This window comes from Pseudopodoces humilis, chromosome 6 (genome assembly GCF_049639895.1).
Source record: "Pseudopodoces humilis isolate 2021_Gansu_Grassland_sample_001 chromosome 6, ASM4963989v1, whole genome shotgun sequence".
In the NCBI taxonomy this organism is placed as follows: Eukaryota; Metazoa; Chordata; class Aves; order Passeriformes; family Paridae; genus Pseudopodoces; species Pseudopodoces humilis.
Window position 1 is genome coordinate 3,125,817 of NC_142205.1, and position 1,153,433 is coordinate 4,279,249.

At 40.3% G+C, this 1,153,433-nt stretch overlaps 3 protein-coding genes and 5 long non-coding RNA genes across 12 annotated transcripts; 3 read left to right on the forward strand and 5 right to left on the reverse strand.

Moving 5' to 3' along the window:
• Nucleotides 1-565: 565 nt before the first annotated feature.
• On the reverse strand, nucleotides 566-39,750 carry ADRA1D (adrenoceptor alpha 1D). Its single transcript, XM_005517935.3, has 2 exons — nucleotides 38,565-39,750; nucleotides 566-4,788 (listed from the first exon to the last, which is right to left on the reverse strand). The coding sequence occupies exons 1-2, from the start codon at nucleotides 39,529-39,531 to the stop codon at nucleotides 4,220-4,222; spliced, it is 1,536 nt and encodes a 511-aa protein (XP_005517992.1). The 5' UTR covers nucleotides 39,532-39,750; the 3' UTR covers nucleotides 566-4,219.
• A 77,169-nt stretch (nucleotides 39,751-116,919) lies between these two features.
• Nucleotides 116,920-122,229, forward strand: LOC148184078 (uncharacterized). The gene is made up of 5 exons (XR_015772697.1): nucleotides 116,920-116,966; nucleotides 117,958-118,004; nucleotides 118,179-118,286; nucleotides 119,566-119,705; nucleotides 121,073-122,229. It is a non-coding gene; the product is annotated as an uncharacterized LOC148184078 (long non-coding RNA).
• A 151,444-nt stretch (nucleotides 122,230-273,673) lies between these two features.
• LOC148184079 (uncharacterized) lies at nucleotides 273,674-285,272 on the reverse strand. The gene is made up of 2 exons (XR_015772728.1): nucleotides 285,142-285,272; nucleotides 273,674-274,773 (listed from the first exon to the last, which is right to left on the reverse strand). It is a non-coding gene; the product is annotated as an uncharacterized LOC148184079 (long non-coding RNA).
• Nucleotides 285,273-439,861: 154,589 nt separating this feature from the next.
• Nucleotides 439,862-442,547, reverse strand: LOC148184080 (uncharacterized). Its single transcript, XR_015772810.1, has 3 exons — nucleotides 442,415-442,547; nucleotides 441,948-442,016; nucleotides 439,862-440,530 (listed from the first exon to the last, which is right to left on the reverse strand). It is a non-coding gene; the product is annotated as an uncharacterized LOC148184080 (long non-coding RNA).
• A 38,051-nt stretch (nucleotides 442,548-480,598) lies between these two features.
• LOC148184081 (uncharacterized) lies at nucleotides 480,599-481,710 on the forward strand. Its single transcript, XR_015772809.1, has 4 exons — nucleotides 480,599-480,697; nucleotides 480,838-480,901; nucleotides 481,077-481,187; nucleotides 481,285-481,710. It is a non-coding gene; the product is annotated as an uncharacterized LOC148184081 (long non-coding RNA).
• An 18,132-nt stretch (nucleotides 481,711-499,842) lies between these two features.
• LOC148184082 (uncharacterized) lies at nucleotides 499,843-508,456 on the reverse strand. Of its 2 annotated transcripts, XR_015772715.1 has the most exons (3): nucleotides 508,350-508,456; nucleotides 506,304-506,385; nucleotides 499,843-501,416 (listed from the first exon to the last, which is right to left on the reverse strand). It is a non-coding gene; the product is annotated as an uncharacterized LOC148184082 (long non-coding RNA). The 2 variants fall into 2 exon arrangements; XR_015772716.1 differs by lacking the exon at nucleotides 506,304-506,385 and having other exon boundaries at nucleotides 508,350-508,438.
• A 129-nt stretch (nucleotides 508,457-508,585) lies between these two features.
• Nucleotides 508,586-969,124, forward strand: CTNNA2 (catenin alpha 2). Of its 4 annotated transcripts, XM_014258992.2 has the most exons (19): nucleotides 508,586-508,716; nucleotides 563,213-563,319; nucleotides 601,615-601,810; nucleotides 618,146-618,312; nucleotides 622,123-622,242; nucleotides 624,331-624,597; nucleotides 638,462-638,665; nucleotides 853,528-853,608; nucleotides 871,020-871,172; nucleotides 907,355-907,447; nucleotides 907,721-907,877; nucleotides 910,791-910,991; nucleotides 923,937-924,088; nucleotides 931,907-932,020; nucleotides 935,220-935,401; nucleotides 937,709-937,814; nucleotides 940,324-940,458; nucleotides 953,019-953,162; nucleotides 968,050-969,124. In XM_014258992.2, the coding sequence occupies exons 2-19, from the start codon at nucleotides 563,218-563,220 to the stop codon at nucleotides 968,335-968,337; spliced, it is 2,862 nt and encodes a 953-aa protein (XP_014114467.1). In that variant the 5' UTR covers nucleotides 508,586-508,716; nucleotides 563,213-563,217; the 3' UTR covers nucleotides 968,338-969,124. The 4 variants fall into 4 exon arrangements, with proteins under 4 accessions (XP_014114467.1, XP_014114462.1, XP_087912645.1 ...); XM_014258987.2 differs by lacking the exon at nucleotides 953,019-953,162; XM_088056519.1 differs by lacking the exons at nucleotides 508,586-508,716; nucleotides 563,213-563,319; nucleotides 601,615-601,810; nucleotides 953,019-953,162 and adding an exon at nucleotides 603,582-603,711.
• LRRTM1 (leucine rich repeat transmembrane neuronal 1) lies at nucleotides 809,314-813,906 on the reverse strand. Its single transcript, XM_005517932.3, has one exon. The coding sequence runs from the start codon at nucleotides 813,059-813,061 to the stop codon at nucleotides 811,496-811,498; it is 1,566 nt and encodes a 521-aa protein (XP_005517989.1). The 5' UTR covers nucleotides 813,062-813,906; the 3' UTR covers nucleotides 809,314-811,495.
• Nucleotides 969,125-1,153,433: the final 184,309 nt, after the last annotated feature.

Genomic DNA, 1,153,433 nt, shown 5'->3' on the forward strand with positions numbered 1-1,153,433 from the left:
GTTTTAATGTTAGATTTAATTTTGATTTTCCCTTTTGCCTTTCACTTTCCAGTCTCAGATATGCACCATATAGATAAGAATCCCAGAATGGTTTGGGTGGGAAGGGACCTAAAGTTCATCTCATTTCCACCCCCTCCCATGGGCAGGGACACCTTCCACTGTCCCAGGCTGCTCCAAGCCCCATCCAGCCTGGCCTTGGACACTTCCAGGGATCCAGGGGCAGCCACAGCTTCTCTGGGCACCCTGTGCCAGGGCCTCCCCACCCTCACATTTATTCCTAATATCTAATCTAAACTTGTTCTCTAGATGTGGCTGGTGCAATCCCTCTATGCCAGTGTGTCAAGAAACTGAGAGTGTCCTCTCCTGACTTGCTTTAATCATTAATTCTTCCAAGTAGGAAAAGGTTATCCTTGTGAAACTGCAAAAAAATGTGTTAGAGAAATAAGCAAGAGTGGATCCTTTTCCTGATTTTCTTCCTCCTTCATCCCCTATAACCATTGTTTTAAAAACCACACAAAGCCACAATTCACAGCAGCATTTTAGACAGGTTTGTGCATGTATTTGGTACAAACAAACAAAAATATGTGCATTCTGTTTCATAGAGCTTACATCAATCTGGCAGAACCTGAAACACAAAACAGAAATACTCCGGCTAATAAATACATCTGGGGATGAAAAATAAAAATCTATACATAAAAAATTCCAACGTTCTGCTAAAGAAAATGTACACTTATATACACACTGTAAACAATAGTAATGCAACCCAGCTGCAGCCCAGCTCAGGCTGACAGGGACCTTCCTTCCCTCGTGGACTTGGGAGAGTTCAGTGACACAAAAATTCATTTTCCACCCTCAACTCTTGGTTCCTTGAAGCAGCAAGGTCTGAAAATGCAATTGTGACATGGAGCCAGTGCACTGAGGTGGGGTCTGATGGATAACTGAGGTGCAGGTGCTTTGGGAAATGGCCTGCCTGGAAAATCTGCTGGAGCAGGGCCATTCCCACAGCTGGTGACACCCTTGAGGATCCAGGGAAATCTGTGGGATCAGACTGAATTTACCTCCCGAAAGTCTGAGCCTGTTTTTCCAAACTTGGAAATATTTCAAGGAGAAATGCTCAATTCCAGACACTCAGGTCATATTCCATACAAGATTTTCCTTCCTCCCTGCCCAGCAAAGCCAGCCCTGTCTCCTCTAAATGAAGCTCTGCACGAGCAGCCTCAGAGTCCAGTCCTGGCTCTGCTTCTGGTGCAAGATGCCAAATGAAAACAGGGTGAAAACCAAATATTTCGCCTGAGTGCAGCACAGCAGAGCTCAAGGCTTTCCTCCAGCACCTTCCAGGGCATCTCTTGAGGCCAGATCAAACACAGTGAGCCAGAATTCGGGCATTTATGTGTGTGTGTCATGTGTGTGCTTAAACAGACTTTATTTTCTCCCTTGTAGGTCTGTAAAGACTTGGGGTGGAGAGGCAGCAGACCTCCAGACTAATCCTTTTTTCCTTCTTGAAAAGCTTTCAAGGGGCTGGAGGCTGTAAATATAAATATTTCAATACTGGAGAAAAAATAATATATATATATTGAAAAGATCAGGGAGCAGCATAAGCAGCAATACCAGCTCATTTATAGGAATGCACTGCTTGCCAGCATTTGCTAAATCTTCATTTATAGAGGGATGCTTGCCCTTTTGCAGGAGAATGCCTGTTATTTTGGGAGTGACACATTTATATAAACACAGATCTGATGTCTGTCTGTCTGTCTGTCTGTCTGGTCACAGATGCACTCATGGACTGTCCTCTCCCTGCTCCTTTCCCTGCCACACGGCCAGTGCCTTCCATTGGGATCCCAAAACCACCCAGGAAACCCGTGGCAGCTGCACTTCTCACACTTCAAAATGACTTTCTGTGTCACCCCATCATCACTGTAAGGTCTCATTTCCCTCCAAAGCCAAACAAACAGGGGATAAAAGCCATATTTCCCCACAGAAGTTCCCTGCTTTGGTAGCTGGCAACCTCAGCCTGGTTTAGCAGATGCTGGAGAAAACGCAGGTGGTTGTGAGTCTGAGTTCAGTGCAAGTGCTGGGATTTGCTGCTGGGAGGAAAATATCTGGACAAAATCTGCTGGTATTTGTGCAATAATTGATCCAGTTTGTCCTGCATCAAGTAAAGGGTATTGAGACAGGGCCAGCTCCAGATCTCTTGTCTCAATACGCACTGCACAAAAGAGTAAAACAATAAAAAAGTCCAACTTCCCTCCTGCTTTGTTTTCCTTTAAAGCAAATCAGAACATCAGAAAGAAAGGTGACATTCTCCTCGCTGCGCCTGGGAGCCTTTCATCTTCCTTCGGCAGCCACCCTTAGTGGGATGAGCTGGATGTGCTGCAGGCACTTCCATGAAAGGCTCCTCATGGGTTTGAGGGGCAGTGCTGATGTGGAGCAGTTTCCACCCAGGACACGTTTCCACCCCTCAGGACTTCACATTCCTGTTCTTTAGTTCCCTGGCTTGGGGCACTTCACCTCAGATCCGTCCTCTGCCTCCGTCACCTACATCCTGCTCATGGCCTAACCTGATGGTCGCTCCTTGGGGCTCCTTTTCTAAAATTTGATTAAACCACTCTGAATTTTCAAACCAGTGCCTGCAGTCCAAGGCCAAGTAGAGTTTGGGTGACCATTTCCTGAGCTGCCTTGTCAAGGGGGGCTTGCCATGGCTTCAGCTCCTTGAGTTTCCTGGAGGAGGCCGTGGTGCCCTCCTGAGGGGTGCTCACACTCTGGGGCTGTGAGCAGGGAAAAACCCACTTTAGTTGTCACTGCTTTTGACACAACCAAGGCTATTGTTGGCAGCCACCAAAAGTTTGGTGTGTCAAGCATGTGGGAGGTTCCCTGGGAGAAGGATCATGAGTGTGACCCTGACTGGGGAGAAGATCTCTCTTCCTGAGAAGCTCAGCTCCACTTCAGCTTGGACTCTATGGGCAGCAGAAATGCAAACTTCCGAACTCAGCCATCCCACCTTTCCTGAGCCACAGCAGGCTGGCTGAGGACCTGCATTATGGAATCACAGGATCATTAAGCTTGGAAAAGACTTCTTGGATCATGGAATCCAACCATTAACCCAGCACCACCCCACTCACCATTAAACATCTCCTCAAGTGCCACATTCACATATCTTTTGAACACTTGCAGGGATGGTGACTCCTCCACTGCCCTGGGAAGCCTGGTCCAGTGCCTGACCACCCTCTGAGTGAAGAAATTCTTCCTCATATCCAGCCTAGATCTTCCCTGACACAACCTGAGGCCATTTCCTTCTGTCCTGAGAGAAGCCCCTGGGATGCATTTTTTATCCTGCATTTTCTGAGAAAAAACATCAAGAGCAAAGAAGGGGACAGGAAAGTTTGGGGATGACTGACACCAGAAGGAGCTGATTTCTCTGTGTGTCACAGATGGATGTTCACTAAAGCAAGGTGGGTTGCAAGTGTTTCACTGGAAAGTGAAATGCGAAATGCTTCACGGGATGGAATTAGAGGAGAGAGACCTGCACACCCCTTGTCAACAGTGCACACATCTGGAATACTCCTCTGGCCTGAAACCAGGTGATGTGGAAGGGCCAAAGCTGTGGCCACTGCAGAGATGATGGCTGAGAGCCGGGATCCCTCCACCTTGCTTGGGAATACCCCAGCCTGCTCTCCCTCCAAAGCCAAGGCCTCGTCTGGATGTCCTGCTCAGGACCTACAAGCTCCCAACCCACCCACATGAAGGACCAGCTGCCAGCTACTGCTTGGCAGAGTCCTCCTGGGTGCTGCCTCGGGATGGAAACATGGCCACGTGTACTAAGGCAGGGTTGGCAACTTTCGGGATTCAATCTTTCCGTTAGATTTCAGTGTGGTGTTTTTAAGGCAAAGGAGACATCCTGGTTTCCCTTAATTGCACAGTTTCTTCCAAAGCCAAAGACAACCACCCACCAGAGGAGACAGCTCCAGCCCTAAGGTCATATCCACACCTTCTCCTCCTGCTGTGGCTGTAGAATGGGATATGCCATTGGCTCTAACTTGAGGAACCCATAATCCCACAGAAGGGGCTGAGCTCCATGTGGGGGATGCTTGGATAACCTTTGGGCAACTGCATTTAATACCTGATTGCTGCTTCCAGCCTGCCTGACAGACCCACAGCTGGTATCCCTCCATGCTTCTGCTGGATGCCTCTAAAGAAACCATCGACAGCTGCCCCAGAGGCTTCAAATATCTGTTTCTCTCAGCCCACAGCAGTCTGTTAAGTCATGGGTTTGGTAGTCGATGGTTTCTGTGAAATCATGAGGGATCCCGATCGAGACAGACTCCACCTCTGTTTTGTAGGTGGCTGTCACCCCCCCTTTGCTGGAGCCACCCCGGATTTTGTTAGAAAGGCTGTTCATCTTCTCCTTCAGCTGGGTGGATGCTGGTTTCTGGAAAGGGGTGAGCATTTTCCAGCCCTTGAAGCTGAGCGTTCGCCTCTTACTGGCTCTCTCCTGGAAGGAGGAGTTAAATATGAAGGAGCTGTTCAGGGTGTTAATCCTGGGCCTTAGGTCTGTCTCTGAGTCCTGCACTGAGCTGTTGATGGAGGCCCCTCTCCAGTGGTGGTCGTAGACCCTCCAGATGGGCCGTCGCCGCCGCTGGCACTGGCACTTGAGCAGCCGGATGAACGCGCGTTTGAACTCCTTGCTGGAGCACGGGTAGATGATGGGGTTCACGCAGCTGTTGAAGTACCCCAGCCAGAAGATGATCTTGAAGACGATTTCGGAGGGCTTCAGGGATGGGAAGAAAGAACCTTGGGAGAGATTGAAAGGAACGTGGTTAGAGGAAGTGGAAGGGTGTGGCAGAGTGAGGTGATACGGGTGGTGGTCAGTCCACTCTGGAGGAGGTGAGATGTGTAGAAAAGGCTGATGGTGTGGTGGTGGTGAGACCCTGGAACATGTTTTCCCAGAGAAACTGTGTCTCCTTACCCCTGTAAGTGTCCAAGGCCAGGTTGGATGGGGCTTGGAGCAACCCAGCCTAGTGGAATGTGACTTTCAGGTAATTTACTGCCTCCAGACTTAGAGACTTCAGCATGAAAGTATGGCCACAGCCCTGCCACCTTCACTGAGAGAAGAACAACACCCCTTCACCTCCTCCCCTTGTGTACTTTGGGTCACCAGTGTCACACAACCTCTGTTCAGATTCTGTGGTCATGCTAAGGGGAGCTGTTAAAGTGGGCTCAGATAGCATCCACTGCCCCAAAGCTTCTCCTTGATACTTTAAAACACTTTTGTACACCCAGTCCCTCCTCAGGTTTTTGCAGTTTCCCAGTGGTTTTCTTGGTGAAAAACAGGAGATATATATAATTTTTTTTGAGCCAGAAGATGTCAGTGTTGCTCCCACATGACCTCAGAACAGCATTCCCCACTTGGATCTGAAATAACTTTCTGACTCAGCCTTAATTTCTTTTAATTTTAGCTCCAGATGACAAATCACGCCACCATGTGACTGAGCGTTAATTTGTATTTAAGTAAATAACATTAACTCCAGATATCATTATTATTTTCCCCTGCGCTCTTAAGCTTGGTGTCAAAACAGTAAAACAGGTGCCAGGAGCCAGAAATTCGTGACTGACAATACAGAAAAGCTCCCTGGGCTGTTTGCTGGAGGAAAACCATCCACCAGGAAACTCAGAGAACAGGTTCCAGCAAAACTTTCATACACCCATCCCTAAAAAGCGGAGAAATTTCAGCCAGACTCAACATTAGGTACGTGGGCAGCTCCATCACAGATATGTGGGAGAAGATGGAGAGATCCCAGCATTTTGTGGTGGCTGGGCAGGCAAAGCAGCTGAAATATCTGCTGGAGGCCCACCCAAGGCAGGCAGGAGCTCAGGCTGGCTCTCAGTGCATGGGATGAGGACAGTGAGCAGGAATGACATCGCTGTGCTGGGAAGACTCAGGGCCTTCCTGGAAAGGAAGGCATTTGCAGCTTCATGAGCAGCTCCTGGTGGTGCAGCCAGTGGCTTTGAATGGAGCAATCGATGATCATGGAATCATGGAAAGGTTTGGGTCGGGAGGGACCTGAAAGATCATCTCATCCTGAACCCCCTGCCATGGGCAGGGACACCTTCCACTATTCCAGGTTGCTCCAAGCCAAATCCAGCCTGGCCTTGGACACTTCCAGGGATCCAGGGGCAGCCACAGCTTCTCTGGGCACCCTGTGCCAGGGCTTCAGACCCTCACAGGGAACAATTCCTGCCCAATATCCCATCTATCCCTGCCCTCTGGCAGTCTGAAGCCATTCCCCCTTGTCCTGTCTCTCCATGCCCTCATAAATTCTCTCTCTCCATCTTCCCTGTCAGCTCCCTTAACACAGGGCTCAGTTTGGTGAGGCAATGACCTCACCTTGGTTCTTTTAGGTTAAAGGACTTTATTCTCTTGGGGGTGGTGCTGAGATTTACAGGTTGGCTCTGGGCTGCTGGAATCACCAGTTTTGATTTTAACCCCATCAGAAACACCTCCCTGAGTGACAGCCAGAAGCTTTGAGCCACCCCAGTGGTGCTGGGGCCATCCCCCTTTGCCTTCCATAACATCTCCAGTCTTCATCCCACCATGGCTTTGACCATCCCCCTTTTTCACAGTGTCCCCAGCCCACCCCCCTGGACCTGCAGAAACCATGGGTGTGTCAGGAAATGGGACCTAGGAAGATGATGGACTTCATCAAACACGTAATCCTGCTTCTTCCCTTGTCAGGGAGAGGTTTCCTGCCTCAGTTTCCCCACAGAGAAAGGGTTAATGACCATGACCTCTTCACAGTGTTGCTGTGAACCCTGCTTGCAGCGTGCTCTGGGTTCTCAGAGGAGCTGCAGCTCTATGGAGCATTTTTTAGCTTCAAGAGAGAGGAAAAGAAAACAAAAAGCTATGGTAACAAAGCAAATAAAAGAAGGGTCTCTTTTTAAATTCAACTGGTAATTACTGCTTGAGCCAGGCTACTTAGGGGATTGGTGCTTGCCTAAACAGCCTGATGGCTGCTAAAATAATAACTTCTATCTGGTGTTTAGCAGTTCAGGGCACAATGCAGTTTCTGTACTACGTGCTTTGTCTTTTGCATCCAGATAGAAAACACAAATTGAAAAGGAAAAGAAGCTCTGAATTCTCTGAATTTCAACTCTGGCTGGTTTTTACCCAGTGAGAACCTTGTGTACATATGAAGACAAGGGGCCCATTACCATCCTCATTGCCATGCAAATAAGCGTGCCCCTTGGAAGGGACGTGTCCTGAGTGCATCCAGAGTTTCCTCATTTCCTGGCCCTGGGATGAACAGAGCTGGGCAGGGAGTCCCCAGAACAGCTCCTCTGCACATGCTGGAGCATCAGAATCCTCTGATGGGCACTGGGAGGCTGCACATTAGAGGATTTGAGTGGTCTTTTTTAGGGAATGCGTAAAAAATCGAATAAATCAGCTCTTGTTTTCACATACTCGAATATGCAACAGCACTTTGAGGGTTTTTGGGCTGGGCTTTGTAACATTTTCTATATAAATAAGTGAAAGTCAGTACTGAGTGGTGGACACTTGAAGAGCTCAGGAAACACAGAAGGATGTGTCCAAAGCCCAGAAATAGAGAATGTGAGTAAAATATCAGGAATAGCAAGACAAGAGTGGTGCACCAGCACTTCAGTCTGTTATCTTGGTGTAAGAGCAATTTTTGGTCATCCGGCCCCAAAAGCATTAAGATGAGTACAGGGCAACATCAAAGAACAGGAAATTATTTCTGTAGGATCTGTGCCACCATCCAACAGAAACCTGGTCTTGTTTAAACTCAAAATCAGCCCTGTTGAGCCCAGCTCAACACCTCATGGGGTGAGGGAGGAGGAGATGGTGACACCCACCTTAGGGACATCCATCAGAATTTATAATAATAATAATAATGCTGGGGTCTCAACAGTCCGTATGGGGACTCTATTCCTTCCATCATTTTATTAAAGATCATCCCACATCTTGCAAAATCTGAATCTGACAGAGCTAGCTCAGGGCAAGGGCTGTATGTCCTGTTGTAAACCTAAATAATTATCTTCAGAAATTAAGAAAGGTGCAGGTGAGCTCAGGAAAAGCCTGTTTGCACCTTGCAAAGTGACTGAAGCTACAGACTAAACATGGTTTGAAGACTGAACTTCAATTTTTTTGATGATGCAAAAGTCGAGCCAATAAAGTATGTGCTCATAGCATTTTTTTTTAAGAAAAAATTAACTACTTGTTAATTAACTTGTTAATTAACCTAATTAATTACCCTACTAATTAATCACCCTGTTCATATTTGGGGAAAACCAGGCAGGTAAAAATCTCCAGAGCCATGGCATGCTTCCCAAAACTCAGTGATGGGTGGCAGCAGATGCAATCTGCCCTCCATGTATCCAAACACATATCTCTTTTTTTTTAGGCTGTTTGAGCTAACACAATCCCATGATCTTTCCTTGCCTGCCCTTCTCCACCCTGCCCTCCCCATGACTCACTGGAAGGTGATATCACTTGGATTGTTCAGAGCGTTGCTGGTCCCAGTGTTCAGCGCTCAAAAAAACAGAGCAAAACAAGAAGGAAAAAAAAGACAAATGCACCAATGCAAATGGAGCCAGTCCAATCAAAATTCTGGCCCTGGCTCCCAGTGTACAGCCAGAATTCATGAGCAGGCTTGGTTGGCAAGGGCATCTTTGTTCTAACAGGTCCCTGCTTTGCAGCATGTCCTGAATATTCCATGGTGCAGGAATGCTGCAGACATGGCAGAAGGTGGGCAAAACAAAGGGACAAAGTCAAGTCCCAGTGCTGCCACAGCTTGGAAATGCAAGGACCAGCAGGACTGTTCAACACTGATAAAGGAGTTGCTGTGGCTTGGTGTGGGCTTTGTATCAGGAAAGGGCTGGCAAAAATAAAAAGAGTTTTTGGAGAGCTGGATCTTACAGGTGTCATCACAGGAGAGGGAAGGTGAAACCTCCCACAGGAGGTGGCAGGTGAACAGATAAGAAGGGGACATGGCTCATCTCACAGCAGGTTGCTCAGCTGTGGATGTCCCTGCAAGCAGGAGGGAAAAATTGATTGGCCAAACTCATGGAAAGTTAAAAAAAATATTTTTATATATATATATATATATATATATATATGTATATATATATAAAAAAATTACCAATGTGTGAACCACTCTGTTTCTGAGTTAGGAAACTCCAGAAATCCATTTGTAGGATTAAGATGGTGGTAGGGACAGGTGTGCCATCACCTGAACTTCTCCTGGATGTGGCCTCAAAGGTTCAGGAGGGCACTGAAGACTGCTTTGGGAGGTATCAGAGCAGCAAGTCAAAAGAATTGCAGCTGGTAGAGAAAAATCCCTGGCATAGGAGGTACCACAGCTGCTCACTGTGGGTCCTCCTGGCCAAAGGAAGTCAGAGAATCGTGGAATGGTTTGGGTTGGGAGGGATCATAAAGCCCATTTCATTCCACACCTTCCACTGTCCCAGGTGGCTCCAAGCCTCAATGTCCAACCTGGCCTTGGACACTTCCAGGGATCCAGGGGCAGCCACAGCTTCTCTGGGCACCCTGTGCCAGGGCCTGCCCACCCTGATGTTCAAAAACCTTGTATCCTTGTATCCAACCTAGATTTCCCCTCACTCTCTTCCTTCTTTTTTTTCTGACTCTCAAAAAGTAAATTAATTAAATCTGCTCCAAAATAATCCTGAGCTGCCCCTTTCAGCTCAATACCCAGCTTGCACCTCTCCTTGCCAGCTCCTTCCCAGGCCCCCATGATGGACAACCTCGCTGGTGCAAGCTGCCAAGCTGGGGGAGAACGGGCTGGATTTCAGCAAGGACTTCTCCCAGTGTGTGGGACTCAGATTCTGTCTGGTCTTTCCTGACCTTCTCCTCCGTTCTCTGTTAACCACCTCCACTGGGTATTTGTAGGCACATCAGGGTCCCTAGAGGGTTAACACCTCCTTGGCACGTCTTGGCGTGATCAGGGAGTTCACTGCCCTCCGAGGATGGATCCAAGAGCTGCTTGGCCTGGGGGGGAGGACAGCATGTTCACAGCCACTCAGGAATTTTCCCTGGAGGACGATGGCATTGGGATATCGGGTGGAATTCCTCAGGCCTGTCAGCCCTCCAGCCAACCCCATAAACAATGTCACAGATTAGCAGCAGCTTCCCAATGAAAGCCCCAAAGAGCTGCCTGCGTGTCTCTCTGCTGCCTGTGTGTCCGACTTCTGCCTCCTGGTCTGGCCCAACGAGAAGCAGGCAGAAGCCACCACTCCCCTGACCATTGCTGACCTTCTGGGCAGTGTTTTGTCTCAGATCATGGTTGGGAAGATGCTTCTGGAGAGCTCTTGGCCATGCCAAAGTGGTGGGGTGTGCAAATCTGGAGTGTGGGCCCTGGTTGGGAGGGAGGGAAGCTTTAGGTGTGATGGACATCAGAGAAACTTTTGTTTGGCAGTGGTGGGGAGATTGCAAAGGGAGGAGAAACCAGTCAAGGGCTCTGAAAAACACCAGTGCTCTCAAGCAGGATCTCAAATCCGAGGTCTGAGTGTGGTCTGTGTGTCAGCAAGAGGAGGATAATGAATCAGAGCCTTGTTCTGGTCATTCACTGTCAAATTCATGGCCTCCAAACCTGTCTCCCAACAGTTAGGATTATGTTCCTAGCGATGTCCTCAAAACTTTTGTCTAAGGTGCTGCACATCAGTAGGACTTGGACCAAAATTGCCCTTTATTCCCCTCAAATTTTGGAGATCTTCTCTGAGTAATCCTGAGAATTTGGACCACTGGTGGGAGTAATTGATGTGAAGACATTTATGAGGCATCTAATTTCCTGAAAAGCATGGCTCTTGTGTGAATCACCTGTGAATCTTGTGTGAATTCTTGTGTGAATCACCTGACTGAGAGCAGGCACCTGAGCAGGTGCTGGGGCTCCTCTGTCAGTCAGTGAGGGCAGGTTTTGTGGTGAGAGTGGAGTGATCCATCTCATCCTGAGTGCGAGTCACCGGGCAGATGGATCACACCAGCTTTCAGATTACTGGACTCAGACTCCTAGCTCATGGACAACCACATCATGGGCATCCAAGGTTATTCCTGATGGATTTCACCCTGAATGTCATAATCATCTGCTGGTCTGATGCTCTCTGAGAAGGTGCCAAAGCTTCCCATGCACCAGTTTCTCCCCTGTGCAGGACAGGACTTTGATCATGGTAAGAATTCACCAGTGGAAGGTGAAGTGGGAAGCCACACAGGTTCATCTACACCGTTCCCTGACAGAGGCTTCACAAGTAGTTTCAAGGATTGTGAAAAGTGCTAATTTGCTTAGCGTGGTCCAGCCAGACCCCTCCAGATGAATTTGGTCCAGGGAACAATTTACTCCAAAGCCCATCCTCAAAAGAACATAAGGAATTGACTTTGCAGCCCCCCAGCATTGCCCCAGCAGACTCTGCTCCTTTAACCACCTCCAGATGCCCTGGTGCCACATCACAGGGCACGGAATGCAAAGTTTCTGCTCCACACTGCAGATCCAGGCTGGTGGGCTGCCACACTGCACCCCCTGCTCTGCCAGACATCCTGAACTTCACAAGGCAGGAATTACATGCTAGGACCATGGGGACACTGCATGGGGCACAAGACAGGCTTTGGGCAAGACCCTGTGAAGTATTTACTCTGTTCTCCTCTGCTCTACAACTCTTGCTTCAGGGGCTTGAAATCATCTTTTTTACCCTTCTTTTTTTTTTGTCTTTTTTTTTTTTTTTTACAGTATAGCTGCTCTTAGTTAATTTGATTCCTGATCAAGTTGTAGCTAAACTTATAATTTGCTGGATATTATTGGGAATGTGCTTTTGTGATATGATTAGGTGAGGGGGACCAAAGAAGGTTCAATCATACAATCAGGGAATGGTTTGGGTTGGAAGGGATCTGAAAGATCATCTCATCCCAAACCCTCTGCCATGGGCAGGGACACACACCTTCCATCAGCCCAGGTTGTTCCAAGCCAAATCCAGCCTGGCCTTGGGCACTTCCAGGGATCCAAGGGCAGCCACAGCTTCTCTGGGCACCCTGTGCCAGGGCTTCCCCACCCTCACAGGGAATAATTTTTTAAAATACTTAATTTAAACTTATGCTCTTTCAATGTGAATCCATCTCCCTTTTCCTGTCATTACATGTTTTTGTGAATAGTCTCTCTCCATCTTTCTCATACGCTCCCTTCAGCTGCTGGAAGGCCACAATTAGTTCCCTCCAAAGCCTTCTCTTTTCCAGGCTAAATAATCTGAATCTTTTAATGTACTATCTTTCTTGGGAGGGCACTGACCCTTCATTCAGGGACTCACAGCTGAAATCATCATCAGGAAATCCCCAGAAGGTGATTTCATCCATAGCATCCTCCTTCCAAAGACCTGCATGTCCCATGCACAAAACCTTCTTGTCCTGCAAGGAATACACCACATTCCATCTTTCATGAGGGATCTCTAAAGAAGAAAGTCCTGTTTTAAACAAAGGAATAACTCAGAAATCGTGGCCTGCAGAGGGGTTGATACCAAGGTCTGTAAGGAGAAACTACCAGCAGCACACGGTGGGTACCGCCAAAAGAAGCCCTGAGTGGTGCGTCTCATCTGACTGGATTTCTCCTAGGTTTTCCATACGGTTTTCCACATGGTTTTCCACAGTCTCCTGGAGAAACTGACACACTTTGGTCTGGAAAAGTGGACTGACAGGGCTGGTACCCAGGGAGAGGTGGTAAAAAGCTTCTTCCCAAAGAGGCAACCTGTCACCCGTGGGATCGGTGTCGCTCCCAACGCTGTTTAATATCTCCATAAGTGATCTGGTGTGTCCTGATGAATTTTCCTGATGATACCAAACAGAATGAGGACATTCCTGGACACTTCAGGAGTGGGGGCCACCCTGCAGGAAGACCTGCATCAACATGAGCATCACCAGCAGAGATGAAGAAGGAATTGTGCCACTCCACGCATTGTGCTCAGTTTTGGTCCCCACCAGGCTGGAGAAGGTCCAGAGAGTGGTCAGGAAGATGATCCAAGCACTGGGAAGCTGCCATGTGAGGAAAAGCTGAGAGAACTGAGCTTGCAAAGTTCTTGAGGAAAAAAGCTGAGGGGGAGGTTTTATCGCTGTGTAGCTACAAAGAAATTGTGACTCCCTTTTCACAAGGAGCCACCTGGAAAAGATGAGGAGTCATGGGTGCAAGTTATTCCTGGGGATATTCCTATCGCACTCAATTGTTCAACATGACAGCAATCAGCCATCAGGATAATTTACGCAGGGAAGTGGTGGATTCCACTTTTAAGATTCAGGTGGACATGATGCTGGACCATCTTGTGCAGATTGTGCTTTTGCCAAGAAAAGTTGGACCGGATGGTCCTTCAGGTCCCTTCTAACCTGGTATTCTGTGACTCCATGAGTTTTTCCTCCTCCTTGGTTTTTAACAGGAACTCTGTGGACTCTACTCAGACAGGACTAGACAGAGGAAAGGGAGAAAAATTCTGAAATCACACTGGGGCCTGGATTCTGCAAACCAAACTCTGTAATAAATTTTTTAAATTGTTAAGGCAATGCTTTCATGACAGAATCAGAGAATGGTTTGGGTTGGAAGGGACCTTGAAGAGCTCTAATTCCAACCCATACCCTCAAATCATGCTCCCCATTAACTCACTTCAACTCTGCCCTGGAATAGCCTTTTTAGCTGCTTGGTTCATCCTCCAAGAAGAAGGCCTGGGCAGCAGATTCAGGACACAGACGGTGCTGAATAAAGCATGGTCAGCAGGAAGATGGACTTTGAAATTAATCACAAAATTAAAAGGAAGACAAAGATGTAGGCGTTTGACATCTGACTTTTAGTACAGACTCCCTTAAAGGTAATATTTTTGCAGTGTTCCTTGTGCTTGGGAAAGACGTGTGTGTGTCCAACTGCCTGTTCTTTGATTCACAAGTAATAGCCTGACTCCAGCCCCAGAGGGGATCTTAAAACAAATCTGAGAATCATGAGACTCAGCAAAAGGACATAAATAAAATTAGGAAAAAAAAAAATTAACAAAAAAAAAAAAAAAAAAAAAGACTGACCAGTCTGGCAAACCCAAAGGGAGATATCAGGAAGGTTCTAATTTACCAGATGCAAACGAAGAAAAAAAGAGTCTCCTGAGAGAAGGAAAAAGTCAGGGCAACCGAGCTGCATGCAGTCAAGAGCTCTTGTCCTGCTGGCTGAGCAGGAAGGAGACTGGAATCCATGTGCTGATGCATGGCTGAGATCCGTGCCGGGATGGTTCACCACAGGAAACACGCTCGGGGCAGCCTTTAAAAAGAAAATTTCCATCTGGCTCGGGATCTGAACGAACACAATGGCCTTGTGGGGTTGCTAAGCTCCCTCCAGGGCAGTGCAGAGCTTGCTCAGAGAGGAGCATTCCCGGGGCTCTCCGCTCTCCAAACCGGAGCATCCTGAGCTCGTGCTGTGCCCGAGCCTGGGAATCTCTTCCCTGAGCACACCTCGGGGAAACACAGCCAGGATAACCAGCCTGGGGAAAGGAAACATTTACAGACAAACCGACTTGCTCCCGTCTCAGCAGGAATAAACCATAGGTAGAATGTCTCATGGGCAAAAATCCAACCATAGGCACTGATTTTACAGGGGCAGTGATGAGGGGAAATGTTCTTGAACTGAAAGAGGAGGGATTTAGATGAGTTCCCAGGAAGAAATTCTTTGCTCAGAAGGTGGGGAGGCTCTGGAACCACTTGCTCAGAGAAGCTGTGGATCTACTCCTGGATCTCTGCAAGTGTCCAAGGCCAGGCTGGACAGGGCTTGGAGCAACCTGGGATAATGGGAGGTGCCTCTGCTAATGGCCAGGACTTGAATGAGACCTTTAAGATCCTTTCCAATCCAACCCATTCCATGATATGACAAACTATTAATCCTCAATTATTCTTTTTTTTCTGGCTGGCTCCCTTATACTCTAGTTTTCCATGAACCATTTGCCAGGCCTTCATGGACTGTCAAGATCTGGAGAACACTGTTTGGGAATTACTGTTCCAGACTACTCCTTGCATTGGTTGACAGCAGTTCTTCGTGGTGAGACCTCCAGTTGCCTTCTGCTGTTCAACTCCTTTTAACACCTCCCTTAAACTTCCCTTTTCAAGGAGCTGCTGTTCTTTGGTGGCTTCTGCAAACACAAGTTCGGCTTCCACTCACCTCCAAGATAAAATGTGCCTTTTCTATCAAAGTTTCTATCAAACTGCCACCTCCACTCTGCTCAGGAACATTGGGAATGTGTATTTTTTCCCAAATTAAAAGGTAAGCTTGGGGAAATCCTGTGGAAAAGGAATGGAGGGGAATGATTTTCAAGCAAGACATCCAAGTCTTGGAAAAACCACTGTGTTTGCTGGGTTGGGCCCATGACTACTCTTTGTTTTTTCCAACTCAGAAGTTCTTTTCTCTGCACTTGGTTTTCTAAGAATGTGAACTCACCCGCCCTGTCCTGTTTACAAGCTCGTAAATATGTAGATCAGATTTGGCTGCAGGGTAGGCCTTGGAAGGGCTGAATCCTGCTGGGAACACATGGCATTTTATGTACAGTGAGGCCAGATCTGCCCTGCACAGAGGAAAAAGGCAATTTTTCATTGGGACCAACCCAACTCGGGGAAAAAAAATTTGTACCCCGAGCAAAACGCACAAATCCCACCCTCAATTTGAAGCTCAGGGTGAGCAGAACTCACCTGGGGCAGGTGAGTATTGCCAGGACCCCAACACAGGTGACACCACTGGTCTGGAAGGATCCTAGAGTGAGCCACTGTGGTGGCTGATGGCTGGGAACTCACGGGAAATTGGGAAAACATGATATCGAGAGGAAGTGTGGGAGCTTCCTCGGCGCAATTCCACCGTGCCAGCCCCGAGGGCTTTTCTGTTTGTATCAGAACTGGGCAGACAGGACGTCACTGGCCGTGGAGCCTGGCACTGCCAGCTCTGATGGATGCTGGACAGCATCCTCCAGAGAGCCGCACTGCCGCGCCCGGTGCCGCGGCGTCACGGAGGAAAGGGTGGGAGGAAAAAAAAGGATGGGGGAGCTGGATATTTTCAGCTCTGATGAAAAATTGTGGCTGGTTTCGCAGGCTCAGGAGGGGTTATTCAAGACCAGCCAGCCAGCTTCTTATTTCTTTTCAGGCTTGGAGGGGAAAATCCTCCAACGCCTGCCCTGTTTCCGCACTCTGCTCCAAGGCACAGCCCTTTTGGCTTTAGCTTGCATGGAAAAATCCACGGTTTCTCATCTCCCACTTTCTCTTTCTTTATGTTTTTTTCCTGTGATAAGAAGGGAAACTTAAAACTCCAAACCATATTTCCGTCTTTTCCCCCAACCTGGAAACATTCAGGGGAGATAGCAGAGTTGGTCTGTCTCTCCCCATCCCCGAAAGACATTTTTCAGCTGATATGAAGCTCTAAACACATTGCACTTCAAAAAGAGACATTTTTCCCCCCTCTCTCAGAAAACAATGGGTCTGTGGAACTGAGCTCCAAAAATACATCAGGAGTGGTGAGATAACAACATCCTCATCAATCCCAACAGTTCCTGAAGCCCTTAACTTGAAGGGATAAATTCTGCTGTTAAATGCTGCACTGATTGCCTGTGAAGAACCCCTCTTACTTGTTCCTTTCCCTCACCTCCACAGGGAAGGTCACGTCCGTCTGATGTGACCAAAGAATCGTGGAATGGATTGGGTTTGAAGGACCTTAAAGATCATCTCATTCCAACCCCTTGCCATGGGCAGGGATGCCACCACTAGGACTGGTTTCCCTTATCTGGTTATTCAGCAGTGATGCACTTAAGCCGTATATTTTGACAGAAGAGGCAAAAACTGCCTGCCTTGTTGTCTCAGCCGTAGAGCTGAGCCTGGGACAAGCACAGAGACCATGTTGGGAAGGACCAAGAAACGTGGGAGCAGACCAACCATCACATCACAGTGGTTCTGTATCAGCTCTACAGCCACAGGGAGTTTTAAGGAGGTATTTCAGGAGAGGGAATGCAAAAGCCATCCTGCATTTGCCTGGATTAAATGCCTGCACAGGGCAATGGGATCTCTGCTGAGGAGAGAAAATGTCTCAAAGTGTCTCATTGCGGTAACGAGGCTCTCTCCCCACTCCCCACTGACATGCTTCCTGCTCCATCTCAGCCCTATCCCTATTCATTTTTTTAAATTTCTGAACCTGAAGGGAAAGGATGAAGGTTTGCATTCCATTTTTGTGGCACTTTGAGTACTGTCCATGAGAGTCTGTCTGCCTCTCTTCCACCTTTTCATTGGATAAACAAGTGTCTTTACTCCCATGCTCTTCACTCATTGCTCAGAAATATCAGACGTGGCACATGGGGTACTCTCCCTGCCTTGATTCCTAATTAGCTCTTGGATATGCAAATTTTGCATGTTTACTTCTCATTCCAGGGAAGTGACTCTAGGTAGGCTTTCAAACTCTTCTTGAGAAGGTGCTGCTTTTGTGGACGGCCCTTATCAAGAAAAGAATAATCCCAGGAAATTATTATCCTCTCTTTTTTCCTTCATCACCAACTAGTTTCTGACTTGCTGCCTCCCTCTTTGGTCACTTTGATGTGTTTTTATTCCAAGAGAACAAAATCCTGTGCCATATGTGACTGGCTCTGCTTGTGCACTTCCACCAGCAGTGCTGTGTAAAATCTGGGGGGATTTTGGGGGATTCTGTGGGGGTCCCAGTGGGTCCCCAGCATGTCTTGATCAGAAGATCTTGGAGCAGAGTTGTTCAGTCCTGTCTTTGTGCGATGAATTTAAGGCTGGGTAAGGAGACTCTTCTCTAGCTGCGAGGCAGGACTGAGCTTGCCTTCAATGCAGAGCCCCTACAAATTTCCTCCAGATATCCAAAACACTGAAAAGAGCAAATTCCCTGGCAACTGAAGCCATCTGTCACAGACAACACCACTGACCTGCTTCTTCGATATTATCAACCTGCTCATAATTAAATATCCTGTACTACTCTGTGAAGCTGAGCCGTGTGATGATCTCTAACATAAAGGTTGTGGCACAGATTTTAAAGGTTGTTACACACTGAACTCTCATTAAACTCATGGACATTGAGCACGAAAATATCTTCAGAACATGAGAGTTCCCAGCATCAACCTCAGCACTGCATATATCAGCAACAATGCCAGTTCTGGATCAGTATTTGTGCTCACCCTGAAAAATAGCATGTGCGAATACTTTGGTTAAATGATTCATTGGAGGAATGTTTTACCTTCCAGGAACAATTTGATGACTTGCTTTTACAGTCATCTCCTTCACAGAATGGCTGTCAGGGCTGCTGGCAAAAAGACAGGTGTGATTCACCTAGGAGCGACATGTCACAGAGAATTTACAATAATAACTCATGCTCAGATCATAAAATGCCAAGAATGGGAGCAGGCAAACCAGACCAAGAGAGACTGAAAAATGGAGGTACTCATATGGAAAACCACGTCCCTTTTCTGTACCCACAGTGCAGAAAAGAAGACAAAGGAGGCAGAAAATTCTCTGAGGAGCTCTACAAGGTCTGGAAAACTTGACTTAGACCATGATTAAAGGGTGTATGTATTTGTATTATCCAGAAGAAACTGAAGTGATCTGCTCACACTTCATGGTGAAATACAGGAGAAGCTGTTTCTGACAGCAAAGGTATCTTTAATCTAGCCAAGAATGGTAGAAAAATGTAATGGCTTGAAGTTCTAGCTAGATAAATTTACTCTGGGAAGAAAGCAGTCGTTTGTAATAGCAAGGATATAACACAATTGGGAAAAGCATAACTGGAGGCAGGGATTCTCCATTATTTGCAGTCCTGAGTTAATGCTGAGTGTCTCTTGAGGGAGAAAACTTTTCTTTGAATTACAGGGTAGTTGAAAAAATTATTGAATGAGGTGCTTAGGGATGCATGTGTCTGTGAATCACTGCAGACAGTCAGAGCAGTCCTTTCAAACCTTGAAACTCCATCCCAAAACGTGGTGGGTCTTGAATATAAAAGAGTTGTAAAAATTATCCTGACACACAGAACTTCAGATGTGATAAGGGCAACAACTATTTAAGAAACTGCTTGTGTGCTCCAGAAACTGCTTTAATTAGGAATAGCAGTGACCTTTATTCCCTGCTGTAAATCTTTCCGTGTGTTCCACATGTGTGCTGTGATGTCTGCATTTCTGTGCATTTGATTGCACTTGGAGGCACTGACAGTGAGTCAAGCACCCATGTCAGGGGGTTTAATTTGAGCATAATGAAGGTTTTGCTTGCTGGGGATCATGTCAGGATTTAATTAATTACAATGAACTACACTGTTGATGTTTGAGAGCGCTGCTGTCACATCCAGAGTTAATATCCTTCGGTGCACCAATAATTACCCAGAGCAAACAAAGCTGGGAAGAAACAAGCACTGCAGAGGCCTTTCTGGGCCCTTCCTCACAAAGAAAGCTGCTGCCACAGGTGTCAAGGTCTGCAAGGAGCTTGTGAATGCCACGAGCAGAGCCCTGAGCCAGCTGTGAGCAGTTGTTCAGGTCCCAGCAACATTGAAGCTCCATTTTTTTTTTGTGCTGTTGAAGAAATCAATGTGTGACATTCAGGGTACTGGATATCTGGAAGAAAATCCTCTCTTTGTTGGTGGTGAGGCCCTGGCACAGGGTGCCCAGAGATCCCTGGAAGTGTCCAAGGCCAGGTTGGTCGGGTCTTGGAGCCACCTGGGACAGTGGGAGCTGTCCCTGCCCATGGCAGGGGACGGCACTGGATGATGTTTGGGGTCTTTTTCAACCCAAGCCATTCTGTGGTGATTCCATGAGGTGCTAAAACTGTCCTGCAGCTCTGGGGACAGCTGTGGGGAGCAGCCTGGGCTGTCCTTGTGGTGCTGGATATCTGACTGCTCTTACAGCCTCATATCTGTGGGACACACAACTCCACCTGGGACTGGTTCTAAAGACTCCCCAAGGAGCTGGAAAAGCAGATGTATTAATAGAAAACAACATGAAAAAGAGCTTTGCTCTTAACATGACTTTCTCCTGATGTCAGCTTTCCCCTCTCAATCCAGCAGAATATGGATAACCAGGAGCAAGAGAAGTAAAAACCCTCAAACAACCAAAAGGCTTATTATAAATAAACATCTCCCTTCTCCTCCTCACAGCTAATGCTTTCTTTGGGGACACTGTTTGAAGATCCCCATCTAAATATTCTCTGTTCCCTGTGGGGGCAAGGAAACAGCACCTGCCAGTGTCTCTCTGCTGTGCTTTCCTCCCTGTGGTGATGTCTCAGTCTCAGGGACAGGTGCCATGCCCCAGACTGACATGGCCTTATCCATCCACAGGGAAAAACATGGATAAATGAAAGACTGGCAAGTCAGCCCTGACCTGGAAAAGAAATGGGAATGTCAGCTCAGAGTTCTTCCCTGATAACAGCACATCCATTTAGAACAGGGATAGGCTCCAGGGATCCCAGTTCCATTCTCAGACAGTTGGAAGGGTGAGGATGTTGGAAAGGTGTGGGCTGTGTGTATGGGAGTCTGGGATAAAGAAAGTAGTTTATGGGAGTGGGGAAAGGGGCTGTTGGGAAAGAGGAGGCAGAAAAGGCTGAAGTGTTAATCAGGAACTGGTTTTTGGGTGAATTTATGTCACACACCCTATACTTGCACTGCTGTAGGATGGAAAAGCTTTTCCCTCAGTGATAACCCATTCAGAACTGACTTGAAGTGATGCAGTTTCTGCCTGGATTACATGAAGCAGCAAGAGCAGATTTGCATGCTGCAATCAGTTTCATAACATCAGGACAGCCAGAAATTCCCATGTAACAGAAATACTCCACCACATGCTCATTTTGTAGATCTATTTCCTCTGACCTGAGGTCAAGGGAGGGACAAGAACGTCTTTTAGGACAGTTCCCATCCCCAATCATCTACAATTCCAAAAAGTCAGTGGCCCAAATCCCCATGATTTTAATGTGATGAAATGGAATTGTTAAGATGTGGTTCTTTTGCAGGACATGTCAATCCATGCTCAGGAGCAGAGCTACCTGGAAATCCAGATGCGTGGTTTGGGGGGAATTTCAGTGTTTGATATTTGTTTTCTTTCAAAACAAACAAACAAACAAACAAACAAATCCAGCAACAATTAAAAAAAAAAAAAAAGAAGAAAATTTCTGAAGAACAGTGAATTTAAATAAAAATGAATTAATAGAACCTCCAGTGCACACTGTTGTCTAAAAGGGATTCCTGGGAACCTGACAACTACCAGCTGACATGGAAACACTTGTTAATCCATGGAGAAAACCATGGCAACAGTCAACCACCACTAGATGGATCTGCAAGGTAGGACAGCCTGCTCTCTCCTTTTTCCCAAGCTTCCACAGCCCCAGAGTACAGAAAATGCAAAGTCCTTGGCTAAGTACATTCCCTGGGCTTTCCCTGGACTGAGCCACACAGGAGTTCAGGCAATGGAAATCCTGCAGTCCTTGGAATTTATGAATCTGGCTATCTGGAGTGTCCTAAAATCCTCCAAATTAACATACTTGTAGCAGGAAGCCTGGGAGTATGAGAAAATCCTTTCTGGAGCCAGGATGCTCAGGGCTTCCAGGTTACTGGAGCTGGATCCAGGAGTCAATCCCGGGTTAGCCCGGAGCTGCCAAGGTTTCACTCTGATGGCTGCATGGTAAGAAAGCCCTGGAAATTTGGCATGGAAGGGCTGCCCTGGAGCTACGAGGAGTGATTGAAGTGGAGGCTGTTAAACCTGGGACGTTTCAGCTTGGTTTTCCAACTGGCATTTCCCAACAAAACCCTCCTTCTCTGGCCAGCATCCAGACTACTCGGGAATCTCATAAATTCTGCATAAATGCTTCACTCCCTTTGGGCCACTGCACCCAGGAGAGTGGCAAGTGCTTTGCAGATGTGCAGGAGGCTGAGTTCATGCCCCAAATATTACAACAAGAAGACCAAATGTGACCAGTTTGCATTTATTGCTGACTCTGGATTGACACTGGGGAGCACTGGACCTTCTGGAATAACTCATCAATGGAGGAGAAAGAGAGAGTTTGCACAGATGGATCTGTTCTCCATTCCCACTTTAACCTCTGCTTAATGGTCTCCTTTTTTCTAGCTCCTTCCTCACACATATAATGCATCATTTCCCAGCAATTTAATGCAAGAGATGCAATCAATCACCTGCAGACAGCTAAACCGACGATTTTGGTGATTGAATAGCCATTTTCAGGGTTTGAAAATGCAAATAGAGGCAGGTTTGTGCTCTGCAGCAGTGTGGGTGCCATCAGACATTTCAGCCCTGCACTCCTGGCTTCTGGAAAAGCCAACTCTTCCCTCCCCAGCTGGGCTGGATGGGGCACCAAGTTGGCCACTGATTTGGAAGAACAGAAACGCTGCAAGCAATGGCAAATTGAGTCTCTTATTCTTTTGGTTTCTGATGAGAATGCAGGACAAAATGCTTCTACTCAGACAATTTCACCTTCTGTTGGAAAGAAGTTCTTCCAGTCATTGGAGATGGTCAAATCATGCCTTGAAAAGGGGACACTTCCAGGGATGGGGCAGACACAGCTTCTCTGAGCTAACTGTGCCAGGGCCTCAACACCCTCACTGTAAAAAATTTTGCCCTTAAATCCAATCTCAGTCTACTCTCTTTTAGTTTAAAACAGTAGCCCCTTGTCCTGTCATTACAGGCCCTGGAGAGCCTCTCTCCATATTTCTTAATAGAAGCATAATTCCCCTTTAGGCACTGGAAGGGTCTCTGAGGTCTCCCTGGAGCCTTCTCTTCTCCAGATGAACACCCCCAGCTCTCCCAGCCTGGCTCCAGCCCTTGGAGCATCTCCATGGCCTCCTCTGGACTCTCTCCAGCAGCTCCACATCCTCCTGCTGTTGGCCCCAGGGCTGGGGCAGCTCTGCAGGTGGGGTCTGACCTGGGCAGGGCTCAGGGACAGAATCCCCCTCCCCTGCTGGGGGATCAGCCCAGGGTGCTGTTGGCTTTCCAGGCTGTGGACACACATTGGTCATGTCCAGCTGTTCATCCACCAGAGCCCAGTGCTGCTCTCCCTTCACCCCCTGCCTGTACTGACATCCCGCCCTGCCCTTGCACCGGGCTACGGAAACAAGACGGAGAAGTTGGGTGACATAAAATATTCCCCTGGGTAACAAATCAATCCAGAGTCCACTGCTGCACTCTGCCCTCAGGGGAGGAAGAGGGGTTGGGCCAGCTGGGGGATTGCTCCCTGGAGGAGACCCTGGGGAGGAGGTGGGATCTGCCCTCCTCACGGCCTGAACATCCACGATCCTTTGTCCGTTCTTCTTGACTTCTCTTGCTTCCCTCAGAGACCTCCTTGTGGAGTAAAGAGGCCTGCTATCAATTAGGCCTGTGAGACAGCTGGTTATAATCCCCTCTTTGATGTCCTGGCACTCAGAAATCCCTGGGTGCTCCCACTGAGAGAGAGGAAACAGCCCAAGCTACAGGCTGGCCCTGCAGACTCTCCTCAGCATGGGAATCTCCCAGGTCATGAACCTGCCCCTGTTCCTGCTCTCCTGGGGCACTGCTGTCCCAGCTCTGGCCAGCTTGATGAGGTTTGGGTGATACCCAGAGCACCAGAGAGGGATTTGGAAGTAACACTGGGAGGGATTTGTTCTAATTTTCCCTGTGACTGATCCTGGCCATAAATTTATTGGTTGCCTCTTTCATTCACATATCGGAGGAGACAAAAACAAATTTTCATGTGGAGAAAACTCATCAAATTATTTTTGCCAAAGCAGATGAGAGAGAAAGAAAAAAATTTGGAAAACAAAGGCGAAGTTTCAATATTGAAACTTTTCTAAGCAAAACTTTTCTGTTAGGGTAGGGAGGAACACACATATCAAAGTACTTTATATTAAAATTTGCTGACATTTAAGTTTACAAACCAAACCAAACTAAACCAAATCAAAACTCAAGAGGAAACAGGACATTGTGGGTCATTTTGAAAAAGACAGTTTAATTTTCTTTTGGCCCAACTCCTTCCTCACTAGATTCTAAATCTGTTGATAAAGGACCATTATCAGCCTTCTGGATCTCCCCTGGGTGCTTCCACATCCTCATTATCCAACTTTTCATTGAAAACATACACATTTTGATGCTTGATATTCATCTGTGCATCTGCTGTGGAGCACTTGTGGTAGCCCCACAACCTAATGGTGCCCAGAGGTCAACGATTTGCACAGTTAAACTCACAAAAACAAGACAGTGAATACTTTGGAGTAAGGAATCACCATTTTACAATAGGAATTCCAGCTCCTACACCCATGTTCCTGGACTCAACTGCAGTCCAAATAGATTTCATTAGCAGGAATAACAAGTAACGAATTGTTCCCAAATGATCACATTCTTTGTTTTGCTGTTTGTTTGGGTTGTTTATTTTTTTTTTCCTGTTTGTTAATGGTAATAAACAGCTCAATTTGCTTTTCATTTGTAGGCCTTTTCTGAGTGGTTTTGCGGACATTCCCAAATTTAATGGAAACATCTGTCTAGTGGGATGGTTTTTACTCTGTGCCAGTATTTGGGGGAATGGATGGCTCAGCACTGATGTCAGACTTGGTGGTTTCTGCCGAAATCTGCAGGGCCCAAACTCCACTTTACCTGTCAAAACCTGCCATAGTGTTTGTGTTTCCTGCAGGGAATGAAATGGAGCAACAAGCAAATCAGGACAACCAAGGAGAGGATGAAAACAAGAGAAAACTTGCCAGTGCTGAAACTTTACTGAGTGACCAGCCTAGCGCCAGCAGAATGGGGACAAAAAAATACATTCACAGTGGGGTGGAGACCAACAGCCACTCCAGGAGGAAGGATTTAACCTTGAGAAGGAAGACAACAAACTCTGGGTACAAAGATCTCTACAGGGTGACAACAGTGGTGACCCCAATGCAGACACCTAAATTCAGTGTATTGCTTTGCAGAGCACTTAAAAGTGCCCACAGCACTGCCTGGGTGCCTGCCAGACCCTGGAGAGGGCTTCCTCACCTACAGCTGGCTCAGTCCCTCTGTCTCTTCACAAGCAAAGTGATTTCTCGCTGACTCTGACACCTTTTCCAAAGGTGTGTGGTAGAGCTGCCTCCTTGATGATGCAGTTTGGAATAAAATAAAGGTTCCTTAGTCCCCTCTGAACTTGAAATGCAGTCACTCCTGAGCTGGAGAAGAGTGAGAGGAAGGCGTTTAAAAATGTCAAGAACTAAATAGGGAGACAGAAAAATGGACTTTCCCAGACCATTTTTCTGAGGTGGTTGACCCACGGTGACCATCAGGCAGTGTTGGACAGGGAGGATGACTCACATCTGCCAGGGGAGCAGCATTTCTTCATCTACATTTCAGCACTGCCAGATGGGGACCTCAGGGCTTCCAGGAGTGACTCCTCCAGTGACCTGGGGAGATGTTTCCAGCTGAGTTTGGAAGAAAGATCCCATGGAAAATCCCTTATGGAACAAAACAGCAGTGAAAAAGATGGGTTTATGAAATTAACCCTGTTGTGAGCCTGATCTTGGGCATGGCAGGGAGCAAACACTTATCTTTCAGATGCTTTTCCTTGGAGGTCTCTGTGTCATGACCCAGAATTGTCCAAACCCAGTGCCAGCTGCACAGGCAGAGCACCAAGCTGCACAGCCTGGGCAGAGACAACCATGGGGGACATCCCCCAAGACAATCCAGGTGGTTCTCCCCTCCAGGTGGGAAGTGTGACCTGTCAGGACCATTGCTAACAGGGACATCAGGGTTATTTCCACACAGAACTGCTTGCCCAGACTCCTGCTTTTCTGCTGTGTCCTCCAGAGTTTGAGTGCAAAGTACAAGGCTGGTCTCCCCAAGCACCCAAACCATCAGTGACCTAAAGGGGAGTAAATCCACATGGACCAGCGGGGGAACGTGGATGGTAAAGGCAGGAACAATTCATTAGGTGGGATGGATTCAACAAAAAGAGGCTGCAGGGGCAGAAAACCTTTAAGAAGTTGTTTGCCAGAAGGGTGAAATCCAAGGAAAGAATTGAACTACTTAAGGAAGATGACACGGACATGAAACGAATGAATTTGCAAGGAAGAACAGATATGTTTCCACTGCAAACAATAAAATTTCCAAGAACTGGATGCAGTAAATGGCATCTCCCAAGGCACAGCAGCAGAGGTTCAGGGACTGGGACACACATGAAGCCCAAGTGATTTTGAATGGGATCATGGCTGATCCATGGAGACCTGCAGTGGCAGGCAATCCTTTCTCCAAATGTGACAAATGCCCGTGGTATTTACCTCCAGAGCCACAGAGGGGTACAGACAGGAGGAGAATCAGGAAAAGGGAGAAGAAGATGAAGAGCTGCAAAGGAAGAAGGCGCCTGAGGGATTGCCAATGCATTTGGTGGGGTGGCAGACATGATCCTATTTCTGCAGTGTTGCTCTCCAATGGCTGATCTGAATTCTGCTGTGAGTCACCCAGCTCTGCTTTGAGCAGTAAATGCTTGGTTTAGGAGCAAATTATTTTTTGTTCCATACATTAGGCTGTTAATTTAACCACCTGTGGTTTCTCTGAGTGCATGCTGAGGGGTGTAGAGCAAGAGTACACAGGGAAGGAACAGACCTTTTCCAGCTGAATGCTGGAATTCATCCTGACAGGCTGATGGCCCCATTTAATGTAAACACTCTCCACTCAGCCCCCTTCCCTCCCTGCCTTTGACTTGAGCAGCCACAGACACTGGGAAAGTTCTGTTTTGAATGTAAATACTTTCCCTTGCCCTGTCCTTGCAGCAGGAAAACGAAACCGCCCACGTCCTCATTCCCCTGACCTTTGGGGGAAGTTCATGGATCCTTCCTGTAGGAGAGCAGCAGCCATGCTGCCCACTGGGGTCGTTAAGGGATGCTAATTAATCCCAAGAAAAGTCTGAGCATCACATGTGTTATGAAATAATGGAATTGCAGAGTGGTTTGGGTTGGAGGGACCTCAGGATGATCCAGCTCCAACCCCCTGCCATGGACAGGGACACTTCCCAGGTTTCTCTGAGCCCCATCCAACCTGGCCTTGTGTGTTTCTGCTTCTCACATCTCAGCATCAGCAGGTGGGCAAAGACCTAAAGCTGTGATGGGACAAGCTTTGTGTGCACCACCACCCTGTCCAACACCTTACTGTCACTACCTGTCCTAAATGGAAAGGTCAAACTGGCAGATAAATCCATGTTTTCCATGAGAAAGTCAGTGGGGTCCTGCTTTCCTGGAGTACTGGCCAAGTGATGGAGACTACAGAAGAAAGGGTCAGGTCAGACCAGTAAAATCACACAAATGACTTCTCTATCTCTGCCTGTCAGCAAAAATTAAGCCCTTCCTTCAGAGACTTTTATACATATTTCCCACTATTCCTGCACGGAAGGAAATGTGTTCAGTGCTTGGCAGCACTGTGAAGGAAGCAGGGCTGGCTCCTCTCAGGCCATCTGGGCAGGCAGAAGTGACCCCTTTATTTTAATTTTCAGGACACAGCTTCAGAATCCACCTGTGGAAATGTGCATCTGAGGGAAAGGTGTTGACATGCCAAGGTACCAAGCTTCAGAGCCCATCCTAAACTCCAGTTTTTGGGGTAGAGAATGAAATGTGAGAGTGGGGAGATTACTGGATGTATTTCACATGAGGATGTCTGGTTTTAATTTCTCGGGAAAGCAATCCAGGGTGCAACCCAGCCATATGAAAACAGACACTGAGGTTGCCTCTGCATCTTGTACCACTGGAGATAAATGCCTTGGGATGCCCCTCCTGGACCCTGGATGTCCTTCCAGAAGAGCATGGAGCTTCTCTCCATCCTGTTTTCCTCGTCTACCTTAGGGATGGCACTGGGCATATTTCAGGGAAGGAAATTGCAATCCAAGCCTGGTGAGCAATCAGGGCTCTGTAGGCATGGACAGCAACAGGAGGTGAGACATCCACCTGCTCACAGACAACACAGAAATCTTCACCTGCTGGTCTGGTCCCAATTTCTTTGTCTACCTCCACACCAGAAGTTATTACATTCCTTGTCTGCCAGAGCCATGGATGAGAAGGGAAGCACTGATTATGAAGCTGTTCAGGAAAGGGGACTCAGGGAGGGATGAAATGCAATGGGAATTGTTCCCTTCTCCTGGGTGGCCTTCCCAGGAGAGCAGAAGCTCTCTGCCAGTATCTGCACCACTCCTTTGCCTAAATGCTGGCAAAACTGCAGTCTGCCTGCATGCAGATACTACAGGGTGCTCTCCTGCCTCCCACATCCATCTGGATCCACTAGTTTGAGCTACTTCAGTCTGGGAATAATGCTGCTGTCTGAACAGCCCCTGAGACAGAAGAGGCTGAAGCACTAAAGTGATTAAAGGGGTTGTGCATCATGAAGGGTGGATCAGTCTGCAAAGAGCCCAGGGGTGCTGCAACTGTGTGGTGTCACTGGAAGTGGAGCACAGCATGATTTAATCCCAAATAATCCAGTTTTTGCAAGGCAGGAGAAAGGGAGAGATGCAATATCTGGAAAATCCTGCTCTTTGCTCCTTCGTTCTCATTACAGAGAAGGTGGGGAGGCCCTGGCACAAGGTGCCCAGAGAAGCTGTGGCTGCCCCTGGATCCCTGGAAGTGCCCAAGGACAGGTTGGATGGAGCTTGGAGCCACCTGGGATAGTGGAAGGTGTCCCTGCCCATGGCAGGGGGTGGAATTAGATGGTATTTGTGATCCAACCCAAACCATTCTGTGATTCTATGATAAACCCTGAGTGAGGAATACGAAGAAAACAAACCCTGTGATGTAAAGTCACTCTGCTTTGTTTCCCCAAACCCCCACAAGCCCGTGGCTGGCTGCCAGCTGGACTTCATACTGCATCCTCACAGCTTTCCAGAGAATTCCTATGGAAGGAACCCTGGGAACAGAAGTAGCCCATGGCTGAAAAGCTTTTCTGGTGCAGTTTGACAAGAGTCTCTGAGAGAACCTGGCTGCAAAGGCTGAGGTTCAAAAGTTGGAAGCTGCTCTGAACCCAAGTCCTCTGCTCTCAAACCAGGACAAGAGGCAGCTGATGGTGCCATCACTGCTGTGTTTTCTGTGTGCCCCATGCCCTTCCAAATTGTGTTTCTGAGAACACAGCTGGGGAGGGAATACAGGTGTCAGGTTCTCTGCTGGGAACTCAGGGGAGAGGGCAAGAAATAATATAATTTCATCTTCATCTGGTGACCTAGAGGCTCAAAACGGAGTCCCTGGGTTTTGGGGTCAGTGCCCTCCGTGATCCCTGTCATTACTCATGAGCTGTTTCTCAGTGATTTCTGGATCTGCTCTGAGGAAACTTGAGCTGGAGAACAGCCAGGTTTGAGATGTGACACAAGCCCGCTGTGCTGGTGACATCTCCCCTCAGCAATGCCTGGCTCCACATCATCCTCCTGCTGCAGGGGAGATTCCTGTCCCTTTCCTGGTCCTGCTGCCCTAACCCCCTCTTGCCTCACTGCCACAAAGATACCCCCACTCCTCACTGTGCTACAAACTATCAGTTTTAGGCTTAGGATATTATTTTTCCCTAATTCCAAACAAGTTTATTTTTTATCCTTTCCCTACATAAATGCTTTCACCAAGGTTTTGCCCCTGACTGAGCTCTGGCCCTTCCAGCAAAGCCTAGGGCCAGATTCTTGTGCAGTGGGGGCTGTTCCCTGCCCAGCGTTTGTATAATTGATCCTTTAATTGGAGATCTCTTGCAGGGCTGCCTTATGGCTAATTTCTTTTTCATGTCATGGGCATTTTTTGTAAGGTTTGAAGCTTTGTTCTTGGGTGTCTCAGCACTTGCAGTCTTGCATTGCAAGAGCCTTGCAGGGGAGCACAAACAGGATTTCTTTAATTCAGGAGATCAGACAGGGAAACCCCCGTGATTTCCTCCAGGTTCTGACTCACTGGGGGAAACACAGATCCCATTAACCATGACAAATAAACTCCTGGACACAAGAGGAACAAGTTTGATTCCAGGTCCTGCAACCAAGTGTCACCAACAATCCCATGTTACTACAGCTCCAGGGACACTTCTTGGGCAGATCTGTGTTGGAAAGAGCTGTCTGGGGCCAGTCCTGTATTCTCCTATCTCCTGCTGACCTTCCTTAACTGAATGCCATCAATGTACTCACTGTGAACAAAGGGGAAGGCGGCTTGGACTTGGCCAGTGCAGGGATTTCTCCAGCAGGAATCCCTTGTAAATGTTTATTTTAATTTATTTTTTTTTTTCCAGCTACTGGAGGGGGTAAAAATAAAAGTTGCATTTCATGGGCCTTAATGACTGAGCTGTGAATTGCCTCGGGTTGGAAACTGCCCAGGAGGAGGAAATGCCCTCCCTTGATCAAGCTGGCAGTTGGTTTTGTGCCACCAAATCTGGTGGTTCTTGGGCTTGGCTCCAAAGGCATCAGCTACAAGCCCTCTTGGAGAAGGGCTATTCATTAGGAGCAGCTAAAAACCATCTCCTGTTCCAGCCACTGCAGTTAATCCATCCCTGGGCTGATCTCTCCCATAAATTAAAGTGCAGGGAGAAGTGCAGTCCTCTGCTACCACGTGACAGTTCCATAGAGCACCAAATCAGAGAACACAGGGCAGGCAGAAGTAGAATCAGGGAATCACAGAGCCATTAAGGTTGGAAAATCCCCCTAAGATCACAAAGTCCAACCATTCCAAGTGCCATATCCACATGGCTTTTAAATCCCTTCAGGGTGGGAAATCCACCACTGCCTGGGCAGCCTTTGCTGGTGTTTGACAACCCTCTCCATGAAGGAATTCTTCCTACACATCATCCTAATGAGTCAACAAAGCTGATTCAATAGAATCATAGAATCAATACAGCAAGTTATCCCATAAGGAATGATGCAAATAAATCTCCTGCTCTGTACCTGCAAGGATAGAGATCCCAAGAACCAAACTTTGTGTTTTGCCTATCACCTTTCACAGGTTTGTCCATCTCATGTTGTCTCACATTTGGCAGAACAAACTCAGCTTGTTACAGAGACACAGAATAGAAAATTTCACCTGATAGACAACGAGAAAACTGGGACTTTATCCCAGAAGGATCCCATAATATTAAAAGGTGCTATCAGCCCTACCTAGAATACAGCACAGTAATCACAGCAGGTAAAACTCCTATTGATCCATCAGAAGATAATTCAGGTTGCTTTTCCAAGGAAATACACTTGTTTTGTTAAATATAGTAAAGCCATCAAACCCAGCTTAATATAGATGAATTTACTGTTATGTGGTGTATTCTGGTATGGGTTCCAAAACTCCTGTTGAGAGATTTTGTAACATTTTGCTCACTGAATCCCAGTAGTTTCAAGTTTTTCAGGGTCTATTTTTTCCCCTGTTTGTGGTACACTCCTTATAGCAACTCCTTTGAGATGTACCAGGACTCTGCCATATAAAAACGGACATTTGGCTTTAAATAGTTTTATTTGGTGGTGTAGAGGGTGGACTGGAAACAGAATAATTCCTTACACAGGCCATGGAATATCTGGGTCCTACTCCAAATCACTGCATTGCTTCACCCAGGTGATGGGTAGGAAACACTTGGGCTTCAAATAACTGTTTTTGGCTGATTGTTTCCAAACAAACAGGGAGTGTTTCCCTGTTTTTCTGCCACCCTGGTGTCTTCTGCACTCGGGCAGATGGTGGGAATCAACACTGTCTAATGCTTTATACAGCTGCATAATTCACTCACAGGCTCGTTATCCATGTGCCTACTTGTAATTCTCTCCTGTGCCCTCCTGCAGGATGGAATTGTGTTTTCCCTGGAGGGAAACCCAGCTCCCAGGTTGTTTTTCTGACGAGTTTCTCTAGGCAGACACAATCCCTGCAGGTGAATCCGCTGTTCCCCCAGTGGGCTGCACACCCCCACATGTCCCCGTGCCGTTCCCACTGCACACATCCCTGCTGTCATGCCCCAGGAAAGACACTCTGGCAGGCTGCTGCAGAGCCCTGGTGCTACTGCAGACACTCTGAGTGGGAAAAAGAGAAGCACAAATCACACCTGAGGGCTGCTGAAGCAGAAGCAAAATTTGTCAGGGAAAGCAATTTCCCCTCACTTTAATGATTTAAAAATAGTCTTGGAATAGTTCAGGAATGGTTTGGGGCCAAGTGCTGTCTTTGTGAGAAAGGGATATGGGCTGGAAGATCTGTCCGTCCATCCATCCATCCATCCATCCATCCATCCATCCATCCATCCATCCATCCATCCTCCATCCTCCATCCATCATCCATCCATCCATCATCCATCCATCATCCGTCCATCCATCCATCCATCCATCCTCCATCCATCCATCCATCCTCCATCCATCATCCATCATCCATCATCCATCATCCATCATCCATCCATCATCCATCCATCAATCCTCCATCCATCCATCATCCATCCATCCCTTATCCATCATCCATCCATCCATCCATCCTCCATCCTCCATCCATCATCCATCCATCCATCCATCCATCCATCATCCATCCATCATCCGTCCATCCATCCATCCATCCATCCATCCATCCTCCATCCATCCATCCATCCATCCATCCATCATCCATCCATCCATCATCCATCCATCCATCATCCATCCCTTATCCATCCATCCATCATCCATCCATCATCCATCCATCCCTTATCCATCCATCCATCATCCATCCATCATCCATCCATCCATCCATCCCCTATAATTTAATGAATTTATGGTAATTTTGCATTAATCCATTTGATGGGATCATCCTGTGGTGACTCTTTCCTGGATGATGTTCAATAAATGCAACCAGAGCATTTATTATATATAATATATTATTATTTATTATCTATTATCTATTATTATTATTATTATTATTTTTACTAGCAGCTTTTGACCCCACCAGTGTCTTTGCTGGTGTTTTTAATCAGTGTATGGTTCCTGTGAACCAGGACCAACAGGAGACTTGTGGCAGATGTGCTCTGGGCCATAAATAATTATTCCACAGAATTTGCATTCCTTTTTCCATGTCAGTTCTGCCACGCCCACCACAACTCAGAAAATTTCAGGAGATACAAGGAACTGCCCTGACAATCAAAGTAATTAAATGTACTTTAATCCTTCACCTTTTTTTATCAAGTCCTGTGCAGAACAACACTAAAGAAGTGTGGGTTTTTCCTGGGATTGTGTCTTGTGGTAGATTTTCAGTATTTTCTGATGTCTAACCAGATGCTGGGCTTGCTCTGAACCTTCCTTCTGTGAGTGAGAGTACAGAATTTTCAGGCCTTTACCCGTCTGCCCATTTTTATAAGAACTTGGGATATTAGAGCACATTTAGCACATTTTCAGATGCCACTGGGGTTGATTATGGGCTCCACCCAGAGCAGTGTGACCAGGTCAGGAGAGGGGACAGGGCTTGGAGCCACCTGCTTTAGTGGGAGGTGTCCCTGCCTGTGGCAGGGGGTGAAATAAGATGAACTTTCAGGTCCCTCCCAGCCCAAACCATTCTGTGATTCTATCATGAAAGAGTTCATCAGGTGGTGAGTTCATCACAGGCAGAGTGATAACACAAGCCCTTTATCTATTAGGAAACCATGCCAAATGCTCTTTTATCAGAGTGGAATTAGATTCTTCATTTCTACCAGAACAGATTTAATCTCACATGAAATGTACTTTCACAGTGTTTTCCCCATCATTTATTTTACAAGTGGCACTTCCTGAAGCTGAGCACGGCAAAGTTGAGCTCTGTAAAACGCTTTGTGAAAGGGCTCCTGCCCTATGTCAACCAGTCAGCAACTAAAAAGATATTTATATTTTGGTTTGGAGGAGACCTTTCAGAGCCTGGCTGGTGTAGCAGCTGCCTGTCCTTCAGGTGGAAAAGCCAGTTCGCTGTTCTGAATCACACCTGGAAATGAGCAGCAGCTTCCCCTGCAAACACAGCAAGTCACCAACCCAAGGCAAACATCAGACTGTCGGTCTGGAGGGTTTTCTCTGCGCTCAGGGATCTCCTCAGGCATTCCTTGGCTGGATAACCTGCTGCTTGTGGATGGACAGGGTGGAGGGAGCCTCAGGTTGTGGTCTTCACCCCTGTGTGGTATTTCCTCATTTCTCACTATGTGTCTTTCTCACACCAGTCTTGATTTCATAACAAACATGGGAGCCCACTATGGGAGACTAGACCATGCTTAAAAAACACAGGCACTGAAGTACATAACTCACCATCCTGGGTACTGGCTAGTCTGTCCTTGATCCCAAAGGATGGCCATTTCCTCCTAGGTCCTTCTGAGGTGCTGATGGAGAAGGTCTTGACCTCCTGGGATGGTCCTGTCTGAGGACTCACATTGACTTCAGGTGTTCCCCAGGTGAAGAGTGATGGGAATCAGGCTTCCACCCCCCTTCTATTCTTATTTACTTCCATTTGGATGAGGTTTGAGAGAGCAGGTGACAATCTGCAGGGGGTTCTGGCTCCCTGACCACCTGGCATAGGTGTCCTACTGCAAGGACAAACCCAGCACCTAACTTTTAACGGGATTTTCCATTAAGAAAAGAGCCAGTGAAGCCTCTACAGAGTCACAGAATTGTTAAAGCTGAAGAAGCCCTCAGAGATCATTGAGTAAAAAATCCAGACTAGGATATATCCCACTTTTCTGCAAATACCTGCAGTGCAGGCACCGTCAGCTCATTATTTGTGCCTGGATATTTTTGTAGTCACAGAACCATGCTATGGTTCGGGTAGGAAGGGACCTTCAACACCACCCATGCCATGGCCAGGAACACCTCCCCCTATCGCAGATTGCTCCAACCTGGCCCTGGACACTTCCAGAGATCCAGGGACAGCCACAGCTTCTCTGGGCACCCTGCGCCAGGGCCTCCCCACCCTCACAGGGAACAATTCCTTCCCAATATTCCATCTATCTCTGCCCTCTGGCACTTTAAAAACACTGTCCCTTGTCCTATCACTTTCTGACCACTTAGTAAGTCATTCTTCCTCCTTCTATAAACCTCCTTTAGGCTCTGAGGACTCCCTGGATCCTTTTCCTCTCCAGGTGAGCACCCCCAGCTTTCCCAGCCTGGCTCCAGAGCAGAGGGGCTCCAGCCCTTGGAGCATCTCCGTGGCCTGAGACAACCAAAGGGAGATGAACCCTATGCTACAAACCAGCCTTAAACTCCTGGCCCTACATCTCTGAAAAGTCTCCAGGTAAATTCTCTTGACAGGTGTTTGCTCAGGGAAGAGAGACCCTGCCACAAAGCCCAGAACCACCTCCCAGCATCCCCACACAACAGCCCAGGACAGCTCCACTGCTCCCCACACTCGGCAAAGACACGACCTAAACATGAGCTACAATTTCATCTTTGATTTCATCTTGGGTTGAACAACCTGCTGCTACAGATCCTCATTAGCCACAGAAGCTGTTAATTGTATTTAAACTCCTGGTGATTGCCTCCAGTGCTCAGGGACTGTGACTACACATGCAAGAGGGAGTTAAAATACTCAGCTGATAAACGGACTGTGGCGGCATCGGGGCGTTTGAGCTGATTTAAAGAAAGAATCATTGCAGATTATTCGAGCGTGGAGAAACGGCTGACAGCATTTCAAACCCTTGTTATTTGAAATTTGGGGTTATTTCAGCTTTTCAGCACCTATGTGATGAATATTACTCCTGTGTAACAAATGTGGGAACTACTCTGCAGAGAGTGGCAGGGATTTGTGCAGACTCAGAGACACTGAGGAAGGCGTGAGTACGGAAGTTTCCGAGTGCTGAAGGACTTTTACGTGGAGCTGAGAGTCTTTTGTCACTTGAAAAATTTAATTTTACTAAAAATTTTAATCAGACATCAGTGAACGGTGTGACTCAGTGATGACTTCTTGCAAATTCATGTCAAAGAGGGAAAAAAAGAAGTCAAAACATTTGGATATTTTTCAGAAGAAAGTAGATCACTTATTCGTTTCACTTGGATGCCTTTTGAAGGCTCAATATGAAATGTCTCTGAATTTTAGTAAATTCCCATTTACTCTTAAGTTGAAACAATACATTGCTCTTCAATTGAAAGTTACTTTGTTTTTCATAAGAATTTCACTTCTATTTAAATGTGTATCAATATAATTTTCAGTTGGTCCTGAATTATTTCACCTAATTTTGTCTAATGAAATAAATAAAACCCATTCTACTTTACCACTTACAACCTTCTTTTTTAGCAGAGTTGGCCCCAGCATGTTTCAGCTTGTGGATTTGCAGTAAAATGTACTGATTTCTGCAAGTTTCAGAAACTTTTCACAACTTGCTCTCTCCTGAGCTATAAAATCCAAGATTAGAAGTTTCTGTTCCATTCTTGACAGCATTGAACGATTCTCAGATTTGAATAGGAAATTGCAATTAATAAAGGGGGTGGGGGAATCAGAGGCAGAATAATTTGTAGTCATAAAATAAATGAACTTTTGCTGTGTTTGTATTATACATATAATATGGCAGGAAGTAAAGATCAAAGCTGTGTTTATAAAGGACTTGGCCAGTTCTGTGCTCGGAAGAAGCAAATGGGTTCATGGGAGGTACCTAAAGAATGAAGTTTGGATTTTTAGCTGGTGGAAATCATTGTGCCTCCTTTGACTTCTCTGATTAGCATCAGCAGAGAAGCTGGCTCAAGGGTTTCAAGGCAGAACAGATATGGTAAAACAAAATAAAATCATTTTTTTTCTACTGAAAAGTATTTGCCTGAGGTTCCTTCTCTATTTCAAAGTACTGGGAGTAACTCAGAGGAACAGGATCCTGATTTCCAGCTTCATTAGCTGGAAGGTTGTCAGGTGGCTGGAACTAGACAATCTTTAAAGTCTCTTCCATCCCCAATAATTCTGTGATTTCATGATTTTAAGGTGTAAAGGTGCAAATGAGGTTTGGAGCTGGTCCCTGCCCTGGTTGGCCAAGGAAGGGAATATCAGAGTGGGGCTGCCCAGAGAACTCAGCCTTCAAGTACTGGCATCTCCCTGAGCCCCACAATTCCCAAACTCTTTATTTGCAGCTTACACCACCTCCCCTCCATTCCCCCCAATACCTGATCACTGAAAGGGAAACTGAGGCATGGTCAAATGGGATAACTCATCCCAGGTCTTGCAGGGAGAGGAGCTCAGTGCAGCCTTACTGTGCCCTGCCTGAGTAATACCACCAACTGCAACACTCCCACAGGATGAAAATTCCTCACAGGAATGATTTCACCCCCGTGGAGAGCTGAGCCAAACCCCCAAAACCCCCCTGACCCACAGGGAGACACTGGAGCAGAGGCACCAGGCAGCAGCACGGTGAGAGCAGACCGATTCCAGCCCTGATCCACCACTCCAGGGACACCTCAGCTCTCGATCCCAGTGGATTATCCCACTGGAGGCTGTCCCACAGCTCCAGCTGTCCCTGGGGAGACAGGCCAGGGAATCAGCCCCAGTGCTGGAGGGAGCTCAAAACCTCAGCAGGTCAAAATCTGCCCGGCAGCCACGATGCTGTTCCCACTGACTTGAGAAGCAGCCCCGAGCCAGAGGATGTGAGAAACCCTGGGAAAAAGGGAATCCCCAGTGTGATGAACGTTCCCCTGGCCATGGGGTTTGTGGGGACACAAGTGCCCCATGGGCTGTGGCACACGTGGGTCCCAGCTGGCAGATGGAATGCCAGACCTCTCTGCTGCGCTGAGCTCTGTGCAAAGGCTGCTGCTGCTACTCAGGAATTATTTTAATCTCTTTCTTCCCAGCTCCAGGTTCAGCTGCAGCATTCCAGAGGGTTAATCAGGTCCCCTGAGCTGGGTGCCTGCTGTCAGGATGGGGAGCACTGGCTTCCCTGCACATCTGGGCCACCGGTGCTAGAAGGGGACGCTGCTTTGGACATCACACGACCCTGGTGGGCTCTGTGCCTGCTCAGCCTCCCCTGCACGCAGGGGGGAGCATCCTTTTCACAAACAACTTGCCAGAACTTTAGAGCAAAACTCGTGAGACATCCCTAAATGAGCACACAGGCACTACAGCAGGGCCGCAGCTCCTGGGGGTGGTGGATCAGTGCTGGAAAACCAGATGGGATCTTCACCCATCACCCTTATGGATAATACCCTGTCCTCCCTGTCCTGCTCCAGGTCTCTGCACAACAACAGCAACCCGGGAAGTCAAGATCTCTGCCTCAGGCTCTGACACACTCCTTGGAGGGATAAAAACTCACTTATGTCCAGCAGAGGTGGGAGTCCTGGACCCACAAGGGCATATCCAGGTGCAGTTCCCAAACTGGGAGAACGAGAAGATAGAAAAACAGTTTGGAGACCACTGTGCCATAAAATCAGCCTGTTTGAAACACAGCTGCTTCCTCCTTAGCCTGAACTTCGTTAGTTAAAACGCTGAACGCAGAATGAATTAATTAAAGCAATTATTATGCTGTTATTTTATTCATTTGCTATCAACTTTGATTGATTATATGACTTTGCTTAATAAATATTGAATAAGTGTTAATTAATTGAATTAATTCATCGCTAGTTTATTCACCTATCAGTCACCTATCCCTCATTTCCATGCACAAGTTGTCTCTTGTAAAGTTTGTCCCGAGGAGCAGGCCCCCGGGGGTCCAGCCCCAGGCAGTGGAGCTGGGATGGGGTCACTTACCGAAAGGCAGGATGAAGAAGAAGGGGAACCAGCAGAGGATGAAAACACCCACGACGATGGCCAGAGTCTTGGCTGCTTTTTTCTCCCGGGAGAACTTGAGGAGCCGCACGGAGAGGGAGCTCCTGAAGTTGTGGCCCTTGCTCCGGGTGCTGGAGAGAGGCTCCTCCAGCACGCTGCGGCAGTGGATGCGCAGCACCACCTCCATGGACTTGTTCCTCTCCTTCTTGACCCCTGCCTCCAGGCTCCGGGTGGTCCGCCTGGCCACCACGTAAATCCTGAAGTACATCACCAGGATGACCATGAGGGGCAGGTAGAAGGAGAAGAGGGAGGAGAACAGGGCATAGCCCGGCTCCTCCGTGATGCTGCAGATGCTCTCATCCGGCGGCGGTGGCTCCTTCCAGCCCAGCAGTGGCCCGATGGAGATGACCATGGAGGAGAGCCAGACCACCACGAGGATGACCCCCGCCTTCCTCTCGGTCATGATGGTGGGGTACTTGAGGGAGTACTTGACTCCGATGTACCTGTCCACGGAGATGATGCACAGGCTCATGATGGAGGCAGAGCAGCACAGCACGTCCACCGCTGCCCAGATGTTGCAGAAGATGCGCCCGAACACCCAGAAACCCAAAACCTCCAGGGTGGCCGAGAAGGGCAGCACGGTGGTGCTGAGCAGCAGGTCGGCGATGGCCAGGTTGACGATGAAGTAGTTGGTGACCGTCTGCAGGTGCCGGTTGCAAGCCACCGAGAGGATGACCAGGATGTTCCCCACGATGGCCGAGAGGATGAAGACGGCCAGGAAGACCCCGACGCCCACCGCCTGCACATCCACGGCGAAAGTCAGAGTGGTGCCGTTGCCCTCGGGGCTCTCCTCCCCTTGCAGCCCCCAGGACCGGTTGGCAGCGCTCTGGCTGCCTTGTCCCGTCCGGTTCCCACTCAAGCTGCCATTGCTCAGCTCGGGGAAAGTCATTGTAGAAAAAGTCCGGGCTCCATTGAGGGCGAGGAGAAAGCGGTGCCGAGGCGCAGCTCCCCCGGCATGATCCCCGGCTGGCAGCCCCCGCCAAGACGCGCTCCGCACCTCGCTCCCCCGGCCGGGGCGGGGGGATGGAGGGGAGAGAAGGATGGAGAGAGAGACGGAGGGAGGGCAGGACGAGCTGCCCGTGGCCCCCCGCCCGCTTCACGCCGTCCGTCCGCGCTGCCCCCCGTCCCCGCTGTCCCCGCAGCTCAGCCCCGCCGCCGGCCCGCCCGGGGGGGCAGCGCGGTCAGAGCCGCGGTCAGAGCCGCGGTCAGAGCCGCGGTCAGAGCCGCGGCCAGACCCGCCCCGCCGCCCTCGCATGCCCCGGGGGCTGCGCTGGGCACGGCCGGCAGCGCCCGGCGGCTCCGCGGCTCCGCGCTCCGAGCGGCGGCGGCGGGAGGGGCCGGACAGGCCGGGGGCGGGAGGGGGGCCCGCGCGTCAGGTGCCGCCGGGGAGGAGGAGGAGGAGGAGGAGGAGGAGGCGGCAGCAGCGGCAGCGCTGCCTTGCAGGACGAGGCGAGCCCGGGGAAGAGTGAAAAAGGCAGAGGAGCCGGCGGGGAGAGGAGAAATGATGGAGGGGAGTCGAGGCGGGATGATGGAGAGAGTCAAGGCGAGATGATGGAGGGGGTTCAGGCACACTGGGAGGAGGCAGCCCCCGAGAGGGTCTCAGCACTGGGGTACAGCCCCAGGAGGGTCACTCAGAACTAGGGTACAGCCCCAGGAGGTCACTCAGAATTAGGGTACAGCCCCAGGAGGTCACTCAGAACTAGGGTACAGCCCCAGGAGGGTCACTCAGAACTGGGGTACAGCTCCAGGAGGTCACTCAGAACTGGGGTACAGCTCCAGGAGGGTCACTCAGCTCTGGGGTACAGCTCCAGGAGGTCACTCAGAACTAGGGTACAGCCCCAGGAGGTCACTCAGCTCTGGGGTACAGCCCCAGGAGGTCACTCAGCTCTGGGGTACAGCTCCAGGAGGGTCACTCAGAACTAGGGTACAGCCCCAGGAGGGTCACTCAGCTCTGGGGTACAGCTCCAGGAGGGTCACTCAGCTCTGGGGTACAGCTCCAGGAGGTCACTCAGCTCTGGGGTACAGCTCCAGGAGGTCACTCAGAACTAGGGTACAGCTCCAGGAGGGTCACTCAGCTCTGGGGTACAGCTCCAGGAGGGTCACTCAGCTCTGGGGTACAGCTCCAGGAGGTCACTCAGCTCTGGGGTACAGCCCCAGGAGGTCACTCAGAACTGGGGTACAGCTCCAGGAGGGTCACTCAGCTCTGGGGTACAGCTCCAGGAGGTCACTCAGAACTGGGGTACAGCTCCAGGAGGTCTCTCAGCCCCGGGGGTGCGGCGCTCCCGCCCGTCACCGCCGGAGGGCAGCAGAGCGCAGGGTTTGTCCCGGGTGCGGGGACAGCTCGGGATGCTCCATCCCCCTGGAGACCCCGCAGCGCGACCCCCGGCACAGCGCCCCAGCGGGAGGATGTCCTGCCAGGCTGCCATGGCCTCCCTCAGCCCCAGAACCCCACCAGAAGGCTGCCCTTCACAACCATCCTGTCCCCCCAAGTCGCAGCATCCCACCAGGAGGATGCCCTTCACAGCCATCCTGTCCCCCCAAGCCGCAGCATCCCATCAGAAGGATGCCCTCCCAGGTTTCCTTTTTTGTCCCACATCCAGGGTTTCCATCAAGCATCCCTCCCGTGCCAGACCCTCTTCTCCCAGTCCCACCACCCCAGCCTGGCCCTCCTGGTGCAGGCAATCCCCCCATGAGCTGCTTCCCAAAGCAGAAGGGCCAGTCGGGGTCTCCTGTGCAGGGACAGCTCCTGTCCATGACTGAGCCGAGCAGCGAGGCTTGGACACAGCAGCTTGTGACTAAAACATACAGGCACATATTTCTGGCTGATTTAAACAGGCCCGGGTTTTTTTTTTTCCCACTGATAAAAGCAGATCCTGTTTACACTGGTTTCCCCCCGGTGACCTGCCTCCATACATTGTGATGGGGACTGACCTTGCTGGTGAGCAGGGGCTCTCCCTCAGCCTCTTTCTACTGTACACAGGAAATATTTCCTTAGAGTGTGTTTATCCATGATTTTAAAACTTTTTTTCCTTAAAAAAATAGTTGTTATAAAGGGCAGGCCAGTTGGACAGTGGGATGATTTAACTGGTGCTGTCAGAGCATGGGAGATCCGTGGATTCACTGGGCATGAGAGTGGACAAAAAATATTATAGTTTATTTTTTCCTTTGTTTCCCTTGATAATCATTGCAGGAAATGACACATTTTTTTTTATTTTCCTCATTGGTTTCATGCACCTTTTTTTTCCCTTAAGATTTCACCCAACTTCCATGAGCTGGGCTTTTGGCCCTGCTGAAAACAAGAAAACTGGAAAATACAAGAAAATAAAAAAAAAATACTGAACAAGGAAAATGTTGATAAGAAGGGTTTTGCTTAAAATAACCCATCCAACAAACACTTAACAGCTTTTTTAATGTGAATTTAAAAAAAAATGCCCAAACATCAAACACTTGAGGTCAAATTCAGTTTCCTTATGTTTTGATGAAAACATGTCAGCCACCAAAATGAAGGATTGTTTCTTACTGGGATGCTAAACTCAGCATGAGAAGATCTCATCCCATGGAATTTTGTAGCCCTATCTTTGCAGCAACACAGATTGCTGTGGAGATATATTTATCTCATCTAATCTATCCAGTGACACCCAGAGATAAAGAAAACATGTGCCTCTCTCCAAAGTGGAGGCTTGGCTGAAGCTTCTCATGTACAGCGGGATTTTAACCACGTAGGAAGGAAAGAGAGGTTCATTGGGATGAAGATTTTGCATCTGCCCTGATCCTGCCCTGATCCTGAGCTCTTCTCCTCTCCTGACGTCTCCAAACACAACTTGTCCCTGCTGCTGAGAGGTTTGAGCTGGCGTGGACTGCAGGGTTTGAATGGGGTGCAAGGATGGGATGGGAGAGCTGAAGGGGCAATTTTTGGTGGGGATAAGAGCCTGGGGGCTGCCACATGTGCCCCAACCACACAGAAAACCCTTGAGGTTGCACTGATGCCTTTGCCCTCCCCACCAGGGCAGGGAGAGATCACATCCTGTGCTGTCACTGCAGCTCAGCTAAAGCCCATCAGAGCTCGCTGCCGTCCTGCCACCTCCTTGCTTTTCATCTATCCCCTCCTTTCTCTCCAAATCAGGGCCATTATGGTTAATTTAAACTAATGAGGAACAGTTTTGTACTGATGCACTTAAGCCAAAAAAAAAAGGTGATGGGGTAGGTCTGCATGGAGGAATTTGAAATAAACACATACAGAGATGTGTGAGCACCTGGGATCTTGTCAGTCAGGAGGAACAGTTCTCCCTCTTGATGCCTTTCATCCCTTTCCTCCCTCTTTTTTTACCCTTTTTGGAGCAGAGGTTATCCTGGGACTTAGGCAGTGCCATTTGGTGATGTGGGAACTTTAGACAGATAAAAAGAGACACGCACACCTGGTGAACAGTGTTTGCCGTGCTGTAATTACATGTTTTGCCAAAATCTTGGAGAGGAAAGGCAATTTTGTGGTTCAAAGCAGCAGAGATTAAAGGACTTTGAACAACATTTGCAAAAACTGGGGTTTATACCAAGGAGAGTGGTACTCTGGGTGGAAGGAGTCCCTGCCCATGGCAGGGGGGTGGAAATAAATGATCTTTAAGGTCCTTTCCAACCCAAACGATGATTCTGCAAAGAAAGATTATCCATGGTGCATCTGCCAGATCCAGGGCTGGGAGAAATGGATCCTGCCCACAGCCAATGCAGAACAGTGGCAAATTCATAATATTTAAGTGTTTGTAAAGATGGGTTTGCCTTGCCTTGGGCAGGCCATCCAAAAATCCTCTGGAAAGCCAGGATCAGTCTTTACTGCTTGTCTGTCTGAGGTCATGTCCAGCTCTGCTGGCTCCTGTGCTTCTCCCAGGTCTTCAAGCATATTAAAAATGAGCTAAAAGTGATTGCAAGGCATGGTTCAAACCTGTTCTGCTGCACCTTTTGTTTCCAAACATGGGGGCTCTGGAGAAACTGGAAATCAGGACAATAACTGGGAGATGTAATAGGCAAAACATGGACTGGGCAATTGCTGCAGAGCATTGGAAATGTGGGGAATTTTGATTTGAATGGTGAGTGAGGGGTGGGGTGTGTGTAATTTGTCCACCTTTGTTGGTGTTGCCATGTTATTCTTTTTCAACCTAAATGATTCTAAAAAGTTATTTTGACTTTCTTGGGGTGAATTCTTTTTGTTGATGTAAGTAAAGTTTTTGTGATGAATGCATGTTTTGTTGGTATTTTTGTATTCTTGCAATTTTATTTAAGTCTAGGAAAATCAGGCTATGCTGTGAATGTTTATGGCTTAATAAATGAGGCAGGAAGGAGAAGGAAATAGCTTTTGTTAACTGAATGATAAAGGTGGGAGAAAAGAAACTTTGAGCATCCTCTAATATTATCTGCTCAGACATGGATTAAAATTCGCTTTCCCTTTGCCTTCCTGCTCCCACAAACCATCCCAGTCCCTATCACATCTTACTGCATTTACTGTTTTTCACTCAGTTTTCTCCTTTTCATGAGAATGTGGCTGCTCTGGGTATGGTTTGGTTTTTAACTCTCTGGTCTGGTTTTTAACTTTTAACTCAAGTGCTCTGATCCTGGAGCACACATGGGAAGGACAACAGAGATCTGGTCCAAGCCCCTTTCCTGAGGATGGATTTGTCTTTTCCAAAACCTCCCTTCATGGGGAGTTTTTTCTTCCTTCCTGCTTTTTCCTCCTTCAGTGGACTCCCTGTCCTCTTGGTTGGAAGGTTTCTGGTCTAGTCTAAGCTTTCTTTACTCCTTGCCAGCTGATGCAGAGAGCAATTTATTACCTTCCTCTTACAAGTTTTTAATTTAATTTTGGAGCTACTGAATAGAAAAAAAAAAATGGAAAAATAATAACAGAATGGTTTGGGTTGGAAGGGATATCAAAGACCATCTCTTTCCAACCCCCTGCCATGGCAGGGACACCTTCCACTATCCCAGGTTGCTCCAAGCCCCATCCAGCCTGGCCTTGGACACTTGCAGGGATCCAGGGGCAGCCACAGCTTCTCTGGGCACCCTGTGCCAGGCTCTCCCCACCTTAATTTCTTCCCAATATCCCATCTATCCCTGTCCTTTCACAGTTTGAAGCCATTCCCTGTGTCCTGTCCCTCCATCCCTTGTCCCAAGTCCCTCTCCAGCTCCCTTGGAGCCACTTGAGGTACTGGAAGGGGCTCTGAGCCTCTCCAGGTTGAACAATCCCAAATCTCTCAGGCTGTTTCCACAGCAGGGGTGGTCCAGCCCTTGGAGAATCTCTGTGGCCTCCTTTGGACCCCCTACAGCAAGTGCACATCTTTCCTATGCGGAGGAACCCAGGGCTGGGTGCAGTAGTGCTGGTGGGGTCTCAGTGCCCTCCCTTGGGAAAAGAATTATCAAACATGTGAACTCCTTTCTGACCATGCTCTTGGTGCAGGGAAGGTGCTTTGGCAGACCCCTGCTGTGATTTACAGTTAACTCTCTGAGAACCAGAAATTATTTTGGCTTCCTGGACACAAGAGCTGACACGGCAAGCGGAGGAGTGAGGCTGAGGCAAATTGGAGTCCCTCCAAACTCTAAAAACAAGGGGGGATAAAACGAAGTGGCAAAGCACCTTTCAGGGCATAAAATGAGGTGGTAAACCATCTTCCAGACCATCAGCCATGAGTGCCTATGGACACAGAAGGAATGTGGGAGTTCAGGAGGTGCAGGCCTCCACTCCATGTCTCAGTCCCAGCCTGACCCAGTGGGCAGGAGCCAAGGAGAGAGGCTGGAGTTGTGGTGTGGAAGAGCTCTGAGAGCCATGCTGCTCTCTGAGAGGCTGGAGTTGTGGTGTGGAAGAGCTCTGAGAGCCATGCTGCTCTCTGAGAGGCTGGAGTTGTGGTGTGGAAGAGCTCTGAGAGCCATGCTGCTCTCTGAGAGGCTGGAGCTGTGGTGTGGAAGAGCTCTGAGAGCCATGCTGCTCTCTGGGAGGCTGAGGCAGGTGGGACGGGGAGATAGAACAAGCAGATAAGTGTGGATTATAGGGCTGGTGGGACACGTTTGTTATTTCAGTGGGAATGTTGATGTGTTCAAAATAGAGCATTCCTCAGGAATGTTTGGGTTTTTTTTGCCTTTTGCCCCTGTTAAAAGCCATATAATAAAACACTCCAATGCCAGGCAGAGCACTTTAGATCCACATTGCAAAACGTTTTTTTTTTTCAGGGAGGTATGAGCAAAACATAAAGCAAATTACTTCAGAATTACTAGAAGAATTAGCAATTAGCAGAAAAATTGCTAATGATGATGTAAAAAGAGCAGTCGCTGATGTATAGGATGAAATAACAGCATAAAAGATAAATCACAGCAGAACCAAATATATAAATAAAAATGCTACAAAAGGTCAAAATTGCAACAAAGAATTGCTCTGTTATCACACAAAAATATTTCTGTTGGCAGTTTTATTTCTTTGCGAAATTTCACTTCACCGAAATGTCAGTGTTTATTTGCAATTACTGTATATTTTCCAACCAGTTAGAAATCCAGACCATCAACTGCTTCAAATGGCAGGTATGGAATGAGCCCTGAAGCGAAGCCCCTCTGATTTGTCACGGTCTGCCTCTCATGGTTGATTCTTTCGCTCATAAATAAAGGCCTGAGAAATGGTTTTTGGAAAAGGACACCAAATGAGGACTTCACAGAATCACAGATTATCCTGAGCTGGAAAGGACTCACCAGGATCATCCAGTCCAACCCCTGGCCCTGCACAGACACCCCAACAATCCCACCCTGGGCATCCCTGGCAGCGCTGTCCAAACTCTCCTGGAGCTCTGGCAGCCTTGGTGCCCATTCCCTGGGGAGCCTGGGCAGTGCCAGCACCCTCTGGGGGGAGAACCTTTCCCTGAGATCCAAACTAAACCTTCCCTGGGACAGCTCCAGCTGTTCCCTTGGGTTCTGTCACTGTCACAGGGAGCAGAGATCAGAGCTGGCCCTCAGGAGGAGCTGCAGACCCCGATGAGTCTCCCCTCAATCTCCTCTTCTCCAGGCGAAACCAACCAAGGGGCCTCAGCCACTCCTCATATGGACCCCCCCAGACCTTCCACCATCTTCACAGCCCTCTTTTACACACTGTCAATAGCTTTATGTCCTTCTTGTATGACCCACAGAAAACTCGTCATGACATCGTTCCATCCTGTCAGTCATAACATAACCAGGAAACTCAAAAACGTCATTGTCCCAACAGCTGATCTTTTGATGGACAGGGAGCTGGGCAGAGAAGTGGAGATGTTGGGAGGAGAGGAGGATTTGCAAAGAGGACCCTGAGTGTTTGGCTTGAGGACTTGCCTTTAGGAATCAGGAGCACAGGACACTTGCGGGGCATCGGGGTGATGCTGGGTGGCCAAGGGGTTGCTCTGTTGTCAGAGGTGGGGCAAAAAGTTGAGTTGACCACGTGTTTTAGTCTAGGCCAGGTGGGTGCTTTAGAAACAATCTTGATTCTGATAAAGCCCAACAGGCTTAAGCCTTTTTGTAATTCTCTTTTTATGATGCATAGATAAAGACAAATAAATATGTACTATTTCCATAAGTTCAAGTTACACTGTAATTTTTCCCCGGAGTTTCTTTGCTCTCTTAAGGGAACACAGGGAGCTTCCACACTTCAATTTAACACAAGTAAGTACAAGCAAATATTAAAACATGATACAAAAATGGGTGGCACAGGCTCAGACTAAAATTAAACTGCAAACTGGGTGGTGTTCCTCAACTTTGCCTTCAGTTGGAATTATCCAGAGTTTCTTTAGGAGCTACCTCATGACAGACTAAAAGGATCTGGGTTCAATGTGTGTGAGGCTTTGGGTTGTTTCTGATAAACCACCTAAAACATGAAAGGATGAGGAATAAATTTCAGACTCATTTATTTCTTGGTATTAAGGAGGTTCTCCCCCTGACTGGGCTCCTCACCTCATGTCCACCTTGGGTTAGGAGTCAATAAAATGAAGCTGATGACCTGAGGGCAAGGAACTTCCACTACATGGTGGAAGTACAGCCATGTACCTGTCACCTGGAGGGCAACTTCTCTTGAACTGATGTCTTCAGTCACCAGATTTCTGTGTCTCCTACTCCCTGGTGGTGGTTTCTTTGTTTTCTTTTCAAAGCAAAGTTTGGACTGATCTCAGCCATCTCTCTGCATCAGAATCTTCAGGGCCTCTTTGGCTCTGTAACATGGGCAGTTAGGGGTTGAGAGAGTTACATCTCCTCTCTAATGCCTGCCTTTTTTCTTCTGGTCAAATGGAATCCATTGCAAAGTGGAATTCTATGGCAGCGCTGACAGCAGGAGGAGAACATGTCCTTACCCCTGTTTCAGCACCTTGTTGATCAGCTCAGCTTCCCCTGACATTCCCATGGAAGTCAGAAATGCATTTGTGTTTTTTTAACTTGAACACTCACGTTCTGCAAATCTCCCTAATTAATCCAACAAGAAATGTCCCCTTGAGTGATGTTAATGTTGCTTAGTCTGGGAATATTATTTCCAATGAAGAGATTACACCTGAGTAAATATCCAGATTTGAGATGTATTTGAATAATGTCTCTGGCTGCTGGTCCGAATATTGAATCTGCTGCAACCCACAGAGCTAAGACAATAATGAATTTAGCAACAGGCATAGCAATGGCCGTGTGAAGGCATTAGCCAGATGTTTGCTTTTAGCAGGGCACATGTGGGATTGCCTTGTTCTCTTTCCCCTGCCTTTGAGTAACTGCAGAGCTGCATTTCAGCTTTAGAGGCCAGAAGGCAGGACAGATTTGTCCTGGCCAGCAAAAGTAAAACCACATTACGGAGAGCTCTCGAGTCTGGAGGTGAACAGGTCAGAGAAGGCCCATTATGAGATGTTTTGCTAAAGGAATGACCTTATTCCAATGGCTCTGGTATTTGGATGGCAGCATCAGTCTCTTATTAGCTGTTCCCAAGTGATCCTGGGCTGCTCTGTCATTGCAGCTGGTGAACTTGGCCTTCCAGGACAGGGCTTTCTGCTGACAAGAGGATAACAGGCAGTGGATAGAGAAAAACCTGCCTGGGGCTCCAGAGTTTGAAGAGCAGCTGCTTTGGGAGCCAGGGGCCATATGCAGATGAATTTTCCAGGTGAATGCCCATCCAAGGATGTAGCAAGGATGCCCTTGCAGAGAAAGCTTAAACGAGATGCCTTGAGTCAGGCTTCCCAGTGTAAGGATCTTCAGGTGGGAAGGGTTACGGAGCTGCAGCGTCCAAATTTCTTGCCTGGTGGTTTTGCATTTTGGTACAAGTCCTGTTTCTGCCAATGAACTTTGATGGGATTTGGAAGTAGTCCATGTAGTTTCCAAATCCCATGGAAGTTCAGCAGCTGTTGCAATGGCTGCTGAGAAGGAGAGAGGGTCAACTCCTCCTGTTTTCTGCTGCTCCAAGGGGCCTTGGGCAGCATTGTTGGGTGAAATTTTAAACACAAAGCTGAAACTTTTCAAGCAACCACATGGTGATTGTAGCATACACCTTATTTTCTGACTTACCAACTAGATCCAAACTCCAAAAGTGGGATCAGATCTCCCACTGGTGAGGAGGCAACCTCATTTACCAAGTGTGCCCTTTAAATCATACATTCCACGTGGAAGGAGGGGGCTGGAAAGAAATTTTGGAAATATTTTGCATGTTTTCCCACAGTTAAAGACAAAGAAACTAAGATATTAACCAAGATCCTTCAGATGAAGGAGCCAAATTTTCTGTCTCTACATTTAGATTTCCTGGGCCACTGTGGTCCCTGTTGAGCCAGGCTCAGTTGCCACTCACGTTGTGAAGTCTGAGAAAGCTGAACTTTGGTCTGAGGATATTTTGACAACACCAGTGTGCAAAGAGCCACCATTTAACAGTGACCACCTTTTCCTGGGGGTATCCCATGTACCTCCCTCTTTTTCCTTTTCAAGCATTTCCTTGGAAGTCATTGAGGTTTGGATTGGAAAGGATGTTAAAAATCACCTCAGGGCATTTGGTAGGATCATGATTTCTTCTGGTGATTAATCCACAGCGTTTCTCAAGAGAAATCCAGGTCTGACATGTAGATCAAGAGCAAAGTCCCAGAGGAGCTATCCAAATGAATCCTTCTGATCTTGGTGATTAGGGATCTTGAGATCTAATGAGTCAATCAGAAAAAAAGATACAACTCCCTAAGATTCATGGAAAATGCTTAGGAGAAGACAATGAATAATCTTCTTGCATCAGCTACCTAAAGAGCTAATCAGGTCAGTCATCATTAAAAATACCATAATTATTTTTAGTAGGGACTAGAGTGAAAATATACAGAGAGGAAAAGAATTAAAATACGTTTCTGGAAAAGTGTGCGTTATCAGTGGCTTGACAGCCAGTGGAAGAAAATGGTACAGATTAGAGGCAGAAATCTGGGAATTGAGGCAGAGAGAAATTAGTAAGAAATAGTAAGAATACACTGAAAAACAGTAGGAACACAACATTTTTTTTTCCAGCTTCTGGGTTGTGGCAGCAGCTGATTGCAGGCCACGATGCAGGAGCGAAGAGGAAAGTGCAGTAATCTGATACAGATGTCCCAGCAGCGAGTGAATCCTTGGTTTTGACAGCAGTTCTCTGGAATTCAGGAAATTACTGTGGTTAGAAGCTAATGCTTTCTCCTGCTTTACTTTGCTTCCAGGATGAGGGAAAATAAAACATGAAAAATGAACACAGATGTTATGGAAAGCTGAGAGGCTGGTCATGGAGTTTGTTTTTCCCTCCTGGTGTTTGAAGCCATGTTTGCTGGAGAAAGTGTGAGGAGCAAATGTTTGCCTTAAGTTCTATTTGTTCATGGAGAATATAACAGCCAATTCCTAGACCCAACACAGATCAGAATTCAGGTCCTTGCCATCCAGGAATGCTTCCTCATTCCAGATAATTCCATGTATTGAGGTTACATTAGCAGAGTGCTGAGGGGTCAGGAGAGATGGTGAATGTGAGCAAAATTGGAATGAATTATTAGCTCCTGAATCCTAGGAAAATCATTTGTTTAGGAGAGCTCTAACACCCAGTTTTGTATTTTCAGCACAACAATATATGAAAATCTCTTTGTAGAACAGTGGCCCACCTCTGATAACTTCTTATTTTATGAAACAGCTGGGTACAGTACAATACTGGTGAGGAATTCTGGATTTTCCTGCACAGTGGACACATCTTGACAGTGATGGCTGTGGCACAGCTGCCAAATTATGATTATCTAAGGCTGGATATTCTTTTTGGCTGCAGATTAGCTGTTCAAGCAAAATTCAGCCAAAATTGCAAAGAAATTAATGAAAAGAGAGCAAAAGGGCTGGTGAGGATACCAAAGACAGAGACAAATAACAGGAGAAGCTGTGGATGATCCATCCTTAGATGGATCCATCCTTGGGCTTTGGAGCAACCTGGTCTAGTGGAAGGTTTCCCTGCCCATGGAAGGAATGTGGAATGAGGTGGTCTTTAATGATCCTTCCAACCCAAACTTTTCTATGATTCTATGATTCTGTGATATCAACTCTGCCTCCAGCTGTGGGAGGAGAATGCACCTGGATACTCTGGTGAGAGTTTAGGTGGTAAATATTCAGCAGAGGGTACAGGTGTGTGACCACCTACCTGCTCTGCTCTTAGGTTCTTTCCTAGGCTGTTGCCACTGCCAGAGAAAATTCCCCAGAGTTTTTTGTCATCCCAGCCAGGCCACCCTTCATGCTCATGCTGGGGAAAGAGGAGGAGTGAGGCTGTTGCATGAGATGATTCATAATCTCATCGCCCCAGAATTTCCCATGAAAGTGGAATAATGAAGTTGTTGGAGGAAAACCAGAGATACAATAGCTTGCTACAGACCAAGCAGCAGGACTTTGATAACACATAGAGCAGACTTCTCCTGAGTTTCCACCAGGCTTCAGAGAATCCTGAGGGTTGGAAAAAATCTCCATAATTGAGTCCAACCTTTGAGCAAACACCACCTTGCCAACCAATCCAGAGCACAGGGTGCTACTGCTCATTTCTCAAGCACTTCCATGGATGCTGAAAGCAGCCACCACCTCCCTGGGCAGCCTGTTCTACCCTTTCTGGGAAGAAATTCTTCCTGAATTTATCTGCTTTTCATGGTATTCATGCAATGAGTCTTAACAGCATATGGAACTGACAAAGGGTTTTTTACATTAGAATTTGCCATCAGGTCTCAAAGAAGAGACCTGATGGAAAATTTAGTGTAAAAAAACCCTTCATGTTCATAGTCCAGGTAACTGTTTTTGAACAGTTCCATGGGCACTGGCTGATTCTTTAAAAGTAATGAGCTGGATTCATGAAGGAAAAACTAATTTTGATTTTTTTTTTTGCAGCAGCTTGAAGAGCTGAAGCTGAATGTGGTGAGAACAGTGTGATACATCCAGCTGGAGAAATGCCTTCAGGTGTGTCAGTTCATGGACTGAAGGAATTATCTCCTTTTAGACACCTAAAAATGCCATGACCTCTTTGCTCTATGATAGGTAATTCCATAAATACCTTGGATTTCTATGAACCAGCCCAGAGCTCCATTGGGTAAAACAACAAGTACCATGAAAGCTAGCAGTGGAAAAGAAAACACAGACCATTGTGGCACTCCATAAATCAGGAAATTCTGAGCTGAAAGCAATGGCAGACTGAGGGAATGGGCTGGAGGATGTTTTCGTGCCATGTTCTGGCTCTCCCTGGCTCTGTTCGAGGCAGACAATTTTAAAGTCAGCTCCAGGAGCACCACCAATGGCCAGACCTCCACAGAATGCACCTCTTTGATGCCTCCCTGCCATGTGTGTGAAGGACACTGTCACCTCAGCAGTGCCCTGTTAGGGCTGATGTGTGTCACTGACACACTGATGTGTGCTGCCCCTTCCATCCCCTGATCTGCTCCAAGCCCAGGACCAGAATGATGGGCTCAGTGGGAGCCAGGACTGGCAGGAAGGGAGGTGGCCCTGCCATGGTACTGGTGGCACTCCTGACCCCATGGCAGGCTCAGGGGGTGCTCAGCTCTACAAGCCAGGGGAGGGGAATCTGGGACAGCCTTCTGGGGAGCAGACTGACAGATCTGTCCCAAGACTAAGATAAAGGGTCTAAAGCTCTTATCTGAAATCTGCCTTGGTCCTCTTTGCTTTTCTGGCCTTAAGCGTTGTATTTTCCCATCATGACTGGTTCAGGATCACCAGACTCGTTAATGACCTGGAATAATTTCATAAGAGATGAACCCGGACTGGAATTCAGCCAAGACACATAAACGGTTCAATTACCTGATTAGGGGATGAGCTTAAGCCAATTTGCAAGCAAAAACAAGGTCTGTGGGATTTAAGTCAGCTCTTATCATGGTCATCATCTCAGGACAAGAAATGTAAGAGAGATGAATCTCCCTGTGGTTGGCAAAGATTAGAAAATGTGTTGTTTCCTCCTCATATGACATGCTTAATTCTTAAGTATCTGCTGGACAGCTTGGGTGGATTCTTGCACTGCTGACTTTCCCAAAGCAAGGTTATAATCCTTCCAAAAAATGTGCTCAAAGCAGCATGCTCCTATTAGTAAAAACCACACAGCTGAGGGATTTGCTTGATTGTAGCTTCTCTCCAGAAACTGGGTTGGCTCCTCAGTGGCAGATCCCGGTGATGGTGATGGAATTGAGAGGTGTAGCCAAAGGAAGACATGCCAGGGTGTGATACAAACTCAGATTACTGGGATGTTCATCCAAATGCTCTTACACAAGCTGACCAGTGCTGGCTTATTAATTTTGTACATTTGTATTGTATTCTTGCCTCTAATTCTTGGCAATCACTGTGAATCATTATGGACACCTCACTTAAAGAACGTAATTTTAGCTAGATACATTCAAATCAAGGAGAAGAAAGGAGCATGCTTCAACTGAAAGACCCAAAAAACTGCAGGATTTTATCAAAATTCACAGGCAGTGGTTCTTTGCTTAACAAAAACTGGTGGTGAGGCCACAGCTTGCCCAGAGAAGCTGTGGCTGTCACTGGATCCCTGGAAGTGTCCAAGGCCAGGTTGGACAGGGCTTGGAGCAGCCTGGGACAGTGGAAGGTGTCACTGCCCATGGCAGGCGGTGGCACTGGATGGTCTTTAAAGCCTCCTCCAACCCAAACCTTTCTGTGTTTCTATGACATCTTCATCAAGTGCCAAAACCACCTTCCAGCTCTCAGTGTGAAACACAGCTTTGAATCCATGTCTGGAAAATTAACTGAATTAATGACTGTGATACCTATTGGCAATGAAAGGAATTCTTTCACATGTCTGGAAAGGAAAGTACAGCAGGGTGTGTAAAGAACCTGGAAAACCCTGGATGTTAATAAACTCTAATTTTTGATGGGCAGCTAAAAAAATAAACCCAGTTAACCAACAAATCAAAGCAAGGAAAAAAGATGCTACGACTTTTAATAGAATAGGTGAAAACAGACAGAGGACATGAAGAAAGAGGAGAGTCTGGATGCAACTAAATCAACATGGATGAGCCTTAGGAAAAAAGGGCAAGATCTTGATGATGGTCTTCAGAAAAATGCATTTGCTCAAGTGGAAGGTGTTAAGACCCAGAAGGGAATTTTTTAAGCTGAAAAAATTGTGGACAGCTGGCAATGCCTTAGAAAACTTCTGCTGAAGGAAGATGTACAGACTATTGCAACATGGAAAATGGCTCAAGGAAGTTGTAAGGAACTTGTCAGAATTAATATCACTGAAAACAAACTAAAGTGGGAGAAAAAAATATTTGCATCAAGAAGGTGTTTCAAAGCATCTGGACATGAAAACATTCACCTGTGTGTGTTATTGGAGGTAACTGGAATAACTCACAGAGCTATGAAAATGACCTTTGGGAACATGAGGTGGGAAAAGAGTTACAGGGTGTGAGTCTTTGGAAAGATGAATACAGTGAATCAGCATCATTCCAGTTTTCAGAATAATCTTGAAATAAATCCTCACTTTGTAAGTGTGAAGAAGATAACAGAGGGATGAATAACAGCCAAAACTTTTAAATGTTTTTAAGGACAACCTATGCTGAGGAATTTTAATTTCTTTTTTTTTTTTTTTTTTTTTTTTACAAAATAATAGCCCTGGAGAATTGGAAAATATCTAAAAAACCCCATAGATATTAGATATGACTTAAGTCTGCACAGTATTTACTAAATAGTGTCCTAAGCAACTTTAAGAATTAAAGATTAGATAATGCTGCTATTTATTGTGCTGGAATTTGACTGAAAAATAGCAAAACATTCATAATTATTCTCTGAGAAGTATCAGATCACAATGATGTATTAAGAAACAAAAGCATAAATCTCCATAGGGCAGGTACCAGTCAGCGATTTTTATTTATGAGTTAGAAATTCTACAGACTGATCACATTTGCACAGGCAGAAGGACAAGACAGAAATCCAAAATTGTCTGGATCGGGAAAATCATCTGGAAAAAAATAAAGTCAAGTTCAGTAATGCCAAATGTAAAATTCTAGCCCCAGAAGGAATAATCAGCTGGGTGATGCAGGAGAATGGATGAACATTTGTCAGGGATTCTCACTGCTGTGAAAGAGGAAAGTGCCCTGCAGAGATGGGAATGCACCAGGCTGTAAATAAAAGTCAATCAAGTTCATAACAACTATTTTTCTCTCTTAAACCATTTTAATATGATGTAACACTCTTAAAATGTGTGTAATTACTCTTAAAATGTGTGTAATCATATTGCTGTGAATCTACTGGAGATTATTTTATTATTTCCACATTCTGTGATTTTTTCAGTGTTTGGTATATTATTATTACCTCTTATTACACTTTTAATTTGGATAGTAATAAAAAAAGGAGCAAAGAGAGACAATGGAAAGGCTTTCTCATGATGTGGTTGATTTTGGCACAGAACTCCTGGTGACTTTGGTCTACAGAAAATTTTTGGTTTCTGATGAGCTCTTCTGTTAATTCAGAAAGGAGATGACAGAGGGCTGTTGATGGTAATGGGTAACACACGAGCAATTTTTGGCTGGTCAGCTGCTCTCCCAAATTCTGGGGGGTGCCACCTTTCTACAAAAGGGATCACAAACAGCTGAGGGTGAGCAAGGATTTAAAATTCAGGCACTGTGGCACATTGACTTGACCACATTTCTTAGGTCACTCTGCTGAGAATGAGGATGGCTGGCCAACACTCTTGGTATTGGCTGTGAGGGTTCAACTCAACACAGCATCAAATTTTAGGTTGGAAGGAGCCTCCAGAGACCACCCAATCCAATGCTCTGCTCAAACCAGGTTCTACTAGACCAGGCTGCTCAGGGCCCAGATGGCTCTGGAACACCTCCATGGAAAGATTATTGCTTTTTTCAACTCTGTTTTTCCATAGTTTTTTAGAGGGGTCGAAGGGGTGAATATCGAGATTGTTTCAATTGTACGATAATCCTCAAAGCAAAAAATTCAAATGGTACAGGCTAAAGATGCTGAAAAGAATGAATTGCGAGTGCAGGATAATTAAAGAAAATTTAAAAATGAAAAAGGATGGGAAGCAAGAGGGAAAGAGTTAATTCCCCTTTTGTCCAGATTCCAATATGTACAGACAAAGAGATAACAGGGTGCTAATGTCCCAAGTCCTTGACTGTTTTGATTGGCACCAACAGCAGAACTAAGTCAGCTAAAGTTAGATCTTGTTCCTACATGTCCAGACAGCTCCGTAAAAACGCAGGAATTTAAGGAGGGATGAATCCTGCCAGCGCTTACCCAGACATGTGAAACTGCTGAGTCCAGCACCGCTACCTCGGCGAGGAAAAGTCTTCAAGACACTGTGCCAGGCATGTCCCCTCAACAGATTTGTCTGTGATCCCTGCTCAGCAGCCTTTCCAAAGTCTTTCCAATTCCCAGGCCCTCTGGAAACCTCACCTGGCATTAATTCCATTTGTATTTACAAATTCTGTAAATTATAGGTGTCACGTGGACTGAGAGCTGCTAAAAGGGCTGTTATTTTTCATACTCTATGGTCAGAAATAACGAGTCTGCTCATGGGCCAGAAAGCATGATTTCCCATTTGGAAGAATTTAAAGAATTAATTGTTTGGCAGAACAAATGTCCTTGTAAAATTAAGCGTCAGAACACATTTTGCCCTTTGATTCCCTCTAAAATTCTCAGATAAACCAACTTAACCCAGATACACAAATCACACACGTCAGCTGTCTAAAGGGGAAAAGGAATGCTATGCTTAATGGAATAAATACTTTAAGGATTTTAAGGGAGATGAAGCAACCTGAAAGTTGTCTGAAATAGTTTTTGATCCACAGTTTAAAAATATTTTAAATAATCTTTTTCTTAGTTTTTTTACAGGTTTCTCCATGGTTATTGAAAATTTTATGCCTGGGATTCAGAGGAAGTTGGTCAAGAATCACAATCCATTTCTAATCCAGAAATCCAGAAAATATCATGAAACCTTGGCAGAACCTGAATTTGGTAAGAATCGTTCCTGCTCTCAACCACTGTGCTGAAAATCCTAGCAAAGCATATAAGGAGGATTTATGTACATATATATTTATGTATTCATTGAAAAGAAATAAAAAATTAATTTGGGTTGATTGATTTACAATAGATTGCTTCAAGCAAAATATTTTTTTGAGAAACTCTGAACCAAAAAGGCAGAAGAGGAACTGGATCTCACTGAGATCAAGGACTTTGGCAGCCACATCACATTTTGGGGACATGAAATATTCCCAAGATGAAGAGCAGCTCGTTTCTGGGATGTGTCAGCCAGTTTACAGTTGCAGCAGATATGTCTATATGTATATGGAGAGGGACTTTTTACAAGAGCATGGAGTGACAGGACAAGGAAGAATGGGTTCAAACTGAAAGAGGGTAGGTTTAGATGGGATATTGGGAAGGAATTGTTCCCTGTGAGGGTGGGCAGGCCCTGGCACAGGGTGCCCAGAGAAGCTGTGGCTGCCCCTGGATCCCTGGAAGTGTCCAAGGCCAGGTTGGACAGAGCTTGGAGCAGCCTGGGCTAGGGGAAGGTGTCTCTGCCCATGGCAGGGGATTGGATGACCTTTAAGGTCCTTTCCAACAAAAACCATTCCATAATTCTTTGATTCTATGGTATCTAAGGGTAGAGAAAGTTTCCAGACGTGTCAGTGATAATAGAAGCTCTCCCAGGCTGTTTATTTGCTGTTGTCTCTCTAATGCTGCAGGAGGTGACACATGGAATTATTGCTTGATCCGTGTGGCTCCAATATGGAACCACCAGGATGATGGCTGAATTTAGACACAGATCAGAGTTTCTCACAGCTCACACTAATCAGAGCGGTTAATAAGGCGGTGACTGATGAATCAGGTGCTAATAGCACTTGCACCGTGATTGCAATTTGGTAATTCAGGATTTTATTTGCATAATCACCCAGTGCCAGCCCTGCTGCATTGATGCTGATAGAACTTGCAGCAGCACCAGGAGAAGGCTGATGGAGCTACTGCAGCAAAACATTTGTTTTGGGTAAAACAGCTTCCTGATAATGGGGCATGCTGAAAACTTCAGAGCACTGAGTCAGGACACACAAAAAAGTGAAGCACGTTCCTTTGAGGGCTCTCTGCTTTACCCCAGAGTTGGTCATGGGGGGCATTTTTAGTGCTGATGGAGATGCTGAGTTTCTAACCTGCTGAAAGCAGAGTGGGGGGTGGTGGAGAAAGTGAAGTCAAAGAAAAATAGAAGTTGATGGTCTGGGTTTCTGTAGTGGTAATGAGGCTTTTAGGAACATGAGGAATTAAAAAAAAAACACTCTGTAAGCATCCAGAAATAACAGCAGCTCTTAGAACCTAGAGCTGGATAGAGGGAGACAGGGAAAGGCAGAGGAAAACAGACACCAAATATGATGGAAAACAAACACCAAACATGATTCTGGTGTAGCATTGGTGTAGCTGAAGACATGGGAGGAGGGAGGAGATGAGACCAACTTCTTCTTTGGCAGGTGAAGAACAAGGTGAGAACAGTCAGAGTGTCTCTCTTACACTTGACCTCCCATTTTTGCACAATTTAGGATGTTTTCTGTGAGGGGAAGGAAAAAAACTGTCTTTGTACATGTAAAAGGAGTTATAGTGGAGTATTTTACAAAGAAGTTACAAGGCTCACTCAGAAAATACAATTGTGGGCAGTTAACGGTCTGGAAAATTCAAAAGAGCTGCAAAAACATGTTTGATTGTTCAGCAAACAAAAGGATGGAGAACAAAAAGTGAGAACAAGCTGCTTCTTTTAGTGCAGTCTGCCTTGCATTGTTGGGTCCCTTATAAGCTATAAATAAACGGCACATCTTTGCAGAGATCATTATGTGTAACTGAAAACGAGGAGAGATGGTAAAAATACACATAATTGGAATTACAGCAACAGGAATGGGACCTGTGGTGGTCAGGGCACAGATGGTCTGGAGCACTGGGGCTCCAGTTATGAACATGACTGGCAGAAACTCCAAGGATGTGCGTGGCAGAAGTGCCTGGGAAGTGCCAGCACGCTGGATTATGTTCACAAATTCCTCTCAGTTCCTAAACTGGGGTCCACCACAAACTGAGGCACAGGTTGCTTCAAAAGCTTTTTCTCGGAATCAAATAATAGAATCACAGACTCATAAAATCATTAAGGCTGTAAAAACCTGGAGATCATCAAGTCCAGCCTTTAACCCAACACCACCACCTTTTTCACCACTAAGCCATATCCTCCAGTGGCATATCCACACATTTTCTGCAGTTCCAGGGATGGTGACTCCATCAAGTCTGTGACTATTTCTTATATTACCACCACACTTTGTTGCCAATTCCTTTGGCAAATAGAATAGATCAGGAATATTATTAATAAAACCCAAATGCTAAAAATTAAATGTTAAATTTATTTAGCTTGGGTGTTTTGGGGTTTTTTAGAAGAATAGCACTGCAGACAACTTCAGGATCTACCAGAGCTGAAGTTTCACTCAGCCTCTGGCACCCTGAGTGCACTTGTGGCATCCTAAAACTTCCAGAGAGCGATTAATTCCTGTGCTGATTGGTGGCTTTGGCAGGGACCAACAGGAGAGATGTCAACACCACCTCACTGTTAAACCGTACAAAAATTATATGGAGGCTGCAGCAGGTCTTGGAAGTCACCAAAATTTCATACATCACTCCTGCTTGCAAAGAACTTCTGTGGATCTGTTTTTTTTACTCCACAGGCACATTGTTTAATCTGGCAAATTGTAATCACACCAGAATTAATTAGACATAAAGATTCAGTCAGGCAAAGTGAAACCTGGCCACAAGGGAAATATTAGAGGTGATATACTTATTTTTGATGTGCATATTAATCTGCTAACTTTAAATCTAAGGAACATTGTTTGACTGGAAAAACACTCATTACTAAAATTAGGCTGAAAGTTATAAGGCAGAAGAGATGCTGAACGATCTCATGTGGCAGCAGTGATTTACAAACATTCATTATTACAAACAGAAAGAGGTTGTGTTTCAATACTTTGATTATTCTGCAGACAGTATCTGATTCAGTTTTATTAATCTTCTGTTTGCTTGTTTTCTTGACCTGTGTGAATGGCCCGGGAATTTATTAGCATTTGTCATTTACACCCATTTATCAACTATGTCAAGGTGATGGAGCAAGTGAGGTAACAATGCTGGGAGGGGAAGAGAGAATAATCAGTGTTTACTTTAGCAGAGTGTACTTGAGCTAAACGACAGAACCAAAGCATTCCAAAGTTTTTCAATTGTGTTAAACTTGTCCAAAACCTCAGCGTTTCTCAGACTTCAGTGTGACATCAAGCCAAGGACTCTCCTAGTACCGAAAACAGGTTTATGTTAATGAGAAATTAAGCAAAATAAACCATATATTTGCTGACTTCATGCTATGAAAAGTTCCTCCAAAGACAAATAAGATAAGGGTGAAATCCTAAATATTTTAGGAATCCTGTGGCAGCGTGCTTGGCTTAGTCCAAAGGGATATAACCATGCTCCTTATCTGAGCATCCTTTCCTGGGCAGATTTGAGATAACCCTCGTGGCTCTGCTCTCCAAGGAGAGAGCTGTGCCTAATCCACTGCAAAATCTGTGTCTTTTGCTAATAATCTAACAGGCTGAGCCAGCTCTGAAACTTGGAGTGCCATTAATATTCAAGCATGGATTTATGGCTGTTAACTGAATATGAAAGAGTGAAATGTCACAGGGGCCGTGGAGTCAGAGGGCAGAGAGTGTCACAGTCCAGCAGAGAACAACTGAGGTCTTATCTGAGCACTTCAGTGTCACCCAATCACTTTAAAACAGCCAAATCCATGGGAACAATTTGCAGAAAAAACCCTGCCTTGTGTATAATGATAGCCTGGAGATGGAGCTGAGGATGCAGAAGGTGTTTGGTCACAGATCACTTGGAGAACCCAAGGTCAACACCGAGGTGCCTTCAAAAAAAGCATAATTTATTTATCAGATTGGCAGAGAAAAACAGAAAGGAAAAAGGGCACGTGGGCAATGCAGAGCAACAAAAAGATGCCAGCCAGCATAATAGTTAGAGCATTTTAATAAGATTTTTGCTCAAAAACTTGAAAGACTGTTAAAAAGATCTAAAGGGCTGCTGGCACAAGCCACATGCCTGGAAGGTGGGGGCCTGACTTTTAACTCCCTCTGTGTCAGCCAATTCTTCAAGCAGCTCTTTAAAGGGCACAGCAGAAGGAATTCAGTGGAGTGTGCAATGACCTGTTAATGGAATCAGACAATGACAGAATATTTTGGGTTGGATGGGAGCATAAATATAATCTCATTCCAACCCCCTGCCATGGCCAGGGACACCTTCCACTAGCCCAGGTGGCTCCAAGCCCCATCCAACCTGGCCTTGGACACTTGCAGGGATCCAGGGGCAGCCACAGCTTCTCTGGCACCCTGTGCCAGGGCCTGCCCACTCTTACAGGGAATAAATTCTTCCTGTTATCTAATCTAAACCCACTCTCAGTGTGAAGCCACTTAAAACACAGGTTGGAGATGCAGAACCTCTCATGAGTTCTTTTAGTAAATCCAGACTTAATTTAAAAATGAGAATTTTTCTACCCTTTGTGGAGTGGAAGGGGGAGTCAGGGCTCTCTCTGGGCTTCCAGCTGGGAAGACACAAAGAAGTCTCGTATTCCCCATAAGGTGGGACTCATGGAAGAAATACCATCACTCAGGCTTGCTGTGCTCTGTTTTCAAGTTATCCTCTTGATGCTGATGAGCCTGGCAACAATTTTCATTAGCAGCCATGCAGATGAGCTTTGAATAAATCAGGTTCACTTCCCTGAGGAGCTCCAGAGTAAATATTGGAACCAATATCATGGAGCAGCCGAGCACCAGGGCGTGTTATTCACACTGGAATCCGTTTTGGAGATGTTCACCCCTGTTGCACTTCCAGAAGAGTCCAACGTGGTGAGATTTGATTGAACAAATGTTGTTTTGCAACAGCCCTGAGAAGACACCTTGGGGTCAGAGACTGGTTGCATTAAAAAAGCTGGGAGAATGGCAGCCACAAAGCCCTGAGCTGTACTTAGCAGCTCTTCTACTCAGGAAAAATGAAGCTGATTATTCAGATATTCTGATAATCAATACCCTTGGATACTCCTGAAATAGTTTCAATCAACCAGTCCTGTGAAAGCTTTGACAGGGATCCAAAGCTTTTGTCCCCTCCATCAGGCATCCCAGTTTGTCATCACAACTGTCCCTCCAGCAGTTTAAACTTTCACAACAAAATAAGGAAATGGCCAGGCAACAAAAATGCCCCCAAAACAGAGTTACATATAAACTTGGAAAGTCATTAAGTTAAATTTCTTCTAAGCAAAGTCATAACAGTATTTTAATATGCATTTGGGTAAATTCTGAAAGAGGGAAATGAAGGGCAGAACCTGCAGGAAACCAATTTGAAATCTGTGTTTCATCAAGCCAGAGAAGGCAGAGGTAGTGGCTAATGCAAGTCCACGCTGGGATTCTTACATGGGATTATGGAATTATGATGGGATTGACACTTCCAGGGGGCAGTGCTTGCACCCCTGCTCAGTTTCAGCCTTTCCTGCCAGGCAAGAGCCTACTCACTCCTAAAGGAGAAAAATAAGGAGGAAAAAGCCTCAAACAGGTCAAAGGGTTTAATTTTTTCAGGTTTTCAATATCTACCCTTTGCAGGGAGCTGGCACATAGAGATGGGCGTTATCTCACCTGGCCCAAGGGGGCTGAGGAGGACGCTGAGCTGGCTGTGTTGACAGGGTCTGGAAGATGCAGTGGGATTTCAGACTCCATGACCCCAGAGGTCCCTTCCCTCCTGGAGTTCCTGAGAGACCATCCTGACCTCCTTCCCCCTTTTCTCCCCCATCACCTTCCTCCTCCATCACTCTGCACAGCCACAGCTGCCCAGAATTCAGCCCATCCCAGGCCTGCTGTCACCTGAACATGCAGAGATGGGATCCACCGGGGTTCTTGAGAGGCTGTGCTTCACCTTCTGCCTCCAGCACCTCTCTACTTCAGTACAAAAGTGGAGAGATCGTTTTTCACTTATTTTTTTTTGTTTGATTCTCTGCAAAAACCTTGTGTTTGCTTTTCCAAAAGTCAGACTCATTCCCAACCCTAGTTTCAAATGATTATGTCTGATCGTGGGCGAAGTCACACCTTGGGAATTTTCTTTGTGAAAAGCAGAAGATTGGGGAAGGACTGAGTAGGGAAAGCAGGACAAAAGATAGAAATGGCATTTATGTGATTTTTAAAGTCACCACTGACCCTTCTGATCTTTCTTGCTGTCTCTGAGTAACAACCACCTGCAGAATGCCTTAAAGAAGTTTGTTTTAGTCATGCTGGTTTCTACTTTTTTATGTTGATGTATCGTGGTTCTCAAAACATTTTTTAAGTAAGTAAGGCAAGATTCCTTGCCTCATTTAACAGCTGGTGAAGTCAATTGCCCCACTCATGTATTTTATGCCATTGTCAGAGCTGGAAACAGAACTGAGTCTCTTGTGCACTGCTCTGCCCACTCTGCTCCACTGTCTGAGAAAGGAAAAAACATACTTTAATCCCCCAGAATGCTTTATAAATAAATTCTCCATAATGCATCAGCATAAAAATGATTATTTTCCATGCTGGAAAGCCTTTCTGGCACTTGGTGATTAACGATGCCACAGTCCCATGTAAAAAAACCTTTACCCCATGCAGTGATGTCCACATCCTGCCATGGCAGGGACTTATCCAGCAGAGCTGCAGCCCTGGAAGTGGCAGCAGAATTTGGGCAGGGCAGCTTGAAAATGAGCTGATTTTTGTACAGATTTTGCAGATTATTTTTGTACATCTGCACAGAGCCCGATGGAGATGGCTGCTCTCCCCAAATGGTGGCAGGGAATGTTTCACAGGCCATAAAACTTGTGAGGGATCACTGCACATCTCCCTCACGAGCTCCTCCGCAGCACAGGCTGAGGAGCAGCTTTTGGTGTTGGGATGTTCGCTGCTCCTGAGCAGTGTGGCACGGCAGTCCAGTGGCCCAGTTAATTGTATTTTTAGCCTGCTGCTGACAGATATCTGAGGGGGGCTTTCCTGATGATTTCACACTTGGTAATGCCTGACCAACCCAAATGGCCGTGCAGGAAGCAGCGAAGAAAATCAGCCTGAAATTTTGGTTCTCTTCAGAGGAGGGCTCAGGGGCAGTTCGAGCATGGGGCACAGCCCATCCCCATCCTAAACACATTTGGATTTGCCTTAAAACTCTTTTTTATCTAATTTAATCTGCCTCCAGCTACAGCACTGTCAATGGTTATAAATATCTCGAACAAAACGACGCTGTCAAAGCTTCCAGTTTTCTGTCAACAGCCTCTTCCAAATTCAACAGGATTGTCTCCCAGCAGAGCCATTGGGTTTATTGGTGTTTGCATTATTCCTCCTCTCTTGGACATGATGAGAAAATAAAGACAATATGTGGTTTTGCTTTGATTTTTTTGCCTCTCTTGCTTCAGTGGTCTCCAGAGGTAGAAATGAGATGTGTAAACTCCCCAGGACGAGTTCTACCCTGCCAGCACCTCATCAATCCTAAATGGCAAATGCCTTTGTCATTTGGGGCTGACTGTGTTTTTGGAACAGAGGTTTTGGGGACAAAGCTGGTGTTAATTAATAAAAAACTCCTCGTTTTGGGGACAAAGCCGGAGTTAATTAATAAAAAACTCCTGGTTGAAGGGCCCATTGCCATCACAGGCTGCAGGTTTCACCCTGTGCTGGTGCTTTCCTAGACAGCACAGTTTCAGGGGATGCCATCTGCCAAGGATTATTCCCAAAAGGCAGGACAACAGAAAAGGCAATCCTCTTTGGGGAGAAAAAAAGGTGTGAACGCAATGTGTGCCTTGCAGTTAGAAAACAAGCTCCAGGTCTTTTTATCCTTCACTGTGTATGTCAAAAAGTAAAGAATTAATGTGTAAAATCTCTGTTTGTTCCTTGTTTACTACTGAGGCAGCAATTGGCACCTGTGGGCAAGTGGGTGCTCAGCAGTGGCTAATGAAATTTTGGCTGGAAATTTATTGGACTTCATGTCTCTCAGCTCATCCCTTGGCATCTCCAAGCTGGGATGTGCAGGACAGAGCACAGAGAAGGTAAAAAGCCTCACAACTCATTTCTGGAAAAGGGCAGACCATCCACTGGGGCAGTTACAGCTACACTTACTATTTTAAGAGTATTGGCTTTTTCTGCACTAAATTCACAGGCTGCTTCTGCACCTCAGCTCACCCAGAAGCAAAACAAAGGGTGCAAGGACCAGAATTGTTCTGCTTTGGGAATTCTCCAGAATGGTACTATTGATTTTCTGCATCATGTGGCAGATGTTTAGCACAGCTCTTGAGTGTTTGAAGTCCTTTCATGCTTAGGATGGAAGTAGGACTGCAGGAGTCCCATCCAGAGCAGAACAGAAAGGGCTTGAAAACCATTCACAGAAAGAGAAAAAAAAAACCAAACCAAAAAAAAAAAAAAAAACCAAACAAAAAGTGCCAGTTTTGGAACTGAAACCTTTTATTTTATCTCCTTGTGTTTTTAATTTGCCAGACAAGTGGGAGAGGAGTGCTGAGAAAGACAGCAGCATGAATAACAAGGCAAAGATAAAAGTCTCGCTCTTTGCCCACTTATGCTTTAATTTTTCTTAGCCTTTAGCTCACATTATGCTGCAGCATTTTGCTGTTCTGGGCTGAAAAGGATCAGCAGAAAATAAAAGCTCTTTTTTTTTCCTTTAGGAGCCCTACTGGTCATGATGTTGGAGATCAACTTGCTCAGAGGGATGAGGGACACAAAGAGGGAGCCCAGATATTGTCCATGCCTTTTGAGTGGAGAACATCTGAAGTGAAACAAGCTTCAGACTCCCCCATTCTCATCACAGAGGCGCTGGGGATCATTCCCAACCACTATTTTAATATAAATTTTGTCTTTAATGTGCCATAATGTCTTTCAGGCTTTACCCTGCTTGTCAAATTTGGTTAATGCTTTAAAAAAGGGCTAAAATTTCTGTAGGGCTGACACAGGAAGGCAGATAACACCCACAGCACGAATGTATAGCCTGATTTCCTGAGGAAAAGAGGCTTAAAAGGAAGAGACCTGCTCAGAGTGCTTTATTCCTCAGTTTCCCTACTCCACAGGGCTGCTGTAAATTTTCTATTTTCTAGAGCACTGAACAGAAACTCCCATGTCACTCACTGCAAACCAATACCATTAAAACTGACTGGATTTTATTTGTTCATTTGGCAGATGAGTGGTATCCTCACTGGAGCTATTCTGCTTCATATGTCTGTGAGATGTTTTTATAATTACTGAACATCTGGCCTGCCACAGGTCTGGGGACTTCACAGAGCCCTGAAAAAGTTCTGCCACAGTGTTTGAGGCTCCAAAAAAACCACTTCAAACATCAAATTCTTCTAACTTTCTGTTAGTGAGAATTTGTTTTAAGGCTCTGGTCCTTATAACTTCTGGAGCCACCACAGCAAGTGGATGGATCACTGGTGTAATGAGCTCAGTTTTAGCTGAGATCTGCTTGTGTCCTTTCCTCTGCAGAAAGTCCCTTACTCCACGCATGCTGCCAGACACTTCAATTCCCTCCAAATATGAATGATTAATCATTAATAGGCACAATTAATAAACACAATTAATCATAATCAGTGGTGTTTTCAGAATGGCGAGAAACAGACGCAAGACAAGACAAGGGGGAATGGCTCCACACTGACAGAGATTTTGGAATAGATTTTGGTACAAAAGTCTTCCCTGTGAGGCTGGTGATGCCCTGGCACAGGTTGCCAAGATGAGTTGTGGCTGCTGATGCATTGAAAGCACATCAAAAATTGTGTTTCCATGCAGTTAAAATGCAATGAGGTGAAGCTGCTCGCGCCCTCAAAGCGGTTTCCAAAACCAGAGCCTCGTGCAAAGGTGGACAACAATCCTGCTGGAGGCTGTAATGATGGGATGTAGAACTCTTAGAAAAGCAAACTGGTTTTGTGATTCTAAAACTTACCTGGATGGGGGGAGAAATCCTCTCAGGACCAGGAAGCAGGAACGGGAGTGGGAGGAACCTGGCCTTTAGAGGAGAGAGAAAGAGAAATTGAAGATGGTGGTTTTTTTCCAAGCTATCTTGGGAGAGATTGATAGAAAAGCTGAGGTGTCACTGTCACTGGTGATCCTGTGAATGCAGCTGGGAGGGCAGGAATGATGGGGTCAGGCAGGCTGGGAAGTGGAAATCTGTCCATCTGTCCAGCGGGGGTGACTGACCCAGTCCTGGGGATTCCACACGCCCCAGCCCATGGGCTGGAGGCTTTACAGTTCAAAAGACTGGCTTTATTTCTAACCAAAATCTGCTTTCCTGCACAGGAAATTAATTAATTTCTGCCCTGCCCCAAAAGGTATTTCCTAGACACATAGAAATTGTCTTTTTATATCCAATTTTGTTTTGGGTTTGTTGGTTTTTTATCTGGGAAGACCATTATATCCTCCCTTCAATCTTCTTATTTTTACACTAAAAAAAGCTTTCTTTTCTTTCTCAGCAATTCATTAAAGTAACTTTTTAACACACCTGCTGCTCTTGCTGAACCCCGGTGTTCCTCCAATTCATTTCTGACTTGAAGAGAATTCTCCTGGCTGGATGTGAGATTTCAGATAAAACTTCACCCATTTCTAAGAAATAAGAATTAATTTCTTTTCATATCTAACTCAAATAATTTTTTAAAGGCCCAAGAAGGGTTGTTTCTTTTCTTTTTTCATTTTTTTTTGCAGAAGAAATTTTGTAAAGAAATGGAAAGGAGACACAGAAAAGAAGAATTATTTTCACAAGTCATCCTGTCACCTGACTGCAAGATGCTGTGGATGTCCAATATTTACACAGCTTCAGAAAGAAAGGGAACAGAATTATGGAAGACAAAATTACCTGGAGAAATGTTCACTCATGGTTATCCAAGTATGACACTTGTCCTGCCTGAGGAAGGTGCATCCTCACACTCGACCCATTCTCAGTCAGGTCCCTTCCTCCACTGACTCAGAAATTTTGATTCCATGTTTTGGAGGTAAATTTAATGGTCCATCAGGGATGGTCCCCTTTTTGAGGGATGTCATCATGATGCAGAAGAACTCCAGGTATTCCTGTGGTTTATTTGGACTATTTTCAGGGTAATGAGGCAGAGCTGGGAAGAGGGGGTAGGATGAAAAGCAGGATGTATGTCCTGTACCACAGAGTGTCTGCTGCTCTCTGCCCTGTGCCTGCAGCCCAGCCTCTTTTCAATTTAGGAATTCTCTTGCACAGAGGTGAGCAGTGACTATTAGTCCTCAAAAATCCACCCACCACAGGAATTCAGGTGGTGATGAGTGGTGTCTCATTCCAGCTGCTCACAGAGGAGCTGTAAGGTGAGGCAGCATCCTCCACTGCTTGCCAGGAGGGCTCAGCTGTTTGTATTGGTCAGTCCAGCATGTGCAGTGTTGTTCTTCTCACAATTTCTCACTTTTCTGTCCCCAGGTACTTAAAGGAGCTCAAAGGGGGCTGGAAAGGGAGTTTTGAAAAACTCATGGAGTGATAGGACAAGGGGAAATAGCTTCAAGCTGGGAGAGGGAAGATTTAGATTAAAGAAAGAAATTGTTCCCTGTGAGAGTGGGGAGAGCCTGGCACAGGGTGCCCAGAGAAGCTGTGGCTGCCCCTGGATCCCTGGAAGTGCCCAAGGCCAGGCTGGATGGGGCTTGGAGCAACCTGGGCTGGTGGAAGGTGTCCCTGCTCATGGCAGGGGTGGGACTGGATGATCTTTCAGGTCCCTTCCAACCCAATCCATTCCATGATCCTGTAACCTTTAAGGTGGTTCCTCATATGGGGTCTCTGTTTCTCTTGGGGTGCTGTGGCACAGGCACAGGAAAACAAGCAGCAGCATTTTCCCCATCCTGAGTTTGCAGTGTGCATGTTTTTCCCATACAGCCTCACACCCCAGCTCTGCTGGGCTGGGACCTCTCCTTTGCAGCTCAAATAAAAGTGTTTCCTGTTTGCCTTTTAGGGCTGGGGGTTATTTTAATACCTTTAGTCACTCCAACTTTACGTTGAGTGGACGTAACTTATGGCAGGTGGCACTGGAGGGAAATTCGCTGCTCCAGCAGCAAAAATATCTGATGCAGAGGGAGCAAGAAAAGCACTTTGTGAAAGGAGATGACACTTTGGTTACAAGGTAAAGATGAAATAGTAATGGGGAGAGCAAGAAGCAAGCACACATCTGGTAGCAGGTAGCCTGTGAAAATCAGCACAGGCTGTAAATGACAGTGAAAATCTCTCAACAGAAATTGGAACCTGAGTCCCAGACCTGCCATTTCTTCTGGGGATTTTTCACACCACCAAGGGAAAAACAAAGTGCTTGGTGTTTCTCACAAAAGGTCACAGTGGGTAAAAGCCAGAGCTTGTCCACTGATGGCAAGAGATGCAGGAGCGCAGCTGCTCCACGGGGGTTGTGGTGCCGCAGGAGGAAGAAAGGCACCATCCCCTGCAATATTCTGGTTAAGTGAAGGTGTTGGAATTAGCAGTTCAACTGAGGGTTATGCTGATTTAGGTAATTCTCTTTTGTAAGTTCTAATTTTTGTAAGTTCCACTTTCTGTAAGTTCTCAACATTTTTCTTGGTTTGTAGACCAAGATTTCTGCTGAGTAGCAGGTCCTCAAACAGCAAACTTCAGCTCGCTGACAATAGTTTTGATTTCTTAATTACTTTTCAGGGGCTGTGAGGCTGTGCAAGGACCATGTTTCCCTCTGGGATTTGTTGACAACAGCCTGAAGGCAGCTGATAAGTTTATTAAAGATTCTGCTGTTACTTTGAAGCCCTGGAGCCTCTATTAATATCCCAGCGACACCGTGTATGTGCTCAGGGGGGAGGAAATTGTCCCCCTCCCATCACCTACTCCTGAACAAATCCAGTGGGACTCTGCTGCTGCTCGTGTCCCCGTGGAGGATGGGGCATTGCAGCAGGAGCATCAGTTCATGCTGGTGCAGCTGGGCAGTTTTGGGATTTCACTCCTCAGCCTCATCAGCTTGGCTGGTGACAGAGCAAGCGTGTGATTGTTTACCCCAAACACACAGCAAATTTTGCAGTGTTTAATCCCAACAGGCAACATCACATCTACCTTAGCCTCCAGTTAACAGCAGAGAAAGAACTTCCTCTGTTGATTCTTGAACCAAATCCAGTCATTTGTTTTCTTAAATGAGCACTTTCAGCCACGTCACTCCGGTGGGATCACAAGACTTCAGGGATGAAGAGGATATTTGCCACAAAACACCTTTAAAAAAGAAGCCAAACCTTAGTTCTCACTCAAAAGCTCTGGTTCTAACTCCAGACCCTAATTATGCACCTTCAGAGAGTTAATGGGTAGGGTTGGTGTCTTCTCTCTGCTAATGTAAGAACACATTCAGCGCTCTCATTTTGATCTCCATTTAGATTAAGGAGCACTTTCATATCCAGGGGGTGAATTGTTCACTCCCTGCAATGAAGTGAATAATTTGCTCTATTGCAAGGGAACTCTCTTCTCTCAGGAGCACATGATCCTGCCTTTTTATCTTCAACATTTCGTGGCTTATTTCATGAACCAGCACAGGCCATGGAGGGTCAAAGTTCCAAGGAGCACAGATGGAGGAAGAAAGGGAAAGAATGTCCCTGGCTCTGCTCCTTGTGTCACATTCTCCAGTGCTTTGCACCTGGAGCAAATCCCAATCCTATCTGCACCACTGCAAACCAGGTGCATTTGTGGGGCTGATGTTACTCTGTCCTTTTAGGAAGGAGAAGCTGGTCCAGGAAGGGATGCAGCAGCATCCCTGCCTCTCTGGCACAAGCATAACCAGGAGGGAGGTAAAAAAACAAGCGTGGTGAGCCTGGCTGTTTAGGATTTCAGGACCAACATCTCTTTGGGGAAGATATTCCTAGTAATGGAAAAAAAAAATAAATAAAATATGTGTACTTGTGGATTTCTACCCCAATAAGTTTGATAACAGAATTTAATAAATGAAGGGAACAGGGGCTATGGTTGAAAGGAGGTCAGATTAGCAAGCCCTAAACAAAGAATCTTATTTCCGTAGGCTGCGTCTCCGAGACAGATAACATCTTTCCTCAGCCTCAGCTTTTACTGGATGGCTTAATGAGAAAGAAACTTTCAGGACCTGGAGAAAGGACTATTGGCCATAAAAGTGAGGGGTTTGTATGTTTCTTTTTCAGCTGACCTAAAACAACAAGCACAAACCTCATCTTTTCTATGCCCTGTGGCCATTGCCTGCCTCTCAATTTTCCCAGCTGTACCACCACCCCACCATCCTACGGTGGACCCCCAAGCAGTGCCCAGCAGTGTGAATCTCCCAGTCTGGACTGTGTAAGCAGGTTTTTTTGGAGAAGGAAAACAACTTCCCATCCTTGTGCTAGTTCAGGCTGTGCTCATTAAGAAGCCTTTTGCCCAAGAAGCAGGATGCTGTCTCTTTCTCTCATCCATTCCCCCCTGTGCAGGTTGAAAGCACAAGCCTTTGTCTAACATGGAAATGGATTCAGGAAAATGTGTCTCTGAGAGTAATTTTGCAGTGCTGGGGGGAATGTCAGTAAGAGATCAGCTCTTTTCTGTCCATATACTCTATTATTCAGCATCACAGGTTTGATTCTTCTAAAGCTCTCAGCCAAACGCTCACCTGCTCGTCACCGACCATCAAAGCAAGGCTTTCTGAAAAAAACCTTTTGCTATTTAGAGGCTGAAACAAATTTTAGAAAAAAACAAACCTCTTTGCCTCCCTACTTCTAAGGCAAATCCTTTGTAAGCCAGCATTAGTGCTGAGTGGGAGGCAAGGTGAGCTGCAGAGTTTTTTGGAAGCCAAGGTGGGAATATTTTGGGGTGCATACCAAGAAAAGTGCAGGGATGGTTTTCCACCAGGGGCATCAGCCACTCCCTTGCAGGTGGAGTGGCAGAATTTCTATTCCATCACCTCTCTTCTTTTTCCTCCTGGAATTATCACATCCCTGAGTGTTTGGGGGGGACAGATGTGGGGAGAGGTGGGTTTCACTCAGGGTGAGATAATCGCAGGTAGAGTAGGAGTTCTGAGGACTCCATGACCCAAAACCTCCCTGTGTCACCTCAGAATAAATTCCCACTTATAAATTTTCCAGCTGAAAAGGAAAGTCAATCTCACAAAGCAGGAGCAGAAGTGCTTGCTTTTCAAGGGAGTTGAAACAGTGGAAAGCACTGCTGGGGCACTGATAAGCCCACATCTGTTTATACTTAACAGGTCCCAGAACATATAGCAGCATCATTAATGGGTAAAAAATAGAAACCAAAACCCCACCAAGCGCCAAATCTCACTGCAATTACAGGCAAAACAGTGAACCACTTCAAAACTGCTTTGTCCACACGGTGTCCTCCCACGGGCTGAGGGGGAAATGCACAATTTCTTGTGTGTTTTCCAAGAAATATGCAGCAATTCCCAGGATCAGGACAGGGTTAGGTTTTTCTGGGGTCTTTTTATTTTTTTTTTTTTAACTGCACCTGGGATGAAATATCACCAGAGGTAACCTTCCCCCTTACATCTGCTGGTCTTTAATACACACAGGAATGTCAACAGATTGGTCAAAGAAATCCTTAATCATTCTTGGCGATCTGAATTTGGCCTGAATTCTTTGAACTCTGAGCATTAAATGTCAAGGAAATTTTATTATTCAAAGGGAAGTTCTTGGGCTGAAATTGCTGTGGTTTTCCTTGCTCTGTCACCACTGTGTTTTCTCTCATACAAAATAAAAATGAGGAGTTGAGCATCATCCTGAGGTTGTTTTGGGGATGATACAGACTCTGAACTGTTCTGTATCAGAGCACTTTGGTGAATAATTTTTGTGTGGTGGCTTCAATACCATTCTGTGTCCACAGAAACTGTTCCAGGTCCTCCCAGGAGCCATTATTCTGGTTCATTTCGTTGCAATTCTTTGGCTTTCTGGCTTCAGAATCAAACTACATCTCCTGTGATACCCTTTGAAGTCACAGGGCAAAAATTCTTTTGGAAGGGTTGGAGGGAGAAACAGAGGGAAAAGTTTTTGTTTTGGAAAGCAAAGGACCACTAGAGATCATTGACTATGAAGAAAAATATTCCTATGAGGTATTCAAACGCAAGGGTGCATTTGCCAAATGCTCAAAAAGAAAATAAGAAGTTATTTCCTTTTAAAACTTGTCAGGCTTTTCTACATGGGATATTCTGTGTGTGATTACTGGGAGCTGGTTCAGTCTGGAGCTGAAATCAAGCTGGCATTTGCCTAACAGAATTAGATTTGCATCTAATCACAAGCCCATGGCACTCCTGTCTGCTGAAAGGCATTTTCCATTTGCTGCTTCCCTTTCCCTGAGCCAGAGGGGCTCCTGTTGCAATCCTTGCCTAAAATGAGGGCTGCAGTGATCCCTGCTCATCTGAGTGTATTCCTGATAAAGTCAGCTGACATTCTTTGTGCAAAAAAACCCTTCCCCACCTCTTGCTTTAGTTTTCATTGTAAATGCTTTCCTGGTCACCTCTTCCATTTGTGCTGCTGGTTATGCCCCAGAAGTTCATAAATTAAATGTTTTATGCATTCCTCATAAGACTGGGGCCGGTTTGGTTTTCAAGAGAGAAAAGAAAAAGGACAAAAAAACTTCCTAATTAAATCCTGAAGCCATCTGGATTTAAAGGCAAGGGCCAGACTAACTTTAATACCTGCAGTGCTGTCCCGTGGGGACAAGGAATAGCTCTGATTTCCCCTCCACCCTTCCGAGGCCAGACTGAAACCTCACCCTGAAACCTGGGAACGTGGAAAATGAGGGAGGACGTGAGGAGCAGCCTTCCCACAAAGCCAATCCAGCTCACTCTGCCATCCAGGACAGCTCCTGTGAGCTGTGATCCATCCCACGCGAGGTGGGAGGTAATTAGCAGAGGTAATTAGCAGAGGTAATCTTCTGGCCAGGGTGGCCAGGCTGCATAAACTGTGATCCCCAGGCAGGGAGTGGGAAGAATGGGTCCAGAGCCTCATCAATCATTGCAAATTCCCAGAAACAACACTCAAGGCTGAAGGGATGATGTGAAGTTTTAATCTATGCTGTACAAGATGGTCAGGTTTTGGGGTTTTTTTTGGTGGTTTCATGGAGAGAAATGGGGATTATTCCACCCAAACCATTGTGTGATGAACTATCCACAACATCATTTGCTTGTGACAAAAATGACTTAAAAAAAACAAGCCCATAAAGTAGGATTTTCTGCCTTGGTTTATGGATTACCTGCAGCAGCGTTAAAAATACCTTTTCCTTTGATTTTAAACATCAATTTAATTTTCACTACCATTTTGTATCCATGCCAGCATAGCATATGTATTCTCCCTAGCACAGTTTTATTGCATTGTTATTTTATTTACTTCCTGCATTGTGGGGTGTGTTGATAGGTAAACCTCTTATTTCTTAGTGCAAAGGCCTGATCTCTTTGACGGATGTTTCTTGAACTTCCTTTGTTTGCAAAACAACAAAACAACACAAACAACAGTGCCTGGGGTTCAAAAAATATGACCATTAAACATATGGAAATATGTTTAATCAAACACAATTTTGTGCTAATTTTCAAATTTATACAAGCCATTAGTTACTGGGGAACTGGGATCTTGTCTGTGCTGGTTTCCTGTTCCTCTCTTTGACCTCTGTTAATTCTTCTCTGTGTGGTCTGTGCTAAATTCTTTTGGTCATTTTACAGATTGAGCTTTTTATTGAAGTTTTGCTGTTTCTTTTGTTTCCATGTCATCAGTGAATTCCAGAGTGTTTGATCTTCACCAGAAAACAAAAGCCATGGAAACGCAGAGCTGAAAACCTGTTGGAGTTTGGGGTGTGCTTGGTCAGGAAGCACCCCAGATCCTGTGGGTGGGACTTCTGCTTCTCTAATTACTGTAATTACTGGTTTAGTAATCCCTAATTACTGGTTCTGTCCTGGGCTGAGCTCTGGGTTGGAGAGCTACTGTTTTAACACCAATGGATCAATTTCTGCTGTAATAAGAGCAGTCCTGCTACAACAAAAAAAGGACTTTGAGGGCCACGGAATGTCCCCGGAACAACTATGAGCAAGAAATGGTCTCTTTCTTCCATCCAGCCTTGAGGACTGGGGTTTGTGGAGATCCTTCAGCCTCTGGCATGCAGAAATGAGCTGGCAGAAGAGCACTTTGGCAACCATTTCTGGCTGCCAGAGAACCACCTGTTCTCTGGACAGGTACAGGACAGGTATTCCTGCATGGAGTTTGATTTCTCCACGTGTGATAGACCCCGAGGGAGCATGCCCTCGACTTTTTCAGCCCTGATTGCATGGAGGAGGCTGCTTAAGGAGCAATTTCCTATTCAAAGTGGGAAGCAGGATGGAATGTGGCCATTTAGCCTTTTCTTCTGTGAGGGGGAAAAAGGTGCAATTTTGAGCACATTAAGCATTAAGTCACTGAATTACAGAGCAGGGAGTTATAAAAAGATGTGGAAAAGTTCTCCCTGCCTGTTTAGGTGGGCATCTCTGGCTCTTCACAGCCTCATGGAGCAGTAAAAGGCTAACACTTCCTTTATTTTTGCGCCATGGGCATGCAAGGCAAGGTTTTCTGGTTTTCCGGTCCTTTCCTGTGGACATCTGGAGTTCCAGAAGATGTCACAGGATCCCAGGATGAGCAGCAGGGGAAGCAGATCCTGCAGAGGATGAGGAACAAGCAGCAAAGGCCTCTTTGCCTCCATGTGTCAAAAGGGAAAGAGTGAGGACATGGAGCAGTTGGAAAGCCAGGAGAGGTAAAAAAGTGATCACACAGAAGTTGCCCACACTTTGAGAATGATGATGGCTAAAAGTCCATCAGTAAAGGCCAGTATGAACGTGGGAAGGGAACAGGATGATGAAACGGAATGAGAAACTCCAAAGAGAGGCAAAGCTCAGAGGTTTTATTGATCACCAAGGAAGAAAAGTCAATTATATCCATCCCATTAATAGGACTCCCACAGGGAACTGAAAATGGAAAAGTGCCATGAACCCAAACCGGACTTGTGTAGGGTGATTTGGCAGGACATGGGACCTTCATGTGGTGCTGTTTGTATTGCCCTGCTGTGCTCTGCGGTATCAAAACCCTGAGATCTACAGAAACAAAGGAAAAGAGATAAGTGCCAGTGCCTTACCTTTGCTGGTGTGGGCTGGGAAAGCAGAGGCTTAGGGATACCGTCTGTGCTCAGCTGATGACTGAGTTTGTAACTCAAACTTCAATTTAGAAGCCAGTTTATTGACAAAAAGAGCTGATTTTTTTAAAAGGTTTTTTAGAAAAACTCAGAAAGTCTTGCATGAACCTACTGCTGCATCTTCACTAATAAACCAGAGCCAGAAAACATGATATTATTGATCAAGCAGTCTAATTTTTAATGTTTCTCCACACATCTTCAGTCTATGGAAGACTGAGTCTTCCATGTAATACCAGGGAAAGCATAAACCTAAACTGTTTTGGGGCAGGAGGCTCTCAGACTAGTCTGGCTCTGTTTTTTTATTATAAATGATGAAATATCAAGGTCTTTGCAAATGTCTCATGGTTACTTAGCTACTCTGGTGTGATGCTGCTGGAAGCTGCTGTGTGAAATCTAAAACACACAGTCAGAAAAGACTGATTATCCCTTCCCTTCCCTTCCCTTCCCTTCCCTTCCCTTCCCTTCCCTTCCCTTCCCTTCCCTTCCCTTCCCTTCCCTTCCCTTCCCTTCCCTTCCCTTCCCTTCCCTTCCCTTCCCTTCCCTTCCCTTCCCTTCCCTTCCCTTCCCTTCCCTTCCCTTCCCTTCCCTTCCCTTCCCTTCCCTTCCCTTCCCTTCCCTTCCCTTCCCTTCCCTTCCCTTCCCTTCCCTTCCCTTCCCTTCCCTTCCCTTCCCTTCCTTCCCTTCCCTTCCCTTCCCTTCCCTTCCCTTCCCGCACCTTCCCTTCCCTTCCCTTCCCTTCCCTTCCCTTCCCTTCCCTTCCCTTCCCTCACCTCGTTTAAAACCCTGTAAGGAAGTTCTAAAAAGAGGTACAAAAATAAAACCAAAAAGCTCCATCCCAACCTATCAAGGATGTGAGACGCTGTTTTCCCAAGCTAAAAAACGCCCAAGGATGATGTGGTTGAGAGTCTTCCCAGAGCTGTCCTCAGGACATTCCTCACGCCCTGCCCTGCAGATTTCTGGTTGTATTTAGACGGCACACAAAATCAAAATATAAAATTGTCACTTTAATGGTGTCTGACCATTTCATGTTCCCTCTTAAAAGGAGGAAATTCCTTCAAGTGGAATGTTCAGCAAGAGCACCCAAAATAGGACCTTTTAATTCCCTGTCCAGCCTTGGCTTTGAGCTTCAGACTCCTCCCAAGCATATTTCATGTGAGGCTCCAGACAGTCTCACTCCAGTAACTGGACACTTGATGGCTTGGCTGGGTTGCCTATCCCAGGCTTGTTTGGAAAGACAACAGGTAGGGAGCCAGGCCGAGGGCTGCAGTCCAGGGTCCCTTCCAGAATTCCCAGGGAGCTGATCCCTCAGCCAGCGAGCAGCCCGGTGACGTCAATGAGTTGTGTTCTATGAAACGAAATGAAAGCTGGTGTTGTTTAGGTAGTGGCTTGGAGGGATGAGATCATGGGGTGACTGAACACACCAAGGGTGACCCAGCAGGGTCTCACACAGCAATGACCACACACAGCTGAGCTCCCAGCTCACATCTGCTGGAATAAATCCATCCCCATGCTAGGGCCAGCTCGCTGGGCACAGCTGTTCCCTGACCTTGCTTATGAAGCCATCTTTGTTGGATGCAATTTTTGCCAGTCCCCTCAGAGGCTGGGGGAATGATTCTTGCAATTTCTTCTGTCTGGAGCCATGAGAAAAATTCTGCTGGAGGGATGGGAGCACCAGGCACAGGAAAGAACTGCACAGGAGTTGAAGAACTATGAAACCTGAGGAAAGGACAGACGTGAAGAACTTCTGCAGAAGAAAGGTCACGGAATTATGGAATATCCTGAACTGGAAGGGATCCACAAGGATCATCAAATCCAGCTCCTGGCCCTTCACAGACCCCCCAACAACCCCACCCTATCCCTGGCCGTGCTGTCCAAACGCTCCTGGAGCTCTGGCAGCCTCGGGGCTGTGCCCATCCCTGGGGAGCCTGGGCAGTGCCAGCACCCTCTGGGGGAAGAACCTTTCCCTGATATCCAATCTAAACCTTCCCTGACACAGTATTGTTGCAGTTTTGCATGCTACAATATAGGAAAGATTATGTACTCATGCACAAACCTGAATAATTTCCCAGGAGAAGGGGAGGATTGAACACGGCACTGAGGGAAATCCATATCTGCCTGCAGCTGATCTGTCTAATAGGAGCTACAGAAGTCATCCCACTTCTGTGGGTGAGGGGAGAGGAGAGCTGTGCCTTTGCAAGGATCTTACAGACCTTTAGAAGAAGCCCTTAGCCACTTATTCCAGCCTTGGTTTCCTGGATGTCAGGAAATGCCTGTTGGATTACAGAGATGACAGATGACATTGACAGATGATTCTTTGCATGGGAGGTTACAAGGGAGAGATGGCTCAGTATAAATGTATTGAAATGTGTCCTAGGACTCCCTTTGAGCAGAGAAAAGCAAGCTGTTGATTGAACAGGGATGTGGGAGTAAAATGGGAAATTCAGGAGGGACTCAACAGGCTGTAGCCACTTTGGATGGCAGAAGTGAGTTGTCTGACACAAATCAAGTGCAGGAGTGCAGCCAGGCCCTTTTTTTTCTCTGGTGGACAATATTTTATCTATTCTATCAGATTAGGAGCAGGCTTTCCTTGCCTCCATAGATACCAAGGCCCCAGTCTCCAGTGGGATTTCAGAGCACTGAGGACATCACCACCCTGTAGACAAACCCCATCTCTCATCACGACTGAAGGGACCATTTGGAAATTTCCACCTCTTATTGTCTCTGCTGCTCCTTTCTGTATTTTTTGTCTCTCGTGAGTGATCAGAGCATCCCGACAGCACTTGAGATGTGAGCTGCGAGAAAAAAAGTGCCTTGGGATTTCAATCTTCCTTGGGACATTTGCTTGCAAACATCTGCCTGTTTGTGCAATCTGACTTCTTGCAGCAGCAAACTCCTTCAGAAGCATTTTGATGAACCCTGGGACAAGCTTGACTCTGGCAGTGGTGCTGTGCCTGTCCCCAGAGCAGGGGGAGGGATGGGAAAGGGGGGTGGCTCTGGCAGATGCAGGAATGGGGCTCTGACCTTCCCGTCATTTCAGGGGAGGATATTAGCAAAGGGTTCCCTTGGGCTTCATCCACACCATTCCTGCTCTCTGTACTGACAACAGCATAAACAACAAACACTGTAAACCAGAAAACTCACAGCTGCATCTTCCAAGGGAACAAGGCAGTGAAATCACATTGCAGGTTGTTGTGGGCAGAAAATCAGAGATTCATTGAGTGTTTTGGGCTGGAATGGACCTCAAAGCTCATCTCATTCTACCCCCTGCCATGGCAGGGACACCTTCCCTAGCCCAGGGTGCTCCAAGCCCCATCCAACCTGGCCTTGGGCACTTCCAGGGATTCAGGGGCAGCCACAGCTTCTCTGGGCACCCTGTGCCAGGGCCTCCCCACCCTCACAGGGAAGAATTCCTACCCAATATCCCATTTAAATCTATTCTTTTCCAATTTGAGGGCAGCTGAAGCATGGCATGACTGGCCAAGAGCAGGGCTGCCTCCTTTTCCCACTCCAGCTCAACTCAGGCTTCCTTAGTGCCTTCAACCACTCACTGCTGAAGCTTCCCTGAGCTGCAGAGTCATTATTCTCATTTTCCATTATTCTCATTTTCTGTTATTCTTGTTCCACAGACACGGCACCAAGGAGAGGTTACAGGGGTTACTCCTCTCCCTTAACTTTTAGAAATCTAAAATGAGTTGCCTCACCCTAAGCTCGTTTCTGTGACCTTCCATTAGAGGGAAAAGGGAGAAGCTGGTGCCTCCAGGGGAGAATTCTCCTGATACACTGATGAAAACCCAGTTTAGGAGGTGATGCATCACCCTCTATTGTGTCTGGACAGCTTTCCATGGATGCTAAAGCAATCAAGGGTGAGTAACTCACATATTCTCACCAGACTCACCTGCTGGGTCTGGAACAGACCTAAGTACCCCCAATCCCACATCCTTATTTTCCAGGATTACTCAGCTTTGTCTCAGCACTCAGCAGCATGTTGAGGATTCGAGACAGGCATTTCTGCTCTGCTCCCAGCTGACTCAAGCCCAGGGCTGTCTTTTATCTCATTAAAAGAAACTCAATTGAACGCAGTGCTGGGAATATGGAGAACAAAGATTTGTGTTGTCTCGAGTGTTGTGTCAAACTGCTACAAACAACCTATTCCAACAGCAATTCCTGCTGGCACAGGCTGGGCAGCTCTGCTTTCTGTCAGTGCAGCACTGCTTTGGTGCTGGTCTCTCTGCCAGGGTTATCCTGCTTTCCTTTGTCATCTGACACAGCCTCCCATGGCAAATTAAAACCTAGGAACTGGTGGCTTTGACAAAATACTCACTTGGCTCACTGAAGGGAAACATGGATTTACTGACTGTGGAAGGAGAGACAGGGAATGCTTCTCTTTTAATGTTTTCTGTCTTCTTCTTGGTGAGAAGCTCTTCTTCCTCCCCTCAGGACAGAGCTGTACCTGTTCCTGATGGCTACATCACCCTGTAACCTCAGGGGTGCCTTCTGACAAGAGCATGAAAGGGCCCCTGAAAAAAGAGCCAGGCAGATGCAGCAAAATGAGAGACAGATTTTCTCTCCTTTGGTCATAAAACCACAGCCAGCTCCTAATTTAGCCTCACATTTACAACCTGCCTCCAGCTTCTGGTCTGTCTTCCTGAAGTTACTATTGATTCTCTCCAGATCTTTCTCCACTAACTTGGGCTTCACTCCAGAAAACTTTGCTTTCCTCTGTGTCCAAACACAGGGGTGGGAGGTGTCTGTACTGCTGAGCCTGTTTGCCCTGGGCCATTTGAAAAAAGAAAAAAGATGTAATTTAATCTTTGACATGAGCTCCTTCCACTTAGAACAGCTCAAGAGGGTGAATGAAGACTCAGAGACCACACAGCTGAATGGGCAAGAGTTGCACGAGCCAAAAATGACAAATCATGTGAAAATTTAAATAACTAGGAGCTGTTTCTCCTCAAGAGTTCTCCCTCACTTCATCTTCATGTGACTGAGATCTACAGGCAGTCACTGCCCAGAGGAACTTGAGGATAGTTTAACAGCATGGGGCAATGCCCTTGGAGGATGGGTCAGCTCTGGGACACCAGGAGGCCCACAGGAACATTTTTATTTGCTGGGAAAGGCTCAGTGACAAAGGGTGGAAGTGAAAGAAGTACAGAAGTCCAAGCATGGGTGACTGATGCCCTGGCTGAGTGGCTGAGCAGTGTGTCTGGAAAAGTGAATTGTTATGCAAATTTTCCCACTTTTTTCCCAGCTGGAGGAGTGTTTATACCCCTGCCCTACTTCTATACCCCCAGTTTATGCCCTACGTTCTCATTTTCTGAATGACAATGCTGAAAACATCAAAATACAGATTAACCTGGAGACCCTTGAAGTAAAACTTTTGATTGTTACAAGACCCCTTCTGAGGTTAAATTTCACTTTTATCCAGATCTCCCTTTTTATGCTGATTAGTTTTACTACTAATCACTCAACATTATATTTTTTTCTTTTAGTTTGTTACATATTTGGGAAAAAAAGGAATGTTTGTTATTTTCCTATCTGAGCTGTCACAAACCAAGTTCAAGAGGGCTCATTAATGATCCTGATCATTAATCTTTTTAACAGGTGTGGACAAAACACGCACTTCCAGTAGATGGAGAAGTATTTTACTCTTTGCTTTCTTTAATGCATGGCAGAAAACATCTGGCTGACATCAGGGCTTGCAAACCCTGCTTTTACATAAGCATCTGGCAAGGTGGACTTATTAGACAGTGTCTCACTTGATTAGCAGTAATTAAATCTGAGTGTAGATCTCAGTGTTTATATGGTGGCACCAGCTTGGAATGAAAATCAAAACCAGAGGCTACTCCTGTTGTATCTGGTTGGTGCCACTGTTCCCATCTGCTGGGGATGGGTTGTCCACCCTGAGAAGAGAAACTGAGGTTGATGGATTGAGGTCCCCATGGCATGGGGCATCAATCAGGGAGGAAATCATCAAATCATCCTGGTTGTTCTGCTGACTTGCTGCATGTCCAATCTTCCTTGCTTTCTGAAAGGTAGACTGAAAGTTATTTACAGCACAGTCCTTCCTGATGGATTGTTCTGGAGGCTTGTAGGATGAGAGCTTGACACAGTTTGAGTCATTGTCTGGTCGTGTTGTGCCATTGGTATGGATTCAGAAGCTGAGGCTGTGTGTGAGTGAGAACCTCCCCAGAACCGGAATAAAGCCAATTTCCCACTCCTACCTTTTCTTTTAACATTTCCCTAAAGACAGCAAGACTCAGAGTGACAGTTCTGTGTTGGGTGACTCAGTGAGGTTGTGCCAAGAAGGGGGAAACACAAAGCTTTCCTTTTCCTGCTCAATGTATCTCAGTATCCCCTCTCAGAAACCCCTTTGCTCCTTGGCACAGAGAGGTTTACCCTGCCTTCCTTTCCTACTGGCTCTTCTTGCTCTGTGCTGCTTTATATCCTTTTTTAAGCCAAAACCAAAACAAAGTTAACTTTTCCCACCCACAAATTGTAGTTTTTGTTTAGCATGCACCAAAGCTTTGCTTGTAAAAGGAATTGCTGTCTGGAACTTGGTGGTTTGTTGTTTTGTTTTTTTTTTTTTGGTTTTGTTTTTTGTTTGTTTGTTTATTTGGTTGTTGTTGGTTTTGGTTGGTTTTTTTCTGACAGCATGGCATTTTCTGCTCAGTCTGGACACAAATGTGTCAGTTCCCTTTCAGAGGATCCAGCACCAAGTGATGGATCCAGATTTTATGGTGTGGATGCTTTCTCTGACACACAAATGTTGTGCTGAAAATGGAAAGCTTCAAAACTGAGGAGGTTTCTGAGAGGCCTCCATGGGCCTTTGCAGAGCATCAGAGACTCACTCAGGTTGGAAAATCCCTCTAAAAGCATTGAGTCCAACCATTAACTCAGCACTGCCAAAGCCACCACTGAGCCACGTCCCCAAGTGCCACATGTACAAAGCCTTTAAACCCTTCCAGTGGGGACTCCACCACGGCCCTGGACATCTGTGCCAGGGCTGGAAAACCCTTTTGGTTCAATTAGGTGCCAAAGCTTCAGTTACCCTGTGTCATTCCCACATCTCCTTGGGGCAGTAGCCAGTTTGGAAGGGTTTCTGGTGTGTCTGCTTGGAAGATGGGGTGCACTTGGGCTACAACTTTGTCTCTCTTCAAAAGGTTGTGCTTGGATGCTTTATTTTATTTTTTATTGCTTTGTATTTTATAGGATGGCACCAGAGATGCACAGAGCTGGAGATCATGTTTTATTTTGTGCCATCTCAATACCTGCTGGTTGCTTCATGCTTGGCTCGTAATTAGGAGACCAGCTTCCTTTGGCCAAGGGAGGGGGAGTAAAGGGCTGCAGATGTTGATTCAGAGCACACCAATCCTTCCAAATTCCCCATTTTGAGGAGTAATTATCTTCCACAAGCAACATAGACACCACTACCTGTGTTTGTTAACTGCCTACAGCAGTAAACAAAATATTCTATAGCAGGCTCTGTAGAACATCCCCAAGAAGGGATTTTCTTTACCTGAAAGAAATTTCCTGGAAATCTAAAGCTTTCCCAAAGCATTATTTCACTAAAATCCACTTTTCCACTGTGGAAAACCCCGTGGCAGAAGCAATGGCACAATGTGTTGGAGGCACTGTAATCTGGCTGCTTCAGAACCGGGTTGTTCATTTGTTCACTTTGTGTTCCAGGGCAGCCTAAGGCAGAAATTCTCAAACATCCTCCACATTCCCTCTCTCACAGAAATTTTGACTGAAAAAAGGCAGAGCCTCTGGCTTTGTGCCACCTTTTTCCAACCCTTTGGATATGTGACCACTGAGATGTGCACAAAGGTATGGAATGCACTGGTACTGTGAGAATCAGGACTGGGAACTCCATCACCTGATTGATTGACCCTTGCTGTGGTTGCACTGACCTCAGATGCTCCTTGGCTGTGCAGCAGAGTCTCGTCTGCTTGGCACAGGTGGCCCCTGGACCAAACAGGTTGTACTGGATGGAGTACAAAGGACTTCACGAAGGCAAACGATGAGATCTGCCCTGCTCCAGCCAAGGAGACACAGCCAAGCCTGCTGACGTCGGGGTGGAGCGTGATCAGCCTGCACCAGCTGAGCCTCTGGGCCTTGTGATTTCCAACCCTCTCTTCAGCTTGGCAGCTGTAAAATTGCATTAGTGGAGTTAGAGGCATCTGTGTTATGAATTTCAGCTGACTAACAATGGGCAAGGATCTTTCCCACACCCACCAGAGGCCCAGGGAGTGCAGCTGGAAACCGCTGGTGAGTCGAGTGGTTCTCTGCTTCCACTGACACTTACACCAACCCAAACACATGGAAGGCTTCCAATTTCTCCTGGAGTAAACAAAGGGAAAGACAAACCCCCATTATTTCCTATAGCTCTTTGTTCATGGAGTATTTTTAGTCCAACTGACGATCTTTTTGCGTACCCAAAGTCTTTAATTAGATACATTCATCAAAATGAAGACCCCAAGGAAATTTTTGTAAGCGTTACTCCATCCAGCAGGTCACTCCCTTGCAATGCCAATTTCACATGTCACTCTGGGAATCCAGGCATGGGTTTATTATCTTATTTCACTTTCAGGTTCAATAATTTACAACAAAAATCATCACGGCCATCTGTCAGTTCTGGAAAAAGGCTCTTCCTATCCATGGTCACTGCTCTTTAATACCAGGGAAGTGTGAAGCAGTAGAGAGAGGAGACAAAATATCTATTTAGAAGAAAAGTCCTGTACTTTTAGGATTTATTTATGATACACGAGGTGCTTGTTAGGTCACTTCCAGATTATTTCAACCCCAAATCCAGTTTGTTTCTTCTGCAGGCTCCTATCAGGTTGCTGAAGCAAAACAGAGCAGGAGTATCTGGAGGAACATCAGGAGAAGCAGCTGGACAGTGGGCTAAAATAAGCTTAATTTCCACAGTAAATCCACACCTGTAGGTTTATAAAGAGGTAAAAGGCAGACACCCTGTGCTGACCACAGCCACAGATGATGTCTGTGCTACAGCTTGTAAAGCCCCCCATCCCTAACTGGTGTTTCTCCATCCACACAATTAATTTATCACATTCCTTCTTGAAAATTTGTTGGATGACACATGGCAAGTGCTATGTCAGACCCACAGGGAGTTTTCCCTGTGGCTTGACTTCATCAAATTCCAGGATGAGGGGCAAGAAAAGCTCTGTTAGGCAGTAGAGCTGCCCAAATGTCAGTGCCAGTGCTGCAGGTTCAAGGTTGGACATGAACACTGGATAGAACAAGAGGTCTGTGTCTGAAGGGCTTAAATTCCACCTCTAGACTTTCTCCTTTCTGGGCTCTTCACCAAACAGTCTTGGGCCTTCAAAATCCAAAAAACAGCCCATGACATCACTGGAGTTTTAAAAGTCTTCTTGTTTCCTCTTGGAATCACTTGAAATTTCACTTTTAAAGCTCTCCTTCATGGAGACCCATCTCATTCCTTGGGGCTGTGCTGTTTCTGAAGCAGTGGTGTATGAACAGTGGCAGAGGAGGAAAGGAAAGGCTTCAGCCCCACTGTAACTGTGGAGCAACCCAGACTAAAGCAACCTGGCTTTTGTATTCCTTTCTTTTCCCTGTGGAAGCCAAAAAGCCAAGCAACATCTCTCATGCTCATTAATTTAAGTGGAAGCACAAGATTTACTCTCTCCCAAGATTAGCCTCCAGGCTGCTTGGGGTTCTGAAATTGCAGCCTGGCACAGGGCCAGCTTTAAATAACAGCTCATCCCTTCAGCTTGTTTCCAAAAAAAACCCAACAAAACATAAACAAACCAAACAAGAAAGCTCCACCCATCCTCTCTGTAATTCCAGGCATTGAAATGTTCAGGGCTGGTTGCTCCAGAATTTCCAGGAGATACAAGAATGCAGCAGATACAAGCAGGGGGGACACTGATACTCTTTGATCTTCCCTGTTTCCCAGTAAATTTATATTGAATATTAGAAGGTGTAATGGTCTCTGTCCTTTTTGCCTCATGTGGAGTTCAGTAGAAGGATGATGAAAACACAGCATAAAGCCCAGCTTGAGGAAAATGTTCATTTTCAGCTCAGAAAATGAAGGTATCTAGAAGTTATCTGGAAAGAATCGAGACCACTTATCCTACATGTTGGAGCACCTCATCAGAAGATTAAAATTCCCTCAAGCTCCCCATCCTGGATCTGTCAGAACTCCAGACCACCACCTGGGATCAGGAGTCTGGGCTACCTTGAAGGACCCCAAAGTATTTTGTAAGCTGCAAACAGTGCAGAAATGCAGCTGCCCCAGGGTTAGGAACTCCAGACAATAAAACAAAAAAGCCCCTCAATCCAGTTAAATCCTAAAATCTAGATAGAAGAACAAAAAAAATCACAGCGTCCTGTGAGTTTTATTTTCATTTTGGAGAAAAGTTGTTAGCAGAGGTGGGTGTTCACTGGGTGTGTTGGGGATTTACTGGTGCTGCTCTGCTTAGAGTTCAAAGCTGTAAATTGACTTTACAAATCACAGATCAGGTGCAAAAGAGGAGGAAAGGTGGCTCTGTTTATACTTGTTTCAACCTTTAAAAGTAGATACTTGTGTGAAGCAGCAGCAGTTTCATCGTGAAAGTTTGTTTCATACTAGAAAACATCAATTTTTCTGGTGGAAGTGTCAAAGATAGAATGTGTAATATCACGGTTTTCCTCATGTTTTCTCACAGATTTTCTGTTTTAGAAACAGGCAATTCACTGAAATCAGGTGCTTCCTGTAAACAGTTCTGATTGCACAAAATTGGTTTACTCCTGAATAGAAATCCAAAATAGACTTACTTTTATCCTGTGGCAAAATTTGATCAACTGAAACAGAGAATAAAGGCATAATAAAAAAGGCATTCAGTTTTGTGTAGAACAAAGCCCTGTTTCATCAGTAAAGATCCATCTGAATAATTACATTCAGTGTTTTATTTCAGGTTTATGCCCACCAAATTCGTTGAGGTCATCAAGGAGGTGTCACATACTTTGAAGTTCTCCCCCTGCATGTTCCATGGAAAGGACCAAAAAAATCACCTGGAATAAAAAGCTGATCAGATTTACAGAAGCTATACTTTTTTGGTCCTTGTTTTCATGGATTTTGAGCACCATCCACCTGTATTTTCTTGTACGGGTTTGTGGTGTAATTTTGGTATTTGGCCTTTGTGGAGGCCTCTTAAGAGGTTGTGTTTGGGGAGAACTGGGATATTGTCAGGGAGTTGTTCGTGGGATGAAGGCTGGAAGAGGAATTGCCCATGTAAGGACAGGGGTGGGAGAAGATGAACCATGGCCAGTCTGAGGAAGTGCCCAGTGAACCATCTCTGGAAGGGTTCCAAAATCATGTGGATGTGGCGCTGGAGGACAATCTTCTTTGGGAAGCATGGTGGCTGACACCTGGACTTGATGACCTTAGAGGTCTTTTCCCACCTCAGTGATTCCGTGCTTCCATGATTCTGAGCGGGTCAGGTTTAGCAGGATCCACAGGATGAGATTCCAGAGGGGAACAAGGCAGCAGAGCGGGTGTATGAACAAGGAGAGACACGTCTGGGAGCAGAGCAAAGGTGGAACAACAGGATGTGGCAGAAGTAGGATAACACTCTTGGGATAGTGAGGCCACTGCTCCTCGGAGCTGAGCGTCTGCATTAATGAACTCTGGAAGTGCTCTCAGAAAATTGGGAAGGGAATATCAGAGGAACTCTGTGTCGAGCAGGATATATGTGTTTGCATTTCTGTAGAAGTTCAAACAGTTCCAGACAGACGTTGGTGTGGGCCAAATGGGAAAACAACTTTCTTCTTTTGTACAGAAAAATAATTGCTGCTTGCTAAAGCTGCTGCTTCCAAACCCACTCCAGCCCTCAGGGATGATGCCTCTCTCTCTTCTGCTTGCTTTGCTGCAAATCATGGTAGCTCTTCTTGGTTTTCCAAGATCCCATCAGGGGACCCAGATGCTTCCTCTGGCGGCTACAGAAATATGAATGTAAGGAATTTACAGGCCTTGGCTCTGTCCTTGGAGCATCTCGCTGTGCTCACCATGTCTACAAGCACAGAGAGGCATCACCAGCTTGTGTTTCTCCCTTTGCAATATGGAGGGGGTGAAGGAAAATCAGTTGTTCTGTTCTGCCACCTCACTGAACACTCCTGCAGCTGAAGAGGACCAGCCTCGTGCACCCCAGGCATCAGTTTGTGCTGGGGCCATTCAACTGGGAAGAAGTGTGTCAGGAAAGGATCTGGGAATCTTCATGAGAACCAAATCTGCCCCCTTCAACTCGCACCTACCTGGTACTAAAAAGATGCAGTTACCTTTTTCTTGCGAAATCTGAATACTATTTTATTTTAATTTTCTTCTCCTTCCTCCCCCATCACCACCTGAATTTCTGGAGCAGATCTAAGAGAGTTCTGAGAGACAGCTGTGTGCTGTGGGTGGGAGTGTGGGTGTGATATACGCACACCACGCAGGCGAGCAGGTAGTTAAAAAAATATTATAAATAAAACACTGACAGCCTCCTTTTGTCGCCTCCTTCATCACTGCATTTTACAACTCTGGGAGATTATTTTGCAGAATGTTTGGCATCAGTTTGATGCACGTTGTTACCATGGCAACAGGTCTTTCTCACACTTTTTGTTTTGCTTTGGTTATTTCTTGGAATATCTTATTCTTCATTATTTTGGTATTTTCGTCAGGCCAACCCTGCCAGAGTTGAAAGAGCATTGGGACAACACTGTCAGGCACAGGGTGGGATTTTTAGGGTAGTCCTGTGAAGGGCCAGGATTTGGACTGGATGATCATTGTGAATATTCTGTGGTTCTGTGATTGTGCTGCCCTTCATGTGTCGTGGATGGAAGGCAGAAGAAATGACTCATTTCCACCAGGAATCTGGAGTTCTGCTCCCCAGTCAGGGCAGAGGCACCGCTGCTCTGCTTTTTCATGTTCATTTTCTTCTTAAATGATACCCCACAATCCCACCCTTTCACACTTCATCCCCATGTCATTATTGAAAATAAATCCTCCTCTGGAGCCTCAGTGCAGACTGCATGGAGCTGTGGGGTGGGGATGAAGAAGTTTATTTCATGACCCCTTATATTTTTAATAGCCTATAGGGTCTCTCTGCCTCTCTTTTCTGCCTCTGATGGTATTCCACCAGAGGGGAAAATACAGCCACAAGACCCTGTTTTTGTGAGGAGACAAATACACAGCTCAGCAACACCGAATTTGCTGCTTGGACACGTGATTGCATCCACCAGCAGGAACCTTCATCACAACACCAGAACTAAGGAAAAGCTTAATGATCTAAATATGAATTTGTGAGCCATCCTTCCAAATCTGCCAAGGCCCAGGCATGTCACCAAATGGCCAGGGATAGGTCTGAAGGAGGTCGATACCAGGGGGACAGGAAATGGTGAAGTGGTTCCCCAGGGAATAAACACAGAGTGGATCAGGAAATGTTTCATAGCAGTGAAAGCTGCTCGGCTGCACAGCCAGCTCCCAGAGGAAGTCCTCTTGGAGGGTCTCCAAACTCTTTCATGGGGGTGCACAAGCTGCATGAGAATGCACGTTGGATAATGTTGTTATTGATGATTGCTTTCATGATGGTGCAGGAAAGATCATTAATAAAAACTTCTGCATGAGCACAGGGGCTACGAAGAGCCATAACTGGGCTGGACAGGGATCAGCAATAAAAAACTCATTCCTTCATGCTTTACCAGCTTTATGAATGCTCTTCCGGGACATTCACCCCAAAAAAGATCGACAGTCACATCCTTGCCTCCCAAAAAAACAGGTTAAAGAGGTCTGGTGGGGTTTGGAGAGCTGACTCCTGGCCTTTGTGGAATGTCCTGCAGAGGCAGCCCTGGGAACCTGCCAGCAGTATCCAGGTTTGCAGGGTGGGATGACTGAATGCCTCTGGCAGGGATCTGTTTTGGCTAACAAGCCAAAAATGCTTGTAGGGTCTGGGTGAAATACTTACAAAGAAAAAAGAAAAGCACAAGAGTGGGAGCAGCAGGCTTGCTGCAGGAATTCCATCTTGGGCAGCTGGAAACCTTTTTAGAAACACCCTCTTCTATGATGTTATAGAATCATGGAATTGTTTAGGTTGGAAAAACCCTCTAAGATCATCCAGTCCAACCATTCCCCCAGCTCTGCCAAGGCCACCACTGCCCCATGTCCCCAAGAGCCTCATCCACATGGCTTTTAAATCCCTCCAGGGATGGGGACTCCAGCACTGCCCTGGGCACCCTGTTCTGATCTTTGACAACCCTTTCTGTGAAGAAATTGTCCCTAATATCCAACCTAATCCTTCTGTGGCACAGCTTGAGGTTGCTTCCTCTTGTTTTATCGCTTGTTATCTGGAGGAAAAGACTGACCCCCACCTGGGGACTTATCCTTTATCCCCAAACTCCAGTGCCTCAAATCTGTCTAGAAGATCCCCAGCAGCTGCAGCATGGGAAGGAAAAGGTTCATTAGCAGAAGACACTAAAGAAATAAAAGCAGAACTCCTGTGCATAGTAAGTTGCGCACTTTTTCAAGCTCATTGCTCTCCTTATATTCTCCTTACTATTTGTTGGAAGTGACAAAATCAGCTGCTATTTTTCAAACTGAGAATGAGGATTTCTGTGTAATTTTTGAAAGCTCACAGGGCAGTCATTAGACAAGAAAAAAGAAAAAAAAAGATCTTTCACTAATCTCAAGCAAAAACACCTTTCCTGACAGTCTGAGCTCACTTAGTGGGTCTTCCTGGCCCTGTCCCATCAAGAATTTTCCACTTGAAAAGGTGGAAATTCCTTTTTTTTGTGGAATAACTTTGCATGGCAAGGGATACAGAAGCAGTTAAACAAGGATGTGATGGGACAGGAGCTCCATATTGAGCAATTAGACTTTTTTTTTCTTATTTCCCTCCAGTTTCAGGTGTTTTCATTATGTGTGGCAAACAATGGCTCAGAACTTGGTATATTGTCTGACAGTTTTTCTTTTTTTTTCCCCAGAAGAATGGGAAAGATGAACTTTGGGAGCTCCAACTAGCTCAATTTGAACCTTTCAGTGTCCAAATGTTTAATGGCTTTTCTTAGCGCAAGAAATTTAATTGGCGTCCTTAGACCTTCCCAACATGAAGAATTTGTCAAAAGGGAAACTTGGCACAAGACCTGCTCTGTGCAAGCTGTTCTTTCATGTCCCCAGGGCTTCCTGCAAATTCATCCATCCCTGGCACTGACAGGGTCCTGCTAACGATGGGCATGACCAGCCCTCAAATGTCATTTATTCTTGCATTTACCCAGTCCTGTGGGGTTGAGCAAGGACTGCATCAAAGGTGTCACTGATTGTCACAACTGAGCGCTGCAGACACCAAAGACAAAGCCCCTGGCTCCCAAAACTACATGGATAAACTTTGCCTTTGTTGAGGCAATGAAGAGGCTGCAGAGGCCTTTTCTTACCTCAGAAAACCTTCAACAATTTAGATTCTGCTTCTCAGCATAGCTGGAGATGTGATGGAGGAACTCCACAAAACCACATCAAGATTGAATAATCCTGGGATTCAGAGCAGCTCTTGCTGCCTGTGCTGTCCCAAGGGTGTGATCACATCACGTTTAGAGGGTGGCAGTGCTGACTGGAGCCAAGAGCATGAGCCACATTCCCTCTCCTTCAAACATATCCAAGAGCAAGGCACTCGACCCTTTATGCAAGCAGTGTTTTGGGTTTTGGAGCTCTCACCTCCCTGGGAATGTCTTCCTTAATCTTGAATTTTTAATTTCTATCTCCAAAACTCCAAAACCAGTGTCCAGGACAACGGATAAAAATAAACTGGGACACTTTTGTGATCTTCTCCATCCATTGGAGTGGGACATCAGCCACTGAAAAGAACAGAAAGAGAAGTGTGCCCTGAGAATCCTTGACAGAGCTAACAACAACAAAAAAATCAATTTATTTTTCAATCCCTTCATTGGGAACTGCACTCTCTCTCTGATGAACAGCTAGTTCTGGTGAAAGTGGAAGAATGAGGACACTTTAGGAGAAAAACAGCCAGGAGGAAAAAAAAAAGAATAAATCAAAAAGCAACTTGTTAATGTGTCCAGATTTATGGATAGAGAATGCTGAGCAGGAGTTCCTTTCAGTCTCTTCCTACCTGTGATTTATTAGTCTTGCTCTCAGCAACTTTCCCTCATAACCCAGCATGATTTAACTGGGAAACCTCCTCCAAGTGTACATTTACTGGAAGAGAGGCGTTTTGCAGCCCCCTCCAGATTGCACCTGGATGGTTCATGGGATCAAGGAATGCCTGGAGTGGGAAGAGACCCTGCAGAAACATTTTCTGTTCAATTAAACAGAAAGAGCTCTGGTACAAGTGGACATAATCGATTTATCTGTGCAGTGTGAATGTCACCAGTGAGCTCATCTTAGAGCCAGTGATGCATCCTAATCCTAATCCAGGGATGCCCTCCCCTAATTCCTGTTCTCAGATACATCATAAAATTTACTGAAGTCATCCTGTGATCCTTTCGTTTCCAGTGAGAAAGTAATTTGTTTTTCTCAGGTCTTGATCTTCATTTTGGGGGGGCTGGCCCAGAGGGATTAGAGGTGACACACTATGTCAAGATAGTAGAAAAGAAAATGGATATAGCTTCCCTCTAAGAAAGCATTGGCCTTTCATCAGGGCAAAGAATATTAGCAGCTCATTAAGACAGATGCAACCCAGGCTTTTGCCAACCCATCGTATGGGTTTGAAAATAACTTCAGCCCATGATGCAGGATATTGCAAGTAGGTGTGACTTTTTATAGGTTTTTATCTTCCTTTGAAGATAGCACTGATCAGAGGATGAAAAACAGTGGTGGGAGTCTGGAGAGGAGGAAAGAGAGGGGTTTCTGGGGGCCTCCACAGACTAATTACACCCAGATCAGATTGTGCCTGTGATCTTGCACGCAGAAGATGTGCTGTGTGACTTTAAATCCCCTCCTACTCGTGTCCCATCTGTCCTTGCTTGGAAATCCCTCATTTGCAGGAGCTTTGGTAGGTACACAGTGAGATGGTTCAGGTTTAAAGATCAGAGATGGCAAGGTCTGTGCCATTTCTGGCTTGGCTTCTACCAAAATGAACTTATTTGTCTGAATTAGGGGTACAGCCAAGTATAAATAGATCCTGTCTAGACAGACAATGCAATAGAGAAGTGAAATAGAAGGTTTTGACCATACCAGGCTCCTGATTTTAGCAAACCATTTCATAGACATTTCCAGACTGAACTGGGCTGTCAAGAATGGAAAGTGGAAACAGTTCATTATGGATGTATCTGATGGGTTTCTGTTCCTTGAATTAAAACAATCTAGGAGATTAGACCCAAAATGAAGAGGGACTACAAAACTAATGCAATAGCCAAGGTGAAAACCCCTCTGGGTGACTGATTCTGTGTCCAAATCCCTGTGTCAGGTCATCTTGTAGTACCACAACACGATGAGCAAGGTGAAGAAATAACATTGTAATGTCTCTGCTGGTTTAAATCACAGAGTTTTAGATTTTAGGCAGCTGAAGTGGAGTTCAAACATGGGCAGGTTTCCTTTGTCCAGCCTGGATCACCTTTCCAGGCTGTTCCAGGGCAGACACTTTCCCATAAGTAAGTCAGGACAGAAAAGTGCAGTAACATCAACAACCCTGGTGTCACTGAACCCTTAAATACAACAAGAATTCAGTCAGTGGGATCAGGCTTGCACCATCTCCCAATTTACCTTCCTCCCTTTCCCCAGGAGAAATTATACCTCTGAGTGACTTTATTCCACTCCTGTGGTGCATTTTTTGAATAAAAAGGGGCGTAAACATCAGCATTTCCCTCTGTTTGCCTGGTTGAGTGAAAAATTTCCTCCAGGGATTTGAAAGTGCAGCGCTAAAGGGGTCAATATCACCCACACCAGGATTAGGGTGGAGAAACCCTTGAGTGGCACAAAGCTGTTGCATCTATGACCAGTGTAGTGCTCTGACATCCTATTAGAGGATTTTCAGATGAGTTGGAGCACAGAATCATAAGATCACAGAATATCCTGAGCTGAAAGACACCCACAAGGATCACTGAGCCCAGCTCCTGGCCCTGCAAAGGACAACCCCAAAAATCACACCACTTGCCTGAGAACGCTGTCCAGGTGCTTCTTGAACTTCTTACATTGAATGCAACCTTAACTGGAGAAACTGATAGGTTTTTACTCAAGTCCAATATTTGTATTTCAGTGAAAATACTGGAAAAAGTGTAAAAGGCTTTTTAAAAAGCCTTTTAGATTACAACTTTTATCAAGACCTGTAAAAGCTGTCCCTCCAGCTTCACTCTTAAGGAGGTTAAGAGTTGACTTGGTCACATTTCTGTATCTCTACAGAAATGTCCTTCCTGGGAGGATACAGCCTTTCCATGTAGGAGAAAAATACATTATAATAGGTGAAGGTCAGTCTAGAGTGAACTTCTGGAGAAATTCTGACCAGAAATAAAGAAGAGATGTTTTAATAGTGAGAGAAATTAATGACTGGAACAACTTCCCCAGAGTTTTCTCGATTCTTTGTCACCTGCTTTTTTTTAAAATCCCAAGGGAGAGGGTTTTTTCTAAAAGGTGTGGATTCACTTAAAGGAAAACTGCAGGCATTTTATCACCCAGCTCTGCTGTCTGGTAAAGATCAGGCTGTTTGACTTGGATAAAGATGCAGATTTTAAACCAGAGGGGATTGACAAGCCAGAAATTGCACTGGGTACCCCAGGAATCAGCACATACGAAGTGGTGGAGATGTTTGCACGGCTCTTGTCTGATGTCAGAGCTGTTTTGCTCGCTTGGACACAGAATCTTGAGCTCATGCAGACCTGGACTTGAGTTTTCTTGTGCAGATAAGAACGTGAAACCAACTCTGTGTTGCCTTTCAAATGCTTAAAGGCAGATTTCTCTTTTGGAGGGAAGTAACACCAATTAACACAAATAAATGAGGCGCAGTTCAAAGGCAAGAGAGAGCAAAGGAGCCAACAGAGCAAGGAAGGTTTATTTCCTGTTAGCTTTATCTGCAAATCAGAATCAGAAATTTCATAAAGTATGTTGGATTTTCACAAGACACAGAAAGTAAAAAAAAAAAAAAATCTCAATTTTCTGCTTCAGCTTTTAGCCTGGGCAGCCAGGAGTAGTAAAATCCCCTTCTGCTGTGGCCCCAGTGTGCAGATTGCAGGGTGTTGTGCAGATAAGGTGTCAGGCAGGATGACTCACTCATCAGCCAGTGCGTAGGATCCTGAATGCACAAACAACTGAGAGTCCCACAAGGCCTCCTCGAGACGGAGATTTAAAAGTCAGTTTATTTCCATGTAAAGTATTCTCAGACTGTAAAAATAGTCCTATACCTGGTCTCTGTGGAGCTTTTCAGAAATCCAGCTGGGCTAACTAACGTCATCTAAAAGTGATTTACTCAAAGTTTTCACACTGATGGTCAAATTTCTTTGAACTTGTAAAGTAACTAGGAGATGTGGGGTGGGAACTCCACCACCACAACCAGCATTGCTCCATTTGGCTGTGGAAATTATTGTTACTTTTTAAAAAGAGCAAATATTTTACCTATATGTATGGTTGTCATAACACTGTAGGAGACCAGAAAGTGGTTAGTGCGGGGGACAAGCTGAATCTGGGTATTCAAGAAGAAATCTCCCATCAAGAAAAATGAAACATGCTTTTAAATTATTCTGGAATCTTAGTTATGGCAACAAACCTGAACAAAACCAAGAGTGGCTATTATTTCGTTCAGCAAGATGACAGCTTAACAGTGAAATCATTTAAGTTTCCAAAAATCAGCTGGAATGGTGTCTCCAAGGAACATGTAAGAATTTTACAACTGATTTCACACAGCAAAAGATGTGGGATTTTGAAACTGATACAGGGAATTGTTTGACAGAAATGGCTGAGGATAACCCACGTCCTGCAAGGCTCAGTTTCCCAAAAGTCATGGAAATTTGCAGCATCATCTGGAATGAGCAAGGTGCTTGATACTGGAGGTGTTTTAGTTGTCTTCCCAAGCCCATAAATCTTTTTTTACCCAAATGGCAACTGCAGTGGCCCCACTGCCTGAACTTGGGTGGTGTTTGCAGTTAGCATTGAGCCCCAAAGACATCAGAGAAAGGCTGAAAGCCTCAGCCAAGTCAAGGATAACGAAAATTTTACAGCACTGGAAGAATGACATGGATTTAACCCATTTGAGCACTTCAAAATAAAAAGGTCTTCTTGGTAGTTCCTGTTTTTGAGGGAGCTGAAAGTTTTGTGTTATTGCACAGCTCCTTATATTTAAGTGTTGAACAAGAAACAGAAAAGACAAGATGATGGATGGAATTCCGAAGGTTTGGAAATCTTTCAGAAATTCTGACTCCCATGGAGATGGGATTTTACCTCTGGTAGCCCAAACAAAAACCTGATTTTATCATGAAAATCTCTAGCAAGCACTTTACAAATGTCTGATTTTGAGGCATTGTTTTACTCAAAAAAGATGTGTCTTCCACTGAATTCTCAAGTGCAGAGGTCTTCAGGGTCTTTTCTACTTTCCCCACAAACTTGATGATTCACCAGGCAGGGCCTTTTAGGGATGGCAGGATTGAGATGTGAGATTTGTTCACTTCAAGAAAAGGCTCCTCTCCCTCTGCTTAGAGGGAGAAACATTTTCCTTCTGTTTGGTGGTAGAGAACTAAAATATATTTTGTATTCATGTTGCATCAATGGGAACTATTGAAGCGTGGCAGGTTGTTTTTAGGAAGGCTGAGTGGGTAATTTTAGAATTGTCTGTCTAAAAATACACCAGTATATTTGAGACACCAAAAAATCTTGGCAGGATTCACAAATCGAGCATTTAACCCTTGAGACCCTCTTCCTAAAATGAAAAGGCTCTGAAGAAAGGCCACCCTGGCTGTGAGATATCTGTGGCTGAAGCCCCCACTCCCCATCCCCTTGCTGCTAAGGGAGAGGAGGGAGAGAATTTGGAAATGAAGACGTCAGTTCATTTGCTGCACCTGAAGATGAAGCCTTGCAGTGAATTCAGACCATGCTTGCTCCACCACAAGGTTCTGAAGGGTTTCTGCAAAGCCCTGCAGTGGTTTCTGTGTTATATAAAAGCCACATCCTACATGTGCCTTCCTATTTCCATAGGCTGGCAGGGCTTTACAGACTTTCTTCCCATTCTGTGGCACCCAGACGTGTTTCTGCTCACCCTTCCATCCCTGCCTGCCCCTGCTGTTGCAGGTGAAGGGTCTTCCTTTGGGTCTTTTCTGGTCTCTTTGCTTCTCCTTCTCCCAGGCTCTCCTGTCCTGCAGGTCTCAGTCTCACGTTCTGAAGGGCTATGCTGCTGGAAAAGCCATTTTTACAACCCCACGACATTACTGCATTCATCTTCTTTGGGATAATCATGAGCTGTGGACTCATTTGCAGCCCTGGATGCAGTCCAGGCCGTTGCTTGATGAACTCCCACCCCTTTGATGCTGAATGGTTCCCTCAGGAGTTGATGTTCCCACTTAGCCACAGCGCCTGCATTTTTGTGCCGTCACAGGATGCTCCAGCAAAGCTCCAGCTTTGCTTTGGCTCAGCACCGTGTTTGCAGCAAGTCAGAGGGATCTCGGGGCAGAGGCAATCTGCTTCTTCTTTCCTCAGCCCTTCTGAGGTTTCTTTCCCCTCCTGAGAGGATGAGGCCTCCTTATCTGAATTTTTTAATCAGGTAAAGTTTCCAACAGGTCGCTGGACAGTGACAGAGAAATGGTTCACTGGTGGCTTTGCATATAATAAAACTCAAATCAGTTTTTGGTTCTTGAACTCAGGGTTGCAGACCAAATATTTAAAGCTAGAGAGGAAGAGGATTTATCCCAGTTTACCATTCCTACACCTTGGAAATCTGATGATCTTACCAGCTTTCTGGAAGTAGTTAGGAAATAGCATGAGAAGGGAATTTAGTTGACATTTGTGGGGGGATTTTAATGCAGCTGGAAACAACCTGCCAAAAGACAACTGAGTGTGAGAGAGCTGGGGGATGTGATACTCCACACAGAGCAGTGATTATCATATCTCTGACAGAAAGTATTAAACAGTCGTTCAGAATATCCATGGGTGAGGGATTCCCAGTTATTTTTCAGAAGTGCAGTAATTGATCATCAATCTTGTAATTATTTTAATTGGAGAAAATTACATGCCTGGCACCTCTCAGCATTACACCTGCCACAACCTGTTAGGAGTTCTGGGGTCTGACTCCAAGGCTGCTTCATCTAAATCAAGAGTATTCAAAAACATCACTGCATCATGTCAGACCTCCATATTTTATGTGTATGACTCCAACTTTAGTGTACTCTGCTCCCAAGAGAGACTCAGTCTCATATTTTCCCTTCTAGCCTGCTGATGAAATTTGAAGTTTAGAAGAAAATAATTTAAAAACACAGAGTAGAGGCTCTGTGTGAAGCAGACGACAATTCCAAGACTGGAGAGAGAGCTCCTGCTAGCACAAGACCTGTATCTCTAAGACAATAGTGAGATGCACATGGGGGGCTTGTGAGAATTGGAGTGGGTTCTTTCTTCAGAGAGGACATAAAGCAGAATCTCCCTCTTAAATGTAGTCACATAATTAAAAAGTAGAAGAGGTCATAATATATATGAGATGGCTCTCCTTCCATAAAATCTTATTAAACTTGGCTTATAGGGCTGAGAGTTGTAGGAGGAGTTTCTGTCAGTGTTATTTTCATCCAGAACTGAACTTCCACAAGTTTTTCCTAGTGTCTAATCCAGGCTTGAAGAACTGGTAACCCAGAGGCATTAATTCCAGAGACATGCAGGATCAGTGGATACATTCATTTTCCCTAACACATCTTCAGGTTGTTTTTTTTTTTTCCTGCAGTTGGATATTCCACTTGTGTATATATTAAAAAAACCCCACCAAAACCAAAGCACAAAATTCTCTGTATTATCTCTTAATTTTCACAAGTTACATGCCACTATTACAACTCAGAGTTAGAAAACAGCCAAGAAAATTTTTGTCCCCAGGAAGCTTGAGGTCACAGAATCATAGAATCACTAAGGCAGGAAAAGACCTCTAAGATCATCAAGTCCAACTGTCAGCCCAGCACCATGACCATGTTCATCATTAAATAATGTCCTCAATTGCCACACACACACAGGTTTTGAACACTTTCAGGGATGGTGACTCAACCACTTCCTTGTGCAGTCTGTTTCAAGCTTTAACTACTTTCTCTAAGGAAAAAACGTTGCCAAATATCCAATCTGAACCTCCCCTGGCCCAGCCTGAGCTGTTCCCTCTCCTCCTGTCCCTGTTCCCTGGGAGCAGAGCCCGACCCCCCTGGCTGTCCCCTCCTGTCAGGGAGTTGTGCAGAGCCAGAAGGGCCCCCTGAGCCTCCTTTTCTCCAGGCTGAGCCCCTTTCCCAGCTCCCTCAGCCTCTCCTGGGGCTCCAGACCCTTCCCCAGCTCCGTTCCCTTCTCTGGACTCTCCCCAGCCCCTCAAGATCTTTTGTGAGGGGCCCAGAAGTGCCCCCAGCACTGGAGGTGCCCCAGCTGTGCCAGCACAGGGGTGGGCACTGCCCTGGCCCTGCTGCCACCCCAGAGCTGGGACAACCCAGGTGCCAGTGGTCTTCCTGCTCATCTGGGCACACCTGGGCTCATGTTCAACCACATAAAATGTTTTAAGGATATTCCCAGGACCTTTGCATGGTTTGCTGTGCGTGGTTGTCATTACTAGGACTGTCTTGAGAAGATTGTGGGAAACTCACTGGGGTGCAAAATCATCAGGATGCAGAAGCACCTCTAGAAATGGGCAGGGTGAGAACATCATTATTCCTGTGTTAACACCAGAGCTGTAAAAATGTGCCATCAATCTGCTGAAGAAACAGAGAAGATTAAAACAAAAACAATAAAATAGTGTTTGCTATGAAGCACAGCAGGAGAAAGGGAGGCTGAAAGTCTTACCGTGTAATTATAGACTCAGAGATAATTTTAAGCCAGGAAGGGGGTGTGCACACAGATCTGTTAATGTGCAAATAAAGCCTTGTACAGAAGCATTTTTGACCATAAATGAAGAGCCATTAGTAGACCTGCAGATACAAATTTTCCTCATCTCTTCTGGGATAAAGGAGCAAGTAGGACTTGTAGATAATGATGTGCTGAAAAGGAGTGTGAGGAAAGCAAAGGTTCAGGAAGAAGGAGATGCAGGGGGAAACTCGGATGTCTTCTCTGGACCTTTCACCTTTGTCTTTTCTGCTTCCCTCTCTCTTGCCATCACACTCTGCTCAGTTTTTATATCTCTGTAAGGTCTGGGTGGAACAGATTGGAAAGAGAGTAGGATTAGACTGGATATTAGGAAGAATTTGTTTACTGTGAGGCTTGTGAGGCACAGGTTGCCCAGAGAAGTTTTGGATTGCCCATCCCTGGAAGTGTCCAAGGCCAGGTTGGACAGGCCTCAGAGCAACCTGGGACAGTGGAAGATGTCCCTGCCCATGGCAGAGGGTTGGAAGTTGATGGTCTTAAAGGTCCTTTCCAACCCAAACCTTTCCATAATTCTGTGATTTGGTCTCTACAGGAAGGACAGGACATTCTGGAAAACAACCCATCAGCCCCTGCTCTGAGGTAAAGCAAGACTTGATTTTTTGGTTGGCTTGACCATGGAGATTAAAGGATGTGTTAATGTGGACATCAGACTCATTATCTCAGTTCTTGTGTTCTTTAATCATCTGAACAAGGAGACTCTTGATGTTTTGTAGAAATATCATCTTTTCCTGTTAGAACACAGCGATATTGAAAATCATCCCTGTGGGCAACACTGCTACAGTGAACCGTAAAAACCCAGACATTGTTTTCAGATGGAAAGGGCAAGGATTTTTATTACTGTCTACACATCATGTCTCCCTAGATTTTTTAAAAATAAAATAACCATTACATGCAATACATTTCTCTATAAACCAGGCAGAAAGATCACTTCATCTGGGAATGGGATGTGCAGGGAAGCAGTCATCCAAGTGGATGACTACGGAACCCGTACTCTCAGCAAATGTGTGTCCTTTAAATGTCGTGCTTCTCTCCCTTTTGCACTCAGTCCCTTCACACTCAAAGATTTTTGTGATTAAGGTCAGGAGTCACCTGGAGCCACCTGTTGCAGAACAAAGGCAGGAGGAGGAATTTCACCCTTTTAAGGAGCTAAATTGTTGAGCTACATCGGGTTGTTCTAGAAAACCAACTTGCCTTGATATAAAGACTTAAGTGACCTTGTTAATATCCTGTGGTAAACTGGCATCATGTTTTGCAACTTTGGAAGGCAAAAATGAGAGTTTTGATCTTCCATCTGAATTTGCTCAGCTTTTCTGGCACATATCCAACCCTGCTGTGAATTTTCTGATAAATGGAAGTGTGCAGTCAGATCAGAAATCTGTACTCAGCTTGGCCAAAGACCTGGCATCAGGAAGGCTTCCAGTTTTTTTCTGGATAAATTAAATTGAACTTGTATACTCTCTCATATCCATGAACTCAAATGACATTTGAACAGCTAGAGAAATGTGTGTTAAATTACACAATAGCTATTGCAGCACATTCAATCTTACCTAGAACGTGTCTTTCACCATCATGCTTTTCCTCAAATTGGGGAAATTCTAATTTCTCAGCCAGCATCCTGGCAATCCAAAGGTGATCTGTCACTGTATCCTCACTGCTATTCCCAATTTTATGTACAGCACAGGAATAAAGGAATTGTATCTCCAAGTTTGGCATTAATACCTCTTGAAATGAGACACACACAGAGCCCTTATGAGTTTGCACAGAATCTTATCAATTCTGCTGCTCAGTGTTGCATAAAATATTAGCAGTTCTGCTGTGCAGTTTTGCTATAAAACATGCTGTATATTGCTATAGAAAATCAAGAGGAAACTAATAGTTTTTTTTTCTGGTCCTTGCTCTGAGATATGATTGCCTTCTGTTTTTGTTTTTAGAAAGTTAAAATTTAGTCTGAAAGTTAAAACCACAGATCAGTAACATGTGAGATGACTCCTGCCTTGTCTTCCACCACTGGAAGGCTTGTGCTTTGAAATATTCCCCAATTCCCTGATCTCACCTGCTTTGGAGAGAAGTCATTTTTCACCAATAACTCCAGCACCAAGTGACCCCAGGGCAGTAAACAGCACATGCAGGATTCTTGGTACCATGCAGAACTGTTGGTAAAACCTTGGCTGTGCTTAGGGCAAGGAGCAATCTGGCAATTCACAGTGAAAATGGGGTCCTAAACCCAGATATTAATGTTACTGCTTCATAAATGCTTAATGTCTAAATTCCCCCTCCACCCTCTCCAGACCCTTCAATACAGGGGAATAACAGGAGCTCAGGGACATCTTTTTTGGTTGACATAATGGGAAGATAACTCTGACCTCACCTGGCTGCTTTCAGAGCAAAGCCTTTTCACTGCTGTGTGTGATCTTGTGATTTCTGGAATGAAAAATGCAGAAAAAGTTTTCAGGAGTTAGACTTTGAGGGACTTGTTTCACTTAAAACCAAATGACATCTCACTTCTTACAACTAAATGCAAAAGAAACCTCATAATGATATGGAAAAGTTAAATAAACACCCAAAGCTGACTATTCTGGGTTTCTATTTGTCTCCATTCCTGCACAGAGTGGAAGTAAAATAAAGACTTTTGCTTTTTAACAAAACTATTTCCATGACATCATCTGAAAGTCTATGAGTTAGTCACAGATCAGATTTCTGATTCCAAGACTTTTAAATATGCTCAAGAAGTTTTCAGTCACTCCAGCATTGGGCCCACTTTCTGGAGCAAGGAAATCAGGTGCCAAACCATCTGTTAAAGCTTCTGTGAGTAAAGAAAGAAAACTAATTGGAAACTCTTCATTCCTATGACACTTAAATTGATTATTTTTCCACAGAATACTTGACTTCAATGCACAAGCTGGCAAGTTTTCCACCTTGCCCTCCCAGAGATCAGGACAGCACACCACCAGGTGAGAACAAAAGGTTGAGCTCTCAGAAAAGTGAATTGCCATGATTTTTTCCATGGTTATTTCCTGATAAGGTGGATATTTTTGTTCCAGAGCCCTGACTAAAGTAAAATTATTTTCAAACTCTGCTATTTCTCAAAGACCTTTATGAAGAAGACCCTTTTCAACCCAAACTATTCTATGATTCCATGATTCTATGATTCTATGATTCTGGGACAAGGGGTCATTTTTAGTTAATTTTCTATACACAAATGCATTTTACTAAGGCACATAAATAAAATTTTAACCCATTACTTTCCTCAGCTGCAGAATAAATACTATTAAAGAAGTTGGGCTGATTGCAAATAAAAAGCAAACCTCAAGCAATATTCAGTGATTCTTCAATTCTGCCTAAATTATTTTTTTTTCCCCAGGAAAACACAGATTGCCAGTTCAGAGATTCCTGCATGAAGGAGAATGTAATTGCTTTCGGTGTGTGCTTGTGCTAGTGATTCAATCTGCTCAGACAAAAAACAAATATATATTATCACATTGGACTTTTCCTAGCTTCGGCTTCCCATTCATTACTACTTTGTGGAATAGCAGATGCTCAGAAAACCAAAGCTTGATTCACATCTGTGTGTGAGGGAATCCAGAGCCAGCAAATCCTAGCACCCACATGATAAAGGAGAATTAAAGTTTCTTTTCCAGCCTTAGTCACCTGACCTTGGTCAGATTTACAAAGGTTAATTTACTCTGTCACATGCATCTCTTGACAATGTTGTTGTTCTTCCCCTTCTGAAAGCTTGGAAAGGGAATTCCATCTTCTTAATGTTTTTATTAAGATAAAACACTGCAAATGGATAATCTTTATCTGTCAGTGAACTGCATATTTATTTGGACAGGTCTCACTTTTTTGATAGGTTTGTGAGAAGTTTCCAAGGAAAATGCCCTGCTTTTAGTGCTAACAGTAATTCATGTTTTCATCTCCTTGTCCTCTTTGAAATGCACTGCAGAAATCTCTGTCAAGGATCAAGACTTCAACAAACTGAATGTGGAACCTGAAATCACTCAAACCAACACAAAGGCCATGTGTACATTTAATTTTTATAGCAGGGGCCAATGGAAGATCCAAGAGGGGCTGAAAATCTAGGAAATTACTGGATGTATCTTATCCTAAGATGACTTCACACCTCTTTTTATGCAACTGCTCCATGGGGAGCAAGGCATCCTTCAAAATGATCTTCAAGGAAAACCCTGGATCCTGAATGTTGCCTTCTCCCCTCCCCCTGAAACCAGTAAAGATATTTAACCCAAAGTCATTCTTTTAGATTTTTTTTCCTAATCATTGCAGCTCCAGCAGCCCCAAGAGCATTGAGCAATGTGGAAATGGCACTCGGGGAATCGTGTTGGGCCAAGACACTCCATGGTTTCCCCATAAGGTCTTCCCATTATCTGGGGATTGTTCTCACGCCGTACAAGCGGCAAACTTGAAGCCACATCTGCTTTGCTGACCTTGCCCGAGGAGTGGACATTGTTTGCATGTTCTCTGAGTTGGAACACTCTGTGTAGCTCCTGCACTGAACTGGGGAGGAAACATTTTTCCCTGTTTCCTGTGTCCTCTGTGAACTTTTCCATTGTGAAATATGTGCTGTATTGTAGGTTTTGTTGTTTTTATTTTGGTTTTTTTTTTTTTTTTCCCCTCAAGGAATTGACTGGAAATCGATATTTTCCATCTGATACGCTCATTTAAAATTCACCCACAGGAACTCTGTGGTTTTTCAGCTGGTATGGGGACTTTAATAAAAAAAAAATAACCCAATTCAACACATGATGGAAAGGGGGGAGATTTGGGATCAGCCACAATCACTGTTCATTGGATAACATATCATTTTTGCCATTAAAATGCCTCCTGCAAAAGGCTGTGGATGCCTCACTTCGAAACAAACTGACGGCTGTAGAAAGCTTAAAAGCAAAATATATTTTTTTTTAAAGCAGAGCAGGTTCTAAGTGACAAATGCACACCTCCAGCCTGTCACATTTCTAACACTCAGATGCTGTTGTGCCAGCAAGTTAGACACGCACTTGCTAAAAGGCAAGCCTACCATGGGAAAATTGTCATCTAAACAGAGGAAGCAGGCAAAAATTGGGTGAACTCAGCCATTTCTTCCAGTTTTACAAAAGCCTCACTCCAGAAGTTAAAATCACCAAAAGTTAGAGGCGCTCAGTAGGATTTATCTCATCTAAATGAAATGTCTTTATGTAAGACACTGGATCTGATAGAGTCTTTGAGAGGCCAAATGAGGATGGAGAGAGAGGGAAACCTCCAGCCAGCAGCAGTGCTTCACCTAGCTTGGGATACTACCAGTCATACCTTGGAGAGCATTTTTCTGCTCAAACCTTAGGTTAGGTGACAGTCTTTGACAGAAGGTCACTTTAAAAGGGGATTAATGGATGGCATGAACAGCAAAGAGCCACTATAGCTAACCCTGACTCCTCAGCTGGTCCCTTCAGCCTCAAGAAAAACATATTTTCAAAGGAGATACTCAAGGTCTGACAGACTGGGAGTGGAAGACATCAGTATACCCCATCCCTGAAAATGTTCCAAGCCAGGCTGGATGGGGCTTGGGGCAACCTGGTCCAGTGGAAGGTGTTGCTGCTCATGGCAGGGGGTGGAATGAGATGATTCATAAGGTCCCTTTCAATCCAGGCCATTCTGTGATTCTGTGATTCTGTGATTCTCTCTCTGATTCTCTATGTCTTAAACTTTTGCCTTTCCACAGATTTGGTGTGTGGCTCTTGCACACCAGGATCTACTATCTAGGCCACCTCAGAAGAGGTGCATTAAGCACATTTTTGCCTTTGAAAGAATGAAACAGGCTCTGACTGCTGTCTTGGGGTGCAGCAGAGAGAGGAGATAATTGCTGCTGCCTTTCAAGAGTATCCTGGGAAGCCAAAAGCCTTCCACATCCTCTCTGTGGAAGTTCAAACTCCCCTACAAGGCTCCACTAATGGCTTTGGCAGCAGGCAGCCTACGTGTTGGGGAGGCAGGGGAGAGCATTCTTTGTCCATTGTGCTGAAACTGAGTCTTTATGCAGCAAATCTGGGATTAAATCTTCTCTGGGTCAAAGCGGGGTGGCAGGAAGGCCATCTGCAAGCCAAAGGAATTGGGCTGTCTCCTGAAATGTGGAGGTTGGTTTCCAGTTCCTGTTCCAAGAGCTATTTATACCTTTTTATCTGGTAACTTTTACAGAATTGATTATGTGATTACACAGTGTCCTTCCTCTGCTCCACAAATAGGTAGGAAACCAGGAGCTAAGATATCGGCCCGTCCATGTTGGAGAAGCAAAAGTTGGAGCCAGCTTGGAGCTGAGACTCCAATTCTGTCTCCAAAAAATCTATTGGATTTTCCATCTAGCAACATTTGCTGGAATAAACCCAAGCTGCACTTAGAAGCTGGAAGAGGTCACGTGGACATGAGCTGAAGGAACAAGTTTCTTTCCAAAGTAAACCCCTATGGAATGAAACTTGAGTTCCAAGATGTCATGGGAACGTCTTATCCAGCAAACTCTTGTAGAGTGGGTGACATGGAGATGTTGGGAGGACATCTCCCATGCTTTGTGACATGGAACTGCAGTCTCAAGGCTGTTGGATACACCACTTCTCCCTTTTGTTCCAGAACATTCCATTTCTCCTTCACTTATCACATCAATGGAAGTTAAACACCCATCAAACAACAGTATCAGAGCAACACTCAACAGATCATCTGTTGATTAAATCAAGCCTTCAGTGATTTTCATGAGTTAATCTCAATACCTAAAGCTTTTAAACAAAGTTAAACTGAAAAAAAATAAAATAGTGAAATAAAATTTATGGACATCGTGATTCTGCTTGCTGGGAAAAACCAAACCAAACCAAACCAAACAGTTTTGGGAAAGTTTTATTAACAGTTTCATAGGTCTAAAATGTTTGCTAAGGTTTTGTGTGAAGCATGCTCAAAGCCAAGCTTTAAAATGTATTAATTATTGATTTTATTCTGATTTTAGAGTCTTGTCTGAGATCCAAGGAAAGTTTCACACCAGATCAGCAGTGTGTATATATGGAAGGCACCTCTACCTTTGGGAGACTCGGAAAGGGTCCCAAAACCACAAGGAAGAACTGGACAATTATTTCCCTTTGAGCTTGAAAGGGAATGGCTGAGGTGCTGTGGAGGAAAATTGAGGTGGAAGAAACCATCTCATCTCAGTGTGATGCTTGAAGAGCAAGAACCTGCTCAGGCTGTGTTAAAGTTTAACAAATGGGACCTGGGCATGCTCCTAAAGACCCTTTCCATAGGAAAATAAAAATGTTGGAGTTAGGTAGTAGGCTCAGGAGAATAGGAGCTGTCATCCAGCATAAATTTAAGGGCAAAAAAATCTGAATTTCTTACTAAGAATTGAATTTCTTTCTTACTTTTATACCGAGGAGCGTAGAGCAGCAAGGCTGGAGAGTAAACATAAATTTTATTTCCAGAACAATTTTAGGCAGTATCAGGATTGTATTTAGAATTATTTATTCTTTTGAGCACATAAAGATGATTTTTATCTCAGATGTATTATGAGAATATTACTGGCTGTATGAAACACGGTGTCTAGGGGACTGTTAGCTTACTTATATGGAGATTACGGTTTATCTTCAAATCCTAGTTCTTTGTGTTCTTAAAATTGTAAAGTGGATCATGTCCATCCCTATCATAAATGAAACAGGCTTGCATAAACAGCTTTAGATTAAAGGAGCCTGTTTAATAGCACTTGTCAGAGTTTAGTCACAAATCAGAATTATTTGTTCCCATAAAAATTTTGTCAATTAACCACAGGAAAAAAAAGAGATGTATTTGAAAGTGTGAGAACTACGAAGTACCACTTCCAACTGTGAATTTATGCTGAACTCAATGTGAAAGCAGGAAAAAAGCATCTTATCAGAAAAATGTCCTTGATTTTCACATATATGTGTGCAGAGTTACTTTTCTCTCACCCCAGAAAGACGACGACTCCACGCTGAGGATGCGAATGCTTGCTCAGATGGAAAAGGCAAAAATCACTGGGGAAACAAACAAACAAACAAACTGGCAGGAAGCCACAGGGATTATTTACTATGTCCACTTTTGGGAGGTGTGACAGGCCTGTCCCCTTTCCAAAGGATTCCTCCACTGCTGGTGCTCCGGCTCCCTGCAGACACAGCTTCACCCAGCAGGGTTTTGTTGAGCCCCGGGGCAAACGGATTCTTGAGCTTAAGATTTTTGTTCATGTTTGACTTTATGACGTCCTCCCCAGTGACAGGAGCATAGTTTTACCAATTAAAGTAAGCTCTGGAAGCCAGGAAGTGGGAAGGACTTGTTGTCCCCATGGTTCTCCCAGTCCCTGCTGAGGTATAACGATGTCAAACATAGCTGTGGTGCTGTGGCTCCCAAGGGGTGACTATTTAAACAGCTGCAGGCTCCTGGGAAAGGCCATCCATAAAACTCATCTGCCACCATCTGACCAGAAATGCTCAGAGCTGGCTGCCCACAGCCAGCCTGGGGTCTGGATGGGGCTCTGGGCAGCCAGGTCACGTGGAAAGTTCCCAGCCCATGGCAGGGGGTTTGATTGAGATGGTCCTTAAGGTCCCTTCCCACCCAAACCATTCTGTGATTCTACCTTGGAGAGAATATCTCAATATAACATCAATAAAGATAACATCAATTAAGATAAATGCTGACGAGGTAAAACACACCCTCAAAAATTGCTGTTTTCTGCATGTCAGGTCTGTTTAGTCCCCATGAAGATCAGACTACAAACATCATCCATACTACACCTGCCCCTAAATGTCCACTTTACAGACCAGGCCTGAGCTGGAGAAATAAATTTAATTTATATTTTCCCTCTATAGTTATATATATATATTTTTTTCCCCAGACCTTTTGTCATAAAATGTGACCATTCCCTGGTCAAGACCTGCTTAGTGCTGTGCTGCATGTCATGGGTACAAACCATGCAGGATGCTCTAAGTCTCCCTGAGCATAGGAGCTGTCAGGAAAGGGCTTGTTATCCTAATTGCTGGATTGAGGAAATCCCTACTCTTTTCTCATCCCATTTAAAGTGGATTCACACCATGGTGGTAATCTGTGGATCACTGCCTGGTTCACAAATCCAAATAGTAGTAATAAAAATTGTCACTTTCTAAATTCAGCCACCAAGCTTTTATTATCTGTCCTCAGCTTGTCTAATGACAATAGACACCCCTTATAAATAAATATTCTGGTTGGGTTTTGCAGCAGAGATGTATTTTTGAGAAAAAAAAATGGATCCTCTGAAGGCCGAAGCTGCCCTGCCACTTATTTGAGGCAGCAGCTCAGACATGATGGAACACCTTTATAAATGTCCTTTCTGACAGGTTAGTACAACTTACTGGCAAATGAATTTTTCTCTGTCATTAGCATTGGCCCATCCATGTGCTAGTAAAGTTAAAACTGAACATGTGTAGAAGAATATTTTCTTTTAAAAGAAATGGAGGTATATGAGCTATTTGCACAGCCCTATTCCCCAGAGCACCATACTCAGATATGGTAAAGTTTAGGTCATGGCAGTATCTAAATACACCTTGTAGACAGATCAAGCACTGCTTCATAAATTTCAGAAAGTCTGTGTCTATTGAGTGTCCTCACTTATTTCTAATATTTCCAAAAAACAAGATCCCATCCTGCTGGGCAAGGTAATAACAGCAAATAACCTGGACCTCCAGAATAACAAATAGATATCCTTCATGTGGGAGATTTTAGAAAGAAAGGGAAGAGTTTTTTCCAAGTCTAGGAAGGGAAAAAACCCTCAAGGAAAGTTTGGAGGATAAGTTGCAATATTACCAAAGTATCTGTCGGATCCCTTCCACATTTCAATTAGTTCATGCTGAGCCAGAGTCCAGTGCTCTTTCCTGAATACATAGTTTAGCACACCAAGAGCTAAAAATTTGTCTCAGCAGATAACTGAGGGCTAATACCAACACAAAATAACTCTTTGGCATTTCAAAAAAAGCAGCCTGAAGCAAAATGCCATTCCCTCTTTCCCCTCTCTTTTAGTCAGTGAAAATGCAAGTCATTCTGTTCATCAGGAACCACAAAGAACCAACTTATCCCCTGGGCCAGAGGTTTTCCACCACTTCCAGCCTACAATGGATAATTCAAGTGAAAACTTCTTGGCAGGAAATTATTCAGAACACCTACATTTTCAGATCCCTCCCACTACCTTCTGCTCTTTGAGGGTCACCACAAAAATCTCAACTCAGCCTTGTTTCACAGTCAAAAAACATCCCCAGAGACACAAGAATCAGGATGAGCACAGGAATTAAAAATGCAGGTGCTTCTGCCTCCAGATCATGGGTTTGATCTTTGCAGCTCCTTTCACATCACCATCTTTTGCATAGATACCAGGATTTCCTGGGTTTTACTCATGAAATTCCCATCATTTTGCACCTGTCTCAGCAATCCCTGCATCACACTTTCCTGGTCACAAGAGCCAAAGGCTCCACTTTGATTTGTGACTCATGGACCAGCTGTGGCTGCTGCTTGTGATGGAGTGGGAAAACCCTTTCCATCTTTGCTTGCATTTTAAGGGAAAAAAACCACTTAAAAGAACGTGGGACCCCGGAGACCTGCTCCACCTGTATGTTCATGCCCTGTCTCCTCCTCTGTTGTGTGACCCCCTGCCAAATGTACCCCAAATCACCACTGAACTCAAATTTGTCTCTGGCATAGGGAGATGCAAAGCTTGAGTGGCCTTGCTGGGTCACACCATTAAATAAATCAAAGCAGGAGCGATGTTTGAAGCTGTATTTACTGAAGGGATTTAAACCAACCCACAGATCCTGTATAATTTGCCTTTTTCACCAATAGGTGGTGCCAATAATTTATGCATTCCCACATGCTGGGCAAAGGACTTGGAGCAGATTATTTATCTGTGCTGGCTGCGAGCAGAACATCTGGAGGGAAGAGTTTTCACCCAGGAAACTGCTGGGAAAGGGAATTTTGTTGAAGTAACTATGTCACAGAGGTGGCAAATGGTGAGGAGATAACCTCATGGTTTAAGGCAAGAGTCATACAACTAAAGTAGAATATTCTTCCTTTGCATAATTCAGAACAAAAATTAAGCTCTTCTTGGCAATTCAGACATCAATATGTACATTACAGCACAAGTCTTCAGATATGAATCAGCCCTAGCCCTTCCTTTTACACTCAGTCAACAGTGGTGTGTCAGGGAAGGCAGGAAGAGACACCAAGACGGAATTTATTGATTCATTGAAAGAAAAAAACTATCAAAAAATATCCCTTTGACAAAGCCTTTTACATTAAAACCCACAGCTGGCATTTCTGTTGGCACACAGATCAATTTTAGCAGAACAACAAAATGCCAAGGCCTACTTCTTCAGATTTGATATCAAATTCCACATTTAAAATAATTGATATTATTGTATTTTGGTTATTTGTTATTTGGGGATTTTTAGTTTTGCATTTTGCTGGGTTAAATTCTTCTTGACCCCTTCCCATTATCATTTTGTGATCTTGGATTAATGTTATAGCGGAATGAAATGTCACTAATTCCATAAAAGGTAGGATAACCTTTGGAAAACATTTAAGCAACTTATCTATATATATATTTTTAAATTACCAGATTTAAAGCCAACATATTAGATGTTTTTTTGGGAGAAGGAAAGACTGGATGATGCCAGCAGAAGTTTGAGTGCCAGAAAGCAGATTCTAGAAGCCAAATCCTTAACTTTAACTTTAAGTCTAGTTGGTTTTGAAAGACTATCATTATAGCTCACCATGAATAAATTGAAAAAAGTATTTTTAAAATTATATTGTTCCCTGGCAGGAATCAATAGTTTCTTTACCAATACTTGTGTGCATCACAAACAACAACAACAACAACAAAAAATAAAATTCAACGACTTTTTCCCTCCCAGTGGAAACCATCTCCTCCATAAACCTCTGACTTTTTAAATTTTGAAGTCCTGGGGGTTTTTGCTGTCATCTCACAGAAGAATTCTCCTTGTGTCTTTACTGCTGTTAATCAAAAATCAGTGTCCTTGTTCTTGTGCTGAGTGTGGAAGGGCATGGAAAACTGTAATCTATGTCCTGACCAAATTGTATTTACTGTCTCAGTGCCTCGAATGTCAAACCTTCAAAACACACCAGCTTCTTTTGCTGTTGTTAATTTACTACTAAAATAAGTTTTCCTACTCCCAGTGGTTGAGCCACAGTGTTCCAGACAGCTTTTGCCAGGTATTTTCATGTCAAATTCACAGAAGATCTAATTTTTGAAGTGAATTTGTCCATTCCCAGTGAGAGAAGGAGTGGCTGAAGGGAAAGAGCCACCAGTGCAAGAGTGTTTATCCACTGAGGCAAAGGCTCTAAATTCTTGGACAATTCAAAACCAGGATGGGATACAAGTGGAAGCACCGATGAGTAAATGATGATTAAATGATTGCAATGATGATTAAATCAGTATATCCCTTGTTTCTGACAGTAATAAATAGAAATCTGTAGGTGCCTGATCCATGTTATAAATATTCATTACCAGTTTTGAGATGTATCAGAGGAGAGGTTCTTCAGGGGATGTGGTCACATCTCAGGATCATTGTTTGGCTTCTCCAGTCCTTGTCCTAAAGTCCCTGAAGTTAATCCATGCCCAAAAATCATCAGTTCAGCATCAACCTCCTCATGCTCCTGTGGCCCTACAGCCACATCAAATTTCCAAAATGAAGGCTGTAGCAGCAGCCTCACCGTGCTTTAAATTGAAGGTGAATTAATTGAAATGGAGCCTTTGAACTGAGAACAGAGTTTTCCTTGCACACAGCCACAAGTCTGGCCCAGAGGTCAATGTTTTAATTAATTTTGGCTTCAGTGCATGGCACTAACGTGGTGCCCTTTCACGTGTTTACCTTTATTTTTAACTTATATAGGAAAATACTGATAGTTCTATTAAATGTCCATTTGATTCAACCACAAGAGAAAATCATCTGAGTTAATATTGAATTATTTCTTTTGGTAGATTTAGTGAGGTTACAGCTGCCTCACCATTTCTTCAAGTATTGATCTCTCTGCAGCTCCCAGAGGAGCTGTCCAGAGAAAATCAATGAGCTTCAAGTGAGGAAAGGAAGAAGAGGCTGAAGAGGCAGTTTTCACATATGTAAATTGACCCAAATTTTTTTTTGCCAGAATGAAGAAAATCAGAGTAAAATTAAAGTCCATAGGAATATATATTACAAAAATCAAATTAATCTCTCTAGCTCCTGCAGCAAACAATCTGTAAGAGGCTCATGGAAGAAGGAGGGAAGTCCTTATAAACATGATTTAATTTCTTTCACAGAAAGACATGGATCATGCATCATAAAAGTAATAAAATATATGCACAAGGAATAACTTCTGCATCTCTAAATTTAATAACTCAGTACCAGCTCTGTGATCCTTATCTGGAGCAACCAGAAGATGGAGAGTATCAGTCCTTCATATTTTACCATCTCAGGGACTTTACACGGAGCAATAATGAGCTGTTGACATGAGACAACACTAGAATGCAGTTTTCAAAGTCACCCTGAAGTTGTATTTGTCCAGAGCTGAGCTCTTCATTTGTCTGGGTTCTGTTTTCTCTTCCAACTAATGAGATGTGCCAGCTGCCTTCAGAAAGCCTCGGGCATCCCAATCCCTGCCCTGAGCAGCCCAACAAATCCTGCCTTCAGTGGCTGCCTTGTGACTTCCAGCTGTCCTTGACGTTCTGCCTGAGACATCCACTAAAAGTTTTCTGGTTTGCTCTTAAAAATATGTCATTTATATAATAAAAGTCTCTCCCAAACCTAGGAACTCACACTCTAGTGCTTGTTGCTATCATGTACCTCCTCCTTTGACCTGACAGGCTGAATCCACACCTTTTACCAATGGTAAAGACTGGGAGGAATTGCAGGAGTAAGTTTTTTGCTGTCTCACCCTGGAATACCCGAGGCCATCATCCTGTTGTACCAAGCTATTTATTTTCTTCTGTGGGTGAATGTGTTTTGATCAGTTAAAGTTGTTGCTGAGATCTACAGACCAAAACACCATTTAAGAAATGGTCCTGTAAACAAGGATTATGTCTGTGTGAGCACATCTACGAAATATTATCACTTCCATTTTTCAAACCCTTACAAGTGCCCAGCTCTGCTTTATCACCATTATCAGGAGTGTGAACACTTCGCTCTCCATCACTTATCTGAGGAGCAGGTGCATGAATCCCTGTCTCCCATCAAGCAGTTATTTTCTATCTCTTGTCTTTTCAATCTAAGCTGCAAGAAAGTGCTGGAAAATATCTACATGTTGGCTCAGAGCTTTTCAATTAAACATCCAGCAGGATAAAGATGGAATTTTCACCTGCAGGACAGCAGTGCAGAGCAGTGTGCTGTGATTCTCTGGTAGATAACAGAGTCATTTGGGTGGGAAAAGAATTTTAAGATCATCAAGCCTGACTGTTTCCCCAGCACTGCTAAGGCCACCACTAACCCACATCCCAAAGTGTCTTTTAAACCCCTCCAGGGATGGGGATTCCACCACTGCCCTGTGCAGCTGTGCCAGGGCTGGACAGCCCTTTCCATGGAGAAATTTTCCCTGACAGACAATCTAAACATGCCCTGGCACAACATGAGGCCGTTTCATCTTGTTCTGTGTTAGATTGGAGGGTGATGTACTTAAAATTGGATCTTCTTCAGCAAACACAACCATGCTGGGGAGCCATGCAATATAAATCTAACTGGGCATCACACATCTAATTGGACATTCTAATGCTGGTTTATCCTTAGAGTAAGACCAGGATTAGGCTTTGTATTGGAAAAAAAAATCCCACAGAATGTGATATCGTTAGAAGTGAGATAAAAAAGCTTTCCTCATCCTTATTTCAGGAATGCAACCAATGCTCACACTCCCTTTATCTGTCTGGGAAAAAAATCCAACCAAACAGCTAAAACCATTCTAAGTGGAAGAGTTGTTTTAAATTATGAAAGAAATTACAATGAAAAAGGGACTGCTTCAGGACCTCTGAGAACAGAGGTGGTTTTAAAGGTAAGTATTCTCATTGCTCAAAGAACAGCATCTCTCACTGTAGGGCAAAGAAAACCATCCTAGGACTTGTTTCCCTAGAAAGTGGAAATGTGCAGGAGAATAAACCAGATGTGAAATCCTAGAAAGACAATGCACATTTTGTGCTGGTCTCATACACTCTGTTCTCAGCTTATGGAAGCAAAATGAGACCTCATTAAAAGGTCAGCCTGGAAAGAGAGGAAACAAGCCAGTTCTCAGGAGATATTTTTGTCAAATTTCCAAGAATCCAGACTCAGTCTGGTCTGAGAAAGGGCTCTATTCAATATAATAAACTCCTAGAAAAGAACTGGTGGGTGAGAACTATGTCACTAAAGGTTTTTGTTGCTCTGCACATCACAGTTGCTCTACCACCCTGCCAGACTTCACTCCTTCAGCACTCGCAGGTACTTACCCCAGTATTTCTGTTTGTCAGCCAAACTGCCACATTCTCCTGATTGGATTATTCTTCTTTCTTCCATTAAAATATTATCATTTATTTAGGAAAGCTGCCACTCAAACACAAACAGTCTTTGCACTGAAAAGTTTATGCTTTTGTGGGCACTGTCTAAGCAGGAGACAGGAGAGAGCCAAGTCCATGTCTGTTCCTCTCCACTGGCTCTGGATTTGCTGAGGAGCAGAAGTTTTATCCCTTTGGAAGGAACATTTAGCAATTAAGCATCATCTCCTGTGAGAGACTGAATGGTTGATGTTTCCATGGCTTCAACAATGCTGACATTGAAAACTGCAAGGAAAGAGCGGCTCATCTGTGGCAGCTGAAGCCACCCCTCCCCAAATACACCTCCTAACTGGAATTAGGGCTGTGACAGGAACTGGGGACAAGATAAAGGGGTTATTGTTGTCCCATCCCAGGGCTAGGGAGAAGAATGTATCCAGAAGTGATACTGGAAGAGAGAGTGGGATGCTGATGGCTCAAACCATGAGAGGAATCTGCAGAGTACAGGAGAGTGAGCACAGCCCAGCTCAGCCACACTGGTGATGGATGAGATAAGGAAAGAGGGGGACCCTGTGAGGCAGGAACTGTCTCCTTGTCCTTGTCAGTGAACCCTGCTGTGGTAACTGCCCTGTCTGGGAGGTCCTGGGACATTCACAGGTGGCCTGAAGGTGTTCACGCTGCTGATGGGCCACCATGGCCATGACTGAAGGTGTTCACTCTGCTGATGGGTCACCCTGGCCATGACTGAAGGTGTTCACGCTGCTGATGGGCCACCCTGGCCATGACTGACCCAGCTGCACTCATGTAAAGGGCAGCTGTATAGAATTAGAAGGCATCAAATTCTCCCAAACTGTCCCCTGACCCACAGCATTCCACATCCAGGTGTTCCTGACCCACAGCATTCCACATCCAGGTGTTCCTGACCCACAGCGTTCCATCATCCAGGTGTTCCTGACCCACAGCATTCCACATCCAGGTGTCCTTGATCAACAACACAACTTTACCCAGCTGAAGCTCCCTGCCCCAGGGGTGGTACCTGGGTGTTCCTGCCTGAACCTGAGTGAATATAAACCAAATTCAGCCTCTGCTGGGTTTGGTCTATGACCAGTAGACAGTGGAATTGCACTAAGTCTCATTATAGAGCCTATGGGTGGTAAGATCTTTTTCTCTTTTTTATACATGTTTTCAAGTGATGTTTTTATGCTTTTATGTTGCCTTTAACTATAGATAATAACAACCAAAATGGCTCCATAGCAGTTTTCCTATGCAACCGAATTGTTCTACAATGAACCCTGAATGTGTTAATTTACAAATACTGGTCATTCAGTGTCATTTCTCTAATCCATTCTAAGGGATTTATTAACAAGAACCTGGGTTAATAATTCTAGGGTAGGTTGTAATACCTCTCACAAGGTAAGATTTCTGCAACCAAGTTAAAGCACAGTATCTTAGTATGTGATGTACATAAGCAAAGATCAGGTTTTCTGAAGTTGGTAGACAGCCGGAAATGCAAATAGAACAAATTTCCAAAAGCCTCTGAGCTCCTTAATTGTGTGATACTGGTCACATGCTGTAAGAATGAGTTAAATATCACAAAATCATACGGAGCTAAACAACATAAGTGTTCTTCTGAGGGAGATAGTCATCTCTCATCCTAACTGCTTCACACTAAGCTGGGAGAGCAGAGTGGAAAATGAGAGCAGGATATCTCGGTCTGAGATCAGTGCAGAGCTCATGGACTTGAAGGATTTTTTTCTGTTGGAGTAAAAGAGAGAGATAATATATACATGCTTGGCTGAGAAAAATACTGCAATGTGGAATGAGACAGATCAATGTGAGAACCAAAAAAGGAACAATCCACCTAAACCTCAGGAAATAACACCAGCTGAGGCAGGGAGAAGGCTTGGTGACACAGGTCCCTTCAAGCATCAGCATCTCAGATCAGAAATCTCTATCAGTTTTAAAATGCCAGGTTCCTCTTAGCAAGTTCAAATTACAGAGCAGAAACAGAGTTCATGGGAAGACAAAACTCCCTTTAAAGGTTTAAAGGAAGGAAGCGACACAGATTACTGTTTGTACGCCCTGGTAAAATCTATGCTGCTGCAGTTGAGAAGCAGGAGTGAAACTCCTCACTTTTCTTCCAGGGAGGAGGCATGGAACAGGAATCTGAAAGGTCAAGGCCTGGCAAAAGGTATCTATGGAATAGGGGAGTGCCTTGTGCTTCCCCATTGCTTTTCACCCCAGAATTCCCAGGAGGTGCAAGTGGCTTCTTGCAGCTCTCTGGAGAGCTCTGCTGGGCACGGGGAGAGCTGGATCTTCTTGGCCTGTCTTAACCTGTGACTGCATTGGGCCAATTTGCCATTAGATACCAGAGCTAATGCTGTGTTCAGCAAGGAAAAGATGAGGACCTTCTGGAATGAGTGCAGAGGAGGCCATGAAGGTGCTGTGAGTGCTGTTGAGACAGGCTGAGAAGGTTTGTGGTGTTCATCTTGGAGCAGGGAAGGGTCTGGTGAGACCTCATGAGTCTTTTCCAATACCTAAAGGGGATGAGGAAAGATGAGGATGGAATTTTAGCAGGGTCTACTGCAGTAGGACAAGGGTTTTAAACTAAAAGGGGTTAACTCTTGTCTGTTATCAGATATGATATAAGGAAGAAATTTTTAAACAATGAGGTGATGAAACACTGTCACAGGCTACCCAGAGAGGTGGTGGCTGCCCCATACTTGGAAATATTCAAGGTCAGCTTGGGCAGGGCTTTGAGCAACCTGATCTAGTTGAAGTTGTCCCTGCCCATGACAGAAAACTTGGACTAGACCACCTTGAATGGACCCTTTCAACCCAAAGCATTTGTAATCCTATATTAAAAAAACAAAACACCCAAGAACGCTGAAGCTTTGTCACGCAGTTGCTTGCAAACCATTCCTGAAGCTGATTTTGAGGTGATGGAAGTGGGTAAGGCACAATCTCACAGGGCAAAATGAGCAGAGCTCTCTGTAGAGCAGCGGGTTGGAATCTGGTTTAGACCCTTTTAAGAAACCTCCCTGCCTTGATGTGGCTTGAAGCTTTTTCTAGCAAGAGAAGCAGGGTAACACCCCAAGTGCTCCTTTACTGCAGAGACCACCCTGGAGAGCCAACGTGCTGGCATTCAGAGCACAATCCTTGCTACAGACAAAGAGAACTCTGCTCAGCAAGTTACTGCCTCGAGTTTTTGGAGTACAAATTTAATTGGAAAATTAAAGCCCTCCTGGTGTAATTTTGGGGGCTGCTACCCACACTGAGAAGCAAGCATGGCTAAGCAGGTATCTGAGCGGAGTTGTGATGCTCACATTGATTTTCTGTGGGGTATCTTTCAGCTTTTCTGCTCTGCTGAAGTAGATTGGTCTCACTGCCCCACTGCACCTTTCCTTCCAAGCATCTTATACCACCCTGCACTGATGAAGAGATCCTTAAACTGTCACAGAATGGTTTGTGGTGGAAGAAATCTAAGAGACCATCCAGTTCCAACCATCCCTGCCAAGGGCAGGGACACCTTCCACTATCCCAGGCTGCTCTAAACCCAGTCCAACCTGGTCTTGGACCCTTCCAGGGATACCCACAGTTTTTCTGGGCAGTCTGTGCCAGAGCCTCCCCCACCCTCACAGGGAAGACTTTTCTCTGAGCATTTAATCTAAATCCCTTTTTGTTTGAAATAATTCCCCCTCCTTCTATTTCTGTTTGCCAGTATAAAAAGTCTCTCTCCCTGTTTTTTATAGGTCCTCTTCAAGTACTGAGATGCCACAATAAGATCTCCCTGGCACCTTTCTCTTCTTCAGGCTGAGCATCCCCAGCTCTCAGCCTGTCTCTTGCACAACAGAGCCGGGCTGCATGGTCAGGGTACATTTAACAGCCTGAGGTGGGCTGAGGGCACAAACCCATGGGAAGGTGTAGACAAAGGACATGGCTGTCCTGATGGGATGCTTGTGGCTGGGTTCTTTTTCTCTCTTGGACTGAGATTGATGAGAAGCATCAATCTGGACCTGGTTGTTTATTCTTCTCTTATCTACATTTCATGTATACAGCGTACAAGGAGCTACGTGCACTAAGATAGAAAGGTGCAAAATGGCTAACAAAGAACTTCAAGGTTTTTTATATGTCTATTTATCCAATTAACAAATGCCAAGTAAATGATTTTTCTTAGTGACTCAATGACCTAACACCTCTGTGCTGCACTGTGGCACTTTTTATTCAGTCACTTATTACTACTCAAAAACTTCTAGAAGAAGATGAAGAAGAGACAACACCCTAAATCCTCCATCTTGTCTTTTGTTTTCTAAACTAGCTTAAACTCTAAACTTTAATTTTTTCACCCAGTGACTTAAGAAAACTCTCTAATTTACACACTCACAGTTTTTCTATTTAGCAGTTGTTTCTATGGTGTTATATGAAATTCAGTGCTTTCTTGGATGTCAGAGCCAGGTATCAAAGATAAGGGCACACACTCTGTGCCTCTGACTCCAACATTTGGCTAGTCCAAAGCTGTTAATGCAAAGTTCTAGCAGAACCTGGTAATTGAGAGACCTCATATCCCCACGATGTCCATCTGGGTTTGTCTGGCTCAAGCTGTCTCAGATCCCCAACATCTGGGAAGCTTGTAAAAAACTGGGAAAAAACTAAAGAGTGCCGTGTATTCTGCAGAACTGGAAGAGCATCTGCCTCAGGCAAAACCAGATTATGCTGAAAAACGTCTTGGTTTTGAGTGTCATTGCCCTGGATCCCAGTTTTGTCCCTGTGGGTCATCAGCTCCACCAGTGAATACCAAGCTTCAAACATTGGATATTTTCCTGGTCCTTTGCATTCTGGTACATGAGGACAGGGACAGCAAAGTGAGGAATACCAATGAAATACAATGGCTGAGTGTGACTTTAGTATGGATATACTAATATATCAGTCCCAGGATGTTTTTTTGACAAAATATATTTTAGCCAGGAAGCCAAAATCATAAACCCTCCCTAAAAACCATGAAAATCTACATGCTGTTTTCTTAACTAGCATCACTCAGTGTTTATTTAGTAACAAAAGGTTTGAGAATCTGGACCTCAATCAGGGGCTTTTGTTATTCTAAAAAAGGAAACAGGAAATGAGACACCATGAATTAAAAATATATGCAAATAATGCAATTAGTTATTTCTGTCAACAGCTGAAAATTGGCCCAGTGTTACTTGCAGAAAGCCTCAAACCTATTACTCCAAAAGTTTTTCCAAAACAAGATTGTTTTCACAGATACTACTGGAAATCCATGAGCCTGCACCAAGAAAAGCAGTTGCCTGATAAAGGGACGAGTGCTGCTGGCACAGCCCTGCCTGCACAGAGCACATCTATTATTGCTGTGCAACGTCACAGAGTTGAGATATGGTGACCTGCTGACACCTGGAGGAGATGAACCTCATGTTCTGAAGCATCCAATTTTGTTCCTTGTCCTCAGATCTGCAGCTCCCATCTGCAAGATCCCAATCTGCGTCATTCTTCATTTGCATGGGTGTGTGGGTTCCTGCAGCGCTCGCTGGAGCCAAGAGGATTTTCACTGAGGAAATGGAAAGTGCTGCTTGCTGGACACACAGAGGGTGAATATTCCAGCTGGCACCGTTTTCTAGGAGTACTAAAAATTTCCATCAGAACAACGAGCCCATCTCTCAGCAGCAGGGACCATATAAGTACTGAAAGTAGAACTTGGTCTGCGTTAAATCGGAGATGAGGAGGGGTTGTGGGGAGGGGAACATCAGCCCAGAGGGTGGGATGGAGCTGTTCCCTCTCACCACAGATTCTCGAGGTGGCTGTGGGAGTGACTCCTCCCTCAGCTTGCCCTCAGGACTCTCGGGGTTGTCTCCTAAATTGCAAGGGGTGTTGTTAAATTCAGCCCAAAACATGAAAGAGCTGGCACTCATTTTTCCACTAAGACAGAGGTTGTGCCAACTTGCTGTAAATCCATCTCCTCAAGCCAGGCAGTGTGAAAGCTGAGGAGCTGCACCCTCTAACCCAGGGAAAGGCAGACAGGAGCCAAGCCAATTTACTCTAAAGCAAAGACAAGGAGTCTGACTGATAAGAGCTCTCCCACACCTCTCAGGAGGAAATAGGTCACTTCAGAGCAAATCAATCACTTTTCCTGGAAGGTGAATCAACCAAACTATGTAAGCAAAAGGTATAAAAGGCTGGTGATGAATGGGTTTGGGCTTGTAATGAATGCCCAGTGCCAGGAAGGGATTTCCAGTGATTGGATTCCTTGTTCCATCTCCTGAAAGCTACTTTATTTATGTCTGCAATAAATAGAAAATAAGTATATCCTATGGCCTAGCAGGCTATGGGAAGTAATTCTGTGATTCACAATCAAAATAGTCCAGTATGTGAGTAATCATTCCTTTCCCTTCCTCTCTTTGAAGAAATGATGACATTTGAAAGTTGTTCATGAGCCCTCAAATCACTTGTCTGGTAAATACAATGCTGTGCAGATGTTGGTGAGGTCCCAAACATCTGTAAGCTCGTGGCTATTTGGTTTATTGCAAGGATTACTGGGTGGAATTCCTGCAAAAGTCAGGCCTAGGAATCTGGAGTGACTAAGTTTTTGTAGGCTGTGTTTATTTCCATCAACTAAGGATTGTGTTTGTTCCATTTAATAACTGCAGCCTCAACCGGTGATAAGGAGGAAATCTCAACAATGAATTTCAGAGAAATATCAGGGAGAGGTGCTTGAAAAAATAAGTCTGTCAGGAACAACTAAATTGGGAATGCACCATTTCCATTGTCCCCCTTCTCCACACTCACGTCTGGCCTGGAAGCACTAGAAATGCTATAAAAATTGTGTGACTGCAGGAATCAATGAACCTCTACCCCTCCATGCACGACCTTTGTGTATATCTGATTAATTTCTATGACTCACTGCAGGTTTTATTCAGGATTGTATGGGACAAGGCTGACAGGAGTAGCACTGCTGGATGGTGGGAGCAAGAAGTGTCTCTTACAACAGCCCTTAACATTTAACAGTGGGACTCGATGATCTTAGATGTCTTTTCCAATCTTAGAGTTCTGTGATTTTATCCTGTAATTAATGTAAAATGTACATTCTGTCTACAGAAACATTTATTTCAGGGCTTCTACAAAAATTTCATCAGTTATGTATAAAATGCAGTGTTATTGTTTTCTTGATTAAAACTGGGATAATCTCCCTGGCCTTGGCCACTCACGCTGACTGCACCTACATTTTGCATGATACAACTTGAATGGGGGGAACATGGGCTTCTCTCAGACACCTCTGGAGGAGTAAACTCACCCTGTCTGTTAATATTAAAAGGTCAACTTCACCCAACTATTTAAATCTACCTCTTGTTGCTCCTGGTAGTACTTTGCAGCAGGATCACAGAAATATTCTGTGTATCTGATCCAACGGAGGATTCTCTGTAATAAGGAGGAAAATCAAAAATGGAAGAGTTACAATTGGAATGCAGTAAACCTCAAAACATGTTAATTTACACCTTCTTTAGGTTCATTTTGTCCTTCTCCCCAAGTGTGAGAGCTGGTAGCCTGGAAGACTGAACATAGGGTGACCATGCCCCCATCATCTCCTCATCCTCAGCACCACTGGGCAAGTGTGGGGGCTCAGAAACCTGGTTGTTGTCAAAAAGCACCCAGACAAGCTCAGAAATAATTTGTCTGTCAAGTGGAGAGACCAGAGGGGGGGGGGGTGGGGTGGAAGTGAGAAAATAGGAGGAGAACAGATGTTTGTTGAAAAAATAAAAATAATTTCATTCTTGCCAGGACTGAGAGGCTGTTCCCATCTGCAGAATGAGTTGGCATTAATTTTCTGCTGAAGGGGGATGCGTGCTGTTCCCTGATGTGCAACACTGCTGATAAACTGGAGCCCTGCCCTTACCCACAGTAAAATGGGGAAAGGGCTATCCATGGGATCCATCAGCTTATGCTGATGTTGAGTTTCTGATTCTTTTCTTCTTTCTTAAAGGAACACAAAAATAAAAGGATTTATTTCATCTGCCCTGTCTTTTTAAATGTGATGTGATGTCAGAGCTGGAACTTCATTTTTAGGCAGCAAACGATTTTCTGAAAAGGGATTTTTTTTTTTCCCCTAGTGTTTCTTAAAGGCTGTCAGAACCCCTCCCTCTGTTCCCCACATCTTTCTTCTCCATTCCACCTGCTGTCTGTTGGATTAAATCCCACAAGAAAGGAAAAAGAAAAAGGTCCAAGATGAATAGATGTTGATAATATTGAAAGATTTTTTTTTTTTTAAAAATCATGCTTTTTAAAGGAAATGAGCCAAACCTTACCTCTCAGTGAACCTAAGAAGCTCTGCTTGCACTTTCCTACTTCAGAAACCCCTGTGCCAGGCTACATTTATCTCTGTTGCTTCCCAAGGCTTCAAATGCTTCCCACTCAAGCTTTGCTTCTATTTTTGCTCCCAGTGCCACAGCCAGAGTGCTCTGGTTGTCCAGAGGGAAGGTTCAAGAGGGGCAGCCTGAGCAGATCCCATTATGGATAAGACAGGATCACTTAAAACACTTTTCATGCTCCCTGGAGAGTTGTTCAAGAGGAGGAAACTCCTGGGACTCCACTGAGGGCATGAAAAGGGCTGCTCCTTGTTGGTTGACCGTGGGGAGATGTCAAATCCTCGTGTCACAGTTTCCATATTTTTTGTGCTGTCACCCATCCCTGTCCTTCATTTTGTTGTTCATTTTCTTTGTAGGTTTTGGCAGCTTTGCTACAAATTTTGTTTTACATGTGTTTCTTTCTTCGTATCTTTCACTGACTCTCATTCAGATACTTCTTGGACTCTCCTGTCGTCAGTTTGTCCTTCAAGAAGGTTTTTTTTCTCCTCTTTTCAGTGCCTCCAGATGCTCAGATAAAAGTTCCTGTGTCCTGTAGAATACACACACAGGTAAAGCCCAAGCTCTGTGCTTTTAGACTCTTTTGTTTCTCAATAATTCATGAAAAAAATCCATCCCAACAAGCACAAATGATTGTGGAGGTTGTCAGGAGAATGTCCTGCTAGACCAATACAAATGGTATCAATATTAATGAATTTTATAATTTAATTAATTATAAATTTTATAATTAATTATATTTATTAATTAATAATATTAATTATAATTAATTATAATTAATATTAATAATACAAATATAAAAATCTCTAACACATCATTAATTTGGTTACTTAGTCATGCATTATTTGCATCCCCCAAATCAAACATTCCCACCCTTCTCCAATACTCACAAAAGCAAGTAGAGAGGGGAGAAGAACCTAGGAAATGTTCATTTAGTATTACTGCATACATATGCCTTAAAAAATCATGAATCATAATTTAATAGAGAATTCCTGTGGAGATGGATATCAGTTTCTTCATTCATAATGATTCTAATTACTGCACTTGATATTTTTACTTTTGTAGTCACAGGGTCCAACAGTTTCTTCTTCCCTTCACACTGTAAAATTATAAAGTTATGTTTATCTTGCAATGCAGAGAAATACTGCCATGTAAAAACCAGACAGTAAAAAGCAAAATAACCTTGGAAGTACAGGCAAGCTGCTTAAATGAATGAAAAGAAAAAAATATTCAATGCAGTTTTCAGTCTCTGATAGAGTGAAAGAACATTCTAGGAGAAAAGTGAAGACTGTCATAAAGTGACAAAAAATCTAGGAGCCACTATCAAAATTAACTGGAGGTCCAAGCCTTAATTAAAAACAAACAAACAAACAACCCAAACCAAAACAACTCCACAAACAAAAATCCCACAAAATAAAAACCCAAAAATCCTGAACCACAAACCAAAAACTCCACTCTTTCCAAACATTAATAAAAGCCAAACTAAACTAACTTTGTGAAATACTTTGCCTTGCACTTGCCTTAGGCTAAAAGTGGTCACACTGCTGTATACCACGGACCAGCTGATAGCAATAAATTCAGTTAGCTAAGCCCTCTGTCACTAAAGCTAATTTGCTTTTCCCAGACTTATTTTCCCTAATGTCCAGGAGCGAAAAACAGAGGTGAAACCTGCAGAACAGCTTCTGTGTGAGGAACAACTAAGCTGGATAAGTTTGTCTTTCAAGTTGCAAAAAATATGTTGAATATTAAATCTAGAATTTTAAATCAGGGGTGAAAGATTAGGCTGAATGCTAGAGTGGCCACCAAGGTGGAGATAACCTGAAAACTGACTGCTGGCTGTGAGAAGTCCATGGATTCCAAAATCTGTGGAAGGCAAAGGCTTTGAAGATTGTTGAGTACAAAGATTTTGTTTGAAATTCATGAGTCACCAGATGCTAGGGTAGGATTCCTGGAAGAAGAACCAAATTTGCCTCAGTTCTGTACATTTCTCTAAAGGTCTGCTAAACCCCACTGTTGGACAGGGAAATAATTAATTATTAGTAAATAATTTTGTAGAATTTTTTTTCTCCTTACTCTGCTCAGGCTTCCAGAAGGAACTGGAGGCTGTGTGGGAGCTGCCCCCACTCACAACTGAATACATCAGCTTAAATTTACAGAAATCAGCATCAAATAAAAAGTTTGTCTTTCGTACAGAGTCAACCATCAACAGAGAGATGGAGCCAGTTAAGGGATGCCAGAGAACATCTCAAAACAGTGCAGTCAGGACCAGAGAGGGCTGCAGCCAAAGCTGGAGATTGTGAGATGAGGAGAGCCTCCCCTCCATGAGATGATTCACTGCCATGAGATGGCAGCAGCTTGGCTGATCCAAGTGACCTAAGGAATTTCTCACTCTGGAACAAAGGTTGAAACAAAATTGCTTCATCTGGGACCTGCTCCAGCAGCAGCACATGGCACAAGAAAATGCCTTCCTTTGCTGATCTTCTCACAAGATCTTTGCTGTTTTTTGTGGTCCAGTCTGGTGACTTCTATACTGAGCCACAAAAAGAAGGATGAAGGGAGGTAAATCCTCTAGCTGAGCCACTCAGTCCTTATCTTTGTGGAAGTAGTTCCCTGAGCAAATTTAATAATTCATGATAGATGTGTCCTCTCAAGTCTTAAATTCCATCATTTGCCAAGGTGTACCTCATACTGTAGGAAAACTGTCTTTTCCAGCTGAGCACCTGCTAGATCAGGCCTTGAATTTGATGAGAAAATAAGGAATTCCTTACACCTCTTTGTCCATGGTTCTGTAGACCTCTGTCCAATCCCTGAATTCAGCTGTTTGGTTTTTTTCCAGGACAGAGACCCAGCCAATGCAGCTGCATTTTGTATGGAAGTCTCTCCATGTCTTTAATTGTACTTGTCAGTCTCAGTGACTTTTCTATTTATAACAATCCCTTGAGCACACTGAGTGGCCAAATGCCTCATGGTGCTCAGAGTATGGGAGAACCATGAATTTATGCAGTGTCATAATGATCTATTTTCCTTTCCATTTCTTTCCTAATGACTCTTAGCATTCAATTTAGCATTTTTTGATTGCTGTTGAGCTCTGCAGTGATGCTTTCGTGGAACTGTTGCCACCCTATCAAGCTCTCACTCGAGTCATAAAGGTTTGATGAAAGCCCATCAGATTTGTTTTCAGGCATCCACCTTTACATTCAACTCCCCCTTCACATTTATCCACAGTGAATTCATTCTGTGCTTTTACATCTCACTCAATCTCAAGTGTTTTTCCTGTTCTTCACAAGTGGTTTTTGTACTTATTGCTCTGAAATAGATTAATATCTGCAGAAAACTTCGTCAGCCTCACCATTAATACACTTTTCTTGGGTCACTAATGCATGTATTCAGCAGTGCGGTTTCCTACAGAATCCTTTTGTTGCTTCCCTTCCCTATGAAAGCTGCTCACTCCTACTATTCACTTCCAATTTTTTAACCATAGCAGGACTATCACATCTGGGACTTGCAAATTCCCTCTTTCCAGGTGTAAGAGCAAGACTATCCTGGAAAAAATCTGAAGTGGCTCCCAGTGCCCTTTAGAGGATCTCATTAGGTTGTGTTTTCTGGTAGATAGAAAGAAAGGTTCTTATCCTTGCAAAACCTGCTAAAATAATGAGGAAGTGTTTAACTAATCAATCCTCTCGTGGATTTTGGAAGGAGTATGGGGTTTGGAGGTGGATTTTGCAAAGTTCTTCTCCCTCACTCTATGCCTTGAAAGATTTTTACTCTAACAGCATTATGAATCCAGGGGAATTTTCAGCAATATAGCAGTGACCATCCAGCTACACCGTCAAAGCATGTTCAGGCCCAGATTCACCTTGGGTCAAACAAGTCTAGATTTTTAATATTTCTAAGCTCTAGCCTGTGGTCTGCAGTAAGAGGAGGTTTATTTCCACTCTACCTATTTTGGGATAGAAGGGGTATCTTAGAAGTTATTTCTCTATTGATTTCAGGGATAGTCTTGACAAAGTTAGCCCTCCATAGATGTGATGGTGGTGATCAGGGGTGTTGATCTGTTCACCTCTGAGGGCATCTAGTGCTCCATCAGAGGTAACATGGATCATCCTTGTTCCTGCTCCATCCAAGTCATGCCTTTGTAGTCACTTTTTCTTTTTCTCTGCTGGGTATTTCTGATTGTACTGAGCAGATTGAACCCTTCACAAGAAACCTGCCCAGCCCTTGTGCAGTGTGGCTTTTAACAAGCAGATAAACAGCACATCTGATCCATAAACTCCTCCTGTTGGTTATTCCCTGGCAGTTATCTGCAATAGGAAAGCCACAATAAGCCCCTGGAGGGCTGGCAGTGCCCCCATTGACCGGTTCTGTGCCTGATGCTGCAGCTGGTTGTCATCGTGGGCAGCTGGAGTCGCCACAGAGACACTGGATGAGAGGGAGCACTCTCATCCCAAAAGTGCTTCCTGGCACAGTAATTGGCTGTGGGGGACACTGGAAGCTCTGGGTGTTGCCATGGAGTTCCTGGAGGGCAGTAATCACCAAGGAAGGGAGGGATTGCCATAAGCAGCACAATTTTCTGAGATTAAAAGCATTTCATGAAAGCGGGCGGACAGATGGGACTGGATAAAACGCTGGGCCTAGAGTGAGCAGTGAACATTTCACAAGTATTGCATCCTCATGAAACAGAGCTGAGCTTGGCAATAAAGGTATTTTACCCTCCTTTGTGAGTCAGCCAGTGCTCAGGAGAGCACAGCAGCAATGAGGGATCACAAAGAAGAATTATATGGTGGTTTTGTTGAGAAACCTGTAAATAATATCAACTAAAGTATTATGGAGGATATTTGTTGAATAAACAACAGAGTATTTTTACCTATTTGATTAAGACTTGACACATTAATTACCAAATAACACTCAGAAGTTAGTGTTAGCCTTGACTCGTCCTGCTGGCAGAAGTGAAATGATCAGATGTGGCTGAGGGCTTTTCTACACACACAGTCATTCCACACCTTCCATATTGACATCATTCCATGGCAATTGTAGAAATGCTAATTGAATGGGAACTCTAAAGGTCTTGAATTACTCCTGAACAACACAGCCAGGCATAACACAGGTATTCCAATGTCCTGCCCATAAATTATGTGCCCATTTCCTATCTCCACAGGAAATGCAGGTTAGTATTCATAAGACCAGCTTTCATTTTTTATAGAAATAAAAGATTGCACTAAGGAAAATCAACCTGGACTGATATAAAAATCCTCATCAATAATGCATGTCCCCACGCTCCCAACTTCAAGGAAAGAACACCACGTACTTTTGACTCAAACCAAAACTTGTTTTACATCACAGGAGTGTCAAACCCTTGGCCATCATTACAAGAGCTAATTAGGACATGGTCATTGGAGGAGATACAGACTCCTCCTCAGAAAGTGACAGTGTGAACTTCTTTTTCAGGGTTTGCTGTGTGGGTTCAGGAGCTCATGGGGGTCATTAAACACAGGCAGGAAATTAGCACACCCCGTGGAAATCAAGACATCAGATGAACTTACACATGAGCAATGAAGAGCTCTGGAAATATGAAAAATTAAGCTCCCTCTTGCTGGCATTAAACCACAGTCAATGGAATTGTTCCAATAAATCCTGGCTGGACCATATAGAGCATAGGCAGTGCATAGCCAGAGGTACTGTAATTTTTCAATATTCCATCCTTGTCAATATTCCTGAGATGGGAGATGGTAATGGAAAGGGAGAACTACCAAAACATCCTTTCATAATCACCATTTCATGGCAGGAACTCTCTTTTCACTGTGAAACCTGGAAAGATGTCTAAAGTCACAGCTCTGGAGCTACCACCTTGCAGGTTTTATAGGCACAGGATCAAGGATGAAGCTAAAGAACAAAACATCAGCAGGGTGGGATCGTGTTATCAAAGAGTTCTACATTAAGACCAAAAAAATTACAGAGAATTGTGTTCAGAAAAGACAGTCCTACCATTCACTGTGTATTATTTGGACTCTAAATCTCTCTTGTTTCTTTGATCTCCAGCACAAGGGACACAAAGAACAGGACTAGAAAATTGAGGAAGTAAAATCCTCAGAAGCAACAAGTGAAGAAAATATCTTTCTGTTGTTTTTCTTTTCTGTGTAATTCCAAAACCTCAAAAGGTTTGCAATGGGGCACTATAAATTGAAGGGAAATTAAATATATATATAAAGATAGATAGATAGATAGATAGATAGATAGATAGATAGATAGATAGAAAGAAAGACAGACATCACCACCCCTTAAGGATGTATTAGGCAACAATAATCTTCTCCAAGATCATTTCCTTAGCTAAATACCAAAGCTCTGAATAACAATATTCTTCTTCTTCTTCTTCTTATTATTATTATTAACAACAACAACTATTATTATTATTTTTATTATTATCATCATTATTATTATTACTATTATTATTATTAAAAAATAACCCTATTCAATAGGCAATGCAGCCAGGAGACTGAATGCCAGAGGTAAAAAAAAAAAGTGACATCAGTAACTACAGAAATTCTTGGGCACTTCACCAAAACCTGGAGGTGTTAAATGAAGAGAATAAAATCACTACATATAATGATTATTACTTCACTGTATGTCTCATGGAGGTTAAGCTGTTTCCACTTGACTTTAGCAGTTACCATCACTTGCACTCAAATCATCCTCCTGGTTCACTAAAAATCATTTATATTTCCCACCTGCTTGCTCAAATCCGTCTCTAGAGTAATGTTTTTTTTCCAAAGAGCAGGATATAGAAGAAATCCTGGTAGCTGCTCCTTTTATTGCTCCATTTGTCTTCAATGTCCTTGTCTTCCAGCTGCTGACTTGTGTAAAATATCTTTTCCACATCCTCGGCTCGCTCGTTCTACAATTTATTGTCATCCTTAATTCTATTGTCCCTTCTAGCAAATTTTTTTTTAGTTTAATAGAGTTTCTTGAGCAATTTTGCATCATGAATTGCATTCTAGATGCTGTATTTACTCATGTGGAGAGCTCCATTATTACTCCTGGAGTAAATATTGGTTTTCATACATTACAAGCTTTCACGTTCTTTGGATTATTGCTCCTTGGTATCACTTAAATTAATTCTTATACACAGAGGCCATCTCTTCATTATTTTTCATCCATCTTTTCCTCCTCATATCTTAGCCCATAATATTTAACACGCTGAACTCACAGAGTTTGCTCTAAATTCAGATTTCAGGGTCAGTAAATGAGCCTCATGCTCACGTTCCTCAGCTAAAGGTTTTTAAACAGGGAAGGCTGGTGTGGGCTCGAATGACTGGTGAGCTCCTTTGGGGACAGATTTAATGACAATTAAACTCCCTTTGCTGCGTGGGATTGTCTACAGGAATTGAAAACAGGGTATGAGGAGAGATGCTGCTGTTCTCTCCCTCTTATACTCTGAAGCTTTGAAAGGGATAAAGTGGCATTAATAGCCGCTGGGACTGAAATTGAGATGTACCCTTGGCTGTACCTAAATGCCAAAAAAACTTGGAGGAGGCTTCAATATGATGAGTGTCATGAAAAAAGTACTTTCCACAGAATTTTAAGGGCTGACCCATGGCTTCAAAGTTTCTTTAGGGTACTCCAGGAGCCCTGACTGGTACAATACTGAATTTACCTATATCCAGATCCCATAAATCTAATTCCAAACCCCTGCCATGGGCAGGGACACCTTCCACTAGACCAGGTTGCTCCAAGCCCCATCCAAATTGGCCTTGAACACTCCCAGGGATCCAGGGACATCCACAACAGAAGAGGAGGATCTCTCAGTTCAGGGATGCAAACTTGCACCTTTCCCTGGAAACTTTATGGAAGGCAGTGGGAACCATTATGAGCAGTAAGAGCTGGTCATTTCCAGCATCAGTGGAGTACAGGGGTTTAGAGAAATGCACTTTGCCCCACCTTCTTTGCCCAGAGTGAGTTATCTGGGAAAAGGGCAGGAATCTGAGTGAGCACTCAAAAGAGCTGATTCATTTTAGAAACATGGGCAATTACATGGGACACTAATGATGCGTCACCTGTGATGGGACCAGCCAAAATGCATACAAAATAGTGAAACTTCAAGGGTCCCTGGTATCCTGTTCAGCAATAAGGAACAGTTGTTTCATTCCATGTGTCCCTGTAGAGCTTTTATTTCTGTGGCAAAACCAGTGCTGACCACCAGTCCCACAAATCCAATTTCTCTCCTTTCTCTCCTCAACGGTTCTGTCGGTGTAGAATAAAGAGCAGAAGGTCAAATAGCTGTAAGTGTACAAATAAGTTGCCCAAATTTTTCTCTTATTGCATCATTAAATGGATTGGCCATTAGTGTTTATGAAAAAAGAGTGGATCTGCACCTGTTGCTGGGAAAAGTTATGCTCTTGTTCCAAAGATAAAACAACAAAAAATAAAAATAAAAATTAAAAAAAAAACAAACAAAAGAAACAAAAAAGAGCCAAAGCTATCAAGGCTATTACTGAATTAGAATATTCATTCAGCCTTGCAGTGCAGCCTTTCAGCAGTTCTCCAGCAGAGGAAATTCTCTTTATCAGGCACCTGGAATATATAGTCCCCAGAGACTCAGAGATAAGAAAGCACATTCTCCAAAAGCTTCACATTCCGCTGTGGTGTGATCTGAAGGGTGATAACATTTCTCCAGCTGGCTCTGAGAGTCATTAATTCATTATTCAGCTGTGTCTTCGAGCCCCCTTGATCAAGGGTCCTTTTTCTCTCTGTCAGGCAACTGTTCTGTTCTATGTTCCTGATTTCTTTACATCTCTGCCTTCAGTGCTGTTATCTCTAACTTAGACTATCCCAGTGTTCAAATGTTGGCTCCTATTTTTACCTTTGTAAGAAGAGACAGAGTGAAAACAATTATGTGATGAGTGTTTAATGTGTTTCTGGGAGCTATGTGCTGCTCATTTAAAGTCTGGACTTTCCCTTTACAAAGAATGCTAAAAAAGAAGAAAAGCAAGTGTGAAGTTGCCATTTTTCTTTTTTTTACAATTTCTTTTTACATTTGCTGCAAAACCCTCTGCTTCACTCTTTCCCCTGCCTTTACATTACATTAGTTAATGAGGTTTCAAATTTTAATTGCTCTCATCCTTTTCTCATCCTCCCAAACCTGACTCAGTGTGATTGGAGCAGAGTGACGCAGTTTGTTAGAGCTGAGGTGACCGTGGCTTGAGTCATGGGCTTGTCACTTCAAAACCTTTTGTGGCATTTTAAACACATTCACAAACAGAAGACATTTCACTGGATTTCCAGCACGTTATAATAGAAAAATGGACTCATCTTGTCTGCAAGTTTCATTCTTGCTAGCAAGAGGAGGAATTCAAAATTTTTTTCTGGAAGTTTCGTTCTGGGGTCGCCCCTTGACACCTTCAAGGGTATCAAACACTTCAGAACCCCCAAAGAAACACTCAGCTACAGGAAAGGAGTGGGACAGCTTGCAGGAGCTGCAGATTGAGGTAATTACCCACTTGACTGCCCAGCCTTGGCAGTTGATGTTGTGTTAGACAGATTGAAGTCCACAGTTATGTGCGTTTGGAGCTGGTGAGGCAAATACCCACACTGACCTTTCAAACAAAATACTTTTTGTTCCCTGCAATTCTTAAAGACATTCCTGTGTGGTGTTGCTGAGCTTTAATTTGAGGAGGAAGAACATTGAGGGTTGATAATTTTCCCACGTTCAAGGAGAATTCACAGAGTCAGGGAGCAGTTGAGTTTGGAAGGGATCTCTGGAGATCTCTGCTCCAACCTTCTGCTCCAGCAGGGTCACCCAAAGCTGGTTGCAGAGAACTGAGTGTATTTGTTTTTATTTTGTATTTCTAAGGAAGGAAACTCCACAGACTCACTGGGAGACCTGCATCTGTTCTCGATCATCCTTAGACCAAAAAAATGTTTCCATTTTTTTTTACATGTAACATTCTGCATTTCAGTTTGTGCCCATGGCCAGTGGTGATAGACAAATTTACCAACAAAATTTGTGGATGTAAAATCAGGTCACAAAACACGACCTTGAATACAGAATTGTATTTTTCAGTGTGTACCATTTACCATTAAACTTTGCTGCAGCTTGTGAACTCTGGACAGCGAATATAATAATTTAGGCTTACAGAAAAAAAGCAAAAATTAATCTCTTAAGACATTTGTGTTTACAACTATTTTCTTTAGCAGAAATTAGCTTTTGTGTAGAAACTGATGCTTCATTTACCATGATCTCTGTGTAAGGTAAAAAGAACAATTTATGTATTTATATATTTTAATTAGTGCTTATTAGAAAATGGTATGTATTTATTTATAATGCTGGATTTTTTTACCTTTCTGTACTTTTCAGTGTATACCTGTCTTTACCCATGTGGAGGATCTTGGAGTCAAACAGGGCCCTCAGACACCAATTGTTTAAGATGGTGATCAGAATGATTGAAAAACCCAGTCCAGAGGATAATGAAGTATTGCTGAATATATATCCTGACATATGGATTACTCTCCTTCCAAGGTGTGTCTGCCACATAACCCAAACATGCCTTGTTTATATTGAATTATATAGATTTTTATATCTATTATTTGTATTTATAGCAGCTGATGCAGAGCATGCAATGAAGCAGCATGGAGAGGACTCTAAGGAGTGATTTTTACCCCAGACTGCAGCAAACCAAATCATTTCTGCACTCCCAATTCCTCCCCTCCACCACACATTTTTCACATCACCACTTTAACCCTTTTCTCTACAATCCTGCACTCAGAATATCAACTGTTTCCAGAAGCATTCAGGCCTTCTCTAAGCCATTGTTTTCAAATGAGAACAACCATTTTGGAGCCATGGTCCACATTTTGCCCTCTGAGAAACCTCTGGCACACTCAGAGACTGCCTGAGAGAACAACGACCCAGTGAAGAATGTGACAGAATATGCAATTCCCAAATGGCAGTGCACAAATGTTAATGACATGGATTTCCTGCCCACATTCAAACCTAATTCCATCACAAGATGGTCTGTTCCATTTAAAACAGCCCAAAAAGGCTCCCAAACCTCCTTCTTCTGATTAGGCTGAGAAACATGAGCAGGAGCCACGTTTCCTGTTTGCTGCTATCAGTGTATTGAACTACTCCGTTTCCCTCTGGATTTGGATCACAGGCCACCAGCTAAGAGATGTCAGATTGCACAAATGTTTTTGGTCACAGTTTGCAAGCCAGCCCTACTGGAGAGATCCCAAATGCCCTCAGAGAAACCTACATCCAGTTCCCTACAATTTTATTTAAAGCATCCTGCCTGTGAATGTGTGGTTAGCTTAAAAAAAAACACCTCATGAAATGACCCAAAGTCATGAGCACCCCGTGGCTGCTAATTGGCCTCAAATCAGCTTGTTTTCACTTTGGTCATTTGTCAGTGGCTCAATTAGCTGCAGATCCCACTCTTACTAGGCAAAAAGAAGCAAAACTGAGTGAGAATATTGAATTGTTCTGAGACCTCAGACTACTCATCTCAGTGAAATTATTTTGAATTGCCAAGTGCTGTGATGTGTTAGTTTACCTACAGAGAGAATGTTGGCTCCTCTTGGTGCTGTCTGTATTCCCTCTCCTCCCCAAATCCTTGCCTCACTCCCTCCCTTGTCACAATGAACATGATTTTGGGTGTCAGTCGTGGCACTCTTCAGGGTTACTACCCAGGAGCTGCTGTCATGAGACAGAGTGCAGGAGCATTTTTCTTCCTACTCACGCCATTATAAGATGTAAATGGCAAAAGAAGTTAGAAAAAAAGCCAACCTGCTCTTAATGTTTAGTCTCCAAGCACTGGCAAGCAAGAAACTGATTATGGGTTTTTATATGACTTTAATGTGTGGAACTAGGTAAGTATTAGTTGGAAGAAGCTTCTGGAGCCGGTCCCCTCTGGCTTTGCAGTGATTTTGGAGGTTCAAACATGAGTTTTCTGTTTTGATCTCATTGCAGGGAATGTGCTGTGACATCTCTTCCAGAGCTTGGCCCTGCAGGTGTGTGAAGGCAGGGGTGTGACCCAGGGCTGAAACATGTTATAATTGAGATGGGTCAGGAGCTCCAGAGAGCATCCATGCCCCATCACACAGCAGGAAGGGCACGGGCACTGTGTGAAGTCTTTTCTGCCCCAGGATTGACTGTGCTCAATTTCAGATCATCCCAAGTGACCCAAAACAAACTCATTGGAGACCTGAGTTCCTTCAGCATGAACCACCCCAAGGTACCACTCGAGTCCCATCCTTCCTCACAGGCAGATCACAACGCTCCCAAGATAGCAACAGGTTTCTGAGGATCTCTGTTTTGTGGTGGTTGGAAGGAGCTTGAGAATGAGCAAAAGAATTGTGACTTTCAGAACTAACCTTGGCACAAATGACCCAGTACCCTTTCAGCAGCCTCAAGCCAAAACCAAAGCTGCCTAATTTCACCTTTCCAAGTCACCAGTCTGTCACACCTCCAAATGCCATTCAGAGACTGGTTTTTCTGGGTTGTAATTTAATTAGGGACCTGTCTGGGAAAGTTGTAAAGGATTCTACCTCAAAGCTGGGTGTGATCCAGCTGGTGGATGGCAAATGAGCAACTCTGCAGCTCCTCTTTGATTCTGTAATTCTCCCACATTAAACTAAAATTCTACAATCCATCTGCTGATTCCAGGCTCCAAGGAGATAGTAGAAAGGCTGAAAAATTTTTACAGTCAGAAGGGGGTCTGGAGTGTTGCAGTTCCTGGTTTTCAGTGTGAGAATTGGGAATGTAGAGTGCAGTGCTTCCAAGAAAACAGATCTTTGCTTATAAACTCAAACATACCAAAAATCAATTCCATTTTCTTGTCTTGCCCATAAAAGAATTGTACTGAGTTCTAAAAATTCTGGGTTTTTTTATTCTTTTAGACACAAAAGAGATAATGCATTTCATCTCTCCCACTGTCCTACACGATATACTATCATTGCATTTTCAGACATTAATAAGTGTTTTTGTGAAATAGTTTTATTCTCTTATTCTCTTTCTTCCTTTTTTTCACACCAAAGTCTCTGTGTGCATTTACAGACCCTTTTTTGTAATCTTAAAGTAAGAAAGGACCTTGAAAACTAAAATTCTCTCCACATTATCTACATTCACAGCTTATTCAGCAGCAAGGACATAGAAGTGTGACATTCCTCTGATTCATCTGAATTTTTGGTGTCATACCCTTGAAAACAGAAGTTAAACTGCACTGTGTATGATGCAATGGATTATCAGAAAGAACTAATTTGTTACGTAGGAAACCTTTACTAATTAAAAGCATCATAGTCTTCCTGAAGCTGAATAGAATTAATCCAAGTTCCCTCTACAAATTTTCAGGTCTTCACTTCAAATGTACTCTTGGGATTACATCCTGGCCAAATGTTCTCAGACCCTGCCTCTTCAAATTTTTCTCTGTTTCCTTATAGCCCTTCTGAGAAGTTTTCTGCAAGTTCATCTCTATCCTTTCTGGGCACAAATTAATTGTTGATAAAAATAAAAGCTGTTTGGACAGCTACATCTTTCACTGCAGTGCCATAGGCACCAGTAAGATCCACAGCACATTAATTATTTCCTGTTATGCATCTGCTCTTGGGATAAGTCACATCACTGGGTGACTATTTCTCCAATCATGTCTCTACTAGGCTTAAAAAAGCACTGAGGGGCAGGTTGCAATAGCAATTAAGATGGATTACTGTTTTTCAGACAAATTTACAAAATTAATCTCAGCTTTAGCTCTCTTTTTAAACACAGCCCTAAAATAAACACTGTGCTTATTTTTGGCTCATGACCCTTAAATATAATAATTGTGGTAGATACCTTGAAAAGATTCCACACTGCATCTGAGTGCCTGAACTCATTTAAGTGATGCAAACAGCCTTGAGTGAGAAAAACTAAAGTCACAGAAATGTAGAATCACAGAATGGTTTGGATTGAAAGGGACCTTCAAGATTATTCAGTATTCAGACACCTTCCACTAGAGCAGGTGGCTCAGAGTCCCAAACAATCTGGCCTTGAGCACTTGCAGGGATGGGGAATCCACAGCTTCTCTGGGCATCACACAGAGTGGCACCAGTGAAGCTGAACATGGAGAGAACTCTGTTCCTGCTGCAGATCAGTGAGACACTGCAGTCACGTTAAGCTGCCAGTGCTAAAGAGTGTCCTCCAGCCCAGGTGGCAGTGGGGTAGGTTTGTCCTCTGGCCTTACCAAATGAGTACAAAAATCCCTACAGGAGAAGCAAGTCAGCCTGTTTCCAAGGAAATAAATTTCCAAGAATTTGCTTGTCCTGTTGCTTAAGGGATTTTGGCCAGGGAGGAGCCTCAGCTGTGATAACTCACCTTGAAAAAGGTGTTGAAAGGAATGTGAGAAATGTGAGGAAGTTCACACTTGAGCACCCAGAGCACAGAGGTCTGGAAGGCATCAATGGCAGGGGCTAGTAGAGCATCATTTTAGGGAATGGACACTCAATTCCAACCAAATAGGCTTCCAATTCCACACAAGTCCCTTTTCCTGTTGGGTAACCCCATGCCTTCATAAACACCTGGCTAATAAAAACCATCAGACTTGGAGATTTTAAGCCCTCTCAAAATTGATGTGTGTGCTCAGGCAGCAGTTTTCTCCTTAACACCATCCCTGTCCTGAGCAGCTCAGCTGCTTTCACTGGCCAAGGAAGCAGAAGAGATAAAGGGAGGAGAAGTGGGGAAGATAAGAACAGGGCTGAGCATGAATTTGAGGATCTGGTGATGAGTTTACAGCTGCACGCGTAGGCACAACAGGGTCACTTTCAGTGCTCCAACAGCAGGTATTAGAAAGGGGCAGGGATTTTTGGTGAGGGTAAAAACCTGGTTGTTGGTTGGAAATAAGCAGGAATTATTTCCTTATTTCTGAGTAATTCTATGAGACTGACATGGGAGATGGGTCAGCTTATAGAGAGCAGAAGGATAAATGCATGACTTGATGCACCAGGCAGCCTCCACATCCTCACCCTGAGTTTCCTACACCACCTCTGAGCCCTGGCTCCTGCCCAGCTCCAGCTTTCATTGCAAAGGGTTCCCCCATAAACTGTGGCTCATGTACACACAAGCTGTCCTCTGTTTTCTTATCCCGTGCCATGTTTAGTTTGTGGCTTTTGGTGTTTCATGAGGACTTTCCAGTCAGTTACACAGCACTGGGGGGTGTTTCTGTAGCTGTTTATGAGCCACAGTCTGGCTGTAGCCTCGCCACCAGCAGCCAAGTCTCTCAAACACTGCTTTGTTGCGAGTTTTCTTTCCACCTCCTCCTGTCTCTACTTAACTTTCTCCATTGAAAACCCAGAGAAGCTATTTGGGTTTACTGCAAGCCATTATTCAATCCATAGTTCACCAGAATTTCTTTTGAGATCTCTATAAGAGAAATCTTAAAGGCTCTGGTATCATCCATGCCTTTAGCTATAGAAAGTATCTCTACTGAGCTGCTTCTGTCCTACAGAAGGAAAATTCCTCTTTATAGTGGTATTTGGCCTCCTCCTCCACAGACCCATGTTAGAGTCCCCCTTGTGAATCACATACTCTTGGCTGGGCATGCAAAAGCTGGCAGGAAATTAAATTCCTATGGAAAACTGGTTTATTCTCATTAATGACAACTGGTGGTATTAAAGACAATGCTGAATTTGGATGCCTTCTGTCCTTGAAATGTGAGCAGAGGTTCCCTTTGGGGTTAATTCCTATTCATTTTTTGCCACTGCTGTAAAATCTGCTTCTCCCACCCCAGAGGGTGGGACATATCCTCTCCTGTCAGATTATTAAAATCAGACTGACTCATGACCCAAAATTCTGCCATACCCCTTCTCATCAAAAAACTGCTTTGTTTTCTAAAAGGCTCTTTTTATAATCCCCTCTGGTGCTATTCACGGTTAACACATCTTCCTGTTGTGGCCTTCCAAATTTTCAGTGTTGGTTGAGCAAGGGAAAGGGAACTCTAAATATTGGAACAATCCCTGTAGCAGCTACCAGTGAGAATGCAATCCCAGAGGGTCAAGAAGAGCTTGGATGCCTTTTGGTAAACCAGAATTCCTGCACATTCCAGCTCTCAAGGCAGCCACTGGCCTCTTGAACCAGCTCTCCACTGAACATTTTTAATCATTCCCCTGAGCCCTCTTCAACAGCAGCAAACTTGTCCCAGGAAAGCTCAGTTACACCCTTAGCAAAGGAAATTATCAGCAGGCTTGTTAGTTTGTTGTTGAGCGTGTGGGAAGAGTTTACAGAGATAGCGTGAGGTGCTTTTCCTTTGGGAATAGAAAGGTTAAAAAATTAATTTGCAAAAATGAGTGTTTTGGATTCCTGAACAGCAGATATTTGTTTTTGCTGCAGGGTGTGTTTGTTAGCTCAGATAACAGAATAAAGACTCTGCTCACACCTCTTATCCATCTGCTCAGAGATGAGTGCAATGTGAGTATTGCTGTTTCCTTCCAGGGTAACCTTCCCAAATCCTGACTCAGCAGCACAGGTCTGAAAGACAAGTCCTGCATTCACCAGGCCAGCATAGGGAGGCTCAAGAAATCAAGTTTTCTCAAAGCCTGGGGTGTTTTCTGCCCCCAGCCACACAGAGCTGTGCTGTCCCAATGCAGCCAAGCCTGCAGGTTACCCCAGCATCCAGCAGCGTGAGGATTCTCCAAGAGATGTCCCAGGATTAGGAATCTTTGGCTGTATCTCACTCCATGGTGGTGCTTGTGTGTTGTACCAGGTGCCAAGTCATGGGCACGACAGGTTACGTTCCTTGAAGTTGTTACAAGAAGAGAGAGCCCAAAATTTCCTTCTGGAACCACATACAATTAAGAGCTGTTTGACCAAACCCTTCTGATCCATGTATAATTTGAAACAGGAGCAGCCTCAGGGCTGCTCTGCCCCAAAAATCAGGGGGCTTCTTTCTGTATGATGACTTACACGCTCCAAAATCCAAGTATTTGCTGGCATGGGAGCTGGGAAAGGGGCTCAGCCTGGAGAAAAGGAGGCTCAGGGGGCCCTTCTGGCTCTGCACAACTCCCTGACAGGAGGGGACAGCCAAGGGGTCAGGAGGAGAGGGAACAGCTCAGGCTGGGCCAGGGGAGGTTCAGATTGGATATTTGGGAAAAATTCTTCATGGAAAAGGTTGTCCAGGCCTGGCACAGCTGCCCAGGGCAGTGGTGGAGTCCCCATCCCAGGAGGGATTTAAAAGCCGTGTGGATGTGGCACTTGGGGACACTGGGCAGGGGTGGCCTTGGCAGTGCTGGGGGAAAGGTTGGGATTGATGATCTTAGAGGACTTGTCCAACCTAAACAATTCTGGGAATTCCATGATCCCACATCTCTCTGAAGGGAACATCTCTCTGAAGGGACAGTAAGCCAATGAAGACCAATCAGTTTTCAAAAAAATCACCCTCTGAATCTGACTTACCTTTGCCCACACTAAACATGTTCTTGAGGTCTCTTCCAGCACTTTATTTCTATGATTTTGAGCAACAGAAAAGGAATAATGAGCCAGTAGGTCCTTGAGAAAGTTTTTTCCCCCCACTGAAGTAGGCAGCAGTTATAAATATTCTGCAGGCAGACTCCAGTGCTGCAGCAGTGACCACTCTGTGACGACAGCAGACAGTATCTCAATAGCAGGAGACAAGCGGGGTTGCTTCTGTGAAAACAAATTTACCTATAAGCTCAATTTCAACAGCCACAGGGGGAAATCCAACTTCTTTCCTACTGAAAAAAAAAATTACTTTTCTGTTGCCAGTGCTAGAGCATCACCACTTGAAAACTATCCCCATTATTCTACCAACTGACTGATTTCTTCCTAACCGTGCCACTGGTGACTGAATTCATTTTGGGAGCCAATTACAGAAAAAAGAATATAGCAAGTGTTGCAAGAGAACCCCAAATTACTGTTTTAAAACTCGTTTTTCTCTTTTCTTCTTCCTTCTATTTAATCCAAAGGAAACATATCCACAGTAGGAGTAAAGACCAGTGTAAACAAACCAAAAGAATTGAATAATATGTATTTACTTGTATATTTTTTTTTTCTGTTGAGCAGACTGCATGACCTTTATTTAAGTTTTATGAATACTGACAAAATGACTTTCACTGCAGCTCACAGTCTTGAAAAAAAATATGTCTGTGGACATATTCATAACCCACCCCCCAGTTTTCTAATACTTGATATTCTATATATATTTTGTTCCACGTACCACAATGAACAGAATGAAATGTGAAAGCCCCCAGAAAAAAAACGAACAACCCACCACTTTCCTAAAACAACACCCAAGAACAGGAAAAATGTGCTGGTTTTTTTGCTTACTGTAATATTAGATATTTTATTCTGGATTGTTATTATTTCTGTGTGTCACACGCAGAGGAACTTTTATTAATGGAAATCAAAACCCACAGCAAGGAAGAGGCATTTTCCATCCCATTTCTGACTGTTCCCAGCTGAAGAACATGTCAGACACAATATAACTGCCGTCACACAAGACTCTAAAAGATGCTGGCAGATATTTCAAGAGTTTGGCATTCTGTATCAATAAAAAAACAAGTCCATGACAGTTTCCCATCGAGTCAGAACAATACAAGCACAGGACAGAATATTTTTAGCATGCTTATATTCCATACCACGCATCTGAGGCTGATTTTTTTCCCCTCTTTTTCTTTGCTGTGTTTTCCAGCAGTATATTGACCAATTTGTAATCAGATGCACTTAGAATTCATCGGCATCCTTCTCTTATGGAATTACATAAAAGTCTCAAGCCTCAAATGATAGCAACTTTTTGTCTGCATTGACAAGGAGTATGAAATAAAAATCATGAGTCTTTTAGGGCTCTGCCCTCCAGGGCATAGGGAAAATTCAGGGCCACCCAGAGAAACATCTCCACAGCTCCTGTAAAGCCAAGGTCTCCTGAAGCTACTCCTACCATCATCAATTCTTGTCAAGAAAATTTCAGAAACAGTCAGCACCCTGTCTAGAAAATGGGTGAAGAGAGGAAAAGCTCACTCTCCAGTGATGAATTCATACATGAAATTGGCTCATTCCCCACTAAGATCATTGTTTGAGCAATTGTGGGTTGAGAGGATTCACCCATGTGCAGTTTTCCTCAGTATAATTTCGTACTTTTATAGTCACATACTGAGATCCATCAAGGCTTCCTCTGCTTTCTTGGAGATGTATTTCAAATCATCCTTTGCATTTTCCCCTTATCTTGAAGGGTTTCAGTTTTCCAAAGACAGTTTCTGATATTGCTGAAATGAACTTTTTCTGTTATTTGTGAAGAGTTTGGAGGTGGCAGAAACAAAATCTGGACCTATAAATTTATCATATGCTAATAGCATTTTGAGGTCCATGATACATCTCCAGTGATAAATACAAATAGTTTTGACACATTGGTTACTACTCATTGTTTTCTGAGGGCAGAATATTGCCAGATTTTAGTTAAGGGAATTTTTGATGAATTCAGACAGTCAATATTAAGCTGAAAAACATATAAGGGTTATATAAGGAATATATAAGGAATTGCTGATCTCACTAAGATGGAAGAGAAGGTGGTAACAGGCTGCCTTGAATAAAAGTATGGATAATTCATGGAATCATTCAGGTTGGAAAGGATCTTTAAGATTTTTGAGTCCAACCATTCCCCCAGCACTGCCAAGGCCACCCCTGCCCCATGTCCCCAAGTGCCACATCCACACGGCTTTTAAATCCCTTCAGGGATGGGGACTCCAGCACTGCCCTGGGCAGCTGTGCCAGGGCTGGACACCCTTTTTGTGAAGAAATTTTCCCAAATATCCAATCTAAACCTCCCCTGGCCCAGCCTGAGGCCATTCCCTCTCCTCCTGTCCCTGTTCCCTGGGAGCAGAGCCCGACCCCCCCGGCTGTCCCCTCCTGGCAGGGAGTTGTGAAGAGCCAGAAGGGCCCCCTGAACCTCCTTTTCTCCAGGCTGAGCCCCTTTCCCAGCTCCCTCAGCCCCTCCTGGGGCTCCAGACCCTTCCCCAACTCTGTTCCATTCTTCAGACATGCTCCAGCCCCTCAAAGTCTTAATTAACAAAAAAAACCTGTCTTCCTCAGCAGCCTGCCTGTAGCTCCCTACAACATGGCAATGCAGTGGAAGATCTGAATAGAAAAAAAAAAAACAAAACAAAACTGGATTTATGGTGGGTTTATTAGAGAATATTTATTATTTGCTTTATTTTTTTGATATATTTATTATATAATTTATAGAACCAGCATACTGGTTCTGATATCACAGTCACCTGGGCAAACACCTGGTGTTTAGAACACTCTGGAAAAATCAAAGACTCTGGGTCATCCTTAAGGGGATTTTACCACTGTAATTATGATGAAATAAATTATTTCTCTAATCCTCTTACAAAATTTCACATGGTTTTGCGGACAAAAAAATAATTCTGATCATATTCCATGATCATATATGGAAGAATAGCCTGGATATTGTGCGTTCTTTTAAATTTTTGGGTGAAACATGTGTATGTTGAAAGCTAAGGAAGTTCTCTACTTCTAAGTTTTGAATCTGCATTTCTCCCTGTGTTTTTGACCTTAACACATTCAGCCTCCACTGCATAACACACCCTTAACATGATCAGCTGCTATTTTTCACAGTATTTTTTCACATTTCCTAAGGTTATTCCCCACCTTTCTCATCTCTGCTGTGTGAGCTGGCCAGTGCCCACCCACTGAGGGTGATTCTCTTGGGGCATCACATCCCTGGCCTGAACCCTGGAAGGATTCAACAAACGAATTCCTAAAAGGAAAAGTGATGCCCAAACTACCACAGTGCACAAGAGAGGAAAATAAAAGCAGTCAAGTCTCCTCTCAAAAGCAACTCATCATTTTCCTGCTGACACATTTTGTGTCAGAAGAAGAACTGGCCTGTTTTGCTCAACACCAATATCTCTTTCTGTTCGCTGCTGTGCTCAATTGCATCAAGAATTCAATATTCCTGAAGGTGGAACCAGCTTATTGAGCATAAATACCTGTGCAGTGACACCAAAAAATGAAGGATTTTGCACCAGCAGGAGCTTTTGTAGAAGCAGTTGTCTGCTTGAGCAGATCTACCTGTTCCTATCACTTGAAGGTTCAGTCCAATGTTCATTATTTGAACACTGTTGCTGATCAACACAAAAGCATCACCCAAACACTTTGGTATTAATGCACTTTATTTCTGTGTGTTTGTATTGGCTTTTAAATTTTTCTCACCTCCCTCATGAAGAGAGGTTAATTAGCAGGAGAGCTTCTAGTTTACATTGACTTTTCCCTTTGAGTAATGCTGGAAGAAAGAACAACCACCTTCCTCTAAGTAAAATAAAATTATTATTTCCTAATAGAAGTCCTGTTCTAATGCAGCTAAGGAACCTGTATGAAAACAGCCTGTGATTGTGAGTGTCCCCACCCTGCCCTGTAACACCTGATACAGAACTTAACATCATCTTAAGTCTTCCTCTTTCCTGCAGTTATCCCATGTTTTCTCTTGTGAGACACAATTAGTTTTTTTACCTTACATCCTGCTTCTAAACAAGCTGTTCCTTTGCATACTGCAAGGTGGTGCAGTGAAAGGTGTCCCTGCCCATGGCAGGGGGTTGGAATTTGATGTTCTTTAAAGTCCCTTAAAACCAAAACCTTTCCATGATTCTATGACAATGCACGAGGAACACTTTTAAGCTAAAATTGCCTTTTGTGCATCTCCAAACTGCAATGGCTGTGTGCACACTGGGGCTCAGCATGGATTTCTGCAGTTTATAAATAAATGTTTAGATGCTCAGAAGCCCCTACAGGCAGAGAAGAAAGGAGACACTGAGTATGATTTAACTCTGAACCTGCATCACTGGGAGATGTTGTTTAGATTGACCTTACAGCCTGCCTGACTCCAGGAGAGCTGGCAGTGAGCTCCCTCCTCATCAAAAAACACTCAAGTGTCTTTCTGTGCTGGAGAGGGCACAGAAAGGCACATAAAGCCTTGAAAGGTGCTTCTGAAAGTGCAGGCCAAGGGATGAGGAGTTGGTGCTTATTCCTAGCAAGACACACTGCAGGAAAAGTAAGAATTTGTAGAAATAGCCTCAGAGAAATGCAGGTTTGCAGCTCCATGAGGAGACCTGGTCTGAAGGACTGAAGACTGCTTGATGTATTCTGCATTCAGGGAAGAGCAAATTACCTGACACGAGCAGCCAGAGGAGCTGATTTGTTGATGACAAGGGTCTTTCAGTTGCCTTTATTTATTTCCATCCAGGTTGAATTTATTTGAACAAACCTAAGATTCTTCTGGCACTGGTAAGACCAGGAAAATATGGAGATACTCACAGGGCTATACATCCCACCAAGCTTAAAAAACCCCACTGTCTTCATTAGATTTGAGGCTGTAGAACTTACTAAGAGAGAACCAAAAAGTTCTACTTTTAAGTACATGCAACATGTCAGAGTGAAAAATGTCAGGAATAAAGAGATGAAGTTAAGGGGAAAGTACAGGAGAGAATAAAATAATTTCTGGGCCACTTCATCCAGAACAAGTTTGAAAGCTTTTGTGGCAGCTTTATGAGTAAGACTCCAAACAATTTGTTGAAAGAACAGCTGGGACAGAAACCTTACCTGTTTTTGCAAATCAGGAGGGAGTTTTCTCTGTCTGTGGCCTTGGTTATATGCCATGGTTTCATCACAGGAATGGATGGCAGGGCTGAAAACCCTGGGATGTTTTTTCCAGCTTTATCTCAAACCATTGTGTTTCCTGCCCTCTGTGAAAAGCAGGTTGGAGAAGGTGACCTTGCACTGCTGATGAGAGCGACTCAAAGCCTAAAGAAATGACAGAGATAAAAACTGCTGTGCAAGATCCTGTAAACATATGCAAAAAAAAAGCCACAAACACAATAAAAACCCCAAACCCCTTTGGAGATATGGAATAATCTCCTCAGTTCATGCAAAAAGAATTAATGTAGGGTGGTAATTAGGTTTTTTAAAAATTATACTGTAACTGTACTTAATGATTCTTTTGCCATCTAATCAAGGATCTCATGCTGACATTTTCCAATATTGCTAAAGCTTCTCATGCCAGCTCATTTGTCTAATGAGGTTTCTATTTATAAACCTCATTGGAAGCAAAACTAAATTAATGAACAAGTCCATCTCATTTTTCCAAAATACAAGAATATATTCACAGAATAGTTGGGGTTGGAAGGGACTGTGAAGATCACTTAATGTAACCCCCCTGCCAAGGCAGGGTCACCTACAGCACAGATATTCTTGTACTGAATTGGTATTGAATATTTATTCACCAGTTCAGGCATCACCTATCATGATTTACTGAGAAAATATTTACCTTTGATTTGAGCACTTCCAAACAGAAATGTTAGCAGAAGAGAAATTAATGTATTAACACTCTGCTGAGCAAAACCAACAAAAAACTTTTTTCAGGAATTTTAACGGATTTTAACTTAATTTAATTTTTATTTTCAGGGATTTTAATCCCATTTAAATATTTGATAAATTAAACCTTTAAGAAGTAAAATAACAACCATTTACACTTCTCATTATCATTGATTTAGTGGTTTAAAAGTTGATGGCGGTGAAACATGCATTTGTATGACCATGGGGCCTTTTTAATCTGATAATACAGACTAGTAACATCCGTTTAATGGCACTTGAAATCATGAATTACTGAAAAAGAAGCTATTTTTTAAAAAATATTGCATGGTCTCCATCCTTGAAGGCTTTCAAGACCACACAAAGCCCTGAAGAGCCTGGTTTAAATTCAGTGTTGGCTCTGCTTTGTGCAGGAGGTCGGATCAGTGATTCCCAGCCTCGGTTATCCCATGGTCTCTGCTCTGACATCAAGGCCAGCCAACTAAATTTCACTGAAGAGGGTAAAACTGCTCTCTGTGGGCTGATGTTTCCTCAATCAGCTGGAAATTAAAGAAACCAGAAGCCCTGCTCCAAGGGAGGCTGTCCTGAGTGAAGCACATTTATCCTGAAAGGTCAAGTGCCCCATTTATCACGACTGGGAACAAAAGTTTGGCTCTGCCAGCGAGGGGATGCTCCAGCTCCACTTGCTCAGCTGCATAAACAGTGAAAAATAAATAATTTTCACCACTGAAGGTTTAGGTGTGTTTCTGCCTATCAGGAGGTCTCACAAATGACTATTTGTGTAAAGGACCTTACAGGTGAAGTCTAAATCACTTTTCTGCTTAGAACTGTTAAATACATGAGCACTGCTGAGAGCTGGGGAACTTATTGCCTCCCTGGGTACGCATTTACAGGAGGACAAGGGAAAACAACTATAACAATTTGAGCAAAACCAGAGGAAACAAGTCCAAAAATAGGAGAATCTGGAAGGTGTTCTGGCTGGTCTAATGGAACACAGTGGTTTGTCAAATATTTACAGTTTTATTCATTCTGTGATTTGTTAATAAATGTGCATATTTTTTGGCCACTGGGAAAAAAAAAACAACTTGTCAGGTTTTGCTGGTGGGATTTTTTTTGTTGTTTTCCTTTTTTTCCTGACAAACAGACGGTGAGAAAACCCTGCTGGCTCAGTGATAAAGTCATGCATGCAACAAGAATGTTTTGGGTTTTTTTTTTTGTTTTTTTTTTTCTTCCTTAAAAATAAACTATATTGCCGAAACTAATGAAAAATTAGTGTTGAATTACAAGCTAATTCTGTTAGGATTCCGGCATATATATCTGATTATTCAGCTTTTAAAAATAAAACCTTTGAATATCTCTCAGTCAATAGGCTTTCAGGTTCCTCCCTGCTCCGAGAAATACCAGCCCTCCCCTCCCTGAGAGATAACTGAAGCTTTTGAAATAAGGAAAGATTGCTGGCATTTATGAAAAAGGTAAAAAATCATACCAAGGAGCTCTGCATGACCTGCTAATGTGTTTGAGCAGAAAGAGAAAATTTTCATGTACAATGGGGGCTATAGAAAAAAAAAAAAAATCAATAATAAGCAACACTAAGATTTGCCCAGGAAATCTTTATTCCACCCACCTCTGAATGTGCATTAGGAAATTGTTTTTGACAATTGTGTTTACAACTTGCACAAGGAACAAGTGCAGTGTTTAATGAATAGCTATTTGCTCATAGACTGTTCTGTGCACGGAGCAGAGGTGACTCAAACTAAAAGGCCCTGCAAGGATGGGGGAAGGATGCAAGGTGGAGGCTCCCACTGAGCTGGGGAAGAGCAGATTTTAGTGACTGGGATAAGGAGAGGGATTAGACCACTGACCTTGTGAAATCCAGCACAGCCAGTCAGCCAAAAAAGCCCTTTCTCCACTGTGCTGTAGAAGATAGCAGGTGTTATTGGGCATGGAACATATTAGGGGATGCAGGGACAAAGAGGCTTTGGGGTTTGATTGGAAAATGCAAAATGATGAAAGTTGTTGTGGGGTGTTTAGAGGAAAGGACAACAACCTCTTTTCTCATCAGCCCTGCCCAGGGGAATCTCTGTGTCCCACCACTCACCAGATTTATTTCACCAGTGTCTCCCTCCTTCCCTGGACAGCGAGCCCATTAATAGATCAGAGATATCTTTTGCTCCATGAGAGTTTTTGTGGAATTCACACTTAGAGGGTGATGCAAAAATCCTCACCAGGAACATCATGGAATGGTTTAGGTTGGGAGGAACTTTAAAGATCTTCCAGTCTCACCCCCTGCCATGGGCAGGGACACCTTCCACTGTCCCAGGTTGCTCCAAGCCCCATCCAGCCTGGCGTTGGACATTTCCAGGGATCCAGGGGCAGCCACAGCTTCTTTGGGTACCCTGTGCCAGGGCCTCACCACCCTCACAGGGAACAATTCCTGCCCAATATCCCATCTCTCCCTGCCCTCTGGCAGTGGGAAGCTCTATCCCCTTCTCCTGTCACTCCAGACCCTTGTAAAATGACCTGCTCCATCTTTCTTGCAGGATCCCTTCAGGCACTGGAAGGCCACAATTAAGTCACAATTAAGTCACCTCAGAACCTTCTCCAGGCTGAACAATCCCAGCTCTCTCAGCCTTTCCTCACAGGAGAGGTGCTCCAACCCTCTGATCAACTTCGTGGCCTCCTCACCAGGTTTCCCCTTCTGACAATGCCCCTCTCTTCTTAGGGAAGGAAAATTCTGAACGTTTTATTGTAGCAAAATGAAGCTGAGAACTGAACAGTAGAAATACCCCCATATACGTGAAAAGAATTTCACAGCTCACTGCACTTTTATTGCAGTAACACAGAAGTTCCATATTTTTTTAAGTCTCAACTTTGCCTGTTCCCTTAATGTGGGCAATAAACTTATTTATTCCTGAGATATTCATACCCGAGCAAATGAAGAATTTGTCTGCTGGGAGTGAAATAAACATTGACATCTGCTCTGCCTGGTAGAAATTCTACCAGGAACCCAGGAATAGACCAAAAGTGGGAACAATAAAGGCAGGTGTGTAACCTTTCTTTGCAAGGGAAGCCAGAGATTTTAACATGTTCGGTTTTGGGCCTCTCACAACAAGAAGAGGAGGAGATTGAGGAGCTGGAGTGTGTCCAGAGAAGGAACTGGGGCTGGGGAAGGGTGTGGAGCACCAGGAGCAGCTGAGGGAGCTGGAAAAGGGCTCAGCCTGGAGAATTTAATTTCAGGAGGTTCCTTTCTGCCCCTCTGACCTACTGAGGTCCCTCTGAAGGGCCCCACAACCCCCTGAGGTCTTGGCCACTCCCCAGTTTTGTACCAACAAAACTGAGAGCTGTGAGGAGAGCCCAGAGTGATGCTGCTCTGGTGTGGGCATGGATGGAGATCTGCAGAGTCCCTGGCAGCCATCAGCAACCCTGGCAGCGTCTGCTGAGAACAGAACCAGCTCAGACACCCACCTTGACTGCAGCAGGGCCCAGCCTGGGCCACAGAATCCCTCTGGATAGCAAATTAAGTTAAGCCCTGATGAACTCTGTCTTGCAAAGGCAAAGCTGACTTTTAACCCTCACAGTTTTTCCCTAGCTCTAGCACAATATTCAAATGCTTGAAGCTGATCACAGAGAAAGTTTAAGTGCTGCCTGACGTACAGAGTCATTCCAGATTGTCACTTCCATGAAGTAAAAATATTTCACCTAAACATTAGACAGAAAGCGTAAATTTATTTGTTTTTTAAAGTTTTGGCACAATTAACAGCTGAGATTCACACCCAACAAATTCCACTTAGTGTGTACCTGCAGTGTTTAAAATGGCAAATCAATTGTATTCTTCTCTAAAAGCAAAACAAAAAAATATTTCTCACTGGAAAAATGCCCTGAGTGAAGGCTGTACAACCAAACTCTGAAGCTGATGAAACTTCCATTCTCAGTTTTCATAAAACTGGAGAAAGAAAGTACACCTTGATTATATTTTAGGTCCTTTATTGTGATTTACAGGCTTCCTAAATATATTTCTAAAGGAGATAGAGTCTATGGAATTTAGTCTAATATGGAATTTAGTCCTGTGGATGCAGTCTTGAATCTCTTTCTCCATTTGACCCTAACTCTGATCCCTGGAGTGTTTATGGCCACAGGAAGGACAGCAGTGACCCAGCAACACCAGCTTTTGTCAGCCTGGTGCTCTCCACTGGCCAGAGGGGAACCTGCAGCCACCAGAAGGTGCAAGGAAAATAATCACTCATAAACAATAATTAATCATTTATTAATCAATTAAACAATTAATCAATAATTGTGGTTTGGAAAAAAAAAAAGAATCTCAAAATTCATGTGAATGAAGATTTGGGACACAGGGGATGATGTTGTTGCCAGCTTTTTTATTAAAAACAAGCAATATTTTTAAAAGTCTCAGTTTTAGTGGCAGAATATTAAGGGATAAAAATGTGGAATTCTTTTAATTAATATTCTGACCCTAGGACCCTCACATTATCTTTACTTATTTGTCAGTAATTTAACTGCAGACTCATAATTGTGAGTTCTGGAATCCTGGAACAGCCCAACATTAGGACTGAAGTTCCAGGAGTCAAAACTTGTGCTGGATCATCCTGAGCCTCCTGAGAGTGCTTCATCCTCTCTTAGAAGCACTGCAAAAAGGGTGCAAAACCGCATCAATATTGAAGCACTGAGAGATCTCCTGCCGTTTTATGGTGTAAATCCAGATTGTGACATTCTTAAAAAGGTTGTAGTAGAACACTGCTGCATCTTGGGAGGAAATTGTTCCCTGTGAGGGTGGGCAGGCCCTGGCACAGGGTGCCCAGAGAAGCTGTGGCTGTCCCTGGATCCCTGGAAGTGTCCAAGGCCAGGCTGGATGGGGCTTGGAGAAACCTGGGGCAGAGGGAGGTGTCCCTGCCCATGGCAGGGGGTTGGAACAAAAGAGTCTTTAAGGTCCCTTCCAATCCAAAACATTCTGTGCTTCTATGACCTTCACAGACAAGGGAAAAGTGATGGAAAAGAGATCTCTTGTGATGATATAGAAGGTGGTCTGTGGTAAAAAAAATACTGAGAATTTTAAGAGCATCCTCAACAGTTTTCTCGCACTGGTGAGCACTGGAAACCCTCCCTGTGCATTATTCACCCATAACTGTGTCGGGGGGGAGAAATTCTAGAAGGCCTTTCAGACAGTGCAGACAAGTTTGTTTTGCCTGAAAACATCTCTTGGTGTTAGAGCAGACAGCTGTTGTGTCAGCAGCTGCTCAGTGAACACCCCTTCTGTAAAACTGTGGAGGACTTCCCAGAAGCCTCAGCAGTAACCTCACATTTCCCCCTCTTGAAGAAATTGTGGCCATGACCTGCAGTGTGATAAATTTCACCAGGATCTGCGAGGCTGAGGAGGATTTAAATAAACACGTGCACCATGGGCATGTGCGTTCAGCACACTGCCCACGATGTTTTGGTCAGGGCAAAGAGGGTCAGAGCATTATTCTCCACACAAAGCACATGGTGTTCTCCAGGAGCGCAGCAAAAAGGCAGACGAGGACTTCTCAGGGGCTTCTGGGGTAATCTTTGCTCAAAGCTGCACAACAAAGACCTGCCAGGTACGTGAGATATTTTAAAAGTTCTTTGAGTAGGAACCCAGACAGAACGTGAAGAGATGGAGGATCCAAAAATCCCCTTTGCCCCCGACAGTGCTCGTGTCGCAGCAGCCTGTACGGGGCAGCAAGGTCAGGCAGATGTTTGGGGCAGCCCACAGCTGGATGGGCAGTGCTGAGGGATTGGTGCTTGAGTTAGAAGTCACCAGATGCAAAAGGAGAGGGAGGCATCAAAACGAGCACAGAAAGAGAAATACACACACCCCCTCAGCTCAAGATTTGCAGGAATTTGTCAAGTTTTTTAGGGCAAGTATTTTATCCATAAAGAAAAGATTGCTTGTATAAATCCAGCCTGTTTCTCCTGTGGCTGAGCAGCAGAGGAAGAGAAATTGGATGTGATCTATTAATGAATCTCAGGTCTAGGGAAATTGTCTAGCGAATGGATTGCTGTGTAATCCCAAATGGTGACAGACTCTTTCTCCAAACCATCTGTTTGCCCACACTCTGTCCCAATTCTTCTAAGAACAAGTGGCCAGCTGAATTTTCTTTTGGGAGATGTGCTGGCAGGCAAACAAAGAAGGGCTCTCCCCACCATGGAGAGGCAACGATTAGGAAGATCCCAGAGCAAAGGTGGCCAGTTTTGCTTGCAATCCCATCAATAATGGGATTATTGATTGATCCCAGATTCGCCTGAAGGATTCAAAGTGCTTTGGAAACGAAAAAGGTGCTTCTTGCAGTTCAACAAGGCAGTAATCCAAGGGGAACACACCACTCTGTGTGCTCAGATGAATTAGTGACCACTTAAAGCCTTGCTAAGCGATAACCTTACTCCAACCTCTGTATTCAATTCCTAAAAATGTTTCAAGCCAATATGAACAACAGGAAGACGAGCAAATAACACAGCCTGGAATATAAATGTTTGTTTAAGCAGAAGATGAGTCAGCTCCTCCCAGCTCTTGGAAGAATGAACACACACTCCTGAAGGGCTTGGGAACAGGGGCTGAACTCCATACAAAACAGGATTTTGCAGTCCCATTACTGACCCACTTGTCTTTAACTCTGGGGACTTTAGCTCAGCAGTGCCCAGGAGCCTGAAGCTGAATTGCCCTCTACACACCCGAGCACCAAATCAGCAAATTGGTATTTTTTCCTCCAATACCCACATAAATTTGATAAAAGAATATTTTCAGATCCTGTGTTTTGCGTTGTACAGGCTCAGGCTCCTCCAACACACATCAATATTTGATCTCATTTAAGGGTCAGTACAATCCCAAGTTCATCACCTGGAGCCAGTAAGAAGGAAACCTGCTTTTCCTTTTCCCTAACTCTCACTTGTGTTGAGGAAAACCAAGATTTCATCTCACACAGGTTACCAACAAAATTACTTACAGATCTTCTGATATGTTTATCTTTTTCAGTCAGGGTGGAATGTGAATTTTTCAGCTAAATTTTAGGATGATGAACACTTTAATTATAACCACCAGTGTGTTTAGTGCTGCTCGAGTGAGCCTTGAAGGAAAAAAAATGAAAATTAAAAATCTACATTTCTCCAAATTCTGCTCACTTTTTTTCCCCAGTCTGATGCTTAAGGGGATTTTCTCAGAATTTAGACTTTGCAATGCATATGCAAATTCACATCAGAATCTAAAAACAATGGGAGGTGTTTCTTGAAGAGAAGTTTAGCTGTGTAGTCCAGGGCCATTTGTGTTTCCAAGAAGCAAACCAGGACTACCTGAACAGCTTTCCTTAGCCCTGGAGAAGGAAATGCTCCAAAGCATTTTTAAAATTCAGGTTAGCAAAATGCATCTGTCTAATTTCCCTTTGCTGCCACCTGAGAGGTGCTCAAGGAAGGAACACACGTACCAAAGGGCTTGATGGAGGGACCTGCAGTGGGTCAGGTGGATGAAAAAAACAACTTTTTGATTTAAAACTACTTGAAATTCAGTATTTTCACTTATGCCCATAAGGGAAAGTTATTTTGCACCTTTTCTTTCACCTTACCAAGAAGAGATAAGGTGCAGCAGGTTTTGCCTTCACAGCTTAGAGACATCATTTCTAAATTAGGATGTGGTGATTTCTCTACTACAGCAGCTACACAAGAACATTATAACCAACAGAAAAGGGAAAAAATATTATTAAATTATTATTAAAAATAGTCAGGAAAGAGCTAAGGTTTCAAAAGTCAGGACACCTATTTTCTTCTGTTTTATCTCTCAAAATCTTTATGTAAAAAACTAAAGTTATGCAAAAACCTGGGAGTCCCTAAAGAATTTAACACCAGCTGGAAATACCCTACACAAGCTTTGTCCCCTCTCACACTCTGCACGTAATCAGAGGTGTTGGTTTTGTCATAAATATATTTCTCATTATAATTAAACAAAAATTAGGAACAAATACCTAGTTCTGAAAAAACCTGAAAAGCCAGAATTGCTTAACATTAAAAAGATTGATTTTTTTTTTTTCTAGGAATGATATTTCAGTTCTATAAAAGCCTTAAACAAAGCTACTGCTTTTCTACTTCCCCCAGACACTCCTTTTCACAGGCAGCTGAAAGGTCCTCCACAAGAAAACCCAAATATCTGCAGGTATTCTCTCTCTACCCGGATAATGACCTGACTTAATTGCCAATTAGTGGAGCTCCTCCAGTGAGACTTTATTTTATAAACGAGTCCTCCTGAGTCAATAGCCCTTCTGTCATGTATTTAAACTTTTTGCATGTATTTAGGAGAGGCTGTATTGAAGTGAAAGTAAGGAAGAAAAGAGCAGTTGAGGGTTGGTTTGTTCTTTATTTTCATATTTTAATATTGGCCAGTGTTAAGTAATTTTCATTCAAGAGAATTTTTTATTTAATAAAGGAACAGATACTTTTAGGTAGAGTTTTAATAATACAGCTGGGCTCTTTTAGTGTTTCTAAACTTGGGTGCAAGGGAGAAGGAAATTAACTTATGTTAAATAAAAAAAATAAATAATTTCTTGGCTGATAAATTTCTTCTGAGGTCATCAAGGTGAGGCCCAATAATTGGTGCAGTGCAAAAGTCAACTCATAATTTTCAGTCCTTTCCAAGGCATTTAGAGAACAATTCTTGCTCAAGCACAGTGAGGAGAAATAAAAGCAGCAAAGTTGTTGAAATATTTTAAGTTCTAGGCTGCCACGAGGATTTCCAACTCATTGAGGCACAATTTCCTTTAAAAGAGAAATTTCTTTCACTTTTCTATTGCCTGCAATCAAACACATTTCATTTGCATGGTATTATTTTCCAGCCTATTACAAATAATGTTTAAAGTATTATTAAATATCAACATAATAAGGTATTTTCTGTTCATGGTTTGGGCCTGAAATTCCTTATCAAATAATGGTAGAGAAAGTTGTTTGATTATTAATAGTTTTTCTCATGTGGTCACTTAAGAAAAATAATTTTTGAGAATTGTTGAATTGTTTATTCCATCTTACTGTGCACTTTTTTCAGACCTGGAGTTCAGGTGTTGTGAGAAATTAGATTACATGCCCATGATGTAACTTGTTGGCTACAAGTCCCTGAAATAATTTCAAACCAGAATTATTTAATTTGACCAGACAACTGGGGAAAACCAGATGTTTCTGATTTGGTAATTTAGTTCTAATACAGAGCCCCTGGGCTGCAGCTTCCTCTGCAAAATTTTCACATCCCAGGTACAGAAGAACAAGGAGAGGGGGAAAAAAAATCCTTTCCAAGTTTTCACAGACTTTAAAAATTATGTTTAAGGTATTCAATTCCAGGACACATATATTCAATGCAGTTCAAACCATGGTTCCACATTTGCTGGGTGTTTTTTCATCAAGCTGGGACTGGAGATAATTGAGGAATTCGACATCACTAAAAAGAAAAACCAAATCCCAGTAGGTTTGCTCATTCCTAGAAATCAGTCGCTTGAAACTACAAGCAAATGCTTGCTACATTGTTGGAAAAATGTTTTGCTATTTACTGTTGTATTCCCCTAGTTTATACTTGCATATATATATATATAATTAGTATAATAAGGCATACTGTACATTGCAAAGCTGTTTTCTTTTTCTCTCACACTCCAACTCCTTCCTTTTTATTTGTTTTTAACTATTAAATGACTTCTATTCTAAAGGTGCTGATGTGCAAGGCTTTGTGGAATTTTCAGTCCTTGTTTCCAAAACATAAATAATCTCTAAAGTTTGATGCTCTGCTGTAGTGAGCATGCTGTGCATGTGAAAGGCGACCTCAGAAAACAAAATACAGGGGTGGAGGTCTGACCAAAGGAAATCCACGGAGCAGGATGGAGTCAGGTCCCACCTTTCAGGTCCCAGCTGGAGTTTAGCTACAAACTTGTAGTAAAAGATGTAATGAGGATCTGGCTAACCTCAGGCTATATTAAAAAAACCCCACCAAACCTTTATATAAAGGAATCAGTAAGGTCTCTGTAATATTTTTATCCAGGTTACTTTTACTGACCCACTGAGTTCCATTTGGCACAATGCAGAATGTCCAGCTCTGGTGTTCAGATGTCCACAGTTTATAATTAAAAAAAATTCACCAAGTTTCATCCTAAATATCTTTGTAATTTCACATTTCTCCTCCCTGTCAGAACCCCTTTTTCATGTAATATTACTGCAAGGGCTGAGGTTCAAAGCAAAATATCAAACCATGGCCCATGCAGTAAAATTGTGTATGGTGACAATGATGGCTTGAGGTTTGATAATGAAAATTGTCCTTCAGGAGAATTTCAGCACAGCCATAAAACTCCAGGAACAACATCTTTTCTGCTGTGGCATTTGGTGCTGTTTGCTCACTGTTCAGCTCTTCCAATTCTGTATTTATGTTCTAGGAGTTCACAAAGAACAATCTTCCCTAATGCTTCATCTCACATGCATTTGAAGAACTCAAGATTTGCTGTGATGGAACTTCACGAAGAGAAATGGCAACTGGACTTCTGAGGTGTTTCTTGCTCTGAAGTGGTTCTTCTTTCCTGGAGATTTACCCAAACCCTTCAGTTGCAGAGGTTAAAAATATTAAATGGAAGTGAAAACCCCTGCCAATCCCAGCAATTTGGTTCTTAAGGGAAACACTATTTCCAAATTGGGTTCAGGCTGTTATAAGTTCAGTTTGTGCTTTAATGCAGCTCTGATCACTTTGTAACTGAATCTTTTACCAAAACTATTTGGGATACTCAAGTGCTGTAATTTTTAAATAGTTTCTGTATAATGACCATCTTGTTTGTCATTAATTACCTGAATTGCTGTTTCTGGCCATTCACCTTCAAGCCTTTCCAAGCATTAAACTCCTCCATCTATTGATTAATGTTATTAATTATCCCATAACCTTGTAGATGGGTGTAATTTCATCAGTGTAATGTGAATCACCAGAGAGAGCTGCAGGGCTGGATTCCACATCACCAGAGTGTAATTACATCTCTTATTGCTCCTTCCTGGTGCGTGGCTTGCTCAAACAGAGGTGCCAAGGCCCGACCTGGCACCCAGGGTCTCATTTGGGTGCCAGAATGGTTGGCTGAGTGAAATCTGCACAGCAAAATAAATTTATCTGAGGCCAGAAATGATGATTGGAATACCCAAAGTTTGAGCATCAGGGCGTCAGGAAGCAAATCTGGATTCCACCATTACATTTGCTATCATGATAGTGCACACTTAAAAAATTAAAAGTGTGTACATCTGTTAATCTGTTAATCTGATCAGTTAATCTGATTTTAATTTAAATTACTTAACTGGACAATAGAAATATGGCACAAGTAGAGAAGACAAAGCACTGGGACCCTTGGGTAGCTAATGAGAGAAACAGGAGCTTGGAAAGGACTTTCACCCCATGAAAGGTGATTTTTCTGAAATAAAAAGGAGCCGTATGCACCTGAGTTTTTAAATTCATTTTCATTTTGAATACCTGAAAAAAGCTTTTGCTGGTGATTATTCTATGAGTATGATCAGAGGAAGAATATAAATAGATGAAATTATTATAATTTTCTTCCCCTATGAGAATCCTGGAGTAATGAAATGTGTTGCAAAAGAAGATACTGCATCAAGAGGCAGACAGGGGAGTGTGTCACAGCAAACTGATGCTGAACTTGGCCAGGATAGTTTCACACAGTGGTAATAGCACAAGGAAAAAGCAAAAATTAAATTACATTTTAATTTGTCCATTATGCTCATCTGCTCACAGGGAACCATCACGAATTTTGTGCAAGGATACCCCTGAAATCCACTGTAATGGGATAATTGTGAGCTGCACTTTAATTATTATACAGAGATGCAAATTTAGGCTTATTTCTTTGAAATAACAATAATTTTCTGAGGTAAAAGAGCAATTATTGCTGTAATTATCATTATAGCTCACCAATATTTAATATTTATTTTCATGTATCCTCAATACTACATTTCAGCAGTAATAGGTAAACCATAACTGGTTTACCTATTTCAAGAAGCAGCACTTCCATTAATGGCATTTATAAACTGCAGAACTTTATGGACATTTCTTTTTGAGATTTTAGATACAGCAAAATGAAGAGTAAGCAGCTTTTTCCTTTAGCTTCTCAAAATTGAATGTATTTTCATCATAACTCCTTGTATTCATCCCTTCTGTAAACAATCCTACAATCTTTCAATCTCTTTTTATGAAATTTTCATTCCAGCACCCCCGTCATTTTCATAACCAATTTCTGAACCCTGTGTGATTCTGTAATATACTTCAGGAAGTCCTTTTGTATTTTTTATGAGAGGTAGAATAACAGCTCCTTTCTCTGTTCTAATCTGCCTTACAGCCTCAAACTATTTTCAGTCTCCTCCACCTGCTCCTGACGTTTTATTCCCGTTTTGTCCTGCACATCCTCTCCCGTATTTCTGAGCAGGAGATAGGATTTGCGTCAGCTATTGCTGATATCCCAGACTTTGACATCTCCATCTGAGCTGCTGTTAGAGCCAGGGCAGGGTGTATAGATTTGTCTTTTGGAATTTCATTCTTAAAATGAAAAATACCTTGTGTGTGTGTGTGTTATCAGGGAAGGGGGATGAGGAATAGGAGCTGCTGGTGTTTAACTAGTGGCAGGCAGCAGAAAACCATTTGATATATCCAATAAAGCCTGATTGAATACTAACATTTGGGAGATTTCTTATATTTTGTTTCAAGTATTGCCCCCCAGAGCTGAAGTTAAAAACCCTTAAGGGACCATCTCTCCCCTCCTCCAGGACGTGGTTACCTCTATTTGCACCACAGATGAGTTTCTAGATGTTTGTTGTTAAAATCTTCTGATGATAAACACACAACTTTTCCCTTTCAGCCGCTTAAATATCTTCACTCTGAAGTTTTTACCTGTTGTTTGACCAAATCTTCCATTCTCCATTTTTGTTTTATATTACTCAAGAGCTACAAAAAGATTCTATCTTCACAGTAATCTTCCAAAATAATTAAAGATAAATTTGTGTTGCTTCTTGTGTCATCTCTACATTAACATATTGCAGAGAGAAAAGAGCCTTGACATCCTCCTTATAAAATATAATTCAGTGGCTTATTTTTCTCCCAGATATGGTAATGTGGGAAGCAACTGTGAAAAACCCAGGACCCAAATTCTTTCAGGGTTTTGGATCTACCTGTATTAAAAAAATACCCAGACTCTGTCTCTGTCTTGGAGGAGATTGGTCCTGAATTGTCAGAAGGGTTAAATCCACTTTGGCTCAATGGAATCAAATGAAAAGAAAAATAAGTCTGTTCATGTATTCAAGGCAGGGAGTAAGAAAAGCACTACAATTACAGTACCAGAAAATAACTTTGAAGAGAAAGGGGCACTCCTTCACCAATGTATTAAAGTATTTAGATATGTCTATACATATCCTTCATAAAAGCCATTTGCCTTTAAAATAGACATTCACCAATTATCCTTAAACACATTTTTCTGATATTATTCTGCATCCCTTCAAGTACTTTTATTTGTTACAATGAGGTGCTGCAGCACTTAAACATAATGGGAACTCAGGTGAAGACTCCAGGTGCTGCAGTAAATAAATGTAAAGGCAGCCAGCAATGGCTGAGTCTAAAGAATAAGCTTCCCATGGAAACAGGGTTAATTTAATCCAAGGTCATAAGGAATGGTTGCATCCTGTAAAGATTAACTTTTCTCCTGAAAGTCTTTTTAAGGTTGGAATAATGGTTGTTATTTCACTGGTCATGTATCAGCTCAGGTTCTTCAAGCTGTGTTCTCCTGTGATTCTATTCACAGCAATTTAAAAAAGATCCAAAAGTGTGTCAGTCAGAACTTCCAAGCAGCTTACCCCGGGATTTCAGCATGGGGCAGCTGCAGAAAACAAAGTAGTTTAGAATGGTGCTAGTGTTGTGAATCAAGACATTTTAATGTAACAGAGAGGGGAAAAAGTGAAGAAGTGGAAAGTTTTACGATCCAGCAAATGATGTGAGTTTTTCAGCTTCTTAATTGGTGCTGGAAAACAAAATGGACCAGTTCTGCTGGTGTCAGCTTGAGTCTGAATTCAGTGGGAGACATTGATTTTATGTCAGCTTTGGGCTTTGGTCACTTGATGCTTTGTATCTTAGTGAAAAAGCCTGACCCAGAATGACTCTTCCAACAGGAAAATGTTAAAAGCAGCGAGTAGCTGATAAATTAATTATCTGTGATAATCTCACAGACTTTGGCTAACTGCTTGCTCAGAAGGGATGAAACTACCCAGGGAAGCAGTACAGAACCTTTACTGAATGATCTGACAACAAAAAACAGATGCAGGGGATCATTTCATTGAGACACTTTTTAGAATTATTTTTGTGACTCAAGGAAGAACTAATTGCTGATGAATTTTTATCCCGAGTTGTCTTCTGCTTTGTCAGGGCATCGACAGCGCAGGAGTTTGTTCTGACAGCTGTTCTGGCTGTGCTTTGCATCTTAATCAGGCAGTTTACAAAGAGTTATAACAGCATTTGCCACATCGCCTCCTTTGCAAACATTAATTAATTAAACAATTTGGAAACAACAGAATTTGCAAAGTCTACAGAGCAAACATGGTGGGGGGTGAAGAGATGAACAGCAACACCAAACAGAAAAACTCTCCAGGAGTGCCTGGAGCTGTTCTTGACCTGCCCAAATCTCAGTTCAGCTGTCCTCATGTCCTCATTTTGAGGTGTTTTATAGGGATGTGAGGAGTTACCTTCCTGCTTGTGGTGTGTGTGTGACATAGATTATCCAGACCGAACTTTTCAACAATAACACTGTTAGCTTGGCCTTGTTAGACAGACAATTGCCTGATAAATCAAGGGTCTGTGCTGACAAACTGCAGATTTTGTCAAATCAAATCTGTTGGGACCCACCTTTTATGCATCTGTAGTTAAGTTAATGAGCTTTAACTCACTGTTTTGGTATATTGTGCAATAAATTGTCAAAGTAATGCCTACATGATACCTGTTCTTGTAAAGAAGCTCAAATGGTGCTTCTAAATCTCAGTAGGCAAACACATTGTAAAGCAGGTTTTTGATGTGGAGATTTATTTATTCTTTTCTTTATTATTTATTGATTTATTTTCTATTTGTAGCTGCTTCTGTTTGGAGATTGAGTTATAATGGATCTCCAATTTCATCTTTAGGAGGCCTGTTCTAAGTTCTTTTTGTTGTTTTAATGAGTAAAATACGGTCACTGAACAACCGTTGTCGAGAGGAATTTTTGGTGTCAAAAGAAGCTGTGGCTGCCCCTGGATCCCTGGAAGTGTCCAAGGCCAGGTTGGATGGAGCTTGGAGAAATCTGGGATAGTGGAAGGTGTCCCTGCCTGTGGCAGAGGGGTAGAATGATGTCTCTTTAAGGTCCCTTCAACCCCAAGTCTTTTTAGGATTCTGTGATTTTATTTTGGATCTGTGCTTTTATTTTGTGTAAGAGCTGAAATTGTGGACTGCAGTTTGGGAATAGGCTTGAAAAGGGAGTTTGGCTTTATGAAACATTTTGTCTTCATGATTAAATGCCTAAAAGATACCAGGGGAGGAAAAGAAGAGTTTGAGATCCCTCCATACCAGGTGATATCTGAAGATAGCCCATAACTCCTTGCCAGGGTCAGTGGTGTTAAGAGCATTGATTTAGAAGGGGTGTCACTTTTGTGTCTGACCCAGTCAAATTTATAAACCATATTTTAGCTCTTTTAAAACTCCACCACCTTTCCTCAGTGATGGCTTCCCACCCATTTTTCCACTTGGATTGTAAGGTGGGACTTTTTAAGATCATTTCTGTGCTCCCCCTTTCCCAGGTAGACATTGTTATCCTGTCGACGAGTGGGAAAAATTACTCAAATATATTTTACTCTTTTTTTTTATCTGAATGCTCCAAAAAGTGGCATGGCTAATTCATCTTCACACTTCCCAAAATCACCTAAACTTCTCTCTGTGGTCACAATCACACTTCAACATTCACATTTCATAATTTTGTGAGTTTGATAAGACAGAGCCGACATCCAACAAACAAATTTCTTCCTTCCTCCACATCCAGGTTCTTGGAAATAAGAAAGAAATTCAGTCCTAGGAACAAAGCTTTCTTCTTGTTTGTCATTCCAGTGTCAGAGAGGTGTAGTTCTGATGAACACTCATTATCATTTCCTTGCTTTTAGAAGCTCATCATCTTCCGTGAATTCCAGGTAGTGCTCAGTGCAATCAACAGCTGAGCAGGGGAGGGGTGAAGTGTTCCTCACATATTGAAAAAGATTTTTAAAATAAGAGTTTTCAGCATTAATCCTACTATTTTTTTTCCTTGTTCTTGGTATATTTCCTGACTTGTGTCTGAGTTTCATAATTTTCCTCCATTCACTTAAAGCTGTGCTGCTGTCCAGAGGGTTTGAGCTTGGCATGGATCCACTTGGATTTGGGAGAATATTGATCATCTTACTAGTTCTCTTAATTTAATGCATTCAGGCTGGTTTGTCTACTTTGTGATCTTCCCTAAAGACAACCCATCATTTCTTACTGCTGACCCTTTGAATTTTTATCAGGGAACCTTTTCACATCCCTTTTTAAACTTTACTCTCATGGAATTCGCTTGTTCCTTCCTAAAATATTAGTTACTAATGACCTTTTGATCCACATCTTTCTTTTCTCCTCCCCCGTTCCAGTAATATTTCAAAGTTAAATATGCCATGCAAGATGATGTGGCAGCAAAGAAATGACTCATCTCTTAGAACAGGGAATGATTTTCTTCTAGTCTGTAGCGGGAATTTCCTTGAATTAAAAGAAAAGGTCAGAATTCAGCGAACAACAGGCAATGACAATGGAGTGAATAATCAATCTTGGGCACAGCAGAAGTGCGTGTGACTGGGATTTAAAGAGGGGGAAGAAGTTTGAAGAGGTATTATTTTTTTTGACAAATAATGCAGTAGAAATAAGTGACTAAGAACTAACACCCTGGGCATGCTGTTAGTTTTACATTTCGCTCTTTTGTTCACACACACATTCTGTCCTGGCTTTCAAAAGCTTTTTAGTCTCACTAACTTCATCCTCCTTTAATCTAATCTTTGTTTTTCTTGTCTCTCCATGGTAGAGACTTTGCTCTACAGGTATTTTCCTGCTGAGGATCTTTGACTTTTGTGAATAACAGAAATAAATACTCGGAGTAAATGATATGTACAACATATGTATATGTGATTTTGAGGAGGAGCCTGGCTGGAGATTACTGAAAACATTAAATGGATGCAAAAATATCTGTATCAAAACCACATCATCCCTCTCTGTACTCAGTTCCAGAAAAAACCCCAGCTCTGAATCAAACCAAGCACAGTGGAGCAGACGAGAACAGGAGAAAAAGAAAATCCTTTGGATGAAATCCTGGTGTTGCTGCTGCAGAAAAAAAAAAAAAAAAACCCAACCCAAATGATGGAGGCTCCTGAAGCTTTTCATTCTCACCCTAAAAGGCAACAAAATTATCCAGAGATTTAGTGTCAGGCTCTTCTCTGTACAGACTTGTTTGCAAACACTGGGAATTAGCAAGAAGAGATTACTGAGGACCATCAAGGACCCAACCAAAGTCCTAATTTGCTTTGGCACAAGTGCAGAGTGACATAAAGACACAGATCAGCCTGTTCTGCCCAGCCAGAAAAGCTCTGGCTGGGATGGATCAGCTGGAGGAGTGGGTGCCAACAGTGGGAAGTCTGTGGCGACGTAGGAGATGAAAATTTCCTTCTTAGGCTCTCTGGTGATCCATTAAAAAATGTATCTAGGAAAAGTGTAAAAGTCCAAAGCATCCTGTTGAAAAGATCACGAAGGGAATCCTGAAAATAAATAAGAAAATACACATTTGGGCTTCTGGAAAAGCAGCAGAGCAAGGAGCCATTCTTTGGTTGGATTTAAACGCCTCCATCCCTATTTGACTCACATAGCTTCAAATGATGCTGTAGACTTTTGGCTTTGGCTCCCTTGCAGAGATCAAAATTGCTGAAACCTTGAGGTTTTTATAGAGCTCACAGCTGATGTTACTGTGAAACTGGGAGCACTGGCACAGCTCTCCAGGGCAGTGCTGGAGTCCCCATCCCTGGAGGGGATATGTGGATGTGGCACTTGGGGACATGGGGCAGTGCTGGCCTTGGCAGAGCTGGGGGAATGGTTTGGACTGATGATCTTAAATGGCTTTTCTACTGATTCTGTGACTTCAGACAGTGATTTTGCAACACTGGGACATCAGGAGTGAGATAGGTAAAATAAAATCCTACAGGAACTTTCCTTGTGCTTTCACTTTGGTATTCAGGTGGCAAGGTCCGAGTGGTGGAAATAAAGGCTCCCTTGTACACTATCAACCACTTAAGAAAATTATGCCCCCTTGCCAAAAGCCCTTTGGGTCATTTTTGGCAAAGATGTTGCAATCATTTAGATTGTGACTGTACCTTTTTTATTTGTTATACTTTAGTGCCTTCACAGGAGGGCAAAGTCAGGCCTCTTTTGAATGGCATTTCCAGTAATATTCACATTTCTGCAAGAGATGTTGCTCCCAAGAGCCCCTCAATGGACATAACATGCAGATTAGAGATATTAAATGAAAAGTGTGGAAACAGAATACTCAGCTTGTCCATTCTCCCAAGTACAAGTGAGAAACCTTGGCCTTTGACCATGTCAGGCTTCATGTGTATTCAGTGAGATGAAGTTTTGATTCTCTTGAGTTGACAGAAATGGTCTAGCAAAGCTTTCAAGGCTGGGTAAAGAACATTTGCATTTTGCAGTGCCCATCTCAATGTGTGCCTTCAATAAATTTTTTTTTAAGTAATTTATACTGAATCCCTTCTGAGTCCAAGTTTTCTCCAGAGATACATGAGCTCTATGAAAGTGGGCAAATCTTGTCCCTTTCTGTTAGTAGGAGAACTCCATCAAATCAAGAGAATTTCCAAAAATGATATTCAAGCTTTAGGCAGAAAGACTCAACATCCTTTTGGAATTAGAAGGAATCTGTGTCAATTAAAATATGTCAATATAAGGGTATTGAGTTGAATCCAGTTGTTAGGCTCCAAAGAGCCACACAACACTCTAAGACAGGTTTATCTCCTCAGAAAGTGCTTCAGTGACACAAAAGAAATGGGGAAAGACTTGCTGTGGTAACAGACTTTTAAAAGGTCTCGTGTAAGATTAGAATTGTACAAGAATTTTCAGCATTCCAGTGGATAAACAAATGTAGGGAGGCCTGGTAAGCAATGAGGAAGAGGAGCAGACAAAACAATTTCAAATAAATGGCCAGGGGTTTATTAACAGCATCCTAAGAGGCCTTGACATCATGGGTGCAGTTTGGCAAGGGGGAAATAGATCCCCATTTGTAAAAGACTTCTCTGCATATGAGGTCATGAAATCTGTAAAAAGAAGGAAAAAGAAAAGGAAAATTACTTTCCTTGTTCCTCATGTCATTCAAGAACTTGTGACAACTTCAGATGACAGGCACTCAGTGCCTGTCAGTCCTGTGCCTGTCAGGATTTTGTAGGGTGTAACAGATCATTTTATCTCTTTAAGGATCTAGCCAGAGGGTTGGAGAACCTATAATGTGTCTTGCTTCCAAAGCAATAAAATAAATGAGTGAAGGGCTTTTTAAATGCACCTCTAAAATAATGGAGTGAACCTTTTAAATCAGGTCTGGCCCAAGCACAAACTAATTTGGCATATGGATAATCTCCAGCAAACTCTTACTGGGGCAGAGAATTCCCCTTCCCATCTGCAGTGCTTTTAAAACACCTTCAGAGCCAACACAGAAATGGCAACTTGCAACCTGAGGGTTTCACTAATAAATCAAAATAGCAAGACTCAAAGAGGAAGAATTTGAATACCTAATTTCAGGTAAAATGACAAGGTTAAATGCCTTGCTGGCATTTAAATACTCTGCTGAGTGCATTTGAAATGCAGATATATTGCTGGGAGTTTGAGAAGGCAGAGATCCTAGGACAAAATTTATAGCCTGTCATGGTAGAAATTATTTAAAGAAAAATGGAGCATCTCTGGAAATCTCAAGAAAATATAAGAAAAAAAAATCAAGAGCTAACAAAACAGTAAAAAAATTGAAGATGTGTGATGAGAGAGGTTTTAAAGTAAAATTTCAGATTTCATTTAAATACAAATGAAGGATTTCTGAAGACAGTTTGGGTGGCTTGTAAAACATAAAGAAATTACAAACACAGAGACAGTCCAGGAAGTGTGTTATTCCCTGAGAAGGCAAAAAAAATGGCATTATGGTGTGCAGAGTAAGAAAGACACCAGAGCAGTAGAAATATGAGCATTTTTCAGAACACCACTGGTCAATTACAGAAAAAAAGTGGGTAAAAGAACATATTAAAAGTTCTGGATAAGTGGAAAAAGATCCACCCTGGACCTGTCCTTTTGACAAGGTCACACTTACAGGACTTATATTCAATTTCTTGCCCATCTGGACCTTCAGGCCCTATTTTGGAGAGCAACTCTCAGTATATAACAGAGATATTTCTCTTTTTACATACAATCAGTAAAAAGTTTATGTTCAACTGCAGAGCCCACACTGGAAAAGTGGAATGAACCCCCAGAGCTCCCAAGATCTTCTGAAGAAATCTGGTTATGCCATAAAACATTTCTGAAAGGCAAAAGAATAATGGCAAAATGCATTCTAATAATTGCATTTATGCAGTTTGATCTGCATAAATAAATATGCTGTGGCTCCCCGTTCCCTTCTCCAGAGCCTCTGGCAAAATTTAACAACAAAACTCTTCTCTGGCAAGAGGAACTCGTGTTTCTTCATAACAGACTCCTCTGTGCCTCTTGAATTTCAAAATCAGAGAAAGTGTTATTGAAAAAGGAACTCCAAGCAACTCAAAACTCAAGGTCATTGTGACTGACAGGCTTCTGGAGAGCCACTGGCACTAAAGGATTTGACAGCCTTGCAAATGCTTGCATTGACTATAGTTTTCTTTCTAAATTAGAAAATTGCTGGTAGGAATCCAACAGGGTCAGGAGATATTGCATTTCAAAGTTTAGATGCTTCTCACTTCTCATCAGGTTATCTTTGACATCGTGATTTGGTGCAGAATGTCTTCTTTGCTCCAGCTGAATCTCAGTCAGGTGTCTCAGCTCCTGCTCCTCAACATCCACCCCAGCTCCTCCAGCAGCCGTGGCTCTCTTCTGACCCCATAAATCAGACAACAGGATGGGAACATTCTCCACGAGCCATTTCCAAATCCAGAAGCCCTCATTTGCAGCCAGCAGCTGAGCATTCTTTCGTAGGAAAAAAAAAATATCAAAATAGAAAAATAAGGACTTGCAAAGTCACTCCTGAAATGGTGGTGATTTTGTGCTTAGTGCAGGGGCTGAGCTGGCTAGAGCAAATGTGAGGAGTTCCCTCCTGAGCATTCAGGGGCAGCACTGGACCACAAAATGCTGCAAATGGCTGGAAAAGTGCAGGGGTCAGGAACAGCTCCAGCAGCAGGTTCAGAGGCAAGTTCCATGTGGGAAACTATCAATGTTCTTCGGTAGTTTTGAATAATGAGGAGAAAACAGATTGTTGTGGAGATTTTTCCCATGTCATCCCAAACATGGTTTAGCTTATGAGTTTCCTGTCCATTTTCTGTTTTCTGAATTACTTTCTCTTTCTTTACAAACCTCACCTTCAACAGAGATTTTGCCACTAGGAGTTTGCAGAGATATGAAGTAAAAGTGTGCTGGTTCTGCCCTGAGTACACTTCAAATGATTCCCGGATTTTGACATGCCTTGTCAAAATTCCTGCTCTTTCAGTCAAGCAGAAAAATTTGCCTGTACAGAACATGGATATCTGAGCAAAGGTTTCATTACAGAAGAATCTTCCCCAAAAAAACCCCATTGAATGCTTGTCTTTCATTCCTGTCACTTTTCTTTCTTAAATTTAAGATTTCTTATGTAAATAGAAAACATTATGTAAAAGCTGCACTAAACAGAGTAAGGTCAAGCATTTACAAGTATTTTTTTGGTTTTTGAAGCACCAATGAGTTGTGTGTTGATGATACACTTAAACTGATCACGTGTGGGATGTCCTAAGAAATCCACTTAGTGAAATAAAAAGCATGGGCTCATGTTGGACCTGGAGCAAGGAAGGAGGATGTTTCAAGAACTGAAAGTGCTGAATGAATAGTTTGACTCACATTGAATATTTCACTCCATTTCAAGCAGGTCAGTCTCAGGGAAAATAAAAGAAACAAAACCAACATTGTTTGCTGAGGTGTTAATGTGCCTGACATTTTAAGAGCAGAAATAGCTATGGACCCTTTTCATCTCAGACATCTGAGCTCTTCCCACATCAAGTACTAAAAGGAAAGTACCCAGGTTTTCGAAAGCCACAAGGTCTGTGCTGATCATAGTGACATTTTGCCTTCCAGGACATGTGCTCCTCTCAAAGGGAATGCTAAATGGAGAGCTGGGATGAGTGCTAAAAATCCAAAACTGCATTCCTGGAAAAGCTGGCTCTAGAATAACAGAGACCTTGGACGTTTTCAGCTCGACGGATTCGTGCTTGTGCTCAGCTGTGACAGCATCACACCACCAGGTACAGGCAGGACAGGGACATCCAGTGTCTGTGATCCACTGTTCCCTTGTCTCTGTTTTCCCAGGCACACAGAAGGTTTCAAGGAACATCCAGTGGTCTCCTAGGCCTGCTGTCACCTCTGAGACAGGAAGAAGGGATAAATCCACTTCCAATGTGCTGGACAATGCCTCGTCTATCAACCCCCTGAAACTCTTCTCAATCCCCTCTTTTCTAGACTAAAAAAAATCAGTTTTTCTAAACTTTCCTCTCCAAGTTATGCTTTTAAACCTCTTCTTATTTTCAGTAACGCCCTCTGAAAACTCACTCAAGTATGACCAGAATTGTAATTGCAGTGCCCAAACCTGAAGGCAGAATTCCAGCTGAGGACACTGCTGTACAAATAGAGAAAAACAGTGACCTTATACTAATATATCCAGACTGGAATTCAGCTTTTTCCACGAGGATCCATGCTGGTTCTACTTTGTCTGTGTTCAGCCCCAAAGAGTGGGGAGAGGACCCTTCTAAATGTCCTTTTTATTTGCAGAATTGCCCTTGATTAATTCTTAAACCACTTGGTATTTTCTTCAATTGAATAGTTGCACAAGGATTCCAGAACTTCTGTCAAAGTTACCAAGCTAAAATTCCAATACTGTTTTCCAAAGTATTTCGAGGTTTTACTCCTAGCCCATCAGGTAGAAATGCATTCAGATCACTTTCTATCTCCATAGTCAAATCACCAATGAAGATATTAGAGCAGAACAGATTCCATAGGACTTCCACCTGAAACATCCTCCCAATTACAGATAACCAAAAGCATGTCCTTTTCTTCTACTCTAAGTATTTAGGGAACAATTTTCTGAATTATGAGTAAAATATAAGTAATTTTCCCTAATTCTTGTGGAGAACGTCATACCAGAGCATTATGAAACTTTTAAGAACTGTTTCCCCTTTTTCCTCTCCATTTATATTGTCTAAATTATCAGTCAGAGAGGGATATTAGGCTGCTTTAACAGAATTTCTTCTTGACAGCTCCCCAGTGACCATATTTTTATCACCTCTCTATGACGTGCTTGTGAAATGTTTAATAATTTAATTCCACCATTTCCAGAAACGGAAGCTTAGGGAGTTTGAGAGAGGTATTTCTGATTCTCTTTTTAAAGCCCAGCCATTCTCTTGAATCCCTTCCCCTCTCACCAACCAGGAGTTTTTAAGAATGGTTTTTATTGATTCTTTAAGAATCTGTACAAAATGGTGTCTTAAAGGCAGGATGAGAAAAGACTCTGAAATCCCAGTGTGTCCAAACCCAGAGATGAGATAAGCTTTTGGAGATTGGTTTCTATGTAAGTCTCATTTCTCATGGAGGCAAAATTAGGCTGTTAGTGTCAGGAAAGGTATAAATCTCAGAAGCAGCTGCAGAAATGACTCAGGTTTCTGAAGATACGTGTGAGATGTTTCAGATGAAATTAAAGAGCGTAAGGAAGGTATAAACAATAATACAGCAGCGTGATTCTATCTTAGTTATCTCAGAGCACTTCTGGAAGAATTGAAAGGCAGCTGGTGAGAAATGTTATTCTTTTCTCAAAGGAAAAATGTCCTAAAAATGATTAATCACCTCACATGACCTTTTGAAAGTAAGTTTTGTGAACTGGGAAGCTAGAATTTTTTCTGCACTGAATGTCTGATGGGTTTTCTTTGACATTATTAATACAGTGGCTGGTTTAACATACACTGTTATAAACAGACAAGTACCCTGCACTCCCCATAGACACCTTCTGGAGCATGTTACACACCAGAGTTGCACCTCCTTTTTAGAATTCATCCTTTAGATTGGAATAAATGAAGCTTCAATTAAATGAAGCCACAAAATTTCATCTTTATCTTATTTCTTCATCCATTTGCCTGCCCAAGGTCAGTGACAGTCTGTGGGTGGTGGCTGTTGCTCTGCTTTGGAGTCATGTTTCACTGAAATGAATATTTTCTGTATGATTTCCTTTTTTCTTGGACAAGCTCTACAACACACCATTAAAACCCATGGAGGAATAAAGCCTGAAAAAGTGAAATTTTTACCAGAAAGACGGTTCACGTATTGCTGATGTCCTCTACATCCATATCTGGTGATGGGAGTGCTCAGGGATGGATTATAAAAGATTTTTATAATTATAAATTTTCCAACTATGAATAACAAGGCTAAATAATGCTATATAGCAAACATATTTTGGAACCTTTTCTATTTAACTTCTGCTTGATTTAAAACCCCCTGTTAGATCTGAAAGGTGGTTCATTTAGTCAGTAACCCTCCTCACCACCACTAGAGTCTTCAACCTAAAATCTCAAGCACTTGAATTGAAATTAAAGCTTTTTCCAAAACTGAGGGATTACTTGTTTTCCAGCCCATGTATTTATTTTATATAGAAGTGTGCTGTTAAATTTAATGGTGCAATAAAACCCCCATTAAAGGATTTAATGCACAAATGCAGTTAGCACAGTATTCTTTTTAGGAGAGTTATGAATCAACATGTCGAGAAACACAGATAAATCTAGGAATTCTTTTCTTATAGCCTGCAGCCATGTGCTTTCTTCCTCTTAATTATAAATAACACCAAAGTGTGTGTTTGAGACCCACCAAAGATGTTTGAAAGGCCTCTATAGCCCTGAGCAAGGAAAAGATCACATAGTCAAGAACTGAATATTCTAGGAATGATACACTTGGAATATTTTTTGTGCTCTATGATCTATCCCTTCTTGAAAATCCCAGAAAAACCAAAAAAGGGGAAAAGCCCCAAAATACACAAACCAGAAAGAGAAGGAAAGAAAAAACTCGGTGCTTAGATCCTAAACATTCTTTTTTTGGTTTTTTTCCCACAAGTGAGAGATGAAGTGTACAAAAAGCATTTCCTGAAGTGAGTTGTCATTTCTCTTCATTTTCCACAAAACCATACAGGATTTGTTGAGAAGGGAATACTTGCAAGTATTGTTTCTCCTCCTATGACGGGAGAAAAGTTTGTCAAGAACCAATACTGGAATATTCATCCTAGTCCATTTTTAAGTCAGAAAGTTAAGATTTGGCAAAGAATTTTCCTTTGGATTAGGGTCCACCCCCTCAATGTCAGATAGTGAAAAATGTGCTTTTGCTAAAAATTTCCATTTCTCTAACCAAAATTTCCAAGCTCTAAAATTAATACTAAACCCATTTATTTCAGGTCCATAAGACTGACACTGATATATTTCAGTTTGAAATGACCAGCTGATTTTTGTTGCAAGGTAGCTGAAGATTCGTCAACAATCTTATGGAGATTGTTGCCTCTCAGGAGCTGTTTTCCAGGATAACTTTATTATTCTCCTTTAAAATGAGCTTTAAAATGTATTTTCTCCTGCAATGAGGAAGATATCATTTTTTCTGCCTGCTGCAAATCCAGCTCCAGTAATTTGAACAGAAAGTGTTGAGCAATGATTGGAGAAAACCTTGATGGGTTGTGACAGATTGCACATGTAAGGACTTCAAGAGGATTTCAAGAGGATTTCAAGAATAAACTCCCTTGCTGAAAATATTCAAACACAGAGAACTGGGCTTATTGTGCAAAAGTGAGTGTTGGTTGTGTTTTTTAGCTCTTGCAAAGCCACCCAAAAATGACTCCTGGCCTTAACTTGTCCCTCCTGACTGGTTCATGTTCCCCACAGCAGACACCAAACCTCTGCCCTGAACTGAACTGTGCCCTTGCCAGACTCAAAAGCAAACTGGGATGGACTCTCCTCATTCACCTTCTTAAAGCTTTGAGTGCATTTGTGGACATTAGCAAAGATGCTTTTCAAGAAGTGTTAGAAACAGATAAGGAAAAAATAGGGAAACGAACAATCCTGAGGACTTTAGGTTTTTTTTTTTTTTCCTTTGAAAATCTTGACCTAAATCCCAAAAGTTTTGCCAAAAAAACACACAAAAAAGATCTCTACTAGTACAAGAGTTGTGGCCCCCCAGTGAAAGAGATGTTGCCCTTTACATGTGGGTGGAATATAAAGTTTTAATAAACTCTACCATTCTGAGTCATTCTAATCCTATTATCTCTCAATCCTCTCGCTGTTCTCTGTGCATATACATCTGCAGAGCTTGGGCTGGATTTTTCCTCTGCTTGAGTCACCTCTGCTCCTTTCCCACTGGGCAGAGCAACAAACTCAAATCAGGAGCTCTGTCCTCCCTGATGCCAGCTGGAAAGGTGACCTGGAGGCCACCACATCTCCTCCCAGTTCTGCCTTTATTTTGGGTAAAGAGTGGTGCCTGGAGAAGGTAAAAGAAGAAATTCTCCCCTGTAAGGGTGGGGAGAGCCTGGCACAGGGTGCCCAGAGAAGCTGTGGCTGCCCCTGGATCCCTGGAAGTGTCCAAGGCCAGGTTGGACAGGGCTTGGAGCCACCTGGGATGGTGGAAGGTGTTTCTGCCATGGCAGGGGTGGCACTGGCTGGGCTTTAATGTCCCCTCCAACCCAAACTATTCTGTGGAGATACAACATCATCTGCAAATGAGGTGATCTCATTCTGTTTTATTCTTGCTGGGTTTTTTTGCTGTTGTTGGTTTGGGTTTTTGCAGCGATCTGATTCCTTGGCAAAAAGCCAGAAACAGCAGAAATAGGAGGATTCACATACTCACAGTTGCATGCTGAAAAATAGCACTGCTTGCTGTTACATTTCTATCTTCAAATTTGCTCATATTATCAGAGATTAATTAACTTCCAGGCTTTCACATAGTCATATGTTAGAAACAGGTTTTTTTGGTTGTTTTTTTTTTATTTTAGTCAGGCTATTTCAGTGCCCAATTCCCTTCCTAACTCTCTCATATCCCTTCAAATAAGTTGATGTCCTCATACACTTGAGCAGCACGATAATGAGCAACGCTGAAATGTCCATATGGAAAAGCTGAGTGAGACTTTACACCAGAAATCAATATTTAGAACACCCTCAAGTGGCAGGTTTGCAATTAGCACAGCAGCTTAAAAGATCAATGGCACATGTTTTCCCTTGTGATAATTAGTCACCATGGAAATTCTTAAGTGCATGACATGATATTATTAATTAGAAATGACAGAAAAATCTAGATAACTGCTTTTGACTGTGTAGAATTATCTGTAAAAGATCCAAGGCTGCTTCTATTTGTAGACCAGCCTGGGAAAAAGGGAAATATTTTATTTTTGTTTTGTTGCATAATCAATACCAACACATAATTTCATTAATGATGACTTTTTAGCTTCTGGGAATCTATTAAATGTTGCTTATATTATATTTTTTGACATGTATAAAGTTTGATATATTACTCCTGATTTGACTCTCTTGGTGTGTCTTCTATGAAATATGTCCATCAGATTTATAACTTGCTTAAGAAACATTGCAACTTTGTTTTGAGTATTTCTAAAATATTTCCTTGGCACAAAACCGAAAAAAATTAAATCAGGCAGAATGCATGAGAAGAATAAGAGGGAAAAGAATCCCCTTTTTTCCCTTTAAACCTTCATTAACTTCATTTATTTGAAGCAATGCAGTTTTCCCTGAAATCAAACTGCACTGGGTCCCTGTGGATATTCATTTAGAAGCACTCCTCTTCCAAAATTCTCATCATTCTTACTGCCTTTTTTTAGGCTTTGAACTGCCCATGTATTTCTGTAGCTCGAGTTTTGGGAGAGGTGGCTGGGATATTTCCAGTGCTTGAGAAAAGCAGGACGTGTTTCTTCTCATACCCTTCACTAACAGCACTGGTGGAAGCACCTTGCAAAGAAGTATTTAAGCTTGGCAAGAAGGGCTTAAAGAAGAATTAAAAACTTCAATAAAGTGAAAGAGGAGACAACCTCAGAGCAAGACTCCACCAGCTCAAAACTACTTTTCCTTTTGTGGATATTGACCTAAACAAGTTCCTGCTGCATTGTCTGTGGTCAAAATAGCAAAGAATAAATACAAACAAATTCAAAGCTCCTCTGAGCAGCCATCCAGTCTCAGTGCTGGGATTTATTGACCTTTCCTTGGTGGTTCAGGTAAAGCCACATCAGGGCTTTCAGGTGAGAGCCAGAGACAGAAGGGAGCTGGCTGATGGATCTCCTGTGGAGATGTACGACTTTATTTCCATCTCTGCTTTCTTCTCTTGTGTCATAGGAAGTATTAACAGGAATTTGAAGGATTCCCTTTACCCCTCGGCTCTTCTGACTTCTCTTTTCCTTCTTGCTGCAAATGAGTGAAAATCAAGCAGTTTAGAGGAATTAAAGCTGTAAAATCCATTCCCAAAATGTGCCTGTTTTAGATTGATATTAAGGAAATTTTTGAAAGAATTTTAAAAGCTCTGAGCCCTAGTTTGATGGAGAAAAGAGCCACTTCACACACAGGAAATTTGCAAAAAAGCTGGAAAGGTGAAATAGATCGATGTAAAGCCCTCTTGAGTAAAAGGGAAACATCAGCTACAAAAGTGAATTTGCAGTCAATGTGCTTTCTTGTTTGGCCCTGTACTTTTGATTTTTAAAAGATAAAGAATCTCATTTCTACCAAAAATGAGTCACCAATATCTTGACCCATCTTGACCTTGCCTTCAGCTGTGACAACATTTCTGGGACTGTTTCCCCCTAGTTGTGTTGTAGCTGTGTTGGGCATCAATAATGCTGTCTAATGATCTAATCTTTTTTGATTGAAGCCTAAAACAAGATTAACTCACCAAATGTCATTAATTCCCAGACAAAAAAAATAATTGTGACAGCACAAAGTCTGAAAATATAACAATTACAAAAGCAGTAAAAAGTTAATAAGGATGTGTAATTCCAAAATTAAGCAAAATAAAGCCACAAAAGTGAACCTAGAAATACAAAATATTAAGATAAAAAACCCCAGATTTTAAAAAAGTCTTAAGTGCAACTCACAGTGGAATCAGGTAATAATTATGTAACTAAAGTATTAAAATTGGTGGTTTAAGGGGAAATAAACTTTAGCTTATTTTAATGTATATAGTATGACGTATTTCCTATCTATAATGAGCATCCCAAACTTCAGTAGATTTCCTCTCAAAGCAGACAGCAAAGTCCAACCCTAGATCAGTTTTTCCTTTGCAAATAATCAAGCCAAGTTTTGAGTTCTTTGAGTTCATCCTTGATCTGAAGGTTTTGATAGTCTGCCCACACAGATTTTTTGGTATCTTGATGAAGAGTTGCTTTGATAAAGGCACCCTTCACAACTTGGCAGGTGCCTAAAATATGCCAGGTGTGAAATTTGCTGTCTATGGATTGCTCTAGAAATGCTCCAATTCCACAAATCCCTGGTGGGACATATGTTACCTAATGTTAAAGGACTATTCATCAATTGCCTCTCAAGTGGCACAATTAGTAATCAAATGAATGCTAATTGGGCAAATTTTCAAAATGTCCCACTTTTCAGCCTTGCCTTCATAGTTTAGTTTATTTTTTGAACTATTTATTTGTTTACAGGCCTTGGGAAAACCTGTTTAAGTCAAAAGAACTGTCAGCACACGCTGGTGGTTTTGAGGTTTCTAGTAGTGCTTGTGAAAATAGAAATAACACATTTCTGTATCTTGATGTCTGCAGCAATTGTAAGCAGCTTCTCCATATTTTTTGTGGAATGTCCCCTCTCCCCTAAGAAGTCTGGTGGATCACAGTGTCACCAGAGTGGGCTGGCACACTCACATGAAGAGTAAATTTAGGAGATTTCACCACTCACATCTCTCCATCTCTAGGACTGGCACACGGAAATGGGTTTGCGTTCAGGCAAGGCAGTGCTGTGTTCACCGCGTTTTAATTACTGGGGGTGAGGCTGGAGAGAAGTGTCCTTTGGTGTGAACGATCAGCTGGGTCATTCTTGGGCTTGTGACCTTATGAGCCAGCAAGAACTGCCCCAGAAATTTCATGCATCTCTCAAGGGATTTTTGTCAAGCACGTCTCATTTTTTTTTTCCCCAAGTCTTGTTTCATCTCAGGGTCAGCTGGAGTTTCAGGTGTTTTCCAGACTTTCCTGGAGCTCCTATGCCCAAACTTTCATTCAGTGCCTGCATTCTGGAAGCTGCAGTTATTTGTTTTAAGTGAGTTCATGTAAAATCTGCAGCTCTTTGAACACTTAAGGGTCTTAAGGCCAATCAAGCAGCAAAAAAGAAACAACAATTACCATGATGAAATTCAAACCTTCAGATGTCAAGCTCAATAAATCCAAAGAACCTGAGATTTCCACAGCAGTGCTCTTCCTTACTGACAGCCACTGCCACCGTTTTCCTGTCAAAAATTGCAGATACTGCCAGATTAAAAAATGCTGGTTCTGGGTCATCCTTTGAGATGGGGCCACTTCACTCCATCTCCTCTCCTTTCACCATTCTAGATCAATTCTGCCATTTTGATGGGCATTTTTAATGGCACTGATTATCTGTTGGTCAAAACCTTTCCCTTCCAACAGCCAGGAGACACTTTCATGTATTAATAAGTCAAAACCCACACAAGTCAAAGCTCTAGGTATTCTCTTGGCATGTTGCAGAGTGAGCTGTAAGATATTTTCAGAGCAGCTGGAGAGCACCAGAATCCCTCTTTGTCAGAAGTTAATGGGGCTCATCTTTGCCAACCTCATAGAAAGGAGGCTTCTCCTGTCTGAGCACTGTTTGTTTAGTGGTGATTGGCCTCTAGTGATGAATGTATTTTATTTATTCAGCACCATTTTTCCCAGGGTATTAGTACCCTTTAAAGCTGTCAAGAGTCATGACTGTGGTCAAAATATATTGAATAAACATGCTTAGAGTACTGTAAGAGTCCTCTTAAAACAAGTTTTTTTGAGATGTCTCCGTCCTGAATTTTTACTAATTCCTCCCATAATTGGCTGCAATTAGAGATTTGATTCCTGAGATCTCAATTACATTGCTGCTTAAAAAAAAAACCTTCAAAAAATGTTATTGCTTTCTCTGAATTTTAATTCTAGCTCATAACTTTCTTAATCTGATAATGAAGAAACTCTTTTCAGAGGCAATGGCATTGATTTTAAACTGTTGATTTATGTTTGATTCTCAAAATGTAAAATTTTTATTTTTTATTCTTTTAACTCTCTTCAGAATAACATTTTGGAGAAGGATATATGGCCATATGATTTTGGTATGAATAAGCTATTTTCTCTAGCAACAGAGGCCATCATTTTTGTGCAAACATTTTCACTTCTTAAAAACACTTGTTGAACTAGATGTGGGTTTATGTCCATGTAATTTACCTGATCCTTCATTTGAAAGGATCTCCACCCCTACAAAAGGTCCCTGTTTAAGAAGGTACTGGCAAAGAATCTCAATTTTAAATTTAGCTTGAAATTTAGGGAGAAACAGCCTTATTTGAAGACACTGTGAAAAGGCTTATTGGCCTCAGTGGCTCAGCTGTCTCTGGCCCAATCTCCCAACCTGCCTGGCCATGGCTGACAACATTGGCAAATCCTTTCCCCAAGTGTGTGCAGATGGTTCTGGAACCAATTACGCCCTTTTGAGCCACTGCTTGAGTTCAGAGTCCTTTGATCAGTTCCATGCAGCTGCTAAGGCCATTATCAGAGGAAGAAGAGTTATTCTTCATTTAGTGCAAGGTTTGATACAGCCCCTGTACATAATCCAGATTTAATTACGGCCTATAAGCCTCACATATGCTCACAATTTAATGTGATGCCTTGCCTGGTGCTATTCATGCCTAAAATGAGCTTTAGGTGCCGTTTTGCTGGGCAATATATAAAATGCCAGTGTATGTGACAGTCCTTGTCTTAGAAAACTTCCTTAAAACAAAGCAGAACATGTTGGAAAATAATCAACAGGAACAACACAAGAAAATTCATATTGATAAAATTTTGATAAAATTCATATTGATAAAATTCATATTGATAAAATTTTCATCTGCAATGGACTCTCCCTGCTGAGTTTGTTTCCTTCTTCTCTGGGCATTTTGAGAGTTTGATTTAAAGGACAACAAGGTGATTGTGTGGATATTTACAGAATTCTTCCTGCTCTTGAGGGCAGCGTGGGAGAAAGCATGACAGCTCCTGGGAATTTTGAAGGGCAGGTCTGCGAGGGGGCAACCAACCCCTTAGGAGTCAATCCCACCTATGAGTAACCAGCTGTGACTCATCAGAGGCTTTGGCTTCTTTTATTAAGGCTTTTCAAAGTCCTCACATCCTAAAAAAACCACGTGGGCAACACACCAGTGTGATTAAGTCAGAGCAACACTCAGGCCCACAGGTTATTACAGGAAATAACACCATTAATTCTCCTAAGTGCTTGTACACAGAAATAGCAAAGGAAGATGAACAACTTCAAGAGCTCCACAACCCCAGGATAACAACATCAAAAAACCCCTGGTATCCTAGCACCAAACACCCTTTCTCTGTTTTCTGTGACTCGCAGAGTGCACAACGCTCCTTGTTGGCATCACTATTCATAAACCAGATCCAAAAGCCACGACTAAAGGAATCACACAGACTTGAGCAGTGGCTGCATTTATTCTGTCTCCTTTCCACAAAATCACTTTAGGGAGTCCCTGTATTAATTTTTGGTTTTGTCTGATTCCCAAAGCTTTAGGCTATCTCATGCTGTAATTCCAGGCTTCTGTATCTTTGACATATAGAATTTGTTTGATCAGACAGTAACAGCTTCTCATCCCCTTACACTCACATCTCTCCTCAGACAAATTCACCGATTCCTTCACATTTCAGCCCGGCATTGGTTCAAAATAAATGTTCAAAATGCAAAAAGTACTCTGACAGGCACTCTGTGCTTTTTACCAGTTGTGTGACACCTGCCAACTTTTACAGCTTCCTCCTATCTGCCATCCCCAGCACCCGTTCCTGGTTGCAGCTCTCTCTGTGCCCTCTACAAAAGACCTTCAGCACTGTCAGATAATTTTTAATTACATAATAATAGAATCACAAAATGGTTAGGGTTATTCTTTTGACAAATTAATTTCTGCCTAGAGATTAATAGGGATGTTTTAGGGACCAGACTCAATCTTCAAGACCAGGTTGGATGGAGCTCTGAGCAACCTGGGATAGTGGAAGGTGTCCCTATCCATGGCAGGGGATGGAATGAGATGAGCTTTAAGGTCCATTCCAACCCAAACCATTCTGTGGTTCTGTGATGGGATATCATATGATTTTGGAAAACCTAGGTGTTTTTAGAACTGAGGCTAAGAGATGGCATGATTATATGATGTTTTTTAAGTGTGGAGAAGCTGGAACTGAGAAGCCCAGCAGTAAATGTGTGAATATGCTGCTATCACACCAAATCTGTGGTCATGGGTGCCAAGGACTTGGAACAAAATCTCAGATTTATTCTGGCATCTGGGACATCAGTATGTCTAATTGGTATTTTGATAGAAATGCCTGTCTTCCTGTCATTTGTTAAAGAAGCTTCTGGAAAACGGGAAGTGCCGCCATCTTACGTGGCTGCAGAGCAGAAAAACTCTACAATGTCAGGCCAGATGATTGAAGAGATGACACTGGTTAAAAGATTTTGTTAAAGCTGCGTTCATGATACCATTTCATTAACTGAGTTAAAGGAAAATGAAGTTAAAGCACTTCTGAAACGCTCTTGCCCATTTTTTCCCTGCCCCTGTTATCTGAACTGTCCATCTAACATGAGAACCATCTCCCTTTTTTCCTAATGTGTTCTAGTTTTTCCTTTGTGAAGGTGGAATTCAATCCACCAGTAAAGCTGAGAAAATGCCTAAGTGCACTGAAACACCCACAACTTCAGTTTCATGCCTTCTAAGCTAACACCTCAATCTCAGAACTGAGGATCTGCTGGAAATATTTGGATCAAATTTGATTTAATTTGCTGATAATGCTGTGGAAACCTTGTTTTATTTTTCAGAAAATGTGTGTTGTGCAGAGTAGAGAGAACCTGCAGAGTGTCCTGGACCTCCTGTTTCATGTTTGATCTAAGAAACAGCAAAATATTCCTTATCCTTTCTCTATATCTACTTAGTCTCCAAAACAGACTCTGTTCACTTTGCTATTGGTTTCCTATAATCAGATTTGAATGGATAATATGGGAGAAGCTCAGTATAAATTCCCAACAGAGCTAGTTGATCATTTTGGAGTAAATTTAATTGGTGGAGAGCAGTTGCTGCTGGTCTTTTCTAGTGTTTAAAGCTAGTGCAGCACAGACTGAAGATTCTGATAACAACCTATTTCTTCCTTTCTGAATTTTGTCTACCCAAGTTGAACACCAAGAACAACAGTTCAATTATTTGCCATTAAAAATATTTTCTATGAACTGGTTTTGCTCCACAGGAGGGAGAGGAATGTTTTTATGGAAGAACTTCTGCTTAATTTCTGGAGGAAAGAGGTTTTATTTACAATGACCAGAAGAGTCATATATATATAAATAGACAATATAAAAATATTAAAAATTAAATAATATTTTCCCATCTTAGTCTCTCAACTCTCTTCTTCTCAGCCTTTTTCACAAAACATGAAAATGAGATGTGGGAATCTCAGCTTTGCAATCAGTCTCCTGCTGAAGGAAGGACACAGACTGTGTGTGAACATGAGCAGTGCAAACATCTACACCAGAGCTAATCACTCCAGGATTCCTGGCCATCTGGTGGGAATCAAGTGAGTCTGGAAGATGAGTCAGCTCCTGATGCAGGTGTGTAAAGGAGGTCTGATGAGTCACGGTTTAAAATTGCCCAGCTCTCTTCCAATATTTAGGAGAGCCTTGTGTGTCTAGCTCACACTTGAAGGAAAAAAAAATAAGGGTTAGACTAAATTAATTCCATCTGGAGACTATTTTTTTTTCTTTTTTTTTTTTTTTCCTCATTTTTTAAGCAGAACTTTGTGGTGCTGAGCTGTATTTTTGCCTTCAGTAACTTTCCAGTGATCCATGCGTGATGAGAACAGGTTACACAAGCTCATTGTTTCCTTACGTGTTTAAAGTACTATTCAGCCAGCTGAGACAAAAATAAATGTTGAAAAGGAAGAACAAATATAAGTTCATAAATTAAAACCACGGTAATTTAGGACACTTATAGTAGACTATAATCATTAATCTTATGGAAGAATCTTTTTAAATTCTTTTAATCCATTTATGTTGCTGGACAGGAAGAGGGGTCAACTGTCTCACTGCAGACATTCTAGACTTGAACAAAACCTATTTTTTCATGATACCATCCCATGTATCTTCCATTGAAGAGGAAACCCGCTACTGTAATCTGCAAATGTTCATTATGACATTGAAAAAATAGTCTTTTCTATTAATATAATTATAGGATGATGGCACTGGGCAAATCAGGGAGATGTTTGGGATTCTCAGATCTTGAAAACCAGCAATTACGAGCACAGGGATCTCTGTTAGGAAGAGTTAGAAACTGGTAATTGCCTGTGAGCACAGAGGAGCCTGTGAAAGCTCTTCTGAAATGTTTGCCATGCTTTAAACTACTCTGTTACACAGCATTTACTGGAGTTTATTGCAAATTCCAGCATTGCAGACCAATTTTTCCCAGAGATGGCCTGTTGGGCATGCTGGGTGATGGCAGGTTGTCAGAAATCCTAGGAACACAGTCTTTTTTCCTGCTGAGTATTTTTTGCAAGAAGTAGAAGCCTTAAGCTTGTAATTTGTGTGTCTGCCTATATCTGTGAGTGAGTGATCCCCAAACCATCCTCAACAAAGGACTCAGTTCCAAACACAGACTTTGAATTCGGTCTTGAAGAAATGTGCAGAATTCTGCAGAAGCCTCCTGGCATTTTCACAGCAGCTGAGGTCCTGCCATTTCCAGGATGTGGCACTGCCTCCTCAAAGCCCTGCTCTCCCAGGTAACACTCATTTCACAAGATTTCACTGCTGCACTCCAGAGCAACCAGGCTGGGGTTCAAACTGAAGGGATCAATTATCCGTGACTGCCACCACAGTGAGTTTTGGCATTGAAGAGGGGAACATAATGGGAAGGGATGATTGGAACTGACGTTAAACCAATCGGATGTAAAGTCTCTGAGCTAAAACCCTACCTTGGAAGTGTAAATTGCTCTGAGGGCTGACAAAGCAGCTCTGATCTTGCAGCTCAGAGCAGGGTGAGCACAGCTCTGGACAGCTGCTGCCATCTCAAGTCAGATACACCCCTGGCTTCTGACAAGGCCCTGATTGTCTCGGTGTGAGATATCCTTCAGCTCTGAAAAGGAAACATTTGATTGGAAAATTGATGCAGGCAGTGGTGTGATTACAGAGCTGTGCTCTCTCTGAGCACATCCTTGCTCTCAGTGTTCTCTCACCTCCTAAATGGGCTGATGTGACACCTACTGCCATTGCACTGCTTGTTCTATTTACAATGTTGATCCTTTCTTTCCTCTGTGGGTCATCTTTATTTAGATGTCACCTCTTTGCATTAAGGATTGTGTGTCCCACAGCATAACTTTAAATCTATTTAACCCTTAATGACATACTGAACATGTTAGTACACCCCTGACCTCCAGGAAATCCATAACCCTCTCCTTGATGAGATGGTTTCCTCCCTATGCTTGTGGAAGGAACCCTGAGGCTACAGGGTGAAAAAAAATTCATCAATCTTATTCACTGTCGAGAAGGACTCATTTTTTTTTCTCAGGACCTCTGAATATTGTACTTGGAATGTATCAAGAAATCAAAACCTAGGCTAGTGAGGCCCTGGCACAGGGTGCTCAGAGAAGCTGTGGCTGCCCCTGGATCCCTGGAAGTGTCCAAGGCCAGGCTGGACAGGGCTTGGAGCATCCTGGGACAGTGGAAGTTGTCCCTGCCCATGGCAGGGGGTGGAACTGGATGGTCTTTAAGGTCCTTTCCAACCCAACCCATTCTGTGATTCCATGAGAAGAAGCAGCAGGATTTTGATCAGCAGTTCCCGCTACATCACTTTGAGGTGACACAACCCACACCGGCCTGCTGCATGCAACACAGATCCTGACAAAGGCTGGGAATGTCAACTCTATCCATGAGAGCCAAGACAGACAGGACAGCATCAGCTCAGGCAGCATCCACCTTCCTAAAAACCCCTCCTGTAGCTGCTGGCAGGGAAGTTCCATTGGAGGAAGAGCCCAGAGTGCTCCTGTTTTTACCCAAGGAGCTCCTGCTCCAATGTCCCTCAGAAGTGAGAGGCTCAGCTGACAGAGCAGTTGCTTCACTAATTCAGGAACAACTGAAATAAAGAAGCCTTAATTCTTTTCTGCAATTCACAAGGCAAATTGTCCTGCAAGGATTCCTCCTCCACTTGCTCATTAGCAGCAGTTGTGAAAAGCTTCACATTTTAATTAGCAGTGCTCATGAGTGCCTGGAAAAGAGACAGCCAAACCCAAAAGGAAATATTTATCTCCCTGAGCTTGCTTTGAGGTGCAAATGAGAAGAAAAATCATGTTTGACATTTTGAACAATTGAAATACCACCAGCTTCAGGCATCATAATATTCCATACTTCAAGAAGGTATTTTCATAACTACTTATGGCTTGATATTACATGGGTGAGATAAAATCCATTAAACATTTCATTTTGGTACTTCAGGCCACGCTCTTTCTCTACAGACAAAAAAAAAATTAAAAAAATCAACTGTCTTGATTAATAGCTAAAAGATTTTATCATCTTTCAGTGGTTGTAGTATGAGTATTGCAATCATCATGTGCAAGACTGAGAACTGCTGAAAATCAGGACACTCATGAAATTAGTGGGCAGCATATTCTGAGCTCCAAATTGCATTTACTAGTTAATGCTTAGAATAATGAATAAATAAAACTGGAGGAAAGCTTGGCATTCCACCTGAAAACAGCAGGGCAAGGACTGGAGATGTGGTTCCTGGACTAAGGATTATCTTAAATACATGAAGTGAAATTAAATTAATTTTATTTCTCTTAAAGTGTTTGAGACTACATAAAGATAATTTTGCAGTTTCTAGATTATTTAAGGTATGAAGAAAGAATGATCATAGAGAAAGAGGTTTTGTAATTTGCCAGCTTAGAGAACAACAGCTGCCATCTGCAGGGAATCAGTAAGTTTCATTGAACCTATGATGAAATAGAAGTATTTGGTGTTCTAACACTTGGTCTGTGACTAGACGTATTTTACACTTATCATGTTTTACAAAAGTTGTTTCACAACTATTCTCCCTTTTTCCAAACATCAGGTTCACTAAACGCATTACTAATAAAAATGGGGTTTTTTTTGCAGCTGGTTGGAAGTGAGGACTTTCAAATTAGGGTTGGAGAACAGAATTACAGGTGCTTGGAAAAGTGTCTGCCTCGCAAAGTGTACTTGTCACCAGAAAATGACAGTGAGCTGTAATGTGTAGATAAGGAATCCAGATGGAATTGCTGCCTTTGTTCACATTATCCCCAGCACAGACTGAAAATGGGAAAATCAAGCTAGAAGTCCTCCTGTAGCATTTGCAAAGCTGTGTTCTGCTCTCTTACACAGTGACTTCAATGGGTGAAGGAATTAAGCTATCACATGGGGTGTCCAAACATTTGGAGATCTCAAGAATAACAAAGCATTTAAAGTGTGTTACATTCTGTACTTCAGATCCTCAGAACAACACAATTATATTTAATGCTGTGCCCTGCAAGCTATCAAGCCGAAGCCTCTCTTTCTGACGTATTGTTTGCACATTGTAATTTATTTTAGTGTTCTGTGGAGGTAAGAAATGAGGGAAGAAATCGAAAATATTCCTGCTGTCCTTCTCTTCCTCCTCTGAGAATCTCAGAGTAACTTGTCAAAGAGTGAAGGCTGGGAGGTTTTCTTAATTTAAATAGGTTGGTTTTAAAATGTTCTTAATTAGGGGATGTGCAGATTTTGTTGGCTGTGGCTGGTACAGCCTGGATAATAGTGGGCAGTTTTGACACAGTGTGTACAGTCTTTGCTATAATTAGGCAGATGTGCAGAACATCCTTCAGAGTAGAAAATGACTGGTAAAATGCAGAACTCTTGCAGATTTTGGAGATCTCGTGCTGTTACCTGCAGACATCTCCTCTGTCTGTCAGGTAAGCTCACAGCAAAGTCTACAAGAGCAACTCGGCCCCAGAAGTGACCCCCTGACACATCCCCTTGTGAGAGCAGAGACCAGGGGTAATTCCTCCGCCTTTGGTGGGGATGGAAACTCTCAGAGCAAAACCTGGAGCTCCTGGAGTGGGTCCAGCAGAGGCTGAAAAGGTGATGAAGGGACTGAAGCACCTCCGTGCCCAGGAAAGGCTGAGGGAGCTGGGGCTGCTCAGCCTGGAGAGGGGCCCCAGCTGAGAGGGGCCCTCAGCGCTGGCTGTCCCTGGCTGTCCCTGTGTGTCCCTGACTGTCCCTGGATGCCCCTGGCTGTCCCTATGTGTCCCTGGCTGTCCCTGGGTATCCCTGGCTGTCCCTGTGTGTCCCTGGCTGTCCCTGGGTATCCCTGGCTGTCCCTGTGTGTCCCTGACTGTCCCTGGCTGTCCCTGGCTGTCCCTGTGTGTCCCTGGCTGTCCCTGGCTGTCCCTGGCTGTCCCTGGGGTGTCCCTGGCTGTCCCTGGCTGTCCCTGTGTGTCCCTGGCTGTCCCTGGCTGTCCCTGTGTGTCCCTGGCTGTCCTTGGCTGTCCCTGGCTGTCCCTGGGGTGTCCCTGGCTGTCCCTGGCTGTCCCTGTGTGTCCCTGTGTGTCCCTGGCTGTCCCTGTGTGTCCCTGGCTGTCCCTGGCTGCAGGAGGGGCAGAGCAGGGCCCAGGTTCTGCTCCAGGCCCAGCAATGGCACCAGAGCCACGGGCAGGGGCTGAGCCCAGGGAGTTCCACCTGCACATGAGGCAGAACTTCTTCACTGTGCAGTGCCCAAGCACTGGACAGATTGTCCAGAGAGGCTGTGGAGTCTCCTCCCTGGGGATATTCCAGAGCTGGCTGGACACAACCCTGAGCCCTGTGCTCTGGATGGCCCTGCCTGAGCAGGGAGGTGGCACCAGTGACCCACTGTGCTCCCTTCCAGCCTGACCCATCTGGGATTCTGTTAAATTTAGGCAGTCATGGATCTACTTGGACAAGATCTTGTTTCTCATTTGGGATTGACATCAAGTGGGATTGAGGGATAACTGGAATTTATGATACCTTGAGCAGATTTGAAGGCTTGCAGCAAATGTATGAGTTTAATTGCTCTGGTATTGAATTATGGCTCCAGCCTGGAATTCCTGTGTGTGGTAGCAAAAATGTGCATATTCTCTCTGATTGCTGGGCCAGGAGTTATTACCTGAACATCCACTAGAAAAATCATCAGGACAAAAGGAAATTTCCCATCAGCAGCTTCAAGTTGCTACAACTGGGACACAGGTTTATAAAAAAAAAAAAAAAAAAATTTAGCTCTTGAGTTTATCTTCCACTATGAATAAACTCTCTCTAGATCTCCATCTTTAAGAACATCACACACTGCAGCACTCACCTGTTGCCTTAATTGTCTCTCCAATCAGGGAAGCTTTGGGATGAGCATGAGGGCACATGGTAGCAGTGGAAATCTGCTCATTAAGCAGGGGATGGCAGAAATAAACACAGCTCCTCTTTGGCATTTTGTGTTTGGGATCACTCACTCTGTTTCCATCTTCGCTGGAGTGTATCTTGCTTTTGTTCAAGGTTTTGTTCAAGACCATGAAGACACAAGACTAAAGTCACACTGATTGTGCACACAAGGAACTTAGGAATCTACCCTCATCTGTTCCATATGCTTCTTGCAAATGTGAATTATGTTTGGGTTTTTTTCCTTGAGAGTAAAGAGTTTCACTGTTATGCAAAGATCTGTTCTTGTCTTTTATAGTCTGTGCAGTCTTTTCTGCATGAGTCTCTCACATAGTTAGAAAAATCCACAACTTGTAAAATAAACTGAGATAACAAAATATGGTTTAAGAAAATGAGTGAACCAGAGCATAAAGCTACCACAGGCTGCACTCCTACTCCAAAAGTAAGCCAAAGTTTAAAAACGAGTCTAAGATTGTTTTAAGTTGCTCTTGCTGCTGCTGCAGGCTAAGTCAGCAATACTGGGTGAAGTCAGAGGTCTCCTTAGCATGGCACAGCAGACTTTTGGTATTGTCACATCATTAATTCTGTTCCTAACTCAAACACAGCCCTCAGGAATGGACATATGAAGCAGGGTATTGACATTGCTTGAAAACTCACGGGATTCTTCCAGCACACAAACCCTGAACTGTTAAAAAGTGACTGCACTTCCTACTTCTCATGTGCTGTGGATTGTATCCATGTTGAAAAGGCTTGTTGTTGGTCTGAAAGCTCCCCTTTTAAAATTGAGTTTTCTGAGCAGGAATGTGAAGCATTAACATATTCATTGCAATAACTCTGGGCATGGATTGGCAGGAGGAAAATGAAGTGTTAGTGATGGCTAAACCAAGGGTTCTGAGTGTGCCTGTGTAGGCAACACTGGTTCTCTTGAAGTCTGTCCAGAAATACTAAAATAAATATGTTCTACATACCTACTCACAAATCTGTGAGACCTGGAGCTGGCCACTGGAGTCAGGGAGGAATTTAACTCAGAGATGAATACAGAGGGCTTTTAATAAATACTGTTCAATCCAATTACACTGACAGACTTACCTTCATGCAAGCGCTGTTTTATTCCTTACCCACTGTTCCTGTTTTCTTTCTTACCCCATTATCCAGGGGTTTAACTTCAAGCTTGCTGTTAGGCTTCATCTGACCACTGTGCTCTGACTTGGTGTGCTGGAAAACAACTGCTGGAGCAGGAGGTCACATACCTCATCTACACTTTGTCTTTAAAAACTTTCTTTGACTCCTTCTGTTCACATTTGAGGGAAAATCAGAGAAAATCAGGCCAGCTAGAAGGTTGGTGTGAATTAAGGACATACTTATTACTTTCTTGAGTTGTACTTGTCAGTTTAAAGGCAGTTAAGACCTGAATATCTTCATTCATGCTCTGCTTTCAGTATTTTGTTCCCTTTTCTTCCCAGTGTCCAGACTTTTCATCTTCATCCAGCTGCCCTCAGCTTTAACTACCTGAACGCTCTGCAGGGAGCCATGAAATTCATTGCAGAGTGATAAGTTACTCTGAGAAACCAACAAAGAAAATGATCTGGTTTTCACCTTCCAGGTCCAAAATTAGGTGCTTAAAATTGGAAGCTTTTTTTTAAAATTTTTTATTTATTTTAATCCCTACAGAAAACCCCTCTGGCAGGTGATATATTTGTATATTTGGCCCTTCTAAGAAAAAAGTCTCTGCAGGTGCCTGACTTCCTCCAGTGATTTTACAGGGAAGACTAATTAAAATAAATTCAAGGACCTCTCAGTTCAGTCTATAAATCTGGGCTACCTAAAGTTGTAGACCTTGACCCTTCACTCCTTTTGTTAAAAACTTCTTCAATAAAGAAACTCTGCCTTGACAAAATGACCTAACATTGGAGCATATAACGAAAAAAAAAAGGACATTCCAGAGTTCATTTAATTCCACTTTGTCAAGCCAAAGTAAGTTTGTGCTTCATAGAAAAACTCTAAAATTTTTGCTTTTATTCCAGCCTAACTTCATGGATTTATGGCCGTAAATATTCCAATTACTTACATTTAATGGTTCATTTGTCCTCATCTGGGCCACAGCAGATCCTTGTGCCCATGTCCTTCACCCCTTGCAGTTGGCTAAAACTGCCCTCAGGCTCTGAAATTAGGAAATCTCAGGTTGTGTGAGCAACTGCTGTGCAGTCCAGGGCAATGCATGAAAATGCTGCTCACACCAGTGAATTATGCAGCGTGACTGAAGTAATCAATACCACTGTGTGGTCAATCAAAATCACTCTGTGATTTATGCCCATTCAGAAGCTCTGACTCACGGCAGGGGCAGCAGTCTGACACTTTTCCACTGTGGAGAAATGCTGCTAATTTGGGATTTTTTCATTGTGAAGATCCCCTGTTTTTTGGAAAGGACAATTACACTAATCTCCCCCCCCCCCTTTTTTTTTTATTTTTTTCTGTCACAGATCTTTTAGCGATTACAAAACCAGGCTCAGAAATAATTTTCCCACTGTAATCAAATAAAACATATAAATAAACACTTTTAAGCAGGCTGAGAAGTGGGCAGCTGTGGAAGAGCTGATGAAGTTGTAGCTGATGATGTTTCATTCCTTGAGTGCAAAGAGCACACGTACAAAAGAGAGGCTAATTGGTCTCTTTTCAGTTGGAAAAAGAACACAGCAGAAAATCAAGCAAAACCACACAGTAACAAGAGGTGCTGTTGCCATTCTGGGGTCTTTTGTGAATTCCATGCCCAGGAGTCTTGTGGAGTCAAGAAACACCTTTGGAAATCAAGTCCAGAGGAGCCACATCAGGATCACCAAAATAATGCTCAGTATTCAGCAAGTTATGTGCAAAGATGACAAATTTCAGACCTCTAGAGCTGTGAAGGTTAAATAGGGAGATCATACACTGTGATCTAAGATGTGGAAAACCTTCATAAAAACCTCTGCTGACCAGACCTCTTTCCTCCTCCAGTCACTTCCAGATGAGTTCCCTTCACTTTCCAAGCTTAATTTAATGCCTTCTCAGTGGTTTCAGGGAATAGAGCTAAACTTGGTCTCATGTGGCCACATTATTAGCCAGAAAATTTTCTTTCTTCTTGTGGCTTTCTGGGTTTTTCAGTCCGTAGAAATCATAAATGATTTTTTCTTCAGATGGATGTCTGGCTTAGGAAGGTCTCTGGTGAGCCACTAATTAGTTAGAACAGTTTCTAAAAGGAAGTCAGCATTAAGAGGTTGTGCTCTGTGGTGCTATTTAGGTGCCTGCAGGGAAAACAACACATTCAGAAGCCCTTATCTTGGAGAAAATTACTTTTTTAAGATACAGAGTAGTTCCTAAAAAAACATACCCAATGAGGAAAGCCTGAAAGAACTGAAGCATTTTATTCCAAGCAAGATGAATATTGAAATAGAATGTCTGTAGTAGTCAGATACAGAAGTGTGTGTTCAAGGGGGAGACAGGAGGATGGGGAGATGTTTGGAGTCTGAGATTAAAAGATGGGGAAGAGGAATGCTGGAAAAGGTCAGGAAGAAGCTTTGCAATTTTCCCAGGATCCTGTCCTGCCATGGAGACTGTCTGCATGAATTAGGTGGATCTGGCTCAAAGCAGCAATCTTTCTTTTTCTTATTTTTTTTCTTTTTTAGAGGAATAATTAAAAATAATAGCTCAATTCTGTCCACTGAATATATTTCCCATCATCCTAGGTGCAGACACAAAGCTGGTGTCCCCATGGTGGTGAGCAGGGTGTCCACGCTCTTCTTTTAGTTGCAGCAGGTCCAAAGGAGTGTCACAGAAATTATTAGAGGGATGGAACATGTGTCCTATTAGAAAAGACCTGGTTGTGTTCACCAGAAAAAAAGAAAAGAGAAGGCTCCAGGAAGATCTTAGAGCTGCTGCCAGTGCCTGAAGGAGCTTCAGGTGAGGGACTGGGGACAAGGGATGGAGGGACAGGACACAGGGAATGGCTTAGCACTGAAAAGGACTAGGTTTGGAATGGATATTGGGCAGGAATTGTTCCCTCTGAGGGTGGTGAGGCCCTGGCACAGGGTGCCCAGAGAAGCTGTGGCTGCCCCTGGATCCCTGGAAGTGTCCAAGGCCAGGCTGGACAGGGCTTGGAGCAACCTGGGACAGTGGAAGATGTCCCTGAACATGGCAGGGGGTGGAATGAGATGATCTTTGATGTTCCTTCCAACCCAAACCATTCTGTGGTTTTATAATTCCAAAGCAGTGCAGCCTTTCGTGGCTGTGTGTCTGAATCGGGAGCTGAAGGCAGAGCTTCCAGTCTGTCCATAACTTTTGCTTTTAAAAATTGGGACAGGACAAAGCCTAGGAATCCTTTAAAGTCTCCAGGGAATTTTCTTGAAAGCAATGAAGTCCCTTCTCTGTGGCTGGTTCACTTCACTCTGTTGTCCAGTGTCCTTCCTTCCATCCCCACCCCATCTCCGAAACCCTGACACCAGTGTGAGATCTCATGGAGTTGTTACTGCTTCCTCCAGTGACTTTTAACCTCACTAGGAGAAGGTTCCTTTCCTTCAGGCACATCTTTCCTCAGTGGCACATCTTGCCAGATGATTTTGAAAGGGGAAGGTTCCCGTTTCTGTGAATTCAATCTGGCATGCTGGATTTGGAGATTTAAGTACTCTAAATACGCAGTTTCCAGGCCTAAAGTCCAATTTCAAATTCCTTCAAATGTAAAGCTCTTGAAATACAAAAAGAGAGAAAAAAACAGAAGTTAAAAATGAGTCTTTAATTATGCTTGTTTGAAAAAACATTTGTTTGAAACTGGGAGGTTTCAAGTTTGATATTCCAGAATCAACAAATTTGAGTGGTTTGCATATATATATATATATGTATATATATATGTATGTATGTATATATATATATACATTAATCTGAAAATCTGTCAGGCTTCTTCTGGCCCATAAGAATGATTCCTACTGACCATGCCAAGCTCTGTGCTGAGTGGGAGTTGTTTTTTTTTTGTCAGGGATATTGCAAACGATGTTCCAGCTGATATGAGGCTTTCCAAATCTGCTGGATTAACTTGATCTGCTCCAAGGGGTGGCACTCTGGAAATCCATGTCCCAGGGCTGCCAAATTAAGGATCTCCTTCAAGTGCAGAAAAAATCCATGTGCTCCTCGTTTACCCCAGGCTGGGTCATCATCAATCCCTCCCTTGGGTAATACAATTGATAAAATGCAAAGCTGAAGGGGGTTGGAGCTTTTTAATATTATTTCCACAAGGCAAAGCTAAAAGGAGATAAAACTGATGAAATTTTTATGCTGTTTGCTACAGAAGAGAAGAGAAAGAGAAGAGAAAAATAAGTGGATTTGCGTGCTTTGACCTTGGCCAGAAGGGGTTTGGATATTTTCAAGACAAGCAAAGTTCAAAAAGTTGCTGTGAGCTGTGCCCATGAGGACAACTCCTCTTCCAGGAACCTCTTCCCATCCTCCAGGACACCAGTGGATTAAAAGGAATATTTTGTGATTGAAGATTAATTCTTACTGCTTATTGTCATAAGCAATTTTATGAACTTTTAAAAATTGTATTTTAGCTCTTCTCCCCATGAGAGCTCTGAACACTTGGAAGGTATTGGAGACTGAGGATAATCATAATAAAATAGCTTTGACCTTGGATTAAAAATTTGCCAAGGTGACAGAGAAGCACATGAATCAATTACAACTCATACACGAGATACAAAGGCTGAAGTTGGTTAATATTTTAAGGATCCAGGACCAAAGCAGCTTGTCAGTAATCACAGCCAGATCCACAGCTCTGTGTCAGCTGCTCTCTCCAGCAAACTTTCATTTTTAAAAAAACAACCAAAAGGTGTGCAAGCTCAGGATCACTGAACACTCCTCCTGCAGGGATCCAGAATTTTCAGGCATCTGAGGATGCTTGAGAAGCCTCCACTTGCAGGATTCAAAGCAAGGCACCAGGGATGAGAGGGAATTGGGGGCAGGGTAAGGTTCTGCTTTTTCAGAAGAATACTTCTGGGGTGTTTTTTGAGAGCTTCTAATTTCTTTAGAGCAATTGTCATTCCTGTTTGGCAGAGCTGCACCCCACTCAGTGCCTCTGGGAGGAGAAGGAATAAAATATGTGGGATCTTAGTTTCTCATCTAGAGAGAACAAAGCGCAGAGACAGACAAGTTGGTGCCATCATTGTGGTGACAATGACAAAACAATGCCTTTTTCTGAGCTGATTTTACAAGATAATATAAAGCTTTTAAAACAAAGCTCTGCAAGTGCTCCTGAAATACAAACAAAAGTGGTTTATAACCTCTCCAGACCTGCAAAGTAATTCTTGCTACTTAAAATATGGCTGTGCTTAATGTGGCATATTTTCAGACCACAAATTATGATTTCCTTTAAGTGGCTGCTGCATTTGCTCCCCTTTTGCTCCACAGAGGACAATTTATTAACTTTTCATTCAGGGTCTGATAGGAATATTTGCACAGCATTCCAAAGGGTGCTTGGTTAGCTCTGAAGAGACCTAACCCAGGCCCTGCAGGGGTCCATTTTTAATGGGATTTTAGAGGTGACATTAACAACAGGCTTGGGGAAATGAAGCACAAAGATGACAAGGTGCTGGGATAAAATGTGATTTCTTCAGGTTTGATTAATGTGTTTTGGCTCCACAGATCCCTCCACAGCAGAAACTCTTCCCGGCACAGTCCTGTGCCTGAAGGGAAACTGTGACAGTGAGGAAAACCATCCTGCCCCACAGAATTTGGGGAAAGTTTTCCTGGGCTGTGCATGTCCAGCACTCTCTGCTTTCTGCTCTGCTGCCACCACAAGGAGCCCCTCACCAGCACCTCAGGAGATCTGGGGTCCTTCTCAAAGGGCACTTGGCACAAGGCTGGTCTTGAAGGCCAGGCCTGCTCAAATTCCTACTGAATTACTGCTGGATTTGGGGTGGGAAGGAAGTCTGGAGCTCTCTAATCCAGCCTGCTCAAAGAAGGAAGAATTAGAAATTTGCACACTTGTAGCTCATGGCCAGAACCAGTTAAATTTTGAGCATTTTCAAGGTTCTCCCAGTATGTGTTGTAGTGTTTAGTCACTGCCATGGTGATGTCAAAATCGCCTCGTGCAACATTTACTCAAAATTTAATCAAAATTTAAGTCCCCTGAATAGGAAATGGGACTTGCTTGAGCATTTTCCTTCATTTTGTGCAACCTGTAGAAATAATCAATATCAATAACAACATCAATAAAATCATCAATAAGGCTGAAAAGTAAAGCAAAGAAAACATCGACCACTTTTATTATTAAGGCTCTTCTGAACATAATAAAAGAAAGAAATTAGGTAAAACATGCTACAACAAAGGGATTTAAATGCAAATCTTGCCTTGCTACTCTTTCCTTCCAGAAGAGCAAGGAATCGATTCCTGGTTAGGATTCAGCCAATTCACCCATCACAGTGATGCTCATTTTTTGAGGTCACTGAAGAAATCCCAAGAGACCTTGCCTCAGAAATCAACAGTCAGAAAAACTTCCTCATCAATAAAAGTATTTGAAGAGCATTTGAGAGAATGTATTAATTTTATAAGAAAACTGAGAACGTGGTGTTGAAAAAAAATCTATGTTTCTTAATTTTTAATGTTCTCACTCTGCTTGCATCGGAGCATCATTGAAAGCAAAATGCTGAGAATAAATTCTGCTACCTCTGAGCATTTAGTTCTTATTTAGGAAGAAAGCTCCTTTTTGTACTTACATATTTTGTCTGCCTGTAGAACTATGTGAATGTTTTCCATCTGGATAAATTTCAGGGATGGGTTTTATGATGACTTCTGGGTTAATAGCAGAATTTTAAAAGATATTTCTGGATGAGCAGGTGTATTTATTATGAATGGGTCTCCTGCAGTTGCTCATCTACCCTCATCTTTAGCAGATTTGTCTGACGTCACTGTAGGGAATATCTATTACAAAACTGCCTGTAACTTTAAAAACATTTATCATGGCAACAACTTTTGAAGACAGAAGGGAGTTTTTTTTTCTCTGTTGGTTTCAAGAGACTGATGAAGGTGCTTAGTAACCTACCAGGTGCTTTACTGGGATTGAGAAGTGAATTAAAAGCAGGACTCCCCTGTCCTGGGTTAAGATCCTGAAGGCAAGAACATTTTCCTCCTTGTATCAGAGAGAAGTCTCTGCCCCCTGGTGTGTCCATGTGTGCTGAGGATCAGAAAGGATTAAAGATTTCTGCTTTAGTGCTATCAGTCATATACAGCAGGATATCATCGATCAAATCAAAGCATCCTTCTTGTGCTTATTGAAGAACTGGTGGCATCATTTGGTTGTTTTTTTACAGGGGAATTCTTCCCTTCAATCTGCAAATTCACATTTGGGTGTCTGTGCATTAAGCAGCACCTACTTATTCATCCTCACATCCTGTCTGCATCTTCTGCTGTGGTATGTGTGTTTAACTTACATGGCAGCTATGCATCACCTTTTTTTTTCAGTTAAATAAGTGAAATTCTCATTAGTGCAGAGGTTATAAGGTTTTAAAATGTAAAAAAAAGAGCAAGATGGAGCTGGTAATTGATTAACCTGAGGTGCTGCAAAGCTTCACCCTCAAACACTCAATGTTTAGTGGATTTAAAGATGTATTGAGTTGTCTAGTGACTAAGGAATAAAATCTGAAATTTCCTTTGGAGTTTTTCTTTCCTTAGAAGTTTTTCCTTGAGAGAAGAATACAATTTCAAAATTAACTGCAAATACACTAAATATGGTGACTGTATAACTATTGCAGCTAATCTGACATAAATGTTTTAAAAAAGCAAAAAATCCCATTTTTTTTTGCTCATCAGTTCACCTACCTAGGCAATAAATACCAAATCTATAGCCTAGAAAGAGGTATTTTATGTAAAAACCAACTACATTGTAGATATGCATAAATGAAAGGAACAGTAAAACATGTTTTTAGCAACCCACTCAGAGTTTAGTAACATATGTTAGGCAGGGAATATGGACATATGTTATGTCAGGCAAGGGGAGAGTTTTGGAGGGAAACCAAAATCCTTGCAGATAATGGTTCTACTCCCTGTTCTGTGCTGAATTCCCAAAGGGAAGGATGGGAAGAGCACCAGAACCACTGCCTGTCGCCTCCTGTGGTGTCTCAGAGCTGAAAACACCAGGTTTCAGGCTGAAATGTTTAGATCTGCTCAAAGGTTTTTTCCATTATTGGGGAATTGCCAAAATGAACAGATATTTATCATAAATAACATGAGGCCTGTTGGGTAATCTTTTACACAGGTGCAAAATGTATTATAACAACACTGCTGGTGTTGATCTAATTAAAAGCTGGTGTTTCTCTGATGGTCTTTAATAAATTCTGTTACATGTATTTCATGCAGATAAAATTTTGTTCTCTGATTTTGTAATTTATGACCAGGAACACTTGACCAAGGCACTTCTGGACATGTACAGGAAAGAGATGCAGGTGAAGACCTGAAAATCACAACAGGTGTGAAAATTGTTCTAGAAATACCAGTAATGTTCACACATTTATGTGTTACCACATTTGTATTTGGAGGTCTAGAGGCACCACAGGCAGAGCAACCAGCAGCTTTCTCAAAGCTACAGAAGTTCAACCTAAACCCAAATAAACACCTTGAGAGCTCAGCCAAGGACAGCAAAACCTCTAGAGCTGGAATGACAGTGGTGTCCAGGCATGGACACAGGATTGATTGCAGGATGAGAAATGCTCCTGAGGTAACCTTAAACCCACTGAGAGGTGAGATGGGAATTCTGTATGGCCTCCAAGAGAGGGATGATAAAGATTGAGCAGCAAAGTGCCTTTCTCAAATGGTCTTGCCAACTTGTAACAGAGCTCAGAGGTCTGAAGGACACCCTGGAGCCCAGGTTCCTCCTTTATGAGGGGGCACGCTGCTTCTAAGTCTGGATCATGTTCTTCTACCAGCAAAACAAACAGACAATTTATTTGTACAAACCTTGTATGGTAATCCAAGTTTCCCCATTTAATAGCAGAGTTTACTGGGAAAAAGCTATTTCTTAGTTTTAGAAACCTTAATTCAGGGTCAGTAAGGAAACTCTTACCTAAACACAGAGTTTTAAGAGCACATCTGCCATGTTATATTTGTGTCTCTGTTCCTATCATTAAAAAAAAAAGTATAATGAGTCACTAAACAAATTATTCTTGATGTTGACTGAAACAATCAACAATTATTATTTATAACATAAATAATCTAACATGAATTATGTTTAGTTTTCTCTTCAGCTTTGTCCCCAACTTTTGCATTTCACTGCTCTGCTGGTATGTTTTGGCGCCTACTTTATTTTTGTCAGCAAAATCAGTTATTCCTGACATTATTTCAGTGCCTTCAGGGCAGAATGCTGGAACTGAACAACTGGTTCCTTCCATGACATTTTCCAAGCCCATATCAAGTTTCTTTGCTGCTATCCAGAGATGTTATGGAAGCAAGGCCAGAGGAAGGAACACACTGGTAGGGTTCACTTTGAGCTGAAAGCTATTTCATGCTATGTATCCACAATTACCTCCATATTTATAGATTTCTGCTTGTCCAAAAATGGAGATCTGAATGTGCACTCTTTCTTCTTTCAAGAGTGAACAGTTTTTATATTAACCAGAGATGCCATGGCCAAGTTTCTTTCCAGCAGTCCCCAAACAAAGGAAAATTATCTCTTTGATCTCTTCGGCCAGGTGTCCTGGGTCTGCACCACAGACCTTTCTCCACTGTCTGTAGGGCCTTCAAGGTTTTTTTCTGGTAGAGAAAATCAATTAATCTCTGTAGTCTTTCACAGCATGGTGAAGGGGATGGCACATTAAGCAAAGTTCTGACAGAGCTGCAGCTTGAGGCATGAATTGTTCATCTTACATCTCCAGTGCATGGCCTTGATTCCTGTCAACGTCTCTGTTAATTGAAACCTTCCTCAGAAAATGCTCTGCAGCCTGAGATTTCCAAGACTGTTCAAGGTTTCATTTCAGCTTGACACTCCCATCTTTGCTTTTCCTCTGCAGAAGTAATCCAAATTTGTTCATTCCTTTTGGATACAGAAAAGGAACAAGCCCTATTAGTATTGTTTTCCAGGATAAGGCTTGGGAATACCAAGTATCAGCAACCTCGTTACACCTTGGAAGCATCAGGTTGAACTGCAGGTTTTTTTTATATAGCTCTGTTTGTTTACTCTTGCCCATCCTTGAGATGAGTCATTCTTAGTGGTAAATATAAATACAATGATAATCTTGAAGCTGCTTTTCCTTTGTCTGCAGTTCCCTGATTGGTGCCCTTAACTGCAGCAATAACTTGAGCAAATCAAGAAAATGGGGCTGAAAATAGGCACAGCATCAGTGCTGGCTGGAAAGAGAGGTCTTTATCCCTCATTTGAAGGTGTCGATTCCAAGAGATATTGAACTTTCTCAACTTTCCTTAACCCCAGAGAGAATTGATGGAGCTTTGCTCCCACCCGGGCAGGCAGCATTGATCCCTGCTCATTCACACTCGGATGCTCGTGGGAGGACTGTGAAGAGTCAGGGTGGGGGGTTGATCTCTCTCTCCTCTGAGCTCCAGAGCACTTTTAACTCCAAATGAATTTTCCAATTATGACTTGGATCTCTTGTAATGTTTCCTCTCCTCTCAGGGCAATCAGTGGACAGAACAGGGAGAGTGACTCTGAGCAGAGAATTTATCTTGATAACACTCAGTGTGCCAGCATTCAATTTAGGAAAAAAGTCTTTCCAATTACTTTAATCTGTTCTAACTTGTTTTAACAGAGCAAGGAGAGTTAATGCTTATAATATTGCAGATGGCTGTGTACAACACACACATTTCTGATTCTTGAGTATTTTGTATATATTCAGGGAATCTTGAACACTGGAATTGAGGATGTTTGACAATTATGGGACCTTTTAGATCAGTATAAAACATTTTATCTGGACAAGTTTCCCTCATATTCTGATGACAGTCAAGCTATTTTATTAATTTATTTTAGATTAAAAACCTTATCCTGGTTGATATTCACTTAACAGAGCTCTTCATCTCACATCAGTAGTGTGTATTTTCCAACACACATGTATTTCTCTGAGCAATGCCAGATGAAATAGTTTGTTCTTTTCCCTTTATCTCTGTGAAGTTTATGCATCCTGGCTTTCCTGTTTGGAATGATGGATCCCAGCACTGTTGAACATGCTGCAATCTTGATTTCATTATCCCTCAATCCCATGTGCTGGGCCTTCTACCAAAGTTGTGCCTCTTGCTGATATTGGGTAATTAATCTGTGATCTCAGAATATTATAAAATAATAGTAATAAATTCCCCTGGAACATGACATTTTGGGAATTAAGAAACTTTTAAGACCTGAGGTCTGTTCACACATAAATATTTTTTATTATTTAAGTAGTAAATATTTATTAAGTTAATAAATAGTGATTAGCATTACAAAATACAGCAAAAATATAAATGTCACTAATAATACACTACTTTTAATTATAAAATAATATTAATATATTGACATTAAAAGATAGTATATTATTGGTAATTGGATCAGTAAATAACTATTGATTTATAAATACAGAGATAAATTTGGTGAGGGTTGCTGTAGTAACTCATCTTTCTGATCTGTGGGCTGTGATTCATCTCATCAAACTCTTCATGTCTGTGATGTGTTAGGATGTGTCTGAGCTTGGATGGTCATTGCACAGTGGAGAGAAATGCACACTTCCAGGACATGATTCATTTCTGTCCAAGGAAGGATTTATGAGTGTAAAATTAAGTCTTTCCCAGTGGTCAGAATGTCCAGATCTAAGGCTCAAATCCTGTCATTTTCAGCTAGGATTAATCAAGCCTAAGATTGTGTCTCCTGGAAGACACAAACCAAATAAATTTCCTATTGTCTGCCTGTACAATAACTGCAAAATGCTTTCCATGTGGAAGCTTTTCCAAGCATTTCAATAGCTGATCTTTTCCCTGTGATTGATGTTAGTTGTAAACTACATGAACATGCTCAGAATTGCTTAATGCAAATCAACTCCTAAACTGTTTTCACAGGATCATTTTGTCTATTCCTTGCTGTGCATTAAGCTTGGGAAGTGCAGGGTTTAACTCCCTGTTGTCAAGCAATAACTCTCCAAAATGCTGCAAAACTCTTGAAATCTGTCTCATTCATCACCAGGTTGTCAAAGCACGTGGGATAGTGGGGCTTTGATTCTGTGTCCATGTTCATGTTTGGAGCAGGGAAGCAATTGATTATCCATTAATGATAACATTAATCCCTGTTGGCAAGTTCTTATCAGCCAAATGCTGCCTCAGCTCATCTGGAAAGACAAACCACGCCATACCGAGGTCTTGCAAGTCCATTTGTATTAAACCCATGGTTTCCTGGAAATTCCAGAAAATTAATCCAATGGGAAATGCAGCTAAACCACCCCTGCATAGTTCCTGAATTGCCCTATATGCCAGTGCTAGTCCTAAGGAGCTGAACAGGCACATTGAGAAGAATTTGGCCTCCAAGGGTGTTAAGAGGGAGGTATAGAACTGTCTCTCCATAAATCTGCCCTTACCGCCGTGGTTTGCCATAACAACCTCACTTTCCTGGAATATGAAGTTTAAAATGTTCCAAGAAGTACAAAAATTCCCCAAAGCATGAGGTCATGTATCTTCATTTCCCACAGGACTCGGCACAGGGGATATGGAAATGCAATGGCTTCAGCTTGGAACTAAATGTGTGTCCTGCAAGCGACAAACCAAAATGCATCAGGAGCCTCTGCACATCACCTGTGAAGCCGAAACTGCATCCAAATTTCTCCATTTCTCAAACACACAATTCTGTCATGAGATAAGGAAAATCTTCCTTTATTTCTAGTCAAATCTGTTTTGTTGGCTTGGAGGAAAAGTTGTTTATTGTGTAGATCCTCTGCTGTCAAACATCAAAGTTCCTGTGGGAGTAAAATATTAACTCCACAACAGTGACTGTGTCAGCCTTGAATATACTTTTTTTGTTGGTGTTATACCTTTATCAGAAGGACATTTTAAGCTTTTGTCTTGCTTGTTTTTTTGTGGTCTGCTGGAAATAAAAAGAAGAAAATATCACATTCTTCCCTGTGAGGGTGGTGAGTCACTTGCACAGAGTTGCCCAGAGAAATTGTGGATGCCATATCCTTTGGAAGTGTCCAAGGCCAGGTTGGATGAGATTTGGAGCAACCTGGGGTAGTGGAAGGTGTCTGTGCATGGTTTTAGTAGAGCTGCATGGTTTTTCAGAACCCTTCCAATCCAAATTATTCTGTGACTCTATGAAAAAAAAGAAAACTAAATCACAATTACAGCTCTTGAGGTTCATCTCCAGAAACTCGTGAAAAACTCCCCACCCAAACCCTATGCTAAATTAGTTTCTCTGGCACAGCAAAGGAGAAGTCTGACTGTTGTAGCAAAGGGAAAGGAGCTTAAATCTATAAGGTTTGGAGAAAATGTTTGCATAATGAAAATATCTACCAGAGGCCAAAGGTTTAAGACAAGACCATATAATAATTCAGCATTGACCTGGTGCTCTGAGCACTGTAGGAGGAAAGGTTGCCAAAGGCAATGAGACCTGACAATTCAAGTATTCTGATTTTTTTATCCCTCCTATAAACCTACAGCAGATCCACACTGTTAAATACTGCTGCAGATGCGGCTTTACAAACATTTAGGAATTCATTTTCAAGGTTCTTAAAACACCATAATTCTCTGATAGCCCATCAAACCAAATGTGTTGGGTTTTTTCCCTTGAATAGAATGTAAGTGGGATGACCTTTTCTCACTCCTTAAAAGAAAAAACAATAAAAATGAATGAGGCATTTTGAATAAGCAATTTCAAATTGTTCTCTGAATTATTTTCTCCGGATGTGCATTACTTGATAACCTGCTACATCCTAAATGGTGATTGCATTTGGACTGAGGAGGAAAAAACTCTGGGCTGCTGCTCCCATTCCTCTGGATGCCGTGCTAGGGATGGTGGTGAGTCCACATTATCAAGCTGAGTGATTTTTGGGACAAAAATCAACATCTTTAGCACCCTCTGTGCTGGGTGCAGCCCCTCCCTGGGATCTCAGACCTGTGAGGGCCGGAGGCTTTGAAGCATTTTCTCCACACATCCTTCTTGGTCTTCAGCTGGATCCACAAATATTTCTGTGCACCACAGAGCTGGGGCTTCTCTCCCCATTTATTTGATGGATACTTTGAATCCTCACATTGGGAAAGGTCACTGAGTCCAACCATTGCCTCACCAGCACCACGTTCACCACAAAACCGCGTTCCCAAGTGCCACAGCCGCATGCCTTGAACCTTCCAGGGATGGGGATTCTTCCATTTCCCCAAACAGCCTGTTCCTACCTTCCAGTGAAGAATTCTTTCCTAAATTTCATCTAAGCCTCTCCAACTTGAGACCAATTCCTCTGGTTCCTGTCTGCTCCTGTGTTTTTTCCTGTATATACTTAAGTCTGGTTTTGAAACTTCTCATTTTGGCTCCTGACTTTGTAAAAACAAGTTCTGTTTTTGTATTGTCCCTTGTGAAGGGCGACTGATAGCAGAAGGGTCATATTTATTACTTCATTGCTACTTTCCATAAATCTTACAGGTGATATTAATGTAATAATGCATAAACAGGCAATGAATTGACTTTGACTGGAAACAGAATAATTCTGAGCTCATAACCAAAAATAGCTAAGTTTTTAGAGCAAGTTCATAACAACCATGTTTCCCTTTTAGCATGATGCATAATCCCATTATATTAAACAAATTACAAAAAAAAAATCATAGAAATAGAAAGTAGAAGACATAATTATTGACTCGGTTTGGCCTGAAGAAATAAATCTCTGTTTCAGCCAAACAAGATAGCATCAAATTTTTATTCCTTGCATTTCATTACTTATGACTCATCTCTGGCCAATCCAATTATCATTCTAAATACTGCAACTGTTCTCAAAACTTATTTCACATCACTTTAGACAACTTCCCCTGTACTATTTACCAAAATCAAACAAATAGTAAATTAAAACAAGATGTGCTAACAATGCACTTGAAAGTTAGGATTGACAAGTGTCCAGAAAAAAAATAAAAAATAAAAAAATGGAAAAGCTAAAATAAAGAAGAAAGTCCTGGAGTCTGAGTTAAAAAACAGGTGACAGCAACAGAATGTACTCTTCCTGCACAGAAGGCTTTGTTCCTTTTTAGCAAGAGGGAAATGAAAACATAATAGATTGAAAATGAGTTCAGTGGGAAGTCATAAGATTTGAAGTTTTGGACAATTGTTGAAAACTGACTATTTTAGCTTGGTTTGAGGTATCTGGTAGCAGCTGTAAAGCTACAGCTCTAAAGCTTTCTTTGTAATTTTGGGAATCCTTCCCTAGGGAAGTGAAGGTGGAGGTGGTGGCACGTGGAAGCAGGAGCTTTGGCAGCAGCACTCCTGAGGTTTTCATCACAGGCAGTGTCCTAATCCTCCACCTCCTGCAGATCCTTAGGACTCATGCAACCCTTTCCCAGCTGTCTGGGTAGGAAGAGAAGGACATCTGGGCTGCCACGAACCAAATCTCAGCTTCTCCAAATTCTCTGTACCAGAATTCTGAGAGAGAAACCTGCAACTCATGTCAGGGCTACTCTGCTTTCTGCTGCTCAAAGCTCTTTTCTAAAGAATCCTGTCAGCAACCCCTTTGAAGATAAATATACCAACTATATTATTATAATTGAGTTATTTCTATCTTATCTATTTGGGTTTTCTTTGCTTTCCCCCCTCCTATTTGTTTTTTTACTGAACTCAGAGTTCAATGTATAAAATATTTTCTTTTTTTTTGTATGAAGAATTAGTGGGTTTTGTTTCAGCTTTTGCCCCAAGGTAGAAAATTCTCAGCTGCTGTTTCCCACAGTAAAAGCACAGAGCAGCTAGAAACAATTAATATATGTAAAAAAGGTCTGAATTTGTTGACTGCCCAGGAAACAAGGTTCTGGTTCAATGATGTGCATCCTACAAATCCAGTAAAGAGCTGAAGCACTCAGAAGGAGCAGTATCTTCATGCAACAACAGCACAAAGCCTCTGGTGATAACATAATTCAAGATGATTTAGTCCCCAAATCTCCTAGGAGCCCATGCAAATTATAAATAGAAAGTTTTTATTTGGATGCAGTTTTTGAAGCCTTTTGAGGGGGATGCAGGGGTGCTTGAGCCAGGTCCAGGCAACACAGGCAGGATTACACCTGGGCTTGTTTTATTTGGACTTGTCTTCTTTTATCCATCAGATCTTTTTCTTTCCACAAAATAAACTCTGGAGGACGTGGATTTACAGCTCCTTAGATCTTTTTGCACGTTTTTGGATCCCTTTCAAGCTGGTGTACTCCTGAGGAAAACTCAAACCAAATTTGTCTGAGTCTGGCAGAGCCTGGTAACCAAATTATGGCCCACCTTTGTTTCATTAAAAACTGTGCACAAGAACAGATATTGCAAGTAACTAACTGGTGAAAAATTCATACTTAATTGCTTCATATAAACTCATTTCTCTGGCTCGACCCCATCTCATTATACCTGTTTGAAACAGTGTTTTGTGTTGTGAGAATTGGAAACACTTCATGACATTTGCACCCTTGCTGGGAAATGAAAAATGTTTTAGATGCTTTGTAAACAAGAGAGAAACCCTTAGAGGGTCCTACTCCAACACAGTGTGAGTTTTATAATAATTAATTAACTGGATGAGCTCATAAATGTAACAAATAATTGTGCCAAATGGGACGATGGCTCCAATTTCCCCTCAGTGTATTACCTGATTAACATTGATTTATTGTCCTGAGCTCTGTTGGATTAGATAAAGTTCTCACAAACACATCATATTTTAAGTAACTGCATTAATCCCCTGTTAAAAAAAAAAATAGAAGAAGAAGAAGAAGAAGAAGAAAGAAGAAGAAGAAGAAGAAGAAAAGAAGAAGAAGAAGAAGAAGAAGAAGAAGAAGAGGAAGAAGAAGAAGAAAAGAAGAAGAAGAAGAAGAAGAAAAGAAGAAGAAGAAGAAGAAGAAGAACAAGAACAAGAAGAAGAAGAAGAAGAAGGAAAAAATAGTCATGAGTCATGTCTTTTATTCATTACCCTGAATAGTTACAATCTAAGATTCTCATAAAGCTAAATGACATTTTGAGAGAAAATGTAAAATCTCATCAAAATCTTTTTCAGGGAGCTCTTTTGATAGCTCTGAATGCTACCCCACACTGACTTTGTGTTCCACTTGGCACATAAAAAAATTAAATATATTATTTACCAGACTTGTACAAGACAGTACTACTGCAGAAAGAGCTACAAAGGGATAAACAGCAATTTTAGCAGCACAAAACTGGTAAAAAGTGAAATCTGATTCCTTATGCAAATAAATGTCCCTCTCTAAGGCACAAATCACTGTGGAAGGAACATTTCTGAGTTGAAAGAAAACAAGATTTAAAGTTCTTGTTCTCTTAAAATTATTATTTTCCCTACATTTCAAATGCTGTAGAAGCCAGAAGCTTCTTGGGAAGGTCCCTAACCATTAATAAATATATTTTCAGTAAGAACAGCTCTAAGTGCTTTCGTTTGGCAGTGATCACAGATACCTGATTCTCTCTGAGAACGAAGTTTAGGTAAAATCCAAGAGGAAAACTGCTGGGGAGGGGTGTGACACAGCAAGGCTGGTGTTAACCCTCAGCTCCTGGTGCTCCTTTTGCCTGGCAATTCTTGGAGTGTTGGGACTGGCAAGGGGGTGGTTGTTAGGAGCAAACCTGGTGTAAATCTCCTCCACACTTGCACTCCCCTGCTCAGAGTCTGTGTTCAGAGTAAATCCCTCACCCCCCTGCAGTGCCCATCTCTCCTGAAATGCTCAGATTTTCTCTTGAAAGCTCCTGGCTTGGGCTTCCTCTGGTTTTCTAAAATATCCTTTTTGTGCTGTGAACTCTCAGAACCTCTCCAAAGAGCAGATCCTCAGTGAGAAACAAACAAGCTGTTGTTCTGCTAATTAATATCTCAAAACTTTAAAGTTTGGTCTTCCTGACCAGGGCACTAACAGGTTATCGAATGCTCTTGACTCTGAAATGAGAAAGAAATATTTCCACTTCCCATATTTTGGTGGGTGTTAATTTAAACCAAATTATTCACAAAGGCTTTATGATGTGGTGGATAGCAGGGAGGTTGTGGTCTACTGGTTTATTATTTTTGAATTTTAATAAGGAAAGATTTAATCCTGTAGGTCAGAAAAGAGTGAGTAATATCCTTCCCTCTATGGCACTTTGCATTATCTGAATGCATTTTCTTCCTGGGAACATGCTAATCTACTTTTAATTAATTTTTTTTCCCCCAGAAACATGGATATTTTGAAAGAAATGTGTGCCCAAAGTCTTAAGTTTGGGTGACTCATGTTAGCTACGAAAGTATCTGTACTTTATGGTGGCTTTATGAACCAATAATCTCTGCTTAGCATTCAAATTTAACTCGTATATTTACTAGGCTGAGGACCTTTTTGACTGACACTAAGTTAAAAAGCAAATCTCCATAATGCTTAAACACCTATATTAAGAAGCTTAGCTGAAGTTTATATAACCTTTAGATTGCTGCATTGCCTTAAAAATCTGTTTAAAGGAAGCCTTTTGGATTATCTCTTGATTATAATGTATTTAGGGATTTTCTTTTTTTTTTGGCTGCTTTTTTTTCTCTCTCTACATTTTAAAGCTGCAGATAAAAGCAGAGTATTACTTTTTTATATCCTGCTTTAAAACAAGCAGAGGGCAGCTGGTGAATTCTCTAAAACTGCGTTGCAGATAAGCAGAGTGCAAAATGTTATGGTCATTTTCCTTAAGTACTGAGCAGGATTCAACACTACCTTCACATTTTCCATGGATGTTTGTGGCAACAAGTGGAAGAGCACTTAAATTTTCAGTGCTTTGGCCTTCAGTGATGACCAGCCAACTGAATAATTAGGGAAGGGGTGATGGGAAGTTGATTGTCTTGATCAGTGCATGTAGAAAAGAGACTTGCAAAAAACTCTTCCTGCAATTGCAGAAATGGCCATGTGAAAAAATTCTTTCTACTTTTTTTATATCTATAATATATATATATATTTATATATACTTTTATATATACAGTTATATATACAGTATTTACTGTATTTAGGGAGTGATTTGGGCACATTTTAAGATACTAACAAGGAATGATGCATGAGTGGGGCTGGACACCTTGTTAGTGAGACCTGAGCAAAGACCCCAATAAAATGCAAGTGGCTTTTTAAGCGGATTTTAATTTTGAAGTGAATTTCATCCCAGCAAAATCCAGGTGGGTTTTTAGCAGACAGAGAATGTGAGTGCTTGTGTAACAAACAGAATTACAGAATCATTTAGATTGGAAAAGGCCTCCAGACTCATTGTGTCCAACCTTGAATCAAACTTCACCCTGTCAACTAAACCAGAGCATTTGAGAAGAATAATACTATTAACCTAATGATAATTCATTTGTTTAATCTGTTCTTAGGTTTCTTAAATAATAGCCTAAAATATAAGTTTCTGCACTTTTCTTTTTCAGTTTTACATTACTGTAAATAAATTAGCAACTCCATAAAAGTTTCCTTCTGGGAAGAAAGGGGAACAAAGCTTAAAGGCAATCTTTTTTTTTTTTTTAGGATGAGCTTGGGATAGGCAGTCCAAAGGCAGAGAAAGATTTTCCTGTGTGAAATAATGCTTACAATAATCAAAGCATCTGAAATTAAGGCAGGTATCAAGCTTCAGTCAAACCAAGCCTTATGCTCTGTTAACCCCACATGGCATATATTAATTTTATATTTTTTTGCAAAGACTTTATGCTTCAAGAAACTTTATTTTGTTTTTCTTCTTTTAAAATTAATTTTATTTTTGGCACCTCCCTTTGATCATACCTTTTTTCTTTTTTTTCCCTCATTTTTAAAAAAAAAAAAAAATTAAAAAATCTTATGTTAGCAGTAATGTCAGACTGGCCCACTCTATCACATAGGTTTGACAGCATGGTCTAAACCACACCAAAACCTACCCTTGGATAAAAATATCCATCAACATCACTTTGCTTTTTGCGATGTTGTAACTTACCTGACAACTGAACTTTTTGTCCAGGTGTGTTTTTAAAGGAAAGAGAATTATTTCTCTCCCCAGGATATTTTAATTCAGTGTAAATTGAGTCTGATGTTATTATTTGGGGATCAGGTGAGAAGAAATCCAATTGTAAAGGCATGAACAATTTTTCATTAGCAGGTTTGTGTGAGTCATCACCCTGCAAGTGCTTCATGCATTCCCTTCACTGTAGGATTTTAATTGGCAAGATACTCCTGTGCCTAATGGCTGCAAATACTGGGTGTTATTGCTGTTTCCTCAGCCTCCTGAGCTAAACATATCATCAAGTTCTTAATTATTTCCCATCCAAGCAATGGCTGCTGTTTACCAGCACGATTTAAAGCTTTTCTCCTTGGGCCCACCTGAGAATTTTTGCTGTTAAATAAAGCCCTGACAAGCAGGACTATGCCAGCTTTTGGTAAGGAAAGGGAGATGTTGGGGGATTTTTGACTGCTGTACTAAAAATTCACTGGGATAAATGAAAGCCAGCCGCTGGCAGCAGCATCTCAGTGTCTCCTGAGAGTTGGGGTTTTCAGGGATTGCCGTCTCCTGTAATTGAGATTACAGTCTCAGGTCTCTGACTGGGTCCTTCTCAGTTTCTTTTTGTGTATTTTGCACACCCAGGTTGGTGAATCCCTCTCCAGACTCCAACCTGCAGGTCACAGATTTTTCAGGGCTGAAGGGGGGTTTCCAATTTCCAAAGGGCTCTAAATTCTGGCATAGTGCCTGAAAAGTGATCCCAGCCCATCCTGAAAAAGCATGACCACCTAAGCTTGAGTGGATCATTGACCCAGAGGAATTCTGCACAAGGAATTCCACTGAAGAGTTGGGATTTAACCACTGCTAGGACTGGATAAAATTGCTTTAACTTTTATCCCTGTTTTTTTTTTGGACATGGGATCAGTCATCTAAGAAGCTGAACCTAATATTCCTCTTTAGGAATTATAATCAAATTTTTATTAACAATCCCAAGGAAGCCCCTTTGTAAGACGGGATTTCCATCGTACCTGATTAAAACAAGAGCAAAGAGACCCTGCCACCAGCAACACCAAGACTATCCACACCATCTTCTGCCATAAGAAAAAATCAAAAAAAACCAATCCCCAACAACCCTTGAGGAGTAGAGAACTATTTTGCTTTTACACATCAACTTCCAAAATAGTTCCATAAGCAAATTGAAGGTTCTTCCAAACTATGAAAAAAGCAGTGATCTCATATTGTAGTAATATCTGACTGCTTCTCTTTCAAGCTGTGACATAATAAAGAAATTAATTAAACCAAATGTCACTGTAGTTGTATCTATAATGAATTTCAGTGCCCTAAAACACTCCAAAAATTGACACAAGTGCACAAGAAATTCTTTTAAAAGGCTATGGCATTTAATAGGCACTTGATAAAGGGTAATGATATAAATCACACCAACAGCTTTAGGTACTTGAAATAACCATTTATTTGTATATTGGTTTATTGTCTGGACAGCCTGACCAGCACTGTGTCCTGCTGGATGTACTGTGCAGACAATCCCCTTCCCTTCCCTTCCCTTCCCTTCCCTTCCCTTCCCTTCCCTTCCCTTCCCTTCCCTTCCCTTCCCTTCCCTTCCCTTCCCTTCCCTTCCCTTCCCTTCCCTTCCCTTCCCTTCCCTTCCCTTCCCTTCCCTTCCCTTCCCTTCCTCCTTCCCTTCCCTTCCCTTCCCTTCCCTTCCTTCCCTTCCCTTCCCTTCCCTTCCCTTCCCTTCCCTTCCCTTCCCTTCCCTTCCCTTCCCTTCCCTTCCCTTCCCTTCCCTTCCCTTCCCTTCCCTTCCCTTCCTTCCCTTCCCTTCCCTTCCCTTCCCTTCCCTTCCCTTCCCTTCCCTTCCCTTCCCTTCCCTTCCCTTCCCTTCCCTTCCCGCACCTTCCCTTCCCTTCCCTTCCCTTCCCGCACCTTCCCTTCCCTTCCCTTCCCTTCCCGCACCTTCCCTTCCCTTCCCTTCCCGCACCTTCCCTTCCCGCACCTTCCCTTCCCTTCCCTTCCCTTCCCTTCCCTTCCCTTCCCTTCCCTTCCCTTCCCTTCCCTTCCCTTCCCTTCCCTTCCCTTCCCTTCCCTTCCCTTCCCTTCCCTTCCCTTCCCTTCCCTTCCCTTCCCTTCCCTTCCCTTCCCTTCCCTTCCCTTCCCTTCCCTTCCCTTCCCTTCCCTTCCCTTCCCTTCCCTTCCCTTCCCTTCCCGCACCTTCCCGCACCTTCCCTTCCCTTCCCGCACCTTCCCTTCCCTTCCCGCACCTTCCCTTCCCTTCCCTTCCCTTCCCTTCCCTTCCCTTCCCTTCCCTTCCCTTCCCTTCCCTTCCCTTCCCTTCCCTTCCCTTCCCTTCCCTTCCCTTCCCTTCCCTTCCCTTCCCTTCCCTTCCCTTCCCTTCCCTTCCCTTCCCTTCCCTTCCCTTCCCTTCCCTTCCCTTCCCTTCCCTTCCCTTCCCTTCCCTTCCCTTCCCTTCCCGCACCTTCCCTTCCCGCACCTTCCCTTCCCTTCCCGCACCTTCCCTTCCCTTCCCTTCCCGCACCTTCCCTTCCCTTCCCTTCCCTTCCCTTCCCTTCCCTTCCCTTCCCTTCCCTTCCCTTCCCTTCCCTTCCCTTCCCTTCCCTTCCCTTCCCTTCCCGCACCTTCCCGCACCTTCCCGCACCTTCCCGCACCTTCCCGCACCTTCCCGCACCTTCCCTTCCCGCACCTTCCCTTTTCTCCTCTTTCTCACACAATTCCAAGATCCAATATTAATTAATAACCTTATCCTATCATAATTGGAGGACTAATAATGAAAGAAATCAAGCAACAGTTGTGATGTAACATTGATTTCCCTTGCAGCTGCAGATTTGGGTTTTTCCCGTGTTTTACTTCTTTTTCTGGGGGGAGTTTTGGTGCCTGGTTAATTACCCCTATATAACACATTAAATCTGGGTAATAAACATCACCCAGTCATTATCTCCCTTTCTCTTTTCTCTCTGCCAGCTCCTCCCTGATGGGTGATGGTGGAGAGAAACCAAGGCACAGCCCGAGGCTGTGGTGAGGAGTCTCAGTGTCCTCTGCCCATTTCTGATCTGAGAAAGGTCTTTTTGGACAACCTTTATTTTCAGCATCCCCAGCTGACATCTACTTTTTGCTCTCCTGATGGAACAAAGAAAAGTAAATTGGTCCCATTAAATATCTTCCCACTGAGCACATTGAAAATGTTAACAGAATCTGTTTGTTTGGCTAATCCAGCAAGTTTTTTGGAGGCTCCTTGCTTTCCTTGCCCATTCCTGACTAATTTTTCATTCACTCCTTTGTGTTTATCCCCTCTGCGTGGCAGCTTTTGGAGAGCAGGCTCTCCTCCTGTGTCTGGGAGGGTTCTCTGGTGCAGTGAACCTCAGTAGCTTGGTTGTGTTCCTCCTTGCACAACTCAGCAATTCCTGATGCCAGTATAATTTTGAGGGATTTTTGATGTTTTCTTGCTATTAAACAAATAACATGGAACAACCTTAGCACAGCCTTTCACACCCCTCCTGGTTTATACCCACTTGTTTACAGCTCTACAAACTTCAGCTGAACTCCATCTGCCTGTTTTAAAAGGCATAAAAATGATGTATAAAAATACCTAAGCTCCCTACACAAATTATCATAACTGAAGCCCATATGGCAATTGTAAAAACAGAAATGTAAAAAGTTCAAGGCAGACAACTCATGAAAAAAACTACAAAAATATTTAGAGTCTTTTTGGAAAAAGTTCTTAAAAAATGTAGCTCATCTCCTTGACACAAAGTGTAATAAAAATAAAGGTAAAGTCCCTTAACCTTATTACCCATCCTGATTAAAAGAGCCTTTGATTATATCTCATTGGTTAGTACAGAACAACACACACTACCTAGAATTGGCAGAAATTCTCTTTTCCAGCCTAAACTTAGCCAGGTTGGTTTATGTTGAATTGATTCATTGTCCTTAAATTATCAAGTACGAGGCTTTCAGAGCTGGGACATTGCAGTTGCACTCAGGACTGTGAAAGTCATCTCAAGCCAACACGAGAAGAGTGGAAGTCAGAGAACGAGCTGGAATGGAAATGCCAAGTGAGAAAAAGTGGATCTTATTTCCCTTTCAAATTGCTCAGTTCTCAGAGTGACAGGAAAAGTTTCATGCTTGAAACCCTTTTGTTTTCTGGAAGTTTTCAGCATCTAACAGTCCTGGGTTACAGTGGAAATTCTTTTAGCTGTGCTGTAATTTCCATGAGCGGCAGACAGCTTAGCAATAATACTTACCATGTCATGCAGTGCTTCAAAGCCTTGCACAAATACTGAGGAACCCTCTGGAAGATTAGGAAACAAAAATCATAGTTAAACACAGCTGCATCTTAGTTAATATTTTTAAACTACATTTATTTACAAGAGACATGTAATTAAAACTGGGAGGAGAGGATTCTGCTCTCACTGCAGGGTACAGTTGTCAGTCAAACCATTTTTAGACCTTGGTCTGAGGCTGTGTCTACAAACACTTCAGATTGACAGGCAAGTTCCATCTCTGAGGATGTAACAACCTATTTTTGAATAATAACGTGGGTTTTGATTGGCAACTCAACAATGGCAGAATGCAGCCATCCATGTACCCTTTTTATAGCTGATTATCTGCTGCTGTACTGTCGCGCTGTATTAGGAACGGCGATAGTGGCAACACAGACTCTCAAGCTTAGTTGAAAAAAAGAACCAGTTTTATTCTTTGAGATCCCTTTTTACAGACAGTTCCAAAAGGGTCTGAAGGGGTGAAGCTTTCATTGGCCATCAAACCAACACATCACCATCACTGGACACTTGGGGACAGCACCCCTCGACCGATCCTTGCGAGTAAACAACAAGGATCCAAACAACACCTGCAAAGGTTGCTTTCCTTCTCCAAGGACTGTTTGAGCTCCTCCTCACAATTTATCAGGCCACACTTTCTCAGGCCAGTGTGAGAAAGTTCTGTGACTTGGTTTCCCTGTGCTGCCTGCCTGATTCCTCACATCCACCATCCACATTGCACCACTCCCCTGTTGTGCACATCCCTGCTGGCAATAAAAATGGGTCTGGCTCTCAGCATTGCACAGCCAGCACAGTCCACAGGATCAGAACACCAAAATAAGAACATTAAAACCCCATAAAAACTAAAACACTTTAAAATGGAATAGTCTGACTGAATCCTGAGCAGTGTGACTGATGTTTCCAGGCCCTTTACAAATATGTCTTTGGCAATTTAACCCTGGCTTTGAGTATAACTCCAAGGATGGCACAAAAACCCATAGAGAGATGGGAGGGAGGGAGTTTGAAATGTTCAGTAGTGGCCCAGTTCAATGTGTCTTGCTGGTCACATCACTTTGATACATTTTGGATGACTCCAAACCTGAACAGCCCTGAGTTCCACACTGTGACCTTGAAATCTTTATTTCCTCACAACAAAACGTTGCTTTGATTTACCTGGCAGCTTCTTCTCAGGTTTTGTAAAGTTTAGAGAAGTCAAAGCTTGTGGAATGTGTCTGTTCTACCATGGACAGAACATCTCCTTTCTTCCTTTAGCAGGTCTTTGTTTATATTGTGGTAATAGAGGTGTTTCCATGCATTTTGAAAAGCACTTTGTCAAATATTAGGCTTTATATCTTAGTCAGGTATCAGTGCTACAATTTTCTTACTCCTGGATTTTGATGGTAGCTGACTGGAGTTCTCCTGGCTTGGAATTTGGTTCTCTGGTACAAGTTATCCTTATAAACTTCCCTCAGTTTCAACAGAGAGAGAGGCAGAATTGGAAACTAATTCATTCCATCCATCTCAGCCAGTTTCCTTGGAGGGATGAATTGCCCCTGTGTCTCTGGAAATTGGGCAACAGCATCCTGCATGTGCACTCTGGGCATTTTTCTTCTTCAGTGTCATCAGCTGACGATGACAAGAGGAAATTTTTAAACCAAACACTTCTTCATCTCAACCCTGCTTTAAAATGTTGCTGTGTGGGCTCGTAGGAGCAATTAAATAGAAACAAAAATGTCTGTCATGACATTTGGAGGCAGATGTATTTTAGATGATTCAGACCCCCATCAAAATAATAATTTCTCAGATAAACAAAAATAATAAATTCTCAAAAATAATAAATTTTCAGATAAACAAAACCAATACATTCTTAACAACAGTAAGTTCTCAGATAAACCGTTCCCTTACAGCTGCCAGTGAAAGAACTTTCAGGAGATTTCTCAGGTGCTACCTCCTGACCTTTCCATTCTCTTTTAGCCTCAAAGCAGTTTGATTTTTCTACACAGTAACTATCTTTGTGGCAGCATTTGCCTCTAAGGACACTGAAAAGCCATTCCAGCTTCAGGTTACTTGAGAACTTGGACAATTCATTTATCCAAGACCAACCCTGACATCATTCACAGTCAATCCCAGTCTCCCCAGTCCCAGCTTTGGCTCAGACTTTTGGCTACAGACACCCCCTGAGTTTCTGGTGGTGAAAAGAGGCTGACAGGATGTCAGGAACAGCAGTAAATAATGGGATGGGCAGCTGCTTCATCCCTGCTGTTTCTGGGAGTGCCTTAGGAAGCCAAAAGAAGAAATGCACAGACAGCAAATCCCAGAATTAACATTTTTCAGGGCAGGTGTATGAAGAGAAGGGATAAAGCCAATGTCTGTGTTTCTGAATTAACTGCCTTGTTTTCAGTCAGTGCACAGAACTTGAACTTCTGAGCTGCAAATTCTCAGATTTGTACCTTTTCAGACAATGCCTATTAAAATTGTCTTGTTTTGAATTTCAGTTTTACTTGCAGACAAGATCATTTGGTGGCCAAGGAGGATAAATATTTTTCTTACGTGTTTTTCAAAAACATCCCAGACAGAATATTTCTGTCCTATCCCATTCCTATTAAATCACAGGTTATCTTAGAAACCTGAGTTCCACAGGTGATGGAAAACATCCACTTTCTTTCTACAGTGTTCAGCTTGTTGACTTTTATTTTCTGGGAGAGCTGTAAAATTCTGTTAAAAATGCAGAAAAAAATATGATTAATGAACACTAACTATAGCTGTGAAAAAAATTTTAAAAAAATTGTCTCATTAGAATAAAGGGTTTGTATGTTTATCTTCAAAATTTCAATCAGTTCAAGAAAAGAGGTTTTCTTTTATTCTTTTTAATTAATATATTCAGTATAAATGACTGATTTTTATCTCAGTAATAAAATTTTAAGCTGAAAAAAGATAATTCAGGCAAAATAATTAAATTTGATAAGCCTCAAGCAACTTGAAACTTCACTGGAGTGCATTTATATTTGGTAACTTTCCCTAGGGAAATTCAGAATTTAGCATGGAAAGTGGTGTTTTTCTAAATTCTTCAAGAGTTTAAGTAGAAGAAATAGCATTTCTGCAAATTGATCTAAGAAAATTCTGTGACTGTTTTATATGCTTACATAAATCTGCTTTGTCTTTTCATTTCCCGGCAATTCTCAGATTAGGAAGTGAAAACAAAACAATTTAATCACATCCACTTTGATTTCTGGGGGACACACAGGTTTATAGTACAAGAGTGCTTGTACCTGTCTACTAAAATGAACCAACTATGGCTTAAAGGGGATGGAGGGATCAAGAACTTTCACAAAAACTGATAAAGCTGACTGTGTTTACATGACAAATATTGCAGAAAAAATAATGTGAACATGGTCTGGCACTTGTTATACATGCAGATTAAGAATTTAACATTTCTGACATTAAAAACTGAATATTTTTTTTTAGCTCAGATAGTAGAAATCTCTGTTTTAATTTCAAAGTCTTATCCTTTTGTATAATCCATGAAGCAGAAAGGCTTTTTATCCACAAAGTGCTGCTTGAATTGAATTGTTTACCTAAAAAATCTGAAAGAGTGAATGCTTCCTTCCAAAGGTGTTCTGGTTCCTGTCAATGTGATGAGGTTTCATGCATAAATTATTTGGTGAAAACTTTATTCTGGAGGCATCAGCATAGATGATTTTGAAACTTCCTTGGCCTGTGCAGTTTCTTATTGTTTTTATTGCTTTTATTTCTTTCTTCTCCTTATTAACCCAAGGACTTTTAATCATAAGACAACTTCCACTATGATTTACATGCTGGGGTTTTATTTATAACCATCGAGCCCAACCATTCCAAGGCCACCACTAATCCATATCCCCAGGTGCCACATCCACAGGCCTTTCAAATAAAAACCTAATGGGAATCAAATAATGTCTACTCAAATATCTGTGAGTCCAAAGTCATCGAGAAGGAAACAAATGACGCTCGGTTTTCATGGAAGCTTGTGTTAACCAATGGGTCAATGGCACAAGCATTTCTGATCAAAGGTGTTTGGCAAAAAGAATCAGCTGAGATCACTCTTCTGGAGTCTGCTGTTTGACTTTACAGGTCACAAATAATTCCAGAAAAGCCTCTGTGCTGGGGTGGAGAGCTTTCAAATGAGCACTGATGAAACTCCGCGTTTTTGTTCTGGCTGGGAGATCCGTTGGTTTCCAGAGACACATCCTGGTGAAGCTGTGAAGTAACCAGCAGGCAGATACTAACCCTATTACTGTTCTGTTCTTCTGGTTATTCACTTTATCCCACATCTGTCCTTATTTGTTCTTCTGCTGGAAAAACAAGGTTCCTCTGGACTGTGTCGGAACCTGCTGTGCTCAGATGAGGAAGGCAAGCGGGAAGGGTCAGTAGGTGGTTTGTCCCCTCAGGCTGCCACTTTGATATTTTTCTTTTTTTTTTTTTTCTTTTTTTGGTGGAAGAAGCTAGGGAAGTTTTTGTGTGGATCCCCTGCCATCCTGCCACAGGGCTTGTTTCTGTTTCAAGCAAGGAAAAGGATAATAAGGAGTGAAGTAAGCACCTAATGCTGCAGAATAACTTGCCTAGGTTGGAAGGGTCATCCCCATTCTGCCTTCAGAACTTCATGAGCTGTAATTCATTGCAAGAGCAGGGTCCAGCAGCTAGGTCACGGCAATCCCAAGCACAAAAAGGTTTTGGGGAGAATGGACTTCTCCTGGGGAGAAGGATTTAGGGCTGTTGGTTGTTGAGAAGCTCCCCATGACCCAGCAATGTGCACTCACAGCCCAGGAAACTCCCCAGGTCCTGGGATCCATCCTCAGCAGCACAGGGAAGGAAGGGGGAAGCAGGACTAAGACAGGAAAGGCAGGGACATTAAACATGGGACAAAAATTTCAGAACCAGTAAAAAGGGAATGGGGTGAAACCCCTATGGGAATATGCAAGGCTTTGTAAAGTACCATGAATATAGAAAGTTTCTTGAGAGGAAAGCAAAATATTTTATTTACTTATCTTGTTTACCTGACAATGAGGTCAAGGATAAAAAATCTTTCTGTACACTTTCCAGGAAAACAGCAGAGAATATAAAAGAAGCAGGTTGGCACTAGTACAAAAGGTTTTGGCATTTTCCATGACCCTAGGTAAAGCTGAAAAGAAATTAGAAGGCTCATAGCTCCCAAACTTCTGGGATTCTGAAACAACTTCTCTAAAACAGGGGCATTAAAAAATCTGTGTTTTAGTACAGGTTCATATAGGGGAAAGGGTTAGAATTTATAGAGGAACCAAGATAAAGAGGGAAAAAATATTTTCAGGAATTTTATGGACAGCTCAGGATGACACAGGAATCCCACAGACTGTGCACAGCTGCCTGATTCACACAGATGTCCACTATTCTCTAAAACAGCTTGAGTGGTAGCAAACCCCCCTTAGACAGCTGAATCCCTCTTCTCCAAGGCAGACACCTCCATGGGAGCAAACACCTTGTGGCTCTGTGCATCTTCAACAGAGAATTAAAGATCTGTGTGTCTGTCCAAGAGCTCCAGAAATGTCTGTCTGTCTGAGAGCTCCAGAGCTGTGTCTGTCTGAGAGCTCCAGAAATGTCTGTCTGAGAGCTCCAGAAATGTCTGTCTGAGAGCTCCAGAAATGTCTGTCTGAGAGCTCCAGAAATGTCTGTCTGAGAGCTCCAGAAATGTCAGAGCTCCAGAAATGTCTGTCTGTCTGAGAGCTCCAGAAATGTCTGTCTGAGAGCTCCAGAGATGTCTGTCTGAGAACTACAGAGCTGTGTCTGTCCAAGAGCTCCAGAAATTTCTGTCTGAGAGCTACAGAAATGTCTGTCTGAGAGCTCCAGAAATGTCTGACAGCTCCAGAAATGTCTGTGTGTTTGAGAGCTCCAGAGCTGTGTCTGTCTGTCTGAGAACTACAGAGCTGTGTCTGTCCAAGAGCTCCAGAAATTTCTGTCTGAGAGCTCCAGAAATGTGTCTGAGAGCTCCAGAAATATTTGTCTGACAGCTCCAGAAATGTCTGTGTGTCTGAGAGTTCCAGAGCTGTGTCTGTCTCCCTTGACTACCAACAGGGATGAGTGTAATGAGCTGAAATGCAGATGTTATTGTGAATGAGATGAGCTACGTTTGGGCTGTACATGCTGTCTCAAGCATTTTAAAAATCAGTGCAAGCACCTACAAAGTCACCCTAAAGCTCTGGTTATTGAAGGAGATGGAGAGAAGTGTGTCCCACTGAGTCAAAGGTAGCAGAGATAGAAACACAACCTTTGTGTTCACTACATGTGGGGAAAGAGAAATGGTTTAAATTACAGCAAGAGGGATTTGTTCTATCTACCCAGGAGGCTTTTCTTACAGGGAGAGTTGGGCCCTAGAAAAGGCTGTGTGGTGCACAATTGCTCTGTTGCCCACCAAAAGCAAACTGTGAGAGTGCTTCTCTCAGGTTTGTCTAAAAACCAGCTTGGCAGTTTTAAGGAAGTGGTTGGGATGATCTCTGGAGCCTCTGCCAGCACTGTATTCTACTGTTTATCTGATTGAAATGGTAGCAGACTTTAAAATCATTGTTTAACATATTTCTGCATGTTTTTCCTCTATTTTTTGAAAAGGTATGTAGCTTATTCCTTCAGAATCTTGTGTATTTTCATGCCCCTGAACACATAAAATGAGGTCAAAACCAGCTGAACAATGAAGGCAGCATATATTATTCCTACTTTGCATTTGTATCCAAAGTTTTCCATCCCTTTCCCTTCCCTAACACCTTTGATTTTGTTTACACAACAAAACCTTTCCTTTTTATTAATCCAGAAATTCCCACTTTTCCAATTTAATATCCCTTCCTCTCTTTCCATAGCTAAATCACCTGTTGTGACTAAACTCAGCTGCCTTCAGCATTGCTGACTATGAAAACAGCCTTTGTTTCACTCAGATGTTCAGCATTTTTAACAAGAAACCACAAATGCTGGGGAGATTTCTGCTCAGAGGGCAGATTTTCATGTGTTTGCAAGCAGAATTATGGTTACAGAGGAGCCTGTGGTTTTTACTTCCTGTGTTTAATGAAAACTCTTCACCACGTCATCCTCACCTTGTTTGGAATTTGCATCAAGTTGTTGAACACAGGCTTAGGAATTTGAGTAAGGATTGGTTTATTTTCTATAGTAAAGATGAAATATGGGGGGATAAAATGCTCGTATTTGCTTTCTTTAAAGCTCTTCTCTTGCTCTTTGTGTTGATAAAGGCAACAGTGATTCCAAAAGAGTTTTCTGCTCAAGGTTGGGTCCTCCATCAGCCAAAGGGGTGAGAAAATGTTCATTCAACCTTTTAACCAGAATTGTAGCCCCATAGAACTGTTCTGGCAGTTCAGATGCCAGAATGATTCAAGCTCTGGTAGCCTGCTCCTTCTGGGTAAAACACCAAAATCAGAGTCCAAAGAGGGGCAGCAAATTGTCCTTTGCACTGGTTTGTTCAGATCTGGACCTGGAGGATTGTTCATCCTCCCCTGTGATCTACAAAGCTCTGGCCAATCCTTTTATTGTATCCCTCTACATCACTCATCTGGGAGGTTCTTAGAGTGGCTTCAGGGGTAGGGATGGGAACTACTGGCCATAGATTTACAATAAATGAGGAACTGTTGTTTGTAAGCTGCACTTGTAGCCTTTTCCTGAGTGCCACCACGTGCTGTGGGTCTGTAGGAATTTCTAATCCTTCTTGGAATTCTGCAAAAATGTGGGAGCTCAAGTTGTTCTGAGGGACTATTTCCACTTATCTGTTGTCTTCTAAATGCTTTGCTTTCCTTTCTTCTCCTTGGTGTATGGAAGGGGGCACACAGGAGTGGTTTGACTCCATTTGATAAATAATTTATTGGTTTGTGCACCTCTCTTTTATGCTCCACTTCAAAACCAAATACTGTCCACATTAACAAGTATAATGACAGCATTTAAGGATTGGAAAGTTCCTCTCATGTTACTTGCCCTTCAATATTAGCCTAATCACCTTCTAATCCATCCCCTTTTGGCTCTCTATGACTCAGTTGTCCAAATCCAATTGCATTTATTTCCACTTAATCAGTTATTTTATGGTCCTATCCAAGACTGTCATTTCTGATAGCTGGTTTTCCAAAGTGTTTTAAATCATTTTAATTAATTTCCATCTAATCTCTCCAGGAACTTTTGGGATGCTGCTTTCTACACCAATTAGCCTCTCAAATTACTGGCATGTGCTTGTTAAGAAGTTTCTTCATCTCTTTGCTGTAGCTGTGTGGCCCCTGTGGTACCAGAGGGAGGCTGAAATTCCCTTCTCTCCCTTTCTGCTAGTGGAATTCTGAATGTTGTTTGCAGAACAAAGAGGACCTCAAAGACCCATTTGGCCTAATATCTTGGAGATAAATATCAGCTTCAGCCTCAATTTTAGTTATAAATAGGGTTAATGCAAGTAACATACCTTGAAACACATCCTCAGTCTCAACAGGTTTATTTTGCTTTGAATCCTATTTGGATACTTAGCAGGTTAATGTATAATATATAAAAAAATCAGAAATATATGTACATAAAATATATCTAAATATATTTTCAACTTTCCTTAATATTTGCAAAACTATTACTTGCCGACTGTAACTATAAAGCTAAAGTTTTCCATCTGTTTATGATGTCGTGATTTGGAGATTTATTTTGGATTATCAGCTAACCTGATGAATTCGGTAGAACTTGAACTTCTTGTTACATTTATTTGAGGGGGAAAGAGGAGTCCAGCAGAGCACAGAGGAGTGAGGATGGAGCAGGTTTCAGTCCTACCTGGGGATGGAAAACAGGGAAGGAGAGAAGCCTCCCTTGGCTGGGGGAGCAGCCAGCAGAGCAGAGGTCACGGTGCTAAGTCAGTGTGGTGACTCAGTGCTGTGTTTATGCACCTCCAGTGATCCTGTGTGATTAAATATGAACTGCATTTAACTCATTGCTCGCAGGAAATTATTTCACTTTAGTCTTCTGAGAAGTCTTTGGAAGGAAAAGGACAGACACTCCCTCTAGTGTCCTATTTAAAGCAAACTAAAGTTCAGTTTCTTTATTTTTTGGCCATTGCCTGTCACCTTCCTTGATTTCTCACACACATGCTGATTCCAACCTGGCTTTTAAAATTCCTTCCACCACAATTGCTCCCAACTGATTGCACTGAGATGAAAGAAGAACTTCTCTGTGAAAGTCCCTTTGAATCAGGAATGGGAGTAGTGGGAACAATCACCTGCAGTGCTGTAGGATTTGAGCAGCCTACTCAGAAACCAGGGGTGCCCAGCACTGTGAAAACCAGGATCAAAAATACCAACCCTGCTGGAAGAAACTTGTATTTTCTACATGAAGATGAAGGGAAGTTTCCCAGAGTTCAAGAGAAGTAATGTTTGACTACACATTCATATCAGGCTCTGAAATAAAAACACATTTACAGGATTCAGTGGGCTTAAGAGGTCCCTTATTGTTGGTGCCAGTGGGAAGCAAATGCCTGGTGCTTTACCCTGCACAATGCCCTGGCTCAGGAAAAAGTTATTTTGTCCTGGGTCTTGGAGCTCCAGAGTTGATTTTGGATTGCTTTTTACACTGCCTGCTTCTGTGGAAAAGCTAAGCAAATTCTTGGGCCATAGATCCAACCCCTGTGTCACTGGAAATGTCTTTGAAGCTCCCAGTAAAGCCTGCTTGTGTTTCTCTTTGACACAAAATCTGGGACAAATAAGAGTGTTTTGCATGCCTTGATTGCAAATATCCAAAGGAACATTTTCTCCTAACAGGTGTTCAGGTCAAACTTGCTTGTTTTTGGTAATCTGCTGTTTCACTTCTTTGTGCAGATGATTGTTTTGTTAAGACAGGGGGTTAAGGAACAATTGTTCTTCATACAAACACTCCTGTTCAGATGTGGATGGACTGATTTAGCTGGAAACAAGGAAAGTCTTTGTCCATTACTATTCACTGTGTTTCCATGTAGAAGTCCAGGGAATTGAAACATTACTTTAGGTGACTAATCCAGGACAGGTGTGTGAAATGCTGCAGCTGAACAATTTATGGAATTGGACACTTCTGCCTTAGTTTGTCTCTGAGTGGGTGACAACATAGGTAGAGGTTGGAAAGCAGAAAATCCCTGAACAAATGGATTGTTGACACAAATCAGACAAATCTACAACTTCAAAAACTATAGCATAACTCTCAGAGGAATAAAAGAGAAGTAAAGACACTGTCATGTTAGTGACAACAAACCAGCCCTTTTCTGTAAGATGTGCTCAGAACTCAACTGAAAAATGATAATAAACATAAAATGGTGAAAGTTTAACTGTCTCCAAAGTGTTGCAAAAATCAGCAAGTTTTAACTTTCTGATCATCTTTGTGTCAGAGTCTTTTTCCTTGCTTTCCTGAGGACATTGACACGTTCCTTCTTCCAGTAATACTTTACTTGTGTGACCTGTACCTGTGTGCAGTCACATTGGGATGGGGGGGTGTGTTAAATGACCCTTAAGGTCCCTTCCAACCCAAATTCCATGATTCTAAATTCATTCCCTCTCCTGTCTCTTCTGGAATTTGGATGAGCTTTTCCATTCGCATCCTTTGCTCATCTGATTGGCCCAGTAGGGGAGAGGGAGAGTGGTGATTTCCAGAGCAGCCTTTAACATCACTGGGCACCAGCAGAGATGGGGTTGACACTCTTCAGAAGAGGATCTCAAATAGCAGCAGCTCTCCAGCCCTTTTCAAAAACCTGCTCCTCTCTCCACTGGCACAGGACCAGGAGCTGGCCCACCTGCAGCTCCTCTGGTGGTGTTGGGCGCACCCAATTCGTGGAGGCAGGAAATGGTTTGGGTTGGAAAGGACTGAAAAAATAATCCAGTTCCACCTTCCACTATCCCAGGTTGTTCCAAGCCCCGTCCAACCTGGCCTTGGACAGAGATCCAAGGACAGCCACAGCTCCTCTGGACAGACTCATCCCAACACATGAGATGTGGTCTTGTGGCCCTTTTACAGCACTGAGCCACGCAGAGATCAAATAAGTCCCCAAACTGGAAACCAGGGTAGGTGCTCAATACCTAGAGCAGATGAGGGGCTTTGTTTCTCAAGAGTTTCTGTACTTCAAGTCAGTGTGTGATGGAAAACATTTGCACACTCCTGGGTGGTGGATAAAAGAGGCAAGAAAGCAGCAGCAGAGTGACTAAGAGGGTAGAAATAGCACAAACCAGGGGCTGCAGGGAGAGAAACCACCTGAGGGGGTGTAGGAAGAGGCAAAACAAGCACACTGAAATAGAGAAGGAAAGAAGAAATGGAACAGAGCAGAGAAGAGGTGGGTCTTGAGATGGATTAAATATTTAGCTCTATTAAATATTTAAATTTATATCTTCCTGGCTGACTTTCCAGGACAGAGAGTACTGGAAGAGGGATTACGTTCTGCAGGAATGAGGAGCTTTGCTGCCAGGAGTCAATCGACCTCCCCATGCTTTGGTTCCTCAGGCAGAGAACAAAACAGAAACTGGTCTTGTGGGGGCATGGAGAGGTCCAGCATGCTGAAACCCTTCCCATACCCCCAGGTGAGAACAGCCAGTCCTTGCCAGGAGAAGGAGGCTGATGGATCCTTTCCCTCCCATCTCCCTGGGGAGGAGCAGCAGAGCCCAGGGTGCTCAGCAGATTCTGCTCCCAGGTTCATCTGCTTTCAGTTTGCTTTGAAGATGAGCTGGCTTGGAGAAGTAGGACAGTTGTGCTGCCATGAAGCTTTCATCTTCCCATTTCCCTGGCCTTCATTTGTTTCTGTTTTGCTCTCATCTGGCTGCAGCTAATTCTCAGTGCTTTGTTTGCAGCCTTTCTGGATGAAATCCTACAGCAAGAGCACACTCTGGGCACCAGAGTCATAATAATGCCTTCATTTACTTACCCAAATTATTCTTCAATAATACTGCTTTTGTTTATCAGACATCCACTGCTGCAAAACACTTGAAATCCGTGTCATGCAGAGGCCCAGTGAAGTGTTATTTTAAAGTGGCACAACCAGCTTTTTGGATTTTTAAGTTTAAATTTGCAGTGCCCTTTCTTTCCTGTGCTTCTCCAGGAGGGGTTCTTTGGGCACAGAGCCACTTAGGAATTTTGTCATGTGGGTACAGCAAAGGGAATCCCACCATGCTACCCTTGTGTAATCTGAACAAACTCTAGTTTAGAAGCATTTAAGGCTTTTGGGTTTGCAATTTGGAGTTGTATTTAAACAGCCACACATTGACACCCATTTTTTCTCGCAAGTCAGTGATGTGCAAAATTCTAATTTCCATTTTGGATCCTTGCTCTTCATTTGGATCACCTCCTCAAACACTCCCAACTGTGAACATCTCCCACGTCTTGTTCATCATCCCAAACCCCCTTCATACATCCCTGCCCACCTGTGCTACGATTCTTTCCTCATCATTTACCACGTTCATCAAAGGCTTTGAAAATTATACTAAAGAAAGTCAATTTTCAGCCCAAATTTTAACTTTGCAGCAAACACATAGGTAAGAGGTTTTCCTGACAGTTTTAAGCTGGATGTGTTCAGGTTGGATGAGGCTTTGAACAACGTGTAACGGGTGGCATCGCTGCCATGGTAGAACTGGATGGTCTTTAAGGTCCCTTCCAACCCAAACCATCCTGTGATTCCATGAAATTTTCTTGTACTGTGTATCTGAATGCTCTTCGTAAGAACTGAGTAATGGTATCCTCTAGAAATTACTTTCTTTGCCCATGATGAGATAGAAAAATGGAGCAAAAAATACCTGTTGAAACCTCTGTAAGTTTCTTTTTATTTTTTTTAAATGAAGTGCATTAATATTTTAATTTAATAACTCTCCATTTTAGTACTTGGATGGACAAGAGGAGCCAAGTGTGCACAAGGGACACTTCCTCTTGTGTCAAGAAATGAACAGGGCCCAAGTGAGAATAATGCTGTGCACAAAATAAATCTCCAGGAAAGAGTTTTTCTACCTTTCAGCTTTAATGCCTCAGAGATCAGCGTGTGTGACCAAGCCACCTGTTGGCATCGTGTGCTTGCATCTTTCTCACTTTATCGATTATCTCTGCTCACCCCTCAGAAACACACGTTCATGTTCTCTGGATTGGAAAGAAAGTCAATTTTTTGCAAAGATGATCTGAAGTCCTGTCCCTCTGAGGGACACTGGGATCTTTAAATCATTACAAACTTTCCCTGCAGGCTCAGTTTTGCAGTCCCTGGCTCAGATGGCGACAGCATAGCTCAATGGCAAAAATTTATTATTTTCTGAGTTTTTAATCTGATAATTACCAGGTTTTTTTCCCCTTTTTGTTGCTTTAACTTATGATTTTATGTCCTTTCTGTTTTTCTTTTTGGTGGTTGCATTTTTGCTGTGAGGCTTCACTTAGTGTAAAGATAGTTTTGATGTTGAGCTTCTGTTCCTTGCTTCCATTACCCACTGCAGTAGCAGTTTGGGAAATCTGGGAAAAGTTTCCACTGAAATGGGGACATTAATACCTTTATCTATGACCTGGATTAGGGGACAAAATGTTGTTATTTCTTATCAGCTGAGGACAGAAGAGGGTTCACACAAACCACATGTTCAGCTGGAAATTTTGCCCTTGTTACTGTATTTCTGTGTTGCTTTATTTTTGTCCAGAAATTGAAACTATTAGGCCAAAAATTCAAGGAATCTCTAGTTAATCTTCCCAGATTTACTCTGTCAGGATTTTTTTTTCCCTACAATTTTTGTTACAAACTGGAAACATCATAGTTAGCGTTTTAGATACAGCGATGGCACGTGAGCCAAGTTTTTATCAGGACAGCTACAATGGGTTTATTGCAGGATAACAGAAAACAGAGTTTGGGTCATTTATTTCTAAACAAAAAGTTTATTCAAAATGCCCCAAGGCATTTTTTATGGCCATAAGGCTTCTTCCAGGGGCACTCAGCAACCCCCAGAGAGACACTCATATTGATTTACTTGGAGCATAAAGTCTTCAGGGCAGGTGGCAGATCTTAATCTGTGGCCTCTTGACATAAATCCACATTTTCCACTTTGAACTGCAGTTCAAGCTTCAGTTTGAAGCCAACTTGCACCCTTAAGGTCCTTTCTTTTTGATTTATCTTTTTGCTTTGGATTTTGATTCCATTAACTGTTGGGTAGGTCTTCTGTAGTTTTTTATTTCTTCACATGTCTAACTTGGATATTTGTTCTTATTTTAAAGGTAAACCTTCCTTGCAGATTCGGGACAGCACCACTGGGGCTTTTTATTTCTATTACTACCATTACTACTACTAACAAATTTTCTTGTTCTTTTCTCATCTGGCATCTCATCTCTGTCAGCAAAAACCAACAGCCTTTCCCAAGACTGAATCTGTTTTCACTACGAGGACTTCTGCATCATGTTTACAGCAATCTGTCTTGCAGCTTCTCCTGCAGCAAAAACAACTTAGAGCTTTCTTAATTGGCTCTGAATATTGGATTGATTTTCTTACTGCTACTGCTTTTGAGAGTTCTGTGATATGAAACTTTTCTGCATCAGAAAGTTTTTCACAGGGGAAAAAAAGGTGGCTCAGAAAAGAGACACAAAAATTATTTTAAAGGTCTCACAGTGAGAAGGGGATAAAGATCAGAGTTTATCAGAGGAGAAGATGGAGACTTGCTTTTTAAAATGTTTAAGTTCCTGCACTGGGATGTGATACAAGGGAATAAAATACTTTTTGACTAACCAGAGAAAATCTGGACAGAGTAAACTAGAAACAAACCGAGAGGAGAATTAGAGCACCCATTGTAACAGCAACTAGAACAAGGTGAACAGTAGCTGTACCAATTTCAGGTGGAGACTGGCTGTGTTTTAGGAAGAGGAAATTCAGGGGATCTTTTCAGGCAGATGTGCCCAAGTGATCTCTTGTGATGGGTCATGAGGCTTTTGAGCAGTTTGAAGCACAGCCCTGCTCCAGTACTGTGGAGACAGATGGTGACACGTGGCTTTTGGTAATTCTTGCTGAGAGAAGGAGATCCTTCAGATCCAGGAGGAACTCCTGGGACAGTGGAAATCCAGACCCACTGACATACAAGTTTTAGCTCTCATGGTCACTGGGAAAATTCAACTGACTTAGATGATCAAATGGTCCTTTTGAAAAGAAAACTCTCTGTGTAAATTTGTTAACCCCAAAAGATTAGGACGGATATCCAGATGAAAATAAGAAGGGGAAAAGTTGGAAACAAACCCCCAAATGGAAGCAGAGGTGGAAATTAATTTGTATTTACAGTGCATCCAGAGGTATGTAGTAGAAAAGTAGGGGAGGACCATCAAAGCAGCTTTAGTGCTGTTGTTTCAGGATCTTCTTTTGCCTCACACATACACAAACCCATAACCTAAAATCCTAACCTTCATTAAGTCTGATATCCTGGATTACTTTAAGCAGGTATAAAGCAGCAACATTATTTCAATTTTATTTAATCTTTCTGGTCTAGTCAGCTTTAAACCCTTGGAAATTGCGACCAGCTGAATTGGATTAATGTGATCATTCTGAGTTGGGCTAATATTTGCACAATCATGTTTTCAATATTGCTTTCCAATTTGAAGACCTTCTGTAGTTGTAAATTTATATTTCTTGTAAGATGCCCTCTAACCCTTGAGGTATAGCAGTGTTCATTCACATACTTAGCCTGAATCTTCAAGGATCCCAATTAAGAAGCAGAAATATGTTTTATGTACATATAGGTCTTATTGGAAGGCAGGAACCCTCAAACTTTTTCTTTGTAAATATAAATATAAATATACTCTTCAAGAAAATACATTTTCTTTTCCTGAGCCATATATTATAAGTGTGGAAAAGAAAGGCAGAAATTACTAGAAGTACTGGAAACCCATATACACTCTTTTCCATTTCCTATTCCATCTTGTTGAAATCCATGTCTAGAAAATCCTGTTGTTGTAATATTTGATTGAAAAAGATAATCCCATTCCTGTGTCATAAGTTTGCAAGAATTACTGCACAAGCACTTCCAAAGCTGAAAGCCAAACTCTGTTATTTGGAAGAGAATAAGATATGAAAAAATGCACTCTGAAGGTGAATAGTCTGAATTAACTCCTTGAGCTGCAGGTAAAAATAAACACTGAAATCTTAATATGGAAAAAGTGGAAGATAAACTGAGAAAAAATATAGTGTTGGGAAAGATAATGTGAAATATTATGCACTGACATTCAGCCACAAATTACCTGTTTGCTCAAGTAGTGGAAACTGGGATAGAAAATCCCAGGATGAGGGAGATGGTGGATGAATTTGCTAAAATGAAACCCAGCAGATGTTTGCCCAGATGTTTGTGCGTTTTTATGCTGTTTTCCCGTTTGATGAAAGCTCAGGTGTGGCTCATCCTGGGCAACGAATTCTTAATCTGAGAACGCATTTTCAAGGAGACGTTTTCCACTCCTCAAGGCAAATGGCAGTAGGTGCTAAGGAAAATAATCCCTTTGGGAAAACACACTTCCATGTCTTGTTCCTTGAAAAGTGGCTATAGCAGTTTAGAAAACATAGAAAAGCTCTATGGCACATTAAGTTTCCAGTCTTAAAAATGTATGCACAGGTGGTCCCCTTGCATTTATCTGTAAAGTTAAGCACATGTCTCTGTCTCCCCAGAAGCAGAGTTTGCACATTGCTGAAATATTTAAGGGGGAAAAAGTATCATTAAATATTTTATAATTCATGTAATAAATAAGATAAGCAGATCTTTGGCTCTGTGCTATGTAATAAAGGAAAAGAAATAATTCTCTGTACTCTGTGGAAAAAGCTAGAAGGTATCCAGGGAAATAAAGAAGCTTCAATAAAAAAAAATCCATATAAATTAACATAATATTGCCTGAAAAAATGATGTGAAGAAGGGAGAACTTGAGTGTGTTTTTAGGATATAAGCTGAAGAATCTCTCTAGAGAACTTGAGTTGTCCAGACAGCATCATAAGAGTGCAACCATGAGTCACCTGGTCATGTACCAGTGACAAAATTTAGGGGACTTTCTGTTCCTTAGGTGACCTTTTCTTCAGAACTTACAACACAATCTGCACTATCCTAATTGGCAAAATAGAAATAATTAGTAGATTTATAGTCCTAGAGCAAAATAATTGCAAGAAGCAATGTCTCAATGTCCTTCTGTGGGAAAGAAAACATTTTGGATTTATTACAACCCATAAAAACCATCAGTTAGCCAGAACTGTACCACATTATTTTTGGGCATACCAATAACCACAAATAATTTTGCTCCACAAGTCACTATTTTGTCAATGAAGATGCACAGCGTTGCTCTACACCTGAGCTAATGATGCTTTCTTTGAGTTCAACTTCTTTTAAATAAACCTGAGACTGCATTTTTTCATGTCCAGTCAGCAGGGAAATGTTTCAGTTTCGATGGGGTGATGTCAATATTTCAGATGTAGTATTTCAGATGTAACTTGTTTTGACTAATTTGACTTACCTGGGCATTTATCAGTTTGAGAAAAAAATGAGTTTGAAAGGAAAAGCCACCTCCAGCGACATTTAAGAGAAGCTTCAGAAGCCTTGTCCAGCTTCAAGCAGGCTAGATGTTAATTCATGAATGCTGGATGTTAATTCATGAATGCTAGATGTTAATTCATGAATGCTAGATGTTAATTCATTAATGCTAGGTGTTATTCTGTGGACATTTATACAGCTGAACGAATTGAGCAGAACCAAAGGAAATATGTCTCAAATAAGGGCATCAAAGATTAGCCCTAAACACATTAGGGTTAATCACTTTACTTAAAGACGTACAGGAGCTCTCCTGTTCTTGGTTATAACAACACAACATGGAAATAACTAAAGCTAGAAGTCCATCTTTGTATTTAGGATGTGTGCAAGAGCATATACAGCATACAGAGAACCCCAGAATCCCAGATGGGTCAGGCTGGAAGGGAGCACAGTGGGTCACTGGTGCCATCCCCCTGCTCAGGCAGGGCCATCCAGAGCACAGGGCTCAGGGTTGTGTCCAGACAGCTCTGGAATATCCCCAGGGAGGAGACTCCACAGCCTCTCTGGACAATCTGTCCAGTGCTTGGGCACTGCACAGTGAAGAAGTTCTGCCTCATGTGCAGGTGGAACTCCCTGGGCTCAGCCCCTGCCCGTGGCTCTGGTGCCATTGCTGGGCCTGGAGCAGAACCTGGGCCCTGCTCTGCCCCTCCTGCAGCCAGGGACAGCCAGGGACAGCCAGGGACAAACAGGGACAGCCAGGGACAAACAGGGACAGCCAGGGACAGCCAGGGACACACAGGGACAGCCAGTGACAGCCAGGGACAGCCAGGGACACCCCAGGGACAGCCAGGGACAGCCAGGGACACACAGGGACACACAGGGACAGCCAGGGACAGCCAGGGAAACCCCAGGGACAGTCAGGGACACACAGGGACAGCCAGGGACACACAGGGACAAGCCAGGGACAGCCAAGGACAGCCAGGGACACCCAGGGACACTCCAGGGACATCCAGGGACAGCCAGGGACAGCCAGGGACAGCCAGGGACACCCAGAGACACATAGGGACAGCCAGGGACACACAGGGACAGCCAGGGACAGCCAGCGCTGAGGGCCCCTCTCAGCTGGGGCCCCTCTCCAGGCTGAGCAGCCCCAGCTCCCTCAGCCTTTCCTGGGCACGGAGATGCTTCAGTCCCTTCATCACCTTTTCAGCCTCTGCTGGACCCACTCCAGGAGCTCCATGTCACACTTAAAGATTTCTGTTGACTTTTGGTGATACTTGTTTCATTTGCCAGACTTTAGCCCTCTGCTGTTTTCCGTCGCTCTCTACAGCCAACGGTTGATGTCTGTGGTGCCGATCTTGATTCCGACCTCTGAACCTGAGGATGAACCAATTCCCTGGCACAATTTCTGGAACAGCTGTGATAAACAATCCTCCTCCTCTCTCTGAATACAACATACTGCCCAAGACCTGCATACTCCTGGCAGGTGACAAGAGATGTCCCTTTTCTTCAGCTGTCATCTCAGGACATGTCCTTCTTCAAGGTTTCATAAATGAACAAAGATTTTCTGGGGTTAAATTTGCTCTGTTCTGGAACATCAGCTGACTTTTATCTGCTGCAATTTGTGCTCCAGCTCTCTCTGTGTTGTTTTGCCTTTGTTCTCCCCTCTGCCCACTGAAAGGATAGAATCAGGTCTCATTATATTCTTTGCTGATTGGGAAGTATCTTTCACTTGCAAGAAGTCAAACCTGATGTTATTAAAGCCCTGAAGGCCAGCAGAGCTGTGGAGCCTATTCAAAGAGGACAAATTTAATAGCAATTATAGATGAAAGCTTTGTTATGCTTATGTAACCCATAATAGCACAATTTTCCCATGACTTGCTGCTTACAAGACAGCTGACCTTCCACCAGTTAGCCACTTTCTTACAAATCTGCACAATGTGCTTTTAATTAAAACTTGCCTTTGAAACCAGGTCCAAATGAGTTATCTCTTTAAAAATCCCAGTGAAAGAGGCCCCATCTCTCTGGTTTTACTCCAATCAAACCCTGCATTTTTTACACCCACCATAAACAACGCTCCTCTCAGTGTCATCCTGCTGAAACAAAGCTGTAAGAAAGTCTCACCTGGAATAACATTGACAAGGGAGGGTTCTTGCTCTGCTGAAGTCAGTCAGAAATTATGCCAGCCCTCCTCCAAAGATGGAGAGAAAGATTGAAACAGGATCATGTCTGCTGAGGTTTTTTACTTTCTTATCCTGCCTCAAATAATTCTGATTTTTCCCACAAGATGTGGGTACGAGAGCAGGGTTTGAGATGGTTATATGAGGAAATAATGGTGAAAAAAGAGATGGTTTCAGAAGAGCATCCCAGCAATGTCTGGAAAGGATACACTGCACTTTTCACAGGTGCTTGCAAACACTAAGTGCTATCTTAAAAACAGGTGATGGGACTTGGGCAGCTCCACAAAAATGGAGGAGGAGCAAAAGATGCAAAATAAATTTGATTGAGAAGGTGTCAGAGAGCATTTCATCCACAATCTTCTCACCAGCTGAGAAAAGAAATAGTCCAGATTAATTCTATGTTTCATTGTACATGTTTAAAAGTAGTAATAAGATAAAAATCTACACAGTGCTTGTGAGAATCTCCAATATTTCTCCCAAATGCTCATCCCCCTGCAGAGCACCAGGTTTTGTTCCTTGCCATCAGTGAAGCTTCAAGGTCACATCACACAGAATATTTCTGTGCTGCACACTGAAAACTGCAGAGACAAGTTTCATTTAAAAAGAAGAAGAAGAAGAAAGAAGAAAAAAGAATGAAGAATGAAGAATGAGCAGGAGGAGAAGGAGGAGAAGGAGAAGGAGAAGGAGAAGGAGAAGGAGAAGGAGAAGGAGAAGGAGAAGGAGAAGGAGAAGGAGAAGGAGAAGGAGAAGGAGAAGGAGAAGGAGAAGGAGAAGGAGAAGGAGAAGGAGAAGGAGAAGGAGAAGGAGAAGGAGAAGAAGGAGAAGGAGAAGAAGAAGAAGAGGAAGAAGAAGAAGAAGAAGTTGTTAAAGTCAGGGGAAGCAACATTTTAAGGAGCAGTGTTTCTGGAAATATAGGGCAATGAGCTTGAACAGAAATACGTTTCCCTTTTCAATTAATTTAATTTCAATCAAATTAACTGAACTGAGAAAAAAGCCATAATTTTATGAATAAAACCCACTTCCAATATCAGGCAACTCAGATCAGGGCATAAGTGAAATAATACATAGGTGGATTTTTTCCCAGTGGTTAAGAGATCATATGCAACAAATACTATTTTTTTTTACGAGAAAGGGTCTGAAATTGCAAGATCCTAAAAGTGGAGCAGCACATTTCAGTTTTTGTGCTGCCCAGAGCTGTAAACATTTGAACTTGAGCAGTTTAGAGAGGAGCTCTCAGTTGGAGAGCTCCGATCATGATGTGCCACACAGGACCCCATCAGCATCTCCATCCATCTCCCGGGCTCAGGAGACAGGAGCCTTTTCTCATCATGCACTGCTCTAAGAGGGTAAAAAAGATTTGCAGAGGTGCCATTATTTTCTGTGCTGTCATCTGCCAGAAGAGAAATCATCGTTGCATTGCTCTGCAGATTCAGAGATGAGCACTTAGCCAGGAGATAATTTAGCCCAAAATAGAGAATAGTACTTTACTCAGAAAGAGCATCCTGTGCTCTTGTGAGAGATGGAAACTGAAGCTGAATCCCACATGGCAGCTGTTACAAAACCACTTTTATTTCTCTCTCTTCTATTAAACACTATTCCAAGACTTCACCAGTCCTAAAGTGTGAAATCACAGAATCACAGAATATTCTGAATTGGAAGGGACCCACAGTGATCATCAAGTCCAACTCTTAAGTGAATGGCCCATAAATCTTTTTGCTATCAGCTCAAAGGCACTCATTGACAGTTCAAATCAGATGCTCTTGTTCTAAATTTGTTTTTTTAGCTTCAAAAGATCCATTCTATCCCTGGAGTTTGTTCCACTGGAGTACTGACAGAGGACAATCCCAGCTCTTCTTGGCCTTTTACTTGGCATAGCAAGGCTGCTTTTGCCTCACTCCATCCCAAGGTCACTCCCTGACCAAGAAAATCTCTTCTTACCCCTCCTCAGGGCTCGATCATTGCTGGCCATGAACAGACAGATGTGAACACTGCATTTCCAACAAGATCTCTTCCATTTCTCGTACCAGGCCAACAATTTGCCTTGAGTCTATTGGAAACAGTTTGTGGCTGTTGCATTCACCTTCCTTTTTGCTGGCATCACCTCCGCATTTCCCCCTCACCCTGTGACCAGCTGTGCTGCACCACTGCTCCTCTTTCTCACTCATTTCCAACTTCTGTGTCCCAACTCACAACAGAAATGCCTCTGGTCAGTCTCCAAGTATGCAATCTTACTTTTTTCACCCTATTAAATTCCTTTCAGCTTTCTTTTAATTCCAGTCTTCGAGGTCATGCAGCTTTTAGGATATAAAGTCCCGGTTTTTCTGTTAATAGAAGATGCCCTCTAGCTTTTCATTGGGAAATTGAATTATTGTGTCGTTTTGTGCCAGTTTGTAAAAGAAACCATGACATGAGCTGAGGCCTGAGTCCTGTTTCCTCTGCCAGTGAGTTCTTTTCCTGCTGCCTGATGTCACCTCTCCTTTTCCTGGTGTTCCCTCAGCAGAGTTCTGGCTGTGTCCCCAGGTGCTGTACCCTACCCACACTCACAGATTTAAATGTGTAACACTATTCATGAGAAATCTCAATTTTTCAGAGAAAGGTACCAAGTTATTTTGTCATTATCACGAGGAGAAGCCTGCATTTTGTCATTTCTGACTGTTCACACACAATGCTCCAAAGGCTCCTCAGAAGTTTCACACATTCTAAAATCCAACTTTTCTAGTGTGCTAAAACTTTCTGTTTAGGGAAAACTCAGCTTCATATATATCATCAGCAAAATTTTTAGCGAAACTCCTTTCTCACAGGCCTTTGGGTATTTTTCAGAAGACTGGAATGGAGATTACTTGAATCTTCATCTTTGTATGAGCTTTTTTGTACTCTTCAGGATGCTAATTTTCTCCTTTTGTCTGGATTTTTCTGTTTTCCAAGCTGACACTAAACACTTTGAACAGGTTAGTCACTTAGCTCATGACATAAAGTGGGCTGGGAAATGACAGTTCTCCACTGATTGTGAGGTACTTAGAGACACAATAAAAAAAAAAGAGTTTTAGACATGGAAATTGTTCTGTTCCCTGATGAATCATGGTCTTTTGAAAGAGTTCTGGCTGAAGTGAATGAGTGTTAGATGGATTTGCCGAATATCTGCTTTTAAATTTGCACCGCACTCCATCTGCAGTGATATATGAAATAACTTCATATTGTTATGGTCCATACAGTAAGGGATTTAATGATACATCTTTAAAAAACCCATTGGGGGTTGTCCAAATTGTTATTTTCTAAGTGAAAATAACACTCAGGAAAGTGAAAAAAACTCCATTACTCTTTTTGAATATCTGCCTCATTCCCACTACACAACAGCAGTGTTTTACAAGGTTATCAGCAGATCCCTCTTTTCCATCAGTGTGTGTTTCTATCCAGAATTAGCAGATAAATATCTCGTTTCCAAGCACATGGCAGGATTCCTGCCTGTTCAGGGTCTGTACCTGCTGCTGTGGCATCTGCATAGCTGAACATTGCCATTACAGCTCCCAGGGATTTCTTCTTGCTTTTTCTTTGCTTCTGGATGGCCCCAGTTCCCTTTGGGAGCCCCTGAGTCTTCATTTAGTACTGCAAAGACTAAAGATCAAATACTTTATTTACTGCTTCTTTATTCCTGCACCTGAGCTGCACCAATTGAAACAACAACAACAATGGATTTCAATTTAGTCACATACAAAAGTAGATTTCTGCCAAAACTGTTTTCTAGAGCAAAACTTGTTTTTTTAGGTGGGGTGGAGGTGAAGGGCTGCCTGTAAAAACTTTTATTATTATCCTTGCATGGATGGTTCTCTCTGGTTTTATGGTAGCTTTTAACATCTTTGAAAGCTCAATCATCACCCATAAGGAGTAAAAAATAACTTCTAATGTCTCTTAGTTCTGCAACTGTCCTGAAGTGAAGTTAATTTAGCCCAAGTCTTTTGAAGACATTTAATGTACAAAAAACCAGCTGAGTCTCTCCCTTCCTTATCCAAGGCTGGATCATTCCTGTGTTTCATTGCTCCAGTATAGAACAATACGACTTGATTGCAAAATTATTCTGGAACTTTTCTCAGAACCTTTTGTCCCACGTATTTAAAAAATATTAAAAAAATAGAAAATTAAACCTTTTGTTTCAACAGAATTTGATACATTTGAATTTCCTCTCTGGTATGAGAATTTGGCCAGGGCAGTGATTGTGTCCCTGTGCTGGGCACTGCTGAGGCCACACCTTGAGGGCTGTGTCCAGTTCTGGGCTCCTCAGTTCAGGAAGGACATTGAGGGGCTGGAGCTGTCCAGGGAAGAGAATGGAGCTGGGGAAGGGTCTGGAGCACCAGGAGAGGCTGAGGGAGCTGGGAAAGGAGCTCAACCTGGAGAAAAGGGGAATCAGGGGGGCTCTTCTGGCTCTGCACAACTCCCTGCCAGGAGGGGACAGCCAGGGAACAGGGACAGGATGAGAGGGAACGGCCTCAAGCTGTGCCTGGTGATGGCCAGGTTGGACATCAGGAGGAATTTCTTCATGGAAAGGGTGGTCAGGCACTGGAAGGCACTCCGCAGGAAGGTGGTGGGATCACCATCCCTGGAGGTGTTCAAGAAACGCCTGGATGTGGCACTCAGTGCTCTGCTCTGCACCGTGATCAGGCACAGGTTGGACTCGAGGATCTCAGAGATCTTTTGAAGCATAAATTATTCTGTGTTTCTGTGACTCTGCAATTTGTTCTCCTCTCTGCACTGCTGAGCACAGCTAAGGGACATCCATGTGTTTTCCTGGCTCAGCAGTGTGTCCAAATCCCAGGAATTCTCTGAGCACAGGCCCGAAAGAGTCGGTGTCTCCGCTTGTGATCTCTCAGTGTACACAGCTCTTTCTTCTCAGTCACTTCTGAGCAAAAAGCTTCTATATCACATCAAAAACCACCACCATTGACCTTGCAAGTTCAAAGCTTTTATTTTTTCACTCTGTGTTCAGTCCTGGTGAGCATGGTACTCTGAGGGTAATTTCAGCTCCCTTCAGTCCAGAGAAGTGAGGTTGGAAAGACAGAATGCAGATCATTACAGCCTAAGAGCACTGAATCTGTCTGAATGAGAATTTTGTCCTGACTACTCTTTCAAATAGTGTGATAAACACTGTGCTTTAATCAGGGGAGGATGGTTTTATATTATTCCTGTAATTCATTAATTTAAATTTCTGTTTAATTATACTCAGGTGATTTTAAATTCACAGCGACAACAAATTATTAAAGATAAAAAATAAAAGGCTGAAATACATCAAAACCAAATGTGGTCCTCAGATGTGAAGATGAAATCTCAAAATGTGAAAACACAGAGGGTTAGTGGTGAACTGCTTTGCTCTTTCTTTTCGTCTTACACAACAAAGCAAAATTTCTTCATTATGAAAGAAAAACTAGAAAAGAAAAAAGAATAAAAAAAGTAAGAAAAAAGAATAAGAAAAAATAATAGGAAGACAGCCACGTGATTGTCCCTTTGGAGTAAGATAAGATTCATTTAAAGCAGCTCTGAAAACGAATTTTCTTGGAATATGCTGGTGGAGAGAAAAGTTCTAGACTCACTTTAAAAGGGAAAAATCCAGCCAACCCAAACATATATAAATATTACATGTATTTTACTATATTTCACCTAAATACATTCAAGAAATTATGTAAATTCATGTGGTGCAAATACACCTCATAATTCCCTGGCAAAGACTCTTTTTTTGACAGTGCTCTCTGCATCAGAGTATTCCCTTCCCTTCCCTTCCCTTCCCTTCCCTTCCCTTCCCTTCCCTTCCCTTCCCTTCCCTTCCCTTCCCTTCCCTTCCCTTCCCTTCCCTTCCCTTCCCTTCCCTTCCCTTCCCTTCCCTTCCCTTCCCTTCCCTTCCCTTCCCTTCCCTTCCCTTCCCTTCCCTTCCCTTCCCTTCCCTTCCCTTCCCTTCCCTTCCCGCACCTTCCCTTCCCTTCCCGCACCTTCCCGCACCTTCCCTTCCTGCACCTTCCCTTCCCTTCCCTCTCAGTGCCAATGTGCCGAGTAAGTCAACACAGACTAAAATAAAATACAAGACTGAAAAAGAAAAAGGAAATCCACCCATCATGACAGGCACAGAAGCAAAACAGAATTTCAGCTGACTGAAGGTCACTGGTCCTTTTGCTTTTGCATCCAAACATCCAATCTCTCCTGAACATGGGAAAAAGTAATTGAAGCAGTTTTTACTGTGTTTTCTATGCTTCCACATAGAAAACTTGTCACTTTGCATCAATAAAGTGGAAGCACTCAGTGTTTTCTCTGCTGAAGGAGCAGTGGAGGAGCTCACATCAGCCACCAGATACCATAAAATGTCAGGCAGCAACCTAGAATAAATCAGACAGGCAAAATCAACAAAAGGGAAAGTAGTGACAAAGATCTTGGGAAGTGCCACTGTGATTATTTAAAAGGAGATAAAAAGTTGAGTTCAGTTCAAAAATGAAAGAATTTTGCTTTAAAAGGATATTTGCTTCCTGAATGCATCTAGAAACAAAATAGAACAAACCTGTGGTAAGCTGCTCAGAGCTCCTGGTCAGACCATGTGTGCAACAAGTTAAGAAGAGGAATTAAAAGGTGCAATTGGGTTTGCATGGCAAGGCTTTGGTACAGGGGTGGCTTCTGTGAGAAGCTGCTGGAAGCTTCCCCCATGTCCATGGAGCCAATCCCAGGCAGATTCAAGGCAGACCCACTGCTGGATGAGGAGCTCAGCAGTGACACCTCTGGGATCTTAATGTGTGTAAGGAGGAAGAAAAAGCTGCACAACTGCAGTGAGAGCATGTGAGAGGAACAGCCCTGCAGCCCCCAGGGCAGTGCAGCAGCAGCAGCAGGAGCTGCTCCAGGTGCCAGACCTGAGATTCCTCCAGTCCCTGGAACAGCCCATGGAGAGGCAGGAGTGTCCCTGCAGCCTGGGGAGCTCCATGGGGAGCAGAGATCCACCTGCAGCTGATGGAGGAGCCCACTCTAGAGCAGATGTTCTGGCAGGATTTGTGACCCCGTGGGAGATCTGTGCTGGAGCAGCCTGATCCTAAAGGATGCACCCAGTGGGAAGGGACCCACCTTGAAGCAGTTCCTGGAGGTCTGAAGCCCATGAAGGACCCGTGTTGCAGAAGTTCATGAAGGACTCTGGGATGAACCCCAGGCTGGAGCAGGGGAAGAGTGTGAGGAGCCCTCCCCTAAGGAGGAAAGAGCTGCAGAGACAATGTGTGATGGACTGACTGAAACCCCGGCAGGCTGGGAGAAGGAGAACACAAAAGGTCAATTTTGCACCTTGAAAAATCACATTATTGGTGACTTTACTGTTTACTGTCCATTGGTATTGTTTTGGTGGAGATACTGGAAGTGACTGTGAGCATGTAGGGGTAGATGCCAAAGCAGAATAATCCTCCAAAAACTGAGATGCAATTTTCTCTTCCATCATCAAAGCTTTTGTGTAAACCCTACTGTTCCCTGAACAACAAGAGATTGGTTAAACATCAGCAAAGGCACATGTAGCAAAGGAAAACATGAAGCTGGTAATTAAATCTGATAGGATGTGAAACTAAAAGCTTCCACTGCAGTGTTAATAAAGAGATGTTTAAATGAACAGTTAGGTGTGGAGAGGAGCTGAGAAGAGATGCAGCAAATGGGAAAACACTCTGCAAGGTGGGAAAGAAACTCAGTGGGATTCTCAAGAACAAGGGAAAGACCTGAGGGATTTTCCCCATGTATTCCAGAAGAATCTGGCTCAAAAACTCTTGCATTATTATGAGATTTCAGAAGTGCCATGGAGGCCAAGTCATGAATGTATTTATGGGCAGTTCTTTGCAAAAGCAGGCATGGAGCTTACACAACCAGCTATCTGCACTGAATTAATTATCTAATGAATTAGTGATATTGGATCACAAGCTGTGGGGCTGGAGGACACGGAAGCCATGAGGAGTCAATGACTTCCATCCTCCCAGTGAGTATCTCTTTCCATCTGTATCCCACATTAATCCAACTTACCCCATGAAATTTTAGATTTTCTTTGCCTTTGTTATATAGAAAAAAAAAGGAAAAAAAAAAAAAAGGTAATTTATCCTGAAGTCTGGAGTTGATCTTTGCTGCCTCTGTGAAGCTTAGGTCAAAGGCAGAAGAGAAGGGAGCAGCAACTGAAAATGCCATAATGCAGAAATACATTACCCAATAGGAAAGAGGAATTTATCATGTGTAGAGTGATGGTTGGGTGTCACTCTGTTAATAACACCTATAAATGATCCTGTTCCCTGAGTTTCACACATCAGCTAATTATTGTTAGTGGGGTGAGTGAAGGGGTCAGAGCAGCTCTGCTGTTTCCATTTCATCCTGGATCTCTGTGATTCAGCAATCTTGGCTCAAATGCTGAAGTGATAAATGTGCATTTTCCTTCTCCCCACTCAAAGTTAGTATCAAATGTAGTTTAATGTGTTAGGTAACTATGGCAGGGCTGAGTGCCACAGCAGATATTTAATGTAATTTCTATACACTTGCTGCAGACAATCAAATCTCAACATGTTTGAATCTTGATGTGCAAACCAGTGACCAGAGAAATCTTCCAGGATCTTGTCAGACCCCAATTCTATAATTAATTGTAGAAATATAATGGTGAAAAGGGAATATTTTATCTACATATATATTTATCTACATATTTTATCTATATATGTATTTATCTGCCTATCTACACAGTATTTCTTAATATGAAATAAGGCATAAAAATTAGAGCACTCTGCAACACTCAGGGTGTTCTTAATGTGAACAATTTTCCATGAGGTTTGAGGAATTTGCTGCTGATATATGTAAGTCCTTGATGGTGAGTTGAGATTGGTGAGTCCTGTTGACATGAAAGGCAGAGGGAGAGTTCAATAGAGAATATATCCGTACTCCACATAAATTAAAAAAAAAAAAAAGAAGAATTAAGAAGAAAATAGTAAAGTTGCTATTACTGGCATATTAATAAATATTAAATAGTTAGGTCAAATTTAAAGATAGTAATAGTCTGTGATATGAGAAAACGTTACTATGTCTATTGTAGAATTCACATTTTCTAGAAAAAGCTGTTTTGTGATAAGCAGTTTCACTAAAATACCAGATATTTAATTAAATTATTTTCTAATTCTCTGAATTGAGAATATCACTGTACATTCTTCTCTATCTACCCTCTCAAAATTCCCCTAAAGTTATCACTTTCTAAGAGTTTAGCTGACTAAATATTCTAGAGCCTATCCTTTAAATTTAAGGTTAATTAGCCCTTGGAACAGCTCACACCAAAAAAAATTAAATTGCTTGAATTCTATTTTGTTTTTCCACGCTTAATTTCAAATCCCTAACACCCTGGAGCGCCTGGTGTGAGTCTCCTGCTGCCCGTGCTGCTGTCTGAGGTGTGCTGGCGCATCCCTCGTGGCTCTGCACGGCCGTGTCTGCACAGCAGCCGCTCCTTGGGTAGCTTTTCTGGGCAGATCTCCCGGGGGATGGACAGAGGAGCTGCTCAGGAGGCAACAGGATGGGTGTCCATGGAATGCCAGGGGTCTGTCAGCTTCATGCAGACCCAAAAGTGCCCTTCGACCCTTGGGTTATGGGAAGTATCTCCAGATCCCTGATGTTTCAAAGAAGATTTTTGTAACTATTCTCTAAAAAAATCCTTTTTCTGTTTCTCTGATTCTGCTGCATTTCTTCTGTATTTTTTCTTTCTTTTCCTGGATTTCTCAGCCTCCTTTGGACTGAATTCTTTTGGGATTCTCCCTCATGGGGAGCTCTGCTTGTCTCAGTTCTGTAGTTTTGATGAAAACTCCCGAGCTCGTTAGGATCTTGTTTCTGATGTTTATTAGAAGGTCATCACAAAACTTGACAGGTCTCTCCAGACTGGCTGCACAAGGTTAATTCTTTGCAATCTGGTTCATTTCTTTCTTCTGATGGTACAAACAAGGCCTTGTGGCTCACGCTGTGCCTGGTGCACAAAACGGCCCCGAACTTTTTATCTTTATACCTATTTTTACCCAATTAACAATAGACACATTAATTATTTTTCTTAATGACCTAATGACCCTTCACCTCTGTGCTACACTGTGGCATTTTCTAACCAATCATTTACTATTACCCAAAAACCTCTAGGAGAACAACATGAAGAAGAAAGAAGGGACAAGAGACAACACCCTAAATCCTCCATCTTGTCTCCTGTTCTCTAAACTTTTTCACCCAGTGACTTAAGAAAACTTTCTAATTTACATACTCACACTTTTAGCTTTTTCTATCTAACTTTAACAGTTGTTTTCATGTATCACCATGAAAACATGCTCATGAATTTCATATTATATGAAATTCAGTGTTTTTCTGGATCTTAGAACTAAGTATCAGAAAAAAGGGCACTCTGTATCCCAGACTCCAACAATTTTTAAAGATTAGATTAGATTAGATTAGATTAGATTAGATTAGATTAGATTAGATTTAGGTCTGTGTTCAGTTGAGGGAAGGCTTTTAAATATCTCCCTGAACACATACTGATCCTTGAATATATAAATTGTATTGATTGGAACTGGTTCCAAATGTGTGTGACTTCACTTTCAATGGCCTAATGCAATGAAACATTAATTGAGGCAAAAGATTCTTCAATGGGATAGAAGCAATACGTTCTTCACTCGATTCAACTCAAATTTCATCAGTTTTCCTAAAGCAGTCAAGGCAAATTTATTATGTGGAAGGTGAGTAAATAATTAATTTACCACTGTAAACAAGAGTTACTTTTTTTTCTCAGTCAAGCCTTGATATTTCCAATCCTTAGGTTCATGCAGGCAGAATTCTTAAGGAATAAAGAATTCTTATGAAAAGACTCGAAGTCTGGGGATAAGAACAGCCAGAACTGCTTATTTTCCCTCCCCTCCCTAATTTTAGCTGCCATGATTTTTTTAAGACTATTCTGTTTTAAACCTGCTGAGGCTGGACCACCTGAGGTGGGGCCTCACCTGAACAGGGCAGAGGGGGGTGTGGAGATATTTTTTATTTTGGTTCCTATAACCCGTGGTTCCCATAACACTCTGACCTCTCCGCGGCCTTTCAAGCCCAGGCTAGCCCTTCACCACTCGGCCGATGGCAGCGCCAAGAGTGGGGAACGGTATGGGAGTGATCTTCCCAATACCGAACCTTCAGAGCCTTCAGCACTCAGGCCCTGCGGGTCTCAGGCGTCGCGGGTCTTGGTGGAGGGATGGAGGAGGCTCAGAGTCTCTTTTGCTTCCCAGGAACCAGGTTTATTAGAGGGAAAGGGAGCGGTGACCAGGGAAAGGACTGGGATGACGAAACATGAGAACAACTGAGCCCCGAGCATCTCCGTGCATCGGGATTTAACCAAGGGGAGGGTACAACTCAGGGACCAATCAGGGAGCACTTTGGGAGGAGTCAAGGGAGGGGTTTACAGAGCTTGGGACCAATGGGAAAAGTACATGGGTGGGGTGGCAGTTACATAACCAATCACGTATCGAACAGGGGATGAAAGGCATGGAAGGTACTGGAAGAAAGGGTAGGGTTTCCAATGATGGGCAAGAAAAGGGGGCTGTATAGGGATGATAGGGAAGGTTCAGGAATAAAGGGAGGGGTTTACAAAGTCGACAACAGGGTAAAACCATTATATAACCATAGGGGGAATAACAGGAACATACCAACAGATTAAACAAAAAGAATTAACAAACAGAATGCAACAACACTCCTGTGGTCACTCACTCTTCAAGACCCGAGTGCCACCAGTTTGCTTTATTTCTTTTCAGCAAACTGATTCTGTGCAAAGTGCAACCAGTTTGTACTTGGGTTACATCTTTCTCCTAATTGCTGCCAAAAGTATCTCCTGAAGGTTTGGTTCAGACTTTGTTGATGACATTTTGCACTTCTTGGAGTTCAGATTTATTTGTCCCCTCTGCTCCCAGATGAGCAACAGTCAGGCACTTGACGAAAGTCAAGTGTAAGGAACTGTTGCCTGCGCTGGTTGAAGGAAAATGTTCCCAGCTAAATCCGTTGGCATGGAAAGGTCTTTTCCTCTAATCTAAGAGCATTAATTTCCCATCAAATGGTGGATTTTGGGAGGCTGGTCACTCTTCACAGAACAGCCTGTTAGAAAACTGGCAATTGGAAAAAGCATAAGGGCTGAAGGGAAGCGGTAAGAGCAAATCTGGCCTCTTCCCTGCATACCAAAGATGCTCATCTTTATTTTAAACAACACTGTTATAGGCTAAGCAGGGCAACAGATAAACCCTTCCAGATTCTGGGAAAAAATCTTGATTTTTTTGGGGCTATCAGATGAGTGGCTTCAGCTGAAATCAGGATCTGCCTTGGCATCCTCACAAAAGTGCAAAAGACAGGACAGGACTGGCCATCTTTGAGCCCCACTTTTCTTGTTTCATAACAAAATTCTGATGTTTCAGCTGTTTTCCAGAGCTTCAGTATGAAAACAGATCCCCAAAACTTCGTGATTTTATACAACATAACAATTTACTTTTAAAAAGGAGGGACTTAAAGGTTTAGGTTAAAAGTTAAAGGGAGTTTTAAAAGGGGAGAGTTACTATTTATACTTTAGCATCACTGCCTACATGAATGACTTCAGGATGACTTAAACTTCATTAAAGGCTTTTTTCTTTTTTTTTTTTTCCATTTAAACCAGGGCTGACTGCCTTGTGCTTGTTCAGAATTCCACGCTGGCTATGACAGTGGCTTTAGTCCACTGTGATTTACTATATCTTGACTCTGAAATGGGACTTTATGTCTCTAATTGTACAAGACTTTAGAGCATTTGGGTAATATCCCACAAGATAAAGATTTTAAAGGCCACAAGAGGCCTTTTCAACTTTTAAATAGTTCACAGCCCTCTTTCCCCACCTTTTCCTAAGGACCAGGAATGTGGGCAGACAGCACCCTCTGCAGTGAACCATGGGGAAATGAGAGTTTGATTTCTGCCAGGGAATTTTACTTATATTTGCTGTATCAAATCCATCTGCTGGGAACACTCTTCCACACTCTGCTTTTTCAGTGGATGAGCAAAATAATGGAGTTTGGAGCTGGTGTGAAAGCTGAGACAGGCAGTGGCATCTTGGTATACCTTGAAGCATATGTGATGTGTCAGGGAATGGAGCTGGTGGATAACTTGATTTAAAAATACCCCAAAATTCATGGCATGCCCTGTTTCAGGTGTTACTGCCTCCTTTCCCCCTAGGCTGTTACCTCTTGGTTTACAATGACAATCCTAAATCCTTGGTTTACAATGACAGTCTTATGAAACAGATATAAGATTTGAGATTTTTTCTCCTAAGTTGCTGCTTTTCGTGAACCTTTTTAAGAGAATCACTGTCAAGGGACACATCTTGTTGCAAAACTGGGATCTGATCCAGACTCCAGGAAACCTGTGTTGGCCCAACTGTGTTCAACCCTGTTGTCTAATCATATTTCCCACCAACAAGGAGGAGGAAATCCCCACTTTCCTGGAAATGTTCCAGGCCAGTTTGGATGGGGCTTGGATAAACCAGGTGTAGTGGAAGGTATCCCTGCCCATGACAACAAGACGGTTTTTAAGGTCCCTTCCAACCCAAACCATTCTATGACTATGTTAGAACATAAGAAAATTTGGAAAATACACAATAAATTCTATTTTCTACTCTTTTAAAAAATGTTTTGGCTTCCAAATCTTTTCCATGATCTTTTTCAGGCTTTCCAAAATATTCAGGTTTTAAAGTCATAGAGAAGTCTTATTTCATTGAGACTAGGTCAGTACTGATTAAAATTAGATTAATAATGGTTTTATCTGGTGGGTTTTTTACCTGTGGAATTCAAGCACTTCCTCATAATTCAAAGCACATTGGAAATGTGGATTATTCTTCATTGATCTGAAGTTTGGTTCAACAGTAGGAGATTAAAACAAATGTGGGTTAATACCCCTTTCTTTATAGGGCCATGTATAAAATTTTATGGTTTAGTGGGTTTCACTCAAGTTGTGACCTGACACAGAGAATAAAATAAAAATATTCACTCTCAGTGTTTCTCTTCACTCCACCCAAATTAATATAAGGCCAAAGGAGCACCCAGCCCTGAACTTGGGGCATGCAGGGCGTTGCAGGAGGCACAGAACAATTTCTCCCCCAGCCTTCTAAGGTTCTGAGTAATTTGGTATTTAAAGCAATCATTTACCGTGGTCAGTAAATAAGAAAAATCTACTACAGGATTTTTTTTTTTTAATTGGTCTTTGGTTTGCTGGCCTGAGGTTGGTTTCATTTCCTTCCTAGTGTTGGTTGAACAAATCCAGAGTGATTGCTCCGCTCATCACACAAATTCTTTTATTCTTTTTCTTGACATAGCCCTTGAAAAGACTGAGCGATGCTGATGGCCGCTTCAAGACCCTCCAAAAAAATTTTAGCAAACACAGTAAATTCTTCTTCACTGCATTGTAATGAAGAATCTGTTTTCAGTTGACTAAAAATATCCCAATGATCACAGCTAAACATTGAGGGAAATAACTGCATTTCACTGTGTTTCCATTTTCTGAATTACGGTCACCATGTCTTGGGATGATCACACTCAAACTTATTTCTGGGTAAGATGTGGGTAAAGGCTGTTACAAGGTCAAGGAATGATCCCGAAGTGCTGGGAGCACTTCAGACTGGAGAAGAGGGTTCCACTCTACCACATGGAAGGAAAAACCCTCTGGAAATGTGTAAAAGTAAAGTTGTTTTCCATGGTTTTGCTCTGATGAGTCATTTAAGAGAAAAAGAAATGTCACTCACATATTAAAGGGGAAAAGCATGACCTGGTACAATTTTGCAAAGCTGCTTAGACTTGCAAATACTGCTGATGGGCAAAGGAAGAAACCATCATGAGCAAAATTCAAGATCAGGCTCCAGAGGGATCTCTGCTAAAAATCCTCTGTCAGCTGAATTTTAGAATCTAAAATAATGCTAATGATGCTGACACCCTTTGTGAAGTGCTCAGTGATTTTCTGGACAAAAAGAATATAATTATTATTATTATTACTATTATTATTGAATTAATCATTTTATTCTATAGCTATTGAGTACATCAAGTGGCTACTAAACTCATTATTTCAGTATGTAAATTTCTGTATGGTATTTATATTTTCTATTCACAAACTAAGAGCTTTTCTGTTGTACTTTTTGTCACTTTTACCTCCCTATACTTGCTCTTGTATATATATATGTATATTAATTTTATTTTCCTCAAGATTTGGAGTAGCTTTACCACAATCACTTTGTTCTCTGGGTCTTTTCAGGCTTTCAGGCTCAACAATCAGTGTGTTGTTTGGGGCAAAGCTCTGGGAAAAAATTGAGGTGTAAATCAACGTTTAGGTGAATTTCCATGAGCTGAAGTTGGGCGTGGAACACCTTGCAGTATAGAGGACTCCATGAGATAAAACTAAAGTGATGTTTCCCTGCAAAGGATTTCAGTAACTCATACAGTAACACAAATATCTGAGTGCCCTTGAGGATTTATAGCCTTGGTCTTCTAGGATGCTCTGATTTCTGCCAACTTCTTTTTCAGTTCTTTACCTTTGGTTCAAAAGGGATGGACATTTGTGTACTTTTTCTCCTAGAAAAATTTTACTGCATTCCTAAAATTGTCATGTTCTCCTGACCCTCAGCAGTGCCTTCCAACAGGAAACTGGCAGGATGGCTTGCTCTGACATCAATACTGCAGTGTTTGTTCATAATTATTTATACAATTACATATGTTCTGGAATAGAACTTGCCGTGGAGGAAAGAGAGGTACAGACTCCTGTGAGAAATATCATTTCCCAGAATCTCATGTAAATATCACAGCAAAGCAGTTTTTTAGTGTCCTAAAGTCTTCCTCACAGACTTTTTTTACCCAGTAAAACCCCCAAAAACTCAAAGTGCAATTGAAGTAAAGGAAGATGACAGAATGTGTAACAATAACACTGCCTGGATCCCCCAGACAAACTGAGACAGATCACAACCTAAACCTCTGCTTTAGGCTTGAAGGCGGTATTTGCCTCAAATTTTAGACTCTACTCATGACACAAAGGATCCAGAAATCTTTTGTCCAGGACTTCATCTCCTTCTTGCAGCACAAGAAATAGACCCATGACCATAGCAAGAATGAAGGAGGCAGATGTTGCTGAAAGAAGAAGTTAACTTCTCATCATCCCAAAGACAAGAAAAGATTGTCTTTTCAAGTCTACCACCTGAGGGCCATTTTTGGGAATTACCTTTCTATCTCATGCTTCTGCATGGGTAAGGTAAGCATTTCCATGCTTGGAGTATTTGAGTACATACAATCTGCTACATAGAAATGTGGAAATGAGACTCAGAACAATGAAAATATCGAGATTTGTATCAAGCCTGAGAACTGTGCTGCTGTGCTTGGGCACTGTCTGCCTTTGAAGGCAATATGGAGCTACACAGCTTAAGCAAAATATTGTGAGCAATCATTCCCTATAAGAACCTCCCTCATAAAAATTAGGACTTTAGTTCAAATACAAGAGAATTAGGCTCTAAAATCCTGTATGATTTTAAATTCTCCAATCTACCCTATCCTGAGTGAAGCAGGCAGGATCACACACTTCATGCATTTTAATATGAATTTCAAATATCTGCTTTGAAGTCCTTAAGGGAGAAGAACACCTGATGACCACTCCGGGTGTTGTTGACTCGTTTGCCAGCATTGATGATCTCCTCCTTGTTCCTTCATTTACTCTGCCTATCAATTAGGCTGTTATTGTTCTGGAAGTTACTGTAATTGGCAGGTTGTGCAGACACAGCTGACAGTCACTACAGGAAAGTTGGGGGAGGATGAATACATTTAAATACATCTGCATAGTGAAAACAAGCCCCTAACAATAGCAAGTACAGACAGTCTTAAAATAATTTTGAAAATACATCACAGTCAAGGAGAGCAGCCTGAAGTATCCCACTGATTGCAATCTGGGAGGCTCAGAAGGAGACAGGAGAAGTGTTCAGCAGCCCAGGATGCAGAGAAATTTGGGTGTATTTGGCTTCTTATCTCATCTATCAAACACGTTTTGAGTGATTCTGTGCTAGGCACTTCTGCTGCTATTTTTGAAAGGATATAAGCAAGGCTGAGCACAGGTTGATTTTGGTGTCTTGGGTCCTGTCTGTGAAGTGGGAGCATTATTGCAATACAGATCTCTGCTCTCTGGTGAGCGGTGACAGGACCTGAGGGAATAGCTGGAGATTTGTTGGGGAAGGTTTAGGTTGGATATCAGGAAAAGGTTCTTCACCCAGAGGGTGGCTGGGCAGTGGAAGAGGCTACCCAGGGAAGCTGTCATGGTCCCAAGCCTGACAGAGCTCAAGGAGCATTTGGACAATGCTCTCAGGCACAACAAACCCTGATGTTCCCACAAGACCTACTTTGCTCTCCTGGAAAACTCTCCCTGAACCGAACAGAGGAGCCAAAGGAAATGTTTTAACACTTTCACCAAACAGGAAGAAGCAGACAGCAATTAAACCCCAGCTCTAGGTAACTTTCAGTCCAGAGTTTGTTGGAATTAATATGAAGCTGCTGAGCCCTCAGGTGGGCAGGATGCCCATCACAGCTTTAGACATCAGAACTGCAGAAGGCTAAATAAAAGCTGCTTTTCAGAGGCAAAGCAGAGCGGTCTGGTTTTACATCAAGAAGTAAATGTAGGGACCATAAAAATGCATAGAACTTGGGTCTACCTGGAGAAAAGATAAAAGATGCTAAAGAGTGGGGAAGAATAAAGTCTTTGAGGAGTGGGCATTGAGAGGAAAGAATAAAAACGGAAACAAAATATTGGTGGGTAGGGGTTTGATTGCTCAATTTTAATCTAGGAAATACCTTTTATCTATATTGAGGCTTTATCTTGGACAGATTTGACCATGTTTTAACACTTACAGCTTTTGTGGTAAGAATTGCTGCAAGGGGTGAGAGGCAGCTTCAAATTTAATTCAGTGGTGGGTCTCCTCTCTGGACTAACCCACACTGATCTGACATGAGGGGCACAAAAGGAACTTTAAGAAATAATTCTGATATCAATGAATATGAGCATTTTCCTGCTTCCTTTGGTACTCCTGCTGTTACAGAGTCAAGGGAGCTGCATCATCTGCTGGGCTGCAGCTGGGGTTCAGAGCAAGGCTTCTGTGAACCAGTTAATATTTACTGTCTTCATAATCACAGTTCTGGGGCTGAGTTATCACTTCATGTCTGCACATCTTGAAAGTTGCATTTTCTTGCCCTGGTTAGAACTGGAGTTTTGAAAAACAGGACTAGGATACCAATTATTTAATCAACAGAATCCCCTGATTTAATTTGGCTGCTGGAATAAACTGATGTTTTGTATACTCACATGTTCAAATTACATATTCCTAAAAATCATTAAAAATAAAAAATAATGGCGGTGCTTGGCATTTTGCTGGATCACTTCTTTACATTCTGGTACAGCTAGCACAGTATAAGAAGACTTCAAACTTGGGCCATCTCTATATCTTGTTCTTTCTCCTAAAAACAGTACCTTTTCCCCAGAAATTATAAATGGAAAATCTTCTTTCTTATAGAATAAAAAAATGAATTTAAATGCAGCTTGTGAGAATAAAACTTGAAAAAAAAGAATGGACTAAAGTTAGGAAAAAGAAAAATAGCTGGGTTTGCACTCAGAAACAAAATTGCATTTGGTGAAAATCCGGAGAAACGTAGCTTAACTAAACAATCCCAACGCTGCATTGCACTGTCAGAATTTATTTACATGAAATCCCTTACTAATACCAAAGCTCTCTAGATGGCAATGTCAACATATGTTTCAGAAAACCGTGCAGCTGCCTGTCTCCATCCATTACCTCTTGTTTCAGACTAAGGAAACTACCTTTCCTAAATTTTAATTTGTTCAATTAAGGTGGATCCCACAAACAGAAGGTAAAATATTCTTAGAATCACAGAATAGTTGGAGTTGGAAGGAGCATGTGGAGATCATCTCATCCAACCCCCCTACTAAGGCAGTGTCACCTGGAGCAGGTGACACAGGAACATGCCCAGGTGGGTTTGGAATGTCTCCAGAGAGGGAGACTCCATGGCCTCCCTGGGCAGCTGTTCCAGTGCTCTGCCACCCTCAACATAAAGAAGTTCTTCCTCATGTTGACGTGAAACTTATTGTGTTTCCACTTACTACCCTCAGTTCTTGTCCTGTTGATGTAAATTAAAGAGCCAGGAGACCTTCTGCTCCTATCAATAAGCCTTTATTAGAATGGGCCTAGAGGTGGGGGGCTCGGGGTGCGAGCCGCCGCCGCTGCTCCCCGTGGTCGACGCCGAGGAGGAGGATCCCGCAGGCCTGTCGTCACTCACTGTCGGCAGGACTGGAGCTTCTATCCTCGCCGAGATCGCCCGGAGGCTCTATCTCTGGCTCGAACGTCTAGGGGTGTCTTCTCTCTCAAGTCCTGCCCAGGTTACGGTGACCAGCTTGCGGGACTGAGATTGGTGCATCCAGTCTCCCCAGGTCCCCGCTGTCTCCGCAGGGTGGTCCTCCAGATTTTCTGGAAGGTGGCCCGTTGTCCAGAGCTATCTCCGTTCCCAAGTGATAATATGATTTTAATATGCACCCATGTGCAAGTCTTTATGGGAATGCGGAAGTTCCTCCTGGGCAGCAGCGGCCGCACCACCCGACGAGTTGGGAGGGAGTAAGGAATGAGGGGGTACAGACGCAAATATGAAACAAGTAAGAACTCCTTAACAATGAACTCCTTCGGGACTTACAACACCAAAACCCCTTAACATGAACATACAATTTGAACCTCAGGATTTTATTTATAACACTGTTGCTAATCCCATGTCTGGACTCAGCAGAACACACCTGTTTAATCATGTGTTTATCCTGGAAACACAGAATCATTTACATTAGAAAAGCCCTCCAAGATCGTTGAGTCCAACACTGCCAAGGCCACCTCCCATCCCCAAATGCCACATGGGTTTTAAGTTCCTCCAGGGTTGGGGACTCCAACCCTGCCTTGGGCAGTCTGTGCCAGTGCTGGACAACTCTGCTTGTGAAGAAATATTTCATAATATCCAATCTCAATCCTCCCCACTGGCACATCTTTTGCCCTGCGGGGACAATCTGCTGCTGTGCCTTTCAGATTTCTGCAGATCAAGTCCAGCCTTCTTGGACTCCTTTGCCCTTCAGGAACTGCCTCCCAAGGGAGTTCACCAACCAGGCTCTAAAACTGACCAAAGTCTGGCCTTTGGGAGCCCAAGGCAGCATTTGACTGACCCCTCTTTCTGCTTCTCTGAGATGTTACTATTTTGTCCAAAGTGACTTCTAACCACAACTTCACCCAGAATTCCTTCTCTGGTGCAGACAGCAGGTCCAGCAGGTGCCTTCCCCAGGGGAATCCTCACCATTTGTGTCTGTGTGTTATATTCCACACACTCCAGCAATCTGCTTAGGTTGGACATCAGGAAAAAATGCTTCACTGGAAAAATGACTGGGCACTGGAACTGTCTGCCCAGGGACATGGTGGAGTGACCATCCCTGGACGTGGCACTTGGTGCCATGGTCTGCTTGATGAGGTGGTGTTAGGTCATAGGTTGGACCTGATGATATGAAAGGCCTTTTCCAACCTAGTTTATTCTGTGATTCTTCAATTCTGTTTTTTTCCATATTGATTAATATTTGTGCCATAGTGATTCTACCCAGACCTTCATTCCAAAGCCAAAGCTCCTGCACAAGGACTCAAAAATATTGGGATGCAGGGGAAGAATGAGGAGTAGATTGGTCAAGAGTGGGTTTTGTTTGCTTGCTTCATTTGCTTTTGTAATGATCAGGAGTTTGATAATAGCCAAGAGAAGACTTGGAAATCAAATGTGATTTTAGTGAGTGGGAATTGCAAATGTTTTCTTTCGGTTCAGATTGTATTCCTCATAGCTTGGCATAGTAGTTTGTATTGTCTTCATCTCCCCACTCACATTTTTCTCAACCTATCAAAAAGAAGCTTTTCTACTTTAGCAATTTAACCTGCAGGATATTCCCTGGGATTTCATGTTAGTGCCTTGGAGCTTGCCTGGCTTTTCCCTGTTACAAACCTGTCTTTATTATCCATTATTCTCTGTATGTGAACCAGTGCTCACTATTCAGGAGCCAATTAAACAATCTTTTTTGGTTAAATATTTTGAAGTGCGGCCTACATACTTTGATTTTTAAGTTTTGATTCTGACATTTTGTGGGGGCAGCCTTGATTCCTTTTTTCCTTTTTCTCAATGTAACTTCTGCTTTTCTCTCCATGGGGAAATTAGTTTTCTACTCAGTCTTTCATGCAGACAAAGGAAAACTTGGTGATGTTCTCAGCATGACTGGAGGGTTTTTGTCAAATCATCTCTTATTGTATCTGGGACCCAGTGCCAGAACTGCAGTCTGTTAAGTCAACAAAATAGGAAAAAAATCAATTGGGTGTTTGGAGTTAGAGGGGATATTAATCAACAGATCATGTCTTCATGTCTGTCTGTATTCCTGCAGCAAAGTTAACTTCCTGTAAATCCTCCTGGTTCATTCAATGCATCAAAAACCAAACTGGACAAGTTGCATTAATTTAAGTCAGTTTAAAATATTACCAGGGACAATATGTTTAAAAGAGCTGTCAAGAAAACACTCCTGGTTAAAATCCTATTCATGTTTCAAATACTCATCACAAGTTTTGCCTGAACTTTTTTTAATTACAGTTAAATATTAGAATGGAGGAAGTTTATATTGAACCAAATCATTACTTTGCAATTACAAGACTATATACACATAATTAAATATTTGCTTCATAAAAATTTATGTTGAATATTTGATGAAGTTCATTCTGGTCAAGGAGGAATTGTGTTCTGTGAACATTGTTATTACTAAACACAGCCCCAGTGACCACAGTGAGTTATTTCTTTGAAGGAAATTATATTAAAATCTCAATAATGCATAAAGTTTAGTATGAAGTTTTAGTACCCTGGAATAATAAGCTTGCAGCCATCTTCAACTTTCTTCTTTTTCCTTCCCCAGAGGGAAATCTCCTTAACATTTAAAATGTGTACATTTTAATTAATAATAACATAAATGTGTATATTTTATGTATAATGTATATGTATAAATGTGTATAATTCATGTAGTATATATATATTATAGATAATTTATATGATGTAAGGACATGGTGAGACCAGACTTTGATGGGTTTGCAGTGAAGATGTTACAACATGAAGATGCTGACCAGTTACTGCCAACAATCAAAAAAAGATTCCAAATTTATCCAAAGTTCATAGGATAGTTATTTTGATTTGGACAAGTCCATAAATTTTTATTTTTTTTTAATCACAGACTTCCCCAAAATGTGTCTAGATTCAAGCTTTTCAAAGATTTCAGTTTGACCCACAAATAAAGCTTTTTAATGATTTTTTTTTAAATATTGTTTTATTTCTGTTATATTTGCAAATTTGCGCTCTTGTCGCTACTGATAAAACCCAAAATGTTTGAGGTCTCCAGCACTGTGAAGCTGTTCTCAGCTTGTTTCAGTATTTGTATTTTTATGTCCTGTAAGAAACAAAAAGGACTCGCTGAATGCATCTAAAATCAGAATTTTCATGCTCTGAATCCATCAGTTTCCACCTACTCACTCTGGATGATCCAGCAATTTGGGTTTTTATTTAGAAGTTACAACAGTCAAGGGTTATCTAAAAGAAATAAATCTATTCTGTGGCAAAATCCTTCTGCTGTCCCTTTATTTCTGTTGCTGGGGTCATCATCCTAAATAATCACCTAGGAAAATGGAGATAAATGAGATTGTAAAGTGAGTGCCAGTATTCTCTGGGGAAAGAATCTGGGAAAAGGGAAAGGAGGAGAGAACCAGGAATACCTTAGCAAGGATCCTAAAGACTCAGAAATCCTAACCCAAGCTGTGAGCACTTGTAACAGCACACAGCACAGATAAATCTAGCTCTGTGTTGTCTGGAATGCTTCCTTGTCATGCAATCATTTGATAATTAAAGTGTTCAGATGGTGATTAATGCAATAATTACATTGTGATGTGTTACAGGGCTTGTTACGCTTGTCAGGTAACGCAAACAAACATTGAGAAAAGTGTAGGTTAAACTACAGAGAATTTTATTTAAATGTAGGAGTCAGGTAACAAATTAACTGATTTATCCAGAAAAAAAAAAGTCCACTGAATGATTAAGGATTTAAAGCAACTTCCATATTCTGTGTCTAGGAAAAAGGAGTGTTTCCTACATTTCCTCATGCAAAGGTCTATGCTGAAGTTATCTTGTGCAGTTTTGTGTAAAACACAGATACTGACTGTTCCCAAAGCTAACAGATGAAATTAGTGAATGTCCTGGTCCAGTTCCCAACCTTGCAACACTTCCCCAAGGCTCCAGGGTGGAAAAATCCCCCCAAAAACCACTAACTCTGGTTAGTTAGCTGGAGAGCTCAGCTAAGCCATGTCACTGACGAGCCTGAAGTCAGGAACAAAGAGTCCTTAGGTGCCAAGTGGTGATTAAATCATTTTCTAAGCTAAATTCTAAATTTCTAATTAATTAGCTGGGATGCAATTATCAGTTTCTAGTAATAATCTACCAATGCATGTCAGTGCCTATCATCCAAAAGCTTTCCATTTGTACATCCCAGTGAGCTGGTGAGGAGAGAAAAACCTCTCTTCTCTCTTCTTCTGTCTCTTTTGGGACATGGAAGATGCATTTAGCTGTATCTTGAAATTAAAAATCTTATACAGAGCCCACTGCAATCAACAGCCTCTTCCCATAGATTTGGGTGAAGATTAGATCAAATATTTGGGTGTGCAAAATGGGAAGATGGATGAATCCATCAATCCTGTTGAGGGCATTTTGGAGATGGAGCATTGCCTACATCTTTGAGCTTACCAGGATTCACAGAGAAGTGATTGTTAATTATTTTTTATGTATCTCACACTGTCTGGTTTTGTTTAGCCACTGGGAGATGCAAAAATAAATTATGTGTAAGTAAATGAAAGTAACTCTGATATTCTGTTCAGCAGCAGTAGGAATATGCCCGATTTCATCTTTACTGATGATATTTTCATGGTCTTGGAACTCAGATTTACATCCTTTATTTCCACACATACAGGAAAGGTGTTTTGTACCATGCTGTCACACCAAAGGGGAAAAAAAAAAGAAGAAAAATGAATGGAGGAACTCTTTAACTCTTTTAAAAGAACGAACTGAAAAGGTTTCCTTGGTGAAACCTAGATTTCAAAAATGATTATGAGAAGCTGGAAGGGGAATAATAGAACTTTCTCTCTTTCTTCTGAAGATTGATTTTTTTTCCAAAGGTGACAGATCAATTTGGTCTATTTTTAAAAGCATTTCTTCCAGACAGTTTTAAAGCCATTGCTCTTGAGGAAGGTTCTGTCAAATCTCATTTATTCAGAATGTTTTTGTTTGGGTCTTTTGTTCCCCTCTGGATGTTGATAAGGCTAAAGGTTAAATATGATGTTAAGGACTTGTGACAAATGGCGTTAATGGGGAGCTTTCCCTTTTCTTTTTCTGGGAGCTGACTCCATTTAAATTGTAGCTGATCCTGGAGGAAGAGCAGGTTATCCAGGATACACCAGAATATCTCCCACCTTCACTAGACTCCACCATGTGCCAGTGCCCCCACTGTGTTCCCATTAAGTGGAACTAGAGAAAGAAAATTCCAATTTCTCCAGCTGGCAGAAATAGCAGCAGGAAAATCAACGACTCACAGGAAAAATAAAGTTGCAAACTGTTTGGTTTAGGTCAACTCTCTTCCCAATAACTCAGTGGGTGTGGGATGATGTTGTGGAGATCTTCAGCCAAACCACACACCCTTTGGAAACATCAAAACCTGGATCAGTCCCATCTAACTTTAGATATCCATCTGAAGCACCTGTATCTGGTGGACCTCCAGAACTGGTCCATCATCACTGGAGGCAGAGAAGAAATTCTGAAGATTGATATTTTTGGCCTCCATTTCCATCTATGTACTACTGCAAATTCAAGGCAACAGGATCCCTAAATAAGGCACCTTGGAGAAATTACTATTTTTTTTAAATCCACCTGAGACCTCTGGATCCAAAGAGTTGTCTGTAGCATTCAATTCATTTTTTTCTGCTTTTTCCCCATTTCCTCCCTTCATCCCACAATCTTCCCTTCTCCCTGTACTTCCCTCCTTCCTTTTCAGTCCCCATCCTTCAGCTTCCTGTTGTTTCTCCCTTTCTGCTTGTCAAGCACAACAGGGACCTCGGAATCCTTGAGTACAAACGTCATAAAAGCAGGAGCAGCAGCAGAGGCGTGGGTGGCTCAGCCAGCTTCCCTTTCCCTTTCATCCTTGGGAGCTGGAGGGTTCACACCAGCACCACCAGGAACAGGGATGAACGAGAGCTCCACTTTCATGTGGAAAAATGTCTGCAAATCAACTGCAGAGCAGGTGCTGGGAGAAATAGAATTAATCCAAACAATTTACCGTGGCCAGAGCATCAATTTGGGAGCTACTAAACCACGAGTTACAGAAACACTGTGTTTTATTACATTTTATTTATTACATTTTCAACCAGTGTCAGCTGCTTTATTGGTTTAAACGTCCTATCAGGTGCACTGATAAATTTAGCAAACACACCAGTTGGGTTTTTAATAAGCATGGACTCCTCATCTCAAATATCATTAATTCTGCTTCATTTCTGAGTGCCGTGAAGCTGGAGGAGGATTTTAGGTATAATTTCATCCCATCCTAATCAGTTCCATAGCAATTTATTACACAGTTTTTCTGTGTCTTGAGCAAAGCCTTACTGGTTCATGGAGCATGGAGATAGTTTTATTTCATGTTTAGTTCTATTTACCAAGCTCTCTTCACTCAAACCTGGAAGAATATTAGAACAAGCTAACAATTTGCCTTTCAAAGCAAGAAAATAGAAGGGACACCCTCTAAAATCCCTCCAATTTGGCACTAAAAATCATGACCTGGCTAAGCAGTTAATTCAATGCATGATGAATGCCAAAATCAATTAAAAGAACTTCCTGTACAGCTTAAATCTTCTGCTAATGAAAAGGGATCTTTTCTTATTGTTAAAAAAGAATGAAAAAGGAATCCATCAGCATGAGCACCCTAAAGACATTTATTGAGCGTAAAGTAAAAAAATCACTGCCAGAAAACACGAGTTTGATGAGGAATGAAAAGGAATCAAGTCGAGGTCACTAAGATGATTTTTATTATCCTGCCACCTGGTGTCCCTTTGCATGGATTGGGTGTCTGTGCATGAATCCCTCCAGCCCAGGCTGATGTGGAGGTGTCTGCAGAGGGAGGAACCTGCTCACTTTTCACTTCACAGCATCTCTGAGTCAGGCAGGAGCTGCAAGGGGAAAAGGGTTTGCATTACCCTGGCAGGGAAGGTTTGGGTGAGGTGAATTCAGTGTGGGTGGTGGGTCAACTTAGCAACAAATATGAAAACTTGCCAGTGACAACAGATGGGAAGAAATGATCTTTTTCTTTATGTGGGTTGGAAGAGCTGTAGCAAATTCAGAACCTTCTCTCCCTAACCTAAAGGAAGGCTGCCATCTAATGATCACCAGCAGCAATTCCTGCTGTACCACCAACTTGTCCTGCCCTAGAGGAGCAAAATTAATTCCCCACAGAGCAGCTTGTTTCCCTCTGTAGGTTCTGCAGCTCAGCTAATGAACAGCAGGTCAACACCTTGACCTCAGAATAGTTGACGGTGTTGGTACTTGGCTCCTGACAGGGCACATGAGGATAAAGGTGCTGCCTATGAGCTGTTAAACATCATCTCTGCCTTTTATTTTTCCCTTCTTGCACCTCAGTGGGTATTGGGAGAGTGGTTTAACTGCCTCATTATATCACCTTTATCCATAAATATCTCACTGCAATTAAAAAAAAAAAAATAGTATAATCACTCTAGGGAACAGATTCCTTGCAATTTCCACCTAGTGCTGCACAACAAAGTTATTCTTTTGCTACTCCTGGGACATCAGGAGCTCTCTGCAATGTGGCACAGAGGAGAGATCCACAGCTGACGTCCCCATTTCATTCACCATCTGGCATGCTGGGTATATATTCCATATATTTTCATACACGGAAAGTGTTCCAGCAAAAACAAGGAAGAAATCTGGTTCCATATTTGTGGTACGCAGAAAGTGAGATACATAAACTGCAACAACAATAGAAAACTTTTTAAAATATTAGATGAAGTTTCAAAAAGCAGAGATAGTGAAATGTTGGAATTATTTGCCTGGGACATTGCTAAAAATCTATTAATGGAGTGTTTTGGAAACAGGTTAGACAAGATACCTGATAAGGTCAAAATTATACCTGATCCTACCCTGGGACCAAAAGATGGACTAACTAATCTTTGGAGGCCACACACAATGATTCTAGCTTTAGGGGTATCAAAAATGAAAAATCAGCAGGTTCTAGAGGCTTTATAAATAACTTTCAGATTCTTTACAAAAAAACATAAATCCTTTTCAAAAGCAATCTGATTTATCCCATGCACTTGTGAAAATATGACTGCTTTATTGCCATCACTAACACTCCTTTTTTATCTGGTAAACACTGCTGACCTCTGGAATATTTCCCACCTCCTGGCCCAGTTCTGGCCCTGCCCTCCCATCAAAGGCACACAGCTGTACAAACTGTCCAGCACAGGGGCTGCAGTTCTGAGCTGTCACATTTCACCAGTGCTTTGCAGTTGTAAGGTCATTCCACCCCCTCTCACTCAAGTCTACCTAAATTTCATCCTCTGTGCAACCAAAAGTTCATTTAGGCAGCTGTTTTAATTTCAGCAGTGCTGTGATGAGGTGACCTCTGAAGGTATGAGTTAATATTCCCAGGTGCTTTTGCTGCCATCTTTGCATTACTATTATTATTATTCTTATTATTCTTATTATTATTTTCCTCAAAAATAAACCTAAAATTACTGTAATTCTTTGGCCTCTTTGGCTGATTCCAGGGGATGTGATTAGTTTCAGCTCACACAGAGGAATCCCTCTGGAAAAAGCAGATTTTCCTCCAGAACACACCACAGTCAGACAGAGCCTTGTGTTTTGTTTTAAAGGAGAGATTCTTCTGCCTTCTCGCCCAGCAGGGACCAGGGCAGTCCCCAGACTGAGAGATTTGTTTTTCTTCCTTCATGGAATCCTCAGCCAGTGGTCCCAGGCCCTTTCTAGTAGCCCTTGCTGTCCACAGGTGCCTGCCTCAAGCAGTGAGCTTTAAATAGACAAGAATTCATCCACACCAGCCCATTCCAACACATTTTTTCCCAAGCTGGAGCTTTGCTGCACTTAAGGGTGATCAAACTCATCCTGCTCCAGCTGAAATGCCTGTTTGGAAGAACACCATGGGGAGGAAGAGCTGCCTGCAGTGAACACAAGCTGGTAAACTCCTAAAATTTTGGATGTTTAAAGTGCAAAGCTTAAGGACCAGCAATAACAAAATTGGTGCTGCCACCACTGAGGGAAGGCTGGTGTCATTCTGTGTAAAACCACAATTCTGACACTTTTTTTTTTGTTTTTGTCTTACAACCAGACATCTTCACTCTGGACATGTCTCAGCAATTATCAGACCAGGTCAATTGGTTGAAAAATCAGTGTAACCCACAAGAAGCCTGAAAAGCTTGTGCTGGGAACCCCAGTGTTGTTTACAGCACAGCTGATGCTGGACTAGTGAGTGGTGGTGTAAATTCGTGCCTGGCTCTTTCTTCCCGCTGCTGCACTGTGAAACAACTGAATTTCAGCCTGTGCAGTTCAATCTGCACAATTTTCAGCCTACCCCAAGAGATGTGGGCCCAAGGGTGTGTGTGACACCCCAGCCAGCACTGACACTGCTGCTGAGACTGATTCTCTGCAGGAAAAAATGCTGAGCCCCAGCGTTTCTGAGATCACTGATTCATTAAGGCTGGAAAAGACCTCTGAGATCATGGAGTCAGCTGAGTGAACCCAATTAGCTGAGCCAAAGAGCTCCCATTTAAACCCAGATCTGGTGAAAAACATCCTACAGGGCATGGCTGTGACACCTGGGGCAATTCCCAGGATCAGTCCAAGCTGGGGATGAGCAGGTGTTTACAGTACAAATTTACAGTATTTGACCTTGCAGAATTCGGAGTTATTCACAATTATAAAGCAACAAAGCACCTACAGAGCTACCTAAGGATTTAATCTGTGTTTTACCACGTACTAGCACTTTTTATTCACTTGCTCAGTGCTTTTTACTACTCAGTGTTTTCCATCTTTGGGCTGTGATATTAAGTCCTCAAAAAAATGCCCATGTGGTTTGCCAAGCAAATGAGCACTACATGCGAACGTAGTTTGTTCTCCACTCTGTTTCTGTCACATCTTCTGGTTCTCTGTTTCATCTTCAACAGCCAAAAAATCCCCCAGAAAACTGGTCAGGATAAGCCATCTTCTCCTGTCTGTATTTCTTATTTTTTAACCTCATGTCTCCAAAGTAACAGAGAAGCAGATGCTCTCATTTCATTAAAATACACTTTTTCCTTAAAATGTTAATTCTCATCAAACCAGCCTCATATCATATTAATTCTACAAGCCAGGTAGCAGTGAATGAGCTGTCACTTCTTCTCACTTTCATTTTTATTCCACCTTTGTTCCTGTGACAGTCAAAGCAATTTACTGAAGAAAACCAGGCCTGGGGGACACATCAAAGGTTGGAGGGCTTGGCTGTTGTCTGTGTGAAGGCTCCTGCAGTTCTGGTACCCCATGAGGAGCCATCACTGCAGATTGTCTGCATTGATCTAACAAGCTCTGCAGCCATGGAAAACTCCACTTATTTCAGGATAAAGTGATTTTTCTGGTGCTGCTTGGGCAGAAGGGATGGTCTTCCATCATTCAGGGAGGATTTCTCTCCTCATGCCAGCTCTTGCAATTCCCTGGATGTCCTCATGCTCCACAAGACCCATTTTGCCTTGGCTGGCAGGAAGAGTCAGATCTGTCTGGCAATACCATTTTCTGCTGCTGCTTCTGCGAAAGCCACGTGCTCACAGTCACTTGGGAATGCTGTAAGTGAAGGAGAGATGGGGTTTTATTTCCACCACAAAAGCCCCAGACTTTTTTGTCATCCCCCAAATGGTTCCTGAGTGTGTTGTGAAGCATCTCAGAGACCTGAGCATCACAATTATTCTTCAGTGTCTTTCAGAACGGGTTCCTACTAAAGCCTCTTTTCATCTTTCCCAAGTGCTAATGATGGTTAATGACACATCAAAGGATCTATTAGAAACACTTTTATTAATATACTTTTATTAATTTAGAAGGGCTCTTTGCACAGTGCCCTTGTTTGCAGCTACTTGGCATGAAATGAAGTGTTCTTCAGTGGGTTTGGTAATGAATCATTTTCTGAGATGAGATCAGCTGTGGAACACCCTTCAATTTCTTCCCAATAGCATTCCCTGTTTACCTTCCTTCAGGAAATCTACTGTATTTGATAGAAAAGTACATTTTAATGTTTGAAAAATAATTATTGTAACTCCTTAATGACCTAATGTGGGTAGTTTGCATTCCACAAAGACCAGATGGAACAGTTCAAGCCAAATGTACTATGGGACAATGTCACTGGAATAAAATCCTCTGATAGCAGTCAGGGGAAGATCTACTTGAATTAAACAGTACCAATTCACAGGATTATTGATAATTTCTATTTTAAAAGGGTCCCAAAATGAAGGTAATGTTCTGTGGTCTGTCTGTGATCAGGAAAATTATCGAGTAGGAAGGCCTTTGAGTTGTGGCAGGGTCAGATGTAAAATAAAATTAGAAGGATTGCCATAGTTACCTTCTGATTGAACTCATGGAAGAATGATCAGCAAAGGTGAGCAGAGGTTTATAGGGCCACAAACCATCACATCAGGGATGGCTGCTGACAGAGGGAGCTAATGAATGACAGAAATTAATTAGAGTTCATGTGTTCAGGAGCTGCTGGGTCACAGGTGTTTACAGTGGCTCGAGACAGTCCTGTCTTTGCAAACTCCTCTGCTATTTCAGAAACGACTTGGAGGAATTTCAGCAAATCACTTGGGGGTTTTGGTGGGGTTTTTTTTTTGGTTTTTCTTTTGTTTGGTTGGCTTTTTTGTGGTATTAAATGAGATAAAGAGTGGTTCCTGTTACTTTAAACATATTTCTGACACAGTGGGTAATTAGGGGGTTGTGGAATAGCACTCACATTAAAGACATGGAGATATGTGCTCACTTCCATGCTCTCTGCTGCCCTGGATATATGTTTAACACAGCCTGGGGGTTGTTTTGCTCTCAGACTAAAGAGGAAGCGATCTGTCATCTTGGCAAGTTTTCAGTATTGATTTATTAGATCAACTAATTCAGTTATATTTCAACATTTTTGCTGGCATGTTTCTCAGAATATAAAATCCAATTATCCCATCTGTTATTTAAATAACACAAACTGTAGTCCTTTATTCTATGTCTCCCTTCAACAAGCCCACAGCATGTGATTTACTTGGAGGCACAAGATTCAATTAAAGATTTCAAGTGACAACAAAGTCCTTACTAAGATGATCCCACAGTTAATTGGAACAACTGTAAGAAATATTCAGACTTAATTATAGGCCTGGATTTTCCTAGATTCAGTTTCCAGCCATGAAATCTTCATATGCTAGATGGAAAGATGTGTCTGCATGGCCAACCTGCTGGTTTTTATGTTGATTTTGAATTGAGTTTGCTGCTGTTAATTGGTGTTAATTGTCAGATTGAAGGCAGTCCACTAAATACAGCATCTAAAATTATTGGATATTATTTGGTGAAGAAACTGAGATCTTTAGGTAGGCTGCTGGAGAAACGCAAAGCTTTTCTTGGCTTATGTTTTTTAATTGCTTTTTGATTGTGTTTTAATTTTAATTTAACAACAGGATTTAATCAATGCAAATAAAATCCCTTGTTGAAGCAGTGTAGGATCTGTCACCCTGGGTTGTACAGCCCTGTTTGGGGATGAATTCTATGGCTCTATCAGGATTGAAGAATCCAGGAAGAAAAACATATTTTGGTCTTGCAGACAAATCAAACACTTTCAGCACTGGCCCCTGGAGGGCACAGCAAAGTCCCCAGTGCAATTCCATCAGCTGCAAAACCCAAATACCTAAAAGCAAAGAAACAGTTACCACTTTAACAAAATTTGCAACATTAGCAAGGCTCAGAAATGCATATTTCATTAAGATAACACACCAATTCTTCTTACCTTTGGAGTACCAGGAGTAACATGCCTTGATTTGAATAACTAAACACCATAATTTCAGCAATGCTTTTTTGCAGATATGAAATTTAAATGTGAAGTGTGAAGCTATTTGCCTTATGACCCATTTCTTATTATTATTTATTTAAAAATATTATTGTTTATTACAAAAAAAAAACAAACTACTTTCTACATTGTAAGATTCTTTTTCTCATAAACTGGGGTCACAAATGGGTAGAATCTCCAATTACAGAACCTGAAATTACCTTAACAGATGGAAGTGTAAGGCATTCCCAGACCACCTAAACCCCAAATTGCCTGTATTTGGCTGTGTATTTAGACATATTTGCCTAAAATTGAGATTAATCTGTGCCATGATATCTGACAAGTTATTTACATATAGTATAGGATGAGAAGGAGAATCCACATCTCAAATATGCATCATGGTTGAGGGTAAAACATCTTTTCTTCATGATATATATATATATTGGATATAGAAGTATATATATATATAAAGTGTATTTTTTCCAAATCCATCTATATAAAGGTGTCATTCACACCACCAATATTTAATATTCTGTGGTTGCCACTTAATCACATGCTCATGGCATCTTCAGCAGCTCTAATTCCTCAGGCTCACCTCAATAAAACTGAATAAATTTGAAAGCCAGGAAAGAGAAGAAAGAGAAGAGAAGAAAGAGAGACCCTGGGAGTCAAACCAGTGCATTTTCTGTGAATATAAGAACTAAGGCAGGTAGTTCTTGTTAAACAATTTCTGAATTCAGGAAAAGAAATGTCTTCTTTTTACTTGTTTCCTGCACTCCTGGAAAGCCTTTCAATTTTGCTTGAATATCTCCCAGACAAGTTTCAATTTTAGTAGATGATCAGGTCTCATATGACTTACAGGAAAAAAATATATTTAATATCCTCATGTTTATTTTTGGTGAGCAGATGCCTTCTGAAGAAAAGCAGTCACATGGGGAAAAGGGAATTGTTATTGGAAAATGACTGTTTATCTCAATTTTTTTCCATCTGTAAAGAGCTTTCTTTGGTGCATGAAAGATAGGGATAAAGGAGCACATGGAAACACGGAAACAACCCACTACTTAATTCAGCTGGTGTGGAAGTTTAATTTAATAACAAGAAAAAGAAAGATTTTTTTTTACCCCCCCTGACAAATCATAAAGAAGCTGATTTTATCCTTCACTTCAGCTGTGAAAACCAACGAACCAAACATCCAAACCAAATTTCCTTTAGCTTAATTAATTTTACCAGCCCCCAGACAAGAGCACTCCACTTCTGTGCACACGGAATAAAATGCTGGATCTTTTTGGATGCAGCTCTCTGGGGACACTGTGCAGCGCTGCCAAAAGGAAAGGTCACACAGTGCCCTTGATGAAGCACAGCACTGATGCAATAAAAGTGAAAGTTGAGGCTGCTTTCTTTCAGGCCACCCCTGGAAATTTGGGATAAGTTCTCAGCAAATCCCCTCCAGCAGTTTAGGATAACTCTGCTCCTAGCCCAAAACCTGATTTCAGCACAATTTAGGAGCCATCAGGCCAAAGATCCCACAGCTTTCCACAGGATTCTACAAATATACAACAAACTGGTTATTTCTGCCATTCCAGTGTCCTCAGATGCCACAAACAATGCAGGAAGTGACACATTTGGGGGTGAGAACTGCAGAAGAGAGGCGAAGCAAAGTTGCAGATATTTTCAGAACAGTTTTTAGTATTTCAGAACACATGATAAAGATTATGCAGATGGTGATTCCTTGGGATTCAATGGTGAAAGCCAGAGAGGAAGGAGATGGGAGCAAATTTATCTTCCTGCTTGATCTCTGGTACAGGATTTCCCAGATAATTTCACCTGTTGTTTTCCTGCCTGGCTTTAGGCTGAAATTTACCTTCCATAAAAGCATCTCCTTTTCATATGGGGAGTTCACCACTCTTCTCTGTTGTCATCCTTAAAGCTAAATATGTGTCATTTCTCATCTGCATTTATCTTACCTTCAAAATGGTCCAAAACCACAGAAAACATGGTGGTATCCCAACGAGGTTGTGCTGTTCTGCAAGGGAAGGGGATCTCACTGAAAATTATAATGTGAAAAAATTTTGTACTTAAAAGAAGAACAAGAGCACAGTATGCAGCAGGTAGGTGTTACAGAGAGAAAAGTAATGAGTTAAAATAATCCTATTTCATAATAATTTAGTCTAAAATACCTTTTTTTTTTTCCCTCCTGGATTCTTAGGTACTTGGTTGCAACCAAGGACTTCTGCCCCTAAGGGAAATTACAGATGTAGGTTGGTTACAGCACACATTGTAATTGAACAAGGCTGAAGTTCTTTAAATAAAGGCCTTTTTTTAACATATACATCATGAAAAACAGAACTAAAACACTCACCCATATAAGAATTAAGAACAGAGCATGCAGGAGTTTAGATTTTGAAGTGGGAATGGTGGAATCTCTGAAAAATGAGTCACACATAGAGGAGGGGCAGTCCATTTCTGAAATAAATATTGTTTGCCATGAGAAAATGACCCGACAACTGGAGCTGGACTAACATTAACATATTAATTGGAAAAGAATCCCTGCAGAAAATATTAGATTCTCCAGATTCTGCAAGGATTTTAGTTACATTTTCAGAAAAGCTGCATTATTAGGATTATGAGGATGTGAGTCCTTGAATATCCTTTTCAGCCTTTAGGATGTAGTGGGATTTTCAGCAAGCACTCAAACTCTGAGCTAGAAAATTTTCCATTCTTTTTCTTTCCCTTCCCCCCCAAAATCTCATTTGATAAATAACCAGAAGTTGCTCAAGTCCTAAAGTGGAACATCAAACATTTCTGCAAGAGCTGGCAAAGCTGCTAAAGGCACGATAATTGTAATGAACAGCGCTCACAGAATCACTGCCTGCCTTGACTCACATCCTGTTTCACTCATGCAAGGTATTAACGTTACACAAAGGATTAGGTGGTGGCAAACTTGCTCCTCTATGGATTACAAATGAGGAAGTTGTAAAAATATCAACACACAAACAGAGTTATCAGGTATTACAGTTGATTCGCACCGCAGAGCGCAGGATTTCAGGTGTTTCAAATTGCTAAAACCAAATGTTAAGGAAAAAGTGAAATTCTGACTACATCTAAAGGAAAAAGACCTGTGTTGTGTGGTAGTTTTTTCATTTCCATTTGAGGTATTATACTGGTGTTGATCACAGGTGATCATTTGATCATGGCGTAGAAAGAGATTTATTTATCTAAAACTCTCTGTAAATGAAAATATGTGCTCCTAATACATATACACATGACCCTAGGGCCATAAAGAGTGGACCAGCTGTGATTTATTCACTAATTTCTTATGAATTGAAGTCCAGAATAATAAAGGACTGAAATACAAGGAGAGGGAGTAAAATATGGGATTCAGATTCTATACTACCTGGAAGGAGAATAACTGCTTCCAGATATGCAACTATTTTATTTTCTTAGGCAACCTGACACTGTGGGACATCAGAGTGATAGGGCAATGTTTCAAAAAGAGTTTCATACTTGCTAACATGTTCAAGAAATTGCATGTATTTACACTGAATTTTAAATTATGAGAAGATTAAATGGCCTAAATACCAAGGTACTGTAATAATGGATTAAAAAAAAAATTAAAAATTTCAAAAATCCCAAACAAACAAAAAAACTCCCCAAAAACTGAAGCAATTTTTACCTGATCAAACTAAACTAAAATTGCAATTCTTGAGCTTATTATCTGATCTGGCTTTGTACAGAACTGTGTTTAAAAACTGTTAATAAAGTCATTGAGATGGCCAAGCTCCAAAGATCAATAACTGGCTGGTTCTTGAGGCAGGCCTGTGGTGTTATCTGCACTTGGTGAAGGACAGATCACCATCAAGTGACAGTAAAAGCTGGGGCAAACTGAGAAATCAACTTGTAAAAATGTTGGAAAGCAATTCAGATTTCTCTTATGCTCATAAGTATATGGGTGGAACAGAAAAAGCCAATTTTTTTCTTGAAAACAATGTAGAGATCTGAAAATATCCATTATATACTTGTTGGGGGAAAAAATGAGGAGAAAAGGTGAAATTTCATGATGAATACTGAAAGAGCATCCACAAGTTTGTCAAAACTCCTCAAACACTTTGGAAGTTTAGCTGGAGTAGGCTGGTTTGGATATCTCTGTCTTTCCTAGCTGCTATCATGGGAGCTGTGATAACTGGTGATGGTAAAAGAATCAAGCTGTCATTTTCAGAGAGGTCTGAAAGGCAACTGAGCTAAAAACAAAGATTTTCAGCTTGGAAGGAGAATCTTTTGTCCTTGATAGAAACCTCAGTGAATGTTATTCATGCAGGAACTGCCCTGGTGTGCAGGTTGGCTGGGGGATGTCCGGTTCAGTTTCCAGGGACTCTCCTCATGCGGCAGGAGAACACACAACTGACTGCTTGGGGGTTTGTGATCCACCTGGCAGCACAAATTTTATGAAGCAATTAGTGTGAAAAATGGGCTCAAACTTTTGAACAATGAGGAGAAACATCTTCTGCTTGTGATTTCTAGACTCACAGGATGGTTTGAGATGGAAGAGACACCAAAGATCATCTCGTTCCACCTTTGCCATGGGCAGGGACACCTCCCACTGTTCCAGTCTGCTCCAAGCCCCACCCAGCCTGGCCTTGGACACTTCCAGGGATCCAGGGCCTGCCCACCCTCACAGGGAACAATTCCTGTCCAATATCCCATCCATCCCTGCCCTCTGGCAGTGGAAGCCATTCTCTGTGTCCTGTCCCTCTGTCCCTTGTCCCCAGTCCCTCTCCAGCTCTCCTGGAGCCCCTTTAGGCCCTGGAAGGGGCTCTGAGGTCTCTCTAAAGCCTTTTCTTCTCCAGGTGAGCACCCCCAGCTCTCCCAGCCTGGCTCCAGACCTCTCCCTCAATCCTGGCTCCTGAGAACAATTAAATCCAAGCTAGTTCTTCAATCTCTACCCAACTGCAGCTATTTCTGAATGTTTTTGAAGAGTGTGTTCATGCACCACATGTAGCTGTAGACACATGGGTAGATAAGTTTTGGCAAATTAATTGTTTAGGTGAATGTTTAAAGCCACAGGACACAAAGTAATAAGAAGTCCAGGCTGTCCAGTCCTCAGAATGTCACAGAATCACCCCACAGTTTTTGAAAAGGAAGATGGCCAGAATAAAAGAGGCTTTTACACTTCATCCCTCTGGCTGACGGTGACTACTTTTGACTGCAGCCATATCCCAACCAAAAAAAGAAAAGTAATTTTATAAGATTAGATTAAGATTAGATTAATTTGAGTTTAAAAATACTTTAATTACTCATTCTTGGGAGGGAAGAATGTGTTTGCCAGGAGATGCAGCAATTTAATATCTGTGAACATCTTTATTCATCAATCCATTGGATTTTGTATCACACTGGGAGAAAAACCACACAAATGATTCTCTGGAGACCCTAAATTTCTGTGAGCAAGTAATTGTTTTGCAGAAGGGTTTCATGCATTGGTTGTCCCCAAGGAGCTCATGTCCTGGCCTTTCAGGCTGTGACTGGCACAAGTCTAAATAGTTCTGTGATTTCTGGACAAGTGTTATGATTCAATGAGCTGCTGGTTTCTTGGAATAGCATAAAAAATTCCCTGGTAAAGTAAGGCTTTTATTTCTCAATTTTAGCTAAAGGAACTTCAATTGCTTGCACGGTATGAAAAAAAAAAAAAAAGCAAAAAAAAAAGCAAGCAAGACATTCCTCTTAATTTCACAGAATTGATGCCTGTAGGGTGCAAATTAGAAGTGTGACCACTTAAAAATATCCTGGAAATATTACTTTGATGGCTTTTTTCAGTACCTCAGTATCAGTGACATGTTTGCAGCATGCTTTAAGCTACTTATGAACTGCAGTGACCTGTTTCCTCTGACAAGCTTGTAACAATGTTTGTGAGTTATATAAAAAAAAGGATGGAAAATACAGATATTCATGGAATTTGGAGCCAGAAGGAACTTTTCTTGTGCTCTTGTTCTTAATCAAGTAAAATTCCTTCTGCCCAGGAAAGAATTAAAAGTTATTATTATCAAAGTCCAGCTTTTGATGGGTCAGAATGTTAAAATCGGTGTCAGCATAAGAAGTTGTCTAACAGAGAGTAGCAAGAAAAAAAATTCAAGCTATTAAGTGTCAGAAGGGGGCTTTAAGGATAACATTGAAAGGAAATCTGTTTTTTAAATTTGGTCAAATGTCCTCAGTTGTGTTTGTGAAAATGACAATCCCTCCTCTAGAAAATCTGTGGAAGAAAATTGTTGGGTTGTGCCTGCCTCAAGTTGTCAGATGGAGAGGAGTGGGCACCTCAGAGACCTTCACAACTTGCTGGATTCCTCAGTGAGACTCTTCTGGTTGAGCACTGGCAGGGGTTAAAGCTGGGATAAGGACAAGGGAGGGTAAGGAAATTGTTTCTCCTGAAGAAAAATGTTGGGAAGGACCTTAAAACCATTCAGTTCCTACCCCCCTCACGGGCAGGGACACCTTCCACTATCCCAGGCTGCTCCAAGCTCCATCCAACCTGGCCTTGGGCACTTCCAGGGATGGGGTGTCAGCCCATAAATCACCTTGTTTCAAATAATAAAAACTTTGGGTTTACAAAAGTGAAAATGAAATCACTAGAATTAATATTACATTTCCAGAGAGAGTTGTGGCACCCAGAGTTTCACTCATATGCTACAAAGAAACACTAAACTGAAACTAAACACTAAACTAGAGTCCTTCTGCCCTCCTACTCTTGCTTTCAACAGCCACAGAAAAGCAGATATTCCTGAATGTTCCTGAATTGTGAATTTTTGAAAAATGGCAGGATTAAAACAGGAAAAAGTTCTTTGTACTTCCCCATTTTCTAGAGTATTTTCAATAGAATAATGTCCCCTGAGACTTTCTCCAAGCTAAGCAGCCCCAGCTCCTCTTCATAGGACTTTTGATCCAGACCCATCTCCAGCTCCGTGCCCATCTCTGGACACACTCCAGCCCCTCAATCTTTCTTCAAGTGATGGGCCCAGAAGTGGGTAGAGGACTCAAAGTAACTGCACACAGTACTCAGGGTGGTTTTTAAACACTTGTTAATGCTCTTTTCAAAACAAGAAAATAGCTGAATCTATCTAAATATTTTATTGGTGGGAGGAAGAAAAATGAACAACTTTCATATCCTGGAATTTTAGTAGGATGGAGAAACTCCTAGGGTCCAACAGCCCAGGTTCTAACTCATTTTCATTCCCTAGCTCTTTGATGTGCAACCAGAGAATGCTGTTAATTAAAGCAGGTCCCCAAAGGCAAAAATTGTTGTGTTAAAAGCGAGGGAGAGAAAAAAAAAACAACCGGCATCATTTCACATTGCGAGGGACCAAAGCAACACCCTTAAAAATTCATTTCCACAGAGTGCTCTGAAGCCTGATCACTTGCCCCCAGAAAACACAACCCCTGGGCCAAATATTCAGGTGGTGTTGATCAGTGTGGCTCACTCAGGCATGGAGGAGGGGGTGATTCATGTGAACACTTTGTGCCGCTTCTGACGGTGCCTTGGCTCTGTGGAAAACCTCCACACCACACCAGGGGTCATCAGGCATCCCAGTCACAGCCCCAGCAACTTGTTTTTCATTCTTGTTGACTAAAAAAACTTAACTAGTTTCTGATTGACTTAATGTGTGTTTCCTACTTTCATTCCAAAGCTGCCTGAGCTGTTGTTTTATAACACAGCTTCATGCTACAGCAGAAGCTCTGTGGTTTTCTCCTGTTCTTACCCCTGGTGCTGTATGTACTTTTCAGCCCCCCAAGTCCCCTCTGCTTTGCCATCATCCCTCAGCCCCAGTGTGGTGGCAGCTCCCATCACTTCTGGCAGACTGATGTGGATGAGCCTGGAGGTGACACCAGCTGAGCAGAAAGGACCTTGATGCTGTACAAGCACAGCTCAGCAACGACATCTCTCTTTATTTTCAAGTTTTAGGCACCAAGTGAAAATATAACCCCACATGAGCCCAAGCCCTGACCAGTCTAAGTCTCCCCCAGTTAAACCAGCACACTGGGAAAGCTGGCTCCTGCCTCCCCTAGGATCAGCCTGTGCTGCCTTCCTGCACTGCCAAAACCATCTGAGAGCAGCTCTGCTCCTCGGAGGGGCTGCTCAGCAGGAGCTCACAGGAGCAGGGCAGCAGTGTCGGAGCCACTGAGGCAAACACAGCCAGCCTGAAAACAGCAAGTTTTGCACCCAGCTGGAGATTTGCTCCAGGTGTAGGTAGGAGCCTGTGCAGAGCGTTTCTAGGAGCAGTGAGCTCTGATCCTGAGGCAGCTCATTGTCCCAGAAGTGGAGAAAACACAAGGGAAAACTCACCCCATCAGATGCTCCATGGAGAGCTCCAGCACCACACGGATTTCAGAGCACCTCCCTGGGATCTGCCCCACGGTGTCCTACTCCAGGATGGAAGAGTGACCAGGGGATGGCTGCAGGAACACGAACAGCTGGTAGGAGATTCAGTTCTTGTGGACCCTCCAGGATCCACAGGTGCCATTCATCTCAGTGTGTGGGGAAATCTCTGGTGTCAGAGTGCTCTGTGAAAAGTCTTGGTTGATCAAGAAGTCACCCAGAAGCTGCTTCAGATTCCTGCTCAGGTCAGGCAGTTTCTGCACTGGAAATAAGGTGGGCCAAGCCAAAGAGCTGGCAGCATTTTGTGCTCCATTGAGGTCTTCATCCCCCTCACTGTCATCCTCCTCCTCGCCCTCTCTGCTGCTGCAGTTTTCCTGCTCAGGGCAGCTGCCAAGCTGCTTTTGCATGCAGAATTCAAGGAGCACAGCTGCCACAGCAGCCCAAAAGAACCAGTAAAACATGGAGTGGAGGAAAGCTCTTTCCAGGGCTCTGCGCTCAACCTCCCGCCACAGCCGCGACATCTCCTGGTGCAGAAACTCCTCACGCTGCTGCATCTGCTGGGCCATGGCCATATCAATCTGTGGATCTTCTGTCTGCCCAGGCAGGATGGCCAGCACAGCCAGGAGAAGCGTGATTGCCACAACCATGGCCTGGAGGAGATGGGAGAAAGGTTTATCAGCAGGTCTGGGTGAACAGGCCTGAAGGGACCACTGACCCTGGCTGGAGACAGCACAGGGCCAGTCCTGCCCAAGCCACCCTGATGGTCATCCCCTGGCTGGGCTGTGCCCCATGAAAGGGCAAGAGACACTTGAGCTGTCTCCTGAGGCCCCATCCCTGCCATGCTGGAGCATTCCATGGAGCCAGGGGATCCCCAAAGCCTCTTTGGCAGCTGCCACCCCTGGGAGCCCCAAGCCTCTTTGTCCCCAGCCCCAAGGACAGGATCATGCCCTGCCCCAGGGACACAGCTCTTGCTCTGGGTTAGAAACATCCCTGGGCACCTGCCCTGTGCCCCACCCAGCCCAGCCTTGCTCAGAGTATCATGCAACATCTAAAGGCTGTCCAAAATAGGAACTGGAGCCACTTTGGGCTGAAGTTTCCCATCCTGGCATTCTCCAGCAGGCTGTTTCTAGTCTATTTAGCTTTCTTAAGGGTGAATTAACAATAAGATGAGGAGGGGCAGTTGGTTCTTTTTTCTCCTTAATTTTCTCTAAAGTGCTTTATGTGCTTCAGGAGATGCTAATTAAAGAAATTACGTTGTTTGCCTTGCCTGAAACAGTATTAAAAAAAAATCAGAACCAAATCCACATCTACTCCATTGTTACTCAGCTCATCCTTTGACGCAAAGACTCAAAATCTATCAGACTGTTTCTTCTTTTCTATTTTCCTGCAATTCACATTATTACAAGCATCTGAAAAGTCTTTGTCTGTTCAATGAAGAGTTATTGAATCATGCAATGAAACACAGAGCCTGCACTGAACATCCTGTATCTCCTCTTTGAAAATAGTTATTCTACACGTACAACACACACCTCCCAGATCTCTTCTGGTGTTACAAGGATGAGAATGATTTTCTCTCACAGCTGGATTTCAGGCTGCAAAAGCACTAATAGCTTCAAGGAAAATATATTGAATTTGAGATTCTGTAGTTAATTCAGTAATGCTGTAGTACTTTGGGCCTGAAACAAGACTTGCACAGCACATTTCATTGGGCCCCTTGGAAATTATAATTTCATTTTACAAAAAGTCCTCATATTTTATCTAGTGGATGCTTTTGTGCCTTATTTTGCAGGAAGGTAGACAGGATCAGAGGGTAGAAGGCATAATTTTCTGGACTAGCAGGAAAATAAATAAATGCCTAAACATTTGAGTGTTCCCCAGTGCCTCTTCTGCTGCTTAGGAACTCTCAGTTACATGCTTGAAGCTTGCAAGTTTTTTACCTTAATTTTGGTTACTTTTTTCCTCTGCATGGTGGAAATTCACAGAAACTGATGCTTTTAAAAGTACAAATCCAAACCTTTACTTTTTAAAAGCTGTGCATGAATCAGCTCCCGCTGCCAACCCAATCTGTCCTTCCTAAACTGTGGAATAATAATCCCTTACCAGCAAATCTCCTTTTCAGGAGACCACAATATGACTGTTTGTTCTTTCCCATCCTAGCTGTTATTTGATTTTAAATCTGTTTCATGGGAATGCTCTCTTTATTGGGAATGTTGAGATATACTCCAGTGGATATCAAAGTAGGATCCAATCTCCAGCAGCAAGAGCATAATTTTTTTTGTTCAAATAACTTTGAGATACAAATATCTACTTTCTCCTACTCTTTTCTGGATGATATTTTTTTTTTTTATGGAAGAAAGTTGCCATGGAGGGGAAAAGTTTTTCTCTTTGCTGACATGAGTTCTGCACCACTTCTGATGCTTGAATAAAAACTGAGGATGAGCATTTCAAGAGGCAAAAATACAAGTATTTTAAACCAGACCCTAAAATATCAGGCAGGTCTTACTCCTGAGGAATTAGTCATGTTTCAGGAAAAAAAATAAATCTATTCCTCTGGTAGATTAATTTTATTTTTTATTTCTATTTTACACTTTGGTTTGAGTACACTGGCACCCAAGCCAGGTTATCTTTAATGTTTTAACCATATTATTAACATGTTTTCCAATCAGCCAATATAGCTGAAAAAGGTAATATTGCCTGGCATTAATCCTTTCCTGCTTTTTTAAAGCCAAACAAACAAATCCTGAATAATAATGTGGGATTTTCCGGTTTGGCTACAACCAGTTTCTTGCCATTCTCCTCTTTAAAAAATTTCCATCTGACATGCCAGCAGTGCTGTCTTGTTTTTGTTCTCATATATAATTAGAATGTCAGGAAAAATAAAAGCTTGCATCAGTTTAGTGCTGAGACCAGGGCTTTTTCTTCTGGAGGAGGAGAACATCAAGTTCTCATTAGGATTAAAATCATTAGTGTATAAATACTCACTTGAAAATCCTTGATATAAAGTGTTCTCTTAATGCTATGGAAGTATTTCCTTAATCAGGGCACTTTCACTTTTAAATTCAAGGGTTTAATTACAGCTATAGCCAGTGAATGTGGAAAAGTTACCCAGCACATGAAGCTGTGCAAAGGGAATGTTATGGATTATATAGGGTAAATATGATTGATAGGACTTGGCCTCAAGAGTTCAAAGGAGTGGATGTATAAAAGAAACCCAAATTATATTTTTGTTTTAAAGTTATATTTGTGAGAGAGAAAAAAAGCTGAGAATTATTGAACACTTCCAGAGATGGGGCAGACACAATTTCTCTGGGTAACCTGTGCCAGGGTCTCACCACCCTCACAGGGAAGAATTTTATCACTGATCTCATATTTGCATTTGACTTTTTTTAAGCACCAGGGCCTTCTGAATGAAGGGAATGTGAAGGTGTATTACTTTTACATTTTCCAATTCATTTCAATTTTTATAATTCTCAAGGGACTCCAACAATTGAAGCTCATCAGCTGACATTTAACAGCTTATTTGAAATTGTCAACAGATTTGACAAATGTTTTTAAAATCCTACTTAGTGACAAAATTCTCTCACTTCATGAAGGGGAGGGGACAGTAGAGCCCCAAATGCTTTCTAATTCTGTTTCAAACAAAAACGATGCACCATTTTGTTTCAAACAAAAATGCACCAGTGCACAGTGCATGCGTAAGCAAAAAGCAGGTATTTCCTTAAGAAAGGAGAAGATTGAAAGCTTGAATTCTCTCCTCTGATAGTCCCATCCTTTCTGTTCCTGAGTCGTGAGAGCCCTCTAGGGTTGGTTCAGGCACTTGGTGCTGCACTAATTAAACCTCAGAAGTTCCCAAGGAACAGCAGACAAACTGTACCACATCACATGGCTGGGCATCCTCACTTCTGCCCACAGATACAGCTGCCCATATGTCTGCTTCTGTAAATTTACACACAGTTTACATCCCTGTGCTCCTAAATACTCAGCTTAAAGAGTTTCTGGTGTTAAAGCCAACTTTCCCCTTCCCTAAGAAATTTCAATCCATTTTCAATCTTGCTACAGTTATTTTTTTTCCCCCTATATTTCTAATTTATAACATTGCCAACTTTAATCTGTGCTGCAGCAAAGAGAAATTCCTTTAGCTGGGTAAGAGAGTTAAAGAGTTGGGTAAGTCGTAATATTTAAGCTCCAGTGGGAACCTGCTTTTAGGAACTGGTGGCTTACACCTTGTCAGGTTAAAGATGCTATTCTCATTTTAAAATTCTTAATCTTAATAGGATTAAGAGTTGTTGTCTTCTCTTATTTGTCATTATTATTGTTATTAAAGCCTAATCATGGCATTAAAAAAGTAGAACAAGTGTTGGGCTGAGCTGCAGTTTCTATGAAGGAGGTTCTTGCAGGACTTTTCCACCACCTGACTCCCCAAAGGAAATATTGGTACAAAGCCAGAAAACAAAGATGGGCAATTCAAAGACCAACATAACCAGAACAAGCTCTTTTCCAAACTTCAGAAATCTTGTTTTGACTTCACACATAAATCATCAGTGAGGAGACATGCAATGAAGAAAAATCAAAATCAAACGCAGCAAAACCAGCAAAAACAAATCCAGCTTTTCTGATATTGTTTTTGTACATATAGGCAGGGGTTTCTTCATTAAATTTCAAGTTAAAAGTTCCAAAAGTGGCAGAAACAGGATCATCCATAGCCAAAGAGTGGGTTATAATTCCCTGTTATCCTGAGGCAAACCATTTCTCCTGTGGTTTCTTCCTGTGTTTCAGAGCTTACACTTCCAGCTAAAACTTATTTTTTTAATTTTCTCTTGCCAAATTCCCTGCTAAATGTCACATATTGTGACACATATGTAAGCCAGGTGTGGGGAAAAGGAAGCCAATTCAAGTGGTGATGTTGTTACTCACAGTTTAATGCCCAGCTTCAAAATACACAAAATCCCTGTTATTGTGAAATACAGAGGTCTAATATTGCATTTTTTTAAAGTCAGATGTTAACAACTGTAACCACCACTTTATTTTATAAGAAAACCAAAACTACTTACAGGCCAGTTTATGGCAGAAAGGCTCAGAAAGCCAAAGGCAAAGAGAAGGAATACAAAATGTGCTCTTTACATCAAAATCCCTTTAGAAGAAACTCAAATTACCACCTGATTTATCTGACAGGATGGCTTAGAAACTCATGGAAACATTTAGGTTGGAAAAGACCTCTAAAATCAGAGTCCAACCATTAATCCAGCACGGCCAAGGCCGCCAGTGACCCATGCCCCCAAGTGCCACATTCACACAGCTTCTAGATCCTTCCAGGGATGGGGACTCCAGCACTGCCCTGGACAGCTGTGCCAGGGCTGGACAACCCTTTTTGTGAAGAAATTTTCCCAATATACAACTCAAAGCTCCTTTGGCACAACTTGAGGCTGTTTCCTCTTGTCCTGTTACTTGGGAAGAGAGACCAAGCTCCACTTGGCTACACCCTTCTTTCAAGTGGTTGTACAGAGCCAGAAAGGCCCCTCTGAGCCTCCTTTTCTCCAGGCTGAGCCCCTTTCCCAGATCCCTCAGCCCCTCCTGGGGCTCCAGACCCTTCCCCAGCTCTGTTCCCTTTCCTGGACAGCTCCAGCCCCTCAATGTCTCATCCTGAGGGGCCCCAAACTGACCCCAAGATTTGAGGTAGCTCTGCAATGCCCAGCACAGGGGACAGTCACTGCCCTGGTCCTGCCGAGACAAAACTTGCACCAGTATAAAAATGCACAAAGAAACATATTTTTTGATATTTTGATGATATTTTAACTTAGTGACCGAGTTTTAGAGTTTCTAAACCTCTAATACCATCCATCAGGAAAAACGTGGGAGCCAGAGCTCAGCAGTAACAGCTGAGTCACAACCTGAATATATTTCCCCACTCATATTTCCAAATCTCCTTCATCCCTTCCCCCCACTCCATGTGTGCAGTAGAGAGATACTGATGATTTTCTCAAAGTTTGTAGTTAATGTACTAAAAAATGAGAGAAATGACTGGAAATCCCCACTGCTCTGTTCTCTATGCTGGTACCCGCAGGCACATGCTGGAAAAAAGCTTCTCGACCTGTTCTCTTCACCAGTGTCCCTTCAGCTCCTGGCAGGAGGGGGATGCTGAGCTGCAGCACATCCTGGATGGAGCAGCTCCTTCCAGCTGAGCCAGAAGAGGGAGACCAAGGATGCACTAAGCCAGATGCCAGCTCCTTTCGCTGCTCACTCTCCCTTTCAGGAGAACCAGACTGCAATTTTGGCACCTGCGTGAATGCCAGTTGATGAAATTTATAATCTACAGACCAAGGTGTTGGAGCTGTGCAACCACACTGTAAAACAACCTGACAAGGGCTAACAGCATTTTGAAATGAGATAAAACACCCCTACAACCTGGTAAAAATTCAGCTAAACAGCCTTAATAAATATTTATTTTTAAAGTTGGGAAACTTACATGCTAGTACAAGAAACCTGTTTGATGTGTTTGTGGACAAGATCACACCCACAGCTGCCTGCATTCCTAGAAAACAGACCACAGCAAGCCAGGATATTCCTGATATATCTGTGCTCTGAATATTTGGGATTCTCTGGGTCCAAAGTGGTTGGCAAGAGAACCACTTTACTGGTTCTCTTGATTTGAATATGCTTTCACGTGCAGTCTCATTCTTTTGCTTACTGTATTATCATCTTTTTATTTACACAGTCATTTGGAGGAATCCTAGAAGCCACAAAAAGGGATCAAAGCCCCTCTGTTGTGATTGGTGGAAAAACACAAAAAGAAATCCCTTGTCACTTAAATCCTGCAGTCTAAGCAGATTTGTATCCAGGGCAGATGAAAAGATGGGTGCTGGGAAGGGCTGGAGGTGACAGCAAAAAATCTAGTGACTTGTGTCGTAAGGGAAGCTAACAGGATGTTGCTCTGAATTCAATTGATTGAATCAGAGCACTCAATTGCTCTAAGAACATTTAGGACTTTTTGTGGGAGTGTCTGGAGGTATCTTGTAGGAAAGAACTCCTAGAATTTCCCAGCCCCTTACACAGGATCTCATAAATGAACATTGTTAAAAAGGAAAAAAAAAATCTCCAAAGGATACACAGCATTTTATTCACTTGTCATGGATAAAAAAACCCGGGAGTGCTCTCAGAGGAATGAAAACTAACAAATAAACATCCATTTCCCCATAACTCTGTTCCAAACTTCAGCCAAAATTTACCAGACCATTTCTACCAACAAAAAATTGCTTCAAGTTTTAAGACAACTTTGGCAAATGTTTTATAACCTCATTGAGAGGTAAATTTGCAAGAAACAACATTGCAAAATATCAACATAAATGCTTTACAGCAATTCTAACTATGAATTTCCTTCACCCTATTCAATTACATTCTGTGCAAATGCTTGGATTTTGCATTCTCAAATTCTTACCCAAAGCTATAGAAACACCCCCTTTGTGGCTTAGTGGATTTTGGATCTGGTCAGTTCCAAACTGTGTTTCCAGGTGATCAGAAAAGGTAATTTAATAAATTCATTTAGCCATGAGCATACCAAAGAGAACAGCTCTAGCTCCTTCCTGATTAAACTTGGAAGATACTTGAAAAAGGTCAGTTTATTTCTGTTTTCCTCATTTTCCAGCCTGTCAGTGCAACAATTTGAGGGATTATGGGGACCCAAGGGAAGGAGAGGAAATGTCTGCTGAGCAGAGAGGAGCAGGACTGTGCAGGTGATCCCTGCAAACAGCAGCCTTCCAACAAAAGCAAAGCCCGAGGCAACATCAAATTCTCTCTGTAATGGGAACAACAAGGCTGAATATTAACAAAATCTGCTCAGATAACATGCAGAAAATCATTCTTTGGATCACCAGCCCAGGGTCAGGAGCATCCAATGTCAAGTCCAAGGCATTGATGCAAACACCACAAAAACTGCACCAGCTCTGAGTGGAGACAGCAAAGGGAGAGAGAACCTGCAGCTCTTTTAGATGCTGAAGCCTGATGCTGCCTGGTGCAGCCAAGACTTCCAAATCTCACTTTTTCCCCCCACAGAACATCACTGTGATTAATATTACTGCAGTACCTAATTTTCTGTCTGCCAGTAGGCCCAAACTGCTCATCCAGCTGCTCACAAAACTTCAGTGACATCCCAGGTTCCTTGGGATTTATCTTCTGGAGTTTTCCAAAGGTGCTGCTCAGGCATCACTGTGCATCAAGAGGAAATCTGGGATTAACCCTTTACACAGAGTTTTTATCTGGCTTTGCTCCACTGTTAGGGGACTCTGGGATTTGGAAAACCTGTTTTTGTTTCCCACTGGTGTTTGATTGGAAGCAGAAGACAAACTGTAGGTTTCCTTCAAAGATACTGCTGCAAACATGAGGTTTGGATAAATTAATCACACTGAAGTTGCTTTGTTTTGTGCAAATAATTCAACTTTCAATGCACATAAGACCCAAAAAGCCAGAAAATGAGTTATTGTTTGGCCATTATATTTCCCCAATATCCTTGGTAAGGACACAAGATCAAACACTTCTTCCAATGAGTATTTATTTATCCAAAATGGAATTTCTTCAGGTGAATATTTTAAGAGATGTGTTTGCAGGAATGCCTGAGTCTCATAATTCTTTTCTGGGATTTAAAAAACATCTTCCAGAGTTGATCAGAGAGGAGATTTGAGACCATGTCTTCTGTTTTCCATATGGTCTCTCTCCTCTTCCTTCTCCTCCTGCCTGGTTATCTTCTCAAAGGGGTAAAGGCAAGTCTGGATTTAGCATTCAGCACAATCTGAGAGCTCACAGTTGAAAATCTGAATCAAAGATAGGTCCTAGAAAAACTTTCTCTCTCTTTTTTTTTTTTTTTTAATTTACTGGAGATCAGTTGCCTAAATGCCTTTAAATCTGGACCTAAAGCTTCAAGGATTAGAACACTGATAACTGAAATGTCATCTAAGAGCTGAGTCACCTTCCTAAATGTCTTTGAGACATTTATCATGGATTATACGGCACAGCATTAATTTATTTTCAGTCTTTTTACTGCAACATTAAATGATAGAAACGATGGAAAAAAAAATTATCAAGTCTTTGCACAGCCTATTAAAGCAAGGAACCATCTCAGTGAGCAGAGAGAAACACAAATGAGCACTAATGAAAGAAATTACAGCAAAAAGGGGCAGGCACAGACGGCATTACACACAGGAGACGATTTAACAGCTGAGTAACCAGAACCAAATCATTGAGACTTGATCACAGCAGGAATGAAATATTGTGCTGTGCTGACACCTGCTGCACAAATCCATTCACTCAGGAAACCACAGCTCCACACCAAGCATTCCAAAATGCAGCTTTCCAGCCCAGAGAAGTTACCCTGAGGCCTTTTGGAATTATCTGATTGCAAACACTCAGAGACATCCTGAGTCTGGGAGTGACACCTTCCTGAGCAATCCAGCACAGTAAATTTTCATCTGTTTTTACTCTGATACATCAAAGATGTGATTAGAGGCTTGGGAGGAGTTTTTTTGCAAGGAAACAAATGAAAGTGATGATCTGAGGAATACACCTTAAAACTAATTCCTATTGCTTAGTATTGTTTAATTTTGAGTCTTTGTATGTCAAACTTGTGATGCACAGAGCCATAAACCCACAGAATCATTTAGCATGGAAAAGACCTGCAGGAATATCCAGTCCAACTCTTAATCCAGCACTGCCAAGGACACCACTAAATCACATCCCCAAACGCCACACCCACACAGCTTTTAAATCCTTCCAGGGGTGGTAATTCCACCTCTGCCCTGGGCATTTCTTTCCACGAAGAATTTTTCCCTAACATCCAACCTAAACCTCTCCTGGCACAACTTGAAGCTCTTTCCTCAGGGCAAATGACCAACAACCACCTGGCTCCAGCAGTTCTAGTTGCAAAGAGTGATAAAGTCCTTAGGTTTTGTTTGGTCACTCCCTTGGGTTAAACCCAGAAATGTTTCTTATCATCTTCCTGTGCCCCATGGAGCACCCAGGAGTTCATAGCAGGTTAGGAAGCAGACTTCTCCATAAACACAGCCACGTGCAGTTCTCTCTTTTGGCACCTTGATCCTTTTGTACAACACTCTCTTACTTTTTCTAAAAAAAGAGAAACCCAAAATTCCACACACCCTGCATTTCCTTACTTGTGCCTTAGAAACTATTCTACTCAGGGACCATAAAGTTTCACGTAGGTGAAAGTGTCCCACCAAGAAACCTGTGATGTGAAAGGAGCCATTTCCACATAGAGGCTGCATCTTCCTCTTACATCAATTACAATTAAAAAAAAAAAAACTATTGCATTTTTCAATTTCCTTTAGACCTGCTGTAAAATGTACACCTGGCACTCAGTTTGGGAAGAACAGATTCACCCAGATGTGATTCTTTCCTCTGCTATGGGAAGCAGGTGTGTTGTAGCCAAATTAATCACATGTCCTTGATTTTTAATTAAGGATGTCCTTATTCAGCTTTACTTTAAACCCCCCCAATTTTCACCAGTCTTTTGGTGTTTAAGGTTCTGTGCAGGACAGGTATGCTGCTAAGAGAGCAGTTCCCTGGAATCACCTATGCAGACATGGTGACCAAAATACACATTACACCGAGCAAACAATCCCCAACAGCCAGCAGTGGCCTTATTTACTTCCCTTGGAACTTGTTAGGTTTAATCCTTTTAGGGTTATTTTTTTTCAGCAAACTGATTTACAGCATCATTTTCAAAACTGAAGCCTCTTATTTCCATTACTCCACACCTCAGGGTACTTTGGCTTGTATTTAATTTTGGGCTCAGATAGCACATACAGAAGAAAAATAACCACCTGTTAAGACTATGGTGTGCCTCATTTGATACAGAATTTGAGGCAGCCAAAATACCACAATAACCTCACTCAGTTACCACTTGCTTTCTCTGCCTGATCATTACACACTAAACACATTTAACTCAAAATCTTCACCTTGAAGCACTTCAGCCAATTTTTTTCCCCATTAATCCCTCAGAAACTTCTATTTGTTACCTGAGGCACCTTGGCTCAGCATTCCCTGGAGCAGCACAGGGGGAACTGACAAGAGAGGTTGCAAACCACCCCTCAAGCACCTTCAAATGAGGAGCTGTCAGGAGCATCAGACTGGATAAAGGAAGGCAAAACACCTGGGGGTGAGTCTCTGATGAGCCTTGTGCCCTCTTAACTCTTTTACAGCTGTTTCTCATTGCCTGGAAATGCTGTAAACAGTTACAAGTGACAAAGCCTGTGGGCTTTTATCTGGGCTTCAGTGTCAGTCCAGGTCATGTCTGAAAGTTGCTGTGCTTTCAGATAATCTTTTGGAATTATTTTGTCATCTCTGCTAGAGAGCTACAGCTCTCCTGATTTCATGTCCTGGCTGTTGTGAAGTGTGAAGGTTGCAGATTGTCACATCTGTAGAATTTTCCCTTCCCACGCTTTGCTGGACTTGGGGAAGTTCATCCGAGCACGTCACTTCTCATTTGTGCCTTTTCCTCTTTACTGTCATATGAAACAAACCATTTGTCTTCCTTACATGCTGAGCAGTACCCTCGTAGTGTTTTCTCCTTCTTGACTTGCCTGCTGTTTATTGTCATGTGGTTAGGCTGGGAAAGAAGATAATCCTTTCATTTTGTAGTTTTACAGCTCAGCACAGTGGGACTATGCCCCAAGCCAAAGGCTGCAAAGCTGTAAAATAATCCAAGCCAGCAGCATGGATATGGCAGTATTTTACCCCAGTTTTCATGCAAATCATGGAAGGTATTTAATGTCCATCACTCTCCAAGTTTGGGCAGTGTCATAAGATTTGAGAGTTGTGGGTTTTCCTGTGAGGATTAGAGGAATGCACCTCCCTTCTCCATCCCAGCAGGGAAAATGCCCTCTCCTGTCCCTCCTTGTGCACTGCCACTCGCCAGGCTGCTGTGCATCCCCAAATTCACTCTTCTCCCTGTCCAGAGAGAAGCCAGTTGTACAATAAGGTCCTCATTAAGTGTTGCTGCTTCCCATGACTCCTGGATATTTAAAGGAGATGTGCACAGCTGCTTGCGGTACTGACTCCAGGTTTTAGGCAAAAAATTGACAGAAGGCAGCAGAGGGGATGGTGGATACGGCTCATTTGTACATGGATAGACCCAGAGGAGGGCAAGTTCCTGCCTCTTAATCCATCAGTCAAACATAATTTGCCTTAGAAATATGAACTGTCTCACTAAAACATGATGGGGCTTGGAGCAACCAGGTCCAGTGAAAGGTGCCCCACGGCAGGGTTTAGAATGGGATGGCCTTTCAGGTCCCTTCCAACCCAAACCGTTCCACGGTTCTGTAAAAACAAAGGATGCTCCCTACCCCATCTGCCGTGCACGTGCATGGAAACACGTTTCTTGTGTTGAATCTTGCACACTGCACAGCAATTAATATCAGGAGAGAGCTCAATATTTCCAGAGAGGCTGGTTGGCACTGTGGGAAAAGGAGTGCAAGAGCGAGTAAGGGGTGAGATAAATGAAATACACAAACCCGCTCTGGGTCACAGACGGGGTCAAGCAAGAGCTCATTAACATCCCAAAGTGACCTTGTCCCTGCCTGGCTCTGCCCTCCCTGGTGTTACTGAAATCACATTTTAGTGGCTTCATCCTGTGCTTTAACACTTGTTTCTGTAGGGCAGGGAGAGAAAAGCAGTAGATATTTCAGGGACCATAAGCTGGTTACTTTTTCTTCCCTCAGCTGCCAGTAACTGGAGCTGTTTTTGCAGGAAGTGGATTGAAATGTGGACATTTTCATACTTAAGAATCCTCAGAGAAGTGAATAATTGCTTAGTGAGTGGTTCACATCCATCTCTGAGTCCAAGGATTAAGAATGTGCATCTTTTATGGCCAGTGCTCATGAGATCCTGTCCTTCAGCTCATGCAGAAATGGACTGAGCTCAGTGATAATCCCAGCTAAAGCCTTTCAGTAAACACAAGTCAAGAGATTTTCCATATAATATTTGTAGAAAGTTTGGCTGATCTCTTCCCCCTGTTGCCCACAGCTGCAGCCTTTCCCAGGTTAGCAGTGCCTCCCCCTCCCACCAGCACAGCTCACCAGTCTCTGTGCTGGGGAAAGCCAAGTCAGAATTCTTGAATGGGGCATACATTTCTGCAATTAATAAATCTTCAGTTAGAGATAAGCTCTCTGGATCTTTCTCTTTAGATGCCTCGAGGTCTGAGCTCAGCAGGGAAACTGGTGACTTCTGGCCTTTGCCCCTTCTAGGGTCACTGGGGAGTGGAGTCAGCAAAAACAAAACCAGAGAGTTACAACTGGCAGTGCTTTCCTCACTCCCAGGAGCTTCAGAATAGACCTCTGGGGGCAGGAGAGTTAACAAGGTCCCAAAAGTGTGTGGAGCCACACTCCAGCACATGGTGGGCACCCAAGACTGGTGTGGAAGGAGCTGGAAGGGTTCAGTCAGTGGGAATGATGGGCTGTGATACCTGCAGAGCTGCAGATCCACAGCATCAGGAGGACGAGGAGCTGCTGGAGAGAGTCCAGAGGAGGCCACGGAGATGCTCCAAAGGCTGGAGCCAGGCTGGGAGAGCTGGGGGTGCTCACCTGGACAAGAGAAGCTCCAGGGAGAGCTCAGAGCCCCTCCCAGTGCCTAAAGGGGCTCCAGAAGAGCTGGAGAGGGATTTGGGCAAGGGATGGAGGGACAGGACACAGGGAATGGCTTCCCACTGCCAGAGGGCAGGGATGGATGGGATACTGGGGAGAAATTCTTCCCTGTGAGGGTGGGCAGGCCCTGGCACAGGGTGCCCAGAGAAGCTGTGGCTGCCCCTGGATCCCTGGAAGTGTCCAAGACCAGGCTGGACATTGGGGCTTGGAGCAACCTGGGACAGTGGGAGGTGTCCCTGCCCATGGCAGGGTGTGAAACAAGATGATCTTTGATGTCCCTTCCACCCCAAACCATTTTGGGATTCTGTGATTTTGCCTGTCTTGTGTAAGACCATGACACACCTGGAGTAGAGTTGCTCAGGTCCACAACTCTTCAGATATGAGTAAAAAGAGACAGCTAAATAGAAGGGAGGCAAATCTCATCCAAAATTTCCAGTTGGTTGACATGTCTCCATGCAGTGTTTTATCTGTGCTCAATCCTAAAAGCAACTTCTATGTTGAAGGAAAAACTAAATTCCAGAGTAATCAAAATTCATATCACTGGGCTTGGATCCTCAACTGCAAACCTCCCACCCTATCATTTTGTTTGCTTTCAATGATATGTTCTATTAGGCAGTGTCTGTGTCTGTCATTAAAAATTATTGCTTATTGTCATGCCTCATTTCATATTTCCTGCATAGACATCCCATTCTTGGGAAAAAAACCACAGATCACCCCCAAAATTTTCACTGACTTACTCTGGTGAGCAAGGATCATATGTATTTTATTGTCCTCGTGTTCTCTTTCAAGCAGAAAAATATGAGTTATCATAAGGAAGACACAAGGGAGTCCCGAAAACAACAACAGTTCTTCACTGGCTCAAGGTATTTGTTGCACTTGAAATAAAATTGTCAGAGATACTTTCTCAGGGAAAGTGATTTTTTTTTGTTTCTCAGGCATGTTTAATCTATTTAATCACTGGGGTTTTTTGTTGTTTGTTTTTTTTTTTTGTTTGTTTGTTTGATTGATTTTTTTGTTGGTATTTTTTTTTTGTTTTTTCCTTTCAAATATAGAATTACGGAATCACATAATGGTTTGGGTTGGGAGGGACCTTAAGGATCATCTTGTTCCAGCCCCCTGCCAAGGGCAAGAACAACTTCCACTCAACCAAATTGCTCCAAGCTGGTCTTGAGTCCTTATGAGGATGAGGGAATATCCTACTAAAAGCTCTCAGTCTGGATACCAGCAATAGGAAAAAAAGTCCTAGATCTATTAGAATTAGAAAGATTTAAAATTATTTTTGTCAATCTGGTGAGATTCATTATTAAAAAAAAATAAAAGTTCAGCCTTTCTCTTTGCAAATAAATTTAAAAATAGCTAAGATTTTAATTTATTCCCCTTTCTTTACCTGTCATCCCATATGACTCAAAATAAAGGGTCAGACTTCACACTCAGGTCTGTCTTAGTTTGAATGCCTTCACAGAAGCTTCAGAACGGAATGAGAGAGATGTCAGGTATGGATCAGGGCTGACCTTTTCATCAAGACCTCATTCTGTTTGTTGTTCCCAAAAGTCTCACAGCCAGTTGCATGCACTGATTTTGCTTGCAAAGGGATCTGGAGGGTGATAATTGGAAAAGAGATTGGCATGGGCAGAACAAATGTGTGCTGCAGCTGAAACCAGCTCTTTGGGGTTTGTAAATGTGGCTCTGAAAGAAGAATTACATTATATCAGAATTAATAAAATTTTTCTTCAAGCACAGAGAGAATCAAATGCTGGAAGATGGCTAAATTATTTATTCTCACTGTGACCAGGCTCTTTTTGGTTCATCTGCCTTTTTCTCAAGCTGCTCCATAACCTCTAGGGTAGAGAAAGATGTGCTTCTGGTTGGCTCCTACTCTCAGTGCATGTTTCTACAAACTCCAGGAAATTAAACTTGCCATCAAGCTATGGAACATTCAAAGAGCTTCTTGTTTAAAAGCCTAAATAAATCCTTTCATCCCAGAACGCTGGGCAGGAAGAGAAAGCAGCCTTGCAGCAATCGTGGCAGACCTGTGGTTCCCAGCTCCCACCACAGACCCTGTCATTAGTGCATTTGAATTAATCCATTCCTATTTTATATGCATGCATTATTAAACTGGAGCTGAGAGGGCTTGAAGGGACCTTGGAAGGTCAATTTGTCCATCCTCCTTCTTCAGGACAAACACAACCCTGTGTAAACCCATCCTGCCTGCTCTGAGAAACCTCTGAGGCTGAAAATGTTCCTGCTGTCTCAGCGAATCTGCTTCAGCCCTTCTTTCCTTCTGTGACCATCCTAAACTCCAGTTAAACTATTTTATTGTTCTGGATGATTAAATACAAGACTTTAAACTGATAATTTGATTAGATTTTCCCATAATGTGAAGTATCCTGAGACTAAACATCGTCCTTCTGAATAATGAATATCCTTGTCTGCTCTCCTTTCCGAGAGGAAGCATCTCTCCATCCTCCTGGATGTTTGGGTCTGCCCAGTGCAGGAGTTGGACTTGATGATCCTTGTGTGTCCCGTGGAACTCTGGATATTCCATGATTCTGTGTGAGATGGGCTTCCATTGCCATTTCTGTGCTGTCCAAGAGCCTTTGGAGCAAGCCTGGCTCTGAAATCCCGTTTGAACCTGGAAGATCAAACCTGGGGCTTGCAGTAAAAGCCAACCATGGCCCAACTAAAGTGAAATGTGAATAAAATTCTGCACCTGTGGGACACCTAAGTACTTCAACAAATCTCTAAATATCATTCTTCTTAGGACAGAATTAGCCATAAAGTCAAGAATTTCTGAGCTCCCAAATAATGCTTTGACAACATGACAGCTTCTGACCAACAAATGTGTTGGTCTGACCTCATTAACCATCCAGTTTCCTGCAAGATACTGAGCAAAACCCCTTGAACACAAAAAGTACAAAATCCAGCCAGGTTATCTTTGCCCCACCAGGAATTTAAATCCTTTGCAGAAGGAAATTCTAATCTATTCAGGTTTTAAATTAGCCTGTTTTAAATAACCATGAAATAATATAAATTGGGATTTCTATTTTAGTTTAAATCACCTTTGTCTTTAGTTCCACGTCTTTCAATTGCTTTAATAGTTCTGTGATTCAAAAAAGAGTTATTTTATATGGTGAAACCCAACAAAGTGCAAAAAAAATATGATGGATTCAACAGAACAGTTCTGGGTAAACAATTTTGGGATCGGTCATGTGGGTGAGCAACCCTGTAAGTTTCAGTGACAAGTAAACCTCCAAAGGGCAATTTTTTCTTCAGATTTATAGCAAAATTCTGCAAAATAACCCTATTCCATTGTGTTTGCTCAAAAGGATTGTGAAACTGTGAGTTGAGCCTGGCATTTGGAGAGGATGCAGCCTGTAACAAGATGCAGATACAGGGGATTCTTTTGGGTAGGGGTTCGATGCCAAAAGCCTTAATTTAATAATAATCTAATACAGACACATGATCCAGTGTCATGTGCATGAATGGTTTAGTGAAAGTAATTATTTGAGTCATGGAGGTTTTTCAGGGGTTTTAGGGTAAAAAGGGTGAGAAAAATGAAGGTAAATAAGTCTAGAGATGTGACTGAAGTAAATATGTAGAGTTCAGTATCTGAACTCATTGAGCACATCAAGATAGCACTGGAAAAAAACAGATGCTGCAGCTTCAGAGTACAACAGATTTAGGTGGCTAAAAGGCTTTGGAAATCCTTGCCATAAAAACATCTCAACAACAAAGTCCAATCACAAATTCAAAGAGGAAAACATGGTAGGTTTTTCTTCATTGTTAACATTTAGTAGGAGTGATTTTATTAAGGAAATTAATAAAATGCTACTTGAAAGTTGAAAGAGGGGAAATTTAGGTTACATATATGGAATAAATTCTTCCCTGTGAGGGTGGGCAGGCCCTGGCACAGGGTGCCCAGAGAAGCTGTGGCTGCCCCTGGATCCCTGGAAGTGCCCAAGGCCAGGCTGGATGGAGCTTGGAGCACCCTGGGACAGTGGGAGTTGTCCCTGCCCATGGCAGGGGTGGAATGAGATGATCTTTATGTCCCTTCTCTCCCAAATCATTCTGTAACTCTGGGATTCTCTGTAAATATTTGGGAGGGTTTTGATGCAAGTGGCAACGTCTCCTCTCTGATTAATATATGTGCATCACACATACATATTTTATTTATTTTTTTTTAATAAATAAAATGTCTATCTCAAATTTTGAAACTTCTTTAGTTCATTTTCCTCCTCTCCACAGACAGTTACCAAACCTGTGGGTGTTGCTGTCTGATTCTCCTCTCACTGTCACCTTTTTGGCATTGGCTCACAGTGCTGAAAAGAGAAGTGTCTTCTTCACTGAGGGCACAATGGGATTTGATGAATCCCATGAGAAAATTGCAGAGGGGAAGGAATCAGATTCAGATTGCCTCATTTTCACAAAATGCAGACAGACAGAATGCATCTGTATAAAATATTACTCATAATTTTTAGCCAGATGATGACAAAGCAAAAGCGAGAACAGTGTGTTTCTTATGACATGTGAAACCATTTCTGGCAGACAGAGCAGGCCAAGGAAACGGCTCTGTGGGACATTGTCCCGATTTTGGCTGGGATAGAGATTATTTTCTTCCCAGTAGCTGGCACAGCTCTGTGTTTTGGATTCAGGACTGGAATAATGTTGATAACACACTGCTGTTTTAGTTGTTACAAGTCATGCTTAGTCTACATCAAGGACTTTTCAGTTTTCCTTGTTCTGAGAGGGAGCATGGCCAGGACATCTGGATGAACTGGCCAAGGGAATATTGCAGCCCATAGAACATAATTCCCAATATTTAACTGGAGGACTTGCCCAGGATGGGACAATCACTGTTGGGGGAAGGGCTGGGCATTGGTCAGCAGGTGGTGAGCAATTGTTTTGGGCATCTCTTGCTTCTCTTGGGTTTTGTTCCTTTCATCATCTCCTTCTTCTTCTTTCTTCTCCTTCTCCTTCTCCTTCTTCTTCTCCTTCTCCTTCTCCTTCTCCTTCTCCTTCTCCTTCTCCTTCTCCTTCTCCTTCTCCTTCTCCTTCTCCTCTTCTTTCTCCTCCTCCTTCTCCTCCTTCTCCTTCTCCCTTTATCATTATTATTATTTCAATTATTAAACTGTTCCTATCTCAACCTATGGGTTTTTGATTTTTTTTTTCTGATTCTGCTCCCCATCCCACCAGGGAGGAGCAGGGGTGGGGTGGCCAAGGGCCTGTGTGGTACTTGATTGCTGGAGTTCAGCCTCCACAGACATCTCTGGCTGGGCTATCAGTCACGTTCACAGCCACAGGGTATTTAAATTTCCATGAAAGGTTTCATGGTTCAGGCCACCATCAGCATGACAGACTCTTAAAATGAGAACTGTGATTGCAGGGTGAGGAGTGAGCTCTAAATCAGAAAGTACAGCAGCCTCTCCTCGAGGAAGATGATGTGATCAGTAAATTCATGTTGAACAGCCAAGGTGGAAGGCAGAGGACTGAACCAGATCTGACCTCCTTCAGAATGATTGCCTGGTGCAACTTCACAGGTGCAATTCAAGTGGATAAATACATCCCATTACCTCTTTAAATTACCAGCTGAATTGAAATGATGTGGTAGTTTTTAAAATTTTATTAGGTTTTTGCATGTCAGACATTACATTTGGCCGCATGAAATCAGAAAGTAAAGAAATAGTAAAATGTGCAATGTAATGCTCATTGCAACACTGACTATGTGAAAAGATCATTTTGCCTTGGGAGAATGAAGAAACCTTCAAACAAGAAGCTGAAATTTGTCAATATCTACCTAATATATTCATTTGGAGCATTATTGTGTTGGTGTCTATATTATGCAAACTCCCCCAGGATTATCCTGAAGAAATAAAGAAATGAGATGCAAAAGTTTTTTGGGGTTGTGAGAAGTGCCATACACTAATAAACTCTTATCAAAAAGAAACATGAGGAAGAAAACTTGATTATCAGCATTACTTAGAACAATAATAAACTATAATTATTATTAGATAATAATTACAACAATGTTACTTTTCCTGTGGGGAGATAACCACAAATGCAGAACAGTTTTTTTAGGTTGGAAAGAAAAATATTAGTGAGAAAAAACAGCTGGAAAAGTTAAACTAGGGGTGTTCCAGTGTCCAGGACAGAGATTTTAAAGAGTGAAACAAGGTCCCAAAGGGGACAGCAGAATTTCCATCTTTGGCTCTCTGCAGATGAAGGCTGGATGTTTTTCTGGAAGCAGTGCAGGACAAGTGGGAGAGCTCTCAAGAGCTTTGTTCTGCAAGATGTCACCATGATTGATCTGCTGGTCCCTTCTGCCCATTAACTCGGTGTTTATTAATCACACAGAAGGGACTGAATTCCCAGAGCCCCATCCCAGCAATGCACAGAGCTCAATTAAAAACCTCTGCTGGATCATTCTTGCCCCATGATTAGTCTGGGTCTGTGGGCCAAAAGCAATATATTTTCACAGCTTGCTCTTCTCTAAACACTGGAGCAGCATTTCAATGTGAAGTTTCATGTTGACCTTCATATTACTCTCATGGTTTTTATTTTTCAATTCATTTCTTGTCGTTAAGGGCTATTAAGAGTTGTTTTCAACTGAGTTGTGGATGAACTTTGTCTCCAAGAGTCAGATTATCTTTTTTATTCCTATTTTGACAGTTAAAGACTTTTAAAACAAGTGTCTGTACATTGGCAAACAGAAAAAAGAGTTCATAAAATCATAGGCTGGCTTGGACTGGAAGGAACCTTAAAGATCATCTTGTTCCAACATATTGACCAGGAGCCCAAATAAAATCTTGTGTAGTGCTTTGTGCAGTGAAGTGTCCAATTGAAAGTTAAAGAATATTTTTAGACCTTTCCCATTGTAATCAGCTATTTTTTAGTAGTGAGGAGCAGATGGACAAATCCTTTCTGGTTAAGCACATACCATTTTCTCCATCAGAAGCTACAATTTTCTGTCAGATATCATCGCACTGTGGGAAAGATTTCCTGAACAACTCTTGCCAGAAGGTGAAGTTTGCTAAAGAGACGTGGACTGCCACGTGCACAATCTTCTCTGTCAGCACCTTCCTCCCTCTAGCAGGTAAAATCAACTTCCTCAGCAGCTGCAAGTCTATCCCAAAGCTCTGTGAACTGTCTCCTGACATCTCTGCATGCTTTCCCCAAGCCAGCTTGGTTATCTTTATTAAAAAAGATGTTGGAAATGAATTCACTGGCCCTTCACTGAAAAATGGTTTAGCTGCTGTGTAGGCAGAGCTGTAAAACAGAGGAGCTGCTGACTTAAGCCACCCAAACCCCATTCACTTCTCCTGCACAACTTTCCATCCTTTTATTGCTGCCCATTGCCCTCTTTCTACCCAAACCAAAACCAAAATTGTGCTCTTCAGGACAATGCTGACCTACAGACACTTCCTTCAGGCCCAGAGTCTCCTTCATAAAGGACAAGAGAAAACAGCTTCAAGTTGCACCAGGGGAGGTTTAGATCAATAACAGAAAAAATTTCTTTGTGGAAAGGGTTGTTGAGCACTGGAACAAGATTCCCAGAGCAGTGCTGGAGTCATCACCCCCACAAGTGTTGGAAAAAAAATATCCCAAATATGAGAATATGGCACATACGGACATGATTTAGTGATGAACATGGTGGTGGTGCTGGCTTGACAGGTGGACTTGGTGATCTCAGAGGTCTTTCCTGACCTTAATGAATCTCTGAGTCCTTGAGAAGCCCATTTGGATTGTTTCAGCACTGGAGGGTGAGCACAAGGTGCTGTTCCCCATCAACACCACAATCTCTCATGGCTGGCAGGGCGCTGCTGCAGCCAAAGCTCCTGAAAGTTCCACAGAGAAGGGTGTTTGGTCTGTGGTGTGCAGCAGCTGGGTCACAGTGACACAAGAATTAAAACAGGACAGTCAAATAAAGGGAATCTTTTTTTCCTTAGGACACATTTCTTTACATTGAATGTGTTCTGAATCTATTTTATTTTCTTTTTTAAGGTGTTTGTGGTTGAAAGAGGGGCTTTGAGTCACGAAATTCAGTAGGTGCAGCAAAAAGCCTCTAAAGATATTTTGCTTTCTCTGTCCTTTTTCACTTATTTCAGAAGGTCTTGCCAAGCAGCTGTCTTTAAAGATTTTATTTTTCTCTTTAGTATAAATGTGGTTACGCAGAAAAGCAGAGGATGTTACTTCTTAACAAGATTTTCTTCTAGTCCTCTCCTGATAATGACTCTGAGAATGAAAGTAATTCAGACTGACAGGTCCTCACTGCCTCTAGTTCAGCATACAGAGAAACAGCATAAGGCTCCTTAAAAGTAAAGTGATGAAAGCCACGACTGCTTCAGAAATACACAGAGCACAGGAACATGATGGTGCTTTGAGCAGAACCTATTTCTTGAAATAAACTGACTCCAACAAGTGGATGAAAGTTTGTGTCATTTCTGTTGCAAAATTCCATCGTATCATGTATAAGACTCTCGGAAGTTTTATTCCTGGAAAGTTCAGCTGTGACTGAAAGACTTGAGAGAGAGGGATTAAAAAAAAAATCCCCCAAAACCTCTGAGCCAAAGATGTGGTACAGAATTTAAACTGATTTTCAGAGAGGATCACATTTAGATGCATTGCACAGAGATGTATTTATTTTTTGAATAACCACATTACTCAAAGCAGTTTAGCAACAGGCAGGCGGGAACTGCCTCAAGACATTGGAGATGCTTGTTACAACCCTGCAATGCATTTGGAAGGCTATAAAAATAATAATAAAGCTTCCCAATAGCTGGCACAGCTAAGAAAAATGGAAAAGCTAAATCAAATGAAACAGAACAGTTATGAAATAAAATCTGGACATCTCAGGCTGCACCCTGCAGCGTCTACTTTGGGAAAAAAAATAAAAATGTGGCTGATTGAAATAATGGTTTCACTTGAGTGAAAGCTGCCAGGTTGATTGCCAAATTCACTTCCTGTGAAGTTTTCAATGCTAAAAGTGTCTCTGAGGTGCTCCTTGCTGTGGTAGGGAGACTGGCACATCCTCACACGTTGATAACACACTGTTCTCCACCTCTGGTAAGAAATTCCAATGACACCGAGGTAAGACTCCCACCTTGGGCAGCCTCATCCCCTCTCAGCCTTGGCAGAGCATTCAGCACACAGAGATTATGTGTGATGGTCACAAAAAGAAACCCAGCCATAAAATGCACCTCAACAAAGCTCATCAACTCCACTTCTGTTCCAGCAGAGAGAGAAAAAGAGAGTTATCAGAAGATAAAGTCTTTGGCAACCATTTATCCAACAGGCTTTGTTGGGTTTTTTTTTGTTCTTAAAGTGTTATTTCTTCATTGTTTCTTTCCTGTCCCAAGAAGCTGGTTCCTGAGAAAAGAATGATTAAAGAGACCTTTCTGTCATCTTGTGTTGATGGCTGCCAGCCCTCAGTACTTATAAAAATGGAATAAAATTTCACATATAAGTTAGCACATACAGATTATAGTTAAGTTTATGAAGACAGAAATATTTTCAACCACAGAAGATTTTTCCTTTGATCTGTTTTACCATTTCCCACCATTACCAGAGATTTTATTGCACCTCTCAATCAGGACCTGGGACTGTGGAAATGACTGACACATGGAAGGATCTTCCACAAGGCTCTGCAAAGCCTGGGAAAAGAATAAAGTGTCTGAAACTGCTCCCATATGTGGCTTTTTTTCCTGGCGTGTTTCTTGACCTGAATAATGTCTTATCCCTGAGGTGATAGACATTCATGTGAGAAAAGCTACATCTCCCCAGAAGAAAGTGTATTAGCATTGTATCCATGAAAAGTGTTGAAGCAAAAGATGTTTTAACAGAACAGCTGAACACAGACAGCAATTAGTTTCCTTCCCTTCTCAGGGGCTTTTTATATAAATCCCATGAGGTTTTTGCATTTACCTATTTTGTTACAGACCATTTTTCCACATTTAAAATGGCCTTGGAGGCATTTTTGGAAAGCTATTACTCAGTGTCAGGCTGGCAGGGGTATTACAGATTCTGAGCACTGAGCACCCACAATGAAGATTGCAGCAAGTAGGGCTGAGCTCTTCGGAGACACAAAGAGGAAGCATTAGCAAAGGGAAAGCTGCCAGGCTTCTCAGAGAAGCAGAAGTAATTCTTTCATCACTGCTCTTGCTGATTCCCAGTCTGGGATGTGTTTATAATAAACAGGGGAGTTGATTTATAAGAAATCCAAAGGGCTCTTTGCTATTCAGTCTCTGAGTTTGAACATGTGAAATATAACTGCAACCACCAGGACAGTGGCACTTATTATATTGGGGTTATTCCACCTTCATTTCTTGCAAAGCATCTCCCTTTCAGTACCTCTTTTCCCTCTTTAATGCTCACCCTTCTCTTTGAATCTAGTAGATTCCACGTAAAGATTGTTTTTTCACCTTAAAAGTTAATTTGTTCTCAAGCTTCTTCATCATCTTGGTGTGCTCATAACTTGTGCACATCCCATGGATGGATTCAAATTGGCTCTTTGGAGAGCTCCTGAGGTTCATTTCCCACTAAGAGGGACCCATTCAGTCTTTCTCTCCACGAAAAAGCAAAATGAGTAGAGGCTGCTGTCCTCCTCTTGAGGCTTCTTTCCTGCCAGGATGCAAAGAAATTTGTAAAATAACAGCAATGTGTTATAGCACTGAGTTAGGAACCAGGAGAGAGAGTTTGAGTTGGAGTGTTAGAGGGAAAAATGTGTAAAACTTGTGCCTGGGACTCCTGACTCTTCCTCATTCCTGGGCTCCATCAGTAATAAAACTAGAAATAGTCAAAAATATTTTGGATTAGACAGTTTTACGGCGAACCTCAGTGAATAACATCAACATACATAAAATGCCAGGTTTGCCTCTTGGTATCTGAGAAAAAATTTGAGGAGAAAGAGTGAAGATGCCATTGTCATCTACAAAGGCCAAATCTGAAGTGTTTAGGCTCAGTGCCATGAATTTTAGCAGTACTTCAGAAGATTTCCAGGCTCTATTTTTTAATACATCTGAGCTCTTGCTTCCATTTCTCCCAAAAAGGACAGAACAAACCATTCTTACCACTTGGAGATTCTGTTTAGAGATGGAAAACTTGATGTCTGTGGAAGAAAGGAAAAAGCAGACAAGGTTGTTTAACAAAAATAAATGAGGGCTTGGAATCAGTGTAGTTTAGAGGGCAGTTATTTCTAGCTCTTGCCAAATCATTTTCATTCAGATTTCTTGTCTCAAAGAATTTCTGACCACAAATATTTGTGGCATTTTTTATCAGATAAATATTATATGTATTATCTATCATAGATCACATAAAGGGTTGTGATTGTTAGGTAAAAGCTGCCAGGGAGCAGCCAAGTAACACAGTACTTTTCATGTTGTTTTTTTTCCCAACCACATCACATTGAAAAGCTTGAAAAAAACTAAAAGATGAAATAAACTTCTTTTTTTTTTCTAGGATGGATGTTGTCACCTTGTTCTTCTTTTCAGAAAATTTTGAATCCATCATCCAAGTAAAGCTTATCAGAATACAGACTTTAGACTATGAATAAAAATAGGAGTAACTGCAGAACTGGCCCACTGGGAAAAGAGAGTGCACACTAAAACTGGGTGAATTTATCAAAGTAATGAATTTTATTTTTGTTTTCTTGTGATTTAGGAGTAATTACTTCTAAGTCCAAATACTGAGAACCAAAGGGGCTTTGAAACCAGCCAATCCAAACCCATAGCACGAGGAAGGAGCTCATAACCCCTTCCTTACTCCCTCCCCAAGTCAGGTCACAGTGTTTTTTAAATGTGCCACATTTCAATAACCAGGCTCCTGCATGTCCCACATCCACCTCATTCCTCTAGCTGCTCCAAATCCTCTGCTGCTTATTACAAAATAATAGAGTTGTGTACCTCTGCTAGAGCCTCTGGAGTGAGGTGTGCCACCCTTTCCAAGTGACTTCAGGACATTCATTTGCATGGCCAAGGGATTTCTTTGGCTGCACTGAGATTTTGGCCCCCTCCTCCTCCTCAGCACAGCTGCCACCACGCCGAGACCGGGGAGCCGTGATCCAATTCCATTTGTGATTCTGACTGCAAACTCCCAAACGAGCTCTAATGCAATCCAATTAGGTGAGGCGGGAAAGCAGAGCAGGAATCTTGATTAGCATCTACATGCATTAGCATCTGCAGCAGACCAGACAAAGTAATAAGCTGTTCCCAAAATAAGAGAGTGGCGTGCGTGGCACACGTAAAACAGTGATTAAAACCTTGCAGCTTTGTTGTCAGTGTCTACATGTTAAAATCCAGCTCCCAAGGTGCCCTACTCCATCCTTGGCCACTCTGGTGTGGGATGTGTTCCCTCCTTGCTGCAAGGACAGCTGTGACAATGCTTTGGCCACATCCTTGCAGGCTTGAGTGGAGCTGGGTCATTGTACAAAAAGTTGGAATATGCTTCTATGTGGTTTCTGTTATTATGGAAATGTTCTAGATTTATAATATTTTTAATATTTTTGTATATAATATGTTATATATAATATTTATAATATTTATATATTATATTTATAAAGTAATGGAAAATCATGGAATGGTTTGGGTTGGAAGGGACTCTGAGGGCAATCCAGTTTTGACCCCTGACTTCCATGGGCAGGGACAACTTCTACTAGCCCCGGGTGCTCCAAGCCCCATCCAGCCTGGCCTTGGACACTTCCAGGGATCCAGGGACAGCCACAGCTTCTCTGGGCACCCTGTGCCAGGGCCTCTCCACCCTCACAGGGAAGAATTTTTTTCTAATATCTAATCTAAATCTATTGTCTTCCACTCTGAAGCCATTTCCCCTTGCCCTGTCAAGTTCCTGATGAAGTGTCCTTCTCCAAAGACTGAAAGCCTGCTATGAGGTGTCCATAAAACCTCCACAATAGAAAAGGTGTTTTTTGTATTTACATGGAATTTATTTTATTTCAATTTCTGCCCGTTGCTTCTTGTCCATTCAGTGGGCACCGAGAAAAATCGGGGTCCCCATATCAGGTTCTCATCAGCTACCAACACATGCTGGTAAGATCTTCTCTCCTGGAGGATGAAAAGCCCTAGCTGACTCTGCATCTCCTCATGTGACAGATGCCCCAAGCCTTTAATCACCTTCAGGGGCCTTCACAGGATCCTCTCTCATGTGTTCTTCTTGCTCTTGTTCTTGGGATCCCAAACTGGCCAAGCAGGGAGATCTCACCAGTGCTGGGAGTGAGGAACCTCCCCGTTCACAGTACTGGACCATTTTAAGGGCAGGATGAAGCCACCAGACCTTCACATACAGATCCCTAAAACTGCCCCACAGCCAGGCCATCAGCTCACAGAAAGGAAAATCCTCACCCTGCAGTGGGCCTTGCACGGGCCCTTGGATCTGCCAAGTTGTGCTAGGCTGGGCTTGCTTTTATTCTCAATCCAGCTGGTTTTCACAAAGAAGTTTTCATCCAACACATTGATTTCTACTAAACATGGGTGAAGAATTCTGCAGCTGTCCCCTGTGCTTGGAACATGTTAAACGTTCTATGTTTAGTCTAAACAGGATGAGATTTCTTAGATATCAGCTGAGGGAAAAGCCCTCCAAGGAGGTTTACTTGCCCACCTTTGATACATCATTGTCATTCCCACAGCAAAATCCCTTGGAAAGAAATTGAACCTCTAGCCTGAGGCAAATTTTTCAGCTCAGAGTTGTGCCAACCTAAAATATTTTCTTATAGCTTGGTCACAGAGGAAAGTCAACCCAGCCCAAATTCATTCAGGATCAGGCCATTCTACTTGTGAAACTCTAATACCTCTGCCACAGGGTTTTCCCCCACAGTCATCCCAAGGCTTTTAATTTTACTAAATTGCACAGAATCTGCTCATATTTTCCCTCTTGGCCTAAATATAGCACTGGTTGTGTCCATGAGTAGGGGGAGGACACACTGTTAATATTGCATTGCTCCTACTGGGGATGAGCCAAACAATTAAAACTAATCAGTTTCCAGAATATTTGTTCATTTCTGTGACTGAAAATTTAATATTTCTGGGGAAATTCTGATGTGTCTAGATGAAGAAATTGTTGTTTGGTAATGTCAGCCAAGAACTGGGTTCTGGCACAAACAATTTCAGTCTTGCATGTTTATTTTTAAAAGTCCAAACCTGGATATCTCTTAGGGAATCTTAGAGAAGCCAAATCAAAACCAGATCCTTGACAAATGCTTGAGTGGACAATATGTAGATATATATTTTGCAAGTTCAATCATTCCCTTCTTTCCATCTTTTTTCCCCCCTCTCTCCAGTGAGAATAAACCCATAAAGTCAAAATTAGGGGCGAATCTTTTCTCGTTGTTTTACCTCCTGGCTGTGGCTTTTGGGAGACCAAGATTCAGATATGATCCAGACAGTAAAGATTGCTTTTCTTAACCTAAAGGACTTAAAGGTGAGAAATATCAAAAATTTTCTATTGAGGTATTAAGTTTCAGGTATTATTCCTGTTTGTTTTCTAAACAAATGAAAAAGTGAGTCTGTCTCTGTAAGGGGTTTTGGGTTTACAGAAATTCAGGCTACCAGCAGTGTTTCATTAAAGACTTTCAAGTGACTTTTCTATGGTGTGAACATGGTTTCAGTGACAAACCCAAACAGTAGGATCAAGAAAGAATCCTAAAACTGCAAAATATTTCCCAAGAGGCAAGCAGCCATTTTTAAAGTGCTTGGGTGTGGTCAAGCAAGGATGGTCAGAAAATGAACTTCAGCAACGAGCGGTGAGGGAAAAAACTCATCAGTCTTCGGACTGCCAGAGGGCAGGGATAGATGGGATATTGGGCAGGAATTGTTCCCTGTGAGGGTGGGCAGGCCCTGGCACAGGGTGCCCAGAGAAGCTGTGGCTGCCCCTGGATCCCTGGAAGTGTCCAAGGCCAGGCTGGATGGGGCTTGGAGCGCCCTGGGACAGTGGAAGGTGTCCCTACCCATGGCATGGATGAGTTTTGATGTCCCTCCTAACCCAAACCATTCCATGATTCTGTGATTGGGTTTTCTTGGGAGCTATTTGAAATGCTGACTTGCCCATCAATGTTATCCTGAAATTTCACTCCTAACCAACCAAAGAACTCTTCCTAAATCCCCAGAACCTTCTGCCCCAAAATGCAATTTGCAGCTCACAAAATATGCTTGCACCATGTTTCTTCTCCCAGAAACACTGGAAAAATCAAAAATATTTTATCTCTGATTATATTTTCTGACTCAAAGTCATGTCTTCTGGGAAGGGAATAGGGGCCTTGGCTGCTGTGGGGCACTTTGGTTAATTTGGGTTCTGGAAAAGACATTTGATTTGCAAGTGAGAGTGAAACCAGCCTTGATATTCCCAAGTGGATGAATCATACACAAGTTCTGAACATCTGAAATTTCCATGTTGCTCTCATTATTAGAAGCCCATTTACATTTAACAAAATAGAAGATTAGAATTCCACTGAAATGGGCTCAGAAAAGCACTATAAGGGAGTCTGGGAGATTCGGGTTGAAATGGCTGGGGCACCGTTTTCTGTTCACTTCTATCTTCCTCTTTCTTTTATTTCTAGGAAAGAGTCTTGTAAAGTGGTTTATATTTACTCTGGAAGGTAATTGAATATGCTGGTCATGCAGCTTGACAAGGACTCTTTCGTGGAAAAAGAATTTATTTACTGATAAATTGACCAGCTAATCTGTTTTTTGTTATAGAGTTTCTTCACAACTACTGCTGACTGTGTTGCAATCTCTCTTCTAAAAACTGTGCTTTTACTGTGCTTGTGAGTCATTTGTAATAGTTACAAAGCCACCACTTGCAGCTACCAGCTGTAAAATTGTTCTGAACAACTTAAAAAAAAAAATAAAAAAAAATTATAAAAATCCAGCTGCTTCTTTGTAAAATCTTTTCTTTGTATCCTTACCCTCCCACACTGAATAAATCAACAGAAGTTCAGTCTCTGTGTACTCCAAAGAGCAAGAATATTTCCAAGTTTCACCAAGAGATACTTAGACTGGATGTTAGGAAAGATTTCTTTATGGAAAAGATTGTCCAGCCCTGGCAGAGCTGCCCAGGGCAGTGTTGGAGTCCCCATCCCTGGGGGGATTTAAATGTGTGGATGTGGCACTTGGGGACAGGGGGTAGAGACGGCCTTGGCAGTGCTGGGTTATGGGTTGGACTGGATGATCTTAGAAAGATTTTCCAACTTTGATTCTGTGATTCTGTGTATATCGAGTTCTACCATGGTGTTTGAGCAGGAAGGGAACTTAAGCATCAATCCTACTAATTTCCCCTATTGTCTGTGCAGCTGGGACCTTTCACCAGATTCTGGCCATTGCCTCATTTAGCAAGTTTGAACTTCCCACCTTCCACCCCTCCCATCTCCCACTCTGCCCGTTTCTAATCGCGGGTTGTCACTTCTCTGTGTCACACCTTGCCCTGTAGTGGAAGAAGGAAGTGATTCATCCAGGTGGCTGGACATCCAGGGTCTTGGAAAAGTGTCTGTTCTCTATTACATTTTAATAAAACTACATAATCATACAATCACAGAATGGACAGGGTTGGAAGGGAACTGAAAAACCACCCACTTGTATCCCCTGCCATGGGCAGGGACACCTTCCACTGTCCCAGGGCGCTCCAAGCCTCATCCAACCTGGCCTTGGACACTTCCAGGGATCCAGGGGCAGCCACAGCTTCTCTGGGCACCCTGTGCCAGGGCCTGCCCACCCTCACAGGGAACAATTCCTGCCCAATATCCCATCCATCCCTGCCCTCTGGCAGTGGGAATGCACTCCCTCTTGTCACTATGTGCTTCTGTAAATAATCTTTCTCCATCTTTCTCCTTGTCTGGCACTTCCATCCTCTGTTCTGCGTACTCAAATCAATATTCTGGTCACACATGTATTTTTGCTGGAAAAAAATATCAGTAGGCACCAGTGAATATAACTCCTAGTAGTGCTGTGTATGGCTTCTAAGGGCACTGTTATATGTCATAACAAAACCATCTTTATCCCTTCCTACCAAGAATATAAATTCCTGGAAGCAGGATGTTTATTCCATGTCTCTGGAAGCCCAAGAAGAGTTGTAAGGCTGTGTATTCAGCACAATGCCCAGGTTAGTGTGTCTCAGGAAACAAATGGGAGAAATTAAGCTTTTTGCCATTTTTCCTTTGTTTAAGGAAACTTGCAGATTTCTCTTTGCTGCCATGCCCTGGTAATGAGAACTGCTGAGCTGTCCCAAGGTAAAAGTGTCTGAGGACAAGTGTTTTCTGTGAGATTGACAAAGCAGAGTTAAACTCAGCACTGCCCATTAGGCCTCCAATTGTCTGATAGATTCCACAAATCTGAGTGCAGTGCCTGGGCTGCTGGCACTGATGGGGGAGAAGGTGGCAGGTGTCAAACTGCTACAAAGGGCTTGTACTAAAATGTCAGTAAAATTTCCTGCACTGTCACCTTTCAAGATTTTGTTGCAGAGGCAGCACTTCAAATCCCGAAGCTGGCACAAAGTTTGGTTTGTTTTTTGCTCCTGTAGCTGAGAAAAAGGCTGAAAATTTGTGCTAATGGCTCCTACCAGCTGGGTCTGCACCTTGGCCCGTGAGACGCACAGCGCTGTGAAATGGAGCCTCTTGGTCTTCCCCCTTCCATCTAGAACTAATTAAATATTAGTTGGCAAAGGGACTTGTGTTGGAGTCTCCTGCTGCCTGGGATAAACATCTGAAGCCGAGTTGCAGAGCAAATCTAGGCTTTGATTTAGCTTAGTAAATACTTAATGCTATAAGGGATATATCAGAGACCTGGGAGCATGCTCCTGCTTGAAGCTGAGCCGAGGCCCCTGGGTTAAAGATAAATTTATTGCCTAATTCAGTTGAAGAGGAAAATGCACAGCTCCCTCTGACTGCTGAGCCGTGAGGGTGAGCAGGACCCTGCTGGGGATGGAGGCTGGAGGCAGCACAGAGCTTTATGTGATGCACTCCCAGATCCATGAAAGGTTAATTGGGTGGGATTTGTGGCACTCTGGGACAAAAACATATTCCTTTGCAAATCCCCGAGGAATCATGAGCCTGAAGCTCTCCATCACAGCTCCAGCTGCTTGGGAATGCCTGGAGAGATGGGGTGGGCACCGTGACACAGCCCTTTCTCATCTTTAAATACATGCAGGACTCACCCACCCTCCCACAAGTGTCTGAGCAAAAAGGTGTTTCATGGCACCACAGCTCACATCTCCCCCTGGCAAACTGGGAGCTGGAGCTTCATATCCCTGCAAGCCTCTCTGTAGAGAAAGTGCAGGACTACAAAATAGGGAAGCAGAGATTCCAGCAATTATCCCTCAAAACCTCACAGGCTTCAAGTGGCCTGCTAGAACTCCTTGGTCAGCAAAAGTCAGGACAAGTAATAAATTAGATAATTATAACTTTTTTAAATTCTGTGTTTCTTTTTTCTCTCTTGATTCTTCTACTGTGCCTCTTCTGCACTTCTTTTCACTCCTGGATTTCTCAGCTTCTCTGAGCTGAGCTCCTTGGGGATATTCCCTCACAGGGAGTCCCGTTTATTTCAGTTCTTTAGGTCAGGACAAAAACTCCAAAGCCTGTTAGGATTTTGTTTCTTGTGTTTATTAGGATGTTATCACAAAACTTGGCAGGTCTCTCCAGACTTTCTGCACAAGTTTAATTCACTGCAACCTGGTACATTTCTTTCTGATGGTACAAAATGGCCTTGTGGCTCACTTTGGCTTTGAAAGCACAAAATGGCCCTGAACTACGCGGTTCTTTTATCTTTATACTCATTCTTATCCAATTAACAATAGACATGTAAATTATTTTTCTTAATGACCCAATGACCCATCACCTGTGTGCTGCACTGCTGCATTTTCTATCCAATCACTCATTATTACCCAAAACCCTCTAGAAGAAGAACATGAAGAAGAAAGGAGGAAAAGAAACAACATTCTAAATCCTCTATCTTGTCTTCTGCTTTCTAAATTATTTTAAACTCTAAACTAACTTTTTCACTCAGTGACTTAAGAAAACTCTCTAATCTATACATTCACACTTTTAGTTTTTCTATTTAATTTTAACAATTATGTTCATGTATTACTATGAAAACATACCCATAAATTTCATGTTATATGAAATTCAGTGTTCTGGATCTCAGAGCTAAGCATCAGAGACAAGGGCACACACTCTGTGTCTCAGACTCCAACAAACAATAATGAATTGTGCTCAGTTCTCTTTGTGTGTTTTGCAGGGTTCTTACTGACATTGGCTCACCTGATTTAGTTTTGTTACCTGGTGAGCAAATGTTTGTTTTGTGCATTTGCTTTCTCGTTCCGTGTGCAATGATAAAGTGTGGAGAATCCTCAAAAAGATCCCCTAGCTGTGGCTAAAATAAAAAGTAGCAGAACAATTCCAAATATACAAATCACATTTAGGCTTCTTCGGTTTCAGCTAAACAAAGTGTTTCTCTTGACTCACAATAGTCTTGTAAGATATAATTAATTTTTTTGATCTACATTTCTCTCAAAATTTCAGTCACTTACTTGCCTTCAAATGATGAAAATGATTTTGTTTTGTGTGTTTGGTTTCTTTTTTTTTAGTTGAAGTGGATGTATCTTCACTTCTATCCATCCTTTTCATGGTGATGACATTAGGCAATATTTGCCACATAATTAAAATGTTACACATTTATCATATTTTATTTTTTTTTTTTTGTAATTGGAACTCTTCTGAAGTCAGACATTTCCCTTGTTCTTTATTCACTGCATAAATGGCTATTCAAACCCATATACATTCTGGAATTCATTCTGATCTTTGGTTTTAAAAAGCAGCAGTCATGAATTCTTTGATGTTTATCAAATTCCTTGCCTAATTGCAAACCTCATTTCTGAGTTTCTTCTCTAATTTGAGCATTAGAAATGAATGTCAGCAGTTTTCACAGGAGAAATACAAAGAACAAATTACATTTTAGCAGCAGGGTATAGCAGCAGCTTGTGATATTAATTTGTATTGTGTACAACAGGCAGGGAACATTTGGGTGAGCAATTGAAAAGAAAATGCTATCTGCAAGATATGTCACAAAACATGATGTCAGATTTCCTGAGGAGCCTGGGAGAAATATCACAGCGACATGAAAGCGCCAGATTTCTAAATGCCTTGGCCCATGGGAACAAACATTCAAAACTGCAAGTTAGGCATCTGCAATCTGGTTTCTGCAAGGCTGAGAATAAAATAACCATTATTTGTGCCCCACGATGCCTGTGGGATGGAATGTGCTGGTTGTGTAACTGCCCTGGCTTTCCTGCTGCTCCAGCAACGCATCCCTGTCTCAAACTGCTGGCATTTATGGATTTATTGCAAGCCCTGGGGAAATACACCACAACTTAACAAGTAGGAAAGTGAAAGAATGCCCAAAGTAACGGGCTAATGTTAGGTCCAAAGGAATTACAGCAATCATTTCCCTCATAATTGGAAGAAGCAACGTGGGCTCATAAAGGAGCAGCAGAGTGGTGTGGTGTTCATTTTATGTTATACATATGAATATATATATATGACAATTTTCTGTCTAAAATGATCTTCAGAATCATGAAATATATATATATATATATATATATATATATATATATATATATATATGTTCAAAACCCCACTCAAAACCAAACCAAACCAAACCAAACCAAACCAAACCAAACCAAACCAAATTAACAAACAAAAATTTCTGCCCTCTTCTAGGAAGTAGAAATAGAAAATCACACTCAAAGAGGTCTTGTAATAGAAATAAAAAATAAAAATGCATAGGGATCTTAAATGATAATTCAGTTTATCTCTTATCCTCAGGGATCTGCTAGCTGGAAATTATTCTTAATAGCTTGTCTTATCTCTGTGTATATTGAATATAATTTTTTGCCTTTGTAGTTTCCTCTGGTGTGTCTGAAGAGCCTGGCCACAGCTTCACCTGCTGTTGTTTTCTCTAGGCTCAGTCACTGCTGTTTCTTCATTTTTTCCCCTTTGGTGTTTTCCTGGTTTCAGGTGTGGAATCACAGAACTGTTTGGGTTGGAAGGGACATTAGAGTTCCAACCCTGTCCATGGGCAGGGACAGCTCCCACTATCCCAGGTGGCTCCAAGCCCCATCCAACCTTGACTTGGACACTTCCAGGGATCCAGGGGCAGCCACAGCTTCTCTGGGCAACAAAATATAAGTACATTAGTATATCGTTATTAGTATATTATTTTATATATATATAAAATATTAGCATTTTGCAGCCCAGGATAAGGTTTGTCCTTCTCCAGAAATGTGATTTTGTTTGATTTACTTTGAGTTTTCATTAATAGTTTTCACTTTGAAGTTCAATAAATCTCTTTTCAGTGGATTTGCTGTTGAACCAGTTTTCCATATTCTGCATTTATAAAGCAGATTACCACTGTCTAAATATGGAAAGCTGCACTTGTTTGTAATAAGTAGCACCATGGTTCCCATCTTTATTAATAATACCCGGAATTCAACCTATCCTCTCCAATAGTCCAAAATTTTAGGTTGTCTATAACTCTAAAATCACAATATTTTATTAATCGAGGTTAGAGTATGTGTAATACCACCTAACTCAAGAGACTTTCAGTGTCATGTGGCTCTGTCTGAACTGAACCTTTTACATCCTGAGGACAGTTTTTCAGCTCTTTCTGAACTCTCTGTAGAGCACTTACACCCCCTGGACACTCTGCTGATGCTTTCACATCTTACCATGAGGATGTTCTATACCATAACACAAAAGTGTTATCATAGAAGTAAAAAAGAAAGTGTTCATAAAAGTAAAGATTTGACATCAACAGTTTTTCCTCTTAAAATTATCACTGTGTCTTGAAAGGAAAATCGACTGGCCTGAAACATTTCTTGTTGCTGAATAGGTTCATGTTTAGTCCTGATTTCCTCAGTGTCTCTGCTTATCCTGGGATGCTGATAATTCCTTAGTGCTGAATTTAGAGGGTTTTAAGAAGACAGTCAATATGTTTTGGGGTTTGGGTGGGTTTTTTTATTTGTGTGGTGTTTTGTTTCTTTGTTTGTGGGGTTTTTTGGGGGGTTTGGTTTGAGCTTTTTTGTTTGGAAGTTTTATTCATTCAGGTTTCCATTCTATAGAAGAATCACGACCTGTTTGGGAGTTACTAAAACCAGTCCTCTCCATAAAGGTAATTAAACAAGATAAAGTTATATGAGAACTTTTAATACCTCCCACCACACCCACCTGTGTTTTATATCTGATTTTGTTACCTCTTGCCTTATCCAGCTTGGCCTTTTTGCTCTGTGCAAGTTTTATCAGTGTATCTGACCACAGATAATTATTTTAGTGAAGGCTGAAGCAAAAAAGACATTAAACATTGTGACCTCTTGGCATTAACTGTTGACAACTCCCACTTTATGTTGAAGCATGATGGAAACTTCCATTGTTTTTCACTTGCTACTAATGAATGTTAGAGCTGCCAAGAACAGATTTTTTTGCCTCTTGTTAGTTTTCCCTTCTATTTTGTACCAGCTTTGCTGATCTTCATGTTCTGATTCAGTTGTTCAGTTGGGGAAACCAAACACTTTGTTCTAACAACATATATTAATTAGTTTTTAGCTTCAATGCATTCAACTAAGGGTATATGTAGAAGTCATTTTGGAAAAGAAAGAATCATAAAATATCCCAAGCTGCAAGGGCCCCACGATCATCGAGTCCTGACCCTGCACAGACACCCCAAAAACCCCAGCCTGGGCATCCCTGGCAGCGCTGTCCAAACTCTCCTGGAGCTCTGGCAGCCTTGGTGCCCATTCCCTGGGGAGCCTGGGCAGTGCCAGCACCCTCTGGGGAAGAACCTTTCCCTGATCTTCAACCTAAATCTCCTACAAAAGAGATTTTACTTCTTTTTGGAGCAGTGCTCTAGCATTTGACCTGGGGGCCTCTGGCTTCTGGACTTCATCTGTTTAAGGAGAGAGCATGTTTTCATTGCTTATTCTGAGTGGCTGAAATTCTGATCATGTTTGTAATGTTGCCTGCCTAAAGCATTCCATAAACACTTTTCTAACTGAATAAAAATGAAAGGCATCAACATGCAAATTCATCTTTCCCTCTTCTAATCCCAAATTGCAATATGGTGCTTTCAAGTTCTGCATTGAGAGTTCTTCCCCTCCTGCTCTTCTCCTTCACAATCTTTTCTTTAATTAGGCTGTTTTTAAAAAAAAAAAACAGAAAAGAAATTAAAAATAAATGACGTGTGAAAATGTTGTTTTGTCACATTAATTTCACAGATGGTGGAGGCTCCTTCAACAAATGTACCAGCATTAATCCTATTCTCTTCCTTCTGCTAACTAAGACCTATCCTGCTGGAAAGCCAGTCATATTGGGATAAATATTTACAGTGAACATACAGACAGGCTCATACATTGGGATACAGTGCTTATTTTTTTCCTTCTTCATCTTAAATATTAATTATTGTTTATTGCATGGGTCATGGCATTCATTGGGTTTTATTCCTAAATGCCTGTTTTTCTACCCAGCTCATAAAATCATAGAATCACAGAAAGTTTGGGCTGAAAGGAACCTTCAAGATCATCTTGTTCCAACACTGAAGTCATCCAGCATTATTAGGCTTCAGTTTATTCTTTAGGGAAACAGGGATGAAACTTAATTCTTGGGGAAGTGTTGCACAGGTTTGGTAATTCTAATGGGCATGGTGCTGTAAGTTTGTGTAATTCAGAATAATTTTTCAAAGAAACTCCAGGATAATTTATTAAGCATCAGTTAGAGTGTAGGGTAAGTTTCCAGTCTCATCCACAGTCCCAACAAAGAAAACTTCCTCCATTTTCTCCCCTAAATTTTTGCACTCAGAAGAGCAGATATTTCCTTTTTGCTGTTTTTTTTTGTTTTTTTTGTTTATGCAAGTCAGATGTCTGGCTTGGTCCTGCTTGCACTGTCTGCAATGCAAAACTCTCCCTTCCCTTTTCCACACACACACAGAGACAGCCACAAATCTGCTCACCAGAAATCCTTGGCAAATTCCACCAGCCACATAGGACAAGTCATCTGAAATAAATTTCTATAATGATTTACATAAAGGTTGCAAAAATTTTGAAGGTCCTGAACCAGAAGAAAAATAATTAAAGACAGGAAGAAAACACAAAATAAGGAAAGAGGGAAAAGCAAACAAACCTGTGCCATTTAAAGGATTTTAGTCCCTCAGTGAACTTCTACTTGTTTCCAAGCACCCCAAAATTAGGCATTTCTTTACAAAATTCTGTTTATTTAAAATATTTTTATATCATTCAAAAATGAGAGTTAGGTATTTGATTTTCAGAATGAAGGCTCTAATAGCACTGAATTCCTTTCAACATTTCAAGCCTAAGGAATTCCTGGCTCACCTACACATTGCAGACCCACCTGCCATGTAAAAAACCCTTCCCAGCTGTACATGACACATGCAAAGTGGAAAATCTGAAACAGGGATGCAAAAGGCCTATTTTAGCTCCTGTGTTGTTCTCCTGTCTCCCAGTGAAATCCCACTGTCCGTGCTGGTCATGCAGGATGTGCTGGGGATGGAGATTGCAGCTGGAAATAGAACCATGGAGCCAAGGCACATGGTGAGGAAGAACTCGGGGCTGTTGGAGTCTGAGACACAGAGTGTGTGTCCATGTCTCTGATGCCTGGCTCTGAGATCCAGGAGAACACTGAATTTCATATAACATGAAATTTGTGGGCATATTTCCATGGTGATACATGAAAACAACTGTTAAAGTTAGAAAAGCTAAAAGTGTGAGTGTGTAGATTAGAGAGTTTTCTTAAGTCACTGGGTGAAAAAGTTAGAGTATAAACTAGTTTAGAGAGCAGAAAGCAAGATGGAGGATTTAGAATGTTGTCTCTTTTCCTTCTTCTTTCTTCTTCATTTTCTTCTCCTAGAGGTTTTTGGGTAATAGTAGGTGATTGGATAGAAAATGTTGCAGTGCAGCACACAGGCGTTGGCTCACTGGGTCGTTAAGAAAAATAATTTACATGTCTATTTTTAATTTGATAAGAATGAGTATAAAGATAAAAGAACTGCATGGTTTGGGGCCATTTTGTGCCTTCAGAGCCAAAGTGAGCCAAAGGGCAGGATGAATTGAACTTGTGCAGAAAGTCTGCCAAGTTTTGTGATAACATCCTAATAAACACGAGAAACAAGATCTTAACAGGCTTTGGAGTTTTCTTCTTGACCAAGAGAACTGAGATAAATGGAAGTCCCCGTGAGGGAGTATTCCAAAAGAGCTCAGCTCAGAGGAGACTGAGAAATCCAGGTGTGAGAAGTAGAGCAGAATCAAAAACAGAAAAAAAAGTTACAAGGGCATTATGGAATGGGTTTGGAGAAACCCCAGCCCCTCTTGGGTTGGCTAAAATGTGAGAAATCTTACTTCCTCCAGCTCCAGGCTAAGGGAAGGTTCATTCTGCACAGCACACCCAGCCAGGGGCAGGAATGATATTAATGAAGTGGAAAAGACCAGTCATTTCTACTGAAAATGATAAGAAAATTCCCTGTAAAAGTTGCAAAAACAGTGCTGGGGCAACTGGAGGAAAAGCAAGAGGAAAGTCTGGTTTGTCAGGCTGGCATCCTCCACTGCTGGGACTGATAATTTACAGCATTGTTATATGAGATGAAATAAAGTCAGCTCCAATCCCATTCAACTCTCTGAAGGTTTTTGCTCTTAAGACACTGGGGTTAAGCTACAAGTTGTTATTTCAGAGGGCTGGTTCTGGTTGTAAGTAAAGTAAACACCTGCATAGCAGGGAGCATGGATCTGTCAGCTTTGGATACTCCAGTGCAAAACTTATTGCATGCTAGTTTATTATGATTAATGAAATAGTGTGATGCTTGCTGATGGGGAACAGGTATGTGGGGCATGAGCTACAGTGGGTGGAAGGCCCTGCAGAAATTACTTTATTTCTCCACATTCATTTAGGGTTCTCCCATCAGATACTTAATCTGCCTTTGTCTTGACTTTTTGGGAGAGCATTCCTGGGAACAGCAACATTCAGCCCTATACTGGGCTAAGGACCTTTGCAACAAGCACTTTCTTCCCAAATTTTGTTTCCCAAACTTTTCCCTTTTTCCAAATGGGAAGTAACATTTTATACATGAGAAACAAAACTAATGATGTCATGAATTTAGTCGAGAAATGAGGTAGAACTTAAAAAAGGAGGTTCTTTGCACACAAGGTGGGCAGGCCCTGGCACAGGGTGCCCACAGAAGCTGTGGCTGCCCCTAAATCCCTGGAATTGTCCAAGGGCTTGGAGCAACCTGGATAGTGGAAGGGTCATAGTCAAGCTTGGAACTGGATGGTCTTTAATGTCTTTCCAACCCAAAGCATTCTGTGATTCTATGAGGGGGATGACAACTGAGGTGTCTCTCAGATGATTTTCCCAATGAGTCGTTCATAGAATACTTTCTTGCAATAGCTGAATTTATATATGGGTAGGAATTAAAAAAGAAAAAGGAAAAAAAAAAAATACTTTCTCCTGTGATTCAAGACAGCAAAAAATGCACATGGATAGGAAGTGAAATGAGAAAACTACACAGATTTTAGGAAAAAGTAAACGTAGCATGGAGCCCAATTATTTCCAAGTACTATCAGACTTGTTACTGAGGACATTTTGAAGAAGAGTTTCTCAAACATGACAGGAACTCAGCAGAGGTCTTGATGGGGTCAAGCAATAGCAGTTTTTCAGCTACAACATATTCAAGCACATATCTGAAAGGATTTTGACAAAAAACTTAGAGAAGTCAGGAAAGTTTCAAAAGTTCATCTTTTATCCCGACTAAAGAGGAGATTGTTTTCCTCTTCTCTCTTTCTCTCTCTTCCCTCCCCTCCTTCCCCTACCCAAATACCTTTGCACAAGGCTGCTTTCTTTATGTTCTCCTTTGTTCAGAAGCCATCAAGACCTGATCCTGAGGTCTGGTGAAATGAGTGAGAAAAGCAGGACTTCAGGATCTTCCTCTTCATCACTTGGATGAGCCCAGGCAGCTGCACCAGCCCTGGAGAGCAGAGACAATTGCAGGAAATTGGCAGCACAAGGAACTCGCGCAGAACTCGGCGGAGAAGCGCCCAGACTTTGCGAGGCAGATTGTCACTGAGAAATCGCAGATGAACCAGCTCAAAACAGAATTTTGAAGTGTTTTTTTTCTCTTTAGAACTGTATCTTACTCACACTGAGCTGGAGAGAAGAGAGGGGGATTTCTGAGAGGGCTGATCTGCTGAAAAAACTGTATTGGCCTAATTCTGGAACTCGAAATAGGACCCAGATGAACCTGTAAAATTTCACTCCTAGGGGTGAAGTTAAATGGAATAAAATGTGTACAACTACCAAACCTCATTACTTCCTCCATATGCTTTCCTTAGATGTCCCAGCTACTGACAAAAAATTGCTGAGAGCCTCCATCTTGCAGCTTGTTTAAGTAATAAAAGGCTGAGAAGAGAAATATGAAGACTTTAAAACTGAGAGAATATGTGAGGCAGGTTAAGATAATGTCCTGGTTCCTATATCAAATGGTGTTTCAGTTTTCTGATGTTGCTGAGACAGAAGAGGTTGGAACAGTGTATTAAAAATCAGAATAATTTTCTTGTACACCAGGATTTAATGAAAACTGAGTAATATGATTTATAGGAATGAGTCACTTAGTTGCAAGAATTTAACAAGGAAAATATTACCAAGTATCAATGATTTTTTTTTAAAAAAATCTTTGTTAATAAAATTAATAGTATTTTGGGAAACAGAACTCCACAATTACCAAGATGACATAAAAATTGTAGGAAAACTCTTCTTGTAGGAAAATTTAGGAAGCTCCCACATAAATCATTGAATCACAGAATGTTTTGGGTTGGAAGGGACCTTTGACGTCATCTGGATTCCACCCCATGGCATGGGAAAGGATGCCACCCCCAAGATCAATTAGTAACTGGATTAATAAAAACAGTCACATGTAAATAAATGTTTGTTTGTTAAGGAACCTCTCTGGGCTGCATGGGTATCTTTTCCTTGTGGAACACCTTTGGGAAGAGGCTGCCATGTGAGCTGGGTGGTAACTGGCACTTGGGTATAAAAGGTGTTCCGTGACATTTTCTGAGCTGTGTCTCAGGTTTCCATGGGAATTTCATACCCAGATGCTTTAAACAAAACTGCAATAAAAAGCAATGTGCATTTTGTGTCTACAGCTGGCAATCAAACTTGAGGTCAAGCTCACCCGATGGACTTTAGCAGGTGGGAAATGAGAAAGAAAAACCAGCTTATAAAAGCCCAGCTGCAGCATGGACTTAGTGCTTTAACATGGTGCGCCTGCCCAGTTTAACATAAAAAATTACTTTGTTAGACTAAAATTTGAGAACCACTAGAGTCTAATCCACTAAAAAAAATATAGCAGGCTCTTGTGGCTGCATCTATGTAAAAAACTGAGTCTAAAACTTCAGAATTTTGACTAAGGAAAGACTGAAGTTTCTATGCTCAGGCCATAGAGGATGAGAACTTGGCATTTTTTGGATCAGCAGTGTTCTTACCCCAACTTATCGCTCCTTCGGCTTACGTCAAAGTTTTTAACTGCTGCAGGAGCAATTCTGGGAAATATCCACACTAATGGGAGCCTTCCATATGTACACACCATCTGAAAACGCTCCTTTTTCCCTTCCCATCAGGCCTATTTAGAGACAAGTGGCATTTTAGCTGTCTTTTCTAACAGCCTCTCTGTGTCAAAGTTTTCAGACGTGTCGCATTTTCTGTTTATTGGTCTAAAAGAAATAAAATAAAAGTAGTTTTGAGGAGCTCAGTGAAGAAGCAATCGAGGTGTTGGAGATTCCTGGGTTCAGCTCTCTCAGCAAGCTCAGGGAGGGAGTGAAGTGCTGTGATTTCAGCTCTGTGCTGAATGAATGCTGGGCCCTCATTCACAAACACAACCAAAAAGCCCTTCATTTTTGCCCATTTCCTCAAATCCTTTTACATCATTATTATTATCATTATACATCAAACATCATTATTTCACACAATATGTCAAATATATTCAGACAGTAATAAACAAAGGTCACAAAGAAAAATGGATTTTTACTCTGTCTCTCATGGAAAAATCCACCAGCCTGTCTTCCTTATTGGTGGATAGGGAATTTTATGTTTGTAACTCAAATTTGTGAACTCTCCTCCATATATTGGAAGAAATAAGTCTATAAACCTTTATATTGATTATAGGTTGCAACTAGAGAGGCAAAATAGTAGAGTCCTGTTATAATACATATATCAGAACTTCATGTGATAGATGGACTTAATCCTAGTATTTAAAATATGTACTAGACTGAGGTGTGTTTTATAGGACAACTGACTTTCTAAACTTGCTTTATCAAGTAATGCAATTTTTTCACTATATTTATTGATTCAGAAACTGTTAAGGAAAGAGGAATCTCTTCTTCCTTTCTCAGTAGTTCTAACCAAAGGCAGCTGGAATTAGGACCTCCAGAACTTAAAGTTGCCAATTTTCAGTTAATCAGAATTTTATAGAGACTGACCCACTGTTTTGGAGCCTCCTGGCACTAGAAAGTCTGCAGAGAGGCAGCTCCTTAAGCAGTTTATCTGCTCCCCTCAGTATTCCAACATTAAGGAGGACGAGGGATGTAAGAAGCCACAGCTGAGTTTATTTTATCTTAATGATGCAGCCTGCAGCCTCAGCCCCATGGAGCCAGTGCCCCTGAGGCTGACAGCAAACACCAAGCAGAAGCCTATTGTTTGCTGAATGTATCCATCAGGAGATTATTGCGCTTGGCCAAGTTGCTTCACTTTCTCTGTGCTGAAGGTATAAGCCCAGGAATCCTCTGCTCCACTCGAGAGGCATTTTGTGTTTAGTTAAGCAAACATTCATGTAATTGCAAGATTAGTTCTGGAGGGGGATGTTGCTCAGATGGGTGAGTGATGCTCTGGAGAAGTGGCATTTGTTACCAGACATGTTTCTATTGCTGATATTTTATTTTATTTTATTTTTACTAATCATTGGCCACTTTCCCATTCATATTCTGTAGCCCACTGGAGGCTGCATGTCATACAAAGAGAGGCCCGAGCCCCACTGCACTCTGTCACCAAGGGCAATTCCCTCTGAGGTCAATACTGTGCTGAGAGCAAAAATCAATGTCTTACTCACTTGATCTACAGCAGAACAGAGACAAATTTCTTTTCCCTCTCCATTGTACTCTACAGAGCTCCTTTATTGATCCAAATTCCCAGTGCCAATCCACTTATTTCACATGCCTTGCTCAGAAGCTGTTTTCAAGCCCTTTCTTGTGTTAACCTACTGTAATGATAAAAGCAACATATGTGGAGGGAAAGAACTGCCTTGGAACTGGGTGGCAGTGCTGGTTTGGGATCTTTGGGTTGAACTGAAGCCATTAGCATGGAGTGCAGCTGGGTGTGTCCCTGCTGTGCAGTATCCAGGATGGGAATATGAGGATGGTGAGAGCACAGCCTTTCTGGTGAGCCAGTCTGCCTCAGCTCATTCACCCAGAGACTCTTGGAGAGATTTTCACACTGACTGCAGTCTGATGAACTTGTGCTGCTTATAGGAAGTTGCCTTAGGTGTTTCTGTGTCTGTTCTCAGGTAAAAGGGTAGGAACATGTTGTATCCTGGCAGAGAAATTCCCTGTTCTCACCTTTCCAGTCCTCACCTTATTCCACCAACAATCCTGCAGCCAGGGAGGTTGATGCTGCCACCCCCTTTCCAAAGAGGGGTGTGAAGTGGTTTGATGAGGAAGGTATTGCTTTTATTCCCTGATCCCCCTTTCCCTAATAGGTGACATATATTGGTGAGTGGAGACGAGGAGGACTTGATGAGCTTGTGGTGTCTGCAGGAATTTTCTTCCCACTTCTAGTAGAAAAGAGGTCTCAGGCAGCTTTAGAAGAACAGGGCAGGATATGAAAGCAGTTCCCAGGGGATGTTGGTGGAGGTGTGCAGGGGCTGGAGGTCAGGAACAGATTATTTCTGAACCTGGAGATAAAGTTCTCTGGACTATAAATTTCCAGACACGCAGAAAGCATGGCAGTGCTTGGATCTGCTCTGGAAACCAGAGGCTGGTCTGTTCCATTGGGCAGAGCCAGCTGGAATACTATAGAAATATCAGTCACAATACTGCTAAGCGTACCTAACTTTTGTTTCATTCTGCTTTGATTACTTCCCCAAATTCAAGTGGTCAGTCAGCAAATGTAAGGTGGAGGAATGTCAATACAAACAGAGGTTGGTGCACTTGGGAACTGCAGTTAGTGAAATTGGGACCCACAATAGGTGGTTTTATTGTCACAGATAAAGCACAGAAACCTCCAGCTGTTCCCACCTGCTGACCAGAGCAGTGTCACCAGTGTGGGCACTGGTGAGGTCCCACCTCAAATCCTGGGGTCAGCTTTGGGCACCTCATGACAAAAAAGACATTGAGAGGCTGGAGAGAGTCCAGGGAAAAGAACAGAATTGGAGAAGAGTCTGGAGCCCCAGGAGCTGCTGAGGGAGCTGGGAAAGGGGCTCAGCCTGGAGAAAAGGAGGCTCAGGGGGCCCTTCTGGCTCTGCACAACTCCCTGACAGGAGGGGACAGCCGGGGGGGTCGGGCTCTGCTCCCAGGGAACAGGGACAGGAGGAGAGGGAACAGCCTCAGGCTGTACTGAGTGAGGATTAGATTGGAAACTGAGGAAAATTTCTTCCTGGGAAGGGTTGTCAAGCACTAGAGGGTGCCCAAGGGAGTGGTGGAGTCCCCATCCCTGGAGGGATTTAAAACCATGTGAATGTGTCACTTGAGGACACAGTTTAGTGGTGGCCTTGGCAGTGCTGAGTTAACACTCAGACTTGATCTTGCAGATCTATTTCAACCTGAACAATTCTATGATTTCATGATTTTATTTGATGATGTTAAACCTTTGCCTTTTTTTTTCTTTTTTTTCATGTACAAAATCACAGCATCACAGAAGAGGTTGGATTCAGCAAGACCTCTGTGTGTTGAGTGATCCACCCTCTGCTCCTGCATTTAAATCTAAGCACACCATATTCCTTGCACCTTTCCCTGTATTTTCTCTATTCTCCACCATGTTCACCACCCTTCCTTGCACTGGGGAGCCTCAAACTGGGCACAGCACTCACAAATGCCAAATACAAGGCATCATCATAGAAAACACTGCTTAAATTATGTGGGAACAAGACAAGAATTCATTCTGTCTTCTGTCTAAACCACTTTCCCAGCAGATTAATACATCAAGAGCACTAATACACCAAGAGTATTCATCTAAAACTGGTATTGCCCTGTTCAGCTCTTGTTTTAACAAAAGAATGAGAAGCAGCAGTTCCAACTCTCAAAGTTGGCAGGGAAATGAAGAGAAGCATTAACCCAAGCTCATCTCTGAAGTAAAAAAATGCTCCAGCCCTAAGTGTGTATGATGTGGAAAGCAGGAACTCCCTGGAAGTGAAATGATCTTGATAAGCAAGGGACTGAAAGATGTGAAATCATCACAGGTAACAGATGCAGAGTCTCAGCAGGTTTTGGATCCAAACTTGTCATGAAAAGCTGACAAAAGTCTTGACAGCTTTTCTCAAGCCCTCACCAGTGACACCAGTAATTCTCAGCAATGGAATGCCCATTGTCAGGAAATATTTGGAATACAGCAATCATTTCTGCAAAGCACAAGTGGATACATGTGAGGTATGGATTTATATGGATTTATATGGATTTACATGGATTTATATGGACTGTCTTTAAGGCATTACCCCATGTTTTTTTCTTCTGCTTTGGGAAGAGGGCAGGGTTAGATGGGCTATTGGGAACAAATTCTTTGATGTGAGGGTGGTGAGGCCCTGGCACAGCTGTGGCTGCCCCTGGATCCCTGGAAGTGTCCAAGGCCAGGTTGGACGGGGCTTGGAGCAGCCTGGGACAGTGGGAGTTGTCCCTGCCCATGGCAGGGTGGGACTGGGTGATTTTTTGATGTCCCTTCCAATCCAAACCATTCCATGATTCCATGATCATAACCCCTGGATAACTCTTGAAGTATTCACAACTGAGCCAAGCCAAACAATCTCAGGAATTTGTGCTCAGCTGCTCAGGCAAAGCCGTTTACACCAAGACAACACATTGGTAATTATTTTTTTTTTCCCCAAGAAAACAACAGCTGTACTTCACATAAGCAGGTAGGAATGTTCAGGATGGGCTTTTCACAGTGACAGTGAAAATAATTTGCTCTTCTGTATGGAGATCCTGAAATCCTTTAAAAATATTGATAAACAAAATTTCAAATGGGTAATTCAAAAACAATATTATTTTGATTTCAGAGCTAGAGATGCTAAAGCATAAAGACATTAAACATTAGCCAGTGTCTATTTCCAGGGACAAGCTGGAAATAGATTAAAAATATCCCAACATCAAGGTAAGGTTTTATGTCCCAGCATAATTTTAATTTTCAATGCCTTTATGGACAGAATGATATAAGGGCTTATTTTGATTAAAAAATTTATTAAATTGAATTGTTGTGGGTGTTTTTATTGACTTCTCAGGTAATACTTTTAAAACATTTTTGTTTCACTTTGCTCTGCTCAAATTGTTTTTCCTTATTCAGTAATGTTCAAAATGTTTCTGAATTATTCAGTGGAATGTTTTTATTCTTCATTAACCATGCTTGGGACTGGGCTTTCTACATTTCAGCTAATGCTTTCAAAGTGAAATGCCTGGAACTGGGCAGTGAAATCCATGCTGAAGCAGATAATACAGCATTACAATTTGAAAATGTTTCCTTTAGGTACCATACAAATGTCCTTGCCAGTTTCCAGTTTATGGACACCTTTCCAAATCAAATTTTCTTTGGTTAGCAGGGACTAGGAGTAGAAGCTCTGCTGGAAAACAATCTTTCAGCTTTTCAATATCATATTTTCCCCTTGGAATGCTGTGGAAATTCCAAATGCTTTGTAGGGATTAGGGTGAAATCAATGATCTACATGAGACATGACTATTTTTTAAAAGCATTTATGGATATTATGAATATTATAATAAATCATTGTACTGAATCACGCAATGCATTAATGTTCATTTGTAGAGTTTCTTATTCTTATATCTCTTTTATTGGTTGAATACAATATAAATTACATTACTGTAATGTAATACAGGTTCCCTCTGTAGCTGTCACATATCCAAAATTCCCCATGGAAAAAGCTTTAGGATGAAGCAATCCCCTCCCTGTCAGCAGGTGTCCATCCACTCCAGTGACCCCACAGTTCCTGCTGTTGACTTTGGCACTAAATTTTGCAGTAGCACCAGCCCTTGATGAAAGTTTCAGTGAGCTGTGGTTAGCCAGGGGCAGCTGAGTCCCACATGCATTTATAGAATCTCAGAACTCTTCAGGCTGGAAAAGACTTTCACTGGACCCTGATATTTCCACAGACCATGGAATCCACCCCAGGCCACCAGCCTTGATTTTCAAGTTGCCAAATGTTTCCAGTGGCTCAGGTGATTGGAAATTATCCTCAGCACTCCAAGGTGAGCACAGTGATTAAAATCTTCTTTTCCCCCTCTGGAAATGAAGTTTCCTCCCAAAGGAAGTGCAGACAATTGTGCAGTGGACTGAATTCTGAAAAGAAAGTGGAAAAAAAGCATAAGGACATGAATTCAGTGAGTTTGGCATTGAAATCAGACTGACTGCTGCTTTCACATCAAGGTGAATTATACTGAACACCTGTCATGTTTGAATTCAGTTATAATACAGAATAAAAAAAAAAAATCCCTATTTCACATTTAAAGTCTCTGCTTAATGCTATAGTGATGGCAATTAAGCTAATTACTGCTGCAAACAGTCAGGAGTCAATGGCATGCACTGCAAAATCAAAATCTCTGTTCCACAGAATTCACAGCATCCATTGATTTGTCACTGAGTTTTTAGGGGGGAAGGAGATGCTGCCATGGGGAGAAGTGCTGGTATTTGTCCTGACACTGAAGAACTTCCCTTGGGAATCCCAGTCTGAACTCTGAGGTTGGTGCAGATTATTTGGGGTTCTGGATCCATTATTTAATCTGCCTCATGTGGTCAGGGTGAAGTGGACAGGCTGCAGGCAGAGAAGTAATTTCATTTGCCCAGGACTATCCTGAATAAATTAGAAAGACAGGCTGGGCCCTGTTGATTGCAAGGAGGTCCCAGTAACAAATCCTCATGTCCATGCTCAGCCCCCCTGCACTCAGAGATTTCACTCGTGTGGATTACACTGCATTGCAGGTCACAGCACAAATTTAATTACATCCTGATAAAATCGATTTGCAGTTCTTCTACTGCTTAAGTCGAGAACAGAAAACTACTGAGACAGGCTCCCAGCTGGAAAAAGTTCTCAAGTATAAAATTACAACTGCATTTTCAAATGTTCTTCTGATTTGGGATGTGGGAAAGGTTGATGGGTTGATCCCAGGCTGTGCAGGACAGGGGAGTTCTGCTGTCAGCAGTAGAACTGTGTTCCCTTCTGCCAGCTGAGTTCCATCTTTTCTCACACAGATCAAGCAGAATTTGTTTTTTCAGGAAAACAGCACTGGCTACAAACTTTAATCCCAGCACCCAACCTCCCCCTTGTCTGCTATATTAAAATTCAACACAATTTGTGGTGACTCAACGTTGTTTCTGTCTCCAGTGGCAACGTGACATCCTTTGGGACATCCAAGAATTATCTCACTGGCATAAGGCACCCACCATTTACATTACAGGAAAAGTCTTGTGACCAGAACTGGGATTTGAAAGGACAATATTTAATTTCAAGGGGAACCAGACAACATTTCAAAACGTGGCTCAGCACAGCTGGGATGTAGGAGATGTTAAAAAGCAAGTTGTCCCTGATTTCTGGAGCAGGGAACAGACACTCAGGGGATCCAGCTGTAACAACAGCTGCCTGGGTGATCTGGGACACTTGAATTCTTGGTCTTGCTCCAGTCTGGTTCCAGAAGGGACCAACTGGATCCCATGGAGCAAGAGCCGTGGGTGTTGCCAGCTCTAGCGGCAGAGAGCACCCAAGCTGTCATTTAGTGCTGGCTGGGCATCCCAGGGAGGCGCTTCCTAACCCGCCTGCGCTGGAAGTGGGCAGCCCTCCCTTTAAATCGCTCCTACAAGCAATGCACCCCGTCTGTAACACCCTGCCTGTGCTTATTTTCCTTTTTATTCATTACCTGGCTGCTTGGGCTGCTCTGCCTGGTCCCCACCCGGCCAGAGCTCCATCCCTTCCCGTCCCGGAGGATGCTCGGCGTGGATCACACCTGGAGCGCTCAGCGGTGCCTCTGACAGCTCCAAACCAGGGGATGCAGCTGCAGCTCCCCATCCTCACAGGTTTCCATGACAGCCAAAAGATTTCCGGACATGCTTCTACCACCCTCTTGTGTTGGCTCGCTATAAGAACAGGATTTATTCCGTTTTACGCTTGTTCTGCATTTTGGTGGCGTCCCAGTTGACATCTAACAATTTTCCTCCTGGACATCCTCCACGAAGCACAAAGGACTGGAAAAGAGGATAAACCCTTTGTGAGGGTGGGGCTTCTCAGTAATTTTGTTGCAGGCAGAGGTTTGATCAGTAAGTGGAACAAAACAATGCTTTTTTGCTGTCTTTTTTTTTCACCTTTTCATTTTGGTAGCCTGCATCAACCTCATGGTCCTTGATAAAATTGATCCAATTCACAAAAAATACACAGGACCAAGGAAGAAGCATCCATTAGAACATGCAAGCTATAAAAGCATTTATTTAACATCACTCTGTAAATATGCACAAGGTGTTATTTCACACCTGGCACATCACTGGCAGGCTCCCCAAGTTCTGATGGATAGAGTTTCATGGGATCTAAGGATCTTTTCTCCTCACTTCTTCTGAGGAAGGCAGGTTGCCCAAGTCATTCTCTTCCTTTGCTTCGCACTTTTGCTGGGCAAGGAAGAGATCTTTCAAATAATTATCAATTCTGATACTGCCAGCATAATTTCTTCTCACTGATTTTTTTCTTTTTAACTCCAGTTCTCACAGGCTGAGGCTTTCTAGGGCCATCCAACAGACTAGCAGCTTTGAAAGACCAAAGCTGAATATACCCTTTACTTCTCTGTCATCTTAAATGAAATTTTAAGTTCACCTTTACAAAGCTTTACAAATGATTTTTATTTTTTTCCTTGTTTTGCCTGTGTTGCAATCCCCAGCTCTATGAAATGACCAGGAGAAGATCAGTGTGGGTTTGCTTTGCTGTGGATAGCAGGTGGTGAAATTACAGGGGGAAGGGAGGACAAGGAAAGATCTCATATGTGTTTTTAAGGCAGGTTAAATGTTATAATGTAAATAATCCACGGTGATGTTATAATGGGAAAGCCTCTGAGCTCCTGTTAAAAATCAGACCTCGATAGAACAAATTCCATAGCAGGAAATGAGAAAATGTTGGTAAAAATGCCCTTATAGCCCAAATCTGTGCTACTGTGATGGCACAAAAATGTTTTCCCACCTCCTCAGCCCCGTGCTCCTGCTCAGAGGGCTGTGGGGGTGTCAGAACTGGGGTGTCAAACCTCCTGAAACTGGGGGTTCAGCAGGAAAAACCCTTGCACATTTTGTTTATAAAGAACTGAGAGCACTGCTGGGTGCATCTAGATAAAAAAGTAAATCTTGGGATTGAAATATTGGTATGGGTGCTTTTATTGAGGCCTGTCAGTGAAAAAAAAGGGTATTTTCAGCTGGCTGGGGGCTTGGTGCAGAACTCTGAATTTCATGCACACACATCTACATACATAGAAATAAAAAGTTAGGTGGTAAAAATTCAGATAAAATGAATATCCTGTGGCATGGCTGTTGCTGCTGTTGCCATGGTAACCAAGCATGACAATGTGTCAGACAAGTTAATTTTAGAGAAAGTAAACTGTTTTTTAAAACTGTTGGAGAAACAGACGGATTTTGTCTTAGAATGGACTCTTTGGAAACACTTAGAGGCAGACAAATAAATACACATTCACATCCCAATAGCGGACCATCTTTATTAAATACTTCTTGCTAAAGTGTTTTTGTGCACCTCCCTGAACTGATGTGTGGGCCAGTTGAGAAGAAAATTTGATTTATTTGTGCTGTATTTCTGCTGGGTTTGCCTCTATTCTAAGCACTCTTTTTGAGAGCTTCAAACCTCCCCTTTTCTTCCCATTTTTATTTTTCTCTGTGAAGTGCTGATTTAAACATGGAGAGTTTCTTTCTTGGTGTCTGCTCCTCTGCTGTTCATTTAACACCATCCTGCCTGCTTCCACCAGAATACCCTGAATTTTCAGAGAAAATGTGCCACACAGAATGCAAAATAACTCTTTTAGGGATCTGGGTATGATGACTAAAAATGAATTAATCACTGGTATTGAAATCACTAGAAAATGATGGTTGCTAAGGCACCAGAGGTCACAGCTGATTATATGCAGCATAAATAGAGGACAGGCCTAAGCAGCAATATTTTCACTTAGTCATGCAACAGATTTACCAATGCTGAAGGAAATGATGAGCCAACAGAGGCAGGAATAAAAAATAGGGATGGAGAAGTCAAATTTTCTTCTAACATATAGATTCAAAGTCTGAAAAACCCTCCAAGTCAAGATCAAATAAGAATAAACTGAACACTCATCTCAGTGAGAGAAAGAAAAGCAGAACTTGAAAAAAAAAACAAAAACAAAAAACAAGCCAAAATAAAAATTAGGGAAACTTAAAACTTTAAGAAATGAAAATAAAGGGCAACTTCTATGACCAAGAAATTCTGAGATTAACTGGCAAGAAGCTGATGACATGAGGGTAAAAACCTTTGTAAGCAGTGTCACAGAAATTTATTAATATATATATAATATATAATATATATTATATATATAATATATATTAATATATAATATTTTAAATATATTTAGAGCAAAAGAATTCTTATTAGTAGTAGAAACCTTTGCAGAGGACAGGGATAAATTGTGAACAATATCACAGATTATCAAGAGTGCTTCCCAAACATCTGTCCTGCAAATTTACAAGGGGCTATTCCGTATTTTTAGTGATGACAGCACATTTTATAAGTGGTTTAGTGAATGAAGGGATACAGAACCAAACCTACCAACATTCCCCCTTTTCATGATCAGCCAGTTCAGGCAACTTTCAGGAGACTCTGATGGATCTGGCAGGGGAGCAGCTGATAAGTTGCTGTGAATGTTAATAAATCATTCCACTGCACTGAAATTCCAGAAGATGGAGAGAAGATACAGGAGATAATATTGAGTGAGGCTGGACACCCTGCATCTGTCACTCCCACGCAAAATAATGGAAAACCTCGTAAGAGATTCCCTTGGCAAAGGCTGGAAATATAATTAATGCCAATCAAAACTGTGTCTGGAAAATAGACCTTGCCAAAGAACCTCAGTTTTGTTCTTTATATTACTGTTTTACCTGGAAAACCTAGTGCTAGGTGCAGCAATCTTTCCTAAAATGTTTGCCTTTATATTGCACAACTTTCCAGCTAAAAATAAAACACTAACAAATATCCATACACCCTGCTGTGGCATCCCACCCCTAAGGGGAAGGGAGCAGCCAAAATCTGCACATACCCACAGTTGAAAAGGAACAACAGCAGTCAGAGGGTCTGCAAAAGCTGAAAAGATTTATCAGTAAAGCACACACTTGGCATAGATTTTTTTTAAGGTAGTCTCTTATCTTCCAGTAGAAACACACAGGGGTGGATTTTGGGCAAGGGGAAGAGTGAAAGAGGGGTAGAGGAGAGAGGAGAGAGGAGAGAGGAGAGAGGAGAGAGGAGAGAGGAGAGAGGAGAGAGGAGAGAGGAGAGAGGAGAGAGGAGAGAGGAGAGAGGAGAGAGGAGAGAGGAGAGAGGAGAGAGGAGAGAGGAGAGAGGAGAGAGGAGAGAGGAGGAGGAGAAGGAGAAGGAGAAGGAGAAGGAGAAGGAGAAGGAGAAGGAGAAGGAGAAGGAGAAGGAGAAGGAGAAGGAGAAGGAGAAGGAGAAGGAGAAGGAGAAGGAGAAGGAGAAGGAGAAGGAGAAGGAGAAGGAGAAGGAGAAAGAGAAGGGAAGTTATAGGAGTAAAACTCTGGTAACCATGACGTGTGGTGGTCAGTGTTTCATGGCATCAAGGAATGCTTTGGGTTGGAAACCTCCTCAAAGTTCACCTAGTTCCACCCCCAAAGGAGGGTTCCAATAGTTGCAATAGTTCCAATCCCCTGTGGTTGGAGCTAGATGGATTAATTACAGTTATATACTCTATATACTGCTGCTGTTAGACATATGCATGCTGTACCATAGTTCTATGCTTTAATTGCAGTCTGACCCCACCCCTCCCAGCCTGAAGTTCCTCAAATACAAATATTCTTTTACACCTGTAAAGGAACTCCAAAAATTCTGCCTGCAATGATTCTGCAAAAAAAAATAATAAAAAAAAAATTTAGAGCCCTGCATAGTTAGTGTCAAACAAAATGCTGCCCAAAGCAGTGGTACAAGACAGAGACAGAAAGTGAGATGATTTTGGGTTGTCACCTCTCTTTTTGGACAACACAGCCTGGATGCCTGATGGACTGAAGAGAGTTTCCAAACAGTTCTGGCCAGTGTGATTTTAAACTGTGCTTTCAGGATATTTAATAGTGCCCCAGCACTGCTGGCATCTCCCATGGGGTGCTGTAACCAGACTGAGCATCTCACAAACAGCACTCAGTGACTTTCAGGATCAAGCCTGTGTTTCCCACCAGGAGAAAAGCTCACCCTACTATTGAAGCCTACATTCTCTCTTGCTTAATTTCTTCCAGTTGTTCTTAATTGTGCCCTCAGGAGTAGAGCTCTGTGAATAATTGATTTTTTTGTTTTGTTGCCAAACTGAGGGGAGGGGAATTATTCAAGGTTGATTGGAAAGGAAACACATTTGGTTTTTCTCACCATATAAAAAGCCCTTCTCCCTGACATTTTTCAGGTCAAACAAAACAGTTCAAAAACAATAAAGTGTTTTGTAAACAGTAAAGTGTAACTACATGAACTCTTAAAGCATCATTTGAAATGTGATAAAGCCAAAACCTGGCATTAAAAACAATGAACTGAGAGGTTTCAAATGCAGTGGTTTGGAGCAAGGGGTCTGATACAGATCAGTCAACCAAAATTAATGAGAATCTTTATTTCCACTCTCCACAAACATTCTCTAGTGAGCTCTTTTCCTCATTTTCCTTCACAGATCACCCAATTTTGCTATGATCTGACTCAAAGAACCCTGCCTTTGGTATGGGTTTGGTATTCAGCTTACAGACAGGTAGATTTATGTGCCTTTCCTGAGCTCTCCTTTAGCCAAGCTCTACCTCATTAGTTCTGCTCTTCTCTCAGCAGTCAGTCCCTTCTTCCTACTAATCATTTTTCTCTTTGTCTTTACCTCCAATTTATCCTTTACCTCCAATGTATCAAGATGTGCCTGGGCAGGAGGAGTTAAAAATTGATTCCTGTGCTAACCTGCAAGGTTACTTTTCACAGATAGCTGGGGTTTTGCTATTTTTCCTGAAATTACCTTTTTTGGCTCACTTTTTTTTCTTTTTTTTTTTTTTTGCTTTACCAATCTCCTTGAAATGCATTTCAAGCAGGCAAAGGTCTGTTTAGCCTTTTTTTTTTTATTATTTCCTAGAAAAATTATAGGTACCTCCTTTGTAGGCTTGGGTTGGAAAAACCTGCACCCTGAATTCTCTAGCACCTTTCCACAGTTCATCCTTAATGGATATTTTACATGACTGTGTTCACAAAAATACCTGTTTCTTGCCCAATTCAAATATTCCTCAAACCTGCCTGAGGCAAAAACTTAATGCTCATGCTTGGTACTTCCAAGGATTACTTAGGAACACCTGCATGCATGGATGCCTGAGGCTGCAATAAAGCCAAACCTGTCTGGATGAAATATTGCAGGGAAAAAACATTGGAGGGTCACCAAATTAGAGAAAGGGAAGAGGAAGATAAAAGCTACCAGCGTTTTCCAGCACATTTAAATGTCAGCTGGGCTCTAACCCCCTCCTTCATGCCCCTCTCCAAGCAGAATGATTTGACAAACAGTGAGGGGTGGCTGAGGATTGCTGGCTGGGCAGGAGCAGGCGTGGGGAGAGTGATGAGAACCCTGAGCATGTTTCCATCATTCACCCGAGCAGAGCAGTGTTTGCTGTCCCTCAGGGTGATCCAACACCGAGTCCTGCTGCCAGGGTTTATTCCTTTCAGAAACACACAGAGGCTGATGATCAAAGTGCTCGACACGCCAGAATTTTTCTGACTTTTTCATTAAGAAATGAGTTATCCCTGCTCACGTGGTCGCTCAGCACACGTGCTTCATTGATTTATATTGTGTGAACACACCTTGGCTGTGTCCTCAAAACCTCATTACTGCCTGCTGAATACCTGTTCCAACTGGAATTTTATTCATAAATGCAAATTTGCAAACGTTGGTAATTGTGTGTCGCACATCAGAGTGATTACAACTCCATCTCCTCTGTTTTGACATAATGTGTATTTCATATTTTGCAGACCCACCAGTCTAGAAAATTCATAATAACTTTTCATTCATACAGAAGCAGATGATTCCCATTGTTTCTAGAGCTGGTCAACACCTCCCAAGGAAGGAGACACCTTGCATTTAACAGGAATGAGCTGTGATCCTGTATAAAAGCAGCAAAATATTTAATTTCTAGGAATCAGAAAATATTCTTTTGTTTAGGAAAGAAAATGTAGTAGTACATTCATTTGTTTTGCATTGTCTGTGGAGAATTGATGCTCCAAATGTTTGCAACTGTTATGTAGTATTAGATAAAGAGTAAACTAACAATATCCAATTAAAACTAAGGATAAAATGTCAAGCTTTGTTTGATGTCATGTTTCTGGTCTTCATTGTAACACCTTTCTCTGTCATTTCACCTTTCCCATTCCTCCCATGTTATGGTTTTTTTCTTTGTCCTATAATAATTTACCATTTCTAATTCTCATCTCCTCTCCTCAGGATTGTCCTTGTTCCAGGTAAGCAGTGGAACAAAGAATAGCAAGAAATGAAAATTTCCACTTGTTCCAGATGAGAGTGAAGTTCCCTCTGCTGGCTGGGAGATTGCAAATCTGGCAGTCCAAAATGCTGTCAAACCCCTTTTTTCCAGCATTGCACACCCCTTGCAATGGACCTGGAGCACCAGGATTATTTCTTCACCTGGGAATTGGAGCTTGAACCTGGCACAAAGGTGTGCAGATAAAACCCCGGTGAGTTTTAAATTCTCAACAGTTGGATAGGTTGTTCAGCAGGGAATAAGCACAGGCACTGGCTGGTTTCTCACATGGAACCTCTGATCTGCTTTGTGAGGTCTGGATTCAAAGATGTTTCTCTCCATGTGGGTATCCTTGGTGGCACAGCACAGAAACAGAGATGCTTTACCTTCTACAAACATCTAAGTGCTTTATTCCATTGGGAAAGCAGTTGCTGATCTACACTGCTGCTGCTTTTGGTACTTAAATAATCAGACTTTTAGGTTTCTGAGTCCCTGCTGTCTTGGAAAAAGGGTTTTGTGGAGTTCTGTCTTTCTGGGCAGCCTTGTGGAGCAGATTTCCCTCATCAATGCTTGCATGGTTTCCTGCTTCATAGCCATTCAGGACAGAAAGGGATTAAGGACAGATACTCAGCTGCCTCCCCACTGAAGTAATTTCCTCAAAACTTGCACAGTCCCTTCCCATTAAATGGATTGTTGCTGCGCCACTTCAATCATGACCTTGTTCTTCCCTCAAATTGTCTACTTTTAATTGGCCTCATTGCTTTTAGGTGAGTGAAGATGTCAGTCAGCTCAAAGGTGGAAAGAGGATTGTCCATCGTGTGTTTTTTGAGAGACATAGAAAATACAGTAGTAAATTTCTACCTAGGTTGAGCTGTTTCTCATGCTCTACAGAAATACCCACCTGAAAGGCTGCAATTTAAAGCTGTGTTCTCTGTTTAATAATTAAATAGGAAAAAGGAGACATGATTTCTCAAAATTCACCTATAGATACAGAGTTTGTCACTGTTTCCATGCTACAGACCCCTCAGTTGCCAGTAAAATTCAAGCAATGATCTTGCTTCATTCTCACCTCAGTTCCTCTATGTGAGCTTTGAAAATTAATCCCTTTTTTTTTTAGTTCTTTCTCTCAGGTTCTCCTCCTGTAGCTCTTTTCCAAATCCTTTCCAAGTTTGCCTTCATGCTTTGTGGAAAGCAGACATCTAAATCTGACACATTATTTCAAGCAGTGCTCCAGACAGAACAGGAAGATGTGGAAGAATGGTACAAGGTAAGAACCCTTTTTCAATAGATCCAGGGAGGAAAAAAAGAAAAGGACAAAATGGAAAAAAACCCAGGATTCTATTACTGGTCAGAGAAGGAATTTGAGCCAGATAGACCTGCATGGGATTCATCAGGACAGCTGAAATGTTCCTCTTGTTATTTTCTCTAATAAATACTTTATTTGGTGATTTATGGTAGATATCTTGTATCTTGCTGTTACAAACCTATGGAGATTTGACAGTAATTAATCATGATGAAGAGCCTTGCTTCTCAGGAAGGAAGAACATGTAATTCTGCAGGCTGTTAGTCAATAAAGAAACACTTTTCAGGGATTCTTAATTGACTAGCTTCATCACCAATTTACACACAGAAAACGTGTGCTAAGAAAGGAGAGACTGACAAATCAGAATAAAACAAAACTTACACATAAAATGAGATTCTTGTGATGAATTCCTCAAACCACTTCCCCTCATGGCAGTGGGGTTTTGATGTCTGAATTTATAAATAAAATAAGGTTAGGAGATCTGTGAACTTGTTGTAAATCTCTACCAGGCTAGGGAGAATTTAAGAAACCTTTAAGGAAAAGTGCCAGAGTATGGCAAGGAGGCCTATAAATATATCATGATGGTTTAAAATATGTTGACTCCATAACTGTGAAATTCCCTGTTGCACAGATAAAGCTCTTTAGTCTGAGTGAAGAGTAGAACATGAAAATTTATCCTGGGAACAGTTATTCTCCTGATGAAAAGGTCTGTGCAGAATCTCACAAGTGATGGGATGAAGCCAGGGAAGCAGGGATCAAGAAAGATGTTCTCACACAGATTGATCTGTGAGACTGCAGAAGATCCTCACAAGGAAACCGAGAGAAATCCCATTGCTCAACATACTTAAAATTAGGCTGGGTACAGCAGCTGTTATGTATATCTAGCACTGCAATAAAAAATAATAAGAAGAAGTCACCCTGGCACAGCTGGGGACATAAATAACGATGTTTAGCTCACAAACAGCTTAGAAAGCTACTGCTGTATTCCAAATGTGTTCCATGGGTCCACATTGTGGGATGTATCACAGGGACAAATCCAGGAGGGAGCTGGACTCCACATGCTGGTAAATGTGTTCTCTTTGCATGTCTGTGACCTTTATGCCTTGACAAAGACGTACCTTTGTTTTCAGTCTTGAAAAGTCTGTACCTTTATTTTCAGTCTTGGAAAGTCTGTACTTTTGTTTTCAGTCTTGAAAACTCTGTACCTTTATTTTCAGTCTTGCACTTTTATTTTCAGTCTTGCACTTTGTTCCAGTGGCTCCTTACCTGTGTCTCCAGCACCTGCAACATCAATTCCCCTTTGTGTGAAATAACAATCAGCAGCTTGGCCCTGCAGCCTGTTGCTCCCTTCCCCATTTTCTAAACCCTTGGAAATGTTGGTGCTGTCCAGAAATCCTTTGTCTTGTCACCTGTGAGTTTTAGAACTAAAATATTTCTTCTTTGGTCCCCATATTTTTCTACTGTTATGTGTGCCAAGGAGATAGAAGACTGACAAGACCAAGTATCATAAGTCTCTGATTTGTCAGGACACTCAAAAGTCACCTGGGAAGGGATCCAGCTGCTTCTTGCAGGATATAATATCTGATTTCCATGGCCTTACCTCCAGACTTCCAGGAAAAGGTCAGAACACAGAATGAGCTCAATTGGTTATGGCATAATGTCGAGATGATGGTTTTCTTTACAAGGCTTAGTCCAGCTCTGGGAGCTCTTTATATTTGCTTTCCTCGTGCAGAGGGGAGAAATTCAAGTTGTCTGGATGTGGGAAAATAACATCTGTTTTTCAGCTGGTACTGAGGATTGGCCAGGTTTGTGTAAAACATCTCAGCAGCTCTGCTGTTCCTCCTGCCCCTGTGTTTGGAGCTTGGCATTTTACATCAGTGAAGGTGATGCTCCGTGGCTTAAACTGAGGTGATGGAATGGAAATTGGGCTTTCAAACTTAACACCATTCCTTCTATTCCAATGTTCATAAAAACCGATTTTATCCTCAAGATTGCACTGAAGAAGTACTAAAAAAACCAATAAAAAGTTGAAAGGGTGAATCCTTTGAGTTAAAAATCACGAGCACAATTGCTGTCAAGGTAGAGCAAGCTCTGTAGGCAGTAGTAACAGCCTTCCTTTAACTCCACACAGGAAAACAATCTTTAGCATAATGATCTGGAAAGAGTTCTTTGGAAGCGATTGAGGATATGGATGTTTAGCTCTCTTAGGAAAGACAACCTACAGAAACCTTCAGTGGAAAATGTGTGAAACGGAGGTCTGAGCACAGCAAATATTGTGGGGTGCAGGCAGGGGTCAAACTGCAGGTCCATTGCAAGGCAGGGTTTATTTCTGCATTTAAATTCTGCGTTTATTTCTGCATCTGTTGATTTATTCTGGGTTTTTTTAAATCATTCCCTTGTGAAAACACAGGCTCTCCTGAGCAGCATTAGGGAGGAAATGCTGCCTGCAAACACAGGGGCTCTCCAGGCTGGCAGGTGATCCATCTTTCAGCCCCAGGATGGCTCAGCTCTGGAGCTCACTCAGCCCTAAATCCTGCCAGCCCTGTGGATTGCCCTTGTTCTGCCCAGCTGCCCGAGGGAATTGGAATGGGAGGGATTCACAGAGCTTTGCTGGCTGGAAAAGGACCCCATGCAGCTCACAGGGATGGAAAAACTTTCCTTTCTGCCATGCCTGGGGATGCTGTGAACCCTTCCCTGCCCTTCCCTGGTCTGCAGCTCTCAGCAAGGGCCTGGGAGAATGAGGCTGAGTGTCCTGTCCTACCTTGCATGATCTCAAACCCAAATCACAGAGCCTGGGTGAAAAGGCAAAAGAGGAAGAGATATTGAGAACTTTGGCTTTTGACTTCAGAGATGTGCGGGGACCAGAGAGACAGAAAAAGGCAACACCACCTCCAGCCACAGTCCATGTAATCATGTGAAAAGTGGGTGACCTTGCTCTGGCAGTTGTTTTTCAGGTTGTACAATTGCAAATTTATTTATAATACAGGTCTATGTTTAATTTATACATTTAACATTTACTTTGTACATTTTGCATTTACACAATACATTTACTACAAGGGTGGGGAGGCCCTGGCACAGGGTGCCCAGAGAAGCTGTGGCTGCCCCTGGATCCCTGGAAGGGTCCAAGGCCAGGTTGGACGGGGCTTGGAGCCACCTGGGACAGTGAGAAGTGTCCCTGCCCAATGGCAGTTACATAGATGAGCTTTAAGGCTGCTAAAAAACCTGATCCATTCTTTTATTCCATGATCTGGTCCTTGAAGAGGAGGTCAGTCTTTGTCTCCAGGCTGAATTGAAACCCTAACCCTCCTCTTGAGGAGTGTCCTAATGGCTTCACGCCACAATTATCCCCCTTTTTCACCTTTTCTGGGTATTCTACACTCAGTTTGTGTCTGAACAGTGAAAACTTCCAGCAAAATGAATGAGGAGCTGTTCCTTTACCTTGCAGGATACGATTCTGTCCTTGAGCACAGGTTTGGGATCCAGGTGATGAGAAAAGACAAGCACTTGATCTGCTCTGTTTCCTGCAGGTGCTCTGATAACAGAGCTGCCTTGTAAATACAAAGTGGAAACAATCTACTGTGCAGTGGGAAACTGGAAAACCTCTCTGCCAAGCTCTGCAAAGAAAGGTCCTGCTTTTGAGAGAACAAATAATCTCTGTCAGTCCTAAATAAGAATAATTTCCCTACAAAAAATATACTCTGATGAATGGAAGGAAATTAAACTAAACTGTTGCCTTCTGCCTTTTCCTCCATGAAGAATCTGATGGGTTTTAGCACAGGATGCTGCTTTTGAGAATCCATTTTTGAAATCCCTTGCTCTGATGTGCATCACAAACAGCACAGCCTGTGGAGCTGTTCCAGGGCTTGGATGCTGCTCTGCCAGGCCAGGCACTGCTCTCCTGCCGTGCATCTTGCTCTGCATCCACATTATTCTGCTACAACAGATGTTTACAGCAACACAGAAGCAGATATTTGCCTTTTCCCCTTTCTTTCTGATTTTTTTTTTTTTTTTAGCACAAAGAAAAAACATGAATTGTTTCCAGTTGTTTGGCTTTCTACAAATACATATATGTATTCCCCTATATTTTGTGATTTTGCCTCAAAGTCTTCTAGTATTTAACAAATTTGGAGCCTTTGCAGTGTCCCCTCCAGTTGGGAGCCAGCTGAGCATCAGTCTGTGTGTGGTAAGGAACTGCATTGTGCACCACTAGTTTAGATTATTTATTATTACTGTTGTTATTTTTATTGTTATAATTATTATTTTCCCTTCTTTTTCTGTCCTGTTATACTGCCTTTACCTCAACCCACAAATTCCTTTTTTCCTCCCAGTTCTCTCTTCCACCCCACTGCCGTGAGGGAGTGTGTGAGCAGCAGGACACAGAGCTAACAAGGAATCCAAATTTCTGACCTCCCTTTTCATTAATGTGTTCAACTCTGGCCTGTTACACCTCACACAGAGAGGGAAAGCTCAGTTCCACAGAACCTCTGCATGGCTCGAGGGGAGAAAGTTTCAGCTATCTCAGCTAAATGTCAGAGAGACTGAGCCAAAGTCCACCAACCTCAACGAAAATCTTTTTTTTTCCTTGACTTCAGTGAGCTTTAGAAGGGGAATTAAGCCTACCTGCTAGAAGCAATAGTAAATCTTCAAATCCTTCTTCAAACCCATCACAGGGGAGGAACAAAGCCCCAGAGCATGTTAATGAGGGCTGAGTGCACTTGGAAAAGCTGTTTATATTGGACTCTGCTCTCTTCAGACATCTCCTACCTTCTGTAAGACATTCCCTTTCATTTCCATCTTCAGCTGCAGCTCACTTGTAATATCTGAGGCCCTTTTGCCCCTTGCTCCACTTTTTATGTTCCCATTTCAAAGACAAACTCTGTCTGCACATTTTTATATTAAAGGTCACAGTCCAAGTTTGAAAGTTGGCCTGTAAATTCCTTCTGGTAGAAAGTGGTTCTTTGTTAAGGCAAAGATAGAGAAATAACGAGTTCTGTGATTCGGGAGACGCTTTCAGTGCATCTTTGGGACTTTCACAAAATTCTGGAGTCTGTAACACAGCCATGTGTCGGACAAAACAAGGAAATAAATTAAATTGAAGGCTGGGTGATTGTGAGGGATGAAAAAAGTCCTATTCCTCAGCTGTCACAAACACCCCAAACCCACAGACATTTAGAATGTTTTTAATCTGAAAATTTTCTAAATATCCCAATTCTCTGTTCATGTTCGTGAGCAAATTACTTCTCTGGAGGGGAAGAGCATGTACATGTACAAGTACCTGTTTCACATTTAATTCTCATCTGAATCTCCAAATTACTTGTCAACATTCTTCTTCTGGCTCTGCCTGAGGGCCTGAGTGGTTTACATGAAACACCCAGGAGTGTGTGCTGACTCCAGGTCTGGGAGCTGTTCTCCTGGAGCAGGAAAGCAGAGAGCAATCTCACAGGTTTGCAGTGTGAATAGGAGATCAAAGCACTTGAGCAGAAAAAAGAACCCTACAAATGACCCTCTTGAACCCAAACTGGAATTGCTGCAGCACTTCTCCAGGTTCAATTTCATTCTCTGCTTGAAGGGACTCAAACTTTCACCTCCTCTGAGACCACCCTAAACCACCAGGGTATAAGCAGAGAGAAACAGCAGAGAAAAAGAACAAGTTGGTAATTCTTCTCATTCAGCCTTGCCTTCATTGAGTAAAGAGCCCCAAATTATCAGGGTGTGTTTTCCTGAGGGGTTGAAATATTTTTTTTTTAGTGCTGAACTAGTGCTGAACTGCCCTGTGATCCAAAGAAAACTCTAATTTCGCAAAATAACTTCAGATCCAGAAGAAATCAGAGAATACCAGAACGGTTTGGTTTGGAAGGGACCTTCAAGATCAATTCATTCCACCCCCCTGCCATGGGCAGGGACACCTTCCACTATCCCAGGTTGCTCCAAGCCTTGTCCAGCCTGGCCTTGAAGAATGAGTGGCTGCTTTTTCTGAGGTTTTCAGAGAAAATATGCCAGAATTCTACAATATCCCAAGGATTCAGTGAAAGTTTCAATGTCCCAGTGTAGCACCCAGATCTTGCACGGTAAGATGTAGTGGTTTTAATCTGATAGAGGGTAGATTTAAATAAGGTAGCAGGAAAAAATTCCTTCCTGGGAGGGTGCTGAGGCCCTGGCACAGGTTGCCCAGAGAAGTTGTGGATGCCCCATCCCAGGAAGTGTCCCAGGCCATCCCAGGCCAGGTTAGATGAAGTTGCCTTGATCTTATTATTTTGTGGTTGGCATCTGACCTGAGGGGCATTTTGTTTATCTACATTAACTTTAAACCCCTTTTCACAGCCAAACCAGCAAATATGAGCTTGGCATGCTTGAGAGTTGGGCCATGTGGGAAGAAAGAAGATTTTTTTCTAGAGAAGATCCATAACAGAGGTCCTGTCCTGGACCCCAACCAAAGCAGCTGCCATGCACCTGGCTGTTCAAGAACCATTTAGGATGAGCCAAAAGGCTGTCCACAGGTCTAAAGTAAATTGCCAGCATGCTGCTATTCTCACTTTTTTCAGCAGAGTGAAGTGCTGTGTTTCAATTTTTGGAGGGTGAAGGATTACTCAGACACACCTTCCCTGAATTTTTAATTTCTTTGAATGGAGAACTAAGTGAAAATGTGCTTAAAGCAGAAAACAAAATATGATCTGATGAGTAATTCCTGCTCTGAAATGAGAAAGCAGTAGCTGTTCCCACTCTTGTGTTTTACTCTGTGGGTTTCCTCCACAGGGCAGAATTAAACCCCCAGCAGTCCTGCCTAATGATGATAGCCACAAAATGAATTTCTTCAGACTAGCACTTGCAATTACATTCAACTGAAGGTCTGACATGGTTAATGAGACCAGGGAAAAATGCAGCTCTCTGAGTCCTAAACCACACAAACACACATTGATGGTATCAGGGGGAAATGAGCCAAATTCCTGGTAGGACACACAGAGACATAAACACCATCACACACTTATTTTCCACGGTGGTTTGTGGAATTCTTCAGATCCTAAAACTGGATTTTTCAGATATTCTGCACAGATATTTGAAAATAAATGGAAATTGTGTTTGTGATGTCAGTCATTGTGAGAAAAACAAAATTGCCGATTAATCAACAGAATAACTTAACAGGGAGGCAAAACTGATCAAGGAGGTATTTTTACCCCTGGAAAACAATGGGATGTGTGTAAGGCCATTGCTGAGTGAGATTATTAGATGAAGAAGTAATAATAAACTCTGTTATCCCACAATGTTATGGATCCAGCACAAAGCTTATTAAAGTCTTTGCAAATGTTTCCATTATACTCTGTGGCCTCCCTGCTGATCCACGAGAAAATCTGATTACAAGTTCACGAAAATAAAATATTCCCTCTCCCAAAAGTAACTTAAAAATGTAATCATAGAATCATAGAATAATTAATGCTGGAAAAGCTCTCAAAGATCATCAAGCCCAACCATTCCCTCAGCACTGCCAATCCCACCACTAAACCATGTTCCAGGTGCCACATTTACCCTTCTTTTGAACATTTCCAGCAACAGTGATTCCTCTACTTCCCTGGGCAACCTGTTCCATCTGAATCTGCCCTGTTTGAGAACATGCACTGGAAAACATAATTCCAGGGCTGGGATAACCCAGGATTTGAATGGATCTGACTGAGATATATTGGCCAGTGTGCTCTACACCACAACTTTGAATTTAACTTGTGTAGATGAAGGTAAAAAATCATTAGCTGTTGACAAATAACTTCAGGTCTACATGAAAATGAGCTCAGGGGTCTCAGTGCAACTCCTACATCATAATCTGCTAATAATTCTCACACCTTCCCGGTCTCCAAGCACCTTGTAATCTTTAAAATGGGTTTATAATACTTTTGTGAGACAGAGAGGGGCTGTTTCATTCATCTTCACAGGTGGGGAGGATGGCTTATGCTAATAGGTCTCCACAAATCAAGGGATGGCTCTGGAAAAGGCTCTGGGATTCAACCAAGCAGCACCTAATCCTTGTATAACTTGTGCCTAGAATTTCCTGTACATGACAGAGGAACTCCAGCAGACTAAACCAGACAAAACACAAAGCAGAAAATGTGGAGGAGATCTATTGGTTTAGATGCTTCTTAAGTTCAATCGCATTTTTTTTCCTTGGGTTTTGTCTTAGAGAAACAGGGAGGTCACCAGTGCTCACAGAGGACATAATCCAGCTTCTTCCAAGAAATTCCCAGGGAGTTTCCTGGAATCAAAGCTGATTTTCCAGCTAAAGACATTGTGGCAACCACATGCCCTTTTGCCTGGGTGACTTTGCTTGGTGCTGGCTCAGCTGTCAATCTGAAGCTGCTCATAATTTTAATTATGAATAAAGGAATAAGGGAAGATCCCTCTGCCATGTTCCCAGAATCCGTGGCCTGACAGGAGCCTGGAGAAATTCAGTGTGTCTGTGTCAGCCCTGTGCACTGAGACAGCAGAATCAGACTTGACAAATCAGCAAGGTGACATATCAAGGCAAAGAAGACTCAAGGACAAGTTTACCGCCTTGGAATGTTCAAGATCAGGCTGGATGGGGCTTGGAGGAATCCAGTTTAGTGGAATATGTCACTTCCCATGGCAGGGGGGTGGAACCAGATGAACTTTAGGTCTTTTTCTACCCAAACCATTCTATGATTCCACTTCTTTTTTTTTTTTTTTTTTTGCAACATTTCAATTTTTCTTCATCTTATTTTAATTTTTACAGTATTTTACTACTTCATGAGACACTGCAAAAGTCCCTGGAAGTCAGCATAGTGCTCTCTCCCACTCTCCCACTTGTTGTTACTTATGGATCTATTACTTGAACTGTTCATACAGAGAGATGAAGTATTTTTCACTTTCTGAATGAAGATCTGGAGAAATCTCTTGTCTAATGTTAACAGGAGCAGGAACAAGGATGCTTTTATTGGGATAGCCATGTCCTGGACATTTCCCATGGACATTTCCAGAAAGCAAATCATTTGAAGAAAGTCACATCAGGAGGAATGATATTTAATTTGTATTGAATAATGTATTGATTGAATATTGTATTGTATTGAATATTGTACAAATATTCTATCTGTATTTATTGCAATATTCAAGGCAAGACTCTGAAGGAATTGAAGACTGATTTAGGAATTTTTCAGTGGTACCTGGAATCACACGGAATCCCTGCCTGGCTGCAGTAGGATGATCCCTTGTACCGTCTCTGGGCCCTTCCACTTTGCACTTCAACAGAGCCTTTCAGCAACTGCACCTGGTAAAAGTGGGGTCTAGATTAACTCTAAGGTCTGAGTCCAAGTCATTTCTGGCCTTGTGGAACCAAAATCTCTCAGTGTTATTTTACAATTGTGCACCTGACACCTGGTCTGACAAAGGGTGGCCACTCTGTGCATATTTTATGCTGCAGTGCTGTCAAATCCTAATGAGAAGTGACAGGATTCCTCTATATAATTTATATTACAGTTTCCTTCTTCCAGCCCTAGTCCCATCCCCATTTTTTCCTTCATTCCGAGCTGTGTTAGCCTCTCTTGTCTCTGTGCTATACCTGTTATTTTGAGTTATGTCCATCCTCTGTAATAGCTTCTGAAAGGCTGAAGGTAAACACAGAAGAGCAGACTGATAAACAAATGCTGCAAGAAAGCCAAGTATAATAAAAGATAGCAGCATGAAGCAATATTTGGGAGTAGGATGTAATTTTAAAGGTCAATAATGCGCCAAGAAAATTCTGCCTTGAGCACAACTCTCATTGATAAGAGAGAGCTGCTATTTTAGGATTGCTTGGCTGCTAAATGAGTTTAACAATCTACCTCTGAGTTTATCTTCCTATCTCTCCTTCCTTCCTTCCTTCCTTCCTTCCTTCCTTCCTTCCTTCCTTCCTTCCTTCCTTCCTTCCTTCCTTCCTTCCTTCCTTCCTTCCTTCCTTCCTTCCTTCCTTCCTTCCGCCCTTCCTTCCGCCCTTCCTTCCTTCCTTCCTTCCTTCCTTCCTTCCTTCCTTCCTTCCTTCCTTCCGCGCTTCCTTCTGCCCTTCCTTCCGCCCTTCCTTCCTTCCGCCCTTCCTTCCTTCCTTCCGCCCTTCCTTCCTTCCGCCCTTCCTTCCGCCCTTCCTTCCTTCCGCCCTTCCGCCCTTCCGCCCTTCCGCCCTTCCTTCCGCCCTTCCTTCCGCCCTTCCTTCCGCCCTTCCGCCCTTCCGCCCTTCCGCCCTTCCTTCCGCCCTTCCGCCCTTCCGCCCTTCCGCCCTTCCTTCCTTCCGCCCTTCCTTCCGCCCTTCCTTCCTTCCTTCCTTCCGCCCTTCCGCCCTCCCGCCCTTCCGCCCTTCCGCCCTTCCTTCCTTCCGCCCTTCCTTCCGCCCTTCCACCCTTCCTTCCTTCCGCCCTTCCTTCCGCCCTTCCTTCCTTCCTTCCGCCCTTCCGCCCTTCCGCCCTTCCGCCCTTCCTTCCTTCCGCCCTTCCTTCCGCCCTTCCTTCCGCCCTTCCGCCCTTCCTTCCTTCCGCCCTTCCTTCCTTCCTTCCGCCCTTCCTTCCGCCCTTCCTTCCGCCCTTCCTTCCTTCCGCCCTTCCTTCCGCCCTTCCTTCCGCCCTTCCTTCCGCCCTTCCTTCCTTCCTTCCGCCCTTCCTTCCGCCCTTCCTTCCGCCCTTCCTTCCTTCCGCCCTTCCTTCCGCCCTTCCTTCCGCCCTTCCTTCCTTCCGCCCTTCCTTCCGCCCTTCCTTCCGCCCTTCCTTCCTTCCGCCCTTCCTTCCGCCCTTCCTTCCGCCCTTCCGCCCTTCCGCCCTTCCTCCCTTCCTCCCTCCCTCCCTCCCTCCCTCCCTCCCCTCTCCATCTTTTTCCCCCTCTCTCTTTCTCTGTATCAGACTTAGCATGGCCTAGAGTTTCCCTCAGAAAATCTTGAAGTCCTTATTAAAATTATTTTCCATGTCAGGCCTTCTGCAGGAAAAACTCTCTGGCTCAGAACTGCCACAAATGAGAGCAGGTTTTTAATTTCCAGGTAAAGGTCTGGATCACCACAGCTCGAGTTTCACTATCTCTGTTTCTCTCTGATCTGAGAACAATCTGCTCTGACTTTCTGTGTTCCCACTGTGGTTCAGCTGAAACCTTGGGCTGAAGTGGTCACAGAGAAACCAGTTTCTCCCTGGGGTTTTGAGTCCCACAGGGATATTTCCAACAATCCTAAAAGCAAGTGAAAACATGAATTCAGGAGAATTCATTTTATTCTCTGTGGCTTTTAAAATGTTGCATTACATTGCAGTAAGTTCTAAACTTTTCAGGAAGCAAAGACACTGACTTACAGAGGTATGTTTGACCAAATTTTTCAGCAGTCACTAAGGATTTCTGTAATCTTCATTTCTAAGCTGACACCAATTTTGTAACGTAAGTGCTTAAATCCCTGTTTTTGCCAATTGAGCTGTTCCAATTACATCTTGGAAATCACTGATTGCTGCTCCAAATTTGGCATCAAACACCCTGATACAGTAGCACGACTTAAAGGAAATCTACAGGTTGATCTAAACTTGTTCAATTTGTAAAAATTTAACATTTTAAAATTTAAACATCTAAATTTTGAAATTTTAACTTGAAAGTCCAGTGCAAATACAAGTGAAGGGAGACAATAATCTTGATACACCCCAGTTTTGCTGTCTGCTCTCCTGGTGTCTGTCTGTCTGCATGGACAAACTCCACATTGACAAATGGGAGTAAAAGATGGTTTAGAAGAGCAGGCTCTGCCTCTCCTCCTTGTGTGGTTCAGTGCAGCTTGATTATCGTCATGGAATCACAGAATATCTGGAGTTGGAAGGGATTCATTAGGTTAATTGAGTCCAACTCCTGGCCCTGCACTGGACACCCCAGCAACCCCACCCTGAGAGCACTGAGCTTTTTGTAGGGTATCCTATTCAGTCCCATACAAAACCCATTAATCTTGGCATTTAGAAATGACAGCCCAAGTTGTGTGGCAGTGAGGAACAACCTGTGGAATTTTATCCATGTGGTTATACAATGCTCCCCCTGTGCAGTCCAGGACAGAGAAACTGGAAGCAGAACCTCTCCAGCAGATCTTTGTATGGCTCAGTGTTTACAGATCCCAAATAAATCGAGGTGGTTTTCTTGCCCCAGCTGCAAAAAGATAATGGGAAATGATTCGTGGCTTTGGCATTTGCAGACCCCTGAGCTGTAATAACACATATTTGGGAGACACAGTCCTGTGACAGACTGTTCCCTGGGCAAGGCTCGCAGCACGAGGCTGGAGGTGATCACATGCAGACACATCAGGGGCTGAGCAGGGGAACTTGTGCTCCCCTCCCAGCTGCTGTGCAGGACAGGCTCAGCATCACTCACACAGCAGCACATGCCAGCCTTTGTTCCCTGTGAAACAAGTGCTGTCCATGAGCAGATCTGCTGCTTTATTACCCCCAAGACAAAATCAGCAGAATCTGCAGCTCCATGGGGAGAATTAGGCATGGTGGGGGGTAGATGTCTTTTTAATGAAGACTTCAGGCAGAATTCTGATCCAATTTTAAAAATCCCTCCATAAAATATTAAACCAAACCCCGTTATTATTACAAAGTTTGAGCACAAATGCTACAACTCTCCTCGGGGAGATTTGTGAGATTTTTCCTTACACAATGCTGGGATGTCTCTGAGCCTCTTCTCCTTGGTCTTCCCCAACCTTACTTCTGGAAAAGAAGATCAGGAAGAGACTGCATGTGCAATATACAGCTCTTTCCACATTTGACAGACAAATGCAAAAGGCAATTAATACCATTAGCTGCAATTAATAGTGCTTAAAGAACAATGCCCAGGAGGCAGCCACTTATGGATCTCAACACAAGCTGCTGATTTTAACAAAGAAGGACCATTTTCTGGTATTATCTAATTATGTGTCGCTCTAGGTACTTTCTCTCTTTCCTTGCAGTGCAACACATATCACAAGGAGGAGGAAAGCCTTTCATTTTTCCCCATCTGGAGCTCTAATATTAAGTCTCAACCACTACTAATAGGCTAATGTTAAACTTTGGCAGTTTTCAATTATCTTCATATTGAAGCTGAAAATTTTCCTGTGCATGCATCTTATTGCCTGGCCAACTTCATTTCATAGTTCCATTTTTAGTTCAATAAAATTCAGCAAAAAACCCCTCTGGCTTTATTTGTATTGTTTTTCCCTCTGTTAGTTTCCAAGTAATGGGAATGTGGATGTGACTAAAAGCACTGAATTTTCACTCACTGGCAGCTCCCTGACAGCCACCAGTTGGGTTCTCAGCCCATCTCAGTTGCACAATAAAACACCCTGGTTTAAACAGCTTTTGGGGTGGCTTTGCTGCATAATTCAGTTTGGCTAAGAATATTCCAGCTGTTCTTAAGAGGATGGGAGTGAAACCAGCATGTTATGCCTGTTCAGGATGCCCTTGTAGGATACATCCCTCTGAAAGGATTGGATTGCTTCATTTCTCTAATATCTCATGGTATAAAATCCTCTCTGTTGAATCCAATCAGTCAGTGCCCCAAACTTTCCACCCAAAGTTCCAGTTAACAACTTTGACTCTCCCAGGGTGCTCCAAGCCGTGTCCAGCCTGGCCTTGGGCACTTCCAGGGATCCAGGGGCAGCCACAGCTTCTCTGGGCACCCTGTGCCAGGGCCTGCCCACCCTCACAGGGAAGAGCTATCTGCATTTAATTAATTAATTGCTCTAAAACAACCTGCCTCACATCAGACAAGGTTCATCTTTTCCTTCTTTTAAAATCAGTCCCTTCACTTTAATCAGGTCCTTCCCCAGAGGGCGGTTGGGCATTGAACGGGCTCCCCGTGGCAGTGGTCGCATCACCGAGCCTGACAGAATTCCAGGAGTTCATTTGGACAGTGTTCTCAGGCACAGGGTGGGATTGCTGGGGTTGTCCTTTGCAGGGCCAGGAGTCAGGCTCAATGATCTTTGTGAGATCCTTCCAACTCAGTATTCTGTGGTTCTATGATTAAAATCATTATTCAGGCTTGTCTGGGCATGATTTGTTCTACCTCTTCCTAAGACAGGACTATTTATCTTCTCTCATTGTCAATCTGAATAAACAAACTTAACAGCTTTAATAGTTATTGGCAGTTTAAATTTACCTAAACACAGTCACAGCTCTAAAAAGTAGCCAAATACTGTTTTTCTACCTGCCTAGATGTGTTTCTTATCAGAGACATTTGAGGCCAGGCTGAAATAAGTGGGTGCTTTGCTGCTGAGTCCAAGAGCCTTCAGTTTGGCTGTCACTACATCACATTTTCAAAATGTAATGACATACACATGCCGTTACCATAGGGCTTATCATCCTTCTCCTGCCTCCCTCTACTTGTTGTGTAATAGGTTCTGCACCAGTTCCCAAACCTAAAGAAAGATAAAAAGAGCAGGACTCAACCAACACAAAGAGCAGCTTCCCCTGACAGTGAGCTCGAGGGGGATGCAGAACCCACAGCTCTGGGGAGGTGACTTGGTCCTTCTGCTGGCTCACCCAGAGATATTTCCTCTTGACTTTTCACTGCCTTAGGCTGGCTCCCACCACACAGCTTTGCTGCCTTTTCGCCAGGAGCCCACCCAATGAGGCTGTCACCCTGTGCCAAGGACCCTTTCACTCCCCAAAGATTCTCCCTTCTCCTTTTCTGACTGACCTTGCCTGCTCCCTATCCAGCAGAACAAAAACTCCAGCATTTCCTTGTTGTATTTACAGTGACATAAAAGACACCTTGCTGAGAGACATCCATTCCCTGGTAGGATTGTGTTTAGGGTAATGGGAAGCCATTGTGCAAGAATACAACCCTCTGATTTTTATCTTGTGCCCTTGTCTTCCCTTTGTGTCTCACAGCGCCTTAATTAAGCTGCAATTTGGAAGCCCTGTAAGACAGGGCTATATCTGTCTTTTGTTCCATAAAGTAGTTTATAGAATGTCATAAAGACAGAAATTTTGCAGATCAATCTGCTGGCGTGTCACCAACACGCCGGAGGTGAGGGAACAGGGAGCTCAGGAAATGCAGAGCTCAGTGAAATCTGGTTGGGTTTATTGGGATTTGTTAACATTTCTTAAGCCCAGAGCATTCAGTTCACGCCCATCCGAAGGACTTTCTAGGACAGAGCTGGGCAGACTCTGAAAACACATTTTCATTCCTTCCTTATTAATTCCATCAGTGGCTTTGTGCTATTCTCAACAGCAGCTCTGATTAGGTTTATCCCACATTAATCCAGAAAGGGGGAACCAGACATTAAAAATGTACTAACTTTCTCTTGAGATGATAAGGAAGGAATTACATAAGAAATAAGGCAGCTGGAGAGAGGAAGAAATATAGGAAGGGATATTTTAGCCTAAGGAACAGCTTTAGGAAATGTTTAAGACTACATGGGAATAGCAATCTACTGGAAAAGGATAAAGGCAGAAAAAAGCCAATCTAAATTAGGAATTTAATTCAGACTAATGGCTTTTACTTGACATTTGACAGAAAAACTAACAATTCCTATATACAATTTTTTTTTTTTTTTTGCATTCTTATAGGAAAATCACCAGAACTGAGCTGGAGACAATTTAAGGGTGCAGCAAATCCAAGCAACACCACTTCCAAAAAGCTGCTGAGAGGAGACAAAATGTCCCTCACCTTTCTTCTATTTGAATTTTTTGATTTCCAGCGAGACACAACCCCAGTAGTGTGACATTTTGCTTTGGAAAAGGGAAACAGAAAATAAACACAGGAGGCAGGGAAAATCTGGGCATAATCACCACCGCATTGGGCATTTAATTTATCACCTGGGAAATCTCTGCTTAAAAGCCACCGTGCTTCAACTCAACCCTACATGCTCTGAGAGCAAAGTAAATCTCACATGGGCAGGGAGCAGACCCAAAGTTACTGATGTCCTGAAGGCAAGATTTAAGTTCTGTTACACAAAAGGGAAGGGAATGTTGATTTTCTGATCATCTTTGGCTCCGTAACACTTTTACAGTTTCCTTATCACACAGACTAAAGCTGTCTCATAGGGTTTCTTTTGCCTTATCTGCTGTTAATATCAATATATTTTATCTGTTATCTTAGTCTTGACTCACAATATATCAATGGCAGAACACTTCTTGCCCTTTCTTGAATGATATTTAGCACAGTGTAGAAATAACATGAATTTTTTTGAAATTATAGTCACCTCTGTGTCCCTTTTTTTGGGATCCTGTTCTCCAAAACCCTTTCTTTCCTTTCCAAAACTATCTGCCCCATTGGGTGCTACTGAATAGGCACTGATAGCAATTATAAAAAAAAAATATTAATCTTGCTTGAAAGAGTCACAGGCAGTGGGAGTGTGGGAAAAAGGGAGGTGAAATTCAGGTTGCAGAAGTGAGATTGCAGCAATTAAAAAGGAGGGGAGAGCACAAAGAAATGAATCTCCAAATAAAGGGAGGAAGGGACACCTTTAAAATTAATTAGCAATTTACAAGTGCCTCCAACTCCTCTAGTAGAATCAAACATGTTTACTTGTTTCCTCAGCATGTGCATGTTCTGGGGAATGACACATTAATTAATATTAAATATCTAGCCCATGGTCTGCCTCAGCTTTCAAGGCACATTATAAATATTGGCAAGAAAGATCATTAAAAACAACACAGATCGAATGTTCAGCTTGATTTGTAGAAATTGCCTGGTGGCAAAGGTGCTGTGAAGATAAATGAGTTTGTTAAAAGGGGGGAAGATTTCAAATATCAATTTGTAAGGAAACAAATAGCTCTTTCCTCCCTCTGCAATATGGCCATGAACACACACAGAGCAGAGGGGAAAAAAACCCCAAGTTTCTCTCATTACCATGAGGGGCTCACAGGCTACTGAAAAATAGCATGTAATCTAGTTCTGCCTCTTGACAGGAATTTTTGAAGGGCTGGACCACAATTACCAGCAATTTCTCAGACTCCTCTCTCATCCTTTCTCACCAGCTGCTCTCTGCTCCACCACACACCGACCTGTTTCTACCTCTTTCCCCTTCTCAGATGGGCAGCATGAAATCCAACAGCAGGGTACAAGAAACCTGAAATTTTCCTTCCCTGGGGCAATGTATCATTAGAACCCTTTCGGTTTAGGATATTTTAAGTGAGATGAAAAATCATTTGAAACATTGCAAAGGGAATTTTCAGACTTTTTTGACTTAGAAGAACTTGTACTTCTGACAGATGGGGGGGAATCTGTAAAGCCAGATGTTTTTACATCTCTGATCTTATTTTGAAGATCTTTAGTTTCATAAAGCTGAAAGTTATTTAGACTCAGAGACACAGAATTACTGCCTCAGAGAATCAGAGAAAGGCTGATTTTGAAAGAGACCTCTGGAGGTCTTGTCCAACTTCCCTGCCCAGGCACAGTCACCTAGAGCCAGTTGTCCATGACTGGGTTGGAATGAGATGGTCTTTATGGTCCCTTCCAACACAAACCATTCCATGACTCTTTAATTTTATGATTCTTTAATTCTATGATTCTTTAATTTTATGATTCTATGATCATAAATTGTGGGGAACTATATTTGGTTTAATTATTATTATTACAGAGATCTCACATTTCTAACATCTTGCAACCCTGACCAAAAATGTTGTCGCTTTAAGACAGACCAACCTCCACACCTTTATTCTTTTGATTTATGTGTCATACCTTACAAACTTCCATTCTTTTCTCCATAAATCTCTCTTCCTATCTTTCCAATAGGTTTTATGAAAGTACCATAGTATGTAAAATATGGATTTTAGTACCATTTGGATGATGTTTCTCCTCTCCTCCCATTTTGGGTCAGATATTTTACCAAGACAAAGTTAAAATAACACAGATCTTCAGATGACAGTCTGGCAATAGCTCAAAATCTGTGAAGGGAAGACAGAGAATCCTTTGGGAAGACTGATGAGAATGCCAAGGATACAGAAGGAAAAAGATATCATCTTCATTGCTGGAACACACTTGCCAGTTTTGCTGTGGATAGAAATGATTGCACAGATGTTGGACATCACAGAGAAAACGGATGTGCCCACTCTGGAGTCTCACTGCTTTTAAAAATGATGGAAGTTTTATCACAGACCCAAGATTTTTTCACCAGGGCTATAAATGCTGCCACAAGCCCCGCAGTGATCAGGCTGGGAGGTGACCCAATCCTTCACAGCAGCTCCTGCTGTCACCGTCGTTGCCGTGTGCCCACATCCCTGTGCTGCACCTGCAGCGATCCCTGCAGGAAACTTCCCTTTTGGAACACTGAGAACTCCTGCATGGATGCAGGGGCCAGAGCAGAGTCACTCATTCCCCCTGTGACAACATTTTTTGGGCTCTGAAAAGTGGAGATCCTGAGGTGGTGAACAGGGCTGTTCTGAAAATCAAACCAAATTTTACTTTTATGGAGCGCCTGGAGGTCTCTTGTGCAAAGTGTGGTGTAAATCATAAGTGCAATCACATCTAAATATTTGGGAAGCATTATACTACTAACACTAATTTTATTTTCCAGAAAGGTTGCAGAATCAAGGCTTTCATTATGTGCAACCACTTAAATTCCAAGTTACTCTTGCTAAAGAGGCAATGATAGCTTTGGTGACTGGGCTAAGATCCAAATGAGTAATTACATTCTGCAAGCCCACATTCCTCCTCAAGTTTTGTATGACATAAAGTTCTTTTCACTTAGCAATGTTTTTTTTTAAAGACTGAAGTTTTCCAAGCCAGAGGCAGCTGCATTTCACTGGTGGGTGAAATAATCCCTATGTAAACATAATTTGAATAAATCAAGTGCTTTGTGGTTTTCAAAATGCCACGTCCACTCCAATTCATGGTTTTCATTTGTTACATGCATGGGATAAAAACCTGTCATGCAAGAAAAACAAAAGTCCATCAAATCCTTGATTTTAGGGAACAGCCTAAGCACAGACAATGGGGAAAATGCTTTGGGCAACTCACTTTTGCTTTCAAGTGTTTTGTTCATAAACAACTTTTAATGAAATGGCATTTAAACTGCATATAGTGCATGTAAAATTAAAAGAGCTCCTCACCTGCTGAAACTTCCATTAACAAAACTCCCAATAAGTTGAACTGAAATGAAAAAAACCATGAACTTCCTCGAGCTAAATTTTAGCAGTCTCCAGCTTAGTAAATAACTAATGGGTATGACTTTTTGCTTGTGTTCAGAAACATAAACTCAGAAGCATAGATTCAAAATGCTTTACTTGCTAATGATTCTCAATGCATCAAAGCTGAGAGGTGCCAAGGCACAGGAGCTGAAATGAATAAGTAAAAGGCATTGGTGGAATTTCCAGGCATTTTAAGGTGTTTGCAAACCGGAGCTTGAACTTAAAATATAGTTCTGTTCAGAACATGCAGTGCAGAGAGCTGCTGTCTGCAATCTGTGGAACTTACTCAGTGGATGTTGCCATGTCCAATGTTTTATTTCAGGTGAGTAGTTATAGCCAAAGACAGAGCAAATAGTTTCCTTTGGATGTTTTTCCCATGAATGATGCTCTTGTAAAGAATAAAAGGAAAGCTGCTCATACAGCCCTGCTGGGAACAGGAAACCCCACTGTTTTTTGGGGTAGGATCCACAAGGAAGAAAAGTGAAGAAATAAAAAAAGGCAATGGGAAACTTGTGCTAAGGAAATAACCCCTTTCTCAAGGTATGCTGTCTGCACCAGGCATTTCTCTGTGGTTAGAGTGGTGCTGTTTTATCCCTGCTCATCTTGGATGTGCTGGCACCCTCCTCATTCCCTTTCAGCCTCCAGCCAGGCCAGGAGCACGTTGTTTCCTTCTGGCAAAATCCAAAAGGCTCAGCCCACCAGCGCTGTTCTGCGACTCTGTTTTGTTCAAATACACAGGTTTGTTGGAATAAAAGCTTGGAAGCTAAGTGCGAATAAATAGTAAAAAATGTTATTACTGCACAACAGTTCTTACCAAGCTAAACCTTGTTATTGCAAGGTATTGATCAGACTGGTCGAATCTCTCATAGCTTAAAGGATTTTACATCATTTACAGTAATTACAGTGTCTTTCCTAAATGCAGAAGGTATCTCTGAACTCCCTGAAGGACGTTCTGAACAGCTAAAATTAAGTGATAATTTTCCAGTTACTCCAGTGAAGCCAGGATTCTGTATTCTTGGAGCACATTTTATATTTAGGTATCTTTTTCTGAGGGTTCTCCTCTCCCAGACCAGCTCAGTGCCCTGGGGAGCAGCAGTTTGGGGCATTGGCTCGCTGTCCCCACGTCCCACATTGCATAACCTGGCACCATCTGCTCCCCAGCTGCAGGGAAATCCCACACGTGGTTCCAGTCACATCACATCTGAAGCTGGAAAAGTGGAGACACTTCATGTTCCCTCTGAGCTGTGACTGAGATAAAAATACTGCAGCTTCCTTCTGCTGTGCATGTGGGCTCGCTGCTCGGGAATTTTGTGCTGGGATTTTATTTTCCCGAATGCCTGCCCTGACTGTGAGCCTGCACCCCACTTAGCCTGAGGTACACTGAGGTACCACTCAGGAAACGTGCTCGTTTTCCCTCAATAAACAGGGGTTTTTAATTATTTAATCATTGCATAATAATTACACCCATTTTACAATTTACACCCATTTTAGGGCTGGCACTCTGGTAGTAAATAAGTTTATCAAAGCAGCAATCACAGCCAGTCATTTCCATTCCTCTCAACGACAGGCACTGACTTTACAATCTACCTTGGGACATTGTTTCACTATTAGCAGAGCAATTGAGAGGAAAGTGCCTTTCAACCATGGGCTTTGCTCACAGCTGGGGACGGCTCAGGCTGGCATTAATGGTTTTGTGTTGGTACCTGCAAGCCTGGATTAATCCTTAGTGACAGGTCCCTCAAATTCGTGCCACTGAGCACCTTCTGACACGTGGGGGGTTTTGTGAGGATGTGATGGGAGGCACAGCAACTCTTCAGAATGGGAAAAATGTGCAATATTCTAAATAATAGGAAAATACTGAGAGTTTCAACTTTAAAAGTTTTTCTTCGGTTGGAGGCATAATCCAAGTCAAGTAAATAACCACCTGGAGCAGGAATCCTTGAATTCCTCTCCTCATCCTGGCAGCAATTTGAGATATGACCTTGGGCAAGGTCAAGTTCAGATTTTCTATTCCTCAGCTTCCCCATTTGCAGAAGGGTAATAATAATTCTAACTCCACAAGAAGACCATGGGGCTTAATTACCAGCCATAAACCACACTGAAACCCTTATATAAAAGGTTCTGTAAAAGGGCAAATGTAATTACTGTTATTACAGTGGTGCAGCTATAAAATATTCATGGTATAAGGCAAGTCCAGTGAACACTCAGAAGCTTATAAGATCAATTACTGTGCATGAATGCACAAGCACATTAGCAGGTTGTATGAGATGCCAGGCAATTTCCTTTCAGCTCTAAGGTCCTGTCCTGCGAAGGGTCAAGAGCCTCAGTTTCCCACTGAACTCCACGAGAGGCCCTTGAAAATAGCAGGAAAGTTGGGTTTGAGCACTTTGCAGGCTTAGAATCCTAAAAGAGAAGTAGGAATTCTTGTCATGGGGAAAAAAATAAAAAAAGAAAAAAAAAGAAAAAGGGGGTTTTTTTTATTTTTTTATTTTTATTGATCCAAAACCTTCCAGGAAAATTCAATGATGGGTTGTGCTGGTACCCAGCACCCAAGAATGGAGGGTTGGATCCACGACTGCTACAAATCAAATAAATCATGGCAGCATTTCTAAAGTAAGTGCAGCTACTCTGATTTATGACAGTGATGCTCTTAAGAAAACAATGCATTCTTGAAGGGTTATTTTTAGACATGAATGAGAGCGATTACACCAAAATAAAACAGTGCTGCTCTGATCAAATAAAATAAATAAGCAAATAATTAAATCCAGTTTAGTTTTTTTTCCTTTTTTTTCCAGAATCAATGGTTACATATTTAAGCAGAAAAAGTGTCAGGATTGGTATCTCATTGAAACACACATAAAAAGTTAATACCTTAGGATTTAGAACAACAACTGGCTATATTGTGGATTTGAATTATTCCTGTTCCTGTTCCTCCTGTTCTTGAATTTGTTGTTACCTAGAGGGTCACAGAGCCAACTGTTTGGGTTTGAAGCAAGTTGTCATTAATGCTTCTTAACCAATTACCTGACACACTTAGTAAGTGATGGTGCTGTTATGCAATGCACTTCTTCCAGGAGTTCTCTCTCAAGGACAGCACTGAAATTTTAATGGAGCCTAATCCCTGTTGTCACATTGTCTGGCTGCATCTCCACAGACTTGACACTCCACACAGCACTGCTCTCACACCCCTCCCCTCCTTTCCAGCACACCTGAGCTCGTGCCCATTTCCTCAGGTTGGAGCTGGTGGCAAAACAAGATTTCTTAAAATAATGAATCCCAGTGTTTCAAAGGTCATATCAAAATTTGATTCTGTAGTGTGCTATGAGATTTTAATGTTACTTTTTTTTTGGAAGAAGAAAACATTTCTCTTCAGGTCTGTGAGTGTATCTCAGTGATGTATAAAGGGGAAATTTCCCAGTGAAAAAGAAGCATTTCCCTTGCTTCCCTGTAAGCCCAGGGAACGCTGTGATTTGGAAAGCAGCCCTGAAGCTCTGGAGGGACTCTGTAACTACAGTTAGGAGTTCTCAGAGCAAAATGTTTCTCCATTGGAGCTGAAACTTCAGTTAGAGGATCTGTTTTCAGCCAAGACCAAAAAACTGTGCCTACAAATCGTAGTGAGCTTGGGCTCCTTGAGCACTGGGTAGATTTTCAGGAAGCTCTGAGTGTGGGTGCTTCAGGATCAGACCTTTCCAAGCTTCCCAGCAGCACGAGAGCTCATCTGGCCTCTTTTCATAGGAGAGACACACCAGAACTACAAGTCCTTTGACTAAAACCCAAAATTCCTGGCCCACCAGGCATTTGACAGCACAGCTGTCCAGGTTCCAAGCTAGCTCCCAGTTCCTGGCAGTCTGTCTCTTTTTCACAGTGGAGAACGTGCAGATTCCCTTTATCCTGCTCATCCCAGTAAAAAGGCGGGGCCAGTGGGAAGCACATTTTTGTTTTGGAGAAACACAGGTGTGATCAGACTACCTCAGTGAATTTGGAATGAAAAGCTGGAATATTTAAGTTCTGCAGAACAAAAATGCAGTAAGGAAAAACAAAGCAATGCATCCTCTTTACCATTGATTTAAGATTTAAAATGTTTCGTGGCTTCAGGACCATTTATGGAACCCAAATTTTCCTCTCCAGGTGGCTCTTGCCTAAGGTGTAACAATGACCTTAACAAATCTCTCTTGGAGTACAAGAACCCAAAGTTTAGCTGTAATTTAGGGCAAATGTCTTGAATTTCTGTTCATGTCCAGCACCCCTGTTTCTTCTTACATCTTGGTGTTTGTTCAAATCACATTACTACACAAATATACTTTGCCCATGTGAGGACTGAGGGAAAATAGATGCACAAAGGGATGAAAAAAGGTATTTTGTGAGAAAATGGTAATCATAGAGGGCTATTCAAAAGGAGAAAGTGGCAAAAGCTGTGTGCATCAGCAGCTGATAAAAAGTGACTGGTGAGGAAGATCTTCCACTGTCCAAAATATTCAACATCCACAGCTTTTGGAATGGAGTTCATGACACAACAATTTTTTTTTTAATGGGATGTATTTGTGACTATTTTTCAGTCCTGGGCTCTTCATCTCTGTTTGAATAACGGTGCAAGGTCAGAAACTCCATATCCATTAAAACTGCTGCAACCTCCAGAAATTGAAAAATCTAAGATTTAAAAAAAGAATAACCCTTTCAGCAGCCAAGAGAGAAGTTCACAGCTGATGGGTAGAATTACCTACAATTCCTGCCCAAAGAAAGTCCAGCCCATGCAATGGTTTAGGCCAGTCCTTTCCTCCTACATGTCACAACCTCTGAGACCACTGGCAATATTCAGATTAGTTGGGTATAAACCTTTGTAAAACACCAGGTCTGACCAAATAAATGAGCTCAACACCTCCAAATATCATGAGTTTTGCAAGAAAATCCTTCCCATTTCACTTCAAAACCTTCCCATCCTGCGTGTCTTTTGCTGTGTTCTTCAAACTCTGGAGAAATTTCCTCCTGCGGTAACAATTCACAGAACGAGTGTTTGAACAATCAGACTTTGTGAACAATAAGTTTATGCATATTCATTGGCTATCTTAAAACTTCTGTTTAATGAATAATCATTAAGATAATTCCTCTGATTCCCTGACTCAGGCAGGATGTCATTTTGGGTCACATACTTAAAAGATGAGAAAAATTAGGATGTTTCAGTCATGAGAGTGACACCGAAAGTGATGACAATGGAAATATCAAGCCTGGAATGAATGATGTGATAGATGAGAACACTGAAGAAATTTAAGAAGGGTGGGAAAGAGTATGAAAGATGAAACTTGTGATGGATTTAATGCCCAAGATATAAGATAAGAATACTGGATGTGGTACAGAGGGGGAAAACCAGCTTGCCTCAGAAAGATGGAGGGGTGAGGATAAGGTAAAGCATGTTTCCCACAGCAGGCTCTAGAAGGATCTTTGAAAGCAGTAGGGAATAATTTGGGAGCTGCAGTCTGTGCCAGGCAGAGGCAAGGATGGATGGTGTGACCCTGGGATGCAGAACTGGGTGTTTAGATCACCAACAAGATTTTTATCTTGTCTGGAAAATGCCGGCTCCTGCAGATGTGATGGATGCAGAGCCCAGCAGCCTTGCAGCTAACCTGGGTGATAACAGCAAACAATGCCCAGCTGCCAGAGTGGATCCCGAAGGAAGGGGGCTGGTGATAGAGGAAAGAAAGACAAAATCCAGCCAGCTTACAATGGGAAAATGAGGATTTAATAGGGCTTTATTAAGCCATCCCAGAAGAGCTGTCAGGGAGCCAGTCTGATACATGAGAGTCAGGCTGAGGGAGATCCATCACAGGCTGAGAGCTGTGAGGCTTCAGAAAGGAACTAATAGCTCTCCATCTTTCATGTAGGCTGGACATGGGCTGAAGTTCCCTGCACAAAACACATTCCCTACAAGGGGAATTTCACCCCACATCAAAGCACAGCCACCCCTCTGGTGGCTTGGCCAACTTCATCTTTCCTACTAACACCTACCAAATAGCTTTGGAAGAGTTAGCAGAGAGTAATTTCCCCTCTTTAAAACTAGTAAAGTAATTTATGTGAGTGAAATGTAATTGTCCAAGCTGAAATCCAGACAGCTGATTTGTTTCACATTTCTGCTGAAGCAAAGCCAGCTGAAATAGGCAAGATCCCTTCTTAAGCTGGAGTGTGGATTGAATCCTGGCTCAAGTGGAATGAGAGGCCCCTGAAGAATTGCTCCTGAAAGGTGCTGAGTTAACAATAGCCCTCCCTCTCTCCAGTGTGACAAAGGCGCTCAACACCTTTTGTCATGGCCTGGTGCAGTACATGGATGAGGGTAATCTGAAAAGCTGACCTTCGTGAAGGCAAAGGGAGATTTACTCACATCTCCTACTGGTGCAGGATTTGGCCAATAAACACGTTCCTTTGTGCTGCCAGAAATAAGCCTTGTGTTGATCAATCCTGACGCTGCAGGGGAATTGGATTTAACAACATCACAGTCCCAAATGGCCTGGCTGGCAGATGGCCAGGACTTAATTCAAGGTGGAAAATCCATCAGGCTGGACTCATGGTGTGTGCCTGAGCCCCTTGACACAAGTGGGGATGTGGAGTGCCAAAATCCAGCCTCACATTGCCCAGACACGAATTCCCTGGTGGGTCTGAGTGCAGGGTCCCCAGGCTCTGCACCTCAGGCTGGCCTGGGGGATGAGTGGCTGGAAACAGGAGCAGACCAGCTGGGGGCTGGGAGACTTTCATGTGGTTATTCTCTGCCATGGCAGCTCCTCCTCTGGCACATCCCTGCTGCACAGAAGGGACAGACTTTGTAGTTAGAGATAAAGCAGGAGTCTCAAAGCAGGTCCCCCGAGCATCTGTGTCACTGTACATTTTGCTGTTTCATTTGTTCTCTGCAATGTGCCTCTGAAAGAAGTGATTTCTGCTTGCAGTATTACATCACCTCTAGGATTATTTCTTGAAAATGTGTCTTATCTACCATGTCACAGTTGTTCCTCTTCTATTGAGCTGGTACCAATGAGTCCACCTGTGGAATTACTCCATAAAAACAGACAAAAAAACCCCAAAACAATCCCAAACCAAAAGGAAGAAGAAATTAAATTTTTACTGTCATGTCTGCCTAACTGTCCTTTCCAGCAGTCTGCTTCAAGGTTCTTTGAGGATTAATTACTAGATGTTCATGGAACTATCTGAAAATAAAATTAGCTGTACAGCTGGAATTCACCCTTGCAATTCCCACTGTCCATGAAGAATTTTGTCTCATTTAGCCACATATTAGTGACCTCTAAACTGGGCTATCACAAAACCCTTGTCTATTCATGGAATCACAGGACGGTTGGGGCTGGAAAACCATCCAACAACTTCCACTACATCCAATTGCTCCAAGCCCCATTCAATCTCACCTTAAACACTTCTTTAAAATCCTTGAAGATTCCACTTAGGGAATCTGCCTTGCTCACTGATCTTGGAGGTAAAAAAGGATCAGTTCCTTTCAAAGTCATCCAGAAGAATTCTGCATGCTGGTTTGTCCATCACACAAGCTACAAACTCTAAGGCTGTCTTTAACTGGTGAGGCAACTTCCCTTAATCCAGTTTGAGGTAAAGAAAAAAAGTGGTAATTATGAAGAATAGTGGTGCTTTCTTCTAGTTTCATTGTGCTCATGTTTCCCTTGGAGCCCTAGCCCATTAAACAGATTATTTGATAGCCATCTCAGCTTTCCTTTGAAACACAGGTTGGATCCAGCACTGGTGGTGGCAGGAGGCCTCTCTCTTTTTTATATCAGTAATACACATCTCCTGAAATCTCCCTAATAGTCACAACACACTTCTGTGAAATCCAGGAGGCAGAATCCCTTCTGTTCTCAGAGCTGGAAATTATTTATGGTCAGACAAGGGGACTGTGGTCTTAAAAAACACAGGAGGAAATTTTTCCTAAGAGCAGGACCCAGCAATCTCTTTCCAAAGCTTGGCACATCTAGGCTCGCTCCTGCTTTCCAAAATTACCTACACAATCTGCACATCAGTGTCTGCCTAGGGCTGCCTCTGCAGTCAGAGCTTTAAGCCATAGAAAATATTTACATTTGAGTGTGGAGTTCAGCCCCAGTCAGGGGCAGTCTCAGGAACTCTGTTCCTGAGAAATGCATTGTTTCTAAAAGGACTCCACAACACAGATTTCACTGCCTTTTAGCAGCTGACTTTGTGAAACTGTCTATAAATACATGGAGATGCTTTAGAGCTTTTTAAAGTCTTCTAGGGAATCTGTATCTTTAGAGATCCTTCCACATGTCTTAAAATAGCCTGAGTTCTCTTCCAAGGGTGTTGACTGCTCTAATTTTACATTTGGGGATTGTTTTATCCCCAAGATAACACAACACACAGACACTGTGATGGTTTCCCTGTCTGGGCCCATCAATCTCAGCTCTCCATTTGCCACTGAACAGCAGCTGAAGCATAACAGATGCCATGGGATCGTGTCACAGATTCACAGGACAGTTTGGACTGGGAGGGAATGTAAAGATCTTTGAGCTCCAACCCCCTTCCAATATCCCAGGCTCCTCCAAGCCCATCCAACCTGGTCTTGAACATCAACAGGTAACCCCTCTCATCAGTATCGTGTTTCAACCACCCCCTAACATTTATATTTTCTATCATTGCCTGTAACTAAGTTCTCCATTTCTTGAAACCCCCTGTGCATCCTCCTTGGGACCCATCCTAATACTTTGTGTTTTCAGGAATGTTCCCTCAGCCTACACACAATGTGCTTAATTTCATGGAGCAGTGATCCCTGTCTCATTGAGCTTCTAATCTAAGAAACAAATTGCACTTGGGTTTCATTTTATGGATACAAGTACTAAGAAACAGAATTAAAGGCAGTTTTTCTTTCTGAGATTTTCAAGTTTCAAAAGATGATGCACAAAAAGAACTTGCTGGAAACAATTGAAAGATTTCTGCTGTGATATTTGCAGCTCAGCCATTGTTTTCATTCTCAGTTGTTTGAAATAGATTCCATTTTTCTTTCTTTGTTTTTTTATTTCACTGTAATATACAGAAAGCAGATGGCTAAAATACTGTTGGAATGATTTTCAGTGTTAAATTGGAAAAATTTTCTTTTTTGTTAATAATAACACTGATTTGTAACACTGTTTCTTTTGCATACCTCTATTTAATTTAATTCTCAATTCAAAAAACCCAAAACTCCAGGGGAAAAAATGAAAGGGGGAAAAGATTTTGTCAACTTTTAATGAAACCCAGTGATTTTTCAAGTCTTCCTTTGAAGGAAAACTTTTTTTCTTGAGGTAAACCCTCAACCAGCCGTACAGACAAACTTAACAAAGCAGCAGAGACTTTGTAAATCCATCTTTTAAATGCCAGATCCACTGGGATGAAATGTGGCAACTGTTTAATAATGCACAGCAGCACTATACAATAATTTAAGATGAGAAGACAAGGAGAATGACACGTGGAATTGAAAATGCAGCCTGAGTGTAAGCAGGCAAAATGTAATCATCTGAATGTGAATTTTGCCACGGCAACAGAGCAGGAATTCCTGCACTCACAGCTATTGCCATGAAATCTTTAATGACAACTTGTCAAGGTGTCTTTTATGTCTTCTTCTTAGGAAATGACATCCACAAACACAGAAACCCCCAGCCTTAGTTCTCAACAACTTGGATGAATGAGCTCCTTGTGCTGAACCCTTATTGTAATTTCTTCTGAATATTCAATGTATTTTTGGAGATGCCCTTAGCTGGATGTCATAAACACTGTTTAGACTTTGGGGCACCTGAGAAAGTCAAAATTGGACCACAATGAGCCCCATTTGGATGTGTGAGGGGAGGGATAAAATGTCACATTTTCATATTTATTTAGAATGGGTTTGTGTATTTAAAAGTTTTTATTATTCCCTCCCTCTCTCCATCATTCCTCTAATGCTTTGCTATCAAGTCTCATCGATTTCTTCTGATGTGCTTGGGCTTATTTTGCTGCTGGAGGGACAGTTTAAAGCCAAAACAGGATGAAAGATCTGGTGCATTTTTTAACTTCTTCCCTTCTCATTCTCTGCAGAAAAAAAATAGCCCTTTGTCCAGCAAGGAACATCCACACAGAGGATCAAACAACATTTCAACTCATCCTGTCTGGATGGAAAATGAAGCACTTTGGAGGTCTTAATAAGCCAAAAAGAAACACCAATCCAAAGATGATTCATTAGATGAACAATCTGGTCTAGCAGAAGGTGTCCCTTCCCCTTCCCATTTGTGCAGAGCATGAGCCCCCTGCCCCACACAAAACAATTAATCACTGAGCAGGGAAATAAGAGCTGAAGGTGGATAACAAAAGAAACATTCCTCTCGAGGAAGTAATTTTCAATCACAGAAGAAAGAATGAGCACATTATGGACCTATTTTTGTATCATAATTCCTTTTGCTATGTGATATTGCCCAGGGTTCTATGACTATGAAGAGGTAAAGCTCTTTCCATCTTCATTAGCAGGGAGCTGGGAGACAGGGGAGTTGTTCATTAGACAGAGAGATCAGACAGTCACGTGAAAAATAAGAGAACTGGGGTAGGAAATCAGCAGTAATTGGGGAAAGGAGTGGAGCAGGCAGTGAGGAGCAAGCAGAAGGAAGCACTGTGGTGCAGGCAGGAGTCCTGTCTGTAAATCAGAGAATCCTGAAAAAGTCACGGTGAGAGGGAGTGGAGAGATCAGTGAGATGGTGAGATACTGTGGTCAGGCTGCTGGGATGAAAGATGGGTAAGATAGAAACAAAAGTGTTGGTAACCCTGGCTAAAGTGACAAGATAAATACCATCTGCAAAGAAACAGAGATATGGATTAAAGTTTCCGATTTCCCACCTTTTCTCCTCTTGTTTGTTTTGTTTCTCTTTTCATCACCTTGACAGCTCACCCTGGAAAGGATCACAGTTTTGGTTGTCCCTCTGATGAGCTGAGCATCTTGCTCTTACTGAACAAAGATATAGCGGTGATAAGAAAGGAAACGAAGTGAAACCCTGACTTTCCTGAAATCCACAGGAATTCTTCAGTGATACCTGAAGATTTCAACCACGAGTTTTGTGAGCTCTTCACTTGGAGTCTGTATCAATGTAGATACCTACACACCCTTCACAGTTAATGACCAGAAACAGGGGTTTCAGGGCTGTCATTCACCTCTTCAAGAGAGAAATGTCTAGAAGAGGTAAAATCCTGAAAGAGCCTATTTCTTGCATAAATTATCAGCCTAGGAGGGCCTGGCTCTTGTGTAGATGTCTCTAATGCACCGAGATGAATCCTGCTGTCGGTGCCTGAAGAAGTGCAGTGTGTGATAAAGCCATGAAATCAGACTTGTGAAGGAAAGGATGGGGGTCATTCCTTTCTCACTTCTTCATCAGGCTTCATTGCTTCCCTCCCCGCTTCCCGGGATAAGTCGCTCTCGAGAGTAAAAATGAGAATCCTCCAATCTGTGACTCATTTGAGTGCATAATATCGCCTGCAATGAGGGGTGGTGGAGATGCCTGAGGCAAGTCTTTCCATCAGCTCTGCTGGGACTGGGGAATGATGGAGGTGTTGGATGGAGGAACTGGCTCGAGCTGAGCTGGTAGAGGGAAGGCAGACTCTGAATTAGTCATCTGTCGTGATGAGGAGTAGAAGCTGAGCAGGTAAGTTATGGGGGGGGAAAAAAACCCCCCATGCATCATCCTTCAGTCTTCCAGACTCTCATTTCCATTTCCTAATGAAAAATGAACAGGCAGGCAACTAAAAGTTTAAAAAACTTTAAAAGGCCATTCAAAACTGACAAGGGGAAAAAAAAAATAATATCTGCAGCTCTTCAGAAAGTGCTGGGATTTCTAAGCAGATGGTCTGCTCGCTTTCCTGAAGGATAAAAATTAAATTGATGTTTCTAAAGCAGCATCCAGGCCTTTAAAGGTAATAACGAGACACGATGTCATTTGCACTGAAGTGCAGAAAACTCTGGTAATGAACTGTGGGAGCAGAATGGGTCCAGTCCACCTCCTGTGAACCAAAAGATGTACAATGCTCGAGGTACAGATGGCACAGGCACACTCAGCTGCTCCTATATGTCTTTTGTTTAGTAAATACTATATTTAATGGCTTGCCTTTAACTGCTGAACATACTAAGTTAATTTTGCATTTCAATAGTAAAACTTCAAGGAACTTCATAATTGCGTATCTTTTTAGCAAATGACAAGCCATATGCTAGGAAATTTCAAGCCACTAATTAAACAAAACATGCCCAAGCATGTTTTTTAACAAATACTGTACATCGTTATTTAAATTCAGGGCAAATACTGTTCTGAGCACTACAAATAGCTAAAATGGTGTTTAATAAGATACACCATCTGCATTTCAAATTGATGCCACCCACATTTAAATCTCTTGAATAATCCCACTGAACAGTTACTGGGGAACAGAAATGCATTCATGGCTCGTTCCATGAATCTGATCCCGCTGTTCTGGACAATTCTCGTTGGGTTATTAAACTCACTGGGGTAAAACTGCCAAAGTGCTGCCTGCCAGCTCCCAGCTCACACTCATCCAGAAGTGCACCAACCAAACCAAACTGTCCTTTCAGACAGAGCCCTGGAAAGGGAGTAATTAGAAATAAATCAAAATAAATGTGAAGGGTTTTTTTTTCTCTTTCACCCCTTGCCCCCGTTCTATTTAGCTACTCAGAGCTACCAACATACGGAACCCTACAGATTGTGTAATCTTCAGATAACTGCTGGGGCCATCCCTCCATCAGCTGACAGGCAGCACACTGGAAGAGAATGCACGGAACAAACCTTAAAAAGGGAAAATTACGGCATTTGGGCATATAGATATTTTTCCACTACTCTCCCCCCAGCCTCCCCAAGAGGACAAGCCTGAAATGCAACAGCTGTTTTGTTTAGCATCCAAACATCCACCATGGGCTGGGTTTGCAGGTGTTCAGAGTCCAAAGCACATTGTCTTGTCTATGCCAAGACAGCTGGTGCGAAGTCACAGGCTAATTGTGACAATTCTCCTACCAAGGAGCTCCAGGGCGTAGTTGTGACAATTAACATGGCAGAAATGGAGCCAGGGAAGGGAGGGACTTCAGCAAAAACATCTGCTGGGAAAATGAAGTCAGTATGTCCCTTTTCTATTTTTTTTTTTTTTTTTTTTTGTGCTTTTTGCTGTTCAAGGCTTTTAAAATTTTGAGGGGGCGTTTTCTTTTCTGGTCTGCAGCTGATGTTTTCTTGTGGACAATTACACTCTCCCTGAGATTATTTATCAGTCCACTGTAAAAACTACTTGCAGCAAAAGCTGTGGGATTGTCTTAAAACCTCTGAGAGCTCGGAAATACAGCCAAGTCTTCAGTTCTACCTGGTTGGGTCAGAAATATATTGAATGACACCCAGAAGATTAAGCCAGAGCTGGTCCTGACACTATAAATAGCAAAGCAAAGCAGCAGCTCAGGGCTTCTGCCTTTCAGCATTAACTGAATTTACTTTTTAGTGATTTAGAAGGGTGGCATAAAGATGAAATGTATCATTTATATCTGTGCTATGAAAGGCTCTAAAACTTGTGTGCAGAGCCCCATTAAACTGCCTCTCCTCCTGTGTCTGTGGTGGCAAAGGGACCGTATGTTTTCACAGGCATTTGGCCAGTTAGATACAGCCACCAGGTCAGTTCTTTATGTCGTGTTCCCCACCTGATCCCCTTGGAAATGAGTCTCTGTAACACGTTGTGTCTTTCCCCCTGGCAAGAATAAACAAAACAGGCCTCGACAGCAAAGACGCACAGCTCGGCTTGGAATTTCGCCCCACCAGTCCTGATGCTTTGAATCACAGGGAATTTTAAGACGTTTTAAGACTTTGGTTGAACTGTTTAGATTTAGAGTAGGTTTTAGGAGGAAATTATTCCCTGTGAGGGTGGGCAGGCCCTGGCACAGGGTGCCCAGAGAAGCTGTGGCTGCCCCTGGATCCCTGGAAGTGTCCAAGGCCAGGTTGGATGGGGCTTGGAGCAGCCTGGGACAGTGGAAGGTGTCCCTGCCCATGGCAGGGGGTGGAATGGGATGGGTTTTAAGGTCCCTTCCAACCTAAACCATTCTGTGATTCCATGAACTCTCTTTCCTGATGCTGCAGGGTAGCTCCTCTCTCCCAGCTCTGCGCCAGGACTCGTCTCTTGTGTTTAGTTCTTCTGAGTTTTCTGGTTTTCACTTTGGATTTCAAGAGGACAGAGGTGTTAAAACTACTACTGACCTTAGGGACTTGTGGCAGTTGCAAGTAATAAACACATTGAGACTTTCTAAATCCATCCCTGCCACATTTGTCTCATTTCAGCTTTCAAACACTGCTACTTGTGGTGTCTCCCAAATCCCTTCTGTGTGCTGTTAATGCCCTTTTCTGTGAGCCACTCCAAATTTCTGAACCCAACCACAACAGCTCAAGAGACTCCTTTAGAGTCCACAAAACCTATTTAGGATGTAGATTTTAAACAGCTCCAACCAGTTTTAAGACAAAAAAAAAAATAAAAATAAACTGAACTTCATGGAAACCACAATGCTGAACCCCTGGCTGTGCTCTCAGAAATGATCCCTCACCACACTCCACTCTGGAAGGGGATTCAGAAAGGCTCAGCTCTCCTCTGGTCTTAATAGATTCTGGGGGAGTTTTCACCACTGACTCCATCAAAGTAGAGTTCGGCCAGCATTGAGTACTTCTGAAAATCTCATCCCTCTTCTATCAATCCATCCATTTTTAATTAAGAACAAAGAGGGTTACAGATGGTACTATGGATTAATGGTCTGAAAATTTTCGGTTAAATTTGCATAAGCCAAAGAAATTATAATAAAAGCAATAAATCTAACAGTACTGGTACATTTTGTTTTCTTTCTTTATCCTCCTTTTTCCCTTTTCTAACATTAGTCTCCTTGAAAAGCAGACAAATAGATATTCTCAGTTCCCTTTTTTAAAAAGAATCACTGAGTTCAGCATGGAGTCCATTTTGACTGCTAAATTAAGAATCTGGGGTTAATTCTAACAAGGTTTTAAATGCACAAAAAGCCTTTCATCTTTACAGCAGTGTGAGCCAACACTCATAGCTAAGAAAAAAAAAAAGAATTAATTATCTGCAATAAATAGATGTATCTCAAAAAGCAGAAGGGAAGAAAGCTAGGACACAAAAATATTTTGTCAGCCCATACAACAATATTTCCTTTCATGATCTATTTGGAGACCTCAGTTATAGAAGCACAGAATGACTTGGAAGGGACCTTAAAAACCTTCTAGTTCCAGCCCCATGCCATGGGCAGGGACACCTTCCACTAGTACAGGTTGTACAAACACAATCCAAACTGGCCCATCCAACCATCATTTCCAAATTTTTTCTGGAGCCATTCTGATTCAGACTGTGTTTTTTTGTTGAGCTGCCTTCTGAAACCCTGGCTGCTGTTTGAAACTGCTCTTCTAAGGACACCAAAGTTGATCAGAGGGATGGAGCACGTCACCAATAATGAAAGGTTGTGAGAATTGGAACTGGTCAGCTGGGAGAAGACGCCAGGGAGAGCTTCCAGAACTTTCAGTACCTAAAGGGTACAAGAAACCTGGAGAGGGACATTTGGAAAGGGCATAGAGTTATACGACAAAGAGGAACACTTTTAAATTGAAAGAGGAAGATTTAGTTGGGATTTGGGGAAGAAATTATTCCCTGTGAGGGTGGTGAGGCCCTGGCACAGGGTGCCCAGAGAAGCTGTGGCTGCCCCTGGATCCCTGGAAGTGTCCAAGGCCAGGCTGGACAGGGCTTGGAGCAACTTGGGATAGTGGAAGGTGTCCCTATGGTGGAATAATCTTCAAGGTGCCTTCCAACCTAAACCATTCTGTGATTCCAAATACAGAGGGTAGCTGAACAAATCTGACCTATTTCTTCCATACAACATCCTTGTCTCCTGAGAATTTCAGTTATGTCCCATTTGTTCCTGCAATCAGCCCACAATGATTCTTTCTTTCCCTCTGATTCTTTTTTTATTTCCTTCATCCCTTCTCTCCCCTTTTCCAAGGTCAGTGTAAAAAAATCCAGCTCTAGGAAAACATGGAGAAACCTGGCATTCACTGTTTCTGTAACCCCAAACAGAAATCATATTAAAGCCTGAAGTTTAGTGAGTCTATGGATGTATGCATGGATAGATATGATTTATTGGATGTGTCAGGGGTTCATTTCATCTTTAAATAGGAAAACCATGAGGTGTGACTTGATGACTTATTAAAAAAATGGCACACTACCTAGGAAGAGTGACACCATAAAATACTTACACATACAATTCCTGAGAGGGGCTTGTCAGAAGGATATCCAGCATACCATTTAATGGGAAAAAATAATTATTCATGGATTGTTAGTTTTGCTTTTTACAAACAATGAGTCCAGTTAATTTTGTCATATCACTGGCTTGTGTTCACAAGCTTCAATCACCCCTTTAAAACAGCCCAGCCTTCCCAGGGCACATGGAGTGAAAAGGCATCATTTTAATGGGCTTGTAGCTAATTAAAATGTGTGACATTCAGAATGTGGCTGGAACGTGGCACAAAAAAGTAATTACAGGACAATACATCATGTCACGGACAAGTGGCTAAATGTGAGCATGTGCTGGAAAATACCACGGAGGAAAATCCAGCTTGAACCAGGCTCTTCCAAGCACTTGGGACTCTGAAGGTTTCATCCAGAAGTGGTGGATGCTTTTTCACTACAAATAAGTTCCAAGACCTGTTTTGCAATGTTCCAAGGTTCTGCCTTTGTTGTCCTGGTGTAGATTGACCTGTCCTCACAGAGGGGTGGCTGCTGTTCAGGACAGTGTGGCAAACAATGTTTGATTCCCAGGGGCAGCGTTTTGTGCAGGGAACAACAAGGATTTGTGGGTTTTGCCTGATGTTGTGTATTCCAGGCTGCTTGGTCTCCTTCAGTGCACCTGCTAAGGAAATTAATACATTCCATTATCCCAGGTTGCTCCAAGCCCCATCCAGCCTGGTCTTGGACACTTCCAGGGATCCAGGGGCAGCCACAGCTTCTCTGGGCACCCTGTGCCAGGGCCTCCCCACCCTCACAGAAAACAATTCATTCCTAATATCTAATCCACATATATTTTCCTTCATAACGTCTCCTTGAGTAGGACAATGGATTTTTTCTTAAACAAGCAAACAAAAGAACTCCACCCCTACAAATTTTCTAGTATCATAAACTAAAGATTCAAGATGAAAGTATTTAAGTTTGGGGGTTTGTTTGGAGCTTTTAAGCAGACATTGTGAATTCCCTACAGGAAGGGAATACTTTTCATTAAAAAAATTAAGTTTGGTTGACAATAGAGTTTGCCATCAGATGAATTTCTCTGGAAGTCCCTAATGTGATCTCAGGGGACAGAACTGCTGTCACCACTGTGACTCACAAAAGAAAGTAATGGAGGGGGTACAGGAGAGGGAAAAGGGACCAGAATTCCAGGTGAGTGTCAAGGATTTGTCTGTGCCACAGATCCCAGCAGATATTGCTAACAACAAACAGCCCTGTTAATGACACAAAGGATGGCAAACTGACCCTTACCCTGAGGGATCAGCACTGTTGGGGTTTTGTACTGGTGTGGAACTGAGCTGAAGAGAGAGAACCATCTAACAATTTTCTTTTCTCCTTTATATTAATAATTTTCTCTTTAGTTACAGTTATCCCTGAACCCCACTGTCGCCTTTTGCCCCCTCCCTTTCAGACTGATCATCAGCACTGGATTTATGATCTTATCTAACCCCTTACCTCCAGCAAAGAGCTGGATTTTGTTGTTAGTTATTTTTAAATGCAAACGGAAAATTGATTTCCCCCTTTAAAGAACTGCATTTCTGTGTAGTGGTGATTAGGTGTGAATACTCCAGTACCTTTCCCAGATAAAGAGAGCCTCCTGGGGGTGCTTCAAGGGAAATATTGTACTATAATTATTATTAGATGAGTTCCTCCTCCTCAGTATGGAAGTGAGCAGTCTGCAGTGAGGAAGCCTGTTTATGAAAGGGTTGCTTCAAAATAAAACAAACTTACTTTTGCAATGATTTGGGGTGTCTCCTCCATGGAATAAACTTGAGAACTGGATAAGAAATGGAAGGGTGAGAAGCTCATTTACCAACAGAAAGCATTATATAGGTTTTCCCCAAAACTATTCAGGATTTTAGAAAACTTTCTAAGTAGCTGCAGCATAAATAGAAAACCAAGGGGAGAGGAGCATAAGAATTACAGAATAATCACAGCAGGTCATGTTAACCAATTGCCCAGGGTGTGTGGTGTCAGCCTATGAATATAAACCTAAATCCAATTCCATCTTCTGCTTGAGGAGGTCTCAGTCCCTGCTTTCCTGGAGGAGGACCTTGTGTGGCTGCAATGTGGCATATTCCAAGGGACAGGGAGAATTCCATGCCTCCTGGTGATGCTCTTCCATCTGGCATTGCTAATTACACTTTCACCTGACATGAGGCTTGATTATTAATTGTCCTGGTTGCTAAAACTCATTCTTCTTCCCTTCCTTAGTGAAATGAATCAGAGATTTAGTGAGCCCAGCTCAGACTTGTCTCTACCTCCATGTCAGTATTCCCTGGAGCCTGGAGTCTTTGCTTTACATGGATGAGCTGCTTGTTTCAGAGACTGCTGCCTCAGGTGGGTTCTGTAGTGGTATTTTCTCCCTCAGATCTTGGCAGAGGGGTCACATTCTGTGTTCAGCATTCCCTGAACCAAGTCCTTGTTAAGCTGTCTGTGTCTTCCTGTGCCTGCCCTATCCTTCAGTCTTGAAGTCTCCTTGAGGAGACCAATTAAGCCTGGAACAGACTTCCCAGGGCAGTGGTTGAAGCATCAAGCCACATGGTGGGGCACTCACACACAGGAGGTGGGACTCCTGTCTCCAAACAGCTGCACCCACAGTGGACAAGCAAAGTGGAAAAGCAATAGCATAAATAATTATGCCCCTTGTGGCCAACAGCAAAAGGATGAAAGGATGTGGAGATGTGGCTTTTCTACACACCAAAGCAAAATCTGGGGTGAAATATGTACCTCCTCTGCCCAGGGTAAGTGTTTTAGCAATGAAACATCTCCTTTTCTCTACTTAGGGAGTATGGTCCTTTATTTCTTATTTATTTTTCTCCCTTGTGCTCTGAATTAGAAATATTTAAAATTTTTTATTCACCAAGAGGTTTTTTTCACTTGGCATGAAGTGAACAGGTTCCTGTGGTCATATTTATTTCAGTTTTCACCAAATTGATTATTTTCTCTCCCACATCACTGCCATTACTCTCTCCACTCTGGTAGCTGAATCTCAGGTCCCTTTGCATTCAGTCTAATGTACCCAGAAGCAATTCAGTCTCAAACTAGAAGTTACCTCTTGTACACAGTTCACAGGAAAACGATAATCCTCGCCTTGGATGCAGTATCAGAGCAGCATGGAAACCTCACCTGGGATCCTACACATCCAACAGAGAGCAAGGATCAATCTCCACAGGACATGGCTCGTGTCTGGCAAGATAAGAGATGTGTTGGCATCAGTTCCTCCAGGAGAGGAAAGGCTTGCTTTGGGATTGTTCCACAGTTATTTCTGGCTTGCCCACTGAGTGAACAGGAAGGCACTAAATAGCTGATATTCCACAAATATGTCCCAGAGGAGGTGTGGCTGCCAGTGCCTGTCACACACGCAGACAGACACAGTCTCACACAGTTTGAGGAAATACAAAGAGCCCAAACTTCAGCTGACTGAAGTGCTACAGATCACCACACAAAGGAGCCCAGCCCCTAATTAAATATGTGTATAATAAATACAAAATTATGGCTTTAGAAGCCACACAAGCCAGAGGATTTTGTGCAGAACATGAATTGCCAGTGTTTCCTGTTCCATGGGGCTTTCTCCCTCTCTTAGTGACATTGGTGTCACCTGCTCTTGACCAGTCTGTGGGCACAGCCCAGGCTGGGCTGAACCCCTTCAGGGAGCTCAGAAAGCTTCGTTCTTGGCAGTGGTGTCACTGCTCTTTGGGGTGCCATGGTGGTGGCAGAGGACAACCATGACGACAGGAGCTGTGTGCACGTTGTGCCCCTGAAGTCAAGGCACGCCCGAGCCCTGTCCCTGCAGACTCCAGAAGTCCTGGTTTGTGTCCCTGAAGACTTCACCCTTCTGTGCAGCCTCAGGGAGTTTGGTCAGAATCCCTCTCACCAGCTTGGGGATGTCTTTTCCTATTTACCAAGACAAGTGTGAACTCTTGACTGGGTAAAATTCAGCTCAAGCGAAGAAATTTTCCTTCTGTTGAAAGCAGGAGGAATTTTGCCCTTCATTTAAATGCAACTTGAGACTAAAATGCAGATCTAATTTAGAGGGGAATGGAGAAGTGGATGCCCTTGTTTCAAGGACACTACATTGAAGTAGAGATTAACTTTTAACTGTGGAGAAAGGAGAATTTTGATGGCCAGGGGAAGTTCCTCCTGCCCTCTTGCATCAACAGGATAGAGCCTTTTCAGCTGATCAATTATGGCAAAGGATATCTGGCTTTTTTAAGATGTGTCATATGCCACATGCCTTTGCAAAGTGGCTGGGACAGGCAGAAATCTGCAGAGGAACAGGGAGCTGTTACTTTGGGTCTAAGAATCATAAAAAACATAGAAATATTCTTACATGGGAAGGACCTGTCAGGATCATTGAGTCCAACTCCTGGCCCTGTACAGGACACTCCAAGAATCCCACCCTGTGCCAGGAAGCATTGTCCAAACACTCCTTGAACTCTGACTGGCTTGATGCTTCCCACTGCCCTGGGAAGTCTGTTCCAGGCTTAATTGTCTCCTCAAGGAGACTTCAAGACTGAAGGATAGGGCAGGCACAGGAGGACACAGACAGCTTAACAAGGACCTGGAATACCACAGGTCAAGACTGGGAGACTGCTGGAGAGAGCAAAGCAGCCTTTTAGAATTTGCTGAAAACCAGAAAACCACTGAGCTGATTGAAATCAAAAGGAGAAGCAAGGACACAGTGTCTTCTCTTTCTTCCTCTGCTCTACCAAATTGCTTTGAGCTGTCCTAATTAAAAATGTAATTGTTCTAGTCTGTGTAAAACACAGATTTTTGAATTTAAAGGGCACTGTGGTCTTCAAGGGGATATTACTGAATTATCCAGGCACATCCTTGGGAAAGTTTTGCTTGATTTGTGGTCCCATCACAGTAATGAACAAAACCCCACAGCAGCGCTTTCCAAACTGAATCAGTTCTGTGACCACCAGTAGGATTCAACCTCATTAATCCTGGCTCCAGGCAAGACATCTTTTCTCTAAGCCTCTCTTACAAGAGATTTCACAAGCTGGATTTTGAGGAACACCAGATGCACAGTGACAGGTAGCCACCGTGTCACCCCTTCTGTGAACTGCAGGACAGAGTGGATGTTGCTCCTGTCAGCTGCAGTCTGGGACACAAAAATGTTCCCCCAAACATTCACCTTTCCCTGGGAACACAAGGAATCACTGCATCCATGGTCAAAATACTGCCACAACGGGTAACATTGGCTCAGGGGCCTCAAAGGTGAATAAGGATTGGAGTATCTCTCAGTGAAGAAAGGCTGAGAGAGTTGAGACTGATTTGATTTGATTTGATTTATCTTTGTGAGGGATCTTTTCAAGGTGTATAAATACCTGATGGCTGAGTAAAGGAGATGGACCAGGTGGTGTCCAGTAACAGGACAAAAGACAATGGTCATAAATGGAAATGCAAGAAACAATTTAAATACAAGGTAAAAAGCCATTTTTCCTGTCAGGGTGATTGAACTGTGGAGTTTTCATCCGTAGAGATTTTCAAACCCAGCTTTCCTGGACACTTGCCTGGGGATCTTGCTGTAGCTGGTGTTTCTGTGGTTGTGGGTTTTGGAGCAATCTCCAGAGGTTCCCTCTGAGCTCAGCTGTTCTGTTCCCCCGTGACACTGATCAGCCCCTCCATGTTCCACCCCCAAAGAAATCAGCTGCAATGATTGCATTTGCTAATTACTCTAAATCCCACCTTCCCCCTCCCCACCCCCCCCCCCAAAAAAAAAACCCTCAAAACAAAGACAGGGGACTCTGACCTTCTATGTAATTAAAATTGCTTCCTTAATGGAAGCACTTATGATACTAAACCAGGAAACCTTGACCTCTCTTTCCACTGATAAGGATATTATGGATCTAAAGACCAATCTCTTCTGTCTGATGTCCCACCCTCCCCCATCCCTTCTGCTTATGGAAGAAGATGAATCTTTCCATCTGTGAATTACCCAATATGCATTATTCATGGAGCACTTTTATCAGCCCTATTAGCTGCACATGAATCCAGGTAAATGTCAAGTCATCTTTGTTAATCCTTCATTCAGGCTCTTGGAAGTGATACTGCCCTGAGTGGAAATGCATTTGACCTCCCAGAGTATTCACTTTGCCAGAGTCACATTTTGATGAGGAAGTCTAAGTGGTTCTCTGTGGCACAGTCTGGACTTTTACCTTTCTGAATAATTGGTGGCAGGAGGTGGCCTCGCTTCTTGCATGTTTCCTTCTGGATCCATATTTAAAATGGAGGGGAAAAATTACCTTTTAGCTAGCCTCATGTCCATTTGTGCAGTGCCTTGCCTGGTGCAGGTGCCCCACTTCCTGAGAAGCTTTAAGAGTTGCATGCTTTGCATTTCTCCTCTGTTCTAGGAGATGACTTGCTGTCCTACATCCTGAAGATGTTTCCCAGGAAGCACATATCCAGGGAAACTACCTTTTCACTCTAACCCTCAGACAGATTCCATGACTTGCTCAGTATAGTGGTTTTAAAATATGCCACTTGCTGTTACTGACACAACTGCTTTACTTCCACAAAGACCTGACTTCTTTGGAAAGGGACTTCACCAAAAAAAAGAGAATTCATGGACTTTAGTGGGAATTTTCTCATATCTTTGCTAACCTTCAAGCCCATACCCCCACAATTCCAATGATTTTATGTTTTGCAGCACGTTTAGTCACAAATATTTTCCCTCCATCCCCATGGATATTGAATTTCTGCCCGGATGCTGACGCTGTTTCCAGGGATGGGCTGGAACATCCTACTGGTGAGGACACTGGCTGTGTATATGGGACACTGGAGACTGGGTGGCATCAGATCTGGGCCATGGGATAGGGAATGTGGGAGTGCTCCATTCAGCACACAGCTGGGCTGTAGAACTGATTTTCATGATCATAACTTATTATCTAGGAACCTGTTTTCCATCCTCTGTCTTGTGCCTTGCAATGGAGTCTGATATGGAAATATTCATATTAATTCCATGTTAAAGTAGCCAACTTTGAGAAGTCCACACCATCTTTCACCCTGCCCAGTCACAAGCTCTGTCTCTATATTGCTTTCTAGTGTCTGTGGAGACACCAAAACTCACCTGATGGTCCCTCCCACAGAGTTTCTGTGCTTGGTGTGTTCACACCTAGTAAGGCTCCAGACCTGGCCATTAACACGTGTCTGTGGTGGAGCAGAGACAGAAATGGTGGGCAGTGCCCAAATCCTTAATCCAACCTTCCTGTGTGTACTGCTGTTGTCTTGCAGACTCGCACTATGCTGAATATAAAAGAATTAAAAGTGCCAGAAAATTTGCCTTCTACTTCCAGGCTTTCCTGGTTTCTCTCTGTGCATCTCCCTTGTTGATCCCACATATAAAGCATAGAGCAAATGGAGGCTGATGCCAGCTGGAGGGTTGCTGCAGTGCAGACATGAAATGATGCTGTCCCTTGGTGTCCTTCTCTTTCATAATCCTTCCCAAATCTGCTGGCAAGGAGGGCAGGGCCACGTTAGAGCTCCAGCTGCCCAGCTCGGATGGATGAAGAGAAACAAGTTTGCACATACGTCGCTCTGCTTCTGCCAGCTCCACAACAATCAGAAAATTTACCATTTGAAATAAGAGTGGTGAAAGCACAACCCTTGGAGAATATGGCAGTGCAAAAAGCTTGCAGATACACAGTGGGCAGCAGAAATGTCTGGAGTGGGTTTGAACCCTTCCTAGCAAAGAGATAATGAAAGCAGGCAAACAATGCAAGTATGATAAATGAAATTACTCATTTCATGCTCTTTTCAGCTGGCATTTAAAACTCACCATCTCAGCTTTCCGGCTGCAGGAATCTGGATTAATTTCTCTGTAAAGTAGCATAGCTTTCTCAGGATGAAACAAAGCCTTTTTAAAAAAAAAATCCATATCCTCTGCACTGCAGAAAGCCTCTCTCACATGTTTAAATAAGCATTTAAAAAGCTGTTGTGGAGTGCCCAGCCTGAGTGAGCACAGGACATAATGGGCCAGCCCCAATTTACATCAGTGCAGAGATAAACTAAATCCTTGGGGCAGAGTGGCTGGAAAGTGGCCTGGAAGAAAAGGACATGGGGCACTGGTTGAGAGTGGCTCCACATGTGCCAGCTGTGCCCAGGTGGCCAATGGCACCTGGCCTGTGCCAGCTGTGCCCAGGTGGCCAATGGCACCTGGCCTGTGCCAGCAGCCCCAGGACCAGGGCAGTGCCATCCCCTGTGCTGGGCTCTGCAGAGGCCACACTTGGAGAGCTTTGTCCAGTTTTGGGCCCCTCAGGACAAGAGAGAAGTTGAGGGACTGAAGCTTGTCCAGAGAAGGGAACAGAGATGGAGAAGGGTCTGGAGCACCAGGAGCTGCTGAGGGAGCTGGGTTTGTTTAGCCTGGGGAAAAGGAAGCTCAGGGGAGACTTTACCACTCTCTACAGGTCCCTGAAATAAGGCTGTAGCCAGATGAGGATCAGCCTCTTCTCCAGGCAGCCAGTGAGAGGACAAGAGGAAAAGGCCTCAGTCTGTACCAGGAGAGGTTCAGGTTGAGCAACAGATAGAATATTTTCACCAAAAGGATGGACAGGCACTGGAATGGGCTGATCAGGGCTGGAGTCCCCATCCCTGGAGGTGCTGGAGGAATGGCTGGACATGGCACTCAGTGCTCTGGTCTGGGTGATAAGATGGTGTTCTGTCAAGAGTTGGACTCAATGATCATGGAGTGGTGATTCTCAAGAGATTCAGGGGGAAAAGTGTCCTGTGTTGAGGACAGCTAAATATGAAAACACCACCTCTCATTTAGCACAAGCTCACAGAGTGAAGGAGCCCGCTGAGGAAGCAGGATGATACACACGCCTCCTCCCAGGTGCTTCCCAGGCATCCAGAGTTGATGGCTGGCTAAAAAAGGATTCTGGACAAGGAGAACTTTTCACCTGATGCAGCACAGTCATTCTCACAGCCTCCTGTTACTGGCAAACCATGCAGAAATGTCCAAAGAGCTGGAAAACCTCGATGGAAAGTTTGAGCTTGAGCAGTTGTAGGAAAAAGCACCAAGACCACGACCTCGTGAGTCTTCTGCTTTGCCAAGCACGTTACACACATGGCATGGCCCTGAGCTGGGGCAGCTGCTGTGAAGGGGTTCTCACTGATGTTGTGCTGGAAGGTGTCCCTGCTCATGGCTGGGGGTTAGAATTAAGTGATGGGTAAGGTCCTTTTCAACCCAAACCATTCTGTGGTTGTGTGTCACATGCACAGTGGAAACAGAAAACACCATTAAACTTCTCTCTTGGACAGCCTGGAAATTCTCTGGTGAGAGCTAAAACTACCTTCTCTCAGGAAAGAGAATTTGAGGTAGATTTTCTTACAAGCTTTGTCAACTCTGGGAATTCCCAGATAAAATAAAACAGAAAACAAAACAAACCCAGCACTGGAGTTTCCATCCTTTTTCCACTTAGAAGGGACATGAACATTTCTCCTGGCTTTCCACTTCTCTCCTGGTCTTGCCTTCTTTTTACTAGCTAAAAAATTTTACATTAAACAATTTATGATGGAAACTTTCCTTTTCCTTGAAACACATGGACCAGTAAGAGGGTATTTTAAGCCCCCTCTTGCCTTCAGTGGCCCATCAGGAATGTCAGTGCTGCAGTGTTTTGGTGCCAGGAGTTTCAATTTCACACTACAGACAGCCCTATTTTATTATCCATGCTTTATGGATGGGGAAATGAGAATTCTGATAACCAACAAACATGCAGGGATGGGAGAAGGCAAGAAACCAAGTCTCCTTCCCAAGAAAAAAGACCCCCAGAATGAAGCTGCTGAATGTTTCTGGTAGGATACACAGACCACAACCAAAAAGATACACACATGCAATTTTTTAGCTCTGTCAGGATCTAGATAAGCCTATCTGGTAATAGCAGCTGATCCAACGACATGTGCAAAACTCAAATCCACCAAATATGAGATTACATTTTACATTCAGGAAGCATCTTTCCCTGAGGATAACACAACATTTTGAAAACTATTAAATATTAACTTGGTATTAAACTAGCCCACTGCATGTGTGATATGCAAGGGGGAAGTAACTATATTTTTATGAGACACCTAAAAGCAAGGACAGAGCAAGATCCATGACAGTGGATTATGCTTTCTGTACCTATCTACTGTAAATGCTAAAGACCATCAAATGTAGTTATATTCTGTGTGTCAGCACATACCTGGGGTGACAGAATGTGAACAAACCAAAGTGGAGAATTGCAGAGAAATAGTGAAGAAACTGCGAAAAGACTTGAATATCTCCCACCTCTGACCTCACACCCCATGGTATTCTGGGCAGATTGCTCAATCTCTCCATGCCTGAAGCAGGAATATAAGTCTTTATCTTCTCTGCCTGACTTACCTGTTCATGCTACAATCTCCCAGGAAGGGAAGTGGTTATTATTTTGAGTTTGCAAACCACACAGTATGGAAAAGCCCCAGGCCCCAAATGCTGCACTGGTGTGAGCAATAATGAGACTCAGACGGTTCTTTGCTTCTCACTGCACAGCCCTGGCCACAACACAGGAAATAATGTCTGTTTGCTGCTTCTGACAGGTGGAAAACTCTCCCTTCTTTCCCAAAAGACTTTATCAGGATGGAAAGTTTTCCTGATGGAAGCCTTTCCTGCCTGGCAGAAAGACACGATTATATCCAATCCTGGAGCCAAACCATCAATACCTGATGGATGAGCCTGTGTCCCTTGGGTGTGGGGAGCTGCAGGAGCTCACACACAGGTCAGCCCATGGAGCAGCCAGGGGATTATCCCAGGACAGCAAACCGAGGGAGAGGAAATGCTTGTTGCAGTCTGGTGTTTAACAGAGATAACGAACGCTCGCTGCCTCCAGATTGGGAGGGTTGCAACCTGCTCCACAGAGAGGAAAAAGACCATCTTTCAGCTTGTCAGCAGCATGGAGACAGATGGTCTTTTATGCACTAATCTTTTTCTGCACCCCTAGAAAATCAAGGGATTTTTGTCAGTGAGAAACTACATGGCCAAACTCTCTTAGAAAGACGTATTGCAAAACGATTTGGGTCATTATGGATTAGGCAAGATTCCCACTTCTCTGGGAAACTAAACATCCCTTTAAAAAAGAGCTGTGTCAGACACAATCCTCTTTGATACACTCTGTCCTGCCTTGGCACCTCACAAGGGACTGTGTACAGAGAGCGTGATCCTCCTCTCTCCTCCAACGGTGACCATCAGGGTAATGTTGTATTTGGGAAGACACACTGGAATCAGGCCCAGAGGCCCCTGATGGGATTGTTCTTTAGGAGAAAATACTACTCAAGGGATGCATATTATACAAAAACTTGACCAGCAGCCTGAAATTTTTCCTTTTTCTTCTGTCTCTTTTCTGCTGGTCTCTAAAAGACATTGGAAGTCAAGTCTCCAGAGGTGAAAAGCTAAAGCACAAGAGTGTGTTGGCCAGCTTGTCTTATTTTCTTCTCCCAGGTGCTCCCTCTTGTAACAGTTTCATTTATTCCACTTGAAATTCCACTGTTGTTAATCCCACCCATAAAGGGAAAGGAAATATTAGAGTTGAGCAAATAATTTCATGGTGACTGACATTATCCAGTGAATTCACTCTACTTCTCAGCCACCTTTTCTGAAATATGATGACAGAGTCATAGAATCATTAGGGCTGGGAGAGACTTCAAACCTGATTTAGTTCCAGCAGGAACACTTTCCACTAGACCAGGTTGCTCTCAGCCCCATCCAGCCCAACTTTGCCACAGCTTCTGTGGACAGTGTCATACACTGGTCAGAAATATTAAAATGTAATCTCAGCTTGTATTTATCACTGGCTCTAAAAGTTGCATGGCCTGGATTCACATCTGGATGACCATGGCCAGCCAAACAGCCCATTTCTACCATCCACTGCCACAGGTCACTTAGGAGTTCACTTTATTCGTACTTTTGGATCTGTGTATTTTTCACAGCTTCACAGAATTTAAAACCAGGAGGTTTTCTGGAGTCATCTAATTTAAGTTTTCCAAATTCCACCTCGTTTCTCCTGAGTAAATTCAGTAACTTCTGTTGAATGAAATGGATGAGGGTCCTGAGAGTGTAATGAAGTGAGGATAAAGGAAGTTGTTCTGTGGGCAGAGGAGGTAAAATCCCAGCTTTGTTACAGGTTTGTGCCGGCACAGCATCTTCACAGCATCAATTCCAGCCCTCCCTCTGAGAGTCTCAAGGACTTGCTGGGTGAGAAACAAGGTGTGTTTTCCCTGTTTCAGATGCCTGTCAGCCAGTGGGCCAGTGCCTGTGAGGCTGGCCAGCTGCCACCAGATAAATTGTCTAATGTCAGTTCTTCCTGTCTTCTCAATTCAGAGAGTGCCAATTCCCTCCACCACCCTGTGGATATTGAACTCTCTCCGAATCTCCTACCTCCTTCCCTTCAAATCTCTTTTGGGAATGACTGAGTTGCAAAAGTCAGGAGAGGATGGAGGGAGGTGCAGGAGCAGAGCTGGGTTTGTAGACATAATATCACGTACCTGTGTGTTCTCAGGAAGCTAATAACGAATGCAAACATGACTGAACAGGGAGTGAGTCCAGTTAATGGGAGAATGTTTATCTTTATTCATTAAACTCTAGGGGGAAAAAAATCACCCAAAGAAATAAAGCCCATCTCTATTATATTCATTTGTATTCTCCAGCAGAAGGGCTTTGGGACTGATCCTCAGCCAGGGTTGGTACCTGGAAATACCTTTATTACATTTATATTTATGTCTCAATACAATAAATGAAGAGGGAATCCTTGCTGAACTACAGATCTAAAAGCCCACAGGTAGGTATTTAAAATCTTTTTTATTCCTCTCTAGGTAAGCATTTGGGAATTCCTAGTTTTAAGCCTTATGTATATAGTTTTATGTATTTTTGAGAGCTCTATGCAGGCATCAGCCACTCCACAGTTCCAGTGCTTCTTACGAGCCCTCCTCTATGAGTTCAATATTTGCTGTGAATTCATTCCTGTTTTACCTTCCCCTGTGAAACACCAGCTTCTCTTCCTTCCCACATTCTGCTTTCACAAGCCCTGCAGTAGCATTGTCAGAAGAACTTGCACTTCATTGGCATGGAGGAAAGAGCTGCGATTATCAAACAATTTTCAAAAAATAATCAGGTAGAGACAAAGATATTTTACTAGCAAACCAACATCCAAATCATGGCAAGCCTTGCAGAACAGGTAGGGAGGCAGCTGGAAGGAGACACAAAAGTGAGTCCTTATGCAGGGGCAGAAAACAGGTCTGACATCTCTATAAAGTGTTCTTTTTGAAAGGGGCATTTTGGTGTTGTCTGGCAGTATTGCCCAATGCCTACATGGAAAACGGGGTGTGAATTGGAGGCAGTCTCTCATCTGAAACAGAGGAACTGAATTTGGGACTGTCAGGAGCAGCTCTGTGATCCAATACACTCAATAGGGCAGCAGCGTTAAGGTCATAGAAAATCAGAAACTCCAGAACTGGAAGGGACCCACAAGAATCATTGATCCATCTCCTGGTCCTACACAAGACAATCCAAACAATCCCCCCTGGGCATCCCTGGCAGCGCTGTTCTAACTCTCCTGGAGCTCTGGCAGCCTTGGTGTCCATTCCCTGGGGAGCCTGGGCAGTGCCAGCACCCTCTGGGGAAGAACCTTTCCCTGAGATCCAAACTAAACCTTCCCTGGGACAGCTCCAGCTGTTCCCTGGGCTCCTCTCCCTGGCCACCAGAGAGAAGCCTGTTGGTGTGAGAGAAAGAGCACAGATATTTTATCAGCTGTGTTTGTGGTACCTCTTTATTCAGAATGCTTCAAGAAGTGTTAAACTCTAACCAGCACTGACTCAAACAGAGGACAGGTGTTTTACAACGTCCCTTTCTCTGAGGAACAATGACTTGTGGAGGTAAAGAGCTTTTCCTCTGCATTAGGTTGCTGCACTGATGTAACTGTTCCCTGCATCTGTGCTGCATAAAGCATAAACCCACGTTACAGACTTGTGCTGCAGCAGTGAGAATGAGGTTCCATTCCAGTGTCTTGATGCCCCCAAGAAATGAGGCTCCTACTGCAACAGCCACATGGGAGTAGCTGCATTTTTCTTGAAAAGCCAAATTTTCGGTGGCCACCAGTTTTTGACCTCTGAAGGACCAAAGGCAACTCAAACTCAAACACGAGAAGATGAACTGCAGCTGTAGCTGTCCAAGCAGTGACAATCCCAAGATTACTTCAATAAAAAGGCAGGAAATTCTTTCAGGATATGATGGTCTGTAAGCACAGCAGCACATTTCTGCATAGATCAATTCACAGGCGTTTAAAAAGAGGAAATATTTTCCTGTTAATATTTGTTTGAAGCAAGCCAACTATGCAATATATGATTTATATAATATGCCACCTGTCCAAATGATTTGTTTCATTTTCAAAGGAGTGAGAATACATACCTGAGTTCTCAGCTGAGACCTGGTTTAAAGAAAAAAAAAAAGATAGATACAACCTTAATTCCTGCTTTCAGTTCAGAAATAAAGCAGGATTTTTCAATCAGACTTGGTGCAAAATCAGAATAGCAGCAAATGCCCCATTGTGTGGTGTGCATCGACAGGAAAATCCTGGAGATAAAATCCTGCTTTGTGACTTATTCACAAAAGGAAGAAACTGTGGAATCACATGATTTTTAATTTTAAAGTGCTGGAGAATTTGAACAATAACTGTTAGATTATAATGCATCTGAAAAGGTGCTGCTATAAATGAAGGCACTGTGGGAAAATTTCCCTTGACTGCTAGGGAAGGGAATCAGCTCAGAATAAGGTCCACAATCTGTCTGCATTAACTCTCTGACTGTCACCTCAACTATTCATTTAATAATTTTTTCTGCTTTAACAGTGCTGAGGTTTCTCTTTTACCTTCAAATTGCCCTAGAAACTTTAATCATTGCAGGGATTACAATAACCATTTCAAATTAATGCTGTAATTCAGAGCACACAGGTTTGCAGAAAACATTATCACTTCTCCTGAAATCAAAACTGCACAGCCTTAAGTGTAATGTTGTTATCATTTTTCTGTAATTACCTGCTGAAAATTTGACTTAAATTTACGAAGACATCGGTCAAGTTAATTGTCTTGTTGCTTAGCAAGAGAGAAGGAGAACTCAATAGGGTTACTGGAGCAGCAGCTACCTATGGTTAATAAAGATTTTGAAATCCTGGTTTGCTGAGACCCATGCAGCTTCAGAAATATGATTTCCCACAGCCTGCAGAGCTGCAGGAACAATGACTTGTTTCCAAAACTTCTGCAGATGAACAATGAAGTCTTGGCAATTAAGTTCAAAGGCGGGCAAAAGCAACAAAAAAAGCAGCACAAAAGCTCTGTAGGCTGAAGATTTCCAGTCTGTATCTCCTTTGTTTACTCAGAGCAAGGTGCATAAACACCAGATGAGGTTTGGTTTTGGATTGTTGGTTGGTTTTTTTTTTTTTATGAAAGAGGAAATCACATGTTTTAAAATATAAGCTTATTTTCCAAAGGAACAAAGAGACAATCCTCAAATGGAGCATTATGAGTCAGACATCCAGTGAGTTTTAAGGATTTGGTTCTTGCTGATACAGATATTTTACTGCTTATAGTAGTTTAGCAGTGTCAGTAAAAGAAGGTGGTGTAGGTTTGGGGGTTTTGGCTTGGTTTTAGTTTGGTATGGGTTTTTATTTGCTTGTTGGTTCTATTATTTGTGGTATTTTTAGTATTTTTTGTTTTCAGGTTAGACAAATTCCTATCCCACTCAGGCAGAAGCAAGGATGTCAGTGTCACTGCCTTGGTGTGAATTTACAGAGGTAACTTGAAGTGTTTAATTTACCCTTTGTCAGCAAGTCCTTGAGAATTTAGGGTTCTGGTCCCTGTGTCAGTGGAATTTAAATTGCTTGAAGACAGATTTGACTACATCTGTGAGAAAACACCTGAGCTTAAAAATCATGTTAACTAATCAATGGAAGGATGGCTTGGTAAATCTGCAACTTGTCAATTATGCAAAAGTGTCATAGAATGTGTCATAGAAAAGTGTCTGGAACACAGAGTCACAGAATGGTGGAATGATGTGGAAGGGATCTTAAATCCCATCCAGTTCCACTGAAACTGGATGGAAGTGCCATGGCAGGGACACTTTCCACTGTCCCAGGTTGCTCCAAGCCCCATCCAACCTGGCCTTGGACACTTCCAGGGACCCAGGGGCAGCCACAGCTTCTCTGGGCACCCTGTGCCAGGGCCTCCCCACCCTCACAGGAAAGAATTTCTCCCCAATATCCCATCTATCCCTGTCCTCTGTCAGTGGGAAGCCATTCCCTGTGTCCTGTCCCTCCATCCCTTGTACCCAGTCCCTCTCCAGCTCTCCTGGAGCCCTTTTAGACCCTGGAAGGGGCTCTGAACTCCCCTTGGAGCCTTCCCTTTTTCAGATGAGCACCCTCAGCTCTCCCAGCCTGGCTCCAGCCCTTGGAGCATCTCCATGGCCTCCTCTGGACTCTCTCCAGCAGCTCCACATCCTCCTGCTGTTGGCCCCAGGGCTGGGGCAGCTCTGCAGGTGGGGTCTGACCTGAGCAGGGCTCAGGGACAGAATCCCCCTCCCCTGCTGCCCACGCTGGGGGATCAGTCCAAGATAGAAGAAGATAATTAGAGACATGCCAATTAGAACCCCAGATTTGCACTGATCAAAATTACTAATGCAAACCAAATAAATTTACCTCCATACACGGAAGAATAAAGAAGCCAACCAAAGCTGTAAAACTCATTGCCCTACCATCAAGTTATTTCTCCAAGAGATTGTAGAAGAAAAAGAGGAGGATGTTGCTTTGTCACCCTTGACAGCTGCAGAGAACCTGAAACTTGAGAACCTGACAAGCCAGAGGGAAAAGTCTGGAAACACCTGGAGGCTGGAGTCCTCCTGATTCCTGTCAGATGTCACATTTGCTGAGCTGCAAGTGGGCTTTTGGCCCATCAGCAGTTTCTTCATGGAAAAGAGCATTTAAATTATTAAAGCTGAAGGAAAAACTGGCTGGAAATGAAAACTGTATGAGCTGAATCAATTTTTCTGAAGAAAAATTATCTACCCATCACAGACCCCTGCCTCAGGATGAGAAACAAATCCTCCAGAGGTGTTCCTTTCCCCACAACAGCTGTTGAGAGTCCAAATAAACACTTTGAAAGGTGCCAAATTTTTGGAGAGCTGCAACAGCTCAAGAATAAATCTGATCCCCTGAGTGACCCATGACAACCCTTTAATCTTCATTGTCCTCTGTAGCCCCTTTGCATGGCCACTCAGAGTGAATAATCCTAATAGTGGTGGGAATCCCATATATTCAGGAAGACCATTTATCCATAATTTCCTTCTCCTATTCCTAGTTTTCATAATGTTTCTGGAATACACACTGATGGTGTAGTTTTACATTATTTCCCCCTACCAGAAAGTGGCTGCAAACAGATTTTTCTGTCTGTAATATAACCAAATAAATTAGCATCCAAAAGAAATTTCTATCAAAGACTGCAAGCCTAGAAGCACAGGAGAATTGGTATTCCTGCAGAAGACAATTATTTGGTTTAAAAAGGATAAAGATTCTGCAGGGATTTGATACTAGCTTAAAATTTGCAGGGGTGTTATAGCTATAAATCAGGAGGAAAGTAAAAAGCCTCAGCTGGTCCAATTTACTGACAATTTTACCTCCACATTTATTTTAGAAAATGTATCTAATAGCAAACAAGGTTTGCTACTGCTGGGTTTGTCTGTGCTGCAGTAGCATCTGAAATACTGCTGGAAGCTTTCCAAGCTCAGCATAAGTTTCACTGTCACTCTGAAAACTGTGCATTTCTTCTCTTTCATGCACCTCAGAAGAGTGTGGCATGAGAAAGAAATCTCATCAATGGACCAGATATTGCTCTCCTGACCTGGAGCAATTCCTGGAATCTGGGTCCTCATCCAGGTTTTGGAAAAGCAATTAATTATTGCAGGTGCTTCAGGTGCTCAGCTAGAGACACCTTGAAGAAGGCTGAAGTTCAGGACATGATATGCTCTGAATATAATTAGTGGCTTTCAAAAACCTTGGCTTTCCTCATGCTCTCTGATGAGGAAAGAATTTTAAATTCCCATGGATGGATTTGTTTTATCAGTGGTTTGGGTTTTATTTATTTGCTGGACTGCTGTTGTTTGGGTTGGGATTTTATGGGGACCAGGACTGAAATGTCATTCCTAAAAGACTGCATTATATGTTTTTTTCCTAAGCATTTATTCTACTGAACAGTAATATTTACAACATCCAAACACAGAACATTTTGGTTAAGTTAAAATGAAAGCTGAAATGTCCCTCTGATCCCTTGAAAGGGGTTTGAGTGTGTTCCCTTTCCCTTTAAACCATTCATTTTACAGTCCAAAAAATAAAAATCTCTCTCACACATCTGTGATCTGTTCCAGCAGGCTAGATCCATATAATTCACATGTTGGCATCAGAATTATATTTCTCCCATAGAATTAGACACTCAATCACCAAATAATGCAGTGCAACACAATATATCTGACATTTTTAATACCTATCCCTTTTACTTCAGATAAGCCTAATTGCACTCTGCTGTACCCTTTCAAGACACACAGTAGGATTTTATTCTCCTAAGCACGGTGCTCTGAAAGAAGGCTGACCTGAGATCTATAAAATCTCACCAGAATTTCAAAAGGCACACAACTGCCTGCATTCTCCCCTGATACTAAGCTTACCTTTTTTGTACCATTTGTCATCATTTCCTGGTGGGAAAAGAAAGAGAAATCCACTTGGGAATTTATATTAAAAAAACCCCATGGATTTGTATGTCTAAAATTAACTTCTCAGACTGATTTCTATGCTCCTCTGCATGGGTAGATGAAACCAATTGGTCTTTCCTTGTTGACTGTTGAAGTCATTCCCTCCTAGAAGGCACCAGGCTGGTCAGGCAGGATCTGGTGATGCACTGCTGGCTGTCTCAGATCACCTCCTTGTCTTGCACATGCCTTAACATTGCTTCCATGAGGATCTGCTCTGTGATTTTCCCAGCACACAGGTGGGGCTCACTGGTCTGCAGTCCCCTGAATCTTCCTTTCTACCCTTTCAAAATCACCTGATTGTCACCTTCTGGGGGCTGCTTTTGACACTTTAGCCCTCAGTACACAGATTAGGGATGAGAAAAGAGACCTCAGCCCTGCCTTGAAAGCCCCTGAATCCCTTTCAGGTTATCTCAGGATTGACCACAACTCATAATCAGAAATCCATGATCCATGCCTCAAAAAATCAACGCTGAACTCTGCAAACATGAATAAACTTGTGCTCTGAAAATCAGCAAAGGAGGAGAAGTGCCTCTTCTTTTACAAGTATCTCCCTGTCATTCGGGTTGTGGGGTGGTCTCCACCAGTGACAGAGGGATCCTTCATTTGGGAATCCTTGTGAAGTCTGGGAGGCTGAATCTGTGTCTCTCTATCAGCTCAACAGCAGCTGAGGATCTGGCTGCTACCCTGCAGTGTTGCAGGGAATGTGGAAAAGGTCACCCCTCACCTCAGTCCTTCTCTACTCTTTTTTGTTTTATCCGGTTTTACCTGTCTTTTTATCTGGATTTCCTTTTATTCCATTTCTGCGGCAAGACTCAGCTGCTCTGTTGGCTGCAGTCAGGGAAAATCCTTATGATGACACAGTCAAAGAGATTTGATACTACAGCGTTAAGGGCAGCAGCTGGGAAGGGCAGTGTGAGGCAGCACAGATCCTGGATGTCAGACAGCACTCACTAAAGGCAAAGTTTGACATCATTTTAGCATGTTTTTTGTCTTTTCAAGCAAGCTTTGCCCTACCCTTCAGCCTGTGTTTCACATGGTGACCAATCAGATCTACATGTGCTTTCAAAGTTTCTACTTAATAAACCCTTGTGATTTTCTCTCTCCTTTGCACTCCAGCCCCCATTTTATCACTCAGAAAAGTAGAGACAAAACTGTTGCTTAACTCTGGAGAACTGTTGCCCTCTTTTCACCTCATTTGTAGTCATATATTAACTCCTACATTCATTAAGATAAGGATTTTAAAACATGCAGACCTAATTGCACCTTCTTTCATTGATAAGTGTCCAAGTCAGAGCATTTTCAGAATGATGAGTTTAGATCAAGTAGTTACTTATCTTTGTCATTAAACCCCATTGTTTAGGCTGTTTTTCACCTTGGATTGCATTTTGCATAAGCAATTGTGACCCGAGGCCAAACTTTACAGCAGCGATGCACCAAGCTTGGCACCACTCCTGTGTTTAGCACACAGATAAAATGATCCCTTTTTTCCATGTTGTTGAAGACCCTTAAATCCTAGTGCAGTTTCTGGGATCTCCATATGCTAACTAGAACCAAAATTCATGCAGTGTTTAGATAGACAGACTAAGGTACCTCGTTTCTGTTGCCTAAATCCAAACCCAAACATTCATTTTAAAACATCCCTTTTTATTTTATAAGTACCTTGCTAGTGCGTAGTGAATAATTTGATGAAAATGGAGGCTTTTATTCAATTACATTCATACAATTTATGAATGTTTTTATCTTTTTCAAGCCTCTGTATAATTGCCTATGCTTTACTCCTTCCCTGCAGCTGTGTTCCTGAATGTATTTCATGGATTGTTGAAGTGTGTTCCCAAAATGTCCTCTAAGGATGTTCAATCTTACTTAAGCAATGAATTAAATTTTTTCACCGAGTCATGGTTATATTGGACAAGCAGGTATCTATTTGTCAAGATGTCTTGATTTCTCAACACTTTTGAGCTTTTGGGGCATCCACTTCATCAGCTGTTGACATGTGGACTATACTAAACCCCAGAAAAAGGAAATTACAGTGACATTCACATCTGCTTAGGCCTTGTTAATGCTCTTGAGTACAGTCCTTGCGAAGAGTGCACTTCTGAGACACTCATTTATAAAGAATTATCAGTCCAAAAGCCCTCTCTGCTACCATGACTTTCAAGATACCCACAATGCAGCACATTTTCTCGTCAGATAATCACAGAATTGTGGAATGGTTTGGGGTGGAAGGAATCTTGAAGCCCATCCAGTTCTGGCTCCCTGCTATGGGCAGGGACACCTTCCACTATCCCAGGCTGCTCCAAGCCCAGTTCAACCCTTGGACCCTTCCAGGGATCCAGGGACAGCCACAGTTATTTTGGGCACCCTGTGCCAGGGCCTCCCCACCCTCATAATCAAAGAATTTTTTTTTTTAATATCCTATCTAAACCTACTCCCTGTCAGTGTGAGGCCATTCCCCAATGTCCAGTCACTCCAGACTTTTGTCAGTAGTGTCTCTCCATATTTCCTGAGAGTTCCCTTCAGGGCCACAGTGAGGTCACCCCAGAGCTTTCTCTTCTCCAGGCTGAACAATTCCAGCTCTCCCATCCTTTCCACACAGCAGAGCTTCTCCATTCCTCTGATCATCCTTCTGCCTCCTCTGGACTTGTTCCAGCAGCTCCAGGTCCTTCCAGTGCTGGGATCCAGGAGCCAGGGGCAGTTCTGAGGTGGGGTCTCACCTGAGGGGGCAGAGGGGCAGAATCCCCCTTTCCTGCTGCCCACACTGGGGGATCAGCCCAAACCACGGCAGGTCCTGGGCTGTGAGTGCCCATGGCTGGGACATGTCCAGCCTCTTGGCCTACTGTGGCATTTTTTGCTTCAACACACAGAAAAAATTTACCAGTCGTGCCTTTTGGTTTTGATCTTGTTCAGATGTCTTAGCCATAAATTACAAAGGTGCTTCTACTTTTCCAAGGTTCCAATGCACTTAGGGACTTACCCAACCCAGAACCTGTACATTTGTTATTGGCTGTAGTTAAAACCTGTACATTTGTTATTGGCTGTAGTTAAAACCTGTACATTTGTCATTGGCTGTAGTTAAAACCTGTATATTTGTTACTGGCTGTAGTTAAAACCTGTACATTTGTTATTGGCTGTAGTTAAAACATCACTGGCTGAGCTCAAATTAGTAGATAGAAGCCACAATAAATATGTTTAGATATTTTATATAAGGGAAGGTAAAGGAACACTTTGCAAGCATTTAAACCTCCAGCAGCTCTCTTTCAGCCTGACCAGAGCAGTAAATTAAAATCCCAAACCCCAGTCATGGAATAGAAACACTTTTACATCAAAGCCTTTCTGGGTGATGCTTTGTTCTGAAGGAGCTTACATCTGTGACTTTCCTAAATGTTCTTGTTCCCTTGGGACAACTGACTTATATCAGCCAGCAAAGATCCTCAAGGAAGCATTTATCCAGTGAGCTCTGCCTGTGACCTTCTTATCTCACATGGCTTCATGCATCTTCCTGCCACATCCAGCAGTTGAAGGCCATACATCATCCAATATTCCAGCCAGCCACCAGCAGAAGCTTTATATCAGATGGAGGCACTGGGCCAACATCCAGGATATTTGCAATGCACCCTCGGTGCAAAGGGATTGTATCAGCAGGGGAATCAGAAGATTATTATTGTTTAAAACAACCTGTAAATATTAGGACAGCTTGTTCACCAGCAGCACTGTGCCCCCGTTCCAGTGACAGGTTTTGATCTGCTATCTTTAGATCCCAGCTGGATTTTCAGAGCTGAGTGTTGACAGCATATTAACTTTGTTATGCTTTTCAAGTTAACTGCAGAAAGTCGACAAGGAGAATTTGGAGGGGGGTTAATACAATGTTCTTTGCATTGTCACACTCACATTTATTTTATTATCAGCCTTAAGGAAAGGTTATTTCAATGCACAGCAGTGGAGTGCAGGTTGGCAGACCTAAGAGAGGATCACAGTAAACAGAAAACAAGAGCACTGGTGGGACAGAGGGGCTCAGAGGTGACTTGTGCAGATCTGAGTCAGGTTTGAGCATACTTCAAAAAACCTTTCATACACTTTTCCAACCAACCAGGCTGCAAAAATATTTTCTTCTTCAGTCAGCAGCCTGGAAAGGATCTGATTGCTTCTGAAATTAGGTGCTCAAGGGCTTTCTCACACCCATCTGAGGCAGTGGATAAGACTCCTGTTCTCCACAGCAGTGGGACCCCAGTCAGATTTTTTTCTGTGATGTGCTTGAAATCCTTTCTCTGAGTTTTAGCCACATTAAAGGGAACTGTGGAAATCCTACAGCTCTGACACTTTAGGCACTATTCCAGGTAAGTGTAAAGGAGCCAGAAGTGAAACCCAATCCACAAATCACATTTTCTTATCACAATCCTAACTTATTTTTTGACCACTAATGCAGAAAAAAATAAGGTAATATTTTTGCTGTCTGTGAGAATAACCACAAGTCTCTGAGTTCACATTATGCACCTTAATCATCCCAACAGCCAGTGTGATTTAAGAATGACCTGGAGCAGTACAATATTTGAAAATTATGTCCCTGGTAACAGGGATGTTCATCCATACCAGAACCTGACAAATTTTTATCTCCACTGCAGGGGAGAGTTTAACTTTGCATCACTCCCACATGACATGACAGGACATTCTACTGAGTGTTCTTGAACTTCATTCCCTCTCTGCTAAGATCTCACTGCCTCACCTACTGCAGCTTCAAGGGGGAAAAAAAAGCAAAAAGGACAACTTTTACAGCCCCTCCTGCTCCAGGAATGCAGAAAAAAAAAAATATCATTTTTGTCTGTGAAGCAGTATGTGGATTGATTCACAGGCTGTCCTGCTGAGAGTATCAGAGGAAGGGAAAGCTCTCCTTTGACTACTGAAAGCAGCAGAAAGCCTTGAGAATTTACAGCAAAGATACTCATTTATGTAGATGCATCTAAAAGCTTGGTGCCTGACCTAAGGTCATTGCCTGGGTTCTCAGTAGTCAATGGAAAAGGATTTTGGCAGCTGTGGAAGTACCATTGATCCCATCCTTAGATATTGATTTCAAATAGGGGGGATGTTTTCTCATTGACTGCAGATATGGGTTACACAAAAAGCTGCAGAAATGCTATTTCAGTACCTGCATTTCAGTTATCTATGCATCCCTTTGTAGATTACACGCTGTCTGATGGCCTGGCAGGGCAGACCTACATGGTCTGTGAAGGTGGATTAAAAGAAAAGCCTGAAAATCTTTTCACACATTGAATGACTTCTTCTGGCTTCAAGTCAAGCCTTGAGCTTAAATAGAACCCTTTCCTTTTGGAAAAAAAAATAAAAATCCAATGTACCATCCAATCAGTAAAGGCAGCAGAACAGACATAGATGGGAAGAGCAGCAACAAATCCTCAGCAATTCCTTTTGCCACACCTAAGGCAGATGAGTAGAACGAGCTGTGAAAAGGGAATCTCAATATTTGTCCTGGTGAGATGAATTTTGAGCTGAGGATGGTCAAGCTTTGTGGGAGGTGTTTTCTTCCCATATGTTTTTTTAAATCCCATTTGATTTGATTTTGTGTAGCTCTCCTCTTTCTGTACAAGATGCTTGTTTTTGTTGATTGAAGGCACTTGTGCTTTGGCAGCAAAATTCAAAGAAAACTGGCTCAGCACTGCTCAGTACCTTTCAGGATGAGAAAATCTAAAAGGTGGGTTAGTAATACCTGCATTTACCTTTTTGTGTTTGTACCCACACTCCTGATAAGAAATTATCACCTCAGGAGTAGCTTTAGGACACTCTCATTGCTCCAATGCCACCACAGGTTTGCTCATCCTGGTAGGATTGGTGAGTGATCCATGTCCACAGTTTACACATCTGGGCTGCACCTCACTTGTCATCTCTTTCTGTGGCACCTAAAAACTTCTTAATAGTCACTTGAAGAAGGAAAGGCAGATGGTGAAGGATGAAAAACAAAATTAAAAGAAGAGCAGTGGTCTCCTTCCTCTGGAGCTGTTTTTCCCATTGTGAGGATACATTGGAACAGATGGCTTCATGAAGAGCCTGATCCAAAGATGATGGAAGACTAGAAGCATTTCCTTTGATTTTGATGAACTTTTCACTGGTTCTGGAAGACTGGACCTCAATCAGGAGACCTCCACTGTGGGTTTCCAGTATGAAACAACTTTTTTCCTGGGGAGGGGAGAGGTTTCCATGGATCTAGATGCGCCCCTATATCCCACAGCCCTAAAGTTATGAGTCAAACATGTGCTGAATGCAGGGAGCTTATAAAGGTTTGTAAATAACTCCTCTGGAAGTGTGACTGTGGCCACAGCACTCACGGCATCTCCGAGCTGGAGGGCAGCCCTCCTCACTCACTGTTGTTCCAATAATTGGAAAATCCCTCACCCGTTGCTATTTCATGGCCACAGCCACAATCCTCCCCTGAGCTGCTGCCTGGGCCGTGGATGCTTCATTTCCATTTAATAGGATGAGAACCATGAGGCTGTGAATCATCTGCTGCTGTCTCTGCTGCCTTCCCACGAGCACGTTCGCTGTGTTCCGTCAGCCGCAGCTCAGATTGATGGTGACACCTCATTTCCAAACAGGTGAACTTTCCCAGATCGGGAATGCCTCCCTTGCCAACCTCCTCTGTTCCAGAGGCCTGCTAATATGTTAATTTTAAGGTATTTTTCTTTTTTCTTTTTTTTTTTTTGCCAGTGTGTGCTAGAAACTTTACAGACAGACAAGGTACCGTCATTCCCTGAAGCTTTTATTAACTTTTTCTGTCTGTCCGAGGTTTTCTGCCACATTTATTTCCACACACGCTCTTGTCTCTGTGTGTGCATGATGTAAATCACTGTACAACCCTAACTGCACTCCAGGGCTGCAGTCCCACCGTGCTTTAGCCCACCCAAACAAGAATTATTGAAGCTACTCACTCTCCTTCACCCCCAGCCTCACGTTCCCACCTTCATCTTCCAAATGGCACTGCCAGATTTGTTAGAAACATTGATATTTTATGTAATATGGTGCTGGGAGATAGCTCAGGATGCTGATGCTGATGCATAGAAACCAGATTTTGATCATCATCTAGATTTTGGCCAGCCCATGAGCCATGTCGTAAGGATATATCAGGATTAAGGATATAATCTGTAACACCCCAAAGGGAGGCCACAAAAATGGTGTTAAAAAAAGCCATAGGAGGAGTGGCTGAAGGTTTGTTCAGCCTGGAGAAGAGGAAAATGAGGGGAGACTCATTGTGGTCTTCAACATCCTCATGAGGAGCAGCACCAACCTCTGCTCTCTGTGAACCGTGACAGGACTCAGGGAAATGGCACGAAAAGGAGGTTTAGGATGGATATTAGGAAAAGACTCTTCCCCCAGAGGCTGTTTGGGCACTGAACAGGCTCCCCAGAGAGACAAAGCTCAAGAAATTCTTGGACAATGCTCCCAGGCACAGGGTGGGGTTGTTGGGGTGTCCTGTGCAGGGCCAGGAGCTGGATTGCTGATCCTTGTGGGTGCCTTCCAGCCCAGGATATTCCATTCTCTGACCCTGTGATTATTTTCTATTGACAAAGCAAGCCAGGAAATGAGACCACGTGGAAAAGAATGGGATTGACAGCGGAAAAGCAAATTTCCAGTGACTTAAAGTGCCCAGTGCCTCTCATCTTCATACACAGGTGCATGCTTGTGTTGTAGATGTTTATTTCTAGCTACACACAAATAAAAATCCATAGATCAAGCATTCCTAGACTGTTATGCATAAGACTGTGAATATTAAAAACCCCACAGTTAATAAATTTAAATTTACACAAGTTCTGGGTTATTGTTTTTTTTTTCTTTTTAAGTTTTCTGTTTGAGAGGATTTTGCTCTTTTTCTCCTCAGGGAATAAATTATAAGAGCAGACCAATGCCAGGGAATGCTCCTCCAGGTTCTTGAACTGTTTGATGTCAAATACAGAAGGGAATTTGGTTAAAGTGATAATCCATGGTGCTCTTTTATCATCTACTGGTTGCCTAGGAGTGGTCTGGGAATGGGGCTGCTCTTGGGACATTGTGTGGAGAACATGTGAACTTTCTTTCCACCTCGTACAGTTCTCCAAAGCCACCTCAGCAGGCTTTATGTTCCAAAATACACTTAGATGACCTCATATCAAACCTCAAAAAGGCAGTTCAGGTCCGCAGAATTTTTTTTTTCTCCCCTTTTAATTTAGCAGTAGAGAGGCAGCCTCCAAGAATGAAAGCAAACACTTCACTAAACAGATGAATTTACTCTTAATCTGAGTATCTTCTGCTTGCAAAGAGCGAAGATAATAACATTTGGAAACCACCTGGATTTCCAGGAAGACTTCCCAATATCTGCCTGCTGGAAGCTGCATTAGAGAAGCTCTGAACCCCTCTGCAATGACAAAAAAGAGATTACAACAGAGTCACTTTAGCTGTAGCCATGGTATCGTTCAGCAAGCCCAGATCAGACAATAAATTCAGACTCTTGTTTTTACCCTGCCTCCCCCTCCCCTCTGGTAAATATTTTTTATTTTATATAAGGCCATTTCCCTTGGTCCTCCTGGATCTTGATCTGTCAATCACCTGTAGTTAAATCTCAGGAAAAATGTTCATCCTTTCTAAGCAGGAAGCTCAGAGATTGATCTCTCTACTCCAGACTCCCTCCAGGCAAACTCACATTGTCTTCTGTGTGATTATGTACCAATTCAAGCTCAGCAAGGTCAGAACCGAGTTTATAATCCTTCCCTGTGACCCCTCTGGGCTGTCTTCATTCTCTTTAGCCATTCTTGTGCTCATCCACAAATTCAGACAGCTTGTGTTGTCCTTCAGGCAAGGGATCATGGTTGAGGACAGGGAAAAGTTTTCTTAATACACCTTAAAATAAAAAAAAAGCAAAATATCAGCCTTTACTACCTGACTGAGGCAAAACTCTCATTCGAATTCCCATCACTTGGGATTAATCTTTCCCATCTTTAGCTGTCTTAGGTGTGTTTAGGCATGCCCAGCATCTGGTTTAAGCTAAAAACCTAAGCTCCATGAGCAGCTGGAAAAGAGGTGTAGGGATGCTCCACAGGTTATGTTTTCCTACCCTTTAGACAGACAGGAAGGCAGGATGCTGTCAGGGCAAATGTAACTGTGACAGGTACATGTGTTCCCAGATGTGTTTCTGTTCTCTGAAAATTCAAGTCCTCTTGAGGCTGTATCCTGTGATACTGAACACTTCTATCCCTTTCTTTTCCTCTGTTTCCCAGGGTGATTGTATTCATTTGGGGTTTTTGTCTCTTTTTACATTTAAATTCTTTAGGGAAGATCTTCCTTTTCAGGTTGTGTTTCCACAGTACCCAACACAGGCTCACATCCTCTTCTGGCACTGCAGCTTCCTGGTGCTAGGACAAATAGTAAGAAATTAGAATAATAGAAACATTTATATTGAAAAAGAAACAAAAAAAATAGAATATAAATAAAGACAAACAAACAAATAAATAAAATAAATAATATTAAATTTTGAAAATAAAAATTGACTTTTATGATCAAGCCCAACCATTCCCCCAGCACTGCCAAGGCCACCACTGACCTGCATCCCCAAGTGTCACATCCACAGGGCTCTTAAATTCCTTCAGGGTCACCACCACTGCCTTGGACAACACTTTGGGTGAAGGAATTTTCCCCAATATCCAGTCTAAACATTTTTTGGCACAACTTGAGGCCCTTTCCCCTTGTCCTGTCCCTGTTCCCTGGGAGCAGAGCCCTACCCTTGGCTCCACTCTCCTGTCAGGGAGCTGTAGAAATTGATAATATCTCCCTTCTTTTTCCCCAGGCTGAGCCTCCCCAGAGCTTCCTCAGCTTCTTCTCACCAGACTTGCACTCCAGACCCTTCCCAGCCCATCTCTGGACATGTAAATGTTTTGGGTATGGCAGAAGGATCAAACATATTCAATTCCATGTGAGAAACTTTCCTTGGAAAGCCATTGACCTCAACATGCAGCCAAGATGAATCCAGCTCGTGTCTCACTCTTAATTTGCTTGTAGTTCTCTTTGGACTATCAGTGGTTTGTAATGTTTTACCCTAAGAAACAGCTGGTGCAATATTTTCTTTGTAATTCAACTCGTTGAGATGAATAGGTTATTTTGTTATAACAGTTTAAAAACAACATTATCTAATTGAATATAGATAGATTCAGCTTCAAAGTCACTTGTTCCATCATAGTCCTTACAGGCTGTTACCCAGAGCTGACTTAGTGGTGGCTTTAACTAATTTTATAAATTACTTCAGTTATCTATGAAGACCTTAAAATATATTTAGCATATTTTACTACAAGTTCACATGGACTGTTTTGTCTAACCAGCTTGTAACTGAGAAAACCAAATCTGTGTCCATCAGATATATTTGCATCCAGAATTTGTTGATATTTGAGTGCTCCTGAAAATACTACGCGAGCACTTAATATTGAGTCTGTAGATGTGCTAAATACAAAAATACCAAATGGTCTCCTCCTCAAAGTAATTGCCTTTGATGGGGCTCAGAGTTAAGCACATGATTAAATGCATTTTATCAGAAGTAGAAATTAAGCATATTTTTATTTCACAGGAATTTGAGATTGATTGTCAGGTTATTTGGCTTATCAGATATATTCCTTCCACTTTGGCAACTGCTCTAGAGCTAGGAATGGCTAGCAAAGGAATGTGTTCGGTTTATAATTTAATAATAACATTTTTGCAGAGCCCTGGCATGGAAGGCCTGGTAGCACTATCTGTGAAAGGGTCAGGATAAGGGTTATAACTCTTTAATGAGGTTTTTGTGCATTAATTGATTCCCACATTTGGGAAGCAGTTTGCTCATGCAAAGTCAAAGCTGGACGTGATATGCAGTAACAAACTTGTTAGTTAACTTTAGGCCATGGAAAACCTGACTGAATTCTTTGTTCAGTATTCATATATTTTATATTCTCCTGCTTCAAAATTCATCATACACATAATCGAATGCAGAGGACAGAAATGTGTTGCTCACTTGGAGACAATGTGAAGTGAGGGAAAGGAAGCTGAAAAGGAGGAGGGGGGTTTAGAAGCAGGCAAAATTTGATTGTCTCTATCGGAAATTAAGCACTCAGTTTGTCAGCCTAGCACTGAAAAAAGCTTCCACAGGTTCTTCAGAAGGAGAAAACATAAGGACTTCTTTATTTACTTGTATGTGCACACACAAACACACAGAGGAGAGTGGAGGTAATTTATGACATTCAAATGATTCCTGTATTTGTATCCGAGCTCAGCTTGCAGGAAACGTTAAGGTCATTCCCAATTTTAAAGATTAGTGCAAAGCTAATCCTGGGCTGAACTTGATGCAATTGAAAAAGTTCAACACAAATGTTCTTTGCTGACACTGAGAGAAATTCAAGCAGGGAATTGGCAGACTCAAGTCCATGCCCTTATTAAAGCCCGTTTCTCCCATGTGGCTTAGCAAGTTCAATTTGGTTTTTTTCCCCATCATAAACTATGTGCTTGAGCCATAACTTCTTCCATCTTGGTAACACCAGAAAGAGGCTAATTCCACAGGGGCAGTGGTTTGTCATACTCTGAAGTAAAATCACAAATTTTGAAAAAGGAAATTAAAATCCTGGGGTTAAGTGGATGAACATACACAAGACAGTCAAGGAGACTCTTCTGAGTCTGTGGGGAAAGGAAAAGACTCACGAGTGAATCTGTAGCCTGGGATTTCTTTTTGCAGTGTTTTGTTTGTTTGTGATGGGTTGACCCAGGTTGGATGCCACCAAAGCCACTGTCACCCCGCTCCTCAGCTGGACAGGGGACAGAAAATCTGACAGGGGAAAGTGGTTTGATTTATTTCCAGTTAAATCAGAGTGGGGGTAATGAGATGGAAAGTCAAATCTTAAAACACCTCCCCCTCCAACCCTCACTTCTTCCTGCACTCAACTTCACTCCCAAATTCTGTTAGAAATCTGCTTTCTGGGGAGGAATAGTTTCTTGCAAGGAAACAGGGCTAGGCAGTGAGGTCGGGACTTCAGATTAGCTCCTACACCCACAGCTCTGTCCTTCAAAGTGCCTTGGGTATGCTTCATCATCAGTAACTCAGTCCTACAGATGGAATGACTGCCCAATCCCTACCATGGTCTGCACATATGAGAACTTGGGCTCTGATTTTTGGTCTTCTGGACCACACTTCAGGTAAATGGTTAAAATAGCCCAAAGTAGGCAAAAAGGACTCCCCAACAACCCCCACTCAGACTATTTGACTGTGGGTATTTGCTGAAGTGCCACTATTAGGAACTTCATCACTTAGAGTCAAGAAAAAAGAAGGATTTTTGCCAAAAATGGGTCATCACCTGGAGCAGCTCATATCTTTGAAAATTCACAATCCTAGTAGAATACATACAGTTAGTTTGTCATTTGTAGAACGATGTAAGACATGTCTGAGCAGAGGTGGCAAAGAAACAGTTTCTGGTTCAAATTAAACCATGCAGCACCATAACAAAAAAACCATCTTAGGTCTTCCCAACAATACAAAAAAAATCAGCATTGCAGCAGCTATAGGAAGTCCTATTTTTCAGCTGAATTCTGATTTAGCCATATTTCTTCCACTTCACTAGAGAGAGCAGCTTCTGCTGGATCAGACAGACATGTACTCCACTCCAGTCTGCGAGAAGATAAAGAGCTGTAGGAAACCAAGAATTAAAAACTGCTGGTCCGTGACAAAAGATAAATGGAATACTGAAAGAAAAAGAAATGTCTAATGAATTTTGTATCTGTAAGGGATGGAGATTTGTCATGTCCCTTTGGAGAAGACACCTGTTCAAATACCCTTATTAGGAGGATAATGAGCAAGATGACTCTTATGACTGGGATGCTAATGAGCAAAGCCACACTTTTACTATAAAATGTTCCCATGGATAGCAAGGATAACAAGTGAGCTGAGCTGTTACTTGTCACCACAGGAATCAGAGATTCCCTGACCATGAGAAGCCAAAGCTGAACTCCAGATAATTGGGTGTTTTCCTGTAGATGCAAAAAGCTTTGGGACACTCTGGGCAAGATCTGCGTTTGGGCTGCTTTGTGCCACACACCTCAGCTGATGACCTGCGAGTCTTTTGTTTCTTACAAAAAAAAAATTGTAGCCTAATAATCTGAGTTTGTTTATAGGAAATTCTTGCTCATTCATCTGACACAATTCTGTGCTGGTGAGAGTAGACCACAATTCATGTCAGGTTTTCAATCAAAGCCTGGTGCTTTCCTAGAAGGTACAGCCAGTGCCAGGGGCTGAGTCTGCCTTCAGCTACGTGAGAAGCCCTGACTATCACCAACAAAGTCAGCTAGAAACGAGATCATGTCAGATGGGACATGACAACCACATTTAATAGATCATGCAAGAAATACTGTGAAATCTCAATGGCTGATCTTGCCCTACATTCTTCATAGGCAAATCCCCAGCAGTTTCTTTTTTAAATCTGCTTTTTTCAAGTTAACGCTTTCATGAGCGTCACTTCAAACACAAGATTTCTTGTGAAATTCTCTGTATCCCTAGATGGAAGTTGCAAACAAAAATATGCTTGTGATTTATTATTACTTACACTCAGACTTTGTAGTGAAGCTGGAGTCTAGTTTTTTGTTTTAAATTGATTGAATACTCCTATGAAAGAGGGAGAAAGTGATTCTCTGACAGGGATGGTTGGAAACACTCAGCGGAAACATGGAATTAACTCAGTAGCTCACCTAAGCATTCCCAGTCCTAAGTAGTGGCAAGGCCTGAAACATTCCCTGCCATACCTTGTGAAGGAGAAGGCATTCCTGTGTGAAATACTCAGGTGAGGTGATGACAGGAAAATCATCTGAAAAAAATTCTGATGCAAGGTCTGCACTGACAGATGTGCAGGAACCTTTGATTGCAGCAATTATGATTTTACAGTGATAAAGCATCACTGGGCCACACAGTGCCCTGTGCAGGATCACACTGCTGAGGTGCTGGCACTTGATACCAGCAGGTGAAATCAAGGCATGGTAAATGTGGCACTGAGGAAATGAGAAAAATCTCAGATGAGGAGGAGGATTTGCAAAGGAGAATTGTAAATGTAAGGCAAATGTAACTGCAGGGCATGAAAGTAAATATCCACTTTTAAGAGATTATTTATCAGCCAGCTTTGCTGTATCTTTGAGTCTGGTTCACGGCTTTTAAACACCAATTTTTGTCAATATTAAAAGTATGAGCTTTGACTTCAGGTGCTCAGACCCTTCTCTTATCATGAACTCCTTTAGACACAGTCCCATAGCCTGGGGCTGGTTCACAGCTTTCAGTTCTTTACCCTGCAGTAAAGCCAAGATCCTATCCAACCTTTTATCTAATTGAAAAGATTAGGAAAAAAAATCTTCTCACCTATGCTCTCCTGTTCAGAGAAATGGGAATTTTCAGGTGATAGCTCATCTTGTTCCACCCCCTACCATAGGCAGGGACACCTTCCACTGTCCCAGGTTGCTCCAAGCTCCATCCAGCCTGGCCTTGGACATTTCCAGGGATCCAGGGGCAGCCACAGCTTCTCTGGGCACCCTGTGCCAGGGCCTGCCCACCCTCACAGGGAAGGATTTCTTCCTGAAAGGTCTAAAATTTTTATAATATGCTAATAAATAACCATAAGAAGAGTGCTTGTGTGAGTCAAGTGAAACTTGAGATGGTTTTGAACCTGAGAAGACATCTGCCCAAATTCCATTTAGAGCATCCTGGAATATCCATGTCCTGGGACACATTTGCTAGAAAACGATGTCTTAACTATGCCTTAACATGTCCAAAGGTTCTGTTTCTGATAAGCAGGATGCTTAGAAAGACACCAATTCTAAAAAATCCTAAACAACACCCTATTTTCAACATTTATTTTCAATCACCTTATGCAGAAGAAAAAAAAAAAAAAAGGAACCCTGAAAGTTTTTTTCTTAATTCCCATGAGGGCTCACCTGCATCATGGAACTAAAAAAAAAACAAAAAAAGATTTTTTTAAAGTCAAAATAACAATATATCCTGAATTTTCACAGACACTTTGGGGGTGGGAAGAAGAGTGTTTGGGAATATGCAGGAGAAACATTTGTAAAACAACTCTGCTAGGAGACCATGTGCTCTAATTAGATGGCAGCAGGCTTGCGATATCCACACAGCCCTACTCACATTAATATTTTATCCTAACTGGGACCCATCATGCATTCTTTAACAATCATTTTCTGTGCTTCACAGGTTACAGGTCTTCACTTTCCATGCCTACATGATAATAAATCAAGGTCTTTAGCAAACATTTTACAAAAGAAAATTGGAGGGTTTTTGTTTCTTTTTTTTTTTTTTTACCACAGAAAGATAAGGATTAGGACATTTACTCCTACTGTGAATGATAGCAGAGATAGAAAATTGCCTTGAAAATTGCTTTGAATTGTATGTACAACAAATTCTTATATTTTTCTATGTGGGGAGGGTGGTTGTAATGCATTTATTTTACATCAGGTTTAGTTGGGAAGGTCACTGGGTAGGATTCCTCATTTCAAATTCAAAGAAGAAATGTGCCCAGCTATCTCTGGCCTATATTTCAGGACAGTGTGCCCAGCTTTCCTTCAGCTGCTCTTTCAAGCTGGCATTTTAAAATGGATTTCAGTCTATTGCCGAGCAGCTGCTGGTGTGGGGTCACCACTCAAATGAGCTCTGCTTTGAAAATGCATTTCCTGCACAGATGTTGCTGTCTGGATTTCCTTGGTCAGGAATGGACCATGGGGTTTCATCATTTTGGAAATGAATGGGAGGGGAAGTGAGGACAAAACATTGATGGGCAACACAGCTGCCAGTTAAAATCACAGAGCAAATACGTCAAAAACCAGCTGAAACTTCATACCAAGTATTTCCAGCAAGCTTCAAGGAGCTAGAGATGTGTCTCTTGAAAATAATATTCTGCTGTGCTGCCTTCTGAGCCTACAAATGCTCTTCCTTTCCTCTTAGTTCCCATTTGCTTTACATTTCTGTTTCCTAGCACTGTTTTTTGTTGAATTAGAATTCCCTCCAGCTCTCTCTCTATCTTTCATATTAAGTCTAATTGTTTCTCCCCTTTACTACTTTAGAACAAAATCATGTTGGACTTCTGTTTGGGTAGTGCTTTTTGATGTTAAAGATCAGTTGCCTTTCATCTTTCATCTCCTTTAAAGAGGAATTTTCTTTCAAATATGGTATTTCTTCAGCTGCTTATTTATCTTTTGAATTTTCTTCCTTTGCAGATTGATATTTTTTTGCTCAGTTTTCTTTTTTTACAGTTAGTTAAATTGCTCTTTCTCCATTAGGCCTCCGACCTCATAAATCTGTGTCTGCTTTATCTATGAAAAAGATCAGAGGAAAAAGGAGAAAAGAAAGGAGAAGCTCACTAAGTGGGAAAAAAATCAATGCGTTATATGCACGATACTCATTTGTGGGAACTGAGGTGATTCTGCACTATCTGAATTATTGAAGAATCCATGAACTTTACCAGGATCAAGGTCCCATTGTGCTTCACCAAAGACCATCTTTAAGGAGTTCAAGTAAACAGGGTGTACAAAAAGTAGAGGAAAAGATAATTCTCCATTTGTATGATGGAGAATTAAGATTCAAGACAAGGTTTCCCAAAGAACTTGACAACCATTTAGGAAACAAGCCCAAATTTCCCTTGTCAAGGTTTTGTCTTCATCCTGATGCATCCTTGGGCAGGCCCGGGGCCTCCAGGGATCTCTAACATAGACTGGAGTGAAAATCATCAAGGAAAATAACTTCAAAGGCTTAGACTTTCCTCAGGACATTGGGCATGAGGCAGTGAACAAAGCTGGAAAATCTGGTTGTGAATGCCAGGGGAAGAATGGAGCACTTCTGAATTTGTGTTTTGCTGCCCACAGAGCAGAGCAGAGGCCCCAGCACCTCCCTGGGCGCTTTCACCAGGGGCTCATCTTTCCTTGGCATCCTTGGCTGACTGGGGAGGCTGTGCCTGCTTGGGGAAGTGTGTCCTGCAGGATTTGTGCTCCTGCTGCTTTGCTGGGAGAAGCAAAGTTTGTTTCTTGTGCATTTATAGCATTTAAAGGGACTGGAGGGGGAGGAAGGAAAGCAGGAGGAAAGGACAGTGGGAGGGAAGGAAGGTTGGTTTGCCCAGAGGCCCAAACAGTGAAATGCAGCAGTGCTGAAATGAGTCTTCTAAATATTCATGGCAACTATTAAAAAAATTATCTAAACAAGTCTCATACAAAGGCTTCCTTCCTTCACACTTCTCCATGACTCCACACTGGCATTCCCAATTCTCGCTTGCAGAAATGAAACCGGGAAAAAATTATAAAGAAAATCGTGAGGATGAGAGTTTATTCACACACAGAATCACACAGAATCACTAGGTTGGAAGAGATTTTCACGATCATCGAGTCCAACCCATCTTTATTGGAGACATAAGTTTAAAAAAAAAAAAAAAAAAGTGAAAATCAAACCCAGGGCTTTCAGTTTGAATCTTGTTTAAATAATTCTCTTCCTACAAGTTATGTTATAGAAGCTTCAGGCTCACTGAATAGGCTTTGATACATCCAGAGTTTGACTTACAAGGTTCCTTGAAGAAATTATTTTCTGTCATCTCTGTTGAAACAATGAAAGAGTTTCAGTCAGGAGGGGAAAAAGCCAATTTAACATTGAGGATTTTGCAGTGCATCACAACGTGCTTCTGATTCAGAGTGTTTATCACCACGTTTCACTTGAGTAAACACTGTTGATTAGAACCCAAGCCAAATTATCAGACAACATGCTCTATGTCTGCTTTTATGTTGAATTCACACCATAGTTTATTTAAAGACAAAAGCAATGCTATGGGATTTAGCAGCAGCCTCTTTTGTTGCGTAAGAAGTCCAAGCTTCAGCTTCCTTGCAACACTACAAGATGTTGATTTGTTTGGCAGAGCCAGACTTTAACAAAGCAGATATGTACATTTATGACTGGAGTTAACAAGTTTCTGTCCTTGAATCATTCCAGTCAAAAAGCAATTTGTAAATGCTTCTGTGCAGCTTCCAAACATATTTGGAGAGAATCTCTCCCTTGTTCTACCATGCTGCACTTTATTCTTGAAAGGGGTGAGCATAACAGCAGGAAAGTTCATATAAAAAAGGCTAAAAACAGGGCAGCATTTTCAAATCCCCTCAGAAGCAGAATTTCAAAGATCTCCAGGCTCCTCCAGATGCAATCAGGCACCTTCTGGGATCTTCTAAGCATGTCTGCGCACATTAGGTGTCTGAAGCACTGTGGGAAAAAATAAGTTATAATTGGGCCATTAATTATTTTTATAACTCACATTAAAGATGATTTGTGAGTGATGATGTCGGCGAAGGAGGAAAAGTGGTCTGATTTATACATGTCTTCCTATCTATGTGAATATTCTTTGTGATGTGGTTTCAGCCTGGCTTTTCAAAATGTTCACTCTGGTAGAATTTATGCCACAGCCAGACATCAAATACCAACTAATTAAGTCATACTTCATTAAGTAACTCTTTCACTGGGAACAGGTAGGATCCAGGCTCCTGGTTTGGTTATCTATGTCAAGGTAAGATAAATACACTCGTAAAACTTTCTCATTTTACTCTTCCTACAGACAGTGCACTGGAATCAAACATTTAACTCTTATGTGGTTAAAGTTCCATTAGAAATCCCCAATGTAATGGTTTCTACCCGAGGTTAAAGCAATTATTTTCCTTCCCCTTTCAGATAACACAACCTCACAACTATTACTGGAGACATAACTTAAACGCTGTTAGAATTACCTTATATCATCTCATTTCTCAGTGGAAGCCAAGCAGAGGATTGACAAAGGATTGGTAGATTCTTCTTCTGTTCCATTAAAGAGCAAAGAAACATTAATGGGATTGTATATTTATGTTTTAATGTTTGTGTTTATTTAAACATGAGGGCAGCGTCTTGAAAATAGAGACATCTAAAAATAGGCATTGTATCATTATAGCCAAATTACTCTTTCCTTGAACATGGTTTTAGAAGAAAATAAACCTTTTTCTCATCATTGTCAGAAAGAATCATTGCTATAGCTCCTAGAAATTCAGAATTAGAGCAGAGTTTTGCAGATTACCAATCTGGAGACCCCAGCTCCTCAAAGTCATAGAGCAAGATAAAATCTAAACCATTTATTTTCTATTAAAACTGAAGAATAAAGCAAGTTGCCACATAGGTGCTGGGCATTAAAAAGGTTGTGTGGATCCCTGTGTATTTAATGAAGTGGATGATGTAATAACTTTGCAGGAAAAACATCCATTTTAGACAGAAATTGGCTCATCTACAAAGGAAGAACCATTCTCCCTTCCTGGTCCTCAATAAGAATATAAAATCTTCAGAGTCTGTAGTTCAGAATGAAATTTTATCCAGGGACTGCTGATATCTATTGATATCCATGGAATGCTTCGAGCATTCTATGAATATTTAAAAAGAGATCTCTAATCTTCAATCTCCTCCACACTGAGATAACTGCCCTTGATTCCTTATCTTGGCCTAAGATTTGAGGAGATGGTCCCTTAAATTAAGCAGCCACTCAGTCCCCTTTGCATTTCGCTGTGCACTGCTTTAAAATGCAGCTCCAGCGCCTGTGTTTATAGATGGGAAGTCACTAAATCTAATTTTTCTCCCTCTCTAATTGTATTTTGTGCCATCAGCTATGAAAACGTGACCCCACGGAAACTTAATGCTTCAGCTTGCATTACCTCACCTCCCTTGTGGATACACACTCCCTGCCAGCACTCTCCTTGTCAAATCCAGTGATAAAGTACCCCTGGTGGGAACAATCTGCTGCCATTCCCTGGTTTTCCCGGTTACATTTACCAGGAGCTTGGCTGTAACCTCCCAGAGCAGCAAGTATTTCTAGAAGAAGCAATTTGGCAGCGAGGACCTGAGCATCCTTTTCATCCTTGGTCAGTGGGGATTTGAGGTGAGGGTTGGATGGTGTGGTTAAGGCGATGGATTTGGATAAATATCTGGATAAATAAATATTTATTAATAAAATAAATATTTAAATATAAAAATAAATAAATACCAGGTATGAAGGTTTTGGTGCAGGAGTTTGTGCTGCTGTCACTGCTGTTATCAGTGGTAAGCTTGTCAAGCGATCACCTGAAAAATCTTGGTTTAAGCATCAAATAGAGGAAATAGACATTCAGCAAATAAGCTGGTCTAGGGGAGGCGTCTCTGCCCACGCCAGGGGTTTGGAATGAGATGTTCTTTAAGGCCCCTCCCAAACCAGACCAGTCTGTTTCTATTATTCCAATTGCATACAGGATTGTTCACCATGTGGCTGGGGAGTCCTTTGTACTCTCCACGACAGCCACAAGCTGCCATGAGTCCTCCAGGCAACTGGCCTGTAATTGTTTCTGGCACTTTCTCTTATATGAAACCAGAAATAAAACAGAATGAATCAGCATATGAAGAAAAGTGCCTATTGTTTTAATAAAAAACAAATCCATAGCCACAGTACTTAAATCTCAAAAGGAAATCTTTGTATTATTCCACAATGCATGAGGTTGATGTTGGAATGCTGATACCTGTGGTGGTTTAAAAAAAAAATAAAATTAATCAAGTTTTGGAGAGCCCCAAGGAACTGTTATTAGCTGCTTTTACTGCAGCCAGAGTACTCTTTAATATCTCTGAAACTGTGTTACCTCATGGATATGCAGGATGGGTCTAAAGCTTTATGAAACAGCCTTGAGAGACAGAATTGCTTCTCCAGGTGTGGAAGGGCTCTCTGAGGGCAGGGCAGGCAGCAGGATTGCATTAATACAGAACACTTTCCCTAGCACTAGGCAATGCACTGATCCTTGGATTACTCAGCCAGGATGGAGCTGCTTTGGCTCTGACCATTTTGGGACCATATTACCCAAAGTTTCTGCCACTAAAGGACTGGCTGGGCAGGCAAACAGGCTGCAGCCAAAATGATCTAAGCCTGGTGTGGCTATTTGATGTCCTGTCCCTTGCCCAGTCATTCACATTTAAATGCCAGCTCGAAGCAGGTTTGCTAAATCCACCAGTACTGGACATCGCTGATTTGTGGGAAAACTCCTGGAAAAGTTGGGGGGTTTGTTTTTTTCCCCCTCTGTAGCCACAGCAACCTCCTGCGCTCTGCTAGTGACCGAGCTGGTGAGTTTGAATCAGAAGTGCTCTCCCAGCCCCTGGGCTGGCTGCTCCTGATTTCCACCAGCCTGGGGTTGTCTCCTCAGGAAGGCTCTAATTTACAGTGGCAACCTGGGCTAAAGTACCAAACTGCCTTGTCTTAGCCCGGGTTTTATCTCAAAGTAATGATGTCAAGTCAATTCAAGTTAAGAGCAAGTCTTTTTATGGCTTTTTTTTGTTTTTTCTTTTCTGGAAGAGTGAAAAGGAAAGTCAGCTCGCAAAGATTACTTTTAAAGCAGCATTGTTTTCAAAGCAAGCTGAAAGTGAACTGCAGCCATCCATCAGCCAGACTGTACTGCACAGTAAACTAATTTCCCATTTCCACTTCATTTTGTAATTTGTACATCTCAGAGCAGCTACTGTAAAACCTCAGACGACCAGAAAAAAAAAATAAAAAAAGAAATAAAGACAACCTAAAGTAAACCATGACTAAAAAGCCACAACAAAAAAAAAAAAAAAAAAAAAAAATAGAAGTGTCTGGACTTACCTAGAATATCAATGTGTCTCTGACAAAGGCTCTTTGTAAGGAAACCCAATCTGCATTGCCAGCGCTCCTAATTCTGCAAACTTTTCACATCTTCTTAGTTGTTCTCTCTGTTAAAATGCTCTTTCATATTTTCAACCAAATACATATATAATAAATTAATTATCTGCCTTATCCCTTGAAAGTGATCCATCAAGATGCAAAGATGATGGCTCTTTCATAGATGTTAAGGATTTGCATACACAAGCCGTAGGACTGCCTGACATGTTGTTCAAAAATTAAATCACATGAATTCATCAGACAATGGACTCGCCTTGCACATAAGAGAATATTCAATCAGCTGAAACAGATGCTTACAGGAAATTTCATTCTTGAGGCAACATTGTGATACTGACAGGTGCATAAAAGAGTCTCAACTGTAGAGCAAAGATGAAAAATCAAATGAAAGTCTTTTTTTTTTCTTTTTAATGGCAATGAAAAACAATTGCTTTTTAATGAGAAGCTGTAGCCACTTTTGCAGCTGATGCCAGTTTGAATTGTTTGTTATCCAAAAATCTGCCATCAGGAGGGCACTGCTGAGGAGCCACTCACATGCTGTGGAGTGAGGCATTCCCACTCTCAGGCTGTCTCCTACCCACTCAGAGGATGAAAGGGGACCTAAAATATAACTATATGGGAAGAATAATTAAAAAGAGAAGAAAATTTCCCGTGTGCTGATCCATAGAGGAAAAGGGCTGCTCTGCTCCCCACATTGCATATAAGGCTCACATGCTAAGTGCTGCAGAGGAAAGGATTTAAATCTACCTGTACTTCATAAGATAAGGCAAAGGATTTTGTTGATGTGGATATATCTCCTTTTTGGTAGCTTCTGGAGGCAAATATCTGAGGACTGAGGTGTGTCCTGGGCAGGAGAACTCATGGTAGTTACTTCCTCCTGAATTTTCCAGCTAAGTATCAACCTACCAGAAGCAAAATGCGTTCCTGATTTCATTTGTTACTTTTAAAATATTACTACAGATCTTCTGCATGACTCTCCCAAGCATTACACATTTCCAGGCCCCTTTCCCAGCCACACAATTTTGTTGTTGTATGTAAGGTAAAACTCTGGCCATTAAGAAATATGGATAAGCCAGACAGATAAGCCTTCAGAAAGGAGATAGGAAACTTCCAGAAAAATAGTTAATAGCAGGCAAGAAAAGCATTTTCAAACAGGAGAGCATTCTGTCAGAAAATATCCTTTTGCAAAGGGGAAGGGAAGGGGAGAAAGCTGTTAGTGAGGTTCACTCACTTTCACATTTTTTTTTTTCCTAATTCCCTCCAGAATATCAAAGACTTTTTTTCCAGGTCATGAGGAAAGAAAAAAATTCTCACTTGTGTGTTCTCTGATTGCAAGAACTCTCCATTGCAGGGAGTCGACTTTACTGTCTGTCTTCAGAGGGCTCCTTTGGCTTCACAACTGTAGAGTTTGGGGGAGGTTAGTGGGGTTTCTTTTTTCTTTTCTTCTCTTTTTTTTCCCCCCCCCTCCCTTTCACACTGTGTTTTACATTTTAAGAATTTCTTGGGTTTAGTCAGAAATGCCTGCTGGTGCTTTCAGTGCCTCTCAGTGTCTCCAGCAACAATTATCCCAGACCAGCTTCTTTCCAGAATCTCATAAAAATATGCTTTGAGATACAGACTCAGTCTCTCTCTCTCACACACACAAGGGTTGCAACTGTCATTCTCTGTCAATTATTTTCTGTGGGAAATGAACTTGCTGCAGGAGATGGGGCGAGCCTCATTGAAGTCATCTGTGCTGAATGGTTTCTCGGGGTGGTTTTTATTTTTGGGCTCCTTTTGGTAACAGATTCAACAGATCAGTAGCCAAGACTGTATTGTCTTGATTTTTGCATGCCATTGGTGAACCTAACACTGTGCCCTGGCACTTGGAGAGCGGTGCCTTTCATAGTCCTGGGCTGAGGATGTTGGTGCAGATGTCTTTGCCATCTGAGCAGCTCCGAGTGCTTTTCAGGCTTTCATTTAAATGCGATGCAGCTCCCACCACTCTTCTGGCACAGCTTTGCTCAGAGTTGAGGGGATGCTCGTGCCAAATTATGCAGCATTACACTGACCACATCCAGGGGCCTCATCCTCAGCTCTGCTGGGGCTGCTCTGCAGCTCACTGCCAGTGAGAAATAGCCTCAGGGTCACTGTGGTCACCACAGCCACAATCCTAAAAATCTGCATGCCCACAGTGCTGGCTACACCCTGACCAGGACAAGGGATGTGGCTGAGGACCAAAGATTATTGGTGGAAATCCTTGTGCCCAGATTTGGCTCGCTGGTCCCAGCTGCCAGAACAGATTTTGGGGCAGCTGGAACACGTTAAAAACAGGGAGATAAAACGGAGGTGAAGGTTGTTATTCTCTCTCTCTGCTAAACTGGGGTACTGTCCCCCCTTTTAAACCTCTTTCAGTGTTGCTCTTGGTGTTGTACATTTGAAATCTCCATGGTGAAAAGAGTTGATTGTAATAAAGGTAAAGAATACTCTCATTGAATTAAAAGAGATATTTGTTCTTGCAAGGTAAAAACATCCAAATTGTTCCTTGTCCAAAAGACAGCTGGGTACAGATGGATGAGCACCTCTTTCGTGGCACTCCCTAAATGCTCACATTTAAGTAAACAAGTAATTAGAAAAAAGATCTTCTGTTGATAAAAGCCACAGCTTTGCAGCCTCCACCTGCTTTTCCTTATTAAAAAGTAAAATTTTACTCTTTAGTGTGGATCAATACCAAACTGCAGGGGGGTCTTGGCCTCTGGGTGGTTAAAAAGAGAGATGATAATTATCAATCCTCTGTGCAGAGCACATGCTCGGGGCTGGCAGCCTGTCCCCTCTGAGAGCATGTGATGGTCAGCAGGGCCAGGGCTTCAGAGACCTTTTGTCTGCAGTTCCTCTGTGACAGGACTGGGGTGTTGTCAGAAAGCTGCAGCTTGATGCACTCAGCTGGGTGAAAGCGTTGAAACCATGCTTCTTTTATCCCTATTCAGCACAGTTTTGTGCATGTTGTCTCCAATCCTTTGAATCTGTTGGCTGAAGGAGCGCTCCAAGCAGATCAAAGGCACACAGAAATTATATTTTTCCTGCTCCATGTCAGCACATCAATGGTCCTAACACCTTGTTGTGTGGCTGGCCGTGGCAGCTGGGTGCTCAGGACGCAGCAGCAACATCCTGCAAAAAACTCTTGCTTTGCTCTTTGAAAATGCCACTGACCTTATGAAAAGCAATCTCCTGACACAGGCTGGAGGAGTAAATCACAGCACAAAGGTTCTGTGTGATATTAGGAGTAGAAAGTGAGTGACAGTCACAGGGCTGGTCCCTGTGGGCACCACAACAGGGTCAGGAGATAAATCCTTCACCAGCTGATCCACTGATGTGGTGAGAGTGCCAAGCACACTGGGCAAAATGCTGGTGATGGGGCAGTGTAACTGCTTAGCTGTACAGAACACAGTAAATAAATACCTTTCCCACCTGCAGGGCTCCATTCTCCTGTTGTGACACAGCCTCCTGTGCTGCCGTGACAGCCGAGCACAAGGGTGAAGGGCACAAACACCTCCAAGTGGTTTTACTCTTCTCATGGCTAAGCTGCTCCTTTCATGCCTTTTGTATTTTGCTGACTCTGTTCCTCCTTCCCCCTTGCTGGCTGATTTTACCTTATCTCCAATAGTCTGTGTAATGGTGCCATAGCCTCTAAATCCTCCCTCATCCTCCTTGGCATCAGCTGCTGCTGTCACCAGCTACTTCTTGTCAACATTACTTGATCCTCTTTGTGCATAGCCCTGTCTTAACTCATTCTACCTGAAATTCATCAGTATATTCAGGGAAGAGATATGTAGGGAAAGAGAACTCTGCCTTTCAATCCTCCTTTATTTGGAAAAAAAAGAAATCTCTCCCTACATGCAGAGCTGTAAAAGGATTTGATTTATGTTACCGCAACTCTACCGATTCCACCTGAAGTTTCTCTAATTTTCACTGGTGTAAGGCAGATTAAAATCCATCTCAGAGTATAGTACCTTGCTGCTGTGGAATTACTTTTGACTTAGGAAGCATTTTTCCAGTCTGAAATGCATTTTCATCCTTATCTCTTGCACAGGGCTCAGTGAGAGACTGTTAGTGGAATTCTCTGCAAATCACCTGAATTACAGATAATCCTTTAGCAGCCCAGCAGCAATAAAAAACTGTGTGGCATGGGAGGGAATGTTTCTGCATGCCCTGGATGCAGTGGAAGAACAAAACCTGGCTGCCAGCTGCACATCCAGTCTAGGGATGAAAAAGAGCTGCCTTGCCTTGCCCAAAGAGGGGTGAACATGGCCCCAGCATTTCTAATGGGCTGCCCTGTGGTTATCTCAGTGATTTGCAGCCAGTCTGGCTTCAGGTGATCTTCTAGAAGTGTTTCTTTTAGCAGAAAATGTTTTATTTAAGGCTGGGAGTACATTTGCAAGTTTCTGTAGTGTCCTGGTTTGTCTTGCTGCATATCCTCCACATATCATGGAACTTCTCTCTGCTCCCCCTGACCTCCCCTTATCTCTGCAGATGCTTTGCTGCTCACACACCTGGGAAGGGGCAACACTGGTTTTTTTTGTCCACCACTCCATTCAGTGGAAAGATAGGAAAAGTGCAACAGGTCCAACTCCCAGTTCAGTGCCCCCAGAAATCCAGTTTGCACCGGTTAAAGATACAGCCCAAATCTTACTGGTTCCCTGGAATATTCATTTATATCTCTTTCATCACAGGTTCTTCAGCACTTCCCTCTTTGTGAGGAGTTTGGGCAAGGTTGTCCATCTGTTTCACTGCCTTGCCAGGAGTTTCTGCACTCCTGTCTTTTCACCAGTTCATGGCCAAACAGATCACACCAATCTCAGCCTTCATCTTACCCAAAGCCAACCATTTTTTTTCCTCCCTTTCACATCTTTACTCACCATTATGACACCAGATAACCAGAAGCAAGCAATATTTAGCTGGATTTTTTTCCTCCCAAGGGAAAAAATATATATATATATATATATAGTGATATTCACATTGCAAAATAAATGTGTGATATCCTTATAAGTGTGAGGATTGGTCTGCAATTAAGACAGCAGGATGCTTCAAGCAATATGTCAGTGCAGAAGTAATCACACACCTTGGGTGAGTGAATTTATTTTATTCATGGTTTCAGGCACGCTGGAGGTCTGCAGTCTCCATTAGATAATGTCCCAGCTTCTGAGGAGCTTAGGAAGAACTGAACTTCTGGAAACTTCTGTGATTTCTTGCTAGGAGAGAATTGAGCCAGCAAAAAGCCTGGTTCTTGTATAATTGATCTCATCATCTATATTTATGTGAAAGACAGCAGGCAGGTGAATTCTGCTCCCACTCTCATGCTCAGTCCTGAGCTGAAGTTCTTTGTGCCCTAAAAGACATGGTGATGGGATTTAATAATAACCCAAATAGGGTTGCATCAGGCCCAGGCTTCAGGTCAGCCTCTGATTCTGGTTTTTGTGGCTGCATTTATAATTCTTTTTTATATAAAGCAAAGTGTTAGCATCCAATTCTCCCATCACAGCACTGCTAGCAGGGGCTTTCCTTTTACACAGTAAATATTTCAGTGTTAAATGGTCTTGCCAATCAGACATCCATCCCTAAGACAAGCAGTGGATGTGTTTCTCCTGCAGTTTTGGCCATCAATATTTGATGAATAAACCATGACATTTATGCAATACACACAGATTTATTGATGGGGAAGCATAAGGAAACCAGGAGTCCATCAGAAGAGTTGGTGAAGGCTGTGGAGGTCTGCGAAAGCGCACAAGTGTTTTGTGCTGAATCCTGTGCGGATTTCCAATGAAGGAATGCAAATAAAAATTAAAAAAAAAAAAGTGGGGTGGTAAAGTGCCTTATTCCCTTAAATGATGAACTGCAGGAAGAGTCATTTCACCTCTATTTGTAAAGGATTTACATGGATGAAGAAGAGGCCATCAGGGGAAAGAGCAAATGAGAGTGTGAGATGAGAATAACCTGAACAAGAGATTTCCTCAATTCTGAAGTCATTGCATCACCCAAAATTATATATAGCCTAGATCTGGCTATGCCAGGAGTGCTCAGAGATGAGTCAGAGTCAAGCCAAACCCATCCAGCAGAAAGCCAGAGAAGAGCACACAAGTTGCCAGTCTGAAGAACTCGGGTGAGTGGATGTTTGATAGAAAAAGGAATAAAAATTCAGTTTTGACCACACTGATTTTAGGTCTGCGAGGAACTTTCAGGTGGACACTGCCACAGATTAAGGTAGGAAATATTGAAGATGCTGCCTAGGCTGAGCCTAATCCAAGCAAGGGTCCAAGAGACCCCAAAGCTGCAGCTCAGGTATCCCAGCAGCATTCCTGAGCTTTTCAGAAGCTTAAGCAAAACAAGCTAAATTAGATTAATTCAGTTAAGCAAAAGGCTGAGGTTTAAATCCTGATAAAGCTGATTCATTCTCTTCTACTGTGTATTTTAAAGGGCAGATTGACCCCGTCTCTGTTCACTTGGGCTCCCCTTCCCCTCACAAACCCTGCCTGCTGGTGTTTGGTTTGAAAACCTGCAGGACTAAATGTACAGGACTACGTGACTTGCATAACCCTGCAGCACAGCCAACTCAGAACCCCATAACTCACTGTTTACAAACACATTCACGAGTCTTTTAGCTTGGTGATGGGAGTAAATGAGCAAACAGGCTCAGCAGGCACTTACCTGATTTCCCCAGCACAGAAAAGCCATTTAGTTTATTCCAAAAAGCTATAGGGGATGAGATGGGAGGAGAAGCTCTTCCTAATTCTAATTTCTAAATATATGGAGTGCAAAAACTTCACTTTTATGAGAAAGTTTAACATTTAGCTCTATGAATATGAATCTTTGTTATCAGCTCAGATGAAGATTGTCACCTTTCAAACCCATCACTTCTGCCACATCTATTAGATAAGGTCCTTTTCTGTCATTTTTCCATCCAGCTCAGTGTCTGATAGTAGGAAATTAGCACAGGGCTATAAATTCTCCCTGCTGTCTGATTTTGTCCTCAGCAGATAGATTTTTCTCATTCAATTCCATTTCTTATTTTGTCGGTGCATTGTATTTCAGAAATAGCTTGCTGGGTTTTTTTTGTTGGGATTTTTGTTGTTGTTCTTCAAGCAATTACCATGCTACAGCTACAAAAAGTCATTTGCTTTCATTCAGGAATGCTTCTCTCTCAGTGCCAATATAGAATATTGTAATATGCTGCAAATCCTTCATTTCTATTTAGGTTTGGAGTGTGTCTATTAGTTTCTAGGGAATAAATCATCACTGTCTGATGACTGAAATGACCTTAAATCTCTACAACAATTTTAAATGAAGCTAACTTGATTCTCATTAAACACACGTAATTTTGCCAAGCATTTCAGTTATTTCTTTTATTTGTTGATGCTCTGTATCCTTTCAAATCCTTTTCTGCAGCTAATTATCAAACTATCTTTCATTCTAAGTCTGATTGATACGGCCATGCCTCTCCAGGAACTACAGATGCGATAGCAAAATGTGCTCTCATCAAAGCACCAAGAATTTTCTGGGAATTGAATTTCACCTTGAATCTCTCCAGCTTAGCCACATTATCTTTTATTAGCTTTACCTTAAAGCCTCTTTCTCCAGAATTTCGTACGTGGTTATCTCTCAAGACACTTTCTGATATCATTGTGTGTGATATTTCACCTCACCCTGCCATCCAGACTGCACATTGATTTACCACGTTCCTGATACTGATTTCCTATCACCAATGCCCATTCCGGCTACTTTGAGCACATTCAGCAAGAAGACACCTGAAATACCCACATTGCAGAAATTTTATGGTTTGAGAGCCAAGATTTTTTATAACTCTTAAGTGCACCTTCACTTTCTTTATTGCACCGAGTATGAAGTTAAATTTACCAAGTAGCATAAATCTCTTCCACCTCTGAGCTGCGTGGAAAAGAAATCATTAAAGGGGCATTGCTGTATTGTATGTTAAAAGTGGGGAAGGAGAAAGACTGAAGCAAAATGCTCACAGGATAGTGCCTGGATTTTAGTATCCAGGACAAGATGTAACTTCAAATTTCAGACATCTGTGGTGTCGACACCCATCCCACACTCCTGGGAGAGGAATGTGCCCTTGGAGGGGAAGATTCATGTAACCAGGTTTAGAAAATTGCTCCAGGATGAGGTGATTCATTCCCTCTTCTCTCCATTGCCTGGAGGCAAAGTGGACAACCAAATCCAACAGAAATATCCATACTGGATGCTTGGAGCTCAACGGGATGGATCCCACAAGCACATCTGTGTACATTTAAAGATCTGACATTCAACCCAGCTCAAAACATCCCATCTTGTCCTTTTAGGCTTATGTGATCTAAATCTCTAAAATATCTGTTTTTCAGGAGGTCTGAGTGCTCCTGGTTCCCGTTAAAAAAACACAGGAGCTTTAAAAAAACACAGAGGTCTCTTTAAAAAATTTTATGTTGGCTCTTGAAATCAATCTAATTCTGCCTCCACTCAGGACAGTTTTAAAATATGGTTTTAACAGGAAAATTTCCCTGGCTCTGATGCTTTAAATAGTCACTCATGTACGCTTTCCTAAACGCATATTTTTAGGCATCATCCTTAAAAGTCCCCACTTTCAAAAATCTCTGTTGGCATTAGTCAGAAGCCTTTGTAACAACTGCCTTTGGTTATGATGATTATGCTTCTTTTTTGTTACTTCTCTCATTTTTCTCTGTTAACGAAATTAAATAGACCTGCCTGAAATATAAGCCTTCCTGAATTACCAGGCTTGTGGGTTGTTTTGGGATTCTAATACTGCAAAGAATGTTGAAAGTAACAAGAAAATCACGAAGATGTATGCATAATAAATTGGAAAAACCTAATTTTATTTTTTTTTCAGGCTCCATTTTGGTGACCTGCCTATTTGACAAAGTTCTTCTAATAGCTGAGTTATTTTATCCTCAGAGGAATTTTAAATTTAAGTCCATACATTTTGGCCAAAATGAGCCTGCAAAATTAACACTATTTTGGATAGCAGGGAAAAAAAAACAACCTGGAATCATCATCTAAAAGCATTTGAAAATGTTCCAGGAACATCATTACATATGTATTTTTAGTCTTCCTACTGGCAGCAAGAGCAGTGTAAGACAAATTTGCATTTCAAGGCTGGAACCAACTGCATTTTGCATGGATCTGATAAAAACATCAGAAGAACAACGAGCTACTTTGGCACACACATACATTTCCTAAAATGACCAAGAAAAAAAATAAATTAGTATTTCAAGGATGCATTTCTACACCACCCACTTCAAAGTTTTGCTACATAGCCTCCCTTGAATAAGTTGCAAATAGGCCTGACCTCTTAGTAAAGCTCATTCATCTCTATGGGTTTTTCCACTGGACTGCCTCAGTGAGTTTACAGATACTGTACAGATATTCAGGAAGAGCAGAGACACTTTTAAATTTATCCCAGTGGTAACAAGTGGAATTTTTCATGGAATTTGTTCTTGCTGGAGCCCCACAATATCTCTGTCTCAAAACTTATTTGAGCACCTGATCTTTTGCTGGCTCCCAAGAGTGAAGGCAGATCGAGAAGTCACAACCCAGCCTTGCAGAGTCAGCTCCTGAGTTTGTTTCAGTGTAGGCTTCAGGAGCTCTAGTGGAAAAGTTTTCAAGGCAAACCAGAGGTTGCAGGGATCAAAATGTACCACTGAATCTTTCACCACTGCTCTCTGGCAGCAACAGCAGGGTACAGGTAAAATCTGGGCTACTTGCACAGGATGCTGCACAGCTCAGAAAACTCTGCTTTTTATTGCACTTCATGACTTTGAAGAATCTCTAGCTGCACGTGATGGCAGAAGGAATTTTATTTTCCAAACAGTGTTTGTACAGAAGAGATGTGTAGGGACAACAAAATGTCTCTTGGAGACATTTTATTCCTGCACACAGTTTTGTCTGATCCCAGGTAGGTGATGCTGGGCTCAGTGCTCACTCTTCATTCTCTTGAAGCAGCATCTGCTCTTTTAGTGTTGCAAGCTGAAAAAGGAGTATCAGAAACAAGACATCCTTATTTCTCAGGGAAAATGTCAGAGAAAATAAAAGGCTTATCTGAGTATAAAATAAATATCCACAATTACTAGAGAATGTATCTCTTGCAGCTAGGAAGGAAGTAAAAAGTCTGGCTTGACACACAATCTTTCCAGCAAACAGAAATAGATTGGCAAAGTTTCCTGATCAAGCTGCTCTGCAACTTCTTCAAGTTCTGCTGTGTCAAATTTGGGCTTCAGCCCTGGCTCTCCCCCAGCAAACCTCCTGCTCCTCTGCCCCTGGCCAGCTCCATCCTGCCTCTCCTTTGAAGCTGGCCAAGGGGGAAGAGAAGAGCCACCCTCACCAGCGGCACATTCCTGGCTCCCTGTCCAGAGGAGGCTTTGTCCAACTTCAGTGCTCAGCCAACCCTGGAAACACTCACAGAATCTTTTGCAATTCCCCAGACCTGGTGGCATTCTGGGATCACTCTCCTTAGAAGCTGCTCCAGGATGAAAATTGAACTGCAGCCTAGAGCAAATTATATTTCTCTAGGGACAAGCAGGACTCTTTTATCCTCATTTCTTTTGATCTGATAACCTTTCTATCTCTTTCTCTTCTGAACGTCTTTCTCAGTTTCAACCAGGGAAGTCTCTGAGCTGCCAAGTTCCACCAGCCTTTAGGAAGAAAGAAGAAAGAGGGAAGGTTTTAACACGTTAATCTCATCCCTCAGAGAAATACCCATGAACTCCTCAGTGTGTGTCCTGCCCGGGACACAGGACACCTCCCTAATCCAGCAGGTAGGAGAGGTGGCAGTGAGGCCAGGAAAGTGACTTAAGATACAAACCCTGTGATTCCCAGGTTTTTACTTGCTATTAAACAGCATCTTTAAGCTTTTATGATCACCACAATATCATGTAGCAATGCAGTCCAAAGGCTTATCATGATTTTACTGCAAAAATTTACTCCTCTTTCCTGTTAAAAAAAATGTTGCCTTTCTATTTCAGGTAATATTATTTGTTCTAAAAAGTTAAGGAAGTGCTAAACAGAACTCTGCAGCTACATCACCTCTATAGCTTATTTCTTTATACATATTTATAATGGTGTGGATCATTTTTTCCTCTCTAAGATGAATGATCTCATTTTTGAATAGTTGTTGCTACAAATCACAGAATCAATTCCACTTCTCCTGTGCCCACTTTTGAGTTTAGGTGCCTGGAATTACACACAACATTCAAGGTGAAAAGACATTTTGATTTACATGGTTTTGTATCATTTTCTTTATTATTCTCCATCGTGGTTTTCATTGCAGACTAACAATTCTGTTCCACTGACCTTGCCTCCACAGTAAACACTTTCATTAAGTTATTTATAATGATCCACAGACCTACTAGAGCTGAAACAATGTAGAATTTTCATAGCCAGATGTATAAAATAAACATTTGAGTATTTCAAGACACATACATTATTTTTGCGTCTCAACATTGAATTTCCTCTGCTGTTTATACAGCTTGGAAGGCTCCTTTTGTCAGGATTTCTCCTGCTTCAGAAACCACGGGAGTTACCTGAAAATTCCCCTTTTTCCCTGCTCGCTGTCTCCTGTAGATTATTAAAGCATCCTTTAAACACCGCCGTGTTTGGAGGGCACCTCTCAGCTTCCCCACTGATAGCTTTCCCTTGAGGAAAAATGAGCTTGTCCCTACCCTTCAATGAAATACTGAAGGGTTTCAGCAAATTGACATCTTTATGCCAGCACTCCTCTGCTTGCAGCAGTACACCTGGAAGCTGGAACGTGTTCCCAGAGCAGGAATCAGTATTCTGTGCCTGCTTTGCTTTGCTCTGCTGATTCAGAGCAGATGTAAGCCCAGCTCAGCTCAAGGCAGGGCAGGAGAACACTGGGATTGATGTAGAGCTCATGTCTTTGAGAATCCAAAACAGCCCAGCACTGAGCTATTTCAGAGCATGCAGCACATTTGGGGGTTGGAACTAGGTGGGCTTTAAGATCCCTTCCAACACAAGCTAAACTACAGCTCTGTGATTTAAGTATTACTAGTGTAATGTAAACTCTGGATTTAAGATAAATATTGATCCTGGTGTCATGACCAATTCATCCCTAATATTCTGAGCTGAACTTTTATGCCAGCAAGAGGCTCCTGTGGTAGCCTGAACGAATTCACAGCACTTTTAAAAAAACAATCTCTACGCTCCCCAAGCACAAAATAACACAAAATAACAAAATCCCACCCACAAAATAACACCTACAATTATGCAACTTCCTAACTTCCTAACTATCCTAACTTCCAGGCAGGAATGTAATGTGTTTATTCCCACCCTCCCCTCTAAACTCTGTGTTTAGAGCAGAGAGGTCTGCTGAGCATGTGCTGATGCAGCAGTGATTCCAGGGCTGCCCAGAGCTGAATTCCCAGGGAGGAAATGCTGTTTGAGCTGTGCAGATGAGTGGCCTGTGCCAGCAGCTGCTCAGCTCTCCAGCATCTCACAACCACACACCAAAACCAGAACAGATTCAGGAGGTGACCCAGCCACGGGGTCATTTGTGTCCAGTATCAAACCATGCAGTTGTTGTGTTTTTAATTTAAAATTACTCTCCAAGATAACCAAAACCCAGGACAATGCATTGGCTGTTATTCTGTGTAAAATAATGTCAGATTCGGCTACAACTGTGTTGGTATTTTGGGGGTATTTACTTAACTTAATGAGGGATGTGATCAGCACTAATGGGGAAAGCACCGTGTTTTCAGATGTGTATGCAAATGTAAGTAATTACAATGTGCAAATGAGGAGTAGGTGTCCAGGGGAAGGTTGCTGTTTGCTTTCTATTGCTTGTGCATGATAATTATCAAAATAAAATTTGAAAATGGTCCTCTCTTCTTTTACACCAAGGTTAATAATACAATTCAGTGGGCTTAAAAAAGGCCAGGCTTGCATTACAGCTTTGGCACGCTTCCCAAAGTGTTATACAAATTCAAAAGCTGCTCTAGAGCCTTTAAATTCATCCCTTGACAAGACATTGTCCTTTTCATGACATGAGCAGCTGATCTGGACATGGGCATGGATGATATGGATATTATTATTGCCAAGCTGAGGTTTAAATTTAAGGTGTGAGCAAAATCAGCCCCAGTTTTCAAACAAGGAATAGAATTGCAGAGAATTTTTTATTATATTAATTATATTAATATTAATATTTGTACATCTGATATTAACTGCCCACAAATCAGCTGCTTGTGAGGGAGGGGTTTGTAGGGCATTTTTAGAAAAAACAGCCCCCATGGAGTCGTTGTTCTTGAAATCATCTCCTTGAATATTTGTACATAATCTATTAAATTAAAATTATTAGAAAATCTCAGTCATGGAAAGTTGGTAAGTTTTATTTGTGAACAAGCATTTGCCTCCTATGGACTCTGATTCCACCAGTCCTGAGCACACGGATCCTATACAGAAATTGGAATTATTGGACAGGATTCAGCTTAGAGCCTGCAGCCTGCCACACGCACTGGAGATGCAAGGTAAGTGTCAGTCACAGGGAGACAGCTCAAATATTACAGTAAAATGAAAGGAAAATCCCACAAAATTCTGCTGTTTCCTCTCTAAACTCTCCCTGGTTTTTGGTTTTTGTTTTTTTTCTTTCCCCTTTCAATCTATGAGGTTTTTTTCAATTTACACATTAGCCTTTAAAATTATGATTAGATACAATAAAGCTTTTAGAAAGTAAGGCTTAAATCTGGCCAGTGCTTATAATTTCAACAAAATTTCACTACTTTGAATGACAAATACACCAAAAACAAATCTTAAAAAAAAAAAAAGCTGAAGCTTTTTATTTTTTTGAAGATAGGGAAACATTCATAAACCTCTACCTGTTGACCAGCTTCAAGGAACTGTTCCAAATCAAACCCCCCAACAGCTCCCAAAGTGTTCAGCACACATTTAACATTCTAATATCTGACATGGGGAGCCCATCTCTGAGTTCACCCCTCCTTTCACACCTCAGCACGTTGCAGCTCCCTACACTGAGGCAGGGAATATATCCTGTATATTTATATAATATAATATAATATAATATAATATAATATAATATAATATAATATAATATAATATAATATAATATAATATAACAACATAACATAACATAACATATTTTACAATATAATACAATGCAATATAATATAATATAACAACATAACATAACATAACATATTTTACAATATAATACAATGCAATATAATATAATATAATATAATATAATATAATGTAATATAATATAATATAATACAGTATAATACAGTATAATACAATACAATATAATACAATATAATACAATACAATATAATATAATTAATATAATATAAATAACCCAGAAGGGAGTGGCCAGAGATGGAGCCAGGTTTCCTTTGCTGCACCTGAGCGCAGCAGGGGATGGGGGACTCTGATCTGATCGATGCCAGCTTAAGTGACCCCTCTATTCAGTTGTCCTATTGACCTAAAACTTCAAAAAAATCATAAGCAAATTCCCCTTTATCCAGAGCAAAGCTTTGCTAAACATTTGCATCCTGCTGTTTGCTAAGCAAACATTTTGCCTCTTGGCTGGAACCCTGGGATTAGTGAAGGACTTAGAGATGAGAAAGGCTCTTGCAGAGACAAAAACCCTCAGGGAGGCAAAAACTGGACTTGCAGCTCCACTGAACACTCTGTCCAGCTATGGCCACCACAGCTGAAAGAAAATATGGTCCAGCTGGAGGGAATCCAGCAAGGAGGAGTGAGGATGATCAAGCTGTTGAGTGAACTGTGAAGCTGAAGTGGAGGCTGGGACCAGGAGTGTCTGTAGGACACGAGCATTGAGGGATACAGTGAAAACACCACTGCAGGATACTTTTGTAGAATGAAGGAGATCAAATCTGTCTGAAATGGTACAGAAATAATTGTCCTAGTCTGGGGAAAGAGGGACAAGCCCTCCTGTGGAGACCCCTTCCATCAGTCTCACTCTTTTCATGTATTCCTGTGACTTCCTACAGGTGAGCATTTTGTCTGCATTTCAGTCTGTCTCTTGCACAGCTGAGGACAAACCTCCATGGGCTGCAGCTACAGAGATGTGCATTATTATGGATCTAAAGAGCAGCAAACCATTTCAGTCACTTAATTCATAATTTTCCCCATAAATTTTGACTGAGATAATTATTAGGATAGAGAAACACCGAGGAAGATCAGAAGGAAAATCAACCTGCCTTCCTTACCCATTCCTAAACATCCCAGCCAGGAGGCTACAAGCCACAGCTCCTTCCTCGGAAACCCAGCAATCCTTTTTGGCTGCACTGAGGCTCTGCTTGAGGACACTTCTCACTGAGGTCATCTGTGCAAAAAAGTGCACATCAGCAGCCTTCCAAAGGCAGCAGGGTTGTGATCAATACCCCAGGAGACAGCTAACATAACTTTAATTTCCACCTCAGTCCGAGGAAATAAAAAGCTGTGTCTTTCCACTGTCAGGGTCTAAGTGCCAGTTTATCAGATATTTTGCAAGGAAGCAATTTCCTGCTTCCTGCTTGTGTTCATGCCAGGAGGATAAAGGGAGAACCTTTGAAGAAAGACCTTTTTTTCCTGTTGCTTAGCACAGGTGGAAGAAGGGAAGGAAAAGCACTTGTGTGAATTACCTGCCTCTGGTGAAGCAGAAATATGTCCTAGAGGATAACAGGAATATATGATATCTAAAGAAAATGGCAATCGCCCTTTCTGGCTCCAAATTAAAAGTGAGGCACTGCACTGCATTGCACCAATCTGCCTCAAAGGTAACACAGGTTTTCCAGGAGCTCAGACCTTGTGTGGCACCTCTGTGTCCCTCAGCTCCTGTTTAGCCAGTGGAAAAGTAAGATAAGTTAGTCCTGTGAAGCAGGAGCTGGGCTTAGCTGTCATCACCAACAATTTCGGCAAATAACTGAAGTATAAAGTTTGCACATTGCACCTAAGAAGGGACATATCCTTGAGGTGACATCCAAACTGTCTGCAAAACAGGGATCACATCCCAAGAAAGGGATTTTCAAACAAAGGCACTTTAGCCAAATATCTTCACTAGTGGCAGATCTTATTCCCCTTGAAGTGAGTGGACTTCTGCCATTCCTTCAACAGGAAAAGGATTCAGGCAAAAAGCCTCCTTCCAGGCTGTTTGAATTTAAAACTGCAGCAGGGCTCAAGCCAGCAAAAGAATGGCCTGAGAATAAATGTATTACATATGTTAAAAATGGGCTTGCTTAACTAAATTGACTTTCAACGATTGTTTCAACAATTTATATGTTGAAAAGAAATTGCAAAGCTACAGGAGTTGGACTCAATGACCCTTGTGGGTCCCTTCCAACTCAGGATATTCTGTAATTCCTTGATCCTATGACTTTATGGACAAATTTACACTTTTTCTTAATGGATCTAAAGGAAATTAGACCTTTCCAGGGAATGTGACCCTGTCCGTGCCATTCTCATCACTTCCCATGTGCAAGTGAATGGGTTAGGTAAGTCACACTCAGAATTGTTTCAAATAACCTGGTTTTACCTCAAAATGTAAGTGACACTAAGCTCAAACCATGTCCAGACACCCTATCTCAGAGAATAGGTGGGGATTTCTCAATGAGTATTAGGTCTGTTGCTTTCAATCTTTCACATAATCTTCCTACATAGCTTGATTTTGTTCAAGTCAGCAGTTTGAAAATTAAGTCAGACCTATTGTGGCCTGTATTCAAATATTTCAGGGTATAAAACTGGTGAATACACCCTAGAAATGACAGTTGTGGTATTGGATACACTGAAGAGCTCTATGGAAAAAACTGGGAAACTCATGAACAGAATTAATGCAGCAGTTCACTTCTAAAAATAATACATTCTAAAAGTATTACTTTCTCAAATACTTTCTAAAATCATCAGAATTATTGCACGTGCCCATATGCTCAACATGGAAATACAGGAGCTCCAGCTTGCTGCCATATATCCACCAATCTTAACTATGAAGCAGCTCCAAATGTGGGACCATGCACAAAGTCTCTACTTTTAGCTAATGTTTTCCCCATAGAAGTGATCAGCAGCTTGAAAAATAATTTTTAGGACTGTTAAATGTTCCAGAATTCCAGCTAAATTTTAAAAGACTTCCCATGCTGACCAATTTTTTTTTTCCTAGGAAGAGTTCAAGGACACATACCAGAAAACATGAAGTAGTCCCAAAATTAAATTCTTAGGGCTTTTACCATCTCATTCATAAATCAGCAAAGCTTGGAAGCCAAGTAGGATCTGTGCCATTTCTTCTTTTGGAAGGCTTTGACACACAGCCGTGGACTTCTTGAATTTGGAAACTTCATTTTGATTTCCATCCCGGGTTTATTCAGGTTTGGGAAATTGCCTGTGACTTTCAGCCCACGATCTACAGGCACTGGGTGGTCCTCAGGGAGCTTCCAGAGGCCTCTTGGCCAGCACAGAGCCAGCAGATGTGCATTAACTTCACAGGATCCACACTTCCATTGGGGACACATTTAGTTGTCTACCAATGAGGTAAAGAATGAAAATTGTTAATTCCTGTGTCAGGCATCAACTTTGTGGCAGCTCAAATCGCTGTTTGCACATCCCACTGCTTCACCACCAGCTAGCGGAGTGCTGCGCCGTCATTGTGGGGCTGTGAAGATGTTTTAATTCCCTGTTCTGTGTCCCACTCAGAGCCATCCCCTGCCCTCACAGGATAATTGTGAGGTGTCAAACACCTCCGTGGTGAGGAGTTTCACCCTGGCTGGGTGCGATCCTCAGTGCTGGCATCACTTCCAGCCAGGAATGAACTTTCCCTGGGGAACACTCGCACAAGCACCACTTGGGTTCTTCCATCTTCCATCTTCATGAATGTGAGCTGCAGCAGGACGCAGGGAAGCATTTCAGGTCATATTGGTATTTGGCTGCATCTTTTAATAATTATTGCTTGGGCGCACAGCAACTATTAAACACAATACAGACAGATAAATTTTCTTGTCTCTCTCTGCAAAAACAAAAGGCCATAAAATGCTCATGACTACCCATTCATTACTTTGACTTTGCAATGGTTTAGGGCAAAAAAGCCCAGTAGTATTTAGAACAAAAGCAAACAGGCTTAAGCCAGTGTTGTCAACACCATCTTAAAGCTCTTCACTCTGCTCTGACTAAATGCAACCAGCAAAGTGCCTGACAGTGTCCACCCAAAACTCTCACAAAATGGTTTCAAATTCTGATGTGTTGAAGGGCTCTTTTTTTTGAAAGCAATTTAAGTTTGTATTCTTAAATAAGAAGCCAAATCCACATCAAGAAACATGTTCAAATGTTCATTTTTAGGAGAATGTTTTGTAGAACTGGTCTAAACCAATTTTTTTAATGAGAACTTCTGGTGAAAAAAAAAAAAAAAGTTGCTTGAGTTTTATGTGTATGATCTGGCTGTTTATCAGAAAAAAAGAATCAAAAAAAGGAAGCCTCTGAAGTAAAATGTAATTCTTCAGAAGAACAAAGTGTTTCAGGTGTGTTCAACTGCTGATCTCTATTTTGGTAACCAGTTTCAAAGTATGGTACACTCCAGTGAGGATCTTAAAAGAGGTTTGGTGGCTATTTCTCCTCATGGGGAAATAAATTTTTAAAAACCCCAGCAAAAAAACCAAGCATCAAACCTTAACAGGGAATTGATATTCTTTAAGACTACTGTTCATTTTATGGAAAAGCAGGATTTTCAGAACTCACTGTCTCTGAAGATTAAAACCTGACTAGTTTTAGTGCATTAAGTTAAGCAGGTGATAACATCTCACAGATAAAATCCTGCATTGATAAAGTGCTTTTACCTTGGTCTGTACAAGATTTTTCAGGGGCATTTTAACAAAGTCAAACCTTCTGAATCACAACAGAGATTTGGATGTTTCTTATTTGCCTCCACACTTAATCCAAACCTTCAGAAGTTGTTGTTATGGATCCTATCTATGGAAAAATACTTTAGAAGAATATCTGAGGAACATTTAGAAAGATAAGCACTTTCTGAAAGTATTACCAGCCCAAAGCTTGGCCCCTACTGCAGGAAGTTTCTAAAACAGATAAATTTGATATTCCTTTTATGTATGTCTGAGAATTGATGTAATTGCCAGCTTATTTCTTCAGGCTTTTCTTCAGTTACTATGAGAACAGCAGCTCCTTCCTACATGGAAGCAGAGATTATTTCAAAAACTTCATTACATTACACAATTTGGTGTTCTAAGAAAAACCAATAACTTGTGATGGGACTCAAAGAACAACTCATAACTTGGCCTCAGTAAACCTTTTGAACCAATAAAGAAACTCCCAAGGTACCTGTGCTCTGGAACAAGAGTCTCTTGTTAATACAGTGTGAAAAACAGGCAAACTGCCACAAACAATTAATCCCCAGCACTTCTGGGCTTCTCTTTTTAATAGGGACTTTCTTTTTCCTGATATGCCGTCCCAAAGGTGGTCAGGTGTGTTAGACAAAGCTAAATGGCTTCAAATTAAAAAAAAAAAAAAACAAAACAAAAAAAACCTCAAAGATTTATGATTAGTTTTATGTCTTGCTATTTTACCTGGGGATATAAATTGCATTTTTTCTTTCTAATTTTCAGCAGCCTTTTATTTGAAATAAATAAATTTTAAGGTAGGTTTTACCTCTTCTATCTCCAGCTTTCTGGAATTTTGAGGTCTAGCTGAGACCTTGCTCAGTCACTGCCCAGAGAGAAAGCAGCTCCAGCAGCCTCATGGGGTAGAATCTCTAAGGACTCACTGATTTCATGGTTTCATTGACTGTGAGGAAATCCAGACTAAGCATCCCATGGAGTTCCTGGAGTGAGACCAGAGGAGGCCACAGAGCTGCTCTGAGGGCTGGAGCCCCTCTGCTCTGGAGCCAAGCTGGGAGAGCTGGGAATGTTCACCTGGAGAAAAGAAGGCTCCAAGGGGACCTCAGAGGCCCTAAAGAGGCTCCAGGAGAGCTGGAGAGGAACTGGGGACAAGGAGAAGCTGTGGCTGCCTTGTGCCTGGGAGTGTCCAAGGTCAGGCTGGACAGGGCTTGGAGCAACCTGGTCCAGTGGAAGGTGTCTCTGGCCACGGCAGGGGATGGAACTCGATGGTCTTGGAGGTCCCTTCCAACCCAAACCATTCTGTTATTCTATGATACCACGGTTTCCATCTGTTCAGAAGGTTGAATCTCATCCTTAAATTTCTTTTTCTTGAGTGAAAACCAAGATTCCTCCATAATAACAAGAATCCCAGAGTTGTGGCATTAACAACGCTCACACTTCACGAGCTGGCAAAAGCAATTTAGTACCTTGTCACACCCGATGAATAAACTGCTTCTGTTTTCCAGGAGCAATAATCGGTTCTGAAATGTGTGACCCTGGGCTCCATCCTGCTCCCAAAGCCAGCATAAAGGGATGTGTTGCTTTATTTTGTGACAGGAATGCACCAGCTGCTCACATTCATCACCCCAACCACACGACAGCCAGGACAGTTGCAGATTCAGGTGTGGATGCAGAATCTCCCTGAAAAGATGCAGGATGAGGGTGAAGTGGATCAATAACTGGATGCATCCAGCTACAATTATTGCTGAAAATTCACTCTCCCCACCTCTACAATCTCTCTCAGCTGGACATTCTTTTGTAGATTTATATGCTTTCTTAAGCTTTTCAGAACAGACTTCCCCTCCCACAGGCTATAAAACTTAATTAATCAAACATATTTTTCCAGGGCTGGAATTCATAAACCCAAAAATAAAGTAAGAAAAGAATTTATAAACAACTGTGTAGAGTGAGATAGAAAATTCATCAAGGCTAATTTCTTACCTCTGATATTATCCAGTGGCAGATCTTCAGGGAAAGTAGATGATTAAGAAGACATTTACAATGAAATGTTTTCCCTGGCAAGTCCTTCAGGCAGACGGTGGCACAAGGACTTGCCACTGCAGTTAATGGTTACAAACTTATGTGTACTCCTTGAAAGAGTCTTGTCAGGTTTTGAGCACAATCATTTAAATTTTGACAGCTTTCTGGTGTAATTTAATTGTGTTCCATATGAAATACTGATTCAGTTTTTTTGTTTTGAGCTGCTTGGCTGATAATTGAATGGATGTCCTCTATTCTCTGTATTTCAAGAAAGGAAGAGTAATGATTCCCTGCTCACTTTTTCAATGTCTCTCATTGTTTTCTGTATGTCTGATCATGTCCATCCTGGTTGCTGCTAAGCTAAAGGGAGTATTTTATAGGACTGTTCCTTATTGCAGAAGTTGTTACACACCTCTGGCCATCTTTGCCACCTTTTTTTTCTCTCCTCTTGAGGTGAATTATTCATTCTGAGATAACATAATTCTCAGAAGACATAAAAGATGTGAATTCCAGCAGGGTTGTGGTGGTGGTTTGGATCTCCCTTCCCATCCTAAAGATCCCTAAGACCCCTTCTGCCTCGAAGCAATTCCTAATTGCTGCCCCAGCTTGCAGGGTCTCCAAGATCCCTGCTCTGAGTGGCAATAATTAATGTAGAGCCTTTCCCTGGGAATGGATATCCATGGTGGATTCCTTCCATCTTTTGTTTAGCAATGCTTAATTCCATCTACCTTTCTCATTTCCAGCCACCCATGCCCTAATTCCAATGAAAAACTATCCAAAGGAGCCACATTTGTTTCTTACACTGCTTCTCCCAGTGTCCACTGAGGTCAGCAGAGAGAAATAAATGGGTGTTCAGCTGGACTCAGATGTATTAAGTTGCCATAGATTTTACAACGTTTTCAAAGCAAAAAAAACACTTGTGAAGTAGAAACGCTTTCCAACTGTGTTCAGCAGCTGAGCTGCACATTCTGGAGATTAGAAAGGGACTGCTTTACCCACAGAAAGACTTGATGGCAACACCACAAGAAAAGAAAGTGGCACCATAGCATAGCTATTCAGACACATTTTAATTCAAATTGGATGGGATGGTGGGGGAGGAAATGCTGAAAGCCACAGAAATAGAATTTTTCCTCTCTTGCTTCAGTGTAATTTAAAACATCAAACCATTTTTACTGAGTTTTAGTAAACCAAGTCTTGCCTGTGACCTTCTATGCCAAAATTTAGCCTGCAGAAACTTTTCAAAGTGTATTTATAAATCCTATAAAACTGGGAAGTTGATGGTGGAAACAGTGAGCTCTGGACACCAGTACTTTTGCTGCCTTATTTTTAACTTTTAACCTAAAGAGAGGCTCTGTAAGGTGTATTTAACTTGTATCTAAGTGCTGAAATTCTGCCTGAGACTTTGTCCTCATAAAACTGTGAGTTTGATTTGTTCCACTTCGTTGGAATCGAGGAGAAAACCACGTTAGCAAAATAAAAAATACAGAGGGAAACATGTACCACCAAGCTCTCACCTTCAATAGAGGACCCTCATTCACAGCAATAAACAGCCTTTATTTCCTGTAATTGTTTCTCCATCCAAATGTAAAGATAAACAGAAATAATATAAACTCAAGGAAAATAAAATATTTATAACAAACTAAGAAATAAATCAGAGAATCACAGAATCCTGAAGGTTGGAAAAGACCTCCAAGAGCATCAACTCCAACCTTTGACCAAACACCACCATAACAACTAAACCACAGCACTGATTGTCACATCCAGCTGTGTAGATAAAATAATTTAATTTGTAATTCACTTTCCTTCTAAATTTTGACTTTAGGTAGTGCCAGTGTGCACATGTAAGTTGGTAATTTAAATGGCTCTAACAGGAATTTACAATACAAACCATCACAGTGTGGGTTTTAGGTGTCTAGGTGTGGTGAGATAAATGATTTGTCGTAGGAGCATTTCTTTCTCTCGGCTGGGATGCCCAGGAACTAACTCAGAGGTGAACTCCCTGCTCTGTAAACACCTCAAGTCAGAGGAGCTCTTCTCATTTCCTTTCCCCACAAGAACGGGACATGATGCTGTGACTCCATCCTGCACTGACCTCGACTCAGGCAGATTTCTAGATTAACAGCTGAACTCTTTACTAATTAGTCAATAACCACTTGCATTGATCAACTTTGTGATCAGAGAATTTCACGGACTTCAAGTAAATGCTGCGAGCACAAACCTCCTGGCAAAGCACAGATTTTAGCCCCTCAAATACAGTTTAGAGCCACCAGCATTGTGATTAGCACTGAGAAAAACAGGAGAAAAGTTCAGCAAGGCTGATGACAAACAGCACTCCAGGGAACAATAAGAAAAAAGTGGTTTTATTCTGTACTGAGCAGGGTTGGCAGATGGAGATGGTGGTGGTGGCTGGGCTATTTTATGATTCTATTGTTTTCTTGTGCATTTTATATTTTTTTTTTTACTTCATTTCCAAAATAAGTGCATGGAAGCCTGGAGATGTTGTGAATATTGATTCCTAGCTCCATTACTTACTGCACTAAATTAAGTGGTTTCTCAACCTCCCTGCACCTCAGCTATCCCAGCTGTGGAGCAGGACTTGCCCTTTTACATCCATAAAGCACCTTGGAACTTAGGGAGGAGTGATCACCATGCTCAACACAAACCCAACAACTCAGAACACACAGTCCTGATCCTGCTGCAAACTGGGAGGAACATCCCTGCTCAGAGATAAGTCAGAGACTATGAAAAAATCTAGGCTGGTTTTCTCTGGTTTTCCTGCCCACTCAAGAGAAAAAAAAGAAAGAGAGAGAGGAGGGAAAGGGGAGGGAAAAAAGGAAGCACTTCAAAAGGCAAAACCCATTGCCCAAGAGCATGAAAGTCTGCTGTTCCATAGGTCTATGGCTCCCAAGGTAGAGAGAGATCAAAACTGCAGCTCCACCACCTCTTCTTTACAATAACACTAATCACATCAGTCATTTCACAAGAACAGCTTGCTTTGATTTTGCCTTTTCATTTTTTATCTTTAATGGCTAAAGGTTTGAATAAAAAAAAATTAGGGGGAAGAGCTGGTTGTAAAAGGATGAGGCTGCAGGGTGGAGGCTCTGGAAACGGTCACCATCTACAGGGAAGGTTTAAAATTTGACCCAAGGGTTCATTAATCTGCTTAAGCACATATATCAGCTTCTACAGTGTCATGGCTTGGAGAGAGTTTTTTCATTTCAAAGCTTTGCTCTTCTTTTAGAGGGAAAAACAAAAAGAGGAATAAAAATAAAGCATAAGCAGGAAAATATTTCATTTTTCACTTCCATGTCACTTGTCATTGCAGAGGAAGAAATCTGGTTTTATACTTTCTGAACCCCTCAACAACATTATGTCAAGGAAGAAAAGAGACAACAAACCAAGAAGTCAAAGAACCTCGGGGTGATCTCCCATCCTTAACACCTCAAATCAATTTTCTGTGCCTGGTGCTGTGCCAGGTTACAGACTGAGCCCTCTGAGTTCAGATGTCTCTGTGTCGTGGTTTTAAACCAGTAACTAAAAAAATTATTTATTTCTTGCTGCGAGATACGGATTAGAATAAAAGCAAAACAGGCTTAAAATTTAAAAGGAATAAAGACAGTTTATTAACAAACTGTAAGAATAAGAACACCAGAATAAACTTTCAGAAAACCCTTTTATCTTTCACTACTTGACCATTTCTTTGTACACATGATAACATAGAGACAAAAAAAACTTTAGAACTTTGGTGGTCAAAAACAGTCTCAATTTTTGCTAGAGTCTTTTCTTCAGTCTTTGTAGAGAAACAGAAGTCTCTTTTTGCCGATCTATGGAGTTTTTAGAGTTCGCTCCTCCCACTCCACATCACTCCGAGGTGTGCATAGGTCAAGTGAGTCTAGGGATGCTATTTTAAGGATGAGTTATTCAAAGGCAGAAGTCTTCTTCATCTGTCTCTGTGAGCCTTCCTGGAAAACAGCTTTTGCTTTGCCCTTCAAGGCTTCAAAATCTTCACTCTACCCATCTCCAGCAACTCACAGTATCACAATTACTCTCTTTTTTTTAAAAGTCCACACTTTGAACACTCTATTCCTCCCATACTCTAGTCATGAATTAAAGGAGTCTTTTAAACTACTATTATCCATCTCCATAGCTTTAACAGAAAGATATTTCAGCTGTACGCATCTTCTTATTCCCTCTTTCTTATTTAAACTTAACTCTTTTCCTCACTGTTTTGGTGGTTCGATGTTGTCTTTTGCATGTTGATTGTCTCTCTCTGTCTTTCTTGTCAAAAGCCAGAAACCAAAGAGGGCAAGAGAACTCTGTCTGTACTTCTTAAGAGGGTGTTTACAAGTTGAATTCACTTTTTAATGGTCAGATCTGCTGTCAATTCTTAGAAATGACAGATAATTGGTCAGGAGGAAAAACTCCCATCAGCTACCAGCAGCTCCAACTTCCCCTCTTTCCAGGCTGTCTTAAAGGTAAAGCTATCCCATGCCACTCTGAAATTCTCCAGGAGAGCTCAAAGGAGTTCAGATGTCCCCAAAGTAAGACCATCCATTACCTGAGCCTTGCCCTTAGTCTTTGCCACCTCATTTGCAGGGCATTGCATAATTGAGTGTTACTTTCTTGTCTGTTGTACAGAATCAGGCCCCTGATTTTTGGTTGACTGACTGTGAAGAAGCAGATTAAGATAAATGGAAATGTGCAGAGATGTGACTGGCAGTCATGGCAAGATTTTCTTCTTCACAACAAAAAATTAATCATAGAATGTCAGAATGGTTTGGGTTGGAAGGGACCTTAAAGATCATTTTGCTCACCCCCCTGCCATGGGCAGAGACACCTTCCAATATCCCAAGTTTTTCCAAGCCCCACTCAACCTGGATTTTCTAAATATTACCACTTAATTGCTTCAGCAGGTAGCACATTAGTTTCCAAACCCCTGGATTAACTTGGTTGCTTGACTAGGGGTGTGGGAGAAGAGGGATATGACAATCACTCCAGAAAAAGCACCAAATGAATTCCCAAGCTCCACAAATCTTTTCAGCTTCTGGTATGCACAGTACATCAACCCAGTTTGTTGTCCCCTGAAGGAAGCGATTTTGTCATAACAATATTAATCAGTTTTTCCAATTGTTTTCTTATTTTTTCCCTCCCAAAATCCTTCTTTCAATACATCCTTCATTTCAAAGGCATTAAACAACATTCAGGCCTAGATAGTCAAATTATGCCATCAATTTCTTACTGTAGTCTACAAATGAATACAGGAGAAAAATTGTGCTTGATTTAAGAGGACTTACTTTATAATCCTTTATCGTGGGTAGATGTGTAATAAGCCTGAGTGGAAAAGACCATGGTCTTTCTTTTTCCTTTTTTTCTGGTTTTGTTTTGGTGTTTTCTTTGTTGTTGCAATTGTTTCTACATGTGCAATTGCAGCCCAGGGCCAGAAACTTGACATTCATGAAAAATTAGAATGTGCAGCTTGTTGTGGAAGGGGCTGAATTTTGCAGAGATGTGAAGACCTTTGTTATAAATATAAAGGTTTAGGGAAGTGTGTTCTGTTTGAACCCCTGGGACAAAGGATTTACAAAGCCCTTGTCACTGCCAGAAGTCAGGAGGTGATTCCAACAGGGAGCATTTTTAGGATGGAAAAACCTGACTGGCAGAGATTTCGGTCCTGTCATGGCATGAGGGGAGGAGAAGCGGCTCCCAGCTGGATTCCAGCTGCACTAATCAAGGAAATTAGAAATGCTCTGGGTAAAGTCAAAATCAGAACAGGCAGAGAAGGAGGAGCACGCTTGGATGAGGGTGCTGTGCCCTTCCTGAGTGGGGAGGGAAGGCTCCGTGCTCTCCTCACCCATCTCCTCAGGATCTTGAGTCACAGCTGGGGTTAAATGAATCTCCTCTCCTGCATGAATACAGATTTGGCCTTTGCTCTACTGTGGATGATGTCTCCAAACTTCTGTCGTTAGCATTTCTACAAGTGAGGAAACTGAGGCACAAAGCTCTTAAGTGTCATAGTCTGATTCTTCTCATGGGACATCATTTGTGATCTGATCCATTTCCACCCTGTTTCCATCAGAAAGAAAACAAAGTCTATATCAAATGTTTTAAAATTTCAATTATAAAAATTGAAAACTGTTTAAAAACAAACTTAAATTCTATGTTAAAATTTGAAATGTCAAGTGAAAGATGTCCCTGTCCATAGCAGGGGGTGGGAACTGGATGGTATTTAAGGTCCCTCCCAACCCAAACTACTCTGTGATTGTGATCATATTTGAAAAAAAAAACAACAAAAAGCATAAACTTTCTTTCTTTGCTTATTTAAAAAATTAATTGAAAAAGCAAATATTCAGGTGTCTGAAGATGACTGGTGGGCATTAACAGGAAAATTTTAAATGGTTTTACGCTCCATTTTAAGGAACTCAGCATGGAAATAGCTCCAAAATGACATCAACAAAGTGCAGGTAGTACAAATTGCTAAATACATTGGAGCATCAATGTGCTCTACAATGTGATCTCATGTGTCCAAAAGTGTAAGAGTAAGAACAGTTCTGTCAGCCTGGAGAAATGTGTGACTCAGGCATCAGGCAAAGGATTGCTGCTATGATATGATAGAGCTGTCACCTTTTAATATGTGATGCCAACAAGAAAAAAAATAATACATAGCTCCCTTCTCAGTCAATTTTAATCAGACTGGGGGAGGAGAACACTGTGGAGGGTGAGCCACCATATGCTGGGGTTATATGAACATAAACAGACAAATTACCATTGCTATTTCTGTGTCTAGGTCTATCTGCTGCCCTTTTTCCATTAGAGGGTTAATAGGAGATCACTGTGGGGGAAAAAGAAAAAAAAAAGAGCAAATAATATCTCTATGACAAGTTCTGGACCAGCTGTCTTAGCTGGAAATCTTGGACTTTTATCTAAAACATGAATTATTTTTAGCTAAGAGGTCCGTGCTCCTGCAAATGCAGGCAGGTTTGTTTAGCCTCCCACATACAAATAATTTAATGGATTTCAGGGGGCTGCCTTCACTGTGAGCAGCGAACATCTGCTCAGTGCTTGAAGGAGCAGCACCCTGATTTTCCAAATAAACCCCATGACGCATAAAGTAGTAACTGACAGACAATAATTGTGTAAAATTAATTCCCTCCATATGTGTTTACAAGGCCAAGGAAAAAAAAAAATAATGGAGAGAGAAATGTCATTTTCAAAAATCTGTTAGAGGTTCATAAATTGTCTTGTGAGAAGGGTAAGGTGATTTGTCGGTGCATTTGTATCCTGCTCATCCCTGGGGTAATCCCAGTGTTTGATGTTTGTGGATTCCCCATTCCTGGAAGTGTCCAAGGCCAGGCTGGACAGGGCTCTGAGCAGCCTGGGACAGTGGGATGGGGTTGGAAGTGGATTGTCTTCCAGGTTCCATCCAATCCAAACCATTCCATGACTTTATGTTCCTATCAATCTGTGTGGGAATGAAGAAGGGAAGGAATGTGGGAGAATTGGCAGAATGGTCCTGCAGTTAAGGAGCTGGGCTGTGATTCAGTGGCTTGTTCCATTCCTGTCTCCACAGTGTCAGAAACCCTTTGTCACCTCGGGGGTTATTTTACCACGGCCCCCAGAGCAGCACTCATTGCTGGAGTTTCAAATCCCTCCCAACAGCACCAGACCCCAGTAATCCAATGGAGAGCCCTGCTTTTTTTCAATGGAGAACACTGCTTTTTCCCAATGGAAAGCACTGCTTTTTTCAATGGAAAACACTGGCTTTTCCCAATGGAAAACACTGCTTTTTTCAATGGAAAACACTGGCTTTTCCCAATGGAAAACACTGCTTTTTTCAATGGAAAACACTGTTTTTTCCCAATGGAGAACACTGGTTTTTTTTCCAGAGGACCTGTGGACTGATGTAAAGATTACTACTGCCACCTTCCACTTATTTCAAAACACAGCTTTCTCACACAAGGGCCACATTGAAATAAGCAACACCTCTCCTAACTTCACAGCAAAAATATGTGCAAGGGGTACTTTATCCCTACTTTCATTGGTTGGTTTATTGATTCATTTAATTCAATTTCATTTTTGGGGAAGGACAGAAGTTGAGGACAAGAGGGACAAGAAAGCTTGAGGACTCCAAGTGAAAATAAGCAGAGCTTTTTTGGAAATGTGATACTTCTAAGTGGGGGCAGAGGGAAGCAGAATGAAACAGCCTAATCACAACATGTGCCTTTGGAAAATAACATGCAATAACTGCAACCCAAAGCCCAGCCGCAACAAAGTCAAGGTCAAGCTGCATGAACAGCTTAAACTGTGGCATTTCCTGAGTTTTACTTGTTTGGCTTTACAGCCTAAGCATTTTGTTCTTCTAGTTATTTTCTATTCCATATATGAAACACATTCAACCTGCCCATTATTCATTAGTAGCTGGTGTTTAAAAGGAAATGGAATAAAACCATGGGGGCTGTGGCAAAAAAATCACTGAGGGACTTGTCGCAATATTTCTTTGGCCTTTTGTTTTGAGGAACTGCAGAGTGAAATGTTGCCCTCAGGACAGAAGAAAAAAAAATAGTTGTCTCAGTGTTACATGAAGAAATTCCAGCCCTTAGCTCCAGGCAATCACAGCCTCAGCAACCCCCTATCCCATGGTGATATTTTTTTGTGTTTTCCCTCCACAGTCAGGGTTTATATGCTGGGAAAGAGCTCAGACACTGTGGTGTATTATGTGCACACAGTGGTTTGTTCTGGGTGTCTGTGAGGAGCTTGAGGTTTGTTCCCATCAATTCAGGCCACTTTATTTTATGTTCTCTGAACATGTACATGCAGAAAGCTTTTTCATAACAATTCTAGGCAGAGTAGTGAAAGGAGCTTTTAATGTCAAATTATAGTGCGGAAAATAGAAAAAATAAAAACCAAACAAACCTCTTGTAAAAACAACAGCAGGTATTCAGACACCTTTCCTTTTTATCACATTCTCAGTTCTGCAAATAAGAAAACATATCCATCCACAAAACCTCAGTGGAGGTCGATTAATTTTAACTGAGAGTCTCTACAGAGGAAGCTTTGCCTTTGGAGAACTTTCTGCCGGTGATGTGGATACCCTGGAGATCAGATATAATTTTCAGAAAGATGGTGTAAAGTAACATGAGGGATCATAGGGTGCCAGGAAAATTCAAGCTGGAAGGAATATGAGGAGTCTCTGCTCGAAGCAAGATCAACTTTGAGGTCAGACCAAGTCACGCAAAGCCTTGAGAATGGCTGGAGACTGTGCAGCCCACCAGGAAACCTCATAGCCAGGAATTGGAGCTATCTTCCTTTCCTTGTCTCTCAAGTCTGATCCTTTTTACCATGGAAGAAGTTCCCTCTGGAAAACCTCAGAGATAAAATGTCATCCAATCTTGTCCTCAAAGCTGACTTTCCAAGGGGATAGAGCTTTGCATGGCACTTGTCATCAGTTCGGAATCTTGATATCATAAAGGGAAAAGCATTTCCTTCTTTGTCACTGATATGGATATGATTTCTTTGTTGTCACAGACATTCATCTCCTGGAAACTGCTGGTTTAGATGCTAGATTAGCTCATTTAAATATAAGTGAAATTTTTAATAAGGTATTCCAAGGAAAAGTCAGAGGAAGAACAAGGGAGAAGCTGCAAGGTAAGAGGATGAGAGGCAGTAAGAGGATGTCAGTGGACTGGACTGAAGAAGAAAAGTGATTTTCTGAGGACAATTACAAGTATTGGGTGCTGACAATGATCTTGATAATGCTTCCACTAATAAACTTGGCAAAACTGAGAGTATACTAATTAAACTGATGACAAGAGGCATCACTGACACAGAGGCATTCAGTCTACTGAAGTAATTGAATGGGGACTGGAATACCAGAAATGGGATGAGATTTAACACTTTGAAGTGATAAGGTCACACATTTGGAGATTAGGAACTATTAATCTAGTAAAGCTTCAAGTTTTCCAGGGCAAACAGCTGAGAGGAAAACATGACAGGGTGTGTTGGTCAGTCAGGGGATGGCTGTGGGGCACTGACATGGCAAAGCCATCAAAAAGACAAATGTGATTCTGGAGGCTTCAGGTAGAATGCTTCAAGGAGCCATCAGAAAATGTTAATTGTGCCTTCCAAAGCAGCTGTTTTATCATCTGGAGCTGTGCACACACTGCTAAGCCAGCTCTGTTCGACAAAGATAATGAACAGAAAATATTACATTCTTGTTTGCTAGAAGAAAGAAATGAAAATGAGATGTGAGTGAGGAGACAGAGATTCCACCTGGATTCGTGATATAAGAAAGAGCCAGTGTGGGTCAAACAGGGAACAGAAAGTAATTTCTCCTTACAGGATGTCACCTAATGAACCATTTCACAGGGCAAGGTCAAATGTTCTCAAGTTCTGCCAGGGGAGGCTCAGGTTGGATATTAGAAAAAATTTCTTCACTAAAAGAGTGGTCAAGCACTGGCACAGGCTGCCCAGGGCAGTGGTGGAGTCACCATCCCTGGGGGTGTTTAAAAAGCAAGTGGGTGTGGCACTTCACAGCATGAGAGGGGTGGTACATGGTCAAAACTCGGACTTGATGATCTTGAGGGTCTTTTCCAACCTCAAGGATTCTGTGATTTGCCAAAAACGTGTTGGTTGGCTATGGGAGACACATCCCACAGTGCAGAATCGCTTCAGATTATCACAGCAACATAAAACTTCTGAGATTTCTGTCTTATTTCCCAGTCAAACCAATTTATAATTTTATCCTAACCAGATGAAATGGTCTGTGAAATCCTGGAAATTGGCTTCTTTTCTGTTTTTCCACAGAGTTTTGTGTCCTTTCTGTCCTCTCAGTTAAATGACAACTGAGAATACAAATAAAAATATTCATGAAAAGACCCTCTCTAAATGCTGGAGATGTCACTGTGCTCAAGATGAGAGCTGGACTGGTAAAATAAGGGATAAAAATGTCATAATCCTTCCATCTGGAATTGCATATTTTTAAATCAAGTTTTGCACACAGAAGTCGCCAGGTAGGTAATGAGGAAGCTGAAGATGAAGGCAGGGACTGAAAGCAATTAAGTAGCCTGATAAATTAAAGAATTTGCACCTATCCAGGATTTTATTAGGCTTTGTTTAAACAAGGCAAAGAGCGGTGAAAAAGTATATATCAAAACAAGAATAAAAACCAACCAGTTCCATGGATGTAGATGAAAGCAATACTTTAATTTGCTTGGATGGGGAGAAGATAAATTTCTACTGAATGTTGCAGCAATCACCAATATCAGGTCAAGAATACCTTCTCAACAGCAGCAATCTGTGCTGACACTCTGTGATCTTTATAACTCAGGTCTTTCCTTGACCATTTTCCACCACATCAGGTTCCACAGTCTAATTTCTACTTTTCAAAAACAGCTCATTCCAGTGGAAGAGATAATTTATCAATAAGCCATTTTGAAAATCTACATATTTCACTTAAATTTTTGCACATGTACCAAGAACATATTAGCAGATATCCATCAGATTCCTCAAGCATAAGTTTCTTGAGAAAAAATCTAGAAGAAAACCTCAGAAAAAGAGCCAAGGCTGAAGAGGTGCAATTCCCATTCATTGTGGTCTTACACAAGAGTAAATCCACTGAATTCCTGAATGAAAGCTGTGTCAGCAAGCAGGAATTGAATGGCACTGGGATGTTGATATGAAACCTGGAGCTAAGAGAATAGAAAAAATAATAATTAAGTTATACTGAAGTTCATATTTAAGATCACCAGAAGTCATTGCTGTGTTGCATAGTCTGTCCTACACATGTCCTCATTTTCCTTACTGCTAAATTTTAATTTAATGCGTTGCACGAAGAGCTTGTGACATTGCAAAGTGTCTGGGGACCAAAACAATATTCCTTCCTGTCTCTTGAGGAGCCAAGGCTGTGCACAGCCAACAGAGCAGCGTGCAAGGAAATACACACACTCCAGAAAAAGGAACAAAATCCCCAACCTCGCTGCTTCTGCATGTCAAGGAGGATTTCCCTGAAATCACAACTAAGTGGAACTGAAGGCTCTCCACAGCCATCCAGGCACAAAGAAGAACAGCAAACAGAAAATAAAAGGATAGGAACAGGCAGAAAAGCGGACAAATTGAGGACAACAGCACCCAGCTCAATGATCATAACGAGAGTGACTGGATTGCACCTTGAAAGGTCACGGTTTTTTGGGTCCCGTGTGGTCCTGGGTGTGTGGATTTGCACAAAAAGGCAGCTGGTGGGAGCCAGCCCCTCCACACACCCCCATCTCCATCCAGGCACTTTCCAAGGGCGCTGTCACCAGCGTTATCCCAGATCTCCCAGGGGAATCCCACTGCCAGCTGCAGGGCATGCAGCCCTTCCCTATGGTGCTGTGCCTCCAACTCTGCCCTGCCTTCCATAAGTGGGGGCTGAAACATACAACTCCCAAATCCAGATGTTTCTCTACTTAATAAAACAGGAATTGGGTGAGGAATTATTGATGGAACACTTTGCAGCCAACTGATGTGAATTGCTGATGGAAACATAAGAAATGCAGCATTAATCGAGTTATGCTGAGGTCTGGGATAGATCACTGCAGGGAAGAAACACAGACCTGGCAGAGATCTGACTTAGCCAACAGGTAAAACAGGTTTTACACAGCATTTTCCACAGTGGATGCTTCTCTGTCACTGAAATTCACAGCAAAAACTCAGCACAAATAACCACAGATTTAGAGGAGCAAAGAACTGATGTGAGAAGATCATTGGCTACTGATTTCTTCCTAATTTTAGGCTCATTATTTTTGCAAGCAAAGTATTTAATCAAATGTTAATGGTAATAAAAAAAGCCTGAATTCAGTGGCACACCAGAACCCTGTGTCACACCTGTGTCCAGCAGCAAAAGTCGCCAATGCTTGCCAAAATCTAAAGCTCAAAGTCACTTCACAGATATTTAGGACAGGTGTTTAGTGAAAGCCAAGTTCCTGTGCCTCTTCTATGGCCAATGGAGAGCATTAGCTAATTCCAGATGTGCATTTATTTTACACTTAACAGCACACAGCTTCCTAAGATAGCAAGTTTTGCAAAGGCAAAGATAGGCAATCATTTCCATCAAGGACAACCACTTACCCGTGGGCAAGGTGGTCACCTGGAAGCAGGTTGTGGTCCAGATCCAGAGCATCAATTGATTTTCTGCTTCTGGATTTATAAAAAAAAAAAAAGTTTTTTAACTGATGTGTTACACTGACAACTGAAAGAACATGGAAAATATTCATTTGTGGAAATTACAACCATCTGTACTCCTTTACTGTCCTGGAATTAGGAGAATTATGTTAATAACGAGTCATTCTTTCCATTTGCATTTGGCTTCCCATGAACGGACCTCTGAATCTTCAGAGGAGCTCAGGATACCCCTAAAAAAATGCACACAAAGAGAATGTGAACCAAGACAATGTCAATGGCTGGGAAGGGGATAAAACACAGGGGTTCAGATTTCTCAACCTGAAGCATCTCAGGAGCCTTCTGGAAACCCCAAACTAAGGGAAACATCAATATGTGAACACTGGAGGAGAAATTGTGATGACGTTAACACGCACCAGGACCTGAGTTCCTCTCACTGCTCCCCACCAGAAGTTGCATAACCACATTAGTGCATTAGTGCTCCTGCAGGAGAAGAGCCATGCATGGCCTGGGAGCTTTATGGTTTCCTGACAGGAGCTGGCTCACATCCAGCCAGCTGAGAGCTTGGGTAGGGCCTTGGCTCTGCTTAAATCTGCAGCCAAGCACCTGCCCCCTCTAAAGAGGGGCAATAGATGGTCCTGGTGTTCAGCCAGGCTGCCAGAACAGCTGTGATTTATCCTCTAAAGGGAGTGAGGAGCAGCTGAGGGAGCTGGGAAAGGGGCCCAGCCTGGAGAGAAGGAGGCTCAGGCAGCACCTCATGGCTCTCTACAACTCCCTGACACAAGATCATAACAAGGTGCCTCAGCTCCCAAGTAACAAGCAACAGGACAAAAGGACATGGCCTCAGGTTGTGCCTGGGGAGGTTTAGATTGGCTATTGGGGAAAATTTCTTCACAGAAAGGGTTGTCCAGCCCCAGCACAGGCTGCCCATGGCAGTGGTGGAGTCCCCATCCCTGGAGGAGGGATTTAAAAGCCGTGTGGATGTGGCAGCTGGGGAGATGGGGCAGTGGTGGCTTTGGCAGTGCTGGGTGATAAACTGGACTCTGTGATCTTAAAAGTATTTTCCAATCTAAATGAATCTATGATTCTAAGGAACTTGGCCAAGTTCCTGCTGTCCAGCACACAATAAAATTCCTGTGTGGGCCTTAAGCACCAGCTCCAGACAGGGAGAGTAGCTCAGAATGCAGGTTGTGCACCCAGGCACAGATTAGGGCAAGTGGTCAATATGGAAGTAGTGTCAAAAAAATCCAGGTTCTATTACGGTTAATGATCATCTCAGAGCAAAATTCCAAGAGGAGCTGAGCTGTTCCAGGCTGCACAGCTACTGCAGAAATGTCCAGGAAATCACAGGCATGAGGGGATTTGGGGAGCTGCCTGGGACAGTGGCAGAGAGCATCACCTAGAATGCTTAGATATTAATTGCAGTTAAGGGGAGATTTTTAAATGCACCATTAATGTGTTTAAAACTCAGTTCCATCATCTTTAAAACTCAGTCAGACCCTTGGTAATCCCCATTTTGGCCCTCTATAAAGCAGTTTGTGCCTATGGACTTTATGAGGAGGACATTACCCTCCACACACTCTTGGGGGATTCAAGGCACACAGGCATGGGAGATCCTTGGTGACAGAATTAGAAATCAAACAGGAATTTTAGCCTTGTCTCTTCCACTTGTCCTTACCTTTTTGCCAGTGCAGATATCAAACCCAGGCTGTCACACCTGCCACAACCTGCACTGAAACCTCCCCTGTGGGCAATATGCTACTTTTCTGTGTGTGAGCTATACCGATTTCTCCAATATTAATTATAATTTAAAAGTATCTTTTGTCTCTTACTGGTTCTACTGGTCTGTTCTTACAAGGCACAGCATTTCTTTTTATGTTTTTTAATTCAGACTATGATATCAAAGTAATCCCTTCTGGCTCGAAAAAATGTAAGCTCATCAATGTTTCAGACTGGAAGAAATGCTGTCACTAAATATCAGCCAACGTCTCCTTTCCTCTTCCTATGTTCTTCAATGTTTTTGTCTTGCTGGATCCAGGAAAAACTTGGTCTCTTGCTACAACAACCAGTCCCAGCAATGAGGCTGCATTTCTGCTTGGGGGATGGTTGTGTTTTTTATTTCCAACCACGTGTCCTCGCTGTCAAATTCCATGTCATTTTTATTTAATCGGATTCTCTATCAAGCTGATTCCCTGTCTCCCAAGCCTCCCTGTCTTCCAGCTGGACATTTTTTAAAGCAGTGATTTGCAAAAACATTAAAGAAGGCATATAAATAAATTGCTGTCTGGAGAGTGAGTCATCATTATTTAATAGGACTGTCTCATAAAAAGTGGCTGTTTGTTGGCAAAGCAGGCCCATGCTACCCCAAATTTATCCTGCTGCTCTCCAGTCTCCTGAGGGTTTGTCCTGCTCTATCACTTCCTGATATTTTGCTTCCTGATAAACAAGGTTTTGATGTGGCAGGGGCTTAGGGGAGGACAGCAAAAGCACTCCAAGAGCTGAGACACAAGAGCTGCCCTGTTGTAGTGTGGCTGGAGCACCATGGATTCACAGGATCATTAAGCTTGGAAAAGACCTTTAAGACCATCAGATCTGATTGTTAAAGGACAAGATGGTCTTCAAATCACATTTACATCTTTATTTCTATGAATTTGGGGCCTTTTAGGGAATTTTTCCTGAGGAAAGCCTGAGTGTGCTTTTACAGAGTGAAAAGGAGGGAAGAAATACAACAGAGGTGGGTTTGACCAAGTCTGAGATCCCTCTCTCTTCCACCACCCCCACTCACTTTGGTCTCCCAACATTTCTACAGAGTCTGATCTTATTTCTTCATGTCCAAAATTCTGCTAAATAAGCAAACAGGCAGGATCCAATTAAAATAATCCTCAGGCACTTCCTCTTCACCTTACAGCTGCTGTGGCCTAGTTCCCATTTATATTCCACATTTTTAGACCCCACACAGGAGCCATGCAATGACCCCACTTCTCCACTTCCACAAGCTCTCCCTTGTCCCCATCACGGTGTTGAGCTGCTGGCTCCCAGCACTGCTGCTTTCCCAGCACCATGTCGCCAGTGGGAGAGCTCCAGACGAGCAGAGGAGCTGCACGTCCCTACCTTGAAAAAATTATGCAGCAAAGCCTCCCAAAAACTCCAGTGACGAAGCCAAAATGCTGCTGTTCCTCATTTCCACTTCTTCATCCGTGACTCTTCTGTAAGGCCAAGGCTTAGATAAACCAACATATGGTGAGGGGGTTTCTGAGGGGTTTTTTTATTGTGATACCCTGTTGACAGGCAGAGTTCCCACTGATAGTGGCCATAATACAAATAATACAAATTCCTTCTCATTCCCATTCCCTTGAAGTTCCCACCCATTCCTCTCCGTGTGCAGAACAGATGTGACCCCAGTGCTTCTATTTTAGGCCCTCAGTAGCATTTGAACAGGTATGAGAGACTTTTTGATGAGAATTCCAGCTAGAAAAAGGATTAGGTCTATGTCTGGTGCCAAACAGTACAATTCCTATGAAGCAAAAACCCAAGAAAAATTGAATATTTTAATAACTTCCACTGAGGACCTGATGAGTCCCTGTGCCTTTACATCAGACCTAATACACCTGAAGGTCAGCCATACTATTAAAAAAAAAAAAAAAGAGTACTGAATAATAATATCCCACTTTTTAGATAGAAATTTTATTTTCATTTTCTACTAAGACTGTTTCCAGAGGTCACAGAGCAGGAGGGCAGAGAACCCGAGCTAAGGATCAGCCTCTCTCCATCCACCACATGTGGAATGGAGACTAAACACTACATTTCTAAATAAAGGATCTAAGAGTAAAAATGCCTTTCTTCATTAAAAAGTGACTAAGAAGCACTAGAAAACAGCCCATGAATCCCAAGCTATGGTGCCTTGAGTAACAAAAGGAAATTGGGAAAAGTTCCAACATATGGAAAATTAAATTAAATTAGGCTTGGACAGGAATCTTGTAGTTATTGTGTAGTTATAATATTATAATATTATTATAATCCAGTGGTTATACTGGATCTGTGTCACCAGGTATGGCAATCCTGTTCCTTAGGAATGTCACTTTTCCTACCTGAGGAATGCAGAACAAAGGGATAGATAATTATTACACCTTTATGCAATGAAGGCTACAAATCAATGATCAAGGTTCTCTCCCCATTTAGCCTCCATCTTCTTTATTTCAGTGGCTAAGAGCCAGGATAGAAAATATATTTATCCTCAGCAAAACCCTGGTAATACTGGCAGAAGAAAATTAAATAATTATCTGCCTTAAAAAACCAACAAAACAACAAACTAATTTGGGCTTAATTCTTTTCTACTTACAAAGATAATCGTCCTAATAGGTATTTTGCATTTGGTTATGGTTTATCTAGAAATGGCAATTATTAGCATGCCTTGACAATGGAACAAGCCAAGCTACTAACGAGGTGTAATTATAACATAAGATATATGCAATTAAACATTATACATTGACAAGCCCTTGACAGCCTGCACTGAGTTAATCTCATGGTATTGCTCACAAGGGCTGGGAGTACCCAGTGCCCCTTCTGAGCTAAATGAACATTTGGATAACACGTTCTCCTTTCCTCAGCTCTTCCTGCAACTAGATCACACATTCCTCATCTCCTGGCAGTGTTTAAAGTGGCATTTTAAAAGATCCATTCAGACCTATTTGCACAATAGCCCAGAGTAATGCCCATTACTGCAAAATGTGAGTGTATATATTTGATGCACAGGGAAGTGCCACTATCCTGTACCCTGATGCACTGAGCTACTGTGAAGGCTGATGATGTTTTGCTGGAAAAGATGAGGAATATATGCAAAAAACCCACCTGGTGTTGATATTCATATAACAAACCTCATAGGCAGGTGATAAATTGCCTTTTCATGCCCTCCTCACCTGAACTTTAACCTTTAGTGTTTTTCCCTCCTTCAGAGTTTCAAAATCTCTGACTGGTTTTAAGCAGAAACTGTGTTGTTATACACAAAATCATGGAAAGTCTTTGAGGCTTTTTCTGCATTTGGCCTAAACAAGGAATTTTTCTTGCCTGAGAGCTTGTTTCAGCAAGAAGAGCATGGATGCAGCATGAGCAGTAGTGTTTCCATGCAAGCTGAAAATCAAGTATCTAATAATAAACAGAGCTTATAAGCAAGTAGAGGAATTTTGTCATTGAAAAACAGATCTCCAGCTCCATTACAGACCCAGCACTTGCCTCTCTGTCCCAAACCATGACATATAACCTGTGCTGTCCTCCAATTACAGAAAACACTGGTTTAGCTTATTCTACATTAGAGGGTTTTCAAACATTAGCCTGGATTTCTCCTCTCTCCACATCCCTTCCAGCTGGACTAAGGGTGAGTAAAGCACATGAGTGCACATATGGAATGAAAAATGAGTCACCAAAGGCTCTGAGCCATGCTGAATCTCTTTCCCCTTATCACAAGTAATTCAGCACTGCAAGTGAGGACAATCCTGCCTCCCTGTGCCATAGAGGTATCCAAAAACTAAGATATTCTATGAATAAGACAATGTAGCTGGGGTTTTTTTTCTTCTTCTTCTTCTCGTGAATAATTTATAGAGAGCTCTTGTTGCTTCACTTGAATGCTCATTTCCTACTCACTGGCAGGAAAACATCTGTGGTCAGAAGCTCAGCTGGTGCAAAGAGGTATGTAATGGACAAGGGATGGCTTCTGCCAGCTGATGATCTGAAAGAAGATATTTCAGCACTGAAAGTTCTCCATTTCTGACTAGACAGAGAAGGGAAACTCTGTATGATGTGAGCAGCAGCTACAGAAATTAGTATTTTAAAGTTAAAAGGGAGGGAAGGTTATCTGTGCTTCACCAGTAGACTTGAAATTTTGGGACCAGTCCAAGATCATTTTTCTTCTGCCTTTGAGTCTTTTATATAAATGTCAAGATCATCTCCACAACATCTGAGCACTTTCCACACAGACCATCCTATCATCATTATTTATCACGTTTCTTCTTCTCCTCTCTCTGCAGCAAGATAAACACGTGCCTTTCAAAGGGTTGTGGGGTCAGTTTTGTTTCTATTTTTAATTAGGATAATTTAATTAGGATTTTAATAAGGATATTATTAATTAGGGGACATGAAGTCTGGCTGTCTTTTAGTACATTTATATATTTTTTATGGAGGTGTGGAAAATAGGAAAATAAGGCAAGTCCCTTTGCAGGAGGGAGGCAAAATTTATGAGGATATTTTCTTGGCCTCAGTAAATCTGCTGTACATTTGACCTTTCACTATATGGAAGAAAGTCACAGTGTGGCAAAGAAATGAACTTTTTGACCATGATATTTACTCTGGAGATTTACAAGGACTTTTAGATATTCTGAGCTTACCTCCCACATCTTGGAGAAAACAAGTGAGTTCATGAATGGCAAAATAATATGTTTTATATTTGATTTTAAAAAATAGTAAAGTTATGATGAATCTTGGTAAAAAGCGTGGAATATAGGACCATAGAATGGTTTTGGTTGAAAAGTACCTTAGAAATCATCTTGTTTCATCCCCCACCATGGGCAGGGACATCTTCCACTGTCCCAGGTTGGTCCAAGCCCTGTCCAACCTGGCCTTGGACACTTGCAGGGATCCAGGGGCAGCCACAGCTTCTCTGGGCACCCTGTGCCAGGCCCTGTCCACCCTTTCAGGGAAGAATTTCTGCCCAACATCCCATGTAAATCTACTCTCTTTCAGTTTGCAGTCATTCCCTGTTATCCTGTCACCCCATGCCCTTATAGAAAGTCTTCCTCCAGCTTTCTTGTAGGCTCCTTTCAGGTACTGGAAGAGTAAAAAAAAATGGAGAATTCATTTAAAAAGATAGACCATGTGGTATTTGTAAGGGAAATTTAAAAAGAAACACAAACCCAACAAACCTACAGCTTTTATATATTCTTACTTTACTTGCTAAATCTTACTCAGAGAAATTAGTAAGGTAAGCTAAAATACTTGCAGAAAAGCAAAATGGTGAAGAGATAAATACATTGTTTGAGAGAGAAATCCACAATGAGAGGGGAGAAGTAGAAGAGGAATGTGGGCAGCAGACCCAGAAACTGAGTATGAGACTCCTGGGGCCAGGCTTTCATTCAGGGGTTTGTCCATTCAGACCACCTTCAAAAGTACAAATACTTTGTTCCCTTAAACTCCTGAGGAGGGAGGTGACAACTACGTTACCCATTAAAAAAATTATGGTTTATTTAATGGAAAAGAACCTTGTTTTTCCCCTTGGGCTGACAACACTGGATTGGCAAAGACTGTCAGATCCCCTCTGTGTTATTCCACGGAGATCTCTTTCTGGCATAAAGCCAGAATTTGGGCTGGTACCAAGGGAGAACACCAGACCAAGCATTCACCTGAGATCCTGTTTGAAGCTCTGGCTATTTGCTACACCTGACTTCCTCATGAGACTTCTTTAAAGCATTATATTTTGCTGTCTGACTAAAAAATTAGGTCTGCATGGCAGAACAGGCGAAGAGTCTTCCTGTGGGGGCTTCTAGGAAAGGACAAAAACACCTGGACAAGGATTGAACTGCTAAGGAAGAAAAGCAGGTCCAAGAATTCCTTTCCATTTTGTTAGAAAGAGTCACCAATGCAGCAGAAGTAGTTGAATTTCACTTAGAACCTGGGCAAGGGGGACAGAATGTGTGTGGAAAGGAAGGTTTTGGTTATTTGTGCCTATCTGTGTGTCCTTACTGAAAGGAGCTGACTCCTGACTTCCCTCCAGCAGCTCACAAAAGTCTTGCTGCCTCTTCCAGCACGGTTTCATTCCCTCCTCAGACTTCCCTCTGACACAATTCCCTCCTTCAATTCTCAGGGCCAATTTTTCAATGCCAAAACACCTCCTGCCCCCCCTGCTTTGTGCAGTGGAGCCTTGGGCAGTGACCCCGAGGTGGAGGAGAGACAGCCTTGAACAACAATAAATAACAAAGGCAGCACTGAGGGGTCCTTAGTGCTGGAATAAAGTTTTTAATTCAATCCTCTTGAAACAGAGGAGGAGGGGTGGATTAGTCCAGACAACTCGTTTTCAATCCACTCTTTCAGCATGAGCTGTCATAACTCACACTGACACCTTTGGGACCCAAAGAGCACCAGCCACATTAAGCCCAGTCAGAGGAAAATAAAGAATGTTGCTATTTTGTTTCCATCCACTGATTCATGTCACCTCCCTTGATGTTGGCTTTCTGCATTTTTAGTTATCTGCGTTCCAGAAAAATAAATAAAAGCTGTATTTATAGCAGAAGTGGGTTTTTGCTTGTATATGTAGGTGGCAATTCCTACACCAGTAAACCCCAACAAGAGCAACTCTTAATTTCATTTTACAAATTTGGTTGGTATATATAGCCAGTTCAAACTATTGTACAAGAGTCAAAAATATGCCAAGCACTTCCAAACTTACAGAACTGTGACTAAACTTGGTTAGGATTCAATAAGCTCTGCAGAGGTTAATTAAATTTGTATAGATTTATTCTTCATTCAGTGCTGTAAAAGGCTCTCCTCTTTGGCTGTCATTGCCAAGTTGGTGATGGGGGAAACTGAGAAGCCTGATCTACATCAATCTTCTGTGCTGCCAGATACTGAAATACTTTGCAGAATATTGGTCTGGCATAAATTGAGCAAAGAAGGAAGAAAACAGAGCTGCAGCTAAAAGCTGTTTGGGTGATCTGTGGGCTGCCACGAATGCTAGACTTGCAGGCACAAGTGACACATTGAAACCTTCCCTCGCTGGGAATTAGCTACAGAAAAATGAACATTTTCCATCTTGCTTTCAGACAAAATGGATGGTCACTTCTCCAGCAGGGCTGTACGAGAGTGGAATGTGGTAATCTCGGTTCCACAGGGATGCTCACAGAACCCCAGGATGGCTCAGGTTGGAAGAGATGTCAGAGATCATCCACTGACAGCTCCTGCCCTGAGCAGGGACACCTTCCCCTGCCCTAGGGTGCTCCAAGCCCCATCCAGCCCAGCCTTGGACACTTGCAGGGATCCAGGGGCAGCCACAGCTTCTCTGGGCACCCTGTGCCAGGGCCTCATCACCCTCTAACAGGGAACAATTCCTGCCCAATATCCCATCCAGCCCTGCCCTCTGGCAGTGGGAAGCCATTCCCTGTGTCCTGTCTGTCCCTCCATCCCTTGTCCCAAGCCCCTCCCCAGCTCTTCTGGAGCCTCTTTAGGTACTGCAAGGTCCTGGAAAGCTTCCCTGGAATATTCTCTTCTCCAGGCTGAACAGCCCCATCTCTCATCTCCCATCACTCACAAACAGCACTCAAGCACTCAGGCAAGCTCTCTGACATTCCAAATTACTGCAAAGGCTACTACTCATTTACACCAGGAGTACTACACACATCTACAACATTTCTTTAGGAAACCAAATGGGGGTGGGTGTTTCCTCGCACAAGGGGTCAGGCAGGCAGGTAGCAAAGCAGGGTGGTCAGTGTCCCAGGAGAATTCCAATCCATGGATTACACACACAGCAGGTGGCTGGGATGGAATAAAAAAGATGAAGGCAGAAGGCTGAGAGATTAAGATAACATTATAAAGAATACTTTGGATGTCCAAGTCCCTGCTCAGCCTAATCTGCTCTGCAGAGCTGAAAACATGGTTAAATCCAGTCCTCTTCCACCAAATTCTGGGACATGTGTTTGGTTTTTAGCTCATGACAAAGTGTTCTGCTAAATACGGATTGACTGCTGGGCCTGAGCCTGAGGATGTTGTTAAAGTAGTGGTGAGAGGAGAAGCAGTTAACATTATTTATTAAAAAGCTTTTAACAGCATTCCTTACAAAAAGCTGCTTAAGAAAGACATCTATCATGGGGAAAGGTTCTGCCTGGGGTTAAAAATGGGTAAAAAGATAAAAAAGGGCCAGACTTGATAGTCACTTATCATGGGCAATTGTCAAAACAGTCCACAAAAGAATGAAACCCTGCAATGTTCCTACAGCAACTCTGTGTAACCTGAAGTGCAGCTATGAACAGTTGGGGCTTTATTACCAAAAGTCATTAAAAATTATATATTTATGCTTTGAAAAAACCATTTTATTTTAACAATTTGTAGTTAATGATCATCCTGAATATTTCAGTTGTGGATCCCCTGCATCAAAACTGAACTCTTTGGAGGATGGCTTCTACTTTCTCTTTGACATGAAAAACATCTTGCAAAGTCCAGGTAGCAGCTGAGACAAATATTAAAAAATACTGCAAATATTTGTTAGTATTTTAATATCCACTTATTATTAATATACAACATATAATTAATATATAATATATTATAATTAATGATAACATATTAACTAAAATATTTTAAATTGAGAAATTTTAACAAATATTAACAAATAATCTGGAGCAAGGCCTTCAGCAGCACTTTTTTTGTTTTGTTCCAGGAAAAATGTGGTTTATGTGATATAATATAGATTGGCCAAGACTAAATAAGACTTTGGAGAATTCTAGATGGCCAGACTAAACTCTCTGCAGAACATTCATGACAGATGAAATTCACTGCAGACAAATTTGAGGAGACACATGCTGGAAAGGACAATTCAGCTGCTCATATGCATAGCTGAGTTATAAATTAACTGTAATTATTCAAGAAAAAGATCTTGCTGTCACTGAAGACCATTCCATGAAAACATCTGCTCAGTGCACAGCAGGGATCAAGAAGCAAACAAAATGCCAAGATGTATTCAGAGAGGGTAAAGGTTTAAGGCTGGGAATATTATAAATCCATGGCCTAAGTCAGAGGTGTGCAGACATCTTGATCACTGTCATCAAATGTGATACAGAATTAATTTCTTGTGAAGAGAAAGGATTCAGGAAAAAAATCATGAGGGTAACATTGAAATAAGCAAGGGAATATAGATAAATGGAAAATCTCAATTTCCCCTCTCCTGCAGCACAAGTTATAGGGTTGGCCAATGTCCAAAAGACAAACTGAAGGAAGTCAAATTTTGAGTATTTTTTTTTAATAATTAACATGTGCAACATATTCCTACAAACTCTCAGCTCAAGAGCTTAAACACTTTCAAAATATCTGTCAACATTCAAACTTAGAGATAGGCACCCTAAGAAGCGACAAAACCAAGCAATGACAGAAAATGACATTTGGAGGAAACATCCCCTCTGGCCAGGTTATTGAATATATTTCGTAGTCATTAAAGACTTCTGAGGGTTTTACACTGGGGGTTGTCCATCTTATATTACAATTTTCTAAGGATTTCTGGAATGTTGCCAGATTTCTTCAATGTGTGCTGGACTGCTCAACCCGTGTGAATCAAGGATTCAAACTTCCTGAGAGGGAAAACATCGAGCCAAAGTGTTGAAATAAAATGTTGAAATAAAAGTTAAAGTACGGCAAACTCAGAAAATAGAAGGAAAAGTAAAATTTAGACCAAAAGACTTGATAAATGAGACTCCGGTTCATATCCTTTGGCAAGCAAAAAGTGTAAGAAAATAGTTCAGTGAAGGGAAAGAAATATTAGCCAAAACCAGCTTTGGGAATTATTTCCTAACAAAAAAACATTTTAAGGATGTGAAACACAAAAATCTATTTTATGCTTCTCTATGCAGTTGATCATGCATTCCTTCAGGGAGGCAAATCCTATTGACTAAACAAGATTTATGTGCAGGGACCCACAGTGGGATCAAACCTGAAGAACCCAGCAGTTTGTATTGGAGGAGGGCAGGAGGCAGCTCTTCTGTCTTGGTAAAAATATGTGAGATTTGAAATATGGAGAAAAAGTCCAAAACAACATTAATTGTGGAAAAAAAATGAGAGGGAAGGGAAGGTGCGGGAAGGTGCGGGAAGGTGCGGGAAGGTGCGGGAAGGTGCGGGAAGGTGCGGGAAGGTGCGGGAAGGTGCGGGAAGGGAAGGGAAGGGAAGGGAAGGGAAGGGAAGGGAAGGGAAGGGAAGGGAAGGGAAGGGAAGGGAAGGGGAGGGAAGGGAAGGGAAGCGAAGGGAAGGAAAGGGACGGGAAGGGAAGGGAAGGGAAGGGAAGGGAAGGGAAGGGAAGGGAAGGGAAGGGAAGGGAAGGGAAGGGAAGGGAAGGGAAGGGAAGGGAAGGGAAGGGAAGGAAAAGAAGGAAAAGAAGGAAAAGAAGGAAAAGAAGGAAAAGAAGGAAAAGAAGGAAAAGAAGGAAAAGAAGGAAAAGAAGGAAAAGAAGGAAAAGAAGGAACATGGTCTGACAAAAAAATCCAAGAAATTTCCAAAACATTTCAGGATCTCAGCCCCTGAGTGTTTCAGACACTTTCTGAAGGGGAGATGGTTGGAGCACAGGTGCCTCTTGAGCTCCCTTTGCAAACTGGTACCAACAAAAGCTGTAGAGTAAGGAAGGCAAATGGCACCCAGACCACTCAAATTTAATTATTTGTGTTAGAAATACAAGATTCAGTGCCTTGTGTCTCTTTCCCACTGAGGTAATAGCTCTTTGAAATAGGGGATGGTGGCTCTGTGTCCCTTATCCCCATCTCTTCAATTCTACAGGAAATTCTGTCTGCACCCAAATGCCTTTTCTGAGAAAATGGATATCTAGTTTCCTTCAAGAAAAATAATAAAAAAAAAAGTTTTGATGAAACTGCATTTCATCAAAGAAAAGGCAATTTCTTAAAAATGTCCAAACACCCCAGGGTAATACTTTGTCTTCTTTCTTCAGAGAGACCTACCTTGCCTGGAAAATGTGCACACTACAGAAATACACTGCTGGCAGCTCTGCTTGTAGAAACTTAATCCCTCCATGTCCACATGGAAGCTACTCCTGCACATGTAGCTAAGCAGTAGAGTTGTCTTTTGGTGCATTCAATGGTTACAAGACCATCTCCCTGCAAAAAGGGACAGTGGCACCAATAAAACCTATTTTATACTATTTATGTGGTGATGAAAATTAAAGCTACTCTGCCATCGCAGTCAAAATAGGACAAAATTAATTTGCAGAGGGTAAGAACACTGTAAGAACCTCATTCTAGCCCGTAGGATGCTCAATTATTTACTTCAATTATTGTGGTGTTCATTTCCTATTTTTCCAGTAGCATCTAAAGGCTGTAATCTGGGTCAACAGCCTCTTCATTTAAATATTGTTTGTACAGGTAGGTCCCTGTGGAAATATTGCAAGCACTGACACTGCTGTGGTTAAAGGAGAGCCATTTATCAGCTAAACTGCACTTGCTGGTCTTTTGCATGCTCTTACTGCAAATACAAGGTAAGACAAGTAAACTGGAAACAATTTATGTGAACACATTTTATTCTGTGCATGCAGCAGAGCTTGGCTATGGGTGGTATCATCCTTGAAAAGATGAAGGTGTAAAGCCTTGAGCACTCTGGACTGCCCTCTCAGCTGCCCTTGCTCTGAGCAGGAAGTTTGGCTTAGGATCTCCTGAGATCTCTTCCAACCAGGGTGATTTTAGGGGCAGTGACTGCTGTGGAGAGAAATTTCCATAACTCATGGGAAATCAGCTACAGGTGGTTGTTTACCCAGACCTCCAGTTCGATTTTTAGGGTAATTTTGTTATGCATCACTGAAAACTGCTACAAATCAACTGTCTCAAGGGTGAAGATTTGCCCAGACAGTTCAAGAAGCTGATTAATTCAAATAAACTTAATTACATGGCAGCAGCCAAACATTACTTTCCAAGAGGCTTAGTAAGGCACAGCTTTCCCTATGGGCCTGGGTTTGGTGTTCACTTGTCAGTATGTGGTGTAAAAAACAACATTTGGCAGCTGCTGGTATCTAAAAATAATTTTTAAGATAGTTATTTTTATTCTTTTCCTCTCGCATATTTCTTTTGCCTAAATTCTGTCCATTCCATCCTTGTGATATCTTTGAGCTGAAGTATGAGTGAAGCAATCACCAGCAAAATCCTGCACTCCAAGCAGGGCTTGCCTCATCCCCACACACAGAGAGTGCTTAAGAGGGCATAAATAATGAATTAAAGAGCACAGGAAGTCAGGGGTTTGCTCTGTAAGGATGGTTTCAAAACTGTATGGCTGGAAAACCTCTCTCCTTCTCCTATTTTGATAATATATCAGCCAAAAAACCATTTGGACTATATTTTAACCTTTGCACCCTTTCTCCTCCTGGTCTCTGATATGCTGGAGATGCTTCTCTGCCCTCTGGTTAATTAATGTGACAAACCAGAAAACTGCCATTAATTATGTACATAACACCCCTTAATGCTGCCTTCGTGGGACTCATTCCCCATTGCCTTTTGCCACACAGAAGGGAAAGGGAAGAAAGAAGGAAATAAGGGAGGCTGAAAATCAGTTTATGGCTGGAGATTTCTTGACTGTAATAACTTTTTTTTTTCCCTAAACTCTTGGAAATCCTGATTGCTACTGTAAGTACTTAAATAAAGGAAACAGGAAGTTTGGATTGTCCTATCCAGTTGTGATGTTTGCAGGTGGAGAAAATTATTTACTTTTATTCATTAATCGATATAATTTAGTCCTGTTACCTTGTTGTTGCCAAAAATGGTTATAATAAGAATAAATATGTTCTTTAAAAACTTAAATAGAAACCTTTTTTTATTTTCCTTCCTAATCAAGTGACCAAGATTAATCACACTGCTTTTGAAAACAGCCTTCACACCTTTGGCTTTAATTTCAAGATGACAAACTTGGGCACCCATTTGTAAATGCCTCAGCTCTCGCTCTTGAGATGTGACATCCACTGAGCTGCCACACAGCCATAAAGGGGCTAGGGAAGCATTCCCTGCTCCATCAGGCATCCAGAGCTGGCACCAGAGCTGCACAATCCAAAGGGAATTATCCTTCACTGCCTGTCTTGGTTCAGTCTCAAAGCTGTGCTCCCATGCCATCTGAATCCACCTGCATCTCCCATCTCCTGAAATTCCATCTGGAAAACCCTCTATGGCTCTCATTGTAGGATCCAGTCACGGAGATAGAGGACAAATTTGTTTTGAGGACAATCTGAGGACAATTTCAAGACAATATTTTGAGGACAAATTGAGTGTGTTGGAACTGTCCCTGAAAATGACTGATTTAACCATGTCCTTAAAGGATATAGTAATGAAGTGGCAATATAATATATATAATATTATAATATAGATATAATATAATCAAATATAGTGATGCTCTAATACCGAACTATCTTTAGCTGGCAGAATTTCCTACTTCTAGACCTATTTTCTTGAGGAGAGCAGAGCTGATGATTATTATTAGCTGTCCCCTGCCCACAGCAGGGAGCTGGAACTAGATGATCTTTAAGGTCCATTCCAACCCAAGCCAAGCTATGATTCTGTGATTCTATCCATGCTCTATGTGTGTAGGATGTGTCACCATTCTCATATGATATATTTGTAAAATAAAAAATCCTTTCCCCCCCTCTATTTCCATGTAAGTGATGACTCAGGCATTATTTGCAAACTGAACCACCCTCCAGGCTTTAAGTGTACCCAGCCTCCAGCATGAGGAGCACAAATGAGCAATGCTGTGCAATCATCCTCAAAATACCAAGATACTTCCCTCTGCTCCCCCTCTGACCACCCTGTGATGCAGACAGGGCACAACTCCCACGTGTCCCCAAATCATTTTCACTGACCCACTAAACCAAATCACATGCACAGCCACAACATGACACAATCCACTAGCAAAGTGGTTTTTTTTGAAAAGAGAGCTTTCCAAAATGTTTGTGAGAGCAGTCCCATTGAGGCTGTCCTGGCAGGCTTACAGCATCCCTGGGCAGCTTTTGTTTTGTGCCCACATTGTGATAACATCAGCACATCCACCTGAACGTTCTTGAACAAAACACAGAGATTTCAGCAACAAACTGCTCAGCCTTCCATTTCCATCAATGTCCAAAATATTTCTCCCCAACTCTTAGAATTTCTCCAACTCTGCTGCGCAATGCTGCGATTAATTCCGCTGGTATCAAAGGGCTCCAGTGGAACCACTTTAGGGATAAGTGTATATGGGCATTATTAATTCTGTGCCCTTCTTGGAACCATTTTTCTGAGGCAAAAATCTGATATCTTACCTTGTATTTCTGAAATGAGGCATTATGTTGACTTGTATTTTCAGAGCAGTGTTAAATTGATATCTTTTGAGCCTCCTATAGTTGGAATAAAAAGAGAAAATGGGAACCTTTGCCCCTTGGAAGACAGAACATGATTAATCCAAAGCAGCCTGGTGTTACATTGCAATGTGATATAATGATATGCCAGCACTGCCCGGGTGAACCTGACACAGAGCAGTGCCTATTGTGATGTGAGTTTCCATCAGCAGAGGAAATGTTGAACAAATGGACAGGAAAATCTACCAATCCCTTCAGCATGGCAAATGGGCAAAGTGATCGTGCTCCACACACTGCACAGGTGAGGAGGTATAACACAAGATACAAAAAACAGACACACCCATTGAAAAACTTTTGGGGATTATTCCACAGTGTGGGGGTTGTTCTGGAGCCTGTTTAACCCATTTTAAATGGGTTTCTCTAAACCCCATTCTGTTGGTTATTTCACTGTCATGTTCTGGCTCTTCTGGCCAGTTCAGCCTTAGGGCCTCAGGACTACCCATAAAAAGTCAGAGCATCCAGCACACCCAGTCTTTGCATGGAGAGTGTACAAATATTTAACCTTTGCATAAAAGGATTCCCTGAAATAGCTTCCTTCTCTTTGAAAACTGTGATTGGAGTTCGCTGCTATCTTTTCAAAGTGACACTCAGCACCTTTCACATCATTTGGTGGCGGCTGAAGGGCTCAGCATGAAAGCAGGAGACTCAGCTCCCTGTCTTTTTCATTCTGAAAGGGTTTCAGCCCACTTATTTCACCTTGCAGAAGAGAAATTTAATCTTTTCCAACTTTGGGCTATTCTGGGTACTTTGTACTTCACTTCTTAATGCTACTATTTGATGCATGTGTACAGGAGAAAAAAATGGCATAAATACATCTCTCTGTAGCCTGGTGCTCTGGCAGGGGGAGGTCTCTGCTTCTCAGTTGCTTCCTGGGACAGTTCTTGTAATTTAACAGTCATAGAAAGTGTTTAAGCTGTCCAGTTAAGATGTAGAGAATGCAAAATTACCTTTCTGTCTTATCTGCCAGCAAAAATTGGCAGAAACCTGTCATTTTTATATTATGGGGTTTTCTCGGTCCCCTGGTTTGTTCTTTGGCTGGAAAGAGTAGCAGCTTCAGAAGAGCCCAATGGCAAATACCTCACTTAAACTATTCCTTCACAACCCCAGAAACGATCCCTGTGTGTCAGGGGCTGAGCATTTTCTTGTTCTCTTGGAAGAGATGAAGGCTCTCAGGCTGAGGAGGAATTTCATCTCAGCACTCACACCTCATGGATGAATGTACCATTCCCTAAGTCATTGTATTTTAAGGCAGAAATCACAGTCGTGTCTGTCCTTGGGTGCCCTGTGAGGGTGTTTGTTATTTGGGACTCCTTCACATCCCTTCACTCTACTCCAGCTTAAATCAAAGCCTTTAACATCTTTAATCAAAGATGTTAAAACTCTTGTTACAGGACAGGAGGGTCTGTACCAGAACAAGCATTTTTGAGATGCTTTTAGGCAGTTAATAACTGTATGGGTTGTATGAATCGTAATTTATGAGCTGTGTTCTTTAATTTCACACAGATTCTGGGCTTCTATCCTTTTTAAGGATCTTCTCTCCATCATCTGCATGACAAATCAGCAGCAGCATCTCAGCTCCTGTACCAGCCATGGAATATTGGATGTGGGCTTTGCCACGAGGCAGCAGTGAGCAATTAGCTGGAATGCCTGGAGTGGAGAGGGCTTCAATGCCATCCCTGTGGTGTGGCTGTGATTTTCCTCCTGCTGTGCATATTTAAGACTCACAGATTTTCTTTTTATCTGCAAGTCACATCAAGCTCCAACTGATGCTTCTGGCTTTAAATACCTGTGAAAGAGCATTTTATTTTGCCTTTTGCATTGTGACAGCTGCCATAGGGGGTTTATTATTTCTTTTTGAATACACTCATTCTTTTACCTTGTATACCCCAGGACTATTAAAAATTAGCAATCCAGAAGTGTTGTTTTCATTTGGATAATCTTAATATTGTACAAGCATCAGATTTTGTCTGACCTCAATTCCTCCCCTTCCTGCATTACATAACCTGGCAGCTCAGACTTCTGATTAGGCTTTGTAATTCCAAAAATGTGTCAGAACATATATTTTACAATCATTTGACATCTCTAAGTGCAACAGGTGAACCCACAGGAGAACTATTCTCCTGAAAATTGAAATGGTTTCCATTCTGCTATGTGGAATAAATACATCCCCTTTTTTTGACTTTTCACCTCCTCATGTGTTTGCACTGCCATGAATTTTGATGCAATAAGATAGCCTTGTATTTGCACTAAAAATATTTGCATTAAAAATATAAGCCACATTGCAAAAGTCAATAATTTCAAAGTGTATTTTTTTCCCCCTCAGAAGAGTTCGTGGGTTTGTTTTAAACCAATCATTTTTCAACAAAGATGTTATATCCACAAGGAAATATAAAAGGATACAAACTCACTCTGGTTTAAAGCTTTTTGGGATATCTAAGCTTCTCTTAACATTTTGGAACATCATTTTTTAGGAGGAAGAGTCAGTCTGGGGTTTTTGCTGTTGTTTTTTTTTTTTTTCCCTTATGCTTTATTTCAGCTGGTTTTAGTCTTATTTTTCAGAGAGGGCTCATCATGCTGGGCAGAAGTGATAACAGCCTGATGGACGTTGGACAGGCTCAGGGGAAACTGAGAAAAAAGGAAGTTCTTGAAGTGTGGGAGGTTTTGCCCTGGCTTTTTTTTTTTTTTTTTCCTTTTCTTGTTCTGTGGGGAAGAGCTTTCAGATGAGAAAAACCAGCAGTGATTCAGAAACACGTAGCTGTGTCCCTCTGGAAAGTGGGAACTGCTGATTGCTACAAATCTGTTGAAGGCTGGAAAATCTGCAGGTGGCAGAGGCAGCACCGGGGCTCTCCCAGGGCTGCCCTGAGGCTCAGCATCCCCTGATGGAGCGATGCTGGGGCCACGGGAGCCCGTCCTGGTGCCACTCAGCCCCTCTCCCTCACTGTGCTTTAGCCTGGAAATCAAACCCTAAAATCAGCCACATCACATATGGAGACATGGGGATGAGGGCCTGAAGAAAAGTGGGAGAAATTACATCTCACACCCAAAGGGAGACGGACACCACACGAGGACAAACCCCGAATAAATCGATGCCGACTCCATTTCATTTGTACAACCACACAAAACCCCATTTTTCATGATGAATTCCCATCCCCCAGCTCTCCAGACACTGCAAGGTTAAAGAGTGGAGGCTTTGGTGGAGATGAACAGCTCTCAGCTGCTGGTGGGCGAGCTGCAGCCCAGTGAGGAGGTGACGTGAGGATAAACCACGGAGAGGAAAATGAAGCGAAAGGGACTGACCACGGGATGCTAATGTGAGCTGCTGCTGTGGAGAGCGCATTCTGCCCATTCCTGGGGCTGCCCTCACCACTGACTCCCAAGCTTTGGTGAGAAAAAAGCACTTTGTTTAAAATATTGCCCTTGCTATGAAGTGTAAAACTGCTTGGAGTTTGAATGAATCAAAGGCAAAGAATTCAGCTTATCCCAGACATGGAGATCTCAATCCTTCAGAGAGATGAAAAAGCACTAATGCTGAGTGGCTGTGTGCACTACCAGTAATTACTAAAGAATAAAGTCTGATATCAGTGGTATAGAAATGTTAGGTTATGTAAAGCTTGCATTGAATGAAGGGAATTTCGGGGAGAGAAGGATGTGCATTCATGGCTTCATTTTCATTTGAAAAGTATTACTACTGGTAATGTAAATATGCTGTCTCCTCATTAAATAAAATAAAAAACGTGCCATTTCCCTGGAAAGCCTTAACAAACCCCCAGTTTTCCCTGTCAAGTCTGGCCATTCTCTGATTCTGAGTTTAAATCACAGAACCTGGACTCTGGATTCCTTTTCTTGCCCTGTAATAAAAACACTTCTATGTTTCCTTGACTGAATCATTAAATCTATAAAAATCTAGGAAAAAATCTCCTGGCTCTGGATGCCATAAAACACTGACAAGTCTGCCAGTTTCCAAAGGTGCTCAATGCCAGCAAATTGGTTGAAATCAGTAAAGCCTGAAGATATTCATAACTCAGTAAAGACAACGTTCGCCCAAAACCTGGGGCAGTGACAGATAGCAGGGACATGTGAAAATGGATTCCTAGACATGCAGTGCACCCTTGAGTAGAAGTGAGCCAGGAGAGGTTTAGGTTGGATACTGGGGAACATTTCTTCACAGAAGTTTTTAAGCCCTGGCATAGGGTGCCCAAGGGAGTGGGGCAGTTCCCATCCCTGGAGGGATTTAAAATCCTTGTGGTTGTGGCTCTTGGGGCCAGGGGTTAGGGGTGGCATTAGCAGTGCCAGGGGAAGGGTTGAGCTGGATGATCCTAGAGGGTTTTTCCAACCTAAATAATTCTGTGATTCTACAAAGGGGAAAGAGCTGAATCAGAAGAGGTGTCCCAACAGATGATTAATTCAGTATCCACCCAAAATGTCATCAATATTGTAGGCAGCTTTTCATTACTGCAAATACCTGGCACTCTGGCAGGTGCCTTTCAATCACTTTTAATTCTCTTTGCATCCTCTGGATCTGAGGATCATCTCCACCTTCTGCATGGAGAATCAAGGTTTCAAAAGGTGAGACTGTGAGCCAGAAATAGATTTGGGCTGTCTGACATCTGCCTTCCTCATGGGACTGGAATAATAGATTAGGATCAGGGAGGGATTCCTTGCTGCTGCTTTATTTGTGCTTCTGCAGAGGTTTTTTTTCTGTCTCCCTGTCATTCAGCAGTGCTCAGGCATAAATTCCTGGCTCTGCCATTGCCAAGAGAGGAGCCTCTTGACACTTGGAGGTGTGAAAGTGGTGAGTGCAGTTTATTTGAGTGCAGGCAGGTGGGTGGCTTGGCTGGAGCCAGAAGCTGTCAAACACACTGGGTGAGGTGTCTTAGGAGGAAAAAAAGCTCTGAATCCTTCCTGTGTCAGGCTGACCCTCTTGGTTAAAGGTGGAAGATGTCCCTGCCCATGGCAGGGGCTTGGAACAAAATGGTATTTAAGGTCCATTCCACCCAAGCCATTGTGTGATTCTATGATTAAAGATGAAATTCTAAACCATCCTTCCCCACCCCCAACACACACAGATGCAGAACAAAACTGAGAACTTTTCCACTACTGTTTGTTGCAAGAAAGAGGAATCCTGTAGCAGGATGGAGTTTCATTCTTTCTTTAATTCCCCTGATAGATTTAGCCAGTCCCTTAGGACACCAGGGATGCTTTTTGAAGATGCCCATGACAAGCATTAAAGACTTCATTATTTTCTCTACTTCACAAGGAGTAGAGATGACATCGAGAATGCCATAAAATCTCAGTGGTTTGAACTTTTTAAAATAAAGTAATATAAGAAAAATAGTGATTAAATAAAAAATAAAAAAAACTACAACAAGAAAACCTGCAACAAAACAATAAAAAAAGGCAGAAAGCAGGCCTCCTGAATGAGTTACAGATTCAAAATGCCCAAAAGTGAGAGGAGAAATTACTCACCCCAAGGTCATGCAACAGCTTGGGAGCAACATCAGTGAAAGAATGCAAAAATCCCAGTTCGTTGCCTTAGAGAGAGGGACCCCCAGCATTCCTGGGAATCTCTGGAAGCAGCTGGGAAATGAAAGTGACTGTCCCTGCCTGTTTCCTTGGAGATGGAGAGCAATGCAGCAAGCATGAGGGAAGTTCATCCTCGTGAAGGGAGCCAGGTATCGTCCTGCCCTGGATGGTTGGATCTGTGTGGATCTATGTGAGCCAAAAGCCTGTGGTGCACAAAAAGACCTTCTTCCAATTTAATGTGTGTCATGGGGATAGGGGGAGAGGTTATTTCAGAGCAGGACATAGGAAATCCAGAGCTAAAGCTGGCTCTTCCCGCAAAGCCTGTACATTCAATTTGCAGGGAGTGAGGTACATTGAAAATGCAGGAGCCTGGAAAAGGAAGGAGTTTGCCAAGTTATGTAATGCAGTTGGATGTTCTTGCTCTAACTACTGACCTGGATCAAATCTGCTGCCAACTTGTTCGTACAGAAGTCAGCAGCTGGTTCTTGTACTGGCCTGGGACACATTCTGTTTATAACATGCATTTTCTTACCAGAGAACTCCGAGGAAAAACATCCTTCTACAGATTATATATGTAGAGCTATGCACTAGAGCTAAAAATACTCCTTTTCATGCACCTCCGTGTAGTTTCGTGACTTTTGGCATTTTGTGCAAGTGTCTGTGCTTGCTACAGGGTGTTTTGTGGAGGAGTTTGTGTCTTCTGACGTGCAGGAGTGACAGGGAGGGATGTGAGACTTTGCTGGGGGGTGAATGTGCAGCCAGACGCCCGTGCTGGGACCTGGGCTCCGAGCACAGACACCTCTGCAGGACACCCCTCTGGAGAGATTCTTCCTTAACTCCAGGGTGCTGTGGCCAGAAAACAGGCAGGTTTTATAAAGCATTGCCTGACAGATTTGCGTTGTGTGCTGGTATCACTCTGCACTAAGCCAGCTCAGATTTATGGCTCAGCCTGAGAGCAGCCTCCCAGTTTATCTGGGCTGCCAGGTAACAGCACCCATCTGTTTGCCAGGCAGCACCTTTTAGCTCTTTAATTTTGAGCTGTTCTTTCTTTCTTTGTTTCCTTTATCACAGAATCATATCATTTTAAGGAATGATAAAATGGTTTGAATTGGAAAGGGCCACAAAGTTCATCTCATTCCAACTCCCTGCCATGGGCAGGGACACCTCCCACTATCCCAGGTTGCTCCAAGCCCCATCCAACCTGGCCTTGGACACTTCCAGGGATCCAGGGGCAGCCACAGCTTCTCTGGGCACCCTGTGCCAGGGCCTGCCCACCCTCACAGGGAAAGAATTTTTTTTCCTAATATCCCACCTACCCCTTCCCTTGTTAATTTGAAGCCATTCCCCCTTGTCCTATCTCAAGTCCCTCTCCAGCTCTCTTGGACCCTGTTTAGGTACAGAAAGGCCAAATTAATTATTTTCTGTTAGTTTTCCCTCACAAGAATAGATATTTGTGTAGTCATTATTCTGGCAGGCTGGTCTAATTCTTCTCTGGTGTGAAGTAATCGTCCTTTGAAATGCTGGAAATCTGTGACTTCTCCACCTTCTCACTACCTCCACAATTCAATTTCTTTCAGTCACCTCAGCTGTAGCAGCAATATTATTTTAACATCTTTGCATTGAAGTCAAAGTCATTACTCATGCTTGCAGGCAGTCATAACAACCCCAAAGAATCATTGTCGTAGATCAAAGGGCAAATGAATTTATGACAGCCAATTAAGGCGCAATTAATAATTAAATGGTGATGTGAATTCTTAACATGAATATTGTTTTTTCTAGCAAGAATGCTGGCATCTGACTCCACATCTCAGTGGAGTCTGTGGCTAAGCATTAAATAACATGGCACACCAACAGAGTGGTGTCACTCCAACAGAGTTAATGAAATATTACACAGGAATCTGGTCCATGTTGCTCAGCTTCCAAATAAAGTGCAGAGATTTTAAGAGAATGCATTAGATGTGAAAAATAAGTAACATATTGATGCCATGTTTTCAGTTTTGCTGCAGGCCCTGTCTCTGCAGAGATCTCTCTGCTGAACCTCTGCTGGAAGAAGGTTTGGCATAAACCTGCCAAAGGGTCATAAATTAAACAAAGAAAAAAGAGGCAAAGTAGGAAGCTGCAATATGGTTAGACTTCCCTTCCTCAAGCATTTAAGTGAGGAAGGCAGATCTACCCCATCCCTGGGATTGTCCAAGGACAGGTTGGACAGAGCTTGGAGCATCCTGGGATAGTGGAAGATGCCCCTGCCCATGGAAAAGGCTGGAAAAGATGGGTTTTAAAGTCCCTTCCTACCCAAAGTATTCCGTGATACATCCAAGACAGAAGTTGCAGGTGGGTTTCTGGCTCTCACAGGAGGGGGGAGGAGGAGATAAACTGGGTTATAAAGCCCAGCAAAGCTCCTGCAGCCCCGAAGGGAAATGTAAACATTCCTGTTGTGCAGCTGAGTCCCTGGACACCAATGACTGCAGAAGGCCCCAAAAAGGGGTTTGGGCAACATCCTCTACCTGAACTTTTCTCATGGCAGATGTAGTGGTTGTTCCTGGCTGCACACCAGGCATCAGCCAAAGCCACTCTGTCACTGCCCTGCACAGCTGGACAGGGGACAGAAAACCTGAAGGGTTGTGGGTCCAGATAAGCACAGAGGGAGATCCCCCACCAAATACCATCATGGGCAAGGCAAATTCCACTTCTGCACTGGCCTGGGGGCTGCAGGGCTGCTCCTCCTGGAACATGGACATGGCAGAAGCAGATTCTCACAAAAGCCACCCCTGTATCCCCCTCACCACAAAAACCTGGCCATGCAAAGCCAATCTGGTAGGGAAACCTCTACCAGGGACAGGGGTTTGGTTGTTTATTCTTCCCCAAAGCCTCACAGTTCCAAGGATCTGCTGTTATTTTATTATTCCTCTCCATCCCCTGTTATTTTTTTAACAGCTTCACTTTTAAAATGTTTTAAAGTAACAATTGCTCTGCATGCAACCAGTATGAAAACACAGTTTCCTACCTCAACCCATGTGGTTAGGAAGCCCTTATTTAAAATGCTTTCTCTCTCCTCACCTCCTTCCTGTACAAAAACAACCCAAACAAACAAAACAGGGATTTTTTTTTTATTTTTTTTTTAAGTTGGCAGCAGTTTTCACAGCTCCCACTGTCATTTCTTTAAGATCTTCAACTTGTTTGTTTAAATGTTCATGTCTTTAGGCCTTTCTTCCTGCTTTTATTGCTGGAAACCATGAAAGCTGCTATTTGTTCCAGAAAGTAGATTTATTATTTCTCCTCTACCCCAACTATGACTTTCCTTCCATTTAAAGTAAAAAAACTCAATTTACTCTTCCAATACGCACTTTATCTCCTGTGACTTAGAGCCCCAAGCTGTGAAACTGCACATCTTTGGTGGGTTGTGACAATTGAAAATCAAGAGTAGAAGGCACTCTATAAAATTTAGGTGATGCATGCCCCAAACAGCTGCAATCTCATCAGTTCCAGGGTACGGCCTGATGATGGGAGGCGATATGCCATAACAAAATGTTATAAAAACGAGGATAAATATGCATTTTGCATTACACCATATCAAACCTTGTCAGGAGGGAGCTGGCTGGGGAATTTGCAGATGATGGCAGTTATGTGGTGGGTATGTGAAATTTTAATGAGGGTTTCTCGGGTTTGGGGATGCACTTTCTGGAAGAACAGGGGGGTGGGTGTTTGGGAGCCTGGCTGGGGAGTGTGAGAGGGGCCAGAGTGTGAAGAGGGAGGTGCCACTGTGCCAGCACAAGCCCAAAGTGACCCCTGGGGTTAGCAGGGAGCAGAGGGTGTGCACAAAGGGGTTGGGAAAAGGGGCACCTCCACTCACAGATGTGCACAGGACCTGAGATCATTTGTCTAAATAAAAACTTTACTCAAGGAGTGCATTTATTTAGTGAAAAAATGCTCCCATCAAATGCAATTTTTCTTAGTTTTCCCTATGATAATGTCCAATATAGAATAATGACAGAAAAATCCAGGAGACTCTGAGAAGGTGCTTGGGATTACTTCTTTGTATGTCATTTCAACAGACAAGGAGGGGAAATTTGAATTCAGCCTCCCCACATCTCACAGCAGAGCTCCAGATACCAGACTCTGAGTGTGCTCTAAGGGAGGCAAGGGGTTATTCTGTATTTGTCACCAAAAATGCATTTACAAAACTTCATTTCTGTTCTACATCAGCCTGGAAAATACATTTTGAAACCTGAATTTTCCACTAAACAAAGTTCTGGACTTCTTGCTATTCTGCTTCAGAGATCAGCATCTAAAATGGTGCAATGGTCTTTTGATTCCCTTCAGAGCCCTGGTTCATCTGTATATGTAAAAAGGTAATTCAGGTCATTCAGTTGTAAATAGAAAGATGATTTCTGGCAGGCACTGAAATGCGTGTGGGAATTTATTTATTTTCCACACTGAAAGAAGATCTTCCTGTTAACCAGTCCTGCCCTGAACACAGTCACAGCTAGCAGCTGCCAGCCACGCTGTTCTTTTGAGACACACAACCACTGCAACAAAGAGGAATACAAAGAAGGATTGGTGATAAGAAAACCTGGGTAAAAAAAGGCTTCTGTGCTGATTGCATTTATAGATTTCTAAATTCAAAGCGAAACTGTTAAAAACTCACGATAAAAAGAAATTCTGCTTCTAAAGAAAACTTAGTGGTGCACAACCACTTTGACAAGGAGCATATGGCAGATAATCTGAAATATTTCAGGATCCTTATAAGTGTGTAGTAGTACAGATTGTGATATCAGAGTTCTGGAGTTACACTGGCTCCTGATATTCCTTGTGATTTTTCCTTTCCGTGTGAATTATTTTAAGATAAAACCTCACCTTAGAGGAATAAATTTATTTTTCCACCTGTTGATTCTGGGGCAATCTGAGCACTGTTATAATTTTACAGTGCTGTGAGTGTCTTCCATGGCAAGAGGGGACCAGTGTGGGAGGTAAATTGATAGGACATGAGGATGGCTAAATTTGGCCTCTGCAGGGGCATTTCAGGGAGACATCCAGCTTTACCAGCATTTTCTCCACACATTGAACAGCAAAAAGGACAAATCAAACATCTTTACCACCTGCCACAGATATAGATAACTAGACATGAAGCAGCAGGAACTTAAGCAGAGATGTGAACAAAAAAAAAAAAATAAAGAAAAAGTGATTCAGTCCAATCCATGACTCCAGACTCACCAGGATCTTTCCCATAAATAACTACAAGGTTATTTTCATTTCTTTTCATGGAGTTTGACTCCACTCCCACAGGCCTGTCTATTTCCCACAGTGTCTCAATGGAAAAAAATCTGCTTTTAATGGGGAGCAAACTGGCACAGCCCAGCAGCCCCAGCTGCAATCAATTCAAGCTACCCAGTGAGGAGCCAGTGATGCAAGGAACAGAATTCAGCCACTCCCATCCAGGAGAGCAGTGATACCTCAGTAGGGGCTGAATGGGATGAGGAAGAAGAGGATCTGTGTCTTCTTCTTTCTTTTTGTCTATTCATCTTCACTAGAAAAATATTGTATTCATATTGTATTTGCCTTGCCTGCACCCAAAGCACATGTGGGAAGGAGTCTGTTTTCTGTCTCATATTTGCTGTTATAAAATTTATAACTGATTATACAATTTCAGCATTTTCTCCCTCTGCATTTTGATTCTTGAATCTGAGGAAATTAGGACTGTACAGCAGAAAATATCAGCATCTGCTGTTGATTTTTCTCCCTCTAAAAGATGTCTTAAGCCTCATGCAGTAGGTAAATGTAGTTTCAAAAGAGCCTGACTGAGACAACCATTCAGTACTATCCTATAAGTGAATCCCTATCTTAAAAGTAAATAAAACTGCATTAAGTCTGGGGAAAAGGAAGAAGAGCTTAAGTTAAGAAGGATTTGAAAGCTGTTTCTTCTTTGAAGTAGTTTTATTGCAAATCATCTCACAGTGTAAAACTCAGCATTAAAACTCATGTCTTCTTCTCAGATCACCAGTGTGGAGTTCACCCAGACTTTGTGGGATCAAAAAGCAGACTGCACATCACTGAAGTATTGCCACGTGATGGGAAGCTTCATAATCCGTGGATGGGATCAGCTTATCCTCCCAGGTCAGGCTGCATGAGGGTTTTGGAAAATCACTAAATTTGGAGTGGTTCAGTTAGCATGTGTTGGTTCCCATCATGGACTGGCTTTGGAGAAGCTGCTGCACCATATTTTTGGCAGACTTGTGTTACTGCATGGTGTTCTGCACCATGAAAATACCTAAAACATACACACGGTGAGCCAAATATTTCACCCCATAGTTCTGCTCTTACATTACTTGGCCATGAAGCAGCGGCCACAGAGCATCCCAGAAAGCCCCAGCTGCAGAGGAACCATGGAAAAATGGTTTTTCCATTAGCAAGGCCACCTTTAGAGGGCTGGTGGCAGTGCCAGGACCCAAGTGCTGAGATCCTGAATGCCATTTCCTCTTCCGAGCAAATACAACGAATCCTTGTCAATTCCTCATCAGAAGTGGAGCATTAATTGAATTTCTCTGCTCGTTCCTAGCAGGATGATAGTTTGCAATTGTCCTGTAGCTGCATGCCTGACTGCAGCTCTGCTTTATCTCACACACTGTGATTATGAAAACTGGCTGTACAGTGAATCATGCTGTGATTTACTTTGAAGAGGTCAGCTTAAAACAATTCCCCAAGAGGAATTTTATTAGATGCAAACAGCACCAGGACTGAATTAAAATGCAGCCTCAGTAGCCTTATATCCATTTCATCAATATCATTATATTCCCCCCTCTGTTCCACAGTTATAACCTGATTGGAGGTGTTTTTTTGCTTTAAAGTGGACAGGTCAAAAGAAGTTGTCTACAAACACAAGGTCAACTGTGCTCCACCGAAAATTATAATAAATAGCTGCAAAGCCTCAGTTACACTCTGTGGTAAGTGGATAGAGGGTGTAATGGGAGGGCAGATGTGGAAAGTATAATTTAGTAATCACTCAGCCCAGAGGTTTGCTGCATCTTTACCAATGGGCATGAAATGATGAGGCCACTGGATAATGAAATAACCATTTCCCTCTTCAACTGAGCCAGATCTTCCTAAAACCCGTGTCTGTGCAAGTCCTTCTTGGCTAATTAGAATAAATCATAAACACTGACGTAACACACAGTACAGAATTAGTGTTCAGTGCTCCACTGGCACCTAATTTCATCAAGCACCTTCTGCTTGAGAGCAAGACCCTGAACTAGAACTCTTGGATCAATCCTGTAGAGTCTGTGTAGGCTGTGAGATCTTTTAGAGAAAGAAATTGTTCCCTGTGAGGGTGGGCAGGCCCTGGCACAGAGAAGCTGTGGCTGCCCCTGGATCCCTGGAAGTGCCCAAGCCAGGTTGGACAGGGTTTGGAGCAACCTTGGACAGTGGAAGGTGTCCCTGCCCCTGGCACGGGGTGGGACTGGGTGATCTTAGGCATCCCTTCCAACCCAAAACCAATATTCCATGAATATTTGTGTTTGATTTGAATATAGTAGAGGAATCTCTCTCTAATGTCCAGAGTAGCCAGGAAAGATGATTCTTTTTCTGTATTACCTAATAGGAAAGGAATAAAGGATGCAAGAAAACAGTTCTGCAGGTTTGTCAGTAAATTTGCTGTTCTGTACCAGGAAGGGATGCCTTTTACCAATCTACACATGCTCTTAACAACACAAATTCTTTTATTATTACTAAGGACACTGCAGAGCTATTAAATAACAAAAATTTCTCTGCAGTTTTGCTTGGACTGCCATCTTTAATCACGTTACTCCAAAATGGTTTATGCAAATCCAAGATTGGCTTGGAGCATCCATTAATCTCCCCTTCCTGAGGTTGAGATGGGCAGTGGAAATGCAGAATTTCCTGGCATGGCAGAGCTCTCTGGCAACCTGCCCGTGGATCTGGCAGGGTGGGCATGGACACACCTGGCAGGAGGGCAGAATTAGGGAGCATTTTGAGGATTGGTGCATTTCTGCTCTGGAATAAACAATATTGTATTGTATTGTATACAATTACAATATACAATGTACAATATACAATATAAAATATACAATATACAACATACAATTGTATTGTATTGTATACAATATAGGTAATATTGTATTCAGTGAGTAAATGCTTCTCCACACACAGGGATTTGGGTATAGTTCTACACATACCTCACAAGGATTGTACACAGTCCTGTGCCACCAACATGGAGAAAATACTCAGGTATCTACTAAAATGATAATAAAAAATAGAGACATTTAAAAAAGTATATAAAAATAATTGTATTTACTGAATTCTGCCTGCTCCTGTTTCTTGAATTATCCATGTTACGACCTCTTCAGAAACACTATTTGTATCTATAGCTTAATATTTTCTATGGCTCATGAGCCAACTTTTGATTGTAATGATTCTGTATTCAAAGAGCCAGTGGTGCTCAAAGACATCATGCCGAAAATCACTTTTTAGATGACTGTGAATCGCAAAATTAGGCTTCTAATGAGGTTGTTATCAATTTCTAAGTTGATTTTCAAAATTCTGCTGCTACAGTTGTCTGTGAGAATGGGAATTGTTGAAAAGAAAATACCATTCTGATTTAAAAGCACTTAAAATAAAAATATTCATGCAATCTTTCCCTGATACTGGCCCAATTTAGAATGAAGAGGGCCCAGCTCTCAATTTTTTTTTTTTTCTTTTACAATGCTTTAGCTGATGTAATTCAAGATATATGATTAATTGATTTTAGCTTTGTTAAAACCTGTACTAAACCACAGCTTTATATCAGAAAAGCAGTACTAAAAGTCAGGGAAACATTGTCATATGAATTCTTCTAAAGATGTAATTGTATATCATCTGCATATAATTGGAAGCAGGTGCACTCTCAGGCAACAAAGAGGTAACACTAAAAAAATCAGTAAAACAGAAGTCTGAGATACACAGAACGCTTCCAGAAGATAATTAATCATCCCGGGACACCATAAAGACAAACCAAATGGACTATCTGATACAGCATGTTGGGAAAGTTCATGTGTAAATTTTCCTGAATGATTTCAAAACTGTGAACTGCCAAGAACTGAGGTGATGGATCAAAAAGATGCTACAGGAAACCGGAGGTGGAGAGAGAATTTTCCCGTGTTAAAATGTAAACCCCAAAGGTGCTTCATACCCTGGGAAGCGTCCACAGGATTCCAGTCCCTGGTACTGGCACCTGTTCTAGCTGTGGGGAGAAATTTGGGATTTATGCCTAAACAAAAAGGGTCCAACTCTTGCCATCACACTTGCCCTGACAGTTCCTTAACACTCTACTGCTTCTTCCCATTTTCCAACTCATTACTTCCTTTCTTGACCCAAAGTCCCTTCACTTCAAGGGGAATTTTTCCAGCAATGAGTTTGGATTATGTCCTAATTTATCCATTCCCAAGAAAGTGAGTCTAGACCTGTCTGACTGCTGTAAAATCAGCATTCAGGAACATTCATTTACACTCAGAATGGTTGTTCAGTTCTCGTTTCTTACTGAACTCTGTAGAATCAGGTACTTGCCCCATGAGCAGCTGTTCTGCTCCTACATTCTTACATGCACAATATTATACTATTGTTATTTTTCATCTCTTATTCATCATCCTCCTATGAGACACCACTGATTTTTTTTATTTCCATTTTTTTAAGAGAATCACCATTTCTCAAGAAATCTTATTTTTCTCATTGCCCAGTATTTTGCAGTTACTGGTTTTTCAAACAAAACAAAAATTACATTAATATTTTTTGGCTTTTGTCTTCTTTGCTTTTCCCCATCTTTCTTTTCCCCATGGCTTTTAATAGATAATGGGGAAGGAGAATGAAAACCCAAACATGTTTTATTTGGTCAATAAACAAAATGAGAATTCCAAATAAATTATAAACATTTCTTTTTGAATCATGTCCACTTTGATATTTCAGAGATCTATTCAGGGAAGAAGAATACTATGTCTAAAAAAAATTCCCCTTAAAATCTAAATAAATAGTGCATGAGCATGTCATGAGCTGAAATGGGTTCACTTAAATTAGTATTGAACAATTCCAGAGAAGAAATAAACATGCAAGAAATTCTGTGTGATTTGCAAATTATTTGAGAATGGGAAAAGAGCAGCCAAATATACAGGATAACTGATTAATTGTAATTAGAATGTGGGTCCCTGGTCATGCATAGCAAATTTCCCACTGATCTGATTTCACTGAAAATAGAGTTTGGTCCCTGTTAATGAAATCTCTCCTCAGGTCAATTGATTTTTAGTTCTTCTAAGGAAAATATTTAGTTCAGTTCAGCAACAAAAACTGTCCCATTACCTAAACAGCTTCATAAAAATAAAACATTATTTCTGTAAAAAATGAGGAAAAAACCTGTTTCTACAGGATCTGTTGCTGTTTGACAAAAATATTTCAATCTCTGGTAGCACAACACAGATGAGCATGACAGAAGCACATGCCCCAAATAAATGCATATGGATGGATTTATTTCATTAAATAGAAGTTTTGCACCGACATACTCAAGGGTGTATATTTATAGCAATCTCTTTCTCCATTAGTGCAGAAAACTAGCAGCAGAAGTGGATTTTTCAAGAAAATCCATACTTCTTTTTGTACATGGCTTGATAGGTGGATCAGCTGCCAGAGTAGGTGATCTTCAGTGTGGCAATTTTAAAGAAGTAGTAAAGAAAAGAAACTAACCTGAATGTACCAAAATGGCTCCAAAATTCAGATGTTTCCCTTCAAACTATTCAGTGGTATTTCCACCTTATTTGCCTCATTTGTTCAGTCTCTGAAAAAGTCACACAAGAGTTTTGGCAGGAATTTTGGGGTGCATGAGGGCAAATGAGACTCAAAAAAAAGCTGGAGAGAAGGAATATTGGAAATTGTTAGCGCTAAATCTTAAATTAAAAATTACTTTGGCTTCCTAACTGTGAACAAGTGGAAATTAAATAAGCAGAAACAAAAGAAATGCTGCTTGTTTGAAAGCAGTAAGTTACTAATTTTCCAGATTTAAAAATGAAAGGGTTTTTTTTTTCTAAGAAATCAGAAGTAGCATATTTCCATGATTTTGGATCAAGGAATTAACAACCTGAAGTTGTATTAATTGTCCAAATGTTATGAGATAATTATTGAGGCACTGAAATCATCCAGGCCATGATCAGTCCAGGAGACTGACACAGTTTAACCTGATAATTTGCAGAGGCAAAGAGGCAGAACCCAGAACTGGGGCATTTGGAGTTCTCACAAGAAGCACAAAGCGGGAAAAGTGTATTAAACCCAAATTTTCTCAGAAAATTTTGGAGAGGCAAAAGATTGTGTGGCTAAAAGTGAAGTGCACTGAAGCAATATAGTGAAAAGAACATTATTGCAGAGCTCTGATGAGTGTCACAGACAGTCAGGCTTGTAGTAAATAAATGTTATTAGGCTGCCACAATTACAGCATCTTCCTGTTTTCAGGCTGGTTGAGCCATCTGGCATGGGCATCCAGATAAAAGTTATGCAATTATTAAAACAAGCTAAATTAAATTAACTTAAATTAATCACAGTGTACGAAAATAACTGGCCAGAAGCACCGAATCACAGTTGTTTTGAACATGATGACCTATTTTTCTGTTTTTCCTAGGCTTTCTCTAATTATGAGATAACATGTTCTCTTTGAAACCAGTGGCAAAAGTCCAGCTGAGTGAAAAGAAAGATGTGCACAGGGTAATATCTCCCTTGTACGCTATGCACAATAAACAACATGCACCTAATGAGGGGCACAGATGGGGATTTTTATTCCTCTATTTCGATGCCACATAGGATGGGAAGATATCACACTGCAGCAAATTCCTCCCCACGCTTTTTTGGGAACTTCCAAAAGGCTTTTTAGTTCCCTTAAAGTTTGCCTACTTCAAAGGGTTCATAACTAGGCGGTTTTTACTTAGATATTTCCAAGATGATTGTTTAAATGCTTTATTTGCCACAATTTTAGGGGGTTTGTTACACATTCAGCCAATCTTTTGGTGATGATATGTTTAAAAAACAGTGCAAAAAAATGACTAACTGAAAACGGCTTGGCTTAAAGTGCTGAAGAAATTGGGAAGGCATTCAACTAACAGCCTCCCAGAGCTGCTAGGAATGAGAGCAGTTGAGAAGGAGAATCCCAAAACGGAGAATCCTGAAGAATTTATTTCTGTATTTACCAAACCTGCTTGCTGGAGGGAGAAGCCAGCATCTTGCCTGGCTCCAGATTTAGGCTGTGCCCTACTGATCCAGCAGGATGTGTTTTCCACACGTGAAGCTCCTGAGAGGTGCCTGAACCCCAGCACTGTGGGCAGGAGAGCAGCTTCCACAGCTCAACTCATGAACATCCCCAGATTTTGCTTCAGTGCCTCCAAACACTTCCCTGCATCCAAAAACCCAGTAAAAACCACCCAGCAAGGATGGGCAGACCCTCCTACAGCACAAGCAGAAGCTCCAGCTGAGTTCTATTTGGCTTTCAACTTTTTTCTTCTCTTTTGCCTTTTTCCCCAGTTACACTGGCTTTAGATAAAGCCTTTTACAGGAGTTCTTCCAGTCTATACCTGCACTGCATAAAGAGCCAGTTCAACCAGTTTAATGCACTGGATTGGAATCTCCACTGCAGATAAGGTGTGTTCTTTATTTGGGTTTATGCTCCTGAAGTGATATCTCCTCACAGGCAGAACCACATCTGACTTCTCGAAGGGAATTTTGGGGGCCTCAGGGAAAATCTGTACTAGATATCGGTAAGTCTTTTGTTCAGGAGTATTCAGGGAGGAGGTGTTTAAAACAAATCATGCCTTGTAAGTGGGGTCCATACTTCTCAGAATAAAGGACAGGAATATGCCCAGGGAAGATGGAAAGATCCTGATCTACCCAGATTTCTGAAAGGCCTTTGAGATGGTCCCACATGACGTCCTTCTGTCCAAATGGGAGAGAACCCAAATTGGATGTAAGGAGTACTCAGTGGACCAAGAAGTGGCTGGATGGACACATCCAGAGAGCTCTGGCCTGTGCTCCATGCCCAGCTGGAGGCCAGGAATGAGGGGTGTCCCTCAGAGCTGTGCCTTGGGACCAGGGCTCTTTGTCAGTGACGCAGAGTGGGGTTGAGGGCACCACAGGTGACACAGGGCTGAGGGGTGTAGGTGGTGCAAGAAAAGAACACGGACATCCAGGAGGACCTGGACAAGCTTGGGAAGTGGTCCCAGGAGAACTCCATATCCAAGACAAGGGGCTGCACCTTGGTCAGGGAGATCCCAGTTCTGGGTTCTTCAGCACAGGAAAGTTTTGGACCTGTTAGAGGGGGTCCAGAGGAGGCCACGGAGATGCTGCAAAGGCTGAAGCCCCTCTGCTCTGGAGCCAGGCTGGGAGAGCTGGAGGTGCTCACCTGGAAAAGAGAAGGTTCCAGGGAGAGCTCAGAACCCCTTCCAGGGCCTAAAGGGGCTCCAGGAGAGCTGGAGAGGGACTGGGGACAAGGGATGGAGGGACAGGACACAGGGAATGGCTTCCCACTGCCAGAGGGCAGGGATAGATGGGATTTTGGGAAGAAATTCTTCCCTGTGAGAGGGTGAGGCCCTGAAACAGGTTTCCCAGAGAAGTTGTGGCTGTCCCTGGATCCCTGGAAGTGTCCAGGGCCAGGTTGAACAAAGTTTGGAAGGTGGACTGGTGTGTGGAACGTGTCTCTGTCAATGGCAGGGGTTGGAACACAATGGTCTTTGAGGTGTCTTTCCACCCAAACCATTCAGGAATTCTATGGTTCTGTATCTTTCACTGAGAAGGTTTTCAACTTTCTTAAACAGGAACTGTAAAAATGCAGTCAGTGGAAAGTTCTATTTAAAAATCAAGCCTAAACTTGCTCTTCAACACCTACCTAACAAAATTAAATTGCAGAGGTGTAACAGTTATAGAGAAACCCAGCTGTGAAATGTGTGACTTGTGCTACCATGAAGTAAAATGTTAGACAGAGGGGATTGTACAGCTGTAATTAGATTTCAAGCATAAGGAGCTGCAATTTTACTAATTTCTTCCCCTTCCAAATAGTAGAGAAAGCCTTTGGAGTAAAGCTGATTATCAGCATACCAGTCTACAGAAATGAAAATGAATAAATTACTTGCCCAAAATGACAGAAGCCTTTACAATAGGAATCCTATCTCTAATAGCATTGTTATTACCATTATAATTGTTACAATAATTTTTCTTTTACAATCTCATAAGGTCTGTTTCCCATATGGGCATTTAATCCAGATTCTCTTTCAATTAAATATAATTTTTCTTATGTCTAGGCCTCAGTAGATTTGCCAAAAATATTTTCTTTTATAAGTTCTCTCTTTCTGAGCATGTGGTTGATCCTTTAAGGTACGGTGGTTATCTGTGGAGGAGAGGGATTCAGAGTCTGGAGGTGTGATCCTCCTTGGCCTTCTTGTTTGGGATTTGTGGACTTGAGCAAAGCACTAGAAAAAGCAACAAAAAAACCCAAGCAGTACATTGGCCCTCACATTTCTTCTTTGAGGCACTGAGTTTTGCAAAAGGAATGGACTAAATGCACGCCTAACTCTTTTTTTTTTCCACAAATAAAGTTTCAGATCTTCAGCTAGAAGTCCCTAGAAGTGCTAATTATTTTTATTCCAGCATCTCTGTATAAACGATCCTGCTGAACAATCAAACACTGCAGCCTTTTATATATTTTTTTTTTATCTGGTTTGCTGCACTAGGATTAAAGACAGCAGTTATTAGTAAAAGCCTAAGAGATTCCTCTTGACAGCGAGGAGCAGAGGGTTAAAGTCAGCTATTTGGAAATGTCTGCCTAAGAAATACCCACCAGACACATCAAGTGCCCGGTGTGTGCACCAGGGAGCATCGTGTCAGCCATCTGCATTTGTCAGCTAATAAACCCCTGCACAAATACCTGATTTATATGCACACCTCGAGGTTTGGACACACAAAAAGTGGCAAGGGCAAATCCCTGTGAACAACTGTACTTGCCTCACTTGGAAAATCTGGATCTCTCTGTTTATTTTGAGAAAGAGCTCATCTTCCTCTTTCCTCCTGAGTGATTAATGCTGTAATGACCAAGTTAGACAGGAAGCACAGGGAAAGCAGGTGAGGGTTTAAAAACGGGGGCAAGAGAGAGGAGTTCCCGTCAGATGATTAATCAGACAAATGAGTTATTTGGAGAGAACTGTTTGTATGCAGCTGAGTTTTCTAAGATGTAATGAAGTAATTGCATTATGAAAATAATCAGCTGCTCTGCATTCTGATCATTAGACGCTGATGATATAATTGTGGTATAATGAAAAGCAGTCTGGTGATTATTCCATAGAGAAGTTCTCTGCAGATAATATTCAAATTTACTTTATTTTGGCATCTTTTCAAAGAAGCTGCAACTACAATATAAACAGCTGGACGGCAAGGTAATGTTATCAGACCTTCTGAAATATGTCCCCTTTTTAAACTATAATCTTGAAAAAGTTCTTTGAGCTTATCTGCATAATGCCAACTGAACTTGTCTGTGGTTTATGGCAGCTCATTAAATAACTTTGTTCTCTATTTCCATTGGGAACCAGCAGTTGGTTTTTTTTGGGTTTTCTTTCCCTCTGAATAATTAATTATAAACCATCCCAAAGCCATACAGAATCAATTCTCTCGTACCCTGAATTATATTTTACCACTTACTCTCTTCTACTGCTATGCTATGATAAATGCCAGCATCGTGTGTGACAGGTGACTGACATTTATGGCCCTTTGCAGGGTAAAACACCAGTCTGATCTTCCTCCAGATGTAATTTCACTGCTGTTTGAAAGCCAGAATGCTGGATTTTCTCAAGTTAATAATCAATCTCCAAAGCAGGCACCTGGTATCTAAATTGGGATTGCCTTCCCAATTTTTTGACACAAGTCAGCCCACTGGGCTTTGATGGGACAAACAGTTCTATGCAGAAATCTTCTTTTCTCCTGAACATCTGGCAAGTTGAGAGGAAATTAATCTCCCAGCCAAATAAGAAATCCAAGTTATTTTGCTGTCTTGTTAAAAGCCGTGTTTTTCTGCTATCACCACAGTATTTAAATGCACCTTGAACAGTAAAATGTATTTTTATGCTCTGCTGACTATATTGCTTGCAGGGAAATGTCTGGGCTACAACATGGACTAATCTTTGACTGGTAACAAGCTCTTTGTTTTCTACTCACAGTTTCTTCATTATCCTTCCCCAGACTGTAACTGCAGCCCTGTTTGATGGGGAATAGTGGTGAGAAAGCAGGGTTGAACATCATGCTGCTCGCTAAGACTCATTTGTTTCCCTTTGCTACAGACAAGCATTTCCAACCTTGGAATTTCCCAGCTGATTTAAATCCCCTCCCTGCCTTTCTATCCGTGATACACATGGTTGTTTTCTGAATTTGTTCTCTAATGCAAAGAGAAAAAATTGCCAATTCAGTGTGGTGTGAAGCCAGCCAAGTCTAGCAGCAGGAATGGGTAGATGGGGTAGAAAGCAAAATAATAAGTGTTGAACAGGGGATCCTGAGATCTTGACCTCAAAAGTCTTGCTGCTGTACTGAAAATATGCTAGATACAAAGTTCTTGAGTCCTTAAAGAACTTTTTCTTTTGTAGTTACAGCCTTGCATAGCCAAGCCTGTACTGTTTGGGAGGTCACTGCGCTCTCAGGGTCAGTCTGTGCTTGTTCCACTTAGACCTGTTGTAAAACCAGAGTAATCTAATTGTCATAGCTCTTAATGCACAAAAACAACTCCAACTTCTCTCCTTCTCCGGCCTTCAAAAAATATGTTCACAACTTCACTACCACACCTGTGATGTGCTGAATCAAGTAAGAAGGCTGAACTAAAATGCTCTGTTTCATTTGATGGTGTTTTAGGAGGGGAAGTAGAAGCCCACACCTCTCATTGACTCTAATTAGAACAGCACGTAATTGGCAGGGCTGAAAGTAAAGCACTAAAAAACCCCACAGATGTTTCTTGTTGTCTCAGAAATCTAAAAGAAGGAGGAAAAAAGGCAGGACCAGAACTTGAAAGGGATCTGTGAGCTTTTGAAAGGTGCTTAGTTGCCTAACTGTAAATTGGTTTAGTAAAACTTAAGCACCTGTACCTTAAAGCTGTGTGGATATATATATAGATATAGATATATATATATGTATTTCTCTCTATAATTACTTAAGACAATAACTCTGTTTTAGACCTTTAGAGCCAGAATTCCATTTCCTGCTTTAACTACTAAATGTCACTGCCAGACAGAAAGAGGTAGGAAAAGCCAACAGGACAGAAAAAAATTTGCTGTGCTCCAGCCTTTGCATTTCAGCCAACACAAGGAACTTCCACAGAGTCCAAATGCACTAAAGTTGGAGTTGATATATCTTAGTCTATTGGCCTGTGGAGTTGATTGCTGACTTGCCTTTTCTGTCTTTCCTGCTGCAAGGGTCTCCAAATGGCATTGTTACTCTAAAGTGCTGTAACAAGGAGTAACGACCGTGACTCCCTCCTCATTACATTGCTTTACAGGGAGCTGGATTTTCCATGTAACTGCAAGGTAAGTTTCTGAGATGTTGCTCTTTCAGTGCTTTTTATTTTACTGCAGTAATCAAAGAGAAAAATCATTTCTTTGACATGTTATGTGAATCCAACAGAGAAATGCCGGAGGGAGACGTTGGGAATTGCTGGCTGTGTATTCTACTGGCAGCAGACAGGAAGGATCGGGATAATTCCTGCACTTTTGATAGGTTGTGCTATCTCCAGATATTGCTGAATCATTGATGCCATAGAACTTCCACCTGGAACCCATAAAAATGTTGGGGGCAAGCAGCATTTCTGTCTGAAATTCATGTACTGAATTAACTGCTTTTGTTTCCTTTTTTAAGTGCTGCCAAGGAGAAAATCGCTGGATATACCTACTGGGTTTTTTCTTACTACCACTCTCAAATCTATCTAGTACACAAATGGAAGCTCTGGATATGGGGGTCTTGTGGATAAAAATAATAATCTTTTGCAGTTTTTCACTGGTGTATAAATTGATTTATTATACAGTATGAAGTAAAAAACGACTTTATCGCTTACTGGGTATTGACTTTATCTTTACATTGAACAACAGAAGTGAATCCGTGAATGTCCAAGTGACACAGTCAGATGTATCATGGATACAAATGTGGTGGGGGAAAAGTCCTAGGCAACATCAGTGCTGCTGACAGGATGTAATAGAGACAGGTTATTCCTCTGTCATTGATTACACCTACGAGAAGGGTCCTCAGAGAAGCTACAGTAGAATATCTCTTTTTTAAGTATTTTAAGACCAGAGCTCTACTAACAGCTGTGCTTGGCTGTATTATTATTGCATGTCTTGCTGGGGCAGCACAGCTGATAATATTAAAAATAATAGTCAGAAATATTAAAAAATAAAAACCTACACATCAGCCAAGTTATTTTTTCCTTCCTCCCATGCCCACTGTGCTAAGCAAATCACAGGTGTGTAGTTAAAGAAAGAAATGCTACCCATTCTTACTCCTAATTCACACAGTTTAAACATTCTGCAGAGCAGGGTGTTGGTAACAGATGGATTCTTACAGTGTGTGCCATGAATACCTAGGAAGAATGGAATGTATTTAGTATCAATATTGTGATTGAGAAATAAAAATCCTTGTGAAGACTCATTCCTGTGAGTAAGCAGAATAGTCTGGCAGTGTAAACTGCTGGAGTGGTGGGGAACAACAAAGTAATCATCCCATGTAATGGAATAACTGCCTCCAACAACTCCGTTTCCTTAGGCAGGCAATTCTGATTTGTAAATAGCACACAAGCTAAATTTAGGGAGATATTAATGGCTCACAGATCAAAACTTTACAGAGGCAATTTTTAGCACTTGGTGTACTTTTGCAGCCGATGTAAAAAAGGTGTTGGGGGAAGTTTTGAATGACCTTTAATTAAGATAGTTTAAGGGAAGCCTTTGCAGTTCAGACTAATCTTTCTCATAATGCATCGTACATGTCCTTGGTACCTGCCATAATGTTATCATTTCCTCTGGTAGTTACAGCCAACTTCTGTGTAGGGAGACTCCCTATCTACAAAACTTAATGTTTTACACCTCATATTTTGCTCTCCTGCTAAAAGCAATTTTCTACTGCAATTGGATTTTCAGTGCATGTCCTGCCCATACTGAATATGGTCTGTTATGGCCCATTTCCTCCTTTTCCCAGTCCTAATTGAAAAGCAACCAATTTTTACTGCTTGTAATACACATGTTGCTCAGAGCTGAAATTTTCTGCTTAAGGCCAGCTTTTGGTCTTTGCTGATGGTCTTCATTGAAGCCAGAGGGTTGTGACCAGTGGCAGAGTCCAGCTGGAGGCCTGCAGGTAGTGATGTGCCCCAGTGTTGGGTTCAGTCTTGTCCTTACCATTCAGCAGTGACCTGGATGAAGGGACAGTGTTCCCTGAGCACTTCTGCTGATGATACAGAACTGGGAGGAGTGGCTGATCCACCTGAAGGTTGTGGGGCCACTCAGCAGGACTTTGGCCAGGTTGGAGAGTGGGGTGAAGAGAAATCCAGTGAATCTCAAGAAAGGCAAATGCAGGGTCCTGTACGTGGGGAAGAATAAACCTGAGCACCAGAAATCCTTCCCTGTGAGGGTGGGCAGGCCCTGGCACAGGGTGCCCAGAGAAGCTGTGGCTGCCCCTGGATCCCTGGAAGTGTCCAAGGCCAGGTTGGACAGGGCTTGGAGCAACCTGGGACAGTGGAAGGTGTCCCTGACCATGGCAGGGGGATTGGAAGTGGATGATTTTCAAGTTCCCTTCCAAGCCAAACAATTCTAGAATTTGTTATATTTAAAGAACTAACATAATGTCCAACAAACATCTGGTACTTTTTTATTTATTTTACCAGTGGAACGTTATCCAAAAAGTAATTGGTGCTTGATTCCTTTCTTAGGACAAAACCAACCAAACAAAAAAATTTCCTGAATTTTAGCAAAGTTCTGTAATTCAAATGCAAATGCAGGGTCCTGCACCCAGGGGGGGAACAACCCCAGGCACCAGCTCAGGCTGGGGGTGACCTGATGGAGCAGCTCTGAGGAGAAGGACCTGGGACTGTGCTGGACAAGAAGTGTCCATGACAAGTGGTGTTTCTTTGTGCCAATAAGGCAAACAGGATCCTGGGATTTATTAGAGAATTTCCTGGAGGTTAAGGGAGGTGATCCTGCCCCTCTGCTCAGCCCTGGTGAGGCGCATCTGGAGTGCTGTGTGCATTTCTGGCCTCCTCGGGACAGGAGGGACATGGAGCTCCTGGAGAGGATCCAGTGGAGGCTACAATGATGAAGAGATGATGAGGAGCTAAAGGCTGAGGGAGCTGGGGCTGTTCAGCCACAAGAAGAGACAGCTGAGAGGGGATTTATCAGTGCATACAAATACCTTAATGCTGGGTGTCAAGAGGAAGGGGCCAGATTCTTTTTTGTGGTGCTCAGCAACAGGACCATGGGCAGTGGGCAGAAATTAAAGCACGGGAAGTTCCACCTGAATATGAAGAAAAACATTTTTCCTGTGAGAGTGACAGCGCCGGAGCAGACTGCCTGGAAATGCTGTGGAATCTCTTTGGAGATATTCAAAACCTGCTTGAGTGGAGTGGTTGGACTAAATGATCTTAGAAGTTCCTTCCAACCCCACCATTCTGCAATTCTCTGAAAATTTCCATTCCCATCAATGAAGCCAGGATTTGTCTGCAGCTGTTTATTTGGAAAAGTGGGCTAAGTTTGTGCTCGGAGGCTTTGCTGTGTCCTTCCAAGAAGCTGATAACCTTTCCACAAATGCCCTTCCTGAAAGGAAACAATCAGCAGAATGCGAATTAAAATGAGTTGAAGCAGAAAATTAATCAACCAGGAGACGTTAATGGATTAACTCCTTTCCAGGCAGTGTCCCTTCCAGCATCCCTCCACCTTTCCAAGGACAGGGCGAGCATCAGAAGTGTCCCCTAGCCTGGAGATGTGCCTAGCAAAGCCTGGCTCAGCTGGTCAGGGAAGTGTGCCCAGCCTTCTGCACCACTTGCTGAACAAACGATCATTTAATCTCCAATTAATCAGGTCATTATGCAAATGCTAAACTGACCCCTAATACTTCTTTCTCTGACATCTGCAACAAAGTGCTGAGAAGCCTGAGTTCCTCAGGGCTTTTTTTTATTATGCTTTCTGCACTAATATCAAAGAAGGCCAATGATTCCACTATACAGTAGAACATCTGACTCACAACTATCTTTAATGTTTTTTGCAAACCCTGGGTTTGCTAATGTTTAAATCAACAAGAAACAAAATTAGTTCCATCACTCTTTTTATCAGGAACTCAGCAACTAAAAAAGAAAGTCTCACAGTAAAATTGCTTCCCACTCCTAAATCCTGTGCTGTGTCACAATTTAAATAATTCAAAATTCCCACAAAGTCTCTCTGTTCCTGAAGGAGGTAATGTATCAGCTTTTTTCATCATGTTTGCAGGTTAAATATTCACTAATGGTTTATTAGCACATACATTGTAGATGATCAACTTTGATTAATGTCCAAGTGCTACAAAGTTTCTCATGTTTAATAAATATTTTCTGTACTCCCTTATTGCTTTATCAACATAAATTACAATAACTGTCTAATAATTGTAAATCAATACAAACCCCGCAGTAAATCATTCTGAAGCAGAGAGCTGTTAAAAAGGGAAATCACAGAATCATTTAGGTTGGAAAAGCCCTCTAAGATCATCAAGTCCAACAATTTCCCCAGCACTGCCCAGGCCACCACTAAACCAACTCCCTAAGTGCCACATATGTGGTTTTTAACCACCTCCAGAGATGTCTCAGTGATGCCAAAGTTTTCCTGTTCCTTTCCTATTGTCATATGAGAATCTAATCCAATGCCAATCTGAACTTCTCTTTCATTCCTTTTTTATACTTTCATTGGTTTTTTTTCTTTTTCCGTGAACCCTCAGCAACTGGGACAATAGATTGGTTAAATCATCTCATTTGAACGCAATTTTTTTACCTTGTCTCAATTCACTGAGATGAGGAATGTGGGAAATTTGGGGTGTTTTTTTTTGCTACAGGCTGAAGATGCCAAGTGTGATTCTTGAGGTCTTGTGGTTAATTTTACTTTGCCTCTGGCTATCTCTTGATTTCTTTTCTACTTAGATATTTTACTGAGCCTTGTGTATGCACTGAAACCAACACACCTTTGTGCATACACCCTGAAGAGAGTGAATTACAGAGCCTTGGTTTCAGCAGAGTAGGCCTTATGAAGGGACTTTTGAGAATCACAGGATGGTTTGGGTTGGAAGGGACCTAAAAGATACCTCATTCCACCCCCTGCCATGGGCAGGGACACCTTCCTCTATCCCAGGTTGCTGCAAGCCCCGTCCAACCTGTCCTTGGACACTTCCAGGGATGGAACTTCCTAAAGTCACCCTAGGACAGACAGCCACAGCTCCTCTGGGCAGCCTAGAGATAGAGCAATCCTGTCTAGGTTTAGGTTGGAAGATGTTGCTTTCCAGGCTGTTCCCCTGGGTAGCCTCCACGGCAATGGAGAGAGGGAAATCTTTCTAAATAGCAGCTCCCAAAGTACTTATGTGAGGCAGGCAGGATACATCTTCCTCCACAAGTGACAAAAAAGGAATGACTAACTTTGATCCAACGCCTACCTTTTGGATGGCTGAAGTTAAGGAGGATGAATCATGCTGCTGCTGCACTGGTTTCCCTCCTCTTTACAGAACAAGGATTTTATTGTTGCTTCTATCTTTACACAGTCCTTGCCCCAAAATCTCTCCTAGTTTTACGGTCTTGGAAAGACCTGTTTTACAGAGTCATGCTGTTGAGTTGAAATCACAGGCTGGAGTTTGTGCATGAGGAGAGCAAAACCCACTGGATTTAGCTGCAGGATATGCTATTTGGTGAACTGCCTTTCAATAATTTTTCCTATGATTATTTTCTCTGGATTGGCCAATCTGTTTAATGTTTCCTGCTCTTTCAAAGTGGGCCATTATGTCTGGGATGATTTCAGGCTCCTAATGTGAGTGTAAGTACTTTTAACAACAAAGTCTTTACTGTGCTGGAGTGAGTCACTCCCTGCCAGCAGAACTGTTCGTTTAAATTACTGCCAGTTCCTGCATTGTCAAAAATCACTTCTCACCAATTCTATTTACTAGGACTGATGTCAACATTTCTGCTACAAAACCTCTGCTCATGTCTTCCAGTGCTTGATGAGCACAACTTATGACACCCTCCACACACCCCCTTTGTCGCTTGGTATCTACATTTGCTTTGCTGTGTGAAATCAGCCTATCTTATTTTATTTTTTTTTTACTAAACAAACCAACTATAATTTACAGATATTAGAAAATGCTGTCAAATTCTTCCCTCTTGCTCAATAAACTGGTCTGTCAATACATATTCTTAGCAATATCCTGTAATATTCCCACAGAGATTGCTCCCACTTGAAACTTTTAAAACCAAATCCAAAACTTCATCTGCAGCAGTAGGTGCAGAGACAACCCAACATATCACAGAAATGAAGATTATAAGAGTATTTAGGTGCTGCTGGTCTGTAGGAAGTTTTCTGAATTTCTTAAAAATATCAGGGACAACCAAAAGAAAATATAAAAAAAAGAACAAGTGATGTGTGTGGGAGAATGATGGACACAAGATATTAATTCTTAGAATCTGTGAGCTGTAGTGTAGAAAATGAAGCCCAGAGACATATGTTTGGGAAGTGTAAAATAACACCAACTCTTCTTTCCAGAAGGCACAAACCAGCCAGCTGGATTGGGAAATGAAAAAGAATAATAGAATTATCAACTAGCAACTTTATTTTTCCCCAAAGGATAATGCAACTTATCTCAGAAGCTACAGACATGCATAACTATGGCCTAACATTGAAGGTTTTTAGGTTATGAGCTCAGAAGACAGCAACATGTTCACTTCATTTGAGCTTGGTGCAGTTCATGCACTTTCACAGAGCACTTCTTGCATCAAGGCTGTAACTTTTGACAGCATGAGGACTCTTCTAGAAAAACACCCCCAAAGACTCAAAATTATGGGGAATCAATAAACTGTTTTAGTAATTTGTTACACAGAACCCCCATGGTTTCAAAATGTGTGTTTCATTTCCAAAATGATTTAAGTGGTTTTGTCCACTGGCTTTTGCTGTCAGCCAGATTAAAGAGCTTTCCATTATCACAAGTCTTCTCTCCATGTCCCTACTTATAGATTAGAAGGTGACTTTATCATAATCTTTCCTCAGACAAACTAAACAAATCAATCTTGTTTAGTCTTTGGCTGTAAAGAAGGCTTTCCAGACCTCTATAAATCCAAACACTCTTTTGGACTCACTACTTTGCAAGGCACATCTGAAATATCTGACATATTTTCTGCTCCTATTTGGATGATTTTCCCTGGTTTTATTGAAGTTTCTCTAGCTTAAATCAGGCCACCTCATCAAAGGGCTCAAAATGTTCTGTGAAATCAGTCTGTTATTGCTATTACTTTTTATCACTGAAAGCTCTTGTTGATAAATGATGTAGAGGTGCTGACTGATCACTTACCCCATTTATAATCCAGATTTTATTTAGGTTTTACAGAGCTCTGATGGATCATGTTCACATTTTGTTTACAGACTCCTCTCAGAAAACCACTAAAACAGTCTTCCTCTATGATCTTAGATGTCTTTTCCACTAAATGATTCTATAACTTATTTTTATCAGAGTTTGATATGCTGCTTCAGCTTTTCACTTCTGGATGACTTTTTGATAGACAACATTTGATGACAAAGCTTGGAAAACACTTTGCTTGGATTGATTGATTGACTGATTGATTTGCTTTTAACTGAATGGGTTTGGGGGTCTTGGTCTGGCTTTAGTGAGCCAACATTTTCCTCTGAAATTTGCCAAAAATAACTTGTAGAGTTTACATCCTGGTTGGTCAAAGGCTGCAAATACCACAGGCTACACTCTTTATTTGCACATACAAGAGGTGCTAACAGTATTTGTGACAGCTTGTGGGCTTGTTTCACATTGTTTCTAAAATATTTCCAACTTTACATCATATGGTGGAGCAGCCAGAGATATTTTCATGTGGTTATTCTGCAAATGTACACCAGGAAAGTCTCGTATCTCTAAGCCTAAAGGGGACAATGTAGGGAAGAGTCTCATTATACTGACAAATATTTCTATATATATACTTTTAAATTTCTCATTTACATGTGTTTCAGCAGTCTTACAGAAGGTGGTAGCAGCTACCCTAAAGAAAGCTTTGAGCTTCTTGCATGACTCCCTTTTCCAGGAAATAAATGTCTTTTTTATCAGTTGGAGACCTCTTTGCTCTTTAATCCTATCTAGGTTTTATAGAGGAAGAAGTAGAATCACTCTTTTCAAGGGAAAATATGTTAAAGAATAAGAACATTTCATGTGTTGTTCATGTGTTTACGACCAAAAAGTCAAATTTAAATCAGAATCTGAGCACCATAATCTTTTAGCAAATGTTACCAGCTGTTCAGCTCCACACTTTCTTCCTTCTTGAAGCAAGTAGGAAAGTGAAAATCCATCATATCAGTCAGCTAGAGGTTCTTAGTCCCTTTACCTTGACAGATGATATATCAGAGTGCCTGTCTTTCTGGAAATTTTAGTTTTAATGGGCTGGGATCCATCTTCCTGCAGATACTAAAATAAAAATATGCATCAAGTCATTTGGATGACTTAAGCCTATATATATAGGCTCACTTTTAGATGTTCTTCTGAGAAATAGGACTTGATTTTTCTTCTGTGTCTATTTATTATGTCACAGTGTATTTTTCTTTATTGAAATGGCCAATGAAAATGGCATGGCTGCTCTGCTATTATGATATCCTTCCAAATGCTAACAAGTGTGAGATTATTAGAAAAAAACTTTAAAAAGTAGAGGTGTATAATAGGCAGAAAAATTTATCTCAGTGAAATTCTGAGAAATTTGCCAAGAAAATTAATGTAAGAGAGGAAAAAAAAAATCACAAAAGGGCAATAAAAACATACAAACAAATCCACCCACCAGGGAAATATTTTCAAAGTGTTACAGTCAATCAGATATCAGGATAATTCCTTCTTCAGACACATAGAATTCTTTATTTCATAGAAACCTAAATCACATGTGTAAAATATAAATATCTTGTTTTCTATATGGTATAATACCTACTCTGCATTCTCTCCTCATGTCTGTGCAGGGCCCTGCATGACAGAGAGTGGATGCTAAACACCCTGTTAGATGATACTGTAATAAAGATCAATACTGCAATAAAGACAGACAAATTATCCAGGGGTGAGCGTGGCTTTTGAACACTATAATCTTTGTCCACACAGCAGCAAAACAATATCTAACTCTGAATATCTGAAATATGGGAAGTAAAACAGCCTCTTATTCAAGGCTGTTTTTCCACATAGGTGTGACCCTGGTGGCAATGGGAAATAACAGATTACACTGTAGATTTCAGGTAGCACAGAAACAGTTCTGGAAATAAGGGTTTTAGACATTTTCTCCCCTCTGGAAAATAGGAACTACTTTGAAAGATAAGCTGAGACCTTGTGCCTCATGTACCAACCAGGGTGGCCTAATGCCACTAGAGCTTTTGACAGGAAAACTGGATGAGAAAATGAGGAGAACAAACGAGGCACGTTTATATCCTTGATATTTTTTACCGGTACTTCTTATATGGAATCACTGAGGTTGGAAAAACCCTCTCTAAGATCATCAATTCCAACCATTCCCCCAGCACTGCCAAGGCCACCACTGACCATGTCCCCAAGTGCCACATCCACATGGCTTTTAAATCCCTCCAGGGATGGGGACTCCACCACTGCCCTGGGGCTGGAAACCCTTTGGGTGAAGAAATTTTCCCCAATATCCAATCTAAACCTCCTGGAACAATCTGAGGCCGTTTCCTCCTGTCGCTCTCTGGTTTTGAGAAGAGCCCAACCCCTGAATCTGGGGAAAGTTGCCCAAATCAGGATGGCTCAGCTGGAGCCTCCAGAGCAGCTCTCCAGCAAAGAGTGGCTTCTTGCCTTTCCGCTCACACCCCAGCAGTTCCCAGCTCCACACTTTTGATCCATTAACCCATTAGAACTCCAACCTTTCCCAGCATTCTCAAACATTTTTGTCCAGCTGTCAGTTTATCCTGGATCTCCACACTGTCCCTTGGACTGCTCTTCAAATGTAGCAGTGTCACATTAAAATCCAAATATCTGTTACCTTATCATTCTTTAAATCCTGGTTTACAGCTCATTTTTCTCATGTAACCTACTCACGTTTTCCATTTGCTACTTGTTTACCTCCAACCTCTACCCTGCATTAAAAACAACAAAAATACTAGAAATGCCTAATTGCCTCATTTCATTTTTGTTATTGTCCGTGGACTGAAATATTTTCTTGTGATAATTCATTTTACTTTCATTTCTAGTCAGGCTGGCAAAGAATGAAAAGAAAGATTAAATTATTTTGACTTGAAAGAGTATTTGTTTGACCTTAAACAAAGTAATTCAAATTCTTTCTTAAATGCTATTTTTTACTATAAAGAAATTGACTTTTTAAACCCTACTTTTAGTTTAAAATTATCTTTTTCAGCTTTATCCTTTATTTTTTGAAACATTATGCACATATTTTGCTTGATGTGATTCAGCTTCTTTTTATTTTCATCAAAAAGATTCGATAGAAAAATTTCCCATGCTCAGAGACATAAATGGACCACAAAATGTTTTAATACTTTACTACATTCATTTATGTGCAAATTCAGACTTCACATCCAATTTCATGTGTTTTTGTCTTAATCTATAAAGTCTGATGGGCAATGATGCCTCTGTTTAGTGTTTGTGCAACACCTGTCACAAAAAGGTTTGAATCTTAGCGTGGATGTTTTATTCATAGTCCAAACCAAATGTTAGGAAAGGATGGAAATTTTCTACTTTTCCTGTCCTTTCCAGATTTAAACTTGGGTCAGGTATCTCTCAACAAATATGCTGAACAGAAATATTCCCACGGATAAAAACCTTATTTATAACCTTATTTAAACCTTACTTATACAGCCAAGTGGAAGCACTTAAGGGTTGTTTAATGTCTAAGTACAAAACTATTAACAAGAACATAAATTTTGCCAAGAATGTTGGCAAGAGATGATGTATTCCTTCAAGGATTTATCTGTACCCATTAGTTTAGGCCTTTAGCAAGACACTAAACATCAGAAAATTTAGTTAAGGTGTCACTTTAAGGGTCTAAAAAATGTTGGAGAAGGTTTGGACAGGAGAAAATCACATTTTGGTATGTTTGGTGTGTTTTAAGTAGCTCCCAAACCCTCTGGGCCACCAGTATGCAATTACTTGAGGAACAGTGAGCTGATTGCACGTGGCTGCTGTTGGGAGATGAGGGAGGGAGAGAAAACCAAAAAGAACTGGTTGTAGTTGTGCCACCAGAACAGGAAACTACAAAGGGCCACCTAATTTTGTGAGTTTTCAGTCTCATCCACAAAATAACAATGATCCTGAGTTTTAAGCTATGCTGGAATCAAAGAATGGTTTGGTTTGGAAGGGAACTTCCAAAAAAATCATCCAGTTCCACCCCCTGCCATGGGCAGAGACACTTTCCACTAGCCCAGGGTGCTCCAAGCCTCGTCCAGCCTGGCCTTGGACATTTCCAGGGATGTTTGGCTTCTTCATGCCATCAGAGCTAAATTATTTAAGAAACAAAAGTTAATGGCACATTATTAGCTGTGTCTCCATAGCTCCTCAGCTGAATTATGACAACTTTTGGAGACTCTGGACTTCGAGCTGTATGGAAATGTCTCATTCAGTGGCAGAAATGCTGGTAGTGAGCAATGATCTCAAATTTCTGGCCTATTTTCAATTGAGATCTGCAGTGTCCTTTTCTGGTATCACACAGAGGATAGTGAGTTTCAGTACATCCTTAGGATATCCTATAAAATAACTGCATTAATTATTCCTAGCTGAATTATGAAATGATACCGTCCATTTTTTGAAATATTTTTATTATCCCTTCTCCCTCTGATCCTGCAGCAGTTTGCAGGTTTGGGACTATAATCAGCAATTCTGTGTGAAAACTTATCACACCATTAAACGTTGTTGGTTCAAGATGATAGGAAGAATTGCCTAAAAATAAGGACTCAATTTTGAGCCAAGAGTTGTACTTTTGAAACCACTACTTAAAAGGGATACAGTAATGTAATTAGTCAGTGATGTAATTAGAAACATTTCGGTGATGTCTTGAGGGAATGACATTTCTTGCTTAGCCATGCATTTTGGAAATGTTACACCCTGATTCAAGTTCTCAAAGTAACTTCTGTCTTGAACTTTGAACATGAAGTGGAAGTGGAAAAGACAGATGGCAATTGCTTTGAGGGGATGCTCTTCTGAGGCTCCCCAAAATGCCTTTGCTACAATCTTGCCCCTGTATCTTGGCCTTTATTCAGATTGAAAGGGAATTTCAAGCAACAGTTTCATGTTGGCTTGAGCAAAGACCAGTCAGACTTTGGATCTTGAGGAGATTTAAGAAAGCAGATTCTAGAGAAACAGTTAGTGATACTTGGGCTAGGACTAACTTCTGGCTCATGTTCAAAGATTTGGCCGTAGGATAATTTAAAGTGACACAGGGGAAGATTAGATGGGATATTGGGCAGGAATTGTTCCCTGTGAGGGTGGGGAGGCCCTGGCACAGGGTGCCCAGAGAAGCTGTGGCTGCCCCTGGATCCCTGGAAGTGTCCAAGGCCAGGTTGGATGGGGCTTGGAGCAACCTGGGATAGTGGAAGGTGTCCCTGCCCATGGCAGGGGTTGGATTTAGCTGGTCTTTATGGCCCCTTCCAACCCAAAGCATTTCAGAATTCTGTGACAGCTTAAAATTCATGATTGTTACCTTGTAGATGAGACTGAAAAGTCCCAAAATTAGGCATCACTTTGTAATTGGCTGTTCTAGCAGGGGCTTTGTGGCCAGATGTTATCCCCTAATTTCTTTGGTAGAAACACAGTGAAGAATGGTGCATTTTGAAGGGTTAATAAACATGAACAGAGCAATATGAAAATATTCATTGATGGTCAGTGTTATGGATTGTTCTGCATGAACTTTAGGAACGCAAAATGGTTTGGAATTGAAGTTAGGACTGCAGCTCTAAGAAGAGGTTTGAGTTTGGCAATGTAAAATCTCAAGCCTTTTGTATGTACGATCTGAATCTGCATTTATATCTTTAATTAAATTATTTTCTTTTTTAAAATAAAACATTTCCTTGGTATATTTGAAAGCTCTTCGTTGTAGGAGAACAACTGATATTTTTAATGACTAGCTGTTCAGAAACAGCCTTGTAACACAAAAATAAAGATGTACTTAAATTTGTTTCTATGTACACAAAAGAAAAATTGAGTATTTTCAAGGCTGTATAACCTGGTTTTTTTTTCTCCTTCTGTAAAAGCTGAAGGGTTAACCCTCTCTGTAATTTGCCAAGTCAAATGTTCTTACACATAATCAGTGATGGATGGAATGTACAGATGTTTCATCATCATTTAATACTAAGCAAACCCTTCCAGAGTTTCTCCCGACCTCCTTATCTGTTATGTACTATCTGTTTAAAACTATGACTGATTTATTTATTTTTTTCTGTATTAAATCCTTTCTTCAGAATGACTTTCTTTAACAGTATGTCACTGATTATTTTTCTGTTGAATTTTTTTTTTTAATGTCTGGCCTTCTGGGTTTGGGGTTGTTTTTTTACTGTTTGGAGGGGGTGTGTGGTATTTTGGGATGAACCTATCTTTCACTGAGGGTAGTATCAGTTAAAACCCCTTCTCTCTGCCCTAGGTTTGGTGTTTCTGGTGGCTCAGCTGAGCACAGGGAAGGGTTAAACATCTGTATTATGGCAACAGCTTGGCACAGGGCAGCAAGTCCCCAGCTCAGATGACACTGTGGGAGAGGGACTGATTAACCACCAGTGCCTCAGAGGAAAGCTTTGCCTTGCACCCCGTGACTTGTTTTTCTTGCTTGTGACATGGTGGAGGCTTTTGTTTAAAATGTGCATAATTTTGTAGCTGCAGTAGTTACAGACTTTAATCGGCAGTAAAGATAAAACAGTATCGCTTTTGTTCCCTTGCTAAAGCTCTTTTCATGTGGTGTCACTGGCTGCTCAACAGCCACATTTATCCTGGATGTTTTGTCCAGCCTGGCCAGTCCATGGGAGCAAGAACATTCCTCTTTTTTTTTTCTTCCTACAACAAACATTTTCCACACGTTTTCTCTTCCAAGTTTATGAAGCATGATCCATCTGGGAGTACCATCCGTCCTTGCTCATCCCACAGCTGTGCATGACCCCCCAAAAACGTCAGAGCACAATTCCCCCACTATTCCACAACGCTCTCACTTTGCTGATGGACCTGATTTGGCTAAAATCTCCCAAATGTGAATGGTGGAGGAGGAGGAGGTCAATTTGATCTCAAATGAGATAGTCCTGACAGAATTAGGTAGGAGGATTTCTTTTCCTTTCCCACAAGCAGATAAGCAGACCAGCAGAACCAGCAAGTGCCAGATACAAAGCTTATTTGAATAGAGTGACACAGCTCTCCCCCATCTGATGATTTGCCCCTTCAAGAAATAAGTACATTTTATTGACAGAATTAAAAAAAAACCAAAACGTTTCAAGACAGTTCATCAGTTGTGTAACACCACTTGGATTAAAATGGGAAAACTTTAAATGAAAACCACAAAATTTAAATTTGTCATCAGAAATTAAGAGCAACATGTTTCCTCCTTTCCCCCTATGCGTCTGACCCTTTTCTTGTTGTTAGTTTTTCTCTATACTGGAGATTATCGAAACAAAACTGAATCACTGGACTCTGGTTGCACTGTGCTGTTTAGGGACAGTTTTGTGCTCTCCTCATAGCAAGGGACAGGAAAGAACCTGACATTTACCTCTGCTGTTTGCCAAGAGCCAGCTGCTCTGACAACATATGTGTATTAGCAGGAACACTGGCAAAGCCAAGCTTTGTTCAGCGTGTGCTCATTTCTTGCAGTGAGGGGGTCAAAAACCTGGCACAATAAAAGCTGGAGATACTTTAAGATTTTGAGGAGAATGTATAGAAAATATAGGACAGAAATCCACAGAAAGGTAAGTCTTTTAATGCTATTCATAGAGGAGCTTATTCTGTGTATAACTGAATATGGAGGTCCATTAAAATGAGCTTTCCCAGAAAAGCTGCAATACCTTGACTGTTTTAGTCTTTCATACTTAAGTAATTTTGAGTTGATTCTTTTCAGAAAAGTCTATTGCTGAAAGGTTTTTATTCCCTCTCCTTAAATTTGTGGTGCAAAAAATGATGTCTCTCATTGTCATTAGTACAGAGTTTTGTCAGGAAAAGGGTGTTTGAACTTACAGGACCAAGATGAATTTGGCAAGAGAAGAAGTAATAAATAATTTGGGTGCCTTAAGTTGATAGCTGATTTTAAGAGAGAGTTCCTAACAGAGGGCTATTTTTATAGACTAACTTAAAGGAGTGGAAATTAGGAACCTAATTTTATTGCATTTGCTGGAACCTTCTTGTTCACTGAGCAGGAGGAGAGGGTAAGCAGTGCCCAGACCTCCTGTTTGGCATGAGAAGCAAAGAGCTTGGAAACCATTAATTGCCTGGAACTGTAGGCTGCTGGTCTGCAGTCCACTTTTCCCTTTAGCACTGGAAGATGGCATCTCTAATTTCCATTTTACTGGCACTGAAATGGCTCTAGGATGAAATGTAAAGGCACAGAAGGCTCGGAGGGCACATCTGAGCCAGCATGCAGGAGGTCTGTGTGACAGCCAGAGCCAGCACCTCCTCTGCTGTCCTGCAGTCCCACATCTAAGCACACATCATTTTCCAAGTCTCTATCATTATGGTCATTTACTTCAGCAATTTAGATTGACTCATTAAAACGCTTCCCCTTCGTCTTCCCAGACGAGGCACATTTAATGGGTGCATTGCATAACCTCACACCTACCAGGACTGCTCTGAACTTACATGAAGGGCAGTTCATTTCTCTTCCACCACCTTTATCTAAGCAGCTAAGTCCCATTTGGAAGATGCCAAATCTTCTTTTGATTACTATTCTGGTCACTTTTTGAATTTCATTACAATTTCTAATGATATGGTTTTCAGAGGGAATCTGGAGATAAAACACGGAAGAGATTAGGCAATTTTTCAAGAGATAACCACCGTCACCTTATAGGGGAAAAAAAAAGATTTAAAGTAAATGTTCTCAGTGTATTAGAATGCCTCGGAATACCTGAATGTTTTCCTACTAAAAAAACACTCCTGAAACAGTGCTGGAAATAACATCACAAAAAAAGTCCAAGAAGGGAGATCTTAGATGCATAAGAGGGTATTATTTAAGCTTATTTGCCCAGTATCTTACTTTTACAGTTTCAACCTGTATCTGATGTCCATGCAGCTGTAACTCCTCAAATTACCTTGTAATTTACAACTTTATAATTCCCTGCAACTAATGACAGGCACAAGAATTAAGGTCTTGACTGAACAAGTGGAGGATCCTGTGGCAACTTTTGCTCACTCCTTCCCTTTTCACCCCTGCTAATCCCATTAGTTATGTCACATTAAGAGAATGTTGTTCCTTTAATTCTTACACCACCCTGTGTTGTGGGCAGTGACCTCGAGCCTCCCTCCTATAACCTCCTCTTGCTGTTTTAATGGGAAACAGGGAGTTTTTATCAGGAGGCAAAACAAGGAGCCAGTACAGAGCATCATCATCATCATCATCATCACTGCACTTTTGCAACACTGAAGACAAGTTTTCAAGATAATTTGCCATGAATATATATTAGACCACATCCTGTGGCTGTTGCTCTGGGTTTAGGCAGACCAAGGTCAAAAGATATCACAAAATACAGGATTTGGACCCTTTTGCTGTGTTAGCTCCTTCTGTACCATTGGGACTTTCCTTTTAAGAGGGACCCATGTTGGAAATGCAGACTACGTAAGCCTTGACCCACTTTTGGGGAAGAGATGTTATTATACATTACCTTAAAAGGCTCTTAAGATATTTTTGGCCACTCAATACATAATGAAAATATGTATTCAATACTTAAAAGCAGCATATTTCTTAATAGTCTAAATGGGTCAAGGCACCACACCCACACTGACTTTAGATAATGCTCGTTCTTTCAGTTGTTTGCATGTCTTTTTCTTAAACCATTAGTAAGATTTTTAAAGCATTTACAGCGTAAAAAAAAAATCACAGGTTTGAATACTCTGACAGCTTGTTACTGTTGGCTAAGTTATTATCAGTAACAGAGTTGAGCACCTCCTGGGATGGCCTGTATTGGCCACTCACCTTCAGAAAATCAGACACTGAATGGTAAATTTTGCTTTTTTTTGTTGATTCTTTTTACATCTTCTGGAACATCTTTGTTTTGTCATTTGCTCTTATGATTTCTATGACTCTGCTCCCTCAAACGTGATCACACCTAGTGTAGCAGTTACAGATATTCTTAGCATTTGTGTCTTTTTCACTGGTACATTTACACCTGTTGAACCTTGAAACAAATTGAGCTACACAAGCTGATTCCCAGTTTTACACCTGTTTTCCATGCCTAGAACCCAGCTGATTGTCTGATGGCTCAGTGACAGCAGAAATGTCTGGACACAGAATCCAAACACATGTTGACATTTAGAGAAAAAAAAAACATAATAAAAAGCACCTTTTAGACGTTGTTTTTCCACTCCCAGCACAAAGCAGTGCAATAACAGACACACCTAAATGTGTGCTCCAGCAAGTGTCCTTGAGCCAAATATCCCTTAAGAGAGTCAGGGCCCTCCCATAAAACACTTGTTTTCTCATCAGCTTCATATAAATAAGCAATTTCCCAGGAGCACTTTCCATTTTACTCCCTATTACTCCAAACTCTCCCAAAGCCATATGCATTTATAGCCTGCTAACAGGGAAAAAAAAACATTGCAGCATTAAAATAAAAGTATAAAATATGTGTATCTTGGTCCTTCAAGTCAATTGCAAAAGTTGTATTAATGTCAGTGTGTGGGAGGAGAGGAAAGAGTCAAGTTAGCTAGAGGTTGAATATATAAAAAACCAACAAACCAGGAGTTTTTCTAAAAATTCATGATTAGAATCACTTTTCATAGGGCTCTGTAACATCTCATCACAGTTCTATTGACTTTTCTCTTCCATTCCCAACTGCTTTATGTCTCTGAGACAGCTCCATGGCTTGGGGTAGAAAAGACCAAGAGAAAAGTCTGTGTTTTATTTCTTTGAGCATAAAGCCTTTCACCATGTGCTGAAAAAATGTAGGTACCACTAGCTCCTGCAGTTCTTCATCTCCTTGATCTTAAATCAGCTCTTTTCCAGATATTCTTTTTCAGAATATTCCACCCTCTCTTGCTTTCAATTCACTGTGGCCTCTGCTTGTTTCTTTCTTTTGGGATATTCCCTTTTCCTTCTTTCTCAGCAACTTCACAGCACCAGAAAATAAACTGCCACTAATGAAATGATTTCCAGTTTCCTGACAAAATTCAAGTATTTATTTCTGCCATGTTCTAGTTCTTGAATCACTTTTTGAGAGGCCACAGCACAAAGCAACACAGATGTCAGCCCCTCTGAGGAGATCCCTTAGGTTGATAAACTGTGATTAAACATGCTTAACTGGTGTATAGGACACATCTGGGTTAATTTAAGGGAGGAATATATATGAATTTTAATTTAGGAAATTGCTTTAACTGTAATTCAGCAACTTTATTGCCTCACACAAATAAATTCTATCTTTGGCAACTCCTTCTCAAACATCTTTTCTTCTGAGGTAAAAAAATCACAAATCTGAAAATACCCAGTCCTTTCCATACCTCTGGAGGAAAAGACTCAGCTGCCAACTTGGTAAATATCCCCCATAAAAATACACTTTTTTTACTTAAAGTGGTCCACCTGCAGAAAATGAAATAAGTTCCTTTTGTGGGGTTTCATCAATGATGTCTGCATGATAAATCTGTGCTATTTTTATGTCTTTGCCTTTGAGATTTCACCTGATTCTTATTTACAAAGGACCGGATGCAATTCCCTGCATCCACTTAGATTTCACTTAGCATTTTACTACTGAAACAAACCCCAAAACCAAAAACATTTTCTGGCAATAGCTTGTGCTTATTGACTTCCAGTTCAGAAACCACTAGAAAAGGTTTCACCAATGTTAAAAGTCTTTTATTTTTCAATCATTGTTATACAGAGTAGCAAATGCAGTCAATTAAACTAAGAATACTGTATCTAATGACATTACTTATTTATAAGACTAAAGCTATGTCCTTGTGGGTTTATGGTTATGCAGATCTAAGTTACAGCATTTGGAATTAGCCTTCATCTTGACTTTGGCAAATAAGATATTATTTTAAAAAGCCTTGAAATTTTTTGTTTGGACAGAAATGGCTTCATTTTGACATATTTGTAATACAAAACAAAGCTAAAAGATTTGTAGGAACTGTCATAGCAACACGTTTTGCTTTAAACTGCCAAAATTCTGTTATGGAAATCACTCAGGTTTTATAAAATATTTTATGTAGTTTGCATGAAGAAATCGTGGAGTGGAATGGATCCTATTTCCTGTCAGAGAAATTCCCCAATTAGGATAGTGGTAGATGCTTTCCCCTACAACACAGTGTTGTAATTCCTGTGACCACTCTAGTTTTCTGTGTCCCTTCAATATTTCTGAGCAGGTTCACCAATTTAATGAAAAAGCATTTTCTGTTTCCTTTCCTTTTTTATTTTTGGGTTTTTTTTTTTTTTTTGGAGGGGCAGTTAATTCAGTTGCTATTCAAACAGGAAGAATGATTTGAAAATGTCAATATTCCTGCAGTGCCATTCCCATTTGAGGTGTGCTGTATGTAAGGCCTGTGAGCCTTTGGGTAACACTTGATCTGACTGACCAAGAGGTGCAACCACTTTCAGAAGTAATAAAGCTGCATTATTCAACTGAAACATTCACAGCATCTCTGACACTGAAATCAAAGTTTTTATCTAAATGTGGCACCCTTGTTTTACAAGCAGCATTCTTCTCACACTTCTCTCACAATCAGCAGGTCCACATGAGATCTTGTAATGTCATTTTCCTTCTGTGTGAAATTACATCTATCTCCAGGCTCTAGTGGATGAGCCTGCTGCTGGGTAACTGCATAACCCTGGGATTATTCACACACACAAACACAAAAAGGTATTATTTAATGAGGACAGGAAAAGGGGTGTGAAACACTCCAAGCTTATTGCTCATGATCCGTTAATATGTTCAGAATGAAAAATACCTGAATTTTATGTTGCTGTATAATTCTGTAGATGAGAAAAGATTTCTTAGTTGAAGTACATGACCTTTAGCAGAAAAAAAGGGTTTGACCTTTCTAAAAAAGTTAATTAACAAGAAAGACTCTGTAAATTAGGTCAAAACATCCATTAAGATTCAAGAAAATTCCAGCTTACAACACATTGGTCACCATTGTAGCTCTTGTCATCAGATGTTTGTATTTTAGCTTTTTCTTTATTTTTCCTCTTCTTTTCCTTACAGAACCTGCTCCATTAGAAAAATTAGCTTTCTATCATTTTCATGACTCATCAAGGCCTGAAGGAAAAAACCAGAATCATCCACAGTCTTCTCATTTGTGACACAGACTATTAACAACTTCATTAACTTTCTTCAGGCCATGTTTTTGTTCAAAGTCTCATGTGCATTTTTACAGGAATTACTGGAAAGATGCATTGTCTTGGGCTTCTGTCAAGAGAAAAAAAAATAAGGAATTAGGAAGTTTGCATCCTTTAAGACGTGGGAAATAATTCCCGTAAACGTTATCGTAAGTAAAACAAATCTTGATCACTGCTTTGTGCTCAAAAGATGGAAAATACATTTGATTTCATTTCTTCTCATTAGGGAACAATGTATCACAACCATCTGCTTTAACCTTTGATTAAGTACAGAGAATCATTAATGTAGAGCAAACCAAGAAGAGCATGTAGAACATAAACAAGAAGAAAAGTTTCTCAACCCAAGTTTCTTGTTCTATACCTGCTTACCTCTGGACTACCAACATGCAATATTATATCAGATTACATCAGATAGAAATAATCCCTGTCAAGTTCTGTTCTCTATAAATCTCATAAAGGCAACAGGAGTTTGTGTAATGAGGCCTGAGAAAGGGTCAAAATTTAGCCCAATGCTCATGACCCTGAAGAACGGTACTGGGATACTGAGGAATCCAGCAATTTTCACTGTGATGAGCAAGTACTGGACAGCTTTCCATCCCACCTATGTGCAGAAAGCACAGCAGGATGTAATAATGGAAAAAGCAGAAGGTTTGAGGTCAGTGACTTCCCTGAAGTGAAACAAATCCATTGGCCATTTTCTTCAAGAGTAGAATACTTCCAGAACTGGAAGTGCAGCCATGGCAGCACAGAAACTCTTGTGCCCTCAGACTGACAATTCTGCAGTCAATCTTACTTTGTGACAGTTATTAAGGTCTGGATATTAATCCTTCTCCCTATGCTTTTCATTGTCTGGGAAAAGAAAGGGATTCTAGGGACAGAGAAGTTCCAGAAGATAACTTTTAACTAGCTCTGCAAGGGCATGGGCCAAAAATACATCCTGCAGTTCTTAATCTGTGCACCTTCTGCCTCGTTCCTCTGCCACCTCCTGTCCCTTCTCTCACACACCCAGCCCAGTTCCCTCCTCCTCTGGTGTCTTCCTCTCCTTGCTCTCCCTCCTGGACAAGACTCCCTGAACACAAATTCTCTGCACAGATGGACCACGCTGAATTACAGCTTGCATCATCATTGTTTACCTCTGACAAGTTTCCTTAATTGAGATCCCCAGCAAGAAAAAAAACCTATTCTGGCGTTGCGTGGGCTTCCCAGTCACGGACAGATTTCCTGTTGCTTTGATGCAGTGTGCAAACATAAGAAAATAGAACTTGTTTTCTGGGGAGCTAACAACATCAGCAGCACAAGGCATGAAATGTTTACAAACAACAGATGGGAGACAAACAGCTCGAAGGTGGAAGGTGGCGGTCAACATGGGAAGCAGCACTCGCCGCCTAAGAGCTGCTTGTCTGAACAAGGGGTTTGTAGGAAAGAAGAGCTCTGAGGAGAGATAGAAAATGATTTTTTTTTCTGATATATGTACAATTAAGAAGGTTTTGAGGTAGAGAAACTGAGGCAGCTTTAAAGAAGTCAAGTCAGTTATTCAGAAAGAGAGGAGAAGATACATTTTCCTGAGTCTCAGTCTTTGAGACAGAAACATATTCATTTTATAAATGTGAGAAAAAGAAGTTATGGCATTTGAACTTTATATACCAAAATTTACATCACATTCTCTGATGAATATATGCAAAACTTCTAAAACCTTCTTTCTCTATCCCCCTTCAAAATACAGAGACCCAATGAATCTACTGCAAAGCGCCCTTCTTGCAATTAAAGGCTGAGAGATGATTTCCACAAACACACAACCCCCTGCTCTGACAATTGGCAGCATCAACTGAAGCTGAAAGGAAAATTTTAACAGAATTTAAAACCTGTTCCTATGGTTTTGAGAAGAAACTATTTAAGGAAAGGGCTTTTCAACAGCCTGCCATGGTGTGCATTGATCCAAGTCCAACACCAGCGAAGAGCAGGTGTATATTTTGTGTTTCTTTCGAATTTTTAAATTCATCTTTCTGAAAGCAATGAAGGTATCTGCCCCATCCTCTCTGGCATTAAAAGGTGGACAGACAGACCCCCTGTGTTTTATTTCCAAACAGACTGCATCTGCTGCTTGCCTGCAAGTTGCTTCAGGGGTCTGAGGCAGGGTGGATGCTCTGCCTGGCAGGTTCTTCTGAGCCAGAGAAAAGGGTGGAAGGGGGCACAGCAGGCACAACCCACCTTACAAGTGACTCTCCATATAATATCCAATTTAAATGTCCTGCAGGATGGGAAGGCTTCACTGTGCTGCTCATGGAATACCCAGCACAGAAGTGTCTTACTGCACAGGAGAGTCAGGAAATATTTTTGACACATTTACTTGAGCAATCCAGTGCTCAAGTAAATGTGTCAAAAATGACACACCCAAACCAAAATACAGATACCCAAATGTGTTCAGGGATAGAGAGTGATGTTAGGCAATCCCTGGATGTTTATGTACACTCAATCAAGTCCAAAAGGAAATGTCTTATTATAGAAGGCACTGAAAGATCTTTTGAGAGCTGCTGACAGCCTCCCTTCAGCACAGGTAGCCAACTATCTACATTAAAGCAACAAATTGGCTTGTCTTTAAGGATCACTGGGCCCAAAAGAAGCTTAAATATTCCAAGTTCCACCAGCAGTTTTCAAAGTCTGTTTGAATTACCTGTGAGATAGATGCTCCTCAATTCTCTCACTTAGATATTAGTTCAATGATTCTTTTCCTTGAAAACCCACACTAGGTCTTAGTTCCCTGTCTGCCAAAATTCTCTTTTTCACAAACAAAGCACAAATGCTGTACAAATAGGAACAGGCATTCAGGATTAGGTGGTGAAAAAAGCCCTTTTAGACACACAGGTATTGAGATAATAACAGGAGATGTAAGAACTCAAATAAGTTCATGTTCTTGAAGCAAACAATCAAAATGGTTTTCAGCAATAACCTCTCTTGGTAGAAGTAAGTTCTACAACAGAAGAGATGAGTAAAAGGTGTGGAGAGTTTCTTTGTGTGTACACAGACACAATGCTGAGACTTTATGCTGGGTAAAGGGGGGTAATTCCTGCTGTGGTATTCTCACAAGAGTGAGATGTAGAGATAAAAACAGTTTGTAATACTTCAAGAAGAATAAACTCCTGTAAGACTGAAAACGTGTCAAATATTAAGTCTAACTGAAGAAGCTGGTATTGTACAGTACTTAGATGCAAGGAAAATACAAGAAAAGAGGAAAAAAGAGATAAATTATGTAACAGATATTATAGCAAAAGCTGAATGTCCAGTTAAGCCAAGTGTGAGGGAAAAAAATAGATAAATTGATTGCTACATTAAAAAGAAAAAAAATAAAAAAGGGAAAAAGCTAGAATTAGTATGAAGAAATAATATTGTGATTATATTTATAAACATGCTCAGTTTAATTTTAGATCTATCCTCAATGTAAATTCTTCTGGCATGCTGGAAAAGATAAAGGTTTTAGATTGTTATCCTCATTATCAAACTAACTTTTTCAGAGAACATGTCACATGTAATTCTATGAAGAAAATCTGTATTTGCTGGATTTTAATGGTGCAGAAGAAAATGATTTATACTACACTACATTGTGTCAAGGTCCCTCCTTTCTAATGTTGTTATTAAAATAAACAAAATTCAAAAGATGATTAAGAAAGACAAGTTCAGATCTGTCTGGGCATCAACAAACTATAGATTAACATTTGAAAACCAGGACTGCTGTGTGCTGAAATTTGCTGTGTGATACCCTTGGAACCAGGAATCTGCCTGTAAAGCCACAATTCCCAGTGCAGAGTTCCTTGAGCAGAGAAACTTAACCCCTCCTTGCTTTTCTTTCCTTGTTATCCCAGGGACCAAAGAACTTTGAGCTCTTCCAAAAAGAATGCACTCAGAGAACCTAAATGCTCATCCTGCCACATAAATCCTGTGAACTGTCCCCAGAGCTCACAACACAACATGAATTCTCCCGTGCAACTTTCTTCTGGCTGATCACTCTGTCCTTACAGATCCATATCCTGCACTGGTGGCTTCCAACAAGGATCCCACTCCTTCCCTGATGGCCTTTTCCACCGCTAAGGACTACTCCACCTCTATGAGGTGACATTCAGAGGGCTCATCTTCCACAAAACCCACTTAATAGCTGGGTTCTAGATAGTGACAGACAGTTCCACAGTTGACACAGAACAAAAAACCAACAAAAAGCATCTCTATGTATTTCCCTTAAGCAGAAGAGTCCTTTGCTAATCCAAATGCCCAGAATTTCCAATGGCTGGGTGATGTTTCCTCTCTCTCTGTAGCTGGATGCTGGCAGTGGGAGATCTCATGGAGTCAGGAGCATTTGTTTGGAGCTGCCAGTTGGCCTCTCTTGGCTGCTGTGAGCTACATTCACTCACTGAACAGCTTAGCAGCTTATCTCAGTTTTTAGTAAACAGTGGTAAAAAATTCAGTTTTCTTCCTTTTCTTTGAGGCAGTGATAAAAATAAGGGTGATTTCAAAAATCAGTTAATAACTGAAAGAAAGAAATGACAGAGCCTCTTTCAGGACTATGAAAAAAGAAAGTTCATACAGCTCTTCCAGATCTTCAGGTTGCTTCATGGCATTCTGAGAGCTCTCTTAGCAACAGTCCAGCAATCCATGTCTTCTGTCTCAGGTAAAAGTAATCTGGACTAGGTAAGTAATCTCATTTATTTCTGAAATTGACACACTTAAGACAAAAACATACAAAACCAGCTGAATGAGTCCTTAGGTTCAAATTTACAAAAGATGTACTTGAAGCCTTGCTACTGGTGAAGGGGAGAAATTCTATTTTTCATAATCATGCTTATTTATTATTTGTGGTCTTACACACACACTATAGCTCATGCTCATTTCAGTCAGATGCCTGGAGGAACATTTAGCTGACATTCAATTAGCAAAGTAATGCATGGTGATAAAGCAGTAGGTAATTTACCATGTTCTGTTTGGGAACATTCCTTGTTGCCATTAATATTCACAACACACCAGCCAGTTCCAAAGGAAGGCACTGCCCCTACCTAGAAGAACCAGGAATTCAAAACACTCAAATTACAAAAATGTAGGCAAGAAACAGAAGGTCTGTAGGTAAGAGTTTCCTAACATCACATGGCTCCATTTAACAGGATGGGAAGGACAATAACAGTACCTAGAAAAGGAATTTGGTGCCACCTGGGAGCCCATTAAAGACACAAACTAAATCCCCAGCTTGTCTTGCACCAAGAATTTGCCTCTCATCATAAAGGGGAGGCCGGACTAGCATGGTCTCTGTTCACCTGACACTGTGAGGTTAAAACAATTTGAAGTATTTCTGTAAACTACTGACTATGACTACGTCCACCTATATGGCTGCACCAAGTATGTGCCATGAAGCATCTGGTCCCATTTAAATTCATATTTAAATGAGTTCTTGACTAAGATTGGTTTTTTTCCCCCGGCTTCAATCCCTGATAGAAGGTTCCTATGCAGCTCTGCTCCTCACTTATTCACTATAAGCATGAATACAGATCCTGAATATATTTTTTTATGGGAAGAGAGAATAAAAGACTGGAAACTGCTGCCTCTACTTGAGGCCTAAGAGGCACCTGTACCACTAACATCACTCCCATACAGGCTGAGGCAGGGAAATTGTTTTGGCAAGATCCCTGCAAGCCTAAAACTGTCAAGCAAAGGTAAAAGAGTGGGAGGACTCCTTCCCCCTCCCCTCCTTGCTGCCTGTGAGTTTATGTAGGAGCCAGGGAAGCAGATGGATGCCACAAGAGGTGCAAAGGATGCCTGGAACAACAGCACGTCAGTGGGATTTGCACTGCATGGGAACGGCAAAATCCCTCTGCAACACCCACGCTCCACAGGGATCCTCCACCACTGGCGTTTACGGGACTTTGGGCTCAGTGGTTTTGGAGCAGGATGGTGGCAGCACGTTCCATCCAAAAGAGACAGCAGAAAGTGCTGCCAGTGTAGTGAAAAGAAAAAAAAAATAAAGTTGGTAAGATGAGCAATACAGTTAAAATAAGAGGGGAATTAAAGTGCAAGGCTTTGCAGAGAGGACCAAATCAGCAAATCACAGAATCAACTAGGCTGGAAAAGACCTCTGAGATTATCGAGTCCAACCTGCGACCCAACGCCACCGAGTGCCATGTCCAGTCTTTCCTTAAACACCTCCAGGGATGGTGACTCCACCACCTCTCTGGACAGCCCGACACAATGTCTAATCGCCCTTTCTGTGAAGAGATCCTTCCTAATGTCCAACCTGAACGTCCCTTGGCGCAGTTTAATGCTGTGACCTGTCATCCTGTCGCTGACTCCCTGGCAGCAGAGCCCGACCCCAACCCTCCGGTCAGGTGGGGCTGCCGAACACCCAAGGAAGAAAAACACGGAGTTATTGTAGTTTAAGAGAACAGGAGAACTGAGGCTCTGGCATTCACTCCTGACGGTACATCCAGAACCCACCGAGCTTCCCCCTGCGAGGCACCTGAGGCAGCGCACGGGACCCTCCCCGGAGCGCACCCAGAGGACGCCGCAGCTCCTGTTCCAGCCCCACTACCACAGCTCCCGGCGCTGGCCCTGGAGAGCCCCCGGCACTGCCTTCAGAGAGACACGGAACGGTTTGGGCTGGTAGAACACCCCGAAGCCCATCTCGTTCCATCCCCTGCCACGGGCAGGGACACCTCCCACTAGCCCAGGTCACTCCAAGCCCGTCCAACCCGGCCTTGGGCGCTTCCAGGGATGGGGCGACCACAGCTTCTCTAGGCAGCCTGCGCCAGGGCCTCACCCCCTCATACGGAGGAATTTCTTCCTATTATCTAATCCAAACTCACTCTCATTCAGCGTGAGCCCGTTCCCGTTGTGCTGTCACAGCCCGCTCTCGTGAGCGGCCTCTCTCCATCACTCCCGTGCCTCCCCTCCGCCTCCCGCTCCGCACCGCCCGCGCCGGGGCCGCGTCCCCCGGCCCCGCAGCGCCCGAGCCCCGCTCCCAGCGCCCCACCTGCCGCAGCCGTGCCCGCTCCGTACTCACGGCCGGCCCCGGAGCCGGGAGCGGCGGCGGGTCCACCCCTCCCTCCCTCGCCGGCAGCGCCCGGCGGCGCAGGCGCGCTGCCGCCTCCTCCCCCCGTGGCTGTGGCGGGGCGGCCGCGGCGGCAGCGCCCGGCTCCGCTCAGAGCCGAGCGAGCGCGGCTCGGGCCGGCGGCGGGAGGAGGGAGCCAGGCGAGCGGGGAGGCGGGGACCGGGCGAGGGAGCCGCGCCGCACAGCCGGCCCGTCAGTGACCGGCGCTGCTGGGGAGGAGGAGGAGGTGGCGGAGGAGGAGGCGGCGGCGGCGGCGAGAGATTCTCCCACCCCCACCCACCGAGCTGAGGTGAGGCCAGGGCAAAGCATCCTCCTTTCTTCCCCACATCCCTTCCTCCCTTTCATCCTTCCTCCCGACCTCCTTCCTTTCATCCTTCTTTCCTTATCCTCCTTCCCCCTTATCTCGCCTTCCCCTCATCCTTCCCTGCGCTTCCTGGTCCTCCTTTCCTTTCTTCTCTCCTTAGCCACCTTTCTCCACTCCTCCCCATCCCCCAGGCTCCCTCTCCCCGTGCCCACATTTCGCACCCTCCAGATATAATAATCTTGCCTTCACCTCCCCCCCCCCTCCCCGCTTTTCCCTTTTTTTTTTTTTTTATTTTTTTTTTTTTAATGCAATTTCAATTCTCGCGCAGTGAAAGACCGGGAAAGGGAGAGACAGAGTCGGTCACAGAGATAATTCCTCCTCCTGTAAAGAATGGATTTGAATTAATGGTCATTTTGTGGCGTGTGTATTATGGAAAGAGGGGGATTATATTTAGGAAAGAAAAGAGAGGGTCAAAGGTGTGTTGTTTCACTTATTCATCTATTTACCTGCCATCACTTCGAGGTGAAACCTGGCTCCGTATTATCTTAAGTCCTTTTTTTTTTTTTGGTATTGTTTGAAATTATTCTCCTTTCTTCAGGCGTCAGAGGCTCCTTTCTCCCTTTCATCCATCGCCCTGTGCGTCCCTGTGATTTGCAGTGGCTGCTGCTCCGATTGTGCGCCGGGAACCGGCGGGGAAGGGTCGCGGGGAGCGGGGCTGGGCGGTGGGGAGGGGGCTGCGGGCACCTCCTCCATCCCTTCCCTCTAGGCCTCTCCCAGGGTCTGAGACCTTCCCAGCCTCCCGCTGCACATCAAACCAGCGCCCAGCCCGAGAGGTGCCAGCTCCCAGCAGAGCATCTGCTCCGGTGGCGAGGAGCGAAAGTTTAAAGCGTGGCTTTGTCTTTGCGTGGGGCGCCGGGGATGGAGAGGAGCCGTGGGGGTGCTGGCTGGAAGGAGACGGCAGCCAAAGTGTCCCCTTGTGGGGCTCCTTGGAGTGGAAGAAGTTTTGCTCGGCCGTGGTGGTGGTGGTGGGGAGCTGCCCGGCTCGCCTGGCTGCCGTGCCCGTCTCGGGGGTGGCGGTGGGGATGCTCGGCGGGACATCCGTGCTCCAGGGCTTCGGGAAAGAAACTTTTATACATATTTACAGCGGGCTGTAGCGGGAGGTGGCAGGCGCTTCCTTCTCTGCAGGCTGGAGGGGTGAATGCCCTCCGTCGTGCCTCGCTGGTAGCGGGTGATGCCTGGGTTCTTTGTAAAGTGATGCTCTGTCACTTGGTGCTTGTGTTTCTCTCCTGGGGAGCATTTATTTGATTGCAAGGGTGATTCGGACAATTCCAGCCTTTTCAAACTTCGGTTTGCTGAATTTGACATTAGTTCATACTTCACCAGGATAGAAACGTTTCAACCCCCCTGTTATTTTAGAAATCCACAGATACCACAGCAGCCGATGCTACAGCACAACTCTGTGAGCCTGGATATTTAACATGTATGTTATACATTACCTTGGCATGTATTCCTGAAAAACGTTGGACTTCTCAAGACTGCCGTGAGTGTTGTGTGTGTTTTGGGGTGCCAGGTAGATGAGGAGCATAAACAGGGGCGGGCTCAAACGATGCTGCTGATGAAAACACCAGATTTTCCTGCCAATTGTGGCAATTACAATGCTGCTGGTTTTCCCTTTTTTACCTGTAGTGCCTGTGATTGATACAATGCTTTGTATCAGCCTTTTCATACCCCAGGTCAAACGGGATTCTTTCTAGAGGAGAAAAAGTACTGATGTGAAGGGTGAAGTTCTGCACTCAATTGTGTAAATGCATATTTACAGAAATACCACCTCAGCTGGGTACAAGATAGCTGTAATTCCATTAATGGGCTCTGTTGGTGACAGAAGCCTCAACAGGAAAGCTCCAGTGTCACTCGAGCCCTTACATGGAAATACAACTGTAATTCATGCAGATTTTCTGAGAGCTCTTTTAATATTAATGTTGAGCATCCATGGTACTACTGAAATGCCTTTGAAGCACCGAAAACCAAGAGTATTTGTAGACTGAGGCCAAAGGAAGCAATTAGATCTCCTGCTCTGACCCCTTGACTGTTGTAGTCACTTGGATTTCATCCAGTTACTCTTGAATGCAAGAACTTGCATTTGGCTGAAACATATTTTCCAGAAAAATTGGAATTTGGATCGGAAGACAGTAAGAGGTAGAGAATCTGCTGTTTATTAAGTTATTTGGCTTCAGCTTTCAGTCACTGGTTAGTGATGTGCCTTTCTCCACTATGCTAAAGAACTCAAAGTATTTTCTTACCATGGAAGTATTTATCTCCTGTAACCCAGTATTCCCTCTCTTTTCTATTTGAAAAACAAAGTGAACTGAAATTCTTTAAATTTTTCACTGCATGCATTTTCCTCACAACTCAATTTCTGGGGATTGTTTTTTCCAAATCCACTTTTTCAGCATTTTTATGAAAACGTGATCTGGATGCAGCATGCCAGAGCCTTTTCTCAGGAGTGTTTTGTGCTTTGAATATTACCTCTCTGGTTACTCTCCTGCTTCTGCATCACATTTACATATTAAACCTTCATTTGTAGCCCTGCATTTTGATCTCCTTTTCTCTGGGTACTCTCACTGTGGCAAACCCTTTGCAGGATTGTTTCTTTCCACAAGAGTTCATCATTCCATAGACTGGCATGTGTTTTCCTGATTGCAGCTTTATAACTTTGTACGTTGCTTTTTTAAGTAACGTTTTGTTTCCAGCATTGATTGATTATACCAAACACTCCTGATGGCTTTTTGGAACTGATTTATCTCAGTTATGTAGCACTCTATCAATTTCTATTTGTGCAAACTATGTCATGATTTATGGTGTAGAATTATATATAATTGAAAAGGTGTTTCGTGGTAGTGGCTCCGCCTTTGGGGAACTCTGTGTTAATCTGAGTTATGTTGTGATGAGCTCTTCTCAAAAGCTGTTCTTTTTTTCTTTTTGAGATGTCGCTTAACCAGTTCTTCACCAGTTTCATTGGTTCTGGTTTGTTGTCAGGCGCTCACAGAACACTGCACCAAGGGCAGAGAAGTTTATACATGCAGACAGATATTTCTGCCAACTGGAAGTATCAGTCATATCAAGGAATTAAACCACAATCATTTCAGAAAGTCAGCTTTTGTTATTTTGTGTCCTATTACTTGTTACAGAGCTCTGAGACATCAGTCGAGTCCCATATAATTTTTCTTATTGTTTTGTTCAGGACTGCCATTGTTTTAACCTTCCTATGACTACAACCACTGTCTCACTGGATCTCTTAGAGAGATGGTTGTAACATAAGTGTTCATTCAGACTTCTGGAATTTCCCAAGGATTTTCATAATTCCTAAAGATCCACGATTGTGGGACAGATAATTTGGACACTTCTGAGAATGCTCCTCCATGGTGATATTTGACCTGCTGACCAAAAATGTTTACTGCGAAGTAAAACTGGTTTAACATTGTATTTTCAATGAGATGGAAAAATAATCAAAATTCGCATGTGGTACCAGCAAATCATCAACTTCTTTGCACATGCAGAATTACTTTTTGACTGTATTTGCCCTTTTGCACTAGTGGTGTAGCTCAGAATCCCTGTTTAGCACCACACCTGTGTGACAGCTGAGATTTCTTTTGTTCCTGCAGTTCTCCCCCGCTTTTTTTTCCTGCTGCCAAGAAATGTCTTCATCCTCACCTATTAGTTTTTTACACCTACTGTTTCAAGTAGTATGGATTTTTTATCCCTTAACACTTTTCTTCTTGTTCTGTATGAATTATAAGCACAGTATTTATTGAAATCTGTTTTGTGGCCAAATTGTAGTAGTTATGACAATGCCTTGCAGGTATTACATGCTGTCTGAACACACCACCATGAGATTTTAATTTTTTTTTCTGTCTACAGCGACTGAACGATGTTTTATTACATTTTATGTGAGTAAGATTTGCTTTTAATACAGCATATTCCAAGGCTTGGCTAAAGAAAGCTGAACTCTTTATTCACTTGCTTCACAGTTTGTTCATAGGTGGATAAAGCAAAGGAATACTTTAAATTTTGATAAAATATCAAATGGTCATGGAAAGATGAAGGGCAGCTATACAGAAATAAAATCACAGAATGGTTTGGGTTGAAAGAGACCTTTAAGATCATCCAATCCCACTCCCCTGCCATGGGCAGGGACGTGTTCCATCATCCCAGGGTGCTCCAAGCCCTGTCCAGCCTGGCCTCGGACACTTCCAGGGATCCAGAGACAGCCACAGCTTCTCTGGGCACCCTGTGCCTCACCCACAGGGAAGAAGAGGTAAATAAAAAATGCAATATGCAGTTAGAAATGAGAAGGGCAATGTGCAGAAATAAAGAGTAGCAGCACTTACCTGTTAGGAATTAGAGTGGCATGCTTAGGACATAACTTGTTGGGAGGTTTTGTGGTTCAGGTCTGTAGGAATTGTTCCCTTAGAGATGCTTTAGCTAAGATGCAAGAAGGAGATATAAAAAAGGCCAGAATGGGAAGGGAAGATGAAAGTTACTAAAAGAAAGCTGTATTTCACAGGAGGGTGAGAGCTACTCATGACTAAGATGAACTTGTTGATTTTGTATAAACACTACATTTGTTACATTTGTTAGGATTAAGTGCTCTGAAAACATTCCCAAGGCACAGCTTTCCAAGCCAGCAGGCTGCTGCAGGGAGCAGGAGCAGCTGAGGCTCTCATTCCTCTCTGGAGCTCCAGAACTGATGGGTGAGATCTTCCAGCTGGATCAACAACATCTGAACCTGACTGGGAGCAAACTGCTGCTGAGTCCAGCCTGCCTTGAGCAGCATTTGAAAGTAAAAAGACACAATTTTTTTAAGACTACTGTCAGAAAGAAGTTGAAGAAGAGACAACAAATGCCAGAAACCTGTCCTGTATAAAAAAAGTGGTTGATAACTTGGTTAATAACATCATAAGTTTGGGTGCCCCCAGTGTAAGAAGGATGTGGAACTGCTGGAGGAAGTCCAGAGGAGGGCCAAGAAGTTGTTAAGGAGACCAGAGCATCTTTCCCATGGAGACAGGTTGAGAAAGCTGGGGCTGTTCAGCCTGGAGAGGAGAAGGTTGTGGGGAGACCTCACAGCACCTTCCTGAAGGGGCTGCAGGAAATCCAGAGTGGGATTCTTCATCAGGAATTGTAATGACAGGACAAGTGATGAAACAAACTGAAAGAGGGGAAATTTGTTAGAAATACAGACAAATTTGTCCCTGTGAGGGTGGGCAGGCCCTGGCACAGGGTGCCAGAGAAGCTGTGGCTGCCCCTGGATCCCTGGAAGTGTCCAAGGCCAGGTTGGATGGAGCTTGGAACGCCCTGGGCTGTTGGAAGGTGTCCCTGCTTGTGGCAGGGGGGTGGAACAAAATGGTCTTTTAAGGTCCCTTCCAAGCCAAACCATTCCATGATTCCATTCTGATTCTAAGCTGTTGTATTGTAGCTTCTTCCTGTCTTAGAGGAATCCACTGTAGATCTAAATACATCCCAGAGTAATAATGCTGTTGTATCAAATCTTTGGTCGGGCAGGCTCAGCACTCTACAGCTGTAAATGAATTTTGTATCAGGTTTCTGGATAAGAGCTCTACATCTCAGTTTCATCTTGGCTTCCTCAGCATCGCACACGAGCCACTGAGCGAGCAGTGATATCTGGTTCCAGACAGGGGTTGGGTACAGAAAGAAATTCATGAATGTTTCCAAACACTAGGATAGGTTGAAGTAATATTTATACAACAAAAGATCAGCTGCTCTGGGGAAAGAAACTGTTGTGGCCATCAGTTAACAGTACAATTGGTTGGAAGGCAGGATTTCTGTGTTCCTTATGTTTTGAATAATTTTTTTGTTTTGGCATGGAATGAGCAGGTGAATTTTAAAATTGTCAGTAAAATGAACAAACTTTCCCCTAGCAGGACTACCTCTTCTCACTTCATCCCATACATGTTTTACTGTTTCAGATGTCTTGTGTTGTCATCAGACAAAGCATTTTGGCTTTGTAAGGGGCAGGAGGAAAGGTTTTCCATAGTTTTTTGTTGGATATGTGGAGAAAGCGCACTATTCCTTGAAGTGCTTTAACTCTGCTGAATCAGCATTTTCTGATAGCCAGGCGCTTTGTTTTTTATTATTTTTTTCTCCTTTGGAATATGTTTTGTCTAGCTGTGCTTTTCTGCCACATCACCCCCTGCATTAGTATTCTGGTACAGAGAACAGTGGAGAGACATTTTCAACATTGCAGCAGAGAGTGCCCAAGTTTTCAGGCTTCTTAAGTAATGAGAGCTACTCAGTTAAGTGAAGCTGAATCCTGTAACATTAAGAACATCTCACAGGCTTTTGAGAGATAAGAAAACCAGTAGATTTTGTAGTTATACAAAAGAACTTCTGTGTTCCGAGTATTTAAAGATATTTTTGTAGCTACTTCAATCTGCTGTTATTACTGGTGTTACAGTCATTATTATGTGACATTTCTTTCTCCTGTAGACTTGTCCTTTTCTTTGAAGCTTTGTATTAAAAAAAAACCCCAACAAGCATATGTTACAATATGCTTAATGCAGACAAGACTATTCAAATGGAAGGCAGTTTAAATGTGAGTGGAAGTTAAATTCTGAATACAAAAAGTGGAAGTGGTTTTGGTTGGGGGAGGCTCCCAGTTGCCCAGGTGACTTCTGCAAATGGGGCTTAAGCATTTAAGTTACTTAAAGCTTCTAAATGGATTATTCACATTGCCCTTTTCTACAACTAATCAACCTTAATTTTTAATACACTGTTATTTACTAACAAAACCCACTCTTCCATATTCCACTGAATCTCTTTTTATGGGAGTTCTCCATTAAAGCCCATTCAGCACAGCAGGAGCAGCTGAATCTCTCAGTTCTCTCAGTTGTGCTTGTAAGGAAAGCATCAATTGGAATTATTCCTTACGTTTTAAATACAGTAGCTGTGTCCATCCTGTGCAGAGCTGACAAAACCACTTTTATCAGTTCTCTATGTCTTTTCAAACATCAAAAGAAACTCCAAAAGGCTTCTTCCTGCATATTTAACTTTCAAATTAGACTGTGGAGTAAAGCACTTAAAAAATGGAGTAAAATTTTGGTAAGCACTGGTTTTAGTTCTCTTGTAGTGCAATCATGTAGTAGCAATAGTTGTGTCCTTTCCAGAGGATCCACACTAAGAAAAATGAATAAACTCTTTCAAAAACAGGCATAAGAATTATTTGCAGACAGATAATCTGAGGCAGATTTTTTTTTATATAATTAAGTATTTTGCCTTTGGTACTTCTAAAAAAACATTTTGTCATTTGCTTCTGGGGATAGTGAAATTTCTTCTTCAAGGCTGTTCTATAACTTTGTACTTTGTAAAGTAATTTGGAGATTTCTGTCAATTAATAGTTTAAGTAAATGAATGAATATTAATTAACAGAGAATAGGTGTGATGTCTTCTGTCATTAAATATTAATTTTTTGAATGTTGTTGTCAGGTCTTTCTTCCAGATATAAAATTACCAGCTGTGATAATTACTTATGGTTAATTCTTCATGATAGTTATGGAGAAACTTTGAATGTAGAAACCAAATAATATTTTTTTCTTCTGCATCTCTGTAAAAAATCATGCAATGAAAATGATTATTTGGTTTTTTACAAAAAAATATAACAGGATTTGTTCTAACATTTTTTATTGTGACAGAATGTTTAAGTAAAATTGTGTCATCTGTGCTTGGTTTTGATAGAGAATTTATCAAAGTAAATAAATAGTTCATAAACAGTTATCCCATGGTTACAAATGTTGACTGTTCAGATAAGAAACTGTACAGGCTTATAAGGAAAGGTATAAAATAGATAACAGCTAAAATATGAAGTGAGAAAAATGCAGGGCAAGCAGGAGAATAGTTCTCCCATTTGTAAAATATAGGAAAGCTGGTTACTTTAATTCTTGCAATTAAAATCCACAGGTGACTCTTTAAAATGAAGCTATAGAATAGCAAAGAAAAAAACTTCCATAAAACTGCCATTTGTTACCTTTTTTCCCCTCCCTTAATGGGGTCAAAGTGAGATTCATATATTTTTATTGCAGCATATGAACTCCTTCCTAGTTCTTGTGCAGATAGTCTTCAGTGCTTACTATAATCAAGTCAGAAATGCAAATTCAGAATTACAGCTGCTTAGTCTAATTTTAAACGTCTCTATTATCTCTGTCATCTACATTCCCAGTGCTTGGATGCTCCGCAGATATACTTCCAAGAACAAGAAATCGTCAGGAAGCCTGTGAATGAAGGAGGATGGGGTGGTGTAGGGAGGGAATCAGGGTAAGAACGCTCTGACAAATGTCCTGCTTGGCTGGAGGCTGCAGAGATTGCAGAGCTGTTGCTGGGCTCACATGGGTGGCCCATGCTCCCCCAAAAATTCAAGCTGAATTTCGTTTGGTGTGCTTTGGTCTCTTGGCCTTGCTAAGTATTGTTTTTGGGTCACATCTGATACCTAGCGAGAACAGGAAGGTGAAGAGAAGGAAAGAGAACTATTTCTAGCCTGTGATTTCATTTTCCTTGCATGGCTTAGGGAGAGTTCTGTGCTTGGCTAAGGCAGCAAACTGAATCCCTCGACGTGTTAATTTGCTCTCGCACACTAATTGCATCCTTGAACAAAGCTGGAGTTTTTTCTTTCATACTCAAATTCCAATCCTTGCATTCAGGCCTGAGCCCAGGGGATGCAGGTGAGTGTGGAGGAAGTGCTCAGGTACTTTCTAGGTGCTAAAGAGCAGTGGGGACACAAGTCCTGGGCAGGATTGTCTTCTACTCATGCAGTGTTTGGATGCAAACCATCAACAAATCTCATACACATTTTATCATTCTTTGTATGCCTTCCTCATCTTCTGAATAACTTAAGTGCATTTCCAGAGCATTTTCTGCAAATATTTTATGGTTTGCCTTGTTCTAATTCTGTACTTACTACCAACTGTATTTTGTTTACAAATTCAGCCTAAGAACTAGAAAATGTCTGGGGTATCTGTGTTCAGATATTTACCTTCATTTGTCTGGGTAAGAAACAACATTTTATTATTGTTTTAATTATATTTAATATCTTTAATTTTAATTTCCTTAATGTGATCAGTGAAACTGTCACCTTGCTTCTTGTGGAGTCTTCTTGGAACAGCAGCCAAAAGTATTGAATGGTCCCAGGTGATCTCAAACACTGCAGCATAACCTAATTTACATGACAGAGTAGTATGGAAGCATACATTTTGTGCAAACATAGCCAAAAAGCCTTCAGAATTAATGTCTTGAAGTAGTTGAGGAAGCTGAGTGACTGTAGTAGCCATGGTAACTTTTTTCCCTTTTGCTTTTAAGTAGAAGCCTCGCTGATTACAAGGCTCCGTGTGAGCCTTGAGCTGGGGATCCGCTCAGCAAACTACAAATGTGGTGGCAGCAAAGGAAAAATCCCAGATAACTGGAAAGATTCAGCACAAGGAGAGCAGTGTGGAATGGATACAAAAATAGTAGGCTTGAAAACGCAATTAGGTTGAGAGTGCTAATTGTGGCAGAGATGCCCTTCTGGAGGCTCCACACTCCATGTTCTCCTTTTTGCTTGTTTTGGAACTGTTTTGGCTTGACATGTGCTGAAGCTGCACATCCCCTTTAGCTCAGATGCTGCCAGACACTGACTTTGGACTGAGATCCTTGCAAACTTGGTTGCAATCCTAAGGGTGGAGTCAGCTTAACTTTACTTTAATTGTTTTATGGCTTTTGGGTTCATGAGAATGATGCTGAGATGCACTGACAACATGAGTGTGTTCAGGTCTCTTGTCAGCTTAATGAGTTTATTTTTGCAGGGTGGTTGACACTCAGCCAAAAGAAACAAACAACAACAAAAAAATTACCTAGCCCAAGAACAGCTTCTTGGCTGGTTTTTCATAAAAAGATCAGTCAGGAGGAAGAGGAAAGACTTTTTTTTTTTTTTAATTTTAAATTTTAAATCAGTTTTACGTAATGGCTAAAAATGGGGATCTCTTAAATTTTGCTCTCTCTGCACCATAAACACATTAGAGGTTGTGTGAGGTCTGTTCTGTTGCCATAATATCCAGAGGAAAGGTTTGTGCCACCTTTGGGGTGCTGCAGGATTTGGGATGTCTAAAGCTTTTCTTGGACAACCCTTGGGAGATAATCCACAGTCACTAAATATTTCTTGAAACAGAGTGAGATGGGCTGTGTAATGATTAGAACATGGGTTCTAATGGAACAGAGAAATTAATGATTGATTACACAATCAAACAAAATGAATCTTTAAGGAAGGACTGAAAACCACATTCCCCAGAGAAATGCCATAGGAAGTTTATCAAGGGCAAGTCTTGCATTCTGTACCTGGATGGGACAGCCCTGGATGTGTGGACAGACTGGGGAATGATTTCCAGCTCAGGATATTCTGGGATTCTATAAAATAAATAAATATAAAATAAGACATTAGAGTTTAAACACTTCAGGTGTGCTGAGAATGGTACAGACTGATTGTATCTCCAAAAATCACCCCTTGGCTCAGCTGGTTCAGATGTTTCTCTTTCATTGCTGCTTTTCACTAATAAGTTGTTTTTCACTGGGGTGAAAGCAAGCTAGTGTAAATGAGGAAAGAATTTTAAAATCACTCTTTAAAAAAAGTGGCTTTAATAATTTCCACCTAACTTTAATTAGAAATTGGAATGGAAGTCACCTCTGTGCCATTGCAGCTTGGGTATGGGAAATACAGGCAGAGCACAGCTGCTGTGGGACAGGTTCAACACAGCAAGAATTTTAACAGCTTCAGGTACTTAGAGCCCTTTTATTAAGAGGAAAGTATATAAATACAAAAAAAAAAAAGTAGTGTGTCTGAGCAGGTAAACCTCTTTTATGCATTAAAATAAAACTAAAGCACCCATATTGAATCTAAACTCTGGTCTTCACTTAATCCTCCTTTTGCAGTAAATTCAGTGCCTTGAATCTGAAATCCATTTCTCCAATTTCAAGAAATGTGCAAAACATGAGGAACGCTTAACAAGGACTGAGTAGAAAGATTTATTTTACCAGGAGCCTCTTCCAGCATTGCAGATGGTTTCTGGCTGTCTTGTCTAAGGGACTAGTTTGGGTATTCAGATTATGCAAGATTAAATCCTTGATCCTCTGAAATTAATTACAGAATTTTCATCAGTGTTGCAAAGCTCTTACCCAACACTTCTGGAGCTGGTTCTGCCTTTGGCTGTGAATTGTGTCTGTGTTTTGTGAGTGTAGCTGGAGCCAGTCCTGTGTACTATTACAGTGATACATAAATTGCTTCTGTCTCTGGAAAATTCAGATGTTTTTCTATGTTACCTTATAGAGCAGTTGTGAGCACTGATTGTGTCTGTTACATGCTTTAGAAAGCAAATGATTTATGTGAGCAGGATTTTTTTTTTTTTGTCATTTTAACGTTAAAAATGTAGCAATAAGTGTCTGGTACATCAACTCTTCTTTGCATCTGATTTCTGAGCTGCTGCAAATACACAATACATAGTGCTCAGTCTTTCATTTTAATGAGCTATTTTTGTGTTGTTGATTTAATCTAAAGACTGCTTTTCCTCTGAAGTGAGAAGCTTCTTTTGTCATGTTGGTAGAAGTAGAAGAAAACATTACAGGTGGATTGAGCTCCCTCAATGTGACAGAGAGAGCTTGTAGTGTTCAGCTTTGCTCTTTGCTTAGGGCACGGGTCTCATGCTGGCTGATTCTGTACAATATTTTGGTTTGTAACTCAGTGCCAGAAACAACCCCAGCCATACCAAAGCGCTGAGTTCATTGATAAATTTCACTGTATTTCTCCCCAAAGTGCTGGCGTGGGTGGACAGATGCCCTGGGAGGAACCACAGCTCAGTCTTTAGTGTGGCAGGGTACATGAAATGGTGAAATTTCATGAGAGAACCAGCATTTCAGAGAAAATTCGGCAAAGTGGAAATAGAATTTCCAATGTCTTGAATTTTGGGTATTACAGACACGTGTATCTTAAATTCTGTGTGCTGAACTGGAATTAACTCTGTGCTTGTGTTTCTAAACACAGAGTACTGTGGAAAACATCATGAGAGATACAGGACCTGTCAAGGGCAGTGGTCACAGTCACTATGTTAGAAAGGTTTCATTATTTGTTTCTCCAAGGAAATTTTGGTGTCTGCAGAAAAACTGTTTTTTCATTTTTGGATCCCACTAAATAAAACAGATGGATTTGGTGGAGGTGTGTAATCACTTGGATTTCTTGTGTCCCAGCAGTGATACCACACTGCCACGTAAAGTCCTCACACATTTAATCACCATTAAAGGAGATGTTGGTGTTTTAGCCATGTTTATCAAGGTCCTCTGTCGTGAAAACGCAAAGCAAAAACTCACCACCACCTTTTACTGAAAACTTACCACCACCTTTTACTTTTACCTTTTACTGCCTGTGGCAGGAGGTTTGGAACTAAATGATCTTTAAAGGTTCCTTCCAACCCAAACCATTGTTTGGTTCTGTGATCCTGGGATTTTATTCTTTTAAAGAAAAAAATTTGTTGAGAGTCATCCCTAAAATTCAATCTAAACTTCAGACCAAAAAAGTGTGTATATATTTCTAAATAATGGAGTGTAAAGTACATGTCAGTAGTATTTTTAAGGCTAAAACCATTTGAATGTGTTAAAATTGATTTCTTCACAATACTTTGAAAAAGCTGAAAAACAGGAAATGTTGTATTTTACTATGATAAATTATTGTGCTTCAGGTGATTTCCAGATATCTTATGTGTTAAAGTAATGAGCACTTCCCGTGCTGAATTAGTTTTTTGCTAAGTTAGGTTCTTAAGCCAAAGGAAAAATTAATTTTTAAGAGCTGCATTTCTGTGAAGGTTGTTACAAAATACGAATCACTGTAGTGAGGCCTCAGTAAAATGCAATCTATTATTCCCTGTGTTTTATTTCAAGCCAGCTGGATGTAGGGAGATGCTTTTTTGCTCCACACTGGCTAAGAGCTGTCGCAGTCCAATGTTTTCTGTCCTGGTGCTATTTTTGTTGCTGCTGTTTGTGTTGAAGGCTTGTGATTTCATTAACAGTTATTTTAAAACCTGAACAACCTGACAGAGGGCTAAATAGAGCATAATTCTGATTCCCATGTAGATAAGCTCAACAACACATGAATAAAAATCAGGTTGGCCTCTCCTCCACGCTTCGCAATTCTCCTGTGTGGCTTTGGGAAATGGGCCATGTTATCTTTAATTTTTTTAATAATTAGCATTACTTTAATCCAAAGTGTGTTTCTAGATGAATTTGGGAATAATAATAGTTGTGGTTTTTAAGACTCCTTTTTTCCTGGCTGCTTTTGTCCGTGTTTCTGGCATGGGGGAGTGGGATCTTATCCCATGAGCCACCTTCCAGGGGTGGGAAGCCACGCATTGAGTGAAGGAGTTAAACAATATTCCCAGACTTTGAACTTGTGTTAGGTTATGATAACCCCTGAAAGCCCAAACTTTTATCTTCCATGTTAACTGCACCTATACAAGTCATCCTAAGAGAGTCTTTGTCACTCAGGGTGGCACAATACGGGCTCGTGTTTGTCCTTAGAATTAAGGAACTTTGACTGAATTACACGGGCTCTCCTGATCCTTATTTTTCTGGCCTCAAGAATGCTATGGTGGCCTTCTGCTGACACTACAGAGAATGTGGCATTTGTTGATGAATTTGAGACCTGCCCCTGAAGTTTCAACCAGAGGTGCTTGTTCTACAACACCAACTTTGTTTTTTGAGGTTATCACTGTGACATTTGTCCCTTCTCCACATTATGTTCCATGTTCTAATACTTGTATTCATCTGATGTGATTTGCTCAGTATAAGAAAACAAGCTCTTGCATTTATTTTTAAGTGAAGAGAAAAAATTACTTTCTCAGGAATGATGACAATGAGCTGTTTATTACCACAAGCTGTGCATTTTATTTTCTTTTACTTAGAAAGCAGTGATTTGTCTGAATTTTTGGAGTGGTTTTTAAGTGAATAATGATATAAGAGCCTTCTTACTTGAGGCTTCTTATAAATGTAGTTATTTATATGAGGAAAAATTGTTCAAGCGTGGATTATTTATGCGGAGGAGAAAACTGGCTCTGGATTGATATAATTTTTCTTTCCCATCTGCTCTGAGCGAATTTGTTTTCTCTGAGCAATGAGTGCTTGCTTTCAACTTTGGTTTAGATACTTAGGAACTCCTTTTAGTACCTCCCTTAATCAAGTGAGCCAATTCCAACTTCACCTTTTGTTCTTCAAGGCAAACCTTGTTCTCTCGTGGCTTCAAAGAAGTGTTGTGGCCTTTCCCCTTTCATTTTTAGCAGACCTGGTTTCATCAGGAGTTTAAAAAGTAGAACCAATTTTTTTTTTTTCCTTTGGTCTGGTGATTTTGCCATGTTTTTTCCTTTTTTTTTTTTAATTTTTTTAATTATTTTTTTTTGTCTCTACAACAATTAAGATTAATTGCACTTTGCCCCCACCCCCTTTTGATTTCACTTTTGACACCAGTCCCTTCCTAAGGTGGCACAGTCTGTGCCTGGAACCTGGGCTTAGCCTCCTGAGGGAACTGTGATGTCAATTTACCCACCAGGTTGTTTCAAAATGGGTAATTCTGCCATTGGGAATGTGCAGTTGTTGGTTAAAAGAGCATCCAAGAAGCCTTCCTAAAGTATTGTTAATTATTGACAGTAAAGAGAGACATGGAGGGCTTTGTATGAATAAAGATCTCTCCTACCTACAGCCAAGAATGACCTAATTTATTTTTTTTTTTTTAGGTACACCAGCAGGATCTGTCTGTAAACAGTTTCTAAGCAACAGCTCCTTGTCCTCTAGAAAGAATGTCACATTTTATCCCTGACTCCTGGGTTTTACAGCCCTCCTGCCCAAATGTGCCCTGGTTTAGGGGGAGGTTGGAGGAGCCTCTTCAGCAAGGATGATTCTCTTTTGTAGTACCAGCACCCACCTAGGGCTCGCTGACGTGTTGGAAATTAAATCACTGTCTCCTTTAGTGCTGCTTTGCTGTCACAGGCCAGCACTGAATTATTTCTGTGCAGCTTCATAAACATTCTGTAATGATCAAAGAGCCCATATTTCTACTTCCATTTAAATCCAGGAGGTGACAAACCAGAAACTCATAGGTAATTTTTTTTCCTTTAAATGACTACATGGTTTGAACTGGTTTTAAGGGGAAAAAGTGAGTTTTCACCATAGCACAGGACTCTATTTTCACCAAGGCTTGTGTGGCATCTGTCTCAGACTGGGGAAATTCAGAGGTAAAGAAGAGAGCCCTTTGTCACCAGATTTTTATTAATCCCATCCCTGGAAGTAAACATTTAGTTTGTTGAAGATTTGGAAGGAAGAAGAGTAACAACCTCATTAGTTAGCAGAGGATGGTGGGACCTACAGAAATGTTTTGTTCATTTTACTTGGTTATTTTTAATTTGCTCTGTTTTCTGCTACTGTTACGTAGTATTTCAGTTTGAAAAATGCTCTTGGTGCTTTTATTAGCAGAGAAGGCCTGTAGATGTTGGAACTGTTTGGATTTGAGCAGTGGTAATGATTGATAATATAGGCTGTAGCCTATAGCCTGATTTAAAGGAATTGTACAGTTTTTCTTCGCTAGATGAGGTAAAATGATAGGTCTGGTATTTGAGAAAAACAGAGATCTGTATGTTTCCTCTGCTGTTGTGAGGAGCTGTCTAGTTTCTTACAACTCTCTTTGATTTCAAATCAAACAAAAGAAACAGAGATTTCTGCCATGTACAGAATGGGGAGTGAAAAAGTAATGGAGGCACTTTTCTGCCTTGCATTAAGGAATAAAAATGAGTAGAAGGAATTCTGAGAGAGAGGTTAGGTGTTATGATGTGCAAGTGGAAAGCACAACAAGAAAAGAAGTTAACAATACCTGTCTGTTTAAAACTTAACATCAAAGTCAAAAAATCTGGAGTTAGAAGACGGGTGAAGCATGTGCTTTTGAAGAACTTTTTATGAAAACAGCAATAAAACTAAGATTTGTGATGTTCTTACTCTTTAGGGGCTGCTAGGGTGGCTTCCTGTCAAATACCATAAAAACAGGCTGATGAAAGACCTGAGAGTAAATTCTGGTTTTTACTGTTTTCAGCGTTCTCGCCTTCTCCATTACATTTTGACCAAGAGTAGTGTATCATCATAAAATTCAGACTGAAAGTGAGCTTTTGGGGCTTTGTGCCTTTCTATTCATTTCTTAGGTAAAGAAAATGGTAATTTCAGTCAATCCTTACCAATATTTGGCTAATATTTCCCTCTAGCTTTGGGCCAAATTTAACTGATTATTTGTCTTTCATGTAGAATAATTCCTCATTATTATCATTATTTCTCTGTTTATTCTGTGAGACATGGATAAATCCCACTGAAAGAATGTCTCTGTTGCTTAAATATTCCACTGTATACTAAATATTCTTTTGTGTACAAGTCAAATTCTTGCACCTTTGCAGCTTCTGGGTTGATAGAAAAACCTCCCTTTTCATAAGCAAACTATTTCAGCTTTGTTTCCTGCATATATTAACAAAGTGTTTGAAGATTGAAGGGAGTGAACATGCAGTGAGTCATCTCTTATGGAGAATAAAACCTGATAGATTTGTGAATGAAATCCAGCTTTGTGAAGTGGAGCATGTAGTTTATTATTGCTGCTTTTTGGGTTTGTTTGGGTTTTTTTTTTTTTAGTATATTTTTGCTTTTAACAGATGTGTGAGGAAAGTTTTAATTAGATTCGGGAAGTGCTGTCTTATACATTTGTAAATCAGCAAAAACTGGGATGAATTGAATTCAGCAGAACTCTGATATGACTGGGAATATCTGCCTGAGATATTTTGAAGAATTTTTCAAGTGCCTCTGTTGACTCTGTTTCAGGAGCTTTGATTCCTAAACCTACACACAAACACGTGGATGCCTAAAAGGTTTGAAAGGGAACTGAACACTGAAAGTTTGATGAAGTCCCTTGACTGTTATATGTTTGAACAAGTGTAGGATTTTAGCAGAATTGTGGCTTGGTCTGATGACATCTCTGGAATGCCAAACTCTGCCCAACTCCAAGTGTGTGTTGTACAGAGGTTCCTGCAACTCAGAAAATACTAACCATGCTGATCAAGTTAATAACAAAGTTAATCAGGGCAAGTTAATAATAAAATCTGTCCTTCTTTCTGTGATGGGGTTTGGAAAGAAGAGGATATATATGGTTTGATTGACCCCTGGATATCCCATCCAGCCTCTAAGAACCAGCTGTTTACGGACTCCCTGAGTCTCAGGGCAGCAACTGGACCAGAGTTTTTAATTGAGGACAGGTATGTTATTGTTTCATAGATTCCCGTGTTAAGTGTTCCCTTCATTTCTGAAACATCCTGCTGCAGTTGGTTCCACGAATCTGAGGGGAGAAATGTTGTCTGTTTGATGGTTTGAAATCTGGTGAGTGAGGAGTTTGAGGTGCATTTAAGTTCTTGTGTCGTAGGAACTGTTGTGAGTTCTGTTCATGTCCGTGCCTTCTGTCTTCCCTTAGAATCATGGAATGGTTTGGGTTGGAGGGGACCTTAAAGATCATTCAGTTCCCACTCCCTGCCAGCCATTTCACAGGTAAAGCAGAATTACTTTTCCCCATGTTATTCCCACATTGTTCTCCGTTACATGCAGTGGTGAAAAATGCATTTTCGTCAGCGATTTTTGGCCCTGGTAACTGAGCTTGATAAGATCTGCAATCTGAACAGGAAGATTTATGATGTGTTCTGCTTTATTTATTTATATTAATCACTAGAAATAGTCACTTTACTCTTCACCTCTTGTTTTTTTCCAAAGTGGTGGCAGGAATTCCTTTGTGGAACTGGTGATACTGTACAAGTAGTAGAGGGAAGATGTGAGAATGTGCTTTACCTTTCAGAAAGCTCAAAATCCAATTAAATAAAGGAGTTAATTGTTTTAACAGGCAGTATAATCATATTGCACGGACTGAGGTTCTGCAATGAAGTAGGAAAAGCTCAGTGAGGATGAGGCAGAATTTACACTTTACTTAAACTTTTGCTTTACTGAAGTGTAATCAGGGATCACAGGAGGTGAAAACTTGGTTTTGGAGGAGCTTGGGTCTACAATTGCTACTGTTGAAAACATCTGAAACAGTGATGGAAGAAATTTTGGTTCAAAGCCTTGTAGGAGGTGGGGGAAAAAGGAAAATTCACTATGGTAGTGTTTAATCTCCAAAAAGAGCTACACTTGCAGGGAGATAAGATTAAAAGGCAATTAAAAAGAACACTTTGGGATTTTGTTCTTGAGAAACTTCACAGAATCATGGAATCATTTAGGTTGGAAAAGAACTTAACCTGGGACCTGGGAAAATACAGAGTCTAAGCATTTCAAGGAAGTAAGGAAAATAAATAATATTCATTAAAAAAGAAAATGAGGGAAAGACAGTGAGGACTCAGGGCAGCAGTGAAAGCTACTTTTAGATAAGAGAATTTTTTTAAGAGAATTTTTTTAAAAAGGTATCATCATGTGCAAGTATTCAATGCCCAAAATGTTATACTGGAGGCCAAAAATAATTCTGCAAAAATGTTCAAGATGTGAAAACCAATTATGAATCTTTTTCAAATGCTTTGGAAGCGAGAAGTGTTGCAGAGAGTTGGCAGCCAGTAGAAAAGGGAGGTAGGAAAGGTAAAAGGCAAAGAGGATGAGGCCCAAAAGGAAAAACAGGGAGAGTTTGAGCATCCTTGTGAAACAGCCTCTGGAGGGTGTTCACAGGGAAGCTTCCAGAAAAGATGGCTGAGACTGAAGCATTGGTTAAATGTGTTTTAGAGGAAATGGGTACAATGAGTAATATCATGTCACTAAAATTGAATTACTTTCTAGCTCACCATGTACTCATGTTTGGTGTCACCCTTCTTCCCCTGTCTCAGATCCAGCAGCCGCCTCAGGGGTCAGGTTTCACAGCACACAGAGCATTGATTAGATCCTGGACTGACATGGGCTGCTTTTTGCCACTTTTTATCACCACTTAATCTATTACTTCATATGAAAAGGTGCCAGTTTCAACTTGGTTTTGTTTGTTTTTTTTGTTTTATGTTTGTTTGTTTTTGTTGTTGTTGATGTTGTTATTTAAATCCTTTAATTTTCCATCATAATCCTATATGGAAACTCTGTGTATTCCACCGAGGTGCCTGTAATAATTTATTTACCTGATAGCTTGAAAGTTTCAGTGCCTTTTTTGAGTTTATCTGGGTTCCTTTGTTTTGTTAATCTTCACAGAGATTAGTTTTTCAGAGACACCGATCAAAGATTCACTATCAAGATGAAAACTGTATATGAAAAGTTCCTCTGTGGAAAAATTAATCTGATGTTAGGAAAATTGCTTTTTTTTGAAGGACTAGCATTCCATTGTCACCTATTTACTTCTCACATTTCCTTTAGCCTGCAAATACTAATCACTTGTTAATTGATCCCATCAGAAATCACCTCAGATTTTTTTATGTATTTTTGTGTATTTATGTATTTATGCAAGAAGTTACTGCATGTTTTAACATTGATAAATAATAAAATGCATTTTCTGCCTTTCTCCTTGACTTGGGGGATTTTCAGTTCCAGTAGGAGTCAGACTGGAGAGGTGTTTTGAAGGCTGAAAATCGGATTAGGTATCTTGGTTTCTTCTGTGGTCAGAGCACAGAGATGATAATTGCTTGGACAGGTTGCAAGCAGTTCAAAATACAACTCTGCAGTTCCTGTACCATTGTGTCTTGGGTTTTCTGTTAAATATCTCTATATCTAGATATTTTTTTTTTCTGAGTTGCTACTATTCCCCTCTGTATTGCTTCTCTAGATTCTCCTCAGATCCATTAGTGGTGAAATCCATTTCCTTCTGAGAATAACACCATAGCATCAGTAAAAAAAATGCTTTAAACTCTTTAAAATGCCCTTGCACTGGACCTCATGTAATAAGATTGAATTTTTTTGTGTTTAAAATTTCAGTTATTTTTCTGAACAGGTAATCTTTAAAATTTCCATAATAATTTTGAAACAGCCACCTAGAGGACGTGGCAGTGCAGAACCACAAGCATCTCAGATTTATGTCATCTGACCATATGGATCTGGCTGCTGCTTTTCCAGATGAATGAATTCTGAGGATTCTCAGTGAAATACCCAACACAATCTCTCTCTCTCTCACTGGAACTGTAACCATGTGTGTTTATAGATGTCTCTTGGTTCAAAAAGTACAGTTGTAGAGTGATGGATATTTTAAGGATCAAGCACTGTTCTTCAGACCTCTTTATGTAAGAGATATAGAAAAAAATCCACATTTAGATGCTGATTTCTTTTTTTTTACTGGTGTAGGGATTTTTCTAGGTTTTAGAGGTCAGCCAGCTTTCTTTCCTCTGTGGAGTTAGGACAAAACCAAGTAAAGCTGAGTAACTTCTGTATATTTGTCTCATACCCCACTGCTCTCCTTTCCAAGAGCAGAGATTTATATCTGGAAAGCCAAATATTTTCTCTCTACCATTTCCTAGAGTGCCTTCCCAGGACAAGTGCTGTCCTGCTCTGGGTACAAATGGATACAGTCAGGGCAGTGTCTAATCCACAGCAGTTCCAGATTTCTTTGAAGTCCATGGGTGTCCTGAGCATCCTCTTCCAGGCTCAGCAGAGGGGATGTTTGAACAGCTTTCTCAGCATAGCAGACTTCCCACCAACTCCACAAAGTTGCTGCATTTCTTTCAGCTGTTTAAAATTCCTGTGCTCCCAGCTTATTAAGACTGCTTTTCCTCTCCTTTCTCTGTGTTTGTGGTTCTTTCACCTTCAGTCAGTAATAGGAAATCCTGTGCAGATTGAAAAGGCTGTAGAACCCAGATGTCAGTCATTATGCCGCAGTCTACCTTCAAATCAGTTGTTTTCAAAGGACAAGAAAATTGTTCATTATACATATATTTAATGAAATCACACTGCTCATTGAGTTTTTGCAGCTTTGCCTGGGGGTGGGAATAAAACCATGATCAATTTAAACATAGCATCAGTTTCTGTTCAGCCTTACTGTAAAAAGGATAATAAGGTTTTCATTACAGTCTTCCCTTTTCCAGAGGTTTATATCACCTACTAATTTACTCATTATAAGAACATTACATGGAAGGTTCGTGTACTAATCAAATTCCCTTTGCAGAAAAATGCTCTCCAAACAGCCTTTCCACCTGCTCCACAAGACAGGTGCTTTGCAAAAATTGCACTGAAACTTCCAGACACTTTGGTGCAGAGAGAAGGGAATGTCAGATCAGGGTTTTCTGTATTGCGGTGCAGAAGCTCCCTTGTTTCTATTCCCACATTTCATCTCATCCCAGGACTTTTGCCACGCGAGAAAATGCTATGAGGGCTGGAGCCCCTCTGCTCTGGAGCCAGGCTGGGAGAGCTGGGGATGCTCACCTGGAGAAGGAAAGGCTTCAGGGAGACCTCAGAGCCCCTTCCAGTGCTTAAAGGAGAGCTGGAGAGGGATCTGGGACAAGGGATGGAGGGACAGGACACAGGGAATGGCTTCCACTGCCAGAGGGCAGGGATAGATGGGATATTGGGCAGGAATTGTTCCCTGGGAGGGTGGGCAGGCCCTGGCACAGGGTGCCCAGAGAAGCTGTGGCTGCCCCTGGATCCCTGGAAGTGTCCAAGGCCAGGCTGGATGGGGCTTGGAGCACCCTGGGCTAGTGGAAGGTGTCCCTGCCATGGCAGGGGATTGGAACAGGACGGTCTTTATGGTTCTTTCCAACCCAAACCAGCCTGTGATCTGATGAACATTATATCAGCACTTCCAGATTGAATCTCTGTTTCAAGAAAAAAAGGGAGATGGGAAACAAGAGAACTTGACCTTGTTGTCATGTGGGCAGTGATGTTTTCTGTAATGGTTTTCATGGCTCTTTGAGAGAGAAGGGGAGGCTGGACACTTATTACAGTACGTTTGGTTATGAGTCCTGGGTGGTGTTCCCATTCTGTTTGTGCCAAGTGCAGTGTAAATACCTGGCAAAACCAGGCTCAGCCCCTCTGTTCCAAGTGAAATCTGGAATTTTTCAGATAGAGTGCAAACACAAAGTTAGAATTGGTCACCAAGGTGAAGTTTAGTGATACCAACCCATCCCAATCCCAACCACTGCTGGGTTTCCTTCCATGGTGCAGCCAAGTCAAGCCCTGGGAGGAGGGGAAGCAAGGAGAGAACAGATCTTTGGAAGAATTCCCTTGCAGGTGTCAAGCCCAGCCTTTGAGAGGGTGCAGTGTTACCTGTTTAACAGTTTAGTCAGCTGCTTTATGGGATGTTTGGAGCTGAACTCAATGTCCTGTTGCAAAAAGCTTATTTTCAGTAATTCCTTAGCTCCAGGGCTAAGTCAAGCAGCTGCTGTTGACGGTTCTCATTCTGTGCCAGCTCCTGAGCTGTGCTCTGTCATTTGTGCACAGCTGATGTGCACTAAATTAACTTTCATTTTAGAAATACTTATTCCAAACCTGGATTTTTTTATCTTCTTGGTTTCACTCGGTTCGTTCTGCACCTGAACAAGCCCTTGTATGAGCAGAACTGGGAGCAGAGCATGGGCATAGGAAGAAGTGGTGAGGAACAGGTGGATGCTGCTGAAACCATCAGTGCTGCAGGAGGGAAGGCTCATTAAACTGCAGCCCAGTGGGTGTCTGAGTGAAGTTTTGAAAAGCTTTAAAAGTGAAGGTGAGCAGAGTGATGCAGAGGTGATTTACTTTGTGGAAGAAGTTGGAGAAAGCAGTGACTCTACAAAAAACTGAAGTACCTTTGTAGTAGTTTCCTGAGTGCATGTGATGGAATAAGATTGCTGTTAACAGAGAGTGCAGACAGTGAGGTGCAGGATGATAACATCAAGAGGAGGAGGGGGGGAAGCATAGCTCCAGGTATATGGATGAGTCAGAATGTCACAGGAGTAATATCTTGGAAGATTTAGGTGTAGGTTGGATTGGATAACATAAGAAGAAATCCAAAAATAATACCTGTATAACAGGACAGAGAGATAATTTCATTTTTGACTGTGAGTGTGATAGAAGGTTTAGAGGCCACATGACTTCCTTCTGTACCTCTTGTTTCTTGGTAACTGCTCTAAAAGCTGAGTATCCAGACTGAATGCACCATGGCAGTTCTGTTGCTTTCCATATAACCTTTAAAACCTTTTAGTCATTCCTTTCCACACAATTCTCATTCCCTTCAGAAGCAGTTAGTTTTGTTCTTTCTTTTTTGTTTTACTTTTGATTTTTTTTATATGGCATCAGTTTTCATGAATAATCCCAATTTGCCAAATAACTCAGATTTTGTGGCTCAACTATTTTTAGTGTTCTCTTTATTCTTGGTGATTGCAATTTCCATCACTTTTTTTTTTTTTTTTCTTTTCTTTCTTTTTTAATTCTTTCTTCTGTAGAAAATAGAAGATGCTTGGGAAAACATTTTATTTCAAGTAATGGACAGCCAGCCTGAACAGGCTGAAAATCTTGCTTCTGAGAAACCTTAGCAACATTTAAGCTGCTTTTCTGCAGTCAGGTGGATAATGGATTGTGCCAGGAAGATCTTTGTGCTTGTAGCAGGTGGTTAAAGCATTTGATTTGGTCAGTGCTTGTTAGTCCTGGTGAAAGAAAAGTAAAGCAGTAAAACATTATTTGGAGCAGTTATTTTGGTCTCCTGAACATTGATGCAAGTCTTTGCCAATTGTTCCACATTTAACTTGGGGCTGCAGATATTCTTACATCTCACTTCTGTTTTTTTGTAGCAGTGAACATATTTCTATTGATCTGGTGGGGGACAAATATTGGATGGATATGTTCTGTACTGATACTTTGGAACAAGTGAAAATTTACTGAACAGTTTTCTACAAGTTACCTGCAAGGCTGAACATTCTTTCTGCATGGATTAAGGCTGAAGTCATAATAAAATCACAGATGGAATGGAGATGTATGTAAAAAGTAATTGATAATTTCAGTGTTTTACTTCAACTGTTTATTGCTGCATTCATAGGTTAGTCAAAAGCTGGACAAAAATATCAATCATCATTAAATCTATTAATTTCTGCCCTCATGTATGCTTTTGAAAAAACTCTAAGTTATACATGGAAGTTGGCACAGAAAGTCATGAGGTGGAACATATTACATTAATATTTGATATTAAACCCTCCCCCTCCCTTAATCAGGGATGCCCTAGGTATAATTTCAAGGAAGATTTCAAGCAGAACATGCTTGTATGATGGAACTTAAACTCACTGAAGAAATTTAACAAAGGTAGAACACTTCAAATGTTAAACAGGACTTAAAATACCTCTGTAGTCAGAATTCGTGTTTTAAAAAATGATCATATTTCAGAATAATTCTATGAATTAGCAAATTTAAAAGAGTTAGTTTTCCATTTATAGGGCAATAAAAGTATAGTCAAGCTCTTCCGTGGTGCAGTTGTGCTATTAAAGACTTTTCTCAAACACTTTAAAATTCAACAGTGTGCTCATGATTTACAAAAAATAAGGAAACATCAAAAAAACTAGACAGACAATTTGCAGTATGTTGTAAATGTCTCTTTTTGTAAAATAAATAATTATTGGGTTGAAAAGAACTGCTGATTTGCCTAAATGCTGAATTTCCTGTTTGTACAGCAAACTTTATGTGGTATGAAATCTTAAATTATTGAGAAATCTCATCTGGGACCTGCAAAGGCAAGGATGGAATAAAAAGACAGTTCTAGAGACAGTGATTTCTTGATTTCCTTTATGGAATTATAGAACTGTTAAAGATGGTAAAGATCTTTCAGATCATCGAGCCCAACCATGGATTTGATGGCAAATTTATGGTGAATTTGAACTGTGGGATTGACAAAGGAAAAGCCTGGGCCTGTTATTCCATACAAGAAATAATTGCATCAGATGTATTAATTTTTTTTAATTTGGAATTAAAAAAAAAAAAAGTTGGTTTTCTTTCCCTCTTTCTTGTTATAATAGATCCCTCTAAGCCTTTAGAGTAATAGCACTTAATGTAGCCAGAAATTCAAACCAGCAAGTTCATTAGAGAAGTTCCAGTTCAGTGGCACCTGAAATTTCCTCCCAGCTCTTCCTCCACCAGTATCAGTTCTGACTGAGGCTAATAACAGTCTGTTAATTTGTTCACACCAGAATAAAATAAGAAATTAGAAGCTGCAGTTTGCAGTTAACCTGTTTAGTCCCTGTGTTTCTCTGCCACAATTCAGGTGCTGTTTGTGGTTGATGTGTCCTTGAAGTGTGCAGTGGGAGCAGCTTGGGAGATGCAGCTTTTGTGGTAGCTGCAGGAGGAAAGGGAAGTTCAGGCTGTACCTGGGAAGTGGGGCAGGAGGAGAAGCACTCCCACATTTACAAAACAGCAAAGCACTTTTTTTGGAGCATCTCTGAGATGCAGGAAATGGAGATGTTACGTAGCCCAGCACTGCAGTGCATGAAGAAATGTTGATGGAATGGTGGAATGGTTTGGGGTGGAAGAGACCTTGAAGAACATCCAGTACCAACCCCTTGCATGGCAGGAACACTTTCCACTGTTCCAGGTTGCTCCAATGTCCAAGCTGGCCTTGGACACTTCAGGGATCCAGGGGCAGCCACAGCTTCTCTGGGTGCTCTGGTCCCATGCCTCACAACCATTTAGAAATTTGTTCCTAAAATATTATCTAAACCTTCCCTCCTCTTCCAATTTGAAGCCATTCCCTTTTGTCCTGTCCCTCTATCCCTTGTCCCAAGTCCCTCTCCAGTTCTCTTGGATCTGCTTTAGGCACTGGAAGGGGTTCTGAGTTCTCCCTGGAGACTTCTCCAGGCTGAACAATCCCAACTTTCCCAGCCTGTCCCTGTAACAGAGGGGCTCCAGCCCTCGGGGTATTTTCTGATACGGCAAAAGACCTGGGATGGGATGAAATGTGGGACAGGATGCCATGGTGACAATTTTTCACCATGATGTTGCTGTGGCAGCACTGCCTGGCTGTGCTGGACAGGTTCTTACTGAGATGCCAGTGTGTAGTGAACTTGGGCTATCAAATGAAATACAAAAAAAATAATTTCAGTTACAGCTCTAATTAGATTTCTGAGTAGCACATCCAGCTGGGTCTGCTTTAAGAAAAAGAAATGGGTTGCAATGGTTATTTTTGCTTTTTATTTATTTGGATTAAGCTTTGGGCTATAGCCAAACCTAGTTGTGTTAAATTTTGTTATTTGACTATGGATATGAAGGTGATGCTCTTGGAGAGTGTAGATCAGAAATCTGTTATGTCACAAATTCTATTTTTTAAGAGAAATGGATGATAATCACATTTTTTTAAGTGCTATCACCATTTCCTGTCTAAAATATATAAAAATTTAAAGTATGTATTTTCATGAAACAGCTTTTCTGAGTAATTTGCTTAATCTGTTCCTTTTTTTTTTGTGTGTGTATAATTATCATCATACCATTGCCAGCATTATTTAATTTCTGTAATTATCAGTATTAAAATGAAAAGCCTTGGTTTTTTGTCAGGCATTTTAACTGATTTCTCCTCTGACAAATTTCTCTTCCCTCCTTTGGTCTGTTTATGGAAAAGATTGGCAGTTTTGTAGAATATGGACTTTGTAGATGCACAGTGATTTTCATATATTAAGGAAAAAATAATTATCGCTGTTTTAGTTCTGATTATTCCTGTATCATTCCAGAGTTTCAGAAATGGGATATTGGGTACATGGTTTGTGTTACAGTGGCACATTTATTGATGGGTGCTGTGTTCAGATGCTCTGGAGTGCAACCTGCTCCAGAAATCCACGCTCTTTTCCAACACTCATTTGGAAAATACAGGGGATTTACCATTTCTACAGCCTAGAAATATGGCTTTGAGATGTTTATTAAACTAGGAGATAAGGAAAACTGGGGCTTGGAGAAATCATATGTGCCTCTTTGTTTAGTAAGAGGTGCTGAGCTGACAGTCTCTGTCCCAGTAAGTGAAGGTGCTTAAGCTGAAAGTTGGTTGGAGAATTTTTCCTTGGTGCAGAGGTTCCATTTCCAACCACATTTGTCCCTCAAGTCCAGCTCAGTTTTCAGATCCCAAAAAATGACTTCCCCCCTCACTGAATCTACTCACAAAGCTGTCTGAAGGACATCATCCCTATCTTCACCACTTTTGGTCATTATGGATTTTTCTGATGCAGCCCTTGGAGTTGTTGAATCTCTTTCTATTGGAAATTGGATTGATTGGTCCTTTTCTCCTTCCCCCAGGTTCTTCTTTAGGAATTCACTGAATTATTCCTGTTAAAATGTGTCCCCTCCTTTGTCTCTGAAACAGCAGTGACCCGGGCAGAGATTGCCCACTGTGCTGGGCATGGTGAGGGCTGTGTCCAGTTCTGGGCCCCTCGTGACAAGAGAGACATTGGGGGACTGGAGCTGTCCAGGGCAGGGAACAGAGCTGGGAAAGGGTCTGGAGCCCCAGGAGGGGCTGAGGGAGCTGGGAAAGGGGCTCAGCCTGGAGAAAAGGAGGTTCAGGGGGCCCTTCTGGCTCTGCACAACTCCCTGCCAGGAGGGGACAGCCGAGGGGTCGGGCTCTGCTCCCAGGGAACAGGGACAGGAGGAGAGGGAATGGCCTCAGGCTGGGCCAGGGGAGGCTCAGGGTGGACATCAGGAATAATTAATTCCCTCATGGAGAAGTTGTTTAGCACTGGAAGGGGCTGCCCAGGGAGGTGTTGGAGTTCCCATCCCTGGAGGTGTCCAAGGTGACCTGGATGTGGCACTCAGTGCTCTGGGCTAGTGACAAGGTGGGGATTGGCCACAGGTTGGACTCCATGACCTTGGAGGCCTTTTCCAGACGAAATAATTCTGTAATTTTTGTGATTCCCGTGCAAACCACCCACAATCCACAGGAGGCAAAGCACTAATGTCACCCCAAGGAGCCAAACCCAAATCTACAAGGACTGCAAGTAAAGGCCAGCAGGGAGGTATTTTATCCCATCTTTCCTCTGGAGGAAATACATGAGAAAGATGCTGAACTGCCTAGTTGGAATCTATTGCTCATCTTTGTCTCAGCTCTGTCTTGCAAGAAGTTCTGTTACATTTAAACTTGTTTAAATCCAGAATGGCTTCAAGTGACTACTTTAGAGCTACATTTTATTGTTGTATTTTTTTTTTTTTTTTCATTTTTTTGAAAAGAAAGATAAAGGTTGAAAATAACTATAGACACTAGCCTAGACTGTTGAATAATGTTTGGACAGAACTGAAATAAATTGTAAACATAATTCTTTTCCTTGTAAATCTCAAAGCTTCATTTAATAGAGATGCTCTTAGGTAGTTAAAGAATAATAAAAAAGTCTTCTCCTATCAGTAAATGGTTACAACATCATTATTATTTCACTGTATCTTTCTTTCTCACAGTATATTTCCAGATAACACACAGTGGATAAAGCTTTTTAATTTCACTTTGTTTAGATTAGTAATATTCTTACAATCACAGACTACTTGTTTATTTTTGATATGGAACATGATAGCCCATTTGTATGCAAAGGGAAATACCAGATACCTCTCTTCTTTTATTTTTAATTATTAGATAGTGTAAAAGAGCACAGGAATGCCACAGACAAATCTGTGTAACATATGCACACGCTGCTTATGTTGCATGCAGCCACAACTTAAATTTGAAAGGCCATCAGCAATTCTCTGGGATTTTTTGCTGATGTTTTAGGCAGTGGAGCTGTGTCTTAAACACTTTGTGCTCTGTTTTGCTGTGGGGTTATGCGTGATCCAGAAGGCCCAAAACTGAAGCAATTAGAGTGAGAAAAGACCTGTCAGGTTTTATGGCTTATTTTTTTTGACAATGCAGGATTCTTACACCTTAAACAATGTTTCCAAATGTGTACCTGTTGTAATCACAAATGATCTTTGCAAAAGTTTTTTCCACCGTTTCTAAATGCAGATCACCATAGGAAGGGCATCCCGTATCTCAATTTTTGTGGTTTCCTTGTTGTACTTCTCATTCATATTAAAGAATTGTGATTAGAGAAAAAACAAATTGAAGTTTGTTCCATTTTTCTCCTCATCAGTTACTTTTCTACAGGCAAATCATTCTTCTTGATCAGTGACCTCTAAAACTAGTTGATTTACATTTAAATACAATCTGTCATTTACATTCCTAATAAAAGGGGAATAAAAGGGACACAATATTCACATTGAAACATTAGTTTTCATCTATCACTGTAAAAACAATTTATTCTAAGCATTATATCTATGGAAAATACTAACATTAAAATTGAAATTACAAGTCAGTACTTGACAAACTGATTCAATGTCGTTATATTCTACATTTCCTTTGTGGTCTTCCACTGTGTCTGCTTATGAGCTGTTTAAATTCCTTTGCCTAATTTTAATTTTTTAGAATAATTTCCGTTTAAAGAGTGCTGGATACTATTATTGGATAGACTTGTTGTTTTTTTTTTTTTTTTTTCCTGTTTAACTTTAGGATGGAAATTTTAATTAACATACAGAAAATTGGCATTTAAATAGTTCTTATTTTAAGACACTTTATGTGCAGGAAGAGTGCATTATTTTTCTTACTGCTTAATCTGTGTAACAAATGTTATCTCTAGCTGTAAATGATTTTATTTTTTTTGGATATGTATGTATATTATCATATCCTTTAAATTTTAGAAGTGGGAGATTTCTGGTTATTATACTGATTTTTTTTTTTCTTTAAATGCTGAAATGAATAGAAGAAACAAAACTTTCAAATATATGCAGATACCGTTTAGAGCCTGAACATTGAATGAAGGTGTGGAATTAGACATGACAGAGATGTGATATAAATTCCAAAGCTGGAACATAAATCCAGCTGTGATTTAGAGTATATGCACAGCACTAAAAAATGCAGATGGAGTTCTGACCACGAGAGCTCCTGCAGAGAATAAAGGGCATTTGTAGATTCTTGCCTCTTTCTATTTTGCATGGGGGTAATAAATATACTGAGGATTGGCTTAAAATTTAATCTATTACTTATTAAAAAAACCCAAGCAAACAATAAAATATGATTTTGAAAAGTGTTCCTGGGTAAGATTTCTAAAAGCTTGCAAAAAGGAAACTATAAAGAGGTTTTATCTTCATCTTCATTATGAATTGATGAACTTGCAATTTAAATCAGTTTTGCTCATTAATTTTCAAGTTAGTGAGCTGAAGTTCATTGTATTGATCAGAAGTTCTAAACCTGATGTGATTAAAACCCATAAGTGCTGTAAGAGAACAAACACTGGTGTTGATCTCCGATTTCTGCTGCAAATTAACAGGCTCTTGTTAATTTGCTCTGATGGAAGAGATCTGGGCAGGTTTAATAATTCATCTTCTAGAACAGGTGTCAAGGACACTGAGTGACACATCCTGATTCTAACTTTTGAGGCTCAATTTAAGACAATATTGCTAACTTACTAACTTTTATATTATTTTGAAATCATCTCTCAGGAATGTGAAGCCAGGTTTCACTCCAGAGCTGTGCTGTACAAAAATGAGGAAGATGGAGCAAATGCTGTTGCAGCTGCCACTCGCCCATGGGCAGATTTTTGTGTTTTGTGTGTAGATGACTGAGTAAAAATGACAGAACCAGCCATATTTCAGTTGCCCCTGGAGAAGTTTTGGAAACTTGCCGGGAAGCTGGAGAACAGCACATTTTTAAATCATTTTTGGGGCAGATTTGGAAAAGGTTTTCTTTGGTCCCGCCTTTCCTCCCCACTCTTTTCAGGAGTCAATGTTTATTTTTGTTTTGTGTTACTATTAAGTGACCTCTCTCTCTAGAGTAATCAACTGACTGCTTGATTAAAATTGGATGTTTTGCATAATCAGATGAGATTTTTGGTGTTTCTTGCTTTGATGTTGGTTTTAGTGGAGACCTCAGTGGTGCTGCTGCTGCAGGTATTTGGAGGATTTGGAAGTACTAGTGAGTAGGATTTTGTTTAATTTTGATGGGCATTAATACCTTCCTGTAACTGATAATTTTTTAGAGGTTGATGTGATTAAAGAGAACCTAAGTTGTGCTTTCTATACTTAGGCTTTTCACATTCTAATTTTCCTTTTTTTTTTCCTCATGTCATCATTATTTATAGACCTTTCAGTGTGAATAATTTACAGTTGAAGGCCTTTGGACTTTAATACATTGGGATATATTTGGTTTTCCTGGTTCTGCAATATTTTATTTTAATTTTTAAGTCAGTAGTTAAAGGAGCAGGGGGACACCTTGGAGAACCCTCTTCTCAACACCCTGATTTTCTCTCTGCTTTTTGTAAAGCTTCTGAAATCCCTTCAGTCAGTAATTTTGATTTTTCTATGACTTTGTGATCCTCCTTAAATAAACTTACTGTATTCTCCTTTTCCCCTTTCCACCATACCTTTTCTCTTGAAGCTTACATGAGTTTTCTGTTGTGTTTAATCCATCCCCTTTAAATGTGGGAAAACTTTCATAAGGATGAGCCAATCTAAATGAAAGGTTGAGATCTCTGTCACTTGTCTGTCCCTGACAGTACCTGTGAGGATTATTTCTGAGTCTGTAAACACACCTGTCTGTGTGCTTTTAATCAGTTAGCAGTTTCTGTGAATATATTCAATTATGAAAACACTCTTTGTCTTGGTTTTGATTGAAGACTTCCCTTTTACCATTAACTGTTTCTCAGATGTTGCTGCAACATTGGATGCTTTGATGTCTCTGCATTTGAGTGCTGTTACCTCTTAATGAATTTAATAAGAAACCTCATCCATCAATAACCTTTAGTGCCTAAAACCCAGAAATTTCTTAGACTGGCTGTTATGAACTTTGAGGTGGCTTCAGTCACATTGTTTAAGTATCCTTAATTATTATTTTTTCAGATCTGTCATCTGAAGTCCTACAGAATGATAAGAAAATGGGCTGAAGATAGTGTCTGTTCTGTTCCCAGGCACTATTTCACGTGGCATTCTGCTCTCAGTGGGCTAATTTGGAGCTGTGTTGATAACAGATAAAAATACTGATAAATACTGAATAAATACTGATAAATACTCTACCACTCTACTGTGGGCTTCTTCAGCAAAATTCAGTATTGCAGCAAAGAATGAACTTACCCAGGAATAATTAAGTTTTTGACACGAATCTGGTGGCTTCAACAGAAGGACAAGTAGGTCATGTAAAAAGAAGCGAATAAAAAATTGCTTGTGAAGTGTCTGCATTCTTCTGGTTCTGTTTTCCAGTCTGGTTTACCAACTTAGCTTGAATTTTCTTGTGTAAATAAAATTATTCTTGGAATGTGCCTTCATTCCTATGTCAGGGGAGTTCCCAGGTAGGATGGGGCAATGAGATTTTGCACTGTTGGATAGGAATTTTCTCCTGAGAAGAGCTATCCCCCTTTTTCCTGTCAGGAAAACCAGTACCAATATATTTTGTAATATATAATAATTTAGCTAGATGTACCTTAAGTAAATAATCTCACTTAAATGAGCTTATTCTGGAATATCATACATCTTGTCAGCTCTGATGTTATAAGACTAAATATCCCATATTTTGAGACTTAAGATTATAGTAAAGATTTGCACAGAGAATCAAAATCTCTTCTGATATGTTTGGAGCTGATAGTTTGTACTTGTTCATCCAAAAAATGATTATACTCTACACAGTACACTCACAGAAATGTCTTGTCATGAGAGAGCAAAGTGTGCAAATCCCCAAAGATTTTACAAAATTAATCTCCAAACCTTAAAAAAAACCCTAAATGGAAAAAGAAATTAAAAACCCCCCATTGCACTCAACTATTCTTTACTTCCCTGTCTTTTTGCTGTGGAAAATTATTTTTTTGATGTAAAAATCTGTATAAATTCTATTTTTACATGGTGTCACTGTAGATGTTTCAAATATTAAAGCAAATTCTTTCTTGTAATGTCTTTAGAATCACAGTTCCTCTAGGGATCATTCGTCTGGTGAAGTTTAGTTTTTAATATTAAGTTTCTATGAAATTCTTTCTGCCCAATATTAATATTTCCACTTAACACAGATAAAGCCAGATTTAAAAAAAAAAAAAAATAGATAAAGAAAAGCCTCAGTCAAAGTCCTTAAAATTTTGTGGTACAAATGACTGAACTGTGTTCTTTGGAATAGATGCTGTGGAAATTATTTTTTTTGCTGCTGGGTTTTTGTTATGTTTTCAATGAAGCATTTAAATAACAGAAGGGATTACAAAGAAAGTTTGAAAAATAGGAGTCAACCTTTTAGTGCAAGTACTCGGAATAATCATCACATCCTGGGTCACTTAGCACTGTCCCATCCCTTCTGGCTTTAGGGATTCTGCTCAAAAATTGTCTCTGCACTTCAGACTTAGTGGTATAGTAGGAAATGGGAAAATCTGGCAAAAGAGAATAAACAGGCCACATTGGATTTTGGCTTTATGATCACTGGTTTTATTTCTGACTAAGAATAAAGTTCAGTTCTGCTAAATCTATCACACTTCATCAGCTTGATATTATAAAGGGAACCAAAAGGAATCCAAATTCGCCCTCCCATTATTTGTCTTTTTGATATGTACACAATTAATTTTATTTCCAAACATTTAAATGCACTGGGCTCAGTGTATGTTTGGCTTAAAAACAATCCAGCAAAAATGCAATTATGATCATCAGACACTGTCAACAGAAAGAAACACATCTTTGAAATGCTGCATTGATGGAAAAAGGTAGTAGTAGAAAACTTTTTGACAACTACTGGGAGAAGAAAGAATTGGGACAAGTCATCTGCTACACCAAATATAGAATTATTTTCCAAAGGTTATTAATAAAGCAATAATGTGTGTGTATAATAAAAAGGAAATGAGGAACTGGAAAAAAATAGCTGGCTTTTAAAAAGACTGGGGGTTAAATCACATTTGAGAATTTTTGATGCTTTTAAGCACCATGAAGTGATCATCAATCTCATATAATAGCAAGTCAAATCTTTTACTGATGGAAGGCAATAGAGAAAATTACTGATGGTTTCAATAAAGCAGGTTTAGAGCCCATATCATGGTCTGTAAGGGGAGACAGAAATCTCTGCTCTTGTGAGATCCTCTCGTGTCTGACACGCTCCTGAATTGCCAAGCTCCTGCTGAATCCTGTCTCAATCTGCAGCACTTGGGGTCATAACTGTAATTTATATGTGGGGATTGACTATAGTACCAGCAAGTATAGCCTAAAAAGAAAACTATAGTTATTTCAAATAATCTGAAGAATGAGAGGGTATGAGACTTGAGTATCAGGTTTTTCATTAGGTTCATGATAAAAAGTCTGAAAAAAAATCCAATTAGAATCTAGTTTGTCTTTGAAATTCATATAATATGTAAGTAGTTACTGAGTTTTATTTTGCCAAGGTTTTTAATGAATCTACTGAGATAGCATGACTCAAATGAATAATAAATTGTGTGAATTGTTTCAGTTATTGCAATTGGCAATAACAATTCAGTTGTATGCAGCTGGCATTGAGAAGCCCATGGATTGAGCAATGCCGAGTGCAGGGTGCTGCACCTGGCTGAGAGCAATCCCAGGCACAAACACAGCCTGGGGTGGCCCTGCTGTGGCAGCTCTGTGGAAAAGGACCTGAAAGAGCTTTGCCAGCAGGCCATGTCCAGCTCTGGATCCTCAGCACAGCAGGGACAGGAGCTCCTGGAGCTGAGGAAGGGACTGAAGCATCTCCGTGCCCAAGAAAGGCTGAGGGAGCTGGGGCTGTTCAGTCTGGAGAGGAGCCCCAGCTGAGAGGGGCCCTCAGCCCTGGCTGTCCCTATGTGTCTCTGGGTGTCCCTGGCTGTCCCTGGGTATCCCTGGCTGTCCCTGGCTGTCCCTGTGTGTTTCTGGGTATCCCTGTGTGTCCCTGTGTGTCCCTGTCTTGTCCCTGGGTGTCCCTGTCTTGTCCCTGGCTGTCCCTGGCTGTCCCTGGCTGTCCCTGGGGTGTCCCTGGCTGTCCCTGGCTGTCCCTGGCTGTCCCTGGGGTGTCCCTGTCTTGTCCCTGGCTGTCCCTGGGGTGTCCCTGGCTGTCCCTGGCTGTCCCTGGCTGTCCCTGGATGTCCCTGCCTGTCCCTGGGTATCCCTGCCTGTCCCTGGGGTGTCCATGGCTGTCCCTGTGTGTCCCTGTGTGTCCCTGGCTGTCCCTGACTGTCCCGGTCTGACCCTGGGTATCCCTGTCTGTCCCTGGCTGTCCTTGGCTGTCCCTGGCTGTCCCTGGACATTCCTGGATGTCCCTGACTGTCCCTGTGTGTTTCTGGGTATCCCTGTCTGTCCCTTTGTGTCCCTGGGTGTCCCTGGGTGTCCCTCTCTTGTCCTTGGCTGTCCCTGTGTGTCCCTATGTGTCCCTGGCTGTCCCTGGGGTGTCCCTGACTGTCCCTGGCTGTCCCTGGCTGTCCCTGGCTGTCCCTGTGTGTCCCTGGCTGTCCCTGGGGTGTCCCTGGCTGTCCCTGGCTGTCCCTGGGTGCAGGAGGGGCAGAGCAGGGCCCAGGTTCTGCTCCAGGCCCAGCAATGGCACCAGAGCCACGGGCAGGGGCTGAGCCCAGGGAGTTCCACCTGCACATGAGGCAGAACTTCTTCACTGTGCAGTGCCCAAGCACTGGACAGATTGTCCAGAGAGGCTGTGGAGTCTCCTCCCTGGGGATATTCCAGAGCTGGCTGGACACAACCCTGAGCCCTGTGCTCTGGATGGCCCTGCCTGAGCAGGGAGGTGGCACCAGTGACCCACTGTGTTCCCTTCCAGCCTGACCCATCTGGGTTTCTGTGAGTTGAGTTTAAAAATTTGTAGGTATTAAAAAACTCTTGATACATAATGAAAAGTAATGGTACTAGAATCTGTCTTTACTTTTTTTAATTAATGAGCTGCCAGTCACTTCAACAACCAAGTCCTCTTTTGAGTACAATGAAGTTTCATTCTAAATGTAAAATATATTCTCCTTTCTTGCATAACACAATACTTGTATAGCTGAAATCATAACACTGAATGTGTCACAAAACCAATTTATTTATTCTCTCCTTTGGCACACTGGAAATGCTATTTGTCTATTGCAAAGAAAGAGAATGGCACAGATGGGGTGGCATCTTGAAATTAATAAAAAATAACAAAAGCTGAGGAAGGATTTGAAACAAAATTCTGTGGCTTCTACTCCAGTGTAACACACACCCAGAAGGAAAATTACCTGTGGTAGGGCTGGCTCTCAAAAGGTCTCTGAGGAGAAGAGGAGTGTGAGGTGTTGGAGCTGGTCTGATAATAACAGCTCCCTGCAAGCTTCTGGCCTTGGGTAGGATCAGGGATTTTGGACTGGGATGCATCTTTTCACATGGGCACTGCAGAGTTGTAAACTCTGCAGTCACCACAGTTTATTTTATTTCTGGCTGCCATCACTTCCATCCACCAGTAGGTTGCCTTCATCTTGCTGTAGTTGGAGTCACCTCGTATTAACAGGCTTAGCTAATGTTCTTCTTGGCTGAAAAATTTGGGCACCATTGAGCTGAAGAGTCATAAAAAAGTGGAGCTATTTTCTTGGAGCAGTCACCACCATTATTGCAAGATTCCCAGTTAATCAACACAATTTAGTGAATTGCATCACTGGCATCCAGAACTGTCACTTTCTGTGGACGGCCAAGCTCACTGGTGTAATCTGTGGGACAGATACTTCATGGGTTCTGATCCCAGAAGGATTTTATAAATAACTCCAGCTTCACTGGGAGGTGGTATCTGTGACTGGCATTAGTGGTGTAATTCAAAGTTACATATTAGTGTGGAGGTTCTGCACTGAAATAAATGTTCCTAAAAGGTCAAATGGAATGTATGCAGTCAGGTCTGGCCTCGTTCCCAGATTTTATGAATGAAAACATAATATTGGGCTTGTAAAATCATATCCTTTCTCTTTTAGTGGAAAGTAGTCCTTTTAGCATACTTCCTCTAGAATTTGTAACTGCTTGTGTAATCTGGTGTGAAAAATGAGACGCTTTGCTGTTCTGTTTCCTTGGGTACAAGGTTGTCTTCTGTGTGGTCGTTTTTTCAGATGATTAGTTCCTCTGTTACAGAGGGAATGCCATTCTCACATTTTGGCATGAGTAAACATCTGTGTATCCATGGCAGGTATTGAAGCTGTTTCCATCCAAAACCTTGTTCAGATGTCTCCTTGATACCCAAGTCTCAGATTTCCAGAGACAGCAAAGGAAAACAGCAAGAGCAACAGCAAAAACCAAAACAAAACAATCCAACCCCCCCCCCCCCTCCCCCCCAAATACTTCCCTTCAAAAAAAAAACCTCAAACCAAACCAAAAAACCTAGAAAAAAAATTAAAGGGGACAAATGAGTGCATTTTTCTGCAGTACAAGAAAATGACTTGGAAGTTTATGTGGGAGTTACACAGCATGAAGCAAAGCTGAAGTACTTTATAATACCAGAGTCCTTAGTGAAGTATACATATTTTACCTTGATTTGTTCTCCTTATTATTTTATGAAATTCAGCTTTTTCTTTTTTCCCCTCCCCCAACACTTCTCATGAGAAATCTCAAAGATCGTAATGTGGCTGTCAATGGGAACTTTGCTTTTTGTTTAGATTTTTGAGAGTTGCTGGTGTATTTTAACTACTTTTCCCTTCCCATTGTACATTCCAAAGTAAATATTCATTTGAGAATCTGGCTCTGTATTTTGCTTATAATCTAGTTTTGGGTATTTTATTATGTATAAACCACCTTAATTACCTGTGGAGTTTCTACCCAGGTTGTAGAAAAAATTCCTGCTTAAAAAATCCAAGTGTGGCACTGGTATGAAGGCAAATGTGTGTTCTGTGCCCAGAGGATTTCCCTGTGGTGTGGCTGGTGGTGGAGTCATTAATCAAATATAGCTCCTTATTTTCCTGATAAAGGAGGGAAGAAAGGGAGTTCAGTAAATGGAGATTTCAGTGATTTGAAAGTGGGAGAGTGCTCTACCTTTTGTTTTGTTTCCGTGAAATTGAAAGTGCCATTCAGCTTTATCTGGAAGTTCTATCCAGCACTCTCAGGTTCATGAGTTTTAGTGGTGCACTGAGCAGGAATAATTTTACATTTGGAACAGAATTATTGTGCCCTTCAGTTACTATATGTGAGCCTGGTTCAAATTGTGTAGCATTTCAGCTGAAGCGAAGGAGTCCTTGGTGACGCAAATGACAATTTAAATACTTGGTTAAATATCAGGAAACAGAGATCTCTTCAAAGAACTAATAAAATCTTCCAAAACATAAATGCTGTTTTCTGGAGGAGGCTGTGCAGACCAGAAGATATGCAAATATTGGATTTAAAGGTAATTTGTGTAAGCTAACAGTGCTAATAATTGGAATTTACGTATGTGCTGGCATATGGGAAAAACTAATTAACCACTCATGCCTAATGTTGCATAATAAGAAATGGTAACTTGCAGGCAAATGCATGAAAAACTCATCAGGTTCTTGTAAGCAGGAGCCATGACTGAGATTTTGGGATGCAGGCTGGGTGCTGGAGCGTTCTGTGGGATCAGCAGTGTGCAGTGTTGGGCTGTCTGTGAGCTACATTAAAAACAGCCCTGGCACAAATCCCATTTCAGCCCTGGACTGTGCGAGTGGAAAACTCCGAGGGACTCCTGGGAGCTGAGATTGGAAACGGGCTGTGGCACTCTCAGTCCTGGCTGGAAATCCTGTAGGCGCTGGAGGGCTGGGAGTGGGCAGTGGGAAAGGCAGGTAATGCCTGGAACATCCCAAAACTTTGAATTAAAATCGACTTTGCAACAGAATGGAAATGACTTTGAAATTTCCTCATCCAGCAGTCATAGGGAATTTCTGATTTTGAATGCAAAATGCAGAATTATGCATGGGGAAAAAAAAAAAAAGAAAAAAATATATGATTTCAAACCAGTTACGTACAATTTTTTATTTAAACGCTTCAGCAATTGTCACTTTGGAGAAGGAGGTAGAGGGTAGCTGCTGATGAGCAAGTATACAAGTTAGGGCTCTTGTTTAACCACGAAAACCACAAAAATGTTGGATTGTCTCCTGTGTTAGAAAGATGGCTTGTATAGTTTTGTGTTCCTAATAATATTTATCCACATACTATGTTCTTCTGTGATGGATGTGGAAATTTAGAATAACTTGTCAAATGGTTCTTTTTAACGTCAGGAAGAACTATAAATGCTTTTCTGTTCCTTTTAACTAGAAGGAATAACTTGAATTTCCTACTTCACTTGAAAGTACACATACTTTTTTACTTGTTTGTTTTGCATTTAGGGAGAATAAGAATAAAGGAAAAAAACCTGAATAATTCCTAAATCAACAACAATTTTTCAGCCACATAAATATATTTAAATTATTTCCCAAGAAGGCAAATTAAATATTTAGTATATAACTGTGGACTTCAGTACATTTTCAGCTATAACTTTAAGCTGAAGTTTACAGCAACAGTACAAAATTATACCATTGAGACAGTGTAATTTATGAGATGTGTTTGTAGTTTTGCAGCTGATAAGGACAGGATATGAAAAGGAAAAATCACAGCCACAGTGCAGCAAAGTGACAAAGGAGACAGTTTATGTGATTCAGTTGGGATGGTGCAGAAGATTGTTCAGGGAGCAAGGTCAACTGTGTACAAAGCTGCTCCTGAAAATGTTACATTTAAATTAATTAAGTTTATTTTAATGGAACTCAAAGTGACTGGGTCCACACCAGGTATGGCTTTTATCTGCCCAGGATAACTGAGCTACTTTTCATTGCTCTGTCTCTGGCTGCCAAAATGAAACATTATCTTAAGGCATTCTGAGAGAATGGAGCAGTGGATGATGGATTGATAACTGAATAAGAGTAAGAAACATCAGTGGTGATTGGAACACTGATTGTATCAAGAATATTTAAGAAATTATCATTTTTCCCCTCCTCTTATGCACTTGTCTCACTGATGGCAGGATCAAAAATTAATTCCACAAAATAATCTCTTCTGATTTCATGCTTGCTTCTCAGGCGTGAATCCTGTGTTTTGAGAGGAAATACAGAGCATCAAAATTATTAATGGGAAGAGATAAGTTTGTGGCTCCCCATCTGAAGAGAATTGTATAGGAAATGCAGAAGGTGACATGAGTGGAGATGAATACTGAAGGTCTCCTCCCTTTAGGTCATCCCATCCTCAGAGGCTGCCTTTGTCCTGAGATGACTACAAATGAGGGGAAGGCCCAGGACATGGCATAAATGATGCCAAATAAATGCTATCAATGTTTGTGATAATGAGAAATATTTACAATTAATGGCATTGTTCAGTCTATTTGAACGTAGGCTTTGGGCGTGAGATTTCAGTGGCAATAGAAGTAAAATATTAAACCCTTTATAAATTGTACTTTTTATTATTATTTTGGTAGGAAAAATAATCAGCTGAGTTGTCTTAGTTAAAAATAATGCACACACACATATTGCTGTGATAGTCCTGGCAAAAGCCTCTGACCCATAAATCTGATTTCCCGTATTGTAATTTTTAGCAAATACTACCTTAAATTAGGTTTAGTTGTAGATTTCAGAACTGTGTTTGTGTAAACAAATTTTGCCACATAGAAGTAGGCAAGATAACAGTGAAATTCTGGGAGTAGCATTTTGTCTAACTCAGAAATTTATAACGTGGCTTGGATTCAGCATATATTGAAAGGTTAGATTCATTTTTGGATTTGATTAAACGCGCTCATTGTTGTGAAACATTTTGTTGCAAGACTTGAATCGCTAAGACTTATTATTTTAATTTACTTAGCTTACTTGCAATAAACTGATGGAATTGTGTAGAACTCGTTTTTTTCTTCCAGAATTTTATCTGTTATTACCAATCCTTGCTCAAAAGTTTTCTTATGAGGCCAGCCCTGTGGCAATGTTCCCAAATTTGTATCTAACAAGGAATTTCAAAGTAATGGAAGTTCAGTACCTGGGGTTTCATACCTATGACTGCATGCATAATTAATTTTTTGCCCACTGTGAGAGTTTAGGAATGGTTTTGTGTGATGGTAGAAATAGAACAGTAGTAGTTTATTGATACATTTTTTATTATAGTGTATTTTATATGTTTTGAATTAAATTAAAGTTTCAAAAGGCAAGTGTTTTCTTATTAATATCTGGTTTCAGTTGAGTTTTCTCTGATTATATTAAAAAATTAATTGCTGGTAGGAATGTTTGATTTCCTTTCTGTGATCTGAGGAAGTAATTAAGTGCTGTTAAATAGAATCCTATTTCTTGGAATGAGTTCACTTTCTTTTGAATTTCCTCATTAGCTGCTATCTTACAATTAAGTAATTGTGCAAGATCATCATGGATTAAAAGTAGTGTAGAGGATTTAAATGTGTATTGCTGCTTTTGGGAATGTATGAACTGTTGAGGGGCTAGGGAAAGGAAGAGGTGCAGAAAAATTTGGGAATATTTGATTTTATATGACTTGTTATTTTCCTGTAAAACTAAAATGATGGTAAGGAGCTGATCAACCTGAAAGGGACTTAAAGGTGGTTTTTGTGTTTCTTTGCTGTCAGGACGCACAAGAGCAGAGAAGGGGACAATGGGAAACAGCCTCCAGTTACACCAGGGAAGGTTCAGGTGGGATAGTAGAAAAAAATCCTTCACTGACAGCGTGGTCAAGCATTGGAAGGGGCTGCCCAGGGCTGTGGTGGGGTCACCATCCCTGGAAGAGTTCAAAAAAATGAGTTGATGTGGTTCTTAATATGGTTTCATAGGAATGGTGATACTCAGAGGTTGGACTTAATGATCTTGGGGGTCTTTTCCAGCCTTATTGGTTCTGTTAGGAGACAAAAAAAAAGGCTTCTCTTTCTGCCTGATAAATAGATCACATAGAATGTGTATAATCTGCTTTCTCTGTGTGTTTTCTATCCCTTTTAGCACCAGTAGCCCATGGGGAGTCCTTGTCAGAGGGGTGTTCTTGTGAGAACATGGACAGCAGAACAGCTGTGGCACTGCTGTGTAGATAGTGGAGAAGAAAACGTCACCACCAGTTCAACCCTTGAGGTTTTTTTCCGTGCCTGCCCTTTCCAGTAGTGATTCCTCACTTCCAGGAGCACCGTGGGTCTATGATAAGAAGTAATTTTCATGAGTGCCTCTGTGCGAAGCTGAACGGTTCCTCTGTGCCCCCCTTTTAATAAAGAAGCTGCTGATGCTTGAAAGGCAAATTGGAGCTGTTGTTTCCCCTCAGATCTGCTGGGTTCCTTCATTCCTGACCCTCCCTGTCAGGGCAAAGCCATTCCTGCTCTAACAGCCTGCCACCACCTGTCCTGCTTGCCTTATCACAAGAAGAGGAAAAGGAGTAGATTTATCTCACTCCTAAGAGCTGGCCCAATCTTCTGTACCCTGGAGGTTTCCTTATCTGCTGGAGATTGTCTCCAAGTGATTTGTCTTGCTCTCCATACCAGAGTAGGCAGCAGGCTGGGGTGTCAAGTTTTACACTCCATTTAATGAGGGGATGAAGTGGTTGATGCCTCTGAGTAAAAGTGTAGGAAAGCACTCCCTGATAGGTTTCCTGGACTCCTCTCAAGCCTCAGGGAGCCTGCAGCTCAGCAGCTTCAGGGCAGTGTTCTAGAGGTTTTTTTGTCTGTTTTGTGGGTTCTTCCCTTTCTATTCCCTTTTATGAATGAATTAAGGCATTTTATAAGCTGATGTAAACTCACATCTGGAGTGCACTGTGACAGGGAGTTCCCAAACCTTTCTGGATAACATCAAAAGGGTTTTGTTAATTATTTTTTCCATTGGGAAAGACAGAAGCAAAACAGTGTTTAATTTTATCTGTGACACTACTGGTTATTATTTTTATTATTATTTATTAGGAAAAGGTTCTTCCTCCAGAGGGTGCTGGCACTGCCCAGGCTTCCCAGGGAATGGGTATGGCCCCGAGGCTGCCAGAGCTCCAGGAGAGTTTGGACAACACTCTCAGGGATGCCCAGGGTGGGATTGTTGGGATTCACCTGTGCCAGACCAGCAGTTGGATTTTGATGATCCCTGTGGAAGCCTTCCAACTCAGGATATTCTATGTTTCTGTGATTTCAGGTTTTCTTTTGTTTCGCACTATGAAGACTTTTTAATTTCTGTAGGTTTTCCTTGAAGTCCTTGACTGCCCTTGTTGCCAATGTATTCCTCTGTTCTGCAATATTCTTTGTAGGAAAGTGATGGCTAAATTATATTAATGATACGGATTTATAATGGCATAATGGTGTTTTCTGGTTTGTTCTTGTTCCCTTTCAGAATAATTCCTCGCCTTATTTTTGTTGCTGCTCTGTGTTAAGCTGGCGTTCACAGAAAGCTATTATAATTCACAGATTGCATTCCTGGGTTTTAATAACCAATTCAGAGTCCATCGTTATGTATGCAGGCAGGATCCTGGTCCTTCCTGGTTTTTATCGCTTTGCATCTATCAAAGTTAAATTTAATCTGTCTTTTTCACTGCCATTGTAAGAACTTAAAAGCAATGGTGTTCTATGGTTCTTGTTTGTTTGGAAGGAAAGAAGGGAGGAACAGGTAAATGATCAAATTCTGTGGGCTGGCATTCTGCATTTCAGTAATGTATTCAGTCCTGAGATCAGTTAATTTATTGTCAGTAACTAGGTTTCCTGGAAACGTAAGAGGAGAGGGAAAGGACATGAAAGTAAAGAAAAATAATAAATGTTGGCCTATGTATAGTTTGAATTCTTGGTGTATGGTGGATCAGGGAGGCAGCTTGAGATACAGGAGTGAGACTGGAACCTGTAGTACTCCCAGCAACCTGGTGCCTTCTGAAGAGTAAAGAATAGATAACAGGTGTCCTGCCAATGTGTTATAACAGGGGGGGAATGGGCTTTCTCAGGCTGTCAAAGACATGGGAAAATGTATTGCTACCCAGCAAACCTCCTCAAAGTGCTAGAGCTGAGAGCATAGCCAAAGGAAGAGCTCAGCCCTGGAAGGATGCAGTTTTGATTCTCTCTTCCTGAATTTTCTTTATTGTAATGACCAAGTTGTGTTCTAATAAAATCTGTGTTTACTAATTCAAAGCCCTTGTAGTGTTTTTGGCTCGCTTAGCTGAAAGAAAAGCTACGAGTAGTTGTGGCTCAAAGTAGGGCTTGACACAGGGCCCAATTAAAGTCTCAGTGATGAATCTGAGAAATTCTTTCAGTTACCAGTTGCAGATGTAGTCTAGACTGGACACTAATTTATTGAACTGTCTTTTCTTCATTTGTGGCCACATCATAAATAGCAGCCAAATTAAAAAAAGAAAATTCTGAAAATTTCTACAACAGTGACCATAGAAGTTCTAGCTAATAGAATTAACACATCTTCATGTATGACAGGTAATGGATGGAAATACTTCAAATTAAATAAATAAAATACTACAAATTTAGTTTGCCATTAGTTTTTTTTCCTTGGATTTTATTTTTTGGTTGTGGTTTTTGTTTTTGGGGTTTTTTTTTTTTTGGTTGCTTTTTGGTTTGGTTTTGGTTTGTTTCTTCATTGTTTTGTTCCTGTTCCCTATTTCAGATGTTGATTAACACAATTCTGAGGCAAGAATTTTTTTTAATAAGATTTGATGCTGGGCCTTTCTAAAGCACAAAATTATTGAAAAGGTATTTATGTTCTGAAGGTGTTGCAGGTTGTGGTTGCTTGGACTGCAAATTACAGCTAAGAGGACAACACAATTGCATCTCAAATAAAAAAAAAACCTCTCCCTTCTCCTAGGTGATTTCTTCATGGAATACGTGGGGGGAAAACATGTTTAGTTCTAAGTACTACACAGAAATCAAAAAATACGGGCTGCTGCTGATAAATTAGGTTTTCTGTTGGAAACTAGAGCATTAATAGACTAGAATAGATGAGAAACAGCCCCGTCAGTCTGCTCTCAGACAGTAGAAAGCTGGAGCCACAGTGATAAGAATTATTTTTGGAGAAATAGTATGGCACAGTGGAATTAACGAGGACAAATGGGGAATTTAAGGAGTGGGATGTAAACATGTATTTAAAACCAAGTCAACAACAACAAAAGAGCCACAAGGGATAACTTGGAGTGCTTTGTACAAGGCAGCAGAACGAGTGATAGGATGCCATGGATTAGTGAGGGCAGCAGGATCACCTATTGACTGCCTACAGGGATACAGGGAACAAAACAAAAAAGAACTTGGGCTTAAAGGCTGAACATCCCTTGATCAGGGACAAATGGTGATTCTGGATACTTTCCATGCCTGTGCAATGAAGAGAAACTGTGATGACATTTGTCACTATTGAATTATCTGCTTCGTTTTCTTTCATTCTGCTGCAAATACCCCACTAAAACCCAGGAACATTCATGCATCGTTGTGATGGCTGGCAGCATACACTGGAGTTATTAAAGACAGGGATGTGAGCCAAATCAAAGAAATTTACTGTCTTGAAAACTGGGTTTGTTCACAGTAAGACGTAAAGGAGGAAACTTTAAAATATTGGTATGGTTTGGAAACTAACGACAGTGATGGCGAGTTTTTCTGCTACTGCTGTGTATGTGCAGTGGGAATATCAGCTGCCACTAGATTGTGATTTTTCTGTCTGGAAAGGTGTCCAAAGCCAGGTTGGATGGGGCTTGGAGCAACCTCGTCTAGTGGAAATGTCCCTATAGCAGAGGGTGGGACAAAATGAGCTTTAAGGTCCCTTCCATCCAAACCATTCTGTGATTCTGTGATTATATCATCTCTAGCTCTGTAAGTAATCCCTTTATTTGGAGAAATACTGCTTAAAACAAGCCACCTCCAACGTGTCCATTGATCAAACAGTTCTCTGTGTTTTATGGGTAGTTTTAAACAAATAGTGGATTGTGCCAGTGCCTTTCCAGCTCTGTGAATTGTTTTGCCATGGAGCATAAATCTCCCGATGTCACTGGCCTGTCTGACCCATTCCAGCACATTTATAATTAGTGGGAACTCTTAAATCTATATGCTCCTTATCTTAATGGAAGGTAGTGCTGTAGATTGTGTGGTATTCACTGCTGGAGTTCAAGGGGTCTGGAATTCAGTTGGATAAAAGCAGTTTAGCTCTTGCTGGACCATGTGAATCGACTTTTCTGGAAACCTGGTTGTGTTTTGGTGACTGCAAAATGACCTTCACTGTGTTTGCATGGCTGTACAGGACTTCTTGAAATGAAGCCAAATCCCATCCTTTGCTTTTTTTTTTATTTTTTGTTGACAGTGTCCTGCAGGAAGGAAGAGATTTGATTAGTGTAATCACCTCCATATCATGCACCGTATCTTCTAATGAAGTCAGTTCTGTTTAAAGGAATCCTTATCTTGGAGACAGTGAAGTTCTGAATTTAAAATAAGCAGGGATGAAAATTCCATCTCAGGTCTTTGTTCCTCATACATATTTTTTCCCTGTGTTAAAATCTTCTAGAAGTTGTTTATTTCTATGAAGAACCTGTTTAATTTCAGCTTTCATTCACTTCACCTGGATTGGGGAGTCTGTTACAATAATTGGCTATTTTTTGTTCTTATGATTTCTAAAGTTCCCTTACATAAAAATCTGTAAATTTATGATACCAAGTTTAATTTTGTTACCCCCCCCATGTAATACTTTTACTTTATTATTGTTTATTCATTATTATTAGCTTTATTATCATTAATTCAATTCATTCAGATGAGAATATAATGGTGATGAAGTTCTTATGCCACTTTGTATTTCAGTTGTTCACAGCTAACAGAACTACAGCAAATCCTGTGAACACAACTGGGGAAGATAAAACTTTTTGTGTATCACCATGCATTGTGCTTCATTTAATACATCCATCAGCATAAGAATAACATCAGGAAAGTTTTCAATAACAGAATTAAGCAGTTTGGTTCTTATTCTTAACAGTTCTATTGTGGCAGATTTTTTGCTTTGTCCTTTTTTTGCATTGGTAGTAGATAATTATGGAGCAGCACCTGTGGCTTGTCTCAGAATGAGGCCAGTTTTGAATAGATTTTTCTAAGGATAGAGCAACTTTCTGTAAAATGTTTAAAGGAAGAGCAGATTTAATGAACACAAGCTTAGATGATAAATTTCTCTGAAATTTTTAGGGGTTTCTCAGAGGCAGTTGATGAGCAGCTGGACAAATGCAGATACAGGACAATGTGACATCTGGAAGTTGGTGGGAGTGTTCAGAGAGGTGGTTAATGACCCTGATATTAATTGCTGAGGAAAATGTCAGCTGTGCTTCCACTGGGCATTGTTTGAAGGCAATCCTATTTAATGTGTTAATTATGGAGCTGGAAAATGGTGCAGCTCCTTCTCCATAGTGTGGAGGCTCGTGGACTTTCCAAGGGCAAGGGGAAACTCTTGACATCCAGTGAAATTGTACAAGCTTTGGGCTGGTTCTCTCTGTAGTTCACATAACTAAAAGTTTTTGTTCCGTGCAGGAAAACAGTGTTGCACCTGTAGGAACAAATGAAAAAAACCCTTAATTAAAATGATGAATAATTGGATAATTTAAAACTTAGTTACAGGGAAATGTGTATAGAGATGCTACTACAGCCTTGCCATTCTAGTAAAACCAGCAGGGAAACAGTCTTCTGAAAAAGCCAACCAAGCTAAAAAAAGCTCCAAACCCCTTAAAGCTTTGACTCTCCATAGGAAAATCTGTCGATTGTTTCATTTGGAGGCAGCAGTGGTTGATCTGCCTGGAATAAAGAGTTCTCTCTCAGAGTAATGAAGAGCAGCTGCAGGGTAATACAGAGGTAAGGTTAATTGTCTTTTCCAAGGATGAGCAATTGTAAATAGGATTCTTTTGGTGAAAGGATGACCTCTACACACAGAAGCAGAGCTTGCAAAGTCATGGTTAGGATTAAGTTCGAGAACTCTCTTTGAAGAACTGTTGGAACTTGAGATACTAATTCTGTGTTGTAAGGGGAGCAAATGTGTTAATTTAAACCAAAGATTCTTAATACTCCTCTGCCTTTGTACATATGAGCTTGTATTACTAATGCCAAGTTCATACAATGAAGAAAAATAAGAAGAGAAATACAAGAAGTAAATAAATGTTTGTCTGGATTTTTTTTTTCCTGTAAGGTGTATGATTAAAGTTGCCTTATGTAGATGCAGAAAAAAAGTTTCAAAACTTATGGTTTTATTACTAAAAAGGAAAGTAATTTCTGTAAAGTCAGCATATCTACAGTAATTTATGTGTCTTTTACAGATATTACTTTGCTGTATGTAGAAATTTGCATCATTTGGAGGGAAATATGATGAGTAGAGAAGGCAGAATGTAGGATCTGCACTGAGGACCTGATTTAAAATGATTTGGTTTTCCTGGACTTGCAGCATGACCCGACATGAACCAGCCTCCTGGCATCGCTGAGCTCAGGGGCTTTGATCACGTCCAGAGTTGTGAGAGGACTTTTATTAGGAGGTGTTGAGGAGCTGTGTGAATACAGAGTGATCTGTGGGAAAATCTGTGCTTGTACAGAAGAGACAGGACTGCCTTTTGCTGATGCCTAGGCTGCTTTGTGGTACAGATTCCTTAAAATCATCTATTTCACTGAGCTTTTTGGGAAACTCCCCTACCTTGACTGTGAAAGTTATTCAGGGGAAAAAAGCATGCTTGTACAAATAATGCAAGATTAATTATTTGAATATAGGAATTTTATGTATGGCTGTTTGAAGCAGCTTTCAAGCCCTTTAACTGCTTACTTGTATTGGAATAAATTACTTTTCATGTGGTTCTACTTGTAATATTTATTAAAGCAAAGAATTGTGAACAATCCTATTTTTCAACCTTCCTAGGCATAGCACTCCTTAAATCACCAGGCTCCTCACGGAGAACCAACCATTAGAAATTTAGGTGTTTTAAGGATTGGATATTGGATATAACATCCCCCTGAACTGAAGATCTTCTAAATAATAAACTTCACCTGAGTCCTGAATGATAGGAGAACCCAAACAGGCACTCAGACTGCAGCTGTAGGTGCATAAGCCCTTATATAGAACTATTTTCTCGGGCACAGAGTAGATAAAAACTGCTTGGGCACTGCACTGAGTTAAGGTTTGCACAGAATTTTGAGGTGCATTCTCCCTTTCTAGTCCAAGCAGAGGCAGCGGCCAGTTGGGTGGGTGGGACCTCTCTGTTACTCCAGCCCTTACAGTGGTGTTTGCACCTTCCCTGGGAGATTTTCAGGGCCTCTGTGATTTCTGAAGGCAATTTGCCCTCACACCTGATGCATTGGTGTAGGCTGTGGACTCCAGAACTGAGCTGGTTAATGTGACTGAAAAATGTGAATCACTCCATCATTGCCTTTTTTTAGCTTGCCAGTTCCCGTTTTGGGGCTCTCCATGGTCTCTGTCCCACTGGCTCTGTTACCACAGTAATCCTCCCCTTGTAAAGTGCTTTTCCCTCCTTCACTGGTGGTTTATTGGTTACAAATCTCAGTTTGCATCATGGGCTGCTTCCATTTGAGAGCTTGGTTTTGTTGAGGCCAAAGCAGAATCTTGCCCCTCTGTGGAGGTGGAGGGTTAGCAGAAGTGGAGAGGGCTGTGAATCCAAAAGGAAACGGAGAGCTTAGAAAAGCTCCAATTAAAAATTCTCTGCATGGTTAAGCTCAGGAGTGGGGCCTAAAGGTTTAGTTTGGCTTCCCCCCCCCGCCCCCCAAGCTTTAGGAAAGAAGAGAGGAATCACATTCATGAAACAAAATAAATATGTCAATAAGTTCTTGTTCAAGTGTGGAGATGGATATTCCCTGTACTCCTCCAAACCATCCTGCTCTGTTTATTATTTTTTTTTCCTTTCCCCTTCATTTTTTTTAAGCAAGGTGATGAGAACTGCCCGCTTGAACTCTGATTGTTTCAGCCAGATCTGCTGGAGGCTGTACTGGGCTGTCATTGACTAATGATAGGAGCTTTTTATCTGCAGAAAGGCATGTTCTCTATTCCCTTTCCCACTGCACTTTTACTCCTCATTGTAAGTCTCTGTCCTCTTAGAATTCCTCCTTTATTTCCTTTCCCTGCAACTGTTATGCGCTCCTGCTTTTTGTCCCTCTGTCTTTATTTGTATTCTTGTGTGAGTAGAGACAGAGAATGAGCAAATGGGTTGGGAATTGTGCTGGGAACCAGGCTCCCTTGAGGATCAGAGCTCTTGCAGCTGCACTTTCTGCTGCTCAGGTCAGAGCAGAGGTGCAACTGCATTGCTCAATACTGCAGATAAATGTAAGGGAACAGAATCTTGGCTATATATACCACCAGGTTATATATATAAATATATCTATATATATATATATCTCAGTGCAGCCCTCTGCCAGCCTGGTCAGCCAGGAGTGGGCTGTCCAGGGCTGTGTGTGCTGGGAGGATTTCTGATGTCTGAGCTGGTTTGACCTGTGCTCCTGCCCGCCCTGTACCTGAGCTAATCCAGGGCCAGCTCTGGATCTAAACGCTGCTATGCTCTGTAGGCAACCTCAAGGGTACAACCATTCACGTGTTTAGATTTCCACCTCCCAGTGAAGCAAATGTCTGTGAAATCAGTCAGATTTTTTTTTTCCTCTGTCTGTCTCAAGAGACTGTGTATCCTGCTGGAAGGAATTCCTTACTCCTCGCAGAAGTCTGTCTCTGTGCAGAGAGGTGTTTGTTTTGACGTGGTTCTCAATCTTCAGACGCGAACCAAGGGAGTGCAGACTGTGTTGTTCAGTTTTTAACTCATCTTAAACCAGTTTTTGTCTGGAGAAGCTGCCATCTCCTCCAGCTCTGCTGCTCTTCTCAGAGCTTGGGTTGTTACCTGTGCTGCTGGGAACACAACTTCAAAGGCAGGCATGGAGCTGAGTGCTTGTTTTCCTTCTGTGGGGTTAGCTAGTGTTCAGCCAGCTTCTGTTCCTGGTGGAATTCACAGCCCTGTTACCAAGGGAAAAGGATAGAAACCTGCAGGAAGAGCTGGGCTGGGAGAGCAGGTGGGTTTGAAACATGTGTGGAAGTGCCCCATTGATCTGGACACGGTGACTGCAGTCCAGGGTGGAGACTGGTGGGGGAGGATCAGATGTAAAACACATTTTCTTCACTAGTCCATATAAATACATTAGTTATTAAACACTGAGCATTAAAAAGTTAGTATTTTAACTTGACTATTTGGAAAGATGGGCTAAATTATTACTATTTTGCCTTTTGACTCCTCTCACCTTGCTGGACATCTTTCTTTCACTAATGAATATAATCTTTTGCCTTCCAGTAGCAAATAGAGTGTTGGAAGTACAGACTTGTATTGCCAGCATTGCCAATCTACTCTTGCCAGCTGATTAATCCTACAGCTTTGCTATGAGTCAGGTAGAAAGGGTTTTCACTTTATTCTGGATGAAATGTTTACCATCTGTCTTTCATGTCTGCATTGCAGATGTCAGCTGGACTAACAGCTGGAGGCCTGCTCAAGACTGGCAATGTTTATATTTCTAAAAAATTATCACTTTGCTTCAGCAAACGTTGCTTTTGCTTATGTAGATATTAAATATTTTTACTCTTACACTGGAGTTGTGGCACAGAAATGAGCTGCACTGTAACTCATGAGCAGCCCTGACCCTCAGAAATCTCCTCTGTGTAGCTGTGGGTCTGTTGTGGAGGAAAACAGGGAGCTGCAGTGTGACAGACAAACAATTCCACATGCTGAACATTCGTAGGATGTTCCAAAAAGTAAAATTATGCTGTGTGAAGAGGCTGGTGCTAAGGGTGGTGTGGGGTTAGACTTCTGGGCACTGTTGTGGAATGGAGAATTCTACTGATGTGGATTTTGGCTCCACTTGTTCCACTTGTTCAAGTAAATACTTGTTAGTATTTGCTGAAGTAAATACTTATTTTCTTTACAGATAGGCTTTGAAGACAGACTGGCTAAACAAATGCTCACACTGAATATTACTGAGCTGGATAGAGACATTTCTGTATTGCTGTATTTAGGGAAAGCTAAAAGCTTAGAGCAAGACACGTTTTGGCACATGCTCAAGGAAGAAGAAACACAGGCAACAGAATTCTTAAAATATATCCTTGAAGGAAGTCTGGAGCTGGTTTCAGGATTAGGACTGCAATGTCTGTATACTTCTATGGCAGTATTATTACAGCACTGTTAACTTATATTTCCTTTCAGTGGAGTACTTAAAGCTGCTTTTGGGGAATATTTGGTCAAATAGTCATAAAATACTCTTAGCATCCTGTCCTTTATCCAACTGGGCAGTCCCTGTTTGCCTATTTGGTGTAGGAAGTTCAGTGTAGAAATTGCAATGAAGAAATATTCCATCTATTCTTACATAAACACTTGGGCAAGTAACTTCTTTTTAGTCTTGTCATTTAAAATTGCTGTTGTGACAGCAGCTGAAGGAGTGTTGAGGAAAAATACATTAATTTTACTTTATTTTTACTTATTTGCTGTTGTGTAGATTTGACTGCAAATGAAAAACTGTCATAAGTTTTTAATAAGGTTTTTTCTTGCATGAGCCCTTTTTATATTTAAAAGCCACACTTACCCTTTTATATTGAGTTCTGAGTGATATTTATTTTCTTTTTTAGTAAAGGTTGAACCTGAGGCCGTATTCTGGCTGTAACAACTGATCACCCAGATTATTTTTAGTATCACCTGCATGACTCCTATCCACTGAAATTAATTTGCTTTTGTAGGTTCTGGAATATGGTACAGCTTTGAATTTGTTTTTGAATTATGACAAGTTTGAGTTCTCATGTTAATAGTTAGTGAGGAAAAGTGTGCTTAGTGAAAAGAAAGACTGTGACACATTTGAAAGTATCATAACTCATAATTAACCAATTAGAATAATTGTTTACTTCAGACTTATTTTTTGAATTCCACAGGCCAACGGGAGTGGCAACCAACTTTATATAAAAAATAAACAGGCTCTGAAAGATAATTAAATATTGAAAAAATGATGGCTCCCACATCAACCATGTTTACAGCAACTTGAAACTGTCTCACAGTTTTCTTTAATCACGCCTGGGTGTTTTTAGCACTGTAAAATATGAAACTGAATGGGTTTTTGTGGAAGAGTGGAAACTAAATGAGTGATTTTAGCGCTCACTAGATATTATCTGATAATTCTGTTACCAAATCTTTGAAAGTGAGAGGAGGCTAATGGTGGTTTTACATGTGATTTATAAATACTTTGATTAGGGAGTTCTGATATGCCTCTCTTTTTGAGCAAGTATTTTAACCCAGTGAGAACCTTTTGCAGAGACTTCCCAGCCTGTTTATATTGCTTGATAGTGATTACTGAAGACATTCTCCTGAGTAGAGCAGTAGAATTTATTTTGTATATACTGAATAATGCTGCTAAATCCTGAGTAAGTACCTTACTGAATTATGCTTCATGAAGTGGATTGTGAATCAAGGAACAATGGCTGAATTTCTTTGGATTTTGTTCCCTTAATTAGGGTGGTGATTCATCTGTTTATTTATTTGGAAATTTTATTACTGAAATTAGCTTATTGGTTAAAAATACTAAGATAAAATACCAAAGTTACTAAGTTAACAATGCTGAAATTGTTTTCTGGAGAAAACAATTTAAAATGTTTGGGGTATTGTATACAGAGGGGCTTGACTTGAATTTCACACGATGTCCAATATGATATTACTGATTATGTCCAATATGATATTCTCTTTATCTGCTGAGTTTTCTCACTTCTAATTTTTCATTTTAATTTTAAAATAAAGTGAAGTATTTAAATCAGAATTGTTTAAAATTAACATTTTCTTATTAGATTTTTTTGTCTTCTTGGGTTTGGTGGATAAGTTAACTTACATGAGGCTTTGCTTGTCACCAAATACTTAAATCACTTTCCAGCTCAATGAGGTGTGTTGGATGTTTCTTACAGCCTGACAGCTGGACTTCTCTGTATCTGGAATTTCCAAAATGAAGTCAACTGTCTAGAAAATTGCATGAAAACCTGAAATGGTGAATAAAATGACAGCAATTTGCTGTTGCCTTCATTCTGGGCTTTGTTTAAGCTTTTAAGCCTAAGGTGGTCTGGAGAATCTGTTTTGGCTTTAAACGAGTACTCCTTGATGCAGAATTCAGAAATGCTGAGTACTGTGGGGGAAGTTTGATTCAAAAATCTGATCAGAGTTGTTGAATTTGTTTTATTCCACTTTTTGACTCTTCAATTCCTTGCCTGTCCCACTCTGAGCGGCGCAAGGTGATGGGAGGGTTGTGGTAAGTTCATAAAACTCCTGCTCCTTCCTGACACTTTTCCTGTGCTCCAGTTTGGGGTCTCTCTGTGGGGTGGAGTCCTTCAGGATAAGCCTGCTCCTGCCTGTGCCCTCCATGGGATGTGGTTCCTTCAGGACACACCCATTTGCTGTGGTGTTGGAGGTACAGGAGTAAAAAGAATTCAGAATATAAATGTCTAAGCCCCCATTGGATGTGGCAGTGGCTCACCAGGGAGTTCATGGGAGTAAAGGAACGCCTGGAAGATTATGGAGAACTATGTGGCTATACGTATTTATTCTTTAAGTAAATGCTATGCATGATGTGGGTATTACACTAATAATTTTAATGTAATTTTATCTGTTCCAGGGAGTATGACTTCTGCAACGTCACCTATCATTTTGAAATGGGACCCCAAAAGTTTGGAAATCAGGACTCTCACAGTGGAGAGACTATTGGAGCCACTTGTTACCCAGGCAAGTGTCTTTGGTTTGTTTTGTTTCTTCCTTCAGCCTGATGCTGTGTTTACTCTTTTTACGTAATTATCTTAATAGTATTTGATAATAAAAACATAAGCAGTTTTTGTTCGTGATCTCTGTTGGAAAGCTCTGTTCAAATGTGTTTAGAGACTCTTGTTCTAAATAATTTATAGTCTCAAAATGTGAGCAGGAGTACAGTAGCAACAACTATTTACTTATGTCTGTCTTATAAGGCAATTTAGAAACTTAACAAACAGTCAGTCTAAGACAGGGATCTGACTGAGATATGCTACTGGTTTGTTATTTTATCATGAAAGACAGGTTCAAAATAAAAACAAAGCAAAACCAGCCATCCAAATTACAGAAACTGTTAAAACCTGCTTCATTCCATGCTGCCATCACTTGGGGTGTATGTAAAGGCCTGGTGCCTTTCTGAGTTGCTGTTAATAATGGAAAGCTGCTTCTTTAAATCCCTCCAAATTATGTCTGTATGGTTCCTCTGCTCTTTCAGTGAGTCACTTTCCAAAGAAATGACATCTGTTTGTCTTTCTTTGTTCTTGAAAAAAAAAATTATGTTATTTTTCTACAAATTATTCTGGACATGAAAGTCTCTAACTGTGTACACTGAGTCTGTACTTTACAGACTCAAGGCAGAGAGAGAGTTATTTCATTTCACATGGTGAAAACATGGTAATTAACTTCCATTATAAACCCTGATCATTTTGTTTTTGATATGAAAGACAGACTAAAATCCTGAATTCACTGTGAAACCAACTGGATATGAGGTTGCCAGATCGCTGTTATTCTGGTACTGATGTTGGCCCAGCAAATGAAGGTGCTGTGCACCAAACTCTGTTGTGAAACTGTCGTTACTGGCTCCTCTCTGAGGGAATTTCCTGTTCTCCTTTTGCTTTATTTTCCACTGCTTTGCCCAGAGAAGAGAAAACATCAGCCCAGAAGCTGCACAGTTTCACCAGGTGCTGGGTTAACTTTGGGCTCAGCTACACCTTTGTTTGATAGCACGCTTCAGCAAATGTAAATTGAGAAATTACAAGCTGGAGCTACAGGACGTGGATGTCTTCAATGATAAAAACTCATGTTCCCAAGATTGTATTTTGATGAGGAACAATGTGTTTCTATTTTAGCAGCATGTCAAGGAAACTAGGGAAAACAAAATGCTGCCAAGAGAGGGTAGAGAAATGTTAGGCTATTGTTTTATTCAACTTTTATGAATATTTCCATTCTTTAGGCTATTGTTTTATTCAACTTTTATGAATATTTTCATTCTGATTTCTTCTTTTCATAGGTTCTAGAAAATATGAATGAATACATAAATAAAATAAAACCTCCTTTCTGAGCACGTAATTTGATTTCTTGTATTAGGGAAATAAGTAGTTTTACTTATTTGCCTCTATTTGATTCCAGTGGAGTATGTTTGACTAAAATGTGTTTCATATGAGCCACACAAACGTAATCACAAAAACTCCAAGTGATAAAAAATGTCTTACCTTCAGATTTCACTTATCTGTTGCATTTTTAGCTGAAGCTATTCATCTGCTCTGTTTTTCTCAGATAGGTTAATGATCATCCCAGTTTTAAAGACTTTTTATATTCTTCTGTGCCTGGAATTGCATTTGCAGTCTGCTCAGGTCAGGAATAGTCTCTAGTTTACCTCTGTGGGGGCTCTGAACTCAATCTCCCTGTGCAGTGGCAGCCTCCACAAGATGCCACGTGCAAAGATTGGGATCTCCTTGAAAAGTTTCAAAGCAATTTCCCTCCTGAGAGAGAGAGAACATCTAATTTGAAACTTTATCTTGGCAAACAAACAAATAAATGAATATATTTATAGTTATTTAATCCCATTCCGTTTGAGCTCTGAAGTCCACTTGTGGATTCAAAAGAGCTGCTTAATGAGAAGATCATAGAGATGGCAAGTTCTGCCATAAATCATTGAAACAGATCACTGGATAGAAGAGAGAGATTTAATGGCCACAAATTGCAGCAGAACTTTGCTGCAAAAGTTCCTGAGTGACCTTTGAAGGCAGTCCTACTTCCATGGAGTAATTCAGGTTGGAAAAGCCCTTCAAGTTCATTGAGTCCAACCTGTACCAGTCCCCACCTTGTCGCCAGCCCAGAGCACTGAATGCCATGTCCAGTCCTCCCTTGGACACCTCCAGGGATGGAGCTCCAAACCTCCCTGGGCAGTTCCAATGCCTGACCATCCTTTCAGTGAAGAAATTCCTCCTGGTGTCCAACCTGACCCTCCCCTGGCACAACCTGAGGCCATGGCCTCCCGTTCTCTTGCTGCTTCTCTGGGGGAACAGGCCCATCCCCACCTTGGCACACCCTCCTTTCAGGGAATTGTAGAGGAGCTTTGACCAGCAGTTTGGAGAAGATGAAATTCTGAGTCCTCTACAGCCAAAATTTGCCTGATCCTGTGATTCCCATCACCATCAGGACAAATTTGTGTATTATTTTGGCATTCAGACTTGAATAGTCAGAGTACCCTCTTGTTCTCCAAGCAGTGCATGATCTTGGACAATGCTGGAAAAAGTGGAAATCATTGTACACAAGTTTTAGGGCTCCAAAAATGCTAATTTAGTCCTTTGTATCTGTGAACTTTGAACTCAGTGTATGTATAGGCACATGACTGACAGATTTCCAAATGATGGCACATCCACTTGTTTCTACCGATACTTCAGAGAGTAACGCAGAAATGTGATGTGGGTTTGACAAAGAACACCTCAGTAGGAGAATGGTGCATTAAAAGTGAATTTTAGACAAGCTCATTAGTGTTCCAGATGAGAAAATATGAATAACCTAGGAATTGATTTAGAAAGAATTATAAGACAAGAAGGTTGTCTGAGCCGGAGGCAAAAAAGAAAATAAAAAAAATCCAAAAATCTATTAACTGATCATGAGAATGCATTAGAAATGACAGAACTGCATTTATTCTAGGAAGCCCTGAACTAGCAAACTAATTAAAACTTGGTGTGGTTGTCAGAGATGTGAGAGGTTGGAGCTTGCTGGGGTACCCTGTTCCCAGTGCTTGTTGTCGTGGTGGAAGAGGAGCAGGTAGGGCCTGTCACGCCGTTTATTAATTTGCCATTACTGAGATTTTCTAAGAAATACTTGCTAGAAAATAAAATGATTAGCGTTGAAATTACTAATTGAGATGTGTTTCTTTTCTCTGGCTTCAGTGTCATAATTAGCGAAAAACAGAAGGTAATTGTATTTATTGCTACTTTTGTTTTCTGACCTTTTTTTTTTTACTATAAGTCTTAGAATTTTTAATTCCACTGCATGTTTATAAGGAAATATAACTAAAATGCATTCTCAAGGGTTGTTGCCTATTACTGTCACCTTCCTGCATAGTAACCAAGTGGGCTGCAGTTTTATTTGTTAGACTGTGGGTGGTATTCCTAAGAAAAAAGAATTACTTTTTTAAGAGGGTTTTAACTGCAATTACATGATATTTTATGTATAGCAGAAAAATAAGACTTTTGGATGTTGTCCATAAGGAGTCAGGGGATATTTTTTTGTTTCTGGTGGTTTTGAGTGCTAATTAAATAAGAATAGGAATGCAATATATATATATATATATATATATATTTGTGTGTGTGTGTGTTAAGAAGAGAAAAGAAATAAATGCCAGCTATAAACCACCAGCATCCATGCAATTGTTTTTTGGAAAAACACCAAAAAATAATCATGTATGATTGTAATAATAATAATAATCATAGATGAAGAGATGAAGGAGCTGTGTCAAGCTTTTGAAGATCAGATTTGCTCTTTTGCTAAGATTAAAATTTTCTAATGTCAATCTGTGGTTCTTTTCATTAGTTTTGCCTAGGAATATTAAATAGCAGCGTGGCTGTTTTATAACTGTGCCTTTATTACCAGAGCCAGGCAGCAGCTGGGCCTTTTAGGATCTTTACATTTTTGGACTGTTATTATTGCAGAGTTTTAACAACAGCACAAATAATGGTGAACGTTCCTGCTGCAGATTGTTCATGAGTGATTTTGTTTTCCTTCAGTATGACACATTTTTGTCCTTCTAGATTTGCTGGGAGGAGACAGTTCTGAATTGCAGTGCATGTTTTGTGGTTTTTTTTTCCCAATAAATTTAAGATGCCAGTTACAGCATCTTAGAGGAAGCAACAGTATATCATATGGCAGACAAAATTAAATGATTAATGATTTTGCATTTTTTTAAATAATAGCATCACTCAGTAAATTAATTGCCTATACCTATGAAATGAATAATTTATTGGTTAGAATTCCAAATAGTTTTATTTCGTATAGTTTATGTAGAAAATCATAATAATCATGGCTGACGTTATTATTCATGAACTTAGGACTAATCCAATTCCTTGTACTCTGTGTTTGGAAAATGGGAAAATTTCTATATAACCATAAATATAAAAATATAACTATCTTCCTAATTGTTCCAGTTAATTAGATGTTACTTATATTTGCTGAACTGGATTTTACTGAATTTGAACCCTATATCTGGTGTGCTCTTTTCCATGGGAAATATATTATTTATTAGTCTTGTCATCTGCATTTGAACCACAGCTTTACTTTTGGAGGGTTGGTGAATGTCTTTGCGTATTTCAGACAAGTTTGGGAGAAGATGGGTAACAGAGAACTTTTGCCTGATACCTGTTGCACTTGCTTTAGTATTTGCATTGAATTCTCCAGCAATTTCTTTATTTGATAACTGGATTCAGCTGAAGTTGCCTTCAAGACAGACCTAAGGGAAAATGAATCATAAAGGTTTATTTATCATTCAGTCTCAATTCAGTTGTATAATAAGGTAAATATTAGGTAATTTTTTTTCTTTTTTTTTTTCTTTTTTTACCTGAACAGGACTGATCTCCCATTAAACTAATTATTGTTTAAGCTCTTTCTGTCAGAGCAGTCCTAAATCTGTGGTGTTTTTGGGAGTGTGAGTGCACCAGCCTTCCCTGGCATGGATGAGGTGATGGCTGCTCCATGTTGGGGAGACAAAGTCGAATGGCATCACAAAAGGAATATGGAACTTTTCTCTTTGAAACTGAACTTTAAACATTTTCATGAAGTTATTGTTTTGCATAGGAAGAGAATCCTCCTTTCTCTTTCCAAGCATTACAGAATCATAAAATTGTTTAAGTTGGAAAATCCCTCCAAGATCCTCAAGCCCAACTGTTCCCCAGCACTGCCAAGGCCACCAGTGCCCCATGTCCCCAAGTGCCACATCCACATGGCTTTTAAATCCCTCCAGGGATTTAAATTTAAATTTTAGATTTTAAATCCCTCCAGATATTCCAGCACTGCCCTGGGCAGCCTGTTCTGGTGCATGACCACCCTTTCATTGAAGAAATTGTTCTTGATATCACATCTAAACCTCCCATGGCACAATTTATGGCCATTTGTTCTTGTCCTAAGTCTGCACTATGTATTGCTTAAAATAATTCCTGAACTGAAAACTACCAGCTGCCTTTTTAGTTCAGGATGTTTTTTCAACCATTTGTTTCTGTGAGAGGCATCTGCTGCCCTCTGGCCATCCCTGTTTCTTGTTTGCCATCGGATTCAGTAACATCTGTGCCTTTCTGCCAGCTCTAGTTGGGATCTTCTCGGTGCGGAGACTTTTTGTGCTGTCTGTGAGAACCTTTAGCTCAATTTTGTCTTTTCTATTATCATTCTCCTGTGCTTGAAAGCTGCATGGTATTTATAGTATGCAGTGTCCTGTAAGGTCTGGACCTTGTCAGTCTGTGCCTCCCATTTTATTCAGTGTTTAGAGGTGTTTGTGGGCGTGTTTGTACTTTGGAGTTTATGCGTGCGCAGGTTGGCATTTGCAGAGGGGAGAACGAGGACTCGGAGGGCTTTAGGTCTCAATCATTACTTCCATGGTCTGCTTTTATGGAATGATGGTTCTTAACTCAGAGCAATGCAATATGATGGCTGCTTTTTCTCCTCTCCTGCTGCACAAGCCAATGTGAAAAGATGGTGAGAAAATTTGTCACTGGTGTATCGTAGCTGGAGATGCAGATTGTGCTGGGTGTATCTTAGGTGCGTGATAAGCTGTGACTGAGACAAGCTCATGGCTAAAATGAACCTGCTCTAATTTGTAATTGTAATTAAATCCTAGATTTTCCATGCATTGGGTAACTCCTCAATTTTCTTCATCATTAGACAATTATTAGTGGCTCAGGGTTAGCAGAAAGCGTTTTTGTCTTTATGTGATACGGACAGAATAATTTTCTTTGCAGAATGGTTTGGTTGGAAGGGACCTGAAAGATCACTTTGTTCCAACCCCCTGCCATGGGCAGGGATACCTTCCACTATCCCAGGTTGCTCCAAGCTCTGTCCAGCCTTGCTGACTCTTTCCTGTAAATGTAGGAGAGAATTAGTGCAAGCAGTTTCATTGCTGGAGCCCAGGAAGGTCCCTGATCCTGTCTCCATCCTGTATCCTGAAATAGTATCTTTGGAACTCGTCTAGACAGCTTTCTAACCCAGTTCTATTCTTGCAGATGGTTTTCTGGCAGCTTTCATGGAAGACTTCTCAGAAAATGTTCTTGTCTGGGATTTCTAAACTTTAATCAGGAAGATAAAACCAATTACTGAGGTGGTTTGCTTTTGCTTGTGTCCTTGAAGATGTATAGAGAGGCCTAGTGAAACAGAGCTGTCCCCAAATGCACAACTCAGCAGGTTCCTAGCAATCCTGTTGATTTAACTCGGGTCATCCCTGTAGAAGGGGAACATCTTTTGAGGGAAAACTGGCTTTGGTTGCATTTTTAGATGATTTTTTCTGTATTTGCTTGAAAAGCCGTTCTGTGTTTTGGGGTTTTTTTCAGAATACCTTGTGAACTACCTGTCACTTCCAGAGTTTCTCAGGGTCAGCAAATATATAAGCAAATTATATTTGTCTTCTTTTATGTTAAAAATCAAGGATAGGTATATCACCTTACGTTTTAAAAGACCATAGCGTAGTTAAAAGGCAGTGACATTGATAAAAAATAAGAAATTATTTTCATTTTGGCTGATAAGCAAATTCTGGTTGATATCATAAACTTTTATTTACTCAAAGTGTTTGAGTAAATTTTTCTTCCAGTTGTTAAATTAAAGTCTTCAGAATTACTGCAGGAGATGCAAGTGCAAATATACTAATTTATATAACTGGAATGTTTGTAAGCCTAGGATATTTTTGTCATACAAATGTAGTGTTTTAACATGGGGGCAACTTGAAAAAAAATGTTTCTCATATCATTAAATGTGAATCCAATGTATTAAAATAAATAATTTTAGTCACATACTGTATGGGCAGGGTCTTGGTATGGTTTGTTAAGCAGCAACTTCAAAATAGATGTTCAAATATCCAACTGAATGTGAACTCATCATAACATGATAAAATTATCCTGAAGTGCATCAGTTGCTGGATGTAAAGTAAATTTTATTTAGGCATTATTATTGTTGTAACATAATGTTTGTTAATGAGATTATTATTGGAAGGATTTCCCCTTCTCAAAAAAGCTGTTGACAAATTGGAATGAGATTAGAGAAGAATTATGTGAATTATTATGGTTTTGTCTTTTAATGGAAGCCTAAAGACTTTGGATGCATTTCATCTATACAAAGGCTTATCAATTAAAAAGCAATTGTCTTAGATTTGCTTCCAGTATAGATTTTGAGACTATTTCTGGTAGCACAGTATAAATAATATTTTATGATTCTAATCTAAACTAAACTAGAATATGGGATTCACACCCTGAAACTAAAATATCCAAACACTAAACACCCTCAGCAGGGATTTTGGAGTAGGTATTTGTAGAAGTAGTAACTTAGTAAGTTAAGAGGTATTATGATCTTAACCAGTGTATGTTTGTCTACCAGCAAGAGGTTGTCTTGTAGTGAAGGTTTTTTATTAATCCTGCAAAATCCTCTGGCTTGAAATAAAATGTTAAGTGAATATAAACTATGAATAAAGTGTAAATTACATGCAAGCTGGAACAGTACTCCTAGAAAGCTGGGAGACTCAGTGCTATCTGAATCTTTGATGAAGAATTTGATATATTATTGAAGTGTGACACTCGTGAGGCATTTTAAATCCTGTGGTCAGTTTGGGCACCTCATGACAAAAAAGACATTGAGGGGCTGGAGAGAGTCTGGGGAAGGGATCAGAGCTGGGGAAGGGTCTGGAGCCCCAGGAGAGGCTGAGGGAGCTGGGAAAGGGGCTCAGCCTGGAGAAAAGGAGGCTCAGGGGGCCCTTCTGGCTCTGCACAACTCCCTGACAGGAGGGGACAGCCGGGGGGGTCGGGCTCTGCTCCCAGGGAACAGGGACAGGAGGAGAGGGAACAGCTCAGGCTGGGCCAGGGGAGGTTTAGGTTGGATATCTGTGAACATTTTTTTCATGGAAAGAGCTGTTAAGGGAATGGAGTTCCCATCCCTGGAAATGGTCAAAAAACCTGTGGATGTGGCACTTGAGGGTGTGGTTTAGTTGTCCTCTGTTAATGGTTGGACTTGCTGATCTTAAAGGTCTTTTCCAACCTTAATGACTCTGAGATGCTTGAGGTCCACCAGGAGTCATAAAACTGGGAAAATTATTACTGGAAGAACAAAACCCTGCAGTAATGGGTCTTCTCTCTTTCTGAATCGGGGAGGAAGAAGGGAGCAGCGTTGCTTATTTTCTGTCATCGATCAGATTTGCCAGGGAAAAGAGAAAATAGATACACCACCTCTGTGATTAAATATATATGCTTCTAATGACTTCGGGAGCAATTTGGATATTGAAGTTTGCAATCCATCTTAGCTTCATTCTTCAGAGTGATCTGATAATCTTACTCACTTTCTTCTTTTTCATTAACTTCATTAGTTAATGTGTCATCAGTCTACAAAAGTTAGAAAGGATAGAAAATAATCCTAATTACTAAAATAATACCCTAATTACAAGATTTTGCTTTGAGGTGTTAATTAACCTAATTCTAATGATCCATGTTCTGAGAAGCAATGGCAGCTTCTGTTTCTTTGCCCTTCAATGTGTATTTCTGAACACTGATTTATTTGCAGTTTAAAGGATTCAGGGCATGGGTACATGGATAATTTTGGTTTTTTTTCTGTTTGTTTCCTGTGTTTATTTCTTTGGAATATTGATTCCATTGGGCATGCACCTTTTAATGGATCCAAGTAGACTTTTTGATAATGTTTGACTGTTTTATGAAATTAATTTTTTTTTTTTTTTGGAACTAGAGAGATCTGAGATTTTGATGTATTTTAAAAACGACCTTGATTTTCAGCCAGAGAAATTTAGATGCAGTTTTGCATTAAGAAAATGGTGTAATTGTGCCTTAAGCACATGATGTAAATTACCATATTTATTTTCCTGTTTGGTAAATTAATTTTCAGTATCTTTTCTCACAAGCTCATCAGTGGTTGGTGTTCTTGAATATTATGTGTCTGAGCAGAAAATGCTCAGATTGGGAAGAAATATCCTCTTCTACTTGTCTCTTTCAATGGGTTGATTAATATTTTCCCCATTATATCTTGGATTTTCTCTCTTATTTAGTCTATTTCTCTATACTCCTGTAGTACTTTGGTACTCATTGAGGAGACTTCAGACCTTTTACTAATTTATAACGATGGTATTAAGGATGTATAACTCATGCTTAGCTTATTCAACACAGATTAATTCAATATTGTGCAGATGACCTTTGATGAATGCACAAGGAATATTTCTCTGCTGAGTAGAAATTTTCCTTTGTGTAGATATCTGTTTTTTAAAATAAGTCTTTTTAATATCCTAAATGAAGTCAGTGCTAGAATTTTCATTCTCATTCAGTTTTTTGGGTCAGTGAGGTACAAGGGACCATCTGCACAAATTTCCTCTCTTCCTTCACGAATAAAAAGATGTTTAGCAAAAAAAAAAAAAGTGTAGTCATAACAAAGTAACCTTGACACTTAATGTGAGTATTGTTCTTTTCAAACCTGTTTTAAAGATGAAAATAGATGAAATTGATTATATGAAACATTTTAAACTAACATTTAAACTACAGTTCAATTTTCACTTAAGAAACTGGTAGAGTGGAAAAGGATAAACCAGAATTATTGGATTTTCATGGCCAGGTTTTGATAGGGACTACCAAATTCTGGTTTATCCTTTTCCACTCTACCAGTTTCTTAAGTGAAAATTAAACTGTATTTCTTAGTTTTAAATGTTTCCCATAATCAATTTAATCTATTTTCATCTTTAAAACAGGTTTGAAAAGAACAATACTCACATTAAGTGTCAAGGTAACTTTGCTAGAAGCTTCTCCATGTCCATGGAGCCAATTCCAGCCAGCTCCAGGATGGACTCACCACTGGACAAGACTGACACCTGTGCACTTTCTTGCTCTAAATCCTTATCTCCTTGTACAAACAATTAATCTGTAAGTTTTCAGAGAAAGCTTTCAGAGAATCGAGATTTGCAACGGGAATTAATTTTTCTGATTAATTTCATCTTGCTCCTTGGTAATGAAAATATATTGTATCTGCTTATGCTAATAATAAACACTTCCACTGGAAGGTGTTCATGTAAAAGCGTAATGAATCCAGTGTGCTGAATGCCTCCTGAATATGGAGTTGTTTTCAGGGAATTTGTATTAAAGTATTCAATTTTTTCCCAGGGAATTACACATATCTGCACCCTTAGTGTGGGATGATTAAGCTTTTACTACCCTGCTTGAAATACTTTAATTGGCAGGTAGTTTTATAATTTTCTGACAAGGATGGAAGAATTTGAGGGAAATGCATGCATATGAGGCATAACATTGGATCTATTTCAATATCTATAGCTATATATCTATCTTCATTTTCTTGTTGCTTTTTTGTCTTCTTGGTCCTTATTCTTTAAATCTGCTTCATTCCTGTGTTTCACCTCGTAAGATCTCTGTGAATGCTTCCATAGCCTGTAATATTCATATTTTTTATTTCTTTTTAAGCTGAGGGACTCAGTCTTTTCATGTATGTGCAGTGTGATAGCGTTGGCTGTTGAAATGTGGTGGATTAACAAAGTAGTGGTAGTGTTTTTTCCCTTCATGGAAAAGCAAATGGTTTTTATTTGAGCAGCTCCTGTCTGCTCAACTGAAATACTTGTTAGAATAGCTGGAAACATGCAGGTGTATCCGTGGTGTAGTGCTGACTGTGATCAGTGAGTTAATTTTATAATGGTCCATGCCCTGTAAATAAGAATTTCTTTATGAGCCACTTCTATGGTGATTAAATCCACTGTCAAATAGATATCTTCATTTTGGAGTTTCTGAATTCAGCAGCGTTCCAGCTCATATGTTCAGATGTATCAGGGTCACATAATTTAGTTCCAGCCAGGAATCACTGCCACTTCACACACAGCCCTTCTCATCCACAGCATATTTTTAATGACATTACTGCAACTCTCAAGAATTCCTGAAAGATAATTTAGCTGTGCTTGTGTTTGAGCACAGAAGAAGAAAGTCCAGGCTGTGAGCTGCATCTCTCCCCTTCCCCATGTGGCAGGCAGCTCTGGAGACAGAACTTTCTACTTCTTGCTGGTTTGCTTGGCCAATAAGAAGCAATTAAGAACATTATCATCTGTATTCATGTTTTGGTTGGCACCTTTTTGCCAGAGATTTCAGTTTTGTTAGGGGCTTTACTGTGTTCCCACCTTGGTTGTCTGTCAGGTTTTGTTTTACCTTCTCAAAGGGCAGCCTGTGAGTCCATCTATCTACTTGCATTTAATTGTTTTGAATATTGTGTAGAAAGTAGTGTTAGATTTTTGTTAAAGAAAAAGTGGGGATGATGGTTTTTGACACTGGTAAAAATTGCAGCAGTTGTACTGGTCTTTAGGGGATTTGATCTCTTTTAAAAATTAACTTTCTTCTAGCAATAGACAAACTGCAAGAGTGGAAATGATTATTGTAATCAACATCCTAGAGCTTTTTCAGGTGCTTAAATTTTTCTGAACTAAAGTTACTAAGCATTTTTTGAAACTGAAGCTTGAAATTTTGAGCTCAGTGTAGCAGAGCATAATATTTTATACATCTTTAATGAGAGATTACTAATGTATTTGTTCTGCACGCCTCTCAGCCTTTTTCACTGAACTGAAAGTGTCCAAGAATAAAATTGATACAATCAAGTTACACAATTGTGTTTTTTTCTCAAGTGATTGGCCCTGCAGTTTTCTCAGTAGGCATTTGAGTCTGTGAGGGATGCTGGCTGCGGGCTTTGTGCTTTGGTTTTTTTGTGGGTTTTTTTGTGCTTGTTTTGGGTTTTGTGGTTTTTCTGGTTGTTTGATTTCAGTACTTTCTATTTTTTTTTTTTTTTTTTTTTTTTTTTTTGTGACTGTTCTGGTTTTACAACCCAGCATCAGCCCTTTAGGCTGGATAAGCCAGGAAAGATATTAAACCTGCACAGATCTTTCCTTTTACATTTCACATGGAAATGAGATGGAAAGCCTGGAATATCAGTTTGTGCTGAGCTGTGTGAGTTTTGTGTATAACCAAATAGTGGGTTTATACATACAATATGGGTTTATACATTTTGTTGGCAGAGAAATTAGAAACCAATTATGTTGAAAACTAAGAATAAATTAAGATGTTTTATGAGCTTTCCTTTTCATTAACAGTGATGCTGCTAAAGCTGATTTGGCCTGAAGTGGGATAGATCCTTCAAAAGTCTTCTGCAACCTTTCCTACAAGACTGCTGGGACAGGGAACCCAAAAGATCTTTAAATTTCTGTAACATCCTTGTCCTCCTGGGCTCTCCTCCAGCCCTTTGCTCTCACAAATCACTTGGGTTTGTCCCCAGGCCCCATCCTGTTCCAAAATACCTATAAAACTTAGGGATTGCATGTCAAGAAAATGCAAAAAAAATTAAATCATTTTTGAACTGGAAGGAAAATGACTGAAAATATTAAAGGTCTCATTCTTTATGGAATGGAATTTTGTGAAGGAAAGCAGTTTTAGAACATTGGAGGCGAGGGTGTGAGAAGTTCAGTTTCAGATTTTTGCTTCCTGTAGTGACTTTTTGAAGGATTATCTTACTGTTCCCATTTGATCATTTTTTTCTATTCTTTCAAATACTTTCCTTGGCCAAAAAATAATTCTAGTTATTAGACAGTCAGTTAAGGTCCTGCGATAGTTTCTTCTCTTTTTTTCTTCCTCTTTATTCTTCCTGGGTATAAGACCTGGGTACTCTAAAATTCTTTTCAGAATCACTGCTTTAAAAAAAAAAAACAAATTAAAAATCACTGCAGTTTTAACCCAAAGGTTTTTGTGCCTTTCTTCAGGCCACACTCTGTTGTGGTCCTTGATTTTCTCTGCCAAACTCTTCAGTAGGTCCTTGTTTTTCCAGTCATTGTATCAGTGTTCCTTAAGGCTCCCATGGTAAGATCTGCTTCCAGGTTCTTCTTTACCCTTGACTCTGACACAGCTTTTGAATTTGTGTGTTTTTATTACAGGAGAGGGCAGAAATCTGCAGGGTTGCATTTATTAGTTTGGAATTACCTGTTTTAGAGAAAATCGTTTCAGGTTAACAGCCTGTTGGGTCTGGATTCATGGGCTGCTTGCAGATTGAGTTTCATGAGGCTTGTTTAAAGAAGTCTTCATTGGAAAGTCACTCATGTTATAATTGTTCTGTGGAACTGGCAGTCTGACCTGCAAGTTTAGTTGCAAATTTCACATTGAATTGCTGGCAAATACAAAGGTAATGCACACTGTGGATGAGTCAGCTGCAGTGAGTCAGGAGCTCTTCTAAACATGCCTTTTACTGATGTGGCCATTAGAATGCTGAGGCTTCAAAGGAAGGTATAAAATTGAATGTAATACATCATTTTTTGTAACCCTTCTCTCCATCTCACTGCCCAGTGCTGTACAGAATGTGATCCTGTTGATTTCCTCGTCGGTGGCTGCTCCAAGCTTGCACGAGGCTGTGTTGAGGTGGGGATGTGGCGCTGTCAATGTGCACTCTGTGATGGTGATGGATTTGTCACCACAGCTCCTGAACACTCTGTGAGGAGCTTATTGAGCCAGAAAATGAATCTGTGTAATCAGCATCTCATCTCACAAAAGTCCAGCAGGGAAGCCCGTGCTGGGTTCCAGCATTTCCATTTCTGTAGGGTGGAACTATCAAAAACTTAATTGTGGCATCAAAATGTGCCTTTTGCTGGAGTCATAAAGTTCCACTTTTGTCCACTGAGAATATGTGGGAAACTTGATATTCATAAAGCCTTTATTAACATTTATAATTTCATTTTATACTCCTGCACAACTCATTTTTACTTTTAATGAGATTTTTATGATGTTGCTTGTCCTTGTAAATTTGTTTATTGTGGTCTTACTTTAGTAAATCTCATACAGGTTACTAAAGAACTTTACATAAAAAACATGATCTGAGGCTTTTTTATTGTGTTTTATTCTGGTTTGACACATTTTCTTTTGAAGTAACTAAATCTCTGTGTTTCAGATGTTTCTGAGACTTAGTCCAGATTTAGGTTTAATAGATTTTGGATTTAGTTAAGATACTGTCTTGATACAAGGTACATATGTGAAAAAAATAATAGCATTTTGCATTACATTTTCCATATTGATCAGGTCAACATGTTCTGTTGACCATATTGATCAAGTCTGATTAACCACCTTAGGCCTGAATGCTCAATTATTTTATGGCAAGATTCACACATTACTCCAATGTTTTTCCTTTTATAGGAGGTGTTTCAGAGGAGGGTGATCCATCCACACACAAAAAAAAAATGTGGAGAAGGATGAAGGGGAAAAGAAAAAAAAAGTTTTACTGAATCAGATTGTGTGTTGCTGCTTCTAAATGAATTTGGAAAATATATTTTGAATATCTTCTCCCCATGTAAGACTTTCGATTATATTGTATCCCCCAGCACAGTAAATATTCTAATAATTCAATATTGTAAAATTTCTAATCTTCTTAATATTTTAAAATATTCTTAATATTCTAAAATTTCTTCTGCTTGGAGATGAGATACAAGTGATGTTTCACTATTTATCAGGCATTTCTGTTTGCTGTATCCTCTTTATTCATTTAGCACACACCTCTATTTTTGTAAGTCATTGCACGCAGGGAAGCATAAGGCAGCTGGTCCATTCCCATGGGAGGACCAGGGAGCCAGTCAGCCATTCTGCAGCTGGAGGGATGGGAACTGGGTGTACTGGGGAGAAAATGATGGGAATCTGGGAAATCACAACCCTTCAGGGGCTGAAATGCTCGTGGAATGAGTGCTCACAGAACAGCCTTGTCTGCCTTACTGTGAGCGCTTCATCCAAAACAAAGAAACTGCTTGCAGACTTATCCTCCCAAGGTAAATTTTTTGTGACAAAAGTGTTGTCCCTGAGTCTCTTACCAGATGTGTATAAAAGACCAGCAAAATCTAGTCAGAATGAAAATCTGACCTGCTTTTGCCTTGCTTCCGAAGTGGCTGATTGGAATAAAACATTGCTGGATGAGACAGCTGAGCAGTCATCTCACTTCATGAAGGAAGAAAAATAACTAAAAACTCAAGTATTTGGAGAATGCTGTAGGCAATTTGAAAGTTTTGGAGATCAGAAGAGAGCTTGCTGTTTTGTGACACATGTTTGGGGTTCTGTGGTACTGCAGGGATGATAAACCAGTAGACTTTGAAAGAAAATGTCTGTAAAACATTGGTGTTTGTTCCACAGGTTTTTGCTAGTATTTGGTTTTTTCCTGGCATGGTTGCCCAGCAGTAGGATACAAAGAAAATACATTCTTTGATACAATGAAAATACATTATTTTTATCCAAACTTTATCAGCTCATCCAAAATTGGAGTATTTGTAAACATAACTAAAATTGGAAGATTTACAAGAATTATGTCGTTATTTTTGGTGAGGCCCTGGCACAGGGTGCCCAGAGAAGCTGTGGCTGCCCCTGGATCCCTGGAAGTGTCCAAGGCCAGGCTGGATGGGGCTTGGAGCAACCTGGGATGGTGGAAGGTGTCCCTGCCCATGGCAGGGGGTGAATGGGATGATGTCTAATGTCCCTTCCAACTCAAACCATTCTCTGATTCTCAAGTTATACAAACACTGCTGATTTGAGATCTGCATTACTTAAAGCAATTATTTTTTTTTTATAATCTGATATAGGAGAGTGAAATTACAATTTTTTTTTAAAAAATATGTGTCAAAAACTGAGATGTTGGGAGAAGGGTCCTGTGAGCTTTTGAATTGTTCCTGCTTATTGTTCATTTTGAGGTTTCTGAAGTAGAGAGGCATGGAAATCACTTGGCCACATTTTGGAAAAGGTTCAAGGTGGAATGAAAATCCAAAGCAGCCAATGCCATGTTGGGCAGCCTTTCTCCCTCTGCTGCCTTCCTGACCTGCCCCTCTGCCATGCAAGAGATGGGGACACTGGGTCTGCTCAGCAAACAGGCTGTAGGACACTGGAAAAAAAAACCTGAAAACAAAAAACCCACTTTTGATTGATAGTGGTCTGGAAATGGTAAAACCACTGTTGATGAGCCTCTTCACAAAAATGTAGTGTAATATCAGCAGCTGGAGCCTGAAACTGGAGCGAGGGGGAAGATATAATTTCATGCAAATCCATAAATACTTGAAAGCAGAGTATTAGTAGCAGATTGTCTCAAGTCTAATATTCTCTACTTATTTGTTTATTAGCTGAGAGGAATTAAATTTTCTGCTTTCTCGTCCTTACAAGTTTGTGCTGTGAGAAATACTGTGGCATTTTTAACGTGGTATCTTACAATCCTGTTGCATGACTCTGGGATTTACTGGTTCATTTTTATTCACTTGATTTATGAAAGCAATTGAAACTCCTGCTAATTTTGCTGAAAGTACTTGTTTAGTGCTAAGGACATACTTAAGTGCTGTGCTGGGTACAGGTTTTCCTTGAAATTCCTCCTTTGTAAGAATTGGAACTTTCAGTCCTCTGTTTCTTTTTAGATGCTGCTTGTTACGAACAAGTGGTGGTTAAAAGAAAAAAAAAAAAGAAAAAAGGGATAGAAGAGGGTCTTATTCCTTTTAGCCTGTGAAATCAATAGGACTGTCCTGGATTGATTTTTGTACTAAATGTCTACTAAAGAGACGTTTTTCTGAAGTGATACAATCTTAATTCTTTTTATAGTTGCATAAAAATATTTTAAACATTTATGTTAACTTTGCTGTTAATGTGTGGCAGGAAATTGCCTGTAAAATACATTTTCAAAAAGCATTAGGACTGATAAAAGTTGTACCTTGTAGATTCCACAAGCATCCCTAGATTAATTTTAAATCATGTATGCTTTTAAATACAGATTCCTACAGGTAAATGTAAAATCAAATTATTCAAAGATGGAAAAAATAGAAGTGCTGCTTTTCCTTGTGAACGAGAATTATAGATAAAACCTTTTTTATAAAAAAACCTCTGTATTTTGCTGAAGGAGATACTCAAGATTTAAAATTCTGGTGTTTTTTTAGCTGTTAGAATAAAAATTACACATCATGGCCTTAACTATGCAGAGGCTGCAGAAAGGTGATTAAACTGATGCTGCAGCAGAGGTGTTTGTGCCATACCCTGGCACGGCACGTGAGCAATATTTTCTGTCGCTCACTCAGCTGCTCTTACACATCTCTGCTTTCAGCACAGAGAGATATGGGCAGATTTACAGCCATCTCTGAACAGATCTGTGGAGTGGAGCAACCCAGTTCCTAAGCAATTCTTACACCCATTTTTCAGGTGGGACTGAATATGGTTTTTAGTTCTCTGGTAGCCAAGAAATAATTTTTCGATGACAAAAACTGGTTCTGTTGAAATTTTCTTCCAGCTTTCTGAGAGGATAGCGCACTGACACAGGGATTAGCAGCTGCTGCATCCAGGCAGCCCCTTTCAGAGGCAAAGTCCTGTTCCAAGGCATCAAAACTCCTGAAGGATGGATGCTTTGCTAAGATCTGATGCTGGGAAGGGCTGGCAGGGTGAGCCATATCTCCTGTCTTTAGCAGGGTCTGGGAGAAGGTGGCTGTGGGAGATCGCTTGCCTCTGTAAATTTTCAGGGATCACTCTCCTTGAACCACTGGTTGTCAGGAGCCAAGACTTCCTCAGCCTCAGATTTGGGCAAAAAAGGAGGTAGAACATGAAATTGGTGAAGGCTTCTCAAAGGGGATGTGCAGGGAGGAAGGTTTGCTCTCAATCACTCTCCTCCCTCAGTTTTTTGTTCCAGTTCCACTGCCTGTTTCTTGAGGCAGTGATTTGATTCTCAGCTAATTCTTGTCAGCACTTTTTGTGGTGCTTGTACAGGGTGTAAGAAACATGGATTTTTCCATTTACCTCCTGTAGCATGCATGAAACTTGACTAAGGAGAGCCTGGTGTATCTTGACATGTTTAAAACTTTTAATACTGCCTGAAGTGACATTGCCAGGGGGAGGCCATGGTTCAGGTGCAGCTGCTGTGGAATGGGATTTACTCCCTGGTTTCACTGTCAATAAAGGTGTGTCAACCAAATGGTATTGGGATTTTGTCAGTGTTGTAACTAAAGGTGCAGACGATGGAATGGAGAAATGCCTTCAATGCCAAGCTTGAGCTGGAGCTGGAAGCCTGCTGGGAGACAGAATGAGGAGTCAACGTAACCTTGTCAAAGTGCAAATGATAATCTGAAAATATAGAATCTAATTCAGTCCAGACAATTAGAAAGCTCTGCCTTTGGCCAAGTGTAATTAACTGCATAAATACACATCAGTGACCTGCCATTGCAGAGGAGACAAGGAATTGTAGTGGCTCATAGATGAGCATGGCAAGAGTGTTGTGATTTACTGAACAGACCTGCACTAAATCAGCTGTGGGTCAGAGATAAACCATCCTGAGAAATGTTCATTCCTTGCTTTTCAGCCCTGGTGGGGCTGTACTGGTCAAGCCAGGTTGTAGATTCAGAGATTATCCTGAGCTGGAAGGGACCTCCCAAGATCATTCAGTTCAACCCCTGGCTCTGCACAGACACCCCAAAAATCCCAGCCTGGGCATCCCTGGCAGCGCTGTCCAAACTCTCCTGGAGCTCTGGCAGCCTTGGTGCCCATTCCCTGGGGAGCCTGGGCAGTGCCAGCACCCTCTGGGGGAGAACCTTTCCCTGAGATCCAACCTAAACCTTCCCTGGGACAGCTCCAGCTGTTCCCTGGGTTCTGTCACTGTCACAGAGAGCAGCAATCAGTGTCTGTCCCTCCAAGATTTGATGTGATGCTCACTTTAAGCCCTGCATTGAGGAAAGATTTGAGTTACAGGGGGTCTAGATAAGAGTGATAACTAAGATTGGAAACCTTGAAAACATGACTGTGAAAGATGGCACAAAATGGAGCAATTATTCTAAGGAAAGGTGGGTGAAGTGGAATGGAGCAGTTCTCAAATACATGAGGAGGCAATGGGACAATTTGTTTTCTGTGGCAGGAGTGGGTAGGAAGAGAAATAATGGACTTAATTTCCAACTCAGAAGATAGCAAATTGTTATCAGAAAGAGCTCTCTTGTAGTAAGACTGGGGAAGCATTAAAACAGATTTCCCAAGGAAGTCATGCAGTGGGTGGTATTCAAAGATTCACAGAATCATTAAAGTTGGAAAAGACTTCTAAGATAATAAAGTCCAACCTTCATCTCAGCACCATCACATTCACTGTGTCCCCAAGTGCCACATCCACACGTTTTTTGAACGCTCCCAGGCATGGTGACTCCACCACTTCCCTGCACAGTCTGTTCCAATGCTGGACAACCCTTCCTTGGCTAAAGGAAAAAGTGAGAAAAGTGTTGAAGGAAAAAGTGGAAAAGGTGAGAAACCTATTCCTGATACGTGATGTAAATCTCCCCTGGTGCAGCCTGGGGTCATTTTCAAGGTCTTTAAAACCAGAGTAGATACTGGTTCTGCCGTGCCAGTGCCAGGAAGGACAGAGAGGTGGAGCTGGTTCTGTTTTGCAGTGAGACAGCCCAAATATTTTTGCACTCTTTCCATGTAAAAGGTGTCAGAACGACTTTTCTGTCTTTCTGTTTTCCTAAATTTCATTCCTTTGCCTTTCTGACCATCAGTGAGCAGTGCCAATCACAGCATTGCTTTGGAATAGCGATATCTTTATGTAAATAATTTTTTCCTCTGTGTGCTTTTTATTTTAGCATTAAAGTTTGTGTCACATTTTATTCCTAAATGCAGCAAGTGTCCTCTGTGCTACTTTATGGTCAGCTTTATTTTGATTAATTTCATTAGCATAATAGTGGCTTTTATGCATACTGTGCCATCTGTTTCCTTTCCACTTTATTAATATATCAAATGCCAGAATTGGTCTTGACTTCTCTGATATTTTTCCTCTGTCCTTTTATTCCTATGTCCTTTTATTTATTATGTCCCTTTATTTATTATCCTTCAGCTGAATTTGAAGGCTGAAGTATTTCACTTCTAAGATCTCTATCACAGGCCCAAGAGAAAGTTGGAAAACTGATGGAGACCTTTGATGAGCAGAGGCATTCTGTATTTAAGATCTTGAGTCCAGGGATCTTAGCTGTTACATTTTAATTACATTTATCATTGAATTATATTATTCTGGGCTTTGGGAAAGGTTATGATTACAGTCTGAGCAATTTCCTGAAAAGAAAAAAACAGATGTGAACAAACACAAAGCATAATATTAAGATTTTTGTCATAGTGTGAGCAGGAAAGGTTATGATGCTTTTTTTGACCTTTCAACCATTTCAGTTCTCAAGACATTTTTCGTTGAGAAGAAAAAGATTGTCAGATTCTGCTAGTCCAAGAAAGATGTAAGATTTTTATTAAGTGGTGGGATTGAGATCAAGGCCTGGGTCAAGAATAAACAACCATGCTCTGTCTTCACACAGAGACTGATAATCAGAAGTAATGAGAAATGCAACTTTAACTAGTGTGGGAGTCTTCACGGTGTTGTGCCTTTTTCTGGGAAATTTCTCTGCTATCTCTGAAAGGGTGATTCTTTACTCTGTATTAAACAGAAGGGAGGAATGTGCTCCTCTGGAGTGTGTGTATGTGTAGGTTTTCCTTTTTATTATTTTTAGAGACTTGATAGTTTCAGGTCAGCACTGAGACTTATTCTCCTAACAAATCATTCCTTTCCACTTAGTCTGAAAGAGCCTAAATATTCTTGGTGAGGAAGTTCTGGCTTCCCCCTGAACTGGTGCTCAAGTTTTGAGACTAATAAACAACCTAATGCCTTCTTAAAAATCGGGGAATTCATCAGCTGGAGATAAATCAGCAGCTCTTCTTCTCGTGGCAACAGGATTTTAAATGGGGACTTTATCTGTGAGTGCAAGCTGTGCCCCCGAGTCAGAGCAGAGCAAAGTTGGGATTCATTACTCAGGCAGGAGCATCATGTACCTAATGAATAATGGGCTTCAGTCCCTTCCCGGCCCCTGCTGGAGCTGCAGAGTTTATCAGAGATGTTGAACTAGCAGGGGGACAGCAGCCTTCAGAGCCTCTGTGGCTAAACAGGAAATATTTGGGGTTTTCAAAAGTTAACAGGTGTGAAAGCCTTTGCTTGTTCAATCAAATATTAAAGTAAATCATTTTTCCATTTATAACAGATTGTATTTAAGAGAGCATAAATACTTAATGACTTGAATTCATTTTCTGGCCAAAAATATTTAACAGATGTAAGTGGGTTTCTATGGTAATTGTCTGAGGTTGTCTAACTTAATGTCCTTTCTGTGACTCCTGTTTCATTTATGAATAAAAGTGAATATTTAAGCCTCATGAACATAGTACTTCCACCTGCATTTGCCTGTGTGGGAAAACATCAGGTTATTTAGATCTCAAGTTTGCTTGGTGGTGACACATATGGGGAATATTGAAGGTGTTCTGTGTGTGAATTGTGTTTGTAAAACAACATCTGTCACTTAGAGGCAAATCCTGCCTCATTTACAGGCAAGGTTCGTTGTTTGCCCCTTGTTTTCATGTTATATTATGATTTTTTTTTTACCATGTTATTTAATTTTGTCTCACCTACTCTATAGTCAAGATTATTTAAAAAAAAAATACCCACAACATTTCGTATGAAACTTGAATTCCCAAGAAAGCCTTTGGGGGAGAATAAACATATCAGTGGTTATTCCACTACTGACCAGCTTCTAATTCTTCTGGAAATCTGAATATATTAATGAAAACAGTTTCTGCTTGTCTAATACTGCATGAAATCTTTGGGTGCTGACCTGGGTTAATTTAGTTGCTTAAGAAAGGAACCTTTCCTCCTGGTTTTATTTTGATTAATTTGTATTCACAGTCATGGGTGAAAATTTTCAAATTATTAAAATCAACAAGAACAACAAATCTTGAATACACAGAGGAATATTAGAAAAGAGAGGGTGACACCCAGGAAATGTAAATCTTTCTAATTATTCTTGTGTTTGTCTTCCTGAAAACAAAACGTTTCCTGCTATTCAATGTGCGTAATCCTGTCCTTAATTTCATATAAATACATCCAAAAAAGACACTTGTTGTTTTTAGACTCATCCTTTTTAATTGCTGATGTTTTCAAGATGTTTAAGATGGTTGTTAAGTTTTAGAGAGTTTCTTGTCAGCTAAAAGCAATTCCTTCACAAATTAATAACTTTAATAATTCTGTGGGTGTGTTTTTGAGCACTGCTCCTCTGTTGCAGACCTGTGTGACTCTGCTGGGATGAGTGCAGCGAAATTGTTCTTCCAAGTTTCTCTTGAAGCTGAGGATTAGCTTTCAACAATTCTGAATAAATCAATATATTTTTGTTTTCTGGAGACAGTATTTTTCTGTTTCAGAAACAATCTGACCAACCAGGTTTAATAAAGATTTACTTAGAAGTTTGTATCAAAAATGCAGATTCTCGTTTTGCAGAGTAAAGTGCAGAGATCTGAGGAATCTCATAATTCCTTAAATTTCGGAGTGCTGATAGTTTTATTTATCTGAAATGTATGCACTGAGCAGTCTCTCACCTTTCTTGTATCATGTAGAGCAGGTCAAACCTTTTAAAAGGGTTTTCCACAGGATGTGTTATTTTTTTCTTCCAGTTCAGTATTAAAAACAATTCAACAAAACCTCAAACACCCAACAACCTTTGTTAGGCACGTGCTTTTCTGTATCCCGCTCCCACACCTATCTCTAAATCCTCTTCCCACCTTTCCAACAGTTTGTCAACTCAGCAAGTCACATTTATTTGGCCTAAGATTTATTGTAAAATCAGTTCACTTAACAAAGGCCTTCAAACTTAAAAACAGGCATTTGAAATACTAAATGGTTTACTTAAGAAATAGTAATAAATAAGTGTAATTTGTAAGACTGACATTTATTTTTCACTTCATAGGAAACTCCTTTTAGCTAGCACTCTGTCATCAAAACTTGCATGTACAGGAAATGTTTGGCTGTTTATTTTTTAATGAGAAAACTTCAGGCAAAAAGTAGTAGGAGAAAGTAAATAATTGGAATAAAAGAGAAAAACTAGCTTGCAGTACAATCCTGATAGAATTTTTAAATGTTTCAATACATAGAAATAGTCTAAAATGCGTTGTCCTGCACTGAAAGTAAGAAAGTTCATTTCTCCTTCTGCCATTGTTTTATTTTAAATGTCAAGAGTCGCAAAGAGAATTGCCTTGAAGAAGTCCAGTATTTACATATTGAGTGGAAAAAGTGCAAGATCGTAATTTTTGATAGATGAATATTGAACAGCATCTAAACACTGAAGTGGTACAAGCAGTCTTTGCATAAGGGCTCTTACTTCTGCTGACTCTGAATTATCATGAATTATCATGTATTCAATCATTTCAGCAGCTTGGTCTTGTTTTTAAATTCACAATAATTGGCCATAGTGGGCTTTGCACAAGTTTAACTCAATCAGTTGGTGAATAAGACAATTTATTTCAGCCAAGTGGAAATCTGGTTGTGGTTGTGGCTGCTGGTGGAGCAGAGCCAGCAGCTGCGAGTTGTTGACTGCTCTTCATGGTGGGCCAGTGCTGCTGCCTAAAAAAGATCCTTGTTGGGGCTGCAGATCACAAAACAAAAGCTGTTCTTGTGGAAGAGGAGGTGCAGTGGCAGCTCTGGCAGGGAATCTTTCCAGTGCAGTTTTGCAACAATCAGATTAATAACATTTTATATCTCTCTTATCCTGGTGGCACCTCCAAGACGTCATACATTTGCATTAAAGAAAATATTGGTTTCAATTACTCATCATTCTGTCATCCTGGATAATCCCCATAAATAACAAATTATGGAATTTGATAGATAAATCTTAGTGAAGGTTTTGTTCAGTGATGTAGAATTATCTTCTAAAGTGATTTAACAGCAAACTGCCTTCTGTTAACTCACTCCAGAACATACCTGTTTTCCTAAGGACTGAGAACTCTGTTCTTCATAACAAAAACAAAAAACCTAACAAACAAACAAACAAACAAACAAAAAAAAGAAAAAAGAAAGAAGAAAAATCAGGTGTTTTCTTCCTTGATAATGATATTCATATAGTTTACAGCAAACAGCAAAAATGAGAATATATCTAGAAACAGTGCAGGAGATGCATTCATATTTAAATTAAACTTTAATCAATTAACATGGTTAATAAAAAGAGGTTCATTATATCTAAGATAAAAGACCACAAACAATACCCAGCCCAAGTATAAACACGCTCCTTGAAGCAGCAGTAGGAGCAGCACTTAGCCTAATGTGCAAGCTTTCAAGTGGCAGACTGGAAGAATTTTTATGTTCAGTTTGACTAAATGCTTGTTCTTTTAATCCTTTTTTTCTGCTTTGACTGTGGTGCTTAACAAACATTTCCACTCATAGATATTAATCTTAATTTTACTATTCCCAGTCTCTGGAGGCTCCTAGGTTATACTATGGATGGTATTTTTACCAGCTGTTACACATTCCCTGTGGTAACTGCCTAAAACTTCTCATATTGTACATTCAGCTGTATTTATTTGCAAACTTTTGGACTTTTTGTGAGTCAAGCCTTGTGGGTTTTTTTTTTTTGCTACTTAGAGATGTACAGATTTCTACTGATTTTATGCATTGCTCTGAAGGCAGATAAATTAAACTGCTTCCCCAAAGACTTAATGTTGAGTGGTTTGCAACATTTCTAAGTAGCGTTTGTGAAGAACAACCACTCTTTGCTTGAGCAGATTTTAGTGGGAAATTTGTGTTACAGGGCTTTGTGTTCTCAAACAGTTGTGTTGGATATTTTTGGCATTTTTTAAAGGCTTTCCTTTTAATAATTAAAGAAAACAGTTTAGACGTGCTGACTGAAAAGATCTGCTCTTTTTTTTTCCCTTAATTTTTAGCAGTAATAGCCTACTGAGATAATTGTTAAAATGTAGTATGGAATTATATGTTGTTAAGGATGACATCTCTGTTAAATAGCTTATTCTTACAAATACAGCCTGAAGTCCATATATTTAGTGCTAATTAATGCATTTGGGTTTTAGTAAAAAGCTTATTTCGTGTCCCTTTGCTTTAGTCAGAATGAGCTGAAAACCAATTTAGTGTCACTTTGTGTTTCAGACACACCAACTTCTCCTTGGCACCTGCTGTTCTGTTCTGCCAATTGCCACTTAGTGCTGGGAATATATATCAGATTCTTTTCTTTTACATTTATCAGACTTTTCTTGGCTGCCACTGCCAGTTGAGGTTGTCGCCCTTCAAATTTTGTTGTTTCCCTCACCACAGGGTTACGTTTAATCCGGAGTTACTGGTATTGTGCAGCTATTCTGAAAATCAATGCTGATGGTGGCAATGGCAAGAGACAGTGGGTTAGGAAGGAATAATTTGTAGCAGGAGGGGGGAACAGCCTGAACTTTGCCATGGGGGAGAGAAACACAACCCCAAATCCAGAGATCAGGTAGTGCTGGGGTGATCAGGAAGGTTTAGGTGCCATATGCAGTGGCGTAATTATGCGTATTACTCATGGTTCTGTTAAAACAAACAAAGAGAAAAAAAAAAGCACTGATGTCTCCTCAACTAGATCTGTTTATGGAGTGTGTGGGACAGAAGTGGCTGTTAATTCTGTGTGGGATGATGTTGCTGCTCTCTGTTCTTCTGACAAAAAAAGTCTAGAATAGCAGGAGGAGGACAGAGATGGATGAGTTCCTGGAGAAGTCTGGGGGAAAGTCAGTTCTTCCTTCAAGTTTGACCAAAGGAGATTTCTGGAAATGTTCTCTTTTGCCATGTCTGGAATTCATGTCTGAACAACAGGCTGTTTGAATTAGCATCTGTACTGCCTTGGCAGGTCCCCAGTGGTGAAATTCCTAAATAAATGTGCATCCAAAGGAGTGTGCTCTGCAGGTTGAGGGAGGTGACTCTCCTGCTTTACTCTGCTCTTGTGAGACACCACTTGCAGTGATGGGTACATTTTGGGTGCCTTCAATATATGAAGGACATGGAACTGTTGGAACAAGTCCAGAGGAGGCCACAAAGTTGAGAAGGGGATCAGAGAACCTCCCCTATGAAGACAGAGAGAGTTGGGGCTGAAGAGAAGATTGTGTGGAGACATCACAGCATCTTCCAGTATCCAAGGGGCTACAGGGAAGCCAGAGTGGGATTCTTCATCATGAACTGTCGTGGTCGGACAAGAAGTAATGGGTTAGAGTGAAAAAGGTGAAATTTAGATTAGGTATTGGGAAGAAATTCTTCCCTGTGAGATCCTGGCTCAGATTTCTCAGAGAAGCTGTGGCTGCCCCTGGATCCCTGGAAGTGTCCATGGCCAGGCTGGACAGGACTTGGAGCACTGGGATATTGGAAGTTGTCCCTGCCCATGGAAGAAGAGTTGGAATCAGATGGTCTTTAAAGTCCCTTCCACCCCAAACCATTCCATGATTCCATGATTCCGTGTTTGTGTGCCCCTGTAGCACCATACCCTTGTAACTGATGAAATATGCTGTACTGGAAAGTGATGTGACACTCCCCAGGCCTAAGTGGATGAGGTGGTTGATCTCCAGTGGCAGATACTCCCTGTGTATGACCCTCAAAAGATAGCTTTGAACCTCATTTTAGCTGTATAGTAATGACTTGAAAGCCCAGTCAGTTGGTATTACAAGCAAAGCAACAAAAAAAGATCCTGAGGAACCTTTCCACAGACTCTATCAAATTTCTCACACAAGCTGTTTGTTATAACACAATTCTGATTTTTTTTCTGGTGCTGGTTTTTTTTAGAATAGTTTTTTTTCCCTCCTTGTACTGCTGTGTGAAAGGTACACAATAGAGAGAAACATAGATGAAATACAGGCTTTGCCTTCTGACTGTAGATAAAATACAGCCTTTGCCTTCTCAGTCTCTCTACAATGTCCAGGGAATACAGGGACTACAAAGGAGGTCAAAAATAGGCTGGACTTCTGGACTTCAGTAGTAGGGGTGGAAGATGGATGGCCACCGATGGAATTGTGCAGGGTTTGGGGTCAAGCTGACCTTGTTTAATGTCTTGTCATTGGTCTGGGCAGTGGGGTGAAATGCACCCTCAGTGCATTTCCAGACAACACCAGTTTGGGAGGAAGGTGGATAAGCTCGGGAAGTAGGGCTGGCATGAGGAGTATCTCGGGTGGAGAAGTGGGCTGGCAGAACCAAAGGAAGCTCAGCAAAAGCCATTGCAGAGTCCTGCAGGGGGATGAAGTCACCTGGTGTTTTGAGATGGGCTGGGTGGAGGCTGACTGAGCACAGCTCTGCAGGAGGAACGTCAGAGTCCTGCTGGAAAGTTCAGAACACGGAGCTGGAGAGCCACATCAACATGGAGATGTTTTGGTGCGTTTAGCATAAGAATAATAAAGAGGAAGGGAAGTGAGACTTCCCCTCTAAGCAGCTCTTCTGAGACCACATCTGCAGTACAGAGTCCTTTTTGGGGCTCCTGAGTAAACCAGACTGGTTTAGACAGTTCCAGTACTGGAACAAATCCTTACCCTACTTTGAAGATGACCCTGCTTAGCTGAGGAGCTGGGCTAGAGGTTCCAGAGGTCCCTTCCATCCTAAATTGTGTTATGATGATGTGTGTAACAGTTACGGAGATGGGGAAGGCTCTAGAGGGGCCATGCAAGGAGTGGCTGAGGTCACTGAGCTTGTTCATCTGGAGAGGAGTCAGGGTCTGCAGCTCCTCCTGAGGGCCAGCTCTGATCTCTGCTCCCTGTGACAGTGACAGAACCCAGGGAACAGCTGGAGCTGTCCCAGGGAAGGTTTAGGTTGGATCTCAGGGAAAGGTTCTCCCCCAGAGGGTGCTGGCACTGCCCAGGCTCCCCAGGGAATGGGCACCAAGGCTGCCAGAGCTCCAGGAGAGTTTGGACAGCGCTGCCAGGGATGCCCAGGCTGGGATTGCTGGGTGTCTGTGCAGGGCCAGGAGCTGGACTGGATGATCCTGGTGGGTCTCTTCTAGCTCAGGATATTCTGTGATTCTGTGCTAATTCTGGAATTTTAAGTTGGCGATGGAGATTTTATACAGTGTGTGAAATGTGCAAAATAAACAACCTAAATAAAGCACCCTTCAGGGAATACTCTCTTCTGCCTTCCTGAGTGAGAATTCATAGGGGCTCTGGATTTGCAATCTTACCAGGATATTCTTTGCTGTTCATAACATATGCCTGAGTGCAATTGAACGGCACAAAGAAATTAATTCCATTATTATTATTACTATTCAAAATAGACCCCCCAGAAAATTAAGTAGTGTCCATTCTGGGGGAGTTCTGATTTAATCTGTATATATATTAAGTGGAAGATTGCTTGCTTCTGTTTTCTGCTGGTCTTTATGGGCAAGGTTTTCATTAAAAAAAGATATATTAGTTGTTACAGAGAAACCAGAGCACTAACTCACCACATATGTCTGAAAGATTTTACTGCCTTCACTTACAGTACTTTACATTAACTGAAACAGAAACTCTTGGGAATCGTTTGCCTTTGGTATTTAGTGATGTATGAGATTGTTTTCAGTGCTGTTTAGGGCAGTTCACAAACAATAACATTACCCTGAGGAAGCAACTCCTGGTGGTTCCATCAGTTGGAGCACCAGTGTCTCTCTTTTGGCTGCTGGAAGCCTGGGGAGATCAGCTGCCTGTGAGAAGCTTAAATATTGTTCTACCTGCCTTTGTAGTTGCCTGCTATCTCATTTTGGTATCCAGTTAAGGATTATTTAAATCCTTTTGTATTATTTCTCCTCTAACAATGTCTGAGTCATTGGAGGAAACACCTAAAGAAAGATAATATTGAAGTTTCTATTCCAGATATGGTATCTAGTAAGGTAGGAAATAAAAGGTGTTTTATTGAAGGTGTTTTATTCCCTCAGTGTAATTATAGAATGGTTTGAGTTGGAAGGGATATTGAAGTCATCCAGTTCCAGCCTCTGCCCTGGGCAGGGACACCTTCCACTATCCCAGGTTGCTCCAAGCCCCCTCCAACGTGGCCTTGGACACTTCCAGGGATGGAGAGTCCACAACCCCAGAACTGGTTACAGAAAGCTGTAGAACCTCACTAAAGCAATTGCTATCTCACTTTTCCTTTTTGGTTTTTTCCCCCCTAGCCAGTACAACTTGCTGCCTGCTCTGTGGTTGAGTTCCTTTGATAAATACATCTTAAATGCTGCTGCTTTTAAGATTGCCAACAGATTCTTAAACCAACAAGTGTCAAGAAAACAGTGCATTAAATATCAGCTAAGAATTTCCCTTTGTCAGGCATGTGCTGTTTACAGTGCCAAGGCTCTTGCTCTCCCAGAGATCCAATAAAACAGCACAAGTACAATGAATCCAGGGATTTCACAGGAGTTTTTCCATTACTCTAGTGTGGTGTGCCCTCATGTGGTTAAATGCAATATTTTCCTTGAATCAGCCCGACACCCTTTGGATTTATTCTCTATTCTGCTAAAGAACTGGGAGAAATAAAGGCCTTTGGTGGAATGGGAGGCAGTGTGATGCCAAGTAGGTTTTTTGGTATCTTTTGTTGTTTTACAGCTGTCAAATGATTTGGTATTTTTGAGATGGGTATAAATACACTTGCATTTGGGTCTAATTCAGCTACAGATGTGTGTGTTTCCCTTGTCTTGTTTAGTTTCTTTTTAGAGTTTGAGGATCCACTTTGTAATAATTAGGCCAAGGTGGTGGTTGTTTCTGATTAATTAATCCTGATAACTGAGTATGGAAAGGAAAACTTGCATGTTGTTTTTATCTCACATAATACATAATACCAGCAACCTTTTATTTTTGATACCCTTTCAGTACCACAAGTCTTAATTTTGTGATGATAATAATGCATATTATACATATTGACTACATATCTCACATTTTACATGTGATGTGTTTGTTAGCTAGCACGGTATTCAGTTTTGGAAGGAATTAAGAGTTATTAAAATTATGAGGTGTTACTTTATACTTCTTGGTTTGTACTTTTTGTTTTATCACTCATGTAGATTGTGGGCAGCTCTTTTGGGGGAGCTTCATATCCTGACAGCAAACTGCAGATGATGGTGACTTTTCTTCTACATCCAAAAGTAGTACAACAAAGTTTTCCCCAAAATTAAAAGTTGGTAAAACTGCAGAAAAACACGCACTTATGGCATCAGTGACATTTACTGTTTTAATTACCAAGGAAAATAACAGATGTCAGCAGGGGCTTGCAGTAGTAATAACTTATTAACTGTGAGGAATTAAATAAAGTTATTGAATGCAAAAAATTACTTCTTCCTCAATAACTGCTCAGTGGTTGCCAAGATCTTTTAACACAGCACTGGAAGTTGACATTTCTGGCTGCTTTGAGGTCACTGCATTTAATGTATATTTACTGATTATCAGATGGATTCCAGCTTTCTGATTTTTTGAAGCTTGGGGTGAGATAAACTTCATGTCTTAGTCTTTAAAGGAATGTTTTGTGCATTGTGGTCTGTTAAACCACTGCTGAGTTGCACAGAGATGATCATTTGGAGCCAAATAACTTTGCCTTTGGTGGTTTCAACATTTTAAGTTCCCACATGGATACATGATGTTGTCTCACTTGGACAATGAGAAACAGAAGGAAGATAGTGACAGGATCACAAGCAGAAAGGATTTGCCAAATGTTGCTCCAATTAAAATTCAATCTATGCTATATAAAACCCAGAAGCATCCTTGATTTAGAGCTTTGGAAGACTCAAAGGTTTGGAGGTGCCAAATCCGTTTAGGCACCCAGCTCTGGCAGTGTAATCCATAAACAGAAGTTACATGATTAGTCCTCCTTTTAAACACATGGAGAAGAGAAGAGAAGAGAGAAGCTGAGGAGTGAGATTTCAAAGATGTTGTGGGAGAGATGTGAAAGGGAGTTTTTTGAAATCCCATCCCTTTCCAGAATTTATATGCTGAACTCTGAGCTTGCAGAGGGGAGCTTGCATCACATGGTGATTAACAGAGCACAAGTTTGCTTGGGCTTAATTTGAAATCTTCCTTCAGGGTTAAAAAATGGCTCGTTCTTCTCATTTCAAGCCCAAGCATGCTGGTGTTGCAGCCCACCCTCTTGTAAAATATCCCAGGTGTTAAGGTGGTCAACCCTAAAGGAAGAAGACTCAGTTCACTTTTCTGCTGAGCCTGAGGAGCTTCAAACCACATTTCTTACCCCCAAGTCAGTGCTGTGCCCCCCAGGTTATGGCCTGGGCCCTAAGGTGGTCATCCTGCCAAAGTCAGGCCATTGTGTGGGGAGGAATTCTTGTTCCTCTTTTCATCTTAGTAGGATCATGAACTGCTCTTATGCATAATGAAGGAAGAGATGAGAGAAAATGCATGTTTAACACAAGCCATAGATATGAATTTTTGAAATGGTACAGCCTAATGTGCTTTGGAGTAACATTAAAAAAAAAAGAAAAGAAATAATGGGAATCTGTGGGTTCTGTGCTGTCTTTGGCTGTTGGACTTGACTGGGATCAAGCCTTTTTGTGCAATTAGAAAACCCACACTGAATTACACATTGAGAGGAACATCTTAAAATTTGGCTTGCATCTTTTTCTTGCATTTAAAGGCATTGAATAGATTTTTTTAGGAGTCAGATTAAGCCAATGGTTTTGCTAAAGAATGTGTAGTTGTTCCAATTAAACACCTGCTTCAGCTTTCCTCTCTTGGCAAAAGCTGGAATTGCCAAAATCCTAACAAGATACTGGAAACCTGCATTCAGGAATGGGATTATTTAGTTCTTAAAAGTGAGATTTTGCAATCCTGCCAGCACAGAGAGGAGATCTTTTAATGGATGTTCCTGCTTTTACTGCCAGTTCCAAGAGATGGTCAACTCCTGGAGCTACCAGCTGACAACAGGATGGTGTGAGGAACCTCAAGTAATGTACAGGAGCAAGTGAATCCTTGGGAAACCTGAGGAATATAAATCTTCTGTCTTTCATGGGTGGAATATTAACATAATCTCTTTTTCCTGTCTACCAGGTAACTCCTGGAATTCATATTTGGCTTCTAAATAGCATCGCAGCCCTTTAGTGCCAATTAACAGGAGAAATTTGTCACAAAAGGAGAATTTAATAATCTTTGCACCTAATTTATTACAAATAAGAGGCAAATTGTACTATGGGAGACATTTTATTAGCTTCATTTATATTGATTCTTGTTTCATTTATGGGAGAGCCGGTGAAAACACGTTGCAGGTTTTCATGGCTGTTGTATACATCTTCTTTTCATGAAGATTTGTAGGAGGAACATAACCATGATTCCTCTGATTTAATTGTGTTTTTCTATTCTTTCTCTTAACAATATGTTTTATGAAAACATATTTCAGGTTTGTATGTCTGTTGTAGAAATTTTTGATAGTTTGTAGGAGGAAAGTAAGTGTGGGGTGGTTAATTTATTTTTTTATTCTTTTTGATAGTATAACAAGTAGTCAGAAATTCCACTGAGAATACTTGCTGAAGAACTTTAAAAGTGCCTTATATAATATTCATTCACATTGGCCAGGATGTAAACCTCTTCCCATGGTGGGAGTACTGATAAGAAAAATATAAATTAGCAGCAACAGTGTTGCTATCTCCAAATTACATCCTAAAGGTGCATCATGTGGGCAGAATAGAAATATGCAGATTTGTTTAGGAATCAGTGTTTGGCAGCAGAAACATGAATCGGAGCTGCTCGCTGTCCTCAAGCTACACTGGATTAAAATATAAAATATCCTGGCTCTAATCAGTGTTGCCTCAGTTATCTGGGTGCTTCCCAGCCAAAAGGGAGGTGTGGCACTGGCATTTTGTAGCACCCCAGCTAATAATTTATGCATTAGAGAGAAGAGTCTGCTTATTTCTGAATGTCTCCAACCCACAGGTGTTTGCAAACACTGAGGGGAGCTGGAAGGAGGACAAAAAGCTGGGTTAAACCACTGGAATTCAGCATTGATAGACAAAGTTCTGTTCATCAATGAGAATCCAAATATCTACATACAGTAGAAAGAGAATTTCAGTTCCATGAATTAGGTAGACAGCTGGTGCTAATCGTGCAGAGATAATTACAAGAGTTAATTATGTAAGCTGTTATGATTTATGGGGTAAGGGCAGGGGCAAATTACTCAAGTTGATAGGGAAAATTGAAGAACAGTTATCAAAAAATGGAGTTATGTTAGAGACTGAATCATGCTCAGCAGAACATCTGTGTTCACGCATATTGGTGTAATAGGGAAAAAACCCCTTCTTTTTGTGTGGTACTAGAGACTAAGCACAAATACGGGAAAAAACCCAGCAATTTATCTGATCTTCTGCACAAATATGGAAAAAATCCAATCTAGCTGCTTTTCTGTTTTGTATGTGAATGCAAAGTAGCTGTTGAAAGCATTTGCTCCTGTATTTTGCTCAGTAACATCTTGCAGTTGGAGTGGGAACAGCTAATGAGCTGCTGCTGAGAGCCACATCATAACTTAAGTCTTTGGTGTGCAGAGCCAGGAAAAATTCCATCTCTGTTTGCTCTGCTTCTGGATGGTCCAAGGGAAGGTCACAAACACAGTGCTCAGCTCTGTTCTCTACCTCCTTTGGAGCAGGGAATCAAATTAGATTTTTCCCATAGCTGGTGCTGTAACCCCCAGCACAATCTGCTTCTCTCTCCAGGTATTTTCAAAGGTCTCTTCTGCCAAAGAAAACAAAAAAAAAAAGCAAGCCCAGCCATGAGACAGTTTGGAAAAAAGAGGTTTTGTGTTTCCAGACGGTTGTAATGATTTATTTTTTTTAATTTGACAAAACAAACTTCTTTTGAAAGGAGCAGGATTTTGAGTGCTCGAGGGGTAACCACTGTACAACTGGTGAGGCAGTGAGATGGTGCAGTGGAGTGGAAGGGCAGCTGATATCCAAAAGAGAAAGGGCCCTTCCACTGAAATGTCAGGGCTGTCTTTGCTCAGGTCATCGAGTGTTTCCAGCACCTTGGTGATCTATGAGTGCATGAGAAGAGAGGAATAACCTCGTAGCTGTTCACATCCAGGAAATGCCACTGGGAAGAACAAATTATATTTACTTGAAAATACAAGTGCCATAGGGGACAATAGTGAATTTTTAATTTTTTTTTTTTTTTTTTTAAATAATTAGTGATTCTTCAGAGAAACCCTTTTACACTGATTTCAGCTGTCACAACCAGAGCCAAGTATTTGTGTGAATGGTTTTCATAGTGGACACGCTTGCAGAGCTGTATTTGATTTGCCTGCTTTGGTTTATTAAAAACAAGAACACATATAAATGCTGTTCACCCTCAGAAAAAACTCCCAACAGCCTCTTTCATGGATATTTACATTTGTAGAATCGCAGAATCATCTAATGATGTGTGCTGGAAGAGACCTTTAGAGATCACCTGTTCCAGAGCCCCTGCCATGTGCCACCAGTGTCCTCAAGCCTTTCTCCAAGGGGCTGCTCTCAATCCTTTCATCACCCAGTCTGTGCTGGGAATACAATACCAAGGCATCTGTCCTGTGTGAGGGACCAGAGAGATAAGGATAAACAGGATAATTAAAACAAACAAACAAACAAACAAAAACCCCACAAAAACTATCAATATTTTCCTCAAGAATTGTCAATACATCTTTATTTTTAATGTAGTTACGGAAAGCCTTGGGTAAATAATGCAATTTGAACAGATGCTGAGCAAAGAGAAGGCAAAGGGAGAGAATTGCAGCTCTTAAACGTGTGGCCCACCCCTCTCAGAAATCTGTAGGCAAGACAGTTTAATTCAGAGAGTCAGGTATGTTCTTGTGTGAGCTGGAGCTGCTGACAAGAGATTAATTTGATGAGTGTGTGATCCAGCTCTATCCCCTTTCACTTCTGGCATTCCCCACCCACACATGACCTCTGCCATAGGGAAATCCATGCTAATAGAATTTTCTGCTTTTAGCAAAGACATCCTCACCTTTTTTTTTGTGCTGCTGGAGCTGGGTAAGGAGACCTTAATTCAGGATGGGGCTGAGCTATTAATTAGTGAAGTTCTGTTACTCCAGCAGAGATCTGTGCTAGGACTGTGTGAAGCTTCCTTAATAAAATAAGAGAGCAAGGTTCCCTAGTGTGATCACAAAGCCAGGATCATTACAAGGCTGCCAAGTGAGCTTATGGTAATTATCAAGTGATATATTTGATAATTGTACTGAATTTTGGGTGATTTGTGTATTAATTAGTAACAGAAGCTGATAGAGACATTCTTTCCTTTGTACCGCTTTAAGTGGGGTAAGATATTTAAAATAAACCAGTTTGCTTTAAAACCTTGATGAAAAACTGAGCTATTTTAATAAGAGAAAAGGTTAATGTTATTAATTTTTCTTCTTTTTTTTTCCATGCAATTTATATAAATTCATAGGTTATTGGCTTTTTAAAAATGGGAAAGAAGCTAATATGGTATAGATTTTTCTGTCATTGGTATCAGAAGCCTTCCTTCCCCTTTGCACTGTCCCGGTACAGCTGACTTTCTGGAACAGGAATTCTAAGTTTGGAAGAGACTTCTTTTTTAGCCTTTTAACTTGAAATTCAATGCAATTTAAAGAAGCTGACACAAGGTAGGTAAAATGGCCATATTCCAGTTTTTATGAGTGGTTTTATTCCCGTGAAGAGCTCTGTATTATCCAGAACCCAACCTGTCGGTGCAGAGACTTTAATACAGAATTGCCCTTTGCCAAGGGAATGGAATAGCCCCACATGGAGAAGGTTTTCTCTCCTTGCTTCATCAGAATGCTGTTGAGCAGAGGGTAGTGAGATGTTGCTTTTTTTCTTTGGATTTCATCCCAGCAGATCTTGTTTAAAATTTTAAAACCTTTGCTTCAGATTTACAAATCACTGAGGTTCATTGGCAACCAAAGCCTCTAGCACCGTTTGTGATCTTGTGCTCTCTTGCTGGCACTCTTCCATGACTATATTTGAGTGCCAGCTTTTGACTTGATGGAAACTTATTTTTTTAATGGTAGAAACAAAACAAAGAAGAAAAAAAAAGAGCAGCAAAACATTTATGAAGGAATTAGGCTCAAACAGAATACACCAACATTTCCTTCTGAAAAAAGAGGATTTGGGGGTGCTCTTTCCTACATGTGTGTTATGAGAAGTGGTAGAAAAAGTCTCCATCTTCTGTGGTAATTTGGATTTTCCAATGGACTGTGTTAGTTCTGGACTCAGCAGCTCAGAGCATTAACAAAGGTTTTCTGCCAGTGTCAGATTCTCTTCATCTCTAGGAGCTGCACATGTTCATCTGCTCTACATAGACTGACACAGAAGTTCTTAACTGAGAAGGTTTTGAGGGCTTGCAGACAATTTTAAGTAATTTTTCTCTATTTCTGCATGTTTAGCAGCATGGGACAAAGCAGTTATTTTATTTCAAAAAGGCCTTAAAGAAAATATCAATAAATATTTTAATTTGTAATTATTTCCACATCAGGAAGTTCTGATAAACTTTTCTTATTGTTCAGTGGTGGGTCAGAATTATTTGCATTTCTGTAGGTGTTCATAACTAGGTGCCAGTGACAGTGATCAGCTACAAATGGATCTTCAGGAAATTTCATGAGGAATATTTGCAAGGGAAAGCTAATAAAGAAAATATTATTTCTAGATCTAAATAGTGGGAAAAAAACTCTCCATATGATGGATGAATATTACATTCCAGTCACCAGGCAGACTCCTTCCATAAAGAAGGCTCTGGAAAACATTTTTTTTCTCCTAATACACCATGCCTATTGTGTTTTCAAGCCATGATTATACATATAGATAGATATAGATACAGATATAGATATAGGTTATTCATCCACAGTCTGTAGTTTTTAGATGTGATTTGTAAAAAACCTGACTGAAACACAAAAAAGTATAGCACAAAGAGCATGGTAAAAGGCTTTTTGGTCAAAACTGTTCCAAAGACCTTTTCAGTCTTCTGGTAACAGGGATGAGATGATGCTGAATTTTTATACTTGTTTTAGAATCACTTGGTTTTTAGTGAAATGTCTTTTTTATTAATAAAAAATGTCATTTTTTATTTATATTCTTACATCAAATTTGTGGCTTAGAACACTGATACAACACTACAAATGCCCTGGTTTGGATCCTGGTTAGGGAGAATTGCATCCCTGAGCATTATTGATCCAGTGCTATTCTTTTGTGCATTTAACACCTGATGGTGTCCAATTCAATATTCCTGTTTTACAGAGCAGCAGCCTGGTACTGCTGGAGCCATGCAGGATTCCCTCTTTGCCCAGCACTCACCTGTGGGATGTACACGCTGTGCTGTGTTTTTAAGCTTCCTAATCAGTTTATTGACAGCTCAATAAAGAATTCCTTCAGGAGATTCTGCCAACATGGAGGCAGAGTTTCCTTCTGTTTAAATACTGGTAGGATCATTTCACTGCCTGCTGTGGTTTTATGACAAAATATTAGGAATACAGTGAAGCAGCACTAAGGCAAAGAGTTTTAACCTGTATGATCTTTGCAGTGGGAGCTCTTTGTACCTTTCACAACTGGAAAACAGCCACAATGTTTTTGTCACCACTTGCATGTCACTGCCAGTACATTATCTCAAGGGACAATTGCTTTTTGAATGGTTTCTGACCCTTGTGTGTTCAGGTCCCATTTTATCAGCAACTTCATTTTTTAAAAACGAAAACCAGAGACAAAAACAATGCTTTGGCACCACAGCCCTGCCATGCTTGGTATTTATCTTTTTCTTTTTGCTTATTGTCTGTGATTTGCTTAGCCCAGACTGAGGAGAAGTTAAAAGGAAAACCCTCTTTTGGGGGACGCGCCGCTGGATTTTATACTTCCAATTTTATCTATTCAAAACACACGGCCACTACATCCCTTCCAGGGCACAGAAAACAGTGTGAGGATTGAATTAGGTGTTCTTATGAATAGCTGGGGAATTGTTCAAACTGACAAAAACTTGTTTTTCCTGCCCAAAGGTAACAACACTTGTGAACACGAGCAATAAAGGACCGTCTGGCAAGAAGAAAGGGCGCTCAAAGAAGGCTCATGTTTTGGCTGCCTCAGTGGAGCAGGCCACTCAAAACTTCTTGGAAAAAGGAGACCAGATTGCTAAAGAGAGTCAGGATCTCAAGGAGGAGTTGGTTGCTGCTGTGGAAGATGTTCGAAAACAAGGTATGTGGGGAAAAATGCTTGTTGGGAGTAAAGCTTTGCCCAGTGCCAAAGCTTAATGTTCCGTTTTCATCCTGTTTTTTATTCTGCTCTGTGACAAAATGATGGGATTTTTTTCACCTGGCTAAATCTGAGCAGTGGTTTAAAGCCTGTGGGTGCAAATGTAGAATTAGGATTATGGTATAGATGTTTCTGAACAATATCAGAATTATCAGTCAGATAAAACAGCAATATAGAAGCACTTGTGGTTTCAAATATATGAAAATATAATATCAAAGCCTGAAAATACGGGTATAATAACAATATTAAGACAGTTATTTTCTGGGTGTTGGTGATAAAATAAGTGCATACTCACAATATCTGATAATTTTCTTTCAAAAGATAAAATGGGTGTGAGGTGCTTTCAAGTTTACCTGTGTAGTAGGGGAAAAATATGTTTTCAATATATGCCTAGGACAAAATGTTTTAGTTTTATTTACTTTGATTGTAATTATCTTTATTACAGCAGAATTAAGTACCTTTCAGATTTATTGCATTTTAAGTCCCATAATCTAAAGATACCATCTGCCAGTATCATCAGCCCTCGTTTTTAGTACAAGAGGAAGAGATTTCCAACTGAGATTTCAAAAGGAGTCTAAAGGATTTGGGTGTAAAATACTGATTTTCAGTGAGTTACTCCCCCAGAAGTCATACTGATTTTTTTTGTTTTTTTTATCTTGTGAAAATTGGGCTGAAGTGATCATTTTTTTGTGTATATAAGTACTGATTAGTGAATATTCCAGTCTCTTCTATCCTGAGGATATTTTTTCCTCATTTCCACTCTACGTATATTTGGTTTCACTGTTTTCATGTTCCTGTCTGGTTTGGGTTTTCTTAAATACTCAATTGTCAGTGCGTCAGAATAAGTTAAGTATTTGCTGTATGCTGGATGTACAATGATATTCTAATATTCCAGTGGAGTTTTATGAGTTTTGTTGGTTATTTTTTTCTGCTGGGTGTTTGTTGTTGTGATGGTGGGATTTTGGTTGGGTGGTTTTCTTTTAGATTTTTAGTGCTGATGCTGTTCTGGTATTAATTTTAATTTGTCAGCAACTTCAGTTTCCTGTTGCTTACATGGCTTATATTATGTTGTGTCAAGTTGTAGCTCAGCATCTTTACTGGTGACATGAGTGCCCATCTTCTCTCTGAATTTATAACATTTTCCCTTTTGGGTATGTGATGCTGACTCAGTTTCTCCCCAGGAGACTTCTCTTGAGTTAGAGGGATAAACCTAAATTTACACACTTTTTATCTAGACCGAATTTCTGATTTTTTTACATGACAAAAAGACTTTCCTTAACCTATATTTAGAAAAAAACCAACCCAAACAACAATGAAGAAGCAGAGAGGAGGAAAAAGATCTTAAGCAGAATTACACAGAATGACACAGACATTCATCTCTTGTCAACACTCCAGGCTGGGAAAAAAGCCTGTCAGAAAAGTGGAGCAGCTTTTTTTGGGGCCTGTTCAACACGATCCCATAATGAGGAGAGCAGGAGACACCACACACCATTATTAGCACCCACGAGCCGTGCAAACGAGCCCAGCCCTGGTGTGCTGTGAAATGATATGTTTAGCTCGGTGCCATAAAGAGCTGGATTAATGAACCGAGGCTGTGTTTTCCTGGCTGATTTCCTGGCAGGGTTCCAGCTGGGATAATTACATCGTCAACCGAAAAATGGCTGCGGCACTTACAGCTGGCTCTTGGTGTGCTCCTCATTTCCTGCCCTGCGTTGCTGGGTGCTGTTGTGTTCTACTAAAGGCAGCAATTTAGCCCAGGGACTCTTGCTTTCCATTGATAGGTGTGGAAAAAATTCTCTGTATCATTGCATAACGCTTTGGAATGAATGAGAGGGTCCGTGATGGTAAGATTCTTGTTCCTTCTGTAGCATGGAAAGGTAAATTCTATTGGCTGTAGAAAACTTTGGTAATAAATGGGTTTGATTTATGAAACACAAAGAGCAAAAAGAAAAGATTTGATGCCTAAAGCTCATCCCTGTGTATCTCTATATCCCATAACCATTCCATAATAGGGACACTTATAGTTCAAAAGCACCTAAGTGAGATAGATTATCCAGCTGTTGGGCCATTAAATGCTTTGCTGTGTGGGTGTTTATTCTGATGCTGTCGGAGTTGTGTGAAAGATCTCCCAGATGGGGGACAAAGAAGGCCTGGGAAACGTGGAATTCTATCATTCATGTCTTTTTATATTAAATAGAAGGGAAAGCAGACAGGGATGGAACTGGATGATCTGTAAGGTCCCTTCCAACTCAAAACATTCCATGATTCTGTGACCATAAAGAGTGAAGCTGCAAACCCTGAGAAGTGCGGGGAAGAACTCACTGGAATAAGAAGTACAGTACATGCTATACTCACATCATAAATGTCTAAATGCAGCTGGTCTTTTATTGATCAGCAGAGAAGAAGGAAATTCTGTGTGGGGGAGAAATTCAGGCCGTGACTGACACAAAAATCTATCAAGAACTGCAGGTCCATGGGGCTCAGCTTTGATTAAATTTGTTAAGACACAGCCTGGGATGCTGCACAAAGAAATAAGTTATATTCATGTAAATTTATTCTATCTGGTAAGTGGCTTTGGCAACGTCTGTCTGTAGGTATGTGCTGGTGACTGCCTGATTTTAATGTAATTTTCCTGGAAGTTTTCTGGCTGAAACTTCCATTAGAAACGTGATTTAGTCCAGCTGCTGGTTGTTGTGTTTTAAATTTTTTTGCTTTTCAAGCATGGTAGATAAAATTTCACACCATAATATGAAATTCATAGTTCAGTCAAGGGACAGAAAATAGCTGTTGATGTTTTTTAAGTTTGAGGACAGGATAAAGTTGAGGTAGACTTAATTTTTTGTTCATGTAGATTTATGGACATTGTAAAAAAGAATGTGACCTGTGTACTCTGTGACTATCTTGACATTGTGGATGAACATCTCTGAGACACAAAAGTGACTTTAACTTTCTTGGCAATTTTTTTTCTGTATCATAGAACACACAAAAAATTACTATTTTTAGTGCTTTAATGTTTTTAACCATCTAGTTTTGGAAATTTTTTGAATGAAGTTTTAAAACTAAATCCTGTGAAAGATGGTTTCTAGAGAAATCTAGAGAATCCAGACTCTTTTCTTTAGAATCTAGATAATATTTTTTTAGACCAAAAACCACCCTGATCTGTTCACTTAAATGTATGTTCTCCCTAGCTCTCTTTTCACTGAAGTATATGATAACATTTTTTTTGCTCACAGAAGTCAGCATGTGCTAGTTCTTGATAGAGGAAAAAATGTCCATGGAAAGAAATTACTGGAAAACAGTTTTTTTTAGACAAACTAGAATTTCTATTCATCCTGAAAGGTGAAGTGGAATGTTTAATGGGAGAATGAATTTTGGTCTTCACTTTTGAAGGAACTTGTGTGTACAGTAAACATACTCTCCTTTTTCACATAATATCTGTGATGAGGTGCTCTGCAACTTGCTTTTTGTCTGGCTCTAAACTCATGCCTGGGCTGAAAACTTTTAGCACAAAGATTTGAAGTCTTTTATTCAGCAAGTCACTGGAGCCGTGGCCTGAAAACTCTTACCTTGTTAATAAAAAATATTCCTTATCTATTTTGAATTGCGTATTATGTATGGAAGCGACTTCAGTTGTTATTTGTGTTTGCCATGCTCCTCCTGAGAAATCTGGCCCTCTAAATGCCATTCCATGCAAATACTCTAATGCTGGCTCTTTCAGACTCTTTTCCATCCATTAATTATCTTTCAGCTCTCTGAGAACTGAGCTGCAGAAAGACATTAAAATTTCTACTCCAAAATGATTTAAAACACTTCTGATGAAAAAGCAGATGTTGTAGAGCATCTCCAAGAGTTGGTATACAGAAAAGTACGGTCAGGGGTTCCCAAAACCAGGAGTGAGGCTGCTGCAGGTCCATGGCCCCAGTTCAGAGCAGGAATGAGACTGATCCTGTATTTCCAGTAGGCACGTGCACACAATCACCCATGTAACATATGATTTAATATATGTATATATAATGTGCATATATATATAATTTATATTTATGGGTGACCACACATGTCAGGCGCCCAGCACTCACTTTCTCTGATTCTGTGAGACGCTGGATCTGTTTGCCAAAGAGGTGGTGGATGCCTCATCACTGGAAATATTCAAGCTTAGGCTGGATGGGGCTCTGAGCAACCTGGTCTAGTTAAGATGTCCCTCCTTATTGCAAGGGACAGACTAGGTCACTTTCAGAATCCCTTCTAACCCAAGATATTTTATTTTTCTATAAACCAAACCAAACAGCACCAATGTCTTGTTCTGCTCCCCTCTGTTCTGATCAGGATTGATCCTTAAGGGGAAAACTAAAAGTGGAGAAAAATTGAAATGTATAGAGGTGTCCCTGCTCATGGCAGGGGGGTTGGAATTAGATAATCTTTGAAGGTGCCTTCCAACCCAAACCATCCCATGATTTTATGATTTTCTGTACACATGGTTTAGGCTTTTTGGGAGAACTGCTGATGATGCTGGCTCTTGGAGAAGCCAGCTGGCTGTCCGAGGATCTTCGCTTCTTCTCTATTCTCTGCACCATTTCCAAAAGATTTATTTCTGTTTAGCCTTGGCTGGAGCTTTTCTGATTTGGATTTCACTTTTCAGTGTTTTGTTTAAGCTCATGTTAGTTTAAATTTATGAAAGTGACTTCCCTCTCCAGGGTATGTTTGTTTTAAAGGGTAGTTGGTGTTTGATATATTGCCTGAACATGACAGTTTGAGACAGATTTTGCAAAAACAGTGATGTAAGTTTGAAAAGTAATACGAATTAATACATATGGCAATTTTTTTATACTATAATTATTTACATTGTCTTTATTGCTGTTGTGGTTTTATATCAGGATAAAATCAAAATAAAATTTCTCTAGCATGCCAACTTCTGACAGTTGTCAAAAATAAAATTATATTCAGAAACTGAAAGACTGGGAAGTGGTGTTTCCTCCAGAAATATTTGACTTGAATATTAAAATCAAATCCTAAAATTATTGCTTGTTCTTTTAGAAGAAATATTACTGTTAGTAAAGGTTTTATTTGAGACAGTATTGCAGAAATGCAGCACTGTTAAAAGAAAAAAATATCCCTATCAAGGGACTGTAACTAGGCCATGTTTTGCAGTAAATATTTAACTCCACCACCTATTAGTATGCATGAAATTTCTGAATTCGGGTCAGATTTGGAGAACAGTTTCACTAGAATTTAAATTAAGAAAATTATTAAAAGGAAAAAAAAAAAAAAAAAACTTACAAATTTGAGTAGGTACCTCAGGCAGTTATCTTGCCCTGTTCTGTCTTCCAGCAGTAATTCCCAAACCCGGGTAGGCTTAATCCACAGTGAGTAATCCTCAGGAGCACTTAACGTGCAGCCTTTTCAATTAAGTTCTGAGTTAACCATGAGCAGTGTTCTGCAAGGAGATTTTCTCCATGCATGAAATCTGTATTTGTGTCCCCTCTGTGCGTAATTCAATGTGGAGATTGGAGCTGAAGTCCCTGACCCCTCAGAACAGTTCTGTGAAGCTGCAGAGCATCACAGGGTGAGCATCTCGACCTCCCCTTTTGAAACTGTTCTGATTTATGTGTTACTGAAACATCCTCTGACTCGCAGCTGAGTGCTGGGAATGAAATCACTGTTGATTCATTAGGCAGAAATTCTGAACTGAAATTCTTTTTCTTCAACATTACAAAAAAAAAAAAAAAAGAAGGAAATAAAAAAGGAAAAGTTTGAGTCATCTTTGAACTGGAAAATCAGTTATTTTAGTCTGTCAGATCAAAGTATTTGGAAGGAAATTCCTTTTAGCTTGGTACAGGAGTGACCTCAGATGACTGTGTAGGTCAGTGATGGAAGTTTTTAGCAGAGCAAAGGAACTGAGAGTTTCACCAGCTGTCTAATGATGGATAGGGAAACTGGTGGGAGATCAGGAGTGTTGCAGAGACTTTGTCTGGGATATTTAAATTGGGAAGTAGCATACTGAAGGGAGAAAGAAATCAAGGAGATGAGCTTGGTTATTGCTTTATGCTTCTGTCACTGAGTGAATTTTCAACCTTTCAGAAACTAACTGGAAAATTGCAAAAATGATTGTGATGATTGCATTCCCCCCCCCCCCCCCCAAAAAAAAACCCAAAACCAAAAAAACCCAAAAAACTACTGACAAACTTAGACAAATATCATTCTATTGAGTAAATTCCGCAAAAGAATGTAGTTTCTAAAAGTGGTGTTTTCTGTGTTCAGAATGTAATTGTAAATACTTCTCTGATTCATCTAAAATGTGAAGATCTTGGGTTTGGATCCATGTTACCAGGATTATTTCTGCTTAGTTTAAAGGGAGAATGACATTAAATTGAAGGAGGTCAGGTTTAGGTTAGCTATTAGGGGAGAATCCTCCCTGCAGGGTGGTGAGGCCCTGGCACAGGTTGCCCAGAGAAGCTGTGGTTGCCACAGCTCTGCTCCAGGCGAGCAGAACTGTGGGAGCAGAGGTTCTTCCTTTCCTGGTGGCTTTTGCAGAAGGTGGGAGCTTCGCATCAGAGGTGGTTGTTTACGGTTTGCAACCATAGCCGCTGGCAAAGATTCATTTTGCAATTATAAACTGTTTCAAGGTGAATTTCGCGAACTCTGGCAGCAGTGAGAAAAGCGAGGAAGTTTCTGGGGTCAGGCTGCCATGTGTCTGTGTGGACAGACCGGTGCTTTTATCCCCACACCGTGGGAATCACCACTTTTATCACCACAGTGACCATGGCAGAGCCTGTAAATGGCAGGACCGCGGTGGCAGCGGTGCAGACCCCACATGAGCTGGAAAATTTTTGTCTGCCTCTAGAACTGCTCTGTGGGCTCCTGCCTTTCTGGTATGGGTTGCTGCCATCTTGTCTTTTTGTTCCTGGGGCCCTCCTCCACCCTTTTGGAGGGGAAGGGTGGCGCCATCTTCCCTTTGTCCCTCAGCCACACGGCCGCCTCAGACGGGCGCCATCTTGGGAAGGCTGATTCCAACACTTTGGGTCTCTCTTTGTGTGTGTGAGGTTTGTGAGACTGGGCAGTTTTGTATCTAGCAATTATTTACTGATATTTTTCATCTGTTCCTGATCCATTTGTTAGTAAGCAGTTGTTTTATCACTTATATCTACTCATAATCTTTCCTTACTGCTGGTAAGGGATGGGTTGGAATGAAGCGGAGGTGATTCATCTTGGAGTGTCCAACTTTTCAAATGGTCTTAAACCAAGACACTGCCCCATCTCTGGAAGGGTTCAAGGCCAAGCTGGATGTGGCTTGAAGCAACCTGGTGTAGTGAAAGGTCCCCCTGTCCATGGCAGGAGATGGAGCAAGATGAGCTGTAAGGTCTCTTCCAAGCCAAACCATTCCATGATTCTGTGATTACCCTGTGTCATTTAATAAGAAGATAAAAGCAGTCCTTGGAGCACTAAACTTTATCTGGGGATCTTCCCTGCCCCCATGCTCAGTCCTCCTATTTGCCTACAGTACGTTTTGTTCTGTGTTCTTTATTTTTGACTGCATTTTCCATGGCAGTCATCCAACTTCAAAAGTTGTATAAAAGCTTCTTTCTCCCATACAGATTAGGCTTTAATTTTGGATATGGTTTCAGAAAGTGGTGTTCGATGAGAGAAGTATTAAAAATGACAGCATGAAAATTTGAAATACACTTTCTAATATCTGAGTCCTAAAAGATGCTTAGTCAGTATATAAAAGGCTTTAATTTATTGCCTTTCCATTTACCATTTTGAACATGTCTTTTTCTGAAGTACATTTTTCACATACTACAAAGGCCAGTAATACTTTACAGAGTGAGGGAATATAAAATGTTATAATCAAATAACAGGCACTGATTTCCTCTGAGAAGTGTCAAATTATAGCATTCTGATCTCCAGCTATCTCCTTCTCTCTGTTTTAATCCCTTTATCAGAGAAAAATTCTTTTTAGACTTTAGATCTGTGAGATATTCCAACTGCTGTTTATATATGAACAAGGGAAAAGGAGCCTGTTCTGTATAGATGATGGAATTTTGATTTATTTTTATATCTACTAAAAATAAAATTGTAGGCTCTCCACTGATTTTGATTTTGGATATTTGCAAATTTCATTCAGCTGTAATTATTCCAATTGACTATGAGATCTAGGCTTTTTTCCCCCCCCCTGCTTTTTCTTTTTCCTTTTTTATTTTTTTGGTATTTTAGGTGTAGATAAGTCCGTTTTTAATCTCTCTTCATATTATGTGATTTCTACAGTATGTGATGAAATACATGTGTTTTTTCATCAGAAATTATATCACCTCTACATCCTTCCACCTGTTTGTGGTGGACTTTATGGTTTTAAACTGCTCCTTGTTTTATTTATTCAACACTGATCTGTCTGAACAAAGAATTTGGGTGGAACTTTGGCAAAAAAGGAGATTTTGTGACCTTTGTGAAAAGGGGACAAGGGACAGGCAGCTCAGGAAAGCTGCAGGGATGTTTGGGGGTCATGCAGGGAGAAAATGGCAAGGTCCAAAGCCCAGCTAGAACTGAAACCTAGCTACTGTCATAGAAAACTAATAGAAAAGGATTCTATAAATTCATTAACGACAGCAGTAGAACCAGTTTTGGGGGCTTCATTGTGTTCCCATCTCTGCCCTTCAGCTCAGAGCACTGGGTACCTGAAGGACAGCTCCTCTTACTGTTGGAGGCAAAGAAGGAATTTAGTACCTCAGCGTTTTCCTCATCCTTTGTGACTGAGTTTCGCTCTGTGTCCAGTAAAGGATGGACATCATGGAATCTTGGAACGGTTTGGGATGAAAGGGACCTTAAAGCTCATCTAGTTCCAACACTCTGCCATGGGCAGGAACACTTCTCACTAGACCAGGTTGCTCAGAGCCACTTCCAGCCTTGATTCTCCTCAGCCGCCTCCCTTCTGCCATGCCCAGGTATTTATAAAGGACAGTCCTAACACTCAATCACAGTTTTTTCTATTACCTATACAGGCTTAGACTAATGATAATTTCTTTCTGTTCTCATTACAAATTTAATGATAATCATGTCTTGTTTATGAGCCTTTTCCTGTGCACAACAGCAATCTGTCTTTCTGGGTGTTGATGGAGGGCTATAGATTAGTTTTGTGTTTTGATCTCTGCACTGGAATGTGAATTCATACCATGAAGCTCAGTTTTCTCATTATGTCTCTGCACAGAAGCTCTTGCACTCTTTACACATTCAAGCAATGAGTATAATTATATAAAGTAGCTCTTATATTAACATAGGTGTCACGGCATGTGTATGAATTCCCATTGAAAGTGGCAATAAATTCTTAGGTTACTAAAATGTTGCCAAGTCAAATTCAATTAAAAACTGCTGGTTTTTTTAGTCTTCAAAAATTAATTTTTTAATGTTATTTCCAATTTTGGGAAGATAAACTTAATTTTCATGTAAGCTGATGCTTTGAGCATGATTTTAGAATTTTTGATAAGTTGTTTTATGGCAAAAAAATAATTGCATTGGATCTCAAATATAGGTAATCATAAACAATGTGTCCAGATTATGTGAACTACTAGAAGAAATGACATAAATTTTTAAAAGTCCTCTTGTACCTTCTATCTCTTTCTCTGTGTAGACCTGCAGATGCTTTCTCTGTATATTATGTTGTCTTCTTTTTCATCTTTTTCTTATTGTAAATCTATGTCATAGATTTTCCCTGTGCTGATGGTTCTCCCATGTCTACTTTTCTCCTTTTGTATGCTCTGTCATACTGGAGTATCTTTCTACATTTTTGTATTTAAATTTTTCCTGTTATTTTTGTCTCTTGGCTGCAAGTCTCTCAATTATTCAACATTAACATGCCTGTCCTCTTAATCCCAGCTGGGATTGTGGGAAGATTTTTTTTTTACGTTTGTAAAAAAGCCACGTTCCCCAGATTAAGCAGTGCTCCCTGCTTCTCTTACTGCTCTGTCAAGACATTCAGGTAGGATCTACATGTAAGGAAAATCATAAATTAGCAGAAACACAAAAGTGACCCTCAAAACAAATAGGGAGTTGATAATCCAGCAGATTGATCAATCTCATTATCAATCCTTCTCCCCTCACAGTGCTTCCCATGTGCTGACATTAGTAACTTGCTGCTCCTTCTTTTCACAGATCACTGGGATTTTTTGATAATTTTTTTTTTATGAAAACCCATCTTGTTGGAAAATATCAACCCTTTGAACTGAAGCTTATCTTGAAAACTATCTATTTCAAATAAACTCTTCATTGGGTATTTTTTTTTCATGTGATAATAGACAGTGATGGAACTGATTCTAATTATGATTTTGAGCTTAGTTCATGGTGCCTTGGGCACAGATAGAATCCACCCTTGAAATTGCTTTCCTATGCAGTTATTTGTGAGCCTTTTCAAGCCCCAGAATGAAAATAATATCCAGAATGGATCTGTGTGCTTAATGTTGAATGCCACAGTTGTTTTCTTGGAGTGCTTCCTTTTCTATGAATTTTGTGTGCTTTTCAAATGTTGCTCTCTTCTATACCTGTTATGTTGAATTTATTAATGACAGTTCTATTTAAATTAATAAATTTTTATGCAGAAACCCATTAAATGATTAAATTCAAGATATTAATCACTAGGATTTACAGATTTTTCTTTGTTAGTTCCGTTCATTTTAGTCCTTTTTTACAATAACGATTTTAATAAATGTACCATGCACAGTTCACCAGAAAGACAACAACTTTTCTTAACATTTTCCACTGTAGTTTCTTGTTTAGGTGATGAAGTATTCTACTTATTTTGAATGTGTTTCTTGATGCAACTCTGCAGCATTTGGATAAAGAAGAAAATACTTATTTTAATAAGAGATTTCAATTTTTTTAGTATAAACATAGAAGTTGTGGAAAAATTGGTGGTTGCTGATAGGACAAGGGAGAAGAGCTTTCAACTTAGAGTAGATGTAGATGGGATGTTGGGGAGAAATTGTTCCCTGTGAGGGTGGGGAGACCCTGGCACAGAGTGCCCAGAGAAGCTGTGGCTGCCCCTGGATCCCTGGAAGTGTCCAAGGCCAGGTTGGACTGGGCTTGGAGAGCAGCCTGGGATGGTGGAAGGTGTCCCTGTCCATGGCAGGGGCTGGAACAAAATGGGCTTTATGGTCCCTTCCATCCCCAACCTTTCTGTGAGCTCATGTTTCTGTCAAACATTGTCGTTGAGCAGCATGACTTCCGCCAGGATACAAATAAAGCCACATTATAATTCAGGTGAGCTTGAGTTTTTAAATTTGCCTCTGTATTTATTGATGCCTCAAGAGGTCTGATGTGTTTTCATGTTCCCAAACACAGTGCTGAGCATCTAAAATGTTCATATTGATGTTCACTGAACTCTCCAGTTCAGTGAAGGCAGATCAGTTTAGTGTGTCCCTGAAGGATGTTAATCCATGGAGTAACTGAGTTGCAGACAAAGAGGGATTAGAAAAGCTAATGTATCCTCACATCCCAAACAATTTAATTTTGAATTGAAATTTAATTATGTTTTATTGTACTTAAGTGTATCAGTGATGTTCCAAATGCACTATTAATCTGACTATTAACTAGAAAAGTTCTTTCTAAAACATAATATTCATGGATAAATTGTCTTACATTGTCATAGATATTGGCTAAATATCTTAAAAGTTCTGTATTCTTGGTATTTTTTGTCCTTTAGGAAAGAAGTAGTTGGGTTAATTAAAATTACATATTTTAATGGTCCATGAAGTGAATGATGTGGTGTGTTCTTGGATCTAAAAGAGAACATTGAATCTAAAAAACCCACTAGATTTAAGGATATCCATTGTGCTTTAAAATGCAGAGTGATTCATCTTCCATCGCTCTATCTAAATGTCAAATGTAAAGTGAGTGGAATGTAAGTGAACTGGATTGTCTGTACAATCAGTTCCAGAGAGACACAGCTCGAGGAGCTGAAATGTGATGGGAAAAGATTGGGCTTGATCAGAGATGCCTTTTCTGGCCTTGAAATCCGTTAGAACGATGAAAGCAGTAGTCATTCTCGCAGAGATGGAGAACAAAGTCCCAGCTGCAAGTGGAAGAGGAGATGAGTTTAGCGGACATAGTAGTAAAGATTTAGAAAAAAGGTGTTAAGGAAAGGGAAGACTAAACAGCCATTTGTGTGCAGCTTTTAGAATTCTGAACAGAATTTGTAATGCATATTTGTATTTAGTAAGTATGCAGGCTGAAAATGGTCTACAAATTACTTCCCACAGTCTGATAATGTCAAACGGACGTTAATACTGAAATGAGCATGGTCAGCTGTGGAGACTGGATTTTAAAGTACTGAAATCAAAATACGATGTTTTAAGAGATGTGGTAAATAATCAATGTGATTAATAAGGTAGGAGGAGTATAGACAGTGAGAAACCAACCATCCAAGCCCAGATTAAGGTTATTATTCCTAAAATTTGACTGTTCAGATATATACTGGGATGGAAAGTGAGTGATCCTACTCTATTTGCTGAATTTCTAGACAGATCCAAGGGGGATAAAACGACAGATCTTTGTTTCTTAACAAGACAACATCCATGATGCAAAGATTAACAACCTGCTTATATAATTTGAATATACCTTATTAACAATTATGGGCTGTTCAAATCTATCATGTCATCATTTAGTGTAATCCTCACTCTTTTATATGGAATCTGCAGCTTAGTTTGGGTCTATATATTATTATAATTTAGGATAGCTTCATAACAGTGCTTTTGCTCTAATTATGAGAAGAGCACTCTAAAATAGTTCCATATGTCATGAATCAGTTTTCTGTCTTTTTAATCTAGGACATGTAGAACAAAAGTTAAAATCTGAAAGAAATGGATTCATTAGCCTCTAATTTTATTAATTTCTTCCATTTGAGAACTGCTCAGGAGTGGTGCATGCAATCAATTTGTCATTGTTCTGGTAATTATTTACAGGTGTTTGGTGTATTGTCAGCATCCCCTACTGATCACAGCTGTTTCTAGATTACTGCTCTGTGCCCATCTTCTCTCTCTTAATGAAACACTTCAAGGCTTTGGAAAAAATGACATTTCCTCTGTCTATTAACCATTGAAAGCCTTGGTTCAATCCTTTCCTCACAGGTAGAGGTTTTACCTTAAGTTTGCTCATGAAATTCCAGAAGTTTTTTTTCATGGCTTTTGCAATCATGTGTTGATGGATTTTTGCAGTTGTTAACTCTGGGGACATGGTGGGATTGTTGGGGTGTCCTGTGTAGGGCCAGGAGCTGGACTCGGGGATCCCTGCAGTTCCAACCCAGGATTTTCTGGGATTCTGTGAGTATTTCTCATAGCTGCAAATGGTCCTAGAAACTTGCAGTTCTTATCATTTGTACAGCAGAAGCAGAATTGTTTCATGGGGCTGCTGTAATGATTATAGAAATGGATATTTTGTGTAATTAGAAGGAACAGAAATACTTCCTTAAACCCGTCAGGACTCCTCACAAAAATGCACAAAGCCAAAAAGAGGCAACAGGGATAAGAGTGGAAGAAGAACACAGTGAAACTGAAGGACAAATGGGACATTGAGAAGAAATAGATTTAAATTGTCTACAGATATCTAATGAAAAGAACCTGTCAGATTCTCGAGTTAATTTTGGAGAGAGTTTTCCACTTCGCGTAGGATTAATTGGGGTTAAACATCTGAGCTGTTTCTAAGATGGAAGCTTGATAAATTTATGAGTGTAGCTATTATCATATTAAGATTATTATTAATTATATTATCACTTGACTGACTGCAGTGGCAAGGAAGCAGACCTGATGACTTCAGATGTCTGTGTTTCTTGCATCGACCCAATTTTCACTGAAAGTAATTTAATATAGATTACAGAACAACTTGAAATGCATTTGGGAAGAATGGGTAACTAAATGTAGGGTTGACTTTTTACAGATAAAAAAGTTTCTCTAAAAAATAATTGGGCTAGCTGAAGCTCCACTGTTACCTTTGGCCTAAGAGTGGATTGATACTACTGCTGTAAAAGGATTAAAATACGTTAATTGGCACTGAGACAAAGAAGCCTTCCTTCCCAGAACTGCTAGTTTCTTTTGTTATTAGATTCTAAATTATGAACTACTAAGTCTTGTCAAGTTTTAAACAACCTGCTGTGAACTTTCATACTCATACATTTTTTGGTTTGCTTATTTGATTGTGTCTATTTAATAATTTTTTGCTTAATTATTTTGGAGATTTATTTCATCTAATGTGAGCTTTCTAAGGATAAATATCTAATCCATACTCTTTTAATGGTTTTTTAGTTCTATTTGTTTTTTGTTTTGTTTTGACCCTCAGTGCATTTTTCCTCTGCCCTTGAGTGTGATTTTCAAATCTTTTTGCTAGGGATATTGCCTTGGATAATCAAGTCTAAGAAAATAATTTTCCTTCTTGCTTTCCTGGTGCCACTGGCTGATTATCAAATATTATTTCTTTCTTTCAAAGTCCAATATAAATATTTATCTGAAGCTACACACTGCTAATTTGGCAGAAAACGATAAAATCTCTTCAGCACCAAAATGGAAGTTAAACAATTTGCAGGCATCTGATTCCAAAATCCAAAGCTTGCTTTGGCTGCCATTTCAGCTTGGATTTCTCTAAAATTCAGTACTTTCACTGACAAGAGTTTTGCTACTGGATGCTTGGAATCACTTCCATCTCTTCTGGATGTAACTTAGAGCTTAAATAAGGGAAAGCCTTGCTGGGATTTCCTGTGGTTGTTTGTGTCCCCTTGGGTTCAATCAGCTCAGTATGCTCCAAGAGTGCATTTTGGAGCAAGCTCTCCACACAAAGCTGGGATTGTTGGTTTCCCTCAATAAATAATTGAAGGGAAGATGATGCCTTAACAATGTTACACTGGTTAGATGAAGCCAGTCCTGCACTGGGATCGAATTCCCAGTTAGGAAACTCGTATGTAACCCTTGCTTACATGCTGGGCTCTCAGCTGTTCTGTGGTTGCTCTCAGTATCTCCTTTTACATGAAATATTTAAGTCATTGACTAATAATAACAACAACAATAATGATGCTAAAGAAGTTTCATTCTCAATTTTTAGCACAGTCTCAGCCAAGACTTGTGGATAAATTTTTCAAACAACTGTTTGAATTTAAGTATGTGTTAGAAAAATCTTTGTGATGTCAGAATACCTTGCTCCTAGTTTCAGTGTGTTTTGACACACAGGTAAAATACATAGGAAGGTAGGGACAGCAAACTGTGGTCCTCCTCCAGAAACCTTGTTTTCTTTTTTAACTTGAATTTCAGCTCTCTGATGCTGAGCAATATAGCATTTAAGTACGTTTAGAAATTTGGTTTGTCCTCTTTTTATCTAGCAATGATTGTTTTTTAATTGTCTCCTAAGAAATTTGGAGAGTTTTGCCAACCTTATGGAAAGCTAAGAGGAGTATGTAGTCCTAGAAATTAATCACTTGAATTGTATTTTGAAATGGTATATTATCATCTTAACATCCAAGATAGACTCTTTGAAAATTATAATTTGAACACACAGTGCCAATGGTAAATATAATAAGGAAAATAGTTCTGATGGGAATTAATCACTGTGGCCATCTTAAATCTCTCCTACACTATTTACACTGTCTTATGGGAAGTTTTGCCATCTGAGATTTTTTTTTTAATGTCGTTGTAATGGTCATAAAAGCAATGTAAATATACTTTGATTTCACATTAGAAATACTTTATTTTTGTGATTCTGCTCTGGAGACAAACAGAATTTTTTTTAATGACAGCAAAGGTAATATAAAATCTGTGAATCATAGCCAGCCTGGGAGAGGTGGGGTTGTTCAGCCTGGAGAAGAGAAGGCTCCAGGGAGACCTTCCAGTGCCTAAAGGGACTCCAGGAGAGCTGGAGAGAGTCTTGGGACAGGGCATGGAGTAACAGGACAAGGGGGAATGGCTTCAAACTGCCAAGGGTGCAGGGTTAGATGGGATATTGGGCAGGAATTGCTCCCTGTGAGGGTGGTGGGGCCCTAGCACAGATTGCCCAGAGAAGCTGTGGCAGCCCCTGGATCCCTGGAAATGTCCAAGGCCAGGCCAGACAGGGCTTGGGTTGCCCTGGGACAATGGACGATATCCCTGGGGTGGAACTGGATGGTCTTTAAATCCTCTTCCAACCCAAGAGTTTTGTAGTTCCGTGATTTTTTTTCCCAACAGCACTTAGTTTAGCTTTTAGTGAGTTAATTATACTTTCTATAAAAAGAAAACCCACAAGGCTGGAAGCTAACCTGAGCGACCGTTTGTGTTCCACTCCCAGGAGAAACGATGCGGATCGCCTCGTCGGAGTTCGCGGACGACCCCTGCTCCTCGGTGAAGAGGGGCACCATGGTGCGCGCTGCCCGCGCCCTGCTCTCGGCCGTCACCCGCCTGCTCATCCTGGCTGACATGGCTGATGTCATGAGGCTCCTCTCACACCTCAAAATCGTAGGCATTTTTCACCCTCTCTGCTGGGTTTGTGTGCTTTGTGTGTGGGAGAACGGGATAAATCGGTTAGGAGGGTAGCTGTCCACATTCCTTACTCTCCACTTCGTTCTCTTCAAGTGCTGATCAGAGGTAGGAGTGAACACATTTCTGCATTAGTCTCATTCATTTTCATAATTCTGCAGAAATTAATATTTCAACACTTAAAGCAAAATTTGTGAGCTATCTTCATATCTTCTTATGCTGCTGTTAAACAGCTCTCTGACCTGAACTGAAGCATTTGATCTCCTCGCATCTTATCCCAATTACTTTCCCAGGATTTTTGTCTTCTGGCACAGTTTAGACACTATAGTTGTCTACTTTTCTTTTTTTTCTCTTTGTGACTTCTGAATATATCTAAAAATTGAATATTTTATTCGGAGAGAGACAATAGCACAACTGTCTAATCAAAGAATAAAGAGGAATTAATGATTTATCATATAAATTATAATATATATATCATTTATATATATGATATAAATTTAGGATATAAATTATTATGATATAATAATTATTAATGAATTAATGATAGTTTGGACAGATTTATATTCACTTTTGACCACCACCATTCACATTTTTATACAGGAGTATTAAAAAGATTTTCACTTGAAACTAGGAAATGTATTTTTCCACCCTCCCTAGTTTTAGCACTGTTACATTTTTATTGCAGAAACAAATAATCAAAAACCTCTGAAACAAAATTGTGCAGAAAATCCTATACAGAATATTTAAAGCCTGCAGAGTGCATGTGTGAGTTTAACAGAGGAGATGGAGAGTTGCTTCTTTTTAGCAACTATTCAAAAATATTTCTTGTTCTTTTTATATTTTTTTTTTATATTTCTTTTTGACTGTGTAACTGTGCAACAATCTCATGTTCTGGAAAAACAGTGAGAACTCTTCAACTTGCAAACTGTGCAGATAACCTGAATAGCTGGAAAACAGTTTTCATAAGGAAAGAGGCTGTTTTTTCGGCACAGGTTCTAGTGAGCTCTGCTTTAATGATTTAAATGCTGCTCTCAGAATTGTCAGCACATGGCTCTGGTTACATGCAGTGTAAGCAGTGTCCCTCTCCAATATGCTTTTAATTTTTCCTCTCCCTAATGCTCCATGTAACTGTAATTCAAACTGTCCTTTCCTAGCAAGGCCAACACTTGAATATCATAAACAACAAGTTTTTTTCTGAACATTATGATGAAAATTTGTATTCAAGCTCTTTCATAGGCAGTGAGAAATTCTGTTGTTCCATCTGAGATTTCTTTTGCAGCAGAATACTCTGTTATATAAAATACAAATGTCCAGTGCTGGTTTGTAAGTGGGTGTATTTACTTGCACAGTTTGCACCCCAGATTTGCAAGGGCAGTGTGATTTGTAATCTCTGCATTTATCTAATGGTATTACAACTTCTGTTTCAGAAGTCAGTGATCTGTGGTTGTTTTCAGCAAAAATCAACATAAGGAGCTTAATTGTGACTTTTTTCATGTTAAAAAGGGTAATTTATTTCTGAGGATTAAACATGTAAATATCCTTATTTTACCATTTCACAATACCAACTGCTTTTAGACAAATGAATTACTAGGGGGAAAAGTGGTTATACTATACAAAATTGATGAAGGAACAGCTCTTCTATTGACTCAAAGGTAACCTTCAAAGACTTGTGTAAGTTACCCATAAAATTAATGAACTAAAATAATACTGCATGTCAGAGTAATGAAGCCTGATTTATGCTGAATTGTGCTGTAATCAGTTTTCTCTGAAAGCATGTCAAAGGCTTCCAAGGAAATGGTGCATTTTAATTAGTGTTTTAGAGGGAATATATGCAGGTGCTTTCTGGAAGGACTCTTGGTCATTGCTTTCAGATTATCTTTTGCACTGCTAAAATTAGAAATAGTGGTTATTGCAGAAGCTTTTGTAACACATTAAAAAAACCACATACCATTATAATATGTGGTCATGCACAGAGAGAGTTATAGATCTCTTGTAATTAACTCCAGGCTAGTTAATTAGAGGAACAGATCAATTGAGTGTTTTCTCAAGGATGGAGAACTCACTCCAGTGTGAATTTGTAAAACAGAAATTGTAATAATAAAATATCATTAAAAAGGAGCTTGTGCTCATGTCCTTTCTAGTATTTCTCATAATTGATTTCTTAACTTTGGAATCTGTGCTCTTGAGCCCTCACTGACATGGTAGAGTACAATCATCATCCTTTGAAATCTGATTATCAGAGTGGAATCTCTGACAAAATTTTCAGGAATTCTATTTAATATAGACCAGGACTTAGAAAAATGTGTATCAGTTTGTTGTGCCTGTGCTTGGCATTACAAACATAATAAAGATCAGGTATTTCAATGCAAATGTTTCTTGATAAAACAGGGAAACGTGTATATTTTTCAAAAATTCTGCAAGAGCAAATTATTTAATACAATGATTTTGCAATTTGTGTTAATGGTAAAGCAGTCAGTTCATTTTTTGGAAACTCTGTTGTCCTTAGGAGTAAAAGAAGAAATAACTTGGATTCTGAATAACCTTGTAGCTTGTAAATTGGCAGAACTTGTTTTATAATTTCCAAGGTACCAGCTATGAATTTATGTTTCTGAATTATGCATTTTCCAACAGAAATGTATGAGTTTGCTACTCTGCTGCCCTGTAATTTGTAAATCTGCAGTAAGTAGGTAAAAGCTGAAAATGAAAATATACTCTCTCAGTGGTAGGAAAACACAGAGCAATTCAAGCAATAAAAAGACAGGTTCTACACATAATTGTGCCTTTCTAAACTATTAGACACCGGCTACTGCTGAATTTATTGATTCCCAGCAGTGTCTGGAGAGCTGCAAACCTCTGCCCATGAACAGAATAAGCCCTTGCCTTTTGAGGGGAAAATTTGTTTTTCATGTTCTTATGAACTGCAGCTTTTAGCTGAACAATAGCTTTTAGCAAGAAGGATCAGTAGCATCTTTTCAGTTCTCAATATTTTTGCTTGGAATTGCATTTTTATCCTGTGAGGGAGAAGTGTAACTTCGAATTCCCATCTAGTCACAGTAATGTTTCCTTTACTTATTGCGTGAAAAGAGCATTTTATCCCTGCAGATATTTTTTCTTGCTTTGCATAAGGTAAAGGTTCACAATATATTTGGTGGATCAACTTGTTGGTATAACTTGGGTTTTATATCTTTGTTAGCTACAGCATCACTGAATAACTGCAGGTGTGGTTTTTTGGGTAGATTATTTTCTCAGTGTTAAATAACTAAAGAAGGAAAGCTCAGAGCTGAGAAAAAAAAACAATAATACAAATATTCTGGGTTGAAGCTATCATTTGTTTCACAAAGGTAGACTGTTTAGGATTTATCAGGCTAAATTTAAACCTTAATGGTAAGTTTGAATTTCCCTTTTAAGTATTTCTTGTCCAGAAGCGATAACTTTGTTTTCCCATAAAGCCTGTACCACACATTAAGAACATACTTGCGTATTTTGTTTTAAAGCCCTCAGATATTAAATATTTCATCTGATAAGTGTGAGTGGAGAAATTCACACAGTCATATCTTTGACATTAGTTTTACATGATCCCAAAGCACAGTAAATGGACAGTAATGCAGAGTGACAGCTGCTCTATTAAAAACCTAATTAAAGTTCGTGGGACTCTCATAAAGCTTCTGTACAGTGATGGATGTGAAACCTAAATTGGGTCCATGTAAGACAGAGTATTGGGTGGAATAGTCACAGACTTTGTCAAAGAGTGGATTAAAATGCTGACAGAGCTGATTTATTGTGTTGTAGGTAGAGGAGGCACTAGAAGCTGTGAAAAATGCAACAAATGAACAAGATTTAGCCAATCGCTTTAAGGAATTTGGGAAGGAAATGGTAAAACTGAACTATGTCGCTGCGAGGCGACAGCAGGTGAGTGCAGGAGTGATTGGAGAAGTCCATCTTCATTCTAAAGTTCTTGTGTTTTATGTCCAAGTCTGGTTTAAAATCTACAATGAACCATTAATTGCTATGTCATGGCCTATAATGTAATCACACTGATTATTTCTGAATGTGATGAAGTTTTCCAGAAGTGCCGTTTCTTTAAGAGTACCTTTCAAGAGGCTTCAATTAATAACAGATTGAAGGGTGAAGAGGGAAGTGATTCAGGAGGTTAAGGATAGTTTTAATTCAATGATTATTCCCATTTAATTCTAACCTATGCAGATTTCAGGTCACTCTGACAGCTGGTAAAGCACAAGCTCTTTGCTAGTTCAGTATAATTCAAGTTCAGGAGGAACAGAAATCTACTTTGTGCTTAAAACCATTATTAATAATTTTCTTTTTTTTTTAAATATTAATTTATCCATTTATTCATTTCTAAGGCAGCTGAAAAAGAGACCAGAAAGTCATGATAACATTTATTCAAAGCCGGTCATTGTACAACTTTGCAATAAAGATAATTTTCCCCTGAACCCTGTTCTTTTTAAGACACTGTAGAGTTCTATAAGGTCTCTCCAACTTCAATTATACTTGAATACCACCAATAATTCAAGGATGTGCCATCTCTGTACTGCATTGCACACTGGATTTGGAAAGCTGGCTTTCCATATTCATCCACCTATTTATTTTCTGAATTGCAGGAATGGAAATTTACTCCTTAATCTTGATTGTGGAGCTTTTTTATGAAAAATAGCATTTTTGAGGTTATACTGAAATTGTATCATTGAATATCTCAAGTTGAAAGACACCTGTAAGGATCATCAAGCCCATCTCTCTGCTCCTTGCAGGACTATAAAAAAAACAATCCATCTGAGTAAGACAAATAAATTAAAAATGCAGAATCTAGGCACTATATGGAGAGTGCTCTTCTCTCAAAGTGTACATTCAGACACTTCCCCAGTGGAAATAGAGCTCTAAATGTGGGAAAAAGAGAAAAATGTGAAAGTTAACAAATATTTGTATCTTTTAAGTTCTCATTGAAGATACAAGAATATGGCAAAAATATCTCTCTGAAGACTGTTACCTGTCAGCTACATGTGGTTGAAATTAATCAATGGGTAGAACCTTTAAATCCAGAATATCTGGATCCTTTTTCAATGTTGGCAGTAGATTCCATGTGTGGACATAAATAAACGATTCAGCTCTCCAGACTGGTTTGTTCATAGTTTTAAAGCAGAAGTAATAATGTTTTCTTATTCCTAATTAATATTATGAGGGCTGTCTTAGAGTTTGTGAAGTTTCAAGGACATAACTTGATTTATACTGAAAATTTATAACTGAAAGTTATAACTGAATTTATAACTGGAAAAAAAAAAATCAAGGGTTAAATAATAATAATAATATGTAACTCTGATAACATATTGTGCAGTATCTGATTCTTGTTGTCAAACAAATGTATCTGTCATGATATCCTAAATATACAAACTCAAAATGATATGAGGAATAGAGAGAAATACGAAGGGAAGCAGAATAGAAATATTTAGAAGCATTTTTAGTAGGTCTTTAAAACCATATGGTGTTAGGTCATAGACTGGACATGATGATCTTAAAGGTCTTTTTTAACCTAGTTAATTGTTTGATTCTATGATATTCATTATTTTGATTTTTTAAAAGTCTACCTTGTGATAATTTTGTAAAGGACATGGATGCAGCAATTGGAAAAATAAGGAACTTGCTGCAACAGGAGTGTTGCACTTGCATTACTGTTATGGAATCAGCAGAAGGAATCCAGATGTTGGGGGAGAGTAATTTTGAATGCTTTATGTACATTTTTAATGGGTTTTTGCAAAAGGGAAGTGACTCTTTGGTAAGATATTGCGGGTAGGATGTAACAGCTGTGGTGGCACAGTGACTTCCTTGGGCAGGAGGGAAATCCTTTCAGTGACTTGCGGTGGGCTCTGCCACTGATTCCAGCCCTGCCAAACCTCTGCACGGCGTTCGTGCCCGGATGCTCGAGGCAATACATTCTAACACAAAGCCTTTCATTTCCCTCTCTGAAAGCTGTGTGTTTTCACCCAGGAGCTGAAGGATCCCCACTGCAGGGACGAGATGGCCGCGGCCCGAGGGGCCCTGAAGAAGAACGCCACCATGTTGTACACGGCCTCGCAGGCCTTCCTCCGCCACCCCGACGTCGCAGCCACCAGGGCCAACAGGGACTACGTCTTCAAGCAAGTGCAGGAAGCAATTGCTGGCATCTCCAACGCTGCCCAGGCCACCTCACCCACCGATGAGAACAAGGGCCACACTGGCATAGGAGAGCTCGCCGCTGCCTTGAATGAGTTTGATGTGAGTGTCAGCAGCGTGTGGAAAATGAGGTGTTTCTCCACACGATCTACAGGGCTTTTAACTAAATTGTTCTTGCACAGGACTCAAATTCCTCTTTTCATTCGCATCTATTTCCTCAGACTGCTGATGCAAAAGGAAAACATTGATTTGTGTTGGTTTTAGTGAGGAATAGTTGTTTGCTGCTAATGGACTGTAATTACAAGGAGTTATTTGTGCTTATATGCAGTGGCTGGGAAAGTGACAAAAATAAGTTCTTGTTATCCCTAGTGAAAAATCTCACTACATGCTTCTAGGAAATGCAAAGTCTGATTAACCTAGCTGTTTAGTTATATGACCAAGATCTGGGGTTGCTTGAGTCGTAAAATCATGTTTGTCTAGCAAGTCAGGAAGACATGACAAAAAAATGAAGGTGGTGATGGAGCTCAGTGTCCTGGAAATATTAACATTCAACTTGAATCATGAATTATGTTAATCAAAGGCATGGAAAAAGCATCTTTCAAACAGAGTTGATAGCAATCAGTTCAACTGTGGGCAAAGTGCTGCAGCCTCTTTCAAGCAATAGATACAGTTTTGCTTAAGCAACTTTCCTGACAGCTAATTGTTTAGCTGTTAATTTCATTAGCAGTCCTGTCTGATGATTTCTCCCTATCTCACATGTGAGGATTCTTCTTCAGGCAGTGAAGAAAAAGGTTATTGCAGACAGTCTCTGACAATATTTTCATCTTTCGTTTTGACTTAAGGCAAAGATTTGTTGAAGTTGTTATTGGGGAATGGTGTCCTTTTCACTTTGATTAAGACACAAGGTTACAGTCCCAGAAGCTGTCACATGGAATCAGGACCTGCTCAGTCCTGCTGCATTTAGGGCTGGAAGTGGAGGTGTAGTGCAGGTGATTCATCTCACAGTGTGTTGGACCAGGCTTGTCTCCTCCATCTCTTGCGTGGTTTTTCCTGCACAATTGCAGGGTTCAGATTTAAGGAATTCCTCAGGGTTTCAGGGCCCTCTCAGCTCGCAGGTGCCTGGTTGGTAAGATCCTGGGAATAATATCCCTGTGTGGTCAGATTCTGCTCTGGCTTTTGTGTGGGACTTTGCACGGTATGGACAGCAAAGGTTTGACAAACAGGGACAGAAAACATGTGACTTCTCAGTCCCAAACTGATGATGCTGCTGCTGCCTTCTGGAAAAAAGGCTGCTGTTCAATGCAATGAGAGTCGTTGTGCTTAGTGAAAATAAATGTAGTGAAGACTGTGCGAGACACCAGATATTGTCCCCTGGCCTCTATGAGAATATTCATCCTTTTTCTCCTCAGGTAAAGTCTTTTTCACTTTCTGTGATGTTGCAGGAGCCATGCATGTGTGTGGGAGATGTGTAGCCATTGTAGGGTGTTCTGTTCATAATTACATGTGGAAAAACAACAAAACAGCCTTCTTGGGGAATTCTCTCTTTCTCATTTTAGGAAACTAAATGAAAACTTTGACTTACAAGGATACAGAGACTGAAACAATTGCATTATCCATTCACTGCTTAGCTGTTGAATGAGATTTATTCACACCTAATTTTGCAACAAATATGACATTCCCTAACCTCCAGGGAAAGTGAGAGTTTATAGCTGGTGATGGTGGGATGATTGTGAATTTACCTTTATGTTTTACAAGCAAGAAAACAAGCAATATTACCAGACTAGTGAAACTATGAAATGAGTAAAAAGGTGGTGGAGAAAAAGACCTTGCTTTTTATGTTGGCAGTATATTACTTCAGCAAGGGAAAGGAACGTTGTATTTTCTAATGGAAATAATTTTACAGAATATTTATTTTACAGTCTCAGTCATATTAATTGAGATCAGTTTGTGTTTGGTATGAAGTGCTTACTAAACCCTGCATTATATGCCAAGATGATTCTTCTGTATTTAAAATAAGTTTACAGGTTTTTTCCATAATTTTAAACACTTCTCAGCCTTAATTATTTCAAATTTTGGAATCAGTGTTCTATGGCTTAGTGCTTCGAATAACTGCAGTGCGAATAATTTGAACATTTTCTCAGTCAAAATATCATCACATGGAATACAAATAATTATTCTACCTATTTGAAGCACAGCCATTGTGTTTAACTAGGTCTTTTGATAATTGTCACACTCTGTGTGTTGGGGGGGTGTGTGTAAAGTCACCTGTGAGTTATTAGCAGCAAAGTTTTGAAGATAGTTATAATTTATTACTTCTCAGAGATAATTTATGTAGAAATAAGGAGAGCTCACAAATCTGTTCCTTAGATTTTTTCCTTTAAAGTCCTATTTGAAGTTGATTGATGACAAAAGAATGTGTTTAATGCCTTGTTGCTTTGTCCTTTAACTTCCATGCTGCTGTTTTAATCTCAGATCATTTAAAAAAGGTATTCCTGGTTTTATTAGTAATTTATTATTAAAATTCAGCATATATTTTGTGCTCATGAAATATTTCTGAGCTCTTAATGCAAATGGGGATGCACAGTTTATCTCCCCCTCATGATGTTTGGCCAAATTTATGGAAGTTGCATGGATAAGTTATTCAAGAACTCTACTGTGAACTCTGAAAAGGCTCTGTTTTAACTCAGGAAATGGTAAGTTTGATCTGGTAAGGTCTCATCTGGTTATTGAGGGACTGCTGTGTTGGCTCATGTTAAATTTTGGGATGGATTTACCTGTTGTCCTCCCCATAGCCCTCATGGTGTGTAGCAGAGACAGGACCTACACATCAAACTGGAGAGTGGTGGGGAGGTAGATAAAAAGAGAATGAAATTATTGAGTGAAAAGAAATGCAATGAGAAGGACCAGGAAACCTGAGCTGGGTGAAAGCTGAGGTGAAGATGGCATCGACACTGGTGTGGGTTTGGCAACTTCAAAGGGGTAAAAATATATGTGGATGTAAAAATATATATTTATATCTGGAAATAAAGTAAAAAAATAATTTTGTCCAGAAAAAGGAACAGAGCTGGGGAAGGGACTGGAGCCCCAGGAGGGGCTGAGGGAGCTGGGAAAGGGGCTCAGCCTGGAGAAAAGGAGGCTCAGGGGGCCCTTCTGGCTCTGCACAACTCCCTGCCAGGAGGGGACAGCCGGGGGGGTCGGGCTCTGCTCCCAGGGAACAGGGACAGGAGGAGAGGGAACAGCTCAGGCTGGGCCAGGGGAGGTTTAGGTTGGATATCTGGGAAATTTTCTTCACCCAAAGGGTGTCTGGTCCTGGTACAGCTGCCCAGGGCAGTGGTGGAGTCCCTGGGGAATTTAAAAGCCATGGGGATGTGGCACTTGGGGACAAGGGGTTATTGGTGGCCTTGGCTGGAGTTGGACTCGATGATCTGAGAGGGCTTTACCAATCCAAACAATCCTGTGATTCCATGATTGTCTGTGCCACAGCAAGGGTTGCACACAGATTGCTGGGGAACATGTTCTCCATGAGGTAATAGAGAGGGGGCAGTGACAAGCAAAAATAGGATTTACTGGGCACTTGGGTTCTCTGGCGAGTGGGAGGTGCCTCCTCTCAGAATATGGGCTGGGGTTATAGTTCCTGAGTCCCGAGGAGGGTAGCTGTGTCAGTGGGATGTGCTTACAACACTTCTGAAGTGCTAATCACAGTGGAAATTCAGATTCTAAGGGTTTCAGGCTGAGTAACCTGCAGTGCTTAACATTTTAAGCAATTCTAAATAATTTCCTTTAGATTGGGATATGAAAAATGAGGATTATCATTCTTGTACAGTGCTGGGAGGGTGGGTGTAATGGTGTTGTAAATATGAAGCTGTTTACTATGCATGCACCATAACTCCATAGAAAGGATTATTCTTGTGTTTGAAGCAAGGCTTGAATTATCAGCAATAAAATTAAATTGAATTTATAAATCCTTTGACTTAGAGAGAGGAGAAGATATCTAAAGAAAAAAGGGACCAAAACCCCTTTTCTCCACTGATGCCAAAAGCAAATATCTGTTGTTTTCTGAATTGCTCCAGAAAGAATTGATGAGATGGCTTAGCTGACTTTTCTCCCTGCCTTTTGTGTTTGTGTGTGCAAGTTCTGCCTCTAGCAATGCAATAAAATGATATTTTATTTGCTAAAAGAAATATATAGTGCTTAGCTTTAATATATGTTAATCCAAACAGGCAAGCCCTGTAGCTGATGTTGTTTTAGCTGATGTTTTATCATTTATCTTTTTTAATATTTGATTGTTTCTCTGGATTTTGTCTCTAAAGTTGGCAGTCTAGCAGTGTTGGTCCTTGTTACATGTTGAGCTGCTGAGCCTGTGGCTCACCCCTTTACTCTCTGATTTCCAAGTGTGAAAATAATCTGGTTTATAAAGGAATTTAAAGGAATATAAGGGGAAGTGGTCACAGCACCAAACCTGCCAGGGTTCAAGTAACATTTGGACAATGCTCTCAGGCACAGGGTGGGACTCTTGGTGCTGTCCTGGGAAGGGCCTGGAGTTGGACTGGTTGATCCTTGTGGGTCCCTTCCAACTCAGGCATGATTGTATGATTTGGTATGGTTCAGAATGGAATGAGGTAGTTAAAATGATTTTTAGTACTTGAGGTATTTATGTATTTGGGGTAGGTCCCAGGGTACTGAAACTGTACTATTTTTTGTCATGAGCAGCATTTGAACTGAGAAATTACAGGCAGAGTAACTCAATTTTTAATGAATTTTTGAACAGAGCAAGTCAACTATTTGGGAGATGACTACATTTGATGAGAAAGAAAGTGTCTGGTGACACTGGTCACTGTCCTCCAGGCTGTTAAATGCAGCTCATAATTAATAAATGGGCTATCATAACATATTTTGTGAAAACATTCATGCTCCTTTAGGAATATTTTACATGGCTAGAGAATGCAGTGCACCTTAAATGGAGTGAAAGATGTAGTAAGTGTGTAATGAGGGGAAAAATGACAGAGAAACTGAAAAGACAAAGTATCTGGGTATGGCAATAGCAAAGACTGCTTATTTTTTGTAATAAAATTAAGAGCTGTCAAAATGGGGCAGAAACACAGCACACAGAAGAAATGCTGTGCCATTAAGAGACTAGCTTTAAAATGTTCCTTTTTGGACAAATAACTGCTAGATGATCTGAAAATGGATTTTTGCAGAACATTTATGGAATTGCAATTTGCTTGTAAATATGTTCTTTAGAGAAGTGATTTGTGATACTGCAGAGAACAGGACAAAATGTGAGCTTTGAAAGAAGAATTGAAATGTGTTTGTTTCACTACTGAAATTCATAAGGAACAATGGCAAAAATATTAGTGCACATCCCACAGCAATTTGCAACCAGACTTGTTGAGCTTGAGTCTCTCTAGCCAAGCAAATGGCAATTTCTGTAAAATAGCAGCTCTATATTGAATTTAACTAAGAATGCACTGGGGAAAGCTCTGCAAATTCAGATAATGTCATGTATGGATTTGGATGAAATGTTGTAGAATCTCAGAATGGTTTGGGTAGGAAGGGACATTAAAGATCATCTCATTCCAACCCTCTGCCATGAGCAAGGACACTTTCCACTAGACCAGGTTGCTCCAAGCCCTGTCCAACCTGTCACTCTCCCTTGTCCTGTTACTCCATCCCTTGTCCCCAGCCCCTCTCCAGCTCTCCTGGAGCCCCTTTTCAGGCCCTGGCAGGGGCTCTGAGGTGTCCCTGGAGCCTTCTTCTCCCCAGGTGAGCACCCCCAGCTCTCCCAGCCTGGCTCCAGAGCAGAGGGGCTCCAGCCCAACTTTGTGGGTCTCATCTGGAATCATTACACCAAGTCCCCAAATTTCTTGTGTTGGGAGCACCAAAATACAAGTTGGATTTTTTGTCCCTGGTGCAGCTGAAGTGGCTTTTACACTGCAATTGTGTCAAGCCTACCATTTCCTGTGTGAAGGCAGCCAGGCTGTGCCTCAATGTTTCTAAAACTTCTGTGAAATAGTGAGATATTTTGGCACTTTCTGCACTCCTCAGATCTCCCCTGAGTGGGGAAACTGGTCATGCTTTGCATATTAAGAAAATAATAACCAACAGCAAAATGTTGCATTTTACACTAAACCCAAAAGTTTCACCTGTTTGCAGAGCTGTGTGTTTGAAGTTGCTGAACTGATGTCTCAAATGAGAAAGAATCAGAGTAAATTTTTGGGGTCCTGATGATGCCAAGGGGGCCAAACAAGCTTTTGCTTTCAGTTATTGCTGCCATTTCCCATTACAACCCCTTCTGTGTATTTTGTATTTTTATTTTTTTTAAAATATATTACTGTGGACAGGGCTCAGCTCCAGAGTACAAGGGATAGCACTGGAAATGTCAGGATTTTGGTAGCAAATGCATGGCAAAAATGTGATCTCTGTAAAGGGAAGCACCCTGGGTGACTGTGCATCAGGCTCTCATTGCCTTCATTCCCCTTTAGCAGTGGGAATAGTGCAGCAGATCTGTATTTGCTGTATAGGAGCACCATCTAGTGGACTTCTGGTTTATTTTTTCATGTCTATAAATTTTATTTTTTTCCCCCTAAAATGCTCTTGTATTGTAAAGCAGTATCGTGGAAAGATTTAGCAATCAAAATTACTTGTTGGAGTTTAACCACAGCACTTTTCTGACGCTTCTTTTGGTGGTAGAAAGAGCCTTTTGCCAGCACAGCAACTGCTGCCTGTGCTTCCCTATCAAAATACATGTAACCTGTTTGCAGCAGGCCAGGTTATTTGCAAAGGAACTTTTGTAATGAACCCTCAAACACAAATTTAGACAGAGTTTTTTAGTTAGACATACTAAAAACACAGAAGAGAAACACATTTTAAAAACCTAATTATCACTTCTATAAGGAAATGTGTTTTCTGCAGCAGCACAGTTATTGCATTATTATTCAAATTATTGCAGGTTTCTTATTTTCTTGTTAATGTAAGTATGAATATTTGGAGTGTTAAATCAAAAACATACTGAACTTTCTTTCAGGTTACATATAATAGCTCAAAAAGAGCACTAAGTGAAATGTTCTAATTAGACTACACTTGCTACTATTTTCCCTGTGTTTATTTAGCACCTCTGAGATGCCTCTGAAGCTTAGGTATGTGAGAAGTGAACACCACCACTATTTCAGGGAAGCAGCATCTCCATTTACACTTGGAGAGCAGTCAGGAGAGGGGGCTGGGAAGGTGGGGGCTGTTGTTTCTGCTCGAGGTTGTGCACTTGTGTCTGAGTGGGATGCTCGTGAAGCTGCTGTGGATGCATCCGGCCTGGTGTGCCAGAGGGAAAGGTCAGAGAGTCACAGCATGGTTTGGATTGAAAAGGAGCTTAAAGACCATCTTGTTCCAGCCCCTGCCATGGTTGCCACTATCCCAGGTTGCTCCAAGCCCCGTCCAACCTGGTCTTGGACACTTCCAGGGATCCAGGGGCAGCCACCAACAACCTCACAGTAGAGAATTTCTTCCCAATGTCCTGTCGCACTGTATTAGGAATGGCGATGGTGATGACACAGACTCTCTAGCTTTAGTTGCAAAAGAGAGCCAGTTTTATTCTTCCAGATCTTCTTTTATAGACAGTTCTGAGAAAGTCCAAAAAGGTAAAGCTTTCATTTGCCATCAGACCAACACATCACCATCACTGGACATTTGGGAACAGCATCCCTTGACTGTTTCTTGCAAGTAAACAACAAGGAACAAACAACACCTGCAAAGGTTGTTTTCCTTCTCTAAGGATTGTTTGGATTCCTCCTTATGATTTCCCAGGCCAGAGTGAAAAAGTCATGTGCTTGATTTTCCCACAGGCTCAATCTAGTGCCTGAAGCCTAAAAGTCTCTTATTTGACCACTGTCAGTTCCCACAATATCCCATCTAACCCTGCCTCTGGCAGCTGTTCCCCCTGTCCTGTCACTCCATGCCCTTGTCCAAAGTCCCTCTCCAGCTCTCTTGGAGCTCCTGTGAATTATTTCTATGTTGTTTCATCACTCCAGAGCAGCTCATTGGAAGCTGCAGTGTAGCACTGCACTGTCACACTCTTCCAGCTGTATGGTGTGTGTCTGTAACACAGCACTATGGCAGGTAGGAACATTTGATTTATTGCTAAACAGGACATCAACAGCCTTGTTAGCATTGCAGGAGACACGGACAAAGGTGCAGAAACAAAACCTGCGAGCACACAGCATTTGTTTTCATAGTAGTGCAGGTGCTTCTGACAAAGAGATACATCAAACACTCTTATTTATACAGTCCTGTCTCTAAGTTACTCAGAAAAACTGAGTCTCTCAGTGTATCATGTGCTGACTTCTACACAAAGGCAGTTTTTCCTGCTGTCTTGTGGTTGTGGCATCGTTTATCTAAAACATCTATCACACTTTGTGGTGGCATTTACCTCGAAAATTGGATTTTCCTTGTGCTAAGGGCAGCTGTGTATTCACTGTCTCGGGAAGTCTTAAAAAGCCAGTGGATGTGGCACTGGGGGACACGATTTGGTGGTGAACATGATGGTGGTGGGTTTATGGTTTGGCTTGAGGATCTTGGAGGTCTTTTCCAACCTTAACCATTCTGTGGTTCTGAATCATTAAGAACCACGTAAGGAAATGGTCTCTGCCCTGAAAGTTTCACATTCTAAATAGATGAATTAAAATGTGTTTAACAAGCAAACAAGGCAGAGGTTCTGAAGAAGCTGCTGAGATTTCCTGAAGACTCTATGTAGACAAACCAGGGGATGAGCAGATTTTTCATGGGCAATAAGGCAATTGCACATAACAATGAGGTAATTTAATTGGAAAATGCAGGCAATGATACAGTAATTCTAGTTGTTTTGGATTTCTAAAATTATTTTAAATGATTAATGTAATGTTTGGCTTTTGCTTTGCATTATATTTCTAAAAAGGACTGTAAGAGGTTTTTTGGTATGGTTGAAAATGAGATTCTAATGCAGATAAATGTCACAAAGTTTCAATAATGATGTGTTCTTTGATCATACAATCCATTTATGTAGGGTATATGGCTATTTCCAGTATTTTTATTTGAAGTATGAATACTTTATCCACTATTTTAAATTTCTAAAGTTGTGTCCTCTAGTTTAGTAGTGTGTGAGATAGTTTATTGCCTTCTGAACAAGCAGTAATTAGTATGAAGAGTTTTTTTCAGAAGTCTAATATTTATTAAAACATGGCAACTTCTCTGTAAATACACCTTGATATAATTGGAAAAAAGAAGAGTTGAAGAGAAGACAGCTATATTTAAAGAATATTTTATCACAACTTTTGTCAGTATTCAAACAAGTCTTCAATTATATTAAAATTAATTTTCTTGGATTTTGTTTCAGCAACTGCAGGCAAAAATTATGTGTGTTTACAGTAATCTGAACATTTATAAAAAGGTTTGAAACACTTAATTATAAGGACTGAATTATGGTATCAGTCCTTGATTTATGGTTCCAATGTTAGTTAACTAATTAGAAATGTAAAGTGTTCCAGTTCATTTACATTCATTGCTCATTAACTGGCTTTTAAGAAGTGACAGGAAATTGCAACTTTTGAAGAAATTTATTTAGCCAGATTTCCTGCCAACTATTTTTTTCTTCTTTCCAAGAAGACATTATTTCCTTGATAATATATGTGTAAGAGTTTTATAGGTGTCAATAGCTTAGTCTGAAATTGAATTTTGGCACCAAATTAACTTTGAAGAGGAGTAATAACTTTTGTAAGCAAAAAATTGTGTTTCTTTGGTAACTGACCATCAAGAGCTGTCATGGAGCTGGTTCTCATCCTGAGTCCCCTTTTTCCTAAAACTCCAAAACCTGTTTTCCTTGTGACATATTTGAGAAGGAGTTTAAAATAAACACCTATAGACTATCATTTATTTATAACTACCCATCATAAAGTAACTGCATCATTATTTGTTGTATTTGAAGCAAAACTGATGTTCATGGTGTTGGGATGAGGTACAACTGGCACAAGGTGATTCTGAGAAAATTCTGGATATTGGGAAGGAAAAAATCGCCCGTGAAAGTGATCAGGCACTCAAACAGTAGGCAGAGAGGTTTGGAAAATCTCCAAGGATGGAATTCTCATCTTTAGTGGATGAAGCCTTGAGCAACCTGGCTAGATGTTAAAGTTGACTGTGTTTTAAGGAGGTGTTTAAAATACAGCCTTCAGGAGTTCATTCCAACGTAAATTATTCTGTAATCCTGAATTGTCATTAACAGATATCTCAAACAAATACTTAATAATATTTAAGCCTAAAAAAGAATTACAGCAAGATGTTTTATGGGATATGAATGAAAAATTATCAAGTACAACTGAGAGACTTTTATTTTTCATGAGCTAGGTTTTGATCATCATAAAGATTTCTCCTTATTTAGAAATAAACCATAATATATTCACTTTTTTACAGTTCAAAGTGAGGGAAGCTGGCTTGGGTTAATTATACACCCTCTGTGCTACACAATTTATTATTTAAAATCTGAATGGTGTTTGTATGTGGTCTGTAAAGGAATTCCTGAATTTATTCATGGAGTACAAGCCGAGTTTCACATCTGCTTGTGAAAACAGTGAGTTGGGTTTCAGTGATCAGAGGTACTGTTGATATTTGATCTGTAAATTGTTCACCTTCAGGGCTTGAAAAGGATGGAAGTATGCACAGAATCCCAGATGGGTCAGGCTGGAAGGGAGCACAGTGGGTCGCTGGTGCCACCTCCCTGCTCAGGCAGGGCCATCCAGAGCACAGGGCTCAGGGTTGTGTCCAGCCAGCTCTGGAATATCCCCAGGGAGGAGACTCCACAGCCTCTCTGGACAATCTGTCCAGTGCTTGGGCACTGCACAGTGAAGAAGTTCTGCCTCATGTGCAGGTGGAACTCCCTGGGCTCAGCCCCTGCCCGTGGCTCTGGTGCCATTGCTGGGCCTGGAGCAGAACCTGGGCCCTGCTCTGCCCCTCCTGCAGCCAGGGACAGCCAGGGACAGCCAGGGACACCCCAGGGACAGCCAGGGATACACAGGGACAGACAGGGATACCCAGGGACAGCCAGGGACACACAGGGATACCCAGGGACAGCCAGGGCTGAGGGCCCCTCTCAGCTGGGGCTCCTCTCCAGGCTGAACAGCCCCAGCTCCTTCAGCATTTCCTCAACAGTGATGCTCCAGATCCTTGACCAATTTCAGAGCTTCTGCTGGACCTGCTTCATGAGCTCCATGTCTCCTGTCATGAGGAGCTGAGAACTGTACACTGTTCTCCAAATGTGGCCTCACAGGGCTGAGCAGAGGGGCAGGATCCTCTCCCTGCACTGCTGGAAATGCTCTGCCTAAAGCCCCCCAGGATCCCATTGGTGTTCTTGGCTACCGGGATGCACTCCTGGCTCAGGGACAGCTCCTTGTCCACCAGGATGCCCAGGTCCTTCTCCCCAGAGCTGCTCCATCAGGTCACCCCCAGCCTGTGCAGGAGCCTGGGGTTATTCTTCCCCAGGTGCAGGAGTCTGCATTTGCATATGCAAATAGATATACACATGCATATTTCCATATTCCAGGCAGGTTCTTGGGTCTCACAGAAGACTTGAGTGCAGGGTCTTCAAATCTAAGGAGAAAAATGTGATTTGTGACTTGCTGAGAGATGTAAGATCTCTTGGAAAGTTGCTGTGTAGGCAGAGAACCTTACACCTATGGCTCTGAGGAAGAGGAGGAAAAGGGAGGCATTTCTAGAAAGATTGGTTTGGAATTTGAAACAAACAGCTATTTTTTTACAATATTTTTTTTCTTGCTAATTCCATAATTTGCTTATAGAGTTTATTTGGTGTGATTGTAATCTTGCTACTGCCACGTGAAATATGAGGTTTTGAAAATTAATTTGTACAGCTGATTTCTGAAAATCCCAAGCATTACCCTTTGGCTCAAAAGCCCCATTACATAAATATTCACAGGCCTAACTCTTGGAGAAGTAATTTTTAATTTAGGTGCTTGTAAAACTGCTCTGCTTACTGCTGTGAAACACAGACCCCAGAAGATACATGTGAGACATTATTTCACATTCTGGCTAATGCAGCATTTTTTTCTGCCAAGTCAGCAGTTCCTGGAGTTGGAACAATATGTTATCTGGTTAAAATTCTTCTATTTGTCCTTTTATTAAATAATGGATTTTCATAAATTCCTTGTGTTTATTGCTATTTAACTGCTGAGGATTCAGGAAAGTTATAGATTTCTCAGGGGTTCCTTTCTCCGTATAGTAATGAGAGTTATGCGGTCTGTGTGTGACTTGGAAGTTTTATTGAGAAATCAAATCTTTTCTAAAAGCTTTGTTCTGCTGCAATTAAGAAAATGTTCAAGTGGAGTCTGTCTTTAGCTTCGAATAAATTCATTTGAGCATTTTCTGATTAATAATAAACACATGCAATTTTCAGTGCTAAAGGAGCATGTTGTTTATGTGTCATAATCCTAAATTCTAATGCACATTTTGATACACTGTGTTGGTTTTGTTAGGTTTTTTTTTTTGTAAATTACTTGTATCATTTGGCTTGCACTTGCTGATTGCTCTTGGATATTGAAAGAAATAGACTAATCATAAAGTTATCAGAATATTGTGAAAATTAAAATGGTTCATTAACAAACCTTGTGTACTTTAAAATAGGTGTCATTATTAGAAATCAGAATGCTTTTACATTTTTCATTCCTATTTAATGTTTGTCATTTTTTAAAGCTCAAATAACAAGTGCACATCTTATGGAGCATTTTTAGTTCATATGCAATTAGGAGATTTCTTTGCATGATCTCAACAAAAGGTTCGTGAATTACATGGTGTTGTAAATGTGCCCATGATTGGGAGCAGGTGATTATTGCTTTTGTATTTCTTACCTTGAACTGCAAAAGGAGAAAATCAGGTCAAAATATAATCCATCACTGTCTCAAAACTCATAACTTTACATGAAATTTTCCAGTGAGAAGAGCAGAATCAATGTGATTTAAACCTATTTGATATTTGGTAATAAGTTTGATAGATACAGTGCACAAGTGTTTAGCAGTGATCATAATTTAGGAATTAACCTTTCTTAGAAAAGAGTCTTTGAAAATCAATTCTTTTTCTAGTAGAAGATATAGTTTACTAACCAGTAGATTATTTGACAAACTGAAGATGTTTTCAGATTGTCTTCATGTAGTGCTCCCTTTTCAGTTAACTAATCCAGCACTTTTTTCCTGACTAAAACCAAAAAAAGCTGTTTAAAAATGCTCTACAGAATGGAAATCAGAGATTTTGTATTTTTGTTTTGTGTAAGATGTTATCTAGTAATGATTTCCTTGCAGTCTTAATTTCCTTAATTTTTTTTAAATTCATGAAATATTGAGGTAATATAGTAACATTTCAGCAGTGTCGTCTGCTTATAAAAATAATCAAAATTAAATTATTATTGGAGAACATCCTACTCTATCTTTGGGAATAAAAATCTTACACCTGAATAAAAATGTCCTGAAGAGCCAAGAAATGTTCAGAATATTTGTGAAAGAATGATACTGGTTTAGCACTGTGGAATGGTTTGGGTTAGAAGGAACCTTAAAGATCAATTTGTTCCAGGCCCCATGGGCCGGGACAGTTTCCCCTATCGCGGGTTCCTTGAAGCCCTCTCCAACCTGGCTTTGAGACTTCCAGGGATCCAGGGGCAGCCACAGCTTCTGTGGGTAACAAGGTTGTGAATTTTTTTTTTTTTTTAATATATATATATATACACATATACATATATATATATATATACATATACACGTATTTATTGAATATTTACTTTCTCAGGAATTTGGTAGATAATTGCTCCAATAAAATTTTGATATCCTTGCACTCCCAATCTGGTATTCTATGATAAATTAATTATAAGGAAAACTAAATAAACCTCTCCAAAGGCACTGAAAATGCCGAAGACCCACGACCACTGACCGCTTTCCCGTTTTCCTTGCAGAACAAGATCATCCTGGACCCGATGACGTTCAGCGAGGCGCGGTTCCGGCCGTCCCTGGAGGAGCGGCTGGAGAGCATCATCAGCGGGGCAGCGCTCATGGCCGACTCCTCGTGCACGCGCGACGACCGGCGCGAGCGCATCGTGGCCGAGTGCAACGCCGTGCGCCAGGCCCTGCAGGACCTGCTCTCCGAGTACATGAACAACGTAAGTCACGACCTCAGCCTCCCTGAGGCCGCAGCTGCTTTAATGTATCTCAAAAGTAGCAATGCTGCTTTGTGCCGAGCGTAGAGGTGGTGCCGTTTGAGTTGTTGAACGTTTGAATACGTTGAAATTGTTTGCTAGGAGTTGGGTACCATCAGAAGCTCAAGGGGGTGGTGTTGTACCTGCCACATTCGTGGCCACTTTCATGCCATGAATTTGGCATGAAAGTTTCTTCTTATGTAATAGCTAGCAATTCCTTTGGAAGTGAAATAATTTTAAAATGAAAACACTGGTGAGTAATCTAAATGCAAAATGGCCCAAGAATTTTTTTCTTATTGAAGATGAATATGGGTAATTTTCAGCATGCTTTACCCTGTGAGTTGGCCATTGTGTTTGATTTTTAGGATGTTACCTGTAGATATTCATAAGAGGTTGACTTTTTGGTGTGTGGGTTAAACCACTGAAGGTTTCACTTTCTGGTGGAGCTATGAAATAATCAGTTGCCATGAAAGCAGTGAATTCAGCACTAGTGCTGTTCACACAATCTCAAAAACAATTCTCTGGGTAGGGTTTCCAGAGGTGTTGAATTGTTCAATGGGGTGTGAACTGGCGGTGCATTACCTTTGTTCTGCACAGCCTGTCCCAGAAAATTCTCTCCACCCAATGTTGTGTATTAAAACTCAGATGTTCTGCTGCCATGTCCTTTGAGGATATGGGAAAAATACCAAAGCTACGTCAACCTGTTGCCAAGAGCATCCTCTACTTTGCTGTTTCTTGTCTTTGGTTGCTCCCAGACTATCAGATGACACATTTTGATCCTGTTTTGCTGGAATCATCAAATTAATGCTGAAGAGAATGTTTGGGGATAGACCTTTAACTTTCATTGGTACTGTTAAAATTGGTAGAGTGATGCAATTCAGTATCACATTGCAAACTTCAGTCCTTTAGTCACTTCATTTTACAGTTCAGACTTAAGTGTTGCTTTTCAAACATATTGTTCTGTGTAATAGAATAGCAGTTTGACTGTATTGAAAAGCATTATTTGCTTCTTAGTTTTTCTGACGTGATGGTTAACAGGTTCTTGTGGAAGTTTGACTAAACGTGAAGTTTCGCTGATGTGTTATGGGTTAAAAGTTATAAAAGAGAACATTAAATACCAGGTGATGAGAGGCTGTGATGGAAAATAACTTGCTGGGTTTCTTCCTACAAAACGTTGCTTTGTAGAAGCAATACTGGTGCAATCCTTAAAGGTCTTTTGAAGAAGCTTTGAGAGCTGATAAATGGTGACTTCTTATTTTATTGTGGTGCCTCTTTTTCAGTACACAGAGTTTTGGTAACGATGCAATTTACCCCTAGACCAGAAACATTCTTATTTTATTTCTGACTGTATCTACAGAGGGAGGAGAATTTTAAATTCCTGCAGGCATTTATGACCACACTGAAGGTTGCTAATATAGTTTAATCATTTTTACTTAAACACATAATGGTATGAGCAGCTGCTTTTATGGTTTCTACAGTATGGTTTTTGAAATATTCCTTTTTTTTTCCTTTTTTGTGTCCTTCCTAGTCGGAGTTGCACAACCCCTGCAATTTATTTATTTTTCTGCTTTATACTGAAATGTAGTCAACTTAAGTAAGATTTTTTTATACCTATTGAGTAAACATTATAAAAACTGAACATATACTTAAATTATATTTTAACAGCTCTTGTACGGTAGAATTTGACAACGATAATTTTCAAACTGATATTAGCAGCTACAAGGGATGGGATTAAGATTACATATTACTATGCCTAAATTTAGGTTTTCTGTTCATAGGGACAGGTAAAGGAAGGGGTGTCAATTCAGTTCTTTACGGTGGATACCATTTTAAGATGCCAGGTTAAAAAATTCCAATGCTTGTGTGAGCATTAACTCCTCAATCTGCCCTCCAAGGCGTTTGAATCCTCCATGGGTCAGCCTGTAGCTGCCAGCCCCACTTCCATGTAATGTGTGCTCTAAGAAACGACAAATTGCCAGACTCCTTCCTTCATTAAATCATTTGAGCCTCTGTTGCTTATGCTCCAGTTATAATTGTCAGAGACCAGATCAATACTGGAGATCAGATCAATACTGCCAAGAGAGCCTGAGGAGCCATTGAGATGACAACTGTTATCATCTAATATGGGCAGGGGGCTAAGTTAAATATCTCTATAGACTTCTCTGATATATTAATTAAGTCCCCATAGCCAGGACAGAAGATCAGATCCTGAGCTTGTAGGCAGCTCCTGTTACCTAAGGATTGAATTTCATCCATTCTGCCCTGGCAGAATTTGCTTTGGTACTGAACCTATTTCCTTGAAACCTGTGGATCGATTTTCTTGGGTTCTCAATAATTCTGAGCATGTTCAGTATAACAAAAGATCTCATTTGGAAAGTGTTTTAAAGCTTTAATGAGTTTCAAAAGCATAAAAGTGGATGGCACACACCAAACATGACACAGTCCTAAATCTGATCAAGGTTGATTTTGCAAAGATAGACATCTTTAACACCTTCTGCCTGTGTGGCTATAAACCACTGCAATACTGCTCTTGCTTTAGAGATTGTTTTGAGGTTTCTTCTGTTTGATAATAGCTGAAAAATGATGATGTTTTGGAGATGATGAGTATTGATGGAATGTGCATACAGCAAAGTAAATACTATGTGGTGATATTTAAAGGATGCAGATGACGAAGGGCAGGGTGTTGGCAATGTGCTGTTCAGTCCTTCTCCAGCTTTAAAATAATTTAAAATCATGAATCTACTTCTATGATTTGGGCTCAGAGGGGTGTTCCTTACGAAACTTCAAGAACTGAAGTTAAGGGCTATGAGCTGTAGAAAAAGTAGATACTTTCAAAATTTTGGCATCCAAAGAAAAAATTGAAAAAAAAATCAGTAGAAAGACATATAGGGGAGATTTCTACTTAGGTAAGTAAAAATTGTGCTGCTTCTAGAGTTGGATTATTTACTGTTATAAAAGATGTGTTGTGGTTTCAGCTTCCTTCTCCTCAGATAAATGTTGGTTTACTCCATTTCCTACCTGTCAAAAAATGTTTTTAATTAGTGCCTAGGCTTTTTACTAGTTCTATGGATAATTATATATTTGTATAGCTACTGCATTGACCAGAGTTTCACAGTACCTAAACCCTCTGCAAGGGAGATCCCTGGGAGTTCTCTGCAAGAACTTCTATGGGGATGAGATGAGATGAAAACTGTTTCATTCCTCTTTGTCTATCCAGAAATATGCATATTCTTCATTTGCTCTATCGGTAACTTTGACAAAATCTTTTCCCAGCATAATATCTATTATTTCTCTCATGACCTTATCTGACCTTCAGAATGTGTTACTTCTGGGAAGCAAAGGCAAGAAAGTTCTCAGTCTTCTGTGTTGTAGAACTTCTTTTTTGCCAGGGTCTCAGAGAAAATTGATTGGGTGTTTTTCAGCTTCTTATGTATATGTGATAAATCCTGTTATTTATTTCAAAATAAAATTATATTTCTAGATTTCTGTCCTACAGAGAAGACCTAAATGCAGCTCCACAGAAGCTCTTAATGCAATTGTTTTCCATTTGTCTAAATGAAAGCTTTATTTAATGGATGGTTAGCTCTGATTGGGGTCTAGTTTCCTGCTGGTTTTCTCTCCTGGATCCTTCATGATTTACATTGCAGGCTGTCAGGAAGCAAAAATACCAGGAACCTGGGAGTTCCAGCTCTTAAACTCCTGGGTCAGAAATGTGGTGCCAAACTCAACCCAGTGCTGGGCACCCTTTCTAGCAAGACTCAGGGTGCTGCTGGGTTGATGTCTGATTAACATAAGAAAGGGAGGAAATTATATCTTTAGAAAAATACACATAGAAAAAGATTCTTTCAATTCCCTCTGTCGTCATCAGATTCAGTGCCAGAAACAGACTGAATGTTGTGTTGCTGGGGTGTATCAATGATAAATTTGGAAAGCAGTTGACAAGTGAGTAAGCTGTGAGTGTTAAAGACCTCTGTAATCACTCCAGTACTGGCTTGGCATTAATTCAAATCTGCATTTGAAAAGGCATTTCCCAGCTGGTTCAAATATGATTTTCTCCTCTAAAGCCTTTGGGCTCATTATTAAGCCAACGTGCCTTGCTTTCCCTTTTATCCAATGTTCCTGCTCCCACTCCCTGCTGACATTTCAGAGGAGCTTGTTTGGTTTATGTTTTGTTTTGTTTTTTGGTTTTTTTTTAATTATAATTGATTTTTGGGACAGATATTATTTCTGTATGTCTGCTGAGTGGTATGATCAGTCCTCAATGGAGTCTTGTATTACTACTGATGATTTAATGTTTAGATGTGAGGATCACATCTGAGTACTGAAACAGATTTCCCAGAGAGGTTGTAGAATGTCCCTCACTGAAAATATTCCAGACCCATCTGGATGCAATCCTGTGAAATGTGCTCTAGGAAGACCCTACTTTACCATGGGGGTAATGTTGCTTAATGTTTGCTTTTTGAAATCTTACTCTCTAAAGTTACTACCCGTCCCTGATACCTGCTCACTCCTGGGTTGCTATAGGCTCTAATTCCTGTTTCCTATAGAGAAGAAAATGTCATTTCTTGAAATGACAAAATAGCAGAAAAACAAATGAGAAAGCACAAGCCTGCTGGCAGCTTCTCTTCACAAATATATCAGTAAAAAATTGGAATAGCTCAAAGGAAAAACAGAGTGCTGCAGTACATGAAGAGGAAATATCCTTAGCAGACAGCTGGTTATTGTGCTTGATTGGAGAACAAAAAACATGATAGCAACTGAAAAATCTATAAACTCTCAAGATACTTCCAGCTGTCAGATTTAACAGCTTCATTGGAATTCATATTTAAGATAAGCAATAATTGGTGTGTACATTTCAGCTCTGGAGCTGACTTGCCTAAGGTTAATCTGGGTGACAGTGAGCAGTAAATTACAGTTATGAGACAGAGGAATGTCCAGAGCTGTCCTGAGATGAGGAACTGGGGATGAATGACAAGAGATTGACTGCTGGAGCAGCAGGCATCGACTGATTCAGGCATGACTGGCACAGCAGGGCAGTTTTTCCGTCAGTACCATCGTCAAATTCCTGGCTGGCTGAATAATTTTTAGAGGACAGTAGCTTGTTTAAAGCTTTCCACTGTGTTTCAAGCTGGAGATGAGCTATTTTACTATTCACCTGGCTCTTTCAGAGCAGTTTTGTCTTTGTGTACTTGAAAGAAACAAGTAGAAATACAGTAGCTATTGTTGGAGGAATAGGATGTGTTCCCAAATGTTGTATGCATTGATTCTTGGTCAGTTGAAGATTTTTGCACTTATGGATCCCTCCTGAGTGCCTTGACTGCTCAAGACTGTACATAAATCACTGTCCAAGTATGCAACCTGCAGTGTAACTTCAGACACCTTTTCAGGAACCTTCTGTCTCTTCTGTTTTGATGATGTCAGGACCTCATCCTAAGTCACATCCATTATTTTTCAGTAGATTTACAGAAATGCTGCATCATTTACAATTGCACAAGTTAGTTTTGATTTATTTATTCATCCCCAAATTTCCTGGTTTTGTAATTGTATATTCAGAATTTCGTGTGTTTTTCTTCTCAGATCCAGAGAACCACACTGGTATTTACAATCAGAATTAAATAAAAACGCTCAGAGAAAATGAAGCTTCATGGCTTGGAAATGACAAACATCCTAAAAAATTGTCCTGACTTCAGGTTCTGGTGATTGCAGGTTTACACGTCCCTGTTGGTATGAGTAGATTTTTAAATTTACTGAAGTAATTTGCTCTTTACAATTACCTGTTACAATCCACTATAAAAGGGGAGGGAAGCCCAAGTTGTTATTAATAAATCCCTTGGGGTGGATTAGAGTGCAAGGACTGTCAATGAGTTTTTTTTTTTAAATATACACTTTGTAGGGTTTATTGTAGAATAATTTGGTTTTCGGGATAAAACAGAGAAGTAGGCATTTTGGTTGTTATCTTTAGTAATATGACAATATAAAAGCATAAAATTCACTTAAGAAAATGTGTAATAAAGAGAAGGAAAGGATAAGAGTAAAAATATATCAACACCCAAAGGCTTCACGATACGACTTGGTGGTTGCAATTTTAATGGCAGTTGGTCAAAATGATGGTCACAGACTGCACCCACCAGGTGGTGGAAGAAACTCTTAAAACACCTCCTCTGTTGGGTTTATGTTGCCTCAGGTTCTTGTCAGAGCTCCCAGGTAAATGGGATTTTCTCCTCTGAAGCTCCTGGGGCGGGGAGCTTCAGCTGGGTGGTGGAATATTGTGGATCAGGAACACCTGGATGTGGAATGCTGTGGGTCAGGAACACCTGGATGATGGAATTCTGTGGGTCAGGGGACACTTTGGGGGAATTTGATGCCTTCTAATTCTATACAGCTGCCCTTTACATGAGTGCAGCTGGGTCAGTCGTGGCCCTTATGGCCCATCAGCAGAGTGAACACCTTCAGTCATGGCCAGGGTGGCCCATCAGCAGAGTGAGCACCTTCAGTCATGGCCATGGTGGCCCATGAGCAGAGTGAACACCTTCAGTCATGGCCAGGGTGGCCCATCAGCAGAGTGAACACCTTCAGTCATGGCCAGGGTGGCCCATCAGCAGAGTGAGCACCTTCAGGCCACCTGTGAATGTCCCAGGACCTCCCAGACAGGGCAGTTACCACAGCAGGGTTCACTGACAAGGACAAGGAGACACTTCCTGCCTCACAGGGTCCCCCTCTTGCCTTATCTCATCCATCACCAGCTGTCTTACTGATTCTCTGTGATTCTGGTATTTGTGAGAGGAAATGCTGGTTTTGAACCACAGTACTGGATTTTCCTTGGTGGTATCAACCAGAGAACATTTTACCTCCTTTTTGCTCTTTGTCTTTAAGGGTAGACTATGATATGTCATTATAAAAGTGTTGTATGTCATGTTAAAGTGCAAATAAATCACAGGAGGTTTTTGGAGTCTAAGGCTGAATTGGTGTATTAGGTTGAGTGATGTTTCTAACAAGATACTTCCCTCCCAATTAGCACAGAAATTTTCTAGACTGACATTAAATCCAAACCTGATTTTCTCGGTTCCTGTAGGACTTAATCTGCCTGGGCCTCTCCTGCTAAATATGAAAATTGAGGTCATATCAGTCTTAATTCATTAAAGTTTGAATGCCTTGCCATTTCCACATTAAAAGTCTACTTTAATAGTATAATTGCAGTGTTTGCCTTTGTTTGCCCATTGAACTGAAAGCTGGGACAAAACCAACACCTGACAGAATGAATAGCACAAGAGTCAAAATGGTGTGGAATATAATTTTGATGATTTTTTCATTGTTTTTGACCAACAACCTAAACTGCCTTCCTATAAAATATTATATTAATTTCTTATGTGCCATAGTTGGGAATAAATGATTTAGTAAGTGGACCCCAATTTTATCAATATTCAGGAAACTTGCTTTTCTTGAGAAATGTTTTTGTTATTCCTCATTATTTTATCTCATATATGTATGTATGCATACAAAAGGTCTGACTGTACTGTTGGTACCTTGTCAGAGTATTTGATCATTTTAAACTTAGTGTATTCAAAGAAAGTAAAAATATGTTGTTCCCAAAACTGCATTTTCATGCAATGGTTTTCATGTTCAACTAATTTAATTCATTAATTAGTTCATAGTTTTGTTTTTTTCTAAGGTGTGTACTTACAGAAGTAATGACTTTTGCACCGGTGCTTTTTCATATGATGGAAAGCATTGCCTCAGTTTCAGAGGTAGTCTGTCTGAAAATGATGTTCTTAAAGCTGTTTGTCCACCTGAAGAATCAATCTGGTCTATGTAGTGTGATTCATAACCTCTCAAATTTTATTTCTACTGAAATTAGAATTTATGGGCTATTAATTTGTTGTTTTTACATGTTGGCAAGTTAGTATCAGTATGAGAGAAATTTATCATGTGTTTTATATTACTAACAATATGATTATTAGCTCTGTGTATACCTGCTTTTAGTGTCCAGATCTTACTTTCAGTATTTACACAATCCAGATTAACATTGTTGGGTGTTGTATTTTTTAGGTGCAAAGAAAAGGATTCCCAGTGCATTTGTAGAACTACTGGGAATTAATCAAAATAAAAGAAGCATGGGCCTACTGCAGTTAGTGAGGGTTCATAAAACCACATCAAAAATCTGTGTCTCCTTGGAGGCTACAGAACATCTTGTGTTGCACATTAAAAATCCTTCAGCAATTGTATAAATGTAGTGTTTGACTGTTGAAGGGGGGGCAAAACATCTGTGTTTTCCAAGACGTGGGATTTCTCTCTTTTTGATTTATTTTCTTTAAAAAACACCTGAATCTCTTCAGCAGTGGCACTGATTTTTTACTATAACTGAGCAAATTCTAAATGGCTTTTGGTTTGTCTGTTGCACTGAAAGCTGAGACAAAAATGACACGATTAGATCAGCATTTGGATAGTCAAGGATGCACTTCTCCCCAGGAAAAGTCAAAACTCTTCCTATCAGTAATGTCACTGCAGTATTTACAGCGCCATTAGCAATCTAAACTACAAAAAACATGTGAGTTTTGTGTAAACCCGCAGTTTATCCTGCACTGGTTTGGATTATTTTTGTTTGTTTACACCAGGAATACTTTTACAAATGAGAGCAAGAGTCTGCAAAGCACTGTTGGAGGAATTTGCTGTAGTTTAGGGAATTTTCAGCTGAAATGATGGTGCTGGATATCCAGAAGAGGGCATGCTTGCACATGAGAAATGTTTTGTGCATCACTAAAGATGTGCATGCTGATGTGGTACAGCTGTAATCCAAGAAAATGTCAAAGTACACAAAGAAAAGATATTACCTTGTTAGTAGCTGTGGGTTCTTCAAAAATAAATAGATTCAAAAGGTTGTTTGGGGGAAAAAAAATGTATTTTAATGACATTAGTATTAAGTGGATGAACTATCAGATAGAAATGATAAGTGGTAAGTTCTACTTGCATTTTTTGGTAACTTATTTCAGCTGTAGGTACATGAACGCTGGAGAACCCGTTCATTCTTATACAGAATCAATTCCAAGTTCTACAGCAGTGAAATGTGTGATAATGTGAAACCAGATACATCAGTGTTTGGTGGGGGTTTGATATTTGATCTGGAAAATTATCTTAGAGCTTCCAAAGTGCAATAGCAATGCAAGAGCATCAGGCCTTGTGACACAGGAACTTGTTGTTTTTTCCAGAGTTATGTATCAGCCAGATGCTGGGAGCACATGGAGTTTGTTTTTGTATTTTCACTTAAGGAATGGAAGACAAAAAAGGCCTCTGCAGTAATCAGTTCCCTGAAAATGTGCTTAGTAAGAGTAGGAGGATTGTTTTTTTTTTTTTAGGATGACTGAGCTGAAGGAATAAGCAATTTTCTTTTTGGATGGGATTGTTTTTTGATTTTGAAGTATTGATTCAATCTTCAAAATATTTTGAAACTTTTTCAGAACCTTTCCTTTTAACAGGTATTGCAGCTGTTCACAATATTTTGGTTTACAATATTTTGGCTACAACAGAAAGAAATGAAGCATTTTCTGAAATTATTTTGTCTATAATTTGTCAATTAATTTGTCTCCCTGTCCATATGAAGGGGTTGGAACTTGATGATCATTAATATCCCTTCCAGCCCAAACTATTCTTGATTCTGTACCAAATCTTTAAGCTTATCTGCTTTATAAAGTAAATTGTGTTTAAGCTTAGGGTAGCATACTGACCTCACATTTTCACAATACCTATATTATATAGGATTTTTATATCTTTATCAGATCTTTCCTGCCTTGTCCAATTCTTGCGTTTATTTAACAAGAAGGAAACAAAGAGAATGGCAACACAGATGCATCATAACTGTAATTATGCATCAAAGTTGCAATAAAATGTTTATATTTCTGTTTACTGACATCCCTAAAATCCAGCTGTGTAAGCTCTATGTGGCCAGTGGCTGAGCTGGCTGTGATGTGCTCCAAAGTACACGGTATATAATAATGTGGTTACTCTGAGGCTGTCAATGCATTGCCAGAGATGCCCTTGAATCCTGGGATGAATTACATTTTAATTGGGTTTTAAGGCTAAGCTGAACAAGTAGATAAGGTAGAATTAACCAGAGACTATTAATGTCATTAAACCTTTGGTGCTCTTAAGCTCTTGCACCAAACCCTGGGTGAGCTCTTGCTGGAAAGAGACATAATCACAGAAAGACATAACCCTGTACCTGGAGCCACTCAGACCCAGGAAGCAAGCTGCAGAAAATCACATTACTTGCATTTTATTAAGCATTTTGGAGGGAAAAGAGACAAAAAACCCCAAGCTGAGTTTTCCCAAGCTGTGGGACCATTCACACAGGGAATTTCCTAAGATTATTGGATAGTGGGGGGTTTGTTCCTGACAGAGCAGAACAGAAGCTGCTGTGATGTCAAATGGCCAAAGCATTTGCTTGTGTATTTCTTTTCTCTGTGAAGAACCTTACGATGATTTTGCTTTGGAATTTTTATTTTTATTGGATGATTTTTTTTCTTGTAATTTTTTTTTGTCCTTCACAGAGATGCAATCAGATTATTAGAATTTTTCAACAATTACAAAATTCAAGCACTTGAATTCATTTGTTATTCCATTATATTATTTTTAAACACTTTTTAAAATTGTTTGAAGCTGAACAATAGGTCTAATGACTAAAGGCCTTGCAAGGCAAACTTTAATGTGAATAATTTATTATCCAAGACAGAACAGGGGTCAGTGTCATGGCTAGCACACCATATTAGTCCATAACAGTAAACATTAATCTTTACTTTTTAAAAATTTCTTATATAAATTTAAAAAAAAGAAAAAAAAAAGAGAAAGTAAGGGAGAGGAGAAATGTTTTGTTGTTGATGTCTGTTATAAATCTACTCATTCAATAGAAAATTATGTCTGATTCTTCTGACTGGGTAGGGGAGCACAGAACCTTGTGCTTCATGCAGTATTTTTGATTTCTGCTTATAGGATGAGGATATGGAACCAAAACCCATGGATGTCAGTGAATGTTGTTCATCCTTACATGTCCTTGTAAGAGATTCAGCTGGGGATGTAAGGTGCCTGATTTCAGAATTTCAGTATCCCCAGGAGAGGCACTAAGGTTAACTCACAAGATTTAAAACTTCACTGTAAATGTTGTGAGAGTCAGGTCCTGTATTTTATGGGGTCTGGTTCCTCCTGGTGTGTTCTGCTTGGAGAGCTGTCACATGATCCTTCCAAATGCTCAATTATTAACATTTTCTTGGGGTGAATTCTGATTAAAATTATGAAATCTAATTTAAGAAAAAAAGACTAACCAAAAACAAACTAAAAGCAAGCAAAAAAACCCCAAAAGAACAAAACCAAAACAAAAATAAACAAAAAACAAGCAACCCCAAACAATTTAATATTAGGATTTAACTACTGAAATACATGTTGAAGCAGAAATACAAAGGCTTTTAAAAAAATTATCTTTATTTCTGTCCTTTCACTGTACCTAAATAAAGTAGTGAGCAAATCAATTAAAAGTGTGCCTGATTTGGAGTGTGCAAGACCAGACTTCCCAAGCAAATTTACATCCATTTGTGTGTACAAAACAATAAAACTTGAAGGCTCATTAGCTTGGAATGACCCAACTGTGTTTTATGTGAAGGGGTCATTTCTTTACTAATGAGCCTCTAAACCAGATGGCCAAGCCCACAGTAGTCTAACTGCATTAGGGTGATTTAGATTTTTAGGTAAATAGCTTTGCTTTTCTGGTCTTTTTCTTTGTGTCTTACAGGCTGGAGCTAGAAGAATAGCTTCTTCTAGAACTCTGTACACACTGTTTTTCCTTAGAAGATAAATGGCTGAGGTGACTCAGCTTCTTTGGGTTTCATATAAATTTCTAATATTTTTTTCTGATTTGTAGTGTATCTGTTAGATATTATCCTCCCTAGAAACTCTTGTGGGTAGGAAGCTATTGTACCAATCTTTGCCTACTAGTGGATTTGGTTTTCAGTAGATAATTAAAATCATTCTTATTGCCTCATCTCTGAGCATGTATAAAATGCACATGAAATGCAAAACCACAATGATTTTGCACAGGTGATAGTGCAAGAATGATATGCCCCATTTCTGGAAGTGTCCAGGGTAAGGCTGGATGGGGCTTGAAGCAACCTGGACTAGTGAAAGGTGTCCCTGCCCATGGCAGGGCGTGGAATTGGATTGGCTTTAAGGCCCTTTCCAACTCAAACCACTTTGTGATTCTATTATTTGCTTTCTAATATAGAACTTTTCTTGTCTTTATGAATTTATGATGCTTCAGGTGCTTAGGGTGAAGGAGCAGTTGCTCATTTGAGGCTGGATTCATATCACTCTGGCATGTAAGTGAGGAATCAGGTCCTTATGGATACCCTCAAGATTGCTACCTTCAAAATATACTGAATTTTAAGTGTCTTGGATTTTTTTTTTGGAATTATTTTCTCTTACCATGACTAGATCATACACAAGGGAATCTTGGAAATCACAAAAAAACTCTGCAGACAACCCAAAAGAGAATTTAAAGGACGTCAGCTTGTGAAGGGCAACATCATCAAGATGGTTTTGAAAGTGTGTTTCAAGCACATTGTGCCAATGAATAGCCACGATCCTTTCAGCAACCTCACATTTCAGAGAGATTTGGATGTAGCAGATTGTCTGTTACAGTGAATAAAATAACTTCACGTGTTGATTTGCTCATATCTTCTGGGAGTTTGTCTCTATGATGTTAGATAATTGTGTATAGGTTCTTAGCACTGAGAATCGGTCTTATCTTCAAAGAAGGTGGTTATATTTGGGGGAGTAAGAGCATAAAAAGGCTCAGAATAAAGCTTTATCTGGCCTAGTAGCCTATCTCTGATAATAGTCACGGGGGATGACTCAAGAAGAATATAAGAACCTGGCAAACATGCTGTGATTGTGATTCCTCTTTGCAAAATTTATTATCTTAGCCTCCAGCAATTTATGGTTCAGGGAGTTTCTGAACCAAAGGTGATATTTACTGTTTAAAAGTGAATAATCCAGATCCTTACTTAAACAGCCTGTAGTGCATTAAGATTTTAAGAGATTTACACAGGCCTCTGGAATAGCTATTTTTGCATCATTTTGACCCAGTCGTCCTTTTATTTTTAATTCTTTTTTTCCCTCTCCTGTGTTTTGCAAGATGCTTAGTCCAGGATGAGTTGGGAAGGGTAGAAATGCAGCCTGTTATTAAAGGAGGGTTGTGAAAACTTCTGTATTTTAGTAAAACCTTTTTGAACCACATATTGTAGACATTTACTGCATTTGCTTTTTAAGTACTGAAACAAAACAGAATGTGCTGCATCATTTTAAATGTATCAAGCCTAATACATTGAGATATGATCACTTTATTTCCACCTGCTACAGTTTTCCTGCTACAGCCGCCTCTCACTAGCACCAGTGGCTCCTAAAGCAGTGGGAATTCCTACTGGGGGAAATCTGCCTAAAATCAGCTGTGAAGATCTGGAGCAGGGATGGCCTGAAATATCCTGTACTCTCACTGTGTGCTTTTTAAACAAACCTGATAACAAAGATTTGTGCAGCACCTTCAGGGTGGCTGAGCTGTGTGGAAGAAAGGAAGATGCTGCCAATACACTTTGCTTTGTCACAAAATATTGTAAGATGTGCAGGAAAGCTTTACTTCAGTGAAAGGATTTTCCTCTAAGAGAGGTCAGAATCAGTGCCCAAATACCCTCCCTCCAGAGAGGAGGAATAAAAACAGTGTCAGATTGTGAGCAGAGTAAATTAATGTTGGATGTGAGAGTGCACAGAAATGTTAACACTGTTGTGATTTGCCCATGCTCGTAAATCTTTTGCCTCGAGTATTAGGATGTGGGTCATTTTCTGGTGGAGACACTAATAACAGGAAAAAATAAGATTTTTCTCTTTTGTCCTGATTTCTATGCATTCCCATTTAGCAATGTATTGGGTAGAGGGTCTGTATGTCACATTTTCAGCTTCTGTCTGCTTTACCCAAAGGCAAATGAAGTCTCTCCCTGAGTATTAAGTGATAGGAAGAAAGTTATTCAAGTCCATCATTGCTTTTAAAATTTATTTGTGACAATGAAACTTCTGCTTTATAATTGAGAATGGGAATCTGGTCTCCAAATCACACCTTAATCTGTAGTCTGGGAGATGTAAGTGGTATTTTATCTCTTTACTTAGTGTTGCCAGACTAAGAATGACAATAGTATAACTGGGTTTTGTCAAAGCATATAATTAAATGGCTATGAAAACTAAAGAGCATTCCGTTCACTGAAGAGTGGTTACACTTGTACTGCCATGTAAGCAAAATGGCAATAACAAAACGAGAGAGCATTATGCATTTTGATTTGTTAATAACAAATTAAAAATGATTAATACTTTTGCTACGGTGAAATTCTTACCGAATCCCTTGAGAATTCCATGGCATCGTAAATGTAATTTGCAGTTCTTTACAATTGTGGTTTAAATAGATCGAGTCTAAAGGGAGTCTGCCTATTTGATTTCCAAATTTGCATCACTTAAAATCCAATCAGACCAACTGTTTGGATTTTTATTAGATATGAAATACACAAATGGGTTCAAGGCCACGCTATGTACAGCAAACACACACCTTGTTGTGCAGCATGGATTATCTAACTCATTCCTTAGCGTGTGGTTCGACCTTCAGCCCACCCAGACTGCGCAGTGACTCCTTGAATTGTTACTATAATAAACCCTTTGATTTTCAGTAACTGGTGTTTTACAGCTCAGCAGATTGCCTTTGATTTTGTGGATTCGCTGTAACATATTGAGTTTAACGGATTTATGTAGGAATGTAAAACAAAAATAATACAGCAGGCGCTCCGAGTTTTCGAACACAAGGCATTAGGATTGCAGATGGCCGAGTCGGATAATGACATTGAATAATTTAGTGGGGAAGGTAATCTGGTTTTGACAGAATACATTAACATTTAGCTGATAGTACAGGTGTCTGGGTACTGAGCTGCGTGCCCAGATCTGAGGCACAGCAGAGTGATGGTGTAAGGTGCAGCTTTACATCCTCACTGACTGTGCTTAAAGAAGAAGTATCTTTTCAAAACATACTAAAATAGATTTAGAAGACCCTCAGCATTCCAGTCATTGCAATAACTTCTCACTGTCTGGTGTAATTTTTTATTCTGCTGCTGAGAGAAAAGGAGCAATACTTCTTTAATGGGCTTTGATTAAAATTGTATGTTCGTTACAGGGTGGATCTAAGAAAACAAGGAGAAAGAAAGCACAGCAATTAAGAGATTTCCCTGCAGTTCATGTCTGTTATGTCAAAACATGGCCTCTGCCTTTTCCCCCAAGTTGACAGTGAGACACACCAATCTTTTTTTTTTTTTTTTATGACATTAAAATGTAGTAGACATGATGTTAATATTGGTGGCTGTGCTTTAGAGAGAAACAGTGAGAGTAATTAACCTGGGACTGGTTGAGCTCTGTGGACAGGAGCTCTTTGGGCTGGATTTGTCTGTGTGTGCAGCATTCCAGTAACGAGTGGTGCCATGTTCCTGCAGCTCCCTCTCCCCGACACCAGCACAGAGCACATGCAGAGTCACAGACTCATGGGTCATCAAATCCAAATGGTTTGGGATGGAAGGACCTTAAAGGCCATCCCATTCTACCCTCAGCTATGGGCTTCCACCTTCCACTATCCCAGGTTGCTCCAAGCCCTGTCCAACCTGGCCTTGGACACTTCCAGGGCTGGGGCAGCTACGGCTTCTCTGGGCAATATCTGCCAGGACCTCACCACGCTTGCAGGCAAGAATTTCTTCCTAATATGTAATCTAAACCTGCACTCTTTCATTTTAAAGCCATTCCCTTTGTCCTGTCATTCCAGGCCCATGTGCAAAGTCCCTCTCCAGCTCTCCTGCAGCCCCTTCAGGCGCTGGAAGGTGCTGGACAGTTCTCCCTGGAGCCTTCTCCTCTCCAGGCTGTACAGCCACGTTAGTTTGTTTTCTTCCAGCCTGAGGTCAGTTTACCATGGCTGTTTTCTTTGTTAACTGATAGGTCTGGAAGAGAGTAACCAGTTCTGCCCAACTTTTCAGTGAAATATGTTGCTCTAACATCTATATTAATAAAGATAGCAAGTACATGTACTTCAAGGAGTATTCATAATCTCATTGGATAATGAATATGTGACTTAAATGATGTACATCATACTTACTCACTTTAAGGCTGATATTTTTTTCAGGCATATCCCGAATAATTTTTGCCGTGGCAGGGATGAACCTGCCAGTTTGCACATTTTGGAGCTTAAGAAGCAAAACATTTCCACTGTCTGTGCGTAAATGGGAACCTTTTCGTTGCCCAGCTGCAAAGCTTGAGCTGTGCATTCTCTTTTCCAAGCCATGACTGTGTCCCTGACTGTACTGCTTGATCATCAGCAGAGCTCAACTATTCCACATTTCCAGCTTTCAGCACGGGGAGCTTGCTGCAGGAGACATTATGGCTTGATTTCAGATGGAGCCTTGCACAGGCTGGATCATTTTCAGGACCATTCAAGCACTGCTTGAGTCCCTGGTTGACTGGCAGTATTGAGCCCAAGGAAGAATCTGATGAAAGGAAGTGAGGGAGCTTTCAACAATACATAGCAGAGGGCTTAAATTGAGTTAAACTTGCTGTTTTCTACATCCTTGGTCCTGCCTATTATAAAAGGCAATAGGTATCAGAGTTTCTGGAAGGAGCTAGCACTGCATAGCGCCAAATGTGGAGAATTTGTGTTGAGCAGTTGAAGTGTTGCAATATCCTAGAAAATTGGAAACTAGAGGATGTAAGGAAAGAGACCCTAGCACAGTTAGCACATGAGTTTTCTAAAGTAACCCATAAGTCTTAGGAATGCCAAAATAGCTGGACCACGGTATTGATTTTATAATGTTGTTCCTGACTCTTGCCTTGCAGAGCAGTGACATTTCATTACACCCACTGGAGCCATAATAACTGAAGTGCAACACCAGCTGATGGAAATGAAATTAAATCTATCTTCAGTAATAAAGCAGTGATGTCCACCAAGAATAGAATACACACGTTTTTTAGTTTTCTAATGTTCTGTTACAACTAGATATAAATAAAAAGCAGGTATTTGTTTTAGCAATACTTCTTGTATATCAGCTAACAACCAGATAACCTAATTACTTTGGATTCACAGCCAGATGTTCTTAAAATAAGTACATCTCCATTGTGAAATTTGTATTCTGCAAAATATTTAACAAAGTTTCTTAAATAGCTTCACATTTGTGGTGAAAGACATAAAAAAAGAATCCCCCAAAACACAAAACAACCCTTTGCTGGGAAAGTATAAATCTGGATTTATCTGATTGATCTGATTTTATCTGATTGATCTGATTGATCTGATGACAGTTTATCTGGATTTTTCTGTACTTTGAAATACTACACATTTAATAATTCCATTGGATAGGAAATTCATCCTGCTAATTTCAATCACTGAGCGACCGAACCATCACCAGTCTGAGAACTGGAGATATTTCTTGTTCGGTTTAATGTTTTTTTTAAATAAAATTTGCTGTGTTTTCTCAGGTTCCTCATTGCTTTTCTTTAAACACAGTTTTTACCCTTGACCAACAGCCTGATCTTCCAGGTCAGCATGAGGAGGAGGGACCCTTGGCTTCCTATTGACCTTTTTTTCTGAATACCAGTAAAAGTAATTAATTGTTTAAATCTGGACATGCAAATCATCACTTGAGTTGCAAATTTTGCTTTCATTGTTTTGCTGATACCAAAGGCATTTGCAAGGGTATTATTTATGTCCTGTTGGATTCATGACATTTTGCTAAGTATTGTTATAACTGGATTTTGTGAATCCAAAAGGAAAAACTTCCACATAGCCTAATGCAAAAGGAATACTTATTTACTCCAGGGTTACTAAAGGATTGGACCTCACACCAGATATATTGATGATTACCTGCCCAATTCTTTGGTTCAGGTTCTCAGCATGTTTCCCCAGCTTTCTGTGAGCTGCAAACTTTTAATAAAAGAGAGGCAGGACAGGATATTTTTCATGGTATTTTAGCTAATTGAGTAAGTTTTGGAAAAATAAAATACTAAAATTTTACTTTTTACTTCATTCATTTCTTCTTTGTGGAAGAAGGACCTAAAGTCAGAGCTGCTAAGTGACCTTTTCGAAGAAGTTATTAAGAATTCAGAACAATTCTTACCATTTTCATTTTGATCTTGATGTCTGTATTACTCTTACTGGAGTAATTTTCATTTCCCTGTCTCCTTTCCAAATTTCCTGACACATAGCTGACAAGATTTACCTGGAACATAATGCGTGAAGACCTCAGCTGGAAGAGAGCAGAAGGAGCCTGACACTGGGATATGAAATGCAACCTTCACCTGTCACTTGATAATATTAAAGTGTGTGATCCCATTTCTCTGAGAGGGATGGTAAAAAACATAGTTGAAAAAAGTTACAAACTTGATCTGGTTTTGCTTTATGATGGTCTCTGTTATTTGCCTTGTATCCTAATTTTTTTGGTTCTGGGGGAGTTCTAAATATTTTCAGTTTTCTTTAGCTTGTAGGACTAGTATATCTTCTTATTGGTATATTTATTTTGTTAAATAAATAAAAGTGCAGAAGTGGGTCATGTCTATTGGGAAAATATGCTTTCTTCCTGTCCTTTTTAAAAGTTAAAAAAAATACACTACCTAAAGGGGGGACACAGGAGGGCTGGAGAGAAGAAATTCTTTCTTGTGACAGTGGTGAGGCCCTGGCACAGGGTGCCCAGAGAAGCTGTGGCTGCCCCTGGATCCCTGGAAGTGTCCAAGGCCAGGTTGGACGAGGCTTGGAGCAGCCTGGGCTAGTTGAAGGTGTCCCTGTCCATGGCAGGGGTGGCACTGGATCATACTTAAGGTCCCTTCCAACCCAAATTCTGGCATTCTGTGATTTTCAGTGAGTTCTTATAAAATACTTTCCTGTGGAAGGAGAGCATTGTGGGGAGGGGAACTCAGGATCTGATTTTCATCATTATTGCTGTTGTATCAGGCTGTCTGGAGGACATGAGTGAGTTTAGTTGCCCATAAACATTTTCTGCTTTGTTGTCCTGACAAAAGGAGCTTTTGTAGATAAAAATGGCTTTAACTTCACTCATGAAGTGCAGGAAGAGGGTGCAGGACAAGCCCCCAAGGAAATCTCTACATCTGTGGGAAGGGTTCATCTTCCAGTCGGTGGTTTCCTTCCTAAATTCCTAACTAGCACTTGTAACTTCCAGGGAACTCCTAGCAGGGAAGTCTAAGGAAATATGGGAAACTTCCCTGTAGTGAAGGGATTCAGCATTTAGCGAGGTTATCAGTTTTTCTCCAAGAGCAGGATCAGATGTTGGAACAAGTTCAGTCTCCACCTGTGGAGCTTCTCAAGACCTGCCTGGATAAAGCTCTGAGCTCTGTTTTGGCCTCCCAGCTGGCCCTGCTTGGAGCAGCCAGTTGGCTTTGGTGACCTCTGAAGTCCCTTCCAGACTGCATTATTTTATGATTCTATGATATTTAAGAGAGTTTGGGTACAGTGCCAGCCTGTTTGACATCCTGAGCTCCTGTCCATTTCCAGCAGACAGAAGTTTGTATTCCTGGCATTTTGCAGAGTGGGAGGAAACTGATACTCCTGCCAGGTGGTGGAGAAACAGAAAAACAGAGTATTAGTTAAAAATAGATAATGATTTCTTGTAGAATAATAGGGTGAAGAGATTCATAACTCCCAATCAACCCCCTTATGCCTGTGCAAATTTTTAAGCTAAAAGTTGGGTAATTTTTGCTTCTTAATATAATGGAGAAGGGCCACAGTGTCAGCGTCTTGCTTTTTTTCTGGAATTAGAAAAATAAAAAACTACCCTGGCTGTTACCTGTGTTTCAGAACTTACTGAAGTAAATTCAGTAAAGAAAAAATGTGCATTGGTTCTTTGTGAGAGCCCTAAATTCTACAAGCAAAGTGTATTTCAGGATAATATACATATGATTAAGAAAAAAAAATCAATAAAATATCCTTTTCTTCACTTGAAAATCATGATTTACTTCACCCAATTAAATTACTCTCTCTTTTCCCATATTACCACTGTATGTGCTTTATCACAGAGACTTCAACTGCTAAGCCAACCAGGAATTCCTAGGCAGAACTAGATGTGGTAACTCATCATTTTATTCTCTGCTCCTCAAAAATTTATTTGAATCTTTTCGTGGGATACCAGTAATTAAAATCTACTGTTGAGAAATTGGGAATTAATATTTATGATATGTTAACTCAAAGTTAACATGAGTAGAATTTACTTTGGAGCTTAATGGTCTTACATTCACCTCCACTTGCATTCATCACCTTCCTGGGAATTTATTTTTTTTATTTTAAAACATTTACAGAGGAAAAGAACAAAAATGGTGGAAATATGCAATAATAAATATTTTTTAAAGTGCTTATTAGGCTTCTAAAGATTTTTTTTTAATTAGATTTTATTTTTTAGATTTTTGTGGCTTTTTTAACCTAAGTTACATTTCTTCAGTAACTTTTCAGAATAATTTTGGTTTTGCATGCTAAGAAATAATATGTGTAAATGAGACTCAAGCACACTTCACTATCTCAATTTGTAATTACTTCTAAATGATCAATAGATCTGTGTTCCTGCCCAAATACAGGATTGCAGTTTGCAAATAAATTAGCTAAATTTGAAGCTCGAAGGCTCCAAGCCAAGAAAGTAACATGTTATTAACTTCTGCTACCTGTGTCATTATGACTTCAGGATGCTTGCAGAGAAGTTCTTTGCCAGTTCTCATTTCCAATAGCAAGGTTGATTTATGCAAATTCTGCCTGAAATGATGTTCTGCAAGTCTTTCATGAAGTAAAAGACTAATGAGGGGCCTCTTTGGTTTAGAGAATAAATGGAGACTCCCAGTGAATGCTGCAGATTTCTCAGTGCCTGTATTTGTTGAGCAAATATGTAAAACAGTGATTTGCATTTGTGGTTGTGCTAATTTATGAGGCAAGGACTCACCTTCAAGTTTCTGTTGCTTGTTTTTCTTGGAATTCTGGCACAGCATCAGCACTTGTGAGCTGTGTTTTCAGTTAATCAAATTAAAACACATTTTGTGTCACACAAACTGTGTTCAAACTATGAAAATGTGATTTCTGAGGAAATAGGCTTTTCTTTACCTATTCATTTTTGTGATATAAGCCTTTAAAATATTAAAAAAAAAAATTACAGAAATGCAGTTTAAAATTAGTGGGCTTTTAAAGGGCCCCATCTAGTCTGGATATCTGGCTGTGATACTTAGGTGGCATTGGCAAGAGTGTCATTTTGGTAAACAATTCATATTTGAGTATTTTAAATATTTTGCTGAAGCTAATTTAATGATATTTTCCTATGCAATCATGCAGGTCATTAGACTGTCACCATTTTTATTTTCATAGAGAAAACCACAGTAATATGACTTTCTATTGTGGTTTTAGTATTTATAGACTTCTTTACTAATAGTATGCATTTAACTAATAAAGGAGACACTCTTAGTAGTAAATAATTTAAATATTAGTATTGTAAAAGTTCTTTTAGGAACAGAAACATCCTGAAACCTTCTCTAGCAGTTGTTCCTGTATTGGACATTCTGAGAGGTCTCATGTTTCATGGAAGGGTTAGAAGAATTAAGACATTTTAAAATACATGCAGAGATGTATAATGGAAATAATCCAGTTGTGCTGCTTCTGTCCTGTGTGACAATCCACATTGATAAGATTTAAATGGAGCCATGTTGTTTATAGAACATTCCCTTTTCAAATAATGCTCAGGAATAAGAACTGTCATAAATTCTGTTTTCATTCCCAAATGCAGAGGATGTTATGATATAAAATTATGCTTCATTGTTCGGCTCACTTTTCTTTTTTGAGAGGGTGAGGATGTGGCTGATCTGTAGAATTGGAATTTAATTGCTCCCCTCTGCCTTTCAGTAGTGAAATGTGTGGCCAGGAGGGGGAAAAGTCAGAGAGGATCTGAATCTCAGCCTCCCTGTGTGCAGTTCATCTGCAAACCAGGAACACGACTGTTTTGGGGGGTTTGAAAGTATCTTTCACTGGTGTATTGAGACTAATTCAGTCCAGTAAAATGTGTGTGTGTTGGGGATAGTTTCCAGCACAATCTGCTTGTTTGTTAACAAATTTTAGACTTCTATTTTCTTTTTCTGTATGTGTTGAGTTCTTAATTGTTATTTCAAGAACCAACTGTTTCACAGAGTTTTAAATACTCATAAAGATAAAATGAATATTATGCTCTAGATTGTGAGAGAACCTTTTAAATCCATATTCAGTGTGATAGGAGAAATCTCAGATTCTCTCTTTGCTTCTGTTTTTCTTGGGCTTTGTGGAAGATCAAGTTTTCTTGTGTGGATCTCAGCGTGTCATGCCTCTCACTCTGTGTTAAGACACTAATTGTTCCAGTCTGCTGAGCACTTCAAGTGAGTGTTGAAGGCATAATGATGATGTTGTTCAATAGATAAATTGAAATGTGGGGAAGTCAGAGGAATTGTTCCTTTGTTCTCTGCCTTCACCGAAGTGCTGGTGGGTGACATTCAGTAGGACATGACTGATCTGTTGCTCACAGTCTTGTCTTCATGCCACACAAGTTTGGAAATATCTGCCTGCCCATTATAAATTTAGTGGGACATTTAGATTCTGCCTGTCTTTAATGAACCACTAACTCAATTTTTTATTTTTTTTTGATGTCTAACTAATTTCTCCTTTAAAAATTAGAGATGAGTGTAGAGATTAAAATAAATACAAGCACTGAGGATATTTTTTTTCCTTCAGGGCTCTAGCATGGAAATGCAATCACCCGGGAAGAGATCTGGGTTCTCAGAAATGAGGTCACCTTGGCAACAAAATCTCCTGTTATTGTCTGAAAGTAGCTAATCAGTGATTTGGCAGAGCAAGAGAATGATAAAAGGGACCTCTGAGCCATTTCCTGTCTTTCTGGTCCTCTTCTGCTGTACAAGGTGATGCTGAGGTGCTTGTACCAGAAGCTGGAGGAGGCTTCTACCTTCCCTCAGTTCTCCAAAGGGAATTAGAGAACCCAGGAGGGATAAGATGTGGTATATAACACCCCAAAGCTGCTTGCTCACTCCTCCCCAGTGGAATGGGGGACAGAATCAGGAAAAAAATATTAAAAATCTTGGGTTAAGAAAAAATCAGTTTAACAGGACAGAAATGGAAGGGAAAATGCTAATGTGAATATACTACTACTAACAATGAAGAATGTACAAAAGCAGTGATGCACAATGGGCTGTTTCACCACTGCTGATGGATGCCCAGCCAGTCCCCGAGCAGCAATCACAGTGCCCTGGGTGACTTCTCCTGGTTTTTCTGCTCAGCATGATGCCCTGGGGTCTGGAATATCCCTCTGGACACTTGGGGTCAGCATGTCCTGGCTGGGTCCCCTCCCAGCTTCCTGTGCCCCCAGCCAGCTCTGGCAGGGCAGTGTGAGGGGCTGGAACATCCTTGACTCAGTGCAAACACTGCTCAATAAAAACTAAAACATCAGTTTGTTATCAACATCATTCTCATCCCAATATCTGATCACTTTCCCTGATCAGTCAGGCAGCAATGGCTTAAAGTCTCTTCAATTTAAAGTCTTTGTTTCATTTTTTGTGTTTTTCCCCTCCTATCAGTTTAATTATGATTTTAAGGTGTCTGGAGCACAAGTCTGGTAAGGTGCAGCTGAGGGGCTCAGCCTGGAGAAAAAGAGGCTCAGGGGGACCTTGTTGCTCTCTACAACTCCTATATCAAGGAAGGTGGATATATTTATGTTGAATTTATAAATTCTTTCATGTATCTATCAAAAGTGACCTGTGTGATGCTGACCATCTTAGCCTGCAATTCTTTATTACAATTGAGCTTGTAGATGAAATCTTGGCCTTCTGCAGTCAGTGACAGGAAGATTTGGAGTTCACTGCCATAGAATGAACTGTGGAAGAGGCAAACACACGCTGTAATTTGGGTACTGTTCTCTACTGATAAGGATTTCCCACTGCTAGGCAAACATAAAAAAAATGAATAATCAAACATTTGCATGTTTGTGTGAAAAACAAATTAAATAGAAGTCCTGTTTCTTCACACTTCTTTTTTTGTGTCAGTGTAACCAGCAGCACTTATAGAAAAATTAGGCTGATACTATATATTGAAAGAGCAACTCTAAGCATAAAGTGGGCAGGGAATTCAGTGCGTTTTCCTTGATTTTCCTGATTCCTCACTGTCTTAATCTCTTTGTGTCCTCAAAACATTGTTTAGGCATTTTTAGGCTATTTTCTGAACCTTTTAGATTCCTTAAGTTTAATTTGTCAGTAGATACTGCAGCTGATTATATCTTGTTTAGAAGACAACAACAGAAAGTTTCTGAGGGTTTTTTTTTGTCATTTACTAGTATAAAAAACTATGTATTTTATTTTATGCTGATTTGCACATATTTTTCAGGGGAAACAACAAAAAAAAAACATAAATCCAAGTAAACGTGTGAACATAGCACATTTAAGAGAACAAGCTAGAAAATGTTGGTTTCACTGTATTTATTTTTATAAATGTGATGGGCCATGTAAATTGTATTTAGTGAGAGTATCCACTGAATGCTGCAAATCAATAAACAGCAGCATCATGGCTTTAAATGCTAATATTCAGATGGGCAGAGATCAATGATATTAAGATATACACAAGTCAATTCTGCCATAGTTATTAAATAACAAAATAAAAATCCATTTCTGGAAAAGCACTGCTAAACAGCAAAGGAGTGGAGATTAAAAAGAATTTAGGAAAAAAAAAACCAAACAGAGTGTGACAGGTGAAAAGGCAAATTCAAAGCTTTATGGAGCACTGGAGAAAGCAGAAAACTGTTGCTCCACATCAGAACAATAATTCAGCACTTCAAAGTCTTATTTTTAATTCTTTTTAGTGGAAGACACAAACTGCCATATTTTTAATGAGGAGCACCTGTAGTTTAATTTTAAAACATTAATTAAAAATGGTTGTTGTATTAGTTATCTTTGAAATATATGAAAAGTTGGACAGAATAGCTTCCTTTTCAATCTTAACCTGCTGAATTCAAGAACAAAGGAAAGTTGTTCTTATCAAGTCCAGCAGTAGAACTGTCCTGGAGACTAAGCTTCTAAATCTCCAAAATGGGTAAGGAAAGTTAGGTCTAATTTTCAAGTGCTGGAGGATTTATAGTTAAGGAAATTTGCTTTCTTGTGCCATAAAATATTTATTTCTATATTTGTCTGTTTGTTTGTTTGTTTGTTTTGGAGAGATTTTTTAATTCAGCTTGACTGTCCCAAAAATTGTTTTGGTATTTTCTTGTGTTTTAATTCCTGCCGCATTCTTAGAAATAAAATATATATAAATTAATGATTAGAATATTAATTATGTATTAAAAGGTGGAAAACTTCCAGTTATTTGTAAAAATAAGCAAGCAGAATAAAAAAAAATGATACCACCCTGGCACAGAATACACCTCTCAAAACAGAAAAAGAGGGGGGAAAGAAAGGAATTTGCCATCACTTGAGCCATCTACAGGTACTGTATATGGATAATTACGATGATTGCTGTAAGAGAAAACGCTCCTGAGGATCCTGCAGGGTTGGATGTGGGGAGAGAGAACAATGCTGTCTTTAACTCAGTATCAAATTGTGGTTGTGCTCAGCAGGGCACAGATGTCACCTGTTGTGAGTGGTTTAAAGTTAATTGCGTTTCACACGCTCTAAAATGATAATTTCTCCTGAGCAATTCACCCAGAGAATCTGTGGCTGCCCCTGGATCCTTGGAAGTTGGACAGGGCTTGGATCAAGCTGGAATGGTGGAAGGTGTCCTTGCCCATGTCAGGGGTGGCACTGGATGAGATTCCAGTGTTGCCTTTTTCAACCTAGAAATGAAACTGGAGATTATATTAATATTGGAGGTAACATAAAAATGGATCTTTATTTGGAGGCCTCCAGGGATGGTTATGGGAATGTCCACAAAAGCCCACCCATATGGGGTGAATACAGTTTTTATGTTTAGCAAATTAGCATAATTGACAAAAAAGCACCAGTTAGGAGGACAAGTGGTGATGAAATTCTTTCCCAGGTCAAGCTTCTTCTCTAAAGTCCCTCCTTTGGTTTTAGCTGTACTTTGTGAAGATGTATCTCAAAGAGTTCTTGACCTTGCTTCTCAGGTAGAACCAAGACAGGATAGGGGCTTGTACCCTCCAGGGCATGGAGATCTGGAATTTGTTTTGTCTTTTTGCCTAGGGAAAGGCCATGGAAAATTACTGGGAAAATCAGTCATGAAAACAATAGGTTACAGAGCTACAAATCTGTGTGTGGAGAATACAGAGACCATGGAAATGGAAAAAAGGCAAAACCCAAAATAGCATCGTTACGTGCCTTCCATCCCAAACCAGTCTGTGAATCCCTGATTCCCAGTACACACAACCCTGATCCTGATGGATCTGCAGCTCACTGCTCCCTCCAGAGCAGGAGTGCTCACACTGCCCTGATAAATGTGCATTTATCACTGGTCATCAAGGGAAATGCTGCTGTGATCCCCAGTGACAGACCTTTGACATCCTGTATTATTGTTGGACATTTTCTTAAATTTCACATTTGCTGAGGGCTGCCTTCTTTCTTTTGTCTTACAAATAACTTGAATTCCAGCTTTTTGACAGTGAGTATATGGGCATAAACTGGAAACTAAAGATCGTCTTTGCAAGGAAATTAAAATTTCTACATTTTTGGCAGGTTTTCTTAAAAATATGAAGTGATTTTCCTTCACATTGGAATGATTGTCTATTGGAGGTGAAAGGAAAACAAGCCTGTCTCTATTTTATTGTCTAAAAAGAAACTACTTAGAAACATTTCTTTTAAATATTAGCTACTCTGATTCCCTTTTTCAAGATGGCAATAATGGATCAAATTGCTCATTACAGAGTATTAGAAAAAACTGAAATAATATTTTATTGCACTTTTATTTCTGTCCTATTCTCCAGTGAAAAATCAGTTCATCTCTAAAAAGGAGACTTCTTTTTGAAGAATTGTTATTCAGACAAAATCACTTTTATAGCAGACATTCCTTCAGCTTGATTTTTTTTTCCCCACAGCATTATCTTGCACAATTTATTTACTGAAGATTGTCCTGAAAGCAGTATGAGATTACTTTACATCTCTTGTTCTGTCCTGCCAGGCTGTAGCATCTAATAAATTTCTGTACATAAAGATGGAAACTCTGACTCACTGAATCCCCAAGTCAAAATCACTTGAAGGATTGAGTGCAGATAGTGTTGGAATTTATTTTCCTGCTGATATTCAGATTAATATGAAAGCAAAGGAAACATCTCCTGAATGTCTCACATTGCTTGTTTAATATTAGGCAACATTTTTTTTCTAGGTATGAAAAAAATAAACATTTTAGGGACCCTCTGCTTAAAAGGTAGTAGTGCCTACTTAAAAACAGACAAACAGACATGATTCCAAACAGATCTCCTGAATCCATGATAATCCCTTACTGATCTATGAAATTATGGAAGAAATATTCATGAAATGAAGGGAACAAAGCAAGAAGATCCAGAATATTCATTTGTAAAATTCACTTGTATATTAAAGGGAAAAAAGAATACAAAAACCAAAACCAAAACCAAAATCCAAAAACCTACCCAGGAAAAAAAACACCAAGCAAAATTGGTCATTATTACATTTATTTTATTCCACAATGTAATTCCAAGAGAAGGGAGTGCTGTCAGCTTAGATATATGGGATCAAAGTGAAATACGAATGTAAAATGTCTGAAGAAATAGAAAACAAAATGAATAGGTGCTGGACTTTATCCTTCCATCCCTGAGCTGTTTCAGTAGCTGTCTGCAGAGGGAAGTGTGCGATTCACTGGGGAATACTGGATCCACATTGGAACTTTTATCCAGGCTTCATTCCTTGGAATGTAATTCCACTCACTCACTGTTTCCAGGTAGTAATTAAAGGGTATTTATACCTGCTCCTTTGTGAGTGGATGCTGGATAGAGCCTCCAAGAATTTATTATGGTTTTGTTAATCCTTTCCAGTGGTATCAAAGCAATAATTTTGCTCTGTGAGGCCCAGTTAATGAGATACTAATGCACTGAGCTGATTAAAGAGGCAGCAATTAGATCCAAGCACTTGTTTGTTAATGAGGAAACTGCTTCTCAGAGCTAGACAATATAGTGGGCTTGTAATAGTTAACTAATACCTTCAGCTAATGATAAATTCTTAATTAAATATGATTGTGCCTATAGTGGCAGAAAGAGCTCTTACCATACTTTTCTCTGATTACATCACTTGCTACATTAAATTCATTAGAAACACGAAGCAGCAAATAAAGGCCAAGGGAGATGAATAATTTTTAATGAATGATGAAACCACTCAGTGAGTAAGGAGGAATAATAGTTACAAATAATGCTGTTCTTCCTCTGTCTGTCTACTGAAATACATACATTTCTGGGTTTGTTTTGGTGGTTTTGTATTGATTCACTAAATGTCTTAGCAAAATAGATAACCAGAGCTCAAGCTCATCTAATATTTTATTTTAATTTTCTTCAGGATTTTGTCACTGCAAGGATAAACACTGATGTGGGCACTTCTCTGATGGTCATGTCATGAGGGAACAAAAGATTGCTTCTAAATTTCTCAGTCTATTCTGAATCCCGTCTCCAGACAAACCTAAGAGCAGAGGGAGAACGCAGGGTTGTGAAACCAGGTCAAATCCTGGTTTTGCAAACCAAGAACTTGAGAAAAGTCAGTGCTGGTGGTTTCTTTTAATGTACTGGAAAGAAATCTACCATGAAAGCCCAAGAGATCTCAACAGAGTCCTCTCAGCAGCATAAGAGTGGGAATTATCTCCTGAAACCCAGTTCTTGACAATTTTGGATTCTGGATGTGATTATCAGTGTTCTTGTTTCCAAAGAGCTCGTTTTGGACCTCAGCGGTTTTCACATCAGCTCCAAAAAAAAATCCCCAAATCATCCAAGTTGACTTTATAGCATGAGTTGGATTAATTCTTCATTCTTCACTGCTAGCACAGAATTGTTGAGATTGGAAGGGCATTTGGACATCCAATTAAAGCCCTCTGCTCAGTCCAGGTTTTCTTGGTCTGTGTCTGATAAATCTGGGATTTCTCCTGTATCTCCCCAAATGTTGCTTTCTAAATCCATTTCTCTGTAAACTTTCTGCTGCAAGCTAGGTATAAATTGTTACTTCTTTGTGAGACTGGGTTAACCCTGTGTGTTACATGTAGTCTTCTACTGCCATTCTGCTTGGCTTAGTCTTTTAGAGTTCACCATTGCCATTTTTGTTTAGATAATAATTTCTTAGTAATTTCCTCATTTCTCTGTAACACACTGATGCGTACATCTGAGGGAGGGAACTGTGTTTTTAAAAACATAAGATTAAATATTTATTAATTATTAAATATTTACTTTGTATTGATTAATAGTTCTTGAAACTGTTTCTCTTGCCTCACATTATGCTTTGAATGTTGTTTCTAACTGTCATTTAACTCATGTAAGATTCCTAAGAGTGATAATCTGGTTTTCCAATACTAATCCTGATGAATAACACCAGAAGTGACAGAGTTCTATGAGCAGATTTAAGGAATCCTGTGGCTTTCTTTGGGAAACTTCAAGACAGGGACTTGTGCTTTTTGTATAAAAAATTGGCCTTGTCCTTCTTGGGGACTGTCAAAGGTTAAATCAATGCTATTTATAGTTGAAAACTATCAGCATTTTAATTATTTTATTTTTTTCCCCAGATTATTATACTTTTTAGCCCAAGTATATGAAGATGCTGCTAAGATTCTAGCCTGGTTAAAAGCTATTTACATTAAATAAATGACTCTCTCTTAAATATGTAGCTAGAAGCTTTTCTAGTTAAGGAACTGCCACATTGATCAAAGTTTATATTCCTAAGAATACCTAATGCTTCCTCTGGTAACTCAAGAATTCTTCCCCAGCATTAACACCTGTCTTCAGCCAAGCTTATATACAGAATTTTAAGTCTCAATAGATGGATAATAATTAAGAATATGTAACTAATAAATTTTCACTTCTATAGTGCATTGAGGAAAAACTTGCTCTTTAACAAGTTTATGGTATTTTTGAGCTTTAATGTTTATGTACAGCTTGTGTGACTCAATATTGGGAAATTCCAGATGATATATTTGCATATTTAAGGATGAAGACTTTCAGTGACTTGATAAATACATTTTCATCTCAAATTAATGGAGTAGAAAATGTGTAAATAAATTACATCCAGAAACATTCTGATTTTTTTAATGGCTGTGTTGCTCACTTTTCTTTACATGCTTCACTGCTTAATAGTTTTCCCAATAGTTCCAGGATTACGAGCAGGATAAAATACTTTAGTGTTAGACAGTGGGATTTATGTGGAGTTTTAGAGGGATTTCTACATTTTTGCACTGGCATCTTCAGTGTTTGCACAATGAACCAGATGAGGCCTTCCTGAGAGGACTTCTGAGGGTAAAAAAATGAAATTACCTGAGATGGTCAAGCCAAGAATCTCAAAGAAGCCATAAGACTCATGATTTAAATTAAAGATAAAAAGGAAAAATAAGAAACAGACTTGAAAGTTTCTGTGAAATGGCATTGCCAGGATAAAATGAATCTAAGACTCTTTCTCCAAAGGCCCCAAAGTCTTAGTTCTCTAAGATCCTTTCTCCAATTTTATGTGATTTTGAAGTCAGAACACCTGCAACAGATAAATACTATTGATTTGTGCATCAGATACTCCAATCATCTTCATGTGCAGGTCTTTTTGACTACTTTATACTCAAACTATTACAAGTTTTTATGTTGATCATTAGGTATAGCTCACAATCAGAAGTTCTTTGTTTTTCAGAAGGGAAAGTTTTAAAAAAAGCATAGAAATATATCTAATTTCTCCCCTCATAAAAATCCCTGGTGCCTTTTATTAAAGATTGGCTTGTAGTCACAGAACGCTGTTCTTTGTGTCTTTTCTCTGACTGTCAGCTTTCTGTCCCCATGAAGGTGGCAATGCCAGAGTTATTACAGGCAAATACATCAAATGGCTTGTCAAATCATGCTGATTCCCTTTCTCATCTCAGAGCAAGCTTTCACCTCTTCAGAGGTCCAGGAAGGTTGTGAAATTAAATCCAGTGGTTAAAGGAAAATTCCTGCAAATGCAGAAAAGAGTCTGTGGTTCACAGCCTGTTTGTGCTGCAGCATTTACCATTATCCCAAGGGGAAGGAGTAGAATCACAGACTCACAGAATCACAGACTCACAGAATCACAGAATCACAGAATCAATCACAGACTCACAGAATCACAGAATCACAGAATCAATCACAGACTCACAGAATCACAGAATCACAGAATCAATCACAGACTCACAGAATCACAGAATCAATCACAGAATCACAGAATCACAGAATCAATCACAGACTCACAGAATCACAGAATCACAGAATCAATCACAGACTCACAGAATCACAGAATCACAGAATCAATCACAGAATCACAGAATCACAGAATCACAGACCGGTTTGGGTTGGAAGGGACCTTAAAGCTCATCCCATTCCACCTCGTCATGGACAGGGATGTCTTCCACTGTCCCAGGTTGCTCCAAGCCCCATCCAACCTGGCCTTGGACACTTCCAGGGATCCAGGGGCAGCCACAGCTTCTCCACCCTCCCAGGGAAGGATTTATTCCCAATATCCCATCTATCCCTGCCCTCTGGCACTGGGAAGCCATTCCTTGTGTCCTGTCCCTCCATCCCTTGTAAATTGTCTCTCTCCATCTTTCTTGCAGGCTCCCTTCAGGTACTGGAAGGCACCAACCAGGTCACCCCAAAACCTTCTCCAGGCTGAACCAAATACTAAGTGGTACTAAATAAGAAGATGTAACATTTTATGCTTTTATTTTAATACAATTACTTCCCAAGAGTAGAATATAAAAGCTCTATTAAAATACATAAATAATATTAATTTCCTTCTTTATTATTTTTGATATTTTGAAGGAAAAATAAAATCTAGAGGTATGTAATTCTCAGACATTCACTAAATAATTTTCTTTTCTGAATAAATTCAGACTAGAGAAGGTACTGACCTGCTAATTATAAAACCTGATGCTTCCTTCATTTTTCTGATCCTTTTCTTCTTTTTCTTGCATTCAGTTTAAATGAGTCCTGCCATCTAATTACAGCTAAAAGGATTTGACTTTAATTACTTTCCACTGTAGGTGTGAAAACAAGCAAGCAGTTACCAGAGCCATTACACCAAATGGTGCAACATTAAATTTCTGACCCTACAACTACCAGACAGAGCTTTCAGTTGTAACAGCATCTTAGTGTAGTTGAGTCTAATTACTGCCTTCTGTGAATGCCATCTTTTGAACTTTGTGCCTTGGCATTGCCTCGTTCACAGCTAAGAAATAACAAATGCCTTCATCAAAGTGCAGTGAATTCTCTGGCATTTTAAAATAACTGCCAGAACCAGCTGGGGGATAGAAAATAATTGCCATTCAAATACACAGTTTTTTGGGTTTTCCTTCCTTTTTGTCTAGTCTCCTGTGCAGCGAGGTTCCTAAACCGTAAGTAGCAAGAAACATTTGGGAGGAAATCAATTCAGTTTAATTAGGTCCTTGTTGTGGGTAATGTTTCCCTGAAGTTTTCTTACCTGGAGAACTTTTTTTTTAAAACAGCAACTGTGGTTCTCTTGTTAGAGAAAGGTCAGTTCTCAAATCAGAGCAGACTGTATCTGTTAGACCCCCCCATGTTCCACTGAGAGCCTGGGCTTGGGGAGAAATGAGGGGTCTTACCTGCTTTGGGAAGTGTCAGCCAGAGCTCTTCCCAGGACAGCTGTGTGGATTGCAACCACAGTGCCAAGATAACTGAAAATAAGTTGTTTTTCCATCTTCTGCAGGACAGGATGGGTCAAAACCAATATTAATTTCTTTAGATATATTTGTTGGTTGTTTCTAAACTAAATTTGTCTGAAATACTTAGTAAATAAGTAGAAACAATTGTACACATAAATATTTCTCTCTTCCTGAATGAGAGATTATAATCTTTGTTCAAAACACTGGCTAGAATTTCATACCTGTTTTTTTAGGCTTGAACACCACAAAATGTGATCCAAAATACACCTTCTGCTGTTAACATCTTTAAAGCTGTGAAGAATTTCTAATGTGTGCAAACCCTGTTTTTCACTCCATTCACCTTAATGAACTGAAAAGCATTTTTCCCTGTTCTATGGGAAATGGTAATTTTTGTCTTTATCTGTTAGTTGTAATAGTATAGGTTTATTTTCTCTTTAAGCTTCATTACACCTCATGTGCTTTAGTGTAGGCTTCACCTGTATTTTAATATAATTACAGATTTGTTTAGTGCTCCTATAAATAACTGTGGCAACAATCTCCAGTGATTCAGAAAATTCATGCTCAAATGCCCATATATGTTATTTTGATTTAATCTCACTGTTATTTATTAATATGTACAGCATGAACACATTCTCAAAAGGAAACACAGACATACCAGTAACTTTGTTCTGTCACCTTTCTCTGAGTTATTTATAATAGTTGGAAAGTTTTATGCACAGTGTAAAAGTTTGGAAAGACAGTAAATACTATTCTGCAAATGCTTTCACCACACTGACTTGCAGGCTAGCATTCTGCATTAATTTCTTAGTGTATGTAGCCTGTCTTCTCATTTAAGGGACAAAGATTGTCTTTGCTTCATGAAATTTTCACCAAAACCAGCATTATTCCAACCTTTAAGCTCAGCATGTACAGAAGGCAAAGGATTATGCCTGTGCTGGATAGTCACTAGTACTTAGTTAACTGCATTAATTTTGAATATTATTATTCCACTCTTTACAATTGGAGTGTTTCTAATTTTCTGTGTTTGCCATACAGTCAGTGGGAGACTCTGTAGCTGTTGCAGTTGTTCAGTTTTGGCAAAGTCGAGGGAGGAAATGGCAACTTTATCAAAATGTTTCTTTTTAAGGCTTTGCCAGAGATTGCATTGCATCCTTGTTTTGGTGTGCCATGGAAATGACCCATTTCACAAGGCAATCTGTGCTTCACTGCTGAAAGACACAGACTCTCTCTCTGCTCTGTATTTTTCTCTATTTCAATATTTATGTTACAGTTTGACATAGTGGTGGGAGAGGCAGTAAAGGGGGAAGGGAATGGGAGGCCCAACAGTTGGTGCAGGAGATGCAGGAGGGGTAAGGAAGAGCACTGGCTTCAGCAACCTGCAGAGACAGAGCTGGAAAATAATACAGATCTTAAAATACAATACTGCAAAAAGTGGTGCAGGATGCCTACGTATTTCTTGTCCTTTTCAACTTGTCCAGAAAACAAAATAAAGAGTGGTCTTTAATTGGATCCAATCTTTGCTTAATTATTCCACCCTGTCTGTTGTGAAATCTAAAGGAATTTCACCATGGAAAGAGCTTTTATGTGTAGATGTGGCACTTGAAGACTTGGCTTAGGGGTGGCCTTGGCTGTGCTGGGTTAACCTTAATGATCCTGAAAGGTCTTTTCCAACCTAAATGATTCTGTGATTCTATTTAAATCCTCTTTTTTTTTGTGTAGCTGCCTTTTACTGCCTCTGCACAGCCCCAAGAAATCTGGTTGTGGGTCATTGCTGGCAGTTTGCTTTTTTTCACCTGTATAAACCTTTTTCTCCTGGAAACACACAGAAAGGTGGTCATGAAGTTGCTCTGAGGTTTTGTGCTGTCACTGATTCCTCTTGCCAAAGAGAAGACCTGTGAAGACAATTTGCCCTGGTCGTGTCTAAAGCTATAGCCCAGCTCACCTTTATTTTGATAAAAAGTAGGAAAAAAATATGATGTTTGGTGATACACCAAGATCTTGTTAATACTAAAATAACAAAATCAGAATTGGATTATCCGTTTCAATTTGATGAAAAAGGAAAACAATTAAACTTTATAAGTTTAATTTGCCTAGTTTTATGCAAATAAATGATGAGATTGATGGAGAAATGAGTTGAGAATGTAATTTAAAGAATCTCAGTAATAATTTAGATCCTCCGTGTGTTCTCCAAGCCATCAATTATGGTAGAATATTTCTGAAAGAAAGCAGGGAATTTTCTACTGTGTGAAAAAGATGCACGAGGAACTGATAGTTCAAATTCGGATGAGGAAAAAGCCAAGAGCTTAACTTTAATAGATATAAATATACTCTAAAAGTCTTCATTTTCATTTTCCCTTGACCCTGTTAGGCTTCAAGCTACTTTTAGGTAAAAATAGAGTTTAAGCTAAGTGTTCAAGAGGCCACTCCTCTGGAAAATCAAATGGTGATATAGACCATATTGGTATATTAATACAATGATTTATTTTTTACCCAATATGGTCATTCCATTTCTATTGTCTAAGATTGTTTCCACATTTATGTTTTATCTATTTGACTTTGACAGAGAATTAGCAAGGAAATCTATATTTAAGATTTTAGCATCTCTGTACATTTTAATAAGGCTTAAATATAACATTCTGCTAAACACTGTGGAGAAAAGGCCAACTGAAATCACTAATTGCCAGCCACTTTTTTTAGAATGGCAGAATTATTTTTGCCTCACAATAATCCTCTGCAGTTTGGAACATGTTTGACTACCAGTTGTTAAATGAGCTTGTATCATTTAAGAGTGGGAGAAGAACATTTGACAAAGGAATTGGAGTATATTTATTATAAATTGGCAAATTAAGCTGTTTCAAATACCATCAAGAGTAATTTCTGATTGAAAACCTTCACATGGTTTTCAAAAATAGCTGTTTAAACCTGTGTGTAGTTTTGCATTCTCAATTTATTTCTGAATTGTACGGGCTTCTCTAAATGTTTTCTTGTATATAGTTTATTGATGTATGTTCCCGCCTGATCTTTAGCTTGGGTTTTTTTTGGTTGCTTTTGATTTGTTTTGTTTTATTTGTACTTTTAAACCTCTGTTAAATGTGAGAGTATGAGAATTTACAGTTATGGACAATATATTTTCAAGTGTCTTGACATTAATCACATTTTTATTGTACGTTTTTTCCCTTTTTGAAAAATTATCTGGGAAATCATAGAATCTTTGAGATTGAAGAAGACCTCCAAAACCATCAAACCCAACCTTTGTTCAGACTCTTACAGTACCATAAGGAGGACCAAACTGATACTTTTCTCTGTCAGAGAGTTTCCTCGTGGCCTGTTTTAGTTTGCTGGCCTTTCTGGGTTGAAATGATCCAGCATGATTATCCTGGGTGGAATCATCCATCCCCATCACTGCTGCCACCACGATGGTGTTAGGAGGTGCCAGGTGGGAACTGGAGCCCTTAAAGCTGCTGGGTGACCTGGGCTGAGCTCTGCTGCTCTCAGCTCTGCTGCTCTGGCTGTTCATGGGTGTTTTCCCTTCCCTCACTCCCAGCTGGTTACTCCTTTTCTCAGGAAAATTGATTTCTGTGTCCTGCAGCTCCTATGGGGAATGGTCCCAGCAGCTGCATTGATATTAAAAGGTTTTAAAATCATAGAAAATCTGGGGACTTAGAAAGAAAGTTAGGCTTAGCAAGCCCTGGGAAAAGTAGACTCTGGGAAATGTTAGGCCTTGTGCTTGCTGAAGATCAGGTGAAACTGCACCTGTGAAATCAGTATATGATAAATGATACAATTGTTAGATGTGATTAAATATAATAATAGTTTAAAGAACATGAGGGACAATGTTAGGGGGTTGAGGGAAGATCACGAGAAATCCATGCTTGGGTAAAAACAATGCATACAATAGAACAATGTCAGTTTAATAATTAATATGTAAGTTATATAACGATAGAGTATAAAAACATGTTCAACTCAAAACCAAGATGGGTCAGATTTGGGTCTGTGTACCCCTGACACCCAGAGCTCTTCAATAAAGCACCTTCATCTAATCATTCTGTGATTATGTGTGTTCTTGAACGCTAACAGCATCGCTGTTGGACTGTGTGTGTTCCCAGCCCTGGAAGTTCTCTGTGCCGTTTGTTTCTTTGGAATTTGGTACCATGAAGTGTTGGTGGGTGAGGAACAGAGTCACATTGTTGTGGAAAATAGGGTTTTAGAATTAATCTTTAATTAAATGAGCAGATAATGAATGGTCTTGTGTAAGTGAAAGACTGATCAGCAAGGGAATGAGAGAATGAGTGTCATAAACGGTTGAGTGTCCAGATGGGTGAGGGGATCTGTGTAACACGGGCTCTTGGGTGAAAAAGGGAGATTTTGGGGACTAAACAGACTTGTTAAATTGATAAACAGTGGAAACAATACCTGTGCACACTGGAAAGAGAGAAAAGAGAGAGAGAAAAGAGAGAGAAAGTGAGAGAGAGAGAGGAAAGAAAGGTAAGGAAAGAAAGGAACTGGGAAGATTTCCAAATAGTGAGAGAAGGGTGTGGTTCCTTCTGCAGAAAACTCAGATCAGAGGGCAAGGAAGCCTGAAAGGTTTCAAAATTAAGCTGGCTCTGTAAATTGCAATAACCTTCACAGGCAATTAAAATGAAGAAAAACCCCCCCAAATGTGAGAAGAAAGGATGATGTACTTTATTGATGAAGAGCAATACATGGAATCAATATATCTTTAGATCTTTTTTTTTTCCCATATAACAGTATGTATTGTCACTTGGCTGAGGATTTAATGGGGGAAACATGAATTAATCACAAAAAAATCTATCAAGATGGATTAGTCAAATTATAAGAACACTGTTTTGAACATGAAATAGGTGGTTAGATATGCAATAAGAGGCCAGTGTGCTTATTTTTCTGGAGACAAGTCAAGTAATACATCATATTAACTTATAAACTCCTTGGCACACACATTCCAGATTTCTTATTAACAGGAGATCTTCATGTCGAAAGGTTAATTGTGTAAGCACTTGCAGACAGGAAATGGAAATCAGTCACAAGTAATGTCCACTTTTCCAACTTTTATTGCTTTCTTATAAAGAGCTGCTTTAAACATCTCATCAGAATTTCAGTATAGAAAAACTTTCATTTTGGTGGTCATTTGTATAAACTCCCTGTGGTTCAAAGTATAATTTAAGGGTTAATCAGTGTTCTCTATTGTCTGTGGAGACCCAAATATCTGAATGAATGATGTTAATTTTGTGGGAATCTTGAAATCTCAAAAAACTCACACCCGAACCTATTGGTCAATATGAGTTGCAGGAGTAAAGCTTTGGAGCATTTCACATTGTGTAAGGTGGTGATGAATCCTTTATGGACTAGATGTGAAGAGGAAAAAAATACCCCCAAAGATATTTGAACCTCTCAAGTTAAGATGTATATTCTGCATAGGGAAGAAAATGCCATTTTTTCATATAATTTCCAACCCATCTGAATTTTTGAAGGATGGTTTAGTTTCTCTTTACATACAATATCTACATGACTAAGTTAGCAGTTCTTCAGAGAAGTATTTCATCTGACTCATGGAACTGTAATTTCTGGGGTTCACATCCTTGTAGATACTGCACAGCCTTGTCATATTTTCGGTACTTGAACTCCCTCAGAAATATAAATATCTCTTTCCTCTGAAAATAGACCAGATCTCTAAATATCAGTAACCAGCATCTACCAGACTTTGAATACTAAAGCAAGAAATGGAAAGTCCTGCAGCAACTTCAGCTGTCTATAAAAGAGATGAAAGGATTTTAAAATGGATATCTAGAAGAAAAGCCTGAGGCAGAGTTCAATCAGCTTTGGTCTAAACCATTTTTAAATAAAATTAAAAAGGAACCACTGTAGTGATTTGGATGTTTGTGTTTATTTTAAGACTAAAAGCTGGATTGTGTTTAAAAGTTAAGTAATGACATATAAATTCATAAAAATTTTTGGATAATCCAGTTACCTTTCCTAGTTAAACATAGCCTTGACACAACTATTTTAGTCAGTGTCTTAATCTGGGAAATTGTTTTCTCACAGAAAAAAAAAAAAAAAAAAGTCATAAAAAAACACCAGAACAATTTATTCACTTTTACCTCATTGACAAATACTTTGGATGTCTCCCAGCTTCCATTTTCTGCAGAAATACATTCACCAAAATGGAGGGGTTGTGGGGCAGGAGGAGAGAAAAGCTGAGGTTTCTGAAGTCCCACAGTTGCAAGTACCAGAGCTGTATTCTGAGTTCCCCACGTGGGGCATCCTCTCTTTAAACGAGATTGGCACAGACACCTCTGTGTATTTTGGAGGGTTGTACTGAACATCTACAGAGTGTAGTTTTTACCATGAAAGAGGTGGAAATGTCTGTTATTGATCCATGGGTGCTTCAGGAGAGGGCTTTAAAAACAGAATGATTTCTTCCCTGTTACATTCTAAAGTATTTGTACAATGGTCTCAGTTGCAGTTTTAGTGCATCTGACAGGTTCTGGGGATGTGGGGATTGCAGCTTGGTTGCAGAATTCCTCCTCCAACAAGTGAACTATTATAGGAAAACACTCTTCTCTGAGTAGAGTTGAAAAAATGCAGCTGTTAGATAGGCTCCCCTACTTAATTTTAATTTCAGATGCAAAGATCCATTTATTCTTAACTGTAGATCTGCAACTTTTTGCTGTAATAAAAAGATTTCAGTATAAAAATGCAGAATACACTTTGGATGTTATCCAGAAGGAATCCAATAACAGTTACCAGTTCAAGTGAAATACTTCAACTTTCATTCTCTGTTAGATTATGCTTTATTTCTTTCTCTTCCTCTGTTTTTTTAAACAGATTGTCTTCAGAGCTGTTGTTGTCAGTTTAAATGTTTATGAAGATGAGCATACAAATAACTGCTAATTGGTAAATCCTTGTGATTGCATAATGAGTTATTTGCCTGACTCTTGGCATTGCTGTCTGAGGGTATGTGATATTATTTCTTCCCCTTCAACATAGTCCAAAATTTTGTGTAAAAAAATAAATAAATACACAAAGCATATTTAATCTTTTCTTTTGCTGTCATTGCCATGGAAACATTAAAAGTAAGAGGAATTGTAGGAAAAAGATAAAAAGGTAGAGATAAGGAAGGAGATACAGAGCAGTAAAGAAAAAAGGGAAGGCAAGTGGCAGTGATTTACTTGTGAGGCAATATTCATATATCAATTTATTTGGAGATTGTGCCATACTTGGAAAAGCTCTACTCTTTAGGCCTGAAATGCAGGTTAGTTTGATCAACTTGTATAAAAATAAGAATATTCTTTCTATTCGGTAGTAATACTGAAAAACTCACTTCAGTTAATGTCTTTTCTGATGGTTTCATGGTTTTATAGCTCTGTAATGGTGGATATTTACAGCCGAGTTGCATTACAGGAGGTTGAATGTTTCTGGGCTAGCATGTCTTCTGTTTGCTCTTCTATCTTTTTTTGTGTGTCTTGGACCACTGCCCAAACCCTTTGTTAAAAAAAGTCCTTTCTGGTAAGCGTAGAGAAATCAGTGAAGTCGGGATCCATAAATGTGATTTGGTCTGAACGACTTTGCGAGTGTATTGATGCTCTTTTCTCAGATGCGTGAATCTAATCCAATTTTATCTGCATGCTCTTACTATAAATACCACAATTTCCCTTGTAAGCAGCCACTCCCTCTTGTTTTTCTCCATCCAGCAGTGGCTGATTTTTCGGCCGCTTTCTGGCTGGGCATTGCCGGGTTCCAGCAGGTGGCAGCCCTGCCGCGTTCCTTCGGGCTCTGCAGGGTGGATAAAGCCCTGCAGATGGCTTCTTCTGCAAAACTCAATTCTCATCCCTATCCTGCCTGTGATTTACCACTTGGAGAGAATAATGTCCCCAAATCTACGCCTGTTTTATCCTATCACGATGTCTGCTATCATAGTCCACAGTAAAATATGTGTACAGCTTTTGTCGTCGCTGCTGCGCTCTTCAATCCCATGTTGTGCTTTAACTCTAAAACACAGACAGTAATTCCACTGCATTAAGCTGATAAAGCCAATACTTTGTACAAAACCCTGTTCCCTGTTGTGTTTTTAATAAATAGATGTTACATGACTCGCCACCACCATTTTATTTAGAGAAACTTGTACCTTTGCATAGTCCAGCGCTGTGTGGGAATGAAGTAGGATGTTGAGAGGATTGGGCTGGGGTGAACATCTCTGTGTCACCTCTCCAGTCCCCTCTTCATTATCTGATACAGCAACACAACTCCCACTGCATCTATTTTTCCTATTTATTTAGTCTGTTAAGCAAACCTTCAATTTATCCATTTTAAAGTATGTTCTGCTGTTACTGAGTACAGGGCAGAACTCGGTAATGTAGGAATTTCTTCTGCCAAAAGATAAATGATAAGTTTAATGATAATGCATTTGTTAGAACCGTGGTTTTGAGCATTTAGAAGCCAAAAGTGTGTGATCTGTGTGACATTATCTAAGTCTCCTACTTGCTTTAATCCTTAAAGTCTTGTTTGTGTTCTGGGATGAGAACCTGGTCCTTGAGAGAGCAAGGACATAAAGCAGAAGAATCCAGCTTTCTGGATAAAGCACTGCTATGGATGTCATGAAGCTGCTATTTTCTGGACCTACTCATACATATGTTATTGTCACAGCCCTTTAAATAGAGTCGGTGTTGCTAAGCAATATTCAAATCATGCAAAGTTCTTCTCAAAGCACTGAATACCTGTTAACATTCCTTTGGGCTATACTCGATGATTTACTACTAGTAAATCATGAGTACTGAACTGAGTTCATGCATTTCCCCCCTGTTTTCCTTTTCTTTGTTGTTTTGTTTTTACTCCAAGAGTTTAAATGCGCTGCTGCAAAAATCGAACCGAGTGAGTTAGAGCAGGGAGCCAGTGGGGGGAATATGGGAGGAAGGCACCCAAGTGGGAATGCTGGGCTCATTAATGCACTTCTTCTGCCGTTCTGCTCCTTGAATTTCAGGAATTTAGAAAGTGGAGATAAGAATTGCCAGACAGTGTTGTTGCCTGGCAGCTTGCAGAAACCATATGATGCTAAGTGAGGCTGCCTGACCCAAGAGAAACAGATATTTTAGCCCCTTTCTTCTTCCTGCTAATTCTTGAAAGAGCTGTTGGGATACTGCCTGGTTATAGTGCTAAAAATTCCTCCAGTGAAGGGACACATATAGATACCAGTATATTTTTAGAAGTGATGCAATTCATATTTTAGGTAGGGTAGTATATTTTTACATTCTTAGTTGGAGATGAAAGGAGATGTTCTCATAAAGAAAAGCTTTATTGCAATTTAGGATGGGAGTGTAGGCTGCTACTAAGTTGTGAATAATAAGTAACCTATGGATATTGAGCTGCGTGTTGCATAAATTCTGTTTCTCTGTAGAACTAAGATTTGGTGTTAGTATTCTTGCTTTTATTTCAAAAGGCAGTCTTTTGCCTTTCAATGAATTAAATCTTTGGGGTGAATCATCCTCTTTAAAGCTTAAGGAGGGTTTTTTTTTTTCTTAATTTTTATATCAAACATAAACGAAGAGCAAAACAGAGGAATTCTTATTTTGATATGCTGTATATGAATCTCCTGTGTGTCAATGCAGCTTGTTAAAACAAGATTTAAAGAGACACTTTACTGGGTAAATACGAGTTTCTCTTTATTGAGCTAGTTCTAGTGATGAGAGAAAAACAACAGTTTTAAATTTGAAAAACTCATTTATTAACTTAAGGAACTTCTTTTTTTTTATTATTTTTTTTTCCTTTTAATTAGATCTTGAAGAAACCATCTCCTAAAAAGATGGCAGTTTTAAAGCCTGGTGTTTTACCAGTGTGTTGTAAAGCATCTAAACTGGGTTGCTGTTAGGAGTAATGATGATGACAGCAGTTTATTACAGAAGTAGGTGACAACAACACAGCTCAGAGCTCTCTTCTGGTGGGTGCCACACATGCTAATTGGCTTAGTGCTCTTAGGAGGTGATTAATGAGGTTTCTGAGACACTCTGCAAATATTAGAGTGCTTTAGCAAACAGCAAGTTAACAAACATTAGAGGAAATAGCTAGTGAGGAAAATATTTGAGAGCCTAAAATATGTATTAAATATACATCTTCTCCACATTTGGATTGTTCCTTGGTGCATTTCAAAGCAGTTTGTCTCCTGCTTTTTTCTACCGAAGAGAAATAGGCACAGGGTACCCGGAGAAGCTGTGGCTGCCCCTGGATCCCTGGAAGTGTCCAAGGCCAGGCTGGATGAGGCTTGGAGCAACCTGGGATAGTGGGAGGTGTCCCTGCCCATGAGGGAATTGGATGATCTTTGATGTCCCTTCTAATCCAAACCATTCTGTCATTCTGGAAGATGTTGAGTGATCAGCTATTGTGTTCTTCACGAATTCTCTGATAGAATCTGATTTGTTCTTCTGTGTTTTGAAGTCAAAGATGCTTTATAGCCAAAAGAGCTCCATCTGAGAAATCTGGAAGGAATTTCTCTCTACTGCTGATCTCTGGTTCACTCTCCCCTCTCGGGGTGATTGTCTCCTAAGCTGGAAGCTTGTACTGCTCCTCCTTGGTTGCTGTTAGTCTTGTGGTTGCAAGGACTTTCATTTATGTGACCCTTTATTTAACTTCATTTCCTCTTTGATTTGTTTCATGGTGTTTATAAAAAATTGTGACACTTCTGTTTCTTACTTTTCCAAGTACATGTTTAGATAACCTGGTCGAAGGTTTTTCATTTCACGTATTTCAGCTGACAGCATTCTGAGATTCAGCGTGTCACCTGGGAATTAAGAAATGCCAAATTATAGCTTGGAAATGCCAAGTTTTTGTGTTGATAGACTTTGCTTTTTAGCACAAAAATCCTGCCTTGAAGTAGTTCTTATTCTTCCATAAGACATTGAAGTCATAAAATTATATTTTTGGCTACTATCTTTCATCATTGCTTTTGTAATTTTCTAACAAGTACACATCAGGTAACATCTTCAGCACTGGTAACAATGTTCCTTCTTGGATGTGAGAAAAGAAACCCAGAATCAATATCTAATTTTTCCCAGCATACAAATCCAAATCCAGCTTTGGAACGTAGATCTAAAATGGGATTTTGTTTTTTCATGGCTTTGAGGGACTAATTTGCCTTTTTAAGGACAGTTCTAACCTCTGATCAATTTTTAGTAAAGTTTATAGACGTCCAGCTCCAATAAGGTGGTGATATTTCTTCTGATATTATTAATTATATGCTTGCTGTTATATTTACTTCTATTTGGACAAATTTTAACTGCTCAAAAATAAGAAGTTGGGATTTCAAATACCCTGATTTAAAATTCTGACTCTGATCTTGACAGCTCTTGTTTACTCAATTCAGGATTTCACAAACCTTTTAAAATCTTGCCTTTATCTCAGCTTCTCCCGGTGCTGTGATACTTTGCTGCTTACTAATGTTGATACAGCCAGCAGTGGGCAAAAAAACACCAGAAAACCATCCCAAGAAAAACATGAATCTATTAACTGATGGACAAACTCATTCTTGGATCTGGAAGAGGTACTTTGTGTTCAGATACAACATTTACACACCCATTATCACATTTAACAGGTAATTGCAAAAATCAGTAGTCAATTGAGGTCAATTCACATCATTAATCAGGGTCATTACAGGGAAATACAGCTGCCTTTGTAATTAGGTAACTACTTTAATAACAAACAAGATGATCTCTAAAGACAAGGGGCTGTCTGTGCTAGGAAGTAAATGCTGTTCCTGCAGTAACCTTGCTATTTTTAGATTCAGGTGCTGGTATTTCAAGATTTGTCCCAGCCTATTTAAATGCCGGCCTTTTCCTGACCTGTGAGCTCCCAAACTGTGCAGCCTCAGAGCTCAATGAGGCAGGGGAAAGTATTTAAAGCTCTGTGTCAGTGAGTGAGTCCCCTCAGTGACTCAGCCTTTGATGTCAGTATTGTCAATGAATCCCCTTCTTGGCTTTGAAATGCAAAATGTGCCCAGCATTGGGTGCTGATCTTATCCTGTGAATATTCCAGTGCTTCCATCACCCTGCATTTGGAGTTTTCCTGCCAGACCTGGCTGTTATTCCCGGCTGGCTAAGGGAGCAGTCACCTTCCCAATACTTCAGGTTTCCTGAGAGCAGCACAGCTGATGAGTTCTTCCCTTTTATAGCCTTGCACCAACAAAAGAATCCTGACTCCTGACACTATTTTGGGAAAAAAGAAGAGGATGTTGTCTTATTCCACAGACCTCCTATCTATTTAAATCCAGGAAAAACATATTGCAGTGCTTGTGACTCTCAGTGACAAAGAAACTTTCTCTAGTGTGTGTGTCTCTGTATCATGGATACTAATGAGCCATGTAAACCCCACATTTGTTACTAACTTCACAGTGATTGATCATTTGCATCGTGTGTGGATAATTACTTCCCCAAATAGAATTCCTAATATCATGACAACTCTCACAGCCCCCTCAAACTGATTCACTTGTGTAACTTCTTGTTGTATTGTGCTGCAAAGATTGTCTGATTAGTAAGAAATTGTAATTTACTTGGATAATCAAACTCAATGTACGTAACAAGGAAACTTAATGACCTCTTAGTAGTTCTCACCGTGAATTTTATTCTGAATAGCATCATAGCATTAGAGTTTTTTCCCAACATCAGCGCACAGAACTGAAGTTTGAGGCTGCCATTACTGTGCTAATACAGAATCAGAGAATATCTTCTGATGGAAGGAACCAGGGGATGAAATCTGATCAAGTCTGCTCAAAGCAAAACTGCCTTGTGTACAATGGGGTTGCTCAGGTCCTTGTCCTCTTTGTCTCCAAGGGTGAAAACTCCATGGTCTCTTTGGGCAACCTTAGTCCTCTCCAGGGGTGCTTTTCCCCTGTCTATAATGGGAATCTGCAATAAATAAACCACTTTGTTTCATGCATTTTCCAGAAAACAACCCATCTATTTTTTATTTTTTTTTTTAATATATGAAATTTATATAAAGCATACATTTCCATTAAAGTAATTTTTATTCTAAGGTAGTCAATAAAGAGATACTGGAGGGGTGGAATCCGTGGGCCTAGAAGAGACAAGGGGAGTTGGGGAGGTTTTGGCACTGGGCTGACTGGATCAGTGAGGTGGGCTTGACACTTGGGGGAGCAGGGTCCAAAGTCCTGGTGAAAAAGATGAGGAGTAGTGGGTACATGTCACTGATGGGGAATTTTTTCCCCACAGGATCAGTCAGGGAAATTCCCTGGGATAATCTTCCTGGGGAAGTGGTAGATTCCCCAGTGCTGGACACATTTAAGATACAGCTGCACAGGTTTCTGGGCCATCTTGTCTAGACTGTGCTTTGGCCAAGAAAGGCTGGACCAGATGATCCTTGAGGTCCCTTCCAACCTGGCATTCCATGAGTCTATAAAAATATTTGCACCTAAACTGAACAAGATACTTTGCCATCAGGTCACACCAGCCATGTGTGAGTATCAGACCCTGCTCTTCCCAGCTGTTCTATGTACCCAATGTGGGTTAGCAATAGTAAACTGATAATATATTTGATTGCTGTAATTAAAGGCATTTGATTACATCAACTCGGAACATTGTCTATAATATGATTAAAATCTCGCTGGGGCACATTCAGCAGTTTCACACTTCAATAATACACAATATGGAATGAAAACCTGGCAGCAGACTGAGGGACTCAATGTTGCATGCAGGAATACAGGGTAAGCACAATTACAGTGTTCAGGAGCAGACAAGTAATGCATTTCAACAAATTTTGCCTTTGTCTTTGCTTACTCTTCAAAATGAAGCTTCAGATTTCACAAGTGCAGCTTGTAACTTGTTCAAGGTTCTACTACTAGGTATTTTTGAAAGTGTTGAAAGACCAGGATGCATGTTCTATTGTTTGTATGTACTTCACATTCTAAATAAAAAGCTTAGCTGTGTTTTTCATTGAAACATCTTGTTTTGTTTGAGTCCTCATTCTTTTCTTTCCTCTCTTGTTTTCAAGAACCTGATGTTTATTACTTATTTTGTGCTTTGACTTTTTTTCCCCACTTTGTCTTTTAAATTACCTGTTCTTCATCTTTTTCATTCTTTGGCTTCCCCCAGTTTACTTCTCCCCAGCACAGAGAACATCCATGCTGATTAGATTTCAGATACATTCATTGAAATGGACTTTGGTGTAATTTAGAGGTCTAAGAGAGGCTTTCCTCTCTTTAGTCTGCAGGATTGCTTTGCTTCCTTCAGTGGCATCATATTTTTCTTTATTATGTCTAAATTCCAAAAAAGTTAGAGAAAGGATGGAAAAGTAACAGGTGTTGAATTGAACCTTAAAGATACTCAAAAATTGAGACAGGAAAAGGGAATGAGAGCACAGAGACAGAGCTGTAAGGAAGCAAACGGCAGAATGGAGCAGAACTTCATAATAATTTTTGTCTCTACTTGTTCATCACTGTTTTTTTAATACTGTAACATTTTTAAAGCAGTGTGAATGATTTATTGGTACTAATCACCATGCAATTATTTGTTGATTTGGTCTGACACTTGGGAAATCTCTTGCTCATATTATTGAATTTTTGTCAAGTGAATTCTTATATATGGAATAAGAGCTGACTTCCCTCTGTAATTTTAGTCGTATACATTGATTGCAAACTTACTGAAAGTGTAAAGTCTCAAAGTTGCCAATCTCAAGATTAATTTGAAAAGTCCAATCAAACCCAAAGAATTTCCTTGTGCCTTTGAAGTGACAAAGTCCCAGCACCAAAGAAGTGATAGGACAGGCTCAATGTTCCTGTGCCAAACTGACCACAAAATACAATTAATGTTATTCTTGGGTGTAAATCAAGACTTTCGTGTAAAGCAGGATCTGAGGAAAAAAATGGTGGAGAGCTATGTGAGAGGAGAGGACCTTGAGAAAAAGGAGAAAGGAGTTCCCAAATTGTTTTTCTATGGAGTTTTATCTGTAAGAAACCACCTGGGAACATGAATCTCTACCCCATCCCAGTTTTGGAGTCAAGTACTATAACTCTGTTCCTCTTGTTAAACATTTTTCTCTTCACTGTCATGTTGTGACTGGTAGTTTCCACTTGATGCCTGTGAATCAAATCATCATTATTTTCAAAAGAATTCACACATAATTTGAATTTCTAAGTGCCAGGTGTTGTTGTTATTGTGTTCAAAGAACACAATTGCATTTAAACAAGCTGTCACTACAAAACGAAAATAAAATATGAAAATACTAAATAAAAACCCTCAAAGTCAGTGTTATTGCTCGTAATTCGATTTACTGCATTTTATATCCCTTTTCTGGTAGGTGGTAATCTTCTCCAAAATTAAATGAAATACTGTACTTTGTCACAGGAGTATGCATGCAGAAAAAAACACTTTCCCAGGCTTGATGAGTAATTATTTTGCCACCTTAACCAGGGAATTTAATCACACAGATAAAGTACTGAAATTTCATGATATTAAAATTTTACTTATAGTACATTGCATTTTAATTGTTATTGTCTCTTGGAAAAATATATTTCGTTCATATAATGGTTTAATTCCTTAAACAAATGTGATTTTGTGAGGATTTTTATCAGCATCACCCGTAGATATTTTCTGTGTCAGTTCCAACATTCAGAAAGATATTTCCATCTCAAGTGATCTTTAGGTCCCTTACAATACAGCAGCACATGAGCCAGGAGTGTCCCACAGAGGTAAACAAAGCTTTGAAAATTTTGGGGAAATACTGAAGTTTGTATCCACTTGTCAAACCAAGCAGAAAATACTTGCTCCTCTGCTAACTCCAAAGATAAAAACAAAGGCAAATTTATTTTAAGCAGATTTATTTTTAAGAGAGAAACTCAAGGAATGAGTAAGGCCAGGACACAGCTGTCAGAGTGGGTCAGACCAGACCTTCAGCTCCCTGTCCAGTAAGAGTTGTTTAACAAAGAGTTCAAGGAGTGTGGAAAGTGTGGAGTGAGCTTTTCCCTGCTGTAGCTTCCAAGCTTCCACAGGCTGTGATTTAGAAACTTCCTGAGTTGAAATTAGCATCTGAATCAGTGCTTTAATAGCCATCTGTGGACCCATAATCCACTCTTTTTGCTAAAGACTTACTGAACCCACTCATATGTTTGAGCTTCCCTGCAACAATGAGTTTCTGAATTTAATTAGATACTGTATGAAACAGTAATTATTGTTGTTCATTTTAAATGTCCAACCTGATTATCCTTTTTTAGATCTCTTAATTTATTGATTACTGGCCAAGCTTCCAAATAACCATCTCTTACTGACCATTGTCTTCATTTAGAACCTGCACTGCTGCATCTACTCATCTCTGAAGAGATGCTAAGCTCTCAAATATATATTTAGCTTTCTCATTTTGTTCTTAAAAAGAGAATACTTTGGTCCTACATTGTGTATATGATTATACTTTTAACCTGTCACTTTACATATAATGTTTAGAAACTTGGTGCAATTTAATAAGTTGATTAAAAAAATGTGGAGGCAGTGCTCATATTCAGCTGAATAATATATTTGAAGGCAGATGTTGTAATAAGTCATACAGTACAGTGTGTTAAATTTAGGTGGACGGTACAAAAACTGCTTTGCATCTTCTCAAAGCTGAAAATAATGAGATCAGATTCAAATCCCTACAGAATCATTAAGGTTGGAAGAGACCTCCATGATCAAGTCCAACCTTGACCAAATACCACCGTGGCCACTAAATCACGTTGTGAAGCTCCAATTCTGCTTTTTTATTCCAAACACTTCCGTAGATGGTGACTCCACCCCTCCCATGGGCAGCTTGTTGCAAGAGCTTATTTACAGCCAAGCATTTTGGTAATTTATTTTCTTAAAATTACCTTAAGAGTAGAGCAAATGGTCCTAGACTGGAGTGGTGAGCTTCCACTGAAGGGATCTGCTTTGTTGTTGTTATTTGTCAGTCACAGCCCCCCCAGCAGCAGCACTGCAATACAACAGCAGAGTTTATGCTGGTGTCACCCAGTTTGTTATCTTTGAGTGACCTTTGGCTGAGAGTCAGCTACAGCTGAATAATATTGACAAATCAGGGTGGGTGGGTTTAATTTGTTTTTAATACAATTAGCTAAATACTCTTGAAATTAGATTTTGCAGAGGTTTCGTTGTGACATTGGTAAAGGATGTCAACGAAGGAATTGAAAACTTGCAGCAATAAGCACAATGCCTTAATTTTACACTATTTCTATGAAACACAACTGCCATTTTAACAACAAAAAGGGGATCAAAATAAGAAGTGGATGCCTGAGAAAAAAATGAGGAAGAGTAATAAAGTTACAGCCAGCAGTTTAATGGGATGTGATGATGGGGAGAATAAGTTTCTGGATTTGATGTGCATTCCTTCCATTTCTCCTACATTCATTTGCAGTGTTAGGTACATTCCTTACATTTCCTTAATCCATGTGTACGTTTTTTGAGAGGAAGAACCTTTAATGTGGGCTGTCATATGTTGATTTGTTATGTATTAAGGTAATTTGCTTTGGCTGGCATTAAAGAAATAATTATGGTAGTGTAAAATGAGTTTCTGGTCTTCCCAAATTAATTGAAGAGTAATGAGATTAATCATGAGTAGGAGTGAGTCCAACAGAATTTTAATATGGAGGAGCAAAGTGGGATTATGTGGAACAGACCATCTTTTATCCCCCTTTTGTTAAAAAAGGAAATACTCCATCATGGGAGTGGAATTCCCTGAGGTGCTCTGTGGTTGCTAAGCAGATGACATTAAGGGATGAAAGCTCTGCCAGTGATTACATGATGTAGTGCCTTGAGTTTCAGGCATGCGTGAAGACAAGAAATGGAGAGAACAAGGGGAAATTGCCTCAGGGTGATCCAGGAGAGGTGCAGGTTGGATATTAGAAAGAGTTTATTTGCTGAAAGGGTGGTTGAGCAGAGAACAGGCTCCCCAGGAGAGTGGAGTCACCATCCCCACAATGTTCACCTCTGTGAGGTGGAAGTGTCAAGAGCTGAGGGTGGAGGTGACTGTGGCTCTAGTCTGTCCTTAATCCAAATGGGACAGGAATCTCCTTCAAACCCTTTCCTCAAATAGGGTCTGGACCACTTTTCTTGAGTGGTCACTGCTGTTTTAACTTGGGCAAACTGATGCAGAGCCATGGATTTGTCATTCTTTTTGTGTGGTAAGAAGAGTTCAGGTGAGAAGTACTCAGCTTTTCTTCACTTGCAGCAAGTTAATGTGATGGAAAAGTATGTGGTGATTTAACAATTTTGGAGACCTAATTTTATTTCAAATAATCAAGCAAGCTAATTAGATAGCTGAATTTCACAGAAATGCTCTCTAATCAAGGGCTTGGGCAACAGGGGATTTGCAGAAATGAGCAGATCTTTCCCTGTTTAATATTGTCAAGCTATGAGATATCTCACCATATGGTTTATTAGGGAAGACACTTGTCCAAGCACAGACATAATCTTGCCATTTTAAGTAATGCAAATAGAAATGTGGAAGTGTAGAAATTCTTTAGAAAGGCAATAGGTAAAACAAGGAAAGTGGGAAGTTTGACTTTGCAATTAGTTGAACTTTTCCTATTAATGAGGTAGAGCTAAAATCTGAAGAAAAGCCCTGTCATGGGCTGTTTGTTCTGGAGCAGAGTTTGTGTTAGACATGATTCTAGGCTTTTCCTTAAACTCCTTTTTAAAGCATTATAATTTTCTTCTGACAGCAGCATACAGCACAGGATGAAAGCCTAAAGAATGACCTGATGTTATTCTGTACTTTCAGGCTGTATTTTGAAAAAGAAAAACAGCTTTGGACAAACAAATCAAGTTTTGTTATTATAGTAGATAAGACACAGCATATTCGAATATTTGATTTTAAATTGTATTACTTGTGTCTTTAAATGGTTGATCTGCTTGGGTGGTGAGATGTGAAGCAGCTCTAGACATATCACAATTATAATTTTTAACAAGCTCTCTTGTTAAAAAGTAAGTTTCAGAGTACTTTAGCAGCCTCAGAAATGAAACTGTGTATTTCCTAAATTGTCAAAGGATGTCAGGGCTCTGAAAATATTATTTTTAGTATTACTTTGCTGGCCTGTCTCTTGCTTGAGCTCATTTTGGAGAATCCCAAGGTGGTTTGCATTTGCCAAGAAATGAAGATGTTGTTCCCTGAGCAGCTGCAGTCTCTATCCCAATTTACAATATCACAGAACTTTATTTTCCTTCCACAAATGACTCTTGTTGGAGACACTGGGCACCACTGAATGTCCCTTTTTGGGAGACATGTGATCTGCAGTCCACTTTGGGGGATTTGAGTCTCTTCTGCAGGTCCCTTGGCCTATTCCACCTTGGGAAAACTGGGAATTCTGTGTGTGTATAGCCCATGAGGTGAGTGAGGAGGCTGAGGCAGTGGAGGGAAGGAGAGCTCTGGGACAGACTCACAGACTCACCAAGATGTACTGTCATCTAAGTTGGATGTATTTTGAATGATTAGATTAAGCTGCCACAAAAACTTGTGGAGAAGCATTCTTTAAGTTAGCTCTGTGTGACAAAGTGTTTTGGGATCATGGGAGTCATTTTTAGGATGCACAAATGTCCTTTGGTGGGTGTGCAGCTTGGTTGCTGCTGGGGATGGAGCTTTTGGAAGCAGAAGAACCATCCCTAGGTGAGATGAATTTTGGGTCCAAACTGCAGAGTCTAATAAATGACATACTGACATTTTTGTTTAACATTAGTCCTAAAAATGAGGAGTAAGTTACCTTAAGTCACTGGTAATTATTCTATGATATAACTAAATAGTCAAAGCTATGTATTAGATATTAACTACCAGGCCAGACTGAAAGTGCAGATCAGTATGTTCTTTTTCATGCATGAACACTGTGGACAACAGTAGACCAGAGGTTCCCTGTGATTCTTTTCCCCCACAGAAACACATCCCAGAAATAATGGCAAAATCTGTTCTGAAAACCACGGAATATTCTAGAGCAGGAGGGCTGTGTGTGCTACCAGGGGCATCACTGCTCCCACAAACCCCGTGGATTGTGCTGTGCTGGGATCCCTGTCCTTCCTCCCCCTCTCCTCTACTACCAACAGCCCATCTGGTACAGTCAGGGCATTGTGACAGCCTTTCAGTGTTTGCTGGGGGAAGTATTTTGCTGTTTTCTGCAGAAACAGGAGGCTCTCGAAAATCTGCAGAGTTCTCTGCAGTGAAGGGTGTTGTTTCTTCCCTGCATGTGACAGTTGAGAGAGCATCTATCAATATAAATAATATGAGGAGAATGAACAGTAGCAATTGGCTTATTTCTGATTTTTCTTTTTTCTTTATTTTTTTTTTTTCAAAAATACTGCAAAACCCATGATAGGAACTGTTGTAAACCATAATCTCTTGTCCAGGGGATGTGGATCTTTTTCACTTCGATTTTTTTTTTTTTTTGATGAGTGTGGTCAAAATCAGGTTTTTCTTGTTGTCTGAGTCAGCATTTTGGTCTCACCCTAGACTGCAGGTACCTACAGAGTGACAATTAGATATCAGAATGGAAACATCTCATTACTCTTTATAAATGATGGTACTTGTTGCACAATTGTACTAGAAATTTGGCCATAATAATTTAAAATTTTAGTAACATGAGTAACTATTATTTATGTTTTGCAAGGTTTCGATTTTTTTTTTTTTCTCTGCTAAACCACTGGACTGCTGGTTCACTAAACTGGAAGAGGGTAGATTTAGATTAGATACTGGGAAGAAATTCTTCCCTGTGAGGGCCCTTGCAGAGGTTTCCCAGAGAAGCTGTGGCTGCCCCTGGATCCCTGGAAGTGTCCAAGGCCAGGTTCACCCTGGGACAGTGGGAGGTGTCAGTGGCAGGGGAGGGGACTGGATGGTTCTTACAGTCCTTTCCAACCCAAACCATTCCATGGCTCCTTGCAGTGGGGTCAGCCCACACTGGCTGTTCCCACTGAGGGTCTTGGTTCCTGAGGTTGATGTTAAAGCAGCTCCATGAAAGCTCAAGGATAGCTGTGGGACACATTTGGGGTTTGAAACCACTTCACGCCCACAATCCCTTCTGTGATATTGCTGGAGTGAGGTAAGATTTGGTAAAGCCCTAATGGAACTAGGAAATTCTAAATAATTGTGTTTCTTCTGATTCCTCCCAAATCTCTTTATTTTCCCATCACATACCGAATCATCCCTCAATTTGCTGTAGGTGCCCAGTCATGGTCAGTTTGACATCCCCCAGATGATAAATTAGGAGCAGGATGAATAGTTTTATCATGTTTTGGTGATTGTTCTTTTTATCCTTTCTCTATTTCTACTGAGAATATCATTGTTCTAAAATAAGCCACATTGTAAACTACCTGCAGTGGTCATTGCAGGATAATCTCTCAAGGCAGCATTTTTTGTATTTGTTAATTACCAAAGAGAATTTAAATTATGAAAGACCAAGAAAATGCACAGTGAAAATCTGATTTTATATTTTGAATTTAATCAGAGCAATTCATTGCTGACCTTCAATGACTCTCCTTAATATCCTGGATGAATTCTATGACTGTGAGATTGCCAAGTCTTTTATGAAGGTCACAGTCATGAAGTTACTGAGGGACTAAAACCCACAGCTGTATTTAATATTTTAAAGGTGGTTTTCTTTCCAATGTCAGTGAAAGACTGAACTAACAAGCTTCCTAGCATGGTGACTTTTGCTTTGGCAGCTCTGCATGCCATTTTGTAAAGCAAATAGAATATCAAAGTATGTGCTAGATTAACAAAAATATTTTAAAATTAAAAATGAATTCCTCCTATAATAAGAATTTAAATATTTTGCATGCTCTTCTTTGTTCTTGTGTTGTTTATTTTTTTCAGTAGAAGTCTCTTATGTTACTTTTAGTTGTGTATTGACAATTCTCTGGGTGATTATGCAGATTTGCAGTCCACTTATAATTATGGTGGGAAATGAAACCTCTAGATACAGCAGTGCTGATCCATATATGAAATGTGGTGCCTTAGAATCTGCAAAATATTGCAGGAATCCTTGTAATTAATAAGGAATTACAAAATGATTCAGATAAGAATAATTTTTAAAAATTTGAATATGTGAAAGCATTATTATTATTATTGTTATTGTTATTGTTATTATCATAATTATTATTATTAACATATAAATAAAATAATATATAAAATAATAATAATAATAATAATAATAATAATAATAATAATAATAATAGTAGTTGCCGATAACATTACAGGAAACACTTTATATATATTCTTTCAAAGAGTCATGTGTTTTGGGATTCTTTCTGTGTTTTTTACATGCATTGATATATATACATTGAAAATCACCCCAACTATTAAACACTTTATTGTGTTGTTTATAAAATGTCATTTATTTGGCTGTAGATTACAACCCTAAAGGAGTCCAGCTTCCTATTGTTCCTTTTTGTCTCTGGAATTATTTTGGACCCTGGTAGTTCATTGTCACTGAGTTTATACATTTGCATAACTGCAGCTCTATCTGCATATTTTTGTTACCTCATGCAGAAATGTTTCAATGACAGCATCACAAGCTCTAAGACAGCAAGACTCCTGTAAGTCCAGGAGATAAAGATAGTCCTGATTTCCTGCACCATAATCCAAAGGAAACAAAGCAAATTGAAGAGAATGTATTTATAGAGGCTTTAAGAAAAATGTCCAGGTATAACCATAAATTTCCTAAACTCTGTTTTTGTGTTGAACCTCACTGTGATTTAGAAATACACAATTGCTACATTTAGTGATTTAAAGCTGGTCCAGTTGAGGAGTTGACACTGTAAAACGTAAAGAAGATGTAGTTAATTAAAAATAAATCAGAAACCCAAATAATGTTGATTTGTGTAGTGTGGCATATTTTACATCAGTGTTGCTGCTGTAAAAGCTGAGCATGTGTACAATAAAAGCCATGTATTGCTGGTTTAGAACTTAAAAACATCAAAGACTTTAGAATTAGAATTTTATTAAAATAATATGGCCCCCAACAAACAAACTTCAAATTACTTTTTTACTTAGCAATTTGTTTTTGATACTTGCAGCAGAAATATTCCTGTTTGCCACACAAACTGTATAGAATCTTCTGCAGTTTCAGGGTGCTTGAATATTAGGGAATCTTTCAGTTTACTTAGAAATTGTCCAGCATTTCAGTTGCAAAATGGAAATTGATTGATTGATTGAGAAGCTCAGAATGCATTATCAACATCCCGTGCAAAACAGATGAAGCCATGATTTCAGATCTTGGTGGTCTGGATGCTCAAAGTTAGGCTGAACATGATGTTAACAACCAGGATGAGCAGGGAGGTGGGATTCTCCTAAAGAAAATTTCCTGCATAAATGGTTTACCAATGCTTGAAGTTAATGACTCTCACCAAGTGAATGAGTGGTACCTAATTAACGTTGAATGAGTCTTTCTCTGTTGAGGCAGTCTGAAAATGTTTGGGGCTTTTGGTTTTCCCCCAGCTCTTGATAGACTGTGTGCACTGAAACCCTCAGATTGAGGCAAAATAGAACAAGGTGCCTCCAAATATTTACAGTTTCTGTGATGTGCTTTTCTGTGATAGTTCTGAGCAGCAGGACTAGGAAAGCCTTGTAAATTTATAAATATCAAACTTAAGAATTATAAGTGCTCACTTTGATAGAGTCGTGTTTCACTCAATGTCCCTGCTGCTTTGAAGTTTAAGATAGATGATAAGAGAAGAGATTTTTTTTTTCCTCCTCTAATCACTGTTTCTGACAAATTCAGAACTGATGGAATATGTCATTAAGAAAGAAAGTAAAAAGAACAAGCAGAACCACTGCTTTGTGCCATTAAGGTGTTGTTTTGTTTCTCTTTTACTTGGGTGACATTTTGGGGATAGGCTGCAATTATTTGTTGAATATTGTGCTTTGGAGTTGAAGAAGAAAGAGATGTTCTCTCATTCTTTTGTTCTCCAGTGTTGATGATAATATTCAGTACATGTTCTTTTATTTCCCTTTGATATCTCGTTATTTGTATACTGCTACATCTCTATTTGATCAGCTAAAGGATTGCTGCTTATTTTAACTCCTTAACCTATTTTTTCTCCAGAAATTTCTAACTGCCCTCACAAGATCCTGACTCCAGGCCACTCTTTGACTTTTCCTCCTTCCTTCCTCTTGGTTTTAACTCTGGTAATCCACATAACAGCTTTGTTACTATTTCTTATTACAATACTAAGACAAATTAGCCCACTGAGATCTACGTTTGTTTATTTGTTTCTGTGGCAGATATTTTGGCTATTTAAGGCTGTAATACTTCTCTGCAGAGTTACAAAATAAATCTTACCCAGTTAACCATCCCAACACTTCAGCCAAAGGCAATAAAGAGCCCATGTTGTAGAAATGGAAGTACCAAAATAAATGTAAAACATGAGGCTATTAAATACATTAAATTCTGCCATAAGGTAATTTACCATTTATTGTTACAAGCTGGGCAGACAGTTAATAATCTTAGGAAAGAGTAGAAGAAAAAGTGTTTTTCTCTCCTTTAGTGTGTTAGTTGTCTGTGAGAGAACATGAAAGAGACCCTTAAATATCATTTGATATATCAGATATCAATTTCTACACCCTGCCATGGGCAGGGACACCTTCCACAATCCCAGGTTGCTCCAAGCCCCATCCAACCTGATCTGAACACTTCCAGGGGTGGGACTTACCTAAAGTAATCCATACTCCTGCATTATTGTATTGGTGCTTTACACTGCAAAAGAAAAGAGAAAAAATACTCAGAAGAGTATAAAAACATTCTTTCTCTTCACTTAGAGCTTTACAGAATTGAAACCCAGTGAAACCACAGAAGTACAAGATGCACATTTGAAAACTGAAGGTGACTGGGGATGACTGAGATCAGCAGAGCTCCTTGAAGCTACATTTGTGATCTTTCCTTGGACTGATCCATTTTACAGTTGCCCGAGTCCAAGTCGAGCTCGGGAACAGGGAGGAGATTCATGATGCTTTGCCTTGCTTAAATCACTGAACCAAAATTTTCTTTCAAGCAGGAGGAAGGCTTGAACCAAAATTGCTCCTTTCAGCCATCATTTGTCATGATAAAGAGAAATATCACATAACAGAGAGCTCAAATTATCAGTGCTATATGTACAAAGAAGCAAAGGTGAGAGAGTGTCTATTGAACTCCTTTAATCTTTGTTAAAAAAAAATCCATGCACCTTGCTAGTGCATTTTTAGTTCATCTTTATGCTCCCTGCTATTCTGCTTCTCTGCTTGAAATTATTTGTACCTTATATAATAACATAATTGTTTAATTTTGTGATAATTTTTATGCATTCAAAATTGTACTCAAGTTTCTCCAGAAACTGGTACACTCATAACAACAGGAGGTTGTGGAAATATTTCAGAAAAAAAACAGAAGAAAATTATTGTTGTTTTTATTTATGACTTTTGAAAGGTTTGTTGGTTTTTTTCCTCCTCTTCTCCCCTTGAACTGGGTACTTGTAGTGGAATGGAAGAAAGATAATTTAATCAAAAAGAACATGCTATGTTGAAAGTAACTTCAAAGCTATGATTAAATGTACTTACAATAATAAGTTTCAAAGCATTCTAATTCCTTGCAGTGTTTGAAGAATTCAGCATCTAATGAAGTAAAATAAATTACACACCACTTTGTTCACTGAATAACCAATTTTCTTGTCCTAACCACCATTTATCAACAGAGCCTTTCACCGAAAACTTCTCAGCCTTCCTTTAAATAAAGTCAGCCCCAAGCACACTCCTTGTACCCCCTCCCACACACACACACACAAAATGGGCTTGATTATAACACCCTGGTTGGATTAAAATGTGCAAAACCCAATAGTTAACTTTGGATTAAGAGCTGAATCAAGAGAAAGGAAATGTTCTGTAATGCTTTGCTGTAAAGTAGTCCTGATAATATCAATGGAAGAAGACAAATCACATTTCCCAAATTCTCGTTTCTGATATTCTCAAGTAATGCTAAATTGAGATGTTCTATGTATTACATAATTTGAATTGTAATTTTTTTGAGAAGGAAACAGGAAATTTGGTATTTGTCATTGTTGATTTGTACCAGATCAGTGTTTTGGATGACTGAAGCAAAAAATACAGTATTTATGTATCCACAAGTAATCTCTCTGGTACTGAAAATAATCTCACATTTCAGCCAAAGGATGTGAACTATCATGTGATTCCCCCACCAGAAACACATTTCAGCAGTAACAGGAAAATTTAGGGGAAAAATTGAGAAAAACTGAAATGTTTTCGTGTTTGTGCAGCAGGAAAAGGGATTAGTTGGTGATCTCATAGCCTGGCTAGATTTTTTTTTTTAATATATTTCAAATATAATGAGAAAGTAAATTTATTTGAAATGGTTGTAGAATAGAGATGATTTTCAGTGATGCAGCAGCTCTTCTGCCTCTTGTCCCTTTGGAAATGCCAAAGACTGAGCTAGAAGTGGCCTTCTTGTAGAACTGGGAGAATTCAGCAACAGGAAATCCCTGATGCCACTGGCACCTCAAAAACAGAAGGAAAAAAAGGAAAGATACTTGGTTGTTCCCAGTGAATCTGAAGTTATTCATGTCCTTCATTTGGGTTTAATTTCTTACTGTCTATTGAGATCATGCTGGATTGTTTTTCCCAAAGTAGAAATATAGTATGATTAGAGTTACTAACTGATTAATAAGTAATCTAACAAGAAACCATTGTGCCCATTAGTCTTCCTGTTTTAGAATCAAAATCATTTATTAAGTTTATTCTGTGGCAGTTTGTAGCTTTTCTTAAAGAAGTGTACAACTTGAATATCTTGGATCAAAAAAGGAAAATCTCCCCTTTCTTCCCTCCCCAGTTTTTCTCTCTTGGAGGATTGGACCCAGCATTTACTCTTTCATTTAGTTATTTATTTAGTTATTCAGTACTTTTGTTATTTAGTTATTTAGCTATTTGGGTATATTACAATTTGTCTAGGTGTATTTGTGTCACTGTTCCTACAGGGGCTGTCTGATTTGGAGTTTTCATGCTCTCTGTGTGCATACTCGTGAGCAATTTCCGTAACAATTCCTGGGTTATTAACTTGAATAACAGAATTTTATGAGTGATAGAGTTGGAGTAAGTGTTTACTGTAATAATCAGGTGCTGTGGCAAAATTCAGAATACACCAGCAGATTAATTTAATAGCAATTTTGAGAAACAATATGACTTACTTATTGCTAAAGACCATAACATATCAAAATGAGTTTGCATCCACTTTCAAAATGTTAATTTCCAGTCTCTGCAAAACTGGAGGCAATATTTAAGCAACTTTCCTCGTTAATTTTCCATTTATAATGAGTATTGTACAGGGACATTTTAAACCCCCAGGAATATTTTGTCATGGATTAGTCTGTGATGTAAGATTTCAGTTAGGTAAAGTCATGAATAAGCAGTGTGTGTATATATATATATATATATATATATATTATTACCAAATGAGGGCAGAAAAGATAATTGGAGGTAACAGAGCAATAATGGCCCAAAGGAATGGAATTTTGGAAATTAAAAACTGGAAGGAGAGGCTCTGTCAGTGGTCTGGATTGCTGATTGTCATTCTGTGTTGCTTATTCAGTGTGGATTAGTTATTGAAGAAATCCCAGCAATAAATATGGAGTTTACCTGCTTTTCACTGAAGGCATGAAGGATTAGAGCTTTATTTTCTTATAAAATTGTATTGAATAGTCTTAGAAAACCTCATTATTGTTGTGGTATTAATTGTTACTGTAACTCTGGACAAGGCATTGAATGCATAAGAAGAAAAGTACCCTGTAAATGTTGTTCTTATTTGACTTTGAAAGCTTTGGTTTCTCTGTTGCTGTGCAGAAATTTTAGGACTATTCTTGGCTATGCCATACTTTTGTTTTGATTTTTTTACTTTCTATATAGAAAATACATTCTGTTCTTCTTGTACTGAATTATCAGACCTAAATATATATATCTATATGTATATACATATATATATATATCATATATGTGCACCCATGGAAGCTGCTGCTTCTGTATTCCCAGCTCTGGAAGAAACCTGGTGAACTAGACTTTCTTTTTTTCTACAATTCAATCTGCCCAATGAATTGCACAGAATCCTTGGAAAACAGTTTCTAATAAGATTCCCACGACTTTCTGAAAACATAGAACAGCAGAGGCAACAGGAGGTGTCTAGGAGGAAAATTTATCCATGGAACAAGTGTGAAGTGATTTTTCCCTAGAATGCTTCCCCAGCCTGAGCTAAATCACGGCTTGTAAAGGAAAAAGAGACTGAAAATGAAAATGCATTTGTTAAAAAGTCAGGGGACAAGTTTTATTTCCATACTTTTTGTGCAGGTGTAAGTACATGATGTACACAGTTCTGCACTGTTGTGGATAACTGGATACTGCTACTCTCTGTTAAGTTTTTGGTAACTAAACCCAGATTTCTATTGGGATACATAAAAAAATGTTTTCATTACTTCACTTTTAGGGTGATTCCATACATGTGTTCTTCAAAATGGAGAGAAACATTCATGCTGACTTAATGTCATATTTGGGAAGTTGAAGCAGATTCAGTTTGTTTTTCCTGAAATTTAAAGTTTACTGTTATACCAGCTTTTTTTTTTCAATAGAATATACACCTTTATTGAAAGACATAAAAGTACAGAGATGCACAATGAAAAGGGTTTGCAAATGTCTTTAGTTCTTTGTTGCTTTTTAGCATATTCATGTGAATTTTTTTCTGTAGTGAGTCAATGGATTCTTTTATTTATTTGGGTTATTGAGCAGCATCACAAAGAAGTTATAAAGAACTTAAAAAGTTCAAAGGAGAGTTTTCAGTGTGTCTGATCCCACTTTATGTTCAGAGATGTGTCCAAGGCTATGAGGAGTTTACAACACTGAACCCTTTGGTTTTATATTGTATTTCTGCTTTTTAGTATTAAAGCTGAGTTGTGCCATTTAATGCTCCCCTGGAAAGTGCTAAATTGATATTTTGTGGTGATTAGGATTATTTAGAGCATGGCCAGGAAAGGGAATAACATATTCTTAGCCAGGAGCTCTGCTCTTCATGACCTCCTGTCAGATAATTTTCCTCAAAGACTGGGAAAGAAAATTGGAGAGATGGGACTCAGTCAATGTATCCGTGATCTCAACACAATCTCTCAGGCTGTGTAAATCTTTACAAATCAGCACTCTCACACAGTGAGAGCTTTCTCACAGAAAACCCAAGTCTTAGACAAATTACGTTATTTTCTTGTGAGTCTTCATGCATGTAATAAACCCTTTTGTTTCTCTACTGGACATATGTAATATATATCTTAAGAGAAATGCTTTTATTTCATAAGAATGCAGAATTCTGGGCTCCTAGCTCTACTCTTCCCTTCTCTTCCTTCAAAAATATCCTTTTGGGGTTTGGTTTGATGGATTTTATTTTTTCCAAAAGCATTTTGTTCTGTATTGATTTATGTGACACTGACTTAAGCTTGAGAAAATTTTGGGCACCTCTGCAATAGCCCTTGAACCTGAAATTCCATGGCTCTCAGTCACCTTGAGAGCTCCAAAACATTTCTTTTCAATTTGACTTTTCCTTCTACTCAGTTCCTTCCTCTTACAGCTGCTTCCCTCTCTCCAGATCCGCTTCCAGGCTCCAGCTATTCCCTTTGGAAGTTGGAGGTGATGGTGGTGAGGCTGTTGTTGGGGCTGCTCTTATGGCATTGGGATAAATTACTCCAAGACATGAAACAGGAATTTACACTTTTTGATGTGCAGCTGGGAAATAGCAACCAGAGGGAAGAGGTTTGTTGGAAGATCTGGTCCCGTTTTATTTACAGAACAGTAAAATCATAGGTAATGATGGAATAGAATAGCTAATAGGTAATGATTCCAAGGAAGATAAATAAATAACTCTTGGTTTAGTGGTTTTTCTTCTTACAATTCTGTTTTTGTACAGAAAAAGAAAGCAGATTGTCCTTGACTGCTTCAGCAATGTTACAAAAGAAATAATTGTTTTAACATACATAAAAACAAATACAGCAATAAAGCCAATTACTGGCTAGATGAATGAGGGTAGTTTTGTGGGATTTTTTTTTTTCCTTTTTTATGTCAAAGGCAAGCCCTGCTTGTCACTCCACTGTTGGATTTTACAGAAAGGAGATCAGTGTTTGCAGATTACAGATTTAAATCTTAACAACACTGGAGCTGTTCAAGGAAAACTTAGGAAAATTAATAATCTGTGATGGTTCGGGACCCTCTTGTTACTGAAAATCAGCGAGCTAACCTGTATTCCTCAAGTTACACTGTAGATCAAAGAAACAAAAATACAATTATTTTCAGAGGTCATCTTAAAGTAAGAACAGATAATAATGCATATATATGCATGACAAATATACTCAGTGGTGTGTGAGCCTACAGCATCTCCAGATTGTCTCGTGTAAATGACAGTGTTGCCCTCAGGTTGTTATTGAGCCTAACCTTGGATATTTGGATATAATCACCAAAATTCACAGTACAGCCACTCAGGACTATTGCAAGGTCTAGTGATAACTCAGAATGTCTTTGTGTCTGGAATTCTTTGTTCCCACTTCTGTAAGTCTTTGAACACGTAAGGATGTGGAAAATCTGAAAAACAATGGACCATAAATGATAGAGGGACATTAATAATTAAATGCATTGCAAGTTAAAAAAAAAAAAAGTAAAAAAATCTGCTGCAGCAATTCTTAATGATACCTTCCATGGACCATTTAAGTCGATGAATTTCAAGTGCAACCATTTGTGCCAAACAAGGTTAAAATGGCTAAAAGAGTGACTATATTTTAATGTGCTATAAAGGAATTAAAAGCGACCAGCAGTCCATAAAAATATCATCCTTCAGCTCTGAATGCTCTGGCCATTTCCAGGGAAAGGTTTAGTCAATCCCAGGGCAATAACTTTGTGGAGCTGCAGTAAAAGTTGATGTAATTGTAGTACTGAGGCTTTCTCAGTTCATATTCCAGTGTTGTGTTGCCCATTCCTTTAGTCAGAAATAAAGTTTTTTCACTCTTTAAAGAGGTATTGTATTTTAAACTTTTCTTTTTACTTCGTTCACTTTATATACAGCTAATTTGTCTAATACTGGGTGACATAATTTTCAGTATTTAGTTTATTGAAAGGGATATGCCACATCCATTTACTTTGTTTATCTGCACATTTTAATAATATTTTTGTATTATTAAATAATTGACAATAAATAATGATTAGAGTTATATATTTCATTCTAGTATAGCAGTTAACCCCTTGACTGTCAGGATTTTGCTGATGCACAGTATTTTTATGCGTTGCACTGCTTCAATGCTCTGAACTCACCAGTACTTTTTTGCTCCAGTAGTACTTTAATCAGATAAAACCCATCAGCAGCAGTTCAGCCCAGATATTTGATTACCTCTATGTTGAAAGAGAATATGTTTTTGTTGTTTTGTTTTTTTTTTTCCAAATAAATGGTTTTGGAATTGGATTTAAGTCTCAGATTCAGATGAGTTCCAGCTCTTGGAGTAGGGCAGATTGTGTTATCACAGAGAAATTTACCATTTGGTGTCCCAGCCATCACCTCTCTTACAGGCAGAGGGATTGTGCTGTGTGTAGAGTTGGCTCAAATGTGATCCCATCCCTCGGGTCAGGGGCCCTGCCAGGTCCTTGCAGCTGAGAAAGCACCTGTGGGGCAATGGGCTTCTCTTGATGGGAGTCCAGAAAGGGAAAAAACCTTTGCCAGAGCAGAGTTAACATAGAAGTGAAGCTGGGTGATCCGTCCTCCTTCACCTTCCTCCCCTCTCATCCTGTCTTTATCTCTCTCCTTTGTGTAGGACCCTGTGCTTGCTTTTGAAAGAGGAATATTCTTCAGTTCTAGTTCTTCCTAATTGTCTCTTTTTATCATTAAATCCTGCCATGTTTGACAAGCAGGAAAGAAAGGAGTTTTCTCACGAGTTTCTTAGGAGCAAGAGGGGAGGAGTCAGTCTCAGAAAGTGGGAAAAGTTTCTTATGTGTTTTCTTTTTAATATTTTTTAGGTTTTTTTTATTTCTTTCTTTCTTTCTTTAACTTTACCATGGCTGCTCAGCATCTTGGCATCTTGCTCTGAGCAGCAGCAGAGGCACTGCATCTGTCAGGCTTAGGAGGCAGCTACAGCATTGATATTCTTGCTTTCATGTTTCAGCAGTTATCTTTGCAACTAGAAATGACAGAACCTCTTTTAAATACCATTTAAAATAAAAGCTACAATTCTGTAGACATTGATGACAATCATGTGGGAAGGATTGCTACTTACTGTGAAAATATGGCTTTGTTAAGCTTCAGATGAGAAATGAATGAGATTATTAAAGACAAAAAAATGGGTTTATTCCTTTTTTTGTTCTTAATGAGTGTGATTTGATAAATACATGGTAAGTTTTAGAGTGACAGATCTGCTCCTGACACAGCAGGCTTATACAAAATGAAGATTAACATCAAAAGTAAAAGAGAACATCACAGAATCGTGGAATGGTTTGGACTGGAAAGGACTTTTAAAGGTCACCCAGTTCCAACCCCTGGGGTTGCTCCAAGCCCTTTCCAGTGTGGCCTTGAACCTTTCCATGGAAAAAAAGGAAAATATCATTTGTTGGTGGCAGGACCCTGGGGTGATGGGTAGGGTGTGCAGCACGTGCATTTTCTGACAGTGTGGGGATGGTGGGAGCTGGGCCTTGAAATGGTTGGGAGAGGGGAAGTAGCAGTGCTCCCTGTACCAAAAACAGGAGTTAGAGTTTTTCCAATTAAAATATATTGAGAGGTCATAAATTGAGAGGTAATGACCTTGAGGACGTTTCAAAGGTGAAAAGCACAAAGAAGAAATATAAACCACACGTTTTAGAATCATGGATAAACAGAAGGACCTTTTGAGAGTAATCACCATTTATTAGTGAAGTACAAAAGGAATGAATGAAATGTGTGTTTATTACATGCATTACTTACGTTACTATTGAGTAAGAAATGTGGAAGAATAAATTAAAAATACATGGAATCTGAACCAGAGTTTTTCATAATATGAAAATAAAACTACAGTTGAGCGCATCCTCCTAAATCTAAGAGCAGAAGGAGAGTGGGAACAGAAGAACATGATTAATCTTTAACAGTAAACTTTTTGCTTGTCACTCTGAATCAAAGGCAACCATGCATCAGATGTTGAGTTTGAACTAAAGAAATGATAAAAATGCGTGATTTGATGGAGTCAGTGAACATTACACCAAAAGCCTCTATTCAGTTCTCTCTAACATTGACTGGCCAATGATTCCCTGATTCTCCTAGCTAAATTTTGAAAATTAATAAAGAAACAAAAAACCACTTGAATTAAAACAGTAGAGAAAGGGAGGGGGTATTTTGAAATGACTTGTCTGTAAAAGTTGGGTAGATCCCATGCAGGAGAATGCTGATTTGCTATAATTGGATTTAGGGTTTTGCCTTTGAGGAGCAGACTTGGAGCAGCCATCACTTTGTTCCTACCTGGATGCTGTAACATCACTTGACAGTCACCTGTTAGCACAGATTAAAATATTATTGCCATCAGAAAATGGAGCACAGGAAAAGTCACTGAAGAGATGAGAATTCATCCAGGCGATGTCAAACAAATGTTAGGTTTTCGCTCCTGTGTCGCAGTGATTTAGGAGTTGATTGTTTGATTTTTATGAATGTGCCATCGGAAGTTAAAGCAGTCTGAGACAAAAATCTGTGTTTCTAAAACAGTACCTGAAACCTGAAGATTTTAGCTTGGCTTCTTTGTATCCTTCTATCCACTCAACATATCTCATGCCACCAAATTATTAAGGCTTATAAACAAAAGCTGTGCTATATTTTTATGCTATAAAGGTTTGTTTGGGGGAAAAAAATACCTTGTGTTTCCCATAATACCTCTGTTTTCCCGTGAGCCAAGACAAATGGGAAAAGGACAAAAGCACCCACAAAAAGAACTCTTTCTGCAGTGTCTGTTTAACAAAAATGGAACATAATTATTATGTGTGGATTGAAGGAAACTGAACTTCATATCCCATATATGGAGCTGGAGCCCATCTCTGGTGGTAAATTAATTCCAGCATTCTCTCAGTTTTTTCCTTTCTGAATTGCTGAGTACTTCAGAGAGTTAGTGCCTTGAGCTGTGTTGGCCCAGTAAAATATTTTTGTGTATTTCAAAGCCAATGCTAAATTACACTTCCTGTTTGTTGTCTACAAATTCATGGAGTTATACTTAGAAATACAGTTTTACCCAAGAGGTTAACTGAATTCTGTGAGAATCTATATTCTTCTTGAAGTTCCTGGAGATTTGTTTGTAAGAAGATAACGTGCTGCAGTACATGCTTTGGTTTTTCTGTCTTCTTAGAGTGGAGGTAGAGAGTGAAATCAGGGTAAATCCTGTAGCTTGCTTATAAAGTTCATTGTGAAAAAAAGGCATAAAATTGTGGATACCCTATGGAGTAGAAAACAAGTTTAATGTACTACAGTAAAGGGCTTGACTGTGGTATGTATTCTATTTTCTTCAATTGCTTTTATAGGATATTCATTATGACTTCAATAGCTTATTGTGCATGAAAAATTGGCTTAATGAGTAACTGGTAAGGATCTGCCCTGGGTTTCTGGTGCAGCCCAAAGCCCTTGTCACAAGACAAACAGCAATTAAAAAAACCTCTCCATTCAGGATCATTTATTCATATCCTGCTGCTTAGTAGTAGAGTTGTAACAGTCTACTCCGTTCTGCTTTTGTGATAGATGCCGTCATTTCACTCAACAGCAGCGGGAATGGGGTAAAAAAAAAAATACTGAAGTGTCTGCACATATGTATCGTGTGTCATCTGAAAGTTTCATGCAAATTTCTTAACTAAATAAAACCTCAACAAGCAATGTGGGAATGAGCTGGAGCTACAGCACTTATGCACTGGAGTGTACTTATTTCTAGTTGTGAGATAACAGATAAATGATATTATGGAATCACTGGGTGCTTTGGGTTGGAAGAAACCTCAAAGATCATCTTGCTGCAGCCCCTCTGCCATGGGCAGGGACACCTTCCACTAGAGCAGGCTGCTCAATAATATCTGCATTTTGAATGAATTGGGGAAGCCACCATATCCTTATGTCATAGGTAAATCTCTTACTCCAAACTCTGGAATTTGAAGGTGTTTCTTCTGAATTCTAAGACTGTGGAATGTGAAGGGGAAAGGAGCATCATGGATGGAGTTGGACTGTGTTTGCCAAGGCAAGGTCATGTCCTGTAATCACTAACTGTAATGAATATTCATGCAATCATTAATTGTGATTTCATGTTGGTATCGGCTTTTAATTTGCTTTCACCATGTGCCTTCTGGCAGCAGAGACTGTGCCTGGCCCACCAGGTGTGGAATCTCCTGGAATATCAGGAATGGGATGGGTTAACATGTCCAGTATGTCCTAATGTCCTCTTCCAGGTGGTTTGCTCCCAGTTCTCTATGGATAGGCAGCATCAACACCTGATGATGATCGTGACTGTTGAATTTGAAGCAGCCATGGTTGAGCTTCACTGCTTTCCCTGTGTTCTGATCTCTCATGACATTGCTGATTCTCAGTTTCCTACACATGAAAATAAATAAAAATACTTTTCTTATTAGCTGGCAGGTTCTTTGTATACAAGAAGCTGTTGCTTTCTCCAGACTATGGAAATTTTTCCTTTTCCTTTCAAAGCTGTGAGAATGTTGTCACGCATGGTGGCGTCGTCACAGCTGACTAAAGACACTCAGCATCTCTTTGGGAGATGATGGGGAGAAATGAGGCATTTTCTCCATCATATGTTAGAGAAAACCCATTAATGTCAAAAAGTGAAGCTGTGGTATTTGTGTGCTCTCTGCAGTGTGAGGGATCTGCCATCAGCATTTGGGAAGCTGCCTCTGGGAAGGGGAAATGTTGTTCCTTAAGAACAGTCATAGTATAAAAGGATGTGGGTGGTGAACTGGATTCCTTCAGCCCTCAAAACTGTGATATTGTTCTTTTAGACAGATGTGTAGATCACGATTTTGGTGTCCCAAATGTTTTGATGCTTCCTGAATCATGGAATGATAAAGTGTAATATTCCTGCTCTTTAGCACAGAGCTATACTCAGAAAAAAAAAAAAATAAAAAATCCATGTTTGTTAGGATGGGAGTTGAAATTCTTAAATATAGTCCCCCTCCAAAAAAAAAAAAAGTATATATCTATCTATATGAATATATATATATATATATATATATATAATATCTGAATGGGAAAGTAAAAGCAGGATGATAAATAGCTCTACTTTTAGCATTTAATTTTGTATCCGTATTTAGCACACTTATTCTGGTAACTATTAAAGTTTCCATATATTTATCAGTGAATGAGGGGTTTTTTTTTAGTGTGACTTTTAATTAGAGGTTGGGGGGAAATTGGGGAAAAAAAAAAAATCACACCTAAATTTTCCAAGTGTGGAATTATTTGGAAATAAAAAGAGGCAAAGTCAGCCACTGTTAACACTGTGTTCCACATGTATATTTCCTCTCCATAAGCAAGATAATTTTAGTATTCTCTTGGTTGTTTTCACTTTTTTTCCCCCCCACAAGACAGAAAAACCCCCAGCTGTCAAGTTTTTTGTCTGCTTTTAGTATCTCTCAGGCAGCTTTTTTAAATCTGCAAGTATATTTATTTCATCTACTTTCCCCACCCTTGATCTCTTACAAAGTGAGGTGGACCTTGGTGATACCTGGGTGATGGAAACAGCTGGTCTCTGTAAATGAGCTGATGGCAGTCAGGTGGAGCTGGGAAACTGAGACAAAGTTTCAGATTTCATGTGAATTTGTTCAAGTAACTCATAATACAGGAATTGGGACACGTTCCCAAAAAAGTTGTTTAAAAACTCAAGCAGACGGAAAAGTAAATAAGAATTAGATATGCTGAAATCACCTGGTATATCTGCTCAGCTTTTTGGCAGCATTATGAATCCACTGGGAGACAATTCTGTATTTTTTAGGAATTCTCCATCCTAGATTTTCGTGCTCTGTATCTGAGTTGCTTATTCCTAAGATTTCTATTGCTACATAGGGACTGCTGGCCACTGAGGCATAAAGGTAGCCATGCACTGCGATCCCATAATAAATAGTTTGATCTGAGAGATCCCTGTGTCCCATTTGCAATCAGCAGGAGCAAGCACTGGAATGTGCTTAGTGCACAGTGGCAGGGATGTCAAATTGTTAACAGCAGCTTGCACCCAGGAGCAGCAGAACAGGGGATTCATGGCTAAACTGAACCAGAGAGAAAAAAAATGTCAATATAAACTGAATTTTCAGACAAGGATTGTCAAAGCTCTAGATAAGTTGAATTTTCAGGCAGAGAGTGTCAAAGCTCTAGATCATAGAGGAAGGGTTGTTTTGAAAAGCTGACAGCACTTAAATTCTCTTCCCCACTGTATTTTCCTATATTCTTTTGGTCCACAACCAAAAAGGTATCTTGTTGGGTGTTTTGTTTGTTAATTTGGGAAATTCAAAGGTTTAGTTTCCAACATTTATTCTTGCTCAGGAGGATCTGCAGTTCTGTGACTCACTGTGCTTTTGATCTTGATGTAAGCATCATTATTCAACTTAAAAACATTGTATTCTACATTTTGGTAAAGTGTGGTTATTTTTTCTCTCACCTAATGTGTTTTTTTTTTTTCCTCTCACTGTTCTTGATAAGATTGACTGAGAGGTTTGGCCCCTACATCTGCAGATTCCAAGCACCTGCCTGCTGGGTGAGAAGAGAAAGCTGATGGAGAAAGTGAAAGCAGTTTGCTAGAGAAGTAAAGGAGGGTAGATATATAAAAGAAATATAGATGGTGCAATTCAGCAAATATAGAAAAAGATAAATGAGGCAGGAGACTAAAAGGAGGAGGTGAAATGTAGGTGAGAAGAATGTCACACATTGTTTGTAAATCTTCAGCTCTGGCAGCTTTTTGTTTCAAGTATGGGGGAAAAATTAAATATGTGGAATATTGCTTAGAACTGGGCTTATTATCAGACATAGAAGAAAGATACTGTTTGGTCCTGCTTTTCCACAATAAGATTGTGGAAAAATCCATGAAATATATTTTTAGGGCTAAGTGTAAAATGATCTCCTTATGAACCAGAAAGCAGCAGTGAGAACTGCACAGAAAACAGCTTTGAAACCAGTAGTAGTACCCCAGGTTTTGTGTTCTGTGTTTCATCTATATATGACATATATATGACACACTCATGTATATATATATGCCACTTCTGTATGTAACAGTGTTTGTTAATATATCCTTGATTATCGCACTCAGTTCACTTTGCCCTTCATTATTTCAATGATCATGGATTTATGGTTTGTTAATTCTCCATTTTTGTTTGCCACTCATCTTTCTTTGCCCAGAAATAGAGCAGGTGGGGGGCAGGTAGCTGGAGTGGTTGGTAACTTTTGATGTCTGCAGATGGTTGTGGAGCCTTTCCAAGGGACACTATAGATCAGGAGAGAGACCAGAGCACTTGCAGGCATTCCTTTTCAGCACAGAGTTGGAGAGATGAGTAAATGCAATGCTGCTTTGTGGATGTTTCCTTTTGATCTATAATTTTTAGGAGTGGGAAAAGGTATCACCTGTCTAGAGATTCCTATGTGACTGATACTTTCAATTCTTTCTAATAACCAGTGTTCAACCAGCTTTCATCTTTTTTGGTTCAGGTATCTTGAAGGCTGATTCCCAGCTCATCTTCTGCTGGGTTTGACAAGGTGCTGCTGTACTTGGAACATGTCTAAATGATTCCTGGTACTGCTGCTGGAGGTTGTTCTGGAGTTTCTCTGTGTCTGCATCTCCAGCCAGGCTGGTTTGACAGCAGTTCCAGCAGAGCAGGAAGTCACAACCAAATTAAAATGGGCAAGAAGAAAGCAGCAGGATGGTTGTGGAGTGCCTGCTTCTACTCCTTTAGCAGCAGGGAAAAAATAGGCCAATTACACCAAATGAAAAAAACAAAAAAACAACAAACCCAAAACAAATGTTTGCTGGTATCACTGATTAGTGTATAAATTCAATTTTTTTTCTGGAATGATTGATACAGACATTGATTGTGTGTTTTATCATGTTGGGTTTCTCTGCAAGAAGTACTGATAGAGACCAAGGAGATGCTGAGCCATGACCTGTCTGGCAGAAGGGGCAGGACAGGTTTGTGCACAGGGAAAATTGGAGAGGTGGGGGAGAGAGGAAGACAAGAGCTCAGTCAAATTGCAGTTCTAGGATCCCCAGGACTGTTTGAGAGATGAGGCAAATGGTGTGTGCAGCTTTTGCTGTGTGGAATTTTTGGGGAATCACTTATTTTGGCTTTTCCAAAGTGGATTTGGGAAGTCTTGACCTACCTGCGCAATGAGGCTTGCCTCACTTTTCTGTGTTTTGTTTTTTCCTTAAAAAGTGGCACTTGAACACAATCTAGTTACTATTTTTAGGAAACAAACAAGCCATGAAACATGTTAATGTTCCGTGGATCAATAATGAGGGATTTCAAGCCTAAAAAGACAAGTGTCTGGTTCTCTTTCAAGTTTGAATGACATGCAAAGTTAAGGTGACATTTCCTGTGATAATTTGTGTCACAAGGGCTCCTTAGAGCTCACCCATACAGAAGTTTTATAAGGGGTTGGATGCAGATGATCTTAAATTGCAGTTATTCAGTGATTTTATAATTAAACAGAGAGTAAAAAACGTGATTTGAGGTCAGTAGGTCATTAGCTTTCCTAATGGATTTGACTGTAGGTTGTAATATGGCTTCTTTATGATAGGAATATAGGAACTGCCATTTTGTGTTAGACTAATGGTCTTTCAGGTCCTCTACTCATGTGACTTTCATTACTTATAACATTTTTTTTTAAGCATTTTTTCCCATACTTTATTCCCTAGTTGTTAGAAATAGCCTTTGAAAATGAAGGCCACTCAAGGTCAAATTTCAGAAGTTCTATTACTGTTTATTTGTGATCTAGAAGAGAAAGCATTCCCTAAAATCTGCTTTTTACCAAGTCCTTTATAGCTGAAGGTTAAAAAATAACCAGGTGATGCCTCAATACTTGTATGTGCTCCTGTCTTAATTGATCAGACAGCCTGATCATAGAAAATATAATTTATCTGATGTATTTCTCAATCTGCAAAAACATTTCAATAGTTAGAGCAGTGGCTTAGTAAAGGCTCTGCTCCTGCATCTCACAGAGATGAACATGAATGGACAATGTGCTGCAGAAGTCATCTGAAAGCAAACAGTCACAAATTAAAAATTCAGACAGGTGGTGGATTGTTTTAATTTTTTAAGGGAACTATATTGGCTAATATTGAGTTCCATAAATATTTTTTCATCCAGAAAAGGGTAAAATGACAACTAAACGCAGACAATTTTTTTAATGCCCGTGCACAAAGCAGTTTTTTTTCAATGTTTAAGCAGTCAATTTGTTGGGAATCAGGGCCCCTGGACTGTGTTCCCACTGTAATTTAGAGATTCATTTACTTAGATAAGGCACTTAATCTCCCTGGGTCTGCTTCCCAGTAGTAAAAGAGAAATAATAAACCTCAGTAGTCTTAATTATGGGTGTCTTGTTAGGTTTAATTAATTCGTAAGGGATGTTAATGTCACCATATGAAAACTGGCGTGTGGGTGAAGTGTGTGTGTGTATATTTACATTTAACTCTCACACACACGTTGTTAACAGAGCTCTGTGAGGGCTGCAAAGCCAAGCAGGCAGGAGCAAATTCGAGTTTTGCTTATGGACACTCCCTTGTGACTTCTCATTATGGTAAATATTTAATTACACCATCATCTGCTGTCATCCCAGCAGAAAGCCTGTCTCATTCACTTCACATCAGCTGCAGATTTTCACTTCCTGTAGCCAGGTCGATTCCAATTCCCCATCTCCAAAAGCCTTTGGGAATCTCCTGAAGGAGTAGTTGGGCCAAGGTATTTTTTCTCATTTCAGGAGCATTTCCTTGGCATTCAGCAGATGGATGTGTGTGTGAAAACAGTGTCCCTGTCTTCCCAATTGCAGATTCATTTCCAGAGCCAGTTTCCAAGCTGGCTGGCAGGAATCCAGCACTGAGGCTGGCAGAAGGTTTTGCCCAGCTGGGGTGTGAGTGGGGCACTGCAGCTCCAGGTGCCTGCAGGTGAATGTTGCAGTGGAAGGTACTGAACAGATGAACCTTGGCTTTGGAAAAGATCATGAACTCACCCATTTTGTTTGGGTCAAAGAACAGTAAGACTCCCATCTGTTACAACAATTGCTGTTAAATTTCAGGAATTTCAGGAATTTTGTGCCAATGCTCTTTTCCTTCTTATGGCTACGCCTAAGAGAGAATAACTGTCTAGTACAGGAGAGGGTCACATCTGCATTTCATGTTCCTAGGAACAACTCTTTTATATTCAGAAAACTGATGAGGGAGATAATTGTCTTCTAAAATTAAGGGATAGGAGATCCATGGAAAAATCACTGAAGGCAATCAAATGAAGTTACAGGATTTATTATTGCAGACTTTGGGTTATATTTCCTCAAGCTGTTGGGGTTCACTGATTGTTTTGAAATACTCTTTCTAAAGGCTAATTTTGTTTTAAAGACTATTTTCTACTGAGGACAGCCAGTACAGCTAATCCATTATCTAGCACTGAGCTAAAATACAGTATTTGCAGTGTTGGGATGTGCTGTATAGTGCTGAACACCTTGTGGTGTTCAAATGTTTAACTTCAGTGAGGCTCACTGAATAAACCCTGCTTCATTCAGCTGGGAGAATGGGTTATGAAATTAGCAGAAGTGCCATCATTAATACCTATTATTCTTGTGCTTCAATGGAAGATAATCATGCTCATTCCATTTCCAAAAATAGAGGTGTTTTTCCAGGACACAAATTGCAACTTTTTTTTTCTCTCTTGTTTAAAACTATTCATTTTTATGAAAGTAGCAAGGAAAGTACATTAGGACAAAATTGGTATTTCTGTTCCATAGATTGAAACTTCTTCAAAACCCAGAATTTTTAGAGAGGAAAAGAGCTGTTTTATTAAATTAAAATATTGCTCATTTTACCTCGTGACAGGGACAACTCCCATAGGCTTTTTTTTTAGCATTATTTAATTTCTAATTTAAATAGTAGCTTTCTCTTAAGACACAGGCTGCATTCTAACTCCCCATCCAAGGCACACTTTGGACTCTGGTAAAGCAGAAATAAATGACAGCAAAGACAGAAGAATTAAAGGAATATCTAAACAGAGGAGTCAGGATTGTTTCCATCCCTCAGATTCAGTTGCATGAAATGAATTTGGTTCCATGTAAAACCCTTTTCCCAGTCCCAGGCATCTGGGATGTGAGGCATGCCATGAACTTAGAGGATGCACTGCTGCTCTCACACTCAGTTACAGCGGCTCTGTGCTGGTCATCTGAATTTATGTCACTCCCCTGGTTTGGAGCAGTGTCCCCATCATTTCCTGTCCTCTTCAATTGAATTACAGGTGTTCAATAAAACTCAAACACTGATTTGTAGCCCCAGGTTTCTGTTTCTTGGATTGCCACATACCAAAGTGTCTGTGTCTGGGCTGTCACGTAGATCACGTGGGTGGTGATGCTGGCCTGCATCCTTCAGGCTTTAATTCTCCCATGAATGTTAGGATCTCCTCCTTAGAAAAATAACTTAAAACCTGCAAAACAACAATTTGGGCAGTAGCATTTGATGCAATTAACGGCTGATATGTCAGCTTAATGTTTGATTTTGCAGCCAGAGATAACAGTGACTTCAAAAGCTTTGTAGCCAAGAATGGTGCTGCTAACTCTGCAGTGTTGATGAAAGCTGTGGAAGTGTCTCTGAATGATGTGAAAAGTGAATTATACAGCACATATTGGCTGAAGTGTTTAGAGTTGTCCAACTGCATTGTGTGTTTTTCTGCTCAAATAGCTCCAGGACTAAGATTTTGAATGCTTACAAAAAAAAAATAAATCTGAAATGCCAAAACCATAATGAGCATTTTAGAGCTGACCTTTAGAAGGTACTTGTGTACACTTTGTACGCAGATTGTTTTCAACAATCAGACTCCTATTTTAAATTCTCAAACCACTGTAATGAGGCAGGCCCTGTGTTAATATGGTGATAAACAGACACTAACCACAGTTACTCATTTTTAAAATCCCTGAAAACCTGTAGCATCCGTGTGCTAACAGTCTACAAGAAATTTAAAAGTGTAATCCTCTCAGGTGCTGAATAATTGCCAAGTAATATGAAAGTATTTCTGTGGCTCCAGTGAGCATCTCTGTAATGCTGTGAAGTAATTGTGGGTGCACGGGATGTGGTTTGAGTGATGAGAGAAATTTGTCTGAGCCACTGAGCTGGATGCTCGCACGCAGCAAGGTCCACGAGGGATCATGTCTAATCTTGAATGTGCAGATGGTGAGGATTAGGTGTGAAAGGATGTAAAACCCAGCAGCAGCTGGGGACAATGAAGTTCATTATAAATCTATTGAATATTTTGAACTGCTAGGTGAGAGCTGAGTAAAAAATGCAGCGAGAGGTGGCATTTTATTGATTCAGTGGATGTATTATTTAAATAATAAATTTAAATAATACATCTTGCTTAAAAGCAAACAACTCTTTGATGAGCATCTGTGGCACCACAAAGCTGGAATATATTTATTAAACTGATTGGGTTCACCATGTAACCACTTCTTGAGTTTCCTGGATCTTGGAATTGAATATACACCTTAAAGGCTCAGTACAGGAACTCAGCATTCTGCCAAACCTGTTTCACTTCCTCCTCCTCTACCAACAAACTTGGAATGAAGAGTGGACCCAAAATAAATTAGAAAATCGTAGGGGTTGGTAATGAAAAGTAAAGAAAAATGAACGAACAAACAAACAAAAGAAAACCCAACACCAAAGTAAAACAGAACAAAAACCACAACTTTTTTTTGGTAGACTTGAAATTGCTTTATGAAAGATTGAATATTCATATCTCAGGAGGGCAGAAAGGTGGTGTGATCTGCACAGCGTCACTCAAAGGCAAAGGGCAGAACTGAGACAGGGGTGCCTCTGCCTTGAGCTGCACTCTCTGGAACCTGCATGGGGTAATTTGGTGTATCCAAATTACCAAATCCACTGCAGCAGGGATTTACCAGTGGGAAATGGCCCTGTTCTTGGTCAGCTCAGTGAGAACTGGGAGAGGCTGGAGAGGGGGATTGAGGAGAGAGAAGAATCCAGGGCTTCCATGTGGGGGAGTTCCTTGGGAGCTGAGGAGGTGCCGTGCAGCAGAGCTCTTTTGCTAAACTGGCTTTTCTCCAGAAAAATAAAGATGAAAATTTGCATTGCTCCAAGACTTTGGAAAAGAAAAAGAAACCAGGGGGCAGCATGGCCAGGACAGCTGACCCGAGCTGGCCAGAGGGATTTTCCAAACCCCAGAACATCATCCCAGTTTATAACCTGGAGTGTGCTGCGAGGGGCTGGTCTGTGCTCAGGGACGGGCTGGGTACTGGGCAGTGGGTGCTGAGCAACTGCATTGTGCATCACTGGTGTTTCTTGGGGTTTGTGCCTCACTCTTTTCATCATCATCATCGTCATCATCGTCATCATCATCATCATCATCATCATCATCATCATCATCGTCATCATCATCATCATCGTCATCATCATCATCGTCATCATCGTCATCATCATCATCATCATCCTCACCACCACCATCAATTATTATTATTAGTATCAATAATAACAATAGTAGAATAACAACAACAACAACAATAATAATTTATATATAATATATTATTATATGTATTCATACATATTTTATATTATATTTTATATATATATATATAAAAAATTTTATTTTATTTCAATTCTTCATCTGTTCTCATCCCAGCCCTTGGGTTTTCCATTTTTGGACTCCTCTTCCCCATCCCTGTGGGGCAGGACAGTGAGTGAGAAGTCCCATTGTACCAACCTCAAAATTTCCATAAAGCTTCTCTTTAAAATAAAACTTGTTGCAAAGTCTTGACAAAAGAAACCCTTTTTTTTTCCCCTCCTTCCAGCTAAATTCTGTCGATTCAAGGATGGAAAGCAAAGATACTTACAGTTTGTTAAATAGTGAAAAAATATCATATTTTAAAGCTTGTGAAAATAATGCAAATACTTTGGCTAGTAAGACTTATTTTTTAAAGCAATGCTTTGGTCACTGGAGATGCCAGATTGATGGTCCTGCTAAGTAACAAGCTCCAACCACAGATTAAAGGAGTAGAAGCAATGGATTGTGATGCTAATTTCCATACTTTGAGCTTTAAAATTGTTCAGGACTTACTGTTTAAGCACAAAAGAGTTCTTCAGACAATGCTGCTGCCCTGAAATTTTTATTATTTTCCCCTTCAGCTGGAAATGGCAAGTTAAAAATCAGTTCTCCTGACTAACTTCTCTTTGCAGATGGATCTCTGCTGAGGGTTCATACTGTGATTCTCATACATTATCTAAAGACATTTTTTCTTCTTCTTTCCTCGTTTTATGTATTTTTATGTATAACTATTGACTTTAATGGAGCTGCTCCCAGTCTTCCTTGCATGCCTGGCATTTATTTTATTTTATTTTTGCTTTTGCTTAGGCTGTACGGTGAAATGAGAATAAAACCACCAGTTTGTTCTTTGAAAATATCCAGTATTATTGCTATTTATTAGAACCATTATGAAAACTATGAGCTAAATGGAGATGATGTGAGGAGAATTCTAATTTTAGTGACACACAGACTAGAAGCATTTGGGAAATGGTGGCTCTCACCCTGGGGATCAGTTTGATTGTTCCTACAGATATGTATGGAAGCTGATTCAATTATTCTCATTTTAGTATGTTGATAAATATAATATTTGTGGATAAAACTGATTTTTTTTTCTTCTTGCAAGAATGCCAGGATAAATTATCAACTTTGTATGTCCTCTTCTTTAACACAAGAAAGAAGTGAGTCCTATTCCAGATCTTTCCTTTATAGAGCAGTGGTTTTATCCATAGAAATCTTATGCTTTAAGAATTGCATGAAACCTCAGACTGTACATAAATCAGGAAAATACCAGGAAAATGTTTGACTTGTTTCTTACATACAGGCACTGCACATCCTCTGTATCAAAGGTGAAGAGAGGCAATTTTTATTTTGTGAGTTGATCTGTATTGCAAACCACGAATCTTTGGCTGTCCCAGAGCTTCTTCTTCATGAGGCCAACAGAGAACAACAAATGAACTTGTTGGCAGCCCCAAAGTGTGGCAGCACTCAGGTACAGCCCTGCTGTTTTAATTGGATGAGAGCTTTAATGAGCAAAGTGAGGTTCATGTGCAGCCCCAGCTTTGCAGCCCATCAGACTGACAGTGTTTCATTGTACTGATGGTTACCAAAATGTGGTTTTTCTTCCCCACGATCCTCTCTCATCATAACTTTTGCAGCAGTAGGGGGATGCAATTGATATGCAGTCAAATCGTTCCTGACAGAGAGATTTTAAAAGCTTTTAGATTGGATGTAAAGAAGGAAACCTTGTCTTTGCAGAGTCTGCTCAGTCCATCCATCTGCATTAAGCGTCTCAGAGTTACGCTGAGCAGAAATGACACCTTAAAGAAGACGAAGTGCTGCTTAACTTTTTAATGTCATTCTTGGGAGGTCTGAAGTTGAATATTTTCCTTTTCCTGGCTGTGGTATCACTCCATCATTTTATGAAAAATAAAGCAGTACTTGTGTTTTTAATAGTGGACTTTTCTATTGTTCCTTGTACACCATGGAGATGGGAGTTTGTGCCTCAGCTTGGGGAATGAAAGCCACACACTGGGAATCAGTTGATGTGCGCTTAAATATCTATTTATGAAAGAAGAAATGAAGCCAAAAAGAAGCCTCCTACATTTCTTACCACCAGTTCAGATTTGTCTTTTAATCCTGCTTCCAAATCCATGAAGATTGTTATTAAAATTAAGGGTTATTTTGGTCCCAACCCTTCATGATGGGCTGTTTCAGAACCCCAGGCTTGTTACTGTCAGGAATTTTGTATTTTTGGGATTGCATTTATTCCTAGTCAGTTCACACATGATTAATTTTCTGCCAACCAAGTCCTTCATTTTAAATCTTAGTCTGCGCCATTCTATATCATATCTTTCAGCAGAGCAGTCTTACAGTGGTCCCTCACAGCCTTCCTTTGCTACAACTGCACAATCTCAGCTTTTTTAGCTTCTTTTTGCAGCCTTCCTAATTCCTTTTTTTTTCTGCTTTGCTCATTCAGACTCCTCTTTTTGGAACATAAATGACAAGAACTGTTCCAGATGAAAACTCACCACTTTTCTCAATCCCATCAATTATTTCCTCTCTGTGCTTGCCCAACACTCCTGGTATTGCACTTGCTTTATTCACAGGTAGATTAAACTTATTTAGAGTAATAGATCTTCCCTCCAGTACCATTTTCACCTGATGTTTGCCTGACTTAAAACAAATTCTTACCAATGGTCCCTAGATTAAGCAGATGAGCTTCACACTCTTTGTTTCTAACCTGTGTAATAGATTTAAACCTTGTGGTTATCCAACTCTTCACAGTGAGAGGCGTTCAGATTTGTGATTTAGATTCAGTCCAGTTTTTTTCTGCATAATCAAATTTCCTGACTGCCAGCGTGGATGTGTGATTGTACTATCTTCTTAGTCTCATTTGATTTTTCAGTTTCTCCCTTGCCCAAGCTCTGCCCTGCCATTTCTTCCTTAGATATGCTGCAGCATCTTGCAGACTGGAGCCAACAATCTCCTTTTTCCTAACCCTGACATTACTATTTCGTGCTCAAACTTCCCATTTATTCCTGATCCTGTTGCTTGCCTTCTTTTTTTTTTTTTTTTTTTTTAATATTTCATTTCAAAAACCATTTTAAACCACAGTTCAACTTGGACACAGGATATATGAACATGGGTGTAACCTTCCTGTACACTTTTCTTTAATGAAATAACTGCAAAATGGAGCATCATTTAAAGACTTTATTTGTATTTAACATTAGCTTCAAAAGCCTCATCTAAATTGACATTTCTGCCTCTGAATTACACTTAAAAGAAGTACAGAAAAGGTCTATGATCACTTAATGTGCAGTGCAAATTACAGCTAAGAATAGTGCAAGGAAGTTTTGCTTTGGAGAAAGATTTATTTGAGGGGGAAAGTACTTAGGTATTCACAAGGAGCTAGGTCATGTAAGTATAAAAGTTATTTTCAACACTGTATCAAATTCAAGGTTAAAAGCTCATTCAACTCTTTTATATTAAAGGTAATATTTATAATATTGGTTACATTGGATTGTGCTGCTCGAGACATTTTAATATTAACAATGTAAATGCTACAACAATGGTACCTCTGAGAAATATGTAATATATGTCTGTGCTGCTAATAAAATTCTTACTGCCATTATCTACTTTATCTCATTTCCATTAAAGTGATGGATATTAAGCAATATGGAATAGAAATGGCTATTTTCTCTATTTTCTGCTTTTCTAGCTGGCAGTAGGTAACTGATGAAACTGATTTTATTAAGCACGTTTTAGATTTCAAAACTGGACTGTAATAGATGAATAGCAGGAATAACACTAACAATGACTTTGGTCATTAGTACATAGAGATATTCAAGAGGTTTTCTAAGGGTGTTCAATAATTTGCTTGACATACATGACAATTCTTGTAGCTGTGCATAATTTCAGTACTTCTTTGATGTTTGTAGTCATGTAACAAATAGATAGGAAACTTTGTTTTACGTAACCTGGAAACAAAAGCTGATTTGCTGGTGCAGAACTTAAAAATCCAGATGAAATAGTTCAATAGTTACCTTTTCATCATCATTTTAAAGAACTATAGAATTACCTACAAGACACCTAAAAAATGACCCTGTCCCTTATTCTCATTTGATTGCAGAATACAATAGAATTCTTCCCCCAAAGTTGTTCTGCCAGCCTGCCGAGGTCCTCTCCAGACTGACATTCCTCATGCTGTGCTTAATGTGTAACTATCCATCTTCCTTCTAAATTATTTTGAAGAATAAAGAATTTTCCCTCACAGGATGTTCCCCATATCCCTTCAAGGTGCTTGCAGTTACCTTTTGTCCATTCTCCAAGAAGTTTTCAGTTATCTTAAAATGCCCTGAACAGACTCTATGCTTTATCTGAGGATGCTTTCCCCATCCACTGTCACCTTTCCCTTGGCATAGTTTGTCTCTATCGTTGACTCTTATAATTCTGCAGAATTCTGGAATTGATTCTTCCAGTCAAGGAAATGGCAGATAATTCCCAAAAGTGCTGCCTCTGAAGGTGTGATGTAGGGGTGTACAGATGTGAGATTCTCCTAAAAGCAAGGAAACAAAAAAAAATAAAAATATTCTTTTAAAATTCATACGTACTTTTTTCCAATAGCCACTAAAAAAAAAAAAAAAGGTTGCAATTTCTGTAATTACCACGTTTCAGAGGAAACTTCTAAGGGAAAAAGTGAAATGAATATAATCCATTAGTATGCAAAGCTGTAACTCAATACAGTAAAAAGAATTCATGGGCTTGTAATTACATTTGGTGAAGTTAATTGACTCTCACTTCTTTATTACTTATAAACTGTGAATAAGATTTGACAAAGGCTCACACACACTCACACATATTGGTTTTATTAATCAGTAACTTTATTTTGTATCACAATTAAGCCCTAAAAAACCAATCTCAGCTCTCTGTTGACATCACCAGCATAACAAAAGCTTTGTGAGGTCAGGAGCCCTGAGACCACCCAAAATACTTTGTGAAGCTGAGACTCAACTCTGTTCACATCTGCTTACCTGAAAAATACTTAAAACCCTTTTATTCTGAGTCATTTGGCTGTGGTGTTTCTTTGTTTGTAGATGATAAACAGGACTGAGAGGAGCTACAAGCCAAGAATGTCCAACATTGCTGAGCATAAAGCCTTAGGAAATAAGTAATTGAAAATTGTAATTGACTTCACATAATTATATCCCTAATTTTCAGAACATTTGTATGTTAATCCCCAGGCAAAAATTGAAATGCACTCTTCTGGGTTGTTTGCTTGTTGCAAAGGCAGAATATTAAAAAACTTTGTGTTATTCCCTTGCCTGGCTGTGTACTACAGGGTTGAAATTGTACAAATATAATGTGCTGGGGCAAATCAACACTGAGCACAGCAGCCTCTCTGCTACTGAAATGCTGGAGAGCTGCCAAACAAACAAAAATAAATCATTTCATGTGACATTATTTTGACTACTTTGACAAAAGGGAAAAGCAACAAGACATCAATTACAGGGCTCTGCCAAACTCTGCCACTGTTAGCAAAGTGTTCTAACTCTCCTTTGCAAGAATTTGGTACTGAAATGGTGCCAAAATCCTCATGTACCTTTTGGGTGCAGGTCAGTGCCATCAATCTGGAAACTGCTTCAGGATCAGTAGTGACACACAAAAAAAAAATCAAAATATTTTTCTTATTTATGAGTCCCAGTGTGTTACGGTTCCACCACTTCACAAGTTTTGGGAGACTGTGGGCAAATTCAAAGAAGGTTAAACTGAGGGATAAAGACAGGAAAGAATTTGCCTAGGTGAATTCTTCTTCCTCAGCTTTTCCCTCTCCTCTGTCCCCATTCAGCTCTCCTGGAAATGGATTTTAAAAAGAAGCCTTTGCACTGTTTACTTTATGTCTCCTTTGGGTTTTGTCTTAAATGCTTGGAATTGAAAGCTGCTTTTTGTTTGTTTGTTGGTTTGAAGGTTTTTATGTTTTTCTCTCTTTTTTCCATCTTCTTTTTATTACCTTAACTTCTTCTGAAATGCAAGATTTAGTTGTTGGTCAAAGATGAACTCTTTCTTTACACTGTGTTTTAGCAAAATCTGGGCTAAAATTGGGACAGTTCAGTTCTTAGAAAAACTAATTCTGTCTCTGCCTTGTTAGTGAAGAGGTTATTCTGGGGAAGCTGTCACAATTCCATGAAGTGTTTTAAATACTCCTTCACTCTATAGGCTTTTGGCCAAGTTGTGCTCAGGAGTTCCAATGGTGAGGTAGGAGGTAGGGTGTGCTTCTAAATCCAGAGTCTAATTTAGGGAAAGGAGAGCTCTTCACCTGAGAAATGATCGCCCACAAGGGTCTGAAAGGGATGGTAGGAACTCTTAAATGATATTTGAAAATGCAGTTCCCAGGACAGGTCTCAGAGCACATTTATCCGCTTCCTTTTCCTCTTGCTCAAGTACCCTCCTGTGCCAGGCAGACAAAAGCCAGGCCAGGTGTGTGGTGAGTTTCAGACAATAAAAGCATTTTGTGTGATTTTGTGCTTGTTGTCCTTTCTGCTTGGCCACTTCAGTCCGGTGGGGCTTGAGGCTAACGAGGATGGGAAGGATGTGCCTCTCGGCTGAGCCAAAAATCTTCCTCCCGTGGCACCATTCCAGGCACTCTCTCCAACCTTCCCAGCACCAACTGCCTTCGGGATGTCCAAGAATTTGGGTTGTGGTCTCAGGACCATGGAAGGATCTGAGGGAGAGGAAGCCCTTCCTCCAGCTCAGTTTGGTGTCCCTTCAGCTCTCACAGACTGAGAACAGGCTGTTCAAGTGGGATTACAGGAAACCTCAGCAGGTGGGGACGGGAAATATTCGGGCTCAGCAATCACTCTCACCATGCACACTGAGACAGAGAGGCTGCAGTTTGTAACCAGCACTGATCTATGGGATGTGGAACCACACAGAAATCTCTTTTTTCACTTTTTTTTTGCCATTGGTGTGGAGGGGTTTAAGTAGAAGGAATGAAACAGAGCCTTGCACTTGGGAAAGCCTCCCAGAATTGGGTGGTGCTTGAAAATATCTTGCTCAGGGACTGGAGTGGTCTGTGAACAAATGTGAATGTTAAAGGAGCATCAGCTGAAGAAAAGCTGGTGGGTTTGAGCTGATTTTTTGTGTCTCCTTTTAATTTTTTTAGGCTAAAGAGCTCCTGCAACTCCTCTTTCCTAGGTGGGCTCTATATTCAAAATAGGCATTCTGAACACACACTGAGGGACTCTGAAATCAAAACCATTTATTTTTCTCCACCAGAAAGGAGAAAGGGACAAACCTCATTCAAATATCAAGGGAAAAAAAACCAAAACCAGAAAACAACAAAAACAAACAAACAACCCCCAAAAAGCAGCACAAAAAAACCCCCCAAAAAAACAGTTTAGAGAAAATGAGTAGGAAAAAACATCCACGGGTATGTTAGAAACTCCAAAATAAAGTCACGTGAACCTCAGGGAGTTCACTGCTACTGATTTCTGCAGGTTAGACCCACTGTGGTGGTGAGAGCTGTGCAGAGAGTTATGGCATTGGCAGATAATTGTGAAAGCTCATTTGAAATCCTGATAATAATTGCAGGACTTGGGTAATTTAGATCAAGACATAAAAGAAAATTCAACAAACAATAGAAAATGGGTTGTGGGACTTCAGCAAAGAATTGTGAGAGGTGATTAAGATGGCAGAAATACACCATTCTTTTAAGTAAGAATGAAGAGATGAGTAGAATTAAAGGAGTTTGTTAAACATATTTGAAGGATACAGATTGAGGCACAATAATTGATTTTTTCTTGTAGTCTTGCATTGTGGAACAAAAGCAGAGACAAAGCACTTGAGCTTTGTGTAAAGACTTCATGATTTTTTTTTTCATAGGTAAGACTTCAATCTCTTCCATTCAAAGATCCTGATATTTACTTACAGTCAAGACCTAAATTAAAATCTGCAATGGTCTGCTTTTCCATAGTATCATGAGTTACATGGTACATCTTAAGACTGACTGTAGCACCAAACCTTTATCTTAAATACTTTCTTCATATATAAGGTAGAGAAAGAACGCAATCCTGAGTCAATTAATTCTGTTTGGATTTCCAAAGGCAAGGTAGACAGCAGTGTTGAATTGAATTGGCAGTAGTGAAGTTGCATATGTCAGTACTTCCTGCTGTCCAAAAACTAAGAGCTGAAAGACTCCCATAGTCTTTCAGACTGTGAAAGTATCTTCAAGGTAGTAAATGGACCACTCATCTTTTAATTAAGAAAAGGGGGATTAAAAAAGCAGGTATTCCTGCAGCATCTTGGTGAGGTGTGTGGGAGTCTTTGAGACTGACATGTCTCTGCCTGCTGTCTCTGGGAGAGATGTGCCAAACCTTCTCCAGAGCCAGCTCCCTGCAGGGCCCCTGACAGCTCTGATGGCACCCAGCCTTCCTGTCAGCTCCTGGACATCCTTCCTGACAGCTCCTTTTCCATCATGGAAAAGAGTCCTTAAGGAGGAAGGGAATCCCATTCAGAATGGGAAGTGCTGCCCTGTTGTTTATTCAGATTAGCAGAAAGTGTCACTGCAGTTCCATAATGGCTGAGGAAAAACAGATCTCATGGTTGGGTCACCAAAAGGAAGGAAGAAGGTAAAAAGCCTAAAGAGGGGAGCCTTTTCTTCCTGCCTCGGTGGCTTAGTCCCACTGTTGGATACCTGGGGCCAAAGCTCAGAAGAAATTCACCCACACAAGGTATGAACTAAACCTTTTCTTTGTAGATAGAAGCTCACCCTGCAGCCGTGTAAATACACTGAGATCCAGCTGACTGCCCCAGCGTGCCTTAGAGGGATTGGGGTGAGTCGTGGGTAAATGTGTGGAGATTTCAAGTATTTACCTTAAACTCAGTCTGGATGTGGTGGGCTTGATTTTCATTTCCCTTCAATTACAGTCCTGCCCCAGGACCTGCTTACTAATGAGAGAAGGGGATTCTGAATGATCTCATTCTGGGAAAGTGTTTCCTAGGTTTTGGAGATTTTGTCTCACTGAGGATGGGAAAGGTGGAAGAGATCCAGAGGGGGCAGATTTGGGAACCTGCTAAGGACACTGCCTGATCAAACAGGGCTCTGCTGTTGCCAGAGAAACAGGACAGTGCCTCTGAGATTCCTGCCTGGATGTGCAGAGCAGCTACTAAAAGCCTCCTGGGTTATTAAGGCATAACTTGAAACAGGAAACAAAATCTCACATCTAAGAGTAAGAAAACTTTGACATAGTTTAATAGAAATGATTAGAATTGTAATCTCCCTGAGACATGTTAATTAAAATAACACAATAAATGGTGCCTCACTGCAGAGTTTGACATGCACTGTGGCTTTAAGTTGTTTTTAATAAACATAGTAGACAGTAATATCAATTTAGGAAAAAAGATAAGCAGGAATAAAATTCAAATTTAAATGCAAAGGTTAGAGTAGAACAGATGACTCATGCTTTATCTGTATTGAAGTAATTATACAGTGAGAATTCAGAACAGTGGCTTCGGACTTATAAAGAGCAAATCACCATAGTGAGATTTATCTTCTAGCTAATTTCAGGGGCAATACAAAAGTTTCTAAAACCTGCTACTTGAAGGTGGGTACAAAAAGTCATTGCTTCTTGATTTCCACTGTTTTTTTTTTTTTCCACTGAAGAATCATTCATGTTTACCATATCATTTTACTTTTTTCCTGAGATTTCTTATTGAGGCAGTTGATTGCTTTTTCTGTGCATTTTTAAACTTTCCAAATGATATTCATGTCTGCTAGAAATGGTTGCCAGTACATTTGCAGTGTAAGAGTCTGCAGGCGCAGTGATAAACAAATGTGTTCTCTGAGGAGATCTGGGAGATTACTGAGCTTTTTATTGTGCCTTAACTCACCTCTGAGCATCCTGAGTGCTTGCTGGGACTGGTGGCTCTGTTTTCAGAAATGTTTGATCATAAAACAGAACAAAGACATTTTAGTTATGAGGATTATAGAGATGTTGATTGAAGCATTTTTAAAGTCTGACGTCAATAGATGTCAACCTGCAGTGAGGTACAAAGTCAGATTAGTGTGAGGCTGTGAGGTGGTTTGCAGATGGCTGAAATGCTGCACCAAAACATTAAAACATGTGATTTGTAATGTTTATTTCTCCCTCAATCAGAATTTATAATTTTGAATGCATTTATATTTTCCTTTAATCATCAAGGTTAAAAAAGTATTGGTGTCCAATCTGTTTTCTCTCTGTGTTCAGGAAAACCAGATGATTAAATGCCGTGATTAAGTGCTTTGCAGATCAGATTCTTCCTCCTTGGCCAAAAGGAAGGAAAGATTCCTTTACTTTGGGGAATGAAATAAGTTTTCACTGTTTCAGGGAAGAAAGTTCAGGGCTGCAGGAGGGAAGAAGAGTGGAGAGATACTAAAGAGACCATCCTCATTCTTGTGGTTTCTTTCCCCCTCTCCTCTACATCCATTTGAAGTGGGAAGAATCTCAGTGATGGCAGATCAGGCCATAAAGGGAACTGGGATGAGGTTTGGACTTTAATGTCTCAATACCTTGTGCTGTAGGAAATGTCTTTATGAAACCACTCAAAGTAGTTATCAGGCAAATAAAGTCTCTAGCCTAATACCTGATTGTCATATTTACTGGTTTGGAAATAACTGACTCTTTTAAACAGCACTGAGCATTTATTAACTGCTGTCCATCTTCAGATTCTTCAGGAATATTTGTCAGGCTTTTAATCCAGTAAGAAGACTATTTCCTCCCTCCAGCCACTCACAGAATTGTTTCAGTTTTCTTGGGAAATTGCCTTTCATGTTAAATTTTCAATTCACTCCTCTGGTTTATATAAAGCTTAACAGAACTTGCTTTTCTCCGTGGTGTGCTGTGGTAATGTTCATAAACCAGTTTCCCTGTTCATTTTACCTGAGCCCATTTGGGCTGTTGTGGTGGAAAGGTGTGGGCAGCCTCTCTCCCTCGCTGGGATTGCTGCTGATCCATCCCCAGCTCTGATTCCTACAGTGGGGAAAAGCACCAGGAAGAGGGTACGAGGGCAAAGGAGGGGTGGAACGAAGTTCTTGCAGGGTCAATCTGCAGACATGGATGTGTCAAATCAGATTGTTTCTTCACCTTTTGGTGATATTACACTCAAATTATTTCTAACATTTCTCTAGGGGGTTGGTTTATATTTTTTTTGACATTACAGGAGGAACGTATGGTGAAACATTGTTTGGAAACCTGAGTTTTCAGCATGAATTCACACTTTTTAACATATTTGTATATAGCTGTATCTATCTATATATGTATATGCATATATAGAGAGATATATACAGACATATATATAGATACATACATACATATACAGATACATATATATAAATATAGATATATTCAGACACCTGCACTGCATAATATCCTTAACATTTACCATTTCTATACCTGGGTTGTTAAATAATTCATCCATCATAATAAGAGTGCTGTTGTGATTTAATGCAAGAATAACACTGCTTACTCTTACATTGTAAAAAGTTCTTTGGGCTTTTTTCTCCTCCAAGCTTCTGTGTAACTTGGGATTATGCAGATGGACCTTACCAAAGGATTCTTTGTTGGGTATGAGTCAGCCAGTTTAAGAAAAGGGATTTATGCATCCAAGCAAAAGATGGCACCTTTGTATCTGAGTGTATTTTACTGTCTGGATGTTCCAGCTTTGTTCCATCCCAGCTCAGATTTTGTGCTGGGCTTTTATTCAGTGCAGAAACACAGAATGTGATATTTTACCTTATGCTGAGGTGCCACAGCTGACCAAGTGAAGAGCTTTCCATTAGATATTTTAGCTACTACCAGAAGTCTTTCTTGTCTAGAAGGTGGATAAAAGCAAGAAGACAAAGTCTCCCATGACTCTTTGTCTAATGTCAGCAGGAAAGTAGTGGGGAGATGAATTTCAAGTCAGTTAATAAACCATGCAATGAGAGAAAGGCCAGCTAAAAGTCGTTTCAATACACTATTTATTCCTGAAGTGGAGATATAAGATCAACACTTTTTCCTCTTAGTCTCACAAAATTCTGCTGTCTTAAACACCTTTCTTAAAACAAAACAAACCAAAACAAAAATTAAATTTATTTAACTAAAAAATAAACAAAACCCAAAACCTTCTGCATTAACATAAGCAAACCTGCAGGGCCAGAATATAAAACATTAGAGGTGCTGAGATTCTTCTAAAGGATTTCTGTTTTAGCTTACAGACTTTTAAGAGTAGAATTGTAGTAATAAACACCTGTATTAAAGTTTAATGTATTTTATGTTAAAAACAAATAGGTGAAAACAGAAGTTGTATTTTTTTTTTCTGTACAATATAGTTTTGTCAGCTAATCAGTTAAGAAAAACTCCAGGCAGTAAATAATTTTGCAAAACCTGAAGAATAATAGCCCTCAGAGAGCAAGTGTTTTCAAGACTCCAGTGTGAAGGGATGCTGGGGCCCCAGTGCAGTCAGATGGCTGTAATTCCTTGAAGGAGTTTTGTAGTGTATGAAATAACCTTCGAATTCTAAGGGAAAAGGATAAAGACATGGAAATAGAATCAAATAAAGCCTGAATTCCGCTGTAGTATCAGGAGGTTTTGGTAGGGAGTGGTTAACAGCGTGTTTAACCATGATGATTGGGTGAATTTCACAGGATTTACTTTCTGTGAGAACCAATATGAAAACATTTAGGCAATTTGGAAGTTCTGTTCCACTTTCCCCATGACTTTGCCCAAACTGTTGCCGTATCTATTAAAAAATGAGATTGTTAAATGATAGAGCCTCTCACATTCAGTGCTATTTTCTCTAAAGAGCCACTCATATAATTTCAGATGGAGTTGTGACAGATGGGCTCCCAGGCAGATCTGGCTGGGTGGAAGTTTAGGTAGTTGCTATGACATCATGAGCCCTGAAATGGTGGTGGGAGGATGATTTTGGAGAACATACTTGGCATGCATGAGCTATCACCTGTACTATGCCACGAATAGTCTTTTGGGAGATCTGACAGCAAAGTGGCAACTTGGGAAAGATACACATTCATTTTATAAAAATACTCCACAAACATGAAAATTTGTGAAGGGCAGGCAGACTGTTCTAAAACTTTTCCCTCTGCTAGTGTGTTCTGGGTTTCTATCTTGATCAAGGAAACAAGGAAGGACACAGAAATAAAACTAGTCCTGGACTTGACCTGTGATGGAGGTAGAAACCCCCCTTTTAAAGGTCAATTCTGCAAGGCAGCTGCTCAGGGATGGAAGAGCTCCATTACCCTGCTCTCCCTTCCCAGGAGAGCTCAAATCCTTTTTGGAAATGTGAAAGGGAGGTAATTTATGATATTAATGTGTTAAATATTTTAACTGCTGTCACTTTGAAAAGATCCCCTCTGCCCTGCTCAGGTGAGACCCCACCTGCAGAGCTGCCCCAGCCCTGGGATTCCCAGCTTCAGAAGGATGTGGAGCTGCTGGAGAGAGTCCAGAGGAGACCACAGAGGTGCTCCAAGGGCTGGAGCCAGGCTGGGAGAGCTGGGGGTGCTCACCTGGAGACGAGAAGGCTCCGAAGAGCCCTCAGAGCCCATTCCAGGGTCTAAAGGGGCTCCAGGAGAGCTGGAGAGGGACTGGGGACAAGGGATGGAGGGACAGGACACAGGGAATGGCTTCCACTGCCAGAGGGCAGGGATAGATGGGATATTGGGAAGGAATTGTTCCCTGTGAGGGTCTGAAGCCCTGGCACAGGGTGCCCAGAGAAGTTGTGGCTGCCCCTGGATCCCTGCAAGTGTCCAAGGCCAGGTTGGACAGGGCTTGGAGGAACCTGGGATAGTGGGAGGTGTCCCTGCCCATGGCAGGAAGTTTTTTCAATCCCTTCCAGCCCAAACTGTGCTATAATTGTCTGTGTGGTTCTCTGAAGCAAACCTTACATGTCATAGAATCCCAGAATGTCCTGAGCTGGAAGGGACCTACAAGGTGCTGCAAAATTCATGAAATTTCTATGACATAAAGGGATTCAGGTGGACCAGATCAATCTACTAATTATGCAAAATACTTGAAAACCTTTGGGAGATGGCAGTGCAGGGAATTTTTCTCATGTCAGTGAAAGGACAGTTTTGGTAAAGTGGCCTGCACATGACCCACTGCTGTTCAGCAGGAAGTGACCAGAGGAAAGTCACCTTCAAATGTGACACGGTCCCTGCTCTGTTGTGCCCCTTCTCTGAAGGATGTTGAATCTTTGGTAGATTCAAGAGAGAGAATGAGTGAAAATTCCTTTACATCAGGACAAATGTCAGCGAAGTGCTTGAGGCTATAGGACAGACCCACTTCTGCCAAATTAACAGGGCCAGTAAGATCTGGCAGAGGGACAGAATGAGCAGCTGGAGAGCAGGAGCATCTTAAATCTCTACAGCTGTTTGCTTCTGTGCAGCTGAGCCAGAACTTCACTCAATTCCCCATTAGCTGGAACTGTAACAAGATAAATGGAAATAAAGCAAGGTTGCATTCAACTAAATCAAATTGTGAATGGTTAAATTGAACCAGTGTTCTCACATAGATGAATCCTATGGTGCATTAGAAAAATAATTTAAAATAGAGTTAACTGCAGGAGGACTTCATTTAGGAGGCCAGATTCAGAAAAAACAAGAATAATATCTTTTTGAATGAGTTTGTATTATGCTGTATAAGACACACAGGAAAGTGTCTGGTTCGAAAAACAGCTTCATCATAATTTAAACAACTTCAGGGGAAAACTGAGACAGGAGTTTATTCCTTTACTCCCACTCACCAGTGTCTCAACTGCCAACATAATGTAAAGGCTTGGTACCCAGGTAGAATAAGGTATTTATTTTGTTGGAGTCAGCCTGGCTTTGGGGCTGGCAGGAAGGGTTTGTGTGCCAAAGGAGAGCAGCAGCTTTGTCGGATGCACAGCGATGCCATTGGAATCCTGTGACAAAGGTCGGGACAGAAAACCAGCCCAGAGGACGGTGAGAGGTGCAGCCCCAGCAGATTCCCAGCCTGAAGTCAGCTGGAATCATCTCCTGCTTTCCTTTTTTTTTTCCAGTAAGGTGTTTTTAAAAAATAAAAGAAAAAGAAAAAAAAAAAATGATGGTAGGGGAAGGTGAAGGAGCTGCTGGGAGATGTCAGGGCCTCATTCCAGTGGCTGTGATCTGCTCCATCCGATTCAGATTTGTAAACTGAATTTTCTTTAATGTCTGCTGCATGGTGTAAGCATATTTTTTTTTTCCAACCAGCTTCTTCTACTTGTGGCAATTGTGGTTCATTGTTGAAAATCAGGTGGGCTTGTTGGCTTTTTTTTTTTTTTTCAAAATGATAATTCCTTATGGATCTATTATATTTATGAATTTTGAAATCAGTGCCCTCATGAATAACTATTTTTTCATGTGAATTATACTCATAAAATCAAATTTGAAGTATCAATTATTTTTAAAAGGTCCAGCTATTGAAATCCCTACATTTTCTTACTCTCATGATTATCAGCTTCTTCCATTTCACTGTCACTGTAGTGAAGTATCTTCCAGTAATGCATATTTAGTGACATGTCAAACAGCTGCTATGAACTATTTATCTTTCCTCTAATCTTTTTTCAGAGTAAAAATACTTTTGTCTGTAAGACAGGCATTGCATTATTAATGTTTAATTTCCTTGACACTCATCTCTAGATCTGCTTCCTCATCTTCCTGTATCTTTTAGCTTTATTTCTGTTTGTGTTTTTCTATATCTTTATATATTCTTTAGTCATCTTTTTTTTATTATTGGACATAGGCATTTGTGTTATTTTCTGTCATTGGTTCTTTCCCCTGTAGTTTGAAGCTGAGAATAAAAACCCTAGGGAAATGCTTCCAGGAAGGTGATGGCTTTCTGCCCAGCACGATGGGACAAACTCACAGGTTTAAAAAGAGAAAAAAAAAAATCACTTCTAAGTTCCTGAGCTAAAATCTACCCATGAGTTTCAGGCTGTGTAACTCACTGGAAAATTAACTGTGTTTAAGTCTAACTGGATAGATATTTTGCTGTTGCTTTAAGATGCTCTTCTGGATTCAGCTGTGGGCAATAATTGAAAGTCAGCCCTTGTTGGCTGGTGGGGAGGAGCTGGGAACAGTTTGAGGTGTTTCACTTGGTTAGCACAGGGCTGAATTACACATTACTTTGTTTTATTTTGACCTAGAAAGGTGTCATTGTGGTAAAGGATCATTGCTTGCACCTGGAGAAAGGCCAGCCCATGGGCTCTGCGGGCTGTTTGCCGTTCTTAGATGAGTCTCAGAGGGAAGCTGTAAACATTATTAATCGTGGAGTAAAGCAGGTGTGGTAAGGATCATAATCAGGTGATTGAAATGAGCCACGGGAGATGATTTGCTAGACCAGATGCAGGTTCCAATACAAAATACTGTATTATTCCTGCCTTTCCCTGCTACACAGATATTTATTTACAGACATGTATGTATGATCTGTAGTGGGTAAGTTCTTGTGGAGCAAGAGCACCTTAAAAAGTAACGTTACTGTGCTTTGCATTTTGGTGGAGTGTTTTTTGGGGGAATGTTCTTTTGTATTTTTTTTTTTTTTTCGTGAGTACAAACTGTGTGATTCACATTTGGGCAGATTTGAGACAGTAATTATTAGTGAATTATTGCTAAAATTTCAAAACAATCTCTATAGTTGTGGGTGAGGTCAATTTTTTCCCCACTTTGAAGCGAGAGGAGATGAGGGAAAAGGGAGATTAATTAAAGTCAACTCTCCAGGCTCCATCACCTCTCTGTGGCAGGCAGCTGCAGAACTTGAAAAATGACTTTGGGCTGCTTGGCCAAATTCTGGTTATTTGCTTGGCTGCATGATAAAACCATCCACGACCTTCATCACTGGAGAAGACTACAAATCTTTTGTGGTGGAGAAAAACCAAGAAGCAATAGGAGAAACATTACAATTTCTGAAGTGGAAACTTTCAAATCCTCTTTTATACTTATGGGGAAGAATTGTGAGACTATATTCTGTAGGGAGAACAAAAAAAAATGGAAATTTCCAAGGCAGTTGATGTATAAAGCAGAGTTTTAAATTGTTTTATCATAATAAATGTAATATTTTTGGTTATTAGTATTTTGATTTATGGAGATAAATAGGTTTCTTACCTGTTGAAAAATGTCTAGTAGTATATTACAAATATGAAAATAGGCAGTAATGCAACCAAGTACTGATAACTGGTCAGTGGCAAATAGTGTGGACTGCCAAGCAATGAAAACACAAGAAAAAGCTGTAGAAGTGCAAAGTTGTGATTTTTTAGTAGCACTGACTGGGTTTGATCTGTGATTCAGCTGTTCTGTTATTCCCATCTAATGGACAGATAATGGCTGTCAGGGCAAGTGATATCAAAATCTCTTTCTGGCTTGAAAATGAGATTATTACTCATTACTGATTGCTGTGTTAGTCCACAGAAGGATCCTGATGTAGGGACCATTTTCCCTTGGCATTATTATGTGTTTTGGGTAAAATTGCTAAACACAGTGAGCAGTGCAGCTACATCTGTCCTTCCTTATGAAAATAAACCTTCCAGTCTCTAGCAAATGTGTATCTCTATAAATCACCTTTCTGATGAAGTTGGTGATGGAGATAAGAACAAGGGCTCATAAATTTCCTTTATTTGGGTATTGCTGGCAGCAGCAGCAGTGTTTGCCTATGGATTAAGTGCTGCCAGGCCCAGGGAAGGATGTAACATCAGTGCTGCTCTTACAGCCAGAAATCTGTAGCTGTGTCCTGGGGGAGCAGCCAGGAGGCTGCAGGGTGGGTACTGCACTGAGCTCAGCCTTGTTAGACCACGCCTGAAGTAGTAGGGAAACATTTCTGCTTATGCAGAGATTCAGAATGGTTTGGGTTGAAAGAGACCTTGAAACTCCTTCCCAATATCCCATCCATCCCTGTCCTCTGGCAGTGGGAAGCCATTCCCTGTGTCCTGTCCCTCTGTCCCTTGTCCCCAGTCCCTCTCCAGCCCTCCTGGAGCCCCTTTAGGCACTGGAAGGGGCTCTGAGCTCTCTCTGGAGCCTTCTCTTCTCCAGGTGAGCACCCCCAGCTCTCCCAGCCTGGCTCCAGCCCTTGGAGCAGCTCTGTGGCCTCCTCTGGACTCTCTCCAGCAGCTCCAAGTCCTGATGTTGTGATTCCCAGGGCTGGAGCAGCTCTGCAGGTGGGGTCTGACCTGAATGGGGCAGAATCCCCCTCCCCTGCTGCCCACGCTGGGGGATCAGCCCAGGGCACAATTGACTTTCTGGGCTACAAGCTCACATTGCCAGTTAATGGATGTTGCACATCTTTGCTTTACATGCACATAAAGAGGTATCTGCAATGCTGGTATATGGCATTTATTACATTTACTGTGTCATTTCAGCATTTAGCCCTGCTGTGTCTGGTTGTGTTCCCTTATAATTTATTGATTGTCTCTACATATGACACTGAGTTACCCCCCAGCTCTGAGAAGGGATTGTTCCTGATTGGGATGATTAAAATTAGGAGGAGGAAGCTTCCAGAGCTTTTCTGGATGCTCTTCTAGGGAAGGGATGAGGAAGTCAGGACCATCACCAAACACCCAGCCCTGCTGCACTTAACCTTGACTTGCCACCTCCTTGGTCCTTGTGTCGATGAGTTGGCTGCACCTGGCAAATTAAGGCATGGATAGGCTCCTTTCAGCATAAAATAGCTTCAACTTAGCCATTTTAATTCCAAATAATCAGTATTGTTTCCTGTAGCCTGTTATTATCAGCTTGAATGCATCCTTTCTGATATAGGGTAGAAAATATGATCAGAATATAAATGCTGAATTAATTTGAAATCCATTAGGTTTAATATAGCAATGTCTCTATAACAGCTCAAAATATTGTACAGAAGAAAACAGCACAAGCTCTTGCCACAGAACAAATATTGGCTTTAGCTACTTTTGTAATATTAAAATGTCTTTCTTGTTTTGAGTAGCTGAACGGTATGGAGAAAATTATTTATATCAGTTTTTCAGCTTGGAAGGGGAGATAACTAAATTTGGGCAATTATGTATATTTGTAAACGAGTAGAAAAGTATGGTTTATTTATAAAGGAGCCTATATGCATATGTTAGTGTGTTGGTTTTACATCCAGGTAGTTCACCTGAACACTCTTCGTTATTTTGTTTTTCTGAAGTGAGTTGGGGCTGAATAGTGTGGAATTTCCCATGGGTACTGACCTACATGCAGCTGGATTCATTCAGACTCTAAAGTGTTAAAGAGAAATCACAGAATCAGAGTGGTTTGGATTGCAAGAGACCTTGAAAGCCATCCATTTCTACCCCCAGCCATGGGCAGGGATACCTTCCACTATTCCAGGTTGCTCAGAACTTTATCCAGCCTGGCCTTGGACACTGCCAGGGATGGAGCTTCTCTGAGCAACTTCTGCTCATCCCTCCCCACCCTCACAGGAAATAAAGAATTCCTTCCCAATGTCCCATCTATCCCTGCCCTCTGGCAGTTTGAAGCCATTCTCCCTTGTCCTGTCACTCCATCCCTTGTCCATAGTGCTTCTCCAGCTCTCCTGGAGCCCCTTTAGGCACTGGAATGTACTGGATGGAAATCCTAATGCTATATATAGAAAGTGAAAAGTGTGTTTCTTTTCAAGTTTTTTAAACTTAATTAAAAACATAAAACAATGGGAATTTTTAAAACTCTGTAATCTGAACTCATAAATAATTACATCAATTTGATTTCTCTTCCCTGATAATGACGTGATTGTCACATTGATTCCACAGAAATCCCTTGAGCTCAGTAATCACTAAATCCACCAGACAACTAAGAGCAATAACCCATGGCTAAAATAAATTTTTTTCAGTAAACTCTTAAAATACACAAGAACTCTACCTTGTAATCTCCAATGTGCTTTTCTACCCCTCCAATTAAAAATATGATTTAGTAGCACCAAGATTCACCTGTCCCTCACATTAATGGTTGTGGTCATGTGGATAAGATCCACTGGTCTGGCTTCTACTGTGTTCAGCTTCCAGCTTGCATACAAACACTACAGTGCCATTGTTCACAACTCCAAAACTGTGAAATTACATCCCAAATCCTGTTTTACTGTGTGGATAGGGTTCTTGCAGCTGTGGAAAAGTTTTGCACATAATGTAAGGTAATAATCCTTCTGTAGTCACCAACGGAGAGACACAGAAGAAAAAAACTCACAAATTACTTAAGACACCTATTTGTGATGGGTTGAATTATCCTTTGGATCTGTCAAGTGTAATGATCTTTTATTCTTTTATTTCTTCTTTTTCTAAAATAATATCATTTCACATAATATAAAGTTGGGTTTTGAAACTCCGTGTAACTACTCAATTTTTTTTAAAAAAAGGCCATAAAAAGTATATGGATGAAGATAATTGCATTCATCACAAATAAAGAATTTAATATTACTTATCTGTCTTTTTGCCTTTTATCTAGAGATGTCAAAATACATGACAGAGGATAAAAAAGTATCACTTTTGAATTTTGCAGATAGGGAAAATAAGTACTGTCTGTTATTTTCCTCAAAGTCATAGAAGACTACAGCCATATATCCCAAGTTATTTTACCATGTCTAATGCCTTGTCCATTAAAAGATGCTGCATCCAGTAACTTTCCAACCCAAATGAGATTTCCATTACACTCACAACCTTAGGTTGAAACAGATATAAAATCTGTAGCACTATTTAAGGAAAAATAACCCAAACTGAATGACTTTCTCATTCATAGGGTCACATTCAAATGCTTTACAGAATTACCATTTTGTGCTTTTCTTTTAGGGAAAGCAAGAAGGAATTGGCTTTTAGCTCCCCCTCTTCTTGCCAAGAGTACTTTATCTTTTCTTTAAGCAAATACCTCTTGTGCTTATTTCCTGCCCTTAACTTTTCTTCTGATACTCTGCAGCTACTGCAGTGAGCAGAACTTCCTAGGAAGTATTTTACAAAGGCAATTTGGTATTAAAAATGGAAAGGTGCTTTTAAAACAGAAAGAAAAGAAAAACTTATAGCCATATGAATGGCTCCCATTTGTTGTGGTCATCATAGCGTTTATTAATGGTTTTATACTTGTCTTAGAACCACAGAATCATTGAATTTGGGAAGGATCTTTAAGATCATTGAGCCCAGTTGGTGCCAAGGCCACCAGTGATCCCTGTCCCCAAGTGCCACATCCCCACGGCTTTTTAAATGGGGACTCCAGCACTGCCCTGGGCAGCTGTGCCAGGCCTGGATAATCCTTTCCATGAAGAAATTGTCTCCAATATCCAATCTAAACCTCCCCTGGCCCAGCCTGAGCTGTTCCCTCTCCTCCTGTCCCTGTTCCCTGGGAGCAGAGCCCGACCCCCCTGGCTGTCCCCTCCTGTCAGGGAGTTGTGCAGAGCCAGAAGGGCCCCCTGAGCCTCCTTTTCTCCAGGCTGAGCTCCTTTCCCAGCTCCCTCAGCTGCTCCAGATGCTCCAGTCCCTTCCCCAGCTCCGTTCCCTTCCCTGGAAACACAAATGCCATAGAAATTGTCATGCTTTCCCCCCATTTTGTTCCTTTCTACCCCCAAGAATTCCAGGTTTTACTGCATAACCCTCTTTACTTTAATCACTTGAAACTCTTGACCATTCTTACAAAACGTAATGCTAAATATTCTCACAACAGCCCTGTGTTTTCATGTTTCACATGACCCAGGTTTATTATGAAGTTATAGTGTCCTTTATCCTTATCTATAAGATTATTCCATATTCCTGAATCACAGCAGTTGTTCAGCACTTTGTGAATTGTTAGGAATTGCAATACAACCATGGAATTTAAACTCTTCAAGCATTCCAGAGTTTTAAAAGATCACTAGCTTCAGTTTAGGGGGGAGAAAGAAAAGGTTTTCTAGTTACTAGGAAAAATAACAGTTTTTACAGGCTAATGGGGCTCAGAGATTTCACAACTGGCTTGTCTTAGTTATGGTGAGAACTGACTCCAAGCTGCATCTGAAAAGCATCATTTGAAATGTGTAATTTTATTTCATTTTGCATAATCAACTGCAGTGAGGGGTGACAATCCATGAAAATTCGCAGCCAAGATCAAACTGCTTGAGGGACTGTATGAAAAGTTTTCCCATCCATAAGATTTACACAGGGTATGATATCATGCCAAATTTAAGATCCTTTAATATATATTAAAATAATTAAAATAGTATTTGCTCAAGTGTCTGTATTTTATAATAAGAGAAACATTTCAAAGTTGGGTTGCTATTCTTCAATAGATTTTTATTTAATATTAATATTTAATAATAATAATATTTAATATTTATATTTAAACATAGCATTTAAACATTAGGTAAACATCTAAATATCGGTTGTGTGCATGGGAGGAAATTGATAACTTCTTTAAAATATATATAATATGGTACAAAAACTTATATTAAAAATAGGAAAAATAAATGTTTGGCAGCAAAGCTGAATATTTACTGCTTAAGGTACCTTTCAACATTATTAAAAAGCAGCATAAATATTGCATTGGTTGTCCTTGGAAAATACCAGAAAATATTCCTGATTTATTATGTGGGAGGAAGAGCATGAAAAAAAAATGTGGTGCTGAAAAATGGTATATTGCAGGAGAAAGAATTGACTAAACAGGAATTTGTAAAGCTTAACTTGCTCTGTGCAAAGTTCCACTGGTTTTGGTTTCTGGTGTACAGAACATCCATCTCTTCTCTGTTTATGTGCTGAGCAGAATTTGGCTTATTAATAATTTAGTTATTTTCCTAACAGAAAGAATGCACCTATGAAGCTGGTATAGTCTCCTCCTTACATAAATGAATTCAAATCTTTAATGTGCTATTTTCATTTTTATTGCTGGATTTTATACATCAGGTCTTTGCCTTTGACCTAAAATAGTAATTTTGTCTATTTTATATTTTAGGTGAGTTTAATAGTAGTTTTCTCAGTTCTCTATATTGTCTAATATTGCATTTAATTTTTTTTTGTCTTGAAAACTGCCTACTTAAGCTGAAAATACACACTAAACAGAACAAACCAAAAATCTTTAGTTTTTAGTAATCAAATAGTTCTGGTCTTATGAATTTAAAGCAGCGCCATTATTTTTAGCATGATCATGTTAAATGATATTAATTAATTCAATCACTATAAAATATAAGCTGGAAAGATCTCAGGGGTTTTTTAGTTCACTCCTCTGCACTACCAAAGTTGAGACACGAAGATTTAGTTGTGAGAAATGGGTATGATGAAAGATGAAATGGAGGGAGGGGAACAGGGAGGACCCCAAAAATCAGACCTAGAGAATTCTGAAGTGAATGGCTGAAGATAAAGGGTGAGTTTCAACTCCCAGCTTGGGAATGGCCTCAGCATAACTTGTCTTTTAATTAAAATTATTTCAGCCTTTGATTTTAACTACTGATCAGTCACTTATGTTCCAAGATTAATCCTTGTTATATAAGGAATGATTCTCCTTCTTTAGGCTCCTTATTTCATTAATTACATGAGTTGAAAGGCTATAGTTGGAAACAGGAATAGGCAGCAGAAAAAGAAAAATACAAGAACCTTTCTGGGTGAGCTTAGGGGTCTTCCCTTCAGTTTTGATGCTAAATAATTTGCCTAAATTTTCTTTATGTGGTATTGTCAAGGTGTGCAGCCTTTTCTTGGTGCTCAGACTGAGCCCTTCACTCCTGACAGCTGCTGTGAGAATTTTCATGTGTGTGGCTGTGAGTTGCCTCTGACATTGGAGGCTCTGAAGCAAACTTGACTTCAGGATGTCTCCCCTTTGCTCTGCAGTGTGGCCAAGCTCTCTGAAAAGCTCTCTGAAATCCAAGCTGATTGGAATTTTCCTTGTATAACCTTTTCCCATGGGCAGTATTGATATCCAGAGTCTCAGTTTTGGCTAAATTTGGGTTATATCAGCTGTCAAAGATCCCTGCTCACCTTTCCAGTGTTGGCTCATCATGAGAGTACTCCAGATACCTCATGAACACTGAAAATATTTGATAATTGAGTTGTAGCTTGATTTTCCTAAAAAACTGTAATTTCTACATGACAAAAATGATTTTTGTTCAAAAATGTTCTCTTAATCTCCAGGTTTTTGTTGTTGTTTTTACTTTGGTTGTTTTTTTGTTGTTTTTTTTTCTGAATTGGGAATTCCAGTTCCATACAATCCTTAGAACTCGCATGAGACACTACTTTTTTTTTAGAAATATGTTTCTGTTTCCAGTTTGTTTCATTTTGGGCCACCAGTAAGTATTTTGACAAGCAAAGTCTAATCAGATCAAGTCAGTAGAAAATTACAATCCTTGTGATAAATCTAAAAGGTTTTAGCAGCATGCTTCTGGCAAGCTCTTGCAGCAAAGGACTCAAATAATGATTTTCTGAAACTTATAATTTGGCCAAGTATAAACAGGTTAGCTTGAGGACATCTTGATGGCTGCTAACTCTTAGATAAATTTCAGAGTACCAGTGGAAATTATAAAAGTGTTTAGGATTGTTAAGAAAACAGTTGGTGAAATGAATATCAGGAGGGTTGGTAAATGACTGTAATAAAGGTTAAAAAAATGGAAGTCAACATCATGCAAAGACAAGGTGGGGATTTTAAGTTGTAAGAACATACTTCCTGAAACAAGAAAAGCTTGAGATTTTTTCCACAGAAGAGGTAAAAAGAAACTGAGCAAGGGTAGTCTAGCAAAAAGTGAGTGAGGATTGTATTTCTTTTCCAAGTGATGTTTGGAGATTCACATGTTTCACACATTTTCCACTTTCAGTCATCTCCTTGGTAATTATTTCATTTAACTTTCTCTCTGTTATTGTCTTTTTCTCCTTCCCCCTGTTTTTGTGCCTTTCCCTCTCTTCTTCTTCTTAGGTGTAAAACAGCAGCAGAAGAATATCTATCTACATGTGCCTCCTAAGATGCGCTTTCTTTTTAAATAATGATGAGTTTCTCCATCCCTTTTCTCTTCAAAGCAAGTTTTTATTTCACTCGCAGTGTTTTGGTTATTGCCATGGTACAGCCATCCTTTAAAAGGCTGTAGCAGTCTCAAAAAGATACAACAGCATTTGGAAAATGTGCAAGAATTGAAGAATATGAATTATATTGGGCAAAAGTGTGGATTAAAAAAGTAATTAAGCAAATTAGAATGTGGTGAAAATAGGGATGTTAGTTGGAATTCTCAGAAATGCTTTGGAGGCTTTGCAGTAGATATCACAAGATCCTAAAGAATGAATTTGTGCTCTGAGCAACTCATGAGTAAAGAGGTTTTATCAGTCTAATTATGAGGAGCTGGGCTACATTAAAGAAGACTTTTTGCTGATGGTCCCATTTAATAGCTTTTTTCTACTCAAGTAGCCCCATCAGATAGAAAAACAGTTTAATTGAGCAGCACTATCTTTGTTCCAGAAGTCTGGTGCCATGTCCTGAGTCAAGCAAGACGTCTGTTCATCAGTGGAGTGTCTTAATTTCAACACCACAATTTTGTCTTTTTTAATTTTTTTTTCTTGCAACGCTTAAATTGCCAACCTCATTGACCCCAAGCTGCTCAGACTTCGTGTTGGGCCATTTTAAGTCCTGCATTTTCGATTCTGCTCTTTTTTTATTTATTATTATTGTTGTTTACTCATTGCCAAGGAAGTTGGGGCACTTTTTCTTTCTCCCTAAGTATGCTTTGTTAAAATAAACTGTAGCATGTATATTCTCTTTAGAAAGAGACCTCAGCCATTCCTGAGATGCTTGCTGTATTCAGCAAGTACTGATGGACCTTTTCACTCACCTGGAAGTGAGGTAGTGGATGAAATGGTGTTGAAATTGGAGATGTGGTAGAGGAACACTGGCTCCATCTCACGTTCAGCAGAATTGGATGACTCAGGAAAACATCAGTAGCAGCTGGGCTTGTGAAGTCACAGAAGGAGTTGGTAAAATAAAATATAAAGGAAAGGCTGTTACATCAGTCAGCAGGAGGCTGAGCTTGTAGAAAAAAAAAGAAGGGGAAAAAAAGGCAGAATAAAGCTAGGAAGTTGAAATACAAAGGGAGGTAAAGTAGCTCTTGCCTTCTGTAGCCCCAGGGCAGAGTGTGTTTGTACAGATGCTGTGAAGGCTCTGTTTGATGGAGGCTTTTTCCTCCAGCAATGCAGAAAACAAAGCCATGTAACATTATTTTTGATGTTCTTTCTTCAGGCCTGCCTTTACTCTCCAGAAAGGATCTCTTAATTTTTCAGGATCAGAATATATGTGTCATATAATTTTAAGTATCCAAGAGGATATTACAGTAGTGCAAGAACAGATGGAATCCTTTTTTCTCTTGAGCCAAGCCTACCTCTGCTTCACTTCAGCAAATCACCCACTTGAACATTGTTTTTCTTTTTTTATTTTCATAACATGTCCGACTTTATGGCTGCAGCTAAGGGGGTAGAATTCTTTGAGTTATTATAATCAAAATCAACAGTTTCTGAACATTTTCTTCTGCAACTTGAAAGACTCAGCTGTAATTCCTACTATGCATCTGCTAAGTCACGGTGCTTTTTTATTGCTTACCATGAGAATGCTCAAATGGAATAATGGACTTTCTTAAACAAGTAACACCTTTTTTTTCTTATTTTTAAAACTTTTAAAAGTACCATAAAGTACTTTTTTATATATAAAAAGTAGTGCTGTAAAAAACAATTTGGGAATACTTTAGTCAGTGGGCAGGGACGACTTCTACCATATTTTGAAAGATCTGGGGTAACAGAAGAAATTCTTGAAACCAGAACTTTATAGCAGGTATAGATGGGGTCAGGGAAGAAAGAAGAGGAGTAGAGGGGATTCTATGAAAAAGGAAAGGAAAAGAAATGACATTCCATTTTTCTTGATAAGGGATATGTAGCCATAGTCTCAACACTGGAAAAAAAAAAAAAAAAGTCATATATTTTTCCATTTGAGTTCCACTATTTTTTCAAACTTTTCAAAACTTTCTAAATATTTGGTTACCATATATAGGAAGCTGGAACTTTTAATTCACATTTTATACCCAGTCTCAAAAAAATCATAGAATGTGGGGTGCTACCAGCTACAATTTATATACTCAATACCCCATGGCTTGTGCGTGGATGACTCTGGGAATTTAATTTCTCTGGGCAGATCAGTGATGTTCTGTGAAATATCCATGGGGATCAAGTGTGGTGTCCACTAAAGTGGCTTTTTTTGGTAACTGAATTGAGTTTCTCCTGTGTGATGGATGCATCATCTGAAATTGAAAACATTTGAGTCATGTGGATGTCCAGGGAACGTTCTTGTGGTGAAGGGACTCGAGACCAATCTCTGATGATTCTGCCTTTGCCATGTCATCAGGTCTTAGGAAAATCATGGGGAGTAGAATCTGATTCCAAACTCCAATTGTCTCAAATGCAAGGGTCAAATCTGACCTTGTGCTCAGCAGAATTATGTCCTAATCCAGAACATTTGCCCAGGATGATTGGACTGTATCCTCTAAGGAAGCTGCCTTCTCTCCCATGTAAAGGCATCCTGAATAATTGTTTCGGCTGGATGTCTCATTTCTACATGGTTATATTTAAATGAAATTAAACCAACCCTTAATCTGTCTGCAGATTTTTCATATGCAAATGAATGCATTAATGTTTCATTTTCATCTTTTATCCCATAGAAGCAATCACTAGGTATGACCCAGAGCTGGTTGTGCTGCACCATACGAGCACATGGTACTTCAGGAAGCAGAAAGATGAGAAACAGGATAGGTATCAGTAGCACAGAAGGCAGGACTGGATATGTGTAATCACATTTTATGTCACTCCTTCAAATGTGTAATGACCAAAAGTACTCAGCAGAGCATCCATCATTTCCTTAAAGAAGAGAATACCAGATTATCCAATATTATTTATTTTTGTTTTTTAAGGGGAAGGTTTCTAGATTTGTGTTTGTGGTTTCCAGCTCCTCCTCCACGCTTCCCTTTGTCAGTCTTCTTTCTAGCAACTCCCAGCTGCCTCTTGTTAACATTCCTGCAGACACTGCTGGTACAGCAGGTCAGTCTGAAAAACTGGGTTTTTAATTAAATTCTTTTTTATAAGACTCTTTATGCTTATTAATTAGATGAGTCACAGACTTGATTCACCACAGAGTTTATATTTACAAATAGCTATGAAAGAATTACTCAAAGACCACGAGCTAAATCTCTAAATGGAAGTTGTCTTCTGAACACATAATGCTAAAATTCCAGGAATTTTTGGAAAGGAGTTATTAAGAACAGAAGCAACAACAAAAAAAACCACCACTAACAAGAAACTCCAAATGAATAAACCATGAAAAAAGCCCATCACAATTAAGAGCAAGAAAGAATGTACCTTAAAAATATACAACAGCAATGGAAATGCAAGGAAAATGAAAACATGAGTACATCCAAGTTTTGCTTTATAGAATTCCAGTAATCATCAGTTAAATGATAGGTGCAAACAGATAACATCAGTCTTATGTCAGCATTACACATAATTCGTAAGATCTCTGAGATTTCCTTTCAAGCAATAACATTTGTTAAATTAATAGAAGAGCTTTCATGGGCTCATTATAAAAATGGGAGGACTATAAAGTCACCAGCATTAATAAATCATAGGATATTGTGCAGTTATGCTGAATTAAGAGACTGTTTACATTTACTTAGAAAATATCACTGGATATCATATATCCAGAGAGTTATGTTTAACAAATGTATGTTCTGGTGGGGAAAAAAGAAGCAAAGAGTGCTAATAACTGAATATTATACTGGAAAAATATGAGTTCCTTTTGCTTTTAACAATATGCATCTTCCCAGAGGAAAGGCAATTTTAAAAGGGTAAGTCTAGACCGTAAATTGATTGATCCTTTGGGATAGAAGCTGGATCCCTCTAGAAGGAGTGACATAAATGGATTTATTATTGCTTTTTAAGGCATGGTGGTTTCTGACTAAGCAAGGGCTCAGTTTTCCTCAGTGCTTGTGTACCTTTGGAAAAGAGAAGAGGTTCTCACTGATTAATCCTCCAACCATTTTCACCATCAAAGGTAGAGAATGGAACAGAATTCTTTTTTCTGCAGACCCTGATTCATCCATCTTGGGACATTTATCACAATACAGTTGGCATTTGCTTTTTGCAGCTTGACAGAACTCAGCTTTTCAGAGCTGCTGTGCGGTGGCAAAGCCAAGGCCAGCACAGGGGATGGCAGGAACAGTCAGGCACAGGAGCCAGGTGGAAGAAGATGTTTTATTTCATGTAACTGTCCTGGGGTGACACAAAACAGGTTTTTTGTTTGTTTGTTTTTTGTATTTTGTTTTTTTTTTGTTTCATTTGTTTGTTTTTGCTTTTTTTACATTTGCTCACCATCAACAGAACTTGTTAATTCAAAAAGCACCTTGGGAAGGAGCGTGGGGTGAGGGCTGCAATTCACTAAAGTTTCTTCTTGTCCTTGACCTTTCCATTTCAGCACTTGTACAGGCTGCTGGGTTTTGTTGTTAAATGCCAGCCTGGAGTTACGAAGGGATGAAAAATTATCAATTATAAAAAGAACTGCCTTTCAAATGAAGATCAATACAAATCCTCCTGTTGAGGCACGCAGAGCTTCATGCAGAAGCATTCAAATGTGGGAGCAGGAGGAGGGATTTGTATTCCTGGCCCTGTTATATATTGCTATAGGCACCTTACATATCTACCAGAGTAGAGATCTGTATTGAAAATGTATTTCTGTGCTCAGATCAAAATGTTGGGTTTCTTTTTTAATAATTGCTACATTCCCCCACTCCTTTATTTTCTCCTTCCTGGTTTTTGCTCTTCAAGCTGATGTTTACTGTGAGCAGAACACCCCTATTGCATTAACAGACATAAAATTCAGGTGTAAATTTTCTTGGGGGAGAAGAGAACTCAAGTGATGGTTGCCTTTACACTCCTTAAAACTTGGAATATACTGCCTGTGCTCCAGGTCCTGTCATGTACAGAGGCTTTGTGCTTGGAAATCGTATTTTCTGCTCCAAATGGAAATACATTAAATCCTGATCCAATTTGCTCTGGGAAACTGCTTGAAGAGTTCTGGGGTATGGAAAATACTCCCTAAACACTCTGGATTAACAAAATTAGTAATAAGTATTACTTAAGGGTGATAAGGGCTTAGGAAATTTGGAAGAGAACATGAAGAAGGCATGAGATATTTTCACCAAGATGCTGATCTCATATCTGGTAAAAATCTTCATTTTAAAATGTTACAACAAGATTTTAATCCATTCTGAAGTATTTTTCTCAAATGTCTCTGGGGTTGGTTTGAATTTTGTTGGTTTTTTTTTTTTTTATTTTGCATTGTGCCAGTCAGGATCCTCCCTCTTGCCCAAGGATCTGCAAGCAGTCTTGGATTGCAAATCTCTGGCATGGTGTAGGAGCCCCTACTAATTGCATGTATTCCACGTGTTTTCTGAATTTAAGAGAAAGAAAAATGTTTTCAGAGAAATCTCATTTATTCTGGGGACAGACATGTATGCAAATACAAAGAAAACACAATTTCTGTTTGTGATTCTTCTAATTAAGCTTGTCAGCATAATCCCTTAATTGAAAAAAAAAAAAAACCTGGCACATTAGTTTCTTTTTAGAATTGGTAGGTTAATTAATATTTAAAAATAATTTTCTGAAAGTTTTCTATTGCTTTACAATGCTTACAAGAAAATTAAATGATTCAAGATAGACTATCCAGAGGTCATGGGTCTGAAACTTCATCTGTTTTGATTCTGATTCTCTGTTCATCAAAGAAATTTCATGTTGGAAAACAAAAAATAGAAGACTGAATCACAGGCAGAAAAAGTTGCAACAATTGAAGAAATTCCCTCATTTTTTCTCTTCTGACCTGCAAATTACTGCTTGTTATAAAATATGGCCAAAGAACAAAACACGTGAGGACACTTAATTATCTTGAAAACCTTCAGAAATAAAGGCTTCTCTTCAATGCCTGCCTGGTATTATTTTTTTAAGCACTTCAGAAAAATTTATCTGAGATAAATGCAGCTGCACATTTAAATTAAGATTATCTTCAGGCTAGTAATCTCATTTACTGCTCAGCAATTTGAATTCAAGTCAAGACAGTGCAGTTAGTGTCATCATCCTGCTGGGATTTCTCATTGCTTTATGGTTGTATTTACTGTTAGGACCAGACAACTCATATCAAGAATAAGTCAAGATAATACATTATTAGAGGGAGAATATGTCAGTAAATTTTGCTGCTGCAGCCTGATGAGCTGGACTTCCCTTCAGACATCGATTCTGTGTGAGCTCTAACAAGAAAGTCTCGTTAAAAGTCTTGACAAACTTAATAAATTTCCTTTTCAACACAAAGATTAATTTATTTCAAATGACATTCTGGAAAGTGTTTTTTTTTCTTTATTTTTCCCCCTCTTCTTTTAATTGCTGTCTTAAAATTATAACTGCTTTGAACATTTATATTGCAGGTATTTAATTTTTAATTTGGAATCATAGCAACCTAATTTCTTTATTTAATTTAATTTATTTATTTATGCATATAGTTATTATTTTTTTTTTTTTTATGAAGAAGTTGTTAGTATGTGTGATTCTGTATGTGACCTGTATCAGTTTCAGTGTCAGTGAACTCCCTGAGTCCTTCAGGTAATGTTCCCTTTGCAAAGGACTGTGAGGAGCCCATTCCAGGAAGTGTAAAGGTTTTCCCTGGGGTTTCTTCCCTGAAGATGCTGCTGCTAAATTCAATAATTCCATGGCAGTAAAGAGGAGATCTCCCCACTGTCCAGCCTGTTAAGTCAGAAAAAGTGCAGGCATGGGGGATTTTTTTACAAGGGAAAAGTGTGAAGGAATGAATCAAAAGCAGAGGGAGGACACTTTAAACAAAGCAGAAGAATTTGGGTTAGGTTTGAACTGCATGGTAGTTTGGGTTAGGTTTGAATTGCATGGTCAGTGAAAAGTTTAGTGTCAAAGTTAGATAATTGTTTAAAAATAAATATGTATAGAGCTGGAGGGGCATGGCTGTTTATCCTTGTATGGTGAACAATGTAAACTGTGCAAAAATGTGTTGTGCCAGGAGCATTTCCAGTTTCCTGCCATAAAGATATTAAATGTGTACCTGGTTTTAAGCTTTTAAATTGAGTAATGGGATTTATTTGAGAGGACTGTTCATATCCACCAACTGCCTTAATGCTTCAGCAGGCAAAGCAGCTGGTGCTATCACGACCTTGGAGTGGTTGTGTGATACACTCACACCTCTCTGTCTCTATATTTCTCTGTGTTTTCATAATTAAGGAAATATTTAAAAAAACTGCCCTGCTTGTCTGTAGATCCTTCTCTAGGTGTATTTGTGAATCAACCCTGCATAAGATGACTTTTTACCCTGGCTAATAAATATGCTTCTCAAAAGACGATCCTTTTCTTATTTGTTGTGTCTTCTACTTGGGATATGCAGTATTTAATTATATCTGGGTAAAAGGAGGGAATGGTGAAGAGAAAATTCCATGGAGCCTGGAGAATCCCACTACAGCAGAGTTGCTCAGGTCTCTTCTCTGTAGTTTGGAGTGTGTTATGCACCATTCGTAAGATTTGTTATCTTAAATCTGATCATCCAGTTCTGGAGGAGCAGATAAAGTGTTGGAAAATGTCAGGATTTAGCAGATTGAGTAGAAATTAAAAGATAAAACAGTTTCAAATTGCTTAGCTAGTGTGAGGTTCTAGCACAAATTTTAATCAAGGTTCACCTGTCAGTTGTTTTATTGTAATATAATTTGCTGTTCTAATGCTTGCTACTGTGGCTGTACATCAGATTGTCCACTGAATTTTGTATTTTTCTTTGTATAATTGAATGGCTTGAGCAACAACCCTTCAACAGAAAAAAAATCAGGAGAACTTAAGGTCATTTTAGACTGAGTCGAGATGTGCTCAACAAGCTTGGGACCATCTGAAGTTATCAAAGAAAAATAAAAAAAAAAAATAAAAAAAAACCAAAAAAGGATTTGATGAATTAATTTAAAAATCTCCTTTTGCTCTAAAAATAAAATCATCAGGTAAAATCAGCACTTGCTAGAGCCATTCAGAGTTATGAACAGGGCCACATTCTGACTGTGCTGTAAAACTGGAAAGAGAGGAGAAGAAACACCAAAGATACTCCAGTGGTATCTTTTTTTTTTTTCTTTTTAATTCTTTCAGTGTTTTTTTTTAAATATCTAACCATTTTATTTAATGTCTCCAGTTACAAAGTGTGAGAGGAAAATAAAATTGCTGAAAAAATGCAGTGAGGTGAGATTTGATTCTCATAAAGAAACCTAAATTGCAACATTTCAGTTGACATTGGCATCCTTGGGAAGAGAAGATTCCATCCCCAAATGGAACAATTTTCCACTAAATTGAATTTGGAAGATTTTTGCCATCTCAGCTTTTGTAAACTCCAGTTGTTGTGGGTTTGTCTGCTCTTAAGCCTGGCCTAGACTGAAGGAAACAGAAGTCTCCCGTGGACAGCAGAACCACTGAGGTTGTCTCTTGTGGGACTTGTGGTTGGGTTCCCCAGGTTGACATTGAAGACTTTTTGTGACAATTAGGATTTGTCCCCTGAACTTTCCTGAAAGCGAATTTTCTGAATTAGGTATTTTCAGATATCACCCTTCTGTGAAGTTGTAATGAAGCTGAGAGGGGTTTTTGTGGTCTCTCTTGAGTAGGATCATGTTCAAGCTCACACAGGGATGGAAAACTGTGGAGAAGGGTTCACAGCCACAAACCTCAGGCTGCAAACAGCACAGGACTCATATTCAATAAATACACACCTTCTGGTTCAGTTCCCTTAATCTTAAAAGCCCTGTGTTTTAGATTTTAATTAGTAAATAAATATTTGGTTGTGATAAGCACGTTGATTAAAAGTGCTCAGATTTATTGAAAAATACTTTTATTTGGCTAGACATGCTTATCAGCTAGATTTGGACCCTGTGATGCTAAATGCTCTATACTGAAAGAAAATTACATTTCCTGCCCTAAGGCAAAAACTTCATTTATGTACTTTCCTAAACAGAATATTGGATGCAATTTGCCACCGCTGCATTTTTTTGACTTCTTAATCTAATGTTGTTATTTATTTCACAGGCATTTCTGCAGTGGGATTATTTGAATTACAAAATGGCCAAGACTGTGACTTTAGGCTTTGTGCAGCTTGGAAGGGGTTGCCTGTGTAGACACTGGGAAATTCCTTATTAGAACCCCCAGCTTTGCAGAGCTGTGACAGGTACAGAGCATATGGAAATACTCACCTGAATCACAGATCCAGGGAGTCTCTGCTCTTCACAGAACATGCTCTGGTTCATGAAACTGGCAGATATTTCCAGAAAAAAAATAAATTAATAGATACTACAGAAAAATCAGTTTGTATCTTATATTTTATTTTTTACATTTTATATTTTAGGTATTTATAGAGGATTCGGAGGGGAAAATGGTGCAACTGGCTGTGTCATCTCAGAGGTTTGGGAATAGAGATATGAGCAGATGTTAATGCTGGGGCCACCAGCACAGAATTCACTCTGATATTTCATTAGCTTTTCAGGAGAAATATACTCTATATTTAGGGAGAGCCAAGGAATGCTGGTTTGCAGATAGTTCATGATGCATAACTTTCTTATGTAATACAATATTTTTTTTTCTGCTTACAATTAAGAAAGTAAAAGTTAAAAAATGACAGGAAAATATTAGATTATATTTGATACAAGTGCCCCACAATAATCTGGAAAAGTTCTCTGTATATTCTTAGATTATGAAAATTAATACAACTTATACATTAATACATTTATACCTTTTTACCAGAGTGTGTTTCACCCAGGCTTTGGTCTCCATGTACAGTTTAAAAGTGTCACAGAATCCCAGAATGGGTGATGGGTTGGGGTTGGAAGGGACCTTAAAGATCTTCTGGTTCCACCTCTGCTATGGGCAGGGACACCTTCCATTATCCCAGGTTCCTCTGAGCTCCATCCAACTTGGCCTTTAAAACTCCCAGGAATGGGGACATCCACACCTTCTGTGGGCAGCAAATGAATTCCAAGTGATCATCTCATATATTTTTCATAATTCAGTTACCACAATGCTTAGACCAGCTCTCAGAGCAGGACAGTGCAGTTCAGTTCATGCCACATTCCGACAGGAAAACCTGCCACAATTTTTCCCTATGTTTCTTTTGAGTTTTGCATGAGAAGAGTGCCAACCATGAGTGTTTGGGGCAAACTCAGGGGTTTCACCCCCCAAAAAGAGCAGCTTGTAATTGTGCTACTTCAGGAGTGAGGTAGTGGTGAAATTTATGTGTTACTCTTTATATGCATGAAGAAAAGTCATAGAAATCTCTCTTGGAGCCCATTTTATTTCATTTCCCCCCAGTGCTTATTCAGCCATGCTAAAGGGCTCTTGCAGGTACAAAGTCAAACCTTCCTGCACTTCCCCTGCTCTTTAGACAATTAAAGTTAAGCATTTCAGTGTTCTCCATGTTGCCAGCAAAAGGAGGCAAGAGGATAATTTCATAGACTGCCTTAGATACTGTGTTAGTGTGGGAGGAATCAGGCTCTGAACATGCATTTCTCTCCTGTCTGATGTAGTTTATAGGCACAACTTTAGGGTGGCTGAGATTGAGTAAAATAAATTTTGTGCTCCTTCCCATTCTCTGCCTTCAGGTCCTGATTTTATTCTCTCTTTTTTTTGGGAATCCAAATTTACACCCCAAATTTACATGACAACTCTTCATTTTCATTCACCCTTACTTAAGTGGAGCATTGCCAGTTTGGGCAATAGAATCACAGCCTGGTTTGGGGTGGAAAGAACCTTAAAGACCACCCTGTTCCAACCCCTGCTTCAATTCCTGACAATGTTTTGCAAGATGAGTGAAAAAAAAACCCCACATTTGAGGTCATTCATTCAGTTTTCCTAGAAAATCAGGATTTTTCTCCTATATTCTCCTACTGTGATGTTTTAAAATCTGCCAACTAAAGATCTTCCGCCTTTTATCATGGAAGCATATTCCACCTTCAAGCAGGCATCACCTGGCAGAGCTTGGAAGGTTTCAGGGTTCTTTGTGAATGGCTTTCAACCAGTATTATGATTATAGTAATAACTTGTGTTAGAGTATTATAGTTATCTCCAAAGAATTCTTAATTGTATATGTGGAAAGCAATATAATATTGCTCATTGAAATTTACTTTTTACTGTTATCTTTAATATGGTCACAATTCTTCCTGCAAAGTGTAAGTACACCTGGGGTGATGACTCTCATCTTCCATGCTGTGCACACAGAGCCATAATTTTTATTTTGTTAATTATATAATTTAGTTACATAAAATGTGCCCAGAAATCTTGTTTTACAAGTAATAAAATTAAAAATAGTAAACTGTTTTATTTACATTGTGAATATGCAAGTTCTATTAATGTAGCTGTATGAAATAGCTGTAGTTAATATTTATGCATTAATATTTATAGTTAAATGACATTTGCAATGGAAATTTGCTTGCAGATTCTCCATTATGATATAAAACTGACTTCTGTGGAATATTTAATCAGGCTCACATATTGGCTTCTGATCTTTTTCGTCCCTACAATTTATGTCAGCTTCCTCATGAACCAAGTTCTTTATATTAAGAGTTTGGTTTAAGTGAATTCTAACTCTAAGTTTCATTTAACAGAACTCAGTGTACCAAATATTGCCATGTTAGAAGTGGGAAGAGCCTTGTATTGTGAGTTATCTTCCTTCAAACTTCTGTGGAACTTTATGTCCACTTTATGTACAAGGCAAAAATGCCAGAATAATTTTAGGGTTTATATGTTTATAACTCTAGCAGTCACCCCTCTTTCCTTCCCATAAATAAATAAATAAATACATGAAATTAAATCAGCTGTAGAATTCCTTGATAATTTGCAACAGTGTATTTTAAAAGGGAAATAAATTTTGCATAACTCGCATCATAATTCTGTCACTACGTTAGGCATCCCTATATTTTTATGCCTGCCCCCTAAGGAATAATTAAAACATCATGCCAAGCTCACTGATGGAAAAACAAAATGGGTTTGGCATCTGAAGCAGGCACAAGTGTCTGAAAAACCCTGCGAACCTCCCTGAGGCTGGAGAAGCTGAGGTGCTGCTTTTAAGACTGTTTCTGGTGCTCACCTTGACACAGCTTGGGACAAAAAATAGATAACCCATCTTCAAAAAAGTATTAAACACATCACAAACTAACTCTGTTTAAAAGCTTGAAGCTGGAGTATGTGTTCTTTCATTTTTATGCTGTTGTGTTTTGTTTTATTTTTGTGTTACAGAGTTGGGTGCTCTGCCAAAACCCTAAAGGTTTGGGTTTCTTTCTTGGTTAGATGTGACAGGAGATTGATCAGTTTACATTGGTACTGCACTCTCAGATAGCTCTTATTGAGGCTTCTCTTGAGGAGTGGCTGTCCTTCGGCCACTGGAACAATGTGAACAGTCTCCAAGAGATATCACAGTCCCAGACTGCTCCAAATAACTTAAAGGGAGATACTTGGATATGCAATCACAGTATCACAGAGTGGTTTGGGTTGGAAGGGACATTTAAAGCTCATCCCCAGTCCAACCCCGTGCCGTGGGCTGAGACTTCTTCCACTGGGCCAGGTTGCTCAGAGCTCTACCCAACCTGGCCTTGGACACTTCCAGGGATGGGACAACTGAAATATCCACACCATCACAAAAAATTTCCACTTTTTCTTTGGTTCACACACCTGTAAGTTTGGCTTTAATTTGATAAAGCACAAAATTTCTGCACCCCCCCCAAAATGCATAGGTGGGCTTAGTCCAAGTGCCCAATAAAGTGTATTGTTAGAACCAGGCCTAAACTGCAAGCCTTGAGAGAAGCCTGATTGCTTCTGCTTTCTCTGAAGATTTACAGCATTCCTTATTTGTGCTGTGCCTTGTTTTCCGTGAATTATAATAGCAGAGCTAATCAAAACCTGCAATAAATACTGATATCACTGACATTAGATCAGCAAGGGGCATTAATACTCATTGCAAAAAAAAAAACCCGGCAGATAAATTATTGGAGGAAGGATAGACATTTCAGCTGATTTTATTGTGACACCAGAAATTAAAATCCAGTGCAATATTGACATTAAAGTATGCTCCCCTTTTTTTGATTTGCTCAGTAATACAATCAGTAACTTTTCAGTGCATTTATCATACTTAGTATGTAATAGGTTTGGCCAAGTTAGAAACCAAAATAATAGTCCCCCTCCAAACCCAGCCCATTTCTAATGCTTAAATCCTTATTTACAAATCCTATTCCACTGAAAAATTTCTCCTTCTGTGTCTAACAATTAAGCAGAGCATAATTTGGCATGCTGACATTGCTGATCAAGCTTTGAGTTGCTCTCAGGGTGCTGTTTCCCACTGAGTCTTTCCACAGGGCTCAGTTTGCTGCATTTACCAGCCAGGACACGGATCCTGCTGGGATCTGCAGTCATGCATTAACTCAGCAGCTGAAAAATGTTTAACCTACATCTGAACAAACTTAATCTTAAGCCTAGAAGGAATTAGCAGACCTAGGGTAAGGTGAAAAAATGATTCTATTTAAATTTGGGGGAAGGGAAAGAATAAATGTTTGAGGACAGCTATGGGTCTTGAGTTTCCTTCAGGCTGCAATCTGGAGCCTCCCAACAGTTTTGTTTCCATATTCTGGAGGGGATCCATGGTCAAGGTGATTCCCTTAGGCTGTTATAATTTTTGGTGTATTTTATTCTGGAAGGAGGGAGAGTTCTGTCTAGGAGACAGGGAAATGAAGCAAATCTCATTTAGAGAAGCTGTGCTGGTGCCTAATTTCTGTATTGTTAAAGCACAAAATTAAATTCTTGGTAGCTCTGCAGTTTTATATAATTGCCACCATTTTTCACCAAGCAAGGGGAAAAAAATGAACAATGGTGCTTGCATTTAAGACCATACAATGATGCTGCAGGGCCATGTGGACAATGCTCAGGTCCTTGAGAAGTACAAATATGGATGAGTTCACCCCCTGTTGCCAGTAATCTTTTATTTCTGCAGTCTTTCATCTCCCTGACAACATTCCACTCTAAAATTCATGGTGTACAGCACTGGATTCCAAACCAACTACAGCAACTCAGTTCTAACAGTTTTGAGAAAAAAAAAAAAACAATCCAATGTTCACATTCAAGCTTCATTATCCTGGCTGACCCAACTTTCGTGAGGGAATGAGATTTTACTGCTTTTTCTTCTCTGATGAAAAAAATCCCATGTTTTCTACCATAAAATTTTGATAATTTTCATGAAATGTGCTCACCAGTTCTTCCCTGCCATGTTTTGAAAGTAAAAATACAAAGTCAACAATAATTACTTGAGGAACATAATTTTGGATTTTTTTTTTTTTTTTTTTTTTTTTAATCTGGTGACAGTTTCTTTTTGTACAGAAAGGCTTCCACATTAAACTAAAGATACCAAAACTTTTCTCTTACCTGCTCTAAGAAAATTCCTGAAGGAATTCCAGTCCTGGTGATTTGGATGCCTCTGAGTCTGACTTCAGCAATGGGAGTTAAAAAACTGATTTATCCCTAAAAGAGAAGAGTGTGTGTTCCCAAGTATATTGTCCTGAGGAGCTGAGAGATTCACTGATTGATTATTTCTCAAATCATTGCAAGAAGTAAACAGCCTCACAAATTTAATCAAACAGGTATAAAGCTCTTTAAATGTTCAGGACTGGAGAAAGGGGATGCAGGACTTAAACAAAAAGCAGTAGAGGAGATGAAATTGTTACTTAAATACCAGTCTGTGAAGGGAAATATGTTTAGGGAGTGCATTTTGTCGTGTATGTATTGGAAAGGAGACAGCATTAGGAGGAGATTTTTACACCTAGTGGGACTTTTATGTTGTTGTAGACAGGAATAGAAGAGCAGGATTGATGCTCTCAGTGTAGGAAGCGCATCCATTTCAAAATTTCCTTAGATTTAGCAGTGTAACCTGTTCTTCCCCCTTTAACATTTTAGATCTTTATTTTTGTTGGAATTCGTAGCAGTGCCAGTATAAAAATAAATTGAGCTATAATACAAACCTTGGGCTTGATCCAGGTATGATGAAGTCAGTAGGAGTCTTCCTACTCCGTTTGGATGAGACTTCTGGTTGTTCTCCCAGCAATTATTGATGTCTTCTGGAAAAGAAGCCTTTTTAACAAGTCTAACCCATTGATAGGCATGTCGTAGAGTTCTCAAGAATTTTATTTAAGCCACTCTAAGATAAGGTAGAACAGTACAGAAACTACTGAGTCTCAGTTTGAATCTCAGTGTATTTTTTTTTACTTTTAAAACTGACAGAAAGGAAATAATTTGCTATTATATCCATTTCTAGACATTTGAATGAATTGCCTGATTGTTAAATATACTAAGCATTCACACTTCAGAAGAGCACTTTGTGTTAGTAAGTGACACAGGATGTTCCCCCCCCGAAAAAAAAACAACAGAGAACTGAGAAGAGAAGCAAATGTTCTGAAAATCATTCACTGTGACCCATTCTGCCTGCTGTTCTCCTTTGTGTCCTCCTTTGGCCTCCAGAATCATGTCAATTTGTGAGAACAGCTTTCTGTCCGAGGGGTTTTGCTGGGTTTGATCTTTGTAAAGCAGCAGAAAGGGCTTTGCTTCTCCAGGGATAGTGAAACTTGTAGGAGAACTCAGCATCAGAGAGGAGCCAACACTGGCAGCTGTCAGTGCACAGTTTGGAGTCTCATCAAACAGAACAGAAGCAGCTGTGATGGCCAGAATAGTCTCTCTGAGTTAAGGGATGTGAGGCGGGAGTATGGGAAGAGCTCAGGGTTTTGTGAGAAGGTTGGGTTTGGATGGACCCCACTGCAGACTGGGAGCTGGATGGGAAGAGATCTTATGGATGACACAGAGCAACCTGGCTTAGGGGAAAGTGTCCCTTCCCAGGACAGGGAGTTGGAATTAGATGGTCTTCAATGTCCCTTCCAACCAAAACTGTTCAGTGAGTCCATGATTCTGTGCTTTGGGAACAGCATGGAGTGATGGGTGCACTTTGGAGGGCAGCTGGAGATGTTGGGAAATGTGGGAGTGAAGTGAGGGTGTTCACCACAAATGAAGGACGGATTTGTATCTGCAGAGGTAGAGAGGTCAAAGATCTCTAAACTGTTTCTGAGAGTAGCTGGTAACAGCTCCTGAAGTCATCAATAAGTGCTGAGTTATCCTTCTCTTTTAGATTCAAGGCATTTCTGAGATAAAAAGTTGCATCTGTGACATTCTTGTGTAATAATTCTTGAATTTGTTTAACTGCTTTTGGAGTTCTTTAATATATGGCTTCAAGATATCTATGACAAATGTTTGTGCATTAGAAAGTATTTATTTTCCTCTGTCTAATCACTCAGTGCAGTTCTCCCCAAGGCCTTGTATAATGAGAGCAATGAATAATTACCTTCTATTCACCTTTTCCATTAAGTTTATAAATGCGTGAGTCTGCCTTTTTTTTTTTTTTTTTCTCCCCTCCTTTTTCCACAAAGGTCATTTTGAATGGAAGAATTTTCATACCTTTATGTACTCTTGTCTCTACTACTCTTACTGTTTTCTGTTCTTTGGCTCAGCTGTGGCACTGCAGGCACAGGTGCCCCCCACACCTTAATGGGTAATGGTCACTGTGTTGTTCTCTAAGCCTTTAAAATAATTCCTTCTGTTCATTTATAAATGCTCTTTTACAGAATAACTCATGCTAGCACAAGATTTGCTTCCTGAGCGAATTGCTAAAATAGGAAATATTGTTGTATATCTGTTGTTGGGGTGATGCAATGCTTTAATACCCATTTAGTTTTAACTGTGCTGAATATTGTGGTATATAAGCAGATTTCACTCCTTCACCAGATCTAGATCAATTAGAGACATAAAGATGAGCAAAGAACCAAAGCAGATCCCTGTGGGATTCTGCTCATAACTTCCCCTCATTGGCAAAATTGACTGACTTTGATCTTTTAACAGGATTCAGATATATGAGGGAATTTTTCCTTGTTACCAGATAGTTTCTTGAAGGGCTTCTATTAATGAATCAATCACAAAATTCTACTGATGTGCTGGTACTGTTCAAGCCTTAAAAGCCTTTAAAAAGCTTAATTATATCTTGCTCATCTACCCTTGCCCAGTGATGTGTCTGTGTGCAGTAGGTGAATCTTAAAATCTCTAACGTGGTAACTGTGGAGAGAAAAACACACAACAAATCTTGTACAATTGATTAAGAAAATTTTGATAGTAAATGGAAGAGAAACAGAACCTACATCTGAATAAATTTAATCAAAATTTGAAGAAAACTATAAAGTACTTTACTTACACATTTTCTTAGCAGTGATTATGATGAAAAAGTAAGAAGACTTTATTTCCAGAGAACATTTATCTTGAAACTGCAACCTTTGGATATAACTAAGATTTGGAGTGTGTTTATACGATATTTATCTCATAATCCAGGGCTTTTCGTGATCATTAAGACTTTACTCTTCTTCCTACTTTGGTTTCATTATTTCTCAGACTCTTTTTGCCTTGCTATGAATTATTGAGGAATCTCACCTGGAGATGGATCACAGACAGGATGCTCCTACTGAGATTAAGTTCCCCTGCTTAAGGATGTTCAAGTCAGCAGATTTGGGGGGCAGTAAGAATTTTTTCCTTGTTAGAAAGATTAACAAGGATATTTGTCTGTTAAACATTTTGGACCTGCCTCATTCCCTGTAATCCTTTTGGTTTGGTGGAGCCAGGACAGTATGGATGGTTGGAAGGTGTTGTGTTCTCTTCCTACTCTGAGGTTTACTTGCAACTTTTGTGCTAAGAATTTAGACAATAACTTAACTATAGGGTGGGTTTCCTTCAAGTATTTTATAATCCCTGCAGGCTGATGACTGGCCCAGTTCAATTTTAAGTTTAGAAGTTCTTCTGAGAGTCCAAGTAGTTTTTAAAATAAATTCTTGCTAGTCCTCAGGTAAGTAAATTACAGAGAAATAAAATTATATTAGCAATACTTCAGATAAAATTTTAGCTGTAACATCTGGCTTCTGTTACCCACTGTGCATTACCACCCATCCCAGCCATGCTAAATAATAATTTCTCTGGTGTTTTATTATTTTGTTTCTGTTGTGTCAGTATATTAATAAAAATGTCAGTATGTGATTAAAGTACATAATTCTATTCTGTCAGTGGGCTACTGCCATTAAAAAATAAATAATAGGGACAGAGAGACTATTTTATTGTCATGAATGGGGAAAATAATCACAGAATCATGATTTGGACTGGAAGGGGCCTTAAAGTCCATCCTGTTCTACCCCCTGCCAATTTCCACTAGCCCAGGTTGCTCCAAGCCCTGTCCAGCCTGGCCTTGGACATTCCAGGGATGGGGTAGCCACAGGAAAACCCTTGGTCATATTGAAATGAGAATCTTGAAGATGACAAAATATGAAAGGTTTATAGTACATATTTTAAGAAAAATATGTTGATTCTATTGTGATATATCTCTTTTGTCATGAAACTCTAGTCCTGTTCACAGTTAAACCTCATTTCTGCTTATTTAGTTGCATACAAATCCCAGTGAAAACACTGAAACTGAACAGGCTAAAAATTAAAACATTGTCAGACAATCTTTATTTAAAATCATGTGAATCTGATGTTATTCAGCTTTTGCCTAAGACATTCTTCTGAGTTATTATGTTTATTAAAGTGCATTTTTTTCCAGACAGAACTCTAAACACAATCTTCTATGCAGATAAAAAATACTGGTTTGTTGGGAAGTGGAAGAATTTCATATCATCTGTCTCTTGAGACAGTAGTAATATTTATTATGTAAAAAAGCCATTTTTTCCTAAAGATGCCAGTGAGCATGGGATAGCTTAGAGAAAATTCCTCTGGTGCAAGGTACAGACCATGTTCTCTGCTTTATGTACCTGATAAATGTTGTTCAGGTTTTGTCAATGTCACAAGAGCCATTAGCAGATCGCTTCAAAAGTTCAGTCATTTAAAAATGAACTGAGCTTTCTTTATTGACACCCATTATTAAAAAGAAATATAACCCAGTTGTCATGAATGACTTTCATTTCACATCAGTTTCCCATCCATGTAACTGCGCTGCCTTCAAGGGACCTGCTCCTAATCTGTAACCATTATGGATTTTAAAGTCAAAAGGGCCATTCTGATTATGTGTAATCTGACCTTTGGCATAACATATGACATAAATTTCCACTTGCATTATGTCTGGTGATTAAGTCTGTGCTGCTTTGAAAGGTGATGAATAATGAATCTCACACAACTTCATCTCCCCCACAAAAAAAAACTGTCGTAGTCTCAGTTCTCTTAAGTGGAAAAGAGACAAGAACCTTTTAAGAAAGTCATCCCATGTGTTCAGTTACTTAAAGTGTGACAAACTGAGGTGCTGGCTGAGGGTCTTGTCTGTTCCCCTGCCTGTTCTCTGGTTTAGACTGTCCTTGTTTGTTAACCAGCTGAGACTAGTTGATGTAGAATCATGGAATCACAGAATGGTTTGAGTTGGAAAAGAACTTAAAGAACATTTTCTTCCATCCCCTGCCCTTTGCAGGGACACCTTCCACTATCCTGGGGTGCTCCAAGCTCCATCCAGCCTGGCCTTGGACACTTGCAGGGATCCAGGGGCAGCCACAGCTTCTCTGGGCACCCTGTGCCAGGGCCTGCCCACCCTCACAGGGAACAATTTCTCCCCAGTATCCCACTTATCCCTGCCCTCTGTCAGTGGAAAGCCATTCCTCCTTGTCTCTCCATCCCTTGTCCCCAGTCCCTCTCCAGCTCTCCTGGACTCCCTTTAGGCTCTGGAAGGGGCTCTGAGGTCTCCCTGGAGCCATCTCCAGATGAACACCCCCAGTTGTCCCAGCCTGGCTCCAGCCCTTGGAGCATCTCCGTAGCCTCCTGTGGACTCTCTCCAGCAGCTCCACATCCTCCTGCTGTTGGCCCCAGGGCTGGGGCAGCTCTGCAGGCGGGGACTCATCTGAATGGGGCAGAGGGGCAGAATCCCCCTCCCCTGCTGCCTGCACTGCTTTGGATGCAGCCCAGGATGAGGCTGGATTTTGGGACTGCCCAAAATCCAGTATATCCAGCACATCCGTACCTTTCCCCTGCAGCTTTGATCCGAAGATTTCACTGAGCCTTGATCAATTTTCCTCTGGGTTTATTATTCTCACTTAGGAGTTTATTGGTGTTCTGAATTTTTTCAGCTTCAATGCCCAAGTATTGAATCATAGAAATAAATCTCGATCCACCATCACAGGTAGAGTCAGAGTCTTTTCCTCCTGTAGAGAAGGGTAAAACTTCAGATGAAACTGGGTCAGAAGGACACAATATTTGCAGTTCATCTAAAAGTCTGCAAGACATCTGGGATGTCCCAGATGGGATCTCCCATCTGGGAGTCTGTCCATATGCAGGCTTTTACTTTTGAGTCAATCCATCAAAGCAAGCATCCAGAATGTTCCAAGTGAATGTTACAAAATGACTCAGGGAAAGCACTCAGGTTATCAAATCTACTTAGAGCTATTCAGCAGAGCTCTTTTTGGTTTTCCCCTGTTTGTGGATATTTGTTGATGTGTGTTTGTTAACCTGCCTCGCCCCAGAGCTAATTTACCAGCAGTCATTAAAATAAACCCAAGGAATTTGTTGCAGAGTTACTGTTTTCAATATCCTTGGGTGTTACATTTTTGGTGTCAAATTATGGTGGATTTTCCAAATTTTGTTGATGTTAATAGGAGCAGGATGTAACTTTGGGCATAAAGGAGTCCTTAGGTGCAGTTGTACACTATGAGTCAGGCTGAAAACGTGTTCAGAGCAGCTGTGATGACTGGGCATAAGATCAATAAATTGTTCCTAGTTGTTGATTTCTGTGGGTATAACAATGTATTCTTCTATATCACAGCATTTTAAGCCAATTAATCTGAAAAAGTATTTTAAAATTAATATACTTATGTTTTTGGTGTTTTTTTCTCCCATTGTAGGATGTGAAATTTTCTGCTCTGCATGGCATGTAGTGTCAGGACCAAAGGGAATGGCCTCAAGTCGCAGCAGGGAAGGTTTAGATTGGAAATTAGGAAAAAATTATTAATGGAAAGGGTGGTCAGGCATTGGAATAGGCTGCCCAGGGTAGTGGTGGAATCACCATCCCTGGAAGTGTTCAAGAAGTGGATGTGGCACTTGGGAAATTGGTTTAGTGGTGAACATGGTGGTGTTGGTTTAATGGCTGGACTCATTGATCTTAGAGGTATTTTATGACCTTAATGATTTATGATTCTACACCTACTGGCCTCAATCAGATAAATTTAGACAATTTCCTATGATAATGAACTGGTCACAGGAAAGGACATTCACATTTGGGATGGTTCTTTTAACCTTAAATAGCTCTGATAAGGCATCATGAATGCAACTGAAGGTGCACATTATAAAAACAAGGTGTCAACCACATAAACCTGGTATTTTTGAGATCTTTCCTATTTCTACTCTTCCTGCAGAAGGAAACCCTGGGAAAGCTGACTCCTCATGTTCCTTTATTCACTGATATTGCAGGGTGTAGTTTCTGGATGCTGAAGGGAGGTAGCTGACCTGCTGACCCAGCTACCCACCAATTCCTGGGAAGTTTGCAGGGCAGTGAAGGCGTAAGAAATTTGAGAAGATCAGACAGAAGAGAAATCTCCTTGATATACAGGATTTCTCTGTGTCCATACTCCATCAAATGCTTATTGAAACAAAAAAAAACCCTTAGCACAGAAGAGTCTGGCAGACTTATTTGGAAAGCTGTTAAAACAGAGCTGTGGATGAAGAGAGATACAGAAGTGCTACAACTTGTTTGTTTCATTGATTATATCATACAAAGGCTTTTATTTCTTATCTGGGAATAAATTGTGTTGTCAGCTGAGTGAATACAATTTCTGTGAAAGAGTTCTGTGTGGAGGGTAAATTAGATCCAAGATTGGTTTTATCATTTGCATCATTAGCAGTCAAGAGGAAACCTTCCTTTTCCAAATGTTGCCAAAAATTATCTTGTTGCTTGTTTTAAATTAGAAAAATTAGTAAGATAGTCAGGAAGCAGGTTCTTGATACACTTCAGAAAGGCTTTAGAGACAGATCCTATCACCTGTGGAATCAGAATTCCTGAATAGTTGCTGAGGTAGGATGTGTTTCTGTGAAAGAGCTCCATAAATTGCCTGGCTAACAGACAGCAGCCCTGCTGGGTCCAACAGAATTGTCACACAGTATAGTTTAATCAGGTTCTTGAATACATTTCAGGATTTTCCAGTTCCTGTGTGGCTCCCCTGTGCAAGTGTGAAGCAAGTCTAAGCCAGAATGTTGAAAAGCATGCCTGGCAGTAGACAATTTACCTTACAGGAGGCTTTTTAGGCTACCACAGATATCTCTGTTCTTTGCTCCCGTGTCTCCTGTGGCAGCACAGCTTGGGCACAGCTTTGCAGCCATCGGGCTCCATCACCTCCCTGCCCTCCTGCACATTCCTGCTGCACCCTTTGAACCAGCTCCATTCAGCCAGCAGGAGATTATTTTATTAATAAGGCCAGGCGAGTAGGACGACCTTATTACTGGATATGCAGGCTGTGTAATGTCCTTGTTAAATACACAGACAGCAACGGATCGCTAAAGAGACCGGATCCCATCATTAATGTCCTTCTGTGTCATCCATCACTGTTTTGCAATCAGAGCCTTTCCCTAAGAACCTTTTGTGTCCTGCAGGATTGGTGAAGGGACAATCTCCTTTGTGATGGTAGAAAGAGAACAAAGTGTCTTCAGGTGCTCGGTGCTCTGTGAAGCTGTTTAATGTAGCAGTGGTTTTAATGTGCTGCTTTATGTGTTCATGGCCCACAGCCAGGCAATGCTGCCTACAGGTCACCTGTTAATTGAAGTTTCACAGCCTTCAGCTGGTGAATGTTTTCTGGCAGCGGTTATATTGGAAATAATATTTTTTTATTTGGGAGATGTAGGTGAAATTTAAGAGTCACATGGATATAATTCTGCTGTTCTTCACAGTGAGCCAGAAGACTGCTCCGAGAGGAGAATAATGCAGGATAAAGAAAACCACAAAGGAAACTTTGTTTATTCGTTTGAACCTTAATAGGAAATGACTGTATACTCGAAAAGCCAGGCCCAGCTGCTCGGTATCTTTTAATGAGGAATTATATTTAATCAGCGTTGCCTTGGAGTGGCTGCTCATGAGACTTTCAGTACTTCTCTAGGAGGTGTTAGTCCTCTTAACAATAAATGAGAGAGGACTCCTAATGACACCAGTTAATAGATGTGGGGGCCTTGTGCTGCTATTCATGGTCTGATGGGTCAGTTAAAATGAGACAACAAAACATTCAAGTGCAGACGGGAACAATTTGGGCTCTTTGTGAAAAGATGAATGTCCATGGCTTAACTAGCATGAGGAAGAATGAGCTTGCACAGCCCACCCAATTACAGTTTCTTTCTCCTAAGAAAGTGAAATAATTTGGAGACTTTGCAAAGGTTGCTGTGTATTTATGTACAAGGATAAAAGGGGCATTTTCCTGTGAGCAGGCATGCACTCCACGGGCTGCGATCCCTTTGTGCAACTCCTAACATTTCCTGGACCAAATGCCCATTACCTCCTTATCATTACACAGACAAAATCCCTGAAGTAATGACTGTTTGAACTATTTATACAACTGAAGCTGGCAGGTCTTCGAGGCCAATATTTACAATGCTGACACAGTGGTCTCTTCAGGGCAAGGCAGAAATTCTGCATTTACATCCCTGGCATTGGATATGGAAAGTATTTATGAGAAATCATAGAATTGAAGAACCACAGAATGGTTTCTGTTGTGGTTTTTCTCACTTCTTTAATGTGTTCCTCCAGGTCTGGTCCAGTCTCAGCATTATCCATGAAGGATTTGGGTTCAAAGAGGAAGAAGGAAGTGTAAAGAATTCTTGCACTGTGATCATTACACTGGTAGACACTGTACAAAGTGTCTGAAAATTCAACCACGAGGAGATCTTGGCTGTGCAAGATTAGTGTCTCATGTTGATCTGATATCTTCTCTTCTGATAAAGCTCCACCCTGTCTGCTCCATGTTAGAAAAACCCATCACAGAGTTTGTGTACCTGGTGATGCTTGTTAAAAATACCCTAAAATCTGGCTGGCATGGAGACATAGAATATCCCGAGTCGGAAGGGACCCAAAAGGATCATCCTGACATGAGAGTTTGTGGAAACATTTCTTTATTAAAACCAGCTCTAAAGTCACGCTTTCTTTTCTATTTTACAATCTATATATAGTATTTAGTGCTAGACATGCTTTTCTGGATTTTTTATGAAATACATGGTCTCAGTCTTGGATATGATGTGAATCCTTCCATACTTAAAGAGCAGGGCATGGAAAACCAAGCCACCAGTGGAGTAAATCTTTGTTTGTAACTGGGAGCATTAGATTTATCTCATAATTTGAATTTTCAGCAGTTTGCTTGAGTTGGTTACAGTGTGCTTCTTCAGTCTCTTTGGAGACTGGGCTCTTCTCACATCCAATTTCCAAACGTCTCTTGAAATGGGAGGAACTTGCGGTTTGGGGAGTTTGACTGGGAAATGGCAAGGTATTTAGTAAGTTGGGAAATTTCTGGTTAATGCTAATAGTGAGTTGATTGAGTGAGAAAAGGGAGGATGGGAAAAGATCGGCTGTTAATTTCAGGGGGGTTCTCCATCCTGAGAGGTTTGTGCAGGTATATTGTGGGAAAAAATAAGGCTTTTAGGACTGACTTGACTGCTCCTTTTGAAATCACAGGTGACAGTGCTATTGTTCAGAGCCCAACTACTGCATCTTTTATAAACCACTGTAAGGAAATATTGCAAACAAATGTCCATGGGAGGTGAGGGAGGAGAAGCTTCCCACAATAGTGGGAATTTAAGCTGCTCCAGGTGCTTAGGTATCTATGGGCTGTGTAAAGCTTTTCACTCAGTGACTCTTGAAAGAAGCCATTCGAAAACTCACTTGCAAAGTCAGCATATGGAATTTGAAGTACAGATAGATGGTGTGACACTGCATTATTTGTCTAACATGCCAGCATTTTATGGTCATTGATATAAGGATTGGAATGAAGGAAGTTGTTGTTAGGAAAGGTAAAGAGAAACTGTAGTAATAGAGATACAGTAGAGACCCACATGGGAAGTGACCCAGGCTGCACCATCTTTGTTAATAATAAAGGAAACATTTTCTTTGAAGCTAAACACTGATTACATGGATGAAGTTGCAAAAAAAGTACAAAATATCTACAGGGAGAGCTTTTCTTATTTTTTTTTATTTTTCTTTTCTTTTTTTGTTTGTTTGTTTTTGGTTTTTGTTTGGTTTGGTTTGGTTTTTTGTTTGTTTTTGTACTAGTTACCTTAAGTTACTTTGCTAAATATGATTCCCAAAAGTCACCCTGAAGTCGTAAGTTCCCAGAAATTTTCCAGTTTAGCTCTTTTATGACCCACCACAGAAAAATGTGGAACCAAAGAATCATAGAATGGTTTGGGCAGGAAGGACCTTACAGCCCATCTCATTCCAACCCCTGCCACCCATGTCCAATGTGTAGCATGAACTCTGTGCAAAATAAAATAATTAATAATTTTACAGTATTTTAAACCAACATTTTGAAAACTGCAGCTATAGGTCTGAGCTTGGAAACATATTGTAAGTAATGCAGTAAGAAGGAAAGAAAATTATTAGCACTTGGCCAGTGCTGTCTGGTTCCTTATCAGACATAAATGTTTACTACATCATAATGTGTTGTTTCTTTGAGGTAGAGAATAGATGCCATGTCTTGAGACAGTAAAATGTTGAAGCATAATAAGCTAAAAAGTAAAATCAAATTTAATTTGTGATATATGTTCATTTTCAGGGTTAAATTACAAAGCCAATTAAAAAGTAATATTATCTCAGTTGCTTCAGAGAGCCATTGATTTTTTTTCATAACCTCTTCCAACAGGAATTGTATGATGTAAGTTTGATAAGCAGAGAAGTGTCCACCTTAGAAATAGTTGTTCATACTCCCAACTAAGAAGTCATTTCAGAAACTTTAACCTTTTAATGGTTATCTTTCCTGCATTAACTGAAATTAATTGATTGTCATATTTTAATGCTCTTGGACAGAATTACCTTCTAACTTAACTCAGTCTTTGCTGCTCTTCTAGAGATATTGACTGTTCAAAATATTACGTCCTTCTGATTTATTTACTCTTGTAAACACAAGAGTAAGTCCTTCTGGGTCCCATTCCTTGCACAGCCAGCCTTCTGCTGCTGGATGCACTGGCAGCAATTTTCTCTCAGTCCTTGTATTTGGGGTTTATCAGTCTTGAACAGGAGTGATAGAACTTTTTATCACTTTTCAGTATCAGTGTCTCAGACAGCAATAACAATGCCTTTTTATACTGATGTTACATGAACTCTACATTTGAAACCAGCATTTGTCTTGTAATTTTCTGGTTTGGAATCTCAGCTGAACGTTTGATTTGCATCTATAATGACCAGAGATCGTTTTGAGTTGTACAGGGTGGGTTGTAAAGTCTTAAGTCAGATCTCTAGAATAGTTTAGGACTGTCGTGGATTTGGTGCAACCTGGCTTCTCCAGCTCTTATCCAAGGGATGTCAGCCTGTCAGCAATGCAGGTTTGATGGTGCTGTTGGTACATCCAGAATATTCACTGAGCTCTCAGAACCACTGAAGGTTTTTATTACAAGGCTGAAATAATCACAGAATCATGGACTACCCTGAGCTGGAAGGAACCCACAAGGATCATCAAATCCAGCTCCTGGCCCTGCACAGGCAGCCCAACAACCCCACCCTGGGCATCCCTGAGGACATTGTCCAAACTCTCCTGGAGCTCTGGCAGCCTTGGTGCCCATTCCTGGGGAGCCTGGGCAGTGCCAGCACCCTCTGGGGGAAGAACCTTTCCCTGAGATCCATCTTGACACAACTTCACACCCTACTCTTGGTTCCTGTGACTGATTGTTTCTAGCTATATCTCAGAAGTGCTGTGTTCATCCAGAAATAGCAGCATTCAGGCATAAGGGATGCCATATAAAAAGGCGTGGAACAGGTTTTGTTATCCTTTGGAATTATTTCGATGATTTTTATTTCATTTTTCTTGAGGATGTGGCAGCTTTCCATGCCTGTGAGAATGTATATTTTTTTAGAAAAGAAGCTTAATTAAGAGTAGTGACAGTGGTTGTAATAATAAGATACGTGCATATGTAATATTTAGAATGGGAATTCATAGATGCATCCCAAGAACTGAACAGAAGGAAGGACTAATATATAGAAATATTAATGTGAGATGTCTTCAGTACCAGCGTTTTCATATTCCCAGTAGAAATACAGTGGTAGATGACACCTAGTGGAGTTTGGCATCAACTGCTGCAGGAATGGACCTGAGCCTGAAAAACTGGTCATCCTTGGAGTTAAATAAAAAAAGGTATTCCTGGAGCTGTTGCATATCACTGTTCTTCTTGTTCTATTTACAGATAGGAGAATTTTATATCACTGCTGAATTATTCATCCTGTTAAAAAAGAATTAGTCACAATGGGACAGTAAGAAGAGGGAGCAAAAGCCTTTTTTTAGCCTTTAACTAATTAATTTATAAATATTTATCTTATACTTTCTCAGGCTTTAGGATTTAGAATTATAAATACATTATTATTGGTTATTAAAAATGTATGTTTGTCTTTACATGCCACATGGTGGAATTCTTGGGGTTTCCTGGGTAGGACCCGGAGTTGTTCTCGATGATCCTGATGGGTCCCTTCCAACTCAGCATATTTTGTGATTCTACATGAGAATTATAGAACTAAGCTATACTGTGGAAAAATGAAAAGCATTTCTTCCTGACAAAAAGCAGAGTATCTGTGGGGTGTTGTTGTTGTTGTTGTTGTATTTTTTAAAAAAACCCAACTTTTTTAGGGATTCTTTTAAGTCATACATTTAATGAGAATCTGAAGCATTGATTCATTGGTGCATCAAAACACCTGGAAAGAAAAATATGAAAAATGTTTTCCACCTTTCTGTAGATAGCTCAGGGGTAATGAAATAGGTGTCTTACAAAAAAACTCCATTCCTTGGTAAATACAATTCAGTACTTAATTTTGAATAAAATTAAAATAATAAATCACTAAAACACTGTTTTCAGCATCAGATTCTCACCAGCATCCATGTGCTTAACTTTCTGGACAATGGTGGTTTGTGTTTACAAGGTGATTTGGGTTCATATTGGAAATTAACTCTTTGAGTGTGTTATTCCTGGATTTTTTTGGGGTTTTTTTGTTTGTTTTTTTTACTACAGTTTGAAGGCAGCACTCTGTTACTCCCTTGTTCATGAGCCACATTGAAGAATTTGTCAGAAACTTAAAATTTGGGTGTTAATGCCAGGTGAGCAGGGATGTGCCAGGAAGTTTTGTGTTGCTTTAGTTATGTTTCCACTTGAGAGCCACGGGAGCAGTGTCACCTCAGGGTCCGCTCGGCGCTGTGACACATCCAGGGCTGTTCCTGATGGCTCGGGTGGATTTGTCCCAGCAAGAGGCAGCTGCAGCACTGCTGTGCCTTTCACACCTTTTCTGTCTCTGGAGAAACTCCATTTAATAACCCATCTTCCCTGAAAGCTCCAGTGGTTGATGTTGCTCCACGGCAGATGTGCTGAATTGGCTGGAATCCATTTTAATCTCTCATTTACTCGTTCTGATAATGAAGCCTTGACCTCCCAGCAGATGGGACTTGCAGAGCAGTTCTGCTCACTGCTAACAGTGGTCTGTGCCCGAGCATGAGGCTTTTCTCTCCAGTGGAGTGGTATTTATGGTCAGGGATGCAGGGTGCTGGAGTCACAGTAACTTGGGGTGGTTAGATAAACATGTACACATGCACCAGAGCAGAGTGCTGCAGCGTTCTCTGCTTTGCCATGCTCTCAACTCCTAAATACTGTGTTCAGTACAAACATGAGCTTCCAAAGCTGCTTAAACCCATTTAGATCAGCAGGCAATGTAGAGAGGTGTCCAGGTTGCCATTCTCCATCCCTGGAAGTGTTCGGTGCCAGGCTGGATGGGGCTTGGGGCAGCCTGGGCTGGTGGAAGGTGTCCACATTGAAAATGGATGAGCTTTAATGACCTTTCCATCCCAAACCATTCTGTGATTCTGCTGTTTTTGCATTCAGAGTCACAGGAGTTGTGTTACACAAACACCTTCATGGACAAACACCAAGGTGTTATGTGTAAGTAAGGCTTTATAAAAGAGAGGCCTTGTAAAACCATGGCTCAGGCCTGTTACTTCAGCTAAGTAAAAGAGGACTGTGGGAAAGAATCAGCTGAATCAGGGAAGAAAAACAAGTTCTGTAACCATTGCATGTTCACATGGTGGTGCATGGTGGTTGGTTGAATTATGTTTGTTATATTTTAAAATGATGTAACTGATAATGGGCTAACTGCTGAGAAAGGCCTGGGTTTTGAAACAAAGGGGCTTTTTTGCCCCTTTTTTCGCTCCTTTGCCCTGCCTGCGGACTCTGTGTCACTATGGACCCACATCAAGGGACCAGCAAGTTCAGTTCCAAACTTGGAAACACTTAAAGCACTTGTGGCAGCCAGTAATTCCATCTCTGCCCTGAATGGCCTTGTCCATTAACTGCATGAGGAGCCCAAACTACATTATGGACTCTACTACATCAGTTTGGAAATACCCATTTATATGTTCCAGGTGAGGATTTGGTGGTTCCAACCCTATGTAATTAGCACTGATAAAAAACTATAGCACTTTTAAAGTCCTGCTAGGACTCCAGGAGTAATTTCTGGAGCTGTTCACTTATCCCATCTCCTGAAGAAGAGGCAGCCATGAATGTTTTCATCATTACAGCGTGTCTGATTTGAAGTTTCCATATGCTTATAGTTGTGATACGCAGAGTTCTGTGGACTGGCACAGAAATGTCTGGATTTCTGAGTCATTTCAGTGGGTGTATGTGAGTGTGCCATGCACCAGGAGTGAGTTTGGTGTTTGACATCCAACAGAGAGAGCAGCCTCCTTGTCCCACAAGCTGGCAAAATCTAAAACTAGGGGTTTGCATTCAGTCCTCACAAGTCTTTCCAACTACACTGACATTAGGATCATATTCTTGAGAGGTTCATGTGGTCTGGATGTCACGTTACTTGGTGGGAGACACATTTGCAGACACTCTCCTGGCTGGGCTCAGGTGAGCTCATTTTGCAGGGCCTGAATCCCAGCCAAGTTAAATTCCAAATTATCAGGGTATGCTAACTCAGCTGTCACCACTGCAAATAAATCTGAGCCCAGTGGTGAGCTCTGAGTTTATTTAGTGTATGCTAAGGACAGACCTTCCTCGAGTCAGCGCTTCAGAGCCTTGTGCACAGTGAATAAACAAAAGCAAAAGATGGAAGTATCACAAAAACACTGATATTAAAAGAAAAACCAGAGAGCCAGTTTCCTGTGCTGATGCTGGCTATGATTCCTAGAGTGAAAATAAATTAAAGGCCTTTTTTGTGCTGCCAAAGACTTTCAAATATTAATCTTACAGCAGCCCACATAGCACTGAGGGCTTAAATACTTTATTTACCAAATTGGCGCTCAGAGTCTGTTGCAAAAGCTTGGAAGGACTTGCATCAATTTATCTTTGCTTTCAGTTGTACATCTTTAGGCAAGGCTGGCTCTTTGGGTGTTAATATCAAGCTGCTGGTGTGCATTTAATTTTGTTTGATACAGGCAAGATAAACAACCTGTTGTGATGCTCTGGAAAATCCATAGGTGTTGAGAACTGTAGCTCTTGGTACGGTGCTCAGGTAATACCAGCAGCAATTTTGGATTGTGCTCCACATGTTGTAAAATAAACTGTGGACTTCAGAGTTAAATGTAGCTGGGTAATGAGCCACAGTCTGGAGCTGTATCCAGGGCCAGGCTCCCTGTGCTCCCCATCCCTTTCCCAGGGCACTGCAGGTGCTGGAGCAGCAGTGATCCCACTAGATGGAGCAGGGGACCAGCACTGCTGGGGAGGTTTGGGCTCAAGGGCAAAACCACATAACTGTCTGTCAGGAAAAGGAGGAGAGAGGGGAGAGAAAGGGGCGAGAGGCTGAAGAGTGAAAAAATGGAATATGTGAAGCAAGGAACACACTTCAGAAGGACAGTTTTAAAAAAGCCAACAGAGGAAACCTACATTTTGTAGTAATACCCATGCAGGAAAATGATGTGAAAACAGCTATTGAGTCTTATTTTTAAACCCTAAGTGTATTTACTCTTTTCTTTAATCCATATTTTCCTTCATTTCTGTTTCCTCCATGTTTTCACCACAACTGGAAATAAAATGTAGATTTCTTAAAAGAGTCAAAACTGTATGTTTTATGTTGAAAACATTACTTAAATATGAAGTATCTTCAGGAATGCACTCAATTCAGGGATATTTTAAAACCATCACTTCCATTGTTAAATTTCAGAAGAGAAGATTTAACTTCACTTGAGTATTCCAGAAATATTCTTAAACTACCTCACTAGGTGGATGAACTCTGCTTTTGTTACTCTGATTCTGTGCCATATTTTCTTGTTGATGCAAGGAAAATTAAGATATTGAGTGGTGATTTTTCCCTTGCTGCTGTTAAATATTATTGAAAAGAAATATTTTACTTATTTCTTGTAACATGAGCTCTACTTGTTAAAATACATCTCAACAGTAAGGTAGTGAAGGTAGACAACTCTGTTACAGTTTGCCTTCTTGATCATTTTGGGGTATTAATAATACCCCAAGGTATTGTTAGGGGAATAAAAAATCTGATACAGTAAATCAGGTCTATTTCTGAATGATCTGTATGAAATTAAAGTGAAATAAATCAGCAGAAAGTTGTAACTGACAGTTTGGGTTTTTTAATGGAAGTTACCAAGATGTGCTTTTAACTTATACATGCAGAATAATGGAGAATATTTCCCTCCAGCAAAAAAAAAAGGAACTTTTATTACAATAAGAAATCATTCAAATCCTATAAAAATCAGTAAAACTCTTTTTAGACATAGCAAGGGTTTTGATCAGACCATCTGGTTCTGAGGTTGCGTCCTTTATATCATCATGTATCCTCCATACGTCCCTTACAGCATCGTGACATCAATTTCAGCAGAGTTCTGGGTGATTCTAATTTCTGCAACTGCAGATCCATATTTTAATCCAAGAGCAGCTGGGGCCATGCTGGTAATCCACTCTGGTTTACATAAAAATTTCCTTTAGGGGAGAGCTTCACATTTCTCTGTCTATGTAAAGAAAAGTGATTCAAGACTTTCAGTTAATCCTCTGTTGCTCATTTTCTCTGTGGTGCTGTGGGAAAGCTGCATTCCAGCTGTGCTTCTCAGCAGAATTATTTATGGGACTTCATTAAAAATTCTGTTAATGAAGATCAACAAATTAAAAAAAAACAACGAAAACCTCCAAAAACCCAAACAAACAAAGAATAAAAAAGAGGTGTCTTATCAGAGAATTCCAGAATAGCTTGGGTTGAAATGGATGTTTAAGACCATTCAGTTCCAACCTCCTGCCATGGACAGGGACAACTTCCACTAGACCAGGTTGTTCCAAGCCCTGTCCAGCCTGACCTTGAACACCTTCAGGGATGGAGCAGCCACAGCCTCCCTGGGCAAAACATCTCTGGTCTTCCCCAAAGACCAGATTTTTCCTTAATCCAAATATTCTGAAGCTAAATATGCTTGGGAGTCTTGTCTCTCCAATGTTCCCTGTGCAAACTTTTTACATCTTTAAAATTCTTCATTTACAATGGTGTGTTTTAAAGCTGGATACGTGGTCAGGTGTAGGAAATAAATGTTTGGAGGAGATAAGGGAAAGTCAGTCTTGAGAACAACCTGCAGTTGCAGAATCTCTGTGTGTGCCCCAGCACGAAGCAAGAGTTTTTCTGCACTGGTACAGAGTCTCTTAAATGCTGTTACCTGAAGCCAGCTGCTCTCAGTGATCGCTGTCTGGTGAGTCCAAAATGTGGAATAAATTTCCATAGGTGCTGCAGCCAGAGTCACCGGGCATCCCACCAGCATAAAAGCACTGGGTATATAGTGGCAACAGAAATTACAAGTTCAGAATTAAGGATTTCTAACTCTACTTTGGGGAGGAAATAGCTCAAGAAGTTATATAGGCACTAAGGTAAGGAATTTTTTGTGTTTTGATGATTCATGCCCTCAATGAGTTGTGATCATTGTTCACGAACTCTCTACATTTTCTCTTGCATGGAATAAAAAATGGAAAGAGTAGACCCTGCAGTGTTGGAACTGTGGTATTTGGGAGTAGCCTTGAAAATGTTAACGAATCTGTAATTAGAAGCAGGAGTGTTCATGGGAATTGTGAATCATTTGCTGAGAAAAGCAGATCTGAGCAAATGAAATGGCTGCAAATAGCGATGACAGAGAGCTACACGTGGAATTTGGGCACAAGATTGCATCATCTCAGTACCCATGAAGTAACAAAGGGTGTTGGTGGCAAAGGGAAAAAAAAGGAATCAAGAGTTCCATACAAAGGAAAGGAAGTCAAGAAAATACAGAGCAAAGTATGGTAGATTTGATGGTGCTGTAAAGATTTCATGGGTAATACCCAGCATCAAGACAGAATGAACAATTTGGATCCTCCTCCCCATTTAGTTGTGAGACAAGCACAGAAAATTTAGGTTGGAAAGGACCTGTGAAAGTCTCTGTTCCAAGCCTGTGGTCATCTTAGATCAGATTGCTCCCAGGTCTTATCCAGGCAAACTGGAATATCCTTTAGGATGGGTATTGCAGAACAACAGAGAAACAGCAATATGAGAATAACAGAAAAGTAGAAAAGAGAAGTAATAAAAAGGAGACAGAACCTACTTAGAGACTGTGAGGTTGTTTTGGTGGTGCAGTACAGCACAGGAGGCAAGAGATGGACAGTGGGTTGATGGTTCAGCCCTCAGAAATTCCTGGGCATTGGGAAAGAAGGAGGCTGAGTCTGTGATGGGTCAGACACCAAATGCAGCAGCTTCAGGTCCAGCAGCAGGGCACATGTAAGTATAGTGGAGAACCAAAAAAGTACAGCAGGATGGTAGAAAAAGGGGCCAATATTAGAGCCAGGCAGTTGTAATAAAACTTGGTGCAAGAAAGTAAAGGAAAACAAGGAATTCCAAGATGATCTAGGCTGCTTCTGGTGGAGAAAAGTCATCAATGTGAAGTCAAGTCTTATCCAACCATGAAAAAATAAACCAGAATTAACTCTATGTGAGAACCACTCGACTGCTCTTGAAAGCAAATAAATTCAAATATGATGGCAGTCAGTACTGTGTCTTTGTGCTGAACTCTGTACTGATACCTCTGCCCCCACAGGTCAGGAAATGCAGCTGTGGGAGGAATATTAACCATGTTAGTGGATAAAATAGGGTGAAGTGAGATGTATAGAGCTAAGGGAAAAGTGCTTGAGTTGCAAGTCACTGCAATATGAAAAACAGGCAAGAAAAAAAAATTATTATTATACATATATATATATATATATATATATATATAAATGTGTATATATATATATATGCACTGGGATGCATATAATTGAAATTTAGAGTAGATACATCATCTCAGTATACACTGCATTGTATCCCAGCACTCTCTGTGCCAGTATTTATGTCAGTAATGAACCAGCCTAGGTGTACAATCAAGAAATGCCCAGTGCAAGGTATATAGTGCTTAAATTATCAATAATACATATTCTAGAATAAAGCTGGAAAGCAGAAATTTGCTGTTTATTGCTATAAAATATACATTTTGTGTCTGTCAAGTGAAGCTGATAAAGGCTTGCTGTGAAATGGCCAAAATGCCTACAGTATATTGAAGCAATCCAGAGTTCATGGCCAGCATTTTCAGTGGGAGTAAATGATTTCTCTTTATTTTTCCTTTTGTGTATCCTTCTTCTTCTTTTTTTTTTTTTTTCCCCTCTTTTCTCTTTTTTGACTTTCCAGTTTGAGACCATATGGGGCCACTGAGGTGTTCTGCATTTTTAGAAATCCAAGGGAGCATACCTTCAACTTTTCAGTGAGGATTTGAAGCTTTTTGGTACTTATGTATTCCTTTGGCTGGTGTGAGCTTGGGCAAAGGCACAGAGTCAGCAGTGGGATGTGGAGTTTCTGCCTCTCATTTTGCTCCCCTGTGATTTTACCAAAAGGAGAATTATGTCAATGAGGGGAGTCTGGCTGTTTCCTACAATTCTGATACCTAGAAATTCAAGCACATTCCAGCTCCAGGGAAAATACATGAGAAGCACAGAGCAAGAAAGAAACCAGGTTATTATCACCAGTACATATCCAGTCTGCTTTCTTTTTGACATGTATTTGGGTATATTGCAAGTTCCTTCCTTCCTTCCTTCCTTCCTTCCTTCCTTCCTTCCTTCCTTCCTTCCTTCCTTCCTTCCTTCCTTCCTTCCTTCCTTCCTTCCTTCCTTCCTTCCTTCCTTCCTTCCTTCCTTCCTTCCTTCCTTCCTTCCTTCCTTCCTTCCTTCCTTCCTTCCTTCCTTCCTTCCTTCCGTCACTTCCTTCCTTCCTTCCTTCCTTCCTTCCTTCCTTCCTTCCTTCCTTCCTTCCTTCCTTCCTTCCTTCCTTCCTTCCTTCCTTCCTTCCTTCCTTCCTTCCTTCCTTCCTTCCTTCCTTCCTTCCTTCCTTCCTTCCTTCCTTCCTTCCTTCCTTCCTTCCTTCCTTCCTTCCTTCCTTCCTTCCTTCCTTCCTTCCTTCTTTCCTTTCTTACTCCCTTCCTTCCTTCCTTCCTTACTTGCTTACCTCATCCGTTCCTTCCTTCCTTCCTTCCTTTCCTTCCTTCCTTCCTTCCTTCCTTCCTTCCTTCCTTCCTTCCTTCCTTCCTTCCTTCCTTCCTTCCTTCCTTCCTTCCTTCCTTCCTTCCTTCCTTCCTTCCTCCCTTCCTTCCTTCCTTCCTTCCTTCCTTCCTTCCTTCCTTCCTTCCTTCCTTCCGCCACTTCCTTCCTTCCCTCCTTCCCTCCTTCCCTCCTTCCCTCCTTCCCTCCTTCCCTCCTTCCCTCCTTCCCTCCCTCCTTCCTTCCGTTTCACAGCCCTGAAAAATATACAATACTTTCTTCCTGAATTTATATTGTGAATTCATTCTCTGAGGAGATTGTTTAGGTTTCGAAAACTGTCACATTCAATACAAAGAACAGTTTACACCTCCTCCTTCCCTTAACTCAGTGTGGATGTTGTACAGAAGATAGCTGACAGAGAGTTATGATATTATCAGCATCATTTAACTTCTTGCACTTAATTTATCTCTTTAACATTTTTATTACATTTTGTTACTATTGCATGTTGAGGAAATACAGTTGTGAAGTGACCCAGCTCAGGCTGAGCACCAGTGTGAGGCTCAGGGGTGCCAACATGCCTTAAACTGGATTAAAAGTGAAATTTCCCAGATGCTCCAGTGCCCATCCTGCTGGCTGAGGTGTGGGATAATTTATGACTCAGGGTTTCCCAATTTTCCAGGTCACATTCCTGCAGTCTGACCAGATGATATGCTGGAAAGAAAAATGGTGTGTTGAGTACGGGACCGGTGTTTGATTTCAAGCCTTGACGCACCAGTACCTCAGTGGGAAATGGTCTCCATAGGACGGGAGCTGCAGTCTGGCCTCACACACCATGGAGGCTGTAAATTCCCTCTCCTGGTGCTCACCTTTGTTTCCTTCTGATAATGGGTGGGAAATGTGTATTTGTGATAGTTTAGTGGTTGAGTTACTGGAGGTCACAGATACTTAGAAAGACGGGGTGATTTTCTGCAGTGGTGTTACAGACTTTAAAGAGCTTTGTAAAAAAATGTTGGTATTAAATATATGAATCTGATAAGTATGTTTTATTGTCATCCAAACTTTTAGATATCCAAGAATTTAGGGGATAAAATTCTTCTGGAGTTCTTGAAAATGCTTTCAGTAGGTTTTGTTTTTCTTTTTCTTTTTTTCTGGGGGGGGAGTTTGGTTATTTTTTTTTTTTTTAGGATTTTTTTATGTGAAATGTGAACACAATCTGGGTATTAGGAGCATGTAATTTCACCTTAATTTCTGTTCAGTGGTAAAGAACTGAAGGTCATGTCATTTATTTCAAAATCTCTTTTCCTTTCAATTTGCAGAATGGTCTTTGTAGCTTATGGACTGAATGTCATGACATTTTAATGATGATAGAAATTATATAGGCTGCATTTTTTTTTTCCCCAGAGTTTATAAGAGTCTGTAACTACAATAGAAAGCTCAATTTAACCTTTAAAACTTGAAATAGGTGGTCAAAACAGTTTCTTAGAGTGGTGATGTCTGATGATTTATTATATAAATCATTTCCTCTAAGGCATAATCACATTCACTTTGGATATCTAAAAATAAGTAAAAAGACAGTGTGGAATACCACTTTGTTAAGAGGCTTCTGAAGTGAAAAAGGGTCTCCAACTTCTTTTATAAACCCTGAGTCTTTGCAGAAATTTTGCTAATGACTTTCCTTTCCAATTCTCCTGATGAGGAGGGATTAATTTATTTTTTAATTCCTTCCCCATTGAATCAATGCTAGTATGTTAATTTGTTTCCAGCTGGTATCCTTACTTGTTTGGCAGTGAAACAAAGCCTGTGCATCTGGTGATCTTCATCAGCCCCTCCAGTGATGGTCTCTGTGGTGAGCACCAGGAAACTCCTGGGAGTGAGGCTGTCACACCATGCACTTAATATTGAATTTTCTGTTCTACTAATTGCTTATCGTGCTGCTTAGCCTAAAAATAGCTGCTGGTGTCTCTGCTTTATCAGGGCTCAGGTAAACAATTTGGGAAGTCTGAGTAGGGAGAGAGGACTTCCTCCTACAGCCTTCAGTGCAATCCTCAGATTTTCACAATTCTTTCTGAGAGTGACATTGATGTCACTGATGTTTCACTGCCATGTCTGAGCATCTTCCTCAGCAGCCTCCAGAGTCAACAACCAGGTTTGATTTTCCCTAAATCATTGTTTATTCCTACAGAGAGCTCGGATTTCTTCGAGGAATGCATGCCCATCTGGTTATCACTGCTATGCTTAGAATTAGACTTCTCTCATCCTAAATCAATCACTTCTAGCAGGTGCAAAGCCATAATCCCTTTGGTACCTGGCAGCAGGCAGAATTAAATGGATCAGGTGTGGAGTTTGAAAGACTGTTAAGGGTCTTAAAAATCAATTGAGTCAGATTCTGATTGGGTTACACATAATCTCAGCTCAGGTACCAGATCAGCATCTGAAAGCTTCAGTGTTTGTGTCTAATGTTAAAATGTCTAGACTTCAAAACGTATACACCTTCCTAAAAAAAAAAAACAAAACCAAAACAAACAAACAAACAAAAAAAGGAAGTTACAATTGTACAATTTTATGGCCTGATTTTCTCAGAATTTCTTCTTCCCATCTTCTCAAAATGTGTATTGTCAGCCTTGAGGAAAAAAAATATAGGAGGAGAAAAACCCATGTCTCTGCATGATTTACTGTCCCAGCTTCTCAGCCACAAGAGATCTCAGCCTCAATGGTCTGTAATAGTTTATTGAGAGAATCCAAGAAGAGCTTGCTGCCTGATTAATCAAATAATTAAGCATTGCAGTTATTTAGCCTTAAATTAATATTAATAGAGTGCTGTCTCTAATAATGGAAATTATTTGTTTCAATCAAGTTATAATTTCACATGTTGCTCTGTGGCTTTCAGTTATGCCTTTCATTTGCCTGTTGCACTTGTAGGTAAATTTGTGTTTATTTGCACATATGTGTGTGTTTCTGTGTTTATATACCAGAACAAATTACTGAAAATGAGGATTAAAAAAGCCATTTCTTATGCCATGAAGGTTTTTTTGTGGAATATGGAAGGTATTTTGAAATGTAGACCCATGCCAACCTTTTAACAGAAAAACTGAAGTACAGGAAATGCTGCACCTGAATTGTTACAAGAATTTGAACCTGGCAATCAAGACAATAAAAGTGTGGAATTAGTGTCTCCCATTGCAATTTTCAGTTTGCATACACAATTAAACATTCATTGGTTTGCAACAAGGGGAATTATTTATTCTGCCTTTTGTCTGTTGGAATTCTTTTTTGTCTGTCTTCCTCATTTCAGAGAGTGAGTTCAGCAAAGGGATATAAAATCTTGACAAAATTGTCCAATATTGATGAATCAGGATTTTTTATTTAAAAAGAAAGAAAATCCCAAACACTGACTTTCTGTGGGGTATTTTATTTTCTGTTTGCTGTTTATCTGCAGAGACAAAGAGCTTCCTTTTGTGTTACAGAGAATCACAGCATCTTTTAAGATAGGATTAGAAAAATATTCAGGTGGAAAAGTTATTGAGTTGTGTGATTTATGTAGGAGTTCCTGGTGCTGTTGTTTATGTGTTCTTTGAAGGAGAAGATTAGTGTGGAAAAAATGTGTGTCTGTGGATCAGTTAATCTTCCAAGAGGAGCTCTGTCACCTGCAAGCTTGAGACACAGAGTATCATGAGCAGATCTAGAGAAATTATGCAACCAGGCTAGTGAGTAATGGGTTTATGGCAGAACTATCTGTCCCTTTTAATGAATTAATTCAAGTAATTTGTTAATTCAAGTTTCTGATGGGTGTTCCCTGCACATGCCTTTGTAGCACTAACTCTGAAATTAGCTCAGGAACAATTTGGAGCCACAGAATATTCCATAGCACTGGAAAAAAACATGAAGGAGCCAACTCTCTTTCCTCCCAGGTATGATTTCAGTTTATTTCCAAAGCTGTGGTTGTTGCATTCAGAGGAATTCTGTGTTGTGTCCCTGCTGTGCTCACGCCAGGCTGATTTACAGACACAAATGCAGATCTGCGTTACACTCATTTTCCAGCTTTGGTCTCATTTTATTTTGTAATTACTTTCCCTGCTCATATTGGAGCTCTTCATTCCATACAAAGAAGTGGAAATAACTATTTGACAGAAACAAACCTGAGGAGTGTGAAGGTTTGCAGGAGTTTCAGCACAGGGAAGCGGGAATACAGGCTGCTCTGCAGTCTCATGTAAAACATTTGCTGTCAAGCACCCAAGAGGCCAGTATTGGTAAGGATATTATTATTATTAGCTTATAAAACATATTCTCCTTTATCCCACCATCAGACCCCAGGATTAGAAAGTAGGGAGCTGGAAAGGGCTCCCTGATTTAGAGAAACCCATCCCAGTCTAACATCAGCTACCAGCTTACACAGACATTTCCTGAATAGACCAGTTTTTATCCTGAACATTGTCTATTCCAACCCCTCTGCAAGGATATTTTTTTTCCTTTGTTATGTCCACTTGTTGATGCATAGTATGAACTGAAATACTCTGACATATATATGGAAAACCAACCCTTAGGAGAAAGCACTTCCTTTTCTTGTCTCATGAAAGACAAAGAGAAATGTTTTTGAAAGATCTGGATGATTTCATAACTCAGGGATGATAAGACCAAAGCTGATGCATGCATAAATTTGGCACTTGTTAATAGGTAATAGTTCTGATTAACACTGCTTATATATTGTCTCTATATTATCTGGAGAAATTACCTCAGAAATTCTGTGATTCTATGAAATTCCATGCTGTTCCTTTTGCACTGATTTTTTTGGTAGGTATTTTGAAGTCAAAGACCCAGAGACACAAAACTTTAGGCTTTTGATTATCAACAAGGGCTTTTTGATCTTAGAGTGACCCTCAGAACAGAAAACAAAAGTTTCTTTGCCAAATGTGAACAGAGACTTCAAAGGTCTCTGAAATGCAGGGATAATAAGGTCCAGTATGTAGGAATCCCACGTTCAGCCAAAGGGAAGATGTGAGGAGAAGAGTTAACGTGATGTGATTGTACAGAAATGCTTCACGTCTGCCGTGTTTTCTGTCAGGTTTAAATGGGTTTTGTCACTTTGATAAGCTTTTCCAAGGAAAAAAAGTGGAGTCTATGAATAAATAGTAGTAGACCATGGCTATCAGGCTATGGCAGGTCATTTAGCAACTGAGAGACTCCTTTTTTACTTCTGCTGATCATGTTTTGTCCTGAATTTAATCTATCCTCAAAGAAATAGCAACCCACAACCAAAACCACTTTTTCCTGTCTGACTTCAAAACTATCCACAGGAGGAGAATTCATAGCCACCTACTCAAACATGTGTTTTTGAGCACCTTCTAAGAAATTTCAGTTCCTTAGGAAAATACCAAATGCTACAAGTAAGAAACAGACTATTAAAAATTGCTCCTGAATCCTGGCAATAACGGAGTGTTAGTTGAAGACTTCTCCAAAAAAAGCAGGGAAAGGAACCAGGTGATCCATCCTTAAGTGGAGGACTGGCAGGATGGATTCTTTGGGGTAGAGGCCAACTATTTGTGCCATGCTGGTTTAATTTGAATGAAAAATCAGCTGCCTCACAGACTCTGATTGTCTTCCACATTCAGTGCTGTGGCTGAAGCAGAAATGTTTGCTTCTCTCTTGAAGGTTCCAGCACAAAATGGAAGATAAAACAGCATTCATAAAATAAAATTGAGTTGTTAGCCTGCATAAATACACTCAGGTCTTAGGAAGCTGCTGCAAAATGCTGACAATGGCTGTGATTTTTCTTCAGAATGGTGGGATTTTGGCTGGGATTGGATTATTCTTGCGGAGATGTAAGATCATGGGTCACCAGCTCTATCACTGGTAAAATCATTAGGAAAATTTATCCCCTTGCATCCTTTTTTTTTCGGGCACCTTTTGCTGAGTCCAGGGAGGCTCTACAAGCCCTCTGCATGCAGTTTAAGGGCACAGACCAGATATTTACTGGCTGCTACACACAGCAGATTTCTAAGCTAAATACTACTCAGCCAAGCATTAATAGAGTGTGCCCTGTGCTGCCTTGGAGGTTTTCAGCCAGGTGGGGAAAGGTTCTCCTTCATTGCTCCTTGGAACAGGCTTCCAGCTCCTTGTTGGGACTTTTCCTTAAGATTTTTAGCAAGCTTTTCACAGAAATATTTTTCAGTGCCCAAATCTTTGAGCTGTATCTTCAACTCCAGGGGAGGAGATGAAATCCTGCAAGAGTGCTGAGAAGAGGAGCAGGTAGGGAGGTTGAAGGGCAGAGCTGCTGATGGAGATTTCAGTGGGGGAGAGAAGGGATGTGGGCTTGACAGCAGCAAGAATGGAAGCAGAAAGACAAAAATAGTCAATACAGAGCCAAATACTTGGTGGCTAGATGAAACCTAATGAAATGGAAAAAAAAACAAGGCTTTTTCAAGTGATTACTTTTTTTTCCCCAGAAGACTAAAGAGTGAGCCCAACTATTAATTGTTTCCCGTGCCATCAGGATGCAAATCAAACCAAAACAAGATTAACACCCCTACAACATTATTTTTATGAAATTTTACCTTATGGAGGCTTGGACCATAAAAAATTTCCATTTATCCATTAGGTTTCTGTATTACTGTGATGGGAATTAGCCCAGCTCCTCAGGAGTTAATGAAATTCAGGAGGGCTCATTAAGTGTTAATTTGGTCATCTGTGTCTGATACATGTCACAACATTCTTCTGTGGACTTCACCTCAGGCTTGTGAGGACTTCTCTGCTTATTTCTGAGCACAGTAACTGAGCTTGCAGCTCTGGTCACTCACTCTCCTAATTTTAATAATTGCTTAAATTGCATCCTAAAATGGCCTAATTTTAAAACTCTGACAACTTTTTGTAGACACTGCATATACACTTCTTTTCACTTCCATGCAGGATCAGGGAGATGGGGGTTTGGATAATTTTTGTCTCTTTAGTATTTTTAAACTGCTTGTTCATCCCCTGCAGCTGCCTTGCATTTTATAGGTGCACTAAATTTGATGACCGTGAAGGGTTGTTAAACAATAGACTGTGATAAAAATAGTTCCCTTTGCTGACATTCAATGTTTTTTTCTAAACTAGCTCCATAAATTACATCAACAAAACTACTTGCACTCGTTAATTTTTTTTCTAGCATTTGAGACAGGTAAACTGAATTGTCTCTGTAGAAGCAAGAGCAAAAAGAAGCACATACAAGTGATGTACCTTGTAGTCATTCAAATTAAATACCCTTTTCCTTGCAAATGTGGTTGTTTAAAGACCCTGCATTTTTCACACCACTGTTCCTAGAACATGTACCCAAGAAACTCTTACACCATATCCTTCTTACAAGGTTATTGTAGAGCTTGACCTCTGAATACAATTAACAAATTCCTGTATGAATTTCAGGCTGAATGAATTAATGTGATGTTTGATAAGTGAACTGGTAACATTAACTGACCCTGGTGTTTCTGTAGAAATTTCCTTTCCTGGCAGGGTTACAGAAACTTGTATCATATGTGGTGTGAAATAAGACCAATATTGAAATGAAACTTTAAATGGTGTCATTTAAACAAGAGATAAGCATTCAATTGCCTTGATCCAAGGGGTCAAAGAGAAAACACAGTGAGAGATGCTGACAATTTCAGTGGAAGAAAAGTAAAGGAGAAAATATATTCTCCTGAGTCAAGGAAGAGATTACAATAGAGAGAGGAGTATTTAGAGAGCAGGCACTGTAAGGAAGCTGATAATAAACTGTATCATAACAGGCAAGGTCATTTGGAGAAACAACTGCCTGATTATTCAGCTAATCAAAAGAATCAGCCTGGATCTTACCTGCCTCTTCTGCAGCTCCATACAAGGACACAGACTACCTGATAATAAAAGTACCATAATTGCATGGCTACACTCTTATCTTCCAAGCCTTATCCTTCAGATTGGAGGTGTGAGGTCAAAAAGATGATAGCAGTTGTAGAAGACAAAGGACAGACAAGAAGAACTGGGTGATAACTTTCACTTTGAGAAGTTAAATGCTGGAATTCTTGAAATGTTTGTATACTCAGTGAGGTTTCTCTGCCTAAAATGAAAAGTTGTAAGAATTCCAGCCCCAAAATAACTATATTAGAGAATCCCCTTTTTTCCTTCTGTTTGGTTTGACATCTGAAATGCATTTTTACAGCTGTTTTTCTTTGTGTAGTTTTCCACCCCAGAGCACTGACCAACTAGATCTGTTAATAGTCTCTATCACAAACCAGTTAAACATTCTGATTCAAATCTCCAGCTTCTATTGGAGTTACTCTTTAATATCTTCCTTCTTAACTCTAGAATGTGAAATATTTCATTATCAGCTAATGTTTTATACATACCTAAATAGATACTCTTTGAGTATTTCTCCTCTTTAGTTGATGTCAATGTTAGATGAATTATTAGTCATCTTATTAATCATATTCTTAGTAGAAGTGTGCTAATTAATGATCCAACAGCTCATTTGCTTCTCATAAAAGTCCTTCTCTTAAGTAGAATATGAACAAATTATCAGGTTCCATCTGATAGTAAACCAACAACCAATAAATTAAATAAATAAAAAAGCTAAAAACCAAACCAAAATCCAAAACCCTGGAAAAAAGAAAAGATGTTTCAGACATTCAGACTCCGATCATGAGGTATTCTTTTAGTTTGGCTTTCTCTTTATGTCCTTTCCTTAGAGTACTTGAGCTGTGGCATCCAGACAAAATCTGCTTAATTTCAAAAGGCAGTTATGGATTTACACAATTTGATAGTTTTTTCTTGAAATGCTGCCCTTTGTTCTGAGGATTAAAAAAATGCCTCAGCTTATGTACATAGTGTGGGAAGGGGGGAAAAGTTGGCAAGATGAGCTCATAAATCAGTGATGATGAGGAGAAATCTGTCATTGACTCAGCTGAATTACAAATTGAAAACAGGAATTTCACAGTTGTCAAAAAGATTATTAATTATGCCAGATTTCCACTGGTGTGGCCTGGCTTGAATTTTTGTCATTATTTTCTTAAGATGGATGTATATAATGATGGTTTAGTGATATATTACAGTAATTTAAAAAATAAATCCATTTTATTTTCATGATTTTGTTTTCCTGCCTGTGTAATACTATCTCTTTATGAGTCAGCCACCTTAACAGTGGTTGTTAAAGTATGCTTGATTCCAAATTTAAAGACAATTTTGAGTTTTGTATTTATTTTTCAAGAGTCCATGACAATTTCCTTTGAGCTGCACCATCATCTCATTTCCATTACATTTGTGAAGTGAAAGCAGACCACATGTTATTTGTCAAGAGTGTCTTTGCTGTGCCTTGGCTCCACAGCTTTTTCTGCTCCAGTGATGAAAATTGAACATAATTCTCATATGAGCCCTCACAGCAATGAACTGTTTCACCCTTGAGAGCAAAGAAACAGAAACCAATGTTACAGAAAAAAGAGGTTAAAAAGCTATTTTTGGAAAAGTAGGTAAGTGCAGCTGAATCAGACCCTCCTTTCAATCAGCTCTCAACAATTTGCTTGGGAAGATGCTGGAATATTACATTTGGCAATCACTGCCTGTGTTTAAGGCTCAATAAGGCTTGACACTGACATCCTGTCATGAAGAATTAGTTCAAACATTGGATCCGGAGCAGCTCAGGAGGATGTGATATGTATGTAGGTGTTTGAAAAGCATGGATATGGATTAAAAAAAAAAAAAAAAGGAAAGAGAAATCGGTGAAGCTGATTATGAAACTCGAACTTCCATTGGTTTGTGAGAGAATGAAATGAATACAAGGAAGATTAAAGCTGAAAATCCACAATGTCTTGACTAAGAGGTTCAAGACAAACATGGACTTACTCCAGCTCAGTGAACATAATGAGTAAAAGTCCCTTGACCAGTTTGCTTTTAGATAAAAATAATATCTTTGTGCTGGAAGAAGTAGATCTGTAAAGTCAATCAGATATTGTTGCCCTCTCTGAGAATTGTATAAGTACAAGATGACTTTGCAGATGTCTCCTGGTTTGGTTTTTTTATGCATCTGTGAAAATTAACTGCTTTAATCAAGACTTCCTTACAGGAAGACATCTTGTACCAAATAAAACTTCATCATTTTTTAGACAAAGTTTTAAGACAAACTCTGTTTAAAAATCTGACATTCAAAAAAAAAAACAACTCCATCCTCCAGCTGCTACAGGGTCATGGCACAATGACACAGAGAAAGGGAAATATTAAATAGTCTCCAAAAGTCCCAGCTACACCTGTTCTCTTTCACTCTGTCATTGCATCAACTCATTAAGGACACTTAAAATCTGAGGAGATACATGGTTTTTCCAGACTCCACCTCTGAAAGGTAAAAACATACATAATTAGTTTGTTCTGCTTATCTAGGGAAATAGCCTGTCAGGAATTTAAAGCGATCTTGCTGTAGATCAGATTTTTTATTGTATTCTGTACATACCTTCTTCTTTTCCCAAGAGCCATCAAACAAAAAGACAAAAACGCTGTGGTGAAATGATCTTTTTGAGGTGCTTCTCCAAATGTTGAGATTGCATCATCACTTTCCTTGAAAGGTGATATGTCTTTGTCTGGTCCTTCAGACATAGAAATGGAAACAGTCCTAAAAACTAAGTCAGGATTCCTTTCTGGAGGGTTAAACAGATCATTTGTCACTGAAGTCTTGTTAGTTTGGCTGCTGGCAAGTCAGAAAGAAAAATGTTTTAGCAGAGCCGTAAAAAGATCCCAATGAAGGGGCTTTCAGCAGCAGCATTATTGTCTGATAAGGCTGAAATCTCTTTGGGATCTTTGCCACTCCTGACTGGGGATCACTGCTGAGCCTTCACCACGGCTCTGTGTTTGCTAAAGGCAAAACAACAGCATCAGTTAAATTAAAATAGATAACTAATGAGGGACTAAAGGAAGTATTTTGTCTCCATCCTTATAATAGAAACTTATTTTCTCCTAAAGGTTCTCTCTCTTCACTGGGTCTGTATTTTTAGCAGGGTGGGCACACTCTCTGCTGGTAAAATTAGTTCTAAGAGCTCCAGAAGGTGCTGATAACCATTAACTACTTGGTAATATTAAATTATTGTAAATGCAATACAAGAAATTCAAGAAAGTCTTAGGATTAGTCTTATCTGACTGATAGTGAGTAGCATGGCTGGAACAGAAATATCAGTCAGCATGAATATACATATCCATCTATATATATGTATTTATGTAGTATTTATAATCTTAGATATGCATTTATATATGGGGAGGGAGAGAGAGAGGTGCCAGGGGGAGATTATTTGTGCAATTTACCCTGCCTGTGCTAAATCAAACACCAAAGATTCAAGGCCAGGCAGTGAATTCATTAATTCAGCTGGGGATTGCATTGGAATGAAGAGATGAACTGCTGCTTTTAACAGTCCTGGAGTATCCATGGGAAATACAAGGCTGGTTTATCCAAATTACTCATGTGAACTCACAAAGAAACTGATTGGATTTAAACTCTTGGCAGTTCTTGCTCTGAAGTCTGAAAATGAGACAGTTAAAAAAGAATGTTCGTAAAAATACATATTTAATCCTGAATATACCTATTAAAGTTGCTAATGTGTTCTAATCAGCATTTCTGTCTGCTTCCACATGGGAATCATTTTTGGTAATAACTGTAATGGAGATGCAATAAAGCTCAGGATGTACCAGGCTGTGGTTACTCACACACATGTACAAAAAAAGTATCTCCAATCAGATAATCTTTAGCATTAAGTCATATATATATATATGTTCTTGTTAATAATATATCTCTAGATTATTTCTCTGGATTCATTTATGTCATGGAAAACTTCCAGTGTTCACAGATCAAAGTGTTACGTCAGTCTGGATTTAGTCAGAGATTTTGTTAAATCCAGGCAATTTTTGCCTGAATTAGGACTGAACAGAAACTTCCTAAAGACCAAACTTTTCCAAATGCTAACTGTGATACAGCTTTAATGCTGAAGTCACAAGTGACAACAGCAACAAAATTAACATTTAAAAAAAAAATAATTTATTAAATGGTACATTCATAATGCAAATGAAGACACAAAGCATGTCCCAGAGAGATTACAACCCAAGCAGAAACTGGAGCAAATGTCTGAAAACCTGATATTACAGCTGCACTTAGAAATTCAGTATATTTGGAAGGCATTCTACCTTAGTACGTGGTTTGAGTAAAAGTGAGGCTTGAGGATACAATGGATTCGCAGGAAATGTGTGCATCAGATTAGCTAAAAGAGAAGAAAAAGACTTGAAATAGATAAAGATTTTAAAAAAAATGAGCATGTGGCTAGATATTTAGAAATTAATCATAAATTCAGGTCTGTAGGCAAGGGCCATAGATCTTGAGAGACCCTTTCTGGCCTGGTCCCATGAGGATGTTTTTGCTTGTGATAATGTGGAAGGGGATAAAGCTGCAGGAAAGAGAGAGAGACAAGGAAGAGATGCTGGTGCCAGGTCTGCAAACAGACAGCATGGGATGGAACAAAAAAATTCATACAAAGAAGCTGTGGAAGGAGACACTGTTTGCACAGGAAAATGCACAGGAAAGAGCAGCCCAAAGTCAAGCCCTGGAGACAAGGAAATGGAGATTTGTGTTCACACAGCTGTTTAAGTCAGAGGGGAAAGAAAAACACAGGGAATTTGTGATAAAAATCAGAAGTTTGTGTGAGATACCTTTGTATGTATTGACAATTAGGGGCTGATCCTTGGCTGATTAATGTCAGGTCTACAGAAAATCTCCTCTGGAGCCAGGCTGGGAGAGCTGGGGGTGCTCACCTGGGGAACAGAAGGCTCCAGGGACACCTCAGAGCCCCTAAAGGGGCTCCAGGAGAGCTGGAGAGGGATTTGGGACAAGGGATGGAGGGACAGGACACAGGGAATGGCTTCCCACTGCCAGAGGGCAGGGATAGATGGGATATTGGGCAGGAATTGTTCCCTGTGAGGGTGGGCAGGCCCTGGCACAGGGTGCCCAGAGAAGCTGTGGCTGCCCCTGGATCCCTGCAAGTGTCCAAGGCCAGGTTGGCTGGGGCTTGGAGTGATCTGGGCTAGTGGAAGGTGTCCCTGCCCATGGAAGAAGGTGGAATGGGATGGACTTTGTGGTCCCTTCCAACCCAAACCATTTGTGATATGTGAAGTCTCTTTGTTTTCTTCAGTGACCTTTGAATCAGCTTTAGCTTTCACATCTTCCATCTGAATATTCATAATATTCATAAATCACATTAAAGCATTATTCCTGATATGTTCTTTGTGGTTTTTTTTTCTTGTTTTGTTTTTGTTTTTTAAAAATTAAAAATGTTTAATTAAAACCTACAACAAAGATCAGAGCTTGAAATAATATTTGGGTGTAATTTAACCCTGTTTTACACAATACTGAATTATCTGATTTTGTTTGAGGTATTCTGAAGTCAGCTTTGCCTTTTCATAAAAATTAATGTAGTTCCTCTCACCTCTGTGATGTCTCTCAAGTGTCAGCTTACTTGGGGCACATCCAGAGGAAGCACTGCAGTGCTGTCAGGAGACCTGACATTCCTATTCCCTGGGAGGGAGAAGAAAATGAAACCACTTCATATGAAAAAAAACCCCAACCCTCAATATATTTATAAAATAGCATTGTTTAGTAGTGTCCTGCCCAGTATAGAATGGTTCTGATGAGTAAATTATTTTCCGAAACAAAATTGTCTTCAAATAATTTCCAAAAGTGTTTTCCAATATGGTACATTTCCAGACTGCAGGTTGTGAGAGGAAGGACTTATTATTTTATATTGGATGGCTTATTCCCAGTTGAGGTCACTGTAAAGTGTATTTCTGGGTAAGGATATTTCTGGTTAAGTGCCTGGCTGAAGTAGGCATATAAATTAACAGCTCTGCTTGTGCAAATGTATTTATGTGTGATCAGTTTAGATGAATGAGCTGTTTCACTCAAAGTGGTTCCTTAAAGAAATGTGGTTTCATGTATACACAGTATTGCCAGAACTGAATTTTATGAATGCAACTGAGATATTAAACAAAACACAGAATACAGTGAGAAAAAAAAGTATTTTTTTTTAAATTACTAGTAAGTGTGGATATGCAGAGCTTCAGTATTTATTCATAAGAAAGCAAAATCCTAAAATCACAGAATGGTTTGAGTTGGAAGGACCACAAAGCTCATCTCATTCCTGCCATGGGCCGGGACACCTTCCACTGTCCCAGGCTGCTCCAAGCCCCATCCAGCCTGGCTTTGGACACTTGCAGGGATCCAGGGGCAGCCACAGCTTCTCTGGGCACCCTGTGCCAGGGCCTGCCCACCCTCACAGGGAACAATTCCTGCCCAATATCCCATCTATCCCTGCCCTCTGGCAGTGGAAGCCATTCCCTGTGTCCTGTCCCTCCATCCCTTGTCCCCAGTCCCTCTCCAGCTCTCCTGGAGCCCCTTTAGGCCCTGGAAGGGGCTCTGAGCTCTGCCTGGAGCCTTCTCTTCCTCAGGTGAGCACCCCTGTCCTCATAGCAGAGGTGCTCCAGTCCTCTTGTCATCCTAAATATCCCACCTTCATCTTCTTCCCTTATATCTTTACCTATCAAAATATGCATTTTATAAAAGAAGGATAACAAATCAAGCTTTCAGTGATTCTTTAGGAAGGGATGTCAGTGAGTTACAGTGCACCATTACCTGTTCCTGGGCCACCAGATATTCCAAGCTATTCTAAGCAGAATATATCACTCCAGCACACTGGTAAGAGCACTGCTAAACACTGTGTCAATTCGGTGTACAGACTTCAAGAAAGATAAAGTCTGACTGAAAAGGAACGTAAAAATAATGATCAAAGACCCAGGGAAAAAAAAAAAAATCTATGAGAGGAGATTGAGTGAACTTGTGTTTTGTCTGGAGAAGTGAAAATTGCACCCATTTTTCCTCCAGGTCCTGAACAACAAAAAAAAAACTGCTGCTGCAAACTGGAATAGAATAAACAGGTTTCATTTTCCTACTGGATGGGAGAAATAATTCTGGAATAACACTGCAGCAGGAAATGTTTCCATTAGAATTAAGGACAGTGTAATAGGAGTAATGAGAATACAGCACAGAAGGATTTTGCCTGAGGATGCTGCAAAATCCTTATCAGTGGCGGGTGCAGATAATAGCCACATTTGTCAAGAATGATACAATTGATTTTGACTTTTTGCAGGCAAGTAAGCTAAATAGACTCTTAAAATGCTTTCCATTATTTTTGCTGTCATTTTAGCTTCTGAATAACAATGTTTAATACACTTGTATGCAATATTTTAGAAAATGAATGTATAAAGACATTGCTGAATTAAGCTGTTCCATATCCCTGTCGTCATACCCATTTGGAATTGTTAAAATTTTAGTCCTGCTCTGAATATGAACAATCTGAGTTAGTGATGCCCATTCCTTCTTCTGGCAATCTTCCTTCTTTAAACTGAAATAACAAAAAAATTTTGAAATAAAAGCAACTGAAAAAAGCAGGGATCAAAAATAGTCCAATTTATAAACTAGGAGCTTAATAAAATAAACCCAAGGATTTACAGCTCTGTCCTACTCTACCTTTATGTTACATATAAAACAAGGAAATAGAATAAAGCTGACAGCATGTCCTTGCTTCAGTCTCCAATTACACTTTATTTTCACAATCACTAAGCAATGGTCTGCCTGTGCTGTCAATCAACAGGAATTTCCATTACCTTGAAGACCAGTAGTGTTCAGTTTATCCAGAGTGAATTAATGGCAATATATGGATGCACTTCCAAGGAAAAGTGTGAGTTTCTGCCCTCTGAGTGACACCAACTTTTCTATCAAACCTTGCTGTGAGGTTCTCACTACAGCTGCCCACAGACACGCTTGGGGGCTGGTGGCCACTCAGAAATTTCACACCTCAGAATCCCAGCAGAGGGATTTGTACACACCAGCATTAATGTCTAGGTTAGATGTTCCCTGACAATTCCCTTAATCCAATTTAATGATTTAATTATGTGTCAGTTTGTGTGCAGTCAGAAACTTGTGAATACACATGCATGCACGTATATATTTCATTTAAATATTTGTGTGTGTAGGCTTCTTTAAATTAAGAAAATATTATGAGTTGACATAAGTGAAGATTGTCTTAATTTTTTCAAAGTAGAATACAAAATGTTCCAGTTCCTAAAAAGTCATATAATATAGTCAGTTATTTGGAATAGTCTTAATTCAGTTCAGTTACAATAAAGGATTGAAATGCCAAAATTCTGGGCACCAGCAGAACTTCCTTCATTTTTTGTGCTGAACTATATTTACGGTTAGCAAATGCTTTCTAACATGGAATCCAAATCTCTTTTGTTGCAAATTGAGCTGATTGCTTCTTATCTTACTCTGCATAGAAGAGAAGATGATTGAACAGTTTCCCTTACAAAAGACCTGAAAATCTTGTGTCTTTTCAGAGCCACTTTTGTCTGGAATAGGGTTTCTTGTCCCATGAATATCATCTGATGCAGTTCTTTGGGCTGGTGACACCAGCCTAGATTGAAAGGATTCAATTAGCTCTAATTCAGCCATTTGATATGCTGGTGGTAGTACCTTATTACAAGGAGTTCTTTTTTCTGACATTAGGCAAATCTCTATTTTCAGAAGACATTACTTCCCTACTTGAGGAAATTTCTCTGAAGTGGGGTGTGAATTTGGAATGCAACAATTGGTGAGCCTTGCTGGGGAAACTTTTATTGCACAATCAATCAGAGATAAAGGACCTTGCTGGAGGTGATTTCAGTTATTTTAGTGGAATTTACTGCCAAAATTACGGCTGCTTCTGGAAGTAGCTGTTCAAAGTCACATTCAGCAGGCTGCTGTCCTCTCTGGTGGGGTCTGTCCTTGTGTGGCTCAAGACTGTTCCTTCTTGACTTTAAATGTGACACCACTCATTTCCTATCCATGCAAGGAAATGTGTCCAGAGCCCTGGCTTCACACTCCCAAGAATCCCCCAGATATCTGGGGGGAGCTGATACTCCCTTGGCAGCATAATTCTGGAGGATCTTCACTTGCCTTTAAAAAATCTGAAGTCAGCCAGCTGAATACACAAATTTAGCAGAAACTTCCAGAAAAATGAAGGCTGTAACATCACTAGAGGAGTAGAAACCTTCTGGATGAACCAGACTGTGATCTGAGAATCATGTCTCTTAGTTACCATGGCAGAAGTAAAGCTTTTTTTTTTTTCCTTCTCTGATGGCATTGATATGTTTCAAATCTCTAACCTCTTTCACAGAGTTCTAAGGAAATGGTCTGATCACCAGTGTTTGTGTTTTATTAGCTGTCTAATAAACCAAGGTAGCCCCTGACAGTGAAAGAAGACAATAAGGTTATTTAGGAGCGCTGCATTGATAGCTGAGAATTAGAGATTGGTGTGAGATTTAGCCAAGCCCTTGATGGAGTGATGTGTCTGAAGGGAAAAAAAAAATAAATCTGTCTCCAGATCTCTCCAGACATGCTCCAGTTTAATCAGCATCAGCCACGCTGAGCTCCCATCTGTGGAGTGAGGCAAAGGGAAGAGCACCATAACTAAAGAGGTTCTGGTTTTTCTCTGTGATCCTGGTGTCATTGTCAGTCTTTTAGATTCCTGTGATAAACTCAGACTTGGAAATTAACTGAGCTGAGCTACCAATTTCGAGACCTAGGATAGGCCTGGAAATAACCTTTTGGCTGTGAAAGCCTACATGGAATGGGAAGATTGCAATTTATGCTCAAATAGCTTGGCTTCCTCCAGGGCTCTTGTGGTGAGGGGTGAAATCAACTCACCTACAGATTTTGTGTTTTTAGACTTTATTGCTGCAGCAGTTCTAAGCCAACCTCCATTCCATGAGAAAAAAACAGCACTTGATCCATGTTTGGATTGGGAGACATCCTACTGTTCACTTTAGATGGGAACAGTAATGCCAATGGCACCTTCTCCTCAGTGACCCTGGGTTTGTGCTCTGCCAAAAAGTGTCACATCTGAAACAGCAGTGACAGAATCAGCCCAGCACTATGAGCCACCACTTGGTGAAAATCCATTCAAGCTCTGACACTGAGCACTGAATTCAGGTGTAGAGAGCTGGTGCTTTATTAACCACCTCTACTGTATCTAAAACTCTGGTGTCTAAAACTGGGATCTTTGCCTGTGAATCCTCCTACTCCTTGGCAAAGCTACAGAGTCAAGACTGCGTATCTTGATATAGGTTTGTGGCAAATGCCAAATGTGTTCCTGCCTGATTTTGTCATGTCAGCTGCCATTCTGCCTGAAGAACTGTTGAGGAAATGAGGCAGATTTTGACTGTAAAATGATGAAGTATTAATTCAGTTATCATACCAGCATAGGTATCCTTGTAAGATAAGATTAGCATAATTGAGAGATTAATGCTAATTAAGATCATTAAGATTATTAGAGATATAAAGACATTAAGAGACTGGTATTTATTTCAAAGGAGGCATATGCTTTATGATACATTTATGTTTGCACTTACATTAAGATGGATTCAGTAACAGCCTGAGTTTGTAGATAAACCTGCTTTACACAGCACAGGAGCTTCCCATTACCCTTCCCTTCCTTCTTGATTCAGTCCTGTGGTGAACTGAGTGCTGAAAATATGATGAGGTTTTTGCTGTCTCAAATAGTCTGAAAATTTTTTTGGTAAAAATTGTTCATCTATTTTGCTATTGGCATTTTTTACCAGCTTTCCAGTGACCTTTCTGGATTCTGCTGGCCCTGCTCAGAAAGTGCATGCATGTATGATGATCTTCAAAGGTCTTTCCAGGGATGACAGACCTGACTGTGACATGTTTTCCTGTCCCAGATTTCCTAGGAGGCATCATTTAATTGTTAGCCAAGTTATTATGTCTTGAAGTACACCGCTGTCAGTAGCTCTTTTGTATGGGAGTTAAATATTTTAGGTCTTGCAGTGTGCAGTTTCCTTAATTTTGTGAATGTCACAGCACTCTGGTGTGAGCTAAGCCCCTTAGTTCGTTTTCTGGTAGTCACAGGAAGAACACAAAAGTGATTTAGGTAAAATCCTATTGCTCTGATCAACCCAAGGCAGGAGGATCAATGGGCAACTTCTGAAGCTGAACATGAAGCTTAACATTTCAGTTAATCTAAGCAAGTCTCCAATCCTGTGCTATAAATAGATGAGCATATATTCCTTAAAAGAAGATAGACTTACTCAAAGAAATATGTGTCCTATGAAGAAAACCAGGGGGAAAGGAAGGATTTGATGGAGGAATGCTGTTTTCTAAGTAGCTTAAAACCCTCTACATTATTCTCCTTTGTCCTCCTTGCCAATGTCACTATGAAGAGAGTTTTCCTCAGTATCTTTCCTTCTGGTTGCTTCAGTGTTCTCTTTTTGCTGTGTAGGCTGTTCCTTTGTTGGCTCCCCAGGTTGTCCATATTTGAAATCACAAGCAGACCAATAGGCCAGGCTGAGAACTGCTGCTTCATATGTTTGATGTCACAGCTATTTAGACACTTGCAATTTCTTTCTATTACCCAGTTTTATTGGAATCTGTTACTGTGGTCTGCTAGCCAAAACAAGGACTTCACTAAAAAAATAATAAATTGCTGTCTAATATTATTTGCATGGTAATTGCTTTGCAGTGCCTATTAAATCAATGTTTCTGGCACAGCTCTGTGATCACAGAAGTACAGATATTAATATACTATGACAAAAAGCTTTTCTCATTTTTTGGTTTTTTAAATTAATTACTGTTTTCCCTTGGGAGGGTTGGGTGGGAAATGGATCTGTTGTTACCCTCAGCTCGGTGGGATTATGACGAGGATCATTGTTACATGGGCTGGGAAATCAGTGATGTTTGCAGATGTTCAGGGAAATGTTTAATGGGACAGGGTCGGCTCTGTCACGGAGTTCTTGTACCTTTATAGCCCAGAAGATGTCACAGGAGCAGAAAATCCAGGCTGTTTCCAGCTTGAAAATGCCTGCTGACATGTGCTGTTCATCAAATGCCTGCTGTGCCTCCTCAGCACAGTTGATCTGCGCACGTGCTCCAAGTCCAGAACCTTCCGGCTGGGCTGGATTCACTCGGTGCCTTCACTGTGTGTTGAGCACATTCCCAATCACTGTGACACATCCTGATGAAATGGACTCTTGGCCATTCCGTGCTTTACAAAGGTTTCTGGATTTCCTTCTTTGTTGTGCAGGCAGGAAATGAATGAGCCCCAGATAACTCCCAATGCAGGATGGAAAAGCAGTGGTTACCTTGTGGTTTGATCTCAGTTTAATTTCTCTCTCCACAGTGGTGGTTACATTGAGGATTTGTTGTCTAGGAGAATCTTGAGAACCTGACTGCATTTGTTAGATCTGCTCACAAGATCGAGTTGGTTTAATAAGCCTTTGATAGTGTTTGGGATTGTGAAAAATAATCTTAAAAGGAACAATTTTTATCTTTAATGGAATCACAGAATGGTTTGGGTTGGAAGGGACCTTAAAGCTCATCTCATTCCAACCCTGTCTGTGGGCAGGGACACCTTCCACTGTCCCAGATTGCTCCAAGCCCCATCCAACCTGGCCTTGGACACTTCCAGGGATCCAGGGGCAGCCACAGCTTCTCTGGGCACCCTGTGCCAGGGCCTCCCCACCCTCAAGGATTTATTCCCAATATCCCATCTAACCCTGCCCTCAGTGGGAAGCCATTCCCCCTTGTTCTGCCCCTCCATCCCTTGTCCCAAGTCTCTCTCCAGCTCTCCTGGAACCCCTTTAGGTCCTGGAAGGGACTCTGAGGTCTCCCTGGAGCCTTCTCTTCTCCAGGTGAACACCCCCAGCTCTCCCAGCCTGGCTCCAGAGGAGAGGGGCTCCGGCCCTTGAAGCATCATTGTGGCTTCCTCTGGATTCATTCCAGCAGTTCCACGTCCTTCTGCTGTTGGGAATCCCAGGGCTGGGGCAGCTCTTCAGGTGGGGTCTCACCTGAGCAGGGCAGAGGGGCAGAATCTCCCATCCCTGCTGCCCACACTGGGGAATCAGCCCGTGGGGGCTCTGTGCTGGGGCAGCTCTCATCCCCCAGCACCCTCACATCCTTCTCCCCAGGGCTGCTCTCCATCCATTCTCCTCTCAGCCTTGTCTCAGCCAATCTCTGGGATAGTCTCATGCTGGGCCAGGACCCTGCACTTGGCCTTGCTGAACTTGCTGAGGCTCTCCCAGGTCCCTCTCTCTGCCCATGGCTCCCTGTTTCGCAGTGTCCTGCTTTAGACATTTCTAAGAAGCTTCCTACCAAAGCTCTTTTGTCTGTAGTGCATCATTTCACACCAATATTTTTATCTGCCATGATTTAAAAATGTTACTGGAAAGACACAATCACATATTTTCTATATGATTTTTTTTACGTGCTCACAGGAGTCACTGCAATTTCTGGCTAGTTTAATTACTTATTAGGCATATATAACTGCCAATCAATAATTTAGATACTTTTGGCTCACAAGCTTTTGAAAGGAGCTTGGTTTACGAAGAGTGAACAAATATACCATTCCATCTGTTAGCCAAACCACCTGGCACAAAATCATTTGGGGCATAATTATGTAGTTGGCAAGAATATAAAAAAAAAAAAAAAAGTGATTTCTAGAGTTTTCATCCCAATTGATGCTTTACTTTGTAGTGATGGAAACCTGACTAATGCAGCAAGGACCAGTTCTTTTTTTTTTTTTTTCACACCTCTGAATAGAATAACTCATGTTCACCTTGCAAAAAATGCTTTACATGACAAATATAGGAACCAAGAGACAGGCGTGAAATAATCCTGCGCCTAATCACGGGAAGGGAATGGGAGCTGGCCTGTTCCTGCAAGCAGCTGAAAAGAGTCACGTAGGAGGTGCATCATTGTCCTTTTAATCTCTGTAGGAGGAGACTTGGGACAATTTGGGAAATGATTTTTCCTTCTTGGTGGCATTGCAAATGTTTTTTCTGAGCTCATTGTTTTACAAGATTGCTACATCTGCAAATCTATTTTCCTATTCTTTCAGTGACAAAATTCCTTCTTTAATCCTCTGGAATTACAGAATACACACAGAAGAGACTTAGCAATTAATATTTGCCATGTACAGAAACTTTCTCTTTTTAACTCCTGGAAGGGGAACACAAACTCATCCAAGGTTAGCTATAGGTTAGATAAAACTCTTGAACTGGGGGCAAATGGGAACACTATTTAAAAAGAAAAAATAAGTAGTTCCAACTATTTTCTGGTTGCAAACAATTTTTATGTGTCCAGGTGAACATAATTTCTATTGCAAAGCTGGGGCAGGGCTGATTTGGTGCTGTGAGTGGTTTCACCAGGGGGCTGAAGCAGGTGGTTAGCAGGACATTTAAGGTTTGTTTTTTTTAATTTTTTCTTTCACTAAAAGCAGTGAGAATTTCAAACAGAACCCAGACCTGGCTTGGAGTCTTTACTCTTTGCTGATTTTCAGAGCACATGGTCACTCCTGATGCCTTCTTGTCACTCTGAGTGCTACAGAAAGGTAAATGGCTGTTGAAAATGCAAATAATTGAAGTTGTTGAAGAGGGTCCTTACTTGAGAATATAAAAAGCCTGCTCAGAATAGTTTGCTCTCTTAAGGTGGTAAATCATTGGCATGCCAGATTTCAGTGTCTGGGGAGAGAGCATCTGTAGCTTTAATTCTTAGAGTGGTTAAAGTAATTCAGTTATTGTTCAGTTGAATTAAATGGCTTTTAAGATTTCATTTTATAGAAAGGAAAAATGATCTGTCATTAAAGTTATGATAAAATGTTTTCTGGTTTTGTTGTTGGGTTTTTTGTAGTTTTTTTTGTTGTTGCTGTTGTTTTTTTAATTGTGGTAAAGCCTTTGAGATAACTTTAATACTAAAAACTGTTTCTGGTGCTCCATGAAATGTATTATCTAGAATGAAAAAACAAATTTGCTATTGTTAATTAGTAAGTGACAAATTAGTCTGGAACCTGTCACTTGATTTACCCCAGTAATGAGACACAGGGGAAAATCCCAGGTTACACTCAGCTGTCATTCTGAAGAAGCCCCTTTTCTTCCGATGTCTGGAAGCTCATGGCCTTGTAAAAAATCAGGGTTTTCCTTTTGTCAGCTGTGAGGAGGAATATAGGTAAAAAAAAAAAAAACCAAACCAAAACCAACTATTTTACAGAGTAAGATGGAGAAGTTGTATGGATGAAAATATTTATTTCTTGTATAAAACTAAGTTTATTATTGCAAAACCCAATGGGTAAAACATCCCCACCCAGTGCGAGGTGCTCAGCCAAATACTCCAAATGTCTCACTTGTAATCCCTTTCTGTATCAGCAATATGTACAGGATCCTCTGTAAGTATTCATGGAAGCACAGATGTCATGGGTGGATCACCTGGATTTCTTTCCCTATGGAGCAGAGATTCAGCTTTCTTTAGGATTCCCTGGAAACTTTCCCTGATACTTGTCCCCATCCCCACAGTGCGTTTTGTTTTGTTTTTTTTTAATTATCTGTGCAGTCCCTTGTGTTCTCATTTTTTAATCTCTCTTGACAGAGGGCATAATATGAATAAAAGAGTTGTCTACAAAGGCAGCAGTAAGAAATGGACTGTCAAATTTTCCTTGATTGCAGCCAATAATTAATTAATTTGGTAATGGAAGAGCAAACTGCTTGCATCATTCTATACAAATCTTTTGAATAATCTGTTGTCTGACTATTTTTAACAAGCTCACATTATCAAGATACATTGAATATGGGTTTGTTCTTCAAATTTATGATGTGAGAAGTCAAAATTTGCCTTGTTTGTGATTTTATTCTTCAGTTTCAGTTGAACAAATTGATTATTCAAATTAAATTAAGGGTGCTCTGAACTCTATCTGAGCCACCACAGGATACAACAAGGCACCATCTTAGATAATCAACAGGTAATTTAAGAATAATTTATAGAAGGGCAGCAGCCCTGCTTTAATTATTAAAAGGCATATAAGGGTGCATAGTGTCTTACAAGCCTTAATTAAAAATACATTCTTAGGCAATTTCTTAGCAAATCACCTGCAGAAAGGGTTACTATTTCTCCCTATCAAATACATTAATTTACCTGCAGCATCTTAAAAATCACTGGCAAGAGTGGCATTTGAAGCAGGGACTGAGAAAATTGAAGTGATTGAAAGGTTTTTACAAGAGGCAAGTTTAACTCCTTGTGACTTCTCATCTGCCCCACAAGCACAGCCTGGTACACTGGAATTAATCAGCTTGAGGATGCAGTAGATGCAGCTGAAGGATGTTCACTTCTGCCCCAGGGTTCTTCTGTTTTCTTTTTTTGGGGGTAGAATGTGCAAGTTTAACAAAAGACCTGGTTCTGACAAAGTGTTTGGTGTTACCTCAACCCAAAAGTGGTTCAGCCCCTCTGAGGGCACCCAGCTCAGCATCTCCTCAGTCCACAAAGTGTTCTAGGCTAGGTTGTTAAAGAATAGCAGCAGAAAATGGTCTGATACACTGAATTATTTGGAAAAAAAATCGTAAAAATGGGGATTCTTCCAGTTTTAGTGTGTGCCCTACGGAAAAGGGAGGAAGGAGTGACCAAAAATAACCTGTGTGTGTTCAGAATGTGGGGATGTGAAGGGTTCACCCAGCCTCAGTTTCCCCAGGTGTGCAGGTTGGTCAGAAACACAGAAATTCAGTGACTGGTCCATGAGTAAGAAATTTTAAAAAAACCACATTTCCACTGCATGATGTGCCCTGTCCCAGATGCTGTTCCTAAAAAAGTATCTTTTTTAATCTAAAACATTTCAGAGATGTATGTACAAAATTAATTCCACGTTCCCATTTCTGTACAACTGTTCCTTGTTTTTAATGCCTATTTTTTGCATGGGTGATGTTTTTTACAGTGACTTCCAAATGTTGTTTTTTAATTTTATGATTGTTCCCGATGCCAGGGTGTGTGTGTGTGTGGCCCCTGTCACGCTCTGTATCCTCTTCTCACAGGCAGGTAGGAAAAAAAAAAAATCCATCTGCACAACAGCTTGTGCACTGAGTAATGACAAGAAACAACCCAGGAGTGCAGCAGGCAGTTTAATGAGGAATAGCAAATAATAATGTACGGTGAAGCAACATAAAATTGAACGGGGAATAAAAAAAGACGGGTGTGTGCTTGTTTTAAAGTGGCTGTCCAGTGGTTTGGGTGGTTTCTGCAGCAGCCGGTGGGGACTGGCCGCTAGAGGGGGGGTGGATCCGCGTTTTGCTCTTGTGCTGCACTTGTAGGTCCGGTTTCTTCCCCTCCCTCCTCGCAAACTTTCCCAAATCGTTCTTTTTTTTTTTTTTTTTTTTTTTTTTTTTTTTTTTTTTTTTTTACCTGGCAGTTTATCCTTATCTAGCGCTTAGATCCTTTTCTAACAGCCTTAACAGAATTTTCTAGCTGAAGCCGTAAGAGTGATTTATATCACACTATTTAATTTCTTGAGAGCTGTTCCATTTGAGATGTTATTTCACTTTTCTTTTTTTCTTCTTTTTTTTCCCCTCTCTGCACTGGGCAGAGATTTTAATGCAATACCCTGGAAGCCAGTTGTCCAATTGTTGCCTACAACTTACATCACCGAGGCACAGATGAACAGTTTCCCTTATATCTTGTCTTTTGCTTTGTATTTGACAATTCAGAATTTCATCCATCAAAGCTTATATAAGCTTCAGCCTTTGGAAGCCCCTTTGCACATCCACACAATTTTCATTATTTTTTGCAGTATAAATAATCTGTCATTTGAAAAATGCCATCCATTTCCTGATCATAGCTTAGATGATTCAGCAGTCCTGGCCCTGGGACCACACTGTGCTCCATTTCTTCCCTGTATCAATAAAAGGCCACTGTATTTTTTGAGCTCCTACCTAGTTTTCTATGACAATGGAGCTTGTCTTATTTATGGGAAATTGAATATCTTGTCAAAAGCTCTTCAAAAGTCCAAATATGATTTGTTGTTTTAAATTTCCTAGTGGTTTATACAGTCCTTCCATTTCCCAGTTTCTACAGACAATAGATCTGACACAGATTTTAGCTTGTTTGCTTCAAGTTTGATTTTCCAGGACTTACCAAATCCTCATTAACAGTTTTCATTAATAGCCATAGCTTGACTCCTGTGCTAATGGAAAATGACAGACTGGGGCTGGAGTATCCTACATGGTGGGAAAAGAGAACCAGGGGGGAAAAAAGAGTTTTTAACTGTTCTTATTAGGAAAGATACTCAGTGTAACTGCATAAAACTACTCAAAGAACTTTTTGGGAAGTTCTTCATTCTTCCAGCTAGAATAACTTAATGTAATTCCCACCAGTTGCTAGAATCTGAGAAATAGATACATAAAGTAATATAAGAAGGGTTTCTTCAGTCTAGAAGTGCCACCCATTGGGAAAACAACTTTTGGCATATTCCCCATGAAGCAAAAGCACAATCTGCATGGGTTCAGTTCTGACATTGTATGACAGCAATAAAAAACCAAACATTTTTAAAAATCTACCAAAAAGCCAATCATGAAAAAGCCAAGATGGACAGAGGAATAAGCCCAGGGTTCAGCTCCCTGGGACTTTGTGGATTTCTGTTTCCCACTGCAGATGTAGGTTTATATTCAAATGACATTTTGTCATCCAAAATCACCACAGAGCTTTGTTATCCCCTGGTGAGAATCAGCTGTGCTGGCCATCATCTAAATCTCTTTCTGATTAATCTGTTATGGGCACTGTCCCCTTTACAATTTCCCCCTCTGTTTTTTAGCAGTGATTTCCTCTATCCCATATAATCCCCCTTTTTTCAGCTGGTGCTCTGTGCTCTCCTCAGGCACTGTCCCACGCAGTGATTTTGTTTTGTGGATTTTCCCCAGAGAGAAAGAATGTCAACTGCATTCCTCCTGCTTGTTCGCTGTCTCCATGATTTCTTCATCTTTCAGGCCATAGGATGCACATCCAATTTATTAGACTACAGCAATTACATAATAAATTCATGGCATCCAGTTGTTTGGGAATTTGATCTGACAGGAGCAGCGGGTTCTGAGCTGTTTGGAAAGGGAGTTATGGTGCAAGGGGATGGTTTGTGAAGGTGGAGGCAGCTGAATTTGCTGGTAAAGAAACACAAAATGTCCAATATGGAGTGACATTTACATGGAATTAAGGTAAACATTTGACATCCAGCAGCCTCTTTAGCACGAGGATTGCAAACCTTTGAGCGGCAGCCACAAATTTCTGTTTGCTGTGGAAAAAAATTGCGTTGGGAAATAATGTGGATCAGAGAAGTAAATTTTCTGTCAAGATAAGCTTTATTATGGAGCCAAGTTTAAAAAAAAAAAAAAAAAGGTGAGGAAAAAATATCCCCTTGATGGTTTATCTCATTATTATTAATATTCTTTAATATTTACCAAGCTCTCTAAGCAAGTCAGGCTGTCAGGGAGGCACTGGACCACAGAGCCAGATCCAGGTTTCCTCCTGGGAGCTCACTTTACCTCTCATCCTGCAAAGAGGGTTGATAGCAGACGTGTTTCAAAGGGCTGGCAGTTGTGAAAAGACTCAAAACCTCAGGAATTCAATAGCTGTGGACTGTTCTTGCAGCTTATTTTAGAATTTTCAGGGCTCTCCTCTTCCTCCTCCCCCTCGTTTTTTAATTCACCCTGCCTGCGAGGCTCTGAGAATGAAAAATGTGAGAATGGGTAAGAAGGGTTAAAAATTAGAGGGATAGTACATATTTTGAAAGGTGTTCAGAAATCTGTTTTCAGTTTGAGTGCCCCAGCTCTCCGAAGGATGCTTGCTCATACCTGACTGTAACCACTAGGGTACAGAGGTGTGCTACTGCAGGAAGATCTGCTATACATAAATTGTGGTTTTTTCACTGGATCAGCCCTTAAATCAATTTGATGTGTCCATGCATACTTTTTTAAATCTTAGATTTTACCAAAAATACATTTTCCAGCCCTCTCTCTGGTGTTGTGCTCTGTTTTGCTCTTTGGAGAAAGGCACATCAGCAAAAAGGGCCAGATTAAAGTTGGTAATAAATGAATAACTGGGCTTAGTGTCTAATCACGTCCATCAGAGAAATCTGCTGTGCCAAAAGTGATAATTCATTGATGAAGTAGATTTTTCTACTTACCTATTGCCTTTGAAATCGTGGATTTAGTCTTTGTTAGCTCAGAAATTGAAGGGAATTGGTCATGTTCCCATAGCACCCGTGTTGAAAGACATCTTTCTGGCAGTAGTTACTGTGTATGGTGAGGATGTGAAGAACATGAGAGCAGGGAAATGATTTAAAATAAAAGTGCCTTAGCAGAATAGGAGGTACCATTTGCCAAGCACAGATGTGCATAGTATTAATCCTTTAGCCACTGCCACCTATCCCTGATTTTTATCAGCAATGTGCATATTTGGATTTTTAGGAAGAGGAGAGATGGAGGAAAAGGTGAAAAGCTGGTGTTTATTTTCAACTGAATTTCAGCTCTTGTGATGCAAATCTGGGACTTGGAGCTCAAACTCCTTTTCCTCCTCCCTTTGACTGTCTCCCCCAGCTATCACCCCAGCAAAGGCGAGTAAGAACAGTAATTGCTTTAAAGCCTCAAGAATTGTGCCTGAATGCCAACAAGTGACGCCATCTTTTTAAAAAACCCCAAAAATCAACAAAAAAATCCCCCAATTGCCCTGTTCTCACGGAAATACAGATTTCATTGCAAATATGTTCACTTTAGAGCAGACAGGGTGCAATAAAATTACAGTGCTCTGCAGCATTCATCTCAGCTCTTCACAGCCACCCACCCAATTACAAGCTGTGTCTTGCCAGCAGAAGACTGTTGCTTGGTTTCTGTATTATTTTTATAGCTTTGCTTTCCTCCCCATAACTTTAGAGGTAGGCTGTGCTTACTCCTTTCCTTTCACCAGGTTTTTCTTCTGCTGTTAAAAAAAAAATAAATAAATTAAAAAAAAAATTTGTCTGGCATGGAAAGTCTTTCGCATGGCTCTAAATGTGATTTGTTTTTTAATGTAGAATATGCTCTGAATAGTTGTTTCTAATACCCTAATAGCTCTGGTTTATGTCAGTAATTATATGAAAGGTTAATCTTTAAATCACCAGCATTTCCTAAATTCCTAATCAACTTCATGCTTGGAAAGGAATCCGCATAAATGCTCAATTTGTTAATATTAGACTGGGTTGAGCAGGTCAAGGAAAAGTATAACCTTGGTGCATAATGGTAAATTGAACACAGCAAAAATATCTCAGATCTGTTTGTCATTAGAGCTGTGAATGTGAAAGCTGACTATGAGTGTAGATATAATTAGCAGGAGAATCCGCAGTAGCTCAAGATCACCCATCCCTCTGGATGAGGGTTTCTTAAAAAAAAAAAAAAAAAGATATTTTGGGTAGAAAAGTCCTCTTTTCTAGCAAGTCTGTGGTGAACTGTGACTAGGATAGCTAAGAAATCCAGCCAAAAAATCGGTGGCAGAGGCACAGTGCAGGAGTTGAGCAGGCAGCGTGATGGATGAGGGGGACATTGTGCTCCCAGGGAACAGGGAGGTGGAAATGACGGGTCTGCGGGCACGTGTGTTTGGGGAAGCGTGTCCGACTATGCCTCCCTCCCTGCACTCTTGGGAAAGGCAGGGAGAGAGGGAGAGATGCTGGGCATCTTCCCTAAATCCCTGCTGTTGTCCTTGCCACAGCCCGAACGTGGGAGGGGAAGGCACAGAAAAATCTCATTTCCCATGTGTGCACAGTACCCCCCTTGCCTTCTCACCAGCTCTCATCTTCCCTTTCATCCCATCCCTTCATCCCTTCCTTTTCTCTCTCCTGCTGAATGGAGCTATTTAGTGTTGTACCCTCCTTTGCAGAAGCTGTTTCATCCCTGCTTGCACAGTTTTTAAAACTGCTTTCTCCACCCACCCTCAGTCTTGCTTTTTCATCTGTGCTGCCTCTTCAGGTTAACCATCTTTACAAAAGGAAAAGGCAGAGGAATCCAGTAACACCCTGATTTGGTTGCCATTACTCCAGCCTTTCCTCTTATCTTTTGTCTCCTCCTAATTTCATTATTATCACTGCTATTATTATTATAATAGCACTAGAAATGAGCTTCCTCATTAAACACTCCCTTTTTGCCATTCTGAATACCACTGTAGAAGCTGGAGGGGGGAGGAAGGGGGACTCAGTCCTTTTGCTGTTAATGCAGAATGAGACTCACACAAGGAGCAAATGTAGTCCATCTCAAAAGCAAATGAGGGTTGGTTGTTCTTTTGTTTTTTGTTTTTTTTTTATCAGAACTAAAGGAAATTATCAAATAGACTCAACTACCCCTCAATGCCTTAGCCATGAAAACATACAGAATATATTAAAGCATACAAAAATATCCTTAGGGGATGGTTCATGGTCTTTCTGTGGCACAGGTATGCAGGGGGCTGTGTCAGCATGGTACAGAGCATCCTTGCTTTGACCACAAGGAATGGCTCATCCCTTGGGCTCACCCCCTGCAGCACCCAGACATGGCAAAGGAGGGAATTGGCAGCTTTAACAGAATTTCTTTGTATTTTATATTTTCAGGCCAGAAACAGAATGTGGTACATTAGCATTGGTTCTGTGGTTTCATATCATTTTTTTTAAAAGTAGTACAGAAAGGAAGGAAAAAAAAGAGGCAGGAAGGAAAATAAATCATCCCTTATATACATTCAAAGCATACACAGCAACAGTTCCTTCAGCACTGGGTGCACTGTGAGTGGGTATTGATGTTAGCAGCAAGAGAATGCATATTAGACATTTGTAACACTGGTACTGTTAACCAGCTTCAGGAAAGGTAGAGCTTTTGCTTGCCTTTTACCCTGTGTTGTGTGCAAACAGACAGTTAAATATATATATATATATATATATAAATATAAAAAATAATGTTAATTACGTAATTATAAAAGGGAGATTAGTCCTATTAAGTGGAACATCAAAAAGGGAGTATTTAAAATATTTCCCTTCCTTTGATATTCCCCAAGCATTTCATGGACAAAACAGTGTTCACAACTCACCCCAAAAGCATCTTTTTTTTTTTTTTTCTTTTTTTCTTCAGCTTTATTTTGGAGGCATTTAATAGGCCAGAATAAGGGCATCAAAAGAGAGGAAATAACTTATCTCTGGGCAGTTGTTGAACATGAAATTTGGAAGAAAGGATTAGGGAAAATTTGTCCCTTCAGTTGCTCTGAATGCAGTACAAATATAATAACTCTCATATACACCAATGCAAGTAGCCTGGAGCAGGATGAATAACTGGATTTGCAGTAGCTGGATTGGAATGGCATACAGGCTCTTTGATTTCTGTATTACCCACACAAATTTCACGTAGACTTTCAGCCTGGATGTGGGCACCCTGTGGAGTGCCTTCATGCCACGTAGCAGCAGTGACACCCTCTTTTCTCCAGTAAATATTCAGAGGGTGTCAAGATCTCCAGAAATCCTCTAGGAATCACCAGGAGGTTGTCTTTAGAAGGGATTACCCTTGGAAAAGATTCCTGCAGGAGGATTTTGAAATAGATCCTTTAATAAGTGCTGTGCTCTCCATGGAGGGATCCATCCATCATCCTGCTCAGGGTGGCAAGTCATTGGTGGGCATCACCTCTCTCCAGGAGAAGTGGCAACAGGCAAACCCCAAATCAGCTCTCACTCAAGAAGTCACTGCACCTTCAAAGAAAAACGCTCTGTTCAGTTTACTTGGGCTGTCAATGCCAGATGCATGGAGCACAGAGGTGAATAAATTCCAAAGGCAGAATTGCTCACGTCTTTGCAAACGTAGCTGGAGGTTGCTAACACCAATAAACAGCAGGGATAACTCCAGAGGGGTGCAATCACTCGTGTGTTTCAAATACAACCCACAAAAATGCTAAAAATACACGGAAATACAACCACGGGATGATTGTTTGTTGGTATCAGGCTTGTCTCAGGTTCACAGGGGTAAAACCATGACTGCACCAACACATTTCCTGATAGCAACAGGGGGTCATTATCAAAATAAAGGCAGTTCATATTTCATTATACCATATGCAGACAATATTTTAACAACCTTGGTTGACTTTGGAAGCTTCCTGGCAAGTGGCTGTAACCAAGTGCTGCTTGGGGGCTCGGGGAACACATAGCCCAGTCCAAAGTTAGAGAGCCAATTTTTCACAGTTAAATTTCCTATTGATTTCAGAGAAGGGTTTAATGGGGAAAATAAATATAGCTGGGCCCTGGGTTAGCATGGAATAAAGTACTTTTGCTTCAAATACAGTCGGGAGCCCAAAGAGACGAGGGGCTCTGAACCTTCCCTCTGCCCTCCCTGTCAGGTTTGTACATGGACACTCAACCCCTCAGGTCACTTGGGAGTTGCAGGATGGATCAGGCCCTTGTGGGCTTGAGGCACAGAGAGAGAAATGTGCATTTGTTTAAAGAGAGAAAAGCCTGGGTTTAACAGTGCTTGCTTGTTTGAAAGCTGTGGGTGAATTTGCGGTGGCTTTAGGAAAAAAAAAAAAGCAGCTGATTTTCATTAAATTTTCTGTGAAGCTGTCCTCTCCATCATTTGACAGATGAAATTATAGTCTTACTGAGTAAAAATTTTGATTAAGAGGCTATTTTCATGTTTTATAATACGCAATAGGACATGTACCAAATAGAGGAAAATAAGTTCTGATTCCTTAAAAATAGTTTCAGTCATAAAAAAAAAAATAAAATTCACCCTTTACATTTAAAATTAATGGCTAAAACCTGCTATGCAAGAAAAAAAAAATGTTTCTTCTGTGCCTATTTTCTGCTTTAGAAGCCTGCTGTACCCTTGTAAGAGTAGGTAGCACTTTAATGCAATGCAAAAGAAAAAAAACCCAAAAAACCTGTGTTACATTAAAATACAAGTAAGATTTTGGAATTGATCCTCTCTTGGTGGTAACCTGAGGATAGAGAAACATGTACAAAGCATAGAAATGTCACCCAGTTCATTATCCATAACATTTTATTCACATGTAGTGCTGTAGGAAGAAAATTTCAAGATGCTCTGCCTTGATGTTATAAAACTCCCTCATCGTCAATTAGTATGAGAGGAGCTGGTGAGAAGATCAGTCGGTTGCTTGTTCACATTCTGGAATGAAAAATCCAAAATACAAGGAGAGGAAGCCTTTATTTAAGGGCAGTCAGATAAAACAGCTGTGGGATTCTACATCATGAAATCACTGCTTATATCCATCAATGCCATTTTTCAGTCCTTAGTAAGGAGGGTACATCTGCCTCCAGCCTCTGCAGAGGTTTTGGGGTTGTTTGTTAGTGAAGGCCGGTGGTGGAAGGGAGGAACACAAGCTGGGCTTTGCCAGCACTTTGCTACAGGACCCAGAAGGGTGCTCTGAAAACTCTCTGTCCTACCCTGACAGTGGTTTTGCTCTTGAGCTTCACCACTTAGACCCAAATAATTGTTTTTTCTCTTATCCATTCACCATGGCACCACAGGGCACAAAATGAGGGGATCTTTGCTCTTGGCATAGCTCAAAACAAGCATAAAAGTGGGAAATGCATGTAAAAGCCCTTAAATTTAGCACATTTTTTTTTACAGTAAAGAAAATTCTGATGAGCACATTTTGGCAGTGTTTCACTTGTTTGGGTTTTGTTGGTTGTTTTCTTTTAGTGAGTCTTTGCAATATGATCAGTTTTGATACAAAATACTTTTATGGGTTATAATGCAATTTTTATGGATCTAACAGCAACTAACAAGTGAGCTGTACTTAAAAATCCTCAGAAATCCTGTCCTAGGGACATCGTCAAAACTTCAGCCTTTCTGAGGAGCTCTGCTCCTTGTTGTACTGACGTCCAGTTACAGGTAGCACATTAACAAAAATAGAATTCCAGTGTCATGCTTCATATCTTCAGCAGCATGATGTATGTGAATGTGTGCTAATTACAATGGGAAGCCACCTGGGTAATTTTAAGCTTTCTATTTTACATGGCTTCTTTGCTCCTCGACTTTTCATTTCAACACTCAGCATGAAGAGAGAGAGGTTAAACTGTTGCATTTTGTATACAGGGAGCCATTCATGTAATATACACCAGTCTGTAAAAACTGTAAATGCTATTTTTTTTTTTTTTTATTTTAAACAGTTTTCTTAGTTTACAAAAGATCAATAATTGGTACCTTTTTTACACTCTCAGATTCCTGAATATTGACAGATCTTCAAAGGGAGTATTAGCATATGAAACCTTAAGATTGGCTGTCCTGAAGGTTTTTAAGACACGATAAAGCTAAAATATCAAGTCTCTTGGACAGCCCCTCTTAAACAATTTGGGCTGGGGTGCACGTCAGAAATCACCAGCAAAGCCCAGCACCACCCCCCCACCCCGTGCCACTGTCTGCCTGCACGCTGTTATTTGGTTGCACACTGTTTAAATCCCAAAGGAAAATCACACCTCGCATTCCCTCGCTGGCTGCTGGTGACAGGAACAAGATCCGTACTCATTAATGATCACCAGGGCTCCCTCAATGTGGTTGGGTTTGTAATCAACGTAATACTCCTGGGCTGACATGGCAGCCATTTGGTGCATGGTCTGTTTTTGCTTCTGCTTCCTGCGCTGTGTGACAAAGCACTGTCTTAGTTGCCTTAAGCCGGCTGGGAAGCACTTCCAGGAGACATACAACACCAAAACCACGATGAGGAAGGAAAAAATCAGTGCCATGGTGCCCGTCACCACCTTGTGAATCTGCACGGCGTTCTCGGAGTTCTCGCCGGGCATGGTGATGGTGACGGCGTACGTGGTCCGGTCCTCGTCGCCCTCGGGCGCGTCGTAGGTGGCGGTGGCCGAGCCATAGCCGAGCGTCTGCTCGCTGTTGTTGGTCACCGGGGAGAAGGTGTTGACGCTCGTGGGGTCGGCGTTGTCCTCGCACAAGTGAAAGGCGTACACGGCGTCCAAAACATCCTCTCCCTGGGCGTACTCGGGGGTGGCACAGAGCAGGTTGCTGTCGTAGCGACCCTGGAAGTTGCTCAGCCAGGAGGCCAGGGCGCAGACGTTCCGGCTGCAGTCCCAGGCGTTGGCGGAGAGGCTGATGCTTGTGAGGGACTTCCAGGAGTCGAGGACTCGGGAGTCGATGTAGGTCAGCCGGTTGGAGTCCAGCTGCAGGGATTTGAGATGAGGTACACTTTCAAAAACGTGAGGTTCGATGTATTCGATTTCGTTGCCAGAGAGATCCATCTTTTCGAGTTGCCATATCCAGTCCAAAGTGTTTACTACGATAGTGACTTTATTCCTTCGCAAGCAGAGGGAGTGCAGGGAGATGAGCCTGGGAAAATGGGCTAAATTCACTTTCACCAAGTCATTGTGCTCGAGGTGCAGCTCAGTGAGTTTGAACAAGCCTGCAAAAGAGTTTCGAGCCAGGCTCTTTAACTGATTGTATCCTATGTCTAGAAACTTCAGGCTGCGACAGTCCTGAAAAATTCTCACTGGCACGAACTTGATGGCGTTCGACCGCATGTGCAAAGTTGTCAGTTTTCTCAGCCCGTGGAACAGGTCAGGCTCCAAAGACTGTAGGTTGTTGTACGATAAATCCACACTGCGCAAGTTTGGCATGGGGCGGAAAGTGGTGTTGGGCAGTTGGGTTATTTTGTTGGAACTCAGGGTGAGCTCTTTAACTCGCCGCAATTTTTGAAAGGCATTCCCCTCCACTGAGCAAATGTGATTGTGATCCAGATAGAGCCACGTGAGCTGCATTAACCCTGTGAACTGTCCATCATGCAGCTCTGAAAGGCTGTTGTACCGCAGAGACAAGCCCATCATGCCCGACAGGTTGCGAGGCATCTCTGTGAGATTCAGTGATTCACAGTACAAAAGCCTGCCCTCACACCGACAGAGCTGTGGACACCCACTATTCACAGCTGGAAGCATTTTAGAAAAGATACCCAGCGTACACAATATCAACCCCGGGGGCTTCCTCAGCAGCCAGTTTAAACAGAGACCAATAAGAAGGAAATCCATTAGCAAGAATATTTCCAAATATGCTTGAGAATGTCCATTGAATCTTTTCAAATTCTACATCATATTTTATTTAAGGGAGGAAAAAAAAATAAAAAAATGCAAACCAACGAGACAAAGCCCGAAAACCAAAGCAAAACAGCAAACAGAACAAACACAGAGGCAAATATTTCACTTTACAGCATGCAGGAGCTGTGCAGCATTAAAGTTCACAGACATTCAAAGGTAAAATGATAGTGAATTTGTTCATGTTAAATGCTGCAGCAAAGAAAAAAAAAAATCTTTCTTCATGAAAGAATTTAATTAAAAAGTGTCTTACCCACCCTTTTCCAGAGAGTGACAACCTCCATTCAGTTGCTTCCTTTGTGTTTGGACTAATTATATGCAGAGCTAAAAAAGACCCCTCTGTGCTACAAATTCAGTCCCTTTCAATGTTGTGCAAGGCTGGCAAGCTCACAATGTCTCACTTCGCTTCTGCTCAACGAGCGAAAGGCTTGTCCAGCTAGCTTTTGAGCTGCCTCCTAGGACCTGCAAGTTTCAGAACTATGTACATGAGCTTGATCTTCTCCTTCTCCCTCTGTCCTTTCCTCTGCAGTTAACACTGTGGCGTGAAAAAAACTCCAAACTCTTTACTAACGACTCCACAGGATTTGTCAATCTGTTTAATGTCCATCATTTGCAACGACCATGGACCGGCACAACCTTTACTCCAGAGAGAGGTTACCATTCATTCACTGACCGGCTAAGGGTCGCTTTATTTCCCATTCTTTGTTCGCTTTGCTTGTTAGGTGATGCTTAGAGCAGAGAGAGACAGCAAGAATCCCTTCCCTTCAGCTGAGCAGTATGTTGCTAGAGCATGCAGAGGCACCCAGTGTTCACTGAGTGTCGTAAGCTGCTCATGATTGTACGCCTGCACTGTGCATCTCAGACATGGGCAGATTGAAAAGGGGTGGGCATAAAACCAACATCGGAGCGAACCAGGAAAGTAATATATGCTCTTTGATGAAATGGAAAATACTTTAAGCCTATCTCGCCATTTCTCAAACAGGCACGCACACACAGCCGCACAAATCATCAAAAGCGAGGCAGTGCTAAGTAGGAAGCTTGAGAATTAGGATTCTTTCTCTTTTTTACTCGGATGCTTTTGTTTAAAGTCTGTATTTATAAGCTATTAGCCGGGAGAGGGAGAAACTCGATTACTTGGTTTGGGAAGGAATATGTAAACCAGTCTCTTTGGATTGCCTTTTCTCTCTAATTCTGACGATGAGATTTGCTTTTTGGTCTTCAGGTGGGGGATTGAGGGGTGTGTGTGGGGAAAATGTGTTTTTTTTTCTTCTGACATTGTCTAAATAGAGCATGATTTGAAATTCTGTGCATTCTTTCTCATAGAGATGCAGTCAGAGCTCTGCAAATAGGAATGTCTCATTTCATATAAGCTTTAATTACATTTGGTCTTTTTCCATCCTGCATATTTTGTGTGTTCAGCACATGCCTTTCCTAAAGGCTTTTTTTTTTTTTCTCTTTTTCTTTGCAGTGTCTGCTACGGCACGCAGAACTCAAATTCTAGCAGCATTAAGATTACTGTGCTTTTTGAATAAGATCAATGCATAAGTTGCTGTGAGCGTGTCGGCAGCATGCAAAGAGGGGGTTTCAAACCCCATTAGTTAATAAGTTTTGCAGATTGTGCTGGTTTTTTTGTTCTGTGTATACCAAAAAAAACCCAAAAAATCTTTGCTGGGTAATCTGCAGTCCTTGTTCTCTATGGTTAAGGCATCGTCAGTGAGCTCTATAATTTTTACTGACTGAAAAATGTATGGTACTTCTGTCAGGAAAACGCTGGCCATCTTTTCCTATTATGAAATAGTCTCAAGCTCGTGTGCTGGTGAGAGCGATCGGAGCTGGCAGCTCCCGGTTCTACATCAATACCCAAAGAAGAAGTTCCACACGGATTTAGGATACAAGGGTCGCGGAGGATCGTGCTGATTTTAAGTGGACATCGGATGCAAAACGCTGGAGGGACAGGGCAAAACCATTGTGTTTGCTTTCTTTTTCACAGCTGTGTTAATTTAGAAGAAATACCTTGTTTTGGAGGTGTCTGTTGCAGAGCTAAACATTGTGTTTGAGTGTGGCTGCTGTGTGTGCTGGGAGAGATCAAGGAATGCAGTAATTTGATGCAGTAAAAGTTGCTTTGCAGAAGTCCTGGTAAACTTAAAGCTCTCGTGCATAAGAATAAAAATGTGTGAAGGAGATTCATTACTAATGGATTTGCCAGAAACAGTCTTAAATAAATTACAAATATAAACCATTTAAAATGTGGTTTCAGAACCTGGGGATCAATGTGCTTTTATGCTCCCTGTTCAGTTTATTTACATTTTTTTGCTCTTCACAGCATTTCAGTGATCTCAAAGCATAAATGTGATGCTTTAATAGTACATATGAACCTCATCTATGTTTTAGCATTTGGGCAGGAGAGCTGAAGGTGGTTTTCCTCTCCCCAGATCATGCTGTTTTATTCAAAGCAGGCTGTTTATGCAAGTGTCCACTGGTTGCAGTACACCTTAATTCTGTTTCTCAGTACACAAAAGCAGTAAGGAAAGCAGTGACAGAACTGACAGAAAAAGCATTGAAGCAGGAGAGACTAAAAAACCCCATCCAAGAATATATTCCAGATTGCCGTGATGAATATTTTGGTGCAATTAGCAGGGGAAGAAAAAAATTAAAGGATGACTTGAACTTAACAGATACTGAAAAAAGCTTCAAAGCAATGAGGTTGTGTCCCTTAAAAATCTGCAACCCTACAAGTCTTAATGGGGGAAGCTTTAATGCCTTCTCCCTTGTGAAAAATTGGGGAGAGGTCTGCAACAGTAGCCCTGAAAATTTCAATTATATCTTCAAGGAAAGCTACAATTTTCTGCAAATCAGACGATGATAAGGATCACTTAGTTACCATTTAAATGCTGTGTACAAAGACTTCTTCTAGTAAAGATGAAGCTCCCTGATACAACACTGAAGAGCTGAGTTTTTATTTTTATTTTTTTTCACTGCTTCTCCCTGTTATCACCTGGGATACAGCTTGGATCCCAACCAATGTGCCTATTCCCACTCTGGCATATAATCCATTATCATTTGGTTCTCAAAGGCAGGAATTAGAGCAGACAGTAGCAAACCTATATAGCAGCAGCTGGAAGACTGACAACCAGAATTAGGGACCCAGAATTAATGGCCCTAAGTGCACTCTCTCAGAGCTCTGACAGAGGGCTGTTGAATAAGAAACTCTGCTCTTGTCCAAAACTTGGTTGTAAAAAAGAATCCAGGTAGTCTTAAAATGAGAGACCTCAGTGTATGTTTGAGGCTGTGATGTTGAGGCACAGTAATGACCAAATTCAAGAACTGGGGCATCTGAAATATCTTTTGCATAGAGGTGTCCTGCTGTATTTTTGCAATGTACCCTTTTTGCAATCAAACCAGGAATCCACTTTGAAGATGACTGTATTGCAAAGGGCTTAATTTCCACTGTCTGAGTTGTTATCACAGCCAAACTGTTAAGTTTACACATTTTCTGAAGTTTCAAAGCCTCTGGCAAGTCTCTATAAATTAGCAGATTTAAATTAGCTTTATTAAATGCGCTATTATAAAACATTTTAAGAATGGCAAACTAAGTTTGTGTGTGCTTAAAGGAGCTTGATTAAATCAATGTAAAGTAGGTTACAGAAGAACAACATGAATAAAATTTTAGAAAGTTTAGGTGGGAAGCTCCTTCTTGTAGCTATGACAAGGGTAATTCAGTGGCAACAGTGGTCAGGATTGTTCAGGCTGGAAAAGAAAAACACCTTTCAATGTATTTGCTCTACACATTTTTAATATTGTGTTCAGATTAATCATAGAATCATCAAGATTGGAAAAGACTTTTAAGATCATCCAGTCCAACCATTAAATATCCCATATAATTTAATTGGCCTCAGAATCATTTAATTCTTGCTAATCCCTTGGATATTCCTTTACCGTTTGTGCCTGGATATTTACCTTACCTTAATTTGCAATCCAGGACAGATGGGATTGGGACAGAGTGCATGAGATCAGAATGTGGCTGCTGATGCCAGCTCTTCATATACACATCTTTTAATAAATTCTAATAATAATAGATAAATATATTATTAATAAATAAATACAGAAAGGCAAAACAACCTATTAAATACTGAGTATGCTGCTTCTTTTTGGTATTTTCTGAGTGGTTTATATCAGAATAATAAAAAATGATGCTCTTAGTGATGATTTTAATTTCCTTTCATGAATGGAAGGACTCAAACCTTGATCTTTGGTAGTCTTTAATTTTCAAGTGTGCTGAACCATGGCATTTTGTATAAAGGAAACATTTAAAACCAGAAAGAGGGGGAAAAAAGACATGACCTAAGGTAAAGCAAACTAAATCTCTTATTTCTCTTTTATTTCCCTCTTGGTCATCCTGAACATTTATTGGCTGCCCCTTCTGTATAAAATTTAGGATTTCAGCTGATAAGAAGTCCAGATCTATAACATGTCTGTTTTAGTAGATCTAAAAATGAATACCATTATACAAGATTTTGACTAAAATTGTCCTGGTGGCTCCAAATATCATTAAATTCTTACAGTACTTGACAGACACATTGGATTTGTGGCTGCCTTTAAATCATAGATATTCTTATGTAAATGACATTATGTTTTTTGACAAGGTGTTAAACATTTTTTCTGTCTCATTGCAGTTGTTCCATCCTCATCAACCACTTTCACTTGCAGGTGGTCATGCATAGCTCTAGAAAGTCACTGACAGAAGAGACCCATGTGCAGAATTCAGTGCAGAAATGTCAGTTTTTAGGACAACATACCCAGAGTATGATGAAGTAACTCTCTCCTCCATTCATGAGTGGTAGACTACTTGAGTAAGCTAAAAATGACTGACTCTCTTAAGTATCTGTGAAAATACCTTTGGATTTCTGGACGTGATGGCAAAACTCTTGACAGTGTTACTGGTTCTGAATGTCCAGAGGTAATGGTAAAAAGGCAAGAAGTAAAATTATCCCTTTGTGATTAACTGGCACATGAAGATCATGCAACATCCTGGCTAGCCAAAGGCCAGTGTGTTACTGTCACGTTACCAGGTTGGTGGAACTCCTGGTTTACAGAAAAAGTGAAAATATTGGGTTTTGATTAACCCTTGCTAATTTATATCTCTAAAAACGCCTTAGGAAGTCACGGAGGAAGCGCGTGTGGAGTGCAATGATTAGCAAGTGTGAAGGTTTTAGTTGGTCATATTTGAATGGAAATCAATTAGTTCCACCTTTAGAAGTGCTAAGTGAGACACTCCACAAAGGTTTATCTCAAGACCTTCCTGAGCATTTGTGGAGGTACCAGCAAATGAACTGTAATTAATTAATTCCCAATTCTGTTAAGAGCAGAGAGGGCGACAGCTTATCCACATTCTTGAATACACCTACTGTGTCCTCTGCAACTGTTGATAGCTCATCTGTGAGGGCTATTTTTTTATAAACTCTGGTGCTAAATGGTCTTTTCTTACAAATTTGAGATTTGTTTCAGCTGAAAGGTTCTGTTCTTCCGTGGATGTTGCTTCTCCCAGATGTTGCACCTGGGGTTGGTCAGTTGGTTGTTGGTGTATTTACTCAGACTCACTGAGAAGTTGTATGAAGTGACAGAATAGCAGGATTGTTTAGGACTGTGAAAAATCCCCCCTGTAGCCAAACTGGTGATGGCCCTAAACCATCATGTGCCCATGTTTTACCAGCATTTTGTGTCATTTTCCAGACTAAGTTGTGTTGCTTGGGAAGTTGTGAGGTCTCTCCTGGGGATGCAGGAAGCACCATGCTGTAGAGAAGTCATTGGTAATGCATTGGAATAGCCCTCCTGATGCATAACCCTTCATTCTTTTTACCAATGGCATAACTTGAGGGGCTGTGAACACTTTTTAGATTTCCAAAGTGCAGGACATGTGGAGAATTGAGAGGAATTTATGAAATAAATTATTAAAAGCAAGGATGAACAAGTTAAAATCTGTTCCTGGCAGTCTTCTGGAAATTCTTTTTACAAGTGGATGAACCGCACTTGGAAAATTTTCCCAGAACAAAAAATCTGTTCTCAGCATTAGACAACCACTTGTTCTTAATCCATTTCTTGTGCTCATTTCCAAATGTATTTTAAAGTACAGAAAAGACAGAAAAACTTCATGCTGGCCTTTGTGGATACATTTCTAGAAATACAGGTTAGTTATAAAGTTGGGGCTGGTATTTTGAAATTGAGTAAGACTTACTATTGAGTCCTCTTCCATCACATAGGACACCATTTAAACTGACTCCACAGAAAAGTAGAATCATAAAGTTATAGAATAGCTTGAGTTGTAAAGGACCTTAAAGACCATGTCATTCCACCCCTGCCATGGGCAGCGACACCTTCCACTATCCCAGGTTGCTCCAAGCCCCATCCAGCCTGGCCTTGGACACTTCCAGGGGCAGCCACAGCTTCTCTGGGCACCCTGTGCCAGGACCTCCCCACCCTCACAGGGAACAATTTCTTCTTTACCATAAACCTGCTCTTTTCCAGTTTGAACCCACACCCCCTTGTCCAATCACTGCATGCAAAGGCGCTATTCTACAGAAAAACTCTGCTTTTTGGAACAGGTTGCCTGTAATAATAGATTTTGGAATGTTCTCAGAAGCGACTCCTGGATTTACTGAAGACCTGAACAACAGCAGCTGGGTGACATAACCATGGAAGCAGATGCTGGATCAAGCAGGGCACCCATAGGGAACAGGCAATGGCACCTTTGGCAGGCTGTGGCATTCTCAGCTTTATGTGCCTCTCGGTGAATTGTGGCAGAGAAGGAAGGCAGGGTCTTTTTCATCCTCCTACTCCAATGATATCCATATTCTAAATGGAAAATTCAGGATGAAATGCATTGAAATCCTGGTTGTGTGTGGATTGCATCTTACAGGGAGATTACAGGGCCTCTGGATCATTAGCTCATAGACAGAATTAATAATGCAGAAATATTTGAGGTTGAAGACTCATATTTCAGAGGGAAGTCATTGTGATTTTTGCAAGCTTAAAGATGATGGTTTGTTGACTACCTGCAAAATTTATGGTTTCATTACGTTTTATTTGCAACTGATGTAATGTCTAAGAGAAATAGTCATGGGTCAGGAGTCTCAGAAGGACATGTTTAAAGGCGTAACAAAAGATAGTCATGCCTTCTAAAAAAAAAAAAAAGACGGGAATAACCTGACCTTCTTTTTTTAAACCAACTTAAAAATACTCAAGGCATTACTGGAGAGTTTATATGGTGGAGGAGGTTTGTGTGTGGTGTATGTGTAATCTTAGAAACTCAGCTTTGCTCAACAGCTAATTTAATTTTGTGAGATCCAATGGCAGTCTTTGAAATGTGCACTCCTGACTCTTGTTTGGTTTTGTTTCAATGTATTTTGAAGATTTTTCATGTCTTAGAAGGAACATACAAAGTGATCAAAAGTTTGTGTTACTCCATTTGTCTAAATAAATATATAGAAGGGCATAGCAAATTCTAATAACATATCCAAAGATCCTGAATTTTCAAGTTTTTAGAAAGAATATGCCAAATACATTCTTAAACTCTGTACAGTAGTATGAATGTAAATTACCCTGCCATAATATATGTTTTTAAAGGTGAAACAGCAGATTTGGGGGGCACAGTAACAATGCTTTTGGGTTCACTTCAGCTGTGTTTCATAATCTCATTCCCTCTCCTACTGCTGTTCTTTTGAATCTTTGATATTCCTGTAAAATGAAGAGCTTATTGTTTCCTAAGACTCAATTTATATTTTAAATGAGTGGAAAGATGCATAATCTACTTGAAAAGGCAGGAAAATATCATCCTGTTTTTCAAGATATAGGACATTTTACGGAATATTTTGAATTCTAGAGACCATTTTTAAAGTATGCTTGACTTAGTTCTGCTCTTTTTTTTTGTAGTGCAAATTAATTATGATTTGACAAGAGTGTACTTGATTTTCTTCTTCAGATTTGGTGCAAAGCCAAGCTTTATTAGTTAGAGCCTCTAAATCAAAACCAAAGGTCAGTATCTGTAAAATTCTTGTGGCTCAAGATCCATTGTAGTTTTTTCCCCATTATTCAGATATTTTTGTATATGAAAAGGTGTTTATGTGTTTAAGTGGATGTGGCTGTGTGATGCACACATAGCTGTGGACAAATACCCACTTTTCATAACTGGATCAGTAATGTTCCTTGCAGCAGTCTTAAAACTTTGGGAAGCCATTGCTTTCCTGAATGATTCCCTCCTTCACACTTGGTATGGTCTGTGAACACTGGCTGGGGGTGTTGTGTATCCATGGCAGGTAGGGGACAGAAGGTGATCCAGCAAGACACAACACTGAGTGCCAGACCTGCTAAAAATCAATCCTGGAAGCAGGTCCAGACCTCACTTTGCTTCTTTTAACTGTATCTCATTTTTTATTTTTTTGCTTTTTTTGTGCCCTATTTCATCTTACATCTAGAGTTGTTATTGATTTTTGTTGGGTTTTATTGTTTCCAGCTCTTAATTTCGGGGATTATCTCTTCCTGTGTCCTTGCATAATGCCCAGCATGGACTATCTTTTGCTGTGTCCTGATCAGAGACTCACAGGCATTTTGGGCTGAGAAGGACCTTAAAGAGATCATCTGATTCCAGCTTCCTGCCATGGCAGGGACACCTTCCACTATCCCAGGCTGCTCCAAGCCCTGTCCAACCTGGCCTTGGACACTCCCAGTGATGGAGCAGCCACAGCTTCTCTGGACAGCCTGTCCCTCATAGTCAAGGATTTACTCTTCCCAATATCCCATCTAACCCTGCTCTCTGGCAGTGGGAGGCCTTTTCCCCTTGTCCTGGCACTCCACATCGTTGTCCAAAGTCCTGCTCCAGCTCTCCTGGAGCTCCTTTAGGGTCTCCAAGGTCTGCCTGGAGCCTTCTCTTCTCCAGGGTGAACAGCCCCAGCTCTCCCAGCCTGGCTCCATACGAGTGGTGCTCTAACCATAATGAATATTACAATAATCAACACAGTTCTGGTGTGCAAGGCAACAGCTGTTGGACAGAATTCAGTGTATTGCAATGCTCCCAGGTATGGCATCTGCCCAGTGAGGTTTCTGCAGCCTCTTTTGCAGCTGAGTTAGGACCATGCACTGACATCAGGTCAGCAGAGCTCACTTGTAGCTGTTCCCACGAGGGTCATGAGAGCAGTGAGCAACAAAAGACATTGAAAACGTAGTGGGAAGAAGCTTCCCTAGTGCCAGTGGGATGAAGCTGGGTGGTATGGGCTTCTTTACCTTCAGCCCAAAGAAAATCCGTTCTGAATTTATCCTTTGATCTGTGCTGCTTTTCCTTGGCCCTCGCTCTGCAGGGCTGTGGAGCCTGTTGGAAGCATCTGCAGCACTGCAAAGTAGTGCTGACCTTGGGATGCTTCCCTGAAACACATTCAGAGGCTTCTGAGCTGTGTTCTCTGACTGTCTGGATTTTCTGGCACCATTGTATCCATTAAATACTGATTAGATTTCAGAAATCCAGGAGACTAAATAATGCTATCATCTCTTCCCTACTTATCTTAATAAAATTGCCAGTAATATTCCAATATATCAATTCTAGGATATTCTATGCCTAATCTGGTGCAGGGAAACATAGACAGAGTCCTTTTTTGTTTCAAAGGCAGAAAAAAGCCATTTTATTTATTGATTTGGTTTTTCTGTATTGCCTAAAGATGAGGGTAAAAATTAAAAGCTGCTTTCAAGCACTGTTAGATAAATACATCATTTTTCATAATGTTTAATGAATTGCTTACAGTACTTGTTTTACTTCAAACTGCAATTAAAGATCACCCTCTAGTCAAAAGAAAAGTGTGATAAGAACGTGACTTGAAACTGGGCAGAACATTTTCTAAAGCCCTTTGGGAGTAATTCCAGTAATTATTTAATCTGACGTTTTCCAGAGAAATAACCCTTTATGTATGAACTCCATTAATCGTAATAACACAGTTCACATGTCAGGTGCTTCTCTCCAGTCACTTCATACTCTCCATTTATTAAGAGACTAATAAACATCTTCTCTAAATATGAGAAAATACTAAACCGCTTGCAGAAAATCCTGGTGTATAGGTTTGGTCTTGTGAGGTGGGATGTGATCTGTTTATGTCTGCAAATACCTTCAATTTTCAGGACTCTAGCTGCTATCAGCATCAAGTCTCCTCCTCATTTGGTGTCATTTCAGTCACAGCCCTTTTGGGACATTTCTGCTTTCTTTTCTCCTCTGAACTGCCCTGGAGAGGTCTGGTTTGTCTGTGTCCAGCTGTAAGGACTTGCTGTATGAACTTTCTTAGATAAATAATTGATCTTTTGCAAGACCTGGATTTAGGAAATAAAAATTCTGCTTTAGATCACCTACAAGCACAAGAGTGAATACTTTTTTTCTGGTATGAACTTACTACACACTATTGGAACTGCAGAATTAATATGGAGTAACTGTCTTTGGTGATAAGCAGCTCTAAGAAGATTTGTGTTATGTTTTTCTGTGTTTCATCAACTAAAGATATTCCTAAATATTATCTTGTATTAAAAAGTGGTGGTTTAAAAATGCAGTGGTGATTAGATGCCCATATTTGAAGAATTTATAATTCTCTTCTTTTCAGATTCTGACATTGTTTTGTGCTTTTGAAGCTGGCAAGTGCAATTATCAGTGCTCTGATGGGGAGTGATAAATATAATCTATTGCTGAATGTGGATAAAAGATGCAGGCAAATAAGATTGGTTTGACACAGCCTCCTTGTGCATCTTCTGACTTCTCAAAAGCTGAGTGGAGAATAATTCTTTGTCTTTGGAGATTTAATTTGTAATATTTGATTGGTTTTTTTGTGTATGTATTTTTTTTGTTCTGGAGCCAGTGCGACGTACCTTGACTGCTACCGTGCCTAATGCTTGAAATTCAGGATTTTTGCATGGCAGTTGTCATTCGTTGCACATTCCAGTAGATGGCAACTCCAGTCTTCCTGACATTTCATCTCCATTCAAACCAGTAATATTTTCTGTGCCCCCGCCCCTGCATCGTGTCCATATAAATAGCTACGAGTTTCACAGAAATGTGAGTCAGTATTACTTTTATTGAAATTACCACACAGTATCTGATTTCAACTCAAACAGTACTGAAAAGAAAGATGATAAAAAAAAAAAGGCCTATAAGTGCCAATCCTCCTGGATCATAAAGCACACACTGATTCCCCCGTAACTATAGAAAATATTTTAGGAGTTTTCATAGAAAGGATTAGTACCCCAAACTTCCTTTTTTGTGTGAAATAAAGGAAGAGGTTGGATGCAAGTACAGCACTGGCTTTTAGTTTGATGGTCTGGCTATGAAGTGTATCTCCCCCTGATTAATGCTGAATTATTTATTTTTGCTGTTCATAGTAAATACTTGATCAGATCTGTAAAAAATTGTAAATTTGTGAATTTCATAACAATATACCTGGGTCCATCTTGTTTTGGATAAGGGCAGGAGTAGGCCCAGAGGTTCACTTCATGCTTTAGCCATGGGAATATTCTCCAATTTCCCTCCTGCCTGAAGCACTGCCACACAGCCTCTCTTCACTGTGCTCCTATTCCCTCCCATCAATTGTACTACCAAAGCACCAGTGCAGAGGAGCCTATTTCTGTGTTTTCTTCTGCTGACTTTCACAACTTCAATACTTGCCTGTAGAATTTGAAGCCATAAAACAAAGCATCTCTCTGTGAGTGAATGCCAGACATCAACCACAGGCACAAAAGATTGTGCTTGCTCTGCCTGGGATGGAGGCTAAGGATCATAACAGCCACACAAAGGGTCCTTTCTCTATCAAGACTGTAGTTTATTTTTCAAATAGCTTCCACTGTGTCTAGTAGGTTTTATTTTGAGGTTGTTGTTTAGAAAAGGACAGCGTGAAGGACAGTTATTTTTACAACAGTAACTACAAACCTAGCTTAAAACTAATACATGCTACTTATCAGGGTTTTTTTTTTACCTTCTTCATCCATAAAAAACTTTCAGTAATCCCATAAGAAACTCTCAATCTGACAGAGTCTGTAGGAAATTTTGCTATTTTATATTAAGTCTTACGGTCACAGATGCAAACATTTCTTGTTTAAAATAAACTGAAGGAAAGTTCTAAAGTAGAGCAATGTTTAAGGCCAGATTTATATGTTCACACTTTTATTGGTTTAGTAAAAATCTTGATTTTCAACCCAGACTTGATTAGCCTATGGATATTTTTACTTTGCAGAAACAGTATTAAAATAAATTACACTCATATAGGACAAGCAGAATATTGGTCCATTTAAGCCTGACTGATTTTTATGTAACAAATTAGTGAGCAAGGTAATTAAATCTCTTTTGGATGCCTGTTTCATCTCTGGAAGGAATCCCAAGAACCTCAGAAAACTGACTTTTGGGTTATATACAGGTCCTGGGTCTATTGCAGCCAAGTGGCTTGTTTCTCATTATCACATTTAGTGCTGCAGAAATGACTCCACCAGAGTCTTTATTAAAGCTTGCTTAAGGCCAGCATTTTCCCTTGGGTCAATAATGACTTTGGAGGAATGGATGTAGAAGCTGGATTTGTTCTGGAATGAATTATGTCTCATTGAGGCCTCCAGGCTAGTATTTCAAATTTGCCACCAGGCTCTTCATCAAAAATTCTGTTCCAGTATTGGGAAGACCTTGTTGCTCCTATTAGGGAGTGCAGAGCATACATTTGTGGATCTTTCTCTGCACCTGAACTATGTGTCTAGCTTTTTACTCTGCTAAAACCCCATTGAATGTCACCTGCATCAGTGAGGATGTGGTTTAGAAATGCATCCTGAAGATCTCATGCTTTGGGAAAGGTCATTGCCAGGTATTTCTGACTAAAATACAGAGCACAGCAGAGCATTGAGTTAACCTCTGGTAAAAGCCATTCAAATCCTACAGCTCCTGGTGTGAGCAGAGTATTTTTGAGAGGGGTACTAAATATCATTGCTTCCTGCAAGTCCTTGCTCATGAATAATCCAGATACTGCTCATTGCTGCGCATCATGGAATCACAGAGTGGTTTGGGTTGGAAGGGACCTTAAAGTCCATCTTTCCAACCCCTGCCATGTGCAGGGACACCTTCCACTATCCCAGGTTGCTCCAAGCTTCATCCAACCTGGCCTTGGGCACTTGCAGGGATCCAGGGGCAGCCACAGCTGCTCTGGGCACCCTGTGCCTCCCCATCCCATCCTGTTCTCAGTGTACTCCCCACCTGTATCTCAGCTATTGGGAGTAACAATCTCTTTGCTCAGGGGAGAGGACAAAGGTTCACAACATTCCCAGGCTGCCTCCTACGCCCAAGGAGAGGACATGGGCATGTGGGATGGGAAACCTTGACCTACAAAGGAAAAAGCCACAGAAGGGATGTTGGGGTTTAACCCTGGCCAGAAACTGAGCACCACACAGCCACTCGCTGTCACCTTCCCCACTCCTGCTGGCAGGGATGGGAAAGAGAGTTGGGGAAAAATATTAAACTTTATGGGTTGAGGAAAAGACAGTTTACTAGGACAGTAAAGAAGAGATAATAGTAATAATAACCATAATATATAGACAAAACAAATGATGCACATTGCAATTGCTTGTCACCTACTGACCGAAGCCCAGCCCATCTCCAAGCAGTGACTGTCCCCTCCAGCAACTCTTCCCAGTTTATTCACTGGGATGATGTCCCATGGTATGGGATATCCCTTTGGCCACCTCAGGTCAGCTCTCCTGGCCATGCTCGCTCCCAGTTTTTTATGTTTGCTCTCTGGCAGAACATGAGACACTGGAAAGATCTCGATTTAGAGTATGCAATGTTGAGGAATAACTAAAACATCAGTGTGAAATTAACACCATTCTCATCCCAAATCCAAAACTCTAGAAAATTAACTCTATCCCAGCCAAAACCATGACACACCTTTGTAAAAAATTTCTTCCTTAAAATTGTCTCAGTCATATGAACAAGCATTTCTGAATTCTGTAACTCAATAAATAATAATAAAAAAAAGGTAGGTTTTTTTTTTTTTTCTAGTTTTAAAAATCTTATAATGTTGATGATCAGATAAAATAAAATATTGACTTAGAATAAGATCTTTAATTTATGAGCACAAACCAAAATTGCTGATTTTCCCTTTTGCTGGTCTGGTTTTAAAACATCGTGTGGTATTTACAGATGCAGCAGTTTGGGAGTGTTTGTTCTCTTTTCAGTGCTTTACAACTGAGGTATCCATTGAAATGCAGAGGTGTTTGATATTAAAAGAGATTGGTAGTGGATAATAGGCAGACATGTGTTTGGCTTTCCTTTGTGCTTGTCAAGGACAGTTCCTTGGATGGCTCACAAGCACATTCACATCCTCATTTTTTCCTGCTGACTGGATTTTCCCTGAGTGCTGTGCTCAGATTGCAAAAATGACATTACCTAAGAGGCCCCATCAAAATCTGGAGTAAATGGTGGATATTACAATGGATATTGCACTCTAACTGCTCTGTCTGTAGCACAGTATTAAATATAAATAATTACTTTTATATATACAGTGAAATTTCCCCTATAGCCATTTCCATGGTTTATTTCTAGCCTAACAACTGCAGGAATTAAAAAAAAAAAACAACTACTTTTGCTATATACCATACATCACACTTCTTACTTTTCATTCTAAAGTCAATTTTCCAGATGTTTCTCTACAAAACAGAATATAGTAGTTTAGCAACTAGAGGGAACTGTAAAAATATATTTACTTTCTTGCAATGTGTTTATTTTCTATTGGAATTTTAGAGATTACCAGTTTAGATAACATCATGTCAAGGCTAACGGAGTAAATTCTGTGTATAGTTAAGTTTTGCTTGACAGTTTATAAAGCTGAAACAACATTTCACAGAGTGGGAATTAAAAAAAAAAACACCCTCATATGAGATGTGTAATCCTGCCAGCTTAATCAAAATATCAAGAAACAGAAAAATATTTATAGGTGCAGTAAGTGTAGAATCACAGAATCATTTAGGTTGGAAAAGCCCTTTAAGATCATGCACCAAGGCCACTACTAAACCAAGTCCACAAGATTCATTTCTCCAGTGTTGCACTTAATCCCTAAGGAAAAAAAAATAGTCAATATATAGGATATCATCTTTTGCAGAAACTTCTGCCATTTACCTTCCACTTTAACCAGTAAAGATACAACAGTGGAGTTATTTTAGGGGCTTATTTTTTTTTAATTTAAAAAATACTTTTACTCAAAGTCTAAAGTTTGTCTTCAGTGCTGAGTTTTTTAGATTATGGAGAATAGACAGAGTTTAAGAACATGGTTCTGATCTGGAGCTGAGGTGGATTCTCACCAAAATGATGGGATGGGGACTTCTGCATTACTTTTAAAGCTTTGAGTCCATATTTTGGACCTTCCTTATAAATAATGCTTTACTTGGAGGTTCCCATCTAACCCAGTCTTAAAGAAACATAAACCCCTCTGAATAAGAGTTAAAAAGTCGCTCAGCTCCGTTCTACACAATTCTCTCAGTTATAGCTGGGCAAGTACTTGCTTTATAAATCTTAGTCCATGGAAGTGCAATGGATTTAAGAAATCACTTGGTCCATGTCTTTTCTCTAAGGCAATATTGTTTTGGTCATTCCTGACACATCAGCTCCTCCTGAAGGCTCTGCAAACCTCTCAAGGAAAAAGGTTCTTCTGCTGGGCACTGCCCAGGCTCCCCAGGGAATGGGCACGGCCCCGAGACTGCCAGAGCTCCAGGAGAGTTTGGACAGGGATGCCAGGGTTGCCCAGGGTGGTATTGTTGGGGTGTCTGTGCAGGGCCAGGAGCTGGATTCAGCCAACCTTGTGGGTCCCTTCCTCCTCAGGATGCTCTGTGATCTGTCAGGCTGTGATTGACTTCTCAGCTTCCAGGAGTTTAACAAGCCCAGTGCTCCCAGGCTGCTCCTGTTGGTGCAGTTGTGCTGATCTTTGGTAACTGCTTTTGGTCTGTTTGGATCCCTCCTGAGCTCCACATTTTCTGTACACACACAGTGCCAAAACAAACCCCAAGCTATTGAGGCTGAGACCTTGCTAATGGGGAGGAGAGGCTCTCCTGGCTGCTGCTGGGTTTTAATGCTGGAGAAGGGCACCTGCCTTTGTGGCAGCAGGGTGACACCGATGGCTCGTGCTCCTCCTGTCATGTGCAAGAGCCCACGGAGCCTCTCCTGCAGATTTTCTGTAGAGCTGCTGCTTGCTCTGGGTTTTATAGCTGTTATTCCTGACTGAGTGAACATCTTGCACGTAACCATGTTGGAATAGCATCTCTTTTTGTCTTCTGTTTTTTTTCTTTTCCCTTTTTGAGGACATAAGTGCAATTTGTTAGAATAGTTTTGGATTTTTATCCTTCTTTCCTGAGCACTTTCAGTGCTTCTCAGTTTGGTGTCACCTCCAAATTTAATAAGCATATTCCATGTGCTATCACCCAGGTCATTAATGATGTTATGAAACATTGATGGACCCAGGGAAAAACCTTTCTGTGTCATTTCTAAGTGAATTGCTGTAGGTAGAAACCTCATTATATAGCATGGATAATTGTATTATGTTAATGAAACTGTGTAAAGAAGGAAGTACCTGCATCAAGCAGTAGTGATGGAAGAACTTGCCAACATCAAGATTTCCTTTTCTCCTCAGGTTTTGCCTGAGCTGAAGTTACCTGACTGCCTCGGTACCATCTGAGGCTCAGGAGCAGGACACAGGAAGAACAAAACAGATTTTTTCCTCTACTAGAGTTGCATCCTGTAATGTTTAGTGTTTAGGTAAAATGCAATGCATATTTCATTCGTCTGCCTGCCCAGGAAGTCTGTAGAGTATGAATAAACTCTGTAATTTAAATAAGGAAATTTGCAACAACTCACAATAAAAGGGATTTTCTTCATCTCTGCTCTGATCCCACAGGTGCCCACACAACTTCAGCTCCTTTCTCCACCATTTCATTGTGTAACAGCCTTTCCCACAGAGCTCGAGAATTGTAAGCATTCACTTAAATGCACAAATCACTTTGTGCTGAATTATGGATTTTCTTAAATTTTATTTTAATATGAAATAAGATTCTACTATTTTAAATAAATACATCTCCTCATTTCTAGCTGTAGAGCATCTGTGAGAAGACTTACTACATTCATATATTCTGTCTCTATGAGCTCAGTATAACATTTGAAATACTGATTACCTGCATTATGTGTAAAAATTGATGGAGCTGGACAGCTGTGCCCCTGAGGATCTCAAAGGCATTAGCTATTGCAGTGAAGGACTGGAATATATTATGTACATTAAGTTGCAGGTCTATTTGCCTACCTTAAAGTTCAGTTTTTCATCCCTGTTAGTCAGTGACCATGTCACATGCAGAGTATATTCAATGAGGTGACCCTTTTGCACCTTTGGTTTTCTGAACTGAAATAAAACTCCTGTTATTTATTTTTTTTTCTATACTGTTATTCTCCTATATACCCAAAGAGGTTTGCTTTGGATTGGTTTGGTTTGCTGGGATGGTTATTTACAAGCCCACACACACACACAATAAATGACAAGCTGATATGATTTTTTTTTATTATCTAAAATGCATTTCCATGAAACTTTGGCTTATGTGGAATGATCTATTATAATATTTCTTAAAATTTATTTGACACCTGTCCACTACTCTAGGCACTTCCCAGCTATCTAAAATGCTTGCAGTGCAATAGTATTTTTGCACTTCCAGTCTTTTTCTTTGTGTCATTTATCTTCAAAACACCTGCATGAAATATTCCTGCTTATAAATAGAGAAGGTAAACAGAGTCAAAACAGAACAAACACCACACAGGATTCCTATGCTGATAAAGAGGGTTTTTTTGTGCTTCAGAAGTCATAAACTGACACTGTGGGCATCCAACCCTTTTCTTCTGTAGCTTGTCGCACAAAACATCCTGCTCAGCTCACCCCCTCACACAGATTTGGTTTTCATGCCCACGAGGTCGTAATACCTTAATGAGGAACATAAAGAAAAAAGAGCAGCTTGTCCAGAGCTGGCTTATTCTTTTGTATTTCTCATTGCTTTATTTGTATCTCAGGTTTTGTTTGGTGTAACCTGCCTGGTTTGCTGCCACACGTGGGCTGATGACCCCAGGGCTCTCGCGTGGCCCCTCTCCCCAGCCCAGGGAGAACCAGATAAGTTGTGCTGTTTTCCAGGCAGACATTCCCACCGTGGGGTCTGGGAAGGGCTGGCAGCAGGTGGATTCAGTGCTATTCTGCTCCATCCTTTTGACACCACAGCCTTAAAATCTCTATGGAAGTATTGTGCTGAATCACAGTTTATAAATGCTCTGTATAATATGAAATTTCCCTCAGTGCAGCTTCAAATCTCATGTCCCTTATTAAATGCTTAGGAGATTTTTTTTCCCAGTGTGATAAAATCTATTATCTCTATTGTTAATTATGATCTTCTCATTTTATCTTGCTGCTACTCCTTCGTGCAGGATAAATCCTGTTGGTTCAGGGGGTTGCAGCAGGAGATGGCCATGTGCCAATGGACAAGCTGGTGGTGGTTTTATTTCTGCACCTGAGCATCAGCTGTGCAGAGGCATTTTCAGAAGAAATCCCAAAGGCAGATCCCAATCCTAATGCCTTTGGGATCTGTATGTCCCTTGAAACACTTAATTCAGAGTGTGTCTCATTTTGCACCGTGTCTCAAGAATTAGAGATAAAAGAGTGAAGCTTTTTCATATAATCATTAGAAATATTTTATTTGCCTGGATCCACCTGTGTCACAGACATGGGAAAAGCTTGGTTGGGAGGAGGTTTTGGCACCACCACCTCCCAAAGAGCCATTTTACCCTGCAGATTAATGTGTTATTGGGGCACGAGCTTCCTTCCTTGTGGGTTACAAGTTCCCCCCTCAGTACTTTCTCCTTAAGCTCCCTGGTTTTTGTCCCATATTTTGGTTCCCAAATCAGGCCAGATCATTTGGCCAGAATGGAATCTCAGAGCTGGTACTGGGCAAGATTTGACTGAACTTGCAATTTTAAGGCAGGAACCACAGACAGCTTTTGCAACCCTTTCTCCCCTCCTGTGAATCTCAGATATTTGTGTGGCCAGAAAAGCTGAGCTGGTCAAGGCACTTTGGCTCATTGTGAGGGGCTGGGTTAAAGGATGGCTTGTAAATGGAAAGCCAGGAATTACAGCTGGATTTGAAAGGCAGGAAAGTACTGGCTGTGAATTTGTAAGGTTGAAATGGTGAGTAGTGAGAGAGGAGAGAAAATAGAGGCAGAACTGACTCAGAAGGATTTAAAGCAGATATGGAAAAAATACAATATTGGAAAAAAGCAGGGGGAAACCCCCACAAATTTACAGGTACTAATATTGTGAGGAAGTTTCAAGTATTTGATGGAACTGGTAGAAATGTTAGCTTTGAAACAGAAGGTATACAAATATATATGACCAGTGATCTAATGTTTCAAATATTGGGAGAAAAATGTGCTCAGTACAAGTGGTGCTGGTTCCTCAAGGTCTGCTGAAGCTGTCAGCAGATCTGAATAGCTCAGTAGCCTGTTACAGATGTAGAAAGACCACATTCATTGGTTTTACTCACAGCAGAGAGGAATTTAACATATGGGTGATATAGTTTAACCTGCTTAGCATATGGAGAAAACACTATAATGCAAATTTCCTGCTACCTTGGTACATTGCCTAATAATTTAGGATAGTTGAGTGTGCAATTAAAATTAAAATCTGTGAACATAAAGATGCTCAGTAGCCTTGGAGCAAGGGGAAAAAAATTAGGGTAGTAACAGTGACAAAGTCTAATAGTGGAAATTTAAAATGGCATTTAAATTAAATTCTTGCCTGTGTTTGTAAGTGTGGCAGTGGTTAATGGGGTTTTGATCAGTGCACTGTGGTATCCTGATACCAGCACAGACAGGAAATTTGTTCACAGTTCATTTGTAAAGGGTTCCTGTGGGTGTGGGGGTGTCCCTTTCTCACCAGCACTCCATTTCAGTGGGATCAATGAGTTAAAGATGGGTCTGTAGACACAGAAATCCAGGCTACAAATCCATTTCTGTTCCTCATGAGAAGCTTCACAGAGCTGATTCAGGGCTTCTCTTGGAGCACCCCAGAGCACAGGAGAGGTTCAGACAAGCGGAAAAGGTCACACAATGCCCCAAAGAAATTGCTCTGCGTCGTGTAATCTATAGGGGAAATCAGGAAGATACAGGTTTTTTTGTTGTTGTTTTTTTCTTCCCTCTCCAGAAATTTACTCTGTATTTCTGCTTTGAACAGATGTCTTCAAAAAGTGTGTGGGAAATTTCCAGGAAAGTCTCATGCACTTGAATTTTTTTATGTTTCTCAAATGCAATAATGATTTCAGAGATGACTGATGCTATTATTTCATTTAGTTTGCAACATTTTGTGTTTAAATTCCTTTTATTCAGTTTGCACAAGTGCAATTAGCTGTTGTACTTATCACTGTGCTAAATCACTGATTAAAAAAGGTAATATACAGAATTTCAAATTTTTAGTATTTTCCTAGACTTGGTTTGTTGGTTTTTTTTTTTAATCTTTTCCAGATTTGATATTCATGTGTCTCTGTGAGAGCACAACATTCAATCCCACTGTTCAAAATTAGCCTTTGTGTTAATCCTGTATGGCAGGAGAGAGTGAAGGCTGAAAATTCAATTGGTCCAAAAATTTGGGGCAGCACTGAAGAAATGGAAACCACGAGGCAGAGGAGAGCATTTAAGTAGGATATTTTGAGGGGCTGCATTTACAGCTTAACACACCAGGAGGTGTCTCCATGGGAGCCTCACAGGCTCTTCAGGTGCCTCAAATCCAGAAATTATTTCATGGGTGAGCAAAGATGACTTGGATGAACAGGGAGGCAAAGAAAACTTATTGAGCCATGGGTGCATCTCAGCCCAGGGAACACAAACACTGTTCTGGAAGCAGAGCAAATTCAGAGCACACCCAGGTGTTCTGCAGAGTATTGACAGTCTGTCAGAGGAAACCCAGGTTATTTAGTGCTCTATGGAAAGAGGGAAAAGAAAGGAACAGGAAAAGAAATCTGACTCTGTTGTAAGAAGAAACCACGAGCTAGGCAATCAATTTGAGATTGTTTAAATAGACAGCAATTCAGCAATGAACATTAGAGCTGCCACTTAGAGGAGCAACCCTTGAACCTGTGGGCAAGCAAAAGTAGAAAAAATGTAAGAATCTAGAAAATGGAGAGACAAAGGACTGAACCCTACAGCCTGAAAGGATCCTCTGTGAGAATATTATTCCAGATCTGCCCTTTCCCACTCACCGCAATGCCCATCCCAATCCTGGGGAGCTGTGAGTTTGAGGACACCGACCTTGATGGAGGGAGTTGAGTTTCATTCTGGAGGCGTGTCTCCGTGCTTATACATATGCATGAGGATTTGCATGTGTTTGTGTAACATAAAATAAATGTTGGGTGGCGTTTGCAGCCTTCGCTGAAGTGATACAGAGGGAGTAGGTGGCAACTGCCCCAGAACGGGGAAGGGCTTGGATGATGAAGTAGGAGGATGGCAAATATTATTTATGTTTTGTGGTTGCTGTAGCTAACTCTTCTGTTTCCATCTCTCCAAATATTTTAGTTCCAAGTTCCCGTGTCATTGTTTAATGTAAAACGTTCCGAATTTTGTTTTAATAAAGGAAACTTCTAACTGATGGGCATGCATGGAGATATTTGAAACACAGTATCTTAAGACATAAAAAAAAGAGAAAAAAATAACATAAAAAATGCCTTTTTAAAAGAATATTTTAAGCAACATTCTTTTGGGTTTATATGTCTGTTTCAAACTCTTCAGAGTGCCGTTATTGTATCTCTGGATTTTATCTTTATTAAGTTCAATACTAATGGTGGGCTAATGCCACCTGGAAGGGATGTAAAGGGGGGAATCATCCCACAAGGGCTCTCAAAGAGGAATTTTGAAAAGAGAGTAAATCTCCAAATTTGTTAAAATTGCCCTACTACATTTATAATGTGCATTCTAGGAATCACTAGAGGGGTTTATTCGCCTTCCACTGGTTTGATAGTTCAATGCAAGTCCTGCAAATGGATCAAATGAAAAATCTTTTGTTGATAGTCTGTAGTGGTCATAGAACATTTATCAATGCAGTTGATAGCATGGTTGATGCTATTGATAGATGGATGAAACATCATTTAGCTGTATGAATGCTCTCTGATACTATAGTAATTGACATTTAAATAAAGACTTGGGTAAAAGAATGTTTAGGTTATTGGCTTTTAAAAATAAATATTTGCAGACCATATTTACAAAACAGAGTATTTCTCCCTCTGTTTCTGAAGCAGTAAACAGGTCTGTTTGTTTCCTATGCATTCTTTTAAAAAGATTATTGTATTTAAATGCTGTTTTTACAGTGCTCAATTAAATACAAGGCACTACATTAAAAATTAATAGTTTTTACTGTGTGTATCAGTGCAGGAAATCACAAAGTTGCATTTTTTATTTACAGTTTAGGTGGAGTGGTGCCTTTTGATTGGAGGTGAGAGATCAAATCTGAGCCCAAATTCTCATTCCAATTGACTGAACTCCCCAGCTGATCCAACCATGGTTGTGCATCTTTTTCCAGCAGAGCTCAACCAGGATCTCAAAAGATACTCCAAAGAGTGGGAGAAGGGGAGAATGCAGAGAGAAAATCTGGGACATTTCCAGAAATACCAATTCTGTTTCTTAGACTGGGGAATTAATTCTCATTCTGGTAATACCAAGGGAAGGTTTTGAGTAGTTTCAATTACTCTGTTAAGGAAAAAAACCACACTGAATCAAAAATATACTTCAGAATCCAAATGAATCATAGAACGGACCTTTAAAGATCATTTGATCCAACCCCTCTGCTGTGAGTCAGGAAATCTTTCACTAGATCACAGCTCTGACCAGCCTGACCTTGAATGGGGACTGCCCAGAGATGGGGCATCCAACCTCAAAATGTGACCTTTGAAGTTCCCAAAAGACTCCAGAAAAAAACAAAAAAAAAACAAAAACAAGGATAAAAAAAATAAAAATCTGAGTTTATGTATTTATTTTGGCATAACATCTCCAGAATAAAAGGCCCATAAAATCCAAGTAGTATAAAGCAACTCAAAAAGCAATAGGAGCATTTGTCTTATATTCCTTCTGCTGATTTTTACTGTTGTTGTTGGGGTTTTTGTTGTTTCTTACTAAAAACTGTGCTGTGTAAAATAGTTTGTGATCTCTTTCAGTGACCTCTGAAGTCAGTGAGCTTTTCTACTAAACATCATAAACTTATTGTCAGGCACAGGAGATTAGATGTGATCATGATTTCTAGTCCAGGAAACTGAAAATTGGTCTATATTCATGAATGTGCTGTATAATAGGCTGTTATAAATCCATTGGGTTATTAGGATTTATTACAGAAGGGAAGAATCATGGTCACATTTAACTCACTGGATTCAAGGTTTACAGAAATAACCAATTCTAATAATGCTTGTCTTTTCTTATAAGAAAAAAATATCAGCAGTGATACCAAAACCAGTTAAGTCAATATAATCCAAAAGTCGATTTAAGCTGTAAGTCATGGAGGATATGAAGCCAAAAGTTTTCGTGATATTCTATATTCGGAAGAAAATATTTTTCCACATCAGTTTTTGCTGTTCTAAATAATTTCTCTGGGTGTAGGGAAGGTGTTTTGAGATTTGATTTTATTTCTGATTGTCCTACTCTGATTTGCTTGGTAATAAATTAATCTAGTTTCTCCCAGCCCATGACAGTAACTGGTGAGGGATCCATCCCTGTCCCTGTCTTGACCTTCTCCTGCCCAGTTGAGGAGGGCAGTGACATTAAAGAAAAAAATGGCAGTTGAATTAAGATATTTAACACAGTTCATAATATTGGGCACTATCTTTCTTAGCACTGAAAATATTAATGATGCCAGTCAAGAAAACACGTATATTTTGATTTATTTTGATGGTTTGATGGTAAAACATGGTGTATTTGAATTACGTACACACAAATGCGTAAATATGTGTCAGCTTTCTTTTTGTCTTGATCAAATTTGAAGTAATATGGTATTTTGGAAATAGCTTTCAGAGGCAACAACTCATTCTTCTGCAAGTTGTTGCAATTTGTTTCTGATGTCAAAAATACTTTTTTGTAGAGCAGAATGCTATTAGAAGGAGAGAATTTCACTAGGAGATGCTATTTGTTGTAATAAACTACTCTGAAGTTCATCAGTCAATGTGAATGCTGGCATAGGCAATCATTCTACCAACCTCATTTTTTTAAAAAAAATCACTATCAGAATTTCTACTCTTTAGCTATATTAAATGATTGATGGGCACTCTTCTCTTGATTTAGCAAGTCATCTAAGAAAAGAAATTTCATTTTTGAGTTTAAAAATATCTGCAAATGCGTACACACAGTTGTGCACTTCAGGCAATTATTGTTTTAAAGAAATAGATCTCTGTCTAAAGGGAAGGTGATGAAATGTTAACTTTGTAAGCTCATTCCTTTTGTTTTTCATGAACATGTGAGATTAAACAGAAACATTTATCAGTACCTTGTCTGAGATTGTTTAAATAGATTGTGGACATGGATTTGAGGTTATCCACCCACTGTCCATGCCCAGCAGGAATGCAGCCACCAGGGAATGTGCCAAAGTGGCTTTTCCTGATGTAGCATTGGTGACTTTGTGTCACTTTATAACATCACAGGGAAGCTTCCAAAATCACTTGGCATTTTACCTCTAAATACAGGTTAACCCCACCTAAGAATTACTGTATTTGGAAGTATGCACATTTATAAAATTATTTCAAACTTTAAAAGATTTAGTTATAAAATTTAATTATTGAACTACTTAAATAATAATGTATTAAAAATTTAAAATAATAACATACAATTCCCAAACTCTATTAAAACTAGAGTGTTCTATCCATTCCCCTCCTGATGCCAGAGAACAAGCTATGAACACACAGATATCTCAGCAGAGCTCACTTGATCTATTTAGAGTCCTGTTCTGCATCATTTCCAACTGCTTTGCAACACTGACTTGTTAAACACTTTCCTGTGGCCAGCCCTAGTCAACCCATCTGTGTTCTGTGAAGTTCCTCTGAAGGTCAAACCTCAAAGATAGTTTCAGGACAGATGCCAAAATGAGTTTACACTCTGTAGATGCACTTTTGCTCTTTGTCTTAGGCGGTCACTGAATGGCTCTGAGTGTTCAGAAGTCACAGCCCTGCAAAGTATAATTTGGATATCCATGTGATATTTAGTCTCAGGAAATAACCCTTTCTGAGCTTTTTGCAATGAATCTTTTATGTGTATGAACAAAATAAAGTAAAAGCTTGTATTGCATGTGTTGAAACAGATTATTAAGGAAAAATAATCATGCTTGTCAGCTATTAAACCTGAACTAGGATTCTCTTATTTAATTTCTGCTATCTCTTGATGTTAATCTGAGACTGAATTTCACATGAATTCTGCATAAATATTTTAATGTCTGCATATTAATCTTTTCAATAGACAGCAGTATTTAGCCAGGTCATTACGACCAATTTGTGTCACCTTTTGTCTTGGGGAAAGCTCCTCTTTTATTCTTGGTGGTTTTCCCATTTCTTCTCCTCAATCCTTGCAATTTATAATAATAATTGTTAAAAAAACAAAAACAGCCTTTTCTTTTTGCAGCCTGTTGTTGTGCATCTAGGAATTAATTAATGGCAAGAATCCCCTCTGTTCTCTCTAAAGCAAGAAGGGTATTTTCCTACCCCATGCTGTGAGGTAACTTTTTGGTTAAAATGACCTTCTTTTAGCACTGGTTCCAAGACTGAGGGTCAGAATGGGTGTCTGGCATGACGTGATTGAAAGATAAACTTAAAGCAAGCAGTATCCTGCATTGTTCCAAAATCAAATCTTCCCTGAGGTGCGTCCCTCAACCCTCAGAGAATTGCTGGTTTCTGACATAGGAGATCACAACTCCATCCTGCATTCCTTAAATGGGGAACATCACCCAGATATATTCATAATTTACTGAGTTTGTAGTGGTGAACACGGCAGGACTGGGTGAACTGTTGGACTCGATTTTAGAGGTCTTTTCCAACTTTCACCATTCTGTGATTTCCTGACAGCTCATGAAACTCTAGAAATTCTCCTCAAAACCCTAGCACAGTAGAAACAGTGGAGCACAGCAGAGTTTCACAGGCTGAGTCTTTACACTTCTCTCCCACATACAAAATCATTAGAAAAATAAAGTTTTCATTCCTGTGATTGCTCCTGCAAGATAAAGAAAAGAGGAAAAAAAAAAGACTGTTCACTTTATACAGGAGAGGTAATATGCATCATGGCACTGCTTTGAGATGAGATACTTCCTACCCATTTCACACTTTAGAAATAATTACTTAACACAGTGCAGCCCATTTTATTCACAGTAACTTTTTCTCAGTAATTTACTTGGTAGTTTTGAAGTGAAAAGCATCATGCGGTGTGGAAAGCCGCAGAGCTTCTCCTGCAGAGCTTCAGTTTATTTTTTTTTTTAAATTTCTTTAGGTGTTTGATCACCATGGAATTGACTCACCCTTAACACTAATTGCCATACTGAAGAAAACTTCACTAAAATGTAGTCTGTTAGAAGCCAGGGCTGGGAATTAGAAGTAGAGTCAAGTTCCCATAGACTGTGGATTCAGTTTTCCTCTTGGTGCCCATCACGACCAAGTGGAATGTGCAGAAGTTCCTCAATTGTTCTTGTTTTAGTGAAATAATTCATTTTTATAGTAGGCATTTAATCAATTCTTATATCAAATATAATGCCAGTGAAATTATAGGTTGTGGCACATAAGAATAGAGTAATAAATAGGAAGTGTGGAATGCTGCCTTGTATTAATACAGAAATTGATACTGAAGTCACAAAAGGGCTAAATTGATGAATTTTTGGAATAATACTATTTAAAATGGTTGCTATCCTTGAATATTTAAAACAAGTTTGATTTTTAACAGCAAGTTTTTTGGGAGGGAAAGGATTGAACCAGATGTAGTGGTCAGTCAGGACTTTTACCACGTGCAATTAAGAATTTGTCATCAAAAGAGGTTCCAAGCACCTGCAGATGTCTGTGGCAGCACATGATTTGTACTGAGACTTGCAAGCAATCCTGTTTGTCTTGATACAAACCATTACCCGTTCCTCAGGGAAAATCTCCTGCAGAGAACAACTCAGTACAACCCTGGATCCAGAGTTCACCTCCGAATCCAATACTGATTGCTAATGGAAGGCATTTCCAGGGTAATTAAAGAATTTCAATTCCACAGACTTTCAAAAACGTACATGTGTCTCATTGGATGAATTTTCAGGAGGATCTAGATGACTTAGATGGATATAAATACCTTTGGAGCTGACAAACCAAATCCAAGCCTGTTTTAATGTTCTTTGGATGGCTGGTCTTCCTCTGGCACCTCTGAAATCTCGTTCAGTTTCATTTATGAACATCAGAGTGAAGGTTGTGCCAATTAGCATCTGTTTCAAATTTATTTCAGGTCTTGCACTGGAACCACAGGTTTCAGTCTGCTGTGATTTCATTTAACATTCCTTAACATTTTTTCCACTTCATTTCCTACAAGAAGTCTTTGTGGCAATCTACCAAAAGAAATAAGTTCCTTTTAACCCTTTCTGAGGTATTTTCAGGGTTTTAGTAGTGTCAGAAGACAAAGGTATGGCAAGGAAGCTTGGAAAAATAGGATTAAATTTTAATTGTCACTATTTTAAAGGGCAGAGTATCTACTGTGCAGTGGTTTTGCATGTTGCATATTCACATACTTTCTTCTTTTCCCTTTAGCTGTGAGATGGGCTCCAGTGGCACTTTCCTTAGGAATTTCCACGCCATCATTACCAATGGGGCAGAGTTAACTCATCACACTGCACAGTCATAGTAATAACTCTTTTTGGAGGCATTTATGTGATGTGCAGAGCTATTCATTCAATTACCCTGGGGACCAGGCAGGGATGGTCAAATTAATTACTATCTCATGAATATAGAAGATAAAGGGGCAAATCCAATTAAAGACCTCTGAGTCTCTGAGCACAGAATTACAAGATGATGATTTTAAGTGATTTTACCACAGGGGCACCTAGACCTGGGCTATTCATTGTGGCTCTTGAAAAAAGTGAAGTCACCTCATTCCAGGAGATTCACTGTGCTGAGTAAAGTCCAGGTCCCATCTCTTCTGGATCTTAAAAATCCAATTATGTCTGGAAGGAGAAGGCTTTTTCCAGCTTTTTTCAGTTCTGTCCTGAAGACATGCATTGATAGGGAATTAAAAAAAATACAAATCTAGCACACATAGCAGTTATTCTACCTCCTATATTTTAATTTTAATAGTTGAGGATCACGTAGGGCTTCAGTCTGCTTTCCTGTCATGGGGATTCACAAATCCTTATTTCCTTTACACCTCTGACTGGGTACCTTTTTACATATTCCAGTGAAACTGAGCTGTGGTGCAGAGTGGGGTGAGAGAGTCAGAGGGACTGCAGGCACAGTGCCCACCCCAGCATATCCCCCCTGGGGAACTCCAGACAGGGATTTTGGGGCAGGTTTGCATTTGTTTGTCCTCTGGAATCCACCACATTTGCAGCCCTGCCTTCAGCAGGAGGCGGTCATCCCTACCCTTCCCTGCTCTCATTTCACCCACTTAATCCAAGTGATCTTCTTGAGGATTCCAAAAATAAATCTTTTATTCAATGGAAATTTGGAGTGTCCATGAAAAATGAATGCTCCAATCATTCAGTGCAAATAATGGCAAAACTCCTGCTGTCTTGAGAGAGAGCACAGAGGCTTTGTAAATGCACCAGTTATCATTTCACTAAAGGTCTTTATGTATTTAATTTTATTCTAATAACAAAACAAAAGCCAAAAATATTTCTGATATCTACAAGAAGAAATAAGACCTCTAATCAGTCTGTAGAAGTAAAGCATTATTTTATGCCTAATTAGTTTGTAATAGCATTTCCAAAGGGTTTCTTTTTCTGAAAAAAGACTGTTGATGAAAATGTCACAGAGTTATTTTCAACAGGCTTTTGCTTCAGATATCCCACACGGACATTCTGTTATTTTGTGCTGGCTTTTTACACTAATGCTCTGTAATTGTGTTTCACTTCCTCTGATTAAACTGACAAGTAATTTGAATGGATATCACTTAACACATTGATCTGAGGTAGTGGCAAGAATAGACCATAGCTTTGCTGTTTGAAAATAGAGCGGGTTCTTTGCTCTAGAATTCTTTTAGAAGTCTGCTTGAAGTTTAAAAACTCTTTTTTTTTTTTTTTCTTTAATTTTATTTTATTTCATTCCTATTGCCTCGCGGTTGTGCTGTCCTACAAAGGAGCATGTGGACACAAAGAAGCCTTTACTCAAAGTGAAAGGTTAATTACCATGATGAAGACTATTTTCTTTGCTCTGTCTCCATTCATTCCAAACAGGAGCTGAAGTTATGGTACATGTGCAATTAAAGCTCACACTCATTGTTTGCTTGAAGGTGGGGTTTTCACAGGAGAGTGTCAGAGTGAAAACCCTTCCTGCCAGGCACAGTCAGTGCCCTCAGAAAGTCTGGCACAGGTTGGTGTGGAGGCTGCAGCGTGGCTGCCAGGTAGGGTCCAGCACTGGAAAGCAGCTGTGGTTTCACTGGATGCAGGAAACATCACCCAAAACTATGTCAAATATTGCCTCGCTGTGTACTGTAATTAAGTGCTCAGAGGAAGCTGGATTGTTAAACAGAATGCACAGAGAAAAACCCCTCCCGGGGTGGTCTGGAGGAAACTGGCAAGATAAGGAGAAAAAAAAAATAACAATTAATTGGATAAAGAATTTAGTCCTCTGTTATAAGTAGAAATATTGAGTTGACATTGACTTTCAGCTGCCTGCCTTGATGAACACATTTTTGATTGGACATAACACTTGTTTCCTCATGGATCACCCAAGGAATATGAACACAATGCAATTAAAAAGAAAGAAATGCAGGTGTCAATACATATCTCATCCAGAGGTCTATTGCATAGTGACAGATGCAGCCAACCAGCTGAAATCCTATTTTTCAGTGATGTTTGTTAATCAAAGCACTGTAAGTGCAGCCAAAACTGTTCTCTGCTTCCAGGGCACAGACAGGTGACATTTGGGGGGTTTGAATTTTGTTTTTGTGCCATGAACAGTAATTTTGGACCTAAATAGAACAGCAGAGTTGGAAGCTCAATATGTTAATGAGAAATGTTCATTTTACACCTGTAAATGTGAATGCTTCGATGAACCTCCAGTTCTCTTCATTTTCCAGATGTGCTTATTTGGTTAAAAAGCTTCTTTGCTGAAAAAAAAATAATAAAAAAATGCATAAAGGTCCATGTTGTGGAAGCCAACATTGCAGATAAATGTTGTTATCAAATGGAGCCTCTTAAATACCTAAAAAACCAAAAAAGTCTTTGCTTGTAAGCAAGCAGCGTTATGTGGTTCTCCTATTCCTCTAAAAGAGCTGGAAAATACTGAAAGGATGTTTTCAAGGAATGCTGAGATGTCTCAGGAAGTCCTGCATTTAATTCCTGTGACTCCTGATGCACCTTTTAGTCTAAAACCAACCAGGAAGAGAAGAGCTACAGGTGCTGTGTAGTGAATAAAACATAAAACTGACAGAAATACCAGATATCACCTCCACTAAGAGCTCTGACAAGTATTTCCACTAATCTGTGATGGGGACATAACAAAGGTATAGTCAATATATTTCAGAGTTTAGATGCATGAAGTATTGCTCATTACATGTTGCAAGACATTCTGTCCTTCCCTGTCCCTCCTCTTTTTTAGTTGCCTGTATTGCATCAACTTTTTCATGATCAGAATTTTAACAGAATGCATGACACAAGGCTTTATTAATAACTATATACGATTCAGGAACATTATTATGCTTAAAATAATAGAATATACTTTTCTCAAAAGCTTGCATTAAAGTAGGTAAATTTTGACATTTTTTATTTACATAGTCCTTCACTAAGGGCTTTGATATCTGAATAGAAAAAAAAAAATTGTGTACTAACTCATTTTTCTCATTTTAGATTAAGAGAAGGCATCCAGGAGCAATTTAAAAGCAGATTGCAATTTACAGCTGCAAAGTAGTTGGTGGTTAAATGAGGAGTTTGTAGTGGACCCTTTGCAAGTAGAAGGCTGTGAAGAAATTAGAATAATTTTGAATTCTGGAGTAAACATTTCTGACCTTCTAAATGGAAACATCTGCAAGATTTTCTTTAAATGATGAGTAGGGAGATTCTCAGCTGGTGTAAATTAGTGTGGCTTCAGTGAGGCTGATGTTTTTATAACAGTTTACATCATTCACATTTCTTTCCTCAAAAATCCTATTTTTCGTAAGCATTTAAGCGTAACAGCATCAATTTTCTGTACCAGCATCTTCTGAATAGAAATGTGCAGTTTCTTCTATGAAAACCCTGATGTTTTCCTCTTTGAGTCCTCTGAGTAGGCATTGCAAAGGAAAAGATGTTCTTTAACTACAAGAAATATTCCTCCAGATTAAAATTCTAATACATATTGTTACAAAAGCACCCATCAAACAGGAAGGAATGAGGGGAAGCTTCACAGACACCAGCTCCCAAGGACAGAAGGACAGAAAGGAGGATGAGAAGTAGACCTGCATGCTAACACCCCTCTCCCCTGCACTCACAGATCACACTGCACACACGCTGCCAGAGATTTCTCCAGGAGGTATCTTAAAACCTCTCTCAGGTTTTTAGCCTTGGCTCCTCCAGCTGTATCCCCTTGTTTCCCCCCGTTATCAGCAAACTGCAGTTCCAAACTAGGGTGATGTTGCCGTATGTCTGTTATCTGATTTGAGAAATACAGATATAACTGGAGGGTTTTTTTGGCTTTTCTCATTAAGTTGTGGTGTTTCTGTGACCCAGTTCCCTCAGCCTTTCCTCACATGGCATTCCCAGTGCTCGGATCATCCCCCTGGCTCCTTTCTGGACCTTTTCAGCCTACCCGCTTCTCTTTCGCCTATTGGAAAATATGAAATAATGTTGAGCCCCATATTGATCCCTGAGGGACCCCACTTGTGACAGGCTGGCAGCTTGGAAAGGACCTGAAAGAGTTAAAATTCAATGGTGACTCTAAATTATGAAGTGTGTTTCTTTCAGACAGTGGGAAGAAGGTGCATTTTTTTCAGGACCTCAAAATATCCCATTCTGGGAGGACAGGAATGTCTTGTGCAGAAGCTTGTAAAAAATACTCCCTTATAATGCTGTATTTTTAAATTCCCTGGAAGAAAATCATGCAAATCATACATTTGTCCAAGATACGATCTCCAGCCTGATCCTGACGAGGGCTGGATACTCATTGCAGCTATTAAATAGGCAGTTTATCTCAAGTAACTCAGTATTCTTTTAAGAATTAATCATCAAGTACTTCAAGTTCCCCTCCACTGTCAATGGAGAGAAGCAATCCCCTGTGATGATAAGTACTCTGTATTAAAATAAATATGCAAGACAGATGGGTGCTCTAAAAATGCCTGTCACTATATATTGAGTATAGAAGGAGCTAAAATAACTAGATTTGATTCAGTATTTCAGAATGGGAAAATTAAATGGGATGGTCCTACCCTGCACACTATCACTGCTTTCTGGAACAGCAGAGTGTGCTACATTATAATCTAAATTTAATTAAATGACACACCTCTTAAATGATGGCAGGATATTCTTGCCAGGGGGAAGGATTTCTTATTGCTGCATGTCTTTCACCCCCTGTCAAAAAAAATCCTTCAAACACTGCATGTATTTTATGCAATAAAAATCAATGAGATTTGGAAGTTACACAAGCTTTGTTGCTTAGGAAGGCCACACCAGATGCCTTTTCTGAATTTGCAGTGCCTCAGAATGCTGTAAAATCCAGTCTTGGCTAGTAGCTAGAAAAGCAGGAATACATCCTCAACACAGTGATCTTGGAAACCCTTGTTCAAAAATACACATGAATACAGAACTATTCAGTGTATCCTCTACAAATGAAAAAAAAATAAAGATCACCAAACCCAAAACGCTGCTGCCTTCATTCTCAAGGGTGAAAAAGTTCTTTATGCAGCCTCTAATATTTTAAATGTAAATTCTTCAGCCAGTTCTTTTTTTTTATTATTTTTTTTGGAAGCTTAGATGCCAGTATGTGATTATGGATAAATATCAATCAATAATAGCAGCTGCCACCTGGGAACCAGTATGATCAAGCCCTAATCCTAACTGATGTTTCAAATCCAACTGCTGCCAGTGTTTTCTGGAAATCTTTGGTTATTGCCAAAAGACAAGTAGCTGCTACAAAAGTGAATTATGGAAAACAAGAAAAATAATGACACAAACCAAAGTTAAATATTCCTCTGTACACAAGTTTTCCTGCTTAGAAGAGGTTTAAAGAAGAAACTGCACATGGCTGATATGCCAACTTAATTCACCAATTCACCACTTGAAAACATTCAGATAGCGTCGTGATGTGGCCTACATAAAAAAAACATACATAAAATATAACAGGAGAATCTTCTTCAGCCATTAATGGGTACAGTTTTTATTATTTCTTTATTTTATTACATACTTAGTTTTAATTATGTACAGACCTAGATAAAACTTGCTTGGATGCAGGCCAAGGATAAGATTTGCACACCTCAGGTACTGAAACTGTGTCCAGCTAATGGTTCATTTTAATTTTATTGACTTTATTTACTGTCTGAGATTGGAAGGATGTGGCTTCCCCAGCTTTCTCCATAGTTGTAATTATTCATGCTACCCTGGAACCAGATAGACTCACTGGTCACAAGGTAATTAAACACTGCTGAGAGCAATTGTTTTATTTAAGGAGAACTTACTGTCTGTATCATACATTTATGAGCAGATTATTTAGTGAGCAAGCATTTCTGGGAAGGGAAGGGGCTGTAATTCAGTGTTTTGTTGCAAAGCAGCCACATCCTGACCAAGACAGGATTCCTCTGCATCCACAGCAGGGTGGGCACAGGAGAGGGGGGATTCTGCCCCTCTGCCCCCCTTGGGTGAGACCCCAGCTGCAGATCCAGCTCCTTCCCAGCCCTGGGACCAGAGCAGGAGGGACCTGGAGCTGCTGGAGAGAGTCCAGAGGAGGCAGCAGGATGAGCAGAGGGATGGAGCAGCTCTGCTGGGAGGAAAGGCCAAGAGAATTGGGATTGTTCAGCCTGGAGAAGAGAAAGCTTTGGGGTGAACTCATTGTGGCCTTCCAGTGCCTGAAGGGAGCCTGCAGGAAACAGGGAGAGAGAATATTTACAAGTGATAGAGGGACAGGACAAGGGGGAACGGCCTCACACTGACAGAGAGCAGCTTTAGATCAGATATCAGCATGAAGTTTCTCCCTGTGAGGGTGGGCAGGCCCTGGCACAGGGTGCCCAGAGAAGCTGTGGCTGTCCCTGGATTCCCTGGAAGTGTCCAAGGCCAGGTTGGATGGAGCTTGGAGCCACCTGGGACAGTGGAAGGTGTCCCTGCCATGGCAGGGGGTGGAATGAAATGGATTTCAAGGTCCCTTCCCACCCAAACCATTCTGTGATTCCATGATTTCTGTCTTTTCCTTTCTCTGTGGTGACTCAGCCTTTCTCCTTTGCAAACACATAAACAAAGCTCTAAAGACCTTACTATGCAACCTTTTTGCCTCCTTTTTGTGCAAAATTATCTTTTTCTTTTTTTTTTTCCCTGATGAAATAAACGAATTATTAAGAGGATATGGAAACATACAAATTTTAGTTCCATAGGAAGGGTTTGTATAGCAAATGTGAAGCTGGAAAATGGGTGACTGCTAAACCTCCAATGCAGTTCCTTAAAATAAATTCTAAAACTAAAATAATTTATACAAGTAAAAATACAATAAAATCACTTAACTGAGCATAACAGTAATTCATGTTCATACCACACTCCCAAGAGACTTCTTGACAATCAATCTTTCCTTAAACTTATTATTTTAAGAATTCATCTTCAGCTCATCTCTAGAGGAGCCAAACAAATTTTGTAAAACTTGTTTTCCCAACCCATCTACCTAGAAAATTGCTAGAATTTTCAACTTCCAGTGAAATGTAGTCTCTACTTCCCCTGGAATATATTGTTTAGCTTTTTCCTGACCCAAAATGAATTGTCTTCTGTCAGAAGGGGACTATGTATTGATATGTTTAAAACTAGATTTCTGCTTAAAAGCACAGATGCAGCCTATGCCTGTTCAAAGTGTTTTTCCTTTTAGTACTAAGCTTCTCTTCATCACTTTTAAAAGGCTGTTGAACATTGGCATAGTTTTAAAGGAGTGATGTTCAACATTTAAAATAAAATATTAGGACAGATATATTTTTGAGCTGCAATTTACGCCTTAATAACACATTGTGATATTGAAGTTCTGAATAACCTGTAAATAATGGAGCCCTCTACCTAGGGAATGATGAAAATATAAAAATAGATCAGTGTTTGGTAGCTTTTGGATCAATAGATAATCTTTCCAGCTGTCTCCTGGAGGCTAAATTACCTGAAACAGTACTGAGGGTGTCTTGGACATGCAACACTTGATATTTTAGGAGACTGAGCTCTCCCAGATATTTTGGCTTACATCTGAAGCAGCAGAGAAAAAAGAGGAATGTCTGAAAATGGTGATTGTTATTTATATTGTTACTCTTGAATTGAAACCCTAAGCTTCTAAATGAAAAACTGAAGGAAAATAGTGTTCTCTAACAGTCACTCCTTTAGCTGTGATACCCATTGGGGTTTTGTCTGTGACATTATTTTGTAGGCCTGCAGTTGTCCCACTTCTTGTGTATTTCTTGGCATTCCATCCCCTTCTTTTATAGGTTACCATTGCCAGCCTTGTTCATCTGGCATTTTTAAAAATGTGTTCAAGTATTTGTTTTGTTTCTCATACATCTCTAAGTGACCCCTACTTTTCAGTGCAAGGATATTCATTACAATAACATCTGTCTTTATAATAATAAATTTGGTAGTAGTAATTTCATCTGTTTCGTGTGCTGAAATTTGAGCTCTGTGATTTCCTCATTAGTGGTATCTGGAATTATTAAAAACCAGCAACACAGTTCCAGTCTGGATCATCTTCTTACAAGGTTGACCATATCTTATCTAAAATGCACCAAGTCTCTGGGCTGATTGGTCTGACTGTCCTTGTCTTGGTTCTGTGATATTCTCTAGGGTTAGAAAAATGTTCTGTTTAGTACCTCATGCTGATCAAAAGAGTTCTTTAATGAGCAAATTGTGGGATGTAAATGTCCTTAATAGTTGTGATACATATTTTGGGAGTTTAATTTTTTTACTCTAACAGTTTAAACTGTAAAAATGAAAAAAGGAAGGAGCGGAAAAGGTCTCTGTAAAAAGGAAAACCAGTGCTATATCTTAGCAGAGATCTTTCTAGCATTCAGCAGATGCTGAAATTTCTCACCATCAAGTGGTTTTTCTTCTTATTTTATTTCATTTCCTAACCAAATGAAGTTGAAATTCCCTGTATAAATAAGTTCTAACTTTAATACCATGAAGTTTTACCTGTAAGGCTTTTCAGACTTTGCTTAATATAAATAAATAACTGTGTTCTGTCCTTATTGTTCAGGTAATACTGTTGACACTGGTTGAGACATTCTCTGCATTAATAGAACAGTCAGTACCTTGATTTCTTCCAATTGCCAGACATGGATATGTTCAGAAACTACACAGTTTCTCATGTCAGGTGGCAAATCAGGCTTAAAAACACTTGAATATTATTTTCAGGGATCTGGGTCTGATGTTGAGTGACCTGGGAGGGAACTGCAACCTTGGGGTGGAAATGCAGTTGGAAGACCCTCTCCTGAGCTGGGGGAGTCTGCAGCCAGCACAGCCCCTGGTCAGAGCCTGTGGGAATTGGCTCATCATGAACTGAGAATAAATCAAATGGGCAGGGAAAAGCTCTGAGGGAATAAGAATGGAAGCAACCCAGACTGAGAAAATCGTTTGAAAATATCTCGAGTACAAGCAGTATGCAAATGCTGTTAATGGTCACAAGAAATCAGGGACTTGATTAATATATTCTCCTGTTGCAAAGTTCTCCTCATTACACCATGAATAGATGTAATTCTGTCCATAGGAACTTGAATATGGAGATTTTGGCATTCAAGGAATTCTGTGCATTTCTCCTCCTTCTCCTTTTAACCCAATGCCAGCAGCAATTTTTACTTCCTTTTCATCCCAAAGTATCTTTCTTCCCTTTGCAGAGAAAGATTAACAGAGAAATGGCAAACAGCTCAATACCAAGCTTTTTCATTTTTTCAGGAAACTAATAAATTCCTTTCTATCCCTTCTAGGAATGAAGGCCAAAAATTTATCACTGAGCAACAATAACATAAGAGTATTTAAGGACTTAAATAAATAAACTTTAATAAACTTATATTTTCAGCACAGAGCAGATGGTGTTTGACAGACCTGCCTGAAGCTGTGTAGCATCACATGCCATGCTAGTTATTTTTCAATAATGTGATTTACTAAACAAATTTCTTTGAAATCATACAGTGAGGAAGGGGGTTTGTATATAGACTAAAAGGCAAGTAGCCATTTTATAAGTAACAGGTGAAGGGCACTTAAAATTCCTGGATAAGTAAAAAAGGTACAGAATGGGAGAGTTCAGCTGTGTCTGTGTGAGGTAATGAAATACTGGCATTGAGAGAGCTCAGTTGGATCTCCTGCTTTGGTTTAGTTATCCAGCAGATCCCATTTAGCACCTCGAGCAGCATGCAGGCACAATTTGGGCAATTGCACACAGCAGTGTGGAACAGGCTTTGCTTTGTTTCGGAGGGACAAGGGACAGGCCAGATGGATATTGACAGTTTGTGTTGTGAGGCCTAAGGGTCACAGAAGGGTTCCCAGTTGTTCTGTGTTTCACAATAGGATGTACCTTAAGGGCCACTGTTTATATAAACACTGTTTGTTTAAAACTGGCCTCCAAAAGTTGCTGGATGGATTTGAAGGGAGGCTTAGGAGGGCTGCTGGATTTAGGCTGCCATGGGCCTGCTCTCGGTGAGAGTTCCCACCTATGAGACATACAAAACACTCAGATTACGAACCTAAATTACAAGCTTTGAGGTCAATCTCAGAATTTCTACTTTTTTTTTCCAATACCCAGGAGCTTTTTCCTCTAAATGGTGCAGTTTATCAAATGCTTAATTTAATTAGTGTCACTATATCCTGGAAGGATTCCCAAGTTCCTGCTCAAGGACACCTTTCTGACCCCCTAGGTGGGTGCCAAGCATGAAATGTTTGACCTCACCATGTTGGAGGTGAATATATCTGCCCTACATGAGATCACTGAAGAGGAATTGTGAGCCACTTGTTTCATTTGAGAGCTGTAAAAGACCATTCCTATGTAGTCTTAAGTGTCTCGGTGTTTGCTCTTTGATTATTCACATAGTGTTAGTACTCACAGGGATTTTGCCTGTTTAGCAAACTATTCCCTGATTCTATTAAAAATAAGGAAAGAAAAAGTGCCAAGCAAAAAATTATCTTTGCCCTAAAAAAAGTCTTAACATATCTTCTGTGGTTATGGACCTTTCTAAGCCAGTCCATTAAAGCTTAAACAATGATAAGGAAGAGAAGAATTTAAAGAATATTAGATAAATTGAATTAGTTGACTGGGAAAATAAAGCATCCCAGAATATGAATGTCACCAAAGAAACTCAGTTCAGCAACTGCACAGTGCACAGCTGGGGTAATTTTCTTTTTTTTCTAATTTTTCTCGGAATATAACTCTGTAGTCTAAAAAACTTGAACCTAGGTGAGACTGGTTCATCTGTCCCTGCTGTACCATTCCAACAGTCAGGAGAGGCTTCCTGAACCAAACTTGTCTGCCTCAGCTTTATTGTGAAATTTCAGCTTGAAAAACAGGCTCGATTGTGTGCACATATGACAGCTGCTGTCTTGAGCAAAATACCGGGGACTGAATTCAGGACATCTAAAACCAAAAGCCTGTGCTGACATTGCTGAGGCTAAAGAGACGTGGTTCTTCAGCAGGGACCAGAAGAACTCAGTCAAAGGATGAACGCAAGAAAAGTGAGATAAAAATATCAGCGGGTGACACAGATGCCTCCTCTCGTGTGACAGCAAACGCTTTCTCTCTCTGTTTTCTGGTGTCAATTTGTGTGATTAACTCCAGAATTTGTAATGGATCCTTTTTAGAAAGCTAAGAGGTAAATTTATGTTTTGTATTAAATTCTGGTGGCACTTGATGTTGTTATGTTTGAATTAATAAAAAAAGGGGATGGGTCTTACAGATTTCTAAATGATCATGAAAGCTTTGGCCTCGTGTCATAATTAGAATTACAGGCAATAACAGAGAGCAGGCATTCTCTGGAATGAATGCCTAAAGCAAAGACTGGAGCAGAGGCCTCTTTCCAATGTGGAGCTGATAACTGCTGTACATGTGAGAGGATATCATTGAAAGGGTGCCTTTAATCCCCATCCCACCCCAAAAGTGACTTCTCAATAGCTTCCAGAAACGTGTGCTATTAGGCTCAGCTGGAGAGAGAAAATCGCTCTTAATCATATGCAAGGAACAATTCTAAATAGAAGCATTTGAAAACAGCCTTGGGATGGAAAGAGTACTGCCAGAAAGAATGGAAGATCATTTTGATTCTTGATGAAAAGCTTTCAAACAGAGTTCAATGTGCGAGAGTTGTGACAAATCTTTAGAGAAGTAGTTCTCTCTTAAGAGAAAGGTAATACAGCTAACAAAGTCCCTTAATGCTTTTTGTGCCATTGAACCTAAAAACCATATTTTCCCCGCATCGGTTATGAGCCACAAAAGGCTTTTTCCCCCTTTTTAATCTTCATGAGGAGTTTTGCTTTGAGACTTCCTGCAGGAAAGTGTTTTAAGTGGAATTCTTCTTTATACTGAACCTAATGTCTGCCAATATGATTCCTGTTACAGGCGTAGGGACCATTTTCCTTCTGTCCTCAAGCTGTGTTGCTGCTTATTATCATGTTTAACATTCCCAGTGCTTGGCAGGATGGAGATTAGAAACTCCTAATATTCATTTTATAGTGAAAGGTCTTGCCAGATTTTTTTGAGTATTAACTATAATATATGCACATAATTTATTGGTGGAAAAGTTCTGAACTCTCCGGTGAGTCACCTTAATCTTTGTTCTTATCACTTTAGGATTGTTTTAAAATAATCTTCTGTGCCTCCTGCACATAAACATGTTAAAAACATTACTTTGGAAATAACAACTTGATGGCAGCAAACAAAAAAGCTGCAAAAATTTCCTTTGATGAATCCTTACTGTTTGTTTTGTTTTGTTTTTTTTAAAGTTTATATTACCTGGAGGATTTTTCTCTAACTCTGAGATTTTGGGTTTTTAACAGACTGGAAGGAAGGAGAAGGGAGACCCACTCAACATTGCCATTGACAAGATGACCAAGAAAACACGAGACCTCCGGAGACAGGTGAGCTGTGCTTTTGATAATGCTTCTTGATTTTCCAAGGAAATCATTGTTTTCCAACTTCAGACTGGTTTCACCACATGTGGAGGTAGAAAGAATTGGTGTCCTCATTTAGATAAGGCCCTACATTGTACATGGCATTAAGCAATGAACCAAAAAAAAAAAAAAAAAAAGGGGGAGAAAGAAATGCATTCCAAGTGTAACTCTCAATGGTCTTTCTATGTGGGAGGAGAGGCAGATTGTCCAGACCTTCCCTGCCTTGGCAGCCCAAAAACTCCAGTCATAAAAACACTGGCATATGTGCTTATTTGTGCTTTATTTGAATACTCTCACTGGAGTAACAAGAAAGAGGAGCAGAATAGGAAAAAGAAAAATTAGAAGAGTAGAATATGCTCAAAGAGAACTTCCAAGGTACTGCATTAAATAAAGATCCTGTGAAGATACTGAAAGTCATAGTAAATAACAATTTTTCCAGTGAGGTGGATGCTCCATCCCTGTAAACACTCAAGGCCAGATTGGATGGGTCTGAGCAAACTGATCTCATTGAGGATGGCCCTGCCTGTGGCACAAGGAAGTGAACCAGACAACCTCTAAAGGCCTCTTCTAAACCAAACTATCCTAGGTTTTTATAAATAGCTGCAAAACCTAGTTTAAACCATTAATTTTGGCTTTCTTCTATTACATTTATCATTGTGTTTTGTGATAAGAAAGGTTAATTTGAAAAGCTTGAGATGGAAAAGAAGTGAAAGGAAATTGGCAGCCAAAAGGGAGAAGTCTTTAGGTTTCTCTTTACACCTTCAAGTTAAGGCAGGACAGATTGCCTCTTTTGATCTCTTTTTTCTCCCTTTGAGATGATCCCAATCCTGCATTTTCTGTAAAAAATTAATAATAATAATAGTAGTAGTAATAGTAGTAGTAGTAGTAGTAGTAGTAGTAGTGTGAATGAAAATTCTACCTGGCCTCTGTGAAAATGATCACAAATCCAGAAATATGTCTAACCAAGTAAAGATTTAAATGTATCTTCAGGTGCCCATTTGCAGCACAACAGTTTTGGACAGAGTGGCTTCTGTAGGCATTTTGAAATCAGTGCTCTGCACTGCTAAAACTCAGCTCATTCCAGCTCTTCCTTCTTAACCTTTAGCAGACGTGTTTGAAGATCATATTCTCAGAGCTTATTTTGCCAGATAACAAACCCATTGCAGTGGATGTACAGACAATATGAATCACTGAGTCTCCTGTATAAAACCTGGCGTCACATCTGCTGCTCAGCTAATGACAGAAGAAAGAGCTCTGCTGTTCTGACCTCCAAATTTGTGGGATCCTCGGCTCTGCAGTGGAGCTGGGACCATGTGTTGCCTCCCACCTCTGTTCTCACTGCTTCAAGGAAGTAGCAGACTAACACGAGTGAATTCTGTGTGAGGCTCTCAGCAGTTGCCTGAATTACTCATCCTTAAAGCCAAATTTACTCTGAAACGTGATATAAAAATGGCACCTTTCTTAATAAGCTGTGTGCTTCTCGTGTGTATTCACCCCCATGGAATGTTCAGCCTCAGGGAGGTTGGAACTCTGGATGTGGGTAAAGTGAAGCACAGATATTGTATTTTCTGGCTTGGAGATAAAGCTTTTAATGCAGTTTCTGATACTTAAGGAAGTTAGTCACGTAGGTATAATGTTTATTAAATTGTGGCAGTTGCTAGTAAACCAATCAAGATTAAATCATAATTGTGTTTGGGTTTCACAAACAGAGGAAGATGGAGTCTGCTTTCAACAATGTGCATTCTGATTGTAAACCATGATTCTTAAGAATCATAATCAATGCTGTGCTTCATCACATGAATATAATCAGCAGTGTGCCTGCCCAGACCTGCCTGTGCACTCCCTGCTGGATTCCAGAATTGAGGGTGGCACTGAGGGCTTGGTTTAATGGCTGTGGAGAGAGGCCTGAAGATTCAGAGGAAATGAGCTGCAGTGGAGATTACAGAGTCCTGCTATTTCAGTCTTTCTGTTCTGGACAAAATCACTGGAGACACAACCAACTCTGAATATGCCTCTTGTTTTTAAGGAATCCCTTTTAAAGCTTGCTTTTCAGACTTTGGAAGTTTAATGTTAACATCATAAAGCTAGATAACCTATAACATATGTTTTGGTGATGAAAAATATAGATGATAGATAGATAGATAGATAGATAGATAGATAGATAGATAGATAGATAGATAGATAGATAGATAGATAGATTTTGGTTTGGTTTTTTTTTTCCTGTTTGGTAGTCAAGCTCCCTTGCAAGTCTTCAGTAATCACCCATCTAAGACTGATTTTTCATTTTCTCCCCGGGTCACTTAACTCTTTATTTCAGAGACTTGATTTCATTATCTGTGTAACATGCAGAGATGGGAAATGACTGTGGATGGAACATGTGGTGCGAAAATTCCACCTCACAATTCACAGGCACTTCGATATTTCTTATTCTGATGGAATTACATCTTTAAAACTCACCATTTGAATGCTCCTGGGAATTGGGAAATGATTATGGAGATCTAATTATACATCTTATTATGAATTGCCAGTAAGAACATCAACTTAAGTCAGACTGAGCAAGTTCTTGGAAGCAGACACACCTCACCAGCCCATGGCTTACTGCTGCCATTCCTTACTGGCTTTTCATGGAATCCCAGGGTGGTTTGGGTTGGAAGGGACCCTGACACCCATCTCTATCCAACCCCCTGCCATGGGCAGGGACACCTTCCCCTGCCCCAGGTTGCTCCAGACTCCATCCAGCCTGGCCTTGGACACTTCCAGGGATCCAGGGGCAGCCACAGCTTCTCTGGGCACCCTGTGCCAGGGCCTGCCCACCCTCACAGGGAACAATTCCTTCCTAAAATCTAATGCAGGCTCCTCAGTCCAATTTAAACAAGGAGCTACTGGAGAAGGTCCAGCAGAGACCACAAAGACAGTGAAGGGTTTGGAGCATCCCCCTTATAAGGAGATACTGTAGAAGTTGGGCTTGTTTAGTCTGGAAAAGAGAATAGGAGGGATCTCATCAATCCATATAAATATCTCCAAGGAGGGGGTCACAGAATTGTGCCAGATTCTTTCCGTGGTGCACAGGGACAGGACAAGGACTTATGGCCATAAACTCAAACAGAAGTTCCACCTCAACATGAGGAAGAACTTCTTAATGTTGAGGGTGGCAGAGCACTGGAACAGCTGCCCAGGGAGGCCATGGAGTCTCCCTCTCTGGAGACATTCCAAACCCACCTGGGCATGTTCCTGTGTCACCTGCTCCAGGTGACACTGCCTTGACAGGGGGTTTGGACTGGATGATCTCCAGATGTCCTTCCAACCCTAAATATTCTGTGATTCTGTAACCCTGCCCTATGCCAATGTAAAGCCATTCCTGCTGTCCAGTCACTCCATGCCCTCTCCAAAAGTCCCTCTCCAACTCTTTTGTAGCCCCTTTAGGCACTGGAAGGTGCTGGAAGATCTGGAAGCCTTCTCTTCTCTAGGCTGAATCAGCCTTTCATTTTGAACAAGCTGGAGAGAGCATTGAATCTGATAAAAAGTTCTGCCAATTGGCAAGATTTGGAATCTCTTTTTCCCACTGGTATGCAAGCCTGTAGGTGGAAAAAAAAAAACAACCCCAAAACGACAAAACCTAGAAGTTGAACAAAGGCATCTTTCCCTGCGTGGTACAGCGAGCCAAGCCAGCAGCGGGTGCTGGCTGATGCCAGTTCTTGTGTGAGCTTGTTTTTCCTCCCTAGGAAGAAAGAGAATCCCCAACCCTAGAGTTCAAATGCTCCAGCAGCTGGCATTTTGAGGATTGCAGCTCTGGGGAGACCCTGAAAGAGAGAGAAGCAGGCAGGACACACCAGAGGTTTGCTCACAGCACCTGGAGGAGCAGCATGGCTGGAGTTGCTGCTGTCCCATCTGCCAGGGCCCTGCTGCCATCCCCCACCTCCTGTTCTTTCTGCACCAGCCACTCGAGGTGGAATAGCCAAAACCATTTCTTTTGCCTTAAATACCACCTATTTGTGCTGCCATTACAGCAGCCTGCCTGCATTATTTCATGTTTGCCCATTCAAGGCTTCCTGTGCCTCCAAGTGGAAGGAATTGGACAAAATAAGATATATTTTCACCACCAATTCTCAGTTTATACTGGAAATCATACTCTCATACAGCTGTTAAGGAGAATTTGTCCCACTCCTACAGACTGAGATTTATGTTATTACTAAAGCTGCTTAGAAATACTGCATGAAATAAATACTCCACAGAAAATTATAATTTTCTTAAGAACTGGAAAACTTCCAGAAAGCATCCAGAAATTTAATTTGGAAAATTTTAACAAAATAATAATTATAAAAAAAGAAACCTGAGAGTGTTGAAAAGTCTAGTTTGGATTTTTTCCAGTAGATTCCAGTTTTCATTTTGAAAGTTAATAATTTGTTTTTTAGCCTAGCATTGCAAATACAAATATTTACATATAAATATGTATTAAAAATTAAACCCTCATTTATACCACAGCCAAGGAGATTTTCCTTTGTTTCAAAGCATTTTTCTAGGTTTTAAATTTTCATGTTTCATCTGAAAGTAGAATAAAGCAAAAATTAAAAAGTCCTAATGTTGGAATTCTGCTTCTCCTTGAAGTTTAAGGCAACAAAACATCAGTAAAACATATATATTAATAGGAACTGTGGAGTAGAAAGCCCTGAAATAACTGCATTACCAGTTGCATTTTGATAAATACTTCTGAACATTTAGACTGATGTCCTGGGCTTTCACTTTAATGGAATGGATGCCTAATATAAATTATTATTACTGTTAGATATCTAAGTTTGTGTGTGCAGTATCAAAATGCACTTTTTTGCCACCTGATTATAGTTTTGTGGCCTTTGTATGGTGTTGGATAAAATCCAGCTCAATGTTTTGGACAGGTGTCACAAAAAGCAGAATAACATCAACATCCTCTTAGTAGCTACATACAGGTAGTAACTAAGATGGTGATTTTGAATATGGAAAAAAGAATTCCTCACACCACTGTCTGAGGCAAAACATTCCACTTTAGCACTTCTTTTTATCAAAAATGTCCTCAGATTGTCTTTTCCAGAGAGCATCCTACAAACCCCTGAGGAATCCTTATTTTGTAAACACAGGACTGAAAACCAGAATTGTGAACACCTGAATTAATGAAATTTTGCTTTCTATAGCATTGTACTGTCTGCTTAGGGCTTTCTACAGCAATAATCTGAGGTCCTTGATTCTCATGTTTCCTCCCATTTTCTCCCTCCATCATTTTCCCTGCTCATTCCTCATTGTCTGAGCTCATTTGTTACTCCAGGAGAAATGCAGAGTGCAATGGGCTGGTTCCTGTGTGGGTACTCTGGCCACGCAGCCTCTGACTTCACATCACAAATTTCTCTCCTTAGGACACTGATTTGCATCACTCTTCTCCCACCCAGACAATTTTCCATCAAACTCCATCTATTCACCATCCTTAAGATCTTTTCTCTCTGTCAGATGGTTTTAAAATAGGTCAACTGATTAATATGTGTTTGAAAAGAAAAAAGGGACAGATTTACTGTGATCATTCCCTCAGAAAACCAGTCCAGAAGGAAAATCCCAGAGTATGGTTCTGTTCTCTGCTATCTGCAGCTGCAGTAACATTGATATTGTATAACCATTGCAGGTTACTATTCATAAATAAACCCTTTCTGTGATTTCCACAGTGCCATGGAGCTTGTTTTCCTATATGATTTCCCACAAACGGCTTTCGGGTGTATCTGGGCTTTGTCCTTGTTACTGGTGATTTAATCAGAGCTCCTTTTTAGCCTGAAAGCCATAAATAGCTTTTCCCAAGATTTCTGCATTGGTTTGGATGAGTTTTCCCTATTTCTGATGTGTTAGGATATTGATTGCTTCTTTTCAGTGTCTGCTTTTCCCAGCAGCCACTCTCAGTGTCCTAGGAATGGGGACACACTCTGGGGTACTCAGGATCAGCTTTGGCCATTTAGGCATGAGCTAACATCAATAGTGACCGTGCTGTGGTGTCTTTCTTCCAGACACACACTCTGCAGAAGCCAAATTAAAAATAATAAAAAAAACCTGGGTCATATTTGCCCTTTTTATACCTCTAATCAATTCTTTATGTATAATGCAGTAAGTACATCCCTTCACATGACCCTTATGTATATTTGATCAGTCATTTACGTTCCCCTGTGCTAAGATGGGCTCTTGCTAATTCCTTTGTAAGACACTTGGTGGACTCTGGGCATGATTTTCATCAGCCTGTTACAGCCCAATTCTTTAATATCCCTCCCTTCAGTCTACAATTATTACATTATCTTTTAGTCATATCTTTTAGAATATCCTGAGTTAGAAGGCACCCACAATGATCATTAAATCCTTGATAGTACTGTTTCAGTGCTTGTATTAGGCTGCAATTCAAGCTTGCAAAAGCTTGAAGTTTGATGAGAAAAATACCTTCTGTAATTTATTTGTGCAAATTTGGTAAAACAAAGACCTTGGGGACAGCATCTTGACTCTACTCAGGTTTTTTTTCAGCTTCACAGGTCTCTGAAAGGACTTGCAATTTGCTGTCCTTTGTTTAACATGGGTTGCACCAGTTCGAGCTAGATTCCAGGCTTCAGCAAGTTCTTAGGCTTGTTTATCATCTCTCTCTGTTCCAGCCCTTGAGCAGCAGCGTGTCTCCCTTTGCTCTTTATGTCACTCACTTCCACGTAGATTAAGTTGTATTGCTGTTTATGAATGTTATTTAGGGGGAAGAAAAAAAAAATAAAAATGTTTAGCACTTTGAAGCCTGCCAAAAATTGCTGTAGACTCTAGAAGGACTCTCAGAATAAAAAAGCATGAATATTAACTCATGGAATTAGACTGATGGGACACCTAAAACTGAAATAATGTGTTCTGTTGGAACAGATTTTATCTCAGCTAACCCATACAATGTCAATTATATTATGGATAGACATTTATATAACGTTTTCAGTCTGTGGCCTCAAATCTCTCTACTCAAGGATATGCATAGGTTGCTTCTTTACAGAATGTAAATGCTCTGAGGGAAACACAGGACTTCCTCCAAAAGAGGAAATCTTCTCATCATCTTCTTCCAGCAAAGCTTCTGTCTCACACCCAGACCAGATGACTTGCAAATGCTGTAGGGAGGGCCAGAAGCACCTAGAAATTCAACCTTGGTGCTCTAAATCATAATTAACTGACTTATATTTTTTGTTTATCCTCTCTTTGCTATGCTCTGTGAGGACAGGCAAGGCTTACTGTCCAGTTTTAGAAGAATAATCTGAAGCTTAGGAAATAAAGTTGCTTCTGAAGGTGAAGCTGCCTCGCTTGAGGTATTCTGTGTTCTACCAGCATTAGGAGGTAACATGCAGCATCTGAATATTAAGATATAAGCCCAAGGGAAGCATAAGGACTCAGAAAGCAAAACAAAATCTTCAGTGGAAAACAGTGAACCCAATTCTAATCAAACTTAATATACATTGAATAACAAACTCCTTTCAGCTTCCCAAAGACAATGAAGAGAAATTGAAAATGAAAAGAAATAAGAATCTCATACTGAGAAGGCAGGGGGAAGGGGAAGGAGAGAACTCTGAAAATTCACACCAGCTGATGTCAGTTATAGAAATCAGCTGGTGATACAAAGGAGTGGTTTTCATTCAGCCTCCCTTACAGTCACTGGACAGTTCATTTCTGAAGGGTGACTTGGGGTTTCAAGGATATGTTTTGTATAAGCCCTTTGTACACAGGGAGTCATGAACAATCTGCTTTCTAATTTAGGCACCCTGAAGACAGATTTGTGTGGGGAGTCCTTTGACTTTCCAGCTACCCACTGGAGCCAGTCGATGGTGCAGCATTCGGGACATTTCTGGGGGGCTGGGGAAGTGTGTTCTCCTTCTCTGATGTGCCCTTTGTTGCAAACAAGAGGGCATTGGGTAAGGTTATAAATCCTGAAGGGGGATTTTTTTATTATTCAAGATCTGTATAATTTAAAGAGGGGAAGAAAACAGAGAATAAAAGGGTCACAGACCTTCCTGAGCTCACGTGAGGCTGTGAGAGTTTGTAAGAGCTGATGCAGTGTTCTGAAGATGCAAAACTTCACACAAGCGTGAAGTAGTAGCAGAACATCCAAGGAGGTTGTAACTTCTGAATTTCTGAAATTCTGAATTTAGTGTTGCAGGAATGTTTATTAAGATTTATTTTGCAAAGGCAGAGTTGAAGCAAGGTCACACTTAAACAGATGATCCACAGGAGTCTGTAATGTATTACCAAAAAGCAGGTTTTGGCTGTTTCCAAGGGGAAATGCAGTGTTATTGCTGAGATTGCCCCATTCTGTTGCATGAAAATACATCTTGACAAAATGCTGGCATTTTTTAAAGGGAGCCAGCCACAAATTAATCTAAACCTCTTTGAACCTAAGGCCACCTGTGGCATCAGCTCTTGCATGTGAGAAACTCAGCACCTTTTCCTTGTTGCTTAATAGGTTTGATTTTCACCTGCAGTGACACCAAAAGCAGTCTATCAAATGCTAATACAGATTTATTTCTGTGCCAGGGCTACATGTTTATGCCTTGTATTCATTTAGTATGGGTGCACTGCATTGTGTGTAGCTCTTTTTCTAGATTTGTAGCTGTTTTGTAGGTTTTGCAGCCTGTACAAAGGTGTTAGGCTGGAGTCTGGTGTGATACTGGCTTAGAAGGCAGAGATAGCAATGCTCCTGTTGGAGTCTGGAGCACAGAGTGTGTGCCCTTGTCCCTGATACCTGGCTCTGAGATCCAAGAAAACACTGAAATTTCATATAATACCATAGAAACAACTATTAAAGTTAAATAGAAAAGCTAAAACTGTGAGTGTGTAAATCAGAGAGTTTTCTTAAGTCACTAAGTGAAAAAATTAAAGTTTAGAGTTTAAACTAGTTTAAAGAACAGAAGACAAGATGGAAGATTTAGGATATTGTCCCTTGACTTCTTCTTTCTTCTTCATCTCCTTCTTCTAGAGGTTTTTGGGTAGTAGTAAGTGATTGGATAGAAAATGCCACAGTGCAGCACAGAGGTGTTGGTTCACTGGGTCACTAAGAAAAATAATTTATGTGTCTATTGTTAATTAGGTGAAAATAAGTATAAAGATAAAAGAGCTGTGTATTTTGAAGCCATTTTGTGCCATTTGAGCCAATTTGAGGCAGGAGATGGTGGATTGAACTTGAGCAGAAAGTCTGGAGAAGACCTGCCAAGTCTTTTGATAAGACATATTAATAAACACGAGAAACAAGAACCTAACAAGCCTTTAAAGTATCCTTCCTGACACAGAACTAAAATAAACAAAACTCTCTGTGAGGGAGTATTGAAGAACTCAGCCCTAAAAGGACTGAGATGGAGCAACATGCTCCACTTGATGAAGAGCTCTGCTCTTCCACCCTCACTGAATTTATGGGAATAGGGACACTGAATGTCACCAACGTGGTCTGAAAGAGCTGTGAGCCCCTGGCATGCTGATCAATACTTCCACTTTCTGTCTGCTCCCATTTGGTAGAATAACTGGTGTATTTACCTCAGGAAAGGACTTTTAGTAAAATCTTCAAAAATCTGATCTAAAGAATTAGAGAAAATGCACTGTTATTTGAATTACAATCAATAAGGATTTTGATTTGAACTTCTTTGAACAAACATCTTTGTCTCCCTCAAAGTGCACTTCTAGGTGTTTATCACTGTGACATTGAGGTTTTTATAGTGCTCTGAAGTGCTCCAGAGGAAATGGTGAGTGCTTTAATACTGCTGATTTACTCTTTCGGGTCTGCAGTAATTTCCTTACTGCCTAATTATAAGGCTTGGTTTAATTTACTCTACACATAATGTTTACTGATGCACATATGGTGCCATATTTCAGGAAACTATGCCCATATCAGGTAGTTTTGGGTAAGGCTGCAGTGTGTAACATTTTCATCAAACAAAGAAAACATAATACTCATCATGGATTTTTTTTCCTCTGGCAAAAGCCACAGTGTAGTAACCATGGCTCTTTTTACTTTTTGAAGTAGGGACTGGATTTTATCTTTTTTTTAATTTCTTTTTTCTTTTTTAAACTGAAAAAAATGAGCAGAGGGTTGGCCTTTCAAAGTGCCTTGAGAAGAATTAGGCGGCAAAACTCAGTGACAGCTCTATTGCACTGGATGAGATTACTGCACATAGTTTGTGTATTATTCCTCAAATAATGAGCCCTTGTAAAACTTCAGATATTTCAACAAATCTTTGTGTTTAGAAGATGCCTAACTCTATAATCACTGCAGAGGAATAGGCATGGAGATTTTTTAAATCTTTTTGATAAAAGACACTGTAAATGTGGGTGAAGCTCAATGGAAGTGTATATTTATAATTTTTCTACATTATAAATAAAAATACCCACAAAATAGACAAAAGAAAAGACAAAAAAAGGCACCAGAAATGTATTTCAAGAGATTTCTGTTGATAATAGTTTTACATAAATAATCTTTCACTGTTCTGTAGTGTCATCTCAAGAATGACCTATAGTCATATCAGCTAAAGGAACTTACAGAATTTTGAATTCATAACAACAGCTTCAAATGTTGGTGTTCATTATCAATAATGCAGTAGCATGAGGTAGGGAGCACCATAAATGCAGAGGAAAACATAATCCTTTTCCAAAAACTTCTCTAATTCCATCTTCTTAATGGCTTTATGAGCAGTGGGAAAGTACATAGAGTTTAATTGCCAAATGGGATTTCAACATTACATTTGTTTCTTAATTGACATTAATTTTGTTCACTAACTCTATTTCTAAGTGTTATGAAATATCTTTAATGTTATGTTCTACTTGTAATTAAGCAACCAGATACAAAAGGTTTTGTTTCCAATTCTTACTGTGCAAAAATGACTGCAAAGGAGAAGAAAAGAAAGTATAAGTGAAATGAGAAAAAAAGACAAGAAAACCCCCAACAAAACAAACCCAAGAACAAAACCCAGACTGATCTCGCTGCTGTAAGGGCTTTTTGAAAGGCATGGATGATAATTGATAGTATCAGATATCAATCATCTCTGTCCATGGGGCAGGATCTGCTGGTGACTTCGAATGACTCTTGGACAGGATGATGAGAAATCCATTTTTGCAGCACACAATCAATTTTTAATCTTGTTTCAGCCATTGTCTGGCACTTCAACAGACAGGTCTACCCAAGAGCTGTCATCAGCTTCCACTGGGCTCAGTCTGTAGTTCTTGGAGAAGCTGATGACAATATGCCTATGCCAGGCTGTTCATGCAGCTGGGTTAGGTGGGACTGCAAGTGTGACACGTGTGACATTTTCTGTATTAAACCTGTAAGGCTTATTGGATCTGACTGCTCATAGTGAGGATAACTTCATTAAGAGTTTTCGTAGAAAATTTCCTTCCCTTCTTGACCAAATTGCTATTTCATCTTCCCAAACCAGCATTTCCCCCATTTTATTTATTTATTTACTGTATTTCATTAACAAAACCCCATAAAACTCCAAAGCCACTCTACTTGATTTAAGTATCATTTCAACAGGACCTGAGACAGTAGATGATTATATACTATGATTATATACTATATAATATTATATATTATATACAATAGGTTGTGGTTCTTAGTTTAATCTTTGGATTTTTAATTCAATATCTCTATTCTTCCTCATTTCCCTCTCCTTTGTCCCACCTCTTTTACATCAGACCCTTTAGGTTTGCAGTTTTGGTGACATTTTTGACACTTTACCATTCTCTCCAGTTTTCACAAGGTTATTTTTCAGTCTTACCTTTTTTTTTTTCTCTGCTGGGGTAACCTATAGTTTCACCCTTCTTTGTTCCTACATGTAATTTCCTGTTCTGCAGTTCCATATTTGCATATTCACTTTATCACAATTCTACCCTCTCAGGTCATACAGGATGCAAAAGTTAATCACTGTCTTTTCACTCTTGGCTTATTTTCACTTCCCTAATACTTTTTACTGTCTGCTCAATTCCTACCTGTATTTCTGATTTTCCCACATTTTTAATGGGAATCTCCGTACTGCCCTCTACCTGTTAATCCCCTGTATAACTCTTCATTTAAATATTTAATTGAATCCCAGCACTGCCATTGGAGTTGAGTCTTCATTGTTCTATCCAGATATGAAAGACAGATTTCCTACCTTGATAATCTTCACATGTTTGAGGGGTATGTGGTCATCATTCCCCCAAACATAGAATTTTTTTTTCTCTGCTTTTATGTAACTGCACTGATATTTCTAGCAAGCCTGATGCTTACTCTTATTGAAAAATGCTTTTTTTGAAAAGGTGGTATAAAATCTTTCTGTCATGAAAATTGATAAACCATCCACTACAGGCCCTCAAAAAAACCCCATCAAACAAACAAACAAACAAATTTAAATCAATGGGGATTAAGTACCTTAGCACTTGGTAACTGGGTTCTTTCTTGCTTTGGGCCATGAACCATTTTGAGGAATCCTTTATAGTGGCCTATGACTAGAAGGAACATTTCTCTGTCTGTATCTTACAGCCTTTCAAATTTTTGGTCAAAAATTATCACTTCAACTTGCTTTCTGTTAGCAAATTCACTCCAAATCTTTTCCTGATTATGGAAGCTTCTCTGTAGAGGGAAGAAAGCTCACATATGGAAAAATATTTTAAACGGTTTGAACTAAAAGAGAGCAGGTTTAGATTAGATTTTAGGAAGAAATTGTTTCCTTTGAGGGTGGGCAGGCCCTGGCACAGGATGCCCAGAGAAGCTGTGGCTGCCCCTGGATCCCTGGAAGTGTCCAAGGCCAGGCTGGATGGAGCTTGGAGAAACCTGGGGCAGTGGAAGGGGGATTGGAACTGGATGATCTTTAAGATTCAGGCCATTTCTAATTATTACCTGTCTTTGTAGCAGCATTTCTACCTGATTTATCTTTGGCTCAAATTATACTTTTTTTTTTTTTTAATTTTTTTTAATGTAATATATTCCATAGATCTGTAGTTTGAGTGTCCAAGTGTGACACATATTCTAAATATGAGTCTTTTTTGCTGTTTAATTCACCAAGACATAATTGGTGGTGTTGCTGTCCCCATCCCCCACGTTACCATTCTTTTGTCACATCCTCATGTGACACAGTCTGCCGAATTGACCGAGACTTTCTCTTTAGCACCGTACTGCAGCAGCTTCTAATGGTCACTGCCTTATTCTCCAGAACTCAATTTCACAGCGTATTGGAGGTGACACACCTTAACTGCAGTGGAGCAGGCTTTATTTTCATCCCTTTCAATTGAATTAATGCCTGTTTGGGAGCGCTCTGCAGGTGCAAACTGGAGCTGGGCTGCAACGCACATTAAATGGAAAATGGTGAATAAGGTGCTCCTTGGTAAACTTTTGTTACAGGCAGCTCTGTACTGCCAGGCTTTATAAAGTTTAACAATCTGTTGGAGTCATTAATCTCCTGCTGTGCCTTTACCTTCCAGTGGCAGGATTAGATATCTAATTCTTTACTAGACTGTAAGTAGCACTGAGACATTTTGGTTTTAAAATTGTTATATAGACATGGAAAACATCGTTTTGGTGGGCATTTAACCTCTTTGAGCTCAATTATGGCTGTGAACTGACAATGATAAAACAGCCCTAAACAGTGCTTAGAACAGTAGAGCATGATGCTATCGAAAACAGCAACTTGACTGTGCACCATAAAGTGACAAAATTGACTTGAACTGGAAAGATATAAAATCCGCCTATGCACCATTCATGCTTTCAAAAATATTTTCAGGTTTTCATGTTTTCCTTCAATATTTTTTGTTGAACTGGCAAATTTATTAATCTGTTAGCTTTATGTACATTAATAAAGTTTTCTCTCTGACAAAATGAATTAAGGAAGACCTTAATTTAACATGCTTCCTGCTCTAATAAATGAAGTTTCATGTGGTGGAATTTGTGCTTTGAATTCATCTCTAAATTAAAAAACCAGTGGGGGGAAAAAAATCCTAAAGCGTTGTCTTATGAGTAATAGTGTGTGTCATAATATTTACATCAGAACACAGCATAAATTAAGGCATTGCAAAGGCATTTGTTAATGCAGGTGTGTGTGACCAAAGCTCTGGTGCTGGTTTTGGAATAAAACACAATGGGCTTTTGCTGCTTGCTTTGTGACCATTCAAATTCAGGTCACAGCCTTCTCCCATTCCCTTCTGAACTGACATTACCTGGATGAAACTGAAATCTCTGGGTGCACAAGCCATCACTTAGACTGGACTTTGTTGCAGCATGCACAGGAGCACACAGGATTGCTTTTCCAGTAATTATTTACCTTGATGAATAGCCCTAATTGGATCAAATAGACTGGTAATGGTGAACCAGTACTTTTAAATGTCTTGTCTTGTGCCATTAATATTACCTTGTCATGTATCCATTTGAGCTCTGGGATGAATGTCTTGCCTTCATACTGCTGTCACATTTAACAAATGATTTTGTCAAGTCGTTCTTTACGGCTAGTGGTGAAGGATGGCAAAATTGGTGGTCTCTTGTGTATGTAAAACCCTTTAACTCTACCTTTCAACTTCAACACAAGGGCATCCTAAAACTCAGATAACAAATTCCTAAAGAAATTATAACGCCTGCTTACAAGGAGGGGGCAGAAATACTCTACTGACATCTCTGATTAACACAGCAGAAGAAAAATAGAGTGTATTAATTTTGTATTTATTAAACTGGTGACAGTCAGAATTCAGATTTTTTTTTTTTTCAGCTGCTGCAATTATGAACCTCAGACAACAACACTGTTACCATTAGAAACAAGATATCCTTTTTATTCATTCATTCATTTTGATTCAGAAAGAGCTCTACTGTATATTTACAACCCCCAAATTGCTGGTTAGCTGATGCTCTTGCTGTCCTTTTTATTGATTTCTGGTATGTGGTTGTAGGCTATTTGATGAAAATAAGCTGCTTACTTGAACATCCTGAGACTACTGTTACAATTCCACGGGGCATATTGTTATAACCCGATCTATAGCACCACATTACCTTAGATTAAAAATTGAATTGCTTGTTCATTGAATAAATACAAGCCTTTGGAACAGATCCCTCCGTATGGCAGGATACAAACAGAAAAGTGTCGGTGCTCATTTAGCATTTAAAGTAAGGTTTTTTTAGTGCAGTGGGCAGTAGGTTTTCACTGGCACACGCTGAACTTGAGCAAGCAGAAGTTTTTAAGGATCTTTCACTGAGAATGAGCTGGAAGCCACACTGGATTTTTAAAAGCTTCATGTATTCCTTTGGAAATGCTGCCATTTGGCTTTTTTCGGTACAAGGGGCCGAAATGCCCTTTCAGTACTTTCGTACTATGGGTACACAAATGAGGCACCTGACCTAGAATTTGCCAGCAAGCGCTGGGAAATGGATGTCTGTAGAGGAGAATGATGCAAATTTATGATGCACCTTCTCTGGCAGTATTTCTTCCTTAATGCTGGCTATAGGTGAAACTCTTGATTTAAGTGGGAATCACAGAATATCTTGAGTGGGATCCACAAGGATCATTGAGTCCAACTCCTGGTTGTCCTGCACAGAGCAACACCAAGAATCCCACCATGTGTCTGATTTTTTTAAGTTAAAATTTTTTTATAAATATTGACTGGAAATCTATCCACCATAGAACACAGGGTGCTATGCTGCTGCACTATTCTCTGACACTGAGAATCTTACGATATTTTTTTTCTTCTTTTTCTTGCAACATTTTGATGTACTTGGAACAATATTAGTTGTTATATTGAGATGGTACCTATGAAAGCTTTTCATAGATCAGGGTCTCATTGTGTGAGATGCTGTGCAAATAGACCCAAAGCGTGGTCTGAAAGACTTTTAATGTAAGAATAAAATAAGAGTCAGCAAGTGGATAGCAGCAGATTGATGAGAGAAAAAATAAAGAGTACAAGATGGAGATGTAATAGCTGGTAGCAAACACACACCAGCTTCCAAACTGTTGGCAGGTCTCTGATAGATGATTCTTTTCTTCTTTTTGTCTTCTTTCCTCCCCCTGTTTGTATGTGTTACTGAGTTAGCTATTCTGAGTCCCTTTAATCATTTTGAAAGCGGAAAAAAAACTTTCCAGGTTGAATCTGAGTAGAATCAATTTTTAAGGAGGATTGAGAACTGCTTAATACATTGACTGCATCAGTTGTGATGGAAATAAAAGGAATACCTCCTGCAAGCGCATATATTCTATTTTACTTTGCTTGTTTTTACTGCACCACTCACAGAATGAAGGAAAATATTCAAAGTTAGATTTCCCCTTATTCAAATAGAGCTGAGAATTGCCACCATCAAACAGCAGATGCATCTTGGATTATGTATTTGCAATGTCTGACAATAGGCCAGTTTTCAGTGTGAATGGGTGTTTTGATGGCACCTTGTCTAGCTAAAGCTCTCTTGTCTGGGCTGCAGAATAGAGAAAATTATCTCTCTGGATGCTTCATCTAACTAAAAATGCATGGTTTAAGGAGACTAATGGCTACCCAAGCCTCCAAGTTGAATAGCTCCTAGCTTCTGTTTGAGTCCACAGTTTTTCATTCTTAACAACCCAAAGCTGGAGAAAACGTAATCAAGATGTTTCTGATTCACAATCCTACAGAGTAATTAAGCTTCCAGGTAGATTTAAGATTTCAGTCATCTTTCTGGCTGTCTTTCAAATTTTAGTGACGTTTGATTAGTGGTCATTAGTAAGGTGGCAAAGTGTTTAGTGACATCATTTTTACAGTAATATTGTTTCAAATAGATGTTTATATGGAGTAAGAGGTGTAAAATCTTCAGTAACTTATAAGGTGTTTTTTTCTTCCTTTAGAATAAATTGTAGTATATTTTCTAATCTGCCTGGAAAATGTAAAAAGGTTTTCTGTTTATACTTGTTGGAGCTATTCGGATGAGAGTACAAAGCACAAGGCATCTGCTACACAAAATATTAATTATTGCATGGAATACTGTTCACTGGAGGAATTAGAGAAGGCTTAGAAATATTCTGGCTAATATTTTTAATGGTTGCTTGGAGTTAAGCTCCTTAATCCATATTTGGCTTTTTAGTGAGCTGAATTGTTTTTTCAAGCAGTGTGGAGCTTTCAATACTCATCAATTTGCTATGTCTTACATGAGTTATCACCGTCATTCTGTGCAGGTCCATTCAGGCCAGCAGGATTAGGTGTATGTCAGCACAAATCCCAGGAGGGGTTTGCAGAGCCTAGGCCCTCAAGTTTTTAATTTTGCTTGGTGGAAATATTGGAGAAAAGAAAGCAAAAAGTCCAAATTCCTACATAACACTGTGAGATGCAGCATATCAATGCTTAAATATGAAGAGTGGGATCGTGTGCTGATAAATGTCCTTTATTTACTGGTCTGCTCTCTTCTGTCACAGCTCCGGAAGGCAGTGATGGATCACATATCAGATTCATTCCTGGAGACCAATGTCCCACTGCTGGTTCTCATCGAGGCCGCGAAAAGCGGGAACGAGAAAGAAGTGAAGGAATACGCTCAGGTCTTCCGTGAACACGCCAACAAGTTAGTGGAGGTAAGTGACCTTATGGACACGGCCAGATTTCCATCTGGCACCTCGAGGAGAGGCAGGAAAAGTTATATACTGGATAAAACGTTAGATTTGGTGTTGTTCCAGGAGATTTGGTCAATTTTATGCCGGTGATTGCCCAGGAAACGTTTGGATGATGGGCAGAGGAAAGCACTGTGTTTTAGTAGTTCATTAAAGCAATTGAGCATGTTAGAAATGGTGTGTCCAGCAGTTTGTCAAAAGACATGAGTGACAAGAAGCAAATTTCAGTTCAGCTTCACTAACAGCACAATGGAGCTGAATGTCTATTGAATAAAAAGCCAAATCGGTGCTTCACAATCTAGTCCTGGCCAAGGTCTGCTCTAGACTTAATTATTTGTCAGTCTGAACTAAAATAGGAAAAAAGGACCTACAGAGAAGGCACAACCTTAAGAACAGGTATGGTCTGTATTTCATACATAAATATATACATATATATATTTATAGTATCTGCTCTTTCTGAAGAGACACACTGTAAAGTCAACCAGTGATAATTACAAGTCATCAGGGATGATATTGAAATAGCTTTATTCTACCACATAGAGTGTAAAATATAATGGTAAATATATAATATTTATATATTATATATATATTTATATATTATATAAATATTATATATTATATATTATGTATTATATATTATGTATTATATATATATAATATTTATATATTAAATAAATATAATAAACCTTGGATACTCATGGAATGGACATCTAATAAAATTATGATGAAGTTCATCTCGGTTTGCCCTCCAGCAGGCCAAGAGCTATGAAAAATGCTTGTGTTTTTAAAGACAAATATAACTCAGTGATTTGTTCAATAACAGTGTGGCATTTTTCTGTGCTAGCAATGTTTTGAAAGCTTTGTAGTCCCTTTGCAAGATATTTTCTTGTCACACAGTGTGCTGTTTAGCAAAGGGAAATGCAATTAGGGAACTGCTGATCTGACAGGTACTGAACTACACCTCTGCATGTCTTGTGTTAAAACAGGACTCATCCTAATTCTGTAGAGCCTGAGCTGAAGCAAAGAGTAAGGGTTTCTTGGTTAATATTGACTAAATCTGGATAGTTCCCTGAAAAAATAAGTGTCTGGATGTGTTTTTGCAGTGGGTGTGAGTTTTGAAATGCTCTGGAGCATCTCATTCTTGCCATATACCAAAGAGGGAGTCAAGGTACCTTATTCTGCTCTGGAAATTAGGTGTTTGCTACAGTACTTAACTTGTAGGTGGCTAAAGGAAGGTCTTGGGGGTCTAAAATTTCTGTACAGTGCTGAATCCATTAAGGTTTATTGCTGTTGTTTTGCAAGAGGATCACAGAGCTGTCAGCACCCTTCAGTCCCAGCCGCTGTGTGTATGCAAAGGTTTATTGCTGCCTCCTTGTGACTGGAGCTGTGGCAATGAAAAAGGAAATAGCTGGTAGGTAATAAAGAGAGGGAAAAAAAGCCCTAAACAAATGGAAAACCCCTCCACAATGTTTTGTTTGTAGTTATAGTGGCAGTGGAGCTGTAGGCTTATATGCAGTGAACATATGTGGGGTTAGTGTTATAGCAGTCACATCCTCCACAGATTTGCAACAAAGTGTTGCAATGACAGGTCTAATAGCATTATTAAAAAGTTAAAAATAGCTAAGTAGATATTTTAAAAATTCCAAAGGAGGTAATGGCATAAAAAGAGGAAAAATATCTTTTAGGGGTATAGTTAAAAAAAAAAACAAAACAAAAAACCCAAAATCTCCTTGCTAGAAGAACCCACAATTTTGATGGGAAGAATAAAGAACTGTAATGCTGTTAAACTGTCAGAAGGAGAATTTAGGTTTGTTCTTAGGAGGAAATTCTTTACTGTGAGCATGGTAAAACTCTGACAGCCCCAGAAAATCTGCCCCATCCCTGGAAGTTCCCAAGGCCAGGTTGGACAGGGCTTGGAGCAACCTGGGCTAGTGGAAGATGTCCCTGCCCACAGCAGGGGGGTGGAACTGGATGGACTTCAAAGTCCCTTCCAACCTAGGGCATTCTGTGATTCTATGAAACAAAAAAAATGAGCAGATTTAGTTATTTAGTCTTGGTTTTATAAGCCTAGCATTACATTAGATTTGTATTTTAGACCAAACTGGAGGTTGGTTAATGATTTTTTTGACATGTGGTTGTCCTGTACCCCACTGAAAAGCAGCAATGTTGGTATCAATAGATGTCTCAGGCCTAATACCTAATATTTTTATTCCATTTAGGTTGTTCCAGACTATTAGGAGCAGATTCTTAATTGAATCTTGTATGTCTGTGACAGCTGGTATTGGCTTGTGGGTGCATTCTTACTTTTCTCCAAGGATGGGTTCTTCTAAGTGAATCTGTCCCTTTTAGTTGTATGAGCTATTTCTGGTTCAGGTAAAAAGCATCTTGAAGAAATGAATTTCTAGTGCAAGTGAAATTTTTAACCCCAAATTTCAAGTTCATCAGTCTGCAGAAGCAAATACGTATTTGGAATATATTTATGTCCCTTTTATACTAGATTTTCCACTTCAAATAGTTTCATCATTTTTACTTACTGATGCACAATGGAATCTCAGCAGATGGACTTCTCTGGTTTTGTGGGTCAAGTATCTTGCAAATAGTAAAGTGTGGTTTAAAGATGAGACATAATCAAGTGACTATGAAATGTAAGATGCTTTCCCAGGCTCGGGGCCAGAATTGCTTGCTAAGATATGCAAACACAGCTCTGCTGAAGTGCGTGGAGTTGCACTTGCTCATGTTAGAGGAATTTGGCGCTGCCAGTTCAATACTGTGAAAAGTCTGTAGTATTAATCATTAATTTTGAAATCTGAATCTGAATTTCTTGGATGTCCTACCAGGCTCAATAGGCAGCCTGTCAAAAGGTCAGGAAAAAATAATACATGTTTTAATATTTCTTTATACTAAACCTACATTTTTCTGTCTTGAGGGGAAAAAAAAATGCACTTCTTGATATTTGTGGAATACAAATGGCAGAATTTTCTCTGCACAGCCAATACATTTTAAAAAATATATTTTGTCAGCTTGAGCCTTAAGGAGGTTAAGTTTCTTTTATAGTCCATATTGCAGAATATTTAAGTCTTCTCTCAAAAGCTATTTTCATGATATAATATTTTCCCTTCCCCACCTCTTACCATAACATTAATAACAACAAAGATGGATTGTCATTTTTCAAGGCATTTACTGACAACTGGATTTGTCTATGGCTTTTGTTGGAAACAGAGTGTAATGTCACTTAACTGTAATGTAAATCATACAAAATAAATCAAATTGTCAGACATTCTGGGGGTAAAACATAATAATATAATAAAACAGAATTTAGATGGTACCACTCCAGGCTTGGATGGGTAACTCTTTTCCTTGGAATATTTTTTCACAGATATCTCTCAGGGCTTTTTTTCTGTCTTCTAAAAGTGAGGTTAGAGAAGTAATGATGTCTTTCCAGGTCATGATCTTTGCTTTATGAATCCCTTTATGTTGTTAAAAAATTGTGTCTAATGACTGAAAGTAAATGCCTGAGTTGTAATGCCAACTTCTGATGTGACCTTGGGAAGTCATTGAACTTCTCTTCCCAAGCACCTTCATTAGTAGCATAAGGTTAATGACAGATAATTCTAATACCTGCCACACAAAGGCACTTGACTGATAAATCAGCTCAGATTTTATTCAATGCATCTATCAAAGCACTATAAGGAAGCTAATTAATTAATTTTCATTAATCTGTTTAGTTGAGGTTCCTTGGTTTAACTGTTGGTCCCCTGAACTGCTTCTTGAAAAATTAAGTTATTAAATCCAACAGGTTTTCCTGGTAGATGAAATTCAGCATCCAATAAACTCCTAAGAGCCATGGTAGCAGGCTGTTCAGATGGAATTCAAATTATAGTGGACTGGATGAGACTTTCCATTCTCAAAAGGGTGGACATAAGTCCAAGAGATTTCTACTAGTTGTTTCAGTTGGAGGAGTTTTAATGCTTTTATGGAAATATTTCACCATTTTGGTGGTCAGTGAACACTTTCAAGAGTTAAACTCAGCTGCATTATTCTTACTTGCAACAAAACATGAATGGAGGGTTTTTTCTTCCTCAGTATGAACTGATGAAGCACCACATTTAAAGCACCTAAAAATGAACTTTTCAAAAGTCCCTTACCAATTTTGCATGAATTGATTTTAATGAAGAATTTTGTCGAGTCCACTTTTATCTATCAGTTTTACCTCAAACAAAATTAAAAGATTTCTGGAGACATGACAAATAATCAGTTGCCTTGTAAGAACACCTGGCCAGTGGAAGAACTGAGGTTATGATGATTTAAAGTTGATGATAGTGCAAGCACATCAACAATATCATAAGCTTGGATGGTAATTTGTAGCAGGTGAAATCTAACAGCACCATTCTGGTTTTGGTTTATGGTCTCTCTGTCCATTAAGCTTGCAGGAGACTTTATTAATTTTCTCCATGTAATTGCCACTTTGAAGAGGATAATGGGGTTGCTTTTGAGCATTTAGGGGCTTGGGGTTTTTTAATTTTATAAAAAAGAAAAAGAATAAAAGAGTTTGAACTTCTTTATGAGACACAATGCAGTCTACCTTTCATTTTCTAAGAACTGTATTATTTGGAGCTCCCTAATTCAGACTGATTATAATCTTTCACATCATAAATGTGGAAAGGGTTTGCCTGCTGATAACGGGAGGGGAGAAAAAAACATTTTTCAGTATGCACAGCACACAAAACAAGCAGCTGGGTCTGCTCAGTGACCCCTTCTTAGTTCATTTGGTAATGAGAGAAAAGGGGGAAAATTGTGAAAGAAGATTTTACTCTGGTGGTCGACAATGGATTCAATCTCAATTTACATCAGCATTAACAGAACTAATACCCAAACCAGTATTTTTTCTTTCCAGAAATAACTCTCAGAAAGCCACAAAGAGTATTTGCTTCATAAGAAATGCAAAACTAGACTTTCTCCTAGGGAGGGAAGATCATCTGTGTAACTCTGCAATGTCCTTGAGGTCGATGAAGTGCTGGGAGCTCACATGCGGCACTTCAGCTCCCTTTCAGGAGGCACTGGTGGCCTTCATAAGGAATAGATGGCAGTGTTTTCTTTGTGCTTTTCTAAATATTGGATAAATTCATGAACTGACACATTTTAATTTAAGACAGACAAAACCCAGAGGAGGAAGCCTAAGAAAAAAATTTGGCTCATTTATTTCTGCAACTTTTTTTTTCCAAGGAACAAAGGCTGTTCCTGCTGATTTTTTCACACATACGTGTGATGTTCTATTCTTTTTTGTTTAAGTGACACTGCTGCTTCAACAGAGTACACACCTAGCTGTTTGCTTCTGATGATGGAGAAAAAGTGTCAATATTCTGTCATAGCTTCTGCATCCAACTTGCATCCTGAAAAATGTGTGCATCCCGGGGTTTACTCTTACAGACTGATCAGCTTTGGCTCTGTGTTTTTCTTTTAGCTGACATTAAGCTGGATAAGAAGCACTATTTAGGAGGTGGTAATCCTTGCTTCTAATCAAGGAGTGTTAAGAAGGTCATGGATTAGTTTAATTCAAGCTCTTCAAGTTGAAAAAAATTTTATTTGAAATTAAAGCTGTGAGCTACCTTTGTGTCCTAGCGTTTCATCTGCTCAGTTTTAATTTCCATCCCAGGCCTTTCTTCCCATGTGGGAAGCAGATGTTCCTAATTCCTAGCAAACATCAGGCGTGTATTGGCACAGCTAAAGCCACAAGACCAATTGTTAGCAGTGAGGCAATGAAAAGTTGGAACTCTTTGAGTGAAGTTCCTGAGTCCCTCCTGCAGCCACATCCTATGTGTTTCTCTTCCTTGGAGGGTTAAATCCCTTTGAGGCAAAATGAGCTCCAGTTCTTTAAGGATAAAACTTTCTGGTAATGCAGTGTCATGGGTGAATTCTTTATCCTGCCTTTTTTACTGACTTTAACCACTGGATATTTGTATTCCACTGGGATCCATGCTGATTTCATCTTGTGGTGTCTCAATTAATGCTGAAATGGAATCTAAGTGCCTTAGAAAAGGTAAAACACAGAAAAAGCTGCTGCTCTGTGACTTTTAGAGCCTCTTGTGTTCCTGTCACTGAAAAAGGTAGGTTATTAAAGGAGGTAAACACTCAGTGTCTGCATTGTCAAGGCTGTTTTTGTCCAAAGGGCTCCATCTCCAAGGCTTGGTGTCTGCTGTGAGAGGGAGCAGTTCAGAAGCTGTGATCTATAAACTGCATTGTTGACACAGAAATAGGGGGGAAAGAAACAATTTGACATGGAGAACTTGGCTACAGCAGATTCTGATCCCTCAACATCTGCCCTTGGCAGATTCCTAGTGAAACCAAGGAATCCAGGATGGCTGGAAGGGGGAAGAGCTTCCTTATCTCCTGGCTGCTTTGGCAATATGGCTGTTTCCAAAATTTCTTCCTACCTATAAACACCTGAGTAAACAAGCACAGAACAGAGTCAGTGAGACTATTACCATCCTCTTGAGTAATCATTTTCTGTTCATTTGTCCCTTTTTTCTTAGAGTGCTACACTTTTACATTTCGTAGCAATGCCAACCGGGTTGCAGGATAATTTTATTTGTTCACACGTATTTCTGTAATTTAAATAATAAGCAAATGCTACATGAAGTTAGCAACTTGTGGGTAATGATGATGTTTTCCTTCCTTCCCAGGAGAGTACAAGATTAAAAATTAAATTTGAAAAAACACTAAATGGGAAATTGCTGCAGAATCTCCCATGTCAACTTAAAAGCATTTCCAGCTTTGGGACTGTAAACATTAAGCCAGTGCTGTGCTGCTTCTGTTATCTGATTTCCTAGAGGTCATCATTCATTAAAAAATGACTTATCATGTGGTTTTACACATTGGAAAAAAATGCTGGAGAACTTCCTACAAAACAATAAAAGGGTAATGTGGCCACTTCACATTTTTCCCTAAATCTTTCACATTTTTATGTGTTCTCTGTTACTTATTTTCATGAGTAATACCTGGTTATCTCCTTGCAGTGAAGCTTATTTGTAATAATATCCCAATATTTTCCAGTTACCTGATTTTTTTTTTTTATAATTAACCTTTAACCATACATATTTGAGGCCTCTTTGAAAGAGATAAAATCATATTACTCCCTTTTTAATCACTAATATTTTACAAATATTTTTCTGGGGGACTCACTTCAGTCTGATCATGCTCTATGCTGTGTGATCCATATTTTCCCAAAATAACAGGACTCCTACAAACTCCAGTATCCATTTATACCTTCTGTCCCTTAAAATGTGATCACACCCCAGTCTATGTGATTTACAACTTGTTAATAATGTAATCAGGAGCACTTGGTATTTTTTTTTAATTTATTGCATAAATTAATCATTTGGCTCCTCCAAACCAGTTGTTTGGATTTGTAACCTTAGTATAGCAACATCTGGCATGTTGGATGTTCAGAAAGGATGGTTTCTATACAGCCTCACCTAATTACTCTCATTCTTTCTTTTTTACTCTCATATCCTATTTGGTAGTGTTTTATTCGTGCCCTAACCACCACTCATGTTTTTATCTTGTTTTTCCTTCAAATGGGTACCTCAATCTGTCTTCTAAAATCTGCATGTTGGATAAATTTTTGCTACTGAAGACAGGTGAACATTTTGTTACTCTGTAAAAAGTTCAGCATCTTGGCCTTTGTCCTGTGATGTATTAGCAGGGTTATATTTCAATCAGTAAATATTAAACATTGTGCTTTTCCATGAGCTTCTTGCACTGTAAGAGCTGAATTAAACAGCCTGTCCTGGAGCACAAAATGTGAGAAAAATAATGGGAATGGTGGGGAATGAAAAGGTGAAATACAGGAATCTATGCTATTTTTCCAAAGTCACAACAAAATCAGAAATTAAACAGCTCTAATTATTGTAGGAAAAGGGAATTCATCACTAACAATTCAGGGCAGATACTGAGGGGAAGAACTAAGAATTCAGAAAGTTTAGTGAAAGCTGTAAGTACTTCTGAGGAAACTGAAAAACAAATAATTTACAAGGAAATAGTGAGTTTGAAATATTGGAGAGCATTCAGACCTGCTCAAAAACTGAGTAGATATCCAGAGAAAATACACGCCAAAGATTTGAGTACAGAATGGCACATCTAATGATGGATTTTTGAACTGATGTAAAAGAAGAAATTCTAATCATTTATCTAGAAATCTCATGATCTTGAACTAAAGTTATGGGAGTTTTGATTTCAAAAGATTTTGCAAGCAAAATATACATGTCAAATATTCAAATACATAAATAAAAATTATTATTAATTTAGTAATCCAGAACAAATTATGCATCTAAATCCCAGTATCAAGGTACACTGGAATTGTACTGGAGTGTCTCTGTTGCTCCAACTGATGCAATCTGTGGATTGTAGTAGATTTTACCCCATTTTTTTCCTCTCTATCCCATTAGCTGGATTCTAACAAGCATAGTGGCTATGGTAAACCAGTCCTAGATATATCCCACCTTGCTTCTTTTCTGGGTTTTCCTAGAATTCCAGGTGTTTGCAGAAATAAAATGAACCTTTTGCCATTTTGGATTGGTTCAATAACTTGTAGTTGTGTTTTGACACCAATAGTCTCAGCCTTGAACGGCCTGTGCAGCTTTAAAATATTTTTCTGTCAAAGCAGATCCTCAAGATAAGCAGTAGAGTCAGATAAACCATGTCTTTGTTTCCCCCCAGGATAGTTGTTTGAACAAAATGCTCATTTCTCGCTGGAAGCTTTTGCTGCAGAATTGCATGAGGGAGATTTTAAAAGAAATCAGGATGATGATATGAATGGACACAGAGCAGGCTGTGAGAAATAGGAATCTGGGAGAGCTGCTGGGGTAAAAGAAGGTTCTAGAGTGAATTTTCAGTGAATTTATTAATTTCTGCTTGTAATACTGCTGCTGAATGTCAGGTATGTATAGGGCTAGATTTTTTTTTCTCATGATTTTTTTTTGGTGTTTTACTTATTGAAAACCCATGGATTCAAGAAGAAAAATCATCATATTATGTAGATATGGATCCAGAAAGAAAGTGTTCTCAGTCAGAATTATCCTAGGTAAAAATTAGAGCTCAGTTATGAAGGAGAAGATTTTTGGAAAGCCTAATGAGATAAAAGAGCAGCAAGTTCATTCAGACAATATCTAGATATTACTGAGTAAAATACCATAAGCCTAATAACAACTTTTCCCTAGAGTTTGAAAATTTATTTTTTACCTCAATTAAATTTCCAAAGATAAAACCAACCACCTCACTATTCTGTTAGAATAACATTATAACAAATGGATGGATCACGCCTCACTAGAAAACCTTTTATGAAATATTGATGATAATAAAGGAGTGCTGACTCCATGGCTTAGCATGAAAAAGCATTGGTTTCACTGCTTTATTTCCAAGCTGGGCTCTCTGAAAATCAAATAAAACAATTAAGTGGATTTTCTTCAAAGTTCCAGAAAGTTTTTTGTACTGCCTCAGAGCAGGCAGGAGGAACATCAGCCTGAGGAGAACTTCTTAAGAAACTTTTAAGTAGCCGAGAAAACGATTTTAGCATGAAAGTGTAATCTCAACAGTAAGTTTAGTTTCATAGTACACAGGTTATAAAACTCCTGTTTTGATGATCCTGAAGTGCTTCCAAGACTTCAAAACTTGAGGAAAAGTGGTTCTGTAAGCCTTAATCTCTTTACAATATGTTATGCTTGAAAAAGCACAAGATAGAGAAGGGAGGGAAAGTCAAGATTTTATCAACACCTGCACTTCCTGGAGTCAAAAGGTTTGTAGGACTCAGGTCTTGCTTCTGAAAGATGAGTAACTGAAAGGCTGCTGCCATCACCCTAATCATGGGGTCATTACATCTGGATGACAAAGTCACTGCTTTGTAATGAGAACCTTTTATCACAGAGCCAGAAATGGTGGTGTTGCTGTCTCCTCGTAGTCTGTAATTTCATCCTCATACCCTTTTGGGGCACCAATCAATGGACAATGAGTTTTTATTTTATTTGTCATGAAATAAGGACAGCTTTTGACCGTAGCTCTGCAGAGCAGGCAGCACATCAGCTGTTACCTTCCCGAGACACAAATGGTGCTGTTCATAGCTTAAAGGGGTTTGGAAATATCACCATGCCTAAGGCAACAGGTAAGAGCAGCCATAAGGTCTGAAACCACTGTTTGTGACGTGACTGAAGGGGCCATGGATACGTTTTTATTTCAGAAATTGTTCTTGCTGCAATGTCAGAAGGAACATGAAGGCACTCAGTAGTGTGTGTTAATAGTAGAACAAAGAAATTTTTAAATAGGAGAGGGAGAAATGAGAAAGAAGCAGTAATGATACCTTATTTGGCTCAGTCCTCACTGGGATAGTTATCCTTGTTGGGATGCCAATATAGTTGTAGAGTTTATGCAGAAGAGGAAAATCACTGAGGCTTTGTGGGACCCTTCTCAGGTAATAGCAATGTCAAAGGACATCCCTTTGAACAAAAGCATTTGGTGATTTTATTGGATTACATTATAAAAATTGAAGTGTAGGTAGAAATAGCTGCTACTGACCACAGTTCTTACATTATGTAATATTAAACCTCTAATCATGCATGGTATTGCAGCTAATCACTGAGTTACCTTAACACCCACTGGTTTAAACAGAGTAAAACAATTAAATAACACAAATTGGAAGTTGCAACACTTCACATTCCCAGTCTGTGTAAGAGAATGCAAAAGCAGATGAAATTTTGTACATTGGCTTGCACACAAATATCTCAGCATTCCTGTAGCCTTTGCTCATTTCATTGGATACTGGTAAATAAATAAATAGGATGAACAGATCACTGGCAGTGTTATACAAAAGGTTGTACATCAGTGTAAGTATTAATTACACTAATTTCTGACACATGATTTTTAAAAGCCTAAGAGATAAAAGCATTAAGACCATAAATCATTATTTTAATCTGATAATTTCCAGTCAGTCCTTTATTTACTGTCTGCTCAATTAAAAATTGAGGTTAATGACTCCTTCAAATGTACTGTAATATTCCAGTATTCATTATTTCCCCCTCCCACCCCAGGTAAAAGTTTATCTTTTTTTTTTCTCCTCTCCATCCCTTTTTGCATTAGAGAGGCTTTTCTGATTCACACCATATATTTTCATTTCTGAAAGTCGCTGATAGCAGTTTTCCCATCTGAAATGATGTAGAGAATGAGATGGCAAAAAGCCAGGCAGCAGTAGGGGCTCTGGAGAGCAAATGTGCAAGCACAGTTTTACCTTCGGCCTTACCTTACAGCTTTCTGTCTTTGCTTTGTGTTGCAGAAGTTCCCTTCTTTCTCATCCATGTCATGGCCATAAATCATCTTTTACTTTAGTCTTATTTCTAATAAAACTCAGGATTCTGCTGAAAACTTGCATTTGTGTCCCCATTTCTGAAATTTTCTGATTGGCAAATGAATGGGGTGTTACCCAAACATACTCAAAATTGGTAGCAATCATTTGAATGATTCATAATTTTTATGCATCACAGTTAAAATACAAAAAAATTTTTCCCAGTGTTTTTGCTGGGTCCAATCCCATTCTTTGTTGTTACCTGCCTTCATAAAGTCTTTTTTCTTGTAGTGGATTATTATTTCCAACATCTTCAAAGAGGAACAATCATTTTTATTCCTTCCTTTTTTGTAATGTTTCACACAAAAGAGTTTGGCATTTTACACGCTGTAGGTGAATGTGTAAAACAAGATGCTTGGTTGGGGTAAAATGATAAATCTTCTTCCATCTTCACAAACACATCAGTGTTCATCAACCAGGTGTAAATCCAGGGCTTCTAACTTGACTGAAATTTAACCTACAACATCTCAGGTTCTCTTTGAGTGATGCTTCTTGCCTCAAACACTTTTTAGTGCTCAAGAGCACCAAATAAATGGCTGTCTTCCATCAGTTTTGGGGGTTTGGAGTGTTTTCTTCTGGGGTTTTTTGGGGTTTTTTTTGTATGTTTGTTTTGTTTTAGTTGGATTTTTTGTTTTGTTTTGTTTGTTTGTTTGGTTTTTTTTAAATCGAAGTACTTTTTAAATATAATCATTAATATGATTTCCACTGTGTAGGCAATATCCTGTTAGTGAATCTGTGTTTCTCTCACCCATGGAGAAAAAGGATCTGATCACTGTATTTCCATCAGTGGTTCATCAGTGAGACTTTCAGACTCCTTGTTCCAGTTTCTGGATTTTAACTGTAATGTCTTCTGACTGTTGGTTGACTTGTTATTTGCATATCACTTAAAATAGTAGACTAGATACAAGTGAGCAAAAAACTTTGAGCATTTAGAAACCATTAGATGCATCCTACTCTCTACTATATTTAAGCCTGTAAAAGTAAACATAGTAGACTTCCAGGATTAATTTTAAATAGCTAGAACCTTGCTAACATAGAAGACATCATTTTACCCAACTTTTGCCTTTACGTCTTTTAGATGGCTATTGTCTGCACCCTCTGGGACAGCACAGAAGGGAGAGGGAGTTTTACAAAGAGTTTATTGCCATGCTGAAGTAGAGGAATCAGGAAAAATATGTGGGATGCATTGACTGAGGATCCCTTTGTCTCTTGTGCACCTTCGTAGGGATGTGCCGTCTTTGCAGCTCTCCCTTGATGCATTCGGATAGCTTAAGATAGAAAGCTGTTAGAAAGCAACCAGGGGAAGAGCTGTGGAGATGGAGAAGGATCTAGAAGAGAAGCTGTATGGGCAGCAGCTGATATCACTTGGTCTGTTCTGTCTGGAGGTCAGACCTCATTGGGGTCTGCAGCTTCTCCCAAGGGCCAGCTCCAATCTCCGCTCCCTGTGACAGTGCCAGGACCCAGGGAACGGCTGGAGCTGTCCCAGGGAAGGTTTAGGTTGAAGATCAGGGAAAGGTTCTTCCCCAGAGGGTGCTGGCACTGCCCAGGCTCCCAGGGGATGGACACCAAGGGTGCCAGAGCTCCAGGAGAGTTTGGACAGCGCTGCCAGGGATGCCCAGGGTGGGGTTGTTGGGGCGTCTGTGCAGGGCCAGGGTTTGGATTTGATGATTCTTGTGGGTCCCTTCCAACTCTAGATGTGATTCTGTGGATCCTTGACAATTAGGGGCAAAAAATGTCTTTTAGACAGGTCATGAATAGTTGCATATGGTGAACCTCTGTAATGACAAAAATCACATCAGTGGCAAAAGCTTTTCCCACAGAAAGCGCTGCTCTTTCCTGTGGTGTGCTTCTAAACCTGCCCTCAGTTTCTTGCAGAGGGGATGTTGTGTGCATGCAGCTACCTTCTGGTGAGAGCTTGAAATGCTTCATTTACATCAAATCCTTCCCTTGTAATAACACCATCATATCAAGTCTCTCTGCAAGTGAAACAACCAGTGGCATGTGTGTCTTAGGGGAGCATTGGCATTTCCCACCTCATGCAGGCTGAAGATCTGTTTCCCTGATATTTTCTTTTAAGCTGCAGCAAAAGAATAACATCCTGCAGCCACTGCCCATGGTCAGCTGGATCTTAACCTGTTTGAGCTCCCCAAGTTTATTTTAGTTTGCAGTGTCTGTCAAAGATGCTCCTGTTTCCATCCTGTGTGCATGGAAAGCTCTCCTGGCGTGTAACTGTAACACAACAGATGGGACACGCTGCATCTTGGCTGACCTCTACTTGCAGCATTTTAAATAGCTAAACTGATTTTATTACCATAAAATAAACTTCCAAGAACTCCTTACGCTCTAGACCAAGCTAACAAGTGCCAGCTGCAACGCTGCAGTTGGAATAGCTGAGGAGGAGAGTTTTCATTGTGGTTTCATGGGATTAGAAGATGTTTCTGTTGATTTTAATGAGAACCAGAGGGAAGAAATGCCTGGAAAACTTAGATTCTCTTCCAACCAAGACAAGGAAGTGAAAACAACGCTGTCAGGAGTCACATGGATTTTATTAGTAAGAGTTTCCAAAGTCATGCTCGTGTTTTTCACTGTCATTGGAAAGAGACTGAGGACAAACAGAGCTTGGAACATTGGCAGCTGAAAAGTGGTGCTGAAGAAATGCTCAGCACACTTAATCTCAATTTGCCATTTAAAGGTTTTCTCTTTGGTCTCACTATTCTGTTGTTTTCAGCTCCTGATGCCCCCATCTCTTTGGGATTTACCCTCCTTTGAGGCTGATTGTAAGACCATTAGCTACCAGCTCTAAACCTTTAACAGGCCAGGTTTTATTTTCTAACAGAGAATTCCGGGAGGAACTCAGGTGTTCCACTGGAAAACTTGGGGATGCAATCCCCTCCAGAAAAATAAACACTAGAAGTTTATATATCTAGTAAAATATAAAAGACAGGAGTTACTAAAAAGCAGTTAAAAAGGACCCTTGCCCTGTACACCTTGGCTTCTGAGAGAGGGATAAAGGTCTCATTAAAATTTTCTAACCCTTTTTAAACACTTTTTGTCTTTAGGGATGATTATTATTATACTTTTTCAAGTCCTAGATTCATTTTTCGTACATGTATTTAAGCTCCCTCCTTTCAGCTCCTGTCCCATTTGTTGGGCAGGAGTGTGAATGCACTTAGCTAAAACTGATTGGGGGTTTGTATATTATAAATATATATTCAATAATATATATATTATATATGTATATATATTCTATGGAATCATATATTTAAAAATGTTTGACACGTTCTTTAAAATTGAGAAAAATATATGGAATGCTTGTATTTTAAAAAGCAATCTGACTGAGATAGCACAGCAATATACCTGAATGCTTGCTTCCTTTGGGCTGCTGGGAAAATATCATGTACTTTGTACAGCAGTCTTTTATTCTGATTTCTTCAATTACACCACCTTCAAATGTTACACACACAGTTACAGATACAACCAGATACCACTATATCATTACACAGACACTGGAAAACTGATTTTCCTTTTCCAGATGTGAGCACACTATTAAGTCTAGTTCTAGATGGCACAAGTTTTTTTTTTAGTGTTTTCAAAAAAAGGACAAAACAATTTTATGCAAATAAATAATACAGATGCTTTCAATAGAAGTTATTACAGTAGGGAGGCAGAAATCTATTTCTTTTGCTCACTGATCCTTTTCCCTACAGCTTTTTCTGCACAGGTTTTTGAACTTGTTTTCATTCTTCCTGTGTGAATTTTTCTTCAGCAATATAATAAATAAAAACATTGTGTGTTCTTCTTCATGTCTTGTACTCTAAGAATGACATTTTTGTTGTAATACAGGTTTGAAAATAAGAAATGGCCAGCTATATTTCTGTGTATAAAGAAATGGAAATCTGAATCTTACAAGAGGGACTTATTTAGACTTTGTTCAGATGATTCATAGAAGGCATAGAGGAGAGAGAAATAAGGGAAGAGTATTGTGGCTTGAGACTCTGCTTTCATTTCATAAGCAACTTCATTACAAAGTGAAGAATACATCTTTGTTATATAAATAATCATCTTCAAGAAGTTCTTTTGATTAAATTAAATTTCATGTTTGTGCCTCATTCTGCAGCTCTGTCGTGCCTATGATAATTATCATTATTATTTTTTCATCTTGATGTCTAGGAGAGCCTTTCCTTGTGTTAGAAGACAGTTGAGCAGAATTAAAATTTCAAATTAATTAAATTTTTCTCATAAGATATATGAGATCCTGCACTTACCAGCAGAGCAGAATACTTGCTGTGAAGGTGGAGGAAGCTGCCTGTTAAAACAAACAAACAGGAAACAAAGAAACCAAAAGCCTAAACAGGTGGCAATTAAAACCCTGCTTATAATAGACTGAATGTCAGACAAACTAAGTGCAAGAAAGTAAATTGATTTTCAAGTTCTCTAATTCCTGTCCAGTTTCTAATCTGTAAAATCCAGAAAATTTCAAGCTGCGCCAAAGAGTGATTTGGAAAGTGAATTTTATCCCCACAATGAGCACAAATCTTATAAATTTTGTTTTGAAAATCCTACCAGAATGTGAGGTTATTTTTTCCTCCCAAGCACTTACCTTGGATACATTTGTAAAGTATTTCTGCAGTTTCCTTTAACGTCCTATTCCCCCAAACTTCCTGGGAACTCTTTGTGCCTTGCAGTTTCTGCTGCTCTTTGTACACAACTGTTCTAAGTGAAGTTTTTCAATGGTTTGTATTAACAGTCCATTCTGTTTTCTTAAATTATCACTATTTCTTCAACATCTTTATCTGCTCCTGTCTTGATGCTTTAGCTCTGATCTGGTTTGTTTAGGTTTTAAAACTGCTCCCACATCTATGAGTCGTACAATAGATTATCATCTGTGCTTGTAACCTGTCAGGATTGTTATAATTCCTTGTGATTGATCAGGCAATAGAATTTCTATTTCTGCTTAATCTTTTTCCCTGCTCTGCAGTTACTTGGTCTGATGGGCATCGAGGTAATCCAGGTTTCTTTGGCAGTTCCTCAGTGAGTTAAGTCCAAGCCTTTTGGCCTTGTAGATATGTCTGTAATTCTGAATAAAAGAGGATCAGAGAGCTCATCCAAGAGCTGAGGTAATTCAATGGAATTCTCTTATTTAACAATGCAGACATAGAATAATATCTCTTCCTAAAGCAACCCTTTACATCCCTTGTTTCAGGAGTGAGTTGCATTTTAAGGGAAGATGTACTGGGAACACACGGATAATCTTAAGGAATAACATTTAATCATTTGTGGAAATCACTTTGTGCCTGGAGATTCTTGTGATACTGTCCTTGAAAGGAAAATTTCCTTCCCAAAAAACTGTTTGTGTAAATCTGCACAGGCAGGATGGTCAGGATAAGAGTAGGAGCAGGTGGTATTTAATCTGATTATTTTTTTCCCCCCACCTCATTTTTTTGGTTATGCTGTTTCAAGTATTTTACAACACGCTGACATGTATTTTGTCATGTCAGTGCTGTGAAAAAACTCAGGAATTCATAAAATATCCGTGAAGCTGGAGCTCTCAGGTAATTGATGATAATGGTTTGATAAATATACCCGCATTTACAGCATGTGACTGTATGGGGCTGAAAAATGGCAGGTTGGTGCAGCAAAATGTCAGTTCTGTGAAAAATAGGCAGAAATCTTCAGTGAAAAGAGCACTGAAAAATAAGACAGCTTATTAAATTTTTGGGGTGATGTCAGACGCTAACCTAAACACTGAGAAAATAGCCTTGATAACAAAGGGTAAAGCTGGCAGGTAAAAGTAGTGGGTTTATTTAAAAATAACAGGGGGAGCTGCTCAAAAACTGCTGAATGAATCCATAAAACTGAACACAAAATCTCCTGACCCCTCCAAACAAATGTGCATTGGGGATGTTAAATACAGAAATGCATATTGTATAAATATAGGTTTGAATTATCCTGGGAAAACCTGGAACTTGAGAGAAGCTGTGTGAAATATCTCCTATGAATGTTTTCCTGGTAAGAAATGCACTTTTAGGTCAACATATTTGTCAAAGTTATCTGGATTCTGCCAATAGGAATTTATTTTATATCAACTTGACAGAATTTTTTTTGTGATAATTTTTCTTTGCAGCCACCAAAGAGAAAAAAAAAATATTATTTAAACAGCTATATTTTTGGCACATATTTCACATACAGATCGTATGTCTGGCATAATTTGTTTATTTTTTTCCTCCTGTTATGAAAGAATTTTCCTGAATCTGTCATATATGTTTATAATCAATCTCAACCCTCGGCCATATATATTTTCTACTTCAATAACAATAATGATCTGGATGAAAGATACAGGATAAATTACTGTATTAGTAACATCTTTTGAAATTGTGTGGGAATTCTTGCATATTTTAGAAACTTGGTCATGTTTCCCACAGGAGTGTGTAATATCAAATATAATGCCCTGACTAATTGCTGTTGGAACTGTTTTACTCATCCCCCTCAGTTTTGTTTAGCTGATATATTCTTCATTTCCTTCCTTAAGCTGAAATGTGGAAATGCCAGGGTTCTTTTGTAAATAGCTGATAAACTCTGTTATAAAAACCACCAGACTTTTCTGGGTAAAAAAAAATAAATAAATTCATTGTAAATTTGATAAAAACAGCCCATGGATAAAAAAGAAAATAAAGCTGATCCTGACACTGTATTTAATGCATGCATTAAGGGGAAATGCAATAGCAGGATGATATGATCTTGGTTATTTCTTGATGTTAACTTTTTTTTTTTTTTTTTTTTTGGTGATCAGAGAGCCCCAGTCATCCAGGAATGAAGGAAATTAATTTTCATGTTCAATTTTCTGTGCTTATCTTCCCTCTGAGGGTGGTGAGGCCCTGGCACAGGGTGCCCAGAGAAGCTGTGGCTGCCCCTGGATCCCTGCAAGTGTCCAAGGCCAGGTTGGATGAGGTTGGGGCACCCTGGGATAGTGGAAGGGGATGATCTTTAAGGTCCCTTCCAGCACAAACCATTCTATCATTCTTTTCACCTGGAAGTCAACAGACTGAGTTATGTGATCAATGAAATCTAGACCCTAAAGAAAGGAAATATTGTATTTTACTTAGGTTGAAGGAATATAGATTGTCTTTATTTTTTACAAAAATAAGGTAATATTATTAGAAAAAAGTAGATATGTTAGAATTCTAAACCCTATAGCTGTTTAAAGCAGGATCATATGCTACCAACATAAAGGATTGTGTGTAATTACTCTCTTTAATTAAGTTTTTCTGACTGTTGAAGAAACACACTGACACATTTTCCTTTTTAAGATATAAATGGTTAGATAGGAATGCTTTGATTTTCAAGAACTAGAATTCCCTTGCTTTAACACTTTTATCTGCTTTAGCCCGAATTTTGCCAAAGAATGACTGTTTTATTTCAAGCACCCTTTGAAGGGAGTTCAGAATTATGTGCAATTGATTGGGTTTGGAACAAAACATTTAGTGATTTTCACTGAATCCCAAAAGTTTTTCTGCATAGTCTTTAAATGTTTCTACAAAGGAGGGGGGAGAATTGAGAAGTGCTCTGGAGCCTGGTGTGCAGAGGTTACAGCTGTTTGTGCACCTGCAGGCAAAACGGCCCAAGATGTCTAAAAATTAAGATGTTTTACAAGAATGGCTAAATATTAACTCTTCTTCCCACCAAATTCCAAAATCAAGGAGACACCATTCCTATTGGGAAGGTGGAATGAGAGAGGATGAAGATTCTCCCCTGCTGGAAAATATCCCCAGCCATGACCCTTTGGTACAGATGTTTTTCCTGTGGTTCCCTCGTTGGTGCTGTGAGAGCAGAAGCAGCTTGAGCCTCTGCTAAGTTGGTTTCTTCAAATTGCTCTGAGCTGCTGAAGCCAGATTTTACTGCTAAGGCAGGATGAAAAGCCCAAGTGTTCCTTTGGCTGCAAAAGAAAGCATTAATAACCTGAGAAAAATAATTTTCTGGTTTTCGCTAAACAGATGAAGTTGCAGAAAAATTAATACATTTTGGGCACACAAGTTTTTAATCACAGCAACTGAGTTTCAAATTTTGTAATGTTCTAGACAGAAGCTGGGCATCTCTTCTGGAATTACATCACCCTTCATTACCTCCTGACATGATGTGAGCTTGGGAAAAATAGCAGCAGGAAAAATACTATGATTTTTATTGTCTCTGTTTCATCATCATGAGATTTTTTTGTTTTGTTTTGTTAACAGACTAATGCAGAATGAGACATCACTGCCAAGTTAAAATGCTCTCCCAATTTAGACCAGACACAGTTTCTATCATCTACCTTTTTACTGTGGACATGAGGTTTTAACTCGTTGATAGCAGCAGCTGGGCCATCAGTAACTATTAAATATTAAATATTCTTCTAGTTAATTTGAAAACAGCGTCCAGTCCAGAAAACAAACATCCACTCCAAAATTCTCATGGATTGTTCTCAATTGTTCTCAATTCTCAAGTTGGGTAGAACACTTATTACTGGGGTTGGTTGGAATTCTTTATAAAGGCAAGTTTTTCCCTCAGAGCAGACAAAATAAGAGAGTTTGTTTAGTTGTTTAATGCATGTTATTTAGTTAATTTAATAAATTTACTTCCTGTTCTGCAAGTAAAGATTAGACAGCTTATAAAAACTCTCAGGGAGCTTCTTGAAGCTCGTGGTGTTGGCATCTGTTCTGTTTTCACCCTTATTTAGGGAGTTTCATGAAAGCCAGTCTCATATACTGACTTTGGTCTGCCAAGCAGTGTCATCAGTCTGGGTGGGGGTCTCACGGAGGAAGGAGCACAAGATTATGACATTTTGCCATTATACACTCACCTTGCATGTTCTGATGTGAACATATAGAGAACTGGGCAGTAGAGATTTCAATACCTTCAGGAAAAGAGCCATTTATTAAAGGAAAAATGGAATTCTGGTTAATACATGAGTGCACTTCTAACGTGAAGAACAGCTCGCTAAAGCCAATGAGTGATTCTGTAAATGGATAAAAATGCTTCAAACTACTTGAGAAGCTTTCACTAGTGTATTTGGGCATCTAAATTCCAATGTGAACAGCATTTCTTCGGGGAAAGAGCTGCCACTTGAGCCCTCTCAGCAGCATGTTTGGCATTTGACTGAGGACTGAAGATGGGCTTCAATTGCACTGCGTAAATCCAGGGTAAGAACATGAGTTCAGTCCAGTATGTCTAATTATACCACTGAAGATGAATGCAGCATCTGCCCTATTTCATATTTGGGACTTTTCAAGGGAAGATTTATTCCTGGCTGGAATGTTCCTCTGAATGCCAGTGTCGAATGTCAGCTGGAGTGTTAAATGTTACTTTGAGTGTCTAATGTTAGTTTGAGTGTCTGTAGTTTGCATTTGGGTTCCTCTAGCCCATGTAGATGAAACCAGCATTTCTCAGGCTGTTGAAACACTGCAGGGTTGTTTTTCCCCTGCCATAAATCATGTGAATTCAAGTAGAACATTGAGACTTTCAACTTGACTGTGTTTGCGTTTAAGCCTTTCTCTTGAAATGAGATCGAGATATTAAATTTAAATCACCTCTGTGCTCCCTTCTCAAATTGAATGCTTGCCTAAACTGGGAATAACAGAACGTGAAAATCAGCTGTTCCTCTGTGAACTTCTGAAATGAGTAATGCTGATCTTAAATACACCAGTGTTTTCTTAGCATCTGTCCTGTTCAAATATCCTCAGCACAAGTCCATTTGCCTTTATTTATACTGGGTTTTGACAGCTAGGAAACAAAAATGTAGGCATTTTGACCTCAAGTGATGAACTGATTTTGTTTTTTTTTTTTGTTTTTATTTGAAATTTTAATATTTAAATAATCCTGAATGGCTGAATGACTATTGGTGTATGTTATATTTTTCAAATGTCACTCTTGTGTTACCACACAGTTCTGGGTGGTTTTTCCCTCATTTCTTGATGTGTTTCTTAATACTGCTGTGTAATGGTGTAAATAGCAGTTAATATCCTGCAGACAATTTGTCTGTCATTCCCTCAGAAAAAGGTGGTTTCTCAGATGGGAGCTGCCTAGGGTAAGCTACTTTTCCATTGCCTCAGAAATGGAATTGATTTCCTTGAGCTTACACAAATAAACATTTTCAACAGCTGTTACCCCAAAACCACTGAGCTCATTTCTCCTGTCACTCACACCAGCATAAATCAGGATTAATTCTCCTGTGGCAGGGGACCTTGTAATACAAAATACACAGAAAGAATCAATAATTTGATATATCAGAAACACATTTTTGGAGAAAGACAGAGGAAAAGGTAGGATTAAAGCTTTTAGCAGCGAGAAGTTGGAGCTCGTGCTGCGTTTGGGACCTGCTATCTCTGGGATGAACCCCTGTCACACGCTTGGCTCAGCCACAGTCACAGCACTGGTTCTGCTCCTTCCCCTGCCCTTTCAGCTGGCAGGAGGCTGTCAGCAGGGCAGCTGACAAGGGCTTTAAAGAGCTAAACAAAATAATAATGGAAAGAAAGTAAAGATTTTAAATACATATATATATGAATCATTAGCTCCTGACAGTAAGAAAAAAAAAAGTGTATTTAAGAGATGAAGCACAAAATCCTCACCTGAATCTTCATCTTTATTGTTATTCTGGCTTCATTCTTATGCAGTTCCTTCCTGTTCAATATCAGTTCATAAAGCTGTGTTCACTGACCCCCAATAACTAACAAATCCCTCTGTGCAGCTAGATGAATAAATTCCAGTTTGTGGTGGTGTGAATGGATGCTGATGGCTGCTCAGTGAATACACAGAACATTAACCATTAAAGAGTTGTGGGTTAGAAGAATAAAAGGATATAGGATTGATGTATTTCTGTAATACATTACTCATTGTTTCTGCTAGCAAGGGTATATACATTTTTATACAGACTGTGACATGCTCTTTGGCCAGCAAATCATGCCTTGTTCATGCCAGTAAAAGAAAAGCTTTAGTGATCAGTTGTCACATTTAGAAAATACTATTTTAATATTAGTTGCAATACCTGGAGTGGCACTACAGAGACACTTCTTGAACCTTTCTGGAATGCCATTGTGCAGAAAGAAAGAAGTGAAAACACAGAAACATTTGTGTTATTGTTGGTGGGTTGATTGTGGAATTCATTTCTACCTCAGTTTTCCAAAGCTACAATTCATTGACCAGAGTGTTCTAGGAGCCAGGGCTGGAGTAAATCACTGCAGCTTTGCTGCTCTACGTGAGCTGAGGATCTCCAGCTTTGTCTCAGGGGATGGATTGAGTGAAGAGGCTTCATCATTTTGTGTGAGGCTTTGATGGGGTTTGTGTCTGTACTTTAGGATTATTGAGTGAGACAATGAATAGAACATTTACTGTGGAAGTGCTGAATTGTTTGTTTGTAGCTGCACTTGAACCCCCTTTATCTCTTACTCTCACACACATAACTTAAAGAATTTATATTTAAAAATTGCTAAAAAATTGTGTTCGGGGCTTCTGTTGCTGTTTCTCACCCTAAGAATAGGGATTGGCTTTCAGACAAATAGAATTGAGTTGACTGTAATTCACTTTAAATAACATGAGTGGTTATCAGAACTTTTATCATTATTTTTGCGTTGTTTGGGGAGTCTGAGCTATTGCAGACATCTGAGTGGAGACAGCAGTAACAACACACTAAACCCAGCAGAGACACGAGCATGTCACCTGTTCTGATGATACAAAAAAGTTCTCTAAGAGGAAGAAAAATCCTTCCAAGATATGTTTTAATTTTATTTTTTCTTTGATCTTCTACGTGCATAATGATATTGTAAGAATCTGGGTAAAATGTGGAAATTTAATTTCAAAGATTCATTTTTTAGACTCAATCAATAATCTTTTGGGTCATATTCCAAGCACAGAAATGCACAAGAAAAAAGACAGTATGAAGGGATGTCAAAACTTCTTTTAGCTTAAAATATCTCCTCCACTGGTGGTATCTTCTTGGTATATCACATTTTAAGGGTTTTTTGGTTTGTTGGGTTGTATTTTTTTTTTAAGGCGCTAAAGTTCTGTGAATTTACTATAAGCAAAAATAGTCCTAATGGATGCAAATATTCTTGCTGTACAGTAGGTAAATGTGATTTTTCTTTGTTCTCTTCGCTCATAAATTTGAACAGACCAGACCTAGCTTAGCTCACAGTGAGTGTGCAAAGGAGAAATGTGCAGAGAGGGTTTATTGGCTTGGGATTTTTTTTTATTTTCCTGTTGCTGTCATTACTCAATCTCTTAATATCCATTTGAATGGGCCCTGAGCATAGACTGGGGCACGCTCCTTGCAGTTGGTGCAGTAAATCTGACCTCGTCACACACTGCTGCTGTTTGTTTTCCCTAATTAAATGTTCCATGAACAGAAATCCATACAACCGCTATCAATGCGGGCTCTAAGTGAAACAAACACCTGCCAGCAGTGCTTTGGGCACAGCTCATCCTGCCTGCAGACAGGAGCATCATCTCTCAGGTTTCATTTCAGCTCCAATTTCCACAGCCTGTGGTAGCATTATATCCATATCAGTGCAGAGACATGGATGTTCTGTGGGATCTGCTCTCCTTGTAAAAACTTATCACACTTAGCCACAGTGTTCCCAACATTGAAATAAACTTGATTTGCCTGCTCCAAAAGAAGGACAGAGGGTTATTCCCCACCTTGCTTCACAGATGGGCAATCTGTGGGTTAAAAAAAAATAAATACAGGTAATATCCATCACCTTACCTGGACATATTGAGTAAAATTATCAATTCTTAAAGCAGCATGAGAGAAGACTTCATAATACTCTATTTTATTGTATATATCCTTGCATTTTCTTATTTTTTTTATCTTCTTTTTTTTTTTTTTTTTCCTAGGCTGACATCTCAGAAGTCATTTAATCTAAAAAAAAAAATTCTTGGAAAACTGAATGATGACCTTTAGTGTGATAGGAAGGATAACTTCCCAATAACACAGGAGAAAAACATATCCTCATCATTCATTCATCTGTGGCTAGTTTTAAAGATGTTTTACTAAAAGGTTCTTACAGAAACCAAAGTCCTGGAGCTACTCCTTGGCCCACTGCAGCGTTTCAGACAGCCAGGGTGATGTTAAAAGTGTTAATTTCAGCATATCCCAATGCTCAGGAGGCCCTGTGGAAGCAAATTAAAACATCTTCCAACTCCAAGCCTGTCCTCCCGTACCCAAATTCTCCTGCTTCCCAGTCAGAGATTCTTCAGAAGTGCAGTTCTTGCTGTGGTTTTGTAGGAAGAAGGATTTTCTTCTCTCAGACAAGCAGCTCTGTAAACACCAGAGAGGATGAATCATGGATTCCTAGAGATTTGGAGATAGAGGTCAAGTGTCAGATCCAAGTGGAGCTTTTCCCACAGATTTTAAGAAATTCCTCAGCTACTCAGATTCCCCAGTGTGGGCCATGAGGCAAACTCCTTCCTCAGGCATTAGGAGGATAATAAGGTTTGTGTCCTCAAAACAGTATTTTCACTGAAATTTAATTTTCATTAAATTTTAATTTTTCATTGAGTTTAATTTTCACTGAGCCTCCTCAGTTCCTTTGAATTAAATTAACCAAAAGCTTAAAAAACTAGTAAGGTGGACTGGTGGAGAGACTCTCTGCAGCTTCATCATTGACCTCCTGGCCCTTAACTTTGCAATGGCAGTTTGCACAAAAACCCAAGCTCATACTGCTATTGCCATTAAAGCTAACAGCAGAGACAATTGACTTATTATTCTCATCTCTGAATGCCAGGAGGAGTATAAATCAAAGCACAGTGAATTAAAGGTATCTGCAGTTCTGTTTAGAATTTTGATGTCAGTATTGATTTCTTAAATATGTGTTTGTTTCCATTTTTTTTGTTTAATGCTGAAGGTTGCATGAAGAGCTCTTGATATAAAATCTCATTATTATTTTGAGGAGCCACAGAAAAAGTCAGAAACATCACTGTAATACACAATAAATCTGGGATTTGTTGAAATGGTTTTGGGTGTTTATCATCTAATGATGACCCTTTGCAAAGGCAATCAGCTTTCATGCACAACTACAAACATGTGACAACTGGGACAAAAATGTAAGACTGGCTCAGACAGTTTTTGGTCAAATAGACATGACTGAGTTCACAACTAAGATGACAATTTCCACATTTACTGTAACAAAACCAAAATTCTATGCAAAAACCCCTAAGAGTGCAGTCTTAAATTAGGAGAAATTATAATTTGAGGATATGTGTCCCAGCACATTGAATAATTAATACTGTGGGGATTTTTTTATGTATTCCTCATTTCAGATGAGGAGAGAGACCTTAATATAAAAGCAGGTCTTCTCACCCCATTTTCATATCTGTAAGAACACATTGAGGTTTCTCTGTGCCATCATTTTGGCCAACATCTTTTTTAATAGAAGTGAGAGAGACCATGTTTAATATAGAAGAGGTAATTTAGGGTAAAACTCTGCGTAGGAATATGTTTGTAGTTGAAAAAAGGGGAAGAGTGTATGCAAGTGCTCAGGTCTGTGTTTACCTTACTGGTATAAATACAGCTGCTGGTAAACAACTATAAGAAATCTTTTTTTCTGGTCATGCAAAAAGGATGGACAGTGACAGGAGAAAAAGTCAGGAATAATGGACTGATGAGTTTTTTTTATAATACAAAACTTGGAAAATACCTCATATCAACATACAGCTTTTCTGCAAAATACTCTGGATATTTGTTTTTTGGTGTCAGACACTCCTGTTGTAAGGATAATTAGCAGAAATATCACTTTTCTGAGAGAAAATGGTGATTTATTAGAAAAAAGGGCTGCTGAGCAGACAAATAAACTAGATGATGTTTTGAGCCAACATGAGCTCTCTCCATGCCAGGGTTAAAGCTGACAGGAAGAATGGGAAAGGGAACATCCTGTTCTGTTGCCTTGTCTACACATTCTGGTTCTGGGCGGATGACTTAGTTTTGCATTCCTTTTGAGCCATTACTAAATTACTGTAAAAAAAATTCATAAACTATTCATGCACAAAAATTGGGTGTTTGTAAAAGCAGTCTTTCTCTGAATGGGATTTTGTGAGCCTTTAAAATATCACACCAAATTAAATTTCTTCACTCACCCCTAGGAAGGAAATCAGCCCTCTGATTGTTTCTGTGGCTCTCCTCTGAACCCACTCCAGCAGGTCCACATCTCCTCTGTGCTGGGCTCTGCAGGTGTGGTCTCACCTGGGCAGGGCAGAGAGGGAGATCACCTCCTCAGCCTGCTGGCCACTGCTGAAGCTGTGCTGGCTGTCCTGAGCCACCTCCCTGCTCTCCATGTGCCTTGGCAGAGCTCTGAGCAGGATCTGTCCCAGGGTTTTCCCAGGCACAGAGGTGAGGCTGAGGGTGGTAGCTCCCAGGGTCCTCCTTTCAACCCTTTTTAAAGATGGGAGCAATGTTTGCCTTTTTCCAGCCACCTGGGACTTCCCCTGGCTGCTGTGGCTGGGGAATGTCATGACAGTGGCTTGGCAACGGCATCAACTCTGGGATGCATCTTGCTGGATCCCTTGGACTTGTGCATGTCCTCAGGTGGTCCCAAACCTCATTTCTCTGTCAGCATGGGGGACTTTGCTCCCCCAGTCCTGCCCTGCAGTTCCTCCTCTGGGAAGAGAGGTTGCTATTGAGCACTGAGGCAAAAAAGTTGTTGGGTACCTGAGTTTCTTCTCCTGTGCTATTGCCAGTTTTCCAGTGTTGCTTGGGAGGGGGGATGCGCTTTCTGTGACCTTCCTTTTCTGGCTGATGAACCTCTACAAGCCCTTCTTATTATTCTTTGCATCCCCTGCCAAGTTCAGCTCCATCCACATTGGTCAGCTAAATGAAGTTGGTTCTATCCAACTTGCAAGTTATGCTTCTTTAGGGATCAGTGATTATAATTTGTGTTTTGTTTATACCCTGGGGTGTCTGATATCACTCTGTTAATGCCTTCAGAGCTTCTGTTAATGTCTTGAACTTTTCTGAGTTCCAACACAGTCACCTCTTTTTCTTCAACAGCTGTCAAAATACAGCTCCCTGATAATATAACTAACGTTTAATTATCACAGCCTAGTCAGGCATGCATCCATGTTCCAGGGTCACTGAGCACTTTGCCAAAATAGTGGACTGTTATTAGATAGATGGATTGCTTTGGTAACTACTCACTATTAATATCTATTAATTACAGCCCTGCCAGGGGGATGTTGTCAAAATTGCTTTATAGGATCGACTCACACACATTGCAGTGTTGTAAATCTTGTTTCCATAGGACACCAACTGCCCTCCTGCTCCTTGGGTATTTCAGGATGCATTGCTCATAATTCATGGTGAGTTTTAGTAGCAGTGGCCTTGGTTGCAAATTGACCAGAAAGGATTAATACACAAAACTTTCTGATTTTTTCTTCCTAAGAAATTATTTGGCCACTTTGCACGCTTTGGAATGTAACAGTTACTGATGTGTAAAGGTTCTGTTGTCTGTGACAATGTGTCTGACATTTCAGAGGCAGTGCTGTAGTTTTTGTTGTGTTCTTCTGCATTCTTTGTTCATTCTTTGTTGTTTGTGGATAAGACAGTAATAGAGGAATAATGTCTGAAATCCTTTACCTATTATCAAATTAAATAGAAAAGAAACCCAATCCTGCTAAGAGAGGTGAAAAAGCACTGAGATGGGTCTCTGGTCTCTGACCTCTACAGAAGGAATTCTTGTAGTTGGGAAATTTACCTTTGCTTTATGCAAAAGGAAGAAAAAAGTGTGTACCAATGTGATGTAAAATACAGTTTTACTTGTAGCTCAGAAAGTCAGTAAATTAAATTAATCACTTTTAGCAAGACTATCTAGACTCAGCAGACACATGAGTGGCATGGTTTAGAGAAAGATCTCTACTCCATGATCCACCTGAACAGATGAACAACAGGGAGCAGATTCTCTGCATCTTTACAAACTGCTTTCTTGTAGGAAAGAGACTCGCTGCATTCTATCGGTGCAATGCTATATTGCTCAAGGCCAGTTAAAATTAAAGTACAAATCTGGTCTTAACTAACTTAACTGCCTTTCTTCTTGGCTTACTCCAGCTGTTTGCTGTTTAATTCCTCAGCAGTGGGTGCACATGAATAGAGGGAAAATTCAGAAATTACATCAAGGCAATGAGCAAATCATTGAAGGGAGGAAGCCGAGTGCCCTACTCCACTTCCCAACTCCTGGGGGAGTGAACCTCAGGAGGGGACCCCTTTGCTAATGCCCTCATCTCTGGGCTCCCCAGTGCTTCTATCATTTAGTTCTGTTCCAGCTGAGTGGCTCACAAACACATCCTTAAGAAAACAAGGGAGGATCATCCATAATTCCTAAGGGAGTTTTCAGTCACGGCACAAAGCATTTCCACTGGTTTGAGCTCTGAGAATTAACATCCACACCCACTTCTTTAAAGTCCTTGATTTTCAAGCAATTTAGAGATCCAGTGGAACAGAGAACTCCTGGCAGATGTGTACCTGGATTTTTAATTGTGAGATTGGATCTTCAGGTAAGAACTGGGGCAGTTGCTGTCGGGCCCACTGGTTCCAGCTGAGAATGCAGTTGATAGTTCTGGGCCATGCTCCACTGAAATTGTCCAACAGCATTGCTTGAATAATTTTACAAGTGAAAGTAGTGTAAAACTGAAACCTGGAAAAACTGAAAAAAACCCCAAAAAAACAAAATAAAAGTAAATTGAAACTGAGGTAATTTCCAGAATTATTTTTCTCAGGTTTAAATTGGAGAAGTGCCCTGAGACAATCACCTGTTTTTTTCTTTAATCAATTTGCTTTCTCCTGTTTTCCATAGAGAAATCTTGGGATTGTCCTGCTGAGAAGTCACAATGACCCAGAAAGATGGTCTAAAATCAGAAATTGTCCCACTCTTCTTCTAGAAGGTCTTCAGACACAGTAGGGAGTTTGCAATCAGGCACATTTGTCACAGTTGAGACTCATCAATGTGGTGTAAAAACCTGACCTGTTTCTGGAAGACAGAGTTTTATGGTCAAATTCCATATATAAAGAGAAAGGAAAGAAAAGAAGAGATGATATTTACTTCTACTAATTTTTTTTTATTTATATCTGAAGTCACTATTACTGTCTGATATTAACAGTAAAGGGTCAAACATAATATGGTACCTTTTTCTTCTATTCTTCACTGGCAACTCTATAATTAAACATGAGCCAATGTTGGGTTCTTTTCAGTTATGAAAATAGTTAAGTAGAAGGACTTTTCTAGGTACTTCCTTTTTGATCTCCCTTTTATTCCATCCTACTTATAGGATATATACAATTATAGGCCATAATTGTGGCATGCGCCAGAATGGTCCTGGGAAATGAAGGAGATTCAGAATGATTTAAAAACACTTCATTGAAATAGTCTAAAATTAGCATCTTTTCATTTAGAGTTGAGCTTTCTGTACACATGAGGCTTCCAACACTCTTAGGTTTCCTTCATAAATCTCAGACGAAGACCTGCTGAATTTATTGAAGTCTGAGGTACTTGGAACATTACCAAAAGCAGAAATCTTTTAAAGCTCTTCCAACTAAATCTGATACAGAGCAAGTCTGAAGGGAGATGGAGTGAGTGGAAAAGCCTCATTCCTGTATTAAGTATGAGAGAAAATGCTGTTGACCTTTTGAGAGTGAAAAGAGGTTTTCATAGGTTCAGTGGGCAGCATATAAGACATGAAATAAAACATTCAGCTGTTGTGCTTGAAGTGCTCTGCAGCTTTCTAAATCCTGCTGGTACCAATCTCCTTAGACACATATTGTAAATATCTGAGCAGTTCATGTTAAATATGTTCAGGGTTTGGTGCTAGAAATTTTCAAAGCAAACATCAAACTCAGTAAATCAGTTCGTTATTAATTTATAAAAGAAATGCCTTTTTTTTTTACTGCTTTGCATGCAGTTAGATTACTTAATAGATGTGAAATATATGTACAGGTGAACTTAAAAATCCATCTCTTATTTAGAGAAGTGACTGCTATAATATAAATGAGGGGAAATTGGCCATATTATCCAGTATGAGGTTCCCCACATGCCATATGGAACAGGCTGTGAGGGAGAGGCCACAGTCTAATATTTTCATGGCAGTACAAGCTGGCACTGCAGTGCATGACGAGGAGCAGGAATCTGCTGCAATGTGTACTCTCAGTGACATTTGGAATTTTTTTGGCACTTGTTTGTGTATGTGCAAAAACATCCTGTCTAGTGATAAATAGAGTTTTGCTCATAATAGAATGCTTGAGTGAGTACAGCAAGGATAAATAAGTTGAAGATCTTGGGTAACTTGGCTTCAACTGTGCTCTCCTGTAGAAAAAAAATCTCTTATTTGTGGCTCCATGAATATCACTGGGCTGCCTACAGCAGTACCAACATTAATATATGTCAGTACTTTGAAGGATTCAGAGATTGAAACAATATCTGGATAAATTACTAAGTGAATGGATAAATAATTAGAAATAGTTGAGATATCACAGCTCAGCAAGTTATGTCTCATCAGCTGAACATGACAATTGATTATTTGCTTGGCTTTAGTCCCCTGTGAGTGCTGCAGAAGTCTCTGACTTAAACCACCTTCAACTCAAGTTGAGTCACTCAAAAAGTTTCAGCTTCTCAAAAGTGGGATGTAAACATCTAAGTTTACCACTGTCTTGGGTTTGTGTAAATTACTCTGCATTTTCCTAAATAAAGAATAATTTCTTGCAATTTTTTTTCCTCCTATTACTTCCACCAGTTAATTACAATGAAAACATAAATTATATAAATAGAAAAAAACATGAATAAAACTATTTAAGAAGAAATCACATATTCACAAAAAAATATGGAAAACTAAGAAACTAAGATAGAAATGGATTTTATTCTCTACCTTTGAATGGTTAAATGGTTGGGGAAGCTGAGCAGAGCCTTTTCAGTATCATTTCTGCTAAGCAATTTATGGTGAGAAAAGAAGAATAAAAGGAAAATGTTAAAAAATAGGATATTGTGCAGCTTTTTTGTTGCTATTGCTCTTTTTCTGTAGCTTATACTGCTCCCTTTTTTTACATTTTTGCTCTTAGCAATAGGTTTTTCTTTTGGACCTTTTCACCAAGGTTGAATTCAAAATGGCCACATTAAATCTTTGAATTTAATTTTGAACCAGAACACAGTTTATTTTAGTAGTCAGAAGAGCACAATGCATCTTGATAGTCATAGTTATCTTTAAAAAGACAAAGGGCTCGAGTCAAAAATGGAAATGGTCTCATTTAAAACCACAATGAAAGGTAACTACACCTGATTTTAATCAGTGTAAAAATGAAGTAATTTGATATGGAAGATTTTTGATTACTTTTGTAGTTTGGAGTGCAATTTTGTGGCAGAAATAAAGTTTTTGTGTCCTAAGGTCACCACAGGATAACAAAAATTTGCATTAGAAACAAAGTCATTCCCCACTCCAATCTGCTATCCAGCAGGAAACTGAGGCTGGAGTACAAAAAAAACCCTAAAAAATTAAAAATACAGAGAGATAAATTTTATAGGAACTGGTCCTGTATGTAATTTAAATAATTGCAACTAATGGAATTCCTTGTGTGATTAAAGACAGATACTAGCAAGGTGTAGAAATGCATCTTGGGCTATCAGTGCCACTGACAGAAATTAATACAGAGGAGTTGGCTCCTGCTTTGTCACATCCCCAGTTCTAGGATTGGTTCAGTGGATTTGGTGATTACTGAAAAATGCAGCATCACTGGAGCTGGATGTTTGTCTTCTTGCTCACTGCGTCCCCACGCTCTTGCAGGACAGGTTTAAGGTGTTCAGCAATTGCTTTGATGGCATAAGAGCAGCTTAGCAGAGCTGAAATCCTGGACAATAATGTTCATCTACACAGCAGCTTCACTGATGCTAAGTTATCCACCTGTTTTTGAGAATGATTCACAGTTCATTGATTTTGGTATTTAAAATGTGTTCCTTGATATAAATGCTCTTTGGACAGTTCACATTGATCTCAATACAATCTGAAATTCTGCTTAGGCAATCAGAGAGTTCAGTGTGCTCAAGGAACTTAGTAAACAGTAAAAAAAAAAAAAAAAAGAAAAATTAATTAACTACCTGGTTGTTTCCATAGCCTCTCAGAAAACTTCCCCTTCAATGCTTTGGTGGACACAGAGCTTTCGAAGTGCAAAGATAAAGGCTTCAAATCAAAGTTTTGGTAAATTGGCAGCTGCACTAACACACAGCCTTTTTTATTTTCCTTTCCAAGCTCTCTGCTCCATCCAGCCCAGGAGTGGCACTTTAAGGAAATTCCCACCCTCCAAAGTGTCTGTGTTCTTCACAAAACACGTTCTGTTAAATATACTTGTGCAAAACAACTTATAGTGCACCAGTAAAACATCTTTTATTTCACTAATACCTTTTTCAGCAATCACCAGGGGCAGCTGTAATCGAAGATTAAATAATAAACTAAACACATCTAGAGGATGAGTCAAGCAGGCACCTGAAACACCCTGGAAAGGCCTCCCTTTTTTTATCCATTGTCCAAAGGGATCAGTTTGACACCTAATCCAAATGTCTCAGCTAAGTGGGGTGCAATTGTGTCTTAATTTTTTTTATTCAGAGTTTTAGGTAGGAAAAATACCTGAAGTTGCTGAATTTATAATCAGCTAAAGCAGGGGGAATTACCTTGTGGTTTCTATCAAGTAAGAGCATGCATGTGGACCTTGCTGTGCCAAGAATATTAACTGATGTTGACATGACTGTGTATTTGATAACAAAGTCAATCAAAATAATTAAAAAGCGAGGTATCTGGTTATTGAGTGCACCTAAACTTGCATTGTTTCACGGCTTATGCACTGAAACAGAGGCTTGAGCAAGTAAAGACTATTTCTTGCCATCTTTTAAAAATTAAGTTTTGGGTAAAGTCATAGGTTTGTAGTGCTGAATTCGATTTTATCCAGATTGCATCTGCTGTTGTGGAGTTTGCTTCTCTCTGTGTTTGTTTGACACAATCAGATGGTGTCGTGGTGCAGGCTGGCACACTCCCTGCTGGATTGTGGAAGAGCATTGCTGCCTGACTGCTGATGAAACAGGGCTGTGGTTATGCAAGGCTTGAAATATACCACAGAAACTATTAAACTTGGGGTTTTACCTGATAGGTATTGTTAGCGTTCAAGAACACACATAATCACAGAATGATTATATGAAGGTGCTTTATTGAAGAGCTCTGGGTGTCAGGGGTACACAGACCCAAATCTGACCCATTTTGGTTTTGAGTTGAACATGTTTTTATACTCTATCATTATACAACTTACATATTAATTATTAAACTTACATTGTTCTATTCTATGCATTGTTTTTACCCAAGCATGGATTTCTCATGATCCCACCTCAACCCCCTAACATTGTTCCTCATGTTCTTTAAACTATTATTATATCTAATCACATCTAACAATTTATCATATACTGATTACACAGGTGCAGTTTCACCTGATCTTTAGCAAGCACAAGGCCTAACATTTCCCAGAGCCTACTTTTCCCAGGGCTTTCCAAACCTAACTTTCTTTCTAAGTCTCCAAATTTTCTAAGATTTTAGAATCTTTTACTATCAGTATTGTTATTTCTTTTAAACAGGTAACTGTGATGCTCTTTGATATGCATTTAATGCAGCAATAATTACATTTGTACTCTTGTGTTGATAGTAACACCCAAAACAATGTATTGGACACTATTTTACAAAAAACGGGGAAAAAATATTTCTCTGGTTGTGTCTGTATCTTTCTTGGAAAAACAGGGCACTTTGCAACATCCAAATAATATCTCATTGAATTCTATTTAAAAAGTAATTAACAGAGAGAGAGAAGAAATAAGTTTTATTTTTGTTGATTATATCTGCATTGTTCCCTTTTGGATGAACTCAAAGACCTGCTTTACAGTTTGATGGTCATTTCAGGCCACCCAGCCACCTTCAGTCACGTATTTCTATCTGCAAAAAAGTAAATGTTACATCTGAAGCCTTGGGACAAATTCTCATCATGTTAATCACAAAATGTAGGGGCAATCTGAAAAGCCACTTAGTTCCAATACAGGAAGGTGGCTCTTGCTAAACTTAATATCATTTACTAGTTTTTAAAGTTTGTAATTTCCACTCATATTAATGAATTCTAAGTATTATCCTGCTTAGCTGTTGTTTCTGGTGAAGATGAAAGAGTTTTGTTTGATGTGTGCAAAGAAGGGACTACAGAAAATGGTAAATTAATTGGAAGATGTCAGCTCAGGAGAATGGTTTTGACATCAGAGCTGTAAGGCTGTTAACAAACAGAGCAACTCATTTGTCTCATCATGAAATGAAAATAAAAATCACAGCATTATGATAAAATCTTGACGAGGAAATGCCTGCAAGACTCTTTGAAGCCTTGGGTTCTTTTCTTGCCTGGGCTTTGGCACTCTGATTTATGCAAACCATGCTACACAGAACTGGAAGTGAAATAGGTTCTATGCAGAACAGATGGATCAGGGCTAAGGTAGGGATGTGCGCTGCAGATGAGAACAGATTAATACCACAAGGGGAGACTGGAGGAAAATTGGAAATATGGGGGCATTTGAACTAATTCATTAATCATTTCCAACTGATAGCTGTGCCTTCAGGCACAGTGAATAACATCAAGGAAGCATATTTAAAATTTTATAAGTTTGTTTTAATGAAGATTAGAATAAAGAGTCATAATTTTGGATGATTAAAAAATATCCTGTATTTCCCTATCCCAAAATGTACCTTAGTGGTTTAAATATCACAGTGTGCACTGGGACATGAATTGCTGTTTGGAAAACCAAGGGCAGGTTCATGGAGTTGGCACAAAGCTTTTGGGAATGGGTATTTTGGAAGAGCTGTCTGAGCTGGGAGAACATGCTCCTCCACTTGAATCCAAGCCACAGAAATTCAGCTCTGCTGTGTCTGGATGCGTGGTCTGATTTCTAGATCTCATTCAGATGTCTCTCCAAGTCTTTATCTTATCCAAATAGCCTTCAGTCTTAGAGGTTCAGACTTCCCAAAGCTGTGCCAGGGCAAGTAAGTGTGGATTTAAAGATCTTTGAACAAAATCTTCAGACCTATATTACAGAACAGGGTTTCAAAAGAGTCATTTCACATCTCTAAGTTACTTTACTGTTACAAATGGGTATTTTACTGCAGGGCAGAGAAACGCATAGAAATAAAGAAGTCCACCTGAAAAGTAAAATAATTTTAACATGCTCAAAACCATTGGAAACAATGAAGATATTTGAGAGATATGTAACTGGCCAGTATCAGGGAAGGTATCAGTTTTGATTATGGGTTGAAAAGTATGATTCTATGTGTTAGAACGTGAAAAATCCTTCCTTTTGCAAAGTTCAGAGCGTATGGATGAGCCTGATTACCTACATTAAAAATTAATATAGTTCATAAGAGGAAAAAGAAATTGAGAAAAGGAAATGTACAGATAAATGTCTGGATGTTCTGCATTCCCTATATGACTTCTCAGCAGATAATTTTCAAGATATAGAGGAGGATGTGAAACACTTGACAGTGAAGGAAGATTCTGAGAAAAATCTAAAGAAGATGGGTAGTTCAGTTTGCTAGTAAGGAAATAATCTACATGGGTTTCTGTTCACCAGCACAGAAGATGTATTATTCCTCTCGTAAAAAATTCTTTCATTTCAGTCAAACCTTAATAACAGAGAAGGGTATAAAATGGCTCACTTGCCTAAAACTTGATTCTCATCCTGATGATTTCATTATTTCATTGCAGGTTGCAAATCTGGCCTGTTCAATCTCCAATAATGAAGAAGGTGTGAAGTTAGTCCGTATGGCAGCCACACAGATTGATAGTCTGTGCCCACAGGTGAGTGATTCCTGCTAAAAAACACTTGAGGAGTCTTTTAGAACTTAAAAGCACTAGAAGAAGAGCACAGCCTTGTCTTTGTCATGAGATTGTTGCCTGATTTCCACAAACTGTGAAAAATGCATCCATATCTTGAGACCCTTCTTATCAAATGGGTTGTAATGCTGTATTTTTAACACGGTCCATAATCTATTTGCTCTTTCCCTTAAAAAAAATAAATTAAAAAAAATAAAAATTGCCACTCCTCCTCTAACAAATGGGTTTGTCTAACAGGTAATTAATGCTGCACTCACTTTGGCTGCCAGACCCCAGAGCAAAGTAGCCCAGGACAACATGGACGTGTTTAAGGACCAGTGGGAGAAACAGGTGCGAGTTCTCACTGAGGCTGTCGACGACATCACTTCAGTGGATGATTTCCTCTCTGTTTCAGGTACTGAGGTCAAGAGACTTTTCTAAAAATATACTCCTAAATTAAAGTACTGGGTCAGAGTGGGTAAAAACTGTAATTACCATCGCATCATTAATCCATTAGTGTGTCTGTGTTGGAATGTTGATTTTCTGTACTCGGTAGGGCCAAGCACACTGTGTTAATTCATCCCTGGTAGCAATGTTTGGCTCTTCACCTCCCAGAAAATAGGACTTATTTGTGCTTCTATTCCTAGAGAAGCTTTGTTTCAACTCAGGCACAAAGTAGGATTTTGGTCACCTTCTAAAAATGTGTTCCAGACCCTTTACAGGCTGAGAGGATTTGTAGATATTGTTGGAATCTTGTGCACTTGTGGACAAGAGGAGGAAGGGTGAACTTTACAGAATGACAGGTTGGTTTGGGTTGAGAGGGTAAAGAAGGGATGGAGAAGAGAAGAACACTGACCCTGGGTCACAGTCTTTTCTCCATCCTCCTGGTAAAGTGCTACAGCTCATGGCAGAGTGTATTGTTATAATTTGATCATACCCAGTGGATGCTGTCGTTGCAAAATCATGCATGGCTTGGGTTAATTCTGCAGAAAACTCATTTTCCTATTGCTCTCAGAAGGGTGAATTTCATTGTTGGAAGGACACAGAGCATGCCAAGAGGGCTTTGCTTACTCAAATGTCTCAGAAGAGCCAGACCTCATGAGACAGTCTGGCCAAAATGTTATACTTTGTTCTATATTTTCCTTGATATTTCCTGAATTTTCCAGAAGAATTTTATGAGGAAGAAAAAAAATATTGAAAGAAAAAATATTTATCCTTTAAAAAAAAAATCCTTAATTTTCTTTTTTACTGTTTTATTTTGTTTGGCTGTATCCTGCTACCCTCAACAGGGAAGTGGTTTGCTTTAGTCTATTACACTCCTCTGTTCAACAGCCCTGCAAGTGTTTCCTGCAAGCCATGGCAAGAAAAAATAAAAATGAGCTCTCTGAATAGAAGGATACTTCAGAATTTGGGAGCACATTGTTTTTTATTTGAGATTTGAAGCTTTCAAACACTTCCTGGCAGAACAATTCTAAGAGAAAGGTATGACCAGGCTGTAAACTGCAGACCCATGTGCCAGAGTTGGAAATCTGTCTGAAATGGCCATTTTCTTTTTTGTTTGAGGACTTTGCTTGCTCCAAGGGCTTGTATCCATATGTATCAATAAATCAGAAGTAATTTGAATGGATGATGGGGTTTTTCATTTCTTAAGCCTTAATTCCTTCAGAGTTTTGACTTAGATCCAAACTTTCCAAGGCAGCTTTATTTCTGAAAAGTTTAGATTCCTTTTTCCTAATTCTTTGCACAGACATCTCTGTTAAACATGAGGAAACAGAAAGCCTGATGCTCTTGCTGTAAAGCTTGGAAGCCTCAGCTTACAGAGAATATTTTTATTTTTGGTTGTTAAACCAGTGAAGCATTCAAAATGCCACTATCTGGTTAAATGTACCTCCTGAAATGACACCTCCTCCTCTTCATATTGACTGTCACATTTGATGGTGTGTTTAATAATATGGTGGCTACCAGTAGAAAGCTGACCATACTTTTACAAAGTTACTTCATATTCCAAATGCACTGTCCAAATTCATATATCACTTCTTCTTGGGCAAATTTTTTTTTGTGCCATGGTAAAAGCAGATTGGTGATGGTGAAATGGAAACAGTGGAGAAAAATTTTAACAAAGCACAGCTTTTTCATTCTGAGTAGGGAGTGTTTTAAACAAAGAATTTTGCCTTGCAAGTTACTCATTCACAGCTCAGGGGACTTTCAGTTTCCATCCAAAGTTGTTGCAGTATAAAATTTGACATCATGTAAAACATTTCTGAAACCCTCAAATGATCCAACCTTGGAATTTTTAACTATGAAGATTAGTGAGTCATTCTTTTTAGTGGCAAAGGATAATTAACAAAAAAGGTGAACTAATTAATTCTGGTTTACTATACTACAAAGAACAGCATTTCATTTTTGGTTTAGAGGTGTCTCTATCAGAAAATCAAGTTGCTGTTTAGTGTCACTGAGTTTCTCAGACTGAGTTTGGTCAAATATGAAATTTGGTTCTGGTCATACTAAAATTATGTTTGATTCTACTGACTGCAAAGAAATAATGCCTGACCTAGTCAGAGTCTTCTTCATGATTTCACATCATTTGTATGTGAGAATACTACATAAATTCAGATACTGCAGCATGTGAGAGTAGATAGCCTGATTCAGAGACAGAAAAATAACAATGCGTCTCCCAAGAACCCAGTGAAGGTGCTTGATATCACCTCCTCCGAGCAGAGTCACTGTTGTCATCTCCTGCTTCAGATTATGCCAAGTCACATATAATTATAGTATGTGTTAGAAATTCCCAGCTTATTCTCTGGTGTGGAAATGAACTTCTCATGCCCAGGTTTTGTGCTGTCTACAAAGGCCATTTGCTGTTGTCTTTTCAATGTGATTTATTTTCTTCTCTGACTTACTTAAGCAAAAATGAGCTAAATATAATAAAAATTTATGTGAGAGTGTAAATTCACCCTCAGAAAATTGCCCAACTGTTTATTAGAGAATCTACAAAATATTTGACTGTTTTCCTTTTTACATTCATTTTAATTGCAATTTCATTATGAGAAGATTCAGTGCGATGTTTGAAATTAATGTGACTGATTTTCAAGGAATTACAGGTTGGGATGCACAGTAGCAGAGGTAGGATGATGTAGCCCAACCCCTACTAAAGATAAATATCACACAGATTTTTACTGTCATGTGACAATATCAGAGAAGGGCTTTTGTTTTGCAGCCTGAATAAAGGTAGATATCAATTTTTTAGCATACTGACATTAGCCCAAATCAAGCTTTGCCACGAGGAAGAGTGAAATTGAACGAGCTGTATTTTTCCCCTGAATTCCAGAAAACCACATCCTGGAAGATGTGAACAAGTGTGTGATTGCCCTGCAAGAGGGGGATGTGGACACGCTGGACAGAACCGCGGGCGCCATCCGGGGCCGTGCAGCCAGAGTCATCCACATCATCAACGCAGAGATGGAAAACTACGAGACTGGGGTTTACACTGAGAAGGTGCTGGAAGCCACCAAACTGCTCTCTGAAACTGGTGAGTTTGCTGAAAGAATTTCTGAAATACTCTTATTTAGTAATTTAAAACTTTGGGTGGATTTTTTTGAGATCTGTAACTCAGAGGGAAATCTCTTCCTGAAACTAAGATACCAACAAATAAATTCATGGCAGTGAGTGTGTTTTTTATTCTCTACTCAGTGCTGTTGCTGAAGTCATACTGACAGGAGCCAGATAAGAAAAGAGATTCAGTAATGCATCAAGACTAGGCCACTACATCAAATTTCTATGATTTGAATAAATAATAAACAACCTTTTCTTCTGAGATGATTGATTATGTATTATGCATCTCCAGAAAATCACTGGAAATGTTACTCTGGTCTGTGCAGGTGAATGCACTTGTTGATGACTGAAGTGTTGCTAAACAAAGCAACTTTTCATTGAAAAATACATGTAAGCAACTGAAAATGCACCACCTGATTGAAAAAATGTAAAAGTCTGATAGGTTGTATAAAATATGTAGATTATATAGAAGTAGAAAAGCCTGCTAGATTGATAGACTGGGAAGAAATATTCTTTGCTTTTTGTTTTTGCCTTGCCAGAGCAGGGATTGGATTCATCTCAGTGTAGGTGATTAGGTCTGTGCTGGTCATTTTAAAACCCTTTATATCAGTGCTCTCAATAATTCACTGCAGGCAGTGGTGCCAAGTGCTCTCATCTGAAAGCAGTGGGTTTGGGTGGTTTTGGGTGAATCATGCTCCAAATTTCATGAACTTCACAGACTGGGTCTCCACGCAGTGATCAGGTGCCCTGTAGGTTAGAGATGCACGAGCTGTGGGTGTCTGGAAGTGTCTGAGCTGATCCTCCCCTGCCTGATTGCACTTGTTCATCTGAGGTTTAAAACCACCAAGATTATTTTAGAAGGAACAAATGAAAATTGCACCAGTTCAGGACACATCAAATGTAACTTTTGGACCGAAAGCCCAGGAATTGCCCTGTGAGATGGAAAAGCAAAAACTGTTCTAGCTCTTCAGCCTAGAACTTCTCCTTTCAGAGAGCAGAAATCAACAAAATAAGCTAAAAAAGAAAACTGATTCAGGGATTATTAACTATTACTTGTTGTATTGTGGCCCCCAGCTTAATGTCAGCCTATTTTTACTAACCAACAGGAGATCAGTGGAATAAGTACTATAAATTTAGCTTCTTTTTAAAAGTTTATGAACTGGTTTTATGAATTCACAGAAGGAAAATAATCTGTTCAGTTTTATGTGGTAAAATATTTTGTTGTACTCTTCTCTTAAAGTTGTCTTTTGGTCGAGGAAGGGCTATGAAGAATTCCTCCTACCATTAACATTTCTTTATTAAAACAAAATGTATGTTTAAGCTTTTTATGGAGCTAACATTTGTGACCCAACATTCTATAAGTTTTTTTTTTTATTAAAAATTGTTCAATGGGCAGGTATAAAGTGCCATTATATAGATTAATAACATGTACAGCAAATAATTATATTCCATATTTAATTCACTTCTTGATATAATTTGAATTACAACTAAGTGCTATAAGCTCTGGACTGAGGGCATCTTGACAACATCAATGTGTTAATGTTGGGATTGAATAGTTAGAACAAGTCTCTGTTCTTCCAAGTCAAAATTTTTACTTATTTTTTTATTTTAGAAAGTGTAAATAAACTCGTGAGTATTAAAAAAAGAAAAAAAAGAGATTATGTTTACAATATTAAGAACTTTATATCATGTACAAATTGTGTAGCAGTACTTCAGGGACAGAATGGGCCCAAATTCAATGAAGCTGATGAAGCTTAAACAATTTCTGACAGTTGTGAATGTGGATCATTAATATTAGAGCACAATTTCTATCTGCAGCTTTTCAGGCCATTTACAAAGGCCCTGATTATGATTTAAAAAAAATAGAATTAACTGACTCATTCCATCACCTAAGAATGAAGTGGTGAAAATGGAATTTCGACCCCCCTGTGCCATTTTGGAATCACCATGCATGAAAGTGTTCAGAAACCCTGTGGATGTGGCAGCTGGGGACACCACTGAGCACAGGGCTGCTGGGGGAGTGGTGGGATGTGATGTCTGGGAGGTATTTTCCAGCCTCAGTGACTCCATGATCCGGCTGCCTATGAATCCATACATTTATTTCAATATCTTTCAGTTCCTCACCTCGGGTTTCTGCCCAGATTTCGTCAAACACTCAGAAATGATGGCAGTGGTTGGTTGGGATTAAGGTTCCACCCACAGATGTGCACATCAAAATGTCTGTGAGAAGCACAATCATGAACATCTCACTGTTTTCATCTTTACTGCTTCCTTTTTTCTTTATTTTTTTTTTTTAACTGACCTTAATTTAATTTTAAATGAAATGCCTTTGGAAGCTGGGAAAAATTAAGTTAAATGATGATGGAGAAGAAGTAAGCAGATTATCTTTCTATTATATTTATTATTTGCTTTTAATTGTCAACTCAGAAAAGGAAATCCTCTTTTAAGCCTCTTTTTCCAGAGATTTCACTGTGTTCTGTGAGTATTGGTTGCGTTGGACCACAGTGGAGAAATATGGATACAGTGCTTTGGAAAGGAAAGCATCTTGCTAATTTTTATTTTTTTTTTTAGTGGAGAGAAAGTTAATCTCTCATGAAAATGATGTTGATAGTTTTGGAGAAGTGGAAGCTGCAAACATTGCTTTAATAACCAGTCTCACCTCCAAGTTTTATTTGTTTGTTGTTTCAATTTACAGCCACTGGAATATATGGGATGGGATTTTTAGTGTTTCAGTGCTTTGTAGCCTGTGCTTGTCTAACAAACTGCCATTAAAGCCAAGTACTGGGTAGAGGCTGGATTCTTATCTCTGGCAGCAGTTTTAGGGAGTGACAGACTGGCTAATGGCCTTTTAAAATACAGTGCTTCCATTTTCCTTTAAAAACCATAACAAAAACTTAGCTCTGGCTTGCTGAATTTCTTATAAATCCAAGATGAAACCTATAAAACCACAGAGTCGATGGGGCTCACTGGGAACACCAAACTCATAGATTTTAGTGGATGTTACACGTGCAGGAGTAAATCAGAGCTTCATGTTCAATTTTCTTAGTTGATTGGTTGGTTTTGAGGTGGTTTTTGGTTGCTTCTTTGTGGTTTTTTTTTTGGTTGGTTGAGGTTTTTTTTTTTAGGGTGCCTCTGTTAAATGTTACAATGTTATATTGGCATTCGGATTTGTAGAAAGCTGTGAAATCATCCTGTTACGAGATGTCCATGGAGGGGAAAAAAAGGAGAGAAGGGTGGAAAGGCAAAGAGAAGAAAGAAAAGGTTAAAAGCAAGGATAAAGGCAAAAGGAAAGGGAAGGAAGTAAGAGGAAACAGAGCAGAATTGATGTTTAAATATTGAGTTCTGTCCTCCTGCTCATCACCCAGAGTGACCAAGGCCAGCTGAGGTTTTCCCATTCACCGAAGGGGAGACTGAATTGCACTCAGCAGTTACTTCAAAAACTGTAAAAACTGAAGGCAAGAAGCCTGTGCTTCTAAACAGATAAAAAAAAAAATCATCCCTAGAAAGAAATCAAGGAACAGGCAAAGAGGCCAGATCCTATTTTCCAAGATTTTTGACGTTCAGGAAGGAAAAAAAAAACCTTGACAGTGTTTAAAGGTCAAGAGGGTTAGATTTAAGCTGGGAAAACTGGAGTAGACTTTGCAGGGTTGTGATGAAAGGAAGTGAACGGGAAATGAAAGGGGTAAGAGCAGAAGGAGTAGGGCCAGAACTGCCTGGGAAAGGCTGTGAAAACTTCCCAACCATTTTTTATTTTATTTTTTTTTTTTTTGCTCCAGTTTGCACTGGGCTGTCTGAAAACCATCCTGGAACAGCAAGTACCACTTGGGGTACTCCTGTGAAGGACGTTGGAAATTTGAAATCTGATTCACACCAGAAACTGGAGTTTCAGCTTTTAGCATGTTTTAAAAATATCCCAGTAACTTTGTAACTCCCTGGTTTTAAGTAGGTCACTCTTACTTCTGTTTTGACACACTTTTTTTTTATTTTTTTTATTTTGTCTTTATCAGAATGGACTGAAGTTGAAAATCAGCACTACTGGCAATTCAGCAATAAGCCTGTGAGAATTATATCAGTGTGAGTAGGGCAAACTTGAAAGATATTTATCACTAAGAAAAGGCAGCTCAATGATGTTATCAAAGCTAATACTAAAATGTGGGAAAGATGGATTTTTCAGCAGTGATATGAAGGCAAACAAAATGTAGAAGCAAGAAGATGAATTTAAGCATAGCTGTAATCAAAAAAATAGCCCATATTGAATCTGAGGGAGAGCTAAAAGATGCAAAATGGAACCTATTTAAAAAATAAATGATGTTAAATTCATGTTTTATGGGAGTTCAGGTAGTTACAATAAAACTTATGAGTACCATCATCCTGAGAACATGAGATCATTTTTCCAGGAGTTTTGATCAAATTATGACTTTTATTCGGCAAAGTACTGTAGCATTTTCTCTAAAGTTTTACTAAACTGAAATCCAAAGGTCAAGGTGTCAACAACAAGAAAAAAAAAATGTAATGCATTATTAAAGAAAAGGTAGTTTACAAAAGGACCAGAGAACACCCAAGATTGTATTCCACTACTGCTTGGTTTGATCCAAAGAATTTTTAACCAGAGAAATTCTGATGAATATACAGAGAAATACACTAAGAAATCATATAAAATGCATTATAAAGCAATTAAATGAGACATAAGAGATGAATAAATCACCACTGTAGCTCAAAGCTGAAATGCTAGCTCTTTTTCTCTCCACTTTTAGAGTTTAAAAAAGAAATACAATGCTAAAGGAGAATATAATGTAATTGGTCTAGATTTTCAAAGGCTCTTCCTAACGCACTGCACACACAGCTGTTTGACAAAGGGGTAACCATGGGGTGAGTATTAGGGCCTTTGATGGATTAAGAGCTGGTGACAAGGCACAAGCAAAGCACAAGTGATCATTTCTCAGCAAGCAGAAAGGGAATTTTTGTGAGTTCCAGGGTCAGCCCCGTGGTTGGTGCACGAGGCATTCATTAACAGGTGAATAGGCAGCACCAAAATCTGCCCAAAGGAAAATGCTGTTTGGGCTGCTGGGGAGAGAAAGACAAGACTAAAAGATATTTTTATTTAATTTCTCTATGTAAATGGAACTATTGAATCTATATTGATTAAATCTGCATTGACATTGAGGTTTTGAGCTAATTCATCATCTCAGAAAAACTGTGGCAGTGTAATGGGCAGCTGAGAAATCATACTTTTTCCATGCTCAACAGCCTCACATCGGTGCTGAAGATGTTAGGCTGTGCTTACAGGAGGATATTCACTGAATTCCCCAAGTAGATATTTCCACTTTGTTCTCCACAACCTAAAGATCTTCCAGAAGTGGAAAAGGATTACGTAATCAAAGAAAAATCAAGATTTAGATGTGAATTAACTCAGTGAGAGTTTAAAAAATACCAAGGTTATCTATTTTGGATGTGCCAGACACCTTGTATAATGAATAGTGGGTTAATATAATAGAAATACCATTTTCATAAACCGGTATTATTTAATCACAGTTCAAATGTGTTCTCAAAAACATTTTGTGCTCTTAAAAGCTGTTCTTTAAAATAAGGAGGGTGGTGGTGGAATTAGAAAGAAATTTCCCAGATCTAGAAAATATAGGCAGAGAAATGGAGTGAGTATCCATCCACCAGCTCCAGCAGAATGTTTTGTGAATACAAGTGTGAATTGTACAATAATGTTTTAAAATAAAAGCCCTGGTATTCCTTGCATCCCCTCGCCTACACACACCTACATATTGATATACACAAACTTAAATCTAAGCCAGGAAGGGTGGTTTGCTTTTTACATAACCTACTTGGTGTTCAACAGCATCAGCCTGCTTTCTGAAGAATTTGCTTTCATTTGAAATATTAACCTAAGAGTGTTCTGTTTGGCAGGAATAATATTTTGGGGGTGCTGGCTGTGTGTAGTCTTGCACAGGTAGAGTGAGACAGCTGAAACTGGTGAGACACAAATGTCCCTGCAGCTGAGATTTGTTATCCTCCTCTGTCCACTTTGGGATGGACCTGTCCATAGTCAGTGGCCTCCTGTGCTGGCCAGGAGGCAAACAGCACTCACCTGACTTCTGCCCTGACATTTATCTTTCTGTCAATGGCAGTTCAGGCAGGACAAGGTTTGAAGGTGTGTTTTTCCCCCTAGTGTGTGTGTCCCTGTCTCCCAACACTTGGTGACATAGCTCCAGACATGCCATTAATTTCTGCAATGGCCATCTCACCTCATGGGCTGCACATTAGCAATTCCATTTCTCTCATTCCCACATCAATCTGCTTGGTTGCATAAACCCACAGATAAAGTTGGAGCCTTCTGGGAAGTGCCAGAAGACTTAACACAAGGGAGTCAAAGGGTCAGGATTGGCCATAAATTCAAGGAAGCCTGAGAACATTGTTTTTGTGGGCCATGGCTAAATCAGTATTTGGCAGTGAAGGCTGATTCTTCCTGAAAGTCTTGTGTTCACTGCAAACTGCTATAAGCTGTGGATATTCATTATTTTACAGCTGACTTTTAACCATTTAATGAGGGGATTGGACAGTGATGTTTCATCCTTCCTGTGTTGTAGCACTGTGCCCTAATTTTGCTTTTCTTGTTTCCCAAGCCACCAGTATGAGACACACAGGGTCTGATACCCAAAACGGAGCTGGGGAAGGGTCTGGAGCCGCAGGAGCTTCTGAGGGAGCTGGAAAGGAGTTCAACCTGGAGAAAAGGAGGCTCAGGGGGCCCTTCTGGCTCTTCACAACTCCCTGACAGGAGGGGACAGCCGGGGGGGTCGGGCTCTGCTCCCAGGGAACAGGGACAGGAGGAGAGGGAACAGCTCAGGCTGGGCCAGGGGAGGTTTAGGTTGGATTTTTGGGAAGGTTTTCTTTGCCCAAAGAGTGTTCAGCCCTGGCAGAGCTGCCCAGGGCAGTGGTGGATTTCCCATCCCAGGAGGGATTTAGAAGCTGTGTGGATGTGGCACTTGGGGACATGGTCAGTGGTGGCTTTGGCAGTGCTGGGTGAAGGGTTGGACTCCATGATCTGAGGGAACTTTTCCAACCCTAATGATTCTGTGATTCTATGATACGTTATGTAATATTTCAGTAGACTTAAAAGCTTTTTCTTTTCAATTAGCAATATAATAGTCATGACTGAAATGTAAATTATATGGTGTGAGACCAGGACTTAAAAACATCCTGTGAAGTATTTAGAATCTTCTGATAAGGAATGTACAGTTCTAGAGACAGGCTTTCACAAACACTTTGAGCTAAATAAGGTATCATATTTCATTCCTTATTTATCCTTCAAATGAAACTAAAAAACTGCGCTGTCTTTGACAGATGATGTCAGATATCCCTTAGGAATGATCTTTCAAATACCTGTTTTAAATACTTGAACTTCCCAGTAGACTGCATTCTTTCTTCAGTTAAGTAAATTAATGTATTTAAAAAAAAAACCCAGAACAAAAACAAGCCACACAAACACAAAAACCAACAGAAGAAATTTAATCCAGAGCCCTGAAATTTTTAAACTGTAACATTGTGAATGTTTCATACTAAAACCTTTCAAATCTGGATAAAGAGTTTTTTTTCTTAAGAGAGCTTTATCTTTTTTTTTATTTTTTTGTAATGTAATGGATCATTCATGGGGTTTTTTTATTTTTTTTCCTCTCCTCTGATAACCTTAAGTTTACAATCCTGCCTGTGAGATATATATTTTATATATATATATAAATATATATATAAATTATAGATAATTTTCTTACTTTACATGACACAAACAACCATGATGTTTAGGAGAATCACAGGCATTTTCAGGGATCCTGAAAATTTTAGCAGTGTAAAAGTCCAAACCTTCAGACTGTGTCATTCTTGAATAATCTTACCCACAACTGACCAGATTTTTGTAACCATTTAAGGGCCATGTAGATAAGGCTATTGACACCTTAAATGATGTGCCCCTATCAACGTGCCATAGGGAAAATCAGTTTTCATAAGGAAAGGTACAAATTCTTGAAGGACTGCAGAGCTGTGAGGGCTGGCCAGAGGGCACAGCTGGGTGTGGTGGGTACAGGAGAGCAGTCACTTCTCTGCAGCCCAAATATCTGATTTGTCTGAGGAAAGGCTCCAGGGAACACCCCCTGGTCTTTGAGAAGGGTGCTTCCCTTGGATCCAAATCCCTGGATTCTAAACAGAGTCAAGTAGGTGCTTGTCTTTTCAAAATGAAGCTCTAGGAAATAGCACTGCTGGTGCCTTTCAAAAATTGTCTTCTGGGCAGAAAAATGCCCCAAAGATGAGAGCCCTGGGAACCCTTCAGTTCCAGTGAGATTGGGATGGAAAGGAGCCACGTGTGCTCAGCCCGATTGAGAGCCAAAGTGTGCCAGGATTTGGTGCACAAATGGGGTTGATTTGTTTGATTTATGCCTGAACTTGGTTGTCTAAAGCAGGCATCTGGTCCAAGCCAAACACCTCCCTCTGTGTTTAGTGGGCAGAGGAAAATCAGAATTTTATCCAGCTGAACTTGAGTCTTTAAAGTAGGGTAGGTGTGATTGTCTCACTGAAGCATCCACTGTTCTCTGCCTGGTATAAGGAAAGAGATTTAAAAGTTACACTTGTATGAAGTGGGACAAAACCAGACCAAATTTCCTGACTCCCATTGATGCTACTAAGAATTAGAAGCCCATGCACCTGGAGGGTCCTTGACCTTTATTGCATTTTTTGCGTCTTAATTATCCCTTTCTACATTTCTGAACATTCACATCTACTTAAGATTCTGAGGAATTTAAGTTCCTAAATAATAAGGCCATAAAAGTGCAATAAATCAGCAAAGCATTCATTTAATCTTGCATACTAATGAAACTTTTTGTTCTAATGCTTCGAACGAGAACGCCCAAACATTTTTTAAATTTTTATCTCAATAATTTTATTATGTAACCTACCATTTATTTCTCTGTCTGTCAGGGATCTTATTGTTCCCATATCACTAAACAAAATTTGCAGTGATGTTTCTAAGCACCAAAATTGCAGTACAAACTGATTGCCACAGGAGAAGAAGTCAACAGGGAATATATTTTTAGGAAATAGATAATTAATTGTAAATTTTTATATGTAGGAGATACAGGTGGGTGGGAGAAAAACAAGAAGAACTTTAGAGAAAATATTTTCTTTGTGGAACAGAGTGTTTTAAAAAAAAAATACAAGTTTGATCAAGGCATGAGTTCATACATGGTCATATGCTGGATTTCTATCATGCATCAGCAAAAAAAAAAAAGAAGTATAATTTAAAAGAATCAATCAATTGATAAAATGGAAGTAATTTCAACTTTGCTGATTCCCAGCTTTTCTCCAGAAGCTGTTCAACCTAGATTTTGTTGGCATTGGTCTTGCTTTCGGTGCCATTGGAAACTCATCCACAGAAAGGCTTTATAATGTCTTTATTTTGTTAGAATGACAAAGTCAGTGAATTAGAAGTGTTGCTATTAACTTGGGACCTGATTCTGTCAACATTTATGCAGGTGCCTAATTAATTCATGTAGTTAGGCTGAGAGATGTTAATGGACCACATTTTTCAGTCTAAGCATATGTGTGGCTGTTTTCAAGGCCACAGCTCAAACTAAGAAACCAATGTTTAATTTTTCCCCAGAAGTATTGATTTGCTTCTGAATCTAAAACTTGTAGCCAATTTCTCTGTGCATAATAAATTAATCATTCTCTGTCTGATGCATTTACAAGTTTTAGCTCCAGATTCAAATGCATGGCTTTGCCTGAATTTTACCTGTGGTTCTTTCACCTTTGGCATAGGAATATCCTTCTTTATGTGATAAATGATATAGAAGAAGACCGGAGGGTTTTTTTTTCATGGAGCTCAGTAACCTTAACTGGAGAATAATACATTTCTTAACTCAATTTTCAATTTTCAGAAACTTCACTGCAATAAATGACAATATATGCTTAGAGAAGCAATAATAGTCCTGTATTAAAGGTGTTTTTTTCTTCCTTGTCCAATCAAAAGTAAGTCCTGAAGTAAAAATATGATTGGCAAGCAAGCAATTCCTAAAGCAGTTTAATATCTGTTGCCATTTTGAAACAGCAGATGATGTTCACGTGTAGTAATGTAAATTAGGGACTAAATTATAGCCAGGTCTGCAAAATCTGAACTGATTGAAGAAGCTTCCACCCCCAGTGGAGTTAATAAATGTGGTCAGGAATGAATGTCTCATGTTCAGGAGTATGAATAAAATGTAACATCCACCTTACAACCATTTAATTGAAATTTCTCTTGTTCTAAGAGTGTCACATGACAAAGTCCAGCTGTGATGTATCTGCTTCCCCCACTGTCCCTGCCCTGCCAAGGGAAATATTGTAAAAGCTTGGTGCAACTTATTTCCACAAATCTGTTGCCTGTCCGGCATCTGCTGATTATTTACAGATAATTAAACATTAATTGCTCCATGTCATGTTTCATTTTATTTCTAGGTACTGAAATTATGCTGAATATAGTGTAAATCCTCCTTCCTTTCTTCCCTACCTATAATGAGCCTTCATAGAAGGATTATATGCCTTTATCTAAAATAGACAAGTGCTTTCTTTTTTCTTTTTTTTTTTTTTTTATTCCCAAATCCCTGGAATTTTCACCATTACTGTTTTTCTTCAGTTCTCAAAAATGGTTCAGAATTTGCTTTGATTTTTTTCTTAAGAGCTACAGGCTAAATTTTACTATACTCTGTTAACTTGAACACATATGTAAAAGATAAATTTCCTTATGTTTATTGTAGATGTTCTTCAAACTGCCCATTCCTAATTCATTCCTGTCACACCTGCTGTTAATTATACCCAATACCTGACCATCTTGGCTAATTAGGAAATTTTAAACAGAAATTTAAGGTTAAATTTAATTTAAACCCAAATATTACTGTTCTTTACCACTTTTTTTATTGTTGTCATTATTGCATCTCTAGTTTTACCTATTTTATCCAAAAAAATCCAAAATAATTTCTCTTTTATTCTTTAGATTTACTTGTTTACACTGTATTTTTAATGACTGCTTTTTGATATTCAGGCTAGATACTTCCCTATGCAATCATATTTGTCTCCTACTACACTTTCAAGTGTTCTATTAATTAAGGTAATTTGATATATGCATTTATTAAATACTCTTTCCAAAACTTCCATCTCTCTCAAACTCCTTTTCTAATTAAAATGTTTCCCCTCTGCTTGGCAGTGTTTTGTTAATGTTTACTTTTTTAAAGTCTATTGTTGCTGTCACTTTTTCCTGTTTCTCCAGCGTATCCCAGGAACTTACTGAACATTATCTGCATGGAAAATACAAATCTGTTCTTTCATCTGTCTTTACATGTGTGTATATCTATATATATATATATATGAATATATATATATAGTGATGTATAAACAAGATTTGAATCACTATATCCCTTTAAAGGTTTCGTCATTTGCATCCAATGCTTAATATTTAACTGCCGGAAACAGAAAGTTTGAGCTCATGGTTGCTGACACTTCAAAATGTAAAGTGTTATTAAATCATGAGGTTTTTTTGTGGTTTTACTTTAAGTCAGATACTAGAAAATAAGTTTAAGAACATTAAGTCAAGAAGAAAATGTGGCTTCCTACCACAGCAGAAGTTCCTGGGACAGAATGTCACTTTTCTTGAGGAAAATAACTGGAAATTCCCCTTTGTATTCATCAGTTGGGTTCAGGTTACCAATAAGTGTATTAAAAATAGGGTTTAGGGAAAAGATGGGCAAGAAAGGTAAGATTTTAAAAACAAAAAAAAAGGGCAGTAACTGTTGTGGGAATCATAATTTTCTGTTCTTCGTATTATATTGCCAAAATTGTAAAGTCAGAGATCCATGAGCTAGATACCTAAACGCTAGAATAAGAGTGATATGAATATGATTAAAAGATGGCTATCTATAAATCTTAAACTTGACCCAAGTTCCTTAAATTCTTAAGAATCAATCCAACTGCATTTTTTTATCCAAGTTTCTAATCAAACATGGATTATATTTGTCCTCTGTGAGCACAGTCCTCCAAAATTAATGTTTAAATGATGAAGAGTAAACAGGCACAGGAATGTAGGTGCAGGATAATCAGTGGGACCTGATGTTCATGTTTGTAGGATTTGGGTTTGAGCTGTTAGAGGACTGATCTAGGGACGAGTTATTTTCCTGCAAACACGATGTGCAGAAAGTAAATATACCTTCAAAGGAATCCTCTACAAAATTTGAAGAAAAGTCTCTTGCTACTTCAAGCAACGCCCTGAAACCATTTACAAAAGTAAATAATTGCTTTAAGTTGTATACTAAATAAGTTCATAGCACAGTTTATAATATTTTTAGCCTATATCTATGGCTATGTTTTGTGTTATATACATGGTGATAGTGAAGAAACAGAAGATTCATTTAGGTGTCTTCACAAAAGTATATCCTTAATTTTGCATTTTGTCCCTTTCAAAATTATTATTATTATTTAGTATGAGTTAGAGTATAGTTTGTGTAAATTAGTGGCATAATGGTTACAGTTTGCTTTGATCACTTGATACAAATCTTTTCTGTGCTCATTACAGGTTGTAAAGCTCTTAAATGAACTTTGCTGACTGCTCACGTATCTTGCGGCCTTTGAAAAGTTAGTAAATCACAGTTTTTGAAGGAAATTTCCTGTTCTTTGTTGCACAATTGGAGGAGAGAATACAGAGTTGGTTATTTCCATGCTGTCAGATGAAGTGTCATACCTGTGCAGGGTGGGTACAAACCCACCCATGAGCCTCCCTGCACCTGGGAATTTCCAGGGCAGCGTGTGCCGTGTCTCCTGGAAATTATCCATGCCCCAGAGCAGCAGAAAAGTGTTCAGGAGAGAAGGTGTCTAATCCTGCTGCCTCTCTTTGTGTTTCACACAGTGATGCCACGTTTTGCTGAGCAAGTGGAGGTGGCCATTGAAGCCCTGAGTGCCAACGTGCCCCAGCCCTTCGAGGAGAACGAGTTCATCGACGCCTCCCGCCTGGTCTACGACGGAGTTCGGGACATCAGGAAAGCTGTCCTGATGATCAGGGTATGTAAAGCACCTGGGGACTGAAAGCTGGGATTTACAGGGAGGTATCATGGATAAGAGGAATACAAAACCTCCTTGGAATCAGCCTTGTGTTGTAATAAGCCAGAAAAGCTTGACATTGAAACAGGCATGAAACAAGTATATGCAACAGCAAAAGGATTAGTAAATAAAGAGATGTGGTAGTTTAGTTGATGAATCACAATTAGTATGTTTATCAGCTAGGAGAAAATTTGATCACAACTGCCAATAGATGCAAAGTTCATTACTGTTTCCATAGTAATAGCATTAATTTGCCAAGGTCTTCAAAGTTTGTGTAGATTTTTTTGTTGTTTTGTTTATTTGGCTTTTTTTTTTTCTAGTGTATGTGTGCTGCCTGGAATGCAAGGTAGGTCTGGTTAAAATCTAAATGAATAAATTACCTTCTGCTCCAGTGAGCCTCTGCAGGGATGGTTTTGAATGTTTACCAAGATAAAAAACTTGTCATTTCAGTGTTGACTAGCCAGTTGATTCAATTTGCTTAGGCATCTTTCAATAAAATAAGCAAACAAAAAAGACACCACAGAACATCATTATTGTGATAGTAGGTGTGTGATGCTTTTCAGTTTAGTCAGCAATGATTTAAAAGAGAAAAGCAGCAAACCAAATGTGGTTTGGACATCTCTTCAGCAACTGGAACAGTTATTTGAAACCCAAATTACCTTGGATCTGCCTTAATGAAAGCCATGTACAAGTAAGCTATGCAGAAAATCACAGAGGAAACTTTTGTGGCAAGGGCTGAAATATCAACATCAGCATCATCCCTCTGAGCAAACAGGTAATATGCCCTTGTGGTTATGAGTGTATTATGGCACTAATGTGAGACTTCAGGCAGTTGGAACACTCCAAAATAGCTTCATTTTACTCATCTGTCACTATGTATTAACATTTACACAAAAAGCTTCTGACAGGCTTAATTTTACAACTGCCAAACATAAATCCCATTCTCATACCCAGTGCTCATCACAGGTGGCCTGAATTATAGTCATGGCTTGTGATGGGGGCAAACCCATCCTGATCTCTGGGTGTGCAGCACTGGAGGATTGGCAGCTCTTGTGGAAGGTCAGGGAAATCTTTACTTGAATTGCTTCCCTGTGAGGGTGGGCAGGCCCTGGCACAGGGTGCCCTGAGAAGCTGTGGCTGCCCCTGGATCCCTGCAAGTGTCCAAGGCCAGGCTGGATGGGGCTTGGAGCAGCCTGGGATAGTGGAAGGTGTCCCTGCCATGGCAGGGGTGGGTCTGGTTGAGCTTTAAGGTCCCTTCCAAACCAAACCATTCCAGCATTCTGTGATTCTGGGAAGTGAAAGATCTGTATAGTAAAGAATCTCTGTTTTCCCTTTGATTTTCCAAGTTCCTCAGTCTGTAACAACAGTTTCCAAATTTTTCTTAGGACAAGAACAACTGCTTAGCACATTTTAATCTTTTCTAGTCACTTCAAATTGTGATTGTGTCATAGACTCAATCATCAGGTGGGATCTCTTACAAACCCAGTTTTCCCATCCCCTACACAGAGTTCCAGCCACCAGCACCCCCCATACATCAGACTTCGCCCCAAGAGTTTGCCATGAGATGTCCATCCTGGTGAGATGTTTCTAATTTTAAATTTTGAATTTTGAAGGCCTGACCACTTTCTTTGTTGCTGCCTGATTGTTCTGTGTACCTGGAGAGCTGATCAGCATTCAGGCTTCTCAGTCTCCTTAGGAAAATCCCAAGTTACTTTTGCCATTATATCACTACTACTTTCCACCTGTTGTATGATATGAGTTAATGAATTCTGTTTGCTCAGATTAGGAAGATTTATTTTTGCATTCAGACAATTAACTTATTTATGGAGCTCAATGTAATACTCCATACCCAGGAAGAGAACTAAAGCACATAAATAGACTCATTATCCATGTAAGTTAACTGGAAAAATCCACATATATAAGCTTATACAGACCAGAGTTTGCTGAATCAGAACCATATTTGCTGTAGAAAACAAAATTAGTTTCACTTGGAGATATTCTTTAACATTTCCATCTGATCATCTCACACTAAAATGGGATGTATAATTAAAGGGTGAGGCTATAAAAGCCTTTAGAAAATTTTCATCTAATAATGTGTCAAATACTGTGCACCCTTTAATTCAGGTAGTAAAACTTTTTCAGAATTACAAAAAAGGAAAAAAATCCAATCTTGCGAACTTTTTAGAGCATCTGACACAATTATTTTCAGGCAGTGATTGTTTGTGTGCAAGCTGTGAAAGATTGAATTTATCTGAGATGAGTCCCCTCATTCCAGAGAGTAAATAAAGCCAGTTTTTAAATTAATTTTGGTGGTTATTATTACTTTTAGTAAGCTGAAGGAAAGGGTGGTAGTCTCAGTTCTTCGTTTTCCTGCAAAAGGGGAGAAATTTTTTGTCCCTTTGGAGGAGAAAGGAGACTCATTTTTTCATTGAGGACTATTATTTTTATCTATACAGAAGAAAAAGATCTCTTCCACAAATTAAGAAGTAGTATAAATTAATTTAAGAGTATAATTATAAAACCTAGAAATAAAATAGAAAATAATAACTTCATTCCAGCACCTTTCCTATTACTGTGTAGGGATGGAATTGCACTTTGTGTTTTCATAGCTGCTTATGAAATTTCCTGAGTTATTGGCCAGAAACCCTCTCTGCAGTCAGGAGGACTCTTAGGACCCGAGGGAACGGCTGGAGCTTTGTCAGGGGAGGTTGAGGTCAGATATCAGGAAAAGGTTCTTCACCCAGAGGCTGGTTGTGCACTGGAACAGGGTCCCCAGGGAAGTGGTCACAGCACCAGGTATTAAGATCTGGTTATTGAAATTGTTAGAGAGATGCCTCTGCCTGACTTAAGGTGCAAACAAGACCATATGCTGAAATTGATAAGTATAGATTTTATTTAACAGTAGTGTGAGGGAGAGAGAAAGAAAAAGAGGAGCAGGGTGGGAGAGAGAGAGTGACAGATTAAGCAGAAAATATCACCACTCTGTGGATCCTGACAGCATCTCATTGATCCTCTTCTTCTGTTTTCCATGGTGAGGGTCCCAGAGCACACAGCTCCATGGGTTAATGTTTGTTTGGGCCTGCTGGGAATGCCTGCTGCCTCCCCTGGGGGGGACAGGTTTGAAGCTCTCTGTTGGAGCAGGCTCTGATCTGTGGCATGGCTTTGCATCACGTGCAGTTCTCTGCTGCAAGGCCTCAGCAATGAGCCTGGGGGTGTTCTGGGGGTCTTTGATGGTTTTATGATGGTTTATGACCCCTCCTCTGAATGCCCCATGGATGTGGGTGGGTTTCACAACTGAGCCAGTTTGTGTAAGGCTGGGTGGGTGTTCACTCCCTCTGTCACACACCCAAACTCTCTCCTCCCCCCCATCAAACCAAGCCAGAGCTGATTCTTCTCCCCAGCCTTGGTTAGCTCTCCTTACTCCTCTCTTTAGCTCTGGACTGTGACACCACCTTTACCTCTGCTCAGGTTCCCATCAGGTGGCTTTAGTCACACACCAGTTCTCCTCAGGAGGCACACTGAACAGGCCTCTGGTGGTCACAGCTTCTCTAAACAGTTTTGCCATAATGGCAAAGTCCTTTTTTAAGAGTGTTTAACCATGAACCATTTCAGTCTCTCAAACCAAGCCTGACAATGTTCAGGAAGCATTTGGATAATGCTCTCAGGAACAAGTTGTGATTCTTGGGGATGTCCTGTGGAAGGCCAGGAGCTGGACTTTGATGGTCTTTGTGAACTCCTTCCAATTTGGGATATTTTATTCTCTTATTAAGGGATTTTCAGTGCTTGAGAGAAGACCTCAGCAAAAATGACTGTGGGATCCTCAGCCCAGCTGTTTGGGTGTATTAATGCTCTTTTCTTCTTCTCCTCTGCCACACTCTGTCAGGTTTAGCCACCATCACCTCTGGGGCAGCCACTGTGGTGAAACCCAAAGTGCTGCAGCATTTCAGGTCCTCTGTAAAACCAGATTTGGTGCAGAATCCCATTATCTTTTGAAACATCCTATCTCCAGAGGGTGTTGTGGGGTCCAGTGTTCCCATTGAGTGCCTGCTGCTCCTCAGATTGAAGTGCCAAATGTTACTGTAAATCACCAAACAACTGAAGACCTGCAGTGAGTGAGGTTCTCTGATTGAGGCACTCAGGTGCTGCTTGCAGCTAAGTCACTCAGGCTGCAGTGGCACCAAAACAAATGTACAGAACAGCGTGGAGTTGGATTGAAAAGCATTTTGTAAAATCTGGGTTTTTTCCTCCTTGTCTTTTAGAATTAGAGGGAATTTTCATTGTAAAAAATAGGGGAGCATCTTTTCATCTCTTCAGTCTTTGCTCTCATTACAAGGTTAGCTTGACTTGGTGTTCCCAGTGCTGAAATTCTTGTAATTGCATCTTACAATTTTTAAGTGCATAGCAAAGTGGGGTTTCTATCTTCATCAAGTACATTTGAGTTGCTGAAATACAAAACAAATAGCATTTATAAATCTGCATATATATGCCATTTTATGACTTCTACTTGTATAATTCACATTTTCATACTGCAGTCACAAAAGATAAAAAAATTACCGGGATGGAAGATATTTTGTTCACACCAAGCTCTTCCATCAAACAGACAGAGAGATACTAAATATATATATATATATATATATTCCAATGCCTGGAAGTTGAAAGTCACCACATTCATATTAGAAATAAAACATGCATCTTTAAAGAGAAAGCATATATTTATTGTATGATTTATCTGGGATTGTGAAAGATTCTTCTTCCCTGGAAGACTTCCTCTGAGTTAGATGAATGTTGTGTGTAGTAGAGATACTGCATTTGAAAAAAGGGACTTCTTGGGAAGTCTTATGGCTTGTGCTAAAAAACTATTAAAAATTATGAAAATGGTTCATTTTTCTGCTGAAATCAATCAGTGCACAAAGTCCATTAGTTTTGAATGTTACTCTAGCTTCTTTTGCCACTGGTGGCTGTCAGCTCTGTTTGGAAGCTGTCTCCAACCTCAGACCTGTGATTACTACATTTGTGAAATCCATAAATCCAGGTGTCTGCAAGACAGAGTCTGTCTTTCTGTCTTCCAGCTCAGGGAAATGAAGTCTCAGACTCTGTTGTCTTGGAAACAAGGTTTTAAATATCAAGGTCCTGTTAGTTTTACACAAAAATCAGAATTGTTCTGTATGTGTAGAAGGCCTTGCTAAGAGTAGTCCTTTAAGTCAGATTCAATATAATTTTCTTTTTTGTACTTTTGTGTCTAAACAAAAGGGAAACCCTATTTTGTACAGGCTGCATCTCAGGGGACCAGCTAAGACATGGCAATGGTGCAAGAGTGAAAGCATGAAAATGTTTGAAACTGCAGCATACAGACAAAAATTAACCCCATTTCTTCACCCTAAAGCAAAATGCAGCTGTTTGGGGAAGAAAATGAGGGGGAGAAAATTCACCACACTTGACACCATGAAAAGAGTGAATCTGAAAGATCACTTTGAATTAGATCTCACTTGTACAGAGGGGAAACAGGAAGATGTCTTGTGATTGTAGTAAATTGCTAACAGTTGCATTGCTTGCCCTTTTGGTTTGCACTACATTGTCTCCAAGTTCAACATTTATACCCATTAAATTTCAGTCTTTTAAAGACCACAGATTTTAAGATTATGAATGTCAGACAGTAACAGCAATACATTTTTTTTCTGGCTATTTCTTCAAGAATAAGTCCTTGCATAGAATTTTCAGAATATTTTTTTCTTTTTAAGAGGCAGCCTCATGTCCTTATTGGTCACCATGCTGAGATGCATTATTTTGAATGTTACATCTTTCCTTCAAGTCTGACTATGAAAGACTAGGAAAGGACTGTATATTATGTTTTATAATCTTATTTCTAAAAGTGGAGACAGAAGAAACTAAGAGTATATTTGGGTTGTGAAAGGGTGCTGGCTTTACAATGACCAGTGAAACTGGCTCATTGAGTGGACTTGGAGGATGGTTTATTGAAGCTCTCCACCCTGTTCTTGTTCTGAACAGCAAAGCCCAGGCAGATGAAAATCTGAGCCTTGTGATAGAAAATACTCTTTGCTCAGGGAGTTGCAGGATTCTCTTTGTAGCTTGCTTGTTTATGACAGATTTTAAGGTCTCATCCTGCCCTCAGGCAGCTGAGCAGAGGAAACAGAGATTAAAGGTGATTGGAAAACAAGACCATTGGTCATTATAATGATGGGTACCAATCCTTCTCTTTTACCAGTGACAGTAGAGAGAAGGTAAATTCATTTTTCATCTAAACTTCTTCTCCTGCCTGTCCTGTTACACACTCTCTTTGTGCATGCCTCCCTTCAGAGGTGCAGACCAAGGTTCATTACCACACTGTCACACTTGGTTATTTCTTCCTCCAGCGCTCAGCATCAAAACACGTATTTAATTCATACTCTTCAAGTCGGACGAAGATGGCTGTGTTTTACTCTCCCCATCCTGTGCACTTCACTGTGCAGCTACAAACAGTGATGTGCACTTGGTGTTGGAAGCCAGGCTGGAACAGAAATATCACCAGAAGACTCCTCTGCGTTACGTTAGAGGGTTTGGAGCCGTTCCTGGTGACTGAGCATCCTCCAGACAGAGCTGTAATGACAACTGGCAGTGATTAGCACCTCTGCTAGAAAACTTGACGTTGCCTCCAAGCACCAAATGCCAGCCTGGATGATTTCTTCTGTAGTGCTTTGGCCTTCTGGGCTGTCACTGGGGGTGATGGGTGTCCAGTGAGGTGAGGATTTCTCTGCAGTTACTGTGGTTTTCTTTTCCTCTTACCTTTGTCATGTATGGTACCCACAGAACTCACTCATGGCCATGATGCTATTCAACCATAAAATGGATTTTAAAGATTCCATTTTTTTGCACCATCTTTATTAAATATGGTACTAAATTGTGATTTTAGTAAGACTGTCTCTTTGTATATAAGTAAGGACATTTTGTTTTTGTCCAAATTTTTTGCTATAAGGTAAAAAAACTCAAATGAACAGATCCATCAATTAAGTTTTGCTTTTTTTTTTTTTTTATCCCTCCTTCCAACATTTTAAACAATCTGAAGCCTGAAAATATGTAGCTTGATTTAATCAATCTTCCAAGATTGAATCCCCCCATCACTTTAGTACCAGTAGTGGAGGCATCCTGATCTCAGCAGGGGGATGAGTCAAATTCCAAAGCTCTGTGTGTGAAAAGGACTATGTGAACTAACAAGATTACACAGATCATAAATTTCATGTTTTTGTTCAAAACCAGTTGACATAATTTACAATTTCTTTCAATGGGAAATATGTTATTTGCTTTGATAATTTTTTTTTCCAGGATGTTAGTTGCTTTTTCCCAGGTATTTACTTTCTCTTTTGAAAATTACATGAAGCTTCCAGTAACATAATAGTGTTAGTGTCCATTTATATGTGAAATAACATTATTTTGAAATACTACATTCCAGTTGTTAGTGCTTCCAAAGGATATTTGTTCCTGGAACTGCATTCATCTTGTTAACAGAGTTAAGAGAAATTGCAGCAAGAAAAGTTGTGGCAAGGTAATGACAAATGCCATTTGTAAAGAAAACTAGGCTTGAAACAATTTAATTTTTAAGACAATTCAATTTCAGTTCCTGACTGCTGGGGCAGACAAGTTCATTTCAGAGGAGAATGGAACAGCATTTCCTGGGCAGGTAGTCAATGAAATAAGAGCTCACTGTGCATAGGACTTGGTCTGTGTCCTTTTTAAGCTTATCATCTCTTTTTTGTGGCTTTCTCTCCTGTGTCTCTCTCTCTGCAGACCCCTGAGGAGCTCGAGGATGACTCAGACTTTGAGCAGGAGGATTATGATGTGCGCAGCCGAACGAGTGTCCAGACTGAGGATGACCAGCTCATTGCTGGCCAGAGTGCAAGGGTGAGTACAAATGCCCCACATGCCCCCAGTGAGCTCCAGTAGGGACCAATAAAAACTCTGCCTCAGAAAGCAAAGGCAGTGATTTCCAGTCCTCAGAGCTGTTTAAGAAAGGATGGGACCTGGCTGACAGAGATGTTGAAGGTTTTTTCGTGTCAAACCTATTTAAGTAACATTTATTGAATGATCTTGAGGCTTTTGTGGTGCCTAGTATCAGCTGCTTGCTCCAGCTAGTGCTGGAAGAAGAGGCTTTGCAGGTTTGGAATGTGCTGAAACCGTGGGAGTAGTCAGCAAATTAAAAAAAAAAAAATAAAAAAACCCCATCAGGGCACCATGTGCTGTATCCAGAGAAATCTTACATTAGTCATGTTTCCCAGTGTGCAAACCTGTCAAGAAGATCTGTTTAAGCTACTGAGTAGTCCCTGTAATTTAATTGTAATTGAAGACATTTGCTACTGAGTCAATGTAATTTTACCAGGGTAATTACATCATGATAAACTCCAGTCACTGTGATTTGTGACCTCAGCTTGTGCATGGGGATTCCAAATTAAGCTGAAGAGTGTTTCAGGGGTCACAGGTGCTGGGGAAGTGAAGTCTGTTAACACTCAGGAATATTCCTGTTAACACTCAGGATTATGCCACCCTCTGATCAATGTTTACCTTTTACTGAATAGGCTTCTCAGTTCAGATTATTAAAAAAAAACAACAGAATATAATTTTATGCATCATGAAAATACATTGGACTGGAAAGTAAGGGTTTTTTTAAAGAAAAGCCTTTAAACATTTTCCAGGAGAGAACCAGCGGGAAACTGGGAATTATCTGAATGATTTTCATGGCTGTTTCACACAAGTCTGGTTTGTTCTGATGTGCTAGAAGTAAAGCTATGGACTAAATAAAAAGCATCCTCCCCACACACTCAAACACCAGCAAAAGTTGGTAACTGGAATGGGGATTTCTTACCTTGGAGTCTGGAAGAGGATTTGTAGAGCTGAGAACCTAAAGATCAATGGGCAAAGATGCTGCAAAATCTCAGAGGACCAGGACACAGGAGTTTTCAGCTGCTGTAGGCTGGGGCCTGGCACAAAGGTTTTACATCCTGAAATGAAACACTAGAGTAACAAAAATCTGAAGGAAGCTTACTCAGAGGTGTGGGAGAAGTGCAGGGCATGGATCCAGTGGAATAGGCAGAGATTTCTTTTTGTCTTGAAATTATTTCCCTGAATATGAATTATAGATGGTAAATAAACCATACCATGTATCAGAAAAACTGGAATTTTATCTGACATCCCTAAGGCAAAAAATTCCAGGATTCCTCCCTGAGACACTGGTGACAGACAGATAGACAGCTGTAGCTGACTATCTTTTGTGATTTTTATATTTTAAAGGGCATGAAGTCCTGTTTGAGATATTCTAAGTATTGACTACTAAAGCAAATCTCAGGTATAACAGAAATAAGATACAGTATAGATTATTATGTCCAATTTTGCAGCCTTTCTCATCTTTTTGATTACATTTAGGACTGGGTAGCATGTCATCCTTTCTTGATGTGAAACCCAAGTAAAGACTGCAGTAATTTTTCTTACTAAGAGTCAAGTTCACCTGGGGATTTAGGAATCTTAAGTTCTGTTACGTTTATTGTTGTTATTATCACTGCTGCATTTAAAACCTTGTGCTTTGATCAACTATACACTGTATAAGCATAATATATCATAAAGACAGCTTCTGAATAATACAGATTGCAATGTGGCACAGGAAGCAACAAATCCCAAAAACCTAAAAGGGAAACAAGCTAAGCAGAAGCTGCCCAGTCCTCAGTCTGGAGAGTGCTCAGCAGAATGGAATGTTACCTGAACCTTTTCTGGGGAAAAGATGCAAAATACTTTTATTTGCACAATATAATGGATTTGTTTAATATGCTTACTCCATAAGGCTGTTAGTGTTCCAGTAGAAAGACTTGTGCTGGTCTTCAGTAGAAATAAAACTGGAAATTATGGGCTGCATTTGCTATAGGATATGGCTGCTTTGAAAGCACATCAGCAGCTGGAGCAGAAATATTAAAGCACTGTTTAGCAGTTTAAAGAGTGTTCAGGTAAAGATGCTACTTGAAGAAACCACAGGCAAGTCATACAGATAAACTTCCCAAATTTCACTACTCCTATCACATTCTCTATAACTTAATTCCTCAGTTCTGTTGTTGTGTGTGCATTTTATATATTTATTTATTAGATTGACTTACACTGCATTTTTCTGTGCAAAGACTGTTACGTTAACATTTGAAACTGCTGAGTTATATTGATACAGCCTAATTAAAACTCGTCTTGAATTTTAATTTGATTAACTTGCAAATTTCTCATTCTCTGATCTACTGTTTATAACCCGTTTTAATTTCAGTTTTGGAAAAGGTCAATTATGAATTTTTAAAAGCCAAGAGCATTTTAAGAATATGTAGAAAAAGACTTCAGCTGATTGAAAGTGACATAAACAAGAAAAAAATGTAATGACACTTAAATGTGTCACACCCCATTAAATGCATAATGTGGTCTTCAGAACCCCTAGAGCCAAATAGTAGCTTAACTTGGAAATCATTATTCAAAGTGTCCATTTTATCTTCAGAAGTAATTATTATAATATTTTAGGGTTTTTTTGGAGGGGTTTTTGGAGGGGGGCAGGAACTTTGTGCTTTGTTCAGGCTGAAGCAGATCAGTACCAACCTGTTCAGTGCCTTTTTGCATCTCTTCCAAGAGAAAATTACAACACTAAATATCAGTAAAAGATATGTTTGTTACAATTCACTTCCAATGTATTGTCTTGTGTGTCATTGCTTGTTTTAGTGTTCTGTTAATCTGAAATCCTCTGTTTCTGACAGAGGATGAGACAAGGGAAGACACAGCAATTCTGTCTGCCTTTTCCCATAAATGTTACTCGTTTTATTCTTCCTCATAACTGAGATTTAATCCTCCTTTGTCAACTGGTGAATAATCACAACATCATAAATGTAAATTTTATCATCTTGAAAGTGCAAGAAGAGGCATAAACATGCTGTGAATGTGCTTTTGCCTGTCCTGACAGAAATCAAATGCCTACAAGATTTTGCTTAGCATCTTCAACTCCCATAAAAAGAAACTCAAGCTGTTGGGACCACTGGAAAGATCCAGTTTGTAGCTTCTTTTTCTTCATGTCCAAATCCTGTTCTTTCTCCAGGCTATCATGGCTCAGCTGCCTCAGGAGGAGAAAGCAAAGATTGCTGAACAGGTGGAGATATTCCACCAGGAGAAGAGCAAGCTGGATGCGGAGGTGGCCAAGTGGGATGACAGTGGCAATGACATCATTGTGCTGGCCAAGCAGATGTGCATGATTATGATGGAAATGACAGATTTCACCAGGTAAGGACAAAATAACCCCAGCTGAGGAGCTCAGATGTGCCACATCTTCCTTTTCTGCTTGACTGGTACCCTTTTGAGATGATTTTCTGTGGTTTTGGGGATGCAAAGCCAAGGAAAGCTCATTATAGACACTGCCCTGGGTATTTGTCTAAATAGGATTAATCACATGAAGTTTTTGTGCTATTTGCAAGTCTCTTTTATTTGCAGATCATTTTGTATTTCAGCAGCAAAGTTAGTCTGTGACCTTACAGACATTCCAGTGACATTTCGTTTAGTACCCATCTAAATGCATGTGCCTCTCTGAACTTTCAACATTTCAGCACAATTTGTGTCAATCAAAAATAATGGCAAAACTATTTATATCATCTGACCACTGAACTTCCTTCCAAAAAAAATCCCAAACGAAATGAAACTGGATTGATCTAATGCTTCGTGGGAGTCAGTCTGCAATGACTTTTATTTTTTTTTTTTACTTTCATTTCTTTTCTCTATTGATGTCTTGTTCTCTAATTGCAGAGCGTCAAAAGGTCATTCATTAATGATACAATGTAAACAGAATTATTGTCTTTAATTATGGTCATATTGTTAATCACACCAGGGAGAATGGTTTACAAGAGTCTTTGAATTCCAGATCATCGTAGTAAATTAAATTTTGTTCAGTGTTTATTTATAAAGTGGGTTCAAAAGTTTAAATGGTATTTATCAAAATGTGATTACACAAAACAGGATGAAAAATCATCCTGGTTTTCTTCAGGATTAAAATCAGACATCCATTTATTCAACTCTTTGTGTTGTCCCATCCCTGGAAGTGTTCAGGGCCAGTTGGATGGGGCTTGCAGCAGCCTGGGAAAGTGGCAGGGGGTGGAACCGGATGGAGAGGATATTTTAGAGAATTCTGTGTTACTTTTGTATTTGTATTGTCTTGGTGTCTCTGATCCTTCTGCCAGCAAAAAATAGAGTGCAATCTGCTCAAACAGTGTCATTGTGTCATGGAAGGAAGAAATTATGACCTAAAGCAGCAGCCCAGAATATTCACAGTTTCTGCAACCTCCTGGACAACCTTTGATATATTGAACATGAAATGGAAAGTTTTATAATTATATTTTCTAGCATCAAAAGAAAAAAACTAATTTGAGAATGAGATAAAAACTACTGACACATTTGAAGTACATTAAAAAAAAAATCAAAGTGCACCTCTGTCTGCATCGGATTCAATAACAAGTTGTTTAATATATTCCATTAAAACAGAAACAAGCCTTTCACACCTCTTTGGTTGGCTGTAACCTCAGCAGTGTTAGAATAAAGTAATTTTTCAAATGCATGGAGTTTGTGACAATCAGAACTGCTCATGTAATGTAGATGCACATGAGGTCACCAAGAAGTATTTTTTGCTGCACTTTAAGTTCACCTGAAGTGGGATACTTGTGTTTCATCTGTTTAAGGTGGTAATGAAAGTCTGGAAAGAAGATTAAAATGGAAATATGTTTCAGCATGTTATTCTTGCCATTATAGATTAAAAAAAATATCCAAAGATAATGTAATGTTGTGCTTAGAAAAAATGTGTTCTGTCCCATTTAAAAAAAAAAGTTTGATCATATTGTGATTTGCCACATTAAAGAATGGAAAATGAAATCACTTCCAGCTGTGACTTTCTCAGGAGCAGCAGCAATTTTATTGGTACAAGCAGGATTAAAGTTTTGAGTCTGAAGCAAACTCAGGAAAGTCTGTGGAGACCTTTTCTCTTAATATGTTTTGGTAGCTTTAATGATTAAATCAGAATTTTGTGCATCATCTTAAAAATATAGCTAAAGATCAGGCTTAAATCTAATTATACATATTTTAAGTGTAACATTCAAGTGTGTAAGATAATGATTATGCTTCACCTCTCTTTATTTTCCAACAAAAAAATCTACCAAAAAAAGGCTTTATAAAATGTGACAGTCTTGCTCTAGACATGATGGGCTGAACATTTAGCACTGGCTTGGGAATCACATAGTTTTGAAATAGTTGTGTATTCCAGGAACAACACTGGCTTAATGAGCACTTAAAAATGCATATACTATTAAGTACAGCTCATGTGCTTGAAGGCACCATCGGACTAAATTGCCAATGAGGCATTTTGTAAAGGAGAGGAAATACAGCAGACAGACTTCTTAATCAAGCTGTACTATAAAGTACTTAAAAGGCAAAATTGTAATAAATTAAGAAGACATTTGTGTTGCTATTTTAAAATCAAGCACTGAACAGGGTCACTAAAACCGTTGCCTTTCGTGATTTATTGAGATTGTGGGTAATTGTGTTTCACAGAGGGAAAGGCCCCCTGAAGAACACATCCGATGTCATCAATGCAGCCAAGAAGATTGCAGAGGCAGGATCCAGGATGGACAAATTGGCACGGGCAGTTGCTGATCAGGTAGCCCCAGAATGAGCTGAAACACAACATAACCTCTATGGATGAGTTGCCCTTATGCAGGAAAAGTCTGTCTCACCAGAAAATTACCTGTTGAGAGTCTGGATCCTGATCTTCCCATTGGGTAGACCTTGGTTCTTCTAGACCCATCAGCATTTTGCAGAACAGGAAAGGCATAAATGAGTCTCTCCAAAGCTCAGAAATGTTAGACATTTAGAACTAGGTAGAGGCTCTTTCAGGTTGGAAAAGACCTATGAGATATCACATCCAAAATGTATTTGCAGTTAAAAAAGCAGTAAGGATTTGTATGCTCCATTCCCTTTGCCAAGTGCCTAGGAATCCTTAGATTCTTTTCAGTTCACTCTTCCAGCAATTTTCCCTTGATTTGGCATTTTACTCCTTCCAGGTTCTCTGACTCCCTATTTTCTTGTTTGCCTCAGTGTATTGTGCATGTTGTGGGGACTGTGTCCTCACTTCCTTTACAAAATCCATACCACAGCTGGACAGGTGACTTTGCTGTATATATATTTTCAGATTGGATTATCTATTCATCTGGAGAGCAAGAGGAAGAATCATATTAAAAGTCAAGAGCCAAATTTCAAATCCGGGTCCTACATAGCTAATTTTAGATTCAGGCAAATTAAATTTCACTATTTTTCCCTTTGTAAATTTCCTACAGTTTCTTTCATTTCATTGTCATCAAGAGAAAATTTGCTGGAAGTGGGAACTGGTAACTTCTTTGCCTCTAGTCTTTCTCTTCAAAATAAAAATGTCATTTTCAAGTAAGGGTGTGACAGTGTGTAAATCACCCTGCAATAGAATATGGGCCAGAGTGGCAAAAACCCCAAAGCTGCCCATTTTCCTGTAACCTCAGAAATGTTGGCTTTAGGTCTTCTTCAGAAGCAGCATTTTTCCTGTAGTTAACCCATTCCAGTCCTTCAAATGTAGCATCTGTTCATTTTAACACAAAAAAGAAGAAATCCATCTGTCAGCTGATGAAATTCCTGGTCTGCAGTATTTGCAGAGGTGGAATATTTTAAAGAAAGAAACAGAAGGAGACTTGTTATGCTTAGAGTGCCTTGAGTCACATTTTAAATTTCAGAGGACTGTAACCCTACTAATAAACAGTGAAATTATTTTGAGAATTAAGTATTTTTTCTAATGCTTGCACTTTAATGATATTTCACAGAACTCTGGAGACCCTCATGCAATATAAACTTTTTGTGGACAGTTGCATTTTTAATTATTGTTCCGTTGAGGGAGCCCTTATACTTTTTCATTCCAAGGTATTTATATTTAAAGCCTTGACAACTCTGCAGATGTATTGCTTTAAATTTATTCCTTTCAGTTCATAGGCTTCAAGAATTGAGTAAATATTTTTATATTAAATTGGCACTGGTAGGAAGAAGAGGTCTTTTAGGGATTAATGCCTGAAAGGTGTGGCAACTGTCTGAGGAAGAGTGGCTCTATAGCATCCACAGTGAAGCTCCAGTTTTGTTTATTATTAGTTTTAAAGGGCGAGAAAAAAGCCAAGTGACTCCTTTTGGGATTATAGACAACAATATATCCCAACTACTTCACCATGAACTCACTCCTTGCCAGCATTAGGTGCTGGAGCCAGAGCAGTGATCTCAAGGTGGGAGCTGCGATGTTGATTCATGTGCATTTAATTCTGTATTTTTTTCTTGAAATGCTCTGATAATATTTTTTTTTAAATTGTGCATAAACTCTGTAAGGTGATAAAAAGGCATATTTGGAATATTTGTTCCCCAAGCTATGCAGGAGAATTGTCAGTCAGACTTTACTGGGTAGCCCCAAAGAGTATTTATTGGAGACATGCTGTTAGCAGAGGACCCTTTTAGCTCTGTTTCATCAGAGTGAATTACTGAGGTCTGTTCTCCTGAGGCAAGACTTTGAATATTAACTACGAAGGTGTTCTTTGTTATGCTGTTGATATTGTGAGGGATGATTCAGTTTCTATTAGGAGTCCCAGAGACTATGAATAAATTGTACTGGGGCCCTTTCAGGTTCTATTGATTATGAAACCCTCACAGCACATTCGACCTAATCTAACCCTCTGAACATCTGCACAAATCCAGGGGACCTGTCAGGGAGACAAGAATTGGGGTAACCACTCAGAACTGGGTTTATCTGGACATTAACTGCTCTATATTGGATGTTAACTTGGATGTCCAGCAGGCAACCTGGAGTTTCAAGTGAAACCTGGTCTTTTGGCTGCTCAGTTCAATTCCACAAATTAATGCAGAGCATAATTTTAAGTTATTATTTTCATAATGCTGATAAAGAGGTTTCTCATTTTTCAGAAGGTTGCAGTTCACAAATCTTGAGTTAAATGAATGGTAGAATTTGATTTTTCACATTTTATCTAATACCTCATGTATAGACAAGGTGGGATAGATCTACCTAATACATGAACACTGCCACTATCTGATTACTTTTCTCTGATCTCATGAACTCAGCTCCATCTAATCAGTATTTGTGTTGTGTGCAGTGCCCAGACTCAGCCTGCAAGCAGGATCTGCTGGCCTACCTGCAGCGCATTGCCCTGTACTGCCACCAGCTCAATATCTGCAGCAAAGTCAAGGCAGAAGTTCAGAACCTGGGAGGAGAACTCATTGTATCAGGGGTAAGCTGGGATTTGAGTTTAGCCATTTGTTTCCCATGTAGCACTTGGAAGGGAGCACTTTTGATTGCAATAATGTACAAAACAAAAATCCACTGATTCATAAGCAAGTTTTTTTTTTTTTGTTTTTTTCAAATTCTATCACCATTATTCCAGGCCTTACAATAACTTGTGTAGAGCAATTTGATTTTCCAATTACCCTTTGTTTATACTAACCTTGTAAAATCTTCATTCTTCCAAAAGAAAAGTAATTTCATAGCCTAGAAAGTCATTGCCAAGCTGTGAATATTATAATTATTTGGAGCTTTTGTATATTTGCTCATTATAAATCTTCTTTCCTTTGTTAGTACTGGTAATTTCCTTCCTCTGTGCAAAAGCCAACTCTGTATGAAGTGCATATTGTTAAGATGGTGATGACTAATGGGATTCATTCACTCAGGTTCCAATGCACACTAGGTTTAGCAAAAGACTCTGGAAGGCCAGCAAAATATTTTAAATTTTGATGCATATGCTGTTTTGAAGTACTATTGCAAGCACAGTGATTATATACTCTAATACCACCCAGTTATTGCAGTTATTTTCAATGAACACTACAAACTTCTTACACAAAACTTTTTGTAGAAATAAAAACAGGCAGCAGTAATACTATAAGCATTGAGTTTTTTACATTTTTAAAATATATTTTTTTCCTTCTCCTCTGTTGGCCTTTGAGCCTCTGGGAGTAAGCTAGAACCAAGAAGAAGCAGTGACTGCTCTTCATGATTTCTTTTCTTTCATGCTAGTTTAGCCCCATGACACCTCTGTTATCCTCTAACTCAAGTACAGACCACATGTATGTAAATTTGTAACATATTCCACTCTCCTGAGTGTTTTCAAAATGATAGTGATGTGTGAGACCCAAGATGCTCAAAAAAAATTGTTTCCAAACATGGTTTTGAAAAAGCACCCTTTCATTGTTTAAGCCCAATCAAGTATGAAGATTATTAGGACAACAAACTTGTGCCCTTCATTCCATCCATGATACTCCCCAGTGACATCACGGGTCTTCCTCAAACATGTCAGAAGTCACAGAAAGTGTTCTCAGTCACGTAACATTTTTATATATATATTTTTTTTTTTTTGCAAAGCACTATAGAAGGTCTTAAACATTTGCCAGGCTTTCTTGGATCAGGCATTCTGAAGTCATATACACAATCCTAAAAGGAGCTGCTTAAAGGTTCCTGTATCTGTCCTGCAATTGGTCTTCACTTCTTGACGTATGTACGTATGTAATTTTAATACCTTGATCTTCCCACAGCAATGAAAAGATCCTCTTCCATTTTCCTGACACCAACGGCGTGATCTGTCCTTGTATCACTGACAGCTATGCCGCATCGTAATTGCTACGATCTTTTCTTACCTCCTGCCATCTGGGTCCAGCCTTTCATACCCATTGACTTGTCATGTTCATCTCTCTAAAACAATTCCCCGAATCAGTGCTTCTCCTGGCTTGGCTTTTGTGGTTGTGTGTGTTTCTTTTTTCGAGTCTCTTTATTCAGTGTTTGTGGATGCTGAATAAGCCATTGTGAACCTTGCGCATCTCCTCGTTCCTGGAACATCCCCATCCGTTGTGGAATTATAAGTGGCCAAACCGCTTGAGTTCATCATTCCAGTCTGGCATTGTTGGCACCCGCTGCTTCCCAGGCTCCATCACCATTGTCTTTCTGTTTGGTGGGGTTTTCACAGTCAGTGTCAAAGGCAAAATGAGCTTCAGCCACGGAAATTATTTGGGTCTGTTCCAAAGACTCGGTAAAACTGACCTACAGAAAATTTGAAGGTTGCCCAGCTTGCTTCTTCTGCTGGTGCTCTGAGCAGGAGGAGGTGTAGTGAGTTGAACTCCTGTGCATCCCTTTGTGAGAGCATTATCTTGTGATCTGACATGACCCAGTCAGTGCAGAGCTTTCCTGACAGTGTTTTCTGAGCTGTTGATCTTCAGGGTGCTGGGTACTGTATGCTCCTTTGCTATCCAGAGGTCTGGTATCCAAGTGCACATCCACATCTGCTTGTCTACTTGCTGCTTCTGCTTCCATCTTCTTCTTCATTCTCTCTTGGATAGCCAATTACAAATAAACAGTATTTTATTTATACTAAAATGAAATACCATTATTTGGCAACTTGCATACAGTACAATGTTAGAGGTACTATAGAAATCCAGAACTCAAGCTTCCCAACCTATGACTACAGAAGTAAGTTTCTGTGATTGTGCTATATTTAAATGTTTTGATGTAAATATCAAGCACCATGACAATTATTACAATATTATAATTTACTACTGTGTTTACAAAGAGCCACAAGACAATTCAGATCGATCCAAAAGATGATTTGTGATTCAAAACTGTTATGGGGAGTAGGATCTCTGCTTGAATTTTTTTCGTTATTAAGAATATTAATCAATATTTATAAATGAAATGAATGTATGCATATGTATGTTTGAATCTTTGTGTGGGTGTATGCATATTTATATATAAAGGAAAGAGACATAAAACCAATTAAAAGCTAAAAGACAGATGAAAGCCGCCCCACAGTTCTTACAGTTTTGTTAGATAAAAATATGTTGCAACAACTTCAAAACTACTGTGTACATAACATTTAATGTGCCGTATGTCTTTTGATGAAACTTCTATTTCTTTTTTTTCCCCTGAGAATCAGTAGTTCAGTATGGTTTACCTCTGAAAATAAGCATAAAGCTGATCTTGTTTGCTTTTTCCTCTATAGATTGATATGATTCTAGCATAGCATATGAAGGGTCCTTTTTGGCATCAGTGACTTTGCTGCAAATAGGAAAACAGATCAAAAAGTAAGAAAATGTCACAGTCCTGAATTGTAAATTATTTCAGTAAAAGACCCACTGTTGTTTTTCCCTTTTCTTTCTCCCATTCCTTTTCCCCTCTGCTCTTTTTTCTCTTTTGATCTTTCCCATCAGACTCCCTCCATGCAAGGATTAGCAAAATTTTTTTTACCAGTTAAGCAAAACCTGGCAATTTGGAGTTAGCACACATCAGCTAATTCCTCAGTAATACTAAGAGGGCAAAGACAATTTAGACTGTCTGTTGACTTGGCCCTTTATGATCCAAGGTGAGACTCTTAATTCCTGATTCCAATGGAGATTTGAAAAGTAAAATAGGAAACCCTGATACCACTTCTTCAGTGAGTAACCCAAAAAATGATTGCAGGGAAGAAAATAAGCAAAAATTGTGAGGAGGATGTTAGACAAAATCAGAAAAAGAAAATAATATCAAAAATTAAAAATATTTTAAAAATATTTCTAACTGTGTAGATGATAACCTTGTTCCTAGTAAAACTCTCTTTGACCTTGGTCCATAAACAGATACACGTTTCTGTAATTTTAGATTTCAATATTCAATTTCTAGTTCCCCTCTGAGAATAAACAACCTCCTTTAATGAAATTACAGAGTAAAAGCACTTCAAAATAATTTGCTTTGTCTCCTGCTTTGGTTTATTTAAGGCAATGCATATTTGCTTCATAATCACTCGCAGTATTGTATTGGAATGAATCCTCTGAGGTGCTGAGAGTACACTGCTCTCAGTGAAGTAAATCCCATTTACATATACTTAGCTCTTGCTGATGGCCTTGCCTTTTTGTGGAGCTACTTTTGCTCAATAGAGTTGCTTTTAATGATGTTTCTTATTTGGATAAAAAAAAAAATCAGACTTCTAACTCTAGGGCTGCTTTATTTTTCTAGCATTCCTGTCTGCCTCTTGTTAGCAAGAGAATTACAATAAAACAAATCTATATATTCATTTCCTATTCCAGAATAAATATCCACTTGTTCTGTTTACTGCTGCTCAGAAGCTGATCAGCTCATTTACCTACTATCCATTTAGGCTGTGAGCTTGCATTTTTTAAAATTCTTGTTTATGTTGGTAGATTTGCAACAGTTTTTCCTGTAGAATTAGATCGAGCAGAATTGAAGAAAATCCCTTATTCAAGGCAGCTCCTTATCATGTTCTGCTTTGATTTAGAGCCCTACAGATAAAATCAGGTGTATTATCAGAAAATTTGCCAGTCTTAAACTCCTGAACCAGACAGATATGCAGTGTCATACAGAGTAGCAGCCACATGCCCTTGAACACTGTCCAAATGTATGGAATCAATAGCTAAAGCACACTCCAAACATACACTTTAGCTGGATCCAGTTCCCAGTTATTTTCTAAGTCCTATTTATCTTAATGTAATAGGCTCAACTGTGATACCCAGAGAAGGATTCCTATATTCTGTTGAAGATACTAGACAGTGTAGCTAAGATTGTGAGTTTATCAAGGAATTCTTGCTTGGTGAATCGAAGTGAGGAGTTTAGCAGGAGCAGGAAGGTGAAAGGGCTGGAGCCACGCCATTAATTTTGGGTAGGACATGACAAAAATTGATATAACACCTGGATTGGGAGGGTGGATACATAACAGTATGAACAAAAACAGATATACTGCAAAATAATTATATGTTTATCTGTGATAAGAGCCAGACCTCATCAAATATGAATGAGCCTCATTATTTATCAGAAAATAACTGAGCATCCAGCAGTTATTTCAGATGAGCTCACCAGCAGTTCCCCTATCAATTCTGCCTATGGATCTTACATCTAAATAAAAATGGTTTAAATGTTCTGCTTTTCTTTTAATTAAGTCTGAATCACTCTAAACTACCTCATACTGTAAAAGCAAGTTGGTGTCGTGTGGGCAGTAAAGTATCAAGTCACTACATATTAATTCTATAGACTCAAAGAAAAATCAGGTAGTTTGAAGTTCACCTGTTATTAAAAGTGAGCAAGCCCATCTTTCATTGAATTTTGATTAAGAGCAGTTACTGAAGAGCCACTGATGGGGTGCTTCATATCCCTGAAACAGAAAGCCTTTCTGGGGTGTTTTCCTTTGGTTTAAAGTTGGTAATCAGAGAGAACCTTTGCATTTAAAACACTTAAGAGAATGGAAAAAGTGTTGATTTGGAGTTTGGTAAATGGAGGAATTTCATTCTCCTGAACCAGGCAAGAATTGAGGATTATGTGAAAGAAAGGCTCCTGAAGGTAGAGTTGGTATTTGACAAAACTGTTGGATTCTTTCTTGTCAAAATTCTCAGGAGTGCAAAAAGGTTATTCAGTTAGTGAGAAAATTAGTTTGGCTATATATTTATAATAGAAATGGAACAACTGGCTGACATATCTTTGTCTCTGAACTGTAGAGAAGTGGATAAGGAGTTGGCTGCATGGTCACACTCAAAGAGTTGTAGTGAAGGGCTCACTGTCCAAGTGGACACCAGGGACGAGTGTGTTCCTCAGGGATTGGTGGTGGGACTGGCACTGTTTAACATCATTGTCACTGACACAGACTGTGGGATCAAGTGCACCCTCAGCAAGCTCAGTGACAACACTGAGCTGTGTGGTGCCACTGGCAGGCTGGAAGGGAGGGATGTCATCCAGAGGGGCCTGGACAGGCCGGAGATGTGGGCCTGGAAGGACCTGGTGAAGTTCAGCAAGGCCAAGTGCAGGGTCCTGCAGCTGGGTCAGGGCAATAATCCCTGACACAAACAGGCTGGGAGGAGAATGGGCTGAGGACAGACCTGAGAAGAAGAGCTTGGGTGTGTTGGTTGATAAGAAACTCCACATGACCCAGCAATGTGCACTGGCAGCCCCAAAACCACACATTCCCTGAGCTGCATCCAAAGCACCATGGGCAGCAGGGAAGGGAGGGGATTCTCCCCATCTCCCAGGCAAACAGCCACAGTATAAGAGGACACAGTCTTAAGCTTGCCAGAGGAGGTTTAGGTTGGACATTAGGAGGGATATCTTCATAGAAAAGGTGATTAGACATTGGAATGGGCTGCCCAGAGGGGTGGTGGAGTCACAGTCCCTGGAAAGGCAAGGCTGGACAAGGCACTCAATGCCATGGTGGTGTTGGGTCATAGGATGGACTCAGTGAGCTCAGAGGTCTTTTCCAGCCTTCAATAAGTTAACTTCAGCCTTCAACTTCAGTAATTTAATCCTATGATTCTGTTGAAGCAGAGGGTAGAGAAAAACACTTGGGAAATAATAAGGAAGGAAGCCAAAGAAATAGGAGATATGAAATGTTCAGGTCAAAAAAGACAAACCAAAAGCAAAATAGGAGTATGAAATCAAAGAATTGCGGTGTTGGGAAAGGACTGAGATGAAGTCAGGATCGTAAAGTTGGTTGAACTCCACAATAGTCTCTACTTTCCTAATATAACAAGCAGGGAGAAAAAACAGAAACCTCAAGGTCTTTGTTTTGACATTGTGAAAAGACAGCTTCCAGGACAGGAAGGCTGGGGCTGGGTAGTGAAAGTGAGACCTTGATCTATACTTTATATTCAAGTAGCTCACGTCATCTGCTTTAGGAGATGTTAAAGACATGAAAAAAACCAGAAAGATGTTTTAGCTGGACACTTTGGGCTGGAGATATATTTTAGTAACCTCTGCATAAGTGTTTGAATGTATGCAGATATACTGATACGTGTGAGAGTGAAATACAGCCACAGTAAGTGTACTGAGTTCCAAAATATATGGCTATGTGAAGCATAGATACTTCTACAGGTTTGGATAAACCTCTACCTGGAACAAATTTCTTTGAACTGAGTAATTTAGGAGTCTCCAACTCCTCATGGCACAGAGTGTCCCTCAGTACACTGCCCATGAAGGGACTACCTGCTGAAGTGGTAACATAAAACATTTATCATCCTGGCACTGGGTAAATTTACCACTCCTAAAGGATGAAGGAACCAGTGAGTTATGCAGGTTAATCAAAATGAGTGCTGGTAAAATCCTTCATGGTCATATATTCATTATATATGATGTATTTTATGGAAGCGCTGTCTTGCGGCTTTCTCAAAGTTAAAACAGAGAGGAATTCCTAATTATGCTATGAAACATCTTAAATATTAATTAAAAAAAAAAAAAATAGAAGCATAAATACATTCACCAATAGTGGCTCTAAAGCCATTTGCAATACCTCTCCCAAATATCTGTCAATAACAGGAATTTAGTTAATTATACGTAACTTACCTGTTGCAGCCCAGTAAAAGGGGCCAGGAGCTCAGAGAGTTTATGCTCTTGGCTTCCTTGGAGGGATTCAAGCCTGGAGTAGACAGTGTAGCAGCTGAGAAGATCTAATGTTTCAAGTTAAAAGTTATACAAGAGTCCTCCAGAGGTCTCTTTTAAGTTATGCTTGTACTGCGTTTTGATTCAAGTAAAAGATCCTGCAGGATCTTGTTCCTGTGTCAGGGAGTTCACAGGTTTTGTGTGCCTTTGTAAAAGGTGCTGGAGTGGATGATAGTGCATATCCTGAGCTTTGGGCATCAGGGGGATCATAACTGTGATCCACAGAAAAAAACTGTGCAGAAGCCCCTGGAAAGGTTAATTTGGTTTTTTTTTTAGTGTAGGGCTGTTCCTCCAAAGAAGGTGGATGGTGGCAGACAGAGTTTATATAAGGAAAGGCAGATGAACAAAGCTCAAGACACAACTGAAAAAGCCAACAAGAAAATATTTTTGGTGCAATAATCTCAGTTCTTTTGAAGCTCCAATTTTTTTTATATAAGGCTATTTTTAGGACTAAGAAAATACCTCATTTTATATGAATGCATGTATAAACACACATAAATATGAAACGATACAGCCTGCATAAATGGAAAGATGTTATCTAGAATTTAATTTGCAAAGCAAAATTACACTGCACTTGTCTTCATTAGAATATATTCATGGAGACAAGAAGCACACACACCATCTATATGTCTGCATTCAGTAGGTTTAAATTTAGACAGGTCAGACTTTTATCCTTATTAAGAAGCATTTTGGCTCGGGGGAACATGCTCTTGTGCTCTATCAAGTGACTAATATTCATGCATTTTTGAAAATTAAATTTATTGAAATTTCTCATTAGAACAATTTTCTGCAAAGAAAAGCATTTCTGATACCAAACAATATCAAACCATTTAATTCCTTGAAAACAGTGTGAAATGTTACAAATTCAAGACTGAGACTTGAAACAAATATGATCGTAGAAAAAGCTTAGAGAATTGAAGGAAAAATGTATGTGCTTCATTACATAGTGCATTTGCTTTAAAAACATTCAAAGCTTGCCTGCTACAGTAGTTACAGCTTCACTTCAGCCTGTTTTCCTATTCCAGGCCATGCTGAATGAGCTGAGAAGAAAATGGGAATATAATGGCTTTGTGATACAGGAATTACACCAGCCCTGCAATAATTAGCAGGGCTCAAAGACCATTCTAACACACCCTAAGATATGGTCCCAAAGGATTATTCCTGTAGGAATTACTATAAAGAGAGGACTTTAGTGCTATCTTATATTCACTTATTTTTCTTTCTTACTGCCTTTAAAAGAGATGGTTTGGGACCAAGCGTCACCATTTTGTGTTAAATAAGAATTCCTTTCCCCTGGGGCATTTTCAGTTGGCCTCCCTAATGCACAGCATAGATTTGCTAATAGGTTCATCCCAAGGCCATAAATGAACATGAGGTTTGTTTCTTGCACATGGAATTACGGAGACTAAATTTCCATAATGACAGATTTAACACATAATAGGAGATTTTGGGTTGTGTTTCTTATACAGAAGTACACTTTGTAGTTCTTGCAATTATTTAACTCCTTGAGTTGGAAAGTGGTGACCTTAAATCCCACTTCTAAAAGTACTATCAGATGGTACTTTTGCAGATATTAAAAGAATAACAACTATAGCTCAGAATTATCAGTTACTTTGACTGTAATTGTATTTCTTGACAACCAGAGCTGCAGATGAGTAACACACACATAGAACTACTCACAGACAAGAAGATGTGCCCTCAAGGGAAAACATCAGCAGATTTTTCCAGCCTGACCAAAATCAACTGCAAATACTGAACAGAACAGTTTATAACAAAATTTTTAATAAAATCCACAAAAGAGTTGTTTTCATTAAGTGAGGGAGGTCATAATTGCCTTTAGGAAGAGAGCTAACTGAGCGAGGAAGGTTATAAGTAGCCTTCTATCTTTAACCTCTGAAATATTTTCTTCCACACTTGGGACATATTTTTATTAAAATTATTATTTATGTACCTCATAGAAGCAAAGAAAGAATAGTTCTGTTATCACATCTAATCTTACAGGACTGATAAGCAGCTGCTTCAACAAAAAGGGTTTGTTTTGTATAGTGTAATTAAGACATTGATATGAAGTCAAAGTAAAACACTATCCAGTATCAGAAAAATCAATCCTAATCTCTTACTGTTAGATATTCTCAAAAGCTTTCTTATAACATCGCTTCTTTCTGATTCTGACACTAATACATCATCAAAACCTTGTGAACTGGGTTACCAGGTAGGTAATAGTATGTCTAGAAACTGAGATGAAGTATAAAAGCAATGTGTCCTAAATCTCATCAAAGACCAAATCAGAATTCTGTAAAACTGGATTAGAGCATCAATATCTGAGCCAAAAGACTACAGAAACATTTTCATCCCCTTTTTAGACCTGCAACTAGGTCCAACATCTCCATTGTCAATAAATTAGAGAAGTTACAGCTTTACTCAGCTTCTGTATTTCATCATTCCTTAACTATGACAGATAATGTACAAAAAGGATTTTCCCACTTATCCATCCCGCTGATGCCCTACAGCAGCCAGCCCTCTTTGGGTCAGAGGTGTGCCTGTGTTAAGCTCTCAGAGTTTTTATGATGTGTGTCACTTTGGCATTTTTACATGGCCTTTTCCAGCTCTCGTTTCAATTCTTTACAATCCATCCTTTTTTACCTTCTGTGTCTGTATCAGTCTGGATAACATTTCTGCAGGGCTGGTTCTGTGTGCTCAAACTTCACAGACAGCACCCAGAGGTACCTGTGTGGTGCCTGCCCTTCCCACTACGAATTCATCCTTTTAAGCAAGAAAGAAAGCACATTGGGATTTTTTTTTTCCATCAGATCTTTGAGGTCAGACTAAACATGGACCCTTGCTTGAAGCTGATTTTTGGTACCTGGGTGCAAGTGATTAAATCAATTACTTGACCAGCATTTACAGAGTTTTCTTATGTGGTTAGGCTTAACTTACATCCCACAGGAAAATACTCAATATTAAAGTCTTCATTTACTGTCTCTTAGCCTTTCCATTCATTCATTCAGTTAATCTTAATTGTGTTCCTTGGAGCATTTGGAAGATTTCTGCACTTTCTTGAATGAATATACATTTTAAAAATGCTTTCATGAGGTGTATTCTTTCTTTGCTTTTATTCAGTAATGTGTTTATGTGCACAGCTTAGTCTTAGCTTTGCTCTTCACTTAATATTCTCTTTATCAACTATAGATATCATACTAAGCAAGTGAAAACCAAATTTCAGGTTTAAGTAGTACTAGCCCCAAAATGCCATCTTGCATATGTTCTGTCACCCAATCTATTGAACTGTTTATATCACATTATCATGGTGGAATTTCCCATATTTCTTATCTTTTTGCTGGAGAATATCCTTGGTCATTCTCAGTCTTTCAGGATTTAATTGTGCTTCTTCTATATGTTTCATCCCCATAAAAGACAATTTAACTCTTTATCTCTCTAAACTCTCTCTTTAGAAGATCTTAGAACTGCTGTTACATGTGTAATTTTTCTGATATATAAAGTTATATCCTCTGAACATCCTTCTCTTCATCAGAAGGAGCAACCTCACATAGGCTTCATCAGGTCTGGTGGTCACAGGAGTTTGAAATATGTTCCTACTTTATTTGGCAAAAACAACTGTGGTGCAGTAGTCAAGCCATAGGTTACCTAAGTTATGAATTCACTGAATACTGCTTGGTACTTTTTACCATAAAAGCCTTTAAAAATTGGATTTTTTTCTTTAGCAGGCCATTAGACATAAATATTAATAAGGAGTTGATGCAATACAGGGGACCAGAGGAGGTTTTCTTCCTCTTTGTCTTCAAACATGCAAATAGTTTGTAATCAAGAGATGATGTAAAAAGAAAATAAATTATGAGCAGCACTATCATTCATCACTTAGCACTCCTCAGCTGCAGCCTAGTTTTGCATTGTGTTCCTGCAGTTACATCTCATCTCTAACAGCCACAATAACTCTTCATTTCGCCCACTGGGCACCCATTTGTTGAGTTTTTAATTCCACAAACGCACTGCTTTAAAGCAACATCTGCAAATACTGCAGGATAACCGTGATGATGGAAGTTTTGAAGGTGAAGAAAGAAAATGCTTGACTCTGTTGTTAGGTGGAGTGACTGGTACTAGACATGAGTCACACACTTCCTTTTTTCAGTAGAAGGAAAGAGAAAAACAAAGAACACACTGACAGAGCAGGGAATGCAATTAGTCATTATTAAGACAGAAAAACTAATCATGATTAGATTACAATTCACATGAACCTTGTAGCCCCAAAAAGCCTGAGGGAAAGCATCAATATTAACTCCATGTGCTTATAATACATAACATTAAAAGCCATTTAAGGAGTATTTATTTTTTCTCTTCCAAAAGGCAGGCTCTTACACTAGCAGTCTTTACTTGCATAGCCCCCCACTCTCTGAGCAGTTTAAATGGAGTTAGGTGTAGCAGCAGGAAAAAAATTATATTATATATTTTTTTTCAATTTTAGTCTACATCTAGGTTATTAAGAAAATCCCAGTGGATAATATAAGCAATTATGTTTAGTCCCAAACCTGCTTTTCCAGAATTTGGATGATAAAAATACCATTTACAATAAAGTAGACTGAATATCCCATTTTAAGTCCTCCAGTTTCAGTCCTTGGGATGTTGTTTGAAAAAAAGTGTGCCTCAGCCTGTATAGCTGTCATTGTCTAAAAATTTACATCTTTAAAAACATCACCTCTTTACAATTTTATTGATATTTCACTTGAAAGTGTGCTCTGTAAATAAATGAATGCCCAGAATTTTTATACTTCCCTCACTTGTTCTTTCAGCACAGTTTGTCAATTCTCATTTTCAATGCAAGAAAACTAAATTTCTTTTGCTGACCTCCCTCATGCAGTGGTGTAGGAGGCCCAACCCTCTGGATTACTCTACTCAAGGGTCAATCCACAGGTGTGAGCTGGATGTTTATCCCACATGGGGGAGCACAAATGTAATTCCTGTTGCAATCACCGGAATTTTAGCTGCTAGCACTGGTGTGGATGTTTTTGTGTAGTTTGGCTGTACAAAACCACACATAAAATAGAGTCACTTGGGAATCTATTGACCAAATTCATGCCTGATCTGATGTCAGCCAGCGTTTAATTGGGATAGAGCTTTCTGTCCTCTCTGGTTGTCATCAAGTGATGCCAAAAACGTTCCCCTTTTGAATGAGCCCCGTGGGGCCGGCAGGCTGAGCCTGTGCTGTGAGAAGGAGTGAGAGGAACCCCCAGCCAGTGGGGTTACTCATCGTGGAGGAGGCCCTGTGTCCTTGGCCAAGCATAGCTCCTTCAGCACACGTTCCCCTCTCCTCACCTCTACGCTACGGCACAATATTTCTCTTGCTCTCTCTCTCACTATCTCTTTTCTGTATCTCTCGGAAATCAGACTGGAGTTCAGAGCACTTTCACTACCTTTTATGAGGTAGAGTGTGATGTCATAGATGGGGGCAGGGCTAGTCAACTTTCCACCCACCCACCCACCTGTGCTGAGGGAGCTACGCTTGAGACTGGAAGCGGTGACTCCTCAACGGTGAGTAACCTCCTGTCTCATCTATGTCTCTATAGCTCTGGGGGTGGAGGGAGACACCTGAGAATGGGGGATTTTTTTGATAGTTTCTCTTTTTTTTTTTAATTAACCACAGGACTGACAGAGTTAATTGCATGTGTTGTCTTAGTCACCTGCAGAGAGGCATTTCCTCCCTGTCCAGAAGTCCCAGAGTTAACTCCACCCGCAAAGCAATGGCCACGTTTCTCTGCACAGGTGGTCCATTGGCTGATGGTTAAACTGATCTTTCAGTGTTTATCTTGCCCTGTGAAAAGGCAGGCTCTGGTCCCCTTGAACTCAGTTGCTAAACTTCCATTAATTTAATTACAGTGTTTAATTACGGTGCCGGGCCATAGTTTTCCTGAAGTTCTTTATGATTAAAGATAGATGATGTTATTTTTATATTTATCATTATTAACTGTGGATAATGGCTGTTTATATGGGACAGGATTTCTTTTTTTTATATTCTCTATTACTGTTTTTATTCACTTTATCCAGAATATTTATGAAGCTGTGTGTTGATAATAAGCCAATTATAAGACCTTTTTCATAGATGAAATAAAATTCAAAGGTAAATTGTGGAAGACATAAAATTAAGCAGAAAACCCAGAAGAGATGTAACTCAGACTTAACCTTTGAAATTATAAATCAAAGCATTTGATTTTTTTTTTTTCTTTGATAAGAACTTGAGATGGGCAGGGATGCTGCTGACTGAATTTCTTGGTGTGTTTTTTGTCTCACTACCTAAATGTTACTATTTTACTTTAAAGCATTGTCTTGTTACCTATTTCCCTCAGCCCCAGGTATTACTGCTTCACTGTTTTAATATCCCTCAGCACATTAAAAAAGACAAGATGGACTACGAAGACCTTCCTTTCTTGTTCTGCCTCCTGGGTATCTATTAAAGCTGTCAAGATGTCAGAGCTCTCATATTAAAGGGCAGAAGAAGGATCATATGAAGATTTTGGGCCCTGGGGATACTGCAAATCTTGCTGTTCTTGTTCATTTAAAGCTCTTTACCAGCTTTGTGTGGGATCTGTTCATATCCCAGGGAGAGGCACTAAACGGTAGCAACACGCCCTCAATAAATCAAAGGAAGAGAGCGCAGTCCCAGCCTTTTCAGCAGAGGGGGTTCAGAGTCTGATTGATGAAGTACTTCTATTTTCAGATGACTAGGTGGCTTTGAGCAATTGGGTAAGGGTGCAGACATTCCATCTTCTGGTCAGTGGCATTGCTGGGAATTGGTCCACAGTGATGGATAGATATTCCTCCCTGATGACTCAGGAATGCTCTTTGTATCAATGCACAGGACATCTAAATGGAGTTCTGGGAGGTTGAGAGTCTTGTTTACAAAGCTATCTACCAAAACTCTCACAAATGGTTGTTTCCCTCCCTGTCAAAGAGAAAAATAATGATAAAGAATATAAAAATGTCTCCCTGACAGGTGGTAGCTTTTCTAGCTTTGAATAATGTGCACAAGGTGTTTTATTGCTACTGTTCATTCCTTTGGTAAACCGAACACTGAAATCTCCAAATCTTCCTTTGCAAAGCCACAAACTTGCCCAGCAAATTTAGCTTCCCCAGCAAACTTTAATCTTTTCAAAAAAGGAAAAACAGGTTAGTCAGTCTCTGTTTCACTGGGAAAACTTTATGGGAATTGCAGCTCTTAAAGATGTTTTGGAGTTTGTTCTTTTCAGAGGCAAATGCTTGGAGGTAAAATTTTATTTAGATCCTAAGCACATTCTTTGCTGATGAGTTTATCAAATTGCCTAAGCACATAATTATTCTTGCATAATGCAGGAGACTTCAGTTTTTGCATGGAATTCATAAAACACAAAGAGCAACTGTACAGTGCCCTAAACTCACTTCAGTGATACAAAAGCATTTTGGTGGCATAGAAACTTTTCAAGACTGGTGTAAGTATTGGGAAAAGGGAATCAGAATTGGTGTCATTCAATAATGATGGAGAATTAGGGACAGTGATCAGCACTGAGGGGATCTCGTGGAACAGAGATGTCAGCAGATTACTTTGAATCCAGAGAAATTTGCATTCTAAATTTATCTTGTAAGATGAGCAAACTAGCAGTTGGTTGACTTCTGTATAGTGGGGAGTTTGTAGAGGGAATGATATTCCAAATTGCATGAACTGTTCCAATAATTAACCTGAAATCTATCTGGGCCAATTCTAATAACAAATTTTTGTCCAGGTAACCCCAGGCCGTGAGTCTGTGAGTTTGGCTGGTTGCTTAACATTGGGAGAATAAATAAACTAATGCTACATTTACTGAGCTAATTCCCCTGTTAAATTATTTTACTGGCAGCTATGATTAAAAAAAAAATATTATAATGTCTGAAGTGCACAGATTCCTACATTTTACAGCCTAGGTTTAAATATGTATTTAGTCAATTACGAAGTTTGTTTAATATTATTTACATGAACATCACATTACATTAAAATATTTTAAGGCCTAGATTTCAGCTGACTTTATTTAGTGTTTAATATGAAAATTTTAAAGCAAATATCTGAGAAATTTCTTCCAATACATGCTAATTCAAATGATTTAAATCTTCATAAATTACTAAAAAATCTGAAAGTTAATTTTTGATGCAGTATTGCAAGCACGTTGTGTATAATCATCTCAAAACCCAGTATATTAACTAGTCTATTTACACCTATATATTTAAGGACATCAATATTTAAATGAAAGCTTTATTCCTCAGGCATAATGGCAAAGGGTGAGCAATAGTTTAATGATGTAAGATCATCTACAGGGATCAAGCATTAAAGCAGCTATGTGAAATTCTCAATTTTTCTCTGTTTGCCAGGCTGCTTTCTCTCACAAGTTGAATTAAAACTTTGTGGGTTGGTTCTTACCTTCTTTTTCTCTGTGAGAAGTGAGGGAGAGCTGTGAAATGCACCATCTGTTCCCAAACCGTGTCAGCTGGCAAAGAGATGCTTCTCCCCCTGCCCTCTCTTACTTACTCTTGCAGTTTTGGGCTGGTTTAACACCATTGCCTCAACACGAATTGTGTGGATTTAATCTTGCCTGAGCAGGAGAAGTCACAATGACAGTGCACACATTTTAAAGGACTCTTCATGTTGATTTAAATTTCAGTCCTCTCAAACCTCGACCTCAGCCTGTTTGAATTTATTACACAAATGCTCTGTAGCACTTGAACTGAGTGTAGTGGATGGAGGAAACCAGGACTGCCTTAACACCCTGGACTTTCTGAACCTGGGACAGTTGCACTCAAAGACATTAAACATAATTATCTTAAATCATAATCCCTTGGATTTTTATCAGTCCTATCTGAGTGTCTCAAAGCAAACACATGGTGAACCCTGGTAAAACTGAAAACACAAGTAAATATTGTCATTATTTCCTTTCTACAAATAATGCTGAGCCACACTCAAGGCAGAAGAGATCTACAGAATCACGATGGGTTTCAAGCACTACATACTTCTTCATAACTCAGTTAATGCTCAAGACCAGCATTTCTCTGTCTTCCACTTGATATTCCAGTTTCCACTCTGGATGGCCAAATTAAAATAAAAACCAAAATCAACCAACCAACCAAAAACAACAAAACAACCTCCCCCCAAAAAACGGAACCACAAATACTGCTATCCCCTTCCCCCCCAAAAAAAACAACAGGGAAAAGACTTCACCCAAGTTAAGTATGGTTTGAAAAAGATAGAATTAGAAAGAAATCCTGCAGTAACAGTGGGAGGCTGCCCCACTCAAGCTGTGCAAAAATATGAGAGTAGGTCTCTGGTGTAATGGAAACTGATTATTTTATTATTCAGAAAGATTTAAATTGAATTATGAAGAGGTTTTTGCTCTCATCTCTATTGCTGTGTGAATACTGACTCATTTAGCCAAGTGTAAACATCTGCATCTGAGATTTTCACTCCAGCCTTCCTTGATGTGGAACTCAAGAGCCATTTCCAGAGGGCAGAGATTCTTATTTCAGGTAGACACTGACAACTGCTTAGACTGGTAATACCTTAAAAAACACAGAGCCATAAGCAGGTGAATTAAATTGTGTGTGCAGAGTCAGAAAGATTCACCTTGGGCTTCTTTTGAGGGTTTATATTGATATGTAAGTAAATTCAACTTTCTGTGAACTATCTGATGCCTCATTTTTTTCTGAACAGAAATTTTTAAATTGCTTATTAAGGAACATTTATCTCTGTACATTTCCTGTCTTGATGCTCTGATCTCTTTAGCTTCTGGAGGCTGGAGAGATTTGTATGTCTTGTAGTTCGAGGGTTTCGCCCACTTGACATTTTTGGGGACCAAGAGACAATTAAGAAAAACAGTCCAAAAAACATTAAGTTGTTTGAATTCTTGGACCACTAGGTCAAATCCAAAGATAGGTTTTTTTGCAGATGTTGAGCACCTGTACACATTCACTGCACTGTCTGTAGGATTCAAATGCAATTTGGGATCTCTAAACTGAGTTCAAAAGGTGAAGTGCTCTGGCCCATCTCCAGAGAGAAAGAACCCATGAAAGATCTCCAGTGCTTCATGGTTCCTGGTCTTCTTCACCAAGCACAAAAGGAGTCTGGAATCCTTTGGTCCAGAACCTGGAATTAAGTAGATTGAGTGCAGGATGGCACCTAATTTATAGAAATGAAAACTCTGAACACTTTGACTCAGTCACAAAACACACCAAATCAGTGGATTTTAGGAACAGCCCTATTTTTCCTGCTTTCATTCCTAGAGAAATTGCTCAGTAAGAGGCATCTGAAAAAATTCTGGGGGTTCAAGTGACACCAGTCACAGTGGATCATGACTAATATTTAAAGACACTCACTCTGAATTTTTCTGATGCTAACCAAGTGCAGTCAAGTCTGTAGGTAACCATGACTAATGTACGCTATTTAAATAAGAACTTTATAAGAAATGAGCCTCTGAAAATGCTTTTTCATTTCACTATACATTTCACTTATACATTTCACTTCTTCTGAAGTCTATACCTTCATCTCCTTAATGTGAATTCTGGAATAATGGTAAGATTTGGAGGTGTGCTTGAATTAATTTGTTTTGTGGATGTCCTGAGGTGAAAAGCACAGGAACCGTTTGGATTATTTGAATCATTGAGAATATCAGTACTTCTGCATTTCGTAATCAGGGAAAATACTACCTTAAGTACTGCAAAGGAAAAGAGACTCCAGGTAAATTTGTAATCTCTAACACAAGTATTTTCAGAAGAGAGTAGTATTAGACTTAAACAATTTCAGTGAGCTATTAAAAATTTGTCAAAAAATTGTATTTTTTTCCTCCTTTTCTACTATTACTCATTTTTTTCCCCATTTGGTGGGACACTTGCTCTCGTAGCAGTGAAAATGAAATTGCCAACATCACCTACACAGTTCGTAGATGAATTTGCAGGTGTACAGAGAAGGCTCAGAGAGGACATTGTTGTCTTCAACTACCTCTGAGGAGGGTTTAGAAGAACCAGATCCAGACATGTCAGGGTTGCATGGTCATAAGGACACAAAAATCAGTAAAAACAAGTTTTCACGTGGGAAATACCAATAAGATATAAGGTAAAAAATTTTAACTGGAGGGTAGTGAAATTCAAGTGCAGGGTGGAATTCTCTAGTCCAGAGATGTGGAATTGTCCATCCTTGGACATACTCGAATTTCAGCAAAATCTAGAACAACCTCATGTAAGTCAAATTTTCAACAGGGCATTGCACAAGATGACCTCAAAAGGATCTTTTCATCCTTAAAGAATATTTGCATAATAAAACCTGAGTAATAAAAATGAGCCTTTAGAATTCAGAACAAGATTTTATTCATTACCGTTTATTCTCAATTTGCTGTCATCTTTGCTTGTTCTTTCACCGTGAATTGCAACAGCCTTTACAAATGTTTCTGTTTTGTTCTGGTTTCATTTGCTTGCAGTAAGTAAGAACAGGTAATTGTTACCTGTTTAAATGGTTTTTAATGACATTTAGTGTTAGCTAAAGTTAAAAATATAATGAACAGATGCATTTACAAATAGTTTGTTCAGTAATTGACTAGGGAAAAATTCCTTCTAGTAGGGAACTCTCCTTAGTTACTGAATATTGTTTAACCATTTATTGAGTTGGCCAAATAAATAGAACAGTTAAGAATGAATAATTTATATGGTATAAATTATAGAATTTTCCATTAGAAATTATTTGTTATATATGATAAAGCCAGCTCTGTCTGACTGAAATAGAGCTTTCCCTTGAAGTCTATTGTGGAGTTTTGATTATTTTTTTGTTGTTGTTGCACACTGCACAAGTGCTGAAAAGTGCTCAGGGAATCAAACAGAGAAAGGAATGTTTTCACAGATTGAATTGAGCAACACTGGGAGGACCCTCAGCTTCAAGGGGGTAAAATCCTTTTAGCACCTCAAAAATGATCAATATCTTGAATGATCGAAGCCTTTATCTGCTTCTACAAGACATAAAATATACATGAGCAACAGCAGGCAAACATTAGGAAGCAAGAGATACTTGTCCTGGTATCATCTTCCATTCTACAACAAGGTTTAATTTTATTTTATTTATTCTGATGTGTTTGATGCATTTTCCAAGCCCTTTCCTGAGAAAAGCCAGCTGTGCCCATGGAGCACTTATCTTCAAAGTGCTGCTGTGCTGACCTGGCAAGCATGACTTTAGAGATTGGAAAGTAGCTGAAGGAGCAGATTTGCCTCAAAAACTGGCAGATCCTCACCGCTGAAGACATGGAGATAAATCACATACAGATACCACTCTGACATTTGCACAAATTAAAAAAGAATTTGGGGAAATAGCACATTTCTCAGCATTGCAATCTTAAATCCTGCTTTATGCTGCTTTTCATTTTGTTTTCTTTGAGACAAAATCAGGAGGAATAGCAGGAGATAACACATTTATTCGTGTAAAGCATAGAGTGTTTCTGTGCTTTATTGATTTTTTTTTTTGTATCCAAAGTCTCCTGCATTTTATCACTGAGTACAATTTCCAGCCAACCAGACATGATTTGGACTCCTTTCAGGTAAGAGTCTTAGAAAGACATGTTTTTTCTTTTTATTGTTCTTTAGAAAAAGAACAAAAGATTTGCTCCTAAAAGTCAGCTTGAAACAGCACTAGATTATTTTGGGCTTTTAAAATTTATTTCTGTCCTCAAATTACAAGTCAGAACTCCAGTTGGGAACAGGGAGATCAGTAGCACAGATTAGTTAGATATCCTCTATTTCCCTTTTTCTTCAGATTTAGCTGCAATTTGATATGATAATGGAAATTTGTACTGATGTTTTTGACAGACCTGTCTGTGCTTTTCTGTGACATCAGGTTCAGACAATGTTGTGTCTTGGGTAGACTCAAGGCATGTGAATCCCTGTGTAAATTAGTGTAAACTGCTTTTTTATTGGGCTTGATACTGAGTTTTGACAGACTTGCTACTCTAATTTTCTTCAAAAATCCTCCTGGCAATTTAAAATATTTTTAGTTATAGTTGGAGGTTGCATCTCCCATCAGATAGGGTTTGGACTTCATCTTGCTGCAGACGTTTTATCTTGTTAAATATTAGGTTTAAATCAGTCATACAAAATTCTATTTCCTGTTAATTATCCAAGAACTTGGAGAAAATTCCATGGGGCAGAATGGTTTTGAAATTGTAAATGTGGTTGTGCCAAGTTTGCTTCAGGTAGTGTTGGAGTTGTGATGGCCATTAGACAATCCTGCCCTTTGTCCAGGACATTCCACCCTTGGCATCATCCTCCAGATATTCGTTCTGTGCAGAATGAGGAATATTTGGAAGGAAAAGCCCTCAAATCATCATGGCAGGAGACTCATTCCCATGTTTCTCAGTTGTGGATTGATGTAGAAATTGTTTCTTCCTCTGCCTTCAACCTTAGCAAAGAAAATGTGTGGTACAAACAGGCAAATTTGTGGAGTGAAAGCCTGTCCCATCTACAAAAGTCCTTTAGCTTTATTCACTGAGGTTTTCTTCCCTGTGCTGTAGAGTTTTTCCAGATATTTTAGCATTCAGATTGTTGTGAAATACTTTAATTCAGCAACAGACTCTGAAAGTTCTGAGGCAGTGCTGTAGCATGAAAAAGCCTGCTAAAGCAATTGAATTTTAAAAATTTTTAAAAAAGGATTGCTTGTCCTTACAGAGTTTCTGGTGAGTGGTAAGAATCGTACTGGTTTGGCATCTTTTTTCCTACTGTGAAATGGCAGATAATGAGCAGAAAAAGAAAATTAAACATTTCTGAGAGTTTTTTTTTGTTGTGGGTTAAAAATAATTTCCCCCATTAAATTCTGAAAGGAATGCAACAAGATAATTAATTAAATGTTAAATACTGAGGAAATAACTTAGGTTATATTTGGTAACAAGAAGAAAAAAATCTAATTTTTTTTTTTTTTCATAGAAATAGTATTGGAGAAATTATTTATTCACTGTAAATGCATTTGTTGAATAGAAAAAAACCTAATATTTATCAAAAATTCAAAAACGTATTTTCCACCTTTGGGACCTGCAGGCTGGAGAGACACCAGTAATAATTATTTTCCATAAAAATAATTAGACAATTAGGTAATTAGTTAACTTTCAGGTGTTTCCAATTGTCTTTTTGTCATTTCACCATTTCAGTTAAAATATGAGCTTTCACATTAAGTGTTCTTCTCAAAGCAAATGAATTAGGATGTAATTTTGTCATTTATCCTTTTGCTTCTAAAATACTAAAATATTTACTTGGAAATAAGTAAAGCAAATGTAGGAATTCATTTATATTATGCCTATTTACCTTTTACTGGGAATGTCTGTTCTGGGAGTATTTTTATTTACTTCTGCTTTTGCAAATTAGCATACAGCAGTTGGCAATGTCTTTTAAAATGACAATAGTCCATAGAAGGCAGAAGATACCCATAGTTATTGCTGTATTTTTCTGCTTTCTGCTGTCCTTGGACATAGCAGCCTTTGTTTAATACAACTAAATGGGCTTGGGAATCCCTTGGGTTTCTTACCTGTAATTGAAAAAATGCAGATGAGAGTGGTTATTCAGTGGATTGGGCACCTATAAAACACAACTACCCCCAGAATGAATTAAATATTCATCATGTATAAAGGAGTAAGTTAATTGCAGTCAAATGTGAAAACAAATAGCTAGGAAAGGACAAGTACAATACAATTTTCTCTGTGTAGCTACAGATCCATTTTTAACATTATTGTGACCACATTACATTTCAGATGAAGACTTCTTCTGAGAGAGAGATTTTCAAGTATACAGGATAGTTTTATTGAAATGGACTGCAGGTAGCAAGAGCCCTATGAGCATTTTGAGGTGACTGAAGCAGACCCTCAGGCATTGCACAGCAGTGCTGGTAAAGAGCAGATGTCTCCTTCCATAGGGAAGAGAGCATCTGAGTAGCAAACAGGCCATTCTTGCACTGGATCTCTCTAACAGGGTAATGTTTTATGCATGAAATGTGCCACAGAAATGTAAGATGTAATTTTATAAATAAGATCTTTTTCTTGCATGCCTCTTGTGTACGTAGGAATGGATTTACCTATAAGCACGGCTGAGAGGAAAATGTTCTGTTGCATAAGAATACAGTCTGAGAAAGCTATACTCCTGATTTACCTTCCAGCTTCATAATTGCATAATTGTAGCCTTATTTTCTCTGGAGACTGTTGATTGACTTTTGGAGTGTGATAAGAGCAACTGTGTCTTGTCCAGGAAAGTGTGAATTTCCTTTGGAAAGAAGGAGAAGCAAGGAATTCACCCAGAATTCACAAAAAGCCTTAAGAGCTTGGCAGTGCCTAAGTCACTTGCTAAAGATGCTAAAGACACACTACAAATCAAGTCTTAGCCAAGAGTATTTGAGGAGCTACAGGTTCTGTTTCAATGTGCAAAATAAATTATATTTCTTTCCTCCCAATCTGTACAAAGTGAACCAGACCAAACTATTTATAAATAGCTCCTAATACTAATTTTTTGTTTTCATACCTTTCAAGGTCAATGTGGGCTGTTGTTATCTGAGCTGTCTTCCTGCATAACTGATGCATAGGCTCCCTGAATTGATGTGCACTAAAAATGTCCAATAGTTAATACATATTGAGAAAAAACATCCAATATTAACTTCACAATTTCAAGAAATAGAATCAATCTTTCATGATTTCTTGTGGTTAATTAATATAACTGCTAAATAAATAATTTCAGGTAATTAATAACTAAAGTGCCCAGCTTCACCTCTCAGCCCTTAAGTTTTGTTTTATCTTTGTCTAACCTGTGGAACTTGAAATAAAATCAGCTTTGTTACCATGTACTTGCTGATTTCAGTCAACTCATTTTTCAGTCATTCACTTGAAAATGGGAAAAACAGAGCTGGCTGAGTCTTTCCCATAAAAGGTGGTTTTTGTTACTGAGTTTCTTTAAGTTCTTTCCCAGTTCCTCAATATTGTTCTTGCATTGAGGACTCACTATCCCTTAACTGTGGACAGAGGATAAACTGAATATGAAAATTGAACCTATTTCATCAGTCTCCTCCTTTTTGTGTACTCAAGGAATGATTGTCTGGGATCCTGCAGAGAATAAAGTTCCTTATGGGATAATTAGGAATCATCTGCTGTAGATATGGCCAAAATTAAATCTATATTTGTGGCTTTTAGCAGCAAATTAAATATCAATCATTTGCCCTCTGTGTGACTTGACACTTTCACAATTGTTATCTGCAAATTTCTTCAAATGAGTGACTTCCTTTCCAAGTTTTTAGTAGAAATATTAATATTGTGAGGCCTCCAAATGGTTCCTCCAAGACCCCACTGTGAAATTCGCTGTTGAGCACAGATTTTTTTTTCGTGTGTGTATGTACTTCTGGAGAATCTGGAATCCTTCTGTGTATGTGTCTCGTTAGTTTTGTGTCAACTGAGTTTTTAATCAAACTGTCATGTATTACTAAGCAAAGGACCTTTCAAAAATCCAATTATACCCACAGCATTATTTTAAGCAATTCAAAGTTTAATCATACCAAAATATGATGTAGGTTACTTAGAAAATATTTTAACCCACACAGCCCTTTGCTTACCATTAACTGTGTTTCTTTCCTCTATTTGTGGAGTCTGTCACAGACATTCCATCATTCAATTTGGGAGTGCTGTCAGCTGAGTTGGCCTATCATTTCACAGGTCATTTTATTTTCATTGCTCAAATATTTCGAGACCAGAAACTATCTACAATTCTTTTGATGTCCTCACCCACATTTTAAGGTTTATTCAAACCATCAGTAATGATATAGAATATTCTTAAGCATTCAGCTCTTTTAAAGTTACCCATTCTGTATCCTTACTCATGGGAAATACAGATTTTTTTTTCCCCCCTCAATTTCCCTCGCCTTTTTATGGATATTTATTGTTATAAATATGAGGGCATCTCTAGAAGTTAGATTTTCTCCTTTCTAAAACATAAAGCATAATTCTTCTCTATTACAGCAGTCTGTCAATGCAGGGAGAACATCTCTTTTCATTGCTTTACTGTTAAGGACAAAAATTTCCAGCTTTATTCCCTCCTATTTCTTCAGCTATTTTGCTATTGCAGTTGCTGGTTATTTTATTTAGATTATGTGTATATGTAAAAGAAGCAAGAAATCTTGGTTATCTCAAGATTCTGGAAAATTCTGCAAATAGTGCAGGAAAATTGCAGAACAGCTGATAAGCAGCTCAAAATCCCCTCAAAACTTGAAGGATTTTCTGTAAGGGGAAGAAAATCCTGGAATTCTATTATTGGCAGATCTTTTCCCACCTTAACTATTGTAAGTGGACAGGTCCAGTGCCGTTATTCTTAGGTTCTTTATGAATTTTGAATTTTCCTCAGCATTCACTGTTCTTAAGAGTTTTGTGGACAGCAACCTAAGTTTATCTTTTGTGAATGAGAGAGCATTTTTTTTTTTCCCTAAAAGCAGGCAAACATATTTTTAAGGAGGTCTAAGCAGCAGAACACCATTACATTGTGCTGTAAGTCAAAGGCTCTGTTGGCTGTTAGGACCAAAATCCATCGTTATATCTAAAATTCTGTGGGTATTGCAGGGAGTAAAAGTTGCCTTCTGTACTGTGAAGTAATTTTCCTAGTGGTGCTTTTATTTGAAATGTTAATTTTCCTTCCTATGATTTTTTATTATTAACATAACGCTTGGAAAAAGTGCGTATGTTTCTGTGCCCGTATTTTGTAAAAAATTAACACACTCAGGGCTTGATTCACTGCTGCCTCATTCCAGCTTTGTGCCAGTGTGGAAAAGCACAGCTTCGAAGCTGGAGCAACATGGTGGTGTAGGAAGATCTAAATGTTAATTGGAATTATGTTCATTCAGTTTAATTCTTCTTTACTGAGCCATAATAGAAGCAAGGAGCTGGAGGCCCTAAGAAAATCATGGGAAGTGCTCAGGTGGCCAAATTGGATGCATGGAATGACCACCAGCAGATTTTTGGAGAACACTCACAGCCTGTGATGGGGTTTTATGTCTCTTTTCTGGTTACAAGACTAGGAAGTGGATATTAGGGTCAGAGACTGAGTATCTGCATCTTAAAATGTGATTAATAACGGTGAAAACAGGGAGCTCTTATCTACTCTAACAGCATATAGAAACTGAAGAGAGTTAAAATGACATCAAAATACAAGACATGGTTTTCTAAAAGGTGTCATTGTAGCCTGCATCTGATCTTGAAGAAGTGCAAGATTCTGCATGCCCTTATCACTGCAGTCCATAAAATTACTGATTACTGTGTTCAGAGGTGTAGATTGAACTCTGTGTATGTGTTTAAGCATCTAATTTTGGTGCCCCCTCAATTTAAAATGCTTCCTTTAATTATTCTGTTTCTTAATACACGTAAATCAACTTTTCATGGTGGAAAATGTGAAGCTGTTGGAAACCTTCAGCAACCAGAATTCATTCAGGAACGTGCAATAGAGGCTCAATCCAGTCAGTTTATCCATACTGATTATGAAGTAAATACTATTTGATGGTATCACTTTATATTCAATATCAATCCACCAGTGTTTCAAAAAGAATCATTTAACAATGAATAATGCTTGATTGTAGATCTCTGTGGTAAATTAGAATATCCTAATTTAATAGAGTGTGATCTGTTATTTGCCAACAAACATACAGATTGCCTTATAAATCATGCAGCAGTGTGGTTATAGAATAACACTAGACTGGCTTATATTTCATTACTCCCTATTGAACAGTCATGTTTCTGCCATGTAATGTAATTTTCCATCTTTTAACTTCGTTTCTTTTACTAACAGAAATACAAATTAGTCCCAAGGAAAAATATTTACTAGGGCCAGGCAATTAACTGTGCTTTTCAGAGAATGGCAGCACATACGTGAATATCATTAAAATGCTTTATTTTTTGGTTTTCACCTCACTGTATGTAGCTGTTTATGTATTCGATGAACAATAATGAGTTTAATGCCAGAGCAGAGGAAATAAAATACCCCAGGTAAGTATAGATTAATGTGGTTTCAAATACAGGCTTTCTGTAATGTCTATTTTTGTTCACATCAGTCACTGACACTTCAAAAGGAAATGTCTCCTGAAGTCTTCTCTTAATGATTCAAAATGAAGTATGGTGTGGTTTTTGTTCTTGCCTTCTCACTGTTTATCCTTGCTTAGCATTTATATTACAGAGCCATGCTCCAAAATAGGGAGCAGGAAATGTTTGGAGTGACACAGGCCATTTGTACTAATTAAAAATAGTTAAAAACTTACTGACCACGTGGGGTGGAATCAAAGAGGTAAAGTAAAACTACATCCCATATCATTCCTGCAGTCTAGGAAAGATGTAAGTAATTGAAGCAGCTTCCATGGTATATCTGAAAGGCTTTATCACAAAAAAGGTGTATCCCATCTTCAGTATTTTAGGACAGGGATAATTGAACATCTTAAGTAGTAACCTGGCTTGCTACAGTCCTTAGGAGTGTATTTTTAGGAGCTGTGCCTGATTCACATCTTGGAAAATTGAGACATTGCCTTGAAGTCCCCATTATATGATGAAATCCTTTTGAAGACTTTGGGCAGGGGTATGTACTTCACTTCAGTGTATGAAGGAAGCTTGCTGACTGGAAGTCCCGGTGTTCTGAAGCTCAGCAAGTCCTTAAGGGCTCTTACATCCCAAGGACACCCAGGAACCTCAGGCAGGTTCGTGCATGGGAGAGGCACAAAAGTACAAAAAGCCTGGTAACCACAAAGTAACATTCCTTGAGACCATGAGTGACTCACACATTACAGGAGCTGCCAAAACCTGCAGTTAACGGTCTCATCTTTTCATTTCTGTAGGGGTTTCAGAACCTCCTTTCATCTCTTCAGATGGGATTCTCTAACAAGCTCAGTGCTGGCCTCACACTGTTCCTGTAGACACCACTGGGGGTGATACCCTGGGCTTAACAGGAATAATTAGAACAAACTGGAACACTTGGGAAAAATCCCTGTTGACCTGTTTTGCAGTTGATGTGTAACAGTAAATTTTTAAAGGTGTAAGTGAGAAGTAAAGGGGTTTTTGTTAGAAAACAGAAAATGTCTTAAACTGTAAAAAAAGAATCAATGACCAAAAAAACCCACAAACAAGCAAACAGAAAAACAACCCACAGACAACACAAGCTTTTCCTTTAATTTATTAGAAAGAATTTAATGTGAGGTACCACAGTCTCGCCTTTACTGTTCAGTGCATGATGTTGCCAGTGCTGGATACTCCAAGGTTCCCTGAGGAAGAGGATTTGTTCCAACTTCAATGCGATCTGGGAGGATCCAGTCAGGAACTGGCACAGTGATCCAGCTGTGGAATGACCTTGCTGTATTTTGTGTTGGAGTAACCTTGCTATATTTCATTTTGTTTTCTGTTTGTAGCTGGACAGTGCCACTTCTCTCATCCAGGCAGCTAAAAACCTGATGAACGCTGTGGTCCTTACAGTGAAAGCATCATATGTGGCTTCTACTAAATACCAGAAGGTCTATGGCACTGCTGCAGTGAACTCTCCAGTTGTATCTTGGAAGATGAAGGCCCCCGAGAAGAAACCTCTAGTAAAGAGAGAAAAACCAGAAGAATATCAGACAAGAGTGAGGAGAGGGTCCCAGAAGAAACATATTTCCCCTGTACAGGCCTTAAGTGAATTTAAAGCTATGGATTCATTCTAAACCACTGAGCTTTACCAGGAGGGTTTTATATTCTTTTTTTGTATGCGTACCTGCCGACTTGTGTGCGTCTGGCATGGGGTGGGGGGACAAAGTGACAATTTGCATGTGACCTGAGACTCTATTCCAGTAAATAACTCTCTGCAGTGCCCAAAATTCAGGGCATCGCCTTCTAATGCTAAGTGGACTTAACTCCAAGCTTCCTTTTTAAACTAAACTATAGCATTAAATTGGCCAAAGAAATTGCATCACGGGGGTATACATGTGGAGTAAATGATAAATTCAAGTCTAAACCCCAAAATTTTTATGCATGCAAGAAACATTAGGTTGGCAGGTATATTCAGTGAAAAAAAAAAAAAAAAATGGAATTGTAATGGTAGACCATAAAGCTTGTATTGCTTCTGTTGCAGTGCAAAAATGTACTAGCCAATATGCTTCAATGTGTGGCCCAATAATTAAATGATATAACTTTTAAGTCATCTTCATTATAGTATGTGAATTTTTAAAACAGATTCAAACTAATTCATCTTAAAAATGCTTCTTTTGAACCAGATTTTGTTCTTTATATTCTAGTAGTGTTATGATTGCTCACATTTCAATTAATCCCATTAATATGACCAGAGGTTTACTTTTGCCAATTGAATTCCTTATGGTGGAGTATGAAGCACAATATGGTGATTGACATTGCCTTTTATATTATGATTATTATTATTCTGATTATTATTATTATATTAGTAATAGAAGACCTGGTGATGGAATGTTTAGAGACACGGAAACTGACAGTGTGAGAATTTAGAGGCAAATATGTAGGTGTAGCTTGGATTACAGGTATCTGACATACCATTGTAACCACTAACTCAATAAACTCATTTAACCTTGGAATCCTCAATCTGGCTTGTCTCCTTTAATGCACAGGTATCCTCTGAATGATAGTTGATGTATAGAGTTACTAATTCTGCCTCATGCTTCCTTTTTTATTCTTCATTTTTGTGAATTTTCTCATTTTTTAATAACCAGAAAAGCCTCACATGGTCAGAGGGTCAAAACCAGAGTATAAATCTGAGATGGATTTAACCCTCTATACATATGTGTCATGTGGGATGAAATTATTTGTTTAAATGCAACACCTCAAAATAATCATAAAGCTAATTCAATTTATTCACTTGTAAGGCTGGCACTTCAAAACCTTGGAATCATCTCTTGTGCCACACTTTACAGACCTGTACAAAGTCCACTGCACAAATATCTGCTTTTATTCCCTTTTAACACCAACATTTATTTAACTACAGAGCCTTATCATTATTATACAGAGTATCATCATTATCAAAAAGTCTGGGTGTATATGTAAAAGAAAAATGAGCATCAATTAATTTTCCTTATAATTAGATACTATCAAGTTAAGGGAACATTCATGGCCTCACAGAGGATTTGAAACACTGTGATAAACACTGGGTTTACACCAACGGTGACAAGTGTAGCCCTTGCAGAGTTTTTGAGAGATGTTTGGATGTTGTCTCATATACGCTGATTATTCCTCAGAATAGCAAAGCACCAAATTTTGTTCTATTGCCCTCCTACACAGTCTATGTAAAGAACTGTACTCTCAGAGGTCTTTTAGGAAATTACTATTTTTGCTTTGTTTAGTTGTACTGTGTAATAAAAGCAGTTCCCCAATCAGAGCTGGAGAGTGTAGACATGACCAAAATATATGAGATGTGGGGAAGTCCTTGCAGAGCTTTCCCTACAAAGCCCTGGAGTCTGACATAGACTGACATTGCTTGTGGTAACAATTATCCCCCTAAAAGTAATTGGGATCTTTACAAATGAGATTTCAGAGACAAAAGACAGATACAGAGTCTGAAGACAAAAATAGCAAATAACAGACAAGTAAAAATGTCCTGGCATGCTGCATGAGAAAGTAAAATAGGCAATTCACCATGAATAAATGTAATAGCTCTTCTTCAGAAGTGTTTTCCTCTAAACCTCTGATGAATTAACTCGATGGTTGCTTTAAAATTAGGTTGTTGCTCTAAAAGGCATCTCAAATTTGGAAAAGTTTAGAGGAAAGCACGTAGTCTAATGGAATCTGTGAGCATGTGGACTCTCCAGTGCTGGGGTGTCCATGGATAAAAACCACAGTGGAAGGAATCTGGGATCAGTCACTCACTCAGAATAGGGACTGTGTCTGTGAAATGCTCCAGGAAAATCAGAGTCACTGAGGCAAGAATCCAGAATTATTTTGGGCAACTTAGTCCGTGGCCATTAGAGTCCTACTTTTGGATGGATTATTTGCCTTTTGTCCATCTATGCTCTAATTATCTTCATGGTCACACAATAAAATTTAGTGTTGATAAATGATTAAGTAATGCACATGATAAAATGAGCCAGCAGCCAAGCAGGATGTGCCAGTTCAGTGCCCAGCTCGTGTAGTAAGGCCAACAGGATGCGGACAGGTTTGATAGAGGAAAATATGGGGTGCCTGTGTTTGAATTGTTCATGCAGTTTTTATCCACTCATCTGAAACAAGTGATGGAAAAGTACATGGAAACATGAGAAGCATTACAAAATCTGGAACTGCTGTCATGCAAGGAAAGGCTAAATCAGGTAAGGCACCAACAGTTTTGAGCTATACGGTCTTTAAGTTCCCTTCCAAAACCATTCTATGATTCTGTGAAATTCCTAAATAAGCAAAAAGTAACCACTGGCCCTTAGAACTCAAAAATCCAGTGTTACAAAGCGAACTCAAACAGCAAGTTAATTTTTTTTTTTTTTTCTTAAAATAAGTAAGTTGTGAAACTCATTTTCACAATGTCACAATTGCCACTATGATAATTCCATTAACTGCACCAAGAATTCACCCCACAGACTTTCCATCTTGAAATCTTGCAAATCTTACAGATTTAGAAGAATTTTCAGTGTAGTGTAAAGGGTAGGCATAAAAAAATAACGTGTATTTCGGAAATATTCCCTAGAGAGAGTATTCCATTGAAAAATGGGAACTCCACACCTTTGCTCAGAAATCTGCACCCCTTTCTCATGATCATCACTTTGGTTCTCAGCCAAATTGTGTGGGTATCACACATCTTCCTGTGTACCTAGAACCTGGAAAATGTTCAAGTTGTACTTAAAATGCAAGAGAAGTGAATATATTTACATATTTCTTAATGATAGAACTTAGATATTTTTAAATGATTTGCTTCCAACTGGTAACTATACAGCAAATGCCTGTTTTGAAAATCACCATGAAGGTCAGAGAGGCCTCCCTGAGCTGAGGACAGTTTCTACTGTGGTTTTAAATTCTGTGGTCATTCTTCTTGGTACTCACATGCCAGGCATTGTATTTTCTCTGTGAGAATTAGACACCCAAGTTACTGAAGTCAGTCAGAAATGTCTTTAGCTTTTAACCTGTGGCCATAAGAAGAAGGCTAGAGAAAAATTTTGGCTTTCCATTTTGATAAACTTCCCATTTGGTAAACTTCTCATTTTGGCTTTCCCTTTTTAATAAACCATGGGAAAATGGTCGCGAAGGTATTTCAATTTATAATACACATCTTCAGCAAGGAGACAATTCCTGAATTAAGAAATCAGAGAAGATAGAAAGCCTGTACATAACTTTCAAAATCATTTTCCTAAGTTTTTTTTTCCCCCCTAACTTGTTTATTTATTAAATTGAGAATCTGAAAGTGAAGAGTTAACATAGCTAAATATTTATTTTAGGTAAAGCTCCTGAGCAGGTCATTACTACAAAGCAATAGAGGTTTGAAGTGTAGTAAAATAACTTAGTATTACTCAGACATAGCACTTTTTAATCCTTAATTCCTACTGATCTCAATCTCATTATTAAACTCACACATGAGTTTAAGTGCTTGGCTATGAATAATAGTCATCATATGTTTAAAGCTGAAAAAATGCTTTGAAAATAAGGGAGCAGGGGATATAGCATCTGCAGAGATTCACTTTGATCCAGTATTTTCCTGCTGCACTGCCCTCAGAGTGTGAAATGTTGATCAATAGTTTGGATCTTTTACACCTGAGAAAGAGGTGGACCAAGGTTTGGAGATGCAGAGGGAAACAGTACCATGAAAACAAAAATACTGTCTGGATATTTTTATATCTGGTGCTTTGTTCTGTATCTCAAAGACAGCTGGCCAAAGCAAGGTTCCCGTGTCTCTCTGAAACTCAATTTTAATACAGAGGATGGATATTTATAGACTTAAAATGACATTTCTGCATATAAAAATGCAGATTTCTGTCAGATTTAAAAAATTAGTAGGTTTGAGGTTTTTTTAAATGAATCCCCTGGTATAAATCTGAATTAAAGTCTTATAATGGAAATAAGTCAATGTATCTCCTTTCACTTTTTTCATAAATACACTCAGTTGTTTTATAAACAACACCTCAGGCCAGACTGGGCTGTTCAGTTAATTTGTAAGATGATGAACATGTGTATGGAGAAGGATGGAAGCTGGAAAAGACGAAAAGGATGAAGTTTTTCGGTTGAAACTTTATCAGGAGTTTGCCCAGAAGTGAAAGGTCAGGTCTGAAGCTGTGTCCAAGGGCAGGCACACTATCCCACGTTGTCCTAGCAGGGAATTCAGCCGCTGTTTGGAAGTTGAGCACACCCTGATCTTGCTGCTGAGCTGCACCTGCAGAGATCAGGAATAACCAAGATTTTTTTCCTGTTTCTCACTGAATGACCAAGTGCATCCTCAAGCAAGGGTTCACACATTTCTCTTGCTTTAGATATTTTTCCCTTTATGACTCAGTTAACACCAAGTTATGGAGAACTTGACAGCTTGATAAAAGCTGTGGGAGGCAGAAATGTATTTCTGTGCTCTAGTTATACCTTTAAAGGAATAAATATTTAATTACTTGAGGAATGTTTCCTTCTTTTGATAACGTTGGGTGAGGTGTCGTAGGTGAGTAGTTGCTACCCAATCTTGTCTTCCTTTGGGCAAAATTTCAAAGTTCCAGTGTAGTTTGGTGACTCCTGCATAATAATGGGCAGAAAAGAGTGGAATCACTGCAGAGTGTGAAATGTTTATACTTACCTGCTTTACCCCAGCTCGCTAAAAATTAAACACAAGGAAGAAAGAGAGATAGTGTTTCCAAAGCCTCCTAGAATATTCAGAGGTAATGACTGCTAGAAGGATGTGCTTGATCTATTATTTTCTTTTCATGAAGTATTTCATGCAGAAATTATTTAAAAAAAAAAATAAAAGGTTCTCTGGCCTGCATTTCAAGGAGGTCATATTAAATTATCTTTATGCCACTCTTTCCTCACTGAACCATAGATTTGGATGCTTTCAGGAGGATAAATGAAAACAAAAACCCATTTTTAAATCTTAGTCCCTCATCATCTATTCGAATATTTTTTCTATAACTCTGGCTATTTTTAATTAATTATACTCTGGGTGTGCCTGTACAAAAAATTCCAGTATATAGAGAAATGACCAAAAATCTGACAAGCAGAAATCTACTCCCCAGGAAGAAGGTGTTGCATTTAGTTAGCTGGAATATTGCACGAATGGCACACAAGACTTTCTGGATGGGATGTACTGAGTCTTTTAGGTTGTCTGGAGATCCTAATGCCTGGAAATACACATATACATACATATATACACACATATATGTGTGTGTGTGTGTGTGTGTGTGTGTGTGTCTTTAACAGCCGGGGGGTCGGGCTCTGCTCCCAGGGAACAGGGACAGGAGGAGAGGGAACAGCTCAGGCTGGGCCAGGGGAGGTTTAGGTTGGATATTCAGGGACAAAATCTCACAGGCAGGGTTGTCAGGTATTGGAAAGAGCTTCCCAGGGATGTGGTGGGCTCACCATCCCTGGAAGTGTTCAAAAAATGTTTAGATGTGGCACCTGGGGACGTGGGTCAGTGTTGGCCTTGGCTGTGCTGGGGGAATGGTTGGACTGGATGATCCTAAAGGGCTTTTCCAACCAAAATGAATCTATGATTTTATGTATATATATATATATATATACAAACCCAGATACAGTGTTTAGTGGGTTTCTATTTGGTTTTGGTTGGGTTTTGGCTGTGTGGAAGCCCGGTGTGGTTCTGTCAAACCGCAGGCCCCTGGTTTCCTCAGCTTGCATTGAGCATTGCACAGCCCCGGGCCTGGAACCTGCAGGAGCTCCCAGCCACCCTCTGCTCATTGTCACACACAAGTTTCATTATTAATTAGGCCCTGTTCTACACCTGAGGCTGTAAGGAAGATCAATTATTTGGTCCATAATTGTGGAATAAATTAAGATCACTGGACTTGGTCATAGAGGTACGTGAAGCCCACATGCACCTGAGGTTCATCTGCTCCCTCAGACTCTGCAGAGTGCACAGCTGAGGGCTCAGACAGCTCTGGGGTCTTTCTGAGTCATTTATTTGTCATTTGTCCTGGGGAGAAAAATCTCCTCCAGCTTTCCCTAGTACCCTGATCTAAACTGATTTGGGTGCTCACACAGTTTTCTATATTTGGGGAGAAAAATGCAAAGATTTATGATCTCCCTTCGCCGGCAGTGATGTCTCAAAAATCCCACACGCACTGTGGGAGATCCCTGTCACTGGGAGCAGTTTAAACCACAGGTTTGTGTTTGTGTGGATTAGTGGAAAAATTCTCTGCCTGAGGGCACAGGGTGTGCTGCAGGTATCTCAAACATCAGCTTTATTGTACACTGAACATGAGTCACCGGTCCAGGGGAAGAGATTTTAGCTTTTCTCATTGTGTGCATCTTAAGTGCTTCTACTGCTCATAAAAATAATCTTTTTCCTTTTACCTACAACAGTGACTTTGTGAAGTGGTTGGAGGAAAAATCTAGTTTACATCTGAGCTCCTACTTTGCATGGACACATGAAAGAAGTATCTGTGTGAAGGAGTGATATAAGTTCATAAATCATAGGTGTTTCCTGGAGTCACAAAAACTGTAAGACCTTGCAGGTTGCCTTTTCTCTTTCTTTATTTCTTTATATCTTCTTTCCTGTTTTGAATTAGCCACTTCTACCTATTCTTTCTCTTTTCTGAGTAAACATCCATCACTTCAGCCTGAAGAAGCTGGAAACATCTCTCATGATTGAAGGGGACTTGGATCACTATTTCACCCACTAGAATTCTGGGGCTGAGATTTGATTTTTTTCACAAATAAATGCTTTTAATTTTTTTTTGCTTTTAAAAGAATCATGAAAAGGGGGTTACTGTCCATATCTCCGTGACAACATTTGTGTGAAAGCAATTACACTTTTTACATTGTAATTTTTCCAATTAGGATCTTTGGGAGGAGGAGGAGGAGGAGGAAAAGGATTTTGCACTGATATCTCTGGAAAGAAGCCTCAAAAAACAAATCCTGCAATAAAACAGGACATAGTCAGGTATTGTCATCTTGAAATTCTATGACTAATTCCTTGGAAATAAGTGAAGAAATAGGTTAAAATAACTTTAGGTATGTATTTATTTGATGTTAAATTTAAGAGAGATGTAAAGGTTTAAATTTTAAATTTTAGGATTTAAATTTTAATAGATCTTAAGGCAGAATATAGGAAACATGGAGGTTTGATAGATCTTCAATGTCTCTCTTTATCCCTTTTCATCATCCTAAGGATTTTCACACTGAAATTGCAGTCAGATGAGCGTATTGTGCTTATCCAGGCTGATGCAGGGTTTCCCATCCCACTTTGTGTAAATATATGCTGTATATTAAAGAAGAAAATGTATTTTTCTTAAAGTCTGTGAATGTTTTATATAAATTTTCAGAATAAAACAAACCCAAGCCACTGTGTCCCCTGAATAAGACACAGATATTGGAGACTCTTACTGAACCTCTGTAACCAGGTTGATGATAAGAAAAATAAAACTGAATTAGTCTAAGTCTATGCCTACACAGATACTCACATGTAAACCAGTAATCTGTTAATTTTCTAAAGATATTTCATCAGTAAAAATATTTTTTGTACAATTGTGGGTTGCATTTTGAGGCATATGTTGTTACTGCATCCTACTTTATCACCATCAATTTTCTCAGCTAATTTTTATTTTGTGATTCCTAAGAAGTTTATAAAAAATTAATTATCTATAGTGTTTTGGTTTTTTTTCAGGTAAAGCAGAAGTAAATAGAAACCACTCAGATTAAAAAAGGAAACACAAAAAAGATCACCCTGATACACATTTAGTTGCCTCTTGATTTTTCCAGATATCAAATCTACCAATATGATAGCACAAACCCAACACACAACACCTGCAACTCCCCTCCTGAAAGGGCTGCACTCTGTGGTCACCATCCTTCACAGTGAAACTGTTATATTTTCAGATTCAAATTTTGTGGATTATGGGAAATTTTAAAGTCTCAGTCTGAAGTTAGATGGTACATGTAAACTGACTAAAGGTTTTCACACTGGGATTGTATTGGCCAGGCTGAATCTGGGAGAATTTATAAATTAGCTTGACTCACATCCCCAGGTCAATTAATTGTGCACAGCCAGGCACAAGGATCTTTTTATTTCCTTCCCTCACTATGGAAAGACAGAGCAGAAATCTTCTTTCAGACTCAAATACAACTGTAAAAGACTGGTGTTTGTTTCCATTTCAGAAACTATTGCATTGGTAAAATAAAAATGTGAAGAAAAACTCCTTAAATTACTTTTTTTTTTCCTTAGTCTCCCTCTCAAATGCCTTTCAAACTCGATTGGGAGGGGGGCTGAAGAGAGACAGAGAGAGAAAATTACTATGGCAACTCTAAAGCCTGTTAATTTATACTATATATACCATAATATATATGTTTTTACTCCCAAAAACATCTGACTGAGAATATGGTTTGTTAATTGACCTGTAGAGCCTCAGGTGTTGGGCATACTACGTTGTCTCCTGATTATGCACTCCTCATCAAGGCTTATTGCTTAGGTACAGCTGCTTAGGAAAAGAGGGCACCAATTGGACTTCAAAAGAGAAAAGGAAAGGCTGCAGCTGATGTGGGGATGTTGGAGTGTCCTGTGTGCTGCAGAGGGCACGCTGGCCTTTGATAAATAAGATAAATAAGATAAATAGAGAGATTTACGTGGGAGCTGCCCTTCCCATTGGGTTTAATTGCTCCTCTGGAGCTTCCCCAGTGGAATGGAGGGTGGCTCCTGGCTGTGGGGATGTGGGCAATGTCCTGCCACATTCATTTGTTTGGTTTGGGGGTCAGAGGTGATGGCAGGAGCTGCTCAGCTCCTCCTCAGGTTGTTGGAACTGAGCAGCAGAATCTCCCTCTTGTGTGTGACAAAGGCAGCTGGTAGGAGGTAACCTGGATTTACAGCACTTTTACAGGAAAAAAAATGAGCCAACAGACCTCATTCAGAATGAATTGCATTTATTATTGATGAAGTATTTTAGATTGCAGTGACATTTTATTTTTCCTTTCAGGATTGGTGTTTCTTTCTTGGGAGGTTTTTCTACATTATTAATTCAATCCTACAGAGCACCTTGCTCTTTTATATTCTGCTTTCACTTTCTTCTTACTCCTTCCAAAGCTGTGGGATTTTAGGTTTGCAGTCAAGCTATTGAAAGCTCTGTTCTTGCTTAAAGGAATACTTCAATACTGATTATTTTATGACTTTTTTTTTTTTTCCTACCTCCTCATCGTTTTGTGTTCAGGAGGAAGCATCGTTATTTATATTAACCTCATTGGGTGGCCATCTTATAATTCCCCACTGTGATGGCATCAGGAATTATTTTTAGTGCCCTGGGACAGAGGAAATGCTGTCAAACAGTTTTATTACCCATTTCTGTGAGAGCAAGCTTTGGCTGAGTGCATCCATATCACAAAGGTTCTAATGGTTTCAGAATTCTCATGGATCTTCACCTCAGACTATTCAGATGGGTCCAGGCCTCTGTATTGTCTGTGTTGTTTTTTGGGGTGTTATCTGTCTTGTGCCACAGAACGTGACTTGGAGACAACCAAACTGGCTGTGCCTGAGCTGCAGCTGAAACCAGAAGCAGCAAAAGGGTCCCACAGCCTTTTTCTGAGCGAGTAAATCCCTGATTAGTGGCATTTTACAATGGCTGAAAAAGTTATCCAGGCTTTTAACGCAGAAAATACATTACTTTTCTCTACAATAATCTTTTATAAGGAGATTAAAATGGCTGTAAAAATCAAGATTCATTATGACGTAATATTTCTGAACTAAAATGCGAAAATGTCTTAAGGAAACAGGATAGTCATAAAGAAAACCAATATTAACAGCTACCTTTGTCCACTGCACTATTGCAGCTGGTTCCCCAAATTCAGGCTTGTTTTCCATCAATCAATGGCTTTCTGACAGGAAACTCTCCTCAAAGAAACTCCCTCCCTATTTGCCTCAATGTCTGCACCTCTCAGATGCCCTTCTCTGCACCATGTGCTCCCTCCCTTCTCCTTCCCCGTTCTTCTGCTTGTGTTCTGGACCCCAATTTCCCTTTCCCCGGGGATTATTGCCTCCTCCCCACCACTTTTCCCAGGCAATCCCATCTATTCAAAGCTGGCTGGGGAGCCTCTGCCCCAGGAGTTGTAGGGTGAGGATGTGTAGCTCTGTGTCTCAGGTGTGTGAATAAAGATTGTCCAAAAGCAGGGCCATCCTAGACCATCTCCAAAGCATTATTTGTCAGAAGCAAAATGTTCCTTTTGGATTAGTCACTCTGTGGTGATTACCCTGAGAGCAGGGCTGATAGCTGGCTCTGCATTATCCTGTTAGGCTGCACTCAGCAGTGACCTGAGACCCTTTTTGCTGAACCACTGAGCTCAGTTTGCTGCCTGGCTACAGGGAATGACTGGCATAGCCCAGGAAAACCCCTCAGGGGCTCCACACTGTGGACCAGCAGTGTAGAGTAGGAGGAGAGGAGTCTACTGTTTCCCTGCAGCAATTCCATGCACTTTTGGGACAGTTCTCCCAGCTACTTCAAAATTGAAACTGGACTGTTGCCCTCCCTCACTTTGGATCTGTTGGGTTTTGGGGGGTTTCAATTTTATTTACTTCCTGTCAAAGTGTAACTAATTTCCATGTTGTATGCTGTGGGGACTTGTGTGTTGTCTGAATCAAATTGTTCTTTGCATGGCAGAAATGTTGCTGTGGGAACCAACCACTCAACATTGGTCCTCCTAGCAAGAGCTTCCTTTGCCTGGAAATCCCTTTTTTTCCTGGGCTTCCAATCTCTCACAGATAAACCCTGAAATGCTGGTGTGTTTGTTACAGACACTTGAATTTTTCCACTTTTACATTTGTTCCTTTGTAAGACTGACAAAACTTGCTTGTGTGTGCTGGGTAACGCTAAACTGGTGGGGTTTTTACTGCAACTAGGGCATAAAGGGCGGTATTTGGGCATTTAGCATAATTATTTGGGCTAGGTTGCATTTGGATGCACAACTAACCTTTCCCCAAGATGTCAGATTGCTTAAAAAATAAACAGAAGTCTGGAAGACGTGGGAAGAGGTGGTGAAGGAACCCAGACCATCAGTGGAAAGGAGGTGTGAGAGTTGAGTTTATCTGACCTCTTCAAAACACTCAGAACTTCTACACTGAATGGAGATGTTTTGAAGTTGATTTTTGGGATCAAGGGTGAGAACTGAGTTTGTCTGATCTCTACAAAACACTGAGAACTTCTGCACTGAATGGGGGTGGGGTTTGGGGGTTGATTTCTGTGGCCAGGTGTGGAAGTTTTTCCTGCTGCTTGGTGTGTGTGTGTGTTGAGATGAAATCTCTGACTGCAGTGCCCAGAGTGTTGGGGCTGGGGAGGGGCCCAGGAGCAGCCTGTGTGTGATGGCACAAAGCTTGGGGAGGGTTTGTTAACCCGTTTGCTCTGCCTTTATTCTCACTTCTGGCTGCCTGTCTCATTAACCTGTGTGATCTGACACCGTGTCTGTAGGAGGCCACTTGAGCACAGAAGCTCTCTCCCCCCGTGGAAGCTTCAGAAACCAATTTAAACTTGACAATAAGTGGCGGAGGAATTGCAGGAGCCTCACTCCTGAAGTCATAAATATATATCAATGGATAGGAACTTCATAAGTATGCTATGTAAAATCTCTATCTGCAATTAATTCTATATTAAAATCCATATATTGCTGGACTAGACAGCAGTAAAATATGGGTAATACTGAAGCAATGAGTCATATCACCAATGGTGAGGCCCCTTGTGAAGAATTTTATCAGGAGTTTATACTAATCTTTTTTGAAATTGTCACAAACATCTTTTATTCTAATTGTCATTGTCTGAGGTTCTGGTAAGAAATCATGTATCATTTTGCAATACAAATTCTTCATAACTGTGGATCCTTGTCCTGTGTAGTACCATTAAAGTGACTTTATATCCCTTATGTACACAAATAAAACAGGAGACAGTTCAAAATATCCTCTCTTTAGCATACATTGGTTATAATTATTTTGCCAAAATGACTCTTCAGTCATACGTTAGCTTAGCTTACAATGCACTGATATTGAATAAAGATTTTGTTCTTATACATCTGTTTTCTTCAACAGTAGTGATTTGACCCCAGTTGAAATTTGTACTAGTAAGGACATGTTTTCCACATGTCTTTTTGTTTAAAAGAAGGGAAGGGGATCTTTCTTTATTTCAACCAATCTAAAATCAGTCAATGGCAGCTGATTACCATTTCGGAATACCGTTGTTATTTTAATGGATTATTGGATTATTTATTTTTTTTTTGTGTGTGTGTGTGTAAAATTCAAAATGCTAGCCCAGATTTTCCTTTAGCATCGCTGACAGGCGACTCTGGGAATGCTTGGCCCCTGGAATGCCTGGCTGTGGTACAAGCTGCAGCACCCTGGTGACTAACACGGATCATGCCGAGGAAGCACTGGAAGAAGGGGGTGGGAAGCTGTTGGGTGGGAGTAGCTGAAGCACAGTTTGGCACCATGGCAGAGATCCCTGGCATGCAGAGCGTGTTCCAAGTATTTGCTCTGCCTTTTTCACTGGCAGTGCATTCAATGAGTGTCTTTAAAGTATCACCAGCATCTGGCCCAGATTAATCCACAGTTTTGTGTACTTTTTTTCCCCTTTTTTTACAACTTGTAGGCTTGTACATACCAATTTTTGAGACTATCTTTCTAAGCAAGTATGGGGAAGAGAAGGCTTGGGAAAGAGCTTCCAGCAGCTTCCAGTGCCTAAAAGGGCTCTGAGAGAGCTGGAGAAGGACTTTGGGCAAGGGCCTGGAGTGACAGGGCAAGAGGGAATGGCTTTAGGCTGAAGCAGGGTATATTTAGATTGGATATTACATCGAAACTGTGAGAGTGGTGAGACAGAGATTGCCCAGAGAAATTTTGGCTGCCCCATGGCTGGAATGGATGGGTTGGACAGGTCTTGGAGCAACCTGGGCTTGTGGAAAGTGTTCCAGCCCATGGCAGGGGTGAACCAAAGTGATCTTTAAGGTCCCTTCCAACCTAAACCATTCTATGATTTGTTTATTCTGTGTATATGGTCCTCTAGTCACAGCTTTGGTTTTAGCAGCAGATTATTTGAGTCAGTGAGTTTGGATAAGCTAAAAAAATACCCAAACGACCTAAAGCTTCTGAGGTATTCAAACTGCAGGAAGCTGTATTCATTTGACAAAGCCTTACTAGGAATACTAAATAATAAGATCATAAAAAGCATTCTTATGCAAGCACAAGGAGCATGTTTCATCAATAATTGATGGCTGAGTGTTTAATGTTGGCTACAGCTGTTCTTGTGTGTATCTTTTTATTATTGCACTGTGACTCCACCAAGACTTCTGATTCTACTCTGAGGCCTTGCTGCAGGCATTTAAACTTACTCTCACAAGCATGCCACAAGTACAAGGTACAGAGCTAATGGCTCCGAGCATAAAAATAAGAAGTAAATCAGAGATCTGTGTTACCAACAAGCTCCTGTCTGTGTTAGAGTTGGCATATTTAATAATAACTCCTGAAACACAGAGCACCTTGACATCCACACTGTTAAATGTCAAGCAGGGAGTAAATGCAGACAGGTAGAGAAAATGAAGCCTGGCAACCATCAGTTTTCTGCATTTTAAAACACTTCTGAGCAAATTGAGGAGGCTCTTGCCACTCTCTGTGTTCCCAGCACAGCTAGAGATGACTTGTGATGCTCCATGCCCAAATCAGCCACTGGCAGTTCTGGTCTCTGTCTGACAACCTCTGGCCCCTGTTTGACAGAGCCTGGATAATAATTTTTCTGAGGAAAAACAGGATATTATTCAAATAGTGCACCATGTGGACACCTCCGTCATAGAAATGAAGAATAAATTTTCTGTAATATTTTAAGAGCTAGAGGTGAAGAGTTCAGTATATAGAATATATCCAAGGCTGGAAAGATTTCTGTGCTCCACATTTTCCTACTACATCTTTCTATGACTGAGAGCTAAACTCTTTAATTTGATGCTGTGTCCTTAAGTGAAATTCTCCTTCTCCTGTCAGTCTCACCTTAAATAAATACAAGACAAACATTTTTCAAATGTTACCTGCTTTGAATTACTACATTTTCAAGCAGACTTGGATAGGAAATTGTCAATATTTACCTCAAGAGGAAAAAATATTTTTACATTATTTCATAAATATTTTCTTAGCATATAAATTAAGGGGGAAAGTCCAATAACTAGAGTTTCCCAAAATGCCAAATTTATTTTCGCTCTCTATACTGAGACTTTGAAGGGTTACAGTGAGCAACTGATCTTCCTGTTCTCAAACTTTAAATCAAACAAAGCTTTCCTTAAAAAAATAAAAAATTCTGTGAAGAAAAAAATTAACAAAATATAGTTCCAGCTAGGTATGTTTTGAAAAGGATCAAAGACTTCTCCACAAAGGAGATCATCATCTGATTTAAGCTACAGAATAGCTACACTGTCATCAGAAGTTAATCTTTTTAAGGTCTTTAAAGTTATTACCTGCTAGGATTTTAAAAACAGAATGGTTTCTGCATTTTTCACTCACAGTATTTTAGGAAGGAATCACCAGGCTCTGCATACTGGAACACTTGCCCAATATACATTGTTAAAAGAGCCTCTCTTTCGTGTGCTGGCCTTTTTGCCTAAGTATATCTTTTCAAGATTAACATTTTCTATGCTGTGTGTTTATGAAGCAGCTGAGTTAAAAATAGTCTGGACTAATTCTATCCCATTTGAATCCCAGAATTATAGGATTATTGATATTGGAAAAACCTTATGAGATCATAAGGTCCAACCGTTCCCCCAGCACTGCCAAGGCCACCCCTGCCCCATGTCCCCAAGTGCCACATCCTCATGGCTTTCAAATCCCTCCAGCGATGGGGACTCCAGCACTGCCCTGGGCAGCTCTGCCAATGCCAACCCTTTTCGTGAAGAAGTTTTCCCAAATATTCAACCTAAAACTCCTCTGCAGAACCTGATGTTGTTTCCTCTTGTTCTATTGCTTGTTATATACTCTTACTATGTGTCAGAGATTATTCTGATCCTTTTTAGCCCAAAGAGCGTGTGGTGGCATAAAAAATGCCTTGTAGCCATCTCAGTATGCAAAGCTGGCACCATACAATTTAATAATGTGCAATCTCGTGAAAGGAGGTATTAAATTAGCTTTATAGGATCACTTTCAAAAGAAAATGTGATTTATAGCATCTTGTTTTAGGTCTTTATCTGCTATATCTTGTGTCAACCATTATTTTCTTCAGAAGCAGTGTCAGGCTGATGTGCCTGTAGTTACTTGGTTTATCTAAATATTGTTTTATCTATATACCAACACTCTCTCCATTTGAAGGATGTGGATGCAGGGCACACGGGATTGCTATGTTTTCAGATTTATTTTTTCCAGGATTGGAAATCACCCACATTCATCTGGGCTAATGGGGACACGTAAATCTTGCAGTCAAAGATGACACTGCTGGGTGCAGCTGAGCTCCCAGCGGTTCATTACGTCCTCACACATAATCATGAAATATGTGAGATTAACCCAGCCCTGGGAAATGCCTCTTTCTCACTGTTGGTGATGAAGGCAGTTTAGGATGATTTGCTCACAGGTGTCCACACTCTGCCAACTCTTCAAATTAAATATTGTTCAAAGAAAGTAAATAGGACAATGGAAGGATACCAGAGCCTGTCAGCTGAACAATATTTCTGAGGGAAATGGAGTATGATGAGTGACTGCCAAGGAGAGATGCAAGCAGACAGAGTATTACTGACAACCTAAACATGGCAAAATTAAGCAAAACTCATGGTGAAGTTATCTGACTGTCTGCTACCTGCATGGCTAAATTTCTGTTCCCAGTTTGGTCTAAATGATGGGACAATTTTTAATTACTAAGCACAGACATTTTTGTCGGCAATATTCTCTCTTAATCCACAAGTAGGATGGAATTCTGGGAATATATCATGACTGCATTCACAGGAGGTTGTCTGTCAGGCTTCATCCTCTCTTTCTGTCAGCAGCTGGGCTGAACAAGCCCAGGGACAGCAAGAAGGGGTCACGTCCTCATGCTGAGGCAGGGAGTAAATGAGATTTCAACCTCTGCCTTCAATTATGTGATGCCCAGCAAGATCCTTAAACCAACTTTACACAAATGGTCATTAATTGAGCATCCCTTGCTTCCAGGTCTCTCACCTTCCCATCCCAGATGGTGACTGGCAGGAGTCTGAGCTCCTGCAGCAAAGTCACTGAGTCAGTGCTTAAAAAACAAAAAATAAACCACGATATAGGGATATGTAACCTGGAAAAATATTCCAGGTGTCTCAGGCTGGACAATCCTTATTATTTTTATTTGCTTGATTTTTATATGTTTGTGTTTCAGCTGCCCATTGGCAGAATGGGCACATGTTGCATCCCAGAAAGGATAATTTAATTAATATTTAAGAAGTAGTTGGTTTCTGAAGTGATGAGCACACTAGAAGGTTCAGGAAGAAATTCATAATTATATTTTTGAAGCTGGAGTTGACTGGGGCAGAGTAAATACAGGACAGGCCAGTAAACTGAAAGATGAATGTCAAATGGCAGCTGATTAAGTGAGCATTGTCCTTCCTGCTGTGTGGGTGAGGTGTGTGAAACACAAGCAATTGGCTTTCTGTTTGTCCTGAACCCCAAGAAATCAGATCACTGTAAAATTGGAAAACTTTTCTGATGGAATGTTATGGTGAAAGCTTGCTTTAGAACATTGTGTTACCCTGGGAAAATAAATTACATTTTCTTACTAAAGTGATTTGAATGTTATTCAGAATTTCTTCTTTCAACTGGAAAGAAAGAAAAAAAAAATTGAACAAAGCATTTTACTCAAGAAAACACATTTTCAACATTTTGAACACTGGAAAGAAACACAGTCTGAACTCCAAGTCTTTGTCTATTTTAGTGTGCAGGCTTCCATGAAATCCCAGAGCAAAACATCAGTGCAGACACAAAGTTTATGCATCAACAACCTCCACATAAAGCTGAGCACCTGGCTTTGTGTCCCTTAGAAACACAAGTTTCTGTCTCAGGTCATTCTTCACAGAACCATGGAATGGTTTGGGCTGGAAGGGACCTTAAAGATCATCCAGGTCCCACCCCCTGCCATGGGCAGGGACATTCCCCATTCTTGTGATGTGAAGGACAAGACTGTCGGGTAGTAATGGAGGCAAAAACTTTATCCTACAATCAGCTACTGGTACTTACATTGAGGGATTTTTGTGGAGGAAGATGTACTTCAAATCTCTGACATTTCATGTATTTAACACGCTTGTGAAAATAATCCTGTCCTGGAATAATTGCAAATAATCATGATGATATTTTTGTAATTAAAACGCAAATGCACAGAAAATTCTCTAAGGGTAAGAGCAGTGATTCCTATATAACACTTCTCATCAGTGGAATGCTATTTTTTAAAAAAGGAGGAAAATAGCAAAACCAATCCCTTTGTTTTACAGATACATAAATTGAGGTCAGGTACATTACAAACAGTACAGACAGCAGAAATTGAAATATCATAAAATGCCATTTCTACAATATCATGCATCATAAAAGTAGAATAAAGAAATTAATATTCACTGCTCAATTCAATAAAATAGGAATTATTAAAACTTACAATAGCTTAGAAATTCTCTCTCTGCCAATTAAGTCGTCATTCTTGTGTGCAATACCTACCCACAAAAAAAGATTGAATTGCATGGTACTACCAGACTTAATAGTGCTGTTTGAAAATGTTCTATTGAACAGTTCCTTTTTTAAAAAAACTTTTGCTTTCAAGAATCTGACAAAAAGAGGGTTTGGGATTTGGGTTTTTTTGGCAGTTAGAATTAGCAAAGGGTTTTTTCAGCTTTCAGAAGGCATGCTGCATATTGGTAACAGCTACATCTAAATTAGTTAAAGTAGAAAAGTATTAATTTCTTATTTCCCTTTCCCTGAAAACATTATTTTTATAAGTGTTATAAACAAAGATGTTTGTTTCATCTGTCAAAATTTAGATTGGCAGATAATTTGCCTATTTTCTATGAAGATTATCACGTACAAGAACCATCTTTTTTGAAACTGACCACAAGACTAAGCAAATTGCTTTGTGTGTGGTGAACTGTCAAAGGCAGATCCTAGCAGCTTTGCCCTGGGAAGCACAAGGCCTTAATTTAGGAGGTAAAAACATTGCTCAGGATGAGCAAAGGCTGAAGGATCTGCTCACTAGCAGAGGTACCCGTGAAGTGTCGTGACTAATTGGGCAGGCGACTCTGAAATTAGCATTTGCTGAATGGTTTAATAAAAATCAGCGTGGTATGAAAAAAATAACAGCAATTACTGAGTTGCATAACTCCCAGGAAACATCTATCAGACATCACAGACTTGCTGAAGATGTATAATTTAGCATTCCCCTTCCTCAGAACTGCCTGTTCTTGCTCAAGATGGTCTCTCTCCACCATATCCCCCATCTGCTCCACCCCCGCTTCCTATCCTGTCTCGTTGCTTGTACACTTTTTTTTTTAATATTTTATTTTTTTATTAGTGGTATTCATTTTAAGGAATCAATATCAGTCCTCCAGTTGAATATTCAGACTGCTGAGGGCCTCTGCCAGTTAAACAGTGATTCCAAATCCCATTAGCTTCAAGTCACTGGTTTCCATTTAATCTTAATTTTATCTAGCCAGGCCATGGTACTGCTGTATACTGGTGGTATCAGTGTTTGGGTTGCAACTGTGGAAACAGGGAAATTTCACAGAGGAGTCACTTCTCAGCAGAGCTGATTTTAATATCCTGTGCACAGTGCTGATTCTTAATTTACTTGTGACCAAGGGAGTAAAATGTCTCAGTCCAGAGACACTGAAGGAGGGTGACTGGGAGACATCAGCGTGTCCTCAGGTGAAATATGCACTGTGTATATTATTATTGTTGTTGCTGTTGTTATTGTTTTTTTGTTATTTCTATATTTCTTGGGCTGTGACAGTTTAAACTGGGTGTGTTCATGACTGGGATTTTGAGGGGAATTTATGAAGACTTGGCCAAGGATTCCACTCTTTGGTCATAACTCGCCAGTGGTGTCAGGGACTGCTCAGGGCCTGAAGGACCTCCCTGAGGTGCAGTTCATGCAGGTGGAGTTTTTGTGAGGATGAGCAGGGTAAAACCCCTGATCCAGCACTGCTGCAGTGACACACGTGGGGTGATGTGAAAAGCAGAGGTCAAATCTCTCCCTCCCAGCAATGTCTCCCTTCACTCCAACAGCCCCAAAGACTCCTGATGCCCCTTAGCCTATCACATTCTTCCAAAAGCTCTTCTACATCTCACAACTCCTGCAGCTGACTTTTGCAAATCATCTGACCATGCAAACTATTTGATATTTAATTTATAGGAATCGTGCCTATAAAGATGTTTTAATCACATAAGATAGGACTTTAGTTTGGGTTGAAAAATCTAATTAAAGCTTTGCTGGCTCAAAGATAGAATAGGTCTTTTAGATGAGATCCTGAAGGGATTATCTGCTGAATTTAGATACTTTTAGATATAATAAAATATTTTTCTAATGGCAACTGACAATCTGTGAGCACATAAACTCCTTGCATATCTTCAGAGGTCTCAGTTACCAACATTTCCAATTTGAAAGCACATCCCTCCGAAACCACACAACCTCCTCTTTAAATGTCAGCAATGTACCAGTTTCCAGCCCTTACAGGGAAAAACACCATTTTCGGTGTGTGGATACAACATGTGATAAAATAGACAGAGCCTGTTTCTGTTTTATTGACATTTCTGATGTGTGTAAAATTACTGTAATATAAAGAGGGTTAACCAGAGTGTTTAGCTGAGAGACTGCTTGAACTATGACTGAAAACAAGTGCTTCTCTAATAATCACAGGCAATTAAAAGAAAAAAAAGGTTAAAGCAGAGGAGTCTTGTTTATCTAATAAATAGGTCACTAGAGAGAAGTTGATAAGAGGGTGTAAAAAAATCAATGACTGACATGAGTGAAAAAGTAAAAACCACTAAATTTTCAGTCCTACTCTGACAAGAGCACTTGTCTTGATGGTGTCATAATTGTTTGGGCAATTTTGTGTGACAATAAAATTCTAGTTATGCTGGAAGAAGTTTTGTGACCTGCTACTACAGCTTTAAGTTTCCATTAAAGAGTCATGCTTTGCATTTCTCTGCAATTTGAAGCTCCTACTTTTGACCACTCTTCTGGCTGGTTTGTGTCCTGCATAATAATGAAAATCTTACACTTGTCAGTAGCAATGGAACAGGATTAAGCCTTGAGGACAACAGACTGTTCTGCTCAGCTTCTTGTTGGATACAAGGAGTACACAGGGAATAAAAAATGGAAATAAACCCCCATATTCTTACAGCCAGGCTTTTAAATATGAGTCACATTCAATCATAGACTCATTTAAGCTGGAAAAGCCCTCTGTAGTCATTAAGTCCAGCCATTAACCTGGCACTGCCAAGTCCACCACAAAACCATGTCCCCAGGTGCCACCTGAGGGTTTGCTTTCGTGGAAAGAAATGGAAATTATATGTCTGTGTAAGCAATTTGAGGGAACTACATCCTCCAACTAAGCTGATGGAAAATGAGGAGTAATAAATAACACTGGGAAAAACAAGAGTCTCTGGAGAGAATACCCTCCCTGTGCTGTGCTCGGGGGCTGGTTTCTCCTCTTGTGGAAAGTTCTGGCTATTCCTGGGCACTGTGGGAAGCTGGTGGCTGCTGTTGTCTCGTGTTCCTGGGGGAGGTGAACAATTGCTGGGATTTGCTCTGATGAGATTTTGTCCTCCTCAAAAATAAACTCTGCGATATTTTGGGAAAAGGAAGTTATTGATAGATTCAGATTTTCTCCAAACTTCTGCTGAATGACCTGAGCATTGTCCAAGTCTGATGCCAGCGATGAGGGTTGCCTGACCAAAGAGTCAGACTCTACAGTGCAGACATTTAAATTATTACAGTGAGTCACTGAAGGCTCTTTTTAGTAAAATAAAAGAAGCAAGTGACTGTAGGATCCTGCTAGTTGCATCCTAAAGCAGACAACTACCTTTGGGCAAGAAGATCACCTTCTAAAATAGTTATTTTTGCCTTTGACAGAAAAAAAAATAAAGGACCCTGAGGTTGTCTTGGTCAGGTGTGAAGGTGTATAAAGTTAGGAGATGTGAATCCTAATCTGCATGCTTCAGGAAAGAGAATATTAGGGAATGCAAAGGCAAGTGAGCAACTAACATTTAATGACAATAAGGAGTTAAATTATCATGACAAAAGCATCAAAATGTTTTATCTTAAATAAGAAGCAAGAGAGTTTTGTTTCTTTTTAAATATTTATTGTGATTTTTCCTGCCTGTCAGGGTTGTTTTGAACTTTGTATCAACCCTTACACTGAAGGATAAATTAAGCTTGATGAGCAAATAGATGAGTAAAGCATGTTCCATCTTGTGAGAAGGGTTTTGCTTTTTCAAGCCTTTCCGCAGCTAAGGAGGCCAGGATTAGCACTACTGCAATGTTTTTTTAAGTAAGTCCAGCATTTCCTAGTGCAATATTTTCTAAAAGATGAGAGGAGTGTGAAAATTAAAAAGAAGAGAGCTTTATGCCAACATTTAAAGAGCTGCTTACTTTACCCCTTGGAAACAACGTATGGCTCCCTGTGTGTTTTCTGGTGTTTTTTATAGGACAAATCTCTCTCAGTCTGCAGCCCAAGTTGATATATCTTCTTCCTCATTTTATCTATTTTTCTTTAATCTTTTAAGAATAGAAATGTCAATATTTCATGTTTTATGTAACATATAAGTGTAAAAAAATATTGCTGTTCACCTCATTGTTAACTACCATAAGAGTCTCTCAATGGGAGATCAGATGACACTGAGATGCTTTTTGAAAATTGGTTGTTGGTTAAGGATATTGTTGCTGGAAAATAATTTTGGTAATATGAAGGAGAAGAAGAGCACATATTAAAAAATATGCTGTAACAGATTATTAGTAGACAGATATTCTAAATTAGGGATATCAGGAAGGATAAGGTTCTGCTTTATAGTATGTTTGGGGCTGAATTTAGCCATATTTCACAAAAGAAAAAATACAATATACAACAGAGGTGTGAGGGAAAGTCTGAAGATTTAAATTAGAATACATTTTTTCTTGTCCTCTTTATTCGTACCTCCATACTGTATAAAATACAGTAATGTTCCCTGAAGCAAAAAGCACAAATCAGAATTTTCCCAGATGAAGTCATGAACCAACTTTGTTAGAGATTTAAGCTCTCTCTCTTCCTCCAGCCTAATCTTTAATTCCATTATATGAAATGAAACAAACCCAAAAGGAAGAGGTCAAGGATATCCTTTCCACTTTTCACTCCAGAATATTTATAATCTGGTGCAGTGCATTCTCCTGGAGAAAGGTTTTGAATCCTCTCAGGGAACATCAGGCATTTGTTCTGCATCCTGGCAGAGTGCATTAAGTTCTGAGCTAGAAAAAATGGAGATAATTTTTTTTCTGAGTAAGAGCAGGAGCTGAAGAATAAATTCAGCATCCAAGACTCTGAGTCACACAGCCTGGGAGGGACCACTGGAAGTCATCAAGATTTGCCTTCTGCGTAGGACAGGCCATGGAAATTGCACTTAACTTACAGGCTAGACCCATTATTCAGAAGAGAAATTAATATTTGTGCGTGGTATCCAGAATCCTCTTCTTTTTTGAAAAATAACATAATTGAGATTGCTCAAAAAAATTCATCTTTCTGGTGACCTAAACATCACAGTCTTTTTCAGACCTTTTGTTACCACAGTATGTAACATGTGCCTTTTTGAACACATGTCCCAAGTGATTTAGGCTAACCAAAAGCGCTTCTGAAAAATCTGAAGAAACATTGAATTTATGTACATAACACCAAAAGCATTTAATATTCTTCCATGATGAAGAAAATCTGTGAAGAATAACTTCACAATCAATATATTGAATTGGCTTGGGGTAGTTTTACAGAGTTAGTTGAAAGGAGTATTTTCTTATGACAACATTTAGGCACATTAGTTATCGTTCTCTGTGTATAACTAGTGAGTTTTATTCCTATGAGGGCTCCAAATGTACAAAAAACCAGGAGTCATCTCTGTCAGTGATCTCACAGTCTGCAGAAGACATTTTCAGTGTTTAGACAATAATACATGAAGAGAGGGTGACCAGAAATTCAGAAGAGCTGAGACACATTCACAGATCTGCAGAAATGCCTTTTTGTCTTTCTGCTCCATTTTCTGTGCCTCTGTTTGTGTATTGGAGAGCTGTGGGGATGCTGTTCACAGCCTGTGCACTGCCTGCCATTACCACTCCCATGGTCTTGATTGAAGACTCCAGGAGCAACTGCAAGAGGATTAATAACAGAGAAACATCATCAGGAAAGGGGCAAAAGAAGCAGTGGAAAGGTGGGACAAAACCAGGAACTGATATTATACTGTTCAAAATGGCCAGGTTTCAAAGTACAGGTAAAGAGAGGGGGAAAAAATAAAGATGATATGAAGGAAAAAAAACCTCAGCACAAATGCTACTTGGAAGGAAATATAATAATCTTGTTTAATCCTGAATCATTGTTGCAATGAATTCAATTTTGTAGGTAAGCTCCCATGCCACATCTATTCCAAGAGCTAGCAAGAGCCAGAGCTGAAATATCAACAACCCCAACAGGAGACCAAATTTTCTCTTATCATGAAAATCTCTGCTTGGAGAGGTTTCAGATCTGCGTGATCAGTGTGAAATTGAAATTACTCCAAGTGATTTTGATGAGCCACTGTCTTCACAGACAAACTCATATTAATGCAAGAAAGGAAACAAAGTCATGAGACCAAATGAAAGTAAGATTTTAATTTATTTTTTTATATTCACTAAAAATACATGTGATAGAATTAAAAAGAAAAGAAAAACAGAAAAAGAGAAGACTAGAAAGATGAGCAGGGTTGGGCAGATACACAGGATTTATTCTTTTCACAACAAAAGGAGAAATGAGCAACAGCAGAAGATAATGTTCAACAGCACATCAAAAGCTGAACTGTGTGTGTATTGACCGAATCCTTTTGAATTAACTGAGTATTATATAAAAATGAGAGGGAACTCATGCGCTCTCTGTAACTCATAACAACAAAGTTCCTGCCTTTAGTGGGGATGAGATCTTTTACGAAGCATTCATGCTGACTAACAAGCCAACCCGTTAACTCAGCCAACCCATTCATCTCCTCATGCGTTTGTGTCACCAGCAGCTCTGGCTGAAATTGAGCCACTCTGGCATCAGGAGCTGGTGTTGGGCAACGTGATGTTTGGTGCTACTTTCCTCCTGCTGGGGATAATAATATTTATTGAGCTGCACTTAGCTCTTCCTTCTCTGCCATGACTTTAAAGGGGGTTCTTGACATTTTAGTGCAAAACTTGCTGTATTTGGTGTAGCGGGCAATGTCTCATCCTCTGAATGTAAATTCAAGTATATGTGAGGGTTTTCTTTTTTAAGATCAGACTTGAGCTTTCCTAGGACTGAAGTTTTTTGGTTTCCAGAGCTATTATTTACCAGCCTAGCACACACAGAAGTCTTTAGTCTTCATACTGTAAAGTCGCAGAGTGTTGGGAATGTGTGATTGATTGGTTTGTATAATTTTCACCTCAATTTGACAATAAGGTACATATTTTTTAAGTTTGTAAAAGTACAAAACACCTTGTCCTGGGGTGACTAGACACACCTTTAAATACCACTAATCAAACCATGGGGACAGTTGATGAAAGTGGTTTTAAATGTTTCTGAGGGGCCAGGCAAAGCTTTTCTGCCCAGCAAGCAGAGCTGCTGCCAAATTGGAAACTTGAGGATTTCAAAAACTTGGTCTTTGATTAATCCTTGCTCTGGAGGGTAGAAAACTGTGCCAGCTACCACTTGGCATGGCTTAGTTCTTACATGCTCTCTCAAGTTGGATGAGCTCTACCAGCTGATATATTGACAAGATGGGATCAACGTTTCATGTGTTTTATTTTGTTTTTTTTAAAGTGACAGTTATATGGTTCATCCTCTGTAAAAGAAAATACAAAAACAATCTTCTACTGCTGACATAGATCCAGCAGTATCTGAAGATGTGGAAGTAGGAATTTCATAGCTGTTTGTTTTGGGAAAAGGATGATCTGGAAAATTTGAAAATGTTCTTGCTTGCAAGAAGATCCCTGGTTCTGATTTGTAAGGCTGCAGCTCTTGAACAACTTGTGCCAAAGCACTTTGTCTTCAGCAATGCTTGCAATTTAATTGTATTTATAATACAATTATATTATATAGTTGTTAATTGACAATGTTTCCTTCTACATTTAAGACAATTTGAAGTTTGGTTTGCTTTGCTTTGGGATTTTTTTTTTTTGCTGTGGTTTTATTTTTTTATCTTTTAAATATTTTTTGTCTTGTTTTGTTTTCTTCTTTGGGCCAGAAATTGTAAGTTCTGCTTCCCAGATAAACAGGACAGCAGAGTTTGTGCCATGCAATTTATGCTCTGGTTGGTCTGGGTGACCTAAACTTCAGGATGAATGGAATTTAGGTCTGTGTCTGTATCTTTGTAGTTACAGCACACAGAGATATTGTCTATTATGTTGTAGGCACAGATATAGAAATACTTGTAATTGCAAAGGAGCTGAATTGCCAACAGGTTTGTGTGCCTGCAGATAGAAACACGGATCTAGAAAGATGAATAAAAGCAGGTACATACCCATATTTATCAAGTGCTTTAATATTGCTCCTTCTGTCTACAGCAAAATGCAGATACTTCTGAGAAATCTCTTCAGCTGTGCCCCTTTAGACAGACACCCACAAAAATCTGGTCAGAATATCTTTGATTCAATAATAACAGGAGTCCTATGGTGCTAGGCAATGGGGGTATGGCTTGATAGAGAGCTCTGTGGAGTGGGACGTGACAGGATTGATTTCCACATGTCCTCAGCACACCCAGCTTTCCTCCTCTTGGAGGAAGTCATGGTTCCTCTTTGATTTGTATTCCTCTTTTCAACCTGTTGAAGGAATTTGTGTCATTACTTACTAGTACCTTCCCCCAGTAATGTCTGGGTGATATCTCAGACTTTCCCACCACGCACATTGCCTAGTGTTCTCTAGTGCCAGGGTCTCTTCAAAGTAGATTTCACATAGGAATTCAGTAGAGCATAAACCAAAGACAATACGTGTCCATTGAAAGGACTGAACATTTATAATCTAAATCAACTATGTCCAGTGGCTGCATTAGTTTAAATTTTCTTTTTTTTTAGGAAATAAGTAGAATTAATTTGAAAGAAAAAAAATCTTTAAAAATTAGTTGTTTCTATGGTTCCTTTTATTCTAATGGGTACCATAATCTTTATTAAATTGACTATGTACAGAAGTAATTGATATAAGGTTTCAACTTAAACTGAAGGAGGGTAGATTGGGAAGAAATCTTACTGTGAGGGTGGGGAGTCCCTGGCACACATTGTCCAGAGAAGCTGTGGCTGTCCCTGGATCGCTGGAAGTGTCCAAGGCCAGGTTGGATGGGGTCTGAAGCAACCTGGGCTAGTGGAAAATGTCCCTGCCCATGGCAGAGGGTTGGAACAGAGTGGGCTTTTAGGTCCCTTTCAACCCAAACCATTGTGTGATTATTCCATGATGCAGAGCTGTGGGCTGAAACATCCAAATATTACAACTGGAAGACATCCTGTGTGTGAATAGGAAGTTTTATGTGCTTTTCTCTCTTTGGCTACATATTCCAAGAGAACCAGCAGCCAGCTGATCTTCCTGAAGTACTTTGGTGTAAAGAAAAGTGTTTGAACGTGTAAGTCCCCCTTTAGAAATTGTTTTTGAGTCAAGACTTACCTGTTCAGTGTGGAGTAACTTTCAGAGACACTTTAGGATAATACTCATAAATACTGATGGGTTTTAGAACAAGGCTGAATGGCATGAGCTGAATGAATCCTTGGTTTCTACTTAGGGGTTCCTGCAGTCTAGTGGAATCAAGAGATTACTGAAAGAAATTACCGGGTCGGAACATGCTGAATCAGAGCACACTGAACCAATGAGATTTTTTTTACCCAGGGTGAATCAAATAACCCTTCTGTAGGTTGCAGTATCACTGCACTTGGAAAAAACGATGCATTACACTTGTCATTCTCTTAGATGTGCTCACAGGGCCACCTAGCTTAACTTGTGAGTGGCAGGGACAGCCTGGGATGATTTAGCTGTGTGTGCCTTATCAGCCTCTGTGGGACAATTATGTTCATCAGAAGAGAATCCTGTTGCTAAAAGCCCAATCCAAATCAAAAACTGAAAAAACTGAAAAAACTGGCAAAGCTGCCATAGGTTTTTGGATCAAACCCCCTAGTACAAGCTGGATGTAAGAAAAGCTGCTAAACTCAGATGGAATTCTTTTCATCCAGATGAAAGATAAGCTCTTACTCAAGCTGTGAACTCCCAAGGGGAGAAAAATGAATAGAAGAATTGTTCAGACACAACGAGCTCAGTTGTGCCTGACCCTGTGTGGGTGCTGGGGGAGTGGGAGATGAGTGCAAACAGGCTTTCCAAGCCCCCCAGGAGAGCCTGCTCCAGGCTAGACACAGCTGTGGTCCTTGAGATGAGGGAGCCCAAGAATTGGCACAGAAGAATTGGCCTGGAAAAGGGAAGGGATGTCAGGATGCAGAGTGGTTCACCCCCATTGGCAGATGATGAATCCTTTAAAGCAGGGAGGCTGCTGTCACACTGGGAGAGATGCTGGCATCAATAAATCAGCTCAAATTAGCACATGCTTAGAGTTTCACATGAACTGATTTGCCTAAGAAGATTGGTTTCTGTGCTCCCAGGAAGCCTGGCTGGGATGGAGCAGGGCTTTCCACACAGGGCTAGCACTGGAGAGAGATCAAGCAGAGGAATGTGAAAGGAAACAACTGATAATAGCTTCACAACATGTTTTTAAAAATATACAGTCTTAGATGGTCTATCAGCATGTGTGTACTGCTGCTCTGTGAGGATGTGCTTCAGTGTGGAGCAAGCAGGCCCAGTTAAATGGTCTCAGTGCACAAGGAGGACAATGTACAGTTCGTAGGTGTGTGAGAGGACAAGAGGCAAGGGCTTTAAGCTGAAGGAGAGTAGATTTGGATTGGAGGTAAGGAAGAAATTGCTCCCTGTGAGGGTGGGGCAGCCCTAGCACAGGGTGCCCAGAGAAGCTGTGGCTGTCCCTGGATCCCTGGAAGTGTCCAAGGCCAGGCTGGATGGGGCTTGGAGCAGCCTGGGATAGCGGGAGGTGTCCCTGCCCATGGCAGGGGATTGGAACTGAGTGGGCTTTTAGGTCCCTTCCAGCCAAAACTACTGTGACTATATATCCACCACAGCAGTAAATCCCAGCTTGTCAGACTGGGAAATGCGCCTCCTGCTTCTGCACTTCTGCACTGGGGTATGGAAATGAGCTGTGGATGTTTTATTGATCTGAAGGATCGGAATGAGGCTCTCAAACTTAGAATTGTATTTGTAGCAAGAGGTGTGTCAGCACCATTATTCTATTTGTATGATTATGGGGTGAATAAGGCCGGAGGGGTGGTTAGTGAACCTCACTGAGGGTGTCGATGCAAACTAAAGAAAAACATTCGGTGCCACTGGCAGTTCATGGGCTCTTCAGCAAAGAGAGGTTTTTCTTTGTCCAGTTGCTGTATTTTTCCTTCAGCCTTTTGACTTTTATAATCAACAAGAAAAGGCCATCAATTCTGCCTTTTACTGAAGGAACATTTCCCTTTGTCACTGAGAGGGAGAAGTCAATGGGCCATTTTTTCCTGAGCTGGCACAGCTCCACTAACCAATATTTTTTCAGTGAATTCAGGATCTGTGATGATTGATTCACCCATTTAATGACAAAGCAGGCAAGTACTGTATAGACAATGGCAGTGAAAGCTTCAGTATACTTCAGGAATGATCTGGAAGGACCATGATGAGAAAGTCATTCTTTCCTTCTCCAATTTAACTTTCTCCTGCTGAACCTGCTGCTCAGTGTCAGCTGAATATGCAGCTCATACGTGGAGATGTGCAAAAAACCCAGACTGTTTCAGTTTGGTTTCAGTTGACCCCCTCCAAAAATCCGGTTGTGTGTAGCCTCTTTTAAACTGATTCATGCTGATTGTGGGTGTAGTGGAAAGGGATATCATTTCACCATGCAAAACTGAGGAAGTTTGCTCTGAGTATGTCAAACAAAAATGTTTTGGCCTTTCTGATGTGCACAGTTTTTTTTCTTACTGAAATTGTTTGCGAAATGTCATCACATTTCTTATACTTTTTCGTATCATATCAAATATCTTTTCACACCTGTGGGGTCGAACATAGTCAGGAATTTTTAAGATCATACCATTGAACCCAAAAGTTATATAAAATAAATATATATATATCTCATATATATATATATATATAAATATTAGAAACTTTTCAGTGAGATTCAATGAGCTTAAGCCTGTTTACTAAAATGAATCTTTTTACCAATGAACTTTCTCTGCCTAAAGTATAATGTTCTGAAGTATTTGCAAATTGTATCACTGCTTTTTTCTTTTTTCCCTCAAGCCAGGGCTTATTCAGAAGTTTCAGCCATTTGTCTTCAGCCCTAACTTGCAAATGCAAGGAATAAAGCTTAAATACTGCAAAATTCGTTCTGACCCAAGCACAGACACATTTTCTCTCTGAAATGTTGGATCTTTGTACAAGCAGAAGAATCAGTGACATTTGCTGTGTCACTAAACCCATGCAAGCAGAAGTAACTTTTGCCAAAGTGAAGAATATGAAGTTGTTACACACAGTTAAGCTTTAAGGGTTATGCCAGAACAATTCTTTTAGTCTTTCTAAATCCAGCTGAAGATGGCATCAAATTTATCTTCCTAGGCTTTATGCAGGAGGATAAGACTAAAGCATCAAATCTGTCTCTGAACTAAGTCTCTATTTAGCAACCAGTATTCTGTCTATCTATACAAGATATTTTGTGTACATATTTATATCTATATCTATGTATTTTCATTGAAGTTTGAATTTTGTAATTTATTTAACCATGTATAGATGGATTATATATCACAGGCTATGGAACAAAAGACACAGCATATATATTTAATTTCCTACAAAATAATTAATAACTCTACACACAGATTAGATATTTTAAAACAAACTATTGTAGCTTCAGGAGCTAAATCTCCTGGAAGAATTTAGGCTACAGTAATAAAATTTGGTAGCAGGAAGATTGTATTTGCTGCTACATATTTTCTATTGTACCAGATGAATAGTATTCTAAAGGTGTTTTTTTTGTCACTCCCCTTTAAAATATTCTGGCAGAAAAGCATTGAAGTTATTTGACGAACTCTCTTTGTGTACTGTACACCCTATATTTTTGCAAAAAAAAAGCAACATTTGGATTAACTGTATTTTAGAATTTCCCCTTATAGCTGTTGTTTTCCCAGTTATTGCACTGTTTGTGTGATTTTTGCTGTATCTTTAGGGAAAAAACCCAAACCCTTATATGTTTACTTATACTTAGCTCTTGACATGCATTCATTATGTTCACAGTGAATATCATTTTTCTGTGTGGGAATGGCGTAAAGTAGAAGTAGAACAAGTGAAGTGAAGCCTTTGAAAATGAACACAGCCCACTGGGTGTTTCTCTCGTGACACCAGTGGGTTCTCCCTCCCCTTCCTGCCCCCTCTCTCACCTTCCCCTCCTCTCTGTCCCTTTGAGCCCAGTCCTGTGGACAGTTCCCTGCACTGGTGGGAGCAGGGATTGCAGATGGACATTCCCCACCTGCAAACCCGTCATGGTTTTTATGAGTGGTGCTAAAGGCATGGCTGTTCTTTGGAGCTGCACGAGGCTGTGAGTGCTGCCAGATGCTGAAATGAGCAGCAGCACTGCTGCTGAGGGTACAGAGAGATGTGAATTAAACCCTGAAAAACAATCGCCTGAACGTGTGTTCTTGGATCAGTGCAGAGTGAATCTTGAAATACAGCATGTGAGAGAGATTCCTCCTTCTGCTGTCCATGTTCCCCATAAGCTGCTCTGACTTAGAAGGTCTGGACTACCTGTGCCAGCTGCAATTTGTGCTGTGACTTGTCCTTTGGAGGTACCTGCCTCTCCCACTGCCAGCACAGCACCACATTTACCCCATCCCTGGAAATGCTCAAGGCCAGCTGGGGTGGAGGCATCAGCACCTTGGTCTAGTGGCTGGTGTCCCTGCCCATGTCAGGGGATGGAACCAGATGACCTGTAAGGTCACTTCCAACCAAAAGCATTTTATGTTTCTATTATATGTGCTTTAGAAAATCCACAAGAATTTATCAGGAATATGATTAGGTGAGGTTTTTTTGTTGGTAAATTGATTTTGTTTGGTTTGCTTTAATGAGTATTCCAGATAGGCTAAAACTAAAAATTTTGAGTCCAGACTGAAACTGAGTAATTTTAAATAAGTTTATAAAAGACTGTAAAAACCCCCAATTGGCATAAAAGTGAAAAAAAATTCATATTAATAATTAACAGTTAATTTTAAGTGGATGTTTAACATATGGAAAGCGGGAAAGCAAAATTAATTTTAGTTACATGACCACAAAACAAATCAATCCTCTTCAGTTCCCTTTTGGCTTAGTCACACCACTGGAAAACAGTTTATTTACCTAGTCCAGATTCAGTGTCTTTATTTGTAGAGTTTCCTTCTCATTTATAACTCATTACTGCAGTTCTCAGAACTCCAATTTCTCCATCTGTACACAGAAATAACTCCTAATGTCATATAACTATTTCTGGAATAGATACACTTTGTTTTAACAAATGTGTTCATGTATCTTGCAATCCTGGAATTTGGTAAAATGTATTAGGTTTGCATGTGAGACTGGAAAACTTTTGTTCTGCTCAGACAGTCAAGGAATTCTGGCTGAGGTAGAAAAAATGCCAGGTTTTGAGCAATTTGTAGTGAGGTATTCAGGAGTCTCCCAAGAGGTTCTCTACGGTGCAAAAACTCACTGGCAAGATCATGCAGGCAATGGCAGTAAAAAATTCAGGAATTATCTAAAAGGACCATGATGAGAAAGCCATTATTTCTTTCTCCATTTTAATTTCTTCCCCCTCGTTATTTCTTACTGGGGGGTGGAGACCTCCCTCATCAGATGGTTTCAAATGGCCACTCAATCTGGTGCTTCCCACCCAGGAGCTGGGAGTTCCACCTGGTTGTAGCTCCAGATCTGTTTCCTGTGGTTCAGCTGGAATGCAAACCCAGCTCAGCCCCTCAGTCAGTGGCAGAGGTTGTGTGTGAGTGGTGCCCGTGCTCGAGTCATGCAGAAGTGTCACATTCACTCCATGGTTTGAAACAGATGTTTTCATCAAAATTACCCTTGGGATTGTTTTGTTGGATTTGACTCATCAGTTCCCGATGCAGACTTTCAAATAAATAAAACATAGCCTGGTATTACTTAATATCATTTCATACAATTGGTGAAAACTAATTTGATGATCTTGTAGAGGGATTTCTTATTTCCCAAAAGAGCCAACAGATGACATCTATCTAATTTGCCAGTTAAAATTCGTACATGCAGGTTCTGTGAGAAAATTGACTGGAACTCACTTGACTATTGAATGAGATTCATATCTCATTAGTATTGCCTAAACTTTCAAACCACAAAATATATTTTGTCTCATTTTATTTGCAGAAGAATGACACAATAATTTTGTGAATAATCAAATCTTCAATTTAGCTGCATTTACATCCTGTTATAACAATTAAAATTGCACACATATTTAGATTACTTGAATGGAGTAATAGTTTTGCAGCTGAAGATATAAGTAGATCTTTCTTCTTTAATCCCAAACTTCAGAAAATAGGATTATTTTATAATCCTGTGTGGGTTCTATACTTCTGTTCAATTTTCACCTGTTTTAGTTCACAATGCTAAAATATGGGTACTTGAATGCCCCTGATTAAAATTCAAGGGCTGTGTTATTTAAACTGCTCTTTATGGAAGACACCTTTCCATTAGACTATTCATTGGAAAGCAGGAATTTTCATCAGTCTGCAACTGAAGTTTCATTTCCTTCAGCATCTTGTGCTTGTTTGTGGCTGGCAGATAATGCAGAATATTGTACAGTAGGCAGTTATTTTATGCATGGCATCAAGGAAAGCTCCTTAGGAAATGTGGAGGATTTATATGTGTATTCCCTAATACTTATCTATTCACTATTTAAAGCTCTTAAGTCTAAAGACTTAAATATTTGCTTTTTCCTCCTGAGTGCACTTTGATCTGCTTATGACTCTCGATACCTAATTGCTGTGCTGGTCCTACACCCGACATTGCAGCAGCAAGAGGGGTCTCTGGAATATCTGATCAGCTCCAGAGTCCAAGAGAGACACTCCCCTGTGTCCCCAGCCTGAAGGAGAAGGGTTTACTTGGTAATCCTTTTGCTCCATCCATTTTTCTGTGCAGCAGCTAAGCAGGGCAAAATACAGAAATGACACACATATGTCTTGTCTCCTCCACTTTGGGAAATTTCCTTCCTTTTTTCTCCACCCATGAGTGCTCTTGTTCTCTGCCAAACAGCAGAACTGATACTTCACCTCTCCAAGTGCAAACCAAGAGGAGGATCTCTGCCAAGCCCAATCCATTATAAAACTTCAGCAGATCTGACACATATGGGTTGATGAATCTTCTGATGTCTCCTACTCTCGCTTCTCACAACAGCAACAGGAGGAGATGATTGTCTCAACCTCCCCAGTTCCAGCTCACACAACTGTGAGCCTGCTCTCAAATACTGTAGTGGTTAAACTGCTATTATACAGAGATTTATTTGGGAATTTTAAGTATATGAAGTAGCTTAAAGGACACCTGGAAGATCTCAGCAGAGCAAATAACCTGAATAACCTGCAATTCTGTGCTTTGGACACAGCTGTGGCCATCACACAAAACCCTAAATGGGAGCAGTATTTTGTTATTTGTAGCAGGGCTGTGAAGAGATTATAAGGACAAAACTGTTGCAGATGGCAGGAATGGCCAGCACCTGGTGACAGTGGCAGGCATTCTGCTGGACTATAAAACAATAGACCCACCTTGAGAAAATGCTTCTTTCTGCATCAGTGATCTCAGTGCCTCTCTAGGTACAATTCAGAGCTAAGTAATAGAAAATCTGCAGGGTACATTAATATTCTATGATGCCACAGTTCTTTTTCACATTCATATATATTATATTTCTGTGTATATGTTTGCACAATTAAGTAACTTATAATGGCACATTAAAGGAGAAAAAAATTAAATATCTTTTTATCCTCAGCTTCACTATATGAAAAACTGCATGTAAAAATAATCTCATAACAGCTAAGATATTAAATATTATTATGAAGTTCTCTACACCTGGTCATTGTTCTATGAAAGACCTGAAGTCTGGTGTGTACAGTATCCCAGCATCTGTAGCACATTAAAAGCAAAATCCACAGTAGTGCATAATCAATTAGTACTTTCTGAAAAAGGTCCTTGTCTAGCAATTTGTACTGGAAGCACAATCTTGTGTTTGGAACAGCAGCAATGTGTTGTTTTTTGACTCTACTGCAGATTTTGAGAATGATGACCAATCCTTCTTTCTGTATCTCAATCCTCCTTATAAGACAGGAATAATAAAGTTAGCCTGTCTCCAAAGGGTTTTGTAAAATGCAATCATAGAACACATACATAACATCAAGTTGGTACAAACACATTCTTTTGATTCTCCTGATGTATTAAAATTTTTAATCTGTGGAGACTACACTCACTTTTCATGTAATTTCTGAATTTATTTTTTTTTGTCTTTTTAAAGAATTTTTAAGCCTCAAGCCTTTGCAGTATCACATATTTCTATAGGATTTCGAGAAAGTAAACAGGCTTAGCCTGGATTTAACTCTAATTTTGCACAGTAAAAGAAGAAATATTTTTATATCATCATGGCCAGCCTGAAAAAAAAAAAAAAAGAATAAAAAGGGGAAGATCCTACTTCAAATATTTATTTCTGTCCTAATTAATGTATAAAATTCCATGCTGAATTTCTCTTCAAGACTGAGCAAGCCTGAAGACTTTTCTTCTAGGACTGTTCTTACTTTCAAACTTGACATACACACCCCTTTTATGATACACACCCCTTTTATGGCTTGTGTATTTTGTTGTGTTATAATTGTCATTAAAAACATGCAGCTGGTGCTGAATTTTGTGCAAACCCAGAGCCACCCACAAAACTTGAGGAATTTTCACCTAAATAAGCAAGACAGGCAGAGTGTGAATAGAAAAGAGCTGGTCATGGTAAAGAGCAAAGGCTAAAGGTACAAAAATGACATTTTTGGCAGAGGAGTAACTTCAAGAAAAAGGAAACAGGGTGAACTGAGCAGGATTCCCTGGGGAGTGTAAGACAGACATGGGGTGGCCTCAATGAGAAAGGAATGAGAACATGGGAAAAGAAAAGTCAGCCAACACTGCATGTAGCACTCTGCAAAGGAATCAAATATTTACCTCCTTTTATGCTAACTTTCCTACAAGGTGAAAGCTCTTTCTCCTCCTCCTCTTCATGTTTTTGTTCACCTGTGGCAATGCAGGAGGAAAAGGGGTCATAGAGGCTCTGCTGCCAGAGAGAGGCACATGTTCCACACAGTTTGGGGTAAAATAGCCCAAAGACAGAATTTTACACTGTATTTCTCTCCTCCTACTGCAATCATATCTACTTCACTTGGTCCTGCTTCCCAGACCTCCCTTCAGATTTAATTAATCTGCTGGCACTATTGCTAATAATTGCAAGCACTTTGAGACAATATTGGGAATCTTATCAGCTGTTTCTGCTTCAGTTGCTCAGTTCTACCAGGTTGTTTGCACAGATATTGCCTGCCTGCCCTAGCCTGCAGCACGTGGAGAGAAGTGTTAATGGAGGTGGAGCTGCCCTTCATCTCCCAGGGAAGTTGGCAGACCTGCTGGAAGTTCACACGGTTGTAACCAAGGAGTAGTGTTGAATAATCACCAGGAAGTTAGTGGAAATTTCTACAAAAATAAGATTATAAGTAGAAAAAAACCAGCTTTTCCTCCCTCTTTTGTATTTTCAGTCTGGCACCAACATAATTTAAAAAAAAAACCCACTAGTGTGCCTGGTAGGATACAGGCTCCCAAGGAAATTATTATTTGACTATTGTTGTTGCTATAAATTACAAAATTAGAAGCTTGTAATAGCTAACCTCTGAGGTTTCTGAGGGTTTGTTTTATGATTTGGACTCAGTGGGGCTAATTTGATGTTTGCTGCCCGCCAAACAACTGCAGTTGCGTGGCACTGAGACCCAGCTACCTGCAAAGCTTTTCCTGGCTGGACAAAGTCAGCCCAGCCCTGGAGCTTGCTTTGCACAGGGGCTGCTGGGTTTGTGACTCCCACCCTTGGCTGGAGGCCTTTCCCAGGCAGAATCTACTACAGCTCCTGAATTACTTGGTGTAATACCAGCCAGGTTTATTTCAGCTGTGATGTCAGACAAGGTAAAGTTCCCAAAGCCCCTAAAATTCCACATAGAGAATCCAAGCTTCAGGGAAGAACTCATACCCTGAAGCCTGTTTTTACCTTCAAAGCTCAGCTGGTACAAAATCCCATCCTAATTTAGAGTTATCTAAACCTAACTGGGGAAAAGACTGCTGTAGTTAAATGCCTGATGAATTAAACTCCTTCTGTCTGCATCAGACTCAATAATGTTGTTTCCTGACTCTCCTTGTTGTAAATCTGTCTGTTCAGGTATTTTTTATAACTTTACAAGATTCAGTCTGGTTTTGAGGCGAAGCTTTATATTCTTGTTGACTTTGAGCTGAATTTTTTTGTGATAGGTTTTGGAGAAGGAAGGACAGCCGTGGAGGTGTCTGCCTTTCCCCCCTACACTAAACACAAATGTAGGCATGCTAATTTAAGGAAAACTATATTGTGAAAGCAGATTGATAGGATTATAGCTTGAGGTTTGGAGATCGTCTAATTAGGATGCACATCCTGATAGCAAGAATATAGGATAGCAAGAAAAAGGACAGCAAGAAAGCAGGAGAGAAAAAGAAAAGATCTGGGACTGATTGATCCTGAAGCACTGGTTCAGTCCTGAGACTGTCAGTTCTTTGATACTCAAGGAAAACTCTGTATCTCATCTGCAAAAACACTAAACTAAAGATGGAAAGAGCTTTTCTTTGAAGAGAAAAATGCAAATATGCCTAAAATATTATACAAATGTGTTTTGAAAGGGAGATGCAAAAAAAGCAGTCTTGATCACCCTCTACCTCTGTTCCCTTTCAATAAAATGAGGACAATGTTATTTTTCACAAAATCTCAGAATGACTGAGGTTGGAAGAGACCTCTGGAGATCATCTGGTCCAACCACCTGCTCAAGAAGGGCCCTCTTAAAACATTTGTCCAGATGGATTTAATTTTCCACAGAGATATTTTGAAAATTAATTAATGTTTTTGAAGCATTTGGTTACTATAGCAATAAGCACTGAAGAATGCAGGAGGAAATTGAGAAATTGAGCACTCTCCTCTCTGTGGAAAGAAAGAGAAGGGAATTAACATGAACTTATATAATTAGAAAATATAGTGTACACTGGAGTCCACTGTCTGATTCTTGTGACCTTGGTAATTCTTTGTTGCAATTTATATGTTTTTGTTATATAAATTCTCTAGTGGTCAAACTGGCTAGTCCTGACTATAAAATATTTTCTTTATTATTTTAGTGCTTAAATTATCTTATATTAAGGCTTTGTTTTGGAGTGCTTATGCATGAATATCAGGAAATAATGTGCTGCTTTCCCTGACATCTTGTTATATGTGTAACATAATTCTTGGTCAAGTGAATCAATAAACACTGAGTACCCTTGCTGTTGTATGAAGAACATGAATCTCATAACCACTCCTGCTCTATTAGCTAAGATTTCAGCCATTTAGGCTCCTTCCTTTTCTCTTTTGTCTGGCAGTATTTCTGTCAAACCAGATGAACTTTGCCCTCAGTATGAGATTGGAAAGTGTTTAATTAGGACCAAAATGAATGCTATACCCTACTTGTCCTTAGTTTCCATAGCTTCTGTTCATTCAGAGCAAAAAAATAATCCTCTCTCCTATTTTAGCCATGTTCTGTGAATGAACAGAGGGGAAGTAATAACACTTCCTAATCCCTCTTCATGTTAAAATGACTAGAATAAAACCTGGACTTCTAGCACCTTGCCCTTGCTGATTTGTTCTTGCTTGCTGCTTCTTACCATATTTCTTGATTTTCAAGTATGGATTTTTGCATCCCCCACCTCCACTTTACCTGTTTAGGAAACACTGATCTGAATTCTGCTTTCTGAATCCTTACTCAGCTACAATAGTTCTCTAATTCTAAAAGGATTTTTCTGATGATTTTATCTTGCATCAGATATGTTTTGAATTTGAAGGGTTGTGTTGGTAAACTTGCTTTAACATTTTGAAATGCAATGAAAAAGCTAAACCAAGAAGGACCATATCCATTTCCATTTTGTCACAAGTTTGTTCCATTTGTCTGCATTTGCAGTGGTCTTTGCTGGAATATCTTGATGGATCAGGCAGGTAGAATGGAAGAAAAGAAAGAATTTCTCTTGAATAGTGTTTTTTTGTGTGTGTCTTTTAAGGAACTGAGAGGCAAAGGTTTAAGACAATCACTGGTATATGAGGAGTGACACTTTAATGTGTAAGTGACACAGTTCTCTCCTGGATGGGATTGTCAGTCTTTTACAGACCTGGAGTATCACCAGATTGCTCTTGAGGTTCCAGTCTCAGCCATCACATCGGGGCAAGGTCCAAGACTCCATTAAGAAAATGACACTTTTCCTTCCCTTTTAACCAAGAGTGCAAGAGGATATTGGACAGTGTGGGGGCATGGTCACTTAATGGGACCCCAAAATGAAGCAGAAAATTGAGCTGATTTGGGTCAATCTACAGGGTTTTTTTTACTGGGCACTGAGGCAATCAAAACAGGAGACACAAAATCTCAAGGTCACATTTTCTTTCTGCAGCACTCCAATGTGTAAGGACCAGAATAATAAATCTCTCAGAGATTCTGAAAACTGAGGGTTTGGCTTCCATTCAGCAGCCATCCATCTCGGAGAGGTACAGTTCACATCACTTCCATATCTGAATGCCTCGCATCCTTAATGTATTGATCCTCCCAGAAATCCTCAGAGGCAGAAAAAAGACATCCCCCTGATTTTAGAAACAGGGAATTAAGACTGAAAAGCCATAGAGCAATTCTGTTGAGATGCAGAGAGCTTAATCTGTTTTAAAAGCTGTAAGGCCTAGCCCAACCTATCCTCCACTTATCCTAAAGGAAATTAAAACTTCTGCTATGGTAAAGACTCAGTTGTGCTTTTAAACATTTGATATTCAAAAAGAAATGTGATTTTAGCTTCTAAACCATCACACCTTTTTCTATCAGCTGTATAAATATATTCTTGTTTTCTCTGCTTCAAAAACAGACCTGAAAAAATCTTTCATCTTCTTTGAAGGCTTTTGGGGGTTTTGTGTGCATATTATTTCAGAGTTCCTCCACAAATTATCTTTCAGTGATATAGTTTAACTGCTTGCCATTTCCAAAGCAGACAAAATCTTGATCACATAGAATACAATCAAAATATTTTTCTTTTAATTTGGTAATCTGTCTTGAGACTGTATTCAGTCAAAATGTAACAGTTTTTACATCATTATAAGCTCCTCTTCATTACACCCCATTATTTGGACATCCATATAAATTGCTATCAATTTATTATAATCTGAGTAGTTACAGAGATAAGCCAGACAGCTGTATTTAGCTGAGAAGGTTTAAAATTAAGTTCTTCATGTGATTTGAAGATTTTATGGAATTACCACGAGTCTTGTTTTTCAAGACACACCAACCAGCCTAGGGGTGGAAGAGCCTGTCTGTGGGGTCTTAGTTTGATAATAATTGTCCCTTAATTTAGGCATGAAGTTAAAGGAATTTAAGACTGACCAGGAATAACTAATGAAGACTGAGATTTTCTTCAGGCTATTACTTTTGCTCAGATTCTAGAGAGACCAGGGGGTCTGCAGGTTGACAACTGGTCAGAAAGACCAAAGCCAAATGCAGGAGTTTCTGTGGGGTCTGGGAGTCAACTGAGAGACTCATTTGCACCTGAGAGCAGGGGAGAGGGGGGATCAAAGGGCAGGTACTGAATAAACCATTTCAGTCCTGCTAAAGGGAGATCTATTTGTGTGTATGATCAACAGCCCAAATCCAGTGTGAGTATCTACAAATGATGTTCTTGGAATCTACCTTTTCACTGCTCCCCCTTTGACAGTGCCGGTGAATTTGGCCATTTTGTATGATTCTCCATTTTTAAAAAAGCCCTCTGTAACAGGCATATCAGTGAAGTTATTCATGCCAAGTATTTCTCTTTCTGTCCTATAGCACAGGCTCCTAAATTATAAACATATGCTTCAGTATTAGATTAGAGGGGAAGTATTCAGGCTGAACACCTTTATATTCCAATCCTCACTCAAACAACATTGCTATTCTGGAATATACTCAAGGCTGGCTAACTTCAATGGGACTGCCACCAGATTAAAAGTAAACAAATAATGTGCTTTATTGAGTTAGGACCATTATTGGCTTCCCTCTAATGCAATTCCACCAAGTTAAACTTGACAATTTGAAGGGAGAGAAGGATCAGTGTCAAGGTCCCACATTGCTCTCCAAAGCTGGTAATTTACAGGGGAATGGGAATGCTGACAACAAGTCTCCCAATGTCATTAAATTCTTTTGAGATCATGGTCTAAAAGTGAAATGGGAGCTCCCATGGGTGAGAAAAGTGTAGGGCTTGTGGAATTAAACCTGGTGATGGGAACAAAGGTTTTTCATGAGCAGATTTGCGTCATTTGGGCTAAAGCCCATCTGCAGTAGGCTGTCCTGAGAAAGATGGAGTCAGACTGTGTGATTTTCCAGCTATGTTTTCAAAGTGACTTGTGATAAGGAGTAAATGCAGGGAGTTTTGGTTCTTTGGTTTTGGGGTTGTTTTTGGGGTTTTTTTCCAATGGAAAGAAACTAAAGCTGAGTTCTCTTCATCCTGCATGTATGTAGACAAGTTTTGAAAGGAGTCCCAGAAGGCAAGAAAGTAACCACAAAACAGAAGAATAAGCTTCTTTCCAATGCAGAAAGGAGAGCTGGAAGAGCTGAGGAGAATTTCTGAAGTAAATTTACACCAATAGAAGGGAAAAAATTGGAAGACAATGAACTTTAGAGGAAAGTTCAATTACAGAAACAAAGATATGTGGGTGGTTTGTAGGTAAGAACATGACGCCGTAAAAGAAATTCAGTGTTGACAAAATGTTTCCCTCGATATCCAAAAAAAAAAATTAAATATTAATTTATTTAGCTGTAGAGAGGGAGTTACTAAGAAAAGGACTAGCTACAGCCCAATAATTTCTACTGAGCCTTTGGTGTCATTATTAATCCAAATATTACTTCAAGAGGTTGATTTTCTCTGCCTCTTCCTTAATTAGGGTGAGAAGACTAAAATTTTCATGCAATGGGATGGGTTCTGTCCTGGTTTTGCTGGAAAGGTCAGCTAAATTTGGTTGAGATCAAAGCAATGTGTGCAGCATGACTGGTAAAACAGGAGCTGAGATCTTAAGCTGCCATTCCTTACGTTGCATGAGTTCAAAGATGGTACAAGTCAAGACACTGATCGTGATGTGAATTACTTTAAAAGAACTTTAAGAAAAAAAAATCCACTGTGATGCAAGCCGAAAAACAAATTTGCGAATTTAGATTTTATCATATCACAAATGCTATAAAATTCTTTTTCATGTTCTTGCCCTGCTGGGTGTTTTCAAACCCCTCCAAGTTTGATATATTTCAGCAGAATTAACAAGATAGATTTTTTAAATTTATTTATTTATTTTTTTTTCCTTTTTACTTTCAAGATTATGTAGTGAATATATTTAACAAAGCTGACTAAAGAAAAAAGAAAAAAAAAAAATCACACCTAGTTTAAAAATATTTGTTTACCCTCCACCTTCTTCCTGAAATTTGAAAGCCATGTGAAAGATCTAAAAGTAGCTATAAACAACACAAGGAAGAAACTTTTATGAAAATTTCCCTGATCCCTTACAGTTGAAAAGAATGAATTCTACCAGGGAAATTTCATTAGCACTTGAAAACCTTGAGTAGTTCTAAGATCCAGTGTACCCCAGGTTCTTAGAGCTGCTAGACGCCTCACTCCTGCTGCACTCCTGTTTAATATTTTTTTTCTATTTTCCCTCTTTTCTCAGATTACATGGCATGGATACACCTGCTGGAATGCAAATAAAGTTTCATGAGGTATTACACCTAATGTCTGGTGGATTGCAGTGGGGCTGTGAGATACAAAATAGATAGATATGAACCTCTCTCTCTGTCTTCATTGGCAGAATAATAATTTGTCTATCATTTTTTTTTTCATAAGTTAAATAATGGTTCACTAATGGTCATTTAGAAAAATATAAATAAATTACTTCTAGAGAGGAAATACTGTAATCAGCATTTGTACAGAGGAAGATCAATTCCAGACTTCACTGAGCTAATTCCTGTGCAAATCCAAAGCAAAATTATCTTCCTTTTGCCTAATTTGATTATTAATTATAGGAATATATAAAAATAAAACAAATGTTACCAAATGTTTGAATCTCAGAGGACAAGGCAGTTTTTCCCTATCTCAGCAGAGTCCATCTTTTTCTTGGTTTATTTATGTCCATCCAATAAACCACAAGGAGCTGTTGGTGTGAATTTGCCCTCTGGACCCCGGTCATTTTTGCAGTCTTTATTACTGCGGTTACAAAGTGAAGGGGAGGTATTGATGGGGACATAAGTTTTTAAAGAACTGTCACAATGTTAGCAAGAGAGAGGTTCAAGACAGATGGGATGAGGACAAAAGGTCACCAAAGAAATTTCATAGGAAAGGAAAAAATAATTCCAAAGTGTTAAGGTTTGATTTGCTCTAGAAATGTAGAAAAGTGGGTTAAGGATCGTAGAATCATGGAATGGTTTGGGTTGGAAGGGACCTTAAGGATCACCCAGTTTCACCCCTTCCATGGCAGGGACACCTTCCACTGTCCCAGGTTTCTCCAAGCCCCATCCAACCTGGCCTTGGACACTTCCAGGGATCCAGGGGCAGCCACAGCTTCTCTGGCACCCTGTGCCAGGGCCTGCCCACCCTCACAGGGAACAATTCCTTCCTATTATCCAATCTAACTCTTTCAGTTTGAATCCATTCCCTATTGTTCTGTAACTCCAGGCCCTTGTAAAGTCTCTCCCCATCTTTCCTGTGGGCTCCCTTCCAGCACTGAGAGGCCACAATGAGGTCACCTTGGAACTTCTCCAGGCTGAACAACCCCAATTCTCTCAGCCTTTCCTCCCAGAGGAGCTGCTCCATCCCTCTGATGCCCTTGGTGGGTTCCTCTGGACTCACTCCAGTGAGGGGGGAGAGATTTTGGGGACAGAGACATAAACCAAACCCTAACTCTGGAGAGGAGAGGGAATGAAGCTGCCCACAACCCAGGAAGCTAGGGGAGACTCCTGTGCTACAACTGAAGTACAGCTCTGTGTGAAATACATACTCACATCTCTGAGTAAGAACTCTAAATATTTAATTAAGGCAGTAATATAAGGATTATTGACATCAGGATCTGTCTGCCCTTTCCATAATCACTGGGAATTTCTGGCTTGGTTGCTCTGAGGACCTTACATCCTTCAGTGCTTTGATTTTTATTCTCTGATGTGAACCTATCACCCTGTGGGGAGAAGGCAGGAGAGACTGCACAGATTTGTCCAAAGTGTGGAAAGCTGGTTTATTACAACAGGTTTAATCTATTGCACATAACTTATGTTTTGTGCAATAGATTATATGCACATAACTTATGCAACAGGCATGTTATAGTCAGGAGAAAATAAGTACCGGGCAATCAGCTTGAAAAAAAAAAGAAAATTAAAATTTTCCCATTCTCTCCCCTGGTGAAAGGAAGGGGAGGAGAAGGAAAGATGGTGGGTGCTATGCTGGCGAAGGGAAAACAGGAGAGAGGAAGGTTTTGTTATTCAACTATTAAATCAAATATATATAATTAAACTTTAATATTTTTTTAAATTGAACTTGTTGTTGAAATTAATTTTGATATTTGCAGTTAAGCTGTAATTTTTTTCCCTATAATTAAGACAGTAGATGAGAGGTTGGACCTCCTAATTTTCAGAAAATGCTTTATCGTGCAGTGAGGGGAAGGTCTAATTGCAGAAAAGTTTGAGTTCTTCTTTTACTCAGATGTCCTTGAACATGCTCAAGTTACTCTAACTTGCTGTGTGCACTTCCCTGAGGTTCACTCTCCATACAGGTGTTTCTGTGCAGTAAATATAACATCAGGTTTCTGTTTAATGCTTTGTGTGGGACTTGAAGCAGGAAATATGGTTTTCCAAAAGGTGATTATTAGAGTGAGATTTTTTTTCTTGGTGCTTCCCACTTTGATTGCCCATACTGTGGCTGCCAGGGGTCCTTAATTCCCTGTAATCAGCCCTTGGAAAACACACAGGATGTGCACATATACGCTCACGGTGCTGCCCTAAGTTTTGTTGCCCCAGTACATGTGGGAAATTGATGTTTGGACGCCTTCTCTGAGGGCTACAGCTTGAAAGATCTTAAAGGTATGGTTCCCACCAAGAAACCATTTATGTTTCATTTTTCTGAAATGAAATTTCAGAAATTTTTCTGAAATGCCCTGTGACTGCTTGGCCCTAACATCCAGTGAGGGCAATTACCTGAATTTCTGAGCTTGAACTCTTAGTGGTAACCTCACCTCACAGTAAAGTCAGAAGGAACATCCCAGTGACCAGGATTAGTTTAGAAAAAGTGTATTTTGTACCTAGAGTCATGTCAGATCTGAAAAGGAGAGTTGGTGGGGTGGGTGGGGAAGCTAAAGCACCAATATATCAGTGTAGTGCTTGTGACAGAGCCCCATTCTGCAGGCAGTAAGGAAAGCAATACATCATGAGGTGACTCTCAGATTTTCTCTGTGTCTCTTGTGTTATATTGCCTGACCCCTGGGACTGCTGATGCATGCTCTCCTGAGATGCTGCTCTCATCCCCAGCTGACCTCTTTTCACTGCACCTCGTTTCATCTCAGTATATTTTGGCAAAGTCGCTCCATTTCAAATTTTTTTTTTTTCTTTCAATTGCATTTGATTTTGTCATATATATCCTTCCAGAGTGTTTGTTCCACTTGGTTCTCTGATTTCAAATTCTTCCTTTCAGGAAATTCAATGAAATCTTATGATTTCAAGAAAGATCAATTGGGTGAAGATTGGTCAATTTCTGTGCATTTCATGTCATCCCCTTCATTCACTTTTCTTGTTTTCACTTTGTTACAGAATTTTCTCTCTTTCTTTTGTAGCATTTAATTCCTTCAATTTCTTCTCCTGTCTCTTTCTTTACCTTTCTTTCCTGATTTTGGGATTTCAATGTGATCATTTTGGCAAGTTGCTGTCCTTTTCACTGCACCTCATTTCATCTCAGTACATTTGGCTGTAGTCACTTCATCTACAAATTTTTTTTTCAATTTCATTTCATTTGATCATATCTTCTTTCCTGACTGTTTGTTACACACTTCCCACCAGTATTTTTGAAGCTGAGGAGTAGTTCAGATTTAATCAGATCTTGAAATTCAAGCAGAATTATCTAGGAGCTGTGCTATCAGTACTATAATCTATTCCCTCTAAGCTTTAGTCTGAAGGGGTAACAGCATAGGTGACAAAGAAAAATATTATATAAAGCTCATTCAAATAGTTTTAAATTTCAATACTGAAACCAATTCCGCATGTTACAGTAGGTTCTAACTCAAATAGTAATGCTAAAAACTAAGTATAATAAAAAATATCCATAGTTTGAGTATCAGGAAAAAAGTAGGATCTGTATTTCCAGGAGGCTTTTAAAAGGAAAAATAATCATTGTAGTGAGAAAAAAAAATAAAATAAGAGGGATATAAATGTAAAGAAGAGAAACAATGCCAGAAATTGTCAGGGGTTTAAAGAAAACTTTAAACTCAGGGAAGGTGGGGATATCTGCAACAATAAGATTTAAGAAACCACAAATATCAGCACTGAAAAATCAGTCCAGAAGCAGAGTCTCACTCTCTTAAATCTTTCACCTATACTTGTCATTAGTAGCAGGGCTTGAAATGTTAATGAACATGCCCTGATACAGTAGCCCTGGGAATTGCTGCCACTACTAAATTAAAGGAGAAGAAAGTGAGGCAGAGACCTGTGTCCCGTAGCTTTCTGCACCTGCTCTAACCCTGTCATGCAGCTTCCATCCAGAGCTCTTGGTGAGACAGCAGCACTGGCACAGGGCAATTCAATTTCCCTCTGCTGCCTTCCCAGAGCCATTGAAAAGCTCAACTATCAGTTAGTTTTCAATGAATCCCACTTTAAGTGATGCTTTCAAGGACATGTAAACTTTCGACGGCTCTTTGGGGAATTGAATGCAAATTTGTTCCTTATGCAACTCAGGCAAGCACATAATTTTTCATAATAGTGCCATAGATATCAGAAAATTCCTGCACCAACCTGAGAAAGCCACTGAGGGTTTGGATGAAAATGAGGAGGAGAGATGCAAAGCATCTGACTGTTTACACAGGCTCTCAAGACCTTGTGGTTCACATGGTGAATGAATTTTACAAAATTAAAAAAAAATTAAGTATTTTTTTTTGTTCAATTAGGGCAAAAAAAATTCCATCTCAACAATACATATCCTGATTTGTTTTCAAAAAACCCCCAAACTGCTATTTTTCTCTTTCCTTTCATTTGGTTCCACCAGTTTCAATAAATAAAGCAATTGCTAGTCTTCTGCAATCATAGATCTCTTTGAGCAATATAAATATTTCTTAACATCTACAATCCTGCTAGTGACAACTTTGTGTCCAGTTTATTACAGGACATAAAATGCTTCAAACACTGACCTGATCTGGTCAGCATCAGGAGCTGTTTTCTGATACAGTCATCTCTCTGCTGGAAACCTTTGCTCTCTATCATAATTAATCAAAGATTTTAAAAGTCAATGTAATTAAGAGCAAGGCAGTTCTAATGGACCCACTGCAAGCTGTCTGCACTACATCTAAATAAAACAACCAGTCAGTGTAATCATTTCCTTGGCACAAAGGATGTTGTCTGACCCTTTTCTTATCTCTCGTCTCCAAAAATTTGTGTCCATGTGCTCCTGCTATGCTAGGCATTGTTTCCCCCATTTTAGAAAGAAAATGAGATGCCAAAGTGCTGATTCACCAGGGGAAATGACCTTGCTGGAAGGATGAAATCTAAACACTAACCATTCTGCCACCACTAAGTGTCAAGAATAAAACCTGCTATTTCTGAACCTCTCAGGATAAGATGTACTTCAGCAGGAATGGATTTCGGCAGTGCTCCTTATGGAGGGAGGAAAAAAATCATTGTTCTGTTGTGATTATTTGCTTTTCTACTGCAGTAATGCATTCAACAGCCAATCTTACATCCATAAACTTAATGCAAGTGAAATTTCCTCTTGAACTGTTTCTAAGGTGAGCTGGTAGGTGGATTTGTATGAGGATCCATAACACGTATTTGACATCACATCTTCCAGCTGGAGGCATATCAGCCATTAACCACATGACAATTTCTGCAGGATTTGGGGGCTAAAGTGGGGCAAAATGAGATCTGAAGGGAAAAGCTAATTGAGTGGAAGTGTAATAAAAGTATAAGTAATGAAGTAATGAAACTTCATTGAATTTGGCAGGAAATATTTGATAATATGAATGATTCAAGATGATAATATCCTAGAGTCACAGAATTGCTGAGCTTGGGAAGGATCTTAAAGACCATCTGCCCCATGGGCAGAGATGCCTTCCACTATCCCAGGTTGCTCCAAGCCCATCCAGCTTGACCTTGGGCACTTCCAGTGATCCAGGTGCAGCCACAGCTTCTCTGGGCACCCTGTGCCAGGGCCTTACTACCTTCAAAATAAATAATTTATTTCTAATATCCAATCTAAATCCTCCCTCTTTCATTTTAAAACCAATCCCCTTAGTCCTACCTTGTTTTATTTGCTCTTTAAAATTGGTTTGACTTGTTTAACTTCCCTTGAGCTTGCTTTAAGTGATTGGCTGTATCTTTGACTCCTATCACCTCCTGGAAATGTCCATATCCTCCTCTACCCCTGCACAGCATCTGGTGTCAGGCAGTGTGCTCTGTGCCTGATGGAATGCCGTGATCCAAAGCTGTCCATCAGGATCTGCTGTGGTGCAGGGCTGTGCTCCCTGACTGCCAGGCATGACAGGGACTTGCTGGAGGATGCTGCACTTTTTCCATTCTGTTTTCCCTGTTTTCCCTGACAGGTGGCTCTAACCAAACCTGAGTTAGGTAGGGCTGAGTCAGCCCAGGGAAATGACAATGGACTGTTTGGGATTTTATGTTTCTCAGAATCCCTGTTATTTAGGATATTAAATGTGAGCTCTCAATAAAATTGTCAAGCACAGATCATTCCAAACTATTCTGAAGCCTGAATAGAATTGGAATATGTTTAAGATCTGTATATCCTCTGCACTAGATGTAATGCAATAATCTTCCTAAGCATTCCTAAACTTTGATTTTTGGCTGTTTTATTCCTGCTGCTGATGTTTTTTTTCAACTGGCATAGCTCCACACAGGAAAGCTGTTCAGTAATATCTTATTTCTATGTTTCATTATCTTATCAATGCACTCATACACAGACAGGAACAAAAAATATTTGAAATACAAAGTTACATTCTGTGCTACAATGTGAACACAGAGCCATTTCTTTGAAAAACAGTAAGGACCTATATTTTTAATGCCTTTAGCATTTATTTCCTTTATGCTGTGTGGCAGAAGTCTGATAAAACTTCATGGGATGTATTGCAGCTGGAAGATACTGCTGTGAAATGTTAGCCTCACTCAGAAACCCAAACAAATCCTCACACTTCATTTATTTGCTCCGGGTTGGCAACAATAATTAGCAGTAAATATTAACAGGAATGCAGAGGTGTGTGAATCCATTAGACACAGCATCAGTGAAGCCTTTATGCTGCCTAAAGCTCCAGAATGTGACAATTGTCAGCTGTGTACACAGAGCCACAGGAAGGGCACTCGTGGTGTGGATCAGACTTGTATGGTTTTTGACAGATGAAGATAAACTGCTGATGATTATGTACCAGTTTTCACAGAAATCCTGTCAGGAGCACATGACCAGGCTGAAGGAGGAAATTAAATCCTAAAGGAAGCAAAATGAAATCCTAAAGGAAGGAGGATACATTAAATCATAGCATGGTTCAATATTTAATTACTGAAGTTGGAACAACAGTCTTTTGTTTGTTGTTGTTGTTTTTTTAATCTCTGCACCCTTTCTTTTTTTCCTCCTTTTAAAATAAACCCAGTGATTAACTATTCATTTAAAATGGAGTGTCTTGGATGCAGAATTTGTTGCCTGGGAGTTTCTGACTGTGAACTTGAGGATGTAGTCTCAGTTACACAATTCTTTCTCAAATGCTGTTCCTTCTCCCTCTTCACACCCTCCACCCCTCCAAAAGAAACAAAACCACCACAGATGAAAAAACAGCACGTGATAGCCTCAATATAGACATTGTATGACCTGAAAGATATTATGGGAAATTTCTGCTTTTTTACTGATGAAAGTAAAAATGTTTTAGGCTCTTGGGAAATAAACAAGCAGTGAATGTGGAAGTGCACCAACAATATGATATTATACACTGTGTTCTCTTTCTAGCTCACCAATAAGAATAAAATACTGATTATAGATATGAATTCCATTTTCTCAGTACAAAGAGACTGTTTTAATACCATTGCCATTATCAAAAAAAAAAAAAATTAAGAACTTAAATTTAAAAGACCACAGCACAGACCATTTCTTTTATTCATTAGCACAGGTTCATTAGGTGGAGTTCAGATTACTCTGCCCCCTTCCCAGAACATCAGCAGCGACAGTCACAGGTTTAAAAGAGAGAAAATACCCAACTGATAAATAATAATGCAATGCAGATTTTTCCACCCAAACTAGCAATTATTCCTGATGTCACTAAACTGCTCCTGCCTTGTTCAAGGCCATTGGAAGCCGGGGGAGTGTGTGAGGTCAGGAGAGCTGTGCTGGGGATGCTCTGCTCTCCCCGTGTGATTGAAGGTGCCTGTTGATATCAGGGGGCTCAGAATTTATTTCCTGAGTGTTGCCATCTTCCCTGTCAGCTGCAAATCGTGGCACTTTTACAGTCCAGAGCTGCAGGGCTGGGCAGGAGAGCACAGCATGGAATAACAGGCAGGGAGTTATACAGGAGGTGTATCCCTGTAGATACACCCAGGAGAAAGCTGGGATTCAGACTGTGGCAGGTGCCTTCTCCAGCAGGGTTCAGCTGGAACGCTGTCCCCTTCCAAGGGAAATGGGATTTTAATAGTAAGCAATAATTATTGTGGACCCTCTTCTCTAGGACACCCCACTTCTCTCCCTGTTTTTCCCAGGTTGGTTGGACTGGATGGTTTTTAAAGCCTCTTCCATCCCAAAGTATTTTATAATTCTCCATAAAAAGTGCATCATCTGCAAGCACAAAATGTTTGATCTCCTTGAAAGTACAGGCAAGACATTATTGTCATTAATTTGTGTTCTTTAGATATTAATTTGTGTTCTTTAGCTGGCAGAGTACTACTTCTAACAGTCTTGGAAGAACATAAGGGCAATCTTTGTTCCACACTAATATTCTGCTCTTTGTTGGTGCCTTTCCAGGTTATTGTTTTTCTTAACAGCAGAAGATTGTTTGCCTGAGGAGATAAGAGTCAGTTAAGTGGCTTCCAAAGTTAAAGAATATCTTAATCTCTTGCATCATTTTGTAGAAGCAGATCACTTGCACGTCCTTTGTACAGGGGGAAAGGGAAGTTTGGGTAAGTGGAAAGTAACTGCCCAAGGCCACTCTACAAAGCAAAAAGTAAAACCTGGAGCATTTGGGTCCTGACTAACCAGCCAGTTCAATGGCAAAGCAGCTATTTTGTGAGAGCAGAATATTATCTGCACAGGGTGGGCTTCTTGGTGTGATCCTGTGCAGGGCCAGGAACTGGACTTTGATGATCCTTGTTGATCCTTCCGACTCAGGATGTTCTGTAATTCTACCCCCAGCAATCTTATCCAATTGGCTTTGGTACTACATAGTTAATATTGGTGCTTTGATGTGTCTGAAACCTTATTTGTCCACAGGAACAGAATGAATGTGCAGGGATGGGGCAGAATTCAGTTTTCCTAGATTTAGCCAGGAAAAGGACTGGAGAAGGTAATGCAGCATGAGTAAAATAACATTACATGTGTGAAAGAAGGCTGCACGTTCCTCACTCTCCATCCTCACCCCTCCATTACATGTGATACAAGGGACCTGCAGCTACCTAGGAAATTGCTGCTCCCAGCATGGGCAGAGCAGGCAACTTCTAGCAATTATTAATTATGTTAATGATGCCAAGGGATGAGCTGGAAAAGGCACTCCCTAAATGTGAAAGTGGGCAAAGTTACACATCCCTTTGATAGCTATGGTGGCTGAGCATCTGCCCAGCAGCATCCAGTCCCTTGCAGCTCTCCTGAGTGTCTTCCCTCTCCCCAGACTGAAACAGAAAACTCAAATTCATAGTAATGTCACTTGCTCATCACTGCTGCAATTATTTTCAGGATTCTTCCACAAGCCAAGTCACTTGTGGGGACTGTGAGACTTTGTGTTCTCCTCCATTCCCCCTCTCTGTCTGTTTGGGGTGGATGATTTGATCCTCACTCATGAGCAGGGGCAGGCTCTCACCAGCAGCAGAGCATAAAGATCTACTTGGACAATTTGAGACCAACTGACCCTGAATTTGAGACTAACTCTTTTCCCATACCTCATTTTAAGAAGTATTTTAAAAATTCCTGATTATTTCCTCCTCTATATTTAGATTATATTATAGGTTTTAAAATAAACATTGGCAGCAAAATGTTTACAAATCATTCTTAGAATGTCTGTAAGTCCAAAACATGTCTTTGGCTGTGTGTCAGACAGGCTAATTGATGAAGAGGATGTTCTCTTGAATCACCAAGGTCTGTGTGAAAATTGGCTGCTTTAGAATTGTCCTGCCTGGTGATTTTGATGTCCAAAGTTTCAATTTATTTCCTGTGTACTGGTCCATTTTTATCAAATTCATTTTCCAATCTTGTTTCTTCAAGCAAGCATCAGACATAACACAACAGAAAAGATTAATACTGAACAACTGCAGTAATCCAGAATATGACCAGAGCCACTGCAATTTGCTCTAGGCTGAATTTTGAAGATTTGTGCCTCTGTTCAGATCTCTCAACATCACCAGTCCCTTTTCCTAGAGGATACTTTGGATTATTTAGCATCATTTGAATAAAACTTTACTTCAAGGATTCTTTCAATTGTTTAGCATCATTTGAATAAATCTTCCCTTTACATCCAGGAAACTGATCATTGGGATTCAATGCAAGCAGTAATTTAGATTTTGATAAGGGTTAGTGGTGTATTTTGTAAAGATCTTGAGCACACCAGCTGCCACTAAAATCACTAAAATCATACAGTAAAAACTTAAGTATTTGTTTTACCCTTTATTTGAGAAAATGTGTGAGGTAATCAGTATTCTTGAAATACTTTGAAATTTTAAAAAAGGTATCCTAAGGACTTGGGTGTGTTTGTGTGGGATTTCACAAACACACATATATGCCCTATTGAAGGATTTTAGGATTGTTTTAATCTCTTGTAGTAGTAAAGTAAGTGCATTCTTGTTTTCACTCTCTTTGAGGCTCATCCTTTCTCACTGCCACACAGCTTATGGCTTGCACACAAGCTATGTTACCTTCTCATCCCTTTTATATTTTCTTTTCCTTGTTCCAAAGCATAAATTGTTTCCTGCCACTCCACAGGATTTTTCTCCCTTAATGATATGGAGGGAGATAACTACTCCTAGTGCTGACAGAGGTAAGAGTACCAGGATAAGTAATACCTCAGCTGCAGAATGATATACTGCTAGTGGGAGTAAACTCCAGATTCATATCCCAAAACACTAGTTAGTCTATCAGCACTTCTGCCATTATCTCCTCAGCCACAAATCCAAAGTTTCAAGGTCAGCTGTAACTGTATTGAAAATCTGGAGATCTAAGAAAAGCCCTGTGAATTAACAGCCTTTTTCTGCCTGGATTTTGTTTCTGATATGAGGCCACTCAGACGCCTCCGTTTGGCTGGATCAGTGCAATAGGATAAGGGTAAATATAAAGCCTACACAGATAATGTCAAATTTTGGGAGGGGAGAAGTAATTTCTGAAAAAATATCGTGTATTTTAGACCATAGAAAGTACAAGGTCAGAAAACATTTTGTGTTGAGGCTTCATTGATCACCCATGTGAATAAACATGCACCATTAATATTGGCACAGTGATAATTTGTTCAGAAGAAAGACTGAATCAATTAATTTTAACCTGGATTTAATTGTTCCAAAGTCTTAAGAAAAAAAGGGGAAAAAAACCCCATACTTAGGTTCAAAATTCTACATTTAGGTATAAATAATCAACTCTAATATGGATCAACTGAAGAAGAAAGCAGGAAGTGTGATAAGAAATCAAGAAATGTTGCCTCTGAAGAAAACTGGAGGGATCTGGGTTATCTCTTGGAGAAAAGAGGAGACATAATATGCAATGTAAGTGCTACTGCAGAGGGGGAAGGAATGGATAATGGATGGGAGGCTGGTGACAAACTCAAGGTTACAGCTGATTTGTTGGCCAAACTTTCCTAGTGAGCTCGCATATACACAATCTTGCAAACTCAGTGCTTTATTCACTACATGGTGTAAACCTGTCTGAAATAAATTTCCCACTGGTATCAAACTCTGAGTCTCTCAGCAACGTAGATCATCTTTTGCTTTGTTCTTGTTTGCCAGCAATCTATTAGCACGAGGTAGGAACTAATGCTTTTCCCTACACATGAGATCAGGGAGTGTAAAACTATTGTATGAGTAAACTGTTCTTCTATTCATATACATCAATAAATTTGGAGCTGAAGTGTACATGCTCAAAGTAGGCTTTAACCTTCATCTTAACTTTTTGAGTAGCTTTTTACATTAACATGCTATAGCTGTCTCATAGTCTCACATCACTATCAGAATTTAAGACTGAAAGTACATCCAGCTTCAGCAATTGCTTGTCACTCACCTGTTGAAATCTGCATTTATATTGCTAATTAATCTGAGTGATTTCTCTTCCCTAGCACTGTGCCCAATACCCTCACCTGAACTGGCAGAAACCATTTTCCATAATAGGTCAAGAGAGCTCCAGAAAAAATCCTTTCAGCTAATGCAAAAAGGTTTTGTTTTGTTTTGGGTTTTTTTTCTTTAATATTGCAATGCTTTCAGCACTTTCTCCTTTATGTGTTTGCTCAAGTTCCCTGAAAATTGGTTTCAGATGAAATGGAAACACACACTGGATGGATGCCTTCTTCCTTATGGTCTGAGATTGGCTTTAAGCAGCCATTTAGGAGCAGTTCTGATGAATCTTTAAAGCCTGTATTTGATTATGTGCTCATGTAACTTCTCAGACCGGTCATTTGTGCCATCCAGGGCCGGGGATGAGCAGATGGAGCAGCCCTAGGAGAAGGACTTGGAGGTGCTGGTGGGCACCATAGGGAGCTGACATAACCCATCTCTGTAATCCTTCACGTCCTGGGCTGATTCCCCAGCAGGAAAGGGGGAATTCTGCCCCTCTGCACTGCTCAGGTGAGACCCCACCTCAGAACTGCCTCCAGCCCTGGGACCAGGGCAGGAAGGACCTGGAGCTGCTGGAGAGAGTCCAGAGGAGGCAGCAGGGTGATCAGAGGGATGGAGCAGCTCTGCTGGGAGGAAGGGCTGGGGGAGGTGGGATTCTTCAGCCTGGAAAGGAAAAGGCTTTGGGGTGAGCTCACTGCAGCTTTCCAATGCCTAGAGTTCAATAAAAATGGAGAGAGACTGTTCACAGGGCATGCAGTGATTGCACAAAGGGAAATGGATTCAAAATGATAGGAGGTTTGGAGTGGATATTAGGAAAAAATCCTTCCCTGTGAGGGTGGGCAGGCCCTGGCACAGGGTGCCCAGAGAAGCTGTGGCTGCCCCTGGATCCCCAGAAGTGTCCAAGGCCAGGCTGGATGGAGCTTGGAGCACCCTGGGATACTGGGAGGTGTCCCTACCCATGGCAGGGGGTGGAATGGGATGGGCTTTAAGGTCCCTTCCACCCAAACCATTCCATGGTTGTACCTTCTGAGCTTAATGTGGTATTTCAGATACAGGGCCTCAATAATCACCCAGAAGATTGCTTCTCTGACAAATTTTCCCACAGTGCCACTTTGTGTAAGAGTCTGTATTGTTCCTTCTGATTTCTTATTTTTAGCTTTTAACACCACATATTGACACCATAGAACAGCTTGGTATCCCTCCAAAGAGACCGTCATATTTAGCATTTATATGAAATGGGAGAATCTTTATCCCAGTCTTGAGCTGTCTATTTTAGATGAGCTTTGAGTGACTGAAGCAGTGCCTGGAAAAGGTACAGATTTATTATTTGCTGCAAGGCTGAGGCTGGAATCCTCTAGTGCTTGGACAATCTTTGCAGGTGGTAGAGCGGTCCTAGAGTTATGGATAAAACTGGGCATTTAACACACATTGCAGTGTTTGGGATTTTCTTTGAGCACTTGAAGATCAGAGACTAGAAAAAAAGAAAAAAATTAATTTTCTTACCACTTAACTCTAAATAATGTATTTTGATAGCAGCTGACATATGGAAAGCTGGGGGGAAAATAGTGCTTTGAAATGTAAGCAATGTTTGTCAGAAATAGAAGTCACATAATGATATGACAATATCCCAAACAGTTTGCATGGTGCTTTAACCATATTTTTTATTTTGATTTGACTGCAATAGGAAACACCCATCCACAGACTCTGCCTGGCTTGTCAGTTATGTAAAATCACAAACCCTAAATCAAAGCTATCAGCTCCTTTTTTCTGTTAAATATCACCACAATCAGACACTACCACCTGCAGACGCTGTCCTGTGTCTCAGACCAGCTCTGCTGAGGCCAGTGAGCAAGAATGGTCTACAGAGTTAACTTCAAGTCTAAAGAAGCTGTTGACTGTGTTTGTGGATTTAATTTGCACACATTTAATCCCACCTTTGGTTCACAATTTTGTATAGTCTGTGTTCTGAAAGCATACAAAAATTAGGTTTTGAGGGAATATATAAGGCCCTTTATGAAACCCCCTGCGCAAAAAAAGGATTAAACTCGAAGTCAGAGAATGTTACTCAAGCCTTTGTCCAGTTGAAAGGTGAAAATTTCCAAGGATGAAGGTTTAAACCACTCAGTTGGACCTCTGTTCTGGCACTTAACCAGTTAATAGTGGCCTTGGCAGCATTAGGTTAACAGCTGAACTCAGTGGACTTAAATGCTTTTTCCAACCTAAATATCTGATTCTAATGCTTCTTCCTCCGTTTTACTTTGTCTCAATGTGTGTTGAGGCACAACCACTCCTCTCCTGCTCCTCAATTCCAAGGAAGGTAGGAAATTGGAAAAAAACCCAAATTTCTATACCTGCAATGTCAATTAAAGACCCATGCTGGAGTCTTGGGGTCCAAGTGAAAAAATTTTTGTGCTCACACATCCTATGTCAGGCTGTTAATGAATACCATGCATATCAAGGGAAAGATAGAATTAAAATGTCCTGCACAGATAACTGCATGGCTCAAAAGCTGTCTGGAGGTGATGCCTGTGGAAAGGATTAAAATAACACCTACGAAGGAAAAGAAAAAAAATTGGAATAGAAGCCCCACTCAGAGTCATCCTGTCCTAAATCTGGTCATGATTATCCCTGCTTCAGATCCAAGGCTCTACATCTGAGCTACAACAGAAGCTGCATTTACTTGGAGAGAGGGAGATGTATTAAAAAAAAAAAAAAAATTAAAATGTGTTTTATATAGGATATATATTTGGAACAAATTTTCTGCAGAAGCTGAGAAAGCAACAGCTTTTCTTGATAGATCCTCCCAAGGGAACTGTGGCTCAGAGCAGTATCACACTCGCGTTCATCTTCACAATGGAGGAATCCTGGGAGCAGACAAAGTGCACAGAGTGAGCACCTAGAAGAAAGGCTCAAGTTTGCCAGTGATAAATAGCACTCATCCAAAGCTAGAGAGTTTTTTTGGGTGGGTTTCTCTGCTTTATTTTGTTGAAGTTCAGTCTGATCACAGCTTGAGCTCAACAGCGGTTTAAAAGCTCTGAGAGCACAGAACCAGCCATCCTATCATCCAGCTTATGTCAGCTTATTTTGACTCAATAGAAGCATTGGAGACAGACCTGGTACTGCTCTAAACTCTTTGTGGGTGCAGTTTAGTGCTCAACTCTCCTTTACAATGCCCAGACTTAAGAGCTAAAGGGAAGGGAAAGACAAGGGGAGAAAAAAAACCTCACAGCCTTTTCACTTGCTCTGTGAGTCCATATGGTTTCTGAGGCAAAAAGATGCAGTGTTCATGATGGTGCATTTGGATTCCTTAAGAAAAGCATCTCCCTCTTGGATTGATCCCATGGTGGAAATAAGGCACTGAACTTATTTTTAGATACAAAGCAAGTGTTTCACAGACACCTTGTTTAATGAGTTTCTGTGAAATACTGCAACAGGGGCAAAAATCTTAAGTGCAGGGCTGTAAATGAAGTCTCTGGGCTGAGGAAGTAATTCTGTCACTGCAGTGCCCATGTAGGTTAATTCCTGAACCCAAAGCACTGAGGTGTTTTCAGAAGAGGATGTCTGTAGGAGGGCAGGCTTTCAAAAGCAACTTATGTACCCAACGCTGTGAGGAGCTCCCTGTTCGCTTCCTGATGCACTATAAAATATTTCCTAAGTACTGTTAAACAATTAAACATTATCTTTGCTATCCTCAGGACCTGCAATACAGGGGTACCTCCACATGAGGATCTGAACCTCACTTACCTTAACCTGGTGAATAACTTCCTGTGAAGCAAATTCTGAGCCCAATCTGGGAGTCATGACATTGCTGAGATAATTCCCAACAGTTTGAAATCAGCTACAGCCGCACATCCTTTCCAGAGCTCTTAACTTTTGGGGCTGTAAATGTCAGCAGTAATACTGGCTTTAGCATAGAACTGAAACCTTAGTCTGTTTGACTGTGTCTGGGGCTCATGAGAGAGGTCTGTAATTATTTGTAGACATTTTTTTTGTCCGGGATTCAGACTGTAGCTGCTTTCTGCATATTTCATCTTGCTGGATGCTTGTTGACTAAGCCTCTTAAAACATTTGACACATCAGATGGATGGTTGTGAAGTCTAAAAAATATGAATAATACCTGGTTGTTTGAAGCCACAGAATAATGAACAGAATTGTGAAAGAAGCAGAAGGTCAGAAAATGCTGGTATTGGATGTTTTAAACATGCAAAACCATGGGCATAGCAGAATTAATTTCTTTGGGCAGCAAGGCAAGGAGCAAAGGAAAGAGCAGCTTAGATGGGAGAAGGATGAACTGTGAAATAAGCAAGCTTAAAAAAAAATAAAATAAATATTCATGGGAAAGGTGTTACTTTTAACATTTTAAAAAAGAAAAAAATTCATGTATTTTAGTATGTAGCAGGGATGACTGCACTGATACAGAACAAAACACCTTTCTGATTAAAGGGTGACTCTTAAGGCCAAAATCCTCCAAAATAAATAATAATAATAAAAATAGCATATTTAACTTATTCATCCTGTAGAAACTATATAGGTAATGGTCAACAACATATTGCCTGCAGCTGCCTGCAGAATTTTAACTCTGTCCTCCTGCACACACATTAAAATGGAAATTTAACTGGCAATTCCTCTTGAGCCCAGGTTATACGAGTATTTCTTTTTTATTTCATACAAACGATGTAAGAGCTTTGTATTCAGCAGGGAGCAGAAGATTACAGATGCAGCCTGTGTAATGTTGAATAAGGTATGATCTCTATTTTGATCATACCTAAAATTCTGTAGGTACTAAATGAAGGGATGAAAACAAAGGCTCTGTGTGTCCCCAGCTGCTGGAATCCATGATCAATGGGATCTCTCATATCATATTTAACAGCACAATGTTAATCAAGGTCACTGTCTCTTTTTTTTTTTTGCAGTGATTAAGGGTCATGTCAGAGAAGACATATTTCTTTGATTGTTTGTGTTATTCACATCTGATAGGCACTAAAATCACTCATTCCCAGCTAGATGTTCCAGCCTGAGGCAGTTTAAATGGATGCTGTGACTTCAGCAGTGTTTTTAGTTCAACTTTTGCTGTATGTACACATTGTGTGGGATTTTCTGTGAGACACACTGGAGTTTTAAGGATTACATGTTGCCAGTGGGCACATTCCCTTGATTTGTGTGTTTTGATCTTCCTTGTCTCCAACAGTCCAAAATCAGTTTGAGGGTGATAAACAGAGTTTTCCAGGCGTCCTTTTCTTCACCTGGGCTTAAAGGAAGGTCTCTGCAACACAGAATTTCCGAGAGGAGGAGAAAACTGTACCTGCTAATAGCAAAAGAAGTTCATTATTCAAAATTCACAGCTAATTGGCAGCAGCACACCAAAGGACAGTTGGCTATTTCAACTGCTACTGAGGAACCTGTGGAAAATCTTTGAGTCCCCCAAAAAATGAGAAACTGGAGTGAGCATAGCAGAGAGGGCTGAAGGCTGAAGCACAGAAGGGAGAGAAGTTGCAAGGGGGGAATTGGAGCAACCTTCCTTCCACTGCCTGTGGCGACACTGAGAGAAGACAGGAGAGTCTTGGGGTTGCACAATGAAAGGTCAAGCGGCAGAGGCCACATGTTTCAGCAGTGCAAACTCACCCTGGATTTTAGGAAATTCATTTTCCCTTCAGCACAGGAACAGAGGCTCAGCAGGCAGAGAGCAGAATCACAGACCCTGCAGATTTTCCAAACTCCAGAATTAATTGCCCAAGAAAGAGACAGGACTAAGGGGAATGGCTTCAGACTGGAAAAGAATAGGTTTAAATGAGATATTAGGGAAAAAAATCTTCCCTGTGAGGGTGGTGAGGCACTGGCACTGGTTGCCCAGAGAAGCTGAGGCTGCGCCATCCCTGGAAATGTTCAGGGCCAAGTTGGATGAGGCTTGGAGAAACCTGGGATAGTGGGAGATGTCCCTGCCCATGTCAGGGGGTTGGAACAACATGATTTATAAGATCTCTTCCCACCCAAACCATTCTGTAATTCTGTGATGTCACTATGAAATCTGAGTTATCTTTGAGGTTGCTCCTGCTTTGAGCAGGAGTTTGCAGAACAGACCTCCAGAGGTTGCTCCTGGTCACGACTCTTGTCTGATTCTGTGATTCTGGTTGTGTGTTACCTCTCCTGGGGAAAGAGAGATCCCCTCTGAAATAAAGTGACAATGGAGAAGCAGCAAATGCAAAGGGTTTTAATTATGAGGATGAGATCAAAGGGCTTTCCTCAGCTCAGCTCAGAGTAGTTACATATGACACAGTTCAAAGGTCAAGACAACAAAAGTTGCAGGGATCTATAAACACCTTGGAAATCTTCAGGAGCTTTCCAAAGCATATATCTTCTGTTAATAAACTGAGCATTTCTAATTAGTGTAAGTGACCAGAAAACTCTAACCAAGGAGCACAAATTAGAGAAAGCACACAGCCTAATTTAATGACTCTAGAAGTTATTACCTGCCTACACGAAGCCTGACATGAGGAGAGTATTGAGTGAATTATGTGGATTGAATGAGAAATGTGGTGGGTTTGTGCCAAGTGGAGGAATGAGAGGGGAAGAGGGGGGGAGTAGCTCATTTACCCCGGATCAGAAATCCATATGCTTGTTAACCAGGCACTGGCTACATCCCAACATGAAAAATGAAGTTTACATTGTGTGTGTGAACCAGTAATTTGCATTGATTTGCACATGATTTGTGTCTAATTTGCTAATCGTTAAACTCCATGTGATATGTAAATAGGTAGAAAGTTAAAACCTCAGCTTTAAATTAATTCACTTTGACAATTTCATCTGGTTGGCAGGAGTTGCCTTCCCTCACACAGTCTGGGTACACTGAAGGTCACACTCCATGAACGACTTGCTAAAAGCCTTTCTCTCATTGCTTCCTTCTATTGTTCCTGTCCAAACACAGACAGCTTTTCCAGCAGCCACCTAGTTTTTAGGATTTTTTTGATGCTTAGATTATTTCACAACCATTTATATGACCTGTGGGCCACCTGTATGTAAGGCTGACCAATATAGCTAATTATCCCTTTGAGATCCCTGAGATATGGATGGGATGCAGAGCAGAAAATGTAGGAATGACAGAAGTAAAAAGGAATGACAGAAGTAAAAACAGCTGCCTGAAGACCCTGCAAGACTGGTGTTAATGTGAGCAGGACCAGGCTGAAAACCTACAACCAGACCTTCTAATATTTCAGATAAACACAAATTGGTTTATTTTACATATGTTTAAATGCAAAAGGACAATCACTGTATGGCAATATTAAACAAAAAAAGGTAGCAATTTGGTAAGGTTTTTTTCTGATATAGAAACAAGAGGTTTCTATAAGAGGGACTAAACTGGGATATTTGATATTAGCAGTATTTGATATTTGATATTATCAGTACCTCAGCTATCTTGGGTGGTTTCAGGATCATGAGAAATGTTGATATCAAAGCTGGAACAGAAAAAAAAAACATAAACAGGTATAAAAAATAAAGATATAAAGGTATAAAGATAGGTAACAGGTAAAAAGATAAAATAGGGTTTGACCTCCTGTTGAAGAAAGGGCTGTTAGCAATGTATGCACTGTTAATACATTTAGTTGGCTGTAGGAATATGCTAATGTTTCCTGATGTCCTAGGAGACAAAAATGGCATGTTAATGAAGTTGTTTCATGTGTGAGTTGTTTGGTATTTTTTCTTTAAAACAAACAAACAAAAAATTGATCAAAAACATTTCAACAACACAAATATTCACAAAGTGTAACTCAGTGAATGGAGCACTGGATTATGAAATAAAATAATAGTTTTAATATAATAGTTTTAATATAATAGTTTTAATATAATAGTTTTAGTAATAGTTATTCTCACTTGTTTGTCACGAGTCTATAACTCCTCAAACTGAACAATAGGAGTCATTAAGTATGACAGAGGATGGAGAGAGGTTTCAAAGTGGACTCTGCAGAGCTAATGAACAATAGATAATTAATCAATGGACCTAATCCTGGGCCAGTGAAGCCATTGGAAATATTTGTCTTCACTGGGTGCAAAAGCAGACCTTGGAGGGTGAGGTCAGCTTGAGTCCTGCCAGGAAAGCCTTGTGAGTTGCTGCCTGTCCTTCCATTCCACTGCCCTGAGCCCTGCAGCCTCTGCATATTGGACTCTCCATTGATTTAACACTATTTTGATGGTCTCATAATGCAAATGCTGACCTTGTAGGGGAAGGTTTTCACTTTCTGACTTTCTGTTTTGCAATTGCCAGCATAGCAATTAATGCATACTTAGTAGAATCCAAAATTAGTCACTCCTGAAAGTAATTATGTGCTAATTATGCAATTATTTTATTTTATATAGGCAGCAAAAAAATTTAAAGTACTTCAATTATAGTTTCTTCAAAAAATCAAGTCAACTACTACTTGACTTAAATAGTAATTTATAAAATAATTTGTCACTTGACATTTTAAGATTTGTGGGATTTTTACAGCATTCTTATTGTATATCTAACAAAACAATTTTTCTTTATCTGCTTTTTTCCACCTAGTATTAGAAATTTGATGTGTCTTCACCTTACCTATCTGTCTGAAATTAGCAGATTATATGTTTAAAAAAATTATTTATTATCAGATTAGTATATGTTTGCCTGACTCCTAGCAGTTTTGATGGAGTTGGAAATAAACCTTTTAAAGAGATTTGAAGAAAGGGGTACAGAACAACTTTGTGTGTGAAGCTGATCAGATCAAGTTTTTTATGTACCTGATGCTTCATTTCCTCTTTATGCTTTTTGAATCTGCTGACAGTTGATGTTCCATTTGTCAGAAATGGCAAATGGGGAGAGATAAGGGTCAAAGTTTTTTGTGAGAATTCTGAATAAGCAAACAATCCAAACCACAGCTTCCAACCAAAGAAGATCAAATAAGCTCAACCTGTTTTGTTTGGCCAGCCACTGTTTGCAGCAGCACATCCTGACTGATGTATGGGCAGCTTTAAACCAGGCACAGCTCCCCAGGGAGCTAGAAACATGTCGAGATCCATGTCCAGATCCATGTCCAGATCCACGTTCACATCCATGTCCAGATCCATGTCCAGATCCACGTTCACATCCATGTCCAGATCCATGTCCAGATCCACGTTCACATCCATGTCCAGATCCATGTCCAGATCCACGTCCAGATCCACGTCCAGATCCATGGCCAGATCCATGTCGAGATACATGTCCAGATCCATGTCCAGATCCACGTCCAGATCCACGTCCAGATCCATGGCCAGATCCACGTTCACATCCATGGCCAGATCCATGTTGAGATCCATGGCCAGATCCATGGCCAGATCCATGGCCAGATCCACATTCACATCCATGTCCAGATCCATGTCCAGATCCATGTCCAGATCCATGGCCAGATCCATGGCCAGATCCATGTCCAGATCCATGGCCAGATCCATGGCCAGATCCATGGCCAGATCCACATTCACATCCATGTCCAGATCCACATTCACATCCATGTCCAGATCCATGGCCAGATCCATGTCCAGATCCATGGCCAGATCCATGGCCAGATCCATGACAAGGCAGCTGGAGCATCACAGTGGCTTTCCCTGTACTAATTATTGCAACACGGAAAAGATTTTGGGAACAGATGATGAGGGAAAGCAGTAGGAGATGGGATTCCAGTACACAGGAACACAGGATTTTCTAGTTCAGCCCCTTATGAATTACTTTAATTCTCCTTTAAAAGATGTCTTGCAGTGCTCTATCTCCATAAAAATATTGTTCCAAACAGTATGTGCTGTGCTCAGAGGGAATCAAATAGCATCAATCAAATCACACTGATGACCCTTTCTGCATAATAATACAGTAATAGAGGTCAGGTTTAGAGTTACTCAGACTACGCTGGTAATTAGGAGTTCAAGTGAATTTGAGTCTTATTATTGTAAATAATATAGAAAGACATTCACAGAAAAATTACAAAATAATGTTGTACTGTTTGCTAGCTGGGAATTTAAAGGCAGGGAGGGGTGAATTATTAACCCAAGATTTTAAGTGCTTGTGGGCTCTAGCCCTGACTAAGTCTTTGTTGATACTAAATGAACTTTTATAAGTACAAAAAATCAAGCAATATTAAGGTGTTCACATTTACTGAAAAGGATTTTACCAAAACCTTTGTAGATGCTGTACAGAAAAGCCCATCTTTACAAGAAAGCTCCCTTCTCTCTTCCCAAAGGAGGACTTTTGATCACCCTCTTGAAATGTTGCCAGCATCTGTTTGCTCTGGATATGGTCACTCTTTTGAAAGTTTTATGCCATTCTTGTCAGTAAAAGTACAGTTGGGGAGAAGAGTGAGATGTTCTGGAGTCCTTGATCCTGTCCAGCAGCTGTCAGGTCAGATAGAGCTCCCTGAGGGAGTCCCTGTAACCTCTGTAAGCTCTGTAACTACTCCTTGCTCATCCCTGAAGGAGGCTGTGGTGGGGCAGTGGGGATGCCTGTGTGTCTCATCTGAGCTTTAAACCGAAAGAATCAGGCTGTAGGGATTGAATCTTTATCAGCCACTGCATGAGAGTTGTGTGGTATTGTAGGGAGTCTGCTGACACTGAAATATGAAAATATTCTCTAGAATTTCTCTCTTCCTTCAGTGCCTTCTGTAATCAGCTCCCTTATTCTGTTTTTGGCTCCCTGACTCGTGCTGCTGTCATTGACTGGCTGGCAGAGACCACAGCATTGCCAGTTTACATTTGCAATCAATAGAGCACTTTGGTTTTCAGTTAAGTTATTAACATGCATTTGATAAACAGCAAAGTTAACTTTCAGCTGACATTTATGACTATGTACTGAAGCAGAAATACTTAAAATCTGATTACACAGAGCTCTTCCTGGATGCATCTGTCATATACATCTCTGCTTTCCCATCTCCTCCTTAGACATCATTCAGGGCTCCTCCCCTGCTGACAGACAAAAAAACAAAAAATTTTTTGCTTTCTGACAATGAAAATATGCACACTATTTTAATTGAGAGCTAGTTAGCATAAAAAATTAGGAGTTTGGACACCCCCAAACGTAAGGATAGGGTGCAATTTCCTTAGTGTGTATTGTCTGGGAACTTTGTAATTGAATTAATCTTAATGTGTGCCTTTCCAAGCCCCTTTTGGTGAGCACCACCCAGATTTGAGCAGCAGGTTAATCTGGCCCGACCCTCAGCACCTTCACCCTGAATGACACACAAGGAATCTGGCTTTTTCCTTGTGCTAAACCACAGTGGGGATGTGAGCCTCCCTCCTCAGTCTGCTGGGTCCAAAGGGGAGGGAAGAGCTGCTATCCAAGTTTAACTGAGACAAAACATCTTTTTCTGTGACCCCATGGGGTGTGCCAGCTTGAAGAGAAATGGAGCAGGAGGCAACGTGCCTGGTCATGAAAGAACAAGGAGAAAATGGAATTAAACAACTGGAGAGCTGTCTGTGCAAAGGAATAATTTCCCCTCATTTCAGTGGGTAATTCTATTGCTTTGAACTCCAACAAGCTGTCCCAAATTCAAGCCTCTAGCTGGGGCAATGGTGAGAGCACAAATGCAGGCCAAAGGCTATGCTTGATCAAAAGAGAGACCAACAATTGAGAGTGAGATTCAAGGCACACACAAGAAATGAAGCTCTGCAGTGAAAACACAGCTTTGCCTTCACATCAGAGGAACAGAGGGTGGAGGAAAAGAAGAAAAGCCAGCAGGAAGAAGATCACAGGACCAGCCCTCTTTTGTCACAGGCTGCAGAAGCTGTGACAAATAGGTTGTATTGGGATTGTGTGGCCAGGTTTGGGGAGCAGGGGTGATACAGGGATGGCTCCTGGAAACTTCCCCCATGTCCAGGGGGTGAATTCACCACAGCTCCAAGCCAGACCCACTGCTGGCCAAGGCTGAGCAGTGATGTGGTGATGCCTCTGGGATAAAAGACTTAAAGGGAGAAAAAAAGCCTCAACCCCCAGTTACTTCACTTGGAGAGAGGAATGAGAATAGGGAAGAGAAAGAGCTCTGCAAATGCCTGGGGACTGATAAGTCTGGTTTTGTAGATAACATTTTTATTTTTTTTCTGTGGGTTTTTTTAAGATGGAGAAGAAAGATTTCATAGGAAAATTGTTTAAAACTTAGATGTTTTGTCAACTGGAATGTCATAACTGGGATTTCATGTGAGGGATATTAGAAGCAAGCTTAGGATGTAGTATGCTTATGAGTTCTTAATCAAGTGTGACCAAACAACCAATTAGGTATTTACATCATTATATTTTGGAAAGTTCAACATTTATTGTAAACCTTAGAATCTCAGAATCATAGAGATTGGAAGAGGCCAGCAATGGAGACACTAAAATATGTCTGGGAAATCTACTTCAGCATCCAATCCCCTTCACAATAAACTAGATTTTTCTCATGTTTATATGAAATTTCCTGTATTTCCACTAATACCCATTGCTTCTTGTCCATTCAGTGATCACCATGAAGAGCTGGGCTCTCTTCTCTTTATTGCCTCAGGTGTTTATCCATGTTGAGAAGATCCCCCTGAGCCTTCTCTTCTCCAGGATGAGCAGCACAAGTGATCTCAGCTTTTTCCCATGTGACAGATGCCTCAATCCTTTAATCAACATTGTGACCCTTCCCCACTCCAAAACACCCATGAGTCTTCCTTGTGCTGAGTAGAAGGAAAGGATCAAATATCTCATAATTACTGTGTCTGCAGGCTTTTGGGGAAGACAATCTAATTTCTCTGCCCATTATTTCACATTTTGATGTAGAAAGCAGAGAGAAAAACCTGTCTGTATGTAAATGGCCATGGAAGGAAAGATGTGGTGGGAAGAGAAGCTTCACTTTAGGATTGCAAACTTAGATCCTAGTCCTGGAAAGAAAAATAATCTGGTTTTGTAGCAGATGGAGGACTTTTGGGTTTACTCTTATTTATTTACGTATTTAAACTTCTACCTCTAATGATAAAATTAAAAATAGTGAATGAGAATAAATAACACACCTAAGAGTGTGAAACTTTTTTTAGGAAGCATCAGGATAAAACATTCAATCAGAAAGAAAGAAATCCAGAGGACAAGAAAACCAAGCAAATTTGGTGGCATATGTTTTAGAAATTTTATAGCAGTGAACACATAAAACTGGACTGAGTATTTGAATTTATTTTGAAGTTTGGTATTTTGAGGTTGCAAGATACTCTCTGCAGAATAACTACTCAAAAAATTATGGATGTATGTTGGAAATATTAAACAATCTTCAATGCTAAATACACTTTAATGAAGAACAAAATAAAATACCTTGTTCATTTCTTCTGGTATTATTTTCCTTTTATAATTTTTTTGAGTACTGAGTAGACCAGTAGGATTTGAATTGTGTCACAGTGGAAATATGTTACTATGTTGTTCACTAAAATAGGTTTGTTGAATTTGCTGAGATTAATCATTCAGATGTGAAATCAAACATTCCACCTACAGTTCCTCTTAAAATATTTGGCTTTTCTCTGCTGTTAAGCTTTTGGGTCTTGCATCTTGTTATCTTTATAGTAATTAAAAGTTTAAAGAAGTGCATCCCTAGATGCAAGTTGATTCTGTTAACATATAGCAAAGGAGAGGAAAAAAATGGTTGTTTTGATACAGATCATTTTGTATTTGGAAATTATGGGCTGATTTATGTGGAAAGAGTTTATGGCAGGTCCAAAGCATTGGCCACCTGAGAAGGAAGGATGCACACTATTATTATTGATATTTTGGAGTCAGGAATGGCATTGTAGAGTAATTAAATTGGCCAAAGGTCTCTGAAGATGTTGGCAATAACCTCATGTTTGCTGAATGTTCATTTCCCGGCTGCAAGATCATCTTTCATCTCAGAAATTAATTATTTTTTTTCATAGAAAAACAAAGACATATTCAAATGTGTGAGTGAAAAGATGTTCCTTTTTGTACAAAACTAGATTTTTCTCCCCATGATCAGATGATATCTGAACCTTCTTTTATTTTCCACTGTATTTTTAAATTAAAATATGGAGATTTAAAATGTATTGTACTACAGGGGTTTTTACCTAAAGTGAAAGAGGAGACAGGGTCTTCTCCTTAGAAATTTCTCTCTCCCCAGAGCTAAAACGACCCCATGCTTTCATGATCAATGATAATCTTTAAGATATATGTCTGTTCTGCTGAGTAACTTCTGATTTCTTGAGCTTGGTCTCTTAATCTGTTTTTTACTGGATATCGATTTCAGTTCACTTCTTCTCTGGAAGTACTGTACCAAAGATTATCTTTCAATAGACTTCAAGCATGAGTGGCTTAGTAAAAGTCTCTCATCTTATTAGAGGTTTATATTCTTACAGCAGGCTCTCTTTCTCTTGTAACACACAGGCTGGTATTGCAGACAGATCTATCTGTAATCTCTCTTAACTCTTTAACCAACTGCTTGCAGTGACATTGAAATCTGCACGTGATTTCAAGAGGAAATGCAGATATTATCTTCATGCTCATATTTTGCTTCAAATTTTGTATCAAGTTTTCATTAAGATGATTTCTATCAGAACAGTTTCAGAAAAAAAAGAAAAAAGAGCAATTCTTATTTGCAATCTGCTGGGAAAGGCTTTCTTTTTTCCAGAATGATGTGGAGTGGTGGGCAGTGGAAAATTAATTAGGAGGATTCAGTTATGATCAGGCAGACTGATGTGTGATTAAACAGATAGTGTCCAGGAAAGCATTCTAATTACCACATAGCATTTCCTCAATCTCAGGTAAATTTAATCAATTTCAGGTGTGTGTTAGAGTGATTGTTTGATGACCAGTCCCTCATTGGTGACAGAAAGGGACTCAACACCTCCAGATCAAACAACCCGAGATAACCATTTGAATTGGGGGTGAAGGGCAAAATTCATGAAAGCACCAAGGTGCTTGGTGTGCATTTTGCTGCCCACTTGTGATCCTCAAAACTTATAACCAATTTAGAAGGTTTGTCTACTGGCTCATGTCTGATTTCCCTTCTGCTCAGGTCAGCTGTGAGATCCCATCCCTCCAAGCCTGCACACACAGCTGGAGTGAGCACTGCACACCTGACCCTACTGGAACTTTAGCTACTCCAGCTTAGAAAGACTGAAGAGGGTACAAATTTCATGAAATCCAAGCAAAGCTGAGCAGTGTCACTGTGCAAAAGAGATTTTAAGGTGCTTTGGAGGAATCGAGCCATGAGCTTGTGACAGCAGGGGAAATGTGAGTTCAAGCTCTCTCTTCTGGGTATGTTTTCTCTGTGTAATAAAAAAGTTATCACTCAATTTTGAGTAAGGTGATTTAGTGCAACGAGGGCTCTCTGGCTCCCAGACAGTTTGGGCAGCTCTGCAGCTTACCTGTACTAACAGGAAGGTTTGGGTCCATGGGGTTTGATCTTTCCAATGTTGAACTCTCAAAACTCCTGGAAGCAGCAACCCTGGGGTAAAGTGTTGTTGTAGGACAGCATTCCAGAGAACATCACTGGATTGTATGCCTCCAATTTGCCATGTGGACACCTGAGTCCCAGACAGAAAACCTATCAATTGTCACATCTGTCTCTCTGCTAAACCTGGAAGCTATTAAAAATCACTTTATAATTAGGACACTTTATAATTAGGTGTGATAAAGTCTCTTGAACTGTGTTAGTCTGAGTAAGCAGTTCTCATGCCTGGATGTGCACGTAGCCTTTACACAACACACAACTCTTATCCACATTTAGAAAAAAAAAATAGAACAAATGTGAGGATCTCCTGTATTGGACTGAAATATTTGGAATTCTGGGAGTCTTGACAGATAAAAGGGCTGGAGCGCATCCCTGGGACAATTGTTTATCAAGTAAACTAAAACCACCAATTGCCATGACTAGTAAATCTGATAAGGAGGAGAAAAGCTGCTGTGCAGCTGTGAAGGAGGCTTGACATTAAACACATGATCTGTATGATGTTCTTGGGCAAGGGTTTCTGTTCTAGAAATCCCAGGAGCAGTCTGGGTTCTTTGCTCTGATTTAACAGTTGCATAAGCTGAAAAGATCCCAAATGTCTGTGCTGTGATGCCTCTGCTGAAAGACCCTGGAGGATGCTAAGTCGGATTAAATTGATTTGGTTTTGCCTATAGGCCTTTTCCTGGAGTCAGAGACTGAATTCTAGTAACAATACAACTGCAGAGCAATAAGCTCCCATTGCAATGCAACCTTCTTGAAAGCCTTTTGGGAATGCCCTGTCATGAAATAAGAATATAAATTCCTTAAGGAGGAATAAAATACAGTTTACCTACTTGAAAACCAAACTGCTAAGAAAAAAAAGAGGAAAAAAGACCCCACCAAAACACAAACACCTAGGGGTTTATTCAGAATTCATGCAGAATCCTAAACTGTTTTGATCAAAGAAATAGCAGTTATTCTTCCTTCTCACTTTCTTCCTCCCCCATAGAATGAAGACAAACAGTGGAGAGGAAAATCCTCATCTTTAATTTGAACTTTATAAAGCCCTGACAGATCTATCTGCTTCATTCTTTGTAGGAAAGAATAAAACATGCTAATGATTCTGACTTCATTAATCATTAAAAAACAAATTATCTGAATTCTATCACTTCACAGAATATAATACACAAAAGATTTCTACATATGGTGTCTTGCTCATAATTAATACTCCTTTCTTTTGTGGAATAACATCAATCAAGAATATCTCCCTTTGCCTGTTTAGGTCATATTTCTTAATTTATAATTTCATTTTGTTTATTGGATTTTTCGGGGGGGGGCATTGGTTTTTGGTTTGTTTTTTTTTTTTTATGTTTTTGTGCTTTCAGCATAAACTCTGATTACCTTGTAACAGTCAGTTTTTAGTGAGGCTGTGTAGCAAAATCAGACAAGTGACTCCCAATGAAATATTTCTGTTGTATTAAGAACAAACTTTTGTTATTAAACTTTTCTATAAAACCTCTAGTTTTTAAGTCAAAATTCTTAAAGACTGTTGAACCCATGTATAACAAAAATTGTGATGTGAGAGTGTCTGATATGGGGATTTAGAATGAGACTAACTCAGATGAAATTGAGATTCCCTCCATGCCTCACATGGAAACATCTTGATAAGAAAGTAAACAATGGGTGCTACTGGTCTGATTTCAAATTTGCTAATTTCTCAGCTTGAGACTGCAGTTATAAAATACCTATTTTGGATTTCTGTGTAGATTTCTGGTTGGGAAGTGGATTTCACAGAAAGGAAAACAGGCACACAACCTCTTATCTCTTACTGCTAAACGTATTACAATATATACTAAAGGAAAAAAATTGGTCATAGAACAACAGAGATATTAGGGTTGAAAGGGATTTTAAAAATCATCTGGTTCCAACATCTCCAGCACTTTTCCCTATCTCAGGTTGCTCCAAACCCCATCCAACCTGGCCTTGAAAACTTCCAGGGATGGGGCAGCCACAACTCAGTCCAACTTCACTGTGTTTCTTTTCCAAGCACAGGAGACCACAAGTCTGGCTTTGTTCTTTTAGAAAGAATAATATTTTTGAACATACAGAGGACAAAAGAGTTGGATTTACTGACAAGTTCTTCAAGTTTAGGAAGAATTTGAACTGTGAAAAGTAAACCATCACCATACCTTAGGAGAGAAAAAAGCACCTCATGACATTTGCACTAGAGCTGATTGAAAATTGCAAGTAATATTCACAAGTTTAATTGTCTGGAATATTCACTATCACATCCTTCTCTTCTCATGCCCTGGACAATGTTTATTTTACTCTGCAATTTACATCAGAGGCTTCCAGTAGGAATGCTTCCTACCTCATTACTCTGATCCTATTACCCACTTTTACCACATGTTTGTGAGCTCTTCCACATCAAACCTATTCAATTTTTTTAAGATCCTTTCTGATCTGGCTTCTATTGAGCTTCTTAATTTTTTTTTAATATGGTGCAAAGTAGTAATTCTAGTCTAATTAATTTTCCTGTTCTTTTTTAGTTTTCATGCACAGTTTGCACACAGAAGCCAAATGAGCAGGGAATATCTACTCTGGACTGTGCACTGAACTCTAAATCATTTCCAGACTAATCCACATAGTGTTCGTACCTGTTCATTTTTTTGTCAACTAAGTCTTATTTAGTGAACATAATGTTCTAAAGGTTCAATATTTTAAAGGAGTTCAGGTGTTTTATGTTCTTGATCCTGTTCCATATCCTGTGTCCTCTGGATTACTCATAAATCTGGGCTGATTGGGTGCCATTTTCACAGTGTTTCACTCCAGTGAAACTGCAGCCTTTGTGGGACAAAACTGGATAGTTCATCACATTTCCAGTCCATTTGAATGCAACATCTGTCACTGAACATAGGACTGTTTACTCTCCTCAGCTGAATAAGACATTCATAATGGGGGAAAAAAAAAAAAAAGATTTTCTTGAAGCTGAAGGAGAATTTTTCTTTTTTTTTTAATTGGTCACATTAATCATAGACTCGGTTTTGATTTCCTGATGGGCTGAGCATGCCTTGGGAGTAGTAGCATCAGCTATTTCACCCTTAGTTCTGGTTTTTAGAGGGAGGAGGCAGGAGAGGAGGGGGGAATACCAGCATTAACTCATGCCTGTCTCTAACAAGAGTCTGAGGATGGGAAAAAAACAGTAAAGGAAAATGTTTTACCCCTTGATAAAGAGACCAGGGCATTTACTGCAATTCTATCCCAGCTCTTCTCCTGCTGCCCAGCAGTACATGGGGATAAAAGTGCTCCATCCAAGAAGAAAGCTGGTTATTTTGAGCTTCCATTGCTTTTGAGGCTCCAGTTGTGAACGTTTTTTTTCCATTTAATATGTCCATGGGTTGTAGGGTAGGTAGATATTTCCTGGGATGTTGCACTAAGCCCTCTTCTTCAACAGGAAAACAAAAAATTAGCAAACACCATTTTGAAATTGATGAAAGTCTTTATCCATACCTTGTCAAATTCAAATCTTTCTCTCCATGCTCAAATCTATTATGTTAAAGATTTCACTTCAATGTATTTTTTATGCCATTTATTTTGCTTGAGGGCATCTTTATTACACTCCAATACAGTTACAGAGCCTGCTAGCACAGTTAATAGATGATATAACCTGGTGGTCACAGCTGCTATTTAAACTCTGCTTTAAAGACTTTTAATACTAAACCAGTTATTCTGAAATGGTATCAAAACTGTGCTTGAAGAAGCCTGAGTTTCACAGACTTGTATGTCAGGAAAATGGTATTATGGTCTTTGACTGTGATGTTTTTCATCTCAGAGGCTGTGGATCCCCTCATGGTAAGAGCTAAATCACATCCATATGAGGGTACCAGGAAGAATTATCATTCTCACTGCCCAGAGTTTGACCTTTCTCCTGTCACAGCTGTCCATTTTGTCTAAGATGTATTCAGGCAATCTGGTCTCCATATTCAAGAAATATTTCTTTGGGTTCTTTTCATATACTTTCTCTCATTGTGCTTTCAGTAGTCAAACTCACAGAGATTTCACACTCACTTTGAAGAGTTCAGTTTGCAGACAAATGGCCATTTGATATTGAGCTCAAAATTACCTTCACTGAATTTCCAGCTGTGGTTTTCTTTCTTTGCTTTGCTTTTTTTGTTTTATTAATGAAGTCCATCCCATCTCTGCCACCTTAAAAATTAAAAATCCTTTCTTTTCTTACTGCTCAGTTTTCAAATGCACAGTGATAGTTATCATCTCCCCGCAGCCATCATTCAACCACACTGTACATAATTAGTTCTTTTAATCTTTGCTAATAATGCATCATTTCATTAAAAGTCAGCAAGACACTTATTATAAAATGTAGTTTCATTCATTTCAGCAGATCTATATCATGTTCTACAAAAGCACATGTCAGAGCAGCCTTAAGTGTCGTCCTTGCCAATTTTAAAGTGGGCAGTAGGTCCTGCAGGTAATAGAAGAGCTTTTGCATAATGCAGTTCAGATGGAATCAGTGATTAGTTCAGTTTGATTTCCTCCCTTCTTGGTCTGTAGCTTGACAGACAATCTGGGCAGAGAGAATGAGCACAAATAAAGTGCTTGTTCTCCTTTTTTTTTGGAGAAAACAAACACATAATACCAGGTTTGGTGGCATTTATGGTATGAACTGTAGGCCTACCTGAGCTGTTCTTTACCCCAGTCATTTTCTCATGCCTCTTGGCAGAAATGCTCTATGCCACATTGCATGACTTTTCATGGAAGTTTAATAAGTAAATGCAAGACAGATTTGCTGTACCTTTCTGCATATACACAGCATGTTCATGTCAGGACAAAAATAAAAGATTATTATATTTAGAATCCATTGTGCTTGTATGCAAGAGCAAGACTAGGAAGCATCACAGAGACAGATTAACTGTTACTTTTGTAAGTGGGCAAAAAGACAATTCTCCTTAGTCTCAAAATACTTGCCTGCATTCTTAATTCAGGAGTTTTTTTCTGTTCAAGATCAGGATACAAACAACTTTTGGGATTCAGTGTAAAATCATGGAGTCACAGAACAATCCACTGGACAGATTGGAAGGGAGCTTGAAAGATCACCTGGTCCAGCTTTTGGAACCTGCATGGGATCATTGAGTACCCTGCCCAGTCATCTCTGAGAAGTGCCAGTGATGGGGACTCTACAACATTCCTGGGGAGGATGTTCCAGTGGTTGATTGTTCTCAGTGTAAAAAATTTCTTTTGTGTGCTTAGATGAATCTTCTGGTACAACTCATGCCTGCTGTCCCTTGCCTTCTCCATGAGCTCCCTGAGAGCCTCCACCCTCTTTGTAGTCACCCTATAATTCTGGAATTCTGTGATGAGGTTCCCCCAGAGCCACCTTCTCTCCAGAGGAAAAAGACCAAACTTACTCTGTCTTTCCAGCCCTTTGAAAATTTGAAATTTGTTGTGGCCTCTTTCAGACCATCTCCAGCATGTCCACACCTTTCTTGAGTTGTGGGTACCAGAACTGCACACTGTACTCCAGGTGTGGGCAGTCACATTAAAAACCAGTTTGCGTTTCTTTATGAAAAGATTATATAGGGTGATATTATTGCAGATCTAATAAGGTAGATTTGCTCACAAGGCTTTTAAGTTTTGGTGGTTTTTTAATGCCACATCATTAATCCATATCTTTCTTGGCTAGTGTGTTAGAGTTTTAAAGTTTCTCTCCTGTCTTCCTCAAACTCAAACTTTTTTTGTCCTCAGGGAGCTATTTTGTTTCTGTTTTTTCTAGCCTGCTGCTGAGTGGAATATAAGACTGTAAAGTCTCTGTGGAAATTTTGCCTTGTTCATTATTCATTACCCTTGCCACAACTGATGGTGACAAATGTCATTCCTTTAATGGCCATCGTTACCCATTGTCATAATTAAGGGAGATCATTTGATGATATCAAATATAACATTCCTTAATGCATCAAATTAGGAAAAGATGTCATGACTAGGTACACAACTTCACCCATAATTTTTAAAGATGAATTAATAAATTAAACACTTTCTCATTAATATGACAACATCATCATTTTAAAAGTTCACAGGGGCAAAGAAATAGTGTGCCAGATGGTAGTTTTTTCTTATTTCCTCCCAGTTTGGTGATGATGTGGGAAACTGGATTCCTCCACCACTTTTGGGGGCTTATCAGAATGTTTCATGAATGCCAGTTATGCTTGGTTCGTGCATGGCTGCACTTCTCTGAAGAGTCCATTAATCAATTCATCCTCAAGTCAGTGTAGCTCAATCATTGTTGTAGCTGACAAATGTATCCTTAATTTAAGTGACGAGGATCTGGATCTCTGCAACAGATGGTCATAAGCCATGGACCACAGTGGATGGTCTGGCAGATATTTCAGAAGGCTGAAGAAATCTCTGGACCACTTCTTGACAGGAGCCATGCTGTATGAAGTAGCAGTGCTCCATAAAAGAAATGGAAATAATCCTGCATAACAGAGCAAGATAATGAAGGTCTGGTCATGGTGTCAGATTCTTCCATTTCAACAGGTGGGGTCCACAACTGAGAAAGATTCTCCACCTTTGTTGGGCAAGTTTACTGGATGGACACTCATTTGGGCTGTGTGCTGATGGTCTTGGTGTTCTTTGAGATCCTGTAGGTCATCAGTGATTAGATATAAGAAGGAATTTTTCAACAATGAGGGTGGTGTTTTTCTACAATGAGGTTGTCCAGAGAGGTGGTAGGTGGCCCATCCCTGGAAACATCCAAGGTCAGTTTGGATGGGGCTGTGAACAACCTGGTCTAGTTGAGGATCATGAAATCACAGAATGGTTTGGGTTGGAAGGAACATTAAAGCCCATCTTGTTCCATCCCCTGTCATGGGCAGGGACACATTCCACTATCCCAGGTTGCTCCAAGCCCCGTCCAACCCAGCCTTGGATTCTTCCAGGGATGTTGCAGCCACCGCTTTTCTGGGCACCCTGAGCCAGGGCCTCACCACCCCCACAGGGAATAATTTTTTTCCTAATATCCAATTCAAACCTATTTTTCTTCAATTAGAAGCCATTCCCAAGGTCCCTTGGGGGTGTCCTTGCAGGTTGTTGGAGTAGATGACAGGTCCCTTCCAACCCAAACCCTCCTGTGGTTCTGTGATCTGTGCTGACACAGCAAAGAGTATGTTCTGATCATGGGAGTCTGGATTTCTGTTTGATGGTAGGATCAGGAAGAACACAACATATGGTAAGTGGGCACAGGGGAAGAGAAATTTAGAGACAGAACAGGAAATGAAAATAAAAGATTGAAAGATGGGAAATGAAAAGATCCATAGAGCGTGGGTCAACATGTGAGGAGAAACATTTGGCAGGCATGTGGAAGGAGGTTTAGCCATGGATTTTATTGGCTTTGTGACAGATTGAGGACCTCTAGAGTCACTTGTACAGTCTAATTTGTCTAAGCAATGGAGAGCAGGTCACTCCATCTCTTTGCAAAAAGAGAAGACCTTCCTTCACAAAGGATGTGAGTTCCACTGGCAGTGAGGATGTGACACACAGGTTGTGTTACCACTGAATGAGAAAGAGCAGGAGAATGGATGATAAGTATCAATTAAGAAGAGGATACGCTTTAGTACAGCTCTTGAGAGGGGAGCCCCTTGCCTCAGAATTAATATAATTGTTGAAATATTGATGTTGTACACAACTCATGTAGTTGTGTGTACATTAACAGGCTGGAAGATTTCTGTCTGAATATTAATAGGTAATGACTTTTTAAGCTTGTGAATCCAATGAAATCAGTGCAGTGGCACAGCTCCAAACTAATTGGCTACCTCAGTCAAATTCACTGATTCAACAGCAAAAATGTCTGTAGGTCTGCAGTTCTGATTGTATACTGGGCCTTACTGCTGACAGTAAGGACTATGCTAGAGTCTAAAATATCAAAAATTATGCCCTTCAGGACTGAAAAATTCTGAAAATATTTTTTTTTCGGGGACATGCAGTTGTATTTTAAAAATTTATTAGGGCTTGTCAGTAGATCAATGGACAGTTAGACCTGCTGATTTGGATTCATAAACTGTAAAAAGTGTTACACTTTCTGCAGTTTTTTTTTTCTCTTTGAGTAACTTTCAGCCTCAAGGACAGAATACGTAATTGTGTTCCTGAGATAAATCTATCACAATAAGGGAGGAATTCCCATGGAAGTATTAAATGTGAAATATAAGGAAAGAAATTTTTTAAAAAGGAAAGATCAAAGCACTTTCTACCTCCCCATCTCACCCTTTAGATCTCAGATTTCACCATAACTTAAATCAGAAACCTGCATAGTGGATAATCTGTGTCCAGCCATTTCACACATCTCACTGATTCTCAATCCATGCTAAAACATGACAAACTCTGAATTTCTGGTGTCCTCTAAAAACATAAGAATCTCATATAGAAGAGGAAACAAGCAAACAAAAAAAGGCAAAACAAATAACCTCACAAAAGTATTTCCTTTTCAAGGAACCCTCATTTTCACCCTCTTTATTTTAGAACTGAGAACTGGATTAAAACACAGCGATGTACTTTACAGTGAGCCTTAGAGGATGTTGAGTTCTGCACTGTTCACACCTAAAGTAGCACAGGAAAATAAGAAACTCTAGATCAAAAACCTCCATTTTTCTTCACTGTTATTCAATTAATGAATATTTAATCTTTGTTGAATTAATTTATCTGTCCGAATAACAGCTTAAGGAAAAGAAAGTCACCAAAGCACAAAAAAAGCCCAAAAACCTAAAACTACCACTGCCAATCAGTGAAAAATTCTCTTTGGGGGCTATTTAGAATGCATGCTTTTAAGATATTTTATCATTTTAGCTATGACTGAGGGTGAGTCCTGTTTTTAATGCTAGAGATTCAGTTAGAGCCATGGACATCAGGTCTGTGCACCTGCACAATGCAGGAAGAAGTTGTCCCTTTCCTGAAGAACTACTGTCCATTAAATAGAAAAGGGTGATAACAATGAACAAATTAGGTCCAATATTTCTTTTTGCTTCCACCAATTTGCAGTCAGCATCGACAGGGCCACATTTAACTTACTGTTGCCTGAAGTGTAGCACGTTCCGTCTTTCTCAGTGGAATTCTCCCTTTTATAGATTCCACTTCTCAGTACCAAGTTAATGCAAGGTTGTTGGCCAAGTACTCTGCCACCACACTGAGACAATACAAAGGAGTTAAATCAGTGGAAATCTTGTAAAGTTATCGCAGTTTCATTCCATGTCAGTGAACTTATTTATTTAATACATTTTAACATTTTGTCTGTGAACGCCTTTGACAAAATATTATCGTGTGACACTGAACATTCAGTAAACCTAAGGAAATGGTCTCACCTTGCACCAGGCAAGGTTTACATTAGAAATTAGAAATATATTTTTTCACAGAAAGGGTGGTAAAGCTTTGGGACAGACTGACAAGGGCAGTGGTGGTGTCACAATTCCTGGAAGTGTTTAAAACAACATGTGCATATGGCACTTGAGGACGTGGTTTAGTGGGGAACATGGTGGTGATGCTGGGTTGAAGGTTGGATTTGATGATCTTACAGGTCTTTTCCAAATTTGACAATTCAATGACATAATGATCATAACCTCTGCACTGAAAAAAAGTGGGAATTGATTAGATATGGAAGTTCAGATTGGTATATATTGAGACATAAATAGTTCTGGATACTTGCTTTTCAGGAAGATTCTCAGGATTATCTGAATTTACCTTCACTACAAACTCTCACAGTTTCTGTGAATCTGTATTGAAAAGTCCTGTTTAAGACACGACATTTGATGAGATGAATCTCTATCTGCACAGTTCTGAGAACTGTAACACTTCACTGACTGTTTAGAAGGGATGGCAAGAAAGAAAATCAATAAATGCAAAACATCTATTTTTGCAATTTAATAGAATTTAATATTAATGTGTCTCTCAGAGCTGCCAGGGTGTCTCTGAGTATTTCTTGTTATAGGCAGCTTAAGACATTTTTATTCAGGACTGAAGGGAAGGTGTTAGATGTGTGAAATTCTTTCCCTAGCTCTAGTGCTGAGTTGTCTTTTAATTTCAGTGTATCAGTCTGTAAAGTGGCAAGTCATGATAATTTACTTCTCAGAAGTTCTGCAAGATTTCATAAATATTTTTAAGAGTTTTGAGATGCTTGGATGAAGTATGAAGTATGAGAAAGTGAAAAGATATACAGAGTTCAAGTGTGCTTCTTTGTTAATGTTTGATGTTGTGACTGTTGTGTTTGGTTTAGGTTTTCCAATATTCTGCCTGGCTTGTGTGCTGAAACCCACAGCAACTCTAAATCCCATTTCTGTTTAGTGTCCATGTCTGTATGATTCCTTTTCCAAGATAATGCAGAATGTATAGAAATAACATTTTCTTGTTTGTAAGCAGAATCCTTGTATGACTGAAGAAAACAGGAAATGACGGGAACATCTGGGAGTTGAATGCTGGTAATGAGGAAAAGTGCAAAATCTCTGACCTACTGCAGAGGCTCTACTACATCTACTACTGCCTTCATAGCCTTGGGAATATTCTTGGAATATTCTTGGAATGATTTTGCCTTTCAGTTCCTCTTACATTAAATGGAGATCAGCTTTTTTGAGTGTTTTTGTTTGGTTTGTTTGGGTTGGTTTGTGTGTTTTTTATATTTAGATGTCCTAGCTTTATATTCTTCCTAAATCATGTTTTCCATGGCAAAGAAGTGGTCCTCTTGTGTATTTCAGGATGCTGCCTCAAGATGGAAAAATTATTCTTGTTTTTCCTGGTTCCATCATAACAACAGAACATTAGGAACCTACCTGAGAGGGCAGTGCCAATATTTGTATCTTGTACCTGAAGACTTGTGGGTATTCTGCTTTGATTACTTTTTTTAACCTCCTCTCCCTGCTTGAACAATTTAACTTGATGCCAACTTTGTAATATAATTCATCTTAGAGCTCCAGATAGATTTATTCTTGAGTGCTCAGAGTGTGATCTTTAAGCACTCTGAATAACAGACCTGAGAAATGCAGTTAGAGTGGTTCTGCCACTAAAAGTGAAATTGTGAATAATAGGTTGCTCTTGGCACATAAAAGTAAGACCTATGTCCAGTGATATTTGTGTTTGAAGTATTACTGTGAGCTGATAATTGGAATGCTGGTCTCCTCTAGAAGGAGGTGCTTCACATTTGTAACCTAATATTCTCTTTCTAAGGGCAGAATATTTTAAGAGTTTTGAACTGCACTAGATTAAATATTGTTTGGAGGCTGCCAGCCTTATTGTGATTCCATCCCTATAAGGTACTCTGCAACTTCTTTCTCATTTTATGCCACTGTTTAGTCATTTTTCAGAAAATAACACACTGACTTTTTTTTTTTTAAGTTGATGGCACAATTAGAACATTTAAGCTTAGCATGGCATTAAGCATGTGAAAAATTGGCTTGACATTGGACCTCAAATGTAGTTTTAAAGAAATGGCTTTGTTGCCATGTATTAGTGATGGTTTGTTCATTGCAGTCCTCCAGTGACTAGTTATAAATTCAATTCTACCCATACACATTTTTTTCTAATACTCCATTCAATTTTTTTCTAAAATTCAATTCTACCCATATATTTTATGATAATTTTGCTTGTTTTGGCTGGGGTGGTTAATTTTCTTGCCAGTGGCTGATGTGGGCTTTGCTTTATTAAACTGGCTTTATCTCAACATAAGTTTTGTAGCTTCCCAGTTCTCTCCCTGATCCCACTGGTGGGGGAATGAGGGAGGGGCTGTGAGAGGCTTGGCTGCTGGCTGGAGTTAAACAGTGGCAATAATATAACCTGAAATTGCAAATTTTGTACTATTCAAACATAAGTACAAGTTTGAAGATTTCATGGAGTACCAGAAATTGCTCAAAAGCTTGGAGAGTTTTTTAATGTCAGTGCAATTAGCTGTATAAAACTTTGATCAAGTGAGAAAATATCTGCTACTAGAAGGGTCTTCGAACCAGCAGAAGCATCTTAATATCCAGGAACTCAACAGCATGAGCTGGAAAGTGGGAAGGATATAACAGAGCTTTTGAACAGTCCAAGAAATAATCAAATATTCTCAGTTTAGGATCATTGTGAATAAAGAGCAAGAGATTTTCTTAAGAGATTTCTCCATTCAACTATAACATATTGAAGCTGGTGCTGAATTTGGACAGACTGAGGCCTATTTTAATCAGTTTTTAACAATTCACTCTCTGTTTGGAAGTTCTGCATAAAAAACCCAAAAAAGATAATGTAGTGTGTTCATAAACTGAACCAATCTTATTTTAGGAGGTTTATATCAACATATCTTCTTCAAAGTTTACACTCAGATTTGAAGCAGTTCAAGACTTAAATTGCTAATTCTTTTATTTTAACCAAATTCAGTAAGAAACCTCACCTATTGGAAAGTTCTTGAATTCATGACAGAAACTTCCATATTGAGCAATTTTAAAGCAAGTAACAGTGATTAAGGGTTTTATCAAACCCAGCACTAAACTTTAAAATTACATTCATACCATCAATACAATGCAACACAGCACACAGAGTGCTTTTACTCTTCGTGAAAGATTTCATAACATATCATAGATCTAAATTTTTGCATATTCTGTTAATGAAACAGCTTCAGGTATGAAGGGCAGCACTTTTGCTTCAGAGTAGCCATCTGTTATGGTGTGGCCATCGTTTTAGTGACTCATTCTGGGTGGATGAAGTTTGTGGGTGCTGGGATTCCTGTGATCTTTCATCTGCACGACATTTCATTCTTTTGTGGAACTCTGCCAAGTGTCTGCAGCACAGCAGTACTTGGATGCTGGTATTGTTTTCAAAGACACTCACAGATTTGCAGAACCTTAGGCACATTTTACAATCCTGCTTTCCCTCTGGGTTTGTGGGAGGACTGAGAAAAATGTTGAAACTATCTCTCTTTCACACAGAATCACACTCTCCTCTTTCTGCAGAACAAATTTCTTGCATAATTTTCCTGTATGATTTCTACTTCTTCACCCATGATCCACAATTTTTTTAAAACTCCACTTTCCTTTTATCCTGGTGTTAAATGCCATCCAGGATTCCAGCATTTTAATGTTAAATGGGAGCTGAACAGGGGGGCTAATTCTGATGTCTTAAACTGGTTTTGTGGTCTGTGAGTAATTACATACTTTGTTGAAACCAGTAGGCTTGAAAATAAACTGTCAGGAGCTCTGTGCCCTGACACATTTTACCATTCCAACCTTCTGATTATCACCAAATCAATGTTTTGCTCACTGAGGCTTATGTCACTTGATGAAAGTTTGAACCTGATGAGCTACTGTAAGGTGCAGCTTTGAGCTACTCAAGACCTCACAGAAGGCCAGGTTACACTTTTCTGGTCACCTAATGCTCAGTGTTTGAATGAAAAAAAAAATGTCTGTCAGGTCTTGGACTCATGGATTTTGGAGTAATGTAAGAAAAGCAATTGAAGGTAATTTTTTTTTATTGCTAGACAGGCAAGCAGGTACAAAAATACCAAAGAGTAAAATTTTCAAGCTGAGCTTAGTTACCTATGGTAAAATCCAATCTTCTTCTTTTCCCCTTTAGATTTTCATAATTATAACATTTTTTTTTAATTGAAAAACAGTTTAAAAATACAAAATAATTTCAGTTCTCACAATTCACTCTGATAAGAATAGCTCTAGGATTTAAAGAACAGAGTCACTGGCCTTGGAACTCTTTCTACACTTTGTGCACAAAATATAAAAGGTAAAGTTTAAAAGGAAATTTTGCCGGCAAGTTTTATCTTGGACCATAAATACTTGGTAGATTATACCCAAATCTGCAATAGCAGTGTTTTGTAACAAGCATAAGGCAATGCTACCTAAGAAGCTTTGTGTAGCTTCCAAGGAAAAATGAGGACAGCAGGTCCTTAAGTTACAATAGCAAGCACACTGCAAAGCAGGGGGAAAAATGCTGCTGCATTAATGTCTACTTCTTCAAACACCATTTTACTTGGTTATTTTCCATAGCAAAGCAGGAGGGAAATGTCTCTTTATTCTACCCTGTAATTTAGCTGGTTTGAAAAGGTTCAGCCTCAAGATTAGACACCTAAGCCAGAGGCCAGTGTGGGCACATCTACCAGTTTAGGCTAAATATTGTATTGCAGTAAGTATTGCATTGAAGTAGCAGGAGATTAAATCAAGTCAGTGCAGGTATCCAGGTCTCTCACAAGAGATTTGGTGAGTTCTGGAGCTTTTTTGGGTTCCACTGACTGATCTTTGGTGACCTGTGATAGGATCTGAGGGAATGGCTGGAGCAATGTCAGCAGAGGTTCACGTGGGATGTCAGGAAATCCTTCTTCACCCAGAGGGTGCTGGCACTGCCCAGGCTCCCCAGGGATGGGCACAGCCCCGAGGCTGCCAGAGCTCCAGGAGAGTTTGGACAGCACTGCCAGGGATAGGGTGGGGTTGTTGGGGGGTCTGTGAAGGGCCAGGAGCTGGATTTGATGACCCTGGTGGGTCCCTTTCAGCTCAGGGTATTCCATGATTCTATGTTATAACTCAGTTTCCCCAGGAAAAGCCCTAAGATGTCCAAAGGGCCATGAGTCTTTTCCAGATTCTGCATCTTGTCTGCCAACCCCATCACCAAGCTAAGTTTTGAGCATGTTGGTCTGTGAGCTGAATCTTACTCTTTGTCTCCTTAAGTCTGTGTTTATGTAAATCTTTTTGTTGCTCTACAGTAGGGAACTTTGAAGCTTCAGAAAACATATTTCAAATTGTAAAGTAAAACAGACAAAAGTGTGCTAAACTGAAGATGTATATTCTTTCAAGATACTCCTTGTCTTTCTATGAGATAAGCAATATTATTGAGAGGATGAGGTCCTCATTAAAATAGCAATTGCAATGCTCTATGCAAAACCAAGGCAATACTGACTAAAAAAATGTTATTGTTTATAGAAAAAGTAGTAAAGAATGAGCATTGCTAAATGAAAAAGGTTCAGGAAAAGAAAAAGCTATAGTTCTGGGAAAGCAGCCTAACAATAACGAATAAATACATAAAACATTCAAGCATTTAACTCAGCAAATGAAGGTTAAGAGAGAACTTCCTGATGTTCTATGTAAATTCATCCTCTGAGACTTCTGAAAGTGAAGGGCTCTTCAGTCCATCAGAAGAAAAAAGAAGTATAAGAAACTGTAAAACGCACAAGTTTAACAATTAGCATCATTAGTCATCAGAACAACAACTCTATCATTTATCTTTGGATTGAAAATTAATGACTTCCTAAAAGACATTCTAAGTCAAGTACAAGTTTTTAATTTTGGTGTAGCAATAGCTTGGAGAAATTTTCTAGTAAAATATTCAAAACATGGAGTTAATGAAGTGGCTAAACTGTGATCATTTACAGATAAAAGGGGGAGAAAAGATACTTTTATTGTCAAATAATCAGATGATCTCCTCTGCCTGCATCAACACATGACATAAATATGCATTAGTTAGATTTTTAAGAACTAGATAAGATTTTACTTATTGCCAAGAGCTATTCTTTCCTTGTTTTCCTGAGTTCATTTCTGGAAATTATTTTTTACTCAAAATCTCTTTTTTCTACAAAGGATGTATATTTGCCTGAAAATGTCTAAATGGAAGAAAAACCATCTAGTATTTCAGTTTAAAGCCAATTGCAAAAAAAAATGATAAGCAGTGATGTACCTACTGATCAGACTTGGAATTGTAAGTATTGTCAATTATACATATTTCTGGCTTTGAAATAACTTTGGGCTAAAAGTAGGTGAGAATATAATAATATATTGTGTGTGTTATTACAATATAATATTTTTGCTGCTTGCATATGCACATTGATGACCAATGTATTACTTTGGCTATTAACATTTGCAACAGCCAATTTAATGTTTTAATGTATTATATCATAAAACCCCAGTCAATTTGTACATTAAGGAATTGGGTGACAGGCACCAAATTTTTATGTATTGCAAGGCTATTCTTATCAATACTTTATTTCAAATACTTTAACTTTCTGCTTTGCAATTCAGTGTAGGAAAATGCAAGAAAGAAAGAATTAGGTAATGCACTTTATCTATTTTTTGATTCATGTGTACAATAAATCACACATAGTGAAACATCTTCCTAAAGAGATAATTAAAATTGGAATTAAGAAGTATGAAGTGCTTCTTTGGAGAAGAAATGAGAATAACTAGAAAAATAGTGATTCATTAGTGTGATCCATAAGGGAAAGTGAAAAAAGGGGGGGAAAGTCTCAACACTCTCTTCTGATAGGAGACTTATAAAAAAATCTACTGACTAATGGTGGTTTGTGGGACAGATGGATAGAATTCAGTTACTATATTTCTTGCAATTATTTAATGTCACAGGCATATATAAATAGTATTTTTTTCCCTCCTGCTCTCTTTCCCTCATTCATAAGCTCCAGCCCACCTCCAGTTTTGACTGTCTGAAACCAAAACTGCAATCCTGAAGTTCAGCTGCCACTTTATCCCAGATGCTTTTAACTCTATTTTTCAATGGTTATTTTTCCAAGCCTCTGAAGTTCTGCTTCTTGGCATGACCAGACCCTCAAAGCTTTTGTGTCTTCAAAAACATGGATGTGAACATCCCACCCTCTGGGATACTGCCCTGCTGTTGGAAATTCACCCCCTGGAATTTTCCCTTTTGTGTTTGAGTGTGGATTAAAAAGAAACAGTGGGTTAATGTTCATGGATCAATTTCAGTGCGAGCTGGAGTAGATATGGACTCTCTTTTCTACACCTATACTTGAACCTATCTTCCTTCTCAGTTTTTGTTTTTGGTGAGCACCTCACACTTCCTTCCATTTCTTTTCTTTAAAAGAAAGGCACATCTGCTGCTGTGATATTGAAAGTGAGATCACAAAGATCTTCCTTTAGTTAATGGTTTGTGCTGTTGGTGCCTAGTGACAAAAAAAACCCCATCTTCTATTTGAATACTAAAGTCCTGGAGAGTGATTGGATTTAAAAGGTAACTTATTTTCAGTGCAGGACCTGAGGTAAACCAGGTGTAGGGCTGACAGGCAAAGAACTATGCAGAAAAACTTAGAAGTTAAAAACTTTTACTCTAATAAAGAGTAACTTGAATTGTCTGACTGCTTTTATGTAGCTAGAGAATGGTTCTCTGGAAACTGAGGGAAAGAAAAAAAACCCAAACTAATAACAAAACTAAAGACAAATGAAGAAAAAAGAGCAGAGGATATGACAGTCCAAACCACAAGAAATGAGAAATAAAGGCTGACAAAGGTGAATTAAAAAGTGCCTCCTATTTCAACAGAGAAATTCTTTCCACAGCTATAGCTAGGAGTCTAAAAAATTAGTAATTAGAAAAGAAAGTGGAGAAGAAAACCGAAGGAGCCGGTTCTGACCTAATAACATCAAGAAGCAACACAAGGACTTACAGTCCCCTGTGGTGAGACATAATGTTTGAAGTATCTTGCTTAATTATAGCTCTGCTAATTTGTAGTAGTTGTTAAATAAATTTACTGTATCCTGTAGTCTTTGATAATGAAATAGTGGTGAAATGGCATGAGGCTTTATTTTTGCTTCAGAGTGTCACAGTAAGCCAGAGGAGGCATTTGCCCACATGGCTGTGGATGCCCTGCTTGCTTTTGTTTAAGCTCTCCTTGGTGAGCACATCAAAAGGGTTTTCTCAATTGGCAGCCCAGACAGATTCCTCATGTGGGTAATGAAGGAGAAATCCCCTAAAATTAGGGCTTCTAATATTGAGCATGGTGGTACATAAATCCTCATCTGCATCTCAGATTTCATTCTCCAAGAGAAGAACTGTTTTGCAGGAGTTGTGCACTAATTTTGGAGTCACTTTGGGTACACCCTGGAGTCACACTTGACAGCAGCATTTGATTGCCAGTAACACAGGCTTAACTGTAGGAGTTATGAATGGGGAAGTGCAATTAGGTCGTGGAGAAGGATTGTTCCCCCTGGTATCTCCTCATTTTAAACCAGATTCGTTTCAAATGAAGCTATGCCTCATTGTTCTTTAGACAGTCTCAAGAGGCTCTGGCAGCTGGACTAAGCAGAAATTCATCCTGATGTTAACACAGTGATCAAAGCACTCTGGGATGGCTGCATACTTACCAAATGCATTTTTACAAAAGCATTATGTATTTTATAACCAGAATAAACGTGCTAGCAACTGAAAACTGGAAGCCTGTTACTGGAAGTTATTTTTGCAAACTTTACTTATCCAGCAGCAATAACACATTTTAACATCTGCTGTTACCTTCCTGGAGTGTTTGGATTTAGCTATTACTAGGAACTTAACAAGCCCAATGCCTTGATCAGCTGCTTTCCAAATCACTTTATCATAGGAGAAATTCTTTAGGGAATTGCAGCCATGGTGTGTCATAATGCATTTAGCAAATGACAAATGCAAACATGTTGAAATGCATATGCAGAGAAGGAAAAATACATTTCTCAGGCTGGATACTTTTTGGACTGTGAAAATAGTCTAAAATCAAATAAATGTAACTTTTTTAAAAATTCTTTTTTCTCTCTCTTGATTCTGCTGCTCTTCTTCTGTACTTTTTTCACTCCTGGATTTCTCAGCCTCTCTGAGCTGAGCTCCTTGGGGATATTCCCTCTCGGGGAGTCCTGTTTATCACAGTCCTCTGGGTCAGGACAAAAACTCCAAAGCCTGTTAGGATCTTGTTTCTTGTGTTTATTAGGATGTTATCACAAAACTTGGCAGGTCTCTCCAGACTCTCTGCACAAGTTCAGTTCACTGCAACCTGGTACTTTTCTTTCTGATGGTACAAAATGGCCTTGTGGCTCACTTTGGCTTTGAAAGCACAAAATGGCCCTGAACTACGCAGTTCTTTTATCTTTATACTCATTCTTGTCCAATTAACAATAGACATGTAAATTATTTTTCCTAATGACCCAATGACCCATCACCTGTGGGCTGCACTGCAGCATTTTCTATCCAATCACCTACTATTATCCAAAACCCTCTAGAAGTAGAACATGAAGAAGAAAGAAGGAAAAGAAACAACATTCTAAATCCTCTATCTTGTCTTCTGCTTTCTAAAGTATTTTAAACTCTAAACTAACTTTTTCACTCAGTGACTTAACTCTAATCTACACACTCACACTTTTAGTTTTTCTAACTTTTACAGTTGTTTTCATGTATCTCCATGAAAACATGCTCATAAATTTCGTATTATATGAAATTCAGTGTTCTTCTGGATCTCAGAGCTAAGCATCAGAAACAAGGACACACAACAATAAAGGACCTAGAAAGTATCTTGGATAAAACCCCACTAAAATCACTGTCTGTGGAAGCAGTTGAGGTAGATGATGGTTATAAAATATGTGCAGAAACTGGCTGGGTTCATCAATATACTCCAGCTGTTTTACTCTGAGGGTAAAAGCGACAATCCCAGTTAAATCAATCTCATGGCTGATTTGCATTGTTTAACTGAGACAAAGCATCTCAAGCAGCACAGTATTCCTTAGCAGTTTGTATCCGTGCAGTGCCTTGATCTTTGTTTTGAATTGTCTCTCACAGAAGTCCCAGTTTTGCTCTTTTGTAAATTATTCTCAAAACCAATGAACAAAGACAAACAATATCCACTAAATTCTTAAGTTGATCATTGTAGCTCTTATCTAAGGAAGACTTTGGGATTTTGGACTTAGATACTCTTCAATGATATTGTAGGGCCACATTAAGATAAGTCTTAGGAGACCTGTTTTGTTGTAAGGGAGTCTTGGTTCTTACATTCTTGTATCCTATCCCTGTCCCTTGTTGTGTTGTTTCTCATGTTACCTGTTTTCCTCACCTCTCCTATCCCTTATCAGACATTTTTAATATCTATATCAGTAACAAACAGAGCTAATTTAATCTAGAGACTTTATCACATCCTCTGTGGAATATTGGCTCATTTTATACTTCATCCACTTGCAGCAGCCTTTAATATAATTTACATTATTATTGAGTTACTGAAATGCAGATGAAAACATTTTGCATTATAAAGTCATCTTCTCCTCGTGTCCTTGCCTGGCAGCTCTTTTGGGGTGGGCATGGAAAAGATTCTTCCCTCTGATTATACCAAGAGTGTCTGCAATGCTTTTGAGGAATCTTCTCTGTGATAATTTTCACAAATAATTGGTGTGGAAGCCATGCATTTCCACTTTCTGTCTTCCACTGCTGTCTATATTCTACAAAATTACAACTTCAGCTTCCATATCTTGAAAATCTACTGTGGTCTTAGGGCAGAGATTCTACTCTGTTTTCAGTAAGGCCCTGAATATACCTTATATTGGAACTGTGTCCTCTCAGCATTTCCTGCCCGTTGCAGTGATTCTGACATCCAGCAGTTCCAACAAGAACACTGTGGAGGCCTTTTTAAAAGGAAAGGAAGGAGCACTGTCCTCTAAACCTTGACCAGTCCAGCTGCTGCTTTCATGGCCAGCCCACCTGGTTTGGAAAAGTCATCAGAGGAATAGATTATTCAAAAAGGTGAAAAAAGATTGGCACCAACCTGCTCAGTTTTCTCAGTGTGGTTGGGCTTGTGTCCCCTTGGATAGGAACCTTCTGCATGACTCTGGGAGAAAAGTCAATAATTTGTGTGACTGTGCTGAAATATTGATCAACCAATGCAGAGCAAATGGGTTTCATTATATAAACTCCTAAAAAGTAACAGGATACAGTTCTGCCTATGAATTATAAAGCATTGACATAATGATGTAATAATAAAAGTTTACTGCAGTACAGCAAGTACAACTGAAACAGCAGCTCTGGCATCTTATGTACACACTCATAGGAGAAAAGTGAGCTTGTGGCTCTAACTACAAGCTAAAATAACTTCCAAATATTTACCCATAGGTCTATAGTAACATTTCTTTAAAAGAGAGATGTGTTGTCCTAAAGAGAGCATGGAATTGTTATTTCAATTCCCTAAACAGCCACAGTTGCTGCTGATTTATGAAGACCAACTTGATTTCCTTTGTACAAGTAATTAGCAATCTGTTCCTAGATTACTGGATTTATACTTCATAGAGTTTATGTTTCCAAATCACTTTTTCCTTGGAAGATGCCAAAGTATTGTATCTCTTTTAGGTGACTGTAACTGTGGTATCTGCCCTTTCACCCTTCCAAGCCTCGCTCACTGCTGAGGAGAGAGTGGTGAGCGATGCTGGTGCTGGCTGGGGTTTAATCACAACACAGATTTCGGTCATGTAGCAGGAAAAAGTCAAATGTTTCAAGAGGTTTGCACAGGAAAGCTCTCTATGTAATGTGTTAAGTGTTCTAACAAACTTGAATCTACATTAATCCTCTCCAGCTTTGAAGTTCACAAAGGAAAATGAATGTGAAATCACCTGAAATCGGTTTTTGAATATCCCTTTTTCACTGCTGTAATTTTGTAGGTCATAGGCTTTAGAAAAGGAAATTGCATCCTGTAAAGCATTAAAACAAAAAGAAGATGACAAAAATAATTTTAATGAAACTATTAGGAAGTTGTGATAGGTATCAAATCAAAATTATTTATCTATCAGTCCTCAAAGACAGCAGGGAGGCAAAAAAAAATATAAAGACCCCACGTCTTAGATGTAGTGGTAGTTTTAAGGAACAGATATCCTCAGCTGGGCAGTAGGAATTAATGTAAAAGTGCAAAGAGTCATTTTGGGGAGCAGACCTTTACATGAATGAATAACTGAGGGTTAGCCCATGATTATGCATTGCTGAAAAAAGGAGCTTGAGGACAATCTTTGTTTTAGAGAAGCTCCAGGAAGCCAAATCCTTTGAAAATATGAGCACATATTAACCTGTTAGAGGACATCAGTAGTCATGAATTCAAAGCCCACAGTCTCACAGACCTGATTGCCTTGTCCATACTGAAGGTTATTTATTCTCTGCAGGATCATCAGGTCAGGTCCTGACTGAGAATTTCTCTGTTTCACTGTTAATTGTTTCACCTGATACCTGCATGTTTGGCATTTGGGCTGGAGTGCTGATCTCTGTATCTTGGATTGCAAAGGCAGTCTGTCAATGCTGTTGTAAGAGGAAATTGCCTCTAGTTGCACCTGGAGGGTTTATTTTGGATATTAGGGGAAGTTTCCTCACTGAAAGGGTGCTTGGGCCCTGGAACAGGTGGCTCAGGGAAGTGGTGGAGTCTCCATCCCTGGGGAGATTTAAAAGCCGTGTGGATGTGGCACCTGGGGACAGAGTTTTGACAGTGCTGGGGTAAGGGCTGGACTCAGTGATCTTAGAGGGCCCTTCCAACCTAAACATTTTGATGAATCTGTGATTGTCTCACACTTCCATTCTTTCTCCAGGAAATCCTCACTCCAGACCTTCCCAGCATTGTGTCCATGCACAAGTGCCCACTTTCACTCAGTAAACTTGAAAACACCGGTGTGACTTCATGTGATATTAGACCCAGCAACACAGATCTCAACTGCAGCATAACTGAGGGAAAGTCAGAATTAATTAGCTCTCAGTAAACCAGAGTTGCAGGTTTACCCAGCTGATATGAAATACACTGTGATCCTTTGTCAAAGATCATGAATCTACTAATCTACTCAGGTATGCTTGTTAAAAGTGACAAGTGGCTATTGTGGGCAGAATGACTCACTACACTCAGACTTTTTATGCAGGAAATAACGTTTAGATTATTTTAGAAATGTACTTTAGTTCATGATAAAATTTGATCATTCGCTGAAAACATTGACTTTTAAAGAGGCTGAAATCAAACCAGAAGGTAAAATGCTTCAGTTACTTAAATACCAATGGAATAAAGTAATTATTGTAGCAACAGGGCACTGGGCTCCATAAAATAACTTTTTACCAGGAGCTGACAAACCCAGCTCTGCCATCCCCACTACATGTGGTGGAGCCCAGTGTTCTTGGGGATGGCTGAGCTCCTGCCTGCCCACAGGGAGCAGTCAATTAATTCCTCGCTTTGCTTTTCCTGGAATATAAAAATAGATATGTAGGAATACATCTATATTGATTTTTACATATGTTGTGCTCCTATTCAGCCAGAAAATGTAGCAATTGGAACCTCTATTGACATTTACATGCTGAAAATGTTTTTCTTGTCAAAGTTAGCAGCCCAAATAGTTCGTGGCAGTGTTACATTCACAAGGATATCACAGGGACTGCATCCCAACACATTCTGACATTTAACTCAGTTGCAGAATCAATGTAGGTGACCCCTTCCCTTCCTTAATATCTCGGGAATAATCCTGATAGTGTGTCTAATAAAAAATATTCTCCAAAGAACATTCTCTCCCATTCACCATGATAAAAATAATAAAATAAATACAGCACAATATTGCATTTTTGACTGTTATTTATGCTGAAAATTCTCTCATCCACAGAAAAGCTTTGTAATCTTTTGTCAGGGGCTCTTGGAACTTTGGAATGGAATGTTTGTGATGAGGCACATTTTAGATTTGGTGTGCAGAAAATCAGGCAGTGAAGTGATGAGGGAGGATGTGTATTTAGCTTGATTAATAACTGGAACATATTGTTTGCACTGTCTGCTTTGTCTCGAGTTTTTTGTGTGACTTTTATACAGTTTTTTTCTGTCTGTGCATGCCATAATCCATCCTCAAAAATGGGCAGAGTGTGGCTTGATTTCTTTCACTCTTTTGCTATTTAAAATGTGATGCCTTGTTATAACATTTACTGCAATGAAACTCCAGCTTTAGTTTCCGTCACCAGGTAAATCCCAAATGCTGTTTGTCTGATGTGGGAAATATGACATAAAGTGGTGAATTATGTTCCCTTTCAGACCACAGTACTGCAGTTACAACTTTTCTCTTACTCCATCTTTAGTCCCTCTCCAAAATGCTTAAAAAGGTTTACCTTGGAAGCTGGCAGGAAGAGTAATATGAATAATGGACTATTAGAGCTTCAAATTAGGGACAGTATTAAGCATATTGAATTCTTTTCTTTCATAGAAGCACATTAGTAAAGAGTCAATTATTATCTCTGCTACTTGATTTGTTCCAACATTTTTGAATGTATTAGAGGTCAATGTATTTAAGGTTTTTTGGTTTTTTGTTTTTTTTTTTTTAATTATTATTTCAAGTGGAAATTAGGTTCTCAGAGGGTAAGTAGATTATAATAGATCCCAGCTCCTGGGCCCATGCACTGCTATGTCAGTAGGATTTATTGTAACTCATACCTTCAGAGAATAAGAATTAAGTGTAATTTTCACATTTAGTTAATGAGATTATGTGCTGTTCAATAGGCATTTTCAGTGTGATTTGATAGTGAATTCTTACTGAGAGATTCAGGCTTTGGCTTTATCAGTATGGTTTCTTAATTTCTGATCACTTCTTTTTGTGCCTTTCCAATTTGAACTCACATTTCCATTTTGATATGCAAATTTATCATCAGATAGAGTTTTAGAGCTTCACTTATAAGAACATTAAGCTGTGCAGGCCCAGTGAAAGCTCACTGAACAGCTGAACAAAGGCAGGGAGTTTGTAAAGTGTAAGTTGCATTTAAGAGTTAAACAGGTGAATGATATATTGCCCCTGGAAATGTTCAATAAACATTCAAATCTGGTGATTAGAGACATGAATTAGCAGTGGAGTTGACAGTGTTGAGTTGATGGTTGGATTTTGTCATCTTAGAGATCTTTTCCAACCTAGATTCCAAGATTCTGTGACATTATGATTCTATATTTCCAAAAGGGAGAGGAATGAGACACCACCACTTGCACTGTTGGAACAAAACCTCAATGCATAAATGATCCTGAGAGTATTGAGAACATTACAGAATCCATTGTTTATTAAATTAAACTTTTGTAACCTTATAGGACTTTTATTTTCCTGATTTCATTAATGTGTAATGATGCAGGAAGCTTGAATTAATTCAATTTATTAACTGATTTACTGTTTACTCAGAAACTGAACTCATATACTTATTTATTAAACTGCTGAATTGTTTTTTCTTAATTCACGCAAATGCAAAGCAAAGCAGTTGCAGAATTTGCTGTATCCACTGTCAGAACATGGTATGACTATTCAGGCAGAAGAAGGGATCAGATTGTTCCTGTGTCTTGTTTAGGCAAGTGGGGAGAACACAGCAGCAAAGAAAAATTAGAGTTTTTTCATCTATAAGCTATGAACCAATCTTGCTTTACCTTTGCCATCAGTCTGAAATTATTGTCTTTACTGCCACTGAGGACCAAACAAATTTGCTTTCTAACTGAAGTGCAAATAATTTTTTGATAGATAATGCCACTCTCTTTGTAAAAGGTAAACCTAATTCTGGTTGTTTTTAGAAATAAAAGGTTTGTAAAAGATTTCTGGGTTCCTACATTGGCAGGTCCTTGGAGTAAGGAGTACAGAGAGAAGTGGAAAAATTCTGATAATAGGACCTGTTCTTCAAAAGACCTCAGTTAGAAATACTGAGGACATGGGTAGAATTATTTGATTTTAATTTTTTTTCACTTTGATGACTCCCCATTGAAGGCTTTGGCATCGTGACATTCATGACCTTTGAATCACTCCCCACAATACTTTTTAAAAATTATTTATTAATATTTTCAAGCAGAGACTTTCCCTGGTAGTTTTCCCAGATACAGATGTATTATTAGAAAAATAATCCATATATTCCTGAAGATGTATGTAGACTTCAAGAGACAGAAAAATGTTAGAACTGGAAATAGGTTTTGGAACTATGTTTCCAAAACTGGTTTGTTTTGTCCTAATACCTGTTTGGTCAGTGTCTGACAATCTCTGTGATTCAAGAAACTACAGTGTAGGAAGACTTAAAAATCTTCTACCTGTTAATTGATTGCCATGATAAAGGAGAGATTGATTTTTCTTCACACTTATAAATGATTTTCAAAAAAACTGAAAAGGCTATTTTGAGAAACAGTGTGAAATATTCTGACAATCTATAAGTTAGGGGTTTTTATGAGTAAATGTAGACCTGCCAAATTATGGGGGTTCTTTGTCTTCAATTATGATAAAAGTTCCAGTATTGAAGTAAGAATCAGACTTATCTATTTTCCTAAATCAGTAACTAAATTAAATAAAATAAAAGGAAATTACTTCAAATACATAGTAGAAAGCAATTTCCCCGTGGTTGATTTATTTTAACAATTTAAGAGGAAATGAGAGCTTGCTTTGTAATTTTAAATCCTGCCTTTGCAATTTAACTTTGGCCCTAGAATAGAATTCCATGAAACCTTGGAATTTCAAAAAATCAATCTTCCTTATCAGCTGAAACTACCATTATCCTAAAGAAGTGCACTTTTGTGTACCACGGATTCTTGGAAGGGAAGAAGGAAATCTATAGATTCTGACACAGTAGGAAGATTTCTCATTGTGTAGGGTTTGAGCCCTACTAAAACTGTAGGCTTGATCCTCATCTGGTGTTATCTAAAATTAATTTCAAAGGAGAAAGAAATCTTATAGTGCATCAGGTGAGGATATCCCTTCAGGAAAAGAGTAGCATCTTACAAGCATCCAGGACACTTCAGTTTAAATATTGCATTGTGCTGCAAATGGAAGTTCCATCACATAAATGGGAGCTGCAAAAGAAAAGGCAAGCTGCTGCTTGACAATTTTACAAATTATTTAGATAATTATTTGTTGCTGGGGAAGTTAATGTCAGCACTGTTCGGTGGATAAAGTGGTTTCTTGTGTTGTTGGTGGCTTGTGTCACAGTTGTTAGCTCAAGAAAAGAGCTGGGGTAACAGTGATATTCTTATTATCAATACTTATTATTTATTAAGATTTCACTGTGAGTGGTGCATAAAAAACACAAGGCAGGACAGGTTTTTCCTGGTAAGATTTGGATGAACTCATTAATTAAAAATAAGAAAGGGAGATGGAAAAAGGGAGGCCAGGCATAGTCAGTAAAATTGTTTATTCAGAGCCTAAGTTGTAAATATGGACAAGTGAAGAAGCTCTACCTCGGCCTGAATGGGGGTTGATAAAATCCCAGGTGATGAAGAGGAAAAAGGAAGAAACAGAGGTGCTAAACCAGGGTTCAGATAATTCTTTACTGTGTCCTGAATTGGGAGCTGGGTTACAACATAATTTCCTTATTATCCATAAACAACAGCAAAAATGTTTCTTAAGTTTACAGGGAGAGAAAAAAATTAAAATACTTCCACTGGAGTCTGATGGAAAAAAAAAAGAATTAGAGCCATAATTCATTTGTCTATTGGTGGAGTTTTAGCTTTTTTTTTTATTGCTGTATTTCCTACAGATAATATTCAGACTGAACTCTTGGATTCATCAGCTGAAAGCTTTTGGGAACCAAGTTTCCCAGAAGCATTGTTTGGAGTAATCATCAGACTCTATTAACAGAACTCTTTCATAATGAATTCCTGTGCCTCATATAATTTTGAGTTGATTTTCATGGAGAAATTGTTATTGAAAAAGACTGTGAAATGAAAATCTTACTGTTATTCTGAAACAATTTCTGAGTGATGATAGCTTTATTAAATAGCTTTAATGCAAATTGACTAAAATCAAGTATTCTTGAACTTGTGTGACTGTATGTGCGATTCTGAAATAACATCACTTGTCATATTCCTTATGAAGATAAATCTTGTGCATAGAAGTATGACAGAATCAGAACAGGGCATCAGAACAATTATAATTATTAGAATATCTTTTCTATTGTCCTAGAAAAAAAATGCCAGTCATTTAGAATATAATAATTACTTCTAACTGCAGAGTGGTCTGAAAATTTTCACTGTTGGGCTCCATTCCCCTCCCAGAGGTGGGAAGATGCTGCCAGAATTCAGGGTTTTTAGAAAAGAGGGTTGGTCAGAGCATATTTGAAGGTGATTGCGAGTTCCTTTTGAAAAGGCCCCAGGGAAGCTCACGAAGGACTTTAAATAATTCACATGGCAAAAATGCATCCGGAGAGCTTGGAGTCAATAAAGCCTCCAGCTCTTTATAGTACTTTATGACTGAGTCCTAGTGGATTAATTCAAGCTCTCAGAGGCAAAGACACCACATTCTCGATGTGCTTGGGTGCAAATGTGAGATACCATATGGGACTTAGCCCCGAGAGGGAAGACACAATAAACCCACAGCCAGAAAGCTGAAGTAAGAAGTGGGATTGGTTCCTTTAGCATAAATAACACTTTTGCTGCCCTGCATTTCATGGGCCTACATTTCTGATGTGAATAATTCTGAGTAGAAAAATTGGGATAGAGTAGAAATCTGTGTGGGATGGAAGATAAATTTAGGTCTGTAATGAGGGACAGTTTGAATTATGAGCCCAGTGTATCAGCTGTTAAAGACATTTTTCTTTGCTGCATAAAATGCAGAAGTTTCAAAATGTTTTCCACCCAACAATATTTCTTTCACTTTCTGTGGATGATATGGGTTTCTTAAAAGGAAAAATTTTGCAAATAATATAAAAAGCTTTAAGCAGAACACGTGACTGGTTTCCCACAGCCTGTATTCAAGGGAAATGAAGCCCAACTCTGACCAAGCAGTTATTTTATATTAAACATAAAACACTTCAGCAGATGCAAGGGATGTACAAGATAAATCTGTTCACATAATTGAAAACTATTTCTCTTGTTTGGGTTCAAGTTAATATCTAATTTTAAAACTTCATTTTTATAAGTTTGTCCAAATTCATTACGAAAAGAGGAAAATTTCTGACTTAATAAAAATATAATCAGAAGTTATAGAGTGTGTTTATCCATGGTTTCACCATTTTATCTGTACAGTGTAGCCCAGTTAGAACCTCTAGATGTTTGAATGTGGATAAAAACCTTTCTTGCTACCACTGTAGCCATGTCAATCATCCAGTGACCTCCAAATTTTGGGATGAAAGAACGAACTCCAAGACAGCATCATGAATTAGGGAATGGAAAATGTGATCATTGCTTGTCACGTGCTTTGCTGTGTTCTGATAGAGAACTTCTTAAGAGATTATTCTGGTTTGAAGTGGAGATGGAACAACAAATGTTCCATCTTCCATGTTCCATGTTTCCTGAAAAAAAAAACCCAAAAAAACCACCAAAAAGCCAAACAAACAAACAAAAACAGACAAACAAACAAAAACCCAAACAAAAAACCCCAATGATTTGACCCCTACCCTTTTTGCTTTGTATCCTGTTCCCTCAAAATGTGCTATCTTCTAGGAAGAAATTACAGAGAAATTCCATTTTCAAGGAATTCCTGCTATGGAGAAATGCTCTTTTAAACCTGTTGGTGTTTCTCATACAGCTGGGAAGATTTACTATCAAGTTAACGTAGAAATATATGCTCAAACCTAAGATGTCCAGTACAGAACCAGGGTCCTGCAGAACATAGGATTAAATATTCCATAAAAAGATACAAGAATTTCATGCTGGGCAGAGGTGCGATGATCTGTTCCTTACCATGTCTCTTCTGCTAATCTCTAATATTCAAAATTATATTAAAACCAAAAGATGGTGCTCAATAACTTCTCAGAACTTTTAGCATTAACTGCTATAACTCTACACAATTTTTGTAATCTTGCTGATGTCCAGTCTTACCTATGTCCAGTCTTTATTTCAGTCTGTTAAACTGGAAGAGGTTTTGCTTGGCTTTCAGTAATGCTCTGACACTGATGCTCTGGGTGGGTTATACCTGACGTGGGCTTCTCTTGTGTTTGTAGAAATCCCCATACTTTATCCTTCAAGTGACTCTTACCCATCACCCTCTTCATAAGTCCTTTCAATAATTAAATGAGTCCCTTTTAATGCCAGGATTTTTTTTTTTTTTCAGCAGCTTTTACTATCCTTATGTCCTGTATGCCAGTTCACACTACTGACAGAGTGGAGAAGGAAAAGTGTGAGATCAAGCAATGTAATTTCATTTCACTTCCCATTGAGCAGTGCCAGGGACAGGCTGGAAGTGAAAGAGTCACGACTGCCAGAAGCCCCACAATCATCTTCTTCTTCTTCTGTCCTGAAACTTCAGTGTGAGTGCAACATATTGATGGGTTAGGTCCTCAGCTCAGCTGCCAGCAGCGGCTACGAAAGCTGGGAGACGGCAAGTTCAGAAGTTGTCACTGGGACTGAGAGACTCCTCTGTCTGTTTGGCTCCATCCATCCAGCCAGCCAGCCAGCCAGCCATTCCCATTCCTTATGGTGCCAGCAGATGCTGCAGTGACTCACAGCCTGTTTCCCCCTCTGAAGGCACAGTTCTGCTGATGAAGGGCTGCGGGGAGTGCTCTTGGCACAGAGGCCTTTGGAGGCTGACGTAGGCAAAACCCAGCTCACAGCAGAATGAAGAGCAGATCTCACTAACAGAGCATCCACAAGTGGCACTTGCCACAGAGGAGAGGAGGCTGGGGGAAGAGGGAGGGATTTGGTGTAAAGTTGGGAGAATATCAAGATTATTCGGTCCCTTTTGGGAGTGCCGGCACACACCATGACTCAGGGACTGGCAGGACTGGGGGACTGAAAACAGGCTACCTTTAGCTCCATCTGTGCTGGACTCTGACACAGCATCTGGTGCTGCTCCTCACAGTCTGGAAAGCTTGACTGATCTGGGTAGAAAGTTAAAAATATATCCAGGCTATCCATGAATTTCCCAGAAAACCTATTATCCTGCAGTATAGAGAGGAAAGGAGTCGGGAGATACCAAAACCAGAGTGTTTAAATGGCAGCAGATGGATCCCTTTTGACCAAGGGATATAAGGTCAAGTATAGAGAGCGTAGATTGTATGAACGTGGTAACTTAAATCTCCCCCTAGTCAAGAGATCTGTAAAGAAACAAGACAGAGAAGGCTGGAACAGGCCAGTCATGTTTGAATTCCCAGGCATGAAATCTAAGCTGGAATTCCTTTATGCATGGAGAAAAACCCAAATTGACTGTCAAGAACAAGCCTGTGTGCATTGTTGCCAACACCACAGTCAGAAAGGAAATCTGATGGAGCTGGTGTTTAAATCAGAATGCAAGGAAAGTTGCTGGGGTCAGTATTAGATTTTCATAAATCACAGACCACTGAGAGTTACAGGACTCTAAATATTAATTCATTAAAATTGTATGTAATGAAATTGCTAGGGAGGAATTTATTGTGGATTCCCTATTCTCAGTAAAGAATTACCTCAACTCTATCAAAAATTGTGTTACACAGAGTGATTTTAGCTGAGGAGTTTTAATTTGACATAGTAACAAAACCTACTTAGGTTTCAAAACACCAGAAATTCTGTGAAATCTGTAGCCAGGGAAACTTTTATATTCTCAGTAAAAATTTAATCACTAATTTAAAATATAAGAGCTCTGCAACTAACCCATGATTATTGCCTGGTCAGGTTTGTTTTGTGCAAAGGATTTGTGGCCAACAACAAAATGTGGGAATGTTACAAATGAAACCAAAGGAAGAGGGGAACTACAACAGGCATTCTCATTAAAAAAATTATTCTTCGTGACATTTTAAAACTAGATTTGCCGTTCTCCAAGTCTGGAATTCACAGGAAGGGGAGAATTGCTTGTGTTTGTGAAGAAAATTGAGACAAATGATGGGACAACAGCTTCTGTCAGATGCAAATGAACTGAAAATGCTGATGGTAAGGGCAGGGTTTTGCTCAGTTTGGGAAGGGGTAGAACCTGTCCAGGCAAAGCTTGAGAAGTGGAAGTGGGAAAACAGCTGGCACTGCTGATGTGGGGAGAGAGGATGGTCACTAATGGGACCTACTGATATCACCCTAAAGAGTGTCAGAATGAGAAACAGGCTGCAGGTGCCTCATCCTGCCTCATCTACAGGCTGCCTATCCCTGCTGTGAAACACGATCGAGCTTTCCTGGTCTTCAGCACGGAAAGAAAACTTGAAAATCCTAATTAGCAAACCAAGGTAATGCATCATAAGCATTGAGGGACTTAGCCAAAGGGCCCTCTGAACCATGAATGTTTGTTAGTAACCAAGCCTTGATTCCAGAGTTTGGAAGATTACTAATTTCAGTACTGAAAAGGGCTGAAATTAATTATATGGGGAAATAGAGTGCATCAATTAGTTGATTCTAGATAAAGTAGCATAACTAGTAAAATATGGAGGCAGACATCAGCGAAGGACTAGAAGAAAAAAAAAAACAAACATAAGATTAATGTCAGCATATCTTCAAATAAGTTTTTTTAAAACAAGAGCATGTTTTATTTGACAGAATTTCAGGTCTAGCCAGAAAGGTCTGTTTGTGATAGAGAAAGTTTGTCTTTCTCAGAGCATTTGATGTATGACTGTCTGTCACTTGAATAAAAGAAACTTTCCATACATAGAATGAGCAAAGAACATTAGGTGGGTTAATAACTTTGTAACAGACATATCTCAAATTAAGTTCTTAATCAGGTGATGTCATTAAAGAAATTATTCCTCTTGGGTTCCTGTCCTTTACCCAACAACTTAGATCTTGTCAAACCATGAGTACAGCAGACAGACTGCTGGGATGTAAACAATGTTGGCATGATCTGAGATGCCTGGAAAAATGGTCACAGTTCACCAGAATATATTCAGATATATTTTGGATGCAGTGGTACACTTGGAAATACAAAACTCAGTTTTTCCTGCAGGATAGGGAAGTCTCCTGGAGTGCAGGGAGAAAATTTAAGAGTTGCCTCAAAGAGCCTTCTCATTTTTCATTTCAAAACAGACTGCAACAATTGATTTTTCAACAACAGACTGCAACAGCTCTCCTTTTATGTTTTGTTTTGATTTTGTTTTGTTTTTTTACTCAGGAGAAATTTTCAGGTATCAATGAATCCTTGAGACCTTGGGGTTAACTATCCAGACAGCATTTCAAACAGCTTTTGTGTATTAGATCTTTAGATTGTCTTAGCATTGAAAAATTCTCAAAAGTTCTTTTCAAAATTAGTTCTCCCCCATTCTTCTCTGTTGTTCTTTGTGGTATTTTATTAAATTAGTTATATGTGTATAAAAGAGAGGATGGGAAGACTGGCTTGAGAATATTTATAACTTAAGAGAAACCCCACTGAATTATTCTCCTGTGTTACTCTTTATGCAAAGTGGGGATGTGAAGGAATAGCAATTTGGCAGCCTCTTACAGAAGTCTATACCAACCATATTGAAGCAATGATCAGTCAAATTGCATGAATTATCCTTTCCTTTCCAAAGACAGGATTCTTTAATGTGCATAAAAAATAATCTACATACTCATTTTCAAAAGAAGGAGAGGAGAGGAGACTCGAGGAGAGGAGACTCGAGGAGAGGAGACTCGAGGAGAGGAGACTCGGAGAGGAGAGGAGAGGAGAGGAGAGGAGAGGAGAGGAGAGGAGAGGAGAGGAGAGAAGAGAAGAGAAGAGAAGAGAAGAGAAGAGAAGAGAAGAGAAGAGAAGAGAAGAGAAGAGAAGAGAAGAGAAGAGAAGAGAAGAGAAGAGAAGAGAAGAGAAGAGAAGAGAAGAGAAGAGAAGAGAAGAGAGAAGAATAAAAAAAAAGAGAAGCCTATATGTTGTGCAAAGAGAAATGACCCTGACTGTCAGGAAAATCAAAGAGGAGGCACCAAGCATAACTAAATCCCAGGCAGATGTGAGAGCTTTTTGGCTGGCAGGTGAGCTTGACTCATACCTACTTCCTAATGGAAATGGCATTTATACTCTATCAGTCCCTTCAGGTGTTCTGGTAGACTTATTCCAATAATTCTACCATTATAATAAATTTGGTGAAATCTTATTGAGTCCCATTTTTCTTGCTGAGAGGTGCAGAATGGGGTAGTTATTGCTGAATGGTGAGCTACCAACTGGATCTCTGTTATACTTAGAAGGAAAATTTTTCTCTTTTCCTGTATTTTCACATTAAGGCTGACAGGTATTCTGCTTGCAAACCTGTGGGAGTGAAATAGGATTGCATATGCCTTTAATCCATAGAGGATATCTAAATGGATATCCCAAGGGGAAAACTACTACTGAGATATCCTAAAAAGACAAAAAACTTCTGAAGGTGTTTTGCAGTTATAAGCAGCCATTGCCACTTTTAATTGCTTCTGTTCAGCTCTATGTGGAAGATCCTCCAGTGCAAACACATCAGGACTCCAAATGTGGCAATTCTTTAAGTCATAAAGCAATGCTGCTCTCATGCGGGCACAAATCTGAAGCACCTTTATTGATTGCAAGTGCTCCAAATTTAAACTTGGACACCTGATCCTCATCTTACTACTGCTGGAACACTACAGGCCATTTCTCTTCTTAATTTCTTTCTGTTTGAGGAATTTGGGTTTTTATCTGGATGATTTCAGTGGCAGTGATTTCCCTCACACATCAGGTAACAATTATCAATACTAGAACAGAACCAATAAAAATCAGTGGAGCTTTGATTTCAAACCTGGTCTGTCAACACAGAAGCCATAACATGAAATAAAGAAGGAGAGAAAGAGAGAAAGAAAAAGAGAAAGAGGGAAAGAGAAAGAAAGAAAAGAAAGAAAATAAAGAGAGAAAGAGAAAGAGAGAGAGAAAGCGAAAGAAAGAAAGAAAGAAAGAAAGAAAGAAAGAAAGAAAGAAAGAAAGAAAGAAAGAAAGAAAGAAAGAAAGAAAGAAAGAAAAAGAAAAAGAAAGAAAGAAAGAAAACATTTGTTGATATTTACAAAAAACTGGAGAGGGTAATGCTTCAATTTTGTGTATAATTTCACCCTATTTTGGCACTATCTTTAAGCTGAATTCAGTGCTTAACTCTATTTCTTTGACAGTGCAGTCCTTTAGGAAAAAATGAGATTGCAACAGGTAAAATTAGATGTTCATAGCAAGAAGTTTTCATCCTTTTCTTGTTTTTCACAATTACCAGTGTCAACCTACTGCACTTGTCTTTGCTACACAATGCAGAATGCTAATTAGAGATGCTAACTTATCTTTTCCTAATTATTTCTTTATTCAAAAATTGAAACCAGTGCTAATTAATCTGGCTATATAAAAACAAGAGTTTCCAACTGGTTTGCTTATAGCTCCATTTACTCCCTATATAGAGAACTCTTTCTTGCATTGATTTCAGCATGTGCATAAATGTGGCTTTGCTTCCAAATAATTGTTCTGATGGCAAAAATCTTCATTAATTCCCAGGGATTCCCTTGTGGACAGAGCTCGTATGTTCTGCCCAAACATGGATACCTGGCTGTACATACGTTCAAGGGGATGTTTAGCTTTTTACCATTTTTTTTAATACTCAAACCTTGCTTAGGGAGACTGTGATGGTTCAGTTTTTTATTCAACTTCTTGCCAGAAGCAGATCAGGACTGGAAGATGTTTTTATTTTTTTTTCCTAGGCCATCCTGTTTTCAACAGGGTGAAGACTGAATGTGTTGAGGAAAACTTTCTTCCTCCCTTCTCCTCATCCTATAAGGCTGGGGCCATATCAAGAGTCTTACTTTATTTATTCTTTAGAACATTTAGTGGTGGTCATTCCTGACTGATGGGTTTAGTAGTCTAAGAAATGAAGCTTCTCTCTTAGACTGGTGCTGCAGCTCTCCTGGTGTCAAAGTTAGACTGGGCTACAGCTTAGGGAAGGGGAAGTGCAGATTAGAGCAAACTAAGAACAGAAGGTGCACAAAGGAGAGAGAGAAACCATAAAAAGAAAGAGGTTTTGGTCTTCCCATAACCTCATTCAGCCTCTGGAGGTGACTGATGTCTCCATTGACATCTCCACTGGTGGTCAAGCCCCCAGGTTGGACTGTTGAAGTTGTCACCTCAGGCAGGTGAACTCCACCTGAGCTCTCTCCTAATGCCTCTGTTGCCTCCCCCATCAGCAGCTGGGTGCAGCAGGAGCTGCAGTTCCCTCCCTGAGCCAGGGGGAAGGTGCAGCAGCCCAAAGGGCACCGTGGGGTCAGCTAGGATTCCAGGCCAACCACACCACATTGCCATGGGCAGCTGCCCAAAGGCCACCCTGATTTTGAGGATCAGAATATCCTTTGAGGATGCTGGTGATAAATGCAAGGGGTTTGGCAAATTGGTTTTATGACTCATACTTTCTCCCCGCCTCCTTCCCATCTCCTCAGTGAGAGTCCTTATCACAACCACTTAACATTTTAGGGTTATTTTCTGTGAGGTTTGGCAGTCAGAATTGGTAGTCCTCAAGCCTTTCATTATTAAGTGCTTCTTTGTACTATTGGGCGTATTTTTAAGCATCAGATCTGACATTTTTTCATTATTTTTTTTTTTTCTCCAGGTTTGTTACCTGAACTTGACATTTTGTTTAAGCTTTGCTTTTTTTACTCCAATTCTCCCTACAAGTAAATTAGTTCAGAACATTTTTAATGTTATTATTATTATTCAATGGATACCAGGTACTTCATAAACTCCAGCTTCTGGCACTATCCTGCTTTTACAGAGCCCTTTTCATCCCCTATCTAACGCTACAATTTAATTGGTTTCCACCCCACTGCACATCCCTCTCCCTCAGAAGCACACACACAAAGCATTGACACACACACATTTATTTCCCTCCCTGCTCAGGCTGCAAACTGAATATAAGAAATCCAAGCCTACTGCAAAGCTGAGCCTGTTAGAGCCAGTGGAGCTGGTAGTGATGGGGATATTGATTTTCTGCAACTTCCAGGGAGGTAGCAACAAACATTTTATCATTGACTGGACTGTATGTTCTCCTTAAGTCCCTGCAACAGTTCAGATAGGGCTCTCTGCTCAGTGTGGGGCTGCAGATTGCCTCTTCATTTTTGGAATTCAGTCTCTTACCTGGAGTCTGAAGAATAATGTCTGCTTTCTGTGGGAAACGCAGCAGAGAGTTTGAAAAATACATTTTGTCACAATTCTTAGTTGGAAACCACTGTTGCAGTACATGATTTTATTTGTAGTCTTTAGTGTAGTTACCCTCAGAATTCATGTGACATGGAGCATCACCTTTATCCTCCTATTTACAGTTAGAAAAGACCTTCAGAGTTACAGAAGCATCTAATTCCAGTGGGAAACCCTATTTAGGTTTAAGCTTTAAAATCTGGGATTAAATTATATGTTCTTTGCATGGGTTTGAATCCTGTTCCTCCTCTACCTCAAAGTGGTGCTGAACATGACCAAAGCCCCCTTTGGATCAGGTAACTTTCTTTGCATGTTGGCAAAATGTCAGATTATTGGGATTTGGTTTCTTTGGTGTTGTTTTTCTTTTTATGTAATATCCATTGTTTTTTGGGAAGATAGAATCATTAAGGCTGGAAAAGATCTTTAATATCAAGCACAAGATGGGCTAGGTGGACCAGAAGTTGCAGGACAGATAGGTTTTTACTTCTTGTACCTTTCTTGCACAGATGAATGGAATTTCTACCTCCTGATTTCATATTTGCTTTAGCAAATTCAGAATATAAATATAAGCCCTCACTTTCTCAGTCATTGAGATGGGTGAGTCAGACTCATAAATGTTTTAATTGGGAACCAAACACGGGTGATCTGAAATGAGCATCAAGAGATCTTCTAGGTATTGGCCTGTAATGAATGCTCAAAGACATGGAGGAAAAAAAGGACCATGTTTTCTTGCTTATGTCCATTTTTCTTTCTGCTGGAGGATAAGAAAATCCTTCATATGTATGTAGAGGAGAAGGAGGCACCATACATATAAGAAAAAATTCATTTTCTCCCTTCAAGGGAGTAGTCTGGGGTGGTCAGAGGATGTGTGGTTTTAAGGAAGACAGTTTCTGCTAAGTACTTGATCAGGAAACAGTAACAATTAGAAAGATATGCTGTACTTTTGCAAGCCAAATATTAGCACATATATTACTTTCCAAAATTATTATGCAAAAGTTGCAATAGTTGCTACTAATAAATATATTAAAATTAGTGGGGCATGATGTCTATTACCATAATAATAACTTTTAGTGTCAGACTCCATCTATGCTGCTTTTATGTATTGAAGTCCACATCCTTGTTTAGTGAAAGTCTAAAGTGGAAATGAAATCTTTTGCCAGGAGATGAATTCACTCTGAAATGTGACTGCATTAGGCCTGATTTATTTTAATAAACACATGGAGCAATAGGTGAGAACAAACATTTTTTTGTAGCAAATGTAATTACCCAGCAGAGATTGTCAGACAATCTGCCTTTCATTTAAGGCAAAGTGAAAACACCAAGGAAATTATCATGATGGATTTTTTTTAAAGGTCAGGGTGCCTGTTTTCCCAGCTGTGTGTGTAAATACAGAGAATCCAGAAAAGATGGTCAATACATTGTGCTCAGACACCCAAATCCTTACCAGTGCCATGGTGTGGGGACACTCCTGGCTTCTCTTTGCCTCAGTCATTTCTTCATCCATGAATCCAGGGAATGTGGAGATTGTGTGAGATGTAGTTCATTAACACTCATTACTGAGCTCACAGTCACTGATTTGGAAAACAGGGCATATAAAATGCAGACAGACCATTTTGCAGAGCTGTTATTTTTTCCAAATGCAATTTTTGCTCCATACAGCTGTTGAAGAACACACATTTCCTCCCCTTGCAATGTTCCCAGGGTAATACAGCTCCATGGTCTCTTGCTGTCATCTGTGATGCATCTTAAGTTTTCTGATGGTTCTTAGAGGTTCTTTTAAGGCGCATTTCTGGGGTTAGAAGTGCTGTTAAATGGTGACTGGCATTCTACCAGATGATACATGAGAGACTTTCATAACCATGGGGGGATGTAACTAAAATATCTGATAGAACATGCAAACCTGCAGATGTTACTGTTCTCCCATGAGCTCTTTTTTAGGATAATTGACTTATGCCTTGTGAGGCAGAGTGTGAGCAGATACTTCAGACAGATAAATACTTGCATTGCAGTTGTAACAGCTTTTGTACAGGTCCTGACGTAAATGAGGCCGGGCTTATTTCATTTTCCTTAAGATTGTTTAATCAACTTTACTAAGACCTATTTTACATTTTTCTTTTCCATTCTGTCTCAACCAACACCCACCCACTAATGAGCTACAAGCATCAATTCTGTAGATGTATCATTAGAACTTTGCACATTAATATGAGATACAAGGTTCAGTGTACAGGAAAAACTTCCCAAAGGAGATTTACTCCTTGTCTTCCCAAGTGGGAAACAGCTGTTAGTATTTTTTCTAATGCCTACTCAAGTGCAAGAGATAGCACCTATTTTTCTGAAGGGCCATTATCATTTCCAAGGCAGTAAGGGCAGTCAATAGCTGGAAGAAGGAGTGCTGAAACTGCCTCCTAAATAAATTAAGGATCAATAGTATTCGGTGGGAGAAAGGAGGATTTTAATCTAAATGGAACCCCAGGGAGATTTAAGAAAAGGATTGGACATAAAAACCAGAACAGTTTGCCAAGGGAAGTCTGTTTCCTGATGCAGCAACCTGAGCACATGGAATGGGCAGGGAAATGTGTTGCTGGCCCCAGAAATAAAGGAAATGTTGTCAGTATGTCAGACAGACACAAAGAACGAAAGAGAGAGGTTCGAGATTTGATTTGAGGATAATTAGATTATTCATACTTAGTTCTTTTATTTTTCTTCTGCCCCCTCCCCACATACCTCTTACCTTTGTCTTCACAAATCTCTGTTGCTGCAACATTGCTTTGATGCTGGAGGTGAATTTTAATTGATTTCACCAAAAGTGGCTCCAGGTGAGTCATAAGTGGAGATTTTTATGTTCAGGAAAGAGATGGCTCTCCTGTCTCACACAAAGCCCAGCTCCCTGACTCCCTTCTAAAGGGTGACAGAAAGAGGCCTAGAGCAGGAGCTGGAGGTGGATGAGGCTTCCTAAAGTCAGCAGTACATCCCAAAAAAGCTTCCTGGGTCTGAGATCACATCAGAGAACGGAGCTGTGACCCACAGATCCCAGCTGAGCCTGTAACATCTCATGGGAAGTCTCTGCACGGTGAAGGGTCTCAAAGTGCAGACCTTGGTTTCAATGTTCCTCATGGATAAAGCGGCCACAATCAGTAGGAATTCTCCTGAAATGGAGGAAAACACAACAGATACAAATAAGTCACTACAGAAAAACTGACCTTCGTGTGTTTTGAGCCCATACCTTGAATTCTGAAATCTGCCTGTCCCAGGAAGCTGTAAGATTAATTAATTAGATTATAATTAATTAATAAAGGAATTTACAAAAATACCTGACTAACTACAATCAAATTTAGGATTTGAGAATAAATTTCACCAATATCTGGACCAAACTTGAGTATGCACATGATTTAATGAACTTACATTATACATACATCCTTTCTTGAACTTGACATGTTAAATGATATCTATTAAAGTGAAAATTTAAGACAAATCTTTTTAACTTAAATTCACAATCACTTTTCTTACACAGTTTCTGTCACATCATTTAATCTTTACACATTTTGATGTGTCTAAATTAAGAAAATAGAATCTTGATCTTTCAGCTTTTTCTTTTCTAGAGAAAAAGAAAGTTTAATTTGAAACTTTTTTTCCATATTTGAGTCAAAAAGTTACTTTTTACTGAGTTGCAGCTGAGACTGTGTTGGTAACAGATTATTATAATGATAATTTAAATGACACATCATGGTTATTTGGTTTCCTTTGGTTTTGGGCTTTTTATTAATTAACATAATGTATAATAATATAAATAATATATAATAATATAAAGAAAAAAATTAAAAACATATTTCAATAGAATATTAAGCTTTAAATAAATATTTTCTTAGATAATTAAAAAAATTCTAGTACTTTTTGCTCATAAAAACTGAGACAAAAATATGTTAAGGGGTAGAGAAATGGCTCTATTGGGTTAAAAACTCAGAATTCAACTTCTTAAAAACAATGAAAAGTTGATCTTAATTAGGCTGTTCATCAGGAATTCATAATATTTAAATTTATCTAACCTTCAAAGTTCTTATTAGATCCTTGACCAGAAATTTATAACAAACTTTATCAGACTTTTCTCTTTACTGGCTTTTTTTTTCCCCACTTTATGCTTTTATTGAATGTCCTAAGCAAAACCAATGTTACCACAAAATAATCTTGGCAGTTGCAGAAAGACAAATCACTTCTTGCAAATGTAACAGTGTTATTTGAACAACCATTCATCCTCTCCCATCAAGAAAATGAATACTAAATTGTGCATTTCATGAAGCTATTAAGTTAATTTTCTTGATTGATTCCCCTCAACGCACTAGTAGAAATTCTATTGCCCCCCTTGCAAAGTCTCTGTGTAAAAGATGAGCCCTCAGCATCTATTTCTGAGTAACAGGAGTGTATTTCCTTTTTCCCAGTAGCATAAAAATAATTCAGCCAAAAGTAGTCACACTCGAGTTCACAGTGATAAATATTCTGACAGGATGCTAAGATTTCTAACAAATATTTTCCTACCAGATATTAGAAGTGTTGCCAAAAGTATTCAAAATGAGAAATTTCTTGTTGTGTTACAGTATCAGACACCTTTTCTTCTTTTTTTGCCAGAACATTCCCATCTCACACAAAACTAATACAAAATTTGCCTTCAACCTTTTTTTTTCCAGCTTCCAGATATACATCAAGCTGTTCTTCAGTTTTCAGTTTCAGTCTTCAGTTTTAAAAATTAGAGAATGAAAGTATTGTATTGTATAATAATCTGCAATCTGAAACTGTCAATTTTGGCAGTTCATGATGAATTAGTACTGTACAATATAATGCAGTAAAATATTTATTTTTAGCAAGGCACATAATTTTTCACCTGATGTTTTGGCATTCTTACAGATCTTGATCTTGCAAAAAAAGCAGGAAGGCATATCCTCAAAGGAAGACAGGTATCTTAGGGTATAAAATTATATATATTTGGATATTATATAAATGTGAATTTCTATGTCTTCAGATACAATATGTTAAGTGGCTTATTCGTACTGAAAGTAAATGGGAGAGAACAGCTGAACATTCAGTACTTTTTTGAGCATTTCCTGTTTTCTACAGTGTTTGTACTTGTCAAAGAAAGGACAAACAAGAGCACACTGTAATGTGTCCCCACAGCTCAGTGGTTAATGCAGGATGGATATACAGGGTTTCACAACATTTTGTACATAGTTAGATGGGTAATTGATGTATAAAATGAACTGACAGCTTATGGACTTATGGACTGTGAACTGCAACATGGAAATCCCCTGTGCAAAGGCAGATCTACAACTGTGGAGTTGAAGAATCTGGATCACATTTGCATACAATTAGATTTCCTTTTCCTTCCTTCTTTCTTTTTTTCTTTTTGGCTGAGGGATTTTGCCTATCCTATTAAAAAGATATTATTCCACCTCCAGTATTCCACTTCTTAATGTAATGTAGGAGAAAGATAGCATCTACTCTAAGTATTGGAAATGTGACCTTGTGAATATCTTAAGTGAAATAAAAAATATAGAACTAAAAACTGATTGATTTTGAATTGAGGAGTCAGATATATTAGAACTTCTAATGACATATCTGCCTTTCCCTATAGAAATTGTCTATGACAAATAAAATAAACTAGGAGTAATCATTTCATTATATAAAGACAACATAATGATCATAATCAACTCAGCTTCAAATTCAAAGGTAGTTAATAAAAATGTTATTGAAAGTAAAATGGAATTTACTATTGATGGGTCATCTTTTAATTATGCATCATGAGGGGAAAAGTAAGATCTGTAATACCATGGTCTGGTTTTCCACTGAGGACAAGCTTCTCAATTGTCTGCTATGTGAAAACCCACAGTGTGACCAAGAAGAAAGAGTAATACAAACAAATCCTATCATGGTGGTGAGATTTTATTGTTAATTGCTTAATTGTTTGTACTAATGGTCGACCCCAAATTCCTTTCCCATTCCAATGGAATGGTTTCTCCCTAAGTGCCACTCATCCTGATAGCCTTCCCATTGTTCCAGAATGGTCTATGTCAATCTGCCCTTTTACCAATCACCCAAAGCTCTCGACTGCCCATCATTGTGTGCCTTGCCCCTTATTCCAACCCTTCCCTGTCCATCATTGTAATCCCTGCCCTTTGTTCTGGACCCTTCCTTGTCAATCCCTTAACCCTAGATGTCCCATTGGCCTAGGTGACCGATCCTCTCCTCGCCCTCACCCCTGTTGGTCCCTGCATTGTAATCCCCTCCCATTGCTCCTCCCCCTGGATTTCCCATTGGCTGATTGTTTGTACCCTCCCATTGAGTTGTTGCTGTATAAAACCCCAAGCATAGTAGCCTTTGGGGTTCTTTGGTTTCTCAGTCCAATGGGAAGTAAGGAGCTCTGGGACTCACGCTAAAGGCTCATCTCTGTTTCTTTACCCTTGTCCTTGGTGTTTCCTTCAATATCAAAAGCTGTAGAGAGTGCCAGCCTGACCCACGCAACTCGGCAGCTGTACCCCTGACTGTGAGGCTTTCTGGGGATGGCCTATACATCTGCTGCCATGCCAGGGTCTAGCCTGAGCTGATCAAACTCAGGCCTGGTAAAGGTTTGTGGTGCCCACCATGGGGCAAACGTGGGGCCAATTCTCGAGGCACGGAAGACCTCCAGCTTTTTTGTGTCAGCTGGCGCTCACCACTGTGGGGATTGCAGTGGGCAGCCCCAGGTGCTAAGCTGTTGTAGACTTTAGTCTGCAGCTGTGGTGCATCTGAAACCCTGAGGGAGCACACTCGGGTCAGTGGTGCTCCCAGGGGAGGAAGAGGTAACCCTACAGGACCTCAGGAACTCTTCCCAGACCAGGGACCTCATTGCAGTTTTCCTTTCTGGAGCAGCCATGGGGTGAGTAAAAATGGTACAGTTTCATTGTTCCCAAGGAAAGGAGCTAAAATCCGCTATTGTTGCTTTGACCAGTGGATGTTTTGAATTTCAATGGGAAAAACTGTAAAGACTGTCTCCTTGGAGAGACCTAGGGCTTGAGATTGCCAACCAAACAATCAGATTCCAAAAATTGGCAATCAGTGGTAGTTCTAGGACTTTGAAGGATCTCCAACAATTGTGTGGGATGTTGGAACTGGGTCAGACCATGGCTGGGGAACACCATGGGGGATTTGGCTCCTCTTCTTGACTTGTTGAAAGGGGGAGAGGAGCTGGGTTCTCTGAGGGTACTGGTTCAGGAGGCTCGACAAGCTTTAGAGAAAGTGCTGTTGGCACTGGTAAGTTGGCAAGCCCATCAGTGCTGACCGGATCTCCTGTTCAAAGTATGTCCATGTGTCAGTTGGTACTTTATTGAGAGTTGTCTATGTTTCAGCCCACACAGGGGAAAAGTCCAAGGACACAGAAAAACATCTTGTCCAGGCCTTTTCCATGTTGGGGATCCCCAAAGTGATAAAAACTGACCATGGACCAGCTTATACCTCCAGGAAGTTCAGTCAGTTTTTTTACAGCACTGGGGGTTTGAGCATAAAAGGGGAATACCACATTCCCATGCTGGCCAGGCAGTGATAGAGAGGACCCATGGTACCATCAAAAGGGTTCTCAAAAGTCAGCAGGGAGACAACCTGGTGCTAATCTCCCCAGCTGAGATTGTGCAAGGCTCTGTTTCTTGTCAACTTCTTGAACTGCTCCTTTGAAAACCAAAATCCTCCAGTGCTACGGCACTTCAGTAATAAAAAGCAGGAGTTCAAGGAGTGGCCGCCAGTTCTGGTGAAGGATCCCGAGACCTGGGGTATTCAGGGACCTTATGACTTGACTACCTGGGGAAGAGGGGACACTTGTGTGTCCAGTCCCTCTAATCCAAAGAAAAAAGTATGATACAGGGCAAGCAGTGGTGTCTGCAGTACAAGGCTGTTGAAGCAGATGTTAAATCATTTTGCCTCTAATTCTTACTCACTGTGGGTCAATGAGGGGTCAAAGTAAATTTTGACTGTTTTGTAGCTTTTACATAGAGGGGCTCAGAATTTAACATAAATTCTAGTGGCAATTTTTCTGTAATTCAAGAGAGCACAATTGGGGTGACAGGAATGGCATTAATTTCTACAATGAGTCTCATTTTCCAGTCTGTAGTAGATTCTTGACGACATCTTCATCTTCTGTTAATGCCTCTCATTTAGACCTGGGCAGGCAAGACTGTATCAACTGACTGACCAGCTTTGTTCCTTGAATTTTCTGGTCCTTTTTACACCTTATTCTTTCCATTTAATAAGGGAAAATGAACTGTCCTCTTGATACAACCTGCTGGGTTTGCTTTAATCATTAGACAAGGCTCAATAATCTTCATTCTGGGCAAAACCAGAACGAAAACCTCGGCATGGATCTCGCCCTATAAATCTTTACTGTGATTTTAGCCCCTTCTACATCGATAGGCAGCAGCTGCAGGAGAAACCTCAATTGCCATGACTGAGGATTTGCGGATGGAGGGTCACTGCCCCTCATCCTGCTGCTGAGGTGGTATTGATTTCCCTCCCCAGCTACTTCAGAGTGCAGCTAATGAGGGTTCTGATTAGCCCCTGTGCCTCCCGCATCCCCGCTCAGTCAATCATCCCCTACCAATGGAGTGTTAAACACCACTCAGGTGGCACAAATACATTATATAATTTGTATTTCCCTGTCCCACTGTGTTAATTTGTGGCAGTCCACTTTGGATTACGCACACTTTTACTTTTTTGCTGATGTATTGAGCTCCTATTAATGTAACAAAATGAGAGATGCGTTGTATATTTGCATTTATATCATTTCTGGGGGAGTATTAGCTTTGTTAATGCAGTGCACTTCAGTGTCTCACTGAAGTATTAGTGTGAGATGCTTGAAAAAAGCCAGGTTCTGCTTCTGCCCCTGCCAATCATTCACAAAACAAGCCAGCTTTGATTACACTTTGATGACATACTCTTCCTTCAGTATTCATTAGCATGGAAAAGTGGAATGCCGTTATTGAAATCTAGAAACAATTAATTATTTTGCAGTTATATATCAGGCTTTTGCACAATTTCAAGAATTCAGAACTTTTCTTTTAGTTTAATTTCCAAGTGATACTTTTTTTTATTCCAAGTAAAGCAAATAGGTTTATGAATTCCTTCCCCATCAACATGATAGACTGCTTTTCTGTGCTAAGGAAGCAAAATTACAGCAGTAATTAGATAGAACTGTTTTGAGTCCTCTTTACCTTTTGAATAAAAGAAATCCAAATTATTTTCTGTAAGTGACAATGACATCTAAGAAAGTTGTCTTCTCCTCTAAATTCATAAAAAGCAAAGAAAAATTGAATTAAAAAGACATTTTACCATTTTATCTTGAATTTGCTCTGTAACAGGTACATTAGGGAAAGCTGGAGAATGAAAAGATATTTTGCTCCGTTCTTTCGAAAAGGTGATGTGCCTTGACACCTACACTTTCTATTCCTGTTTCTGCCATAACCTGCCCTGTAACCTTGGACAAGTAATTCCTTTCTATATTTCAGTTTCCTAAGCTGTGGAGCTGAAATGTCCCAGATAGCAGGAACACAGAGAAACCAGATGGGACTTGAGGTGTTTTTACATTGATATGAAAATGGATTCCCTGGAGTTTCTGACAATAGAAAGCAGACAAGGTTCAGCAGTCCAGCCATGCCAAATTAAGATTCTGGTAGTTTATTTTTATCAGTTGACTTTACTAAGAGGAAAAAAAATGTTCTCAGAGGAATACATCTGCATCTGTGCTCCCTAAAGAGAAATTAGTGGTCTTCTACCTTTTTTATTGTAGAAACTAGTATTTAGTGTGCTGGGATCATGTCCAGCCCTGGGATTTCAGGGCACTGTGTTAGCAATGAATATTAACAGCAATAACATATTGTGTGGCTTTTTATATCCAGAGTCCCTTCAGGTTATCATTTGCTCCTTTATTCTTTCCCTAGACCTTGTGGCTCTGCCAAATTTGGAACTAGTGCTACTAGAAAGCAAGTAGTATCAAATGCTAAATTATTTCATAGATGAACTGGAGTCAACCTCTCCAGCTCCAAACACAACAGAGGTTCAGCACTAGAAGGGCTGAAGAAACCACACATGTAATTCTTCCTAGATAAATTTTCAAGGATTTTTTTTTTTTGGGAGGGGTGGGGAAGGAACTTTTTGCATTTCTATAATCCTTTATGAACTTCTCATTCCTTTTTGGGGGTTGAGAGAAGTGCCTGGTGCTTGAGAAAACATGATTCCGTATGAACTTACTGTTGTTTTTATTGCTTTGCCTTCATCTCCTGCAGGCAGGAGAAGTCAACGAACACTTTCTGTTTTAGGGTCAATTCTATATATGGAAAAGAATTCTCAAAATCTTCTTAGAGCTGTGTGGCAGACAATTTCCTGCTGGGAAGGAGTTTACTGGAAAAAAACCCCATGGTTTTGGCATCTGTTTTCCAGTAACAGCAGTCTTTGTAACTAATCCAGAATTCTATATTCTTAGCCAAACTGGATGAGCTGTCCTGCTTGCCATGGTCTGAAAGAGATTTTTTGGTTATCTGTAGAAGTCTCTGACATCTGATAAAGGTCTTCATGTTTAAGGATAAGAATCTGTATTTGTGCTATTTTAATGGATGATATGGCTGGGGGTGTAATTTTTTTTGTGAGAGTAGAAATTAGGAATGATACTGTCATGTGCCTCTCTCCTTTGTATTCTGGAGGCCTTTATCTTCTGATCACACATTTCCAGAAGCTGGAAGAGTGGAGATCACAGAAGACATTTTATCAGCCCCTGGACATGGCAGGCTAAGGGGGGGGATGATTTTGTTCAAGACCATGTGTACTTGAATGGTAACCAAGGGTAATTTGTTGTAACTGCAGGTTTTTGAGCAATGGGCATCAATTGTGACTAAATAAAATTCTACAGACTTCCATGTTATGTCAAGTATACCAAGTTCCTCATAAAGAAACGCTTCATGTTGTGATGACATGTAGATATGACACCTGTCTGAACTTTTTACCCTGAACCCACCTGTGATCAGTTTAGTTTGATGCACCAAGTTTTCCAGATCAGCCATGGCCAAGTGGTGACTGCAAGAGAATATTTAAATATTTGCAGTGTTTCAATGAGCATGAACTGCTTTGGCAATTGAGACATACCCAGGCCAATATGCTGGTCTATTCTGTTGGTTCCTGTCCTGCTGATCCAGCATTTCTCATAAATTGTGCACCTTTGTTGTGTGGTTTACCATCCCACAGCCCTGTAGTAGAATGTGATGAATAGCTGAAAAGCATTTTTTTGTCAAAAAAGTCATGGGGTTTCAGAATTAGCGGAACTAATCACAAATTAACAGTGAATTAATCAAATTGTTTCAGCTTGGTAGCAGGGGAAGGGGAGGAGATTAGGAAATCAAAGGGATTCATGTCACTACTTCTGAAATAAAAGATTTTGAAGCACAACACTTGTGTTTGGGAGTTTATCTGGATTTAATTAAAATAATTCATTAGTATGCATGGAAAATGCAAAAAATAATAATTTCTTTCTGTGCCACTCCTGCCCTTCTCTGTTGGTATTTTAACTGAAATCAGCTCTTTGAATGATCCTAAACCTGACTGTATGCTGCACTGTGGAATTCCCACAAGGCCTCTTGAAGAATTTGAGTGGAACCAGCCCCAGGCTCCCACCCCAGCCTGGGCAGGGAGCCAGAATGTGGCAGTGGCCGAGTTTCTGCTCAGCACACACCTGAGGGGGCTCCCAGGAAGGAGGGATGTCCTGCTGGGCTCCTGCTGCCAGGTGAGAGCATCACACCTCAGCCACAGAGGAACATGATGGGAATAAAACCATCCATGGGCTGGTTTCTTCTTTCAGGTAACACAGAAACAGAACTATGGAATATTTTTTGTCCCCTCTTAATGCTTCTGCCAGGCATCTGCTGTGAAAATCAACATAACAGCATGTTTCCAGTGGTCAATTCCATGAAAACTGTGATCATGCCATGCCCAAGGCTACACAACTTTAATTTTGAGCCTAGTCAAATTATTTGGGGGAGCTGGTACTGCTTAGCTGCTGAGATCTCACCTAATCTCTGCTTGAGTTATTCCTGGCTGTTTGGTGTTCTGTACAAAAAACGTGTGTGTACACACACAGACACATATATGTACGTATGGTGTGAGTGCATATGGATATCTTCTTTTTCTCCGTGAAAAGGAGAAAAGACCTTTTGTAAGATTCCATTTTATGTTGGCAGTTATCTCATTGTGTATGACATTTCTGGTCCTGACTGTTAAAAAATGTCTCCTAAGGGAGGTTCTTTCCTTACTTTTGTGCATACCTGCTATAGCAGGTAGAAAATGTGAGGTATCAGGAGAAACAAGGAAGAAAATTGACCTGAATTTCTGAATATTCTGATTCCCAGTTTGTATAATATTACTGAAGTTTGATTAAACAAGTCTATTTTCTGTTTGTTTAATACAGGGGAAATGATTCCCTGTAGACTGAGTTACCCTTTCATCCGATTACTGTTGCTAAAAAAATGTGTAGTTCAGACCTATTCTCTATTTATTTACTTAAACAATAACTTAGAGATATGCATGCATAGATATAAATTATCCTGAGTTAAACTCAACTCTAGAATAGATGAAGAGAAATTTTTCAGGCTGCTATATGTGAGGCTGCTGCTGTGGGGCTAACAATTATCCATGGGGTAGGACACTGTGCAAGCTTTTCTGAATCAGTTTTTTTGTCTTGAAGTGACCATCTATCACTCCTCAGACACAGAAAATTTAATCTGTGTTTAGCTGAAAATGAAACAATTAATGTCAGGACAAAGGAGAGGGAATTGAGCAAATGGACATGTATAATTGAGTGATGATCTGTCCAGGAAACACTTCAACAGCCCTTGCTATTCCAAAAGGGTCTTTGCCCAATGAAAAATGTTTTGTCTGCTGGAATTAAGAATGTAAAAAGGAGTTCAGCAGCAAGGTATTGCTGCTGCATATGTTTAATTATCTCAGTTTCATGCAGTGCCTTGCTAAAGAGCTTTGGATCCAGCTGCCTTTATGGATCTGGCAGTGTTCTGCCACTGCAAGGCTGGAAAATCGTATTTTCAAAGAAGACAATTGGATGTGTGAACCAATTTGTGAGCTTTTGGCTTCTTCAGTGGGCTTGATAATCTTCCCACTAAAATACACAAATACCAAATACACATTCTCGTGGTCAAAACCCAGATATGGCAATGAGACATTCTGGATTCTGCTCGTGTTTTAACCTTTAGTACGTTATTTGACCTTGCATAAATAATTTACTGCCTGTAAACCAACTTGTCTGTCTGTAAAATGAGAAATATGCTGCTACAAATTCCACAAAAGCCTCACTGGAAGACCACAATTGCTTTTACTTGGTGCTACAGAATTCCTGAAATAGCCACATAGACAAGCCATCTCACAGGTCCCTGACCAGTGGTAATTTATGATCATATGGTAGCAGCTTCTAGGGGAGAAGACAGAAGGAGTCTTTACTATCAGATGGCAACTCCCCTATCACCGTGGCATATTGAATGGAGCACATTGCATTTTCCTGAAATCCCCCTTTGACAGGGGCAAGCTGGACTTGGAAAAACCCAGAATTATTGGAGAAAAGCAACATAACAATACTCCCTTGAATTAATGCCCCTGAAGGATACTGATTTAACATGGGTGGTTTCTTATTCTGCACACTGAATTGCAGCAAATAGAAGCATGTGAAATGAAACATGTACAGCCTCTTTCGGTGGTGTCCAGGCAGAGGATAACTGGGATGGCTTGAGCCATAAGTTTGACAATGAGCAGGGGGAAAAAAAAAAAAAGCTGCTTTAGGGAGGAGCATTGCTTAGTTTATCTGAACAAACCTGTTGTTTATCAGTGGTATAATATTGTTTCTCCTCTTGTAATATACAACTCCTGGTGTGTATGGGAAAAACATTTAGGGTTCTTCAGTGCTTTGTCAGACTTCGCTGATTTGGTATGCAAATTTTTCTTAAAAGTAATGATACCTTTCCATTAGTATTTATTGTATTTATCTTATGGCACCAGCAAGGAACTAGAAATAATTTTGACAAAAGACATTTAGAACAATAAATGTCCAAGGGACTCCAGATTTCAAAATTTAGAACACTAAATGTTCAAAGTTAACTCTCGCTGCTTCCTTCTTCTCTTCATTTCCCACCATGTCATCTCCAATTTTCCCTACATTTGTAGTTAGGGAAAACTTTACTGGGGCTGCCATTTGAAATTTTACTACTTTGCCTCACGTCTTGTTTCATGCTAAATAAAAGCACAGCATCTCATCAGCAGCATTATTTAAAAAAGTCTGAAAATCTGAAGAGGTAACTGTGGTATTTCTCTCTTAAATTACATCTTTTTCTGCTTGCAGATCATGGTTGAAATACAAAATGTTTTACTTGTTTTTCAAAGGCTAAGCAGCCATAAATGTGATAGCATAACTGAGAACAAACAGGACTCATTCTCACCTTGTTATCTCTGCAGGAGTTTCAATACTGGGTAGGATTTATGATGTGCTGTGATTTCTCACTCACAAGGCTGTTTCAGGAGTAGCCCATAAGGCCAGAGCTGTGATTTTCACTTACATGGAGGGCAGTGTTTATTATTCAGGTGGCAGCAAATGGAAAATCTCAATTCAACACATGTGTTCTACTAGGCCTATAAAAAAATTAAAAAAAAATAAAAGTGAAACCAGGCTAATTTTTTAAAGTGTGCAATCCATCGTGGGTGCAGAGTGGCAAATGTTGCTCTTGCTGGGTTGTTGTGCTTTTGCAGAGCAAGGTGATAGTAAAGATGGTTCATTCAAACTCCTTTGAGAACAACTAATCAGCCACATATCATCTTTAGTGCTCTGTCTTCCCAAGGAAAGTGGAAGGGATCCAATTAAGAGTGGGGGACGTTCTGCTGAGATCTCTTTATTAACTTTATAGTAGAAGGAAGCAACATATGGAGTCAGAGTGTAATGCCAAAGAAGAAAAAGAGCAAAAAAGAAGAAAACATGATTTCTGGGAGATTTTGGAAAATACATCAAAACACTGCCTTCAGGATCTTATTTTGTGGGTTAGGAATTGTGGGCAGGCTTGGGACAGAAACCTGCCTTAGGACAGAGGAGAGGATTAACTGATCACCCAAGGGTCACTTCAACCTTTTTTTTTCCCTGGTCTCAAGTCCTCAGGCCAGTGGTGATCAGCTGCAGAGATGTCACCCAAGGAAATAAATGCTCCATTTATTATTACATTTATCCAGGCGCTTCAGTGGCTTCACTGTCATACTCCTGAGTGACAATAAAAGGGATCTGAACCATCCCATTGCCCCCAGCCTGACGCACAACCAGGTAGGGATAGATTAGTGGGAGGCAAGGAAGCATGGGAAGTGTGAAGGTGGGAATATTTAAAATCAAAATTCTCAAAAATAACATATTTTTTTAAAATATTCATAAATATTTGAATTTAAATTTAAATAAGCATTTTAATTTCCTGGGTTTTATCACCCAGACTGAACCCAGCATTTAGAACTCCTGTACAGTGAGGGGTAAACCATAAAACCTCTGCCTCAGTTTCTCTTCCCATAAAATAAGGATTATTTGCTTAAGTATCCTTTTCTCAGAAAATTAACTTTCAAATGTGTTGTTAAAAAAACACAGCAAAACAAACAGCCTACCACTAAACCTAGGCTGCACAGATTTATTATCTGTCTAAAGAATTTGATGGGTGAAACTGAAAAAAAACCAAACAGCCGCAAACTAATAAATAATAGTGTTATTAATGGGGCTTCTCAAAAGTATATTTTCTTGGCAATATAGGCATGCCAATAAAGGTTAATTAAGAAGGCAGGCAATCATGATCAGATTAAATGGGGTGTGTACTAATCTCCTGCACTTGCATGAGAACCTAAAAAGCAGATGACTTGGGGATGACAACTGAAAGTGTGGTATTTTTAGCTGGATTCAATAGAACTTTCTTACACTCAATTAATTTCTGCATAATATAGAGATGAAGCATTTACTTTTCTTCCCATCATCTTTATAGGGCGAGTGAGGCATAATAGCAATATTTCTGGCACAAAAATATGTCTATGAAAATTTGAGAGTATTTTAGGAAAGACAACTGCACCTATGAAGGAAACAGTAGTGTGTTAGTATCTTTTTCTCATTTTCTTTCCAGTGACAGGACCTGAAGGAATGGTCTGAAGCTGTGTCATGGAAGGTTTAGGTTGGAAACTAGAAAAAGGTTCTTCCCCCAGAGGGTGCTGGCACTGCCCAGGCTCCCCAGGGAATGGGCACCAAGGCTGCCAGAGCTCCAGGAGAGTTTGGACAGTGCTGCCAGGGATGCCCAGGGTGGGATTGTTGGGGTGTCTGTGCGGGGCCAGGAGCTGGGCTGGATGATCCTTGTGAGTTCTTCCAGCTCAGAGTACTCCATGATTCTCTATATAACATTATTGGACACTGCACTGGATAGGTGAGGATGACTTCCAGCAGCAGAAGGCACAGGATGATTCCTTCTCCCTTTGCCATCACTGGTAGCTTAACCACAAATCCCATTATGTTTAGAGCATCACTCAGACGTTTGGATGACATCTTACGTTTTGGGGATTGAAGGGCTGTACCTGGTTGTATCTTTTACTGAACAGCTTCTGTTGAAACTTTTGTCACCTACAGTTAACTCTTTTGGAAAATAATTCCTCAGGAACTGAGGAGAACAAAGGCAGGTGCAGAATGAAAACTTAGCTCCATAGGTTGGTGCCTGTTGGTGTGAAATGCTTGTCCTGGTCACTCATTAAAACAAACCAAAGGTCCAAAAGAAAATCCTTCTGTCCTCATCCTTGATCCAGAGTCTACTAACACCTCTGGAGAAGAGGGAAAAGTATATTTTTTTTCAATTTTTTCTTACCAGATGATTCTGCTCTTTGAAGATTGTCTATAATAACCCACTGAGAGCAGCACATGGTTGTGATGGACATAAAATTGTAATTTTTACGACTGGAGGTTCAAAATATTGTAATTTCATGGACAAGGACCCAAACCCAGGGCTTTTCTTCGTAGTCCAACTGTTTTGCTAATCATAAGCAGCAGGCTGTAGACAGATTCAGATTCCCTATCTCCACCTGTTGGCAAAACTTTATCCAAATAGTACAAAATAGATGTCCCTGCCCATAGCAGGGTGTTGAAACAAGATGATGTTTAAGGTCATTTTTAACCCAAACTGCTCTATGGTTTTATGAGTCTATGAAAATTACTTGAAGGGAAATGATCGAGATGAGAAAACTCAGAGCATGTTATTCTTCCTTTTTTATAGATTTTCCCTTCACTGTAGCAGTTCACAGGAGCAAAGTACTAATATCTCAAAATACCTGTGAAACTGCGGGGCTGGAAATGCAAATGAACTACCATGAAAACTGTAGTTTGCTCACATTAAGTGAACACATAGTAAAGATGTAGTAGTATTACTGTAAACACAGTTTGGTTTAATTTATGGACTTCTTTACATGCACACTCCTGTATCTCTGAGGGCCATAAAGCAAAACCTGAAGAGAAAATAGAAAATGAATAAAATATATCTTGTCTTCATTTGTGTCAGAATCACAATAAAGGAGGAAATATAACCAACTAAGATGTTGTTTTCTTTTTATTTATAAAGCTTACTGTTTCACTCTGTTTTAATTATCATTGTAGTGTTATTAAAGCGTAGTAGCACAGAAAAGGCTGCATCCCACCTTGGCAGCCAGATAAGTATCTAGTTCTAAATGGAGGACACTTAATTTAAAAGTAGTTCTATAAATAATTTATATATATGGACATATATTTTCTGTTTGTCTGGGGCCTTGCTCCTTTTTTTTTTTTTTCCCAAGTGGTTTTCCTTCTAACTTAATGGGTCTTAATGGGCAATTGTTTGAGCTGGATGAAAGGAATTGAATATTTCACATACAGAGCTGCATAAGGCCAACCAGTGCTGTTTCTAGATGAATGGTATATCAAGCTGTGTCTTCCCCAGGGCAGAGGAAAATATGTTGAACTAGATAAAATTGCTGAAAAACAATAACCTCAATTTTTTATCGGAAAAATTGATGCCAAATAGGAGAATGGAGAGGGAATATCAGAACGCACCCAAAACAACACCAATATTTTTGTTTTATCACTGCAACATGTCTAAACCTTTCAGATTTTTTTTTAAATCGGAGAAACAAACAAACTAAAGTCTTTTCATTGGAATTGCTCTTTGTAAAACTCTCTAAAGGACCATACAGATCTTGTTATGATTTGACTGAATGGCCATAGTTGGGTACATTGCAACCTGCTCTTGGGTTTGGAGTTTATTGTTTCTGTGAAACAAGGTCCAGCAACAAAAAATACACCTCATCTTAATAAATTCTCTCTGAAGAAACAGCATGTTGAGACTCCTGCTACACACCCTGCTTTGTGATCAGGGCAGAGCTGTACTGTCTCCATTAAAAAAAAAAAAATAGTTTAAAAAAGCCCTTTTCTGCTTTTAATTAACAAAGCAACCTTTGTGAGGGCTGTGGTGGAAAAACTTATCATTGGTTGGCACTGCTTGGGTGGATTAATTATAGATACATTAATAATATATAGTGCAATTTTATATTGCTTAATGATTTTGATCTTTCGTGGCATAAACCTATTGTTACGAAAGCTGAGGTGGTTTTGCTTTTTGTTTTTCTTCATTGGCTTATCTTTAAATTATTATAGGTAAATTAAATGCACAAGAAATGAGGGCATAAAAGCAGAGAGAAGGATAACAAATAAGTTATGGAACTCCTTGTTTTAGAGCAATTCACCACAACGTTCAGTAGGTATAAGCACAGAAATACAGGAATCCATCTTTAATAGGATAGATTTTTCTTTTATTTACATTTCTGTTATGTAAAAAATAATGCTAATTATATGACTGTAGAACGTATTTTTTTAGGCACTGTTCAAATTCCATACATATGAGGTAGCTGACATTTGAAACATGCAGAATCTCCTCCATCTAGAAAAGCCCCCCTTCTCTTAAGAATTTAATGAAAATGGATCTTCAAAACCAAAACATGGGCCTTCTTCAAGCAAACCCCTCCCTCAACTTGCTGGCCAGGCTTCTTTTCACACAGCCCATGGTACCGTGGATTTCTGGGCTGCAGGTGCACACTGCCAGCTCATGTCCAATTCTCCATCCACCAACATCCCAAATTCCTTCTCCATGGGCCAATTCCCAATCCATTCTTCACCCAATCCCTATGGACACCTGGAACTGCCTCGGTGCAGGTGCAGGACCTTGCACTTGGCCTGGTTGAATTTCACACTGTTCACACCTCTCTTCTTCTCCAGCCTGCCCAGGTCCCTCTGGATGGCAACAGTTCCCTCTACAGAACCAGCAGCACTGTTCCTCTTGGTGCCACCCACAAATTGTCATTATCTCCCACTGCCCCATCACTAATGAAGATTTTGGACAGATCTGGTCTCAGTAGTGACCCTGGGAGACACCACTTGTCACTTGCACCAGCCATTGACTGTAACTCCTTGGGTGTCACCATCCAGCCAGTTCCTTATCCATCAAATAGTCCATCCATCAAACCTGTATCTTTCCAACTTGGCAGCAAGGATGTTGTGTGGGACCATGTCAAAGGTCTTAAAAGAGATTCAGAGAGGTTTCAAGTAAGCACCCTGGAACATTTAGAATCGGGGATTAAATTAGGGATTAGCTGGGGTTGGGTATGTACGTGAATGAAGAGTACCTGTGGATGCTTTCAGTCCAAAAATCTTGAAAAGCATTCCCAGAATTAATGATGTCATCCTTGCCCTGAGCTGGAGTTTATTTTCTTATCTCTATTTTACAAATAGGGAAAACAAAGGGACAGCCAATAAACCCAGGTATCCTCAACTGATTTCAAAAAAGATAGCAAAACTGAGTTTAACAATCAAAGTTACAAAAGACCTCTAGGCTGAGGGATTTTTGTGTCTGTAGCCTCCTATTTTTGAAGCACTTTTGAGTGTCTGTCCCCAGTTGTTGGTAATAAAACACTTTTAGAAAGTCTCATTTATAAGATTTGCCTACAGGAACAAGGCCAGATTGTAATAAAGGGGGAACTGAAGTTGGTTCTCTCAGGAGCTTCCTGTGCTCTCAGCCAGAATAGCATCCCTTCTATGGTTTCTTTTTTTTTTCCTCCCTCACCAAGTCAGACCTTTTGTGTGACCCTAGAAAAATACCCATGGAGACGTGATCAAAGAACACTGAGAATCACAGCATGTGGAGTTTTTTAATTCCATGTCTGCATGCTGATTTCAAAACAACATGAAAACATGATTCAACATGATTCAACAGAATCTGTTTGATAGGAGAAATGAGCAGCCTTCAATGGATGGAGAATATACCTATTTATCAAGAGGCTGATGAGGAGGATTTTTTTTTTGTTTCCACAGGGGAAACTTTAATCTCTAAAATTAAAAATAAAGGAGAGGGAGATGTTATTGATGGAGATTGCAAATCTATCTTTAATTGATTGAATGTTCTCAGTGATTTTGCAGATATGAATTTTACTAGCCCTAAGAGACACTGGAAAATTAAATATTTCTCTAATACTTAAATATAGCACTTGGCTGCGTGTATTTAATGCTGTCTACATGAAGATTTCAGACTGTGCTTTCAGCTTCACTGTTCTCCAGCACTATGGGGCCAGTAAATCAAATACCTTTGGGCCTCTAACTCTACCTCAAATCTTGTTCATTAATTTGTGAGCTTGTAGAATAATTCTGAGGTCTATATGCAATTTTTACCTTTTTCTTGTCTTCTCCCTGTTGGTTTGCATTGCCCAGGATGATGGATTAATTTTAAATATCAAATGAGTTATCAGCACCTCTTGGGATGCTTCTGAGAAGTGGCTGGGCTGAGGTGCCCCTGAGCCAGGGGTGTTCCACGTGTTTCTGACAAGGTCTTGGGTTCACTCTCAGAGACCTCTCTGAGTGTGTGGCTGAACTGATGTTTAATGGATCCTAAGGAAAAACCAAAGCAGGGGAACATGTTGCTGGCAGTAATTAGTTTGGTTTACTCACAGTGACATCAAACACCTCGATGTCTGCACGCTGCAGAGCATCCTGTGAGACTGAACATCGGTAGCAGCAGGACAGGCTCATTCCCTGACAGTGCAGCAATCTCTCACACAGAAAAGGATCCTGTGATATTTTTGAAAAGTTTCTGCAGCTCTGTCTTGCCAAATTTTTGTTCTTGTTGTTACTTTGGTTTTTTTATTTTATTAATTTTTTCATTTAGAAATTTATATGGTCTATTTCTATTTAAATAATCCTCATTTTCCTTGGTTTGTTTGTCATGACAAATATTGTCATTATGTTTTCCTTTGATTACATAAAGCCACACACTGAAGTAAATCTACTGTAAAAATGTATGTGCTTTATAAAATAATATGTACCTTAAGAGACACTTTTCACTGTTGATTGAAAATGGAAATCAATAACAAAAAATAGCAAGGAGAAAATAAAAGGTATGATTGTAAGTGGAAGGGGTCAAAGTTTGCCATGCTGGACATTAATATCACTCAATAGTAGAGATTTTTTTTTTCTTTTTCATGACAAAAAATAATTGAGGTAAAAAAAATCCCTTCTGCACTGAGGTGAAAACAAGAGCTTTTTGGTTTAATTTATGAACTGTGAATAAATAAATTAAAAAAGGTGCAGCAGATAAAATGAACTTAACTCTACCATGGATATTTGTCCTGGAATAGATAGGTCTGATGTAGAAGAAGATTTGAAATGTAGTTTTCATAGCCTGGGACATTACATTATTATGCAAAACAGTTCCTTTTTTTTTCTTCTTTTCTTCTTTGGCTCTTTATTTATGTGAATATGTGTTGACAAATATGTATATATTACATATCTTACATCTGAAATAAATAAACTTACATATAGATATATATTTCTCTACATTAATATCTTTATGCCAGCAATTTAAATTTTGTCAAAAAAGAATATGTGTCAGTCTGGAACACTTTCCTTAAATGACATTCCACAGAAACTGCCATTTTCTTGTGAAACATTCTCTTCTTAAAAGAATTGCAAAGACTTGTAATGTGAGCTTTTTTACCAACCTTATCTGAAAGACATGACCTAACTTCATAAAGATGAGAAGAACACACAGGCAGGATACATATATACACAAGAAAAAAGGAGGAAATTTACCTTGTCTGCGTAGATCTATTAATATGCTGCAGTAAAGAAAAAAAAAAATCAGGTTATAAACCAGATATCTTGGATTCACAATGATGTGATTACATGGAATAGAAAAGCACATGCCTCTCCTGGTGGAGAAGCATTATAATATTCATATTAGAAGCCCTGCAGTATTTATGGCTGGCTGAAGGGGTGCCTTAAGGTGTCACACAAGGTGGCAGCTCGGTGTGAGGTTAATCAGGACCCAGATGAATGCCAGAGGTCTGACAATGCTGCCACAGGAAGGAGATATCACAGAGACACCTGGCAGACAGGCAGATACTCAGTTTTGTCATTTAAGGCTTATACCCAGTAATGACAGTCAATGAGGAGACAGATCTTAACTCTTCCCTGGAGATTTGGACACTTCTGGGCAGGTGGGGTTTTTTTTTGGCCATCCCATGTGCTGTTGAAAACTGTGTTTCTTAATTTCTCTGCTCTTTCTCACATTTTCTTTCCCACAAGTCTTCCTTCTGCATGGGTCAGCCCAGGAGCAGAGATTTACAGCATGGTTCATTTTGGAGGGCTTAGGGAGATGATTACAGTTGTTCATTCAAACATATCAAATATATCTCATCCTTGGTGGGTATTAATGGCATTTTGTGTATTACAGCAGGTGATTAGTGCATCATTTGTCACAAAGTAACTCAGTGTGAATTCTGACAAGTGAAACTTTCTAATAACTATAAAGGTAAATATTTGAAGGATCATGGGGATTTGTTTTGATCAGCCTTTGTTCCCTACTCTTACTCTTATGTCTGGCTAAAATACATATGACAATCCAATCCAAATTCCTCTTAGCTATAGGAAATTTTTTATTCTAGTTTTATTCTGACACCGCTTAAGAATGTAAGACCTAAATTCCTGGGATCTAAATTCATGGGGCATGATTGCAACCAGTATAAGTACTCTGTTAGCAACACATTTTTGCTCTCGTAGGTAATCTCAGAATGCCTCTGACAGGGATTTGTTCTCTTGATATTTTAAGATGAAAAGTTCATGGCTACCCGTACCTGTTCTGTATGCAGAGAAGCCAGATGGAGCCATGACTCATTCTAAATATTTCTTTTGAGGTTAGCATAAGTGAATTGCTTTTCAGGTGGAATCCATCAGGTCCCCAGAATGTGTTCTTGTCTACAAATTCGTCCTGCTGCACTATATTGCTCTTCTTCAAAATGTTAAATGTCTTGATTTGCATTTGCAGGAGTTGATTGAGCCCTTGTTCTTCCTTCCATGCATAAGGATTGCATTTTATCCTTTTTTTTATTGTAATTTTTAGTTCATGTTTCTTTCAGAGCCACTGTTATATGGGCTTAATTTTCAAATCATTTTACATATATATATTTCTATTGTCACTGTGAATTGTGATAAAAATACTGGCTTTATTTTCTTTCCTTGTCATTTATTACTTTACTCACTTTCTGAAATCCCCCAGTTGCATCTTCTGATGGAGACTGAATGAAATGCTGTCTTCATTTAGAAAATTATTCCCTGCAATAGCTGTATTAGATTGTTTTTTCCAGGAAAAAGAAAGGGAAAAAAAAAAATCTCATTTTTACCAAATCATGTTCTAAGCAAAAATTTCAGTGGTTCCATTACACTGATCTGTGAAGGAGATTTCAGAATAAAGTCCTCATTTTCAGTAAAAGTCCCAAAACCTGTGATGACTGAAATCCTAACTCCTTACACTTAGGGGTGAAGGGAATTCAGGACCATGAGCAGCAAGGATCATGGTGTAGTGGAAGGTGTCTCTGCCCATGGCAGGGAGGTTGGAACTAGATGGTCTTCAAGATCCCTTCAAACCCAAACCATTCAGTGATTCTGTGTTCCTGTGACAACCTGACGCCACATGGGACAAAGCTGATCTCAGAATCACTTTGCAGAGGTGACCAAGGTGGCTCATCCTGACTTAGACATAGTTTGTAACAATATAAGCACATTCAGGGATGCTGTGCCAGACAAATATATCTCTGGTCTGGGACAAACCTTGGTTGTTGTCAACATCTGTGATTGATCCATGAATGAATGCTGAATGCAAAAGTCAGTGTTTAACTACCAACTAACCCCTAAAAGTCCATATCTTACCTGTTACCTCTCTGTACCACCTTACCTTACCCTACCTTTCCTTTCCTTTAGTGAGAGTGGAAAGCAAGAGGGAAGATAAATTATCTTCATTGGCTTATATATTTAAGATACAGGGCTTTAAATAAAAATTATGGTGGATGTATAAGTGATTGATGACAGCATACTGTTTGCATTGTATTTGGAAATGAAAATGTAGGAAGGAGGGAATTTCAATAGCAAAGTGGAAATGGTTGTCATCAGGATTAATGTTAAATGATCATTCATGTCTGCCTTATCTCACGCTAAGTTTCCTTCAGTAGAATTTTAATGGTGTAGACTTTATTGTGCATTATGGTGATAAGATCCTGCCAATGTTTAGTTGAGCTGGTTAATTTACAGAAGCTAATTTAAAAGGTAGCTCTTGTGCTAGGGAATCTGTCCTGTTGGATTGATAACCCATCTTTTAGGATTTTATTTCCACAGAAGCAGATCTTCATCTTTTCTCCCCATCTATGCCCTTGTGCTCCAGCTTCTAATTATTCAAGTTTGAAGGGAATTTCCTTCAGTTTTAGACACAAACATCCTCACCACATGATTAATTAGGTTGTCTGTAAAGTGAACTGATTATTTAGGCTTGTAACTATTTCTATAGGATTTTGTGCTATGTTACGTTTGTGCCTAGGGATAAATATAAGCTCTATCTCATTTAATCCCAGTTTGGGGAGAAATTTTTCTTCTGAAAACATTTTTATGTATTTACTCACAAGTTTTATCATCAAATGTAACCATTTAGCATACAACTCATGCATGCTTATAACACTTCACAAGAACTTTTCTCACCACTGAAACTGAACCACCGATGCTGAATGTGGCAGCTCTTTAACAATTCTCATCTGTGCAATGTGAGAGTTTAAACAGAAAATGGCCTTACTACTTTCCCAGCTTTCCTGCATATTCAAACATTTTCTGTCAGCTGTCATTTAATTCCCTCAATTCCTTTGTGTGTATGGTACTGGCTGCCATTTATGTTGTCACTCTGAGCTGAATCCTAGGATCTTGAAAGATTTTCTTCTATATTGGCCTTCGTACAATACTCAGCACTCCAGGATTTAGAGAAATTTCAACTAATCCATTGAAAAATGTGACTGGCAAAATTAAATTCTCTGCCTGGTTCTTGCAGCCAACCCTCATCTGCTCATCATCCATAGTAGAAGATGTAAAAGAGATTTTACAGCAAAAGATTTCAAATTCTCACATGTCTTTTCTGCTCACTTTCTGCGCTCATCCAGACAATAAAGTTTTACTGGCACAAATGTTCACAGCAAATGAAAATCAAATCCTCATATGAGCATCTCAGGAAGGTGAGATTTAAATCTGAAAGGCATCCTGTGGGAAGTCCTTCTGTGTTTACCCATTCAAAAAGCAGGAAGACAGGAAACATGGCACATTTTCTAATTGAAAGTGATAAGCAACACATGTTGAATCTCAAGTATTTGCACTCAGTCCCCAGGGAGAACTGCCGGGAGACGACAGTGGTGAAACAAATTCACACAGCATCCAATCTCATACTCATTAAAATGAATGAAAAGTCAGTTTTAAATTGGACTAGGCCTATAGGTCCCAGCCTAGTGAGGTACTCAAGCATGTGAGAAGTCATTGTCTTTAAGCTTGGGTTTAAATTATGCAGATGTTTAAATGCCAGCAGTAACTTGTCCTGCAGGGGAAACAAAACAAAACAGAACAAAAAAAACCACCAAAAAAACCAAAGAACGACAACAACAACAAAAGGTTAAATTTACTTGATACCTTTTAAAAGTTTAACAAAACATATCCACCAGCTAGAGATATTCAAAGAAAGTTTTCTACAGAGTTTGCATTGGCAGAATGCTAAATGATTCACCTTTTGGAAGTGGCATTATAGCAGATGCCATCAGATAATTTCTCCAAATCCTTTGAGGTTGGTTTTTTGTTGTTTTGTTTTGTTTTGTTTTGTTTTGTTTTTTTCAGATGATTGTTCTGTATTATTCAAGTATGCTTTGGTGATGAGAATTATAAACCTTGTCTTTTGTCTTTTCCCTTAGAAATACAGAGTAAAGCACTTTACCAAAAGTCTACCCAAACCAAGTATGCTTAAAACTAAATTTTTTTTGTGACTGTATGCTCCACACTGGATTTTAAAGGTAAAATCTGTTTGGAATATGTCCTCCATTTTTTTTCCCCCAGACTTGTGTTTTCCTTTGCAAGATTTTAATTAAAATATTAACCAGATCTGGTCTCCAGAAGTTAATCAAAGCTACATCTTAGAGCTGTAGTTAAGTTCTTGTGTTGTTCTTAAACCAAATAGAGTTTTCCTCTGGATATAATTCCAGTGCTGCTGAGTTTACTGGCACAAACAACAGCAGGAGAAGAGATTTTCTTTGTACCTAGTTTAGAAAGAAAGATTATTCAAAAACATTTCAGAGGAGTTTTGCATCTGAGGAATACCAAAGCTAGGTTGTGTCTGGAATACATTGCTGAACTTACATTTTAAACTACTTGAACATGAACATGAACAAAAACTGCATAAACAAAACCAACTTTATAGGTAATAACAGAAGGAATGGGCAGAGGCAATGGACCGTATTAATAATGTAATTTTAATTTGAAGTTGTACTCTACTCTGATTGCAAATCACCGCTTCCTTTAATACTTCAATGTCTCTGTACATGAAATGTGCCAATTTTCAGGGTTTTCAACAAAGAAATCATATTTATTCTCAGAAATATGGAATGTACATTATTGGAATGTTTCATTTTGCTGTTATCAACTTAGTCATAGAATGAAAGAAATTCAATTTCAGATTGCATTCAAAACAGAAATTATTGATACTTTATCTGCTGTTGTTATGACAGTTAGAGATCTTTCTCTATTTCAATTCTGAAATCTTAAATTTGATACACTGCCTTTCAGGCATTTAATAAGAAACAAATCCTTAACAAACTTTAAGTTGAAAAATAACATCATGAATCTCATCTCATTACCCTTTCTCTAACGTGCTTCCTTTGTAACTTATCACTTTGTGGATGTGCACATCCAAACATTATAAATCAAATTTCATACCTGCATAAAGCACTGAAATAAATGGCTTTATGCTGGTGTAAAAAAATCCAGTGATGAACTGGGCTCTGATCCTGCTTATTTTGTTCTCCTGGGAAATAAGAAAGGAAGACAAAAGACAAGTAAAACATCAAGAAAGAGATCAAATGTGAGACAACATAAATGGCCTGAAATTGATTCCTTTTACTCTGGTGACATTTCATTAACTTCAGGGAAGTTTTGGAGGATTTTTATAGAAAGGCAAGTGAGAAGAAAATAGGGAGAACGGAAAGAAAGACTTTTCTTCCAGACCCCAATAGCCTGATTTGCTGAACTGTGATTTTATATAGGGAAGAGCAATATTCTACTTTCAACTCTCCAAAATAACCTTGTCTCTTATCTCTTTATTCACATGTGACTTTGAAGCTCATTTATATCAAGACTTTCTGGGGAAAATCCCAGCCATGCAGCTGCCTGAAGAAAAGGCTCATGAGAAAAAAAATCTTAATCACAATCTGGTATTTTTGAGTATAAGTCCTTTTAACCATTTTTACTAGTCACAAAAAGAGGCTGTGACTATGTGATTGTTCAGAAATGTCCCAGGAAGATGGGTCATTTAAGGAAACTAAATATATTGTATTTTCTATCTGCTGGTGACTCTTTTTTAGTTACTTCAACCAGAATAAATGTGCAAACACACAGCACTGGGAAGTGGAGCTTTTTAATCAAGCAATGAACAGTAGCCTGTGTTTGGAATATCCACTCTTCCACATATTCAGTGGGGAAAAATGAACACTGAAACACTTCCTGACTCAAAAATCAGGCTATAACCAGAATTAGGCCAAAAGTTCCTGCTATTTTTATCATTGTACAGTTTAGTACTTCTCTTGATTTAGGCGAAACATTCAAATTTTGGGGTGGGGCTCAGCTTGCAGATTTTGCTACATCTAAAAGTAGATGTCGGTGAGAGTCTGGAGGCAGTTGCTGCAAACCAGGGATCTGGAGCCACTCCAAACACAGCAGCAGAGCTGTGGCACCTCCTCAAGTTTAGACTGTGGAGAAAAACACACATCCCTCTCCCTCTGGACTTGCGGCTGCAAGCCACACCGAGTGTCCTAGAGTGTCCCAAATGACACCAGCTGGGTTTGGCAAAAGAACTGAATTCATAAACTACATGGCAGCCAGAAAGAACTGAAAAAAATAACATTATAGAGAGATGGTGAGCAGACAACTCCACCAAATAGCTCTTAGGGCTCTGTTATGATCACAGCCAGGGCAGGTCTAATCAGTGTCATAATTATATGAGCAAATTCAGTTTCAATCTCATGGACCCTAATTTTGCGGGACAAATAAATGTCATGGCAGTCAAGAGAGCCCCTCTACTGAAGCAAATGTAAAATTACTCTGTGACTGTAGAACAGCTGAAAACAAAACATGAATAAATGTCCCAGAGAAGACCTGGCTGCCCCTGGATCCCTGGAAGTGTCCAAGGCCAGGTGGGACAGGGCTTGGAGCAGCCTGGGGCAGGGGAAGGTGTCCCTGCCTGTGGCACATGGTTGGAATGGGATGATCTTAAAGGTCTCTTCCAACCCAAACCATCCTGTTGTTCTATGATTTTATCACTTTGCTTAGAAAATAAATAATAAAATATCCTATAACTCAGGCTGTGCACTGAATTTAAGAACTTGCCTGATTTCGATACTTGCGTACAGCTGGTGCTCTTGTTCTTTGAAATCTGTCAATTTTATTTTCTATTTTAAAATATGTTTTAAAAACTTCATGACAGTCAGGCAGTGCTAGTATGAAAGTAAGTTTTATAGCCAACTAAAATCCATGAAAATCTGCATTCCTTATAGAGAGATTAATGCAGCTGCTGGTGCAAACAGCAGTGCCCCAAGGCGTGCTTATGTTATTTTGTGAATGATACCTGCTGTGAAGGGTGGTTGAGCATAAAGCTGCCAGATGCTTTCTGTGACTTGCATATCTGTAAGGTCATTTGTGTATTCTGATGACTGAGGTGTAAATGATAAAATTATGGAACAAAGAAAAGAAATCTTTACCAGGCCCGAGTTTTACCTCATGGCTGAAATGATACAGCATTTGATGGACTTTTAATGGAACTAAATTGAATTCAGAAAAAAACATAACTGTCATGATGCCACCTGTTTTCAGCTGCTGCTGGTGCAGTTTTCTCTCCCAAGCTTTTAAGGGTTGCAGTGGTTTAGCAAATGTGCTTCTGTGTATTTATTGATGTCACACATAACTTCATCCAGGTGAGTTCTTGATGGGTTTGGTTTGTCAGAGCAGTGAGAAGTGGAAAGGACAGAATTCTTCTTAGCCTTCATAAAAAAGCAAATGTGAAGTTACCCATCATTGTGGTGTTATCTAGAGACCTCAACAAATGCTTCATCCCTTGTGCTGTTCTCCTGTCAGAGCAAAGAGGAACTCCTGGAGGTCTTCTAGGTTAAATTCACAGTCAAAAAGATGGAGGTGAAAGAAAACACTGAGATGGAGATGTTCACAGCAAATATTCCTGAGAGTTGGGGAATATGCCCATCAGTCACCCAGAGAGAGATCTGAATTTACTCCTGGTGGAATGTGGAGGTGACCCAAGGATTTGCATTCTATTAAATAAAAAAGGGATACACCAGTCACACGAACATCTTTGTTTTACTTGATAATTTTGGGTCTCTCAGACAAATCAACACACTGAATAAAGTATTGGAGACCATGGAGCAATGAATATCAGTCATGCAGAATGAAAATTTAAGGATCTAAGAGTTGCACAGTCAAGAAAATCAAGCTTTCTGCGCAAAGTGACTGTGATTCCTCATGTACAAAGCAGGGATTAATTAATTAAAAATGAAAGTTAACAGTAGCTTTCCTGTGACATCTGTGAGCCCAGTACTGAAATACCATGTACTCAGTGAGAATGCTCAGTGATTTTAGAAGGATATTAAAAAGATGAAAAAATGAGCAGACAGCAGGCACAAATAAAGGATTTTGAAGACTTAAGAAATGCCAGAGTGTGATAAATATTTGGATTTTCACAAGGAGATTGAGAACTGACTTCATTAGAGCACATAAATACTCTCTCTGAAGAAAATGCCAAGTGCTAAAGAACCTTTAATCACGCATAATCGTTGAAATTTAGAAATGGATTGATATAAATTCAAAACAAAGCACAAATCCTTAACATGGAAAATAATTACAGCGAACTACAAAAACTGTGACAACTCCTCAGTCTCCTGAAATCCTCAGTCATTCAAGAGTATGAATAAAAAGTGATTGTTGTCTGTCAGAAGATAATTTGATGACATTAAGTGGTTTGTGTTATATCAGAATCTGACTGGGCCATCTAATAACTTTTAAAACTTTTACAACTACGGAAAGAGTTTGTGTAGGCTCTTCAGGAATACCAAGAAGCAGAGGAACCAGGAAGTTTGAACAAGGAATTTCTCTCTTGCTGAGAAAGATGGATGGTGTTAGGATGAGCCACAGAGAAAATTGGCAGCACAACCAAAGTTCAAGGCAGGCTGAAGCAAGTGTGTGGATCCCTGAGAAAACAAAAGCAGCCTGGAACTCCATTGCAAAGCCAAAGTGCAGCTTTGTGAGTGCTACAAAGTGTTGCTGAAGGCTCGTACGTGTTCTATGGCCAAGGCTATTGACCCTCTGTGTTTTCTTTGTTGATATCACTTCTAGTAATCTTGTCTTTTCTTTCAGGAGCAAAGATAGGCTCGAGAATCCAGAGCAGATGGTCCTTTGGGATTTAGATGACATTTATTTATCTTTGTGCCATGCATCTGTAAGAATACCAGAGGAAGGATAAAACTCCGTTGAAACACACTGATCTGTTGGTGTATATTTATATAAAAATATACTCTCCTGAAGGATGAAGTTCAAAAAGAAAGCAAATTAAAGATATTAAGCATGGAAATGGTATTAAATAGGGCATTGAAAAATATATTAGGAGACTGAAATCAGTCCTGGGATTTCTCCTGGGAGAGCTTGTTTATCAAATTTCCAACCCAGTTTATGGATCAGATAGTTATGGGCAGGTTCAGCAAAGCTCAAATGTTTTTGCATTTTTTGCATCACTAGACCTTCAGACCTTCTCAGATTCACTGATATCATTAATCACATTTAGTGATAAGCAGACATGAAAAGATACAGCCCTCTTATTCTGTCTGAGTGTATCCAGATATGGATTCAGAGTAATTTTTGGTTAATTTATCCATATTTCTATAGTTTATAGATACTTATGTATGAATTATAAAGGACAGCACAGTGAGAAAATGTTAAGCAGTCTATCCAAAGCAAAGAAACCTCTTAGGCAAATATTTGGCAAGAGCTACAAAATATTTTATGCTTGCAATTAACTTTGGGGCCATGTTCCATGAGCAGTGCTCTGGTTTGTCAAAGCAGCCACCATCCTTAAGCCTTTTTTGTTACATTTACAGAATCTAAAGCTAGAATGGACTGCTCATAGAATTTATTCAGCGATGCCTATATTAATTCCCTAAAGTCTTCTGGTTAAACCTGCTAATATGACTTAAAAAGCCTTCTAATCTTGGAGACTTTAGCTCATGGAACTGATCATGTTCTTGGTTCAACTTTTGAAATGCTAAATTAACCTTCTTCTTAAACTGTGTGACTCATTTCTTATGTAAATTAGTCTGTCTTTGGACCCCAGAGATAACATTTTGTTTGTTCAGTGATTTCTTTTGTCACTATAGACATTTCCCCTTCATCCATATGGTGCATATCCGTAAAACGTGACCAGACTGAGATCCTTTGGCTTCCCTGTAGGATATTTATGAGTAGATGATAATCTTGCATATGACAGGGAAATTGCAAGGATTTGGGGTCTTGTCTTCAGGGAAGCTTATTTGGTTTTTATATAGTTGCTTCTGCAGTAATACTGTTCACTATGGGAGCCAAGGTAATGATGATTTCTGATGATGCTGAGATTTTGCATAAAAAATTCCTTGCTTCCTCAGCTTTCCTGTACAGTTGATGGCATTTCTTATCAGTCAAAAAATGGAAAAAGAGAAAAGAGCTCAATTTTCAGGCTTTAGCCATTCTTTTCTCTTGCCAGAACATTAGAAAGTAAAGTTGTCTGTAGTAGATACTGCTTTAAATATGATACCATATTCCAATGCTGCCTAATTAACCCTGGTTATATATATGTATTTTTTTTTTTTTTTTTTTTTTTTTTTTGCAGATTCACCCCAAACTACCAGCAGAGAGATCAGAATCTAATAATGTTGTACCTCTATTCAATAAACCTTAGTTATGTATGGAATACGCTTTGGATACAAGAAACTGAGTCTTTACTTTCTTAACATTCATAATACATTTTTTAGCAAACACATTCTTAATTTTTAGGTAAACTGTTCAAAGTTAGTGGCACTCTGTGATTTATGTGCTTTACCTGTTCACAGGATTATGGGTAAATACAGTTTTGAACTCGTGTTTGTGTTTGTAAAGACAGCTGCAGTACGCAATGTGAAATTGTGAGGAATTTTGGCGATTCTTTTACTATATGGCTTTAATTATAGGAAGTCAACAAACAAAACAAACAAGACAAAAAAACAATCAAAGAAATACCAAATATTGCAGCACAGAAGAAAGCTTTATGATTAAGTTTGTGGATTCCCCAAGTTAAAAAAACCGAAAGGTGAATAAGTGAAAAGGGGAAACATTGAATTTATTTTATTTGTGATCCTGGAAATCATAATTTTTCTAGATGTCCTTGTTCTTTTTGCTGCAACAAATGACTCTACTTGCAGAAAAAATAGCTGTTATCCCAAATTATCAAAAATTATCAGCATGGTGATGGAATTTTTAAAAGAATAAGTATCAAAAATTTCTGCTGTGTAGGCCTTTAAGTATCAATTTATTGCTTTTGATTATTTTTACTCATAAATAAACTAGCTAATAATTCATCCAGTACCTACTTACATGCAGAAATAATATTCCAGTAATTCCTAACCGCAAGATATATTTAATTCCAGAGTTAAAAATCAAGTTTGTGAATGATTTTATGTAAATGTAGAATGAATTTGCGTTGTAGAATTGATTCTTCTCCTATCAAAACAGAAAGAAGGAATAAAACAGAACAAATAAAAATGAACAAGAGCTTTGACTTCCCTTAATGGCTTCTTACAAATTGCAGGATTATGCCATTTTTCATGGAAAAATTATTGTACTTTTTCTAATTCAGGGTCTTAGTTTTAAAAATGTTTCTCCAGCTTGTCTCTTTTATGCTTTTGCCAACAGAATAATCATCTATGCAGAGCTGTGATCCAGCACGTCAAGGAAAAGTATTTGGGGCTTTTTAGACCTCATGTGAAAAATTATTGTTCTTCCTGAAGGGAAGGGATTGGAAAGGGCCAGTGGAACCTGGAAAATGGTCACAGGGCTGGTGGGCAACAGCAGCACTCACAGTTTTGCAAATTTAATGAAATAATTACAGTTATTAATTAAAAAATTGCAGTTTCAGACTGTAAAATGTAAGTATCCTCATATAATTATTACCACTGCTTCACCGTGCTCCTGGCTTCCATACATAGATAGTTATTTTAGTATATCAGGAATTTTTACATTTTTATGGTGAAATGCAAAAACTTGAGGTGTTACTGTCAAGAGATTCTGTTGAAATGTCCAACAGCAGTCTGGCAAACAAACTTAACAGGTAAAGTTAAAATTGTGGTTTTCAAATATAACCCATATTTATTTCTATCACCCTGAGTTGATGTTTCACAAAGTTCCTCCTAAATAAAGTAATATATTATTGTTGTTATTATTTTTGTTTATATGTTTTATTAACATTTTTTGTTGTTGTTGCTATTCACTTTGTTTCTATTTCTTTCCACCTCAGAAAAAGTTTAGCATCACCTCAGAGATACCAGCCTGTGAATCAATATGTAAATAACCACCACCAATTACCCCTTGAAGGTAATTTTACATGAAATTAATGGATAATTTCTGATCAATTCCTGATAGATCCAATTCCCCAAGAGACAGATTGAATGCACCTCCCTTGAGCAGATCAAATCCCCATTGATGAGGAAAAACCTGCACTTTTCCAGTCTCAGCATCCTTTCCACAGACAAATCCTTCAGAACTGTCAGTCTGGAAGCTCCAACCAGAATTTACCTCACTCAGAAGAAACACGTATTACTCATTTTTAATTCATTATCCCTCATTTCAGCTATAAGCTTTTGACTGCTGCACTGTGGTTAGATTACTTCTTTTTTCTTCCCAATATCTCACTTCCCCAGCCATTCACCCACTGCCAGTTTCATTTCTCTGTAATGCCATAGATGAGCTGTTTTCATCTCCAGTGTTCTTAAGAACATTAGTTTGCAAAAGCCTCCTTCCAAGACAGAATTATACAGACAAAAAAGAAGTCAGAAGCACTTACAGGAAAAAGAGATTACACTAGATGTCTTCATCCTGACACTTAAATAGAGCGTGACACTCTTAAAATATTAGAAGAACATGGGACATCAAGAAAATCGTAAAATATTTGTGTTCTGTTAACAACAACAAAAAAAAAGAGATGTGTAGATGCATAAAGTGAGATTCAAAGCCAGGAGTGACAGGGTGGGTTAGGAAAAAAAGATGTGGTAAACCAGTAATACTATCATGTGGAAAAAACCCAGTATTGTACTTTATAACAGATGAAAGCCTCTGTCTATGGCATGAAAGCGATAGAAAAGAAAAGCAATAAATTCTGCATAATCCAAACTCATTGTTCAAGCCATGAACTGCTCATTCCCTGGCACCAGCCAGAGATAAACATCAGTGCTATGTATGTAAAGGCTGCTTTCATAAATATTTAAAAAGTGGTACACTGAGTCAGTGCAGTAAATAATACCATATATTAAAATAGATGGAATATGTGAATTAAGGTCACTTGCTGGCACAAAGAATAGAGGCATCAATCTAAGCCTGCTCAACCCCGGGATCAGCAGGTTCAGGTTTTTCCCACTCAAAGAAACATTAACTGAAATATGTAAAGAGAAAGCAGTTCAAGCCTGTGACCCTCTCAAGTGCTGCTTCTGGTTCAAGAACAGCTTACAGGGCCAAGGGAGGAAAAAAGTGAAATAAAAAATCCTCACCCAGAATAAGCAGTTCCACATTTGGTTCTCATTTGTTTCCTGTCATGTTTAGGGAATATTAAAACCTACTTTTTCTCTGACACCTGGATATCTGATCAGATACATAAGTAAATCAAGGATAATGTCAAATATGTTTTGTGGCACTCAACCTGACTTTAGCCAATTTCAATGTTTTTCATGTAAATATATACAGCCTTGTACGTGGGGAAATTGACTACAGGTAAGGTTAAATTGTCCTTTTATTTTTGTGGGACTTCATTAGTTTTGGCCACTAAAGAAGTCCCACAAAAAGTATCTCAGTGCAAAATTGGAATGTAAGAAAGAGTAAACATTGAAATAAATATTTTATTTGTTACAAGTGAATTTTCTTCCATGTGTAACTTCACAGGCTGCAAATGAAAATGTTGCATGCTGAGATTATTCAAATTCTCAACGGGAAGAGAGGCAGAAGGTCTTCATTGGAAAAGAATTTCACCAGTAAATCATTCTTTGAGGAAGAAATCCAACATTTTGAAGTGATTCTGCTAGAATGATATCCACATTCCTTAATTTTAACTACTGCAGATGTTGTTTACCATATCTCTACCTCCCAAGCCCATCCTACAAAACAGTCACTCTGTGTTGGAAACAGAAATTATTACATCCTCTAGGGTTTGTACATCATCCCCAGTACTAAATGTCAGTTGCTATTTTTGGTGTCATGGAACAGAAACCCCACAAAAAACCTGTATCCCTTTCCACAGCTCCTTCACTGATGATGAGATATCTTCAACAGAGTTAACAAATCTTCTGTTCCTGTAGGTAAGGGGTGACAGAAAAAACCCAGAACCAAACACATGGGCAGTTGTTCTCATGACTGTAATGAGGAAAATATACAAGGAAAAAAAAGAGAATTGGATTAGTAACAGGATATTGCATTTATGAACAGATATCTAACAAGATATTCCACTTCTGCCTATTGATTGTCCTCCTTACCAGGGTGATTCGTATATCAAACCCATAACAATTTATAAATGTGTGAATGCATTTCTTTCAGAAAATTTCTCATTCAGGAGTGTCAGGAGATGAAATATTCACTGTCCACCAAGTACAATGTTCCAATGGTTAATTTCATTCATCCTTAAAATATTTCCCTTATTTCTGTTGTGCATGTATCTCCGTCCAGCTTCCAGCCATAGTGTCTCATTATACTTTTGTCTGGAAGATCAAAGGGGTATCTTCCCTCAGAAATCTTTCTATGTTAATTCCGATCATCCATAATTCTATAAGTTGAATTTTGATGTTACTGAAGCTGATTTGAGTTTTCATAATTTTTTTTATTTTTTTATTCTTGCACTTAATGAGTACAGGAAAGTTAAGTTGCAATGCCTGACATGTTTCATGTTGCTTTATTTTAGTCTCTGCGCCTGTTTGACAACCTGAATGACTATTGATAGTCTGGGGGGATTTCTAAATGTCCCTGTCAGTAAATTTGTTTTTCTAAAATGTTTTCCAAAACCTGCAAGACCCTGGAAAATCTCTTTTTATTGCCATAGCCAATGACCTTGTCATGGGATAATGTTTAAAATCCTCATTTTTCTGCCTGAAGTGATTTTATACTTTTAGAAAGGGATGTACTTTAGAAAAAAAAAAAAAAAGGTCAGTCCTTGAGACCTGGTATGTAACAGGACATGGAAAACAGTTTAAAGTTAAATCACATTATGAAATTTAGCTAGTCAGTATAATTTTAATTTTGAAGAAACTGCTTTAAGGCAACCTCACACTGACCCACTTTCTTGCTGTCATTCCCTCGATAAAAATTGATAACACATTCTTGCCCTTGCAGAATTTCCATATTGACAGAGGAAATTTAACTCCCTGCATGATTAATGGCCCAGGCAGTGCTCTATCAAACACAGAGCGTGCACTGGGGTATTGGATGCCTGTGACAGCCCAAGAGTGATGATCCTTGGGAGGGATGCAAAGCAGACCGTGACAGAATTGCCGCTGCCGACGCCTCCTGCCACATCAATAAAATGGCAGCACACAACAAATGGGACTCTTGACCTCATCACTTACAGCAGAGCAGATCATTTGTATAAACAAGTTATTTAGGTGCTTTAATGTACTTTGTGGTTGATTAATAGGGCTTCCCTTCACCTTTTGCATGTCAGATGCTAGAGGGTGTTTGAGGAGGGAGGGAAGCAAGGTGCAGGCCTGGGAATGGAGCAGCATGCTGGAAGTTTCAATTCTGTGCACAGCTTTTCTGCAGATCTTTAGTTCTAAATTGGGCAAAGGACATATTTGCTAAGGGTTCACCTTAAGAAAGTGCCATGCATGAATATGCCTGTAGGTGCTACAGAAATACTCCAGAAATGCCAATTTCATGGCAGACTTTTTGTGTGTGATAGTGTGAGACTTGTGCCAAGCAGCACAGCAACCTAATTTTTAAAGCAGCTCAGCTGGTATTCACTCTTCTGACTACAGATATCTGTTCTCCTAGCAAACCATTAAATAGCTTTCATCCTGCTTTAGGTAATTTTTTTGCTTTTCTTCATCTTATTTTAAAATTTGAAAACTTAGGAGAAAACAGAGCAGCTCCTGTTGCAGCCAGAGCTGATCTGGAACGTTGTGCTGTGTGTATTCATAGGCAAACAAGGATTTGCAATAAAGGCAATGTTTTATTGAAGCAATGATTTAAACTAATGTTTTCCAGAATAGCAAAATGTTCCGTGCCCATCTGTTTGACTTGTAAGGAATGAATTTTCAAAGGTCACTCCAGGTATCCCAGGATTTCAAGTTGTCATCGGTTTCTGAAGTATGAGGCAGGGAAATGACTCGAAGGCAGAGCTGTCTGGTTTCTGGGTTATTCCCATTATGCAGGGAAGTCTTTCACTCCAAAAGGCTTTACCTGGTCCAGTTACAGAGCCACTATGCACCAGGCAGCCTCTGCCTGTTCCTTTTCCTGAAAATAACAAATGATTGATTCTAATTTGCTAAGGAAACTTTCAGATTTGTTTTGCCTTGGGTTTATTTTTCTTTCCTTTGGTTTTGGTTTTTAGAAATTTTGAGACTCTGTTCCAATTTAGATCAAACCTATTTAAATAATCTCTGATCCTGTCTACTGAAAAAAACACAGCATTAATGAGGTAGATAAGATTCTTTATTCACTTTGCAGTCTTTATTTCTGTTTTTTCTTTAGACATAGATTTTGGAAAATCTGGCTACTTCTTTTGCTTTTGTCTTTCTTATGATTTCTCAGCACTGTTTCAAGTCAAAAGAGGACATTGTTGAACAAAACAAATAAAATCTGTTCTTAAATTCCAGTTCTAGCTAGGGAAAGATCTTAGACAACTGTCAGGAATACCTGTTCTTGTCCATTATAAATTATAAATATTGTCCAATATAATTATAAAATGAATTTAAAAATCAGATTGCTTTCCTATACAGTCCAAGGCATTTAGGGAGACTCTTTGGATCCACACCTCTTTAAAGAGGTGCAAGATCAAATAGACAGTATCATGAGCTCGTGTGAAGTGTTATTTTACATATTTTCATGTTTTCTTTAATTTTTTCTGCATTTGCCCTTACATTAAAGCAAGAGCAAAATATTTTGTATTTTTGCCCACTTCACAATAGTTGGATTACATGTGAAGAAATACTAGTCTGCAATTTAAGATACTCCACCTTACTCAGACCCTCATGTTCTCCTGTGTACTCCTTTCCTTCCACAACCCATGCAATGTACAATTTATCCCCCAGCAAAATTCTCACTCCACTCCCCTGGTGTGTAATTTCCAAGGAAATATCTCCTCACTTGATGGAAGCCTTATGATTAACCAATGAACCACATTAACTGGAATGTGTTCAGCTTTTCACAGAAATGCAGGAGGAGAAAAAAGCCAGGTGCTGCTCTTGCTTGAAGGAGGAAAAACGACTTCTGGGAAAGGCTGTCTATTCAATGCTGTTAAAGTCTGTCCATGTTCCCCCTCTGGAACAAAGCAAAACTCACCTATCCCCCAAGTCCATCAATATCTTGTATTTGCAGATAATGGGCTCGCAAGGATCTTACTCATTCTGGTGGTTGGTAGGGCTCTGAAAATCAACAGCACTGCCTTTCAGTCTTTTGCTCCATCTCTGGCTGCCAGGGGAGCAGGGGAAGAGGAACCAAGCTTGGTTGGGCTGCTCAGAGCAGCTCTGAATTGCTGCTGCCTTTGCTGCCATCCATCCTTCTATCCTGGGAGGAGGCCAGTGTGTGCTGGGTGTGCTGAGCACTGGGCAGGACTGACCCACAGTTCCTCTGCTTTCCTGCTCCTGGATTTTTCTTGGGTGGTGTTTGCACATCCTGTGCCTGTCTCTGGACTGAGGAACACTGACCTTTAGTGTTCACATAAATACCCAGCTGTGTGTTAAACCCTTAGAGTGTTATGTATTGATCTTCACATCATCCCAAGTGTTTTATCAGGCAGTAACATCACCTGCTTGGTAAAGCTCTTTGTCTTTTCTGGTGCTCATCTCTCCTCACTGCATGGTGGCTAAATCATCACAGAACCTAAACATCCTGGTTGCTGTTTGTGGGATCAATACTCATTTGCACAGCCAACATTCCTGCTACTGCTGGAGTCGGGGGTCAGGGCCTGGTGCAGCTTTCAGCACAGGAGGGGCATTTCTTTCCTGGAATTGTCATTACTCTTCTCTGTGATCTTCTTATCAGGAAACCGCTGTGTTTCATATGTTTTTGGCAATGTAAGCAGAGAGGAGCTCAGACCAATACCTAGATGAAAACACAGCTTGATTTTGCAGTTAATGACATGACTGGGACTGAAACCAGAAACTTCTACTCTCTTTTAACCCTCATCCCAGCTCTGCATTTAGGTAGACCTTCCTGTTACGCTGTGAGAGGACATGTTAATTCACTTACTACAGAGAGCAGGAGATAACCTGTCAGCACAGATGCTTTACTGCAGTACCATCCATTTTAAGTAAGGATGTATGAATTAATACTTCAGATTCATTTGTGCAATCTTCGCTGACAAGTGCTGTCTCCTATTCTAACACCTCCCATGAAAAAGGCCTACCTGCCTAAGCAGGAATGTAGTAAACACAGCCCTGCTGTCTGGATGTAGTTTAAAGAGATTTACTGTGACTGCAGGTAATGGAGAGAGACCTTTCACTATTACACTAAAAGTATTTGCATCTAAAGTATGTTCTTCTCATCCTGCTCACAGCCAGGAGAACAATTAGTTTATAATACAGTCATAAAGATTTGCTGGCAGTATATCAGGTGCTTTGGGACAGGAAAGTTGGCCCAGCTGCCCTGGAACCACTTGCACAGCCTTGTACAGAAGCTTCTGCAGGTTTTTCCTGTTGGAAAAGGAAGAGGAAAAAGTCCATCAGTTCAAAATCTTGAAACGTAATTTGATTCAAATTTGTCACTACATTGGTGTTGTGTTGTTTAAAGAAGCTTCTTGGTGAAATCATTGCTGGAGTGAAATGTCCTTTATTTCCTGTGACACCCAGCTCTGGCCCTGGGGAATCTGCAGCTGCTCCTGTGTGCTCCTGCTGTGCAGAAATGATTGATCCCTGTACCAGGGATGTCATGACCATGGCACCTCAACCCTGCAAATCGAGTGTGAAATCTGCTTCTCCAGGATGACCCTGCATTTGTGACAATTTCCTCTTGCTGTACCTTCATTTTTCCCAGACATGAGTCATGTTGTGTTTTTGAGAGGTCATGACCACCAGCCTCGATAGTTGTTTTTTTGTCTCTGGCCTATTCCTGCAGTTTTCCCACTCAATCTCATTTGCCTGCTGATGAGGGGAAGAGGCAGGACAGGTTTTAGTGTACTCCAGCAAGTTTTGGAGTAAGGCTGACATTTCTGTTTCTAACTCAGCCCTGGAACATCTTGCATTACGGAGCTCATGTGATTTGAGTTACATGGGGGAGTTTATTGTGCCATATCAGATTCTTTGCGGTGCTGTAGGTGAGGAGTTAGAAAGGTAAATAAAGCAAAACAAAAACAAACCAAGACAAAACAAACTGAAGAGAACTGGAACAGAAGTGAAAGCATAATGCTGCCAACATTTGCAACTCTACTCGCTTTTACAGGAACTGTGAGCAAAAAAAAATTTATTTTGTAAATAAAGGGGGGAAAATCCAAGCACTAGGGATGAATGCACAAATTGGCATTTTAATCTGCATTCACATAGAAATTGTAGACCCTCTGAGATCTCACAGCCCTATTGGAACCAGCAGCAACAGGGCAGGAGAGATTTGACATAAGATAGAAAATACTAAACTTGGAGAAGTAAATTAAAAGTTGTCATAGCATGATAAAAACCAATGGAGCAGGCAGGTGAGAATCACGTACAATGTTTTTTCATGTTGACACATCATGAGGCACATTTTATGACATCAGTTTTAACACCTGCATACCAAAAATACAAATAGAAATATTCTTCAAATGTGCAGGGAGAAAAAAAAGAAACAAAGTGAATTGTTCTGGTCTCTGATCCTTCTGATATTACCTTTTAGATATTTACAGGACTTATTCACAGCCCAGTGTTTCTTACAGAACACAGCTTTACAGAACCCATCCAGGGGACAATCCAGCAGAGAGAAGCAATTATCACTTCTCCATCTCCTGGGAAGGTAAGACAAGAGCAATTTGTTTAATTTGGGTTAAATATTAGGGGCAAAAAGACTGTCAGGGCTGAGATCCACTGGGATATATTGACCAGGCAAGTGTGGAGTTCCAACATGGGAGATCATCATGAACAGATTACACAAGAACTTCTTTTGGATAATGGGAAAAACTGAACCTACTTTAAAGAATACAAACCCTGCTTCTTTTGGCCCTTACAACTCCGTAGTTCTATATTTCTGGCTGATCTGGGATAAAATAGGAAACCATCTGAGAATTTAAACAAACAAAAAAAAGAAGGCCAGAAAGCACAAAGTAATTTATTCTCAAGGTCTTTTTTTTCCTTCAGTGTCTTCTTTAGCAGTACATCTCCATGCAAAGCCTCTGCCTGCCTCATTTCCTTCTTAGGAGGAAAGCATTAAAAGAGAGTTGTTCTGTTCTGAGTGTTCCTACCAAAAAGAACACAGAATCCATACAACTACAAGGCTTCTGGCACCTTCTTAATGTCTTGGGTTTTTGCCACTTCTGTTTTGCTCAGTGTAGGGATATGCCACTATTTTATTTTTTTTTATTTGTTTTGGTTCCTGTTCAAAGTTTGAAAGATGCAGCCCCTGGATGTGGTGTTCATTTACCAATAATTTCCCTTTATTTTTCCCAAATTTTAATTTCCCCAAATTTAATTTCCCAAAATTTTCCATTTTTTTTTTTTTCCTGTGTGACAGCAGATTCCTCTTTCCAAAGGATCTTTTTGAATCTTGGTCAGTCTAATAATTCTCACTAGAAAATCTTAGGTGCTTTGCATTGCAGCATTCCCTTGTAACATCTCTCTCTTGATTAGCTGCATAGAGAATGTGGATCTAAACTTTTACTTCACAATAAGTTTAAATTAATTACCTGTGGTATATGATGGGATCAGCAGTCTGGGTATGTTTGTATTAGAGAATTATCACCTGGCATAGTTTTGGTGGGGGTTTTTAAAGGTTTTAGTTGTTAATTTAAGCTGCCACTACAAAAGAACTTTAAAAAATAGGTACTGAACATGCAGTTCTACATTTGCCAGTTCAATATATTTATGCTCCCCAAAACACTCTTTCTTTAATGTTATTTTCTCCCATGGGACTATGTGAATGAATAAAAATTCCTCATAAAATCATAGAATCTTTAAGGAAAAGATCTCCAAGATCTTTCAGTCCAACCATCACCTAACACTGCCATGTCCACCCCTAAACCCTGTCCCCAGGCACCACATCTGCCCATTTCCTGAACCCTCCAGCCTGTTCCAATGCTTCCCCAATCCTTGCTCACATGAGCAAGTTCTCTGTTCCAGATGGTGTCCAGCCATACCTGCAGCCTTCACAGCTTTCAAATTGTTCCCTTGGCAGTACTGCTGGACTCCACAATTTGCATTGCATATTTTCCAAATGAAAACAAGCAGGGCTGTGATTTGGCAGTTCCCAATTCTCTAAACATCTCTGTCTTTGGTTTCAGGAAAGATTTGCTCCTGGATTTCTGCCTTTACACAACAATTACAGTGGAATTGGTATAGAAGAGTTCTAGGGTAAAAATACACCTATGAAATATTTCTAAGTCTTAGGATGGCAAAGACAAGATCAAGCCTAAATCACAAATTATAGATAAACTAGAAGGGAAAGATTAATTTCATGTAAGTTTTTGGTTTTTTTATTCACACTGTGTTTAGGGTGTATGAGAGGAGAAGGAATGCAAGAGAGTTTCCATCCAGAAATGAAGAAAAAAAAGGGGTGTTTTTAGGTTTTTGGTTTTTTTTTGTTTATTTTTTTTTCCCCAAAGCATTGAGGGCTTCTGCCTGTATTGGCCCAGATTTACTGCTGTGGTGTGAAGCAGTGCACAGTCTTTGGAACACTCTGAGTGTTCACAGATTGGCTGAGTGAATGGTGCCTCATGCCAACCCTTGCACTCCTTTAGTGCAGCATTCCGAGGCCAGGACCCAGCTGTATTTCAGAGGAGTGAAAAAAGGGCTTGGAATTCCATCACTCTCCAGAGGATGTGGTAGCACTGCAATACTCACTGGGGGGGTACTGGCTCAGTGCTCACTGGTGTTCACCCCTAAATCCCCACCTGTGTGACTGAGAAGGGGACGATGCCTTGGGCTGCCCTGCAGAGAGCTGCCGTGCCTGGCTGCACATCACTGAATGCCTGGAGACTCCACCACTAATTCAGGAAGACAACAATCCACAGAAGGAGTTCAGGCTTGAAGTTGGGCAGTTGCCTGATCAATTTGTGAAATCACAAGTAGGTGAAGGGAATACTACTTTTGTTTTCAGGGTGTTTTGTTTGGATGCATTCTCTTTTTACCTGCTGTGTACACCAGCAGATCTTTACTGATTGCGTTCTTTCTGTGCAGCCATTCCTCCCTGCTAACACTCTTTGACTACTTTCAGATTTTTTTTGTGAACACTTTACAAGGGAAAATATGTCAAATAACATATTGGCAGTTAAAGCCATGTAAAAGAAGGGTTTGTTAGCTAGGATGTGTGCATGTGTTGCATTTTGGGTTTGGTTTGCATGGATTCATGCCAGCTCAGCTACAGGTTCAGACAAGACATCAAAATCCACTCCAAATCTCCTCTTTTATTCTGGCTTCACGGTGAAACCACCATAAACATTTGGCTCCTTTATTTGAAAATAAAAGTCATGACTCACCACTACTTCCTTCCAGCTTTATGCCATTTCTAACTCCACTGATTTCGGTGCTGACCTGATTTCAGAGAAGTAAACTGACATAAACTTAAAATGATACAACATAAAATCACATTGCTCAGGCTTAAAAGATGTATTGCAATGATGTCTTTTCGTTGACCTTTGTGAAATGAATATGGAGATTTTGGTTGAGTTTCTATTTGCAGCAGAGAGTCAGCACTGCAGCCACCATCACTAATGCATCTCTCTGCAGCACAAGGGCTCAGCAGAAATATACTCCTTTACTCCATTAGGACAAGTTTAAGGGACACTATCATATATCTTAGGAGAAGAGGGCACCTCTGGGGTCATCAAACACTGCATTCTGCCTCCCTGTCACACACACAAAAAAATCTTCTCTATCTGAAAGCCTTTCCCTTAAGGGGGTATTTTTTTTGTTCCTTTTTGCTTGGCAGTAATCCTCTCCAGCTATCACATGGGTCAGTGAAAATGCTTTGGAAAAGACCATAGGGAAAGGCTTTAGTTTGTTTTTTTTCACCTTTCAGTTTTTTGACGTGAACAATAAAATATTCAGACTTTGAAGAAAGAAACAATATTTCACAACTTGCAGGAAAAACCTGCCAGGAGAACTGTCCATGCATTGGGGGCTACCTGAATATCACAGAATCATGGAACAGTTTGGGTTGGAAGGGACTTTAAAGATCACCCCATTCCAACTCCTGCCATGGCAGGGACACCTCCCACTAGCCCAGGTTGCTCCAAGCCCTGTCCAACCTGCCCTTGGACAATTCCAGGGATGGGGAAGCCACAGCTGAACAAATAAGTACTGAGATGATTTTTCCTCCTCAAGAAAGAGTTTTATCCCACTCTTACCCATGAGATTGTGGCCATTCTTCATCCCCTCTGAGCAGTTTTGTGACTGGTCCTCCTACTTCTCCCCACATTAATGACTGAGATGTGCAGTCAGAGACACTTAAACATGTACAGCCCCTACACTCATGTCTTGGTTGATTAAAAACCAAGTTATTTACATACAGTCTTGTAGGATCAAGAGCAGCTTTAAAAAAGCAGTAAACAAGATGCAAATTCCTTCCCAGACAATGTTTCAGGCAGTTGTGGGGCCTGTGCCAGCACAAAGTGTTGCACCATAAAAAACTGAGATGTAGTTTGTACTTTCTGTGAAAAACTTACCTGATGCCTTGGAAAGCTTGTCGAAATCAAATTGTTTTCTTTCTCCTTCTTATGCAAAATCTAATCAAAATTTGTTTTAGCTGGATTTTTCCCAAATCTCCCTAAAGATTATATGCTTTGAAGAGTACTTTGAAGTTTACTGATGAAAAGCACACCAGGTAGTAGCTGAATACTGTTATAAACACATCAGACACGAAATCTGTAAAACTTTTATTATTTCTTGCCTTATTCTTACGGTGAAGAACACCTCATATTTCTGTTTTCATTTATCTTATATTGCTTGAAAATGTCAAATCACTGTTAATAGTGAAAATATGCAGTTTAATACTTTTCTTACCTATGTATTTACCTTGGCAGACCACAGAGAACCTTGATTATTTTCAGACTCTAGCCAATGAAAATTGTCACCTTTTTTTCCTTGATTTACACCCAGAGCTCCAATCATAAACCATCTTAAAAGGAAAATGTGTGAGGCTGTCTGCCAGAGCTTTCAGAAAGAGCCTGTCATAACTCAGCAGCCATTCTAAAAGCAATTTCCAAAAACTTAATTTTGTTGGCCTTAAAGATATTTGTGCTTTAAAACTTAACTATTAGTTCCACATCTGTGTTCTTGAGGGGGATAAATGCAGAGTATACGCTTTCTGTAATAAACTTTTCTCCAGAAAATAAAGGGAAAACTTTTTTTTTTTAATTTTTCTTTCACATGGAAATTCTAATTAAAAATTGGAACACCTAATTCCAATTTAGTTGAGCAGACAACTATGGGATGTTATGACTGAAATTTTATTCTGTAAGGAGAATGAGTATGAATGGGATAACCTACTGAAAATAAAGATTATGGACAGGAAATGCTGTTATGTATTTCTTACACATGATTTTGTTATCAATATATATTGTCTATATTTTTATATATGTATATGTGAATATGTAGATAGATAGATAGATTTGTGTATATTTAGATAGATAGAGATGTATCTACAAAATTAATATTTAACTTGAAAGGTATGAAAAAGATTAATTCTTCCACAGCAGCTTTGAAGAATCCACCATATGCTATCATAACACAGGCAAAGTACATTTCAGCTTTGCAAGTTTATTACATGGTAATTTGCTCTCTCTGGGAAGGGATTCACTCATTGGATGAGGAGCTGAAAGTTCAGAAAACTTCTATTTGAAAACTCCTATATCCCCAGTGTTCCAAATTTTATTCACAAGTATCTTGTCTCTTGTTACTTTCATTATTTTATATACTTTTCCATGCCCTACTTTTGGCCCCAAATAGCTGCAGACACAGCCAGGATTTATCTGAGCCATCTCTGGAATGAGTTCAAGAGCTACCAGACACCAGTGAGGGAGGTTTAGACTGGGGATTAGGAAATATTTTGGCATTGGAAGGGTGGTCAAGCATTGAAACAGGATTCCCAGGGAGGCACCACCCCTGAAGGGTTTTAAAAACCAGATTAAAAGTGGCACTTGGGGACATGATTTAGTGATGGCCTTGGCAGTGCTGGGTTAAAGGTTGGACTTGATAATCTTAAAGGTCTTTTCCCACCTAAACAATTCTGTGATTCAATGAAGAAACTTCACTGAGAAGAGAAGAAGAAACTAAGGCAATTCTTAGCATTGCCTTTAAGTCATCAGAGTTGTTTTTTACCAAGTGGGAATTTTTGTGCTTGCACAAAATGAAACTTCTACTGATAATAGTTTTTTTTTATATTAATAAAAAGTAGTGTGCAACCTATTTATTTCTGCCTTTTCAGTAGCTAGTGAGTTGTTAGTAGAACAATGAATGATGGAATGATCACAACTTTAGTGCTGCAACAAAAACTCAGAGGAAATAAGGCAGTATTTTAGGAACTTGTTGCTAGAATTATGCCATTGAATAATTCAAATGAGATTGAAATCTTCCCTTTTTCCTATAGGACGTGGTAGGAGTAATTAAATATTAAGTATGAGAGGGAAAGGAGCATGTGCAGCTACAAAACTTGAATTTACAAAGTAAATTTTTTTGTTCATGACAATTACAGGAATAAAAGGAGACAACACAAACAAGTGAGATAGGACCTGTTCAAATTCCCAAAATGAATCAGATGTCCTAAGAGCTGGACCACACTTGTCTGTGTGAATTTATAAGGCCTGGACAGTAGAGAGTGAGGCTTAATTCTTCAACTCAGAATAATTTGTGGTTGAAAGGATTCTTCTTCTGACTGTCTAAATATGGATTTCTGGATTTCTTATTTCAAAAGAAATATTTTACTTTATTATAGATGTCAAGCTTCTTTATACATAGCATTACCTGAGCTTGGTTAAATGGCATCATTTTAGTGTGGGTGACCCAGTGTCTATGTCCAAGTCCAGGTATTAAGTAGGAATTAAAAATAAAAATATAAATAAATAATAGATAAATATAGATATTTAAAAATATCTATAAAGAAATTTGCCAGTTCCACTGGACATTTTTCACACCCCCACACCTGCTCACCTACCACACACATTTAGGATGGATCCCTGTACTTGTCACTGTCTCCAGTGATTTCCCACAGGGAGTTCTTGTACTTTAGACTTAACTCTTGACATTTGGGGAACATGAAGCTCAGTGTCAGTGCCCTCAGTTTTGCAGAAATGGCCAGCCACTGGAACAGTGTTTTAATACAGCCTCATTCGAAAATCCCAGAGATTAATTAGCCATCCAACACTTTATGAATGGGCTGTTTGCTGAGCTCTAGCTAACCAGAATTCTGGTTATGCCACGGCTTTAATTTAGAGGCAACCTACCCAGCTGGAACTACCAGCTTTAACAAGGAACCTGAGTTTCATGTTAGAAACCTGAGGTTCATGTCCAAACCAAAAAAAAATCCTTCAGAGAGGGCACACGAGATGAAACACACGTGGAGGGAGCACATCTGACTGCTGACAGCACGGAACTGATGTCAACCATGCAGTGCACTGCAATGTTCAGTTGTCACAATGTTTGTCCTGTCTGGATTAAGGTTTTGCTCAGCCTCAGGCCACGAATGGTATTTGAAATAATTTCAAACCTTTTTTTGCTCACAGTCCTTTTGAAACAGGCCAGGCTATTTTGTTTTCTTCTTTGTGCTTTAGACACTTTTTTTTCCTTAGCAGATGAGCCACGAGTACAGCAGCTAAGCAGATCACAGGAACACACTTCCCTTTCTGAACATGGACACTCTAATCTCTGAAGGAAGCAGTATTTCCTAGCCTTTGTCACAGGAATCCTAAGTCTTTAGGATTTAAGCCTAAGTTACACTTCCATGCTGTTCTAATTAATACTCCTTCCTTTAAAAAAAACCCATTCAGTCTAAGTGGGCTAAGTGCTATTTATCTAAAAGCCCTTGGCAGCTGAAGTCTGGATTAATCTTCTAACCCATATCAAATCATGTCAGCTCAGATCAGCTTCCTTGTATAATCTGATTTTTTCAGGAAAGTCGGCTTCTCCCGCTGTGTGTTCCTGTGGAAATGGAAACTTGGAACCTCTGTGTGAGGAGGATCCTGAGACACTGGAATACAGCACAGATTTCTTCCTTTCCTTAGACCTTCACCAGCTTAAATCACCTGAAGATATGACTTGAACTCTTGAATACATTTCATGGACCATAAATTTAAAAAGTAATAAGTCCAAAACCTTATTTTCCTATTTTATTGCTTTCTCTTGTGGTAAAGTTTTCCTGTGTCTGTTCACCAATCTCAGCCCTGCATAATTTTTAGAACAGCAGCATAAATTCTCATACTTGTTCTGCATATGTATATCCTTATATTTAGCTATCCTGTGAGCTTCTATGATGCTTTGCAGCATTTACTTCACAATCTTTATTCAGAAGAAAACCTATGCAAGCCTCCATTTAAAAATGAAAAGTGTGTAAGAGGCTTGTGGAAATTGCAGTAAACAGCAAATGTTTCTGCAGGCAGATATTGACTTTACAGTGTGATTAAATTATATCCATCTCTTCTCTCTCTTTCTGTCACACATTTGAACTAGACTTCAGTCACTTTGGCTTAAATTCATTGCTCCAGAGCAATTCTTTTCAGCAGTGACTATTGCTGTTGATGATAATTTTATATTCTGAGCAGATTAATGTAGTGTTTTCTTTATTAAGCATGTTGCCAAGTATGGTGCATCCCTTGGCAAGTTAAGGTCTCATTCTAGTTTGGATTTTGTGAGTGTTTTAACCTTAATCATATTGATATTCTGAACACAGAGTTGCTGGTCTGATCTACATTTTGGCTTGCAGACTCAAGGTCAGTGATAGTGTATTGTAGCCACAAAACACAAGCAAACAAACAACCCTCCTCAAAAACAAAACATAAAACCCCCAAAAATAACAAAAAAAATCAATCAACCAACCAACCAAAAAAAGTTTGCCTTCTTCCCCCCACAAAAAAATCCCCACCAAAAAACTATGCAAGAAAAAACACAGGTGTTAGAAATACTCATATTTCTCCAAAATATCCAAAAATCCTGAGTGCAGCACTGGAGGGTGGGAGAACTACAGATAGGGGAAAATTTTGGTTCACACAGTTTTCTGTGCACTGGGTTTGGTTTGATTTTGTGGGGTTTTCTTTGTTTTTTGTTTTTTTTTTTAATTTTGAAGGACAGTGTTAATTCTAAATCAGTCATAGACCAACTGTAAGTTACTTTGCTGGCATTAATTTCATGTCATATGTTATGGCCTTTCTGGCAGGAAGCTAAATTAGCTTTTTCATTATAAGTGAACATTCTCTCTCTTTGTCTCTTTTTTCCTTACCAATGTGTTCAGCATTTCTGATAAGGAGACACAGTCCCATCTGTAGATTACTACCTGCATGCGATGTCAAATTTGCTGCTTTGCAACAAGATTCCTGAGAGAAGCACAGCTTAATCATAATAGGAAGTTATTTAGGGTTGAATCCATAAAGGAAATTAAAGTGTCAAGTCTGACTTCTGCATTCAAGACATAAACTCCCAACCACATCTCCCTCAGACATTTCTCCTCTGGGTCTCCCAAACTGAAGATCTGCAGGCAACGTGTCTTGAGATTCAGAGGTTCCCCAGGAGTCTCAGATTTCCTAAGGAGTATTTCCAAACCCATCTCATTCTTGATAAAACTGTTTTTTGCATCTGCCAGATGCTTAATTCCCCTCCAAATCACAAACTGGGCTTTGTTATGCCTGCCACTAGTGCTAGGAGTGATGGGAACAAAATGCAGGATGTGGATTTAATGATTTTTGGCTTCCCAGGGACTTAAAAGCCATAACTCCTACTTGCTTCAGGTTCCTTCTAATCACAGAAAATGAGCTATTCCTGTGTTTCAGGTGGTAAATATCTTTGGATTTCCCTTAATGAACTACTTTAACTTCGTATAATAACTTCAGAATAACTGAAGTTTCTTTATGTTAACAAGCAAAGAGTTTTATTATGCCAGCGTAGCCTAATGGTAGTTGTATCTCTCTTGGAAAGGATGATTAAAGGATGAACTTTGCTGCAGTGTCCTCTAAATTATTTTATCCAGTGTGTAGTGGTAGGATTGCTATACAATAAAGTTTTCAATTCTATTGCTGTGATAAAGATGAGACTTTAGGACAAATCTACTGACTGGGAAGCACCTATTGACTGAGAAATTACCTATGCATTCATCATCACTAGCAAATTATTCTGCACGAGATCTTCATGATCTCTTTTAAATATTGGTTATGCAAATAAGATTTAAAATTTCAAGAAGAAAAGAGAGATGTTTGTTCATTTTTTGCAGAGACATTTGCCTTTGGAGCTTACGTTACTTGTCAACAAAATTGAAGAACAAGTGGCAGTAATGCTGTCATTAAACACCTCCTCTGTCCTTTACAATGCTGAAGTGCCCTTCAAACTCAGGCATAACTTTTGCTCTCTTTATAAAATATGTATATATATATATGTAAAGATCTCTTAAAGATCCCAGATAGTAGAGTGTCACACCAAATTCTTTAGATTATTCTGCTGTGACACAGGTGAGCTGGCAAAGCTGGTAATTGCACCAACATGAGCCACTGAAATCCCAGCGTAAGCATCTAAGCTCTTCTCTTCTGCCTCTCTTGTCCTCTGGGAAATTTTTGCTGGAGCTGTAAACCTATGAAAATAATGTCTCCACCTCAGAGAACAGCCTGTACACACTCAGTTTAGCCATTAGTTTCCCTGGAAACTTAGCAGAGACACCAGAGCAACACGCTTTCTCTGGGAAATGCTGCTTGGGAGCCGAGATCCTGCTGCCTGCACGGCTCTCACCATCTGCAGGTTGGTGCTGGGTTTCCTTTGGAAGCTCAGCCTGCTTTTACTGACTTCAGTGACTCATATCTACACAATACTCTGCGTTTTTAACATCAAGGTTTCCAGCTGGAGATCACTGACTGAAGTAAAAATGAAAAACCTGGTGGCATCCGTGGATGATACAGACATTGCTGGTCTATGAAAACACCCACAGCACAGAACTGATGAGCTGCTTGAGGAAGAGCAACCACTATTTCCTTAAACACTTCTGTTCTGGCATCACTCCTAATTTTTCTGTCTGCTTACCATTTTCTTTTTCTTTCTGAAGCAATTTGTACCTACTTTTCCCCTTCCAGAAGGACTTCTGGCTTTTCATTTTACATTTCTTTTACTGTATTGCTTTATACAATAGACACAGCACCTCTTTCAGAGTCCACTCACGCAATGAACATCCACCATAATTTCTGTTCCTTTTCTAGGCTTTGATTTGTTCATCTAGCCAGCTTTAATTTTGTTCCTACTTTATTACAATCGGATTGATATGAGGAAAAATCCTGGGGAACAATGAGATCATAGCAAGAAGCCTGGTTCAGCTGATCCAAAATGAACCTACCAGGGATACTTTTCTTCCAATTTTTACATTAAAAAATACCTACAGACTGCCATGGGTATCTAAACCAAAGACATATAGCCCATAGGTCCATGACAAATCTCTAGCTGATATGATTTTTTTCTTGTACATCTGTAAAAAAGGGAATAGTTCCCACTGAAAAGCTAGAGTAGAAGTATCTGCATTTAATAGCAACAATACTGACAGTATTTAAAAAGTCAGTAATTTAAAAAATCACAAGAAAACGAGGTAAAATTAATTGCTCAACCTTCTCCAAGTTTCCACCACAACTATGTTTATTTCTATTCTATTTACAGGAGGAAACAATTTGATCCCTTCTTATTAACCTTTAAAATTATTCTCCTCTTCAAACCCAGTCTCTGCTGAAGCAGCACATACTCTGTACAAATGTGAAGTGACCAGTGTGAAGAGAACTGGCTGGAAGCTGATGAGAAATGTAATCCCAGAAAAGCCCTCCGTTCTATATAAATTAAGGCAATTAAGGCTCATTGAAAACTCCTCTGGACCCACTGTCAAAGCAAATAAACAACCACCCAGCAGTGCGTGAATGTGTAATCAGATAGAGTCTGGTGTTCACTGAGATGTGTGCTTATGCTTTGGACACAATGTCAAATTCATTATTTTGCCTTAAACTCTACTGTTTCTTATACCTCTCCCTCCAGCTCAATAATTTATCCATAATACATTTAAAAGAACACAAGATAAACAATAAAAAAAAAAAAAAAAGCTCGTAGAAACTAGCACAGCTGTACACAATGGGAATTTAAACACCAAAATAAAATAATCTGTATTTAAAAGCTGGCAGGAAATAAAACTGTGATTCACTTAGACAGATATTATTAACTTAATGGAATATTAATGGGATATTCCATTTATATCTCCTGTTCTGTCCCAAAGTCTCCTGAGATATTTTTCAATGAGATTTTAATGATAATATAAAATGCAGCTACTCCTGAGATAAACATCTATTAGAAATTAGTAACGAATGCATAATTTAAGAGCTGGGTAAGAAGAATTTGCCTACTAATTCTATAAATTGCAATGTAGGAAGAACACCAGGCACGTTTCTAAACCTTGCTCATGTAGTCATTCAAAATTCACACAACAGGGTAGGAGTACAAAATCTAAGGTTTTATTAGGGAAAAATAGAATAATTGAGGTTGGAAAAGCCCTCTGAGATCATCAAATCCAACTGACCCCCATCATTAAACCATGTCCTCAGGTGCCACATCCACATGGCTTTTACATCCCTCCAGGGATGGGGACTCCACAGTTTACACAGGCAGCCTGTCCCAGAGCTTGATGACCCTTTTGGTGAGGAATTTTTCCCCAATATCCAACCTAAACCTCCCCTGGCCCAGCCTGAGCTGTTCCCTCTCCTCCTGTCCCTGTTCCCTGGGAGCAGAGCCCGACCCCCCTGGCTGTCCCCTCCTGTCAGGGAGTTGTGCAGAGCCAGAAGGGCCCCCTGAGCCTCCTTTTCTCCACCCTGGTTTCTGTTTTCTCTTGTCTTCTCAGTGTTATTGTTTTTCTCATTCTAACTTAACCACAGAGCAGAAACTCCCATACTCTACAGCTGTGTAGTACAACTGGGAAGTCCTCCCCTTCCCTTCCCTTCCCTTCCCTTCCCTTCCCTTCCCTTCCCTTCCCTTCCCTTCCCTTCCCTTCCCTTCCCTTCCCTTCCCTTCCCTTCCCTTCCCTTCCCTTCCCTTCCCTTCCCTTCCCTTCCCTTCCCTTCCCTTCCCTTCACCTTCCCTTCCCTTCCCTTCCCTTCCCTTCCCTTCACCTTCCCTTCCCTTCCCTTCCCTTCCCTTCCCGTCCCTTCCCTTCCCTTCCCGCACCTTCCCTTCCCGCACCTTCCCGCACCTTCCCTTCCCTTCCCTTCCCTTCCCTTCCCTTCCTTCCCTTCCCTTCCCTTCCCTTCCCTTCCCTTCCCTTCCCTTCCCTTCCCTTCCCTTCCCTTCCCTTCCCTTCCCGCACCTTCCCGCACCTTCCCGCACCTTCCCGCACCTTCCCGCACCTTCCCTTCCCGCACCTTCCCTTCCCGCACCTTCCCTTCCCGCACCTTCCCTTCCCTTCCCTTCCCTTCCCGCACCTTCCCGCACCTTCCCGCACCTTCCCGCACCTTCCCGCACCTTCCCGCACCTTCCCGCACCTTCCCGCACCTTCCCGCACCTTCCCGCACCTTCCCTTCCCGCACCTTCCCGCACCTTCCCTTCCCGCACCTTCCCGCACCTTCCCGCACCTTTTTTCTCACACTTTGCCTTTCTGGAGGGATTTTTTTCAGTAATTGACCACTTTCCCTGAGCTCTTTGAGGTGACACAGTAGAAAAACATAAGTGATAGGGCAGGGAAGAGGATTTTTCAGATTTTTAGACACATTAAAAGAGAGAAAGCCTTTCTTTCTCTCTTGCATCCCTTTGAACATCCTTTTAACCTACATTACTAACAAGCCTTCTTGCTTTTTATTTAGAAATGCCAATGAAAGCTTAAATTTCTGAAGGGTTAAACTGACAGGCTCCAGGGACTTCAAGGTGGTCTGTTGAATGTAGGACATAAATTCAAATTTGTTTTTGCTTTTTTGAAGCATGCAGATTTGAGCTGCTATGATGTAGTACATTGCATTACATCCCTGAATTTAGCTGGTAAAACAATGTGTCTTCTAAGCATGCAAACCTGTTCTCATAACTTTTGGTAAAAACATTTTTATGTCATGTTGGTCTAAATCAGATCATCAGCAAAGTTTTGACTTGAAATATTGGGTTTCTGCTCCAGGTTTCTCCCTAAAATTCTTGGTATTATGAAAGGTTGGTGTGGAAGAATAAAGTTTTACCAAGTTACGTGCAAGTATCAGAAAACATCCTTACCTCAATTATATTATTAGTATTATTAGTCTTATTAGTATTATTAGTATTACTATATTACTATTACTATTACTACTACTACTACTACTACTACTACTACTAATAATAATAATAATAATAATAATTTATTGAGATGAATAAAGGATGTTTCAACTATCCTATTTTTTCCACACCATTTTGAAGCCCATAAAATGAGACAAACATGGATGTGAAACTCTTACAGGTAAAACATCAGAACAAATTTGGCTCCTGGAGCCAGCATTGACCTTTCTGCAATAAATATCTCTCTGTGTTTTAGCAGACAAAAGACTGCAAGATGCCACTGAGGACAGGTCTTTTTGAGGTCATATTCTACTTCGTTATTTCATAGTTTATTTTCACAAATCTGGCATTTTTTCTATTTTAAAGGACACTGTTAGCTGTCTAATCTGGAGTGAGCAGTCCTTCTCCCTTTTATATAATTCTGTACCTTAAAATAATACCTTTATATAATAATTATGGCAATAATAATAAAAAATACATTTATATAATACTGAATAATACTTATAATTTAGTACATAATACTACTTAAAAATATAAATTAGTTATACTTAAAAGTATAAATAATAATACTTAAAAATTCAGGTTATATTTACAATGTGCTTGCAGAATACTGAATAGCAAGAGATAATTGGCTGAGGATGTTCCAATTCTCTCAGAACCAAAGATCCCAAATTGTGAATTAGGAATTACAGCTCAATCTGATCCAGCTGTTGGCTTGCCTGATGCTGCTCTTTAATTAAAACATTCATTAGAAAACTAGCAAAGGCTACAATTACATATCATCTTAAAGCACGACTCTTTAGTCACCCTTATCTTCCTGACTCTGTGCCAGGTATTTTTAAAGGGGGGGCACACGTGAATAATGCATCTTTGAAATACAATTCTTCTCATACCAGATGTCATTTCTTAGAGTTATCACTGGACTGCTAAGAATTAGTATAATAATAATAATAATAATAATAATAATAATAATAATAATAATAATAGTATAATTAATGTAGCCCTAAAGAAAAAAAAAATTCTGCTCCTAGAATAAATTACCATATTTAAAATCAAACTAACTCTATTTGTGAGGAGTAAATTGAAAAGGCAAGGCCATATATGATAAGGAATAGAATATGTGGAGGCCAGTTGCAAAGAAAGGGGATATGTGTTGTTTGCCCAGGTGTTTTTTGACTTTTTATCTGTAATAACTCTGTGTGTTCCTGTTCTGGATGAAAACAATGAAGGAAACAAAAGGAAATCTTAATGAGGATTTATTTACATTATATATACATTAATAACATATACCAGAAGAAAAAGTCATACATGTTTTTTTCTGAATGGCAGAATATCAGACAATCAAAGATATGAAAAAGGGAAAAACTACTTGTTCTTTCATCTGAACCCTGTAAAACTGCTTCCTAAAGTGCATTCCTGACCATTTTCAGAAACAAATTTTTTAAGTCCCATGAACTATCTTCTGTCATGATTTCTCCCTGTAGTCTGCAGTGTCCTGTCACTGTCCTTCCCTTGGTTAATGCAGCACTCGGTCTGAGTGGCATGGAATGGGACCTGGCTCTTAACAGTGCTATTTGGCTCAAATAATTCAGCTTTTTCTGAATCTATGGCACAGACCCACCAAATTCCTCAATTCTGCTTTCAAAGATATTCCAGCAGGAATCTGAAAATATGGCAGCACTGAAGACTGCAAGAGTAACACTGTTATCAAAAGGAACCAGTGTTTGTTGGACACTGAATTTTTTAGGTGAGTAACAACAGGAAACATTAATCAAGAAATTTAAGTTTTCAGAAAGTTTGGCATATTTGAATTAGACACTTACAAGCTTTTTGGTTTTTGGTCCCAAGGCCCTTGGTTATTTGGAAATGACAAGCACTGTTCAGGTACAGACATCTGTGTGTCCTCATTTTCAGCCAAGGGGTTATATGCAATAATCATTTCAGATGATCTCAGGAATTTGATGTTAGGAAAAATACAACAGTGGAAAGATATACTGTCTATTATTTAGTTCATCAATAGGAAGCATAGCTATGTCTCCTAGCAAAGCCTTAAATTCTGAGATTGACCAAAATTATATCTTCTCTGACTGAATTCAGCAATCAAATGCTAATTTAATAGCAATGCCAAAACCTGAAAGCTCCCAGTGTTGAAAATGCCGATTTATGTTAACCTTGAAAAGTCTCTAATATTAAATTACCCTTTGGAAATGCAGATTCACGTATCATTTGTTCTGGTGTAAATTTAGGAGTAAATTACTGAAATCCCCATTAGATAAGAGGCCAGGTTGTGACCCTGGTCCAACAGGCACCAGGTTTGATCCCAACACCAACCTTGGCATCAGTGCCCCAAGACCATCAGTGTTTAAGAAGCATCTGGAAAATGCCCTTGAGAACATTAACTTTTGGTCAGCCCTGAGCTGCTCAGGCCATTGGAGCAGATGATCAGGACAGGAGCCCTCCAAGTGGAATATTCTGTTCCATAACTTCATTCCCCCAGTCCCTGCCCTGAGCTTCAGGGGTTGAGAGATGTGAGGGGAGAGATGAATGCTGAAATCAGCAATGGACACATTTCTCCTAACAAGGCTGTAACCCTGCACAAAATGCTGTGTAAGACCGAGAATTCCTGTTGATTCCTGTTGAATGCCACCTTCTCAACTGCTCACCACACCTCTGATAGAACAGAATTATTAATCATATTAAATGCAATTTGGCATATGAGGCTGGGTGAGACCAGGTCATCTGTCATAGGATGTCATCTGTCAAAGGACCCAAACAATTTAAGGGTGCTGTTGGTCATGAAGAGAACCTTGAAGGTGAACAGCTTATTATACACTTTTTTTTTATTATTTTTATTTTTATTTTTTTTTGTTTACAATTTGACTTGTTTTCACATCACATGCTAAATCTGGAAACTTTCTGCAATTCAATGGAGATGATGGGGTCAACTTCTATAGCTGAGACACAAATCCTCTTATATCTTCCTGGGGTTTCACAGTCCGTTCCTTTGAGCACAAACAAACAAACCCAGAAAAAGGACTCACCTTCTATTCAGAAAATACAAAACTAACAGAGCCTAATCTGTCCTGCATTTAGATATTTTAGTGGTGTCAAGGGAAGAGTGTGTGTGTGTTCAGCTTTGGTGAAGAGGGAGAAATGATACATGTTAAACAGATGCTCAGTGCTTCGTGCAGGGAGATTTGGACAGAGAATGCTAATGCTGGAGTCCACAGCACTGAATTCACATCAGTGGAAGCTGACAGATAAAACATGGGTAACGCTAATTTAACCCACTAAACAAAGTCATAAACCAGTGTCATCATTTGGGAAGTTGATTGAGAAATGTGCTCAGATTTGCAGCAGGTAAAGACACTTGGAACTCAAAATTCACAAGTCTGAGCTCTCTAGGTGTCTGTGAAAACTCTGCATGTATCAAAAAGTGACAATTCAGTTAATACTCAAAAATTTATGTCACTTTTTGTGCCCAGGATAAGCCATTTGTATTTCTGTTACATTTTCCCCTGAGTATCTTCACCGAGACATTCTGGGTTTGCCCCTGGCCAAAATGACACAAATATATGAGGCAGTACCTCTGTGTTCCTTCTCCTGCTTGCCATGGGCAAACTGATTCTTTCACTTTAATGGGAAAATATCTCTGTTCTTAAGATACGAAGGCATGATACGACGTGATTGTTTCTATGCTGACTTGTTTGAAATCTTTGTTTTTACAGAAATTTTGTGCTGTGAGTGTGAAATGCACTTGACTCCACTTTAAAGATTGTGTAAGCTTAAAGCACAAAGTAAAAGGGTTTTTCTGAAAAAATGGGAAAGATTACAGTTTTGTTTATAAATTCAGAAACACATTTACATAAGAAACACATTAAACCAAGTATCGTGTGCATACTGATACGGTAGTCTGCTTATAGCTGCGCATTTAGAAATTTTCTGATGTGTTTAGCAGAAAGTTAAAGCTCCTGCTTGGTACAGATTTACTACCAAATAAAAAGAGCAGGTTTTTTCAGAGTAATTTTCAATCTCTGAATTTCTATCCCTCAGTTTTGTTTCATAGCTTTACTTTTATCTTGTCTGCTGCAGAATGTATATTAAATTTCAGAGCATGTCCCTCATATTTTCTATTAATATCTGGGACCTTTCTTACTGTATTTCTATGTTTCTGTGTATTTCTTACTGCTTTTCTGTTTTGGTTGTGCAGCATCTAACAGAATAATAATTGCAAACTCAAGAACTTATCCATAGGAGAGTGTCTTATAAAAGTAGAGAGACCTTAGAGAACTTCTTGTACACTTTATTGAATTCTACTTTTAAAGCAAGAAGCCGACTTGTACTTTTACACTGAAATCCAGCATAAGCCTTTCTGTGCAAGTCAGTTGGTTTTGCACACTGTTCTTGCTAAGATTTTTTGGTACCACTCAACAGTTTGTCTTTTGGATCAACAGAACCTTATATGTCATTTTATATGTCACTTAACCACATTGCTTTCCATGTGAAAGGTTTTATTCTTTCAGAGAGTGGAGCTGGGACCATCTCAGCCCAGCAGAGACAAATATTCTCCATCAGTTATTTTGCTTCTGCTGTAGGACACTCATGTACACACCTGAGCTTGGCACACCACAGAAGAGCCTTCAGGCTGTTGTAGCTGATGTTTGTGAGCAGATGGATGCTTGGATGAGACCAAAATTAAATTAATACACCACAGGTGGTGACAGAACAAATTATACCGAGTGCTATTAGTGCAGAAATCCAGAGAACACCGAAGGCAATTCAAATGGAACCCATGCTTCCAGCAGTGGTATGTGCAGATGACTCACAATTTGCTAAATGCAGTGATTAAAGGTTGAATTTAGCATTTTTTGTCATCAGATTTTGCTTGGACACATTTTGCTTGCACAGTAGATAACTCCCCAGTCATTTTTCAGAGAATCTGGTAAATCTCAGTTAAGGTCATCGTGTCCATTTCCAGTGCTCCCTCTTGTCAGGACACACTGGCCATGAGTAACTGCAGAAGGAGGAGGTTCAGAGCGGGGCAAAGGTGCCTAGAGCTTAACTTAAATGTCTCTGTGGATGAGAAATCTGCATGGAACTGGCTGGAGGAGCTGTGGGAGAACTGAGACACCTGGATTTCTTCCCCCATTGCATTGTTGTGCAGCAGTGTTCACATGGAGGATTGGCTTGGATCATACTTGGTGAGGAATGGCTCAAAGATGGGATTTAGAGAACTGGCCCCAGGAAGGTGAAACTGAGGGACAGATGGACAGAAACACACTGGCCCTTCCTGCTGGGATATATTGCTCTGAGGGAAGCAGAGCACAATTTGTTTGAGGGATTGCACTTGGGAACTTGCTGGGAATAAGACATCCAAACTGAATTCACATAATTTATCTCTCAAGTAAACCCTTTCTGTGTGGTAGAGCTGAGGCAAATTTGTGTTTTTCATTAGTTCAATGTCATGTAGGATCACATACATAGGAATGACCTTCAGATAAAATATTCCCTTTCCAGTCATGATAGAACACGATCTGCTAAGAACAAAAACACTGCAGGAAGAAAACTTGGGAAGTATGATTTTTGAGTGCTGTGTCTTTTTTATCCAAGAACATTGTGCCTGTTTTTGGAGCTTCTACACTGAGGGCATATGCATGAGACCCCCCCATCATGTTAGGAACTCCGATAAAGTCATTTTCCTCTACATGGGCCATCCCTGCTCAACTTTTAGATAAATTTCTTCCATATCTGCTATTTAGATCCACACATTTAATAGAACATAGCAGTAAGAGACTCAGAGGGGCCTCTCACTCTGTGACTGCTGAGGTTGTACAGGCAAGAAGTTAGATACTTGATGGAAAACTGAGGTCCCTGTCCTAGTCCAAAATTAGGTTTTCTGTTTGGTTGGTTCTCTTTGTTGTTGTTTTTTCTTTGGGTGCTTTTGTTTCTTGGTTTTTGGGTTTTGGGGTTTTTCTTTGTTTTGTTTTGTTTTGATTTGTTTTGTTTTTTTCTAATTAAGTGAACCATGGCCTGTATAAATATTTGATGTATAGTAATTTCTGTGTGGAGGTCACCTCTTGTTTTGGTGAAACAAGAGCACAAGAAATGGATAAGGCTCAAAATTGTTAATTTGGCTCTGGGATCACTTCAGGCTCCATATTTCTGCAGTGTGAGAACTGCAGCTGTGAAAGACTGATTTACACAAGGGTAACAATCTGATTTAGGATGACTCTGCTTGGGCAGGGAGGTTGGATCAGCTGACCCACCGTGGTCCCTTCCATCCTGACCCATTCTGTGATCCTGTGTGATTCTGTAACTTAAAATTAGGGGGGGAAAGTGACCAAATATAAATATTTTACAAACTCACTTCCAAAGAAATTGTTTTTCTTCTCTCCCCCACAACCCATTTCATTTAAAAAGGTATCTTTAAAAGCATTTTAGACAGGAAATAAAACATGTAGCAAACACCTCCTCATGTCATTACTTAGAAATTCTTCCTGATAAACAGCACTTGTGGTGCCATATTTTAATATCAAAATAGCTTCACAGGAATATTATCAGTGTCTTTTATCATTTAAATAATTTAATTGTGGCCCATACAGAGAATCCTTTAGGTTTTTAATTTTAAATACACTCTTCCCATGTGTTTGTCCTCTGTGGATTTTTATTTGCATGTTTTGTTTTGGTTGGTTTTTTGTTCCCTTTAAGGGTGTCATGGTATTTTAAATGCAGGATTTTCATCAAAATCTTTCTAATAGCTTCTGCTGAAGAGTGAGGCAGACTGCATTAGGCTGATGGGAGCTCCATTCCTGTCAGTGGAAGCTTTTACTATTTCAAAACCAAGGTTACTGTTTGAAGTCCAGTCTTTCTGACCACTACAATTCACCAGTATGGGATTTTGGTCAAAGCCTGAAAGAAACCACGGGCACAGAGAATTTAGGAGATCATTATAATCCTACTAAAACTAGAATTTTTACATTGGTTACCCTGCATATTCCTCCACTCCTTGGTATCTGGCTTTTTCATGCTGTATATGGCTGGGCAGAGGGAAGATCTCTTTATGGCCATGTTAATACTGAAATTTGCTATTTCTCAGGAGGTCCATGAAGTAAAGCTGAAAACTGCCCTGTGCACCACCAAAGAAGGAATGTGGTATTGAGAAAGATTCCCTGGGTTATTAAATACAATCTTTTCCTTTCATACTCAATTAGCCATGTCTCTAAAGAGCTTTTATTCATCATAGGATGAAAGAAAAGAACTGGGAGATCAGAGAGAGATCGCATTGCTGTTAAGAGTAATTTCTATATCTTTTTTTTAAGTGTTAGTTATTGGCAGCTGATAAAGTTTAGTGGTGGTGGGTGTGGTCATCTGATGGGGGTTACCTTGTCCACTACAAAGGTCCAAACCAAATGAGACCAACCAGATCCTGGGTATGTTAGAAATAAAACCACCACCAAAAACATCCCATGTGTATCGTTATAAAATCACCTGTCAACGTGCCGCATTCAACTTCTAATAGGCAGAACAGAGCTTAGCAATTAATGTCACTATCTGTTATTTTCTTTGTAAATCATGTGTTTTGTTTCTCAAATAAGCCCTCCTATGCACTAATCTATTTCAGTAATAACTAAATCCCTTCTCATTGGGATAAAGTTCAAGTCAATTGCTTTGAGTGTGAGGAAATGTCATGAGTGTGTCCTAAATCCTGGGAGAGAAGCAAGACAAGATGCTTCCATCACGAGTTCTCCTAAAGCCAGAGCTGGCCTTGGAAGTGAAACTGGTGCCCTTTATGAAAAAGACATGAGAAGCTTTGACAAGGGTCATGTTCACCTGGATTAAATTAGTTCACTGAAGTGTATTTTAATTTCTTCCTTTAAGCTGTCTCTACTATGAATATACATCTCCAAATGCAAAGCTACCTTATTCCCCTTCCTGACAAAATGAATAGGAATTTATTCTATTAGATAATTCTATTTATTCTATTCCATAATATGAGTGTGTTTTTCATTTGTCTGTGGAATGCCTTGCTATGTGGAGAAAGGGCAGAGCTCAGCTAAGTCATCATGTACAAAGGTGCAGAGTGCACTGCAGTCAATAAAAATGTTTCAAACTCAGCATTTGCAGTTTTAAGGTTTAAAAATACCTCCTTACTATTTTGTCCCTCCTTGCTTTCATTTCACCCCTCAAAAAGGATGTGTTCTAATGACCCTGCCTCCTGAGATGCCAGATTTTCATTTGGATAAGTGAATTTTGAGGAACATGCATGGTTTAAGACACAGCCAATTGCCTCTTGATTGGCTTGTTCAAAATCTGTCAAGATTGAGTTCCTGATTAAGATGGGATGTAAGTCTAAAAATGGGTAATTTTAACCCATGATGATTGAGCTTAAGGACATAATCAGAACATGTTCTGTGTCTATTTCATCTCAGTACATGGTGGAATCTGAATTGAATGGCAGTTCAAATTTCAGAGAAAGTGGAAAAAGTGCAGCAAATCAGAAGGAACAATCAAAGACAAAGTGAAGATATAATTTATTTCTGAACAAAAGTAGGAATAACTATTATCTCCCACATGTATTGAAATTCCATCTATGTTAGATCTTCATCTAGTTGCCAGAGGATCTCTTTATTTTTCACTTTAAAACTGGCAGATTGTGACAATGTTCCTGTACTTGAAAGACACTCTGCTGTTTTGCTCTGCATACACTGCCTCACACCTCAGATGATTTTAGAAACTGAAACTATGGCAAACCACATGTCAGTTTTCTCCCTAAATTTCTCACAGGGCCTGCCTATTACAGAAAACCTTTCTCACTGTGCCATGGGATAATTGGCAATCAGCTCATGATGAAATCTCTCGTGGTTATGAACAGAAGGAGTTAAATAGACAAAATGCACATTTCTGCTGCAATCCAATAGCACTTATTTCATCATATTGGTACTCGGATTTTTGTCTGAGGAACAGGAGGGGTTTGTCTTTTGAAAGCTGTGATGTGTGGTCACAATAGGTGTATCCTCTCAGCATTCTTTCTGGATGGTACTTTCTTACTGACTTTGTCAATTGCCTGGAGGTTTGGATGTAGATCATGCACTGAAAGCCTCTGGCAGGCATTTTCTTCCTGTTCCATTCAGATCACCAAGCCTTGTGATGATTATTAAAGCTCACATTGTGTGTAGCACTTTTTTTGCACGCAGTTATTCTAGTGCTAAGATAATCTATAAAAATGCTTGCAAAATTAAGTAAATTTTTTCTTCTACTGGAGAGCCCAGAACTGGGTTGTCTGACCTGAACCATAAAAATGCTGTCGAGGCCAAGGCAGGAGCAGAATCACAGAAAGGTTTGGCTTGGAAGGAACCTCAAAGACCATCTTGTTCCAACCCCCTGTCCTGGGCAGGGACACCTTCCATTATCCCAGGTTGCTCCAAGTGATTTATTCTGCTGCCCAGGCTGGTCTAATCTGCTGCTCTGAAACTGGAAGGTGGTACCAGAGAGCATGGCTAAAAACAGCCTTGCTGCACTGTAAATACATGGCAAATAAATCATTTAAGACCTCCTCACACACATTTCTCCCTCTCTTCAAGCACAGCACCAGTTGTAACCCAGTTAAACTCAACAGTTCACAGGTGCTCACTAGAACTGGTTATACATAAACCCACTTCTCACTTCAGGCTTCCTTAATATTTTCATTGCTATTTAAGTTTCATGCAGTAAGAAAACAAAATAATAGGAAAAATCCCATGGACTAAAGGCTGAAGTGCAAATGAAGAAATGCCTCCAGATAGAGCTTGGGGTTAATTATAAGGCATCTCTGCACATTACCCTCTAACTCTTGCTGCACTACCCTACATCTCTTAAAATTTAAAAAATCTTACATTTTATTCAGCTTGAAGACTCACTTAAGTAGAACTTGTATTTAGCAAAAGAACCATGGAACTTGGTCAAGTTACATATAAATATATATATACATCTTATGGTAATTCAAAGTATTTGTTTGTCAAATAGTAGTTTTCTCCTGATCTGGCTGTGACTCCTTTCCTGTCATTCCACTCTCCCATTCTCTTACTTATTGGAGGAAACACACATTGTTCTGTGAATGCTTCTTTGCTTGCAGCTTTTATTGCTCTGATGGCTGCATGCATTTCTTGGGGAGCTGCTTGCCCCCCGAATTTGTAAGCTCAGACACTGAATGTTTCCCCTCATGTGGATGTGGTATCACCTGCTGGCTGATGATGTGATCAGCTTTGGAGTGCACCAGTGTGGAGTCAGCAAACCATCACAGGATGGTTTTGGATACCATATCCTCCTGGAGGACCTTTCCATCCAGCTTATCTTAGGAGCCAATACACTTGGGGAATTCATTTTCCATTTTCAGTGAGTGGAAGGGGATAATCAATTACCCTGTCGTGGATACGCAGGACAAAACCTAAATATTAATTTTTAAATATATGTTTTTAAAAATGCATTTTTCAGAGCTGACCTAAGTTTAGACTTTAGAAATTTTATTATCTAGAAAAATATTTACTTATTGGATTGTATTTTTTTCCATGTAGCCTAGGCATTTGTTTCCAAATGACTGAATTCCCTGTTTGTAAGGAGCCCATAATTGTGTGGTTTGTACTAGATGGCTTTTGACAGATTCAGACAGAATCCAGGCCTTTGAGATAATCTTTTATCATTTAACCTTGAGTCTTTGGAACCATTACAGGATTCTTTCATTGGGAGAAATGATTCAGTTAATGTAGAAAGGTCAGTCTAGATGATCATGATAGCACATTTTCCTTCTTTATCTTTAAATTTTATGAAGATATAGAATTAGCTACCTTTTGTATCTCACTAGCCATTGAATCACTGATTGCAATTATAAAAGTAAAGAGAATTTAGGGCCTTTGTTATCCAAGTTATTTTGTGTACATTAAGAGTTTACATACTCCACAATGAGAACCCTGAGCTGGTACCAGAACACAGAATAAGCACAGATGACAGCACATGAAGAGTATGAAACTTCCAGCCTTTTGTTTCTGTATGCAATTTTGATTCAGGTTTGTAAATCAAATGTTACCATGTTGACTCCTACTCTACTATTTATTTCATACTGTTTCCATTGTCACATAGAGTACTGTGCTGTTTATCTTCCTTACAAAGAAGGAAAACTGTGCTTTAGAATTTCTCAAAAGATATGCTTTTCACAAATATGTTAAGTTCACTGAGAAGAGAATGGGGGAAGGAGAAGTAACAAATTAAGAAAACATTTTAGAATAGATTTTCAGATCTAGGTGCTTTTTCTTGACAGCATAGACATTTCACAAGAAGCTTTCTTATGAAGAAAACAGTGCTTTTTGTTGTTGATGTGATGATGTTTGTTGTGTTGATGACTTTGTTATGTTATCTAGATAACAAACCAGAACCGGTTATAAATTCTATATTCATAAGAATCCTCAAAAACAACACAAAACCCTTTAAAAAATTGATACATTCACTTCAGACAGAGCTTTCCCAGCAGGGGATGGGAGGGAATTTTTCTCCTTCACTCAGCACTGGGGAGGTGCACCTGGATTTCTGTGTCCATGCTGGGCTTCCCAGAACAAGAGAGACATGGACATACTGCAGTGAATCCAAGGAAGTTCCTCGAGGATGATTAAAGGATGGTTAAATGTCACCACACAGAAAAACCTACCAAAACTGTTCATTGGAGAATAATCTGAAAGACTGAAACATCACTTTCAGGTTTGTTCCTCATGATGAGTAGATGTTCTACTGCCTTTGCAGGATTTCCAGACCAACCCATTCTTTCATCAGGTACTTAGCCACCACTGGATTTGGAATGAAAAGACCCATTTTTGTGCACAATATATCAGTCCTTGTAAATTTACTTGCTGTAGGGGAAGGGAGCAGTTCTGCTCAGTAGCTGAAGGCATGGCCAGCAGGCATCACTGTTTAAATAATTGTAGCCTTGAGCCTCGTTTTGCATCAGCTGAGCAATTACCCTTCCTTCTGCCTTCTCCAGGTTCAGAAAAGTCTAAACAGCAGTGAGCAGAGATTTTTTCGTAAGATGATCCTGATTTGGTTTTTTTTATAATATTGTGTGGAGGGCAGAAGTTATAGCTCTGCAAACTGGCTCCATAAAGTCCAGATGTTGGATCTATAACTTGTGTTGAATACTTAAAATCTGTTTGGGTTTTGTTCTCCAGGTGAAAATAAAACAGGAACAAATTTGACCATGGAACTGATGCAGAAATTTCCACTGGGGATAGGAGTTTTACCACTGCAAAAATGAGCATAATCAAGCAATTCAGTGATGAGGGTCACTGATGCAGAGGAGCAGGGAGATTCTCAAGTATCAATTTGCAGAGGAGTTTGTCCTTATTTTCATTTAAGTTTAACCCCTACCTGCTGGATGTAAGTCAGTTAATGGACCAAGAGGGACATGCTGTATTTGTAAGATCCCTCTCTGTACTACTTCAATCGCTCCCTTTGGAATTCTGGAACTCATACTGATCTCTCACACAGACACTGCTGGATTTGCCCTTTGCTTCTTTCCTTTTTACACTTTTTTCAGTTTTACTTCTGGTTTCAGATGTAAGCAGGGGTAGTACTCAAGATGTGACCATTCTCAGGAGCTACACAGTGGTTTAAGGTATTTCCTCTTTGATTTTTCTATTTCACTCCCAGTAACCCCGCATCATTTTGCTTTTTGGCTTACATCCACTTATTAATATTTTCTCAGAGTTATCTCAAGTGATTCTGAGATGTTTCTCTAATCTTCTTATCAACATCTAATGTAATTTTTTATTTTCCTGTCACTGACACCCATGACCTCCTTCAGCTGCTGTTACAGCCAAGTCTCTCCTTACTTCTTTGGGTAAATTTGAATAATTAGTAACATTTCTCAGCTCACTCTCTGTATCTTTTCTATCTTACCTATGCTGTCAACTTCCCTTCATTGTAAAAATTTTATTTCCTACCTTTTCCCCCATTCACTAATCACTAGTTAATCCATGGGACAACTTTTCTTTTTATCCTGTGACAACGAAGCTTCTTTTGAAGAGAAGTATTTTCAAAAGCTCTTTGAAAATCCAGGTTTAGTATTTATATATGAGTTTAAGAAGTGTACTCCTAAAGGACGTTTTACGTATGAAAAAGTCACTTTCATGTCTTTTTATTTTTTGTGTCTGTGATTACTTCTTTATGCTTTGTTTGACATTTTGATAATATTTCTATGAAACATCATGAAAATTATAATGTCTGAGGAATAAAATTTCATTAATGTTCGATGCAATATAAGAAAGTAATTCATTATTCAAGATAATTTCACAGGGACCATTTTTGTGATCTTAATCATATATTTTATTAAACCTATGGTTATAATACTTTCTCTAATCTTTATGTAATATTCCATCAAAATTTAAGAAGATATTTCCTGAGTGTTTCATGAACTATTTCATAATTATTTTTATGATTTTTTTTAACTCTACAGAATTTCACTTCTATGTTTGGAAATATACCTGTATAGCACACTTTTTTTGAGGCATTCATAAGAACATAACTGATCACATTTCAGTAAAAGTACTAATATTTAATGTAAATTACTCTCTCTCCCTCAATCTTTATCTCTACCGCTGGGAACTGGGCATAATGGGGCTGAGAAAATGCTTTGCATACGGAGTGTTAAATTTGCCTTCTGGGGCAATGGCATCTGGGACTTGCAGAGGAAAAGTAAAACTGTCTAGACCTTTCTTATGGTGGCAGAGGAAATCCCTGAACAGTGGGAACAAAGAAAAAGACCTTTTTTTTTATGAATCTTAAGAGAAAACTAGAAGTTACTTTGGCTGCCAGTTACCAAAATGGTCCCTAATGAGATCCTACCAGGATATAGCTTATCTATTTGATGAACTTGGAGATCTTTTCCAGCCTTAATGATTCTATGATTCTGTGCTGGAAAAGAAACCAAGGATCATTTTTTTCCTTCATCTTTCCCACAGACAAATATATGAAATAAATGCTGTCAGCAGCAGAGGGTTTAGTGGTCTCAGGTTCTTCCCTCATTTGTGGTCTGTTGTATTGTACTTTCACATGTGTTCAAGCTTTCCCTCTGAAATATTCCCCCTGAAGAGTTTTACCTGCTGCTAAAAGGCCAAACTTTGTGCTGGACAAAATGTCTACATCAATGTCCTCAAAACACACACGTTGAACAGTGTGATAAAATGCTATAAAATGTGCCCCACACAGGGACATGATGCAGCAGTCTGAAATGTACCCGATCACATGCAAAGATAAAATACCATGGATGACATCTCACACAGTCCTGTGATGCTTTGAACAGCATTTCAGAGAGAAATTCTATGAAACCTGTTACCTGAAGGAAAACACTGATCAAATGACAAGGGAAATTTGGATGCCGTCTATTTTTCTCAGTATTGCAGTAGGACTGTTTCTGGTTAAGCTTTTATCACTGGAATTTGCAGAGACAGTGGGCAACTGGCAGCAGAACCACAGAATGGTCTGGATTGGAAAGGACATTTATTTTTTCCACATTTTATCACTCCAAGGTTTACCTGACATAAGGCAGATTTTTAGCTGAAGCCACTGGAGCTAAGTTCTGGTCCTCTCAGCTTTGAGAACCATTGTTTCCATTGTTACCCATATGGATGGAAGTATAATGAAGAATAAAAATTCCATTTTTCTTCTTCTCCAGGACTCTAACAGAGCCTTATTCCTGAAGGCAATGAATTTGTGTTCATTAACAACTTCTCATATCTCATCTAACAGCCTGAGAAAACACCTCAGGAAGTCTGGGAAATATCACAAAATGCTTGAAGCTGATATTCCCACAATGTTATCAAGCCCCTGGCTGACTTACCCACTGACAAGAGAAACTCTTCTGACTGAATGAATATCAGAACCTACTTCAGGGTGATCTGAAGAGCTCTCTAACCCCCTCTGAGAGTACTACCAGGAGACACTACATGTAGTAATCACCCAGCCCACACATTGCTCCCACACAGAGATTCCTGGATTCAGGCATTTCAAGCAGCAAGTTGAATCCTGCTACTAAATTTTGTAAAGCTGTCACGCAACTCTGCTGCCTAAAAAGAGGTTTAACTGCAATTGAGTGACACTGTGCCCATCTAAGACGAGCTGGCAAACATGACACTGATGTTTTATAGGACTTTTCTCAGTCATTGGTTGAATTTCATAAAGATAAAAGAGAAATCCAAGTCCCAAATTGTGTTGCCTACTTAATGACTGGGCCATTGAAGACTTTTCAGGGAGTCTGAGGTTTCCTCTGTCTTTCTGGAGTGGCACCTGATGCCAGTAAGCACTTTAATTTAAATTACTGTTCACTGAACCATTGTGACACTTTTCTTTGGCTAGGTATGTTCAGTTTCTAATAATTGTGTAGGCTCCCAAATCCTGATTTCTGAAAATTTCATGCTGATCCAGGGAAAACAAGATATTGAAAGCGTGTCCAGAGCAACAAGCAAAACACTGCCACACACTTTTATAGCACTCACAGAATACATACACCTTGCTAAACCATGTAATTATTATTCCCATTTTGGAAGTAGTCACATATAAAGTCTACCTGTTGCTTTTTGAATGAATCATTTTTGGAAGTAGAATAGGTTTTGTTTTCCGCTTAAGCTACTCAAAACAGACTTGAGTGAAACTAAAAAAAAAATAAAAAAAATTCCACACCTCCTGAGATGAAGACAGTAGGAATTTATAAAACATGAACATGCCATCCACTGTGAAGCTAAGAAAGAGAGGTGTGTTTAATTTTGGAACTGATTATTAACTCAGTATCTGTCCTTTTTGCTTGTCATACTAAATCAAAAATATCTCCCTAGCCCTCAATTCATGTACTGACAGCTTATTCCACTATATTTTAGCACATGCTACTGTGATTTTTTTACATGAAAGATTGCTAAGATGTGTTTAAGGTGAATCATCTTAGTTTCATGTTTCCATGTCAGAATGTCAGGGCAGCAGTGGCTGCTCAGATCTGTTCCTGTTTTGCTTTCATCATCCACCATCCCAGACTCCTTCAATACAAGCAGCAGGCTTTAATTTGAAACAGGCTGGTGAGACAGACAGATTCTGGCATTTTTGGAATGAATATTTATAGCCTTCCACTAGGCTGTGAGTCACCCCTGCAAAACAGAAATCTCTGGTTTGGAATAAGTCCCTCAGCACAGGGAGAAAAGTGCCAGTTTGGGAGTGAGGGATGGGATGTTGTCATCTCATGGCTCGTGGGCCAGTGCTGCTCACAGTCACAGGGCTGCCAGAGATTCTGTTTTTAAAGAAAAGAAAAGCCACTGAGAGGCATCAAAATACTTCTTTCAGGATAGTTTTGCTTACTGTCAGTGCCCATAAGCCCAGGGAAGTTGGGTATCGTTTCCAAAGGATTTCCTGGAGGCTGAGGAAACTTCATCAGCTTCATGGAAATGTCCACAATTGTAAAGGCTTTAATGGGTTTCAAATTCATCCTGGCTGTGTTTAAAATTCATCATAAATGTCCTTCCTATCCCTCCTCATACCTCTGGCAAGGACTTTCCTCTGCCTCAGGACTCTTCACACTGGGATATTTGTAGTATCTCTTATTTTGTATCATTGAAACTTGATGTTACTCCTGTTGCTTATAAAAACCTACATTTTGTCTGGTCCTTATAGGGCCAGGGAAGAGAAGGATTCATCAGCCTGCTGGTCATTAAACCTCAAATTTCATATTTCAAATTCTCTGTGAGTGTATTTCCACAGAGGCTGCAGCTTGGGGATTACAGAGAAAATGCTGGGGTGACCTATGTGCTGTGTCTTGGTAAAGGAACTTTCCTGCATCTCCCAATGTCTGCCCTCAATCATGCAACTGCAAAATTCCCCAGCTTGAAGATGAGTTTTGGTCTGAGTACTTCCAGAAATTTCACAAATTCCTTTGGAAGGATGTCGTGGTTTTAAACCAATAACTAAGAAAATTACTTATTTCTTGCTGTGAGATATGGATTAGAACAAGAGCAAAACAGGCATAAAACTTAAAAGGAAAAAAAAAGAAAGTTTATTGACAAACTACAATAAGAACACCAGAATAAACTTCCAGAAAAACCTTTTCATCCCCTGTCTACCCACTATTCCCTTGTTCACATGACAAAAGAGACAAAAACTTTGGAACTTTGATGGTTAAAACAGTCCCAATTCTTGCTACAGTCTTTTCACCAGTCTTTGTAGAGAAACAGAAGTTTCTTCCTGTTAATTTATGGAGTTTCTCACAAGAAAAACTATTTTTGTTATAGTTTTCCATTGCTCTAATGTTAGCTGCCCAGAGCTGCTGTTATTGGAGCCCACTCCTCCCATTTTCACATCACTCTCAAGTGTGTATGGGCCATGAGTCTAGGGATGGGATTTTTAAGGATAAGTTATTCAAAGGCAAAAAGTCTTCTTCATCTGTTTCTGTGAGCTTCACTAGAAAACAGTTTTCTCATTGCCTCTCAAGGCTTCAAATCTTCCAGCACTTCACTGTATCATAATTACTCTACTTTTTTACTCAAAATTTACACTTTGAACACTCTATTCCTCCCTATATACTGTCATGAATTAAAGGAATGTTTTCAAGACTTTATTGTCCATTTCCATAGTTTTAACAGAAAGATATTTCAGCTTAATTAAAGCATCTTCTTAATTCTCTACCTTTTCTGAAGCTTCTTTTCTTTCCTGTCACTGGTAGTTTATAAAGTCTCTTTTCATGTTGATCACTCTCTTTTTCTCTCTCTGTATAAAAAGATTAATCCGCAAGTCTCATCTGGGTAATGAAAGAGTTAAAATCTTGCCCAGGCTGTTGTAGGTAGTTCTGTGGCCTCGGCCGGTGCAGGAGCTGGAGCCGTCTGCGATGGAAAGTTCCTCATGGCTGCTCTGGAGAGTGTAGGCGCCGCGCCCAGCCCGCTGCAGGCCCAGAGCCTCTCTCCTTCTTCACTCAGCAGCTTCTAGTGAATTTAGTTACAGCAAAAAACCTGCAGCCAAGCCAGAGATCGGCTCGGCTCGGCCCGGCCGGAGCCCGGGGAAAACCTTCCGCAGGGCCCGCATCTCCCGGCCGGGAGACGCTGGGCCCAGCCCAGTCCCCGCCCGGCCGCACGGCCTGGGCAGGGAACGGGAGGCCTGGAGCTCTGCCGCCCTTCCCAGCCAGGAAACAAAGAGAACCCAGAGAGCTCTGGTTTTACATTTTAAGGTAGGGTTCACAAGTTGATCCCACTTTTCAATGGCCTAAACTGCTGTCAATTCTCAGCAATGACCGATAATTGGTCAGGAGAAAAGACTCCAGGCAGTTCCCAGCAACTTAAACTTTCTTAAAGGTAAAGTGACTCCATGACAAAGGAGCAGAAATAAGATTATGAACTTGGAGAAAAAGCTTTCTTAATCTGCCTTCTAAACTGAAATCATCACATCACCTAAATGGAGCCAGGATCACAGAGTGAAATGTAACACAAAAATACATCACCAATCAATATTCATTCCTCTCAGGTAAGACCTTTTATTGTGTAATTTATTTTCTGCAAGCAGAAAATGTAATTCCTTAAGTAAAAATAATAAAATGTTCAAAGAATATATTCCTTCTGTACTGTTCTTCAAAAAGAAAACAAAAGTTATTAAAAATATTAATAATAATAATAATAGACTCTCAAACAAATTCATGTCTAGAAAAATAAATTTGATAAAAGAGTAAGCTACATACTTGCCATCTAAACAATTGCAGTGCTGCAGTCAGTGAACAGGGAACAAAAGCAGGGTTTTCTTCAAAAAACCATAAATGTAACTTAAATTTAATAAGCTCTTGTTTAATTTATTGGATTAATTTAAAAATACACCTCATAATGTCTTTAGCCTCTGAGAAGTTTCAGATGATTTTAATGCTTAAAAGGCCAGATGCTGCAGTGTGTGGTGTATGTTCAGGCATAGTGGGTCTTACCAGATGAAGAAATAACATCCTTAAAAGGGTTTTGTGCCTCAGAAATGCTCACACGGGTAATTTGCCTGACATTTTAAAAATTTAATTTAGAGTTCTTAAGAAAGAGACATAATCATCAAAAGCAGCTCACTTTCCATCCACAGAAATTCCTTAATGGTTCAAAATACGTGCATACTCTGAAAAATTGCTTGACTCACAACCATGAACTTTTAACACAATTAATTTAATTTGTAAATTGAACAATATGCATCATTAATGACTCACAATTTCCAATTTGCTGAACGGTTTCTGCCTCATCTCTCAGGCATTTCGGTCAAGCCATTTTCTGCAGCTTTATCTTGCCTTTAGGTTCTGTGTAAATTTCCCACCTTAACTCTGTCCTGTCCTGTTTGGAATTTGCTGCTGGACGCTGTTGGTGAAGAGAGGGGCCTTCTTAAGAGCTGTTCACACAGAATGAGGAGCCCTGCCTTTTGCACCCTCCTTGTGGAGGAAGATTTTACCTGGAAAATTGCTCCTGGGCTTCAGCATCTGACTGTGTAAAGGCATTTGCAAACAAATGGGTTTTTTGGGTTTTTTTACTGAAGAGAAGACCACATTTTTGTTTTTCCATTGTACAATAATTGTGTCCTGCTGTCTGTCCTTTCCTTCTACTGATGACAGCAGGACCTTATTGAGAAAAAATAACTGACCTCTTCCAAAGGGTAATAAGAATCTTGAAAATTTACCTACATAAAGTACACTAACTGAAACCTTCATATTCATACCAGGCATACAGACTGGTGGCCTGCTCCACCACTGATTTATCACTGCATTTGGTATTCATGTTTGAACAATGCCTTTGAATCAGAGAATCACGGAATCAGTGAGGTTGGAAAAGACAGCTCTAAGATCATTGAATCCAACCCTTCCCCCAGCTCTGCCAGGGCCACCACTAAACCCTGTCCCTGAGTGCCACAGCCACATGGCTTTCAATTCCCTCCTGGGGTGGTGACTCCAGTGCTTCCCTGGGCAAGCTTTCCCAGTGCTTGCCAAGCATTTCTGTGAATTTTTTCCCCAACATCCAATCTAAACCTTCCCTGGGGTAGTTTGAAGCCATTTCCTCTTGTCCTATTACATGTTACCTGTGAGAAAAGCCCAACCCCTACCTGTCTACAACCTCCCTCCAGGGACTTGTAAAGAGCAAGAAGATCTCATCTGAGCCTCCTTTCATTCAGGCTGCACAATCCCAGCTCCCTCACAGCAGGAATTGAAAGAGACCTGTGAGATTTTTACCAGCCTGACAATACAAAGAGTCCATGAAAACAAGGGAATCAAATTACTGATTTCTAAGGCATTTGGTCAATAATGCCTAAATATGACAGGCATTTCTGTCAGGTAAGAAAGGTGGGTGGAGGAGTTTTTGGTGTGATCACGCTGCAGTGAACCTCTTTGGGGGTTTTCTTCTTCAAGGGTTGTGCCAAATCATGAGAATGATAAAACTGCCCTTGGAAAAATGAAGCAGCAGTAGGACAGTAAGTTCTGGCTACCTTTCCATTTGAAGTTTTGACTGGGAGTGGATGTTTGAACATACCATGGTTTGGGATTTTTCAACAAGATGTGGCAGATGGTGTGACATGCCTGGGAGATTGTGATGACCGAGATCCCTTATTTATGAGGCAGCTTGTGTTGAAAGCCATGTGCCCATTCTGAAACCCAGGAGAAGAAGAACAGAAGAGCTTTCCATTCAACATTGATGTAAGGCATACTGGATCAAATAATTCAGCTCTTCAGCATTTCAGGGTGATGGACCAACTGGATAAATTATTCCCCCAGAGTTTTAACAACTTTATTTTTCTTTCCACAGGTCCCTAAACTAATAAAAATAAATAGTGTATCTATCAGTAGGGTGATATTTATTTTCATAGTCTTGTAGCCTTAATATCACTAGACACAACCCAAAAACTGGTAATTTCTATCTCTACTTGGACATCATTAAGTACTTTATAGGATGGAGTTATGTGGTGGCATTGATCTGTGTGCTTAACCACCGTGAGAGAGACAATATAACATTTGCCTTTTATATTTTACGTAACACATAAATTTAATGTAAAAAGGTATGGTAAGGAGGAATTCAACAGACCTTTTAAAAGGCAGCAGGATTTGCTGAAAACTGTGCACAGCCAAAGATAACTGCCTGAGTAAATCAACCCATCTCCTTAGAAAGAGCCCACACACAGAAATGAAATGCACCTGAGTAGGAAACCCATGTAGGGACTGAGGGTTTGACCACAGGTAAGTGGCAGCTAATAACATCAGGGAATGAAATGTGGAAATTAAAAATAACCTTTATTTGGACATGATTTTTTCCCACTAAAATCACGTATTTTAAATTATAAAACAGTTCTTAGATATTTGATGTAGTAAGAACTCAATTTTGGTATTATTTAAACACATATTTCAAAATTTTTAAAAACAAGCAACAAGTTTTGAACTTGCTTCAAAACACAAGAAAAAAAACCCCTAAAACCCTGTTTTTTAAAATCTTAAATGTTGTAACAATTCATGACCATCACAGCTTTCTTTACTATGATAGTCTAGTGTTGATTTGTGCTGGTCAGTTTCAAAGAAATTATTTTCCATGCAGGGATTGACAAAGAGAGATTCTGTAGGGAAATTAATTGGGATATTAGTGCAATATTATTATCAACAAAACAAGCAAGAGTATTTTGAGTTGCAGTCATATTTGATTTACTGACCAGATATTTTGAATTTTAAATTATATTAATTTTAGCATTTGAATGTAAATTGCATAAGGCACATATGTTGTAGAAAAATGAGAGTATATGGATATTGAAATAAAATATGTTTGAAGTAATTGCTTATGGTAAACTTTACTAAATGTTAATCAGATGTCAATTGACTGGACTAAATAACTTGGATCTATATCAAGAATTATGAAGGGAATAAGTAGGAAATTAATCCACCTTTGGTTCCTACATTTTTGCCTGTAAATACCTGTTCACTGTAGTGATAAGAAAGGGAAAATTGCTTCCAATTGAAAGACAGGGGGGTTAGATGGGATATTGAGAAAAAATTGTTCCCTGTGAGGATGGGGAGGCCCTGGCACAGGGTGCCCAGAGAAGCTGTGGCTGCCCCTGGATCCCTGGGAATGTCCAAGGCCAGGTTGGATGGAGCTTGGAGCAGCCTGGGGCAGGGGAAGGTGTCCCTGCCCATGGCAGGGGGTGGAACAAGATGGGCTTTAAGGTCTCTTCCAACCCAAACCATTCCATGATTTCTCAATTACTCAGAAATGAGAGTCACTGCTGCTTTGACATCACCTTGCTTTAGGTAAGGTGAACCATTGTAATGTTCTTTTATCTCACTGTAGTTATTTGCCCTAAGCCTCTCTCAAGCAAAGGTAAGGACACAATAGGAGCTAGAGGGTCTATTTCACTCAACTTCTGTATCATTTTCCAGTAGATAAAACCTTCTTGTGGGTGGTGTCAGAACTTCTCAGTCCTCCATAATGTGAAATCCTTCACATTGGAAGTTTAACCAAAATGGAGGTGCTGATGCAACCTCACTGAAACTTTTGCCCAAAATCTTTGGGGAAAG

Bases quoted from the DNA above. Each gene is read 5' to 3' on its own strand.
- ADRA1D (XM_005517935.3), bottom strand. From the start codon at position 39,531: ATGACTTTCCCCGAGCTGAGCAATGGCAGCTTGAGTGGGAACCGGACG. The intron at 4,789-38,564 runs GTAAGTGACCCC...ATCTCTCCCAAG, and splicing joins CTTCTTCATCCTGCCTTTCG to GTTCTTTCTTCCCATCCCTG.
- CTNNA2 (XM_014258992.2), top strand. From the start codon at position 563,218: ATGACTTCTGCAACGTCACCTATCATTTTGAAATGGGACCCCAAAAGT. The intron at 601,811-618,145 runs GTATGTGGGGAA...TTCCACTCCCAG, and splicing joins GGAAGATGTTCGAAAACAAG to GAGAAACGATGCGGATCGCC. The intron at 622,243-624,330 runs GTGAGTGCAGGA...GTTTTCACCCAG, and splicing joins TCGCTGCGAGGCGACAGCAG to GAGCTGAAGGATCCCCACTG.
- LRRTM1 (XM_005517932.3), bottom strand. From the start codon at position 813,061: ATGGATTTCCTTCTTATTGGTCTCTGTTTAAACTGGCTGCTGAGGAAG.